This window comes from Bombus affinis, chromosome 9 (genome assembly GCF_024516045.1).
Source record: "Bombus affinis isolate iyBomAffi1 chromosome 9, iyBomAffi1.2, whole genome shotgun sequence".
NCBI classification, from domain to species: Eukaryota; Metazoa; Arthropoda; class Insecta; order Hymenoptera; family Apidae; genus Bombus; species Bombus affinis.
In genome coordinates this window covers 1,244,442-2,397,874 of record NC_066352.1, presented here as the reverse complement: position 1 = coordinate 2,397,874, position 1,153,433 = coordinate 1,244,442, and the positions used below count along the sequence as shown (strand labels likewise).

Below are 1,153,433 nucleotides of genomic sequence, written 5' to 3'. Positions count from 1 at the left end.
CACGTGTATCTGAACAATGTTTGAACAATATCTGAACAAGAAACTTACCTGAAGAAAGAAACAGGATAGTACAAAAAATATATTGCGATACCGATATCTGTTAATCATGATCACCTAAAATAAGATTTACAGGTCATAAAATAAAAAATTATTTAGAACGTTATTTCATACAGGGTGATTCATACATTTCAATACTTCAGGGAATAAACCTCCATAGAAAAATAAGTAAGAAACGACGTGCGAACACAGTACATATATTCTACGTACTTTAATTTTCGAGTTATAGGCGATTAAAGCGAATGTTCCAAATTTTCGCCTTCTTTTCTTTTTATGGTAAAAACATTTCTTAATAGCACTTTCGCAAACTGATGGATAGGATGAGATGGATCCATTGCATGGCCATCACGATCTAAATCCGGATTAAATCTCCACAGCGCGACTGTCGGATTAATACTACCACTAATCCAACTCAGCTTGAAAACTAAGGTCGGGCGGCGGGATATGTATGCATATACCTCACAAACTAACGCCGACCGCCGCGCAACGCTGCTATTCTTACGTATAGGAAAAAATTATTCAAAATATTGAGCTTGACAACTTCATCCGTATTTTCGTGTACAGATTTACCTCCTGAAGTATTTAGATGCATTTATGAATCATTCTGTCATGATTATGAATCATTAATCCCCCTCCCCACCCCCGCCTCCTCTCTCTTAGGCTCTCTTCCCGTTGAAAATGTACCATAATTACTAATTTAATTAGCCAAAGTTCTTAAAATATACAGACTGTAGCAGATCACATGGACAAATGATTATTCTACATGCAGAGGCAAGTCGAAAGTCCAGAACAAAGTTTCTTTCTTCGAAAAAATCAAATTTCTATTGGAATGATAACAATGATGATGTAACAATAATATGATATCGCGCTGGTAGATCGTAATACCCGTATTAACGAATCAAGCAAGATGTCCTTAGCACTGTATTCATCGAAACGGTTGGGGTTGCGAAGGTGTAGAGATTTCAACTGTTGGGAAATTTCAAAGAAGGTCTATTTACATATGACAATTAGTTAACGAGAGTTCTAATTATGCCGTAAAATTCCATTTTGATTTACAATGGGATTATTTATGTTTCACTGGAAAAATAAATGTCGTAGAGATGATTGTGAATAAAGTTTAGACCTTGAATTTGGTAGTAGGAATAAAAATCTTTCGTAAGAATATACAAGATATTACTACATATGCGTATATAGCGAGAAGCGCCAATCAGATTGAGTTACAATTGAAATGAAATGTTTATCGTATCGCGATATCGACATTTTTAAATCAAAAAATATTTTATGAATCAAGGGGATTGATAGAAAAATGTAGATAGGTAGATTTTTCTCATACACAAGATAAATTTGCTTTTAATTATCATGCTTAGACGAGCTTTTAACGAATTATGTCTTTATGAACATTTATATTTCATCGTGAATACGTATTTAGCAGCATATAAATTTTTCTGTTCTTTTCTTAAAACAAAGATTTTCTCATTTGCGCTACTTCTACTTTTTCTCACTTCCTTCATTTATTTCGTAAAAAATTAATTTTATTAATATTCGTTTTGTCGATAATTATTGCGAATATTTTTATTTCAATTACTTCAAGATATTTTATCAAGGTCAGCATTTTGAATAACTATACATATATAACTACCGCTCGGGTTTAGTTTCCCAAGTATTCGCAAAAATCTTAAATCTTTAAGATTTTTCTTAAATCTTTAAGATTCTAAATCGTTACATTCTGGAGTAGGCAACCACGTTTTTGTATAACCCAATCTGAATATAATCTATTGATGAGAGAGACAACCATTTTTAATACTGTATAAAAGGAGGATCAGTGAGTTGTACACAGCGTAGATCGGAGCGTTGGGGCAGAGAGTGGTTTCTGGTAACGTTAGAATGAAATCATTTTTTATAAATCGGTTGTTGTATGAAATGTTGCACATTATTCTAATCTTCAATTGCTGAAAAATGCGGCAAATATACTTACCGCCATTGAGAAGTTATTTACAGAACAAACATTTATAAAATGAATTTATATATATGTACTATAAAACATAAATGGCTTCATAACTTAGAAACTAAACTCAAGTAGCGGTTACACGTATGGACAAAAGTTATTCAAAATGTTCCTAAAATAATTTTAATTATCACTTTATCGTACACGCTTATTCGCTTCTATAACGTCTATTTCGTTATTTCTATACGATAGAAAGTTGTGTGCTTCTGTCGTTTCGTTGTAAGAAATAATAATTCAGCACAATAATAATCGCATAGGTACAGGTGAAAAATACGTCTTTCAAAGATTTAATGTCCACGGTATCAGAGCTGTGTCTACCATCGTGTACGTATAGTATATGATGATCATTAAATTAAAATATCGAATGAAATTAACATAAATTTAGACTGACATTAAGCCGATCGAACGTTAATATCTTTGCGAGTCGACATGTCGACAATTAATAGTCGAGTTTAAAAATCTATATACACACGTATCTAAAATTCGATACCTTCTAGAGTACGGTAAATCAAACATCATAAATGTTGAACAAGCATACTTTTGTTGCTATTATAGGATGTAATTTAATCGTTTTATAAGGAAATATCGTAGCAATAACATCGTAATTTCAAACAGACAAGACGACAGATGGGATAATCTAAAAAGTGTTGCCAGCTTTGCTATAACATACATGTTTATGCGCAATTAACATTCATCGATATTATATTATTGAACAACAATGCTCTCTTTCTTGAGAATCATACGCGAACAAAACACGATAATACGTAATGATAGAATGATAGAATAAATGTAAAATACTCAAAAACGTTAGAGACCATGATTTTATTAAGATTTATAAGTAACGACAGGTTTAATATAAAATAATCAAACGTATCAATCTGAAAAAGATAATGATAAACGGCATAACTGGTGATTAAAACTTTTTCTATCCATATATGATGAAATCGATGCCCTTACACGGAATCGTGCAAAGTACCTTTCAATTTCAATATTAATTTATCGTTACGTTTGTCTTTTATCAACGGAATTCGATGACTTGAGATAAATCGGTGTGGCACCTTTCTCCGAAACGACGAAGGTTAACCAGCCTTTTTTTTCATTCGTTTTTAAGGAACTTATGTCTCTTATCGGACCCTGGAATATTTTTCATGTCGCTGAATGACAATTTAAGGTTACTGCTTTGTAAATTATTTTCGCTGGCTATTTTCAACTCGATTGTACTCTTCTTTGTTCCTGGCGAAAGATAATCGAAGAGTTGGGAAATATTTCGATAAATACACAAAGAAACAACAAATTAGGAGGGATATTATAAGTTTGCTAGTAATAATCAGTTAAAATTTTCTAATGTCTACGTTGCATACAATGCCTCAGCCGATGCGATATAACGTTTATTATCCTACAAAGAATTATGTGTGCAAACAGTAACGAGTTTGATTGCTACGGTTAATTAATATTACGATGGTATCCGATAAAATAGTTTGAAAGCTATGAAAAAATTCGAGGATACAGAGCCTCTCGAGTAATAGAATTACCCCATTGCATAATTGCAATATGTATAATGCATTATCGAGTCATAATGTATACATATACTAATACATATAATAATAAACAGAGAAATCATTTTTGGTCACTTTGTTTGTGATTTTTTAAACGAAATTACATCCCGTCGAATGTAACCAACTATCTGAATAATAGAGTTTCGAACAGTCGAACTTGCGAAAAGTCTTCGTAGAAAGTAAAGCAATGAAAAAAATTGTATAATCAATTAGTTTTCGAAGCAAATGATTCAGATCTCTGAATGATTACCAAGCGATCCAATCACGCGTCTGACAATCAAAATGCATCCTATCTCGTCGTATATTGAAAAATAATTTTAAAGATACTGCATCTTGTTATACATATTATTATGGACCTAACATCCTCTACTCGACCATTTAAACCAAATCAATATCAGTAAATGGTATACATATCGTACGGTATAGTAAAAAATCATCAGTGAAATATTTCACGATAAATGGATATATCGTTTAATGCCACTATTTAAATAAACACTATCGGGCATCATTTAAGCTTGCTTTCGTTTCAACAAACAAAAACACATAAGAAAAACACATTAGTAATATGAATCGAAAGGAGAAATCACTCGCACAAACGATAATTTCTTAGCCTTTCTTCTCAAACTTGAGAAACTTTTTTAACGATAAAAAAATACGATTCGATCGGAGAGCAACTGAATGATTACAGCTAGTATGACGTAATTACAATCGTGTACTTTGTAAAGTTTCAATTTTATTTTATTACCGAGTATACGTAATTACGATTCATTGTTAGATAATAGAGATATATAATAAATAAGTTTAAACATCTCGAGGAAGCAACTTGTCGAAGTTCGTTGTAAATTATGGTAAAACTAAGGTTACGAAAAAGAAATATATACGCGTTAAAACAGGTTGATGACTGTTTCAACACCAAAGAAAAATAAAAGGACCATGAAGCGAAACAGGAAAGCCATGACAACTAGAATCGATCCGGGTGAACATACATATATGTATGTATATACATATATAAATATATACATATATACATATATACATACGTACTTATGTAGTTCTATCAGGCAATTTAAAAAGTACATTGAGAAAAAAAACAGGTTCAACGGTTTCTTCGTTTTTTCTTCACATGTATGCACACATAATGAAACTATCGAAACTTCGAATTCGGTAAGAAAAAAAACATGCATATAAATAACATCTTACGGTATTTCGTTACGACCAACATTCGATCTAGAATTTGACTTTAATTTGACTTCTTCAAGGACGAATTTATTAAGGCTAGAAAAAGGTTTATAATTAAATTTTATTTCTCAATTGTATTATATTCATAAATATTATACAAGATAGGTAATATTATAAAATGGTTTGAAAGTCCTAATTGTAAGAAAACCATGTATACGGGTACTTACATATAGTTATTATATCTTCATATCTTTTGGTTTTGGAATGATGCCTAAATTAAAGAAGTTAACGGATAACGTAGCTAAAATACATTTATTTTTTAATATTACAAAAAACTACCTTTTCAGAAATCAAAACATTTATAACTTTTATTTAAATATACAATATAAAACTATGTAGTAAATTTGGAAAACTGAAAATATCTCGTATACAGTTTCAAATGACATACATGCATATATATATATATATGTCGGGTTGACGTTAAGATTAGAGTTGGGATTAAGGGCGTGAACCGAATCCCCATTGGCATTAGACCTTATCATTATGCAATAGAGGAGGTAGTTACTAGTGCAAATATGATTATGATAGAATTTGACAAGTAATCGCGATAATTAGATACTCGAGAAGCTGGCAATGATCCTAGGCTCAATAACGAATCCGCGATCAACGGGATGGCGAACTTTATCCTTCGTGAGTGTCTAAGTTGTACTCGAGGTTAATGCACAGAGCAATCACTACGTATCTGAGAGTTACTTGAATCGTTGTTGATATCATACAGAAGAGTGACTCTCCGTCACGGTGACGCTGCCGAGGAAAACTATATAGGGTGTGTCTAAGGGCACGAGATCATCGGATTCGTGGAGAAAAGTCTTCGTTCGGAAAGTGAGGGAAATTTGCGTTACTGTTAATTGGTCAATTTCCATGTTGGTGGTTAGGGAAGGGTGCTAGCGAGAAGCGTCGTTCGTGAGAAAAATAGATTTCTCCTATTTTCCCGTAGTTGGAACGAGGACTGTTTGTCCGTTTGAAGGACTTTAGTTAAATAAATCTTTGGATTTATAGCGGGTCCTCGGGCTAGCTGAACATGTACTGTGGAGACGCGTCGATATCTGGTAATCGTCTTACTCGAAGGACAAATTCTGCGTGTAGCGAGCCATGGGACAGAAATCGTTGAAATGTTTACTGTCGTGCATCGCCCCAAGTATTTCTTTTAAGGAGAGCTATAGAGTTACTTCGTGCCTTTGTTAGACAAAACGTTCATCCCTTGACCGCGGCAATCATAAATCTCAAATAAATACAGTCAGATCGAATGACAACAATTTCTTAATACGGCTATGGTGGAATCTAGATTATAGTATTAAAGGGTCTTCCCAAAGTTCCAAAGGGAAGGCTCCGGTGTTCTTTCATCTCCGACATATATATATAAAATAAGAATGTAGATATAGACAAACAAACTTAATTATCTTAATATATGAAAAGATGGACTAATCTAGTCTTTGGTCTTGTAACTAGAAGAAATATGATAATTGCGTTCAACGTTTCGCAAATAATCACATATTTTTTAATAGCTACAAAACTTTGGCAAACTTGTCACATCTATAAGTTGTATCCACGATAAAGTAAATTATAAAAATTATCTATGTATATCGTCATAAACAAGTATAATATTGGTATACTTTTACAGAATTTAAAATCTCGAATAGTACCCTGATGTTTTTCTTATCCCATTGTACGACTTATGAAAAACGAAAGCAACTTAAATTATTATCGAAAATTTCAGCTTAAAATCTAGTAGACAAAAAAGAACATCTTTCCCTAGATCTCTTTAAGTATTACGATATTAATACGATATTAATACGATATCGATATTATGTTTACACATTTATCATGGCTTTCTCTCAAATCTGTGAAATAAAAAATAAGAAAAAGATATTTGATCAGTGTTGCAAGATAAACTGTCGAAACCTGTTATTTTGTACGGATAGATAATAAATCCGAGTTATGGAAATTGGAGCAAATGGAATAGTAATCGAATCGTGGAAAGAACATTCGAAATCTTCACTCGTAACCTTCGCACGTTCGAAAGATAACAGAAAAGAAAAAGTTGGAGGATTGTGGAGAGAAACATTGACTTTTTGCATTGAAAACATTGCTGAATGTTGATGATGGCTAAAATTTGGATACACGTATGAATCGTGTGATTTATCGCCGATATAATTTTGTATGGTTATGTGTTACGTTTCAATTCGCTCAAATGTTTCATTAATAACGATAATTATGATATTTGTTTTACTACCATTATTACTTCCTACCCTTTAATACGCTGTCCCTCTTTTCTCTCATGCGCCAGACTAATTTTAACAATAAGTATTCACATATTTTGGCAAGTACATACATATTTGTACTTTCTAATCGCATAATAATAAAGTTCATCAAATTCATTGTATGTATCGACATAACTACTTCTTCTAATTTTTGAAACAATATTGGAGGGATTCGTCAATGTTACAAGTAACATAATATGCTCGTCGCGGTTTCTTAATTGAATTTAAAAAATCTCACCTAACAAAATTATTACACATGATAAAACATTGTTATAATCGTTTACAAAATCCTGGCATTGCGTAAAAATGTTGTAAATAATGTCTTCTTTTTCTGGAAACTTTTGAATATTTATTGAACGCAACTCTCGTGGAACAACTGTTTCAGGTGACAATAGACGGTGGATAAAAGATACCGAAAGATAGAGACGAACAATGAATTACAGCTCATCCTTTGAGAATTTGAAATCACTCGATCAATGATTCTTTCGTAAAGGTATAAGGTAAGGTACGCCTTCGAATAACCGAATCGTATGTCATAGAAAAATTTATATCATATTCCAGATGTATAAAACTTTAAGCACGTATTAACATATTTTCACGTTTAAATATGAAATTTATGATTCTAGAAAGATAATTTTTGCTCGGATAAGCGTCTGCCTCTGATCTTTGCATTAAGTTAATTTTAACGTCAAAACGGTATCGAAATCGGGACAAAATAGCAAAAATGAGAGAAAGGAACGACGGTTCTCTTCAGTCCAGGTTTCAATCAAGGTTTCTGCCAAGGTCAGAGATAAAATAGAAATCCAAAAACATTGCTTTCTTAGTTAATGGAGAATTTTAGTTTGTTAATGGAAAGAAAAAATTCGGTCGTGCAGTTCTTAAACAGGATAGACGACACTTTATTGGACGTTACCGAATGTTAAATGTTTCTGGTAAAAAATAATATTATTAGCGAGTGATACACAGATACTTATACGTACAGCCATCAGACATAATTATCAAATAATTTTGCAGAATAATATAATATATTCGAAAAAAGTTTTGTTCGTCGATATTGAAATTTTCGTATTTCCCGCGTACGAGCCGTCTTTTCCATCGAACAGGTTGTCCAGTGACATCGACGTTCGTCGACTCGAATGTTCGAATTTTATAGCGAGGAACCGCTTTTGACATTTTCTTCCGGGTGAAATTACTCGTGCAGATCGTAAAATAAGCAACGTGCAATCGGTACCGCAAGAACGGGAGGATACTTACCGGTGGACGCGTGATCGGAATTTTAATATCGATGGCCAAACTATAGGTGAAAACTGTCTAGGTCACTCGTTTACCAAATTAAGGGAGATGTTCTTTGGAGAGATTTCCTATTCGACAATCACTTTCAAATTTTCTCAACTATCCACTACGTTGAAATGTTGAAACATCGAAACGAGAGAAACGTAGACTATTTAATGATAAACGAAATGAAATCGACTCGTTCGAATTTTTTGTGCAAGGTGTGTTAATTTGAATAATTGAATGAAACGTACAGAGAGGCAGCACAGTGGTCGCGATGTAACGCAGCCGAACGAACAGACTCGAATGCGTTGGCGCGAACGAATAGAGCTCATACGATACAGCGTGGGTTGCCATAGCCGAAAAACTTGACCACCACCACCAACGGTATAATATAAATTTGCTCTTGGGAGCAAAGGACTAACAGGTGTAGTTTCTAGCCACATAATATTAGAATAATGCGTGTAACAAAGTAACGCTCGAAAATCCATCGAATAACTTTCTTTCAACTTGAAGATCGTCGACTTTCGAATCCCCGATTAGAGTTTTAAAATTTACAGAGTCTTTTTACATGTTAATATGAGATCGAAATATCGAATGAATTTAAAATGCATCAAATTAAACACGCCAAACTAAACCCATTTAACGCTAAAACTACCAAACTGACAAAATATCTTTTAAAGTTGTACTTGTAACTATCAAAAACAGGTAGGTACTCTTTTGGAAAAATTAATACTGATTTTTATTGAGACGAGATCTACGTATGTGTAGATAGCATGTACATGTATATCGATTTATGTATTTTCATTAAATCACTTTCATCGTAACTATTTTAGCACAATATATGTATCGTATCAAGTATCTACAAGTCGATAATTTTAATACAGTTGTTTAACAAATTCAATCTTTATAAGAAGATATTCAAACTACTAGATACGTAAAAATCTTACAAATTACTTATATTTTACAAAATTTTATATCGTGTATATAAACAATTAGTCTAAGAGCAAGCTGATGTTTGAAAATTTACTTGTTACACTTTGCGAATTATGAGAAAAATTTAAGAATGACAAATTTTAACCTACTATCTTCTTAACTAATTAACGTCTCCAATAGTTACTAATCGATAGAGTTATCACTCTGATATGAATAATTAATGGAACGGTTAGAATAAGTATGATATAAATTGTATAGTAAGTAGATAGCAATACGATAAAGTAAATATGTAATGGTAAAGAGGTCAGGAACGATGCAAATATTGGTACAAGATTTTCGAGTGTGACAGATGAAATTGGCTCTGCATCGAAATTAACCTCATCTCGTAACAAGCCAGTTTCGTAAGTAACACGCGGTGCATTAAGAAAAGCACAGAAATTTTACTTTCACTTTCGTTATTCGGTTAGTCGTTATTCGCAACAATTGACAGACCCATTTTTATTCGTGGCACGAAACGCAATGGCATTTTAAAATCAAGCAAACGTTAACCGCGCAGAGGGAAAGCCAACTTCTTGGATATTTACGTAGCCATCTTTCTAGTTGATATTAGTACTAAATAATAATATGTATATCTAGCGTTATAAAATAGAGGGAACCTGTAAAAAATCGTATACATAAGTGGGGATTATCTTTAGGTCTATCTACCATTTAATTTAGAATCGTTTATCGAATTAATTTTCATAATCAACGTAACACAACAAATATATTGTTCAAAAGTCCGGTATACTGTTCGATTTAGCAATAAAACGAAATCTATTCCATCTTCCATTTGCCTCTTGAGACAACCAGCAAAGAAACATTTAAAAAGAAAATAAATTTGACACATTACCGACACTTTTGTGTTTCGTCGACTTTTCAAGATATCAACATTAAAAAACGGATCTCCGTTAAGACAAACTTTATCGATACAACGAGTAAACGATGCAAAATTATTTAAATAAAAAACGATTCGGATCGTTTCATTCGATCATAAACTATAATTATCTAAACGTGATGCGATACGATGCGATACGATGCGAGTTTCAATCACGAGAGTACCGTGGATCCCGCCATTAGCTTTAAACAATCGTGAAAGTTCGTACATGTCCGTATTCGTTCGAAGACGTCCTGCAGGGATGAAAGTTGGACGTTGCAAGCATTTATCGATAGTTAAACGTACTAATCTGTAAGTGTGTGTCAAGCGCGTATGTGTCACGTGTTGGTTCGTTCATTTTCGTTGTTATCTTTCAACTAATACTCGAAAAGATTGAACTCGTATCGTACAAACAAACGATATTACATCTCGCGCGACATTTAGTTAAATGTTCGCGGTCAAAGTGAAACTAGTTCGTGAATGTTCGTACAGTCTCGGAAACGATGAAACATTTCCTGCGCAAGGATCAGCAGAGTGTTATATCGGTGACCAGTCAGAATCCATCCCTTCAAAGGAGCGTTTCATTCGGCGTGAGTCTCCATTTCTCGTGAAATTTAACCTTTAGGCCAGTGTTAGAATACCAAACGCAAGATGCTCGCTAACAAGTGTCAACCAGCGCTCTTTACTCGAAAATTTTCACGGCAGTTATTCAAAGGTACAATCTATTTTTACGACCGTATTTTTCTCCATTCCGATAACTTTGTCTCCATGTCCATTTGTTTCATCCATCCATTCTTTGTTTCTTTGGTCTTTAACAACCAAATTGAAACGATGCGAGAGAATAGAGAGATAGCTAGCAGCCATTTCGGACAGTAAACCAGTCCAATAGACTTAGAAAATCGATAACTTGCTCTCTCCCATCAATTTCCTTCTTTTACGGTTTTCTCTACTATTTTCTCAAAATGATTATGTTACATTTTTTCCCTCGTTGCGACAGTAATCCTTCGCAAAGTATACACAAATAGTACATAGTATATACGAAAACCTGATCGATTAAAAACTTAATTTAACAACTTTATGTTAAACTGAAATCATCTACATTTCCCAGATTCCTCTTTTAACAACCACGTGTTTAATATTTTTCAATAAACTATGAAAATAGGCAAAAAAAAAGGGGGAAAGAAACAGTACCAAAATGTAGTAGAAACTTGAGTTCTGCCCACGAAAGTTGGTCGAATTCAGTATCGTTTATTCGACAATTATTTCAACAAATATCACGTTTATTATGTATATACACGTTTCGTAGTAAAGGAGATTGAATATACGATGATCTTAAAGCCTCCATTATCCTTTCCTTAACCTTTAAACTTCTGTTATGTACTTCTTTCGTATCTAAAAAAAGCTATCTACGCCCATTTCACTTCTTATCTTATCAAAATCGAGAATATCATACAATTGAACGAATCGTCGATGTTTGCACGTGTGAATTCATCTTAAACAGCTATAAACTTGTTTATCAACCTTGTACGTTTAGAAATAAGTTCCAAGTGTAAATAATTGCTTTTGATGGACAATTTTCATGCAAATAAATCGACATTGTTAAAAATTTAGTTTTAATTCATTTGTGTATAGCAAAGACGGGAATGATCGCTATTACAATGTATAATTAATCGACAAAGTATAAAAACTTGTACGAAGCGATATAGATTATTTAAACATCGATTTTACGTTTGATTAAAAGGATAAGAAAAAGAAATAAAAATTAGAAAAATATTTTCGGCATATAACATTCGCGCTTCGTGTTAAAACAGCTCTAAGTATAGGTAAACGTAATAATAAAGTAATATTTGTATAATATATTATACCATATTCGTCGAAGCAACGTACGGAAAATAATCTTCTAAGTACACAATGGTTCCGAAATTTTCGGCGATACAAAATTTATCGTTATCAGTTATGATAAAAATTGCAAAAAACACGAGTTAATTGTACGCAATAACAACGATCCAAGAGTAGGTATTATAACTGATAAGTAAAGAAGAGATATCAGCCAATTCGAAACTCCAAACGAACCCTTATAGATGAGAAATTGATTTATTCGAAGATGATTATAATTGTGAGCTGAACGAACGATGGGCACGTCGTTGCTGGTATAAATGTGTTTGGAACAAAAGCACGTCAATACGACAACCAATTACTCATGACTGACATCAATAAAACTAAACGCTCAATCTATTAAATCGAGGGTTGTGAATAACGTGATTGAAGTCGATACGTTACACGTTACGCTAGACCTAGACTACTTTATAACGAATCTTCTCGTCAATGAAATATTACATGATATTTTACATTTGATATCTAAACAGAAAAAATTAAAACATATCGAACATGACCATATTTTCACCTGAAAAACTAATAAATAAACCGAATATTTTTATACATTTATGTAGTATCGGGGCCAAAAGGCCTAGGATATCGGTCGAACCATAAACGATGTCGCAAGAGCCGAGACGTCGTCGATCCTTCAAGTAGTTTTTTTAGAAAAGGCCTACGTGATCCTGGCAACGGGCCTTCGCAAAACACAGGCGTGGTGAGGCTAAGAAAAGACGAAAGGATGCTAGCCCATGGGGTGTTAGTTAGTTGGGAAATCGGATAGTGCGAGTTGAGAAGCGAGTGTGAATCGGGGAGTTGAGAGCCGAGTATGAGAATAAGACGTACGACAGCATTGTAATCAATTCGTTGCTTGGAATATCATTTATTAAATCAAAACATCGTTACTTGTCCTTTCCTCTAAGACCCATTTAGATACTACATTTATAAATATGCAAAAATATTCATAATATTCAAAATTCACATTATGATATTTAGATGATGAAACGAGCACAGTTTATATTCTCCTTTTTACTTAACAATACTAAGTTAGTATAGGACACTGAGAATTTGTTGAAACGAAAACAAAAATTACTTGTTTATGGAATCGCCTAGGGTATGCAATATCTTGGGAGAGATGCTTGACCGTATCCGTAGAGGAACCAAAAAAGCCTATGGTAACAACAGAAATACCAGGACCTCGATCTCGTAGTTTATTGCAGGAACTCACTTCGATGCAAGTACGTTCAAAATCATCGAAATATTTCAAATATCTTTTTTTATTTAATTTATAACATTGGACATATATATGTCGATGATCATCTACTTTAACTTGTTGAAAGAAACCTACTTACATTTGAAGAGACATTTACATTATTATTCATAACCTAATGTTTTAAACACTTTTTAGAAACAAACGTAATAAGTTATTATATTTGAGTAATCAAATGAATCATGTATTATTTGTAACGTTTAATCTTCTCTAAATATGTATACTAGAGATGAAATGGGTTACATGTTGAAATCTGACTGCAGCAAGCCTCTTCCGTACAATTCTTCGCCGACTACGAAAAATCAGTAGGTAACTATATAATGGACGTCGATGGGAATATTCTGCTTGATGTTTATATGCAAATTTCGTCGATGCCTCTGGGCTACAATCATCCAGCTATGTTAAAAGCTCTCGCTGATCCGGTTAATCAGGTAAACGGAATATCTTTAAACGATCCGTTCTTTATTTTAAAATATCTATCTAACTTTATCGCATTAATACATTCGACACATTACGTGTAGAAAAAATATAGAATTAATAATAATATTAGTTAACGAGTGAATAAATGTTATTGAAATATTACATGTATGTACACATATTGCACATCAAACAACAAAAATATATTGATTTACATTTTTAATAGAAAATTATAGCAAATAGGCCTGCGTTAGGTGTTTTTCCTGGAAAGGATTGGCCAGATAAACTGAGGAACATTTTGCTACATAAAGAGGTATGCGAGTACCTTAATGATAGTTATACTTAGCTGTATCTAATCTTATTGCCTAATAATATTTTGCAAATATATAAATGGAAACATCTTGATGCATGTATACGATTACGATTGTGTAATTTATGTAACTTACGATATATTTACTACGTAATATACAGATTGCCCCACCAGGATTGTCTCACATCACGACTATGATGTGTGGTTCTTGTTCGAATGAAAATGCATTTAAAACAATTTTTATTTGGTATGCTGAAAAACAAAGGGAAGATGCTCCGTTCACGAGAGAGGAAATGGAAAGTTGTATGATGAATCAAACACCTGGTGCTCCGCGATTTTCGATACTTTCGTTCAAAGGTAACTAACTTATACTCGTATAAATAGGTAGATAAGGGTGTTAAATTGCTTATTTACATAAACTATCTAGCGATTTCCGTGTTAAATCAATCGATAAAATAATATCGATATCGATATAGGTGCATTTCATGGACGAACATTGGGATCTCTGTCAACAACGCACAGCAAATACATTCATAAAATAGATATTCCAGCGTTTGATTGGCCCACCGCGTCCTTTCCCGTATATAAATATCCCTTAAATGAAAATATCCGAGAAAATCAGGAAGAAGATAATCGATGTCTAGCCGAAGTAATTAACTTTTATATTTGTTTCCATTAATTATCAACGATAATGTAATTCTCTAATTAGTTTCGTTTGATTCCATAATATGTTTTTTATTACCGGTTATTTTATTACCAGGTAGAGGAATTATTCGAAAAGTACAAAACTGAGAAGAAAATTCCAGTTGCTGGTGTGATAGTTGAACCAATTCAGGCGGAAGGAGGTGATAATCACGCATCTCCTGAATTTTTTCAAGAATTACAGCGTATAACAAAAAAAGTATTAGTTCAAATTCAATACGGCAAACGTTATCTATTATATATTTACAATTTTCAGATATGTTATTACCATTACTATTACTATTTCAGCACGATGCGGCATTATTAATCGATGAAGTACAAACTGGGGGCGGACCAACAGGAAAAATGTGGTGTCATGAACATTTCAATTTAGAATCTCCTCCAGATTTGGTGACCTTTAGCAAAAAAATGCAATTGGGCGGCTATTACCATGTCAAATCTTTAAAGTAAAATTGCTTCAAAGCTGTTCGTTGTTTTACAAGATTTGTCATCTGCTCGTTCAACATATCCCATACACTTTACAGACCTAAGCAATCCTACCGTATATTCAACACCTGGATGGGAGATCCCAGCAAAATGATATTACTCGAAGCAGTATTAGAGACGATTAGGAAGGAAAATCTTTTGCATAGGGTTACGACTGTTGGCGATTATATGCTAAAACAATTGACGAGTTTGCAAAATGAATTTTCCACGATGATTAATTCGATACGTGGACGTGGAACGTTCATTGCATTTAACTGCTCTTCGCCTCAATTACGGGATACGATAATTAAGAAACTTTTAAGCAAAGGTATGATAATCATGTAACTAACATCCATTGATTGCAATGACAATTTTTCTAAAACGTTATCATTTACTTAGACATTAAATCGATTAATATAATAAAATATAATAGACAAATTTTCTAACTCTTAACGAGCAGGTATTCAAACCGGTGGCTGTGGTACTTCGACGATAAGATTAAGGCCTGCCTTGACATTTACGGAATATCATGCGAATATATTCTTAGATACTCTGCGATCTATATTAAAACAATAATAGATTTAAACTGAAACTGTTAAGTGATCCTATATACTTTCTGCTGGAATGCAAAATCTTTGTGGCTTCCAAAATCAGGTCTTCCATTAAAAGAGATTATACGTATAATTTTAATATACTTATACACAGTATAACAGAAAATATATATGAAATACATATTTATATCATTTTGTATTCATTTTTGTATTAACTTTAATGCATCTTATAATACACATAATATAATAAATGTATAAATATTATTTACATTTATGTAAAAAATTTGATAATATTATAACACATAACATAATCCAATACTACTATTTTTTATGATATTCTCTACCAAATTGATTATATTTATGACTTCTGGCTATATATATATTTGCGTTATTCTGTAATGCGCAACAAATGTTGCCATAATTAAACAATATTTAATATACAATCAATACGACTCAAAAAAATTATTAAAAACAGATTTAATCCATTCTTCGGCATATATCTATTTATGCTTTCCGTCAATTTACATATAAGTTTAATCCTTGATAAATTACTTATTACATTTAATCTATTATTTATTTTAACATTTTTCTTAAAATGTCCCCAAAATGTTCGTATCCTTTGTGGTGACCTTTTTGTACTATATACGCTATCATCTTCATCTGCAAAAAAACTTTAATTTTATTTATTTAAAATATCGCTTATAAAGCGAACACATTATAATCTTTTACCTTCACTTTTGAATCTATCGAACCATGCCGAACAGATAAATTCCATAAATTTACAGCCATGTGCGCTAATTGTGGATCGCGCAAATCGGCTCTAATAATAAAGCAATTAAAAAGTTCTAATGCAAGAGCTACTTGCTTTTCCAATTGATCGGTAGAGCCAAGATACTTCAAATGAGATAAAATTTCTTCTACAATTTTCGAACTTATTTTGTTCACTTCGCTTATAAATTTTTGATCAGATCCATATAATTTATCATTAGAATCAACCTAAATATATATGAAATACTCTAATTGTGCTATAATACTCCAAGTTTCTTTGATATATTTTCATTTTTATTTAACATACCTTTTCAACATGATATGGATAGTTTTCTTGAACAATTGCTGACAATAAGTCAAGTACCCGTAAATACAAGTATGTCTTCATTGACGTATTTTCATCAAAACACCGTTGAACAGCATTAAGTAAACCTCGCATTAAATATAAAACACCATGTTCTGGACTATCCTGTACAATGTTGTAACTTTCAGTAGCGTTTCATTTATATATTATAAATCCAGAAAGAGATGATATTTACCTAATTTTAATTATAAATACATACCGGGACAACAAGCAACGTCGATAAAAAGTTTGATAAATATGAAAGTAAATAAGGTTGTGAACTTTTTTGTCTTCCATCTATATCTATTGTTTTGGGCATTTCCGGAACTAAGCTTAATGCAGCTTTAAAACATGCATCAGCTAACAAAATAGATGTTAGTTAATTATGTAATCACAGTGAATATAATAAATACCGAATATAATGCATTACCTTGACCCAAGCATTGATTTAGGAGTGCAACTTGGCCTGAAAGTAAATATAACTGCAGCCGTGTATGAACTAAAGTTAATGATGGAATAGTAATAAAACAAAACGCGGCACAAGCGCGTACAAACGCCGACGTTCTTCTTGTGTGATGTCCACGAACAATCCTTCGAGTATCGACTGATAGTCTATTTACACACTACATGCATTAAATATATTAAGAAAAACGTTCATTAACAATTTTTAAATGTAAACTTCACTTCATACTAAAAATATGATTTAAGATTAATTACCTGTACAAGTTGTGTATGAACACTATCGAGATTAGGAAAAGCAGCTCTAGCTTCGGCATAAAAATTAAGTTGCTTTTCAAAGTCACGACCATAATCAACACGTTGAACTAAACCACATATAAGTTGGCCAATTTGCCGTTTTTCATCTTCAACAGTTAGAGCACTGGAATTATCTTCTTATCAGACTACACATATATACACAATACATTCATGCACGTATTACGATAGTTCTCGGATGTGATCAGCATCAGCATTCTTATTTTTAATAAATCAATCAGTACGAATAACGGTAGACAGTGTTTGAACTTCGCATAATTAATTGATGATAAAACAAAAGAATCATTTTTAACACTAGATCATAGTGGATTATCAACAAAAAATTGAATTTTCCTATTTATGTTTAAACTTCTATGAAATTATTACCACTAGATTGCTAAAATTCTCCGAATAAAAGTCCATTGCTATATAATTTGATAGACACAGCACCCGAAATTCTCTTTAATCTGTTACTGATACGATTTGCAACATTGAAATATCATTCACTGTTCTTTTATCTTATTTGTTCTCGATAGAATAAGACCCCCTTCGTCATCAACATTTACACAAAATCTGATTAAAAAATGGTATCTTAAAGCGCATTCATTTCGTGATCACTTATCCAGAAACAACTATATATGTATATAATGTAAATGTAATGTAAAAGTAAGTATATTTATAAAACAAGAAAATTACCTAACAGAATCATGCATTATCCTAGCGATGAACATAAGAGCATTTATAAAAATAGGGTCAGTAATAGGGCTGGTTTGAACACTTATACCTTCTATAACAGTCTTACACACTTCAACCTTAATACTTTCTTTGTGAAACAAATCTATTAGAGGTAAGAAATTATCCTGAAAAATGTTTATATTGTTTAAATGCTTATATAATATTTAAATTAAAAAAACAGAAAATCAAAATTGTAAGTAGTAATAGATAAGAGATAAATTACCATAGCAAGTAATGATTCAAAATCTTGCGTATGAGATACCACTTTTTCAATAATATTTTGTAACTGTGGATAAAAATGCTCAAAGCTTTTGTTTGGATTAAGTCGATCAATTATTTTTCCAAAGAACAAATTCAATTCATTTACCTATAATATTAGAATTGTAAAAAACGAATACTTTTTTGTCCTCAAATGAAAATTTTAAACTTACGGAAAAATGAATAGCGGTAAATTGAATCCAGATTTCAACACAGTGCATAAATTTGCTAGGGTTTGTTAACTCTGTTATATATTTCCACACCATATTAAGAATTGATTGACAGTCTTCTTTTGGTGGTGATTCTAATACAAGGCTTTCACCTAAACTTCGGTATAATAGATACTGTGGAAAACCTGAAAGTAATAAAGCACATGCAATATACAAATTTTAAATCGATTCAATCATTCATTGCAATATTATTGAATTACCATCATCCTCGATTGTAGTTATTAAATTTACAAAATCCATTGCACGCTCTCCAATATATGTAGGTTTAAATGCTGTCAAAATACTGTTTAATAATAATGAACTAAAAAAAAATATATATTTCCATATTTTAATCTTATAAAAGTTAGCGTTTCTGACATAAGCTAATAATAGAATCATTAGATATATAAATAATCACCTATTTGCTTGGTTTTTACACCGAGAAAGTACATCTTCTAAAAAATTTTCAGAGGTTGTAGCTACCAATACTTGCAAAATCCAATCCAAAGCTGGTAGATAAAGGTTTAAATAAGAATATAGAGTCATATTTTGCTCAATTAATTCAGTTTTCACAAATTGCCCAAACAGCTGTTGGTATGTAAAGAGGAAATCATAAAAGTTCTCCCTCACAAACTCAAAATCAGATGTTTTATTTAAAGCTAGTCCAACTCGGCATAAATAACATCTAGCATATACAGCTATGAGAGGATTTCCGATACCTCTTATCATTCGCGTTATTCGCAGTAAAGCAGTGTTAAATTCACTAAAAATAATATAACTTTTAATTGTCATTAAACGTATAATAAAATATGTATAATTGTCTAAAAAATACTTGTATTTCTACCTTGTTGTTAAAAAGCTATAAGACTTTATTATTGCCATTTCCACATAAAGACGTGGAACTAGTTCTCTTATTGATGCTATTTTGTAAAACCAATTTCTACAAGTTTCTTTCGCATTTTCAGGTACCATATCTGGTGTGAAATTATCAGGTAAACTTGTGGGCATTTTGTTTCCTGGTCTGAAAGATATATAATGTATTATATATATACAACTATTTAAAAAAAAATAAAGATTATTCTATCATAAAAATTAAAAAATATATTTTTATCATATATTAGGCTTTTGGATATTAACAAAATCATAAATGTTTTGAACCAATAGCTATATTTTTTATACCATACGAAGACGGTTACCGAAAACGCTTCCTCAAATCACATTACTGAATAAAATATAGCAATGAACAATACCAAAATAAGGTAATACTAACTTGTAATATTCAGCTTTAACCTTTAATCGTTCATAAACCAGTTTCCCAAAAATATCTAAAATATCTGTGATAAGAACAAACTTGCCAGGATAAAAAGCCATAACAGATGTATCTACTAATAACTTCGCACACTGAAATAATTTGGGATTAATTTACGCTTTCTTTTTCGCGTAATTAAATACAACCAATAACAAATGAAAACAAGGTGAAAATGTAAACCTGAATTGCTATTTTAAGTGCTTTAACCCTTTGATCAGAATGCCAGGCTTGTACAAGTTCATTATTTAATTGTTCAACTCTCGCAGTATATTGTTGTTGAGATAAATCTAACATTTGTCTGACAGATCCTTCTTCAAAATCATCTAACTGTTCCAATCTTGTTCGTACTTTATCAACAACTCCACCACTTGGTTGAACTTTAACAATAACTATAATAAATTTACGAGTGCGTTTTTATTTATGCTTTATTTGTTTTACTAATATTATTAATTAACAAAAAAATAATACCTTTTTCACCACCTGGTAAGAAACTAGTAACTATTGACAATTTTTCTGATGTTGTGTATTTGTTTAATATTGTAGTACGTCTTGCTAACCATGGTTCTACTAATTCTTCTGCAGTATCCATAGATTTTTTGTTAGTGACTACTGCATTACAAGAGTAATCCCACTGCATTATATTTTAAAACATAAATGATGCATAATGTAATTTTTTCTCTTTGATATGTTAAACAAAACATAGTCTACAAACCTCATCTGCAGCCATTTTAGATAATGGGTCTAGTTCTTCTTTAGCAAATTGTGAAAGAGGATCTGAACCATCAAAGGAACAATGACTTAATAATGGATCTACTAAAGAACTTCCTGGAATAGGTGTATGAGTTGGTGTTGATGTAGCAGTTGAAGAACCAGTACTGGTACTTCGTAACACATTACGCTTTATCCCACTACGACCATCAATTAACTAAAGACGTAATTTATACAAAATTAGCATTTTTATATTCTTTAAAATACAATATATATATAATTGTATATAACAAAACAACTGCATCAATAATTGAATAAATATATTTTATATATGTAGAATTAATGTACCTATAATAAAATGTTAAAACTCAGGAGATAAAATTTATCTTTTATATTATATCTTCCTATATATTGTTCAATTGTACTTACCATCACTGTGACAGGTTTTAAGGGATGGTCACTTACTTCTTCTAAATTTGCAAACTGTATTGTTTTGTAATTCATAGGTTTGGCAATCCTACAAGCACAAGCAATTTAATATTATAAGTATTTCTGTCAAAATCCTTATGCATATCATAAGAAACACTCGATGCATACCAATTTATTTCTGTCATTTTTTAAATGCATTAAAATATTTTTATAATTCAGTTACAATAAAACAATATACATTAATTTATAGAATTTCACATATTACGCAAATGTATATGTTTATTGTTTCATATTTAGAATTGGGGTTGAACTTTACTTTAAGGGTCCAAAAGTTATTGACTTTTTAATTTGCAATCTTGTAGTTTTCGATGTATGGAATTCGAAAATGTAAATTTTAAGTTGCGGAATCCACTAATTCAAAAATTATAGATATGTAAAACTGAACATTTTCTGGGTATTTACACGTTATTTTGACGCCATATTGGCTTCTATTCATGTTTCGTCCAATGAGTAGAATTCGTGGAGCCACTGAGTGCACTTAGGTGGCAGCTATTTCGGCGGGTTCGGTCAAATATGTTTGGCTAAGAACACATTTATTACTTAATCTTATTACTGACACTCGTTACTTCCTTTAGTGATAATGCGGTTCAGCGCAGAGTCAATTTATTTATAAATTCGAGTACACATTTGTGCAGTAGCACCTCGTTCTGTTACTGCGATCTGTTTACCTAGTCAATGGATTATGATAACGAATGTAGGCGGTATTCTGCGTACCGTAACTCGCTATTTGGTTTGCCTTTTCTACTGAATGTCGAAAAGATGACTTGCTCCAAAGAAAGTAATCAGATATCTTTTGACTTTTCGGATCGGCTTAGGTTGGAAGTCTAACTCAGACAGATAAAACAATAAATATACAACTAATACACTTACTATTATAATGATGAAAAAGTATACATATGTATACAATGAAGAATAATTTTATTTACTCGCAAAGTGTATATACTTCTGCAAATGGACTTTTTACCTCATTTGGTTTGAGCAATAAATTAATTTATCTGTAGCTTGAAGGTTTTGCTTTATCTTTACCTGGTTTTAATGTTATGTTATTATCGCCGGTTTTCATTTCGTTGGAAAATATTCCAGTTTGAAATATACCATTTGGGATATATGTGAGTCAAAGTATGTATTTTTTGGATAGATTTTTACACAATATATTATGTATTTTGTCAGGGACCAGATACTTTATGCAATTTCAGGTGTTCGAATGTAACATGAGCTTTTCGCAAGGGATAATGTGATTTATCCATTCGTTGATGTTTTCAGCGGTAGTGTTTTCAAAGAAGCTTTTTACCATTGCATTGATCACTTTTTATTGTACGTAGTTGTCCGAAGTGATTTGCTAGTATTTCTACTTTATCTTTATTTGTGAAGGTTGTTTGTGGAGAGTACAGGCATGGGTTGAAACGGTTTTTCGAGAGATTAAATTGTTTTCCAGGACGATGAGTCTGTCACGACCGGCATACTTCAAATCCGATGGACCGATGATGGAGATAGAGATGTGGCGGCCTTGGCGACAATGTATATCGCCGAAGTGCCTAATGAGTCATCTGTATCCTAACGGTCCTTCCACCGAATGTCCTAGAAGCGTGACAACGGTCACGTACGCCTACAGGGTAGTGGGGATATTGAGGGATGACAAACAAAGAAGAAACAGATGTTACCGAAAGTCAAATTGTAAGAGCTTCAGTCTTGGAAAGTCACGGCTGGAGCTCAAAACAAAATCGCAGTCAGTGTAAATTCAGAATACAAGAAATAAATTCTCTTGTTTTTTTGTTACCTTAATTTTTTCTTTTCGTTCGTGCCCCCTGTTTTTTATTTTACGTGACATTTTTGGCGATCCTGCCAGGATAGTGAAAAGTGTTTGTTCGGAAACCAAAAGACATTCATCATCTACGGAAGATAGAATTATTTGGGACTACGGTCATCCGCAACAACGAAGTAACTATCACGAACCGAGTGAAGTGACAAAGGAAGGTAAACTGGATTCCTTCGTACGTTACCGTGAAAGAAAATCTAGCTTCAGTAGCCAAGACTCATCTTCGTCCGAAAGCAGGAAGATGTCTAAGACAAACGAATCTCAAACTTCTACCTCAACGGATCCAACGTTGCGAACAATATTGGATAGTATTCAAAAACAGCAAGAGAGTATTGCCCGTTTACAAGAGGATATGTTACGTTTGTCTATGCAAAGTGACGAAACAAATAGATGCTGGGTAGCAGAATTCGGAAGTCTTAGGAGAACCGTCGCAGAGCTACGGACTGGGTTCGGATCCCTTGCGATCGATGATTCTGGTTCCATCATTACCGAAAGCAACGAAAGTAAATCGACGGCGATTAATCGCACCGGGAGTACGGTTAGGGCACGCGAACCGACCGGGTTAACGATTCCAGGCATCCCACCTGCGCACATCGACACCGAACAACCCGAGGTTGAAGAAAGAGGCTATTTTCCACCCGCTCTTTCCACTCTACGAGTTAAGGATGCAATACGTTGTATTCCAATGCTCAACGGAGACGATGACGTAAGTGTGGAAGAATTCATCAAAGAAGTGAGCAGTATAAAAGACCGTTGCATGGAGCAAGATTTGTTGCTAAAAGTAATAAAGGTAGAAAAAATCGTAGGAAAAGCAGCTCAAAGTATCCGCAACATCCCCATTGAGTGCTACAGTGATCTGTACAACGCACTGAGGAACAATGTGGCAGCTCAGGTGACTTCGGAAGAATATCGGGAACAATTAAAAGAGTTGAGACAGGGACGGGAAGAATCAGTGCAGAGTTTTAATATTCGGTTCAGAAGAATACTCAACCGTTTACTGTACGCAGTAACCAACGAGTACCCACAACCACTTCTACGCAAGCTAATGATCGAAGAAACTACAAAGAAGATTGTCCGTGTGTACCTAAAGGGACTCAGGCGCGACATAGGCCGAACATTATTAATCGTTGAACCCGTGAATCTTGAAGAAGCTGAAAAGAAAGCAGCCGACTTAGAACGCTACTCACGAGAAGAACGGCAAGCCAATTGGTCAAGTAGTCGCTTGCCTTCCGCTAGTAATCGCCTCAACAATCAATCAATGCAGGTAAGACGATCTAATACACTATCTAGATCGCCTAACGCACCAGTAGCTCAGAAACCTACCACGACAGAAAAGGAACTCTTGGCCATCGTATGGGCCGTGAAAAGACTTAGGCAATACTTGTTAGGACGACGCTTCATTATTCGAACCGACCACCAAGCGGTCTTAAGTGGCTACACAATTGCAAAGACCCCTCTAGTCGACTCGACTGATTCGTTGGAGACTTAGACTCGAAGAATACAACTATGAAATCGAATACACAAAGGGTAAAGATAATACAGCTGCAGACGCCTTATCTAGGGTTCACGCGGTAACTCGCAACGAAATAGTTAATCTCGACCTATTAATTGACCACACTAATTCATTCAACGAATGGAAGAACAACGAGAACCCGAAACTCTTAGAAATTAAACCGAATGATCAAACATTTTACCAATTAACTCGAAACGATTTAGGAGAATACGACGAGACACTTTGGATCAGAAAACTTTACAAAATTCTTAAAAATACAACAAAAATCGGCATAGGAAATAACGATTTCACTGAATTAGAGAAAACACAGATTAAACTCATGCTAATATATTTTAACGACACATACAAGGAAATTACTTATGCGCCCAACCCCATCTTAAAACTAGACGAAAGCGAAATACTACAAGCAATAAAGGAAAACCATAACGACACCGTAGGACATTTAGGGATACAGAAAACGTATCAACGGATTAAGGATAAATTCAAAATCCCCGGCCTTTTTGAAAGAGTAGAAAACTTCGTGAGGACATGCGACACATGTCAAAAGGAGAAACTAACACGTATCAGACCCAAAGAGTCCCCACAGATCTCAAACACACCACTTCACCCTAACGACAAAATCGCTATGGACATCATAGGACCGATGACGAAAACCAAACGCGGAAATCAATATATACTTTCAATTCACGACGAACTTACGAAATATCTGATCCTTGTTCCCCTTAAAACGCAACGAACTGAATCTATAATTAACGCGCTCATTGAGCACTATATTTACATATTTTCGGCACCAAAGACGATTCTGACAGACCAAGGACAAAATTTTGTTAGCGATTTAATGACGAAATTTGAAGAGGCCTTTAAAATCAAACACGTCAAAACAACTTCATTTCACCCACAGAGTAACGGATCCCTCGAAAGAACACATGCCTCGGTTAAAGATTTAATTCGTACTGCGTTACACGACAATGACAAAGAATGGGACGAAGTACTTAATTTCATTTGTTTAGGATACAACACTGCAAAACATGAAGGAACAGGATTCTCCCCCTTCGAATTGACTTTTGGGCGAAAAGCGAACTTACCTTCCGCAATATACAAATTCCCCGCATTTACCTATGACGATATGTACTCACTTTGGCAAAAACAGTTAAATAAATATTGGGAAACAGCTCACAAAACACTTATTCAAAATAAGCAACGCTACAAGCGAGACCAAGAAAGAAAGATTGTTAAAACTCAGACCGTGTTTAGGAAAGGAGACTTTGTTTTAATTCACAATGACCATAAAAGAGATAAGTTGGACATTGAATGGATAGGACCCTATAGAATCAACGATGTGAAAACTCCTTACTACATTATATCTATCGACAATATTAAGAAAAAGATACATGGTAACCGATTGAAAACGTACTTTTTCCAGGATAATGCTGACCCTAGCAGTAGTAACAATACCCTTGGTTAGTTGTCTTAAATTCACAGGATAGGAATTACGATTTATAAACAAATCCAACCAATTCTACTACGATCTTAGAGGACCAAGATCAATCTAAACTGGGGGGTATGTCACGACCGGCATACTTCAAATCCGATGGACCGATGATGGAGATAGAGATGTGGCGGCCTTGGCGACAATGTATATCGCCGAAGTGCCTAATGAGTCATCTGTATCCTAACGGTCCTTCCACCGAATGTCCTAGAAGCGTGACAACGGTCACGTACGCCTACAGGGTAGTGGGGATATTGAGGGATGACAAACAAAGAAGAAACAGATGTTACCGAAAGTCAAATTGTAAGAGCTTCAGTCTTGGAAAGTCACGGCTGGAGCTCAGAACAAAATCGCAGTCAGTGTAAATTCAGAATACAAGAAATAAATTCTCTTGTTTTTTTGTTACCTTAATTTTTTCTTTTCGTTCGTGCCCCCTGTTTTTTATTTTACGTGACAAGTCCTTGGAAATTGTGATGATATTCATTTGTTTAAGATGTCTGAGGCATATACGTTGCTGCCTCCGTCTAATTCTATTTCTGAATTTGATTAGATTGACAATGTATTATAAAAAAATAATTGTTCCCATTTTATGGAAGCATTACCGGCCTCCTTATGGTTGCTGGATTGAAAAAACTAACCCAAATATATTAATGATATTCACTTTTGTGCACGGAGTTTTTAAGGTCGCTCGAACCCTTGTTTATAAACAGAAGATAAGCGACCGGTGGCCGTAAACAATATAATGCTTACGCTACCGCAGACGCGTGCCTAAGTAGAATTCACTGCTATGGTACCAACAATTTTTCAGGAATATCTTGGAAACTATGTGATCTTCTTACATATATAGAAAAATGTTGTTCAAAGTTTTGAGTTTTACAACATATCCAAAAATACATCGAAATCGGAGGATAGTTAGCTTTTCTACAGTTTCGCCCTCACTTTTTATGATAGGACAATGCCGGAGGAAAGCATTATTCGATATTTTTCTTATCACGCCATAATAATGAAAAAAAAGATTTAATTGACTTAATTTATGGCGAAGTTACAAAAAACTTTATAAAAATTTCATGCAGAAAGATATTTTAAGAAAAATCATTCTTCTCAAAAAAGTTTCGACCATATTTTTTAATTATTTTGTAAAACAGGCAGTATTAAACCATTTAAAAGAGAATGACTGAAGCCTACTACTGGAGAAACTATTACCTGTAACAATATCATCACAATGAATAGACAAGAAATACCCGAAAAACAGATACAGATTTTGATGGTGCTATTGATCAAACATATTACTATATGTGCTTTTTAAGTGGAGAGCTACTTTATATAAATTACATACACCTTTGTTATTAAAGTATCGCATGCAGTAAGTACATTTATTTATATGTTATTAGTTTGTTACATAATAAATGTTCTACATACATAAAGTGATTAATTAATCATTGTATGTTTTCGAAGGAAACATTAGTTAAAAATGTTAAGAAGAAGAAAAAATAAAAGTAGTAAATTTGCTCGAATGAACGAAGAGGAACGTGTACGTTATATGCAACATAGACTTGAATTTGAGTTAGAAGCCAAAAGACGTAAACAACAATTAATCGCTATTTTTACTAAGGTATAAAATATAATTTATTAAATTTTCTTATTATAACATTTTAAATATAAATTATTACAGAATAAATTAAAACGCGAAGAGGTATTTTCAAAATTAAATATTGCCAAAATTAATGAAAAGTGGAGGTATGTTTTGCGTCAAATAAAATGTAAGGAACTTCATAAAAATGTAAAACATCTCCATACAACTTTTGATAGAGCAATAAGAACTAAGGATGCAACAATTTCTTATTTATATAATGAATTAAAAATAGCAGATGCAGATCACAGAAAACTTCAAGAAACACATATTTTATTAATCAATAATATAATTGGTATTTTCATAACCACTTGTATAAAAATTATGAATCTATAATATCGTTATTACTTATGTTTATTTTCAAATTTATATAAATTCATAATATTTCTTTTAATATTATATAGGAAAATACAAACAAAAATTGACAGAGTTACATGATACATGTACATTCAATAATTCTAAAACAAATAATATGGTAGAGTTAACTGAATTGAGAAATCACATGGAACAGTGCTATAAGGAAATTTCTAATAATATAAGCAGAAAAAGTACAATTTTTAATCATACACAAACTATAAGAAAAACATACAATGCCGTTAATATTTTTAATATTTTGTACTTGGTAATAATATTAATTTACTATATAGGAAGTTATTAATCAAAATTTTGTAAATGATTTTATTAAATAGGAGGAAGATATGACATCAAATCTTCTGCATCAGTCTTTTTCAAACATAGAAAAATTCTGGGAACAGTTATATAAAATAATAAATGAATATCAAAGAATAGTTGAAAACAAAAGAACACAGTATGAGTATTTAAAAGAACAAGATAACATTCATCGAATGTGTATATTGCGGTATCCGAAAGTATGCTTACAGTTACAAAGTATTATTGAAAGTTTAAAAGGCAATGTACACATATTATCACAAAAAAGAAATGAAAAAATTGCAAAACTCCAAATAACTGATATAAAAATAAAGGAAAAATACAAAAATATTAAATATGAATTAACTATAACTCAAGTGATAAATTCTGTACAGTTAAAAAAATTGGCTATTAAAAGCAATGAAGTATTAAAAGTAAGGAAACATATTTTCTATTATAATTATTTTCCTGCGCTTTTATGGTATAATAATGCTTTTTATTTTTAGCATTTACAAAGACTTACGGAAAAAGGTTGCACAATTCTTGAAATAATTAAAATATGCGCTAATTTGGAACCTTTATTTTTTAACTTGAAGAAATATTTTATACAGAATACAGTATATAATGAATGTGCTGATACTAATGTAAGAAACAAAATAAAACAAATATAGTTTATGTTATTGCAATGATATTCCAAATAAATTATTTCAGATTCCTGAATCATGTGCTAAAATCAGTAACTTTTGGGAATATTATAATTATACAAAAGTAAATAATATTATGTTGAGGAAAGAAAGTAACAAGCTTTGCAGAGAGAATAAAAAATTAAAACATAAATTGCAAGCATACTTCTTGGTGGATTCTGGCTTAATATATCCAATTACTCTATCTTTGACTTGAAATCTTTTGTTTAGTTATCCTTTATAATCATAAATAAAAAAATAAATAATACAGTAGTAAATACTTAAATTTCAATGAATCAGGAGTTCACATTGTAATTTTTGTATAACAGGCATCGATTTTACTCCAGGAATAGCCATGAACTTTTGACCCCTTTGATAAGGAAAAAAGAAATCTAACAAGACGTGAAATACTACCTAATATCTAATATTTTATTTATAATACATAGATTTGCTTATGCTGCGCTCTCGAGACATAGAGCAGTGGAAAGTAGAAGAATTTAAGCGGAATGATTCTATTGGCATTTAAGTACCTATTACTGTATAGACAATAAAAATTGTATTTTGCAAAAATTTATTCGTATATATCATGTTGTACTGTATTAGATTAGCGATGAATAAAAATTCCACCACCTAGCTCTAAATATTTATATGGTCTAGCACGAATACGACCTTTTACAGGATGGAAGAAGATCTTTTCTTTTGGTATAATAGTTTCAGATTCCAAATAAATGTCGAAACATGCTCGTAATCGCTGAAGTTGCGCAGATAATGTCGGCGGTTTTATCCACATGACATTTACTTCCCTTTCAATATCTCTTAAAATATCCACAGATGCAGGTACTATAGGATTTATACTTATATTAAATACTGGTGCTATTTTTGGATAATCTGGTTTTATAGCTATTCTTGCAATTAATTCATCTAAAACAAATATTGTAAGTTTAATGAATCATGAATGGATTAATGAATAATATAAAAGAAAGATTTATGTATTAAATAATTCTATATCTTACTATTGCCCCGACGAAGTATAGCCTCATAAAAGATGTCCAATGAAGATACTAATCCTTGTTCTTGAAAAATGGGATTTACACTATTACAATAATTACTCCATGAAATTGTTGAGAATTTTTGTAAAATTGTACTAAGTTTTTGTGGTAAAATATCGTTATTAGCAGTAAAGTTTGGGAAATTTCCGCATTCTAATTGTCTAATCTCCGTACATAACTCTAATCTTGCTATTACACGTCTTTTGATTTCTCTCAACACACATTCAACACTATCTTGTGTTATTTCACAACTCGTAAACTATAAAACATTAATATATAAATTACTTGAAAATAATTTATGTAGTAAACGCGATGTATCAATATATTACATATAATACATATATATTATATTAAAATTTTTATACTTTTTGCTCTCTCGTATCCAGTGAAATAAAATGTAATCCAGCCATTCTTTGTGCCCATTTATATGGGATTCCTAATCCAAGTGATGAAAATTGGCCTAAATTATGCCGATTCAACTGATAATAATTAGCAGGATTTGGGCTCTCTAATCCTAAATCTCGTGGATATAACTCCCGTAAAATCGATTCTGATATAAGCATATCTCTATTAAAAAAAAAACAAAGAGAATTTGTAGCCAACTATAATAAAAAAGCAACAACAATATTTGCACTATAAATGATGTAGTGTATAAAATACGATATACCCTGTACTAATGCCCATAATACCATCAGTTTTTAATTTTGATTCCACAGTTACAACTTTCAGAGACATCATGTAATAAAATTGCAATGTCAGTTTTGTTTCATCTGAAAATTTGTGTTTTAATATATTCTATTTCAGTTTATAATTATCTATTAATTTTTGGGAATACTAACTTTTCAATTTAATAATTATCTTTACGTTTAAAGGATGCCTTTGTAACAGTTTTGTTCTTTTCTCTTCTTGCCTAGCTTCTCTAGATAACCTATGATGTCTTTTTTTATGTACAGGTGTTTCTTCTGTAACATTTTCAGAGACAGTTTCAGCATCTGAATCAGATTCTTGTAATCCATCCTGATTATTTGCACGCTTTGCTTCTTCTTCATCACCTTCTACTTTTACTATTATAGAATTATCTGGAAGAAAAAATTTTATCAAAAATAAAGCAATAAAATATAAAATACTTGAGCAATAAAAAAAGTGATACCATATGCATCTCTGTATGCAGATGCCTTTGCATAAAGAACATATAGTGGTGATGCAAGTAATGTCGCTTTATGATGTTCCTGTCTAACTTTATCCAACAACAAACCAAGACTTTCTTGTAATGGCTTGCTTGCCTGGAAATATTAATGGTGATTTTAGTTCAATTATGAATAAAAATACTATGCTTTACAAAAATGTCAAAAATACTTCTAATATAGTGCGAAGTTGTGGAGCAAGATTATCAAGTCGAGTTTGTTTTGATTCGATACTCAGTGCTACTGCCTTTTTATTCTCTGTCAATTCATCACACAAAGCGGCTAGTTGTTTTCTTTGCGTTAATTCCCATTCTAGGCGTGCTAGTCTTAGTTGATGAGGATTATGTTTTGTTATTTCCTGCAACATCATCTTATATAGAAATGTAAACAAAAATAATTTTAATTTAAATTTATTTCATACCAGCCTGGAAATATTTTCAGGTGCTTCCTTGTAAAATTCTTCTTCTGATACAAGTTGTATCAATTCATCTTTAGACCTATACATTAACACATATATATACACATTATATATCAATTACATTAAGTTTAAAATTAAATTAAAAGAATTTTAAATAAACAACAATTACTTGAATTGAAGACATTTAACAACTTCTTTCTTTAAATGCATTACTTCATATAACAGGTTTTGTAAATGTAAATGTCTGCTATCGACAGAACTTTTTGAAGATATAAGAGAATCTCTTGCAAATTTTGTACGGAATTTTTCCATTCTATTCAATTTTTTTAGTTCAATAAATGCTAATGATGTTTGAATCTGAAGTTCATGTATTTCATCTTTAGCCTAAAAGTATGAAATTTAAACTTATTAAATTGCATTTATTTTTCTAATGATATTTAGTTTCTCCTTGATTGATATACAAACGTTTACATCCCCAGTGGTTTTTAATTTTGCAATTTTATTCATAGCCGCACGGATATTATCACAGGTAGAGAGAAAACTTTCAGAGTCATTTTCTGGTAAACGTTCTATAGCTTCCTTTTCTTCATAACTAATTATAACCTAGAATATGAAGAATAGATACTTGAAAATTCAAAGAAATTCCTATATAAAGTGATATTACCTTATATATATCTCCGTCTTTCAGAGATATTCCAGAATTTCCACTAACTGATTTTCTCCTTTTTTTTGTATTATCAGAATCATTTTCTTTGCCCATTTCTTTTGGTTTCGTAAAACTTGTCACGCGTTAAATTACACGGATGAAAAGGAAGATGCTTAGCTTTATTCGCGTCTTGATTCTAATTAAGATAATCAAGATTATTTTATTACGTTATTTATAGAAATTTATAAACATGTCTGTAAGTGTAGAAAAATGATAATCACCAATAATTAATTCAATCTCATCCTGTAGTGTTTACATATAACGCATTCATGTTTGATATATGCTATATTCCATACTTCATAGCATTGAATGTAAACAAATAGAGTAAGGGTTATATATGTATATAATAATTATTCTAATTAGCTTATTATTTTATGAGACCTTATATCTTTTAATGTAAAAATATACTTGATTTTTAACGCGTTTAAAAAAATAATTTTTTTTTAAGAAAAAAGTTAAAAATGAAGAATACAAAAATTGACCCCGACGTGATTTGAACACGCAACCTTCTGATCTGGAGTCAGACGCGCTACCGTTGCGCCACGGAGTCTGTTATACTTCGGTCTTTCTTTTTAGTATTTCACTGGACATATATAATATATATAATAAAACAATATAACACAGAATAACTCAGCTAAATGGAATCACCTAAATATCATCTTTATTTATTCTTTTGTGAAAGAACTTCAGAATAAAATTACACTATTTCAAGGGCTGCACGCAACGATGAAAATAGTTTTCCTGGTGGTCATTTTCTTTCTACGAGACTGCAAGGTAATCAGTTTTTTTAAATGGGGCGCTATATTTATTCTTCGATATCTTTCTGGAGAGTGAAGAAATAAATTCAGCGACCTTAAGGGAGTATTCTAGTCTAGAGGCATGAATTTCGGGCGGATTTTGAAGCTCTGTACAAACGAAATAAAAAATATTTTTACTATCCATTTTTTTATCATTTGTTTATTGATATTTTAAGATTACATAAAAAATTAACTGAAAAAAACTCAAAATTCACAAAGTTATGAGCTGGCAAAGTGAGGGGTCCGAAAAAAAAGGGTGTCCTGGCTGTGCATGATTTCAACCCTTCTAGTCATCTGAAGCAAACAAGCCGTATGAATTCTTAATTAGTATAGATGCGGCTATAGCTTGAACCTTGGAAAAGTAAAAAAAAGTATTTTTTCACAAAATTGCGGCCGTTTGAAGAAAAAGTTTCCTTTTTGGCATGTTTTTTAGCAATTCCGAATTATTTAAAAATAGTAAAATTAAAAATTTTAATCTGTGAGTGGTTCAGGCGATAGAGGAATATACAAGGAATATTCACACCAAATTTCAAATAAATCGGTTTATTAGAACTTGAGATATCGTGCACGCCAACTCGAAAAAAGTAGTTTCGAGAAAAACGCGTTTAAAGTTTTGAGACAAGTTTCCGGCAATTTTACTCATAGAATGGTACAATCAATCGTGATTCCCATAACATTTAAGATTTTTAATATGGGTATAAAACCTTCATTAAAAATACATACTGCGAGGAAAGTGGAAATTTGAATTGTCTGCGTTCCTGCGTGGATATGCTTCGAAGCAAAAAGTCCATATTAACGAATTTAACGGTTTGTTATTATTTTGGGTTTCAGAACATCGTTCATCAAACATCGTTCCAATTGAATTATTGAATTAAAAATACATTAAAGAGGGATAAAATACAATAAAGATTTTATGAGGGTATTTATACTAGATACTCGGGCAGAATCTACCGTCTAGTGTTCATTTGTTCCAGTCGGACTGGAGCAGATGCCGCGTCTTTTTTTTTTTGTTTATTATTTCCAGGTTTTTTACATATTCTTTTTTACACGATTTTTTCCAGAATAAACGCTGAATTCTGGTTGTGGGGTGGTTCAAGCAAAAGTACCGATACGCGACGGTACGACATAGCCATGCATTATTACATTTTTTTTTTTTTAAGATTATTATTGTAACTTAAATTTAATTTACGATATTTTAATTTATGTCCTGAAAGCCTGGTCGCAAAGCAGGACAAGAGCAGATGCCGCGTCACAAAATGACTGTAACTCATAAAATAATTGAAATATTGAAAAATCCTTTTAAGGGCATATTATTGAATGTCTAAACTTTGGAAATATAAAAAAAAAAATTTTCTATTTTTTCAAATTTGTAGACTAGATGATAGACCCCCTTAATAAGTATATCGTTCCTATCATTCAATTTTGAAATATTTGTGTCTGAAGTACATACAGGGACAGCGTGACCTTTTGCAGGGCTTGAATATACATTCAAATCCTACACTTAAATTTTACAACAAGGAATTATTTATTTACAAATGTTGTTACATATTATATATTTTTATAAGCAGTTTTTTAAACAAATCCAAATAATATTTTTTTCGCATCGCAAAAAATTCAATGAAAGTATAAAATCTGTAACCATGTATGACTTTTGCAAAAAACTATTGATGCAGCCAAATAAAATTACACTTAACTTGAACCTATATAAACTATGAAAAAAAGACAAGAATTAAGTTTAAATTAAGTCTCATTTTATTCGGCTGTCGCGCTGTAGGTCAGGCGCGTACTACAATACGCTGCCAGAAACGCTCAATTCTACTTTCACTAATGTGTTGTAGCAAATGTATATACACTTACTAATCAGTCAATGCAACTACTGAGTTGACGCTTCTATTACTGTATTCTTATAACTTATATATGTTTATGATTATTATGTTTGTTAGTTTAATATTAACTTATAAGACTTACTTAAAGATCATAATGTATATAACCAGATTTAACATAATGGACACATATAATATATGTATGGGTATAACAATTCTGTAATTAAAATTGCATTTTAAATTCGATTTATATTATATATTTGTATATATGTACATATACGTTTATAATATGCATCATATTCATTATAACATACATAGCTCTCATATTTTGTCCGTAAAGAATGTTGCAGTTGATTATCTGTACGTTACGATTTAAATTTGAATTTAGTACGGCGTCCTTTGATTCGTTACTTTCAAATGTAATTTATTTACTATGTTAAACAAAAAGTGTTAATACTTGTATTTAGAAACAAAATCATGGTGAATTGTATTGTAATATGAACAAAAATTTAATTTGGGAAGTGTATTTGTGGTTTCTATGACAATATCAAGCGTAAGTTTTTACAGAAATGTGACATGTATATATAGAAGACTGATATAAATCTTTCTTTGTCCTGTTTTTTTTATATAATAAAGCTATTTAATTAGTTTGGACTAGATTACTAATTTGTGGAAAATATATAATCAATTAGTAACACATAGATATTTTTCATCTTTTGGATATCGATATGTATCTAACCTCTACCATTTTACAATATGAATTTACATCTTTTAATGTAGATTGTGTTGCGGATGAAAAATATATTATAGATTGAGAAATAGGATGGTCGAGGAAAATCGTATTAATGAAAGTTTTCCTAAAGCCAATATGGAAGTTAATGAAGAGAATGTTTTACACGAAGATGAAGAAGGTGGAATAAAGGTGGATGATGATATATATATACCACCACCTCTTAAAGTAATTAATGAAGTTGATGTTAATGGTCCTAGATTAATGATCACTAAGATTGTTAATGAAAATTTCAAAAGTTACGGAGGTACACAGGTTATTGGCCCATTTCACAAGGTAAATATTAGATAACTAAAAAGTATCAATAAGAATTATTGATAAACTGGAAGTCACAGCATCGATTTACTAATTTTCTTTGTTTATAGTGCTTTTCAGCAATTGTTGGACCAAATGGTAGTGGTAAAAGCAATGTTATAGATTCAATGTTATTTGTATTTGGGTATAGAGCATCTAAGATTAGATCAAAAAAGATATCAGTTTTAATACATAACTCGAATGAATATCAGGATGTTAATAGCTGTACAGTATCTGTATATTTCCAAAAAATAATTGATAAGGTATATTACATATTAGAAAAGATTATCTTTTATCAAGTTTTATGAATTAGTAATGTTATTTCTCTCTATTTTCCAGTTGCAAATGGATTATGATATAGTGCCAAACAGTGAATTTGTTATATCGCGAACAGCATTTAAAGATAATTCATCTTATTATGAACTAAATAAAAAAAAAGTACAATTCAAAGAGATTGCAAAACTTTTAAGATCTTATGGTGTAGATTTAGATCACAATCGCTTTCTAATTTTACAGGTATGCATTTTATTATTTATTACTTTACAATATATAATTTTACGTTATATTACATTATATTATATTATTAGGGCGAAGTTGAACAAATAGCAATGATGAAGCCTAAGGCACAAAATGAAAATGATACTGGTATGCTTGAGTTTTTGGAAGATATAATTGGAACAGTTCGTTATAAGGAACCATTAGAAAAACTATCAAACAAAATAGAACTTTTATCAGAACATAGGGTGGAGAAATTAAACCGCCTTAAAATTGTTGAAAAAGAGAAAGCAGCTCTTGAAGAACCCATGCAAGAAGCTATTCAATATTTGCAATTAGAAAATGCAATTACGAAATTACAGCATCAACTTTATTGTTATCAAAGGTAAACTATCTTGAAAACTATACTGTGCTTGAGTTTTACAACAAATTTTTTTAGATTTGAAACATCAAAAGAAATTGTGGAACAGGAAAATAAAATTAATGAAATGGATAAAGATTTATCAGATCTCTTAAACAAAATGGAAGAAATTTATCGTGATAAAGAGCAGAAGAACAAAGTGATTAAGGAAAAAAGTGCAACATGGAACAATTTACAGAAACGCAAGGATGAAATTGCAACAGAATTTGATAAAATTCGAAAATATGACGAATCACTTCATGCAGAATTAGTGGAAACAAATAAAAGACGAAAAGCTAACATTGCATCTTTAAAAACAGTAAAATTTATTTTATTATCCTTATAAAAAAGATTAGGATAATTATTTTATTAATTTTATTAATAATTATTAATTATAATAAATAAATAATTAAATATTCTCTATAGGAAAAATCTAAATTAGAAGAACTGTATAGAGTCCCAGAAAAAAGTATAAAAGATATCCAAGAATGTGAGGAACTCGCTGAAAAACACTCGAAAAATAAGGAAAAAGAGGAAGTAGTATTAGAAAAGTTGATGGCTGAATTAAGTAAGAAGACTAAACCACTGTTGAATGACCGTTCCGAACTTGAGAAAGAGCTAATATCTTTAAGAAAGGATGTTAATCAAGCACAAGCGGCATTTGATATTGCTAAATCTGAGTTAGAACTGTATACTTCTATAGAATTAACAGAGAAAGAAAAATTAGAAAAATTAAAAGATTCTTTAAAATTAACAATAGATAATTTAATGACACGAAAAGAACAACTACACAGCTTAGAAAACAAAATTCCCTCTAGTGAAGGAGAATTAATAAAGGCACAACAAGATTTAAAAGAGATGAAAACAAAGGAAATTGAAATGACTTCAAAGCTGAAAAGAATGAGAATTTCATTTGAAGAACAAAAACTTGCTATGCAAGCAAACAAGTCAAGGAACAAAATTATAGACAGTTTAATGAGGGAAAAAAGGGAAGGTAGAATTCCTGGTGTTTTTGGAAGATTGGTATGTAAATTAATAGTGACTTGATGACTGAATATTGCTATCATACTGTTTAAAATTATTTCAAGGTCATCGTGTTGTTGAACTTGTCTTGATGTCGACTACAATTGTCGATCACAATTATGAAAAATATGTCGAATTTGATATGTAAATAAATATCAATGACCTTGGAATAATCCTCAAGGGAAATTGTAACTTTCAGGGAATTTAAATGTCTTTTAGTCATTTTTTTTTGTCTTCAATAGCAATGGAAATAATTTAGATATTTAATTTAAGTGAAATACCCTGTAACTTGGTATTGTGTGTTTGTTTGAAAGTACAAGAAAAAGTGGAAGGTATTTTTATTCAATTAGAATAACGTACATCTTTATTGCTGTGAAGATTGCTTGGAATAAACATATAGTGCATTATAAATATATCTCTTTCTAGATAAAGTATTTTGTAGTACATGTGTATAATAAGAATTTTATGTATCTGTTTATGTATAGGGTGATCTTGGTGCTATAGACAGCAAATATGATATTGCAGTTTCAACAGCCTGTGGTCCCCTAGATAACATTGTAGTCGATACTGTAACAACTGCACAAACATGTATAACATTTCTTCGACAAAACGATATTGGACGTGCAACGTTTATACCATTAGAAAAGCAACAGCGTTTGGTATCAAAATGTAAACAAAGAATACAAACTCCTGAGAATGTTCCAAGACTTTTTGATCTTATACAAGTTGAAGACGAAAGAGTATTACCAGCATTTTATTATGGATTACAAGATACGTTAGTGGCAAATGATTTAGATCAAGCAACACGTATTGCATATGGTTATAAACGTTTCAGAGTAGTTACTTTGAAAGGCGAATTAATAGAATTGTCAGGAACAATGAGTGGAGGTGGAAGAACTGCAATGAAAGGGAGAATGGGACAAAAAGTTGTGAGAAATGAAATATGTATAGCAGATATTGAAACACTAGAGTCAGATTTGAATAAAATTTGTGAAGAGTGCAATCAACTTAAAGCTAGATCTCAATCTTTAGAAAATCATATTCATACGTTAAATGTAGGTTTAAAGGAAATGAAAGTTAATAAGGAAAAGTTGTACATCGAAGTGAAGACATTAAGCGAACAAGAACCATCGTTATTGGCACAAATTAAAGTTCAAGAGAAAAGAGCTGTAGAATTAATATCAAACCCACAAAAAGTGCAACAGCTAAAGGAAGTAATGAACTCTGCAAAGGAAACTTTGGAAAATGTGCAAAAGAATTCAAAAACTGTTGAAAATCAGGTAATTCGTATTAATAAAGAAATAGATACATTATCAGGGAGTTCTGTGAAAAGTCAACAAAAGAAGGTAGCTGACCTATCTAAAGCAATTGATACAGCTAAAGCTGAAATATGCAGATTGCAAGTTGCTATTAAAACAGCTGAGAGAAATGTAAAGAAAACCGAGCAACGAATAGAATGCTTAGAAAATGATGTACGTACTTGTGAACAAAGACTCCGTGATATTCAGAAAGAAAAGCAAAAATTAGAAGAGCAAGGAAAAGAATATTTAAAAAAGCTTGAGGAATTTACAGAAGCTCTTTCAGAAAGAGACGAAGCTATGTCATCTTTTAAAGAAGAATTAGATATTTTGCAGGCTAGGGAGAATAAACTGAAAGCAATTAAAATAGATCTCGATCAGAAATTAAAAGAGCATAGAAATACAATTAAGGGTTTAAATCAAAAAATACCAGATTTTGCAAGAAAAATAGCAAACTTAAAACTTCAAATAATACCTGGTGAAAATGTGGAAGAGTTGAAAGAATTAACAGAAGAGGAACTTAATGAATTGGAAGAAAAAGTTCTTATAGGAAATTTACAAAAAGCTAAGAAAAAGTTACCTATGGAAGTTCCAAATATGCAACTTATAGCAGAATATAAAGAAAAAGATGCATTATATTTACAACGTGCTGCTGATTTAGAAAAAATAACTACCGAACGCAATAGAATACGAGATATTTATGAAATAGCAAGGCGTCGAAAAATTCAAGAGTTTCTTGCAGGTTTTACTATCATTACTGATAAATTGAAAGAGATGTATCAAATGATTACATTGGGTGGTGATGCTGAATTAGAATTGGTCGATTCTTTAGATCCCTTTAGCGAAGGAATTGCTTTTAGCGTAAGACCTCCAAAGAAATCTTGGAAAAATATTTGCAATCTTAGTGGTGGTGAAAAGACTTTAAGCTCTTTGGCTCTTGTGTTCGCACTACACCACTATAAACCCACTCCTTTATATTTTATGGATGAGATAGATGCTGCCTTAGATTTTAAAAATGTTTCAATTGTTGGAAATTATATTAAGGAAAGGACAAAAAATGCACAATTTATAATTATATCTTTAAGATCGAATATGTTTGAACTTGCGGATTATCTGGTTGGGATATACAAAACATACAACTGTACGAAGAGTGTTACGGTTGATTTGAAAAAGTATTATGAAAAAAATGGAATTGTCCCACCCACACAAATATCCTCTAAAAGTTTATATTCCACACAAACACAACAATTTGCTATGCAAAGTCAGCACAAAGAAAATTGTACAACACAAAATATGAATACTGTACAAAATACGGAAAAAGTTCGAGAACCGGATGGGAATGCAGTGGAGTAAGTAAAATGAACCTTTTAAGACTCATACATTTCAGTTTTGAAGGTATATTGATCGAATTATGTTATATTTACTAATTTTGTTTGAAGTATTAGAAATATATCGAGAAATTAATTCGGAATTTCTGGTATTGATCAATAATTTATCTATAATTAATATAATAAGAAGCTAATTTCTAATTAATAAAAATGATATATGATGATAACATATAACAAGAGATTAACGAAAGTTTAAAGATTTGATATTTCCAACAAACTATTCTCCTTCTTATTCATTTTTCACTAATAAAATGAGTAAAATATAATATAGTAAAATGATATTAGTAAATTATAGAAAAATACAGAAAAATAAACGCAGAAAAAATAGTACAAAATAATATAAAGCAATAGGCTATGAAATGTATTGTTTGTTATAATTATTACATTATAATTGTTGAAATTTTATTGATACACTCATTTGAATTAAAACTAAATGCATAAATTACAATTTTATGCAATAAGTACGTTATATATTAGTATATCACTTTCTTTCAGATTGCCTGAATTAGGATTATGTCCAACACCAAAAAAAGCACCTAGTGAAAATACACATACAAATATTAATAATAGTAATATAAATGATGGCAATACTTGCGGCAGACCTTTAAAAAAGAAACGCAAGATATAAAATATAAAATATATATGTTTGTTAATATTCAATGTATGTAGAAGATATATTTTTATATGCATAATAGAATGCAAATGCTGACCGACATAAATTATATGTAAGCTAGAAATAAATTTAAAAAAAAAACACGTATTTACCTACAATTTAATGAAAAAATTAAAATCGATTACTATTCTTTCGAAAAAATAATAATTATAATAATATGGTGGTAAAATAGACGATTTCCAATTAAGTATTATGAAGATATTATTTTATGTAAGATATTATTATATGTATAATATTATTTCATTAATAATTTGCTGAAAAAAATGCCGTTTTTTGTATTGAAGATGGTAAGGTAATGTTTTATATAAATGGAAATAATCAAGCATAATCTTAAACGAATTAAACATCTAAAAAATAAATGAAAATGTGTAAAATATTTTTGAAATATAATAATGTAAATAACAATGTCATTTTGTATAGTATTAGAGTATAATGACATAGTGAAAATTATTTTATTAATATGCATCATATTACTAAAATAAAAGAGTAGTTCATTAACTTGTATATTGTTATCTATTTTATTTGTTTCATGTTATATTAGTTTATCATTAATTAGTATTTCGAAGAAAAATGGCACTTTCTTAAATTCTCTAATCCGTATAATGCTGTAATTGTTATCACCTGTCAAGTGTAAGAGACTAATTGATAATTATCTTTACGTTTGTCCATTGAAACACGTTCAATGTTCTTTCGAAGTCTGGTGAAGCAAACATTCGAAACTAATTGCAAAGAAGTGGGATAGAAGTGTAAGGAAAAGGAGAGGCTGCATGTCAGTGGGCGGGGAGTAGACATGTATGATATAAGTATGATGAATAATCATCTAGTAAAAGATTAGAATTTGAACAGTCTGTGTTTGATAGTACCAGAAATTACAGCTATGGAGAACGAGGAACCTGCAGAAAATACAGAAAAAGGATCAACGACCATTTGTGGTAAATATATATAGTTTTGATTTAAAGCTGAACCTTGAGATATTTCTAATGTCTGGACAATTACGAATTATAATATTTTTAAAGTATACATTTAATAACGCCTAATTTCAAATGATACTTGCAATGATACTTTATCAATTTATGTTATGGAATAACAATTTAAGTCGTAAACAACATTTAATATCGTTACTTCCATAAGATAGGTAATCAAACACCCTTTAAAACAGAACTTTTTTACAATTCGACCAAATGATTTGTTTTTTTGAGAAGTAGAAGGATTAGTTTATTAGATGACGTGTAAAATACTTTTAAAAAATTTGCAGTTCTTATCTGAGCTTATAATGAAAATCGGAAAGAAATGAAACAATATGTTTTGTAGATTTATGTCAGTTATACACATGAAAATTTCATCGAAATTGGTTAACGTTTCTATGAGTTATAAACGTTTAAGAGTGAAAAATCCAGTGTTTCACGATTTTCGGTCTAAAATCTAAAGATTCTTACATTTTTCGATGCCTGTCGCTTGTTTCTGTATTAATCGTTCCGCATTTAATAATTTTGATATAATTTTCAGCATATATATTTAGAATATATATAGTAAATAAATATAATATACACATGCATGACTGACATAAATCTTCAAAATGTGTAGAAAATTTAAATTCTCATAACAAGCGTAGATAAGAAAGTCGTAAAAAGCGACCTTTACCTTTTTTTCACGATTCCGATCAATCGCAATTTTTTTTCAAAAAAATACAAGTCATTTGGTCCACTTTTAAAAAAGTTATTCTGTTTTAAAAAATGTTTGATTAGTTACGCGAGTTAGTTATTAACTTAATAATTATTCTGATATTTAGTAATTATTTCTGACAGTTTGTAATTTCGTGTACATAGTTTAGTATTTTGTAATAGAATAAATATGTTTAGCGATAAAAGCGGTGGTGATGATAAAACCAAAATGTTCCATACATTTTAAAATTAATTGCTAGTTGAATGGAATTTTTGCGTTAAGCAAATAATATCATCTAGTTCCATAAATTTCATTATAAATATTCCTTGTATCTTTTTATAAATGCGCCAATAGCTTTTGACTAAACAGTTTTTTAAAGGAAGCGTCTTAAATTTATTTACTCTGAATTTACATTTTTCGTACTTTATTTGCCGTTTTCAGACAGTTGTAGCTAGTAGATTAGTAAGAACAAAGGGATAGAGATCTAATTCTATCGTATATAGTTTACAAAATGATCTATGAAATGTTCACAATGTTAAATAATCTTAGAAAAAAAAGCTAGAATTATAATTGAAATATTTTTGAAATATTATAGATATATAGCCGTAAAAAAATAGCTTGAATTTGGATCTTCATCAACAAAGTTTTATATGTACAGAAAACGGTCAGTACGTTCAATGTTAATTGTTCAATGTTTTATCTATGATGTTTTTTATGTAATTTATGTGTTTATCAATTCTTTTATTAATCTTGTTTTTCTTGACAACTGATATTATCGTTTAAGTTTTTCATGCTTGAATGAAATCAGAGAAATCGGAGAGATTAGCGAGACCAATATGCATCAGCAATATTACGATTTTTTTATCGTTTATTTCTTTCATAATTAAATCGATATCTTCTTGTTACATACAATATATTTAGTTTCTTAAGGCTATATATAATATATATAAGTTTATTATACCTATATATAAGTTTATTACCAAGTAAATCGAGCAGGAATTTGTAGGATATAGGCGACTTTTTAATCACTTATAGTAAATCAAGTTTATACTATTGAATTAAATTTTTATATATGTACGTCGATTATATTATACCGAATAAAATCGTTTGAATTAAATCTTGAATATACATGTATATACATATAATCGTTACTTAAGAATATTTCTTACTGTTTTCGTTAAGATGAAGTTATAAGATTATTTTTGATTATTTGCTCTAGAACATACAATACGGAAAGTTTCTAACAAATGAAATTAATATTTGAATGAAAATTTGTGTTCTGAATTTGCATTCTTCAATCCTGTAAATGGTTTTCAATGGTGTACGTGTAAAGTATAGTGTAAAATATTGCCAAATTATTAAATTACCACAGAAAATCTGTAATAATGTATGGACAGGAGCGGTTACTCAATACGTGTTATCGTGCTGCAGCACGAAATAAAATATTTCGGAAATCGTCGATATCGTAACTTTTGCTTTCCGCTGTTATTTCTTTGTGCCAGATACGGTCACAGCATTTGAAAATCGCTTCTAGGCTAAAGAAAAGTCTATCACTGTTCAATGTATACTATAGTCGTTATTATCGTTAATATCTTTCCTCGCATTCTCACTAATCTTTTCTTTGTTCAAGATATTTTGTTTTGTGCTGTAGTCAATGTCGCGCGTTTCGCTCGCTATCTTTGATGTGAATGCTTAAAAAGTTCTTTTTTATTCGTTGTATTAATGTAATTCGAATCATAATTTAATACGCGAGTATATCAATCCTTAAATATGAATTCCGAGAATTCTTGGTTAAGGCAACTATTTTCTACGCGATCTTCCGAGGAAAACATTCAAATTAAAACACTGAAAAGGGCTACTTCTAATTTGACTATCGTTCAGAGAACCAAAGAAAGAAAAGGTGATCTATATACAATAGCAGGGTTACCGATATGTTTGTGGCTAAAAAATATCGTCGAGCTGATTTAATAATAATTTGAGACTGTTTATGGTTACATGTGCATGTAGCACGTATAAAATCAAGACCAGTAGTAAGTATAAAATCCACGAGCCGTCACTGTGTATAACATAATAAATGTAAAAAATTTATCTTTTCATACAGATATGTATGATGTATGAAGTCAATTTTATTAGAAATATTATACTTACGCAATTAGGAATATCGATTACGCATTTGAGGATGGTTTTGTTTACATTTATAAAATAACAGATTAGTAATACGATAACAACACATGTTTTACGAACTTACTTATCAATGATTTGTTATAAAAACAGATGTTTGTAACATAATAAATAGCATAAAAAATAGCTGTGACAGTTTCAAGTTATCGAGCTTTGATATCATTGATTCCAGCTAGATCAAAGATATAGAAATAGATAGATTTATTATAGCGAAGGAGATATACGTAATATATACGATGAAGCCTATAAAACGAATATATGTGATTTAATTTTTTAATTTCGAATTAATTAACAGAGTTGAGCGTTCCAATCTGTCGAGTCCAAAAGACGATTCTCCTTTGTTTAGACTGCATCCAAGAAATCATGGACATAACAAAATAAATATAAATTTTTGTAACACACATATATGTATAGATATATTATCTATAATATTAGAACATACAATATTAAACTTTTGCAGGTGGACTCGGCATCAGACACCTGCAAATTCTTTTACAGTTCTTTGGAATGGTAATTGGATATTGTCTTCGAGTGAGCATGTCGGTAGCTATTGTTGCAATGACACAGAATGATCAAAGCACTGATCATGCATTCGAGGTAAATTATGTATATGTACATGGCTATATAATTTGTATTAAGTCTATAGGTAAAGTTAGGATCTTGTGACAGTTGTTACATAGTAATATATAAGATATGTTATAATTGCACTTTATAAAATATTCATTTATTCTAAAATTTAGTATCCTTAACAAATTATTTAATATCCTTTTAGAATCATGATTGGAAGTAGCCTATTTTGTTTAAGGCAGATTTTTGTTAAGATAATCGGCATTGTTGCCACATGATTAACATTGAATTTACGAAAAGCGAAGAGTTTATGAAATCTAAATACGTTTCCTTACTAGTTATATAAATCTGATAAGAATTTTCTTACATAAACGAATGTTTAAAGAATATCGAGAGTATTGAGAATATCGAGAATATTGAAAATTTGTATCTGAATATTGATATGTATTAGATATATTTTATAAAATACTTGGATCTTATTTAAATCTACGCAATACGTGTCGATAATATAATTTATTCTAAGTATTTAGTTATATTACTTTAAAATCTTATATCATTCAGTCATAAAATAAAGGATACGCGTTTATGTTATACATGTTCCTTTAGTCTTGTGCGACGTTAAAACGTGATCTTTGTGATGATCGTACAAAAAATATCGTTGTTGAAAAATATATAGAAGCAGTGTGTAAACAATATCTTGTAATTATTTGATCGACTTGATTAAAATTTTCCAAATTTTTCATATAAAATAAATGTCAGTAATTTTTTACAATAATCAGTGAGTCATGAAAATAAATATAATATTTATACTATAATAAATATAATTTGCTATAATTATTTTTATGGCATTAGAAAAATATCGAGATAAATTCAGTAGCCTTCGGACTGCTATTCGTTCGTACATTATATAACGTTATGAACGTCCTAGATGTACATATATAGCATAAAATGAATCACTTAATCCGTTATAAAATATTTTCTTGAAAAGAGTTACATGAGATAACGTAATGATGTTGTTTTTTGAAAAGGGAAACAAGAGGAGTTCAGCAAAACATACGTCCATATTAAATGAGCTTATACATACGTATATACATGTATATGGTTCTATTATATTCATGTATATAATCTCAAAAAGTAATAAAATGTCTAATACAAATCATACATAGGATACTATTAAGCAACGATAAATTCTTCAAGAAACTGAAGATTTAATAACACCCTTTGTATTATATTATTAAATAAGCGTAATAAATATAGAGTAAACGAGTTTTGCTGAAAATAAGTTTTATATTTTCTGTAGTCTTCTTTTCTGTATGTAACCTTAAATTCAAGATATAAGACAATTATCTAGTTAAACATCAACAAGGCAATAAAAATTAAATAATGACACACACATTAATTCGATATCACATGCAAAATGTGAGATAAGGAACACGTTTTAAATCCTTTAAAACGTGTCCTTATCTCTTCGCGTTTTCCTTTTGAAATTGAAGCAAACTTAAATTTAGAAAAGTACAATATTCGTTCCTTTTCTCGAACTTTTTTTCATAAAGTTTCCTTTACGCTCGTATGTTTCGCAACGAAAATATATGGCCGGTTAAGGCGAGAGCCGATTAAAACAAAACTGAGTAAAAGAATATATACTCTTTATATGTATATGTATAATGTACACAGAATGGGCGGAAAGTTAGAGAATACTTTCACAGAATGATTTACGCAGTACAATATACTGTTACCGTTGTTCGTCAAACAAATTGTATCTGTACCATGTAATAGATTTAACGTTATCTTCCTAGTAATGAAAACGATATATTATACTATGTATATATAATAAAAATTGAAATTCTATAATTAAGATTAGCATAATACCAATTATACTAATTATAAGTCAATTAGTTTTCCAAGGCATCGTTATTCTATCTTTCAAATTGAAATTACGCGCATATTTTATAACGTTAATTTTATTTCATACCATTGTTGTAAAACGATTGTTCCATGTTTGACTGTTGTAATTAGGTCTACGATTGGAAATCGACGGAGCAGTCACTGATTCTCTCTTCTTTCTTCTGGGGCTACACGATAATGCAAATACCAAGTGGCTATATAGCTACAGTATGGAGCGCACAAAAATTACTCAGTGTTGGAGTACTGCTTTGCGGAATCATAAACATTTTGACACCGACTGTTGCTCATTATGGGAGTTACATTGGTGTTTGTATTTGTAGAGTAGGCATGGGACTGTGTCAGAGTTGTCTTTTACCGTGTATACAGACTCTGCTTTCTAAGTGGGCACCGCCATCCGAACGAGCACGACTTGGTGAGAACTGTTTTATTAATTTCTTTCACAGAACTATCAGACAGACTACCACATCTTAAGTAACGGATAATTGCTAATTTTTTATGCATATAATATTAATTGGACGTGATATAATTTGGTCGATCGAAAATTTTACTCGCGGGTTATTTAGGAATTTGGTACTTACATCATACCATCTGTTGACTCTAACCTTTTGGTATATACGAGCAGTATAGTGCAACATTTTATGTATCAATTAATAAATTCGTTGAAAACAATTTCACGCGTGCATTGCCGATTGCCTACTGTCAACCGGTTCTATTTCAGCCGCTCCATAACCCTTGTTTACACAATATTTATTTACACGGTATTAAAAATGGTTGTCTCTGTCATCGATGAATTTAGATTGGACTATATAAAAATGCGTCCGCTTACTCCAGAATGAAACATAATCGTAACATAAATTGTATCAAAGTTTTTTGCGGATGTCACCTAGAAACTATAGCCAAACAGCGGTAACGTGTGTAGGAAACAGATATTCAAAATGTTAACCTTGACAACATATTTCAAGATCATTGGAATTGGCGAAGTGTGCCCTTTTCTGTATAATTACCAGGAATTTTTATGAATTACAGGTAGTTGACACGTATGTGTTGTGCATTCTAACCATTGAAATGTCAGCTATAAAAAAGCGAATTAAGTAGGATCGATTAAGCGGAGGTAAGAAAAAAATGAAGAATAGTAGAACTTTCCGATTAATAAAAGCAATAAATAGCGAATATACAGGGTGTCTCAGATTTTTAGCAACACCAAGTTGCGGTAGAAGATTTTGCGAATAAGAATTAAATGAAAATGTCATATAAATATAAACTAGCAAATACTTTATACTTGTTAAGAAGGTATTTAGAAAAACGAACATTAATCACAACGATTTTGTGAATTTCTTAAATTCAACAAATATTATTGGATTGAATATAATATAGCACAGATTATCTTAGTTACGCGAAACGTTTTGCATATTGCGTATGACCCAGAATATGTCATTACATTGATCGATTCTATAGCGTAAGCTTATTTTATGTCAGTCGAAGGTTCCTGACCTTCCTATATTTCCTTAATCAACTATGCTGTAATACGCATACTACACACTAAAGAACAAGCGACGAAGGATAATCCTTGAATACTCAATACATATCCTTGAATGGTCAATGCTCATGACCTCTATTTTGACACGTGCAATAAATGTATAATTGGCCGTATACGTCCAGAATTTGAATTGAATTGAACTGATGAATAACCTTCTTTATGTAATACATTTTTAAGATACCTGTATAATAACTTTAATAATTATTCGGTTATTTTACTTTTAATCTTTCTATTACTGCTGATTCAACATTTTTATATTGACGTACGTAGCATTGTTTCGTATTTTTATCTAAGTTTTTCAGTATTTATTAATTTATAAACTCGTCAAGTTGTACCGAATCGTGCTAAATAATGCTATCCTAATCCAGTTAATATTCATCAAAGTAGTTGTAAAATTCGCAATCTACTACTTACTATACGATACAAAAATGTTTTAGTTTTTTTCAATTTTCGTTATTACAGAGAAGGAAATACATCGTATGCCATGATAGATGATCATTTTTAAAACGCGTTGCCCTTGATTCGGTTATGCTGCTTATATTATTAGTGTATGTTACTTATTGGAAATAACTCAGAAAGTGTTTTCAAGTGAATTACTCCTGATAGCACAATCGCAAGGTTATTAGATTAAATTTGAACTTTACTACTCTATACTTTACGATATTTGTTTACAAAAATACGGAACATTAAGGAAGCGCTGTGAACACGCGGATTTTTTATATTACGTACTTTTCGTTTAAAATCATTTACATTGATCGATATTGGTGTACAATATTAATTTATTTAATTTAACTAACTTAACATCGAAAAATACTTGCTTTTTTAATCGACAATCCTTAAATAAACAAACTTGTCGATAATATTCCCATTCAATGTCCTCGACACAGATAAATTTTTATTTGACCGATTTAACGATGCTCATAAAATACCTGATTTGTACTTGTTTGCACAGAATTGTTCAAATTTAATATTGGCGATAAACTAAAAGTCAAATTTAGTTATATCGTTGAAGTCTGACGAACACATTGTATTATACATGTTTAGATCATTATTAAGGAAAATAATTTAAAGTAAATTATTAATCCTCTAATTTTTTCTTAAATTTCGCTGTGCATTTTCTAGTACGAACAATCCAATAAACATTTTGTTATAAGTCGTATTTTGTCAAGTACATTATTGTTATTAACTGAAATTCCACATTTAAACATTATTCTATGTTTATATGTTTATATCATAATATAGTACGTATATTTATTTTAGGTACGCTTGCTTACGCTGGGGCACAATTTGGGACCGTGATTTGTTTTCCAATTTCTGGAGAATTAGCAGCTTCAAGTGTTGGCTGGCCATCTATCTTTTATACGTTTGGTGTTTTAACGATAATTTGGGCCATTGTATTTTTCATTTTTGGTTCGGACAGTCCTTCTAAGCACTCGGGGATATCGGAGAAAGAAAGGCGATATATAGAAGATAGCTTAAAAACTCCCGGGGATAAAGAAAAATCAGATAACAAAAGGGTAAAAATATTTTCTTCCCAGTGATATTTATATTTTCTAACGACATTGCTTGTACTTTTCCTTCTTACGTCTAGTAGATATATATCCTGTTTTATATTTTATTTTTCTCTATAATAAAATCGAAAGGTTTACCTTGCTGTACGTAGGTACTTTCTTTTTATCGTGTGTATAATACTCGAAACATATTTCAAGAGAATTATAGATTTAACGTCATCGGTATTGATAAGTCACTTTTTAATTTACAGATTAGTATAACGTTTGCATTAGATTTTCCATATGAGTAAACTTTCCTCTTATAGTTGTGAATGTTATTTCAGTGACGCATATATATGTTTCAGTGATATATATTATCCTACGTTAGGGCATTAATATATATTAATACTACGTCACTACGTACTCTAAACATTATTAAGTGTCCATGTAACATGATGCGTCAGTGTTGTGAGGAAAACGATGCAATGAAACAATATGATTATCCAACATGTATCTAGAAATCATATTTTATGATATAATCTACTAGATGTAAACATATATACATGTATGTATATATATATATACCCGTATATATCAATCGATCAATTGAAAACTTGCCGTTCGCTAACATAAAAACCATAAAACATAATATGCATTTGCGAAATTATTTAGAAATCAACGTTACCGTATGATATACGAATATGTACATATTTTTGGCAGAAATGTTCATTAGAAGAAAAATCTATGATAAAGTTAATAGGTTGTATTGTCGTATGTAAGCGACGATAAATGACGCATAGACACTAAAATAAATGTCATTTTTATAAAAACAATACCTATATTTTATGCAATTTTGTTTCGATAGTACACATGTATATATCGATTAAAAATTTATTTTTTAAACATCAAACAGCAGAATAATTAGTCAATTCGTACATTTATTTTATCAAATATGACATATTTTAAGCTATTTTATCGAACATGGACGTTAATATATTAGAAATTATGGATCATTGATGTATGTTTTATGTATGTTTGTGATTCTCCAAAGGCGCTGAAAACACCATGGAAAGCTATATTCACCTCAGTACCGATGTGGGCTCTTATAATTGTACATTGTGGACAAAATTGGGGCTTTTGGACTCTTATCACAGAACTACCAATTTACATGAACAATATCTTAAAATTTAAGTTGGAGGAGGTACGTAATAATATAATACTTTAATAGATAAAATATAGATAAAACACTGAAACATTAAAATTGAAATTTAACATGTATACCACATCGCAAAATAGAACGATCTTCCTATTACGTAAAAACCGTGTTAGGGCAAAACTGTGTTGTGTACCATACAAGGGTTTCTTCCAATTTTCTTATATGTGTTGTAGAAATGTCGTATTGTACGAACGGTCTTTTAAAATTTTGCAATTTTGTTACACATGCAAACTCACTGTAGTAGGATTAACGGTGAGATTATCAGTATTTTCTTCATTTTCTTCATTTTTTTCTTCGGGAGTAATTCATTACGTTTAGGGAAATTATCAATCGAATGTCAATTGAAATTTGGCTCATTTTCTTCAAGATATTGTACAGCGTACACATACATGACTGTAATTTTTATTTCATTTAACGATAATAGTTAATAGATAAATAGTATGCTCAATTTTTCGCTTCTACTGATTGCTGTTAGCTTTTGTTTTTCTGATAATTTGACACATAAAGGTCGATAACATCTTCGATAGTAAATTATACACTACATCATAGACAATCGTATCAAGATAAGAATACTCATGTTGATAAATATTCCTCGCTATGTCCTATTGTGTTATCGAAGTTTACGATGTTCTTGAATTCTTTTTAATTTACGACATCACGTGGACGATATTATGTATTTGCCATATGATCGGTAAAGTTATAAAACATGTTCGTAACGTATCGTTGATATTTAACAGAATGTGAAATTGTTACATTAAAATAGATATCTCGATTTTTCAGAACGGTTGGATATCAGCGCTCCCTTATTTGACGATGTGGATACTAAGCTTTCCAACATGCTGGTTAGCTGATTATGCTTTAAAGAAGAATATCTCAAGAGAAGTAATTCGAAAAGTTTGCAATTCGATTGCACACTGGGGACCAGCGATAGCTTTGATTTGCCTTGGTACGATATCGATGCACGATGCCACCGTGGCTACAACTATCCTTGTGATAGCTGTAGGTTTAAATGCTGGATCTCTATCCGGATATCAAATTAATCATATCGACATAAGTCCAAATTTCGCTGGCACGTTGATGTCCATTACAAATTGTATAGCATCTATAATTGCAATAATCGCACCAATAGTCTGCGGCATAATCACAAAAGACGAGGTAGTTAAGTCGAAGAAATTTTATCTTAACTGTGACATTTTTCATCGATAACTACGTATGTTAATTTAATTATTTTCTTAATTTGTTTCTTTGCAGAAAGATGTGACCCAGTGGAATATAGTATTCTACTTGTCCGCTGCTATTTATATTCTAGGAAATTTAATGTTTGTTATTTTTGGCAGTACTGAAATTCAACCATGGAACAATCCTAAAACTACGAATATCAAAGAACAAAGCGAGAAAGAATTAACAGTTATATGAATATGCAGAAATATTTGGGTTATGTTCTGTCAACGTCGCAAGCGCCATGTACGTTTTCAAAATGTTTTTTCAAATAAAACTTGAACCGTATGTGGTTTCTCTGTAACATCATATACGTATACAAATTGGATCTAAGTAATTTCTATATATGTAATTCGATATATCTAATCAATGACTAACTACTTTTATTATTTCAGATTTAGAGGAACGATCAATTTTAAGATCCAAGAATTCTTGAAATTGTTTCCTTCATTTTTTCATTCATAAAGTTTCTTTTCAAACAATCAATATGTTAAATAATCTCTAGAGTCTAGGTGGAATACAAAATGTATTTAATCTTCCGCAAACATTAAATTTATGATTCGTGCCGATTGCGACCAATGATTTACAGTAAATATATTCTTCTTCAACGTGGTTGATAATCGACAATGTGATATATGTATTTATATTAGTAAATATCAAAAAAGTTATTAAACGTAATTTTAAGTGTAAGGGATAGAGACAATATCTCTTTGTACAGAAACGATTTAGGATGTTTAGACGACAGAACGACTAAGATAATGAAAAAGAGGCTGTGCTTTACAAAACTAAGTATATATAATATACATGTATATGTAGATGATTAGCGTCGATAATATACTGTTCGTTTCCACGTTCGTAAGGTACAAGATTGCTTTTGCTATATTCTAGTCTTAAGTCAAATCTTTCATCAAACAGTTTAATAAGACCAATTTTTATTTAGGTCTGAGATTAAAAAAAGAATTTAACTTGTAACATATCAAAATTTAGAATATCTTGAATGAAAGAGGTAACGTGAAGCCTTTAATAAAATATTAGGTTATCTCATAAATATAGGTATCCTTCTTTATGACATGTTAAATAAACATCAATATCACTATGTTAAACAAACATCAATATCTTACATTTATTCTTTGAAAGAGAGTCGTTCTCTTGATCTAAATAAAATATCTGACATGTATAGAATGATATTTTTTTATTTAAGGGGACTCGTAACCAAAAAATGTAAAAAAATCTTTTTTTATTACAGAATCCAAACGTACGTATAGATATTTCTGCAGGTTGTGTTAAAATATAGTGCAATTTTGTACACTAAAGGTAAGATTAAAGAGAAAGTGGGAAAAAAATCTATATTCTTTTAATGAATTTCTGCTCCATAAGCAGGATCATCTTTCTCCTGTTCTTGGAATGTATATTCCAATTTTCTTTTTTTTGCCTGCTGATAAATTTTTCTTATTTTTCTTCCTGCGTTTCTTATCCTAGTTCCATCTAATTACTGCATAATTTTTGTACATTTTGCTGGTTCTAGGCAAAGTTTAGCTTATCAGAAAAACATTTTTCTCTTAATCATATCTTTAGTACTGATTCTTACGAGGGTAATGAACGTATTGAATGAAGGAATTTGGAAAATAACGTCTATATTCGGAGAACAAAAATGATAATTTATCAGTTTTTAAACGATATACTAAAAATCATGTAACTTTTTTGCTGAAAGGTATATAAAGTACCGAGTATCCGATTCATTTAGAATTATTAGCAATTAAATTTATTAATGTATTAAAAATAACAGGGTACGTGATTCAAATTTCATTGGTATTACTACATTAATTTCGAAGAAAATATTTCATAAAACTGTACAGTTTTCTATATGAATAGAGTTCGATCGCGAGCCCCCTTAATTAAAACTACATGTTACATGAATTCAAATAAAGAAATGCAATAAATATCGAAAATATTTATAATGTCAGTAGCACTTTTTCAAGTTTCAAATGATATTAGAAAGAAATTTGAATTTTAGCAATAATACTACTTCGTTACTTAGAATCACTTGGCAGTATGATATTTTTTTTTAGTAAATTATGTATGAAATTATCTAACGTTGTATATTGTGTACAATATAAAAGAAGTTGTAGCTATGTGATTTTTAGAAATTATTGTACTTTAATAATGTATCTAAAATGAAAATGAAAATGAAAATAAAAAGATATAGGTAAAACTGTTCAAACAACACAATTTATTCATACAATAATGCGCGCACGTGTATACAAACACAAATTTTACATATTTTTGTTAAAAATAAAATAATTATTAGATACAAACTAATGTAACGATTTACACGATATCTACTAAACTATCCTTTGTTACTATATATATTTATTTTTACGTACAATGTAACCTAGAATCTAATTTTATATGCATACCATTATAGCTGCTGTTTCTTAAGTACATTCTAGTATCTGAGATTAATTTATTTTGCAATTATAATTTATTCTTAAAACAATTTTTTAATCATTTTTTAAATTCCTGAGGTAAAGCACCTTTTTTATCGAACTTTCTTTTCATATAATATTTAGAAGATTTAAATCGATGTATTTACTAAAAGCAAAAAGATATTTATAAGTTAAACAAAATGAAGTCTTACTTGTTCTAACAGAATCTCATCTTGATTTATTACTAATATTCGCTTATAAATAAGTCGTTCAATTAGTTTACTATTTAAAAATGCTTAGAACGATGGGTCGTTGCACTTTCATGAAAAACAATCATTCGTGAGATATGGATATAATTATAGGAGTAAAGATAAAACTTTAACGAGCTAACAATTGAGAAGTTTCTCCCTGGCTGGTGAAATATGACGAACAGTTGAGAGATTTTCCAATTGGATAATTAAATGTATTACGTTAAATTTAAACAATCAATGTATAAGTATATCGAATGAAACGAAATCTGTTGGTAATTATAATGTAATTATAATCGAAATAGAAATTATTTGTCTATTACGGTCGTCCAGTTTTATTAAATTTTCGATATAAGCATGCATGTAAGCTATCATGTAGATATTGCAAGATTTTGCACAGTCATTAAGGATTTATCAATTCGAGATGTGAAGTCATACCGATTTCTATCGAAGATTTGACAATGGAATTATAAATTATCTTAATCTTCAACTAGAGTGTATTTCCCTTCCAACATAGAGTATATGTAATTTTCACTGTGTTTTTGTCTGGTTTGTATATTGTATTTAAAAAATCGCTAATATAATCAAATATATCAAAATTTTAGATACACGCGCGTAGTGTTTGATACGCTATATATTAGTCTTATGTAATACTATTCCAAAGTATCACTGTATTTTATAACAATATATGTATTCGTCTGGTTTTCCAATTAGATAAGGGAGAAAAGTGATAATGTACTATTGTGTGTACGCATGCAGAACGTGCAACTTGAAAAATAAGAGTGGGAGAAACTCTTTTCGGTGTTGGACTATAAAGCCACGATCAACCGATTGATGGATCGTAGTGTCTTTTTTGCGATTTACTTCGGAACTCGACCCTACCTAACAAATTGTGTGCACGCTCGAGTATTTTTATTAACGATATGACGCATTCCCATGCAACGAAAAGGGTCTCCATCATTTCTATTTCGGGGCGGATGCAGATACCGGCATCCAAACCAAGAGGTATTTAATTAAAATCTAAAACTAAACTTATTTTACCATATATGTATGTATATCTCGTTTCGTATTAATTTTATTCGTTTCAATTCCCAAGTATCTCTCTTCTCAGTTCACCAACATGAAGAACAACAATATCTGAACAAATTAGCGTCATTGATGAAACGAACATGATCTTTTCATAAATAAATCTTAGATAGGTTTTAAAATATACAATATCATTTATAATAGAGCGATTTAATTCTAATAATGATTTTCTTTTAGACAAAGTTCGTTTACGCTTTTTATTATTAGGTACGTCTGGTACTCTTTATAGAAACTACGAAAGAAATAGATTTGATAATGGAATTGTTCATTCTAGAAGATAAAATCGAAGTATAGAAAGCAATATCTGATTTTGATTTAGTGACATTGATCAAAGATAAATTTTATTTATCACGACTTGTGCGAAGATTGGTGACGTTTGTCCTCATTTAAAATCGTGCTTCTCACGTGTTTGGATTCTCCCACTCGTGCAATGATTTTTTATATCTAATATCATATTCTTACCAACTTTTCAAGCCTCTTTTCTAGGCTTCTCTGTCTTTAAAGTGGTCAATAAATTCATTTATTTTAAGTATTCCATTAAAGTTGTAACGAATATTAGTATTTTTATCATACTACTACACACATTAATGATAATTAATATACCTATATACATATTATGTACATGTGTATTCGTATAGAAATATCTTTTCTTGGTAAGATCTACTTGACGATATACATTAAATATTCGTTTAATTGCGAAAATGCTTAAGAACACAATGTATTTTGTTCAACGTGCATAGCATAAATACGTGACGAATCGCTTTGAATTCCAAGACATGACGCCAACGGTTCGTCAATGTCAGATTTCCCGCGATGTCCTAGAAATATGGAATAAACGAATCGCTCATCCGCATTCTCTGCATTGCACGATCGTGGTATGCAAGAAATATCGTAGAATGCAACAAGTTACTTCAAACCGGTTGATAATTGTCGTTCAAGGGTTATAACAGAACTTTAAACTAGTATCATTTAATCGTACGATAACATACTATCGAACAGCAACCAACGAAACTTATAAACGGATAATAGGAAGATAAATCACGGTTTAAAAGATTAATGTTATTTATGAAATAGCAATCGTATCCGTTCATTAATTTTGATTTAATCGAAACCTTGAAAGGAAGGAAAGAGAAAAAAAGAATGTGCAAATAAGATGTAACAATAAGTATGTATTAGCTAAGTTCTATTTTCTATAGTCACGTTATTCGCGTTATTTAAATTATACTTTCTTCTATTATTTCTTTAAGAGTTCTTAAATAAAATATTACGTATTTGAAAGTATAAATTTGTGTAAAATAAGAGTGGTAATGTATCACGAAAAAATAGCTCGTTTTTTCGGGTGAACAAAATGAAACTATTTGAGAATGAAATGAAAAACAAAAAGAATTTTGCGATATCGAAATCTTATGTTTCAAGTGCAATCACGTCTGCGACGATGGATCACATGAGAAGCACGTGTAAATGAATACTACTCATAAACAGACACATATATAACATTTTATTTCGCTTTAACCACGATTTTATAATACCTAACAAACATGTAAATAAAGCAAAATAATATCTATAAAATGAGTAGTATGACATAATCACAACTACTATAGAATAAATGATCTACAAAGAATTATCGCTTTCTAAAAGTTTTTGTTACAGCTATCGAAATAATAAGGTTGTAACTAACCTTGTAAGTAAAATAACAATTGATTTTCCTATGAGTTCTATAGTAGCATTAGCAACCAATTTCAAATACAGGATTTTCTAAAAACGTGTTTCATGAATACTTATTTCTTAATTAATATCTTTACTTGAAACCGATAACACAGCACTTTTTTCCAACTTAATAGTATACTCTTTTTAAATAATAAACACTTTATTTATTTATAGCGTTTAATGTTCATAGTAAAATTGACATTACACTCTCTATAACTATACAAGTATATCGCGTACGTCGATCATTTGTTTCTTACCATTAATGAAACTCTTTAATTTATAATTTACAGCACGATATGGATGTAGACACACACAGAGTCTTCTAATGGCACTGGGCTTTCTCTGTTGTTATGCCATTAGGGTCACTACATCAGTGACGTTAGAAGCAATGACTAATGCCAAATCTGCAAATCCTGCTTTCGAAGTATGACTATTTTCCCATCTTTCGATCTGTTTATTAATTATTCATCTGTTGATCATTTTGTAGAATGGATTTATATACAGAAAGCAATATCGATTCGTAGAAAATTAACACCTGCAGTTGACGGTGCAGTTATGTAGATGGCTATTATATATTTTGAATGTCAAAATACGTAATAGTTACAACGAATAAATCTCATTGTCAGATTAGTATCTGTGATTTTATATGTCCATCGTAATTATAAAATGTACAAATATATATAAAATGGTTCAAATGACTCAAATATACTTTGTATTGTACATCGACTAATTACTTGAATTTAATTATTGATCGTACATATTGTATACGTAATTTATATTTAAACGCGTGCGATGTGTGTATGTGTATGTATAGAAGGAATTTAGCACGCGTTTACATACACATTATGTACATATGTATTTAAATCGAATCGCTTTCTATATATTAGGTCATCCTATAGGTTCGTGCCATTTTTCGAGCGGTTATATATGTTAAGATTGTTTACATACCTTTCAGTTTCATGAAAAAATGTAATCTCTCTCACGTTGTACAACTTCTTCCCATTTTTCTGGTAGGGACATTATTCCGTCTCGATAAAAGTTCTCTTGTTTTTCTTTAAAATATGAAATGTATACATGTCGGCACGAACTTATGGGATGACCTAATATGTACATATATAGCACAAATTCTCAAGTAAAATAAAAAATATTAATTTTGGTAAAATATTGCAATAATACTTGTTAAAAGTAGAAGCTACGAAACAATTTACTTCTAAGTTATTCTCTACAGTTTTGATCCTTTTCATTGAAGGAATTTCAATGGGACACCGCCACTAAGGATATAATTCAGAGTTCTTTCTTCTGGGGATATGTGTGCACGCAAATTATTGGTAGCATAGTGGCACGAATTTGGGGAGCTCATAAACTTTTCTCACTGGCGCAATTCGCATGTGGTTTGGTAACACTTTTAATTCCCGTACTTGCCAAGTACTGTGGATGGGAAGCGATTTGTGTTACTAGAGTAATCGCAGGTTTATTTCAAGGCACTGTTCTACCGTGTCTTCACACATTACTTTCGAAATGGGCGCCCATGGACGAAAGAGGGAGAATCTGTAAGTATTTAATGTTTTAATGATTTAATGAATACAAATTTTGGTCATTGAGGCAGATTATGAATACTGATACGCAATGATCATTTAAAATGTTGTTTCAATTCCAACAATACGAATTAAATTAGGTTATTAAGCTTCTATATCTTTTAGCAATTTCCACACGAAAAGTCATCAAAAGGCTGTTCTTTGACTCGTTTGGTTTTCGAACCATTATTAAACCAGTCGATAATCAAAGTAATTTTATAGAATCATTTGACAACGATAAGAATATTTTCAAGAAATTGTATCAGTCATCGCAGTTCATTGTATCTAGACAACAGTTAACATCCATTCATGATTTCTACATATAACGATCTCTTTTAATTATATTAGAAATCATTAAGTTTAATATTTTATTTCAATTACTCGACTGTCTTTGATAAATTATTTTCTGTACATGAGCGTATAAATGTATCTTTACCTACAGTACGCATCTTTTGTGCATATATAAATTATGCGCGTTTCGTTTTAATAATTGATGTAAAATTTCAATAAAATAATGTCATTAAAAATTATTCAAATGAAAAAAACTTATGATGGCACTGAAAATTATTTTCTATATTTCATTTTTGACAATCAGTATGTTAAAGTAGATGACAAAATTAAACAGATGATAATTTTATAAGTGAAAATAAATTAAGAACATAGACTATACAATTATTTTTAGCAATTGAACGCTTACACCAGTAATTATCAAAAGTATCTGACATATTTATTGCACGCAACATTTAGCGACCTTTGTTTATGCCGGAGGCTGGATTGGAAACGTACTTTGTTTATGGAGTACTGGACAGCTGTCAGCTTCTCGTTTGGGATGGCCTAGCTGTTATTATGTTTGGGGTTGTATAACAATTATTTCCAGTATTCTGTTCTTTTTCATTGGTAAAGAATCACCGGCTGAACATCAAAGTATACCACAAGATGAAAAAGAATACATTGAAAATAGTCTCGGAATGATAGAAACAGAAGAGGTAAGAATGATTGTTCCTTATTCTTCCCGATTAAACTTTCCTAATCTAAACATAGACACTAGGTATCTAAGTTTATAGTATTCCATATTAAATATAAAAAACGACATAAACATTGTGATTGTCAAACACGTTATAATTTCAGTATTAAAATTTCTCATCGCATTTTATAAAGAATAAAGAAGGAACGTTTAAATTATAACAACATTGTAATATTTTTCTAGAAATTGTCAACTCCTTGGATTAAAATATTAACCAGTATTCCAATGTGGGCACTATTGGTTACACAGTCTGCTCACACTTGGGGCTTCTGGATGCTTTTAACAAAAATTCCTTCGTACATTGGATCAGTCTTTGATACCGATATACAAAACGTAAGTAACAGATAAAATACATCCTTTGACATATTCGTGTTAATTTGCATGTTACGCGTATATCGACAAGTTTATCCGATTGTTTAGCATCCTTACATTAACCTAATTATTTCCTATTTTTACCAGATCTCTTTCAACTTATTCTTAAATAAAATTGTCGATATCAGAATTTGAAATAAGATATTAATATAATGTAACAAAACTCGTGATAATGTTTCTTTTCGAAGAATATAACATCAGTCTTTTCACGAAATTGAAGAGTCCAGAAGAAAAATAACTGCTAATTCTACATAAATCGAAATTTAAATATTTACTACCATATATTAGAAATTAGAGAGAGCTATTAAATTGCGTTACTATACTATATGTATAATGTATATACACAGGGTGTTCGGCTATTATATCTACATAATTTAAGGGGTGATTCTTTACGTCGAAATAAGACGAAAATCAAGAATAAAAAAATTGCGTTTTCGGCTTTGCTTTCTAGTTATTGGCAATTACAAATCGACCAAAATAATCCTGCACGCGAGCAAACCTCCTTACATGAACGAAAGGAGCGCAATCTAAGCAGTGGAGCGCATAGTGTCCATTTAATCCTACCGACACGTGTGCGACAGCTTATCTCGCATAAGTCGTAGAGAAGAAAACCATGGTATTCAGAGATGTAAACAATCTCACGCAACAACCATCACGCAAAAGAAGTGCTAGATTGAACATTAAACTTGCCTCGAAATCCATAAGAGCATATTGAAAACCGCCCTATGAAATTTCCAAGTAAAGAGGATTGTTTTCTCTAATCCTTTGCCTCCGCGAGTGTTCACAGCAAAATCACACACGCACCGCGATTGTCCCGGCCACGAGTGTTCACAAAAAATACAAACAAATTACGATAGATGTTCCATATGTCCCCCGTTTTCTTGTAAACAGAGCCTGACTCTTCTCTTAAAATTTTGACGTATTGTGTCTTCGTGTGTCTCCAGTAGTAAAAGCCGAAAGGATTTAAATCTGGGGACCGAGCAGGCTAAAGCACGGGTCCTCTTCGACCGATTCACCTGTTTCCAAAACAACTATTTAAATGCCCTCGCATTGAGTTGGTAGAATATGGTGATGCGTTCGATTTTCCGACTCATCCATTTGCGAAGATCTTTTCTTCTTGAATTTTCTTGAATATATTTTACAGGATTTAACGTACCGGTATTCCGCAATCGTTGGTCTATTTTGCAAAATATCTTTGTGCTGGGTATAGTCCTATTGGAATATTTTTCGGTGTATAAACTTCGGGCTTTTGTATTATTGTCGTCCGCCGCAACATAGCAAAAGTGCATGTCTGAAAGTTCTTTAAACGTATACATATTGTAATAAATATGGCTACAATATAAATATTGTTACACTGCATATGCATAACACTCATTACGCGCACTGTACACATAATACACTCAAATGACATTCTAACTTAATATTTTCAGTTCTTTGAAAGTTCCTCGTCGACTGTCAGAATGACAGAACGATCTTCAAACTTTACATAGAGATTTATTAGAGATTTCCATTGAAAAAGTGGACTTACGTTTACCAGATGGATTTCGCAAATATCTCAATTCTTCAAGCCTTATTGTCTTTAGTTTTTATGAATGTAACGCGTTTTATAAGAAAACTCTAACATAGAAAAGAAGCGCAACTATAGCGTTTATTATTTATTTTGAAGCAAACATGGTGACTATATTCGTGGAATAATATGAAATATTAATTTGACATTTTGTAGCATCTGTTGAATAACCGACTAAGTTTTTCGATAAATATTCACTTTTCATTACAAAATAGCGTTATATCGTATGAACATCAAATTATATTTATTTATTTATTATTTATTGTTGCTTGTCCGTGCCTTTCGGCTTTGGACGAACTTTCGGTTTTACATCTCTTATGTCTAATTTTCTTCTTATATATCTACCTCCCCTCTTTTCCACTCTATTCTATTGCACTCTCTTAGTTATTCTATTCTCCAAAAACTAAAACTAGGAACTACAAATTAACCACTAATGACTAAAAACTATTGCAATTTTGGGCTTTAGTCTCCTTGCTTTGCATGCTTCCTGTCGTTTGCCCTTTTCTTTTCTATTATTGCTTTCAGTTCTGTTAAACCTTCTCCCGTCTCATTTAGCGTTTTTCTTATGTCCTTTGATCCTCCCATTATTTCACATTCTTCTATTATATGTCTCAGGTCTAACATCAAATTTTATATATATATATATATACATATATAACGGAAAGAAAACAGCGGACACGATACAATATCCTTTCCTTTGGACTCTTCAATTGGAGGACCACAGCTATTTACTTTTATAAATACTCGAAAAAAAGTTCAAAACTTTATTTATTTAAAACTTAAAATATTTATTTTGATCTGTCTTAGAATGGTCTATGGAGTGCACTACCATATCTCGCAGCATGGATTTGTAGTTTCCCAATTAGCTATATTTCGGATATCCTGATTAAACGAAATGTTTTAACCGTACAAGCATCGAGAAAAGTTTGTAATACGATCGGTGAATGGGTCCCAGCAATTATATTAATCGGTCTTGGATATGTTACTAAGGAAGAACCTGGAATAGCAAGAGCACTTTTAATATTCGCTGTTGCTAGTAATGTTGCTATTTATTGTGGACATAATGTCAATCACATGGATCTTAGTCCAAACTTCGCTGGTCCTTTGATGGGCATTACAAATACCGTGGCAAATATTTGTAGCATTTTGGCTCCGCTAATTGCCAGTGTCATCGTTAAACATCCGGTATGTATAATAATAATTCTTTATTATTTCTAAAATAATTTACTCTTCTCTATGCAATTAGATTATACTATTATTGCTGATTTTCCTGGCATTCTCTTGAAATTCAGACAGATAGAACAAATACAGCTAATGTACAGCCTGAGTTGAACAACATTTTAAATATGCTTTATTAAGAGAAAGTAGAAATCGTAAAAATTTGATCTTTTGTAAGTCGAATTAATACTCATGTCGTTGTGTGTTTGTATCCCTTCTTTTTTCGTCGTTATTTTTATTTGCGATATATTATATACAATATACGTATTATTACTTACATGATATGTACACTTGTAACAGTTGATTAAACGGTAATTGGATTGGTCGTTCCAACTCGTATACAAACTAGAAGAATTTTTCGGAAAGGATTGTACTTTGCAGCTTTTGTTAGTAAATCGATATTTCAAATGTCGTCAAAAGATAGATTGCCTTAACTTTACCATGATAGGATACGAGTAGAATTTTGACGTTCTATACTAACAAGAGTAAGATCCCAATTGATCGACTTCAATTTTAATGAACGTTTGCAAGTTGATAGTATAGTTGATAGTATATAGTTGATAGTATACATATATACCTTCTACATACAGAGTGGGACATACAAATCGGAATACCTAAATATCTCCGTTACTTAATGGTCATATAGAAAAAAATTTCACAGAACAAAAGAACACATGTAATGGTAGATAACGTTGATAATTATCGACATCTCAATTATCTTATTGATTTCGATAATTTTTAGATATATTTTAGGAATCAACATTTTGAACAACTTTTTTCTATATATATAACCGCCATTCAGTTATTGAAATATTTGCAAAAAATTATCGGTATCACCACAATGTATTTTGCCTACTATTGAACGATCATGAAAGGGTATGCGTCGGTATTGGTAGCTGGCCGCCACCTCACGATTGCTGGATAAAATGACATTTAATCCAAATCTATATAAACTATAAACAAAAAATAAGAATTAAGTTTGCTTGAGGCGTCATTTTATCTGACCTCCATGAAGCGGCAAACAATCAATAGTAACGGGTGCCCTGTCACGGACGCACGATTATAGGCAAAATTCACTGTAGCGATATCAATAATTCCTTGTGAATATTTGGCAAACTAAGGGCCGAGCGACGCTTATATATATAGAGAGAAAAGTTGTTCAAAATGTTGATCTTTACAATGTATCTAAAAATTATTGAAATCGGTAAGGTGAGTAATATGTCGATAAGTACTACTAAAAAGGATGATGACGATCTTGAAATCTCATTAAAAAAATTACTCTCAGACAATATTTTTCGAAACTGTAGAAAAGCTGCCTACCCTCCAATTCGGATAATTTTTCAATATAGTTATAGAAATTGATATTTTGAACAACTTTTTTCCATATATATAAAGGGTACTTATTTTCCGAGATATTCGCGAAAAGCTATCGGTCTATGGTAGCGTATGCATAAGTTTGGTTACCGGCCGCTGATCGCTATCTTCTGTTTATAAATGAAAGTCGGACGAACTTAAAGAACCTGCGCATAGCTGCATATGCGAGGCTACAGGAGTTTGTTGTAACTTACAACTACGTGAATATTATCAATATATTGGTTTTAGGCCCCGATTCTCATTTATACTAATAACTTGCAAAAGCTCGTTAACACCACAGTCAACTAATTGGAATATTTCTCTTGTAATCTTCTTTGCTATTGCTTAACTATATCATAATGATTTGAGTGATTGAACTGAGGTTGTAAAATGGGAAGAATGTAAACTTGTCATAGGTTCCTTAATTATTAATATTTTATGTCGTATACTCACAAACGTCTTTATATTAATGATTCATTAACACGTTGACTGCCACGACACCCGTATTCGGGTGTCAGCAAAGTTTCTAGCCAGACCGCGTAACCCATGTCGCTTATTTGACTACTTGCGAAGGATCGTCACAGGTATTTGAAAAGATATTCCATAATGATAAAACTGTTGAATTGTTATAAAAGTAATACGAAAATGATTTATTAAAAAATTATTTAATAATAATGTAAAACTTTAAAGCATTCTATACATAATTGAGGTTGGTCAGGACAATTTGGACAATAAGTTGTTGTTTTCTTCAAATTCTTTTGTGCCTTTGTTCGGTCCATTCGACGTCTTTTATTTGCATAACATAGTTTGCATGCGCGTCTAATGCTTCTTCCAGAATTATTTTTCCAAACGGCGATATTAATGCTGACTCTGTCGAAGACAAGGATTTTTTGTATTTTCGGACAATCCTAATAATTTTGCAAATAATAATTGTCTAAATATTCTAATATTTATATTCTTCCTTGTTGCAATTTTGTAAACCGTCAAAGCGTTTACAACAGAAATTCCCAGAAGTAGTTGAATGCCAAGTTTTCTGTACCATTTGATTCCTTTTCTAATTGTGGTGGCATTAAAAGCTGTTTGGTTGGAATAATGTATACCGCACTTTCCTTCATTATATTCAACAACAGCTAGTGGTTTTAATGTTGCGAACAAACGAAACGAAAGATCATTCTTGAGACCACCAGATAAGCGACTCGCATTAATAAAATATCGACGGGAGCACCTAGCAGAGAACGCTTGGTACTCCTGCACGCGTGGCCTGACAGAGATTTCTTTGAAAACACGCGTGGCAGTCAACGTGTTAATGTACTTTAATTATTTAAGATAATATGTGAAAAAGAAAATAATCTAAATGGCGGGCAGAATTTATTAATGTTTTATTATTTTTCAATCTTCAGAATAGTGTTGAGGAATGGAGAAATATGTTCTTTTTAACATCCATAATATATTTTCTTGGAAATTTCACTTTTATTGTGTTTGGTACAACTAAAATTCAAGAATGGAATGACCCTGTAAAGGAGAAAAAGGATATCTCTATGAGTTCTGCAACTGAATCATCGATGGAAAAGGGATATGCACAAAGAGAAAAAGATACTGAAAAGATGGATCTAGGAAAAGAGTCGTAATATTGCTCTGATACTAAAGAATATGACATTATTCATAAAATGTATTGTAAATATTGTGATTGCAGAGTGCATTATTATTTTATTTGCAAGTGTATGAAAAATATTTTAAAATGAGTGCTGTGTGTACATGAATATGTGTATTATATTTAATATTTATTACAAAATTATCATTATATATATGTATATATATATAATGATGATTAATAATTATATTATGCAAACAAGTTTATTTAAGACATGTTACTGGGTTTTAAAATGTTGTTTTGACATAGATTTCCAAATTGTTTGTATAAGACATAGTGTACATAAAATAGTTAATGAAAATGTGATAAAAGTTACTACAGGTAACATAGTTGTTTCACCAACTGGTATTGTCCATATGTCTTCCTTATCCTGCAAAATGGATACAAAAAGTAAAACATATTTCTATTTATAAAGATAAAGATAAAATAACTTCATTACTTAAATAACAAAGTTTATTTTTTACCATGATATATGGAATCTCTCTCCACTTAGATACAATCTCTACGCATGGAGAACACAAATCAAGTTTAGAAACTCTATAATCCTTAATTCTTTCTTTACAACCTAATAATAGCATTGGGTTTGGTAAAGTAATGTTCATATATTTATTACTATCGTTGGCATGTTGATAACGTTGATGTATTGGAACTTTTAAAGTACATCCTGCACGAATCAAACTGGAGCAAATGGTTACAGTTTGTGTCTGTGCTTCCTCTGCAAATAACTCAATGTCAGACTCTCCATTAACGCATACTGTACTCTGAAATTGTGAAATCTGATTTGTATATATGTGAATTAATATAATTTCATATATATATATATTATATACTTTAATTGTATTTGTATCAACTTACAATTCCAAGTCTTCTTAAATTAGTCAATTCATTAACATTAGCATATAGAGCAGATGGAAGTTGTAAATAAATGGCTACATAACATTCTTCTATAAATTGATCGACATGTACTTGATACATTAAATCTCTGTAAATAGAATTTTTCATGAAAAATAAAACAAAATGTTTTAATGATTTTGATAAATCTTTGTTATTTCAGTCTGTGTTATCCAAGTATTTTACCAAGATATACATATATATATAATAAATGGGACATTTGATACATATTATATAAACATATATACATTATACATATAATTATTATTAAATAAAATAACAATAGCAATATTAATAGAACGATTAGGATTAAAATTCTTAATTTCTACATGTGTAAGTGATAAAAAAATAATGGTTTCAATTATGTAAAAAACCTTACAGAAATTATCTATGTTTTTATCTCATGAATAATACATAATAATACATAATTTACTTTTTGAATAAAATTATCAACGTATAATCAAATTTCACCCGTTTAGATTGGATAATAGACATTTTTTTTTGCTTTACTTTGATACGATGGTCTAACCTATGAAATCCCGTTCCTTGCACTTTTAATGAAACACGAGCATCTAATTTATCACAACTTACTACAATTTTCAAAATAAGTATGTAAAATAAGCAAATTTGTATAAAAGATTGTTTAACAAAACTTGATATCATTTTTTAAATGTCTATAATTACATCTTTTTAATTATGTATTTTTTTCTGTATTTTCATGGAAGCTGAATAGGTATCCCTGGTTTGTCATTTATGTGGCTCACTTATGGGGCTCTCGACAGTTAATTCTAATGATTCAACAACACTTATAACACAATAAATACTTTATTTATTATAACGAGAAACTTAAATTACTTATTTAACAATTTAACGCTAAACCGAACTTCACAACAGATTTCGATCAAACTTTATGTGCTTGACACGTTTTAACACTTTAAATTCTCATCTGTAACTTGTGAACTGGCGTAAGCATGTGGTTCCCTCTAGCGTGAATTTCTTGTATGATAATAGGATACATTCTAGCGCTGCAAATTTAACTGTACAGTAGCGTAGCCAAGGCAAACGAACTAAAGTTATTTGACAGATTTATTGACAAAATGTAAAAATTATTTATCAGTAATAACTGTGATCACTTTCAAATTTCGTATTTACTTTCGTTATCATGGGAAGGAACATTGCCAAGGCAGCGATGGTTACTCCGCGGCTCAAAATGTAGAATCGTTAGAACCGTCACGCTGAGCTGAAAGTTTAAGTAAATTTCATAACGACGCAAATCTTTGATAAAGTATTCAATCTATTAGTTTTAAATATAAATTGTTGTTCAAGTTAATTTGTTGTGTATTTCTTCATTTAAACATCGAAATAGCTTTTTCGAATTCTTTGAAGTTGTTACGCGAACAAAGTGCTTCAACACTGCGCGTGCCGCAACCGCGCCGAATTGCCCAAAATATTAAAAAGGCCACGCAACACTATTTACAAAAAGATTATGCCGATAATAAAATAGAATAATTGAAATGTATGTGCAATGTGATAAAGTAACAAATAGCAAAGTATGAATATAACAAAATGTCATCATTGATAATCTTGGTAACCAGTTTTCTTTTTCGGGATAAAGCAGGAAGCTTCTTTAATTTGAAGTAGGCGCGGTGTACTTCTTAAATTAAGTCACAGGGTCACGTTTTACCCTCTGACGATCTTTGCTAATTTCGCGTGTCCTACGGGCTCGCAATCTCGCACATTCGTTCTTTTGTAAAGTCTGCTCATCAGAATTGTTTTTAGATGTGCTTCAGATCACTGAAGAATCTTCCTTAGGTTTAAGATCTTAATCCTCAATTGATATGGATAGCTACAATAGTTTGAATGGAGTTATATAATTCTAGAATACTCCGTTCTTATTTATACTCTACTAAGTAGGCAAAACAAGTACACCAATATACCCACTCTACGATTCTCACACAAACACTCGGGAGCAAAGCACTAAAGAGGATGTCCCAGGACGCCTCCAACATCCGAGCTTAACATACAATATGCATACTCTAAATTAGCCTACCATTTTCCTGAAATCGACTGACGAAGTTAATCATTGCGCAAAACGTGATGAAAGACGCCTAAAGAAATTATATTGTTAAAATAAATGTAAGTAAACTTGGAATTATAACTTTAATTGACAGCAATATTAACAGTGTGGTTACACTTAATTGTGTAGATGATATTGTCACAAATTGTGATTATATTGATATATAAATGAAATTAATATATGTCTGAACATTTTTAATATTTTAAGTTGTAGCGAATGAGAAAAACGGCGCAATACCACTGTTTAACCACACACAGACACACACAGACACACACACAGTGTAGAAAATGCGTCGTGCACCATTGTCAGTCGCTGAAAAATTTCTGCATTAATTATGGTCATCGTGCTCAATATCTTTTTGCCATTCAAGTAGCACCTGAGCACGTGAATGAGATCCTGACAATGGGCACGGAAAGGGTTAAATCCGAAGATCCTGATCTAAGAAGATGATTAGTTTTTCTAATTTGTATTTAACATTCTTTGATTTTATATTGTATTACTTTATTTCAGATTATAGTAGCTCTACTTTATTAATTTTTATAAATCATTGAAAGTTTAATATTACAAAAAAAGTAGCATTAATTGAAAAAGAATCAAGACTCAGGCAGCAACGGACGCAACCTTTTACCGTACGCCAGTCTTAACTTCGGCCGTCAATGGACCAGCACCATTGTCTTACTGCGTACAACGTAGCCTGTGCTTCGGAATATAGGTTGATTTTATGTTCGTGTTCGATTATTAGAGTCGTTACGGCTGATTTAAGCAATATGATTCGACGTCGCAACATCCCTTCCTTATAAATGAATGATTATGAATGATTATAAATGAATTGAGTCGCGTGAGTTTTCCTTTTACCGTCGCGTCTTGATCCTTACGGAGGGTGCTAATTTCTTCGGAGAAATGGCTGTTTTGTAATAATTTTATAATTTTGTTGTGTGCTGTATTTAATTCGTCTATGGTTAAGGGTGACGCACGGTTTTGTTTCTGTTTCCATCGAAGACAGCGAGCGGTGATTCGTATTAGTTTAGGTCAAGATGAGTATCTTTGTAACAAACTGTAGTCGGCGGGAGTCGCGGACAGACAGATCGCCCTTTTACGTATTTCAATTTGCGGTTTTAGTGTCCATGTCGGCCAGCACTCATCCGACTGTTGGAGCCATTCAGGATCGTGCTGCCAAATAGTCGAGCGCAGAAACTCTTCGGGCATTTGACCTCGTGATATTAGATCCGCGGAATTGTTAGTGAGAACATGGCGCCAATCGCGGATACTGGTCTTCGTTTTAATCTCGGATACTCGGTTGGCGACAAATGTTTTGAGCGTATGAGGCGAGGTGTTTATCCAATGAAGCACGATGGTGGAATCCGTCCAACAAACGGTTCGAGTAAGGCTGTTCAATAGGGCTTGCTGTATTCCCGAGATCAGGGACGTGAGAAGCAGTGTTCCGCTCAGCTCGAGCCGAGGAATGGCCTGGGATTTGAACGGGGCTACCTTCGATTTCGCTGTTAGAAACTGTGTCCAGACGAGCCCGTCAGGATTAATGGTTCGGAGATAAACGCAGGCTCCGTAAGCCTTTTCGCTGGCATCGCAGATGCCGTGTATTTCGATCTCCGTTGCGGATTCGATTATTACTTTGCGTTGGAACCTGATGTTGTTTAGCAGTAGTAACTGGGCATAGTACCTGTGTTCCATTCTGAATATAAATCTACCGGAAGTGACTCATCCCAATCGACCTTCAATGACCAAACTCGTTGGAGCAGTATTTTGGCCCGAACGATCACCGACGCGAGTAATCCTAGCGGGCCCTAGATTTAGTGGGTCAGATTTTGACTGAGTAAAGGATGGAATCGTCAGAGGAATCCAAAATACACCAAGCGTTTTCAAAGTTTGCGAATCACCCAGATGTTGTTGGTGGTTTGTCTCCTCTTCGGAGAGATCTTGTAATAGTTCCTTGCCGTTTGATGCCCATTTTCCTATGTTTAAACCTGCTAATTTAAGTAACTCGGCGTGTTCTGCTCTCAGTGTAAGAGCTTTGTTCTTCGTCTCAGCTCAGGTGAGGGCATCGTTGACGTAGAAATCTCGCTGCAGGACTTGCGCTGCCCACGGAAACCGATGTCCCTTATCCTCTGCCAGTTGCTTGAGGCACCGAATGGTTAGACACGGGGCTGCGGATAAAACGAACGTTACGGTGTTGAGTTGGTATGTTTCGGTTTCCCCATCCGCGCTGCATCATAAGATTTTTTAATATTTTTGGTCTTCTGGTCGCACGAGGAATTGCCGATACATCTTTTCAATGTGAAATGTTGACGAGAGCGGAATCTAAGAAGTATGTAAAACAAGTCTTCCTGTAACTCGAGCCCTGCATAAAGCGTAATTATTTAGAGAAACTCCGGTGGTGCTTGTTGCCGATCCGTCGAACACGACACAGAGTTTGATGGTTTGTCTCGATGCCTTGATAGTGGTAGATAGTATCCGTTATTGTGAGAGTGGTTGGTGATGACTCTCGTCATATATCCTAACTCTAGATATTCTTATAATACTGCTCGATATTCTGATTCGAAGCGCTTGTTGCGTTGGAATCGACGGTTGAGGGAGGCAAGTCGTTTCATCGCAAGCGTTTTGGAGGATCCAAGCGACTGAAGCTGGTCGTTGAATGAGAGAGCGACGATGTATCGTTCTTCGCTGGTGCGTCGGATGTGAGCTCGGAAGTGTTCATCGCATCGTCGATCTGTGTCTGAAATATGTTTAATCGGCGGTCCTTCGTCGATTTCCCAAAACCGCGCGAGGTCCGCTTGTAGAGCCGTCGTGGATGCGTGAAATGTGTTTGTCGCGGTTTGGGAAGTTGGGCTCCCTCCGATGACCCATCCGAATCGCGCTTTTTGCAGACGCAGTTCGGACTTGTCCGGCTGCGTTAAATTGATATGCCCGACACACATCGACGCAAATGTTGAATCCCGAGCTCAATAAGACATCGATCGGGGCTGGTAAGTAGAATCGTGGATCGGCTAATCGGAGATTCCTGGGTATGTTAACTGTCGAGCGATCGATGGGTTGAGTTGGGTTTAAGGTCGATATGGTCGGGATAATGGGGAACGTCAATGTGTGTTCGTAAGTACCGTCAATGGAAGTGGGCGTGTATGGGCGAATGTAGAGCTTAGAAATCGTCGTTAAGGTGTGGGGGCTCCAATTGGGACCGAAATTTCCTTTACCTTTTATGAAGTCCATGCTAGATCCAATGTCGAGCAGCGCTCGACAATGGATTGGTTGTTGTTTATCGTGCAAAATGCTGATCTGAGCCGTGATTACCAGATCGTTGTGTAATGAGACGGATGCTACTGGGTTAATATATTCGATCGTCATTGGAATCGTCGATTGTCGGTGTCACTGTGTGTTTGTCGATGGCTAGAGGATGGGCTTGGAGACTTTTGTGGTGTCTCCGATCTGTAGTTTGTTGTGGATTTTCGATAACGAGTAGGTGATGAGTAGGGTTGCGAAGAGGGTGTCGCGGATCGACTGCTTGACGGAGAAGAGTTTTGACTGGATGTGACGGAACGAGACTTCTAGTGGTGTTTGGTCTTATGCAGCATCGTGTGATGCCATTCTCCGCACATACGACATGATTCGGCGTGATAATCTCGAACTGAGTGCCCTTTCCTCAGGCAATTGATGCATGGGGATGTTCTTTAAACGTCCTTAAGGCGCTCGACAAAAGATTTGGTTTCGAAACTGTCACATCTCCAAATGGTGTATGGTTCTCGGCAGGTCGGACATGTCGACGGAGCATTTTTCTTTTTTTCTTTTTGCACGAGGAGAAATCCTCATGGACACTCCACTTCTGTTAATAATCGGTAACAGCAGAGTAGTGTCGGACTCTTACCGACTAAAACTCCACGATGACCATTCTATGACAGGAGTGCTCCAGGAACCTCTTATAAATTATCTTCTATTGCACCCCCTTCCCGTGTCCTCTTGTTCGAGCTAGTCCTAACAATTCCTTGACTGTTGAATTTGGCGTAAGGGGGAGGGGGCTATTGCCCCTAGCGCTATCCTCCCTTCTGGTCGTGGTCCGTTGGGACGACGATGAAGCGACTCTAGGCCGCCTGGCCGCCATCCCCCTCCATCGCGTTATCCTACAAGGGTGAGAGTTTCTCTTTCACTCTCTTTCTACTCGCTCCTTTGCGAGCATAACTCTATGATCGCTTATAACTAAACATCGCTTCTACGATCGCCGAGACGGTCGATCTTTCGCCTACGACGTGCCACAGGATGTAGCGGAACAACTCCCACGCCGGATAAAACTCCAGCGTGTGCTGCACCGTATCCCTGCTCTCCCCTCAGTGGTGACGGATGTTCGTCGTCTCCCATCCGTATTTCCTCAGGACTCGCCGAACACGCCGTGTCCCGTGAGCACCTGGGTCATCCTGTAAGTGAGCGGAAGACCGCGGCGGCTTCTCCATGTCTCTTAGTTTGGGAGGACCGCTTCCGCGCCTCGATGTACGCCTCCCTCGTTGATCAGCTGCGATCGCCACTGGTCCCACGCGTCCTCCTCGGCGGTTCTTAGGTCGTTTGGGGCCACTTGTTCTGTCGAGTCCTCTCCCGAGTCCCATACTCTCATGTGGGTGTATCTTCTCGCGAGCGCCAGTGCTCGAAACTCCAACGGGGGGGGGGGGGGCGATCTGAACGGTCGTCGACGCGTGGGACACCGTTCGGTATCCCCTGACGATTCTGATAGCGGTTACCCTGTGCAGCCTTCTGAGAGGCAGGATGCTGCAACGACTCGCCATCAGATCGTCCGCCCATACTGGGGTCCCGTACATCGCTTGGAACTGAACGACGCCTTCGTATAGTCGACGCACCGTGACTCCCGCCCCGTCGATGTTCGGCAGCAGACCGCACAAGGCATTGGCAGCCGCCGACACGGTGCGGCTCGAATTGGCTGTCCATGACGAGACCCAGGTTTTTCATCGGCGATCCTACCCCAACGGTTTCACCTGCCATATTTATGCTCAGACCGGATGAAGAAATCTCTTGCCTTTTCTTGTCGTAGAACCAGATGGCCCCCGACTTCGCAGGAAAGACCCTCAGGCCCAGTCCGCGCGATGTCGACAGAGCCTGTCCTCTTGTCGCTATGACCATGAAGGCCGATATGGAGCTGAGTGCCAATCTCTCAAGGAAATCCAATAGTTGAGTGTATTGAGGCAATTCCTTGTTAGGTAACGTGAGATCCCACTGTTTAATGATATTTGGTGGTAATTTCGAAAGGATGAGGCTGATAAATATGGCGTTTGTATTGGTATTCAATGAGTGAAGATTTTGTTTGATCGTATTGATTAAATACCTCAAGGCAGTTGGAGATTCTTTAGCTATTTTTGGATAATTAATGATTGCAAGGCTGTGGCATAAAGCGGTGTGTCGCGGACACTCGAATCACTCCTTGAGAAGGGCTATAGCGTCAATGTAATTTGCGTTATTGAGGGTTAATGCATTCACGCAGTCCACTCCCATTAGGGCGGACCGAAGGTATTGGAATTTTTGTACGGGACTGAAGTAGTGGTTGTTGTCTAAATTATTGTTACTTCCCTGCAGACGTGTTGCTGCTGCATTTGGGTGTCGATAGAGTTGATGGTCGCTTGCTCTCCATGAGATTCCTTAGTCGACCGCCCAGAGAAATGTAATTTATCAGGTCTGTAAGTATGAAACCGGAATTTGTCTATACCAGGTATGTAAATATGAAACCGGAATTTTTATATAGAAAATACACGTTTATTGTATGAAAATGATTAAAAATATTTTATTCGAAGTATTGCCCATCGCTAGCTATACATTTTTCCCACCTGTCTGACAATTGGTGGATGCCACGCCAAAAAAACTGTCGCTCTTTTGAGGCAAACAAGTCATCGAGCCATTTTCGTACATTTTCGTAAGAAGTGAAGTACTGGTTAGAAAGTGCGTGTCCCATCGATGTAAATAAATAGTAATCGGACGGAGCCAAGTCTGGTGAGTAAGCCGCGTGCGAAAGTATTTCCCAACTGAACGCTTTAATCGTTTCCTTGACCGGTTTTGCTGTATCTGATGGTACATTATCATGAAGCAAAATTACTTTGTGTTACCTTTTTTGATATTCTGGTCGTTTTTCACGCAAAGCTTGATTCAAATCGATCATTTGTTGTTGGTAGCGCTCAGTATTAACGGTTTCGCCAGGTTTTAACAACTCATAATAGATCACATCCTTCTGATTCACGTTCTTCGTTCCTCACGTCAAAATTGCCATTTCTGAATTTTTTAAACCACTCAAAGTACTGTGATTTACCAAGAGCATGCTCACCGTAAGCTTCGACAAGCATTCGATGCGATTCTCCAGCAGTTTTCGTCAAACGGTAACAGAAAATCAATGCTGTCCGCAAATCGTAGTTTCCAGGCACAAAATTCGACATGTTCAACGCTATTACAAACTATGCTGTTGTATGAAACTTGTATTGTTCTGAGTCGAAAATGTTTGTCAGATGTCAACAAAGACTTTTGGCATCAATGATGCAGTTTAGTGATAACTATTATCAGCTAGGGCCATCTATCAGGTCTGTAAGTATGAAACCGGAATTTGCCTATAGTTATCACTGCCTCAAAAGGCAGTCGGCATTCAGTTGACGGTGGTTGGTCTTGTGGAAAGAATAGGAATTGACGAAACACTTAAAGAGTTTACCTTGTCGTTGCGAGATTTCGTCGTTGTCAGAACTTGCTACGCTGATGATTGTCCAGCTGCGGCGGGAAGCTGCGTGGTTGCGTTCCTCTACCAACGGGTTATATTTCTTCGAAGGTGACGGTCTCTGATGTCACTGACTTCGCTGTAGTGGTAAAGTTGTTGGTTGTGATGGATTCACGTGGCACTGTATGGTATCACTGGGATGTGTACACTTTTCATTTGACACGTAATCCGGCTCGAAGGACTAAAATCTTTGACCGTTCGCGCCAACAAAAGTCGTAAATTCCCGTTGCGACTATATAATCGATGCCACGAAGTGATCGATCCCCTATTTCGTTTAGTATAATAGAGGTGGTTAAATAGATTATAACACTGGATTAACAGGTTACAATATACACTTTATTCTATTGAGATAAATTTCATGTTGGTATGATCACTAGTTTCTAGATCCAAAGTTGGTACAACTGCTTGCGATTCTCTTGTTTTTCCCCGTCCGTCACGTTTTTTTTATATGAGTATCCGGTGTATTGTAAATGGCTGTACAAGGTGGTGAAATACAGAGCAAAACTAATCTGTGTGAATCAATTAAATATCAAAACCCAAACCTATGTAATAACAGGTTATGGGCGCAGGGCGGTGAACTGTGCTATTGAAGATATTTATTTGTCGAGTTTTGTTTCTGCGAATATCCGAGAAAAGGTCACGCCATGGCCGACCAGGAGAAGATGAGCGATACGGACAAGAACATGAATCCAATTCTTAACAAGGACAACTACGAGTATTGGAAGACGATAGCGGATGCTTCTATGGTTTTCCTGGGCTGTTGGGATGCCGTGGATCCAGGATAGACTGCAGCAGAAAGGGCGAAACCTGAGTACGTCAAACTGGATAACAAGGCGCGTGCATACATTTTCCGGCACATTCGTCCCGAGTACCTCACGAACATCAGCAGTCTGAAAACCGCGAAGGAGTGCTGGAAAGCACTGAAAGAGATCCATGGGAGATCCACATCGATGGACATTGCCATGTGCCTGTGGGAATCGGGTACTATCGAGAAGACTCCGAGCATGAATATCTCTGTGTACTGTGGGAAGATTCAAGCCCTGTGTGACAAGTTATTCAAAGGCGGTATCACAATTGAGGATCACGTTGTGGCATGTTTCCTTTTGGCCGGCCTCACGACAGATCCAAGTTATTCGACGTACCTCAGAGTAACAAAGGTTGATAAAGATTTGACCGCGAGGGCGGTGAAGTCCGATCTTCTACTCGAAGAAAGAAGGATCGATGCGGCTGCGGAGTCATCCGAGCAAGACAGCGCAATGACGACCAGGAGATCAGAATGGAAGCCAAAGAACAAAGACCCATATGACCAGAGATGTTACAAATGTGGAAACTGGAGCTACATTTCGTACCAGTGAAAGGAGATAGAGAGGATAAGAACTTCAAGGAGAAGAAGAAACAAGAAGGAGAGGAGACCAGAAGACAAGCCAAGGTCCAAGGGACTCATCTCGACATTGGCTTTATCATCCATCAGCTGTATGGATGGAGGGAAGATCAGCTACCTTGACTCAGGCGCCTCAAACCATATGACTCCGGACAGGTATCGCTTTGTGGACTTCGCACTTGCGACCAGACATATCAGGATTGGTAAGAGACGTTTAGAAGTTAAGGGGGACGATCATTGTGAAAATGACTGAGTCCTGTGGTTGGACCCTCTCTCTTTGTCGAACGCTCTGTGGGTGCCTGAGTTAAATGTAAATATGATCTCGATCAGACAGTTAGCAAAGAAGGGTGTTACCACCATGTGTGGAAAAGATGAGGTTGTTGGAACGCATGATGATGGCGACGTTGTGTTCAAAAGTGGAGAGTGATGTATACTATTTGGAGATTGTCCCTGATGAAAGACATGTTGCAAATGTGTCTTTGAACAATGATCAGAGTGGGTTTAACAACAGTGACGAAAAGATTGAAGTCATTGAGGCAAAAGCGTTTATGGGTGCTGTGTCGTGGCATGAGAAGTTGAGTTATCTACATGGAAATGCAATGAGTAAAATTCCTGTACTGAACGTGAAAGAAGATTCGAAGAAATGTGATGAACTCCGTGAAGTCTGTGTGAAGGGAAAAATGACAAAGCTGCCATTCCCGAGGATAGCTCATCATATGTGTTAACGTCTCTTGGAAATTGTTCACAGTGATGTCAGTGGTAGAGCTCAGTGTAAATCGCTAGGTGGCGGAAATTACTTTGTAACTTTTATTGATGATTTTTCTCGTTTCATGCATGTTAGAACCATTAATAGGAAAAGTGAAGTATTTAAATGATTCAAGGAATATCAGATGGAAGTAGAAGCCCTGCATCAGTCTAAGATAAGTGCCTTCTGTCACGTCCCTCGACCCGCACGATCAGTAGCGAGAAAGTAAAATTGATAATTTCTTCAAATCAAGATAACTTAAAACGTTTATTTGAAACCATGTTTACAGTATTTGAAGTGAAAGACAGTTAAAGCCGCTAAAAGCTATATCTTGCGAAAACTTATCTAACCATGTTTTTATATTTACCTAATTATGTTTCTATAACGATATTAAGACAATTTAAATTGTAAACAAAGTCGGCAGTTGAATAAATGTTGAGGATCTTCCCAAACATTTTCAAAAGAAAGACCCCGACGTTTTTCCATCTCTGACGGATATAAATGTAGCGACTCAGAGAAATCAGTATGAGGATATTTCCGTGCGTTAATCGAATGAGAATATTTACCGTTCGTTAATCGAGCATATTAATTAATTACCGTTCGTCAACCGAATAAATACCATTGCCTGTCGAAGAGTTAGTTATCATTTTGTCTATCGAAGAATTAGTTATCATTTTGTCAACCGAAAAATTTTTTATCCGTTAGTCTGTCAGTCAATTGTCAATATCGAAATCAAGTAAGATTTGAATAAATCATTACATATTGTTAATTTACTTTTGTACAACTTTAATTCTCTCCTGTGCCAGTATTCCCGCACATAGCAGGTTAGCCGAAAGTGGAGCTTATTGCCAGTTGGATTAAACGTCAGTTAACGCTACCTTCTCGTTGGCAGTTAAATAGAACGTAACACCTTCCAAACTGACAATGGCGGATAGTACACTGGGACCAATTTTGAGAATTATTTGAAGGAGAAGGGTATTTTGCACAGTAAGGCCGTCCCTAGGAATCCTGAGCAAAATGGCGTTTTAGAACGAGCCAATAGGACCCTGGTTGAGATGTCTAGGTGTTTGCTCATCCAGTCAGGGCTCCCTGACTATTTGTGTGGGGGGGGGGCCATCAGTATTGCATGCCACATAAGGAATTTGTGCCCATCTGCTGCTATTGAAGATAAAATTCCATTGGAGTTATGGAAAGGTGAGGGATGCGACATCCAAGGAGAGATTGATAAACTGAGAGTATTTGGATGTAAAGTTTGGTACCTGATAAGCCCAAGTGAAAAGAAGTTTGATAGTAGGGCAAATGAGGGGATCTCCGTAGGTTACGACCAACAAGTCAAGGATTACAGGATCTATTTACCAAAGACTAGGAAAATAATAATTTCTTGTCATGTTCGGTTCTTTCCTCCCCCGTGGCAAAGGGGCAATACACCCCTCTTTGCAAACGGCCCTCACACGAAAAAACGCAAGCTGCAAGCTAGCAGGACTAATGTGAGCAAGAGACAAACCAACCCACCAGCTAGCCAAGTGACCACCCACAACCGGTTCGCGATACTGGAGGCTGATGACGCTATGGACACAACCGTAGTGGTAAATACACAACATACACAACCCCCCTCCCCCGTCAATCTTCATTGACGATGTCATTGACATTCAATCAATGACAAAGACAATCCAAAAAGAAATCAGCAAGGAGGAATATAAATTGAAAATCGGCAACAACAGTATAAAAATCCTGCCGACCAATCCAGACGCCTACAGAAAATTAACGAAGTTGTTAAAAATCCTGAATGCCAACTTCCACACTTACCAGCTCAAGCAAGAAAGACCATTTCATGTGGTGCTACGCAACATCCACCACTCAGGCGATCTAGACGAACCAAAGTTCGAACTGTTAAAGCACGGCCACGAAGTAACTAACATCAGCAACATAAGACATAGAATCACAAAAAACCCACTATCGCTATTTTTCATAGATATAAAACAAAAAAAAAAAAAAAAATAACAAAGAAATCTACAACGTTAACCGGCTGATGAACTCTATAGTTAAGATCGAACCACCTGTTGTAAAGAAAGAGATAGTACAATGCAGAAGGTGCCAAAAGTACAGCCACACGCAGAAATACTGCAACCATAATTTCCAGTGCGTAAAATGTGCAGGTACTCACCCCACTGACCAATGCACTAAATCCCCAGAAACCCCCGCGAAGTGCATCCACTGTCAAGGAGAGCATCCTGCGAACTACAAAGGATGCTTAGCCTATAAAACACTACACAATAATAAGTACCCAAAACTCAGACCCAAGGAGATAACCAAACAAGAACCTAGACCCCAAAAATTCACCACACCATCAATGTCCTATGCCCAGGCAGCACAAGGAAACATAAACAACTCGAAAACCCACAGTGGACACCCAGAAAATAGTGTTCCCACCCCACAAAACACAGACAACTTCACCAGACTTGAAAAACTAATCGAGAAGCAAACAGAGCAAATTAACAACTTGCTGTCACTACTTACACTCTTCATGCATAAATTAATACGCACAGAAGCAAAATAAAACCAATGCGTATAGCTCTGTAGAACGTCAACGGTCTAGCTCAGCACAAATCTGAACTAGAACTCTTCTTAAAACAACAGCAAATCGACGTAATGCTCATATCTGAAACCCACTTCACCGACAAAAACTACCTCAAAATACACGGTTACAACTTCTACCATACCCAACATCCCAGTTGAAAGGCATACGGCGGTATCGGAATCATCATCAAATCCAGCATTAAGCATTACGAGTTTCCATCATTCCAGAAAGACTACTTTCAAGCCACAAGCGTAGTAATAGAAGACTGCCATGGTACAATCACCACCTCAGTAGCATACTGCCCTCCCAGACACTCGATTGCCAAAGAGAACTTCGACAGCCTCTTTGACGCCCTAGGCAATAGATTCATAGCTGGAGGAGACTATAACGCTAAACATACCCAATGGGGCAGCAGACTTGTCACAGCAAGAGGCAAAAACCTCTTGAAAAGCATAACCACTAACAATCTCAACTACCTCACCACATATGAACCCACATACTGGCCCACTGATACTAACAAAATCCCCGATTTACTCGACTTCTTCATAACCAAAAATATCTCGCCTAGATATGTCCAAATTAACTCCTCGGCTGAACTCTCTCCCGACCACTCCCCCGTAATAGCAACAGTCGGTTCAGCAATAATCGAGAACCCACCTAATGGCCTTATTCACAACCAACTCATCAACTGGCAGCTTTTTAGAGAAGTCTTTAATCACTCAACCTCTGCCTCAATCTCACTAAAAACAAAGGAAGATATCGAAACAGGCATAGAATACTTAAACACGAGCATAATAAACGCTATCCGCTCCTCAATACTTACTAAGACTACTATCAGCAAACACGAATATCCCCATTACATACTAAACAAAATCACAGAAAAACGAAGACTAAGAAGAGTATGGCAAACCCATAGAACACCAGACGACAAACGCAAACTAAACAACGCAACCACTGATGACCATACTGATGACCGTCCATTTAAGTAAGCCAAACAGTACTACTGTTGTGTTTGACCAATCCGTGCAGATAGGCCAAATGCTGGATTTGTTTGATATTACTCATGAGACTGGAGTATCAAAACCACTAGCTAAGGAGTGTGAAGCTGGTTTTGATATTGAGCGTGATGAATATTTTGACAATAAGTTGTATGAACAAGCTGTTGGGCATATAATGTATGCCGCTACTGTAAGTCGTCCTGATGTCGCATGTGCAATAGATAAACTAAGTCAAAGGTGTGCAAATCCTACTGTGTCTGACTGAAAGGCAGTGAAGCGTATTTTTAGGTACCTGCTAAAGATCAAAAAATTTAAAACTGGTATATCAAAAGACAGGACACTCTTTGAAGGTGTTTTGTGATTCAGATTTTGCAGGGTGTTCAGTAGACAGAAAATCTAGAAGTGGGTTTCATACTTGCTAGTGGTGCAGTATCTTGGTTGTCGAAGAAGCAACCTATCATATCTCAGACAACTTGTGAAGCAGAATTTGTAGCAATGGAGGAGGCAGCAAGGGAGACTGTGTGGATATCCTTACTGTTAAGGGAATTGATCAATTGTCATATTGTCCCTGTCCATGCAAAATTCTCTGTGACAATATTGGAGTTATTTCATGGTTCAAGGATGAGATAGTCGCTGAGAGCTCTAAGCATGTCCAAGTTCGTTACTTCTATGTTAAAAATTATGTGTCAAAGAGTATTTTAGATTATGTTTATGTGTCAAGTTCTGAGAACGTCGCAGATATGCATACCAAAGGTTTGAATAGAATTAAGACTCGGTATTTTACCAAAGCTATGGGGCTTGTAGAAACTATGACCAAAGGGGAGTGTTGAGATAAATGTCATGTTGGTATGATCACTAATTTCTACAACCAGACTTGGTACAACTGCTTGCGATTCTCTTCTGTCTTTCCCCGTTCGCCACGTTTCTTTTTTTATCTGAGTATCCGGTGTGTTGTAAATGGCTGTGCAAGATGGTAAGATACAGAGTATACAAAACTAATCTGCGTAAATCAATTAAATATCAAAACCCAAACATATGTAATAACATATTCCAACAATCTCTTTTCGTAGAATATAAGTTTATAGATAATAATTAGGATGTCGACTGATAGACAATAAGTTAAGATAGCGAGTGAGTATGCAATATAAGTTAAGATGGTGATTAGTCAAAAACGTAGAGCAAGTGAAATTTCTGTGACGATGATGCTGCGGAGAAAAATCGGTGATGGGTCAAAGGACATGAGATAACCGGTTCGTTAAAGGAAAGTTTTCGTTAGGAAAGTGAGGGAAATGGACATCGCTGATAATTGGTGGGTGAGGAAGGGTGCTAGCCGCCCCTGAGAGAAAGTTGCTGGATAATAAATTTAAGACTAACTACAACTAAAAATTTGTTCGGTTTGGAGCACCTTAACTAGAGAAATTCTAAGATTTACGGAGGGTTCTTAAGCTTGCTGAAGGTATGCAATGAAGATGTTTAAACATCTGGCAACCATATTGCTCGATGGATAGAGTCCGCTTTGTGTAGCAAGCCACGGGACGGAACAATTTGCTTTTACAAATATTTATACTGAATACTAATATACATATTTATAAGTACCGTGAATATATTCTCAAATATATATGTTTAAGCTAACTATTAAAAAACTAGTTATTATAATCACGATGTGCAATAAAGCTTATCCTGAATTGATAAATAAAGATTTGAAAAAGAAATGTTACTACTCACGAGCATAAAAAATACTCGCGGTCACTATGTTCGTAAAAAGTTGTACATAATATTATATAACCAATCACCCGTGCCGATTCGGACCTTTCATCCTACGACATGATTGAATGACCGAAGGAGCAGAAATGGACGCGACTGACCTAATAGTGACATGGAACCTAATGGAAACAGAGAACGTTACCATCGATACTGTACTATCCCAGTTGAATATCAGCAGGAAGGTTAACATCAGACAGGAACCGTTGAAAATCCAATGATGAAAATACAGATTATGAAAAATCTGTTACGAAACAAAACACGATGAGTGATTGTTGATTATTTGAAAAGTTGCAGATAATGAAAAATGGAAATCTATTAAATTTATAACTTTAGTAATAATAAAGGTTGAAATTCTAATAAATTTTAATAAGTATAAAAACTAAAACTCTAATATAATAATTAAAAAATCTAGAAATTAAGAATTTAACGATTTCTGAAATATGTTAGACATTCGTTTTATAATTCAATATTAAGACTTTAACTCTTTTGTTATTTTAATAGAAGAATATCCTTAAAAGACCTTCACTTTCCAAATTTTCAATCGAGTTGTACTTCTTAATTGATAATATTCAAAGCAAAGTATACATAATGAACATAATTGAAGTACGATATGTAAAGTTACTTATGTTCTTGGCTTTCGAGCCATCGTTAGATCATTTCCGAAGAAGACGAAGAAGCTGAAGCTGTGATATGTCTATAACAAACCATAAAATATTGTTAATATCGTTAATACACAATAACAAACTTGGAACTTTAATAGTAATAAAAACTGAAATTCTAATACATTCTAAAAGCATGTAAATTGAAACTCTAATATAAAAGTTCGAAATCAAAAAATTGAGAATTCAGTGATTTTTGATGCGTATCAGGTAGTTTTATAGTAATTGAATGTTAACATTTTAAGACTATTTCAATTAAAAACATTTATAATTTTTTAAATTATCATTCATTTTTATTTTGTAATTAACAATAATTCAACCAAACTCAAAAAAATTGAACAAATTGAAATATAATATTGTAGTATCCCGGAAAATTTAGGTATAAAATTTTTTGATACTATTTATTATTTGTAATTTATTTATAATAAATTAGTTATACAGATATTAATGAGACAGAGAACGATGATTGTTTAATATGGAACTAAATGTAACAGTCTTACTCTAATTCGATCACTCTCGCAACTGGACAACGCTACAACTCCACTCTCAACAACGCTAACACCTCTCGCAACTCGACAACGCTAACAACTCCACTCTCAACAACGCTAACACCTCTCGCAACTCGACAACGCTAATCACTCTGGTCTCAGCAACGCTAACACCTTTCGCAACTCGACAACGCTAACCACTCTACTCTTCAACTCCTCGATTAACTCTCGACTCACTCTCCTTCACGATCAACCGTCCAACGCTTCTCGACCAACAACAACTTTTTTTAGATTCAAACCGTCCTGTTAACGCTCCGAAAGAACTAGGTGACTTTTAGTCACATAGGCCCTTTTTCTATGTAAACTAACGACCGAAAGACAGGCGACATTGTTTTGGTTAGTTTCTAACCAGGTTTTTTCCTCACGATACTACAATATATAAAGTTACTTATATTCTTGAGCGTTTGAAGAGACTTTTAAAAAAGGAAGATAAAAGGCTATATTACCGTGACCGCTTGAATTATAATCGGCGAACAAGAACTCTCATATCGCGTACAAATTTGCTTGATAAAATTTTATTACTTTCGCGTGTGATTATTTGACTGAATTTAACCAGAACTATCGCGAGTTGAAAATATTGAAAAAACCGATTGCGAAGCAAACACTGACTCTACAAGCCGCATTGCGCGCGGTTACAAATATTATCTGAAAGTAAAATTGTTTAATGGCGGAAGGAGAGTGGTAAGGAAGCGAAATATTGTTTCCATATTTTTCTTCTTTTCTCTATCGAACGTTTATTTAGAAGATATTGCTATCTTTTCTTACACCTAAGTTATTATTAAGGGATTGGAATAAATATGAAAGATATTAGTTGAAAATTATAAGATATTTCTCGATATTGAATAAATGTTTATGAATAGCACGAATGCAATGCAATCGTTTGCAAGAATTATACTGTGAATGTACGTTATTAGAATATGAAATATACATTGCACTAATACACTATAGTCGCGTGTTATAAATATTCGAAAATATTTACAATAATTCAAAAGTTCGGAATTAAATACACTTAACTCCTTCCCGTACTTTAGCGAGTCAGACTCGCGATGAAGATTTTGGCTTAAACATGAATATCGCGAGTTTTATATTCATGTTTGGCCCAAGTATCTGGTCGCGAGTCAAACTCGCGATATTCATGTTTGGGTCAAAATCTTCATCGCGAGTCTGACTCGCTAAAGTACGGGAAGGGGATAAACAATACTATATGAGAGCGAGACCTTGCTTTGAAGTATTTGCGTCTAACCGGGCACCACCTCTATGAAAAAAATATAAGTTACAAAGTTGCTAGCATATAACGTTAACTGTAGAAATTCACATAATGTAGCAAAACAATTTGATTTCGATAAGCGAATGTTGCAATACCTATCGAACTAAATTAAACCTATTGTTATTAAGATTTCTATGTTTCAAACTGTCTACACGAAGCTATCATTCAATTATCAAGACTTCTATATTGCCGATTACATTAAAACAATAAGATAATTCGGTAAAAATTCGTTTGAAATAAGAGAATGATATTCGAAATAGAACAATGATTTATTTAATCGCCTTCGCTTTCATCTTAGTATTCCAAATAATTAAGAAATTATCTATTATGAAATATGTATCAAATATATTTTAAAATAAATATAAATTGTATACCAAATGTTACCCATGCCCGAATAAAAAGATAACAGAATTGTTCATATACAGCTGCCTCAGTTAAAATAAATTGAATATCACCAAACTTCCATGAAAATTTATCAGATCGATCATTAATCGTCCTATTATATTAAGATTTCGGTTACTTCTATATTATCAATGCTATAGATCAATAACCTGCACAAAAAATAACTGGAGGCTAAAATAAATATATAAAATAATTAAATGAGAACACAATTAAACTCAAATTTGTTAGAAAAGCTTACGATAGGAGCTACCGTTAACAGCATCATTTAGTAAATAGACGACTGAAGAAAAATTAAAACAAAAAATTTCAGAAAACCACTTAATTTCATTATCTTAATGTTCAATGAATCGTTAAATAAAAGTATATTAATTAAATGATAATAGTAACGAAATATAAGCGATAGTAAAAAAATTATGAAACGACGCCATTGAAAGCACGCTACCAATGTTAGAATACGTTACAAACCTGATGCAACGCGATCCACGTTATCGGCACGAAATAAGACAACTACGTGACTCCTCGCACCTTAATTTCGTTGCTAAACTTCCAAAGTAGCGGCAAGTCGTACGGACCGATGGTACAAGCAGGTACGGAAAGTTACGGAAAAAAACGTATATATCTGCAAAAACATTCATCTCTGACGCTGCGCTTACATGAATCTTTCCAAATTTCAAACAAACCATACATCGTGCAATATCTATATCTCACACAATGATTACATCGACCTTTATAAGCATCGTACAATACTTTGTAGCCCTACTGGCAGCATTCGGTATCAACGACACATTTGTCTAACTTACAACGAAAGAAAGAAAATGAAGCTACCGCAAAAGCGGCATACGAGTCGTTGTACGAGATATCAAAACAATTTTGGATGATCTACACTAGACTAGAATATATTAAAGTAGTTTTTAGCTTGATATCGTTTTTCAAATAATAATACTCGGAAATATTAATATATTTTCCAATATCAATTAAATATTAATATTAAAATTAATATTACATTAATTTTCTAATATTCAGAATAATACTTCAGGTATCATTATTTGGAAAATAATATCAATTACTGGGATCTACCACGAGGAGGTAACTACGCTCGGGTCCTATTTACGTAAAGAGGTTTCAAGCATCGAAAGCAGAAAATGTAAAATTATTTTATAGCAAAGAAGTAGTGTGTATTGAAATTTAGTAATTATAATAGGTATAGTATGTAGATCCTCCATATAATCGTATTTGAACATTGAACTTGTCATCGAAAAAACTTGATCATGCGACTTACCAATTGTAGTACGCATGGATGGATGATGAGTATCGCTACCTTCGATGAAATAGCACTTGCTTGCCCAATTCTATGAATACGGTTTGATTTCCTGGTTTTGAGCGGAGATGGAGAATTACATTCCATCAATAGACGTTCGATAGTTACACTTTACATTAGCACTGATTTTATATGAAATAGTTATATATGAAATTAAAAAATAAAACTAAATAGAAATAAAATGTCATTTCAAAGACTCCAAAGATTTCGTTAATACTAAATAAAACAAAATAGATCATTAATTTAATCGCTACGAATTGATGGTATTGATTTACATGAATAATAGAATTCCTTCCGATTAATGGTATAATTATTATAAATTAAAAGTAAAATTATTTTTAATTAATAGGAACACATTTTTACAAATTAATAGTATAAGTGTTAAAAATTAATGTAGCAATTGTTTTAGATTTGAAAGGAATTGTTTAGATTAATAATAAATTGTTATAAATTAATAGCTTAAATGTTATAAAGTAATAGTTTAAATATTACAAATTAATAATTGATTTACTATTAAATCGGTAAAAGTTCCTTCCTGATCTTCACCATGTGGAAGTTCAGGCAAAAATGAGTTTGCGCGCGGGTCGAACGTCCTTTATATACCTAAGTGTTGATATACGCTTAACAAAGTTTCGGATGACTGGTTGAGCGATGACGGTTTCTTTACTATTGCTACTATGTACTACAATAGCCAGACTTGTAGCCATTCGGAATATTGATATTGTCAATAGGGATATTATCTTCAGTTTATATTGTTTTATTGGACATTATTTAAGGCTTGAAGTAATGTACAAAAAAGATAGAGATATTTTCGAAACCCATCTAGTAAACAGAAATTCCACTTTTCCATGACAATATTCCAATACGTATCGTAAAAAAAATATCGTAACTATTTCTTTCTGAATGAAGTGTCCCTCACTGCATTTCCGTGTTTTCGCCATTTTGAGGCAGTAGGTTAGAACAGTTTTGGAAGAACAGAATTATTCTGACAGTCGCTCAGAAACTTTCAGAGAATTGAAAATATTAAATTAGAGTATTACTTGGGTCTATTGTATGTGCAGTGCGCGTAGTCGTTGTTGTGCGCGTAGTGAGTATTGTATGCAGCGTAACAGTATTATACGTTGTTCGTCATTTATATTGCCATATTTAATACAAAATTTCGTATACTGTAGTATCGTGGACAAAAGGCCTAAGATATCGGCCGAATCGTAAACAATGTCGCGAGAGCCGCGGCATCGTCGGGTACATCAATGTGTCGTCGGTCCTTTCAAGTGAACAGTTTCGTGGAAAAGGCCTGCGTGACCCTGGCCACGGGCGTTTTCGGGACACGTGCGCGATAGGGCGGGAAAAGACAAAAGAGATGCTAAAGGCAGTGTTAGTTGAGATGCCGGCGAGAACGAATGCAAAAGGCGTACAGTATGAGTTGAGAAGCGAGAGCGTGCGAGTGCAAATGCCGAAGACGAGAGTTATAGAGTTGCGAGAGTGATTTGAGCGGAATAAGACTTTTGTGTTTTAGTTCAAGTTGAACATTTATCGTTCTCTGTCCAATTAATCTCTGTTATTTTCATTTATCTTAATAAATAGTATTAGGAGAATTTTACAAATCTAAATTATCCTAATCCTATCCTTTTTCCGATACTACAATACATTTAGGGGAATTTCAGATATGCAGTCTTGTTACGGTGTGACGGACAGCAATAACACAAAAGCGCAACGTTTATACGGCGAAAAATATCCTAATAAGACTATACCCAGCGCAAAGATAATTTGCAAAATAGGCCAACGATTGCGGGAACAGATACGTTAAAACCTGCAAAATCTTGCGGACGAATTCAGTACGACGATCCGAATCTGGGAGATAGAATACTGCACTGTAATCAAAAAATCTCAGATTACGCTACTGAAGAGGTGTCAGCAACAGCACCATATCGCCTGTATCGGAGGGAGAAAATGGCGCAGAATGGTACATTATCGTATTCTACCAACGCAGTGCAAGAGTAATTGCTCAGCTGTTTTGCAAACAGGTGGATTGGTCGAAGAAGACCTGTGTTTTGACCTGCTCGGTCCCCAGATTTAAATTCCCTCGACTTTTACTACTGGGGACACACGAAGACACGATACGTCAACGTTATAACGTTTAAAAGAAGAATCAGGCTCTGTTTACAAGAAAACAGAGAATATATCGAATATCTGTTGTAATTTCTTTGTATTTTTTGTGAACACTCGCGGCCGAGACAATCGCGATGTTTGTGTGATTTTGCTGTCGACACTCGCGGACGGGACAATCGCAGTTTACATCTCTGAATACCATAATCTTCTTCTCTATGACTTGTACGAGGTAGGCTGCCGCCCATGTGTCGTTCGGAATGAGGGTCATTATGCGCCCTTAGGCTTATTCTGCTTAGGCTAACCTCTTTTCGTTCGAAAAGGTATTCTGGCCGATTTTTAATTGTCAACAACTAAAAAGTGAACCCGAAAACGCAATTGTTTTATTCTTCATTTTTGTCTTATTTCGGTTTCAAGAATCACCTCTTAAATTTACTGACATCTATAGCCGAACATTCTGTATGTGTGTATAGATGTGACTTTCTGCTATACATATTTTTTTTTCTTCTTTTTGTATGTTTATATTTGAATTCTCCTTGAATTTGTTTTTGATTATGATCTTTCTAAATTATTCGGTTTACCTACTTTTCTCATTATTATCACCATTCTATATATGTTATGTGCAACGAGTTTGATGTCACACGCATAGAAATAAATCTGGTATACCATTGGAATATAAGCAAAAAAGGAAAATGAAATAAAGAGATTAATAAAACAAAATAAAGTGACAGCAATAGAAGGGAAGGAAGCTTTGAAAAGACTATAGTTAAGCAGTAGCTACTATACATATTATCGCTAAGAAACGAAAATAGTATTAGCCCCAGAACGCAAGGCCCAGGGAAGGAGGTGGCTAAACAAGAATTAAAGTATAAGGCGATGAAGGTGGGACAAGAAAAGCCGAAATGAAACGAATGAAGGTGGGTGCTCTGCCGGAACCTGGAATGAAATTGGGCACGTGCAGTAGATATTATGTAATTCTCTTTAGATGTGTTTCAAAACACTCATTGCCTTCTATACTAGAAACACGTAAGAAAATGATTTAATATGAAACATTTTTATTTGAAATTTTGTAACCATTTTATTCATTGGTAAGTTTAAGTTGGTATAATGTCTATACATTTACGCAATAATGTTTATTTTATATACCTATTGATGTATAAAAGGCTTGCTTCGTCAAAGTCAATAGACGTTTTTAAAAAAAACCTCATCGAGTTCTATGAATGATCTGGATAAAAAGAAATATTAAGTTGATAAAATTACTTAGCAAAATTTGATAAATTATATGAAAAGGTTTAGTAGATTTCATAGGCTTATAAGAATTCTAACTATGCGGTTAGAACTTTCGGTATGTGGAATATTTATTCGATTCGGAGTGAATTCATTGCTCTTTGCTTTCTTCACGTACATCGCTTTATATTTGGCGGACAACGTTAGATATTGTCACATATTTGGCGCCAAGTGTTAGGTATTGTCACATTTGGCGCCTAACGTGAGACTCTATCCACATATTTGGTGCCAAATGTATGACATTATCTTGATCAATTAATATGAATTAAAGTGAATATCGATATAATTACTTTTCCGATGAACGTAAATTTCTATTAGTAAATTGCCGCATTTAAACAGACATTTTTCAACAATTTTTTAATCTTTGTTCGTTTTTATCTTGTTTCTATATAAGTAATTCATAAATTACAGAATTTTAAACAACTTATTAGTGTAAGTATCGATCAGATAGACTTGCATCTACAATCTAAGTATCTATTTGCATTTACGTATCTACTAAATTTTATTATACTATTATGTGCATACGTGTATGCATAGAGAAAATAAAGGTTCGCTAATCAAGTTTCGCTAATATGTATTTAATAATAGTATGTATGGCCTTTTTTCAAACGACTAATACATTTACACTGCATCTTTTATATAATACAAGGAAAAATATAATTTTCTTTATAGAATTTAATTTTTTTTGTTAAAGTATTATTTTGTAATGGTTAATTTTTTCTCCTCATTATCCTACGCCAATTATCATATGAAGAAAGCGGTTGAAAAATGTATTTTCCCAATTGCAGTATACTATAGATTCTATCTTAGTGTAGATATAACCCTTATAATAACTAGATTATAGAACTAATCCTTACATTCTCAAATAATTTTTATATACAAACTTAAGATACATCCTCGATTATAAAGAGTCTGCTTTATAAGATAGATTCTTGTATTTAAAATTTATTGGCTAACCATCGATTTCCTTTCTGGTTGATATAAAACGAACTGTTGAGTTATAGCGCATTTGCATGGATATTTTTAGAAATATGCCTTGATAAACATAAATGTTTAAGTGATTCGGAAGTGATGCGGTATAGTTTACGAACGAGTTCCGTTAAGCAAATGTTTTTCGAAACAAAATTTATCGTGAATTATCTATATAAAAATAACTTTGTCGTAAATTATACCCGTAAAAACTAGAATAGCTTTATTTAAGGAAGTTAAACGATATGTATGATTACTTCCCTCGAAGGAAGCGGGGTGGATGTTCCTTTATCTATAAAAAAATATTTCGAAATAGTAGTTCACGGAGCATTGGCTGCAAGATATTGAAACAAGTGGGTCGGTACTGATTGGCGCTCATCCTTTTCGACCAGACGTAATGCAACACCAGTGTTCCTCTTGTCTCACAGCCAAATTGTTTTTCGTTTAGCGCTCACAGAAATTCGACTGTACGATTATAAACGTGCATTCTTTCGCTTTTTCGTTTCTCGATGACCTTGTATGAAACTAAAATTTCTTTTATTTAGTTATTTAATAGTTATGCATGTTGTGCATATGCATTTGTTAGTTATGTATATGTATATGTACACATATGAACCATAATCTTGTATAAAGACACGTAGTAAAAGATTAATTCAAAGGCAATTTCTCGGTTAATATCTCGGCCAACGAATACGTTGTATTAAATAATCGAATTATTACGCGTTTAAATGTATTTTCATAAAAAAGCTCTGTCCATAATTAAAAATGCAAAATAGTATATGAGTATTTATAAGTTAGTATATAAAAACATCAAAGGTGTAAAACTCAATATTCTTACTTCGATTTACGTATATTTCAATATTTCTGCGATTCATGTATCGTCTTTATTTTCATCAAATATTTATTACAAATACAATTATTATATATTGTTTATTCACATTTATGGTTGTATTACGTTTGTATTATGTTAGGATTGATTCTATATTAGCAAATTCTTTGGTTTTAATTGTTTCCATTTTATGACACTGATTAATCTGACTCGAAGGGACATGTATAAAAGTGTCTATTAGATAAAATTAAATTTTTTCCAGGTAACTATAAAAAATTAAAATATCGAAGAACGTATGTATAATAGAAGGAATTTTTGTGGAAGATTTATGAAACGTTTAACCGATCCTCTATTTATCACATAGCATAATAATTTCCGAATATAGTAAGAAAGAAAACGTTAATAAAGGAAGTGCATGAGTTATAATAATAGGATCAGGTAGGATTGCCGAATAGAATAGAATAGAACAGAGTAGAATAAAATAGAACAGAATAGAATAGAATAGAATAGAATAGAATAGAATAGAATAGGAGAGAAGAGAATAGAATAGAATAACATACAATAGAATAGAATAGGATAGGATAGGATGGGATTGTGTGAGGGGGGGGGGGGGAGTAGATAGGAAAAAGAATGAAATCCAAAAGGAAAAAGAAATAATGCACGGAAATATAGAAATGCTTGATTATTACGGTGTTGTGCGTAATTTTGCGAACGAGCCAAATTTGAGTTCAGAAAGATGACTCAAACCTCAAGGCTCCGTTCACTTCGTTTCACTTGGTTCGGTCGACGTTGGCCCGGTTTATCTCCGGCCAATCCCGAAATAATCTTAGATTCGGCCTCTTCTGCTCTTACTTCGCTATCTGTCTTCTAACTAAGACCGCGCTGCCTCTATCTCGTCCTTTTCGACGTTGTTTGTCCGCATTCGTGCGACCGACTTTAACGTAATAGCAAACACATCCTGGAATTTCGATACTGGAATGAATTATACAAATTTTCTTTTGATATACAATTAACAACTTCCAATTCATTTTTCCACTTTGTTGCTTTATTAGACGATATAAAGAGATGTAAAAGTAAGATGGCGTTCTCTCCAGAAAGAGAAATGAAACAAGGAAAGGAGATCAGAAAAAAAATACTTTCCTTCTTTTTCAAGGTCGTATCTTTCGACACTTTCGGTCGACCATCGTTACATTTTTAATTGTACGATATAATTTTGTTAGCATATTAGGTGATTAATAAAAACGATAAGTTGAGTCATGTGTAATATGCTGATCTTCGAATGACCTTCGAGTTCAAACAACTGGTAAACTCACGAAGGTGATTAAGTAAACGAAAGAATTGTAGTAACAGATACATTTTTCAGCTGTATCGTTCTTCTAGCAAAACCGATGATATACAAACTTGATATTGTCTTTAAACAAAAATCTCTAATATACATTTATACACTATATGTTGCTAGTGTAAAAAGATTTTGTGGTAAAAGCTTCTCCCTACATTAAAGGGAACGAATAAAATTTGAAATAATAAATATTTTATTATTCTTTTGGCATAAAAAATAATTTTGATGCGATACATGCAGAAAATAATATCGAGCTCCAAACTTAAATTAGATATAGCAAAGTGTTACCGAGGATACAGCAAAAGCTAACCGGTGTCCGCCCTTTTTATCTAACAACGAGAAATTTCGACTGATAATTTTTTTCGTTTTTACTTTATTTATTTTCTAATTTTATTTTTTCCTCCTTTTTTCGTTTTTTTTCTTAGCAAAATTACTGCGATGGAAAGTTCCATCTTGTGTCTGAATGACAATCGATTTGTTTATAACGATCGATACACTGCGTAATTTTTATTTTCGAATCATAATTAAACTTTCAATCGCTCTACCATTTCATAGAATATGTCTTTCTCACGTGAAGCTAGTCATCGGCAATATAATCCACAAAATTTCAAAGTCTTTTATATTTATGCTTATATGTATATTAGTTTTACATTATGAACAGGCGTTGTTTTAAAAGTCTCGCAATAAACATCGGTATGGCATTTATGCGCGTCAGAATCTTAATTTACCAAGCATGTTGCGCAACCAGTCTATTTCCATACATTCCGAATTCCGTTACTGTCTACGTCTTCATAGTATTTCCTACGTGGTCTAAAGCAATATTAGTTACACGCGACAAATACAAATTAACGTAGCATTACTACTTTTTTGTAGAATAGTTGAAACATGTAACGGAGAACTTTGTTGTTTACGTACTACTGCAATAAACAAGCACGTACAATATCATACATCCGACTACGTGTATTCGAGTTTAATGTTTTCAAACGTCTTTGTTAAGCGATTGTTTGTTACAATTTGTTATTTTCAAAGTAGAATAAAAATTGATAAAAACGGAGGTCTAGTTAAAATATTTTCTTTTTCCGACGTTCCCAAATAAAAATGTTTATTGTACCATAATTCATTCTGAGTGAAGCATGTATGACAAAGCGTAAAGGACTTACCTGTTTCATAATGTTCCTTGTGTCTGACTATAGAATGTTCTCAACTACTGCGTGCACACACAATGTGTACTTACGTCAAGTAGTCATCTGTTATAGCTGCGATTATAGTTTCAAAGAATGTTTGGAAAATATATTAAGAATAATATTTATTTCTTTATTTATAAGGTATAAAATTTAATCGGAATAGAACATTCATATTAAAGAAGATTTCCTATATATGAAAATTTAAAACCTTTTACCAAACGATATCGATTGTCCTTTTCTCGCCTGTATCACAAAAGCTATAATTATTATTTCATTTTTTAAGCAAAATGAATTTGACAAATTAGCTTAACATTGTACTTCAATATTGTATAAAGAAAATACATAAAATTTATGTGAAATTCGTAATAGTATTCATAACTTGTCCTAAATACATACTTATTATAATCGAGCAAATATGCTTATACCTTTGAACGAAACTGTGTGTAATTAGGTTCAATTGGAGAATCAAATGCGTCATGAAAATAATAATGAAAATGATGTTCTGGGGGTTGAAACATAATAGGATCGTTAAATTTAGCAAACTTTTGTTCTGTATCGTTTAATCTGTAAACGTTTCTATCTTCAACACTTCACGTTAACATTAACATATTGTTCGTGGCGTTTATGACTTGCGAAGCTTTAGGCATAGTTCTACATTTTACTAATTTACGAGTGTAAATATCAATGTCAGCTTGTTATTAAAAATTTAGTCAAATTATCCATAATATCATCGGCATATCACATGCTATTTCAAACTGATACATTGTGCATACAAAAATTTCTAATAGGACATTAAGCTTTTGTTATAGAATTAATTCACGTAAAAAAGATAAGGAATCATGATGTTACGATGTTCTATAAAAATTTCAATCGCTTTCATACGTATACATGGTTAACATCACGCCTAACTATTTAATATCTGTTAAATAATAAAAATAAGAACAGCAAGTAAATAAAATAGATATAACCACGAGAAGAAAGAGAAGGAGAAATCTTTCATTTCTGAAATAAAAATAAAGAAACGAATGAAAATTATAATTTTCGCCTGGCACAACAAATTAGGAAAAAACGCTCTCCTCTCGAGGAATAGAGATAGGCACATAATTTGTAAAGCTCTAATGCACAAGCAAACGCTGATGAGGTCAATTACTGAAGATTGCCAAATATTTCTGGTAGAAAGCCACTAAATATTCTGGCCAATGTTCGATAACAGATATTCGGGCTTTCGATCGAATGAATGGCATTGTTATTTCGCAAAAAAAAATAATGAACGAATAAAACAACGGACGATAGTTTTAACGATAGATCCTATGTACATAGATACAAAGCTTTTTTGTGCGTCTGATAAGATCGTTGAGATATTTCTCAACGTTGAACTAACGTTGTATTGTACCTATAATAAATGAGATACTATTTAATTGCGTTAGTTAGGTATTGTAAAACTTTTTAAATAGGAAGTAATATTATTAAAAACAGAAATTCGCTTTAATAACTAATATTATGATGGAAACTATGTTATACGCATGGAGTGGTTAGAACGATGATTAATCAACTTAAATTCCTGAATGTACGTGTATATTATATGCGTTAAATTTGCGTAATATAGCAAATGTATATATAAAACGATGAAAAAAGGGTTTCCTTTACATCTTCAAGGGATTATATTTTTATATCTGTAGTAAAAAATGATCGAATTACTAGCATAGATTTTGTAATTTTATATTTTTGTAAAACGATAATTTCTTAATAAAAAATAGCATTGCTTTTTTAAAAAAGTTATTAAATACTTTCCATTGGTAAATATCTGATAGATGAAAAATACAGTTTCGTTGAAAAATGAGAAAACGCTTATCAAGAAAAACAAGATGGAAAATGTACATGCAAGAATGTTTTGACGTACAGACCAACTATTTAACGTTCCAAAGTATCTGATTATTCTAAAGAACAAATTTCTAGTGTTTTGTATATCGATTCTTACATAATAAGTAAAAGTATAAAGCGCTGCAAGTATATCATAGTAAAATATAAAAAATCGCGAAAGAAATGGTCCGTTAGAGAAAGGAAAATATATCTTATTACGCGGGTGATTTTTTTTTAAAGAACCAGCCATAATGGCGGAAAAAGACACTACGAAGAAGTCGGTGTAATTTATATGTGTTTGCTGCAGCTATTATCGAGCACGTGCGTCTTCCACGTGTACCAGTGATCTTGATGTGGTATATGAAAAACTGGGTATCTACTGCTACGGATTACTCGATTGGAAGATGAAGGATGCTCGATGTTAAAACGATTCGATATCGGGCGGATGTTTGAGCAAAGTATAGGATAGAAAATCAGGGTCGAGAGGAAACAGAGTAAGATAGGGTTGAAGCACAGGAGAGAGGAAAAAAATGGACATGCCAGAAAATCAGCCCGCTGAAGGTAATTCCCTGTCTCGTTTCGACATCTATTTTCATCTCACTCGGCCGATCGAGGCGATTGTAGCTTTCCGTGGCCACCCCTTGTCACACTTTTGGTATCATCTCCGCCTAAAAAGGTAGATTGGCCCCGGAACTAACGCGGTTTCTTATTGGTCAAGAGGACCGACCAATCGTCGAGCTCGTTATATTCTAGGATCACGTTGCACGCGCTTATATTGGGAGCCCCCGCTCGTTTCCCCGACAGAACGGCTCTCTAACGTAAGTGCAAAACGTCGGTGTTCGTCCGATTGTTAGATTTTTTTCTCTTTTTGATTACACGACACACAACATTAACGCTCGATACTTGGAACGGCAAATGGAAAAGGAAAGCGAAAAGGGAGACGTATAGAAATCGTAAAGACGAATAGAAGAACTTTAAAGAAACGAGATCAATTCCAATCTGAAGAAAAAGAAAAGAAAAGAAAAGAAAAGAAAATAAAGGAAAAGAAAAGAAAAGAAAAGAAAAGAAAAGAAAAGAAAGAGAAGGAAAGGAAAGGAAAGGAAAGAAAAGAAGGAAACAAAAAGTATAACGAACTCGTGATTGTGAGAGAAGCCTAGGGGATTTCGCCAGGACTCGTTAATATGCAACCTAGTCTGACCCGCAGTGTCTAGTGATCTTATAGTCCACAGTCTTGCAAACCACCCTTTTTCGCGAAGGATTTTTTAGGTAAAAAAGGAAAGTGTGATTCATCGTTTAGTAATTACTTTTTCTCTTAGTAGTGGAAAGGGGGAAATAACCGTGGATACAGTTTAGATCTCGCTAGTGATATTCGAGCTTAAGTCTCGAACGTGTGATCGACGTTAATCTTGAGGTGTAGTCCTTATTTTATTACCGAGGAACTGATATCGTTTCAAGAGAGGGACAATTTTGTGTGTGGTCCTTCTTTTGGTGACAAATGAAACATAAAAGGACAGTGATCTTTTTCCGTCTTCTTCAAATTTTTCGCTTTCTCTTCGCGATTTTTCCTCGTTTGTAATACACGTATCCGTGAGCGCAATACACAGTGGTACTTTTCCGGTTTCGCGAGTTTGAACGGTCATCGGTGACGTCATTGGTGATGAATATCCGGGGAACAGTGCGACATTACGGTGTATTCTAACGAAAGGATCCTGAAGGCAATGCAATGCAATTTTCTCATCCAGAGATACGTACCATCCCATACAATACGAGGCGTTCTTTGATTTTCCTCTTCTTTGACCAGCCAGCGCGCCTTTTATAGGCTGAATAGTGCGACGCAATGTGTACAAATTTCAAGTTACAAGAAATTTCAAGGAATAAGTTTGCATCTCAAGACTTGGTTTTCCTTCTTCTCCGACATTTTGAAAAATTTCTCATTCTCTATCTCTGACATCGCATTTTATGCGAGACACTTTCTTTACTTTACTTTAGGGAAAAATTCCTTTCTCACGATATTTAGATTTTTCATACCGTATCCAATCAGAGAGAAATCCGTAGCTTTCGAACGTGCGTGAAATTGAAAACACGTGATCTGTAATCGAGAACAAGATGTAGCGCGCCTGCCATCTTATTTCCGTTATGCAGCTCTAGAAGCATGTTACTTTTTTTGGACGGGGTCGAAACCTGGTGTCTTGTTTCAACGGCTCAACCGATTCTCAATTTTTAACCAACAACATTCTTTCATCCGTTTATTCGATTTCAATATTTTCTACATAATGCAAATTGTGACTTTCTCAAAATTTCTTTGATTTCGAAACTGGAAACAATTGTCTCCAACGGAATTTATTTTTAATTTCCTTCTTTCGCTCGAGTTATTTCCAATACCTAATACATTTTGTTATGTAATTATTTCTCTTTTAGTTTGATTTTCGTGATTCTGCCGTCCTTCTTTTCTACATGCGGATATATTTCGTACGATCGGTCACATCCAAATTTCTGCGTTCTCTTCATCTACCTGTTTATTTCGCTTGCCTACTTTTCAAGTAAAAACTTATGCAACAAGATGATTATGAAAAAGTGGAAAAACGTATATACATACTACATATTAGAAAATTAATTTGAAAATTGAAATATATATGTGTATGTGTACAGGAGTCTCCCTTTTTCTTTCCTTTTAACGTTACGTTATTGCGTGACTTTCCTTCGACTACCGAAGAACAATATCGTTACGCAACCTGCCTATAATTGCAACGTTTTTTAGCCGTTAAAAATTTTTCATACGAATAATAATTAGCAATATTAATAAATAATAATAACAATAACAATAATAACAACAATAACAACAACAACAATAATAATAATACAATGATAGCACCTATTTTCGATTTAAATAAAACGTACAGTAATTTACGTGTTATTAATCATATATATATATCTCAATTAATCTAATAATACTAATAATACTAATCGATCATATAAGAGGGGAATGTGCGTATGTGTGTGGCTTCGAATATAATTCATACGAGCATCGATCAACCATACTGTCAAATGTTTTCTCTATCGAATTGTACGAGCTATTTATGTTAAGCGGCAGTATCTTTAAATTTCTTCGTTATTATTTTATATTTCAGTCTTACTGTAATAATCCAAAAAAAAAGAAAAAACTTTCAGACCTGCAAATAATATTGTATAAAGTGTAAAGAATCGATTTATCTATCATTCGAAAGAATAATACTAGCAAAATGAAATTTTCATAAGACTGCCAAACGAGAAAAAATATTTACATATTTCGAAATTGTTATCTACATTCTGATAAATAAATCTTTTATATTTCTATATTTCTATATAAAAATTTTCGGAAAATTTCCACTTGGTAGATGGTTTTTATTGCAAACATAATTTCGCGTGAAAAGTCAAACTAAAAAGAATAGAAAATGGAGAGAGTAAAGAATAAAAAGCTATTAGCATTTACTGTAATAAAGTAATTACTGACAATATCGATGTGTCGTGTATGATGTATGGTGTATCGTATATCGTGTATCGTGTATTGTGTATTGTGTACTGTGTTCCGTGTATCGCGTATCATATTTTGCGTCTGTAGATAAAAATTCACAAGAAAGACGAAGAGGTCCTCGTGGAAGTAAATTAATAATAACTGACGGGACTGATTGTTTGTAAAATAGGGCCGCCCAGATCGTGCCGCCAGAAGTAGTCCGTCCGCCGCCGAATTCTCCGAGGATCGAGAATAAGAGCGAAGAAACGAAGTAACTAGGAAGTTTCTTCCCACCGTGCGATACGTGGGAAAACAACGACGTAAAAGGCACGTAGACCTTCCTGGGAGCGAGAGGAGGATAGAAGTAGAGAAGTAAATTATCCAAATAGAAAGGAAATAATCGAAGATGCCGAAGCCGAAGCCACAAGAAGGAGAGGATCCTGATCCAACCCCGTACCTCTTTGTCTCCCTCGAGCAGAAGAGAATCGACCAGACGAAACCATACGATGCGAAAAAGGCGTGCTGGGTGCCGGATGAGAAGGAAGGCTATGTTCTTGGTGAAATCAAAGCAACCAAGGGTGATATCGTTTCCGTCGCGTTACCTGGCGGCGAGGTAATTTACCTTTCACCTTTTAGTTTTACATCTCTCATATTTTTCACCTTTCTTCGCTTTAAATTGATCCAACAGAAAATATCCAATTCCTCTGCAAGTTCGATACAGTAGTCGATACGTTTTTTATTACGAACTTGTTAAAACATTTTTAATTTCGTGAAACAACGATTCGCGAATTGCCATGTGGGAAAGGAAGAACAAAGTAAATATTTTCTTGTTTCGTGTCTTTTCCTCTATCGCCTAAATTGGATAGTGTTGTAGTATGTATGGCAGGGTAGAAGCCAATGCTTCCTACGTGTAAAAAGAAACCAAAATAGTAGAGGTTCATCGTATCAGACTCCGTCGAAACGCTATTTTTGGCAGAGGTAAAAACCGCTCGGTAGCTGTTAAACGTTTACTATCATTTAACGTTCCGATATCCAAATTTATTAAAATCAAAACCTTTATAAATCAAGGCAGACGTATCGGGAAACGTATACATAGATGTAAAATTTTAGCAATTTATCACGAATCGAGATTACTACCGGAAGTTTTCAAGCTCGCTATATATAGGGAGTAGTGTACTATATTCATATCATATATGTACCTATATATGTATATATATATGGTTTCTCTCTCTCTCTCTTTCTCTCTCTCTCTCTCTCTCTCTCTTAGATTTTTTAGTTGTGTTCTCCGTGATTTCGGCGGTAGCGGTTATTTTTGTTCGGCTCGGGACACAGTGATGTACAAAATGCCTTGCTTCTACATGTTGGATTACATAATGGTTCAGCAAACCCTACCTTCTCTTCGTCAACCAATGCTGAAATGCTATTGTTAGCATCCTCGCTACCATTGGTAATAATAAATTGAAACGTCACTTCACGAAACGCGGGTCGACATATTTTTAGAGCATCGAAAACGAAAGAAAGAGAGAGAGAGAGAGAGAGAGAGAGAGAGAGAGAGAGAGAGAGAGAGAGAGAGGTATTAATATATTTATCGAAAGAGATAGAATCAGGGGATATATGAAACCTTTACTCAAATTGGATTCTCGATATATTAAAACAGTAACTAAAAATACATTTATATATCTTGAAACCGATGTGAAATATTTTAATCTAACGTTCGTTTAAAATGATTTATTCGATTAAACACGAGTCGATTCGAGAAAAATTTCATGTAAACTAATTACCAATTGTTTGCTTTTACAAAAATATTCGGCATATCGGTCATTAATGCGAGCAAATTACCAGTTATTTCGTAATAATATTCTCATAATTCTTAATAATAGTTATTCGTGATAAAAATACTGCTCTTTTTTCTCTTTTATTTTCTTGTAGAAAAGATACAAGATACAAAAATTTAAAAACAATTTTATCGAAGAAATATCGGTTTATCGTTTAATTACATAGTTATAATAATTCATTAAAATAGAGTTTCGTAATTAAAATAATGAAATGCCAAGTATTACCGTTTTGTGCGATTAATTAATTGAAACATTTGCAACGAAACATTTTCCAAATAACATGACGATATCGTCGAATAGCCGTGATAAGTTTTAAACGGTCGAATCGTACAATAAAGCAGATTAGAATGAAATATTTACACAAAAAAGGAATGCCCGTACAGACGAAACAATTCCGCAAGGACCAACTGGCACAAGTGAATCCGCCGAAATACGAGAAATCCGAGGATATGGCTGATTTGACGTTTCTGAACGAGGCGTCCGTGTTACACAATTTGAAACAACGTTACTACAGCAACTTAATTTACGTAAGTTCAATTTCTTCTACTTTCGCTAATCGAAATATCTTTTTTCTCGTTAAATTAGAGCAAGGACTTCAAAAAGGACCAGCTGCAGCAAGTAAATCCACCGAAATATGAAAAAGCCGAGGATATGTCAAATTTAACTTACCTCAACGATGCTTCGGTTCTCCACAATTTGAAACAACGTTATTACGCCAAACTCATCTACGTAAGATTATTTCATCCTCGGAGAGATTCCCCTTTGCTGTTTTTCGTGGCATCGTATCTACATTTTCTTTTTTTTCTTTTTTTTTTTTTTTGGTTTCTTCATTTTTGCCTTCCTTCGCTTTCCGTAAATGGAAACATTTGTTGCTCGAACATCGAAAACGTTGGATAAAGCACCTGGACGTGCCACCACGTTTTTCCTCCGAGCTCTTCCTCTTTTTTATCTTCTTAGAGAACTTTACCCCGAACTATGATTCGGATGAAACTGCATGTCAGAAGCTGAAGACATCGGTTACAGGTATTTCGACGGACTAAAATGTCACACTAAAAACACATTGATGTTTTCCAATTCGTTTGGTTATCCATCATGCTGGGAATACGCACGAACCTTCGAATTTCCGAGTATTGTACTTTCTTCCAAATGCATGATCACCTTCGTCATACGCAGCATCGTTTGACAAACGTCGTCTGATAAAACACTTATACGTGTAGCGACGCATTGCTGCTTCCTTCTTTGTTTTCAAGAAAATTGCTAAAAAGTGGCCAATCGAATTTATCGAGTCTTCTTTATGATCGTTCTTTATGCAAATTGTTTCCTTTATATCCAGAGATAATAAAACAAACGTGTACCTATATAAATATATATACATATGCGACAAAGTTCTCGTCTCTAAACGAGTTACTTATAGATGGAATAAAAATCTCATTCGAGGTTTTATTCTAAAACAAAATTCTTCTTTATTAACAAGTATATCGATGATCGTGTTGTTAAAATCAGTGTTGTTAAATATTTTTTTTAAATATACATATAAGGTTGTTCTGAATGTAGTTGTGAATTTTAAAACTAACAAAAGTAAAGTATAAAACTGGTTAAAGCGCGATATTTATTTAAAAATGTAGTGTAGCTTTACTTGCATATACGAATACATATATCGATGGACGCATATGTGTATGTATGCGTAAAGAATCAACACCGATTTCTAAGTTATATAAAATACGACTTTTGCTCGGTTTATGGTGCGAATAGACCGAGTTTATACAACTTGGATGCTGTTTCTTACAAAGCCCTGTGTGATTTAAAATTGTGAAAGAAATTTTGACTAAAGGAAATGGTCGATAAACAGATTTTCTTTATTATATTTTATTATATGAAAAACGTTGTTTTCTAACGATTTATCAAATTCGAACGGATGAAACCTATTTTCGTACAATGTTCGATTGTTATTTTCAGACGTACTCTGGCCTCTTCTGTGTAGCTATCAATCCCTACAAAAGATTTCCCGTATATACTCATAGATGCGCCAAACTTTATCGAGGCAAAAGACGTAACGAAGTGCCACCGCATATTTTTGCCATTTCTGATGGAGCATATGTCAATATGCTTACCAGTGAGTATTACTCGAACTGTTGCGCCATCGCTACTGGTGGGGTCTCGAAGTATGCCGAAATAAGCGCTAAAAAATGGTGTTAAAAAATTTCATCCGTGTAACTGTAATTCGTTTCACTTCACAGACAGTGAAAATCAATCCATGTTGATTACCGGCGAATCTGGTGCCGGAAAAACTGAGAACACGAAGAAAGTAATCGCGTATTTCGCCACTGTCGGTGCCTCGACTAAGAAATCCGACGATACCTCCCAGAAGAAAGGTTCCCTGGAAGATCAGGTGGTGCAAACCAATCCTGTCTTGGAAGCGTTCGGTAATGCTAAAACCGTCCGTAATGACAACTCCTCGCGTTTCGTAAGTCTCTCTTTATATTTTTCCTTTCAATATCAGACACAACAATGATATTCGAATTATTAACAAATTATTAGAAGCGATATATAAATTTTCAATTTTTACATTTGCGTTTAATCGCAATTAATCGTATAAAAAAGACATATAACGATGTATAAGGCTCGACTAATAAGTTGAATAACGTTATATCTATTATTTTTGTTTAAAGACAAATTTAAAAAAAGCTTTCCTATTATCGAATAGGGTAAATTCATCCGTATTCACTTTGGCCCCACTGGAAAATTGGCTGGTGCCGATATCGAGACCTGTAAGTTTTTATTTGAAATTTTCCATATATGTACATACGTCAATTGCTATCGGGCTTTTTCGCACGATAAATAGGATAGAATCTCGAGCTAGAGAGTCCGATCGATCTTTTTTGTAATAAATCTATACATATAAGTATGTATAAATAGTTTAATTTTAATAGAAACGTAGCTGGCTTCGATCCATTATTGCTTTTTTTAAGTAATATAATCGTTGCACGTACGTTTGGTTTTATCTTATCGCAATTTGCATCATGCATACCATACAGAGACGATTGCACCACGAACGATATTTTCGAATGACAAACGCAATTACAGACGCAATTACAAACGCAATTACAAACGCAATTACAAACGTAATTATCAACGCGTTTAAACTTCCGTAAAAGCAATTCTTCATCTTCTATAATTACAAATAAATCTATTTTTCTGTGTACAGATCTATTGGAGAAAGCTCGTGTCATCTCTCAGCAGGCTCTTGAACGTTCTTATCACATTTTCTACCAAATGATGTCAGGCTCGGTCCCCGGTTTGAAGGGTAAGATTATTCAGTCCATAATCAAAAGATTATAAATATACAGAAACATATTATTGTACGTTATTCTATTGATATATTTAGTAACAGATGAGACTTTTTAATACAGCGACTCACTTGGTGCATCGAAGATCGTTTTTAGGACGAAAGACGGTCATCGTCGATCTTATTTCGGAAACTTTTATTCAGATTATATATTTTGTGCGTGTGAGCATATGCATATTAGGGTGATAGTCCGATAAATAAAATTGGACAAATACGAGATAGGAAAATTTGAAAACTTCCAACGAAGACCAAGCGAAACGATTTACGGAATTTTATACTAGCGATATATCTTTAATGTCGTTCACAGATAAAAATCGTTTCAGAGACTGTCCTATTCTCTCCTGCCCTTATTTCCCGATAGAAAGAAAAACTCTAGTTTTTAAACTAGAAACTCGAAACTAGAGAAAGCGTCAGGTTGTAGCAGAAACTGTCTCGGAATCGAAAGTATTTGATATATAGTCGGTTGAACCAACGGTATACCAACTATCCTGGATCTACTTTTTTCATTCTGTCAGATTTTTTTACTTCTTTGATCCTCGTTCTATATAGACATGTGCTGCCTCTCGAATGACATCCACGAGTACTACTTCGTCTCTCAAGGCAAGACTACGATTCCAAATGTCGACGACGGCGAGGAGTGTACTTTGACCGACGTAAGAACCTGACAATTATGCCAGGGCTATAGGCATCTTTCACTTTCTGTCTCCCTTGCTACCTTTTCTCCTACCTATTTGCTACACTAGATGCCAATATTCTTTAAGGCTTCTGTTGTTGTTATTTCTGTTTCGATTTTCTTTTCCCGAACAGCCCTTTCTCTTGAGTTTCTTTGACTGTTCGCTGTTTGTAGTACTAGGATGGATAATGCGACTTATTGTAACGTCTCCTATATATCTTCTGAAAAAGAGAAATACTAAGGTGGCGTATATCTCTCTTATTCGATCTATACCCATCCCATTACAATTGTTCGATCGTACTCACCCATTCGATCGCGTATGAAATCATCGTCGATCGCAACCTTTGTATTTCTCTCAGTTAGTAATCCTTGAGTTATTTTCGATAACGTCCTTTTAAAGTACAGGACTCGCCGAAATCTGTAGTTGCAATGTCAACGGAGAAAAGTTGAAAAGGAGTCGTGCTAAACGAAAACATTATGCGGTATTTCAAAGAAATATGCCGCACGCTACTCTTACTCTTGTGATTACTTATTAATGAAAATTAATATTAGAATCGAGATCTCCTAAATTGTCCTGATTGACCGTAAAAACGGAAATAGAACGAAAGCTATGTATCATTGAAAATTGTTCCGTTTTCGTAAACTTCTCCTCATAAGTACTTGTTACGCGTGAAATATAGTGTACATGTATGTATATAAATAACATATACATACTACGTGAACGTCTGTATATACGGAGAGACAATTTAGGAAATAAGCTCCCCGAAACAACTGCTATAGGGCAAGTTGTTCGAGTTAACAATTCCAGACGACTTACTGGGCGATTATTTTTTTGACAAAATCGTTCTCTTTCGATACAAGTTTATGTATAAACCAGCCCTTGTAGATGCATTTCGAAGGAAAGCCACCAGGAAACATGGCACCCTCACTTGTAGTTAATACCTGCATGTTTGTTTCTGTTCTTTTTTGGTCACCTATAGAAATGTTGCTGCTGTCCAACAACATCCATGACTACTACTTTGTCTCACAAGGGAAGACGACTATTCCTGGCCTCGATGATGGCGAGGAACTATTAATCACCGATGTAAGTGCTTCCCTTTGACCGGTCAAGCACTCTTCTCCGCGATGTTCGAGATCGAAAAGTTCACGTTATATAAAGCTATGAAACAGACATAGACATTGGACATTTGCAACTATCGATTGAACTTAAAATTAACTTTTAATTTTTTTAAGAGACAAAATAGGTTTTTGCTTTGATAATTATCTAAAACATACAGGTACAGGTTTTATGATATTTTGTGTCCTTCCTATTTTTTTCTCTTTTTCTAAATTCAAAGAATAATCTAAAGAAGAGAACTAATGCTTAAAAAATTTTATTAGTAGGTATTTTATAGCTAAAACGTGAATAGTTTCATCTCGAAAATTGCCACTAAATTCCTCCCTATATGTACTACTTTATATACTACCTTACTAGCAATCTATTTTTTCTACAGAAGCGAAACAACTCATCAAGCTTCGTGTTATCGTCTTTGGTTTCCGTAATAATTTAGTATATGTGATGAGATTTATCACTGTTTGTCGTATATTCTTCCTCTCTTTCTGTCTCTATCTCTTTCTCTGTCTGTTTCTTTCAGCTCATCATTTCTTATTAAAATGTAACTAATTCATATTCTTTTTAACAGCATACATAATAATATTACCGGCAAGAACGGCAACAACAGAAGAATATCGTTTTTGCTTTTAATTCTCTTATTTCTATGTCTGTTCTGTTTTTCTCTTTCTTTCTCTGTCTCTCTCTCTCTCTCTCTCTTTTTATCGTTGTTCCTATATTTTTGTTTCTTCTTTCTTCTCTCTATTGCTCTTCTTCTTTCAGCCTATCGCAAATCATTTGGCACATGTTTTCATTCTTTTTCTATCCTCTCTCTCTCTCTCTTTCTCTGTCTCTCTCTCATGCGCATCTTGCAATTGCTCATGATATTTTGCTAGTGAAATCGTACAGTAACAATTAAATGGTAGAAAAAAATGTATAGCTTTGAAAGATTAAAAAGAGAAATTGCACAATCGAGAGCGATTGCAAGCAGTAGTGTCAAGGATACAACGCGCTCGTAAAGCAGGCAGCTTGAAAATTGTACAAAATAATGCAGAATTAACCCTGCTGAGCAACCGGATCGGGGACTATTGGTACATTAGCCAGGGTAAGACCAGAATTCCGGGAGTCAACGACGCCGCGGACATGGAAGAGACGGACGTAAGTCCAACCCCACGGTGTCTAAAAGATCTTGGCGAACTTTTCGAATCGCTTTGCCAAAATGTTATTGTTCGAACTTTTCGAATCGCGAAAGAGGAATGCTTTTTTCGAATTGAAAGTCGTAGTAATAAACGAGGCAAGGTGATGGAAAAGTTGGGCCGAGGTTTTTATCACCCCCTCGCGCCCCGCCTGCGAAAGCTTCCTGCCGCCGCAATCGGGGTGCGGGGAGATTGGGGGAGGAATACTTTCATTCGAAACATTTCCGCTCGAAGTAAAGAGAAAACCAGCCCCCAGGGTCCACCCGCTCCCCGATCAGCATCTTTCTTTCTTATTGCGCCAACACTTTTTCGCACATCCGCAACAAAACCCGAAACAACTACCAGAGATAGCAACCGGGGTCTTCGTTGTTCAACCAATTCTTCCTTAATCTATCGAGAAGAAATTATCTAAGAAATTATTCAATCATCGAACGAGAATAGCGTCCAATACAAAACTCTAATCTTTCTAATCGTTAGAGGAGATCAAATTGAAAGATTTTTCGAATCATTTAGGATTTACGAACGTCGAATAATTTCAAACCAAAGACCAATTATATCATGATTTATTTGTTTTCAAACTGCTTCGCAGACATGTGTCTTTTATCCAACAACATATACGACTATGTCAACGTGTCTCAAGGAAAAATCACAATCCCCAACGTCGACGACGGTGAAGAATGTACTTTGACGGACGTAAGTCCCGGAAAAATGTATTCGTGAATCCATACTTTTCTCTACCTTTACTCTGTGTACTTCCGTGTACAGTCTTTTACATTTCCATGTGTAGTATATACCTTCTTTTTAAATCTTTCTCTTTTTCATATCTATAAAATGGATAAATAGTAACGAATAAACGATTCATTTGATTCGAACGAAATCTATGAAATTTCAAAAGATTATCGCAATTTTTCAGATTCCATGCCTTGTCAAACATAATATTCGCGTTAATGCGCTTTTTATCTTTTCATAGATGTTTAACATTTCGATATTTCGAGCGAAAAATCGGTAAAATTTCAATTTTTAAGTTATAATTTTAAAACATGGAGAAAAAAGGAAAGATAAGCTAGAACTTTTCGTTACTATTCGCAATTGAGATTCCATGTATATAAGAATTGATCCCGGACTATCCAATTGCCTTCTACCTATTCTCTAAGAGTTTATAAATCTAATTTTGAACCCGGACGTACGTACGTATGTATGTACATTGTATATACGTGCGAAATATTACTATCGAAATCGATCGTCTGTCTCCTCTCCCCTAACTCTTTCGAGGCGATATTTTAAACTATTTCGACAAAATATCGTCTAGGTTTTGCGGAAACGCGAATATCTACTGCGTATCAGTTGTATTTAAACTGTCCTTCCAAATATCGTTACGTCGATAAAAGAGAATTTCTTTAGTAGTTTATTCGGTTGTAACCCTGATAGATTTAACAAATCCACCATTTGCCTTGTTCTTGGTGTTTCCTAACAATTGAGACGGCCTCGAGATGGAAATTCTCGACGGTTGGAGAAATGTCGGTGACACGGAGTGCCTCAGAGCAACGTTCGTTTGCAGCTTCAGTCACGGAATAAAGCCGAAGTCGGAATGGGTAACGAATATAGCGAATCCGAATGAATCGAATCTCTTCAGAAATTTTCTCCAAAAAATGTTTATCAGAGAATCGAGCGTCGATCCATACTTTTTCGTTCGACGAGAGAGTCGATTCGCGACTTTGTAAACTAAGCGATGGAAATTGAAAGGAATACGCATCGATTCTCCTTAGCCAATTTCTTCCACCATTTTCTCTCTCGTCTATCATCTAGATTTTCTCTTTTTACATCGATTTTCTCGAATTTTTATCCGATATGATTTTTCTTCAATATATATATATATATATATATTTTTTTTTAATCGGGCTTTTTTAACGAAAGAGCAAGCTTCGATAAAAAAAATGACTATATAATACAAGCTCTGCTTTCGCTTTTTCATTTTTTCGACGTAAATCAGCTTAGTTTTTATGGCTAAATTTTCATCGGCTTTGCAGCAAAAATCTGGCTTACGGCACGAAAATATTATTGTACGAAGGGACTATCGAAGGATTTTTCAAGAATTTCTGTTACGGAATTTGATTTCGGTAGTCTCTTTGAAAGAAATATCTGCTATTATATCTGCCATTATCCTTGTGTGATCCCATTAACGATAACCTTGTATTTTTTCCAATGTGAATATTTTGTCATCGTATCAGAAGTATTTTGTTAGATATATTTGTTATCCGTAAAGAGCTTTAATTAATTATTAGCTTTATTAATTATACATATACTATCTTTGCGGGAAATTTGCATATGCAAAACACATGCATAGTGAAAAGTATCGTAAAAGCTTCTGTCGTATTTTGTAACTTCTGGTACGACATCGTGTGCGATGGTATTTAATTATTATTTTCCAATAATAGCAAGCTTTCGATGTATTGGGCTTCACTCAAGAAGAAAAGAACGACATTTACAAGATCACCGCTGCTGTCATGCACATGGGTGGTATGAAGTTCAAGCAAAGAGGTCGCGAAGAACAAGCCGAAGCCGACGGAACCGAGGTATTTATCCTTTTTAATATCCTAATTAATTTATCCTACTACTAATTTCGACACAAAAGTGCATCGGCTACTTATTAATGTCTAGATAATTATCTCTTCGATGTAGTACCACTCCCTCACCGAGGTTTCGCCTATAGAAGTTTTCGTCGATCTTTTCATTTTTAGGATTAGAAACGAAAACATCGAACTTTGCATCAATTTCATTTAGATTTATAGGATTAGAAATAGAAATAGAAATAGAAATATCAAAGTTTGCCGTAAAGAAAAAGTCAATAACGCCAATCACGAATGTTAAATACGATAGACTCCACGATACCATGCAGATATAATTTCGATAAGTTTAACGCGATTAATAACGTACTATTATATTCTGTACTGTTTCTTTTACTCGTAATCACAAACTAAATGTTGTTTCGTCCGACAGGAAGGTGAACGTGTCGCCAAACTGCTTGGTTGCGACTGTGCCGATCTTTACAAGAACTTGTTGAAACCAAGGATTAAGGTCGGTAACGAGTTCGTAACACAAGGTCGTAACAAGGATCAAGTAGCATATTCGGTGGGTGCCATGTCGAAGGCCATGTTCGACAGACTGTTTAAGTGGTTGGTCAAAAAATGTAACGAAACCCTGGACACGCAACAAAAGAGGCAACATTTCATCGGTGTACTGGATATCGCCGGTTTTGAAATCTTCGACGTAAGTTTTCTTAAATACCACACCTATAATACATGTATACACGATCAAGAACAAATATTTCACGTTGGCGATTTTTTGTCAAACAAGATCATTCCACGGTTATTAGATCTTGTTTCTCAGTTACGATATTCCATTTGTAATAAGATAGTTGAGAAACTCCAAATTGAAATAGAAATACATGTACGTACGTATACGTATGTATAACAATACACTTATGTATAGACATATGCTCGTACCAAAAATATGGAAAAGCCGTTCATACCTATAGATACGATTGTATCGTAGAGAAAGGTAATTTTCTACTTACGTTTAAAAATCGCCAATGTAACATACAAGTAATACTAGAAACAAGAAACACAAACAGATTACTTCTATATATTATATTTTTAGCAACGTATCGTGAATACACGTTGACAACGAGTAACTTACAAATTTAACCGGCCAGGTTACCCGTTGTACAACGTGCTAGAAAAACACGATTATTATTTGAAAAATCAGAGTTACAATAGGTAGTACAACTACAAATATTTAATGATAAAGTATCGTACTACACGAATTTGTACACACTTACCAAACAAAAGATATTACTTTTTAAAGGGAAGGAAAACTCAAGATGCTTTTTCAGGATCATTCGAACATTAGTTTGCGTTAGCTTTCAAGTCTCTGTTGATTCCCAAAAATCGTACGTCTGATTTCATTTCTTAGTATAATGGTTTCGAGCAACTGTGTATCAACTTCACCAATGAGAAACTGCAACAATTCTTCAATCATCACATGTTTGTCCTTGAGCAAGAGGAGTATAAGAAAGAGGGTATCGTCTGGCAATTCATTGACTTCGGAATGGACTTGGCTGCCTGTATCGAGCTGATCGAGAAGGTAGCCTCCGAGCGTGAAACTCATAAATTTCCATTTTCGTTACGACGTCTTTTGTAGATTGTTTCCTTTGTGTTATGTCGTTCCACCTGATTTAGTTTAGACAAAATATTCCACTATGCGATAGTTTGTCTCATTAGGAGATTCGCCCTTCACCTTAGTTAGAGATTCCTAACTCGGACTTGTCATCCAGTTTACGAAACACGAATATTATATCCTCGATTGGAGTTTGCATCGAGTATGCATATTTTTGTGTAGATGAATCGTTGAATGTTTACAAACATATTTTGTTTATGATCGTATTTCAATACTTGTTTCCTCCAACTTATTTTTTCATAGCCCTTAACATGGAACCTGTTTTATACGTGTGAGATATTTGACAATGTTCCCTCGAATGAATTTGTGAATTTATACCCGATCCTTTTTGTCTTTCTTACTTTGAGTAGACTTTATTTTCGTATATGTATTCCCATTCTTCTATATGTATAGCATCTTAAAAAGACGGTTTTCTGGTATTGCATTGAAATCTCTTCTTCTATTACGTTTGTCGAATAATCGAAATCTTTACTTTTATCTCCTCTTATCGTTTTTGAAAAAAGCGCACGTTCAAAGAAAGTTTCTAAACTTTTCGTTGAAACGAGTGTTTATGCATAGAACGTGGTTGTCCCTTTGGTTCCTATTTACTTATATACATACGTACTACATCGTCGTCGATACATGGGTCATCATAAGATGAGCATCGTATTCTCTTCTTCCGAAACGGTAAAAACAGTGGACTTCACAACAGTGGACTACGTAGAATGTAATTGACGATTAACGTTAACGTTACTGTAGTTAGTATTAACCTTATTATTGAAAATACATACGATACGTGTTCAACTGTCCATCGAGGAACAGGACGGTGCATTCGTCTGAAAAAACGACTGAAAGTGGTGGTTTGTTGTCAATTGTTGCATAGGAAGTAGACTAATATGTTGGACGATTAGTTCGGTGAAAGTGTAAATGTAGATGGAGATGTTTACAAAGAATGTGTATTGAAACACATATCTACGTACCAGACGATAGTACAACAAGTATTACGCTTTTCTCTAATATACATGTATAGTAGTGTTTTACAAAGCCTTTCTGTATAAATTCAAATATTTGCAAAATAACAAATTCCACGAAACGTGACCAAGTTTCTTTCGTCGAATATATTTCATCGTCTAAGCGAATCGGTTTTCTATCGTTAAAGCTATTAGATTTAACGAGTTTTTTATTTAACCATGGATTGAACAACGAATTTTTTCCAATACAGATACACATATTTGAATTTATCAGACAAACTTCTATCTTACTTGTAAATAACAACATTCACGATTTGTGAATAATTTTCTATAAACTGGAGAATTTATCCTTCAGAGAAAGTGTTTACGATACCTGTTATATCGATATACGATAATAGGTCGCATATGAGACAATCGACAATTAACATTTTTCACGATATATTGCGACAAGTATCTTGTCGATTATTGGGGAGAATTTCACGCAATAAACTATGATATTTAACGCATATGTAACAAAACGAAAAGACAATGATCAAGATTAAAGGTATAACGATATCGGAAATTTTTGCAAGCAACGTTGAAAAATTTGTCGATTGACTTATAAAAACGTTGATTGATAACCGGTCCTCGTGTCATTGACAAGATTTACCAAAAATGAGGATAAAGTATGTACGTGTGTGTCCTCTAGTGTATGAAATATACTCGAAAAGAAAGAAAAACAAAGAAAAAGTGATACAGGTGTAGTACATATTGACGAAAAAGCATGCCTGATTGTTGCTCGAACAGTTCAACAGCTTCGAGCAGCTCTGCATCAACTTCACCAATGAGAAGCTTCAACAGTTCTTCAATCACCACATGTTCGTCCTCGAACAAGAAGAGTATACGAAGGAGGGCATTCAGTGGGAATTCATAGACTTTGGCATGGATCTCCTCGCGTGTATTGAATTGATCGAGAAGGTACAAAAAGACAAATGAATCGATCGAATGGCAACGGACCAAACGACGGATCCAGCCATAGAGAACAATAAAATATAAACAGAAAAAAAGAATGCAGCCTAAGGATCCACACATAAAGACCAGTTGGATCTTTAATAAACGCACAACTTAACGCTTATTACCGGCAAACTGCAATAGTGATCGTCCACTGTTTTCATGAGTTGATCGCAAATGTTATTTATGATCTTTTTTCCATTTTGTATTGTCCTTTTTTGAATCGTGTGGTTTCGCGTTCCAGTGAAATGCAAGCAATTTTTCGTCTCGCTTAGGCATCTTATACCACTGTTTATTATCATTTACCCAACTCCTATAACTTTATCACGAATCATTAATCAAATTTGTCCTCTTTTTAAACTAGAATAGTATCCATCGTATACTTTTATTACACTATATATTATACATATATTTACAAGGCATCGAAGAATAATTATTACTACGATCGTTTCATTTCATTTTTATATCCGTTTCGAAATTTCTCAACAGTTTCTTTTGAAATCCATATTCGAGCCTATTGCATATGACATTTAGATCATTTTCATTTTCATACATGGATTTACAAGATTTCATATTTTCCATTCCTATAGGATATTACAATTATTTCCGGAAAATTGTGATACAGCTTTATATATCTTATAATATATATATTATACACATTTCACATGGTTCCCAGATGTCTTAGTTGCTCACATTTTCATTATCCTCTACCTATTGTCAGTTCAGATATTCTCCCAAGCACTTTACTTCGATATTTCATTGTTTCATATCTTTATTCTATACATTTTTATACTTTCACATAAACGCAGTAAAGCAATCGTGCAATTAAGCACACACGTCTTAGTACGAATAGGAATACTCTTTTCATGCAAGGAGTTTAAAATTTCTCTATTTATTTGTGTGAACACCACAGTTTAGAACTTTAGAACATGTGCAATTTTCGCAATGGTTTTCTAAAATATCAAGCGAGTTGATTTCTTACTTTTTATTGTAGCTCCTGCTTGAAATACACGTATACTAAATATACGTCGACAAATACATTATTGTCGGTCTTTGCAGCTTCTTGATTTAATATTAATCCAATAATACATAGGAATCCGAATAAGAGGAAATTCATCGAAGATTCAAAAGACTGACTGTTTGGTTTGCAACTATTTTACGATACTTATTTTCTCTTGATTACCATGACCTTTTCGTAATTTCGTAATTTCAACGGTCGAAAGCGTAATTTTCGAATCATCTTTCTTTATTGTATATTCATAAAACATAGAAGAATTTTTACAGTATGGAAATAATCAGAAGCTACAAAGATCAAAAATAAATAAATCACCCAAAATTAATCGTAAACGATTGGTCTTACTCTACTGATTGTGTTCTTTTGTTCCTCTTTGTTTTCTGCTCTCTCTCTCTCTCTCTCTCTCTCTCTCTCTCTCTCTCTCTCTCTCTCGGTCTCTTTCTGCCTGTTTCTCTCCCCTTCCTTATATCACCTTTGATCCTTCCTGATTCGCCACGCTGTGTCACGCACTACGCTCGTTGCGTTATAACAACGACACGACAGTTCAACGGCTTTGAGCAGCTCTGCATCAACTTCACCAACGAGAAACTGCAACAATTCTTCAATCATCATATGTTCGTACTCGAACAAGAGGAGTACAAGAAAGAAGGCATCGAATGGGTGTTTATTGACTTCGGCATGGATTTGGCCGCTTGTATCGAACTGATAGAGAAGGTATTCCCGCACTTTTCTCAGAAAGATAAAAATAAAACAGCAAAGCAAAGCAAAACAAACTGACAAACAGACGGAGAAAACGAGAAATTGAAGAAACGGCCAACGGCCTGATCGGTGGAAACGATCATCGATGTTTGTCGAGAGCTTTTGACCAAAAATATGATTAGAACCTGTTTGATTGGTCGTCGATATTCTGATGATAGATCAGCTCGCATTTTGTTCACGCTTATCTATTCTTATCATAGTATTGGATATTTCTTTTGTTGCCATTTTTTTTTCGCTGTCACCGAAAACAAAGGTATTCGATACATCTACCTTGTTCTTCTTCGTTTCTCTATACCTTGCTTTCCCTTGTCTCTTTTATCTGTGTTTGTTCATCCCTGCAATGGCAACGGCAGTTGCAACACTGTCCGTTTTCAATTCGTTCCTCCCGATACTCATTAAAATCATCTGCTGTGAACAACAAAATTAACAGAGTACGGTTCCTGATCGTTATTTTTCCAAATTAAAGTGCATATACAGTTTTGGCAAATTCAATTTGCGAAATAAGTTTGATATAGTTGCCAATGAGAAAATAAAGAAAAGAAAAGAAGAAAGAGAAAATACTTAAAAAAATGTAGACAATCTTTGTTTATTGGCGAAGAATCTCGTACATGGTATATTTATTATTTAAAAAGTGAAATTCGAATCGGGCTTCGATATACGTAATTACAATAATACGTTATATGCCTCTCTCGAATGAAAATCTTGTCATCGACCGTTATAATTATCGCGATCGATGTTTTATCATACATTAATCGATCGATTTAAACATAGCCTTTAACCTTTAGAACTACAGTTTATCGATATACGATTGATAAACTTTTACGCCCTTGTGTCATTCATATACGTGAATTAATGTTACGTCATATTTTCGAACATTTGGCATCTCCCTGGCCCTTCGTAGGTCTGCTTCGAATCTAACGACTTGTTTGATCGATCCGATTAAAAGAGCGAAGAACAAGCAATAACGGATAAAATCAAGATAAAAGCAAAGTCGATGAAAGTGAAAATATTAGTTGTTTCGAAGTAGACCAACGGGAAACGGGAGAATGTTTTCCTTATGAAAAAACATAACGTGTAACTTATGTCGTGCTTAAGCGATATCCCCGTTATGCGTCCTGTTCCTATAAAAAGATAAAGAAAGATTCGATAAGGAATCTCTCTCCATTGACAATTCGCAAAGTATTTATTGCGTAAGCAGCATTAATGACAGCTGTCTTTTACCTCTGTTTTCTGTTCCGTTGCTTTTCCCCTCCTTGGTCTCGAGCAGTACAACAGCTTTGAGCAACTCTGTATCAACTTCACCAACGAAAAGCTTCAACAATTCTTCAATCACCATATGTTCATTCTGGAACAAGAAGAATACAAACGCGAAGGAATTGAGTGGACTTTCATTGACTTTGGCATGGATCTACAACAAACGATCGATCTGATCGAGAAGGTATTGTTGCATCGTCGCATGGAACGAGCGGGAACGAGAGGCGACAGCTTCGAACATTCGATAGCCAGTCGCTGCAAAAGAAAAGATAATTGCGAAGAGAATAGCTTACAACAAAACAGAAATATCATCAGCATGCGAATGCGATCATACGCTATTATATTCTGCATTTTCCCATTACACTAACTTTTTTCATAGATTCGTGGTCTTTTGCATACATGTGCGTCAGGTGTTGATAGTCAAGCTGCTCGGATTCACGACGACAACGAAATCAAGCCAAATTCATTTCGGTTTGAAAATTTCTCCTAGTTTCCTGGTTTCGTCGTTTCGTTTGCATGCTTATCGTAAAAATATCGCGAAGGACATACAAAATATTAAATCCTTCTTATAAAGATTCCGTAGAATACTTTAATAGCTATTATACGCTGTCTCTTGTATAAGAACAACTTAAGAAATTCGAATGAAATTTTATTTTGAGTTTAGTACGGTCTTGCGAGAATCAACCGAATATAAAGGTAGGAGAACTAGGACAAACAGCCAAACGATAACCGTCTTGTTTGATGCTTCTACGCTTTCCTTGTTTTTTGTTTTTTGTGGTACCAGCATGTGCATGCGTTTATTTGCGTTTATGTACTTTTATCGATGAGTAAAAAGAAGGTTGTGCAGCAACGATGTGAAATCAACTCATCGACGACGAATGATTCGATGGGAAAAATCCTGCATGTCCGTTAATTTCCATCGTATTATTCTATTCGAACTTTAATCTACGTTACTCGTTACAGAAACTTGTTTGCCAAGCATCTGTAAGGGCGATTTTAGATTCAAAGAGGAAAGAATAACGATGTACTTGCGAACATCGCCCACTATCGAATAATTTTATTACTGAAATAATAATCGGGAGTAACGTTTACTTATCGCTAAATAAAGCAATTGATTAGTTTGTAGTGAAACTATAGTTTTTACAACGGAACAAAGTTAATTTTTAATTATCGTCAAAAATATCAGATTGGAAGTTTCTACGTGTACCTGTGCGTAGCAAAGTTAAGGATTAAAGTAATAGAATTAAAAATACGTAGCTATACAAAACATTACTGTTGATTGTCATTTGTAATTTGTTAATTGTCTCATCGATGAGAGCAAGTTTAAAGTTTCTGATCGATTCTACGAATCGTTTCGGCTCGTTTGAATGAAGAAGAAAGCGTTACTCTCGAAAATTCTCCTGAGATAGTGTACAAACTAATTCGAATGATCGCATTTGAATATAGCCTATGGGTATCCTCTCCATTCTTGAAGAAGAATCTATGTTCCCGAAAGCCACTGACAAGACCTTCGAGGAGAAATTGAACAACAATCACCTTGGCAAGAGTCCTAACTTCTTGAAGCCTAAACCGCCGAAACCAGGCCAGCAAGCAGCTCACTTTGCTATCGGCCATTATGCCGGAAATGTACGTTACTTCTCCATTGGTATCGAAAAGCTTTATTTATTTTTCTTTTCTTTTCGAACTAATGCACATTGAAAACCTCCCTCTCTCTTTCTCGTCTAGAAAATTGTTACTAAAACGTTTTATTACGATTAATCTATCAGAGAGGAATATGTATTTAATTATTAAGTAATAGGATCGAACGCTATAGAAGCATTTGAACAACAGGTACCATACAACATCACGGGTTGGCTGGAAAAGAACAAGGACCCGTTGAACGACACTGTTGTCGATCAGTTCAAGAAATCCAGTAATAAACTGCTGGTCGAGATCTTCGCTGACCATCCTGGACAGTCTGGTGATGCCGGTGGCGGCGGCGGTGCGAAAGGTGGACGTGGTAAGAAGGGCGGTGGTTTCTCAACGGTATCATCGTCCTATAGGGAACAATTGAACAACCTGATGACTACTCTGAGAGCTACCCAACCACACTTCGTCCGTTGTATCATCCCCAACGAAATGAAGCAGCCGGGTGTCATAGATTCTCATCTAGTCATGCATCAATTGACTTGTAACGGTGTACTTGAAGGCATCCGTATTTGTCGTAAAGGATTCCCCAACAGAATGGTCTATCCTGACTTCAAGCTACGGTAAGAATGTGCATTCATTTATTACACACGAACAATTTTTTCTCTTAATATTTTTTCATTTCAAGATCGACCATAGCCATAAAAATGTCACTTCTTTTATTATATACGGGATAACAAATACGTCGAAACATCTCGAATCGGAAGGAGGAGATATATTTTTTTACAAAAGAGCGTTCATACTTTCGAAATATGTAAATGCAATCAGGTAGAAATAGTAACGCGAGTTATACCAATACGTAAAAGCGTCGGTCGTGATAACGTCGCTAAACATTGATTGCACCTTGAAGCTTTTGTTTTATATTGTGTATTTCGAGTTCGAGCTGGAATTTATTATGAAATTTATCGAGTAATTTTTTTGACAAACGTAAGACGAATGACATTGATCGAAACCAAAGTAGATCGAGAATTAGAAACGTTCAAATATGAATGATATCATTATAAAATGATTCTTTTATGTTGTGATCGTACAGTTACATGATCTTAGCGCCGGCCGCGATGGCCTCTGAGTCGGATCCAAAGAAAGCCGCTCAGAAATGTTTCGATGAAATAGGCCTTGATCCGGAAAACTACAGGATTGGTCATACTAAGGCTAGTTGCAAATCCCCGAATAAATTGATCTTTTTCTTGGGTTTGATTCCCTTTTTTTGTCCATCGTAGAATATCGTCGTATTGTCCGAACAAAATTTTAAACTTTTAAAACTTGTCCTCGTAGTGAGAGAAGGATACTGCCTTGAAACCTCTCGGATTTTTCTCCATAACGATAATATTTAACATTTTCGATTGGATTGTTCGACGCGACAAACTTTAAGTTTGTATCCTAATATTTCACGATTCTTCGCGTTTCTTTGTGTAATTTTACCGTAGCTGTGTACGTTATTATTTTCCATCGGTTCGCTTTAATTCGAACTTAATTTTATTTTCATTCGGGGTTAGATGGTTGGTTAATCGATTCGCATTTATTCTTTTTATTCGTTCGACTTTTATTTACGTTTCTATGGTTAATCGAAGTTGACCGAGCGTTTTCAGGAGTATCCGACTCTTCGTTGAATGAACCCTGGTGTCGTGGTAAAAATGCGTGGTCCGTATTAAACTCGTGTATCTTAGAGAGGCCTGTCCCCTTGGTATTAAATCTCTGCACGAACCACAATAGTTGAAGATACCCTATACGTCTATTAGCGACCATGCCCATTATGTAAACTGCCCTACCCCCTAAGTAGTTAAAAACTTAAATATCATTGGCTAGTTACACATACGGTGGATTTATCTGTATCTGACCCTTAGTAGATCTTACGTGACCCCTAGAAAATGTAAAACGTGGAAAGAAGTGGAACAAACGCGGAGCAAGTCTCCGTTACGTTTACCGATTCGAATATGATCCGACTCAATACGTACGGACACAGATCGTTTAATCGTGAACGTTCTAGAGATCCTGTATACTAATAACGACCCATCACCTTTTTTTTCTTGGCTTGCGACCCCATTACCATTAGGTACAAGATTCTGGCACCACAAGCAGTCTCGAAGTTGGGTTCTGACCCGAAGAAGGCTGCAGAGGCGATTTTGGAGGCATCCGGCCTCGACCCCGATCAATATCGTCTTGGACACACCAAGGCATGTTTCCTTTCGCGGTCACGGTCTGCTCGTTAAGCACGCTAATGTCAATTATATTTATTACGCATAACGAGCTTCTTTTTCTTCTTCCTCTTCTTCTTTTTAACGTGTAATTCCTCGAACTCGACCGAGTCTTTTTCATCGTTGAAAAGATCAACGCAGAAATTCGAATTTTTGAAATTTGTAGATTTATTCTGTGTACGTATATAGAGAACGGTGAAGCGATACTTTTCAACTTAACGCTTCACCGTGCTATCTGTATCAATCGATCGAACGAAAGAATTATTTCGCAGGAATTACAGTTCTAGCATTAATAATAATCGATGCTGCCTAGCGTAAACGCAAGTGCAAACGTGTTTAACCGAAGAGGACTTTAAAATATATGCGAAGGTTGCCTAAAAAATCGTAATTCCCTTGCAACGTTACGGATTTTTAAAACAGAAGTTGGGAAATTTGTATTGGTTTTGGTTGAATTTCGATGGTAAATCATAGATGTTCGATGAAACAGAGAGAAACGGAACGAACGTGTGATTCTTTCAACTTCTATTTTAGAAGCGTACGTGGCAAATCCATAGAAACATGTACATATACGATCGATTATACTGTAATTAGAGCACAGATTACAGGACAGATCCCATACGTCTTCCGAGTTCCAGTTTAGAAATGTTTAGAGATACGTATAATACCTTATATGAGATCAACTGTAAGACAGATCTCACGTTATCCTAGACAATCCCGTTATTAGTACTCTAACAATTAGATTATCTACAAACGTTTAACCATGTGTGATCATTTTTATTTGTTGTGCCGTACCCCAACCATACCGCAACCATAAAACGAACCACCGCAGATACAAAATTCTGTGCGCCAATGCCATCAAAGAACCATGCGACCCTCAAAAGGCGACCCAGCTGATTTTGGACGCGATCAATCTGGAGCCCGAGCTATATCGCATGGGTCTCACCAAGGTATTAGACGCCTTTGGTCTATTACTTCGATTATCATATCTGCAACATGGAACGCTTTTCCTTCACGACAGCCAACTTTTAATTCTTATACTTTTCTACATTCTTGGAAACACACATATATATAGCATATTTATGTAAATTCGTGCGCTTTTTACGAACATGACTAGAAAAATTGAATCTATATAGGGATTTGTTTCATCCTTCGAACGTTATACAGGATGGGACGATAATCGTACTACAACCGGACAAGGAGTGATCCTACGTGAAAATATAAGTCAAAAATATATTAAAATATATTACGACGATTCGTTTTTGAGAAGGTCGAGATGAAAAATTTGTCAAGGGTACTTTAACTTGGCGAAATACCGACATGTATCGTACACCGCATGAGTAAACGACCCACAGGAGGTTATTATACATGTGAAACAATTTTATTCTACAAATGTAATTTATATCTCTATCGACTATTTATATTCTTGCTCAGTTCGGAAGTAGCAAAATTTAAGATAACTTGTCGAATTTTCAGAGTCGATTTTCTCGAAAACAAAGCCTCGATAAAAATGTTGTAACAAATTTTTTTCTTATTTTGCACGTAGAATCACCTCCTTCCCGATTCTGCTACGGTTACCGGACTACCCAGTATAATTAATTATAACATTAATTATATTTCGATAACGATATCGTGAAATAGTAGTATCGCAAATGAATTTACAAAGCGTAAGAAAAGTGTAAGGATGCAAAGTTCAATCATACAGCATCGGTAAACGATACTTCTTAATGCTCGTTATAACTGAGATACGATATTATTACATCAAAGATGCGATTACACCTTCTTTCTTTTGACAGCTGCGAGGTAACTTTTCTTTCGCCTATTAATATTCCAGATCGATTAAGTAACTCTGCTTATTCCGCAATATGTCTGTGTTTATCGCCAGATAAGTGTTCCGTTTCTTTAAATTCTGCATTTAACTAACGATAACTTTTACCTTTGGTCATTTTGATTACTTCGATTCGGAATATATGAACGTATAATAAACGTTCAATTATTTGACGATGATGATTTTATTCAAGATTTTGGTATCTATTTCTCTGTAACGCTGAACATCGAATCATTGAACCCTTAACGGTCGACAATTTTTTTTCGCTTAGTTCTAGATCAGTAGTCGTATCATAACGTTACTAGTATCAGAGTTATATTTAGAATAAGAATCTTCATTGAAAGCACTATTCGCGTCTACCTACGTTATGTAAATCAAAGACTCGCTCGTCTTTATTGCTATTAATTTCATCGTCGTTGTCTTGATTTCTCCACGGTTTATAATTTGCATGGCACAAACGTAATATGCCTGTGTAAGAAAAACACGACTGAAAGATTATGAATAAAAGATATACGTATATCGGCGCTTTGTAGATTTGAAATTCTATACAGCGAAACGTCTCTGTCGTATCATGATTGTCAGGAAATTACACCATGCAAACATTTTCGCGTTGTCGATTTTATAGAAAAGATTTAACATTGAAAGTAATGAAAGTGATCAAAGCATAATAATTACGGAAGAATCTCCAAGGAATTATTATTAATTGGAATATTTGTTTATTCGACTACTTAAAAAAAAAAACAACAGGTGTTCTTCCGTGCTGGAGTCCTGGGTCAGATGGAAGAACTTCGTGACGAGCGACTTAGCAAAATCGTATCTTGGATGCAAGCCTACATCAGAGGTTACTTGTCCAGAAAAGAGTACAAGAAACTGCAAGATCAACGTTTGGCTTTGGTCGTCGTACAAAGGAACTTGAGGAAATACTTGCAAATTCGTACTTGGCCATGGTGGAAATTGTGGCAGAAAGTTAAGCCCCTTCTCAACGTTACTCGTATCGAGGACGAGCTTGCCGTAAGTGTTCCAACTAAATATTTCACCCTGCTCTTATTTTTCTTCGCTTTTAATCGAACATCTTTCGGAAGAATTCTCATACAGTTTCCTACGAACCTGTTCTCTCTCTTTCTCTCTCTCTTAAAATTGTTAATAAAACCAAACATTTTTCTTCTAGAATTTCAAATATACATAGTACAGTCTTTTTTATAAGAATCACTTACATACACATCGTTTATTTGCTGAAACGGTTATATAACTCAAAATTTGTAGTCTTTGAGTTACTGATAGAGGAAGAAAAAAAGTTGTTCCTTGTACCTTCTACTGATAGAGTCCTATAAGTGAATTTCAAGAATTCTCCATAAAACTATAACAGCGCAGAACATTCAAACTCGTTTTCCCTAAAATCGTGATTTTTGAGTTATATCATTGTTCCAATAAATAAATAAATAATATATGTAATATATTTGGCTGGATGTCAAAGGTCGATAACTGCACCGTTAATCGGAATACCTAACATTGAAATATTTTTATCAAATTTAAACGCAGAGTCTGATGTAATTTGCATAAAGGACAAAACATTCTTGCAATACGTGGACTATGAAAACTTCGTTATAAAAGAATCAAAGTTAGCTCGTTCCATCTTTTTTTAGTATACTATAAATAGGTTTCCAACATGATTTGGCACGTGCTTTTCCGCCGCGATTCAAATATTTCACTCTTCCCCTCTCTTTCTCGTATTTTTTAACGCGCGCGTACTTATTTACCGGTGATAATGTAAATAGAACAGAAATATTATTTCCCTCGTAAACTTAGGGCCTAAAAAATTCCAAAGTCCCGATTTCATCACGGACGTCGTGTCACCGATTATTCATGCTATCTAATTTCATCTTAGAGATGAAATCGCCTTTCGGTATATTTAGTACAATTTTATTTTGGAAAGCTATCTTTGGAAACAAGATACTAAAGATAAAAGAATGGGTCCGATACTTGAACACACGATGCATCGTTTGAGGAAATAAAAAGTTAATTACTCGAAATACTAATATCGATAGTTAGGATCGTATAAACTATTTATAGAATAATCGTTAAAAAAAATGGCGTGGAATTATGAAATTCTAATTATTATTCGATGCTCGAATTGGAGATTCCGTACGTGACATTAAGCTACGGTATAATATATATATTAATATCGACTACTTAGCGTTGGAAACTATTCGATAATTGACGATAACTCGCACATATTTCACAATGGACATTGATTTACCGATCGATTCCAAACCGAAGGTACAGAAATAGAAACGATCTTTTGTAACTAGACCAGTCTGGTCTGTCTGAGTAAGGTCGGTACTCGACGGTAATCTAGCGATTATTCGAGTTTTCCACCGAGTCAACGAAAATAAATTAGTCGAAATCGCATTTAATCGGAAATAGTATCACCCGCTATAAATGATATTACCACGGCATAAATCTAACCACGCGACGCGGGTAAAACGATCTTAGCACCGTTCACGGATCGCTGTTGGGTCGTTCCTAATTACGGGAGAAAGACAACGGCATAGGTTGATCCCGCGAGAATAACGAGGTCGGTATCGGTATTACACTGCCTGGAGCGTAAAAGGAGACTGGAGTTCGGTCGATCGAAGCTTACTGGAACGAGATTCTAATTTGGTCGATCCCCCTCCACTTGCTCGGTTTGTCATGGTAGCTCCTTCTGGTCGCACACGTATAAGTCCCTCCTTCGTCATCGAGATCGGTTATAAATATTTTTCTACGATGAGTATCGCTGGAGTGGGGACGGCGACGATGATTCTCCGCGAGGACTACGAAGGGGGATTTTGGGTAGAAAAGTTGAGCCCCTGGTAAACCGAAGACCAGTCAGATACTCGATCTCGCGCCGGCATCTTCGAAAAATTTTCTATTTCGAACTGGGTCCCTTCCTCGCCCTTTTTTTACGACGAATATACTATCACGAACACGATCGAAAGATTTCTTCTTTTCATTTTTGTTATCGATATCGACATCGAACACGAAGATTAGCCGTCCCACGCTCGAGCCGTGTTTTCTTATTCGGTATTAACAATATAGTTTCGAACAAGATCGTTGAATCTCCTCCGATAGCGAGGCGTCTCTTTTTAGATTCTTCGATCGATCGATCGATCGTTTATTAATTTTCACGTTATAACCGCGGGACGGCCGTTTAGTTGCGATCGATTAGTGCGCTTATCGACAGACCGAGATCTGTGAATTCGAACAAGGAAGAGAAAGAGAGAATGGGTGATACGTTGATCGACGATTCGAATCCCGTGGTAAACGGAAAGAAATCCAACGGTGATGCGGAATCGCAATTGCAGGCGCTCGAGGAGAAAGCGAGAAAAGCTCAGGAAGCCTTCGAAAAGGAAGAGAAACTGCGCAAGGAACTCGAAGAGCAGAACACGAAACTTGTCTCTGAAAGGAATGCCTTGCAGCGACAACTGGATGGTGAAAAAGGTTCCCTCTCCGAATATATGGAGAAATCTCTGAAATTGGCCGCCCAGAAAGCTGATATCGAGTCACAACTTCAGGTAAGCTTTCATTCATCGATGATTATATCGTATACTATACATGACGGATGTTTGCCGATAGAAAGAAAAACAAGAATGCAATTTACATAAGATTATTCGGCAATGTATAAAATGTATAAGCTAGATTTCTTTGATTTAACTATGTTAGATTTGATTAAGTAATTTTTATGAAATTAGATGCTGTTAGGTACCGTATCGAGAACTAAATAAATTTATCGATAGATTATCAATTGATATCGAGATATGAAAAATTTTCTGTCAATTATCAAATATAGATGCAAGCTCTGCTATGAAATCCCAATTATTCACTTAAGTAAGCGAAGCAAAGTAATTTTTACAATTATGCAAAAAATTGTGTTACCGTTTTTCTAATCGCCTATTGATCCGAAAGGCCGAACGGTGGTTTCCTCTTGCACAGTTTATATATTAGAAAGTTGCTCAATTGGCACGATTCATCGATAACGAAACTCATTACGCGATGATGAATATACGCCCTCCACGAATCGAATTATGAATCAGACAAACGGTAATTATACCTCCTAGACGACCGAATAGATGTCGAAATAAAGAGGAATGGGGTTATTAATGTCTCCTTAACATTCCTAAAATCATCCGAGGTCGTACATTCGAGGTATTACGGCCGCAGTCGTAAGAAAAGTATTGGAAATGAAAATAATCGTAGTTAAGCGGCGGAGTGAAGCTTTAAATAGATATCCATGGGAATGTAGCACGGCGAAAAAATACGAAAATTTATTTGCAATGCAGAACTGCTAGTTTCGATCTGTTTATCTTTCGCATACCGCCCTTAAAATAAATTTCGATAATTTGTTAGAACGCGTTAGACCGAATCGAACGGTCAAAGCTTTTCGTTCGTAGGTTATAGGTGTTCCAGCACCCTGGAATATCGTGATCGGACATTAAATATTTAAAGGATTGACGAAATAGAAATATGCTTACGATTATTTTCCCGTGATACGAAAGTATAGTGTGGTCCGTAAAAAATTTAGTGAAAATTCTGTTAATTTCACACGAGTAACCGAGTAAGATAATAACCTGATGATTTTTTATTTTTCGTTCAAACGTACTTGATAAGGCTTTATAAACGACTGAACTCGTTTCTTGTAATGCGCGTAATCTTTTCGTCGAATGAAAATATTATATAAACTACAATATCAACAAAGAACGCAATTTAAAACTCTGGTAACGCGAACTAACGAGATGGAAAGATTTCGAAAGTAAACAGATTTCGACACGTTTGAAGCTCGAGTTTAAAATTTACAAGCTCGTCATAATTTAAACGAATCTGGCTCGGATTACAGAAACTGATGCACCTGGCAGGAGTTGATACATCGTGGTCGCGTCGTTTCGTAAGCGCGGGCATTAAGTAGCAGAGGCGCGTCATTAGTCAGACTCGTTCGACCACCGCGCCATGCCGCGTTGTATTCGCTTCGTGCGTTCTCTTCCATCTCTCTTCCATTCCGTGCTATTTTTCTTCCGCGACGAATCATCCCTCGTTTCCACATTCGTTCTAAAATTGTTCTACCTTCTAACAAATCTTCCATAACGAATATCAACTCCTAATTCCATTCCCTCGCTATAATTTACCTATTTTCTTCGAATCGGTTTTCATCATTTCATTCCATTATTCCATTTTATTTGCTCTTATTCCTCGTTCGGATTTTTATATCGATATTTCCTTTTTCGAAATGCAGAACTTAGAAACCGACGAGCATAATTTTAACTCTAAAACTTATAACCGTATAATCGTGATACGCGAATAAATTAACGTATTCCGATACCAAATAAACTGAAACAGACGTATCTCTGATAGAAATGTCTTATGTTTGAACGCAAAACCGAAAAACGAACGCTATTATAGCTGTGAAATAATTTTAATTACGTTAACTCCTACGTTATGGGAATCGTGCCTTTGTTCCTTTCGCCGTTTCTCGGGCGAGTCTTTACGCCACTCTTTCCGTAACGCAGATCTCTTCACGGAATGCCTTGGAAAACCAACATTTGGCGAAAGAAATCGGACAGCGAAGAATCTCATCGCGTAGTATAAAAAGAACTCCAAGAATTCCGTGGAGGATATGATTCGTTTCAGAGTACTGGACTATTTTTAACGGGCATCTTTTAAACGACTGACTAACTGGTACTTAATGTCAACGCCAGTCGTACAAGATCGTCTTTTTCTTTTTGGATTAAATTTAAAATTATCTCGTGCATCGGCTAAAATGCGAATTTTTAATTTAGACGATAATTGATCATTTCCCATCCGTATTGCAGAGCTGGAATTTTCAAAATTTATTCTATCCGATTGAACCGGTTGAATTCGGCTTAAAATATTCGCGATTATAACATGCATAAAATTATGCGGTGCCATATATGGACAGCAAACAAAGAAGAAAGGAAGAAAATGAGAGAAAGAAAATGTGTTTAAATCAGCTTAGGGTATCTGCTGTGGAGAGGGACGTTGACTACTTTGCCCCTACCTTCGACACGGCCAAATTTAGTTGCCGTCGATCCCAGATTCCAGGTTATTAAAAGTAGGCGTGGTTATGTGCTGGAATAACTGACAAAACGAAGGAGGTAACAGGTGTATAGTGTATTTATACGTTGGTGCGCTTATGCACGTCATCGCGCAAATACTTCACCGTCCATCGTCGTTTCAGAAATTTTCTTGACTTTCAAATACTTCTACGCTATAAAATCATCGCGATGCTTTTTTAATTTCCGTTTCTCTTTAAATTATACCGAATATCTATTATTGTATTTGCTTTGCTCTTCTATCGTTGGTATCGTAGGCTCTTAAGCAGTCCTACCTACCCTTTGACACTTGTGTTTTAATCAAGAAACTACCGATACTCGTATTTTAAATATTATCAAATGAGAATAAATATTGAAAACGACGTAAATACCAATGGCAATGATAAATCTCATTTATTTATGTATTTATGAAAATGTGTAAATGTAGACGTAAAAGATTATCGTATGCTGATTATAAATATTTCTTCGAATGGTGATAATTATTAACTACTCGGTGGTAAGAAAGAAACGATATCAAAAATAGGAAAAAGGATCGAGGCTCAACTTGGATAAAACGTTGACTTTTATTCGTTTTCGTAAATATTAAATAAAATTATTTGGAAACAATTCTTTGCTTCGTGGTACCGTAATATTTCTTTTAATATTTCTTCGTAGTCGTTACTCACATCTCCTTCTTCTGAAATTGAAATATTACATCGAATTACTTTCTACTTGTTCATTTTTAATCGGCCAGTTTGCAACGGTCTGTAGAATTCCTACATGGACTTTCTTATCTATTTTAATTTTATTTACCGATATTTTTTTATTATAACATTAATATTAGAAACAAATACAATACAATAATTAGTCCTAAGCACATAAAATTAGTTAAACGCGATATTACGATTAACTATTAAACGATATACATCCGAATTTTTAATCTCATAGCCTACTATTAAATATAAATTGCAAAATGCAATTGAAATTAAATCAAATCATATTGTATGATACTATATTTATAATATGTTAATCTTGATTTACTCTACGTAAACAAAGAAGAGTTATCTCTAGAGCAGAGATTGATTTAAAATAAATATTGTTAACTTACAACTACTTCGATAAAATAATTAGAAAGATTTATGAAAAGATATCTCGTAACTCGGACAGAAATTGAAAGGAGCAAACACATGCAGCTCGAAATAAAAAGAAACTAATTGAACGATATAAAGCGAAATACACGTGCATACAGGGGGCATATGGCATTGGTAAAGACAAAAGTATTCTTATATTGCAGGATCTGAATGACAGATTCAAAGAAGAAGAAGATGCCAGGAACAATCTCTTCCAAAATAAGAAGAAACTCGAACAAGAAGTGGCAGGTCTAAAGAAAGACATTGAGGACCTCGAGCTTAACCTACAGAAATCAGAGCAAGATAAGGCGACGAAGGACCACCAGATCCGTAATTTGAACGACGAGATCGCTCATCAAGACGAACTGATCAATAAATTGAACAAAGAGAAGAAGAATCAAGGTGAAGTTAATCAAAAAACTGCCGAAGAGCTTCAAGCTGCCGAGGATAAAGTCAATCACTTGAACAAAGTTAAAGTCAAACTCGAACACACTCTTGACGAACTCGAAGATTCCCTCGAACGTGAAAAGAAATCACGGTTAGTACAATGTACTAAACTGTACTAAACTATACTATACTATGTATATGTATATGCATATAATAATCATAATATTTGCAACTCACGCAGCTTCGTGTGCTATCTAAATACATATATACTTATAAATGTTTAACGTTACAGAGCCGACGTAGAGAAAGCTAAACGAAAGGTGGAAGGTGACTTAAAACTTACACAGGAAGCTGTTGCTGACCTCGAAAGAAATAAGAAGGAACTCGAACAAACCATCCAACGTAAGGACAAGGAATTATCATCTTTGACCGCTAAACTTGAAGACGAACAGTCGTTAGTAGGCAAATTACAGAAACAAATTAAGGAATTACAAGCCCGTATCGAAGAACTGGAAGAAGAGGTTAGTCTGAAAAGAAACATATATGTTACCAATGTTGCTGATAAAATTACTTTACTTGCTTAAAAATTGTCGATGCGATAAATTTGTCTGTGTCTCCCGTACAGATCGAAGCTGAGCGTGGTTCTCGCGTGAAAGCTGAGAAACAGCGCAGTGACTTGGCACGAGAACTCGAGGAACTTGGTGAACGTCTCGAGGAAGCTGGAGGTGCCACCTCTGCTCAAATTGAACTCAACAAGAAGAGAGAAGCAGAACTTAGCAAGCTGCGCAGAGACCTCGAGGAAGCTAACATTCAACACGAAGCCACTCTTGCAAGTTTACGCAAAAAGCACAACGATGCCGTTGCCGAAATGGGAGAACAAATTGATACGCTTAACAAACTCAAGGCCAGGTAAGATAGGGATATCAATTTAATCGATAGAATCGTTTGGAAAAGAAATCTTAGCAATTCTGAAAATTTTCACCGTTAAAACTTGCACTCTTATCGAAAAAGTCGAACTTTCGATTAAAGATAAAGAAATTTGAAAAGGTAAAATGATTTGAATCAAGAATCGGGGATATAATGAAATGTTTTCGATAGAGCTGAAAAGGGTCGTCATGATATCCATGCCGAGCTGAACAATTCCCGTGCCGCGACGGATCAGGTTTCAAGGGAAAAGGTACACATTTAAGAAACAAAGAGAATGTTTATATGATTTGTCCACATTTGTTTTCAGAATTACATTTCTCACCGTTACCACTGTCACGTTGTTGGATATATTTAATCCATGTTCAAACTTACCACACGATATCGAAATTATCGTCTAGTCGTTCCCGAATGAGTTTGAAAAAAAAATGTTTCACTATTTGTTTATTTCTCCCGTGATTGTGTTCTCCTTTGACCTTATATTTGATTTTTAGAATGTTGTCGCTAATGGAGTATCTTTCGAACCGTATATGTTTTGTAATGTTACGATTACACCGTTCGTCGTATTGACTCCAATTTTTCCTGGTCGTGTCCTAAATACTAATTACCAATTTCGCGTGTCTGTTTTCATGAAAATTAGAGTTGAAAAGGACAAGGTTCAATACTTCAGCGAATTAAACGACATGCGCGCGTCGGTAGATCAACTAAGCAACGAGAAGGTAAGAATCGTTCGTCGAGAAATCTCTAGGATTCAGCAACAAACTAACGCAACTAACAGCTTTGTTAAGCAGCTCGAAACAGTTCGAGAAACGGAAACGGCGAACGTGCGACGTTTGCGATTACCATGGTGAACGTGTTTATATGTGTACCTTACGTCGTCGTGGTCGAAAGTCCAGCTTGCAAAGCTTGTTCCTCGTGTGTACCTCCCTCTTCCAAGCTTCTTTTCTTCACTTTTGGACAATTGTTTAATTTATCGTTACATATTACACGACATTGTTCTCACGTATATATATACAAGTTCGCGTATTAGAAAATTATTCACACGCAAAACATGTCGTCGACTCGATGAAAAGTATATCGATAATTTTGTGACACGTAATCAGAAAACGAAGTAATTGATAAATTGTTAGACCGTATATTTTTTTAGTGAAAATAAAACTAAAAATTTTTCGTTAGATTCTCGATCGTGCGAATAATTCTGTGACTCTTGCGATGTTCGCATCGATCGAACTAATCGAATTAGCGTAAATTGTTCCAAAAGTGAATTGACTTGAAAATAATAAAACAATTTGTCTGATACATCAATCGAAATCGGTGACAGGCTGCCCAAGAAAAGATCGTGAAACAATTGCAACACCAATTAAACGAAACCCAAGGAAAACTGGAGGAAGTGAACCGTACTCTGAATGACTTCGATGCTGCGAAGAAGAAACTGTCGATCGAAAACAGTGATCTGCTACGACAATTAGAGGAAGCCGAATCGCAAGTTAGTCAACTTTCGAAGATCAAGATTTCACTGACAACGCAGCTCGAAGACACGAAACGATTGGCTGATGAAGAATCGAGAGAACGCGCTACTCTCCTTGGCAAATTCCGTAACTTGGAACACGATTTGGATAACATTCGTGAACAAGTGGAAGAGGAAGCCGAAGGTAAAGCGGATCTTCAGAGGCAACTCAGTAAGGCAAACGCCGAGGCACAATTATGGCGCACGAAATACGAATCCGAGGGCGTTGCGAGAGCGGAAGAACTCGAGGAAGCTAAGAGGAAACTGCAGGCACGGTTGGCCGAAGCGGAGGAAACCATCGAATCCCTCAACCAAAAGGTTATCGCCCTCGAGAAGACGAAACAGAGATTGTCGACGGAAGTGGAGGACTTACAGATCGAAGTGGATCGCGCAACCGCGATCGCCAACGCCGCCGAAAAGAAACAGAAGGCATTCGATAAGATTATTGGCGAATGGAAACTCAAAGTGGACGATCTCGCCGCCGAACTCGATGCCAGTCAGAAGGAATGCCGCAATTACAGCACGGAATTGTTCAGGCTCAGAGGTACTCGTCTACTTTTTTCCATTTGTCGAGAATTAGTCGTGAATAGGTATCGCGAAATAACGAGGGCGAAATGTTGCTGTCGCAGTCCATCAAGTATATTTGAAATAAATAAATATACGTACAGTGAATCGTTGATACAATATAAAACTCGGAATAAATACTCGTTATTGTTCGTCGCGTTGATACTCGATATGAACTGTTCGATACTGTGTCGCACGCGATCGCGTTTGTTTATTTATACCGGTCGGGGGAGAGTCGGAAAATTCAAATTCGTCTTCGTTCGACGGTGGCCTGTAGCAGCGGCATTGTTTTGCCCGGAGTTTATTTGTTTTTACATTGCTTATACTCCGTCTTGATACTCCGAGGCAAAACAACAACATGATTCGAAATACCCTCTGACTCATGTGTCGCTATACATCTTCAAATTGCTTCAGGATTCTTGCTTACATATTTTTTCTATAACATTAATATATCCGTATAGGTGCGTACGAAGAAGGTCAGGAACAGTTGGAAGCAGTGCGTCGCGAGAACAAGAATCTCGCCGACGAAGTAAAAGACCTCTTGGATCAAATTGGCGAAGGTGGACGCAATATTCACGAGATCGAAAAAGCCAGGAAGCGCCTGGAGGCTGAAAAGGATGAACTTCAAGCCGCTCTGGAAGAAGCTGAGGCCGCTTTAGAACAAGAAGAGAACAAAGTATTGCGCAGTCAACTTGAACTGAGTCAAGTCAGACAAGAAATCGACCGACGTATCCAGGAGAAGGAAGAGGAATTCGAAAATACCAGAAAGAATCACCAACGTGCTCTCGATTCTATGCAAGCATCGCTCGAAGCTGAAGCTAAGGTTCGTACATAGTCGGAAAAATCTCTTTGAAACGGTTAGATCATTACTAGATCATTTATAAAAACGGTAGAAGTAAAATCTCGTAATATGTTGCGAAGATTACCCGAGGCAAACATGATATATATTTGACGAAACTTTTCAGGGCAAGGCCGAGGCTTTGCGCATGAAGAAAAAACTGGAAGCAGATATAAACGAATTGGAGATCGCCCTGGATCACGCGAACAAAGCGAATGCCGAAGCTCAAAAGAACATCAAGAGATACCAACAGCAGCTGAAGGATGTCCAGACCGCGCTCGAGGAAGAACAACGAGCTCGCGACGAAGCGAGAGAACTTCTTGGAATTTCGGAACGCCGGGCGAACGCTCTTCAGAACGAACTCGAAGAAAGCCGTACTCTTCTCGAACAAGCGGACCGCGGACGTCGCCAGGCTGAACAAGAATTGGCCGACTGCCACGAGCAACTCAACGAACTAGGTGCTCAGAACGCTTCCATCTCTGCTGCCAAGAGAAAACTCGAGGCTGAGCTGCAAACCCTTCACGTGAGCATTCTTATCCTTCTATTCGATTCTAATTTTTCACATTTACGTTTATTTTATATAAGCTCCAACGAAATATTCGAAAAAGACGACAAATCCGAATGAGACTCGTATTTATTTTGTTTTCAGTCTGACTTGGACGAATTGTTGAACGAAGCAAAGAACTCTGAGGAGAAAGCAAAGAAAGCCATGGTTGATGCCGCTAGATTAGCCGACGAACTTCGAGCCGAACAAGATCATGCTCAGACGCAAGAGAAACTTCGCAAAGCACTCGAAACTCAGATCAAGGAACTCCAGGTGCGCCTCGACGAAGCTGAAGCGAATGCCCTGAAAGGTGGTAAGAAGGCAATTCAAAAACTCGAACAACGTGTTCGTGAATTGGAGAACGAACTCGATGGAGAACAGAGGAGACACGCCGACGCTCAGAAGAACCTTCGCAAGTCCGAACGTCGCATCAAGGAACTCAGCTTCCAGGTACGAGTTTGTACGATATATATATATCGTATATAATATAATGTAGAATAATAATAACCGCGTTATCAAGATTTTCAACGATAGCTTATTCTAAATCTATAAATGTTTAGGCTGATGAGGACCGCAAGAACCATGAGCGCATGCAAGACCTTGTCGATAAGCTTCAACAGAAAATCAAGACCTACAAGAGGCAGATCGAGGAAGCTGAAGAAATCGCTGCTTTGAATCTAGCGAAATTCCGCAAAGCGCAACAAGAGCTCGAGGAGGCAGAGGAAAGGGCGGACCTGGCTGAACAGGCAATTACCAAGTTCCGTACTAAAGGACGCGGAGGAAGTGCTGCGCGCGGACTGAGCCCAGCGGTAAGCAAATATTCAATTACTACCGTTTCTTTTATTCTCTTCGTTCAATTTCCTGCATTTTCTTTTCGTATCGTATTTAAAAAATGATACTTTTCTTCCTTTTTTTCTTTTTACATTTTTTGATTCGACGATTAATTTCTTTTGTAATAATATAAGGTTTAATATAACTTGATTATATGATATTTGAAGATATATTCGATTAAAAATTTTCCGAGAAATTCCATGATACGTGTGATATGAAAATAGATTAAAATGAAAAATGGAGATTTACGTTATCAGCGACGTAGATGAAGAAAAGAGAAATTTTAATAGAATAGCAGTAGGATCTCTCTTCCGTAGCTCGTGTAGCAATCTCTTGTTAAAATGTATCGAGCTAATGTATCGGAATATACACATATTCCGCAGGATATGTGAAAATCTCGATTTTCTAAAAATCAATACGGCATAGTAAATGGCACAGGATTTCCAAGTTGGCGATCGAGAACGAAATTTCCTATAAAACGAGAAGAAAAAGTTGCGTAGAAAGAAAAGAGAATAACTATTGCGTACAAAGAAAAGTAGAGATTACGGCAATTATCTCTAATTGTAAATCTGTATGTCCCTGTATAGCCCCAACAGAAGGCCCGTAAGGCGCCCTCCGCAATGGAGTAAAGAGTACCGCGCCGGTCCATGTAAGTTTGTGCACGTGTCATAAGCACGTGTGTGTGTCGATACATGGAAAAGCACAATAATCGCAAGAAAGCAATTATACATAGACAGAACTGTTCCGAATCCCCAATCCGCCGATCGTCAATGTCTTATTTTCTTGAACCTGTGTGAAAAGCTGATAACACTTGACGGGGGCATACTTTACGAGTATGAAGCTTGCTCCTAGTCATTGATTAACGTTGTGTATTACCTATCCCAAACAAATTCATGATAGTTCACGAACGGATCACTGTACCGATCCCTCTGTTATAATATAGAATATAGACGAATCGTTGCTTGGTTAGTGATTGGTTAGTTACATGTGAATAGATTTGTTTACATATATTTTTCGTTAGACATTAGACAGATGAAAGACGCGACGCGATGTAAAGACATAACTCCATCGATCGTTTTTCGTTGTTAATTCCGATTTTCGACATAATTATTGTTAGATACTTAGATTAGTTCTTGCAATTAGTCGATGTATCATCCACTTTGTGATTCTTTTCACGAAACTAAGCAGACAAAATCATTCCAATTGTCTAAGAGAGGTATTACGACCCTCGATTCATATCCCATTGTTGTCTTTCAATTGCCAATACCAATGATGTGCGATAAACACGCAGAATGAATGAGAAGGACACAAAGAACGTGTCTAAATATTTATCTCCAAAAAATGTTTTCTTTTTTTTTGAATGCATACAGCGATACTAGATCCTGGTGAAAGATGGGATTAGGGATGGAATTAAAGACTTATGGTATACATTTATAAACTGGCATTTCGATATCGTAGCGTTAGAAACGATATAATATCAAATTAATAAGAAACAAATTATTCTCTACCTTTGAATAAAAGACAGAAATCGTGAGTCTGCAATTCGGAAAATTTCGTATCGTTTAAAACGTATTCGGTTTTGTTACTGTTATACCAAAGATACGCCAAATAAAAATAAAAACTTCGCACTTGATCCCATCGCTAAAAGCCGAAAAACACTTTCCCGGAAACAAATTGTGTTGTTCGAAAGCATCACGACCAGAAACGTATCGCGTGAGAATTTTGTTGTTATTCGCGAGAACAGAAATAAACATGCTTTCGAACAAATTCGCTGATCTATGATTAACAGCGATCACATAAGTACCGAATGAAAATAATAATACTTCTTTTGGAATTTTTCAGCCACACCGACCTGCGTTCAAACCCCAATTGGATGGTTCCGCATTCCCGCCACGCTTCGACCTGCAGCCCGATGGTGAACTGTAAAAATCTATACGACAACGACATACTTGTTACAAACACGATCGTAACAGCTTAACGTATGAATTGATCGCAACCGGCGAACTTTCATCGTGTCATCTCACTCAAATAACTCATCCCATCGTCTTCATACCTACGCACATACATCTCCATACTAAAAGTAAAGAAAGTATCCTCAGATCTTTACTACTTTCGTGTTGACACGAGAATGTCCGTGCTTGGTCTCATCTTGCCAGCTTCGAGATAAAAATAGAAAAGGGAAGATTACAAAAGATTGGAAATTTTTCTTTCGACATTCTAGTTCTAATTCTAGTATATTTGATTGTTAATTGGCAAAAGAAATCGGCAATACAATAGACGTGGAGGAGAGATTAACCTTCACCACTCGCGCTGACGGTCGAGGAAAGAGAGAGTGAAAGAGTGAAAGTGGAAGAGTAAGAGAGAAGACGAGAGAAAGGAAAGGTGCGAGCGAGCGGTTGAAATGAAAAACGAGAGCCAGCTCGAAATTTTAAACGTTGTATTATGAACACGTGGCAGAAAAGAAAAGTATGTGCAATACTGGCATACGCGCGTATCAAGCGGACGAATCGATAAATAGATACGATATACACATTACAGAAACGGAACGATAAAAGAAGAACAAGATTACATGGTATAAAAAAATAAACAATAAATAAAAATATAACGCTAGTCACGGATTTGAACGTCAGCGCGCATTATTATATACGTCATCGAAATGATAATCCTATCCTATAAAGTTAATTGTAATTTATAAAGAGAGCCGAAGTATGTATTTATTAAAATAAATAAGCAATAAATAAAATTAAGAACCAATTGCAATATTTGTCATTTCATATACTCTACCCTTCTAATCGTTTATAATTTTTAGAATTTTTAGAATCTTCTAATCATCACCTTATAATTCGTTTCTTGCCATATCGTCTGCGTTGCAGCAAATACTAACTTTCTTTCATTTTATACCGTTGATTTTCATTCGCCTTCAGATACATATATACCTATCTGTAATTTTTTTTTTATTTCCTTTATATTACTCGAATTATTACGAATCCTTTTGGCACATTAAGACACACGTTGCTAGAATGTAACACAACTTATTCACTTTTACCTTTAGTAGGAGGAAAGAAGTAAAAGTGTATAAAATACAATGTGTTACAAAAATTGCATGCACCTGTTATACCTATATGAAATCATAAAAACAACGTGCTTAATAATTATAATAATATTTTCTGGGGCACCTACGTGAACATCAATAATTCCTTGACGACGAGAAAATGTAAGGTTCTGTCATTTCTGACGCGAGATCATGTTCTGTCATTCTCTATCCCAAGATTTTTGTTAGTCAGATGTTTTGAGCTTTTAATTCCTTTTAGGAAAACATTAATGACAATTGTATCGCTATGTAGGTATAAATGATATCGTGACAAAGTGCATTTTCAATTTCTTTGGTTAGCCGGATGTGCAAAATTCGATAGGTGTTTGTAGACCTTTGCGACTGACCGTATATATAAGATTTAAAATGTAGAAAACTTCGTCATGTTATATTTGAAAGGATGAAAGGGTAGGAGTTACGAAACAGTTTCAACGTTAAAATTAAGCTGTAGTAAGATATATGTATATAGAAATTATTTAAAATTACGAGAGCAACATAGCGCAAGACGACTCGAATCAAACTCAACTTCTTTATGCATTGCTTGTGTTCTATCAAAAATGTATTTTCAAAATCACGTATTTGTTATACGAATTCACTGATCGCTAATAATATACGTGATTAGTGCTTATTTCTTAAGTTAAGTGGACGCTGACCCTCACAAGAAACCAATTATTTTTAATCGTCGCTTTAATCATAGCCTATCCGTTATTCTATCTAATATTCTTTTTCCGTTCTTTACGTAGGATTTGTTTAAATTGTCCCTTTACAAGCTCCCATTGGGTAAACTTCTTAGTACTAACGCCAAATTCCTTGCAAGTTTCTTGAAAAGCTTTTTCACAAAGTGACAAGTAACAGTGATCCACTGTTGGCAAAAGATGATGAAGACCGTGTAATCCGAAGTTAGTCAACACCAGAAGGTCAGAGTCATCGATCACTGTTCGCTCTCTTACAGCATCCAATTCTAGCAAACCCCAGTCGAAATCGTTTCTAGAAAATATTATTCGTCTCTATTATTGACTGTTTCAATTGAGAATATTTTTTTTATACGTTCACATTTCTTTCGATTAGAAACTATAATTTTGAATGAACCTATCAACGATAAATATGCATACATATACATACATATAAATAGAATTATTGTGTTGATAAATTTTCAAGATTTATAAGTTGCATTGAATTGATGTATACCTCCTATCTTTCTTTAAAAATCTCTAAGAATTTAATCTTGACGAGCAATTTCAAATACAACTTGCGCAACTTATATGTAGTACGATTAAAATATAAAACATAGAATCATATAAGAATGTATGATATAAGAAGATCGATAGAAATAATAGAATGTATATAGCACGTATTACCGATACGTATACAAACGAACCTGTATATGTCGCCATCATGAAAGATATCGGGATGGTGATGAGCTGCATTGAAACCGGTCATAGAAAATAAAAAGCTGCCTGTTAATATAATTAATAACCAAAGTTTCACACCCACAAAAATACTTGGCGCCAGAAAGGACATCGATATGGGCAAAAAGAAAGGTACGGCATCTCGAAATTCGAATTTTCTATATTCGAAGAACACAGAGTAATATCTGAAACGAATACGTATTTATTAATATTGACTTTTTGTATTTAACGTAACAATATTTCATTTATAATACCATAAACCGAACTTCTGAAAAAAAAAAACAGAAATACAAGGTGAATTGGTGCAAATGGCAAAGACGGAAGGTGTAATGGGAAGGTGGTGAACGGGTTACCAGAAGTTAAGAGTTGATGGAAAGTGTAGTAAGATGACAAGAGAGGGGGGGGGGAGGAAGAAGTGAGAAAGTACATTTTTAAGAAAATCTCGCGGAACAACAAGCAATGCAAAGAGAGACAGGAGAAGAAACAAGAGAGTATAGTGTTTTGGAATATGTCTGGGTTATTAGGAAAGAAAAGGATTTCTGCGAGTATATAGAAAGGTAAAACGACGTAGATTTAATAGGAACGTGGATAGATGATAAATAATGATGAAAAAGGTCATGGAGGAGAATAATAAGAAAGAAAGGAAGGAATAAGAAAAGGAGTGAGAAAGATAACCAAAGAAGAGATTTTTACTGTTGATAATAATTAAATTGGGTACTGATTGTAGAAGTCAACAGAAAGTCATCTTCAAGCGGCTAGCAACTACTAGCAAAAGAGTTTCGAATAATAAATATTATATGATATATTGCATCTATTTATGAAATATTTAGCTGCGGAATAAACAATTTAATATTAAGAAATATTATCTGTACATAATATGCATCGTTGGATTTTGATAAGTCTTTAATCCTGATATAAAAAAATAATAACGAACCTTTTGATTGCTTGTGCGTAAAAAGCTAAAGCCCAAATGATAGGACTCATCAGTTGACTAATGATACCTTTCAACAATGATTTTTTAGGATCTGGTAACCAAGACAGGTAAGGCTCAAGTGAGTATATTTCATAGTCCCAAAGGGTATTAGGGTAGATGTGGTGACTCATTGCATGTGTTATTCGCCAATCCTTCGACGATAATGTGCTTAAATCAAAGTAATACATTCGAAAACTATTCCTCATATGAAAATAATTATGACCAATAACCGTGGTCCACCCGAGAAAAATTCCTGAAATCATAAATATATATTTCAATTATAGCATTTTGCATCCAAAAATATCGTGCAAATTATATTTGTCATATAGTAGTAGTTAAAGACTAAAGATGTAATTAAAGTATTTGACCAACCAGCAAGCACGATGATTAAATAAGATTGCGTATAAGCTACTGCGAGGCTAAGTAAAACGGTAGTAGTGACAAAAAAATCAGCGATTAAATTTGTTTTTGACGACGGCCGATGAAAATCCACGTCTTTTAGGGCTTCTAATGCACGCTTTTTGAAAGTAGAAAAGAAACCATTCGGTTCAAACGTTAATGGCAGCTTTCGTGGTGAAACTGCCTCTCTCACCAAGTATTTTGGAAGCAGTTTCGCAGCTTTATCAGTTAGATGATGCGACTGAAAAATACAAATTACATCTATTTAAAATACCGTTTAAAATAACCTGTACATTGAACTAAATTATGTGACTTATAACAAGAATATATAACCAGAAGAAGAAACTATTGTACCAATTATTGTACTACACGAAAACGAATTACCTCGAAAAGTTCGGTAATATCAGTACCCTTGGTTAGGCGAATCCATTCTGCTCCTCCTGGGTGAAATTTTGCAAAACCTTCTAAATCATATAAATTATTTTGAATCCTCCATAAACCTTCCGCACCGTCTATTTGTCTTCTTGCTTCGAGAAAAGAGTATGCTGTTTGAAATTTAGTATCCCTTCCAGGAAAATTTTCGAAACCCGGTATCGAACTTTCTAATTTCCGCATTGCTTTCTTCTTCTTTTTTTATTGATCTATACGGTACGTAAGATAATTAAATAAAAGTTGTAAATAAATAAGTAACATTACTTAACATTAACTAATAATTATAACAGTTGCTTAATCGTGCTTCAGGATATAAATCTAAATAAAGAATATAAGGGATTTTATTAAAACGTGTTATTTATTTCGTTATGAACGTTTTAATTTATCCTGCTCCCATTAAATTTATCAAGTTATTGTTTAAAATCCCATTTACAATCATATCTTAAACTCTGCATTCTGAAAATATCTAAAAGAAGTTAGTAACGTTAAATTACGAGTTTTATTTAAAAATACATTATTCAAATGTTAAGATTATAATACAAAGTGATATAGTAATTGCAAAATAAATTTTTTAGTGTTTCAAAATATTGATAAGTAAATGGAATAATTTGCAAGAAAGATTGCATAAATGAAACTGCGTGTTTTTGTAAATACTGTATGTACGTAGTTGTTTTCGCGGATTTAGTGATATGTTAGAAAATGGATTAAAATTAAAGGACAATAAGATAGAGTTAGAGGACAATAATTATCGAAATACTCATGTCCTCTTAAACTAAATCTTAACATACCTTACAGTTAGTTAAATTTTACACATAATTGATTAAAGCTGGCTGAAGTATTTAATAAATAGCAATGTATCATTCGTTATATAACATTCTATTTCAAATATGTTTCGCAATTAATATTACCATTCATATCGGCGACACTTGTCTTAAATTAAAAAATTAACTATCCTATGTTCGTTTCTAATACTAGCAAAATAAATATATCATCAAAGTTTAAAAAAGAGAAAATAGGGGTGTGCGGGTAAATCTGTAAAGTAGCGTATCGTTACCAGGAACGGATTTACCATTACGCTAATGAGACTAAAAGCGTCGGTCCCCGAAACAATATGTCTATCAAAAAGAATAATAAACAAATATCAAAATTACATAAAATACATTTGTTGGTATGGGAGGACAGGGATAAAAGTGTTGGCTTGGCTAAAACGATGTTTATTGAATCAGCACGTATAGTCGTCCGAATACTCGAGACGTCTATCGAGTACTTGATGGGCCCATTCTATAGTGTTCTAAAACATTGTTACGTTTTCTAGGATGCGTGAAAAGTAATTAAATCCTCCGACAAGACTCGTTTATCATGAGAATTTTGAAGGCAGCTTTAGACTGGCCATGATATCGTGCGGATTTTAATTACTGCACATGATGTTAATATTCATCGTCTAAGGGAATAATATATAACTTATAGTTATATATTAACTAATATTAACTCTGACAGATTAACCAAAGAATCTCTAAATGTGTCATAATTTCCTATTGGTTTAACGATTTAGCTTTAAGTATTTAGCCAGGTTGAACTTTTATAAATTCAGTTTAGCTCAGGGTCCCCAAAATGATTATTAGCTTCAGGCTTCCAAAGGGTTAAATCCGCCACTGATCGTTACTCTACTATTCATTTGATTATTTGTATCATTTATTAAAATATCTCAATTGTAATGACGTCTAATGTCTAATTTTTAAAATCACATTTGTTTGATTTCTGTGTGACTTATCTAATGTCAACACATTCGATTACTATTGTCGCAATGAATTAAAATATTGAATAAGTAAATGCAATAATATACCACGTATATGATATTATATTTTACATGATTTTATATTAATATTATATGATTTTATATTTTTACAAACAGAAATTATTTTCAGATCATTGTTCATGGATAAATTGCTTGCTACAACATAATCAAGCAAGATAAAGTGAATCGACGAAAGTTAAATTTAAAATATAAACTGAAATGGATTCCCCGTTTTTCACATTTGATTAGAAATAGTGTTATTTTGCGATAGCGTGAGTATATTATGAATTACGCGCGTGTTTCATTGCCACGCATGCATCTGTTTTTGAATGATATGGTTTCGGGCAGTATTCATCGTAAGTTATATTATATTATGACGAATATTTCACGTTCGATGTTTTATGAATGTTATAGTATTTTCGCATATTGTACGCATTCTGTTTCGCAACTTCAAGTTTCTAATAAGTTAACTTTACTACGTCTATTAATTATTAAAAATATTTCTAGTTACACATTACTATACAAAAAAGAATGTTTATCATATTTTCTAATAATTTTGTCATACCAAGGATGTTAATCGTGTATAGAGATTCCTTGTAGAACTTTCTAATATGGTAGATTGTGATTGAATCTTCTAATTTATTTCCAAATAACTTGATGCTGTTTGGGCAATATTTTAATAATTATTGACAAACAACGATATTTATTTCATCGCATTACGAAGACGTAACTCACTACACGAAAAAATACTTTATTTTACTGTAACACTAAATAAAACTGAACCTGATTACGTTGTTCAACGGACTGCTTTTAATGAAGTAATTTGGAAAGCACTCTTCTTTCTTATATATGTCAAACCAGTATACATTGAGTTGAATTTGTACGACCTAGTACTTTGACCCTGCAACGATAGTCAATCCAACAGACGATAACTCTATAACGCGTTGTTACTTATTACAGAATATCTGACATTATACACATCGAAATAAGTATGTGTATATTACTTTTTATTTAAAAATTTGACCGGTATTGTTACAATTTTTATTACTATTAACTCTTTTAACATGAAATTGAATGTTTTTTCTGATTATAAGAAAATTTTGTTTCTTTATAAGCGACGAATTATAAGCGACGAAAATGTATTTTGCCAGTTATATACAGGATGAACCAGATTTTTTCACAAAACATTCCCATTATATTCCAGACATAAAATTAAGAAAAAAAAATGTTATATAAATATAATCTTTGAAATGTTTTATTGTAGATTAAATTTATTCATATATTAAAAAGTTATAACAACGATACGAAATGATAAAAGACTGCTGTTTCATCAATCCAGTATTTGCCCATATCTATTTGATATGTTTACACAGGCTTTGATGTTTACTTGCCGAGGTCGTTGGTTTGATCAAACTAGTGCAGCAATCCGTTACCCTCAACGATGGATAGGTCGAGGAGGATCAATTCCCTGGTTCCCAAGTTCACCAGATATCGCTTTAACAGATTTTTCCTTACGGTTAACCGTAAAGAAAAAAGTTTATCAAACACAAATTAATACGCGTCGGCAGTTAATGCAAATGATTCATATCGTATTTGCAACAGTTAAGAGAATGAACAAGAAATTAGTAATGCAATAGATTCTATTTTCCGTAGATGCTAGTCTTCGTATTCGCAATAACGAACTACATTTTGAAATGAAATTATGACGTCAATCGATATTGTACATTTTATTCCTACGTGATATCGAACAAGAAATCAGTCCGTTGTTATTTCATATTTTTATTATAACTTTTTAACAAAGTATATAAGAGCCTACGTCTATATAACATTGTTTATTATATTTGCTTGTATAATCTTGTAAAGAACTAGGACACCCTGTATCTATTTCTATGTAAAAATATTGCCGGTGATATATACATATGTACATATTATGCATTTAGACATTTTGACCGTTTCCGGAGTAACCGAATATTAATTTTATCAAACTATAGTATAAAATAATGACAGATTAGTAATTTGTTATTAGTAATTAGTCTTCTCAATCAACCGATTGTAAATTTAAATCATCTATTATCATTACCGTTGGAAAGTCGTTTAATGTCGAAAAAGTTCCTATCAGTTTAAGAAAATCTTCCTTATCTGCCTCATAGAAACTAGAAGATGAAGGTATAAGAACCTTTCGTTTATACCGTAATTTTATAATTAAATAACATGAAACTATTAACTATTGAACTATTAAAAATAAATGATCACATATTTTGGAGTTGTATGTTACAAAATGAGCGATATCTTCCAATAAAACGAGATTAAATAGAAGCTTAAAGTCAAAGTTACTAGTATACCACACAAATTTGTTGAAATAGAATTGGTTTTTAACCAGTCGGAATTTTTCTATAATTAACCAATAAAGTAGTAAACTATACATATGTTTACTTGATATGTGATAGTTTATGAACACAAAAAAAAATATTATCAACACTGAATTGATAATCGTAAGCTTATCCAAAACTATCATCGTGTTCTGCCACAACCAGATTTTTCCATTCGGTTAATCGGTATTGAAATGGTGATAGCAATCCTGTCCTGTGGAACTTATTAGTAAAAAAAGTTAATTGATATCAACATTGTAGCAATTTAAAATTCACATGGAATGTATTTAATAGAATACATAAACGATTTATAACGGATTTATAAGCGACGAAAATACGTACCGTAACAATTTTGTCAATGTAATTGACCCTAGTGTATTTACAATGATAAAATATAATTACTATTACATAATGTTTCGCTTTATATTAGAAAGTGAGGGATGAACAGCAAATATAAAAAGGAAGAAATTATCTAAAATGTTTAAACGTGTTGCCTTCGTGTTTCTATTATATTAATAATAAGAAAAAATAAAATAAATATTTACGTTTCATTTTTTACTTCCTTTTACTTATCTACCACTTACTTGCGAGTGGTACTCAGTATACATTAGATTTAGGCATATTTTTGTCTCCCTCATTTTTGTCTCCCTTCTCGTATGATATTCCTAAGAAGAATGGAGTTTTACAGCAGAACTTCGTTTACTTCAACTTGTCGAGGAATAGACAAGTTATATAATTGGAGTTCATATAATAAGAGCTCACCAATTATTATTATTATTTTTCGTTCATATAATAGGAGTTCACGTTCAGATAAATGAATTGAATCAGCAAAAGTTCAGTTAATCGGGCATTAATTAAAATTTCGTTGAGATAACTGGACTTTATATAAATTGAATTGTACCGTATATTAAATATATCATATCGTGCATAGTTTGATAAATAATGAAAAGATTATACGATGAACTTCATTATTGAAGATATAGGATATAATCGTAAATCGTGGTTTAATTCACACGGACTACATTTTATTTACACTAGCAATAATAGTAAAGTCATTGTATCTATATTTATCTTGTATCTATATTTGCATTTATGTTTATATTTATAATAATTATATGTATATTTATTTATTACATTTATAATAATTCTTTCTTTTTACATTAAATATAACGATATATTTAAATTACTGTCAATTGTAACTCTGTCCTCTCTTACAAAATTAAGTCACAAATTGCAGCCATTATTAATGCCTGTACCATTTCATTAATATGAAACAAGTCTTCGAATTTTAATTATTTACGTTTTAGATGCCAATTACCAATTGGATTTTCTTAATTCTATAATAATTCAGACTTTCTTAAAATTTTCTATTTTTATCAACATAAACATTGTTAAATATCGAATTTTACAAAATATATATCCGAATCTTTTCAACTACGCATAACAGATTGCATAGAACGAAGCATATAAACGCTTTTCGAACGTCTGTTAGCTCCATTTATAACAAATTTCTACATGAACTTTTGACGATATAGTTTAGTAACTCCATAAAACAGCAGCGGTTCACATAACATTTTTTTGTTTCCGGTAGTTGTAAAATATGGTATAGTAATGCTCCATCCATGGGTTTTCTTATTATTTCTAATTTCTAATTATTTCTGAGAACATAGATAATATAACTAATAATACTATGTGATCAGTCGTGTATTTTATAAACTTCATTTTTTAAGTACTACAATCAAGACTTCCAAAAATATTTATATGCAATTCAAATATAATAAGGAAAAACTTGTATGTTGTAGATAAGTTATTTAAGTAATAATAGGAAATATGAAAATTTCAAAATTCAAGATGATGCGTAAATTATAAATAAAATAGCTCTTTCTGCAAGAATGCATACGAAACGTTACATTAAGGTACATATATTATACAAGAAACTCACTCATATACGACATTTGCAGAAATCGATTATATCATAATACGCAGAAAACCAAGCATAACATTCATTTATTTATTACTTAACCCGTTACCTAAGCATCTCGTTTCAATCTCTTCCTGTTCGTATATAGGTATCGATATTCTTCGAAATTCGAATTCCCGGTATTTCGAGAAATGCTCCATAAATTGTTACAGTTATTAAAAATGATACAATTATATTCTCAGATAAATATTCTCACAAAAATTGTTATAACGATAATCGGTATAGAAGTCAATTCAGAATTGTGAACGTAACCGGAATTCTCGGCCATTTTTGGATGTTTAGGATAAACGGTGTGCGCTTCTGTCGTAGAATCGTGCGGATTGTTTGTAGTTGAAGATGGATTCATCGAGCAAACAGTTCCTTTTATAGCCTCTTTAACCGAACCCGTAACGATTCTAAAATTATAATCTTCAGGATCCAGGCGAGAGTACATAAAAGTAGGCAAACGATCCGAGAGTATCCAAATATTCCCATTTCGATCAATCTAAAATTAACAGGAAGTAAATTAAAAATCGGTATTTAAATGGGTTAGCTTATAACTCAGTACCGTAAAAGACAAAGCGAATATAGTAAAGTTTGATGTATTCGAAATGATAGGGGCACGCGATTATTTGAATAGGAAAATTTTTAGATAGTGGAACACTCTCTATCTTAAGCTATTTATAAGTATATTTTTAATACTAAATGAAAATAAATATCAGTCTCAATACATTTTTCTTTTTTCTCAGAACGCAGGTTAAGAGTACATAAAATATATATACGTAATAATTTTGCATAATGTTATTAATAAAAAATATAGTATAATTTAAAAAAGATGAAAAGGATAACAAAAATATAGTGATCTAAATCACTTTGTTTTAAGGTTTTGTTTTAAACCTATTCAAAGATAGAGCTGATCTTTAAACGCGAGTCTAATTATATATAAATTTATTTATTAATTTTTTTTAAACAAATTTCAAACTCAGCTGCGTGCTTACTCGTGTATTCAGTCTATTCAACTTGTGTCGCTATAAAAATAATTCATATCAGCATATGGCGAGTAAAAGAATCGAGAAAAAGCAAGAGAATAGACATTCGTAGATAAGTCATAAATTACAGTGTCGCAGTTACGTTTTTGTGAAGTTAACGTTTCCAACACGCGTGTAGCTCAAAGTTAATTGTACATACATACATATATGTATACATATATATAAAATTCCATTCTCAATCTGGAAAGTAATTACCTTTAAATCATTGGGAAAAACCATTGTGACGTTATCTACATAAATAAAACCTTGTTGCTCGATTGTGAACGTATTTTGAGGTTTCCAGCACGCAATAGCATTCAAAACAGCTAATGCATAAAACAGAACTCCGGTGTCTGGATCTAAAAAGCTCACGCTACTTTGGCCATTATGTCCGCGAGATCCTAGGGTACGAAATTCATGGAAGTTGTCTGAAACCCATAAAAATTGAATTATAATTAACATCATGAAAATAATCTGAAACTATAGATGTACTTAACTACGTGTGTCCTGATTGAACTTACAAACTTTTAATTACCTGGAGAAGTGGCACGTTCAGGATCTCTTAGTAACTTAGTACTAACTGAAAATTCCATGGTGCTAGAAAGTGGATGGAAATACATTACACTATAGCCATCGTTAGTTGGCGCAAGACCCATACCGAAGAGACCATCGGTCCATTGGAACGAAATTCCCGATACATTGAATTCTTCAGCCTTAAAAGTTACAATGTTAAAAAAATGAGCAATGTACACGATAAATTGCATCTAATTTTTTCCTATGATTCGTATCTTCCGAAATGTCAAGATTATTTAGAATTTGTTAATGAGAGGAATTGGAGTTATCGAAGTAATAATTCTAATTACGCATTTCCGTCTACATGGAAAAAAACAACTATGACACATATCACAGATAGAAATAGATACAGATAGAGAAAGATAGATTAGAACTTCATCTTATTCGGAAAAATAATATTAGATACTTAACGTTAATAAAAGATACTAACTTGAGAATCTGGTTGAAAGAAATGATGTTTAAGAAGCCACGAATTTTCCGACTTCCACGAATAAACTACCAGTCCAGGACCACCCAAGTCGGCCAGATAAGCAAAAGTATCTTCGCAAGAATAATCTTCAACGGCGATATTCGCAAAAAGAGAGTCAGGTGTTTTTTGATCTTCCGGAATAATGAATTTTCGGAGTAAACGATCGTCTGTTAAGTTGTAAATGAGTAATGCTGGCGGAGCTTGCTGTTCTGGACTATCCAAAATATCAGTAAATCCTGTATCAAGAACCCATAGTCTTTCGCAGCGATCTGCACGAATTCGAAACGTTGAAATGATCTCTGGGACGTTTCCAGCTCGATATTGATGAGCCTCCCAAGAAGGATACGGGATTAAACTAGGAGACTCGCGTGTATCTAAAATCATTATTTTCGATTCACATTTATCATACGACTAATACGGAGTACGTAATCAAAAACATAAGATAAATAAAGCAGTAAGCATATTTTCTTAAAGAATAATGATTTGTTTGTACTGTTGCCTGTAATAGAATACTTCGCAGTTAGAGTCATTTAATGACTAGACGATTTTTATCGTTTTAAAGTCATTTGGCTAAGCCCTATTCGCTAAAGCTTAACATCTGTGTAATATACGTCTATCCATCGATGGTAATTACCGTTAATATAAAAGTAATTCAAACTAGCAACTACACCACGTCTCCATCTTGGCACAGTAACGAAGATCCTAGTATTTGTAATCTCAAGGCCAAGGGGAAGATTATCTTCCTGCTTGTATTCTGGGAATAAAAGCTCGGTATCGTTACTTGGCCATTCATACTCAAGCTGTTTCCATTGATAGGCCACACGAAGTTTATCACTGGCTACAACCATTATCCAAAAATAACTTTGAAGTAATGCGTTGAAAAGAGGTAGAGTCGATTTCCTTCGCATTTTGATTTCCTGGTTCTGCAATTAGAATAGACCTTTGCCACGTTGACACTACAAATTAGCATTACGATAGAATTAATGAATACCGCATGTAAATTATCAAAATTATAATTGCAAATTTTTGTTAAATGTAAAGTACCATCGCATAGATGCAAGAAACATTACCGATCTAACATCGCAACTATAACCGTCCGCGTTTCACAAAAGTATTTACATTCAATCTCGGCTACTAAAACTTCTTATTGATTAATATACAGAATGTTTCACTTTTTTCGGTCAAATTTTATGTTTGTATATACAGCACGAGTTTTACCTAATGATATCGAAGACTATTACGAAACTAAATTACACCATTTGACATCTTTCTTTCTTTTGTTTTCCGTTTCTTAAATCACGTGTACATATTTACTAAGATTTCGAACATAAAGTATATTTAATTGGAACATACTAATATATACGTAATGCTTTTCACAAGCAGAACATTCCTCAAAATTGAACGGTCCAGAAATTTGTCTGTAATTTTCTGAACGGGAGTCTGATTTGTCATGGAATTGATGTACGTATATATATTTATACTATTAACAATAAACTATATATTGATGCAACAATATGACAGAGGTATAAGAGAATGTTAGAATGCAATCGTGTAAATCGGAAACCATTGTGAACAATATTATATTTTTAATAATTACGATAAAATATTAGATAAATGTTAATTACATCGCTGACAGCTACTGATGTCAGAATCAGAATGCTATAATAATCAGAATGTGCCGCAATAGAAAAGAAATATTTACGACAAAAAAAGATAGATCTTCAGTACGAAGAATTGTATTTATAAACATACAAGTTGAATAAAGATATCAAAAAATGAAATTAATTTCTTGTACCTTCAACAAAATGAATATCCAGAGCGATATATCGAAGTTACCATATATATTATTTCAAAATCTTTGTAATAGATCTAATATATTAATAACTTTTAAACAAAATTATAAAATAAAATGTGTTTCTTCGAAAACTTTCCAGCAGATACATAAATATCTGGTGTGATACTCTCCAACTTTCATTGCTATTTATCTGGATTAATATTTAAATACTTGATTAATAGGCACTTGATTGAGTACTTAAGTAGTCATTCTATAATAAATGAGAAAGAAATATATGTAATAGGTTTATTTCTATGAGTAAACTTCATCTTTTTTTAAATATTTAGGAAATTTGATATACATAACTACACGCATACTACGGATATTAGGAAAATTAACAATATGACACTAACAACCAGAACTTACATCTTTAATGCAATCATACTTTCTATCGTACAAGCCAAATAATCACACGGTAGTAAAGTGGGTCAACAAACTGGCTACATTTACCGTGAGTTAGAAAATTTTCACAATTTTAGCTACTTCTACAATGTAATTCTATACATTTTTAGTACAATTTACCTAAATATGTACTCTATTGTAATTGATACTAAATTTGAAACTAAACTAAATTTGAAAAACTAAATTTGAAAAACTAAATTTGAAAAATTTAAAAAAAAAAAATTTGATTAAGCATTGAAAGTAAATGAAAAGCTTGAAATCATATAAAGAAGTAAGGAAGCTACATTTACGCGTTGTAAACTTTAAATATTATAATCTTTTCAAAATTATTCTTTGTTAGTGAACTTGATAAATATGCGTTCCTTTCAAACACGTTTGCTCCATTTTTCTGATACCGATAAAATTACTTGACAGTATCGAATGCTTAATTTATTTAAAAGATTATGTTATTTTTAGAGAATATTTAGCGGGTAAGTAAGAAACGCAGATCTAATATATTTTTCTGTATTTTCAATATTACTGTCATATAAATTTAAATTTTCAAACGACATCATTAATTCCAACATCCTGCGTATACAAAATCGTGATCAACATATTTTCAGTGAACAGTTTCGGTTTAAATAGTTGGAAAAACAGAAAAGTTTACTCATATGCAACCCAGTTCCTAAGGCCTTTGAACTTTAAGGCACGTTCTATTTCAACAAAACTAATGTTCATATAAATTATGAATTTAACATCGCTTGTGCCGTTTAATAAAATCATTACTATATCACAATGCTATACATTTTTTTAACACTTAAATATTAAGTTGAGTGATATTTCTATATATCTTTGTTTGGAAGCAAAAATATGGTAATATAAATATATTAAGTATCATAAAGATGTTTTAAGTGTCAATGTAAATTTGATAGGTACGTCAAGTTTCTACAAGAAATATAGTACATTGTTCCAATAAGACTCTCGGCAGAGTGAAATTAAAAATGTGGTATACTTTAAACTGTCAGTTAGTCCGTTACGCAAGTACTTGTTATTCGCAAAAAGTTTAACGTTCGAACGTTTTTTTTCAAGGAAATTTTTGACCGTACTTAGATAGTCGCAATTTTTTGCCAAAATTATCAACAACAAAGCATTATTAATGAATCACTGTTTTCTTTTTGTTATACACGTTAATTGTTCACATTGTTCATTTATTTACCGTTTCCCTGTCGTTCCAGTTGAGAAATGTCGCGACAGACTGAAACACGCAAAGTACTATCGCGTCGACAACACGCGACAAACTAACATAAGGATTCGTCCGAGAAATGAAAGAGACGTTCTCCCGCAGTACCGTTTCGGTGCCGTTCAAGGCTTGCCGATTATTCATCCACTGGACAAACTTGTTAAAATACCACGATTCATCGTCGTTCTCCGCTAATCCATTACGTAGCTATGTAGTAAAAAAGAACAATAACTCAATTTAAGTAAACTATAGGAAAGTGTCCGGTAGCCGTTCATTCGTTTCACTATGTGGATCATACTTATGTAAGTTTGCAAATCGAGAAGCGTTTATAGTCGTAAAAACATATATTTCATCAAGAAATATAATTTATAAAGAAAGAAATTTAGCTCGATTATGAATATTATTATCATTAATCAAGATTTTATCCTCTAATAAATTATTTTTCACATTTTCAATGCGAAACAAATTTATACTAAAAATTATAACGAGATGACGAATAATCAGAATATAATTGACGATAGAATGTGATTTTCCTATATCTTATTTTAAATACATACTTCAACTCGAAATGTGCAATTTGAGAATAATCTTAATTATATCGTACAAATTATATAAAGTATTTTAAATAAATATTGCTTATTCTTTAGAAAATCATATTTAAATATTATTTCAATGAAAAAGTAATGAAAAATAGCATGCTTTCTACTTTCTCAAACAACAATACTTCAGGTGCAGAATTGCAACTTGAAATGGATTATTTAGTATTATCAACTCAAGAAACATTGTACAACTTACCTTTTGTGTCTTTTTAAAGCGTCCCACTTTCCACGCGTTTCACCTTTTCCGATTTTTTTTAGAGAAGATTCAAGGAAATTTATTTCGAAATACTTTCGATACATTTCGTTGTAACACATATAAACAAAATTTTTTTTTAGATCGACTTTAGCAGTAGCTCAAACATGATTTACTAAACGATGGTATCTTTTCTAAATATATCTATCAATTAAGAAGAATTATATAAATAAATGAATAAACAGAGAAATTTTAAATAAAGGAAGAAACTGATAAACCTATAAAAGTCTGTATCACGTCAGCTAACAATAATAAGAAAATATTACGAAAGTGAATAGAAAATACGACATGGCAGATTTCTCATAAGGTAACAAAACAAAGGAGAGAAAAGTAATATAAAATGAAATACGAAGTGTGAAATAAAACTTAATTGTAAACTGATTTATCGCTAAGTTAGTTAGTTCACTTCCCTTTGACGTAAATTCCAAGTGAAAGTTGTTAGAACGGCTGAACTGAAGATTGTATGCAAAGCATTTTCCTAGACAATTGCTCTTCTCCGTGAGACTTCTCTGTTATTTATGTTTTGATCAAGCATCGATTAATGTACCCACGACGTAACATGGTTTACACACGTTCATGTGTTTCTTAATTCGCTGCTGGTCAAACTCTGTAATTCTACAACTGCATCCTTTGATGAAAGAATGTGGTGACGATAATAACACCAATTATACTACATTGAAACAAATAGGAAGGGAGTACATGAAAAATTAAGTCGAAGAAAGAACAAAATCTTTTTAATGATGAAAATAAGCATTTAATTCTTAACTCTTCTATAAAATTTAGTTTCTATAAGATTACTGGTGAAGAATCTATAACGATCGAAACAATTTCGCTAATTAGAAAATTCGTTATATCATTAGACACAACTATGGCTCCTGCACACTCACACAACATGCATTTTTATAGCCTTTAAATAATACACTCGCTCTCTAACGCTGGTACTCGATTCCTCTTAACAGGTTTGACTAGGCATCGTGCTGAGCGAGCAGTTGCGCGATTTCGAGGTCGATCGAATGCTCCGTATTATACAGTTTGCTTTCACTTTCACGATCGCTTACACCGTAGATGGCTTTACATGACAACGCGGAATATGCAACGATATTATGCCCTTTTAACACAAACATTGAAGATAATTTTCTAATGCCATTTTCTTCATCTGTTGTCACTTTCTATACTACTTTGGTCATTTCAACAGTTTTCAGTTTACAAGATGTAGCATGTACTCTACAGGTGATTTTTAGTAAAAAAGAAAATCACGTATACTATACATTTTTTTTTTATGTAGCAAAAGCTTTTCCATGTAGAATGTAAGATCCATGTAGCTCGATTAATCAAGTAGTTTGGAGATTTTACACGACTGACAACTTTCATTATTTCTTTATTTATACAAATTCGCAAATTTCATTGGAACCGAAAATTTTGATAGGTTCTCTGTACAAGTCAATGGATAAAATATAAAGTAAAGTCCTAATCAACAACTATCGAATATTATCGCTGTTTATTTCTGTATTAGAATATTCCAGAACATGGATACTGATGTACTTTTTTCATATTTACACAATCCAAATACGTTCACAGATATATGTAAACAATTGCTATTTGCAGTTGCAAACTTGAACGAAACTATCATTTTATACTTCTTAAGACTGCAAGCCCTTAAGGTAAGGTGTTTGTTACTAGATTGAAAAATATAAAAGAAAAGGAACGCGTTAACACGATTAATATCATCGACTTCTTCATTTGCTCAGTGTGCCATATAATTCTTACTACGAAAGAAACGAAGAATCATAATAACTGTAAACCTGGTTTCACACACCAGATATGCATATCGCGATACATACATATAAACATACATGTACACCGATGGAAACGTTCACACGACGATTCTCCTGAGATGCAATATCGCGATATACTCATTTCGTGTATCTTGGCAACGATACTTTTCGTACGAGGGCGGCAGACAAAACATCGCTATACATGATATATCACGATACACGTATCTCTCTGTGAAACCGGCCTAAAAGCAATTTAGCAAATTTGTGGAAACTTTTTGAAGAGTAACGAAAAGTATGATGATCTCATTCGTGATACCGCGCAATCATTATGTTATCAAACAATTATTATTTATTAATTATTTCAACGAGATACAGGTGTACGTATCACCTATTGCTCTCTATAGTCCTTTGACAACAATTGTCCATTCTACTCAGGCGCAGTCAGCTGAAAACAACAAGGCTGTAGAAGAGTAGAAACTACTGCTAATTTCTGTAAGCGGTCCGTGCAGGAATAAAGTGCAACCTAAAATTCGATTTCGATATTTGCATCGTACAAATCGTATAGTGATAAACAAATTTCAAAGTAAACAAGTACAAATAGATTCAAATAATAATCAACTGAATCGCAGATTTAACCTAATTTTCTATAAATTGCGGTTCAACTGAATTTCGTATCGTGTAAAAAAGACTTATACACTGTCACTCGACCATCAAATCCGCATACAATAAACTACTTAATGAAGAGACAAAATCTAGAAACGATAGATACACACAGAAAATATAAGGAAATTATATTATGGTGAAGTGGAAGGTCGGTAATTCTAATATCGTTTTAAAGGTAGCACTTAATTTCCGGTGCTTCGAGCCGCTCTATAAAGATATTAGAATGACAAAGAGCCACCGTGTTACCGGTTCTTCGAGCAAAGCGATCCCCACGAGCGAATCGTGCATCCGCTGTCACCAAGTGGAAAGACATTATTAGCGTAAAAAGGAACAGGATGATGAAGGATTCTTGCGCAACGTAAGATACAGGTGTATCGATATACACACAGAGCCAGCTAAGCATTCTACGAACGATCGAATTGTTGAACGAGAAAAAAAGAAAGGCACCGACTCTTATACCGCTTTGAGCAGCATTTGAAACGTTCCAGAGTAAATTATTACGTTACAAGTGTTTGGCGATTGGCGACTGGCAAAATTCTGAAGGCTACTTGACGAAAATAATAAATTTGAAATAATAATAATAATAGTAATGGTGATTGGTGGTGATGATGATGATAATAATAATAATAATAATAACAATAATAATAACAACAACAACAACAACGATAATAATAATAAAACAAAATAAAGGTCAGGAACGGAAAAGTTGTTTTATTCGCAAAAAACTTCGGAAGAATTTTCTCGTTCCAACATTTCGAACGATCGAGTCAGTTAACACGATTTACCCACGACTCATTATCGATTACAATTGATATTGTTTCTCGGTCCAGCCACGCGTCCACGCAGCCAAGGTTATGATAGTTCCCAATCTATTTTATCTCTAATTTACCAATTACGTTTTGCAAACTAAACTTTACTTTCGAACAAGTGGTCGTTTAAAAAAATATGATCGACGTAACGTATAAAGGATTAACTATCGATTCAACGACAAAATATTGAATAACACACAGAAAAATATTTCAAAATTCTAATTAATATAATTGGGAATAAAACAAGTACCTCGACTTTAGGACGGTAGGTCCAAACAATCGCCTGCCTTCAGGCAAGGGACCGATAAGGTCCAACAGCGGTCAGAGCTGTGATTGGTTGAAACAATATGTGGCTATCGCCCGCCATTCTGGGACAAAATTTATCAATGTACCTCTTCTATCATTTTTATCTTTTTACCTAGAACTGGTATTGTACAATAAGAGGAAAATATAAATGAAGTGAAATACATACATAGATTGAACCGTTTCGTCTATGTACATGTACGTAATAAGATAGTAATAAAAAAACAACAATAAGAAATAATATACGCGTGCATGTATTAGAATCAGTTACATATACGATACACGTATTAAGTATATTTTCGTTCTAGCGGAAAGAGAAATATGTTGAAAGGAAATAGTTCCCAGAATGACAGACTATACCCAATCTTTCGAACTTTCCACAGAACGTCTTTATTCGGAACAAGTTGATAATGTGACACTCAATAAATAACAGAACTTCTACATGTCCAATTCTGTCGTCAGATTGTCCTGCCGAATCTCACAATCAAAACGAAATGAAAGAAACAATGTCTGGCCGTAGTTGAACAGCCTCGAGAGACGAGAAGCGATTTTCGAGGCTGGGAGTGTTTCCGCAGCACTGAATTCTATCGGCCTGTTAAAAGTAGACACGGTAGATCACCTCTGATTCCGATGAAACGACAGCAGAGCGGAAAGACACGATTCGGAAAGACAACCCCTGAAAATGAAGTATATTCATAACGATGCGTAGTTGTTTTAGGTACGTACACGTGTTGTACGGCGCGGTATGCTGTTTCATAATTTTTCTCGAAGTAATGATAGAAGTCGAGAGAAAGAATAGACAAACAGGGTGCCTACTGAGGTGATGAACCTTTAGGAAGTGAAAAAAGTGATTTAGACGAATTCGTATTTTCACAGTCAAACCAACTGAATTACAATTAACTTTGTACAATAATTCATAATCTCTATTATCGTCAACATACAGTAAGGAGAAAATATCTCCCCCATGGCTTTAGTTTGCAGCCTCCTCTTGCACCGTCTTCGCCACACTTTCGTAATACGTTTACGTGCCCGATTTCCGTTTCTCTGAAAGCATGAAACGTATAAAAAGTTCAAGCTGTGGCGATTAAAATCTTCGTAAATAAAGATCCAATCACCGCCAACCTACGATACTATCTAATTCCACAAATAACATATTTTTCCTTTTTCTCGTCTCATAATTTATCGCAAGTTATCGTTATTAAGATTGTAATATACTAACTTAAATATATCTACAATGGTTTTGCATAAAGATGGTTTCGTTTTCCTATCAATAGACACCCTGAAGAAATAATAAAATGATAAAAGAGAAAATAAAGAAATAATAATAATAATAATAATAATAGTAATAATAATGTGGAAGAGACAAAGAGAGAAAATAGGAATTTTTCCGATGAATCGAGTCTTATCCGATCGTAGAGAGTTTGTTGTTTAGAACGAAACTCAACACTAATATGTTTGATTACTAACATTTATACCTGCTGAATCACTGAAATCAATGTTTCTACACAATGTTTCTATACACATATGTATAAATAACAATGTCGAAACAACTATAAATACTCGACGATCGGAACATCGGTAATTTGGCCTAGGGTAGAGTAAAGAAAAACCGGTGTGAGTCGAGTGTAGAGAGAGCTGATATCGGTTTTCCTGAGCACCCTCCGTACTTACCACTCACTCATGTGTTGCCAACACGTTCCTTGCAAAGGAAGAGGGCTTCACAGATCGAATCGATCACTTCTACTTCTTGTCGGGGCCAACAAATTACAATCATAATTTAAACATTATCATAATTTAAATTGCACAAACTTCGAGAGATAATCATCCCGTAATATTACTTGCTAATTACAAGTTACGTCATGAATATGTTAACCAGTCACTTGTAATTCTATTCTAAATGAAACCAAAACGACAGAAGCAAATATTTTACATCTGAATAACGATCAACTTTTTATCATTTCGTTTTCTTCTCAACATGCAAATGTCACAATGTAATAATATCTCATTACTGTTTCTTCGATCATCTCGTAATTCAATTCATAAAATCAATTTCGGTTTTCTATAACGGCACAATTTAAAAGTAATATCATCAAATCGTCGAACTTTATTTCAGTAAAAAATTTACGCATGTCTTTATAAAGATGAATCAAAAATATTTTCTGTAACAGTATACTGTAACAGTATACTGTTTCTATATATGTTAACAAATGAAATAATGAAATATAAACCGGAAAGAAAAAATTGATTTATTACCACGGATTCGAAATATATAATTTCATTTTATCATATTTTTCGCTTCTTGAAAGGAAGAAAATTTAAGTAATAAAATATTAAATTATACGTCATTTTTGTAAAAGATGACAACAAATGAATTTATCTAAAGTTTCCAGATAGAAGTACACATTATTTAAACAACAAGATAAAATTATTTGTTTAATCAACGTTAGAGTATGTAAACAAGAATTCATTTTAATTTTAATTTCTACTGTTGTAACAACTTTTACAAAAAGATGAGAGAAAATAACTCGTTAGGTATAAGAAATGATTTAATAAATCAAAAATAAAACCATAAAAGATGATTGAATTTTGTTCAAAAATGTATAAAAATGTGTAGAGATAGATATCTATACATAAAAATATAAAAAGTTAACCGCGTTAATTCTTAAAATATTTGCTTCTGTCTTTGCTGATTCTGTGAAAAAACAATTCAAATTTCTGGTTTGCACGAACAAATATTGCAACAAACTTTGTTTAAACCCAATCTCCCAAGATTTCAACTATTAATTTCTGGATTGCATATTATTTTGAAACAAATAAATATTTTAATAAATTTTAATTTATAAATAAAATTAATTTAATTACAAATATTTGAACAAATTTTTGCTTTTTGATATTTTAAAATATCAAAGTACAGATACTTAAAACAACTATTAGTTTTATGTACTTTTTCATATTAAAAATAAATTATTTTCTTAAGTTATTATTTTTATTTAAATATTACAATAGAAATGCAACTGATTTTAAAATGTTATTCTTCTGTTATTATTCAGTATCTAAATCAACTTGTATCTTTTCATTACCTTTACAAATATACAAGTAAAAAGATATAGCAGTGTTTTGAAAAGATACTAATAATTCTTTGAAATCTCGAGGAAAAGATTTTAAACAAAATTTTATAGTTATAGTTGCTCCCTCATCTTGGTCAATCTAGTATATAAATATTTTTTATGCAGTTAATAACGATGGAAATATTTAAAATATGCAAGCTAGATGATACAGTGACATACGCACATATATCCAACATATATCCATATGTTGCCAAATATTACGAAAATCTCCATATCCTTCTCGTGAAAATAAAATATCTTATGAAAATTCACTATTACAAGTAAACAGAACACGAAAGGAACGAATAAAGACATCATAAAAAAATGTAAACAAAGAATATATGAATGAACATATATCGAAAAAGTAAATCGATTCGATCTGGGGCGTTAACAAAATAAAAGTTGTGATAAACTAACCTGAGGCGACAGAATATTCACACTGCGGCTTGTATCTTCTAATATTCTTGAAACACGGAAATCAAATCAGACGATTGATGTGTTACAAAGCATATAGAAATCAAGAGCTACACACGGTTAGTGTGTGTGTGTGTGTGTGTTTGCGTGCGCGCGTGCACGCGCGCACGTATGTACATATATGTACATAATACACACTTAGTAAAACGGATAAAATTGGATTTTGGTTAAAAAAAAAAAAAAAAAAAAAAAAAAAATGGATTGAAATATTTGAGTCAAGCAATCTCTCTCCCTCTTTCTTTCTTTCTCTCTCTCTCTTCCTCTTTCTTTCTTTCTCTCTCTCTCTCTCTCTCTCTTTCTCTCTCTCTCGCACGCATACACACACACGCGCGCACTCTCTTTCTCACTTTCTCTCTGTCTCCCCCCCTTTTCTCAGCTGCAGTGTGAAACGCCACCTTTCCGCGATCGCGTCTCTCCAAGAGAACACTGGTGCAGAGGCTGAGAAACAGCGCGTGGAAACGGTCTACCGTAAAATAAAAAAAACTGCCAAAATTCTTATAGTTCGTTCTACTTAGACGAATCAGCTGAAAGCCTACACACCTTCCAGAACTGATTTCACAATCGCGTATCGCGATCGCGATGAGCAACGTAAAATTCCTTATACGTGACTTTGCAACGATAAAGTTTCTGTATTAGTAGCGTACGAGTTTTCTACGCAGAAGCTTTCGTGCTCATACAGCCATTAACAACATTATATCACCCCATCCTTTTCAATAACTACAATTTCAATACCAGGTACTCAGATAATGTAACAACAAGTATCCATAAAAAGGGTAATCCGAAGGATCAAATATTTGATGCCTTCTAGACAAACAACAAAATTATTTTTATAACAGAAAAAAAGAGTAGATGTCGTTGCTCACCTGAGATTTTAAACTCCTTCGGGAAGAAGTTACGACGTTGTGCAGATATCACGCGCACGACCACACACCATGTATAAAAGTTAAAAAGATTTGTTATTCGATAACTTTTTACTGGCAGAGAAAGTCTGGAAAAGGAACGACTGACCGTTTCCACTGCACCTGGTAAACCCTCTCAGGCACTGACGTGATGTGGTTTATAATGATATTAGAAAAAAAAACAAAGATTTTGCTAACTTCGTGTAAACTTCGTAGGAGGGGATGCGTCAAGTGCAGCCGCGGCCGATCAACGAAGTGTGCCCACGTGAGCTAACGTGTTTTACGCGTGCTTGTCTCTTCTTCTCAGTCAGGTCCGGACCCTAATAAAATTTAGGGGCGGGCCCAGAGCACGAAGTGCAATGGCGGAGTGGGCCCGTCCATAGGAGGTGATCATCTGAAGCGTGGATGCATCATCGGAGCTAACATTGGTGCACCAGGAAACCCCATTGGAGCTGCGAATGCGGGATGCATCGCTCCTGGCGGCAAAGCTCCGATCATCCCTGTAAACGACAATTTCACCGTCAATTTCATATATCCCTGATAATTCTATCATTTCTCTCTGCCATTCCTTTTTTTACATCTCTTATATCACAGGTTTTCAACAATCTGTAAAAATCTTCTTATGATACTTACGTCGGGAGAATACTCGTCAAACATAAATAAAATGAAATTACATGTGTGTCTGTGTATCTATGCGTAAGCGCACGCGCATGCGCGTATGTTACGAACGCACACATTCTTCTCCTCTCTTTATATTCCATCTTCTTTCTCAAATTCGGTCAAAATTGTATATTTATTTCTAGGATTTCTCTTTAGAGATCACGCCTCGTCATTCGGTAGAAAAGTATATCTCGCAAGATAGTTACGAAATTTGTAAAGGATACTTTCAAATTTAACTATCGATTTATTAACGTTATCTTTTTTCAATAAAAATTATATATATATATATATATATATATATATTAATTACGATACGTTCTTATTTCTTTCAATGCATTTTGAATTCATCTAAAAGAATTGTTATCCTTCTGGACGGAAAGTTGTCTGACAGCCGGTCGATAGCACTTCCTCGCACAACATTCGCAAACAAATTTCTTAATAAATCAAAAGATTTTGACGATAAATTCAAATTTAGGTTAAATTATTAGACAAGTTCTTAAAATAGAACCCAAGGTAAACCAAAAGAAAGAGAGTTCAAAATACCAAGTGGTATTGTCTCTGAATTAACTTGTATTTGTCCGATACGTACTCTTTTGCAAAATGATCAAATCATATAGTCTCAAGTTTTCTAGGACTACATTGTATACCCAGAAGGGTTCATTATTTGCAGCACACCTACGTCTATCTAACATTTTATCAATGCAAATGATCAAACTATATAAGGAATCGAGCTCAGCATGCAATGTGCCGCATATGCAATACAAGTCATAACAAAATCCTAAAAGTGATGCCGCGTAAAACCTCACACCATAAACGAGAAGTTTCACTTGACGATTAGTTTTCATAATTTAAGCGAATCGCTCGGCTGCCAGCCGAACTTTCAAAGCACTAGATATGATAAAAAAGCATCTACGAATAAATACAGGATGATAAAATAGATATTAAACGATAATTTTTCTTTTCTACAGTAATTTTATGTATGATTTTTATTAATTTCAAAGAATTGTAATAATGTGAATGCATGTTTTATATTTTATATATATAGGGTGACTACAAATCTCTGCCATTTGAAATAACAGCCAAACGGTAGATGACATGAAAAGATGTAAATTTTTTGTATTGTTTTTCACATGGATTATGACGATTTAAATAAACAAGTTTTCGTTTGAAATTTCCAAAATTATTTGAAGGACATTTTGCATTTTTAAAATGGGATGTCATACTTCTATTTTCATATGTTAAAAGAGTAAAACACAACAAATTCAAAACGCTACTTTCAAATGATGTTGAATGAATGTAAGGTCGTAATAGAGAAAATGTTTGAACAGACAAGGATAGAGATTTTTTTTATCTTTTACTCCCTTTGTTTGCATTGTACGTTCAAAATTAGCACATTAACTACTAAACACAGCAGTATTATGTTTGAAAACGAAAAGCAACATTTATTCTGACACGTGGAAAATCATTTACTTTAAGCGAAAGTAACTACAAACTGGTCCAAAAATTTTTACAATAATTTCCAATCTGTTGTGACACATTTGCATCGCTTTAAAATTATGAATCTAGCTTACACAAGTTTCCAAGCTGTGGACTGGATGTAGTGGAACACAATAATTGGCCTGCGAGATGACCCGGACTTAATACCTTAGATTTTTTTGTGAGGATATATTGAGGATACATGAAAAATATGAAGAGTCGAATTACGGGTGCGTGTGCAAATATGTTACAAGAAATAGTTATTCTTGCGCAGAAACAAAGTAAATAAAAAGTAAAACTTGTTCGTTTCTACGGTATCATCTCTATTGTGACTTTGCATTGATTCAAAACCACATGAGGGCGTTTTGAATTTTGACCTTTTGCTTTTTTATCATATGGCATATGGCGGTCCATTTAAAAGATGCAAAACGAGCTCCAAATAACCTTGAAAACTTTAAACGAAAAATTTATTATATACATCATAATCTACGAAAAAGGAACAATAAAAAACGTTCTTACATTTTTTTGTGTATTTCGTAGACACCCTGTACATAATAGGTCTTTTTGTATTATTCAAATTCACTATTTTTCAAAAATTTGTTTTGCTTATAATTTCATACTAATCAACAGTATTCACTCTTACGTGATATAACTCCGAAAAAATTGTAATCCCCTTCTTCGTCAATGTTAAATTAGACTGTCTCATCATCGTCTATCATTTAATATACGTATAAGAAACAGCTGCATTTGGATTTATATACGAGTTATACTTTTGTATATATTGGATAACGTGAAATTATTTACTTACTGTAACTTGACTTGAAATATCTAAGATCATCTGTGTGACACAAAAGGTAGGCTATGGTGTGAGGGAGATACATTACGTTCGTTCTTGTTGCGTCTCTTTTCTATTATAATACACGCAACAACAACAAAAACAGTGACAATAACAAATGATCCCTTCCTTCGTCTTTTTTGTTGTAATATACTTCATATATATTTCATTTAAGAAATTTGTTTAAAAAGGTATGAGAAGTTTTTGTGAAAAACGATGTAGAAGAACAAATTTGTTGATATCAACAATGCTGATATAATAATAAATAATAAATAATATAGAATCATAGAAGTAGCGATTCATATTTTACTTTTAATCTGAAACTAAAAAACTTTGAAGCCCTTGAAGAAATATAAAGAAGGAAGGAAGGAATAGTTATCATCGAAATTATGCATCAGCTTTTTGTTTTTTCTGCTTTTTCCCCCTTTCTTGTTTTCCTTATCTTTTATTTAGTATGACAACTTCGAACGACTGTCAGTACCGTGCCCAAAAAGCGTTTTTTTCACTACTATATCACAACACCAGGATTTCATATATAAACATGAGAAGGTAGGATGATAAAACACGGTTGGCGAGATAATGGCAAGTGAGTCCTAAGAAGAACATGGTTAAGTCGAGATAGTGAATAATGAGGCTAGTGGAACAGAAAAGAAAAAAGATTGTGTGTACGATGAACCAGCCGAGCGGCCGAAAATCGAATTAATTTCACATTGCTTTTACCGATCGATGAATATATATGTATATATGTATATAACGCGTAGTTCTCTATCATAGTTGAAAAACAGGCATATGTATATGTATATATATATATATTATATACACATGTGCCTGCTTTTAACCATAAATCTAGTGTGATCGTACTTCTGATACCGAGTACACTAGTTTCAAGAAGAGGCATTTCACGTCCAAATAGTCGTGTGTCCAAAATTAAAGTGTTGTTGTCCGGCGTTGAAGGAATCAGAACAGATGCAATATCGTTGGCCGCTCGACCCACCTGCCCAGTGACAATAATATAAATATACAGAAATATATATATAGATATATTAATGTGACAATGATGACAATAATAATAACAATAATAATATTAATTAATAAGAATAATAAAAAATATAATGATGTATATATAGATATATATAAAGAGAAATAGATAATACATATATATTATATATATGTGAATATGAGTATATATCATATATATTATATATATCTGTGTGTGTATACATATATATATGTATACACAGATAAATAAATAGATAAATATGCCAATTCACTGCATGCTAATTGCTAAGGACCAACCTTGTTGCGTTTGTATAATACACGATTTTAGTAACCAGACTGGGTTCGTTCAACACTCACCAAGGAGTGACTGGGCGCCCTGCAAACGCACCGTTAAAACATAAACGTACAAGACACGCTGTCGTTGATTTTGGCATACGGATGAATTCTAAACATGCTAATATCAGAACGATCATATTTAATTTCTCCTCCTTTTTCCTTTAATGTTCTTGTGTTTAATGTATTTTTTGTATACCTGATAAAAATTGACCCCCTTCCCCAACACTATTTTTTGTCTTCTGTGACTCTCATTCATCTATAACACATTCTTAACCGTCGGCCAAGTTTAATTTTTTGTTGGGAACAGAGGGTAAGGGCTGCATAGTAATGGATGATGTGCAAAGGTATACTATACTGCATGTCAGAGGAAAACATTTTGTCTTAATGATCTATCTATATGTCTACTAAATGCAACCTCCAGCTTTTGGGCAAATTTATTGTCTGAATGAAAATTTATTGTCTTATACCATTAATTAAAAAACATTTAGTGTTTCCTATATTAGTGCTAATATGATCATTTTATAGCACAAACAAGAAAGTTATTGGCTTAAGCTGTTTAGTAAAATCTGCTATATATTTGTGGCTAAGAATATATATTGTATATATATATATGTATTCCATAAGATGTATATGCAATACATTAGATACTCTTGATATGTTAATCTTATTGCATCTATACATAGATATTTACACATTAATATGTTTTACCTCAAATACTTTAAATATGGTTCCACACCATTTTTGAAAGAAGTAAATATCAAAGTGTTGAAGAAATATTAATTTATGTTAAAAATTATTATGGAAAAAAAAATAATTTTTTATCTTAACTTCACTTAACGTAGTGCAATAAAATTGCATTGGACAATTACTCAATACGTCTCCAATAATTCTAAATATGATACTGGAAAGGACACATAAAAATAATTTGGTACAAATTTGATAATATTTACGTAGATTAATGAATATCGATGAGGTGCTCTCGTTGAAATAGAGATGAATATTTAAAATTATAGAGACTTACCTGGTGGTAGGCCCATGGGGGGCGGTCGCATCATGTTACCTCCATGAATCAGAGCAGGTGCAGCTAGGGTCATAGTGGGCCGCATAAGCGGTGCCATCAGTGCAACGGAACTAACAGGCATTGCTGCAGATGCAGGAACCATTACTGCTTGTGGAGGTCGCTGAAATCTCTGCTGTTGCTGCTGAAGTGCATTTAATGCCGCTTGTTGTCGCTGTTGCTGATCCTGAAATGCAGCAGCTGCATTAGCAACAGCAGCTTGTTGTTGCTGTTGCTGCTGTTGTTGTTGCTGCTGCTGCTGTTGTAATACAGCAGCTTGCTGATTGGCATCAGCAGTTTGCACAGTTCGAGTTTCTTGCGTTTGTCGCCGCTGGTATTTTGGAAGTCTTGCTCTAATTTCCTCCTATAACATATAATTTTTGTTTTCACTTTCTATATTTACTATTAGCATATAAGTAATAAAAATAGTCAACATACTAGGCTGAGATCTTCTGGTGGATGAATGATTTTAATGGCAGCACTAGTAGTGGCTATAAGATTTACTTTTTGATCACTACCAATATTATTGTTAGTAGTGGTACTACTATCTGTATTACTATATGCAGGGAATGTTGGCTTCACAGGTCCTATAGATCCACCAGCCACTGACGTAATTGGTTTAAAATCTGTACCCAAAGGAGAAGTCACAGATGTAGACGCAGTTGTTGAAACAGCTGCAGCACTTGGAAATAATGGTCGTGTTGGTGGTATGGATGCACCAGATACTGGTGGTTGTATACCTGGAGGCATACCTGGCATTCCAGGCATCATACTATAAAAAAAAGAAAAAATTTATCGCTTTATCCTATTATTTCCATATTTCTTTTATTAAATATATATATACACACACATATGAATTATATATATATATATATATATATATATATATATATATATATATATATACACATATGAATTTAAAAACTTTAGATTGTATTTACCTAACTTGTATTAAATTAATATCAGATATTTAACTCTTCTTTCGCGTTGTCTGGTTTTAAAAGAATAAGTTATACATACCCAGGACCCATAAAAGGTGGACCTACAGGACCCATAGGTCCCATCATATGATGCATGGGTGGTGGGAACGATCCCATTGGTGGCATACCAGGATGAGCTGCCATACCTGGCATTACACCTGGCATCATGTTGGAACCTGTAGGCATTGCTCCTGGTGCAGAACCTAATAAACCTTCTGGTTTTGCTTTTTTTCGAACTGGTTCATCTTCGCCAGAACTTGGTGAACCAGGTCTACCTCCATTTCTTTGTCTTTCATGCTCTTTCGCATCGTTTGGTGGTATGCCTTCCATACCATAAATTTCTATTTCAATATTGCTTCGATTCGGCAAAGAATTAGGTACCTTGTCTATCGCTTCTTTATGTACCTAAAAAATTGGGACAATATTGTAATCTTTTGGTATCTACGTATCTTCAAATTTTTAAACTGTATAACAATGTATTCATGTATTATATAGCCAATAACATTACCTGCATACAATGTATACTAAGTCCTGGTCCCGTATAAAGCTTCTTATGACATATGTGGCATTTGAAATGTTTTGCTTTCTGGTGTTGTATAAGAATCTTTTCATCTTCAAATTCTCTATTACAATACCTTAATAAATTGGTTAAGAACAATATGAAAGTATAAAAATAAAAAGATATTACTCAATAATCTGGATAATTAACATAGATGTATTCAAAATACATATCTGTTGCGTATTTTTATATCAACCATTTTTAACTTATCTATAAGATTGATAGAAATGTAATGATTTATAACAATAAAAATAATATAATTTGCCATGTGTTTAAACATATGCGCATGTCTGACATTAGTATTAATTAAATGCTAATATTAGTACATAGTAATAAAATGAAAAAAAATTTGGACTGATATATTTTTAATTCTTCAATAATTTAATTTGTATGGAATTATGTAATAAATATGAGTTATTTATGAAGCTATAAATTTTATTATTTCTCATATAATCCTTCAATTTAATTTAATAATTCAATGAAGATCAAGAAATAATTTTTTTGTACTTTTATAATAACATCTTAAAAGGTTAATTCTCTTTAAAAAAGATATAACATAGGAATATATATAAGATATATAGAAAATGAACGATATAATTAACACTGTTAATTCATTATAGTTTACTTCAAGTCCAAATTTTGTTTCAATGATTAAAAAAAGATATTTATATATATATATATCTTTTTTAATGTGTGTGTAATATTATATGTAGATTATATGTGTGTGTGTGTGTATATATATATATATATAAAATCTTCCAAAAACGTATCAAACATGACACAGGAATATATAATAAAATATATGTATATAAATCTTGATTTTTAAATTAATTCTTTTTATTATATTTGATGGGATGAACATAATCAAAATAATATAAAAATAATTTTCCAATTTTAAATCTTTTATTATTCAAATTCTCTTAAAAGATAAAAATAAATACTTGAATATTATTTCATAATAGCAATTAAAATTATATATCTTTTCTTTTACTTTACTAAATAATATAGCAACTCGCCCAAAATAAGGTATCAGAAGGAGCATTTGTGAGATTTTTCTCAACAAATACTTTACTAATATGAGATTGAACAATCTATCATATTTCGTATATATAAATACCTTCACAATTACGAAAAAAATATAGTCAAATATAGTTACTAACGAAATATCGATTTCTCACGTATTCAGCCACTTTAACTCGTCACAGGCTTTTACTGAGCGGGTTAAAAATGTTCTACGATAAATTAGGTACTTTCGAATTTCAAACTGAGATGTAGCAATAAGATATGATACAAACATTAGTAGAATGTTAGAATACTTAAACTCATACGATTATAAGAATAATGTAATTGTAATTTTGATTTATGATCTAAAAATATAGTTACGTAAAGTATCCTCTAATAAAGGATATTTTAAAAAAGGATACCAACACCAGGGTCTTGATTGCTTCTTCTTTTTGCGTCCCATATTCTCTTATCAACTTTTACCAATTAAAAATTAATAAAAATATGCCACTAAACGTTTTACGCCCACGTAGTAAGAATTCAACTCGCAAAGTAACTGCAGTGCACACACACGACGTAAAAATCGACGATGTAAAATGGCGACTGCATCTTTTCCGTATTTGACGGAAGGAACTATAACCAATAGTGTTACTTAAAAATTACTAGTTCATACGACTAAATTTTCCCTAACGATATTCTAGTTTGAACATGCTTGAACAGAGAAGAAATTTTCTTTCTGGCTTGAATAAGAGCAATGACGAGCACATTATAGTACTAAACTACTAAAGTATTTATGTTTTTCATTGAATAAACACGAAAAGATCATTGTTAATAAGCAAAAGCTTTTTCTTTGTACAATTTAAAACCGTTTTATGTAAACACATTATGATCTGAAAAAACACTATATTTGCATTTAAAAATAAATTTTTTCCTAATTTAAAATTTTTAAACATTTTTTTGCTTATTTACAATTTTTAAACATGTAGTTTGTCAGAACAATTATTTAAGTAGAAATTTATCCATACTATTTTATAATAATCATTTCATAATATTTCAATTTCTTTTAAGTAGGTTTTGATATTATTGTCCTATTTATTCCATCAACTATATTATATATGTTATAATATATATGTATATGCATAAAATTATATACAAATATTTATGGAGATATACAAACTACATACATATATACAAATCAATGTTTCATATAGTAACATGAACACATTCTACATAAATGCGGATAATATATATATTTATAATTATTAATTTAATATCATGAAAAGCAAAATAATACTAAAAGGGCAAATTAAACAAATGAAAAAATAAGTATATATATCAATCTAAAAAATATTAATATAGATATTATCATTTATAATTACATTTTATGTTTATGTCAAAATAAAAAATAAAATCTGTATGAGAATTTTACAATGACGATCATTTTAACATATTTCCAATATTTTAAAAATATAAATATAGAAGTATTTTATAAACAATAAGAGACCTCCGTTAGCTGCAAATCCTTTGTTTTAATGGAAGATCACTTTCTGAATCACTGGATTCATTAGTAGCACCAGGTTCATCATCTGAAGAAGAATAATCCTTTTGATTTACTTCTACATTCTCTTGTGTTCTCTTAGGCTTAAAATAATAAATTTCATTAATTGTGTTGGTAAATTCAATCAATATATATAATTGAGGAAAAAATAAATTTAATTGATACCTTTGGCCAATTTTTAGCAGGCCTTTTTGTAGTATTAGTTTTTGGAACATATTTGTCAGCAACTCCTTCGACGCGCCTAATATCAAAATCTTGATCTACTTTTGTTACAGTTTGCAATCTTTGTTCTTCTGATGTTACATATAGATCATCTGGTTGATGATAACTGTTATGCGTTTCATATGCTCTTTTACTGCAAAATAGAGCAGCGCATACTGTACATTTTATTAAATCTTCTGGAACAGCTTCTCTTTCTTCCTATTAATTATAAAGGTAAAATGTTAAACATAATGCACCTGTAACAAAATTTGCTTATTTAATATTTATTTATATTGTTTTACTTGAGTATGAGCTCTTTCCAAGTGTCGTTGCAAATTGAATTTTATAATATATTCAGCACCGCACAAATGACAGTAATACACGCTGAGAGCATCATTCATTGAATTTACTTTGATTTTATTGCTAGGAGGTGGTGTTGCTATTGGTTGAAATAAATGTACCATCCTATAAATTAAATTATTAGATACAATTTAAAATTATTTAAAAATAAAAATCATAAAAAATATTATAGAAAAGATTTACAACCTTTTATGTATAGAACGGTAATGATAATCTAAAGCTTTTTCATTATAAAACAATACATCACATTCTTCACATTTCTTATGTTGTTCTTTTCTCTCACTTTCAGATGAATCATGCGATGCTTGATGATTATCCCTGTGTGTCTAATAAAAAATGAGTAGTTTATAAAATTAAAGAAGAAACATATATTATGTAGAAATAGAAACATACTTTTAGAGGAAATTGCATCCCACAATAATGACAATAAAATTTTGTTGGTGAATTAGGATGGACTTTAAATCTATGTCGTATTGTTGCACTAATTGAATCAAATGCTTGACCACATACATCACATTGGGTATCAGCGTTTTTGCTTCTTTTGACGGGTTTACCACGAGTATCTATTTCTTTGTTGGCATGTTTCCTATATACACAGTATATTCACATGTAATTAAATTTTTTATTTTTAAAACATCATTTCAATAACAAACTTAATAAAACTTGTTTTAATTTTGTTTTCTTCTTTTTCTAGTAATAAATTATTAGGAAATCTATGAACAAAACAAAATTTGACATATTATATCAAAATTATATATTAGAATATAGAGAAACTGAACAATCTCTGTTCCTCTTCTACATGCATGTATAAATTTATCTTATAATAATGCACTATTAAAAAAAATCTTTCTCTTATGAATATAAAATTTCAATTGTTAGTAATAAAATCATAATAGCTAAAATATAGATAAACAAAATATATAATCCAATATATAGCTAATATTTGAAATACTTAATAAATCATTTTTTATAATAAAAAAAGATTTAAGGAGCTTCACATTCTTTGATAATACTGTTTCTGTTAATTTTCTAACTTGCCAACATTCGTTTTGCAATACAACTAACAAAATTATATGAAAATTAAATGTATCATAAACTAATGTGTGAAATATATTTAATTTCTATTTATTGGAATAAAACATAGAATATAGTAATATTCCATGTATTACATTTTGCTTATATATTTATTTGATCATAAAATACAAGATAATTTTTAAATGAATAAATATTTATGAATTTTCGGCCTAAAACTGTTAAAATCTGCAAAAATGAAAATGCAAAATTTAAAATTAAATATATCATTTTAAAGTAAATATAACTTTAAATATTATTATAATAAAATTGTTCTAAACTTAAATATTATTTTAATCTCTAAATGATGAAAACGGAAGTGAATATAAAATATAATTAACAAAATAAAATATATTTTTCATATAAAATATATTGTTGATTCATCTTACATTATTAATTATTAAGTAATAACTATACTAAATTTTAAATAATGTAACAATTATTTAAAACATTTTCCAAATATTTACTATCAATCCAATTAAAATTTTATTTACATAAAGGGCAAATTATATATATAAATACAATGTTTCTCCGGAAAAATGTTACTTTTTAGTAAATGTATGAATAATCTAATAGAATCCATCACAATTAGTAAAAATTTGTTTAATTCTATGTTCCATATAATTATTTGTAATTACATCATTGTAACTTGTGTTATTATTATAATTATTATCATAATAAAAATACCTTTATACCGAAAGCAAAAAAGAAAACGCAAGCAATTGGAAAAATAGCGCGAACTCTTATTACTCTATCGGTAATATAGCTGAATATTATCATTAACGTATTTAAAAATATTTTTATTTATTATAATGTTTTTATTTCGGAATGTGCATTGGAATAGGATGGAAAAATAGGTTGTACGTATAAAAATATCCTTCTTTTATGAAATTGCTTGCTTGGTTATGAACATATCAAATAGAATAGTTTCTTTTAGTACCTAAAATGCTCCTGCAAAGCTTCCTTGGATTCTAATTTTGAGTCACACAAAACGCAATTGTATTGGCCTTTAGCACTCATTTAGGCGCGAATTCTTATTTCAAAAAGACATTAGAAATTACCGGACGTCTTTGCGCCAGGTAGTATAACATATAAGTTCTTCACGTTTTAGTATTCTGTCGTAATAGGTACGTTCAATTGATCACGATCCGTAACAATGTAATCTTCGTTTTTTTTTTTTTTTTTTTTTAAAACATTATCGTTTTCCAATATATACGGCATTCATTCGTGTTTGAATGTAAAAAATTTTATAGAACTCACGTCCGCGTAGAAAAATCAATTTTCGGCCATTTTATTGGATTGAAAGTCGCGCCACCTATCGTATACTACTCAAAAAAATACAAAACATCTGTTTCTTTGGAAGAATGTTAACATATAGGAATTTAAAATTGAATAACGGTAAATTATAAGAATATATAATTATAAAGGTCACGAAATTTTTATAAATATATAATTTTACACAATTCAATTCCATATAAAATATATGTATTTTTCTTATTTTAGAATACATATGAACCGTATATTCGTATTTTAATATACTTATCTCTTATAGAGATTTATATTCATATATCCGTATAATTTCTTTTCTCTAATACATTACAGAAAAACTAATGTTTATATATAAATATTTACTACTTTTTTGAATCATTACATGAAACAGAAATAAACTAGCAAGTAAACTTAAAAATATGAATATAACGTAATTGTCTGTCGCGTTGCGCAGTGTATGTGCATCACAATTATGTTACACATAAGAAACTAAAATTGGCTTTGGATAAGTTATAAATTTTTAATACTATTACCTTTGCATCGTTTGATTACTTTAAAAAAAGTGACATTAACTGAACACACAGTGCGGAATCTACGGCATTATATTAAATTATAAGTCTACTGAATATTTAATATTACTTGTAAAATTTGATCTCATATAATGTATTAAGTAGAAGTTATTACTTCATTGTAATTCCTGGTACAATGTAGGTGATGATTGCCCATCTGTTACGCCCTGAGCTGCTAGTTCAGCTAATGTTCTTTCAAGGTAACTTTTATCAGGGTAACCATGACCAGTTGTTGATGGTCCCAGTTCAGTCTTATGATGAATTTCATTCCATGTTACTACATCTTCTCTTCCAGTAGTTATCGATCGTCCGATTGTAAATATAAGTTTTCGTTCAAATGCAATTTGTAGCAATCTTAAAACTCTACGACCTAAATTATTGTCTGGAAGGTAACATATACGTGGAAAGCCTACAGCGTAATAAGCTTGACCAGGATTGGGATGTTCATTTCCTTGAATTCCTGATGGGATGCTGAAATTGAGCATTTATTTAAATGAAATAGTTATTTCTCAAATATATTGGGGTGATCTGTAATTACTGGACAAAGTTCCTAATCTACTTACTCATAGGTTATCTGAATTGTATTTGTATTTGGGAAACCAGGCAGTGCTCGGAGTATTCTTGTCCAATTCATAGTTCCAGGAGGTTGATTTCCTCTTTTTTCACCATAAATTAAACGACAAACAGGGCACTGTATATACATAGGAGGTTGTTGACAACTAAGCATTGCATTCAAACATGCTAAATGTAATCTATGTTTACAGCGAGTTAACTCTACTGTTAGTGGTTCTGGCGTACCCAGACAGACAGGACAAGAGTCGCAATTATCACTTTCTACTACTTTCACATATTGGGAAATAACATCAGATTCAGTATCTACACCTGAACAAAGTAAATTCATGTAGTGTTATATAAAACTATGAGAAAGTATGATAAGGATGAAAGTAAATTAAAGGAAGTATGATAAATTACTCAAAATGGCATCTTTGAAAGCGTCATCACTTCCTACACTGCTGTCCAACAAATCTATTGGATTTTCATGACTCAAATATGTAGAAACTGTATCAACGCTTGGCCTTCGTCCACTTTTTGTACTACTAGAATCTACATCCAATGCACTATCCCAAGTTTTTCTTTTTTGTCCAGATTCGATACTTGTAATTGAATTATTATTTTCTACTCCATGTTTATTACTAAATATATTAAAATTACTCAAAATAACACGAGCTATGTTTGATGGACCGGTATCTCCACTTTTGCTCTAATAATATATGTAAAATTATCATCATATAATGATATTATATTATCATATTTATAATATTAGTAACAGGTGCTCTTTCGTACCTTTTTATTGTTCTTTTTTGTATTTCCAGCAGATGACTTTTTATGTGTGATTTTTGTAGTTAAATTTTTAACAATTGCAGATGTCGCTTTTATTTCAGAAATAGCTTGTAATTCTTCTAAAGCAACTTTGACTAAAGGATAAGGTGCTTGCTGAATACGTCGTATCGATCTTACATATCCAGTGCAACAACGAACTTGAGTCAAATTACAAAAATTTATGATATAAGGAAAACCTAAATAAGTCTTAGACACATCAATAGTTTTATCACCCTAAAAAAAAAAATAAAATTTTTATAATTGTGATTAATTTATAATCTTTATTTTTCTTCATAATGTTCTTATTTACTCTTGCCCATGCTTCTTCTATCAAGCATTGCACTTCCATATCATATGTATGCCAATCATCTGTGTCACCAGCCCACTCCCATTTAGCCCCTTTACCAGCTGGTGAACTTGGAAGATAAAATTTTCTTCTAATATTATGCGTTTCATTTCCATCCTCACTACATTGTGTTTTAGTTTTTAAATTTATATAATACCTATTTAAAGCAATAGAAATATATTTTTTTTGTATATAAATAAATGTTTTTTTCTGTATATAAGTAAAGATAAAAATTTATTATATGTATACATTGATATTCAAAACTATATATATATCTAAAATTATAATATTATATAAACTTAAGTATAAAATGTTTCTAACTTAGTTCTTTTTTAGTTTCAATAATAGTCATAGGAATAATTATAATGTTAAGTTATTTATGTTACCATTATCAATTATCAGTATCCTGAAATATAAAACTAAATGAAATTATATTTCTTTTATGCTTTATACTTTTTTTTTTATAACTTTCCCTGAAACAATCTTTGACGTAAACATGTTTTATTTATATTTGTAGAAAAATAAGAAAGCTTTCAAGCGGACTTAGGTATATCGGAATCTTTGGTTACATATATTAAATTCAAACCTATCCAAACTAGGATCTGCATCATTCAGGAAGACCCGAGTTAATTTTTTACAATGTGCTCTCTCAAGATGTTGCGACACCGCAGGACTATAAGGTCTCCAACGTCCGTGACGATTTTCCCATTCCCACACAACAACAGCATGACCATGTTCTTGCGCCTGGGCGTTCATTTTCTTAAAAATTTACTTAAGAATTTCACATGCACGCGCAACACATATTTGCGCAGTCAAAACGTGAAAACATTTTCAATTTTTTTGCATTCAGCCTAATTTATCTCACTACACAAACACACGCGTCAACGTATATGTACATACAAATAAATTCATGTATATCACACCATTCATATTGTAATCTAAATTACAATATCAAAATATACAAATGAACTTTAATAATGAATTTAATAATGAATAACGATTTATCTACTGAAAGAATTATATAAAATAAATTCTACTCCATATTTCATATTATCTTGTTTGCAATAAATTAACGATTAATGAATAACGAATATAAAGCGAATAACTTCGCCTGAAGTACGCGCAATTTTAAGCATCGAATAATCGCAATATCGATGATCGACTTTGAATAATCGTATTTAAAAATTCTTGTTACTTAAATTTATGTAAATGTTATAAAAGTTGGTTTAGGATACTTTGAATCATATATCTCACTATTTTTAATTAAAGTCATCATAATAGTTTAAAACATTTATACATATATATATATATATATACATATATATATACATATAATATAATTATTTGTTTTCTGTTTTATTATTTATTGTCCCATTTATCTTTAATGATATCTTATAATAATACTTTATTAACTATTATACAATATTACTTTTATAAATCTAGCAAAAATTTTTATTGTTAACATTTATATAGTCTCCATAAAAATCTATATCTACTTGCATGTATATGTATTACGTGTATTCATGATGTCAAATGAATGTTTGGTCAGAGCATCGTGTGTATACAATTATATCGTTTATGATTTATAAAACTGTGATTTTTTATGAAGAAGACATTAATTTCAAATCAATACAATCGAGAGTAACATATAAACTTGTATATAATAAATGAATCATATTTCTTTGTATTATTATTGTGTAAAGGTTCAAAGTATGATTAAAATTATTTTCGTAAATGCAACTTATAACTTGCTGTAATAAACTTTAAACGAACTATGAAAATACTGAGAAATTAATTATTCGTATTACAAAAGATTAATAACTTAAGAAAGATATGCATATGTGTTAATGGATATGTTTGTTCTCTGAAGTAACGTGTAGGTTAGCTTTTGCAGTTTTTCAAGAAATTTCTAATTTCAACGAACATTCGAAGAATATGGATGTAGAAAAAGTTGCTGTATTTGCCAGTGTAGGATTCGCAATAGCCATTGCAGCATTTGTTATATGGGGTCCATCTCCTAAACCTCGAAAAAAAGGTATAGTGCGAAATATATTTAATTTCTTACAATTGTCCAGGAGAAAGATATTATATGTTATAATTTATGTATCCTTTTAGGAACAGTTATTGGAATCAATAATTTAGGATACACTTGCTTCTTGAATTCACTTTTGCAAGCTTTGGCGGCTTGTCCAATTTTTATTGGATGGTTAAAGAAACAATATGAAACAAATGCGAAAGTTAATTTCATTTCGACTTCATTATCTGTTTTTGAAAGTATGTTGCTAATTTAACAAAATGTCCTTAATTTTATTAATTCTTTACTATAAAAATGATGACTGATATTTTATTAAAAAATAAATTATAGTAAGAATTTTTAATTCATTAAATTCAATTTACTAAATTTAAAGATTTATTAATTCAAATACTATAAATAATATATATATATATATTATTATGGAATGTGTAATATAAATTTTTTTTTATTAGAAATCAATGGATATACGGAAGATTTATATGGTGATGTAACACCAATTGAAATAATTTCTTCACTTGGTAGTCAATGGAAATTTGCACCTGGTCATCAGGATGTACATGAGCTATTTCATGTAGTTCTCAGTGCGTTACAAGCAGAAATTCAACATGGAAATAGGGTATGCTTACAAACTAAAAGTTATCAAACTAAAGTTATATTGAATCGTTTAAAATGCATTATTGTTTGGTATACTACATAATATATTAAGTAGTTTGAGAAAACTTTCAAATTTATATGACATATTTTTAAATCTTTAAAGTAAAAAGACTAAATAACAAGTTAAATATATCTACAACAAATGATTTCAGAAAGGTTGTTTGTCTGATGCTTTACCACAAAGTACAATAATGATATCAGATACAAAGAAATTGGGTGATCCTTTATCATTTAGAAGTGTATCTTGTAATGATATTGTATCAGCTAACAAAAGTCCTAACATTCCAAATGGTTTTGATAGAAATTGCAACAATCATGTAATATCTTCGACGACATCCATATCAAGTATTCCTATGGCATATAATAAGCCAGGTATAATCCTTGCTAGGTCTTCAGAACTACTTTCAAAAAATGTTGGAGTTGAGGAAAATAAAGAATCCTTTAAACCGTGGAACTCCTTATGTACTATGTCATTTTCTATTGCTCCACCAATATCGATAGTAGTACATCCATTTTCTGGCTTATTAACTAGTCAATTACAATGCAGTTGCTGTAAATGGAAGGTTAGTCTTTTATTTTAATTAGAATTTTACTTTACTTTAATACAACATACTAAATTATAAAAAAAAACAAATAAGAATATCTTTTGTAGTCTGCAGTACATTATGACAAACTTGAAACAGTTTCTTTACCTTTGCCTCCTTTGGGTCCACATATTAAATCATATCACACATTGGAAGAATTATTAACGCGTTTTGTAACCAGTGAAATTGTCCAAGACGTTTCATGTGACGGATGCGGAATGCGTTGTTTAGCTACTAAAACCTTAACTCTAGGCAAACTCCCTAAATGTTTATGTTTACATATATCAAGAACCACATGGAGCTCTTCAGGAATACCAATTAAGAGAGATGATCCAGTCAAATTTCCTGAAGTACTAACTTTAGATCCTTATACTTTTATAGAAACAAAAAAGCGAAACGCACGGGTATGATATACAATATAATGTATCAAATATATATGTTTGCTAGTCACAAATTTAATATGAAATATGAATTGATAGGGTGATCCTGAAGCAACAATGTTACTTACGAATCGAACAACACTACAAGATAAACATAAGTATCAATTGCGTGCAATTGTAGAACATCGCGGACCTGTTGATTCTGGACATTTTGTTTGTTATAGACGAGGAAATAAAGCCAATCAGTGGTTGTATACTTCGGATAATGTAGTTGAGAGCATATCCTTGATTGAAGTTTTATGTGCCACACCATATCTTCTCTTTTACGAGCGTATTAATAGCATATAAGAATAGTTAGTAATCAATTTTAGTAACCGCAGGAAGTTTAGAAATGATGACTCAATCTATTGAAATGATGTAATGATTATAATGGAATTTAAGAGACTGAATGTGTCTAATAGTAGCTTTTATGTTCCTATTGCAAAACAGTTTAAATTGCTTCAAATTATTCGTTAAACAAAGAGAACAAATATTTATATTTATGTGAATTTTTTATTTAATAGATTTCATGTTTTCTGTATCACTTTATTTTCATACAATGGTACATAAAAAACAAAACAAAAAAATATTTTTTGGCTTATAATTTTGACATGATTTTCTAATTGAATGAAATAGTGCAAAATTTTAAACAAATTTTTAAATATTATACCTACTAATAATTTATGTACAACAAAACAAAATAGTCGCCATTTAAGGGTAGTATCATAGAATATTGTGTATGTAGAATATTATAGTTATAGTTTATAGAGGATTGCATTACTTGCTTGATAAATTGCATTGTAATAGCGAAACAAAATCAAATTGTGCCAAATTAATTAATCGTTTTTATATATAAACTATTATTTTATACATCTGAAGTTTGAAAGTTTAATTCTGGATATGTACTTTAAATGAAATACATTTTCGTGCAATGAAAAAGTAATAAGTTGAGATTTTCAATAACTTGAACAGTGATAATTTTCATACCCTTGTATCATTTAACTCAAACCTTTGTATTATACCTAACTCTAATGTACTGTTAAATAAAAGTACAATTATGTTTTTATAATAATTAAATTGCAATGTTACATTAACACTTGTTTATTAATAACATTCTTTATTTCTCACAAGATTAAATAAAAAAATTACAATAATATCCACCACAGTGAGTGATTATATTTATTTTATTTTAAATTTATTTTAAAATATAAACTTTTATTATATGGTTGAAGATAAAGCAATAAAAGATACTAAATCTTAAATATTTAGATTTCAATTTCATAAAAAAATAGAAAAAATAGTCTTGCAAAATTGAAGTTCAAATAGCTTTCAAATTAATCGTTTTCTCACCCAATAATTTAATATTTTTGTCTAGAGATTTAAAAACGCATTGATCGATTGTATAAATAAAAATATGTAGTTCAATTTTTAGAATTGCAGATAATTCTGAAATTTTTCAAATACCCTTACACCCAGAGCAACTACTGTACCATGTAGTGCACTATTACTATTTTAAAAATATTTTAACTTTGCCTAATAAAATTTTCATATAGAAAAATTCTATACATATATGTATGTAAATAATTATATAGTACTTTGTACGATAAGTATATACATGAATTTTTGATTCGCTATAATACGAATAAAGATGAAATGCTAAAGAGTTGAGTAAAGTTAAATAAGTATGAAGAGAATCGATCTGTTATGTATTGTTAAAGTATGGCGTTATGACATATTGACACAGCGACATGCAGCATGGGCACGGTTTCGGTCGTAGATTACAGGTGTGCAAACTTTCGTAGTAGAGTGAGACTCTTTGTGACCTGGTAGTGTTGGTCGATTTGTCCGCAGCAAGGTGCTCCAATCGAGAAGTTAGAATTTGTTGTTTGACGCCATTATATAAATATAGTCCGGGTCTAGTTGCATCTGTCTGTTTCTCTCTCTCCTTAGTGCACGTGTAACTATATACTGAGGCAAATTGAAAAAGACTTTATATGCCAGCGCCGTCGATGTCTTACGAAAAAATTGCGCGAGGTTAAAAAAGTCGAATGTATATAGACTAAAATAATAGTGTTAGTAAAATAAATACACAAGTTTAATATGAAAAAATATGAATATATGAAATAATGATTAATGAAGTTCACAAAAAGGGAAAGGTGAATTTAAAATATTTGCAAACATTTTTGTCGTTTGTTTTATTCTTATGGATAAAGAAGATATAGGTATGTATTTCTTACATTTCAAGAGAAGCATTAAATTAAATTAAATTCAGTCAAATAGATTTATTAGTTTTTTTTATAATTCACAATATATTACTATATGAAGAATAGAAATATGTAGAATAGAATTGATATATTTTACATACAATTGAACAGGATCAATACAATGTTATTCTAATATATGAAGTACAATGTAGAATTAAATATAGCAATGTAGAAATATTTTATGTACAATGAAATAGAATTAATACATCACTGATGTGAGCAATTAATTTACATGTAGTTCGCAGGCAAATTAAAAAAATAGTAATATTTATATTAATAATAAATAAATAATATATATGTAATGAAATAATAAAATTTATATATACATAGCTAACCTTAATTTTGATACAATTTCATTTGCACTCTTCTCTTAGAAATCCACATAGTTCTAAGTCAGCTGTAGTTACTATTGTTTCTGTTTCTCTACATGCAGTTGAACAATTGTAATGTCTACTTTCTTTCAAGCATGCAACTCATTGTTTTAATGTCTTATTTTCTTTTGTTGTTGAGAGCAGTTTTCTTTTGAGATTGGCTAAACTCTTTTTTGTATGTTGTGGAGTGTTCTTATTGTTATAGACAAGGAAAATTATCTCATACACAGTTTTGGATTGTTACTTCTTTCTTGGATTTGTACTCTTTGGTATATTATATGGGGACCAATACTTATCAACTGCAATAAGAAATAATGTTCAATATTATATATAAAGATTTTAATCCTTAAATATTAACATTTTATATTACATAGTCATGCTCAGTAGGATTACTCATTAATATCTCCCATAAAACTCTGTTTTTCATAATAGTACATTCAGATTACATTCAAATTACTTTCACACAATCCTATGGATATATCTTTCTATCTCCCATAAAACTCTGTTTTTCATAATAGTACATTCAGATAGAAAGATATATCTATAGGATTGCGTGAAAGTAAAGTAAATATGAAGTATAATTGAAACTTCTTTCAACTTACGTATTTCCTTGATATTTATAGGAGAGTCATTGCATTTTATGGCAAAATATTCAGGTTAGGGAATTTTTTCTATTGTTGAAGATGCAGAAACATGTTCATTATTATCTGAAAACAATCAGGTTTCATATTATTGCAGTACACTACAAAACTGTTTTTAGGGAAATGAGCAGAACACATAAAACTGCTATTGCTCAGTTTCTATCCTTCCAGACCTATTAATTTGACCCACTATTTATAATGGTAATCACAATGCTTTATCTCGTGGAAATCTAGACATAATTATATGCAAATTAAAACAGAAAATATCAAGGCTATTGTAAATTGAATAAAGGTTGTGTACTTGTTCAATATCGCATTGGTTTAGTTGTTGCTCAAATTATCGTAAATTACATATTTACCCCGAGTTAGAACTAAGCAGTAAACTTTCTCTTGTATAAAACACTCGTACAATAATAGAGAATACAGAACAATACATTTCACACAAAGCTTATTTCACACTGATATATCGCATGTCCCTTAGTGAGTGACAACTTGACAAGTAATAAAATAGTGAGCGCTGCGCACTAGTAAACTTTTGTAATGTTCTGACAATCTTCTTTAGTTCTCTCTGTTTCTCTACTCGTCTCTAATAGTGAGAATTGATATCAGTGGGAAAGGGGAATAAAATACACCGGTTAACCTGTGGTGGCGCTATGTACCAAAGTCCAATATAGCCGTGATCAACTCGACATCGTGCTCGGCGTACGAGAATTCGTGTGAAAATTCGCTTGCGTATTCATAGAATATATATCAGTGCATGCGAGTGATGCGAACATGCGAACATGCGAACTGATGTCACTTGCTTTTGCTTTTGCTAGCTTAAGTTTATCACTTTTGGCGTACAGTGTTTGGTATGATTGAAGAGTAAATGGTGTGTAGTGGTATGTTGCTACGTTTTTACTAAGATGCAAGATGTTAATATTCTAAAATAATGTTGATATAAACTTTGTTATGGTGTTAGTATATAATGCTATATTAGTATACTTTGTAATAGTACGTATACATGTTTGTATATGGAATAAATTTAATCGAGTATAAATTTATAGGTTATACTTGCACCTGCAACCTTTTGTAAATATCCGATCTTTTGAGATTTATTACTTCATATTTTATTTTTTGTAACGTAAATGCAGAGATGCCTCATTTTGTAAGCACTAAAGACAAAATTGTGAGTATAACTAAATAATAATATTATAAACTTTTACAATTTAGTAATATTATATTTTGATTTTTTGGCAGGTGCAAAATATGGAGAATATCGCTTCTGATTTTGCTTGTCTTAAAGTATCTGCTTTGCAAAAAGCTTCTCGTATATCAGGTGAAGTGGATAAAATTACAATTGGTCCCGATTCAATAGTGAATGAAAGTGAAAGTGAAAGATCAGAAAATATAGAAAATGAACGGAATTCTTGTAATATTACAATTCCACAAAAATCTGTCTACCCACAGCATAAAATCTATATGCAAAGTGGTATTACCTTCTCAGTTAAAAAGATTCTCTTAGAAAGCGAATATCAAAGAAAAGAAGAAGTTCAGGTAATACAGATATATTTTTATTTTTATTGTACTTTCAAAGAAATATAACTTCTATATAATATAATTTGCATGCAACATGTAGCTTAATCAATAGATATTATTTTGTTTCATTTAATTATTTAGAAGTTTGTTTCTCTCATCAATTTCAATGATTTCTGAATATGTTGTCAGGGGCATGACTGTGAACAACTTTTTCCTATGTGTAAAACCACCGCTCGGCTCTAGTTTCTAACCTACATATTTGAAAAAAAAACTGTTGGTACCACAATAATGAATTCTGCCTATAACTGTGTATCCATAGCAGCGTATGCGTTAGTTTGGTTGCTGGTCGCCTTATGGCAGCGGCCGGATACAATCTAATTTAGACCTAACTCTTACCTTTTATTTATAATATACAGGGTGTTTTATGTAAGTGGAAACGCTAGAATATATCACGAGAGATTAAAGATGTAACAAAAGTTGTTTGGTTCAAATGGATATCATATCCCTTTGCGGACGGAACAGTTTTAAGTTAACCGTACCGTGGGACCGAGCTGTTGCCGCGATAGTCATATAAAATTGCCAGCGCACATTCCTGTTTAGACGCGATTTTCGTTCATAGCATTCTAAGATGTTAAATTCTAGACATATGTATGTACACAGATTCTCCACAGAATAAGTAAAATGACACACATATGAGTCTTTTATATATACGCATATATGAGATATATGAGTTTCTCGACCATAGCGACATGTTTACGTGGGACCCATATATGAATCTTTTGGCTCTATCAGTTGTTTTCGTCAAACTCTTATATGAGATCCTCGGCCAAATTGATGGTTTACGCAGAACGCGTAACGCAGAACGTATATGTGGTGGTAGTCCGCAAAGGGATAAGGTGCAAATTATATTTTGACAGGTTGTGGGGGAAATTTTATGGTCAACTTCATTTTTGTAAATAGAACTATATATTTTTTAATGTATTAATCGATCCATCACCGCATTTTTTGTAAAAAAATATTAATTAAAAGTATCAATGAAGAATTATTAGTTTAGCAGATATTTTGACTTCAATTTATCAAATTTAACATAGGAAAGACACGGAAAGATGCGAAGCAGTATTCTTATGTTTACATTGTCTTTGTCTTTCATATGGTAAATTGATACGTTTTATCGTTATATATTATATGTTAAATTACATACGTTAAGTTTTGCAAGATTTTTTTTTATAACTTTATTCCCTCATGAAATATTTTATTTTCAGTTAAACGGAACACTATATATAACACTATATATAAAAACTCTATATATATAAACGAGGGTTGGACGAGCATGGATATATTGCATGGTTCCTTTAAATGGATGCTCAGCTGCATATGTGAGGTTGCAAGAAATGTCTGTTATAACTCAATTACAAGTAAATATCATCGATGTATTAGTGTTGAGTTACATTTTCTAACCCTTTGACCGGCAATCTTTGCTAAAGTAGTGATAGATTACTTAAAAGATAATAACAGAGATCTATGCTGAGGTAAAATTTTTGAAGACATTTCTTACAGCTTCACATATGCAATTGTGAACGAGGTTTTTATAAAAGCTGTTTATTTAGATTCGTAAAGTATGATACAAAGATAATGAGATCCATGTAATAACTAATGAATGCAAACAGATTGTCAAGTGGTGAATATGTCAACTATGCTTGTGACTGTGTCACAGATACACATATATATGCAGGATTCATTGTCCTTTTGTTTTTTGCAAACATCTCGGAAACTAAGTTCAAACAGTGATTACATGTATAGGAAAAAGTTGTTCAGAATCATGCCTCCGACAACATATTCAAAAATTATCAAAATCAGTGAACAGAGTAAACTTCTAAATAATTACCTTTGTTTCCTATGGAATTTTTGAAAAGCAATATTTTGTAAATGAATATTATGGACAATTATGTGAGTAATTATCCTTTTTCAACTGTGCGAAGATTCTACAAAATATACTTAATGAAAATGTGCTATGGAAACAAAAAATATATGGGATGTATATAATAGATGAGGACAAACTTTAGAAGCATATAGTACTCGTCAAAACAAGCAAAACGGTTTTAATCATCAATTTCTGTTACAAAGTGGTTTTTTCAATAAGACATTATCTTTACAGCTCAATTTAATATACACTCAGGCATGTTTTCGCATAGAAGCATATCACACATTGAGAGATCTCTGGCATTTCATTTATCTCTTAGCAGCAGTTTTCAATTTGTTGTATCAACTCATTTAACAAAGCAACTGGTTTACTACACACTATACTTTTATACACTTGCATAAGTGTATAAATATCTTGCAACTCGGAAACTAATTGTTTTTGAACTCATGTTTATTAAGACCAGTTTTGATGAATATTACATGGTTCCAAAGTTTGTTCACAACTTTTATATACACATCTGCTAATAGTCAAAATAATGATGTTTGATGAAAATTGAAAACTTTTGCTAGGCAAATAAAATTTTTAAAAATTAATCTATGAAAAGATATATATGTATAAAGTAGTAATATAAATTGTTCTATAAATAACAAACGTATAAAATCATAAAAAATGTGATTTTTTTAGAAAGAAATTGCACGTCATTGGCAACATATGAAAGAAAATGGGAAAGTTATACAGAAACGTATGGCAATATCACGTTCACATATGGCTAAAGAACGTGAACGCAAAAGTAAGGAGAACTATGCATATATACTAGCAGAAGAAAGAATGGCAGAACAGGAAGAAATACGTAAAAGACATGAACGACAGAAAGAAGTTGAAGAATACAGAAAAGAAATGAAAAAGAAAGAAGAATTGATCAAAGAAATAATGATTTTAAGAAATATATACAACCAAAAAAATAATGATTTTAAGAAATATGCAATGGAACATCATGATGTCATAGCACTTTCTGAAAATTGTAAAGACAAAAATTCTTTTGCCATACTATTATCTTCTTATGATACAAAATTAGAAGAGTTGCACCTCCAATTGAAGTTTATAGATGAAAAAGTTAAGGTAAAAAGTAAAACAATAAAACTTTATTAAATATAGTATACGAAAAATACAAAAATATATATGTATATGTGTTTTATTCATAGATAGGTGAAATAACACCCGCCGATTTGAATATTATGGTAAAACTGGTTCAACAAATTGATGAAATGTTAAGTATATTTAAATCAGAAATAGGTAAGTTTTGTACTATATATTATGTCTTTTCTTGTTAGATTTTGTGCAAACACACAGTTCTTTATTGTTCATATTATGTATTTTATATATTGTTTTTTTATACACCTTAGATAAAATAAATGTTCGGTGTGAGGTAAATTCAACTGGAGCAGAAAATACAACACATTCTCATACGACACAATTGTCAGATTCACAACAGGCATTTAGCAACAGTCAAACAGTTCACGAGCCAATTATTTCAGAACAAACAAATACTGATAACGAAGTACAAAAATATGAAGACGAAGAAAAAAAGGGAAATATGCAAACAGAGAACGTGGTTTCTACAAATATTTCACAAGAAACATCTCTAATTGTTAATGTAGAAGGAAATGTATCAACGACCGAATCAGATAAAGGTAAAATAAGTTTGTGCCATAATTGTAGTTTATGTTCTTAATAAATTAGTGATAAATACATACCATTTTATTTACAGATCATTTGTATAAATATGTCGATAAAGAATTGTTAGAAATATATGTGAATAATAAAAAATTTTTAGAAAATTATGTAAAAATATTTGATGAGTTTTTACAATCTCCAAATACGAAAAAATTTAGATTTGAATGTCAAAAAGCAATAAATATACCTGTAAATGCAATATCTGGCATTAATCAACAACATCTGACAGATAAATATGAAAGATTACATATTCTGCTTATGGGGAAATCTTGGCCAAATGTTAATGAACATCCATATGGGGCAGATTTTTGTAAAAATATTCTAGCTAAAAAATTAGTTGTATGTAATTTCATATAAATCTTATATTTGTATCAAGTATTTTAAATTATAACATTTCATATATGATCCATTTTTATAGAATCAAGGTGAGACGCTTGTTTCAAGTAAACCAAAGATGGCATTTCCCATCGCAGCTATAATCGTAGCTCTTTGGAGCGATCATTCCGATTTCGGAGATTTACTTTTATCACATTTTTACAATGTTTGTCCATTTACGGTTCCTATCTTTATGCCAAGAATGGTAGGACAATCGGATGATGATTATTATAAATTAATGGGTTATAAATATGCTGAAGATGGCACAATAGAAAAGCATGATAAATTTTTGAAAAGAATGTCCGGTTTAATGAGACTGTATGCTTCTATTACTATCACGACTCAAAGGAAAGGAATTGCTAAAACTAATCCACATGGACTCCAAAATGCATGGCGATGGTTGGCTGCTGTTTTAAATTTTGGTAATATAGATATCTAGAAAGTTACAGAAAATTGTATTGAAGTCTTAGTAATATTTTGTAATTTTGTTTCAGAACCGCGAAAGGAAATATCAGATCTTTGTGCAACTTTCTTATTGGATATGCTTGAAGTTGCTGGAAATACATTATGGATTGCTTATCCAAAACAATTCCATAAGTTGTTAATTTTATTGTCGGAAGAATATTATCCACGCATGAAAAATGTAGGATCTATCGGCAGTGGTCCATTGGTACGACTTGAAGAATTTTTGAGAAATAGTTTAGCAAAAGGTTCTATATCCCCTCCTGATGGTCAACTTCCTCCAAATTTTTGGTGATGATAATACCGCTGAATCAATTTCTTTAATTTCTAATTATAAATTTCTGACTGTTATCGATACTCGTAAAACATTATCGGATATTGCAAGAATTTTCTCGCGCGAAAATATTTTAAAGTAATTTGTACATATGAAAAATCATTATTCAAATGCCATATTTATTAAACTTTCAATATGTGAGAAAAGAATGCAAAAAAATGTAAAAATAATAAGTGATGTATGTATAATTATGCGTATGCCTAGAAGTAATACAATACGAATAACATAATCTTAGTAGTATGGTACACTTGTAACTACAGATTTTACACCGTCAAAGTTGTATAATTTTTCAAAATTTGTGGCAAATCTAGTAATCCCAAAAGGAGCGAATCTATCTATCCATTCTCTGTCTTGATTTATATTTAGTAAGTAAGTTGTAATTTTTCTTTTGAGGACGTCTACAAATAGAATGAAAAGTAAAAATCATAATTCATTGCATAAAAGAATTACAGTATAAATGAAATACGACCTATATATTTTTACGCCTAAAACTTTTGTACCTGAAAGTGTTTTCTTTATCATGATGCGATAAGGTGGTAAAGGTCCTAAACTTGTTAAAATATGAAGCGAATTGATTCCTGGTAATGTGTCTTTGTGGCATTTAATAACAGGAGATTCTAAAATTCCAACTTCTGCTTGTTTTCCTGCAACCATTTGTAAAGCAGCAATCTGTGTATCAGTATCTGAAAATTGAATTTATAATTCATTTAATCATTTTTATAGTATACTGAAAATAAAAAGCATGCTCTTAATGTAATATACGAACCAAGCATGTTGCCGAAAAAAGCTGGGCTTTCACCTTTCGTGTATAAGTAATTAAATAACAATGCTGCTACTCCACTATTTTTCTTTCGATCTGGGAGAGAACATCTGTGACCGCGAAGATCTGTAATATCCTATAAAAACCTTTCTCAAATCAATATACTTATACTTTTATTTAGTTGTAACTATAATTGTATATTTGAATTTGATATTTACTTGTACGTGTAGCGCGCGGTCTGTAGCTACAACAACATCAGCATAAATGCACGATGAGTTGTCTTTATTAAGATGATGTTCGAAACAGAAACTCACAGGTAAAAGTTCACCATCTTCCCAGTCTGCACTTGCTGATAAGATAGCTGAAAAATATGAATTTACTCTATTATTTGATTAATTACAACTTAACAGTTTTCACATGCATTACATACGTATTTATGTAGGTAGAATGATAGGAAAGAAAAGAATTAACAGAAGTCCTTATACACTATTACATATAAAAATTAGGTTGAGATAATAATAATAGCATACCAATATCCACAATTTCTTTTGCAACTGGTCTGTCATTTCTGGGTTCGTACAACAGTACTACAGGTTTTTCGGTAGCAACTTCGATTGCTTCTACAAGCACTTCGAATAAGCCAATTGGTAGCGAAGGTACAAGATGCGTTGTTAAAACAAGTGAACGTTCACTCAATAGCGGACTAGAAAGTGGAGGACATTTTCGAGGAACAGCAACATTCGAGGGTTTTTGAAAATTCTGAAAATACGTTAACAGTATTTGATTACTTAAATGACTTAGTACGTATAAGATCTGTATATGATCTGTATATATTGACAAATATGATAAACACAAATCTATATAAAGGCTTAAATTTAGATTGTCTTTTACCATCCAAAAGAAAATGCCGCAATTATTAGTAAAATGATAAGTAATTATTATGTATTATGCATTATGTATGATTGAAACTTACAAATTTATCGGCAATGGGAATCATTTTGTATTCTGCAACATTTTGATGTAAAGTAATATCACTAAAACTTTTTGACTCGTTGTCTTCTGTTTTAAGTTCTTCCACTCTGAATTCAATGTTTTTTAATTCTGCGATTGTAGGCTTCATTTGCTGGTATTCTGATTTTGAAATTTTGGAACTTCCAATTTCTATTTGCGTTTTTTCTTGTTTTTCACTTTCTTCCAAATTTTTTTGTTTTGTTTTGATTTCATAACTGTCATTCGTAATTTGACAATTTTCATGAGAAAAGGTTGCGATATTTATTGATTTTTTCATAATTATCGAAGTATCTTTTGATTCCAAATGAACTTCATTCTCAAGTAAGTTATCCTTCGATGCTTTTGTCATAGGAAACATTTTGTCGTATGATTTTATATTTTAATCTGGCAATAGGAAATTTTTAAAAAGCTTCAAAACACAAAATAAACAAAAATATTACGAATTAAGAAATAAAGTGAAATAAAGTACAGAAATGACAAAATAATGAGAATTTAGCGTAGCTCACAACAACGTTGACTTCGATGAAACTTTCAGAATATATATAATTGAGATCAATCTACAAAATGTATTTTTAAAATTTTCATTACAGGCTCAGATAAAAAAGTTGTAAAAGGCAACTTTTACTATTTTCTTTGTGATTTTAACCAATTATAATTTTTTAAAAATTGTTTTTATATGTCATTTAATAAACTAATTCACCTAATTTCAAAAAAAAAAAAAAATCAAATCGTCTAGCCCAATTTAAAAAAAATTATTCTGTTTTAAAGAACAGATGATTTTTAGTGTGACCGATTCATATATATTTTACGATAACGCATAATTTAAAAAAAAAGTATACGTATATTATCAGCAATATGAATCAAATATAAAACAAAGTTAGAAAAACATAGTGGATGTTATAAATATAATAAACATAACAATAAATCCTGATAAATAAATATGTATTAGTGCTCCTTTAATAACGATCACGTAGGGGAAAATTTATAAAATATGTACATAAATTTGTTAAGGTTCCTGAAGAAAAATTGCTAACAAATTATTAATATATGCCATATAAAATAATGTTTACAATTAAGAAGTCCATTTTTCGTTTTACTGTATTGTAATTAACTTGTACGGTAATCTTATCGGTATTAGTTTTTTTTCTTAATTATGATATAAAATAAGGCGGTGAAATTCCATGATAATTGTTTTTATATAATTCGTCAGAAGAACACATTTGTATATTTCCCTTGTAAGCAATAATTACAATAATGTTAGATTTGTAAATAGTGTACACATGAAGCTTGTTTGAATTATCATAAATATTTCTTCGGTAATTTTAAACGAGAACTAAAACGAAATAGGAAAAATAAAAAAAATATATATATATATATGTATTTTATAATTGGATTATTTTATTTTTCCTATTTCGTTTTATATTATATATATATATATATAATATAATATAATAATTAATTAATTATATATATATTTATGATAATTTACAACGAAAGAAGTTTAAAAAAATCTTGGATAATAAAATTTGTATGTATTTTTACATAAAGTATCACCTCCTGCTTATTTATATTGTACGTATAATACAACACATAATATATTGAAACAGTTTGTCAACATTGTATCTGATATTTTCATACATTTCAAAAGTATAAGTGGCGAACTATATACAGTGATGAACAGAAGTATTAGCGCAGACAAGATAAAACTCTATGTAAATCTCTAAAGCATAATTTTTATCAAATTCCTTTGAAAAATATAATTTTTGGACTAAGGTTTATATATATATATATATATATTTATATATATATATATATATTTATATATATTTATATATATATATATATGTATTACACCTCATTATTGTTAAGCAACTGTCTTTTGTTACAGAAGATTAGTTACTTTTAAGGTTTCAATTACTGTAAAATTGGCACGAAAATTGATTCTAGAATCGTTTTGAAAATAATTTCATAGAAAATGAAACGTTATACGAATAAACTTCAGTCTATATTAATATCTTTTATTTCCTTTTATATAGAATTACTATCTCTCCGATTGTATCGTAAAAATACACATCGATGGGCATGCGCGTATTAATCTCGACAAGATTCAATAATTCGATTCAATATAGTAGGTACTGATCAAATTTTTTTGTATTTCGATAGAAATTTACTTATACGGTATATAAATATGTATATGTACTAATTGAAACTTACTCTCGTTTGCGCTACTATTAAATCAGTTAAATGGAATACACTGTATTGAGAGAATAGTTCAAGACGAAAACTGTGAAATGTTCGATGACAGAATAGTGAGAATGTTACTTATATACTTGGAATGGTTTATGTTCATGCGACGAGTGTTCGAGGGACGTCATGCATTCGTGGATAATCTTCAGTCGGTTGCCGCGTGATGGCTGCGTGTTCCAAGGAAATGATGCCATTTTGGTGCAGGTTCCAGCGATACCGATGGGAGAACAAAGATATTGCACAGTTTCGCACTTTGCGAATTTCTGTTGCAAACTTTTTATCCATGTTGTATCGTAAACGATCTATGGTTGTATTAGATAGAATAGTTCACGATAAAAACCAACCAGTATGTTTTCTCAAATTTAATTCAATGTTTAACTTTCTTTAAACTATAATTTTTTTATTTAAAACAAATATACGCATGTATGTATATTTAATTTGTTTCTATTTATAAAAGGTACGTAATATTTATTATAATATAAAAAATAAACAGTATTTTTCTATAAATTATATGATTAACAATATTTTTCAATAAAAAATGATAAGTTTCAATTTATTCATTTTCTTGCAGGGATAAATGCTAATCATTTTAGCCATTAGTCGTAAAAGATTAAGTATTTTTTAACATCTGCGATTATTTTTGGAATACTTTTTCTCAGATTCGTCTTAATTTTTCGTAAGACTCATTGCTTATCGTGATAGTTTAACATTTTTTTCTTACGCTTTCCATTTTATTGGATACATGATTTTCGTTTTTGTTTCTTTCAAAGAGATATTGCACTGTAATGCGATATTTATTCATAATCTATGTATAATACGATTTCACGTTGTGCTTTGCCTTGCTTATAACAGAAGATGATTAATTTACCTCCAAAAACGTACTAATGAAGAATGAAGTAATGGAATTAATAATTTAACGCTCGAAAAATGCTTAAAAGCAATTGAATTCTCACACTCATGTTAGATGGAATCACAATATTATAGATGTATAATTTGTAGTCTAATCATTGTATATTTTTATTGTTCATTAATACAACATACAAATATTTTCCAAATAAACTACCTAGGAGATAATGCATTTTATATCAGAAAATGCTTTATTGAATTTAAATACATATATCGAAAGATAGTATATATACATATATACGTATGTACAGGGCGATCGGAAGTGATTTGTCACGAGCATCAGAGCGTTATTCTACATCTCCGCATTGTTTTTCACGCATCATGAGGGTCAAAAATCTCAAAGGAACCATAGATCGCAATTCAATCGTTCTTTTGGAGAAGAAGTTCCATTATTTCTCGACACATTTTATTCGTAACGTACAGAGAAAAATAGCATCTGCTGTTGCGCGTGTATACTCCAGATCTCCCGAAGATTACGTATTGACTTTAAACGATGAAAAAGTTGGTGAATCGGTCGATGATGACTTTCATGATTATGATATTCACGTTTAATTGAGTTATAAATTATAAAGTTGTAACCGACTTTTGCAGCCTCGCATATGTACATTGTGCAAAAGGCCTTTAAACTCGTTCGATCCTAGTTTATAAACGGCAGATAAGAGGCCGGTGGCGGCAACCAACACTGACCCATACGCTATAGGTATAATTCACTGTAGTGGTACTAGCAGTTTTTCGCAAATATCTTGAAGACTAAGCGAATCCATCCCTTCTGTATGTAGGAAAAAGTTATTCAAAATATCGATTTCTACAATGTATCCAAAAATCATTGAAATTGGAGGGTAGTTAATCTTTCTACAGAATCGCCCATAAAATAATTCGACTTTGAATTTTAAGCTCGAAGTCAAGTTCGCTGCTACTTTCTTTCGCAGATCTTCGCCGATCCGGAGGTATAGAATAACGCTACGATACTTATGACAAATCAGTTTTAAATATTCTGCACATATATGTATATATGTATATGCGAGAATGTCACAAAAGAGCAGTCTTTACTTACTTCTAATCAATTTGTTATGTGTTGTAACCAACTGGTGATAGTATCGAATATACATGGATTTATATAATTTTTCTTCGTTTATTTAATCTCTTGAATACCCTATATCCAATTTAATACGAAACTAGTGAACTAGTGAGTAATTGCTAATGAACTTGCAAATATACATATACATATACATATATACATAATACACGTGTATATAATTCGCATTGAATTTGATTTCCGATGGATGTTTTGAAATAATGCAAAATTATCGTTGAATCGTCATTGATATTTTACACAAGAACTAGAAATTTATACGTGATGTACTCATCGAGTCTTGCAAACGGACGAAAGTCCCACCGACCTTATGAAATTAAATCACGGTCGATGGAGACCTCATCCGGACACACCGCTCGTGATTTGTGATTTGTCCATCTTCGGAATTTCGATTTTGATCGTTTTATCATTTCTTAGGCCATACGAAGATGATGCATTATTCTGCAAGAGAAAGAAGATAATTTTATAATTTTGTTAATCTCATGAAATTTGTTATAATGGTATAAAGTACAAATATTGATATTCCTTATGATCCTTACGATTAATATTTTAACTTGACTGTTCTACGAAAAGTTCTGCCTCTCACCAATCACAGCGTAATGTTTCAGACTTTATATGTGCACATGCATTTTTGTCATATATGGTTAAATTTTCACATACCACCACACATTTACATGCATTCCCTTTAGTCTCTCTCCGTTTGTTACGTTTTATCGATGTGCCATCATAAACGTTCGTTTCAACCCAGATCATTCGTAACTCATCATTCGAATCCCAACCTGCGCGTAAACAGATGCACATAAGCATACGTACTTAGATTCGCGATTACTCCTTACGTACATACATCTACGTGTATATGTATATGTATATTATAACATTATTTCAAGTAAAATTTTATATTTTAACAAGTATTATAATTTCTGAGATAAATAATTCTGTTATAGTTAATGAAATTATTCACCGTATGAACTATTACCAAAAAATTCTACATATAGAAATTATATATATAGCGCTATATATATCAAAAGCATTTTTAGTCATTAGTGGTTAATTTGTAGTTCCTAGTTTTAGTTTTTGGAGAATAGAATAACTAAGAGAGTGCAATAGAATAGAGTGGAAAAAAGGGGAGGTAGATATATAAGAAGAGAATTAGACATAAAAGATGTAAAACCGAAAGTTTGTCCAAAGCCGAAAGGCACGGGCTAAGCAATAATAAATAAATAATAAAATAATATATCGCATATAAAGCATCGACTAATTAATACTTTTAATTTGATGAATCGACCAATACTTACAGTTAAAAGACCGTATTGATCATTAAAAATTTCGTTTGATTTAATCGATGGATGAAATTAATCGTCAGTTGGTGATTACAAATTACTTTTACAATAGAAAGAGTTTTAATATCTAATCATTAATCTAATGGACTCGAATAGTTAAACCTGATAATTAATCTAGCTTTTAATACAATTGACAATTAAATATCTGTCTTGACGATTCTCGAGACTATACAATCTACTATTTACCTATATTTCATCTTGAATTGTTACTAATAATAGATTTAAAATTAGGCATTATTTAAATAAAATATTTGCGATAGTTTATTTAAGGAAGAAAATGTCTTTGCGATGTACTATTTTGATTATCAAACATCTTATATTCTATTTAAGTAGATCTTTTTTCAAATAATTCTTTAAATGATATCCTATCAATTGCAACAACGACAACAAAAGTATAAATTTCTTTACAGAAAACATTTTACATACACAGGCTCGTACATCAATTATTCAAGGATAATCGAAGTAAGGACAGTTCTAATAAAGACTAAATACCATTACGTTGTAAAATAATCCAGCAATATTATTTGTAGCCCAAATAAATGCAAAATCAAATTAAATTTGTTTAGGTTCGATTGTTAACGATTGTTAACGATTGTTGTTCATAAAACATGCATTTCAATTGTAACTGGTAAATGTCTTATACTGTCATCGAGTAATTAAGCTTAACGAACGGTACTTTTTAATACTTATTTCAAATTTATTTACTGCTCGAAGTCAGATATAAGCGCATCATTAATATTACATTCGAGTAGACTGTATATTCATTTCGTTTTTAACTAAAATAATCATTATCTCTTGAAATAGAGTCTAATACGTTCGTAGATTATAATAGATTTCGTAACATGTTTTCGTCGTGAAAGAAGTACATATTGAGAACAATACATTTACACATGTCGATAAATATAGAATATACTTAATCTGTCGCGTAAAAAGTAGATATTACTTGCTACGTTTAAAGTGAAATATTTATTTTACGTGATATACTTAAATATGTACTCTTCATTCAATATCCCGTGCCTATTTGGATTCCATACGAAAGTATTTTAAACCAAGAGTTTTTAAGGGATTAGCTCCTTACGTTTCTGTAGATATGTACAGTTTCCTTCGCTTTTCCGTCTGTAGCTGTGTGGGAGAAGAAACGTCGCTCACAATTCTCAGAATATCGTTCAGATAAGTAATCACGAGGGTAAGTAGATTGTTCCTGACGGATGTTCCTGGCGATGTTATTCGAATAATTTCTAATTCAAGAACGACAAAATATGATTTCGAAAATATCATTTTAATCAGTAGATTTTAAAAACTGTTCGATAACAAGAGTATGTGTTTTGTATTTTTCATAGCACTTTTCGCACTTTTTCACGCTGCTTGTGGCAATTTTTGCGTTTTTCATTTTTTCTTTAATTTTTCAACTACATTCGAAGCACACGATCGATGATAATTTTAAGCACGAATGTTCTTGATTTTTAGCAAAGCGTTTCGGCTTACGACGTTGTCGTCATCGCCGGTCCCATTATCGTAACATATGAATTCACGTGTTACGTAAATTCCAGCACGATCCACGCATCTCTGACCAATTAGCGAGCATCATTTTTATCGTATCGCCACGGTTCAAGAAAAAGTCATTGACAAAAATTTGACGAAATTCTTTTTTGCTACTTTCTAACGAGTCCACTTTGTTATTTTATTTAAATGAAATATTTGAAAAATGATGATTCATTTATCAAATAACGTACATATATCATGTTCGGCTCCTGTAGTTACGGATACGATAGTTAAAATATTTATGTTGTAGTTTATTTGTACAAGAAAATGATTCCCTCGATTATTTGATTACTTGGTTATAGAATGAAATTCATTTTCATTTTCATTTTATCTTTCATTTGATTAAATACATTTGAATAACGAATATTTAAGAGATCCACAGTTTCGTGGATTGTTTATACCGGTAAATTCCATGCTTATGGAATTGTGTGTATGAATTTATTCATACATTATATATGTATAAGTATTGCAATACATTGAGAATCTTTATTAATATCTTTATTTGAATTACGGAGAATGTATGTATGTATATGTAGCTATAGTCATTTTCTATTTACCTCTTAATTTGTGTGAAGACGCTAACTATGTTCGAGCAAAGATATGTCAACTACCACGGTAACGATATTGTTGTTGTACAAAATAATTAACAAACGTCTCTTTTTGCGAAATATCACTACGATGCTAAAGCAAATTAATTCACGTGACGTTACCCAATAGTATAGCTTTATGGTAAATTTTAATTATTAAAGATTTGTGGTAAAAATAAAAATATAGTTTCTCAATATAGATACATACTATGCAAAAGAATATCATTTGAATAAACGAAGAAGTTTGCAACTACGGATCCTGTAGTGTCTAATCTCAAATAATTTCCCCTTTTCTCATGTATTGCATGTTTTTTTTTACATTACAATAAATATTAAACAATTATCGTTGAATCGAGGATATATTCGCGAATTTCATAGAAAACATATTTCCTATAAATACGAAACGAATACGAAATGATGATGTTAGCCTTTTACTAGATCAACCGAGCTTCTTATAAATTTATTTTTTGCGATTATATGATATGATTAATGAATTACTTTTAATATCGGAGAGTACACTATTTGAATTATCGACTAATATTCACAACTCCTGTAGTAAAGTAAGCTAACATATTATAGTAGCAATAGTTAATTAAGTTAGATTACCAAATAAGCGATATAATACAGGAATAAAAACAACGAAATGAAGAATAAACGAGTGGGCATGCAATGAATTTGAGTTTTCCAACATTACTGATATCTTTTTTTTATGATTCAGTTTTTCCATTTCTTTTTTCGTCTTAGTTTAGTTTCTCATTCGTCATACCTACTTTTACTCTTTCGAAATTCTACTACCGGATAATTGTATAATATACCTACTTATTTCATAGTTTCTGCCACTCACTATTATATTTAGTATTACAGAGAGTTCAGTTCCTTTTTTCATTTCCTTTCTTTTCCTGACTCATTTTAAATAATTCCATATATACCCCATAACATTTATATCAGAACTATTTGAATAAAATTCGCGAATCTGGAGAAATTATAAAAATATGTTTGTTCGTCGTTATGAAACTTATCAAAATAGGTGGTCTAAGTACCATGTACAGTATGTATGTACTTACTGTAGTCTACACTACTGCATAAAATAGATATGCGTATATGTACTTGAAAATTTGACGTTTGAACACGTAAAATATAAGAAACAAGAAGCTGGAATGAAAATTGATTATGAATCAGAAATGAGGTTTCAAATCGTACGATATACAAGGTGCACCACGTAATAGTCGCCATGATTCTCAAACATTTCCGATAATTTGACAAAAAAATGTTCCGAATAAAAGTTAATCAGCTTTTAATTGGTTACAAATTGTAATATAAGAAATTTTCAGAATTTGTTTATTCGACAAAAAGTCAAACTTACCTTTAACTTTTTTACTTTTCTACTTACTCTAACTTTTAGGCTTTAAATGATATTGCGTATTTTGGAAGTGATATTGTTGTAGCTGATGTTAAGACAAGTTCAGCGACCTACTGTACTATAATCTTGGCATGACCGTGAATCTTGAAATTATCCATATCAAAATTTCAAAATGGTGGGCTTCAACAACAAAAATATTAATTATCCGCACATTATGAAAGGAAAATAAACGGCCTTATGTCGTATAGCAGTACCTTTGTGCATTCAATTATGATAAATGTTCGAATTGTAGCTCATAGTTTTGTAAGCACAATTTCGAACGATGTAATAAATTTGTATTGGTTGCTATTACCACAACGAATTTTTGATATGTGCGGATTGATGTGCGCTGCTGTTTATGCTTCATTTGCAATAACGTATATAACTTAACATAATATAATTGTACGTAATAATGTACATAATATGCTTAACATTTTTCTTATCGAAGTTTACCATTTTGAATTGTGTAATTTAATTGAGATAAAATAATTTTTAACGATAGCATTTGTCTTGATTAAGCCGATATTCCGACATTCATTTCAAGGTCATAATACAGTAGGTCGTTGAACTTGTCTTAATATCGGTTGTAACAGTATCAAGTCAAAAATACGCAGTGTCAAGGTATTCTTTGCTGTTTAGCAAGAAAAAAAATTTTGAAAATTTCTTATGTCGCAATTTATGAAAGTCGCAGCGACTGAAAGTTGATTAACTTATATTCAAAACATTTTCTTGTTAAATTATAGAAATAAATTATAGGCCTAAAAAATCATGGCGACAGTTAAATGATGCATCCTGTATATGAGTCAGAATATTCTCTTCAAAATATACATAAAACTGGCGTAAATCGTAAAATAAGCATTCAAAAGAAGGAAGGATAATAAATAGGATGAAAATAGAAAGAGATATATATGAATATATAATATACCGACATACATATGTATCTATGTATGTGTAAGCGGTTCTCGATTGTTCAATCTTTTTGTTTTGTCGAGCAGATCGGTCTCGGAACTTTTCTTAGGAGCGGTTACTTGGAGTTTCCGCGTTCCAGGATCGCACTCAATTCTACGGCAACAGGATGAGAGAATACTCCGCATACCGACCGTGGCTGCATTCCAAACTTATTCAACTACTAACGCAGTTGTTTGTCCTCATTTCGATTCGATCTTCTCGCTCATTTCTTTCGAATTCGAGACAAATTATGGTAAAAACGGCTAACAACTGTTTGAGTATTTTTAAGGGCTGTGTACTCTCTGTCTATCGATATTGTGTAACGATTCATTTCTTATAAAACAATAGGTATAACGGGCTCAATATTATGTCCGATATAGAAAATAAAGTTTCGCGATGAAAGATGTCGATTCGTTTTTTTTATAGTATAAATACCTACAGACATATATATAGGATATTATATATATAAATAATCATTAGTTTTTATATGGGTAAACTTTTATCGAAGAAACCTTAATCGAGTAAAATATAAAAATTATTTTAAGAAATATTTATTCGAATAAAAAATAGAATACATAAAATTATAAAATACAACTGGTACTGTCTTTCTGTTTTGTTTAAAAAAATGTTAGATGGTTCTCTAGTGTGATTGTTTTATATCAAGGTGTAAAAAGAGTATAACCAAAGAAAAAATGAAAAAAGGAAGTTCTGGCATTTCTAGTGTTAAAAGAATTCTATAGAGGATAATCGACTTTCATAGCCCGGTTACAGAAAGGATGTGGAAGAGCTGAAGTAGAACGTGTCGACAGAAGCAACTGGCACAAATTTCGATTACGTTGCAATCCTATATGAATTCTTGTACATTTTAAAAACACTCGACATACAGATTATACGAGCGACTCACTGTATAAGAACAGCATCGTTTACACGGAAAAAACAAACGTATAGCACGAGGCGCTTTTAAATAACGTCAGCGTAAAAATTAGAATTACCGAGTGACGTATACTTTATTGAAACAAGTGTTCTTGCTAAATCTAGCGCGTCACGATAATAAGTCGAGTAAATTGACGCGAACGTTTTTACATCTATTTCGAATACAATAATACGTTGGGCAGATAATTTGTATTGTTGCATAGTTGCTAGAGGAACCTTATCTTAAAAACGTATCACATATACTAAATGCGAGAAGTTGTTTATAAAAATATAAATAAGCGTAATTTGGAAAGTGTAGCAAAATTATTAAAAATACTTATCTTGGTAGCATAAGTACATCGCAGAAGATTTAGCCACGTGAGCGCGCGGTGTCCGATTACTGATGTAGCTGAAATTTCATGCTCTTCCTTCGTCCGTTTAATCTCCGAAATAATAATTACACATAACAGAATAGGAGTCGAGTTGATCACGTAAAACAAAGATACAACCACAAGCGTGTAAATAGTTAATATATGTATAACTGTATAAGATTATAAATTGGAATATCCTTGACGAGTCGCGCACCTGGAACCGGCAAGTGGGTCACTGTCATTCCCTTTGAACGATTTTCGAAGAGGAAGTCGCAAGCGGATAAGGTGTCTCCATCTCTGGCACGACTGGCACGCTGCTGGTCGCGAAGTTGACGTTGCAAAGTGCTGGAAAGAACTGGCCAACCAGAAGCCAACGAAACAAGATTCCTGCTATTTCTTCCTCCTCTTGAATCCACCGTTGCCTTCTGTTTCCTTGCCTTCCTTTAACTTTCTTCGACTTGTCTTGCGTTGCCTTGTCGTACCTTGCTTTGTCTTGTCTCGTATCGTCTTGTTTTGCTTTGCCTTGCATCGCCTTGCCCTGCCTTGCTTTGCCTCACTTTGCTCTGTTAACGTCACCGTATTTACCTACCTACGCGATCATCGTGTCGTAGTTCGTCATCTAACTTGTGTAGCATCTGACGTCATTCGAAAACTCAAACAACGTCAGAAACATCATATCAATATATGCATTATAATATAAGACATTAGATAAGGTAGGAATTTTTACATAAATTATATAAATTATATTTCACTTATAATTTAATCGATGAAAAAGGTTAAGGTGTTAGATACTGTGACTTGAATGCGTTACGTGCAAAGTTATACGTATACATACTAGAGATATTTCGCTTGGGTCTAAAGTCTTTTTCTTTATGTTTTCAGGCTTTACGATGATTAAACGCCATTAAAATTAATGATGAAATATCATACAGCACACATTACTTATAATGAGATGTTATTCGTATGATAATAGTTTTTCGAATATTTTACTTGTATACCTTTTATAGTTATATCTTTTTATTACATTTCATCAATATTTCAACTTCTTCTTCCTTTACTGATCAAAATATGTATACATATATAATATAAGGAATTATGGCATGATTCGTATCTGTAACGTGATTCGTATCTGTGATTGTAACGTGATTGTAACGGTATATATGATTTTAAATTACTTACAATGATTTATATACACAATGTTTTAGTTCGATTAGCAAACTGAATAAATGATCGATTGCTACATGATAATAAAAATAAAATAATGTTATATGATATTATCATTATTATAAATAATAGTAAGATATTGTGAAAATAACAGTAAAAATATAAAAGTTGATTATATAAGATTCAATAAGATCATAGAAATTCACAATCAAATGTGAAATGATCAGATAATTTTGGAGATGATGACTGAAGCTTGTAATTAATTATGCGCATCATTTTAATTTATGTAGTTAGAGACAAAAGAAAAAATATTTAGCCAGCTACTTTACTAACAGAGTGAAAATTTGGATATTCATGGTTTTGGCATAAAAGGGATAAATCTGAAAGACGACAGATCGATTAGAAAACGTTTGTAATTTATTTTTAATATCGTATTTATCGAAATTAATGCATAAAAGCAGTGTATACTGTATAAGAAATTTAGCATTATACATCAAGAATGCGACATCTTAATAAACAATCTCTTGTTCTCTTTACGTGCATGTTTGATGCAAAATTGTTGAATAATCCTAAATGTCGAAATAAAAGTTTAATAAACGTTTAATTAATTAATTAATAAAAGTTTAATAAAATTTAATTTTTTAAAATTGTAAGCAATCAAAAAGTACATATATAGTTAATATGGTAGAAGATTCTATTAAAAATCTATGAACGACTTCAAGCTTAAGCTATCGTGTGATTAAAAATTCTTGAGAAATAGAAATGAAAGAAACGAAGAAAGAGTAATGAAAGAACGATATACGTAAGGGACGATTTGTGAATGGGTCGAGAAGTAAAATTGCGTATACTTACCGGATTTGTTATTGGTCCGATTGTGTTCGACTGTTCGGCTATCCGGCTGCTGGTGTTGTACATACATACATGTATATAGCATATAGGTAAGCACATACTTGTAAATATTTGTACATACTCGTATCAAGATATGTCAACGTCACGGTTGATGATGGTATTCCGGTCGACGTTGGTAGCACTGTTAGCTCGGTTAACCTGGCCCAGAAACTAAGCCGGAACTACTGGAGGAATCAATGACCTTGGCACGAGTAACGCCAGGATATGCGAGGAAGAAAGTTCAATTCGCATTTGCTGTGCTATGGAGCGGAATCAAAAATTTCACGCGTGCAAGTGATTAAATTTTTATGTGGAATAAAGATGATACAATATGAAAGTAGAAATTTTGAGTTATAATAGAATTTTAAATATATGTCCAAAAATAATAGAAAATTAAGTTTTAATTAATTTGCTTCAATTTTCTATGTTGTTTTGTTAATTGGATTCCTTAAAATAAAATAATTTAAGCCAAAGGAAATATAGAATTTCTCATTCCTCAAGATACATATCTTTCGTTATACTACGGGAAACTTTTTAAAGTAAAAAAAATGAAATTTATTTTGTTAGTTATATTATCGTTATTAATTAGCTATATATTTTATTGAAATATTTTATTAATTGAATATCACGACAGGAATGTACAAATTTATAAATTAAGTATTATACTGAAGTTTTCAAACATGATATCTGTTACCACGCAATTGTATCTTAGAATTTGCTTAGCCAAAGTAACGAGAAATGTTAATTGTACAATAAATATATAAAAAATAAATAAAAATTTTAAATAGTTTAAATATAGTTTAATAATATAATTGATTAGAATTATCTCGTTTTTTATTACAATATATACATATATCTTTTATTTTATTATTCCTCATTTTTGAAAGCATCATGTTAAATTACACCATACAAAGAATGAATAGATGTAAATGACACAATTAAAAATGTGAAATAATAATAAATGCAGTTAGAGATTGAGTTATACTTCGAGTTGCATAGATTACTCAAGAATTATTGCGCGGTGTTAAAAATCTTACTTTTTACACAAGTTCTTGTAATTTGTTATACATTTCATATTTTCGAATAACAAGGTATTATTAATTGAACACTAGTAATTAATATCAATAATTAGTTGATATCAAACATAAATAGTAACGGTGATCAGTTAATCAAAATACTATTTTTCATCTTTTCTCACTTAACAATGAATATAACGATTATCATATTTTTATTTACTATCTTTTTTGTTAAGAGTATAATATTATTATTGTTATTATTATTATTATTATTACAATCAAAATAAAGTTGAATAAGTATGAAATAATTAAATTATTTAATGATGGAAAAAGAATTAAACTACGTGTTTTCTCAGTTTGTGTTTTTAACGTAAATAAATATTGTTAGAAGTAAATAATCTATTTCTTACAAGTACAATAATAACATCTGTTGGTGAATTACGTAAATTTCAAGTACAGCAAAAAGCTTGGTTTCATTTATTCTTTCGTGTCAGTATTATTACCTGCTTATTTTCTATAGATTATGTATTATCTGCGAATCAAGTTTTGTTGTCGCTTGACGATAAACCGTCGGCATTTTAATAATTTCAATCGTTGCAATAGCGCGCGTTATCTAAATATTCGAAACGCGTGACCGTCGTTTTTAGTTTCTGATTTAATAATAGCAAGGCACCCTTGGTGAAATACTCCATTAGATTAAGTGGTCATTCGAGCAAGGAAAGATTTATAAACAAGAATGCAGCCAAAAACAATAAAAAGGGACATTTGAATGTATCCCCCAAACTTATAAACTGTATAGTCCTCTTAAGCGAGGACTGTGAAAAGAAAAGGATATCTTGACAAGGCTCTTTTTGACAGCGATGATTTAGGGCTACGTTACACGCAGTGTTCACTTTTATACCGTTTTCCCTTGAGCCATCTACTCTGGATCACGCCACAAGCTTGGAAACCTGGAGGAAAGCGTTCGTTGCACCACAACTCACGTCGAGGTCCAATCTGAAGGGTAACTTCCTTCTTTATCGGAGTCCCTACGCGATGCCTCCTTGGAGAAGGAAGCTACCTTTCAGATTGAACCTTTTGAACCACATATTTTGCTATATCAGGAATTATAACGAAGGAGCAGAGAGAATCCTCAGAGTTACTTTGGCTTTGATACCAACCAGATATAAAGAAATCACGAAATCTATTTAACTCTTACTTATTTTGATAAAAGTTCTCATCCTTATCTCGCATACTCGGAAGTTTAATACTTCATTATTTGCGTTTGTCTCTTCGTGCAGACTTTTGTAAATTGTGGCGATGCCGCACTGTCGAAAAGACGCACGAGTCACCTTCGCGGCGGTTAATCCTAAATCTGGGGGAAACCTGTTTAAGGTACGTGGGCGCCAAGAAAAGCGTCGTTTTCGTTCGCCTAAGAAAAGAGGAAAACCGTATGGAGAACCCGTTGGACGGACGTAGAAAGTGATCATGTGTAAAGAATTAGCAAAATATAGTGTATATATGTACATAATCACAAAGCCGTTACTTAAAAACCATTCTTCGTCTTTTATTCTAACTCCATTTCATTCTAACTCCTAAATTGCGCATAAAGTATATTTGTAGCAATTAGCGACCGAGAATTAATTCTTCTCCCGCGAAAAACTGAAGAAGCTTCTTTACCAACACGCAACCCAGCCCGCATTCCCGCTAGAGTCGCTATAAAATTGGGACAGTTCGTGCCATCTAAGAAGCAACTAGAATATTATTAACTGGCACGAACCGAACAAACTTCTCAGTATATTTACATATGTACATGTATAGATATATATGTATATTAAAATATGTATATTGTTTCGAATTTACAAGTGTCCAAGTAATTATTAATTATTTGTGCGTATAAATGAATATAATATCTCAATCCTTTGACCGCTTAAAATTCTTGTATATCTTAATTGCTAATGGAAAGATTTACTGAAAATCGAAAATTCAGTAGTGACCTTTATACCTCTATTAACATAATGTTAACCTTTGCCTGTAATGAAAACCAGTCAGTTGATATATTTTTTCAAAAATGTTTTTAAAGTGAATTTGCGAAACATCGCAATAATAGTTTCACGTTAATTTAATTTACAGCACATATTTTTGTGCTTTGGAACAAAGAAATCCGTCAGTTAGATATTCTTACTAATATTAATGTTGAATGACAATATATGTACGTGTTTGAAATGTTAAAAACTCAATTATTTCGCTGCCATAAACATCTTTCCTATACTCGCTTTTAGTGTGTTATCATATTGCTCCTGACATTGACAGTTATGTTACTTCGAAAATGTTTTTTTGCCAGATTGTTCAATATATTCCGACTATAGATTAATTATATTCTATTGTGGATATTATCGTGAAATATGGATAACGTGACAGTGAGTAATGAATTTTATTTCCAATAAAAGCACATGTGTTTCTAAACCTTTATATATTATTATTTATCTTTTTTCTTTTTTAATTCTGTTTGTATCTAAATTTATATATTTTATACATTTTTGTTTTATATGTTTTTGATAATACAAGCTTTGTATCCATATATACATGTATTACGCACTTGTATATTTAAGAATTAATAATTTTATACTGAAATGATGTTTGATGATATTTATGTAATAACATATTGATATATATTGTGTTATAATTCTAGGGAATAATACGTGCCATATATCGAGGATTTGTAGATAGCTTAAGGGGAGCTATTGTTTTATTTTATATGGACAAACGTATTAATGAAAAATTACTTAAACAACCATCTTCTAAAGAAATTCAAAGAAAAGACATAGTTGTTGCAACTCCTCCCCAAAAACATTTCAATCAGTTAAGGTATAGTTTAATTAGAAAGTTATGCAAATCATACACATATACTTCAATTATAAAATACTAATATCATGTTATATATGATATGTTTTCAGAGAATCAAAAGTGTTGAAACGAACAATTCAGTGTTGTGCTTTAAATGGTGGTGTATTTTGGGCTAGTATATTAATCTTTGAATGTGGTTTACTCCCATTTCTTAAGTACTTATTGACCATTATATTTGGTCATTCACCGGGTATGGGTATGACTGTATGGTCTTGGATGAAACCATTCCTGTCATTAACTTTTGGCACTGTATGGGTACTACCACTATTTGTGCTCAGTAGGATAGTCAACAGTTTATGGTTTCAGGTATGAATTATTTGATCTCAGAATGAGAAGCTTTGGCCAGTAACCACTGAAGGTTAATATCACATGCTATATATTTGTAAACCATGTAGGACATAGCAGACAGCGCTTATAGGTATAGACAAGGGAGGCCATTACTTTTATCCAGTGTGAGCAAGCTTGTAGCAGACACGCTTTTCAGTATATTGGTTCAAGCATTATTTTTGGGTCAAGGAATGTTAGTATCTAGGATTCCGTTACCTCCTATAGGTGATATCCTTGCCCTTATACACATGTGCCTTTTATATGCTCTCTATGCTTTTGAATACAAATGGTTTAATATGGGTTGGGAGTTACATAGACGATTGAGTTTTATCGAGAGTAATTGGCCATATTTCGTGGGTTTTGGTCTGCCATTAGCAGTACTTACCCAACTGCCCAGTTCGTATGTAATAAGGTAATCAATCGTTTAAAATGTTTTGTCTTGTTTTTTATCTGAGAACTTTTAATGATTAAACTATCATTTATTTTAGTGGCTGTGTATTTTCTATACTATTCCCATTATTTATTGTAAGTGGAAATGAAGCAGTACCTGTGACTGGTGTCTGGTACATATTTTAATGTTATTAAAGCATGTATATACATATAATAATTCACTTCATAATTTTAATTCTTTGTTTTAGTGATTGTCCATTAAAACTATTTTCGCCTGTAATTGCTATTGCAAATACACTTTTCAATAAAACGATTGGGTCCACAAACAGGCGGTGACAGAAAAAGATATAACAAATTTCTGTGGGATAATAAATATGTAGCAATAAATTGTATCTTTTCAGGTTTTCACATAAGTTTTATTATTTTTTATAAGGTATATGCTTAATTAATTTTTTTCTGTTAACTCCTATGTTGTCTGTGGGATTGTGAATGAGGTTCATATTTTCTTAATTTTCTATAACAATGTAAAGAAAATTAAGGATATGACCTATGTACTAATAGCGTTATTTGTAAATAGAAATACATTTATAAACTATGTATGTAAATATGCAGGAACAAATTGTAGTAAGGAGTCTTTGTAAATGCATTATATTGAGTAAAATGTTCAAGACATACGTTAATAGTAAAGAATTTATAAACTTGGTAACATTTAAAAAGTCATTATAGATGTTCCTTATTGTATTGCAAAGGATAAAAGTAACTTGCAATTTTATACATTTTTATTATTATTATTATTATTAAATGAAAAAAAATATAATATGCTTGGGTAAAATAATTGTATAAAATTTGTAATACTGTTTATAAGTTACATAAGTGGAAAAATATAAATACAGTTGCTCACATATTTGTATAACAAAAAATAATTTTTTTGTTAAACATTGATCGATATATATATATATAGTTATTCATTCATTCTTTATTCAAATTTGTGGAGATATGTTGCTTTATACAATACACAAACCTTGACAGATAATATTACATTAATTTGTTTCTATATTACTATTTCTAATTCTTAAATCACAAAGTACGTAATAATATTATTAATTTAAAATTAATTATAATTGTAAAATATTTAAAATTAAAATTAAAGTTGATTTATTTAATCACATTCGTAAAATAACAAAAATTATTTTTGCGACAAAATCTGTTTACATTGACATGCAATTGAATTTGTTTAAAATAACATAGTTTTATAATAATACAATGTAATCAAAATTATAATATATCCAGTAAATATTTACAAGATAATATTCTGCAAATAACTTAAATTATTTATTGTAATTTTATTTATATATTATTTTAATAAGGTGAAGGTAAATTGTTTTATATACTATATGTAGCATAATAAATAGTACAAAATAATTTTTGAAATAAACATTGCCAATTTTAACAGATTTTCTATCTTTTTTATATAAAAAATTAATATATACATAATTTAAAAATTAATATTCAATACCAATACATAAAGCAAAATGTTATTTTTTCTGAAATTAAAATTTTTTTTATTAACAATACAAAAGTCACGAGAGAAGCTCTTGAAGAGCTAAAAGATCACTATCAGACGGTTCTTCTTTAATTCTGTACGAATTTGCTAAAGCATAATGCCTATGTAAAGCAGCAAATCCAAGTCCTGGATCTGTTTCTTCTTCCATTACTGGACTTGTTCCTCTTTCCATTGGTTGATTCTTGCTTACCTAATATTTGATTATAATTTCATTTATACACAGTTTTAATTATATGTAAATAAAATATTTAATTACATACTTCGAAACGTTGTTGTTTATACATAGCCAATTTACGAGTTCCAGGTGTGCTTTGTATAAGATTTTGTATAGTAGGATGTGAAATTCCAAAAAAATCAGCACCTTTTGGTGCTATTGTACGAAGTGCAAGAGAAATTGCCATTAATAATTTGGAATGACACTCATCAGGAGTAGAGCCAACCAGAGGCTGATCTAGATCATTATCGGATACAATTTCAAATCTGCAAGTAATCCTAAACATTGTATATTTACATACATAAAATTATATTGATTATCAGTGTCACTATATACCTTGGTTTTGGTCCACCATCTAATATCTTACATGTATATAAACTTTTTGTTCTTACATCCCTTAAATTAGCATATACCCTAGTACTGCAGTAACCTACTGGATAAATGAGATCCTCTGTATGATAAGCCATTCTGTCCGATACTACTTCTCCAAGGGAGTAGACAGTAAGATCACCTAAAGAAATAGGAAATATAGGTCTCCCATGGACGTCCAATGGTATTAATTGGACTACTTTCCTCGCAGTTTTATTGTAACGTTTAGCCTTATTTTTTGTTTCTAAAACAAATAAAAGTTTTATATTACTTATTTTGTTGAGTTGCTATACACACAATGTCTCAATTACTTGGAATTATATTACATTACACTTGATGTAACTGAATTTAGAATACTTTCATACCTGAGCCATCGGTCGAAGCTCTTTTCTTTGCAGTTTTTTTAGGAGTAGAGCATTCTGAATTAAACGAACTAGGATTAATACTGTTTGATTGAGATCGAGCTATCATAGTAGAAGGATCTATATCTCCTTGTTGTTGACATAATTTACGTAAAAGAAACAGTCTCTCTTCTTTCACAAGCATAAGATTTTCTTGCATTTGTGCAACTTGATCACATAATGCTGCATTTTCCTGTAATTATACATTTATACTTCAAAACTTCTGTAGTAACCAAATTTTGTTATTGTTCTCTTTTACTCATATTTTGTTTAAAACAATATATCATCGCGAAAGAAATATTATCATAGTAAATAAGCTTACGAATACTGTATCCTTTATGATCCTTTTTAACCTTCGGTATTTCTTTTTGTATTTTAAATTTTGCTGTAATTCTGCATTTTTTTTAAATTCATTGTAATAGTTATCATAAGTTTGAGTCATTGTGAATTCATTACAATAGACACAAAATATCGGAAGAGGTTATGATGGAGTGATGTTTGTGATTATTTTTTATCGCATATATATTAGTTTACGTCTATAACTAAGATAATGCAAAAGTTAGTATAGTAAGTACATATAGAAATGAGTAGGAAGACCGCCGATGTAACGTTTAAAAAGTCAGCGAAAATATGCGCAGTAAAGGGCCTCTAGCGGTCAACAGTCGCACTATATACACATTTCTTCCCTGCTGCTCTTGGTGGAAGTACTATACGACAAAATGGGAAATGTGCATCTATACCGGTGACTAATGAAGGGTAAGAGCGAAAAAAACGTAAAAGTTTCTTCAAAGTGAAGAAAAGATGAAATATTAGAAATAAGTTCATTTTTTCTTATTGATTACAGAAGCAACAATCTGAATACCACAAGCTACCGACAACAATGAACATCAACAGCAGCAGCGATATTCTCAGAAATGATTGACAAGAGAACACAATAAAAAATAACATCATTTCTTGTAAAATAATTATATAAAATGTATTTAGAATGAGTTCCTACAAATCAGATTGTAATTTTGTAATTTTACAATAATTTTATTCTGTCGTTTGATCGATAGAACTAAAATAACTCTTCTCATATGGCAATTGGAAATGACGATCAAAAGTTGTATTCATGGTGCGCGACGCGGTGGTGTGACGCAGCGTTTTACCGATCATTTTCGAATCTTCACTCGTCAGTACATAACTTTAAACGTTTGCTTTCAGTCAACTTCGTACGGTACTGTACGAACTCAGATTTCTCATCTTGCTGTGTATACGCATATTTCTCCCGCTAAACCAAAGCACCAGAGAAGGATATGTGCATATAGTTCGATCCTTTGACCGCTAGGGGGTGATAATTCGTGGAGTATATTTTTGGCTGAATTCGTAATTTCCCTATTCATCTTTGGTACTTACGTAATTTGGAAAATTTATAACATGAAGTATTAAATGTAATAATAATACAATAGTATACTTTCATTTATTTAAAATGTGTTAGCAAAAATAATTTTGTATATTAAATTATACAAACAGTTTTTATATTTTTATATTTACCAGAGAGGAAATGAGAAAGCTCACGTTCATTGTTCTAGTTGTTCTACACTACAGATGCTGCACCACGCGGCCAAGCACTGAAGTTCCACGCTAAATATACAAGAAACTATTTAGTTTTTCCACAAACGTGCTATACCCGCTGTGATTCTACGTTTTAAGAGTCTATTTCATTATACGGTTCTATGGAAAACTATTATATTTGATATAGACGAATATGAGAATAACAAAATCGCACAATAATTAAACTTAATTGTCTTAGAAAGAGAAATTAATTGTTTATTCTTTTTAGAGAAGAAAAGAGAACCTTTCCTTTAAAACCATAATGGATCAATAGAATGGTCAGTAGAATTTTAGTGTATTCTTCATACTCCAATAACTTTGTAGCATTAACATTAAATTTACTTTCCTAGCAATAGCGATTTACTTTCCTTGTTTCTGTTATAATGAAACTTGAATTTCATTTTAATATTAATTTCAGTAATTGATAGGCTGCGAATAATATTTCTGACGTGATGTATGTTTTTTTGCATGCGTATTCGTTTACAGAAACGGTAAAAACAAAAGAACAAGTTATCTGCAGACAAGATTTGATGCCATGACTAATTTGTTCATTAGGATATTTATCTGTAAGACAATTATCTGTACGAGCAAGTTTAGGGTAGTCGTGTTTACAGCACGTTCTGATGATTTAAAAATGCCGAACTTGCGTAGTTTCGCTTCGACGTTCGTCTATATTGACGATTGTACAAAGAATGCCCAAATATGCTAAGCGTCGCACTTGCAAAACGTTGGGGATCATTAGCCTACGACGCCGCACGGCGGGAGGCTTAATTTATAACATCAAGTGCGAACGCTTCCTTTTCCTACAGTCGAGGGTGACGAAGGCTAAAGGAACTTCCACTACTATAAACTATAGGTCTTTATTTGCACGATGGCGCAGTAACTGTGGTATGGGGGTAGCCTCAATCGGTTGGTAGATGTCGGTAACGGAATCCGTCCGTGACTTGTTATACGGCTGCGTATGGTTCTTTGCCAACAAGCCTTGATAGTTCATTCGGCTCCCTTCTTCTTGTAAGTGTATTCTATGATCGTGATCCATTTTCGTTCCAGCTACAACCGCATTTCGTTCTAAACTGATAACCGGGATCAGTAGTGTTTTTCCTTGGTTACGTTCCAGGATGGACCGTACCCGTCTTGTACAACCAAATGAATTGGCTGGTTGCGTTCCAGAACGGACTGCGTCCGTCCTACAACCGGCGCAGCACTCTTCCTCGTTGCGCTCCGAGATAAGTTGCGCCCGTCTTCCATAAGCGGGAGCACACTAACGTTTTTCCCGGTGCGTCTCAAACGAGGGACTGTGTTCGCCCTACAACCGGGTACAACAATCATACTCTGTGTTTCTGGAGCGGTCTTCCTTTTCCAAGGATGCGGCTCAATTCGATGTATTCGTGATCTCTAAGTCTAATCCAGGAGCGATTACTCCACGACCTTCACGTCCTCTTGTTAATTTTTTGTATACAGAAAGAAATAGATATACATACATAGATATTCATACGATTCCCATTTCCGTATTGTTTTGATAGTCTTCTGGAGGCTATCAATTCTTGTAAGAGAAGATTTCTATTCCGAGTCATCGTGATCGTCGTATTGATCATTGTGGTCGCGATCCCGGCTTGCCCCGAGCAACAGCGGCTATCGACTGGAATCGTCTTACTCCTTCTTGCCCCTTCTCTACATCATCGTATTTTTTGTATTTCTATATCTTGTATTTCTGAAGTAGCTTTCGACCAGTTTCGATTCGTTAATCAACTGCATCAACACCAGCTGCTCTACAATATATAATCAGGCATTTTCTCATCCTTATTACCTGTGCGTACAGTTCCTTTTGGATCTTTCCGTCTTCCGGAGCGAGTTACGCGATATTCTTCCGCAGTGAAGCCCGATCCGATCTACTTCCTCCTCATTTAAGAATCTAGAATTCAATTTGGAATTCGACTCTCAGCCACGGTTAGTCCCCGAAGCCTATCAACGCTTGCTTTGGCGTGGTGGTGACGACGACATCCCCTGTTGTGTATCGTTCATTTTTATCTATAATGGTGGTGGTGAGAGCGTTAACGATTATCTTATTGTACTATTGGTACGGTCCGTTCGCCCCTGGGTTGATCGTTGGCTGACGTCCCAAATTACAGGCTCTCCAAACTGTAAAACTCGTTCCTCGACCACTAATTATCCCAATTATCTCTTTCTGAGGTAAACCCTGAGGAAACTAAGTTTAATTATTGTGCGATTTTGTTACTCTCGTGTTTGCCTATATCGAACAGAATAGTTTTCCTTAGAACCGTACAATGAAATAGGCTCTTGGAACTACAGCGTGTATACCTCGTTTATGGTGGAACTAAATAGGTTATTTGTATATGCTAACGTGGAACCAAACAGAGCAGATCCCTAATTTTATAGGTTCTTGTACATGCTAGCGTGGTATAGCTTCAGTATTTCTTCGTTAGAGGCAGCACTAGTCCGGAAACAAGCGGAATTATAAGCGCGAGCGCTCTCATTTTCTTTCTGTATTTATATACATATATCATTAAAAAACTACTGAACTTCCAAAACTCTTTAAATTCCATGTTCAAATATGATTTTTCTTTTTACCAATATTATTATCGCCAATATCGCATTTAATTGTTAGTTTTCTAATCTGTAACTGAATTAAAATTTTATGTTTTTAAACTTGTAGCTTATTTTTAGCGCGTTAAAGTAATTTTCAAGTAAAATATTATTTTTTATATGTAATATTTTCTGATTAAGAAAATTGAAGAAAGGTATTCCTCAAAGTTTGGGACCTGTCGTTTAGAAATAAAAAATGTCAAGAGTATTCGTTGAATAAAATTTGTTCGTGCTTCATATAGCAAATCATAATCGAATTTAAGTACATTTTATAAAACGAAATCTTTTACGTAGATTGGTTCTGAGACACGAAAGGGAAGAAAAAGATTTAAAGTTTATTTCGAAAATACGATTTATTAACCTGTCGAACGTAAATTCTGTAACGCGCGCTCGCACGCACAATGTCCTTTCTGTCATGTTCATCTCTAAGTACATTCTCACGCACGCGGTATACAAAATCTATATTGTTACTATACTTAAACATCGTGACGCGTAGCTTATCCATTTAGACGTACACTATCCTAGGGATCGTGTTTTTAAGTTACTATGATGATTACAGTAACTCAGTCCGTCGAAGAATTTCCTTTATGCAATTATACGCGAATTTGCCGAGAGACACGTGTTTGCGTACATCCAAGTTATCTCCCTCGCTCTCGATTCCTTTTTTCCCTGTATGTACTCTATTAATCTTTACTCGTGTTAATTCATTACCGATATTCATTAGAAAAGATTATCCTTTTTGATAAATTTGCTATACAAATGCATTTGTTGCTTTTTTGCGCTTTAGAGAGAGAGAGAACGGGAATCATCGTTTGAAGTAGTTTTAAGATTAAGAAGGAAAGAAATTACGTTCACTTTAATATTTCTCGCCATATCCTAATTTTTACGTATTTAACTCTAATTACTCTTATTTTATACTGTATTACATCGTATTATTTGAAAATTGAGTCAAATTTTAAACAAAATTAAAGTATTAATTCCGATAAAAGGAAAAAGCGATAACTTCGTATTTTTTATACTTTTCTCTATTACGTTAGGGTACCTACTATATTTTTCAAAATGTGAAACGAAATATAAAATTTAATTTCGATGATTCCCAATCAATAGAATCAACGAACTCATTCTTAATCGCACCTGTAGTCTCCTTTACTGATTACAGCATCAAACGACTACTAACCGACTAACGCGTCAGTTATTACTAATATACGAATCACAGTTGCGATCAACAACTAACTGTTCGTCGATCTTTCTCAAAAAATGTATATTTGACAAAAGTTCAAAATACAGTAAGAGTGAGGGAGAAAAAATTGTGTACTCGACTTCACTCAGGGCACGTAAATAAATATTATACATTAATATAATCGAAGGCTCAGCGACTCGGCGGTGAAAAGCGGTACAAGTTCAGTTTTCTCAAAACGAGATAAGAACGATATATGGGCATGTATTTATCTGGACAATTTTGTTTCGAGATATTGTCTTTGCGGAGTAGTATGTATATTATGTAACGTGTTGTAATATTCTTTTCAAATTCAAGATTTCGTCACTTGTACTACTTTCCTTTCGAGTTCCTCGATTAATTATTTGAACAACTGACACGACTCTCAATTGTATCCCAGAAATTTTCTCCTAATTTCCAATGATACTCGAAATAAATAAAAAAAGGAGAGAAAAATGAAAACGAATGATTCTGCTTGGAGTTTGGATTTCATTTTTGTCGGCACAGTCCATGCATGGTTTACGTAAGTACAACGGAGATCACTGTATGGAACGAATTATAGTCAGATATACATATACATACATACATCTATACGGCAGGGAGCAGTTTTCATTCTTTTCCAGATTTAACTACGTACAAAAAATATCCTTATCAGTTACATACGTTTTATGTACACAATGTACCTACGTGTTTCCTCCGATGATTGTAATAGTATAAGTGCGTGTGCGTACTGTACAACCTGTAGCCTATTTAACATCCAAACGAGAAAGATCACAATTTATGTATGTTTTATCTTTTCTTTTGTTTTTACAGAGACACGATGTCGAGTATAAGATGACACATAGTCTCTTTATACAGAGTGCCGCAAAACGACTTTAATCGAAATAGTATTAGCTTTTGTACGTCTCGAGGGATTTTTAGACTACATTAACGAACTTGTTGTCAGGTTTTCAAAATTTTCTATAAAATGATATGAAAGTCGTTTTTTTCTTTTAAGCCTAATTCAAAAGTTACACGAAAGATTTTGACGCTAAGTTATAAATATTGTGAGAAGATTCATATTTGATTTTGACAGTGCGAAGTACTATTACAATCAAATACATACAAAATATTTTTATATTATACAAATTGTACAGAGCGCATGAACAGTATAGATAAAATATACGTAACAAAAGAAAATACGGAAATATAGTATTATAATTAGTATAATTAGTACTAATCGAATCATTTAAATGCAATCGTTTACTTTTGCGACACACTGTATATAGACTTTTAATTTCATTTTATAGATTACGCTTTTCTCTTCCGTCGTTATCTCAATTTACATTAGCGAATTATGTGGATCATTCCATCTAACTCTCTTCTATCTAACTGAACGATATGACAAAAACGTATATCTTCGACTCTTGTTGTCCATAAACGCCCCTTTGGCCTTCCTATTGGCGTGTTTCGTTCGAAAATATTGCGACTCTCGCATCTTTTCTTCGATCCCTTTGTACATGTTTAGAAGTCTTATTCTCTGTATATATATAATGTCTTTTTATGTATTTTGCGCGTTCTTCTCATCGATGACAATTTATATTATCGGAAATATTTATTGTATCATTTGAATTATATCACTTATATCTCTTCTATTATTAATACTAGGGAAATAAATTAATTTTAAGCTATCCGTACAGTGCGATTCGAATAAATTTCCACGAATCTAAAATATACATGTATCGTGTATCACTAACTTTTATCGCCGAATGTGAAAATCAATTAAAAATATTTTTTCTTATAAAAAATATTATCGTGATTTTGCGTCAATTTTATAAAGGAGTTACACGAGCTAGTTTTAAATTTGAGAGTGATACAATAAATATTTCCAGTAGCATATTTCGGAATTACGTAGCTTTAATTATCGTAAACCGATTTCCCTCGTCCTCTGTTTGGTTTCATTACGTAAAGGGTTCAAAAGGGCAGATATACATTCTCGTCCTAGCGAAGAGCGAATTAGTTAGGCCGAACACAATGAACATCCATGAAGATAGTTATCAAAGTTGCTGTTACAGCTGGATTATGTTTGACTATGTACAAAATTTATACAACGTATAAAAATCGTTCTCGCGTGGCTCGGTGGCTAGCACCGCCATCATCTTTTCTTTTTCGTTTGACGTTCGTTCGCCTCCGTTTCGTTGCGATTAACGTTTTATTAACTGTTCCAGCACGATGGGTACATACATTTGAAAAGGCATGAAACCATGAATGCGAGAATTTAAAGAAATATATATATATATTCGGTAGTTATTGATATTTAATTTTCAAGATATTTTTAGTATTATGTTGTCCGAAAAGTTTCTTTCGTTTTATGAGGAAATAATAGACGCACAACGTCTTTTCTTTCGTGTTATTTCGTCGAATTACGTACGATCCATTTTGTTCCGCTGAGATAAACACCGCGACATTTCACAGACTTGGTTTCACGTTTGTACGAAGGTGCACTGTCGTAAATAACACGTTCGCGAAAGAAAGACACTTTTCGGACAACCCAATGTTTAATATTCACGAATAGACAAATAATTGGAAGGTTGATGGATGTAAAAGAATATCGACCGTTAAAATCAACGTCCCTTAAAATTAGATTTAGAATCACTGGTTATTATGTAAAAGGTGCCAGTTTTGGTAAAATATCCACAGTATCAAATGTGTTCAAGTATTTCTGTAAATTTTTCGAAGATTATGGACGACTGCTGGATAAGTTAATACGAACGATTCTCGTATCTCGTCGAATAGATTGAACGGATACTTCGATTCCAACCTTGAGCGTCCATTTTTTTTTAGTATATTATTCAACATCACTTATTTGCATAATCAAGTACTTACACTTGAACATTCAGTGCATACAACGAAGGGAGATAATGATAACGATTGATATAAAACTTCGTAGGAAATGCGTTCAGCCGAAATGTGATCACTAATTTCACTCGTTGTAGTATCTTTTTAACAAGTGCAACGTAATATCTGGGAGTCAAACACGTTGCAAAATTGTATCGGCGGTATCGTTGCTAACCAAGTCGACGGTCTATTCGAACGTAATTTTTGTAATGTAACTTTATCGTAAATTCTTTTATAGAGAGATAGAACTGAGAAGTGTTTTGGAAACGACGAGTGACAAGTAGATGGGAGTTCGAGGAATTGGTATGATGGACGGCAATAAAAGCAAAGAATAAAATTAAACCAACAAAATAAATACAATGTATTATTACTTCAACATACGCCACATGCTGATCTCCGGTATACCACAAGAAAAGGATAAATGGGAAAAGAAAAAAAAGAACATGTTTAAGATCGACGATATTTACTTTTCCCTTATTTCGTCGATCGATCATGATAGTCGGAAAATACCATTGATGCGCTAACAATAAGAAGATACAGCGAAAGAAAAAGAAAACAGAGAAAGAACAAAAAAAAATATATATATATATATATATATGCATATATACATATATATATTTATATGTATATGTATGTATATATATAATATATAAATATGGATATTGAAACAAAAATTAAACGGGAAACAAAGAAAAAAAATATGTAGAACTATTTTTTCTATAAACGCAAGCATTTTAAACATAACGATGGGTGACGCGGATGATCACGTTCAACAAGAACGATTATAGCGCACGTAAAATATACATTGATTATTTGTACATGTATCTCTATACGCACATACACGAAAGAAACACACGTAATGCCCAGGCATATATATCTATGTGTGTATGTATGTGTATATATATACACACACACATACACATATGCATATATATACATATATAGGTTGTTTGCATTATACGCGCACACATACACATACGCATGATACATACGCGTGTACAGCCTTTATAGTGCGCAGGGACAGAAAAAAGGATTTTGCTATTAGTTTGCGGTTTTGGCGGTGAAATTTGGTTTTTCTTTGATTTTATTCACGATCGTTTTCACCGTGGTGTTTCTTTCTTTCTTCTTTTTTTGTTTTATTTCAGGCGATTGATCGAATTTCGTCGATCTTCCACGCGAAAGCATATTCGGTTCTGTCGTGATCGAGACCTCGAACGGCGATCATCCATATCTTTTTATTATCGAAAAATTTTGGCACGATAGCATTTTTTGTTTTATCTCTAGAAACTTTTCGTATCACCTACGATACGAATGAAAGATTAAATTGTTGTAGAATCCGCTCAATTTGAGATACAATCTCTATCCAACTATAAGTTCGAACTATGTTCTCTTATACATAATATTGCAATTTTTATTTTTTCCTTTGCTTTATTATGTATAAATATGAAATATCAATCGATTTTCAACACATGCAGTTTGCTCGCATGTTAATTTAATTTTGAACATCAAATTATCCTGGTCGCTTTTGAACGATCGTCTTTCGAGTCTGTTCATAGCACATATTAACGCGCTACATTTTTTAAAAATTCGCACACATAAGAGCACCAAGGAAAACGAACGCGGTTAGACGCACAACTCTAAAATTATAAAATAAAAATAGTAATATTAATAGTAATAGTAGAGCAAAAAATTGAAAAAAAGAAAACACGTTCTACGGAAGAGAAAAACAGCAAAATAAAGTACTATAATCTGTTAACATTGTAGGGATGAAATATATATACATATATCCGTTGAACATGACAACTGTTACGAATTATGCATACATATCTGGCATTTAAAACGAAGAAAAAAAAGAAGATAATACATAATCGAGCAGTAATTAACCAATTGCAATGCTATTGATAGCAATGGTAGTTACGATAATGCGAAACGAAATAGGATCATACACTTTATTTTGAATTTTTACACGAGCCAAACAATAACCAAATTTATCGACTTCGGAGGTAATCATTTGGTTTTTAAAAAGTTAGACACTAATTATATATTCTATTATAAAAATTAAGAATTTTTCAGAAGGTGGATCAATTTGGTTCCTGAGTAGCTCGTATAAATTTATATATTTCTGATATTCACTGGACATGCTGAAATTCATTAAAAAAAATAAATCATACAAAATATACAAAAAACTGACATTAAAAAATAAATATGTAGATTTCTACAATCGACAAGTACGACGATTTATTAAGTACGTTTGACGAGTGATCCTTGTTCGTTTCATTTTCTTGCGAAGCTTTCGTAAAAATCGATCCAAAAGTTTTTTATTGCACCATGATCGAAGTAATTCGCTTAGCGTCACAATTTTCATCTAACAAACAAAGCTTCTACGAATAATAATAATAATAATAATAATAATAATAATAAAATAATAATAGTAATAATAATGTAAACACACTTCCTATAAATAATAATAACATATAAAAGTAATAATAATGATAAGAATAAAGTTTTACAATAACGATACCACCAAGAATCGTATCCATAGTAATAATTACGTCGCAATTAACATTAATAATCTACCAACAGGGTAATAGGGGTAAATTGTAATGATTCAACTAATAGTAACAATTGTAATAATAATGAGGACAACGATAATAATTGGTAAAGTGGGGTATAGCAATAATAATAAGTATAATCGTACTAATGGTGATCAACGTAGCAGCACTGTTTTTCCCGACCTTTTTCTTTCATTTTTTGTTTAAAAACGAAATCAACATACGTGCTGAAGAGAATTTGGTAAATGAATGAAATATAAAAAAAAAGAAAGAAAAATATGATGCTATATTAATTTATAATGTTATTTCTGACTAGGCTCCATTTGTATTCACGTGTACAAAAAACTTAAGAAAACGTGTAACTCCACGTAAACAATTAATTAATCGTTATATATTTATGTATATCGGCTGAACGTGCTTGTGTGTGAAAGAGGAAGAGTTAGTTGTTAACACGGTGCGTAAGTACATCGATTAATTAAAGAGACGTCTTTGGTAATTGGCACGGAATATGACGCAACGAACACCTACGTTACGATCAATATGAGATGATCCATCAAAAATCGTGCAAGTACGGTCAAAAAAGTATCGTACAAACGAGTAGGAGAATGATTCTTTATGGCAAAATAAATTAAAAGCGCAGAATAAAATTTAATCAATGTTAAATCAACATGGAGTGGCCGATAAGACACGAGTCTGGGAACATTATTACGAATTTTCCATTTGATAACTTATGCAAGATGGCTCCATAGTTGACTTCGATGCCCCGAAATATTTCTAGGTTCAATTTGATGAAAAGGAACATGTGATCGTGAATCGCTGGAAACATATCGTCTGAGACGACAGAGAAGCATATGGTTCTACGTATGTAATAACCGCAATGTTCGACGAGATTATGGATGAACCAAGCTTTTGAAACGGTATTTGGCTGGATTGATTCATACTGTATATGTACGTATAGGTAGGTATCGTCATACCTCAAATAAACAGCTGAAATTTTGCTCACAAAGGTGTCAATGGATACCGAATGAAATAGAAAAGACTGCGACGAGATGTGGTTCCATTACGGATTCGATCTCTAATTATCTTACATACTTTGAATAAATGTTGTTTTCATTTCCACTCTATTCTGATCTGTTTCCGATCTGTTTTTAATGAATCATCTTACATATTACTTTACTCTTCTCTGCAAATATGCAAAAAGTAAATGTTCGTTACTCCGTTCATTTGGTTTGACGCGTGCGTGTAAATCGTGTATCAGCGTCATCGGATGACGCTTAAATTATTATTATACTTAAAAGAGAATTTTCTAAGAAATCAGATTATCTAATCGATTATAGCTATAAATTGAAAATTTCAACGGATCCTTTAATAATAAAAGGATAGGGGAAATGACGAATGGACGATTCGTGGAAATGAGCAACAGAAAGAGAGCCAGCCATGATTGCATATGCACTTCAGCTGTTTTTCCTTCTTCGATGTATATAACAAATAGATTTTTTAAATCATATCCACAAGACAAATCCAGGCGATTTAACTATGTTATTTATCATTCTCTGTGATTCTAATTATTCGTCAATCCTAGAATCCATCATTAACTTTTTACCTCGTGCACGAGTCAATAAGTGATTCGATATAAAAAATAATTTGATTATACTTTGCAACGAAATTTGTCTTGTTGATACGGCTCAATTTATGAAATTCACGATCATTTCGTGTAAAACAAGCGATCGGATCTAGTTCAAGTCGAAGACGAAGCTCTCTTCCCTTTACGATTTTCAATACTTTTGTCGTTTAGAGGGAGAGCTTGCGATGTTTCATTAACGAGCCATGATTCATTTTTCTTGATATTTGAATAATACAGTGACACTGCAGATGTAGTGACGCTACGTAAAGTCTTCGTTGAACTGACAATAAGAAAAATTTAAGGAACACGCAGACTGGATTAGCTTTACCGCAAGAAATACCAGCTATCATTTTTGGACTCTTCAAGATCCTGTTTCTCTCTTTTTCATGTTTTTCTATGCAGGAATCGTATGCTTCTCTAGGTTTACAATGAAATTAAGTACCTTACAGTGACGCCGTTGAGTTAATCTTGCATCAGTAACGACGTAAGTGCTCTCATATAGAAATTCTGAACCATAAAGGATCAATTAAAACTTCTAAATTCTTAACAGAATATATCCTGACCCGCATTCTACGTCGTTTTTAAAAACTTAAACACTATACAGACAAGAGACAAAGTTAACAATGTACAATGATTTCCTGTTACGTACTTCGTAAAATTATTTATATTTGTCGCATTTAACGTAACAAAAATGGTTACTGACTCAAGATTAATTCGTATACAATCACATGACCTTCCCACATGTGATCACCATGTCAACGATCGTAAACCATTTTTCGAATGTTCCCAATTTTCTTCCGTTTTCTTCTCATTGTGTACTCACACGTACAATTTTTTTTTTTTTACCCGTCAGTACGTATTTCGTCTAGAAACTCGAACATGTGTACTGGAGATCATAATTAAAAACATGAATCGTAAGTACCTCCTTGGTACGAGTGATGAAGAGGGGAGAGAAAGAAAGAAAGAAAGAAAGAAAGAAGGAAAATTAGAATGATCGCGTGCACGCTAGCGAAGTGTCACCTGATGAACAATTTCGTTTCTTTCGCGTTTCTTTCCTTTCTTATGATCTTCTTTCACTTCAAAATCTTCGCATCATTAAGTTTCTCATACCACGCTTATTTCTATTATACATACATACGTTAAAAAGCAACCCTAGTCCAATCCTATATACGGTATAACGTTATCACAAAGTCATTAAAAAATGCTACTTATGTATTTCGTTTTTCCCTACACTTCGTTTTGTCTCCTCTGTTCCAGTTTTGTCTTTTTTTTGTTTTTGGTTCTTTTTTTGGTAATCTTTACACCATTATATTATTTTTAATTTACAACAGTAAATCGGACTCTGCCCATTTCGCTCGGACCACGATATCTTTTTTATTTTTTCGTTCTAGCACATTTTGTTTGCATTCATCTCGTTCTATTATTCTTTTCTTCAATGGTTTTCCCATTTCCTACATACGTTATTTTTTCTATTATTTATTCAGTTAGAGTCACTAGAGTCAGCACTATAGTCACCAGTGCGCGTTTTTATCTACATATAAACAGGCGCTTCGCGATGCTGACAGCGATCCCGAAAGTGAGCCGATAAAATCGATTCTCAATCGAAGAGCGAACTCGGGCGCGATAGTATTTTTTGTATTATACAATAAGGTATACAAGTTCCGTTTCACAGAACGAGCATTCTTGCTTTTGTCCCGTTTCTTCTTTTCTTTTTTTACTTTTTTAACGGCTAGTTAGTGATTGTACGCAAATATTTCTTACGCTAGAGGTCCACGGAGAATTCTTTGCGATCTAAAATTGATACTTGTCTGCTTCCCTTCCACCAGTCGTTTATTTCGAATCGCTTGTAAATTAAGCGACTGAAAGATCGTGGTAACTATACCCTATTTTTTCTTTCTACAGTACCTTCGTATCAGCTTTAGATCGCATGGCTCGCGCGCGCGCATACGCACATTTTCGTACATACACATGCACAGATATATGGGTTGCATACATTTGCATATGCTATGTAATATATATATACACACACATACAGAGAAACAAAGAGATAAAGTAGCGTGTGTTACACTTCAGAGTTGTCGCCACGTACAAAGCGTTGCCGAACTATGACAGTATTATACAAAATAAAGAGTAGCGAAGCGGTGTTTCCATTGCAATTTCGAACGAAACTAAAACGATATTGAAGGTGAAAGGTACGACCGATTTTTGAAAATTAAGGGATCAATATCAAAAGCATTAAACAAGTCCTATTTAGTATGGAAAAAGAACCGACTAAATTTCTATCGGAATACGTATTTGGTTGAACATGTCGAGTGATGGCCGCAATAGACTCTTCGGGATAAAGGGATCTATGTGGCCACTGATTACTGCGTGCATCAGTTTACTGTAAATTTGTTTAATCCATTAAAACTCAAGCTTTTATTCGATCCTGCATTGTAAAATTGTAAAAATAACGGATAATATGTAATTGACTCGTTCAGTTAAATTGTTTTGGATTGTAACGTTGACTGGTGCAGTTTGACTACAGCTATCGTGGCAATGGTATCAAAATGTGCACCACCAAAATCCAAGGTATAGTTGGTAGATTGGATTAATGTAGAGTCTATCTACGCAACTAAACCTTGTTGAAATATTTGTTAGAATCACTGTTATCCCTAACTACGTGTACAAGGTGGCGATGTAGTAAGAGCAACGTTACTCTTTAGCGAGGTTGTTACATCGCCGAAAGATACATATGTTATGGCATTTACTATAAGTAATTATAAACTGGTTTTGTGAAAAATATAATTAAATATATACACACATACAGAGAAACAGAAAGATAATGTAGCGGTGTGTTATAGCTTAGCCCAAGGAACATAAAAACATAGTGATCGATCGGTAGTGCTCCGGCTTCCGCTTAGCTACTCTTTACATGTTAGTTCGATTCTGAACGATGATATATCGTCGTTTCCCTGGTCTCTCTCGAATTTTTGTAACACGCGATCGAGCGTTTATTTTTCCCACGACGATTCCTCGTTTCCGTTTCCGCACCTCGACTAATTTCGCACCGACCTGGTCCAGAGTTTTTAAAAGCTGGTCGATGATCGTTGAGGACTCTTCTCTTTCTTTCTCTCTTTGTATCAGTTTTTTTTTTATTTATCACGGATCAGCGCGTTCACAGATTGTAACTCGCCACAATTGACAATCACTGTGCTGCCATTGTGCTGCTATTCCCGGTTAAATGTCGTACTGACCAAGCAGTGGTGACCGTAGATGGAAACGGTGCACGCATAGGTGGATGGATTCGTTGGAGGAGGTGTTGTTTTGTTTTTCTTCCAGGGTGGTCGTGTAGGGAAAAAGAGTAGGAAGCATCGTATGGTAATACAATGGTATATATGTGGGAAGTAGAGCGGGCTGCCGCTTCTTGTAGAGGAGCGAGAGTGGACAGGTGTATACAGGTACCGACAGACACAGAATGACTGATCAAGAGGTTGACCAAGGAATCGTGACTGATCGACTAATCGATTGACTAATCGATTGACTGATCGATCGAACGATTGACCGATTCGACTGACTGAGACATGGCACGGCGACTCCGATCGAGAACACGGTCACAACGTCACAGGCCACCTGCTGGCACACAAACAAACACACGGACAGGTTAGTCACCACCACACACCAGATATGTAGGATATTACACCGCGTAAACGTGCACGGTGACGAACCAGCGCGACGTTCATTCAAACTTTCTTTTTAGAACCTGCGGAAATTTTTCCTTACGACTATCCGCGTTTTGCTGGTTTCTGCTTTTCCCAACGATCCTGATAGGCTTGCCAACTTTCTCCTTCCGCGTTCTTTCCTTGATAACGTTGAAAAAAAGATAGCAAACATAAAATGAATATATAGGGACTAGCGAGTTCACCGAGGTAGATAGTAGCGTTTTGCAACCCGCCAGAATTTGCTAATGTAAATGACTCGAATAAAAACACCGTCGCAGGATCTTGTGGATATAACGTCACCGCGCAACGTGTACACAGGTAGTTTGTCGGTACATCGTTCCTATGTAGGAGCGACAAGGATCTATTCTATTTTATTATTTTCTAATAAATACTTTATAATAAAAGAAATATAATAAGGATGGTAACGTTATCATTTAATCAGTCTTAATGTCATTCGATTCTTGTTGCTTCTTTCATGTCATCGTGGTTCATCGACGCGCCCATTCTTCGCATAAGTAAGTAAATAAACGAATCAAACGATCGTTAGTAAAGACTTTATAATAGTAGGATACATATTTTATGAAGAAGAAAATCGATGAACCACTGCTGGCAATAATGGTACCCGGCGTCCGACGACATCCCAGAAAAAAAGAACACACGGCGATGTTAGTACTAACAACTAAAGAAGCGTCATAGCGTAAATTAACCATCAAACTTCGATATACGAGTATTATTGTCACGATAGAACGTTCCAAGTTCTGTGTACCCTGTACAATAAAAGAAAAAAAAAAAAAGAAAAAGAAAAAAGAAAGAATGACGACAACAACGGGGGACCGATCATTGCGATTACGACTGTAAAATATAGTGGCGTAATCAGAAAATTAAATTAGTAAGGTAGATCGTGGCGATTGTTTTCATTGGTACCTTATGTCGGATAACGAACAAATAATTATCGGCGAAGTTGCTGGAAGCATGTGTGTGTGTGTGTGTGTGTGTGTGTGTGTACATATGTATATGTATATGTAGAAGTATATAAATATAATGCATATGTAACGATTAAAAAAGGAACGATAGAAGCAGATCTTTTAAAAATAGTAAGACAAACAAGTAAAAATAAGATCAACAACAACAAAAGTTTAGTTAAACGTACGAAACTAAAACGTTGCGTGAGAGAAAAAAACTTAAAGCGAACTACTTGTACTCTGATATTCTGAGGAGAAGCTACATGGTGAATTTGGTTAGTGAAACTTCACGTTTACGTAATTTCCACTTTGTGCACAAAAGTTAGCACAGAAAGCTTGATTGGCAGCCGTTTGCAACGAAATGAACTTTTGATTACACCACTGGCGCGAATTAAGAGGGCTGGTGGGGCGGTAAAGGGCTAGAATGGGCAGGCTTGCATCTTCGAATATGTACGTATATCGAGCAATGGTATTTAAGAATACTTTTAGGTCTCGTTTTGATGCGGCACGATTAAGTGTCATTGTCCTGCTGCGATTCGTATTTTCCTGAAATACCGTACAGCAAGAAATATACATACAATTTTGAAAGGTCCTATTAATGAAAAATGTTCTAAATAAATCCTAGAAACTACTAAATACAGTTTCGAAACATAGACAAAAGATTATTTATTTTATAGCTTTCTGGGATTTTTCATTTGGAATATATCACGTATATAATATATTCTATGAACTAAAATTATTTGCATACAAACACAACGTCTCTTACACGATCACAAAGGATACGTAGATTATACGTATTACAAAAAGCTCTCAACGATCTACATGCTAATTGAACATGTATATACTACAATGTCTTTTCTAGTTATGCTTCGGAAAGCGTTGTAAGAGAAAGAAACAAAATTTAAATAGAAAAAAAGAGATAGAGAAAGAAGACATACACAATAGTTATTCGTTGTATCTCATCACCGGCAAAAAAAAGCAGGAACCGAAATATTCGACGAGTTACCACTGCGTTCAACAAGAACAAGACTTCTATATCATTTGTAAATGCCATTGAATCCTATCCATAATACGAGATATTGATTTCGAAGAATGTTACGGTCAATAAAAATCACGTATATCATGGGAAATAAAGATATACAGCAGTCAAACGAAGAAAAATAGATATAATCATCTCGATATAAGAATAATCAAAATATGCATGTTGATAATATGGACGGACTGTCATGTGGAGAGATTTGAACTCTAGAGAAAACTAGTTCTCATTTGGGGCTACTCCAAACATTTACAAGAACAAAATATACAGATATCTATATGTGTATCTATAGAACGTTCTTCCTAATGATATATTCTTCGGAACACAATTATGACGATATAGTAAGTCTTCAATTTTATCACAGTCTCGTAAATTCCTCTTTATGGCGTCTAAAAGCAAAGAAGACTATTAAGGATTTTTCTTTGACCTTCATAAAAATTACTGCTTGACTAGAGATTTTTTGCTAGCAACGTCTGCTGGACACTTTGGTCGATTGAAAATACCTAGTCCTATCTACCTACCTACCTACCTATTTATCAATTTATCTATCTATCTATTTATCTATCTATCTATCTATCTATCTATCTATCTATCTATCTATCTATCTATTTATCTATCTATCTATCTATCCATCTATCTATCCATCTATCTATTTAATTATCTATCTATTATCTATCCAGACCGAGAAACATTCCCGATCGATGATCGACGTCGCGAGATTTATGGAATGTGTCAATAGTGGTTTCTTTTTTTTGGTTTTTGATTAAGGACACCAAGGTCGTTGATTCCGAGCCGTGGTATCCGAGAAGTCCTTGGTATCTACCTACAAACGGTGGACGACGTCGGCTAGTAGGGTTTCGATGCGTCCTTGGATCGTTTAAGTTGGACCTTCAGCCGTTTCATGCCGATTTGGAAGCCATTCATCGCTTGGATCGCTGCTTGCGCGCTTGCCGCATTGTCGTACGACACGAAGCCTGTAAATTATTTTTCGTTGTTTTGGAACATATTACTTAAGTATGAATTCTGTAATTTTGTTCATTTTATAGAAACATTACTGTGTTACTATTACTTTTCATAATTTTTCTTAAATATAACTTATCGACTAGAACTTTACATATTTAATTGGGTCGTTAGTTAATCCTTAACTTATATATCTTAACAGAAACGAATGGTCTATCGGTGAGTGAGTGAGTGAGTGGAGGGGAGGGGACAGTAATAACATTTATGTATAAATAAAGTATATACAAATTGACGAAATAAACAATAGTACGTATATACGTTTAACGAGAAACGATGCAAGAGTATAACGCATCTTACCAAAACACTTGCTCAGTTGCGTTTGCTTATCGATGAAGACTTTTGCCGAGATGACGTTCCCAAATGGCAGAAATGTTGAAACCAAGTCAGTATCGCTGAACTCTTGCGGTAGATGATAGATAAACAGATTGCATCCTTCAGGACCCTCTATCTGCTTGTCCGTGCTGGTGAATTTTGCCTTTTGGGCCGCAGCCGCAGCTGCGGCTGCCGCTGCCGTGAACGCGGGGAACCCTGCAACCACAAAATTCGTCATCACCGATTTCTTATTCCTCCATTGATATTCTGCTACGCATTGTTCCTTCTCATCCCACGAGATTCGCATTTTGACGGCTACCATCGTTCATTCGATTATGGTTTCCGATTATTGGATCGCAGATACAATATGTAGTTATTGGTTCGATTGGAGGTTTGAATTATTGGTTGATTTTTGGTCTCATTGTGGTTTCGAATTATCGAACATGTAAAACGATCGGTTATTGATAGCGATGCTTATTTGTAGTATAGGTTTCGCTATAATACATTTTCAATAATACAACGAATAAATCATTATTATATTGCTTCCTCTACTTTTAAATAAATTGCGTATCTTGTGAGTTGGGATTTGTATATACAGTGGCGGTCATATGCACGATGTATTTCAAATTGAATATTTTATTTATCCCCTGCGAGAAATTTTAATTTTATACGCATGTATTTAAAGCCGTAATTCATACTATTTTTCTGTAAATTTGCATAATTTAAAAAAGATAATAGGGGAAGAGGGGGGGGGAGGAGAGAGAAAGAGAGAGGGAGAGAAAACTATTTGAGGTTAAGTAAAGACTTAAATTAGATACATTTGCACATTACAACCACTGCAGATTTTAACACTTGATTACGTGCAAATCGATTGCAAACAGAACGTAGTCCTGCATTACACATCGTACGTCACTAAGAAAATTCAGGCATTCCACTTCGTTTGTACGTTTAGTTACTCACTATGTAATTCTTTCTTTTCCACGGTCACCGTCGTCTTTCCAATGAGAGCTTTAAGGCGCACAGTTACTTGTTAGAACAGCACTTTTTACCAACCATTAGCGCAAGTTAAACAATACTAATTTGCCATTTAATATCAAGAATACATTCTGATCAAATAGAAAGAAGCACAGGTCCGATATAGCCGCTTACCTGCATACTGTTGTAAGCTGGAATAAGCGTTGCTCAAAGAGTCCTGCAATCCATTTAGAGGTGTACCCGTAAGGGAATTGAGCGCTAGGGACGTCACAGGACTGAGACTACCTCCGGTAGACCCTTCAAAATCGAAATCAATTCGATTATTCAATTTTTCTTCGATTCTTTTCTATTCTTTCAAATTCTACAATAGCGCCCAATCGAATAAAACAATCGTTTCACCCCTGTTTTCTTTTTTCTATCTTTTGTTTTTGGAAAAGATAATCTCCTAATTGACATGCTTCATGCTGTAATACTGACATACAAAGAATAGGAACAAAGATAGCTTTGATAGTATTACGGATATTATCTGGTTTGTTAATTGCGTAGACGCGTTTTGTGTAGCTACTATAACAAGCAATTTCTAAAATATTGTTTACAGAATAAATTATTTAAGTAAAGTGATTTTGTTTAAAGTCGTTCTTAGAGAGTACTGTATATAATACAATGTTTCAACGTGCAAGTTTGTAAGTATGTACATAGTTAATTGCAAAAAGCGATTATATACATAGCGCATTATGCAGAGCGTTTCAGAAATAGGTAGTCAAAGTTTGGTATTCGATTCTCACGATTATCTCTTTTCATTCTTGTCGTTCCATCTTTGGGGAGGGTAGAATACGACACCAAAGTTTGACTGACCACTTATTTCTGAAATTCCCTCTATAATTATGTTTAAAGAGAATAATACTTATGAAAATATGGTGTAATTTATGTGTTCGGCTGGTTGATCACATTTTTGTCAAAAGAAAATAAAAATTCAGAGGAAAGGAGTTCAAGGGGGAAATTTCGTTATGGAGGGTTACTTCATCTAACTCGTGTCAGTGTTTATTCCACGTGTGTCATATTTAAGATTTAAACAAAACCTATAGACAATATCTTCGGTAATTGTACATGCATTATTACATTAATAATTATCGATTGCTAAACGAGATGTCTTTTCTAATATGTACACCAATATCATCGAACAATATTAACCAACTTAATATTTAAAAATTTTTAACAGCATAAGTCTTGTAGCTCACTAAAGAAAAGGTTTTGAAATATACAAGCATCTGGTGAAGGATTATTATCTTTCGTTGCGATCTCTCTATTATATTATCGAGTATTACGAAACAAGACACACGAATTCAAAGTTTAATTGAAACATATTGGGCAAATATTAGGTGATCTTCGTTCCATCAATTAAGCAAGTAACAATAATTACAAGTCTAATTAGTGAATAAAGATGTAAACGAAAAAGGGAGAAGATCAGATTCGTAGCTGCTTCAGAATTACATCACGATCAAGAAACGATAGGTGCAAGTAATATATAAATTACTAATAAATTACAATATTAATGACCGAATACAGAATAAAAGATTAGCGGTACGTTTATATTTTCCTTTCACATCCAGTTTATTCGATGCATAATTCTCTAAAACACCTTGCAGAAGAGTGAATGTAGCTAGATGATGAGAAGGAAAAACGAAGAAAATGAAAGGAAAATAACCGTAGAAGAGCGAAATTGAATAAATTAATCTATAAAGACTTGTTATACAGTTTCAATGATCTCTTCTCACCTGTATTTCCGGTCTTTCCAAGAAGGACAGCTACGCACGAAAAAAATGTGCACATTAAAATGCTGATGTGCGTTCGTATAAAAAGGAGAAGGAATTAATTAAATATAGGCCAAAGAAACAGATATGGTAGTCGTGACTAACGTTATCAGCAGATCATGAAAATCGCGTGTATTTTGAACGAACCTTTTTAATTAGTCAAAATAATGTTTGATTAATTTTATTGATCATTCTTGCACGATTTTACTTCGAATTAGGTAGATTCGGACGTAAGGAAATTAATTGATTTCTTTGAAGAAAGACTAAATCTCATATTTAGTACGTATGTGCAAACTTTAACTATAGTAATCATAAAGAATACAAAAGATGCGTAGTAACAGATACGAGAAAACTGTTTATTAAGAGTATTATGCGTGGATATATGCTTGCTAATTCAATTTAGCAACGTTAATCAGTCTTAGAGTTGCCGTTTAATCAAAGTAATATAATGTGACGGTTCCTACAATATTGAAGTCAAAATATTCTGAAAGAAAACAGTTGGAAATGCGAGGGGACAGAGAGAGATATATGTGCGATGGAATCTGGTATTACGTCTATATGCAGGTACATATCGGCCATATATGTGTACGAAGACGAATATGTATAATCAATTGCAATGTAGCTATTGTATACGTATATTAAAAATTACACGAATTAGAATTTTGATTCATTAATGCAAGAGTATTTAAATATATGATAATCTCAAAACCGTAGGTTCTATTAAATAAAGATCGGTAAACAATTTTTTGGAAATTTGCATCACAAAACTACCCAATAAGTCTAAAGTAAAATGTACCAACCAACCAATCGATCAACGAACACGCAACATTCATTTTAAAGAATAAAAATTTATTATCAGAGAAAGAGTACAAAATATAAAATAACCCTCATACAATGGAAATATGAAGACAATAAAAGCGTACTGCAACAATGTAACAAAGTAGGACCGTTTTCATAGACATATGGTCAACAATGTACTCGCCATTAGGTACGAATATGCAGCACTGTCACACCACGAAGGGTTCAGTGAAAAAATGGTACACGTATATTTTTTTTCGAAAATGAAGGAACATAAGAATTATTCTCTTGCTCTTTCTCATATCGTCATGAAATTTCCATTATACATGTATATTCAGGATGATTTCTTTAAATTTTCAAGGTAATTCTTTTAAGTGATAATATATAATTTTACCTAGGATTCTGGAAAAACTATTAGTATTAGACACATACATATGTAAGTCATACATATATTGCTAACGTGATGATCAACATGTTAGATACTTCTTAGTTGTACCATTTTTCCTTGAGTCCTGTATATAAGACTCAGTACTCATAAACGCATCTATTGCAGACGTATTCCAATTTTCTTGAAGCGAACCAAATGTGAAAATTGAGAGGCGAATAACACGAGAAAGTTAGAATGTCGAACGGCTAAGATTAATTTAGTAATTGTTAATACTATACCAGGCAATGCGACACGTACATAGCGACATACCTGCTGTCGAATTCGCCAGTCCGCTTAACGCTGAAACACAGAACACGTTCACGATATTAACAAGCGGAGTTAGTAACGTGTTTACATATTCAGCACGTGAAAAAAACTTTGCAGAAATTTACGTAACCTATACTCCGTATAAGATAAGGTATTCGTCGTGTGATATCACCACTTTGAATCGTTACGATTGCTTGAAACGATCACGGTTAACGAAAGATGAACAGTCAAAGTACATAAATATAAGTGACAAACAGAGAAAGAACCGCATTAATATTTTAACAAATCACTTTTTTGGATTTTACGATACGTAAAGATGCCTGTTCACGTTCTTGTCATTGGAAAAGTTTCTGTGAGCTTCTGATTAATTGAGTTTTATAAAAATTTTGAGAAATATAAATGTTAAATCTCGGCAGAAGCTATCCCAAATTTGTTAATAGGAACAATGAAACAAACTTCCTTTTATAACTTGGCCTTTTTGTACAACGTAGATTCAACGGTTTTCGTACATAGAAAAATCATATAAATAAATAAATAAATATGTATATATATATATATATATATATATATATATATATATATATAAAATACGAACAATTTCAAATGGAACAAAATACAATGACCAATTAATAGCTATCAGAATAATCAACGTCGTACAAAATAGATATCAAATATTTCACCAATATGATTTAATCACAAGAATGAACGTCCTTGTGATTTCCACCATGCTGTTATTTTCTAAATTTAATATCATGTATCTCAAGCGTTTCTTTTTTGCGAAAGCACGGCACTTCCAGATAATCACATTCATTTTTTCTATACTAGTAACGAAAACGAACAACACAATGCACATGATAATAGAGTATTATGTAATAAAAATAAATGATAATAAAGACTAGATTTTTCAATGTTACCGGATCTGTATGTGGTATGTGTTGTATCATGATGGAAGTTTCTTGTTTTACTCACTGTTTGGCGACACCTGAAGGTTGCCGTTTCCGCCTGTCATGGCTGCCAGGGTGACCAGGTTCTGCATACTCATCGGTGATACTCCTGCATTCGCTGCAACGTACATAACCGAACACACACGGAATGATTAGATTGTAAATCATAAACTTGTACCACAACACGTTAACGCGACTCGATATTTCGTTACGTAATTCTTGTAATTAGTATAATTGACTGGATTTGTTTAGAAAGCCTTGTATTATATTCTTCTTGGCTTTTCCGATCAAAATTACGAAAGAATTCGTGGCAATAAAATATTAAGTCACGTTTTTTTCACAAGATTGCATCTATTAGAAATATGTATACCTACAGATTTCCTAGCCCGTAGAAAAAATCGATAAAAGTATACGGTAAATAGAGTATCCTTAAGACTGCATAGAATTCTCATATTCCACACTTTACCAACCCCTCCATCCACAAAAAAGAAAATCACAAAAAAGGAATAGAGTACACTGTATCGTTTTGCATATGTTTGTTCGATGATACGCTTACATAAGTTCCGGTCATCGAATAACCACACGTTTCTTAGCAATAAACAGTAAACATGTGATTTCACATGGACGCTAATAGCAGGTATCTACAACGATGTATCATTATACTGGCATGCTTCCCAACCCCGTTAAATGAATCATTTCATTATCGCGAAGACAACTCGGGGAAAATATACGGGACGGTTATATACAGTCGCCATACGTGAAACTTACGAAACGAAACATCGGGACAAACAAAGACTCGATAATGTACTGAAGGAGGACGAATGCGTGTCGAATGTTTATCGAACGATGAAGTGCAACTTTCAACGTTGCACAAAGAATAATGAATGTTGATTTAGTATTAAGCATGCGGTAAAACAGATAAATAGCATAAAGTATGACTGTAATTTGTTTGCAAGCTGGCAAAATTTGCGGGAGTCGTGGAAGAATAGAGCAGTCACAGACGTATACTGACGTATAGCTGTCTTTATTTGCTGTTATTCGATGAGGTTTGGTGAAGTTAATTTCAAAACTGATAACACCGACGAGCATTGAAATTCGTACGTAAACGTAAATATCAAAATATTATTTTTCTAATTATCAAATTAAAATTTAAAGATAAATTTAAAGAATTAATTTGATCGATATGTATAACTCTTCTGCTACTCTGATCCAGTTTCTTTTCTTGTTCTTGTTAGTAACTTGTTTTAAGAACTTCATTAAAGAAAATCATAAGAAGATTATAAAAATAATATAGATTGAGAATAACGTGGACAAAATGGAAAGTAAAACAAAAGCAAATATAAATTCATGTAAATAACATAAATTAGTAAATGTAAAGCAAAGAAAGAATGGACGAAAATAAAATATAAAATAAAAATGGACACCAACCATACTCACCGGCGGTATTGCTCAAGGACGCGAGCGTCGCCAGGCCTTGGAGGTTCGCAGGGTTAATTTCTGGCGGGCTTGGTACGGCGGGGGCAGCCGCATGCGCAGGAGTCGCCGCGCCGAGGCCAAGGTGTTGTTGCAGTAACAATTGATGCTGTACGCTCGACAACGCGCTTGCACCAGCACCTGCCGCGACCGGAGTCGCCGCGCTCGTTGTCGCCTGAAGTTGTTGCAACAGTTGCAATGAGGCTGGCGCCAAAGCAGGCGTGTCGTTCTGCAAACAAACGTAGCTTCCGATAAATATCTACTTTTTTATAAGTCATATGTTTCTGAGTAGCGGTGTTGTTGTAAAAGTAGTATGAAACAACTGCGAAGAAGAAAACTTTTGCATGTTCTTGCGAAGTTTCACGACGCGGTGTATCGAGCTTGATTTGGATTTAGTTTAAGACGTTCCATGTCGTGCCTTTTCGCGCGAGTTTCTATATACACTGAAAACCTCAAAGAAAACTTTTGTGCCGAAAACGCATTACGCGATACATAACATACTAAGCATACATAACTAACCGACAGTGAATGATCAAAACATTATATTGGAAGAATCAGGATAAAACCGAGACTTTGACTCTTCCATTTCTATAGCCACATGCTGGTACCATCATTTACTTATTATAACAATTCGACATAAGCAAATCGATAGCTAGTAGTAATTTCTAATGCATTCTAGCGATTAGTTTAGAGTCTACTTCAGTATGTTAATTTATAGTACTGTCTGGCAGGATCTTTGGTCTCGTAGAATAAAATACATAGAAAATAGCGAATTAAAACGTAATAGTAATAATTCCATTTTGAAATAAATTGTCTCGTAAAATAATTCTTAATAACCCGGTACTTTAAGTACAGATGGAGACTAATTACTTTACATTATTATTATTTCGCGTAGCGAATTACTCTAATGACTTTATGTATCTGTGTATAATCAATCTTTTTTTTATGTCAGCCAATTAATACCCTAATAAAAATATATTTCCACTGTTTTTACGATGTTTAAAATCTCTTGTATTCTCGCGAAAAAGTATTTCGGAATCAAATATCAACGATCGATCAAATTAAAACTTTTTAATCGAACCATCGAGGGATTAAAAATTTCCATCGAAAAAGAAATTTTATAAATCAGATAGGTTTCAAAGATATCGTTTTCTAGCATCGTATAAATTTCATTCTCTTTTGTTCATTCACAAAAAATACTTTGATTCGCAATATGCACATGTAACTTTAAAGGTTCTAGGAAAATAACTTTACGAGAAAGTATTTCATTCTCGATGCAAATGGGCTCTTTGATATCGGGTAAAAAGGTTGGGTATGAAATATTAAAGGTACAGACAGTCAGGTAATGCGGCGCCATGTTGACTCCTGCTATATTCCAAAGATTCGTCTGAAGCTGTTGCATCCTCTTCTGATCCTTTTCCTTCTGCGTGTCTGCAAATTTCACAACCAGCGGCGACGAACATCCCTGAAAAAATATATGTAAGGTATACGTTAAATATGCCTTTAAAATGCAGATCGTATAGTCTTGACATTAACCCTATAAAATGCTACATGACTTTCAACTTATATGCTCAAATCAATACTTAAAAAATTAGCTACTTTACGAGTCAGAACTTATAAAGCTATAAACAAAGATTTTACAAATACTAATCATCTGGCATAACATACATTTCTTTGTGATCATGATTATGTCAAAATTAACATTATTACTACGTATTACTGGCGATTGGTTTACTGATTTCCAACGTAACTCACTTAATTCCACTATCATGCAAGGTAAAAATGTTAGGCTTTAAATATGAATAGGTGCCAGTTGTATTCAGCAGGCCAACTAATGAGACTAATTGCCCCCAATATTTGGGCTACTATAGAAGTCACTAACCACAGGAGTATTGGCTAAGAAGAAAAAGGAAAAAGAGAAAGGAAAATTGGAAATTAGAAAATCTATAACCAAAATATCGAGGTGTGAGAACGGATCCTAAATCGAAGATATGTAATGAAATAGTACTAGCTTTTTATCTAAAATTATCGTGTTTGAAATTTCATATTAAAGTCCTCTGTTTTAAGAAAGTTGTACAAGTAATACTTATTGAATTATTAAAAAATCAGTCGTGGCTGTTGCCAATTCTTGTAAAAGAAGGTAAACTGAGGCGATCTTTGCTGATAGAAGGAGATCGCGAATGTGTAAGTGGTGTATTTTCAATGACCCAGTATACGATGGTTAATAAGTTTCGAATAAAGAGAAATCACGGAGCATCGCTTTTTCACGAATCCATGATAATTAATAACAACTATAAAATATATGTATAAGTCCTTTGAATTGCGGGTTATAAAGGAGAATACGAAATGCGAGACTGTTTACGCATGTAATAAGAAGCACGAAATCGTGCCAGTTAAGTCGACCACGACAAGTAGAAGCTCGAGGAATCTGCAGCTGGAAATATTCATGATATCAAAATGGAATTGCTGTTGTAGCCGCGTGCCTTGGCACGATTTTCTTTCATCGGTCGAAACCAGGCATCGTATACATAGGTTGTAGGTGTACCATTAGAGGAGGGAAAGGGAAGACACAATTCCATAGAGTGTGTGAATGTTGCTTCGAAGTGTCTATCGCCATTATCTTTTCATCAAATTGATCGATACTTTTGTTGAAACTTTTATCAAGTTTGTGTGAAACGAAAAGAAAGAAAGGATAATTAAGTATTGATTGATAAATATTGTGTTGTTTGAAAAGTTTAAGTTTGGAAGATGATTATTGGGGATGATTATCTTGTTTCAAAGTACTATTTCGATATAATTACAAATAGTTGCAAAATGTATACTTTTATTTATAAGAATCTGATTATACTTTTACTTCCAATTAATCTTGTACCGTTGGCGACGTTTAAATATTAATTAATGATTAACTATAACTAACTTCTGGATATTGTCTTTTGGAAGTATCGCGTTGCTCTATTTATTACGTCTTTAGCATGTCTTTACTAAGAAGGGTGTGTAATATAACTAAGTAGAGCCTGTCTTTACTTAACAAGATGTCCTATGTTAGATGATGGATGGAACATTTGCAAGTTTCTTTTAGGATATACGTTATCAGGCACATCAGTTTTAACAAAATTAATCCCCGATAGAAATTAGTCGCGGGAAATCACATCGATTAGAAATTAAATTAGAATAAAATCTGTATGACGCTATTGCAGGAAATTCAACTTTAGTAATACAATTCCCTTTGTACGAACAATATAGTTTATAAGCTGTATGTAATTAAAGAAATGGAAATATAAAAGAGAAGTTTTATAAACGTGATCAGAAACTATTTCATTCGGAATGGAAGAAGCAATGTTTGGTAACAAAGTGTACCTTTGTTATAAAACATATTCGTTTCAAAGACGATTAGAACGAGGAATACATCGTGCGACAAAGGTTAAGTAGCAAAGATAGAGGAAACAATTGTGTTTTAATTTCACTCACCTCCATCGTTTGTGAGTGATGAAGAGCTTTAATGGCGTTGATAGCGTATTGTTTACTAGCGAAGGTAACGAAGGCACAGGCTTTACTTTTTCCGGTGCTGTCTCTCAGCACCGAACATTCTTCGATGGTTCCATAAATGCTAAACATGTTCCTAACATCGTTTTCGCTGAACTTCTTCGACAGCATGCCAACAAACAGTTTACGTTCTGAAAGCAAAGAAGGTGAAATAAAATGAGTATGTTCGTTGGTCAATTTTTCTAAAAAATATTCAAACATGTAAAATATTAAATTACTTAATCCGTTGATTAACCATTATCGTCATGATTATAATAGTTGTGTCTCGTTAGAGAGCTGACGAAATTTCAATGAGTTTCGTATAATACACATAATATATTTATAAAAGTTTTATATAGATAATGTTCATATATTTTCTTATCTTACTGTATATAAAATAATAATAAATCATTTATCTTTTGCAATTAGCTTTAAGGTGTACTTCTACCGTTAAGATGAAAGGAAGTGGAATGAAATTTACACTTGGATCACCTGGAACAGTCAATCGTTTGTACGCGTACTGTACTCTAAACAACGCTCGAATACACAAGTAACGTTAGCTGTTTTCTATTTATCGTGTCATAATAAGCATTCAGGTATCACACGGTCAGTCAACCACGCACCATTTGAGAATGACAGGTGGCGACGAGAGGCGGAAGTGGCCCAGTCAATATTTGTTTAGGACCAAGAGAAAAGCTCTGCCCCGAGAAAAGCCGCTTATGTAAATTCAGCGTCGCATAGGGTTTCGTGCAGTGATGCAAGGTAGCCGACCGCATCTCTGAATATCTCGATCCACGCCTCTCTTACTCTTCTACATTTGTCAACCCTTCGATTCACCATTCTTTCTGCTTTACTTGATTCGCTCTCTAGTCACATATACGTATCTCTGCGGATTTTCTATCAACGAAATCACGTCCACAATGAGACTTTTCCCTTTATCTTATAGGATAAATCGCATAAATCGACCGGTTGGAATATTTTCCAGCGAAATAATTTGAATCAGATTTCGTGTCTCTGGAATTATGCAGTTTGCAGATCCATAGTTCCGCAAAATGACTTTATTTTCATTATTCTTCAATGCATAGCGAAATAAGAATTTCTTTAATTAGGCAGAATAAAAATGATAATACATACGCAGTCGGTTATGACTAAGCCAAATGAATTTTTTGAAAATCTAATTCGTATTACAATATAAAAGACGGTCAATAACCTTCATGCTTACTATCTGGTTGAATTCAATTGATTCAATTTGAATAGGAAGAGTTAACCTCTTTGCATGTTTCTTCGTTATTCATGCATGAGCAAAGAAAACAGTACCGTATAGTTCATCGTATATCTGAACGTAATAAGTTTATTGCTACGTATCGAATTTTCTAATTCTTATTTTTATCGGTATATTATCGATAATCACAGAATTTCCAAAAAAATTTCTTATACAATTTTCCTTCAAATTGAAAATCTAGAACTTTTTAATTCAAATCTAAATATGTAATATCTTATTTTGTTCGAAAATAAGCAGTTCGCGTAGCTTCAAAAAATCACGTTCCTCGTCCTCAACCTTTAAATCTAAAATAATATCGGGCATCTCCAAATTTCCTAGTTCATAAAAGTAAAACATTTCTGTTCGATAGGTGGCTCAAGTCTTTCGCACGATACGAGTTCAAGGAATTCACGGGAATTCTTTCTCCGCAGGATTCAATCAAGAAATCATTCGACTAATTTTTTGAACGGTTAGCCGCAATCCTATTGTAATTACAGACGACTGGCAAGATATTAACGATTCGCAAGAATTCTCACACCCGATCGATTTCTGTTTCTCTCTCTCTCTCTCTCTCTCTCTCTGTGAGAGGAAGGGAAGAGATGCTTGGCGTACTTAAATCGATCATAGGTCGCCTCAAACCGAATTCAACTCGTTAACAGTTTCTCCGTTCCTTGATCGCGTAACGAGCCGTGTTTCATCGAGGCTACCCCTTCCCACAGTCAAAGGTTTCCACGGTAAAAGAAATAATAAAATTGAAAATCAAGGGAAACGGTCAGCGAAAGAGCAGAGGGGGGAGAGGGAAAGAGGGGGGGGAGAAAAAAGAGAGGTAGAAAAGGATGGAAACGGGAAAGGGGTGGGGTTGTGGAAACCCCGCACATATTCGTCGATTGCGCCGCAAACTCGTCCCCTGTTAACGATTTAATTACTTTGGTAACCTAACCGGATACCAGAGCGGCTCGCCGCCACGCTTGCCCCCATGCATCGTATCAGATTTTCCACGACGGAGCTTCATGGAGATTGAAACTGGTCTCCTTCTCCTCTGGCTATTCACCTCGCCGCTATATCCAGCCACGAATTATTTTCCACGAAAAAATTTCAAGCCCCGAGCTAGTCCGTTTCTCCCCCTCGTACCCTTTTGTCCGGTGGCATCAGTCTGCAGCAAAACTGCGGGCTTCGCTGGAATGTTTATTAAATACCGAAGACGTTGGTCTGCCGCGAGGATCTTGCTCGTTTTCGGCTTTCCACCGAAATTGCAAGGTAGAGAGGGCGGATTGCTTGATGGTCGAGCTTTATCTTTAACCGGAGAGGGTGGAAGAATGTATTGAATACTTGCAGATAGATTGGAGGGTAAGATCGAGGATAGGGGTTTCGGTGAAGTTGGGAAATAGGAGAACAGAAGGGATATACCGGAGGAACGCGTTGGATATCGTTGATTTAATTCAGTTTGCGGTAGCGCGAGTAACAATGTACCGGGTAACAATGTACGAATACCCAATTTCCAGGTAGTAAATATTCAATCCTTTTACTTTTATTTTCCCTTTATTTTTCTCTTTTCTTATTTTTAATTTTATTTTCTGGTGGTAGTTGATGTTCATGTTACAATCGAAGATCATACAGCAAAATATGACCAGTTCATTTTTGTTCCTCATTTCATGACAATAGCGTCGCATGTGGCGGTCGTGTTCCATTGTAAATCATATCAACGTGCGTGTTTGCGTACCGCATATAGAGCATCGATTTAATTTTCCTTTCATTGTTCATCGGATTCTTGAACTGCTGTTTTCTTCACGTCCAATCCATTCATTCTCCAATTAATTCGCGATTCGATGTACGCTTGCGACCGAAAGCCGTATACCTCGGCACAGTTCGGTGTTTTTTTGTTTTCCTTCATGGTTTTGCGCTTTTCTCGTGGCCACTGCTGAGTGTCCGAGCACGAAACCGCGCAAATGTTTGTAAATCAATTTTACGTACTATGTACACGATGTTTGTTCTCCTAATTAAATCGCGAATCTCGTTCGTGGAAACCATTCCCGGTTTTCTGTCGAATAAATTGGTAAAGACGGGTCACGCCGTGATAGACCGCGCGCGTGAGAAATTATTATAACCAATCAAACCCCAATCCCGCGCAGTATCAATTAACGTTAATTTCTCGTATTACATGGAAAATATTAAGAACATCTCTGTTTGATTCGAGCGTTTTATAGAACATGTAACTTCTGCTATACCGACGTTTCTGACATATTTCATTTTTTTGTGTCTACATCGATGGTATCGAATAGAAAATTTTTATCTTAGAAGCACGATATATTTTGTATTTTTCATTTATTTATCTTACGAGTTTTCGTCAATTCCTAGAAATTTTTTGGTAAAGGTGATGACCTAAGATACTCTAATATTATGGTTGATCGTGATTCAATAAGAATCAAAGGACCGATTTAAACGTTCTCCAGATGAAACTACGAGTTTCCAGGGAATGTTAGGAAAGATTAGATTTGCGTCACTCCTTGTTTCGTATTGGGTAAACTGACAGCAGGGCTCGCGCAGGAATATTCTTGGTCTCTTACGGCCTCACTTCCGGGACATTCGCGGTCCTTTGCCAGAATGAGAATTAACTTTGTTAATTTAATTCCCGGCTTGGCCACGTTCAAACTAACTGAATTTCAACTAGGCTGAACTACCGTGTTGCTAAGCAGACCGCCTTCTTGTCTATGTGTAATATATCTCTATATCGCGTTTGCACCGGATGACCAATTATAGTCGGCAATTATACATTGATTCACTTGCTGGGACAACTAGCAGAAATTGTTTCGATAAATGAAATACGCGAGTCTAAGCAAAATTCCGTAAATATTTCAAAATCGAGATAGAATTATAACGGGATCTTGCTAATAAGATTATAGCGGTGAACACCAAAGGCAATCATAAAAAGAATTAACCTTTTATGTAATTCAAGAATTATTTTATATTCCTGTCACTTTATTTCTTGAGGGTATGCAAACTGTTAAATTAACAACGAAATTACGAGCATCCATTTGTTTGCATTCATTTACCAAAAAGGAACAAAATTGGATTTTTTTTGTAAAAAAATATTTTTCCTAGATCTGTTACACGAGCTTAAACGAGCTTACATGTTCTCATATGGGGCAGTCACACTTGTAAACTTTCACTCTTTTATATTCTCTCTCGAACCGCAATAAACAGTCAGTACGTTGAAAGAAGTTCGTGTCGAAAGGTGGACAGGACGAGGGCGAAGGCCTGGGTGAAGCTGACCATTAACGTGGCAACTGTGTAATTGCCTCGCGTTAGTTGAATATCTTCAACCTTGTTTGATTTACTGGTATATTAAGCTTGTAGTTTTTTCTTTCTTTGATAAAATTCTTATATAGTAGAATCCCATTTATCTGAACGTGTCGAAAGACAAACAGTTTTATATAATTGGAATTCATATAATGGAGCGAATAACGGAAAGAATAAACGCCAATTTTCCTTACATTTAAGTAGGCGAATTCAAGAAACAGAAGTTCAATGAAGACAATTTCGTTAAATGATATCAAGTAAATGATGTTCTGCTGCAAATTAGTTGAAGGTTGATAGACATCGAACGAGTAACGATTTAGATCGATTGCGATTAAATCGAATAGACGAAGCCTTTATTTGGATCTCTTTAATTTTTGCATAGACATCTTCTTTCTGTTTTATTTTAATAACTGTATTAAAGTTCCTTGATAAATTCAGACATGAATTATGCCCGAACATTTTTTTGCGATGTTCATGAGAATAATATGAAGCGTCGTTCGATAAAACAAAACCACGTAGAGGTTCATTCGCTTTGGACGCAGGTATGCGACTCGTCATTAGTATGTCGCCGACAGAACGCGCAGGAAGTGACGTCAAAAAGAGGCAACGATTTATAGAGAGCCACGAATTCCGATTAGTGAAACGTTTCAGCTGCACGCCGACGGCGTGACTGTAAATTTTCTTTTCATAAAGCACAACGTGAACGGAATTTCTTCCCTCTCGATCTATCGTGGTAGTTTCTCTTTTCATAAATTCAACACGAAGGGAATTGTGGTTTTCCCCGTGATAATTTCGATACGATCTCAAAAACTTCGTGTCGTCACATGACATGTTTCACGTAGTCGTAGATATTAGAAAGTTCTGTAAAAAAACCATTGTATCGAATGTTTGGAAAAACAACTTTTCTGTATTCGTATCTCGTTATCATGCTAAAGCACGCGACCGAGTCGTGTATGTAGAAATTGATTGTTCGTCACCATGTACACTGTTTTTTCAAAAAGGAAGAATACAGATAACGGAATTCTACTTCAGAAGCGTATCGGTGGTCCCGCAGTTTTGTAAAATCGCTTTAAAGGTAGCACAAGGCTGAACAACGTATTTCCTCGACTCCCTGCCGTTAGTAGCCCGTATATTTCGCGAAAGCCCTCGTGGTCGCGTCGATTCACGAATGTCTTCATCGCGACAAAGATTACGCGGCCCACCCGTAGAAATGGGACCATAAATTTTGGGATGTGACGAGCGACTGGGAGGATTGTCCACCATTTTCGAACGCTACGCGCAACGTACCTCGTTCCAGGGATAAGCCTCGTTCGGATTAGTCAAGTTCAATTCGAATCGTTTGACGAATAATCTGACTACGGGAAAATACCTAATCTCCAAACAAGTCAACTGCTATAGTGATTATAACTATGACTGAACATAAAATTTAGGACATGTCGAGTTGTAAATCTGTCTTCTAGGAAAGATATTAGCAAGTATGAAACAAAGATCAAAATTAATACGCAAGAGCACAAAGAATCTTTTTAAATGAATTCCAAAAAAGGCGTCGAATCAAGCAGAATAAAACTGAGAACGAAACAATGCAGGAAACGTCGACGGACTTCGCCAACCGGATGCAAGTCGAAGGTACCGTACCCCATACAAATATCCAATTAACACACCGTACATCGCCTACGACTTTTCTCTGGAGAAGAGAAAGGTGCATCTATGTTTATTCCTCGTCTCCGCATCGATATTTCCAAAAGCAACTTTTGATTTAGTTTACCGAACAGTGCGTTGTGCAATAAGTACGAGTCGTTACACTAAAACTATTTTATTTATTAAAACACTTGTTCTGAATTATAACTAGTATTACATCATAATTATAAAATACGCTGATCGTGACTTATTTGTTCGCGCTTAGCGAATTGTTTAACTGAATTGTCTGTTGGACTTTTTGACGAGGCTGTCGATCTTACGACGCTCGACAGTTCACTATTTCTTTGCTCTGATTTCGGGGGTTATTTATGGTGTTGGATAGAGGTTTGCATGGCTTTGTCTCTGGATGCTGTGCCATCATCTTTTATCTGCGATGATCGCGGAAGCAGAAAGATCCGCTTGTGTTCCTGGAAACCACAGCACCTTTGCCCATCACATTTTTACTAACTTGCAAATTTATAATGTTTATGTGTTTTTTACGTAAATAATTCGAACAATTGTCAAAGTCTCTAATGTATGAATCGCGTTGGTTTAATCAGCCTAATAGCCAAACAGTCAACAAGAACGATATCGATAACCACGTAATTGCTCGCGTACTTATTTATACCTAATCGCTGCATGGTTAACGTAACAGGCCTGGTAATACGCAGAATATCGCGAAACTTCGTGGCACGCGAATAAGAGCTGTGGAATTGCAAGGTTTGTGCCATTGAAATTGTCGAAGCAAAATGGCCAAAAGCGTTATATAAGCTTTCATAACACGGTTGTTTGCCAATGGTGCAACACACGTTTATGTTCCGACTCTATATAATCATTCGGCCAGTGCGCTCGAAATTAGCATAAAGGACACGTTTCAGATGATAGGCGAATATTGTTCCTCGTGATTTCTGTATTTTGAAAGAATAAAGTAATGTTATAATTAAAGAAATAAACAAATTTTATAGAATTTTGTTAAAAGACGAAGGGAATTTTTTCAATTCGATCGACGATGACGAAGGATAGATAATAAAAGCACGAGTTGGTCGAAGAATCGTGATTTTCCAACAAATCCAACATTTTTCCATTCCGTTCACCTAGATTTATCGAGAACATAACCGTGTTCCACGATTTCATATTTATTTATGTCTCGCTTGCAACAACCCACCGATTTATGTATGCATTACTCACGCAGCGATACACCCCCGTTCCTTATCACTGATGTTAAATCACCTACGGAAAATGACGTATAACTGTAAGATCATTCGAATATTATAATGATATTAAATCCTTTATTACGAACTCCTTTCTTATAAAACATCTCAATTGTTTTTCCGGTCATTCCAAAACCTATTGGGTTCCAGGATATTTCGGCATATTAAAACGAAAACCTTGGAACCAGGAAAACTTAACTTATTTGTCCGTATAATACGAAACGTTGACTAACAATTTCTCTGATATATTAATGAATCAACGTGCAATACAACGAACCGTCGTTTTTATTCTTTCCGAAAGAAAATAAAATTACAAAGAAAACTAAGTAACAAAAAAAGGGGGTAGTGAAGAGCAAAAAACATAAAACATAAACAGCAATAGGGTCGAACGAGATCTCTGTTTGTTCAAAAGCTTCTTTGTGCCATGACATAACAAGAAAGCGTGACAGGTAGAAATACGACGGTTTTAATTAAACTTTTAATTGCCACAGTTCAGACTACTCGTATTACAATTATTTCACTGCGACTTCTATTAATTACGACATCTGCTCGCCTGCTCCGATATCTAAATGCAATACCCTTTTGGCCATGTTATATTTACCAAATTTCTGTAGTGTTTCTGCGTGCTGGCATTTTGCGATTGTTTGCTATTTGTAATTCATAGTGATCAATGTCAGATAAATGTCAGATGAAAGCGATATAACGTATATTTTATAAATTGATTGCTGGTAAAATTTTGTATTTCTATATCCCAGTATTGCTACGTACATGTATAATAAGTATATTTCTAACGCTTTAAGAAATATCTTTATAAAATCAAAATCATGCAGGATTAAACATCTCTCGAGATTCTTAACAGCAATATACAACTACGTTAAAGAACTTGGATATTAGACTATACATCTGAAAAACAACGAAGAAGCTATGAGACTACTATGTTGGAATTGCTACGCGTAACGATTCTCGATAGATTTTTCATTAAACGAACGGAACATTCGCGAGACCAATGGACAATGAACGCTCGTCGAAGTCTCGTCTCCTGGTATTCTTTTGCGAGATACGATGCGCGATACCAGTTGGAAGATAACGACAAGACTGTAGGTGCAGTTTATACCGTGTTGGGAAATAGGTTGCCATGGCCAACTCCTCTGTATGTCATCTACACCACCGCAGGTGTCAGGAAATTTTATTTTAGATAAAGATAAATAATAACAATTTACAACAAGATAAAAAGTAACGAATCATTTCAAGTTACATAAGCCATTATTTTTTATTTTAGAAATGACGTAAGAACAAATTTATGCTATAATTATCAAATGTAGCGAAGCATGCGACTTGGAAATAATCGTTTTAATATCTCTGATTCTCAACTCCAAACACTAGCCTGTGGATTTCCTTGTTCATGATCGATAACTACTGAAATCACGTGTATTTACGATACATCGATTGTCATTGAGAACAGTACGAAACACTTTCTAGAGAAAGTTGGTTGACATTTTCTAGCTACAGCCTTGGAAACGTAAATCAACAGGTGGAATGCTGCGAGGATCCTGGATGACCCACGATAATCATTGAAAAATGAATATTTTTTCATTCAATTTATTTCTTTTTATTTTGTTTTAATTTCGTTTGATTTTGTTTCAAAATAGAAGCGAAAGGTATTATGATAAAATATATACTTTTTTATTTTATAGCGCAATCGAATAATGTACTATTACACTATGATAGGTTTCATTTTATTTTATATCGTAATAGGATAGTATGATAGACGCTATATTGGAGTGTAACACACGCTTTTGGAACATCAGTTACTTTTTTACGCGTTCTACTCCACCCAATACCAAACTCACAGTACAAGTAATATTACGCAAGGTGTTTGAGGATTTTAATACTCATAGTGGAAATATGGCTTCTTTAAACAGTTCAAACATCTATAACACTAAAACACTGCTTAACAAATAGAGTATTCAATGTCGAATAAGCGTAGACCCAAGAGTTCCTGTGTAAATCGTTGTGAATTTCCGAAAATTTAGATCATTTACAATGGTGTCGGCATAGCATAGTCTAAATACACTTGATCCGTCCTAACTGTGGTAATGAAACGTTTGACCATGCGATTTATACAGCTCTCTCGAGTTGTGTTCGCGCGAGGTAGGGAACGTCAAAAAGGAGACGATACAGTTCGAAGACGAATCCGCATTCCAGCCTTGAAATGCATCGTATACGAATCACGTTGAACCTCGAAACGAGTGCCTGAACGTGTGAATCCCATGAATTAGAAATTACATTTTCTTCATTCGTATTATAAAACAATTATAGTGTACATTGTAACTTTATTTCTGTCCAAGGAATCGGGAAATCCACAAGGAATGAGATTTGAGGTCAAAGTTTTGAAACTTTAATTTTTACTTACAAGAAACTGATACTTAATTTCATATTTGAATTAGTACGATGAATTCGCTGCTATCCATACATCAACCTAAGAGTTTTGCATATAATTTAAATTGTGCGAAGAGCTAAAAATTAATAATTTTTTATAAATTTTTCTTTCACAAATTTTCATTTAGTTTTATATCAAAGCCTTGGATATGTCAAATAGCCAGAAGCACTCTAAAATCATCACATACTTTGAGACTGACAATTCTAACTAAAGGCGTCAGAAAGTCAAAATAAAAAGAAAAGTCGTCGATCCACGCCATCCACGAGGATGAAACATGACAGAAGGGGGTCCTCCACAAATATGACACGATGAGAACACATTTGTGTACCTACTGCGAAAAGAAATAGCGGGAACGGTGGAGCGGCAATGGACGTCTTTGCGTTCCATGACTTGACATGACACACCTGCTCGTTCGAGTACGTACAGTTGCTGGAAGAGACACAGGAAGATTATAAATTACGGTATTAAGTAGGGACGATGATTGTTCTACCGTATAGATCTCTAAAGTTGTCTAGAGTAAAGAATGCTCTTGCATACAATCAGTATGCATAGATGCATAGATCCTATTATATCGTATGACGAACATTTTTTAAATACGCTGCAAAGGAAAAGTTAGTTACAAAATCTCAAGCTTTTTGCTTTCCATAAAATGTCTCAAAATGCTCGAAACACTTAAAGTTTAACTCCTGGCCGATTTGCGATTTCGTACATTTCTTTCAGCAACTGTACATAAGTTGGAGCGAAAAGGTTCGCGGTATGACAGGTCTTCCTCTTGTAGACTCGTCTCTCATTCCCTTTTCTCGCTTTGTCCAGGAGAAACCGACTTTGGAAGAAGGATGAGCGATGCGTGATGCAACGAGAGGAGAACCGGTTGGACACGTGGTTTTCTCGTGCCTCTCAATTTGTCTGCTTGAGGAACGAAGAGGCGCGAGGCAAACACACTTGACGTGACTTCACGAGAAACGAACCGTTTTACGATTGAATAGTAAATAGCATAATGTGTAGTTTGTTTAGAGATTATTTTAATTTCTTCCTTTCCATGTTGGGCTGGTTTGCGATGATCGATTAGTTTGTAGAAGTAGAACAGTGAATCAAATAATTACTACTCACAATAAATTTTCTTCTCTTCACATATTATTTTAATTCTAATCATCAAACTGAAACCAAAACAATCTTTTACAAATAACATAAAATCGCAATATTTCAGTACTAATTTTTGTGTCCCTTTTCATACATAGTAGGTGCTGTGTGTAAAAATAAAAAAAAAAAGAAAATATAGATAAAAGAGAATAAAAAGGAAATAAAATATCGATCATCCACCGATAGAACTGTGAAATTTATTTTTCGATTTATTTGTCAGTAATATCGCGAAGCTCGCGCCATATATAGTTAGAGATTGACGGAAATAGAAAGAATAAATTGTTTTCCAACGAAGGTATTGTTGTATACGGACAAGAGTCGAGTTTCAGCCTGAAATAAAAAGAGGGTCGATTGTGTCTGCCTGTTCGATCTTGAGACGTATCTTTCAACGTAATAATACAGATCTACGAGAAGGACAGAGAAGGAAGGACTCAATACGTAAGTACATGACTACCTGTTTACGTTAAAATTCTATTGCGTAACAACGTGTCAAGAATTCTGTTTTGCACGTTGAAATCAGTCAGTTCGAACAGATGTTCAAGGATATCTGGTGATTTTATTTCTTTCACTAACTATGGCAAATGCAAGTGTATTTTAAATACAAAAATAATAACATTAAATGCTTCGAATTTAATGTATTTAGTTTTACTTTTGATAAAATTGAGTTGACGATTAGCCTGCATTTTGTCGTAAAGTAGGAATCCCTGGATTTGAAGTTAGATTGAATTAACTTTAAGATTTCCTGTGGAGCTTCAAAGTTCCGATTCCTCATATACCCGAAAATTCTGTAAAATGTTGAAAAGTCTTTTTGTTTATCGAAACACGAGCGAAGTTGCAGCGTAAATAAAATAACGATTCCAGAGCCACAACGAGATTACAAATATTTAAACGGATATACATAAATCAATGAATATGCAGACGAAAATATGAAACTGTTCTAAGTTGACTGCCCGAAATGGCGTAGAAAGACGAAGAATTCAGGTAAGAAACACGTAACACCCATTGTCCGAGCACAGAGAGAGTAGAGAAAGATCGAGGTGTTAGTTCGTTCCAGTCGAATCCAGCCACTAGTTCATTCAGTCCTATCGGCCACAAACGTCTATCTCTCGTAATAACGGTCTCCATTGATGAAATTCTGAGGTCGATAAACGACCAGCGGACCACGCAACAAAACAACGATCACAAGGAGCCACGCGTCGTACTCCGATTTATGGCGTTCAACAGAACAGCCTGAGGGAAGGAGTTACTTCTACGTCATTTTTCTTTTTGCTCTTCATGAACAGCTGCTGCTTCTGGCTAGGAATGAATTGCGTACCTCTAACTATCACAACGTTTATGAATGAATTAAATTGATGTTGTGACTCGAATTAAACTCTTGTTCTCTCAAAGTAGCACAATAGCGAGTTTTCGATAATACATACTCTAATTTCCAACTTTGTTGAGGAAGCAATATATAACGAATATATATAGACCTATGTATATCGTTATTATCGTATTCTAATATTACTGGAATAAAAAGTTATTACGTAATATACGTTACAAAACCTGTTTGTTTCGTTTAAGAATAGTATTATGATTTACGAGCAGTAACTAAATTACGAATTTCAATCAGAACTCAAGAAACTGATGATATCATAAATTAATGCGAATGTTGAACTTCGAACAAAGGCTACAGGAATATGAACTGGTTTCCCAGTCAAGGACATGAACAACGCCCAAGTATTGTTTAAATGCAAGCATCACACGTTTATGTGTAGGGTGTTTGCAAACTTTAGGGACGTTCTTAAACTACGGAGCAAATGAGAAAATTAATAATAACTTTTAGACCTTAAGACAAGAATCTTGATCAATGTATGCTTGCAGTAAGAAATTTTTCTATTTGCACTTTGTTATTCTTAGAAAAAATATTTTATTTCTTACGGATCTCAAACTATTACTCATCGACATTGGAAGAATTATAGTTATGACGAATCCTCAATCATTGCCCTTTACAGCTAAAGGAACATTTACAGAGAATTAGTCATTTTTTACTGATACTAAACAAATGAATTTGTTATACGAATTCCATTATCTGTTTTTGTTAAAACATTGTATTGTCCCAAATAGTAATTCTGTTATCTATTTTGTATATAGAATAATCTTATCTGAATATTTATCGTTAAAACAGGATGACGTGTCCCCACTTACTCCTCAAACCTGATTACGATATAAACTCTATTTTTAAAATTATATCATATGGCATTAATCACCTGAAAGAAAATGATTAAATGACTTTAGCATAAAAATATAAAAATATATAAATTCGTCTAAATAGTGGTATTCTAATCGTAATTTAAATATTAACGATTTCTTAACGGCTATTGCCAAGATGCACGCAGGAAACGCGAATTACTTGAAAAGGAACGAAGCGATAGTGACAGGTGGAAGGCACCGCCTTTTCTCCCGATTTGCATGTGACCCAGTCCCGGCTAATCGTGAATGGTAGTCGGCCTCCGGATCGTTCGACTCGCTGTACACGAACGACAACGCTTCACGTTAACTCATACAGGTTGTTCCACTATGAGCGAACGAAGATTTATCAGTCGATTGTTAGCGTGATTACAAATAAAAAATTTCACTCGCATAGCCAGAAATTCAATATTTAAAAAGATATCGTTTGCCGTCATCAGTTAGTAAGTTTCACCGATTTTCACGTATCTTATCGACCAAAATGTATTTTTATCATTGAAATTACTAATTGTTCGGATAAGATGTTCTTTATTTTATTCGGAAGAGTTTAAGTATTTCAAGCAATGTCTTTCGTTTAACGCAAAGAGCTTATTTTTACTACCGAAAGAGTGTGGAAGCGATAAACAACGCGATCATTCTGAAACTCAATAGTTAATTGTTGAAAGTTGGCTAACGGACGGAACGCAGATTTTATTGATTTATAGCGTGACAAGACCACCTTGTGTGGCACAATCTTGAAAATAGAACAGACATATTTTCGTTTTTGCGTCTATAAATCAGTCATTTACATGTACCAGGGGAAAGTATGCTCTCTGCTCCTTTTCAATAACGCGTATCGTATCCATGATGATACAACCTGTATAACAACAGTATCAGCCCACTATGGTTAGGATAGATACGATGACAACGATGCCGCAAACGCGAGGATACGCCTCGTCGGTCTCGCGGTTGGACAATAGAAAATAACGTGTAATGCAATCGACGGCTTCGTTCCTATCGCCCACTGGCCGGGAATAATGGGCTACACCGTGGTTATAGTACAAGTAGAGCCGCGAACAATGGCCACGAGGGCCAGCGGGCGTGACGCAAGGAGTTCGCTTCTCGACCTCGCTCGTGGAATGCGTTTCTCGATGACAATAAGCTATTAGTCACTGCTGCACCACCAACGAAATAACATTCTGAGCATGGGTGACGTAACTCGGTGAACTTGGCTGATGGAACTGTTGCAGGAAAGAAGGCTACTATTGACACTGGACGTGAATTACCAAGAGGAATAGCGATGGACGTTTGCATTTCATTTTCCATGCGATACCATGTTTTGGATACCGTGAAAATTCGAATCGTTTCATACAAGATTCGATTGCAAATTGGATACGTATACGTAAATGATGTACATATATCGGTTGACGGTTCCTATTCTCATCGTGTTCGGATGTGACAACACGGATCTAATATATTTCCAGCTGACCGGGCTTTGCGGTTATGTTAATTTACGAATTTCCTATTCGAAACGGGAGCTTGGCTTTCTTAACAGGATAGAACATATGGTTCGCGATATAGGCTAGTGGCAAACTCGAGTAACACTGTGCTATAAAAAATATCCCAGTGCCTGACATCTCGATTATTACGTAGTGTGACGCAAAATCTTAACGGAGCGACCACTTTTCAATCTTGTATACGAAATGCCAAGCACCGGTGTGGAACGAGTCGCCCGATTTTTCGACGATATATTCCAGTTTTGTGGGGCATATGTAGATGCCCATTGAGCGTGACAAGTTACCCGACTTTTCTGCAACGACCTGCATATGCGGGACGATAACAGAGAGAAGAGAAAGCAGAACGGTGGCTCGCTCACGTGCGCACGTGATGAAGGTATCAATTAACGACGGGACTTTCCGTACTCCGAAGAACTAAAAAACGGAACAATGTCGCACGTTCTGTCTTGTTAAGGAAGGAAACTTGCCGTTACCCGGCTAGAATTCATCATCATTTCATCCGCGAACGCAATCTGCAAGTCGGTCTCCCGCGACTCGGCTCCATACTTTGTAGCGCGAGTTTATTTTCGTCCACGGATGTACGGCTATAAACTTCGTTTAGATGGAAAGTTCGAATAAGCTTCGTTCAGATTAGTCAGGTTGAATTCAAACAAACCGAGACCTCCTGACGTATTGATAATATATATATTAGGAGAGAAAGTATCTACGTTTATTTATTTTAAATTATCAATATCTTATAGGATAGGTATTTTCAATCAAATTTCTTGATACGTATCATTTGAAAAAATATAAATAGGAATAAAACAAAGAACTTTTTATCGAATCCGTTTAAAAATAAAAATGTATGCGTTAAACATTGACAGATTCCTAATTTTTTATGCGTCAGTGTATCAATTCATAAAACTCCTATTCAACATAATCTATCGCAATGACGAAAAATGACTAACAATAACGATACCGATAAAGAATTAAAATATTAGTTTAAAATCTACAAATCACAAAATTAATATGTACTCGATGATTCAGTCTTTGAGAAACCAGAGTTTTTACTAGAATTCCTCGAACGACCCTGAGGACCGCTATCCACAGACAAGTTCTATGTTCTCGTCATTCGCCCATCCTTCTTTTTGCGTTAATAAGACAGTTAGTCGTCAACTATATGCGTGTTCGAATCTCCACAGAGAAAACACGTTTAGAAGCCAACGACCACTTACGATCAGCTGAGACTGGGTCAGATGTAAATTAAGACAAGACAGCTTAGACGGCACATTCTCCTCCTCGTCGATTTATTCTCCCTACGAATTGACTCCTGAACGATACTTCGTGAAATGGAGATTAAGCTTTTTAAAATAGCAGATTTCGAAATAGAATGTATTATACATACATTGCACTGTGACTCGTGAGTACCTCTGTGCATTCTTAATTACCATAAGTGAACGTTTTTCGCGTCCCAGAATGATTAACAAATGCAAGGTGATTTAAAAATACTCCGATTGTAGGAACGGTAATGTTCGTTAGCGACAGCATCTTGTAAAGACCTTTGAAGGCAATTAACCCGACGCTATTTTACTTCTGACCGGAAGGATGTTTATGAGACGGATTGTAAGTTACTCAAGTATTAAATGTCAATGGTCTGTTTATTCGAGATTTGGCTCGTGAAGGTTCTGACCATGAAATAAGACAGCCAGGATGTCTTCCGCTCAGACGATTGTAAGAGACGGTACAATACTCTCACAGTCTTTCGTAGGATGCAATGCTAGTAGCATTTGTTTCTAACATGTAGAATATGTATAATAGTATAGCGATTTGAAGAATCGTTTTCTTTGAATGGTAGGAATTTTGCGTGGGAATATTACTAGTAATTCAAGAAGGACGATCGTTTGTTCTGGAAGTAATTTTCTTGTTTGTTGTGCATACAAAACAGCGTGGAAGAAGTTAATTGAAAATGTCGAAATTTGACGAGTATCAATTATCTAATGAAACGATATAGTAAATAGTTTTCAAGAATTCAATCAGCTTCCATTTTGAAATGTAACTTAGCAATTTTCCAACGATTTATTGGCTACCGCACTCATCCAATGAATAGTCTTCTTGTTACTCTAGACTCTGGAACACAATGTTTTACGTGGGAAGCGTTCAAAAGCCAACAACGTCGACCATTCACGATCAGCTGAGCGCAACGTTACGTGTAAATCAAGATTCGACCGCGCCTCGACATCGTTAATTTGCTTCTCGGCCGCGTTGTATTGCAACGGGTTTGCAAAAGTCGGTCGTTGAAACCGGCGTTGCAGCATTGACCTCGGTCCTTGGCATTCGAGGCTGCACTCTCGATGCCGACGATTCGCGCCGCGGGTCATCGTGTTCGCAGACTTTTTAGTTCGTTTCTCGAGAATACGTTTCTGTTAAAGCGGACGCTACGATATGTAGCTGTTTAAAGAGCTCCGTTTCTTCAAACGATGAGCGTCAAACCTTCGTAATTAGAATTGTGATTGCTTATGGTAGTAAAGGAAAAGAGCTAGACAAAATGGAATAGAGTTTTATAATTTAATTAGAAATATGAGAATTAGTAATTGTTACACAAAAGTTGTTCATTTTCAATGTGCTATAGTGGTAAGTATAGTGGTAAAATGAAAGAGAAAGAAATTTAACAAAATTGAAATAATGTAGACACATAGGTATGTACGTACATATGTGTGTAATTTCAAAGTCGTGGCATCGTAGAATTCAAATGTTGGTAAGCTTTGTGGTTTCGATATTGATTTTCTATTAATTCCGGGATTAAAATTTTTTATTTTTCTTCTTCTTTTAGAGGAACAAAGAGTCCGAAGCGATACTCGTCACCCGTACGTCGACTAGCAATTTCAATCGCGAGCACTACATACGAGATCGTGTGGAATTCCATCGAAGGGCGATGGTGTCTGACTTTTCGGTACCAATAAATGTCACTTATAAAACTCGTTCTCCAGCCGGTCCACTAATACACTGACGTGGTCAGTACCACCTTTCCCGAAGCTCTTTAACTTTCTCGCGCTCGTAAAATCGCGTTTCTTCCGAAAAAAATATTTCCTGCGACAATCAGTGTTTCGGAATAAGCAAACAGTCTACTTACACGAGAACTAGCTAACTAGTCGCAACGATATCTTTTTTCTACTCTCCGTGTTTCTTTTATATTTTTTTTTTTTTTTTTTACACGATGAAAAATACGAGCACTAACTTTCCGACTCCGAATGTTTTATATAATGCACCATTGCGATCGGAAAGCTTTACGACCAGTTTCTTTGCAAACAAAACTTATTCGAATCCTTATCGAGATGGCGGATTGAGGTCGTGTAAATTATTGCTGAGTAATGCTAATTTTTTTAGAGCAGTTAACATGTTGTAATGACGCGATTCGTCGCTGAAGTTTATACGCGATTAGTAATATTGGTAAATTGAATCAAATTAGTTTATAAAGCCTAAATGACGTGATTTGTAGAGGTTTCATGTATAAATTCTGGGATGATGTGGTAAGTATATTTGGATAGCATAAAACGAATGTTATACTCAACGATTACTCTTTCTTGACAATTTCCAAAAAATTAACGTTAAAAAAGTAGTAATAAAAATATATTTTCAACTGTTCACTCCTATAAATTAAAAACTTGCAAATAATTGAAATCTCTCAATCGTCTGGTTATACAAATTTTCAAACATCTACAATCTAAGAACTGCCAATTATTCTTCTCGAATTATTCTTGATAGGCAAATCACGAACAGAAGTATTTCAGAGAAGATACTGCGCTCCATTAACGAAGTGAAGTTAAAAGAATTATTCCGTGATCGTTTGCAAATGTGACCGAGAACACTAGAGGCATGCAGTTTGTCCGGTATCGACGTGCGACCGCGACTCGGCTTGCGCAATCCATTACCACGTCACCTGACTTAACTCTACTCGACATTTTCTGTCGTTTTACAAATCTTTGTCCAGTTCTTATGACGAACGATCTTCTGCATGCTAATGTTTTTAATATGCGGAAATGAAAATCTTATCGAAAGCCGTTGACGAATTTTTAGAATTTTTTTTCAGGAATAAAATCACTCGATTGTCAATAATTATGAAAACGAAAAATTTTAATCGATAATCCTTGAATGTACATATTCAAGCGACATTGCAGCTAATATCCGACGTATCATCGAAGGTAAAACAATCAAAGGATCGTCGAACAGAGAAATTTATTAATTCTTTATTACTTCTACCGAGAAACGTAATAATCGAAACAGACATAAAAATCGTGCCGATAAATCTGCATATCCTCTCTCGATTCTCTCTGTTGTTCTGCGTATCGTTTTTACTTGTCTATCCGCTTAGCAGCTTAGACTCAAAGGCTCATTATGTAACTTCCCGCGTGCCAGCTTATAAGGAAGTCAAGGATGTTTGAAAGTGTAGTCGTTACAATATACTCTTCCCTTGGCATTCTTTGCGATTTTATCCTCGATGCCCACTCTCCTTGTTGTCATCAATTGTTTGTCTTTTCTGACTGAAGGAGTGTCCTACGAACGGTGCGTTTCTTTATCGAATATTGTTCAACGTTTGTGCATAGTCTATTCTTTCTGTTTTTCGATATTGCTTATCTCCTTCAACTGTGTGTTAAAAATTAAAATTTTCTGATAGCAGTTAAAGGGAAAAAGTATGGCACAAAGGTAGGTAATTGTTAAAATGGTAAAGAGAAACAGTTGCGTATTTACGGGAATTTATATTTTATCGCTCGAAAGTTGGTATTTATAAAATTGACGCTGAAGATAACAGTTGTACTTACAGCCTAGGGCAATTATGATAATTATATAGAAGGCTTTAAATAGATGACTCATTCACTTCATATTGTGGCAATATATTCGGTTTTTAATATATATATACATACATGCACAGTCGTTCATACTTGGTTCTTGGACAATACGGCGGTTAAGAGAATGGAAAAGAAAATTCTAGATTTCTTAGAAAATTTCAGTAATACTGAAAAAATATGCATAGACCTTCCGCCTATGCTGACGTAACATTTGAAGGATTGGAAACGATGATTTAAGTATTGTCGAGTTCAAAGAGTGGTACGAGTATCTTTAGAATTGAATAAATTTGAAACAATTGTTACGGCACATATCTACTGTATCTCCAGTTTCTTCGTAACTTATATTTAAAGACTGTTGTTTTCTTTCATTAATTTTTTTTCAATAATTTTTTTAATAATTCCCTGAATTAATTTGTATATTATGCTATCAACCTTTTGAATGATTTAACAAATCTTCAATGTATAAGTTTTGAATTATGATTTCATAATTTCTACATTCACTATTTCAGAAACCATTTGTGCCAGTTGTTGCTTCATATCGTCTTAAGGTACCATAAATTTGGAATATTGCAAAAGTATGCCACTGCATTTGAAACGCCTTCGCAAATAAATCGTGTCATCATAGTAAAGGGTTCATTGAAGAAATTCTTCGTATCGCTGTAGTATAAATTATATGATATGAACAATGTCGATATAATATAAACTGCACCGTTATTTGTCTTTCATTATAATTTATTATCTTCGCATAAATAGTTGGTTGAAGGTAAAACAAGCTTCTATTCGCAATACAAATATTTCTTTGTTTGTGTTCATAAAGATACGAATTTGCATAAACACATAATACATTATTATATAATAAATTATTTTAAAAAGAACGTGTTACAAATATAAACGACACATCATATAACTATGAACCTAAAACGTTACTCACAATCGGGTAAAGTACTTCCTTGCTTTCTAAATAATTGACTAAACATCGATGGCAGTATACGGACAATGCGTTGTTTAATTACTCCTGGCTGAGAATGATATTTCCTGATGATGAGTCATCCGACGTTAGTAAAGTTCTGAGAGCTGATTAACTGTAATAAATCATCTCACGTTGCATCGTAATTCGATGCTTTTCGTCTCTACATAGATACGTACGATAGTAGTCAGTCAATGTTTGCTCATGATAATATGTCCATATTCGCGATTCTCTTTTACCTGTGCGAAATAAGCTTTATATCGTACGAAAAGTAGCTAACTTATTTGCCATTTTCCTTGAATCAACATCATGTAGAATGTAGAATACTTTGTTAGTAGAAACAATACTGCATCAGATACTCCATGTATTTTCAATCTGTCATAAGGAGTTAATAATTCTAATGATAGTACATTAACTTTACCACTCAGTCTGGTGTATAATATCTTAAACTCTAAGTCTTTTCTGTTAATACGTATATTTATAGATACATTCGTTATCCTTCGTTAATTTCTCATTCTCTGCTTATTTATCATCCATCTTCTGCTATCTCAATCTGCCATCTATCTATACGCGCACGTATCTGCAACGTATATCATCTACAGAATGTTTTAATAAGAAGATTTAATAATCATCTGCATTGGTGAATTCACGCACTGCTCGTTTTACGACCTTGGTACGTTGCCTTTTTTATACCTCATCGTTTAAAGATACGGCGCGTTTGCAATAATAATATGTAGGCATACCTATATGACGCATCGCTCGTCGTTCGTTTGACGACTAACAGGACACGTTGCACAGAAATTAAACAAAACGTAAAACGACGAAAGCGTTACGCGAGATCGGATCTCCTACAATTTATTTAATACGCCATTGTATTAACTTTCGCAAGGTTCATAATTAATTAAGAAATAATTCGAGGCAATTCATAAGAATTATTCATAAATGATAGATTAATAACAATCGTGCGTTCGGTTTTATGTTCCATGGATGGAATTGACTCGTTTGCGACTAAACGTTGGGATTTAATCTTTAAACTTTGTTTGTATTAAGCGCGCAATTAATGTTAATTGTATGCAAAATTGAGGAATGGGATTACAGATAATACAAGTGCATTTCACATTATTTATGTAGAGTATTAAACTGTCTGAAAATGAATTTATTATTACAAGGTAATATGGTATATTCTCTAGGAATTTGTTGATTATTGTAACGTATTAGTAAGTATAGTATTGCAATAATCTCTAAGTTTGTAAGAAAGAAATAAAAATTGTAAAATATTGAAATTGTATCTACTCTGAGTTAAAGATTGACTAAGGTATGCCGTCCATTTTGAAATATGAAAAGAAAAAAAAATGAAGAAAACTGGCAAGGAGCTTTAAAACCGTATATTTTTTCTACAGTACCGTTACGAGTAGCTCGAAATATCAGAAAATAAATCAACGGAACAATGAACGTGTACAGAAGCGAATCGAATCGATGCCTCGCTTGCTGATATTCTTCGTCGAGACTCTGTTCTAACATTATAGCCATTGTTGTGATTATTTTACGCGCGTGAAAAGTTCATTTTTTATCAATCCAGTGACGCTTGGTTTTGACGCGATTATTAAGCACTAAATTTCGGTTTCCCCCTTTGATTAATGCTACTTCAATAAATATCAATGTCAGAAAAAAACCCTTGGTAATTATATTCCTATAGATAATCTTATAATTCGCGAAAATTAGCGAATATTCGTTAAATCACGCGTGAAACTGGCATATCGTGATAAAACGGCGCTGTTTAGCCTTCAAAATCGTTCAGCAAGATTGACGTGGCGTCCTCGCGACAGTCCTATTTGGAACTATAGTGGTACCAATAGCATATTCAGTTAGTAACTTGTGAAGCGGCTCTGAAACGGTAGTACCTCGTGGCTAGACGTGCGCGAAATGAGAACTGGTTGGGTATTAATTAACCATTCTATAATTAACACGATGCCTACGTGGTATTTTTAATCCTTTTGCTTTTATTTTTGGCTTCGGATCCTTGCGAAGAGAATAGAAACATGCAATTCATTCCGCGAAAGTATTCGAAAACATTGGTATGTAATTTAATGGAACGGGATGTACGAGTTAGAGCGATTAGATTTTGGCATATTCGACAAATACACTTGATCGTTGGTGAGAAGAAAACCATAAACAGATATTTGTCCATTCATTATTGTTCTGGAAGAGATACAGCGAGGCAAACATGTGCCGGAGTCATTGACTGATGGTACCAAAATCTTCTCGGAATGCAAAGAAGTATTTCTTCGTCTCTGGCATTTGAACCATTAAACATTTATTTAGACTCTTCAATTAAACGAATCGTTTAAAAGCAAAAAATTTGTTTCTAGTATGTATTCGAAGACTAAAATGCCCAATTTTATTACACGAGTGTTCCTTTAAACGCAAACAAAATTATGCAATAGCTTATAACGTCCAAACATCGGTTTGTTCGGTTCGATGTATGTAGTACCAATTCGACAATCAGCATTAAAATTTCACTTGTTGTAATACGGAACACGAAACAATAATTACAATTTTAAGTAATCGGTCACGCGTTCGAGCGAAATCGATTTCTACGGAGCAAACACGAACAAAGCAAGATGTTTGTCCACTGTGTAGTTAATTAACTGTGAGGTTATTCGCGAGTTGCAGTACGTGATAATAATCAGCATTTTGTCGATAACAATTGGATCAAAAATTCATTTATTGCTGACGATAAGTTTGTTCAAAATTGTTTTATTAATTTATGTTAAGTACACAAACATATTCTTTAATTGATAATTTTGAAATTTTCGATGTCCAATTCTTATAGAAAGTATTATCGAATGCATGCAAAAGTAATACGTTATATAAATTTGACGTATAAGAAGCTTAGTTTTATCGTTCCAATAATCATTACGTTCCGTTCCTTTAATTAACATACATTCTATATCTCCAAGCAAAATTATTACGTCTGCTGCGTCTTATTACCTCTTAATTGCTATACGTAGAATTTTTTGTATCATATAAGATTAAGACCTTTATACCGTATCCTCGAGTAATGCATTTGTGGAAGAGTTTGCAGCAATATCTAAATGGTATTGAGTTTACCTTGACTCGGACAATTGCGCCTGTGACTGATCTGTGGCCTAGATTACGTAAATTCCGAACACCATAAGCAAACGTAATACATTAATTAGTTCAAACGTGATATCATTGATAAAGTATGGTCGATTTCTTAATCTCAAGTAATTAAGATTGTCATTAAGATGGCATTACAGTAGAACAGCGGTTCGTAATTCTTTTATCTAAAAAATTTCAATATATTTTTCATACAAATAGAAATTCAAAATGATAAATTTAGTATGAGGAAAGCAATGAACAAATTCATTGCAAATAAATGAGCAAATGAACAATGCCACGACAAAAGCTTGTGGATAATTATACATACTTGTTAATGAAAACCAATAACTTCTGCCAGCTCGTTAATGGATGACCTGACTGAATTTTCTAGCATTAAGCGGACAAATGAATTATCCTTTCGAGTTGGATATACGTTATAGCAGCTACGAGGCTCGAGAGTGGCTACGTTTATGGCTTTATTTCAGAGCAGAGTATTACCATTTAACTGCATCTGTTTGCAAGTAATTACCATTTATCTAGTGGAAGAGTAGCGTGTTAACGATTATTTTACGTCATTAACCTTTTCTCTACTGGACTAATGTCTTAACGATCTATGGATTAATTTTTAACAGTGGATCGAGGAGAAATTTCTTCTGGAGACGAGTTACGGATATACACGTATGCATACAACTCTTTCTTGATAGTAATTTAGCGTGCATCAAATTACGATGCGAGGTTAATTACATTGTTTGGAAATGTTTAAGAGAAATTTTTTACCCATTTACAGGGCAATTTTAGGGTGAAAATATGCGTTTAACATTTAACATTTTAAAATTAGGATTACACGTTAAATGTTTAAGTTGCCTCGAAACAGTTTAACATTTTAATTAAAAAACACGCGGATACCTGGAACAGAATAAGGTGTATTTTGTGGTTGTGGTGCCCAGTAAGCTTGACTGATCGCAGGATAATGACTTTTCGATCCAAGGCTGGGCCCAGAATACTGCTTTCTGCTCTTCATTGCCATCGTCGCCTTTTCCTCCACGTGCACCGTGTGCGGGAAATTCGAAATGAGTCGTGCACGCAACCTCGATGCTAACTCGCTTTTCAACAAACTCAGACTTCACGAATATTAAACTCCACAAATATCACTGTATAAACATTCACCAAGGACGACAAAACAAAACAGTCAATGTTTCGCGACGATAATATTTTGTTTTCAAGTCTACACGATACTTATTTCAGCATGCCGACAGGTGATTTCAAACGAAACTTCTGTACAAATGAAATTATATAAGACCGTTAATCGATCGAAGAATTCGTGCAGCAGCGATTTACGATTTATTTTTAGTAGATTATATACGTTTTTATGCAGATTGTTACGCGTTCCGACGCAACACGTGTCTTGTGTCCAATGTTCCGATTATTCCCCGCAAACGGATTTCGCTCTTACATAATCACACCAACGATGTTCATGAAACGTGGAACAATCGTGACAACAACGATCGTCGATAGCAACGGTGCGAGGCTTGTTTCTGACACCGTCGACGTATCGACTTGTCCGATCGGCTCGATCGCCAATCAAAATAAAACGGCCTCTGTCCGCCAGCCGAAACAACGCTTCTTCCATCGATTCTAGCAGAATTTACTGTAACGATCGATTATCCATGGCCCTGATGTATACACTTGGATTTAATGTTGGCCGATTACGTGCATTTCAGTCTAGAACAAATACGTCGGAATAATGGTGGTGGACAAGCTGTCGGCGCGATGATACTCTGACTCGAGTACTCGAAAATAGATGCTGTCTGCCGTTCCAGGAACTTTTGCTTGGCGTGCCTGTGACCGACGATGATAAGGCACGCGACTCGCGACAACGATCCTTCTGTATCGTGTAATTCACCTTTCTACGTAAAACTTTTCGTTGCTAATCAGAGTTATAACAGCGGTTCACTAACTAACTACAATTCGCTTATTTGGCCAGTTATCAAGGAAGATGTATTTCTAGAAATTCTCTCTTCTCCGTTGAGCATGAGCGAGACACGGATATCTGACACATTTGTTTATTTTATTGCGTTATTCGTGACGAAATCGAAGAAAAATTTCCAGGTAACATAGTAAGTTGATATGATTTTGTTTTTCCAAATAATCGACGATAAGACAAAATGTAGTCCATGGTATTGGTTCGTCAAATTCAAACTTCGGAACAACGACGTTTCATACGTATCGACATCGACCTATTGTTAAAAACCCACTTCACAAAGACTGTTTTAACAACCGATAGGATAACGACGGCCATTTAACGAAGCAAAATCTTAGCCAGTTAACGCGACATTACCTATCGACGGCACTATCGATTAATCGAATCACCATCACAAGAGACAACGTCCAATAGCAACGCGAGCTTTTACGATTTCACCCGCGCACACGATCGTCGGAAATGTCGAATACGCGCACGCCTATCCTCGCGTGCAACTTGTGTATTCACGAGCGAGTGCACGTTGCATATATATGTGTGTCGTGTGTGTATCGCGCACGAGAAAACACGCGACCGTTGTCTCTACCGGTGCCGTATAAACGAACGGTAGGACTCAGTTCGTCGCTCGACACTCAACAAGTGAGAGAACCGGCGTTCGCCTCAAGCTTCCACCGCCACTCGTCACTTCGTACTTCTTCGTGCGCTCACGACTGTTTTATTCACCTCCCCTGACACCTCTCGTCCACAAACGTCCCTTCTCCTCTTTTCGCACGAGTTCGTCCTATCCTTGTCGCTCTCAATCCTCTCTTCCTACCTTTGCGTCTTCGCACCTCCTTCTTTCGTCTTACCGCCGTTTAACCCTATCCCTACCCATTCTTCCTGGTTTCAAGCATCAGCGCATCAAACGTTCAATTTCCGCTTCTGAGCTTTACGCGAGCGTGCAAGTCGAATATTTAATTTCCTCTTTAATTTTGAATAATTTCACTGGCAGGTATAAAAAACTTTATTGAATAATGTATCGTCTACTTTTTTTTTTAACAATCTTTTGCTATCTTCCAAGCAGTTTCATTATTCCCCTTTTAAAAAGCTTTGCTTTCGTATATAACGATAAAAATACCACAATAAAGAAGAAACGAATAAACTTCCCAGTCAGTCGTATACGTATATAAATGATGAAGTATTAATTTTGTCTTCGTTAAAAAAAGAGGTTTCGCTTATGGATATAGATACCATAGCCATGGCATATGTCGTCCGATATAATAGCTATACATGTAATATAAACTTAATTATCAAATTATATCATTTTATGGATAAATATCGTAACACCAAGACTTAACAAGTCTTAACTGCATTTTTCTTTTTTTAAATATTTCAATATGATATTTAACGACGTAATAAATATTAAAAGATTTCTTTGGATTTAGTCGTCGTTATTATTTTATTAAAAAGTAGTCCTTGAAAAAAAAAAGAAAAGAAAAGAAGATTAGGTATTTCTTCTCTTTATTTTTACTTCAATTTTTATGCTAATTTTATTCTAATTCTATTCTAATTCTATTCTAATTCTATTCCAATTCTATTACAATTTTCATTGGAAAATTACGAAGTTTCTTTGCAGCAGGTAAGGTTGTTTTAATAATTAAAATAATGCTAACGCAGAATATACACACTGTACATTAAATCTCTTTTGTATTTTCAAGTTATACAATAAAATATAGAATATATAGAATGATATTGTATCACTTTTTTAAAGGTATAGAACCAATAGCATTGCCCGTACTAATAAATTACAAATTTTACGTGAATATCTAGAAGCTTCTTATCGTTAGATAAGTGTCACGGCAAATAAAAAATGGCAAGGAATTTTACGTCTTTTATGCTTACAAGATAATATTGCTCGTGAAATAGGATTAACATGCTTCGATTATCAATGCAATTGTTCTAGATTCCTGTTAATATTGCCAGCAAAAAAAGAGACCAGTGTCAATTCTTATGCTTTTTCTTCAAACCTTTTTACTCGTCTTAACATATTATCTTACTCTCATAATGCAGTAAATTCACTTATCAATAAAATTTAAAATAACCACAATCAAACAAATTTTACGGCGAACGATTTGCTTTGACGCATTCCATTCACGTACCTTTAACGTTGTTTTGGCCGCCCTTCCTTCCCCTTCTCTTCCGCGACGATTTACGAGATTAGATCATATCGTGTTCTAACTTAATATGCTCCCCGTATTAAGATCACACACCATCATCCGGAGAAAACAGAGCAACCGATTGCGAGCCAACAGAAAATCGTACGACCGGCCAGAGGTTCGCACACGGCACATGTGACCTGCTTCGAGCGTAAAACATTAAAATACAAGTCGGATTCTCTTCGACAAGGAAAAAAGAGGAGGCCTCTTCAGTTTAGGTTACACATAAGCGTAGAACGACGAAATACAGTATCAACTGATTGTCATCGCAAGACACGCATTGATCGCAGAATATTGCGCCACGGTACAAACTCGAAGTAGTATGCTGTGCGTTACAAAACTCAATTTCTGTTTCAGTTGTTTTGGACGTAGTTTTGAACTTCGGTGTTCTATAGCTATAGAATATGGCTCTGTTTTAGTAACAGTGTTATTACGTGTGTGATATAATAATATATCACAGTAGCCATTGTAACTAAGCACGGCAGCTAAATCTGGGATCTGAATCTGATTCAGATATAACAGAAACAATTATGTACGTATATCGTCCATCTAAATTCAAATATAAAATAGATATAAAAGTTACGATATTTTAATAACAAACAAGAACCTGTTATCACGAGAAAGAAAAAAGAATTTTCATTAACACACAAGCATGTCGAATAATGTAAATACAGATGCAACAATGTGATACCATTTAATTTAAAGCTTATAAAAAGGTTCTCAAAACATTCGTGCTGCTGATATGAAATAGCCAGTGATAACATCAGTGACACGGCTTGTATCCGGTGTATGTCACGTTGCTGGAATCTGACGAATTACAGGAACGTGCAATCACGATCCTACCGTGTTCTCATCTTCTCTTTATCCCATGCACGAACTTCCTGTTTTCATTGGTCCAGATTTTTGGCTGCAGCGCAAACACAGAATGCGGAAAAATAAAAACTCCTGCTGCACAACAATGCGTTTGCATTGTTTCACGCTCGTTACGCGCTTTCCAACAATCGTGACATAAATTTGGGATTATTGCTTTACTTTTTAACTGGTGAAGCGAAAGGCTCGTTACTGCCAGTGATAATCTGGCTTATGGAAAAAAATAGATAGAATCGCGTTCGGTAAAATTGAATTGTATGTAGTGAAATGAAAGAAAGGGTAAGGAAATGTTAAATTAAATAGTTGAAAGAAAGCTGTGTTTATACAATAACTGCCTTAACTTCTTCAAAGGAAAATGCAATTATTCGTTTGTTTCATTTTTATTTAATTAATGAGTGTATCGTTAGAAGATAACATTCAATAGATCTGTAGTTTTTAATTGTAAAAAGTATTGCGACTTTTTCTCAGAGAATACTTCCGCAAAAGAAGTTCCCTTCGTTGCATCCTCCAAAGATGAGTAATTCTATTTTGACACTTGCAATTGAGTTAGAATGTTAGGCTTCAACGTTGATGAATGGTAATTGATATTTGTGGTACGAGCGACACTAACCCGGCATGGAAAATATGTAAACGGACACGAGGGCCAGAAATATAATTGCGCTTGTTTACGAGAAAGATTCGGTGCCAACAGTCACCGAGTTGATGAATTACGGTTGGTTATCATTTCAACGTGGACACACATTCATTTAAACCGAGTGGTTGATGAAAACCTAAAAGAAATTTTTATTTGAAAAATTTCAATGAGCGAATAGCATACAATGTATGAACGTAATATGCATATGTAGTATATTTTGTAATTTTTAAAACTTATATCCTTCATATGGTAATACGTAATGTGTAGAACAAAAGATTAAGAATTCTATAGCGCGGAAAAATATCTACAAAAATTTTAAAGAAATTTTTATGCATATTCTTTCCGATTTCTCATGCTTATTAACTTCGGCCATTTTCTAGTTTATCTTGAATAATGTACATTGTGAAAGAACGCGTGATGTAACAGAAAAATAACGGAACCCATCGTTACCAATTCTCCTATTTGTTTCTTTTCAATGACGTATTTTGTACGAACCAACTGTTTAGAATAACCAAACTGCGTGTCGATCTTCTACGGAACTGCTGAATTATTTAAAAGTAACACAAAACGGTTATCTCATACAATGCAAATCATTTTTCAGTCATCGTTCTAGTTCTATTGTAGATATTGCATGCAGCTTATGGGAATATCCCCATTTCTGGTAAATGTAGATAGCTCTTAATGCTTTTGTATATATTAAATATAGATAAGAACTGTTGTTAACTGACATAAAAGTTCCATTAAACGAATTATCAATTAAACTACAACGCATGCTTAATTTTTCTTTGTTATTTGAAACGCAAATTTTTTACACAACTATTAAATACTTTTCTGTTTTCAGAAAAGTATCCCTATAGTTGGAACCATGTAAAAGTAGTCAAAATCACTGTATATAGTATAAATTACATTATTTGATAAATTAAAAAAATGTTTAGAAACGAAGTGCTCAAGTGGAATATTTTATCACTCGTATTTTGACCTATTTTCTATGAATAATCGCATCATTTTTAGTTACACCACACCAGTTATTAAATCATCTTACATAGGCATCTTGTAAGGGAAATTTAATTTTGGCGTAAAAGCTAAGGCAAATAAAACATGTTCCACGTTCGATGCGTTAAATATACGCTGAACCAAACATCGTGGTGTGTATCTACGTTGGTCTTTGTGTACATCGGTTTCACGGCGAAAACATCGATAAATCGATCATCGTTTCTGTTTTTAGTTCCGTGCATAGTCGGTTAGTTTGCAAATCAATTTCCCTTGGTGAGAAATTTGCTGTTGAAACATAATGCGCACAGCTGCCCGCTAAACTCATATTCATTAATAAATTATCAAACCACATCGAGACGTGAAAACGAAGGCTTCAAGAGTTGTCATCATGACAGGCTTCTAATGTCAAAAAATCAAGTTTTCTTAAAACCGCTATTTTCAAACGTTTTGTTCGGAAAATATTTGAAATTTCGTGTTTCTCAAGTAAATTATGTGTAAATTAAATCTTAATTACAGACCACTTGTATCTGAAAGAATCCTGAATTTTTGCTTCATGATTACTGCCTAGTTGAAAATTTTGGAAACTCCAACACTTGAGCATATTCGATTATAAATTATAATTTATTTATTATAATTTATTTATTTATATATTTATTATAATTATAATAAATAAAACTGGATGCTATGTACATAGTATATATTTTATAAAATAACATTTATCGTTAAAACCATCCTACAACGACGGTTTTAATTCACTTTTCTCAATCGATCTATTACTATTTTCTATTCTCAATTTATTTTCACCTCGCTTGAATAAAAAAAAGTTACAACAAATCATCCTCGATACTTCACTGTCCAACTACCCGTGAATCTCACCAAGTCCCTATATACAATTCAAAACACTCAAACACAATGGTCGGTTTCACTAACCGAACTCTCGATCGCGTGTTTACAAAGAGACCTCCATTCCTCTCTTTTACATTTTAATTTCGTGCAAGAGGAGCAAAAGCAGTAGACACAGATAGTATAGTCGACGGAAGAGATACAACGGTATCATACAATCGGTTCGGAAGTTGTATCGATATGTTTCATTTTGGAGAAGGACCCTCTTGCACAATAATCTACTGATCGATAATAATAGTGGCATACTGTAGATTATAGACTTCCACGCAAATAGCTTTTACACGTTTATCTCATTTTTCTCAGATATTTCGAAGTGTTAGTTAGGATACTTGAAGCAAAGACAGATGTTGCCACTTAATTTCCGACTTCACTATCGTTATTTCAGCAACCATACAGGACCGCGCCGATGACTATTGGTCGATTCACGGAGGGCACGAGGTCATCGTTGGCATTGGAGTTTCATGGATATTTGTGGCCTGTCCCTACTCGAACGACGTCGATGATGCATTATTTATACACGGTCGGTTGTATCGCATACATCGTCATCATCGAAGTGACGCATTATCGATGAGAATCCACGCGTCGACGTTGCTGTAGGAACTTCCTTGAGACGTCTCAGCCACCGGATATCGCCGATAGAGACAATTTTTATTCGAATTTCCGACCACGATTCCACCGTATCTATCCATTCTTCTGTGTATCTCGAATCGTGCCGCCTCGTAGATCGAATAAATTTGATCGTTTCGTGGATCCCGATTGGATCTGACTCCATTGTGAAATTGTCTTTGGTCCATTTTTTTTTTTTTTTTTTTTTTTGTTTCGACCTTAGATGATTACGGAAATATGTGGAAATTGGTTAAAAATATACATATATGTATCTATGAATTGCGTACTTACGTAATGAATGATGATTTAAAGTAATCATCGATAGAATGAAATAGAATATTAAAGTTGAATTTACCGATTACTGCCTATACAAGAATTGAGGGATTCGTACAAAAATAGGATACCACAAGAAACAACCTTTGTTGCTGATGAATAACATGTTTGTGTTAACAAGATTGTTATTTTATCAGGGTATCACAAGCACTGTTTTCTTAGAGGGTGATTTACATATAGATATGACTCAATCTAATAACAACAGTACAGGGGAAGAATATAATATCCTCCAGTACTTCGTTGTTTGTATCTCTTTTGTACTTGTATATGTTACATGTATGATTGATTATACCAACTTAATTTGAAGATTGTTTAGACATTGATCGAAATGGACAGAAAGATCGCGACTGGTGATGACTGGCGATCCGATACGTACGAAACGCGTACAGTTTGGCACCGATTACCGTCTTGTCGTTTAGCTGCAAAACACCGATAAATAATGAGTCAAGGGCATAGATGCAGGCGAAGGAAGCGAAAGACAATGTGCGTGTTCCATTATTCATGGCTGCATTTGCTTTCTTAGTAGGATCTCTTTTCAAGAGGCTCTTTAACATAGAAATAGTACAGCTATTCCTTGAGTAGAAACAGTAATATCCTTTTAGGTAGATTTTTATCGAATCTTCAGAGTTCACCTAGACGACGAAGGTTTTTCAAGGTATAGACGATCGCTAGCAAATGAATTCATTTGAAATGTCTCTGCTGTTCCATTGTGCGACGGTTTTACTTAAAATTGTTTTCTGCCATGTTTACGTGTTTATGTTTGCCGTCTCGTTTCTTAGACACATTGAAAATGAAAGTTATAATTTGTTATATCTTGAAAATAAAATTAGAAGCTTATAATTGGATATCATCCTTTTCTTTTGTAAAAACTCATTGGTTGTTCGAATGTTTTGTATACTTTAATATACAATCATTTTTGTTATCTTATAAAATCTGTATTGTATAGTTTCGTACACTAACTTCATTCTTCCACTGAAATATAGGTAGTATGATATAAACTAGCGAAAATCGATCAACTCTTTAAACGAAATAACGAATAGAGCAAACAGGAGGCGATAATAGACAAGTAATTTGCGTGAATCGCCGCCGCAATATATTATTCTTTGTCCGAATTACACCTTTTGACTAATTACTGTAACTAATGCGCTCAACAGAATTATTTGATTCGTTCGTCTTGACACTCTAACTATTGTATTTGGCCGAATTTCCAACTAATGGTTCTAAACTACTATAAATCGACCTATCAGCGGATGCTGTGATTTCGTGCATAGCTTGATTCGTCTTTCCCTTTTGGCCGACATTTCTCCTATTAAATCTCCCGCTTATATTGTTGCAGGATAGAATTCCTGGACAAAACTCACGGTTTTCGTGCCAACTGTTACATTAATTCCCACCCACGTCGTGTTTCTTCTACTATCTAGAAGTTGAAGCAGTTTGTCGTTGAATTCATTAAATTGCAATCTCGTCTCCGTCCAGGTATAACAATAAATTTATTACTATATTACAAATGTTTATGCAACTATGGAGTATTAAAAAAGCGACGAAACATACGGAATGGATACAGCATACAAAAATATCGATATCACGAATAAAAAGATTTTGTATATAATTATATATCACTCAAAGAATGGATATTTATATCTGAAGAGGGATGGTCAAGAACCACATTGCACTTGGAGATTATTTTCGTTACGACGATAGGAAAACGTGGAACATAGTGAAGTATTACTCTCTTGAAACAGCAACATACTATGTATAGGACTTATTTGCGCTTTAATAGATTATCATACGGTGTAATAGTATGATAATGCGTGTACGCATTAATAAATAATAAACTTGATAATTATAAAATATCAATGCACACGGTAAAACAGAATATGAGATGACGAAATAATTCAAAAGTCGTTAGGTATGTCATATGTGATAACGGGTATAATTCGTGACATTGTGAAAGTACATTAATAAACCAGTAAAACGACCGTTATTTTCAGCGGGTACGACCAAGTTATATAACTTTGAAGTTTGTTTTCATCTGCACATTTTATAGGCAGTATTTTTCTTCCTTGTATATTTTCCTGAATGTTTGTAATTTCGCCGTTATACAGATTTCTGATATTTAAATGCAGCTTTTAAGCTTCTTTAAACTCTGAAAATCGTGGAAACTGTGCAACTATTAAAAGCTTTAAATATTGAGAATAACACGATATATTCAGCCGTACGATTTTGATAACTGAATATTGCATAAATTCTTTGAAGAAAATAATCGTAAAAAGGAAAATTCATTTTTAGGAATGAGAGAAAGAAACTTAATTTCACTGAATTTTATTGGAAGTATAGTGTTTTAGGGGAAAATTAATAGAATAAAATTATGTGAATGGTAAGGGAAATGTGAAGAGAACAGAGAGGTGTTACTAGTACGTAATTTTTTAAACTTCATTTTAACTTATATGTCCTGTTATATGTTATCCTTTTATATATTTATACAAGAATTATAGCAATTTACTTTGATTCTAGCGTTGAATGCGATCCATTTTGAACAGCTTATCGCTGCGTTTCTAGATTATCCAACTCATTCGAGGCAAAGAAACTGATTGAAATCATTAACAATCTGTCGCGAATAAAATCGAGATAGATGACTATGAATGAGTCTGTTAGGATCGTATGCATTCATGATTAGCTGACCTTCCAGTTCTGTTACGCAAAATGGATTTTCCACGCATGAAATAATTGATGACGCTTGAAAGGCTTTCCTTGTGACCGAATGTAACGGAGAATAATGCATTCGAATTCGCAGCACCTGGTGTAAATTAAAAATACGTCGGCAATAACATGTTTCCGTGTAGTTGTTTCGGGTATGTGTAAAGTGTAACGTGTTAACCAGAAATGGACATCTCTATCAAAAGGATTCAAAAAATAGTACGCTGATCAAAGCGAAATCGCAAACATTAAAAAATAAATGGACTATGGATAAACGTGAATTACTCTTCGCGTAACGATACTTTGCTTTTTGGTAAACATCGATTATTTTCTTACTTTATACGATATACGTATACACGCAAACACATCGTACTAAAAGTTTAGAAGTGTTTTGTAGTTTCGTAGTTCACCTAGAAAAAACTGAAGATAATTAGAAAACAAATGGGAAGAGAATTCTACGGGAAAGAATAAATATTGTGAAACATCTTTTTCGTATGAAACTTTGTTTTCAGCATAGGCTTATAAGATTAAACGTAGGCCTTTGGTAATAATCGTGAAAAGCTATATTCTACGTATACTGGATTTTTTCAGAATTGTCAGATTTTCTTTGGTCACCGTGGTATTAAATATAAGTTTTTGCTAGTAATTTTACTTTTTAAGTAAACATTTCAAACCTGCCATTGATCATTCCAGATTGGCCATTGTTAACAACATGTACCAATGTACAATTACTCAACCTCAGTCAATTTCATACAACCAAAATAAACCACGTCCAATTCCATTAGAATTCCTGAGAAGACTTCCTCTTCCAACATCTCACACACATCACATGCAGAAATAACATCTAGTTCGCTTTCGCGTTCTACAAGATCAATGAATGGCTGGCGTATTAGGTATTTAGGATACACAAATCCGTCCATTCCGAATTCTCTTCGACGTATAATAGGATTTGGCAACCTGCAGTTTCTCAGTTCCGGTTGCGGTACGTTTTACGAATCGGTTCTTTTCGGGCACGATACTAAACGGTCGAGCGTGATACTTACTGGTTCGACGAGCGGCGATTTTATTATGCGGCATCCGTTAAATATTAGCTGTAATACAATATAATATGTGTACGTGTGTGTGTGACGAAGCAACAGTGTACGCGGTGTCGAGCAGCGTTGTGTATAAATATTTGGCCGAGTTCCAATTTGCTTCACCATTCCGCATTGGTCGCGAGATTCGTACATTTGCTTTTCCAACGCCAAAGCCACTTGTAAAGACCACGATGACGTGTTTCATTTCTGAATGTGCCGCTTCCTACCGGACCAAAACGTACAAGGGAACTATAATGACGAGAGAAGATGCACGGCTGCTTACGCACACGATCGTTCTTGTCACGTTTTACTTCTGGATGTTGATTTTTCCTTGGTATTTGTGTTTCAATGTTGCTTGTGGTTGCTGTTTTATTCATGGCTATCGATATTTCTTTGATGTTTCATTTACAGATGTTTATTTGCCTATTAGTGTTGCTTATCGTTGGTGTTCCCTGTATCGATGCTAATTTTTACTTTGTTTTCTATTCGTGGATGTTATTCGTTGTTACACGAATGTTGTTTGTCATTGATACATCGTTCCTAAAGAATAGGTTAATCTTTCTTCGTCCAATGAGGTTACTCGCCCCGATATCGAGAGCTATAAATTTTTCATCAGAAACCGTATCAATTAAAATCACGATTCAACATTTTTTAATCTCAGCTCGGAAATGCTTGATGAGATTTAAGTGGGAAATACTTTTAGTTGGATTTAATTTGAGAAGAGTATGCATTTGTCATTTACATCTTAACGGGGGGAATGCATTTCGAAATCCGATGTACATATCCTGCTTTTAAAGGTGCACATATTTTCAAGACCGATTTACTTTACTTTTTCATAAATGAAAAACACGTAAATACGATTAAATTCTGATAATTTGAAATAAACAGCTCCGAAATGAATTCGATTTAACGAGAATTCGAATTAAAACCAATGGAGATAGCAGTTAACAATTTCTCATTTCATAATTACTTTTTCTTGTTACGATGATTTAATGAAATATGCGCATAAAGCTTTATTTTCAATTCAAAACATAATGGTAAACGAATTCTTTTTTAATGTGGTTAATGATCGGTGATACGATAAAAGATGATGGGTGGTGGCATTAGCCTGTTATATCTAAACTTCGGGGCAATGACATTTCATATACGTTAACGTAATACTGAAATGTAATTCACGTATGATAATTGATCATTGTCAATAAATATTTACTACGAATACCGTTATATCCGAATTTGTCGCCAATTAATTTAACAATAACGATGAAAATGATAAAGGGCAATGAAATTTCCAAGAACGTCGAGAGAGAGATCGCCAGTAGAATCTTTAACGCGAGTAAGATCATACCGATGTTCGTCGATATCGAATCGGTAGCCAATTCTCGTATTCCAGCCCGTGGAAGTATCTGCGTGGTTTCTTGGTATTCCGTCTCGAACGAGTGCCAAGTGCATTCGAATCAAATCCGCGAAGCCGTGTATCTTCGTTCACGCGTTCGTTTGCCAGGAGAACGTAGAAATGCGGGGTCGCATCACGTCGTTAATGTTATTCATTGCCGCTAGGAGAGACGGAAACGCGTGTTACATACTTCCGTTACGGACCCATAGGCCTCTGTTTCGGTAATGCACCGTAGTATGTTTGTAATTCAATAATTAATCCGACTAAACTAAAGAACGTGTCAACTTGTCTTATTCTCTTTTACTTCTACGTTTACAATTATTCGCTAGAGCGAAAACAACAGACATTGATTACGCGGCAAGATTCCAATGGAAATGGACGATTATGTTGTGAGATGTCAGGATTATATCGTAGTAAGTAGTTTACAAAAATTTCCACAAACGTCATTATTTTACGTGGATACAAAAACCTTAATGGCCCATATATCAGTATTCTGTGCCCTGCTATTACCATCTATCTCATCGATGCAATATCGATGCTCATACTGCAGCGATATTTCTCAGTAAATTATGAAATAAAATCCTATTCGTTGATGCTTTTGTTAAAACCGATACAAATTCATTTTCACGTCACCTGGACGTTTTCCAATCGCTCATACTTCTTCAAATTGTACCGCTATTCATGCGTTTTTCCTACAATGGAAGAAATTAATAATGCGTGTTGCGTTTCGTTCGAAACTCGAAGAGAGAAAGGCGTCGAATTTCAGATTATTTAAAAGCAAACGCTGCCATTTTATAGAATGACGCACACAAGAAATCCTAGTAAGCGTGGCGTGTAAAAGGTAATCAGGTCGAGTAATTAAAATCGCCGATCGTATTGAACACTCTGACCTATTGCGAGCGACGATTCGTGTCGCTGTATTTATTAGTTTCACGTACCGTTTTCGATTCGCATGGAAAAATACTTGTTCGTCAACGTACACGGTTCACGCAATTCCTCACAATGATATTATTATATTCCACTGTTATAAACACGGTATTTACATGGAATGTGTTTTTACGCAGACCCCTCGTACCTGGAAACTTGTTTCTCATGGAACGGTGTTTGTTTTTTATTGCAACCAGGAGTTCCGTGCTATATGGATTATTGCCGATAGATGAAGCTAAGTTAATAAAAAATAATTCTATAATCGAATTAAAATACTTTTCTTTAAACGTTTAAACAAAGGCTCACGAGTAATTTTCCTTCGACCGTTGTTTATACGCGGATAAAATATATCTTTGTTTAAGCGTGCAATTAAGCGATTTCTTGGAGAGGAAGCCAGATCTAAAATAGCTTCCCTTTAATGCAAGCGAATAAAGTTAATTTCCAAGTGCCATATTATTCCGTGGGTAAACTTTCAATGGACGGTAACGTCGATTTCTTCGCCGGAACAATTTAGAACGGTATGGCGGCGAGCTTGCGAGAAAGTTGGTTCTATTTACCCGCTGATCCTTGTGATCCACTTTTCTGCGGACAGTGCTTGCTCGATGCATATTCAAGACGGGACGAAACACCGAATAAAGTCTCGTTAATGACAAATCTACCGAGAATAGCGGGATGTGCGTGTTGTTTTAAGAATGTGTTTTAAGAATTCCCAAGCGATTCTACGCGCGCGATGATCTTGGAAACTGGGACGAAGTTTTCTAATAAAAATATAGAAAGTCGTTAGGCGATGGTATCGAACGATGCCTAATGAAAAATGTCCGTTCGTGGAAAAAATTCAACATGCCATATATAATAGATTTTATCGGTTTGTTTGAGGACATTACACAGGAAGTTGCCGAAGAGGAAATGGAATCGCGCGAAGAGGATAGGACTTAGGGAGTTGCTTGAAGTCAGTGCATGTTCACTTTAAGCGGAGTGTTTGCCAAGTCATGTTTCATTGATGGGGTTTGGAGGTTCTTGGAGGGCGCTTCGCGACGAAGAAGCTGAGGCGAAAAATCAGCGTGTGTTTTGCATTATAAATTCGGCGGTGAAGATATAATGTCCGCATATCATTTGTTATTCATCAGGTTCCCTATGCTTTGCAAATAAAACGTATTAATAACTTGAACTCTTTTTCTAATTCTAATTCTTTTAATCTTAGTCTTCCTTTCATCAAAATGGCGTTTAACGACGTTTGGTCAGGCTAACATTGTGATATTTGTTAAACTAACGTGTCTTAATTCAAAAATTAAAATTGAAAAAACACGCAATTATACGAGTATGAGTATTGAAACTGAAATTTAAACGTTGACTTTTAACAGGGTTTTAAACTGACCCAGTTTGTGGTTTCTCGAATATGATTGCATACATGTATGTATTCACTGCGGCGTAAAGTAAGCTAAAATATGAAGAGTAAGAAGAAATACATGTGAAGCAAGAGAAATGGATCTCGGCACCTATGTAGCGAGTAGAAAATGAGCCAAATGAAATGAAAGTACCTGCGTTGAAGAATACGGCATATTAAAGGTATAGTTTCATAATTTTTTAATCAAACAGATGAAGAAAAGCGATTCGTATTTTACTTTTACTCAATTTTATAGAATTTTTCCTACCATACCACTATTTAGAATTTGAATGATAAAAATTTAAAACTTAAACATTTTTAAACTATAATTTAACATTTTTAAATTATAATTTTTATACTACAACGGGCAATACCGTACAATTTGGTGTAATCCTTTTAAGAATAAAACTTGTTAAATGTGAAAGCGAAAGAACTCAGTCGTAACATTATCAGCTAGTACCTCGAAAACTGAAATTTCAGTTGCTCTTTTGGGCAATGGAAATGGGTCTCTTTTTTCATTAACAACTGAAGCCTTTCAACGGAATTTTAATCAATTATCTCAACTAATATCATAGCCAAGATTTATTGCTACAGCAAAGTGTGTTTCAAGATACTATTTTCCAGAAAAATATTTACCTTCTTATTAAATAAACGATATTTCATCATATTTTTCCTATTATAAACAATATTTTACTACCTTATCTTATAAAACAACAAATTTTTTATTAAGCTGACAAACAAACATCCTTTAGACCAAAACGTAAGTGAAATCGCGTCTAAGTGTTCATGTATATATAAAAAAAAGGTTTCAAAGATAAAAAGGAAGGATTATTCTGTACATTTGCTTCATTTCGGCATGCAGAATCGTCCCCTTTCGGATTACATCTCTATAGTTTAACTATATCTCATTAATGCATATTCATTTTCTTTTGTTTCGTTTCAGCAACTACGTGAGAGCAGCACCTTTTCTTAAGCATATTATATTATATACCGTGTCGCGCAAAGATTAGCGCGTGTGTCAGAATTCAATATGCATCTTTTATTGCTTATCAGTTACTTGAAAGAATCATAAATCTGTATAGAACACACCGACAAACCGATTAAATCCAATTTATCAGAAACGAGTTTGACGATTGAACGATCTAACTGGCTTAGAAACTGCAATCCTAGCATGCGTGTTTCCGACAGGCCTGTGAATCTTGCGTACAGTTAACGAAAGAGCAACAGCGAGATCATAAAATCGGACAAACGATAAAGTTTATGTTTCGATTCCCGAAAAAGCAATTGATATAAAGAACTCGAATTGTGGGTTGCTTTGTAGTATATTTACAGAGAATAGGAATAGCACGTAGTACATTCGAAAAGGGGGTAATGATTCTGGGTGAAAAAATGAAACGAAACAAAAGAGTAAAATTCGTTCAGCCAAGGCATAGTTTCCTGGAAAATCGAGTTTGTAAATTTGTCAAGTATAGTGGATCATCGGTCGATATTTTAATTTACGACCTTGGCATATCGTTTGTACCGATTGTACAAGCAATTCCGTTCGAGTTCGAAGTCGTTTGGTTTTCGCTCGATAAGATAAGACTTATCGGACTCGCACATTTGACCACGAACGTTAGGTTTCTTCGTGTTTCCTGATCTTATAACGACGAGAAACGTTTCGCGATATAGCGTGCTTACTGTCCGCGTTCCGATTATGCTTGCGGTAGAATCGATTCTCTCTCTTGATTTATTTCGACGTGATTGGCTACGTCGATGGCCGATAGCGATATTTCATGAAACTGCAATCGTGAAATTAGAGCTCGATAAACGGTAAGAGTTATTGGCGTTTAATCAACCAGCACTTTTAAATATTTTAATTGTTTTTTTTTTATGAAGATATTGCTGTACGAATATTATTATATCGTTTCATTACGCGAACATTTTGTTATCTAAACAGTTTTTTCTCCCGATAAGTTCAGATAACAGAGGTACTTACCAGTAATATTAAAAGATAAATGTAATATTAATACGATAAATACACTCCGAAATAAGCAAATGCAATTAACATGTTAACTTTTTGCACTATACTAGTATTTTTGATTGCAACAATACTATGCTAACATCGACGAAAATGTTGGCACGAATGAGATGAAACCGTGTTTCGGCGACGCCTGGTGAAACAAGTTATATTAGGCACATTTCCATAATACTTAATCTCCGTGAGTTGTGAGTAATGCAATCCTTGACGTTGCACAGGAATGACGTAATTACGATTACCTCCGTGAAACGAGTCTGACTGCAATTTACGTCAGTACTTCTCTCCTTTGTTTCAATAGACGAGATGCTTTTCGAGCGTGTTTCATTTCGTGAAGGCAATTGCGATAGGCTCTGTTAGTTAATAATTAATCATTCAAGTTGTGGATGCAAGTAGAGCTTACGATTTGCCTGACAACCGTTTCTCTCACATTCGTTAACGAAAATTTGCAAATTTTAATTCGATCTAATGTCGCTATTCTTTGTTTTCTATATTCTAATTATTATAGAAGTTGCGTTTGTGTTGAATTTCTCTCTCATATCCGATTCGGTATCGTACGCATATCGTAAAACCACGCGCTTTTATGAAACTACTTAAATCTGAACTGCACGCAGTGAAAGCGTTGAGCGGATTTTAATAATCCTCTTAATACACCCAATGTATATTCTCAAATTAGTTATTGCTTATATATCTCATTAAATTTAATATAATTCGCAATTCTCATAACGCTCCATATGCCCAAACAAACAAATTTTTCCACCCAAGGAACTAACTATGACATATAGTTAGAAAATTCCAAAAACAGAGAACGACAAATCACTGCAACACTTTTATGTCCTCATCAACGAAATCTCACTAAATGCTCCGACCAAAACTAAAAAGAATTGCAACAGCTTCGCAAAAAAAAATTAGTTTCTGTGTTTTACCGAAAAAAAAGATATTTAGCAGTTTTAATAGTTGTTTAAAATAGATTTCACGTTGTTCGTTATATATACATATTACGCAATTGTTGTGAGTGCCATTTGCAATTATATCACAGAAGTTTTTTTCACGAAAATATAACTGAATTTCTCAAAGAAGGTCGACTCTGAAGATTCAGCAGAATTTCAAAAAATTTTACGCAAAATCGACAAAATGGGGTACACGAGGAGATGACGTAACCTACGCGGAACGATCTTGAGAATGGATGGAACGTGGATGAAGCGTAACACGTGACCGAGTGTGTCGTTACTTACGGGAGACACAGTGTCAGCCAAAATAAACAGAATGTCACGGGTATAAATAAAGCTTTCACTCTCATCGTGCACTTCTTCGCAAGCTTCTCTTTCTTCTTTTTCCTTCTTTTTATCTTTCGTGTCTCTTTTTTGTCGATTTGACGTAGTTAGACGTATCAGAGGTCGCTTGTTGATCAACGTGCTTCCTGTCGGAACAACCTTAAAAAATCGTGTGTGCCATTAACGCGAATAATTATAGTTGCAGCGACAATTTGGTGGATTTTTCTCAAAGTAATTCCTTGTCATAGACATAAAAGTCATAAAACACTTAAAATTATGATTGCTTGAAAATTTTCCTTTCCGATTACTATCTCCAATTTTAGGACCTTTTTGTAGTTTCCACTTTTCATTCGTTCGTGAGAATTTGATTGCATGTTTTACATGCATGCTGACAATAATTGGATCTCGAAATTTTACATGTAATCTGCATTTACGAGAGGACCATGGTGCCTTCTGCCAAGAAAAATCAAGCTGCATTATCGCGTATGACTGTATACATTTACATCTAGCGAAATATGCCTTTCGCTTAACGGCAGAATGTTATTTAAAATGTTAATTAAGATCGATTTAATAAAGGGAAATATATCGTGTAAATTCTTTAGAAAAAAACTACATTTAATTTTCTGAAATCATCTTTTAACACTTTTGACGGACGTTTGATTCCTGTACACTCTACGTGGTTGGATTGGCGCATCAATTCTCGTGATTCTCTTCTCGTGATTCCCCGTCACGTGTACCTGTTATAGCCGCGGTTTCTGGTCTGTGTTGTAAAAAGAAAAAGAGACAAAAAAGCATTGAAAAAATGAGCGCAATCCCTGATCCAGCTGGGGTCGCAGCACGTGACGGGTGTCGTTAATATTTCATTAGCATTCGTTTTTCGTCGTCCATCCCGATCTGCCGTGGACAATTTTTATTTTGTGCACCCTGCTCGAACTACGATGGCCAGCTTTTCATTGTATACATTTACGCCACGATTGCTTCGAAAAACTCGTCTACATTTACGGAATTCTTTCCTCTCTTATGCTATAGTTAGTGTTAGTGTTAGAAGGTTCTGAGTTATTTAACCTCGTAATATGACATTACGCAATTCTATTGACACTATACTGAGAAATTATATAAGCAACCATGTAAATAAGAAAAAGTAGAAGAAAAAATAGTTGAACATTATGATTTTATTAACATTTTTATGCTATGTTATATTAGCTTCGAATAAGTTTATAGTATATCTATTTCATCTTTTCAAACGATGAACCGTAATTTTTCTTTGCATTCGGAAAGGAACATTTGGTTATAAATGATCTAAAAATTATAATTCTTTCGGAATTTGTGACGATCAAAGTTACGAATCAAATCATTGGATAAATCAAGGCAAGTATAAGATTTGATCATGGGATGGAGTTCTCATCCCTCCTTGTTTTCGGTATTCCGTCTTAGTTTCTCGTTGTCTACGTTACTGCGACGACGGAGAATGTGGTTTCAAAGCTTGTTCATTAAGTAGTAATTAATTGGCTGAATTGAGAGGTTGTGGAGATTGCGTAGTCAAAGAAGATATAATCGAGTCGCGGAGCAACGAATAAGGAAACGACGAGCACTTTTAGGGAAAGGGAGGAAGAAAAGTGTGGTTTGAAGACAATGCTCGAGAAACATCGCGCAGATAATAAACGAGAGGCGGGTCTATTGCGTCTTTCTTACTCGTGTCCTTTACTCTTTTCCCTATTTGCCATCAGACTATCTGAGCTTTGACGATTGTATTGCAAATTCTTATTCTCGAGGCTCCAGCAGTAAGATAAAATATATAACGTTGCTTATATATAAAAATATGAATTGTATATGATGGTTACGTTAGACGGAAGGAGATTTAACCCTTTTTGATCAGACGGTACTGTCATTTATATTAAAATGCAACAAAATACGCTTAGAATCTAGGGTTTGTAAATATTACTTTCTTTCAAGATCTTTGTAGTAGAAAAAAAAGCTTACAAAGAAGCTCATATTTAAACAAAGAATAAAATGAAAGGGAATAGCATAGAGTTTGAAGTTTCTTCGAAACGAGATATTGAATTTTTACTCACCGTTTCTGTTTTCGCTGTCCGCAGGTTTCATCTGGATCGGATGGCGCATCTGCAAGAAAATAGAGAAAACGATTCGATTATTTATGCACGAATTCGTAATGTCTTCGCACGTAACACGAATAGAAATGTTTAACTTCGCATAGCAACAACAGTTTATTATTAAAATAAGATATAGAGAGATCGTGCTAGTCTCATTCTCAAGATAAGCATGTGCAAATCTTCAATTACGAAACAATTTGTTTTACTGGTTATTAACTTTTGGAAGAAACTTTTGGAGTTTTATTTGCTATACTTTGTACATCTTCTGGACGCAAACGATCATCGATGGAAATGGAATTTTGTTATTTTCATCAGTTTACGATAAACGATATCGATCATTCGTAATTATAAAGAAGTAAAATTTCGTGGATTTAGCTAGCAAAGATAAAAACACAGACAAACATAAAATTTCGATTCAAATAAATTATGCTTCTTGCCATCCATTTGCGAACATTACTGACTTAATTTGTATAATATTAGTTATTATACATATAATCTAAGACATCTAATCTGCTGGTACAAAAAAGTTGCAGAAAGCTGCAAACAAAAGAGTAGTAATAATAAACTATTCCAGCAATCCGATATTTAATCAACCCGCCGTTTTCATAAATTTCCTAGCCTGGGAAGCCGCTTATTATTAAAAACAAGCCCATTTTCCGTGCATGAACAACAAGACGAGCGACGGACAATAATTTGCACGCAATAGCATGCATTCTTTCGAGGACAAACGCGGGTTCCCTATCGAGAACAGGGGCGCGGGTTGGGTGTCGTTGTTTCGTATCGATTTGCTTTTGTAAAATTCCTGAGGCTCGCACACGGCCAAGTCTCCTGCGGTGCACGCAGACAAAGGGAATGCACGCGGAAAATTAAATTTCCGTTTCGAACCTGCGCGCTCCTGGCTCTCCACGTTGCTCCTTCCGATTTTCCTTCTTTTTTTCTTTGTCGCTTTTCTTTTTATCTTGTGTACTACAATCAAAGCCTCATGAACACGACTCACGCAGAACTCTAATATTCAGCAGAGACGCGATCAGAAACGTAGATTCAGGGTGAAGAATTTTGATTTTTCTCCAGCACGTTTCGTTTACGTAATTTCCAAACGTCATTACAATCTCTACTATATTTTTACATTTTTAATTTTAACAAAAGAGGAATAAGATTCCACTTAAGCCATTTTTCTCAAAAATACAATCTCACATGAAAAGATTTCTATCGCCAAACAATACAAAATGTTATTCCATTTCTGTCTCTGGCTACCGTGCAAATTGTACTGAAAATTTAATTCGTAACGATATATAGTAAAGTTAGATTAATCGATATTATATTCCAGGTTTGAAGCTGATAATGTCAAATTAATGAAACTTTGGTGAACTCCTTCTTCGATTCTACGAGTATAAAACAATAAGTGAGCACTTTTGCATGAACAATGAGATTTTCCTATATTTAAACTGCTTTTAGCCGATTACAATATCCTCTGAAAGTAATACTCGTTAAATTATTGAATCTACTTAATGTACTAAAGGAGCTGAAAATATAGTTGTCTTTGCAACATGACTTTCAGTCGTATTACCGCTAGAGTTATCTGCACAGTAACAGTTATTATTACCATCGGGAAGAAGTGACATGTATGGTATTATACATGATTATATATAATTATATGTCGGAGATGAAAGAACACCGGAACTCCTCCTTGGATTCGCGGGAATACCGTAACTCTGTAACTTAGATTAAACAAATGCCGCACCGATTATTCGAGATTTATGATCATGAGCTTGGGCTCGAGGCGACAATCAGTCGCCGAACGTAGCCGCGGTCAAAGGGATGAACGTTTTATCTAACAAAGGCACAGAGTAACTCTATACCTCTCCTTAAAAGAAATAGTCGTAGCGATGCGTGGCAGTAAATACTTCGATAGTTTCTATCCCGCGGCCCGCCACACGCAGATTTTGTCCTCCGGGTAAGATGATCGCCGGGTGTCGGCATGCCTTTGTGGTGTATGTTTAGCTAACGTGAGGACCCGCTATAGATCTTAAGATTTAGTCAAGCGAAGTCCGTCAAGTAGTCTTTGTTGCAACTACGGAAAGATAGGAGAAACCTATCTTCCACGAACGTTGCCCCCCGTCAACAACCTCCCCTCAAGGGCGGCCAGCATCTCTTTCAAAACGCCGATATGGAGATCGACCAATTAGCAACAGCGCTAATTTCCCTCATCTTTGGAACGAAAGCTTTCGTTGACGAATCCGAGGATCTCATGTCCTTAGACACACCCATTATAGTTCTCCTCGACGGCATCGTCGAGACGGAGATTCATTCTTTCGTACGATCTCATCGACGAATGACAGTGCCACCTTACAACCAGTGAATATCTCACATCTAGTTAACAAAGAGTTAGACTTGAACTGTGCGAGAACATACGTTTACCATCCCGTGACCGCGGATTCGTTTCGAACCTAAGGTCATTATCACTAGTGCTACGAGTGCTTAATCTTGTTAATAAGCCCGTGCTAATAAACTCTCCGTTGTATCACGACAATGGCTAATTCTAATGAAAATTCATTAAACGCCCATCTCCAAAACCCTGACTTCAATCCGACATATATAAATAAAGTATTAAATATTTGAGTAATAATCAATTTCTTGAAAAAGTCGTTTTTACGGGATCATCATCCTTCGATTTTTTCGTCGAAACATATCAAAACTTGTTTTCTTCCCTTTACAACATCTTTCTGCTCTCTAATATCGTATGATTAATCACAGTATGAAAAACGCTATCTTGAAATTACTCCGGTCGAACGAGCGTTCAAAGTATTAAAATAAAAACGGAGAAAAAATTTTCATCCGGACGGACGATAACATTTTATTGATCATGCGGCTCTTTATACATTTCAATATATCCTCTATGAAGTTCGTTCGTTTCATCTGGCCGTATTTCCGGGACTCTATACTTTGAGGCAAAAGAGATAAGAGAAAGAGAGACGGACAGAAAGATATTTAATACGACGTGAAAAGAATAAAACACCGTATCTGTATCGTTCCAGATTGAATACTCGTTAACGATAATTAAAAGTTGAACACGGCCAGTGAAAAGAGGAGGTCGATGCTTCAATACGAAGTGGAGGCGTAAGTTAATCCACCGGGCAGCAATATCGAGCAGAGTTGATAATGAGAGAGGATCCACCATTGACGTACGATGTTGTCGATCATTACACTTGTCTAGAGATATCTATCCATGATCCCGTCCTAACTAGCCAGCTTGATGATAATGCTAAAGCACATGCTTCATTTCCCATTTATTCGCGAAAATGGATTAGATACCAACTGTAGCGATTGCTACAGTTTTTATTCTGTTTAAGGACATGCAGTTTAGAAAAGGACCGCAGTAGAACCGCAGTTTCAACCGTTCGCGGAGAGACGCGATCGCGAGATAGCGCGTCAACGAGAGTCGTAAATTCTCGTTACGATTAAACAATCGACGCCACGAATTGATTGATCCCCTATTTCTATTATGAGAATAGAGGTGGTTGGAACGAGTGCATACGAGAAACTACACTTGATTTGCTAACAAAAAGAGTTTAATAACAAGCAAAGAATCAACAATCTCAGTCAACAATCAAACGATTAACAATTGAGAATAAAAGATAACAATCGAGGTTTTGTGAACGTGTTTGCTTATTACGAGACCTTTCGTACTACGCAGCTTGAGATAGACTGACTGATTCTTTTGTTCGAAACCACGGATTCTTTCCTTTGTTGCTCTTCGATGTCCCTACTACACACGCGTTTATTAGATGCACCGCGGCGGTCGCCGTGTATGCGTTCTTCCGAGAATTCGGCGAAAGAAACGTAGGGATATCGATGGTACATTGGGCATGTCGGTATTGCGCTTTGACGGCATAGCTTTTTGTACCGCGAAGCCGTTGGAAAGTTCCATGGTCGATGCCGATACAAATTAAAGTCTCTTTGAACAACTTGACTAGAGAGATGATTGGTAAAACGTAACAGAGATTATATAACTAATTCGTGAGTAGTGCTACTTATACGAGGATAAATTTTAACCTTTAATGGCAGGATCGGTGATTTCTTTAATTGGAAAATAGAGAGAGAGAGAGAGAGAGAGAGAGAGAAATGACAATTTCCATTATCCGACGAGTACTTTAGAATATCGAATAAAATATATGTAAAATAGTTAAATCCAGTTTTTCAATTATAAAATAGAAAATAATATTGCTCTTCCCAGCTTTTGTAATACTCTATGAATAGCGAATGGTATTGTATAATAATGGTAGAATGGTATAACGATTACACGTGTTGCTTGGATAGCTGCCTGATAGCTTGAATTCAGCCTACCCTCTAAATCACCGGTCTGATCCCTCGCTACATGGAAATCCGTTGCGTTAATATACCCACGGTAAATTAATCACAAACTGGTGCCACTGTCCGTGTACCATAAGTCTCGCGAATTTATTTAGCGTGCGATGCGTCGTGGCCTCCTAGAGATTTTCGACGACATTGTTACACCGGTGGAGGCAATTGTTGAAATTTTACTATTTTACAGCACCGCTGCATTATGCCCGCTTTTAATAATAGATGCCCTCTGTTGTTGGGCGCGTTTTCATTTCGCTTACACCGTTTCATTGTCATCGCGAATATTTGTTTTGAATTGACTCGTTTTAGGGATGAAACGCAGTGCATCTCATTTTTCGCAATATCTTTAGATTATTTTTGCTTGCAGGGAAAGGAATAGCGCGGAAATACAATTTGAAGCATGTAAAATTTCAAACACGACCATCGATAAGAATCGATTAATCAAAGTTGTTCGCGAGAAATCGGTTCGTTTCAATGTGCAAGAAGATGCCCTTAGAAAACTACAATATTCCGCGGCAAAAGTTCAAGATATTCTATTTGCGAATCTTCTCGATCTTCCAGACACGAAGGAATTTCTCGTATCGCGGTGCGAGTGCCACGAGTATGAAATTCATATCTATGCTAAGCGCGACCCTAGCGTTTGGCTTTAGTGGTTTCTGCATCGTACCTTTATATTGCGCCCGATTCCATGATTTTGTACACACTCTGCTCGCCTCCGAGTCGAACCTCTGTGATATCGATTCGTCGAAAAATAAACTTACCTAGATATTTCGACTTTTCGATTCACAGCTAGCTTTTCGCCATATTTTCATCTGCCCTTCGATATTTTGTTCGTACGTATTATAGCTGTAAATTAGGTAGATATTTGTTTTGTTTAAGCGAGATCCAACGATATCACTGGATAATTAACAAAATAGGAAGTTATCTTTAACATTTTTAATTCGCCTAATAAACGATTAACTTTAGTTACAACAAATAAATTATCTTTGAACTTTCTTTGCCCTCCAAAAGAGACAAATTACAGCCGAACCTCTCGATTCGATGTATAAAACTAAGTAAATAGTCGAAACGCAAGATAATAACATCTTTCCTTCGACTCGTGTAACTTCCTTAAGCATTCGATGAGATCAACAGGTTCCACTTCGTACGAAGCGAATCAACTCTCCAGCGAGTAGCAGAAGCACCGCAACATCCGGTCACCGGTAGTTTCCTTAATCCTCAATCTCGTTTCGTTGGTAACACCATACGAAGGTGTCTCGAAATTCATTTGAACCCTGTCTAATTTCGTTCTCTTGGCTGCAATTTCCAGTACACGCAGCCCAAGCATCGTAATTCCAGTGACCTTCCGGACAAAGCATCCTCTTCCTGAATCGTCAACCTGCCGCCGACTCCGACCCTGCTCCCATTCGTTTCCGTCGATCTCACGGCCACGAAACAGAAACAGACGTGGGTAGCAGAGACGTGGATAGCGCAGCGCAATTCGATTTAAAGTTACACCCGCTGCTTACGTATTCTCGTTTTCCGCTCGTTTCCGTGGCTTCTTTATCCTCCTTAGCCGCTCGCGTCCGGACTGCTAAAGCAGCAATTCCGCTTCCTCGCGTCCTGCGCGGCTCGTGACTTTTAATCTCGACCCCATTTCGAATGGCTGCGAGAGGGTAATTTTTATAATCTTCAAGGGAAAGAGGAGGAACGGGCGCGTGACAGAGAGATAAAAATTTAAAGTTGCACTACTGCTGGGCTTGGTGGTCGCTTTAAATAGACACGAGACGCCAGATATTCTTCTCTTCGCCTTTCTTCGTCTTTTTTTTTATTCTTTTCTTCGCATTTTTTTTCTTTCATCTTCTTGATTTCTTCCTTTTTTCTTCCAACTCGCGTTCTCGTAGAACTCTTCAATTTCCCCAGTCACCCCCAATGGCGGCGAGTACGCCCTCCGGGCCGTGCAACTACAAAAGTGCTACTTCTCACTTTCACCGTCTGCTGACTCCGACTCCGCGACTTTTAATCTCCGCCACCCGCGCCTTTCGTCCACGGGATATACGTACTTTTATGATATTCCAGCGGGCAAGTCGGGGAAAAGGCGCGAATAAAGGGAACGGATAAAGGACGACTTGGACCATGGGTGGAGGATGGGGACGGGATTTAAAAGTTACGTCGACGACGATGGCAATACCGGACGAGGACCACTAGCTTGCAGGAATGCGACGTCATACCTTGCTACGTCGAGAACGAGGGAAAGCCAATGTGAGTTGGAGGGGATTGAAATTGATGGATCAAGTTCCAGGGAATTCGTTTTCATCGAGCTGTTGATATTTATGTATTTATAGGAAATTTAAATGTACAAAAGGTACAGCATGTATATAACGTGCGAAAATATCCAAATATTCAGAAGAAAGTTATACTTAGCATATTATATTAAAAAAGACCGTCATTTAGCATAGCCGCGTAACTCGATGTTAGGAACTTACGAAAGAATACTGGGAGAATATTGCCAGACTGCAAGCAAAAAGATTTAATTTACTTATTCAACATTTAAATTATTATAAGAGCCATTATCTTATAACTTTTCCCGACTTTCCACATCTGGACATAGAGAGGCGAGATAAATTTAATTAGCGCGGAGATTAAAACGACAATTAGCATGCGAACGCAAAGTTTAAGCCGTGAATTTTTTGAATTTAAGGAAAATTTCCCGGTGGAGGTTGTTCCGATGTGAATTTAAAGGGTTTTTAAATCGAAATTATTCCTTGTCCAAAGTAAAGCTTTCTATGCAACGGCTAGAATAAACACTTTTCCCGTTGAACGTATCTCTACGAAATGTTTTAACTGCAGAGTATAAGCATGAAATATAATGATAAGACAACCAAGAACCTGTTCCTCACATTTTATTAATTAAGGACGGAAGGAAGAAATCAAATCTCAACTAAATCGACACGGATCGACAGAACGAATTTTGAAAAGTCAAATAATTTCCGTTTTAGTCTATTTTTTATCATTAGAACGCAACAATGGAAACAGAGATTCATTCCGGAAGTATTAGTCTTGGCCGACGTAAAACGACAATTCGGTGCGACGTGGCGGCGTACGGATGTCATATTCTATCGGGCCCTTCATTGAGAATGCCGGTTCCGACGTTTCGTATCGTTCGATTCGCGTGGATGCACGTGACGCCCGTATTCCCCTAACCACTACCTGGTATGCAGATTTTTCACGATACTTCGATGACGACGTTCGTCCCGCGATGGCAAAGAAGAGAAGAAAAGCAACAACGAAACAGAAAGAAAGGGAGGAGAAAAGGAAGGGCGGAATCAATCCCCTCTTCCGCTTTTTTCATCGCGTCGACGTGGCGGAACGCGAAACGAATTTATAACTAGCGATACGCGACGATCGTGACAGAGCCCTTGAGCCGAATTCGTCAATTTTAATATTCGCCCCTTCGACCACCTTCGTCGCGCACCCCTGTTTCGGGCGCCCTCGATGCCTCGCGGCTTGCACCCTCGATCCATCGAGCCTCGACCACCGTCACGATCCTTTTTAGGATGAAATATAGTAGAATTTATGAGCCGACGCGGTATCCTCGATCTGTGGAGGGCGTCGAGCCTGGCTAGGGGTGAAATGTGAAAGAAGCGCGATAGATATTAAAGAGTTGAATATGTCGAATTAGTTGAAATATTAGTTTTGGTTTTGTAAAGATTTTTTTAGACTTTTCGTAGGGTAAAGTGGTAAGAATGGCGATTTAGGTGATTGTCTGAGTTTCAAGTTCGTTTTATTAGGGTAACGCATACGAGATGTCGATTATTCGAACAAGACTTTAACGGGTTGACGCATCTTCGCGTACATCTTCGAAACATCGTAGTATGTATGAAAAGTTTCTTCGGGAAATTTAAAAGGCAAATACTATGAGAAAACGCTATAATTTTACAATACTTGTTACTAACGTGGTATGATACACGACGTTATGGAGAGTTGTATCGAAGAAGCAAGTTAGCCAGAATAGCAATCGTCTCGACAGGAATTCCAAGGAGCTCACATAAATTTCAATCGCGTAGAACCGATCGCTGTCGTTGTTATCGCGGCCGGAAACGCTCGCAAACATTCACGGTTTCCGGCGAAATCAGTAAACGCGACGACGTTATTCAATTTCCGCGTCGCTCGCGGGCTCCCTTTCGAAAAGGAGTTCTTTTTCAGTTATTGATGTAGGAACGAGTTTTCGAGGGTTTTTGCCGGCTTATCCGCCGTACGATCTCGTCTTCATTTCCGCCATGTCGACGGTCTTCCACCCTCGCGTTCGCGTGCGCGTTCTCGTCTTCGTTGCTTTCCCGTTCGAAACTTTGTACGTTTACGTTTGCGAAATATTCGAGTCCTTTCTTTTCTCTTCTCTTACCTTCTATACGTTCCATTTTCTATGGTATACCGTGAGTACACTTCGTCGATGTTATCGAGCCTCGAATAACGTAGAGAAGATTTTCATCGTGATACACGAATTGCATGCTTTAATTCTTTTTGGCCGAAAGACTATTATGTGGGTGTGAGGATTAAAAATTAAAGAACAGGATGATTTAAGTCTTGGAGATTTGAATTTTCATAAATTACTTCTATGTTTTAATTAATAGGAAAATATTATTTAAAATGAAAGTCCAATAAGTCATCATTTCTCTTGGCTGAAAATATTTTTCCTAGTAACAAATATTAATTCCAAAGATAATTTTTCATTTTTCCAATTTCGCTATACTTCTTGGACAAGTTTAAAATATGAATAAAACGTATGATAATTTTTTCCTCGTCAAAGAAAGAGCAGGAATGAAGTTTCCCCCTTTATATATACCATCTTTTTCCCTCTTTTCCCCCTTTTTTCTACCAAAATTACTATGCCATACCTTATTGCTTCCCTGTATCGTTTATATCCCTTCGTTACAGAGTAATTAAAATTCAATGGCGTCCGACGCTAAAATGAAGAAAAAACTGCCGCGAAAACACCAATATCTATGCGAATAGTTATGAACTATAATTTCGCGTACAGCGATTGGCGAACACGAGAGATGGCCATTGGGATCGATTTTAATCGAATTCTCTCAAATGTACACGCGCGTTGAAGAGGGAAACGAAACGGTTCCATTGCACCGAAAACGAAATTGTTTGCAAAGTAAACTGTAATCGTTCAATGATCATGAATTTCAGCAATTTCGTTATCGTTTCTAAAAATCTATAATACGATCTAAAGATTAGCGGCGTTTTTTTAACTTTGCCGGTCCTATTTCAAACTATCATATACGCTATTATATCATTTAAAATAGCGTATTTTTCAAAAATTTTGTTTATCATTGTATTTATTTTCTATTTTCATTGCTACGAGATATTATTTATTCGCTCGATAATTACCATTAACGTTCAAATTGATATACAGACTTTAAAAAATATTCGAAAACCACGATCTAATCGAAAACCAACCAAAGAATGGATCAGGATTAAATCGAAATTGTACCATCTTTTGAAAATTCGATTTAAATACTTAAAAATAGTCAACTATCGTTGACTTTCACCGGGAACAACGACGATAACAATCACGGTTATGAGCAATAATTTAACCGAGCAACTGGCACCGACTGTTAGATGCGATCGGATCGGTTGCAGTCGATTGGCCGGATTTCCCGAAATACCAATGAGGCACTAAAAGTGATTAAATTACTTGGCAAGCCAGCACTCGGTAAACTACGCGTGATTGATAAACGTATGCGCGCTCATCTGACCGAATATGCGTTGCGATCATTTATGCGTGATTGACATCTGTTTATTTCCTATAGATTTAGTCCAGCTTCGCAACCGATCGAACAGTTCGTATCAGGAGCCGATCCATTCTCCGTACTATGTTCGACATCTTTGTTAAACAGACAGAAATAAATTAACTTTCTTCGCTTGAAATGCGAAGACGCAGTTATTCGTATTAATTGGGAACTAGTAATTTTGGCAAACGAATCTATTGGAACGAAACAGAAAGTAATCTTTCTATAGCCAGTGCTGCAAGCGATACAACGTAACTTGTATTGAATCGTGAGCTTATTAAGGATGACAGTAATTTCGATCATAGCGCCATAAGCAAGGAACACGTAATCTTGGCGATGAAGTAGTTTGGATGAAAAGAGAATTAATTACATTCTAAGTGATACAAATGTATATGCATACATTGCAATTGAAATTTATTCGATCACGTGATTATACCAGTAATTTTACTTCTTACACAACTTTCTTTACAAAGAGAAATAGATGATGTAATCTTGCTATTATATTCTATTACTGTCTTGCCTATCGATTCAATTTCGCTCTATCTGCCAAAATAATTCTCTTAATCCGAAAAAGAAGACAGAGTTCTATGGAAGGAGAGGCAATCTCAGTTTATAAAGGCAATTATCTCCAATGATCCAGCGGTTCGTTTTAGCGGAAACGGTGGCTCAGTCGTTTCGTGAAAGGACGCGTCCTCGCGATCCATTTCCATTTCGCGCTTCTATTCGACCGGGGGGCGTACGGTTCCTCTAGCGTGGCACATTTCTCAGGGAAATGGGAATCGATTTGAAGAATGCCGTTGCGAAACTACAGTTGGCAACACGCCCTCTGCCTGTTCCTCTCTGAGCCTTCTATCGGGTCATCCCTCTGATGTCCTGCTCTCACAGCCGATCTTCATCTTTCTTCCCTTCTCGTTCGTTTCCGATCCGAGTTCTCTCCGCTTCTGTCTATCTATTTCTTCGCGTTTTTCTTTTCATTTTTCTTTCCTTTTGCATTATATTCTACTCATTTGATATTTTCACAATGTAAATGTGCCGTTACTTTTTTTTTTTTACTATTCAAGGAGCTAAAAAGTACAAATTAAACTAACTGCTCAATTTGAAATTAAACAAATAAACAAAATGAGCAGTTTTGGATTTTAGTATTTGATACCATATTTCGTGAATAACAGAAGCAAATAATGTGATTTTCTAAATAATTAAATAAATTCTCCAAACAGTGGTAACCTACATATCCTACGCAGCGTGTAATTATATGAAATAAACGTTCTACATTTATAGGTACCTAAATACGTATGAATATTGCTATTGCATATGTATTTTGTAATTAAAATGAGACTATCATGAATTTATTATTCGTAACATAATACAATGAAGTAAGAATAACAGTAATAAGAATAATAAAAATAATAAAAGTAGAAAAATATCTAACGTAAGTTTTTTTTTCTTTATACATTTATAAAATATGTTATTTCAATTATCGTATAATTTGCGTATGTCGTAAAAAAACGTAAGGGAGGATGTTTTATTAAGAATTACTACAACTAAAAGAACTTCTCGCAAAGAATAATATAAACATTTAATGCATCGGTTCGTTCATCTTTTGTACAAATATTCCAATTTCCTTCCACTTTATCAAATGTTATCCTTACTATTCTCCTTCGATCACGGTACTTGCTCAGAAATCAAAGTAAAACGTTCTGCAGATATGTATAATACAGGAGCAGAAGTTGCTCTATCGGTGAGAATCTAGAAGCGATATGTGCGGAAATTGAAAGTTTCCTGTGTGGATAGAAGCAAGGGACCGAATGCAGGATAGGCATGGAAAGGATTTGTCTCACAGAGCGTCACGAAAAATCGGTATTTCTTTATTTGGTCGAAAATCGAGTAAAATCGTTTTTCCTACTGGTCGATATGCGACGAAGACGAATGTTATAAGAAATCAGGGATACGTTCCGATGTGCAATATACTCTCGCCGAATTGGATCGTGATCGCGTAATCTTTTCGTTATATTTGTCGTAGTAAAAAAAGGTTTTCGGAAAATACCACTCTTTTTGCTTGTACTATCGTAGATAAAAACAGCTAACATTAAAAATCGAATTATAGGTAGGACAAATTAAAATTTGATCGAAATTATTATTCAAGAACGTAGTAATCTTCGGCAAAATTTTACCAGAAAAATTTGTTAATTTTTTAGTAACGATATTGAAAAATATTACATTTTGAACAGAATCCCCCAAAAAGCAGTTTATTGCTTGTGAATATTATAAATCGAACACAGTGATACAAACGTTATTTTACTTTCACTCGTAAGCAATTTATATGATATATATCGGTAAAATTATGCATATTTATCAAACAATCTTAGCTATACAAAATATTTTAAACGATATACGAGTGAAAAGATAGAGCCACGATTTTCATAATATTGTTTGGTACATGTGTGTAGCTGTCAGCGCACTATCCAAATCACTTTTCACTCTTTTGCCTTGTAGTCCATTTTATTGTTCTCTATTTTCTCGTACTACTTCGATATAAGTCAATCATACTTTTCTATGCATTAGCGTGTTTCAATATTCGTGTTATTTTCGAAAGCATTACGCACGAAAGATGCAGGAATTAATAAAATCTTTGTGAATAGTACTTAAAGGCTATAACTCTTCGCGAATATTCGCGTAAATTTATTATTCCACTCCGCTCGCTGTTGTTTCAAATTCTTCCATTTCGCTTATTTATTATTTCTAGTCTTTATTTGGAAGATTTAATAGAAATCACGTACATGTGTTTTCCACGATATAAAACCATACGTTCCCTCCTATTCGGTGTTGTTGTCAGGTATTTCATTCAGTTCTTTGTTGGTAAATGTTTTTTCGCGGGAAAAAATTTATCCGAGAAATTCCACTGTCTTCGTCATGCTTTCAGATTGCCGGACGTAGAACGTGGAGTTAATGGCGTTGCCCTCTTCAGTTTATGAAAAGAAATCTCTTGCAGACCAGAGCAATTCGGGGACGTGGAAGTAAAATATGAACGCTTTGTTGTGAAAAGATCCCTCGGCTAGTAACCCGTATTTCAGGAATTTCAGTCTCCGAAATGAAAATTGGATTGCTATTTAGGTAAACACGAGATTTTACGAGGATCCCGGACATATGATCGATGAGACTTCAAGTGGTCGCTATATTCGTAAGTTGGATCAAATCGAACAAACTTCGGAAAGAAGTTTTTATTTCTCTTTTTATTTTCCGCGATAAGTCTCGTCACGTACTACGAAAGTCTTTAGAACAGCAAAGCATATGGCAAGAATAGCAGACCGTCACTCGTTGTTCACGACGACGACGACGACGACGGCGCGGCGCGCGACTGGAAAAGTCATTTTACTCGGTAATTAGTTGGCCAGGTCGCGACAAATTGAAAAAGTTAGTGAGAAATGGAACGCAATTTAATCCGCGGCCATCGCTGCCGGTTGCGGCCTCCTGCAGCCGCAATAATCAAGACTAGCAAATCGAATACCTCTTCTGCTTGCAGTTGCTGCTTTTCCTTGTTTCTTCTATCGGGCGTCGATCGAAACTTCGATGCAACGTTCGTAGGTTTCGTAATATCCGGCAAGCGATTCGTAAGAACGCGTGAAAACTGGAAAACTTGAGCGCGTGTACAGTTTTTGTTCTTATTCGTCGTCGTCGTTATTTATAGTGGGCATTCTTACACTAGACAAATGAGCAAAGTTTCCTAAATATTCACAATATCGAATAATACAATTCCAGTCATGGTCTAATATAAATCGTTATATTATAAATCGTTAGCCACCAGTATTATTCAATTTAGCAAACATTTACGATAAACATTACGTACGAAAGAAAAATCAGGCGACCGTTCGGGTACACAATGGCGGCTAAGAAATGAAGAGCGTCCTTAAATGGGAAGGTTCTCTCCTCAAAACTGCTGAACTCGCCGTTTCGTTGATCACGTTTTCAACCCCGCGTCTCTACATCTACAGTCATTATCCAGCCGCGGTAACGACAATCATTATTTTTTGTTAGTGCACCGCGTACCGTAATGGCGGGTGAAAGGACGCGAGGGAAGTTTCTTGACGTTAAGGAAGATCATACTATGCATTTAGGGTTTCCTCTCTATCTACGTACATTCTTCGTCTTTTATTAGGCTATATATACAGCATTAGGGTAAATGCACTTCGCTCGCATCGTCATAATTCTTAATTATATACTTTCAATTGTTTGTCTGAAAGGACGTGAAAATAGGTTAGGTTGTTATTAAACCTCTGTCGAGTCGTGTGGTTTCGAAATACACGTGTATCCAAATTTCATACATTGTACTCGTTTAATCATCGCTAGACCGCGGATGTTATGCATTAATGAAAAATTCATAAGTGTTAAAAAATGTTCAGAACACATATAATATTAAACGTTAAATTTAATATCAGTGGTCTTTTTGGGCATATTCATATTTAGATGACTCTGAAAAGGAGGTTAATCTGCATGTACAATTTAGAAAAAGGCACGCGTTTTATAAAAAATATTTAAGTTAGGAGAGCCCGGGATTTTTGCCACACGTTTTTAATATACACGTACTCAAAGCAGACCGCTATCATACTCTCAGCGTTAGTATTTTCTATGCAAATAAGATTTGAAGTATGCAGGACACGAGACATAATACACTTTTATGCTAAAGTGTAGTTATATGTGTTAAAATTCTTGTTTAGCGACACAACGCTTCAGTTTTATTTAAATTTGGTTAGTTGATTGAAAATAATTTTTTAAATTCTCAAACGTTGATAAATTAGAATTCGAAAAGGGGTTAAGATTAAATATGTAGAGTGTACGGCGGAAATTAAGAACAAATAAAAGAACATTTCTGATTTCCACGCGATATCATGTACGTGAAAGATACGAACATAAGTATACAACGCAAAAAGTTTAAACATATATCTCATCGTCTACGAAGCAGAGTACAGAGTATAAACATATTGAAAAGAAAAATTCGATTCTTTGAAAGATTTTCACGTACAAATGTCCTTAAGTCGCTGAGAAAAGTTTCGAACTGGAGTTTGTTTGAAATACCCTAGATTTATGCCCATGTGAAAGTTCGAGTAGTTCTCTCCAATCACAATGCCAGACAGTTGTAAGATTTACTTTCTTTTCGATTCTTCATAAAGATGTTCTACGAAGTCAATTTTATTTACATCGATCTAAATCGTTTTATCTATCATATACGATATAAATATGATTCCCAGTTAGTCTCTTTCATATTTTCTCCTTTTCCTGTATTAAGTTTGCTATTATTGTTGGGCAAGATATCGCAAAATGTCGTTCGATAAAATACAGGGTGTTCGGCAACGGATGATAGAAAATTTGAGGGATTCTTTTGCATACTAAAATAAGATAGCAACAGTTTATTGTTTAAAAATCTTCGAAAATGAGCTTCTTTCTTTACCGTCGCGCTAGAAGCATCTTTTAAGTTATCGGTTCGACGATCCAAACATTTGTAGTTGTTTAATCGAACGATTTGGAAGATCTCGGTATGTCGTTGAACCAACTATACGTAGTATCACGTAGGCGAGCCCTGTCCGAAGAACAAACGAGCTGGCGTTATTTAAAACGGAAATGTGGGTCAGACATCCCGTGTCCGCGTACTTGCACACCTCCTCCAACCGCTATATCCCTGTTTCCCTTTCTCACTAGCGTACGAAAAAAAACCAAGACAACAGGGTAGAAGCCTAGGAACAAGCAGAATGATCCACATCGCCAACTACGATGAACCGTGATTTATTTTCGGCTCCAAGCTTCAAAGTACAGCCGTGCTTAAGATGGTCCCCTAGCTGCCTCGAAAGGTGAACGAGTGTCGTTGCTCTTACGTGATCGCGCGCAACAACGCCGCCACAACGTACGAAATAGATAAACAGAGAGAACGGGAAAGAGAGCAAGAAGAGACGACGCGAATAATACGAGCAAGTAATGATTTAGATAACACTTGTCGCAACGTGCGTTCGCGATTAAATACAACTCGTTGGTTTTCCTTTGCGAATGAGCCATGTTTCGAGCTGTTCGTTACAGGATTCCAGGGTTCCGTTGCTTTGGCACGGATTTGTACGAGGGATTTGTTAAATATGTCTCTTTTTATTCCTTCCTTTCCTTTTGTTGTTTAACCTCCTATAACCGACATTTGTTTGCTTCTAAATGAAATTATTTCAAAATTACAAATATTTGCTATTATCTTATTCGTATTTATCTTTGTCCTCTTCAAACTACCCATTTTCGGTAAATTAGTCTGTCTGTTTAATTTAAAATACGATTGATAAAGTAAACAGAGTATGGTTTTCATCAATCACTTATCAAACATTTTCATTAATATCGATGACAAACATCCAATGTGACAGCTGTTTTTCAAATATACATATATAAAGTGCAAATAATCGAACTCATCGAAGCGTTATACGCTTAATAAGTACTTTTGAAGTAGTGAAATATTTTATGTACATAGCTTTTTAAAAGCAGAATTATTCGATATTTGACGAAAATTACTGTAAGAGTAACATGTACGTATGTTTCTCTTTCGATAAATTATTGTCCGATTTAAATATCTTTTACTTACATAACATATATATACATAAATAAACTCCGACACCAAATTTTGTACATTTCGCACAATTAAAATTTCTGCCAGAAAGCAAACTTTTCAATCTGATATAAAAGGTAATACGAATCGAATAACGTGAAAAGACAGGCGTCCAAAATTTCATCGCACGAAAAGCTACTCCATCAATTGAAAAATCAAATTCCCTTGCACGAAGGAACTCGTGCATGCAATCATGAGTCGCTATTGATTTCGTCGAAATTCCGTTCAATGACAGGACATTGAATTCGTAAAAATCCATACACTTTGTTACGTGCCTTTTCATTCATTTGTACGTCCGATCAAGGCGGGGAATGAAAGACGAGGACCGTTTCAAATATCAAAACGTCAAGAATAACGATGAATATCAAACTACTGAAACATACTTTTTCTATAAAATCTTCAACTCTCTTTAGAAAAACGTACGTTTTCGTAGAATCTATCCATGTACGATATGTATCGGATTATAAAATGGCATACCTACAAAATGATATTTTTGAGTAACATTACAGAATAAAATTTTCGCGAGATCGTTGTATGTACTAGTTACATTGCTAAATGACAAAATGTGACTCGGCAGAATATATTATTATGATATAGATAGATAGATTCACATGTCACGAATGGCAAACGAACCTGCACTTGACCATTTGCTTCGCAAGATTTTGAATCAAACGAAAGTTAGACATATACACGTGAAATGTTTCTGAATAAACGACAATTAGTTCCACACCTAGTAATCGATAAAAATTCGAACACTTGATCTTTAGGCGTGTAGTAGATACATTCGCATCTTCTTCTCACATTTCGTTCTTAATTAACGGTTACCTTCTTTTTTGTTTTCATTTAGTTTCATTATGTATGTACGTTGGTATAACGTTTGTATATTATCGTATATGACAAGAATTTTTCATCTTAAAAGCTTTTACTAATGGATGGAAATTCACTGGCTTTACTTTAAGTAAATTATTATTTGTTACGTCATTAGGGGATCTCAAAATTAGCGGCAGAATGATTAATTACCGGCTGTTCTTGGGAAATCTGATCTCACCCGTTCGTTTAACAGGATATCCCCCCTCCCCCGAGAAGGATGTATCGTTGATACGAACGCTAACGAATCACCGAGGTCATAACATTTTAATCCCTGGCTCATTGTATCTTTGCACTGCTCTTAATTTCTTGTTTGGTTTTTCCCCTTGTTTGGTTTATTTTCTTTCACAGAATTATGAATAAATAGGTTATTACGAATTAATTCAGATGCGATATGTGTAATATCCATACTAGCGGAAGTGATACAAAACTTGTACTACCGTATTCAAAACTCTAACAGAGATACTAAAATAAGTATTAAAGATCTTCATACAACTTTTTGCAACAAAACCCGATCAAATAAAAACTAAAAGAAAGTAAAGGTCTCGATTATTTTCCCGACGAGTTTTTAGAATTTAACATTCTCGTTCAACAACAAACTCTCAGACCCGTGTCTTCTCCACAAGTCTAAGATTTTCATCGTTTCTTCCGATCTATACCGTGGCCAAAGGCTGGAATGAACAAGGCGGTAGGGTTGGGAGGGCAAGAAGGTAGAAGTTGAGGAAGACAATAAAGCGTAAGGGTAAAAGAACGGCTGGCTCGTTAATTTTATTCGCGCGAATCCCATCCGGCCGTGGCTCGCTTCGCCATTGAACGAAACAAAACGTGGCGAAACAACGAAGATTACTCTGCTTCCGTACCGGAGGCATTCGACGGAACAACCTATATTATACGACTTTTATACTTTATATTTAGAAAAAAGTGGGAACAGCGGACAAACGGTCGAACGGTCGAAGATGAATATTATATAGCGAGCGAACAGAAGAAATTGAGGTATAATGACCTCGAATCTTCATTCATCGATATTAAGTGATGTAAGATGCGTTTGGGAAAGTGATTTTTTACTTTCATTTAACGAGGACTGTCCCGTGTTCGGTGGCAGTTTTTGATCCGTGTAGGTTTAGAAAGCAGCGATTGTTGGAGACTATTCTCTAAAAAAAATGTTCGCACCTAGAAAAAGATTGTATCTAAATCTGCGTTCATAGAAATCTATAAATCAAACCAGTGCACATTTCCTTTTCGATCAAATAACTTTTATGACCGCGACTATTACGAGGAAACGACTTAGCCAGTTTGAAATTGCTACGTATCTGTCATTCGATTATAGAGAAACCTATTCAAGTTTTCCTGCGCGCTTCTCTGCCTGCCGGCCAGTTTTCTTTATATGGAAGTTTCTATCAGCCATCGTGTTTATTTTTCGAAAATAAGTTTTCACGATATTTGCAGAATCAAACGTGTGTGTGTGTGCGTGTGTATGTATGCAAATACGCCTTTCACATTAATAGAACTATTGATTCATAACAAATGTGAATTTGTATAAACATCTAAGTGTAATAATAATACTATTATATAATTTTTCATTGTCTTTAAATCCATCCTTTACCGAACTTTAAATCTATATATTAGGTCATCCCATAAGTTCGTGCCGACTTTTGTGTATACATTTCATGTGTCGATTTATAAACATACGGCGATAAGGGACCAATGCACTTGAAAAATGGGAAGAAGTTGTACAACGAGAGGGGGATTACATTTTTTCATGAAACTGAAAGGTATGTAGTAAACAATCTTAACATGTATAACCGCTCGAAAAACGAAACGAACTTATGGGATGACCTAATAGTAAGTGATAAGGAAGAAATAGAAAGTAGCACAAGTTCAGGTGTCGATTATTACACAGAAAGTGCATCGATTTTCATTATCCCTGTGAAGTATCGCGCTGTGACTCATCGCGTTATCGCAGCTACACGCACGACGTGCACGCGCTGACTTTATCTGCGTGATGAATCGAAGGGGTTAGGTTTAATCGTGCGCATTATCAAGTAGGGCATTATGAATTCTTTTTCTCTTTCCTGAACGGATATTACAATTTTTTAGATAGTCTGCTCGTTGTTAACGGATAACGACGTTAACCTAAATACTTGGGTATCTTCGTTATCCTTTGACGACGATCAAAATAGAAATCCAATAGAAAACATCTTACTTTTATTTCCTTGCTTTCTTTTGTATTTCTACGTTTACTCTTGAAGTATGTTCTGTCCATTCTTTGTTTTCTCTTCTTTCTTGATGCTTGGAATATGGAAATACATTCGTATTAGATCTTTTTCGATAATGATCGACATACACTACTGAAAATGTCGCATCATTCGATACGCAATAACAGGAAATCGTTAATGAGTAGATCGTTAATCATGCGGAAGATAATATTCATACAATCTTACTTCGAATTTACTCGGATCTAAAATTCCTTTGACAACAATTCTTCTAACTTTGATCTACGCAATCCCGCTTCTAAGCGTCAAATAAATTTCCCATAAAAGTTAGCACCGCTTTCGAAGAGGGATAGAGAGACGAGAATACTAATTCATCAAGAAGTCAATTTCTCGAGAGATTTTATAAGCGAAGAAATCTCTACTAAATGACTGTATAATTCATAGAATAGTACGAATCGTTACTAAGAAACGCAATAAACAAGAAAAACAAAAAAAACAAAAAAATGAAAATAAATCGTAACGATTATTACTTCCTATTTTGTCCATAAAAATAAAAACCTATAATCCTCTATAAAAACCTCCGATGATCATAAAGAATGAAAAACATATATATCCAAGTTGGAATCGGAAAATATTCAGTGCAGCAAAAAATCGCGTTTGTCGTATCCCCACACGGCAAATAAAACTCTCGAATCCCTCATAAACTATCCATCGACGTTCAAGCTTTGTGGTACATATATCTGACCATTACAGGAGAGGAAGCGTAGAAGTGGGATGGTCACGTTTGAAATCGATAGCTCGGCGTGTTTACAGATGATCGATAGAAGGAAGTGATATTGGTCGAATGGCAGAACGGCCGTATGCCAGCCTCTGAGGTAGAGTGTTCGATTTCTGCGCCGCTTTGTGTCGCAGCCATACGTTTCTCTACATTTGCTCGACCGTGCCCTCGTCATACAATGGTTTCGTTTCTCGTTTCGCGCCGTCCCCCCCCCCCCTTTAGCTGTTACCTCGAATTTCTGTTGCCCTGTCATGCTTTAATAATGTTATGCATTGTCGCCACGTTGAACGCGTTTATAAACGAGCCACGGTTTTCCAACAATTTCGTGGCCACGTGCCAAATTCATTTCTTCCCTCGTGCGAACTCCGATCGAGCTTGAACTCGTCGTTCGGTGCGGCCAGGTTATTCATTTTCTTTTTTATTCTTTGCTTGTTTATTTCTTTCTTCTAATGTTTTTGATTGTTCTCGTAATTTCCAATTCGCGTGGAATTCGCACGAAACAGGAAAGTTTGAATTTTCGGAGAAGATTGGATAGATTGCAAAGCGAGGTATGACGAGCGATGGTTTAAATGTACTGTAAATTAGAGAGCGGGAGAGCGTGGGAGAGTGGCTAGAAAGAAAGAAGAAGAAAACTGGAAAATTTTTGTATCGTTGATATCGTTGAGGTGAATTTGTGCTGATGTTTAATTTTCGAAGGAAAGGAAGGGAAAGATCGATCGTAAAAAATAAAATTTTTATCAAGAAAAGGACTGTTATAGGAACAAGAGAGTTACACGAATACAAAACGATTTCATTCGATTCGACGAGAGTGTGAAAACACCCAGAAAAATCCTCGGGAATATCCCTTACTACAGCGACAATCCTGTTATACCGCTCCCTCCTTTAATTTGCCCTTTCCCTTAACGTAAAATTGCTCCGCACCAAAGTATGATCTAGCTCAATTTCCCCACTAAGGGAAAACCCCGAAAGTCCCCAAAAAATCTTGTACAATCAAAGAATACAATACGATCTGGAACGTTTCTCCCCGATTCGTTTGCCTCGGTCTGGCAAACGTATCGACAAGTCGAAGCGAGTAGGAGAGCAGGTATCGCTTTTATTAACGTGCCTCTTTGCACATTCGCGCCGAATCAAAGCCTCCTAGTCGCTTTTCCCGTGAAATAAATCTACTCTCCAGCATCTAGTGGAGTACGGGGGTGATGGGGTCGTGGTACGTGAGGGGGTGAGTGGTTTCGCAGAGTCACGGAGGTCGAGAGGAGCGGAAGAACTGGGGGTAACGAGGGTTCCCCGGAGCACTCGACTCATTTCTCCGAGCCAACACAGACCTCTCGACTCGACGCCACTCGTGGAAACGAAATCTGATACGAGAAAAGCTAAACTCCTTCAAATGCACAAGCCGCCCCTACTTCGCCCCTTCCTCTGCTTCTTATTCTACCCTACTACAGGTCCTTTTCAACCCCTCTGTATTTTTCTCACTCGCTCCTTTCATTCTTTCATCGTCTTTCTTCTTCCGCCCCCCCTCTCTTATTTCGCCCTCTATCTTCTTCTACACATCGGTTATATACTGTTCATTCTCTTCTAGCTCCTAGCCCGTTTCTTCCTTTCCGTTTTCGAGGCCTGCTCCTTTCAGCCACCCACTTCTACTCAGTCAACCCTTTTCATCGTGAAAACGTCGTTCTGCAATTTACTCTTTTCTTTCTTTCGTTTTTCTCCTACGCGCTTTCCTTCTCCAGAGTGTTTTAACTCTCTCTCTCTCTCTCTCTCTCTCTCTCTCTCTCGCTCCCTCTTTCTCTTTAGTCGACCTTCTCCGTTTCTCTACCATTCCGCTGCAACTCTATATACCTCTTGGTTTCTTCCTTCTTTATCCTCTTTCATTCTCTTCCTTCGTTACTCTGCGGTTTCGTTCGTTAGGATCGTGTGCTCGCGTACCTCGAGGAGATTTCTTTTCTCCACAAGTCCCTGCTTCACTCCCGATCGGATTCCATCCCCCGTCGGTACAAACTGATGAGAGCTGAACCTCGACTTCCGACTGTTTAACTCCCTTAATTAACCTCGTAGAGTCACTCCTGTCGCCGTGGCAAGGATTTCGGCTGCCTTTTTTTACGGCACGCGACCTTCCTCCACGACATCGTGCTCCCTCTATTCTCTCGTTGTTAGTCTGTAGCTCTGGGATTCAATTGGGGTAGGACGGGCATCCGTCCGTCTGATCTGGTTACATATTCCTTCGTGCGATACTATCTATCGTGATACTGAATTGTAGCGAGTTTTAGAAATTTCACGTTCGTTGCAGTTGTCGAATTGATAAATCAAAAGACTTCGTTTTCTGGAGAGGTTTATGCTATGTTTAAGTTTCTCTCAGAGATTCTTTTAGCGAGTAATCTTAAGAGGAGAAAGATGGGCGAATGACAATGTTTCTCAGTTTTTGACTTTGGTGAAACTAATCGTGGAAGATATTGGAGATTAATTCAGGAATAAATTGATATAAAGCTACGAGATTTGAGTCCACCGTATAAAAACAAATAATCGCTTATCGGTCGTTATATGGAATAAATTGTAGAAAAATAAAAATAAAAATATCGTTTAAGAAAAAAACACAACTGTTACGACAAAGTAATTGTAATCTGGTCTTTAACACGGTAATAAGATAAAAATGCTAATAGGAGGTACGGAGAACGAGTCACGAGTCGCCTCAATTATATTCCGCAGACTGCAATTTCGTTTTCGTCGCGTTCGTTGCTCAATGTTGCGAGGTCTAGAATTTTTCAAGATGTCGGAATAGAGATATTTTTACTTGTACGATCCTCTTTTTCCTCGCGAGAGTCAGCGAGTCTCTGTCTATTTCCAGGTCGAATAATCAGGTTCGTTTAGGAGAAAATGAATTTCTTCGTTCGCGTCGTATTATGAAGCTCTTGAATAACCTCCAGACGACGTAATAAGTCAAAAGAAGTTTCTTTTCAGGCGTTTGCGAGTCAATTACCGCGAAATTTCTTATTACGCGTCTGCTACGAACATACGAACAGTGAGTATGGCGCGCGTACGTCGTTTAAAGCGTTGCACGCCCTTTATTATTTACATTTAACGCGTGCAATTTCAGCAACATTAGACTTTCATACGTTCAATTGCTCGTGACGCAAATTCTCTTTTAAATTATTGTCATCTGCCGACGCAGCGTCATGCTCGTTGCTTTTGATGGTTTATATCGAGAGTACAATTTATATGATCTTCGTGGAGGAAGCGAATTGATTTTTCGGTTATATTAGATATTATGGAAACATTGCGCAGGTTTTATAATTTAGAAGTAGTGCCATGCTTTGTTATTATTTTATAAATTGTGATTTATCTTTCAAATTATGCGAGTATCAATTAGTTTGCTATTAGTTATTATTTAATCGTTAATCATCTCTTTTATCTTTCTTAAAGCGTTTGTTATCGACAAATTATTTAAGAACTTCTATTTAAGCTGGTAATTTGTTGTTGAATATCCAATTAATGTACGGTGATAGTAACTATAATTAGCGTAGATTATTGCAACGCAATAACGATTTGTTGATCAAGTTCGCTATATTTATTAAGTACGATATTGTTCATTGACGGCAAATTAAACGCAATCTAATTTACAGCTCGAGCTAACAGTTATTGTTTCGATTAATTACGTCACGCTAATTACAACCTAACTAAATGAACAAAAATTAAAATATTAATATACGTGATATATGCAATAGGAAATTAAAGTATAAATGTTTATAAAGTACGATTCTCATATTCAAAGATAATACGAGACATAATGGACGCGAACTTGACTTTATTCTCAAATAAATTCTCTAATAAAATCTAGTTTTATTATTTTATAGCATTGTTCCTTCCAACGTCACGTTACAGTTGAACATCAACGATTATCTACGTAGGTACGTCAAATTACGTTAAACCCCATTGCTGTCACCAGCAATTAATTTCCTCTCCCTTTCCTTTATCCTATATCCTAAAGCTAACCCATAGTGCTGAGGCAATTAGCCGAATCATAGTGCCTAAACAATTACTTAAACGCAAAGTACAATAGCATTGTACACGTCTATAACTACGCAACCCCCCTTACAAATCGCGGTACCACGCCACCATGATATATCGTTCCGGACAGGCAGTCGATTGCGTGGCGTATTCAATTTACGAAGCCTAATTTGACCAAGTTGCAGATGCAGTATGGGGCCAGAGAATCGGCGGAGGGAAACCGCACGTGTCGTTCGTCTCCAATATGCCAGTCGAGCAATCCGTACGACGCGTGGCCGTAAAATCCGCTACGGTGTAATTTGTACGACGATAAATATACGTGGTTTAAGCCTGCTTGCTAGCAGGATAGTGTCGCCGCCATACGACGATCAAGAAAACTTCGTCGGCTTGTGCTTGCCCCATATTCCTTTCTCGACAGATCAACGCGTCCATTTTCAACAATCAATTCAACAATCGTTTCCAAGCAAAGTAAAAGCTATCGATGACACGTAAATGGATTTTTCCGCGTTAATGTATTAGTATGATAAAAAAAAGAGTCGATCAATTTTTGCTACTTTAACTCTAATAATCTTCCATTATCAAACAAAAAATCTTTGGTATTAATAATGCAAAATGTACAAGTTGAAATACAACAAGTTTTTCTTAAAAAATATACATTTTACATTCTAAAATTAAATAAAAAATTCCTCGAAATCACCGAGGAAATCGATAATTCAATTCCAAATTCGCCTAGTTCAAACTCCACATCTAAACACATTTACCATCGAACGTTTACTCAAAATCTCTCACCACAGAGCGTATTTAATTATCAAATTCACTGATCAATATCCCTCCGAAATTCATTCGTTCTTTGTTTAGCTCCTTGGCACGAGCCAGAGGAACAGAGCGTCCGTGTCTCGATCGATGATAATTATTCTCGTAAATTCAAGCATAAATGCGCGCAGGTACAGAGTAGACGAGACGCAGGAGGGATCGGTGGGTTAAATGCTCGTAATGACGTCTCGTAATTGCATCGAAAGTTCGTGGGGAAACCGTAATTATCGTACGGCTGCACTTTCGACGATACCATCGGTCGCGTCGCTACAATCGACAGTGTGCAAATCGCCGTGAAATAATATATCTTCACGGATGTTAAATTCTTCGTTACGATCGAGTGGCGAAAACTATCGCGAGTGTCGCGAGAATGTGTCATTCTACGACATTTACGTTCAATGAACGATTAATCGTACCCTTAACTGAAGGTTCTTTAGAGTAATTCAAGGACAACGAAAAAGTCGAACGATAACTCGAATCGAATTCTGCTAACAATTCTAAATCACGCGTATTATAATTGTTGCTTTGCACTTTAAAATCGCGTCATCTTAAAGACGAAAATATTATTCCCTTCTTTCTTTTGTTATTCGTAAAATATGCCGATAAAGTTTCATCGGAAGAACCGATATGCTTTATCAATTCGATATCAATTCGAAATTAATTTTGTCCCAAACAACGAAATAAATTACAAGGTTACTGTAAACGAATCGATCAATACAGACACAACGAGAATCCATTCAATTCCAACTAGATATTTCACTCGCAGCGATCGACGATTAGTCAAAGGATTGATCGACTGGTTATACAGATTTGAGTAATTTATTTGAACGATCAATCCTATTAATATTCATTATTCGGTCAATATCTCGATTATGCGAATCACCGGTACTCGGATAATTATCTAGGTAAGCGTTCATTATTCGCTTGAGTACGAATGTACGCGTTGATTGATGCGAATTCGACATATGCCAATATTTTCGCGCATTTCGATGATATCGGAACTCAGATTATCAGAAATTTCTGAACCGCCTGATAATTCTACCTTTCCTATCGTTTGCTAAAATATAAGAAAATATTTGGAGAATATTCGGAGAATATTTGGAGAATATTTTATTTAAAGAATATTTTCTGTGCCTAGAATATACAATATTTGGAACATTTATTAATAGAATAGAAAATTCATTCGTACACGAGAAAAAATTGTCTAACTTACCCCGCTGAAGGTTTTTACGTTGTGCAAAGCATTCTGGGCGTCCAAAGCGGCCTTTCTCGTATAAAACGTTACGAAGCAACATCCTGCAACGAAAAATGCACACAATGAAGAAAAATATAAATCGTACTTCTTTTTTGAGGCATTTCTCTCAAAAGTTAAAATTCAACGTTTGATATATCAATATTTTATAAAAATATGAATATCTTTGAACATCCGTAATCTAATTCCGACAATGTTTATGAACGTATAACGTTTGTTAAGAGTTAAGAACGTCTTTCTCGGCATGTCGCCCTTCGAGTAGAACAATAGAAGACACCGAAATCCAAGTACTTAATATCGCGATGGGAATGACTTGTATATAGAAAACAGTGGAGCAAGTTGGTCACTTCGAAGAAGCTCATCAAGGCTTTTCCTTCGTCGCCACAGCTGGACACCAAACGAGCCAGAAACGGATTGGTCGATAGTTTCCAGTTGCCAAAAGTTCGATACACCGTTGTATTACTACCGGTTCCCCACCCCTCTCTCCATTACTAGCGACTTGGTACCTCATCCCTTCGAGTCGAAAATCCAGCAGACTGGATTTAGTCGAGACCCTACCTACCCCCCTTTTAGTTTACGAAATAAAATAGCTGCATACAGGTAGTTGTCGGCCGTTTCATTGCACGCAAACAAACGCAGCTTGAGAAAGTTTATGGCTATAGATTCAGCCTGAGAAACTCTATGGCTGCACGGTCGTTCTGAGAACTTTCGAATTCCAGATGGAACCTTAGGTTATATAATGGCCCGGGTTAAATTGATTCTACTTTACTAGGAAGGGAAAAAGCTGGATAAATTGGTCAGTTTCTGGCAGTATTTAGGAAGTCCATGGTGTTTGGAGTTTTGGAACGATATTTTGTGGTCGATGTTAATGAAGCAGGACATTTAAAGTTTCATGATGCGAGTATAGATAGCTATTGCGTTTCCAATTTATTATGGCTGGAATTAAAATTGGGATTCGCAATATCAGTAACTGTTATACCGTACATAGTGTCCGTAGGATTACAAATTTCTAATTAATTCAAATTTTTTATCATAGAGATAATTTATCATGTAACCTTCTATAAAAATAAATGTATATCGTAAAATCTAAGTTACGTTCATAATGAAAAAATCTTCTAGTCTTGTCCAAAGTAGATATTTTTATGAAAGAGTTAGTTTGTTGCAAATAATTGAAGCTTAAACTATGATAAACTGTTCAGTTAGTGATCGAAATCTTGGCTAGTTAGATCTCATAAAAATATCGCGCTTAACACTCTCGTGTAACGAAGTAATCATAGAGAATTTAGTGTATGATGGAAGATCGTATAATCTACGTAACAATAATGTTTGCTTTTAACATGCGGCTGTAAGTTCTTAAGCTTGTTGGTTTATGAACTTCAGTAATCCAACCTATTATCCTATATTTGTTCAATAACTTAAAATTGCAAGAACTCCTTGTATGACTTACAATCAGTAGCTATATATTTACACATTAATTTCTATAGGATATTATAGAAAGGAGATCAAGGTTTATGAAATAATAATGTATCGACGCCCGCAATCTTTTGGTCCAAATGTCAATAAGAAAATTTTATATGCATTAGTACTTATTTTTATATGAGTACTCATCATCTTCTTGTCTCATTAGTCTCGTGATTTCAACATCGTATTATCGAAATTCAGTTTACATAAAATTCGTTCAAAATGGCACTGTCACGATGCACAAGATATAAAGGTTTGCAAAAAAATACCTGAAATCTTGGAAGGATGATGCCGCGAAAGAGGGGTTGATTTGTAACGAGGTATTCGATACTGTATCTAAGCAGTTATCCGATATCACGGCGACGCGTAATTGAAAAATGCGTAATACGATGCCTGTAGCTCAAGATGCGTTGAACTAAAATTTCGTTTCTATGTAATTTTCGTTTCGTGGTTTCGCCGCAACTTCGTACGGGCGGTAACAGCTCACAGCCAAGAAAATGAGTAACTCGATATTCCTCGACAACATCTAATTCACCAGACGGCCGTTTTAATAGAATCGAATTTCGCTTACAAAAGATGTCTCGAGGTCATCTTTTACCGATAACATTAATTTCAGAAAAAGAACAAAAAAAGATACAAACGATGTTCGTATATGATCGATAGGAATACAATTTTGCCTGTATTCGATGATATCAAAAATATCATCATTAACAGTTCTGAAATAGTCTCATACCAAGAACGTTACATCGATCAGTTATTGGATAGTCGGATACTGTGAAGAGGAAGATCCATTCGGACAAAATGCCGGTAATATTCAAGAAACATCTGTAAGAAGGACATTTTTCACCTAACCTTCTCCTATTAGCCAAGAAGCAAAACAACGTTAGATATTCCTGATATGTCAACGGTGAGTTTCGGTAAATTACGACAGGAGGACTCAGCGGGAGTCGGGAAATTATGTTCCGGCGGGTAACTAATCTTGAGGCATCATCGCTCGATAGACCTTTAAATCACATCGTGCAAACTACCCCCTCGCCGCGTCTAGTTGCTCGACGGCCAGCCTGTAATACTCGTGTCTACAAATGACCCCATTCGTCGAGATGCCAACACCAACCCCCTTTTCTTCGTTCTACTATGTACTATATATTGACTAGCGCTGCCATCTCATCGGTTTTTCCTTTCTTCAATGAGATATGGCCAACTACGATAGTGGTACCGATACTAAATTCCTGTATTTTTATACTAAATTCTTCTATTATTGCGCTAAATCATCGTCGTTTATCCAATAAAAGTTGTTTAAATATCATATATTTATAAATGATATTATTACACATTTGATGCAACAATCGATATCATCAAATTTTAAACCGAAATTCACAACTTTCACCCTCAAAATAAAATTAAAAAATTCTACAACTGCACAACACAATACGATTTCCCCTTTCCCAACGAATATTACCGATGCACCAAACACATTCTCCCGATGGATCAACATCCATAGAGTTGTCATCGAAATGAGGGTTCTCATTCAACGCGTACGATCGTAAATTTCAATAGGCGCGTCATAAATGTAATCAAAGCATTGTAGCTGTTTGAATAAAATCCACGACGCCTATGGTTTATTGACTGCGCGGTATTACATTGACGAATGGTAGGCGAGCAGTGCTTTGAGCATTGACGAATCGCGGTGAACTGTCGTGCGAGCAGTCGAGAGTGTTAGGGTGAAAACCAGCGTAAACCGAAACGTGAAGGGTGGCGGTCAGGGTAACTCTGATTTATTTCCAGGTTTGCCTAGTAGTAGGTAGCTCGTGTTACCTCATAGACAGTTACAAATTCATCCGGAAATTTTTGGCATCTTTTTCCTTCGTATTTTTGTTCTACTTATCACCACGGGTCGTAATAACTAAGTTTAAGGTTCTAGTCGAAGGAAAAATTATTATTACAAAATGGCATGAGAAAATATAACAAGTACCTAATCGTTTATTAAATTTGAAAGAAAGGAGTGTTAGTGGTAGACATATACATATAGTCAGACCTACCATATTAAGACATTAACTCGGATATTACGCCTTGCACCTACGAAGAAGATAAATAGGCGTGATTTAATTCGTGAATGCACTAACTTTCCATTCATATCGCATATACGTATCTTGCTGTTTAATTTGAAGATTGATGTATTATTACCGGAGAAGATTGTTCCGTGGTCTGGCTTAGTTGGATAATTAGCATTTTACCGTATTTGGTATTTCGAAAACAACTTATATCAATGCAATAAACGTATTCATCGAACTCTTTGTGAGTGGAATGAATTGGATATAATACGAATATATTAACAAAAACGCAGGAAACGTTAAACGATCACGCAAGTACCGAACACATGGTCTGTGCAACATCTAGATTGAAATGAACAGTTAATGCGTAATTTATTAATCTCCCGCGTACGATATTCATGCATTTCCGCATGTAGCCCCCGAATTATAATCTATGTGGGACGATCGTGTCGAGTCGTAATTACGTGAACTCTCCAGCTAGAAATTCGAAATTAACCGGTCATTGAACGAAGAAAGCGACGCAATTATGCGAGAACCCTGCCACAACGAGCAAAGCGAATTTACGGTAAATTCAAATAAACTATTCTCCACGTTGAAATCAATTTGGCACCATAAACTCATTAATGACACGGTAATAACGATTATTAAAGTAATTGCTGACTATCTGATATTGTACAATTGCGTCAATAACGATGAGTGCAATTGTTGATATTGTTGGTTATTTAATTGTTGGAATGTTCATAGATATCGAGACAAAATATGTTTACAGAAGTACGAAAGCATTGGCTTATTATAGAATAATGTTACAGAGAAAATACAATAATAGTACTGAGATAATTTAGATGAGTAAATTACGATATAATTATGTAGAAAAATTTACACATAGGATATAATACGCATACATACACAGACACATACACACACACTTCTTTTTTCTTCCTTTCTTGAAGATTTTAAATATGATTGTGGCGGCACTCGCCACGGAAATTCCCAACGACTTCGCGATACAAAGCGTTACGCCGTCAAAGCGCAACACCGACGTGCCCAATGTACCATCGATATCCCTACACTTCTTCCGCCGAATTCTCGGAAGAACATACACGCGGCAGCCGCTGCGGTACATCTAATGAACGCATGCTAGTGGGGATATCGATGGGCAACGAAGGGAAGAATCCGTTCGATCTGGAACAAAAGGACAGTCTGCCTTGAGCCGTGAAATAAATAAGTCTTCGGTGCCATTGCATAGCAGACACGTCGATTGAACTCTTGGTGTCAATTGTTAGTTGTTAAACGTTACCAGTTAATTGTTATTTGTTGACTCTGTCTGTTAAATCGTTTGTTAATAAATTGTTGTTCATTAAACATCAAAAGTCGTTCCTTTAAATGCACAATAGTGCCTACGATCCACCTCATGATTATGTCTCATCGTGTTTACAATATTTCAGTATTTCGATTCGACTCGAATCTATTTTCATATTATTGTACATATATTTCAAAATGGCCCATTTTGTATCGTTGTTTTGATATACAGATACATATATATATGTATCATCTTTACGATATTTCTAATTAAAAAGATATTTCAACGAATCCAGTAATTATTTTTAAACCACGAGTAATTCAACATCGATATACTAATTGGAACACTCTCTTTAAAACGCCGTTACGTGTGTGCTTACTATGTATGAAATGATAGCCCCAAGTTATTTTATAGAAATAACGAAATAACCACAGATGTTCTTATTATTTATATTTTTCAGTTTATTGAATTTTATTTGCGGAACATTGTTAATGTTTCTTTTAATTATCATGCAATAATCTAATAAATACGTTTACGAGACGCATTCCTTTTTACAATTATTATAACATGTTACAGTTATTATAAATTCTTGAAATATATATTTTTTGTTATAATGGATAACTAGTTGTTGATTCTTATCTTACATCGTAGCGTTGTTCATCGTCGATTGAATTAAATTTATTCACGCGAGACAAAATTACGCAGAGATACTATGTATGTACATACTAACCCTATGTATTAGGTTGTCCGGAAAGTGTCTTTCTTTCACAGACGCGTCTTTCACAACAACGCATCTTTATACAAACATAAAACCTAATCTGTCGAACGTTGTGATCTTTGTTTTGATAGAACAAAATGGACCATACCTAATTCGATAAAATAATATAAAACGGAAAATGTTGTGCATCCATTATTTCCTTATAAAACGAAAGAAACTTATCGGACGACCTTAATAGTTTCACAGTTACAACCTTTAAAAATTTACGAAGCCTGAAAAATTTATAAAGCACGATTGATTTATACAAACATCTCCTATAATCAGAGTTTTATATTATAGCGAGCCAAGCCAAAGTACATATCTCTGTTTATATGTATATTCGGAGCACGATTTATCGTCACGACAATTCGTCTACAACTGATTCCAAATGACTGATTCTATATATATGTATGTATTTGAACGAACTGGCTACAAAGAAATAGCATGCAACAATACAAGGAAGATCGGCAATAAGCTAGAGCTAGAACACGGAGTAACAAGCACATCGTTACAATTTTAGGAGTTGATTTCATTTGCGTTGCGAATTATTCCGTCTACAAAAATCATGGTGGATAAGTAGAACGAATCCGTTGGTTGGTCTCGTCCGCCATTAGGAATTCCCAATTGACGTCGTAATTATCGCTAATTGGACTCCGGATTATACTCGCGCGACACGCCGCGTGTGAAATGCTCGTCGTTCGAGTTGCGAATTATACATTACCTTTCCCGGAAACGGAGACGAGTTACGAAGGACAAAGAAAGCGACAGGTTGTCCTCCGGGATACGTATTTCCAAAATAGAAGACTGTCACTCTGTCAATCAGGATGTTAATATTTTACATCCTGTCAGCCATATGTTCGTACCTTGATTTCTCTCTAATCAGAAATGACGGCTGCTCGACTGGAGTTTCTACTTTTTTTTTCATTTGTACAGATATCACTTTTGTTCATTTTTACAGGCTACACGATATAAGACTTTCTGTTTAATCCTTTTTTAATTTCAGTTTCTTTTTGATACGTGAGTTGTATGAATAATTAGGTTCAGGATATAACTGAATACTTTATCCCGCAGCGCTGGAAATTTTTCACCTGCTATGTCACGCACGGTCACAAATTACCTCGTATGGAAAATGAGAATTTTCTGTTGTGCTAGTATAACACCTAGTCTTAAAATATATCCATATGAAGTTACCAAAATAATCCACTCATATGGATATGTCTTTTTGGTTAAATTTTACTCCTACCAAACTTTTATGATCGGTTTGAAGCATAATATTTTCAAATACTAATAAATTTAATAGTGACGCGTAAATATAAAAAAATATGACGTAACGAGCTGTAACGTCTTTCATAGTCACTGAAAACAGCAGAAATATCAAAAACCTCAAGAATTGCCTAGGCTGCCGGGTGCATCAGTTGTAACAACGCAAGATTTCGAACAACCACGATGTGGGTGCGAATAAACGATTGCCGATACATCTTGTCTTAGTCGTACGAGAGTCAACTAGCGATTCCAGGCGAACACGTTTACTACTTCGATGCCGATGCGTGATTAAAGCCTACGGGGAAATCTACCAGCGTGGCATCGTGGAGGTAATCCTTGCATGCGACCCTGACGCGGTGGCCGCATGCCTATGCGCGTTTCCGGTACACGTAACGCCACCTGGATGGCGGTATCTATCCTCTCCACACGACCAACCTACGTTAACCGATAATTTCTGGCTGCGTCGCGGCACCAATAACGCGCGATCGACGATTCAGATGAATCTAATTAGCGATAATTTCCGCGGGGCCCATCCGTACACGCGGTTTTACGCAAATATCTAACACGCCGCATCGGAATCGCTTCGTATTAATAATCGAGGGACTGATTGCTCGTTAAACAAGGGCCAGGTTGGATTGTCCGTGCGGCAAAGAATTTTGATATTCCTCGTTTTTTTACGAGGACTACGAGGGATGTGCTGTATTTAGTGCGAAAGAAATTTACACGCTGCTCTATATAGGTTGATTTTAGTAACTGGGCCGGAGGACTATAACCGTTGCAGATAGAAAAACAGTAGTTGCTGTTACAAAATGCTTTGCATTGACATACTCTTCGACAAAAAAGATCCCATTATACGATGATGGAGCTTGATAAACAATGTAGAATCTTTCTTTACAATCTTTTTTCTATCTGCGATGGAGACAGAGTTGTAGCCCGGTCCAGCTACCATATAGACTCACCCTCTATATCTGTAATATTTGGAAGTTATTATATTTCAGGGAGATTATGACTTGATAGAATTAAAATTTGATCGAATAACATTGTGTTAAAAGATGCGGGTGTTACTTGAGAATATTTACTTGCTTACGATTCACCGGAGAAATTCACCGAATCAAATGTCCCATTTGCAAAATAGCTAATAAATTACGTATTATACAGAGCGCGGTGAACCACTGATAAGCATAAAACGCGAACGTTCATACAGGTATCGATTGGCAAGGAGCAGATTTCTGCACGAGAACTTGGAATCGAGTTCTACACTTGGATGCTTGGCGGTTCACCCGCGAGGAAACACGAGACTGTAAGTCGTGGAAGAGACAGACAGAGAGAGAGGGAGAGAGAAAGAGAGAGAGGAGAAAACATAAATTCGTCCTGGCTCGTAAATTGGTGTCATTCTTCGCGTACCTAGAAAAGACCGCGTGTTCTGCTTTCGCTGCACCTTTTCCTTGTCATCCATCCCCATCCTTCCGAACCTCTTCCACCAAGCCTCTTTTGCTCCCTTTTTCCACGTCTTCGATAAGAAGAGAGTTCGAGGAGGATGAGCAGAGTCCACAGAGACGTCGATAGAGATATCATCAAAGCGAAGCATCGATCGTGTTCATAAATTCGGTGTCCGACTCGTACGGGGTAACTGTCTCTCTCGAGTGACGTAGATTCTCCATCGTATCTTATATTTCTCTCAGTTTTATTTTCGCGCTTCTTACCTCCTTACCTCGATCCCCGAGACTACCCTTCTACATATATAGCATCCTCCTCGACCTACCTCATCCTTCTTCTTTATTTCTGTTTTCATTTTTCTATGAGACATCTTTTCCGCTTTTATATGACCACCAGTAAGTACGAGAGTTTTATTTTTCTCTTTTGTTCTGCTCGATTTTTCTCGTTTCGTGTTCCTTTTCGCTTATTTTTCCTTTGGTCTGATTTTATGATCGTTCAGTTTGAATACCTTTTCGGTAGATGGAATTTTCCTACAATCTTTTCTCTTTGGGTTATCGTGTTTTACGTATTCATTTCATGATATTGCATATCCATATATGTACAATACTATTCATAACACTCATTTGTATTCGTATTTGTATTTAAACACTTTAATCGATTTGTCGCAATAGTATATCAATAACTTTAAAATATAACAATGACGATAAATTAAATATTGATATTTTTTCTTAGAATGCACATATTTTTTCTTATAAGGTTTTCTAATATGACTCTTAATGTCGGAGCATGTTGCAATCGGCACATTGAAATCAGCATTCCATCGAGTTTGAGTATTTACGTGTTTATGTATTAGATGTGCATGAGAGTTGCCTAGTCGAATATACCTTTGACCGATCAAGCAACATAAATTCTCTGATTAGATCGAGAACAAAGGTTCACACTGAGGAACCTTCGCTCGAACGGAATCAGCTGCGCTTCCAGTGCAGATCGATATTGAAATTCCAGCTTCAAAATAAATTATGTTTTCGATAAAACGTTCTAGCTGCTACTAATGTCGTGCACGAAGCACACAAAACGCTTCAACTTTAGTGGAACGCACAACGTATCAGCAAGGAGTATCGATGTTTAACAAAAAGTTAATTGAAATATAGCAACGATAGACGATACTTATAGAGTAACCTGATATCAGTAGATATTTCGTTCACATTTTAAACTTGGTATCTAAGTTACCAACCAATAAAAACGATTCCACAAAATGGAAGAGGGCATATGCGATGCATTTTGAATTCTCTCCGATTAATTCATCTTTCTCCCTTGATTCCAGGAAGTTTCAATCTATCCACGAAACTCGCAATCAGCCGCATCAGCAGGAATCTGTTACCAGATGGCTCATCGTCTTTGTGAGACAGTTGACAGTTCGTTTCTGTACTGATATTTCATCGAGCATCGGGGTTGCGAGTTTGCTGCAATCAGCGCAGTCATGAAGCACCGCGATGAAAGATCAAGACGCGAAACGAAAATCGAAAGACGAATGACAGACGGTAAGGATACATCTATCGATTCACGAATCGATCGAGAACTACCGATACTCGATCTATGTCATTAGCGTATTGACTCGTGGATCATTGGTCTATAGAGGCTACGGGCTAAGGAGACGATGTCTTCGAAATTTAGAGATAGTAGGTAGAGAAGCTAAGCGACACGTCGAGTCGGGGTCGAAGATTTTCCTGATAAAACCGAGATTGCGATCCTTCGCCAATCCTGAGGATACCACAGCTGGAACGAACGAAACCGCGACAAACCTTCTTCCGTTGCCTGGTCGTTCTAGTTTTGCTTGTCCGTTGGAATCGTGTGGAAACCTAACCTCAACCGCATCGAGAGTGTTTTCCAGCAGCTTGTATCGCTGATACACGTAGAGACGATGCAGAACGCGGAACGACCGGGTTTGGATTTCAAGCTTCCCCCGAATCCTGCATTACTTAGGTAGCGACGACGAAATCGAAGGAGAAGAAGAGAAGGAAGTCCGTGGCCCGGTTTCGAGGGATCAGCGAAATGGCCTTACGTAAACAAATCTCGATCGATCTATCTAGCCCCTGGGAATACCTGGAATGATTTTACGTGACGACGAGATACTTACTGGGTTTTCAGGCCGTTCCAGACGGGGAAATATAGGTGGAGCTCGGCACCAGTTCCTCGATTTTATCGCGAATACTGCGACACACGGTACGCGCGAACTGATTTCATACTACGGAATTCCAAAGCGTTGCCGTATCGCTCTGCTTGGTGGACGAGTGTGTAAACTTTTATTTTCAGAAAAACTTTAATCGTAATCGATTAAATTTTATATTTCCCCTTATAATACAAAACTTCTGTTTCATTCTGAATACATTACATTAGTAATAATATAAACGTAATTATAGCATTTACAATGTTTTTATACACATGTTAGCATAAATTTGTTATGTTTAGCGTTTTCCGCTAGTCGACTAAATACTTGTTTGTTCCAACTCATAGTTCAAACAGGGAGGTTTATATTTGACAAGCCGACTGATTACCTAGAGATGTCATTCCGAACATGCTACGAACGTTTGGATAACGCGGATTTTGGTACATTTGCACATTTTTAAATAATTGATATTATTAATCTTATCGAGATTAACGATCCGGAAACTGTATGCACGCGCAGTCTACATCTCTGGCTATATTCAATTAATACCATAATACGAAACAAGATTGAAGATTTATTATTATAATATCAAACGAAGTAAGTGAATTTACCTCGAGATCATAGATTTGTTTAATTAGAAGAGAATGACTATAGATAAATATATATATATATATATATATATTTATATATATATATATATAAATATATATATATATATATATAATTATATATATATATATATAATAATTATAATAATTATTAATAATATTATATAATAATTATAATAATATATATATATATATATAATAAATATATATATATATATAATTTCACTGCTATTGCTACAGTAAGGAAAACGATTTCAAATCTACGAGCAATGCATGTAGAATATTATTGTACTTATACAGCTATATCTTTGTTACATAACTACGGATTTGTATTGGTAGAGAATAGGAAGATACACTTTTATTCGTTCGGGATCATTGATATTCCAAACGCGTAAAAGATGGCTTCCCCCACGGGATAATACTCCTTAGGAGTTCGGTTCCTTACTTTGGTTTTCCATTGCACCCATTCTGTTTGTTCTTCGTTACGATTATAATGTATTCACGGTGTTGCTGGATCCGACTGCGTAAATGACATTTCTATTTGTCGCTAGGGCTTCAGCAACGAACTGTTGTTACCGCTTTCACGAATATTCGTGCAATAAATTTTATCTACTCTTAAAGGGATTTCACTATACGTAGATAGAGCTTGTCTTGTAATTATAGTTGTAACATTTTAAAACGTTACCTAATTTTAATTTAGAAATTATTGGTAGTGTATAAAATAAAGAACTACGTGTCTTCTGAAATTTCAATTTTCATTGCAAATCGCCGATCACTGATTCTGTCATCAATTCTGTTGAAATGGGTCTCGCTTCTAGGAAAACTTTACATCTTCTCTAGTGTTTAGTTTCTGGCACAACGATTTTCTTTACAGCGGCTTCTTTGGTCTCTATTATAGTACTGCGGGAAAATCGCCGACATACAGACAACGTCGACGATCAAGCGCAAATGCTGACAAGCCGAAAGGGTCGGAAAACCTAACGGCCATCAATATATTTCGGCACCGCAGCCGTTGATGTTCATTTAGACACCGGAGAGTCAAGAGTCAAGAGTCGTTAATCGAGAATTGTCATATCATACTACTGCATTAAGTTCAAATTAAATAATCATCGTTTTCTCTTTAATCCACTGTAATATATCCATCTATCAGTAAATTATCATATAGGATAGAAACCACTGGAAATTCTAATTTCTAACATTTGTGAAAAAGAAATCCTATAATACATTTATCCACGCGTTTGCTCTCTCTATTCCGAAATATAAAACCTCAACAAATCCGATCAAAAAAACTTCATTAAAGCTTTTGTTAAAGCTATTTTCCAATCTTTTCCGCATTTCCCTAGGTCGTCTCTGGAAATCATACCCACCGAACTATACACTCAATCCTACTCTCTTTAATCAGATACACAGCTTCAATTTCTGGCTCTCCTAAGGAGATTAATCGAGAGACTCTCCCCGTCTGCTGACTGACCAAGTCTCCCATCCGAATTGCCAACAGGCAGTTAGTTAGTCACTGGTTCCACTAATCTCGCTGATATTAATTCGGATACATGGAACGCGTGGCACGCACGCGCACTCCTAGTCGAACCAAGTGTCCTCCTATATGGATAGAAGCGTGTGAGCAAGTAGTCCAAGTAGGCCGGCAAGGCGGCCAGCTGGCTGCCGCCTCCCAGACGATGATCAACTGCGCGGCATAATAAACGGATCTGTTGACGTCAACGCCAGAAGGGACCAGGGGAGGAAACAGGTGTCCTGTCTGCGAAGTCGTAGACAAGCAAACCAACCGTCCGCTTAAGATGCTCCTGGGCTTGAGTAATCGTGTGTTAATTATCGTAGATTACTCGGAACCGGCCAACCAGTGAAACACCGGCAAAATCGGCCACGCGATGTAGTTTACAGGATTTTGTTGCGGAATGTTGGAGAAGCGTCTTGCGCTGAGTTAGGTTCAGAGAGTTTGTTGTAGAGAAAAGCCGGATGATATGCTTGAATTGATACTGATGGAATTTCGTGTCGAGTGCAATTATTACTACACATTGCTAGTTAGTATCCAAATACTTTGAAAGTACCTGGGAGAATGAAACATTTGGATAGTTCTCCGTAGGTATTTGAAAGAGTGTAAAGATAAAAAGGTCAAATATCTAGTTTCCAAAGTAAAACTGAATTAACGAAAAGTAGCTATTGGGCATCGTTATCGATAAAATGTTTGATCCACTATGCGCTAAGAATCGAACAAATTTATACTTGAAAAATCTATTTGACAGCTGGTTTACTTCCTAGATCCTCTATCCCGAACATTCCCGAAACAACATTCCCGAAGGAGGTGAAACAAGCACCGATTCTATAAGCCAGAAGAAATACCAAATACGTACATACAACGTTCTATCTTATAGGCTATTTATCTTCGCATCCGCTTCTAGAATAACACATGGCCGCGTGTTGCATAATAAAGGGATCAATCTCCGTCAACGGCAGTAACAATGTGAATCGAGAAACGCGAGAATCCATAGTTACACGCCGTGGTTGGCTAATAATATTCGCGCGAATGGCAATACGCGTGATAGACGCGTTTAATTACAGCGTGACAATCGTTTCGCGATCGCGCATGGGCGAAAGGAACCGAATTTAGACGCGGAACGGATGTCTCCGCACAGACATTTGTTATTCCGGCTGTCGCTTCATCATATCGTAGCTCCTACCCAGCTCGTTCATCATCAGGATAGATACCTCGATTATACCGGCTGAATATTGGCCACGTGTGTCAATGCACGCTGCTCTTTATAGTTTGCGAGCTCGTAAAATCGGCAACGAGTCAAACTTTACGTATTTCAATAACCGAAAAAGAAATAATTTCGAGAAAGAAAATAGAAAAGAAAATCTTCGATAAGAGAATGCTAAAATTCACATTTATCATAGATTGGTATAAAGCGAATCAATGTTATGACGATTGATCTATTCTCTAAATGTTGCCAATATTGGAAATACGTATTACAAAGAAATTTTACATATCTTCAATTTACAAACTACTTTTGCAGTGTGAAAATCAAAGTGTTTCTATAAGATGTATACAGCCCTACTAATAGGCGACACCGCTTAACGCTCTAATTTACAACCTCGCTACATCTCTTCTACCAACTATACCAACGAGGTAAAATTTCACCGAGCGATAGTTGCTCGATGGATCCATTCTGTTCCGAAACCGCATTCGTTGCCGCGAAAAATCCCTATCGAAAAGGTGCATAATTCGAGTGGAAAATCGTTATCTGCCAGGAAATTGCGGCCCCTCCCACCGTGACGATCGAATGACTGGAATTTGCCATTCGACTGAACGGCCACTGCTCCTGGTGCTCGTAAATACCTTTCTTTTTCCCTTTTTTCGTTTCTTTGTTTCCTTTTCCCCCTATTTTTTATTTGCCTTCCCTTTTTTATTTCACGAATTGGTTCACGCGACTGCGAAGCAATGATAAGCAAGATGAAACATTATGCATGCTAAAAACAGCAATATCGGACGCGAATATCCCCTTTTCCTGGGGTAATTCAAAGAAAGTAGAAACGAGAACGGTTATTAAAGAGGCTTTACGAAACCATGCAACGTGTGGTTGAATAGATTTGGAGCAATTTGGGGAATAAGGGTGGCGTTGGGATAGATAAAATTGAGAACGAAGTAGCTTATAATTAGAAATAACGTTTTAAAACACCGTTTTGAATTTAACTACTGGCATTGAATTATATTCAGCTTTATTTTCTTATACTTCTTTTATTTTACGGTTGTATACGCTATTCTAAGTGTATGACACATTGTGTATAGATATCATTTAGTTTTAAATTAGTACGATAGATAAAAGCTGTATTTATGGAAACTTGGCCAATTTACAATTAATCGGTTAACAAATTATCTCAAGAATTACTTCATCCTATGTTCCAAATTTATCCGGAGAATTGACGATACACGATTAAGAAACGGTTCTCGTATCCGTGTGTGTTTCGTTTCCGTTTGCCATCGACTGAAGCATCGCGGGATCACGAACGGAAATCGATAGGAAATCAAACGGAAGATCGGTTGATCCTCAAAGGCCGACTAGTCGAACGGATAACCAGCAATTATTAGAGTTACCGGTACGTGTATCGTTCGTTAGCCGATTAAGGTGGCTGAAAAGGAATCTGATAGGAATCCGATGAGTCCCGACGAACGAAGGAAAAGCCATTACCGCTGTGGTGCTGGCAACTTACGGTCAACGATATCACCTTTCCAGTACAAATGTGCAACTGCACGGTTGCCTGGCTGTAATATTGCTTCTGACCATGTGAATCGGGAATTCGGCTGGATACAGTAAGTACAATGTATAAAGCAACGCGATCATTCTCACAGCGTTTCTCAACTAGTGTTTGTTAACATTTATCAATTAATTCCTAGCTCAAATCGTCTTCAACGGAATCCGTTAAAATGATCGATCTTCCTAAGTAAAATTGTTTCTTATCTATCGAACGATATGTATATGGTTAGCTATCTAACGATATGTCTGCCTTCTTTTTTAAATAATATTATGACTACCCAAGATTTGATATCGATCGAGATTTAATAAAATTAGTGCGGCAAACTGTGGATAACCTGTTCACCGTTTGCGAAAAGTTGTGTTATGAACTGAGGCAAATAGTTCTTGCTTCCAAAATATTCCATTGTTACGTAAAATGAGCCACATACTTGGCAGCACCAAATGTCTAGTTCTACCTTGCAATAAAACCGATGTTATACAACTTTTAGATTACAAGTGAAATAGAAATAAAAGCAACGGGCCGACAGAATAAACACGAAATCGTCGGAAGCCGTAGGCGGTTTCGAATCGTTTTTCTCTCTCGCTCTTTATCTCTCTGCAAAGTCTGCGAATGTAATTTCTTCCGAAACTCCGTTTCGGTAAAATGACACTGCTCTCCGTAACATTTCCAGACCAAGAAAATTCGTTCCTCTACTTTCTCCTTTTTTCTCCTTTTTCTTACTCTCGCGAATCTTTGCCGTCTCCTTTATTTCATCTTTGAGGATGCTACGACGCAACGACGAGACGGAAGAAGCGTCGAGCGCGAAGCACGATAATTTGAAGACGCAACCAAGACTGATTCTTATTTATCAGGGCAAGGATGTCGTCGGATTTCCATCAGAAGCCCGGATTCGGTTCCCAGACGTTCGTTACATCACAGGCATCGGCCCTTGGAAATATACAAGAAACGTAACTGGGAAATATCGAAACAATGATGTTAAAAGGTTTCGCACGTTGTTACGGAGTAATTGCACATATCTTTTCTTTAATATGAAACGTGGAGGACGTGTGATCTTTTTCGCCATCTATAGCAACATTATAGTCTGAACTTTACCCTTAACTCGTATTGTAATTCCTCCCACAAAGTAATAAGAAAGTAACGAAGAAGTGCTAGCTTAAATATTACAATTTACGTCAGAAACTTCTCATCTCAGCAAAATATCTTCAGATGTAAAAACATTAAAAATGTGTCAGAAAGAAAGGTTAACTTGACACGTTCCCTCTTCTTCCCTCATTCGAATCATCGTTTGATCACTATATTCAGCGACTTTATTTAAATCTATTTGTCGCGAATGTTATCTTTTTGCCATATTTTCCTCTCTTTCATTCGTAAAACACCGCGGACAAGGCGCTCTTTCACGCGACATCACGCGAAAAAATTTAAGACTAAGGTGAGAGGAAGTCCGAAGCAGCGTTAAACGAGGAAGCAGTTTGAATAGCGTGTCATAGGAAATCCAGCGATGAAAGAATATAATGCCAGTTTTTTTCTGATGGCAGCGAAGGAAGGAAGAAAGTGTGTGCGAGATGAAATGGCGACAGGAAGGAGCGCGATTCTAGAGGAAGCGGATGCGGAAGAGGGCAGACAATTGTTTTATTATTTTCGTTAAACACAGGACTGACGGGAAGAAGAAAGAGGGGGCGGTTATAAATCGCAAGCTCGCGTAAATACTCGGGAAGAGCACCGGTTCTTTGCGCCTTTCTGCTAAACGCGTCTTCGAAGATTCTCTCGCCGTGACCTCTCCGTCCTTCTCGTATTCCCTCGTTCTTTCGCTGTTCTCTCGCTCGTGCAACGCGTTGATCCGTGAATCCGAAAAGGTACCGAAGCGATATCGTCCGGGCCGGAGGATCGACCGAGCATTTTCTCTCACACCATTCTGGTTATCGTTGAATGACCCGCTTTCTGGTTCGGTTTCTCTCCGCAAATTTCTAAACCAATATTCACACCTAAAGGACAACCACCCCTATAGATAATGAAAAGTGCCGAGGTTCTACACGAATCGATCGCTAAAACTCGGATGTATACGCACAAATAATTTTTATAGATTGTGCTTTTGCTTTCGATTATTTAATTAAATTCGTACTAATTCTTAGTATTTGAAAAGAGAGAAGCTAGGAAAAAAGGTATAAAATGGGACGATGAAACGTTCAGCTGATTCAAACGTTTGTTAAGTGTGCAACGCGCCGAATAATCGTGTACACGTTTTGCTCTAGCTTGAAATCCACACGGGATGACGACACGTTGAGTAAACATGGCGTTCAACCGGCGACAGTTATTGCGCTTTTGAAGCTGCCCTGGTGTTTGCGTTTTCTATGGAAGCTGTGTCCGTGTTTCTTTCAGATCTGACGGAGACCATATCGCAAACAATGAGAACGGTATGTATTGAAATTCTCTGTATTACAATGGGTCGCGTTGTTTCTTGGTAATAAAAAAGCAGAGGAAGTAACATTGATTTTCTGATGTTTGATTTTCTTGACTCGTTGGCTCTTATAAAATGATATTTTCATAATATATTGGAAGTTAATTCGTGGAAATTGATTAACTTTGCAAACTTTAAAGACTTTATTACAAGACGTAACAATTTTTACCAGATACTTTCAGGACGAAATTGGAAGCATATTAAATTCAGGTTAGATCTCTGTACAGACTCTTAAGATATGTTTTATCGTGGCTGTCGTAGATACATTCTACGCGCTTGAATTGGAGGAGGTCTGTTAAAAAAGTTGACGACAAAATTGTTCTTTAACGTGACTTTCAAGGTCATATTTTTTCTATCGCATCGTATAGTACTCATCAAAAGGAATAAAAGCCTGAAAGGAACCATGAGTCGCAAATGAACCGTTCTCATAGGAAATAATAAAAAAGTGTTATCGTTACTGAAAACAATTTTTATTATGTAAATTTTTTCCAGTGGTCCACGTAATCAGCTTTTTCATTTGTCTATTTGCTAACGCACATTGATGCTACAATTATAATAAAATCAAATGTTTCGATGCGTTTCGAAAAGTAATCAATTGCAGTCAGTGTTACCTTTTTAAAATTAAAAGATGTTCAGCTCCTATTTCTTCTTCTGAGTCAGAGAATAGCCCCGTCTTGATTAAGATTCGTAGTAAATGAGATTGTGTGCCAGTCTCACTATGACCACCATTATTTAGGCACACCCGTGCCTAATATTGTTTCTCTGATTTCCATATTATTTCGAATTCGTTTGTGTACATTTGAAAAATTTTGTAAGCATCTAAACGGAAGCTCTAAAACTTTACGTCAAACTTACGTAATTAAAATCGTTTTCAGCGATGAAAATATTTTTTTACTATTTTCTATGAAAACGGTTTCTTCGTGACTCGTGATTTCTTTCAGAATTTTGTTCCTGATATTCGTGATAAGTACTGTACGGTGCATTAAAAGAAACTTTGATCTTGAAAATCATGCTCGAGGTCAATTACACGGTTATATTTTTTAACGGATTTCCATCGATCCAAAAGTGTAGATATCCACGATATCCACCCTTAACAGCCTGTACAAGATATTTTTTTCTAGAAATCTTAGATCTTAAATCTACTGATTACTCGGGTCATTCAGTTTTCATTTGGTTGGCCTGGACTGCTGTCATTTTTGCGTGGAATACATAGAAATGCGATCGAAAAACGCCCATGAAATAGGCTTAGAAATCTGTTATAATTTTTTTTTACTTTAAACAAAATTTTTTTGTATTCGTTAAATATATATAGAACCATACCTCAAAATTTAATAACTTCATTTCCTTCTTTCCCTTCTAAAAAATATTACAAAAAAATGCTGTTTTAGAACATTCTAATTCAGGACACCCCCTTAATGGTCATAATGATGTATATGGGCGACTTTTTAGATTGGATTTTACAGGGGACGAGACATTATAATAAAAGGAGCGTCGTCATTCACGGTGTTGTGTAATAAGGATCGTTCTTTCTGCAAAGAAAATTGTAACCTAAACGGTCAAAAAAGTGAATATTCCATTTGAATATTTCGAATATTTCAGAAGAAATAGAAACAGACATTCATAGGCATAAAAACTTGAAAAAAAGAAGTTTTATAAAGATTTATGTATTTATATTTAAAAATAGTGATCGCGGAAATGTCTCGTTATTTATAATTTCTATAATATTTATTCCCATCTTCGTTTAAAAAATAACCTCAAATACAATTGTAATAAATTTACTTAAATGTAGATACAATAAATATATATCTCTATTCCATTCTTTTCCACAAAACAAAAGCGTCTAGAAAAAATTACTTTATTTTCGTACTCTGAATTTAAGTCTTCCGTCATAATTAATCTGTATTTTTCAATCGCCAAGTAACTTGTACTTATCTATTCCTTCACCTACATTTGAGTTTTGAAACCGTATTCTCAAATAAAAATATACGACGATTGTGATCTAAAGTGTTTTAAATTGTCAATTCAATTTCACTGTTGATGGAACATATATATTATATATATATATATATATATAAAAGAAAATGCCTTTCTGCCAAGAATAACGAAATCACATATGATAAGTGAAACGGAGACGTGCGATAAAACCGATCGATTGATGGTGATTTCACGATCTATCCTCTTTGAAGAGAAGAGACGAACGATAAAACGTACATTTGGAGGAAAAGGTTGGAGACGAAGAGAAGGCCAGTGCAAGAAGGGAACGTATAAAAGGAGAAAACTGGGGCACCGGTTCAAAGGAAAGAGCAATCGTCTGCTGCGGTTGACGAACGTGACTCTGCTTTCGTTACCGGAAAGGAAAAAGGAAACGACCTCCCTTTAACGAGTCACGAGCCGCGAATCAGCCGCAAGGATCCCTGATGATCCGGAAGGATGATCGCTTATCCGGACAAAAAAGGACCAGCATCGGCTCTATTCCTCTCTTAAATTCAAGTTGTCCGCCGCTCGTGCAAAGTGCACGCCGACCTATGGTGAGAAGAAGTTGAAGAGCTGTCCTCGTCAATTTCATTACCGCCATTCTGGCCCTTCTCCTTCGTTGACGCTGCCATTCCCGTTTTTAGTCGATGGCTCTCGCTGCTTTGTGCTCCCTCGGTAAAATTCTCAGGGTGAAATTTGCTGATCTATCCAGGATTCTGGATCATAATCGCCCGATGCTTCTATCTTTCTTGCGTCAACTGATTGACGACCGTGTTCGATGACACTTTGTTCGAAGCGATTTTCCATCCAAGTTTTTTTTTTTAACTGAAACGTTCCTGCCATTGGATTTTAATTGCGTTTTATTGCACGTTCGTAAATTTTGATTACATTTCTTGCTGTACGAATAATCTCGTAACTGGATGTATAAGTACGATACTTATTTGTTTCCGTTTCATTCAGCTAACAAATACTTCCAGCCCATTTTTCTCTAAACTTTCATACTTCCTTTCAATTCATCAGTTCCCAGAGCGTGTTTCATCCAACGCAAAACGTTAATGAATTTCGCGTAATTATTCTTAGCCGCGATGGCCGTTTCTGAGAAACTAGCGCGTTGTCTCGGATGGCTTTGTTCTCGAGCGTGTTCCACGGAGTTGGTCGGAGCTATTGTAAATAGTCACGATTTTATTCCGTAGCAACGTTGTTCAGTAATGAACCGGCTCCTCTTATCTCATTAAACAAAAGGGCGTCGATCCATTAGAAGAGGCCGGTTACTCGGCAGAAAGCAGAAATCGTTCGTAGCTTTTAGTTCTCTCGTTTGTTTCTCTCTTCCTTTTTGCACCCTTCCTATCTCTTTCTCTGTTCGTTCACTGTTTCTCACACATAATACCGTGGATCGTTTGAGAATCCCGAAGGGCATTCGCTAGTCAATTTAATTACGCTTACCCTCCCATCCATCCTGTTCCTTTTCTAAAACGTTTCCACGGAAATTTATTTATTTGATTATTCATTTAACGACAAACCGATTAATGCGATTCTCGCTTTTCGAAATATTTATCAAAATAACACCGATGTGTCGATAATAATCAAAGATTTAATTAGATAATGAGTTAAATGGAAGAAAGAAAAACTTTGCTTCTAATAGAAACTTAGGCAACATTATACGAAAAAAGCCAACGGCTTTAATCTTTTCCGGTAACGTAATCAGAGCTGTCCTATTTTACAAAATTAATAAGTCCTCGACTTAGCTAGTAAAAACGTTTGTGGATTCTATATTATTACTAACGTACGTGTATTTAATAAAAGACTATTACAATTACAAATAAATCAAATTAATTTGTTTTTTTTTATTAATAATTTCAATTATACAATTGATATTAATATTTTAACTTTATTTATCGTTATTCCAATTAAATTCAAGAAAATAATCAATTGCTGACGTTTCGTGGAAACACAACCAATCGGTGTGTTTATTTTCGCTATAACATATACGTGCATATGTAATATTAGTGCAAAAAATAGGAATGCAGCATTATTTTATTGCATATTATTTTCTGCTACCGGACAAACTATTTACCATTGTTTTAACCTGTCTTGCATAGTATATTTGGCGTTTATTTTCGCAAAAATTTTTAATCTACTTTTCAACAAAAAAGTTTGAAGCAACGTTTCTTCCTTAAAAAGATATATACAGATATATGTGAATGAGATAAATGACAACATCTATATTCCAAGATTTTTAATTAAAAATTTTGCTCCTTCTATATGCGAATTCGTATATTTGATTTCGAAAATCAGCTAACGAGAAATTCTTTCAATATTTTTTTTCACTTTCTGCTCTTAACGTATAAAGAATTTTGATCATGACTATTTTAAGTAAAACTTAGGAACGTAGAGTAATACATTTCTCATGGAAGTTCGGATATCACATTGAAACAGTCGATTGATTAAGCAAGGATACAATCCAGCTGAAATATAATACCAAGTCTAATTGGATTCCTGAATCGTAATATCCATGCTAACTAATTACAATGGCTCTCCTGTTGGGGCAGGAATTTTTTTCCTTGATAGATTTCAATATTTAGCATCCTCTGAGCAACTTAATACCAGATAGCGTATCATTCTTCATCGCGTTGCACAATGGAATTATTCGAATAACTCGTGGAATTACAAATAATTATTCCTTCCTTTTAATAATTTCAATCTTCCTTGTTCAATTATTGTGAAATAATTTCAAAATAATAATAATCGCATCTATGTTTAAACGATTCCCTATTGGGCAATTTTTGCAAGCGACATCAACCATTTTAATTTTGAGTCATAACTCGAAAATGTTTCCTAATCATGACAAAACGCTAAATTCATGTATGGGCATTTTACATTGTAAATTAAATTCCGAGAATGTGCCGGGTTTTGCAGAGCGTCGAATCGTCGCGTATTTTCACGGTTGCGGCCTGTTCAACCTGATTGTTTAACCTAGACCGAGTAATCGAGAATTTTAGTGGTGCTTGACCGCCTCAAACTTGCCTCTGACTTTTGCCGTTTTATTTTCCATATGCATGTTCCGATCTCAATTTTGATATCTATGATCAGTCATACGACTCAGAAAAGCTGATTGTGTTTTACGCAAAAGTATTATTATAATCCTCGACAAAATATTATCTTTGATCTTTATCTTTGAATTTGTTCTTCCAGCAGAAATAGGTGTCAAATAGATCACACCTAAGAAACTCAAAGGTACTAACAACAACAATTTTGATGGCGATATTTCTGTCGGTAGCCACCTATTAAACCGAGTTTCTTTCTCTCCTCAGTCGTCGGAAAGTAGCAGAACTTTGATAATGCGCAAAGAAGGTCGTGGATGAAATGTTCTCTATGGTCTCGCTGGAACGTCAACTGGCATTCGTAGAATTTTTCGAAATTCCTGCAATCTCGTTAAAGAGAGAAGAAAGGGACGAAGAAGACAGACGAAACCAGAGAAAGAGAGAAAACTGGAAGAGCATAGAGGAAGACGATGGCAACTTTCTATCGTGTATGTTAGAGGAAATTCGAGGTACGGAAAGTTCCTTAACTCGCGTCTAGAGGAATGGCTGTCAACTTGCGAAACTTGTTCCGCGGAATTACCTCGTAAGCCGCGACCATTCGCGTACGAGCAGGGACCGATGGGTTGGCTGGCGAGAAATTTTCACGTCGACCAGGCCGATATGCACGCGCGCACCTCTAGAATTTCCGAGGACGCGAGCAATTCTCTCGATCGAGAGGGGATGGTCGCCACGCCGCGCCGATCGGACGATTCCCGGGATTACGGCCTCGAAGCGCCTCGTCGTGCCGTGCCGTAGTGTGCCCTCCCGCTCACACAGACCAACCGTAAAGTTGCTTCCTCGAAACTTCAACCTGAGCCAACTACGCAACGAAGGAACTACGACGATTTCCAAATGGATTGCCGGAGAATCTAGAATCCGTTGTTCAACGAAGTAACTACGCGAATAAGACGGGCAAGGTTCGTGCGTAATTTCCAAACGTGATTCGAAAAGCTGATTTAGTGTTTGAATCGATTTAGTGTTATTTGTTCACGATTAAATGAGTAAGCTGACACAAAATGAAATAAACCTTTCTAATAGATAGAGTAAATATAGTAGATAAATCCTAATCTTAGAAATAGGAAAATCTTGATTATAACGTTTCCTGTAATTTCGTTATCAAACAGGAGACAATTATGTACGAATTGATGTTTCTATTATACGTTTACAAAGACAGTTACACAACGCATTTACTGAATTCAAAACACCGATTCAATTCGACCTATGTATTACTTGTGAAAAACGCTTGTCATTCGCACTCGACACAACTCACGACCAGTTACGTTTCGAAACATTCATTCGCTCCTTCATTGTCATCGATATATTCCCCTTAAAGTGTCTAAATATAATCAACCATAGTTTACATGTTACCCTGTTGCGAACTTTCTTCCCAGCATTCACGCTTCGATTCTCGATATTTGCGAAAGTTAGCGCCATCGAGCCATCACGCGTAACTTTTTCCGCCAAATGTACGCGATTCCTCGTCCCCACTCTCGCTTTTTCGCGGTTTTTCGAGCCAAACGGCATCGCCTTACAGCACCTTTCTTCCTTCCACAGAAGTCATCGGGAGTTTTGTGTAACATGGCCGTAGGTTGCGGCCAAGAGAACCGGGAAAGTTTAATTACGCTTCTGCGTCTTTTTTCAGTCACAACTTTTACAGTCACAACTACGCTTATGCACTTTTTCCCAAGCTTCACAAAAGATGTATCTTATGAATATCTTTCTTTGTTATTATACTTTGCTACACTCTGCTTTGGGATTCCTTGCTCGCGAAGGAACTTACTTACATCTTGAACGTCTTTTTGAACGTTAATAATCTTTTTTAACCGTTGGATCAAATATTCAACTGTTATGAGAGTACTATCTTATGTGAACGATATCGCTTATGAAATACGTGTCTGAGATACGATATTGTCGGATCACTCGATACGCGTAGTATGCAAATCTCTAGATTATAGTAGCTTTAATTTCCGCCGATTATCGATACGATGAATGATAATTACTTGACAACTAAACCGTGTAATGTATTAGCATGAATCAAGAGATCGTAATTTATTCGTGTAATAATTGTTAACAAACATATTACGATCAGGTGAATCGATTGTGTCTACAGACAAGTAACACGTTACAGTACAATTTCTATTATCCAGTGTCCCATTATCTCAACATTCCGCTATTACAATTCTATCCTAGTTGAATATTCTATTACACTATTTTAGTACGCATATTACGCATTATCAGTTTACTTGATAATGAGATGTAATTTGAATTATCATCACGATATACCGATTTCTGGATTAGAGTATTATAGAACACTGTATTATTATTTAGAAACGTATTTATTGAACGGATAACCTATTTGTATTGAGACTGGATCTGCATCGAGTGATTTTAATTCTTGATCATTGTACATTTATAGATATTTAAAAAATTCTATCTTGAGGTTGCTCGACAATTTGTATTATTAAGTATTACTGAAAATTTTCAATTATTCTTTGAAAGTTATACACTTTTAAAGGACGATTCACGAGTATATACATATGAAATGAAATTTAAGAACTGTACGGTTTGACTCACCACTGGAAATTTCAAAAGTCGCAACATATCCTCGGAACACTTACCTGAAAAAGATAAATTACAATTAAATTGAGATGTACGATTTCATCGTTATAAGAGCTATAGAAAGGAAAGAATCGTTATTCATCGAATCGTACTTTCTCGCTAATGAGTCAGTTATCTATGCGTCAATTATTATTCACATGACTTTGCACAGTTATCGTTTGTAACCTCCATTAGCGAAATTGCGCGTAAGTGGAACTGTCGAAGGATTAATTTCCATAGTTAGTTGTTTGAAAAACGAAACGAGATCTAATCCGAGTAGCAGAACGCTGCAGGATAAATACGCCAATACAATTCCGTTTTCTGTGTAAGGTGTATCCTTTCGAGGTTACATATGTAGAAGGTGGGAGAAAGCGAAAGAAATTCGGGTGACGTGGGTGGTACATGCGGGGTGGAGAATGGTCGAGGCAGAAAAGAGCAGGACTAGGAGAATTTTCAAGCACGACGTCGCAATTACATCGGATCAGAAAGGAATATTTCATTCAGCGCCCTTCATTCGACGAAATCGAGAGGGTGGGACGCGAAACCCACACTCTTCCCTATCCACCCTTCATCCCTCCTGCTACGGATTATTAACGGGCAATTTGCCGCGTCTGCTGCTGACTGTATTGTCTCTCCATTCTCTGGGCCTCTCTTTCTTTCTTTTCCCATCTCTCTCTTCCTTTCGATTTTCACCTTGTCCTTTCTCTTCCTCTTTCACCCGTATTCGAATCGTCTGGTTTCCTTCGTCCGTCGCGTCCTTGTATCTCCCTTCACTTTCACCCTGCCACATTTTCCTCAAATCTCGTCCGTGCCCTTCTTGCTCTCCTCTATCCCTTTTCCTCTTTTACTTCGGCCGTATCCTTCGGCACTAAATCCGAAGTTCGTTAAGGAAAGCACGAGTGGGTGGGTTTCGTTACTTAAAACCTACTTGTCCAAGGGACTGTCATCTTCTCTGTTCTCCTTCCAACATTTGGCGACAGCAGCTTATTGCTCGTGTTCGAAGACTGTCTGGGAACCTGCCCTAGCCTCTATTATGCGTAACGTTCGTAAGCGTATGTGTTATTGATTGTCAAGGTACGACGTAAGCTACCATAGAAAGAAAGATAGCAAGTGCTTTCAAACTGAACAGAAAAGAACGGAAGAAGAGTTTTTCTAGGATATCGGTTGAATACCGTGCGTGTATGTAGGCATCCTATTATTAAAAATTTAACGTTAAATTTATTGCATGGTATCTAAACCTCGTTTTCAAGATGAACGTTAAAACGCTTTAATCAAAGTAATACCGTAGTAGGACACTATTAAAGGTTAACATACGATAACAAAATTAACGTTTATAGTTTTCGAAGCTTGTGAAACTCGGAGTGGTTTAAAGTTACTAGTTACAATCTCTAGTTACAACCTAATCATCGGTAGTTACAACCTAGTACCAAACATATCGAATATCTCACTAAAGTATAAATAACGCTCTAAATACTCAACTCCGTACAAACGAGCAATTCTAACAACCGATTCAAATATAACATCGCGATGTGTAATCGTGCAGAAACAGTAACGTCTACACTTATATTGTTGCACTTTTATTATTCCCAAGTGTAGCCATTACGTTAATTATCGGGTAGCAAAGAGAAAGCCAGAATTCCTGAAGCGGCTGACTCCGGGCCAGTGTATTTACGAGATATTCGCCGGGTAATATCGAGCCTAGAAACCTTCAGTGGTACACGTGTGCATGGTAAGCCTGAGAAAGGCGAAGAGCCAACGCTGCCACTGGCACACCGATACTGGCCGTGCTTCTAGCTGCAGCCAGTAAGCCAGTTAGGCGGGGTATTTAGGAGGGAATTTGGTGGTCCTGAAGTTGTACATTATACCGTCTAGCCCGAGTACGCGGTTATACAGCTTGCCCGTGGACTCCAAATCCAGCGTCTTCCTTGCCCTGAAATTTGTGGCCCGGTAAATTTAATAAGTCGACAACCACCGTTGTCCTGCAATTCCCAAAGGGACGGTCGACCTTTTATAAGACCGCTTGATCGGGAATTTATCATTTTACGTAGAACTATGCGTCGTTTTTTACATCAAATTACTTTTTTGGCAATATGCGATTGTAGCGATTAAAAATTATTAGCTGGGAATTATATTCTCTCTATTCCCTAACGAAGTGTTTTTTTACAAGATTCTACGTTTCAATTTCATTTCACATTTTATTTCATAGTGTCAGAAAGTAAGTATATAGGTACTACTAAGTGATACGAAATTCAACAAACTTGGACCTAAATAATTAATGCATGATTGCTATAATAAATACAATGGCGTGTTAATATTTTCTGTAGCTACTGTATAAAAAACAAATGCTTTAATTACTTTTAATTACTGGAATTAATTTCCAACATTCACACCACTAAAAATAGTATACCTTTCCTGACCGCATGATCGAATATGATCAAGTTGTAGAAAATATAACGTCAATTTCCAACTTACCCAACATAAATATCAAAACTAACGCAAATATTCGCACTTGAAGATTTGTTATAAACGTATCGATCTAGCAAGTACTAGTGGAATAATAGTACAGTCAATGGAATCGATACAGCAAGATCACATAAATTAAAGTATTACACAGCGACACCAATGGCCACGCGATACTCCAGACTCACGATCAGGTATATTCGTCTTAGCATAACGTACTATTCTTGTTTTTTGACTATAGCTGCTAACTTTAACAACTTAACGATCTTGCTGGGTCTCTTCCAGCAACTATGCCGAGAAAGCACCCTCCTCCATTGTCTCGGAAACGCTCTCGAGTAGTATACTTATTTTCCCGCTCGGGTATCTTCCGTTTCACTCCTCCGACGAACGTTTTCACCTCGTACACACTCCTTTACATATTTCATCGTACTATCCGCAAGGCCAGCGGCGAAATAAAGCAGAGGCGAGGAATGGGCGACGAGACGAAGGGTCGAACATTTACAAGTCATGCAGTAAGACAGAGAGGGAGGAAAAGAGGGTGGCTACGGAGCCAAATACCAGCAAACCATTCTACAAAGTAAACAAGATGGAGCCCGCCACGGCTTATCCTCGTCTGAATGCAACAAGCTATTTCTACTCGTCCAACGCTTCGTCTTTCTGCCTTTCTGGGCCGGTGTCACTCTTACCGTTTCCCTTACAGTGAAGCACATTGCTCCAGACAGTACACCGATGTCATTACCACCTCTTTCTACCCTCACACCCCCCTCATCGTGTTGTTCTTCCAGGTTCTTGCTCGACCAAGCTGCGAACTGACAAGAGAAATGCAATTTCGCGAGCAAAAGAGTCGTGTATTCGTACCTATTCTTCGGTAGTGGACCGGATGTATGTCATTGTTCGAGGCGGACTGTCTAATAGGAACAGTTTAAAATGTCACGACATTTATTTATTATTAAAACTTTGACGTATGTATACTAGTAGTATAGGTGGTTGTAAATCGAGGCATGCATTCATTTGGATTCTTAAATTCTTCCTATCCTACTAGAATTAATTACTCTAAATCTCTATGGGAAATGATGTAAAGCTCACAATTAAGGATTAAATTCGTGATATTCTCCTGAAACTCAACGCGTTACCGTTATCAACGATAACGATCGGCGAATCGATACCTATCCACCATTATTGCCGCAGCATGTGTGCATCTAACGATATCATGCGAACGAATCCCATGAACGCTCGTATCACACTTCGAAATCATCAACCGGCTAGTACGTATTATTAAAACAAGTCCACGCGTTTCGGTCGAACATTTCGACCGCTTGATTCTAATAAATCTCTATTCGCTTGTATTTGCATAAAGCAAAAAATTATACAATTTATTATTTGGCAGCTGGAACTTTGATATTATTTAAAAGCTGTCCTCGTTGAGTTGAACCCATAACTTAATCTACGAGTAAGATTCGATATTACAAGGTAAAAGGTTAAGAACAGGTTATGAAGCATTGTCTGACTAATTGATGGTAAAGGCGAGAATTTGTTGATATTAAACAAAATTTTATACGGCGTATCAGCGTCCCGCATTATTATTACAGCGCAACGCGTTCGTGCTCGTTGTTTTCGCGATACTCGCGTATGCATGGAATTTTCCAACGCGAGCGTTTCGACTCGGTGAAATACCTTTAACGGCCTCTTTCTCCTTTCTTTCTCCTCATCTAGGTTCCCTCTTATTCTCCTTGTCCGAAAACGTTCTATTTCTTCATTTCCAGGTTATACGCGTTCATTACTTATGCAAGACTAGGCTGATTATTTGGATAACCTAATCCGATACGCTAGCAGTAACACGATTTTAAATTTAAGATGTCGTTACAGCGCAGAGCGAAAACAGATTGGAGTAATAACATTTCGCGGGTCTTATATATAATTAATATTCGAAGCAGAAGATATCGAAAAAATGTCTAAACTGAACGTACTGTTTAACGGATGTTTTAGTAATTATTTAATGTAATGTGAATATAATGCGTATAGTAGAACACAGGTATGTTTATATCAGTTCGTTAGGGATAGTTCAAAAAGTTGGTACGGTATTTTCCATGTGCGGTCATTTCAGTACTCAGTGTCCAAACGTTTTATTATTTTTTATTGTTTTTGCGCTTCGGAGGGCTATGAAAACTCGCGATGCATCAGTTAGTACGAAAAGTTCGTCCACGGCATATCATTTCTGGCGCAAAAACTCGCTGGAAAATGTGTTACTAACATTGTTATTCGTGCGTGTTTGCTTTATGAGTTGGAACTTGGAGCAAAGGCTTTCAAGCCAGATAGGAATATTTGTATTGAAACATTTGTACGGTATTCCAAACTATGATTGTTAAACGTTAAATGATTATTCTGCGATTACGCGAAAATAATTCAGGATACTCAAAACCGGGGATGAAATATTCGAAAATGCGAGACACGAAAATAACGCACCAGAGTTGTAGACGATAATAGAATTGAAGATATCGTATTTTTAATCAATTTATCCTAATTAATAATTGATTTATTATTTTACTGGAATTTAATTTTATTCCTTTTAGCACCTTGTTGTATCAAAGATAATCTCGAATATGTTTTATTCCTTTGTCCCATATTTATACTACCACGTATAGATGATTTTGATCAACAGAATAGAAAATTATTCGACCCTCCATGTTCGAAAGGTAAAGAATATATCCAGGGAAATAAGAGAGGTAGCGGAACAAGGTTGGAAACAAACACGAGGGCGAAGGAGTACACTTTAAAAGCCAGACGAACATCCTCCATCCCATTTTCACCGTCCCTCAAATCTATTCTTCACAGGTCCTTCTCTCGTCTGTTCCCCTTCCCTTTGCTAACCAGAGGGTTCAAGTTAACAGCGCTTAAGGTCGCTGTGGGTAACCCAACTCCTTCGAGTAGTACACTCGTTTAATTACCGGGTTACTAAAAATCGTAACTGCATTCTTCCGTATTAATTCACGTACTTTCGACTCGTTAATGGACCACGCGCCTGCTTGGTGACTATCGGGACCAAATTAAACCAAACCAACAGGAAACAGGCTTGTTCTTTTCAATTGTATCGTGTTCTGATTGTGGTTAATAAAGCAATTTCGGGTTTTCATGATCCGTACGGGCTATATGCATCGCGATCGTTATTAAAACGATGCAATCTCGATTAATGGGACGTTTACAAGCCATCTGCATGGAGATCGAAAAATATAACCGCAGTATGCGCGGCGACATAATTTATCGTTTCGCGTTTCATTCACCGTTCAGTAAATCTGACGTTAGTGATCGTTACGAGGTATTACGTTAACTGCAAGTTTTGATTCGCGCTTAACAGGCACAGCCGAGCGTTGCTTTGATTTCACCCCCTTTCCTTCCCAACAACCGCTTGGCCGTGTTCAATCCTTCAGAATTGCGATGGTAAACGAAAATGCCGCAAATATGAATTATTTGCTCGATTCTCGCGGAAACGCGGCTGCGTTCGTTGTTGGCGTTAATATTCGGGCGACGCTGTGTTCGAGATTTGTCAAAGAAAATATCCGACCACAAACATATACGTATGTCGATCTTTACGATCGCGATACCACATATTCGTATAGCAATTTTCAATTTTCAAATACAATTGGCCTGTTACTAACATTCTGGAGTATTCGATTAATGTGATTATAGTCATCCCCAAAGAAAGTGTCACGTAAAGAGCTCTACAATAATTTACATGTTTCGCAATTGTGTCATTTACATGTGATATTAATCAGAATATTGAAGTCCTAAAAGTATATCCTTATCTCCCTAGAAAGTTCAATGTACATTAAAGTAGTGTCTCTGCGCGGAACAGCCAGTTTTGAGTATTCACGTACTTCTGATCTAATGTGTCTTTCTAGTATTTGAAGAATCGTGTTATTTAAAAATTAAAATGAATCGTCTTTATTAAACACGCATAAATTTACGATTTTATAGTACATTTACAAAATGGCTAAAAGCTTTGAAAATGTTTAATTGAAATATTCACGAAAAATCTTATGAATATATAGTATAATATCTTATAAAAACAAACTTTTTTTATTTTGTACGTGTATATCCATTCGAATACACGATAAAATAGTACCGGTAGTAAAAAGTTTTTCCGATTTCACGTATCATTTAACGCGTTTTAATCCCATTAAAAACCTATAGTAATGGAACGAACGTAGTTCCTCCTGAACAGACGATCTCTCCCTCCCCTCCTCTCGCCAAAGACGAAAAAAATATCGCGAAACAATGTCACGGTGAATTACGAACAAAAAGAGCTAATAAATGGATATCGAACGCGTTCAACCATAATTTCTTTTAGTTCTGTTAGGATTTTCGGTGAATTAAATTTTCAATATATGTTCGGAGTGCTTGCAATTTACAATCCATACGTACGCGATTCGTGTTTGCAATTTATACATATAAAAGCCATTCGATATACACTCGATATACATTCAAGAAACACCTATTCAACATATTCAATTTAATCTTCAAGTCTGACTTTCTTAAAAACAATCTTCTCTATTCTCTCCTCTTTCTTAAATGTTTCTAACCTCACCAACAGTTACAACTCCAGACTCGTTATTCGTGTATCACTCTTTCATCAAATCTAATCACATCGTGCAACACACATTTCCATTAAACACAAACGGAGATAACAGTATCAAAGCAACTAGAATTAAACTGAAATTAAACCAACTACGATTAAAATTACGTCAATTGCAAACGCGTCTCACTCGCGTCTTTTTTTTCGCCATGAAACAGGGAAATCACCGAGTCACCGGCGTCGCTACTGTCGTAACGCTACGGTATGATTTATTTGCAGTGCAGCTGGTGAGTCGGTGCAACGAACGCGCATAGCCACAGGGTAGGGTAATTCGACGAGATTTTACTAGCACGTGACAAGCTAACAAGGAAGTGTACAGTTGACCCGACAGACGACGTAAAGACGCGGGGTCCAGGAGGTCATAAACTGCGAGACAAAACAACAAAAGTTGGAAACTCGTCGTTGTCATGGCGTACGTGACAAATCTTACCTAATTCTTACGCAACCGTGTGTACTGCATGCGCATATTTGGCCCTCTCCCCTCTACCCTACGGCTCTCCGTAACTATATAGGATGGTGTATAACTCGGAAACATTTCACGCAAACGAGGAAGGTTAATGAGTAGAACGAAGCCAGCTTGCCGAGGTAACCACTCGTTATGTTAGAACGCCAGTGGACGCCCTTGATATTAGCACGTAAATATGCATGGCATATCGCGGTGTATCGCGTAATGATATTCAAAAATAGCGAAACAAATGCCTATATAATTATCTAATTTAGAATATAATCGAATGTTTAGCAATATAATATGTGTAAAAATGTTATCATATTCAAAAGTATTATTATACATATTTAGCGTTTATATTTTGTTGTGTTATAAAATAGTATATTATATATATATATATTTTAAGAGCAAAGGAACTAATATTTACATAAGCCGAATTTTGTACTCTAACTGAACTTATACTCGGGATCTTACTTATTGGCACCGTAAGTTAATTCAATACTTCTATCGTCGACCAACTGTGCAGTTGAATTTATAAGGACATTTACACATCATTAAACAACAGCCACTCTTGACAAATCTTAAAACACTTTGCATTACCGACGTAGCGATTCTACGTTCTTTAGCACAAACGCAGAAGGATAATGCGATAACATTTTGTGGCTATGAGGGAAACTAGACGAGTGGCCCTTCGGACAAACTTGTTACAAGCTGAACAAGATGGAGAAAGGCGGACGTATCATGCCGGTTAGCGGCACTGTGCACAATGATAGTCCGCGTTAACGACCGTCGAGAGTTACAAGGCTGCAACAAACTGGACGCAGGCAGACGAGACCAGACGAAACGAGACCCGTAGCCTTAATTGCTGGCCAGGGATTTACGGCAGCTAGGTGGCGAGAATATAAATATTCCCGCGGGATAGCCGCAGCTAGGAATGCCTGCCAGCTTCGTCGAGCGCCGTTTAGCGTTCCATTCTTTCTCCCCTGACCTCTTTAATCCTTCCTGGGATTTCTTCGTAACGTAACGCGAATTCTTGCGACGCGCCGCGTTCTCCTTGGACCGAGACATGGATCGTGCTTCAAAAGGGATCCATAACGTCATTCCAACTTAAGAAAATATTATCGGGTTATGTATGCTGATCATGAATGAGATTTTTATGCCGGTGTTTCTTCACGAGGAAGAAAGAAAGAGGGGATATGGTATTTTGTAAGGTTACTCTACTATTCTTAGGTGGGAAGGATTGTTCGTTAAGAATTTCTGCGTGGATTAAAATAAAGTCACATTGTTTATACAATGTTAGTAGAAAATGTTATACAATGTTAATAGAAAAATATTATTATTTTTCTTACAACTTTAGTTTCTAGCTATTCAACGTTCGCAATTAAATATTTTCAAATAATAGTCTAAAAATAAAACTTGTGTCCGTCTTTCGCTAACAAATACAGGAAAATAGTGAGAATTAAAAAGTACTCTCTAGGATACGAGCAGAAATAAAAGAAAGGTTGAAAAAAGAAAAAAAATCTTTCCACTGCATCGTACAAAAAATACAAACAAAAAGTAGCGTTGTCAAAAGCAGAGTTTCTCCGCGCTTTCTATGCGCCGATGATCGCTTCAAGCGGAAGAGGGTGCACACCACGTGCAACTTCTACATTCTACAGGCGACAAATCGGCAAAGCGTAACAGCATGCCTGCGTTGCGATCACCGTCGGTGTTATTGAGCGAAAATCCCTATTAGCCTGGCTCGAACATAAAACGCTTAACTTCGCGCTCTCTCCTGTTTCGACACTTCCGTGGGAGCAGCGAGACTTTGTATAAATATACGATAAATTATCAAGGAATTACATATAAATATTTATGACTCCGCGAGTTCGTTCGGTGTTACGCGATATCCTCTCGCGGGATAATTGGAAAGAACGTTTCTGAGTTGAAAGGGGAGTACTTTTCGGGGTTTTACCCTTTGTTTTCAACGCGTGTTTATACACTAAATTTTCCCGTTTGTAAGCAGCAGCTCGATTCAACGAAATTTACTTTGAACGTGATGCCATCTACTGCAGAAAGTATCTCGTTCGGTTTTCATTAGGTCACTTTATTGGTAGATTGTTTTAGTAACGCTATTTGTGTGTATCAAGAAGTTAATGATTACAAAGAAATGTTAATAATATACACCAATTTTCATATTCCTTATATTTACAAATTAATTAAAAAATTGGATAGCTTCAGAATATATGAATATGAATTAAATTAGCATACACAACTACAAAATAAGAGCGGTTCCGAGAATACCACAAATTAAACATCTACGATCTATTCAAACTATGCATTATTAATATTTAATGCAAACTTTACGACCAATATTTGTCTCATTTTTCTCAATACTACATGATAGTAAACGTTTTCTATACATTATTCATACTTTATATGTTCCGTATACTAATCACATTAACATCACAGAGCTCTACAATTTACGTATCCGCATCCACGATTCACCTACTTGGTTTCTACTACACAACTAGGTTTCTCTTCGCTTCACCAAAAGAAACAAAATCGACAAACCTCCTCTTCTTAACTAAAAATCGGCCCAAAATATGTTTTCAAAGGAAAACGAACGCTCCGTAAATTAAAAATAAAGAATGGAAATCAAAGCATGAAATAACACGAAATTGTAATTTGCTAACCAGTCTCGACAATTATAAGGGTTTGTTCTGGTCTGAGAAACACAAAAGAACTGTATTTTAATAGGAGAAAGGATGTACTAAAGGCAGAAGATAAAGAAGAAGAAGAAGCGAACGGATCTGGTATATTTTAATTTCATCGGAGTAATTTACGCGCGCTCGAGGGTTGATTCTAATCTCCCTGGTATTTAAATAGCCGAACTGCGCTAATTGAAACATCTATTTCATAAACTTCATTTCTTGGTGGAAAGATAACTTTCTTCGGTTACTTTATTCTGAAGGTCTACGCGTCTATACGACGAGAAGAGGTGGAGGAACACAGGGGGCAAAAGATACGAATTAATTACTTCGATGTCTCCTTCGAAGCAGCTGCAACTTCAAATTCCCCCGGGAGAGTAGTTTATCTTGATTACCTTTAGTCCTTTAGACCTTAGCCCTGGATTAAGAGGGATGATTGAGTAGTCCGCAAGGGCTGCGTGTTCTCGTCTGTCCCGAGCTTTTGATATTATATGAAAACATTCTGTCATAGTGATTCGTGGCGAGGGTAGAGAAACGCTTCAGACAGGCAACGGGAAAATTAAATTTCCCTCAAGAATTCGACGATCATACTTCCCGGAATTTTTACATTTCCTTTTCCCCTTTCTCTTCGCCCATTGTTTATCGTTACACATCTACTGACTTATGGGGAGGTTGATGCCGATTCTTCTCTGATCAACGGTTCAAAGTTTCATTAATTGGCTGTAATTTTCTATTTTGGACATATTATCGGGTTGGTATAACTTTAAGCGCGTGTAACAAATTTTCGGGGTATACGATTATAATTCGTTCCAAATCGCAAACTTTGTTTTCTCACAGCCAACCTTTGGTCTTCATTACCATTCGTTACAGAGGGTACGGGCTCGATAGATTTCTCGAGGTGTTCTATCGACGTTAAGGAGACCGTGATAAATTGCGATCGAAAGGGGCCGTAAGAAATAATTCGATCGAACCCTGTAAAAACCAGGATAATCGCAAGAAGGTAGTTTTTGTAGTCCTCGCAACTATATTATAGCCAAGATGTTAGAAATCTCGTTTGTTTAGACCACGAAACATTTCCCAAAGCACCAAATAATGTCCTAAAAATTAGATACTAATTGTAAGCTGTTACAAAAATTACCGTTCTCAAACTAGTCTATCACATTGTCCAGCTTTTGATAAATTTCAAAGTAAGCATCTTTAATACAACGCTATAAGACCAATTTCAGCGAAATTAACCTCGAATATAATCTAGCGACATTCCCGTAAGAATATTTGACGTAGGAGCATAAAGGTCGGTGATAAATTGCATTCTGAAAATGGTGCGCGGCCGTGTTTTCGCGTAAGCGGCGAACGTCAAAAGCAAGCCACCGTGAAAAGGTTAAAACTGGCGAAACCTCGAGCGTACAGCAAGAAAAACGCGCATATGTATCTCTCCACCTACACCTCTACACACACATTCTCTCGCATTAACGAAACAAGACAGACGGTGAACCCAGAGAAAGAAAGTCCAATAACAAGAAGAAAAAGGACACCAAATTCACATAAAGAGGGGGGTGGGGAGAGAGAGAGAAAGAGAGATTTAACCAAGATTGAGTGGCAAGGCAAAAAACTTCGTTTCGCGGGGCAGACCAGGCTTAATGCTTGGTATTATGTCGACTGATGGATGCCGCTCGTTAATTTTATAATTTCAGCAACCAGCCTTTGGCTGGCCGTGTGAGCCAACCGATTTTACGCAGCCAGACACGGCCAGAACTGAAAGTCGTGAGAAGATGAGATGATAAAGAAAGAAAGCAAAAATGAAAGAGAAGAAGGGAAGCATTATGAAAGCGAGGAAGGGTGGAAAAACGTGAAAAGGGGATGAAGAAAGGAAAGGCAAAAGGAAAAGATGGAAAAGAAAGCTGAGAAAAGTGACTATGATTGGTCACTGGAGTCGCCTCAAATACTGCCCCAGATATATGTAGAACTGAAAGTCACGAAGGGAAAGGATAAAGAAAGGAAAAAGAAGAAAAGAAGAAGCAAGCGAGCGAGGAAAAACAAAAAACGCGGAGGAAAAAAGGGGGGAAAAGGGAGGAAGAAAGGGCGCGTGAAGAAAAAGGGAGAAGAGGAAAGTCTGAGGATGATTGGCCACTGGAGCCACCCTTGGCGTTGGGTACTAATATAAGGCTAGGTAGGATATACTCTTACAAATTGTCTGGCTCTTTCGCAGGAGGCCGCACGCAGAGGGAGATTTGTCTCCATTAAAGGGATTGAGGTTTTGTCGTACTTTACTTCCGCTCTTTTCCACTGTTTCCAGCCAGACCTTCCTCTACCCTTACGCACCGCTTTTGCCCTTTGAAGTTTTTCCCATCGCTTGTTCAGTCATTAAATCCGTCCTAGTAAAGTGGACCGTTCTGTCCGCGGGGAGTACCGGTTTCTTGCTAGAAATAAGACATCCCTTTGGAAATTTCTATTTCTCGTTCGCTCTAATTGCGTTCAACGCTCGAGTTTCCCTTTCCACAGCGTCTCCTTCGTCTTTCGACGGTTTGAAAGTTTAAAAGCTTCCCGAGAATTTGCCGTGTAATTTTGTTGTCGTCCGAATGTCTTGCTCAGGGACCGCTTTGGAAGGATAACCATGCAAATTCTTGTAACGCCGCGTAACGTTTCAGAGGAATTTAAGAAGACCGGTTAATTAAAGTTAATGCTGTGAAGCGTGGAAAAAGCGTTTTGGATTTTCTGCTGGAGGACGAAGATTAAACGACTACGTCGAGAGCTTTGATAGTCTCGTTCTAGCAAATCTGAATGCACCTATTACAATAGTTCTGTCCTTTTGTAATTAAATTCGTTTACGTCTTTTAAGTTCAATTTAGTTCACTTAGTTTAGTTTAGTTTTCTCATTTCCTGTTTTGTATAAAAAATAAGGCGGAGGTTGCCCAAAGTTAATTTGCTTAAATTTCATAATTATTGCCATTTTATAATTTCTATATCGCAAACATTATTTTTGTCCGTTCTTCGGTTTTCACGGCGTACATAGTGTCATTTACGAAATACCAAAGAATCTTCCGCGGAAACTGATACGCTAAAAACAAAAGGTTATCGAAGTCTGATTCCATATTACTTTGTCGGACAGTTTTCACTAGGATACGAAGAGAAAAAAAAAACAAGACAATTCCAAGAGCGTGGTGATCGAGTTGATCTACATATACTGTTTTCACCCTCCAGTCAAGCGAGTCTGCCCACGAAAATATATCGTTCCTTGAGGAAGCCTTGACAAAGCCTCTCATAATCTCTAATTCAAGAATATCAAGTTTTATTATATTCGTATATTTCATTGTGTGAAATATTGTGAAATATATTTACACGTATATTTCAATATTATACTGTAAGTATTTCTTTCTATTTTGCGTATAACGAATTAGATAAAATTTACTAGATAGATTTTACTACTGTGACTAACATACATAACAAACTTTATACTTGCAGACAGATTTTAACCTACATTCCACTTCAAATAATGAAAATTAATGCATCACGAACGGATGAAGAGATATCTCGTCCTTCGTATTTTATGTCTAAAGAGACAAAAATACCAATCGAGATTGTAAAGAGATTAGTTTCACTCAAAGCTGAAATTGTGTTCTTTTCGAAAAATATAATATGAGACAGCTTAATTAGTTTCAATGGTCCAGTTCAATTTTAATATTACAATTTCAAAAGCGTCATTCTTTCTCATTCAAACATCTGAAATTAGTTCAGAGGAATAAATAACCAACTGTTTAACCGGATAAACGAACGACAAATGTCTGATGAAGAAATTCTAAAAGGGGACCAGATTGCATCCAGCTTTGTTTTGAGTGACGTAAATAGGCGAGAAAGAGGAAAAAATGCTTGATAAATCGAAGCAATTCGTTACGCCACGAGTAAGGTTGCAAATGTGCCATCATAAATTCAGAAAAAGATCTTATTGCCCGGAAGAGCTCAATGCGTGTTATAATGGAAGATAATATTGGGACTCGTTCCAAGTCATTGTAACTGATGGCCCGTTGTGTATTGGCGACACGTGCTGACTGCAAACTTCATCAGAATATGTATCTGTTTTCTTTCCGTGTGACACCGTTCCACCCTTTCCGGTTCATTTCAGTGGCGCCATCGTCGTTTGTATCTTTGTTTCGTTTGTTGATTCATCTTGTTATTTCAGAGAAAATTGCATCGTTTGCAATATTGCTTGCTTTTTTATCGATCGTTAAGTATCAATTTTAAGATTACAAATATTTTAACAGTGACATTTTCACGGCCAAATATTTATAACAGATTATTTCACGCCCATGAAAGTTTCGTGGTTGCGTAACTTCCGCGCAAATTTATCGGGGTTACTTTAGATATCGGTCGAAATATAATATATCCCCTTTTTCAAGCTTCTCGTCGATCGAGTGTCTCAAATATTTGTGCGATCGATGGCGGTCCTGTCATCGTATAATGGCGAAAACAGCGAAATACGCACGTACAATCTGTATTTTCGAAGATGGTGTGAAATTGTAAATGTTAACCCGAGCAAAAATAGTCGCATACCGTGAGGAATGAGAAAAAGAAGGAAAAAGGAGAGAAGGAAGTGAAGAAAAGGAAGAAGCGTGAGAGTGTTAAAACAATTGAAGTTTCGTCAGATTAAGTAGATAGGAATTAATACTCGAAGACAGTAACACGTTAATGTTTCGAAAATAATTAGTTTTTCGTAATAGAAAGTATTCAGCAGTAAATTTTTATTCGTTGAATCGATTAAAAACTCCGTGACATTTTCAAAATGTTATACAATATTTAAAAAAAAAAGTGTATTGAAAGTGTGATATACAATTTGTCGATGACAACATTTATTGTTGAGAAAAATTCATTTTAAAACAACACAAAGCGTTAGGGGATCGTTTATTACTCTAATTTTGTAAAGTTTCTGACAATAAAGAAACCTGATATAATTTTCACAAAATGGTTCTATTATAAACTTTGAAAGTCGAAATTCCTGAAAGCACACAATACTTAAATTTTTGCTATGAAAATAGCAAACGAGAAGAGTCTTCAAAATAAGTCATAAAAATCACATAAAAATCCGATAAACTTCAAATTTTGACACACTATTCCTTATAAGACTATCTTCGATACAGGGTACAATATTTTTACGCAACCTTCTAAAACCTTCAAATAAAAATTTCAAATTTACATTCATTCGATATCGACGATATCATATACTATGTTTTTAATTTTCAGCTAGGAAGTATCTGTGAAATTTCTCTGTACGCGGTTTTATCCCGTGACTTCCCGCTAAAACGACGCAGACATTTATCAATGAAATTATGAAACTACTACAAGAAGGTGCATTCGCCTCCACGAGATTACGAGGATCAAGGCCCGTTTAGTCGCAACTCCCCAGGACGAGACTTTAACTGATTTTAGTCAAAGTGCCGTAATTCCCTGCGACGAAAACGTAACGAGTTCTGAGAAATGGGGACAATCCACCCCTGTTCGTTCTTCATCCTCTTCCACTAGACACGAAACTCCGAAAGTAAGAGTCTGAAATCCTGTACGCAACTTTAAATTAAGGTAATTCGTTTTACTTATGCACGTCTTGCATTCTTAGATTGTAACCATTTGCTATCGTTTATTAATTTCATTTTTTGACCATTCTGTCAGATAAATTATCTTTTTTACGAGTTGCTGTTATGTGTGTATTCAAACCATAGTTACTACATCTGTGTGATCACCATCGTGATATATCTTCGTTTCTTCATCCATGTTTCACTACTTTGCCAAAAAACCATCTTCCAACACACACGCTCATCCACGCGTAACACGAGACTCGCACATCTAAAGACAATATCTGCAGGAACTTCCATAACAAAATTGTAAATCAATTGAAAGGCTTGCTAGCCGCCACCGGAAGATGCACAAAACATATTCATGAAACGAAGGTTTTGCGTTGACCATGTCGAACAACTAGTCGCCGGTTTAATGCTAACAGTTCACCTCTATCGCTGCTAGCTTATCATTCGAATTGTATATTCGACTTAAATACATCGTGCGACTCGATGCTCGCGATACAACAACAAAGTACAACGACAAAGCAAGAAGCACCATTCGGCGTGTCTACAAAATGTCACGCAGAGTTTTCGATAAAAACAGTTGGATGAAAGTTTCAAGGAATCAATGTTAATATACAGGATGTTACAAAAGAACGGTCTCGCATAGATGTGAAGCTGTTTGGAAATTTAGCAAATTTATATAAAATAAGTATCCTTTGTGATTACAATATAAAAATCTTGATCGATCTATTAATTACCCAAAGTAATTGCAAGTTATCGCGTTAAGCGGTCCATCCTATATGAGCACTTCGCAAACTTTTCATTTGTCTTGTTCGCCGCTTTGTAGTAGAATTCGTGAGTGACAAAATGAAACGCAGACTTTTCCTGATGAGATATGGAGGTTGGCTTTTGGATATTAAATTTTGGGAGGGGGCAGGGAGAATTTATCGATGAACTGGATAAACTAAGTTAGGAAATACAACAGGATATTTCATCATTTCACAAAGAAAGTGGAACTGATTGTAGAAGTGATTCTACTCTAATAAGAAATGAACATAGAGTCTTTCTTGTAATATGTAAAATATGTGATATACTATTTATTAATATATCACACGAACTTATACTTTTGTTCTCGTACTAATAACGATACTTCTTCTTTAAAAGTAACGGTTTAAAGTAATAAGTAAGCCTCTATATAAAATGAATTTTCAAATATTTAACTTGAAGATTTATTAAAATTTGTTAAAATAAATAGTTTTACATTTCCTGTTCGAAGAAAGTCAACAGTAGCAAATAGTTAATGGATTGATATCGAAAAGATAGTATCCTGTCTCTAAAAGTTTCAGAATTCCACGTCATTTCACTTCCATGTACGCGACCATATTTAGATAAGAAATTTTCACGAGCTACTAAAAATTCCGAATAATTAAAAACAGAATCACGAAGATTCTCGAAGAATTAAATTAAGTACTAAATACAAAAATTCAGTTTATTGGTATCGTATTACTTAGAAAACGATGGAAATTTCTTGGTAAATTTTTATGTATTTGGACGAAACGAGATAGATTGGGTCTACGTCGATACGAGAACGGCTTTCCAATAGTTTCACGTGGCAGTTTCGTTTAAAGTTTTTCGTCTAATCCGTTGGAGTGCGTCGACTGAAAAGGCTCGCCGCCCGTCTTCTCCGCAAATCCGGAGAACTTTGAGTCGCGTGGGTCACAAAGAGGATAAAACAAAATTTAGGACCGACGAGGAGAAAGTCAAGGGAGACAAACGAGAATAAAGGAAAAACGTAGGTGTACCTGTTAATCGTAAATCTTCACGAATTTTGTAATAACTGAACTTTGGATTTATGTACGGAAACGTACGAAACGAATTTTGTTATCGAGTTCCCATTTATGATAATTTTATTAAATACGATATTTTTATGAATCTTTTGATGTTTGATGATTTTAATCGATGTTCAGAAATTTACAATCTACGATTTATGTTTACTGTGTTAGGAAAAATTTTGTATATAATAATTTAATTAATTTTCCGTCAAATGAAATTAAGATTGTAACAGATCTGTTATATCTATTAAGACAAATCTGCATAGAAGTTTCAAAAGTTCAGTAGAAAAGAACTATGTATGTCGATTCATCCTATATTCTGCAACTCGCGTCACATCATGCGGAAACAATCAACGGAAGCTCGACATATATGTACTTTAGAGAGGAAGCATCGATCTTGAAAATCGATTCAAAGGGACGCGTCAAGCCACACTGGTGACAAATAACTCGACAGCGATTTCTATGGAGTCCCGGCTATGGGGAGATTTCAAGACAGCCAACCACGGTGTCGAAGTTCGAGCCTGTTGGCTCTTTCTTCCAGCAAGTTGAAAGCTCTTGCCTCGAACGTCGTTCTACTTAAAGACGATTAATAGCGATTCGTGATTAATGATGGAGTGTGCTTGCGCACAACGAGTGCTATAAGATCGATCAACACAGAGGAGAAGGAAGGGCAAACGGATCCTGCGAGCAATTTCCATACAACAAGCTACACGAACCGGATGAAATTCGAGAGGAACAACTCGAAGCGTCCCACCCCGTGAATCCCCAGCGGGATACGTTATCATAATGAACATGTTAAGATGTTTGACGTTTAAGCGGCCGAACTGTTACCGAAATTTCGTCCGTTGATCTTCTTTATTATGAATATTCTCACGTGGTAGCGTTTCTTCGAGCGATTTAAAATAAACAGACACTTATGATTAAAGAAGATAAACGTCGAAAAATTTCAATTTCTATGATTCGGCGCTATTGAACTTCCTTTACAATATTCTAAAGCAATTCGAATAATCTTACCCTGTTTATACGAACAATCGACAGTCCACGATGGTGAGCACAAACCACAAAACGATATTTATAACGAGTACGAGAAATTATTTGCACAAATCTACATTGCACGCGCAATGAAACATTGAAAACCGGAACGATTTAGCTAGAAACGATTTTCGATTTGACCATGGGTAGAGAGAGGGGGGAGGAAAGCGCGGGAATAACATCGAACTTGATTGCTGGGTATACAACAAAATATAGACGCACAGGAGGCAGGCAGGAGTGACACGTCGCGGTTTAATACGATTTAGAATGCCATCGCGGGGCCCATTTAAAACTGTCAAGCGTGAAATTCAGAAACGAGGCACCGGAAAACGTCACAATTTTCGAGTAGCTGAAACGCGAAATGCAATTTAACCCTCCATCCCTCTGCTACGGTGTCGAGAGATCGAAACTTTTTGAAGCTATCTCGTGTCCACCGCTTGCATAAATAACGCGAACGTGAAACACCGTTTATTTTGGCGAACGCAGGTAACGGGAACACGGACAACGCCACGACCGTGACCGGGGGTAAACTTCCGGTCTCTTCGGGGTAGAGTGCTCCGGGAAGCAATAAAACCTCCGGTTCCCGCGTGTTGTACGTACTTTCCAACTAATGTCTCCTACTTGTTTACGTTTTATTTTCTTCTATCTTCCTTTCTTTCCTTCTTTCTTCCTCTCTTCTTCCTTTCCTTTTTTATTATAGGAACTTTCTACGACTATCGTATTGCAAACTGCATTTGTTAACCGAGAACCATGCGACTGTGGGATGTGACTTTTAAGGATTGTTTGCATAATTATTTATAGGGTACACAGGTGATTCTTAAAATTTGTATTTCTACGAACGTGGCTAAAGAAATAAAACTTAGAAATTGGTTTCACGTAGTAGATATCAAAAAGTGTATTTTACTTTGAATATTTTACATATCTATGCATATCATAGCAGTCTATATATTTTTGCATCTTCAAATTTTCCATAAATGCATAAATATCCGCAGTCTAGCGATATGAAATTTTCACCAACGTCTATATCCTCCATTACGTTACTCGATAATTTATTACAGTTTTCAAATAGATTCCTATAAATTAGAAAATGCTATACCGTTATCGTTACCGAAAAGAATAAAATTAAGAAATATGTAGATATGCATCGCGAAACGACAATAGACAAGAAGGAAGTAAAGTGGTTCCATCTCTCGCGTGAAAGAATAATGAAGAAGCTCGAGCGAAAGGACAGCTGTTTCAAAGGGATGGTAACACAATTAAGAAATTCCTCGGCACTTGGTCGTGTCACGGAATATTTTACCGTTCTAAACGAATACCAAGAACGGGAATCTCGGTAACGAGAATCTTCTTCGTTTGATCGAGATTCTTCCGCTTGTCGTTGCGTTGCACAAAGTAACGGAGTATCGAATTCCGCTACTTTACTTTGAGATCAATCGGATAGAATCGAACGCGCTTCGATACATGTCAGAATGTGTGTACGCTATTTCGAGAGTTTTTGATACATCTCCACCTAGTTTTTTCGTAAAAGAACGGATAAAGTTGGCGGAGCAATCGCGCGATTGAGCGCGAGACAAAGCAGATACGTCGCGTCGCGTATTAATTCCGCTCGAAACCGGACTTACCTATATTTTCAACTTCTAGGACTAGACAGTTTCTTCGTTTGCATTTGCGACCAATCACGCAATAAGATTTTTCCTTGTGCAAAGACTTATCGACGTTTCTCGGTATCAGTCGCACGTACCGCGCGTGTTCGATATTCTTATGGATGGGAATAATTCTTCCGTAGCTGCGGAAACGGCGATGGTAACGTACAGCGTGCAAAAGGTTTTCGGCTACTTATCGCCAATCGAAAATCTGTTGTTTCTACGAATTACGAATTACCTAAATATAGAGATGTTATGTCCACAAATCATAAGATCTTTTCCACACCCTTCGAAATATACGTATCTCCGATACGATAAACACTCTTGGATACTCTTTGGTTCCTAGTAGTAACATGAAAAATCATTTTGCTACCGTTTATGAACATCGTCAAACTGAGAAACGCATCTTCCCCGAATATCTCCTACCTGGAGTAGAGAACTGAACTGGAGAAATGAATACTCTTGAGTAATTGTGAAAGCAGTTAAACCTCGCAAGCTTCTGGACGTCGCATAAGTTGCCTTTGAACGCACGGAAAGGAGGATTTCGACTAAGCTCGTAGCTTCCATCCCAAGGTTTCTATGGCTTTCCTCGTTCTCTTCGACATCGAAGCTTTTAGGAAGAATCCTTACCGATGACTTTTACGTCTGACCTTTGTCTGTATCCTACCGATACTCTTCTCCTTATTCCTCGTCTATTTCGTCTCGTTCGTTTCAATGTCAATCGCGTAAAAGAAGTTTGTACATGGAAAGAATGGAATTGCACAAACCCTTGATGCCAATGCGACTAATTGCAATTTTGTAATAATTAAAATGCGATTCGTCAGACGAACGTACAGTTTCCATGTGACATTTCGCTATTAAACCGAATGAAACAACGCGAAGGCTTAATTAACTTAAAACACGTACGGCTCTCGATGTTTTATTCCCAGCTGGAAAGCAAAGTGGCTCTGCACCCCGCGTATTACAATATTTGCCTTCTCCGCGACGCTGTTTGGTCAGCGACTGCGTCTACAGTCGTGTCTCGCGTTTGCTATTTTAACGGCGTGCCTTTTGCTTTTCTCTCGCAGCCAAATGAAATCGATTTTCCTTCCTCTTGTTTTAGCTCTTACAAACGCACGTTTTTCCACCCGGAAATGGCGTTTAAACGCGAAATTGCTCGACTAACGAACTATAACGATAAACTGACAAGTTTAGAGAATGATTAAACGTCGTTGGATAGAAATATAGAACGAATAGAATAGAATAGGAAAGGATAGAAACCGTATTTCTTCAATCATGGATGGGTTTCTGCAAGCACATTGCTACTCTGTGTAAATATGTATGGCTAGAGATTACTGTAAGAAGGCTTGAAACAACGCTAATAATATACCAGAGCTTATGAAACGGCCCGATACATAAATATTTTCAAAGTACAATTTAAACAAACGAAACCTGACACAACTCTTTGCATTCCATAATTTAGATACTTCATTGATGCACGACTTGTATTTTCATACAAAAACGCGAACGGTTGAAACAAACCCGCTACCGAGACATTAATTTACCATTACCTCAAGGTAATCAAGTTAAATTTTCACAATGGCAAACGAATTTCATCCGGCTGCTATTCGCCGCTACCATCAATTTTGCAGCTGCGCGTGACGTTTACAATTCGTCTAGATTAATCGTTCCGAAAGTTCTCAGGATATCAACGTTTCGTGTTCGCGTCGCCAGTTCGCACGATGGTATAACGCTTCTCATGTTCAGTCGTGTGTATCGTTTCAGAGCTTTTCTATCCTTCGCCGAATATATTGGAAAGCAAAATGAAGAAATATACTATCTATCGCTATCTATTGTTATACGTAACAAATAGACATATAGGATGTTTGTAACGAGTGGTATTGGAGAAAGGGTGATTGTACGTGAAACAATAAGTCCAACATATAGTGGAACAAAATATGGAAAACGATATAAAAATTTTGATTCTGAAAATTTTACGCGCTAACTGCTGTTGTTATCGTTGATGACAATACAGGTAAGTTGTAAAATGTTGCGGTGGCAGTTATGATTACATTTTCGTGCGTTGATACCTAACGCTAAAAATAAAAACGAGTTCTTAAAATTTAAAGCGTAATTCAACAATTTATTACCAAACATGAGCGAAACATGAATAATTAACGATTAATGAGACATTCGAGGAAAACAGACCAGCTGCAAGCAATTTTCCACGCTCTAAATAGTAACCAATAATTGATTTATGAACGACCCAACAATTGCTTCACGTTTCCAGAATAAACCTTTCTATCCCTGTACAGTCACTGGAAACTTTCGAACAAATTGTATCGTGGGAAAGAACAATTAAAAATTATCTTTAAAGCTTATCGCGGATGAATATTTCCTCTGCCTGTATCACGAAATATCTCGCATTAATATTCTCATATCGACGTTTGTAAGCTTCTATTTTAATTATTTCCTTTCGCCTCGGTTGTTTCGATAGAATATGTATCTGATCGCTTCGAATATTTTGTTCTGTTTTGGTTCTATTCTAATTTAGTCACTGCAGTTATCGACATCGAAAATGTTTCAAATATGTACTAGTTCCTTGCGTGGAATTTATGCAAATGGCAATTTGCTCGAAAACCATACAATTGAAACGAAAAAGAATATACGATTGGATCGAAAACAAGGCAGGTGTCACAGTAGAGTTACACTCAACTTGACAGTTCATTTATTTTTATTTCGTGTTTAAACTTGCGTTTACCATTAAAAGACAGTTATTTTTAAAGGTATTTTTGACAAACGTTACGTAAGAAAATGCAAGTATATTTGGAATAGAACGTCTTCCAACTTAACGGTGGGTCGAGTTCAAAGTGGACGGAGAACCAAGGTAAATACGAAGAGAAGTGGATCGGATATTCGCGGTTATGAAAGGCAAATTTCGAATTCCACGAACGCGCGATCCACGACTGCTGGACACCTGCACATGGACACACAGGTATATAGCCACATAGAGATACGTTTCGACGTAACGGCGTAAGAGACCAAGGGACACCAGGGGGTTCCGTCTTCGATCAATAGCTCGAGAAGTGCCAACGACGACCACCGTTTCTGTCTGGGCATCGATCCTTGCGTGTGCCACGTATACGAGTACTTACTTTCTGTCTATTCCCTCAGACTATCCCGCTCCCTCCCGAGTTAGTTCCCTCGTTTCCTGTATTCGTTATCAACGACCTGACTGCCGATCTTCACGATCCACGTTCAAACGACTGACGTGCTGATCACGATAAATATACCGATATGAACTGATCGAATCGTAAACTTGACCGTGCTAATATCTTGTTTTAACCCTTTCGTGACTACATTGTGGGCCAGATTGTTATCAATCTCAATCAAGCCAAATCAGCGACTTACTGAATTTAATTACCCCAGACTTCTGTATAACCTAACAGCATGCCGGATCTAAAGAGGCATTAGACAGTTTTTATATTAAAAAATTCCAAGAATCGTACATTCATGAAATTCAACCATACAATTGGACCAATCAGAACATAAAATTTTTATATAATTGCACGATTTCCAACCAACCACAAGAGAGATACGAAGAAGAAGAAGGTGAATAGAAACGTGTGCAAACGAAATAAAAGCGTAACGATTTATCATTCGGCCACTATGTTCCTGAAATCATTCAATCTTCTTGCGAGCGTGAAGATTATTTTATACTCGAATTATACCCACGTGACGCGGCTAGAGCTCGGTTTAATCTCGGTCTACGATCGCGTCGCTACGTTTTATCGTTCATTCTGCCATCGTAAATGCCGTCCGTTCTACCCATTCGCCCACCCCTTTTTGCATCCATTCGCACTTGTCATACGGATGAACGTGCTGTTTCATTGCCAACTTCGTCGATCGCACGCCGATGCAGTCGCGACATTTCCACCCCGTTTGTCATCGCATCTTTCTCACACTAGCAAGAATATCGTTACTTTAGTTTCTATCGAGCGCTTACCGTGTGATATTGAAATGAATAACTAGTTAGGTAAATATAACAAATAGTGTGTTTAGTAACGACGAATGTAACAAAATCGGGGAATTATCTGACACAGATTTGATTACTAACATGTGAAAAATGAAAAAACGAAGAAGGAAGATGGTAGGATAGAGCGTATGGAGAAAAGTGTTAAATGCCTGGGTAAACTTGGGAAATGCGAAAAAGAAGTAATAAAATGTGAAATTGAAGTAGTTCGCGAAGACCTGGTGAACCAAGGTTATTCAGTTCTCAGTGAAATCTTAGAAAAGGGATTAAAAACAGGAAGCGCGAAGGAAGTTAAAAGAAACGACAAAAGTATAAAAGCAATTGTCTAGTTGAAAAAGAAAACCTAATTTTGCATCAGAATATATGTTCGATATACGATAGCGAACTATTTTTGATCGGTATATTTGATATTTTGCAATTCTTTATTGTTGTCAGCCGCAGTTACAGCCTCGTATATTTCGACCAAACGTATCGACAAATATTTTATAACCAAAGTTGGCAGTGTGGTTAAATTTTTAAATTGCGTCGTTCGATGATCACGGGATACGTTGACGAAAACATGGTAAAAAACCGTGACAACGCGATTAAGTGTTCACCAGTGAATTTTCCGTGAAGAACACCGACCGGTGGCACGATTAAAAATAAAAGCCGCGAGACAATTCAATTTCATCCGATTATCGGGAGCGGTGTAGTTAATAGAGCCGCAGCACAAGATTAAAGTACGCGGCAGACTAATGAAAATTCGGTTCGTTATCGAATATTGCGATACACTGGATTATCGGTTGGGGGAAAAAATCGAATAATTAAATTAACGCGGCTTCCGGCCAACGTGATCGCGACTCAATCGAATCTCAATTGTACATTGTTACTCTTTTTTAGCATACTGCATGCGGATTGTGAGATATCTCGGTTCTGCCTTCTATTATAACGTGTATATCGAAAGCTTGACGAATCGAATACAGACTACAGGTACGATATAATATTATACATTAAATAATACAATATCATATGATAAATATGAAAAATACAGTCTACAAAAGTACAACGTTATCGTTAAGGAGCTCAATTTAATAAAAATGTAAGTATGAATTTTATATATGGGTAGAAATAACTGAAAAGTGGTTTAGCAGCAGATATAAGGCAGATACGTCGATTATCCTAAGATAGTTTCTTAACAATCATTGCGAGGATAGATGATTTAAGAATACATAAAAGACGATCGTTATCGATCGAATACTTACCTCTATGACTTCCAGTTATCTTATCCCGCAAGATATTTATCTGGTGCACCCGACCGAACTCCTCGAACAACTTCCTCAGATCGTTCTCGTCCATGTCGTGAGGTACTTGACCTACGAACATTTTTATGTTGTCGGGATCTGGTTGCTCTACGCCATTGTTGTTCATTATGCTGCAACAGAAAAACAAATTTCTATGAAAAATCATCATTCTTATGGCAAGTTCAATATCCAGTCAATCGTAATTGTAACGATAAATGGAATTATCGGTATATACAATTGAATTTAAAATACAATAATGAAACAATAGAATTAAAATAATCTTTTCTTGTATAATGTTAAATTTTAATTTTCATAGAAACAGAATCGAAACTTAAACAAAAGGTAGAAATTTTAATACGCGTGTAATAACTCTTCGATGATTATTCGTTATGCTTTAATTATACGTATGTATATAGATGAAAAGATATACGAAATACGATTGAAAAATATAATTTCCTGAGACCATAATTACACGTTTCACGTTTCTTCCATTTAACGATATTATCAATAATATATTCAACTAAAGCATGATACTTATGAAGTCGCTGGATTAACAAACATTTTCATCTGATGAAGTGCACTCGAAATCGGTCTATACGATATTCATTTTAAGAGGTTTGTACGCCCATATACTGATCTCATTACGAAAACGATAAAAAACGCTTAAGCGATCGGTTCAAGTGTAGCAGTACTTATGAAATTTTAAAATGCAGAAAAAATAACATATCTCGTTGATATCTCGCCTACGCTCCTATTTCACGACAAACTCTGAACGAGTTGAATCGTTTGAAATACACATCGACAGTTTTGAATTATCTCTGCTATGTATAATAGAGCAAAACGTTTTTGTTGGAGAGTGTATCGGATTATGGAGTATATCGGATAGGAAAAGTTCGATTAAACGTTAATATAACAAAAGACGAATGTGCCGTGAGTCCAGTTCCTTTTCCTTCGCCTTCTCGGCAGTTCCGCAATGACAATCGTACGAGCCACATTACAGTTTCTAAGTTACCAGTTGATGAAGTAATTAATTATATAATTAAATTTTTCCATTATTTTATTTACGTAACGACATTAATAACGAGTACATCTAAAAAGTTTGTCAGAATATATGCAACAATGTGGCCAAATTTTTCAAATATGCTTTCTTAGAATGTACCAATATTTCACATACATTTACCGCTAATTTCAAACTCGTTTCACTCAATTATAAAAACTACGCATCGAGTCTTTGACCCTCGTCGGAGGATTAACATCAAATTTCACGCAGGTTGATCAGATTCTAGGGAGGAAAACGTAGCTAAATTCATCGCGTTTCGGTGTGCATTTCGGCAAAAAGCTGCGCTATGTTTAATTAGCCTGCCGGTGAACACGTTTGCCTGGTGGTACGCGAACGCTTTTAAAACTTGCGCATCATTTTCGCCAGTATGCGGTAACGTCGTTCGAATTACACGCGTTTGAAATCGTCCTCGTGGGACACCGCTCTAGGAACCCCGAATCACATCCAAATGGATTATCTTGCCGTCCGGACCCGTCTGCACATGTTTCTCATAATTTTCTGCCTGGCGTATCATTCCAATCGCTCCACAGTCGAGTTTCATCCATAGTACCACATGAAAATGCGTCTCTAGTATTTTTCCAGCATTTGAATAAGTACGTGCGAGAGTCTCCTGCGACCAATTTCAAGAGAAGCATACGCATAAAATGATGGAGTTTACGAAATAAATGTGCAGAATTTAATGACGAATGTTAGCGATGGTTAAAGTCGCTATGACGAAGTATGAATTTCGTGTATGGAGTAACAAAAAGAACGCGGAGGATCTGGCAGAATTAAAGGAAAACCTTTTCAAACGCAGAGGATTTATCTCTCAACAGACATACATTCATTGTGTTTACTGTTTCATCGAGTATTACCATTAAATATCCCGATTGTCTCTTTAATCGCATCATCTACGAAGAGTAACAATTCACTTTCACCACACAATAATTTCTCCTCCGAAGAACTTTATTGCGTAACAAGCCAAAACTTTCCCTCTATGCAATTGTTACCCTTGTTCGAACAGTCACTCGACACACCAGTTCCACTGACGCCCCTTCCACAACTTGTACAAACCGGAAGAAGGCATTAAGGTTTTGCTAGCGGCTAAAACGCGACACTTTGCCATACCGTAAAACCGCGCTTGCATAAAGTTGGTCGTTGAAATAGCGAACCGGCATGCCGCTTTGACACCGTCGTGTCGCACTCTTCCCAGAGGCTCGTTCCTCGAGCATTTCCGTCTCGGTCAGCCATTCTTGCCCCGTTACCGGGCCGTGGCCATAAATCTGCGAACTTTAAAAGTCATCGTCGCTCGTGGCCAAAGGGAAAAGTTCTTGGTCATGGTGGCTGGTGCAGTGTGTTGCGACGTTAAGTGCATAATAATTAATGAGACAAAGTTAGGACGGTACCGCATTGGTAATTTTGTTTCATACTTGTGTCCATTATCCGGCATCATCCTCCGTAATGGCCTCAACGCCGAAGTAATTTTGTGTTTTTGGTGGTTTAGCTGGCCGTGAGGTGTTGTGACGCGAGACTATTTAGTTGATCGATAAGAGTGTAGTCGAATAACATACATTCTATATACCAGAATCAAAGACCCGAAGGAGATATCTATTATAACGATAAAGGAAGCGAAACTTCGAGCGAAATAGAAATTGATCAACAATTAATCGCAGTTTCTACGATTGGAGAAGGCAAGCGGCGGCCTACCCTATGGATTCGTCTTTGCCTGGCCTGATCCGGTATGCGAGAGTGCGGGAAAAAGAGTTGGGGAATTTCGCGGAACGAAAGGAGAAAGTTAATATTAGTCGGGGAGGTTTAAAGCGATTTTCCAGTCGGTCGACTCCTCTCATCTTGATCTATAGAGCGTACCATGAAGGATGGAAAGAGATGTCCAGATGGAAAGAGCAGCCGTTATAATGCTACGCAGCTCCCTTGAGAGACTTCCCCATATCCAGATAGGTTTCGCTTATTCTCTTTTGAAATCAAAGAGATGGGAAGTAGGTTAGCTAATCAAAAACTGGAGTAGGTTAACTAAACAAGGAGTGAGTCATAGTCAGTCGTGTATTGAACAGAGGATTTTGTAGAATCGCTTAAACGGCAGTTAGTCATGTGATACTTATTGATGTGGTTGTTTCGCGATTAGTTTTAGTTGGCTCGTTTTGAGAAAGATTTTGTTAATAAGTTGGTATTCTGTTCGGATATATTTGGTGTCTCTAATAGCAGGGCAGTTATTATGACATTTATCTACTGATTATATCTCCAAATTAAAAATGAGACATTTTACATGTGCACCACGTGTGACTAATGATATCCAATTATTTTTTGAATAAAATATGCGGTAAAAAGCTGTGTGCAGGTATTTAATACAGTCTTTTTTATACGTTGTTTTTACATGTCTCGAGAAGCATCGTAATATATAAATTGCATACATATACATAATGCATATACTGTATTTGTATAAAGAAGATATCTCAACAGTTCTACGTGCAAAACGTAATGAAAATTCGAAACTTTTGTTTCGAAAGCAATGAATAACTAAGATATAACTTGTTAAAACACGGAAAATCCGTTCCAAGGGATAATAATTGCTCTGGAAGGACAAGAATTATGCATGTAACGATCATAGGCATTAGCACAGAAAAACACGGAGAACAAAGTTACTGGACATATTTCCATACTTCAAACTAATTTTAGTCCGCTTCATTGTCGGAAAATATGGAAAGTACATCAACAACGTAATAAAACGATCATTCGTGTTTTCCTGGGTTGTTCTAAAATCGGTCTAATACGAGTATAATACAAAATATTGTGTAACAGAATTATGAAAATTTTATAGAAGAGGAGTCGTAGTAACAGACGAGAAAAAATGTTTTTAAGGAAAATAAATTTCAACTAATCATCATTAAAATTCAATTGAAGGTAGTAACGTAAATTAATCTAAAATTCCAAATAAATTAGGAGAAGTAATTGCATATTACTACATATTATTTTACGCTTTAGTCCAACGTTAGATAAAATTATCGAATAAAAGTTATTAACATGTATATGATGATTTGATTTTATGAAAATTCGTTGCCTGTATCTATAGATATCATTTAAGTACCAAAGTAAATTAAATTCATTGTTTCATATATATTAAATTCCTTCTCCTCGAACTTGTATTAGGATAATTAATATATTTTCTAATAAATACTTTGCAGTTCGCTTTCGCGTTCATGTCGAAACAGGAACTCATTACACGCGCACCAATTACGAAACAATTTATTGAAATATTCAAAATTTATCCATGGGGAATAATTTAGCTTTCAACGGTATAGCTGATATTGAAAACTTGAAATATGAAATATTTTCAACGTAATTGCATGATAAAAATTGTGATTTCAAATGAAAAGTTTCTACTGTATGCCCTGAAAATTTCTGTCATTCGTTTCATACGCGATAACTATTGTTACTAGTAGTTGTAATTGTTTCGACGATAATAACGGTTTAGCAGTAATTTAACTTACGAGTAATTTGTGGGGAATTAATGATCTGGAACGCACGTAACTTATAGAATGTTACTATTTACATAGAATGTAAACTATTGAAACAGATATTGTACTGTTGGTCGATTGTGTATGTTTCATGGCATTAATCAGTTGAACGAAGAATGTCATGTTCGATGAAACATTTCCTTGTAGGTAATTCAGAAATTATTATTTGAATAAAGACAATTTGAAATAAATTAGATACTTATTGCTAGATATATAAACCATACAGAAGATCGCAATTAATTTCCTTAATATTAATACGTTAAATATTTAAATTAAAATATACGAGAGAATAATACCACTTTAAATTAATCTCTTTGAGTTCTCTTTTAAAATTTAATCGAATTCCTTAAATCAATAAAATTAATAAAAATCATCCGCATTAATGTAATATAGATCAGATTCGCTTATTTTTCCTTTCACAGCATTTCTATTCAATAGATTTGTAGTTGTTTCTTGACGGCGAATTTACTTTGAAAATATATATATGTAGTATCAAAAAAAGAGGGAGGTGTATGCTTTGTTACACTGCGAGGTTTTAGTATGGGTCGCGTTTCTGGCCGTCGCTCGCGGTCCTAAAATGTCGCAGGCGGATCGCCCTATCTGCCCGACGAGGGGTATACAATATATCGACGAGTGCATAGTTGTCGACAAGCAGCGACTTCCAGAAACGTCGATTTCGATCTGTTGTTTCAAAAGAATGCGGCATATGTGATCATAGGCGCGAACGGTGGCGAGATCCGAGCGTAGTGGAGGTCGTTTCCCCGAGAAGACCAAGAAATGATTTAAGGTCTGATTGAAGATTCTAAGAGCACACGTCGAGAGGTCGTGTGTATAAAGTCGCTAAGCCCAACGAACACGTTGACATTGTTTATCACCCGTCAATTTGACGGATTTCGAACTTTGAACTGAAATATCTCAAAAACCATAGCACCAATTTTAACCATTTTGTATCGTAAATTAATCATTTCATCCAAAGAATTTATACACAAAATTATTTTTTCCTAGGCTTTCTAATTTTTGAAATCTGTATGTGGTATACCTATCTCTACGGGACCCGTCAAATTGACGGGTAAACGAAAATACGCATTTTTCTTTAAAAAATCGATTTATTCAAATTAAGTCTGAAAGGAACAATATTAGGCTTCACATTTAAATAAATTATTAACAAATAAAAAGTCTTTTTTTTAAATTATCACTAAAAAAATAACAATAACATTAACAATACAGTAATCATATCTATTGAGCACATTTTTTGCAAATATACTGAATATTGTTTGTGCATTTTCCGCATACGATCTTTTTGCAATATAAACAATAATTATTACTTCTATTTTTTTTTTGCAATAATCTACTTGGCAACTTTTTCGCACTTCTGACGTTGAAGGTGACAGAAATGAAGCGTCTGATCTTTGGCAAATGTTGTCCTTGTTTTCTTCAGTTAATTCCTCGGCTAAACAAAATATGAATTCCTTTCTGGATATTTTCGATCTGGTACACTCTTTATATAGTATCCACGCGTTTATCGCTGCCAAATCCAAAATATTGAAAAAGACTTGAAGAGGCCATCGGAAACTCCTTGCTTTCACGCTATGTTTGCGTGCCATTTGGTCAACACCATACTTTGTTTTGTTGTAAAAAGGTTTCTGGAACACGTTTATAATTATCTTCTATTCGTACACCTGTATGTTTGGTGCTTAGAAGGAGGACTTTTACTTTAGATTTACTTTTATACACAGTAAGTGTGCAGTTTTCTGATTTATATAAATTTGCGGAAAACAATGTCATCTTGTCCTTTTTTCTCTTGAGCATCGAGTTTCATCTTTCCCCATATAAGGGAAACCATTCAAAATATATTTTGTTTGGACGTCAACTGCTAACCAAAACTTAATGCCAAATTTATGAGGCTTATTCGGTATATATTGCGTAAACCTGCATCAGGCTTTCGTTGGAAATAATTGTTCATCTATTGAGATATTTTCATATGGCTTGTAACAGGCCTGGCTATTACTTATAAATCTGTTCCATATTTCGGATATCAGCGCAAATTTATCTGTTTGTAATCTTTCGGAGGCTTTCAATGATCTCGCTTCATATGCGCCCCGGGTATATAGAATTCCTAGAAAACTACGCAACTCAGCAACTGTGATTGTCCAGTCCTTTTTCAAAACTCGATGCGCCTCGGTTTCAGTGCAATCGTTTCCGTGTTCCATTATGTGTCTGTCAATTATTAATTCGAAAGCACTAGTTACATAACCCGACATAATATTTCTCTTAGCATAGCCAGTAGGCCCTGCGATATCCTTGAATATCATACGAACGGCGTCCTATCCCTAGATTCGCCTGCTTTCAGTTTTATGCACTATGTTCCGTCAATTGCAATTTCAATTTCACCTATTACATTTTGGGATATGCTTGGAATGCTCGCCCTTTCATCCTCGGAGTCAGAACTAAAAAGAATACGCATCCTTTTCTTGTTACAACACAGTTTCAAGAAGTGTTCCTCTTCACTATCCGAAGATCCTTCTATCTCTCCACTTTCAATGTATTCAAAGCTTTCACTGTCAGCTTCGCTTTGGCCTAATTCATACTGATCTTCTTCGGAGGTATCCTCAGAACAATCTTCATTGATGTTGACATTTTGTCCAATATCTTATTATATTTCTTGAATTTACTCATGATTGTTAGAAAAGGGGAATTGTTCAAAATAAGAAAATACTGTGCCCAAATTCAATTATCCTATTGTAAATACTTAGAATAAATGGAGACAATAATGGGAAATGTCTACGATAACTGAAACTTTTGCACACTATCTTTGAAAAACGGATTGTTTATGAAATCAGCTAAGACGTCAATTTGAGGGGTCTCGTAGAGATAGATATACTGCAAACAGATATCAACAATTAGAAAGCCTAAGAAAAAATAATTTTGTGCATAAATTCCTTAGATGAAATGATTAATTTACGATGCAAAATGGTTAAAATTAATGCTATGGTTTTTGAGATATTTCATTTCGAAGTTCAAAATCCGATAAATTGGTGGGTCGTGTTAATGTTATTGTTATTTTTTTAGTGATAATTTAAAAAAAAGACGTTTTATTTATTAATAATTTATTTAAATGTGAAGCCTAATATTGTTCCTTGAAGACTTAATTTGAATAAATCGATCTTTTAATGAAAAATGCGTATTTTCGTTTACCCGTCAATTTGACGGGTCCCGTAGAGATAGGTATATACGAAACGCCCGTAAACCTAATGTTAAATACGCAAACTATATCACCTTGTTAACAAATAAAGTATCCTTACTTGTTCTTACTCTAGACCCATTTTAGATACTACATATATATGGATTGCTTTTAATAAAGATAGCAAAGAGAAGTTTATAAAGTAACACTAGAAACGTAATTGCATAAATCACATTTCAACTTCTCTCAACTTCATCAAAATTTGAACCAATCCACTCCTACACATAAATCCTTTGTCAAACGAACTACAATTTAATTCAAACTTCACATTGCAAATCCTTTGAGCGAAAGTTCACGTCTTCCGGTTAAAGTCTGACGAAACCTATATGCTGTCAAAAATAAGGCATTAAGTAGAAAAATTTATCCAATCACGTTTTTCACTTGCCTGATAAAAAATTTCTATTATAGCATTACTTTGTTCCAATATATCATTTTCATTGTATTCCTTTCACAATTTGTTCGTTAGCTTATATATATATATAATATAATATATATGTTTGTATTGTAATATGTATATGTGTGTATTTATACTTATCGTTAGACATGGCACGCGCAATCAAACAATCCTGGCAAACTAAAATCATGCCACAATGTCGCGTGATTACCACTAATCGATTAACAATAAATCTAGACGTAGGGATAATGGAAATGCAGTAAATCTCGAGACACATTCAAGACGCATAGCAACAACAAATTACGATCTGTATCGATATCGGTCTCGACAATAATGGCCGGAATCGCGGAACGCTCGGTTATCAGGCCGCAACGAGGATTACCGCACCGAGTGAATGTACACGCATCGCGATCCTTGTCTTATCGGTGAACATAATAGAGAACGTTGCTCCCTTCGTTCTAACCGGAGGTCGAGAAGCTCTGGAACAGGAGAGGAATGGGAAAGACGTTAGAAACTCTCTTGGCGAACACAGCGAACGTGGCGGGCAAAAAGGAACGCTGGTTCGGCCCGATAGACGAAGTACATCAAAGGAGAACATTTACGTTGCTATCCTACGGCTTCCTTCTCTCTATCTGTCAGCAAACTCCTTCTCTTTCGTCGTTCGTCGACCAGGTACAACCCTTGCGTCGACACTCGTTTCGTGTTTGCGTCGCAAATCGTTTCGCCACAAAGAAGAACGATAAGTCACGTGAAAGGATACGCACTTCGCAATTAGATATTTCGCTGAACGCGAACTTATATTTAAAGCGTTTCAAGCGTTTTAATATATTGTTCGTCTTTGCGACGTGGGCGATCAAACGTCGACGTAGACGACCAAAGATTTCTCGCGGTGTAGTAAACCGAGAAACTTAATATATTAGGTCATCCCATAAGTTCGTGCGGGCTTTTGTGTATACATTTCATATTTTAAAGAAAAACAAGAGAACTTTTATCAAGACGGAATAATGGCCCTACCAGAAAAATGGGAAGAAGTTGTACAACGAGAGGGGGATTACATTTTTTCATGAAACTGAAAGGTATGTAAACAATCTTAACATATATAACCGCTCGAAAAACGGCACGTACTTATGGGATGACCTAATACATGTATATGTATTTCCTTTCGGAATCCAACGATATTCCATTTGCAAAGTAAGATACGATCTTCAGAAACAAAGCTATACATATCACAGGAACGATCCATACTCGATGCATTAACCGTTAAGAGAATAACGGGAACCGATTCCCGTTAATTAGTATCGCGGCACACCGTCATCAATCAGCGACGGAAGTCGAACGGTTGACATCCAATTCTCCGTCTACGATCAACCTTTGACGACACGACGCGACTCGATCATGTATATGTATAGGTTAGTTAGGAGCAAACGGCATGTCGCGTAATCTCGTCGCTCGTGCGAGACAATGGTATGTATTTCGAGACGAGTCAGCAGCGGAGCCTCTTCTCTCCCGTAAGAGATAATGCGTAATTTAGGGCGATTCCGATGGCTGACTCGACTCTAAATAATACGTTCAAGGCCCTGGACAATAGAACAACGAACAGAGAGAGGGAGAAAGAGACAACCATCCGAATACACAGGGTGTCCCATGACGTATGGTATTATCAAACAGGAGATTACTGTAAAAATAGATCGGAGAAGAACGATAAAGTCTTTTGCTCAAGACCTCGTTTTCGGGAAAGTTAAGTTTCAACTGGACGTTGCCGGCCCTCCATTTGCAACCGTGCGCACTTGCTAGCTAAATGCACGTGTGTACTTGACAAATTTGAAAATTCGATGTTTTTCAAAAACAAGCTTCAGACGAAAAATCTCTATTTCTCGTCTCTTCGACTTATTTTTTAACATAGAACAACCTGCATCCTTTTTGAAACACCCTATACACACGTATTACACGAGAGGGAGAGTGATTCGCGAGGAAATTTATCTTCGGGTTCATCGAACGCGAAAGATCGATGTAATTTCGCTGGTCCGCGACGCGTCACAATGAACGGTCCTCTGGTGTAATTGACCGAGGCCAATATACTTTTAGGACGCGGAGACAGTCGTTTAATGAAACGAGGGGAAATCGGAAGAGCACTCGAAGGAGCGTGGCTGCTGACATAAATGAATATCGTACACAAGGGCTGCTGCCTTGCCAGCCTCTTTCTCCCTCCTTTATTAATTTTATTTTTATCAACGACTCTCTGGTATCTATTTCCTTTAACTTGATCTGAGAATTTAATCTTTTTTCTTTTCATACCACGAGCCTCGAATAGAGTATAGATAAGAAGAAAAAATCGGTTAATTTCCTCTGATGAAGTTGCGCGGAAAATTCGTACCGCGCCAACTCGTAAACTGTAAGTTTAACTTATAAATTGAAACATATATATATATACACACACACATGCAATCCTTCATGGGATTTAATTGTCAAACTTAAATATACCAATTTAATGATTGTTATCACATACATCTCGAGTTTGATTGAATAGCGAGAGCCGGTATTTGCATATAAATGCAAATTGAACATATATAAACGTGATAAAGATACATACGGCGTATCCAGCAGTTAATACATTATTTCATGAATAGGAAACGAGAGAGCAGAATGTACGTGTATAGAGAAATTATATAGCATACGGAGCAACTGTTCAACGGAGTGAATAATAGGTAGAATGTCGAATGAGGTGTGGGAGAGTGAATGTTTAAAGTGTGAGGAAGTGTAAAAAAGTGAAAGAAAAAGGAAAGAGAGAGTAGAAAAAATGTAATAGCCAGAGGAAGAAACGCGCGACCATGGGAATACGTAAAGTCAAATGTCGAAAGATCGTCAAATCGTGTTGGGTCGCTTAAGGACTCGTGCAAACTTTTAAATTGTAAAGATTGATTTATATATACGTGCATTTTAACAGCGTGTATTTTAGCATTGTTTATCGAATAGTAAGTAATACTATACAAGAGATTAAATAGACGAAAAGGTTTGCCAAAGAACTGTTTAGTCATTTTTCTATGAGGTAAAAGTCTTTTACGCTACATTAGACGTTTCGCTACCTCTTTCGTATATAAAATACCTAACTCAGCTTCTCGTCTCACTTCCTTCCACCACAGTGTCGTTCATAACTAATTCGAAAGTTGCCGAAACAAGCGATACGTATATTTCACGAAACTTTCTTCAGCGCTCTTCGCGATTAGGTCGATCGAGAAGGAGCGGACGATTCGTAACGATGGTATAGGTGCCTAAAAGATAGCGGAATGGCGTAAAGTTAAACGTAGCCAGACCACGCGCTTTGCCCTGGCTTGAAAATATATATGGCGATTCCTTGAAGTTACCTGTTTCCACGAACAATGGCGTCGGAGAGTTTTGTTTCGGGGGAGGGGCGGGACAGGGGATCGTAGAGCCGCCACTTTTGAAACTTCACCAATATTTTAAAGGACGTAGGGTGAATTGTCTCACGAGTTTCCCAAAATGGTTCTTTAATGTCTGCCGCTTGCGAACAATTCACCTGTCCTAGGGAATCGAGTACATCAAGGTCGGCTTAAGCACCTTTCCTGCTCCCGACACTTCATTTTCAAGGAACCGAGCGACTTTGCTTGATTCCCTTAAAATCTTACTGACGTGTTTCACGTCAATTGAATTCTTCGATAGAGTACCATCTATTATAGCTGACGTTCTGTCTCAACGAAAAAGTTCTTCGTTCCAAATCTCGCGCAAGACGAATTTTTTTAGACAATACAGAGAAAAATAGAGCTAAAAACGGAATAACGAAGGTTAAGAGAGGAGCGACTCAAACGTGGAAAAAATGCGACGATAAACAATAATGGTTGCTTGCGAAGAGAAGAAGCGTCTCGTATGCATCGTTGGCCAGTTGAATGGACAGTACGAGCGAGGATATGAGGAAAGGGGTTTCAGGAGAGCAACTGGAAACACCGTAATCGAGTTTATCGGGCAGACTAATTAGAGAGCGAGGATACGGGGAATAGAGCCCGAGGGAGACACCGAAGGGCAGAGATCGTCTATGCCTCGACGTTCTTGTCCTTACAGTGTCCTAATTGGCACGAACATTCCGAGTGTACGTAATCGGTAGCACATCCGTTGCTTCGCTTTCCGCTTTGCGACTCGTTATTGCTTCCGAGCTTCGCGTCTGTGTTGCGTACGTGCGACACGTGTGGCCGTGTTTCACTCTATGAAATACCTCATTTTCAGAGGAACTCATGCGTTCGTCATATACAGTAACGAACAAAAGTATTGGATCAAACCAGATTTTCCTATGAAATTCTGTGGAAATTTCTAGAGCTCGTTCAGCTTTGTTTTTTTTTTTTAAATACAATATAACTTCCGAGTCTCGAGTTTAAATGCATATGTATATCGTACTCCAGAAACCATTCATGTTTTTCTTTTGTTTCAATCCATGAATCAAATTTCCGAGAAACATAAGTTATTTTGTCTATAAACCGTGTAAAAGTTAGGCAATTCTTGCTTTACAGTTTCCCTTACGTTCTTCGTAATTTGTAAGACATTATGTTGAGGCATGCTAATGCTTTCGAGGATAATTTTACCTCCGTCTTTAAACTCAAATGGCCGCCATTCAACGAAGATACGTGTACCTTAAGTTTGCCTCTTCAGCGAACAACGCAAAGTTTCGTCAAAATTGACGTCGAACATACTCTATATTCCTTGTTAAACTTAACATCGAGTTTAACACAAAAATAAAGCGATTTGCGTTTATCGTTTTATCACATCTGTCACTGAAATGAAAATCTATGAAATATCGACTAATCTTTATCTGTCTTAAGGTTTCGATTGCAAATTACAAATCCAAAGAAACTATGTATGTAGTAGCAAAAAAGAGGGGGGTGTACGCTTTGTTACGCTGCGAGGTTTTAGTATAGGTTGCGTTTCTGGCCGTCGCTCGCGGTCCTACAATGTCGCAGGCGGATCGCCCTATCTGCCCGATGAGGGGCATACAATATATCGACGAGTGCATAGTTGTCGACAAGCAGCGACTTCCAGAAACGTCGATTTCGATCTGTTGTTTCAAAAGAATGCGGCATATGTGATCATAGGCGCGAACGCTGGCGTGATCCGAGCATAGTGAGGGTCGTCACCCCGAGAAGACCAAGAAATGATCTAAGATCAAAGCAGTCCTTTTTGAAGATTCTAAGAGTACACGTCGAGAGGTCGGATGTATTTATAAAGCTGCTAAGCCCAACGAACACGTTGACATTGTTTATCACTGAATAATCTGTCACGCTTTATCATTATATTCATTGTTATTAAATACACAAACTATATCAACTTGTTAACAAATAAAGCATCCTTACTTGTCCTTACTCTAGACCCATTTTAGATACTACATGTATTTGTTTTCAATCGATCCGCAAGATAACAAATAATTCTATTTTCGTGCGTGTCGTTCTACATTTGACGGCCACAACTTCTCGATACTCTTTCCACGTTGATAACAGTCGTTTCGAAGATTAATTCCTGAGCAGGATTAATTAGAACTTCCCCGAGATTTGATTCGGCGTGACTTCGAAAATCTCGGCGCGGAAACAACTTGGTTTCGCTTAATTTTCCGTCGCCGTTCCCGCTCGCATAGTCCAGCGAAACGGGCTAAGATTTAATCTAGAGAGTACCAAGTAACACGGCTTACTCGATAATTCCCAACAAAGGGATAAAGCTGAGCCTCTCCCACCAACCTGGTATACCTCGAAGAACCCGTGAAAGGGTTCCCAAAGTCTCGGAGCAATTCGTCTCGTACTGTTTCTCATTAGACGGCCGAACGTTTTACAGTCTCGTGTATAGTAAGGATACACACACTGATCTTCGATGGTTTTTTAGCCAACAAAGAGGCTCGAGTAACCGCCTGCTGCTTTTATTACACCACTAACCGATGAACACCGTTATTGACGATGCTAAAGAAGCATCGGCAGATTGGGAGTCTCTTTTATTCTCCTTGGAGTATGCTTGATCGATTCGAGAATAAACAGAAGAGGATGTTTGACTATATAGCCAAGTTGAATAGTAGAGTACGGTGATAATAAAGTAATCGAAATTTTTAATTTCTAATCATTCATTTTTCCTTTGCTCTTTGATTTTAACATCTTTCTTCTTAAGACGATCTTTTTTTTTTCATAAATTTGTATTCCTTGATTAAAAACATTTGTCGATTTTTACAAATATAAAGTGCAGTGGATCGTCTGTCGCAATTTAAACATAAAATTTTAAATTAATACTTTTAGTATCTATGGAACATGAATTCGATAACGTATGCTTGAAAAATTGAGATAAGTTCGATACATATTCGCAAAGTTAGCTGCTACCTCGTAAAAACACGAAACTCCCTATTCTAAAAAAGAACGAGATAGTCCATTTTACCATAAAACCGCTATCATCGAATCTCATAAACAGTTTCATTATCGAGAAATGCATAAAATTTGCAAACCATACGATAATAACGCAACTCCCTTTACAAGAGAATTTTTCACGATTATTATTCAGGAAGCTGAGATCGTTTCAGGTGCTCTACCTTTTTAAACTAAGATATAACAAAAATGTTAATGCATAGATAACCTTTAAAATGACCAGAAATATCAAGTCCGCGTATCGTCGCTTCTTCTTTTTTTTTTATATTTGAAGTTGTAACGATACTAGTAGTTGGTTATGGCGAACGTCGTTGCCTCGTTGGTTTTATTGCACGGATGTTGCATTATGAGATTCTGCGGATACGACCCTTATAAGTCGTAATGTTTTATGGAAATAGCACATTGCGTTACTTCTCTCAGTTGTCACCGAGAGTCACTCCTAAGAAGGTATGCGAACGATCAAATTTTTTATGTCGCTTTTCAATGATTTAATAAACGGTCTGTAAATCAGGTTTAAAAATAGGAAACAGCGTAAAAAGACCGCTACCAAGCTACGTAAATTTTTATAGAAACGGTAAATTTTATACGAAACGGTTGTTTAAGATAAAACATAAACAATTATTAATTAGATTAACCATGAATGAGATGAAACAATTGTTTAAAATTTAGAAAATTTGTAATAACAGTTCGTGTAAATAACTTTGCTATTTTTAATAATGAAGTAGATAATAATAACGACGGCTACCGTTAATTATCGTATATTCCATCATGAATTAATTAATTGGAAATTTAGTTATTGATTATCAGAAGCAATTATATTTAGTTTACAATGTACCAATCGAATCAATTCAAGTTTTCGCATTGATGTAGTTGCAGGGATATTTGATAGAAACAATAATTAGGGAGTACTAGGAACGAATACAGCTGAGAAAATTTCTATCGCGTTAATCTCATATTTCGTTAATAATTTCGTCAAGTAAATTGAACTCTCGGCCACAAAGTTTACCGCGTACTTTTTTTCACTTCGCTTGATTTCAAGAAATGATTAAAATAACTCCAATCAAATCACTGATATTATATCGCAGCTAATTAACGCTGGACTACTATGCACCTTCCCGAACTTACATACATAAAAAAATCATTCGTTCACTTGTCTCCGCAAGTTCCACAGGCATCACACAAGATATAATACCACCTGAGAGAAATCACAATTCTCGATATCATTAATCTTGGGCAAACACACCATCGCGTCGTATGCATATATACTATTCTAGCTGCAATTAAGACGGAGCGAGCATCTAATAATTCAACGTCTGCCGGTAATTCGGGTCTGGTGACATTTTCCTCGATTTTGGTGGCACATTTCCAGATCTCTTCTTATTCTTCCGCAAGCTGGGTGGAATGTCATCGGTAGAATGAGATTGAAAAGAACGGGGCAAAAGGTGATCGAAGGGGTGGGTGCAGGGCAAAATATCGTCGCCTTTGGAATTTAACGAGGGACAAAGGTATCGCTCGACCTCCAACGTCCCCGATGGGAAGTGCTGGAGGTTGAAGCACCCTCAAACGGGTCCGTCAATTTCCGTGCTCGTTAGGTGGGTATTTATTCTCGCTTTTCCCGGCCGTCATGCACCTTATACCTTACACCCATACCCTTTCTATTTTACCTTCGTCGATTGATTTTAATTATTTTTCCGTCTCCTGTCCGCCTATGGATTTCTCATCGCATCTCTTCGGTCCACGACATGTTCACGACGGGTTCGATTAAATTTAAAAGCCAAAACAGCCGGACGAAAGACAAGAGATCCCATGGTCGACTGAGAATCTTGTTATATGGATTGCTGTCACCTGATTATACGCGAGTCTAGAGTATAGATCTCCTTGGTTTTTTTTTAATTTTTAATCTTTTTCTTCTTTCAGTTCTTTAAGATGTAGTTCATTCTTATGTGGATCTATCGAACGAACATGGGAGATGTCAGAGTAATTATTTGCTCTTATGAAAATATACGAAAATTTATGAATGGACATTTTTGTTAGGAACTATTTGATTACACCCCAATGATTTTACGGTAAAATATTTTCTACGCGTGATCAAATATCAAACACAGAAATGTGATGGGAACATTCGAATGGTTATTTCCAAGTAGCGGAGGAACAAACGAGTGTTTGTCTAACAGGTGATGTCGTGATCAGTTGCGCCAACGATTCGTTAGCTGTTTGGCCTGTTTCGACGATACGCCAGTGTATACATACGTGACCGAGCTGAAAGAAGATCGATATACGTGCAACATGGAAAGAATGTCTCTACGATTGTTTTCCAAACTGAAATCTTCGTACATAGATCATTCAGTTCTAACAGAATGAGATAGAAGATAGAATTTGACAAAATATTGTATGAAAATATTGATATAATAGAAGAAATGAAAAAGAAGCAAGAGTTTTTCGGTTAACGAATAGAGGAAATTGTTCGATTATTTAATCGACTAATCGTTAATTTCGACCATTTTGAAATACATTGCTAGATACGATGCAACGTTATTACTTTATATTTCTATTAGACATGAAATTTACAAAGTAGGATAATTTCTGCGATGCTATATTTCCAATGAGTTTTGTCCCGCATATTTCGAGCAAAGATACGATAAATTTTAGGAAACCTGGATTATTTAACTGATTGAAAAAAAGTGTATTTAAATTTTTAGTGATATACGATAATATTTCATCGACTAAAAATCTATGTCGGATTATTAAATAATTCAATGTATATTCCTCTAAAAACTAAATCTCAGCTTCCGATTCATATTTTTGCAAAGCATTTAGTCCATATTAAAAAAGTAGTCAAAAATTGAGTATTACTGAAACAAGTATTTTTCACTGATAAACAACACGATCCTCGATTTCCTTTTTCAGATTGCAGATTTACCGATATAAAGGATGGAAATGGAATATAAAGTACGAAATGCAATTAAAAATTCGTTTTCAAATCGTAAAAAATATATTTTAAAATGTATCATGCTCATTGATACATGCGTTGGTTATACGGTGAAATATTAGAAGTACGCGTATCAATATTTCTAGCAGTCTAGATATTATAGATATATTTTGTAAATACGCGAATTTCTTACGTGTGGCTTTTCTATCATTTTAGCCTGTATTGTGTCAAAGAATAAAGAAACATGCGAATGATATTGTAGCTACATTATAGGCTACATATGTCACAGAATACTTCCTAGAAAAATTGCGATAGCTCTGAGAATAACGTAATATGATACGTGGAATTATTTATTGAAAGAGAAGGCTAAGCAAAAGATAATACATCTTAACGCGTTGGACTGAAACAGAGTGGACAGAGTTCACGATGTCGATGGCACTTAACTCTGTAAGCATCTACCATTACTTTTTTTTTTGTTCCGCCACTTTCCACGTGATTTCATAAATTTCTTTGGACTTATATCCTAACCAAGTGATTAATTAAAAGCTACTGGATATGTTCGCGTATATCTTTTCTAACATGTCTTTTTCTCGCGACCATAAGCATCGTATAACGAATTGCGCTGGTCCACAAACTCGACCCAATTCCATCGCAGGTAAATCAGTAAACTCGCGAGGCTGTGGAGTTTGCCGATAGCAAACCGTTTCCCTTTCCTGTCCCGTTCTCGTTATCCTTCTCCGTTCCTCGTGGTCATCCTTTTCGTTCTCAACGTTCCTTGTTTGCTCCTTCTTCTCTATCTCGTTCTCTAACCCTTTCCATCGACCTACCTCCCGACGATTAACTCGAGTTTTGAGTGTTTGGAATGCCGAATGAGTAAACTGCATCTAGTCACGTGCGCCAATGCAAGACGCGACCTTCTATCTCTCTTTGCCCTGGTGTTGCGTTTTAGTTCGAGCAATCGGTCTCGAGTTGCATCGGCTTTCACTCGAATATGGAGAGAACTTGCGAATGCCTTACGCCAGTCGAGATTTTAACTTACGTGGGGTTGCTTGCTAAATGGCCCGCATGAGCTTTAACTCCCTTAATTGCTTCGGTTGTATGTTGGATCGTGGAAGCTTATCGCGTTTGTCGAGGAACATCATGGCTATAAGGTATGAATGTGCTTATGTAAAGGAAGAGATCGGAGGATTTTTAAAGATTGATGTGTCGATAGGATTAATACGTAATTTTCAGTTTTAACGATCGAACGAAGTATTTGATATTTAATGGTTATAAATATTTCAAAAAGTTGATAATTAATAAAAGTATTTAGAAATGGCAACAAAGTACTTCAATAATTCCCACTAGATATAAATATCGACACGACAATAAAACATTGAGGAGAATGGAAGAATTCCTTTTCATTGAGGAAAAATAAATCTCGAGGACTAATAACACCCAAGCAATTATTGGTCAAGCTATTCCCCTGAGCTATTAGCTAAGTTATTGGAAAACGAGGGGAAAGTTTGCACTGGTAGAACCTATCCGAAGAAAAGGTTACAACTACCCGTATATGAGAAAAGGAACGACAAAGATGAACTTTCGATCGACAAGAAATAGTTAATAGTTTATTGGCATTGACGTTCTTGACTGATCGTTTTACAGTAAAACTTTCCAAAATTGAAATATTAACCGTGATATTTTTGATACTTTTTAATACCGTTTTTAGATTTATAATGCACGACGCGAGAAGGCAAGAGGAATCGTAAAATCGAATTAACGAAGATACACGGTCGATTTACTTTTAGCTTTCCTACTTACATCGTTTCTTCGTCGATCCTTCCTTTTAATCTCTTCTTTCGAAAGATCAGAAAAATGTCAGCCTTATCATTCCGGATCATATATAGCTGTTTTTGCTTCACGCTGGATCGGATCTCCGTTGCTAACGAGCGACCAGGGACGGTGATCTTTTTTTGAAAACAACGATCGGTAACGATCCAACGAAGATGGTCCACGTAACACGACGGGAGAAAAGAAACCGAACAGAAAATCAGACGGATTAATGAATCCAGCTTGGCTACTACTTACGCTCGTTGCCTCGCTTAATTTTCTTCTTCTTTTTTGTGGCATCTCTTGCCGTATGGAAATATCGTCAATGACAGGATTTACGATCGTGCTTTGATTTTAAGAAATCGACGTACAATGGCTTACAAATACGATGAAAAAGTAAAAGTAATTGAAATTTGTGTCTATTAAAACTTACATATTAACGAAGAAAATAGAAATTGAAAACAACGTGAACGAGCTAGATAAGTCGAAAATGACAATACATTGATGGCACATGAGAATGACAATGTCACTACATTGAAATAACGATTTTTCCTGTTTGACTATCTTCGTATTAGCAGAAGCCGCGTGCACGACGAGTATCGTCGCATTAAAAAGCAAGCAGAAGAAACATCTGAAAGCGGTCCTCGAGCGAGATTTCCATGACTATAACCAGGCTACCGCATCGTTCATAGACCCCTTTCAAGGTGAGGTTCGTTTGCATTTGGTGAAAAGGGTCCATGATTTTGCCTTACGAACAGGGACAAATTCAAATTTAACGTTATTATACAGAAAGTAATATTATTACGCGTTGGCATGCGTCGTCGCGGAAACAGAATTTTCTAGAGCTTCCAAAGTATACAGACGGAAGATTTAAAATACGATAATGATGGGAACACGAAAGAGCTGTTGCATACAGAGGACCATTGAAATCTGCTTTTATCGTAATTACTACCGCGAACTCGATGATAATGTGAAAAATAGCTTATTACGTTGATGATGATAATTTTCTTTGTTTTCGTTTTCGCGAGGTTTTCAATGCACGGTAAACACTGTTCGCAATGACATGTGATTCTATCGAGTATCTCACACACACATTTGTTTTATATAAATAGACATGAGTATAGATTTCTAAGATTTCTCAAATGTGGCAATACTTTTTTGGATTTCGCGATTATTTTCGAATTTCATTATGGCAGTTACAGAATAATTTCAGCAAATCCCGCCTATAAATTCAGATACTAGAAATTTCAGGTCATTCGGCTCGGTATTCGAACTCCTTCCAAGTCTATTTTCTTCTGCGTGTTTCCGGATAGCAGTACGCATATGGTCACGGGAATGCGTCCGTAGGAAATGCAGACGCGCCTAATCAACACGGAGTAGTGCACTTCTCTGCACGCTGAACGCACGTGCAATAGTTCTAGGGAATTTGGGACAAGTCCCATACGCACACATGGTGTCTGGGATTGACATGAATGTGTTCCATGGAGCGTGAGTGAAGCGCCAGAGAGTCGAGAGCACGAGGCTTTGACACCCATTCTCTGATTAGCTGCTTTAGCTGGCTCATTCTATTTGGTACAGAACCGCTTAAATTGGTGAAACCGTTGCTCCGATTAGACGTAGGAAATATATTTTTCCAGCCGATGCAGTTTTCCAACCGATCGTACTTCATTTAACGTTATTCTGTTCATTCATAATTCAACGAGCAAACCGTTCGCTCGAATGTGTACTTAATTAAATAATAGCAATTAATTAATAATGTAACGATAATGAATTTCTGGCTAGATACAAATTAATTTGAGGTTAAACCTCGCTGTTTCGTTAAGCAATGTTATGGGTCTGTACGCAAGCGGAGTACGCGTTCATTTTCGTCAATGTTGGAAAGCATCGCTATAGGAATAGATATTTTCGATCTTGTATACATTAAGAAATAAGGATCGTTTTACGAATCTAATATTTAGTTGGTGACGATGATATATACCACCGAATCAAAAATACCAAATATAAAATTAATCTTTGAACTTAAACCCCTTTATAAACGGTTTACGCGAAAACGCGAAAATTTTTTATTGAAAAGAAATATGAAATATCCCGAAAAAGGATTTTAAATATTCCATTCAACGGAATGGTAAGTTTTTCCGTTTAAACGAATCCATCGATGCGCGAATTTAAAAACTACATACATCATGGTTAAGGGGAAACTAATATTTCTAACAAAAGATCAAAAGTATTTCTCGTAGAGAAACATGGAATATTTTTCAAAAAGGAATTATAAAAGTGTAAATTCTATATGTAGAAAAATTCATCGGTATGAAATAATTGAATATGTACATACATATATGTATTTGTATAGAAACACATATCTTATGATTAAAGGAAGAATAAAACGATCAGAGAAACATTACCTTAATAAAGCGATAATATTTTATATCAAGTAATATATGGTGGAGCTTTAACCAACAAATTCTTCAGAAAATGTAGAGGATGTAGTCTCAATTAGACAACGCTTTAACTTTAATTCTTCTAAAAGATAATTTGCGTAAGCGCTTCACAATAGTCACAGACTAAGTCCATAGCTGGATCAATCGTGCTACGTATCGTTACTAAAAAAAACGTTTTAAATAAGGTAACAACGCGTTGAAAGTACGATTCCAACCATGGAATCGCTATTGCTAATGAACCATCAACGGTCTAGAATTTCCTCTTTGTTCTCAAAGTCCTTTTTTAAAAAATGAACCGTCCACCCCATTACAGAGCCGCCGTATCGCGATAGTTCCTAAATACGACGTTATTTACTTTTTAACCCGGTAGCTTCCACCTCCTTCCGGTCGCTTATTACAACGGTTACGAACGTTCACTGGGAAGAATAAACAATTTTACGGTAAAACACGAGGAAATTAACGAGGAATCCGACGTTAAAAAAGCGTGGGTCGTGAAAATTCTTCACCGGGCCGCGAACACGTAAAGACCATATTAACGGAATTAAATTCTTGCTGTGCGGGAGGGTTGTTTCAACGGAGGGAAAAACCCTATTTAACCGACGTACTCGTATTTTAAGACCAGCGTGTTCTATAGACACACGGTGAAATATTTCACATACACTGAAATAATATCGAGTTCATTTCATTGGACGTACCGTTTGATAACGCGAGTGGATCTTAATTGTGAATGGAAGACTTTTGGAAGTTTAATTAAATTTCAAAGGAACATATAATATGTGTTTGCGCAACATAGTTCGATATCTACCTTTCGTGAAAATTTGTTGAAAACGAGATAATGTTTAAAGGGTGGTGAAAAGTCGTGGTTTCGAAGTTCACTCTATGTCTTTCTTTATAATATATATCGATCATATACGATAAAAGAGATGAATTTATCAATGTTAAACAATGTCGGTAACTTCAAACGATGTAACATATTAATATAACCTGTTTTGAAATCTAGTCTCTTTTTAAAATGTTTAACGAAATTATCGCAGTACTAACGATATATGGTTCATTCCTGACACAAAATAATCGCAATGCAATGCATTACATAATTGTGTTAGCTATGAGGTTGCGTGGTTATTTGTTAATGGTTAACCAAATTACGATACAAGATATTTACGAAAGTCATTTCTGCTTTAGTAACTAACGAATTCTTTCGAACGATAAATATGCAGGACACGACGGAGCAACGTGTATTTCGGAAGTGACATCTGCTTTCGAATCAAGTGTTCTTCGTGGCAGTCTGTGGAAACGCTTTTCCCAGTTTCCGTTCCCTTTCCAGCGCTACTCTTCCCTGAAACTCTGTCACCCTCCATACATGATACATGAAGCACACAAGCTCCGGCATCCGATGGCATGACACTCAGCCAACCACCGTCCCGTGAAATCATGCCTCATGATCCAGCGATCCCACCCCCCTCACTGCCATGCCCATTCCTTTGTCACCTTCCTCTGTCGCCCTTTTGATTTCCGCTCTCGATGCGTGCTTTTTGCTGGACTCGCATCACACCGAGTCTCTCGTTATTTACTGACCCAAAGACACCCTTGCTTCATTACTGCGCGTACCTACCGATTGCCTTCGTAACTAGCCATTCTGAGGGTTACACGCTATAGTATCTTTTATTTTTCCTAGGATAATTTTTTGAGGAACGATAAATAATTTTGTGTATGTCGAGATTTATTTATTCTTGAAGGCACGTCGCAAGAAATTTGAAGGAAAGAATTACGTTACGAGCTTATGATTTTTATGGTTCGTATACGATGATTGTACAATTATCTGATTGGAATAAATAAACGCGAAAAAATATTAGTAGTTGCATAAAGTAAGTTTTCTGGAGTTTGATATCTCGTTAAATCGACATACGCCCACTGAGAGCGGAAAAAGAATTTCGTGCTACATAAACATAGTTTGCAAGTTCTTATCGAAGACAGAGACGCAAAAATTAAAGTACTCGAGAACGAGCTGTCAGAGAGTTATTGAATCGTTCGTTGAAAACGGCTGGAAGTTATACTCGAACCAAGCCGTAACTCGATTTCCTTCACAGGACATTTGCGACTTCTCTACCGCCATTCCATCCTCAGACTTTCCAAACTCTGACCGCGTAACAAATATTACAAAATTTTGTTTCTCTCTTACTTTCATTCCCTACTTTTTTAGCGCTTTGAATGTTCCGAATAAATTTCCTAATAGACTTCGGTTATCATGTGAAACTCCTTTTCGAAATTCTTTACAGAGGATTCGATAATGATAAAGAAAATAATTCCTACCGAACTGCATTAATTCCCCAAGAACTTTGAATTCTCAAATAAGAAGAAGAAAAAAAAAAGATAACGCGAACAGCAAGATAAAAAAGAAAAACTTGGAAAATCGAACGGAAAATCTGCAATGGTTGTCGAACGAATAAAAATTGATCGTGAGCCATCGAATGATAAATTCTTCGCTCCACATTAAAAGCGTTGATCCCGTTGTCGCGAGTGTACGTGGTAGTCGTTTTAAGGCGACAGAAAGGAAAGTCCGGGACGAAATTCCAAGAACGAATGGCGCACGTTCCTGCAGCATGACATCTTGAAAAGTCATGTGCAATTTTACGGATGAGCACGAAACGATAAAGGAGCAGGAAGCTGGTGGAGACGGAAACAGCGAAACCTGCCTGCTTGCTACGAGATTTCATTGGATTACCTTGCCTTACCGGCGCCTTCTCGTTGCTCCCGCCTGAATATTCGGTGTGCCATGACTCTGCTTGTTTCCGCCACGTGATCGTTAGGAACATTCAACAATCGATTTCCTCTCGATTCTCCGGATCACCAAATCGTATTGGAATGATTCGGTTAAAGGGTTTGAAAGTTGGTTTTTAGAAAACATTATTAATCGAAAGATTAAAAATGTCGAATGTAACAAATGGGATAAAAGAGAAGTATCCTCTTCTTATCTTGCAGAAATCTTTGTAAATTATCTTTGTAAATGAATGCTTGGAAAGAAAACCTGCGGTACTAATTTTATTGTTAAAATTATAAATTCGAAGGGCAAAGCTGAATTACATAATGTCGGTTGATCCGCAATTTTAAATATACCGCCCCAGAACAGTGGAAACTGCAAATAAACACAATAACGTTGACCTGTATAAAGGAGAAAGTAGGATTCTGGGAGACAGGATATTGCAAACGTTCTTCGGGTTAACTTAGAAGTATTCTTTGGGAGGTTTTCATTTCAATAGATCAAATGACAATGAAGACCCTTAAGAGTTTTAATCCGCAGCTACTTAGCGTTAACCCTTCCGATTGGATCATTCTCCCTTCCTACCTTGCGCTGGTTTACGATAAAGTTGCCAACAGACTCAACAACTCTGTTCGTTTAATGGATACTCTTAAGACTGTCGTAAATTATTCTCATATCCGCGAAAGAATCGGCAACGTGGAAGAAAGGGGCCAATATCTCTCGACTAAATTGAATGTTTTCGTCGATCTAGATATTCTTAAGACTGTAAGAAAGAATATAGGAGACCTTGGTTATTCAACTACAAGAATTAAGGAGAAGTTGTTCTCTTTCAGTTCTATTTTATTTCGTTCTCTTCCTTCGCTTTTAGCAGTTCTGCTAACAAGTTCATCGCTATTTATATCATTATTAAGCTAATCTGTATCTTTTATGCCACAGTTTTCAAAGTTTACAACATAATGCAGAAAAATTAAAAGAAGCCATGAAAAAGGGATATGACGGCTTGATCAATAATAACGTTTGGGAGTTAGTAAAATGCCCAGTGAATAGATCTCCAATTGGATCAAAATGGGTTTTAAAGACCAAATACAATGAAGATCTTCCAAAAGATTTTCCAAAAGGGAATCCTCGGAACTTGCTACATGCCCACAAATGATATGCCAGCTGATCTACAAACGAAAAGCTTGGGTAAGCCAAGTCACAATGCTCACCTAGAGACCATTGGTTTGACGAGCATTCGAGTTCCGTTGAGAGGTGGTGTTGAAAACGACAACGCGAGTTCCCGCTCGCCCTGCATATGGGGATGCGCTAGTTAGAAAAAACAGTAACTAGATGATTGTTCTAGATACAATGGATAGACTCGATAGATAGTTTTTAAGTTGCTCCTTTGTATCTTCGTTTTTCCCCAGTCCATGTAAGCGTGTGCAGTAAAGGTTTTTTCGGCTTAGTAGAACGGTGTGATAGATTTATCCGTACAATATAGTAATAAATATTGTGATCCTACCTCTGAATATAGAAATAACAGGAAAAAGAAAAAGAAATTAAATTTAAGGTATCTTTTAAACTAATCATTTTTCGAATCAAGTACACTTGTACACTCTTCTGTTGAGAATTAAAAACTGCATCGAATCGCTTCTAAAAAAAAATGTATCGTACCGTTTACAAAAACAAAGACCACCTTGGAGTCTCGGAGGTGCATCCACCTAGAAAAGATCTGCTACCGTGGCCAGATAACTCTCTCGAAATAGGACAAATTCTGTCTGAAACCCTTTTTCCGAATAACGTACAGTTTGTATTTTACGAGATTATTTATCGCAATTCCATGTTATTTTTATACCGCATACTTTTATATTTTATTAGATAATTCTGTAAAAAATTATATGCAATTTTTTCATTTCCTATTTTGTATATTATAGTGATCCGAGTGTGTTTCGGAACAAATTGTAAATAATTGCTCTTCGTTTTCTATTTTCTAGCGACATTTTCAGATTGAAGATTGTAAAATATTGTAAGAATGCGGATCGGCATGTTGAAAATAGCATCTGATAATGGCATATTTATTTTAACGAAAAGCAACAACCGATATCTGACACTGGCGTATCAAGAACAGACTATATATTCTGCCTGTATTTATTGTTAACACCGTTATAAAATATTGCGAGGACGAGAAAAGTGTGAAACAAGTCAAATGCAAAAGTACGTTTGATTCAAACGGTGGCCGTAAAAATAATCGAGGTCGCTGGTGTAGGTATACTAATATATAAAAATGGCACCGATTCTTGCCGGAGTCAGAGCATCGTCTGACGTAGACACGTAGACTACTCAGCTCAGTATAGTCAAACATTGACATTCGAAATTTTTTCGAAGACTTTTGGAACATGGAACTTTTACAACGTACGAACGATCGGTTTCGAGAAGGAGTTCCTGTTCGAGTGGTTCGAGTCGAATCACTTACCACCATGTGGGTCCGTTTGGCTGGATGTCCAAAGATAACCCAAACACTGAATTTAGAGATGATGGAACATCCCATGGAGCACTTGCCCAAGGCGAAAAGTTTGAGAGCAGGCATGCTCGTCGCCGTGCTAGCAGATTTCAAAGACGCTAGCGCTTGGGAAAGAGCCATTCTCTTGCAACGGACCATGGCTGGTTACATCGTTTTTCTAATCGATTGGGGATTAGAAAGCGAGCAATGTCTCGATTCAATACGGTTGTTGCCACGAAATTTGGCAAAAATGGCACCCTGGGCGAGAAAAATCGTCCTGCCAGGTGTACGAGAGCAACCGAAACAAGGGAAGAGACATCGAGTGGCCCAATGTACCATGTTGAGGCGAACGGGGAGTCTAATCAACATCGATCCTTCTCCAGGAGAAGCAATAACGGCAAGGTTGCTGCTGGATCGAGAGCCGGGTGAATCCCCAAGAGATATGGCAGCATACTGGCTGGAGTTGGGTTACCTCGATCCCCAATAATCGCTGCTCTTACCAGACTCTTATTCTCTATGTATAATAATTCTTGTATGTATGGTTTTGTATGTATGGTATTGTATGTATGGTATTGTATGTATGGTATTGTAAATATGGTATTGTAAATATGGTATTGTATGTATGGTATTGTATCCACAGTTTTATGTGGCTATTTGTATTTTTCTATATATATTAGTACTGAATTGCATATTCTTAGTTAAGACGGTTAGTGAATGAAAACTAATAAAAACTTAAAAACTTGTAAATTCTCTCTTATCCTTCCTTCCCATTCACACAAGTACTACAATATTAAATTTAATGTTCAACTGGACAAATTGCAAAATACAAGATAAAAAGAAGATGAATAAAATAAAAAAAATAAAAATAAGAATTCAAAATGACAACGCGAGTTCGCGCTCGCCCTGCATATGGGTATCCGCTAGTTAGAAAAAACAATAACTAGGAGATCGTTCCAGATAGAATCGATAGACTCAATAGATAGATTTCGATTAGCTCTTTTGTATCTTTTGTTTCCCTAGTCCATGTAAGTGTGCGCGATAAAGGTTTTTTCGACTCAGAACGACGTGATAGATTTATTCGTAAAATATAGTAATAACCATTGTGATCCTATCTCTGAATATAGAAATAACAACAGGTTTTGAGCCCAGGTTCAACAATTATTTATTATTTTTACTGAAAGTATTATTATTAGTAACAATATCGAGGAGCGCAGACGATAACCTAAAAACAAAAAAAAAAAAAAGAACAAAAAATTACAGCAACCTCGATGCCAAAGAGATTTCAGTCAGAAATGTTGGAAATATTGGAACTGATACATTCTGATGTATGTGACCCTATAAGACAAACATCTATGTGTGGAGCAAAGTATTTTGTCACCTTTATTGATGACACGTCAAGGTTTGTATATGTGTACATCCTTAAGACAAATGATGAAATTAAAAAGGCATTTTGGAAATTTAAGGCTCTGGATGAAAGACAAACAGACAGAAAGATAAAAACACCCAGGACTGACAACGGTCTGGAATACTTAGGGAAGGACTTTGCAAATGAATTGGAAAATTGTGGTATTCGCAGGGAATTTTCAGCTTCGTCCTCATACACCACATCAAAATGGAGTGGTTGAGCAAATGGATAGATCACTCGTGGAGATGGCACGATGTATGGTGATCCAATCAAAGTTACCTATTCAATTTTAGGCAGAAGCTGTTAATACAGCATCATACATTAGGAATAGCTGCCCGACAGTTCATGGTAAAACACCATATGGAATTTGGCACAAAAGGAAAGCAAACGTGAGTCATCTTAAAAATTTTGGTACTGAAGCTTATGCATTAAATAAGCTGCTCGATAAAACTAAGTTTGAAGCAAGATCAACATAATGTATTTTTATTGGATAGTTCGATGAATCAAAAGCGTTTCTATTATGGGATCCAAGTAAAAGAAAAGTAACAATAAGTAGGGATGATTCTTTCTTAAGAAATGCTGAGTACCACAATGATGAGACTGACAATAAACTTGAATAATTTGAATATGAACTGATAAATCAAGAATCTGACGAAGAAATCACAGAAGGGACTCATGAGAAAGAACATGATGATGGAGAAAACGCGAGTCAAAATGAAAATTATGTTCAAGATAGATTTGCGGTTAAGAGGGGACGAGGAAGACCAAACATAACGTTGAACAGGAAATGTTGGAAGATCAAGGAAAATTTATAAAACTGTCCCAATTGATCAAGGAACAGTACAATTGGTCAATGATAATTCGACTGAGTCAATAGATGAATTATTATCTGGATCTCATGCAGAAAAATGAAAAGAAGCCATGAAAAAGGGATATGACGGCTTGATCAATAATAACGTTTGGGAGTTAGTAAAATGCCCAGTGAATAGATCTCCAATTGGATCAAAATGGGTTTTAAAGACCAAATACAATGAAGATCTTCCAAAAGATTTTCCAAAAGGGAATCCTCGGAACTTGCTACGTGCCCACAAATGATATGCCAGCTGATCTACAAACGAAAAGCTTGGGTAAGCCAAGTCACAATGCTCACCTAGAGACCATTGGTTTGACGAGCATTCGAGTTCCGTTGAGAGGTGGTGTTGAAAACGACAACGCGAGTTCCCGCTCGCCCTGCATATGGGGATGCGCTAGTTAGAAAAAACAGTAACTAGATGATTGTTCTAGATACAATGGATAGACTCGATAGATAGTTTTTAAGTTGCTCCTTTGTATCTTCGTTTTTCCCCAGTCCATGTAAGCGTGTGCAGTAAAGGTTTTTTCGGCTTAGTAGAACGGTGTGATAGATTTATCCGTACAATATAGTAATAAATATTGTGATCCTACCTCTGAATATAGAAATAACAGGAAAAAGAAAAAGAAATTAAATTTAAGGTATCTTTTAAACTAATCATTTTTCGAATCAAGTACACTTGTACACTCTTCTGTTGAGAATTAAAAACTGCATCGAATCGCTTCTAAAAAAAATGTATCGTACCGTTTACAAAAACAAAGACCACCTTGGAGTCTCGGAGGTGCATCCACCTAGAAAAGATCTGCTACCGTGGCCAGATAACTCTCTCGAAATAGGACAAATTCTGTCTGAAACCCTTTTTCCGAATAACGTACAGTTTGTATTTTACGAGATTATTTATCGCAATTCCATGTTATTTTTATACCGCATACTTTTATATTTTATTAGATAATTCTGTAAAAAATTATATGCAATTTTTTCATTTCCTATTTTGTATATTATAGTGATCCGAGTGTGTTTCGGAACAAATTGTAAATAATTGCTCTTCGTTTTCTATTTTCTAGCGACATTTTCAGATTGAAGATTGTAAAATATTGTAAGAATGCGGATCGGCATGTTGAAAATAGCATCTGATAATGGCATATTTATTTTAACGAAAAGCAACAACCGATATCTGACACTGGCGTATCAAGAACAGACTATATATTCTGCCTGTATTTATTGTTAACACCGTTATAAAATATTGCGAGGACGAGAAAAGTGTGAAACAAGTCAAATGCAAAAGTACGTTTGATTCAAACGGTGGCCGTAAAAATAATCGAGGTCGCTGGTGTAGGTATACTAATATATAAAAATGGCACCGATTCTTGCCGGAGTCAGAGCATCGTCTGACGTAGACACGTAGACTACTCAGCTCAGTATAGTCAAACATTGACATTCGAAATTTTTTCGAAGACTTTTGGAACATGGAACTTTTACAACGTACGAACGATCGGTTTCGAGAAGGAGTTCCTGTTCGAGTGGTTCGAGTCGAATCACTTACCACCATGTGGGTCCGTTTGGCTGGATGTCCAAAGATAACCCAAACACTGAATTTAGAGATGATGGAACATCCCATGGAGCACTTGCCCAAGGCGAAAAGTTTGAGAGCAGGCATGCTCGTCGCCGTGCTAGCAGATTTCAAAGACGCTAGCGCTTGGGAAAGAGCCATTCTCTTGCAACGGACCATGGCTGGTTACATCGTTTTTCTAATCGATTGGGGATTAGAAAGCGAGCAATGTCTCGATTCAATACGGTTGTTGCCACGAAATTTGGCAAAAATGGCACCCTGGGCGAGAAAAATCGTCCTGCCAGGTGTACGAGAGCAACCGAAACAAGGGAAGAGACATCGAGTGGCCCAATGTACCATGTTGAGGCGAACGGGGAGTCTAATCAACATCGATCCTTCTCCAGGAGAAGCAATAACGGCAAGGTTGCTGCTGGATCGAGAGCCGGGTGAATCCCCAAGAGATATGGCAGCATACTGGCTGGAGTTGGGTTACCTCGATCCCCAATAATCGCTGCTCTTACCAGACTCTTATTCTCTATGTATAATAATTCTTGTATGTATGGTTTTGTATGTATGGTATTGTATGTATGGTATTGTATGTATGGTATTGTAAATATGGTATTGTAAATATGGTATTGTATGTATGGTATTGTATCCACAGTTTTATGTGGCTATTTGTATTTTTCTATATATATTAGTACTGAATTGCATATTCTTAGTTAAGACGGTTAGTGAATGAAAACTAATAAAAACTTAAAAACTTGTAAATTCTCTCTTATCCTTCCTTCCCATTCACACAAGTACTACAATATTAAATTTAATGTTCAACTGGACAAATTGCAAAATACAAGATAAAAAGAAGATGAATAAAATAAAAAAAAATAAAAATAAGAATTCAAAATGACAACGCGAGTTCGCGCTCGCCCTGCATATGGGTATCCGCTAGTTAGAAAAAACAATAACTAGGAGATCGTTCCAGATAGAATCGATAGACTCAATAGATAGATTTCGATTAGCTCTTTTGTATCTTTTGTTTCCCTAGTCCATGTAAGTGTGCGCGATAAAGGTTTTTTCGACTCAGAACGACGTGATAGATTTATTCGTAAAATATAGTAATAACCATTGTGATCCTATCTCTGAATATAGAAATAACAACAGGTTTTGAGCCCAGGTTCAACAATTATTTATTATTTTTACTGAAAGTATTATTATTAGTAACAATATCGAGGAGCGCAGACGATAACCTAAAAACAAAAAAAAAAAAAAGAACAAAAAATTACAGCAACCTCGATGCCAAAGAGATTTCAGTCAGAAATGTTGGAAATATTGGAACTGATACATTCTGATGTATGTGACCCTATAAGACAAACATCTATGTGTGGAGCAAAGTATTTTGTCACCTTTATTGATGACACGTCAAGGTTTGTATATGTGTACATCCTTAAGACAAATGATGAAATTAAAAAGGCATTTTGGAAATTTAAGGCTCTGGATGAAAGACAAACAGACAGAAAGATAAAAACACCCAGGACTGACAACGGTCTGGAATACTTAGGGAAGGACTTTGCAAATGAATTGGAAAATTGTGGTATTCGCAGGGAATTTTCAGCTTCGTCCTCATACACCACATCAAAATGGAGTGGTTGAGCAAATGGATAGATCACTCGTGGAGATGGCACGATGTATGGTGATCCAATCAAAGTTACCTATTCAATTTTAGGCAGAAGCTGTTAATACAGCATCATACATTAGGAATAGCTGCCCGACAGTTCATGGTAAAACACCATATGGAATTTGGCACAAAAGGAAAGCAAACGTGAGTCATCTTAAAAATTTTGGTACTGAAGCTTATGCATTAAATAAGCTGCTCGATAAAACTAAGTTTGAAGCAAGATCAACATAATGTATTTTTATTGGATAGTTCGATGAATCAAAAGCGTTTCTATTATGGGATCCAAGTAAAAGAAAAGTAACAATAAGTAGGGATGATTCTTTCTTAAGAAATGCTGAGTACCACAATGATGAGACTGACAATAAACTTGAATAATTTGAATATGAACTGATAAATCAAGAATCTGACGAAGAAATCACAGAAGGGACTCATGAGAAAGAACATGATGATGGAGAAAACGCGAGTCAAAATGAAAATTATGTTCAAGATAGATTTGCGGTTAAGAGGGGACGAGGAAGACCAAACATAACGTTGAACAGGAAATGTTGGAAGATCAAGGAAAATTTATAAAACTGTCCCAATTGATCAAGGAACAGTACAATTGGTCAATGATAATTCGACTGAGTCAATAGATGAATTATTATCTGGATCTCATGCAGAAAAATGAAAAGAAGCCATGAAAAAGGGATATGACGGCTTGATCAATAATAACGTTTGGGAGTTAGTAAAATGCCCAGTGAATAGATCTCCAATTGGATCAAAATGGGTTTTAAAGACCAAATACAATGAAGATCTTCCAAAAGATTTTCCAAAAGGGAATCCTCGGAACTTGCTACGTGCCCACAAATGATATGCCAGCTGATCTACAAACGAAAAGCTTGGGTAAGCCAAGTCACAATGCTCACCTAGAGACCATTGGTTTGACGAGCATTCGAGTTCCGTTGAGAGGTGGTGTTGAAAACGACAACGCGAGTTCCCGCTCGCCCTGCATATGGGGATGCGCTAGTTAGAAAAAACAGTAACTAGATGATTGTTCTAGATACAATGGATAGACTCGATAGATAGTTTTTAAGTTGCTTCTTTGTATCTTCGTTTTTCCCCAGTCCATGTAAGCGTGTGCAGTAAAGGTTTTTTCGGCTTAGTAGAACGGTGTGATAGATTTATCCGTACAATATAGTAATAAATATTGTGATCCTACCTCTGAATATAGAAATAACAGGAAAAAGAAAAAGAAATTAAATTTAAGGTATCTTTTAAACTAATCATTTTTCGAATCAAGTACACTTGTACACTCTTCTGTTGAGAATTAAAAACTGCATCGAATCGCTTCTAAAAAAAATGTATCGTACCGTTTACAAAAACAAAGACCACCTTGGAGTCTCGGAGGTGCATCCACCTAGAAAAGATCTGCTACCGTGGCCAGATAACTCTCTCGAAATAGGACAAATTCTGTCTGAAACCCTTTTTCCGAATAACGTACAGTTTGTATTTTACGAGATTATTTATCGCAATTCCATGTTATTTTTATACCGCATACTTTTATATTTTATTAGATAATTCTGTAAAAAATTATATGCAATTTTTTCATTTCCTATTTTGTATATTATAGTGATCCGAGTGTGTTTCGGAACAAATTGTAAATAATTGCTCTTCGTTTTCTATTTTCTAGCGACATTTTCAGATTGAAGATTGTAAAATATTGTAAGAATGCGGATCGGCATGTTGAAAATAGCATCTGATAATGGCATATTTATTTTAACGAAAAGCAACAACCGATATCTGACACTGGCGTATCAAGAACAGACTATATATTCTGCCTGTATTTATTGTTAACACCGTTATAAAATATTGCGAGGACGAGAAAAGTGTGAAACAAGTCAAATGCAAAAGTACGTTTGATTCAAACGGTGGCCGTAAAAATAATCGAGGTCGCTGGTGTAGGTATACTAATATATAAAAATGGCACCGATTCTTGCCGGAGTCAGAGCATCGTCTGACGTAGACACGTAGACTACTCAGCTCAGTATAGTCAAACATTGACATTCGAAATTTTTTCGAAGACTTTTGGAACATGGAACTTTTACAACGTACGAACGATCGGTTTCGAGAAGGAGTTCCTGTTCGAGTGGTTCGAGTCGAATCACTTACCACCATGTGGGTCCGTTTGGCTGGATGTCCAAAGATAACCCAAACACTGAATTTAGAGATGATGGAACATCCCATGGAGCACTTGCCCAAGGCGAAAAGTTTGAGAGCAGGCATGCTCGTCGCCGTGCTAGCAGATTTCAAAGACGCTAGCGCTTGGGAAAGAGCCATTCTCTTGCAACGGACCATGGCTGGTTACATCGTTTTTCTAATCGATTGGGGATTAGAAAGCGAGCAATGTCTCGATTCAATACGGTTGTTGCCACGAAATTTGGCAAAAATGGCACCCTGGGCGAGAAAAATCGTCCTGCCAGGTGTACGAGAGCAACCGAAACAAGGGAAGAGACATCGAGTGGCCCAATGTACCATGTTGAGGCGAACGGGGAGTCTAATCAACATCGATCCTTCTCCAGGAGAAGCAATAACGGCAAGGTTGCTGCTGGATCGAGAGCCGGGTGAATCCCCAAGAGATATGGCAGCATACTGGCTGGAGTTGGGTTACCTCGATCCCCAATAATCGCTGCTCTTACCAGACTCTTATTCTCTATGTATAATAATTCTTGTATGTATGGTTTTGTATGTATGGTATTGTATGTATGGTATTGTATGTATGGTATTGTAAATATGGTATTGTAAATATGGTATTGTATGTATGGTATTGTATCCACAGTTTTATGTGGCTATTTGTATTTTTCTATATATATTAGTACTGAATTGCATATTCTTAGTTAAGACGGTTAGTGAATGAAAACTAATAAAAACTTAAAAACTTGTAAATTCTCTCTTATCCTTCCTTCCCATTCACACAAGTACTACAATATTAAATTTAATGTTCAACTGGACAAATTGCAAAATACAAGATAAAAAGAAGATGAATAAAATAAAAAAAATAAAAATAAGAATTCAAAATGACAACGCGAGTTCGCGCTCGCCCTGCATATGGGTATCCGCTAGTTAGAAAAAACAATAACTAGGAGATCGTTCCAGATAGAATCGATAGACTCAATAGATAGATTTCGATTAGCTCTTTTGTATCTTTTGTTTCCCTAGTCCATGTAAGTGTGCGCGATAAAGGTTTTTTCGACTCAGAACGACGTGATAGATTTATTCGTAAAATATAGTAATAACCATTGTGATCCTATCTCTGAATATAGAAATAACAACAGGTTTTGAGCCCAGGTTCAACAATTATTTATTATTTTTACTGAAAGTATTATTATTAGTAACAATATCGAGGAGCGCAGACGATAACCTAAAAACAAAAAAAAAAAAAAGAACAAAAAATTACAGCAACCTCGATGCCAAAGAGATTTCAGTCAGAAATGTTGGAAATATTGGAACTGATACATTCTGATGTATGTGACCCTATAAGACAAACATCTATGTGTGGAGCAAAGTATTTTGTCACCTTTATTGATGACACGTCAAGGTTTGTATATGTGTACATCCTTAAGACAAATGATGAAATTAAAAAGGCATTTTGGAAATTTAAGGCTCTGGATGAAAGACAAACAGACAGAAAGATAAAAACACCCAGGACTGACAACGGTCTGGAATACTTAGGGAAGGACTTTGCAAATGAATTGGAAAATTGTGGTATTCGCAGGGAATTTTCAGCTTCGTCCTCATACACCACATCAAAATGGAGTGGTTGAGCAAATGGATAGATCACTCGTGGAGATGGCACGATGTATGGTGATCCAATCAAAGTTACCTATTCAATTTTAGGCAGAAGCTGTTAATACAGCATCATACATTAGGAATAGCTGCCCGACAGTTCATGGTAAAACACCATATGGAATTTGGCACAAAAGGAAAGCAAACGTGAGTCATCTTAAAAATTTTGGTACTGAAGCTTATGCATTAAATAAGCTGCTCGATAAAACTAAGTTTGAAGCAAGATCAACATAATGTATTTTTATTGGATAGTTCGATGAATCAAAAGCGTTTCTATTATGGGATCCAAGTAAAAGAAAAGTAACAATAAGTAGGGATGATTCTTTCTTAAGAAATGCTGAGTACCACAATGATGAGACTGACAATAAACTTGAATAATTTGAATATGAACTGATAAATCAAGAATCTGACGAAGAAATCACAGAAGGGACTCATGAGAAAGAACATGATGATGGAGAAAACGCGAGTCAAAATGAAAATTATGTTCAAGATAGATTTGCGGTTAAGAGGGGACGAGGAAGACCAAACATAACGTTGAACAGGAAATGTTGGAAGATCAAGGAAAATTTATAAAACTGTCCCAATTGATCAAGGAACAGTACAATTGGTCAATGATAATTCGACTGAGTCAATAGATGAATTATTATCTGGATCTCATGCAGAAAAATGAAAAGAAGCCATGAAAAAGGGATATGACGGCTTGATCAATAATAACGTTTGGGAGTTAGTAAAATGCCCAGTGAATAGATCTCCAATTGGATCAAAATGGGTTTTAAAGACCAAATACAATGAAGATCTTCCAAAAGATTTTCCAAAAGGGAATCCTCGGAACTTGCTACGTGCCCACAAATGATATGCCAGCTGATCTACAAACGAAAAGCTTGGGTAAGCCAAGTCACAATGCTCACCTAGAGACCATTGGTTTGACGAGCATTCGAGTTCCGTTGAGAGGTGGTGTTGAAAACGACAACGCGAGTTCCCGCTCGCCCTGCATATGGGGATGCGCTAGTTAGAAAAAACAGTAACTAGATGATTGTTCTAGATACAATGGATAGACTCGATAGATAGTTTTTAAGTTGCTCCTTTGTATCTTCGTTTTTCCCCAGTCCATGTAAGCGTGTGCAGTAAAGGTTTTTTCGGCTTAGTAGAACGGTGTGATAGATTTATCCGTACAATATAGTAATAAATATTGTGATCCTACCTCTGAATATAGAAATAACAGGAAAAAGAAAAAGAAATTAAATTTAAGGTATCTTTTAAACTAATCATTTTTCGAATCAAGTACACTTGTACACTCTTCTGTTGAGAATTAAAAACTGCATCGAATCGCTTCTAAAAAAAATGTATCGTACCGTTTACAAAAACAAAGACCACCTTGGAGTCTCGGAGGTGCATCCACCTAGAAAAGATCTGCTACCGTGGCCAGATAACTCTCTCGAAATAGGACAAATTCTGTCTGAAACCCTTTTTCCGAATAACGTACAGTTTGTATTTTACGAGATTATTTATCGCAATTCCATGTTATTTTTATACCGCATACTTTTATATTTTATTAGATAATTCTGTAAAAAATTATATGCAATTTTTTCATTTCCTATTTTGTATATTATAGTGATCCGAGTGTGTTTCGGAACAAATTGTAAATAATTGCTCTTCGTTTTCTATTTTCTAGCGACATTTTCAGATTGAAGATTGTAAAATATTGTAAGAATGCGGATCGGCATGTTGAAAATAGCATCTGATAATGGCATATTTATTTTAACGAAAAGCAACAACCGATATCTGACACTGGCGTATCAAGAACAGACTATATATTCTGCCTGTATTTATTGTTAACACCGTTATAAAATATTGCGAGGACGAGAAAAGTGTGAAACAAGTCAAATGCAAAAGTACGTTTGATTCAAACGGTGGCCGTAAAAATAATCGAGGTCGCTGGTGTAGGTATACTAATATATAAAAATGGCACCGATTCTTGCCGGAGTCAGAGCATCGTCTGACGTAGACACGTAGACTACTCAGCTCAGTATAGTCAAACATTGACATTCGAAATTTTTTCGAAGACTTTTGGAACATGGAACTTTTACAACGTACGAACGATCGGTTTCGAGAAGGAGTTCCTGTTCGAGTGGTTCGAGTCGAATCACTTACCACCATGTGGGTCCGTTTGGCTGGATGTCCAAAGATAACCCAAACACTGAATTTAGAGATGATGGAACATCCCATGGAGCACTTGCCCAAGGCGAAAAGTTTGAGAGCAGGCATGCTCGTCGCCGTGCTAGCAGATTTCAAAGACGCTAGCGCTTGGGAAAGAGCCATTCTCTTGCAACGGACCATGGCTGGTTACATCGTTTTTCTAATCGATTGGGGATTAGAAAGCGAGCAATGTCTCGATTCAATACGGTTGTTGCCACGAAATTTGGCAAAAATGGCACCCTGGGCGAGAAAAATCGTCCTGCCAGGTGTACGAGAGCAACCGAAACAAGGGAAGAGACATCGAGTGGCCCAATGTACCATGTTGAGGCGAACGGGGAGTCTAATCAACATCGATCCTTCTCCAGGAGAAGCAATAACGGCAAGGTTGCTGCTGGATCGAGAGCCGGGTGAATCCCCAAGAGATATGGCAGCATACTGGCTGGAGTTGGGTTACCTCGATCCCCAATAATCGCTGCTCTTACCAGACTCTTATTCTCTATGTATAATAATTCTTGTATGTATGGTTTTGTATGTATGGTATTGTATGTATGGTATTGTATGTATGGTATTGTAAATATGGTATTGTAAATATGGTATTGTATGTATGGTATTGTATCCACAGTTTTATGTGGCTATTTGTATTTTTCTATATATATTAGTACTGAATTGCATATTCTTAGTTAAGACGGTTAGTGAATGAAAACTAATAAAAACTTAAAAACTTGTAAATTCTCTCTTATCCTTCCTTCCCATTCACACAAGTACTACAATATTAAATTTAATGTTCAACTGGACAAATTGCAAAATACAAGATAAAAAGAAGATGAATAAAATAAAAAAAATAAAAATAAGAATTCAAAATGACAACGCGAGTTCGCGCTCGCCCTGCATATGGGTATCCGCTAGTTAGAAAAAACAATAACTAGGAGATCGTTCCAGATAGAATCGATAGACTCAATAGATAGATTTCGATTAGCTCTTTTGTATCTTTTGTTTCCCTAGTCCATGTAAGTGTGCGCGATAAAGGTTTTTTCGACTCAGAACGACGTGATAGATTTATTCGTAAAATATAGTAATAACCATTGTGATCCTATCTCTGAATATAGAAATAACAACAGGTTTTGAGCCCAGGTTCAACAATTATTTATTATTTTTACTGAAAGTATTATTATTAGTAACAATATCGAGGAGCGCAGACGATAACCTAAAAACAAAAAAAAAAAAAAGAACAAAAAATTACAGCAACCTCGATGCCAAAGAGATTTCAGTCAGAAATGTTGGAAATATTGGAACTGATACATTCTGATGTATGTGACCCTATAAGACAAACATCTATGTGTGGAGCAAAGTATTTTGTCACCTTTATTGATGACACGTCAAGGTTTGTATATGTGTACATCCTTAAGACAAATGATGAAATTAAAAAGGCATTTTGGAAATTTAAGGCTCTGGATGAAAGACAAACAGACAGAAAGATAAAAACACCCAGGACTGACAACGGTCTGGAATACTTAGGGAAGGACTTTGCAAATGAATTGGAAAATTGTGGTATTCGCAGGGAATTTTCAGCTTCGTCCTCATACACCACATCAAAATGGAGTGGTTGAGCAAATGGATAGATCACTCGTGGAGATGGCACGATGTATGGTGATCCAATCAAAGTTACCTATTCAATTTTAGGCAGAAGCTGTTAATACAGCATCATACATTAGGAATAGCTGCCCGACAGTTCATGGTAAAACACCATATGGAATTTGGCACAAAAGGAAAGCAAACGTGAGTCATCTTAAAAATTTTGGTACTGAAGCTTATGCATTAAATAAGCTGCTCGATAAAACTAAGTTTGAAGCAAGATCAACATAATGTATTTTTATTGGATAGTTCGATGAATCAAAAGCGTTTCTATTATGGGATCCAAGTAAAAGAAAAGTAACAATAAGTAGGGATGATTCTTTCTTAAGAAATGCTGAGTACCACAATGATGAGACTGACAATAAACTTGAATAATTTGAATATGAACTGATAAATCAAGAATCTGACTAAGAAATCACAGAAGGGACTCATGAGAAAGAACATGATGATGGAGAAAACGCGAGTCAAAATGAAAATTATGTTCAAGATAGATTTGCGGTTAAGAGGGGACGAGGAAGACCAAACATAACGTTGAACAGGAAATGTTGGAAGATCAAGGAAAATTTATAAAACTGTCCCAATTGATCAAGGAACAGTACAATTGGTCAATGATAATTCGACTGAGTCAATAGATGAATTATTATCTGGATCTCATGCAGAAAAATGAAAAGAAGCCATGAAAAAGGGATATGACGGCTTGATCAATAATAACGTTTGGGAGTTAGTAAAATGCCCAGTGAATAGATCTCCAATTGGATCAAAATGGGTTTTAAAGACCAAATACAATGAAGATCTTCCAAAAGATTTTCCAAAAGGGAATCCTCGGAACTTGCTACGTGCCCACAAATGATATGCCAGCTGATCTACAAACGAAAAGCTTGGGTAAGCCAAGTCACAATGCTCACCTAGAGACCATTGGTTTGACGAGCATTCGAGTTCCGTTGAGAGGTGGTGTTGAAAACGACAACGCGAGTTCCCGCTCGCCCTGCATATGGGGATGCGCTAGTTAGAAAAAACAGTAACTAGATGATTGTTCTAGATACAATGGATAGACTCGATAGATAGTTTTTAAGTTGCTCCTTTGTATCTTCGTTTTTCCCCAGTCCATGTAAGCGTGTGCAGTAAAGGTTTTTTCGGCTTAGTAGAACGGTGTGATAGATTTATCCGTACAATATAGTAATAAATATTGTGATCCTACCTCTGAATATAGAAATAACAGGAAAAAGAAAAAGAAATTAAATTTAAGGTATCTTTTAAACTAATCATTTTTCGAATCAAGTACACTTGTACACTCTTCTGTTGAGAATTAAAAACTGCATCGAATCGCTTCTAAAAAAAATGTATCGTACCGTTTACAAAAACAAAGACCACCTTGGAGTCTCGGAGGTGCATCCACCTAGAAAAGATCTGCTACCGTGGCCAGATAACTCTCTCGAAATAGGACAAATTCTGTCTGAAACCCTTTTTCCGAATAACGTACAGTTTGTATTTTACGAGATTATTTATCGCAATTCCATGTTATTTTTATACCGCATACTTTTATATTTTATTAGATAATTCTGTAAAAAATTATATGCAATTTTTTCATTTCCTATTTTGTATATTATAGTGATCCGAGTGTGTTTCGGAACAAATTGTAAATAATTGCTCTTCGTTTTCTATTTTCTAGCGACATTTTCAGATTGAAGATTGTAAAATATTGTAAGAATGCGGATCGGCATGTTGAAAATAGCATCTGATAATGGCATATTTATTTTAACGAAAAGCAACAACCGATATCTGACACTGGCGTATCAAGAACAGACTATATATTCTGCCTGTATTTATTGTTAACACCGTTATAAAATATTGCGAGGACGAGAAAAGTGTGAAACAAGTCAAATGCAAAAGTACGTTTGATTCAAACGGTGGCCGTAAAAATAATCGAGGTCGCTGGTGTAGGTATACTAATATATAAAAATGGCACCGATTCTTGCCGGAGTCAGAGCATCGTCTGACGTAGACACGTAGACTACTCAGCTCAGTATAGTCAAACATTGACATTCGAAATTTTTTCGAAGACTTTTGGAACATGGAACTTTTACAACGTACGAACGATCGGTTTCGAGAAGGAGTTCCTGTTCGAGTGGTTCGAGTCGAATCACTTACCACCATGTGGGTCCGTTTGGCTGGATGTCCAAAGATAACCCAAACACTGAATTTAGAGATGATGGAACATCCCATGGAGCACTTGCCCAAGGCGAAAAGTTTGAGAGCAGGCATGCTCGTCGCCGTGCTAGCAGATTTCAAAGACGCTAGCGCTTGGGAAAGAGCCATTCTCTTGCAACGGACCATGGCTGGTTACATCGTTTTTCTAATCGATTGGGGATTAGAAAGCGAGCAATGTCTCGATTCAATACGGTTGTTGCCACGAAATTTGGCAAAAATGGCACCCTGGGCGAGAAAAATCGTCCTGCCAGGTGTACGAGAGCAACCGAAACAAGGGAAGAGACATCGAGTGGCCCAATGTACCATGTTGAGGCGAACGGGGAGTCTAATCAACATCGATCCTTCTCCAGGAGAAGCAATAACGGCAAGGTTGCTGCTGGATCGAGAGCCGGGTGAATCCCCAAGAGATATGGCAGCATACTGGCTGGAGTTGGGTTACCTCGATCCCCAATAATCGCTGCTCTTACCAGACTCTTATTCTCTATGTATAATAATTCTTGTATGTATGGTTTTGTATGTATGGTATTGTATGTATGGTATTGTATGTATGGTATTGTAAATATGGTATTGTAAATATGGTATTGTATGTATGGTATTGTATCCACAGTTTTATGTGGCTATTTGTATTTTTCTATATATATTAGTACTGAATTGCATATTCTTAGTTAAGACGGTTAGTGAATGAAAACTAATAAAAACTTAAAAACTTGTAAATTCTCTCTTATCCTTCCTTCCCATTCACACAAGTACTACAATATTAAATTTAATGTTCAACTGGACAAATTGCAAAATACAAGATAAAAAGAAGATGAATAAAATAAAAAAAATAAAAATAAGAATTCAAAATGACAACGCGAGTTCGCGCTCGCCCTGCATATGGGTATCCGCTAGTTAGAAAAAACAATAACTAGGAGATCGTTCCAGATAGAATCGATAGACTCAATAGATAGATTTCGATTAGCTCTTTTGTATCTTTTGTTTCCCTAGTCCATGTAAGTGTACGCGATAAAGGTTTTTTCGACTCAGAACGACGTGATAGATTTATTCGTAAAATATAGTAATAACCATTGTGATCCTATCTCTGAATATAGAAATAACAACAGGTTTTGAGCCCAGGTTCAACAATTATTTATTATTTTTACTGAAAGTATTATTATTAGTAACAATATCGAGGAGCGCAGACGATAACCTAAAAACAAAAAAAAAAAAAAGAACAAAAAATTACAGCAACCTCGATGCCAAAGAGATTTCAGTCAGAAATGTTGGAAATATTGGAACTGATACATTCTGATGTATGTGACCCTATAAGACAAACATCTATGTGTGGAGCAAAGTATTTTGTCACCTTTATTGATGACACGTCAAGGTTTGTATATGTGTACATCCTTAAGACAAATGATGAAATTAAAAAGGCATTTTGGAAATTTAAGGCTCTGGATGAAAGACAAACAGACAGAAAGATAAAAACACCCAGGACTGACAACGGTCTGGAATACTTAGGGAAGGACTTTGCAAATGAATTGGAAAATTGTGGTATTCGCAGGGAATTTTCAGCTTCGTCCTCATACACCACATCAAAATGGAGTGGTTGAGCAAATGGATAGATCACTCGTGGAGATGGCACGATGTATGGTGATCCAATCAAAGTTACCTATTCAATTTTAGGCAGAAGCTGTTAATACAGCATCATACATTAGGAATAGCTGCCCGACAGTTCATGGTAAAACACCATATGGAATTTGGCACAAAAGGAAAGCAAACGTGAGTCATCTTAAAAATTTTGGTACTGAAGCTTATGCATTAAATAAGCTGCTCGATAAAACTAAGTTTGAAGCAAGATCAACATAATGTATTTTTATTGGATAGTTCGATGAATCAAAAGCGTTTCTATTATGGGATCCAAGTAAAAGAAAAGTAACAATAAGTAGGGATGATTCTTTCTTAAGAAATGCTGAGTACCACAATGATGAGACTGACAATAAACTTGAATAATTTGAATATGAACTGATAAATCAAGAATCTGACGAAGAAATCACAGAAGGGACTCATGAGAAAGAACATGATGATGGAGAAAACGCGAGTCAAAATGAAAATTATGTTCAAGATAGATTTGCGGTTAAGAGGGGACGAGGAAGACCAAACATAACGTTGAACAGGAAATGTTGGAAGATCAAGGAAAATTTATAAAACTGTCCCAATTGATCAAGGAACAGTACAATTGGTCAATGATAATTCGACTGAGTCAATAGATGAATTATTATCTGGATCTCATGCAGAAAAATGAAAAGAAGCCATGAAAAAGGGATATGACGGCTTGATCAATAATAACGTTTGGGAGTTAGTAAAATGCCCAGTGAATAGATCTCCAATTGGATCAAAATGGGTTTTAAAGACCAAATACAATGAAGATCTTCCAAAAGATTTTCCAAAAGGGAATCCTCGGAACTTGCTACGTGCCCACAAATGATATGCCAGCTGATCTACAAACGAAAAGCTTGGGTAAGCCAAGTCACAATGCTCACCTAGAGACCATTGGTTTGACGAGCATTCGAGTTCCGTTGAGAGGTGGTGTTGAAAACGACAACGCGAGTTCCCGCTCGCCCTGCATATGGGGATGCGCTAGTTAGAAAAAACAGTAACTAGATGATTGTTCTAGATACAATGGATAGACTCGATAGATAGTTTTTAAGTTGCTCCTTTGTATCTTCGTTTTTCCCCAGTCCATGTAAGCGTGTGCAGTAAAGGTTTTTTCGGCTTAGTAGAACGGTGTGATAGATTTATCCGTACAATATAGTAATAAATATTGTGATCCTACCTCTGAATATAGAAATAACAGGAAAAAGAAAAAGAAATTAAATTTAAGGTATCTTTTAAACTAATCATTTTTCGAATCAAGTACACTTGTACACTCTTCTGTTGAGAATTAAAAACTGCATCGAATCGCTTCTAAAAAAAATGTATCGTACCGTTTACAAAAACAAAGACCACCTTGGAGTCTCGGAGGTGCATCCACCTAGAAAAGATCTGCTACCGTGGCCAGATAACTCTCTCGAAATAGGACAAATTCTGTCTGAAACCCTTTTTCCGAATAACGTACAGTTTGTATTTTACGAGATTATTTATCGCAATTCCATGTTATTTTTATACCGCATACTTTTATATTTTATTAGATAATTCTGTAAAAAATTATATGCAATTTTTTCATTTCCTATTTTGTATATTATAGTGATCCGAGTGTGTTTCGGAACAAATTGTAAATAATTGCTCTTCGTTTTCTATTTTCTAGCGACATTTTCAGATTGAAGATTGTAAAATATTGTAAGAATGCGGATCGGCATGTTGAAAATAGCATCTGATAATGGCATATTTATTTTAACGAAAAGCAACAACCGATATCTGACACTGGCGTATCAAGAACAGACTATATATTCTGCCTGTATTTATTGTTAACACCGTTATAAAATATTGCGAGGACGAGAAAAGTGTGAAACAAGTCAAATGCAAAAGTACGTTTGATTCAAACGGTGGCCGTAAAAATAATCGAGGTCGCTGGTGTAGGTATACTAATATATAAAAATGGCACCGATTCTTGCCGGAGTCAGAGCATCGTCTGACGTAGACACGTAGACTACTCAGCTCAGTATAGTCAAACATTGACATTCGAAATTTTTTCGAAGACTTTTGGAACATGGAACTTTTACAACGTACGAACGATCGGTTTCGAGAAGGAGTTCCTGTTCGAGTGGTTCGAGTCGAATCACTTACCACCATGTGGGTCCGTTTGGCTGGATGTCCAAAGATAACCCAAACACTGAATTTAGAGATGATGGAACATCCCATGGAGCACTTGCCCAAGGCGAAAAGTTTGAGAGCAGGCATGCTCGTCGCCGTGCTAGCAGATTTCAAAGACGCTAGCGCTTGGGAAAGAGCCATTCTCTTGCAACGGACCATGGCTGGTTACATCGTTTTTCTAATCGATTGGGGATTAGAAAGCGAGCAATGTCTCGATTCAATACGGTTGTTGCCACGAAATTTGGCAAAAATGGCACCCTGGGCGAGAAAAATCGTCCTGCCAGGTGTACGAGAGCAACCGAAACAAGGGAAGAGACATCGAGTGGCCCAATGTACCATGTTGAGGCGAACGGGGAGTCTAATCAACATCGATCCTTCTCCAGGAGAAGCAATAACGGCAAGGTTGCTGCTGGATCGAGAGCCGGGTGAATCCCCAAGAGATATGGCAGCATACTGGCTGGAGTTGGGTTACCTCGATCCCCAATAATCGCTGCTCTTACCAGACTCTTATTCTCTATGTATAATAATTCTTGTATGTATGGTATTGTATGTATGGTATTGTATGTATGGTATTGTAAATATGGTATTGTAAATATGGTATTGTATGTATGGTATTGTATCCACAGTTTTATGTGGCTATTTGTATTTTTCTATATATATTAGTACTGAATTGCATATTCTTAGTTAAGACGGTTAGTGAATGAAAACTAATAAAAACTTAAAAACTTGTAAATTCTCTCTTATCCTTCCTTCCCATTCACACAAGTACTACAATATTAAATTTAATGTTCAACTGGACAAATTGCAAAATACAAGATAAAAAGAAGATGAATAAAATAAAAAAAATAAAAATAAGAATTCAAAATGACAACGCGAGTTCGCGCTCGCCCTGCATATGGGTATCCGCTAGTTAGAAAAAACAATAACTAGGAGATCGTTCCAGATAGAATCGATAGACTCAATAGATAGATTTCGATTAGCTCTTTTGTATCTTTTGTTTCCCTAGTCCATGTAAGTGTGCGCGATAAAGGTTTTTTCGACTCAGAACGACGTGATAGATTTATTCGTAAAATATAGTAATAACCATTGTGATCCTATCTCTGAATATAGAAATAACAACAGGTTTTGAGCCCAGGTTCAACAATTATTTATTATTTTTACTGAAAGTATTATTATTAGTAACAATATCGAGGAGCGCAGACGATAACCTAAAAACAAAAAAAAAAAAAAGAACAAAAAATTACAGCAACCTCGATGCCAAAGAGATTTCAGTCAGAAATGTTGGAAATATTGGAACTGATACATTCTGATGTATGTGACCCTATAAGACAAACATTTATGTGTGGAGCAAAGTATTTTGTCACCTTTATTGATGACACGTCAAGGTTTGTATATGTGTACATCCTTAAGACAAATGATGAAATTAAAAAGGCATTTTGGAAATTTAAGGCTCTGGATGAAAGACAAACAGACAGAAAGATAAAAACACCCAGGACTGACAACGGTCTGGAATACTTAGGGAAGGACTTTGCAAATGAATTGGAAAATTGTGGTATTCGCAGGGAATTTTCAGCTTCGTCCTCATACACCACATCAAAATGGAGTGGTTGAGCAAATGGATAGATCACTCGTGGAGATGGCACGATGTATGGTGATCCAATCAAAGTTACCTATTCAATTTTAGGCAGAAGCTGTTAATACAGCATCATACATTAGGAGTAGCTGCCCAACAGTTCATGGTAAAACACCATATGGAATTTGGCACAAAAGGAAAGCAAACGTGAGTCATCTTAAAAATTTTGGTACTGAAGCTTATGCATTAAATAAGCTGCTCGATAAAACTAAGTTTGAAGCAAGATCAACATAATGTATTTTTATTGGATAGTTCGATGAATCAAAAGCGTTTCTATTATGGGATCCAAGTAAAAGAAAAGTAACAATAAGTAGGGATGATTCTTTCTTAAGAAATGCTGAGTACCACAATGATGAGACTGACAATAAACTTGAATAATTTGAATATGAACTGATAAATCAAGAATCTGACGAAGAAATCACAGAAGGGACTCATGAGAAAGAACATGATGATGGAGAAAACGCGAGTCAAAATGAAAATTATGTTCAAGATAGATTTGCGGTTAAGAGGGGACGAGGAAGACCAAACATAACGTTGAACAGGAAATGTTGGAAGATCAAGGAAAATTTATAAAACTGTCCCAATTGATCAAGGAACAGTACAATTGGTCAATGATAATTCGACTGAGTCAATAGATGAATTATTATCTGGATCTCATGCAGAAAAATGAAAAGAAGCCATGAAAAAGGGATATGACGGCTTGATCAATAATAACGTTTGGGAGTTAGTAAAATGCCCAGTGAATAGATCTCCAATTGGATCAAAATGGGTTTTAAAGACCAAATACAATGAAGATCTTCCAAAAGATTTTCCAAAAGGGAATCCTCGGAACTTGCTACGTGCCCACAAATGATATGCCAGCTGATCTACAAACGAAAAGCTTGGGTAAGCCAAGTCACAATGCTCACCTAGAGACCATTGGTTTGACGAGCATTCGAGTTCCGTTGAGAGGTGGTGTTGAAAACGACAACGCGAGTTCCCGCTCGCCCTGCATATGGGGATGCGCTAGTTAGAAAAAACAGTAACTAGATGATTGTTCTAGATACAATGGATAGACTCGATAGATAGTTTTTAAGTTGCTCCTTTGTATCTTCGTTTTTCCCCAGTCCATGTAAGCGTGTGCAGTAAAGGTTTTTTCGGCTTAGTAGAACGGTGTGATAGATTTATCCGTACAATATAGTAATAAATATTGTGATCCTACCTCTGAATATAGAAATAACAGGAAAAAGAAAAAGAAATTAAATTTAAGGTATCTTTTAAACTAATCATTTTTCGAATCAAGTACACTTGTACACTCTTCTGTTGAGAATTAAAAACTGCATCGAATCGCTTCTAAAAAAAATGTATCGTACCGTTTACAAAAACAAAGACCACCTTGGAGTCTCGGAGGTGCATCCACCTAGAAAAGATCTGCTACCGTGGCCAGATAACTCTCTCGAAATAGGACAAATTCTGTCTGAAACCCTTTTTCCGAATAACGTACAGTTTGTATTTTACGAGATTATTTATCGCAATTCCATGTTATTTTTATACCGCATACTTTTATATTTTATTAGATAATTCTGTAAAAAATTATATGCAATTTTTTCATTTCCTATTTTGTATATTATAGTGATCCGAGTGTGTTTCGGAACAAATTGTAAATAATTGCTCTTCGTTTTCTATTTTCTAGCGACATTTTCAGATTGAAGATTGTAAAATATTGTAAGAATGCGGATCGGCATGTTGAAAATAGCATCTGATAATGGCATATTTATTTTAACGAAAAGCAACAACCGATATCTGACACTGGCGTATCAAGAACAGACTATATATTCTGCCTGTATTTATTGTTAACACCGTTATAAAATATTGCGAGGACGAGAAAAGTGTGAAACAAGTCAAATGCAAAAGTACGTTTGATTCAAACGGTGGCCGTAAAAATAATCGAGGTCGCTGGTGTAGGTATACTAATATATAAAAATGGCACCGATTCTTGCCGGAGTCAGAGCATCGTCTGACGTAGACACGTAGACTACTCAGCTCAGTATAGTCAAACATTGACATTCGAAATTTTTTCGAAGACTTTTGGAACATGGAACTTTTACAACGTACGAACGATCGGTTTCGAGAAGGAGTTCCTGTTCGAGTGGTTCGAGTCGAATCACTTACCACCATGTGGGTCCGTTTGGCTGGATGTCCAAAGATAACCCAAACACTGAATTTAGAGATGATGGAACATCCCATGGAGCACTTGCCCAAGGCGAAAAGTTTGAGAGCAGGCATGCTCGTCGCCGTGCTAGCAGATTTCAAAGACGCTAGCGCTTGGGAAAGAGCCATTCTCTTGCAACGGACCATGGCTGGTTACATCGTTTTTCTAATCGATTGGGGATTAGAAAGCGAGCAATGTCTCGATTCAATACGGTTGTTGCCACGAAATTTGGCAAAAATGGCACCCTGGGCGAGAAAAATCGTCCTGCCAGGTGTACGAGAGCAACCGAAACAAGGGAAGAGACATCGAGTGGCCCAATGTACCATGTTGAGGCGAACGGGGAGTCTAATCAACATCGATCCTTCTCCAGGAGAAGCAATAACGGCAAGGTTGCTGCTGGATCGAGAGCCGGGTGAATCCCCAAGAGATATGGCAGCATACTGGCTGGAGTTGGGTTACCTCGATCCCCAATAATCGCTGCTCTTACCAGACTCTTATTCTCTATGTATAATAATTCTTGTATGTATGGTTTTGTATGTATGGTATTGTATGTATGGTATTGTATGTATGGTATTGTAAATATGGTATTGTAAATATGGTATTGTATGTATGGTATTGTATCCACAGTTTTATGTGGCTATTTGTATTTTTCTATATATATTAGTACTGAATTGCATATTCTTAGTTAAGACGGTTAGTGAATGAAAACTAATAAAAACTTAAAAACTTGTAAATTCTCTCTTATCCTTCCTTCCCATTCACACAAGTACTACAATATTAAATTTAATGTTCAACTGGACAAATTGCAAAATACAAGATAAAAAGAAGATGAATAAAATAAAAAAAATAAAAATAAGAATTCAAAATGACAACGCGAGTTCGCGCTCGCCCTGCATATGGGTATCCGCTAGTTAGAAAAAACAATAACTAGGAGATCGTTCCAGATAGAATCGATAGACTCAATAGATAGATTTCGATTAGCTCTTTTGTATCTTTTGTTTCCCTAGTCCATGTAAGTGTGCGCGATAAAGGTTTTTTCGACTCAGAACGACGTGATAGATTTATTCGTAAAATATAGTAATAACCATTGTGATCCTATCTCTGAATATAGAAATAACAACAGGTTTTGAGCCCAGGTTCAACAATTATTTATTATTTTTACTGAAAGTATTATTATTAGTAACAATATCGAGGAGCGCAGACGATAACCTAAAAACAAAAAAAAAAAAAAGAACAAAAAATTACAGCAACCTCGATGCCAAAGAGATTTCAGTCAGAAATGTTGGAAATATTGGAACTGATACATTCTGATGTATGTGACCCTATAAGACAAACATTTATGTGTGGAGCAAAGTATTTTGTCACCTTTATTGATGACACGTCAAGGTTTGTATATGTGTACATCCTTAAGACAAATGATGAAATTAAAAAGGCATTTTGGAAATTTAAGGCTCTGGATGAAAGACAAACAGACAGAAAGATAAAAACACCCAGGACTGACAACGGTCTGGAATACTTAGGGAAGGACTTTGCAAATGAATTGGAAAATTGTGGTATTCGCAGGGAATTTTCAGCTTCGTCCTCATACACCACATCAAAATGGAGTGGTTGAGCAAATGGATAGATCACTCGTGGAGATGGCACGATGTATGGTGATCCAATCAAAGTTACCTATTCAATTTTAGGCAGAAGCTGTTAATACAGCATCATACATTAGGAATAGCTGCCCGACAGTTCATGGTAAAACACCATATGGAATTTGGCACAAAAGGAAAGCAAACGTGAGTCATCTTAAAAATTTTGGTACTGAAGCTTATGCATTAAATAAGCTGCTCGATAAAACTAAGTTTGAAGCAAGATCAACATAATGTATTTTTATTGGATAGTTCGATGAATCAAAAGCGTTTCTATTATGGGATCCAAGTAAAAGAAAAGTAACAATAAGTAGGGATGATTCTTTCTTAAGAAATGCTGAGTACCACAATGATGAGACTGACAATAAACTTGAATAATTTGAATATGAACTGATAAATCAAGAATCTGACTAAGAAATCACAGAAGGGACTCATGAGAAAGAACATGATGATGGAGAAAACGCGAGTCAAAATGAAAATTATGTTCAAGATAGATTTGCGGTTAAGAGGGGACGAGGAAGACCAAACATAACGTTGAACAGGAAATGTTGGAAGATCAAGGAAAATTTATAAAACTGTCCCAATTGATCAAGGAACAGTACAATTGGTCAATGATAATTCGACTGAGTCAATAGATGAATTATTATCTGGATCTCATGCAGAAAAATGAAAAGAAGCCATGAAAAAGGGATATGACGGCTTGATCAATAATAACGTTTGGGAGTTAGTAAAATGCCCAGTGAATAGATCTCCAATTGGATCAAAATGGGTTTTAAAGACCAAATACAATGAAGATCTTCCAAAAGATTTTCCAAAAGGGAATCCTCGGAACTTGCTACGTGCCCACAAATGATATGCCAGCTGATCTACAAACGAAAAGCTTGGGTAAGCCAAGTCACAATGCTCACCTAGAGACCATTGGTTTGACGAGCATTCGAGTTCCGTTGAGAGGTGGTGTTGAAAACGACAACGCGAGTTCCCGCTCGCCCTGCATATGGGGATGCGCTAGTTAGAAAAAACAGTAACTAGATGATTGTTCTAGATACAATGGATAGACTCGATAGATAGTTTTTAAGTTGCTCCTTTGTATCTTCGTTTTTCCCCAGTCCATGTAAGCGTGTGCAGTAAAGGTTTTTTCGGCTTAGTAGAACGGTGTGATAGATTTATCCGTACAATATAGTAATAAATATTGTGATCCTACCTCTGAATATAGAAATAACAGGAAAAAGAAAAAGAAATTAAATTTAAGGTATCTTTTAAACTAATCATTTTTCGAATCAAGTACACTTGTACACTCTTCTGTTGAGAATTAAAAACTGCATCGAATCGCTTCTAAAAAAAATGTATCGTACCGTTTACAAAAACAAAGACCACCTTGGAGTCTCGGAGGTGCATCCACCTAGAAAAGATCTGCTACCGTGGCCAGATAACTCTCTCGAAATAGGACAAATTCTGTCTGAAACCCTTTTTCCGAATAACGTACAGTTTGTATTTTACGAGATTATTTATCGCAATTCCATGTTATTTTTATACCGCATACTTTTATATTTTATTAGATAATTCTGTAAAAAATTATATGCAATTTTTTCATTTCCTATTTTGTATATTATAGTGATCCGAGTGTGTTTCGGAACAAATTGTAAATAATTGCTCTTCGTTTTCTATTTTCTAGCGACATTTTCAGATTGAAGATTGTAAAATATTGTAAGAATGCGGATCGGCATGTTGAAAATAGCATCTGATAATGGCATATTTATTTTAACGAAAAGCAACAACCGATATCTGACACTGGCGTATCAAGAACAGACTATATATTCTGCCTGTATTTATTGTTAACACCGTTATAAAATATTGCGAGGACGAGAAAAGTGTGAAACAAGTCAAATGCAAAAGTACGTTTGATTCAAACGGTGGCCGTAAAAATAATCGAGGTCGCTGGTGTAGGTATACTAATATATAAAAATGGCACCGATTCTTGCCGGAGTCAGAGCATCGTCTGACGTAGACACGTAGACTACTCAGCTCAGTATAGTCAAACATTGACATTCGAAATTTTTTCGAAGACTTTTGGAACATGGAACTTTTACAACGTACGAACGATCGGTTTCGAGAAGGAGTTCCTGTTCGAGTGGTTCGAGTCGAATCACTTACCACCATGTGGGTCCGTTTGGCTGGATGTCCAAAGATAACCCAAACACTGAATTTAGAGATGATGGAACATCCCATGGAGCACTTGCCCAAGGCGAAAAGTTTGAGAGCAGGCATGCTCGTCGCCGTGCTAGCAGATTTCAAAGACGCTAGCGCTTGGGAAAGAGCCATTCTCTTGCAACGGACCATGGCTGGTTACATCGTTTTTCTAATCGATTGGGGATTAGAAAGCGAGCAATGTCTCGATTCAATACGGTTGTTGCCACGAAATTTGGCAAAAATGGCACCCTGGGCGAGAAAAATCGTCCTGCCAGGTGTACGAGAGCAACCGAAACAAGGGAAGAGACATCGAGTGGCCCAATGTACCATGTTGAGGCGAACGGGGAGTCTAATCAACATCGATCCTTCTCCAGGAGAAGCAATAACGGCAAGGTTGCTGCTGGATCGAGAGCCGGGTGAATCCCCAAGAGATATGGCAGCATACTGGCTGGAGTTGGGTTACCTCGATCCCCAATAATCGCTGCTCTTACCAGACTCTTATTCTCTATGTATAATAATTCTTGTATGTATGGTTTTGTATGTATGGTATTGTATGTATGGTATTGTATGTATGGTATTGTAAATATGGTATTGTAAATATGGTATTGTATGTATGGTATTGTATCCACAGTTTTATGTGGCTATTTGTATTTTTCTATATATATTAGTACTGAATTGCATATTCTTAGTTAAGACGGTTAGTGAATGAAAACTAATAAAAACTTAAAAACTTGTAAATTCTCTCTTATCCTTCCTTCCCATTCACACAAGTACTACAATATTAAATTTAATGTTCAACTGGACAAATTGCAAAATACAAGATAAAAAGAAGATGAATAAAATAAAAAAAATAAAAATAAGAATTCAAAATGACAACGCGAGTTCGCGCTCGCCCTGCATATGGGTATCCGCTAGTTAGAAAAAACAATAACTAGGAGATCGTTCCAGATAGAATCGATAGACTCAATAGATAGATTTCGATTAGCTCTTTTGTATCTTTTGTTTCCCTAGTCCATGTAAGTGTGCGCGATAAAGGTTTTTTCGACTCAGAACGACGTGATAGATTTATTCGTAAAATATAGTAATAACCATTGTGATCCTATCTCTGAATATAGAAATAACAACAGGTTTTGAGCCCAGGTTCAACAATTATTTATTATTTTTACTGAAAGTATTATTATTAGTAACAATATCGAGGAGCGCAGACGATAACCTAAAAACAAAAAAAAAAAAAAGAACAAAAAATTACAGCAACCTCGATGCCAAAGAGATTTCAGTCAGAAATGTTGGAAATATTGGAACTGATACATTCTGATGTATGTGACCCTATAAGACAAACATTTATGTGTGGAGCAAAGTATTTTGTCACCTTTATTGATGACACGTCAAGGTTTGTATATGTGTACATCCTTAAGACAAATGATGAAATTAAAAAGGCATTTTGGAAATTTAAGGCTCTGGATGAAAGACAAACAGACAGAAAGATAAAAACACCCAGGACTGACAACGGTCTGGAATACTTAGGGAAGGACTTTGCAAATGAATTGGAAAATTGTGGTATTCGCAGGGAATTTTCAGCTTCGTCCTCATACACCACATCAAAATGGAGTGGTTGAGCAAATGGATAGATCACTCGTGGAGATGGCACGATGTATGGTGATCCAATCAAAGTTACCTATTCAATTTTAGGCAGAAGCTGTTAATACAGCATCATACATTAGGAATAGCTGCCCGACAGTTCATGGTAAAACACCATATGGAATTTGGCACAAAAGGAAAGCAAACGTGAGTCATCTTAAAAATTTTGGTACTGAAGCTTATGCATTAAATAAGCTGCTCGATAAAACTAAGTTTGAAGCAAGATCAACATAATGTATTTTTATTGGATAGTTCGATGAATCAAAAGCGTTTCTATTATGGGATCCAAGTAAAAGAAAAGTAACAATAAGTAGGGATGATTCTTTCTTAAGAAATGCTGAGTACCACAATGATGAGACTGACAATAAACTTGAATAATTTGAATATGAACTGATAAATCAAGAATCTGACGAAGAAATCACAGAAGGGACTCATGAGAAAGAACATGATGATGGAGAAAACGCGAGTCAAAATGAAAATTATGTTCAAGATAGATTTGCGGTTAAGAGGGGACGAGGAAGACCAAACATAACGTTGAACAGGAAATGTTGGAAGATCAAGGAAAATTTATAAAACTGTCCCAATTGATCAAGGAACAGTACAATTGGTCAATGATAATTCGACTGAGTCAATAGATGAATTATTATCTGGATCTCATGCAGAAAAATGAAAAGAAGCCATGAAAAAGGGATATGACGGCTTGATCAATAATAACGTTTGGGAGTTAGTAAAATGCCCAGTGAATAGATCTCCAATTGGATCAAAATGGGTTTTAAAGACCAAATACAATGAAGATCTTCCAAAAGATTTTCCAAAAGGGAATCCTCGGAACTTGCTACGTGCCCACAAATGATATGCCAGCTGATCTACAAACGAAAAGCTTGGGTAAGCCAAGTCACAATGCTCACCTAGAGACCATTGGTTTGACGAGCATTCGAGTTCCGTTGAGAGGTGGTGTTGAAAACGACAACGCGAGTTCCCGCTCGCCCTGCATATGGGGATGCGCTAGTTAGAAAAAACAGTAACTAGATGATTGTTCTAGATACAATGGATAGACTCGATAGATAGTTTTTAAGTTGCTCCTTTGTATCTTCGTTTTTCCCCAGTCCATGTAAGCGTGTGCAGTAAAGGTTTTTTCGGCTTAGTAGAACGGTGTGATAGATTTATCCGTACAATATAGTAATAAATATTGTGATCCTACCTCTGAATATAGAAATAACAGGAAAAAGAAAAAGAAATTAAATTTAAGGTATCTTTTAAACTAATCATTTTTCGAATCAAGTACACTTGTACACTCTTCTGTTGAGAATTAAAAACTGCATCGAATCGCTTCTAAAAAAAATGTATCGTACCGTTTACAAAAACAAAGACCACCTTGGAGTCTCGGAGGTGCATCCACCTAGAAAAGATCTGCTACCGTGGCCAGATAACTCTCTCGAAATAGGACAAATTCTGTCTGAAACCCTTTTTCCGAATAACGTACAGTTTGTATTTTACGAGATTATTTATCGCAATTCCATGTTATTTTTATACCGCATACTTTTATATTTTATTAGATAATTCTGTAAAAAATTATATGCAATTTTTTCATTTCCTATTTTGTATATTATAGTGATCCGAGTGTGTTTCGGAACAAATTGTAAATAATTGCTCTTCGTTTTCTATTTTCTAGCGACATTTTCAGATTGAAGATTGTAAAATATTGTAAGAATGCGGATCGGCATGTTGAAAATAGCATCTGATAATGGCATATTTATTTTAACGAAAAGCAACAACCGATATCTGACACTGGCGTATCAAGAACAGACTATATATTCTGCCTGTATTTATTGTTAACACCGTTATAAAATATTGCGAGGACGAGAAAAGTGTGAAACAAGTCAAATGCAAAAGTACGTTTGATTCAAACGGTGGCCGTAAAAATAATCGAGGTCGCTGGTGTAGGTATACTAATATATAAAAATGGCACCGATTCTTGCCGGAGTCAGAGCATCGTCTGACGTAGACACGTAGACTACTCAGCTCAGTATAGTCAAACATTGACATTCGAAATTTTTTCGAAGACTTTTGGAACATGGAACTTTTACAACGTACGAACGATCGGTTTCGAGAAGGAGTTCCTGTTCGAGTGGTTCGAGTCGAATCACTTACCACCATGTGGGTCCGTTTGGCTGGATGTCCAAAGATAACCCAAACACTGAATTTAGAGATGATGGAACATCCCATGGAGCACTTGCCCAAGGCGAAAAGTTTGAGAGCAGGCATGCTCGTCGCCGTGCTAGCAGATTTCAAAGACGCTAGCGCTTGGGAAAGAGCCATTCTCTTGCAACGGACCATGGCTGGTTACATCGTTTTTCTAATCGATTGGGGATTAGAAAGCGAGCAATGTCTCGATTCAATACGGTTGTTGCCACGAAATTTGGCAAAAATGGCACCCTGGGCGAGAAAAATCGTCCTGCCAGGTGTACGAGAGCAACCGAAACAAGGGAAGAGACATCGAGTGGCCCAATGTACCATGTTGAGGCGAACGGGGAGTCTAATCAACATCGATCCTTCTCCAGGAGAAGCAATAACGGCAAGGTTGCTGCTGGATCGAGAGCCGGGTGAATCCCCAAGAGATATGGCAGCATACTGGCTGGAGTTGGGTTACCTCGATCCCCAATAATCGCTGCTCTTACCAGACTCTTATTCTCTATGTATAATAATTCTTGTATGTATGGTTTTGTATGTATGGTATTGTATGTATGGTATTGTATGTATGGTATTGTAAATATGGTATTGTAAATATGGTATTGTATGTATGGTATTGTATCCACAGTTTTATGTGGCTATTTGTATTTTTCTATATATATTAGTACTGAATTGCATATTCTTAGTTAAGACGGTTAGTGAATGAAAACTAATAAAAACTTAAAAACTTGTAAATTCTCTCTTATCCTTCCTTCCCATTCACACAAGTACTACAATATTAAATTTAATGTTCAACTGGACAAATTGCAAAATACAAGATAAAAAGAAGATGAATAAAATAAAAAAAATAAAAATAAGAATTCAAAATGACAACGCGAGTTCGCGCTCGCCCTGCATATGGGTATCCGCTAGTTAGAAAAAACAATAACTAGGAGATCGTTCCAGATAGAATCGATAGACTCAATAGATAGATTTCGATTAGCTCTTTTGTATCTTTTGTTTCCCTAGTCCATGTAAGTGTGCGCGATAAAGGTTTTTTCGACTCAGAACGACGTGATAGATTTATTCGTAAAATATAGTAATAACCATTGTGATCCTATCTCTGAATATAGAAATAACAACAGGTTTTGAGCCCAGGTTCAACAATTATTTATTATTTTTACTGAAAGTATTATTATTAGTAACAATATCGAGGAGCGCAGACGATAACCTAAAAACAAAAAAAAAAAAAAGAACAAAAAATTACAGCAACCTCGATGCCAAAGAGATTTCAGTCAGAAATGTTGGAAATATTGGAACTGATACATTCTGATGTATGTGACCCTATAAGACAAACATTTATGTGTGGAGCAAAGTATTTTGTCACCTTTATTGATGACACGTCAAGGTTTGTATATGTGTACATCCTTAAGACAAATGATGAAATTAAAAAGGCATTTTGGAAATTTAAGGCTCTGGATGAAAGACAAACAGACAGAAAGATAAAAACACCCAGGACTGACAACGGTCTGGAATACTTAGGGAAGGACTTTGCAAATGAATTGGAAAATTGTGGTATTCGCAGGGAATTTTCAGCTTCGTCCTCATACACCACATCAAAATGGAGTGGTTGAGCAAATGGATAGATCACTCGTGGAGATGGCACGATGTATGGTGATCCAATCAAAGTTACCTATTCAATTTTAGGCAGAAGCTGTTAATACAGCATCATACATTAGGAATAGCTGCCCGACAGTTCATGGTAAAACACCATATGGAATTTGGCACAAAAGGAAAGCAAACGTGAGTCATCTTAAAAATTTTGGTACTGAAGCTTATGCATTAAATAAGCTGCTCGATAAAACTAAGTTTGAAGCAAGATCAACATAATGTATTTTTATTGGATAGTTCGATGAATCAAAAGCGTTTCTATTATGGGATCCAAGTAAAAGAAAAGTAACAATAAGTAGGGATGATTCTTTCTTAAGAAATGCTGAGTACCACAATGATGAGACTGACAATAAACTTGAATAATTTGAATATGAACTGATAAATCAAGAATCTGACGAAGAAATCACAGAAGGGACTCATGAGAAAGAACATGATGATGGAGAAAACGCGAGTCAAAATGAAAATTATGTTCAAGATAGATTTGCGGTTAAGAGGGGACGAGGAAGACCAAACATAACGTTGAACAGGAAATGTTGGAAGATCAAGGAAAATTTATAAAACTGTCCCAATTGATCAAGGAACAGTACAATTGGTCAATGATAATTCGACTGAGTCAATAGATGAATTATTATCTGGATCTCATGCAGAAAAATGAAAAGAAGCCATGAAAAAGGGATATGACGGCTTGATCAATAATAACGTTTGGGAGTTAGTAAAATGCCCAGTGAATAGATCTCCAATTGGATCAAAATGGGTTTTAAAGACCAAATACAATGAAGATCTTCCAAAAGATTTTCCAAAAGGGAATCCTCGGAACTTGCTACGTGCCCACAAATGATATGCCAGCTGATCTACAAACGAAAAGCTTGGGTAAGCCAAGTCACAATGCTCACCTAGAGACCATTGGTTTGACGAGCATTCGAGTTCCGTTGAGAGGTGGTGTTGAAAACGACAACGCGAGTTCCCGCTCGCCCTGCATATGGGGATGCGCTAGTTAGAAAAAACAGTAACTAGATGATTGTTCTAGATACAATGGATAGACTCGATAGATAGTTTTTAAGTTGCTCCTTTGTATCTTCGTTTTTCCCCAGTCCATGTAAGCGTGTGCAGTAAAGGTTTTTTCGGCTTAGTAGAACGGTGTGATAGATTTATCCGTACAATATAGTAATAAATATTGTGATCCTACCTCTGAATATAGAAATAACAGGAAAAAGAAAAAGAAATTAAATTTAAGGTATCTTTTAAACTAATCATTTTTCGAATCAAGTACACTTGTACACTCTTCTGTTGAGAATTAAAAACTGCATCGAATCGCTTCTAAAAAAAATGTATCGTACCGTTTACAAAAACAAAGACCACCTTGGAGTCTCGGAGGTGCATCCACCTAGAAAAGATCTGCTACCGTGGCCAGATAACTCTCTCGAAATAGGACAAATTCTGTCTGAAACCCTTTTTCCGAATAACGTACAGTTTGTATTTTACGAGATTATTTATCGCAATTCCATGTTATTTTTATACCGCATACTTTTATATTTTATTAGATAATTCTGTAAAAAATTATATGCAATTTTTTCATTTCCTATTTTGTATATTATAGTGATCCGAGTGTGTTTCGGAACAAATTGTAAATAATTGCTCTTCGTTTTCTATTTTCTAGCGACATTTTCAGATTGAAGATTGTAAAATATTGTAAGAATGCGGATCGGCATGTTGAAAATAGCATCTGATAATGGCATATTTATTTTAACGAAAAGCAACAACCGATATCTGACACTGGCGTATCAAGAACAGACTATATATTCTGCCTGTATTTATTGTTAACACCGTTATAAAATATTGCGAGGACGAGAAAAGTGTGAAACAAGTCAAATGCAAAAGTACGTTTGATTCAAACGGTGGCCGTAAAAATAATCGAGGTCGCTGGTGTAGGTATACTAATATATAAAAATGGCACCGATTCTTGCCGGAGTCAGAGCATCGTCTGACGTAGACACGTAGACTACTCAGCTCAGTATAGTCAAACATTGACATTCGAAATTTTTTCGAAGACTTTTGGAACATGGAACTTTTACAACGTACGAACGATCGGTTTCGAGAAGGAGTTCCTGTTCGAGTGGTTCGAGTCGAATCACTTACCACCATGTGGGTCCGTTTGGCTGGATGTCCAAAGATAACCCAAACACTGAATTTAGAGATGATGGAACATCCCATGGAGCACTTGCCCAAGGCGAAAAGTTTGAGAGCAGGCATGCTCGTCGCCGTGCTAGCAGATTTCAAAGACGCTAGCGCTTGGGAAAGAGCCATTCTCTTGCAACGGACCATGGCTGGTTACATCGTTTTTCTAATCGATTGGGGATTAGAAAGCGAGCAATGTCTCGATTCAATACGGTTGTTGCCACGAAATTTGGCAAAAATGGCACCCTGGGCGAGAAAAATCGTCCTGCCAGGTGTACGAGAGCAACCGAAACAAGGGAAGAGACATCGAGTGGCCCAATGTACCATGTTGAGGCGAACGGGGAGTCTAATCAACATCGATCCTTCTCCAGGAGAAGCAATAACGGCAAGGTTGCTGCTGGATCGAGAGCCGGGTGAATCCCCAAGAGATATGGCAGCATACTGGCTGGAGTTGGGTTACCTCGATCCCCAATAATCGCTGCTCTTACCAGACTCTTATTCTCTATGTATAATAATTCTTGTATGTATGGTTTTGTATGTATGGTATTGTATGTATGGTATTGTATGTATGGTATTGTAAATATGGTATTGTAAATATGGTATTGTATGTATGGTATTGTATCCACAGTTTTATGTGGCTATTTGTATTTTTCTATATATATTAGTACTGAATTGCATATTCTTAGTTAAGACGGTTAGTGAATGAAAACTAATAAAAACTTAAAAACTTGTAAATTCTCTCTTATCCTTCCTTCCCATTCACACAAGTACTACAATATTAAATTTAATGTTCAACTGGACAAATTGCAAAATACAAGATAAAAAGAAGATGAATAAAATAAAAAAAATAAAAATAAGAATTCAAAATGACAACGCGAGTTCGCGCTCGCCCTGCATATGGGTATCCGCTAGTTAGAAAAAACAATAACTAGGAGATCGTTCCAGATAGAATCGATAGACTCAATAGATAGATTTCGATTAGCTCTTTTGTATCTTTTGTTTCCCTAGTCCATGTAAGTGTACGCGATAAAGGTTTTTTCGACTCAGAACGACGTGATAGATTTATTCGTAAAATATAGTAATAACCATTGTGATCCTATCTCTGAATATAGAAATAACAACAGGTTTTGAGCCCAGGTTCAACAATTATTTATTATTTTTACTGAAAGTATTATTATTAGTAACAATATCGAGGAGCGCAGACGATAACCTAAAAACAAAAAAAAAAAAAAGAACAAAAAATTACAGCAACCTCGATGCCAAAGAGATTTCAGTCAGAAATGTTGGAAATATTGGAACTGATACATTCTGATGTATGTGACCCTATAAGACAAACATCTATGTGTGGAGCAAAGTATTTTGTCACCTTTATTGATGACACGTCAAGGTTTGTATATGTGTACATCCTTAAGACAAATGATGAAATTAAAAAGGCATTTTGGAAATTTAAGGCTCTGGATGAAAGACAAACAGACAGAAAGATAAAAACACCCAGGACTGACAACGGTCTGGAATACTTAGGGAAGGACTTTGCAAATGAATTGGAAAATTGTGGTATTCGCAGGGAATTTTCAGCTTCGTCCTCATACACCACATCAAAATGGAGTGGTTGAGCAAATGGATAGATCACTCGTGGAGATGGCACGATGTATGGTGATCCAATCAAAGTTACCTATTCAATTTTAGGCAGAAGCTGTTAATACAGCATCATACATTAGGAATAGCTGCCCGACAGTTCATGGTAAAACACCATATGGAATTTGGCACAAAAGGAAAGCAAACGTGAGTCATCTTAAAAATTTTGGTACTGAAGCTTATGCATTAAATAAGCTGCTCGATAAAACTAAGTTTGAAGCAAGATCAACATAATGTATTTTTATTGGATAGTTCGATGAATCAAAAGCGTTTCTATTATGGGATCCAAGTAAAAGAAAAGTAACAATAAGTAGGGATGATTCTTTCTTAAGAAATGCTGAGTACCACAATGATGAGACTGACAATAAACTTGAATAATTTGAATATGAACTGATAAATCAAGAATCTGACGAAGAAATCACAGAAGGGACTCATGAGAAAGAACATGATGATGGAGAAAACGCGAGTCAAAATGAAAATTATGTTCAAGATAGATTTGCGGTTAAGAGGGGACGAGGAAGACCAAACATAACGTTGAACAGGAAATGTTGGAAGATCAAGGAAAATTTATAAAACTGTCCCAATTGATCAAGGAACAGTACAATTGGTCAATGATAATTCGACTGAGTCAATAGATGAATTATTATCTGGATCTCATGCAGAAAAATGAAAAGAAGCCATGAAAAAGGGATATGACGGCTTGATCAATAATAACGTTTGGGAGTTAGTAAAATGCCCAGTGAATAGATCTCCAATTGGATCAAAATGGGTTTTAAAGACCAAATACAATGAAGATCTTCCAAAAGATTTTCCAAAAGGGAATCCTCGGAACTTGCTACGTGCCCACAAATGATATGCCAGCTGATCTACAAACGAAAAGCTTGGGTAAGCCAAGTCACAATGCTCACCTAGAGACCATTGGTTTGACGAGCATTCGAGTTCCGTTGAGAGGTGGTGTTGAAAACGACAACGCGAGTTCCCGCTCGCCCTGCATATGGGGATGCGCTAGTTAGAAAAAACAGTAACTAGATGATTGTTCTAGATACAATGGATAGACTCGATAGATAGTTTTTAAGTTGCTCCTTTGTATCTTCGTTTTTCCCCAGTCCATGTAAGCGTGTGCAGTAAAGGTTTTTTCGGCTTAGTAGAACGGTGTGATAGATTTATCCGTACAATATAGTAATAAATATTGTGATCCTACCTCTGAATATAGAAATAACAGGAAAAAGAAAAAGAAATTAAATTTAAGGTATCTTTTAAACTAATCATTTTTCGAATCAAGTACACTTGTACACTCTTCTGTTGAGAATTAAAAACTGCATCGAATCGCTTCTAAAAAAAATGTATCGTACCGTTTACAAAAACAAAGACCACCTTGGAGTCTCGGAGGTGCATCCACCTAGAAAAGATCTGCTACCGTGGCCAGATAACTCTCTCGAAATAGGACAAATTCTGTCTGAAACCCTTTTTCCGAATAACGTACAGTTTGTATTTTACGAGATTATTTATCGCAATTCCATGTTATTTTTATACCGCATACTTTTATATTTTATTAGATAATTCTGTAAAAAATTATATGCAATTTTTTCATTTCCTATTTTGTATATTATAGTGATCCGAGTGTGTTTCGGAACAAATTGTAAATAATTGCTCTTCGTTTTCTATTTTCTAGCGACATTTTCAGATTGAAGATTGTAAAATATTGTAAGAATGCGGATCGGCATGTTGAAAATAGCATCTGATAATGGCATATTTATTTTAACGAAAAGCAACAACCGATATCTGACACTGGCGTATCAAGAACAGACTATATATTCTGCCTGTATTTATTGTTAACACCGTTATAAAATATTGCGAGGACGAGAAAAGTGTGAAACAAGTCAAATGCAAAAGTACGTTTGATTCAAACGGTGGCCGTAAAAATAATCGAGGTCGCTGGTGTAGGTATACTAATATATAAAAATGGCACCGATTCTTGCCGGAGTCAGAGCATCGTCTGACGTAGACACGTAGACTACTCAGCTCAGTATAGTCAAACATTGACATTCGAAATTTTTTCGAAGACTTTTGGAACATGGAACTTTTACAACGTACGAACGATCGGTTTCGAGAAGGAGTTCCTGTTCGAGTGGTTCGAGTCGAATCACTTACCACCATGTGGGTCCGTTTGGCTGGATGTCCAAAGATAACCCAAACACTGAATTTAGAGATGATGGAACATCCCATGGAGCACTTGCCCAAGGCGAAAAGTTTGAGAGCAGGCATGCTCGTCGCCGTGCTAGCAGATTTCAAAGACGCTAGCGCTTGGGAAAGAGCCATTCTCTTGCAACGGACCATGGCTGGTTACATCGTTTTTCTAATCGATTGGGGATTAGAAAGCGAGCAATGTCTCGATTCAATACGGTTGTTGCCACGAAATTTGGCAAAAATGGCACCCTGGGCGAGAAAAATCGTCCTGCCAGGTGTACGAGAGCAACCGAAACAAGGGAAGAGACATCGAGTGGCCCAATGTACCATGTTGAGGCGAACGGGGAGTCTAATCAACATCGATCCTTCTCCAGGAGAAGCAATAACGGCAAGGTTGCTGCTGGATCGAGAGCCGGGTGAATCCCCAAGAGATATGGCAGCATACTGGCTGGAGTTGGGTTACCTCGATCCCCAATAATCGCTGCTCTTACCAGACTCTTATTCTCTATGTATAATAATTCTTGTATGTATGGTTTTGTATGTATGGTATTGTATGTATGGTATTGTAAATATGGTATTGTAAATATGGTATTGTATGTATGGTATTGTATCCACAGTTTTATGTGGCTATTTGTATTTTTCTATATATATTAGTACTGAATTGCATATTCTTAGTTAAGACGGTTAGTGAATGAAAACTAATAAAAACTTAAAAACTTGTAAATTCTCTCTTATCCTTCCTTCCCATTCACACAAGTACTACAATATTAAATTTAATGTTCAACTGGACAAATTGCAAAATACAAGATAAAAAGAAGATGAATAAAATAAAAAAAATAAAAATAAGAATTCAAAATGACAACGCGAGTTCGCGCTCGCCCTGCATATGGGTATCCGCTAGTTAGAAAAAACAATAACTAGGAGATCGTTCCAGATAGAATCGATAGACTCAATAGATAGATTTCGATTAGCTCTTTTGTATCTTTTGTTTCCCTAGTCCATGTAAGTGTGCGCGATAAAGGTTTTTTCGACTCAGAACGACGTGATAGATTTATTCGTAAAATATAGTAATAACCATTGTGATCCTATCTCTGAATATAGAAATAACAACAGGTTTTGAGCCCAGGTTCAACAATTATTTATTATTTTTACTGAAAGTATTATTATTAGTAACAATATCGAGGAGCGCAGACGATAACCTAAAAACAAAAAAAAAAAAAAGAACAAAAAATTACAGCAACCTCGATGCCAAAGAGATTTCAGTCAGAAATGTTGGAAATATTGGAACTGATACATTCTGATGTATGTGACCCTATAAGACAAACATCTATGTGTGGAGCAAAGTATTTTGTCACCTTTATTGATGACACGTCAAGGTTTGTATATGTGTACATCCTTAAGACAAATGATGAAATTAAAAAGGCATTTTGGAAATTTAAGGCTCTGGATGAAAGACAAACAGACAGAAAGATAAAAACACCCAGGACTGACAACGGTCTGGAATACTTAGGGAAGGACTTTGCAAATGAATTGGAAAATTGTGGTATTCGCAGGGAATTTTCAGCTTCGTCCTCATACACCACATCAAAATGGAGTGGTTGAGCAAATGGATAGATCACTCGTGGAGATGGCACGATGTATGGTGATCCAATCAAAGTTACCTATTCAATTTTAGGCAGAAGCTGTTAATACAGCATCATACATTAGGAATAGCTGCCCAACAGTTCATGGTAAAACACCATATGGAATTTGGCACAAAAGGAAAGCAAACGTGAGTCATCTTAAAAATTTTGGTACTGAAGCTTATGCATTAAATAAGCTGCTCGATAAAACTAAGTTTGAAGCAAGATCAACATAATGTATTTTTATTGGATAGTTCGATGAATCAAAAGCGTTTCTATTATGGGATCCAAGTAAAAGAAAAGTAACAATAAGTAGGGATGATTCTTTCTTAAGAAATGCTGAGTACCACAATGATGAGACTGACAATAAACTTGAATAATTTGAATATGAACTGATAAATCAAGAATCTGACGAAGAAATCACAGAAGGGACTCATGAGAAAGAACATGATGATGGAGAAAACGCGAGTCAAAATGAAAATTATGTTCAAGATAGATTTGCGGTTAAGAGGGGACGAGGAAGACCAAACATAACGTTGAACAGGAAATGTTGGAAGATCAAGGAAAATTTATAAAACTGTCCCAATTGATCAAGGAACAGTACAATTGGTCAATGATAATTCGACTGAGTCAATAGATGAATTATTATCTGGATCTCATGCAGAAAAATGAAAAGAAGCCATGAAAAAGGGATATGACGGCTTGATCAATAATAACGTTTGGGAGTTAGTAAAATGCCCAGTGAATAGATCTCCAATTGGATCAAAATGGGTTTTAAAGACCAAATACAATGAAGATCTTCCAAAAGATTTTCCAAAAGGGAATCCTCGGAACTTGCTACATGCCCACAAATGATATGCCAGCTGATCTACAAACGAAAAGCTTGGGTAAGCCAAGTCACAATGCTCACCTAGAGACCATTGGTTTGACGAGCATTCGAGTTCCGTTGAGAGGTGGTGTTGAAAACGACAACGCGAGTTCCCGCTCGCCCTGCATATGGGGATGCGCTAGTTAGAAAAAACAGTAACTAGATGATTGTTCTAGATACAATGGATAGACTCGATAGATAGTTTTTAAGTTGCTCCTTTGTATCTTCGTTTTTCCCCAGTCCATGTAAGCGTGTGCAGTAAAGGTTTTTTCGGCTTAGTAGAACGGTGTGATAGATTTATCCGTACAATATAGTAATAAATATTGTGATCCTACCTCTGAATATAGAAATAACAGGAAAAAGAAAAAGAAATTAAATTTAAGGTATCTTTTAAACTAATCATTTTTCGAATCAAGTACACTTGTACACTCTTCTGTTGAGAATTAAAAACTGCATCGAATCGCTTCTAAAAAAAATGTATCGTACCGTTTACAAAAACAAAGACCACCTTGGAGTCTCGGAGGTGCATCCACCTAGAAAAGATCTGCTACCGTGGCCAGATAACTCTCTCGAAATAGGACAAATTCTGTCTGAAACCCTTTTTCCGAATAACGTACAGTTTGTATTTTACGAGATTATTTATCGTAATTCCATGTTATTTTTATACCGCATACTTTTATATTTTATTAGATAATTCTGTAAAAAATTATATGCAATTTTTTCATTTCCTATTTTGTATATTATAGTGATCCGAGTGTGTTTCGGAACAAATTGTAAATAATTGCTCTTCGTTTTCTATTTTCTAGCGACATTTTCAGATTGAAGATTGTAAAATATTGTAAGAATGCGGATCGGCATGTTGAAAATAGCATCTGATAATGGCATATTTATTTTAACGAAAAGCAACAACCGATATCTGACACTGGCGTATCAAGAACAGACTATATATTCTGCCTGTATTTATTGTTAACACCGTTATAAAATATTGCGAGGACGAGAAAAGTGTGAAACAAGTCAAATGCAAAAGTACGTTTGATTCAAACGGTGGCCGTAAAAATAATCGAGGTCGCTGGTGTAGGTATACTAATATATAAAAATGGCACCGATTCTTGCCGGAGTCAGAGCATCGTCTGACGTAGACACGTAGACTACTCAGCTCAGTATAGTCAAACATTGACATTCGAAATTTTTTCGAAGACTTTTGGAACATGGAACTTTTACAACGTACGAACGATCGGTTTCGAGAAGGAGTTCCTGTTCGAGTGGTTCGAGTCGAATCACTTACCACCATGTGGGTCCGTTTGGCTGGATGTCCAAAGATAACCCAAACACTGAATTTAGAGATGATGGAACATCCCATGGAGCACTTGCCCAAGGCGAAAAGTTTGAGAGCAGGCATGCTCGTCGCCGTGCTAGCAGATTTCAAAGACGCTAGCGCTTGGGAAAGAGCCATTCTCTTGCAACGGACCATGGCTGGTTACATCGTTTTTCTAATCGATTGGGGATTAGAAAGCGAGCAATGTCTCGATTCAATACGGTTGTTGCCACGAAATTTGGCAAAAATGGCACCCTGGGCGAGAAAAATCGTCCTGCCAGGTGTACGAGAGCAACCGAAACAAGGGAAGAGACATCGAGTGGCCCAATGTACCATGTTGAGGCGAACGGGGAGTCTAATCAACATCGATCCTTCTCCAGGAGAAGCAATAACGGCAAGGTTGCTGCTGGATCGAGAGCCGGGTGAATCCCCAAGAGATATGGCAGCATACTGGCTGGAGTTGGGTTACCTCGATCCCCAATAATCGCTGCTCTTACCAGACTCTTATTCTCTATGTATAATAATTCTTGTATGTATGGTTTTGTATGTATGGTATTGTATGTATGGTATTGTAAATATGGTATTGTAAATATGGTATTGTATGTATGGTATTGTATCCACAGTTTTATGTGGCTATTTGTATTTTTCTATATATATTAGTACTGAATTGCATATTCTTAGTTAAGACGGTTAGTGAATGAAAACTAATAAAAACTTAAAAACTTGTAAATTCTCTCTTATCCTTCCTTCCCATTCACACAAGTACTACAATATTAAATTTAATGTTCAACTGGACAAATTGCAAAATACAAGATAAAAAGAAGATGAATAAAATAAAAAAAATAAAAATAAGAATTCAAAATGACAACGCGAGTTCGCGCTCGCCCTGCATATGGGTATCCGCTAGTTAGAAAAAACAATAACTAGGAGATCGTTCCAGATAGAATCGATAGACTCAATAGATAGATTTCGATTAGCTCTTTTGTATCTTTTGTTTCCCTAGTCCATGTAAGTGTGCGCGATAAAGGTTTTTTCGACTCAGAACGACGTGATAGATTTATTCGTAAAATATAGTAATAACCATTGTGATCCTATCTCTGAATATAGAAATAACAACAGGTTTTGAGCCCAGGTTCAACAATTATTTATTATTTTTACTGAAAGTATTATTATTAGTAACAATATCGAGGAGCGCAGACGATAACCTAAAAACAAAAAAAAAAAAAAGAACAAAAAATTACAGCAACCTCGATGCCAAAGAGATTTCAGTCAGAAATGTTGGAAATATTGGAACTGATACATTCTGATGTATGTGACCCTATAAGACAAACATCTATGTGTGGAGCAAAGTATTTTGTCACCTTTATTGATGACACGTCAAGGTTTGTATATGTGTACATCCTTAAGACAAATGATGAAATTAAAAAGGCATTTTGGAAATTTAAGGCTCTGGATGAAAGACAAACAGACAGAAAGATAAAAACACCCAGGACTGACAACGGTCTGGAATACTTAGGGAAGGACTTTGCAAATGAATTGGAAAATTGTGGTATTCGCAGGGAATTTTCAGCTTCGTCCTCATACACCACATCAAAATGGAGTGGTTGAGCAAATGGATAGATCACTCGTGGAGATGGCACGATGTATGGTGATCCAATCAAAGTTACCTATTCAATTTTAGGCAGAAGCTGTTAATACAGCATCATACATTAGGAATAGCTGCCCAACAGTTCATGGTAAAACACCATATGGAATTTGGCACAAAAGGAAAGCAAACGTGAGTCATCTTAAAAATTTTGGTACTGAAGCTTATGCATTAAATAAGCTGCTCGATAAAACTAAGTTTGAAGCAAGATCAACATAATGTATTTTTATTGGATAGTTCGATGAATCAAAAGCGTTTCTATTATGGGATCCAAGTAAAAGAAAAGTAACAATAAGTAGGGATGATTCTTTCTTAAGAAATGCTGAGTACCACAATGATGAGACTGACAATAAACTTGAATAATTTGAATATGAACTGATAAATCAAGAATCTGACGAAGAAATCACAGAAGGGACTCATGAGAAAGAACATGATGATGGAGAAAACGCGAGTCAAAATGAAAATTATGTTCAAGATAGATTTGCGGTTAAGAGGGGACGAGGAAGACCAAACATAACGTTGAACAGGAAATGTTGGAAGATCAAGGAAAATTTATAAAACTGTCCCAATTGATCAAGGAACAGTACAATTGGTCAATGATAATTCGACTGAGTCAATAGATGAATTATTATCTGGATCTCATGCAGAAAAATGAAAAGAAGCCATGAAAAAGGGATATGACGGCTTGATCAATAATAACGTTTGGGAGTTAGTAAAATGCCCAGTGAATAGATCTCCAATTGGATCAAAATGGGTTTTAAAGACCAAATACAATGAAGATCTTCCAAAAGATTTTCCAAAAGGGAATCCTCGGAACTTGCTACGTGCCCACAAATGATATGCCAGCTGATCTACAAACGAAAAGCTTGGGTAAGCCAAGTCACAATGCTCACCTAGAGACCATTGGTTTGACGAGCATTCGAGTTCCGTTGAGAGGTGGTGTTGAAAACGACAACGCGAGTTCCCGCTCGCCCTGCATATGGGGATGCGCTAGTTAGAAAAAACAGTAACTAGATGATTGTTCTAGATACAATGGATAGACTCGATAGATAGTTTTTAAGTTGCTCCTTTGTATCTTCGTTTTTCCCCAGTCCATGTAAGCGTGTGCAGTAAAGGTTTTTTCGGCTTAGTAGAACGGTGTGATAGATTTATCCGTACAATATAGTAATAAATATTGTGATCCTACCTCTGAATATAGAAATAACAGGAAAAAGAAAAAGAAATTAAATTTAAGGTATCTTTTAAACTAATCATTTTTCGAATCAAGTACACTTGTACACTCTTCTGTTGAGAATTAAAAACTGCATCGAATCGCTTCTAAAAAAAATGTATCGTACCGTTTACAAAAACAAAGACCACCTTGGAGTCTCGGAGGTGCATCCACCTAGAAAAGATCTGCTACCGTGGCCAGATAACTCTCTCGAAATAGGACAAATTCTGTCTGAAACCCTTTTTCCGAATAACGTACAGTTTGTATTTTACGAGATTATTTATCGCAATTCCATGTTATTTTTATACCGCATACTTTTATATTTTATTAGATAATTCTGTAAAAAATTATATGCAATTTTTTCATTTCCTATTTTGTATATTATAGTGATCCGAGTGTGTTTCGGAACAAATTGTAAATAATTGCTCTTCGTTTTCTATTTTCTAGCGACATTTTCAGATTGAAGATTGTAAAATATTGTAAGAATGCGGATCGGCATGTTGAAAATAGCATCTGATAATGGCATATTTATTTTAACGAAAAGCAACAACCGATATCTGACACTGGCGTATCAAGAACAGACTATATATTCTGCCTGTATTTATTGTTAACACCGTTATAAAATATTGCGAGGACGAGAAAAGTGTGAAACAAGTCAAATGCAAAAGTACGTTTGATTCAAACGGTGGCCGTAAAAATAATCGAGGTCGCTGGTGTAGGTATACTAATATATAAAAATGGCACCGATTCTTGCCGGAGTCAGAGCATCGTCTGACGTAGACACGTAGACTACTCAGCTCAGTATAGTCAAACATTGACATTCGAAATTTTTTCGAAGACTTTTGGAACATGGAACTTTTACAACGTACGAACGATCGGTTTCGAGAAGGAGTTCCTGTTCGAGTGGTTCGAGTCGAATCACTTACCACCATGTGGGTCCGTTTGGCTGGATGTCCAAAGATAACCCAAACACTGAATTTAGAGATGATGGAACATCCCATGGAGCACTTGCCCAAGGCGAAAAGTTTGAGAGCAGGCATGCTCGTCGCCGTGCTAGCAGATTTCAAAGACGCTAGCGCTTGGGAAAGAGCCATTCTCTTGCAACGGACCATGGCTGGTTACATCGTTTTTCTAATCGATTGGGGATTAGAAAGCGAGCAATGTCTCGATTCAATACGGTTGTTGCCACGAAATTTGGCAAAAATGGCACCCTGGGCGAGAAAAATCGTCCTGCCAGGTGTACGAGAGCAACCGAAACAAGGGAAGAGACATCGAGTGGCCCAATGTACCATGTTGAGGCGAACGGGGAGTCTAATCAACATCGATCCTTCTCCAGGAGAAGCAATAACGGCAAGGTTGCTGCTGGATCGAGAGCCGGGTGAATCCCCAAGAGATATGGCAGCATACTGGCTGGAGTTGGGTTACCTCGATCCCCAATAATCGCTGCTCTTACCAGACTCTTATTCTCTATGTATAATAATTCTTGTATGTATGGTTTTGTATGTATGGTATTGTATGTATGGTATTGTATGTATGGTATTGTAAATATGGTATTGTAAATATGGTATTGTAAATATGGTATTGTATGTATGGTATTGTATCCACAGTTTTATGTGGCTATTTGTATTTTTCTATATATATTAGTACTGAATTGCATATTCTTAGTTAAGACGGTTAGTGAATGAAAACTAATGAAAACTTAAAAACTTGTAAATTCTCTCTTATCCTTCCTTCCCATTCACACAAGTACTACAATATTAAATTTAATGTTCAACTGGACAAATTGCAAAATACAAGATAAAAAGAAGATGAATAAAATAAAAAAAATAAAAATAAGAATTCAAAATGACAACGCGAGTTCGCGCTCGCCCTGCATATGGGTATCCGCTAGTTAGAAAAAACAATAACTAGGAGATCGTTCCAGATAGAATCGATAGACTCAATAGATAGATTTCGATTAGCTCTTTTGTATCTTTTGTTTCCCTAGTCCATGTAAGTGTGCGCGATAAAGGTTTTTTCGACTCAGAACGACGTGATAGATTTATTCGTAAAATATAGTAATAACCATTGTGATCCTATCTCTGAATATAGAAATAACAACAGGTTTTGAGCCCAGGTTCAACAATTATTTATTATTTTTACTGAAAGTATTATTATTAGTAACAATATCGAGGAGCGCAGACGATAACCTAAAAACAAAAAAAAAGAAAGAACAAAAAATTACAGCAACCTCGATGCCAAAGAGATTTCAGTCAGAAATGTTGGAAATATTGGAACTGATACATTCTGATGTATGTGACCCTATAAGACAAACATCTATGTGTGGAGCAAAGTATTTTGTCACCTTTATTGATGACACGTCAAGGTTTGTATATGTGTACATCCTTAAGACAAATGATGAAATTAAAAAGGCATTTTGGAAATTTAAGGCTCTGGATGAAAGACAAACAGACAGAAAGATAAAAACACCCAGGACTGACAACGGTCTGGAATACTTAGGGAAGGACTTTGCAAATGAATTGGAAAATTGTGGTATTCGCAGGGAATTTTCAGCTTCGTCCTCATACACCACATCAAAATGGAGTGGTTGAGCAAATGGATAGATCACTCGTGGAGATGGCACGATGTATGGTGATCCAATCAAAGTTACCTATTCAATTTTAGGCAGAAGCTGTTAATACAGCATCATACATTAGGAGTAGCTGCCCAACAGTTCATGGTAAAACACCATATGGAATTTGGCACAAAAGGAAAGCAAACGTGAGTCATCTTAAAAATTTTGGTACTGAAGCTTATGCATTAAATAAGCTGCTCGATAAAACTAAGTTTGAAGCAAGATCAACATAATGTATTTTTATTGGATAGTTCGATGAATCAAAAGCGTTTCTATTATGGGATCCAAGTAAAAGAAAAGTAACAATAAGTAGGGATGATTCTTTCTTAAGAAATGCTGAGTACCACAATGATGAGACTGACAATAAACTTGAATAATTTGAATATGAACTGATAAATCAAGAATCTGACGAAGAAATCACAGAAGGGACTCATGAGAAAGAACATGATGATGGAGAAAACGCGAGTCAAAATGAAAATTATGTTCAAGATAGATTTGCGGTTAAGAGGGGACGAGGAAGACCAAACATAACGTTGAACAGGAAATGTTGGAAGATCAAGGAAAATTTATAAAACTGTCCCAATTGATCAAGGAACAGTACAATTGGTCAATGATAATTCGACTGAGTCAATAGATGAATTATTATCTGGATCTCATGCAGAAAAATGAAAAGAAGCCATGAAAAAGGGATATGACGGCTTGATCAATAATAACGTTTGGGAGTTAGTAAAATGCCCAGTGAATAGATCTCCAATTGGATCAAAATGGGTTTTAAAGACCAAATACAATGAAGATCTTCCAAAAGATTTTCCAAAAGGGAATCCTCGGAACTTGCTACATGCCCACAAATGATATGCCAGCTGATCTACAAACGAAAAGCTTGGGTACGCCAAGTCACAATGCTCACCTAGAGACCATTGGTTTGACGAGCATTCGAGTTCCGTTGAGAGGTGGTGTTGAAAACGACAACGCGAGTTCCCGCTCGCCCTGCATATGGGGATGCGCTAGTTAGAAAAAACAGTAACTAGATGATTGTTCTAGATACAATGGATAGACTCGATAGATAGTTTTTAAGTTGCTCCTTTGTATCTTCGTTTTTCCCCAGTCCATGTAAGCGTGTGCAGTAAAGGTTTTTTCGGCTTAGTAGAACGGTGTGATAGATTTATCCGTACAATATAGTAATAACTATTGTGATCCTACCTCTGAATATAGAAATAACAGGAAAAAGAAAAAGAAATTAAATTTAAGGTATCTTTTAAACTAATCATTTTTCGAATCAAGTACACTTGTACACTCTTCTGTTGAGAATTAAAAACTGCATCGAATCGCTTCTAAAAAAAATGTATCGTACCGTTTACAAAAACAAAGACCACCTTGGAGTCTCGGAGGTGCATCCACCTAGAAAAGATCTGCTACCGTGGCCAGATAACTCTCTCGAAATAGGACAAATTCTGTCTGAAACCCTTTTTCCGAATAACGTACAGTTTGTATTTTACGAGATTATTTATCGCAATTCCATGTTATTTTTATACCGCATACTTTTATATTTTATTAGATAATTCTGTAAAAAATTATATGCAATTTTTTCATTTCCTATTTTGTATATTATAGTGATCCGAGTGTGTTTCGGAACAAATTGTAAATAATTGCTCTTCGTTTTCTATTTTCTAGCGACATTTTCAGATTGAAGATTGTAAAATATTGTAAGAATGCGGATCGGCATGTTGAAAATAGCATCTGATAATGGCATATTTATTTTAACGAAAAGCAACAACCGATATCTGACACTGGCGTATCAAGAACAGACTATATATTCTGCCTGTATTTATTGTTAACACCGTTATAAAATATTGCGAGGACGAGAAAAGTGTGAAACAAGTCAAATGCAAAAGTACGTTTGATTCAAACGGTGGCCGTAAAAATAATCGAGGTCGCTGGTGTAGGTATACTAATATATAAAAATGGCACCGATTCTTGCCGGAGTCAGAGCATCGTCTGACGTAGACACGTAGACTACTCAGCTCAGTATAGTCAAACATTGACATTCGAAATTTTTTCGAAGACTTTTGGAACATGGAACTTTTACAACGTACGAACGATCGGTTTCGAGAAGGAGTTCCTGTTCGAGTGGTTCGAGTCGAATCACTTACCACCATGTGGGTCCGTTTGGCTGGATGTCCAAAGATAACCCAAACACTGAATTTAGAGATGATGGAACATCCCATGGAGCACTTGCCCAAGGCGAAAAGTTTGAGAGCAGGCATGCTCGTCGCCGTGCTAGCAGATTTCAAAGACGCTAGCGCTTGGGAAAGAGCCATTCTCTTGCAACGGACCATGACTGGTTACATCGTTTTTCTAATCGATTGGGGATTAGAAAGCGAGCAATGTCTCGATTCAATACGGTTGTTGCCACGAAATTTGGCAAAAATGGCACCCTGGGCGAGAAAAATCGTCCTGCCAGGTGTACGAGAGCAACCGAAACAAGGGAAGAGACATCGAGTGGCCCAATGCACCATGTTGAGGCGAACGGGGAGTCTAATCAACATCGATCCTTCTCCAGGAGAAGCAATAACGGCAAGGTTGCTGCTGGATCGAGAGCCGGGTGAATCCCCAAGAGATATGGCAGCATACTGGCTGGAGTTGGGTTACCTCGATCCCCAATAATCGCTGCTCTTACCAGACTCTTATTCTCTATGTATAATAATTCTTGTATGTATGGTTTTGTATGTATGGTATTGTATGTATGGTATTGTATGTATGGTATTGTATGTATGGTATTGTATGTATGGTATTGTAAATATGGTATTGTAAATATGGTATTGTATGTATGGTATTGTATCCACAGTTTTATGTGGCTATTTGTATTTTTCTATATATATTAGTACTGAATTGCATATTCTTAGTTAAGACGGTTAGTGAATGAAAACTAATAAAAACTTAAAAACTTGTAAATTCTCTCTTATCCTTCCTTCCCATTCACACAAGTACTACAATATTAAATTTGATGTTCAACTGGACAAATTGCAAAATACAAGATAAAAAGAAGATGAATAAAATAAAAAAAATAAAAATAAGAATTCAAAATGACAACGCGAGTTCGCGCTCGCCCTGCATATGGGTATCCGCTAGTTAGAAAAAACAATAACTAGGAGATCGTTCCAGATAGAATCGATAGACTCAATAGATAGATTTCGATTAGCTCTTTTGTATCTTTTGTTTCCCTAGTCCATGTAAGTGTGCGCGATAAAGGTTTTTTCGACTCAGAACGACGTGATAGATTTATTCGTAAAATATAGTAATAACCATTGTGATCCTATCTCTGAATATAGAAATAACAACAGGTTTTGAGCCCAGGTTCAACAATTATTTATTATTTTTACTGAAAGTATTATTATTAGTAACAATATCGAGGAGCGCAGACGATAACCTAAAAACAAAAAAAAAGAAAGAACAAAAAACTACAGCAACCTCGATGCCAAAGAGATTTCAGTCAGAAATGTTGGAAACATTGGAACTGATACATTCTGATGTATGTGACCCTATAAGACAAACATCTATGTGTGGAGCAAAGTATTTTGTCACCTTTATTGATGACACGTCAAGGTTTGTATATGTGTACATCCTTAAGACAAATGATGAAATTAAAAAGGCATTTTGGAAATTTAAGGCTCTGGATGAAAGACAAACAGACAGAAAGATAAAAACACCCAGGACTGACAACGGTCTGGAATACTTAGGGAAGGACTTTGCAAATGAATTGGAAAATTGTGGTATTCGCAGGGAATTTTCAGCTTCGTCCTCATACACCACATCAAAATGGAGTGGTTGAGCAAATGGATAGATCACTCGTGGAGATGGCACGATGTATAGTGATCCAATCAAAGTTACCTATTCAATTTTAGGCAGAAGCTGTTAATACAGCATCATACATTAGGAATAGCTGCCCAACAGTTCATGGTAAAACACCATATGGAATTTGGCACAAAAGGAAAGCAAACGTGAGTCATCTTAAAAATTTTGGTACTGAAGCTTATGCATTAAATAAGCTGCTCGATAAAACTAAGTTTGAAGCAAAATCAACATAATGTATTTTTATTGGATAGTTCGATGAATCAAAAGCGTTTCTATTATGGGATCCAAGTAAAAGAAAAGTAACAATAAGTAGGGATGATTCTTTCTTAAGAAATGCTGAGTACCACAATGATGAGACTGACAATAAACTTGAATAATTTGAATATGAACTGATAAATCAAGAATCTGACGAAGAAATCACAGAAGGGACTCATGAGAAAGAACATGATGATGGAGAAAACGCGAGTCAAAATGAAAATTATGTTCAAGATAGATTTGCGGTTAAGAGGGGACGAGGAAGACCAAACATAACGTTGAACAGGAAATGTTGGAAGATCAAGGAAAATTTATAAAACTGTCCCAATTGATCAAGGAACAGTACAATTGGTCAATGATAATTCGACTGAGTCAATAGATGAATTATTATCTGGATCTCATGCAGAAAAATGAAAAGAAGCCATGAAAAAGGGATATGACGGCTTGATCAATAATAACGTTTGGGAGTTAGTAAAATGCCCAGTGAATAGATCTCCAATTGGATCAAAATGGGTTTTAAAGACCAAATACAATGAAGATCTTCCAAAAGATTTTCCAAAAGGGAATCCTCGGAACTTGCTACATGCCCACAAATGATATGCCAGCTGATCTACAAACGAAAAGCTTGGGTAAGCCAAGTCACAATGCTCACCTAGAGACCATTGGTTTGACGAGCATTCGAGTTCCGTTGAGAGGTGGTGTTGAAAACGACAACGCGAGTTCCCGCTCGCCCTGCATATGGGGATGCGCTAGTTAGAAAAAACAGTAACTAGATGATTGTTCTAGATACAATGGATAGACTCGATAGATAGTTTTTAAGTTGCTCCTTTGTATCTTCGTTTTTCCCCAGTCCATGTAAGCGTGTGCAGTAAAGGTTTTTTCGGCTTAGTAGAACGGTGTGATAGATTTATCCGTACAATATAGTAATAACTATTGTGATCCTACCTCTGAATATAGAAATAACAGGAAAAAGAAAAAGAAATTAAATTTAAGGTATCTTTTAAACTAATCATTTTTCGAATCAAGTACACTTGTACACTCTTCTGTTGAGAATTAAAAACTGCATCGAATCGCTTCTAAAAAAAATGTATCGTACCGTTTACAAAAACAAAGACCACCTTGGAGTCTCGGAGGTGCATCCACCTAGAAAAGATCTGCTACCGTGGCCAGATAACTCTCTCGAAATAGGACAAATTCTGTCTGAAACCCTTTTTCCGAATAACGTACAGTTTGTATTTTACGAGATTATTTATCGCAATTCCATGTTATTTTTATACCGCATACTTTTATATTTTATTAGATAATTCTGTAAAAAATTATATGCAATTTTTTCATTTCCTATTTTGTATATTATAGTGATCCGAGTGTGTTTCGGAACAAATTGTAAATAATTGCTCTTCGTTTTCTATTTTCTAGCGACATTTTCAGATTGAAGATTGTAAAATATTGTAAGAATGCGGATCGGCATGTTGAAAATAGCATCTGATAATGGCATATTTATTTTAACGAAAAGCAACAACCGATATCTGACACTGGCGTATCAAGAACAGACTATATATTCTGCCTGTATTTATTGTTAACACCGTTATAAAATATTGCGAGGACGAGAAAAGTGTGAAACAAGTCAAATGCAAAAGTACGTTTGATTCAAACGGTGGCCGTAAAAATAATCGAGGTCGCTGGTGTAGGTATACTAATATATAAAAATGGCACCGATTCTTGCCGGAGTCAGAGCATCGTCTGACGTAGACACGTAGACTACTCAGCTCAGTATAGTCAAACATTGACATTCGAAATTTTTTCGAAGACTTTTGGAACATGGAACTTTTACAACGTACGAACGATCGGTTTCGAGAAGGAGTTCCTGTTCGAGTGGTTCGAGTCGAATCACTTACCACCATGTGGGTCCGTTTGGCTGGATGTCCAAAGATAACCCAAACACTGAATTTAGAGATGATGGAACATCCCATGGAGCACTTGCCCAAGGCGAAAAGTTTGAGAGCAGGCATGCTCGTCGCCGTGCTAGCAGATTTCAAAGACGCTAGCGCTTGGGAAAGAGCCATTCTCTTGCAACGGACCATGGCTGGTTACATCGTTTTTCTAATCGATTGGGGATTAGAAAGCGAGCAATGTCTCGATTCAATACGGTTGTTGCCACGAAATTTGGCAAAAATGGCACCCTGGGCGAGAAAAATCGTCCTGCCAGGTGTACGAGAGCAACCGAAACAAGGGAAGAGACATCGAGTGGCCCAATGTACCATGTTGAGGCGAACGGGGAGTCTAATCAACATCGATCCTTCTCCAGGAGAAGCAATAACGGCAAGGTTGCTGCTGGATCGAGAGCCGGGTGAATCCCCAAGAGATATGGCAGCATACTGGCTGGAGTTGGGTTACCTCGATCCCCAATAATCGCTGCTCTTACCAGACTCTTATTCTCTATGTATAATAATTCTTGTATGTATGGTTTTGTATGTATGGTATTGTATGTATGGTATTGTAAATATGGTATTGTAAATATGGTATTGTATGTATGGTATTGTATCCACAGTTTTATGTGGCTATTTGTATTTTTCTATATATATTAGTACTGAATTGCATATTCTTAGTTAAGACGGTTAGTGAATGAAAACTAATAAAAACTTAAAAACTTGTAAATTCTCTCTTATCCTTCCTTCCCATTCACACAAGTACTACAATATTAAATTTAATGTTCAACTGGACAAATTGCAAAATACAAGATAAAAAGAAGATGAATAAAATAAAAAAAATAAAAATAAGAATTCAAAATGACAACGCGAGTTCGCGCTCGCCCTGCATATGGGTATCCGCTAGTTAGAAAAAACAATAACTAGGAGATCGTTCCAGATAGAATCGATAGACTCAATAGATAGATTTCGATTAGCTCTTTTGTATCTTTTGTTTCCCTAGTCCATGTAAGTGTGCGCGATAAAGGTTTTTTCGACTCAGAACGACGTGATAGATTTATTCGTAAAATATAGTAATAACCATTGTGATCCTATCTCTGAATATAGAAATAACAACAGGTTTTGAGCCCAGGTTCAACAATTATTTATTATTTTTACTGAAAGTATTATTATTAGTAACAATATCGAGGAGCGCAGACGATAACCTAAAAACAAAAAAAAAAAAAAGAACAAAAAATTACAGCAACCTCGATGCCAAAGAGATTTCAGTCAGAAATGTTGGAAATATTGGAACTGATACATTCTGATGTATGTGACCCTATAAGACAAACATCTATGTGTGGAGCAAAGTATTTTGTCACCTTTATTGATGACACGTCAAGGTTTGTATATGTGTACATCCTTAAGACAAATGATGAAATTAAAAAGGCATTTTGGAAATTTAAGGCTCTGGATGAAAGACAAACAGACAGAAAGATAAAAACACCCAGGACTGACAACGGTCTGGAATACTTAGGGAAGGACTTTGCAAATGAATTGGAAAATTGTGGTATTCGCAGGGAATTTTCAGCTTCGTCCTCATACACCACATCAAAATGGAGTGGTTGAGCAAATGGATAGATCACTCGTGGAGATGGCACGATGTATGGTGATCCAATCAAAGTTACCTATTCAATTTTAGGCAGAAGCTGTTAATACAGCATCATACATTAGGAATAGCTGCCCAACAGTTCATGGTAAAACACCATATGGAATTTGGCACAAAAGGAAAGCAAACGTGAGTCATCTTAAAAATTTTGGTACTGAAGCTTATGCATTAAATAAGCTGCTCGATAAAACTAAGTTTGAAGCAAGATCAACATAATGTATTTTTATTGGATAGTTCGATGAATCAAAAGCGTTTCTATTATGGGATCCAAGTAAAAGAAAAGTAACAATAAGTAGGGATGATTCTTTCTTAAGAAATGCTGAGTACCACAATGATGAGACTGACAATAAACTTGAATAATTTGAATATGAACTGATAAATCAAGAATCTGACGAAGAAATCACAGAAGGGACTCATGAGAAAGAACATGATGATGGAGAAAACGCGAGTCAAAATGAAAATTATGTTCAAGATAGATTTGCGGTTAAGAGGGGACGAGGAAGACCAAACATAACGTTGAACAGGAAATGTTGGAAGATCAAGGAAAATTTATAAAACTGTCCCAATTGATCAAGGAACAGTACAATTGGTCAATGATAATTCGACTGAGTCAATAGATGAATTATTATCTGGATCTCATGCAGAAAAATGAAAAGAAGCCATGAAAAAGGGATATGACGGCTTGATCAATAATAACGTTTGGGAGTTAGTAAAATGCCCAGTGAATAGATCTCCAATTGGATCAAAATGGGTTTTAAAGACCAAATACAATGAAGATCTTCCAAAAGATTTTCCAAAAGGGAATCCTCGGAACTTGCTACGTGCCCACAAATGATATGCCAGCTGATCTACAAACGAAAAGCTTGGGTAAGCCAAGTCACAATGCTCACCTAGAGACCATTGGTTTGACGAGCATTCGAGTTCCGTTGAGAGGTGGTGTTGAAAACGACAACGCGAGTTCCCGCTCGCCCTGCATATGGGGATGCGCTAGTTAGAAAAAACAGTAACTAGATGATTGTTCTAGATACAATGGATAGACTCGATAGATAGTTTTTAAGTTGCTCCTTTGTATCTTCGTTTTTCCCCAGTCCATGTAAGCGTGTGCAGTAAAGGTTTTTTCGGCTTAGTAGAACGGTGTGATAGATTTATCCGTACAATATAGTAATAAATATTGTGATCCTACCTCTGAATATAGAAATAACAGGAAAAAGAAAAAGAAATTAAATTTAAGGTATCTTTTAAACTAATCATTTTTCGAATCAAGTACACTTGTACACTCTTCTGTTGAGAATTAAAAACTGCATCGAATCGCTTCTAAAAAAAATGTATCGTACCGTTTACAAAAACAAAGACCACCTTGGAGTCTCGGAGGTGCATCCACCTAGAAAAGATCTGCTACCGTGGCCAGATAACTCTCTCGAAATAGGACAAATTCTGTCTGAAACCCTTTTTCCGAATAACGTACAGTTTGTATTTTACGAGATTATTTATCGCAATTCCATGTTATTTTTATACCGCATACTTTTATATTTTATTAGATAATTCTGTAAAAAATTATATGCAATTTTTTCATTTCCTATTTTGTATATTATAGTGATCCGAGTGTGTTTCGGAACAAATTGTAAATAATTGCTCTTCGTTTTCTATTTTCTAGCGACATTTTCAGATTGAAGATTGTAAAATATTGTAAGAATGCGGATCGGCATGTTGAAAATAGCATCTGATAATGGCATATTTATTTTAACGAAAAGCAACAACCGATATCTGACACTGGCGTATCAAGAACAGACTATATATTCTGCCTGTATTTATTGTTAACACCGTTATAAAATATTGCGAGGACGAGAAAAGTGTGAAACAAGTCAAATGCAAAAGTACGTTTGATTCAAACGGTGGCCGTAAAAATAATCGAGGTCGCTGGTGTAGGTATACTAATATATAAAAATGGCACCGATTCTTGCCGGAGTCAGAGCATCGTCTGACGTAGACACGTAGACTACTCAGCTCAGTATAGTCAAACATTGACATTCGAAATTTTTTCGAAGACTTTTGGAACATGGAACTTTTACAACGTACGAACGATCGGTTTCGAGAAGGAGTTCCTGTTCGAGTGGTTCGAGTCGAATCACTTACCACCATGTGGGTCCGTTTGGCTGGATGTCCAAAGATAACCCAAACACTGAATTTAGAGATGATGGAACATCCCATGGAGCACTTGCCCAAGGCGAAAAGTTTGAGAGCAGGCATGCTCGTCGCCGTGCTAGCAGATTTCAAAGACGCTAGCGCTTGGGAAAGAGCCATTCTCTTGCAACGGACCATGGCTGGTTACATCGTTTTTCTAATCGATTGGGGATTAGAAAGCGAGCAATGTCTCGATTCAATACGGTTGTTGCCACGAAATTTGGCAAAAATGGCACCCTGGGCGAGAAAAATCGTCCTGCCAGGTGTACGAGAGCAACCGAAACAAGGGAAGAGACATCGAGTGGCTCAATGTACCATGTTGAGGCGAACGGGGAGTCTAATCAACATCGATCCTTCTCCAGGAGAAGCAATAACGGCAAGGTTGCTGCTGGATCGAGAGCCGGGTGAATCCCCAAGAGATATGGCAGCATACTGGCTGGAGTTGGGTTACCTCGATCCCCAATAATCGCTGCTCTTACCAGACTCTTATTCTCTATGTATAATAATTCTTGTATGTATGGTTTTGTATGTATGGTATTGTATGTATGGTATTGTATGTATGGTATTGTAAATATGGTATTGTAAATATGGTATTGTATGTATGGTATTGTATCCACAGTTTTATGTGGCTATTTGTATTTTTCTATATATATTAGTACTGAATTGCATATTCTTAGTTAAGACGGTTAGTGAATGAAAACTAATAAAAACTTAAAAACTTGTAAATTCTCTCTTATCCTTCCTTCCCATTCACACAAGTACTACAATATTAAATTTAATGTTCAACTGGACAAATTGCAAAATACAAGATAAAAAGAAGATGAATAAAATAAAAAAAATAAAAATAAGAATTCAAAATGACAACGCGAGTTCGCGCTCGCCCTGCATATGGGTATCCGCTAGTTAGAAAAAACAATAACTAGGAGATCGTTCCAGATAGAATCGATAGACTCAATAGATAGATTTCGATTAGCTCTTTTGTATCTTTTGTTTCCCTAGTCCATGTAAGTGTGCGCGATAAAGGTTTTTTCGACTCAGAACGACGTGATAGATTTATTCGTAAAATATAGTAATAACCATTGTGATCCTATCTCTGAATATAGAAATAACAACAGGTTTTGAGCCCAGGTTCAACAATTATTTATTATTTTTACTGAAAGTATTATTATTAGTAACAATATCGAGGAGCGCAGACGATAACCTAAAAACAAAAAAAAAAAAAAAGAACAAAAAATTACAGCAACCTCGATGCCAAAGAGATTTCAGTCAGAAATGTTGGAAATATTGGAACTGATACATTCTGATGTATGTGACCCTATTAGACAAACATCTATGTGTGGAGCAAAGTATTTTGTCACCTTTATTGATGACACGTCAAGGTTTGTATATGTGTACATCCTTAAGACAAATGATGAAATTAAAAAGGCATTTTGGAAATTTAAGGCTCTGGATGAAAGACAAACAGACAGAAAGATAAAAACACCCAGGACTGACAACGGTCTGGAATACTTAGGGAAGGACTTTGCAAATGAATTGGAAAATTGTGGTATTCGCAGGGAATTTTCAGCTTCGTCCTCATACACCACATCAAAATGGAGTGGTTGAGCAAATGGATAGATCACTCGTGGAGATGGCACGATGTATGGTGATCCAATCAAAGTTACCTATTCAATTTTAGGCAGAAGCTGTTAATACAGCATCATACATTAGGAATAGCTGCCCAACAGTTCATGGTAAAACACCATATGGAATTTGGCACAAAAGGAAAGCAAACGTGAGTCATCTTAAAAATTTTGGTACTGAAGCTTATGCATTAAATAAGCTGCTCGATAAAACTAAGTTTGAAGCAAGATCAACATAATGTATTTTTATTGGATAGTTCGATGAATCAAAAGCGTTTCTATTATGGGATCCAAGTAAAAGAAAAGTAACAATAAGTAGGGATGATTCTTTCTTAAGAAATGCTGAGTACCACAATGATGAGACTGACAATAAACTTGAATAATTTGAATATGAACTGATAAATCAAGAATCTGACGAAGAAATCACAGAAGGGACTCATGAGAAAGAACATGATGATGGAGAAAACGCGAGTCAAAATGAAAATTATGTTCAAGATAGATTTGCGGTTAAGAGGGGACGAGGAAGACCAAACATAACGTTGAACAGGAAATGTTGGAAGATCAAGGAAAATTTATAAAACTGTCCCAATTGATCAAGGAACAGTACAATTGGTCAATGATAATTCGACTGAGTCAATAGATGAATTATTATCTGGATCTCATGCAGAAAAATGAAAAGAAGCCATGAAAAAGGGATATGACGGCTTGATCAATAATAACGTTTGGGAGTTAGTAAAATGCCCAGTGAATAGATCTCCAATTGGATCAAAATGGGTTTTAAAGACCAAATACAATGAAGATCTTCCAAAAGATTTTCCAAAAGGGAATCCTCGGAACTTGCTACATGCCCACAAATGATATGCCAGCTGATCTACAAACGAAAAGCTTGGGTAAGCCAAGTCACAATGCTCACCTAGAGACCATTGGTTTGACGAGCATTCGAGTTCCGTTGAGAGGTGGTGTTGAAAACGACAACGCGAGTTCCCGCTCGCCCTGCATATGGGGATGCGCTAGTTAGAAAAAACAGTAACTAGATGATTGTTCTAGATACAATGGATAGACTCGATAGATAGTTTTTAAGTTGCTCCTTTGTATCTTCGTTTTTCCCCAGTCCATGTAAGCGTGTGCAGTAAAGGTTTTTTCGGCTTAGTAGAACGGTGTGATAGATTTATCCGTACAATATAGTAATAAATATTGTGATCCTACCTCTGAATATAGAAATAACAGGAAAAAGAAAAAGAAATTAAATTTAAGGTATCTTTTAAACTAATCATTTTTCGAATCAAGTACACTTGTACACTCTTCTGTTGAGAATTAAAAACTGCATCGAATCGCTTCTAAAAAAAATGTATCGTACCGTTTACAAAAACAAAGACCACCTTGGAGTCTCGGAGGTGCATCCACCTAGAAAAGATCTGCTACCGTGGCCAGATAACTCTCTCGAAATAGGACAAATTCTGTCTGAAACCCTTTTTCCGAATAACGTACAGTTTGTATTTTACGAGATTATTTATCGTAATTCCATGTTATTTTTATACCGCATACTTTTATATTTTATTAGATAATTCTGTAAAAAATTATATGCAATTTTTTCATTTCCTATTTTGTATATTATAGTGATCCGAGTGTGTTTCGGAACAAATTGTAAATAATTGCTCTTCGTTTTCTATTTTCTAGCGACATTTTCAGATTGAAGATTGTAAAATATTGTAAGAATGCGGATCGGCATGTTGAAAATAGCATCTGATAATGGCATATTTATTTTAACGAAAAGCAACAACCGATATCTGACACTGGCGTATCAAGAACAGACTATATATTCTGCCTGTATTTATTGTTAACACCGTTATAAAATATTGCGAGGACGAGAAAAGTGTGAAACAAGTCAAATGCAAAAGTACGTTTGATTCAAACGGTGGCCGTAAAAATAATCGAGGTCGCTGGTGTAGGTATACTAATATATAAAAATGGCACCGATTCTTGCCGGAGTCAGAGCATCGTCTGACGTAGACACGTAGACTACTCAGCTCAGTATAGTCAAACATTGACATTCGAAATTTTTTCGAAGACTTTTGGAACATGGAACTTTTACAACGTACGAACGATCGGTTTCGAGAAGGAGTTCCTGTTCGAGTGGTTCGAGTCGAATCACTTACCACCATGTGGGTCCGTTTGGCTGGATGTCCAAAGATAACCCAAACACTGAATTTAGAGATGATGGAACATCCCATGGAGCACTTGCCCAAGGCGAAAAGTTTGAGAGCAGGCATGCTCGTCGCCGTGCTAGCAGATTTCAAAGACGCTAGCGCTTGGGAAAGAGCCATTCTCTTGCAACGGACCATGGCTGGTTACATCGTTTTTCTAATCGATTGGGGATTAGAAAGCGAGCAATGTCTCGATTCAATACGGTTGTTGCCACGAAATTTGGCAAAAATGGCACCCTGGGCGAGAAAAATCGTCCTGCCAGGTGTACGAGAGCAACCGAAACAAGGGAAGAGACATCGAGTGGCCCAATGTACCATGTTGAGGCGAACGGGGAGTCTAATCAACATCGATCCTTCTCCAGGAGAAGCAATAACGGCAAGGTTGCTGCTGGATCGAGAGCCGGGTGAATCCCCAAGAGATATGGCAGCATACTGGCTGGAGTTGGGTTACCTCGATCCCCAATAATCGCTGCTCTTACCAGACTCTTATTCTCTATGTATAATAATTCTTGTATGTATGGTTTTGTATGTATGGTATTGTATGTATGGTATTGTATGTATGGTATTGTAAATATGGTATTGTAAATATGGTATTGTATGTATGGTATTGTATCCACAGTTTTATGTGGCTATTTGTATTTTTCTATATATATTAGTACTGAATTGCATATTCTTAGTTAAGACGGTTAGTGAATGAAAACTAATAAAAACTTAAAAACTTGTAAATTCTCTCTTATCCTTCCTTCCCATTCACACAAGTACTACAATATTAAATTTAATGTTCAACTGGACAAATTGCAAAATACAAGATAAAAAGAAGATGAATAAAATAAAAAAAATAAAAATAAGAATTCAAAATGACAACGCGAGTTCGCGCTCGCCCTGCATATGGGTATCCGCTAGTTAGAAAAAACAATAACTAGGAGATCGTTCCAGATAGAATCGATAGACTCAATAGATAGATTTCGATTAGCTCTTTTGTATCTTTTGTTTCCCTAGTCCATGTAAGTGTACGCGATAAAGGTTTTTTCGACTCAGAACGACGTGATAGATTTATTCGTAAAATATAGTAATAACCATTGTGATCCTATCTCTGAATATAGAAATAACAACAGGTTTTGAGCCCAGGTTCAACAATTATTTATTATTTTTACTGAAAGTATTATTATTAGTAACAATATCGAGGAGCGCAGACGATAACCTAAAAACAAAAAAAAAAAAAAGAACAAAAAATTACAGCAACCTCGATGCCAAAGAGATTTCAGTCAGAAATGTTGGAAATATTGGAACTGATACATTCTGATGTATGTGACCCTATAAGACAAACATCTATGTGTGGAGCAAAGTATTTTGTCACCTTTATTGATGACACGTCAAGGTTTGTATATGTGTACATCCTTAAGACAAATGATGAAATTAAAAAGGCATTTTGGAAATTTAAGGCTCTGGATGAAAGACAAACAGACAGAAAGATAAAAACACCCAGGACTGACAACGGTCTGGAATACTTAGGGAAGGACTTTGCAAATGAATTGGAAAATTGTGGTATTCGCAGGGAATTTTCAGCTTCGTCCTCATACACCACATCAAAATGGAGTGGTTGAGCAAATGGATAGATCACTCGTGGAGATGGCACGATGTATGGTGATCCAATCAAAGTTACCTATTCAATTTTAGGCAGAAGCTGTTAATACAGCATCATACATTAGGAATAGCTGCCCAACAGTTCATGGTAAAACACCATATGGAATTTGGCACAAAAGGAAAGCAAACGTGAGTCATCTTAAAAATTTTGGTACTGAAGCTTATGCATTAAATAAGCTGCTCGATAAAACTAAGTTTGAAGCAAGATCAACATAATGTATTTTTATTGGATAGTTCGATGAATCAAAAGCGTTTCTATTATGGGATCCAAGTAAAAGAAAAGTAACAATAAGTAGGGATGATTCTTTCTTAAGAAATGCTGAGTACCACAATGATGAGACTGACAATAAACTTGAATAATTTGAATATGAACTGATAAATCAAGAATCTGACGAAGAAATCACAGAAGGGACTCATGAGAAAGAACATGATGATGGAGAAAACGCGAGTCAAAATGAAAATTATGTTCAAGATAGATTTGCGGTTAAGAGGGGACGAGGAAGACCAAACATAACGTTGAACAGGAAATGTTGGAAGATCAAGGAAAATTTATAAAACTGTCCCAATTGATCAAGGAACAGTACAATTGGTCAATGATAATTCGACTGAGTCAATAGATGAATTATTATCTGGATCTCATGCAGAAAAATGAAAAGAAGCCATGAAAAAGGGATATGACGGCTTGATCAATAATAACGTTTGGGAGTTAGTAAAATGCCCAGTGAATAGATCTCCAATTGGATCAAAATGGGTTTTAAAGACCAAATACAATGAAGATCTTCCAAAAGATTTTCCAAAAGGGAATCCTCGGAACTTGCTACATGCCCACAAATGATATGCCAGCTGATCTACAAACGAAAAGCTTGGGTAAGCCAAGTCACAATGCTCACCTAGAGACCATTGGTTTGACGAGCATTCGAGTTCCGTTGAGAGGTGGTGTTGAAAACGACAACGCGAGTTCCCGCTCGCCCTGCATATGGGGATGCGCTAGTTAGAAAAAACAGTAACTAGATGATTGTTCTAGATACAATGGATAGACTCGATAGATAGTTTTTAAGTTGCTCCTTTGTATCTTCGTTTTTCCCCAGTCCATGTAAGCGTGTGCAGTAAAGGTTTTTTCGGCTTAGTAGAACGGTGTGATAGATTTATCCGTACAATATAGTAATAAATATTGTGATCCTACCTCTGAATATAGAAATAACAGGAAAAAGAAAAAGAAATTAAATTTAAGGTATCTTTTAAACTAATCATTTTTCGAATCAAGTACACTTGTACACTCTTCTGTTGAGAATTAAAAACTGCATCGAATCGCTTCTAAAAAAAATGTATCGTACCGTTTACAAAAACAAAGACCACCTTGGAGTCTCGGAGGTGCATCCACCTAGAAAAGATCTGCTACCGTGGCCAGATAACTCTCTCGAAATAGGACAAATTCTGTCTGAAACCCTTTTTCCGAATAACGTACAGTTTGTATTTTACGAGATTATTTATCGCAATTCCATGTTATTTTTATACCGCATACTTTTATATTTTATTAGATAATTCTGTAAAAAATTATATGCAATTTTTTCATTTCCTATTTTGTATATTATAGTGATCCGAGTGTGTTTCGGAACAAATTGTAAATAATTGCTCTTCGTTTTCTATTTTCTAGCGACATTTTCAGATTGAAGATTGTAAAATATTGTAAGAATGCGGATCGGCATGTTGAAAATAGCATCTGATAATGGCATATTTATTTTAACGAAAAGCAACAACCGATATCTGACACTGGCGTATCAAGAACAGACTATATATTCTGCCTGTATTTATTGTTAACACCGTTATAAAATATTGCGAGGACGAGAAAAGTGTGAAACAAGTCAAATGCAAAAGTACGTTTGATTCAAACGGTGGCCGTAAAAATAATCGAGGTCGCTGGTGTAGGTATACTAATATATAAAAATGGCACCGATTCTTGCCGGAGTCAGAGCATCGTCTGACGTAGACACGTAGACTACTCAGCTCAGTATAGTCAAACATTGACATTCGAAATTTTTTCGAAGACTTTTGGAACATGGAACTTTTACAACGTACGAACGATCGGTTTCGAGAAGGAGTTCCTGTTCGAGTGGTTCGAGTCGAATCACTTACCACCATGTGGGTCCGTTTGGCTGGATGTCCAAAGATAACCCAAACACTGAATTTAGAGATGATGGAACATCCCATGGAGCACTTGCCCAAGGCGAAAAGTTTGAGAGCAGGCATGCTCGTCGCCGTGCTAGCAGATTTCAAAGACGCTAGCGCTTGGGAAAGAGCCATTCTCTTGCAACGGACCATGGCTGGTTACATCGTTTTTCTAATCGATTGGGGATTAGAAAGCGAGCAATGTCTCGATTCAATACGGTTGTTGCCACGAAATTTGGCAAAAATGGCACCCTGGGCGAGAAAAATCGTCCTGCCAGGTGTACGAGAGCAACCGAAACAAGGGAAGAGACATCGAGTGGCTCAATGTACCATGTTGAGGCGAACGGGGAGTCTAATCAACATCGATCCTTCTCCAGGAGAAGCAATAACGGCAAGGTTGCTGCTGGATCGAGAGCCGGGTGAATCCCCAAGAGATATGGCAGCATACTGGCTGGAGTTGGGTTACCTCGATCCCCAATAATCGCTGCTCTTACCAGACTCTTATTCTCTATGTATAATAATTCTTGTATGTATGGTTTTGTATGTATGGTATTGTATGTATGGTATTGTATGTATGGTATTGTAAATATGGTATTGTAAATATGGTATTGTATGTATGGTATTGTATCCACAGTTTTATGTGGCTATTTGTATTTTTCTATATATATTAGTACTGAATTGCATATTCTTAGTTAAGACGGTTAGTGAATGAAAACTAATAAAAACTTAAAAACTTGTAAATTCTCTCTTATCCTTCCTTCCCATTCACACAAGTACTACAATATTAAATTTAATGTTCAACTGGACAAATTGCAAAATACAAGATAAAAAGAAGATGAATAAAATAAAAAAAATAAAAATAAGAATTCAAAATGACAACGCGAGTTCGCGCTCGCCCTGCATATGGGTATCCGCTAGTTAGAAAAAACAATAACTAGGAGATCGTTCCAGATAGAATCGATAGACTCAATAGATAGATTTCGATTAGCTCTTTTGTATCTTTTGTTTCCCTAGTCCATGTAAGTGTGCGCGATAAAGGTTTTTTCGACTCAGAACGACGTGATAGATTTATTCGTAAAATATAGTAATAACCATTGTGATCCTATCTCTGAATATAGAAATAACAACAGGTTTTGAGCCCAGGTTCAACAATTATTTATTATTTTTACTGAAAGTATTATTATTAGTAACAATATCGAGGAGCGCAGACGATAACCTAAAAACAAAAAAAAAAAAAAAAGAACAAAAAATTACAGCAACCTCGATGCCAAAGAGATTTCAGTCAGAAATGTTGGAAATATTGGAACTGATACATTCTGATGTATGTGACCCTATTAGACAAACATCTATGTGTGGAGCAAAGTATTTTGTCACCTTTATTGATGACACGTCAAGGTTTGTATATGTGTACATCCTTAAGACAAATGATGAAATTAAAAAGGCATTTTGGAAATTTAAGGCTCTGGATGAAAGACAAACAGACAGAAAGATAAAAACACCCAGGACTGACAACGGTCTGGAATACTTAGGGAAGGACTTTGCAAATGAATTGGAAAATTGTGGTATTCGCAGGGAATTTTCAGCTTCGTCCTCATACACCACATCAAAATGGAGTGGTTGAGCAAATGGATAGATCACTCGTGGAGATGGCACGATGTATGGTGATCCAATCAAAGTTACCTATTCAATTTTAGGCAGAAGCTGTTAATACAGCATCATACATTAGGAATAGCTGCCCAACAGTTCATGGTAAAACACCATATGGAATTTGGCACAAAAGGAAAGCAAACGTGAGTCATCTTAAAAATTTTGGTACTGAAGCTTATGCATTAAATAAGCTGCTCGATAAAACTAAGTTTGAAGCAAGATCAACATAATGTATTTTTATTGGATAGTTCGATGAATCAAAAGCGTTTCTATTATGGGATCCAAGTAAAAGAAAAGTAACAATAAGTAGGGATGATTCTTTCTTAAGAAATGCTGAGTACCACAATGATGAGACTGACAATAAACTTGAATAATTTGAATATGAACTGATAAATCAAGAATCTGACGAAGAAATCACAGAAGGGACTCATGAGAAAGAACATGATGATGGAGAAAACGCGAGTCAAAATGAAAATTATGTTCAAGATAGATTTGCGGTTAAGAGGGGACGAGGAAGACCAAACATAACGTTGAACAGGAAATGTTGGAAGATCAAGGAAAATTTATAAAACTGTCCCAATTGATCAAGGAACAGTACAATTGGTCAATGATAATTCGACTGAGTCAATAGATGAATTATTATCTGGATCTCATGCAGAAAAATGAAAAGAAGCCATGAAAAAGGGATATGACGGCTTGATCAATAATAACGTTTGGGAGTTAGTAAAATGCCCAGTGAATAGATCTCCAATTGGATCAAAATGGGTTTTAAAGACCAAATACAATGAAGATCTTCCAAAAGATTTTCCAAAAGGGAATCCTCGGAACTTGCTACATGCCCACAAATGATATGCCAGCTGATCTACAAACGAAAAGCTTGGGTAAGCCAAGTCACAATGCTCACCTAGAGACCATTGGTTTGACGAGCATTCGAGTTCCGTTGAGAGGTGGTGTTGAAAACGACAACGCGAGTTCCCGCTCGCCCTGCATATGGGGATGCGCTAGTTAGAAAAAACAGTAACTAGATGATTGTTCTAGATACAATGGATAGACTCGATAGATAGTTTTTAAGTTGCTCCTTTGTATCTTCGTTTTTCCCCAGTCCATGTAAGCGTGTGCAGTAAAGGTTTTTTCGGCTTAGTAGAACGGTGTGATAGATTTATCCGTACAATATAGTAATAACTATTGTGATCCTACCTCTGAATATAGAAATAACAGGAAAAAGAAAAAGAAATTAAATTTAAGGTATCTTTTAAACTAATCATTTTTCGAATCAAGTACACTTGTACACTCTTCTGTTGAGAATTAAAAACTGCATCGAATCGCTTCTAAAAAAAATGTATCGTACCGTTTACAAAAACAAAGACCACCTTGGAGTCTCGGAGGTGCATCCACCTAGAAAAGATCTGCTACCGTGGCCAGATAACTCTCTCGAAATAGGACAAATTCTGTCTGAAACCCTTTTTCCGAATAACGTACAGTTTGTATTTTACGAGATTATTTATCGCAATTCCATGTTATTTTTATACCGCATACTTTTATATTTTATTAGATAATTCTGTAAAAAATTATATGCAATTTTTTCATTTCCTATTTTGTATATTATAGTGATCCGAGTGTGTTTCGGAACAAATTGTAAATAATTGCTCTTCGTTTTCTATTTTCTAGCGACATTTTCAGATTGAAGATTGTAAAATATTGTAAGAATGCGGATCGGCATGTTGAAAATAGCATCTGATAATGGCATATTTATTTTAACGAAAAGCAACAACCGATATCTGACACTGGCGTATCAAGAACAGACTATATATTCTGCCTGTATTTATTGTTAACACCGTTATAAAATATTGCGAGGACGAGAAAAGTGTGAAACAAGTCAAATGCAAAAGTACGTTTGATTCAAACGGTGGCCGTAAAAATAATCGAGGTCGCTGGTGTAGGTATACTAATATATAAAAATGGCACCGATTCTTGCCGGAGTCAGAGCATCGTCTGACGTAGACACGTAGACTACTCAGCTCAGTATAGTCAAACATTGACATTCGAAATTTTTTCGAAGACTTTTGGAACATGGAACTTTTACAACGTACGAACGATCGGTTTCGAGAAGGAGTTCCTGTTCGAGTGGTTCGAGTCGAATCACTTACCACCATGTGGGTCCGTTTGGCTGGATGTCCAAAGATAACCCAAACACTGAATTTAGAGATGATGGAACATCCCATGGAGCACTTGCCCAAGGCGAAAAGTTTGAGAGCAGGCATGCTCGTCGCCGTGCTAGCAGATTTCAAAGACGCTAGCGCTTGGGAAAGAGCCATTCTCTTGCAACGGACCATGGCTGGTTACATCGTTTTTCTAATCGATTGGGGATTAGAAAGCGAGCAATGTCTCGATTCAATACGGTTGTTGCCACGAAATTTGGCAAAAATGGCACCCTGGGCGAGAAAAATCGTCCTGCCAGGTGTACGAGAGCAACCGAAACAAGGGAAGAGACATCGAGTGGCCCAATGTACCATGTTGAGGCGAACGGGGAGTCTAATCAACATCGATCCTTCTCCAGGAGAAGCAATAACGGCAAGGTTGCTGCTGGATCGAGAGCCGGGTGAATCCCCAAGAGATATGGCAGCATACTGGCTGGAGTTGGGTTACCTCGATCCCCAATAATCGCTGCTCTTACCAGACTCTTATTCTCTATGTATAATAATTCTTGTATGTATGGTTTTGTATGTATGGTATTGTATGTATGGTATTGTATGTATGGTATTGTAAATATGGTATTGTAAATATGGTATTGTATGTATGGTATTGTATCCACAGTTTTATGTGGCTATTTGTATTTTTCTATATATATTAGTACTGAATTGCATATTCTTAGTTAAGACGGTTAGTGAATGAAAACTAATAAAAACTTAAAAACTTGTAAATTCTCTCTTATCCTTCCTTCCCATTCACACAAGTACTACAATATTAAATTTAATGTTCAACTGGACAAATTGCAAAATACAAGATAAAAAGAAGATGAATAAAATAAAAAAAATAAAAATAAGAATTCAAAATGACAACGCGAGTTCGCGCTCGCCCTGCATATGGGTATCCGCTAGTTAGAAAAAACAATAACTAGGAGATCGTTCCAGATAGAATCGATAGACTCAATAGATAGATTTCGATTAGCTCTTTTGTATCTTTTGTTTCCCTAGTCCATGTAAGTGTGCGCGATAAAGGTTTTTTCGACTCAGAACGACGTGATAGATTTATTCGTAAAATATAGTAATAACCATTGTGATCCTATCTCTGAATATAGAAATAACAACAGGTTTTGAGCCCAGGTTCAACAATTATTTATTATTTTTACTGAAAGTATTATTATTAGTAACAATATCGAGGAGCGCAGACGATAACCTAAAAACAAAAAAAAAAAAAAAGAACAAAAAATTACAGCAACCTCGATGCCAAAGAGATTTCAGTCAGAAATGTTGGAAATATTGGAACTGATACATTCTGATGTATGTGACCCTATTAGACAAACATCTATGTGTGGAGCAAAGTATTTTGTCACCTTTATTGATGACACGTCAAGGTTTGTATATGTGTACATCCTTAAGACAAATGATGAAATTAAAAAGGCATTTTGGAAATTTAAGGCTCTGGATGAAAGACAAACAGACAGAAAGATAAAAACACCCAGGACTGACAACGGTCTGGAATACTTAGGGAAGGACTTTGCAAATGAATTGGAAAATTGTGGTATTCGCAGGGAATTTTCAGCTTCGTCCTCATACACCACATCAAAATGGAGTGGTTGAGCAAATGGATAGATCACTCGTGGAGATGGCACGATGTATGGTGATCCAATCAAAGTTACCTATTCAATTTTAGGCAGAAGCTGTTAATACAGCATCATACATTAGGAATAGCTGCCCAACAGTTCATGGTAAAACACCATATGGAATTTGGCACAAAAGGAAAGCAAACGTGAGTCATCTTAAAAATTTTGGTACTGAAGCTTATGCATTAAATAAGCTGCTCGATAAAACTAAGTTTGAAGCAAGATCAACATAATGTATTTTTATTGGATAGTTCGATGAATCAAAAGCGTTTCTATTATGGGATCCAAGTAAAAGAAAAGTAACAATAAGTAGGGATGATTCTTTCTTAAGAAATGCTGAGTACCACAATGATGAGACTGACAATAAACTTGAATAATTTGAATATGAACTGATAAATCAAGAATCTGACGAAGAAATCACAGAAGGGACTCATGAGAAAGAACATGATGATGGAGAAAACGCGAGTCAAAATGAAAATTATGTTCAAGATAGATTTGCGGTTAAGAGGGGACGAGGAAGACCAAACATAACGTTGAACAGGAAATGTTGGAAGATCAAGGAAAATTTATAAAACTGTCCCAATTGATCAAGGAACAGTACAATTGGTCAATGATAATTCGACTGAGTCAATAGATGAATTATTATCTGGATCTCATGCAGAAAAATGAAAAGAAGCCATGAAAAAGGGATATGACGGCTTGATCAATAATAACGTTTGGGAGTTAGTAAAATGCCCAGTGAATAGATCTCCAATTGGATCAAAATGGGTTTTAAAGACCAAATACAATGAAGATCTTCCAAAAGATTTTCCAAAAGGGAATCCTCGGAACTTGCTACATGCCCACAAATGATATGCCAGCTGATCTACAAACGAAAAGCTTGGGTAAGCCAAGTCACAATGCTCACCTAGAGACCATTGGTTTGACGAGCATTCGAGTTCCGTTGAGAGGTGGTGTTGAAAACGACAACGCGAGTTCCCGCTCGCCCTGCATATGGGGATGCGCTAGTTAGAAAAAACAGTAACTAGATGATTGTTCTAGATACAATGGATAGACTCGATAGATAGTTTTTAAGTTGCTCCTTTGTATCTTCGTTTTTCCCCAGTCCATGTAAGCGTGTGCAGTAAAGGTTTTTTCGGCTTAGTAGAACGGTGTGATAGATTTATCCGTACAATATAGTAATAAATATTGTGATCCTACCTCTGAATATAGAAATAACAGGAAAAAGAAAAAGAAATTAAATTTAAGGTATCTTTTAAACTAATCATTTTTCGAATCAAGTACACTTGTACACTCTTCTGTTGAGAATTAAAAACTGCATCGAATCGCTTCTAAAAAAAATGTATCGTACCGTTTACAAAAACAAAGACCACCTTGGAGTCTCGGAGGTGCATCCACCTAGAAAAGATCTGCTACCGTGGCCAGATAACTCTCTCGAAATAGGACAAATTCTGTCTGAAACCCTTTTTCCGAATAACGTACAGTTTGTATTTTACGAGATTATTTATCGTAATTCCATGTTATTTTTATACCGCATACTTTTATATTTTATTAGATAATTCTGTAAAAAATTATATGCAATTTTTTCATTTCCTATTTTGTATATTATAGTGATCCGAGTGTGTTTCGGAACAAATTGTAAATAATTGCTCTTCGTTTTCTATTTTCTAGCGACATTTTCAGATTGAAGATTGTAAAATATTGTAAGAATGCGGATCGGCATGTTGAAAATAGCATCTGATAATGGCATATTTATTTTAACGAAAAGCAACAACCGATATCTGACACTGGCGTATCAAGAACAGACTATATATTCTGCCTGTATTTATTGTTAACACCGTTATAAAATATTGCGAGGACGAGAAAAGTGTGAAACAAGTCAAATGCAAAAGTACGTTTGATTCAAACGGTGGCCGTAAAAATAATCGAGGTCGCTGGTGTAGGTATACTAATATATAAAAATGGCACCGATTCTTGCCGGAGTCAGAGCATCGTCTGACGTAGACACGTAGACTACTCAGCTCAGTATAGTCAAACATTGACATTCGAAATTTTTTCGAAGACTTTTGGAACATGGAACTTTTACAACGTACGAACGATCGGTTTCGAGAAGGAGTTCCTGTTCGAGTGGTTCGAGTCGAATCACTTACCACCATGTGGGTCCGTTTGGCTGGATGTCCAAAGATAACCCAAACACTGAATTTAGAGATGATGGAACATCCCATGGAGCACTTGCCCAAGGCGAAAAGTTTGAGAGCAGGCATGCTCGTCGCCGTGCTAGCAGATTTCAAAGACGCTAGCGCTTGGGAAAGAGCCATTCTCTTGCAACGGACCATGGCTGGTTACATCGTTTTTCTAATCGATTGGGGATTAGAAAGCGAGCAATGTCTCGATTCAATACGGTTGTTGCCACGAAATTTGGCAAAAATGGCACCCTGGGCGAGAAAAATCGTCCTGCCAGGTGTACGAGAGCAACCGAAACAAGGGAAGAGACATCGAGTGGCCCAATGTACCATGTTGAGGCGAACGGGGAGTCTAATCAACATCGATCCTTCTCCAGGAGAAGCAATAACGGCAAGGTTGCTGCTGGATCGAGAGCCGGGTGAATCCCCAAGAGATATGGCAGCATACTGGCTGGAGTTGGGTTACCTCGATCCCCAATAATCGCTGCTCTTACCAGACTCTTATTCTCTATGTATAATAATTCTTGTATGTATGGTTTTGTATGTATGGTATTGTATGTATGGTATTGTATGTATGGTATTGTAAATATGGTATTGTAAATATGGTATTGTATGTATGGTATTGTATCCACAGTTTTATGTGGCTATTTGTATTTTTCTATATATATTAGTACTGAATTGCATATTCTTAGTTAAGACGGTTAGTGAATGAAAACTAATAAAAACTTAAAAACTTGTAAATTCTCTCTTATCCTTCCTTCCCATTCACACAAGTACTACAATATTAAATTTAATGTTCAACTGGACAAATTGCAAAATACAAGATAAAAAGAAGATGAATAAAATAAAAAAAATAAAAATAAGAATTCAAAATGACAACGCGAGTTCGCGCTCGCCCTGCATATGGGTATCCGCTAGTTAGAAAAAACAATAACTAGGAGATCGTTCCAGATAGAATCGATAGACTCAATAGATAGATTTCGATTAGCTCTTTTGTATCTTTTGTTTCCCTAGTCCATGTAAGTGTACGCGATAAAGGTTTTTTCGACTCAGAACGACGTGATAGATTTATTCGTAAAATATAGTAATAACCATTGTGATCCTATCTCTGAATATAGAAATAACAACAGGTTTTGAGCCCAGGTTCAACAATTATTTATTATTTTTACTGAAAGTATTATTATTAGTAACAATATCGAGGAGCGCAGACGATAACCTAAAAACAAAAAAAAAAAAAAGAACAAAAAATTACAGCAACCTCGATGCCAAAGAGATTTCAGTCAGAAATGTTGGAAATATTGGAACTGATACATTCTGATGTATGTGACCCTATAAGACAAACATCTATGTGTGGAGCAAAGTATTTTGTCACCTTTATTGATGACACGTCAAGGTTTGTATATGTGTACATCCTTAAGACAAATGATGAAATTAAAAAGGCATTTTGGAAATTTAAGGCTCTGGATGAAAGACAAACAGACAGAAAGATAAAAACACCCAGGACTGACAACGGTCTGGAATACTTAGGGAAGGACTTTGCAAATGAATTGGAAAATTGTGGTATTCGCAGGGAATTTTCAGCTTCGTCCTCATACACCACATCAAAATGGAGTGGTTGAGCAAATGGATAGATCACTCGTGGAGATGGCACGATGTATGGTGATCCAATCAAAGTTACCTATTCAATTTTAGGCAGAAGCTGTTAATACAGCATCATACATTAGGAATAGCTGCCCAACAGTTCATGGTAAAACACCATATGGAATTTGGCACAAAAGGAAAGCAAACGTGAGTCATCTTAAAAATTTTGGTACTGAAGCTTATGCATTAAATAAGCTGCTCGATAAAACTAAGTTTGAAGCAAGATCAACATAATGTATTTTTATTGGATAGTTCGATGAATCAAAAGCGTTTCTATTATGGGATCCAAGTAAAAGAAAAGTAACAATAAGTAGGGATGATTCTTTCTTAAGAAATGCTGAGTACCACAATGATGAGACTGACAATAAACTTGAATAATTTGAATATGAACTGATAAATCAAGAATCTGACGAAGAAATCACAGAAGGGACTCATGAGAAAGAACATGATGATGGAGAAAACGCGAGTCAAAATGAAAATTATGTTCAAGATAGATTTGCGGTTAAGAGGGGACGAGGAAGACCAAACATAACGTTGAACAGGAAATGTTGGAAGATCAAGGAAAATTTATAAAACTGTCCCAATTGATCAAGGAACAGTACAATTGGTCAATGATAATTCGACTGAGTCAATAGATGAATTATTATCTGGATCTCATGCAGAAAAATGAAAAGAAGCCATGAAAAAGGGATATGACGGCTTGATCAATAATAACGTTTGGGAGTTAGTAAAATGCCCAGTGAATAGATCTCCAATTGGATCAAAATGGGTTTTAAAGACCAAATACAATGAAGATCTTCCAAAAGATTTTCCAAAAGGGAATCCTCGGAACTTGCTACATGCCCACAAATGATATGCCAGCTGATCTACAAACGAAAAGCTTGGGTAAGCCAAGTCACAATGCTCACCTAGAGACCATTGGTTTGACGAGCATTCGAGTTCCGTTGAGAGGTGGTGTTGAAAACGACAACGCGAGTTCCCGCTCGCCCTGCATATGGGGATGCGCTAGTTAGAAAAAACAGTAACTAGATGATTGTTCTAGATACAATGGATAGACTCGATAGATAGTTTTTAAGTTGCTCCTTTGTATCTTCGTTTTTCCCCAGTCCATGTAAGCGTGTGCAGTAAAGGTTTTTTCGGCTTAGTAGAACGGTGTGATAGATTTATCCGTACAATATAGTAATAAATATTGTGATCCTACCTCTGAATATAGAAATAACAGGAAAAAGAAAAAGAAATTAAATTTAAGGTATCTTTTAAACTAATCATTTTTCGAATCAAGTACACTTGTACACTCTTCTGTTGAGAATTAAAAACTGCATCGAATCGCTTCTAAAAAAAATGTATCGTACCGTTTACAAAAACAAAGACCACCTTGGAGTCTCGGAGGTGCATCCACCTAGAAAAGATCTGCTACCGTGGCCAGATAACTCTCTCGAAATAGGACAAATTCTGTCTGAAACCCTTTTTCCGAATAACGTACAGTTTGTATTTTACGAGATTATTTATCGTAATTCCATGTTATTTTTATACCGCATACTTTTATATTTTATTAGATAATTCTGTAAAAAATTATATGCAATTTTTTCATTTCCTATTTTGTATATTATAGTGATCCGAGTGTGTTTCGGAACAAATTGTAAATAATTGCTCTTCGTTTTCTATTTTCTAGCGACATTTTCAGATTGAAGATTGTAAAATATTGTAAGAATGCGGATCGGCATGTTGAAAATAGCATCTGATAATGGCATATTTATTTTAACGAAAAGCAACAACCGATATCTGACACTGGCGTATCAAGAACAGACTATATATTCTGCCTGTATTTATTGTTAACACCGTTATAAAATATTGCGAGGACGAGAAAAGTGTGAAACAAGTCAAATGCAAAAGTACGTTTGATTCAAACGGTGGCCGTAAAAATAATCGAGGTCGCTGGTGTAGGTATACTAATATATAAAAATGGCACCGATTCTTGCCGGAGTCAGAGCATCGTCTGACGTAGACACGTAGACTACTCAGCTCAGTATAGTCAAACATTGACATTCGAAATTTTTTCGAAGACTTTTGGAACATGGAACTTTTACAACGTACGAACGATCGGTTTCGAGAAGGAGTTCCTGTTCGAGTGGTTCGAGTCGAATCACTTACCACCATGTGGGTCCGTTTGGCTGGATGTCCAAAGATAACCCAAACACTGAATTTAGAGATGATGGAACATCCCATGGAGCACTTGCCCAAGGCGAAAAGTTTGAGAGCAGGCATGCTCGTCGCCGTGCTAGCAGATTTCAAAGACGCTAGCGCTTGGGAAAGAGCCATTCTCTTGCAACGGACCATGGCTGGTTACATCGTTTTTCTAATCGATTGGGGATTAGAAAGCGAGCAATGTCTCGATTCAATACGGTTGTTGCCACGAAATTTGGCAAAAATGGCACCCTGGGCGAGAAAAATCGTCCTGCCAGGTGTACGAGAGCAACCGAAACAAGGGAAGAGACATCGAGTGGCCCAATGTACCATGTTGAGGCGAACGGGGAGTCTAATCAACATCGATCCTTCTCCAGGAGAAGCAATAACGGCAAGGTTGCTGCTGGATCGAGAGCCGGGTGAATCCCCAAGAGATATGGCAGCATACTGGCTGGAGTTGGGTTACCTCGATCCCCAATAATCGCTGCTCTTACCAGACTCTTATTCTCTATGTATAATAATTCTTGTATGTATGGTTTTGTATGTATGGTATTGTATGTATGGTATTGTATGTATGGTATTGTAAATATGGTATTGTAAATATGGTATTGTATGTATGGTATTGTATCCACAGTTTTATGTGGCTATTTGTATTTTTCTATATATATTAGTACTGAATTGCATATTCTTAGTTAAGACGGTTAGTGAATGAAAACTAATAAAAACTTAAAAACTTGTAAATTCTCTCTTATCCTTCCTTCCCATTCACACAAGTACTACAATATTAAATTTAATGTTCAACTGGACAAATTGCAAAATACAAGATAAAAAGAAGATGAATAAAATAAAAAAAATAAAAATAAGAATTCAAAATGACAACGCGAGTTCGCGCTCGCCCTGCATATGGGTATCCGCTAGTTAGAAAAAACAATAACTAGGAGATCGTTCCAGATAGAATCGATAGACTCAATAGATAGATTTCGATTAGCTCTTTTGTATCTTTTGTTTCCCTAGTCCATGTAAGTGTACGCGATAAAGGTTTTTTCGACTCAGAACGACGTGATAGATTTATTCGTAAAATATAGTAATAACCATTGTGATCCTATCTCTGAATATAGAAATAACAACAGGTTTTGAGCCCAGGTTCAACAATTATTTATTATTTTTACTGAAAGTATTATTATTAGTAACAATATCGAGGAGCGCAGACGATAACCTAAAAACAAAAAAAAAAAAAAGAACAAAAAATTACAGCAACCTCGATGCCAAAGAGATTTCAGTCAGAAATGTTGGAAATATTGGAACTGATACATTCTGATGTATGTGACCCTATAAGACAAACATCTATGTGTGGAGCAAAGTATTTTGTCACCTTTATTGATGACACGTCAAGGTTTGTATATGTGTACATCCTTAAGACAAATGATGAAATTAAAAAGGCATTTTGGAAATTTAAGGCTCTGGATGAAAGACAAACAGACAGAAAGATAAAAACACCCAGGACTGACAACGGTCTGGAATACTTAGGGAAGGACTTTGCAAATGAATTGGAAAATTGTGGTATTCGCAGGGAATTTTCAGCTTCGTCCTCATACACCACATCAAAATGGAGTGGTTGAGCAAATGGATAGATCACTCGTGGAGATGGCACGATGTATGGTGATCCAATCAAAGTTACCTATTCAATTTTAGGCAGAAGCTGTTAATACAGCATCATACATTAGGAATAGCTGCCCAACAGTTCATGGTAAAACACCATATGGAATTTGGCACAAAAGGAAAGCAAACGTGAGTCATCTTAAAAATTTTGGTACTGAAGCTTATGCATTAAATAAGCTGCTCGATAAAACTAAGTTTGAAGCAAGATCAACATAATGTATTTTTATTGGATAGTTCGATGAATCAAAAGCGTTTCTATTATGGGATCCAAGTAAAAGAAAAGTAACAATAAGTAGGGATGATTCTTTCTTAAGAAATGCTGAGTACCACAATGATGAGACTGACAATAAACTTGAATAATTTGAATATGAACTGATAAATCAAGAATCTGACGAAGAAATCACAGAAGGGACTCATGAGAAAGAACATGATGATGGAGAAAACGCGAGTCAAAATGAAAATTATGTTCAAGATAGATTTGCGGTTAAGAGGGGACGAGGAAGACCAAACATAACGTTGAACAGGAAATGTTGGAAGATCAAGGAAAATTTATAAAACTGTCCCAATTGATCAAGGAACAGTACAATTGGTCAATGATAATTCGACTGAGTCAATAGATGAATTATTATCTGGATCTCATGCAGAAAAATGAAAAGAAGCCATGAAAAAGGGATATGACGGCTTGATCAATAATAACGTTTGGGAGTTAGTAAAATGCCCAGTGAATAGATCTCCAATTGGATCAAAATGGGTTTTAAAGACCAAATACAATGAAGATCTTCCAAAAGATTTTCCAAAAGGGAATCCTCGGAACTTGCTACATGCCCACAAATGATATGCCAGCTGATCTACAAACGAAAAGCTTGGGTAAGCCAAGTCACAATGCTCACCTAGAGACCATTGGTTTGACGAGCATTCGAGTTCCGTTGAGAGGTGGTGTTGAAAACGACAACGCGAGTTCCCGCTCGCCCTGCATATGGGGATGCGCTAGTTAGAAAAAACAGTAACTAGATGATTGTTCTAGATACAATGGATAGACTCGATAGATAGTTTTTAAGTTGCTCCTTTGTATCTTCGTTTTTCCCCAGTCCATGTAAGCGTGTGCAGTAAAGGTTTTTTCGGCTTAGTAGAACGGTGTGATAGATTTATCCGTACAATATAGTAATAAATATTGTGATCCTACCTCTGAATATAGAAATAACAGGAAAAAGAAAAAGAAATTAAATTTAAGGTATCTTTTAAACTAATCATTTTTCGAATCAAGTACACTTGTACACTCTTCTGTTGAGAATTAAAAACTGCATCGAATCGCTTCTAAAAAAAATGTATCGTACCGTTTACAAAAACAAAGACCACCTTGGAGTCTCGGAGGTGCATCCACCTAGAAAAGATCTGCTACCGTGGCCAGATAACTCTCTCGAAATAGGACAAATTCTGTCTGAAACCCTTTTTCCGAATAACGTACAGTTTGTATTTTACGAGATTATTTATCGCAATTCCATGTTATTTTTATACCGCATACTTTTATATTTTATTAGATAATTCTGTAAAAAATTATATGCAATTTTTTCATTTCCTATTTTGTATATTATAGTGATCCGAGTGTGTTTCGGAACAAATTGTAAATAATTGCTCTTCGTTTTCTATTTTCTAGCGACATTTTCAGATTGAAGATTGTAAAATATTGTAAGAATGCGGATCGGCATGTTGAAAATAGCATCTGATAATGGCATATTTATTTTAACGAAAAGCAACAACCGATATCTGACACTGGCGTATCAAGAACAGACTATATATTCTGCCTGTATTTATTGTTAACACCGTTATAAAATATTGCGAGGACGAGAAAAGTGTGAAACAAGTCAAATGCAAAAGTACGTTTGATTCAAACGGTGGCCGTAAAAATAATCGAGGTCGCTGGTGTAGGTATACTAATATATAAAAATGGCACCGATTCTTGCCGGAGTCAGAGCATCGTCTGACGTAGACACGTAGACTACTCAGCTCAGTATAGTCAAACATTGACATTCGAAATTTTTTCGAAGACTTTTGGAACATGGAACTTTTACAACGTACGAACGATCGGTTTCGAGAAGGAGTTCCTGTTCGAGTGGTTCGAGTCGAATCACTTACCACCATGTGGGTCCGTTTGGCTGGATGTCCAAAGATAACCCAAACACTGAATTTAGAGATGATGGAACATCCCATGGAGCACTTGCCCAAGGCGAAAAGTTTGAGAGCAGGCATGCTCGTCGCCGTGCTAGCAGATTTCAAAGACGCTAGCGCTTGGGAAAGAGCCATTCTCTTGCAACGGACCATGGCTGGTTACATCGTTTTTCTAATCGATTGGGGATTAGAAAGCGAGCAATGTCTCGATTCAATACGGTTGTTGCCACGAAATTTGGCAAAAATGGCACCCTGGGCGAGAAAAATCGTCCTGCCAGGTGTACGAGAGCAACCGAAACAAGGGAAGAGACATCGAGTGGCCCAATGTACCATGTTGAGGCGAACGGGGAGTCTAATCAACATCGATCCTTCTCCAGGAGAAGCAATAACGGCAAGGTTGCTGCTGGATCGAGAGCCGGGTGAATCCCCAAGAGATATGGCAGCATACTGGCTGGAGTTGGGTTACCTCGATCCCCAATAATCGCTGCTCTTACCAGACTCTTATTCTCTATGTATAATAATTCTTGTATGTATGGTTTTGTATGTATGGTATTGTATGTATGGTATTGTATGTATGGTATTGTAAATATGGTATTGTAAATATGGTATTGTAAATATGGTATTGTATGTATGGTATTGTATCCACAGTTTTATGTGGCTATTTGTATTTTTCTATATATATTAGTACTGAATTGCATATTCTTAGTTAAGACGGTTAGTGAATGAAAACTAATGAAAACTTAAAAACTTGTAAATTCTCTCTTATCCTTCCTTCCCATTCACACAAGTACTACAATATTAAATTTAATGTTCAACTGGACAAATTGCAAAATACAAGATAAAAAGAAGATGAATAAAATAAAAAAAATAAAAATAAGAATTCAAAATGACAACGCGAGTTCGCGCTCGCCCTGCATATGGGTATCCGCTAGTTAGAAAAAACAATAACTAGGAGATCGTTCCAGATAGAATCGATAGACTCAATAGATAGATTTCGATTAGCTCTTTTGTATCTTTTGTTTCCCTAGTCCATGTAAGTGTGCGCGATAAAGGTTTTTTCGACTCAGAACGACGTGATAGATTTATTCGTAAAATATAGTAATAACCATTGTGATCCTATCTCTGAATATAGAAATAACAACAGGTTTTGAGCCCAGGTTCAACAATTATTTATTATTTTTACTGAAAGTATTATTATTAGTAACAATATCGAGGAGCGCAGACGATAACCTAAAAACAAAAAAAAAGAAAGAACAAAAAATTACAGCAACCTCGATGCCAAAGAGATTTCAGTCAGAAATGTTGGAAATATTGGAACTGATACATTCTGATGTATGTGACCCTATAAGACAAACATCTATGTGTGGAGCAAAGTATTTTGTCACCTTTATTGATGACACGTCAAGGTTTGTATATGTGTACATCCTTAAGACAAATGATGAAATTAAAAAGGCATTTTGGAAATTTAAGGCTCTGGATGAAAGACAAACAGACAGAAAGATAAAAACACCCAGGACTGACAACGGTCTGGAATACTTAGGGAAGGACTTTGCAAATGAATTGGAAAATTGTGGTATTCGCAGGGAATTTTCAGCTTCGTCCTCATACACCACATCAAAATGGAGTGGTTGAGCAAATGGATAGATCACTCGTGGAGATGGCACGATGTATGGTGATCCAATCAAAGTTACCTATTCAATTTTAGGCAGAAGCTGTTAATACAGCATCATACATTAGGAGTAGCTGCCCAACAGTTCATGGTAAAACACCATATGGAATTTGGCACAAAAGGAAAGCAAACGTGAGTCATCTTAAAAATTTTGGTACTGAAGCTTATGCATTAAATAAGCTGCTCGATAAAACTAAGTTTGAAGCAAGATCAACATAATGTATTTTTATTGGATAGTTCGATGAATCAAAAGCGTTTCTATTATGGGATCCAAGTAAAAGAAAAGTAACAATAAGTAGGGATGATTCTTTCTTAAGAAATGCTGAGTACCACAATGATGAGACTGACAATAAACTTGAATAATTTGAATATGAACTGATAAATCAAGAATCTGACGAAGAAATCACAGAAGGGACTCATGAGAAAGAACATGATGATGGAGAAAACGCGAGTCAAAATGAAAATTATGTTCAAGATAGATTTGCGGTTAAGAGGGGACGAGGAAGACCAAACATAACGTTGAACAGGAAATGTTGGAAGATCAAGGAAAATTTATAAAACTGTCCCAATTGATCAAGGAACAGTACAATTGGTCAATGATAATTCGACTGAGTCAATAGATGAATTATTATCTGGATCTCATGCAGAAAAATGAAAAGAAGCCATGAAAAAGGGATATGACGGCTTGATCAATAATAACGTTTGGGAGTTAGTAAAATGCCCAGTGAATAGATCTCCAATTGGATCAAAATGGGTTTTAAAGACCAAATACAATGAAGATCTTCCAAAAGATTTTCCAAAAGGGAATCCTCGGAACTTGCTACATGCCCACAAATGATATGCCAGCTGATCTACAAACGAAAAGCTTGGGTAAGCCAAGTCACAATGCTCACCTAGAGACCATTGGTTTGACGAGCATTCGAGTTCCGTTGAGAGGTGGTGTTGAAAACGACAACGCGAGTTCCCGCTCGCCCTGCATATGGGGATGCGCTAGTTAGAAAAAACAGTAACTAGATGATTGTTCTAGATACAATGGATAGACTCGATAGATAGTTTTTAAGTTGCTCCTTTGTATCTTCGTTTTTCCCCAGTCCATGTAAGCGTGTGCAGTAAAGGTTTTTTCGGCTTAGTAGAACGGTGTGATAGATTTATCCGTACAATATAGTAATAACTATTGTGATCCTACCTCTGAATATAGAAATAACAGGAAAAAGAAAAAGAAATTAAATTTAAGGTATCTTTTAAACTAATCATTTTTCGAATCAAGTACACTTGTACACTCTTCTGTTGAGAATTAAAAACTGCATCGAATCGCTTCTAAAAAAAATGTATCGTACCGTTTACAAAAACAAAGACCACCTTGGAGTCTCGGAGGTGCATCCACCTAGAAAAGATCTGCTACCGTGGCCAGATAACTCTCTCGAAATAGGACAAATTCTGTCTGAAACCCTTTTTCCGAATAACGTACAGTTTGTATTTTACGAGATTATTTATCGCAATTCCATGTTATTTTTATACCGCATACTTTTATATTTTATTAGATAATTCTGTAAAAAATTATATGCAATTTTTTCATTTCCTATTTTGTATATTATAGTGATCCGAGTGTGTTTCGGAACAAATTGTAAATAATTGCTCTTCGTTTTCTATTTTCTAGCGACATTTTCAGATTGAAGATTGTAAAATATTGTAAGAATGCGGATCGGCATGTTGAAAATAGCATCTGATAATGGCATATTTATTTTAACGAAAAGCAACAACCGATATCTGACACTGGCGTATCAAGAACAGACTATATATTCTGCCTGTATTTATTGTTAACACCGTTATAAAATATTGCGAGGACGAGAAAAGTGTGAAACAAGTCAAATGCAAAAGTACGTTTGATTCAAACGGTGGCCGTAAAAATAATCGAGGTCGCTGGTGTAGGTATACTAATATATAAAAATGGCACCGATTCTTGCCGGAGTCAGAGCATCGTCTGACGTAGACACGTAGACTACTCAGCTCAGTATAGTCAAACATTGACATTCGAAATTTTTTCGAAGACTTTTGGAACATGGAACTTTTACAACGTACGAACGATCGGTTTCGAGAAGGAGTTCCTGTTCGAGTGGTTCGAGTCGAATCACTTACCACCATGTGGGTCCGTTTGGCTGGATGTCCAAAGATAACCCAAACACTGAATTTAGAGATGATGGAACATCCCATGGAGCACTTGCCCAAGGCGAAAAGTTTGAGAGCAGGCATGCTCGTCGCCGTGCTAGCAGATTTCAAAGACGCTAGCGCTTGGGAAAGAGCCATTCTCTTGCAACGGACCATGACTGGTTACATCGTTTTTCTAATCGATTGGGGATTAGAAAGCGAGCAATGTCTCGATTCAATACGGTTGTTGCCACGAAATTTGGCAAAAATGGCACCCTGGGCGAGAAAAATCGTCCTGCCAGGTGTACGAGAGCAACCGAAACAAGGGAAGAGACATCGAGTGGCCCAATGCACCATGTTGAGGCGAACGGGGAGTCTAATCAACATCGATCCTTCTCCAGGAGAAGCAATAACGGCAAGGTTGCTGCTGGATCGAGAGCCGGGTGAATCCCCAAGAGATATGGCAGCATACTGGCTGGAGTTGGGTTACCTCGATCCCCAATAATCGCTGCTCTTACCAGACTCTTATTCTCTATGTATAATAATTCTTGTATGTATGGTTTTGTATGTATGGTATTGTATGTATGGTATTGTATGTATGGTATTGTAAATATGGTATTGTAAATATGGTATTGTAAATATGGTATTGTATGTATGGTATTGTATCCACAGTTTTATGTGGCTATTTGTATTTTTCTATATATATTAGTACTGAATTGCATATTCTTAGTTAAGACGGTTAGTGAATGAAAACTAATGAAAACTTAAAAACTTGTAAATTCTCTCTTATCCTTCCTTCCCATTCACACAAGTACTACAATATTAAATTTAATGTTCAACTGGACAAATTGCAAAATACAAGATAAAAAGAAGATGAATAAAATAAAAAAAATAAAAATAAGAATTCAAAATGACAACGCGAGTTCGCGCTCGCCCTGCATATGGGTATCCGCTAGTTAGAAAAAACAATAACTAGGAGATCGTTCCAGATAGAATCGATAGACTCAATAGATAGATTTCGATTAGCTCTTTTGTATCTTTTGTTTCCCTAGTCCATGTAAGTGTGCGCGATAAAGGTTTTTTCGACTCAGAACGACGTGATAGATTTATTCGTAAAATATAGTAATAACCATTGTGATCCTATCTCTGAATATAGAAATAACAACAGGTTTTGAGCCCAGGTTCAACAATTATTTATTATTTTTACTGAAAGTATTATTATTAGTAACAATATCGAGGAGCGCAGACGATAACCTAAAAACAAAAAAAAAGAAAGAACAAAAAATTACAGCAACCTCGATGCCAAAGAGATTTCAGTCAGAAATGTTGGAAACATTGGAACTGATACATTCTGATGTATGTGACCCTATAAGACAAACATCTATGTGTGGAGCAAAGTATTTTGTCACCTTTATTGATGACACGTCAAGGTTTGTATATGTGTACATCCTTAAGACAAATGATGAAATTAAAAAGGCATTTTGGAAATTTAAGGCTCTGGATGAAAGACAAACAGACAGAAAGATAAAAACACCCAGGACTGACAACGGTCTGGAATACTTAGGGAAGGACTTTGCAAATGAATTGGAAAATTGTGGTATTCGCAGGGAATTTTCAGCTTCGTCCTCATACACCACATCAAAATGGAGTGGTTGAGCAAATGGATAGATCACTCGTGGAGATGGCACGATGTATAGTGATCCAATCAAAGTTACCTATTCAATTTTAGGCAGAAGCTGTTAATACAGCATCATACATTAGGAGTAGCTGCCCAACAGTTCATGGTAAAACACCATATGGAATTTGGCACAAAAGGAAAGCAAACGTGAGTCATCTTAAAAATTTTGGTACTGAAGCTTATGCATTAAATAAGCTGCTCGATAAAACTAAGTTTGAAGCAAGATCAACATAATGTATTTTTATTGGATAGTTCGATGAATCAAAAGCGTTTCTATTATGGGATCCAAGTAAAAGAAAAGTAACAATAAGTAGGGATGATTCTTTCTTAAGAAATGCTGAGTACCACAATGATGAGACTGACAATAAACTTGAATAATTTGAATATGAACTGATAAATCAAGAATCTGACGAAGAAATCACAGAAGGGACTCATGAGAAAGAACATGATGATGGAGAAAACGCGAGTCAAAATGAAAATTATGTTCAAGATAGATTTGCGGTTAAGAGGGGACGAGGAAGACCAAACATAACGTTGAACAGGAAATGTTGGAAGATCAAGGAAAATTTATAAAACTGTCCCAATTGATCAAGGAACAGTACAATTGGTCAATGATAATTCGACTGAGTCAATAGATGAATTATTATCTGGATCTCATGCAGAAAAATGAAAAGAAGCCATGAAAAAGGGATATGACGGCTTGATCAATAATAACGTTTGGGAGTTAGTAAAATGCCCAGTGAATAGATCTCCAATTGGATCAAAATGGGTTTTAAAGACCAAATACAATGAAGATCTTCCAAAAGATTTTCCAAAAGGGAATCCTCGGAACTTGCTACATGCCCACAAATGATATGCCAGCTGATCTACAAACGAAAAGCTTGGGTAAGCCAAGTCACAATGCTCACCTAGAGACCATTGGTTTGACGAGCATTCGAGTTCCGTTGAGAGGTGGTGTTGAAAACGACAACGCGAGTTCCCGCTCGCCCTGCATATGGGGATGCGCTAGTTAGAAAAAACAGTAACTAGATGATTGTTCTAGATACAATGGATAGACTCGATAGATAGTTTTTAAGTTGCTCCTTTGTATCTTCGTTTTTCCCCAGTCCATGTAAGCGTGTGCAGTAAAGGTTTTTTCGGCTTAGTAGAACGGTGTGATAGATTTATCCGTACAATATAGTAATAACTATTGTGATCCTACCTCTGAATATAGAAATAACAGGAAAAAGAAAAAGAAATTAAATTTAAGGTATCTTTTAAACTAATCATTTTTCGAATCAAGTACACTTGTACACTCTTCTGTTGAGAATTAAAAACTGCATCGAATCGCTTCTAAAAAAAATGTATCGTACCGTTTACAAAAACAAAGACCACCTTGGAGTCTCGGAGGTGCATCCACCTAGAAAAGATCTGCTACCGTGGCCAGATAACTCTCTCGAAATAGGACAAATTCTGTCTGAAACCCTTTTTCCGAATAACGTACAGTTTGTATTTTACGAGATTATTTATCGCAATTCCATGTTATTTTTATACCGCATACTTTTATATTTTATTAGATAATTCTGTAAAAAATTATATGCAATTTTTTCATTTCCTATTTTGTATATTATAGTGATCCGAGTGTGTTTCGGAACAAATTGTAAATAATTGCTCTTCGTTTTCTATTTTCTAGCGACATTTTCAGATTGAAGATTGTAAAATATTGTAAGAATGCGGATCGGCATGTTGAAAATAGCATCTGATAATGGCATATTTATTTTAACGAAAAGCAACAACCGATATCTGACACTGGCGTATCAAGAACAGACTATATATTCTGCCTGTATTTATTGTTAACACCGTTATAAAATATTGCGAGGAGGAGAAAAGTGTGAAACAAGTCAAATGCAAAAGTACGTTTGATTCAAACGGTGGCCGTAAAAATAATCGAGGTCGCTGGTGTAGGTATACTAATATATAAAAATGGCACCGATTCTTGCCGGAGTCAGAGCATCGTCTGACGTAGACACGTAGACTACTCAGCTCAGTATAGTCAAACATTGACATTCGAAATTTTTTCGAAGACTTTTGGAACATGGAACTTTTACAACGTACGAACGATCGGTTTCGAGAAGGAGTTCCTGTTCGAGTGGTTCGAGTCGAATCACTTACCACCATGTGGGTCCGTTTGGCTGGATGTCCAAAGATAACCCAAACACTGAATTTAGAGATGATGGAACATCCCATGGAGCACTTGCCCAAGGCGAAAAGTTTGAGAGCAGGCATGCTCGTCGCCGTGCTAGCAGATTTCAAAGACGCTAGCGCTTGGGAAAGAGCCATTCTCTTGCAACGGACCATGGCTGGTTACATCGTTTTTCTAATCGATTGGGGATTAGAAAGCGAGCAATGTCTCGATTCAATACGGTTGTTGCCACGAAATTTGGCAAAAATGGCACCCTGGGCGAGAAAAATCGTCCTGCCAGGTGTACGAGAGCAACCGAAACAAGGGAAGAGACATCGAGTGGCCCAATGTACCATGTTGAGGCGAACGGGGAGTCTAATCAACATCGATCCTTCTCCAGGAGAAGCAATAACGGCAAGGTTGCTGCTGGATCGAGAGCCGGGTGAATCCCCAAGAGATATGGCAGCATACTGGCTGGAGTTGGGTTACCTCGATCCCCAATAATCGCTGCTCTTACCAGACTCTTATTCTCTATGTATAATAATTCTTGTATGTATGGTTTTGTATGTATGGTATTGTATGTATGGTATTGTATGTATGGTATTGTAAATATGGTATTGTAAATATGGTATTGTAAATATGGTATTGTATGTATGGTATTGTATCCACAGTTTTATGTGGCTATTTGTATTTTTCTATATATATTAGTACTGAATTGCATATTCTTAGTTAAGACGGTTAGTGAATGAAAACTAATGAAAACTTAAAAACTTGTAAATTCTCTCTTATCCTTCCTTCCCATTCACACAAGTACTACAATATTAAATTTAATGTTCAACTGGACAAATTGCAAAATACAAGATAAAAAGAAGATGAATAAAATAAAAAAAATAAAAATAAGAATTCAAAATGACAACGCGAGTTCGCGCTCGCCCTGCATATGGGTATCCGCTAGTTAGAAAAAACAATAACTAGGAGATCGTTCCAGATAGAATCGATAGACTCAATAGATAGATTTCGATTAGCTCTTTTGTATCTTTTGTTTCCCTAGTCCATGTAAGTGTGCGCGATAAAGGTTTTTTCGACTCAGAACGACGTGATAGATTTATTCGTAAAATATAGTAATAACCATTGTGATCCTATCTCTGAATATAGAAATAACAACAGGTTTTGAGCCCAGGTTCAACAATTATTTATTATTTTTACTGAAAGTATTATTATTAGTAACAATATCGAGGAGCGCAGACGATAACCTAAAAACAAAAAAAAAGAAAGAACAAAAAATTACAGCAACCTCGATGCCAAAGAGATTTCAGTCAGAAATGTTGGAAATATTGGAACTGATACATTCTGATGTATGTGACCCTATAAGACAAACATCTATGTGTGGAGCAAAGTATTTTGTCACCTTTATTGATGACACGTCAAGGTTTGTATATGTGTACATCCTTAAGACAAATGATGAAATTAAAAAGGCATTTTGGAAATTTAAGGCTCTGGATGAAAGACAAACAGACAGAAAGATAAAAACACCCAGGACTGACAACGGTCTGGAATACTTAGGGAAGGACTTTGCAAATGAATTGGAAAATTGTGGTATTCGCAGGGAATTTTCAGCTTCGTCCTCATACACCACATCAAAATGGAGTGGTTGAGCAAATGGATAGATCACTCGTGGAGATGGCACGATGTATGGTGATCCAATCAAAGTTACCTATTCAATTTTAGGCAGAAGCTGTTAATACAGCATCATACATTAGGAGTAGCTGCCCAACAGTTCATGGTAAAACACCATATGGAATTTGGCACAAAAGGAAAGCAAACGTGAGTCATCTTAAAAATTTTGGTACTGAAGCTTATGCATTAAATAAGCTGCTCGATAAAACTAAGTTTGAAGCAAGATCAACATAATGTATTTTTATTGGATAGTTCGATGAATCAAAAGCGTTTCTATTATGGGATCCAAGTAAAAGAAAAGTAACAATAAGTAGGGATGATTCTTTCTTAAGAAATGCTGAGTACCACAATGATGAGACTGACAATAAACTTGAATAATTTGAATATGAACTGATAAATCAAGAATCTGACGAAGAAATCACAGAAGGGACTCATGAGAAAGAACATGATGATGGAGAAAACGCGAGTCAAAATGAAAATTATGTTCAAGATAGATTTGCGGTTAAGAGGGGACGAGGAAGACCAAACATAACGTTGAACAGGAAATGTTGGAAGATCAAGGAAAATTTATAAAACTGTCCCAATTGATCAAGGAACAGTACAATTGGTCAATGATAATTCGACTGAGTCAATAGATGAATTATTATCTGGATCTCATGCAGAAAAATGAAAAGAAGCCATGAAAAAGGGATATGACGGCTTGATCAATAATAACGTTTGGGAGTTAGTAAAATGCCCAGTGAATAGATCTCCAATTGGATCAAAATGGGTTTTAAAGACCAAATACAATGAAGATCTTCCAAAAGATTTTCCAAAAGGGAATCCTCGGAACTTGCTACATGCCCACAAATGATATGCCAGCTGATCTACAAACGAAAAGCTTGGGTAAGCCAAGTCACAATGCTCACCTAGAGACCATTGGTTTGACGAGCATTCGAGTTCCGTTGAGAGGTGGTGTTGAAAACGACAACGCGAGTTCCCGCTCGCCCTGCATATGGGGATGCGCTAGTTAGAAAAAACAGTAACTAGATGATTGTTCTAGATACAATGGATAGACTCGATAGATAGTTTTTAAGTTGCTCCTTTGTATCTTCGTTTTTCCCCAGTCCATGTAAGCGTGTGCAGTAAAGGTTTTTTCGGCTTAGTAGAACGGTGTGATAGATTTATCCGTACAATATAGTAATAACTATTGTGATCCTACCTCTGAATATAGAAATAACAGGAAAAAGAAAAAGAAATTAAATTTAAGGTATCTTTTAAACTAATCATTTTTCGAATCAAGTACACTTGTACACTCTTCTGTTGAGAATTAAAAACTGCATCGAATCGCTTCTAAAAAAAATGTATCGTACCGTTTACAAAAACAAAGACCACCTTGGAGTCTCGGAGGTGCATCCACCTAGAAAAGATCTGCTACCGTGGCCAGATAACTCTCTCGAAATAGGACAAATTCTGTCTGAAACCCTTTTTCCGAATAACGTACAGTTTGTATTTTACGAGATTATTTATCGCAATTCCATGTTATTTTTATACCGCATACTTTTATATTTTATTAGATAATTCTGTAAAAAATTATATGCAATTTTTTCATTTCCTATTTTGTATATTATAGTGATCCGAGTGTGTTTCGGAACAAATTGTAAATAATTGCTCTTCGTTTTCTATTTTCTAGCGACATTTTCAGATTGAAGATTGTAAAATATTGTAAGAATGCGGATCGGCATGTTGAAAATAGCATCTGATAATGGCATATTTATTTTAACGAAAAGCAACAACCGATATCTGACACTGGCGTATCAAGAACAGACTATATATTCTGCCTGTATTTATTGTTAACACCGTTATAAAATATTGCGAGGACGAGAAAAGTGTGAAACAAGTCAAATGCAAAAGTACGTTTGATTCAAACGGTGGCCGTAAAAATAATCGAGGTCGCTGGTGTAGGTATACTAATATATAAAAATGGCACCGATTCTTGCCGGAGTCAGAGCATCGTCTGACGTAGACACGTAGACTACTCAGCTCAGTATAGTCAAACATTGACATTCGAAATTTTTTCGAAGACTTTTGGAACATGGAACTTTTACAACGTACGAACGATCGGTTTCGAGAAGGAGTTCCTGTTCGAGTGGTTCGAGTCGAATCACTTACCACCATGTGGGTCCGTTTGGCTGGATGTCCAAAGATAACCCAAACACTGAATTTAGAGATGATGGAACATCCCATGGAGCACTTGCCCAAGGCGAAAAGTTTGAGAGCAGGCATGCTCGTCGCCGTGCTAGCAGATTTCAAAGACGCTAGCGCTTGGGAAAGAGCCATTCTCTTGCAACGGACCATGGCTGGTTACATCGTTTTTCTAATCGATTGGGGATTAGAAAGCGAGCAATGTCTCGATTCAATACGGTTGTTGCCACGAAATTTGGCAAAAATGGCACCCTGGGCGAGAAAAATCGTCCTGCCAGGTGTACGAGAGCAACCGAAACAAGGGAAGAGACATCGAGTGGCCCAATGTACCATGTTGAGGCGAACGGGGAGTCTAATCAACATCGATCCTTCTCCAGGAGAAGCAATAACGGCAAGGTTGCTGCTGGATCGAGAGCCGGGTGAATCCCCAAGAGATATGGCAGCATACTGGCTGGAGTTGGGTTACCTCGATCCCCAATAATCGCTGCTCTTACCAGACTCTTATTCTCTATGTATAATAATTCTTGTATGTATGGTTTTGTATGTATGGTATTGTATGTATGGTATTGTATGTATGGTATTGTAAATATGGTATTGTAAATATGGTATTGTAAATATGGTATTGTATGTATGGTATTGTATCCACAGTTTTATGTGGCTATTTGTATTTTTCTATATATATTAGTACTGAATTGCATATTCTTAGTTAAGACGGTTAGTGAATGAAAACTAATGAAAACTTAAAAACTTGTAAATTCTCTCTTATCCTTCCTTCCCATTCACACAAGTACTACAATATTAAATTTAATGTTCAACTGGACAAATTGCAAAATACAAGATAAAAAGAAGATGAATAAAATAAAAAAAATAAAAATAAGAATTCAAAATGACAACGCGAGTTCGCGCTCGCCCTGCATATGGGTATCCGCTAGTTAGAAAAAACAATAACTAGGAGATCGTTCCAGATAGAATCGATAGACTCAATAGATAGATTTCGATTAGCTCTTTTGTATCTTTTGTTTCCCTAGTCCATGTAAGTGTGCGCGATAAAGGTTTTTTCGACTCAGAACGACGTGATAGATTTATTCGTAAAATATAGTAATAACCATTGTGATCCTATCTCTGAATATAGAAATAACAACAGGTTTTGAGCCCAGGTTCAACAATTATTTATTATTTTTACTGAAAGTATTATTATTAGTAACAATATCGAGGAGCGCAGACGATAACCTAAAAACAAAAAAAAAGAAAGAACAAAAAATTACAGCAACCTCGATGCCAAAGAGATTTCAGTCAGAAATGTTGGAAACATTGGAACTGATACATTCTGATGTATGTGACCCTATAAGACAAACATCTATGTGTGGAGCAAAGTATTTTGTCACCTTTATTGATGACACGTCAAGGTTTGTATATGTGTACATCCTTAAGACAAATGATGAAATTAAAAAGGCATTTTGGAAATTTAAGGCTCTGGATGAAAGACAAACAGACAGAAAGATAAAAACACCCAGGACTGACAACGGTCTGGAATACTTAGGGAAGGACTTTGCAAATGAATTGGAAAATTGTGGTATTCGCAGGGAATTTTCAGCTTCGTCCTCATACACCACATCAAAATGGAGTGGTTGAGCAAATGGATAGATCACTCGTGGAGATGGCACGATGTATAGTGATCCAATCAAAGTTACCTATTCAATTTTAGGCAGAAGCTGTTAATACAGCATCATACATTAGGAATAGCTGCCCAACAGTTCATGGTAAAACACCATATGGAATTTGGCACAAAAGGAAAGCAAACGTGAGTCATCTTAAAAATTTTGGTACTGAAGCTTATGCATTAAATAAGCTGCTCGATAAAACTAAGTTTGAAGCAAAATCAACATAATGTATTTTTATTGGATAGTTCGATGAATCAAAAGCGTTTCTATTATGGGATCCAAGTAAAAGAAAAGTAACAATAAGTAGGGATGATTCTTTCTTAAGAAATGCTGAGTACCACAATGATGAGACTGACAATAAACTTGAATAATTTGAATATGAACTGATAAATCAAGAATCTGACGAAGAAATCACAGAAGGGACTCATGAGAAAGAACATGATGATGGAGAAAACGCGAGTCAAAATGAAAATTATGTTCAAGATAGATTTGCGGTTAAGAGGGGACGAGGAAGACCAAACATAACGTTGAACAGGAAATGTTGGAAGATCAAGGAAAATTTATAAAACTGTCCCAATTGATCAAGGAACAGTACAATTGGTCAATGATAATTCGACTGAGTCAATAGATGAATTATTATCTGGATCTCATGCAGAAAAATGAAAAGAAGCCATGAAAAAGGGATATGACGGCTTGATCAATAATAACGTTTGGGAGTTAGTAAAATGCCCAGTGAATAGATCTCCAATTGGATCAAAATGGGTTTTAAAGACCAAATACAATGAAGATCTTCCAAAAGATTTTCCAAAAGGGAATCCTCGGAACTTGCTACATGCCCACAAATGATATGCCAGCTGATCTACAAACGAAAAGCTTGGGTAAGCCAAGTCACAATGCTCACCTAGAGACCATTGGTTTGACGAGCATTCGAGTTCCGTTGAGAGGTGGTGTTGAAAACGACAACGCGAGTTCCCGCTCGCCCTGCATATGGGGATGCGCTAGTTAGAAAAAACAGTAACTAGATGATTGTTCTAGATACAATGGATAGACTCGATAGATAGTTTTTAAGTTGCTCCTTTGTATCTTCGTTTTTCCCCAGTCCATGTAAGCGTGTGCAGTAAAGGTTTTTTCGGCTTAGTAGAACGGTGTGATAGATTTATCCGTACAATATAGTAATAACTATTGTGATCCTACCTCTGAATATAGAAATAACAGGAAAAAGAAAAAGAAATTAAATTTAAGGTATCTTTTAAACTAATCATTTTTCGAATCAAGTACACTTGTACACTCTTCTGTTGAGAATTAAAAACTGCATCGAATCGCTTCTAAAAAAAATGTATCGTACCGTTTACAAAAACAAAGACCACCTTGGAGTCTCGGAGGTGCATCCACCTAGAAAAGATCTGCTACCGTGGCCAGATAACTCTCTCGAAATAGGACAAATTCTGTCTGAAACCCTTTTTCCGAATAACGTACAGTTTGTATTTTACGAGATTATTTATCGCAATTCCATGTTATTTTTATACCGCATACTTTTATATTTTATTAGATAATTCTGTAAAAAATTATATGCAATTTTTTCATTTCCTATTTTGTATATTATAGTGATCCGAGTGTGTTTCGGAACAAATTGTAAATAATTGCTCTTCGTTTTCTATTTTCTAGCGACATTTTCAGATTGAAGATTGTAAAATATTGTAAGAATGCGGATCGGCATGTTGAAAATAGCATCTGATAATGGCATATTTATTTTAACGAAAAGCAACAACCGATATCTGACACTGGCGTATCAAGAACAGACTATATATTCTGCCTGTATTTATTGTTAACACCGTTATAAAATATTGCGAGGACGAGAAAAGTGTGAAACAAGTCAAATGCAAAAGTACGTTTGATTCAAACGGTGGCCGTAAAAATAATCGAGGTCGCTGGTGTAGGTATACTAATATATAAAAATGGCACCGATTCTTGCCGGAGTCAGAGCATCGTCTGACGTAGACACGTAGACTACTCAGCTCAGTATAGTCAAACATTGACATTCGAAATTTTTTCGAAGACTTTTGGAACATGGAACTTTTACAACGTACGAACGATCGGTTTCGAGAAGGAGTTCCTGTTCGAGTGGTTCGAGTCGAATCACTTACCACCATGTGGGTCCGTTTGGCTGGATGTCCAAAGATAACCCAAACACTGAATTTAGAGATGATGGAACATCCCATGGAGCACTTGCCCAAGGCGAAAAGTTTGAGAGCAGGCATGCTCGTCGCCGTGCTAGCAGATTTCAAAGACGCTAGCGCTTGGGAAAGAGCCATTCTCTTGCAACGGACCATGACTGGTTACATCGTTTTTCTAATCGATTGGGGATTAGAAAGCGAGCAATGTCTCGATTCAATACGGTTGTTGCCACGAAATTTGGCAAAAATGGCACCCTGGGCGAGAAAAATCGTCCTGCCAGGTGTACGAGAGCAACCGAAACAAGGGAAGAGACATCGAGTGGCCCAATGCACCATGTTGAGGCGAACGGGGAGTCTAATCAACATCGATCCTTCTCCAGGAGAAGCAATAACGGCAAGGTTGCTGCTGGATCGAGAGCCGGGTGAATCCCCAAGAGATATGGCAGCATACTGGCTGGAGTTGGGTTACCTCGATCCCCAATAATCGCTGCTCTTACCAGACTCTTATTCTCTATGTATAATAATTCTTGTATGTATGGTTTTGTATGTATGGTATTGTATGTATGGTATTGTATGTATGGTATTGTAAATATGGTATTGTAAATATGGTATTGTAAATATGGTATTGTATGTATGGTATTGTATCCACAGTTTTATGTGGCTATTTGTATTTTTCTATATATATTAGTACTGAATTGCATATTCTTAGTTAAGACGGTTAGTGAATGAAAACTAATGAAAACTTAAAAACTTGTAAATTCTCTCTTATCCTTCCTTCCCATTCACACAAGTACTACAATATTAAATTTAATGTTCAACTGGACAAATTGCAAAATACAAGATAAAAAGAAGATGAATAAAATAAAAAAAATAAAAATAAGAATTCAAAATGACAACGCGAGTTCGCGCTCGCCCTGCATATGGGTATCCGCTAGTTAGAAAAAACAATAACTAGGAGATCGTTCCAGATAGAATCGATAGACTCAATAGATAGATTTCGATTAGCTCTTTTGTATCTTTTGTTTCCCTAGTCCATGTAAGTGTGCGCGATAAAGGTTTTTTCGACTCAGAACGACGTGATAGATTTATTCGTAAAATATAGTAATAACCATTGTGATCCTATCTCTGAATATAGAAATAACAACAGGTTTTGAGCCCAGGTTCAACAATTATTTATTATTTTTACTGAAAGTATTATTATTAGTAACAATATCGAGGAGCGCAGACGATAACCTAAAAACAAAAAAAAAGAAAGAACAAAAAATTACAGCAACCTCGATGCCAAAGAGATTTCAGTCAGAAATGTTGGAAATATTGGAACTGATACATTCTGATGTATGTGACCCTATAAGACAAACATCTATGTGTGGAGCAAAGTATTTTGTCACCTTTATTGATGACACGTCAAGGTTTGTATATGTGTACATCCTTAAGACAAATGATGAAATTAAAAAGGCATTTTGGAAATTTAAGGCTCTGGATGAAAGACAAACAGACAGAAAGATAAAAACACCCAGGACTGACAACGGTCTGGAATACTTAGGGAAGGACTTTGCAAATGAATTGGAAAATTGTGGTATTCGCAGGGAATTTTCAGCTTCGTCCTCATACACCACATCAAAATGGAGTGGTTGAGCAAATGGATAGATCACTCGTGGAGATGGCACGATGTATGGTGATCCAATCAAAGTTACCTATTCAATTTTAGGCAGAAGCTGTTAATACAGCATCATACATTAGGAGTAGCTGCCCAACAGTTCATGGTAAAACACCATATGGAATTTGGCACAAAAGGAAAGCAAACGTGAGTCATCTTAAAAATTTTGGTACTGAAGCTTATGCATTAAATAAGCTGCTCGATAAAACTAAGTTTGAAGCAAGATCAACATAATGTATTTTTATTGGATAGTTCGATGAATCAAAAGCGTTTCTATTATGGGATCCAAGTAAAAGAAAAGTAACAATAAGTAGGGATGATTCTTTCTTAAGAAATGCTGAGTACCACAATGATGAGACTGACAATAAACTTGAATAATTTGAATATGAACTGATAAATCAAGAATCTGACGAAGAAATCACAGAAGGGACTCATGAGAAAGAACATGATGATGGAGAAAACGCGAGTCAAAATGAAAATTATGTTCAAGATAGATTTGCGGTTAAGAGGGGACGAGGAAGACCAAACATAACGTTGAACAGGAAATGTTGGAAGATCAAGGAAAATTTATAAAACTGTCCCAATTGATCAAGGAACAGTACAATTGGTCAATGATAATTCGACTGAGTCAATAGATGAATTATTATCTGGATCTCATGCAGAAAAATGAAAAGAAGCCATGAAAAAGGGATATGACGGCTTGATCAATAATAACGTTTGGGAGTTAGTAAAATGCCCAGTGAATAGATCTCCAATTGGATCAAAATGGGTTTTAAAGACCAAATACAATGAAGATCTTCCAAAAGATTTTCCAAAAGGGAATCCTCGGAACTTGCTACATGCCCACAAATGATATGCCAGCTGATCTACAAACGAAAAGCTTGGGTAAGCCAAGTCACAATGCTCACCTAGAGACCATTGGTTTGACGAGCATTCGAGTTCCGTTGAGAGGTGGTGTTGAAAACGACAACGCGAGTTCCCGCTCGCCCTGCATATGGGGATGCGCTAGTTAGAAAAAACAGTAACTAGATGATTGTTCTAGATACAATGGATAGACTCGATAGATAGTTTTTAAGTTGCTCCTTTGTATCTTCGTTTTTCCCCAGTCCATGTAAGCGTGTGCAGTAAAGGTTTTTTCGGCTTAGTAGAACAGTGTGATAGATTTATCCGTACAATATAGTAATAACTATTGTGATCCTACCTCTGAATATAGAAATAACAGGAAAAAGAAAAAGAAATTAAATTTAAGGTATCTTTTAAACTAATCATTTTTCGAATCAAGTACACTTGTACACTCTTCTGTTGAGAATTAAAAACTGCATCGAATCGCTTCTAAAAAAAATGTATCGTACCGTTTACAAAAACAAAGACCACCTTGGAGTCTCGGAGGTGCATCCACCTAGAAAAGATCTGCTACCGTGGCCAGATAACTCTCTCGAAATAGGACAAATTCTGTCTGAAACCCTTTTTCCGAATAACGTACAGTTTGTATTTTACGAGATTATTTATCGCAATTCCATGTTATTTTTATACCGCATACTTTTATATTTTATTAGATAATTCTGTAAAAAATTATATGCAATTTTTTCATTTCCTATTTTGTATATTATAGTGATCCGAGTGTGTTTCGGAACAAATTGTAAATAATTGCTCTTCGTTTTCTATTTTCTAGCGACATTTTCAGATTGAAGATTGTAAAATATTGTAAGAATGCGGATCGGCATGTTGAAAATAGCATCTGATAATGGCATATTTATTTTAACGAAAAGCAACAACCGATATCTGACACTGGCGTATCAAGAACAGACTATATATTCTGCCTGTATTTATTGTTAACACCGTTATAAAATATTGCGAGGACGAGAAAAGTGTGAAACAAGTCAAATGCAAAAGTACGTTTGATTCAAACGGTGGCCGTAAAAATAATCGAGGTCGCTGGTGTAGGTATACTAATATATAAAAATGGCACCGATTCTTGCCGGAGTCAGAGCATCGTCTGACGTAGACACGTAGACTACTCAGCTCAGTATAGTCAAACATTGACATTCGAAATTTTTTCGAAGACTTTTGGAACATGGAACTTTTACAACGTACGAACGATCGGTTTCGAGAAGGAGTTCCTGTTCGAGTGGTTCGAGTCGAATCACTTACCACCATGTGGGTCCGTTTGGCTGGATGTCCAAAGATAACCCAAACACTGAATTTAGAGATGATGGAACATCCCATGGAGCACTTGCCCAAGGCGAAAAGTTTGAGAGCAGGCATGCTCGTCGCCGTGCTAGCAGATTTCAAAGACGCTAGCGCTTGGGAAAGAGCCATTCTCTTGCAACGGACCATGGCTGGTTACATCGTTTTTCTAATCGATTGGGGATTAGAAAGCGAGCAATGTCTCGATTCAATACGGTTGTTGCCACGAAATTTGGCAAAAATGGCACCCTGGGCGAGAAAAATCGTCCTGCCAGGTGTACGAGAGCAACCGAAACAAGGGAAGAGACATCGAGTGGCCCAATGTACCATGTTGAGGCGAACGGGGAGTCTAATCAACATCGATCCTTCTCCAGGAGAAGCAATAACGGCAAGGTTGCTGCTGGATCGAGAGCCGGGTGAATCCCCAAGAGATATGGCAGCATACTGGCTGGAGTTGGGTTACCTCGATCCCCAATAATCGCTGCTCTTACCAGACTCTTATTCTCTATGTATAATAATTCTTGTATGTATGGTTTTGTATGTATGGTATTGTATGTATGGTATTGTATGTATGGTATTGTAAATATGGTATTGTAAATATGGTATTGTAAATATGGTATTGTATGTATGGTATTGTATCCACAGTTTTATGTGGCTATTTGTATTTTTCTATATATATTAGTACTGAATTGCATATTCTTAGTTAAGACGGTTAGTGAATGAAAACTAATGAAAACTTAAAAACTTGTAAATTCTCTCTTATCCTTCCTTCCCATTCACACAAGTACTACAATATTAAATTTAATGTTCAACTGGACAAATTGCAAAATACAAGATAAAAAGAAGATGAATAAAATAAAAAAAATAAAAATAAGAATTCAAAATGACAACGCGAGTTCGCGCTCGCCCTGCATATGGGTATCCGCTAGTTAGAAAAAACAATAACTAGGAGATCGTTCCAGATAGAATCGATAGACTCAATAGATAGATTTCGATTAGCTCTTTTGTATCTTTTGTTTCCCTAGTCCATGTAAGTGTGCGCGATAAAGGTTTTTTCGACTCAGAACGACGTGATAGATTTATTCGTAAAATATAGTAATAACCATTGTGATCCTATCTCTGAATATAGAAATAACAACAGGTTTTGAGCCCAGGTTCAACAATTATTTATTATTTTTACTGAAAGTATTATTATTAGTAACAATATCGAGGAGCGCAGACGATAACCTAAAAACAAAAAAAAAAAAGAACAAAAAATTACAGCAACCTCGATGCCAAAGAGATTTCAGTCAGAAATGTTGGAAATATTGGAACTGATACATTCTGATGTATGTGACCCTATAAGACAAACATCTATGTGTGGAGCAAAGTATTTTGTCACCTTTATTGATGACACGTCAAGGTTTGTATATGTGTACATCCTTAAGACAAATGATGAAATTAAAAAGGCATTTTGGAAATTTAAGGCTCTGGATGAAAGACAAACAGACAGAAAGATAAAAACACCCAGGACTGACAACGGTCTGGAATACTTAGGGAAGGACTTTGCAAATGAATTGGAAAATTGTGGTATTCGCAGGGAATTTTCAGCTTCGTCCTCATACACCACATCAAAATGGAGTGGTTGAGCAAATGGATAGATCACTCGTGGAGATGGCACGATGTATGGTGATCCAATCAAAGTTACCTATTCAATTTTAGGCAGAAGCTGTTAATACAGCATCATACATTAGGAGTAGCTGCCCAACAGTTCATGGTAAAACACCATATGGAATTTGGCACAAAAGGAAAGCAAACGTGAGTCATCTTAAAAATTTTGGTACTGAAGCTTATGCATTAAATAAGCTGCTCGATAAAACTAAGTTTGAAGCAAGATCAACATAATGTATTTTTATTGGATAGTTCGATGAATCAAAAGCGTTTCTATTATGGGATCCAAGTAAAAGAAAAGTAACAATAAGTAGGGATGATTCTTTCTTAAGAAATGCTGAGTACCACAATGATGAGACTGACAATAAACTTGAATAATTTGAATATGAACTGATAAATCAAGAATCTGACGAAGAAATCACAGAAGGGACTCATGAGAAAGAACATGATGATGGAGAAAACGCGAGTCAAAATGAAAATTATGTTCAAGATAGATTTGCGGTTAAGAGGGGACGAGGAAGACCAAACATAACGTTGAACAGGAAATGTTGGAAGATCAAGGAAAATTTATAAAACTGTCCCAATTGATCAAGGAACAGTACAATTGGTCAATGATAATTCGACTGAGTCAATAGATGAATTATTATCTGGATCTCATGCAGAAAAATGAAAAGAAGCCATGAAAAAGGGATATGACGGCTTGATCAATAATAACGTTTGGGAGTTAGTAAAATGCCCAGTGAATAGATCTCCAATTGGATCAAAATGGGTTTTAAAGACCAAATACAATGAAGATCTTCCAAAAGATTTTCCAAAAGAGAATCCTCGGAACTTGCTACATGCCCACAAATGATATGCCAGCTGATCTACAAACGAAAAGCTTGGGTAAGCCAAGTCACAATGCTCACCTAGAGACCATTGGTTTGACGAGCATTCGAGTTCCGTTGAGAGGTGGTGTTGAAAACGACAACGCGAGTTCCCGCTCGCCCTGCATATGGGGATGCGCTAGTTAGAAAAAACAGTAACTAGATGATTGTTCTAGATACAATGGATAGACTCGATAGATAGTTTTTAAGTTGCTCCTTTGTATCTTCGTTTTTCCCCAGTCCATGTAAGCGTGTGCAGTAAAGGTTTTTTCGGCTTAGTAGAACGGTGTGATAGATTTATCCGTACAATATAGTAATAACTATTGTGATCCTACCTCTGAATATAGAAATAACAGGAAAAAGAAAAAGAAATTAAATTTAAGGTATCTTTTAAACTAATCATTTTTCGAATCAAGTACACTTGTACACTCTTCTGTTGAGAATTAAAAACTGCATCGAATCGCTTCTAAAAAAAATGTATCGTACCGTTTACAAAAACAAAGACCACCTTGGAGTCTCGGAGGTGCATCCACCTAGAAAAGATCTGCTACCGTGGCCAGATAACTCTCTCGAAATAGGACAAATTCTGTCTGAAACCCTTTTTCCGAATAACGTACAGTTTGTATTTTACGAGATTATTTATCGCAATTCCATGTTATTTTTATACCGCATACTTTTATATTTTATTAGATAATTCTGTAAAAAATTATATGCAATTTTTTCATTTCCTATTTTGTATATTATAGTGATCCGAGTGTGTTTCGGAACAAATTGTAAATAATTGCTCTTCGTTTTCTATTTTCTAGCGACATTTTCAGATTGAAGATTGTAAAATATTGTAAGAATGCGGATCGGCATGTTGAAAATAGCATCTGATAATGGCATATTTATTTTAACGAAAAGCAACAACCGATATCTGACACTGGCGTATCAAGAACAGACTATATATTCTGCCTGTATTTATTGTTAACACCGTTATAAAATATTGCGAGGACGAGAAAAGTGTGAAACAAGTCAAATGCAAAAGTACGTTTGATTCAAACGGTGGCCGTAAAAATAATCGAGGTCGCTGGTGTAGGTATACTAATATATAAAAATGGCACCGATTCTTGCCGGAGTCAGAGCATCGTCTGACGTAGACACGTAGACTACTCAGCTCAGTGTAGTCAAACATTGACATTCGAAATTTTTTCGAAGACTTTTGGAACATGGAACTTTTACAACGTACGAACGATCGGTTTCGAGAAGGAGTTCCTGTTCGAGTGGTTCGAGTCGAATCACTTACCACCATGTGGGTCCGTTTGGCTGGATGTCCAAAGATAACCCAAACACTGAATTTAGAGATGATGGAACATCCCATGGAGCACTTGCCCAAGGCGAAAAGTTTGAGAGCAGGCATGCTCGTCGCCGTGCTAGCAGATTTCAAAGACGCTAGCGCTTGGGAAAGAGCCATTCTCTTGCAACGGACCATGGCTGGTTACATCGTTTTTCTAATCGATTGGGGATTAGAAAGCGAGCAATGTCTCGATTCAATACGGTTGTTGCCACGAAATTTGGCAAAAATGGCACCCTGGGCGAGAAAAATCGTCCTGCCAGGTGTACGAGAGCAACCGAAACAAGGGAAGAGACATCGAGTGGCCCAATGTACCATGTTGAGGCGAACGGGGAGTCTAATCAACATCGATCCTTCTCCAGGAGAAGCAATAACGGCAAGGTTGCTGCTGGATCGAGAGCCGGGTGAATCCCCAAGAGATATGGCAGCATACTGGCTGGAGTTGGGTTACCTCGATCCCCAATAATCGCTGCTCTTACCAGACTCTTATTCTCTATGTATAATAATTCTTGTATGTATGGTTTTGTATGTATGGTATTGTATGTATGGTATTGTATGTATGGTATTGTAAATATGGTATTGTAAATATGGTATTGTATGTATGGTATTGTATCCACAGTTTTATGTGGCTATTTGTATTTTTCTATATATATTAGTACTGAATTGCATATTCTTAGTTAAGACGGTTAGTGAATGAAAACTAATAAAAACTTAAAAACTTGTAAATTCTCTCTTATCCTTCCTTCCCATTCACACAAGTACTACAATATTAAATTTAATGTTCAACTGGACAAATTGCAAAATACAAGATAAAAAGAAGATGAATAAAATAAAAAAAATAAAAATAAGAATTCAAAATGACAACGCGAGTTCGCGCTCGCCCTGCATATGGGTATCCGCTAGTTAGAAAAAACAATAACTAGGAGATCGTTCCAGATAGAATCGATAGACTCAATAGATAGATTTCGATTAGCTCTTTTGTATCTTTTGTTTCCCTAGTCCATGTAAGTGTGCGCGATAAAGGTTTTTTCGACTCAGAACGACGTGATAGATTTATTCGTAAAATATAGTAATAACCATTGTGATCCTATCTCTGAATATAGAAATAACAACAGGTTTTGAGCCCAGGTTCAACAATTATTTATTATTTTTACTGAAAGTATTATTATTAGTAACAATATCGAGGAGCGCAGACGATAACCTAAAAACAAAAAAAAAAAAAAGAACAAAAAATTACAGCAACCTCGATGCCAAAGAGATTTCAGTCAGAAATGTTGGAAATATTGGAACTGATACATTCTGATGTATGTGACCCTATAAGACAAACATCTATGTGTGGAGCAAAGTATTTTGTCACCTTTATTGATGACACGTCAAGGTTTGTATATGTGTACATCCTTAAGACAAATGATGAAATTAAAAAGGCATTTTGGAAATTTAAGGCTCTGGATGAAAGACAAACAGACAGAAAGATAAAAACACCCAGGACTGACAACGGTCTGGAATACTTAGGGAAGGACTTTGCAAATGAATTGGAAAATTGTGGTATTCGCAGGGAATTTTCAGCTTCGTCCTCATACACCACATCAAAATGGAGTGGTTGAGCAAATGGATAGATCACTCGTGGAGATGGCACGATGTATGGTGATCCAATCAAAGTTACCTATTCAATTTTAGGCAGAAGCTGTTAATACAGCATCATACATTAGGAGTAGCTGCCCAACAGTTCATGGTAAAACACCATATGGAATTTGGCACAAAAGGAAAGCAAACGTGAGTCATCTTAAAAATTTTGGTACTGAAGCTTATGCATTAAATAAGCTGCTCGATAAAACTAAGTTTGAAGCAAGATCAACATAATGTATTTTTATTGGATAGTTCGATGAATCAAAAGCGTTTCTATTATGGGATCCAAGTAAAAGAAAAGTAACAATAAGTAGGGATGATTCTTTCTTAAGAAATGCTGAGTACCACAATGATGAGACTGACAATAAACTTGAATAATTTGAATATGAACTGATAAATCAAGAATCTGACGAAGAAATCACAGAAGGGACTCATGAGAAAGAACATGATGATGGAGAAAACGCGAGTCAAAATGAAAATTATGTTCAAGATAGATTTGCGGTTAAGAGGGGACGAGGAAGACCAAACATAACGTTGAACAGGAAATGTTGGAAGATCAAGGAAAATTTATAAAACTGTCCCAATTGATCAAGGAACAGTACAATTGGTCAATGATAATTCGACTGAGTCAATAGATGAATTATTATCTGGATCTCATGCAGAAAAATGAAAAGAAGCCATGAAAAAGGGATATGACGGCTTGATCAATAATAACGTTTGGGAGTTAGTAAAATGCCCAGTGAATAGATCTCCAATTGGATCAAAATGGGTTTTAAAGACCAAATACAATGAAGATCTTCCAAAAGATTTTCCAAAAGGGAATCCTCGGAACTTGCTACATGCCCACAAATGATATGCCAGCTGATCTACAAACGAAAAGCTTGGGTAAGCCAAGTCACAATGCTCACCTAGAGACCATTGGTTTGACGAGCATTCGAGTTCCGTTGAGAGGTGGTGTTGAAAACGACAACGCGAGTTCCCGCTCGCCCTGCATATGGGGATGCGCTAGTTAGAAAAAACAGTAACTAGATGATTGTTCTAGATACAATGGATAGACTCGATAGATAGTTTTTAAGTTGCTCCTTTGTATCTTCGTTTTTCCCCAGTCCATGTAAGCGTGTGCAGTAAAGGTTTTTTCGGCTTAGTAGAACGGTGTGATAGATTTATCCGTACAATATAGTAATAACTATTGTGATCCTACCTCTGAATATAGAAATAACAGGAAAAAGAAAAAGAAATTAAATTTAAGGTATCTTTTAAACTAATCATTTTTCGAATCAAGTACACTTGTACACTCTTCTGTTGAGAATTAAAAACTGCATCGAATCGCTTCTAAAAAAAATGTATCGTACCGTTTACAAAAACAAAGACCACCTTGGAGTCTCGGAGGTGCATCCACCTAGAAAAGATCTGCTACCGTGGCCAGATAACTCTCTCGAAATAGGACAAATTCTGTCTGAAACCCTTTTTCCGAATAACGTACAGTTTGTATTTTACGAGATTATTTATCGCAATTCCATGTTATTTTTATACCGCATACTTTTATATTTTATTAGATAATTCTGTAAAAAATTATATGCAATTTTTTCATTTCCTATTTTGTATATTATAGTGATCCGAGTGTGTTTCGGAACAAATTGTAAATAATTGCTCTTCGTTTTCTATTTTCTAGCGACATTTTCAGATTGAAGATTGTAAAATATTGTAAGAATGCGGATCGGCATGTTGAAAATAGCATCTGATAATGGCATATTTATTTTAACGAAAAGCAACAACCGATATCTGACACTGGCGTATCAAGAACAGACTATATATTCTGCCTGTATTTATTGTTAACACCGTTATAAAATATTGCGAGGACGAGAAAAGTGTGAAACAAGTCAAATGCAAAAGTACGTTTGATTCAAACGGTGGCCGTAAAAATAATCGAGGTCGCTGGTGTAGGTATACTAATATATAAAAATGGCACCGATTCTTGCCGGAGTCAGAGCATCGTCTGACGTAGACACGTAGACTACTCAGCTCAGTATAGTCAAACATTGACATTCGAAATTTTTTCGAAGACTTTTGGAACATGGAACTTTTACAACGTACGAACGATCGGTTTCGAGAAGGAGTTCCTGTTCGAGTGGTTCGAGTCGAATCACTTACCACCATGTGGGTCCGTTTGGCTGGATGTCCAAAGATAACCCAAACACTGAATTTAGAGATGATGGAACATCCCATGGAGCACTTGCCCAAGGCGAAAAGTTTGAGAGCAGGCATGCTCGTCGCCGTGCTAGCAGATTTCAAAGACGCTAGCGCTTGGGAAAGAGCCATTCTCTTGCAACGGACCATGGCTGGTTACATCGTTTTTCTAATCGATTGGGGATTAGAAAGCGAGCAATGTCTCGATTCAATACGGTTGTTGCCACGAAATTTGGCAAAAATGGCACCCTGGGCGAGAAAAATCGTCCTGCCAGGTGTACGAGAGCAACCGAAACAAGGGAAGAGACATCGAGTGGCCCAATGTACCATGTTGAGGCGAACGGGGAGTCTAATCAACATCGATCCTTCTCCAGGAGAAGCAATAACGGCAAGGTTGCTGCTGGATCGAGAGCCGGGTGAATCCCCAAGAGATATGGCAGCATACTGGCTGGAGTTGGGTTACCTCGATCCCCAATAATCGCTGCTCTTACCAGACTCTTATTCTCTATGTATAATAATTCTTGTATGTATGGTTTTGTATGTATGGTATTGTATGTATGGTATTGTATGTATGGTATTGTAAATATGGTATTGTAAATATGGTATTGTATGTATGGTATTGTATCCACAGTTTTATGTGGCTATTTGTATTTTTCTATATATATTAGTACTGAATTGCATATTCTTAGTTAAGACGGTTAGTGAATGAAAACTAATAAAAACTTAAAAACTTGTAAATTCTCTCTTATCCTTCCTTCCCATTCACACAAGTACTACAATATTAAATTTAATGTTCAACTGGACAAATTGCAAAATACAAGATAAAAAGAAGATGAATAAAATAAAAAAAATAAAAATAAGAATTCAAAATGACAACGCGAGTTCGCGCTCGCCCTGCATATGGGTATCCGCTAGTTAGAAAAAACAATAACTAGGAGATCGTTCCAGATAGAATCGATAGACTCAATAGATAGATTTCGATTAGCTCTTTTGTATCTTTTGTTTCCCTAGTCCATGTAAGTGTGCGCGATAAAGGTTTTTTCGACTCAGAACGACGTGATAGATTTATTCGTAAAATATAGTAATAACCATTGTGATCCTATCTCTGAATATAGAAATAACAACAGGTTTTGAGCCCAGGTTCAACAATTATTTATTATTTTTACTGAAAGTATTATTATTAGTAACAATATCGAGGAGCGCAGACGATAACCTAAAAACAAAAAAAAAAAAAAGAACAAAAAATTACAGCAACCTCGATGCCAAAGAGATTTCAGTCAGAAATGTTGGAAATATTGGAACTGATACATTCTGATGTATGTGACCCTATAAGACAAACATCTATGTGTGGAGCAAAGTATTTTGTCACCTTTATTGATGACACGTCAAGGTTTGTATATGTGTACATCCTTAAGACAAATGATGAAATTAAAAAGGCATTTTGGAAATTTAAGGCTCTGGATGAAAGACAAACAGACAGAAAGATAAAAACACCCAGGACTGACAACGGTCTGGAATACTTAGGGAAGGACTTTGCAAATGAATTGGAAAATTGTGGTATTCGCAGGGAATTTTCAGCTTCGTCCTCATACACCACATCAAAATGGAGTGGTTGAGCAAATGGATAGATCACTCGTGGAGATGGCACGATGTATGGTGATCCAATCAAAGTTACCTATTCAATTTTAGGCAGAAGCTGTTAATACAGCATCATACATTAGGAGTAGCTGCCCAACAGTTCATGGTAAAACACCATATGGAATTTGGCACAAAAGGAAAGCAAACGTGAGTCATCTTAAAAATTTTGGTACTGAAGCTTATGCATTAAATAAGCTGCTCGATAAAACTAAGTTTGAAGCAAGATCAACATAATGTATTTTTATTGGATAGTTCGATGAATCAAAAGCGTTTCTATTATGGGATCCAAGTAAAAGAAAAGTAACAATAAGTAGGGATGATTCTTTCTTAAGAAATGCTGAGTACCACAATGATGAGACTGACAATAAACTTGAATAATTTGAATATGAACTGATAAATCAAGAATCTGACGAAGAAATCACAGAAGGGACTCATGAGAAAGAACATGATGATGGAGAAAACGCGAGTCAAAATGAAAATTATGTTCAAGATAGATTTGCGGTTAAGAGGGGACGAGGAAGACCAAACATAACGTTGAACAGGAAATGTTGGAAGATCAAGGAAAATTTATAAAACTGTCCCAATTGATCAAGGAACAGTACAATTGGTCAATGATAATTCGACTGAGTCAATAGATGAATTATTATCTGGATCTCATGCAGAAAAATGAAAAGAAGCCATGAAAAAGGGATATGACGGCTTGATCAATAATAACGTTTGGGAGTTAGTAAAATGCCCAGTGAATAGATCTCCAATTGGATCAAAATGGGTTTTAAAGACCAAATACAATGAAGATCTTCCAAAAGATTTTCCAAAAGGGAATCCTCGGAACTTGCTACATGCCCACAAATGATATGCCAGCTGATCTACAAACGAAAAGCTTGGGTAAGCCAAGTCACAATGCTCACCTAGAGACCATTGGTTTGACGAGCATTCGAGTTCCGTTGAGAGGTGGTGTTGAAAACGACAACGCGAGTTCCCGCTCGCCCTGCATATGGGGATGCGCTAGTTAGAAAAAACAGTAACTAGATGATTGTTCTAGATACAATGGATAGACTCGATAGATAGTTTTTAAGTTGCTCCTTTGTATCTTCGTTTTTCCCCAGTCCATGTAAGCGTGTGCAGTAAAGGTTTTTTCGGCTTAGTAGAACGGTGTGATAGATTTATCCGTACAATATAGTAATAACTATTGTGATCCTACCTCTGAATATAGAAATAACAGGAAAAAGAAAAAGAAATTAAATTTAAGGTATCTTTTAAACTAATCATTTTTCGAATCAAGTACACTTGTACACTCTTCTGTTGAGAATTAAAAACTGCATCGAATCGCTTCTAAAAAAAATGTATCGTACCGTTTACAAAAACAAAGACCACCTTGGAGTCTCGGAGGTGCATCCACCTAGAAAAGATCTGCTACCGTGGCCAGATAACTCTCTCGAAATAGGACAAATTCTGTCTGAAACCCTTTTTCCGAATAACGTACAGTTTGTATTTTACGAGATTATTTATCGCAATTCCATGTTATTTTTATACCGCATACTTTTATATTTTATTAGATAATTCTGTAAAAAATTATATGCAATTTTTTCATTTCCTATTTTGTATATTATAGTGATCCGAGTGTGTTTCGGAACAAATTGTAAATAATTGCTCTTCGTTTTCTATTTTCTAACGACATTTTCAGATTGAAGATTGTAAAATATTGTAAGAATGCGGATCGGCATGTTGAAAATAGCATCTGATAATGGCATATTTATTTTAACGAAAAGCAACAACCGATATCTGACACTGGCGTATCAAGAACAGACTATATATTCTGCCTGTATTTATTGTTAACAGCGTTATAAAATATTGCGAGGACGAGAAAAGTGTGAAACAAGAAAAAGGAGAAAGATCATTAATTCTTATGGTGAGCGAATTAGTCAGTAGAATGAGCCACTGTAGTGTCGCATCGAAATATAAGATGACATCACGAAAGCCACTATACTGGCGCATCGTACCTGAGAGTTTAAAGAGCTACATAACGATGCACCACAAAAAGATAAAAAGTGCCTTCATGTCTCTCTTCCATCATTGCGGTAGCTCTTAAAGTTATTTTTCCATAAAAAGCATTTACGTATATATTATATGTATTATATAAAACATTTGGAAGTTTTGAGTCTCATTAGATTGCCTATGAAATTTCATGCTTGGTATGACACATATTAATATATAAATTTATCTAATAATCCATGAAAGTGTTCAACTGCTTTTGTGTATTTTCGTTAATGTAGAATATTATTCGTTCGCCTATGCCATCAGTCGCGATGTGACAATCTGTTGTTGTGTTGTTCAAGGAAAATGATGTACAAGAATGTAAGAAAACACGAAGAAAATTTAACCCTTGAATTGTAGAGGTGGATATTTCATATCCAAGTTATTTTGACGGAGTTGAGTTTCTCGCAAAGGAGCAGATAGAAAACCTTCCCAGCCCCCTGCCTAAAAAAGTTATTTAATAAAAACTTTATGATAACCTTAATTCAAAACATTTGAAGATATCATACGAATTTTTTGTAATTCTTCTAACAAGTGTTACCTACTGAAAAAAGCATCGGACACAAAAGTCGGAGTTAGAGTTATAGTTAGAGTAACGAAAAAACATTTACAGTCTAAGGGTGAACTTTTGATATTTTGAATTTTTCTGGAAACGGATGTCATTTACTAGAATCTTTCGTATCTCGGATGTTCGATCACCGCAGAATAAATTTGGTGATCTGAAACTCGAGGCTGCAAATTATTATCAAGTTGACCAACGTATTATGCGTAGTTTGCTATGTCGATATGCTTACTGGGACCATTATTTTTACGATACGAGTGCGTGAAACCTCGATATAAGTCGCCATGGTACGATGTACTCGCGAAATAAATGTTTCACTCCGAGAAACCTAGTATGACTATGTGACTAGTAGCTTATATGACTTCCTCTTTCACAAACTTAAGTCGTCTCAAATAAGACAAACTATTTATCACATTAGATTCTGGTTATGCCGAATGCATATTACTTATTGAGAATTGTGGATCGTAATCGCCGAAATAAATATGTAGGAAGGCTTTCATTACATGTAGAGATGATAAAATAGAAAAATTTTTGTATTTATTTAACATGTGATTTACAAAATGTTCATAGACAACAATTTCATGTGTTTCTCGTGTGTTTCACCACTCTTCTAGTCTCATTTCTTGTCAAGTAACATTTCTTTTCTTTTGTTCCAGGGATGCTGCCACGCATATACTTCACACACACACTCCACACAACATTACACACGTATTTCAATGGAACACTTCATCAGATTTTGCGTGTCATCCTTGTACTGGGGCCACACGCTAACACTTCACTGCATCGTTCCAATTTTAGTACATGTACCACCGAAGGAAGTACGTTAGGTACGTTTTATTTCTCGTATATAATGCAATGTATTACCTTTGAGACAACCAACGAAAAAACAAATATCTTATGGGCCACCTAGCAACGTTTCGATGTACTACAAACGCAGGAGTAATTATTTCCTACATTAAGTATCATATGTTTGAATATAAAAATATAAATATAACAAACCAGTGGTAAGCATGTAAATGAGTAAAAAAGTGGAATATAAAATGCAGAATATTGACGACTATGTTTTCCACCTCTGTTAACGACAATTTCTTTCAACTATCGATCATTGATCAGAGATTGACCATATCAACTAAAATGTCAACTTGATCCCGAACGTTTACCTTTGATGCGTTATTAATATGTTCTTAGCTAAATTAGCGTTTCTCCTTTAGCGGGATGTCAAAGTTAGATCGAAGAGGAAGACGTTTTGTCGCTCGGTCGAGTACAGAATGAAAATCCCTGATCGTCTACCGGATTCCTTGATCGACAAGGTTCGACCATATCGAAATGGCAAAGAAGAGGAACGACGGGAGAGACGGTGATGTCTAGACAAGCAAAGATGGTGGTCAATTGTCTTGGGCGTTCGCTTTGATCAGAAATACCTCACTGCGACTCTCGGGATTTGGAGGAGCTTCGTGATTGAGCCTGACGAAAGGAGCATGTCGACGAATCAACTCAAAAAAAAAAAGAAAGAAAAAAGAAGACGTCGAGATTTCCCCTATTTAGGGAACAACAGACGGAGTCTGAATTCATATGACGTGTCATGCGCCGCAAAATATATTTTTCCGTCGTTATACATACAAAAGTAAATTATACCGACATTGTTTTATTATTTCTCTGAATAATAAGTTTTATGAATATAAATGTATTATCGATATAGTATAATTTCAGATAAATATACATCGTCGACATCGATATAAACTTCAGCTCTTTAAACGGTTTTCCATGAATATTCATAGCGACTGACAGTATTCCGAGCATAAAGTACTTCTACGAAAAAAGAACGGTTTGACTGAAAGTCTTTAAGATCGAAGTATAGAAGAAAGATGCGTTGTCATCCAAGGTTTTAGTTGTTCAAGTCAGACATAATAAAACGTTCTTTAGTAACGTGATTCGTCTTGATCGAGTGAGAAGGATGCAAATACAAAGACCAAAGAAGATTATGAAAATATGTATGTAAGTATATCAAGCACAAGGAACGTACGTGGAGGATGCGCTCGCGAGTTAGTTTTAGAATTTCTGAGAGAACCCTTGAACTATACGAAAGTGTTATGACACATAATAAGGAGATATTATTATTATCAATTACACCAAGTGCTATGGACCTATTACTCTCCAACAGCTCTAAATCACAAAACAAGATATTCCTTACGATATTAAGAAATTTTATTAACTGTGAAATAAAATTACTCATAGAAAAATTGTTTAATGAATTAAAGATATAGTTTTGAAGGATCTACATTACGTCGTACTAAAAAAACAAGAGAAAAAGAGAGAGAGAGAGGATGAACGAGTGTAGATTCCATCATCGATCTCGATTCGAAAATTCAGGTCGATGAATTTATACATTCGACGAAATAGTTTCTGTCTGATCGAAAAATGGCACGTGCGTGTGTAATACAGTTTCCATGGGCCAGACTCGGATTATTAACGTGAGAGTAAATTAGCGAGAGCGCGTGCAGACGCGAATCGTCATCAGAAAAGCGAGTTCACCGGAAGACGGACGACAGAGAGCAGAGACGCGGTGGTCAGCGCTTGCTGCCGGATAACCGAGACACATCAAAAGCATCGGAGGGCCTCTATTCAAATCTTTGATGCCCGCTGCCCGCAAATAGCGTGTGTCCCTGCAGACGCTCATAATCAAAGATGTCACGACAGGGAACACGCTAAAGGGCACAGAGAGTAGAAGAGGCAGGAAAGAGAAAGGGGAAGACGGTAAACTTACCCGGTGGTGTATAAGGTAAAAGAGGGTAGAAGCGAGACGATAGGAGGATGCAACGGAGAGAGCGAGCTGGGCGGAGAAAGGAAGGATGGGACCTACTTTAAAAGAGGAAGCGTTGGATAATCATTCAACTGTCAGCCGAGTGGGAAAGCAAAAATACTCGACGGAAAAGAAAAAACCGAGTCGGCGAAAACGCCTTTCCGATTTGTTTCCCTTTCAGGAAGTAACCGGAAAAGAAGCGACTCGGGACCAAAAAAAAAAAAAAAGAAAAGAAGAAAAAAGGGAGGAAGGAACGCGTTCTGTGGTTCATTTATGTTTAAAAAGTACGGATCTTGCTTCTGTTTCACGTCCTTTCGCAGCGGTTGGTTGGATCGAAGGGATGTGATTTCTAAGTTATCAGAGCACAGACTACAGGGATGGAGTAATCTCGTTTTATTAGATCTCGTCCCATCACGTGTTCGTTGTTCCTTTAAATAAATGATCATCTTCGTAGCGTGCAGGAAACTAGAAGCAACCGTTTTTTATTACACACAAACAAAAGGTTATTTTCTACTTAACCAATTGTATTTTTCTATCGTTAAATATCGTTGCATTTTCGACTTTGGCTTATATTCCGATTTTTTGCATTCAATACTCAATTACATATTCCGCTTGAAATTAAACTCCTTATTATATAGTCATTGCCAGCGCGTAAACCCCTAACAATATCGATAAGAGCGCATCGTCTACTCACCATTCAAAACCCCAAACCTTATTATCGCCGCCAAAATCCCTCACTCTGACCCTTATAAATCCTTCCACACCTCAACACCACCTATACCACTTGGAAACACCAATACATTTGGGTTTCCCCTCGACAAGCATTCGAAACGCAAACGCAGTAGTGTCTCTCTCCGGTAGATTTCTCTAGCGATACTATATTCCTTCGAAGAAGAAAAAGGGTTCGCGCTTCCGATAGTTGGCACAGGTGAAAGGGTAGAGACGACGATAAAGCAGCCCTGGTGGCAGCTAGGGAAGACAAAGCGGCCGAAAACGTTATCGCCTCGAGAATGGGAAGGTGGGGATAGGATGGAGAACGATTGGAGCGGATGAAAGGGGTAGTAGATCGCGTCGGACCGTTTGGACGTATGCTGGATTTCCCTATCGGGCCGTATGTTTCGAATCATCCCCTGCTTTCGCTAGACTCGTAACCAGCCACGTTCGTAACGTTCCCTTTTCCGGGTTGGCTCTTCTAGCGGCTGCTCCGGTCCCCTAAGGGGAACTGCATCCATTAATACAGGGACGGGACGTAGCGCGGTGTGCACGGAATTTGTATGAATGGGGAGAACTTGCGGATTTGAATTGATGAATAGCCACCTGTACCAGGAAGCGTATTGAATATTACAGAAGTGACTACTGCCCGTAGGGATCTTCGATTCTTTCCTATCTCTCCTCTTCCTCTTCCTCTTTTTCTTTTTCTCTTTATCCATCTCTCTTATGCATCTACCTCTTTTCCGAAGGCTCGGTCTCTGCTATGGCGATGACGACGTTCGATTATGCGCTGACAAAGCTGGAACGTCCTTTGCACGGATATAGCTAACTTTTTTGACGCGTCAAATAACAGCCTTTGATTGCTCGACATTTTAAGAACGCGATCGTAGACTGGTGAAAAGAAATCTTATTTGTTTCTTTGATATTTTATTTGTACACTAACTTTTAGAAACGGTAAACGGTAATTCCCCGTAATCACGAATATTACGAGCAAGTCTACGTGTCTTTATAATTTCGATTAGACAGTACGTTTCGTTCCGGAGGTGGTAAAGTGTTCCCGTCAGCAGTGGCTCAAGTCACCCTCCGTTTACCTTCTTTTTCGCCACGTGCTTCTTCTACTAAAGACGTACTTAATATTATGTTCATTAACAGGAAAGGAAGAGTTTAAAGTCCTACAAGCAGCTCGCGAAAGTAGCTTCGTTTCTTCTTCTTCAGATCGTTGGGGAAACTAAGAAAAAGGTGAATTCGTTGGCCGACATCCAATTCCGAAGGACTAGAGGCAAACCAAATCATTATCGTTTCGTGAAAGACAGGGAACGCTCGTGTCGAGATACGTCGAGAAAATCGTCTACGGACGATTCCATTCTAACAGTCTAATTCCGGATTAAAGTTTCTAGCCAGCAATCTCACGATGGATTCGACGTCTAAGGCGTAGAAGTGATGGAGAGGAGGAACAATGTCGTTATCGACGGTGCTTTCAAATTAAGGGCCCCTTCTTACCTTGCCCTCGTAGCTTTACAGCCACAACGACGCGTAATTGTCCGCAGTCGAGCGTCCCGAACATTAAACTGATTGACGTCCCTATCGTAATATTCGAGAACACAAGAAACCACTCGCGTCACCTTCTTCCAATTATTCTGCCTTTCATGCTTTATTTATTCACTGGATTCGATCGTGCGAAATTTTCATTTGCGAATAAAGGAATCGGTTAGTTCGAAGTGCATCGAATCGAATGGAAATTATACTTTGATTAAATGATACGAAGAAGCTACGTGCTATTAAAGTTGTACTTGAAAATATCGACATCGATCGAATAATAGGAACATCATCGACAGCGTTTTATAAATTCCAAACGGAACAATGGCGAAACGACATCAAATGTCAGAATAAACGATAAACGAGATCCCATAAAGTTTTCAAGCCGGAAATAGAGAAAATGAACCGGAATGAAGTGAGAAAATCCACAGTCGTCGTTGTCGACGCCAATGATGGGCTTGACGTTGGCGTAACAGGCCATTACAGCGACCGACGTTATCGGCTGGGTTGCTTCTTTTGCCTCAGCGCAACGGGAGGGCCAGCAATTTGCGATACAATTTAAAGAAGACAGCCTCCGTATCCTTCCACCATTTCCTTTCGACGTGTTCTCCAGTTGGCATGCTTTACATTTCGTGCTTGTAATGGCGAAACTTTTCCTTAACGATCTCGCATCCGCCTGAATTATGCAACGCGAGTGCTAACAATTGTCCTTCTTTTCTTCCTTTTTCTTTTTTCTGTCTCTTGGGTCTACGTGACTGCGGCTGATTGGCTGGGCCTATCCGTCTTATTGTCTTCGTCGAAATGAAGATAAAGCGATATCGAAGTGTATTTAGAAGATATACGGGAGATCCGATGGGGCTTTAAGCGAGAGACAAATGAATCTGATCCAGCCGATCGGTTCCGACAGGTGTTTCAATTCATTAACAATTAGGAATATTCTGTTTTGTGTGCTGGTCTACCGAGGATCGCGAAACAAGGACGAAGTATTACGTGATATTAGGATATCAAATGAAAGAACGACAGCCTCTTTAGATTCTAAATTATTTTAAGCTTGGGAACTTTATTGTAGATATTTTATATCTATAAACAACTATTACGGTCGAATGAACAAGAAGGTAAATCCATTGATCCGAGTTCACTCGGTAATTAGCTTTGATTTGATTGAAATAAACGAAATACTTTATCTTCGCTGGATCGTCGAAAATATTCAAAATGTATAAAACGGTTCGAAGCGATTCGACGTTTCGCGAATAATTAGAGATTGCAAATAATTTATTTGGCATTTACACGGGCCGACGCGCTATCGAATCGGCGCATAAAATCATAAAATGGGATAAAGTCGTAATTGCTCGTTCCAGTCAACTTCGCCGCGAATTCAGATGCAAATTAAATACAGCAAAGCGATATTTCGCTCGTTTTGCAAGAAATTCATTCTCGTCGTTGCAAGTGCGAAATAAACTTAATAATTACGACTGTGTAACGTCGATTGAAAAAAAATTAACGAGCCCGGCGACCACTTGGTTGGAAACTTCCGGATTTAATCAGACAGTCGCCTTATGAAAAATAGATGACGAATTACGATGAAAGAAAACGTAAAGGGAAAGGTAAAGACGTTACGTAAAAATGTGAGCACTTTGCTATTAGATTGGCACATTTTGTTCGTTTCACAGAAATTCAAATAACAAGTCCTTCGCTTCGTTCACGATATAAAATTTATTAACGCCAACGGCGTCTTTTTGTCTTTCAACGAATGCGTTCAAGCGCTTTAATAGTGATTGTCCGTGCTTTAATTAATTCGTACTTTGACTAAGAGAATTTAATACTGAAACTGCTCCTGTAACTGGGCACGATTGTAATAAATGAGTATAATTGGAAGCTTCCTTGGAAAAATAACGAAGTTATAAACATAAAAGTGTACTTGGGACAATCTTTTAGATTCTCTTGCTTATGATTTTATTTTGCACGAAGTCAACTTATGTTAGAATTTAGTGACATTGAATGGTGTAAATATTAAAATTGTCATTATGTCCTCAGTAATATACAGTAAAATATTTTGCGATGTTCCAAGTAATTTATGAGTCGTAAAGTATTACGAAGTGCGATCGCCATTGATTCAACTATATACTTATAAACACCATTTTATGCTAATTTTAGTCTACAACTTCTGGAGAAAATAATAGCTGCTGATAACACCTTTTACAACTAGATTTATAGAGTAATATTCTAAAATAGGAACATTTCTGTCGCGTGTTTGACAGAAACCTAGGTGATTCATTACCCAATAAATTTCTCAGCCAAATAAAGATCTTAAAAGTTTCTTTATCGTTTTGAACTTCTGTGATTCTACTGATCAAATGAGTTTCTAGTTCTCTGTTCCTTCGTTCCCAATGGCAATTGCCGTATCATAAACTTCCGATGCAATACTCATAACCTTCGAAGTTTAGTACGAGGACTGTCTGTAAGGATCGACTTATGAACTCCCTGTTGCATCGTCCAGTAGCAATGGGCATCAATTGTCAGACATATGAACGATACGTAATATTATAGCTAAAGGCAGAAATGATCATTTCTTTTCTTAAAACGTACGACCTTCGGAACTCAAAAGCTATTAAATTGAAAAATTTTCCTTACTTTAGATATCACGTTCTTAAAGAAATATTAAAAAAGAGAAAGAACAAAATCTCACAAATACCACCTTTCGGACCCAAATCTCGTTGCTCCAAATTTCGTTCAAATTTTGCTGCAGGGGTAACGAACCGAGGAAAATCCTCTTTCATCTTAGTCTACGAGATCTAAACTGTATGTACTCGTTCTAAAATTCAGCGACGTTTTGATTTCGCGCGAGCAAATAGCCAAAGCTTATACGCACGGATAATACACAGACCGCGTACGTTGTCTGTAGCGAATCAAGCGGCGGCCGACCGGTGTGTTTCCAGGTGCTAAATGGAGAAACATGGAGTTGCCTTATGTTCGTGGCGCTTAGTGGCCCCCTCATGCGAACGATAATATATTTCCCATCGAAGTAAACTCCTGTTACCTATTCGCCGAGTGAGTCACGCACGGCCGTGTTAGCCTTAATACGGGTCGCGCCTAAAACAACACTGTACTATCTAATGGAGAACACGGCACTGCGGTTGTATGCTAACGTGACTCACCGTGTTCGCCACTTCAATGGCTCGATCTCGATGATATCCGTCGACAAACAGGCGAAGGACCTCGGCTTGATAGCGGCCGATATTTGTCCTGAAAATATTCGAGCTTGCTCCGAGCTGTCCGTACGCCGCCGCGTCATACTACTACGTGGTGGATCGTGCGTCCAACCGTGATTCGTCAGCCAATGTAAATACAGGCGTGATTTATTTTATTTGTAATTGTCTCTTTTTTCACGTTTAATATTTTAGATCGATTGGCTTGAATGTCGAGTTGATGATGATTTCCTAATCGCGGGGAAATTTTTTGTCTAAAATATCGAAGCTTCTTAGATATCGTTAGAATTTAAAAACTGAAGAATTAAAGAATCTGCCTTTTCATCAAATATTCACGTTCGTTTTCGTCTTTCGCTCCTTTTTCTCGTTTATCTTGTTCTCTTTTTCCGCGTTATATACCTAGCATATGCTATATGATAATTAAAAGTTATTAATTTACCGGCTTATCTTTCAACACGACTTGCTAATTTTCCGATAAACGCATATTGAATGGCTATTACACATTACGGAAATAATTTCGATCTTTTAAACTTGAAATTTGAACGCATTATGCAAACATAAAGAAGAGAAAATAGTTTGATGTTATATTTTGCTTAATAGGTTTTCAGCTTATCGCGTATTTCTTTTGGTTCCCTTCGTTTTCCAAGTTATTCTCATTAACCACATTTTCGAAATTTCGCGTTTACCACGTACCTATCTCGTTCGAAAATAGAATTTCTTTACTAACTTAAATTAAAATGTCCAAATTTCTACAAAAGAAGAGAAGGATTATTTGTATAACTACGTTTCATTCATTTCGTTTTGGTGTAGATGATTTAGAAATATTTCTTAAAAACAAGAGATTGTTGGAGAAAAATTAATTAACGTAGTCGTGCGATCCAAAGTTCCTCTGTGAGTCCTTCGTTAATCGTGCGCACTTCGGGCTGAATATTTTTCTGCTCATAAACGTCAAAATGTTCACGAAAGCGGAGAGCTATAATTCTCTATTATACGCCTGCATTTCTATTCTCTCGCTCGCTCGGTTCTCGTTTTATTTTCGTTGGCTGACTCGTGCATCGTCCCCTGAAGTATCTCCAGCGCAAAGGCAGCAGGCAAATTACCCGTTGTTCTATAGTCGGTTAATTAGCTTTATGCGTTCAATCTCGCAAGAACCTTGCCTCTAGCGAACCAAGTAATAACGCGGCAGTATACGCGCCTCATACGTTGGATTACCGAATGAATGCGCATCCTTCGTCGAATTTTCCGACACTAGTTCCCCGGCCGTATTTAATAAATAGCTTTGTTCCTTGATCGCAAGTGGTTAATCTCGTTCGTCCTTTGCCATGATGATTTATACTACAAATTAATGCACGCCAGAAATTTCGAAATATCGAAGGAGCAATAAATGTATAATACTTTTTGGCAATTAGAAATCTTAGTAGTTTTATACTTCGATCGAAAGCGCCTAATATCGTAAAAATACTAAAAACTTTTCGAAAGATCGCTCAATACTTTCCATTTTGTGCCCTCTCACACAACTCATAAAAAGACAAAAGTAAATTTACCCCTCGTTTTATGTTGGGCTTAAAGAGAAGGGAATCTGTTAACGACTTGGATAGCTCAGTTGGTTAGAGTGGTAACTCAGTCGTCCGGCAAATGAACCTGAATTGGGATCCTGATCCAGTAGAGCGTGTAGTCCAGTTTCATTTACCCTTACAGATTAACTCGAAAGACCGAAGAACCGAAGTCGATTCAAAAGTAGGCAAAAGTTATTGAAAACGGTGGCAACTATCTAAGTGGTTAAATAAATTACTTTTATTAACACAAAATGATCTACCCGTTTATAGTAAAAATGATGCACGTAAATATTAAATAAATGCAACTACACTCGATTAACTTTCAAAATTATTTCTCTTTAAAGCGAGATTTCATTCGACAAAATTTATTCCGTTATTTCCATTAATTTGAAATCTCGGAGCTACCTATATCTCTCCTACCTGTTCTGCGATGAATATAGTTTGCAATACTACCGTAACCTAATCCACGTTTTATTTCGATGGCGCGGAATATCGTGTCGAATCGGGACGGTAGGACGACACGGGAGATTGCATCGCGATATGAACCGCGCGTAAATTTCACCGGCATTATGGCCGATTGTACGTGCCCGCCGCGATCCACGAGCGAAGACGAGGGACACCGGTATGCTATGCTTCGATGCATCGTGCTGATGTAATTCGGAACAGCCGAGGACCTGTGAGTACACTCATGGGGAAGCCTTGCAAAACAAGGAAATCGAGGAAACTCAGCGGCGAAACCTTCGTGACCTGCGGCTGGCACAGCATTGTTCCAACACCGGTTCCCGAACGGGTGTGGAACTGCGCCAATGGAACAGCAATGGTACAGCATTGCTGCCCCTTTCAATTCGATATGCATTGTTATCGAAGACGCAAAGGTACGACTCTGCATTGTCTCTCAGGATTAGTTACAGTCGCGGCATAATTAATTGTCTACGCGCTGAGGACTGGGGACTAGTCTCCCTGTTCTGTTGTATCGTTAATCCTTCACCGTGAAATGTATCTTTGTCCAAGCGAGTATATGTTACTTTATAGTAGTCGCCAAATTTATACAGACATTTGGAAATGCTTCCTTTATTGAAGAAAAAATCAAAAAGAAAGAAGATTATTTGAGAAAAGTACAGTATTATTCGAAGAGTCGATTTTATGCCTCGAAGGTTTCTTCGCTGTAAATTATTAAAGAAACGGACAATATCTCATACGTTGGGGTTCACTCAAATCTTTTACATGGTAAGTAGAATATCGGTATTCAATCCCCAAAGAACGAGATGGGGATCCCTTCATATCTTTTTTAACAGAGTGGTAGATAAACGTAACTATTTTCCAGAAGCCATATGTATAGGGTACTTCCGAAATAAATGACTAGGGTTTAAGAGTATATTTTATTCAAATGTTGCTGGAACTTACTTCTATCTACTCTAATCCATCCTGATAGTAAATGCTCCATATAAAATAAATAAAAATATTTAAAAACATATAAAATAAATATTATATAATATAAATATATAATGTTATATATGTTGTATTTTCTCTAAACAAGAATTTTATTTTATTTGAATTAGAATTAAACGTTCTTTTTGTAGCGATTATCAGTCTTCGAATCTCTAGATTAAATTAAAACTGTTATGACGAATTAAAATTTTTCGTCTTATGTATAAATAAACTTCTGATTATACTCGATGAAGTGCTAGAAAGTAATAACTCAATCGCCGTATTAATCAAGCGCGAGACACTCTCTATACACGAGCCTCCCTACTTTCGTCGCACGTCGATATTTTTTCCACGATTTAACGTCTAAAACTAGCCAATCCATTATGCCGACCAAGTTATCGGTTGAATGAAAAATCGTAAACGGGCGACGAGCGGCATCCGAAAGATAGAGGAGCTGTCGTCGAAGGATGAACGATCGCCGGTCAATATTTCGTCGTGAAAATAATACACGGCGATGGCACGCGAGTCCCGCGATACCGACGTAACCGTCCTAACGGATCGTTTGCTGCGTCCGACACCTCAATTTCCGTCGGCCGATATGTCAATAATCTCCGAGGAAAGTGGTTTTATAGCCGAATTGAGAACCCAGCCGTTTGCGTTCATTCGCTCGAATAGAATAGAGTCTAATGAAAACCGAGGAAAGAAGAAATACATGGGAAAAAGGGAATCCAGGTCAAGGGATGAAACACAGGCATTTCTCTGAAGCAAGTTTCTTGATCGTTCGAAAAGGCCGCGCTTTCGTAGCGTCACGAGCAGCTGCTACAGACCACGAGAAGTCAGTGGAAATGGAAAAAACAGGAGAAGAAAAAGGGATAAAAGAAGAATTACGATTGGGAAATGAGGATCAAAGGGTTTGATAAAGGCACCAATGTAGGGGAAATACCGGGTACACGGCTACAAATCGAATTACCAATTACACGCGTAGAGAGATTGCAAGTTATCGACCATGTGTGTATAGTGTACACTGTATCTCTTTTCGGAAGAAAACACGGATTATGTCGATCTTTTTGATTTCTATCGTTTCTTGCTCGCTATTCCTTGTAAATAGTTTCTATTCTATACATTGGATAACATCGCAACTTGTCTGAATATTTTAACCGAAGAACATATTGTCTATGAGTTATAAGGAATAATCGTACATATCTATACGCTCTTACTTTTGTATTTTCTATAGCATTGAGCTTCAAGGTGAGTGGTCGCGATATTTCCAAGCGACCTTTTAAGAAAGGTTATACTTATCAAGGCACTTTTATACCTTCTGTCTCTTGACTACTTAAGTTATTGTACCTCGATTCTAAAAGCATTCTATATAGCTGTGTGTCTTTGACTCGGTTGAAAAATTTTTATCGCAAGACAAAAAGATTATTTCATTTAAAAAAGCAAAAGTGACTCTTCCATCTGAGAAATATTCTCATCTACAGAGGAAACATCGTGTAATTGCTCCTCTTGCCTCGTGAATCTTTTGTTCCAGAAATTTACTCGAATTTTATGCTTTCGAAGCAACAATGAAACGCAGCGAATATTATACAGTTCCTGTACAGAAGTATTTCGTTTGAAGATCTTAATAGAAGAATTTTTACGGTTACTTGAGCTTATTATTTTCTTCCAGTCCGCTTTTCTCCTAAAGCGAGATAATATAGAAAGTAACGTTCTTTAGATAATTTATTAGTGTCGAATGTTGGTAAGAGGTGTTAAATCGGCAATAGTAAATGAAAGCCACCGTTCTTATTTAGTTATTTAGCTGCTTGTCACCATTATTAATCTCAAAATCTACAATCTTCCAGTTTAATAACTTTCCTCTGGATTGTAGCAATAATTCACTGCTTGAACGATTATATTAATTAATTCGTTTCTTAAGAATTTCGTGAGCCAAACGAGCTTGTAGCAGCTCCACCGAAAAACAGATTCAGAGAATGAATAGAATTAAAACGTTCCGCTGATTCCTCGAAGCACAAGGGATTGGCACAAGTTGTTGGTACAATAAAGCCTTTGTGTTCGTTAATAATTGAGGGATCTACCATTATTCCTGATAAAAAAAACTCAGTTATATTCACATTTTATATTTTATTCTAACGACAGACCAAATAATTTCAGTATATAAAATAATTTTATTGATTGAGTGCGCTATGGTTAAATGCATTTTTGAAATAGCTTTTATGATATCTTAAAAGCTAAATACTTAACCGATTGATTCCAAATTTATTAATTCGCAAAAGATATGAAAAAATTGAAGAAAAGATGTGTAGGTACTTTCGTAACTAAACTAAGCAAAATCAGTTTCCTAATATTCTAACTAAAATAAGATAGGTATTCCAAGAAGTTGGTACAACCTGCAGCAAACAAGACACGAAAACGAGAAAGCAGATAGGAAATCAAAAGACGATGCCAAGTAACTCGGTATAGAGTAAAGAAGGAAAATTCGCGATCGTAGAGGGTGGGCCAAGCAAATAGGTAGAAATAGAATTAGCGACGGCATACGAGACCCCCGCTCCATCGAATGGCTGATTTCCCAGCGGAGCGCGGCAGCCATTTAGACGCGAGTCAAACGTCCGTTCTTCTAGCGGCACAAGCTTCGAACGCCACGCTGTGGTTATGGTTTCGTGGAAAATTCCCTATTAGACCACGCGAAGCCAATCACGCGGCACAGACGATGTCTCGTTACTAATCCATAGGCCCTCTTTTCTCGCGATCCATAAGCCGATTGTGGAGCGCGCGCAAGTTACATGCAAATTATTCGCTCGATTCGTCGCCCCTAAGCAGCTTTCGCTTGGCGGATTTTGACAATTAGTGCACTTTCTCTTTACGTTTCAGTGCTGCTTTGATATATACTTAAAGGCCATATCGTGTAACTATATTCATGACTTTTGGACACTTTTAAATAATTTGTCAAAAGAAAGTAATATGTGAGATTAATCAGATTTTTTACTTGTTACATTATCAAGATAATTGCAAAAGAATTTAAACTAAAATAAATTTAATATAAATTGAAGGTAAATTAAATTAGAATAAAGTAAACTTTCGCTGATAATATTAGTGCAAGAAAGGTCAGGTTTCCATTGTTCTCATTCAATAAGGAATAAAATACATTCGCATCTCGATTGTACCATTGTCGACCATGATGCTTGCCAGATGTTGTAAATTATTATTACACCATAATTAGAGATGCGTTAAGTCTCTAGAAGATCGGAAAATTCACGACAGATCTATCTTTCGTGAAGATCTGAGATCTCCAAGGCTGAGTAGACTATTGGTATAAGACAAGATCGAACGAGATAGCACGTTCCAGTGAATTGTCCGTGGATTATCTGTCTGATCGATTGAAAACAATAAAAATGTCCACAATGAGAAACTGGTTTGGTCGTGGGACAAATGTTTGCGGGGTGTATATCGTGTCGTGTAACGGTAAATCTATAAAGCAAACGGATATGTTTGAAGAATGGGACGTATACTTCGTTGTACGTTGTAAAGCGGGCTGAAGAACATTCTGTATGAAATAAAGATAAAAATAACAATTTAGAATAATAAATTTGATCGCACGCGATTACTAATTACTCAAATTGAGGTATAAGAAAAAGTGAATCTTAAAAATAACCTCCCGAAGAATAGTAATATCGTTAAATGATGCAATTTTTAAAAAAGAAGGAAGAAGATTCGACTGGATGAAACAAATTCTTTCAATTTCTTACTGAATCCATTTATCATTGTAACGAACGAGAACCTTTATGATCTCGACGTGGTATAAGTACGCGTAAAATAAGCCAAAATAGATAATGTTCATTTACGATGAAAATTTATAGTATCTTTTATTAGGTATCTAAGCCCATAAGAATGACCATTGATACGTTATGAAAAATTATGGTTCATAAATTATTACATACGTCGTTGGCTATTCCGTGGCAAACCACGTTTTTACGATAATAGATCGTATTAAATTTCTTTTGATATAAACAAGCATACATGTTGATATGATTATTATTGGAAATCATCGTAAAGAATGGCGTATATAGCCGACGCGAATGCGTTCAATTTCAAAGCAATGTCAAGTGTGAAATTGATAAATATCATGCAATTAATTAAATTAATGAATACCGTGCAGGCAAAACCAACATATTGTTCTCGCATAACAAACGATCACGACTCGATACCATTGTTTTTCCATCTAATTAACTTCACGCGGAGAATAATGAAATGTATTCCCAACTTTGACATTTCAAGGATCATAAAAAGCTAATTATTATGAAATATCGTATTAATTTGTAATTAATATCTAAATTCACAAAGCGAAAATCGTACATAGTAAACATTTACACGTTAACAATAACTGCACATTATTCCGTTGAATAATTTATCATCATCTGTCATAGTACAAAATATGTCAGCTGATAATAAATTATCGAAACTGTTCATAGCTGAAATAATATCATTTCTGTTTACTACATTATTTTTGTAAAGCATCATAGCAGATAAATTTAAACACAGACATTACTGCGTTATATTCTCACTACGTAAGATTCTTCTTTTACGTGTAAACGCTTTAAAATTAATAATATCGACCAATCAATAACTATAGCGTTATTATTAAAATATATAATTCCGGCTTAAAAAATAGTAAAACATAAAAAATACGTTCTCCTTTCCTCAAAAAAAAAAAAACAACAGTTTGTTACACGTAATATATTAAAGTTTATATTTCATGGAAAATATTGCATTATATTTGATATATTAGAAAATATAAAAATGACTTCACTAGTGATTCTTCAGTTGCGAGATTTATAGCGTAATCGTTAAATTTGTTTGGCTGGTTTGATCGTAAAATTTTATATCATTCGTTCGTGTGTATGCAGTATCGATGCATAAAACAATTTTGTTCACGACTCGGCCAAAGAATATCGTTTCTTATTCATAGTCATTATTTCTTTTTAAAAGGTTACACAAATAACGAGATATCGCAAGTTAACGCGATAAACTTGATTTCATTTTTTAATCGGAGAAAAATTGTACGTTTCCAAAAGCACCAAAATTCGCGCCAACATCTTTCACGCGAACATCCTTCCGAGATCGGAACGAGGAGGCGCGTATTTCAGGCGGTCAAGTTAGGCGGAACAGCCGGCTGTACGGGTGCACATACACCGTACATCTCATTAATAAATCATAGAAGTAGCGTACCGCGAGAATGCTTCAACGGTCCGCTTCGAAACGCTAAATTACCGTCTTCCATTTGGCGATATTGGAAATTCAAATTGCTGAGATTGCGCGGCGCGCGTAAATCTTCGCCGACTGTCAAAAATATTGCGCTTCCCTATCAATTCTCTCGTTAAACATTACACACAAAGCAATGGGTCACCATTTCCAGTCCGTCATCGATCAATTTCTTTTAGGTATAAAACGTGTCAGACAATTCAAGTGGAAATGAACGTTCGATCCTGGAAACGCTTCAAACTTAAGCACGAAGGATTTGAATACTACACTAGTATAACATCGGTTTGTTTCATTCTACTCCTTCCATTGTCCGATCTAAGGAAATTACCTTCCTCAGAGCCATTCTATACGTATGTATAGATACATGTACATTTGAGTTAAGGTTGAGTTAACTTAAATTTCGTTTCTTCCCCTTTTCTTGTTCGATCATCGAAATGTCTTTTACAATTCGTCATTGACAAGGAGATGAAAGAAAGAAAAATACGGGTGGCATGTATCAAATTTATGCGTCTAGCTATTCATAGGCCGTTTATTCTCCGGCAGCGCCCTGTGCTCCTATTTTACGACACCCTTTGCATCCTGCCTCGGTCCGCGAAAAAAACCATAAACATAGCGCGCCACGACACTACATAAATATCGAGCGTGGACATTCACTTTGCCCCGAGAGCGATGAGCGTTTTATGCATCCGAATCGCTTGGACCAGCACGCTCTCACTCCTTGTTCCTAGATTCGTCGCATTGCATTGCCGTCATCTTTCCACCGATTCGGTACTTTTTACAACCCCATTTACGTAATACAGCCCTTCGTAAAAATTCATCATTTCTTCATATCATAGATATTAATGTTTTATTATCATTGTTTGAAGCGTGCTATTAAGATTTTGTGGGAAATTGGTATTTCACCTTACATTTTCGTTCGATTTTATCGTAGGCCTGAGGTGATATACGTTTGTCCGTAATCCGCGCTGCCTCGAATTGCCTCTCCAGTAGGGCGAACCATGCCGTCGTGTTCGTGGGCAGCAGCGGAGACATGCTGACCATCTGACTGGCTAAAGTTCCCTGATTGTTACTTTCCATGTGTGAAACGCTCTTAATATCGATGACTGAAATGTCGATAGCACTATCACAGTCACCTCTTTCACTGTATATCACGTTAGATCACGTCGGGTGGTCACCACCAATTTGAGATGATGTGCGTGATAGATGCAGAGGAATCACTCGAATATGATAAATATTTATTAATATATATATTCTTGGTATACACTTATGCGTAGAACGCGCGATACAATTACCGGCTCGCGGTTACAAGTTTGAACTCGGCGCGATACCTTTCGGAGGACGATTCAAGCCGAAAGATGATTGCACAAGAGAAATTCGGAATCGTTATTACGGCCAACTACCAACGATCAATTCGGACAGACGTCTCACGACTCGTCTAACGACTGACTTTCCGTCACGATGATGCTGCTTAGGAAAACTATGATTGGGTGTGTCTAAGGATACGATATCATCGGATTCGTTGAGGAAAGCGTTGGTTCGGAAAGTGAGGGAAATGGACCTCGCTGTTAATTGGCTAAATTTTGAGTTGTTGGTTGGAAAAGGATGCTAACCACCCTTGAGAGAAAATTGCTAGCGGGAAGCGTCGTACGTGAGGAAAGCAGATTTCCAGTATCTTCCCGTAGTGGGTGGTATGTGTAGGGACTATTGAGACAAAAACTATTTGTCCCTTTGGAGGACCTTAGCTAAATAAATCCTAGCGGGTCCTTAGGCTAGCTGAAAATATTCGGTAAGAATGTATCGACATCTGGCAATCATCTTGTTCAAAGGATAGGGTCTTTGTGTAGCGAGCTACGGGACAGAAACCGTTGAAAAGTTTGCTGTCGAGTGCCGCTACAGGCCTTTTTCGATACGGATAAAATCAAACACTAATAGTGAAAAATGGTCCTATAAAAATTGCAAGGATTAGAATATGGAAATTTACTTTTTATAAAATAGTATTAACCTCGTAATCTTAACATGTTCCGTCAAAGATTTTCGCCCTTAAAGAAAAGAAAAGACCATACTTGCCCATTCCCTCCAACTCAATACGAAGATATCGATTCAATGCACCTAAGTGAAATTAAACCTACGAATCAACACTGCAAGTGGTTCGATCAATTTCGATCGAAACGGCTAGAAACTCTTCAGTTTTCGAAATCAAAAGGACGAACGAGATCGGTGGTCCACTCCGGCTGTAAGAGTCCCAGCGCATTAGGTGATTGCTCAGCTGAGCGACGGTCTCATCATTGTCCGTAGCAAGCCACAGTTACACGATTGAGAAGAGAGCCGAGCATGTGTCTCGCGGTCTCCGTGCAACTTTTATAGGGACTGAAATCCCTGGTGCCGTTGTCTTGACTCGCTCGCGACGTTTCTGTACTTTTTCAACTATCCCTCGACTAGCGTATACCCATGTGCAGGCTGGTGTGCGTGTACGAGTAACCTTCGGTTGTGTGTAGCCGGAAGCAGTGCTGAGGATAGTTGAAAAGTTAAACAGAGGATTGGAAATTGGCATTCCTCGCTTTCTTGCGGGGAAGCTAACGTACCGCGAAATTTGCACGGTTCACCGGCGATGCCCGTGGCCACACGGATTGGGAATCGCGTTAACGCTGGGATTTCTTTGACTGGAACGAGCCAAGGACCAGATTTTTTAGCCAAGTCTTATTATTGGACAAGCGTAAAAGGATTTATTTGTAAATAGCGAGGTAAATAATAACGAGATACCTGAAATTTTGAATTTATTCTAATAAAAATAGGGAAAAATGCGTTTTAGTATTTCAAAATAAGTTCTTCAAGTTGGAAGATTAAAAGTCTACAATTTTGGCGTTAAGGAAGAAAAACGTGGGAGTTTTTCGCGACGAATCAAATGTAAATTTCCTAATCGGAATCTAATTATCGCTGATGCGTGTTCGTGAAAGTTTCAGTTTACAATCGACCGTATCTGAAAAATCTATTTAAACGGTGTAATGGTATGTTGGAAAGTCATTCCGGATTCCGTCGACGGAATGGATATCCGATTATAAACGTCTCGTATCCGAGCTGGATCAGCCGTAATAATCGTTAGCGTGGTAATTGCCCCTAGATGGAACCGGTAATGACAGTAAACTCGCGCGATTCTATTAAACCAACTCCGACGAAAGGCTTTTCTATGAGGGGTGGCTCTTGGCGCGGTTCTCCCGTGTGCCATGGATTTCGCGACATTTCCATACAAATAAGCGAACCCGTAGTTGTGGACGCGCATACCGATGCCCGAGGATCTTTACCCACCGGCTATCTACTCGAAACTGACTGGCGACGCTTAACTGGCTGCCAACGACTAGTATGAAATCGCGGTTTTCACGTGTTAACATTTTCATGGACGGTAAGGTTCAGCATGTAACGACAATTGCAAGTTTTCGCAACAATTTGAGTCTAATGTAAGGCTAGAGTTTAGATTGGATGATATAAATAAATAAACAATGGATATAAAATTCGAAGCTGTAAATTTTAGCGTTTATGCATACGTATATCTGTACACAGATATTAATATACACGCAACCAAAATAACTGCTCCATATTTTTAAAAAATACTCGTCTTTCTTGATTCGGAACATTCATTCACACATATCGATACATTCGTCGAAAGCAATCTTTTTATATAAGGATTTATCTTAAATACAGTTAAATACGTTGAACATCCAGTTATTTTTCATTAAAACCACAACGTTGTTCTTTATCCGCGTTCGTTGAGAGTATAACTTCAAAATTCTAAATCGTTTCTACTTCTGAGAGATCTGAGAGACAATTGCTTGTTAAAAGACTGGTATACTATTCGGCTTGATTTTGTTCTCAAACGGGACAAGAAAGAACACGGAGGACGAACGAGAGTCACGCGATAGCAACAAATCATAAAGTGATCGACCGAGCAACATATAATATCTCGAAAACACCAGAGTGAGAAAGCATTACGCATATTCCATTTGTCTTCTATTAAACGATGTAATTGTTCATTCGACTACAAAAATTGATGGCTTCTCGCTTTCACGGATTTCTTATTCGTTCTCGAATCTCTCGGTCTGTCGGCGAGTTCGAATAAGGATAGCGAGATGCTCATTTCGTGACAGACCTGTATTAGTAAAATATACTTCACTGATTGGGAATTAACCCGCATACTGCATGTTTTCTAAATGTGGAATATTTTTGGCTTTTACGAGCGCCACGAAACAAAGAGACCATAAAAAGAAACGCGCGGCGCATCATAACGAAACAATGAAATTTGCGAAACTCGTGGCTATTTTAATTCGACATTTTTCGCGCGCTGTTATCAGCTAGTGACTGAATGATCGTATAGCCGCATTGTCGACGCGCGTCCACCATTTTTGGATCGAGCATTCAGGATATATTCTCGATCAACCGCGAATCCTCTCGATCAGGTTGATGCGTTCCGGATTGTAGGCCGGTGAGCTTTTTCGAATATCTGTTCGATGGTCTATGAGAATTGGAGATAGAATCACTGGATTGAATCCTGAGCCCCGATTTTTTTCATTTGGCGGACAATTGAGCTGTTCGGCCTGTCCGATTTCAACTGGACGATATTGTATCGTATTTACTTGATGTCCATTGCTTGACAGATATGCTATGGATTATGGCAGTTTAAATATGGATTTGTCGCCTTCTGTTTTTATACCTGAGTATTGATTTCGAATCGTATATACGCATAATACTCTTGTACAATAATGTAACTCTTGAAAACGTGATTGTTCTGAAACGAAACCACTTTTTATCAATAATCCTTTTAGTTTACAGAAGCGATGATTATTTTAAAGCTTCGTTATTTGGCTTTTATTACATACCTTCTATTATATATAATAACATGTAATATGTATAATATTATATTCTATTTATTATAGTCGATATATGTATGGTTTTAAAATATAATACGTACGTACATATACACTCTTCGAACAATCTATTGTAGCCATTCATAAATTTTTAAAATGTGTCATAAGTGTGTATATATCACGGAATGTAACGTTCTCAATATTTTCGAAAAGAAAGACCTAACTATAAAAATAGTAAATCTCGTAATGCAGATTATTGCAATGAATATTTCACGAAGCCATCCGTCTTTTTGATGATTTCAGCATATCTACGAGACATAAAATCGATAAAACGGATGCAACGATCAAACAGAACTACATAATTCAGACGAATATTTATATTCGTTACATTCTATTATTATTCATTAAAATACATACTTTCTGATAATGTATAATGGAACATAGTATAGAAAATTAGAATAAGGTCAAATACGATTCCATTTATTATACAAACGATTTCCTTTTGATTTGGCATAATTTAGCGGACAAATTATAATAATATAACACTTCTCGGAAGTTGATATTTAAACAAAGATAAATTAATAAATCATTAAAATTATCCTAAGAATGAAAATATATGTACACCGTACGTAGAATAAAAAATTACAGTTGTGATAAACGATATACATGTATATTTGTAGATTCATGAAACTTATGTAGCTTTTAAAATGGAGTATAATCGTGATGAAACATTCATCGAGGAAACCGCTCAGCGTGGATCGATCCAATATTATTCATCATTTCTAACGCATTGCTATTTAAGAAAGCTCGCCATTATTTCCAATCTCAAATCAAAACCGATCAACTACCGAAATCACGAAAGAACGTTTCATCACCGATGAGCCGAATCTGATTCCATTTGCAGCGATCACGCGGTTTGAACGTTCCGTCAAACCCTACCTACTCGCCGCTGTCAATAAAACGATAAAAGATAAAACACAAAATCTTTTCAATTTTATGTAATTTCCTGGACGCTTCAAGTTTTCGTGCCAATTTAACTAGTATAATACTTCGGCGATCAAACAAGCAGCAGAACCACCAGTTCTTCCCCTGTTTTTATCGACTAATCCTATTCAAGTCTCGTGGTGGCGTTAGGGAGCTAAAAATACCATGCAAGAATACGTCTAGCATCTATATCGACGCATTGACAAAGTAATAAGCTGCTCATAATAATTTTTCTGCTTAAAACGGAAAGTTACGATCTCAGTACGAGTTTAAAAAAGGACCTTCATCCTTAACTTTGCGCTACGAACATTTCTATAGTACGCGATTCCACTACACTTCTATAGCGAAACTTTTAGAAAGCCTGGATTTTATTTTGAAACATAGTAAACTCGAAAATACGTTGCCAATAGTTTGAAAAAATGTAACACGATTTTTGAAGAAACGCGAATGTACTTCGGGAAAGACACGTTTCTCGGTACAATGTTGAAAAGACAACGACGAACCCACATTCAGCCAAAAGCAACAACATCTTCGCAACTGAAAACTGAAGAAAGGAACAAAAAGGCAGGCAGAGATAGATAGAAAATTGATATCGAACAGACGCTCGACGATTTGCAGTGCTCAGCAAGTTTGTCCGTAAATCACGATACATCCAGCGTTCCCTCTGCTTGCCTCCAGCAAGATCTACTTTCCTCCGACCTTCCCTTTCGTCCCTTTTCACGTGCCGCCTTAACTTTAAACCATCATCCCTCTTTCGAGGGTGAGGCAGGAGCATACCCACACCGTGAGGTTAAGCCGCCTTGGATTCAGCCAACTTTCGTTTTAGCCGTGAATTTTAATAACCAACGACTGCTCGCGCGCCTGTGCTATCCATAAAGCGTGTTATCTCACCGTCTTTTTTCGCTTCTTTCTTCGTTTTTTTGTTTCCTCCTCCTTCTTCTTCCTTTTTTTCTTGCCTTTTTCTTTCTTTCACGGCCAGCGCAGCGATGTCGAGCGATAGAACGGACTTAAAGCGAGATTACCGCTCTCCCTCTTGCGATAAGGGTTCGGGCGAGAACCAGCACCACCAGACTATCGCATGCTCCGCGATTAGCGACAATTTGTCGAGTTGGTTTTTCAACTTCGCGTAAAGGAGGGAATCGTAAAACCGTGTCAGAGGTCTTAGGAGATGAAAGTTCTTTTCTCAGATGTTTCTCGCGTTCCCGATTCTAGGGTTGCAAATATTGATATTTCTTGGCTATTTATGTAGGTGATTATGGACGCGAGAATGAATTATTTAAGAGTGTAAATGTTGTAATGTAATCGTATACTTATAACCATAAAATTGAATTTTAATCGAGTTTATATTTCTATGAAAAATAAAATTTAATGTAACTATATGTCAGAAGAATCCAATTACGTTAAAAGTTACAAATGATGTCGAGTAACTTGTCAGGAACAGAAGTAAATTGGATTATTTTAGAAAATATATTACAGATACATATGTATATCGTTAGACACTATATACGTATATATATATGACACAAAAGCTCACTGGTACATGTAATCTGATGAAAGAGTAGTACTAATTGTAAAAACTAGGTCAACGTTTATGCTTCTATTTTCTTGCATTTACAAACGTTACATCAATCTCTGCATCAAATAGGTAAAATGCCGTAAAAAGATTAAATCAATCGATGGCTTTTCTATCCTTCGAATATCTTTCTATGCGAATGATCTTCGTATGATTCGCTCTAGAAAAAAGTAATCTGCTACCACTGGCACATCGTACAAATTCAACCACCTAATAACATGTAACCGAACGTTTCCTTCTATAACTTTTAAACAAGAACGAAGGCAAAACTGTTGAAGAAAGAAGAAGGCGAAAGAAAGGTTGGTCGATAAATACAATTTGGCCATGTCATCGAGATAACCTTCGTATCGATTCTCCGGCCGCCAAGGAACAAGATATCCGTACGAGACAAGTCACTAAACCTCTTGAAAGCTCGATCACATGGACAAGTTCCAGGGGTAATCATGAAGAGAAGTGACCGAGACAACATCCGGCCCAGGCTCTGGCTGGAATAGCGGTGTTAGAGTAGTGGCTCGTAAATCGACGAGGAGACGGTGCTACTGCACGCTCCTACCAACCTCTTACGGATATTATAGGTCGCGCACGAGCTTCCGCAGAAAGTTTCCCACATAAAAATATCACCGATTTATGAGAAAACTTGGCAGGATTCTACTCGTTGCCACGGTAATTGTCGGAGATGTATCGTCTTCTGGAAAGTTTTATCTGCTACGGGGATAGGGCGCACCACTGTTCCTATCAGTCGCTGTTAGATTGCCCAGCAACTTCTATTCGCTGACAAAAAACACAGAAATACTACGAACTATCGTTAAAAATAATTTAGGTTTTGCAATGAAGAACTAAGCCTTGAACCGTTGATGTTGAAGAAAATGTCAAAGAATATATTATCGAAAAGAGATAGAAAAGATCTTGATAGCTCGTTATTACTTACGAATCAGCATTTCCGTCGGAATTTAAGACAGATAACTAGGCTATCTAATATTTTAGCCAAAGGATCGAAATTTCAACCTAGAAAGGAAGATAACGTGCTGCAACAGCAGTATCTTTGAACATGTGTTCTCAATTTGCTATAAAAGGAAATTGCTTCGCCGTTTGTGGCGTATCCGCGACGTGTAAAGCGCGTAAAAGCGTACAAATATCCAGGCGCGGACTTCTTATTCCGTGCCGATCGAGCATCCTCCGGCATGAGATAACTAACGCTAAACTAGGATAATTTTTCGATAGTTTGAAAGTAGGAGAAATTTTCTCGAGGTGTTCGAAAGACTACACGGTATGAAGGAACTATTCACGATTACTTGCGATTTTAAATTGCAATCATTCTTATCTCTATAACTGAGGGTAACGCGAATATAACGCGATATAATATGAGCTCAGTCTCGTTGAAATAGCTGCTGGTTAAAACAAGCTACAACTGTGGAATTTTATGGCGACTGCGAAATTAGCTATGTGATTTACAGGAACAGGCATAGGAATGAAGAAACAGTTAAACTAAAATGGTACGAGTCTTCTAACTAATAATATTCGGTATATACTTACTGCTTAACATAAAGAAATACACAATCGAACATCCAATTTCGAAAATGACAAAAGAGGCATTGGAGGGTACTTTTTTTAATGTAAGATTTTAATCCCTCTGTAAGCCACATTAACTACATTTCGCAAGCGCGTTGCACCGCGTGAAAGTACTTTGTTGTCGGAATGTTTGAAGCGGACGGAGTTTGCGCGGAGGTATTATCCGCTTTTAGTTTTAAATACACGCGGGAAAACCACGACGGTTTTAAGCTAATGGGAATACGGTACAGACAAAATATTGCTCGTCTTTAGCGACCGTAAAATCGTATACCATCGAGCATTCTTCATTTTTGACTCTTTCCTTTCTTTCTTTTTTTTTCTTTTTTTTAACTATTACATCGTTAACACCTCCACAACTGAATTTTTTTTTCATTTGCGGAAAATCGTCTGATGTTTTCGTAAACAAAACACAGTGCTCTAAAATGTAAAGCCAGCTCTAGCGAAAATTTCATTTTAATAACTCGTACAAATATTTGGGTTAGAACCGAGTTAGGTTTGCTATACCATGGTATCTATATATCTACGCGTTTGTTATATTACAGTATACAGCAGGGTGTTAAGGTTCAGAGGGGTGGTACGATAATTTCAGTCGGATTTTGCCGATCGAATTCGCGCGACCGCGATATATCCTATATTTAAAATCTTTAATAAAATATAGATCACACTAGTAATAAAATACGCAATTGGTTGTACAGCACACAGTACGAAATCTCACGAGGCCCTATTGGAATTTCACAATGTTGGTATATAGGTGGCCCTCGAGAGTATCGGCCCTCGGTCAATGTAAATTCCGAACACACGGGCTTTTCAGCTAATGGTGCTGCCGGTGGTGGCTGTAGCTACTGTGGCCATCAATTTAACGGTGTAAGTCCGTAATATAGCACGAGTCCAGAACGGGAGAGCCGGCCTGCAACAGCCACCCCCGCCCTTAAAACTGGCCAACGAGGTAAGAGGATTAAGTACGGCTCGCGAGGGCAACGCAACGGAGGAAGAGAAAGAGGAGGCAGTGGAGTTGGAAGAAGGGGAGGTAGAGGTTCCGTTTTTATATAACCTTCCAATATTTCAGCCGTTTTTGCCAGGGCTCGCGTTAATCAACTCGAGAAATGAATTTAATAACCGACCGTGGGAATCCGCGGGAACAAACCGAAGAGAAATCGTTTCTGCGACGATCCCCTAACTTGTCGTGTTGTCGTCCCATCTGAAAAAACTAAACGCGGTACTTCGGTTAACCAGGGCGAAACAAATTTTTTTATGCTTCGCGTGATCGTTTAGAAAGTATAACGATGGAAAATGGGAAACATAAAATTTGCACAGGATATATGTACGTTACCGGTCGTAAGTTCGCAGAAAATCCAAAAGGATTACTGCGAGAACTATCTGTGCTATTTATTATTCGTATTTCTCGCGAAAGAAATTCCCTAGAAAAAATTACGAACTAATTATTTCGACCATCCCGATACTCCATCTATAAACGTTTCGAAACATATACTTCCAAAATTCAACAAAACGATACCTCGAAAAAAAAAATAAAACGGAACGAGGAAAAATTCGAGCGGCAAGTAGGAGCGATAGTAACGATCACGGTGGCACGGCTGCATTATTCGTTCGATCACGTGCAGCTCGTAACGCGGTATCGAATTTCGATTAATCGATCGGCCGGCCATTAAGCGGTACAGCGGCCAGAGCCATTAATAAGAGAGCTTAATATTGTAAAGAGCGGCGTACGTTCCCGCGGATGACGATCCCGTCGACACTTTCGAGATGGATGACGCCTCGCGGATAAAGAATGGTAGAGCTTGCATTTCTAAAATTTTTCTGCCTTGCCCCATCTCTGACACCGATAATCCCCGCGCCGCGTCTTCCTGACCTTTTATTCACTCACCCTCCCTACGGACTCATTTTTGTTCGTCGAGCCATTCTCGCTTTGACACACGCTCGTATTAGACGCGAGCAGTTTTGCCCTGTAATTTTTTAGGGGCGAAGGGGCGAAGGTCACGCGTCGCTCGTTCCTCAAGCGCCTTTGTCGTCGCTTTTTTTCATTTGCAAACGCATCCTTTGCCGTTCGCCGCCAGCACCATCAGACAGAACGCGTCCAAAGATTGGGTAGCGTACAAGAGCAGATAGCAGCCAGTCTGCTGGAATTCTACGTGCGATTGGAACACAGTAGTTTTCTTGAAAATGCGAAGGGTGAATGTACGTTAGACTGTAGTCGAAGTTTGGTAATGAAATATGAAATTGCGAACGTGAAACAAAGATAATCAGCCAACGCAGATGATTCATTTAAATCATAGATAGGTTCGACGTTTAGGTTCACTTAGACCATGCAAGTACGTAATAGTATTATTAGTGAAATTCTAATAAATTCCCTTGTAATAAGTTTCGCAATAAAACAGGTCTAATTCCACAAGCTAGCCGTAACAAATATGTGCAATATATGAGAGAAAGAATTTTAAAAGAAATACGTTAAGACAGTCAATTCTATTTCTGTAATTTCACGAGACTTTCTTTTCCGTCAGACGTGATTACAAGCTGTTTTTAATGGTTTTAATTAGTTTCAAGTTTAACGCGAGCGTAATTGTGACTGGCCGGGTTTCCAAGCCGCAGCCGGCTAAAGAAAACAAGGGAGAAGTGAAAAGTGGAGCAATTTGGGTATCTGGAATGTAATTAGGTTTAAAGGGCGTTGTCATCATTGTCAGCCGGGCCATTGACTCTGACCACCGAGTAGCGTAGAGGCTATGCAGGCCATTCTGAATTCTCGCAGACTGAGAAGACTGCCTCGCTGGAATCCTCGATCCCTCTGACAACCCATTTACACGCAGTTTAAATGCTCCAGCTGCATGAGTCGGATAGGTAATGGACTATTACTGTGCAGGATTATTAGCAACCCTAAGAAACTATCGACTAAGATACGTATTTCTCTGCATGCGCGCGCTTTAACGTTTGTGCTAATTTTCCGACCTACCGGAGAAGTCGAAACGACCAATTTGTAATTTTATTCGATTTGGAAAGTATGAAATTAAAGAATATCTCAGCGAATATCTCAGCGAAACGAAAATTATCTCAACACCGAACTCCAAACAACTATGATTCAATGAAATACAATTTATTTCAGAGAATAAGATTTGTCCCACAAAAATTCTAGTGCAAGAAGAAACCGGTAAAAGCAGTATTATACTTGGCTGTGATATTATTGCGTTCATAAATCTTAAACCACGGAAGACGATACGATTCTTAATTATTTCCAGTAGCTAAAGAGAATCCGCCAAGTGGTGAAATACCGAAACAACGTAGCTTTAACCGTGCAAGAAATTTTACGAGAAATGGTTACCAACGGCCAAGAAACTAGCGGCATACTTGCGCAACTTCCACTGAAACGAAAGTCCCGGACGTCGGACGGTATAATATCTGACTACTACTACCGTTGTTTGATTATACAACGATCCGCGTAAACTTTCCACGACAGTTGAAATGGCTATTACCAAGTTGAAATCGAAGTTACTATGTAAACACGTTTCACTGGACAGCCAACAAGCCGAAACGTTCTCCAGCATTAATCGAATTTTCGATTTTGACGGCGAAGAAACATTTCGAGTAATTGTTATTAATGCAGTTGGCATTAAGCCGTTGGGATTATATAATTAGAAAACTTGTATCGTTTTCAAGCCAATATTGACGTATAATTCCATTGACCGTATTATCGAACGTGATTTGAGAATTCCAAGTTGGCTTATTCGGACTAACGTACTGAAATAATTTAAATCACCGAGAGTATTTTATTTAAAAATTGTCATATTATTAACTTTCTCGGGAATGTCGAATATTACCAATTAATTCTGGCGAATAACCACACTGAAAATTAACATCCTCTTTCCAATTACGTTTAAATGTTCGGAGCATTTTAGAGAAACTGTGCATTTCACGTTCCCCTGCTATCGTATACTTATTGCTGGCATGGAAAGAAGGGGCTTGACGGCGCAGCAGAAGGGTCGTGCAGGTGCGTTTTTCGTCAGGAGACATGTATGGGCTTTCATTAGCCACAGGAAATTAAGCGAGAACCGCTGGAACTACCTTTTACCATTCCCGAAAGCGTTGAGATAGAGGGTGTCGAATATCGCACCCCTGAGGGCTCGAATCCCGAAAATTGAGTCACTTCGGTGATACAAAGATGTTCGTTCCTGCCAGGGGATATTCTTGAAATGAACGCGTATATTTTCATTTTTCTCCAATTCACTCCGACAATGTGTTTCACCACTCCTTTTCTTTTCATTTGTTCTCGCTGTTTCTCGTATTTTAGTGTACGCTACGAAATTGCGAAATAGCGAAATTGTGAAAGTGCGAAATTGCGAAATTAAATTGCATACAGGAATAATACGATTCCTCCGAATCGCAATATCTACGATTCATCGATGGAAAGATACAATTTTGTGAATCCGACGATTTAAATATCTTGATTAAAAGTTTTAAGCAAAACACAAGTGATTTAACGTCTATAATCTCCATTTCAAAGTGAAATATGATCGAAAATAGTAAGTGTTCTTCGTGTTTTTGAACGTGGATATACAAATACACACGTACACACGTTCAAATACAGATGTATAGAGGTACTCGAAGCAGCAACGTTTTAAACCCTCGGCCGGTTACGCTGGTCACGTGTAGTGTCCGGTGATACGAAAGTCGCATACAAAAGTTTTTCACCCCTTTCTCTGCCACCGGTACCGTCCACGAGGACGTCTTTCGTTTCCTGTGCTTCCGCCTCTGCTCACGTTCCCATGATGCTCGCGCTACTCTACATCCAACCCTTGCACCACTCCCATCCTCGCCACTGTACACTAGCTGGTCTTGGTTCGCCTCGCTTTCGTACACGTCGTCCCGACGCGGCGTGCTTCGCGGTACGTTCGTTCGTGACGACTCTAGCAGCTGCCCAACGTCGACGAAAAAATGGAGAAAAAGTCGGCCAAGCATTAGGAAGGACACGTACGTGATATCACTATCGCAAACAATACCTAGAGGAGAAGAAATAAGCTTGGCTCTTTACCTTTCTTCTACTCTGCACTAGTTCTAATGCCAGCTGATTTCTATGTTGTATGATTTTTACTTACTTCGTAAGTGGTTATAAAAGAAGAAAGAAAGGTTGCTAAAACGCATATTTGTAGGAGCGAATGCATACAGAATAATACATTTGAATACTTTTTATTAGATTCGTGGACGTTAATAACAACACGTTGTCCACGTTTGCTACAAAGCGAATTATACTTAAGTATATTGTATTTTCGGTCAAATTGTATTATCAAGTATTGTATCATTGTATTGTACGGGAAGTACTATATCTTCTCTGGTAAACTTGACATAAAAGAAATTGACAAATTTAAATAAAATTGGTTTTATGAAAAGTATGTGGGAAGCAGATTTCGATACAAGTAAGGACAAATTTAGCGTAAACATTTCCTGAACATGATTGTTTTAAATTAAGTATAGTCTATTTCCATAATTGTTATGCATCGGTGGAGCATTAAATCGATGGTGTAATTGAATCGATTACTGTGTTACGCCTACGAGAGATATTGTCAGAACGAATATCTCTTCTCAGAACGTAGTACATACTTCTCTACGTGCTACATATATGCAACATCGATTTAAAATTTTTGAATCGTTGCTCATTTCGCTAATTCCGATATCGCGTATAGTTGTATACGCATATATAGGTATTTCAATAATATTAATATTTTTATTAAGTGTACAAACATCTCAATCTCATTTCTATACGATTTATTAATCAGATTTATATACCTAAATACGTGATAGCAGGCTCGCGTATAGACGAAATTATACAAACGTTCATTTAAAATTAATCGCTGTACAAGTACTTTGCACATTCACCGTAAGTGACGCTAAAACCAGCGATTATCCTGAGACTAACAAGGGAATAATATTAATTTCCGGGTGATCATCGGCCAGTGCGAGATTCGAAATCGAAGCAGCACTCTCAGTAGACGACATTGTGCTTTTTACATCTTCTTCTCTCTTTTCCATCCCGGAAATATTCGACGGACATAAAAGTTTTTAATAGTCTTCGGGTTTCAAATGGATCCGACGTAGAAGGTAGGAAAAATGTCCCCTAATGGACTCTCGAAAGAAATTATTCGTGATCAGCGGAATACGTTCGTTACGAGGATGTGAAACGAGCGTGAACGAAGATTGGAGGAGACAGACGAAAAAACGACATCAGAAATGAAGGGGAGGGGGAGATGAGAGAGAAAGAAAGAGAAAGGGTGAGACGTACGGGTACTAGCGAGAAGGGTGAAAAGGGAAAGAAAAAAATGCTTGGAAAGCAGCACGTTCAGCAGCCGATGGTGCTACGAAATTACTGAAAATCCTCGTCGACTTCGAGCAACCTGATTTGTCCGTGTTAGTTTTACTCGTTCATCAACTTACTCGTTTATTCATGCGTTCCTCATACCCTTCTTTCTTTCTCTCTGTCTATCTTTCAACCCTTTCTTTTCGTCTCTTTATTATCGCGCACCTCGTAATTCATTACATTTCTCACGGTCCGTTATCCTGTTTCTGTCGATTCCTCGTTTCTCCTCTGTAGCTCTATCGAGAGCTTTTACTTCGTTAGAATCGTTCACGGACAGTCCCTTTCCTTTTTCCAAATAACTCTTCCGACTACCTTCATTAGACTGGCCTTGACGTGCTGCTGGTAGCTTTGCGAAAGTCATGAAAAAACCTTGATCTTCCGATCGATTCTTTTATTCAATTTAACTTGTTTGTCCTGTGTTATCATTCGCCAACGGTAATGGAGGAATTGAAACAGCGAACGATGCAAACGATGCCAGTTTACGTTTCTCCTTTCAATGATCACCAAAGTGATAGTACGTAGTAAGAAATCTACTATTTCATTCTATCTTTAATGGCTTTGAAAATACAGCGTGTCTACAATTGCTTAAATTTCTCTATCTCTATATTTCAATCACGGTTAATAACAACTTGCGGAAATTAATGGATCAAAATTTGCAATTTTACTCTATCTGCATTTTTTCCCCTTCTCTTTCTTTGATGGTCGATCGATTACTGAAAACCTTGATTAATCTCCCGTTTGTAGGGTTAAAACGCGGAAGAAGCGCTCGCGAAAATATCGCGAAAAGTTCAATTACAAACTTGGCTGTTCTATTTCATCGGCTCGCTCGATGCTCTATTTGTCGTTGAAATCTATTATTTCTTTTGTGCGATCACCTTTGACCTTTTCTAATATTCCACCCCCTCTTTGTTCCTTTATCGCTGTCCTTCCCCCCACACAAGTCCATCCTACGCGATCGCACTCGTTCCTCCTTTTTCGTTCTGATTTCTTGAGAAAGCGATCTTTTTCCGCCAGATCAACCCGACAAATTGGAGCTTGCAAATGATCCGTCTTAAAGATTCCGCTAATTGTACGAAGGAGAAGGCCGGGTTCTCATGAAGAAATCTCACCGCTAAACTAATTGCGACGACAAAAGAGCGACCAAAAGAGAAAAATAGAGAAAGAAGGAAAAGAAAATGGAAGAAGAGGATGAAAGAAATGTTGACATTTTATAGGATAAGATGTCTCGAGATGGATCACTTGTTTTTTTTAATTATCAACAAGGAGAAGCTACAGATAAAGTAGATCGATGAATGGAAATTTCATTTGACCAGAGCCCTTGTTTTTCTGCTTGACGTTTTTATTCGTAAATTTTGCAAGTGACCTAACGTATCAGCGATATCGATCGAGATTAATTTATAACAGAGGCAGTATAGCCGAGATTTCCAAAGAGCAGAAACTGTTTAACAAACGACAGCGTCTCATTTCCTCTGCGGTGTAAAGCCAACGATGTGTCCTTCGCAAAAAGTTGGACGGACATTCGGAACGCGGCGATCGAAGATTCGATAATCGCAGGGAGCTCGTTCGCGGCAGCGATACGCCTGGCGGCGTCCAATTACCGATCGGTAATTGGGGCAGAATTTCTGCTGAGGTTAAATTCGCGCGCCGCTGTCCAGTGACCAGTACTACGGTCACTCACCAACACTACCTCGCTGCTCTTCGTTAATTAAACCGATTAAGCCTGCAATCTTCAACATCAGATCTTTCCCTTTTTACCGTACGCAACCCTTCAGATCGTTCTTGTAGAAGGGTGAAGCTCGCGCTTCATAATTACCGATACGCACGCTCGGGAACTCTGATGATCTTGTGCCAAGTTTTTGATTGCAACAGTTCAAGGAAATTTGTTCGTAAAAATGTGAAGTTTGACTATTGTTGTTTTATAAAATAGAATAAAGGGGGAGTAGAATCAGAAACAACGTAAATCTCCTGTAACAATATGTATCTTACCAAAAAAGAAAAAAAAAAGAAAATAAAGCACAAAGCTCGAATCTCGAAGGAACCGAATTCAACTTTCCCTACAAAATCCATTGATCACGACTCGGTACGCTGAAACGGATCAAGAAACAAACTAAACAGGAAAACGGGAGAAAAAAGGACACTCGTTAGACGCAGTCTCATCGTAGCTCGTAGCGGCGCATTCTAAAAAGTTGTCCGTTCCTCTCGTTCATCGGCCATAATTACCCACAGAAAACCGATTCGAATCAAAGTAATCAAAGAGGGAGGGACGGCTGAGTTGAGGATATATTGCAGAAAAGCCGACGCGCGCATAGAGACAAAATTTAAGTAAACTATTTTATTTGGCATTTTTCACATATCTAAATTCACCTAAATTGAATGATAAAGCTATTTTTCATATAGTAACAACACGATGGTCATTGATTGTCATCGAGAGTCATGAGTGGTCACTAAAATTACGGAAAATTATTAATTTCTTTGGAGAAAGAAATTGTAGGCGGTTGCATCGCAGGAGCTCGATGGAACAGTGGTACATATAAACGTTTGTTTCTAAAACGAAAGTAGAAGGCGACAGGGTGCAAATGACGAAATTTAGTTCACTTTCTAGATACACGTTCCGCTTCGTTAATTTCGTTCACCCTGCAAAAAGAAATTCTCCAAAGGAAACGAACAAATAATTTTGTTAAATACATTCTAGACTACGTCAGATACGTAGGAATGAAAAGCTAAAAACTAAATGTATACTCATGGCGCGAGATGGTGGAAAAGCGAGTGGCGATAAGCGGTTATCGGAGTGTAATTCAATTACTGGATCTTCATGGTGGTGTCTGGAGCGGCATTGTTCAATTTTGTTCCTTCCCTAGTCGGATCGGCTAGGAACTGATTCGTTATCGCCCTTCGACCCGGCCAGACACAATGGTGTTAAATAAGAGATAACCGAGAGCTGATATCATACCTCCACTCTTCGCTTCGCTTAGCGGCACACATCGACAAGTTCGTTAATGCGAAGCCGGAAAGCTGGTGGACGCTGTACCCGTTTCTCGTTAATTAACTAATTAACTGGTGAATTTTAGCGTTCTAGCTTTTCGACCGTGACGAACGGAGAATTGTTATCATGGCAATGCTTACGCGTATGCGTTCTCTTTTTCTGAGAAATTTTTTCGATATCGCGCTCAAAAATGTCAAATCGTGTTCGAAGATAGAGTGTTTTGTTACGTATATCGTGTATTGTCATTGTAAGGTGGAGCGGAAAACGACTAAGCGTTTGTCATTGTGTGTATCTAAATGTTTCTTCCTATACTTTGGTTCGCTAGCAGAGTGACAAATCTCAAAAATAAATCACGCGTGAAGAAATTTCATTCCATGCTTTTTTATTTAGATTGGCGCGGCAAGTAATCTTTTGCCTGCCTGTACAGTATTTTCGACCGCATGCTATATAATAAAGCAATATCGAACACGAAAACGCGGTACAAGTCCTATCGAGTATAGTTCGTACGACCGATCAAGCGCAAGCAACTCGAAAATTAACAGGCGAAAATTGAAAGTTCAGTTTCTCTCATGGAAATTGCTATACCACCGAGAACTGTTGTTCGAATCGATATTGATAGATATTACAGGATGCGTAGGTTAGCGGCCCCTGTTGACGTAGCGGTAACTCGGTTAAGCTGCACACGCTATTGAACTTTCGGTCAGCTCAAAACAGAGAAATGGAGAAGCAAAAAATAGAGGACCGAACAGGAAATGAAAGAGAGAGAGAGAGAGAGAGAGAGAGAGAGAGAAGAAGAAATGGAAAACAAAGTTCAGTGATGCAAAACTCTAACGACTCTTACACTTCGTGGGAGAACGTAGAAGAAGAAATACGAACACAAACGAGCGAATACTCGTCAATTTATACCGCGATTTTAAGAATCTGGCTAAATTTTGTATCATTTTGTTTTTATATACAGGGATTTTTGCGCTATTACTTTTCTCGTGACTTTGATTTATGTATGATAAGATTCGTAAGAAATTCTACGAGATTCTTTTACCTTATCCGATAGAAAAGATACTAAAATATTAATCGAATATTAAAAATTAAATCTTATCGTGAAAATGATAAGATGAAATAAGAAAATTGGATTCGAGTAACATTTTGAGACATCAGCGGTCAGTACGGTCATTTTTCTATTGGTCATTGAAAATGGAAAGCAGGGAATTGACATTGGTAGCAATTTCTGGTAAATTCAAAGCAGGGAAATCGTTAATCGCAAGAGAAGACTAGAGCACTTTACGCAAGGCACTAATTGGCTGCAGAGACACTGCTTGGAGAGGCAACCAATTAAAAAGAGCTGAGCACAGAGGAAAAAAAGCTGAGCGATAAAGGCGGTTCTATAACCAATTCTCAAATCGAGCCTCATCGAAAGGAAAGTTCAGCGAAGTCGTGATTGTGCCTCGTTATGTACATTTCGTTTATTTCAGTGTTTTTAATTCAGTCCCACCCGATTTCTTCCATCGATAACTCGATTTTTTTTAAATCTACCAAGTTATTTTCTCAAGTTATTTAATCTACCAAGCTACTTTCAATGCTACTAACAATAACTATTCGTCCTTCTTTAAGAAACCTTTCATAGTTATAATAAATATTCAAAATTTCTAGTTACCTCCAGAAACGTACACAACGCAGGCAAAGTAACCATCATAAGTCGTATTAGAATATTAGTGTGCGTTCCGAGTATAAACAACTTTTTCTTGTTACCGACTCTCTTAGAAATGTCCTTTTGAAGTAATAGCGACACATTTATAACATAAAAATATATCTCTTTCTAGAATAATTCTTAAGGATGAACGGTGAAATCATCTCGACACGAATTTAGAAAAATTAATTTAAAAATAGCTTTTTACGCTTACCAACTTGTCTGTTGCATATTGTTATTCCGATCGATCTGAAGCGTTGAGTTGTTAAACAATTTATAGTCGAGTATTAACTGCTGTTGCTGCATATTGTTGTAAGCGCTGCAATCGATGGAAATTCAATATAATAAAGTTTCTAATATACATATAAAAAGAAACGATCTCATCTTCCAACTAACGATACGATATTACTGTAAAATAATTCGCCTACTCACCAGAAATTAGCAACAATGTCTAAATATCTGTAATCTTCCAAAACGACGCCCTCACAAATAAAAATCACGGAGGAACACGGTTCGTAAAACACGAAATCACGTCAACACGGTTATCAAACTGCGTTTGCGATTCCAAACGGACAATAAAATGGCAGACTGCGTCGTAGACGGAAGTTAAGACACCTAAGCCCGACCGCGATTCAATTCAATTTGAAACACGACCGTATCGTTCGACGTATACGACAAGACTAAGAAAACACACGATCCCTGTGATCCGACCAAGCTACGTCCTTGGAAATCGATGTTACTATCGGTATAAGCAAAATCACAACAATTATCGTTACTCGACGTTGTCCTTCTGTGAATGTTTTCAAACTACTTGTGTATACTGCTCGAAAGTTTAGGTAGGAATTCGAGCAAAAAAGCTGAGCTACCAACATTTATCGAACGAAGTAAAACGTAAGTAAAATGCGTGTTTTTATCGTTTTTATCAATCGCGTTGTTATTCTTAATATTTAAAACGCAATATAATTGCGTACGCGAATATAATTTTCGTTTAAAGCATTTATTGCTTGTGTGATATAAATATATTCGATATTTTATAAATGCAACATTGCGAGTCGATTATCGCAAATTTTTGAAGAAGTTTTCAACAAAATACAAATTTTCTCCATAAGCATGTAGCTACTATATATCACAAGTTGCATTTCTAAAGAGACGTTAAAGGGCATAAAACTGACAAATCTTTCCCCATTTTCCCGACAACTTCTGATTTAATTTTATTTTATCTATTCCTGTTTAACGGCAAAGATAACCTGAATAATGTAGCTATTTCAACGCAATTCATCCTCTTCCCTCTGTGCAAGAAACAAACTGTTCAGCCAACAAAACTGTTCAGAAAAACAAAAACAAACAAAAAAAGGAAATGAGAAACTAACAAGGGGTAAAACTAACAACTAAATTAGATTATCCACCATTATTCATTTCGCATGCAGCGTAACCAGCACGAATTTTATATAAAAATATTCCACGTGTTTAAATTTCTTCCGTTATCGTATCTTATTCACCTTATTTAGAATGCAGTTTCGGCTTACCCATTATCAGTGCGTTATACGAGTGGCTGCCTTGTTAGTGTTTAATTATTTTGACGGAAGAATAAGTGGGCGCGAAGGACGCGAGAATTCCCAGGTTTCTTTTATTTTCTCCCTCGACCCCCGTGTTGGAGACACGTGCGCGCGGCTAGCTGTAGTGGAAAATTTTAATATGTAGCCGGCCAACGGACAGGCAGAATGAATTTAATACTTCATTTATTTTAGAAACAGTGTACGCCACGGTAACATTACTATCGTATAGTACGAAGTTTCGTCTGGTTGTGTTTCTACGCGGACCGGTTTTAAAAAAAAATTATTAACATTTCCCAACATTTGAGAAACGGGAACGGAATTGCCCTGACGAATGGTACGGTTGTTAACGATTACTTTACCTTCGCCTCTGTATGTCTATAATTACGTGGAAAACGTGGCTGCTTTTCGCTAACGTAGGCAATTCTTCTTTTTTCTCTCTTTTCTTTTTTTACTTCTTTTACTTTTTCATTTTTTGGAAAAAATAAACATCGAATGAGGAAAGAATACTCGGTGCAATTTGAACCTGAATGGATGGGATGGAGCTTGTAATTGTAGCTAGTTCAGCAGAGATAAATTAAAGCGGAGAAGATTTTGTCAAATTAAAACAGGTGATTGTTTGAACTGCGTTTAGAGTAATTCGAACGGTGGTATTATTTGAGAAAATTTTACGTTCCAATTAACTTTGAATTTTCTAAGAAGAATGTTCTTGCAGCGTATATGAGAACTTTCATTATGATTGTAAATTGATGCAAAACCGTTCCAAGCTATTCTGAAATAGAAATTTTCAATTGTAATAAGTAACAAAAATGTGACAAAAATTTATATACACCTATATGTGTGATAATGTGTATACGTTTCAGCGTAATATGCGAAGAACCACGAAGAACAACTAAAAAATGCTATAAAAGAGTATCATGTAAAAATATCCTGTCCAAAATGTTCACATTTTTTCACAAAGACATCGGGCGAAGCGCCGATCAAATGGATGAGGTGGAAGAATTTGCAAAAGGTCAGAAGAGTGGGCGGTCGACGTTCATGGACAAAAGGAGAACTTCGACTCGGGGAGAAGAAGCTAAAGCAGGTTTCGCGCGTAAACTGATATTCCATTTGAAGCATCGAGGCGTGGAAAGCGTAGCCCAAGTTTAAGAGCCGCAAAAAGACGGCCCCTTTCGCCTCTTCCTCGAGTAAGCAAGTCGGCTCTTCGGAGCGCGAACAGTCTGAGGAAAACGTTAGGATACTGAATTCAAAAGTCGAGCAATAGGAAGGAAAGCGAGAAATGGAGGGCGAAGGAGACGAGCTTCTGGCTTGCTCGAAAGCCAAAGAATCAGTTTTTCTGCCATCGCTACGTAACTGCTTCTTCCTTCTCCTCCTAAAGGTATCGTGCTTGATCGCGCACAGCTAGTGCTTTAATACGAATGTCTGACTAATTATAGGAAATATGTGGTTGAAATATTGTTGACACAGTTTGTACAGTCAATTATTTGGTAAATGGTAAAATTTTGTAGAAAATTTTTGACTTTATAATACGTAGCGAAGTACATATACGTATGACTATCATTTGCGAGTAAGACTCTAGATATTATGTATTTAGATCACTTTTTAAGGAATCGTTTGTTACGTCATATAAACGATCGTACTTACTCTCTTGAGACAGCAATTTTCTTTTCTTTTCATTTGCATTTCCGCCGATCCGCCACGAAGATTTCACGAAAAGAGAAGTAAAAGTTAATTATTATTCTGTGAAATTATATTCTGTGACTGGAGGAAGGAAAGTCGAAGATAGATAGCGAAACTCGAATTTCTCAGCCTTTCTTACGGAGAAAGCCGACCCTGACTCGAACTTCCCTATTTTTTTCAAGCAATAAGAACGCCAAACCGTTTGTAATGTCGGCGTTACAACTAATTCGTTAATATCGCGAAAGCATTTTTATGCATGGCCCGGAGAAGCAAAGAAAAGGAAACGTTAGGTAAATGAGGAAGAAAAGACACCACTAAGAAATAAAATTCCGAGGATCTCTAGTATTGCTTTCCTTCTTTGAAGCTACCTTCTTCTCTCCTTCCATCTTTTCGTTCTTGGCTGTCGGCGTCATCGCATTTTTGCCCCAGTACGAGAACTTATTACAAAAGGAAGCACGCTGCCAAAAGGCGAAGATTAAATTGGCTTTCGAGCGCGACGAAAGTTTCATTCGCAACGTTGCACGGTTTACTCGCGCACACCGCGAAACGAAAACCTGGATCTGTTATTACTCTGCTCTGTTATCCTTACTGCGGCTAGGCTTGCTTACACCCGTGACCCATTCTCCTACAGACGCGCCTCCTCTTTTCTATTCATTCCGTCTGGAATTTATATCGAGTTTGGTGTGGACGAATGTGCTTGCAATTGAGGAGTTCAGATGGTAACCATGTAAGTACCAATGGAGAAATAAAGCTTTCATAGAAGAAAATGCGGAATATGAAATAACAGTTACAAATATTAGAGTAATTTATTTTAATCTTCATAGCTATCGCAAAATAGGGATACAATCGTAAGTATCACTTAGAGTGCGTCAATATAAAATTGTTCGATCTAAGAAAAAATGTTTCGGACGGAGAATTTTATTTTGCTGCTAAATTTCTTAGTAAAATATATAATATAAATATACGAAGAAAATGAATAATATACATTGCAAAATAATTTTTAAACATTAGTAATATCAATAAACATTAAAATCGTCAGTGGGCGAGCTTTTCTTTAGAAAAAAAAACGAATTTTTCCAGATAGGATATCGGTTAATTAAAATTAAAGGCAAAAATAAAAAACAGTGGAAACAGGTATCGACGAAATTACTGATATTGATATTTTTCGTATGTGTGTATGTTTTTCTGTAACACAGATTACTTGAAAGAACGGACACAAACATGAATAATATTGGAGAGATGCAGATTAATATGGTTCGATGTTTCTATTCGTGTGGCATTCACGATGAATCAAAGTACACCAACATGATATGTATATATTGTTTCCATCGGCGTGTGTGTCAGAACAACGCGTTTTTATATAGATCACGTTTTTTGATTAATAAAATTGAAACTCGACACAAAGAAGGATCGACAGTGTTTTAATAAATATCGAACCTATCATGGTAATTAAATTCACGATGAAATCATTCCACTACAACTGTAACAAACGTAACAAATTTTCCCAAGATGTTTTATTAAATTTAAGCGAGAAGTATTTTGTTTGCACGTTGTATTTTGTGCAAACTTATCGACGCGTGTTATCACGGTTATAACGTTCACAAAATTATAATACTAATTATAATATAAAACTGCAGAAAGAAGAAGAAAAGAACATATATATTCTTATAACAACAACTTTGTGATTATACACGTATAATGATCAACAGATTAACAGCGATCAAAATAATATTCTATTGTGATCGAATACGTTCGAACCAGAATCGCAGTAAGTCCTCAATGATTTATCACGACCATTTCGATATTGAAACTTCGATAGACCACGCGTCGATGTGGAGTAGATCAACGGCACGTAACGTAACCAAACAACCAATAACATGTTGTTACTGTTGTTTGCATATTACTAACGGCCGTCTGAGCATTTCCAAACTGGATCTTTTCGACCAAGTGAGTATGGAGAAAAGTGAGGGTTAACTTACACATATAGGCATAATACGACGCTACCGTGCAGGGAGGCGAAACATCGGTTTCGAGTAATAATGAACGTAACGTATGGAACGCGGCGTTTCGCTTGCGCAAATACGAGTAACGCGTACACTCGATGTATACCAATTAATTTGTCAAGTATGCAAACGCGGCACGCATGAAACTGCTTGTCATCGGTGATCATCGATCAAGTCATGGCTAACAGCGAGAGAGAGTCGAGGAACGGAACGATCGCATTATTCGTCGGATCCTATTGTTTCCTGTTACTGTGGTTACCTTTCGATTCGTGATTAACACTTTGTTGCAGCGATCGGGAGAACAGGCTTGTTAATGCCTCGAAATTATTTTTATCGCTAGAGATCGTTTTAATGGAGATTCTTTAGAAAAAAACAGCGGTTACAAACGTTGGTTTTATTCAAAATTTTCTTTTAAAATTTTCGCGGTATCGACGACACTCGGGTAATAACAACTGTCGAGTTATCCAACCTAATTATCACTTATGATAAGTATTTTATTAACTTGTTACGACGGTTACCACGGTTTAAAAAGTTTCCAACTAGTTTTCCGGAAGAGATACGCGAAAATGAAACTTACAAATTTTAAACGAAAATTACCGATAAGAATGCAGTAGCTACACTTTTACCGTATCGTCCCTATGAAACTTTCTAAAACTTCGTTACTGCGAGTATCTTCAAAGCTTCTTCCGTTCCAAGTAAATTTTATTAACTTTCTAAATATGCAGCATTGTTATGAATACGACTATCTCGTACAACTTTTGATACCTACATTGACCCAAAAATTATTCCAGGAAACGAATAAAGATTTCAAAACTATCTTGATTCTATTTAGACTTTCCATTTTATAATCCGTTAAAATTTCCTCCTTTAAACTCTAACAAATAAAAGTTTAAGACAATCGATTTACATTTACATTTTGTCAAAAATTTAAATTATATACGAATTATTGTTTCTATTTTTTAAACGTTTAAAACCGAAATTGTTGAAAACCATTATTTTTTGCAGTCAAATTTATCATATTTCATTGTGAAAGATAAGGATCTTCTTCTAGTTACTAACTAGTAGTTAACATTACATCTTTTCTTCAGAATCAAGCTGGTAAACGCTAGGAAGAAATAATTGAAATTAAATATGAAATATCCAATGCAATTAATTTCATTATCATGATCCGCGACGCGTATTATAAAATTTGCTTAATGGCAAATTATTTAGAGCGGGCGAAAAACGCGGCGGCATTCCATTATCTTGCAATTACCTCCCATCAATCCGTTTCATCGGCATTCATACGTATCTCGTTTCTCGTCACGTTTAATCACGCGTCATTTCGTGCATTTTAACTAAATAGGATTACTGTCTAACGCTTGCTATATTCTATTTCAGGCTTACCACAATTTGGTAACATCGACGAACGGTCAACAATACCGCATTTCGCGTCGAAGCGTCACGAGGTAAATCGTTCATACCATATTTTTAATATTCTCTTGCTCTTTTTGTTTTTTTTTTTTTTTTTTTTAGTTCTCTTTATATCTTACATAAGATATCCGTTTGAGCGACAAATAATCAGAATGAACTTATTTGTTAAAGACGGTTTATAAACATTTAATCGTTTTCAAAATAAAAAAACAATAAAAGTATCGTAAGTTTGCAAGAAAGGTAGATCCTATTTGCAAGAGCTTAACGATAGATCACCGTTTTGTGAACAGAGCAAAGGTAATTTACATTCAATTCAGGAAATCCTAGATGTCTATTGGCTAAAGGACCGGTTTTCCGAAGAATACTCGACTACCCAGCCTTTACATCGGATATCCGGCACCTGCATAATTCTGGTTTTATTCTTATTAGGTACTCGCTCTATCCTTTCGTCGTTCTTTCTCCTTTCCACATTCTATCGAACTTCATCGAATTCTCGCTTTCAGCTGCCCCTTTCCCTGACATCATCGCTTCCCATTTCTGTCTTTGTCTCTAATTCTCCTCCTCCTCTATCTATTTCACGAATCCTACTGACTTTACGTTTAAGTTTCCTCTTTCTCCTTTTAACCCATTTTACGTTCTCTGTTATATTTTATCGGCCCTTTAGTTTTACGTGCATTTTCTCTCTTTAACTCTTACGTTTTCTTCTCCCCTTGCCTTTCTATTATCCTTTTTTATATATTCCCTTACTCCCTTCCATATTTGGGAAAAAGATACGCGTATAACATTAAATCCTTCGCATAGTAGTTACAAAATCTAAACATCGCAAACGTATTATCGTAAATAAATGCGTAATTTGCATAAAATATGCGCTATAAAATGCGTCAAAATATAAAGTATACATATAATGAACGGGTCAAGCGGCATTTTGCCACCTCTTTTGTCTTTCAACCCATCTATTTTCCGCTATTTCCCGTTTTTATTTAATACCCTTACCCCTCGTCATATGTCTGTTACTTTCTATTCTATTTTCTTGCGCGTTTCTTGGAAGACTCCTAGTGTGTCTGCCGATTTGGAGCTTCGGCCAGCCTAAGGATTCAGTTGATTCAGTCAAGGCAGGATAAGCAAGAACGAGAACGAAGACTCGGGGGTGAGTCGAATTGCATGCAATTAAACTTCCAATCCCTTCTGTCTTAATTTACTTGAAAACTGTTCTCAGTATAGAGGCATTCTCTTCAGGCGGTTAGGAACTACGGCGAAACGAACGGAAGACACACCTCTATTCAAATGTTTTCGTTTGCTCGCTTCCTATTTTCTTTCGCTCCATTCTTGCTTCTCTTCCCCGACGATTCGAATTTTCTTCGCCGTCTTACCTATCCGTGTATTTTTACAGTTTTCTTGCACTTGCGTGTTATTTTATTTGAGATGCTAAAGTTGTTCTTTGCAAATGACGTTCGCGCGGATTCTACTTACCCCTGCTTACAATTCAGATTCGGTAATAAATCATTTGTATATTTTCCATCGTTAAACGGACAATCACACGTTAGAATACAGTAGAACCAGAAAATTTCTCCTATACCGTAGTATGGTTGGTTGAAAGAGAAGTCAAAGAATGTGTATCGGTTCATTGATCAAAACGCAGGTACAAGGATGAAATTATCCTTCTTCGATCTAATAGGTCGATTCATTCTTGCAAGGACAAAAGAATCGCGCTGCACATCTAATTAAAGGAGCTGCTATTATCCCGCTGAAAATAGGTAATGGAAGACACTATGTAAAATTGCCGCGTGCTATTCCTCCTCCTTTGCGGCGTAAATCGCGTTCTCCCCGTCCACCCCTTTTCATCCCCTCGTCGACCTGCACGCGACCCACTTTCTTAATTGTTCCTCTATTAAAATACACTTTAATTAATATCCATTGTGCTCCATATTTATTGCTTTGGGACTCGTTACGCATTGAACCCTGTTGGTCTACCGCCGCCTTTGTGCACGAAAAGGTCTCACCGCGTAATGAAAAAGAAGATTTATCGTTAGCTCGGTGTAAATCGTATTTTCATTAAGCACACTGGATTAATACCTAAGGGAATTCAGTTTTCACGTTTAATTCGTTGTTTGTTGAATTTGTAGTAGCTACGTATTTTTCAGCGAATCGTTATTTAAACGGAGTTCTTTTTTGAAGGATTCGTCGAAAAAGTTTCACAAAAACCAATCAAATTATTTGGTTTAACCCACGATATACGTAAGTATACTAGGTTATTCAATTATACAACTATCTTAAGTTCATCTTCTCCAACTATTCTTAAATAGAAAAGCGAAAATCTTACGATATTAATAAACACGGAATCGGAATATATTAGGTCATCCCATAAGTTCGTGCCGACTTTTATTGATACATTTCATGTGTCGATTTATAAACATACGGCGATAAGGGACCAATACGCTTGAAAAATGGGAAGAAGTTGTACAACGGGAGGGGGGTTACATTTTTTCATGAAACTGAAAGGTATGTAAGCGATCTTAACGTATATAACCGCTCGAAAAACGGAACGAACTTATGGGATGACCTAATAATTAGAAGGTGTAGAATCTCTATATTTCTGTATCGCTAAAAGTTAACTATTTAGGACAGGCAGTTAGGCTCAAAGATGCGCGATATTATACGTCACGTAAGAAGGAAGACCCGGTGCTTCGGATGGCAGATTAGAAGATTCCGACTAGAACGACTGAAAATCGGTTTGCGGATTTGTTGAGCTTCTACCCGCTCTTCTGTGGCATGTGGCAAGCGGTGGTCTGAAATCTATGCAAACCCGTTCGAAACTATGTAAAGCAATGCTAATCCGCCGATAAAACCCTCACCGACGAGCAAACCACGCTTGCGTTTCTGTCGTTGCATCGTTCCACCACACGCGTACATACGCGTACATACACGCATGCACGTACGCGCGCACACACACATCGTTCATATAGACGTTTGACACGCATGTGTTCACGCGTGCGTACGTAACACGTGCGTACGTTTATGTGTAGGATGCACCGCAATGCAGCGCCAGCTCTAGCCGGTCTGACGTATTTTCCAGTAATCCTCGGACCCCGACGGTAACTCTATTAGATTCCTGCGAAAGGTTTACCCCTTCCGTACCCCTTGGCGCGGATCACTGCTTTGGCTAATACGTTAACGGCTCGTACATACACGCGCCAACGTAATCGCTATTCCGAGGTTACAGGAAAATCATCACTTTTTCTCCCTATAGAACAGGTTTGTCCCTCGATCGCTGTTTGGTCCTGTTAATCAGTTTTAATATAATAAAATGCGTGTGTTGTGAATACTGAATTTTCTTTATACGAAGCGATAGAATACTTGTCTTTTCGGAAAATTGGGTTTCTAAAAACATACATTTCTTGTATATTGAGATTCGTAATTAAAACACACAATCCATAGCGAAACGATAAACAAGCGTGGTCACGATAAAACTAAACTTCATAATTCTTTTGGTAATCAAAGTTTTATTAAACAATCTGCGAATCTCGATATACTAATCTCTTTTATTTAAACGGTCGAAAGTTTTTCGGCTGCAAGCGCTGTGTCGCGCCGCCTTGGCTGTTGCGTAACGACGCCATTAAGATTTAGGGGGCAGGCGCGATTAAAACGGACAAATATTTTCGGTGACTATCTCTAAGAGGAACGTAGAAACGCGGTCGCTCACGCGGGAAAGTTATGAGCATTTTAGTTGAAACATTAACGAAGGAAGCGTTTAAAACTTAAGACCTTCTCGAACTTCTTACGCGTAAACATTAAAACCTAGCTGGCTAAGTGGTACCGTTGCTTCCTCGCCAAGAGGATGTCTGTTCTCTACTATGGTCGTAAGCACGAGTTTCTTCTTCGTGATTGCTTCTGCCCATTGTTTCCAAAAGAAAATGCGTCCTAGGAAAAATATCGGATCGACTGGAATCTTCTGATTCCAACGGTTATTTCCAATGATTATTTGTTTCAAAAGTGGAAAAGAAATGGAAGAGATTTTTGAGAATTTTGAGGTCCTTTCTTTACGAAAAGATCAAATTTTTGTTTTGTTCCGAATCAATGTAGAAGAGCTATAATCAAAGATAGTGGATCAAATAAATTTCAAAATTTGAACTTCACCGCGCTTTGTTCGGAAATAAAGTCAATCGAATTAGAAACATGAAACAAACGCTTAATCGCGCATCCGATATCCAAGAAGAGACAACGGACAACGGTGAAAGATCGATAATGCGATAAATTCTTCAGCGTCGAGGCGATCACATTTACCAGACGTTCGCCGAGCGCTACGTATCAATTCCTTTACAGTTTCAAAGGTATCCACGCGGCTCCCTCTCTATTTCTCTCTTTTTCATACTTGCTTCTTTTGTTTTTTATTTTTATGACGCGTTCAGAGCAGTCGTCGGGGATGCGTGAGCGGTACAAAGCTTTCTCTCTCATTCCATGGCCAGCCATTGGAATTTAATAAAACTCTCGCTTAGTGTACGTACGCGAGAGAGCGCGTTCGAGCGCGTACACGAGGCGAAACGTTTGTCCCTAGACGCGCGAGCGATCTCGCGTTCAAGTGCACGGGATGAGAACGCGATTCGACCGATCGAAACGTTAGTTGCAATTCTTTTAAACCAGCAACTGCTGCAGCGTACAATGTCGAGAACAAAACTTCGTGATCTTCTGTATTCTCCATATTTTCAAATTAACGCAAGACAGCGTTTAAATAGAGTTTTCAATGAGAGAAATGGAAAATTAAAAGCTCCTCGAAGTAGATTATGATTTAAACTAAGGATACTCTATTGTAAGGTTGATTTATGATACGAGTTATTCATTCCTTAATGAAATTGATAAAATCTGAAATTAAGGCCATTTGGTACAAGCTAATTATACCGAAACGGTAAGAACGTCCGATTAATCGTTGCTTAACCGCGACTACAGGACAAAAGACGAACAGGAAATCCAAACACACGTAAAATCGCTCGTCCAACGAGTTAAGGACGTGCCGGTTTAATGGATGGTTAAAGCGTGTTTCGGTTTACGTCACGAGGATACGCGAGCATCGTTATGTTCACCCTTAACCATTCAGGATTATAGCCTACTGCTTTAAAGCCTGTACTGTCGTAACGCGCCGTGCCAGCGACCTACGTAAATGTAATATGTATGTATGTACAAACAGATCCAAGAATGATGTCGTAAAGCTTCTAATGGGATGCCATGCCTCAAAAGTAAAAAAATTGTGTAAAAAAGTTAGACTTGTAAATAATATTATTTCCAAAGCACAACTGTTCCTGTTACAATGCGAGTTACCACGGATGATTTCTAATTAGTTCGAGTAAAAGCTGTTTTGTTACGATAGACTTTCCTGGAAAATTTCCAATTTTTTCAAATTAATAAACCATACACGATTAGCTCTAAAAGTGTAAAAATAGCAGATTTTTTGAATTTTTTAAAGTGCTGTTACTTCGCCACACTCCATAGAAATACGATAATTTACGATTTTATAAATATTAATCTCTAATGCACTGCCCTGTTTCAATAGCCGGGTTTCGAGCACTCACACAAACGTAAATGTTGCGATACCCGTTCTCGAAGCAGCCGGTACGAGCCAGGACCGACGGTAAAATCCATTTTTCAACGGGAACGGATATAACACCGGTGCAAAGTGAAGCCCGAGTGAAATGGCCGCGCCGCGAGGCCGTACCACGCGGAACAATGGGCGTCAAGTAAAAATTCAAAATTAATGCGCCTCTTCTTTTTCAATTGGTCGGTGCGTTTCGCGCCGCCAACTGCCCGTGAATCACACTTTCCAGAGCGGAAACCTGCGCTCCGCGTGACGATTACAACGACAGCCAAATTTTCAACTCATCTGTGCTTTTTTAATGTGCCGTCTTTTTCCTTCTCGTTTCGTTGCAGTGACAAAATTTTCCACTGTCGTCAAATACGCTACCGTTCCTTGTGTTACACGCAAATTTACAACTACTTACGAAGTTGATTTCTATGCGTTTACGAGTTGATCTTCCAAGGATGATGAGAGATTTACTTACCTGAAACAAAAAGAGAACGATCGATTAAAAAGAATGTTAAGTATTCGAATACGAAAAGATACACAGCCAGATGTCTAAGAAATGCGTAGCGAAATACGGTCTCGCATACGATTTAAGTAGATCTCATGTAAGACGCATGAGCATAATTGGTCTCATTAGGCTGTGGATGCAACTTGAAGCCTAATTGCTAGGCACTAAGTTTAATTAATCGATTCGAAATCCAGTGATACTGGGAAGCTGCTTATTTTCACAATATAATGACGGTTCGTTGACGATACAGAGATATAAGAGGTTAAGACGAGATGGTAGACGATGATATATGAGATATAAGACGATTAAGATAGGATTAATTATCAAAAACTTATACTTCTATAGATGACGATCCTCAAGGAGAAATTATTGGTATTGTAATAAAAATGTTAATTAAGATTATGATATCGCAGCATATGGAGAATTATGTTTTTCATTTCACAGCGTAAGGGAAAAATGCCGATCGAAAAGCAATAACTTTCTGTTATCTCAATGTGAACTGCTGGAACTGACCCTTGATGAAACTGATGTATACAACATATTAGATAAGAGAATAGTAAAATAGGTAGAAATAAAAATATATAATTTTGTTTCTAAAAGTTGCAAAGGAAAAAAATACATATCGAAACTTTTTAATCTTTTAGGTAATGCTCAAAATATTTTCGGCCATTTGAAATTATTGAGTGAATTATTAAAAATAAAACAAAGAACGACAGTAAAACATTTTATATCGATTATACGAATTAATCAGTAAAATATTTTTCCGAATTATGCAAAAGGTTAGTTCTTTAATTATGAAAAATATTTAATATTTTTTTGTAAAGCGACTGTTTGATTCATTGTATTTAAATTTTGCATTGAGTTTCAAACGCAATTTGCATTGACTTTCAATTGATATTTACAAATCTTGTTTGCAAGTCACATATAATAATTCATTTCAATTCTGTAAATATTAGTTTTGATATTCGTTATTTAATTTACGCACATTTCATTCATATGTGTGATTGGTTTTTCAATGGGACACTTTTCCAAAATAAATTAATAATTAACATTGAAATCATAATTTTAATCAGATTTATATTAGATTTAATGTTAGTAATTTTTACATTAATTAAATTATCGTATTAAATAGACGCAACTAGGAAATTAAAGATAATTATCTTTTCATATTCTCGCTAAATTCCTCTATGCGATGAGTTTAAATGTAAAATTACCAACGCCTTGCTAATCACCAAAACCTTCCTTCAATAATTTACACGATGTTCTCGAAAGCAATGACTTTGCTCGCAACAGTTCAAGTTTCTTGGTATAATCCATCCCAGTAGTATCTGCAATAGCAGCAACAACAACAAGAACGAGGAGGACTAGTTCTGCTACGATTACGATTGCGACTACAACGAGTAGGTGGTTGTTTGTAAGTTGGTACGCCAGTAATAGAGGACGAGTTCGAATCGTACCGCCCAACTAAACCGATATATCTAGCGGTCCGATGTCTGCAGAGTTTCCACCAGTACGGCAACTCAATCTGATAAATGTGCACGAAATTAATTAATTAATTAAGAATCGTTTGACACGACACTGGTATTCTAAGCGTGTTATGTGTCTTGTAAAATACTATATCCTAATATATAACAGCTGTATAATATATTTTAACAGTAACTGTCATCAACCGTATAACGTAAAACGAATAAAACGGATAAAAACAGATAAAACCGAATAAAATTCGTTGTAATTGTATTCCCATTGATCAATTACACAAAATTAATTTTGAAAAAAGGAAATAAAATCAATTCGTTCAAATATCATATGCATCATATTCTGGCTTCTCACGTTGCTGAAAAATTTTGGTAAATCTGGTCAAACATTTTATGAATTAAAATTGGAGAAAAAAGAAACTAACTGTAAAATGATCTTTAAACAAAATTGCCACTGGAAAACCGTGCCGATGCAAGTTTTGTTTCGACACCAGAGAGAAGGGCTGTAGAAATTATACAAGGAACCAGATTGGTTCGCTATATGCGCAATAGGTTATCGTTTATACATAAAATGGATTGTATCAATGTGTCCGTTGATCGGATTCCTGCGCGTCTGCGCGTTATTGTTAGAGGACACACGGAGAATCTATATAATAATCGTTTTCAATTCACCGATTCCCCTTGACTTTCGTAGAACCAATAGCCATAGAACAAAGGCAAGCAACGGATATTGCCTCGCAGTTTGGCAATTTCCCAACAGCGGTTCCTCGATTTTCACCATTCTGATTTGCCTCTTTTTGGGAACTTTGATTTGGGCTCTCTTCCTATTTCTTTCTTTCTGTCGATTACACGAAACGAGAACAAATACGTGATTCTACGCTAGAAACTATTGCGTAAAAGAGCTACTGCAACATTTTTTGAAGTAACGCGTTACTGATGAATAATCTGTTGACTTGTCAAAGATTTAGACAGCTATTTTACTATACCTAACACCAAATAACAATTTTCTTTTTCCCGCTACTATCTTTCATCTAAGTTTCTCTTTCCCTCTCTAATTTTCACCTCTTCATCTTCTTCTACGCCCTATTTAGGATTTTATGATCGATCGTCCGGCAAGCACGAAACACGCTAAAACGCGAGCAAGCCAACGTGGCAATTAAAATGCGTAACAAGCCGAACGCTTCGATTCTTTGCAGCGGGACGATGAAAAGCGAGGTTGTCAGGAGCAGGTATGGAAGTGTTCCTCCGTTCGAATCTTAATTTACCTGTCTATTCAAGTTTCAATCAAGCCAACGTGGGAGGCATGGTGAACCATGGCGGCACGCATTTGCAGCCCCTCTTGTACACGCGATGCATGCGTCCGCATATGAAAAGGGTTGTCTGTTCAGAGATACTTCGAAAACTCTTTCGTGACAGCTCGTTAATTCGTAAAACGCGTTATCGTTTGACAACGCGCAATAATTAGAAACGTCAAAATAATCGAACGATATGCGCACCGAACTTATACGCGAAGAATTTTTTACGGAACGAATCTATCTAGATAACATCGTTCGACGCCGTAACATAATGGTTTCTTTATAGGGTGAAAAGCGTGAGAGTCTGGGGATTCGCAATCATTCCTCGTTCGCTTTCGTACATGAGATCTTACGATGTTCTACATCGCTTTGAGAAATGTTTAATCAAAGGGAATTCGAGTTCGATTCCAAACAGGAACAAGTAGGAACATGGTATTACTATTCATAGATACACGTATTAAATAAAATTCCTTCGTTTCGTTTTAAACGTTATATTTTATTGATCGTAATTCATCGATTAATTAATTTTTATAAGACTCTATTTTCAGAAATGTTTGACAGGCAGAAATACAAAGTTGGTCATTTGAGAAAACGGAATTGCGGCTTCAAACGTTCGATTCCAATATTTATTACTCTCTTAAAGAAAAGAAGCGTAGGGCGAACACGACATGAACTTTGCAAACAACGCAATTAAGAAATTTCCACTCGAATTTACTGAAATAACCTCAGGTAAAATTTCAATACAACAATTCTCTCGCGTAGATAATCTTTTCGTTTAATTTAATTATTCTTGTACATCGTATTTGTATCTATCTATTTTTCATTAAAGAATGAGAAAACATTGGAGCTTCGTTCGTATTATATTCGCTACGACGTCTTGTACATTCAACAACGCCTATATACAATTAAGAATCTCCATCCTAGGTCATGCAAAACTCACCTTATTATAAATCAAACTTAAAATCGTAAACGAAAGAAATCCTAGTTGCCGCCATCCCCATCAACAAAATCTCTTCATCTCAAAATCAAGCGGGACACCCTCGAATTTCGTCACGATTAGACATCTTCAACGCGTTTATTCCAATTATCTCGGGATTTCATTACGTTACGATAAATCAGCGTAAAATTCGGCAAGCGGCACGCGATCGCCTTGTCAAATATCCGACGAGCCGAGACTGGCACACGAACACGAAATCCGTTCTCGCTCGATGATCGGTCAATTTCGCGAACGCTCATTCATCGATGGAATTCGATTGGCCGCATTCGCGTGTACGAAATTTTAATTAACGAACTGCCGTCGCCCCGGCGCAAAAACGGCCGAATAAAGTTACGCTTCGTGAAAGGCTATTAGCCGGGCAAAACGTTCCCCGCGGTGCGTTTCGCAAAAAGCGAACTACGGACGTGGTGTCTGGCCGCGCGCCGCCGCCGCCATGTCTCTCCTCTCCTCTCCTCTCCTTTCTCCTCGTTTCTCTTCTCTCTCCTCCCTTCGTTATACCGATTTTCGTCGTTCCTCCACTCGTTGCTGGTTTGCCATCCCCCAACGAACGTACCCTCGTCAACACCCCGCGATCCAGTCTCATCGAGAAATTAACATAGAGTAATTATCCGGCCGAATCATATTCCAACGTGTAACAGGGACTGGCAGCCCGTACGACGGAAAATTAATATTTTATTACGTCGCCTATTAAGCGCGGATTAAACGGGAAGCACGTTGCATGTTACACGGGATATCGCTATTGTTATTGCTCTTTTTCTCTCCTTCCTCCTTTTTTTGTTTATGAAAATTTGTTTGAGCGAAGAAAATGAAAGAGATTTTGGATTTAGTTGCACTTGCTTCGACGAATGCATTTCAAACAGGAATTGAGAACTAATATTTCGTTTGCAATTATTTTTTCAGCCGATTATCTATATCGCTTCCTAACACTACACGTCAATCCACGATACTACTAATCTAGAAAGCATAATAAAAAAAACACATTCTTCTATTGAAAAAATAAAATTAATTACATCGTCCTGGAAAATTCGCAGAGAAGACGAGAGTAAAGGGAGCTTGCTTTCCGAAACACGAAAAGAAGATGAAAGTAGGGAGAGCTGCTTATTTTCCTTGAAGAACAGGTCGCTATGCGTTGTTGAAAAGGGCTTGGTAATCGGATGTTCTGGTGTCAAAGGAACAATCAGCCTACGAAGGAACAAAAGAGACGAAACATCTTTTCCTAACATCTGTCGTCAAGGAATTTCGAATGTTATTCGTTCGATGCTCGTATAGCTGATTGTACCATTACTACAATAATGTCCTGCATATGTGTATAAAACTGGTGTAGCACGAGTCTTGATGTTAAAGCTGTGACTTTTTCAGCCTTATAGCCGTCATTCGTTCTTTTCCCAAAATTTTAGGTTGGAGATGCCTCTGAAGAACCGCACCGGTGCAGCAGAAATCTGATACGGGCTGGTGCGCAGACATGGCGCACGTAACGTGGACAATGGGTCGGTTTGTTGGGTTGGTACCGTTGGCCGGTCGCCAGCTATATTGTCCACGCTGCCACGGTTCGTGCAAGCGAACTTCTACCTACGTACACCTATATACCTACACCCAATGGGTGCATATATTATATACAGGGTAATGATAGAACGACCGTTTCGCAAGCACGCGTTGTACTACGTGGGGTTCGTAATGGAGAGGTGAAATTGTTTTCGCGACTTCTGGCTGAGACTATTGTAGAGTTCGCGTGTTTTGGTTGGACAGGCCAGTTTTTGCAGCGGCGGGCGAGAGGAAATTAGTTCCCACCTTCTGAATTTCACATGTACTTTAGCATACCACTGTCCGTGCTTTATACGACGAGTAGTAGAGTGCCTGTTGGATGTCGTTGACGACGAGTTATAAATTCGTATACAGCACTTGTACAGGATTTGGTACGACGAGGCTTGAATTATAAATTAACGCAGTGAAACCATTACAGAATGGTGATTAAATCGAGCAGAATCTACACGCGTCATTTTACCTCCTTAATCCTTTAATCCTCTAGTCCTCGAGTTCTTACAGGCTCCTACAGGTGCTTCTGGGCATTGCGTGAATCGAGATTAATTTTTCGTTTGAAACAACCGAGTACGATACAAAATGTATAACTAGTAATCAAAATTATTTCAATAAACATTTTACGTTCTAAAAGATATTAGTTTTTGTGGTGTGTATCGTGTACATCGATAGCTGCATCGTGTAATCAACAGTTTGCTGACTATATGTATCGTCGAAAATTTAATTCTTAGTTCGCAGCTGGAAGCAGGGCAAGTTTAATCGCAATAAACAGAAAAGTCTGATAGACATTGTCTTTCGCAGTTTCACGCCATCTTCGGAGATTTAATCCCTCGGCGCGCTCGCCGCGATTATCCAACCGACGGAGTAACCGTTAATTGCGAGACTCCTTAATAATTCGTGGCACGCGTCCGCCGCCTCGGGGCTAGTTTTCCCCGTGTTCGTTCCGCGGAACGTGCGGAAACCGGTGCGAGACTGGGAGAAGTAGAAAAGTGAAAATGCTGCTTGCAGATGAAAATGTCGTTAACGAGATAAGGGAGCGTGGTTACCTTCGAACAACGCGCGCTGCAAACCAACTTGCTTTTCTACATATTATCGCGATACAGCGTGCAAGAACTTTGTATTCTTCCCGTGTTAATATTTGGCTTACAATTAGTTGATCCTTTCGTATCGTTCAAATTTAGATTTTAAGAACAGTTTAAGAAAAAATGGATGAACTTCTGTCTACGGAAGATGGTAGGTAATAAGAACCATCGACAGCATACTCAAACTGTATTTTATATTAATACTAGAAATACCGAATCCTTTAAAATGGTGGATTTCAGATTCTCTCTTTTACAATTACCAAAGACATACGTCTATTTCTATCAAAATTAATATCCATTTTTATTCAGATAGTGATGTAATTACATAAATCTATTTACTTTAATTAATATCGTTTGAGATATATTTAATGATTTATATGTAGAAAATTTAGCTATAAATTAAGGTAGTTCTAATGTTAACTTCGCTTTGATCAGAGAATTTTTAAGATCGAAGATAGCTTAGAAACGTTGGAATAGAAAAATCGATCTCAAGTTAATGTTGATGACCCTCTTATCGATAGAAAAAGTTCCATGCACTGGTTAACGATTTATTTTTTATTTCGTGTCTACGTAAAGAGGTTGCCTTTGTCTTAAAATAAACTTCGCTCTAACATGCATATAACATTAGATTATAACTGTATTATAAGATATATAAGATTACAGCATATTACATTTCTTTGTCAATAACTACGTAGATTCTTATAAAATTGATCAAAAGTGAAGAAACATATCTAAAAAATATCTTAAAAGTTATTATCTGAGTTGCTAGATGAAATAACTAAATATATAAATAAAACAAATAATCAAGGAAGTACTTGAGAATCACGTCACAAATAGCCTGCTATTTCACGTGCTGCAACTATGTATCATCTAATACAGGTATATTTATAGATTCACGCGTTCTTTGCGTTATTCGAGCGAGTGAATAAGGCGGAAGGAAGATGAAAAAATAAGACGACGAATAAAGCAATAAAACGTTAATTGATGTGACGCAGTTTACGTATTAGAATAGATCGACTGTTTATATAACATAAACCGATCCCGAAATATTACGTCGCTAATGTAATCCTATAATTATACGTGTATTTTCAAGTTTGACTATGCAACGTTTTTGGAGCACGGGAAAATTTAACGAACCGAGAACATTTCGTTTTATAAACAGAATATAAACTGAAAAATCATATAGCATTGTCAAGATCGTACACGTTTTCCCGGAATTTTAGACACGAATCTGAAACCAATGGACAGGGCGCGATGCCAGGAGGCGCGATATCAAAGTAGAACATGATAGATCATTCTAAAGGCTGTACAAACTGTCGACATACCGAAGCAACACTTCGCAGACCGTTTGTGCCACCTGATCGCATACCGGTGCTCGTCGACAGCCACGGCTGCCGGACATACCGGAAGGTCGGATCCCGGATCTCCAGACATCCAGACAATGCCTATCTTTCCGGCAGATAGACCTCTGACAGACGACGAGCCGAGACTCACTCGATGGAATTTACCAGCCATAGAAGCGACGATTGCTTGCTGTAGATCGTAGATGTTTCCTCTAATTCGATGTAGACGCGTTGCCTTAGTACCATTGGTTGACACATTTTTTAAAATATTCGTCGTTATCGTAGAAATGATTATCGCGCTGTCTCCACGAATTGTGAAAAGATAGTTTCTCTGGATAAGCTATTATTAACGACGAATATGACAAGCGAACGTAGCAAATGCGTTAATACTGCAACAAAAACGAACAAGATTTCAATTTTTCAAAAAATCATCTGCTCTCTAGACAAACTGTCAAAGTATACTTCGCTCATGACAGAGGAAAGAGATTACTCTGTGTCTGCAAGAAACACAAACGCAGACCATCGTCGAGGAGGAAAATGTGAAATTTTCGATGTGTCTAGAGTGTCAATCGGTTTGCCTAGAAGCGTCGACACATTAATACCTTCTTCCTAACACGAGCAGGCTCTACGGCGAAATTGAAAAGTCCGAATCTCTGGATTTCGCGAAACATAGTCGAGCTGTCGGCCGAACCCGTTATCAACGAATGGCACGCATTCGACCGAGCTTGACTCGTCAAAAGAGATTCTCTACCCCGCAGTGTCTGCTATATCCCATGATCCGAGCAAATCTATCTTGAATTATCTTGAAATACTGCCAGTAAAGTTATATTTGTTCTCTCGTGACCCTTTCTCTTACCCTCCTTTGTTGCTTTTCGACGAATCGTAGGAAATCTGATAACGAGTACCAGCTCTGCAACTGGACATATGTAGGTATTCATTTCAGTCTGGATCCCCTCAACCTCGGCAGTCGTTTCAACCGATTTATAGTTAGCCTATAGCGACCATGCAACGTTCGGATAAACAGAAATGCGCGAATTAGGGAAAATGAATGGGGTGCGTGAAAACATCAAGCGGGTTATGACGATTGCGCGAAATAACCAAACGGAGCTCCACTCATATACATAGATTAGGCTTTTCAGTGCTACATATTTTTTCTTTTTTCTCGATATATCTCACTTTAGATTTAGTACGTTATGCAAGATTCCTTGAATGGTTGATTAAGTAACGAACGATAATTAAATCTATGTTATTTTGAAGTTAGAATGAAAATAACATTATTATCTCTAGGGTAATGGTGAAACAAGAAACTTTTATTCTTCTTCTTAAAATATATACGAAATGATAATTTCAGAATTTAAATAGAATTTTTGTCGAGTTTATAATGTAGTTGAATTTTTAAAACCATGTATATCGTATTAAAAGTTATCATGTACTTTCCATCTCTTACGAAGTAAAATGCGTTTGGCGGTAGATTTTTCGTTTTTACTTAATAAGGAAATACTTTTCGTAATGCATTTTAAAGAAGCATTATATTTTCATGATATACTGATGTGAGAACTTTTTAATAAGGTCACTTTAATCAAAGCATTTAATAAACATGATTTTTAGTTACGCACTTGCATATTTTGAACGATATTTCAAGTGAAACTTGTTCTCTACCATAAAACACGAGAGACTGTAGGTTCCTATCCTGTGATATCCTCTCGTTCCTACTTTAACTAAACTCCAAGCGTAGTTAGTATAATTTCCATCAATTAATAGCATTTGAAACTATGCAAATGTTTTTTTACGTTCGTCTTTTGTTTTACAAAAATTACAAATCCTATGCGTTTTTACATCTTGAAATTTCTCCTAAATACACAGACGATTGGGATCTGGATATAAAAATTCAAAGACCGTAGCAGAGTTAACCAAGAAACTGCACAGTCTACCGTAACTCAACACCTGTTTGCAAACTATCAACGAACCTAATCTCCGACCTTGTTCCTCTCAATCGTTTTTGCTTTCGATTTCGTGCAACTCATGTTTCCTATTTCAATCCTTGACACTAGAAGCAGGGATAAGAGAAGGGTAAAAGAATTGGAACGATGGTGGAAGCAACGGGATCGTGGATGTTTTAATCTAAAGGTCGATGTGCTAGTCGGGTTATCGACGCCAGCCGCTGGAAACGCCGGTGGTTTCCGTCCGAGCGATGATTTTCGAAGCAGGACGCGTTGCTTCGAGCGGAGGTTTATCGCATGTACCGGAAATCCGCGGAAAAATGCCAAACGTGTCGTAAATAATCGCGTACGCGATGCTCTTGACGCTGACGCTATGATCGAACATTTATTGCATGCGCTGCCACATTTTTCTCACGCCAATGAAACGTGTTCTTTTTTTCCCGTTGAATTTACGCATACGTATAGGATATTATTCGTGGCGTTTGTATCGTGCTAATGATTAAATGAAAAAAAAAATCATTTAATAATGATTAAAAATATTCTGTTGCATTTTATATCGTATTCTTTGAAATTAGAGATTATCCGATTAATAGACTGCACATATTGTAGAGTTATAAGGAATTTAAGTTAGTAACTAAAAATTTAAACAAGGTGGCTACTTTCTTTTTTCTTTTGAAATGGAAATTTCTAAAAGATAATTAAACATCTACGATAATCGACGATCGAAATACTTTATTGTTAGACGATAAAAATATAATATCACTGGGGACTCATGGCGATGGTTTCGAAAGAGACCAAAGTGAATATGCGCACAGGTGAACTTTTAATCCAAGCTCCGGCCCGTGGCATCGAGTTATCAGAAACAAAGAGGGCGAAGTACACGGTGGTTTCCGGCGTCGCAAAAGCACCAAGTGACAACACGGGGAGACAGCGCGCGAGCTAAAGGCAAAGGAAAAGGGAAACGGGGAATTTATCGGAGCGAGGTAGAGGTAAAAAGCACGTGAAGCACGCCGTAAATAACCGCGTGCCTAGTGCCTCGATGCGTCGCGACGCACAACGTCTCTTGCAATCGAGTTTTCATTGCGCGTGCACCTGTACATTCGTTGCTACCACATATAGACGCGTCGTTTGGTCCACGTGAAACGATAAATCATAGTTGAAACGGAAGATGCAATGGTGTTCGCCATGTGTGACTGCTTCCTGTAGAAATTCCCTGAATAGTCAAGCCTTCTAACATTGTTAAGATATAAATTAGCCTCAATTGGTTAGTAGAGAATGCAAAAACTAAAAAACTAGTTTGCGCACGAGCACGATAGAAAATAGAACTTTTGAATATTTCCAAGGCACGTAATGTTTCAGAATCGATGATTAATACATTTTAACGACAACACAATATCTGCAGAAAGAAAAGCATCACACGATATTCTCAAGAATATTCTTCTTGAAAATTCATTTATAAAATCGATGTTTCTTTATTCTGTGTATCAATTTAATTTCGTACGACTTGGGAGTTGGAGTTTAGTTGACGAAGGATTTGCGCACGCATGTTTAGATAATTAACTATATAGAAACGTTGCTCGAGCGCGTCTTTAACTTTAGGATAGGAGTCAGCGACCTCCTGGTCTGAATCAACTAAACACTCGAATCTAGGACAGCTGAGGTAATATCCAAATGGAAGTTTTCGCTTTTAATTAGAACTTGATGTTGTAATATCCATCGATGAAGCGAGAAGCTAAGTAAATTATACATTTCAGAAATAAACTAACGATGATATATTATAGAATATATTTAGATCGTTAATTATTTCGAATAAAAGTGTCCGTTCTTTTGAATTGATAATTGGTAGAATATCGGATATTCACGAATATTCGCGCTGTCTGTAGAATCCCAGAAAATGTCCGAAGTTTATGATTCGGGTAAAGCGATACTGTCGCCCAAAGGAACAAACATCTAACAACATTTAACAACGAGATGAAATCCTTTAAGGATCTTCCTTCGCGACCAGTAAATAACAGTATAATATTTCAGCTGATACTCATTTAAAGAAATGTGGTCTCATTCTTAAATCTCCAACATATCTACTTCCATTCGTCAGAGACTTTAATAATACATTTATGGCCTGCTGTTAAAACGATTAACGTCATTGTTTATTTGGCGAGAGAAACCTCTCTAGGTAAAATTACGGGAAGAAAAAGAATTATCGGTTAGTCTGATACAGGTAATTTGAACGATAGTATAGCATCATTGACAGTTCATGTATCCATTCCCTGGTAATTCCCATAGGGCCGATAAGTTTCGTCAATTCGTTAAACAAATGTTCCTTCCTCTCTGTTCCCAACACAATTATCTCGCCATTCCACTTCTTCGATCAAAGCAATCACAAAACGCCACCTACTACCTCCTACGATACACCATGGAACAAAACGAAAGCCAAGCACCTCAAAACCTCTCAATCTCACGGGCTCCATCCGAAACGTGGTCGAAACATGGTCGAACAGGCTTCAGCTTATTTCCACCGAGACGGCGAACGGTGTCAATGGTATTTTTGCGAGGTAACGCACAACCAGACAGGAAGCGGCGAGTTATTCTCGCGGAAGCAACAGACGCGTCGCATGCAGCTATATTAATCGCGATTCCAATTAACTGGTGCTCTTGTAATACACGCGTGCTAAGTCTAATGCGGGATAGCGATAAATCAACCAGAGGTTCATGGCATCCAAAGTCAGCATCTGTTCGACCAATTCGTGAAGCTGAAGTCTCGTTGTTAGCTCTCGTGCTCGTTGTTATAAGTTATAACGTTCGGTATTTGCGCAGTGCGTGCCAATTTATACTCAAAGGACCATTCATGAGTCCACGGACTTTGGATCCTGTTAAATGACAAAAGTAAATAGTTCATGACCACGATTGTGTATCCATACGTGTGTTTCTATTCTACTATCTCTTGCATCTCTGGCGCTACTCTTTAAACTTCGCATGCGTGATTTCTCACATGGTAATTCTTTATTGCTACATAGAAAAAATGGAACCGCTTAAACTAAAAACCTTGCTGTCTAAATGTCCGACGAATAAATATTAAATCACGTACCATCCGAATATTGGCAGTCAGATAGTGGGAACGCTAAATGTAACCTCTTAAAAATAGCAGTCGTCCTTGACTGTATCATAAACCGCAGCTAGCGATAAACTCTAACGCTGATTGCTCGATGTCGAACGATGAATCAAATGGTTGGCGATTCGACCTGCAGCGTCGTTGAGAAACGCGGCCCTCGATTGCTCGCCAAGCTTCGTAATGCGCGGCCCATTGTCAGATAAGTAATGGCGTCGCGCGGCCCCATAGTTCGCATATGCGTCCCGAATAGCGGGGCTGCAAATCATCAACGAATCGGTGACCTCCCTCACGAAATACGCGAATGGAACGAGACACGCGGATCACGGCCTTTATGCCGATCAGGCGTGTTATACTGGACTCTCGTACGCGATCGGAACGCAAACTCGGTCTGCCACACTCGATACGCGTAATCGTTGCTTCTTGCTGATCGGTATTGCGTTTCCAGAGAAATTGCACTTTAGAGATATGCCCCGCATGATTTGCGTACATGTCATCACGATTAACACGTTTCGTCACACGTGAGACATCGACTGGTACACGATAATTGAATTTGAGAATTTCATTAGGCGAATCACTCAATTTTTGGAATAAAGTTCGACTTACCAATCTCTTATAGAAATGAAAATACGAATTATACGAGAGACGCAGACGTAGGTTACGCTATTTTGTCTACTACAAATAATTAGCGATGTAATATTATAAATAATCAACGACACTTTGAAACAGAAAATTATGTTACGATGAAAATTATTCTAATACTATGCTGCATACAATCATGTAACCGATATAATCAATGAACATGATATTAAAGGCTGTATAATAACGTCATCTGCGTTATATTCATGAGGGCAGTTTTTAATACAACTATCGGCAAACTAATTGTCGTAGTAAAAATTGAAAAAGAAGAATTTTGGAATAATCGCTTTGTTACAATCGGAATAGATTTAATAATGTTTTTCGCTAGTTACATCACCCACTTAAACCATCCGATTCACGCGTGTTCCCGTGCTTCGCTTGAATACAAAATTCAGATTTAGTCGCGTGAGTTTCTGTTTGAAAGGAAATGACAACGGTAAACCGAGTTAGGATAATTTCGGGCCACATCTGCGCAACCAGTAATGAACGACTCTTAAATAATGTTGTCTGATTTAGAATTCCAAGCGTAGCACGTTCTGTAATCCAAAAGAGATTTAACTTGGACCAATATGCGAAGCAACGGCAGCCACGACACCTGTGATAACGATATGATCCTGCTTAAATCACGGGATTATGTACCCTTATTGTTAGTTCAATTCGTGACCAACTATCGTCAAAGTAATGAAGATGAAAATGCATCTCGTAATCCGAATGAAATAACGTTATTACTTTCCATTTTCATATCTTCATATTCAAAACAGTTTAGTCGTTTCCCAAAATTCAAAGAATTTTTTATACGATTTACTACCGTCCCGTACAAAGCTTGTCTTTGGTAATATACAATTTTAAACGTCTCACTTTTCGTATTTTCGTATCTGCGTCCAAAATCCTCTAATTCCGTGGAACACGCCCAGCTTTTAGCCAGTAGCGTACGTTCGCAAATATACGGAGCAAAACCTGATGTTGGTCGTAAAAATTTATCGAAGCTGGCAGTTGCAAATAAGGAATTTACGCAACGAGGGAATGATCTGTATGAGGGAATGCGATGTGATAAAGGCATGGTATGCGAATGCAACGGCTCCGTGTTACACTTAGTTGAAAATACGAAAAGGTTACAAGTGCACGAAACGATCGCCAGTGAACAGGCGACTCTTTCTACTATACAAAGGTGAAACTTTATTGTGATACTCATACCCCACTGCCGTTCATAGTATATTACTGAATTGCTTCTATTCTTCTCTTAAAAGCGAGAAATACAATTTCAAGGGATCGCGTTATATACAGGGTCAACGACAGTTTTCACGAAGCGTATCGACTACCTACCGATTGCCCCGCCAAATGAATTAAACGTTACGATTTATGTAAAAAGAAATTTACGAAACTATACTTTTATCGATTGTCATATGTTTTTTATTTTTCTATTTTGAAATTTCGATCTTTAAAATGTTCAAGGTATATAAAAAAAACCGTTATTCCGGATAATTTGGGTGGAAAAAGTTGGAAGAAACGTTTTTAACGCTAATATAACTACTCCAAAAAAGGGAGCTGCGTTATTAAAGTAGATGCAAAACACATCGAACGAAACTCTTTTAAACAGAAATCCTATTTGTATTTGTTTTGCTTGGCAAAAACTTGTCTTTTTACGCCGAACAATATAACTTTTATTTAGAATTTTGAAGTTGGGATTATGTTACGTCCTACCTACTTGCAGTTTATCGATACATATAATAACAAAATTCCAAACTTCCTTCTCTCTCTTCTATTTTTCCACTATTTTCAAAGTACCGATTCGCCTGTATTACTTTATCGATTTGTGATTAATTAATTACTAAAATATCTCAGTTGGAAACATTCGGAAATCCAGAAATGTTCGCGAATTTTCATTTTCCTGATGGTGGTGATAAAAGGGATGCATTTCCGAGATGTTAAGTATCAGAGGAGCGTGCTGCTGCTGCACGTGTGTATAGCCACAAATTGTCGGTATCTGGGTCAACTCGAATCAAACGGTTATTGTTATTCGCTCTTTCGGAATAATCCGGAACTGGTACCGAAATTAACGTCGGATCGACGCCTGGCGGCTCCAAGATGTTCGAAATCTCAGCAATTACGCCACTTCCTCCGTTCACTGCCACGTCGTCGAACCACGTTTCCTACGCGCGAATTTCAAACACCCACGCTGTTTGACTCACCTTCAAACGAAATTCAGCTGGAAAATGGTCTCGCTATTCGCATCGAATCACGTCTATCGGCCACGAAATCGGGAACAGGATTACCAGCGCGCCTTATCTCTACGGTGTATTTGTGCCTCGCCATCCAGTGTAACTAACAAAGCTACAAGACGAGGTGAAAATGAAATCGAGATAAGGCACAACGAATTTTTCCTATCTATCGTCATTTTCGATGTCATGTTCTCTTTGCCGTTTCGTTATGGAAATCGATGAATTTTCCACTATGTCGCAGTATTGTTTTTTTAACAAAATATGCGTAATGAATCAAAAATATTGATGATTAAGAGATTAACAACCAGTTACACGCTTGGTAGCAAAATTTAATCGTTTAAGGAGGAAAGAAATTTTAATACAAGGCAACAAGAAAGTAACATTTCCATCTATCCACGAATATGAATAAGGTAAAGGAATATGGTCTGCGAGCTACGGTTGAAAGGGCAGGTTGCTGCGAAGGAAGTTGGAAAAGGATGAAAAAGAACACGGCCGATCTTGTTTACGATTTTTCAATAGTATGAACCAGTTTTGAAAACAGCCGATCGAACTAAATCGCAAACAACGCGTACAGATGCACGCTGTATAAAGGGTTTTCGTATAAATCCGGATTCATCGGGATCGCGTGCTAACCCAAAAGCAAATATTTCTCGACGTGTGGATTTCGTTATTCCCGCTAGCCACGCCGTAGGCTATCATTTTTCCAATGAGAGTTTGTGCACAAGCGCCGTATAAGCACTAATGACACTCGTATAAAATCTTATAGAAGCTTTTTGATCGCAGATCAAAGAAATTTTTAAATATCTAGCCGAATAAGGCGCTGTGTTATTTAAATTATCATTTTCGAAAAATCTGATTTGAGTAATTTGATTCAAACGAATCTGGTATGGATCCGCGAACGGGTAGCTCGAAAGTGAGTTCAATTTCACGCATGATCGAGAAACAGGACGGAAAGTTGGCGATGTTTTAGAAGCTGAAATTACGACTTAATAAAAGTTCCCCGCAACGTTGTCCGTGATCGATAACCACGGCACATTCTCGCCTCTTCTCTCTGTCCGTATAATTTTCAGCACCTCTTGCACGGGAGTTGGAGAAACGTTATTGCACCACCAGCCGTCGCGTCGTTGGAACTCGATGCCACAATCGACTTCCGCGAAACAACTTAATCGCTTCCTCGTAAAAATTACGATCGACGGTCATGAGTGCGTGACAATGACGATTAGTTCGTGTTTCGAAGCTCGATCACGATTGTTTGGCGTTCGCGTTGGTAACAGTCGCAGAAAAGTGCGTCGACACTCTTCTTTCGTACATACGCGTACAATGCACACACATATACGTATATCACAGATATCGATATTTACAAAGAAACGAATAGGAAAAAGAGTCATCGACCGTCGAACACCGTATCGATCGAAGTCTGATGAAAAGTTGTTCGTCCCAACAGTGCATTAAGCTATTCACCGGTGAGAGAACGAGAAGAGAGAAAAAGAGCTAGTAGCTGGGAGAGACGAAGTTCCAACCATTATTGCTATTTTTTACACGAGTTGGCTTGCCAGCTGAAAATTACACGCGCATTAAATATATATGTAGGGATAGAGGCAGATCGATTTTATGAATACTTATTCCCTGGCAAATCATGCTCCTATTCCTGCATGTTCCATTTCGAGCCACGTAATACGGTTGGAATTTTCGATGACTGACACGAATTGTATACCTGACGGTTCATTTAGCCAATGAACGAAAATAGATAGAATTTCAAAGAAATTTTACAGTCGGTGTTTTAAAATGAGAACCAATGAATAAAATAAGATTCGTGACTCGTTATTAGGTCGAGAGGAATTTATTTCCCTAGTTTCACTCAATGATACGTACTGTCCGTTAGAAAAATAGCAAAAGTATTTTACCATGTGGTTTCGCTGATGATTTTCTATAGTGAAATTACCATGAACACTATACATTCTGATTACTATTTGATTATCTATTTCTTTTTTCATTACATTTTGGAATTGTGATTCTAAGGTTCCATATGATGTCATTAAAGTTCGTATTTTTCTTAATCAATTATGATCACAGTACGACTAAAGTACCTGAATATACGCGAGTGTATCAAGTATTCGGTACTTTTATTTATTCGTGACAAGCTCGTCCCAACTTTTAATACCTTTAGCCGCGCACCATTCAGACGCGTGCTACTTGACCTATTTCTATTAAATAGTGAAGTAGTTACGAATCGTGTCATCGAAGTGTGAAACGCTTGGTGTAAATTAATTTATTCCTCGTAGCTCCTACACCCGCGAAATAATAATGTCAGCGCCGTTATTGATTTACGAGGGTGCTTCGAAATACTCGCAGCCGTGCTCCATAGGATTCTTCAAACTAGAACTCCTTTCCGTTTCGATTTGTATCGCATCGATGTCTCGTTCTTCGAGTATTTACTAATTTATTTTATTGCAAACTGAGTGAAAAATATTATCTCGTATGAAAAACATATTACTAAATCACGAATATCAACTAAATCTGTAATTTATATTATAGTACCTTGACAATGGCGTGACTTGAAACGATTGAAAATCGGTACTGCGCTATGTACTTGGCATGCAGTCGGATTTATTTTTAATTGGATATATTTAAACTGGCTAAGATCAGTGCCGTCAGTGTTCTAATTACTTATCTTTAGTGTCATGCTCAGTTACTGAATATATTTAATTTAAAGTTTGTAATATAAAGAAAATGTATCCGCTGTACGCTACTGCAGCTAAAAATTCGGTCGTTTAGAAATATATTCTACTATGAGAAAACGTCCTTCCATAAAGTACGGAAACAAACTTCAGAGACTTTGCACATCCCAAAACAAGTTCTCCACTGTCTGAGCTCTTATCTTTCCCAATTTCTTTCAATTCCCTCATCTGAAGCCCCTAAACGCAGTCCTGGACGTCTCGAGCGAATTTACGTCCCGCATCTTTTTCACGAACCATCATATTGCCGTGTTCGCTCCTAGGTGGAATATCATGAAACAAGAAGGTTTCGTTCGACAAAATGACCATCAACAGCAACGAGTTGCAGGCCGACTTGAAGACGTTATGAGAAACCAGGGCAAAGGTTCGAAGAAGGTCGAGGTTGCCGGGGCAAAGTAATATCTTCCCGGTGGACCAAACAGCCTGGAACGTTGGCGGCAACTCGTTAGTTAGCACTTGGATAGCGCGCATAGCGAATCCTCGATAAGAATGGAAGGGTCGGCAACCGAGGTTATCTCCGGGCAATAAACTTGGATGGAACAACATCGAGTGAGAGAGGAATAAAGGAAAGAGCAAGAGGAAATGAAGAAGGAATGGTTAGGAGAGAGGACAGACGAGAGCATAGGAGAGAGCTAAGGAAGAGTCATGGAAGATCTTCGGTAGCTTGCCGCTGGGGCACGATTGTTTGCGCCACTAAAGTCACTGGGCCGTGTTCCTCTCTCTGCTCTACCAACTGAACATCCCGCAAAATCGATTTACCGAAATCGACGCTATCAATAGTATCCGACAGCAATTTCGACGAAAATAGAAAAGCCTCTATTCCTCGTCGACGGTACCTCGTTGGGTGTCTGTTGCAGCGAACGCTTACTGAGATGCCTTTTCATTTACTTACCGTTTAAAGAAATGGCACGAGACTACGATCGTCCGCGCGTGATACGAGGTAAATTGTTTAAAAGTTCGAAGCCTCGGAGATTAAAAAATATAGCAAGGATCTGAAATTTTAGCAACGTATGGTGTACTGTATCGAGCGACGGAAGTGAGAAAACCGATCGATAAAACGTAAAAGATAATATATATCTTCAAACATTGCCACACGATCTGACATGCGTGTATATTTTTCATTAGTTCTGAATATTTGAGTTGTTTCTCTATATCATATCTTGTATATTTTTACACCTTTAGATTTCCCATAAATGCATGAACATTCGTGCTCTACTTCTGATAAGACGAAAATAAGGTTCTATCGCAATTTGACGGCAATGGCAAAATCACGAAAGTTCATTGGCATTTCGACGGTCGATTTAATAGGTCGCTAAGTGGCTCGAAGCTATTTCAACGTTCGATCTGCTAAATCTCGGTAAGAAGCAACCTCTGCTATTTGCATCTGTAATTTAGTTAGTCTCTTACTTGGTCGCGGCCCTCTGATGCAAAGTGGCATTATCGGTACGAATTTGCGTTACTCTCACCGCTCCACGTTGTATACCCGACTGTTCCGTTTAAACCTGAACCTCGGAGGAGGAAGTGCCTCGCAGTCAGAGCTATCAACCAACATGAATATTAATGCAAATCCAATAGCCAACGAAAGATCGATATGCTTCATGTATTCGATAAATTTTATTCCGCGGGTCAAGCATCGCCACCTTTGATCCTTCGTTTCGATTGACAAATGGAATAAGATGCATGCGATCGTCGTTTTATAGAGCGTCCTTGACAGATGTTGTTTCGTCGATCGTGTCAATTGTTTGTACAAATGTACACCATCTTGCTGGAGACTCGTTATTATCAAAGCTTCGTACTCTATCGAGGCGTTGAGTTAAGAGCAACAGTATACATATGCAATTCGATTTCTCAATTGAAAGTGTAAATAAAGCGTTATCGCGCGTACTAAGAGAGTATGAAAAAATTGAACAAACCCAAACATATCATAAATCTACAGTAAAAGGAAACGTTTCACCGCGTGATAAACCACGCAAATCTCCCTTGGAAAATATGTATGTACATACGTATGTACGGCTTTAAGGCTTGTTAGCTGAAAAAGCTTAGGCGAACGTCTGCGTTCACGCAAGAGAACGCTTAAAACGCGTTCTAAAACCAGGTTTGATCTTTTTACTCTTCACGCGGATTTTCCCTAAATCCTGACGCTTTACGTTTTACTTTATAGATCTCTTTGTAGCTTCACACTCTGCCCGTTTTGATCCCGAACATCTGTTGTATTTTACTTCGCCTCGTCTCTTTCTGATAACTTATTTTCCATAGAATGATTTCATAGTTATGACACGAGCAAAAAGCTAGAAGATGCAATAGTTCGAACCAAATGATTGTTACTTTATCATGATACGTATAGGCAAAGTTTTATAATATTTGATCTGATTTCAATTTGTAGTTTTATTCTATTCGTACTTCTCATTTATTATTATGTGTTAATTTTTCTAAAAGGTAAAGAAAAAGTTTTGTTACAATACTACAGCGTTTAAAAGATATTGCTGTGTAGTAATCGATATTTTATGTCTTTAAATGCTTTGGAAATATATACGAGCTTTTTAGGTAGGACGATCTCTTCTATGGTTTGTAATATAGTAGAGACTCTCCAAACAAGTGAACATATGGAGAAAATTCGATATCGCTGTAGGACGATTCTATTTGAAGAATACGAATTTTATTAAAAATTCTATTTGCTTTCAGTATTATAACTTTGGGGATATTTCGGTGATATTTCCTAAGTATCTCGCGAATATATGTATGTATATATCTTCCTCCCCTTTGTTTTTAATAATTGCAAATGTGAACGTGAATTCGAGAAATATCTCTAAAATTATTTTTCACAATTGTGATTGATTAATTATCGTTCAAATCATTCCTATTTTTATTCGTATTCGTCTAAATGAAAAAAATACCAGAAACTAACAAGACAGTTACCATAACTAACAAATACGTTGGCATCAAGCGTCGCGATTCACCGACGATCGGCCGGAGAAAAAACGTTTCACTTTACGTTGAAGAATGTCTTAATTGAATTATACGATAAGAACCAAAGAGAAAATATCTATGGTGGAAGATAGAAGTCTAACATAGAAAAGTAGATATCCTGAATTGAGTCGATAAAAAGGAGATGGAGAATAATGGAAGTTATTGGAGCCGATTAGGTAACAGAAACGAAGATATGTCTTGAAGGAAGCTAATTGAAATAGTATAAAATGCTGGGATTTAATTATCGGAAGAATTTTTTGGCCGATAATATAATAAATTGCTTTTTGTTTATTTAGTCTAAAATATTAAGCACGGTTGCTTCACTTTATCGAAAAATATATATTAATCCTTTATGTAATTTCTGCGAAGAATTTTCGTTCTTGACATTTATATCGTTTACTCTTTCAGCTGCCGGATTCGTAAAAGTGGAAAAACTCTGCATGACGCTGGTGTGAGTGTGCGTGCGCGTGTATATACATCGCCATTTATAAAGTAGTACCCGAAGACAGGTTGGACACGAACAATGAAGGAATTTCCAGTTGTTCGGGATAGAATTTGAAGGGTTGGATAAGTTTCGCTCGATCGTCAGATTATGGTTCAACGAAGAGAGAATAACGGACCGGTTATTGGAGGCAGTTTCGAAAACGAAATATCCCAGCTCCACCCACACACCCGCCTACCGAAAGAAGGGTGAATAAAAGCTTGGATCGAGGGGAAGAATGGCTGACAGGAATCGAAACGATCTAATAATCGAAAGAAATTAGAACGCCCACTCGTTGCCTGTTTCAGTACTTTACGATGATGTAAGAAGGATAGAAAAGGGGCGCTTTCGGCAGTGAACATTTTATGTTTACGGTAAATTCGTTCGTAACTTAGGATATCGAAAGATTTTTATGGCAGGATTCGATGTGTAAATGAACGTCTATAGGATATAATTCATCCTTTTCTTCTAGAGTAAAGAAATAGTTAATTGTAATTCTCCAAATTTCGTAAAATTAGAACAAATATGATTCGTTTAAAACATTAGAGACGCCAAATTAAATTAACTGTCGAGAAATGTAACCGTATATTTTATCAAGTTCGATAAACTTAATTTTCACCCAATATTCTTTGAATCTTTTAGTATGAAATCAAAGTTTGACGGGTAACAAGGTTTCTGAATTTTCAATGATGTTCCTCGAATAAGATTCTTGAACTTTTAGTATCCCTCATTCTTAAGGTTCTTACCATTGTTATTCTCTTAGCTTCTCCAACATAGGCCAAGTCCTTCTGATAAAGTATTGTGTACTTCGTTTCATCAGTACTTCATTTTTCAAGGGTTAAGATACATGTTGCGCTTGTGTATACATATATATATGTATATTTTGTAAATATCGCGTATGTAAGATATCGATTTCTTCATATATGCATAAATCGAGTATCTCACGCTACGCATCATTGATCACCAACTATTGATCAAAACTATGGTTTTTAATTGGCAGGTTGATTAATTAAAAAAAAAAAAAAAACGTCAAGAAGGCACTTCAGAATACGTTCGAGTGGCAATAACCCGTGTATCTACTGATGTTATTAGGGTGCACCGTTCTCCTTCCGATATGTATCGTATATTCTTGCACGTAAATATACTGTGTTTCGTATGCTTTCGAATAATTGCAAGTAACTACCTGAGAGAAAAGCAACTTCAGATACTCGTCGTAACGTAAAGTGTTATTCGATAAACCAACTAACAAAATCAGTGCCAGTAATATTCACTCGCAATTTAAGTTGAATCTTTTTAAATCTTAATTTAAATTGAGGAACAAGCACGTGCTCGGATATTTTTCAGGGATAGTACACGGTACACGCATGTCCTCGAGATTACACCCAGAAGAGAACAATTGTGGCGAGAAAATGGGAGCACGCGAGATGGAGGAACAAGCTGGAAGAGTATAGAATCGCTCGTAAATATTACCAGCAAGATCTACGACATATCCGGTACGATTATCGGTGGGTGACTGCACCCCTGAATTCGCGTAGGGTGGGTTAGGAATAACCGGTAATATTTCGTGACGGGGGCTACCCTGACAATGCTATCGTGCCGACCTTTTCTTCAGGCCCTCTCCCCTATTCACCCCTCCTTTCTCTTTTCGATCCGATTCACTCTCCATTTCTTCTACTTGGTCTTACCAGTCCCGCCACGCGATTCTCCACCAGAGAATCTCCTCTTCTCTTCTCTTGTCCCTCCGATTATCTTTCTTCCTCTAACGTACATTGGAATTCCTTCTTGCCCTCTCCGTTCTCTCCTCTCGCTACTTTCCCAGCCGTCCGAGCAGAGAATAATGGTTTTTCGTTCGATCGCTCGTCGGACGGGGTAGACGAAGGCAGATTGAATTGGAAATATGTGATTCGGTAGTGTGTAAAGTCGTCAGGCTTTTCCTTTCTTCCCAACTTTTCCAACTTCTATGGTTCTTCTTCGTTTTCTCTGCTTTTTCTTCGGCTTGCCTCTCGCTTACGTCGCCTTTCGTCCTTTCCATGTATTCCTCGATAAAATTCGACGTTTCTTATATTGGGCTGCATCGGCTGGGAGCAACGTGTCGCGGACTTCCACCGATATCGATACGAGAAAATGGAAATATTTCTGCTCACATTTTCTACACTAAATGCTAGAAACTCGGACGATGGGAGGAGCCGTGTTTTGTTAATTTCGAGACACTTCTTGTATCGATTAAAAATCAAACGAGTATCTTAATGTAGATGCATACTCGTTTTCGGAAATTTAATCATATAACACTAAAGTGATAAATGCAAAATACTAATAGAATCTGATGTACGGTTACATCTCGTATTAAAATTGTACAACAGGAATTATAGTAGCACAACAAATACCAGTAATTAGGTAATCGAGAAACCAGATGCGAGGAACATGTGACATAATTATTCATGCGTATACTGTACCAGTTGAGGTTGTAAACGAATAACGAATATGAAACACCACACACGTTGCATGACATAATCATCTGCTTCCATTAATCCCTTTAATCAAACAAGTTTCGCAAGCCACTATCTTACGTAATTTATTGGAAATATCAAAAATATGTATCAAATCGAACAAATTAACGTTAAGCGAATTATCATAATTAGGTCCAGTAACGAGTACGAACAAAATTTCTACCTACCATCACGATCCACCCTCGCTTCTACCCTCTAGCAAAGATTTTTTTCCCAAACATCAAGATCGACTCACTGCGTAAAGGAATTCGGAAAATCGGATCGAGAGGAAAGATTGGGAAGGACCCAATGGCAAGGCTCGAGTGGTCGGTGAATATTTATCGAGAGCACTCAGCCTCCTCGTAGGCAAGAATGTTCGAAAAGGCATCGAGGAGGAATAGAAAGGAGAGGGCTGTTCGAGGAGCTGTGCCGGCGATAATCCAAAGTAGTCGAACAGAAATCACCAAGCATTGGCATCGAATCGTCGCGAAACGACTCTGGGTAACTGTCGCGTGTAGTTAGTTCTTCTCTGTGAAAAAACGCTAAAAAACGCACGATATCGCGTGCGCGTGCGCCAATATCTTCCCAGGTCAAGCGTACGATGAATGACCAATAATTGTAGCTGTACTTTCGTAGCTAAATCGCATACGGGTTTCGATGGAAGTGGAACACGCATGATGTCGCGTATAAAAGTTTCCTACAATATTGGTTTTGTTGCTTGACGTGTATTAGATCGATGCAGCAGAATTCTTCTTACTGTATGATTTTTCTTGAGAAATTCATGATTTTGTCACAAATCTAACATTGGCTTACGACGAAAAGAATTGAATGTTTTGATACACATTTATGCTGGAAAGAAGAGAGGGAAAAGCATAAAGAGAGGGCTTTCTTTCTTTCGTGTCAGGAAAATGATCCCTGACAAACAATGTTCGAGGGATATAGCTGTTTCTCTTCTTGTATTTTGTTCGTTCTCTCTCGTACGCGACATCATCCACGAAATCGTTTATTCACGCTGCAGGTAATGTTACGTCGTGTCGGTTTGCTGTTGGAAGGTTCTGATTCGGCGTGCTTCTATGTGAACACCGACGAAGGAGACAACCGATGACGGAACTTTTGTACAGACCGTCGTCTTCTGCTTGCAAGTAGCGTCGCGTAAATTTTCTCTATCTCCTACAGTGCCTCTATACTCTTCTAGCAAATTCAGGAACAAAATATTTTCGTCTCACGTGCTCGACGATCTTTGCACGTGACATTCTAGACAATGTGACGAGAAGAATGATGCAATCTCTGCGAATTATCCATGAATTCGCGACCTTCCTTCCGGTAAGGAGTAAATATGCCAGCGGGTATTGCCTGGCTTTCGTTTTGTCTTGTTTGATTCGTGCAAATGTAACTCTAGATTTTCAACGCTTTCATGATCGAAGAGCGCTATATTTAGAGGACCATATATTTTTGGCAAGTGTAACGGCGCGCATGCATTTCTTAGATGGAAAGATCAATTCTGTTCTCCCGCAACTATACGTAGAAAAGTGGTCGAAAAATGATTAGATCAAGAGCAAGAACATAAGGAATATGCTGTGAGAAGATGCTGGAAAAAACATGCTCGCCCTTCTCTCGTGAAGGAGGAAGTCGCGCCATAAATCAAATTTAGAATCCTGTGCATAATCCATAACGCGCGCTTGCGCAACGATCCTCCTTGGTGATCATCTTGACCTTTCACAGGAACGATTTTGCAGGATAAATTTTCGCCGGCATTGCTCGCAAGCAATACCGTGTAAGACAGAGCTATTTATAACCAGCCAGCGTTAAGTTCGTACTCCAAAGGCACGGGGTGAGTTTACGCCGAACTCAACGGCGAACTTTCATCCATGTTCGAACGAGAGAAAGAGAGAGAACGAGAAAGAGAGAAAGAGAGAGAGAGAGAGAGAGAGAGAGAGAGAGAAAGTCGAATGCTTAGAAACTCTCGAGTAGGAACTTTCGAAGCGTTTCGAAGGGATAAAAGAACTTTCCATTCGGGTAAACGCTTTTAATGAGAAAATATGATGCACCGCCCCCTTTCGTTGTTCCCTCACGACGCCAATTAGAGGAGAATAGCTTCCTCCCACCCCGAGGAAAATTCACCCTAGTCACTGCCACCGCTTTCCCTTCTCTACTTATTTCTCTCGTCTGTCCCTTTCTTTTCCCTTTTGCCTATCCCTTTCTCTTGGTCGGTCTTTTCCTTTCTATTATCACGCTGCGAGAAGGAAGTAGCCCGGATCGGATATTTTGATGAAAATCGTAATGCAATAGGCATGTAATACAAAAGGGAATGAAATGAAATACTCCCTATCGAAGTCCCCGATAAGACGATCGACCCTTCTTATTCGTGTTCATAACTACGTACTATGGAACTGATAGGGTATCAGGGGGATTTTCAGCTTCGGGGCTTGGTCATCGGGGGTCTGTTACTTCCTCTTCTTCTTTCTTTTTCTGTTTCTCTATCGAGACCAGTTAATCTCCAGATTTGAAAATTGATTTCCCTGGCTGGAGAGCGTCGCGTGGGTCGATTGGGAAAAATACACGTAAAATACGGGTTAGGCTTTGTCGAGACGGTGGAATAAGAAATTGACGAGGCAAGTGTGGAGATTATCTGAGAACCGAACAGATTAGGCGACTGAGTGGGATGTTTAGCATATTTCGATTGTCTACGGGGCTCCTAATCGATGAGTGGATTTAGTAAAATAGAGTAAAGAAACGAGGTGCGTGATTTATGAAGGTAGAAATATTAGTCTTGGACGTTAAATTTGGACGTAGAATGCGATCACGTAAACGGATTTTTCTCGTTAGATATTTCACATTACTAAGATGTAATCGTAAATTGTATTTAAAAAAATATAGAAATAAGAAAATCGCTAAAATTGCAACAGCGAACGTTCTGGATCGTTTTGAGACACTGGGCCACAAAACATCGGAAAGGATCGGGTGCCAGGTTTCGAGGAAACATCGTTCCCTGTCGGTGGCAGGTGACGCGATTTATCTTCGTTACCGACCGGTATAAAGTCCGTAAATATTTTTACAGGCCGGGTGAGAACCACTGGCTAGCAGGTTACCGGAAGTGGAGTGGCACAGGGAGAGGAACAGGGTCGGCTCGATCGACGGCTATAAATCAGGAAGGACATGCGAAGCTCGCCGCTCTTCCCACCTCTATCGGGACAAAACTCCTTCCAGGAGCACGGTTCTGCCTTTCGACGGAGTTATCGAGCGATGGATAAAGGAAGAAAACTGAACTCCCGCCAGTGTATTCTTCGTCTATGCGACGAACGAACATTCTGCTTCCTTGAACATCGAGTTTACGACAAGAATGCTTAACGCTTCCCGTTGTTCGCGACATCGTTATCGTGCAACTCGCCGGTGAGAGCGACAGAGAGCCCCAGTAATTGCCACGACAGACATCTCGATCATGCGATACACCTGAGCGAGGGAGAATTTCCGGAACATCTTAAGGATCGTTCAAAGGCGAGAGAAGAAGACGCGAAAGATTTTAATATTCGCTTCCTGAGAATTTTGTTGCGTATAGAAAAATATTTCTTTTCACTGGTTCTAAAGGTAACTACGGTGTTGCGTAATAGAAAAGAAGGCTTTCGATTGGAACGCGCAAGTAACAACGGAGATTAAAATTGCCGATGATTCGCCAGCATAAGACTTCTCCTCTGGTTTCCTCTTCCCGAAATAATTGCAGTAATTCGAACTTCTCCGCAGAATTCGTGGCTCGTGAACATCGTTGCTTAGGTAACAAGTTCACTCGCGCGTATTAATGGATTTGTATGGGAACGAGTTCAACGCGGGTATTTAATTAATCCGTCGAACAAAACCACTCGCCACGACTACGGTTGACCCAATGCTACACACCCACGCGCGTATCAACGGTTTCCAACTTTTTCGCCAGTTCATTTGTATCGGCTGGAAACGCCAAAACTGCCATCGTTCGAATTATGAATCGAGTCAGTGTGCCGAGTCCCGTGAAATTGCCCAACACATGTTTCGTCCTTGTTATTGACTGGCGATTTGCCGGAATAACTAAAGCAACCAGCTGACCGAAAACTAGCTCAATTTCAGGAGAACAAGCAAACTGATCGATGGAACTTTCGTTTATTCCGAATAACCGTGCGAATAATTATTTTTATTTAACGAAGCTGCTAATCCTGATATTATTTTTAACATTGTTCCAGTATAACGAAACACCATCGGTTTACAAAAGGGAGAATTATAATTGGCAGGAGCGATAAATACATGTATATATATGTACATAATATATAGGTACTTCAGAGTAACAACCTGTACACACATTATTCTGAAACACGACCAAAAACCTCCTACATATTCAAATCCTATCCAAAATCTCCAGCAGAACACAGCATAACAAGCTCCGCAACTCCCTCGATACAACACTCATATTCCCAAGTCGTAAATCATGCTAAATACTCGCATGTATCAAACCACGCGGCTACAACTGGCCATTGTTTCCTCGAAGGTCAGTCAATCACGCCGGAAAATTCGAACTCTGGCGGATAGGGCAAAGGATACGTGGGAGTTTCGAACAGATTCATAGAAACCTAGCTGTATAGACGCGCGCACACGCGTTATTCTCAAACTGATCCTTCTCGGCCAGTTTGTGCGATAACCATTTGAGTACCGTAGTCTGACGGACAGTGACGCATAGCGTTCGCTTTAGCTCTGCGTAGGCAGCTTACCATCGCTCGTATACCATCGGCACATAACTGGTAATTACGCGGGCCAAGCGTCATTACCGCACCCTGACCCTTCCTCCTTTATTGCCCCGCGGAAACGACGGAACCGTGGAAATGCCATTTGTACGCAGCCACCAGCGGAAAACGATCGGCGATCTCGCTCGACCAACCAAGAAACGACCTATCACCTGGGACGCCTATTCTTTCCCAACCACCTGCGTCCTCCGTGCTTGATCCCACCTACCCTGGCACAATTCCTCTTCTCGAGCAACCAATAGGGAAAATAGCACGGCCGATTCCATCGAACGTCCCTATATATCGGCAAGCAAAGGGTGTCGAGAATTCCGCGTAATGGAGAGGAAAGTTAGTTTGTCGGGCTGCGAAGGTATATCGGTTGCAACTGGCTAAATGAAACATATGACTGCGGATAAACCCGCAATTCTTTCTTCGTACGTCGTTGCAAGATTCCTTGGTTGGTGAAGTTTATGCGGAGCTTTGAGCTCGCAGAATGGAAAAAGAGGATTAAGAATAACGATCAATTCTATGTTTCATAGTATCGTTTGAAATCTATAGACGTACATTTTCACGAAGATAGATCGACATTTCGTAACAAGAATATATCTTTTACAAACTTATGTTCAGGACACAATTAATATACACAATCAATTATTTCAGTCGAATTGCGAAAAATCCATACGACTTTGTTCCTCCTCTATCAGAGATGATCGTCTCCGTGCATTAACTCATAAATTTCATTCACATTACCCTCAGCTCTGTCCTTTGTGCACATCAAGTCACGCAATTTCATTAAAGAAGCTTATCCGGAAAATGAATGAGCGATGATAGAGTGAAAAGACTACAAAGAGCATGGAACAGCGTATTTTTCGATTTAAGCTCGAGGACGGTAGCGTCGAATGAAATTGAACCAGCCGGTCGGACATACTCTCCGTCCGACGCTTCCGGGATTAATGCACGTTTCAACCTACGGTTTCGCAATACGAATATTCCCCTTTTAATAACCATTAGGAAAATAATTAAAACAATACAATAGTCACAATTTTCGGCCGTACAAAATTGAATTCATATTGTTTGCGTTTAGCAGCAACAACGAACCGCTTTTAGACAAAGTCGTCGTGATTAACTGCAATTTTTAACGTTACTTTTTACAGACTGGAATATTTACAACAAATCGAAGTTTTAATTAATAGTTAGAACACATAAGCGCAAGTTTTCACGACTTACCGAACTATTCGCAGAGCTACCATCTCTTACGAATAGTAAAAAAAAAAAAAAAAAAAAAAAAAATGAGGGAAGAACGCAATATCCGATTCAAGCATTTTACGATTAAACAAATATGGTCAGCAAGTGGGAACGTCCTTCGTATTTATTCCAAATCGTTTACAAGTGAACCATCTCCATTTTGTCGTACGTTCGATGCGTTCGAGTGGAATCCAATGGCTGATGGCAATCAAGCGAAATCGCGTCCTCCAGTTCCGCAACTGGTGCTAATAAACGGCCGTATGATTTGAATTCTCGTGGGCTATGCCTTGCGGTTTCCAATTACAGTATGGCCACGAAGCCAGCGACGTTTCACTGACCTCCAAGACGAGCTCTCTCCTGCGCATTGCACACTGTGTGCCGGCGCGAAGGAACGACAGTAAGGGGGCGGGAAAGCCAGGGATGTAATTAACACGACCAGCTTACAGCGAGACACTGACGTATCTATCTTCCAACCCCCACGAGTTGCCTGCTGGGCTTATCCCTCCACCAGTTACGTAACGTGCCTACGAAAGACGTACCGCGAACCTTACGCCCCATGATTCGCGTATACGTTCTTCGTTCCAGTCATCTCAAGTACGCTTTCCTTGGAAACCGCAATGCGGCGCGGTTACGATACCTCGGTTTCGTGGTTAAATTCGATTTGCAGATGAAGTAGGGAAATAAAGTTTTAGGTATCTTTTTATAGGAGGATAAAGCATCTCTGTGCTAACCTTTTCGTGTAATGGATTTTTATTGTAAGCAAATGTGTCTATTGAGATTATTATACTCTTTCGCGATATCGTATAAATACGGAAAATGTGTTTCCATCGTTAACAATTGACAAAGAGAAAACATTTCTCCTTCGTTAAAATCTTACAAGACAAATGTTTTGATCTCACCAGCATCTTACAAACGATTTAACGTTACTATATTATTTTTTTCTTAAACTCTACTTTCGACAGTCTTCTTTTTTCAGTTCTATCGAACTTAATTTCGTAACGAAACAAATCATTTTCGGCGTAATAAGATGCTTGAATTTCATTTCCCGTCTGTTGCAACGCGATTGGATCGCGAAATTGATTCGGTCTCACCTACATTTTTGCTATGGATATTTTTCTTCCGGAAATAATCTCAACCAGTCGCAGTCCGCCTTGGCGTCGTTCAACATGCTGAATTGCGCGTTCTCCATTTGGCGAATTGCAAGCTCAAATCGCTGTGAGACGCGCAATTCCATTCTTCGATGAACTGATTCCTAGAAAATCATCTTCCAATCCTTTCTCTTAAAACAAACGGCTGACCAACGAAACTGTGTATAAAGCGTATTTCTATTAATTTTAGATAGAATGAAGTTTTGTTCTTAGATGAGACTGTTTTTTGGAACGTGTACCTTCTGCTTTGGCTTTGTATTAAGAATATTTTACGCGAGTTAAAAAATATAATGAAAATTCTAATTAAACTCTAATATTCTACTACTACATCGTAAAGTATATTAACGTGACTAAAAGTAGCTGGGTAACGTACTCTCGTTGTTAGTATTTTCTGAATCAGCAAGTTTAAAAATATGCGCACAAACAATAGAATTTCTTTTATATTCAAACCTTGTACATATATTGAACTAAAATTTAATATAAAATTTTTATTTTAAAGTACGTAATGGCACAGTGTTATTTCCATTTATCCTTCGTGTCACATACAATTTCCATACTTAAAATCAAATTAAAACTGAATAAATCTTTCTGTTCCAATCGATTAAATATTACGAAGATGCAAGCAATACATGATACTATCAAACATATAAAATGTAGTAGAAAAGTTCGATTTTTAAACGATTTGCACTACCCTCAAATTTGTTATCACAATTTACTATCATCGTGACAAATTCGAAAACGCGAATGAAACGAAAAGTCGAAATATTCAAGACCTTACCTTCGTTACGAATTCAAGACGTGACCGTCCGACGTCCTCCAGCTTGCCCTCTCGCCAGCATATCGACGCATCGGATAACACTTATTCAGATCCTTTCGGACCGTAAATTCGAGGCCGCAGATTAGGGGGACGGAATGATATTAAGCGGGAGGTTCGTAAACTCGAATATTCGTTCGCAATGAATGCTAAGACGATCTCGACAAATGGATAGATGTAGCGGGAGCTAAAATTCGCTTCCACGTCTACCGTAACTTACAGCTCGCCACGGCTCTGCGCGAGATACACGTGAACCGCGCGTTACGTCGAGTTGCAGTTACCAATTGAGACGACGTGGCGCGGCGTCGTGCTACGTGTTTCGGCGAATTTCGTGCATGGAACAGCTTCGAGTTTTTCTTTCTTGACTTAAAAACGCGACTCTTAAGTTGGAAAAGCGCTATGGTGCTGTGATGTAAAGAAAGAAGGAAAGAAAAGGTAGGTGTGTGTTTCGTCCAGATCTGATAATGAACTGGTCAGGAGAATAACCTGATGAGCCCGTACATCGATGCTGGGATATTAAAAGCCAGGTCAGAGGTAGTATATGTCGGAAAGGACATTAGAGCGAGTGCTTGCGAGAATTGTGACTTCAGTATGTATGTCCCTTTCTGGTCGCAAGTGCAGGAGAACGACTAAGAATTTTCTATTTCGTGGTTGGTTACCTTCCAATTTAAATATTTTAAGCTTTTGAAGTTAACCAACAAACGTAGAGAATACGCTAGGTTTACTTCTGTCCATTAGAGTTTACATAAGCGAATATAAAGTGAATCAAATACCTAATTGCGTGATATAGAAGAGAACTTTGAACGACGGTGTCCATTTTTCTCATAATTGGCTGGCAAAAAATGACTTTGCTATGTAACGATAAGAAACGTTTCTAAATAACAGTTCGTGGCTCGGGGAAGTTAATTTGCGAGCTCCATGATACGCAGAGCACTCAACGCACAATAAACAGGTGCCGACCGCATAAATTAAGTTGGCTTGGCGAGATCGACGAAACGAGACAAGCATTTCTGTTTTCTTACGTCTCCTAAAAACCGTCTCGAAATTTGTCATCATATATAATTTGTCCAATGATATAGCGAGCTGGTTAACCCTACAGATGATGCATCTATACTATACTAATTCTCTACTGCGAAACTGTATACTACGCTGTAATTAAGAAAATAATAATAATAATAATAATAATAAAGATAAAGTATCGAGTGAATTCAGATTTGTTACTGAAGAGTTTCAATCTTTCGATATCGGGAGATCGGCCGCTTTCCTCGATCCACCGATCATATATTCTTGCTTCACAGAAATTTGTAATTGATCGGAACGACTCGCAAGAAATTCCGCATTGTGGAGTCGAATTGCAGTCTCGCGAATTTCGCAATCGAACACGAAAAGGAGGGGCGTAAACCGAGCGTATGCAAACGTAGTCGAAGCTTTGCGAACCAGTAGCACCTGTCGTAGCCGGCTAATCTTGAACACGTGTTTCCTTGTGTTAGCTGGCTCTACGCCAACGCGCAGAGAATGGTCATTGTACGGTATCGTATCCCTCCCCTCCTCTCATTCTCTCTCTCTCTCTCTCTCTCTCTCTCTCTCTCTCTCTCTCTCTCTCTATTTACGAGTATTTTGCTCGGACGTTGCGATTGTGAAACTAGTCGAACCTATATCAGTTCCTTCCGAATGGTCCGCATTTAAGTGGCCCAGGAACGATTGGTTTTTGGGGCATCGGTGCTGTCTGGACGGACGGCGCTCTGCAAGAGCTGTCATCATCAACGTATTTTCATTTGCGCTGTTCTCTGTCAACGTTCTTCATGTTTGAGTTATGCATAGTGGTATATAATTAGTTAACAAAGAACCAGTATTTCGCTAGTTTGCGATAGGCGATATTTTGGTCGATGCGAGAGAGTTGGAATAGATTGGTCGATTGGAATAGAGTTGTCGAAGCTAAGCTGCCTGGCTTAAAGACACTTGTACTTTGTTAAAGCGACTACAGAACTGTATTAATCCTTGGAAACTAGACCCTTCAGCGGCCTCGAAGACAAGTCAAAATAATCGAAAATATGCATATGTATATGTTTTGTTGCATTTAAGCCGTGAAAAAAAGACGCGAAAAAGAAAAGCCAATTTTAGTTATTTTTTGTAGCAATAACGTTAAAACGTTCGTCAACCACTATACGTGGCAGAGTTAAATAACCAAGAGGAAACTGTCAGGCATGGTTTTCTTTTATTCAGAAAGTGCAGACGCTTATACTCCTGTAGAAAATATCGAGCACGATAATCGTAAAGCAGGAAATGGGTTAGAGAGCGCATTTTACGACGCTCAAATTTCGCAGCTCGTAAAGCTTTCGATTTAAATTCCAAGGGGACAGAGGCAAGGGCAGAGGCTTCGTGGAAACGCGACGTGGAACGATGTACGCAACATCGATAGAGACTTGTTATATTGATGTTTTCGCGGCCATATGACCACGTAGTTAGTGTTAAATTTAACCAGTTCACCAAGTACAGTGAGCGTTAAACCGATGTGACATATTCGTGCACCGAATGGCCATGGTTCGATGTAAATATAGGGACAGCCCAGTGTTGTTCGTCAGAAATTGCTCGTTAATGATGTAAGCCGCTGTCGAAATTTAACGTTGACCCCACTCGATTAACCTGCGGTGCTTTGTTTCGGAATAATTACAAATTTCTATGACTTATTTAGAAATAGGCTTAAGAAAGACATAAATTAGACGTCAATTTATTGTAAAGATTTAGATCTTGTAATACAAAATAAATAAAATAAAACCAATAATATTCTGACAACGTATTTATTCGAGGCAGGCTATCGAACGCATATTTAACCGATTTATAAATATAAGAACCAATCGTCCAACAATTTTGGGATATGAGATACGATTCGGAGAATTTGAATACTAATCAGTAAGATTTTTTATTTTGTACAGATTTTTACTTCGATTTAGCTATTTATAACAGGTTTTTAATTAAATACTGGAAAGATTCTATCCTTATAAGTATTCTATCAATTAATAGTTTGAGATGCTCCCTAACTATCGTGAAACGACGATTATATCAAATGTTAAGTCGAAGACTAATTAATAGAAATGTCAATTACTACGATTGATAGCAAGAAATAATAATGAAGAAATGAAAGCAAAAACTGAACGCTTAAATGTTAAAAAGGATGATACGTTGCACGCTCGATTAAATTAATTTTGCGAAGCACGCGCGTCGCGTTGAACTCCGGTCTCGATTCTTCCGCGAATCGTCGCGCAAGTTCAGGCTTGGTCGCATTAGAAATTCTGGAAATGCAATTCAAGCAACAACAAGAACACCTCTTGGGCGGGTAGACGCGTTTCGCGCTACATATGGAAAGTATGCAGAACTTGTCGTCGCTGCTCGCGCGTTCCCACCTCGCAAACTGTTCCACGCGCGAAATTGCCGATGAATGCGCATTCACCGGACTCAGCGAAGGATGCAACTTCGCCCAACACGTGTCGATATGCTTCCTGCGCGCTAAATCGTGACAAAATGTTTCTAACGAGGACGCTGGTATTTAGGGGCGCGTCGCGCTTGAGAAAATTTGTTATGCAAAATTCGTATTAAAGAGAAGAAATTTGTGTCGGCGATTCGCGAGAGTGGTTTTTCATTCTTAATAGTTCATTTCCAAATTTTTTAAACGATTTGACGGATTACAATACGGATTACGTAAGAATCAATTACTATAGTATCAAACTATACATTTTGTCATAGAATCTACCTTCCTTTTACGAAAATAATATTATTCATATAAAAGCAAATACTAAAATTTTTACCTGTGCAATTTGGAAAAAGCTTAAGAATAATCCAATGAAACTGATCTGAGAATATTAAAGCGTAGAACTTTGAATTCTGCATACCTATGTAAAATCATAAAATGATTCGACAATTTTAATATGATAATTAAGGTATCGAGTAAATTTAATACGGTTTAAAAATTGCTGTTTGCTGCAAATCCATTAGAATTTTACAGTTTGTATACTGTTCAGGATTTAAAGTTGTCCCCAGTTTACGGTTCGGACAAACATCTGCTATTTTTTGAGAAGTTGGAATTTCCCCCATTACACATTATAAAGTTTACAACTCGGATCACGTCGAGAAGAGTTAATTAGTATCTTAACACTAGGTTTACTGGCGTCTCTTATGTACCTATCTCTACGAACACTCGTCAAATTAATGGATAAACGAAAATACGCATTTTTTTTTTAAATCGATTTATTCAAATTAAGTCTGAAATGGACAATATTAGGCTTCACGTTTAAATAAATTATCAATAAGTAAAAAGTTTCTTTTTTTAATTATCACGGAAATGATAACAATAATATTAACGGTATAGGGTGATCATATTTATTGAGCACATTTTTTACAAATATACTGAATTTTGTTTCTTCATTTTCCACGTACGATCTTTTTGCAATATATACAACAATTATTGCTACTATGTTTTTTACAGTAGCCCACTTGCCCATAACTTTTTCGCACTTCTGACGTTCAAGGTGACAGAAATGAGGCATCTGATATTTGGTAAATGTTCTTCTTGTTTTCTCCAGTTAATTCCTCGGCTAAACAAAATATGAACTCCTTTCTGGGTATTTTCAATCCGGTGCACTCTTTACATAATATCCACGCGTTTATCGCTGCCAAATCTAAAATATTGAAAAAAGCTTAAAGGGGCCATCGGAAACTCCCTGCTTTCACACTATATCATATTTGCGTGGCATCTGGTCAACGACACGCCACAACAACGATCCACGCCAAGCTTTGTTTTATTATAAAAAGTAATGGTTTCTGGAACACGTTTATAATTGTCTTCCACTTGTACACCTGTATGTTTGCTGTTTAGAGGGAGGACTTTTACGTTAGGTTTACATTTTGGACACAGTAAGCGTGCAGTTTTCTGATTTATATAAATGTGAAGAAAACAGTCATCCTGCCCTTTTTTCCTTCGCTGGTTTTGACAATTCTCTTTTGTTCGATCGGATGGTCCCAACCAAGGCTGTTTTTTCTGCAAGTAATTTTTTAGATAGCGGCATGCTTGTAAAAATATTATCTGTCGTTATATTTCTGCCTCGTTTAAATATAGTTCGGCTAATTTTAATGTTACAAACTCGCCTAACGATTTTGAACATCGAGTTTCATCTTTCCCCATATAAGGGAAACCGTTCAAAATATATTTTGTTTGGACGTCAACTGCTAACCAAAACTTAATGCCAAATTTACGAGGCTTATTCGGCATATATTGCGTAAACCTGCATCAGGCTTTCGTTGGAAATAATTATTCACTTATTGAGATATTTTCATAAGGCTTATAACAAGCCTGGCTATTACTTATAAATCTGTTCCATATTTCGAATATCAGCGCAAATTTATCTGTTTGTAATCTTTCGGAAGCTTTCAATGATCTCGCTTCATATGCGCCCCGGGCATATAGAATTCCTAGAAAACTACGTAACTCAGCAACTGTGATTGCCCAGTCTTTTTTCAAAACTCGATGTCCCTCGGTTTCACTGCAATCTTTTATGTGCTCCATTATGTGTCTGTCAATTATCAATTCGAAAGCATTAGTTACACAACCAGACATAAAATAATTGTGTGTATAAATTCTTTGGATGAAATGATTAATTTACGATGCAAAATGGTCAAAATTAATGGTATGGTTTTTGGGGTATTTCATTTCGAAGTTTGAAATCCGTCAAATTGACAGGTCCCGTAAATCTAGTGTTAAGCGCTCGACGGATCCGCTCAACAGCAAACGACGTGTCAACTTCGACCAGATGAGAACTCGACAACAGACCAAGGACGATGTCGTTAACTAGACGTTATGCTCCGCATTCTCGGTCAGGTACGCACAAAACGCACCACATGCGAGACGCTAACGACAGTTCGACAGTCACAGGATTGATCACACACAGATTCCCACCTCGCAGGAAACGTTGACGACAACACACCCTCTACACTGACATTTAGAATATAAACATCAGGCGCTTCGAGAGAAAAAGACTCATCACGCACTCGTTTATATTTAAACTCTATTACTTATGTTCCATACTCTTACGTTTATACTAAAACTTCAAATAAAATCTATAAATACAGAAATCCTTTAATTTCCCTCCACCTTGAACGTTAATGTCGTTCAAGGTTTGCGACCTCGACAGAACAGTTACAACATGACTGATCGTCACCTAGTTGAGAAGTCGTAACACATATGCTTTTAGTCGCACAACTTTCTATAGTTAGTTACAGTCGTCGCAAAAATCTGTAAAGTTATCTTTTTCCAAAGATAAGTATTCTGCTTTTTTAAATCTCTCGTCCAATTTAGATATATTTTATAACCAGGCATATAATGCATTCGACTTATATGTATATACTTAACGTCTATTAGTTGATAAGATTTCTTAAACGTCTATTATCGAATTACTCTATTATATACTGACATTTCTATTGCATAAATATATTGCTCGATATCGTGTTATGTTTGCAATTAAAATGTTCAGTTGACTTACCACTATGATTTGGCTAATTTCATGATTTTAATACGATTCCAGGTTACTTACCTGAAACAGAAATTTTTATTAATCAATATACAAGAGGAATTTTTTTGCCGTCAGTAATATAGTATAAGTATTATAGTATTAATACAATATATTTCATAGTATATTACATTCTTACATCGTCATAAGTGAAGCATTACATCACGACATAATATTTCCTCTTACATCTTTCACTGCTTTAATTAACACCCCTCGTACACTTCTCTAATTCCCAGTAGCCTTAAACCGATTCCCCCGTAAAAGACAAGCGACGATAAAATTTTAACGACGCCATTATACCCAGGATACCATCCATGCACCTTAATTTTCGAAATAACTGTCAGGATCAAAAAAAAAAAGAGAAGAAGAAAGAAAAAGAAAAAACGAAAGATAAAAAAGGGAAGGGAAAAAGAAAAAAACAGGCAAAACGAAGGAAAAAGAAAACAAGAAGATACGAGGGAAAAGTGGAAACTCGCGAGCAATCCTCGCGAATGTGTTCGGGCATAGTTGGTGTACATACATAGTTGGATCGTATCACGTCCAATTTCCAGGGAGTAAAATTACTCGAAGCCAGGCCACGAAGCGTAAAGCAGTAATTGCCATTTACTCGTACCGGCCAGTGGTCACCGAATATTCCATTAATGATTTAGGGCGGCACTTTCGTCGGTACAGACCCCACTCGTCCGACAAAATTTCCGGAACGATAATTCATCGAGCATTTAACGATCTTTCAATAAAGAGCGAGTCAGCGGCACGGCAAACGAAACGTTTAATTTACGTTAATGACGTACCGCGGGGAATTAATTAGAAATTGATACCGGCGCACCACTTGTCAACTTGAAATCTATACGACGTGTCCCATCCAATCCCCACCTCCTCGCCCCCTTCCAATGAATTTATTAAAATTTCGATACTTGCCGCTCCATCGAATTTATTATTTTTTGGTGTGCCCGTATTTTTGCTGCGTCAATCAGTTTCATAATGGGACAAAATAATAACGCTAATGAACGTCACATACGTCCCTCGTGTAGGGGAAAAGTCATGCATGATATGAATTAGTTGGCAAAATAATTGCCCTATTAAGGATATTTCTAATGGGAGACATTGAACGAGCGAACGGCTATTCGTTTCCTTTACATATAAACCTTTTGAAATATGTCGAATATAGCACAATGGTACTGCGAAGCATTTACGAAGTTTTTTTTTATTCGTACAGTATAATATTCTCATAGACTGAAAAAATACTGAAACGGCAACAATTTAAAGCGTATTACGTATACCTCAGAAATGAATGCTGACTATTCATCGCCGTATGTTTCCGCTTGAATTGGAGCACATTAATGAACAATGCAATTCACATGCAATCTTCCCAACGATTGAAACTGTCACATTCTGCGATAAATTTTATAACTTTCCATCCTTATAATGGGAATATTCATTATCCTCTTTCCATTATGAATGATAACATCTTTCATCCAAATTGATCAGAGTCTTGTCGCATTGGACTATAAATTATCAAGATACAAGAACATTCATTTTCATTAGGTACAAGATATACTGACAAATTTCTCTCCACATTCGTTTAAGAAAATATTATTATATTTTTGAAAATACTGTTTTCATCGAGCGAAAAAGGATGAAAATCACGCGAAGCATCAATTATACTATCTAATTTATTCCTAGTACGCGTAATACAAACGATTGGTGGAACATAAAACTTAACTGAAATCTTTCGCAATTTGCAACGATAGAATAATTGCGTGAAAACAGTTGATATTGCTAATCTTTCACATTCCAAAAGTAGTTAGAAGCTACTATATGGTCAAGTGAGACAACCTGTAATTTTTCCCTGATAAAAGCTCAGTTTTCAACCATTTTTCGTTTTATGTTCATAGGCAATTGGATAATTCGCACCTACGTAAAAGCAACCTTCTACGTCCGAAGGAGATTTATACTCGTCGTTTCTCTGCTGTATGATCGACGAACACATCGTACCTCGAGCCGACTTTTATCGATGTTTGATCATTGATAACTCTGGCGCTGGAAATTTCCATTCAAACACACCGGGACTAACGTTTTGATAATCAGTATCGTAATATAACGTAATATGAGCCAGCGGCGCGATACTCCAGCGCGCACGACACGCCGTGACGTGTCATTCGCATTCCTACCAAGTCGTTTGATACAACCGACTTTCAAGAGTTACAAGGTCCATAAGGCTTAATATTGAGTTATTACGAGCAATATTAATACCGAGTTATTTGCCAAATATACAGAAATGCAATAAACCAGTGATGGCATATATCAACAGTAATCTTCGCCCCGCGAGTATATTCCCTTTTTGTTCTACTCTTTTTTTACTCTTTTTTTACTCTTTTACTCTGTGCATAGTCGTTAAAAAGTAGTCAGGAAATTAAAATCGAACGGGACTACGCGTCTCCCGCGTATTCCGGAACGGGGTTCGATGCGAATGAAACTGTATTCCTGATAATGGAGAATTTGCCGCGCAACAACAGCGAATTTTAATTAGTTCGAAAATAACGACGCGTCATGCATGAGAAATAATGAGCATTGGCTGGCTAATTATAGGAGAGGGAATATCTTCCGCGATAGCGGAGAGATTTTTAAAGGGGATTACGTTCTTATTTCGAAAGTAGCCTACCATATATCTTACAATTTGATTTTTTACTTTTCGTTACGTAGCTAGTGGAACCTAGAACAACATGTGTATTAAACATCGCAGCGAAATTGTTCTTTTCGTGTTGACACCAACTACGAACATTTCACCCTCTCGTAATCGAAATTTGTACGAATGAATTACTTGGTGTTCGCATCGCGATGCAACTCATAGTTGGCGCATACCGGAAAAGACCGCCTCCTCCAGGAAAGCGACGTCGCTGGAGCTGAAAGTGTAATACCGCGAGTTTAAGACGCGGCCAGATAATTGCCATGAAACTTCTCTCTCTCTCTCTCTCTCTCTCTCTCTCTCTCTCTCTCTTTCCCCCCTCCCTCCCCTCTGTCTCGCTCTTTAGAAGAAAGTCTGGCACGTACACAGGTGAGCTCAGTTGCACCGGGAACAAGGGTGTTACGGTGCACCGGTTATTCGATTATCTTGCCACGTTGTCAACCGTGTCGTAACTGTTCTTCTCACCATGTTCACCGGTGACGCGTACATCACTTTTCATAATAACGTTTCAACTTTATCGAATTATCGTTACTTTCGTCGTCGATTGCTTCAAAAAGTAAACGAACAAAAAACACGAGGAAGATATTATTAAGCTATTAAAGATTGAATGGTTTTCACATAGCGTACTTGAGAATCAAGGAAGTTACGGAGTAATCGATTGAACAAATTTGCTGAACCTTCTTCTCCGTTCGTATACGTTTGGTAATGATACTAATTAATGTTATATTACATATAACGTAAAAGCGAATCGCAAACGAAGAAGTAGCGAAATTTTGTCTATTAAACTAAAGGATCGAAGCAGCGAAGTTCTTCAGAGACAACGAGTGCCAACAACTAAGAACGAGATAACTCAGCGGAAGATCGAGAAAGCGAAAGAAAGAAGGTAAGGGTGAAGAATAAAAATGGACACGTGAACGGGAGAGACGGGTTTACAAAGGCATTAAGAATATCCCCGCTATGCAAGAGCATCTGCGTTCTTAAAAGCATATTTGGCTCGGTATTTCTGCGAAGGTTCTTCGTATACGTGTATATCAGCACCGGAACCGCTCGAATTTCTTTTTCGCGGCGCAACATCGTTAGAGTTCCCGGGAGAGCCCTCGAAGGAACCGGAGGCGCAGCTCCAGCGATGCTGTTATAACGTCTAGCCTCGGTTCTTTATTCGCCGGTAATGGTATTCCCGTTCGTCGTTGTCGTTGTCGTTGTCGTCGTCGTCGTAGCGACGAGCCGCGAAATCGCGAAGCGGAGAACCGCAATCGAGCGAAAAATTCCGTCACGACAATGTTATCAAGAAATATTTTTACATCTCGTCCAGGACACGCTTCCACCAGAGATCTCACGCGGGATCACGATTCTCCATATTTTCCGTGCCTTACTATTCATATCGCTTCCTACGAAACGAATCGCTGAATAAAGATAACGTTTCGTGTCACCTTTGTTTATCTTCCCTTTTACAAGATTTTAGTCGACGATGAGTTTTGAACGATTTTCAGAAAGACACGCGTAAGTACGCGTGTATCAACCCTCTATAATGCAGTGTAACTTTCTCAACCGATAACTTATTTTATTTCTTCGTCATTTTGTCGTGCAGATTTTCCCTTGCGGAAAGAGTTAATAATGTAACCTCCGTTAACGATATAGAATGTAAATAAATTTTATCTTCCAAATATTTAACCTAATTCCTTTCTTTTTACGACGCAGAGAAGCTAAGAAGAAAATGTAAAGAGAACGAACGGAGGAGAATCGTTCAAATATTTACACCACTTCCCTTTTTTTTTTTTTTTTTTTTTTTTTTTTGACATTGAGGAACTAAAGAGAGAAGAAAAAGATACGACTTTTAAAAGAAAAGACGAAGTAAGATCGTTGTCCCACGCATACATGCCAATTATTCATATTTAATATTTCTATGAACGTTGAATATTTAACTCGAACGGAAAAAACGCTATAACGTTATTATCTACTTCGTCCAATATTTAAGGTACTCGAATCAGAAGAGCGTTGGAAAAGTATGGTAATAAAAATCCTTTTCCTCCATTCGATTATATTCTAAAATACAATCTATATGTAGACTCGACGAAGAGCGTGCAGATGATGATTAAACGATTCGTGGAAAAGCCAAGATCTTAAATATGAAAATAGTACAGTTGCGGTGAGTCGTGCCAAAAATGTCGTTCGTTCAATCGATACAGGTCGCAATACTCAGAATTTCAATCAACGAAATCAAAAGGACGGGCTGTCGAGCGAGTATTTTCGCCTGTCTATTTCAACGTTCGAAAATGGCGCTTGCGAAATTCTTTCGTGCGTTCGATCTATCTAAAAGACATCTTTTTTATTTGAACTTCAGGCTGCCCAATATTGTATCTTATTGTTAAGGTCTCTTATCTTTCGATATTAACGTTAAAACGTCTTTTCCAGCTTTTACATTCGAAACAAAATACAATTTCCAAAGTCCCCTTTCGAGATACGTTCCCATTTTCCATCGAATAATACAAAATTCCATTTGCTTGCTGTCCCATCATCGCAGGAGCGAAAGAAAAATTGATAGGTTCCCATCGTGAACCCCAGAAAAAAGCCGTGCTTTATCTCACGGTTCAATATAGACATCTTTGATAAGAACGAATGCACGGCCGTTATCTTATCGTCTCGTACAGAGAGCAGTTGGTGCGCCATATGCCGCTCCATCCGAAAATGTATCACGCAGGTTGCCTCTAGGCGAAGTTATTGAATGACCGCACAAAATCGTTGGTACGTCAACGCCGATAATTCCTATACATTTTTTTCTCGTTCCCTCTAGACTCCATTCTTCCCTCGTTCGACCGGCCAAACAGATCATCGTTCTCGTGGATTTTATCCACGAAGGCTATTCGCCCAGCTAAATGTGCTCGGAATTTTACGAGGACACAACGCGCGAATCGCCTTGCTCAATTCCTGACGTATTGTAATGGGCCAAAGGGGAGGAACCATAAAATCGACCACCTCCTTCAATTGGTTGTAACCGTAGGTTTAATGGATAATCGATAAAAGATAAGAAATTGGAAGGTGACGAGCGAATTTCGACAAACCTATCGTGTTGTATCGCTGGATAGTTGTCGCTTTTAGTTGTTTATTTTTTGAATCACCGATATAATAATATCGTTTCTTGTACTTTTACTCTTCTCGACTTATTTCTCTCGTAATCCTTAGAAATGAGCAGAATTTTCACAAAAGGATATTGACTTTTATTCCAGGATAGGCACATTACAATCTGTTCAAGGAAAATTGCACTTGAATCTGTCTTTATTCCGTCGAAAACATAACTCTCTTAAATCTCTTATGGTACTGTATGGTACAGTATTCGTCGATTAGATTATTTTCCCTATTTTTCTCCTACGATAGTTATCGCGTTCATTGTCGAACAATCTTGTCTTTCTTTATCTTACCTCGTGATAAGATAGTTGAATCTTGCAAAGCAACGATCAAACGAATATCTGCCAATTACTCTGAAGCAAGGTCGAATCTAATGATCCTACGATATTTTTTCCCTTTTAATGGATCTGTTCCTAATCTTTATGCAACTGCTTACAATCGTATTTACGATAAGATAAACGATAAGATTCCATAAAAGTTAATAAAAATGAAATTATCGTTTATTAATCGAGGAACAGCGCTGTTTCAAAATATATTCTCGATCCGGTACTCAATCACGGTTCGTAGAGAAGCGATTCAACGCCATCTTAAGTCCGTAGGAAAAAGCTAGATCGACATACTGTAGTAGTGAAACTGGAATTTCATACAACACAGCCTAAATACCCGTTATCTCGGATGACAAACTCATTTTTCATTACTCGTCCTCGCTGCGTATGATAGATCGAGGTTTGCTCAGCTAAGACAAATTTAAATTTAATCACCTATCAGGGCACCGAGAATCCAGCAGGACCAGTGGGATCACATGCGCTTGAATGATTACGCATTCAGGGGTGTACCGGCGTATAGAGAGATTGCTAGTGGTACCAGAGTAACTGCCGATCGTTAGTTTCCAATTAGATGCTACACATTGGCATGTACATGCGGTTAATTTACTTTCTTTATAAGTTTTTGTAAGGCAAGCACACGAAAAGGAAAGATATTCGTATTTTTTTAAACGAATCATTCTTGAAAATAATAACCTCCACTCGTTTCGTCTCTTTGTATTATACGTACATTATTACAAATCATAATTATGTTAATCATGTCAGCACTCCGTTATTTTATCAACAGCACAATATCCCTTTCGTTTCTCTCTTTATTCGAGTCGATAATACGCTACAAGCACCGTTATTCCTTCGAGCAATACTCTTAATAAAGGTGCGTAGTAACAAGAGGATCCTCTCGAATTCGCATTCGTCGGATTTAAGATGGATTCGAAGTAAGCTCTTCAATTCCTGCCTATCCAACATTGCCACGAGAGAATCGTAGAAGGAAGTCGTTAATACAGCTTTGCGTGTGCGCGTTTGAGGACACGGTGGAAACGCGAGGATTACGCGGAAAACCGGAGAGAACATAGGGTTGAACTTCGTGATCGGTCGCAATAAAATGTCTCTGACCACGATTGCCATCTAAATGGATGCAAAAACACACGGCGAAATATACGGTGCGCCCTCGTACCAGTGGTAACGACAGGAGAGGACAATGAGAGTACGGAAAATAAACTTTAGTCACGAGGAATCGACGATTTCGAGCTGACAAAGGAAAGACAGACCGATAAGGGATTAATCATAAAACCGTGAGGGAATGATCGGCCGTTATCGTTGCACCGTCATCGCGTCCTACGTGCGCTTAATCGCCATGGCTCTCTGATTCGAAGGAGAATGTTGTTGCAACGAAAGCAATGAAATTATACAGTGCTACAAAATAAGGATCTCAGATTTGTAGAGATTGTAACGCTGAAAGGGATGAAAAATACTTCATTAACTTAGAAGCTAAAGTTAGAAAATAATTACGTTGCTGTATATTGTTCTGTAATTATCACGTGTAAAAGCGAGCGAATAAACGAATTATGATTTTAAAGTCTAATACGCGATATAAATATTTACGTAAATTATTTTTTAGTGTGATCACGAAAGCCTCGACGCGACGCGACGCCTTAAATCAGTTTATCGTCGAATAACGTCATAAACTAGAATTTCTGGATAGCTTTATGTCACATCTATTTAGATCATGGCAATGTGTCACTCTTATCGCGTACGAACGATATGTAATACCTATCATAAAATCTCTTGCTGGATGATCTCAAGAGGAAACCCGAAGTAAAAAGTGCTTTAAATGTGTAATTCGACAAAATTTAATTTAATTTCGGGTAACTTCCGCTTTAAATTATTCGCGAGTTTAATCACAAAATCATTGAAATTGGGATTGATGGAATTTTCGAATAACTTTCCTTTTATGCTGTCGCAAACCTAAAATTACACCGATATTTCCTAAAAACTTGTACCAATAACTTATTTACTTGATCCCTTTCAAACATCGGGAACGATCGCCAATAACGATTACAATGCAAAGCTTATTTCGTCCATACAGCGAGTTCGCCGTAATTTCCGACCACGCGTAAGCCTGGTTATCCCACGTGGCGTTTAAAATTTCTGTCACAGGGTCGAGCGTGGAGCGTGGTCGCAATTTTGCGCTCGTTAGCATTCGATTCGCATAGATACGACTGTCTCGAAGCCGGTACTTTCGGACGGCGCGTGCATGCCGGCTGGTGGTTGTTGGTTGGTTCTGGGGCAGAGAGAACCAGGTACCTCCCAGTGGAAGTTGAACCGAAAGCACTGGGGGAATTGCCCCCTAATTTCAGAACCTCCACCGGCTTTCGCTTATACCACAAAGCTCTTCTAACGACTACGCCTCACGCCACATGATTACTATGGGACTTTTGGGGCTGCACGAGATGTCGACAGTCTCTTATCGATCTCCTTCAATCCGTGGACAATCTTCTGCTGGTTGCTTAGATTGCGTAAACGCGTCTCAGATTGCCAGTTGCTAATTTATTTCTATATACTTAATTATCGATTATCAAAAGTGCTTAAACTCAATTCGCGCGATGACCGAGTGAAAGTAAGTTGGATTAAACGATTATAAATAGCAACGATAAAAACTTACGAATATCGGAAGTATCCGACAATTTCCAATAGGAGAATCTCATAAATTCTAAAGGACAGAGGGAAAGATTATGCACGATTTCACGACTAATTCGACGAATCTACCATTTATTATTTCATTGTCAGATACAGAGCGAAAGTACAAAACCACCCTTGTTTCAATCCGTTTAACGGTAGTAGCGAGGTTGGATAGATTTCAAAATCTCATGGCACGCGCGGCATTTCTCTCCGTGCATATTCGTGTAATTGCGAAAGTTATCGCTGCAGCGCAGAACGGGTGGAGCCGAAAACGCGAGTGACCACCCGAGGAAGCACGCTACGCGTTATTACCGGCCAAATATTTCCGTCGCGACGCCGAGCCGTTTTACCACGTCGGACCTGTTTACGTAATTGACCGTACGAGAATCGCACCGTGACTGCGATCTGCCAATTTCGAGTGACGGATGACCGCGTGAACGACGACTAAACTTAGACCACGTTCGATGGATAGCGATGGGATCAAGTTCAATACGCAATCGCGAATCCAAGTTAATGCCGGTATAAAAGTTTGCAATTACCAGATTCGACCATTATCTCATTATCTCGTGAGAGATGATGTTTCATTTCCTATAAACAATGACGAACAAAAGAAAATTTAAAAGATAAAGAACCAAGGAATAGATATAATATTCCAATATAGATAACTATCGCTAACGTAATAAAAAATGTCTAACACGGAGGTTACTGGTATTCATACATACATACAAGTATTAATATCGGATTTCGTTCTGGCCGTCACTGTACGTTTATAAAGTAACTTATCCATCTCTCGTTCATCGAGCTACTTTTATTAAAAATATTCGAGTCTGTTACATCTAATCTTACAATTAAAATCACCTTTTTCTCAAAGTACTTATTCGCGAGACGTACGAAACTTTACAATTAGATTCAAACTTGCCTGCAATACACTTGATCCCATCGCTAGCGATAGATACCGACAGGCATGGACGTACGAACACGTTGATAGCTTATGCTGATTCGGTTGGTGCATGGTATACGAGCATTTTTCTGTTGATGGTCATTGTATGCATAGATCACGAGATGTTTCGTGTTTAGCGAATCGAACGTCGATATTAGGCTATTATATGAGTGGCTATTCGTTTATTTCTTTACAATCAGCGAGGATAATTTAATATACAATATGTTTGTTTTGACTGGATACTCGAATATCTCGCGAAGAATGAAAGATATCAAAAAATTATTCTCGAGAAATATTATATAATAGTATAGTAACACGAAGGTAAAATAAGATTTAAAAAATACGTATGGGTACACGAATATGTCTACTTCTCATAGCGTTATAGACGCTATATGGCTTAACGCTTTATGGCGTTATATATCTCTTTTGATACTTTTCTTCGAGGTTCTTCTTTTCAAAGACGACGTATTTTAGTACTTGTGTATCTTTGGTGTTTGTAGTGGTATAGTACTTATGATAGTAAGTGATTTCTTAAAGTAGATTTCACAAGATAAGACTTCTTAAGTCTATTTTTGATATATTTGTAGTTTTTAGTACATCTGCTACCATTTCTTTCCCTCTTCACACTTCTGCAGATAAACTTAGAGCGACTGATTCACGACAGATTGAAATTAAATCGAAAGGTTACACGTACTATGTAAAATTTCACGATTAGGTTAAGTTTTAGTATCGAAGGGTTAAAGTGTCGTGCATGAGAAAAGAGAAGCACGAGAAGACGCTGAAAAATGGAGGAGAAAAGAAATGTGATTAAGCAAAAGAAGGGCTGCGTGTTTAAATAAGAGTAGCAAACACGGCGACCTGTCCAAAGCTATTTTCACTGATGCGTAACATCGGTAAACGCACGTACGGTCGACGATCGTTTATGCACCGGGTATATTCGGGGGATGATAATTTCTAGTAGTCTGGCAAACGATCAACATCGTACGCGCATTCGGCATGTACTGAGCAAACTCGTCTGATTCCCAGTGGAAACGAGGGCGACAGAGACCCAGCGGTTTACGTTGATACAGCTCGTCAAATAACAGTTTCATCGTCTACCGCATTTACGCGACAGGTCACTTAACGTCCTGGAGCGTAACGTTCTCGCGGAGAACTCGATCGAGGGACTTTTCAATTCCATTGGATATATTTTGACACGCGGTTAAATCGCCATATACCTTTGTCCCTGAATTCGCTCCGGGATTACTTTCGTTTTGTCGATGTCAGTTTTAGGTATCGTTGAAAACCTATCGCTTGATTTTAGATCATTATCGTACTCGGTTTAGCAAATATAACATCTGTCAACCAAGAAGACTAAGAAGCGTAGCGTTTATTTAACCACTATAATTTACTCATGGGTCCGTTATTCGAGAGATACACCATACATATTCATGTTGGAAAAATCTTAATGAAAACCACTTTTCGCGTCTTTCTTTAATTTCTCTTTACTTTTATAGTACTTTGCACGTGAAAGAGCTTCTGTAGATATTTTTTTAGAAATGCATTTGCTTAGTAGATACTTTGGCATTTATCTAATTGCGATATTCGTGAATATTAAAATGGACCACGATTAAAACATTTGTTTAAAAAAATTGATAAATAACCACATGCACGCAGAGATTGTTTTACGTATTCTCTGAAACGTCTGGATATCGTACGCGGATAAATTTACAGCCAATTAAATCGATCCAATTTATGTTACAACATAATAATTACTGACGTTTTGGCTACATTCCTAATTCACGTCACAACTTGAGTTGTTACTAACGTAATTTATTATGTTGGTTTGAATCACGATCCTTCAGAACTTTATACTAATCGCAAAGAATATCATTCGATACGTCTTTCGTATTCAATTACCTACACACATGGTAATGTATACGAAAATAACGCAGGCTTAAGTAATCGCTCCCATACACCTAGAAGTAATTTGTTAAAAGATAGCAGCTCTCAAAGTTATCTGGTTTTTATCGATTTTTGTCCTCGCAAAAGAATTTCTGCGCATAGATAATTACCGAAAAATCGACTGAAACGTGATGAATCGGAAGATAAGCAAAGGGACGGCGGTCAGAATGAAATTTATGGGTAATTTATAAAACACGAATTTCGTAGGAGACACGCGTAAAGTTCGCACGCGGTAAATGCGCCACGACATTTTCACGGGACTGTGAAGTACGAGCGCGCAACTAATTGTTCTGATTTATGCGCGTCGCGCGTGTCGCTTTGTCGATCGAGACAGCAATGTATGTCCGGGAGGGGGGAGACGATGCTCAATTATACGGCCAGCTGGCCACTGTCCAATCATACTTTCGTTGCTTTAATTCCATTCGACCGTTGATCGTCGTTGCCTCTTCACGCTGCGTCAGCAAGGGCGACCGAGGGTGACCACTCATCCAACAACTGGGACCTCCTCCTGTCACCGACCCCTTCTTTCTTTTCACGTTTAATAATTGTTGATATCTTTGTTCAGAAAGGAATTTAATATCAATGTACGGATGTATTACTATTATACGGTTCGTACAAGGCAATGTATCAAATATCCTTGTCCCACAGATCTTCCTCCTTTTTTAACTCTTTGATTCATTTTCGATTTAATCGTGCAGTTCTATTATTCCTCTCTCCAGTGATTTTTATCCAATTGCATTTAAGAGAGTAAAAATCCAATTTACGCAAACATTTCAACGGATATTTGAAGCATCTATCTTGAGTTCTACGTTTTCTACTGCTATTGTTTACGGAAAACAATAAATCGTATAAAACCTGTGTTATTTGAAAATTAAGAGAACCCCGGAAGAAATTCTATAAAGAAATACGAATAATAGTTATTATAAAAATTAGCAATTAGAATTAATATGTACTAATCCTACCAATTATTGAATTCACTGCTACAATAACCTTTCGAGATGTTGAATTCTCCGCATAATTATATGTTGTCTATTTATATTATAAAAGAATTACACACGCGCAACGTAATCGTAACTAAAAGTACTTAGTCTTTTCATTATCTAAACATTCGCTATTCTAGCATTCTATTATTTGAACAAACGTCTGAAATTAATATTTTTGATAATCAAGGAAGATAGTAGAACAATCTACAGTAATAAGTAATCTAACGTTAGCAAAATGTACGTCATTTGTTACGACGAATTACCACAAAGCAATATTAATTACTTGCATTAAATAAGAATCTTGCTATATATGTACAACAAAACAGAGAAAATTCCATTTTGTTCTCCAAATTTATATCAGTCAGAGTAAAACAGAACTCCATCCTCGGAATGTTCCTCCGTGAAATATTGTAATAGGCTACGTGACCCAGTTTCCACGCAAAAACCAACGTAAGAACCACGAGTACCCTCCAAAAATTTTAACACTAATACCCTACATTAATTTCGACAATGTAATTTCTACCGCCCTACAAACATCAAAATACATTTTTGTTTTTACACGGACGCGATTCTTTCGGAAGACGAAGGTCTTGGAAGAAAAACGAGGGGGCAGCGATTCTGGCGCTTAGTAAGCAACGTGGCAATACATAATCGTAAATCGATTCCGTCAGAAAATAGTTTAATGATCGTGCCATATTTTAAGAGCTTATGTCTCTAGGCTGCAGTAGGAAGAGGTAGCTCGGGTTGGCAGTTCTATCATTGTCACCTAGAAACCGCTCTCCCTGGGTTTTGGATTAATGTCGCTCCGCGTCTATTTATCATAGAAACTAACCTATCTCTTTCCCAGCGATGTCAAGCGTGTCAAAGCACTTGCGGTGATCGATTCACCGAATTCGAAGGGATGAAACTTTAGAATTTTGGTGGTTACTTATTAATTGAACTAAATTCTTTCTCTCCTCTTCTTTCCTCCATCATATTTTTGATCGCTTTTAAGAAAGTCGAAATTTCGAGGATTTCGACTCATTTACGATATTAATATGTCAGAAATTTTGATCGAGGAGACAGATTACCGTCTATGCATATCCTTGTCTACGTTAGATATTACGATATTTTCATTTCATACGCAAAAAACATCGTCAAAGAAAAAACGATGCATAACAAACTTATGGCGAATTAACGCATGTACAAAGAATTAGCAAATAAAGAGCAGGAGCAAAGAATTATTTACTGCATAAAAATGAGAATCAACATCAAAGGAAACGTAAATGGATAAAAGTCATATTAGAGACAATCAAATACGACTCCGTTTCTTATAACTTGGAGGGTAATCGGATTAAATACATTTAGCAAGAAACAGAAAAAAGCGTTTCTGAAATACGTGATATTTGATTCATGCAAAGATTCATGGAACGAATGACGTAATAAATTTTAAATAATACCATCGATGTGTCTTCGTATAATCGCAACGTCGCAAATTTAATACATTTTATGTCAAAAGGTCTAAAAGTTTCTTTTCAAAAACAAAAGAACGATCAAATCGGATGTTGGAAATCAGTATTTGGATGTTCCACGAAATTATGGCTCTTCTTATAGACACAGAGTATATTAAAATTTTCGCTTTTTTATGTCACGTAGCGTTATTAACCCCGTGCAGGTGAACTATTTAGGATTGCCATTTAATCTTTTATGTTTTGTCATTTGTCTCTTCACCGACGTGTAATAATATAAAACGAAAGTAAAATGTGGTAGAAGAAACGCGCATACAAATTGCAGAAAATACAGATACGACGTAATGGAGGGGACGGGGGAAAGGGGTCAGGAAAGTAATAACGCGAGAGAAAAATTGACAGCAAAAAGATTGAAATTCCTCGGGTTAAAAAGTTCAGCGCGGATAATATCCATCAAAGATGACAGAGGCGCGTGAGGATGAAAATCATCCTGCGTTGAAATCCCTGAAATATTTAATCGTCGAGTCATAACGCAACATTGGCGCGCAAAGAATGATTCAGTGTCACGAATTACGTTTCAGAGTGATGCATAATAATGCCAACTGTGACATGGACTATTTTTTCGCGACGATTTATTTTTTGTGGTAGTCGTCTCACGTACAAGAAAGAAAACACGATATATATTTGCAATTTGCAAGAAATTCGTGGTACAATGGAAAGAGATATTGCCATTTGTAGAAGTTTGATACGGAATACAGGATATTTACCTTATCCTAGTTTCTAGCGATTAAGTTCGTAAATAATAGATTTTCAAGAAAGAACGAACGAAGTTTTGAAGGGGAATTTTTACCTTTTTATTAGAATTTTTATCAGCAAGGTATAGTAAGATTCATGAATTTTATAAAGTTTTTCTCGCAGCCTTTCGATTAGGAGTTATCTTAAAAAATTCTTTACATAAAACAGAAGTTAAAGAGTTGATAGAAACTTTTTATGTAAGTTTCTAATTTGAAAGTTTGAAGAGATTGATTAATGAGAACACTGTGTATATTAAATCTAAATGGATACGGATATACATAAATTTGAAACTACAAAGTCTGAAATTTCCGATCGCTATAACTGATTTCTATATGTGTGTATCAGACTTCGAGAACGATTTCTTTACATCGCCGTTCATTTCGCACCAACTCGATAAAATCAAGCGAATAGCGCTACCAAAATACATAATTTCATTTTCCTCGTGAAGGAAAAGCAAAAATAGTCTCGACTTTAGTCCAGCAGGTTCGAACCGTACCGTAGAAAAGCAAATGGGTCCCGCGATGAATTTATCGCCGCGAGATGCTTATCGTATCGCGAAGGTTCTCTAGAATTTTCAGATCGCTCTCAAAGGCGGAATTCTTCATTCGTTCGAGACCTTTCGGCGAGATTAAGCTCCGCTGCAAACGTACGGAAGTTGGGTAGTCGCTGCACCTTCTTTTTCGTCTTCCATCCCCCCCTCACTCTCTCTCTCTCTCTCTCTCTCTCTCTCTCACTCTCTGTGCACTTTCAGTAAAGAATTTCGATGAAAGGTCGTGGCTGTAGGCGCTGCAGGTGATTGAACGGTATAAACTTCGCCACAGAAAAGAAAAGATTCCCGAGAAGAAACTTAAACCAAGCGAAGGTTTGTTTTAGGTACGTGAAACACCGATGTGCAAAACGTGATCGATCGACGCGTGTTCATGTTCGATTCTCCCTCCAGCTATTTATAACAGGATTTTCTTGCCGTGCGTACCAATATTCCAGTCGACTAACGAACTTGTCGCCAAATAATTTCGAAATTGAGCGAAACTAATAGGAAAGATTGTTTATATGTACGCTACTGATCGAAAGTATCCGAGTAGTCGCTCGTTTCTCACAGGATACAATTTAATCTAGATACGTTCGAATATCTTTTTCACGATGTTTCCTCCAACGATATTATTGCCGTTCTATTTGGAATTTAAGTTGGGTCGACAATTAGTATAATTTAGCTCTCTTAGCAAATACAGAAATTCTATGTCGCAACGTAAAAAGAGACTTATTCTATTCTCGATGAGAACCCTATCCACGGAAAGGTAACTGTGACCCAAAATGTAAATTAGGAAGCTTATCCTATGGATAGAAAGCAGAATATTCTCAGAAATAGGTACAGCAAATATATAACAGATATCATTTTCGATACAGTTTCAGAATATCAATTTATACAATTTCGGTAGAGGCAGCGTATCAAAGATAGAAATAAGATCCGAATTTCCTATAAAAATAACTAACATTAGCGTGCTTTTCAATTTTTAAATCTTATAAAAATTATGTATGTAGAAATATATTAAGAATATGCTACTTGCAAATTTCCTCAAAGATAGTTACATTCTCAAACGCGGAATAAATGATCGATAACGATCGAAGAAAGAGCAAAGGTCGAAACAACACTCAAACTCACAGCTCGAACGACAGGTGGATTGGAGAGAATGGCAGCGAGTTCCAGGCCATTACAACCCCTGAATATTTCAACGGCGAGATGCTTGTTGAGGGGTGACTGAGAAACGGACGACCCCGCCTCTATTATTTATTACGTTACCCTCGCGCGGCGGGCTAAACTCTCTCTCTTTCTCTCTCTGTCTCTCTCTCTCTCTCTCTGTCGCTCTCGTCTCGATCCGTCGTTCTCCATTCCTTCCCACCACTATCCGACGGCTGCATCATTGCACATTATTCATACCACGAAATTTGAATTATACATTCAATAGAACGACGCGACGTCTGGTGCAGACGACACTGCGACTGCAACCGCGACGCCGTTAAAGACGTTCCAGCTACGCGCTCTCTTGCTTTCCTTCTTCCTTCTTTCGTTCCTCGAATTGATGACAATCATGGGAAAAATGTAAATTTACGGCTGACGAATGTCAAATCAGGGAAACTAACGGTGCGTTCGATTATTTGATAAAAATACGAGATCGTAAAGGACAGAGGTTCTTTTTCGTAATGACGAGACGAATCTCGTTGTAGATCGTTCTTCCAACGAATCGTAATGTGAGAAGTCAAAATGGCAAACGTAAATGATGAGATTCAGCGTAAACAAGAAATATATTTACATTGATAATTTTCGAGTTACCTTGCTATAATCCTAGAAACTAAATGCATTTAATATGGAAATTAATATTCTTTTACATTAATATTTTATTTTTGCTTGATGAATAATTTTGCCTGCGATCACAAACCACTATCCACATCGAAAAATCTCGATCTTTAAATAAATAATCGACGCAAGAATTCTCACTCCTCTTCGAATAATTACGTATTTGATGACAAAGCTAGAGGAGGAATGCGAATGGTAAAATATGCAGAGTGACAAAAGACAAGATATCGTAAGCGAGAGCAAAGTCCTGTCACGGGTGCATTAAAAATTGCGCCAAGTGTAATTGCTGGTAGGATAAAATAATAGAGAAACGCGAGGCCATTTCATTCCAGGTGCGGCCGCGGAAATGTTAATCTGGCAAATATTTAGCGGTCCAGGATGATGCAGAGTAGTCGGATAGTAGGGAGGTTCCGCTTTAATTCGAAGTATTCTCATTTTTGCTTGGTCGCGACACGGGGAACGCTTTCGCGGAGAGTAGCCGCGTTCCGGCGCGCGCGCCGTGCATTTTGATAAGAAGAGTTAATACGCTGCGATGTCTTTTCCGCGTCCCGTGTATTACGCGCGACTTTAAGCCCCGTTCCCGTTCTCACTGACAGAAAATACAGATTTGTGGAGTTCAAGTCCGCGGCTGAGCTACCCTGAAACTAGGCTTGAAATTATAGAGTTGTAGTCAAGCGATTTTCGTATCCATCGTGGAACCAAATTATATATATAAGGTAAAATATCGTCAGTTTGCTACAAAGTTTTCAAAATTGTTAAGAAATTGTTATTTATTTCAATGTTATCAATCGTTTTTCTAATAATCTATCATAACTCATTATCACATTTTAATTATAGAACCAAGGAGCGTAATAATTATGAACGGGCGATAGCAGTAACGTAAACTGTCACAGTTTTCCTGACAAGTTAAAACGCATCGATCGAATTTTAATTCGCGCACAAACAATTTCTATCCTTCACGACAAACGAGCAGCCGATCCAGCAACAGCAAACGAAACGTATTCCAGTTTTTCACGGTGAAACCGACAACAAATTTTTCCGCGAAACGACGCTCGATACAGACCTGTCGTATCGACGAGCGGCGATCGTGGGGCATTCGTTATCATAAATAGTGGCGTGCCGCTGTATTTCACGGTGAAAGGTGGCCAGCTGTCGTCACGCCTGCGACATCCACCTGCGATCCGGAAATTGCCTCCGCAAATACAAAACGGTATTGGCCAATCACTTCTTCCGTGTTTATTAAGTCCTCCGAAATGAGCAAATTCTAAAAATCTATATACCTTTGCTCTCTTTTTTCCAACATGTCAATTTCAAACGATATATTAAAATTTTCATAACGGATTTCTTGCCTGAATATGCTATGCAAGCAACGAGAATATCACGAAACACTCTCGCGTTTTCATAAGCAACATTTTTGAGAATAATTTACATAACTTGTGTTCCATTACGATAATTTATCAGAAAATGGAAAAGTGCTTTGAAAGCCTTGAACAAATTATTGCGGATGATATGGAGGAAAATGGGAATTTTCAGTTACGTAATAAATTTACGTTAAAAAAATGTTCTGTATAAAAGAAATACCGTAAAAATGTATAATAGAATATTTCGCAACGTGTCATTAATAAACTGTGTTCTTGGATACTTTCAACGTCTCGCAGTTAGCTATTGTTTGTTCAACAAAAGGTATGTCGTAAGCGATGATACAGTATCCACAACGATCTTCATTATCCCTTATTGTTGGGTGAAGTTCGTATAGAATAGAAACGTTATCCTCTGTGTTACACAAAACCGTGAACGAGGTGTTCATCATTCATGGAAAAAATACGATCTCGAAACGATTCATACGTATAATTTCGTGGAATTTAATGTCTGACATTTAATCTATGACTGGATGTTTTACATTGGTTATTATTTTATAGATACCTTACAAGAGTACATTGAAAAATGAATCTAGGATTACCAATCTGATACAACGAAATTTATACGATTAGAATAAATATACTATATACTAACGCAGGGAAACGTTTCGTAATTATTTGATTTGTAATCGAAAATTTCGATTTAATTTTTTTTACTAAGATCTTACTTGTTATAATACGTTACTACTGATATTACTAATCGTAATGAGATATTATCGAAGGAAAAATGTTTCAAAGGTTTCATCTACGATCTATAAAATTTAATGGAGGATTAATCGAAACGTGATTATGTAATTTATTTTAAAAGCGCACTAATTTAATTAGATGGTGTTTCGTAAATTATGTAATCTGTTTCTTTGCACGAATGCATTAGACATACACACACTCGCATTACTAAGAAATATTTTTTATTAAATATTAATATTTAATATAGAATAATACAAATTACACGCGCTAGAGAGATTAATAGTTGATCCGCTTTTAGACCGTACGAGTTCCGATTCATCTTTTAACGCGATTTAGAAAAACTATAATTATTCTCTATAAAGTGTGTCCCCATAAATGATTGTGAAGTCATTGCAATGCGAAATGGAAGCCACTTGCTAGAATCCAAAAATCTCGACCAAGCCGATTTCTTGAGAGCATTCTGCTGTATATTTTTGTACGATTTTTCATCCCCTCGCCTTAGGAATGGTCGATCGCGAATAGCAATTTTAATCTCGATTCAATTCACGAACCACGGAACCCACGCTTCTGTCGACTGTTGCGCGACACCCTCCGACCATCAACCAGAATACGTAATTGCCCACGATCTTTTCAAACGCTTAATCATCCCTCCTTCGCGAGTTTTTGAAACTTATTCATTGTCATTTGAGGGCAGACTTGCTTAATGGTTGCTTTTTCGAACGAATATGAATGTATTCCCCATTGGAGACTCGAGAAAATATTAGAAGCTAATAATATATCGTTAGTCGGTTAATTAACAAAATATTGGTATAAAAGTATGTAATATTTATAATAGGATTTTTAAAATAAAAGAATTCAAGATAAACGAAACACGTCATAATGGTTTGATCAATTAACTCATTTACTGATTTCTATTTACCGCCAATATTCGTTAAAATGTTTCTCAATAAAATTCTTTCTCAATAAAATGACATTCTTTAAGACATACTACTAAATAATGAATCAACCGACGAAGAAATAGAAATGAAATTAAAATTGAAAAAAGGACCAAGAGCGGTGTGTGTCGCTTCTCGTGTAAAACGCTTGATCCTCGATTGCATGAGCGCGCGGAGTCGGCAAGCGGAGCTTGCGGATTGCAAACATTGCAGTCCTGAGTGACATTGGCGTGAGAGCAAGAGGAGAAAAAAAAGGAGGTGAAAAAAAATTATTTCCACAGGTAGTTTATTGGCAGATCCAATTTCCGGATCAACGGTGGATGGCCAGCGTTGTTTGCGCGTCGATCGAATCGCGTTTTTCGTCGGCCATGTGTATACGGTATTCGTTTTACGACGGATATGAGAGGCGAGCGTGCTTGCGCGACCATTTCTCTATGAATTTTTGAAGCGTTCCTTTCTCCGTAAATAATCTTAACCCAGCTTCGAAGGGAACGAAACAGTGTGAGGAAGAGAGAGAGAGAGAGAGAAAGAGAGAGAGAGAGAGAGAGAGAGAGAGAGGGCTGACGAAAATAGAGGAAAAGAGGAGGTAGAGTTACTTTTCTAAGGGTAAACGTAGTAAACGAAATTTATGAGATATCCTGCGTATTTCTTATGCTAGGAATGTCGCATATTTTGTTTCACGGTGTTTTATTTTCCTTAATTCGATCATTAGCGATTCGAATGAAACTGATCGAATTCAGAAAATGTATTAGATCGTCATTGGTTGGTTATTTGCAAAGGCAGAAAAAGTATGAAACTTCGATTCTTTCAACCCTAAAAAATCCACTGATAGAATCGTAACGCAACAGAACATAAATCTAGGCATAGATCTCGTTAAAGTTTGGATTTGCCGTGGCCTCGTTATACCATTCCCGCAAAGACTTCAATCGGTTCACGACTCGAGTCAAAATAACTTTACGAGCCTGCGAGCAGTAAAAGTCTCGAAGCAGCATAAGAAATGGTAAAAATGGCGCGAGATCGCTTCCTCGTTTCAGGTAGGGAATGATTCGAAGGTTCGCCACTGTGACGCGGCTGCCTCGAATTACCCTTCATAAACCAGAACGCCTCCTCCTTTGTCTTTCTCTTACTTTTGGTTATTCATCCTAACGGCAAAGCATTTTTCTATGCCGCCAATAGCAGAGGACCGTTGCGACGGAACGCCAGCTTGAAATAACGCGTTAAACTAAAAGGGGTGGGATGGAGGTTTGAAGCAACGAAGAAAACAGTTCTCTCCGTTTCTTGCCTTCCCCTTTCTTCTTCTTTTTTTTTTTCGTTTAAACACAAGGCACGAGCGGAGATTGAGCCTTTAATGCGTCACGCCTGCGACGAATTGCCTCTTATAAAGCAACGTTTCCCTCCGCCGCAGCACTGCCACTTTGTCTTTCTCCTTGATTAATCATCTCTCTCCATAAGACTGGTTCCTTATTGCGAAGATTGCCTGACGAGAGGTGATCGTCAAGCATCATGATATACGAAATGTATAAGCTAAATATAGACCGATAAACATTTTCTCGAGAGAAATAAAGCTTTCGTGGCCTGTATGTTTTATTCGAAGGACGAGAATAATGGACAAAGTTCGTTACTGTGGTAGTAAAAAAATTAGATAACACTTTGTGATTATAATATCTTTGTGTAACTTTAAATATTTTCTTCATACGGTGCACCGCGTAAAACCACGAAATAAATAACTTCCTTTAATTCTATAATGTGTGCCAAAAACGAATATACATATATTATATTTTGTTTCCTCTCGTTTTTCTCGTAAAACGTAGGACGTAAAACATCCTATCCCCTCTTCTGCATTCTTTGATCAAAGTACACCAACGATGTATATACGTAAACAAATGTACGCGAAGCTGGGGTACCCTCGCGTTTCGCCATTGATTTAAAGCTTGATGGAAATTCTTATAAAATTTGTTTTCATCGCGACCGTTTTATTTTGTTTCGCTTTTCATCGTCAAACTGGGATACGTACCAAATATTAAATGACGAATACACGCTCATATCCATCCGTCCAACGATACGCATTCTTTCGCTACAAGGACAAACGAAATCGCTTTTTACAATTAGAATTATAGTTTCGATTAGAAATCGTAACTACAGCGTTGATAAAGCCGAAACGTGAAATTGAAATCATTTTTGTGACTCTATCTATCGGATTGCCGTTGATCACGTTCCGCCCGGGGAAATATGGGAAAAACGAGCACGTATTATTTACGAACAAATGAAAATGTACACGGTACGTCGATTTATCGTAACGGCGTTTTTGTGTAATTTTGTTAAAGATAAATAAAACCGTACGGTATTAAACGACCGATGCTCTGATATAATATTCGAACCTTTTTGTTCTGTTTTTTTTTTCAACCGAATAGCAATCGCGATCATATTCGTTATTTTGTCGATAATACTATCTATGTTTGGTATACTGTTGCCTTGTACAAGTGTTTTTATTAATATTTAAAATTTTATAACCATAATATAAAATTAATCAAAATAAAACAATCTTTAATTAAACTTTTAACGATTTGTTAATATAACGTTCTTTGCTTTGAAATAAACGGAAACTGCCTTATTTACGGTCCAGATGTTTCATTCGGCGAGTAAATAACGTTTGAGAAGGGTACATAGAATATACCTATCTATAGGGTGACGCGATAACTTTGATCATCTTGAGTACCTCCGTCGTGCGTTGAGATGTGGGAAACTCATGAGAGACACACAACATACAGGGTTAACGCGTGCTCGTTCATTTTCGCAGCTAGAAATCTAGTGGGTGTGAAACAAAATAACTATTTCGTGCAATAGTTCTTTCATAGGCAAATAGATTACGCAATCGTTCTGCGTAGTCTTTCCTCGCGCCGAGTGCTTGCGCATTCAAATCGAGTAAACAGTCTTTGTGTTGCGTCAATTTGCGTAAGATAAGTGTTTTGTTACTCTTCAACAGAAATGCATGCTAGAAATTCGCATCATTTTCTTCCGTACTATTCGATTAACTATAAATAACACTGTTGTCGATCAGAAACGATTCGATGACTGTCTGATTTTTATTTCGTGAATTAACAAACATTTTAACAAAATACAATAAAAGGATGCAATAAAATGTTCAGAAAATAATTTAAAAAAAGACTTTCAGAAGTAATTATAAGAATGGAAAAGAGATAAGTTATGTAAAGCTACAAATAAAATTCATATTTCAGGCAAAAGATACAGGTATTTGTACCAGCTTGCTTTCTTGTTGTCACGAATATGTAAGTTTTTACGTTTTATCTAAAATGGACTTTAAGCAGGATGTTTTTCCTCTATTTTAACGGCACAAACTATCTTTTACAAACAAAAACCAATACGAAATAAACCGTTAATTCTCTGAAAACACACGTTCAACGTACAATAGCATATGCAATGCGTGTAAAAACACAAAGATACACGCACATGCGAATTAAGTTAAATTAGATCAGGGAAAGCAAGAAGATTAGTGGTGTCGGAAAAATAGCGTGTGGGTACGAGTACGCTGTACGTGAAAGCACCGCCAATTTGTTATGGTAGGACCGACTATTAATTCTTAATTAAGCCGGGGATGCGCAACTCCCGCCCTTTTGGCGGCTCGTATTGGCTTCGCCTCATTGAGAAGTAACCCTGATATATCGAAACTTGGCCGAACTTCAACTGCAAATGATTGGTACCGACGAACAGCGTTATAATAGCGACGCTCGCGTCCTTCCTCTCGACCCATTTTGGATCGGAGCACAACTGCACGACAGAGATGACACGTTGGGACCATTTTGTGGACGATAAAAAAGCCCAATAAAATAAAAAACGGAGGGAGACAGAGACAGAGAGAGAGAGAGAGAGAGAGAGAGAGAGAGAGCGAAGGAGAACAGAAAAAACTGTACAACTGACCATGAGATGTACAACCTCGTTCAAAACTATGAAAACACTTACTTGTTTGTAACCAGTTTCGTTCAAATTTTACTTGGAATAAAATTTACTCGAAACGGAATAGTTATTATTCGTTGGAATGAAATTTGCAAAACGGCAATGCGATTTAATATCGATAATTTGCATTCCAAACGAAGTGCGATCGAAAATGGTAAGTGTCCTCGTACTTTTAATAGAGGGTGTATACGTGCATACAGAAACAAACACAGAAAAAAGAGAAACAGTGACAGACAGGGAGAAAGCGGGGGTTCGAACAATTCGCGAAAAAATCGGGGTCGCCGTACCGATTGTACGCCTCTCGAGAAACGTTTGTATTTCACGTTTTATAGCGGCGACCTTTCAAAAAACGGAAAAATTTCATTCTCCACCCCTGATTCGTTTCGGTGGCTGGCGCTCGACCCCCTCCCACATCGAACGCGCGTTACTTTCTGCACTGAAAATTTTATATTTTCCGCGGTGAATGTAACTCCATCGAACGGTATTAACGTAACACGTGCGTACAACGCATTTGCGCGCTTGTTTGGAAATAATCGAATATCTGGCTCGAATTTGATTGTGTTCGTCGTATCGGTGGGTGAGATGGAAGTTTATTGAATAGAAAACGATTGATGCAAGATAAAAAGAATTCCAATCAAATTATCTAAACATTATAAATTTCCTAAGTTTGTTATGGTAAGTAAGCGCGTTGCGGGAATTTCGAAAATCGAAAACAACGATGGAATTCTTTTTGTCGAATACAAAATAGCTGTATCGATTCTTCCGAAGCACGATATTAAGTACGTTAAATACAACTATACAAGTTCGCACACAAACCCCATTTCTTTCCGTGAAAATCCTCCATTGCTTGATTGGTAAGTACGACTAGAATGATTAGTATACTTTGGTACTTGATTAATTCGGACCGTTTTCAAATAAATAAAGAAGGTCGATCCGAAACCGGTTTCGATTTAGCGTGGCGCACCCATCGACCAAAACGAACCAGACCAGTTGCTGTCGCTTTTCTACAAAATCGTACTGTAACGACCCAATTGCCGGCATTTCTATTTTCACCCTTTTACGTCGAAGCCTGTGTTTACGAGTACTGGTCTCGATGCAAGGAACACTTGGTAAAAGTGGTTGGAGAATGTAGCCAAGAAAACTCGAGATAGAAACAGAGGACAATTTGCACGCAATCAGCTCTTATGACGCCTCAACGGTTGTTGAAATCGAGAACGTATTAGAGATACGCCTGAATATACAACAATTCGAATCGTATTCCGATTTTTATACGCTAACTAGTCCCAAAACACGAAATTGCATTTCAATTTCGCTTTATGAGCGTGTCTCAAGCTCTATCGGATCAGAATTTTCTATAAAAATTAGAGGGAGGGAGAAAATACTCGTGCAGAATATTCTAATCTATAAAAACTTTAAAAGAGATATATAGGTATACGATAAGAAGATATAAAAATGGCAAACAATATTTTAAAAAGAGCTAGATATAATATTTCAAGAGGAAGAACGCGATCTTGAGTAATCACCGAATTTTATTTTTGCAAAATTTATCCCATATTTTCGCTGATGTTGCGCGTTTCGAAATTCCTTCATACTCTTTCCTAGACTTGATCAAAGTATCTCTGCACGTGGTCAGGATGGAAAACGGTCACGCCCAGACAACTTTGTTAAAATTTGCGCGACAAATCAACGCTGTGCGCGTAATTCGACACTTGTCCGGAGGTAGCCGGCACATTAGAGCTTTCTCGTAAGTGGGTGGTAGGGATGACACGCAAATTCCGGAATCTAAACATACCCAGCAAGAGAGAGGAGCGAGCATGCAAAGCAACGGAAGACGAGGAAATGTTCTAACGCAACGACGCAACGCGACGTCTGTCTCGTGTTTCGAGTGACTCACTACGCGGAACTGGACCACCAAAAATAGCCAAAGTGCTTGCTTTATGAGACCGTTTTTCACAGATGCAAAACCAACAAAATTATAACTGAGAAACCAAAACGGTGAACGAAAGGAAAATTAATGTCTCGATAACGCGTTCGACGACCACGGTGGTACGTACGATCGCTTGACAAATTTTCGCGAATTTAATTCATCTGAACGCGGTTAGCGTATGGAGTTCCGTTAAATATTTTAATTTCGATGATAACAGTGATATTGCGATATTAATCGTCTGTCAGGTGTATTCTGTTTAACCGATAAAGCAAACTAATAACATGTTTTCGCTAATAAAACAATCTTCGCTGATAAGGAACATAACAGAACGAAGAAGAACTCGAGATTTTGATATCATCGACAATGAACGTGCGGTTATTTTAACATAAGTAGAAGAAATAAATGGAAGAATATCATGGCCATCGTCAAGTTAGATTTTATCTAGCCAACAGAAATAGACACGCGATATCGTGATCCAGAATCGCTTTGGCATTTCCAATTCGCTTCAAGCGAATTTCCTGTAGGTTTTGCAAGTACGTACTAGCTTTTGCAATTTTTCTCCTGAAAGAAATATTTCGCAATATATAAGATAGAAATCGATAAAAATGATGGATTTATGTTAATAAAAATAATTCAAACAGTTCCTCTGTAACCATAAAAATTCAACGTTAACTATTTAACGACGTTTGTAATGTATCACTTGCGTTTATTTGTACAACCATCCCATTACCGACTAAGTCGAATCCAAGATAGCGTACAAAAACATTTCTTATTCCCAGTCGAATTTATCCCTATTCGGACCGGAAACGAGCGAATCAAATATCAATTCGCATGGAGTATATAGAGGCATATAGTTGCATTTACACGTTCTCCAGTTGGAGAATAGGATCGGCGACTCGCGTCACCCAGCGTCCTCTCGGTGGACCGATTCTCACGCGGAAGATACGATTTTATTTACACGTTGGTGTCAAGCCAGGTTCCAACTATTCACGCCCGCTGCTTCTATTAGTCGTTATCTGCAGGATTTCGATCCAGCCGCTTCGCCCTCCCGCTTCCCACCTAGTCCTGTAACCTATAAAACGCGAGGTAGCTCCATTCGACACCGGAACGTATCCTTCTAGCCGTTGCACTGTTTTCCTGGTGCATTCGCATTCGTATATACCTATCTGTGTACCTACATACATAAGCGTCTGTGCGCGCGTATCACTGGGTTTATTTGTCTACGCGACGTCATTCCATACGAAGCTTCTCGAGATTCCTGTTTCTTCTTCCTCTATTCTGCTCGGCTCGTTTACAAAGGATGTTTTGGAACTGATAAGTGATCCAAGCAAGAGTAATTCAAGATCGGGATAATCGAAGTAACAAAGAAAGCAATGCTTTTCGTCTGACGAACATCGTTCGAATTGTTTGAATCGGAGCGTCGCGCGAACATACATATTTCACACGCCATTTACCATGAAATAATTCCTGTACGCAATCGATTTACTAATTCAGTAAATATTTAAAGACGACGACTTCCCTCTGTCCGAGTAAACCCGTGTATTTTGGCAAAAATCAGGCCACATCGATAATTTCGTAGATTTTTAATTGTATATAGGTACAGAAATCATAGCTGAAATGTTATTACGGTTTCGTTTTTCCAAACTCCTCGAAAAAGTTACGTTTGAAAGCACCAGATGCCGACTTTCCATCTCTTTTTCCATCGTTTCTATCGTTCGTCTTTCCATCGATCTGTCTCTGTTCGCCTCAAGATACGGACTATGAATCGCAAAACGGTACTGCCGGCCGAAATTCCGTCGTAACAAGTCTTTCAATAAAGCGACTGCTTTATCCCTTAAAACTTTTAACGACCCGGCGAACGTAAACTTTGCTTAGATTTAACTTTTACGAACCAACAACTCTCCGACCACCCTCGGTTTCCTCCTCTCACTCTCTCTTTCTCTTTTCTTCTCTTTGTACGGTGATTTAGCTCGTTCCTTCTCCAATTCGCAAAGACGGCTAAGACAATCAACGTGCGTAGCGGTTCGTTGATTCGATGCTTATTTCTGATTCGGGTTTAGCGAACACTCGCGAGTTTCTTCGACGTAAATTGCTGCACGCCGAGTTGCTCGAAATCGTGACTAATTTATCGAATCGCCTATGGAATTTCAGGTTGTATATCTTCTTCTGCTCATTACAAAGGAAAAGCAGAGAACGCTTAATCGAGATTTAACGATTGTTCGCGTTTTAGCTTGCTATTTCTTTCGTTCGTTTTCTTAATTTGCTATTGTCTTCGAGTAAGTTACAAGCCGAATGATTAATCGAATCTTCTCTTCTTTAAATATACGCGTTCGTTCAAATTACTGGATCGTATTATCCTTTTACGGTACAGTTGAATTTTACTCAGAGCATCGTACAATGATCTTCGTATAATTCATTTTCCTATAACGTAGATTCGTCTAACGCGGCGAACATGTCCGTATACCGCGTCAACATCGTATAACGCGATCTGCGATTTCAATCAACGCACTTGACACAATATAACCGGCTTCGTCTAAAATATCACGTTCTATCCCTTGTACATTGAAATATCCCATTCACAAGCAACGAAAACGTACATATTTCTCCAAAAGGTGTCGTTCCGTTTTAAACATACTCGAAAATCAGGAACTGTCCTATATTTGTATATCGAATCATTCCAAAAGCAAGCTTTCCAACGGAACTAAAGTTTGTCTTTCTCTTTTTGTCTCTCCCTCTTTCTCCTTCTCTTTTCGCATTCTCTTTCTCTTCTCTTAGGCGAGCGACTTTCGTTTGAGGCAAGACGAATAAAAGGAAGCAACGTTAAAAGGAGAAGAAATAAGAAAAAAGCTTATACAAAAGGGACGGTCGAGACAGAGTCGAAAACTGACGATGACCGAAGGTTGTAATTACCGCGACGTCCGCGGTTGCGTTCCCCCAAAATGCTTCCGCTCGAAGTGTTTCCGAATCACGAGAAGAGGGAGGATTTTTCCCGGTTTGTCGGCTTTGCAACCGCGATTTAAGCAAAGAATGTCTCCCGACAAGAACCTGCGGAAAAAGGTACGCGTGAATACTCTGGCAATGTGTGTATTCAGTCTACGCCGTGTCCAACGTTATGTGTTGTCCGACTGAGCTACGAGGTTTGAGTTATCAGCGATCTTCCTCGACTTCAGGATCGTTTTATCGGACCATTCGAAACGATTCACGAAACACGATGTAATACAAGTTTGCGCAAAACGTAACATTTACCTGTAAAAGAAATTTCTTGGAAAATTCGAAATATTACCGCTAGCGGACAAGTTAATTCCTTTAACGATCGTAGAACGGATTAATTATCGATTTTCGCCATGTAGAAGCGCATTGTATCACATTGTGACAGGCAAGCAAACTTCATTTATTCAGCAACAAATTTAGACGAGATGAATCTTCGATCGTCAATATTTTCTCGTTAGTTTGATGGATAGCTTCGATTGAGTTAACCGTGTATTGTGTCGCTACTATTGTCACGCCGTTATTTTCGACGCGTCCAACGAAAACGAACCCTAACGTCCGAGCTCGACCATTGTTTTAAACATTTTTTGTCGGCTTTCTCGTCGAATGGCTCGGTTATCCCGATAGATAAAGCGACGGTACGAACTGGTTGAGCCTGATAAAGCTAATGATTTACGCACAACAGACCAAACCGGACCTCTCTTCCATTTTCACGTTCGGGCGAAACTAACTGTGCTCAAAACCGGATACTGAATTTACGGCTTGATAGATATTACGCAACTGTTTGTGTTCTTACTAACGATGCCAATTTCGCGTGAGAATGGTCGGTAAAACATGTTTCAAGAGGCGAAAATATATGCGATTTGACTCGTCATCGGAGCGTACAACTGTTGAAAATATTTCGAAAAGATTTCGAGATTACTTGCCTCAAAAACAGAAAAATTAACGATCGAAATTACTCTGTGTAATGTAAATATTCGTTTATAAAGAGAGCACGTTTTTAAGCTCGCGCATTTTTCAGCGAATACTCTATAACCTATGATACATCGTGCGATAGCACTGTGACTCTATGGCCAAGACACACACGATCCATTCTGCGATGAACGTGTTGAAAAACCTAGTATCTGAAATCGAAAGCATTTGAAAACATCGCTGGTAGGAAGGCTGCTACCCACGTTTCAGTCATCGTCGCGGGATAAACCGACGTGCAAACACCCAGCCGGGGACCTTTTTAATTAACAAGTCCTTTCGTAAAATCAACACCACCGGATTCCCAGAGTATCGCGTTCTTCGCTTCCAGCGAACGGATAAAAACAGACGATGAAAACAATAACAACGAGAAAATTAAGAGGACAGGACGAGGGCAGAGGGAGAAGGTAAGGGGTTTGGGAAGTGGATCGCGGAGAATCGCACAGGCTGGAAAGAAGGCAAAAGAACGAATTGGAGTGGCACGGTGGAAGGTCTGCCACCGTGCTATGCCGCATCGCACCGGCTGGAACATGTACGTGTAGGTAGGTATGTACATTTGCAAAGCCGACGCGACGTTTCTGAAAGAGAAGCGCGAAACTATGCTGTGTTCTGCGAGCACGCCTCTCTCCTCTTCCTTTGTTACGTTATTTATTCGTTTAATTAACTCTCCATCTTTCCAATAAACTTGCCTACGAGACTGCTTTGTAAGTTCAACAGATTTTAACGCCATCCGGACACGCGACACTGTCGGAATTAAAACTGACCGCTCCTACCTTCGACCTTCTAACAACGCATTTATTAACTCTCTGTCGACCGTGACTGGATTTATTTTCACCTTCGTTGTCAACAGCTTTCCCGATCTCGTTCAGTCGTGATAATCTCCTCGTCGTAATTCTCTATATTACTTTGACTACTTTTCAACAGAAGTATCTTTTCATCCCTATTTAGATATACATATATCAACGTAACCGTATTTTAATTCGTGTAATTTTGAATAGGAAGGATAAAATGAAATTGTTTTTCAGGTGTTAACGAATTCCTCTCAGAAGAAATTAAGCTTCTCTTATATATTCTCTGATATTTTCAACTCTATCCCCAACGTTATCCCCTTCCCTTAGTTTATTTCCACTGTTTTATCAAAAACAATTAATAACCAACTATAACGGCGAATTATTTTTCTCTCTGATCCTCGTGTACGGTTCTCTCGAGTTTACACAAAGTTTAGCAGATAAATCGGATTCCCATACACTATGGCGCATCGCCACCCCCTACAGAGCTTTCTCTCTCTCTCTCTCTCTCTCTCTCTCTAGTTCATCACGATCTCATAGCTAAATCGTTGGCGCCGGAGGTGATGATTAACCCGAAGTAAACAACCGCCCAATAACATGCTAATGCGAGCGGGTAGCCAGGTCAGGCGGAGGAGGAGATGGCGACTGGCAGAGAGACAGCGAAAGCTCGGGAATCGAAAATGAAATTTGATGCAGATCGCGTCGGGATCTGCGCTTCTCCACAGTACCGTGGCATTATTAGTCGACTGGGAGAGATCTGTCTATCACGGTTTCACGTCAGTTGAATGATTTCGATGAAGCAGCATGGAAGGTAAACCGTTATTAACATTAAAATATTTTTGCCGTTTACGAATCTTGCTGAAATTGTCCACGAAAATTTTTATATTTCGATAAAAAATGGTACTTTACAAAAGTTTCGTTCATCTCGGAAGGGATTATTTGGCGAATGAGGGTTCGTCTGAAAGTTAAACGAATGAAATTTCGATGAATCACGCTATAAGCCAGCCGGCAAGAAATTAGGGCGCATGATTAAACAGTGGTGAAAATAACGGATCAAAACACCATCAATTTAGGAGTCAACGACAAGTCCGATGAGTCGATCACTCATGATTACCAGTCACAGAAACGATATATTATTATGCGTAACCATGATAGGGGTGGAAAAGTTTCGGCAACGATGCATCATGTACGAAACGTCCGCGTTATCGTTAATCATGATGCATTAGACACTGCTAATAATGATTTCTCATGTCGTCGCTCCGTTCGTTAAGCTTCACGGATAACGAAATATTTTTAGTAGTTTTCGGTTATTTGGTAATCGATTCCTGAGAAAATTCACCGCATCGCGAATAATATGTTTTAACCGCTTTCGTTTAAGTGGAACTTATGAATTTCGTTACTTTATAAAAATATGACACACGGATTAAAGAATAAAAAAAACAAATGTTGCCTTCGTGTAATCAACGTTAATAATAATTGTTAAACCTATTTGATATATCGTAATATCATAATCATATTTACATTTATGTACTACTAGTAATTTAGAAAGTGGAAAACGATATTCATCAGTACTTGTTAATTGGTACGCAAATTATTTGATATCACGCTTTAGAACGTGCAAACATAATTAATATACGCGTTAAAATAATTTACGAGTAATATAGCAGAGAGTATGTGCTAATTTTAAGAAGAATCGATAGCATATGTTACGTGTTTCCAAGGTATAAGACCACGTATGCTTTCTCTAGGTTACGTGATATATGTACACGTACACATTTACAGTATCGAAACATTTATTCATACGATACATGGTATATGTACGAATATACATATAGGATTGCAGCTTTCGATACTAACAGAAACGCCAAGAGACAATCATGTTCACTATATATCGAAACACGTCATTTCACGAAAAAAAAGAAAAAAGATACAATTAATTATCGTCATTTGTTTCGTTTCGACACGTTTTATGTCAACGGATAAAAAGTGTTGATTGAATCAGCCGATTTCCAAGAAATTAATTATGCGAGAAATCACGATAGAAGTGGGAAATACAGGCTGGAACCAATTATAATAGGAGCAGAGATAATCGTCGAACAGATAAGAACGTTATAAACAGCAAAAAAGACGTATCTGTAATTATATCGATCGTTTTTCACCAGGACCTAGATATTAAACACAAGTTACGTAGCAAGTAACTTTGAACAGATACGAAGAAAGACAGAACAAAGTTAATTATTGCTCGCTTGTGTCGCAGAAAATATATGTCGAGCCTAAATCTTATTCTTCTTACCGTTCTCTTGGTAACGCAATATTTCTATTCTGAAATAGTGAAATCTTTTTTTGAACGGTTTCCATTTTTATCTATTATACTTTTTCTCGCGATTCTCTTAAACGATATCTGCCAGAAATCTGATTTACAAAAATTAACTTACAGCACGCACGCATCCATGTTTTTTATTTTATTTTTCGAGTATCCAATAGAAAACGATTGACGACGTAAGTACGCGAGTTACTCTATTTTTGAAAAAAAAAGAACAGAGCTATGGATTAATTGAGCAAGAAAAATTCATAGGCAGAGGAATAACGGTGATGTTCGACTATAAGCACCCTTTCGCAAAGACCTCCCCCGGCTGTTTGCAAAAGGGTCTTTGCTGTAAACAACGAGCGCGAGACAGGAGGCCGCGACAAAATACGATGGACGTAGGAAGTAGGTCGTCGGGACGAGCAACTTTTCCTTTCTCCTTGCAAGGGATATGTGCGCGGTTTAGTATTCGTACAACTCCTTGTAACAACGGGGATGTCGCTTTGCGTTCAGAACAAATTTAGAAACCGCAGCATTGGGGAATGGTCACAAACAATATCGCGTTGGAATGTCATCGTCCTCTGTCATTGCAATAAGCGCGCATGGTGTTCCATTTTATCGCATAAATGAATGATCTACAGAGGGTGGTTGAATTGTAGCAACTAAAAGTATAAAACCGAGAAAATCCAAGGTAGTCGCTGGAATTTTTTAAGGAAATGTCTTTACGAGAAGGCGTTGCTACCGTTTAAGTTGTCGTTCCCAGGATTCCTGCACTATTTTTCCAACGATAATGGAAAAACTGCAACGAGGTAGGTTTAATTGTTCTACATTTGTAAATAGGACTTTTAAACTTCTAGAATAAACTTTCTCCCACCCACAATCCACAATCACCCTCAGTCTCAACCTAGCTGCATCGCTAACGAATTTCTACGCGTTTTAAAGATAACGCAGGAAATATTTTAAAATACACGCAAGAAACCAAGTTAGTATCTGTGTACACACAGCAACGAGTATAAATGGACAAACAACGTACCATTTAGATCATAAGTTGCTCGAAATTTCGTGCAAAATCTAAAAAATCCTATGCGTTTAAAATGATCGATAAGACGAAGAATTCTAAGTAAAACGAAATTCTCCGTGTTGTGGCGTTAATAAGCATCGACATAATTTTCCAGTTGGAAACTTTATCTACGAAACAACGTAAATATCGCAGATTAGGTTGGTAGTTGCCTGGCGCGCGCGCCCGCGCGATATCGATCCGTTTCTGGTTTCCGTTTAATATCATTCGCATATACGCAGTGTGAGCACGGGAAGCCCATGCAGACGCGTCAGTTATTCGATTTTATGTAGCCACGATGACGATGACAACGGCGATAGCGATGGTACTAGGAATGCGTTACGAGTCATATTACTACGTTCCTAGACTGAGTACCGAGCATTCATCAGCGGTTGTGTTACTTCGCGGTCGCTTTATAGATCTAACAAATTGCGCTAATACGAATGTCTCACGCTCACTTCTGTCTCTTCTCTTTGTCGAGTCGTTTCGCATCGCGATACCACGTGCTCGTTTCTCAAAGAATTACCGTCGACAGATTACTAGAGACCCGTTAAAAGCGTTTTCATTGGCCAGTTAACCGCGTAGAAACTTACGAATTAACGAACGAAGCAACAATTCCATTAAGCGCTTAATAAATTAGCACGTGCGATCTTTTTGTTGCAGCGCAACTATACATTGCGATTCACGAAAGTATTCGAACACTTAACGCAGAATTCATTTATGGATATATTACGTACATTGTACGAAACATCCTCAAATTTCCTTATCACTACAGCGGCACACGACTATCGTGATTACAATAGTGAAATTTGAAACCAACCCGAAATCCGAAATTGCATGTAAAAGTTACGAGATATTTATTGCGAACATACACTTGGTGAAACATTGGTATACAGCGTGAATAGTAGTCTGAAACATACAACGAGGGCTACAGATGGTCTCGCTAAATATCGTGGCTTATTATTTCGTAACTGGTACGTTCTCCGCACTTGATGTCACTTGATTACTTTTTTCAGGACGTATAATGTAGCGAATAATTGAATTCGAATACTTTGGTGATTTTTGCAAAGTTATTTTTAGATCCGTTTCAAATTTCACTAACACAAACAATATAGCAACGACAGTCGTGTCTCGTTACAGTGCTAATGAGATTTCAAAATGTTTTCTGTAATTTGTATATGTACATGTGAAACACTTCACCTTTCGATGACAGAATTGTATTTTTGCCTCGTGGTTTGATTAACTTTTTAAATACGACGATGAAATTAATCCATATGGGCAAACACGCGTATCATGAAATTGTAAATTATCTAAAAATAATAATTAAGAAATAGTCGAAACAACAATGCAATTTATTAAAAACCTCCCTAGACGAATGGAACGCTGTTGCACTATAGAAGCAGAATTTAAATTAAAACACAAACACTTTACTACGTGTACGAGTATAAAAATGAATTGTTGAAAGGAGAAATAAAGAACGAGTAATAATCTAATTTGCGTTGCTGGACCAGGACAAAACAATTAGCACAGACGTTCGTTTGAAACAGTTGTGAAGCTTAAGCGAAGAATTAATTAAATAACAAGCAGCTTTCGTTGCGACCCAATAATTTTAGATTATATCTCAAACAACAAAGACGTTTTAAATCATCATCGTGTTCTCTGTACATTGCAAGAATTATCAAAACAGAAAAATTAATACAAAACAAGATATTTAAAAAAAACAACTATACTATTAAGTATAACGAAACAAAAATTTGTTTAAATATTATAAATATAAATAAAAAGCACTGTGCTATCAATCGAAAGGCATTCGCCTCGAACGTTGCTGCCTAATGTCTATTTTTCTTATCCTCTCGAACGAATCATCCGGTAGAGTCCTTCCGCGAAATCGCAATAAACTTTCCAAAGTCTTTGCTCATTTTGTCTCTTTCTCTCTAAATCTCACCACAAAATCTTCGATTATGAACCAACAACACTTTCGTGGGCCAGCAGCCAAGCCGCGTTCTCATTTCTCAAGTGTTGGACGTGCCGTCTCGATCGTGGCAGGAAAAGCTGCTAGAGCCTGTTACACCACCGTATCCTCTCAACATTCACCCTCTGCAGCTCTCACGTACACGCATGTACAAGACACACGTGCTAGATACAAGGCAGGGTGTCAGCTCAAAAAGAAAAAGGATCACTCGAGCGTGTTGGATGTTATTGTCGTTGCCAGTATAAGTAGCAATACGAAAGAAACGGGAAAACACGTGGGGGAAAAGCGGGCAAACGAGCAGGAGGGATCATCGCTGGCACATGCAGCACGCGACGACGATACAATTTGGAGCTTTGCACCAGAGGCATGTGACAATATCACGACTACGTGGTACGTGCTCGGTGTGGAGGACACCGCACAACGCTTATATACCTCCCTTGCGACCATCACGAAACGTGGTTCAACTCCTACACGGACAGCCGTACACATCCGTAAATAGGGAACCTGTGGAAGAAGTCGATAGTGGAACAAGCAAAGAAGATGGTCCGAGGTTACAGATAGGCGCGTATTTTCTACGATCTTTCCTATTTGGATTTGTCGGATTTGTCAGATTTCTTAGGCGGTATCGTTCCAGATACTTAGTTTAGTCTTTCTCTGCCAGATTACCGACGACGAGCCCCGAGTTTCATTGTTTCTCCTTATTTTCTGACAAAATATGTCGTATACTTTTCTTTTCTTTCCATTTCTTTCGCTTCAAGTACGTATATGTATGTTATTTCATTTTTATTCGTTTCATACTAGATTAATTTAACCTTCCATTTATAGCAGCTATACTCTTTTTTGAGTGATTTATTTCAAAAGTGCAGGTTTCGCGTTTGACGCGGAATTCTACTTATCTCTGAGAAAACAGCGATAACGATAAAAAACTAATTCTCGATTACATAGAGCAAGCTTACGAATCAATTTTACAAATAAACGTAATCGTAAAGTACAAGTTAGCCATTATATATCCATGGTATGTATACGAGTTCGGTAGAAACGAATACACATTTGGAAAATGATTCTATAGGTTTTTCCCTTCCCAGATTGCTTTCCTTGCGTCAGTAATAGAAGTTTCTAGTGTCGAAACATATATATCGATAAGATAACGCGGTAAGTAAATACGATCTAAAAATCTTAAAATATCATGAGTATAAAATAGGATTATTATTACTATAAAAAATGAAAAACAATGTTCTCATAAATTAAATAAATTATCAGGAAATGGTAATTTTTTTTTAATAAACCGAACGTTTTCGTCGATTTTGCTTAGCTACGGTCAATTAAAAATAAATGGGACATTGTATCCGATGAAATTTCCAAATCTAATTGATTTTGCAAAAGCATACGCATATACATATTTCATACATACATACATTAAATACTGTTTTAACGTTAGCGTCGTATTTCTCACAAATACGTTCCTTTAACGTAATTCCTTCATAACTCATTTCTGCATTTTCATGACACAGTAAATGGTACTTTGTCTTTCGTTTTATGCTCTTTTAAGCCTTTCCATAAAATTCCCAAGCAATTGGGGCAGCCACTTAATTAGACCAGTGATCTGCGTGCTCTCAACCCGTCTTAATCAACTAAAATAGACCATAGTTTAAGGGATCAAAATGAAAAATTCTACTTTACGACGCTTAGCTCAAAACCTACGCTTAAACCATTAAGGACTAACGTTACGTTAGCGGAATATTTCATTTATAACTTTTTCGTTACACAATTTATTACCGGCTATTATTTTTTTAACATTGTTTTTATAAGAAAGGATTTCAAAGAGAATTTCAATTCGTTTCGAAGATGATAAAATATTATTTAAAGCGCGACTCTAGCTAATTAAAACAAAAATATTACACAATTATCCGAAACGAACGTTGGAAATCTACAACAAACAGAATTTTCTCAACTTGCAGAGTGGCAACGCTACTTCACGGACAAATAAAGATTCTTATCGATATGACTCCAGACTCGTCACGATGCGATAAACTCGACTTGCGAAGACGCTGTTCGTGTTAACAAATATTTACGTAATTCACGAGACGGGACGGAACTATGGTTATACCAGCGCAATTTCGTCTGAACTACAACGAAAAGATAGAAATCCGTACTTGTCGACAAGTGGAAATTAATTTCGGTGTAGTTTCCCGATACGAGTAAAGCATTCGAATCTAGATAAGAGAACCCTCGCACGACCTTTAGGGTCCTTTAGTGACCCTTTTGTTAAGCGAATTCCTCCCCGGAGCCGTACATATCACTTAACCCTTGCATCTATCGAGCTCCCTACACGCGTTAAACGCCTCTTTGCAGAACTTATACGCTCGATCCAAGCAACTCGCCACAGACCACCAACGCTGCCTAACACTTCCCATAATTAACTACTCGTTGCGGCTGTATCTTATTATTCTATGAGCAGCCGAGCTAGCGCCAAGTTCCGAGCCCGGCTGCTATTAAGCATTAAGCAAGATTTACGCGACGACTTAATACAACGTCTTCGCGTAACCCGTAATCGAACGTGATCCAGTGTATCGTTACAAAACGCATTAATTATGTCTAAAAATGGAAAAATATCGCATTCGTTTAGGGGTCTAATATGAGGGAAATTTATTTTTTGTTGTTGTGATTTTTATTTTATTTTTTTTTTTTTTATTTATTTATTTTTTTTTTTTGTGCATTGAGTAGACTATCCAAGTTCGTGCTCTCCTTTCTACGAATGAAACAAATAATTTTGCGTTGTAAAAATTTGGAGAATGACGATAGTACGATCGCGAGAGTTCTTAAATAATACTATTTCAATAGTATCGAAGAAAAGAGTATTTTAAACGCGAAATAATAATTTTTTATAACAAGCATCACGTGCAAGTATATCATAGCAAATTTAAACTGTTAGTTAATTTATACATCTGATTATTTCAATTCATGGCTATGATAATTGTAGCGTGGCAAAAATCTGTTCCCAAATTATGTAACGGCTGAAAAACTGTTGCACGGAAAAACTGAATGATTTTAATTCTTTAACGGTGCTGTACATAAAACACCTAACACCCACAACACGTTTCAGAAATTCGGAAATCCGAAAAATGCGACCGAAAAGAGGGCGAAAGTTTCGGATCGCGAGACGACTTAATTTCATCGTGCGCTACCGGCAGAATCCTTCCGCCCGCGAACAACTGAATTCCCCTAGAATTCTCCGAGTCCTTGGACCAGGAATTCCGCCCTTCGAATATCGCATTTTATGTTAGCCGAGTGCATATTTTAGAAGCATTTACTCCACGAGGGCTGGATAAGAGAGATCTTGGTACAAAGGTGAGAACAGGCGCAAAGAGGGTCGAAAGAGAGACGGAGATTCGCTCGTGGAGAACGATGCCGGGACTATGCTCTTGCCCTCTCTCATATCCAGGAATGTCGCCGAGTTATTTTAGGCTTCCGTTCCCTTCTCCGCGAACGCTATTCGCGCGAGCCACGTTTACGCGACGTAACGAAATAACGAAGAAGGGCACGCCGACGTATCGGGTCCCGCCCCTGCTCGCTGTACCCTTACGCCTGACAACCAAAGAAACACCCTTCTCAACTTTGCACCGTTTGCACGGCTCCTTCGCGACGCCCATACTACTTTACGAGATAAACGGAGTCCGCTCTTGCCGTCGCGTCTGACTGTAACGTGTATCTGTACGATGCTAAGCTATCATTTGCTGAAACTACATTGTCATCTTCACAATTGTAATGATTAAATTAAAACGATAAATTGACGCGAGTCGATTGAATCGATATGATTCGAAAAAGAGGAATTCTTGAACTTAAAGATTGAAATATAAGACTCCGGGTTAATCATATCGTACGATTGTTCTCATCAAGGATTCGAGATTCCGAAGCATTTAAACGTTAAAAAATAAGATTACTTCTGTAAGGAAAATTTACATTATTTGGAAATTGAATCTTTTAACGTTACAATTTTTTGCTCGAATTAGCTTTATTACTTAAGTAAGTGAGTAAATAAGTAAGTGAGCAAAAGAAGTAATAAAAGAAGAATATATTAATTAATAAGTATTATTAATATGGAATCTATTCGTTTATTTATTTGTACGACTTAAAGCATGAAAACAGTTAGAAGAAAGATCGCTTAATTAATTTAAGAAACACCGCTCCAATTTACAGAATCTACGTAACGCATCGTCGCAGCTGCTATTATTCACTTGGCTTTTTCTCAAGGAGGAGGCCACTCGCATCGTGTATTCCCGGAGGACAACCTTTCCATTAAGCGAAGTATCTTACTCTCTGCTTTTGCAAATAACACGATGATGGAAAAAAGTAGCGGGTGTAGACGGGAAGTGGCCCGTAACGAGCATTAAATTGCATTTTCATTGTTATCGCGACATTGCTCGCCGTAATTTAACTAGCACGGCACCATGAGTTTTGATTTTCTTATCTTGTTTATCGAATAAGCTCAACTACTCGAACCTCTTGTTTTTCGCATACAATTACATCGTACAAGAAATAAACCGGGTATAATCGTATCTCTTCGTCTCTTTGCACGATCCATTACGCAATTTTGTCGTTCAAAAATCTACATTTTATATTACGTTACAGTAGCGCAGTGGAATTATTAAAGATGAAAATACGACCTTTCTCAAGCTACGTTGAAATTATCGATGTGCTTTGTATATTCAATTTAATAAGTTTCAAGAAAAATCCCCTCATATTTCAAGTATTCAAAACGTATGATAGAAAAAAATAAGATTCTATGTAACATTTCCAGATCATGATAATATATTTTCGACTTTTCCTTTCTCAAATTCCTTTACTTTTACACTTTTGCAACTTTTAACTTTTTAGCTAGAAAATTCAACAAAGTACATTCTGCTAAATTGTCTGCATACTCGCCAAGTGTTCTACGAAGTTCGAAAATTTTGTAGGATTGGGCAAGTTTGAAAAATTCATTTTCATAAAAGGTCGTTTCAAATAAATTGTCACTCTTCCATAAAGAACGAAATGACAGAAAAGTGATTTCGTGACTGTGTTACTCTCTTTACCCCACTTTTTCCCACCCAACCAATTAATTGTTTCCTATCGCGAACATATAGATACGTCTCTTTGATGCAGTTTCGTTCTCTCTGACAAACTTGTTCCATTCAGAATTTTTCGTATCTTTTGCACCTAATTGTAATGTATAACTAGAAGATGAGCCAAAAAATGATTAGGGACAGGTGTATTTATAACGAACCATTCGAGTAGCGTTAAAACTTCCAAATTGAATTGAAATTCAAGTGTATAAGAGATTCTTTCACCTTGCTATAACGATTGAAAAATTAATACGACACACTCGTTCCTACACATATGTGTATATTCGCTTATATTATATATATATATACTATACATGTATAGAGAAAAAAATGTATCAAACTTACGTGTTTTCCTTTTGCTCGCCGTTGCTCGACTGCGACGACGGCGACGGCTGCTGCGCCTGTTGCTTCGAGTACGGATGATGGTGGTGATGCACGACGTTGTTGTTGTTGTTGTTGTTGTTGTTGTGCATGTGCACTTTGTTTGCGTTGCTGTCGGTTGGCGAGCCCGGCGAGATCTTACCCGCCAGAGCATTCAGAGATTGAAGCATTTTCATAGGAATCCTCCTTGCGACCGGTTCTCGGTGCCTCCCTCCCTCAGCCTCGTTTATCCTTGAGGAAGACAGGATTACTCGACGTTTCCGGTTTGAAGGTATCAACCCTCAAACACTAACTACTACACACGTGCGAATCAACCAACGGATTATGGATATACAAACTGAACTTTCATCAAGAAAACACACTTTTCCTACTCCCCTTTTTCTTTATTCGAACAATTCCACCGAATCATCAATTGTACGATCACGAATTATTTCCTTTTTTTCTCTTTCCTTTTTTGAATATTAGACACAGAAAGCATACACTGTTCACGAGATACGGTTGCACTGATACAGACACCAATCTGTCTCTAGGGAAATCTGTTCAATGTTACTACTGCAGACTTTTGGCGTAACTTTGGCGACGTTTAACGTTCGATACGAAGCTGTCGAATATTCCCAGCTATCGACCACGCGGACCCTCGATTGGCTATACAAACAGAAATAAAAACAGAAAGTAGTTATATTATGCGAACGTTTTGCTTCGAAATGAGTGATCGGCGCATCGTAATCGCGCCACGTATATGTATTTTCAAAAGCAATGCTTCGTTTACACAGGATGAATCCGAAACTCTCACAGGTTTATCTTTTCGAAGAAGAAATAAGTAAAATTTAATGATGACATAATGATACAATTTAACGTTTATACAGATTTCTACGTTTACTCTACGGTTTCAAAATCACTTATGCCGTGGACAGAATCATAGAGAATATTGTTAAGTCAGTACAAAAGTTTTATTCGTTTTGTCTTTCGTCGCCGTTGAATTGGTGACCCAGATCTACGTTTGTTCAGATAATTGGAAAATTTCGATTGCGAAGCACCTAAATGATAGACAAGTCTCTGAGAAACTAAATAAACTTTCACAATAATACACGCATTCATATTGATCGTGTGAAAATCGAACCATAAAGATAACTTTTGTTAATAAAGAACGTGTAATCGTTTTATCTAGACATTAGCTACGTTAAATGAGCAAATACCGAGGTCTTCGTAGATCTTAAAACGAAATTTGAAATGTTACGAATATTTGTAAGATCCAGCTTCAATTTATCCGACATGTACCTACGTATCGAAAAAGTCACGTTACTTTGAAACCTAGTAGTTCTTCGACAGCAAGTAGGGCTACTGCACTGGCCTAACACTTTCATCGTTGTAGACTAAATCATTTCACCTACAATTATTTCCACGCATATATTTTCGTTGCTAGGGATTTACAGACGCGAATACACCTCATTTTATTCCTAAGTAACTCGCAGCGAAGTGGTCATAAAGAAGGCCCATGGTTCTTCCAAAGGAGGAAACCCTTTACGAAGATAACGTAACAGCCTGAAACCAGCCACGAATCTAGGAAGAACACGGAGAAGACGAATAAAATTGGAGTAACGCAGATAGTTGGAACGCGTACGTGGGACACCTTTTGCGCGAAACGACCTTGCAACGAGTCAATTAAAAGTTTAAGTTTAATTAGAAACTCGGCTCGTATACAGGCCGCGCCACCGCGAACCACCATAGAGTCACGGCTCGATCTCCCTTAACGTGCTCTTCGTTCGCTATTTTCTACATCTTTCCAAGATCGCGACTTTCGCTTCGCTGCTCCTGTGAGTTGCCACTGTCTTGGTTTCCAGCTCTGTTGCTTTCAGATACAGCTTTGTTCAATAGCACGGAATGTCTTCGAATGTGAAAACTTTCGACTAATTTGAAATGTGATAGGAAATATGATTTTCCAAGTAAAGAAATTAGACTAGATTTTCCGATTCTATGCTGTCGAAGCGATAATTTTCAGTCGCAATTAACTTATAATTCAAAAGGACCAACAGCTTCCATTGAATCTTCCTCAAAATGAAATTTTCCATTTAAAAAACTCTGAGCTATCGCTTATACTTTGAAAGACACTCTATATACGGGCTGCACTTTTATCTTGGTTTGGAAGCTCGGGCCAAGTCACCGTAAGACGGACGTATTTACCGGAAGCAAAAGCGTTAAAAAATGGGACAGAGATGAGAAACTGCGATGTTCCCTGTTCGCTCGACGATCTGCAGCTTCTTCGGGGATTTTCGGGCGGCTCGAGTGTCCCTTTGTTTCGAACGTAGGTATCGTGCTCGAAGCTTCGCGTTCGAAGACGCTTGCGAAGTACCTAGGAAAGCTTCCGCCCGTTATTTACCGACAACACGATGAAACCGAACGAAACGACGCCCAAGCGTAATGAGCGTACTGGGAAGGAACGAAAAGCATCTGAACGAACGTCCAAGTCCGATTTCGCTTCAGTTACGGTAAATTGTGTTTCAAGAAACGCTTAAAACGCTTCGACCAGTTGTTTGTCCACTTTTATATATGGGTAAACGTAAGTGAGTCGAGGACATTGAACATCGTAATCTGGAGGAACGCCGGTAGTACAGCGTAGCAAGACGAATGGAAAAGAAGCGACGAAAAAGAAATATAGTCCCAGGAAACGTGTTAAATTTTGAAGAGACTGATGCTTCTAGTAAAGGAAGTGATTATAAATAACCCTATTAATATAATATCGTCATAAAAGAGGATGGAAATGAAATCATGAAATACTATTTAAATTTTAACTACGTTCGATCAAATAAGATCTCCACCGAATTGAAGTTCTGGTATCCGAAAGTCACGTGTATTAACGCAATATCGTGTCGAGAGGAATTTTTCGAAAGCTGATCCAATCACAGTAAAAATACACGGTCCAAAATTTCCAAATATCTCCACATTTCTATACAATTTCAAAAAAATCTAATAACCACGAATTCCCCATATTTTCTACCTTTCCGTTATATAGAAAACTTTAATTTAAAAAATTGTACAAACATTCAAGGTATCTCTATAGAAGACAGTATAGATAGCAATTCCTACAAAACACGCGAACGGAAATCAACTGAATGTGCAACATTAAAACGTTTATTCTAGAATTTCTGGATACTCATAGTAGACAAAGATAAAAGAACAGAAACAATTCCAGGTAAGATGTTCATCGTGTTCATGAACACGAAGAAAGTCCGACTGAAGATTGGGGAGTGAAGATAGAGGCACAATTACCGGAACTGCCACCACTGTCAAGTGTCAAAGGGGTCACGAATAATTTAGTAGGCGAGCTGGGAGCTGCGAAATCCTGGTAGGAGAAGAAGCAGAGGCAGAGAAAGAGAGTGGCGAGGAGAAGAGTAGAGCGGAGCGAAGCAGAGCAGAGCAGAGCAGAGCAGATGGAGCGGAGCGGAGAAACGGCGGCGAGAAGGGGGCGAGAGGGGAATAGTAACGCCCGCGGACTGAGAAAAGCGCACGGTAAAGAGAGCCTTGCTCTCTCGGGTTACCCTCCAACGCTTTTGTCCTTCGCGCCGCTCGCTTTCTTCCTTTCGCCTTTTTCTCCTTCACCCTTTCTTTCTTTCTTACCCTGTCGATCTCTCGTTGCATAGGCTCGACCGTTTTACAACGACGAACTCTTTCTAGCTACTCTATTCCCATCTCGACATCCCTTTACCACTGACCACTTCGCGCGTTAAAACGTCAAATTAAAATCTCGAGACGTTTTGAGGACAAAACGATTAGAGAACAAGTCGGGAGAAAGAACCGTTTCCGCGCGGCACTGATTCTACTTTGTCCGTAAACAAGATTGCTTGTTTGCTGCGGACGTAACTTGTGGATAATAATCCAAAGGTGCAATATAACGCGTAAAAACAATGACAAAGCTTCGTATGTCGCTAATTTTTTAATTAATTTCCTAATTTTTTTTATTCCTTGTAGATATCGAATCAGTCCCTTTATACGTCATGTCCCGAAAATGTGTATCACCGATTTGCTAGAAGGATAACAGAATAAAAATTGCCAGGAAACCTAATCGAAACAAAAAATTGAGAATGTAAAATTTATCCTAGTAAATTCGAGATACGTGATTCTTCTAACAAACCGACGATATATCTCCGAACATCGAGCATCCTATCGTGTGATTTTCCCATACACAGATCCCAACCTGATTCCTCTTGGTCTATTTCAAGGTTGTCGTCGTTCTCAAGCACCCTCCGCCACCTGGTCGAGGTCCTCTGGCGTTTCCGTGGCTTCGTCTAATTCAACTGGAGGTCGGTCAACCGGATACGATAGCAGCGATGATACTCGTACGTAGAAGAGACGCGAACTCACGATATCGGCGTGAATTAAAGCGAACGGCGCTCTTGTCGACTCCACCTGAGCACTACGACTGACGACAAGAGCCGAGCAGCCGGCCATCGTATCTTCGGATAAGCCTTATCGGTGCCCAAAGACCCCACCCTTCGCCCATGGGCCGCATCCCTCACAAGCACACGGCCGCGTTTTCACGTTCGAGCGTTTCTAACGTTTCGAGCTGGCTCACGGTACGCTTGCCCGCGTGTAAACTCGCTTAAGCGCCCCTACGAGCATTTACGCTCGACTTTCTTTCGTACTTTCACCGCGACACAGCTGCTGCCGCGACTTTGCCACGCTTTAGTATCTCGCGGCTTTTCCTCTTTCCGTCTTCCACTTTGTTCCTCTTCTTTGGCTTTTCTCCTTTCCTCTTTCTTTCTTTCGCTCCTCCCTTCCCGATGTTCACAAGTTACATAGATTCATGTACGTTCGCCGATATACCGTGATATTAGTTACGGCGTTAAGCGAACTAATCGATCCACTAGATTATTCTTACGTGTCCTTCGATCGAGTCATGATGATTTTCTTGACGAGTAGAAAGCGTATCATGGAGGTGGAAAGCTGCGTCGACCCTACGACGACGGAATGCCAAGTGTCATCTGCAACGAACGAGTGTTCTTAGTTTTCTGGGACGTCTTGAGGTATGGAGGGTTGGTCGTTCGTGTTCCATGCTAGCTTCTATGGTTGCAACGAGAATTGGAGGGCAATCGATGCTCGGTACAAGCAGAAAACCATGGTTTCCGGACGATGGTTCTGAGTGGGATTCAATTCGATTCGATTGGAAGGAAGCTATTGTAATTTGAAGGTTTGCGCATGATTTTAGTGCTTGAAATTATATATAAACGTTTGACAATGTTTAGAGAAGGACAACTATTTCAGAGACACGTTTTCGACTCGACGTTAAATAAAATCAAGAAAAAAGCGTTTCGAAAATATCGCTGCGACATCGTAGGAATCCTGTAACAGGGACAGGGAATTCAGCTCAAAACCGGATGCGCATGGAAGGTGAGGCGTGTTTGCGAGTAAACACTTTTTCACTAGCAACACCAGACGACAAGGCAGAGCCACGGAATGGCTCTCCGAGATTAGATAACAGTTGGAACGTTTTGTACAGTCGACTTACTCGAGCGAGCAACATCCTCGAGACGCGACTAGGTCCACGGTTTCAGTAGATGAAACGGTATAAAAGATGTTCGACGTTTATGGCGTAAGCAAATGCTCATCGACGCGCACAATGGACATAAAGAAGCCGAGAGGTATTTAAAATTTAAATAAACGCGTTGACACATTCCCGTCCACGTAAATTGCGATTTTGTTGTTTACGAGTGAGAACAGAATAATTTGACGAGTTCGTTTTTGTTTCATTAAAAAAATCATGCTTTGCTTCGACAGAAAAATAAAGATGTATCTTAGTCTTTTAACAAAAACTGTCCTGTGTGATAGTTCCGTGGGCGGTTATATTACATCAGAGCGGAAGAAATGAAAAAAAGTTGTACTTCGCGGAAAAAGTATTTTTCGATCCACTGCGTATCAAAGTATTCGGCGAAACACGCGAGAAATAAGCATCAAATATAAAGCCTAACTCGATAATGGAAAAGAGTAGGTTTAGTTTCTCGTAGAAATAACAATACAAACGGTGAGCTGGTATCGTTATTGCATAGCTAAGCACCAGCAGTTGTTTGCCGGCGCGGAACAGCCGTTTGCAACTCAACAAAGAGGTATTGTTCAGTCAAGGGATTCATCTAGCTCGACTGCTACCTTCTATTTACACGGCCTAACTCAACATTATGTCACGAACTTCACGCAGTTCCTCACGACGTCGAATTTCCTCCTTCAAAATTGACTTACAGTTTTGACACGCGTTACCTACTTATAGTATATCGAATTAGTGCGCAAAGGCTATATCGATTTTCAGCTTCGTGTTGACGTAAGACGTAAACGATTTCAAATGTTTCATACTCCGCTGCTTACGATTTTAGTTTGCTACCTTTCTCGATCTTCACGAAATTAATCAAACACGACCGTATATTCAAGTTCTTATTTTAACATTCGATTTAAGTACACGCTAAATTTGTTTCGGATCAACGACTGCTTGGATATAATATGGATCTACCTACATAAATTTGAACTTTCGGGATTAAAATCGATCGAGCCTCTGAACCTTCTAATTAATTATTCATTACGAAACAAATTTAACTTTGCGGTTAAAGTTAAGTTGAAGTAACAAAGAGCAGAGCGATGAATAATACTTTAGGAAAATAACTGGTAGAACGAATCACAAACTCAATGATTTACGAGCAGAAGATGGCTGCTTATCCAACGAACATATATTTCCATGACGATACAACAATTAATCATTAGCGTGCGTAAAACGAGATAGCAATAGTGACGTAAGTTTTTCAAGCTTGCTTTAACAACCTATGTTTAAGAAACGTTTAAACTCGGATCAATAAACGGCAAGCATCTTCGAGACAGAGTTTTGTCTAGCTCCCCAGCTATACGCTTGGACGAGAAGCGAAGTCGCAAGAGAATTCCGAACTGGCGAACTTTGCCAAATGTATGGAGGATCGGTGAAAGCATTTTTGATCGAACCTCCAGGTTGCGATGTATTTTTAACCTTTTGTGGCAATATTTCGCAGTTGTATTTTAAATTTATAACGTATACTGCTGGCAAAAGTTAGGGATCAATCGACGTTTAAGCAAAGCTAGGCGAATGTTTCTCTTTACGTTCTGCGATAAATATATCTATCGATTGCCATATACTTGTATATTTGATAATATGAAGTTTAAAAAAGTGTAATAATAGATAGAAAAGAACGAATGATTGTAGAAATGCAAATAAACAATGTTATTTGGACGCTTTCACGCTTTTACTTCTTACCATTGTTGAATAATGAAATTCAAGCATGAGGTTTTCCAGATAAATGAATATACGGGCTGCAGTTGAAATGCTGTCATAAAATTTCTAGGTGTATTCTGGAGCTTAACATTAGCATAAAAGACTAGGTAAACAGAAATCCGCGCACCCCTTGTTCCCAGGATACGTGCACGTTTTAGTCTTACAAGAAGAGGATTCAGCAGCGGAGCTGCTATTTTAACCAGATTCTTTCCCTGGTGAATTTGGAGCAAAAACGTGTGCAACCTACATTCCAGTGTTTGTATAAATACGCGTTATCAACAGAGAAATTTGTCATTAATCTAATTTATTCAAATTAATTTATATATCATTAATTTGTTAATACCTATTAGCTGTGGTTTATCGTTAAGTAAATTAGAAACACCTAGGATAGGTGAAATTGAAAATGTTAATTCAGATACTGAATTATGAATTTCCGAATTAATCATTCAATTATGAAATATTTCTGCAAAAATGTTGAAGAACTAACCTAGAAATAATATCGGCCTAAAAAAAGTTTCGCCGTCGTGGTTAAAATTTCAAGGAAAATGATATTAAAAAATTCTGAGATCTTGAAAAAATACCGCCGAAAAAATACAAGGAAGAACTCTATATTTACGTACACGAACGACTTTGTATGCATCATATCGGATGCTCGCAGTGTTGCACGCAAATGAAAAGTCACAAGAACGTCATTAGCATTGCAAATGGTCAAGGGCGCTACGGCAGCGTTACATTTCTTACACAGGCGCAATTGGAACGCGTATTAAATGTGGAACACTCGTTTTCTAGATTATCAGAATATGAAATCGCTTCTTAAAATTTGAGAAACTCGTAATGTCATCTGTGAAAGGAAATTACGGAAAATCGACGATGAAATAAAATCTGTCTACGTCGACGTTCGCTTTAATGTTTCGATACCACAGTACGAATTGGACAACAAACGGGGAAAATGGACGATCGTAGCGTGTATTTAAGTAAATAATGATACTGGCGACGTTCGAGTATCATTGGAAAGGTACAAAACGCGATCAGTCTGATGAGTGTAGCCGCGAAAGGTTTGTCGATACAATACTAATTACGAGATGAGCTATAATCGAAACGCCACACAACCATCTAGCCAGCGCAGCGTGGTTGAAAGGCCCCCTTTAACGTGGCTGCAGGTGCGCCGCGTCATTCATCGGCTCGATATACGCAGCCGTTATTAGCAAAATTGCGTGAGCTAATTGGCTAATTAGTGATTAGGAACGTTAGCGCTGCCAACTCGTTCTGATGTGTTGATGAATTACTGTTTTCGGTCTGCTACAGGTGTACAATTATACCAGGCCAAGCCAAACTCTCTTTTCTCCCTTATCAGTGACCACCGTAAACGGCAAGATACGTTTTCATCGATGCGAGTCATTCGATGCCTATTAGCGAAATTTTAGTTACTGTGGTTGGTTAATGATGCGATCGGAAAGGTACCTACAGGTACAAGTGCGACCTATTATTTATTCTATAACATAAAGATATTGATAATTTAGAGGCTATAGTACACTCGATGTCATATCACACGCGTTACCCTTTTAAACATCTTCGGAACAATAACTACTCCAAATATCATTAAAACAAGCAAGCAAACCGACAACGTATTTAGCAAAGAGCACGAAATATATATTTCACCAACTATATATATTTCAAGCAAAAAATAAAAACAACGAAAGAAAGAAGGCAAACGAATATTGCAAAATAATTCGAATAATTCTCGTCTCATTAGCGGCAGGATTCGTAAGTGATTACAAATCCAAATAAACGTGGCGTACGCGATCATGCAAACGCACGTTCCATTGCGGGGCTTTGCTAATGTATTACTACATTATTCGGTTGATACCAGGCTGATCATTGGAACGACCATCGCCAGAGGGTATAAAGCTTGAACACATTCCATGATATCGTGGCGGAAAATGCTGGAAAAACGAGTGGACTGTGTTGGCTGCTGGCTAATTCCGTGACAATTCGATATATTTTTACCGGATAAACGCCGGTGCTTACATCGAAAAACGATTGGTAACGAACGACGAGTCCGCTATCCAGCCAACACTAATTAATTACTGATTAACGTTGAAAACCGGGCCCGTACTGCCTGGGATATTGATGGATTGCTATTTCCGGGCTATTTCGCCCGTGCATTATATCCGCATCGCGTTTCCAACGGGCAATGCTGCTCGATTAGCATCTGCCGAAAATGTGAAAACCGCTTCGGCCTAAATTACATTATATTAGTTAGTTAGCTAAGTGAGTTAGTGAGCTAAGAAGTTGATTTAATATCCTCCTGTACCCTTTCTATAATTTACGTGCTTATTTTTTTAAATATATAAAAGTCTACAAAGGATCAAATCGATATCACACGCGTATCGTGAAAGTACGTGCCAATTCGAATCTGATTTTAACAAGTACAGGATACGCGTTTCTTCACATCGCACTTTCCAACCATTGATTTCTATCTTTTTGAGTTAAAAATTTTTAACAAAAACGTTAGAAACATAAGCAATTTTATTTGAAGTTACTCCTTTGAAAATACTTTACGATATTACAATGCAAAGTAGATCTATACCAGCGTTCCATTTTAAATCAAGGTTTATATAGATGACATACGTTCTCGGTATTTTTATGACAGACTAATTATAGTTGGGCTTTCATGCAATAACAAGAAGTAATAGCTGGAACTGTGGACCGAATGCATTGAAAATTCAGTGACAAAGGAGACGCCAAAGCTCTCGCATAGTAAAAGTCTAAAATAACAATGAGGCCAGGGAAAACGTTTACGAGAACAATAAATCTTCTTCCTTCGTTACGACTGCTACGTCACGCAGTATTCGAACTTGCGCTATTTTTATTAACAATACCATGATTGGACGCTTTTTTATCCGATCAAATGTATATCGCGATGGCATTATGTAAAAGAGCCAATATTATAAAAATCATAATTACGTGGAAAAGTAGATACTTCGATATCGTGGAAACTACGTAGAAGAAAAGATCGAAACGAAAAGATATCGAGCCAATGCTAAGGATTCAAGCGAAACCTGTTGTCACGTAATACCTAGAATCCTTGAATAAATATAATTAATTTAATCGTTATTTGCAACGTACACTCGATTAATGTTAAACGTGGTCAATATTCTGCTATGCTAACACAAGTTTCATGCTTACATGCTTGCGATATAAATTTGATGTAGGTAAACGAAAATGGAAAAGATGAAAACAACTATTGCATTCGATAAAAATATCGAAAATCAGTTACGCGTAATACAAAATACAAACAAGGCGGTAGGACCGGAGATACGGAAAACCGTACCTAATAAAGGAAGAAGTCAATGAGAAAATTTGTGCAATGATTTATTAAAATTTATCGACGAATGTTTATTGGACGAGAGACTAAAAATTTCTTTAATATTTTCATAAATATTTTCAACGTGATATTTGCTTTAAATCGCATTAATTATTTATATTAACACATACACATATATACAGGTACACGGTGTATTAAAAGATGAGAAGGAATAAAAAACTTGTCGAACGATTGATAATATATTAATCAATGTACTAAGAGGGCTAGGAGTTTGAAGAGAGGGTAACCGAAGCGATATGGTCTGATCTTAGAAAGAAAGCCGAACCACCTTGTTCGCTCATGAAATCAAGGAAAAAGCGGCGAATAAACAGCGAGTGCTGTTCCTTAGAGGATTGGACGGATTTATCTCGCAGGACAGCGAGCAGCCGTGACATGGGCAAGCAGACCTTATGCAGCCTCTCTCACGGAAGGTCTCCAATCATGAGATTGCTCAATTGTACCTTCGTTTTTATCCTGTTTCGTATCCGAACCTGCCCTCTCCCCTCTGTCGCTTGCACCTCGCAATCCGACTTTTCCATTACCCACTCTAGAGGAAAAAAAATTACCGATGAGATTAAAAAGCGTGACTATGCGTTTCTAACGATCGCGATTAACAGGGAATGAAACATCTCGGATTAAGATTCTGAGGAATATCTAGTTTGAATTTTCAATCAGCGAAATATCGCGACTGAAGTTCCTTGCCAATGATCACAGCACATTATAAAATGATGCGACATATTTGAAGAGTCGAAAGTAATAAACGATATATTAATTTAAGCCGAAGCATTATGTGCGAAATAAATTTGAAAGTCTTCGATCTTAAGATTTTAAATCACTAATATCTTTGCAACACTCTTTTTATAAAATTTCAACGAGTGATTTATTTAATTAACAAAAATAACGGATATTGATTAATCTCGATACGTCAGTTATTAGAAAATTAATTTCTTTCAAGGCTCTATTTATCCAACCGTCCTTTTGCTACTCTAGCAGGTAATTTTCTGCTTAATGTGCTGGACATCCTTTTCTACTAATAAGCTTGCTCATTATCTAATCGAATAAAGCAAATCGCTATTAAGATGTTTTATTAAATCCAATGCATTCAGAAATGTATTTCAAGTAAACACAGTGAAGCTATTATTAATCACGCGTAGTAAATCGGCCGCTAGCAAGCAACTTTTTCCGTCTTTCTTAAAGCTCTTTAAGGCCGCAGGTCTCCAACTAACCTCTTTAACGCCCAATATCGAGCGAACCAAGTGCTCGATGACACGATAAAGTCATTTAGCCCGATAGTAAGGTAGAGTTCGTTGATTTTTATTCAAGCTTCGGTTTGCCTCGTTGTGGAACGGAAACATAAATACAATTGCGTCTATTTTCGAAAGCAGGTAAGGAATCAGCCGTGTAATTTTGCCTTTTTTTACGAAGATTTATAGATACTTCTTACCTCTCATAGGACCGAATCTATCTTAAAATGCGAACAAATTTTTCGCTCGTCGATTATTAATAATAAGACACATTTTAGCTGATCTTCTTGTAAAGGAGAAATAATATTTAAAACCAGTTTTTCAGAAACAGATACATTTATCAAACATTTAGTAACAATAAGATATACAAGAAACACACGCTTTACAGCAGAGATTGATTGTGTTCTGTATCGGGTGCACTTTACAGAAAGGAAGGCCAAAGGAAAAGCTTCATTGATCAAAATCACAGCCTGGCAATGGTGTTTACACAAAAAGCAGTGTAACAGTTGCATATACATCGATTTTATCGCTGATAAGGGGAAACATTCATTGCTCACACGAGCAACGCTACTAGTTATTCATCGAGTTTCTTATATATTTAGCCGCTAACCATAAAGCAACTCGTAACCGTATTACGTGGAATTAATTTAATGCCTTCATATTTGCGATTAACTCTCCTTACTTTAATTGTTTTTGCTAACATCTTTCACTATCTGTACAATGATATAATTTGGTCGTTTAATAAATAATAATTTCTAAAAATTTCTAGAAGCTTTTAACTTCTAATACTTATATTTAAAAGACATTGATCGTTGAAGGTTGGTTTTTTCTTGTGTAAATATATGTATATTGGAAACGAATCGATGAAATTTTTAACAATTCAATCCAATGGATAGAAACTCATTCTTCCGGCTTTTCGTTCAAAGCCAATTTTCGAAAGTCGAATCCCAGTTCGCGAACAAAAAGGATCACAAAAGTTCCTCTTTCTTATTACAGAAGATTGCTCTACAATTCTCCTACGGACTAGGCAACTTCCGCGAATTCGACATAAATGAAACCCTATTCAGTTTGAAATTTTGAATCAGTGTTACACATACGCGCGATGAACTCGAATGATAACAAAATATTGATATGATCAATCGTTAAAGATTAACCTGTGAAACATTCCAATGATTAAAAAAAGATACACTGCATAACAAGAACGAAGATTTCCATTGTTTTGCTAAAAGAACAACAGGAAAAATGTTGATTTGCAAGTTCGTCGAGTGACTTTCCTAACGAAGCAAATCTTCATATTGGTAAAACATCATCGTATTCCAAAGTACATATACACATTGAACGGAAATATGTACCATCGTGAATCCCAGCACGGTTATAGATCTGCTCTCTACACTGGAAGTTTTCATTGAAAATGACTGATACATCGAAGGAACGAGGAGGAGACATTTCAAGGAGTATTCTGCTGCGGCGGTCGAGCTGCTCAAAAATTGTCTCGGTACATCCCGAGCACGTCCCGCGTTAGACACATTTGCTGGTCGAATTTGAAAAGTTTCAAACAAATCCAATAACAGACGGGACATTGCAGGAGGACGCCTATACGACATCGGGAAAATGGGAGAAGGGCAACGACGTCTCTGCATTGTGAATTCGCCTTGGCTGTCGTATATAGTCACGCTCCTACAAACCTACAGGGAAGACTATGAGTGCTACGTGATCGCTTGCACCGCCACATCCGCATGTAAGATAAGTTTGCATGTGTTCCTGGATAGTGTGTACGTATGTACCAGAAACGAGTATTTCGCGATACATCTCAGACCCAAACACGACGCGCCTGCATACTTTTCAATGTTCCAACCAGCCAGTCTCCGTAGTGTATCGCTCTTCTCTCTCTTCGGTCTTGCCTATTCTCTAGATATCCTGCGTGTTCTACACAGCTAGCAGATGTAAATACTCGCGCGCGTTCCGGCTGTCGTGCACCGCAAACTTGTCGCGATCGTGTTCGACAAGACTCTACGGTGATGGCGGAAAACTGGCTATGGAAAGGAAGAAATTGCAATTTACCAACGACGCGACGCGAATTTTCGTTGAATTATGATATACATAGAGTTTCGTTGAGATTGTAGAAAGGAGAAGTACATTACGGCGCAGGAACATTGCGGTGAATTTCAAAATTTTATCGTCGAGATAAAATAATTCGTTATTTTCGAAAATGAACAAGTATGAAAATATCAGGTCTAATCTTAAGTTAAGACTCGAATGAACAATAAAATAATTTATTATCTCAATATTTTAACAGCTTTAGATGATATAGATCGAAAATTGCAAGTTGTAGAAACAGTCAATTCTTTGGCAACGATTAAGTTTCCGTTGGCATCAATTCAGGAATTTGATCATCTGTGATATGTTTGACGAATATACTAGGAGACTCTCATAATACAATGTGAGTCAATAAAAATTATCACTTGAAATAACTCGTTATGTATTGACTTTATCAAAACATGCTTCAAATGCAATTTATTATACTCAAGAGGACTGACTAGATGAATATATTTTGATTTTTTCATGAATTACATTTTCTGGAACGTCAATGTGATCTTAAGTTTTTTAAATGACACCGCATATTTTTCGACTACTCTGTTGTAACTGCTAAAAAGACGAATTCAACGGCCTACAAAGTAACCTTCAGTTGACCTTGGATTTCATAACGAAACGAAAGTTTCTAGAGTAGAAAATGTTTAATTGTGCCACGTAACCAACAAGCTGTGTATCGACCCGAAGATCGACTCCAACGTTAACATTCAAAACAAAACGAAACTTTTTAGAAAACAAAAATTTTCAATCTATACTCTTTTACTTCGACTGTACATGCCTATGTATGAAAATCCAGGTAAATATTGCGAAAGCAACAATCACGCGACACACGTGGTAATGGTAGTCTATGTTCTCTTTGAACTGGTGGAAGAACCCGGAGAAATGCCGAGCCTTCACGCACGACTGAGAAATTCAGATTTGCGAGCCACTAGATGGACACGTTCAGACGCACGTTTGCTGGCTGCAGTGACCGAATCACTCGTATCTGCGTATACGCGTCACAGCGTCGACACAATGGAGAGATTACAAGTCCACCCTGTCTGCTACATCGAGCACGAAGATGGTGGATTCACTGCGTGAACGATTGGGACACGCTGAAAAACCAGCATGTTGATTTCCACTTTTATAATTCCCTGTTGCTTTCTGTCTCCCGGGTAGGGACTTCTGGGAGTCACACTGTTACCTTCCCAAAGGCAATTTTATCTTCTGAATTCAGAGCGATTGCTTTATCGTGGAATTCCGCTGGAATCTAGTTTTCAAAATGGTAACGAAGCCAACGACATCGACTGCGTTAGAGGAACGATTTTCATGATTGTTATTTTCATTCGTACGTTCGTCAAAATATGAATATTATATCTATGAATTTTCGAACCGATTGCTCCCATTGATCAAGGAATATGGAAATGTATTTTAATTTCAATCTCTATGTATGAAAAACCTTTTGCGTTAAAAACTAATAACGAATCGAACATACGGATTTTTTTATGATGATCACATCGTAGTGCAGATAGTCATATCGAGTTACCGCGTACGAACCAATAGAAACGATTGCAAGATACAAAAGAATGCACTGTGTGATTGATGTGTACCGCGTTGGGTTAATGCGAAAGTAATTTCAATTTCTTGACCGTGCTAGAATAAACAATTTCAAGTATCTGTGTGTGAGTAAATTGAGGTTGCCATCGACGTTTACGCACGAAGAACGTTACGAAATAAATGCAAAGTTGCGGCTATCGCGGATTGAAATGACGTCTCGATATACTTGTCGCGCAGGTAAGCAGGTACGTTTAGAACACGGTTTTTGCGTTGCGATCCTTAAGTAAAAGAAGGACGACGGTGGAACGCGGATGAAACCTTTTTTGATAAGAGTGCTCTCGAGATGTTCTTGAGAAAAAGTTTTAACGAGACAGCCAAAGATTTTTCACCGAACGAAAGAGGAAGCGAAAGAACCAGACAGAACTGTCCTTCCCTTAGCGTCAGAGTCACCTACTAATGCTGTCCTTTCGAAAGAATTCTGCCTTCAAACGTCGTGTTTCCTGCTTTCACAATGATTTTTTAACTTTTCTGTCGCTTTGTGATTTATTCTTCTCTCCACAGCGCTGGATAAACACCGTATTCATTTAACCACATAGTATAACACATGACATAGTAACCCTTTTTAATGATTAATAATGAATAAAGAGTATTCATTTATTCAATTTCCGAGTAATCTTGAATCAACGAAAAAAACGTTATTTTCTTGATTGCGTAGAATGCATTTTTTTTTTTAGAAAATCACTTTTTGCCTTATCGAAATACATATCTATTCATGCATATCTAGAAATGCTTTGTTTGGTAACTCAATTTTTTCGTCACAGGAAATGAAACGCAAAAATTGATCGAAACAATCGATAGAATTCTCGAAACATGGCCTGCTGGATTTCTAATTAATTTTTTAGCTTTCGGACAATCGAAAATCCGATGCATCATCGAGACAGGCACATACCAACATATCCAATCAGGTAAAACATACAGTTTTGGTTTTTTAATTCAAACTAAATTAACCCTTTTTATCGAGGCATCCTTTCAATCGATGTTTAAACACACTCAACATGTTCAGAGAATGCAAACAATGAAACAGTACTCCGTAACGCAACAATATAAACAATTCAATTTTTCATCTATCTCAAATTGCTATTTTGCCATTCGCTGGTCTCTCATTTCGCACTGCACGCTCCTATGTATGGCACAGGAACTGACCGTAAGAGGATAGAAATTTGCAATTTTCTCGTTGGAGTGCTTTAAAGCTCGATTAGCTCAAAGGAACAAAATCCGAAATTTGTAGAACGTGACTCGAGTAACTCAATTCCCCCGACTGATTTCGCGTTCGATGGGCGAGGAAAAACATTTTTGTCGCGCGACCTCGATATAGAACAGGTGTGCCAATGAAACGTTCGATGCGCATCGTCCGTGACTGGCGTCACATGGTAAAATTATTTGACGCGTTTTACTCGCGGTTCGTTCTATCGCACAGACAGCCGCCGGTTCGATGGACGAGACGCGTGCAAAGTGATTACGGAAACGACAAGTGATAACAATGAATTCACGTTCAAGTACTCTTACTACGGGGCTGAGAATGGAGAGCAAAAATAATGGATGTTGCTCGCACGAACTCTTCATGAGTGTCATGATACGCTCACTTTGGGCTACTTAAAAGAAAGACGTTATCGGGAATTAGAATTGACATGAAACTTCTTCGTTAAGATCATTATATCAGACCGAGTTTCTTCTTTTTTTTTCTTTTTTTGAGATTTTAGAACGATAATGGCACTATATGAAATTGGAATTTGTATATCTAATAATTTGTAACCTAGCGGAGTGAAACAACACGATCGTTTTATTGTTGGAACAACTATCGTAGAACGATAAAGTTGTTAAAAATTAAAATTGCGAATGTATTAGTTGAGCAAGATGTAGTGAAAAAGTTTGTGACCCATAAGGTTTTGCGGCTTCACGTCATAAACGTTTTGTTGATTGAACCACGGATTTCTGAAAACGATTTGAATTCCGGGACGTTTAAAGTTTTCCAGGTGAAAAAAAAGCTCATACATTGTGCACTTTGACAAACGCGAAATTCAATCAGTGTCCGATTGTGCGCAACGTGAAACGAAACTCTTTCTCTCTCTCTCTTTTTTTATTCTATCGAACGAAATAGGTATTCCGGTTTTACCAAGAGTGTCAAAATATGAATTTTCTTCTAGTCGCTAAAAGTGTATAGGTTATGGATGAATTGAATGGGAAACAAATACTATAATTAATATAGTTTGATGATTGCACATTTTTAAATTCTACTGAGTTCTTTCAGTTATTTTTCACCTAGTTGTGTGTTATCGTTAAAAAGTTTCTCAAAGAGGAAAACACAAAATGTACAATATTTATAAATTGACAACGAAATTGAAAATTCAACTTGTGCGATTACGACAGTAAAAGGAACATACTGGCATTTTATATTATTTTGATAAAGGAATCACTTAATAATAACGGCAGTTCACAACACATTTTAGGAACACATCAAAACAATGTCTTAAATCACGAAAACAATCAACCACAATTCACTGCCATATTCGAGCCGGTAGCGATGTGAAGTTAGACGTAGAGTCTGTGTCGTTAATAAAGATGGCGTAAACTTCTACTTGTGAATCGCTGGTGAATCGATCACGTTCGATCTCAATCACGATGATTTTCTATTTATGTTTTTTTAAACCTGTAGTTAGAAGTATGACTGCAACAAAATATTCATGAAAGAAGAAATACTTAAACGTTAAATAGAAACGTTAAATAGAAAATAGTAGAAATAAATAAGTTAAAATAAATTCTAAACACAATCTCTTTTCTTTCTATGTTTCGTTTTAATCATTAAGCAGTCTCTTAATCTTTGCAAAAAGGTAATTGCAAAATTTGCATTAAAACTGTAAAAGTAGAGCAGAAGGATAAAGATGACAGGAGGAAATTACATTTCCATCATTTACGATGTGATAAAACATCGTTTCAGGCAAATGTTGTGTGTTCAGTTTGTTAAAAGATACAAAAGAATATTATAGTTATGGTATCGAATAACAAGAAAAAAATTAATTACCAAAAGATTACCACTATGTTCTGGTAATTTTACATTGCAAAATATTAACGAACAGCATTAAGGAGCATCGAATAAATAGTACTGCTTTTCTATAGAAGAACTCAGAATTATATTTTTCACCGAGTTTTTCAAATAATCTTGTGCCAATTCTCAATTGCGCTGGGAAAATTCTCACATATTGAACATCGACACAGTTACCTCCTCAGCAACGCTTACTAAATTTTTCCGCGGAATTCCTTCTCGTTTGGAAGTACCGAATATAACATCAACGATAATTGATCTATTTATTCGTTGGTAGCATACTTAGTTGGAAGTCACTTATTAATTCGACGAAGCAATTGAGAATCGCTCGAAGGTCTCGTTTCTGTTAAGCGCGCCGGTTGAATCCTTCAAGATGTTGAATTATTAATTGTCTCGAGATACAACGTACACGGGAAAGGCAGCAGGCGATATCCGTGTGCAACAGCAAGAGCCGTGAAGAGAGGGGCCATAGCGCGTGCCGTAGCGGCGCATTACCTTGATTGCAATGGCAGGAAACGCTAATTCACTAATGCGTCGCTTCCATACTCGTATACTACCACTTTGCTTTCGTACGCCGCGAGTGTGGCTCGGTTATTGAGGATAGTTTAGGATTATACGCTAACGATTCCGCGTTGCGGTCGTTCTGTGTATGTATCTTCGATCACGTTGTCCTGCTTGGCCGGGCGTCCGGCTATTTAGAGAATTAATTTTTTACGACTAGTTGTTTTTAAATTTGTTGCTAGACTACCTCGTAAACATATTGGTTTTATATGGATTAAAATAAACGAGTGAGAAATTAAAAGTTGATGCATGAATGCGAAGGCGAATTGGCTTCGTAATTAAGTACTTGGTAGCGTAGGGTCTCTGTCACAGATTGCAACCATCGAGGAGAGTATGAGTTTTATGAGAAATTCTTTTCTCAGGAAAGTTGGAAACTACATTCTAGTTGCACTTTATTAAATTCACGGAGTTAGTGTACTATACATTTCGAAACACTATACTACGCTATATAGATAGAGGTACTGTATATAAATTCGAAAATAAGTAGTTAAAGTAACAATTAAAAAAGATAATTGATCGATGGAATTATGTGAATCAACTGCATAGAAATGTTAATTTAATCGTTAATGCGTCGCTCCTATAATACCACTTTAGATCTTCATATTATGGTCCTATCTATTGAGAATAGTTTAGGATTATACACTAACGATTCTACGTTGCGGTTGTTCTGTGTTCGTCATGTCCTACATGGACCAGTTTCCTAAAGGATTAATTAATCTTCCTCATTTCTAGATGCCCTACTAATGTCACTGTAATAACGCATTGGGATTTAATAAATGGATATGGACTAGGTCTTATAGTTAATAGAGTAATTAAGGTGTAACAGATCCTGTATCATATATATCTATGGCTATTAATAAGCATAAACACAACATACTCGTTTAAGCAAATACGTTAAATATAAATGATTAAACGAAGTGTAAATTACAAATATCAAAAACAGAACGGATTACATTATCAAATTAAAATACTCTACTGTTCCACTTCAGAACTGAAAATAATTCAATTAATGATTTAGTATTCCAATAGTAACCGATATTAAAGTCATAAATAAACGAACCTTAGAGAAATGGTTCCTACCACCTATTCCTATACCACCCTCGCATAATAGCGGCCGAAAATTGCACATTCTACCATACAGGCAAAGTATAATTGGTTGCGCAACCACCTAAGTTAACTCCATTACTGAATCCGCTAATAGACAAATCGTGTTCCCATTTCTTTCTCTCTTTCTCGCTATCTATTCGTTCCATTATTTGCCTAAACAATCATAAAACAAAAACGACTTAAATGTTCGTTACGAAAAGGATGTATTTAAATTGATGATTGTAACTTTTTGATACACGCGGTGTACTGATTCTTTGAATAACTATAAAAGAAGAAAGAACAAAGCGGCTTAAGAAAGCTCACGTAATTAATCACTAAAATTTTTTAAGAGTCGAAGGTTGGCATATGCCCCGGAGAATACTGTCCAAATGTTGCCAAACAAATTTACAGCGTAATGGGTAAAGGCTCGAGAATATTACTAACAAGTTTTCCAAGTATACATAATCTTAATACTTCATTATCAAAACATCGTTACATTGTATTGCATTGTGCCTTAAAACAATTAGAAACACTTGAAAATCGTTGAACGATGTTTAAATAAACGATAACTCAAAAAAGTTCCTTTTATATATATATAAATTATATATAAATACAAAGAAAACTATTTCATTATTTTCATGGAACAACGCAACGGTTAATATTTGCTTCCGCGTTGACATGGTATTTTACGACGTTGAATCTTTAACCTTTATTTATGCCTCGCGTCGCGAAACCAACGTGCGAAACAGGTTGGCTCGCCAACCATGCCTTCCCCGGATCTATATTACCGAGATGATCTTCGCCGCAAAATTATTCCACCGAGTCCAGTCAGGTGCACAACGGTGATTACGTATCTCAGGCACGATGCTCGACCAATACCCATGCAATGCTGTAAGCGTGTTCTGTGCAACATCGTAAACACACAAACACACATATACGCGTATGCAGCTGCTTGTTAGGTTAATTTTATCATTCTACTTGTTGGATTTACATGTGCCGATTATTTTGATAATTACTGTAATTTTACAATGTAATAATTAAAAGTAATCGTTTGGTTACATACGATGATTCGACAAACATTCCGAACACGTATAAAATTAGATTTCACTTCTGCGTTATTGCTTAATTTATCGCACTTTAATTAGTAAAGGACTTTCGGTGCAACTTTTTCATCGGTTTTTAGAGAATCACAGTTATTGTTATTCCCACATTGTTCTTACACAGATAGCAATAATTAAAACATATGAAAAACAAAATAGTAGTAAAAATCATATGTTATTCGCCTACCACAGAGTAAATTCGCAATCCCTATTTTAATAATTCCATGGGAAATAGCCAGAGGCACCAGACATCAATCTCGAGATAAAGAGCACGGGGGATGACAACGACTTTCGGAAGTGAGTGGATAAGTTAATCAAGGTTATCCCGGTAACACGATCCCATAACGAGTCTAACGTGGTGCCAACGAATTTGTACCGCGAAATGTCCAGAGACAAGTTATTCGGATACGTAAACTCTCTGAGCGAAATACACGCGTGCCCCCTTTCGCCTCGTAACAACTGTTCAGATGGAACATAAATACTGGAATATTTTAATTGATTGTCGGACAATGCATGCAAATCTGTCGGAAATGCTGCTGGGAATAGGTATTACGTTAATACGAAATATACGAACGGCCCGACGACGTTAAACCGATTTCCATAAATCGACCGATCGTGTCACAAACTAATTCGTTGGTTGACCACTTTATCGCGGCGCATCGTATGGCGGCAACGAGACGGAAAAATTTGCTTCATTATCGTGTCCGTATTCTGGACCCGTCCAACCGTGGCCCAATGCGTTTCCGCGAGATATCATTTTTAATAAATCTGGATAAAATACTTTGACTTGTTTCGACCAATTAAGCGAAAGTTGGCTAATTTACTGTGAACATATTTTATCAACGTGTACGGAATAATAATTTGGCAGTTTGAAGCGTGAAATTGATTAGATTTGTTCATGGTATCGAATACATTATAAGCTTAATGAACTTACGAACTTAAGTTCCACGAGCAGCCAGCACGTTAGAATGTTTACAGCGGAAGTTTGCAAGTTCTAAAATATAGGACAATGGTGAACGCGGTAATCCAAACACGCCAACATGTACAACGATCCATGAAGTTAGTTTGATGAAGTTCGTCAGATCGCTGACATCATCGACGCGCAACACTGTCTTGTTATCATTACAACTTTAGTCCAGAAACGACACTACTACTTTTCTCAAGTGTTTCTAACACCGTGGAATAATGATAGACACAAAATGACTTTTAAATACTAAATATTCTAATCGCAATACATATGTATTAAAGGATAGAATATATATATTATAGAATATATCTTATAATATATATATATAGATTATATATATATACATATATATATATGCAATTAGTGATAATTTTCTATAATTTGAACAGTGTTAAGATCAGGGAAAATATATCGATCGATTTCGCAGAAATCGACTCAAGTTCCTAAGACGACCCCGTCTTACTTCAATAACGAAGCAAGTTTCGGCGTTGACAGTGCTGCGTTTTCACGCTTCAGCCTCTCTAATAGATATATGCATAACGGTGAGACCGCAAATGCTTCAATTATGAAACAATGAAATAGTTAGAGCCCCCAGCTTCGAGGTCTGCCCCTACCCCTTTGCTCCAGTCCTCTTGGAGCTTCACGACGCGCTGGTGCCAACTGACGCCAACTTCTCGCGCTAACTTGCTACTGTTGTTTCGTCGAGTTAACCAGCTAACTTCGTAGCAATCTACCTTGCTCTCCCTTTTCTCTTGCTCTACCCTTCCGTTGTATCCTCTTCCCCTTGGACCATGCTGCTAGTAGCGTCTGCGTCATCTTTCACGCCGCTACGTCTGCGGTTAAACGTGTGAATCTTTGGCCTCTGTTCGAGGGGCCAAAATCTCCTTCTGACTTATAAACTACAAACGGTCCCATCATGTGTGAAAGATTCGAGACACCGTGACCTCCAGCATAAATTCCGCTTGCCGATCTTTGATATTATGTGTATTACATCGAGTCTTGGATATATTCTTCTATCAAAGCGTTGTACTCTTATGTATTCTTTAACGTATTTACGGACATTTCGATAATTTAAATATTTCTACAGGATATTTTTAAATAATTTACAGCAATTACAAATTATTTAGAGTACGCGTGAAATAAGTTATCGTTAAAGACTGTTATGCATCTTCGATAGCGACCAGATATCACAGCTATCGTATGATGGAGACCTGGTACCAGGATGGACTCTCGATGTTTTATCTCTGACAAAGAGAAACAGAGATCGATAGAGCGAAATGGAGAGATCAAGGAAGAGAGAGGGAAAGAGGGAGAGAGAGAGAAACGCATAATAACGTCAAATGGGTATGGTTCCAGCGATAATCTACGAAGCACAATCCGCCCATATATTATAGCAGAGATAAGATTCCCCCATGTGATGCATGGTGCGTTGCTTGCAAACGCCCCCTTTTCGATGGTAAATACCTTTTACTCCTCGTTGACGTTGTTCTCGGCTCGACGGCCAGCCAGATAGCGTTAAAAAATCATTTATCTCTCGTTATTATGTTAGTTCCCAGCGTTTCTTTTTTCACAAATCCTATTTTTTAGAGAAATAGAAAAGGACAAAATTTTAATATTATTTGCACATTGTACATGGGTATTCTGTTTATCTTTGCATATTACGTGCGTTCTTTGTCTTCGTATCTTTTAATTTCCTATAAATGCATATACATACATCCACAGTGTAGTCAGGAATAATTTTTTTATCGTGCGAAGCTCTAAACCAGAATGCAATGCATGAGCGTAAGACATTAATCGATATCCCTTCTCGATGGGTTAATTTACGACATCGGTATATCTTGACCCGTATTACACCAAGGAAACTACCCTTTCTGCCACATCTGCCGCAGGTACTCACAGCTCTACGGTAAAACGTAACCGAAGATCCGGCGATTCGATTTCGTCAGGGTAATTCATTTTTATCATTACGGGGCCGTGTGCGTAATTCGTTCGACCCTTGCGAGTCAAGTGATATATTTCGGCGAAGGGGCTGGCCGAAACCAGACACCAAAGATTCGTCTTCCGGAAGGCGTCCAATTTTACGGCTAATTTAAGTCGTAAGAGACTACTTGTTTTCCCCTTTTTATGTCTTATGAACTCAGCGTTTCGTTTTTGGCTTACCTACGCTCGTTCGTGAATCGTTCATATACAGATAAAGATTCATTAAATATTCATTACTAAAGAGGCTTATGCACGATTAGTTACATGTCAGTGCTGAAAAATATTAACGATGTTACCGATTGTGTGTGATCTCAAAAAGGTACCAAAGCGAATTCAAAATATAATCGTCCAACTAAATTAATCAATATTATCCATTTAAACTCGATATTGTATGTATATACGTTATTCGAGATTCAGGGGTCAGCAACACTTGTTAAATCAAATATTATAACCAATCACTTTTACTGAAATTAATTGTGTTACGTGAAATGTTTATATAGAGCTTAGTATCGACATACAGAGCCAATGTTTAAATAATCTAAATAACGTACATATATTTACGAATATAAGTCAGATTGTATACCGAGTTAATAAATTATAAATACAAAATATATACGTGTACTGAAATTAATAAATCTAATGACAAGACAATCAACAATTCGAATTTATATTAAACAAATAAGCGAATTTTATTAAAATATTACGTAGACTGATAAAATTCAACTGATCGATCGAATTAGTTCAAAGATGTCTAATCGATGGTTATAAAGATGGTTATAAGGAATGAGGATAAAGAATTTTTTAAACGTTAAAGCGATTGCGTTTAAACGTTAAAGCGATTGCGTTTAAACGTTAAAGCGATTGCGTTTAAACGTTAAACGTTTAAAAATACGAACGATTGAAAGAGCGGAGGGACATCGCGCGAGTAAAGAAACACGATCTCCCATATCCATCTTGTAATCCGCGTTACTAAAAATGTACCGTTTACGCAAAATAGCAATAAAGATGCTTGACAAGCTTCGTTCATTTAGCTTTAATATCGGGTGGGTCAGCGTGCAGCTACGAACGTGCAATTTTCTCGTAGAAGGGACACGGATTTGTGCTACGGAAAGTATACTACTAGCCGTTGTATAATTTAACCAACAGCCGAGCATGCCCCAATTACAGAAGTATGCCTTCCGTTTCGGGCATGCATTACACGTAGCCGAGCTTACACAAGAGCAGACGCAATACACCCGCACATATTCGGTCCGACTATCGACCATTTAGCTAGCCAAAGCTCGTAGAACTCAACTCCATTCATTCCGGCCTTTTCTGTCGCAGTAATAACCTTCGCCGTGTTATCGGGCTATCGGAAAGGCAATAATTTTTCCATTCTTCCGGCGCCGCATCTCGAATCGAGGGGTGCAACGTAGACGACGACACTAGCGTACCGCACCGGTGGTTCGTTGCATGGCCACGTTAGGGCAGCCCTCGAATGTTAACGGAAGAAGCAAGATATACGAGCAGGGCGGCATAGCAGACACGTGCCCGACTGCTCCGCGAAAATGTAAATTGAAACGATCATCTGCGTGCGGGCAGCGCCACTCATAATTCTCCCTGGACATCTTCATCCGCACTGATCGTGTATTCCTTGGTAATTATGTCAGTTTCACCAAAGGTTTGATAGAAGGTTCGGTCGATAGTAAAGGGTGGCTTACGATCGATACCACTTACGAATAGAAATGATTTATTTTACGGAACGAACAGCCTATGTTCCTTTCCTAATCGTAATTATCGCTTACACGAACTTCGATGCAAACGCGCGGCCACCAATGATAAATCTTCGTAACAAGATCCCCTGCCTGTCCGACTGACCATCGTTTGCATCATGGCCAACACTCGTTCCTCGAGCTCTATAGCTTTCGGTACCACCATCCTGCACAAACTTTGCTGCACGAAAATCGATATAATCGAAACGAATATAATTTAGCGATAAGTTACATCAATGTCCATTATCAACTGCATGAAAAAAAAAGAATATAAATTACTTATATCAAATATTCAGAGATGTATAATATTATCATATGCAAGTTCTAATTTTTAATTATGTTACTTCGTTATTTCTGCCTTCCTAGTCCACATTCTTCGCTTTTTATAAAGATATAAAATACAAAGTTGAAAATAAACGTTTGGATTTAAAGTATGAGATACGTACTTTATATGAAATACATATGAAGATCGTGGAAGGAAAGGTCACTCGTGACGTCATTTGCAATTAAAAAAGTGACCTATTTAGTAACCAGGTTATTTTTGACATGGCACACTACTATATTACAGTTATCGATTAGCTAGATATTAAGAACCTTCGTACAAATGGTTAAATCAATATGTACTATCCAGTTGTCCTTCGTTTCGTCTTCTACTGTCAACTTCTAATCAAACACGAAGAAAATCAATATTTTCACGAGAAACGTGTTTGCAAATTTATATATGTACATTTTTCCGGGCGTATTTGAACAATGCAAAATAGAGTGATCGAATGTATCTAAAAATAAACAACAATACAATTGGCATTCGCTGATATAATTGATTCTAAACATAGAGAAACATAGAGAACTATCACGAATTTCATGTATTATGCATCGTTTCACGTTTCTAACGTGTGTATAGCTTTAACTTTTTCTCTGAAATTTTCACCAACGCACGATTCACAGTTTGAATTAATAAAAATTATAATTCTGAATACAACATATATTCGGACCTGCGGAATTACATGAGAAATTTTTGAAACGAAATTATCCGATGTAAAATTATTGGAGTTATAGCAATATTTTTTGCAGAAGATATCAATTACCAATTTATATTTTTACCACATACAGTTTTAATTCTCGCAGTGTAGCCGATCTAGATGCATTTCACTTTTTTATTTTCATTTTTATTTCATTGGAATCAAAGCTTTGCTTAAATTTACAGAAAAGGCGTACATAACATCGCTCGATCCAATCATGATTGCGGTATCATCGAATAAATATTTTAACTATATTATTGAAAAGTCCACCTAGTTCGGCTCGTTAAACAAAACAAACTCGAACGCAGCCTCTTAAACGACGAATGAGTAACTCGTAGAGGCGGTAGGTTATCCGAGGTGAAATCAAGAGTCGCAAGCCCGAAAAGCGTCTGCCTTTGTACCGAAATCTGAACTCGTTCAACGGCATTCGATTCTGGCGGTCCTCACGACGCATTTGGCAATGCTCGAGACTATAAAGGCTGGCGTCGACCGCGAATATCTGGCATTCTGCTGGAAAATTAGTCCTCGGATATACAATAAACGAGCCGAGCGCGTTTCTTTTCAACGGACATTCGGATGGCGCTCGTAAATTCTGGGTTTCGTTTCAGAGAGACTGGGTACAACGGGTGGAACCCCGTTCGCTTTCTTTTCTCTTCGTCTTCCAGCCCTGCACTCTCTTCTTAGCCAACTATACTCTCTTCTTAGCCTCGCTGGACCCTTCTTAAGGTTTTTCTCCAGCCACTGGCCAGTAAAACTCAACGGAAATAGATTCCGGAATGAGAACGGGGGGATAAATGCAAGACGAGATGCAGGAAGGAAACGAACCAACCAACGAAATGCTAAGGCAACTTGGATCGGTTCAGATATTTCTGCTCGGCACAGAGCGTACTACTTGTTGAGAAACCGATTCAACAGACCACGCGCCGCGCCGCCTCGCCAATATTATATAGAATATAAGAATTTCCACGATTTCCCCCTCCCTCTGCCCACTAAGGCTTGGTTTAGAGATCTGCCGTTTGTTCATTGTGACTTGGGATGGTATGCGTCTGGATTAAGACTATTGACTTTCGTCGTTTCGAATATATATCGATCCAGCGAGCTTTTGTGTACGTTCGATCGAACTTTGAAGCTGAATGGCATCGAATCGGTTCGGATGGTACGGTTGGACAGATTCGTTGTGAGGTCAATGAAGGACGAGATGAATGCCGCATGAATTGTTGGATGGTAAAATGAAGTTACTTTATGGGAAGTGATTGAGGCAGAGTTCGAAGAGTTTAGTTTGCGAGATTCGTGTAACATTTGAATTATCGTATTGCAACGAAATGCACTGTAGTCTTGTATTTTAGATCACTTCTCAACGAATATACATATTTCCAGAGCGGACGGATGTTTTTATAAGGGAGAGAAGAAGCACGCACCTTAGTTTGACTTCGTAAGAGTATTCGAAATTAATTAATTTATTTATACGTTCAAGATTGATGACCATTCAACATCATGCAAATTACACAATCGAACCGAGATAACACCCCAATGTTAATACAATACTACGACGCTTGCACGTTGATGCATGCAAGTGTCAAGACGAAGATAGTACTTTGACCGATATTTAGCGTAGCGTGCGCACCAGCGCTATCTAACTATTTCTATCGCACATTTATGTAGAAGACCAGTATTGAAACGATAGCGAGTCACGTAAGGAGGAAGCTTTTTTGATCACAAAGTTTAACGAGTTGAAAGTTTATTGAATCGAATTGATCGATTCCCGTTGAACGGGATCATTGACTGTGCCAGTCGAAACCCAACTAAATAGATAGAGGCGTTATTTAGTTAAAGCGTCACTGACGAAGGGACAGTCTAAGTTTTACTAGATGTATAAAAGCTCGCCTCCTTGAATTCCATATCCTTCGAAGCAAAATTATACAAAATATTTTATCTGCATAAAGGGTAACGAATAACGAGTTAATCTCCAACCGATTTCCATACAGTTATATCAAATTAATTTACGGAGAAATCAGAAAACATGTAATCCATTCTATCAACGCGCGCGCGTGGTCGCAAATACGCACGTGACAGACTAGGTTCATAAAGAACGCGAGTAATTACCTCAACATGCCGCTACTCTATCGTGCTCCAAGTGCATTTCGTAGGACAAATATTCAATTAGCATAATTTAAACAAGTGTACGCGCCTCGCGAACGCTAACTAGAACACGCGCGATAGCAACCGCGTTGTAATTTTCCTGCTGGTCTCGATAATTTGCCGCGTGATATATCGCAAGTTATTTCATTGAATTTAAGGGGGACCAAGTGCTGCGGACACGGTCCAACAAACTATTCGTTCAGACAGCAATTCCACGAGCATCGTCGATATTACGTACCGCCAGTTTCCCCACCAACAGGCCACGCCATTTGCAATTCATATCGTGTCTCATGCATGCACGATGGAGTGACTACTGTGACCGCGCCGTGTCATCGTCCATGTTCCATATAAGTGGTCACGGTGTATCTACATACGGGGTGTCCTAACCTTAAACGGCCTATCTAATTATCTTCTTTTAATTACGACGACAGGAAAAATATTTTCTCATTGTTGTTACTTAAATAATTATTTTTTTTTTTTTTTTAAATACAAGGAATTTATTTTTCAATTATACAATCGAACATTACGATTCATCTGTTTGTTTCGATAATAGTATTTTATAGAATGTTGTTCACAGAATTACAGGTATTAATTGAAACTTTGATGTCGATATTTCATTCGAATAACTATCAAACATTTTTCTTTTATCTGTCCTCAAATAAACGTGAAATAGACGCCATTAATTTTTGTATCAGTGTTTTCTGTGTACAACCGCGTGTGAAAGAAACTTCTTTGTTAAAGAAATGCTTCAGTGAGCCTACGTAGAAATCTTGTCCAGCCGTTGTCCCGGCGACCAGAGCTGCTGCCTGCCACGCTACTTCCACTTTGACCCACTTTCGTCCAAGCCAATGGAAACAACTGACGCGCGGGATCACGATGACGAAAATGGGAACAACGGGAACACAGATTTTCGTGTAGATCGTTGCGGACCAGCCGTGGCATGGTGGAAACCAGTTTAACTCGCCGAACTAGAGGGAAAATATTTGTCGCTACTGCCATGGAGTTGGGGTGTTTTACGCCTCAGTTCAAGTGATTCAAATTTTCAAACACGATAATATACGCGGCGAAATTTTCGAAAAACTTATCGACACTTCGTTGGGATAGAGACCGCAACAGGAGGAATTTACCCTCTTCAGTGTAAATTTATTATTTTAAGAATGTACCGATCCCATTCCACTTTCAACGATAGTATTAGGTTGCCCGAAAAGTTTTTTTTCATTTTATAAGGAAATGTTGAGGTTGTTAGATGTATAAAGAGAGAAAACGCGTGGATAAAGTGTGAGGTAGAAAATATATATTTATTTAATAGAGAAGTGTAATAATAAGTAGGAATACAATTTGAGCTGGTCCAGATCCACACCCTAGCAGTGTTACCTTATAACTGAAAAACCACGAAGCCAACGTCGGCTGTCTTTTGTTTATGGTCTGCCTTCGTGCCAATCTTTTGTCTATATGCTGTCGATGACTTCAGCGCTTGAGAATACTAAAAAGATCAGATGTAGAGTTTTCGTAGATGTGGTGACCACTTCAACAGGAAATAATAGACGCACAATGTCTTTTGTTTTATATTAGTTTATTGAATTATGCACGAATATAATAATAGAAATAGAACGAAATGGATCATACCTAATTCAATAAAATAATATAAAACAGAAATTATTGTCCATCTATTATCACCTTATGAAACGGAAGAAACTTTTCGGACAACCTAATATATAAAAGCTTTGACAAACAAACCAACAGATACGCATTCTGTATATTGAGCAACTTATCGATATTTTAACAATATTATCGATATATCGAATTTACAATAATATTTCGATATCGTGGATATTTAATAGTAACGTTATCGACAGTAGCGCTTTTAGCTCGAAGTTTATTCTCAGTCATATAAAATAATCTTGAAACGATATCTTGGAACAAAAGAAATTAACGCGTTCGATCGAACATCGGATGGAATCGAGCAGGCTGTCAGGCTGGAATTTTATTCTACGCACAATTCGACCGAGATTCGCGGCTAGAGCTTCTACGTGTTACACCCTTCCTAACGGGGCTTTGTTCGACCGTCGAAAAAAAAGGAAGAAAAAAGAATCGATGGGCCGACGTATTAAAAAGTCGTGCCTATTGATAGCTCGTTGTAAAAGCGGCCCAGTTGAAAGCGGATACCGGCAGCTACAAAAGCCTGAACCACTCTCATCCAGTGGCGCATTCAAAATCACGCGAGAAAAATCTTTATGCGGCCGATGATAAAGTAAATGTCGAAAAATATCGTTCCTCGCGCCATAGATGAAATATCATCGCGATGGAAAGGGAACAGAGACACGCGATAGAATAAAGCGAGAGCAAATTCACCCTATAAACTCTGTTCACGCGATGCGGAAGCGCTCGCATTAAATATCTCACGATTCGCTCGATAAATTATAGAAGGCAGGGAATTGTGTATCGCGTAGTTCGTACTCGTTTAATATTCTCCGTGTTTATAGATTCCTGTGAAAAGGAACGATATGTAACTTAGATTTCCTTAGCACCTACTCATAAAAACTCAAGGTCTAACGATAAGCAATCTGTCCCGTACCTACTGCCGAACAATTTCCTATCTTATTCGGATTTGTTTAATTCGTCTAGAAATTCGTTTTCAAAACATTCAAAATTACTTTTACTGCCCGCGTAAAAAATCTTGTCGCAGCTTTGCTCCATTCTCCGTATACATATTTCTAAAAAAATCACTCACTCTCTTCCCCTATAATACGAAGCACTTTGATCACAATTCGCATTCTTTCCACCGCATTTACAACAGTGAAAGGACACCTCGAAGGAGATAATTAGGCGACACGAGAGCGCGTCAAAGTGGAGGAGTGGGTTACAGAGTTGTTTAGCAATGGAATCACGAAGTACAAACAATTTGGTTAACGAGTACCGGCTATTAGGGCCAATTCGAAGTCAATTCTTGGGATAGCTGCCCTTCGTACGCGAAATTGTTCGTGCGTTGCGTGTAACCCGCTCTGAGCTGCGTGTCACGTGCGAACCGCCTCTATTCATGCGTGTGCACTTCCCTCTGTGCACGCTTCGATGGAAATGCGTTTCTTTTCTTCCGAGTTATGTAGCGACCACCCGCGTTTTGTTAACAAGCGTCGCGTTTCATGACCATGAGAAACTGATCGTTCAAACAATATAAAGAGCAGTGCATTAATACTTCAATTTCTGTAGAGGGCTAGGCAAGAATATGCGAATAGTAGATATATCGAAAGTATGCTATAGTAATAGAACTTTTAGCTCTTTAACTTTAGCTAAACTTTGACTTTTTACTAACTCTATCCTGTCGACACGAAAATTCTCAAGAACGAAATTTAATTAAAAAATTATGTCACGAATCACGGTTTTATCGCTCCACTCAGATCGCATCCAATATACGTGACTAACGTTCAATTATAGAATTATACAATGAAAAAGCCGGGACTTTATACGACTAGGAAAGCGCGAGAAAAGGGACAATACAAAGTCGATAGCGACAGGAGAAGGGAGACAGAAAGGGAGCATCGGAAAGGGTGGTTAGTACTTACACGTGTGCAAGAACACACTGATGGCCTCGATCGGTAGCGTGTACGTCTTCTATAGCTTGTTGCGGATTATGTAGCCTCGCGTTGGAACATGTGTTCGTTATATCGCTTCGACAGAGTTAACAACTCTTGGCTAAGGCTTCCTTTACCCCTCTTCTCTACCTGAGAGGCTGTCTACGTTCACCTATACGGAACCAGTACCTGAGCGTAGTTCCTTGTGTTAGTGGATCGTAAATATTTCACGTTGATGTGACGTGAATTAAGCGGCTTAAGTGGATTAAGGGATAGATATCTGCTATTGGTGGTTGTATTCTTAACCGCTCCGTTACGTGTGTCCTCTCGGTGTTATACGATGCGAATCGATGTTGAGGATACGCATCAAGGTTTAATCATGATAGATGTGTACCGTCTGACGCATTTTGCAAAATATCTTTTCAGTTTTAACGGGATATTTTCCCTCTTGCATAAAGTATTCCTCATGTTCACAAACTATTATGATTTTTAACAGCTTCTATTCGAAATAATCTTTAGGTGAATCTATATAAAAATATATCTAACGCTAAGAATACACAAGAAGATAAATTGAAAGTATAACATTTTTCACGTAAGTCTTTGTCGAACGTGATACATGTTAATGCATTATTGTTTGCCGTGATGACATAGTTTTTTTGAATAACTAAACGTTCCCATTTCCAGTTCAAGAATAATATCCATATACATACATACGGTCGTCATATGTTACCATATCGATTCGGATTTCTGTGGACTGATAATTCACGTCAATCGTACTCAACGATACGAACAATAAGAGGGAAATTATAATGGCGTTCATAGTCATACATAAATACATAAAAGAGATATGTTTATCTATATCTCCAGAAACAAATGTTTTATATATAGGGTAGCTCTCATAATTAGGTCAAGCCACAGTTCTAAAATAATAATGAAAACCGCGTAGAAGAATAATTATAAAATCCCATACAAATTTAGTAAGCTGATTAACAAACTTTTATCCACAGTTACACATTCTCATTTATTTGTAGCCTTCGCGAATTAACTTGTTCAGTGTGAGAATAGAATTTATAGGATTAAGTAAGACCGAAACTTGAATCGGAGTTGGCCCGATGAAACGTTCGAACTCGTCGGAACTTGTTAACTCCAGAACTCACTTGTTTTCTTTTTCTACAAAAATTTTTCATAAATTAACAAACTAAGAACTAATCGAATTCATCGAGCGTGGCACACAGCTAAGAAGCCTATAAAACGAAGCGGGAGGTTTGCATAAATTACAAGAAACGTAGGCTTGACTCGATCGATAGACTCGTCGTAATCCAGTAGAGACAACTCAAGTAATATTGTACATTTAGACTTCTAAATCTATAACATTTTAATTCATAAAAAAATCGTGTAGTTAAGAATCGCACAATTTTTTAAAAACCACGGCTCATCCCAGTTATCTGATCCAAATCTCCTGGAAACTATTCAATCTACTATGCATTATACATAAAGTCAAAAGAGCACGAGGAGTTCGATATCGTATGTATTACAGGCAGCTTCGCGATAATTTTCTATCCAATGCAGCAACGAACCGGGGGAAACTCGAAAATTCAATTTCAGTAATTATCGTAAGTGGATCGGAGGTAATACACGGTTTCCAGGATGGACTCCAATCGAACTTCGCCGATCGAAACTCCAGCCTCGTACGTAACATAGAATTTGTTCGGTGTTTCTTCTCGAAGAGATTGCTCCCATCGTCCGCGATGTTGAACGAACAGGAAGAAAGAAACGACCCGGTGTATTCATTATATCGAACGTCCTCCATCTTTTAATTCCGTCGAAACCTTCGACCTTTTGGCGAATCGCATGCCACTTTCCTTTGTTTTCCTCGAAAACCGTAACGATGGAAGGCTTTCTCTGATTCCAGCAATCAACCGGTTGCCAGAATTGGTCACGCTAATGTACACGTTGCTTGGTAAACTTTTAGGAGGGTCAAGAACGAAAACGAGCCACAAACACGCGCGACTCCTTCACCATCGTTACCACTCCGTTGAAAATCACGACGTTTAGAGAACGTATGTGGACAATGTGGGAAATGTAGACATTTGCGAAAAACTCGTCCCTCCCTAACCTCTGGATTTTTATCCCTTTGATGCCAGTGAGACTTTAAAAAAATATAGAAGAGAAATTTGAGCATCGACAAAGTAACCATCGCTAACAACACGTAAGCGTTTATAAAATCACGTTTCCTACGCGTATCGATCGTAATGGCTGGCTGACAGGTTTCTTTGTCCGTGAATGAACATAAGAATAACGCGTGAATATTGCAGGTAGTTAATTGAAATAGGAAATGAATACATATATATATATACTTTTATTTTTTTTAATTCCAAGGTATAATTCAGAAAGTCTGGTTTCATGAAAATCGGCATGTTGACTCATTCGATGTTTCTTGTACGAGCGATTCGAACCGATTGCTGCGATACCTTCAACCTCGCCGTATCGTAGATACATTCGAACGTCAGGTAGACGAAGGACTGGATGCAATTAACCATCGCGACGGTGCCAGCTCGTAAAGCGTTCGTCGGTGCGTGTACACGGTCGATAGGGCGACAGACGACCGAGAGACAGAGTTCGTTTTGCGAAACTGTCGATAATAATTAACGTCCGTACGAAGGCTCGTCTCTCCTAGCTGCGGCGTCGTATGTTTGCGTGCATGGGAAGTGCCTACGGGGAGGACATGCCTGTCGTATAACGAACTTTCCGCGGACGGACTTCAGCTTCGCTGACCTGCCAATAATTATAGACTATGCCATGGGCGCCAAAGGTGTGCGCGATGCTGCAAGAATCCGCTCGATGCAAGCACACGCTGACAGATCACCTACCATCTGCCAACAACCCTGATACATTCGAAATTAAAGATTGCTTTACATTATTCGCTAGGACATGCAGTGACAAATGAACGGTGGTGCTTGAATAAAGACGCGTAGCGTTTATATTATTAACACTTTGACTGCCACGTTGCTCGTACATACCCGGGGCGTAACGTTCTTCTGTGACGTCACGGTGGTCATTAGTGGCCGGAGCGCTTGAACTTCTTACGATTGTAAAAATTGAATGAAAATTGGCAGTTAGGGCATTTTGAATATAACCAATAAATAGAAGATACTTTGAAATAAAAAGTGCCCCATTGAGCAATTAAATATTTTTATTAGAACATCAATAAAAACAAAATGAAAACAAATCTTGCATCTAACGGTGCACTGTGTTTGCATCCATATCTTTGACGGGTAATCTACGAATATTATTATAAACACATCTTAGAAAATAATCGTAAATGCTGCTTTATAATCATATAATTGAAGTCAGAAGTGTGAACATACCTTAATATTATATATATAGAATGAGCACATGCTATTTACTAATATCTTCTACACGTTTCAACAATATATTCTGGACGTTTTGCTTACGACGAAATAACGAATGCGAATGGTTTGTTGAAATAAACGAAGCCTTGTTATAATATGTCCTTATCAACTATTGGTGCCACGGTGGTCACCCGTGACCACCAATAAGATAAACGGTCCATTAGGGAAGAATGTTGTCTTACATGATCAATTTATTATTATTTTGCCATTATGTGTTACGCCCCGAGGTTTACTATAGGCCGTATTCCTAACCGTCTCGCTTGGTACTACAGTGTCGCAGACAGATCGTCTTACATGTCCGGTGAGATATACACAATGTAGCGATAAGCGCATAGTTGTCGTCAAGCAGCGAGTTCTAAAAAACATCGATTCGCCTTCGGTCCGTTATTTTACCTACACAAAAAAGATGACATACGTGATCATAGGCGCGAACGGTTGCGAGAGCCGAGCGTGGTGGGGGTAGTCCCCAAGAGAAGACAAAGAAAAAAATCGAAGGGCAGTCAGTATTATACGAGGATTCAAACCGAATGCATCGGGAGGTTCAGAGAAATAAAATCAAGGTCGTTCTATCAAACGAATACGTCGAGAAATATTATAAAATCGAGTTGAAGTATAATAATAATCTAATTGTATCATCGTTAAATCTTTTATAACGTGTTAATTATTGTTAACGTATTAAATATTGTTAAAAATAAAAGCTTATCCTAATCGAAACAGGGGAACGACTGGTTCGCGGCGTCGACTATCAAAATCGTAGCGAGAATTTACGTCTCTCGCTGACGCGTTTCCTCGCGATCGCGTCTCTCCGTGAACGGTAGCAACAATATGATTTGAATAATAAAAATACTTTCGTGGCGTCCTGAGCGAAACATGTGATTTCGGCGTGGCAGTCAAAGTGTTAAAATTCACGTCTGATGGAGAGAGTGTCGAATGTACGGATCATTTCATATCAAATCAATCATATTTTCTTATCGACATCTTTTTCGAAATAGAATATAATTTAATGCTTGTGAAATTAGGGGAGAAGGATTTGGTCATTCGCTTCCGTAAAGAAAGAAGAAAAGTTAGGTATATTTATAACTGATAACGAAGGGAGTGAAATAGATTTGAATATTGTTCCAAAATGAGAATTTTACCACAGGTTGCGTTTGTTAGGAAGATTTGACGACTATGAGCGTGACTGTGTGTGCGAAAGTGAATTTTCTGAAGAGTGAACAGCGCGTGATCAGAATTTAAAAAGACATAAGAGAGCACAGGTTGGTTGAGGATACAAGTTTTATTAGAGGCAAACGGAGTTACCTTTGTTTACCTGTTTTATTATTTAGGTATATGCTCGATATATACCATATACTAAAATGTGAAAGTTTTATTCCGATAATTCTGATTCAAAATCACACGAAGGCAATTTACAAATTTAATTTGCATCATTATGCAGATAAAAGAAATAAAATTTTTCAAAATTTTTGTCGCATTATTTTATACTAATGAAGACTGCTAATATATTGTACTCGTAATCAATTTAATCAATTGCAATTGTAATCATTATACTGGTAAATAATTTTCATCCGTTGATCAACCTTTATTCTTGTAACTTCAATTTTCACAAATTTTCAACACCTGTATACATATTTACGAACCGGTTCATTCGACTAGAAGTATTTCTGTTGCAATCAGCCTGATTAGAAATAGATGCAGGATTAGGTTCTTACTGTAAAGCAGAGCACGACCTTCAACACACAAACAGTCGTAAAATTCAAATTTAAACTGCGTACGACAGTCATAGGAAAACCTCTATCCGTGAAACCGAAGTACGTTTGAACGTTGAATGTAATTTCAATGGATCCACCATCTATCGCACCGGAAGCACCAGCCGTTTGAAAACGATGCAGAATAACACGCGGGGAAAAAGAAAACAAAATACAAGTTCCACGGAAATCCAACGTATTGAGGGAAACAAAGCGAGAAAAAAGAAGGAACAAAGAGAGAGTTAGGATGGAAAGAGGTAGAAGAATACGACGAAGACTCGCGACGCACGGTTGCATACGTGTTTACGTCAAACATATCCAAGGTAGGTTACACGGTCCACATAAAGGGTTGGTTCGCGGGATTATACGATCGTGTCCCTACACGGGTATACGTAAGTACGTAACATCAGCACGGGTTCCCACAGAAATGGGTGAAAGGTATTTTGTTACCAGCAACCAGATAATGCTGAATGTGCTGCACTCGCTGGCACGCGTTATTATGCGACTGCCTGTTGGATGACCACTCTGTGTCACTGATTTCTGCATCGCTCGATACGCTGTTACGTATCGCACGACCAAAACAATGTTTCTTTCAGATGAAATATTCTCGAGAGAGTTTAGGAAACGATGGTAACTGCTTTTTATGCGAAAATTGAATTTAAAATTTGCGTGACTCGAAAAAATAATTTTTTTAACGAGACAATGTGTGGTTTCGCCCTGTAAAGAAAGTAAATTAAATATAAGTTAGAAATAAAACACGGAATTTGTTTGTTTGATGATATAGTTGAATCGAGAACACGGCATTCTATATTAGCGCGAACGCTAGTGTAACAGAATATAAGTTTATCCAATGCACGAGGCACCATTTGTACGCGTAAACAATATGGTTGTGTAAAAATAAAAGTACATATATCGATACAAAACGTGACCAATAAACAATAGCGTATATTTGAAAAACTGTTGGTTAGTCTTTTAGTTCCAGATTTCATTTGTCTTGTTTGCGTATCTTCCGTAAACGAATAACTAGAGAAAAATATGCTATGTATTTCTAGAGATATGAATACATATGAACTGGTTGCTTTTAAAATACTTAAAATACTCTATGAATTATTCGATAGAAATACTGTAATATTATATATAGTTTTATAATATTTGCGCGAACAAAAATTCACGAGGCTTAAAAAAACATATAGTCATACTTTTCTTTGAAGTCAGTTTATAATTAAAACGATTTATATTTTTAAAAACTAAGAAATATTTTCGATTAATATTTGCGAATCTTTCTGTACGTTTGAAGGATATTCGCGAAAAAAATTTGATTTCATATGTTATTCTTTTTTTCGTGAAATTGATCCCCCTTTTCGCTAATATCGCAAAGTCCATCCTATTTAATCGAAACGAGTACGTCGATATTTATTTTGAGACGGGAGTACGATCCAAGGGGAAAGATTTTTCATATATCAAACACTATGGTGTACACAGAGTGCCTACCATCGAAATGAATGGTCTAACAAAGAAAAAAAAAAAAAGATAAAACGAAAAATCAAATATCATTGTTCTAAAACTTCATACAGAGTATATGTCGCGCACAGGTTACATTTTATACATTTCTCTCATTAAAAATGTGTCACCACGCGTATGAAACGGAATGTTCAATTCGAAGCTCGCGTAAAATACGGATTTTAAAAATTCATTCGCTCTTTTCCATTTTCCCCCCTTTTTTGTCATTCATAGCGTCACGCTTTTCACTATTCGTAGCAAGCTGTAAAAAGAGCTGTCTTTTTAATATGCGTTGAGTGACAAGCATGAAAGACCTACGAAATGTCCTAGAATTAAACGATCAAACTGTGCCACTGACTACTATGAAATGAAATAAGGAAAGAAAGTCATGCGTAAATACCGTTTCAAAAATTCACTCGTTAAAACGATTACGATTAGGTGACGTAAATTATAGTTCTCCTCGAATTTATATTCGGTGTATTCATTTTGTTCTCGTGTTTGAATGTAAGTTCGTTGTTTATTTTTGACACGTAAAACTTTCAATACAAAATACATATATGCATTTTTACAACAAAGAGTCTTTAAAAGAATGAATTCAAATTATTCGTGCGAGACATATTTTCAAAAAATTAAAAAAAAGATAAAATGGAAATACTTGCAACCTATTCTCAATATGCTTACCTACAACTTAATATTTCTTTTAAAATTGATTTTCATAATGTGTACTATATACAGCGTTCAAACTACCTTACCTAATCTGCACTTATAATTAATATCAATTAATTATCACTAAAATTACACGGTAGAGTTAAAGTTACATGAAATTAAAAATCTCGGAATTTACATAGATGGGATCGTAAGTGCCGCAGTAAACATGAGAAAATGTAAAATGATGAACGTATATCAATTAAAATTTATATATATACGTGTAAAAGTTTCCATTTTTAATATCATTGAAAAGTAAATTTTCATATAGAGCAACTCTAGTGTAACACTTACATCTTGCTTATGTTGTTATTATTTACACATATGTTATATTTTTATAAGCATAAGTAAATAATCAAGATTCGAGTACAAGCAAACTTTAGCTTCTAAATATAAATATCTTACAAGATCTAGAAATAAACTATTGACATCCGATATAAGCAAAAAACGGTAATACTGGATGACAGAGGTGCATGAATCCATTTCACTTTTCCACGTTCACAGTTGTAATAGTATATGTGCGAGCGTTTACCCCTGAAAAAGCACTGCTCGGAACGAAATGTGACCTGGTGTCGTTATCCCTTGTTAGTTATAACGAGTCGGGTTGACGTATGTTCGTTACACGCTTACAAATTAGCTGCGTTGGAGGAGAAAACGGCCAATTCGCGTACGTGCGCGTACTTGCATCTGTGTACATGTAGTACCTGAATATTTTTGTCTAGAGAGAAGTTTCAAGTCAGTGTAAGCGTAAATCAATTATCCAAAAAACTGACGAATATACAGGAATAATTTTAGGTTATTTAAACATCGACGAAACTCTTTATTTCTTAATTAATCCAATAAAACATTTTTTCAAAGTTAACAAATATTTTTTCTACATTTTACAAAAAGAAACAATTAATTCCTTCCACTCGTACCTAAGATATAGTACACAAAAGGAACAGTATTTTTAACAAATTAAGGTTAAGAAGTTTCCTCTTAAAAAGATATCAACAGGTATGAGAGAACGTTTCGGGCAGCTATAATTCAAGAAGAACATAAATGGCCTAGTTTTTTCACAAGCACGGAGAACTTTTGAATAAAGCGAGAATTTCATATTCGGAATATCGAACGTAAAACCAGCACCGTTCGTAATCTAAATATGTAGTCTGGACTATTTGGCATATTCTTTTATGTGCAGTCAGGAGTTATGATTAAGATACAAGCAACAGAGACAAGCATCCTGGAAGGGATTACACGAGAACATGTAAAACAGAACACTCTATATTTTGCGTTTATTCGTCTGTAATTTCGTTTATTCGTGAACAGTGCTCACATTACCATTATCAGGTGCTTTCTTTCTAAACGGCAAACATACAAAGAAAATAAATCAGTAAAATATATTTTATGACAAATTGCACGGTATTTCACGATATAGAGAATGTCTAAAAGTTTAAAACTATAATAAAATAGTAGATTTAAAAAAATTTTAATTCATATATAATACATATGCATATGATTGTAACTTGAAAATCATAGTTAGTTTTAATCTCAGCTATCAACCTAACAACCTGCCAACCTATTACCGTGCTGAACGCTATTAAGGTCTCAAAGTTATCCAGCTCGTATATCTAATCAGATTTACATACTTAAATTTTGTACTTTATTTCTGTAGCATATAAGCTGTGTGTCTGTAGATACTTATTACATCAAACAAAATGGTTGACCCAAAATGGTTAAACCTTTTCCCACAATTTGACGAAGGCTAAAAGACTGCGCGTTCTTCAATCAGCTTTTTTCTGACGCCCTGTGCAGAGAAACAAGAACCAACGTGAGATATAGATATTACGATCAAAGAGGCAATTAAAATTACATTATCAACTCCAGCTATACAATCAAGTTAATAGAAACGAAATTGACTTGTTATAATTGTAAACTAAATAGAACGCAAACGTATCTACGTATATGCAACTTATTTTCCACTGAAATCGCGACAGAAATACCATGCAAAAAGAGGATTGATCGCGAGCGAAAGGGCACGCAGATACATACGACCAGCAATACGAGAATCTAGATAGGTTTACACAGGTCTCTCACTTCAAATATTTCCGTCGAAGCAAAAGAGCGCTCGAAACCGAACCTTTCAGCCCCATCGTCTGTTTTGCTCACTTTCGTTTTACGTCTTTCCTCTTCTTCGCGATCACTTCGCTTGATATTTATCTTATTCCCCTTGTTACAGGCGAATTTTCGTTCGCCTGACGTTGCAAAACCTTTGGATTTCTAGGCAAAGCGATGCTTTTTCTATTTGCATGCTCGACTGCGGGATCAAACTGCGAGCAAGTTTCTGATGGAGTTTGTAACGGACGCGGAAAAGAACGACCTGTTTGTTATATAGCTCCGTCTACGTATTGCTTCAGAGACTTATAAACGAATAGAGTGAGAGTAAAGGCCTGTGTACAAGCAGGTTTTGAACTTACAATATCGCAATACATTGAAATGCATCCAAATACGATAGATGGGCTAAATTGCATCAGAATAACACCATAAAACATAATATATAAAAAGGTATGAAAGACAGAAAATAAATAACATTAAGTAGGTGTACGTACAAAATTGACATAATGTGACGCCTCTACTTAATTTCAAATTAATCTAACGTTTATCTTATGCACGTGATAATTAGATGTTTTTAATTATTATCATTTCAGTTTCATTTCTCTTCGCGACTGCTTTAAGTATGGTATTAAAATAATGTACGATTTTAATCTATCAATTTGTAAGTCAATTTCAATATAATGCAGTATTTTATTTTACATTAAGCTACGAATGAAATGTAAAGAGATTTTTCTTTATCAAACGTTTCACAAAACAGATACATATTTTTATTTCTATCCTATTACAAGATCTATTGCAAAAGAAGCCAGATCAATTCATCGAAATCAACATCGTCTAGGGTTTTGTGGTTGTTCCTCTTAACAGAAAAAGCTATTCTAACTCGATAACTATTCGCTAAAAAATATAAAATACCCCTTGAACTTTATCAAAGTTAACTTAAAGATAAAAAAGAGAATAAAACAAGGGAGGAACAACCAAACGGAAACGTTATTACGATCGCCAGTGACTTCGAACGTTTTCTGTGGCCAGCATGCAATCAGAACGAAGCCAATGGTCCGTGGAAAATGCAACGCTGCACGAACAAGCCAGTTGCACGAGTCCTGGTGATTAGGTTAACGCGAGCACAACTTTCTTTCTTTGCGACTCGGCCTCGTTTCTTTTTCTTCTTCTTCTTCTTCTCCTTCGTGTCGTTTTACCACCCCTTCTCCAAAGGCAATGAAACTACTTAACTCAAGCTTCTATGATCTGCGAATCTTATTAATGTTTAGTTAATCGATAGAGATTTACGATCAGATAAGCGAGTAGTTTAGAACAGTTTTAGAAAAGTGATTTAGTGATACTACAATTTCGATGATCTTGACCGATCAAATGCTTCGATTTCTAACAGAATTTGCAAGCAACGCGCGAAATTCGAGAAGAATCGAACAACATGACTCGAGGAAAAAATGGACAGAATCGCTATCGATATTGTACTGTGCGAAAAGGGGAAGAAAAACAGTAACGTAACGGTATTCGAGCGAGGCAGCAAAATAATTAGAGAGAATCGTTCAATAGACGCGACGTCTCATTAGTACGAGTGCCGATAAAAAAAACAGGCCGACCCTTGCTTACTGAAACGAGAGAAACAGAAAGAAATAAAGGACCAATTACAACATTGAACCGACTCTGGAATCAGTAAAATCAATCAGAAAAAATCGTTCTAAGCAATATACGTAAACACGAAGTTATACGAACAGTCGTATCTGCTTTAATCGCGCATGTACATTAATATCCATTTAATCTCCTCGGTACGAACGTGAGCAACCACCAAATACATTCTCACGACTGACCGAACGGTTAACATCGACAATCGCTATTGAAGTTAGGCAAGTTGCTGGAGGTGGACACTCGAATTTTCTGACTTGACATTTTCTCGAGGTGGAGAGGAAGGAATGAGTAATTGCTAAATGCATGCTTTGAAGAACGAGAAGTTCTAACCCCTACGTACTGATTAGCAAGAAGCCGTGAGATAATCGCGCGCGACGTTCGAGTGTTTGAGTAACGGTTCGTAGGTAAGAAAATAATAAAGCGCATGAGCTTGAGGAAACGAAAAAAAGGTAAGTTAATTCCAAAAAACTCCGCGTCTTTGGGCTTTCCTTGGTTATAAACAGTCATTGATTATTTAAACTATTTCTAAAGAGTCGATGGCTTCGTAATCGTACCGTTGCGCTGAAACAATAATTAAAATAAAACATTCGTAATACAATATAAAAATCTTATTCGAAGGAATCAGTAATTTTTGCGAGCACATAACCTCGCGATTTCAACAATAAATTCGTATATACATTTTGTAGACGCAAATTTATGAAAACTTTCTCGCATTTGCGATGCATAAAATTTATATTCGTTAATATAGTCAACAGTTGAGAAACAGTTGAAAGTTGAAAATATCGGTGAAAAATTATTCGACACAAAATTTTTGACGAGTGATTTATTAGATATAAAATCTACTATTGTATATACGAGACAGCAATGGTCTCGCAGAACGAATTCAGACTTTCGTTCGTGTGTTCGTTTCGTGTACACTGGCAGTGCGAGCCTCTAAAAATATCATTGTTACAATATGCAGCGGATGTGGATTATAAACGAGCGTTTTACAAGAGGATAAATCGTGAAATTTTATGTTACTCGTCCGAACAGTGTCGCTAGTATCTTCGCTAAGTTGGTGCTCGGCTTTAACTCGTTTCAAAATTTCATGATCGTGTATGATAGATAGTCATAATTTTCTATTAGAATAATCATAATTATTACTACTTAATTTTATTACTATTATTACTTCTATTCCAGCACATTTTCCACGCAAAATCAGATAAAGTATTTCTTTGAAATATCCGTCGATGTATACCACAAACTCATAGGTTACATAATTAATATCTAATCAACAACAAACAATTGTATCGATTTCGAACGCACCGTTACAAAGGTATTCGAGAACGAGACAGCAAGCGTTGCTTCTAGAATTTGCAAGAACGGCCGTTGTTTCGCGTGTCGCTTAGTAAGCACTTCTGCGTGAGAACCGGGCGTGCTCGCGTGTGTAATGGAATATCATCAGTCGCGCGATACGTTTCGAAGTATCATTCAGAAATTCCTGCGATAATATTACATTTACGATCGACAATGTGACGCCACGTGCATGACAAAGATCGAAACGAAACGATATCCAGAGATAAAAAGGGAGGGAAAAAAGAAAAAGAAAGAAGGAAAAAGAGAGGAATAGAGAGGAGACAAAGACAGGACTAGGCAAGTAGAGTGAGAAAGAGGGAGAGGCAGATACGATCCAGTTTCAATCCTTTTCTAAACGATACGAAATGAAACGAATATTCCGTACGACTTGTGCGTTCGCGATCTTGCGTCGTTGCGGCGCAGCGGGTTCGTTCATAATTACTGGCAGGCTGAAAACTGAAATCGAAAGAGGCGGAACGAAATTAGTAACAATAACGTTAGCCTGCGGCACGGAACGCTGTAACGAGCGCTTTCACATGGGGAACAAAGGAGGAACCGAGCTTCGATTTCGCTCGTTGCCGAGGGAAAGAGGGAAAATACATACGCGCGCGCGCGTTAAAGTCAGAAAGAGATGGAGAATCAGAAATAGAAAGAGAAAGAAGGGAGGCAGACGGTTGGAAGAGAAATCGAAAAGCAAAAAAAAAAAGGGCCAAGCAAAAAGAATCGCGGAGAAGACTCAAAAACTCGGTGGCTGCAATCCGCAATCCCTGGCCGAACATTCTCTTCCTCCCTATCTCGCTCTTCGATTCGAGCTAACGTAAGCGCTTTCACGTGGGAAACCAAGTGGTTCGGCCGCGTTTGTAGTCAGACATCGCCAGTAGAATTTGCGCGCACACTGCTAGACCGCAAGTCACCGTTGCTTGTCGCACGCTAGCGATAGACATGCTTGCATTTTTCAGCACCTTCAGCGATTCCACCGTTCTGCTACGTTATCTATACCGAAACCTTCCACTTTCCCCTAACGTTCGCCCTCATTTTTCTGCACGCCTTTCGCTGAATCATTTTTCCCCCCTTTTGATCATTTTCTCTCTCTGTCCCTCTGTGTCTACCTCTTTTTCAATTTTTCCTTTCCTGGTATATCGAAAAGATGCTAATGTCACGTTTCTGTAAAAAGAGCGTCTTGTTTCAGAATTCGAGGTGAAATATTTTGATTGTTCTCGCGGAAAAAATTCTTTTGTTTCGAAACCAGCACACTTTTGGGTTAAAATTTTGGAATCGCTCCTATTTTCAATCTCTATTCTGGCATTTTTGTAAGAGCGAAAAGGCAGTATTATAAAGCAGTTTCAATGCGAAGTTAAATCACGATTATTTATATTAACCCTTTCAATATCAAATTTTTGATGCATTGCATGGCGGAGGTTCAGATGCATTCTAAAATGTGGAGTTCGGTGCTATTAGCAGCGTAGAAATTGATTCCGGACACGTTCAACGAAAGATTTGTATATTATAATTTCACATCTGTAAAAAGGGATATTGCGTCGTTTGAAATTTCTATCGGCTACATCGGCGTGGTATTTTAAATTCGCAACGAACGGATTTGCAAAATACGACACGGCAAGGAAAAAGAGTCACAGGATAACGATACGCGAATAATATCAGAATTTATAATGCGACGTTTACAAAATATTTCACGAGCGCCGGCCAATTGAGTATTACACAGCACGCAAACGCGCCAATGCTGGTCTCTATTTGAATATTAAACGAAATCTTTGTTTCCGGTTTAATTAATAAATTTCAACGTCGATTTATAATTCACAATCTGTACAGCCAAATAGAGGCATGGCTGGCCAGGGAAAATTACCGTGTTACTCGAACGTAATTCGAAGGACTGACTGCCGATCGATAAATCGTAACGAGTATGTATGCGTGAGTTTTCAATGTATGAGAAATAATCATCTCGATGAAATATTCGATGGAAATTATCGTTGTTACACGAAGGTATTTTCTATAATTAGGATATAATATCGTTGGACGTTATAAAATCGCCGATATAAGAAACTCGTTTCTACAGTTATAAAGAGGAAGTTGTTTATTCAATTACGTTATTACACTTAAATATCAGTTACATTGCATGCCGATTATAAAAAATCTCTCTCCATATTAACTTTCTAATTATTATTAAATAGTTTAATTACGTATACATATATAGATACATTATTGACGAAAGAAATATTAACACGATTGTATCTAATTGCGGTTGCGTAATACTTTTCAATGATAAAACAGAAAATATCTTGTCTAATCGGAAACGTACAATTACTTTTCTATTATTATCTGTTTTCGATCTATTAAACGTACATATATAGACTTAACGTTATTCACGTTATTATAACACATTGCAATCATTTGTAAATAACGAACGCCTCATCGTACTCAAATTTTTAATTAAAGCTACACCAAAAGATTCACGGAATGTTATACGTACACTCGAACACTGAGAAAACCATAGGGACGGACGCTCGATTTATGGTTCATGATCAACGATTTTTACGCTAGATTGGTCAACTGCGTGAAAATCGAGACGCGCCGATACTTTTTCCATTAATTTATGAAAGTGGAACCGGGAAGCTGTCGAAATCATAGAAATGGAAGTAACACCGTGATTTTTATTTTGCATCGAAATGATGATTTCCCATTTCGACTAAATTGCGAGTTCTTTTATTACTTTGACCTGCAGCTACCTTAACCGACGCTATGCAGCCCTACGAAAATGACGACATTAAAATCTATGTCGCAACACGACTGCCCATCCATCGAGCCAGGAAAACTAATTAACTAATTTTCTATGGTTTACTTCGTTCCTCCCCCGCCCTCTGTTGTTGCGTATATGTGCGTGTGTATTGCGACCCAGTGTTCTCGCCACTTTCCACGTAGCTCTAAACAAGGTTCGAAGCAGGTTTTTGCTGGTTAACGATAACCAACGACGGCAGAAGTTTACTCTCCTCGGACCGGAACGTACCATTAAACTTTACGCCGCCACGAGAGTCGTGCGCAGCTTCGACACGTTATGTTTTCAACTTAGATTTATCGACTAACCGACGACTGTTCCAGAAATAATCGAGAAATTGTTCCTCGATTTCTTCCAAGATTGGTGTTCCGTCCAAATGGTATGCCACTTGATTAAAGACTTTTTGTTTTCCTGGAAAAATCCTCCGTTATTCTGTTAGAAGTCACGCGTGCGGGTGAATCGAACAGCGATCGAATAAGCTACTTAACACATATTTAGAGATTTAATTCAATATTTTTCCGACATTTCAAAAACATCCTATAGAATCCAGTAGCTTTCCACGTCAAATAGGAATAACTGATTATTGTTCGGTGGTCGCGAGGTTTTTCAGGAACGACTAGGGCAAAGGTCGTGGACGTCGATATCTGTGAGTATGTAGCAGTCGACACAATTGGAGCAGCTTTTGCGTTCATGTACACGTCAGAACGCATTATTGCTTGGCATTCGGCGTTTGCTTTTATGTAACGCTGTTGTTTTTTTGCAAGTGTTCTTTTACCATCTAAATAGAGAGAGCGCGAAACGTGCGGCCGTCACTGACGCCGAAACCGATACACAAACGGCAGGCGTTTTACATCTGCATAGCATACCGACGCGCAACCCAGCGGAACACTTCTTTTCTTCTGCTTTTTTTTATCTTTGGCCTCGAGTCCGTTCCGATATCGCCACTTTTGCTGTTCGATTATAGCGCGAGCTGGCGTTTCTTGTAAACGCGTTCGATTTGATCGCGCGGCTCCCACGCGCTTACAATTGGACTCGGGCCAGGCTATGCGCGTTATCGTACTTTACACGCTGCTCTTTCATCAACTATGAGTCACTGCTCTCTGGCATGCACCTCTGTCTCTCTTCCTACTTCCCTCAACCTCCATTGTGCTGTAGAGTATGATATACGACGATCGATAATTATAATAATTGCTTTTAACAACTAAAGTTTAATATTCCAAAATGTTTTCTTAAACCTACAAATGTATCGTTATAATTGCTCAATAACATCGCTGTTCTAATACAAGAAGAAGACATAATTACTCTTTGTTGAAGCAATTTACAAGATGCAAACGCTTCTGCCGCGCAAACACCATTGTTGAAAGTAGAATGCGGAATAATCGAAAACAAAAGACCTGTACGTATTAACATGACACGAGCATGAGCGAAACACATGATACATTCGTAGCATCGCAAAATACTCGCACGTGTTACAATTTTATCCTATTAATTTCGACACAGGTTCAGTCTGTCAGTCACAGGCCGTTAAGGAGTTAATGATTTTCAGTTTTGTTAATTAAATTCCCGATATATTAGGTCATCCCATAAGTTCGTGCCGTTTTTCGAGCGGTTATATATATTAAGATTGTTTACATACTTTTCATTTTCATGAAAAAATGTAATCCCCCTCTCGTTGTACAACTTCTTCCCGTTTTTCTGATAGAGCCATTATTCCGTCTCGATAAAAGTTCTCTTGTTTTTCTTTAAAATATGAAATGTATGTACACAAAAGTCGGCACGAACTTATGGGATGACCTAATACATATATTCCTTTTCATCATCTTCCGAAATTTCTTTACTACATCAGATTTGTGCTTTCTTCAACGACTCTTATACCTCTCTTAGCGAATACCATAATGATTTTACTTTTGAACTTTGAGAAATGTACGAACCTGTTATACGTATGCGTGCATTAAGCCAAATACTAGAAGCTTCGGTACATTATTTTGTCTTGTAATAGATTCTAAAAAGATATCCTTATAAGTCGTTAGTCAGCAGGACTTTGAATATCGTACTGCATCTTCAACTTTTGTAGAATTTACCTTTTAAACGAGTTTCGCATCTTTGATCAGTCACCTTTTAATCTCTTTTACTTTGTAACCTCCTGACAATTTTCTGGTCCCAATCATTTTCTTATTTTTCGCGAGAGCTGGTCATAACAGGTCAACCGTTTTATTTTCAAGTTTCAACATACGTATTTACATTGCAGTTCGTTTACTAATAAAACATTTTCACGTGACATTCGATGTCAGAAGCATGAGTTGGAAAAATATAAATTGAATCCACCGTGAATTTAAATATACGATAATATATCGACTTTTATTACAAAAAAGATATTATATTACATCCAACGTGCTATTTAAACAATTTCATTCAAAACATTGCATAAGATAATATAATATTATTGTGTCAGTTGCTTGGATTATCTTGACGAAATTTCACGACCTAGTTATAATTTCGATTATTCCGCTGTGTCATGTCAACAAATGCTACTTTGTTAATGCCGTAAAACGTCAATTATCTAGATATCAACTATTCGAACATCGATTATCTGGACTTCCAATTATACGGGCATTGCCTCTCTGACTCTCGATTATCCGAGACATGTAATCAGAGATTCTTGTACATGTAGGTCACCAAGTCGAAAATCTGCTCCTTGTGTACACGCAGAACCTTCCTTGCATTACGCACTACGTAGTATACGCTATAGTATCGTTATACAAATGCTTTTGACAGTATTTAGATATTCATAACAAAAAAAAAAAACAAATATTTTTAACATACTATATTTTAGGGAATCCCATGTTAAATACAGCTATACATTTTACAGGAGAAGAGGATTTTAGGAGAAATAATTTTCGGAAAAATTCAATTATTCCGAATGCATTTGAAATGTAAACGAATTTCTACGCCGTAAGTCTATTTCAATAATACACCATACATGTTCGACGCTTAAAATAATTTCAAGTGCCTTCCTCAATGCCAGTTAAAGTAAACACACTGTAGATACCAAAAGTATAGAATATCGTTGAATGTCGTTTAATCGCACAAATTGACATTCTTATTCAAAATTATTGCAACATAATATTTGAAAAAGAATTAGAATAAATAATAACGTTAAAGAAATATATTATATTTTTCTACATGAGCATATACGTTATTCAACGAACTGAGAAGGAAAGTGGTAAAGCGTATGTTTTCTTCGATTCAGTTAAACTATTCCCCTGCTATTACGATGCGAGATGACAATAGCATCGTTTAGCGAAAAATTATTCGCTCGAAGCAGCATTTCGTACCAAGTAGGTGTAATCGTATCGAAGTTAACTTGGAAAAATAAACGTATTACATCATTTCAAACGATGCAAGTAAAATCACACAAGATTGAACAAAAATTACACTTGCATTCGCATCGCGAAGCCTTGAATAAAACGCGGAGAAGGGAAACAAGTTTCCTATCCATTATCACGACGAGCATGTTGCAACGTCATTAGCGTATAATTTCATTCCGTGTTGTATAATTGCATAGCATAATTGTCGACGACGGAAAATCCTCCGCGATACTCTAATAACGCGCAAACTTCTCGTCTATACGAAACGAACCTTGTCTTCCTCGTGTCTACCGAGTCGTCCCGTTCATAACGAAATAAGAACTATCGTCGTAAAAACTGACCCACAATATCGTAATACATACATACATTCATCTGTAAATGAGAAGAATTCCTTTCTGATTTTGCCTTGACGATGAATATATCGCTACGTGCTCGCTCATAACGCACGTCAGGCATGTTGATTGTAAAACAATAGTATAGCATAGTGTGTAGTGTGCGTTGCTGGAAAGAAGACTAGCGTAAGGAATGCGGATCTGATCGCTGATTTCATGTAGGCTCGATGTAATTCAGAATCCGTGTATTGGCCGAAAACGTCACGTATACGAACAAGACAATACATACAACAACGTGTGAACAATACAAAGAACAGTACCGTCCTTGCCCCTGTGTCGGCCAGCTGGTTTTCTTTCCAGCAATGCGCAGCACATTACATAACATATACAAAAAATGCATTACCGTTTATGAGCAGAAAATATTTATACAAATTCTAAAGATAAAATCTAGAGATTCGTTTCAACTCGCTATTTCATATCGTTTATAACACAGTTATTTTCGTCCGATTCCTAATTCTGGGTTCCCATAACGGTAATTAACACGTGAATGGCGGATGTCTGATAAGAGTTACGAAAGAATGACCTCGCGTACCATAACCTCGTTTATAACTTAACTGATAGTATTGTGAAATAATAATTATTATAAGTGAATAGTGGAAAAACTTGAATGGACCGATTGGTATATAAAGTCATCGTATAACAAGATTTATAATTAACGCGGAGCGAAATAAAACGATCTATCTACGATCGTAAATCGTGAATAGATATTCCTTCGATTTCTACATAGATTCTACTTGTCTGTAATATAAAAAAATGGCGGTATTAGATTCTAATTAAAAATAATAATTCTAAACGTGTAATTCTCTAATTCGAAGTGATTATGAAAGCTGTCGAAAAACAACGCAAACCCTTATACGTAGATTGTACATATACGCTTGTGGATAACGAGCTTAAGAGAAAAGCTCGCACGCGAAGGGATCGGAAGAAGAAAGAGTACGAGTCAGCGCGCCACTCGTTCCTTTTCCCGATACAGACACCTTCTCGAGAGTTCGTGTCCAGATCCGTTACATCGAAGGAACAGAACGCCTTCGAAGATGCAGCCACTCCGTGAAAACATATCGCAGCTTTCCTGGCCTGGTCTCTCGGTCAAAAGCTCTCGCAGAAGACAATTCGCTTCCACTTTGCTGTATCGTTCGTCGACACAGCACCGCGGCAAAGACGCCGAGAATAAATCCACGATACCGATTTGTCGCCAGTGCCTGGTGATTTTGGCACGAGGCTCACGTGCCACGATAAAGCGACGTGCCGATCGGGACAAAGACGCCGGAACAGCGTTTTCTCCAGTAGCCACCGCACGTTCGACAACCCGACGAATGTCGTAAGCTCGCTCTGTTCTTCAAATTCTTTTCCTTTTATTTCCTCCTGTTTCCTTTCCTTTTCTCCCTTTTCTGTCGCGAAAGATATTATGGTTTGTAGATCGCGTACGCACGAAGAGAATCGGAGTTTGCTCCGAGACCTTTTTCAGATTTATTTATCAGACTCGTTTGAATATTTCTGTTAACCTTTTCAATGATTCCATGAGAATGGAATGATACATTGTAAATATAACTGCAGATCTAAAAAGCAAACTTGTCTCATTACTTATTGTCAAATTTAAAAACTTGCTTAAAGATTCTCTAACGTCGCGTTATTGGGGATTATTTTCAAACGTTGTTTTTCAGATAATTATATAAAGTAACTTTATATATTATATTATTTGAAATTCTCTCGAAATCTGTTTCATCGCTGTGCGTACAACATGAGAGTAGACGAACTATTTTCTTGTAACAACTTCGGTTAGGAGTATCAATTGATGCGTGACCCCGAACTTATGAACGCTGACGTACAATACAATACCACGAGTAATTATTCGAACGGGTATATGTTTGCTATTTATCATTGGAAAGCTCGTATCTCCGATTATGAGTTTGTATAATCCAAACGGCAAAAATCGACAAAAAGAAATGCTGCTTCCTTTATTATGAAAAATTTATGATGTCGATCAGTGCAATTAATGATCATGTTTATCGTTAAAGGCGTTAAGGCAGATTCGGAGAAATATTAATTTCAAGTAATGATATTTTTCGTATCGAATAGGTATGTTTGAAAATTCATGCCAATTCGAATCATCACGCGTGACCCAATTAATAGTCCTTGAACCAAGGACGTACAGATTCTGCTTGATCTTACGTGGCGATACACAGCCAAGCTTTATCTTTCGAGAATAAAATCGTCGGTTCCAGACACAATCTTTCTGCCGCAATAAAATTACAATTCGTTGTTTTTTCAACGAATAACTGAATCTTTATATGGTTTAACTTAAGAACGATAAACAGATGATGGCGATAAACAGACTGGGCCATTTCTGACCAGTACAACTTCCTACGTGCAATTCCATTGTTAAATATGTAAAGATAGGCTATTACAGCTACTATTATAGAACTTTACTCAAAGATTTATCGATTATCATTCTCGTTGCCTAACGAAAGCTATGTAACTATCGAAATTATAAATCCAAAGAAACTAAATTATACGCAACGAGATGGGTAGAATCGTAAAATATTACGAAAAAATGATGAAAGATATACAGTCGACTGTCGTATAACGTTGCGCGTTATAGGAAGCAGCGTCATATACGCTGTATACGATAATATGCGTTATACGAATCACATGTATATGTTATATATGGAGTATGGAGATCCATTGTACTATATAACTGGAAAATTCATAATAAATCGAAAGCTAGATACAAATTTTTCTCTTTTAGATTTTAACTTCAACCACTTACTAATATTCATTTCGTATAATATGTATATCTCACGTTTTGCATATTATGCGAATTTTATTATTAACGCGTCCCTTTCACATTTTTGTTCGTATCCTTTATTTCGTTGAGGATCGAAGTCTGAAACGACCCAATCAGTCGAGGGTTAAACGTTGGAACAATCGACTCTTTGTATTTGGCTCGTTAGACGAACGATAATTCACGCCCGCCATTACGCAACTTAAAAGAAACCAACAAACGCACAGTACTGCCAAACGAAACAAACTGCGAAACAGCGAACACATTTGACACGTGACGCAAACCATTGACAAATTTTCGTAACAACGATCGTTGTCGAAACGTGTCGAGCAGCGATCTAATAATATCGATACCGTTTCAACTATATACGATCCACGCAGCCATGTCGTACAACCGAAACTTCAAGGCCATCGAAATCGCGCGTACGCTGGTAGAAGCGATCATAATATGTCTCGATCGAAGAATTCATACGGCGCTGATAATCGCGAATCGATATCGAGTAATGAAAACAGTGAAACAGTGGAAATCGGACGTTGTAACACTGTAACACGCGATACGACACGTTGACCGGCTTAAATTGCGAAAGCGTGCAACAGCCAGTCAAGGTGAGAAGGCCAGCGGCGATGTCAATCTAGACAGTCGCCTCATCATTACGCCTTACTGACAGAGTCATTAATGTGCGATAAACAGGAGGATTAGAGGCACGAATAGCTGGAACTGGACAAATGTTTCGTGTTTAAAAATAACTTTGATTTAAGATATAGCGCTTGGAACGATCGGAGTATCGCTTTCCGTGTTACATCGATTTCCATACCGATTTTATGCTTCTTATATTTGCATAAATTGTTCTATCGATTGTCTCGACGTCAATCTATATTCATATATATGTATATCACAGTATCGTACGAGTAACATGTCAATCTATTAAACTTAGTAGGCTCGTCGATTTTGTTCACCTTGTTCCTTTATTTTAGTCTCCTTAGATCCTCTGTTCTACAGTGTATCGTATATTCGAATAGGTCGGATAGAACTTCATTTTCAACAAGTTCTGTTCAAAGAATTTAAAATAATTAGAAGTAGAAACACGATTGTGTAGTGGGAAGATAGGAAAGCGCAATCACGTTACGAAACGCAAGATGAACGTCTGACAATGATCTATTTAAATTTCAACGAGACCATCAAGCCATGCCGGTAGTTGAAGACTTTTATACGGATCCAGCACTCGCGCCTATTGTAAATTTGCCCCGAGCGAAAACACTTGTCACTTGTCCAAAGATAAACGAGGCTGGCTTGAAACATTAACGAGATCTCAACGAACACCAAAGTGGAAATGTTAATCGGCTGACAAAGCCGATTTCGAACCGATGAGATCCACGCTTCAGACAAAAATATGCAAAACTTCGCCCCTAACAAAAAGATCGAGAACGTATCACATAGCTTTCGCTACCATCTCTCGTACGATAGAAGCACACTTCTTTATAACCAAGCATGTCGCTGATTCATATTGCATACTGTTACGACGATATTTGTGTTCTAGTTGGAGCTTTAACCGCTGACGAACGTGAAATTCGCGTTAATAACGTACAACGTGGATAATGTGGAACGTGAGAACGTGACGACCATTTCTCCAATTAATTCTCTTCCTAGCGCACCATCGCTCCACTATTCATTCACTATCATGATGATCGTGTCAGCAATGGACATTCGTAACATCCCACCGTCAATAATTCTGACTGATTTCAAACACGAACGACTTCAACCCTCTTCCATACAAATATCAATAATTGGAATATTTTTTTCGCATACCTACCCAACAGTCATAATCCAAGGAGTGTTTCGCACTAATTATCACCGAGAGATTGGTTCACTGATTTCCAACACGATTGCAACAGATTCTTCCTCACACCGTTTGTTTCTTCTTCTATTGCAACGTACCAGTAGCAAGCACACTGTTCCAGTTTAGCCGGCTAGCAAACCACCTATCACGAGATTACGGTGCTCGAAACACGACACACGCGTCGCGATGATCGCGTGGCAGATGCTGGACCGTGAGGTTGTCAGGTCACTCGCGAGAACCCCTCGAAATCTCAGGTATCCCTGGTGAAACACGGAAACACAAGATAACGGAGTTACGATAACAACGATGATGCACGTGCACAAAGCGACAAGTCGCCGATTATTACACGGAACATAACATTCGTTGTCATGATACTCGCGATCGACTTACTGGAGCGAACAGGTGGGCGAACACGGACAAGACTAGTCACGCTGTGCGAGACACGCGAGTCTCGTGAGGTTCGCAAAACCAACAAAAGAGAAGACGCACGCGTCGCGACGGCTTGACGTCGACTGAGGAGAGATGGATACGCCGCGTCGCGTCCGTACGCCCCTGCTACCACGAGCCCCCACCAACCGACGCTTTGGAGGCGCCACCGACGCTTCGCCACCCCTCTGGCTTCTCGTTCGTTCCGTTTTCTCTGTCTGTTCTGCCTTGGTGCGTCGAGCCACCGCGCCGTCGTCGTCGTCGTCATCGTCGACGTCGTTCGCTTTCTATGTACGCTGTGCATTCTTTGTATCAACCGGCGAACGAGAGCCGATGAGTCTAACGATATCTAACAAAATCGATTCTTTGCCATTTTTCTTTCATTTTTTTATAAGAACGATATTTATCTCGTATTTCGTAAATTTCGTAAACATAGAGAAGTGTATAGTTACGAAGCATGTAAGATTTACTTTTTATGTCTAAATTAGTATAACCCGTGTGATTTGTATAGCTCGGGACGTATGTCTTGTGCTGTATAGAGATCTACGGTATTTCAATCTTTTTTAAACAAAATATTTATCATAATATACAGGATTCTAGCCATACCACATTTTTTAATTGCAACCAAAATAAAATGATAGAGGACAAAGAGATATGGTACAAAGAGAACATATTTTTACGGCCAATTTTTTTTTTTTTACAGGTACTATAATATGTGAGAATTTTACAGTTGCACTATTCTTTTAAACAAATATATATATATATATATATCTTTCTGCACAGATGAACATTTTTCACCGATATATACAAAAGGGCATGAAGGTGGCATAGTAAAAAATTGATAAATTTATTCGTTTATTTCTTCACTAATAAACGAGTCGTTTTAAAACGAAAACTTCTATTTCATAAAAATCTCATTTTCAGCGAAAGCTTTTTTTCTATATCTTCCATCTTACTCTGTCGATTTGCCTTTACTCCTTGTATATCGTGAGGTGATACGAGAATTGAGGGTTGACCCTCGTGTGAGAACGCGTCATCTGATGCCAAGCTACCGATGACGATTACCACCCAGTTGGAAATGCTAATCGTGGCAGGTCATGCAACTTTTAAGAGCGAATGACCGTTTGTCTGATACGTCGATAGTAGTCTTCGTTGCATGCACGTTTGTTATATGATGCGATTCAATTCTGTCAGTCGATTATGCCCTGTGATGGGAGCCGATGACACGCTAATGTATGGTTGAGAAACGCTCTCGGTGACTATATGACAAATTGTGTAAAGAATGAAATGAAAAAGGATGGTGGAAGATGAATGATGATATATATATATAGCATACGAGTGATAGCTACCTTACAGGGAATAGGAGAGCATTTTGTATTTTATAGTTAATTTCAGAATTTTAAATCGCACGTGATCACGTTGATCGTATATTCTTCGTTGAAAATGACTATTGAGATAATTTTTCAACTAACACGGTTAGCGAATGTATTAATAATAATCTGTAGAATCTAAACGAAGAACTGTTCCTCGATGCGAAGAACTTTTGTCATTTAACAAAACGAAATGGATGATCTGTTGAAAAAGTTTCAATAAATGTGAAAACATTATGGAGTGATAAACTATAATATTTACAAATTATATTATATAATACCGTTGCTTCAACATTACGTACGAGTTACACAACGAACCCATCGTTCATATTCCACACGCAAGGTAACTCTTCTGTTACCAGCTGCCACAACGTAAATAAGCTCCATGTTGTTGACATTATCAGCCACGTGTGTCCTAATTACGTTCGGCCAGAGCTAATTGTAAATTGCTCGAATATACCGATACGCGAACTTATCGCATCTTCCTCGTATTCTTTGACTTCGATCGCTACTATATAAATTTCTGTAGAATTTAAGAAGTTACGCGTGATCGCGCAAATCTATGAAGAACTCCAATTACCCGTCACGACGTTTCTGGTGGAGCGAGTTTCATTATGATGTTAATATACTCGCGCGAATGGCCTCGAGAGCCATTTGTCACGACTGTCGCAAGTTCGCCAGTTTAATGTATCCGTACTCCTCGATGGTTGGTTCCTCGCAGCATCGCCTTTGGTGCAATTTTCGAATGACAATGCACCGTTACCAGGCAATGTTGTCTGCTAGATAAAATAGGCTTACACGTATCGCAGGCGTAATGGAGTTCCAATGGCCCCTGTTTAACCTATACTGTTCGATAAGACACGAACGGCAGTTGAGCGACTGAGAAAACTCTTTGGCGAGCCTCTGTACGTTATTTTATTTATTTATTTATTTTTGCTTTTAATAAGGATTTGACCTCGTCTTGTTAGATTATTATATAAGTAATAACTGATAAAATATTTACTTATAAATTATAAATTTCACTGACATATTATTAATGACCGAAGTACATAGTTAGAAATCAACATATCTCTAAGTTGTAGGAGTAATAAATCGTTAGTTTTAATGGTCCTGCTATCAACGCGTCAGCTCGTTGTAAATTATTATTGAATATATGCTTCCGTGCAATTCGCGTTCCTCGGCACACACAAATCATATGGAGAACGAAAGTAAACGATTATTTGAACTGACCGTCCGCTATATCGACTCGATAATCAAGGTTGAGGTCAGGAGATAAGTAATTTGTAAACAGAATAAAATCAGTGTTCATTGACTGATCCAGGAAAGAATTCAAATCGCTTGTTCGCTCGTTGCAATATTTCCGAATATTTATGATGTTACAGTTATTAATAAAGGCAAAAATATGTATTCTTAATACCAAATTTATTGTAGGATCATAATGCTGGTATTTTTTCATTATCGTAAGAAATATTTATCACTTAGTGATGTAACAAATATACATTAAGAGGAGGATATATTATTGCAATGTGATTATATCGATTGGAATTCAAAGAGATACCGTATGTGAAATGTTATTTATACGTTAATAGGTCAAGAGTGTTATTCTTCATAGAATGTACTAGTAATTTTAAGTTTAATCTCTTCGATACGATGTTCGTCCGCGGCGTAGTGTTACTTGGCAGCAACCATAATGTTTATTTAATCTGTTTGTTAGTGAATTTGGTAATAATTATTTAAACTGAGAAATTGCACAGGAAGTAACAGATCACCTATAACGAAATGCCCGGAACGTCTAAACAGAAGGACATAAACAATCGAGCAATGATAGTAAGCTGTGTGTATGGGTTTAGCGATTATCGACTTTAGTCTTCCGTACCAGTACCGAAAAGGTTAATTATGGCGACCTTTTCTACACATTTCATAATATTTTCATTGGCGTATTTCTCTCTCTCTCTCTCTCTCTCTCTCCCCCTGTCTACTAATATTGAACTATCATCGTTTAATGCGTATCACGTTTGTTAACACATTTGCGAATAAATAGACGAACATATTGTTAACTTACGTCAAAAATTGAATTTCTTGAGCGACATAAGTGCAAAGTTAAATACATAGCTACCAATACATTTTCCTAAATATATTACTCAAAATATCTGAAAAGGTCGGTGCAAATTCAAACAAAATCATTGAAAGAATCCAGTTAAATTATGAAGTATTCTTCAGTCAATACATTAAATTGTGACTATAATTGTCCGTTAATAACTGTAATTGCATCGATGGCTCGCTACATATCAGAGGATCCGCGTACAAAGGAACTTGCATGCGCGAGATTCCGATTGGGACGATCGATCAAGCATCCTGAATTTCGAGCGCGTGTCCACCGATCTTCATCCTCCCAATTATGTGCTCGATGACACGCAAAAAATTAAATTAGATGGAAAAATTAAATTACATGGAGAAGAAGATGATAAAAAATGACCATTTAACCAGACGTTAAAGAACATTTGAAACGAAAATGGCTAGTACGAGAACGAATTATCTTGCAGCATCCTCCGGTATCCTATGCAAACGTACCAAACCCGCGCACGAAATTCATGCATCGAGTGCCCTGAAATTGCCACGCTCTAATTAGCAACTCTGTCGATTCATCTATGACTTATTGTTGCCACTCGTAAATACAATTATCCAAGTGACAATGGCAAATCAATCGATAGTCATAAATAACGATACGAGCTACCGATAGTTCGCATAACGACCGATGTAGAAACTGAATTTTCGTGGCGTACCACGGAATCATTTTCAGGAAGGAAGGAAATGCGAAACACGTTTCGAAGAGGCACGCCTCTGAAATTATTTCATCGTGGACAGGATCGTTAAATTGATACACGAGCCGGGTTGCGTTACGAACGATGTACAACGCGGTACGTCGGTTCTTGCGCTCTTTCGGCGAGCTGAACAACCGGTCGAATTATTAAACCGTGCCAAAATGATTAGTACGTCCGTGGAAATGAATGACCGACCGATGGCTGATGCTCCCTGTGCGTTTTGTGAATACAAAATGCTATTGCGGGTCTCGCGCGTTCCCCCGTTTGAGAAATCGTCTCTCATGATTGTTTGGCAAATTTCGCAGCGCAGTAAATTTACGACGATGTTGCGCGCGAAAGACGATCCGTGTAATGCGCGAAGTTACTTCTCGTAGAGAAGCGAAGCGAAGACATTTTGTATCTGGAAATGTTAACACGATTTCCCCTACTTTGGAGCGCGGTATCAGGAGAAAGAAAACAAACGAAAGCCGAAGCAGCCAATGTTCGAATTAAGCAGCTAACCTCGAGCGTATGCGAGAAACGAGGGGGAAGCTAAGCAAAAATGGAAGTAGGAAGTTGAAACGGTGCATCGGCTGAAGTAATATTTTTCCACGTATCGATTCCTACGACTATGGCTACAAGTTTCCAGTGGAATTCTGTCGATCGCACGTCATCCCTCGCACGAGTCTTTTTAACCCCCAGGAGCGTGCCGCTGACGGGAAAGTTACCGCTTCGAGTGGAACTTTTTAGAAGTTCGCCCGGGGGAGTGGCGCGGAGATTAGCCCTGGGGAATTAGAGTTTCCGGTGTACAATGAGTAGAATTCAGAAACGTCTAACCGTAGAAAAATCGATCGGTTTCTTAGTTCTGTAAACGTTTCACATTTTTCCATCGATAACTTTGCCTCTTAATGTTTGGACCAAGAAGAATACTTCCGAATAATGCGATAGCAAATATCGCTCGACATCTGATCGTCAACTGTCTTACAATGTCATTTACGACTTCACCGGTTAATCCCAACTATCTCTTTTTAAAACGGTTCTTACGAATAAAATATAATTTGAAAGTCACTGCGCGTTAAATTTACTAATGATTAACTGGTAATGTCTCCGCTACCTTCGTACGAATTCTATACTTGCAAAGAGGCCAAGCTTATGCAGTTTAGACATAACCTTGTTTAGTCTTGCATATAGCCTTATTTAATCCTGTATAATCCCATTTAAACTTGCATCAGTCTTGTTTCCAACACACGATCTCGTTTAATCTTGCGTAGTCTTACACAGCCTTATAATAGTCTTGCAAAGCTTTGTATAATCTTGCACAGACTTACATGGCCTTACGCAGTTTCGCATAGCCCCTGATAGAACATACTTTATAGACTCAAGATACTTTCTATTAATTCCATACCTCCCTAACACCTCCGTGAAGCATTAGTTTCTATTCGAAAAGCTTAAAATTATACGATATTGTTTCTAGTTTAATATATCGCATATTGTGCTAAAAATAAGAAAGTAGCTGAAACGATCCGTTATACAAATTCAAATAATTAGATAGTCTTCGTGCGAAACAAAATTTAACCAAGTTCGTTGTATTCGTCAAATCGAAAAGATAATTGTTTGAAAAATACGATAAAGCCAGGAAAGCCTACTCGACCTCGATAATCAAGCACGATCACCGACAGCAGCAGCAGCAGCAGCAGCAGCAGCAGCAGCAGCAGTGGCGGCAATCTGTAAAAAATATCTTTTATCGAGCGGCTGTTCTCGACACTCGTACAATAGGCATACAAGGTAGAAGTATTAACCTTTAATTGCGTTGCCGTATACGTATACTACTCGGCTGGTTATGACGTTTAGCAGAAGTTGCAAAACAGCCTGTAGCGATTGTAGTGTGCGTCTCGCGTTCTAATTGGATTCCACGCGTACAAACTACAGTTTAATATTTTTCTCGCTTTGATAACCGAAAGCCACACTTTTATTCCAGATTGCAATGGCACCATGATCAGCGTCGCTGTTAAACGCACAAAGTAGCAAATCGTTGCACAACGCATCTAACCATCGTTTAATACGGCATTCTCGCGCGTTTCGTTTCGCAAAAGAGTCGACTGCGTTCGCGTGTGATTTATAAATAGCAATAAAATGTCGTGGAAACGAATAAATGAAACGTGAAATTCGCTTTGTAAATAATTCAATGGTACTCCAGCGGCTGGGTGAAGGGCACTTGCACACGAGAGGCGAGCGCATTACGAGATTGTGGCCAACTTCGTATACCCTTTCGACCGTGCTTGTATTTAAAACTGAAATGGGCAAAAAAGCGATGCGAAATGGGCGAACGAGCGACCTGCGAGTGGATGTTCTCTCAGAATGCTTTCAGATTAGAGAACGCATTTCACTGTTCGATAGTCTTTTTTCCAAGATCTTTGCTCAAAGGTTAAATCGAACATATTTATAAAATATATAGAACATAATACTATTTATTCCGTTGTATGGAACTTGCTGCATACATTTTTATAATCAATTTTTTATAAAATAGACGTGATTTTATATACTTTTACAAATAAACTAATATCAAAACTTTCTAATTACTTCGAAATTTCTCACGCACTGACAATCTTAAATTATTATTGGTACAGGTACTGATGTACGAGCTATTTAGAGTTACCTGTTACATCAAAGTCTGTTGAAACTTTTAAACGTGCACCAGTAAAGCAACGCTAAGTACTTTCGGCACGGTGTCTCTCGGATACACGTACCAGTGAAACTCAAGCAGCCGACATATTATACGAACATATATCTATATATATACGTACATACGAAGGAGATGGTTGCTTCGACCAGTGGTGAAATTCAAAGTTCTCGCTGCCTGACATTAATTAACACGTTCGTGACCGTTGCGTCAAAGGAACAAAAGGCTTCCTTTTCCGTTTCTACCGAGAGACGATAGTTTGTTCTGGTTTTGTTCTTGCGTGTCGTTGCACCGATCTAGCAAATTGCATCGAGCAACTACGACAGCCTCGCCATGTTCTATACTTAGTACAGCATTTCGTTTTAGCTACTTGCTCGGACGTGTGTCCACGAGGAATCAATTTTTCCGTATAGTCGATTCGAAGGTGTATGATGTCCTTGGGGAGCTATAGCTTCATCAGGTAGAACACGATAAGGGATAACAAGAGGAATACTTTTGGCAATAAAGGGAATTCGATCGATATCGTAAATTTGCGTATCGCACGAGGGTCTTGTTAATTTGGCGTTGCAGAATCTGAATTAAATCTAATTAATCTCGATTTCCTACGTAACGTTAACATTAGCGGCGATTTTTGTACCGAAAAATCACTTTTACGTTGCATCAAATTTTTAATCTAACAGAACGTAACTCGAGCTTTGATTTCGATAATTGAACTTTTACAAAGGATTGAAAATGGATTTCGTAAATACTTCAACGGTGATAATGGTGAATTATCGATTTTTCTTTTGTGCCTACGGTATTGCATTATACCGGTAGTGCATAAAGCGCAGACTACTACACATACTAGCGAAAAATGCATTGTGTGTATATCCAAATTGTTTTAATAAAAAAAAGAGAGTTATACGTATAGAACCATTTGCAGCTCCTGCAATGTAATAATATCATATGCGAGAAATACGGACTGAACGTTCGAAACACTGATCAGCATTTTAATATTTCTAACTCTACAATTGCCATAGATCGGATTACAATACAATGGCGAAATATTCTCATTTCAATAATCTATATTCACCAAAGAAGAAAATATAATGTTTTGTACGTTTAAAAATTAAAATTTCAATGAAATATCGTTACAAAGACATAAAGAAGCTAGCGGAAAATATCTTTCGTATAATGCTCTTCGTACTATAATAACGAAATAAATTTTGTGCTTTCTCCTCGATATCGATCTCTCGATATCAAATACGCTTTCTGTTATTTACAGGCTTACGTATACACGTGTACGTATAAAAATATAAATATAAATACAGGAGCGTGTGCGCACACGTGTGTACGGCAAAAGAGTTCGCTTAATATTCATAACGTCTCTTCCCCTGTGGCAATTCTAAACACATTTTAATAACATTTTTTACGGTGCTCTTCCTACACGGCTCAAAAGCTTCACGGCCGCTTTTAGAATGCTTCGGTCAAGTTAAGAACAAGGATGAAAAAAGACAATTGCGTTCACGAGACAAGAGTCGAGATAGAAGGACGAAGGAAGAGAGGAAAAGATGGTGGAACAAAGACGCAGTGGAAAAAGAAGAAGCAAGAAGAAATGGTAATGGAGAAGCGGAGGAAAGAACGATGAAAAGAAAGAATAACTGCTAGAACGAAGGAAAAAAGGAAAAGATGGGCAAGGAAAGGGGAGAATGGAAACTTTACCTCCTTCAGTACCCCCGGAGCTTCGTCTCTTTTTACGACGGAATATTTTGCTGGCTCTTTCAACTCTCTCCTCTCGCTTTCAACCATCGAACGAATGAACGAACCGAACAACCAATCAGCGAACCAATCTCTCCCCCTTTTCGCACCGGTTGAAACTCGGCCACGAAGTTTCGCAAAGTCTCGCCGCGGGAAAAATCGAAAACGCTTGAAAGCTCCCGGGTGTTTTTACGCTGACACATTTTTCCACGAAGGAAGAAGGATTGCTACCGTTTACCGAAACGATCGATCACCAAATTTTTAGGTTCCATAGTTTCGTCAGTTTTCTTTCGTTCGGGCTTCTCATCGGATCCTCGTACAAATCGATGAGATATCGAACGAACTCGGAATCGTCTAGAGAGAATTGCTTTAATTGTAGTCAACTACATGTGTGGAGTATATTTATAGCAATACATGGACTCTCTGTAATTCCAGCAGCGGTATTAACCACAACTACCGCAACGTCGTACTCTGTTTAACTCGTGAAAGCAAGTGCCAGTAACCGTCGAGCAATACCTCTAGAAACACGGAAAAAATCATCTCGGCGGGTTGAACGAATCGCGAATAAGCAATATTTTCAACATCACTGCTAAGCTGCATATTATTTCGAGCGGAAGCTTGAAAAAGACGGTCGTCGTGTACTAGTTTTCGCAAGGCGGCGGCCGCGAGCAACGATATTTTTGCAGACAATGTATCGGAAGGTCGCTGGGGAAGGCAAATCTGTTCCGCATCTCGACGGCATATCGGCGGAGAATAATGTAACGTCATTGGTGCCGCCACGAAGAGAGATGAGAAATTAAGTGAACCGTGGAGGATCGTATCGTCGACGGCGGAAAATGTATACTGCAGGCCGCTTAAGCCTCTCCTTGCGCAGCCAGCCGAGTGCATCCACGATGGAAAATAATATTTGTCCGTTGGGATACCAACGGAAAAGACGTACTTTATCGTCTTCCTCCAACGACCCTCGCCTCGATCTTTGATTCCACCGATTGTCCCCTGTCGGTCTAACTCTGCCTTCGTCAAATCATCTCACCGTGAGATCGCCCTTCCTCATTACATCTCTGTACCTCTTCCCACACTTTTCTATCATTCAATTTCTACCTAGTACGTAACAAACGTTCGAAATGTTCGATCACCGATCCACGATATATCTTGATTATTTGGATTGATTACCAAATACGGAATATTTTATGGGATATAAGGTGAAAAATCGGGAATAACATTGTTAAATAACGCGTTGATTACTGCAAGTAAGAGTTGTTCTATTTCCTAAAGCAATTTACATATCCATATCCACATCTTCATACACGAGAATCCACATGTCCTGAAAGAAAAATTCATCAATCCTGTTGTGTAACACGAAATTTTCAATTTCCCGGCGTTTACTTGTCGAGGTAATACCTTCCTGTCTGGACTAATTTTTATCGCAATCGAAATATCGATCCAACTATACCGTGACCAATTCTCATCGACCCAGCGTGTCCCTAGCGAAAGGGTTGCGCGGCGCAACTCGCATTTTCCCAAATAACCCCCTTGTTGCTTTCCCCCGCCGCACGATACCACCCTTCGCTCTACACTCCGCCCCTTTTTCCCAGCCAAACAATCTCTCTACGTAGCACGTGGACGACCGAAGGATCGATATTTATCGGCGTGTTGTATGAAATTTTGACGACACCGGCCGGTGACTCTCATTTGTGACAGCTTCGTTGTGTGCGACGAATCGTTTTGATGAACTACGCTCGTATACGCGCCAAACATATTCTTATCTTTCGTGATCACACGACGTGAATTACTTCGCGTACCAATCCCTTCCACCGCATCAATTATTTACGCGAAAACACTTTCATCGCGTCGTTGCTCAGTTGCAGTCCCTTTTTTAACTATTTTATTATTGAAAATAAAGATCGCCACTTGCGAATGTTTATAGGGACGAGATTACAGGTTAGAATGCACGTCATCGTAGCGTTGAAACACGCCCGGATGTTGATGCGATTAACTGGTATTAACCGAAGAACTTCTTAGGCAGTTCGTTGCACCATCGTCCTGTTCTATTTCGGTTGAAAGTATTAGGTTGTCCGAAAAGTGTTTTTCTTTCGCAAACGTGTTTTTTACAACAGTGCAGCTTCATACAAACGTGAAACCAAGTCTGTGAAGTCTGTGTCGCGGCGTTTATCTCAACATAGCAAAATAGATCGTATGTAATTCGACAAAATAATATAAATCAAAAAACGTTGTACGTCTATCATTTCCCCATAAAACGAAAGAAACTTTTCGGACAACCTAATACTTTTCTGACTCTGAGCTGGAATAGGTAGTCGGATGTCTGATAAGTTGCGAATATCTGGCTAGGAGGTGTTCGTAAGTTGCATGCAAATGAGGTAAATGAGGGGAATGATACTAATGTAATGTATCAATAACCGTTTGATATCGAGTCGGACGTTGCAATGGGTTGGATGGTTACAGTGGATTTGAATTTGTGATACAAAACAAAAGTTGTTCGGAGAAAATAATACGTACCAAGATATGTACTGATACAGGTATCGTAATCACACTCTTGAGTCATGAACGGAACATGCGAATATTGGCAGTTCGTAGAAAAACTGTAAAACAGATTTATTCGAGTTCATTTTGTTTCAATGTAAAAAGTAAAGAGACCCGAAGCATAAAAACCTGCCCATTGATTTATTAGCAAATTGACAACAATGTGCGAGTAATTACCTCTACACGTATCTAAGATCAATGAGGTCCCTCGAGCGTAACAGAGACAGAAATACGACAGGGGAAGTGGAAAACCGGCACTGTGAACGAGCATCGAGGTCCTCCATTTTCGAACGGTAACGGGTCAATACCCAAGAGATTGCGAGCCGAATTAGTATTTAATAGTAAAAGTTTCGTTCACCGAGGAAGCTATCTTTCCTATCGGGAGCTCGGAAGATAGAAAAAGAAAGGACTGCGTAAACGGAACGATGTTGCTCTCGCGAACATCTTTTAGAACGAATGAACCCGTAAATAAGAACAGACTATTTCCAACGCGAATTTCCCGTTTAAATCAACCTGAAATATCCGAGCGAAGGAAGAGCATGATCGAGTTAGTTAAGAAACTTCGACTAAAAGCGTGTCGATGGATTTAGACTTCTTAGAATATATTTTACCGTATTACGTAAAATATGAAAATTTCGCCACACTTGTCGATATCCCTGCTATATTATGCAACTGTATTGTTAATTTTCAATTAACTCGCATATCGTATTAGTACACGCCTTCTGCACGCAAGCTATCTTTTTCAGCATCCAACTAAAACCATGTTCCCCAAACAGTACCGAACTTCTTCAAACGTTCTTCGATGTGCACCTAATATTTGAACCTACGAAAGCGCTATTCGAAGGAATAACTAATCCATAAAAACATACAGGAGCAAACAGATCGAGAGAAAGAGAGCGAGGAAGAGAGAGAGAGAGAGAGAGAGAGAGAGAGCAAATAAAGACGGGCAAAAAATATAGTCTCATCAGTTTCGGCCGATTTCCCCACGGAGTTTCCCTTCAGCCCAGCATTTCATATTCGTCAAGCAGGCCGACACGGACACAGGGCCTTCGTCGAACAGACGAGCAAACCGACCAGGGACACGTTGCTAGCGACAAATTAAAGCGACCTCCGCTGGTCGCATTCGATCGGACAGAATTGCGCAAGGGCGGTGCTCTGACCGCATAAAAACGCAACCGACACGAGCCCGGAGAAAGTAAAAGAATAAACGCAAAGAGGAAGAGACGAAGGAAAAGGAATAGAAGGAGCGAAAAGATTCGACAGTTGGCTCGGTACGACGATACGCACACCTGTTTCGCCCGGATAATGAATGAACCGTGGGTGGAGGAGGACGTTGCCGGATGCTGCCAAGATTCACGTCACGCTTATATTTACTCAAGTACACCGACACCGGAGAGAGCTCGAGGCCTGACTTTCTGCTCCGCTTTCCTGTCTCTTCTCCCCGTTGTTGTCGCTTTTAGGAGAACACTTTTGGTATCGTTTGCTAGCGATTATCACCTGGGTGGATCTTTGTTGACTTTACCGCTGTCTTCCTCTTTCTACTCACCGATAATTGTGCCGAGAAGCTTCGCGAATGCCCTAGCTGCCATGAATTTCAATTCGACACCGCCTGCTCTCGACAAGATGTGTCATATTATACAGTTTATTCCTTTGATTCCGTGTCTTCAGTTGTATTTAATTCGTTGCTCGATGAATTTTTGTATGTGATTATTCCTTTAGGTTTAAGTTTATTCAGTTTATTCCTTTGATACTGTGTCTTTAGTTGTATTTAATTCACGGTTCGATGAATTTTTGTATGTGAGCTGATACATCTATACTAAAATAACGGAGAGTTTGATAATTTTCCTTAAATATGAGACCAAGGTTTTTTTTAAATAAACTTTTCCAAAGTAACGTCATTTCCGCTTCTTTCCGTCTTAACGTCGTTTCGTCTTTATTTTCAATGTGAATTGCTTTGAATACTTCCTTTATCGAGTATATCGATTTTCAGAAAACGCTTCAGTGTAGGTTCAAACTGTTGACATTATTTTGAAAGTGTTCGGCATACATTTAAATAATCATTGAAAAGTATGTAAATACTGATATTTTTTGGCAGTAGCGCGTAATTACGAGTATGAAATTGCGCCTTAGGAAAATAAATCAAGTTGACAGCACAGAGGTAGTGACAGAAGTTATTAGGTCTGTCTTGTGACGACGCAAATTAAATTCATTAGTAAAAGCAGAGTCTAACGTGATTCTCGTAAAATGAGTATTACCCAACTGCCCATTGGAATGGTAATGAACTAATAAATCTTAGAGCAGGTTGCGTGTATTTGTATAATGTAATAAACGTAATTTAATTATCTACGCAATATAGTTTATGTCGTTTTATGGAACTGAAAATGCTATAACGCGACTAGTAGAAAAAAGAGTTGATATCAGCTTTCTTAAAAGTAAAATTATAACGCAAAAACCACGTTGTATGGAAAAGATGTTTTACATACGACAGATTAAGAATATAAGGATGATTAGATTACTCTTGGGAAATTTTATAAATAATCATTACGAAGATAATGATCGAAATGTTTGTTGCGAAACAAATTTTCATAATGAATCCAAAAGATCAACTATCTTCATATAGTCATTACGATAGATCGAGTCGATTTAAATTTACAACTTTGTTCAACCGTACATACGCCGGTTAAAGCAAGAACGTGTCGCTCAGCTTAATCGAACAGAAAGAATTGCAATTATTCCAAAAGACTAATCGCGTACACACCCCGTGTGATGTACGGACAGAACGGAACTAAACGGAAATTAATTGACATCAAAAAGCCGTGCTCCGTTCGAACCATCGAGAAATCCGGCCCTATCCCGGGGGAACTCGGCAAACAGAGCATCGCCCCGAGGGAAAACGATTTGCGAGGAATCTCAGAAAATTTGCTCTCGCGACCCAGGCACGACGTTTCGACTTAATCTCGACACAGAGACGACTCACCCATTTGTATACAGGACTCGTTCCACTCTCCTTCTCTCCCTTTTGCTCTTTTACTCGTCCTTCTCCCTCTTTCTCTTTCAGTCCCACTCACCCTTCGTGGCCCCGACCTGGTAAAAGGGTGGCTGCTGCTCGAAAAAGGGTTGGAGGTGATTGCGTTCCCATTGACATGGGTTTATGGAGTAGCCGAAGACGCGCAGGGTTAGAGGGGGTGGAAACTGAACGACGGGGTGTATAACGCGACGAATGTACGTGGAGCGAGCAGGTGCTCACCATTTTCGCCCTCTCGACGTACAATCCTTATAGATAACACGTCGTTTGTAACTGTCACCGAGCTGGAGACTAGCCGGACTATAGCTACTCGAGTATACAGGGTGTCCCGTAACGCGTTCCATTCTCTTTTCATCGCTAACATTTCGATAAAACCGTGACAAGATTTTATCACTTTCTTCGCGCCATCATCGTTTTTCTTTATAAAAATTATACAAAATTCATAAAATTTAGTCATTGTTTCTAATCGAACTAGTCTGTCACTTTTATTTTGGAAATAATATGGGGAAAGTGATTTTATTTTACGTCAAGAACAAATTATCCGTAAATAATTCCTTCTTTTGTTTTATCTCTGCTTGAAATCCTGCTCGCGTCTTACATAACAACCTCTGTGTGTATCACTGCGTGCACGTAAACTTGTCGGGAGGCAAAGTGTCAAAAACGAACCAGATTCATGGTGACTCGAGAAAAAGAATTTAAAAAGTGGTAAAAAGCATGCGCACGCGTGTAGTAGTCACGTTGCTGTTTGATGGTAGCTTATTCGTAAGTTCGCCTTCGTGTTTTCTTTGTATAGCATAGCGTTTTACGGGTGTTCCTGATACCGATGATACCTAAGGTCCGTTTAGAACACGGAGCACCGTGTGTCAGTAGAAGCGTCAGTGACTAATGTTACTCGAAAGTGGATTTGTATACCGGGTGAAATCGATAAAGGTCTGTCGGAAGTATGATAGAAGAAAGGCGGAGTAACAGGAATAATGGACACGATAGATTCTAGGAACAGAGAATAATTTTCATTTTAGTTTACAAAAATAAAATATAAAAGATCAAATCTAATAGAGACAATTAATAATGAAGAGAACAATAGCACGAATGATAATATCAACGTACGATTTAACGTAGTTGGGAATATTAGACTCCTTTATAACATTTCTCCGCGATTAATAGACTACATAATTGGTAGCAATAGAAGATATTATTGTCAGACGGGCAGTTATATGTCCTCATTGTTGTTTAATTCTTTTTGCTTTTTTGAATTTTCAGCTTTTTGCGAACAGCATGTATATATGTGGTCCTAACGCTTTCGCTCTTTCATCGATATCAATTGATTATTTATCACGAATTCACGATGTGGTATCTGCGGTTAGAGGCTTTAAGCGACATCCAGCATTTATGTTTAGGACGTTTAACAACGTTTCGCACCTACAGGTTGCGCGTGTCGGGGTAGGAGAGGATGTTGCTATAACAACGATACAACAAATTAATAATTAGGTTTTAAAGTTAACGTTGTCTTGACATTCCGTGTATGTATAGGATGTTCACGTTACTAGTTTCTAACATTTCGTTCATAAACTACATATTCTTGAGAAAAACGGAGAGATGTACTACTTTTTACACGCAATACGGTGGTCGCCATTAAGTTGCCGCGATAGTATTCGGACCCAATATGCCAATAAATTGTTTGGTCGTAAATTCGATTTTCAATTATCGAACTCGTAGAGTGCAAAGGATTAGATAGTACAGTACCGGTTTAACATTGGCTGTATTTGAACGATGGTGAAATCGGTTCGACAAGACCATCTCTTGGAGGAGATAGCGCGAACGAAGGGATGGATATTCACTGCCGATATAAATGACCGCGAAGTGATAAATAATGTAACGGAGTACGGCTCTTGGGTTACGCGTTGGGGAAACGTATCGTTCCCATTACATGTACGCATGTGCACAGGTATCGCTATAGTCGAGTAAACAACATACGATGCCAGAACGACATACTCTGGACCACACAGGGAAATTCTCGCCGGAGCGCGAAGCTTTTTCATGCTTTAGGTCGACAACCGACCCGTTCGATGCGTCCCTTTCGCTCTCTGTCTCCTTTCTTCCTCTTTTCCTCTTTCTCTTTCCCTTTCCTATCCCCTTTTTTTTTTCGTCGTGTCGTCTATTCGCGTAGATAAAATAACAGGAGCGCGATAAATGGCCGACACGGTGTCGTACGAGAGCCCGAGGTAATAATGATATCCGATGAATAGAGCCGCACAAGCTGCGCCATGGCTTTTCACGTCTTTCTGCATTACCTTGCGACTTTTGTGTAAGCGTGAATGCGTGCCTATACGACTGTCAACAGGAATTTGTTAGCTGCTGAGTGACCTATATCTTTTAACGGAGTACCAGGTATATGGTATAGCGTGCTGTAAATTGTTTCCCTGGAAATTGTTGGGTACGAAGAGAAGGACGAATGACGTCTCTGTTCGACTTTTTTTCATCTCGGAGCCTTATACGCGTTAGTTGATTAATATATCGCGATCGATATTGGAGGGAACGAGGTTTCAGCGGAGACGCTGAATTTCGCAGCGAAAGTAACATTGCAGTCACACAGCGTTGTAAACAAATGACAACTTGTTCCTACTACGTTGAATGTTTACATTAGTACACGCGTTTCTATTGTACGTTACTCGTGTCAAAATATATCGACGCTTCAACTGGGCGGAACAATTTCCGTGACTACCGTCTGACGCTGTTATACTTTGGTGAATGCGGAAAATAAAGTGGCATGACTAGAAGAGCCTTCCTTGATTCGGTGCCAGATATGTAATTTACGGTCGCAACGCGCACACCTCTGGGAATTTCTTGCCTCTGCGTTCCACAGAAATTTTGCTGCGCAACGACTAGCAGCTACATTTTGATATAATTATCGGAAGCGTATAGGCTATCACGCATTCAAATTTTGTATTTAGTCGTAGAATAATTTTAGTCTCTCGACGTTAAATTCTACGTATCATTTGTCTTATATACATATATATTACAGTCTTGCGAAATAAAATTGGAATTGAGCGTATCTCTACGGTATTTGAACGTTTCTAATCGAAAAAGTATATAGCGTTCGCTGGTATACTCTGGTAACGGAAGTATCGAAAGCGCATTAACCGCCCGGCTCTATAGAAACCGATGTCAATACAAACTGGAACGGGATCACGAAGTGAAAACGAATGTAAGGAATGGGCGTGCCATTCAGGATGTCGTTCATATCGTTTGGTATAAAGCTGCTCATCCGAAGTCTTATAGGTTTTGCTGCTTTGGTGTTTGAGAGTACGGAGATCGATTTCAGAAGATGATACTTGATATTTTTGCGATTTAATTCGTTTACTTGTCATATATACGATATAATCGCATATAGTATATAGTAGTAAAGTATATTGCACGAAAGTTCCTTCTATCGTATGATTATACGTCAGCAAGTTCAAAGCGATCTCTGCTTCCTCCGATGCGCGATTCGATCGACGTTCCCGGTCTCCCGCGGTCTTTCAGCTTACGGCCTACACTCGCGAGCGAAAAATTCCACACGGTGCAAAGTGTCAGAGATTTTAGACAGTCGAACTACCAGGTAACCGGAATAAAGCGACGGAAATGAGGAAATTCTAGCCAAGTTATGTCTGGCTACGATAAGGAACGACGAGTAATTTGTTCCGACCAAGTATACTATCTTATCTACGCCGCACTGACGATATCGTACGAGATTCAGATTGCTTTTTGCGAACTCAGCGCGATAGCGTAAAAAATGATGAACGTTGGCAATGAAAACGATTAAGAAAGGATAATTTGATATTCGATTCAAATTTTACGTAGACAAAATAATATAGCGTAGACGTGTACTATGATACGATGTATCTATCCTGCTGTATTATACAAATGAATTTTTCGATAGACTTGTTCTACGGTTAAACCGTATAGAAAACTCTCGTAGCCAAGGTCATTTTGCAATCCGAAAAACTTTGTTTCCGGAAAAAACAGGCCGCGTAGAAGCGAACCAATTGACGTGAACGGTCGGCAAAGGAAGACGGAAGAGCAAAATCTAAGCTCGATGTAATTTATCGATCGTACCGAGTTCCCGAATCCTGGATTACAATAAAATATCGCGGACCACCAGTCAGTCCTGTTTCCATGGGATTCGTCCATGTGTCGCGGCCAGACGCATAAACCATAAAGACACGCGGTACCTATGAAATTCCCTAGCATACCTACAGACACCGTAGAATTCACGGGGGAGAAACGAGCCACGTTTCTTTCGCGAAAACGCCGGAGATTCTATTGGTTCATCCTTCTCTCTTTCGTGCATGTATGTACATCCGTTAGATTCGAATATGGGAAAGAGACTGTGACACGAAAGCGATATCGGAGAGCATATGGTAATGCTACGATTCGATTGAAAAACGACACGAATCCCCTTGTAATATCTGTAATTCTTTTTCTCATATATCGTAAAGTAAATGATGACAGGAGCGTGGCTAATAAGGGGAAACATATCTTCTAACGCGTGTAACGTCGCCTTCCCCTCGGTTTTATTTGCCCCCTTTTGTTTTACATTTTACTTTTCGATGCCGTTCGTCCGTGTTCTTTATTATTATCGTATTGTTCGGATACGTTCAATTCATAGTTTATTCCAATAAAAACTATGTATTTTCGATGCTTGGGATTAAATTGACGAAGAAGATGGATCACAGGAATATTATATTTCAACGACGAGGATTCGTTTGGGGATGGAAATAAAATTTGATCGAGTTACGATCTTGAGTAACCAATTAATTTTGGAAATAGAATAGCAACGACCTCGTGTCAAAACGTGTGATAGACACCTGCTTCATTGGAATTTAAATTTCGAAAATTCGTTCTCTGGGATTTCAATCCCCTCTCTGACAAGGTAAATGAATATTTTATTTCATTTACGATAAAATCTATAATAACAGTCATTCGTTCACGTAAAATAGATACAATGTTACACGCTAATATGCTATATAATATTGCAAAAGGGTTTCTCATTTTTTTAATTTACGATATTACGTTATATTACTGATTAATGAATGAAAAAAGTGTCCAATCATAACAGAAATTAATTTAATTCCGGAATAATTCATCATACATAATTTTAGCGGTAATAATAACATTTGATTAAGTACGATGTTACTTATGGAAAAGTAACGAGTTATTCGTAATTAATAACTCATTAAGTAAACGCGATAATCATTCGTTAAACGATTAACAGAATTGATTTTAAACTCGAAAACTAATTTTATTCTTGTTCAAGGTACGATTAGTCGTTGTAACAAGATATCCTTAACGACGTATTCGTCATATTAAATTTACAGTCGATTGTAATATCATCGTGGAATGATAGTTTAATCGCGTAAATAGTATACGTACTTTCTGTGACGTGGATTACCGGTCCCTCGTGTATTAATTTTTTATTTTTGCATCTTACGACTTTATTCGAGAGAATGGCGTAAATATTTACCTGAAAAAGAGATAAAGAATCGATTAGCCTTCTGCAAAATTAAATGATTCGAAGGAAGGAAAGTGACTCGTAGAAAATATCTATATAAAATGGACAAAAATTCGCTTTGTAACTCCATGTATGTTTGGATTAAAAAAAGAATACCAAAAAAAAAAGAAAAATGGAAAGAGCTATTTTTCTACTTTTCAATATGTTGATAAATCGTAGTAAAAATATTATCAAATAAGTAAGTACCTAGCGATACCTTAGACTAAAATATATAACATTCGATTCTATATGAAAGTTAACAAATTATACCAAATGTATTTCAATAATAGAAAAATAATTTTTGTAATTAATATATTTCAATAATAGAAAAATAATTTCTATATAAAGTAATTAATCACTTTTGGAAAATCATGTTGTTGTACCGGTTCATTAAATTAAAAGTATATGACTATGCAACAGGCCAACGTTTTAGAGAGGATAAAGTAATTCACAACCAATCTTCAACGAAATAAATCAAGTCGCACAATTGAAAACGAGTATTACGTAATTCGGTAACTTTGGTGATATATTCGAGCTGTTAATTGGTAAACTGCAACCGAAAGATATGTACGGAAACACTCGAAAACGTCATGATTTATTATATTTCTGAATGGGAATATTGAATTTTATTCGCTTATTCTCATGTAAAGCCGTTTTGACAATGTTTTTATCGGTATTTCAAATAGAAGGTAAAAAACATTCAATGTGTGAGCAAAAATTTATTTCCCTTTCTGTTTTGCTATCTTATAAATATCGAAACGTAAACCAAAGTAAAAAAATGTTAGCGATACGTCCATTTTTAAGTTCACCATTTTTACAGCTTTATATCATTTTCACGTGTTACTTGAGAGCGAAGTTGAGACGATGTTTGTAACGACTGAGATATTCGAAGAAACCTTGCCATCCGATGTAATCTTATCGTTCGTGCTGGATGGCCACCGGCCAGTTCTCCATAGATTGGATAGTCCCGGGAAACGCATTACCGATATTGAAAAAGTACGCATTTTCCTTGTATATAGCTCGTGGCTTGTAAATCGTGGCTGGCAACGTATACGTTGAAATTACCTCCGTCACAAATTTACCAACTTTTCCTGGTTACGATCGTCTTTTTTTTCGCGGCTTTATAAGAGAAGAACAAATACCAGAGAGACAAAATCTCCGTGGCTATCGTATTTAACAGAAGGGACCCGGTCGAAGGATCGATCAGTCGGCTATCGTTTGCTTTTTATATTTGCCCAGTTCAGACAACAGTAGTCGGTTCGATTTAGTTCGTTTAAGATACGCTTCCGCAGTTTGAACGAACACACGCGCGACACCAACGACGATCGATCGAGCTCGCGGACGGGTAAATATCGTCAATTATAAGCGATGGTTGAAAAATGACATGGCGGAGTTCGAATCGTACGGGATAAATTGGGGTTCTTGGTTCGATCCGTTGGGTTGATAAAGCGAATGTAGTTGAAGAAAATAAATGTCACGATGCAGCACAGACTTTCGAGCGTGCAATTTCAAGGAATTTGTTTAAATCTTACGCTTTGGACAAACGTATCGATAAAATCGATGTCGATAAAATTATGTAGGTAGTGAATTCTTCTTTTATTCGCCCAAAATCAACTTGCAATTTACATACAAGAAAGATATCCTGTACAGCAGCAACCGCTTTGTCCAAGAATATGATCACAGTCGCTTCAATAACGAGCTAATCGCGAGAGAACCATCACGATTCGGAATCGCGTCAAATCAGACAACGTCCCTTTTTTCTGGATTTTACGATGTACCCTCCCTGCAAATTTCAATCATAGTCAGCAGTAGATCTATCGAGCGTGGAGTGCAAAGCTTCGGGCGGAATCAAGGCGAACGATCTTGATAAGAGATATCTTGATTTTTACGAGAAAATATACAATGAGATTCTGGAGGACGCATACGGCTCAGCAGAAGGTGAAGTGTCCACGTCCACTCGCCTCGAAAGTTGCACAGTCACGCGACTGGAAAACGATTGCAATCACGACGAAACCTGTCCGATTTGCTTTTCATTCGACAGATTAAGTCCGTCGTGGTGTACGTTTTGTCACGCAACGAGAACAAAAACTTATTTCAACTACTACAAAACGGAGATTTTCCGTGCGGAGTTGACGTCGGACTTTGGACTATTGGTCGGTGAGTTCGGACGGCAGGAACTAGGAGCGACCGGCTTTGTCGATGTTGCCTGAAAAATTGTTACGCAGAACGCAGGACATGCGTAAGCGAGGGAAAGCCACAGTTTTCGTCAAATCTAGTGTTTGACAGGTGATTGACTGTGCTAGACTGTGATTACAAAAGATCACGCATTGTAATATGTTCTCCCCATCTTTTGGCGGTATGAAATTTGAAAGAATGGTTGATGAATTTGGCGAAACGATCTCGTTACTTCTGACATAATCTCCATCGATCTTAAACAATCAGCTATCTGTTTCTACCTGATCCTCAACAACTACGATACTCCCTTCAAACAGATGTCTCTCCCTTGGTCAATTTTAATCAAGCAACGAACCACACGCCACTGTTTATATATATATATTGTATATATGTTGACGAATGTCTCCATATAATTAATACGCGGCGCAACTGCCGCAAAGTGGCGCATCCGATGAAATGAATCGTCGCGGCTCGGCAATAATTATTATAATGGAGCAGCAGGTGGTACGGCATTGGGTAATTTCCGCGATACGTTTTAAGCAAATGCGTTTCACGTGCAATTTGTCGACTCAGCGTAGCACAATCGGTCATTAAAAACGAACGAAATATCACTGCGAACACACGATGCATGAAAAAACGGCGCTCGGCGGCGTTACGACGCGCCAACTTGTCGAGGATTCGTCGATTTAGATGACATCGCGAAATAATATCTCGACGTTTCGCCAGCATCGTCTCTGTGTACAATGAGCCAATAACGTTCTGATGTCGGTACACATCGATATCGGCACCGAAAAAGAGAAAATACCGTGCCACGTGGTAACTCTCATCGAAGCGTAGTCATCGGCGTGACTAATGAGAGGGAGTGAAGGCGCGTATATGTATTCTGCAGGGTCATGAGAGATACTTCGGAACGTTATGGTTTCTATCAAGTTGGACTCGAAATAATTAGGGCTAATAGTTGACACTGCATACAAATGCATAGGAATAGGATCGTTTCGACGTACATGCGTGCATATTGTGTACGTATGCGAAAAGGTCGCGTGGACTCGGTTCGTATCAATGCTCGGCGACGGGAGATCCGTTGGTAAAGGAAGGGAGAAAACCGGGCGGTGAGGGACGGAACAGACGAAACGGTGGAGGGCTGAATTTGGGGTGCGGAACATAACAAGCGTGGCTAACGAGGTACGGCAGATTTTATGGCCAGATGGAGATGATGCGATATCCGCGATTGATGCTATACACGGGGAGTACTCCAAGTAGGGTTTCCTCCTCTCCGCAATGAGATAGATTCGCGCTACGCTCTCATTATGATGGCCGCCACCGCTACCCGCAGAGAGCGCCGCAACACGTTGCAAGAGGCCATAAAGACATTACGCCCGAATTATCACAAGCCACGGAACAGTAATTATTTTCCGAACGCGGGAAAATGAAGCCCGGATTGTATCGACGAAGCGGATACAAGGCCAACGATGGGACCACTCTCGTCCAACAGGGATTATTACGGCATATCTGGGGATGTCTGAATGATAACGAGCCAACAGGGAGAGACGTTGTGAGTGTGAGTCAATGCGCGACTGAAAGCGGCAGTCGTTTCGTCGTCATTGAGATACGTGGTTTCAACGGGTGAACGGAGATATGAAGAAACATCGCGATGAAAAATTCCACAGGCATAGGCATCGTTTTAGTCTGAGTAGAATTATTTTTCGTTTCTGCGCCAGTAGACATATTGGTCATAATTTATTCAATCGATATTTAATAAAATTTAATTTCTCGCTGGTAAATTTAAAAAATTTCAGATATTGTAATATCAACAACCTTCTTTTTCATAACTATGTAGAATAAAATCGGGGAATAAATTTTACTGCAGGAGTTTCTAAGAAAAAGAAAAGTTTGCGAGAAAATATAACAAAGAAATTTTTAATCAATAAGACTTGCAACGGGTACCGTAGTATTACGATATCTTTGTAATATGTAAATCAAAGCTTCTATTTTACCAAGATTTCTTGCAATGTAAATAAATTTTAATGTCCAGTTATCCGTAGAAACGTTTCCAGTTTCCTTTTCGTAGATTTCATTTTCACGTTACTTGGAATGTTACGTAAAGCGTTTCATGAAACATAAATTTAACGAATACAGAGATTTCACCGTATTGTTACATTTCCTGCGTTTCTCCTGTGGTAACGTATATAGGTACCGTCTCTTTTTAATAGAATTTGAATACACTACGATCAAATTTTCAATATTTCTAGACCGCAGGCGACTTTTCCTCATATTAAAGTTTAACTCCGCTTTTTCCATACAAGTTCAAATAGAAATTCGATAAAACGAAGAGATAGTCATCCATTAACTTGCTAGATTCGTATACTATTTCTGTCGAATTTCTATAAAGTCGATATATACAAATGCTTTGTGCATATAGCAAAGGATATAACGAATCCGTCGTTCGTCTTACACTAACTAATATCGAGGAAATTCTCGAGTTTGACTTCAACGCTATCGGAGAACCTTTTATTTAACATCCCTCTCTTGTATAGTAGACACAAGGAAAACGCATATTTTTCTTTAATAGTCAAGAACTTACGATGAATTAAACTTGTCAGTGAAAATAATAACTCTCGCTAATTCGTTAATGGGTAAAAAGCAAAATCAGAATCTTTGCGGTACTTTTTACGTCAGCCGTACCTGCCCATTCTTGCGTCTGACGTTTGTGTAGAAATTTAGTTATTGAAAAGCTCTTTGAACGGCGGATTATGTAGAACTCGATTTTATCGTCGGATGTATGCCGAACACAAAGCTGTCTATGCACACAAACAACGACTTGGTCTAACGCAGAGAAAATAGTTGTAGAAAATGTTTGCCGGATTTGTGTTCGCCACACTGCACTTTTAACACGAATCGTAAATCCCACCTTTCGCTTTTCCAATCACGATGCACGTTACGTGACCATGTGTGTTCGCCTGATACTAAAACAAAACAGCAATGGTTTTATTAAAAATGGAACATTTCGATTCGCCTTATAATTGAGAAAGCGTAAAATTTAAATATAAAAAAAGAAAGCATTACTGTTGCCGCTGAGATTATATTTGATAATGAGATAAAAAAGAAATCAGGAAATACGTACGATTCGAGCGACCTGTACGCAAGCCGTGAAGCAATCGTTCTTCCGAATTTTGTCCGCTTTCTTTCTTCGTGAACGCACACGTCACACTTTGAGAACCTCCGTCCTCCGACGTAAGACACGAAATACGCGGAACAAATGTAAAATCAGCCCTAAATACGACCGTTCTTTTTTCCGTCACGAGTGGATAAAGCCATGTGTTCGAGGGGGCGTCGCATCAAAATGATTTCCTCTCGGGTTACGCATCTCGATTTAGGTAGGTACAGCGGCTTGAACATTCGACGTTCCGCTGCGAATTTCTGCTGCGCGAAACTTTTGAACGGAAAATGCGAGTCGGATTGGCATGAAAGGAATGGTAGGAACGAGAAACGTCAAACTTCTGTGTGTGTGTCTCTCTCTCTATTTCTATCTATCTATCTATCTATCCATCTTTCTTTTCCTTTCTTTTGCTTATCAATGCACGGTCGTAACGCTCGACGTCACTGTGAATTTTACTGCCAAGAAAGGAAATACGTACCAATATGTACGATGATCACAAGGAATTGCACGTTTTATAGAAGATAACTGCGACAAATTTTGCGGCGAATAACGAGATATTCGTCGAGGCTAGTGACGCGACAGCAAGTAAAACGAACACGGAACATACTTTACACGATATTGAGTTATACAATAGGCAGACGATAAACAAGCAACAAAGCGAATGTACTTGCAAAACAGAGACGAGATAAGAAAAGTTAAAAAAGTCGGGTTCGAAAGGGCGATTCTGGTGGACGAAAACGCAAGCCTAACGTTTTGTCGGAACTTACACATTGTTCAAAGGGTGGACATAGCGAAAGAGATAGGCGAGCAAGTATGAGAGTAGAGGGAGTTGACGCGCGCAAAGCCGAAGAAAGGAGGAGAGATAAAGAGGAGGATCGTGTTATGTACTCTGGGAAGTGTTCATTAAAGATAATGAGCTCCAACAAAAGGTCTCTGTTATTGAGTGAAACACGAAACGCTGATGGGTGGTTTGCAATAATATAAATGCAATTACGAGTACATGTACACGACGATTCCGAGAATGGCTGGATGAATTTTCGGATAGTATTCTATTTATCTCGAGGGTGAAAGAATGTTGCGCTTTTATAAAAATAGCTTTATGAAACTGCTTTCTAACGCGGATAGGAATTCCGAGGATGCGAGAGTGTATTTTGCAATTTTGTTTAGATTACATTTTTTCGTGCATACAATGCTGATGAGGTTAATATTTACTGCCCTTTCGCGCGCCAGATTTTTATTTTTCAACAAAATGTAGCTTTTATTTCTAAATCGTGTTTCTTAAAAACGACGTTATTACGTAATAATTAGTACTTTATCGTTACGTTGCACATAATTATGTAATTAACTAATACAAACGCGATCGTTTTAGAGTAGTTTACACGTTAAAGTTTTATGGAATTTCAGAAACTATCTAGCCATAAGTTACCATAATGAGAAAAGTCGTATAAACCAATCACCTCGAACTTCTACGTCCTGGTAATTGTGTAACTTCAAACGAATTCTAATTTCGTTACGTAATTCAGCCCTTAGAACGTCGAAGTGGAAGATTTTTGGAAGCAAATTTTCACGTAATACGTTAATTTCGAAATTAACCTTGTACGTTGAAGCTGTTAACGTCGAAACCTTTGTACCAAGATCCACTTCAAACGAGCTTTCTTCGTCCTTTCTTACGCGCCGCGTTACCGTATCTCGGCTCGTTTTGACCACGTTGCATCAGAAAGCCTTCTTTGCAGTTTAGCGCACGCGACTTCCAAGTCGAAAATTGAGACAAACGAGAAACAAGAAGCAAGAAGAAAAAAAGAAAGAAAGAATGGAAGAAAGATAGGAAGGGAATGGAAAGGAAAGAAAAGAAGCGAGGAGTTTTTTGTCCATGTGAATTGGCTGATCGTGTTTTTCAAGGGACAAACTCATTCCTTCGTTCCTTTCGTCGTCGCCATTCATTCGACCCTCTTTCCTTTACCTCTCGATCCTTGCAACTGGTTCTTCAGAGAAAAAGGGACGGAACGAGGAATCGGTCACGGGGAAGGAGGAATAGCGGTTATCAGATGTACGGAAACAAAGCGCGGAGGAAGCTGGGCTGAATTCCGGGAGTGGACGCTCTCAAAGGGAACGGTAGATGGTATCCTTCACCCCCTTTCCCACCCTAGTTGCCAGTGCATCGTAGAGCCGGACACTTTTCATTACGTTCCCCTTTGTCCTATGGATATTCTTTTTGCGAGGATACCTTCATTTCGTGTAGACAGTCAAATCGAGCTCGCGAAAGCACCGGCAATATTTGCGCGACCGTCATCGCTATCGACCGGTTTCTCATTCTTTGACTACCGCTTTTCCCAATTAATGATAACTTTCGATCAGCTTTTCAACATTTCGCTTCTTACGTAGCATCGAAAACGTTCCTTTTTTAATGTACTTTTTCGTACGATAAAAGATTCAAGACGACAAAACAAAATTAGATAGTTGCTGGTTTCATTTCATTTCGCCATCGTTACTTTCTCCTTTTACATAGTATTTATTCCCTAAAGAACAATAAACAAAGAATAAACTTTTATTTCTTCGAATCTGGCGAATTTTTCCTACTCGATTGCCGTTACGTGCGCGAGATGGAAAATTTCTAGCCGTAAGATAAGTCAGTTGGACGTTGAATAACTTGTTTGAAATGAATCTGTCGAACAGAGAGCGAGAGAAAACATGGAAGGGGTGTACGAAACGGTCTTTAATGCACTTATTTTAAAGTAATGGAAAGAGTTTGTCCGTTAAACACTCGGTGCAACGGTGAAAAAACAAGCTGCACGCTTGACAAACCACAAACCACGAGCGAACGAGCGAGCGAGCTCTATTTGCTCGCCTCATTGTCCGGCTTTTTTAATACGTCTAGTGTATGCTCGTGGCCACAGCGGGGGTGTATTCCACCGGTTGTATGTGTGGTGAACGTTTATACCTTCCACTATGCACGGACGGGGTGGTTCTCTCGTTTAATCATCTTTTTCAGAAGACAACGATCGGGTTAAGCAAGCACGATACTGGTCCCGCGTCGAGGGAAAGGAACGAGCAACGGTAAAGCGTTTGATTCACTTGCAAATTGCATACACGCTGCACTAGAAAAAGGGGTGAACTGTCTGTTGGCATACAGAGTGGTTAATCGCAAACAGATCGTATTAATTCTTTCAGAGCGGATGATATTTCCAGTACTTTCCTTTACGTCAGCCAGAAAGTGAAGATAGATGTATCGACAATCGATTAATTGTAATTATACTGAATTATCTCGTTAATAAATCAATTACTGAATTAAGTTTCTTTCTAATTCTTTGCGAACATAAAAATTTGTATAGGACAATGAACTCCAGCATTCTTTTACAATGAAACTTTTCGAAACAAAGGACTTCGTTTCACCAATCTTTGGATTATTAGTGTGGCTTTGAAGCTCCGATACAGTACAAAGGATTGAATATAATTCTTTGGGTTATAGTAACGAATTCGATAGATCCGAAGATTTTTGTAGATATTTAGTTCTAAATAGTACCGATAACAAAATCTACAAAATCTAAATCAAAGAGTCTCCTTACATACATGATTTCATTAACTCGTCCTAATACTCTTACATACACAATTACAGTTGCTTTCGCTCTAGTTTATTATACTCCACTTAAAAAAACATTTCTCATTGTTCTTTCGTATAGAGCACAGAAAAAAAATGTTCCAAATAAACGGTACTTGCGCGAAAAGCGTCCTTCAAAGGTACAAAAATTTGTACGGTACTCCAGTTAAAAAATTGAGTGGCATACCACTCTTGTGTTCACAGACTGCATAACAGTGTAATACAACGTATTCATACATACGTCAGATCAAAGGCTGTAGTACACTCTAAAATATCAAAGAAATGAGGAAAAATCGTTCTCTTCATATTTTTCCCTATATTTTCCCAGAAAACAACTCGTATGTAACAGTTGCTACAATCCACTCTATACAACGCACCACGTAACGTCTTTATCGACGTTTGAGCGTGGACGATCGTTCCGTTTCGGTCGAACAGCGAAATTGCTCGGTCGATCGTTCAGCCACGGTGTAACAATAATAATGAATAACTTGATCAAAAGTAGCCCGAGTGTATAGACAAACTCGATCGAGTGTGCCTGTTCGAGCAACGAGAACTCAACGTTGCGTCTATCTTCGTGAGAGTTTGCCAGAATGACTATTGATTCAACGAAAGGGTTCGTCCCCAACTATTCATGGTTTTCGCTGTCACGTGTCCTTCCATTCACGTATATACGCCCTGTACGTGTACCACATGTGTATACGTGTCGATGTACATTGTACATTATACGTATAGGTGGCTCGGTGCGTCAGGGTGCAAGAGCCAGTGAAAGGGATAGCGAAAGGACCCAGTTGGTCTAATCTACGCGCAGCACGTTTCGATGTTTCAATTTATTTTTCTACCAAGAATTACTTTCTACGATTACTCACCTTTTGATTTCGACGAACCGACTCCCAGTGATGGCAATAAATGATCTGGATAGGCGAATAGTTTCTTTTGATCTGGAATTTACAATAAAAGTTGATTTTAAACATCGATCGGCAACAAAATCCGTACTGGCACGCATTTTATTTCACTCTGCGTGGAACTTGTAGTTGCAAAAAAATCAAACCCTTTCACGAATCAATTTCATCTCTCCATTTTTATTTACCTTCTCCAAAAAAACAAAATCACCCTATTGCAGGTCTGTAGAATTCTTTCCCATTTTAGATACAATCTCTCATTCGCAAACAGCGCTCGAACATCGGTTCGCCGCCGTTTCGATTCCAACGAAAAATCCGAACGCATCCATGTCCAAAGATAGACAAGGAATCACGCGCGGAAAAATCAACAAACGATCGCGTCGAATGCGAACTGGATCGCACACGCCATTCGGACAACAATATTTCCGGAGCCAGCCTTATCTACCGTGTTTTACAGCGAATAGTTCGAAGAAGAATTCAATCATCGCTGCAACATGTGTCATACATTCATTGTATGTCTGGTAGTTTGGCTGCAAAACGATAGCATATGGGGGTGGTGCGCGCGTGAATGCGAGCAGGTCGTCTTGCTAGTTGGTCGATGAACGTTTTGGGATCGTTTTCACCCCGGGGTGTCTATAAATCTTTTCAACGTAAACACATCGCCGAGGTTCAGGCACGGAGCGCATAAATTGGGGACGTCGCTCGCCAGATCAGCCCCAACGATAGCCTCTCGGCAGTCTGTTCCGCGTCCACGCCGCTATTTGTACGAATTTTCCAAAAAAATTATAAGCCTCTCCCTGGCGATCTCACGACGGTTCATTTTCCCCATGTTCGTTTTTTCTCATCTTCCTTTTTGTAAAGGAGTACAATACTCTTGTTTAATGGAAAGCCATTGCGCCCTATACGATGCAAAGGACATTTCAAATGCTGAATCTTTCCCAAATAAACACGTAATTTGAATGAACGTGTTTTAATAGGTTCAGTGCGAAGCGAGTCTTTTAACGACGACGTCGATACGTACATCATGGTTTTCTTCGAATATCTTTCTAAATATCATTTATATAAAAGAAAATTCTTGCGAACCGCTTGCATCGAACGTATTAAGGAATGGTGAATAATGTTATACCTGCAGTAAGTTTCTTACATTATTTAAAAGGTAATCGTTTTATTCGCGGGTAAGAATCGAGTCATATATTATTCTTTGGTCTACATATTAAAATCGGAAGCTTGCAGCCTTAACACACGCTTCTTCCGGCTGAGATCATAAAATTATAAAGCTTTAACACTCCGTAGAAATATTGATAAAGTCGTTTAAAATAGTTCGCGTCAAACTTTTGAGAGATAAAAGAACAAAATGGCCATGTTCACGGGTTTCAAAAGCGTTAGATTGTAATCCACTGCGCTCGAGTAAGTACTTAGTGCCGCGTTAATATTTCGAAGTCATTATTTTTTCACTCGCACCAGCCAGGAAGTTAAAAGCGTCGTTTATTTATTAACCGAATGGTGCAGTATAATCCTCGCACCAATAACGTAACAGTTTTGATCGGTGTGCGTTAGAAGCATCGCAAAATGAAGAGATCATCGGTGAACAAGTATGAACATTTTTTCCATCGGCTGTGCTCTGATAAGCGTGGCAAAGCATTTGACAATGTATACACTTACATAGATTAATTGTACGTCGATGATCTATTCATTAATATTCATTAATTTATTTCATGAATATCTGATTTCTTGGATAAATAAGTCCAATTAAAATTGAGAGCTAACTTTGACTATGAAAGATTAACAAGTTTACCGAGAGACAAAGCGTGATGTCACGGCGTATCTAAAAATCAGACTATTTCTTTTTATCGGATTAAATGGTCTTTAAAATGGAAGGATAAGTACGACAGTCATAGCTATTCGAGTTTTTCAACAACTGATCCCCGCCTCGGGTTCTCAGGCATATCTACTTTGCCAAGTCGAAGCAACCCCTCTGTTTTCATTACGACATTAAGAACTTTCTCAACAAACCCTCGAGTTAATCAATCCAGTAAACCGCCCTAGCGATGTGCTAAGCTGCAGTCAACGAGTCGAATGCTTTATGCCATTTGTGACCAATGGTACTATATCAACTTGACAAGTGGTAGTTGTTTGGATCAGACCGAGAATAGTCTTCCTTCTTCTATCTTTCTTTGGCAAGAAACACGACGTGACGGATTTTAGAAAAGGTGAATGAATAATTACTTTACAGGAGAAATATTTTAGATTGTTTCCTTTATTTTTATTTCGTTACGTTACACAAGACGTTAGTAAGTAGACGCTAACAATAATGTTTGAAAATATTGCGCGAAGCTAATGTAAGAATCGATAAAAAGTGCCTCTCAGTTGACCTAATTTAATTAATACCTGACACGAAAGATCTCGCAGAGTGGCTTCAGGACAATTCACTCTCGTAGTATCTATAGATAACAAAACGGAGAAACGTCGGAATATCGACAAAAATACTCGTAACTTTGCATTTGATTTTGAAAAATGATTAAAATAGATGAAGAAATTCCATTGGGGTTTGAACGAATGCATCGAGTCGTCCAAGACCAACCGAAAGTTTTCTTTAATTCAATAATGTACGTTCTTCTATTAGACTTAATATAGCCCTCTCTCTATATATACGATACATATACAGGGTGATTGGTAACTGGTGGTACAAGCGGAAAGGAAGTGATTCTACGCGAAAAAATAAGTCGAAAATATAGAATAAAAATTTTTCGTTTGAGGCTTTGTTTTCGAGAAAATTGACTTTGAATTTTCGCTCGGTACGCGTGCACTTTATCACGTCTCGTTGTAACGGATCTCATTGTACATCGTTGTCTCGATGGATATTATCGCAGTTTAAGTTTGTTTTTGCCGTAACGGAAAATTAGGAATACATAATGAAATAATATGAAGTAATCATAAAGTTTATTATTACAAAAATTGCTGAAAATGTTGCCCATTCTGCCGAACACATACTTCTGATCTTCTAATTAAATTTCTATGAACACTTTCTAACGTATTCGATTGTTTTAAAGTATGAAAGGCTACAATAATCTTTTCTTTCAATTGCTCGCAACTTGCGATTTCTTCAGAATAGACAATTGATTTAATATGGCTCCATAAATAAAATTCAAAGTCGATTTTCTCGAAAACAAAGCCTCAAACGAAAAATTTTTATTTTATATTTTCGATTTCTTTTTTTGCGTAGAATCACCTCCTTTCCGCTTGTACTACCAGTTACCAACCACCCTGTATACACCTGAATACAGTTTAGGAAACTTGATCGAGAGCTGTGAAATATCAGAAAGAAAATTTACCAAGAAGCAGAAAAGTTTTCTAAAAAAAGATGTGCGCTGTGAATCGTGGCAAAATATACTGGAAATGGCAACGATTGGCAAACCGATACTCAGTGGGGCGGGTCGTTTTCTCGATGATAGATGTGTACTTATTTTTTCATGACCACGACAAGACTTAATCATGCGAACGGAGATAAGTCTGCCGATAATAATGGAACCGAACGAACCTTACTTTTCTGTTATACCGGCGTTCTGACGTCTATATCATTTTTGGTAACTCTATCGTACAACGTATTTTTGTAACTTGTTACCAGGTCGTGCTCATTTCCACATTGTGAAAATTTGTAAAACATTCCGCATCTCTTACTTAAGAATTTTCAAAGTTGTTTTTTCTTAAAACCGAAGTCTCGTTCGCGAATACTTTATTCCCGATTCTCGAATTACGTCATTATTTCGGAATAAGTCAATCCTTTCTACTCTTGGTAGATAGTGAATAACTGGCTATCCTTAGCGTTCTACTATTCTTAGGGTCAATACAACGTAGTACAAGATAAATCATTGCTACGCTAGGTATGAATAAGTCTAAAGATAACAAAGGCAAGAGTGGTTGTTAAATAAGATAAGATAAGACGTTCCTGGTTGCAAATAGTGGCAAGTATCGATTCGGGACAGTAAAAATTACAAATTTCCACGAAACCGTATTTCTGACGCGATTAACTATGCATGCGAAGCAGCGAGTGGCAATCTCGATGGAATTTTCGAAGACTACATGGTTATGGATGCTGTTAATGGCGAACGTGGTTCTGGAACGAAACGATAGCTTATGTCTTTGCTTGGTACTTCGGCGAAATGCCGTGTGGTATTTATGGACGAGATGTGGCGAAACAAGGTAATAAACGGTACTAATGCTGGTTTTGTTTTCACATTTACACAGTTTGTATAGTTCTGTGTATATGAGTGATTAAAATTTTATATCGTTTAAATTCCACGAAAATATTTAGTAACGGTATTACAGAATAATTTTAGCATCTCGACTAAAGCTATTTTCCTGCCTTGCATTCTAGACGCGTATAATGGCGATAGAGTTCAGTTACATATTCAATTTGCCTTCAAAGTCGCCTTTTACGAAATCGAAAATTCATGTATGCTCATTCCATAATTTCGACCCACTGTTGTAAGCGGAACGAACTGTGCAGCCAGTTGCACCATGATTTTCGCTACGGAATTATTAGTTCGCAATGAAATTCGTGGAGTTGAGACTCAGTTAAGGATGTATAATGAATATCAAAATTCTAAGCCACGCATCAGTGGAACTTCTAGTCTTGTATTCATTTGAAATATATTGTAGATGTGCAGCCGCTTAGCAAATTAATCTTTTTTTTTTTCTTTCATACGTTCTATTTGCATATTTCGACGGGTTTTGGATGGATAAACACGCGCGATTTAACGGTAACAATAAATCATTTATTTGGAATACGTACCGTCTTCCTTAACAAGCTTTGATCACATTGTTTGCAAACACTCAAACTTAACCCTAACTCGAATTTATACGCTGTCCTCCATGCACCTACATTCGACATGAACAATTCCGAACGATAACTGCAAGGTTGACCCGTTCCACCATCATTTCAGTCTTATAACTTGGATCAATTCTAACGGATATTCCGTCGAATACGTCTCGTTAGAAGTTATAACCCATTCTGGCAACCCAATTATTTCGAACGGACGATAATTAACTGTCCGGGAAGAAACAGCGGTGCTTAATGAAGAATTAAATTTTCTTATCGTGTGCCTCTCCTCCTCCTCCCTTCCCCTGGAATTCACTGCTTTAATCACGCCTGACGAATCTTCACAAAGAAAGTTCATTCTTGAATTGAATCGATGTATCTCGTTAGCCAGGATGAGCCAATGGGGAAGTCGAATCAACGGGAAGAGGAGAAGACGATGAAAAGAGATAAAGAAGCTAGCGGCGGAGTCAACTGTTCGAATGGGGTCTTTCCAAAGGCATCGCGGCTACGGAATAATAAAGTGTCCTTTGCAATGCATTGGAAAACTTCGTAGGAGTGGCTAACTGGTCGTCTTTTGGTCTGTTCGTTTGCCCGCCAAATTGGCTCGTCGCAAGGATCAATTATCCTATACTTATGCCCGGTGTTTTAGCCGATGCAGCAATCTCTCTTAGTAGCTTAACAGCTACGTTCGTTGATCAAACCATATTAACATAATTACGTATGAATATTACAATCAGAAATTTCCACATTTCTGTTAAATGTTACGTTCACCAGATTCCTTTAACGCAGAGTAAAGTTAATAACAATAAGCATTAACATCGCGAGGATCATCGTAAAAAAGTCTTCTACGCAATTTATTTTTCAATGTACTATTCCATAGCATCGATAAAACGCGCTTTATTATTATATCAAGGTAATTAAAAGTCCAGCCGTGGAAGCTTTCGGAAGAAGTTTGAACAAATTCATCGCCACAAGAGATAGAAAAGGAGGAGGGAGGGAGAGGCAAGGACGGACGGACGGGGAGAAAAAGAGAGAGAAAGAGAGAGCTTGGGGCTAATTCATTTTTAATAAACGAGTCGACGAACGAAACTTTTTAAGTACATTTTCCTCGCGGGAAGTTGTGCCGTTCCTTTCGAAACAGGATAGGATGTTACCTCAAGTTCTCAAGAATGCCTGTTATGAAAGCTTTATTGCGTACTCACACGTAATTTAATATAACCTTAATGCACTTAAACGGTCGGTACAATGAAAAAGCTTTCCCTTAATGGTTTGTCCAGATGAAATACAGTAGAAAGATACCATTTAATTTAAAGTTAAACACTGTCGGCTTCAAATAACTTTCGATCTTTTAATATTGACATTTATTCTTTAGCCACGCTGAGCAGATGAAAAAGAAAAATTCGAACATCCGCAAAAACTGGGTTTGGATTATCCAATCGTTTGTTTGCTTTTTAGATTAAACAAACATTTTATATGACTAATATTTTTGAAATATGTATTAAAGTACTATTACATACATGTAATATATATGTACTACTATACGTAACTATAACGCAACGTATTACATGTAATAAATATGTACTAAATTACGTAGATAAATTTTTACATATTAAACATGTACATCGTTAACATGTAAATATGTATTAGGTATGTATAATTAAATATATTTTTCATACTTGTATGCTTCTAATTCTCCTTTAATTCAATGCGTTTCGTTTGGCAATCCATCTAGGGCCAACATTGAAAGGTCATTGATTTAGGAAAATTGGAATTTGTATTTGCCTTTGGTACGACTGTCAAAAAATACCGTACGCTGGCCAAAAATACAAATGTATATCTTTCAGTAAAGAGAATAGAAAAAAAACTTAATGATACAAAAAATGTCGATGTCTTGTAATATAAAATGTACGGGTTTATAGCTCTTTTCAATAATTAAAGATAAGACGATGTATCAAACAAAACAGAACCATGTTCATTAATTAACTTGGTCGTGTTAATTTTTTAAAAATAACTAGAAAAATACAATTCTTTCTGGAAATAAAACGAAGGGAACATTGCAAAGTTTAATTTTTGCGTACAAGATACTGAATTTCTGCAAGATACTCCGTTTCCAAGGTACGATATTTGTAATCTGGAAGCAGATATTTTAGCTCGCAGCGTGGATGAAAAATGTTAGCAGCGAACGAAGAACATTGTTGCATTCTCTTTGCCTCTCTCAGACGGCGGCAGAAACTGAATTTTTGCTTGTTATTCAAAATATTAAGTTTCACGATACGTTATTCAAACTCTTCCAATCTTGTTTGCTTACGGAAGTTTTAGCTTGTCTACGGTGTTTCAACTTCGTTGAAAGCTAATACAGCAATGTAGTTGCTCTGATCGAATCCTTTAATTTCCGAACGTTGGCCGACGTCCGTCTAGTTGCCTTTCCTACCAGTCAGGAAATTTCCATTCGTCGTTTATGGGTTTTAATTTTATGATTGTTTGCCTTTGATTCGCCACGTTAGTTTTTACTCGCATGGGTTAGATTCAAATGCCTTTCTCAGTTCGATTGCTTTATTGTTTTAGATTCGGGACTATACGTACAGGTAGCTTCCATATTGCTTTATACGTAACGAAATCTCCGTTAAGAAGATGAGATGGATATGATGGAGTATTTAATGGAAGAAGCAGATTGTTGTAATGAAACAAAGTTTGAAATTTTACAGAGTAGAAAGTTTGGATAACTGGTCAGTTAAAAATATCATCTATTGTTATCGGGTTTGTGATTAATAATTTCTGCACGCTAACGTATGTTAACTTGTGTGGATATTATACGTGAATTATTTGTTATTTTGACGTTTATCGTATATTTATATTTTCTGATTAATATCTCGTAGTATCTGATCGATAGAGACAACATATCCTATTGTTAGAAATAATAATATTGAAACAAAGGGCCGCCCGATAAATGGTTATTACAGAACTGTTTTTCGAATAACACGATATTCATTTGCAAACGCAAACAGAACGAGCAATGAAAGATACAATATTGACTCGTCAAATATAGGGTATTGTTGTTAATGTTTTGACATGAACTAAAAATTTAATGAAGCTCCGTTTTATAGATATAACAAGATGTTTTAAGAGGGAAAGGGATAATCGCATAATTCATTCGATCGACCTAACGTCCTTAAATTCCTACAAAAAGAGTTCAAAAAGGAAGCAAATATTCTCGAGAACTTGCCCGCGCCGTAGTTCTCGGATTTATTCCTGGAGAAAAACTTTATAACAGCTAGGCTAACTACATAGTCACTTCAGAAAGTTATTCTCGCAGTAAATATGCCTGAAGTCGGTATTAAAGGCGAAAGAATTGGGTATCGTGCGTCGAAAGTGAAATTGATGTGTGGCACGCGTGGAGAATTCTACGATTCCTTCAAAGAGTTCATCGTAAGAATCGCGACGACAAACGTCGACTTTTTCGGCAAGTTCAAAATTAATCCATTCGAATCAAATTTTCCTCTGAACTTTCATTGTTCCACATTAATAGAATAAAGGTCCGTATCACATTCGCAATTTCATTTCATTATATTTTATTCTGGGACTTCATATATTACATGTTTCGTTATAAAACTAAATATTTATTTATTTTATATGGTTTCTAGAGAGAAATGTTCGAAATGGTCAATTATAAAGTAGAAACTAAACATAAACTTGAAAATGTAGCTTCTGCAAGTTTCGTGTCACATTTTATTTTAGAATTTAGAATTTAGAGTCTGAAGGATCAAGGTTTGAATGTAGCGTATGAAATCCACGCAATAGCAGCTACCATTTCACAATTTAAAAAAAAAAAAAAAGGAAAAAGAGAACAGGAAGGAAAAAATGAAGTACAAAGCTGTTCGCTACAAAGCGTCGCATGGGTGGTCATTGAAGTTAGCGAAGCCCGTGGCCTGTTTCGATCCTTTTCAATTCGCGGTGACTCTTTTTCGATAATATAGAAACGCGTACAGCTGCCGAGGGCCACAAAAGGGAGGCAGTAACTCGGTCGAATAATCCATTCGATCGAAGCGCGGCGCGCTCTGAAAGCCCGAAACTTCAACTTCTTTTGAGAAAGGAGGAACGCGAGCCGGGGACTTCGACGGATTTGCTCTCAGGGAAAAAGTTTCAACTCGTGAAATCCCGGTGCGGTTATGAGGAGCGCCTTATCTGCCGGTGAAACTACCGTCACTCGGTTAGGAAAACTTATGTTGGAAGTTTGCGTTCTTAGACTAAAAAGACGTCGCGCTTCAACGTGAAGAACTAGGAGAAAAAGGGGAGCTTGGAGAATTTCGAATATGGAAGATTTCGAGGGGAAGTAACGAAGAATCGAGTCGTTGAATATCGGAAAATGATTTACTTTGAGTTCTTTACCCTAAGAAAAATATTGTTCTTCGGAAGAAAACTTATGGCTACGAATACAGGTGACTGCAATTACGACAAATATAGTTGCTTCGCTGTAATAACGAGAAATTGAAACGAAAACTACCGGAGAGATTGAGTTATTTCATATCGTTAATATTGTAACTAGCTTAAAAAAGAGCGGAACTTTATGCCAACAATAGTCAACTGTAAGAAGAAACGTACACGCGATTCGCGTATCGCATCTCGAAAAAAGATGCAGAGTTACGCGAACATTTACAAAAGTGTTAACACGAATAACTCGATTCGAGAGATAACGTATATCGTATGTGAGTTATTCTTGGTTCACCGCGAAGTCTCTTGTTCACAGATGCCGCAATATCATACAATTACAACACGCAAACCGTGTACTAGCATAAATTAATTATGTACAGTAAATAGCGAGCGTGCCCCGTGGGGCGGAGCGCTAACTTTGAAACAATTAGCCTGGGCCTGTTATCTTACGAACAAGGTGGCAAGAAGCTGTGCAAAGGTACGAGGAAAAGAGAAACGGTATACCAATAAGCCTCCTCTCGGCAGTGGTCGTTTCAATTAAATGATTTACGAGGAAATTATCGTAAAACTTTCCCGTTAACAAGCCGTGACCTCTTTCGATCTCGCACTCGTGCATAAACGCGTCAATCGACGTCGAAACGCACGTCCACCCGGAATCTACCTGCTCCAGACGATGTTAATTGAATTATTATCGTTGTGGTTTATTAAATGTTTTTAACCGAAACCTCGTAGTAGCTACTATACATATATTATACTGCAGTAGAACTGCATTTATCCACAGAAGGAATAAAAGTAATTTTTACACTCGGCCTTCTCTACTCGATCTCTAAATACATCGAAGCTGAAAGGCATTAAGAATCCAAGGGAGGAAGATTTTAAAGTATGAAAGTTGGTCGAAACCGGCGACCGGTTCCGAACTCGAGGTACGAGGGAAATGAAAAATATAAAATAATAAAAGGGAAGATGGCCGAGTCCCTTGGAGAAGCGACGCAAAGTGTTTTGCCAGTTATGGAGGTCGAAGTTCGTTACCGAACGCGTCACGGAAATGGCAAAACCTTGTCAGTCAGCACTCGCAGAAACACTTGGTGGAACGAGAAACGTAGAAAATGGGATGAGGGGCAGCTGAAACGAGGGAGAAAGAGGAACAGCGACAGAGGGGTGGGTGGGGAGAGATTGTGCCAATATAAACCTCCAGGTAGACTCCGCGCCGTTCGTCCATCCGAGCGAATTAATTTAAGTCTAGCGAGGCTCTAGCAATTTCCGCAATTTTTCTAGCTCTCCTCTATTTCATTCTTCTATCTTCGTCCCTCCAGGTTTACCGTCTCGCGAAGGACGGGAGATATTCACCTCTGTTACTATGCCTCCTCCCTTCCTTTCGACTCTCGTCGCCGCCGCGACGTTGATCGGATTAGGCGTTTTCAAGCGAGTCAAGTTCGACGTACGATCGATACCAACGACCTGTTATGCAACAGGCGTGTATTTTTGTACGCTGTACACCGTGCACGAACAGTGTGGCCTGCTTATCCGTTGTTAGGCTCTTGTATCGACCCTGAATATTATACGGTATATATGGCGTGCGGAAACTTCATTCTGATTCTTTTATGATATTTCCGAGTAATTAAATCTCAAGCGTTTCGTTTCACCTAAATTTCCTCTACGCGGTAGGTGTTCAAAATTTAAACAACGAACGATCATGATATCGATAGAAACTTAGAAGTTACGACTACTAAAATTAACAAAGAAGCGCACAGCGAGTAGATTGAGAATCGATCCTTCTATTTAACTTTGGAACGACTTTGCTATAAATTTGAATTACTCAACTTTGTACTTTTATCCAAAATTTGATACAACTAGGAAATATTACGTCACATCTTTAATAACAATCCACAGTCAGGGTTGTTTTCTGCCTCCGTTTCATTAATTTCAAGCAAAGAGAAGTCAGTTCGCCGACGGTTGATTAAATATTGCTGTTTCCAGCGGTTGTACCAAATTGATACCGCCAGGAATTGATTCCAAACAATTGTATCGGGTTCGGTAAATAAGGAAGAGAAGGTTCCGTTCTTGGATATTAAACGTTGCTTATAATCTTCCATACATTCGACGCAATAATTTATTCATAGTTCTTTCTTCACAAAATCTCGGTATCTTTTAGACGAATCAAGTGAAATTGAGACAAAATAAATATTTGTAGTTACTTTGCGTTTGAAGGAATAAAAAATCTACATCTTTCATCGTGAATCTTATTTGTTATATCGTTTTATTACTGCATTGTATTATTAATTTTACCTACTATATTATTTTTATTAAGATATTACCGTCGACTCGCCACGCGTTGCTATTGCACGTGTGTCAGGCCACGCAAAGTATAATCGAAAAGTGGAAGGACCTTTTTTTATCTGTGCACTTTTTTCAGTCGCGCGATTACTGTCACGGAAAATTTAATTGCGGATGTTTCGCGCGTGTCGTGACGAGAGATTTAAATTGAAAACTACGAACGTTCAGCAGTGACATTTAAACACTTCGACAAGATAGATTGTTGTTTGCAGTGTATATAATAAAATTCACGTCGAAGCGGCTTCGTTTGTCTGCAAATATTTTAATGCAAACACTTCGCCGACTGAATTGATTAAAAAAACGTAATTAAAGCGTCGCATCGGACAAATGTATTGTCTGTAATAAAAATAATGTACAAATATGCAGCGCCAGATGTTCGATACGGTATATATATCTTCTGAAACGTTTTAAATTAAACGTCGGTTATGCGAGACCACGGTGCAACGTTTGTCTCACGTTGACAAATAAGGTTCTTCAGCTTCGAGCTTTTATCGATAAAACAAGAGAGCAACTTTCTCGAGAAATTTGTCTCCTACGAGAAAGATTTATTTTATCATCCTAACGAGGCCGTTGAGTGAAGGATTCCTATAGGAGTAAATATTAAGAAATGATTTCTGCTTTGTTCGATACGGTACACTCCGATTTTCATTTTATTAATGATTAGTTCCTTCTAAGAAGAAATAAATAACGAAAGAGTACAAACAGACGATAAACACTTTGTAAGAAATTGCGAATTTTCTTCAAAAGAGAAGTATTTTATAAATATATAGTACGATTTATAAAAAAAAGTACTTGATCATTGGAATATCATTTATATTTTCTCTGACATTCAGAATGTCGAAGAAAACGTCAAACTGGATGCAAACAAGAAACGGGGAACCAGACTCTCTGTTGCTCCCTATATTTCTCCCTTCGGTGACGTCTTTTGGGGAGTATTTAATTTCCGGACCAAGGGAGGTGATTGGTCGCGGGACATCGCGGCGCCATCATTCTTGCAAACAATAGACATCTGATAAACAGATAGTAATCAGACGAATCGATCATATTCTCTGGTACGTTTTGCAGTCAGGTATTCTTCGTAGATGCGTTCTAATCTAAAATATGTAATTATTATCTGTACAATACGTACATACTGTTGTTTTTAGATTTGAAATATTTTTAAAATACTTGAAAATATTCCAAGTATCGAACGAACAAATTCTTGTAATCAAGAAATTTACAATCAATTTCTAGTAATAATTCTAACAAATTCTCCACGCTTATGACTTGTCTTTGCACATGAAGTAACATCTCCTATCTACTTGTAGAATACTTTCACTCTGTACAGGCTATATATTTTACAGTAGATTATTTGTAAAACTGCGTTATATTTATATGTAGTCTAAAAATTGCGTACATATTTTACAAATTTATTTATCGTACAAAGATTTTTTATTTGGGTACGGTGATGACGTAGAAACCTTGTATTGACTAATCAAGAATTCCTCGTAGTTGCGTGAAAAACACAATCTAAATGTAAATTTCATCGATCCTGGTCTTCAAGAATATACTCTTCAACTTTCGTATCCTCTTTTGATTACGACAAGTTTTGATCAAGTCTCACGAAGCGTCTGGTAACGTTCCTTGTTATTAATTGCAATTTTTTTTTTGCTTAAGTCTTAAAGTTTATGTTTTCCGAAATTTCCAATTCTTCGTGTTCGCATCGTGATCGATTAATGCATCGCGTAAGAACTTAATTCTTCTAATTTAAAGGTAACCACCAAGATCATGTTCCTATATTATACATTTACGTGTATAGGTAAGAAAATGTTATAAATTTAAAATTCCCGCTAATGTAAATTTATGACATAGAAGAAAATTCAGAATCTCTTCTCTTTAACAATAAAGTAACGAATTTGCGAAATAGCCTATAATATTCTTTGAACATTAAAATTGCAAGTATGACGTAAGAAAGAGAGAAGACTTTAGACTTTCGATCACATTTAGAATTTAAGAATATAGAAGACTTCTATACCTCACTTTTGGGTAGTTTTATTTAATTATTTTAAATAAGTTAACATGGATCGTGATTCGCAGCCGAAAATTCTGAATTATCTATCTTTGGAATATTATTGTACGTTTTACATTTCAGCCTTCTGCACGAAAAAGTAATATTTTCTCCCATTATATATTTTAACGAAAGAATAATTTGTTGTATTTACCAAATATCTTTTCACTTATCGAATAACATTTAATTCTTCCTTCGTAAAACTCAAAATTGCAAAAGTTCTACCTTACTTTTAGTACTAATCCCAAAGAAACCAACATCGTAACAATTCCACCCTTAAAACGATCAGTCTGATTAGTCTGATTCCTTCCTTTACCGGGCCGCTTTAGATCGGCACCACCACTCACGCTATTTTTCGTTCAAAGAAGCGGCTACGGGCGAAACGATCGAAGACTGGAGGCCAAGTGGCAACAGTACTAATCGCGTTCCCCGCACAATTTACATTTAATCAAAGGGAAAGCCCATTGGCCACGCTTCGTGCTATTTGCTTGTCATTGAAATCTCTCCGGCTGGCTGCCACCCCCCTCACGCGTTTCTTCGCTTTACCAGTCCTCTGTCTCTCTTTCCGTTCTGCTCTATATGTTTCTCCTTCCGTTCGAAGCGACTGTACGTGCCGTGGATGGAATACGTAAAACGGTGCGTCACAGGCCGTTCTTTGCCAATCGCGGTCCGAGGATAAAATCTGGAACGTGTTGAATCTACGCGAGTCTCCCAAGAATGGATCTCGACCGCGTTCAACCGATCCTCTGCATCTTCCGTTTATTTATCTACCTTACGGATCTGTATAAGGTATAATTATCCTCCAATTGTCGATTCTTTCTTGAGAAAGAAGAAAAAGTAAAATACGTTACCGACTAAAAGCTTGGAACAACTTTACTAGTTGTGGAAGAAACGGAACACCTGTTTCATTTGTTGACTTGGGAAATCTCAGAACAATTAAAGAAGCAAAAGAAAATCGAATTTCTAAAATATATAGAATTTGATGAACGAGCTGTCTAAAGAAACTTTTTATTTAGTAAAATTTGGCGAAATAATTAAAATGCATTTTCAGCTGTAAAGAACAAGCAACACCGCGCTGCGAGGAAGCTCATCTCGCCGATGAGAGGAGAAACGGTAAAAGGAAGGTTAGATGGAGGAGGCGTGAAGGGTCCAACGCGAACGCTTTTGGTGGGCAGGATTTTCCCGGTTCGTTCTGTGTCCTTTCGCAGGACGTTTCACGTCCTTCAGCCTGGAGCGGTGCGAATCTGTCCGATAAAACAGCGGATGGACCATTAGCTAATCCTCTGGGGGAAGCGGAGGGGAGGTAGGAAACAGTGCCGCAAGGGAGAATGGGCGCGATGGAGGGTAAGGGGATATAGGAGGATAGATAAAGGAAGAGCAGACGGAACGAGGGAACGATGGGCGATGGAGGGTGCCACCAGGGAGACTTCAGGGTGTGCAATTGATTGGCGCATCGGCGACGCCAGCGACGTTCACTCGTTGATGCCGACGTTGGTTGATTAGAATGGAGCAACACGGAATCCCTCTCTAACCGGCTAATGGCACGCCGCAACCTGTGTTTACTGTGATCTCGGACTTCGTTGTATGGAGCTCGCGCGATTTGTCATCTGCAATGCCAATGAAACAATGGCCACGAGGAGATGCCTCGGCGCGAGATCGCCGCGATTTTCGCCTGCTCCTTCACGTTCCGCATCGTCACCATTGCTCTCCAGTTGCGACCGTTAACGATGCAGTTGTCAATGTCACGAATCGCGTCTGTTATCGGTGGTATTGTACTTGTTCTTCGGGATAAGTAAGTGTGCACGCGAACGTACGGTTAACGATAAGAGCTGAAACCATTGGGACAGCCTAGCTTTACGATAGGCATTTAACGTTCGAAGTTGTCAGACGTAGTAGGCAAGAGTCAGAGGATGCGGTAGTTCCCGCAATCAGACGAGTCGACGTTATCGTCGACATCGACCTGGTTTTAAGGAATCGACGTTTGCTCGCGTGTGTGCTGTTTGACCTTAGCAGCAAGATCCGTGTATAACCGAAGTATACCGTGTCCGAAAGGAATACCAATATGGAAGAGAAAGAATGGGTGATAAGTTTCTCTCTATATGCTACGGAACGTTATTCTTGATTTCGTTTTACGATAACAAATCTTAGTTTCACCCTATATAACGTAATAATTTCTCGTAATTGCTCGTAACAAGTACGATAATATTAATGGACGCTTTTAACGTTTAGAACGAGATGCTGTCGTCGTCGAAGACAAGACGCGGGCATTAAATGAAATTATCGAGGTCTGTGTGCTCCCGCTATTCACCCTTCGACCATTCCTTGCTTCGCTATTGGTCTTCGTTCATGGGCCAGTAGAATCGAATATCATCGGCACTGGCTGAATCTCAATAACAATTATTTCCATTATTAGAAATTTAATCAAGGGTTTCGCGAAGGGGGAGGCAGCCGGTGCCGATTCGAGGGTGAAATCGCGTAGATATGACCCATGTATTTCCAAGAATATTTTGAAGACGACAGAATAAATTTTTTAACGAAGGAGAACGATGGGTATGAAAATTGCTTTCGGACATTAAAAAGCAATTCTTCGTTTAAACGGCGAAGAAAAATAATTATATCGCGAAAGGTACAAGAATATAAGTTTTTGTCTGTTTTCAATCTGAAAAACATTCCAAATACTTTTAGAAAAAAATAAGGTGCCGCTACTGTTATAAAGTCAAAAATGGAGCACAAGTTACACGTGAAATAGGAAGTAAGAGAACACGCTGACAGATTCATTTGTATTCAGCAAGGTGAAAATCTTACGATTATGTACGCGCGGTGTGCTGAGACGGAAAGACGTGACCTCCGTTCGTCAAAGATTTATTCAGAATATTCCGTCGATATATCTTTGAAAACGTTAGAAGGTAAAAGCTATTTTAATTCGCCATGTCCCTCACTGTCCAGTATATTTCTTTTCCAAAAAATTTTCCGTTCCAACAGTAAAATTTGAAAGAACGAAATCACGGATTTCGCATTTTTACTATACATTCCTCGCAACTTTTATATTTCAACAGTGACATTTGAGAGATTGGAATCGTCGTGTACAGCCCTCTCGTTTCGTTCTCTCGAAATTTTACTACGTTGATATTTGACTTTCTTTAAATTTTTTTCAATTTCCACGTTTGAACGCTAACATTGAGAGAATTGAGTTACAAAATACGTCTGAAATAATTACCTGCAATTTTCTCAGTTTCATTTTACAGAACATGGATACTAATTGCGATACTTTGCAAAACCACGCTATTAAGTGATCGGATGTAAATGTTTGAATTGGTAGAAATTTAGCCCTTTGTCACTGTCCATCTGATTTTTAGAAAAATGGAAAAACAGATATATATATATATATATATAAACCGCAACGATAATGTAACAATTACTATAGGATCAGTGAAGCGGCGAGAAAGAAAAGCTTTGGGTTTGCTACGAAGAGCTGACCACGGGATGAATGGTCCTCTTAATTTCTTCAATAATGGTTCTACCAGTAGCAAGGGTCGGCTCAATCGGCTGTTTATCAAGACTACGATAGCTGAGCCGCGAGCCCTTCTGTAAAAGCTTCTCGCACGAATGCTCGTGCCTTGACTGTGATCAGAACAAAGAAATAAAAAAGTATGAAGAAAAAAGGGCAAGGTGGAACAAGTTGAAAGAAAGACGTTGATTAACTGACGCACTTTCCATTATTCATTAAACATATAGACATTACAAAATTCTCAAATTATAGAATCGAATCGCAAATAAAATTGTTCGAATACAAAAATAAAAACCGCTCTAAAATCAACGTTAAACGAATGCCAGACGCGATGAAAGTAACTGAAAATTAGAAACGTGGTAGATTTGTCAAACGCAGATACCGCAGCATGGTTGGAAACGATGATAAGTGGTAAACATTTCTAGCGGGTAGGTGCCCCTTTTTGTTATTTATTCCGCTCTACTTCGTCTGGCTTAAATCTCCGTACGCATTTATGCGCGCCGCGAAACATAATAATCCTCTTACGATGGCGCGACTTCATTAAGCATTCAGCGTTCAAGGGAGAATCTAACAATGTTATTAAGTGTAAGACGTGGTGAATATAAACCGTGGCAACGAAATATCGTCGAAATACACTATCGCGTTACTTTTATTATTTATTTGCATCTCGCGTTAAATACACAACAGCGAGTGCAATAAAGCGATGTTAACTCCTTCTTTTTCATCGTTCATTCGTTAGAAAATTGATCGAAGTATCTAAACTTGCTTGTACACGCAATACACGTGTGTACACGTATCTATCTTGGAAAGATCGTGCGATTTTTATGCTTCGAAAGGAATGGAATGTTTCATCATTGGAATTTTACCCTTCTTATTTCACTCTTACTAATTTTATGCAGTAACCAACAATTTCCATTATTATTTGGTATAATTCACAATATTTTTCGCGAAACATTAGCGTAACGAATACATGCTCGAAAAGTAGATACATAGACAAAAGTAGTATTTTTATTATTTAGAAAGGGAAATAGTATCGATGTCTAAAACTCCCTGGAGGAAACTTCGTAGAAGAATCGAGTAGCAACCGTTGGCACTTGGTTGGAAATGCAAAGATACGCAGAAGGAAGAGCGCCGCAGACTGTTACCGAAATCACAGTTCGTCACACGACCCAATTCGATTATATTTAAACCTTGTCGAACATCGACGTCGACGTTGAATCGAGCTGCTCAAATTTACATTGTCATAACGAGGGTCGGGTTTACAGCGGTTTGCTCGCCGTTCCCGTCTCGGTCTCCGTCATCTTCCAGTCCTTTTCTCAGCGCGCTTCAAAAAGCACAAACGAGCTCGCGATAGTTCAAAGGCGGCCGATGTATAAAATAAACTGTCTCGTGCCGTGGGTTTGTTATTTCTGCATTACCGACGAAAAGAGAAAATATGTTGGTTGCAGGTCTGTTTGCCGTGTAAGGATAGATTGGCGTCTTGTGTAAATCGTGGTACACCCTTCGATGCCATTAGCTGGCAGCAGAAGTTTCTCTTTGTGCCTCGAATAATCTTCTGTTTCTTCGAGCTCACGTTGCTTCGAGGTAGTGAGGTAAATAATGATGCACGAAGAACACCCTTGTACAAAATAAAGAACGAAAGGATGACGAACGTGAATTGTTGCCCCTCCCACGGAAACGATTACTTTCAAGCTGACGGAACTAAAAAGATTCAAAAGAGTCTAATTTCCTTTTACCTGGATTTATCGCGACTCATGAATAGTCGATGATTTGGCAAAAAATTAGAATGGAACGTAAAGAAAGTATCGCTATAAAAGTCTTTAAAAAGAATATTCATATTTATCTTATTATAATGATTCTATAATTGCATGGAATACGAAGAAACGAGAGACGAATGCAAATCAAACTAACGATTTAGCTTCGTCGAGCAACGTATTAAGCTTTCGTCCCGATACTCTTTAAACGCTTCTGTGCCTTTTAAAGATACTTCTTTCGTTATATCTAGCATATTTGTTATAACATATAATCTACGTATAATTTGTTAATAATATAACACGTTATTCGGCGTTCAACCGATTATAAGAAGATTTCAATAATCTAACCATACCGAAATATCGGCGTACGATGGTCGTTACTTTACATTCTCGATAACTCACATATTCCGACGTCCTTGTGTTTATTTGACCGACCCTCGGCAATTGGTGTGGTCATTTGCGTAATGCGAATCGCAATAATCCGTATGTGTCCGCGGAGGGATGGCAGGCGATACGTTTCCGGGATAAGCGAGAACCAGCAGCAAGAGCAGCTAGTGGTTACACTCACTAAGAATTCAATTAAATATTCAATTAAATATTGTATCAGCGGTTTTGGATTACGTTCCCTGTTTGCCCTGGCAATTTCATTAACGCGGTTTCCCCTCTGGCTTTCGTACGAGCGGTTGCTCGTTTCTGTGGCCAACCTTTTACTCGCAATGTCTTTCCGCGCCGTCGAATCTTTCGCCGTTGGACCCATTCCCTCGTAGAAATGCAAAAACGTTGAAACGTTTCCGTTTGAAAAATATTTAGAACACCGCGAGACGTGCTCGCGAATTCTCTAAGGCAAGGGAGAGGAAGAATTTAATCGTCGACGACTCGTCCTTCCTACAACCCGTCATGACGCGTCAGAAGCTTGCACGCCACCAACGATTATTCTCCAACGAGCTTAAGTCACGCGATCGAGTATGCATCTCCGTATTAAGTCCGGAATTTTATTACCTGGCAACTGTGCCAGATGTATTTTCCATCGGCGATCAAACTTTTTCCATAGTTACACCGCATTCGATTTTGTCATCGGCGATCGTTCAGTTACAAAACGTAGATGATGACAAGTGTCTCAACCCGATTGGTTGTACGAGAGAGAAATCATCGGAAGGAAAAATCTATTTTAAAAAATAAATTTTCCCAATTTGTACCTGGAATATCGAACGATTTTTCTTAGCACGTCGTATCAGATATTTCGAGGTTACGTTAACATAGAGCATACACAGGAGTAACGTGACCGTCCATTTTGTTGCTAGACAGGATAGCTCCCCGTGGCCATATAAAATATCTCTTGCTTCGATATTCGTGACTCAGGAGGTTCTGATGGATCGATTTGCGATCGATAGTTACTGGAAAGAGTGTGTCGAGAAAAGTTGCACGAGGAAGAGGCATATTTGGAACGTGTGATCGATGCGTCCATTCAGCTCAGTCCTGGCCGCCACGAAAACTTTTCAGATGCATAACGTTCACAACGAACACAGGATAGATAGATTTACGAGGTTTCATGCCTGCGAAGAATGTATCCGTCCGAATTTCATCACCCTATTTACTTTAAGAATGGTGTTCCATACATTTGTGTCCCATAAATGAACTATTGGTGTCCCATATATTTTTACTGGACATCAATTACTTAGTAGAAACGTTCGAAATACAGTTGCAAAGAGTATATTGAACTGATTCTAGATGCTCATAAAGTATCCCAAATAATTCAAACTACTTTGCAAAATGGAAAAATGATAGATAGAACTGAAGATGTGGACTAAGGACAGTGAAAGAGAAATGAATCCGATGTTTCCAGGAAATACATTTACAAAGAATGAAAAGTTTACGAAAAGTTCGCTGATTCGAATTTTTTCCTATCGTATCCAGTCGAAAAACGGCGCAGCGGTCCATGGCCGTTAGCATCGAAGAAGCGCGTAGCGAGGAAAACGTTTTCCAGAGAATTATATACACGCCTGGTTCGTTTAAATAAAAAAGGTGAAAGCGCTCAACATGCAAATCAGACTATCCGTTTTGTTAATGCAAATATGTAAATGTGCAGGGTACGCGAGTTGTTTATGGCGCCTAGGCCGCGTTCAGCAGAACCATAGGAGAGAGGCCGAGAGAAAAATCGGGAGCGAACGACGAGCGAAGGCCGGGCAAAGGGGTCGTGAGACCGAATAATCGAGTCTTTTCTTCCGCCTCTTACGTCTTCTCCTTCCCGCTTTTGAGAGCGTGTAATATTAATGCTCTGTAAATTCGCGTCTTGACGCGGCGTGGCTCGAGCGTGAAATTCCTCTCATTGAAACACAGCCCTTACATCGAACTTTCAAATAAACGTCGATGCCTCTTCTCCCTCGTCGTCATCGTCGATCCTGAAAAATTGTTAATTCTCTTCTTCCACCCTTTTTTTTTCTCATCTTTGTTCTATCTTAGAGTATCTTAGAAAACCTATGTTCGTTTCTAGCGTTCGCATAAAATTATCACGTCGTAAATAAAACGAACAGCTGGCAACGAAGCGGTCCGCGATATAATTTCAAAAATTGTTCATCCGCCAACGATTTACTACGAAACATCGTGATAATACGGTATTTTGCGGTGTTCAAACTTGAGATACAGACATCTTCGTTATTTGTCGACCGTGTAACGCGCTTTCAAAAGAAATATACGGGCAACGTCGTTCAGTTTGGTTGCTCCTTTTTTCACAGGAATACAGAAGTTATCTCTTTTCCGAGAGCGTATCCGATGAAATCTATTTTTCTTTCACCATGAAACGGAATTCCTCGCTCTTTGCGCTAACACAAAGGAAAGGGAACAATAATTTCACGATTTCCGACGGTTCAAAAGGCATCGGTGGATTTTTCGAGCGAATCGAAAAACCTGGTCAGCTTGAAATTTCTACTGCAATTCCGACGAGTGGATCGCATTAAATCGCGCTTCTCTCGAAATCTTTCGAAAAACACACGGAACTTGGATTTATCGCGACTTATTCGCACTTGCGTTAAAGAAACGCAAACAAATTCTGAAGTCTTAGTATGTAGTACGTGGACGAGATAATGATCGGTACTCGATAAGAAAAAGGAGGAAGGTAACAATTTCGCGATTTCTGATTTGAAAAGAGCAGCAGGCAACTATAAAAAAGTGTATCGTTGACATGAATTTATGATATTACTAAAAGCCCCGCGTATACCAACCTACAAAAAGACGTACCAGTGCTGCAAAAAAAAAAAAAAAAAAAGAAACGAAAGAAACATAAAAAGGACGAGGAAGAAAAAAAGGAGAAACGACAAAGCATCGCAGATGCGCGACGTTGAAAAATCTTTCGAATATAATTTCGCGGCCGCGTAGCTGTTTACAAAGACACATTTTAATGGAACCGGGCATTCTGACAGGAACGACAAAAGACGCAAACTAACGCCCTAAGAGGCATTTTTCATTTCGCGGTCTCGATCCTTTCCGCCGTATCCTCCTCCTGTCTCCTTTTCTCCGCGATTCTCCGTTTCATACTTCTGGCCTGACTTTCATCGATCCCTTTCTTTCCTCTAGTTTCGTCGCACCAGTCCGGAAAACTAACGCCCCGGTAGTTCGCTGAAGAAGCCGAAGGTGCGAGGCGAATCCGTACTCCGTGGGTTAAGCGGCCGTGAGGAGACGTAGCAACGTTTGAAATTTCGAGGATCACGAGCTTCCGCGTTCATCCCCGCCTCCGACACCCTCTATTCTTCTCGATTTAACCGCACAGCCCTCTTTTACCAGCCTTCCCTTCTCTTTATCCTCTCCCTCGTTCTTTGCCTCTGGTTTTCTCTGTCCATTCCAACGTACCAACCAACGAGGCCACTTGGTTTCTTCCTTCGTTGACTCACGAATCTGATTAAGTGGCCACTCGATCGAAGGATCGAGTTTTTAACCAACTACGATCGAGTCCGTAATGAAGGGCTGCGTGGTTTCTTTTCACGGTGTACGTTCAAAGGACTAGATTCGATTAAAGAAGACGAAATACGATTCAACGCATTTTATATTTCAAAATGAATCCTTCCCTCCGCGAGAGTCTCCAGTTCGAGTGGACTTGAATGGATTGATTCCTTTCGAGCGAAGGTTACGCATAAGAAATCAGTTCGATTTCATTCGCCGTTCATTTCTCCGTTTTTAGTTTGTGTCTTGGGTAACTTCAGTAATTTGTATAGAAAATAGAATTACTATTTATCTTATATTTTACGATCGACTTGAAATACTGTATTTTGCGTTATAGAAGTACCCTTTTGAAAATATTTAAAAATATCCAGTTGCAATTTTGTTGAACGTTACGTGTATAGAAATATGCTGATTTAAAATATCGCGAGTAACTTTGCAACAATTTTTGCAGATTTGTTACGATTCGAAACCCAGCATTGTCGCGGAAAAAATATTTTCCTTCTACGTTCAAGCTACTTGTTCTTCTTTCTTTTATCGCGTATTCCTCTTTGCCCGGTGAAATACAAAACGTTTTTTAGATTTTAATATACAAAACTTATTCGCAATTACGCTATCACCGTACTTCATCGGGAGAGTTGGATCGGGAAACAATTATTCCATTTGCTCGACGTAAAAGAAGGAAGTGGATGTAAGAAGAAAGAGCGAGGAAGAAAGAAGAAGGAAAGCCCGTAGAAGACGACGGTAGGAAAACACAGGACCCTCAAAGAAAAGTGCCGCAGGGCGATGCGCATATAGACGAGATTTAGAGATAGTCTCGACGAGGGTTTTCATTCCGAATCCAATAAAAGCTTTCAACAGATTATGCATGTTCTCTTTCGCGTACGAAAACGCGCGTTCGTGTACTTTCCTTTTCAGCCAAATTAAACTCGGAATTTCGGTTACGTTATGTTAACCATAGTTAACGTTTCAGGAATAGAATATTTGCTTCTAGTTTCTTCGTTTCAGCGATTGCCTTAATATCGCACGCTTAGACGTTGAACGATCAACATTCTTGAGCGACTTAATTGAGAAAAGAACGAGGTCGATAGCATATCTTCGTAGGTTTTCAAAAGAAAAAAAAACAAGAGAAAAGAAATAGCCTGTAACCCAGTACTTTGGTTACTCTGTACGATATATATAATTATATACAGTCCTAATTTATCCAACCCTTTTCCCGGCTGATTCCGTACAATCTTATCGTTAAATACTTACAGGTCGAGTGGAAGAATTATCTCACGCAAAAGCGCATTCCATTGCTTCGTTGAGTCGTAAAAGTAAAACCTTCAGGTAAATACGTCAAGAGTAACGATGTCAAGTGTTTGTCGACTCGCAGTGTTGTTCTTTGCAGATGAAATTGTGCGTGCGCGCGTCTTTGTGCAACCATGCCAGAGAGGAACGCGCCTCGCCACCCTTGATTAACCACGACAAACACTTTACACGCTACGATTCTCTACCGTGGCCACGTTGAAAACTAAATGAGAACGTACGGCGCGCGACACGAGCCGTGTGCAATTCCGCGCGTCACCAAGCCAAATTAAACGGCGGGAGTGTGATAATGAAATCGAATGTAACAAAGCCACGTCAACTTTTGGTCTCATTTTTCTTAGTTCCTTAATTTTCACGGAGTTCTACGTATTATATCAAAGCAATTAGATAGTTCTAACGCTTAATAAAAAAGCAATTGTCAAAAATATCGAAATGCACCATTCTAGGTCAGAAAGAAAAATGTACTACCACCTGCAATATAAAACCACGTTAACAGGATTTCCAACACGGATCAACGTTCGTTCGATGTAACTTCTAATATCCAATTTAACTGATCGATTCGATCGTTTTCAATTTCCATTTCCACGTATCAAGGAACAATGATAAAAGTAGCCATATAAACGATAGGAACGAGAAATCGAGCGAAGAGTCAGTCACCCGTTTGTCGAATCGGCTCGTACTCCACGAGCATAGAGTATATCAGCGACGTGAACGTCGTTATTAGGATTTAAATAACATTTCGTAACAGTTAACCGAGCAGCTGGCGTTCGAATGGTCGTATATTTCAACGTAATAGGATGGAAGCGCGACCAAGAGAGCGGAGCCAAACAAGTTACAGCGTGGGTTACGAATTTCGTTGATGTCGGAAACCAACATGGTGGCGGGACGTGCCGCAATCGCAAAGTAGTTTAATTGGATTTCCGACGAGATTAAAGTGCACGCGTCTACGTTCCCGGCTTGATCGCGATAATCACTGCACCTCTTTTCCTCTTCTTCACTCTTCTAACACCGTGAACAAATTTCGCATCCGATGTTTCAAACTTTTATTCGGCTCTTCTTTAATTTCTTAGGTACGGTTGAATTTTGTACGGCAGTTTGTCGCGAATTACGCGTAAACGATACAGCACTGCAATGTGTGAGGGATAATGCTGTCCTCTACGCAGGCACATTGGAATGAAATTTATGATAATTAAATTATAATTTTTCTTAAAGATATGATGTATATACTGTAACTTTAATAATTAATAATACAATCGAGTGTGATATATTTTAAAGCACGGTACAACACAAATTTCATAACGCGATAGTGTTTTCCAAATAGCTTTTCGTTTCTATTTTGAAACGACATTTTCAGGTTGAAGATTCTAAAAAATTATAAGAATACCGATCGGCATATTAACGCTTTACCGATCGATAGCCGATTAATCGGCCCTTGGTCGCCGACGCTTACCAACTGATAGCCTATTAATGGGCTTTTTGACGCCCACAATCTTTCTCGTTATTTGAGCAGTAATTTGTTATTTAGTACTAAAGTACTTTGCTCATTTGCGTCAGTTGCGTTGCTTTGTAAGCTCCCACAGTTTTATACCAATTTGAAAACTTACCGTTCGCGATGAACGAAAAGAATGGTATTGGGGAGTCTAAACCGAAACAGAGCCGGCGCTAGGGAGAATCTGCGCCTGAGCTGCCGGTCGGACGTGCGTATGCTGTTGAACCGCTAGCAGTCGGTAAAGCGTTAGAAAGAGCATCTAATAATGGTATATTTATTTTCACGGAAAGCAACAATTGATATTTGACACTGGCAAAAGCAAAGACTACATATTCTGCCTTATACTGTTAACACTGTTGTAAAACATGGCCAGGACAAAAAAAGCGTGAAGCAAGACAAATGAAAAAGATCATTTAGTTCAAACGGTGAGCGAATGAGTCAGTAGAGTGAGCCACTATAGTAGCGCGTCGTAATATAGGATGACATCTCCGAAAACCACTATAGTGGCGCATCGTACCTAAGAGGTTAAGACTTGTTTAGATCGGTCGTCGATCATATCCAAACTTCTTGATCAGTCGGACCATACGCTTAATTTGCAAAATCCTCGTGTTTTGTGTTCCGTTGAATAGGACCGTAAAACAAGGAATAATTCCTAGTCGAAAACACGTAATCGACCGATAACGAGATATTTATTAGCGTTGCAACTTCTATTCACTCGAATAGCATGGATAACCATATGTAAGTTCTAGCCTGGACTAACAGCCGATTGCTTTCGCCGCAGGCAAAAGTCGTAAATAACCGCAGGAACGAAGCGAAGTAAATCGTTTTGTGTCCTTTGGCTAGAGAGAATGGTACCTCACTGAGTCGACGGTATTCGTGTCAACGAATCTCGATAATTCCATCTAAATCTGACCTTCTTGATCAATCTTTATTTCGTTGTTTAATTCGCGCAAAAATATTCACTGAAATATTCAGTGGAAGAGCTTTTTTCCCCTCTCTTATCGGTGCTCTACTTTCGTTTTAATTACAAGATCGATATAATATCACGGACTGTTGCAATTATAATCTTTTACTATTTCTATTTTTCGAGAATATATAATAACATAATAATAATTTGCTCCTTCGTTCATTTGGAAAAGGCACGCGTAATTCCGAACACGAAGACCAAGAGTAGTTTAAAGATAAAATTAGTAATTAGATAATTAACGTCCGCTTGATCATTTGCTCGGAATTTTTCGCTTCAATAAAAAACGATGAAAATTCAAATTTTAGATGTTAGACAAATTTAAACGTTCAAATTTCACCGTATCTTTTTTTTGTAAATAAAAGTAATACAATTACGTTTCCAGCAATTTTATTAGAATTTTAGAGAAGCTTGCTTCATATTTTCTTTGTCAATTGCAACAGCAGTTGCACATCTTTGGTCGACAGTACAGTGTTCGAAGGCGGTGCAATCATAGTTAGGAATATACGTAGTTGGCGAACAGGTCACATTGGGATGGTCGCTTTCGTCGAATCCTTGTAACTTAAGCCATTTTAGGGTGCTAGGAAAGAGGTCGGAGTAGAATCGGTTCGCGTTACTAGCCTCGAAGGTGTCGTTTATATGGCAAGTTAAAGCGACCCGAAATCCATGGAAATTCGTCCCCTATCATTTCGCAAACAATAAAATGTCATCCGAGAAACACTTGTCCCAAATTCTGCGTCTGGAAGGCATCTTTGGGAATTGCTATCGGTAAATAGGAAGAAAGTTTGACGATGTGAAAAATAAAAAATTGTATTTGCAGGATCTATACAATGCATGACACAAGTCTCACATTCAAAAAGTTACCAACAATATTATAAAACATTAAAGACTAAGAGCTATAACGATAAACAAACGCAAGATGAAAATTTGTAACTTTCAACAAAACTTGAACCTATTTCTTTGCTACATAAGCCTTGCTGTCAGGCCCTTGCATAGATGAAAAGTTATCGATTAGCATTTAGTCTAAAGGTTTCGTAGCAAGAAATGCTTAGCGTAAGGTCGCCTTTTCATTTTTTTTAAAGCAGCAGGCTCGTAAAGGATGTATGGAGAATGGGTATCGGAATCAAAAATTCTTACCGCAACAGAGGGATGAGATATTAACGAAGCTTGGGCCTGGTTCGTGTTCGATGCAACCGAAAAAAGCGAGAAAAAGCAGAGAAAACGCAAAACATAGCGTTGTATATTCGTTCTCTTTGAATAGAAGAGACAATCATGGGTGCAATTTAAACGCTGATTGGCTATCTCGTTAAACAACAACGATGGGGCTCGCCAACTTTCTTAGAGAGGTCCTCGATTCGATCGCATTCATGCTTATCATCCTTGCGCGCCAGCCGGAACGCTAGTGTACAAGTTAATCTTCTAAAAGCATCGAGAAGAACCCTTGCCAGGGTGCCGTACTTAAGAAACTTGCTGGATATCGTGGAAAGGTCGACATTTTCGTTTTCAAGTATCTGTGGAGCTGTGGAGCAACTTCGACGTCGCAAGATTGCCACGAGGACACGCAAGGGCGGCAGACAGGATCGACGGTGAAGAAAGCGACCTTGGTAAGCGGAACAAGAGCAGAGGGAAGCGGGACTAAACGGGAAGCGAGACCCGGGGTCCCCGAATTATTTGCCGAAGCGTCTACGGATGTCAGCAGAATGATTTGATAACGGAGTCTGCGGCAGATGCGCGCCACCGACCCTTCGAGTTCGCGATTTCGACCCTTCTGTACCTTAAGCAACCGTGGAAAACTTCGTTATAGGCTCTCTACTTAGGGTCTAAGCCGTGTTACGTGAAAAAGTGCATTACTTATCGCATTTCCCCACCCGAAATGATGTAATTATCACGCTGGGTGCAGGGAGCGTTGTTTAAAACGTCATTGGATTGTATACCGACCAACCACACTGCAAGACGAGACTCCAATATCGAAACGAACTTAAGTATGGTGGTATCTTTGAGAGGAGACAGCAAGGAGATAGAGCGAGTGGGAAGAGTGATTTTAAAAAACAGAAACCTGCAGTTGTTTGGCTCGGTGTTGAAGGAAGATCGAGAAAAGAAAATGGAAGAATATTGAATTTGATGAGGACCAATATTTGATAAAAATATGGTTGATTCAAAGGAAGGATTGAGGATTATTAATAATTCGTTTACGTAAATTTGTTTAGATTTTAGAAATTTTCGCCGTGTAGCTTGATAGATCCGATAACTGCGTTTAATTATCACGTTCGAATGAGACCAGCAGATGTCCTAATACTTACCACAGAAGGTATACATATAATTAATTACAATGCTTCACCGCAATATTTGAATTAATACTCGAATAGATAGCTCACCGGTCGAGATCCCGGAAGCTGGTAAACTGAATTTAACATCTCTAGAATTATATTTTGATACATAGAACACAGAGTATAGCGGAGTATAGTATTGTGTTTAAGCTGAAGACACTATCCGTGTAATCACAAATTCGTGCTGCTTTAGAATAATCGCACTTTAAAAGGGTACATAGTATTCCAAAAGATGTAAAAGCGAAATTGCACAACTCGAACCATTATGCTCAAACGCGAGGCAAAATGTTTTTTCGAAAAATAGCGAACTGTTCCAACCTACGGAATAATTTGTAATCCCTTCGGTCGTATGTTATCTGAGCTTGTCCGATGATTTTATTTAACATAAGGAAGTTATGAAACTGCAAATCAGTAAGCGATCCTTGTACATTTCGTGAGCTAAACACAAATCTGCAAGCCGTTTTTTCCTGTAGCCCACAATCTTCGAAATAATCAATTTCGAAGAAAGTCGCAGATTTTCAAATTCGAAGATATCTTATGTCTTTACAGTAGCAACTACCGAGTTGCGATTGAAACGAAAAAATTCTGTGGACTCTCGCGTATAAGGCGATATGTATCGTTAATGCGCTATGAACATTTAAACGTGTTTAAATAATGATCCAAGTGAAAAGTGAAAAGAATACCTAAAAGGCACCATTTTTTACTTACATTTTCTAATTTATTTCAAAAACTAAACATATAGGAGGACAGCGCCGCGTGTTTTATCAAACCGTTTCGCTTTTATATCGAAAATAAAACGTGATTTTCCACTTTTTCTTGATGCTTATCTTAGCGGAAATGTCTGTTCTATCGCGTACTAAGTTTAGAGTTTCTTCTAAACTTTTGCATTAAATTTGAACATTTGCAATCTTTTCTCCAAAATTGATTTTTTCGAAAACCGTGCGTTCTAAGAAAAAACGATTTCAAGCTCGTGTTTAGCTCGCATAAGTGTAAATTTCCTGTAGAGAAATCGTCTGTTGGGAGTTGCAAAATTAGATACGCGTTGAAAGTTATCCATGTTATTGTGTTCGATCGAACAATGTTACGCTAATTGGATAACAACACCATATTCATCATATTACAATGTATCGCATATATGTTATAGTTTAGTTTATCAAAATATTGAAAGTATTCAAAATACTAAAAACAATGCTAATTAGATGACAATACAATGTTTGATCATGTTGCTGATACGATGCGTTTTAGCTCATTAAAATCTTGGAAGTATTCAAAGTACCAAACAATGCGATGCTAATTAAATGGCACTATCGTGTTTAATACTATATCTGGTCGGTATTGCGATCGTTATTAAATTACCTATGTCTTGCATATCCAACTTTATGGACTGCATTTCACTTCTCTTTGAAACTTTACGATTATGGCGCTTACAATATCATAAAATAGTATTTTAGGTGTATACATAAATACGCGAAGAGGATGTAGTCAGGATCCGGTCCGGAACAGAAACGGTTGAAGAACATTGTTTCGTGTGCCCTCGTTATGCACGCCACCCTCGACTTCTATGGTCCTATTATCGCCTGCTCCTAATTTCGCTTCACGGTAGTAAACTTAGACTTACGATACTCTTCTAAATTTCTTTCCACTTGAAAATGGTTTTGGCGTTCAAAATTCGTGACATTATTATAAAATTCTCGACCGTAATTTAATTCTTCGTCGAAAGCAAAGCATTTTTGTGAAATTAACTAACTCGAAACAACGACCGCGTCACTTGAAAGCGTTTACACCAATACACGTAACGTATCTCCGCGATAATGGATTTTTAGATGGGAAAAGTTCACGCGAACGAACCGATCTTTCAGAACCCGTGTCTGGCCGAGTTGATACTAGTAATGATAATGGACAGTTGACAGATCACGAGACCAGAGTGCGTGATTCCTCCATCTGAAGAATGAAAGCTCGGCTGGTGAAAAATATGAAGTTTACTCGAGCGAAGAGGAATTACGCGAGAACAAACTCGTACGAGTAATTTCTTTCCCATGGATCTAACCGTGTGAAAATGTGTCGAAATATTGCATATGCGTTTCTTTTTCGTTACATGTATACTAAATCTTAATTGTTAGTATAGAAATGAGAAGTTTAAGTCAATTAGCACGTTTAGAAGGTAAAGATTTTTGTTTGTGAAGATACTTCATCGACGAAAATATTTCCTCGATCGACTACAACGTGAATATTCCAGCTCCATTTTTAATTCAATAATCGCTTAAACGAAGAAAAATTCGCGAAGAGGAAGAGAAATGGTTAACGACTCGTTATGTGGAAGGCAGCCAGAAGTCAACTTTCTGTCATCCTAGGTTTTTCCGTGGTCGACTCGTTTGATTTCTTCCCCTCCTTTGCGGATTACTTGCAAAAATTACGACTTAGTTTCAGCGGAACTTTCCTCTCCATTACGAAACAAAGTTCCTTACATCCACGATCATCTCCCCTTACCTCCGGCTTCCTTTTCTTCGTTCGTTCTTTTCGTTTTCGCTGTCCCGTTCCTTCGACAGCAAAGAAGAACGAAACTAATACCAACCAGCTGGTCAGTACTGCTAAAGAGCTTCGGGGGTCGCAATGTTTGCGAGTCAACGATATACTTAAATTAAACTAATTACCATCATCGTTCTTTCCAATAGCAGCATCCTTGCTAAACCACGGCGAGTCTTTTAATCGTACCAACATTCCTCGAGCAAAGATTACTGCGAATAAATGCATGGCCTGCGCGGCCACTAGGTTCGTTTCATATCATGAATGACGTTTCGCTATATTACTTCTCGACGAAAACCAATATATTTTTATCGATAAGTTTTTTTCTTTTAGGTTTCCTTATAAATTCGTAAGGTAACAGTGTAAATAGTATACGGAAGACCAAACGTTACGAAACCATGATAACTAATATATCATATGATTGAAAACTCTGTGCAATTATAAAGTATAATAGAAATATTAAATTTGCCCCAAAGAAGCAAATAACCATACTCGACTGCAGTCCGAATTAATTTTTCCAACCACATAACTTCCACGCTATTGTTGCCACTGATTACCATCGATCATAGCGATTAACGACAATCACCGGCTATCTAATTCATAATTGAATACGTATTACGATTCGCTATCCAAACGTTCAATAAAACTCATCCGCATTTGCCAAGCTGCTCGCAATAAGCCAGAAGTGGTTTGCTAAAGGCATCATTTTGCCTTTATTGCGATATTGCTCGCTGAAATCGTCGTGTCCTGAAATTCTCCTTTCGCAACTTGCGAACAACTTTCGCCAATCTAGTTTCTCCACAATCGTCAAACGGTGTGTCATTTGTCTGTGTTTAACGACGAACGTAATACGTGATCAGTTGCCGCGGTTCTTGCTCTTCCAATTTTTGAAAAACCTCGCGTAAAGTAAACTTCTTTATCGGATACGATGCAGATTCCATAACGACTCGATTACAACTTTCCTATTTCTTTCGTCTATTATTACAAGAACGTTATAATTGGATTGCTTCGATGAAGAATTGATCCGAATCTTCGTAGTGGCGGATAATCGTATCAATGAGACACGATAAATCGCTACACCCATAATTTGACATTCGATATTTGTTTCTAACTTCGTATTAAAGAGTTTAATATTTAAAGTAACGATGATGGAAAAAGAAAACGATAATATGATACAGGACTCAGGGGATTAAAGGATGAACCATAACTGTTGAACCTCGATCCCTTGACAGGTTAGCGTGAAGCTTTACGGTATCGATTGTCGAACGGTCTCTCGTTCGTTGTCCAGTCGGCGCGCGACATTGGCAAGTGTGATAAAGTCAGCGCGCGTGCACCGTGCTGTGTGAGTGTGATAAATTAGTCGGGCCTTCATAAACATTTCACAGCTGCTGCCGACACCCTGGGCCCACCCCAAACTCCACCACTATCTTTCTCTCTCTCAGTCGCTCTCTCTCTCTCTCTCTCTTTCTCTTTCTCTACCCGTAAATGTATGTGTTCTCCAACATGCGTGGTGACCCTCTTTTACCCCGTTTTCCTCTGCCTGGCTTGTCCTCCGGTTCTGTTGCACGCGTGCGTGTCCTTGCCCGTGCGTTGTTCGCAGGGTCAGCATCGATATGCTGGAAGCGAAAGACCACTCACTACTTGCCGAGGGGCAGAGTTCTGTGGTTTGGTCGGTTAATTTTTTTTCCATCCGCAACCAGTCTGTGCACACGTAACTGAATCTCGCTGGCATTATCAATGCCGCGGAAATTTATCGCCGTGGAACGTTGGGAAGCCCTTTCGATGGTTCGTTGTAGCCCGGGAGAATCGATGGTGGTTTCGTTTATTTTCCGGCTGCTTTATTTTTTTCATAAACTCGGAAAGAAAGATCTTTTTCTTTTTTTGGTTACCAACTTCTATATCGAATACAAGCAAGGTTTACTTTATTATGTACAGGCTACGGCCGAAAATAAAATACTCGAACGAGCCTCTTTCGCAAGAGGAAAATTCGATATTCGAAGCAAATGATAATTTATCGCAGTGCAACTTTTTTCTCATTTTCCGCGCTATGGAATAAACTAGACATTTTCGATCCAAATGACAGTAAAGTTCCAGCAGGCAGTTACGTTCAAATTGAGTTACAGTTCGCGAGTTGGAAATGAGCAGTTTTGAGAGCGACGCGGGAAAATATATGGTCCACGTTATACCAGCCATTTTTTCCAGGCGGCAGGCTGAAAGATTGTCGCGATTTACGGTAAAATGGTAGCAACCCCCAAGGACGACAGAGTGGACAGACGAGTTTCGAACAAACGACCGAATTGGTCGAACGACGTTGCTAACTTTAAGAATAAACTGCGTTCGCATAATCGCGAATAGAAAGTATTTATTTAGGACACGTTACAAGTAAAATATATTCGTGAGACTTTGTTCATTTTATTGCTAAACTTATTGCTAAACTTATTGTCGTTGGATAAGAGAATTTATCGATATCGATAATTCGCAAAATTTCAACAATTAACAATATTAAAGCTCAGAACTGTTCCAGTTTGACGAATACTTACAAATATCTCGAAATCAAACAGTATATTCATAAAGTCTGAAAGCAATGGCACGATTTAAATGAAATTTTCGAATTTAATTATATCGACGTGAATTCTAATTACTAAATGAAAAAAATCGTAGATAGTACGTTCATTCGCAATTACCAATGTCCTTAAACCGTAATATATCCTGTTGCAAGTTTTCTACTTCGACTAGATACAAGTTAAAAATACTTGATAAATACGATCCAAAGTTATTGATTTCCTGCCTTGAGGAACACCCACGAGGAGACGGTGTCACTTAACCATACGATGATTGATGGACGTCGTTTATGTCGTCCATACGAGCCATAAAAGAAGAAACTGTCCGCTGGCATACGTGCATTGAGCCGTTCTTCGAGAACATTTGTTCGTTTCCCACTGGTATCAAGAGGTATTCTGCGGAATGACAAGGGGCCAGGACAATGGAAGGCGTATCGTCCGACGATATATGCTCTTCTACTTGCTACATAGTACATTTAAGGAGCAGAAGTCCGGCCGAGTGGCTGCTTTTGAACCGTACAAAGAGATACGTGCTCGCGCCTCTTTGTCGATCGGACCAAGACACGACTTTACCTTGCTTTGTATCACCGTACAACACACGCTGATTTAAAACCAGATTCGACAGGATTTCGAAAAGTGTTCTCGACGAAAGCTACATTTTTCCTATGTTTTTTGTCGCAGGATTTGGGTAAATATTGCGCGTCCATTCGAAGTATTCGAAACATCGTTAAAATAGTATAGGGTCGCGCAAAAGTCTTGGACCACCTACTATAGAATTTTTTTATTTATTTAGATATATTAGAAATTAGGGTTCCCAATGATTCCTATCCTATATGATAAGTTTATTGATCGATAGATCTATTTACAGTGGATTGTGCAGGAAACGATGGTTATTAAAGTCAACTAAATGGATAATTCACAACTCACGCCTAATAGTTTACAACCCATACAACTCCGCAACTCGACTCTCGACTCCTCACCACTCGACTCTCAACTCACGACTACTCTCAGCTCACAATTCCCCTACTCGACCCTTCAGGTAACGATTACCCGGTAAAAACTCCCAGTCCTTTTTGGCCTAACGACATTTAGGCTTTCTCGCAATATTGTTTATGATTCAGCCGATATTTCTTAGGCCATTTGTCCACGATACTGCACTACCAAAAAGAAACGTTTAAGAACAAATAAACAGATACTCGATATTATTTTAATTCCTCGATTATCTTTTAAAGAATATCAAACCCAAACGCTGTTAAAAAAATCGTCGTATCGGTTATCCAAAGACTTTTGATAAAAGTACGAGAATCTCTCTTATAACATGCACGCTATCGGATATGTTTAGCGGTACACTCGATAATGTAGCTTGATTACCTTGAATAATACACCGTTACCATTTGATCTGTCCGGTGATCATGCGATTAATCAATTATCAAATGCCAGATAGTACCTAAATGTTATGGGTGCGCGTATTCACTTGGGGGATCGTCGCCGGATGTTTAATGTCGCGCGAAACGTTTATCAACTTTTGAAATTCGTCATCCCAACTGCCGTTTCGGCGTACACGCGATGCTTTTCACCAAACGAGCATGATGTATTACCGGTCGAATGTTATATGAATACTTTAACGGCATTAGTCGATGCACAGTGAAAATACGTGAAATTTCGAGCATTAAACGGGTTGACTCGATCCCGCTTGTGTACATCAACGATCGCAAACCGATTAAAAGTAATTGATCAATGCATTTGTTTTCCATTATGTGACACATTGAGAATGGCCAAATATTCGATCGAAGCGATACGCGAATTGGTAATTTAAATGACAGGAAAACTGGCGAGATGGGGCGAGATCTTCGATCGTGTAGGGATTGTCGGTTAATGACGCGTGTAATGCGATTGATTCGAGTGTCGGTTGATTATGGTGATTATTAGTAATTTCCGACGGATATACATGCGGATATACGAACGTAGCTCTTTTTGTCGCGTTGCGCATTTCCAACTGTTACAATTATTAATACATTTGGAAATATTCATCGAGCTTTTTATTTAAAGTTATTTGAATTAAAAAAGTAACGAAGCGTTAAATGTTTCACTCGAAAACAGCTTTAATTCATTCTGCACTGTCGTAAATAGCTTTTAAAGGGAAATTAAGACCGGTGGATCGGGGATAATTACGAAGCCCTTTCGTTTCGTGAAAATTTCTAAGAGGTACATTTAGAGCAGAGAACAAACGTTAGCGAATAGAAACCTCTTTGTTAACGGCCATTAATCTTCAACTTGGCACGATGTATAGCAGTAAATATTATCTACGACAAGGAGCAATAATAAAGCCAAAACGCCGAGCGAATGACGGAAGGGAAAAAGGTGTTGGGTTGAGGACCGTGACTTGGCTGTTCCCGAGGCAACGGATGATCTTAAGACGAGAAAATTGAAAAATGGTCGGAAAGTTTGTCGATGAATATGCAAATGATGTATTAAGATCGAAAATGCAAACTGCTACAAGGGAGAGAAATATGAAACGTCTGAAATACTTTCCCTTACGTATAAACAGATAGCCTCGTATTCTTGATGAAAATATAAAAGTCGGACGATATTTACGGCGTGCACCGGGGCCTAAAAATTCACAAATAAACGATAGCTTCCATAGAAAAATTTCTTTGTATCGAAAATACGATCGATCGACGAGGGATTTTTTAATCTCTTACATTTTCACCAACGATAAATTCTCCAACCTGCAACTCGCGCGTTTCCCGATTACTCCAATATGAATTTCCCACCCGTACAGTTTTTCCCAGCATGCTGTTACTTTCACCCTTGAACAGTACGAGTCGATAAAAATGTAACTTCTCGATCGCGAACGGCCTGAAAGCCGTGGGCTAGTCAAAATCGCGTATCGCGCGTTTAAAAGCGGAGCCCGCGGGAACTCTGAAAAAAGTACCAGAAAACAGAAGCAAAAAGCGCGTAGAAGGGACGCGTGTTTTAGTTTAAAACGTTCACGTCAGGTTGCTCGTGGTGGGTTGTTACACGTTAATCCTTCCGCGGCGGATACAGCTTTTTTGTTTTCTCTTTCCTTTTCATCTGGTTCATCCTCCGTCTGCCTCTTTATATCCGCGAGCCTGGCTACGCGACTCGGTCCCATGGAAAAATGCTAATTTTCCTAGCGAATCCCCGACCACCCCCGGCCACCCACGAACAAAACGGCTGCGGTACGTTCACGGGCCGGTATTACGCCGCCTCTTTACGCTCGAATATCTAATAGCGACCATGGCCGCTTGTTTTTTACGACGAAACCACCGGAGAACGATGGAAATGGCCATACGACGTTTTATAAATAACACGCCATGGTTTAATATCGGAAACGGCTACGTTCGGTCCACCAGAAGCGACGATATCACCATCTATTATGTAACATAAACCGCGCAGATGCGCGTGCATCTCATTATGTATGAATGCTCCGAAGATATTAATTGGCGGAGCTGAAAATATATTAAACGATCACATGTAATTCGTTGGCAGTATACTTTGAGATTATACGCACGACGATATATCTACATGTTTTTGTGTGTGTATGTGTAGTTTAATAACGTAGTTTATAACGTCTAATACTACGTTAGACAGAACTGGAGCTATGAGAAATTGCATGATAATATTTTACTATTATGTGGTTTCATTTATGTAAAATGTATATGTTTCTTATACATACATGTATGGCAGTTATACACTGATACTGATCGATGATAAAAGCTGAGGCAAAGATAAGCAAAGGATATCGAATTACCGTAACAAATGAGAGATGAGGGGAAGCTTTTTCCTGACTAGAGTGTAAACAAACTTCCAAGGGGAAAAAGCTTTCATCGATCTACATCAGGTAACAGTTAAGTCAGAGCCCGAAGCTTTTAAGAAAATAATGGAGACATGGTGAAACGTTATACTTTTCATTTGCCAGAAGCTAGAGTTCCACGGAAGATCCGAATTCTCCCAGCAAATATCGATATTCGTTCAAAATGTAATATCAAAGATCGTATTCGCTTGAAAAAACCTTTCTCTTTCGGTAAAAAAATTTTAAAAGTCGGATATTGATCTTATATACATATACAATATATAAATCGCATCCAGAACATATTAATATATGAAAATTGATATATGGAAACTGACCTCAGAATTATAAAAATGTAGAATAAAACGTCGTTGAATAACCACTTGAGTAAATCCTAAATCATTAGTTTAATAATTCTGCTAAAGTCGCGGTCCTTACAATTTCGCCCAATAAAATTTTACCAAAATAAAAATAATGTCTCGAACGCGATACCTTTGATGTACCTTCGTTTCTAACACGATTGTCAATATCACGAATAGCGGAGAAATAGGAAGAAGGTAAAGTAGAAAGAGGCAAACACAAACAACGAAAATGTCAACCACAACCAAGTTAAATCGCTACCACTTTAACAAGGCGAGAAGATACTCTCCAATGACTCGTAAATTAACCCATAACTTTGTTTCAACCTCCTATGCGACCGACGGTCGAAAAGCTGTTTCTCATCTTTACGGTTGCGTCATACCTTCAAGATTTACGCGTCATGCGTAACACTCGTGATTCTTATTTTTCCAGGCTTTTTCTAAAATTGTTTTCTAATTATATGTAATATCTTTATAGAATTTATAAGATTTATAAAATTTATAAAAGAAAACTTGTATATATACGCTTTTTGATCAATTGTCCAATTATGTTGAGAAGAAAATGCGATATATTTCTGTAGTATCGTGGACAAAAGGCCTAAGATATCGGCCGAACCATAAACAATGTCGCGAGAGCCGCGGCATCGTCGGGTACATCAATGTGTCGTCGGTTCTTTCAAGTGGATAGTTTCGTGGAAAAGGCCTGCGTGACCCTGGCCACGGGCGTTTCGGGACACGAGTCCGATAGGACGGGAAAAGACAAAGAGACGCTAAAGACAGTGTTAGTTGAGAAGCCGGAGAGGACGGATGCAAAAGGTGTGCAGTGTGAGTTGAGAAGCGAGAGCGAGCGAGTGTAGGAGCCGGAGAGTGTGAATCGGAAAGTCGAAAGCCGCGTATGAAAATAAGACGTACGACAGCATTGTAATCATTTCGTTGCTTCGAATATTATTTATTAAATCAAAACATCATTACCTGTCCTTTCCTCTAAGACCCATTAAGATATTACATTTCGTACTTACACACTCGCGAGATACATTTCGCTAATGCGGCTAACTGCATGCAAGCTTCCCCTCTAAATTGGCGTTTTTTTTTTGTGTCGATACGACATTTCGTTACCAAGATATCGCCGTTTAAAGTAAAACGTAACGTTGAACGGTTTACTTTACTATCTCGTTCGCATGCCTTCACTGACCTATCCTAACTCCCACCACTAAGACGCTGCTCCGAGACAGACGTTGAGCAGTGCTTCCTTACCTCTTACATACATATTAGTAGAGTGTACGCGTTTTCAGGAAAAATGTGGATCACCATCACCGCCACTACCGAACCCTACACTTATCATTCATCGTTCCACGTGTTTTTAAATGCTATCCACGTATATTTCATAAACTAACCAAGTTATCGATTCAAAACAAATTGTAGATTTTAAGAACACATCTTCCTTCATCTATTTGAAGGTTTACATCTCGAATTTCATAGTTTATCATCTTTTTTCTCAGTTGCAATTTCTAGTTGATTTAGTTTGATATTATTAGCTTGTTCGAAGTTTGTTTTATAGAACCGATATTTTATCAATTATTCTTGACTTTACGCAGACTCAGAGACGAATATTCCAAACATTCTACATATTCCTGCAATAAGTGGTACATATAAAATATAAAGTTCCTTCCTCATATCTTAAAATTTGTAAACGTGAAAACGAACGAAAGTGAATTTCAACAAATAATCTACTATTTATATAAACGCATCCCGATTTATCCGAGACACCGCGTTTATTTCGAATGGTAGAAAACTCGTGGAATAGTCGATTCCGTTCGCCCGTGTTCGTCTACAAAAAATACTCGAATATATTCGGTATCGCAGTGGCGAAACCGTTGAGGTCCGCTAGCCTGTGCGCTGGCAAGGGAGAGGGCATAATTTACGGCACCCTCCAATGTCTTCGATATCTTTTCAGGCGACTGCTACAAGAATTCGAAGCCTCGCGTTTTTTTACACAAAGCACAAAACATAAATATTATATATTCCTATCACACCGAATAGCTTAATCTACCGAGTTCCTCGTATATTTTTTACGTAATTCTTTCATTTTTAGAGATTTCTTTAGTGTAGAAAGTTGATTAGTCAGATACGCTTGACAATAGTTCAGTCCGATAAATCGGTAATAATACATCGGTTATCAATTATTCGAACGAAGCATTCAGATAGAGAGAAATATTAACAAAGTGTAGGATGAATATTAATACGAATTAAGTGAGCAACAAATATAAGTAACTCGCTCGTAGACAAGAATTATTATCGGCTCGTCTGGATTATGACTCATCGGGCAATTGACGTTTAGTCGTTTGAAAAGTTCCACGTTCGACTGCCTCGATTCAAATGAACGAAACCTATATATTCCACGTAAACGTACAAGAAAGTTATTAAGATTCATATGTAGCTATTGTTTGCTGAATAACTCACATCAAAACTGCAGGTACGTCGAACTGTTTAGGCATTAAATCACGCAAGGCGAGAGCAATACTTTTAGAACAAAGATAAGGCACGTTCTGAACTACAAATTGCCTTGCTTGATATACTGCTACTCTTTTATGCCGGTGCCGTTAGAGTAAATCGTAAAAACGGACTGTTTAGACTGAAACTTTACTACGCATGATAGTCGTGTGGGATAGAGGTCACACCATTAATGCTAGGGAAAGTACGCTATAAGAAGGATAGCTTCGTTTGTTTTATTAAAATATTTATAATTTTTCTTTAAAGTTGGCAATCTGCGCGATTGCTCGTCGAACCAAATTTTAAGATGTACGATATTCGTATAACGATTCTCGGTTTAGTATTACTTCTCTTTATACATTTTACGATTAAAAAACATGATTGGGATTCGAATAAATGATACGCGATGTTCTTCTCTAAAATCTAGTTTACGCTTACCTGTGTAAATATTCTGGCTGGAACCGAGCAGGTACGTAGTATATCAGAATGGCGAAGAATGGACGTTTCGTTGAATTTGCAGGACCGAGTTCGATAGCAACAAACGATCACCGAACGGAATAATTAATTACAAAATTTTCTGTACGATAATTTTTAGCACGAAAGTGCGATTGGTCGTTTGATAAACACGAAAACACACGAGGCACGATATGTCAACGAATCTGAAACAAAAAATAAAGCGAAATGAAATAATGCATTAAAAAATAGAGAATCAATAAATAAATACGTTCAAGAAATTGAGTTAACTTTTCTTCCTCGATTAACTCAAGTCAACAAGCAACTAACAAATTTCAGCAAAATGCACCGATTGTTTACGAACGCAAGAATTCTGTTGCAGTATTATTAGACTGAAACGCAAGGCTGAAGTAGCTAAAAATGTTAGCGTTCGTAACTCGAGCAGTCTCTCGGTCTGCGTTGCGTTACCTCTTCGAAAGGATTGCCATTTCGACCTAGAGCTTTCTATTTGGGAAAACGAGGGGTAAGAGCAAATTTAATAAAATCACTCCATCGGGGTACGAAAACTTCATATTGTTCACGGAATGCCTACTAAAAGGAGGGACAGGAACGTATGGATGAAAGAAAAATCCGTACATATCGTACCGAGCTCGTAAACTCTCGAGCACTTTGCTTGATTTATAACAACGGTACCTAAATTTCTTTAAATTAACGACAAATTGATAATAAGCAATACCCTCAGGAGTAATAATCTTCTAGGCGCGATCATGTTTTATTACACATAGCTACGATGATCTTAAACTATAAAATCACTGTATCTAAAATCATTGACCTATTAGTAATTTTATAATTAAAGGAGATCTGTCTAAAAAATGAAGGGGTGTTCGAGATATCACAAATTATTAGACTGGCATGTTTCGAGACGATGTACAATGGTTCGCACAATTTCAATACTTATTTTCCAGAATTCTGGGCCGAATATTTCAATTACTACTGGCGTTTTAATTACATCGTTCCTAAGGTGAAAATACAGTTCCATGGAACGATTGTTTGCCTCTAGATTCGAGATTTATTTCCAACTTGCTAGTAAACGAATTCAGTTCGATCTAATATCCTCATACTCTCATTTTCTGAACCGTTTCTTGTCTCCTACCCTTTTCCTAGTCGTACAATCTGGATTAAATTTTCACGGTATTCCGACGTTCGAGTTTCACGAATAAAAAAGAAAAATTAATAGTAACGGAGAAGAAACGGAAGAAGAAGAAGATGAGTACAGCGTAAAACATTAAGAGAGAAAATATTTTTCGTAGTATTTTATTTACTAAATCGGATTTTTAAATCAGACCGATCGGAGAAAGAAAATTTTCTTTTACCTATCCGCTTTGACTGTCTCCTTCGTTCAAGCATTCGATTCAAAGATTCAATCCACCTTACCAAATCTTGTCAGTTTATGAAAGTAGCAATAAGATTGCGAAACAACCTTTGGAAACACTCAGCGTATCTCAATTTAACCCCCTCACATTCCTCTTTCAAGCCACCATCAAGCCACATAGACTCTCTTCGGTGTTAGTGCTGCACACGACATACATCGGAGAACGTCGGGTGAAACAATGCGTTTTTCGCAGCCAGTTAAATCTCAGCATCATTTTTCTGTGTGTAGGAGCACGCGAGAAAAGCTGCGAACGAGTTATTTAAGGTGAGACATAGACTTCGGGGCGAATGTCGAGGAAGACAGGGAGAGGCGAACCAGCGAAAGAACGAACGGAACAGCGTAGGCAAAAGGATAGAATTGAAGCTGGGTACGTCTCGTGAATATTTCAGACATACCAGTAGCGCGAGCAAGAGGGGACGGACTCGAAGGGAGAAAGGAAGAGAGGCCTGGGAGGAGGATATTTTTCGAGGCGCCTCCGTAATTGGCGAGTTGAATCATTGATTAGCCGGCAGGCAGACGGCTTATGCTCGCCCCTTGCCATTCCTCTATCAGACCTGTTCGCGATCCAGCCAGCCATCTAGCTGGCTACCGTCGAGGAGGGTAAGACCTAATGTAGCCTAAGATATTACTTCGCCAGATTAAAACTCGACCGAGTGGCAGGATATAGGGGGCTGCTGCCTGGCTCGGCTTCTAATAATGCAGAAATTTAATTAGTCCTCCCGACAATGTGTTTTCGCGCCTTCGCACCTTCTGTCTGCAGGTTCTTCTCTGATTACCGCCGTGAGAATTAGAGCCCACAGATCGAGCAGAGCTGCTAGATCGCGTTCAACGGTGAGTTGAATGCTCGTTTCGATGTTCGAGTATAGGAAACGGTAGTAAGGTCCGGTGGATGATGGAATACCGAGACATTGTTGAACGATAATCAGGTAGAGTTGGAAGAGCGAATCTGTTAGACAGGTGGGTAGAAATGTTTGCGGAGTAACCGGATATTTAAAAATTTATGTAATATACCTAAAACATGCACGATGTTGAAATTTGACGGACAACGGTCAGGAGCACTTTGCTCGAGTTAAGTCGGCTGCGGCTCGTCGCCAGTCGATCCAAATCAAGTCTCTGTCAACCATAGTCAATCAAAGTTAAATTCAATCAATATTGTAAATCTATATTGACCATGGTCCGTATATAGTAACTCGAATCAAATTAGCGTTAATTTTGATCAACCTCGACCAAATTTTATTACTGTAGTAAACGTATTTAAATGATTAGAATAATTAACATGCGACTTTGCAGATTCCAAAAACGATGTTTGAAGCTATCGATACTTGAGAAGAAAACCAATTGTATTCTTCGATTGATTATATCGACCATATTGTACTAATTTTTAAACGGTCTTCTTATTTACTCAAATTACCAGGGATCGGAGATGATCCTTTATACTTGTAGTCCCTTCGATTTTTAATCCTTTATTAAGTAGCAGATAGCGTAATTTCTTAAGTAAGTACCATCTCTTCGAGCTTGATCCAATTACAAAAATTTCATGCCAATTATAACTTGTCCGTCTCTCTAACCACCATGATTTCATCATATTGAGACGTAAAAGTACACCAGCAGCAACTGCACCAACGTCATGACGTGTTTCATATTTTTTCCTCTGTCCGATGCGATCAGACCGCGAAAATATTATGTTACACCTCGGAGGAATCAAGAAAGTTTGCCGCGAGCTGCTTCGTGGAAAAATAAGGGCTAGAAGAAAGTGGAGGGGCTTGGTCGTGGTGTTCAAACGAGTTGTCGAGAACTTTTGTCGGAGAATGGAAACTTTTTCTCTTTTTTTCGTTCCACCTTTCTTCCTCTCTTGCTTTTCTCTGTTTCCCATCCCTAAACCCTCCTTCCCCCTCTCTGTCTCTGTTTCTATCTCTGTTTCTCCGTTACATTTGCCACCAGTCTCGGCGTGCAACAGTACGCAAACCCCTATCGACTTGAAGTGGCACGAAATAAAACTTGTTTCCTCTGGGATGGGAATTTCATTTGCGTCTGCGACGCGTGTCTCCACAAACGCACCAAGAACACGTCCGAATTACGATTGGTATCGATTCGATGGCTGCTTTTCGATCATGTTCAGAAAGAAGATTTAACGACTGCGATGTCAACGAAAATGTCACTAACAGAATTAATATAAATTTCTATATAAAGACAAATGGAACAAGATCGTTCAAGCCATTTCAAGTATTAATTCTATCGTAAACGACGATGAAGATACATAAAAAAATGGTTTATCTCATAGTTATCGAAAAAATCGTACGCATAAACGTTACTGCGGCAACGATTATTCCAATTACATATTGTAAATGTCGCTGTCGATGAGATGCTTGGATAAATATTTCCGATTAAGCAATTCTACTTCAATAAATTTACGCGTCACGTTAGCTGTTGTACAATTTATCTTTGAACAATTTTATAAACGTTTCGTTGGAATTTCAGTCGTTCGAATAACACTATTTTTCATCGGCACTCGTCAATCACAGGTGAGAGCGTATCGGCTTCGCGTTAATGACAGCGAGAGATTTACGCTTGAACAAACGTAACGATTAATAATTTTTTATTCTCGAGTGTTCTTGATTAAAATACACGGTGACTTAAAATTAAAGGGGTAACATTTTAAAATTGTATTAGTTGCACCGATTAAAGCAATCGCTATTGGCAGATTTGGCGACACTTTCCGGAAGGAAAACTCCTTTTTAATGAAATATCTGAAATATATTTTGATGTAATATCGGTTGCGCGTGATAACCAGCGTAGAAAATCAATCGAGAACTCATTTAGGATTGACGTCTATTTATAAGGGACAGTGGGTGGAAACACTGGCGACGGCATAATAGCGGCGAGCAAATATTCTCAGTCGTCAAGTGTCAAATTAATGAACCGTTTCTGTCAAATTGTGTAGCGTGATACTGATAGCGTAGGAATATTAGATGAATTATTCAAAGGCATCGCTAATTTTCCAGCAGCAACTATTCGCTCTAGCGAGCACCAGTTAGCCGTGGAATTTGGAAACGACGAGTAGCGAGAGTCTCTCGAGTATTCGTAATTGCTTCCCTTCCTCGACATCAGGATACGGGAAAAGCTTTTATCGAAGCCTTTACCGTTGCTCTGCTACACGAATTCTTTTATATTTCTAAAATGGCCTGATGTAGATTTCGATTAAAGGATCTTGTTAAGATAACCGGAGAGCTTTGTTGATCAGATTACATCGGTAGCGACTTCGTTATTTTTCCAATAGTGATCATTGGAAGAAACGCTGTATATTTTTTTCTCTTGTTGATTAGGTTGCTCCTGTTACGTATCTATTCTTCCGGTTGGTTTATCCATTTTATTTTGGTCAAACCATCAAGGTACTTACTTGGGATATAGGGACTTTTACAGTCATAGGATAATACAATAAAACGGATTCCAAAACAAATGGTCCGATGGTTTATACTAGACATGTTAAAAATTATTTTTAGGGTTAACTAAAACCACTTGTAGGTAACTTTAGACTTAGAATATTCTACTACAATTAAATTTGATATGAACCGACTGAGCCGCAGCGAAAAAGTATCCATTTTAAGAGATTCCGTCTCTTGAGAAAAAAAGGTGTTGACCATTTTCGGAATATTTTCCACTGAATCATACGCGTTTAGTGTATTGTACAATTAATTTAGACAATTACTTTCACAATGGTGTGGGAAGATATCAAAAATATAAACCAGTCGCGACACTTCGACGCCTAAAAATTCTCAGATTCTTCAGGTCTCGTGCTTTTTCAAGTGGCTCGTCCGATTTATAGCCGATTTGGCTGGACAAAGCTGGATTTCGTTCCTTTCCCAGAAATAAGAAAGGTTGGGTAGTCGAAATCGACGCGGTAAATGTTACGAAAGAATTGTTCGTTTATTTAATCCGCCCTGTATATTCTTCGTTAGATTTCGTTCATATTCCGTAATAGAAAAGTAATTAATAAGGCAAACGAGTCCAAGGCACGCGAACTATCAAACAGAAGCGGCGAATTAATATTTCACAAAACGCAAAACATTCTCGAATACGAGAAACGAAATATGTCTTGAGTTTGTTCACCAATTAATTAATTCCAGAGTTCGATGCAGAAATTTATTGCGGTCTAATGTTAAACGATTTACGGATAGTCAGTTGCAAACACGATAGTGTTAAAAGCTCGACGCGCGAGCATTGTCTGTCAGCACGAACCTCGACTTAAGCATGCTAATTATCTGGCTAAAGCGATCGAAATGTCGAGAACTACGTAGCATAATCAGTGCGATAATAACGAAATATTTGGCCATTATTCTTAATAACCGACGTCGACATTCTTGCCTATGTTTCAGTCGATATATTAACCTAGTCGACCATACGACTACCGGGCGTACACGTTGAATCGCAAATCGTCCAGCCTTTTAACGCATTTCCAGATTATTCCGTGAAAAAAATTGTTAAATATGAACGAAGAGAACGGATAAAATATTCAAGCGAACGTAATGGACGTAAAAATATGTATTTGCACGCACGTGAATGCTTCGAAGCACGAGATTTTTTTTTTTTTTAATCGCTTTTACATTTAAGCCGTTAAATATTGATTTCTGTCGCTAGATTAAAGTGTTTTTAAATAACGGATGCTTTTGCTTGGAACACCCGTAACCGTGGCCGTCGTAATCATCGATTCGCACGGTTATGTTAAAGCCAAACGAACGAGTATCTAATCCTGTGTTTAATGGGCAGGGCGCAGAAGAAAGGCGAAAGAAAAAGAGTCAGCGAAAAAGAGGGCGATGCTTCCCCTGGCGCAACATGTAAAGCGTTTAAACATCGATATTTCCGCATGGTTGAAAGCCATGGCGGCGCGGCGGATGCTTTTTCGATTACGAGTGACTCGTAGCTTTTTTTGCTGAGACAAAGACGAAGACGAATGATCGTGCGCGAAGGTTAACCAAGAATTCCAATTGGAATCACGTTCCTCGTTGAGCCTTACCTTGTCACGACCAGACAGCCCTCTCGCTCTCATTTTGTTTCTCGTCTTGATGCTTTCTCGTCCTCCGTTCTCTCTCTCTCTCTCTCTCTCTTGCATACGCTGCTTTTTTTAACTTTTCTATAAACGCGACCCTCGGCCCCGTGTACTATCAGAAACTCGTATGGAATTTTGAGATCACACCGAAATCGAATATCCGAAAAATTGGAACGGACTAAAACATACAGATAAAGAAGGGACAAAAAATATATATAATGTCACTTGAATCGATTTTGTCACATGGTAGGCCCTATTGACGTTATTTACTAGCTCGTTCTTCCATGGTAACGAGCAACGAGATAGGGCAATTATGTTTGCCCGTGTGTACGTATCTATCGATCCTGACGACGATTGACGACGGTGTTCACCCCTATATCCAAGAAACTATTTCTCGAATCGACGAAACTGTCGACTCGATACCGTATAGTGGCGTGAATTTTCAGTTTCAGGGAAACGATAAGAAGTGGACAAATTTCTCGTGTTAATATAGATTTTATTTTCTCTGGTTTCAATTCTAATTTGAAATTTTAAAATAAATATAGCAATATCTAAATTTCTAATTAATTTAAAAATATCTTCTTATCGTTTCGAAGATATTCAATTATATTCTATTATATTCCCCACATATCCGACGATATTCTCTTGTTCCGTCGAACGAACCTTCTTGCAAATTTTCCTATGCGTTTCACTATGAATCTGTTTAAGTAGCTCACCAGGCAGAAGCTGGGTCAGGAAATGAGTGACGAACGTTTTTACAGGCATTTTATGAAACGGTATATCGAAGTAAAAGGTATCGCAAGAGAGAAAGCGAAGAAAAGGGAGTTTCTACAAGGTAACCGCCGTGTAATTCGATGGCTGAACGAATCTTCGCAATCTGTGGCGAATAGGCGTTCGTGTACGTTTACGAGGTTCGCTTCGTTAGAACGTCGCGTCGCCGGGCATAAAAGTCTCTCATTACGAGCGAGTTTATCGCGTACAGGACAGGTAACGTCCGAGGTTAATAGAGGACGAAGAAACGTTATAAAGTCCGTCCAACTACGCCTCGCTTGAACTTTTTAGCCGAATTACCGCCCTTTCTAGTCGAATCTGCCATTTGCGATCCAATCGACTGATCTCAGCAAGAAAGTCTAGGCGATTTTACAAATTATTTGATCCTTTCGAAATGTACGATTCCGATTGTTCGATAGGATAATAGAGTATACTCTATACTCTTACTTTTAATAGTTTGCATTAGAAATATTTTCTTATAAATGAACAAACATGTTTTCGGGTATTATTACAACGTATATATAAGTAAATCGTCTAATCTAATTTTTTTACATTTATTTTTAATTTATAATAGTTTTGAACAAAATTTTAATTTTACGATCGGATAATAGTTAACGACATAGCATGTGGCATATGGTTCCAATGAGTGTCTAAAAGCTTAAAACTCGGTGAGAAAACAAAGGTAATGGGCGATAGATCTAAAATCGATCGATACGTGCTAAAGTCGGAAAGGCCAAACAGATGGGACTAGTGAACTATGGAAAACGCGAAACAGTAAACGTGAAGCTTCATTCTGCGGTGCTTTAAGTTAGCAGAGACTCGCCTGCAGCAAACGTTTTACGAAGCATAAGCGTTTGCATAACCCAAGATTGACTTTAAGTTCCTTAACCACCCTCGCCGCCGGATAAGCGAACTTCTGGCTTGCACGACGCTGAAACCAATGAAAGCGTATGTTAAGTCGCAGCTAAACAAGCCCACTTGTGCAACTTCTCGTGTTCCACTTACAAAACCCTACACCCTTTAATCATCTTCACTGTTTCTACTAACATACAAGAAAAGGAAATGTCCCTTTTCTTTCATATTTGTATCTTTAATCGCATTATGAAAATTAATATCTTTCCTCCTAAAGTTACATCGTTTATGGTTTATGAATAACCATTAAATATCGTAAATAAATTAACGCTGTAATTATTTGATAATGAGCATTTTTCAAATATTTCATTTAAAAAATGCTCAAGCTCGTATTACGATACTAACACTGAATTAATAGAACATTGGATATACGATAATTTTAAGAACAATTTTAACAAAATATCATAGTTTGCGAATATTTTAAGGCGATTTAAAGAAATCCTGAATCAGAAATTACTTCTTTTCTTGCCAGGTACGTCAATTTCGAAGTTTTTCTCAAATGAAGTCAAATGGAACTTCAAAGTAGTTTGTATGAAAAAAGTAAACTGGGTTAAGTCGTTCATTCTTAATATTTCAGTTAAAAGAAGCGTAAATTCTTCTGTCCACAATTTAGTCTCCACAGCTTCAATTTTGTCCCTGTCGGTGAAAAACTTTTATTTTAAATGCTAATTCCCTTCGTTCCAAAGTGCATTTCGTACATTTGTTTCTAAAATGGTATTATGTATTTCCTAGAAAATATTTCGGAACTGCAGGTATTGCTTTGTAAAACATTTAATCCGTTCGTTACAACTTTGTTAAATTATTGTCTGAAAATTGTATAATATATTAAAAATATATTTTGTCGTTAACCTATCTGGAATCAAATAATTCACATCGAAGCAACGTTATTATAGTTTCGTTATTTGATTTTAGCTCTCCTCAAATAAATTTGATTCCAGAGTGCGGAACATAGGGTGTGCATATCCCTTTGTGCATGTATTAATTCGCAACTAAATGGATCTACAGCGGCAATCACGAGGGTACGCTTTCCTCCTTCTGTTAAAACATCCCCTCAGGACATTTAAATCTTCACCCGTTACTGTAAAGGGGTACGCACGAATCCGTGTAATAAAATTACTCTTCTATACAATTATAATTTGGTCAAAGCGGAGCACATATTAGATTCAACTAAGTCCATTTTGTATCCAAATCGACCTTCTCCTTTTAAATTCAACGTTGTAACTATCGTGAAAGATGTATACACAATTTCTGCTTCGTACCGATAAAGTTAATATTTTTATTACGAATAAATTTGGATATTCTAAGATTCTTTCGTTACAAAATACAACTATTCTCGTTTTGAAAGATTGCTCAAATTTTTAATTTGTAATATTTCCAAAATAGAATCTTCAGCGTATATTAAAACGTTATTAATTAAATTCAATTTAGGTTGGGTCTACTTGGATTGGACTGTTTTAACTTGAGCATGTTTAAGCGAAGTTAAACCAAGTTAAATTGAGTTGAATCAAATTAAATGGGGTCAGTAGGAGAGAGAGGCTAGTAGAAGCGAATAAAACCGAATATAATTCAGTCAAGTTAAATTAAATTAAAACAAGCCTTGTCATTTGACGCCAAGTTTAGTCAAGTCAGCTCGATCAGTCGCAATATGCTGAAATCGGCCAACGTGAAACAAAATCGAGTACTTTGATGAAATAATTTCTTCGTAGGTCCGGATACTCAGTTCGTATTCGCGTCACGTCGTGTGTTTCGGAAATTTTGCACAGCATCGAATCATATTCTCACCTAATCGCGTTTGTCCGATTCGCATTGATTCTATCTGATCCGTAAAACTATTAGGTAATATCATGATTCGAGAATGTATCCGCAGTCTCGAACGTCGGCAATTCGATGGTCCAATAAACTTGTTGACTTTGAGATACAACCGTCGTATGAAATCCGACCGTTATGCATGACCAATAATTCCGCAAGCTTGAACACGGGGATGTTTCAGCAATCCTAGCTATCCGTAGAGCCACGGCCCGATTGATACCAGATGTAACGTGATATGGCATCATTAAGCTATTATTCGGTGAATTTATAGCACGGCATCGGCAGAGAATTTGTGGAGGCGACGCAATTTGAAACACAGATTGATCGATAACGTGGTCAAAGTATATTACGTTATCGCAATATCGATGTGTGACTGTTTGTTAACGTCGGTATAAGAACTGAGCGCGTTATTGAAAAATTTTGTCTGTACAATTTTTATTGCCTTATACCGGTCTTTAATTTTTTACTTTTTTTACTCTTTTTTTTTTTGCTCTTTACTCTGAAAGGAAGAAGGTACACAGTACATAGAGAATGTTTCATAAAACGTAAGACTAACGTTATTGATATGAAAATGGTAAAAATTTCCATGTTCTAGCGTAGCCTCGAGTATATACACGCGTATTTACGCAATAAAAAGATTAGCTGGAAGTAGCGAATGTCTGAGAGTTATCCGATTTTTGCGAACTCGTGCGATTCCTCGTCACGTTCATATTTTACGCAATCACGTTCGATCACGGCAACGTTCTAGCGTGAATTAATCGATAGTTCCGGCAAGTTATTAGAACGTTCGTAGATTATGACGTGCTCGCGTATACCCGCATGTCTGACCGAAACCCATTCGTCCAACCAACCAGTCTCAGCAGTCACGTGGCACGTTTACGGCGTAACTTTCGGGATTAGATCTTCCGTGTTACATACTACACATCCATATACCCATGTGTGGATTGAAGTCGACGAAGTGGATGCTGCGAGACGGAAATGGACTAAAGGCGGCATAGAAAACACAGAGAGAAAGAGAGTGAGAGAGAAACAGGCAGAAAGAGAGAGAAGAGGGGTGGAAGGAGTAGCTGCATAAAGCCGCTTTCAACGAGAATATTCGTTGGCAAAGTTTGTTGGCAAAATAAAGTTGGCAAGTTTTAAAATTCCTTGCGACTGGCCTAGAATATAGATCGGTGAATCGTTTCGCGCGAATTTCATCATCGTCTATCTCAGACGACGTCTATTAAAGTCAGTGTGCTTTTGAAACTTTCGCTATTCAATGTATACATACAGCCAATCACAAAGGTCTATGTACTATTGTACAATGATTCACCAACATTTACAGAAGAAACATTTATGGATATGTTACTCGTATCATATGAAATTTTTCGGAACTTTATTAAAGCGATAACGAGGCACGACTATCGTGATTATATCGATCGAATTTAAAATAAATCCGGAAAAGTATATAGAAGTTACAAAATATTTACTACAGACACATATGCACGATACAAAGAATAAACAAGAGAAAAACAATGTATACGAAGAGAAAGATGTTATGAAAAGAGAATGCATCGGCTGTAGCAATTCTTCTGCCTTTTTCTCTTCAGAATTTGACAGGCACCCTCCGTCATTGAAACGAACGCGCGAGAAGTACAGCAAAGATGTCTGGTAAATAAGAAGATGGTGGTACGTCATTCTTTATCTGGCAGCATAAAAACCTTGATATAAGGAAACACAAGAGGCAGAGTAAGCATCATATTTAGTTCCATCGTCATATGAAAACAGGGTGAAAAATGTCTGACTAAAACATTGCTTAAACAAAATAAAACGTAAAAATATAATAAAAAGGTAAATTCGTTGAACATATATATTTAAAATATAGATTAATACAATCTTTGTTTTCTTCTACAAAGAGTCTTCTCTCCGAGTTATTAGAGGAAGAAAAAAAAAAGCTAAGATTAAAAACGTTAACTCGATACACAGCTAGGTGCATAAATCTCCGTGCAGTTTTACGAATTTGCTTCTACCTATATCGTTTTTTTCTTTTTTTTTCTCGGCATTGTATAATCCTCCGGAAAAACGAGCGGTTTTGATAAAGCGGACGAAGATGAAGAAAAGCGTGGAACAGTGTAATAAATGGAATTCATTGCTTTCATGGCAACGAGACTCTCGCTGCTTGCGCAATGCAGTTATACGCGCCGCTATTTACTGGCGAGGTACGCATAAAGAGCGACGCTTTATTCGTTTTATTTGCCTGACCCCTGGTGTACAGCAACACGAGCAACAGAGGCGACCACGGACGACGTGGTTGTTCGCAATTTGATTCGCGCCACATTCTACAACTCTTGCATACCACGCCGTTGCTACGTTTTACGTGGCTCCAAATCGTCGTCGTCCTCTCTCTCTCTCTCTCTTTCTCTCTCTCTCTCTCTCTCTTTCTCTCTCTCTCTCTTCACTCCTGACTTCTCCATCCTCCACGGAATTGTTTAGTTTATGTTGGATTTACGATATTCACTCCTGTAGCGACGTGACTGTTACACGGGGTGTAACTGCCAGCTTTTTTACGTGACCAAAGCTTTCGTGGTTTTTCGTTCGCTAGAAACTGTTGAATACTCTTGTGGACAGTAAGTTTTTAAATAAGAGTTACTTTTTGATAGACTGATTTTTTAAATGCGAAATGGTCGCTAGTTATAGAGAGTTTATCAGGTAGAACAACTTTTACAACGTTTGTTCAACGAGAATAAAGATCGAAAATAAAAGGTAACAAACGAGATGTTAAGCATTTTCACGATATGCAAAACGTTTCCAACGATCTTTTTATTCGCCTAGGGCAAGTTTTATACTGCAGTCATTGGTAGTTTTAGCGTTAAACGTGACTTAATGGAAATCGCTGTTCTCGGTATCTAAATGTTGTTCTTGAGTCTTACAGATGGCTATTAGAGCACGAGAACAGTCGAACGGTAACAGTAGATCGTCCGAACATTGATTTCTTCTTCCATATCCGTATCGCGCCTAGCGTGAGCAAAGAAGAAAACGTAGGATAGAGGAGGAGAGGTGAGACAGTAAGTGAGGTAGGAGCATAACGCATTCTTCCAACAGGAGAGACATAACTCGTTCTGACAGGTGAGCTCCATTATCTGCGCGAAGAAGGAACAATACGTCTTCCCTCTGCGCTCGACGTTCTCTCGTTCTTCGTCTCGATTCCTCTCCGCTATTTTTAGTTATCCATCGTACTTTCGAGATCGGCAGGTGAGAGCAATTCTTATTTTATTATTTATCTTTCTTAGCTATTCTTACTAGCAAAACGAGTTCCCAAGCCGCGCGAGATGTCGGTAAAGATGCGGAACTATATTTTATGAAAGATCGAGGATAGAACAAAATTTTTATATCGTATAGGGTCAACTGTATGTAGTTACTTAGAACAGTAGAAATCGTTTAAGAAATATTTGATCGTACCGTTGTCGTAATTTAGTACCTCAAAGAAGTTGAACTCTTACGAACTTCTACTATTCTAAAAAGAACGATTCGTCTACTGTTGATCGTTCGTACTTTTTTACTTGAAATTATTATTTGACCAGGAAATGTTTGCTTATATATTTTATATCTCACGTCAGTATTTTCCTAAGGCTCGGATCGGAATAAATATCAAAATCAAAGGTTTGCCCGGGGCAAAGAAATTCTGGAAAAAGTCAAACAGGCTGATACTTGGTCCGCGTGGTCGATCGTGAATCGACATAGACATCGATGGATATATAGAGGGACCGTTGGTATACTTCAGCCATATTAGATCCCTTACCGCGTGTTTCCTGATAAAATGAAGTTGGGGCGAATACTTCAAAGGGAATGCATGGCAACAAGATTATATCCGCGGGGACATAGCATCTATAACAGGGCAGTACGTGTATCGTAAGAAAACAAATTACAACTGAATGGTTACGACGCAACGCGACGTCGTTTTACGTAGAACTGAAAATCTCGTAGCCAACACAAAATATACAATTTGTGTCGTCGATCGGTTGTCTATTTTTTATTTCTATGATAAATTTTCAACATCACTTTATTCAGGACGATCGCTCGCTTTTTAACCTAGGCTCAGCCCATTTTGAATCGTACCGCAAGTTCATCGGTACCCCATAAAGGATGAAACGAAGAAGTAGATGCATAAGAACAGAGGAAAAAGCATGGACACGGGCAAGGAAAGATCAACATACGAATATAGGAATATAGGTAGGTGAGTGGCAAGTCTGTTGTTCTTGCGAAAAGCAATTTAAAACGGGCGAATGCAATCCTGGTCCGCCATAAATTCGCGCACCGTCGCGTACTCGTCGATTGAAATCGCGTTCACGTCGCCCGACGCATTATAATGCATTTTCTACGTTGCAGTCCGTGACAGTTGTTACAGTTCGATTGATTTGTCGTGGTATGTGCAAGAAGAACGTGCATGTGTTCGCAGATACACGCGTATCGAAGGTATCTCTAGCGGCAGTTTAGAGACGATAGAATCGCCGCATCGCGTCGTACATTCGCCCGATCGAATAAATTTTATGCGATAATCTTTGCCGTGTCCGTGAGCTGCTCCTCGATCGACTGGGTGTTCCTTTTCTTCGCACGTTCCTGTATATCTACCGATGAAAAGCTTGCTTCCACGCGCGCCCACGCCTCCCTAAATCTCGTTGGAACGATGCAATCGATGAATTTTAAAGAGAAGGCGTCTAGCGACGCTCTCGTCGCTAAATTCGTAGGTTGGTTACGATATGAACCAATCGGTTTTGATTGGACATGCTTCGGGCGGTATTTCTTTCTTCTCTTTTACTTTTCCTCCATATTTCCCCTCTACTTTTTAGACATTCGTCGATACACCAGGATAGTAATATATATATTTTTGCATCGTTAGATGTCCTTTCGTTATTCGTGGAAGAAAGTGACAATGTAGCACTGACATGGAAAATATATTGAATTTTTGAAAAGTAATGGATCGTGAGCAATAGATGACCGATCTAACATTTATCGGAAGTTGAATAGATTTAAAGACGATACAGAGGAACGTGTGTTTATTTGACAATAATATGTTTCCTTTCGTACAAGCGATGCGCTACTTCCAACAGTCTGACCATATACCATTTCTCTTCTACTTCTCGAACAAAGGAAAGTCCGATTCGAATATATAAAATCTACTTTTTATATTTTTTATTCATAACGAATAGAAATCGTGGAAAAAAGATTTAAAGAACAAAGATATTGATCCAGCAAGATGTTGATCTTAGCAAGAAAAAAGCAGTTTCTAAGACGATGGTTGACAAAGTTATCGTATACATGGCAAAAGTGACTGAAAGCAATGATGCATACATTATTCGATAAAATGCTAATTTAGTGAATTTCACTGCCTTTGAATCGTCCTTAAATCTCGCTACGATTTTGTTGGCCTGCCAAACTTATAAAATCAACGATGATGCGATCTAATAAAAATTCAATGTCAAAGTTGAAAACAACAATAGCAAAGCGATTAAAATATTAATCTTCGGACAAATGGCAAAAAATTATAGTAAGGCCAACTAAAATTTAAAGATATCATTTCTTTTTCACGCTAGTGAGATATTTGCCTTGTAAGAAAAGAACAAGCGTACCGAATTGATCGATCGTAAAGCCGTTCATTGTTCACAGAACCACCGTCGTAAAAAAATCTCGACTGAACCGGTATCGTTGGTTAGTGAGCAGGCATGCCGCTACAAAGGAAAGGTTAGCAAAATGTTTACGACGGTCCATCGCTGAAGAACGAAACGTATATACGTATATGTATAGGACAGGTGTAACGTTCTCTTTTCCAACTTGTGGGAGTTTTCTTCTCGATGGCAGTTTCTCGCAGCGAGGAGAAATTTTCATCGTGGCAGTAAGTAATAAAAATAAAAGTGATTATTGAAATTCTTGGAAACCAAGGAGAACAGCAGCCTCCCTTGAATCACTAGGCTACCCTATCACCAACCCCTGGAAACCATTCTTCTGTCCGACCACGCTCTTTCGACCAGGATTGAGTCACTAAGGTATTCTCGTGTGAGTGATGTGAGAATGTCTCCTGTTTCATCATCCCCTCGCCCCTCGTTTCTTATCCTTTTCTTTCGTTTCCACCTAGCCACCCCTGTTCTACCCTTTGTTCGTGCCTCTTTTCTTTTTTCTTCCTCTTCTCTCTTTTCTTTTCTTCTTTTCCTCCCCTTTTTTGCCGTCTCCGAACGCAACCAGAGAGAGCGACGGTTAAATGTATTGGGGCGAACGAAGCGAAACCGTGTGCAACGAGACCATCGAGGTTTACCACTTTCATGCAAGTAACAGTTATGGTAAATTGATGAATTTCTCGCTTTTGCTTTTTTTAAGAAAATAAGAAAATACTGTTAATATTGTTTATTATCGCTATTATTATTCTCTATACTTCGCTATCATTTAGTACGCTTCACGTAAAAGTCAGCTGAATTATTCAGTAACTTGTTATATTTTATTACCCGGATGATTCCTTTTTCGACATTTGTTATTCGCTCTACGATAAATGAATAATATCCACGTTAATTTAATAATGTAAACGTGCATACACGATAACAGTTAGACTTTAGTTTGACATTTTCAGCTTGATATCTCCGGGAATATTCAAAAGCAGTTGCGAACTCGTGGAATAAATATGTTTGAACGTGCAGCATGTGCAGGAAAGACTGTAATGGCCTTTAAAAATATATAATGCTCGGGGAAAAGGAACAAAAGTACTTAATACTCATAAATTTAAAAATAAATTTGCATCTAAATTACAAGCTACCGGTCTTTCTATAAAACTATTTACGGGATGAAAATATTGAAGGCAGACATGGCATAAATGCATAAACATTCTCAGTTTATCGATCACCATGCAATGAACCATATTTTCAAAAATGTTTATAAGCTCTCGATATTTGATCCATTGCCAGGATAAATAAAGGATACGATTGCACGTACCTTAAAAGATACTTCACCGGAAAGAAAATAATCGATGAACAATGCGACGCGGAGCGTACGGCGCAATTTACTCGGATAAGAGGTAATTCCGTTTATTAATGACAGCATTCCTTTGAACATAAAGAATTCCGCAAGCATTCTACGTTCCGCTAGATATTCTTTCGAATTAATAATGCTACGTGGCCGGGCGTGTGGATTTTCGAGCTGTAAAACGTTGTCGTAGAGCGTCTAGCTACGAGTATATTTGAAAAACAAGTTTATGTTGTTTAGAATAACACGTTATAAACGTGTTAGCGTCAGAAATAGTTTTCAGCATTGAAGTAATCCTTCAAATCGCTATCAATTTTCCAATAAATCTTTTTTAACCTAACGAAGCAAAATCTGTGACAGTCGTAAATATTCAGTGTACATAGAAATAAATATCCGTAATAGTAAACCGTGTTCTGAACGCAAAAATCCGCTGCACTTCGTTAATTTGACGTGTAACATACCGATAACATAGTCTCGCGTCGCGTAATCGGCTCTACAACTGAATACACATTCGTTCACGATCGCAGAGTCTCCATATAAAGTTCGTTTACGCATGGAGTCGTATACGCTTCGATGTTACAGGAATAGATATAAACGATATTTATCGCTGTTCGTTGTTTGTTATATCGGATGGCAAAGTACGAACGATACAGAACGAAAGAAGTGCTAGTTAAACGAACTTTAAATATGTATATAGATTTCTTTGATATATAGTTATATGGAAATTCATTGCAAAAGATATTAATTATTTAAGAAAAAAAGTAGAGAAGAGTCGTATCGTTTTTAAACTGCGTCGAGCACAAAAATAAGTGGGCTCGCGTTTAGATTGCGAACTGATGCGCATCGATTGATCGATACGTAGCATCGAAATTGCACAAACAGCGCAACGTGTAATGAGATTTTGCCATCCGGTTATGCGGTGATTTCATTCGCAGGTTCGGCTTCCCTTTGTTAGCTAGCAACGCGCTACATGTCGATTGCTCGAAGCGACACAATGAACGCGTCAGGTCGAAAGTGACAGCTAGTGAAGCACGTTATAGGCAAGTATACCGAGTTTGTAAAGTTTTAGAAGAGAGAAGAACTCTGTCGATTTTGTGGTTAAATTATTAAGTTTGATACAGATGCATGGAATTGAAAACTCGTGCTTAATCCATTAAAACGTTATATAACTTCTTATCCGTAGGCCATTTTAGAATTCAGTTCACACAGGTGAAATTTAGGAAGAGCGATTACCACGAATAATGCACTTGTCGTAGGTTGCAGCGTCGACAGCAGATCCTCTCTTGGCGATCAGTCACGCGTCATCATTTGATTTATCCCTGTACAATCGAGTGCATAGGCCTTGTCCCCGTGTCGGTCATTCTGTCTCGCGAGTGACCCGGTGAAAGCTCAAGTGCTTTGGAGTCGTCAAAGGAAGGTATCGACCTTCCATACTCGTCGATACTTGCCGATTTCCGAGGAAATCTAAACGCAGTCGAATTGGACTCGCCGCCACTCGATATTCTACCGAATTCGCTAACCTCGTTCAAGATACCTTACTTGTAGACCTCTCGTAGTAAATAAGCGTTTGAAAGATAATAAGCAACGATCAGAGGATATCTCATTAAATATTGTAAGTATGAATGGGAATCTTCCAAGAATTTGCATAATACTTCTTCATCGTTAGATTCTATAATTTTATAAAGTGTTAATTATAATTTTAAAAAGTTTGAAAGGATCAAAGTATTTATAACGCTGTAATAAATTACCATTTTTTCGAGTCATAAAAATTTTTTGTGTTTCCAATTTGCGAATCGAGTTCTTGAATAACGTATCTATTATCTCAACTTGGCCTATCGCGTAAAAATTGCAAACGTTATTAAACGAGATCGTTTGATCGTTTCGCTTATGCGACCAGGCAAATATGTATCTCGTGGTGTTAATATAAAGTTCCATCTGCTGCCTGGGTGAATCGTTTCGATAAGAAGTGACGATAAGTCCGCTCGAGTTTACACGACAGAGGGTCGAAAGGTCAATATTGCCAGCCCATCGAACTTATCTCTGTGTCACAGGTCTTCACTCGCGATGCGTATACACACGCACGTGTATGCCATCGGGAGGAAAATTCTCTAGGGGTTGGCGATGCGTGCTCAGTGCTTAGTACTCAGTGCTCAGTTTTCTTCCTCGTCGTGTTATTATCTTATCCGTGCCCTCACGCATCGCCATCAACCGATCGTATTTTATTAAAAACGGAAGTCACGTACGCTGCAAACTCGATATTCACGTGCTTTCATCGTTGTTTATTATCTAACGTAATTTGTCTTTTTCGTGGCAACTCGATTTATCGGGTAGTCAGGAATTCGAAAAGTAATCAAGTGTTCGCGTCGATGCTAGAAATTTGCTGAAAAGCAATATTTCGTCACGGCGAAATAACACGTGCTATGAAAATCCTTGTAGATGAACAGGCGCGCGATGCTTGCGATGCAAACGCGCTTCCACAAGTGTATATCTCGGTTGGGAGGCGAATACTTTTTAAAAATCACGAGACCAGAAAGCGTATATCGAATAAAACAGAAATACTCCGCGTTTATGCCATACTGATAAATTTTTTATGAAAGTTATTTCGTCTGCTCCACCACGCGGAAGATGCGGCAACAATAGCGGCCGTTGCTATCCCCGCGACCCCTTACCCGGCAACCCGGCCAGCATTATTTCGAAACTCTCGTTCGACGTGACGTGTAATGAAGCCAACCTGCCCGGCCAGCGTACGCTAGGGGGTGGCGGAGAAGAGAAAAACTTTTTCCCCGTCGAATTTTATTTACACGAGCCAGATAAGCAGGATACCACGAATACCACTCTAAAAGTTAGAGCTACCAGTCACCGTCTATGACCGGAGAACCGTTGGTCGATGATTCTAGCGATACCATTCGAAACCTTCCCAACCTTGCGATTTTCACGTTCTACTAAACTATAATGGTGCAATGTTGAAGGAGAAGAAGCAACGGCGAGCAACCAAATAACGCGAGCAATGTACAGATTGAACGAGCACAAGCGATGTTTCAGGTTCTCCCTAGTACCTACAAGGTAGTCGCAAAACAATTCCTCTCTAACCAGGTCAGTTGATCATAATGAGTATCGCTCAAGGATGTCATACAATATATTCCTCGAGAAAGGGATTCTATTACGTTCTAATGAGCGACGGCTGCGTCTCTTCCGCTATCCAGCTTTTCACCCAGAAACAATAGATCCAGCTACGTTTCGATCGTAAGGATTTTTGAATTTAATATTCCAGAGAGCGTGCACGTAGCGGATCCTCGTCCTTTTCTGTCGCACTCGACCGCTACGTATATGCGATTCAGGATCACGGGCTGGTGCTATATTATGCGTAGTTCATACCGCGACGTAGCGTATCATTGTTCCGGGAAACAGAGGAATTCCATTACCGGTTGGCAACTGAACTCTCTGTCGAGGCTGCGTTTTAGTTGCGGTCGACGAAGCGAGTCCTCCGTGCCCTCGTCCGCGCGACTGCACCCTCTCGACCCTCCTCTCCTTCCACTCCTCTCCGTTCCCTTTCATCTCCGCTCTGTCTGCCTGTCAGTGGCGCTATCCTGCAGGGATGGAGGACCGGCAATCTCCGTCAAATGTTTCTGTGTGTTAAATGCGCGGCCACCGGTGCCCGGCTCCTGAGCGTGTGACAAACTACGCTCGATGTATCGCCCGATTGCTACGCCAAAAATAATGGAGGGGCGGAGAGCCCCACAGGAAACAGTGCGGAGTGAAATGAGAAATTTTGACAAAATTTTTGTATTCGATGGTGAGATGTCAGCGCGGATCGCACCGGCGCGGCATGAGAGTTTGTATTACCATCGAATGCAACTTCGGTGACGAATTAAAAATCGGAGAACAGAATAATAGCGGAAGCGACAGTCGAGGCGTTTCGAACTTGTTTCAGTAGAAATTTAGGGATTTTACGATACTTGAAAAGGAGATAAAAGGTACGAAATAATATTTTGTCGTTATATACGTTCTTCCGGTCAAAGATTTCAATCGACGTAATAATGTTTCAAGACTGTAACGACTTTCTAACACTCTTACAGCTTTGTTTCGTTTTCCATAAATGTCGTAATACCTACGAATAATAGCGTACACTCGCATCTCCAAGTTCAAATTCTTCAAGAAAATGAAAAACCCAATTCTGCTTTTATCTCGTTTAAACGTTTGCTTCCCCTATTTCAAACATTTTCGCTTGATCTTACCTCAATATCATCTTTCTTAAAACTGACTTAAGAACTCGGATAATAAAAATCCAACGAGAAAACTTCGGGAAACTCTTCGACGAAAAAGTATAAGTCCATTTAAATGTTCAACCTCCACTTAGCATGGATATATGTCGTTCGAACTTCGGGAAGATTTCACCAATTATCACCGAACAGTTCGTTTTCCGTCTTTTCTTCGAAATCATCCTTTTATTTTCCCATGGAGCTTCGGCCATCTCCCTATAATTCATTCAGAAGAGAATTTCTGCCTGCGGCATAATTCATATCTCGAAACATTTTTGCACGGAAACTGCGAGAAATACCGGTCCGTCCTTGTTGCGCGCTATATTTTTCTTCGACCTGCTTTTATATCTTGCTTTTGCCGTGATTCGGCTCCTTTCGCCACGAATAACGCCTCGACCCGGCTGTGTCCTCCTCGACGCGCTTGCATCGCGCCTCGTGGAATGCAAATGAATCAGTATCCAGGTGCTTTATATTCTACTTGGAATTGCCGCGCCATAGCCACCAAAAGTCACTAAGAGTTTTCAAACTGCGAAAGCGAATCGCAAGTTGGAACACCACCGCGTACCTTCTTATAGCTCTCGTATCCGTGAAATAATTTCATTAAGTCTATTATTTTCATTTTCTAAAAGCGTTCTATAACTGGGAATTATTAAATAGCTATTTCACAATTAGTTAAAAGTGCACAGTTCTCGCATATTTTACACATTCGTGCTGACACGAAATAGCGAAGCATTAGGCAAATCGCGCCAAAAATTGTCACGTAACGTAATAGAAACTTCAACTTCTCGGTAGCCGTGCTTCCGCCTAACTTATGCCAGCACGTATAAATTTCGAGAGTAATAGTTTTGCGTTTCCATGGAATTCTTACCGACTTAGACTTTCGAAAGACGTACGCGACCTGTTGCTCGCCCAGATTCGTGTGTGTGCAAATGCGAGCGTGTATATACGCTATGAAGGAAACATTTCAATATGCGTTATGCCGCGACTTCTGTGAAATTGGATTTGTAACGTGGACGTATGGAGTGCGGTTGTTTCAAAGCGTTGCTTATCCGGTTCCATGCAGGAATTTTCATATATCAAAATTTTTCGAGTTAGAAGAAATACTCCTTACATTGGGGTTTCTTCGTATTTATCGTTGAAGCCAATTTTATGGGATTACCTAGTTTTTGATTCGTAAAGAGATATTTTGTATTTTGAAAGAATCGTCAAAATGAATTCTTACGCGTAGAATTAACTTTTTAAAAAGAGATTAATCTGTTTCGTCGATCTATTTCAATGAATTTCATCGTAAACGTACGGCGTTAAAGCTTCTGGAGTAGAAAAAGGTACTTTCTTAGAAAGACATAAACGTATATTTAACTATAAGTTACATTTTGAGTTTAAATTACCACATAGATATTAGCGTTTCAAAACTAAAAAATAATTAGCTTCTTAGGTACGATGCGCCTACTATAATGGCCTTCGCGGATGTCATCTTATATTACGACGTGCCACTATAGTGGCTCACTCTACTATTCATTCGCCCACTGTTTGAACTAAATGATGTATTTCATTCGTCTTGCCTCACACTTCACACTCCTCGCAATATTTTACAACAGTGTTAACACTTTACTGGCCGCTAGCGGTTCAACGGCATACGCATGTCCGATCGGCAACTCAGGCGCAAATTCTCTCTGGCGCCGACTCTATTTCGGTTTAGACTTTTCAATACCATTCTTTTCGTTCATCGCGAACGGTAAGTTTTTCAAATTGGTATGAAACTGTGGGAGCTTACAAAGCAACGCAACTGACGCAACTGAGCAAGGTACTTTAGTACTAAATGACAAATTACTGCTTAAATAATGAGAAAGATTATCGGCGACAAAAGCCGATTAAGAGGCTATCGATCGGTAACCGTCAGCGACAAAAAACTGATTAATCGGCTATCGGTCGGTAAAGTGTTAACAATATACAGACAGAAAATATAGTCCTTGTTTTTGATACGCCAGTATCAGATATCAATTGTTGTTTTCCGTTAAAATAAACGTGCTATTATTACATGCTCTTTTTAACATACCGATCGGTATCCTTATAATTTTTGAGAATCTTCAACCTCAAAATGTCGCTTCAAAATAGAAAACGAAGGACAAATAAAATGTTTTACTATATTTTTTAAATTCATGATTCCTTAGTATACTATTGCTAAAGATTGATGTGAAAAGTTTTGCTTTGGAAAATTTTAGCGAAATAAAAAATTTCAATTATTTGTAATTCTACGAAAAAGGTTGAAATATTCTACTATGTTGTTTTAATCAATTTTTTACTATTGTATTATCACAATATATGCGATATTGCTTCATTTACACGTTATTACCGCACAAAAGGTAACATGGTAATCATGGCGGATAACGTGAAACGAATATAACCTATACAGGCAGAAAACATGAATTAGATGGTGCTATTAAGTACTACTCAAAAGGCAGGGTATGCTAATAAAGGGATGAGAGACATAAAAGAACTTTTTACCTGCTTGTGGTGCACCGTTATGTAGCTCTTTAATAGACTAAATAAGTACTCTTATGTTTGTAGTGCATCGTCGTTAGGTGGCCTACAAGATATTTGTTTCCTCGCTAGTTGTCGCAAGTTGTTTCTCGCTAGTTGTTTGTACGTTGCATTCTATATGGAAAACAAAACATACCTGATATACTTCCTTCGGTAATACATGTATTAACCCTTTACTGACTGCTAGCGGTTCAACACATACGTACGCTTAACCGGCAGCTCAGGCGCAGATTCTCCCTGGCGCCGGCTCTGTTTCAGTTTAGATTCTCCAATACCATTCTTTTCGTTCATCGCGAACGGTAAGTTTTTCAAATTGGTATAAAACTGTGGGAGCTTATAAAGCAACGCAACTGACGCAACTGAGCAAGGTACCTTAGTACTAAATAACAAATTACTGCTCAAATAATGAGAAAGATTGTGGGCGACAAAAAGCCGATTAAGAGGCTATCGGTCGGTAAAGTGTTAAAATTAGAACGATGCAGTGAAGTGTTAGCGTGGCCCCTGCGCAAAGATGACCGATGCGCAACCGTGAGGTGTTCCATCGAAATATGTGTAGTATGTGCGTAGCAGCATTCCTGAAACAAAAGAAAAGAAATGTCACGTGGCAAGAAATGAGACTAGAAGAGTAGTGAAACACATGAAGAACATGAGAAATACATGAAATTGTTATCTATGAACATCTTGTAAATCACATGTTAAATAAATACAGAAATTTCTCTATTTCATCATCTCTACATGTAACGAAAGCGTTGCTACATATTTATTTCGGAGATTACGATCCACAATTCTTAACACGTAATATGCATTCGGCGTAACCAAAATCTAATATGATAAATAGTTTGTTTTATTGTTTAAACGACTTAAAGTTTGTGAAAGAGGAAGTCATATAGGACTTTCATCTTTCTTCAATTACGATGTTTCTCGGAGTAAAACATTTATTTCACGAGTACACCGTACCCCGGCCTCCTATATCGGGGTTCCACGCACTCGTACCGTAGAAATAATGGTCGCAGTAAGTATATCGGCATAGCAAACTACGCGTAACACGTTGGACAACTTGATAATAACTTGCAGCCTCGAGTTTCGGAACACCAAATTTATTTTGCAGTGATCGAACATCCGGGATACGAAAGATTCCTAATAAACGACTTCCGTTTCTGGAAAATTCAAAATATCAAAAGTTCACTTAGACTGTAAACGTTTTTACGTTACTCTAACTATAACTCTAACTCCGACTTTCGTGTCCGATGCATTTTTCAGTGGGTAAAACTTGTTAGAAGAATCCCAAAAAGTTCGTATGATATCTTCAAATGTCTTGGATTAGGGTTATCATAAAACATTTATCAAATAATTTTTTTTAGCCAAGGGACTGGAAAGGTTTCCTATCTGCTCCCTTGAGAGAAACTCAACTCGATCAAAATAACTTGGACATGAAATACCCGCCTCTACAGGTCAAGGGTTAAATTTTCTTCATCTCTTATATTCTTGTACACTCTTTTCCTTGAACAATACAACAACAGATTATTACATCGCGACTGAAGGCATATGCGAACGAATAATCTTCTATATTAACGAAAATACACAAAAGCAGTTGAACACTTTCATGGAATTTTAGATAATTTTTTCACACTTTTCATAAACATATTAATATGTGTCATAGGAAGCATGAAATTTCATTAGCACTCTAATGAGACTCGAAACTTCCAAATGTTTTATATAACACATATAACATATACATAAATGCTTTCTATAGAAGATCCAAATAACTTTACAAGCTACCGTAACGATGGATGAGAGACACGAAGGAACTTTTTACCTGCTTGTGGTGCACTGTTATGTAGCTCTTTAAGAATTTAATTCGCAGTCATTTTCGATACTCTGAAAACCCGTAACCGTTATAGAAGAAGCGTACAGCGCGAATATTGCAGAATTGAGTGGAATGTTATTTACGACGGCAACACGGTAATCAGTTTAGCAAACTTTAACGCATTTTCAACTTCAGGCGGCTCTCTTTTGCTAATTGCGTTGTCACAATTCTCTGTGCACAGGACTGTAGTATGGACCGAATAATAGTTTAACGAGTTTATGGCATTCTTAGAGCGAAATTCGCGACCTGTTGCACTCGTAGAAACATCGGTACGACAGAAACGAAGTGTTAGAAGTTGAAAAATTAGTATTCTTCCAACAATATAAATTTGTTAGCATCGTTAATCGTAGAAGTCGAGTTAACTCGTCGCTCAAATTCCCAATCGCATGTACTTAATTTCTACCCACGACGAAAAAAGTTTCTATGAAAAACATTTTACAGGTATAACGTTAAATGATAACTTTCCCGTCGCTCTTTGAATCTCTCGTAAATCAAATGCCATCATAAAACCTGTTTGATTTATTATGAACAGATGAAAACGAAAAGTCCATTCATGATCATCGTCGACTGTGCTTGTTAATAATCGTAACGATTGCAACTGCATTTACTTTTGTATATGTAATTTTAAATATGAATGCAGCCATTTTGTAGACGATGATATTAATTTAACGACCCAGCCCGATTTTCTTGCTACTGAATTCGCGACCTGTTGCACAACCAGAAGATATGACATTTATGCACTCTTAAATTCCTCGTAGCGATATTAAATTAGTAATTCATCCGGATAACTGCCCCCGTTTTGTGTCTTTCGATTAGTTTAAAAGTTCCATCCTGTACAAGTAACTTCAGAACATGAAAATACAGAAAATACAGAAAATACTGAAAATACAGAAAATACTGAAAATACAGAAAATACAGAAGATACAGAAAATACAGAAAAATCTTGCAGAAACGACAGAGATAGAATATGATAAAACAACAATAGAAAAAGTAAAAATATTTAAGAAACGGAAAATCAAGTATCGTGGACTGAAAAATATAAGAATAGAAATAATGATGCTACGCCTATGGATCGAATTCGCTTCGATCTTATTCAGATTTGAAAATTGCCGTAACAATTGCCTTTTGTCGCATTTATTCGACCGATCTACGTCAAAATGCGTGACATTCGAGCGGGAAATTCGTCCGTTGCATGAACTTCAATTAGCGACCTTTCGCCGGTAAAACCTGCAATAAAAGCGATCGCAGATTCTGTCCCTATGTAGCTTCACATTCGAACGAGCACGATCGGATGCTCCATTCAGCCGTTTCATTCATTTACAAAGGTCGAAGGGAATTTTTGTGCCCGATAACGAAACTAACGTTACGGAATTTTGGCAATAAATGCGAAAGAAAAACCGACGTTACACGTTATAATGTTAGACGCGTTGATTGAAAAAGAGAATAATTTGATTCTGGTACTAGTAACCCGTAAAGCATACGTTTCGTCTCTAAAGTATTAAAACATCGTTGTCGCCAGGCGGAAAACATTTATACAAATAAAGAACAAATATTTAAATACGGAGAGGTTACTAGGTCGTGCAAATTTAACACGCTTCTCGGCTATAAAGGGAATAACAAACAAAAATATGCAAATAATAAATAAAACGTATACAATCTAGAAACACAGCATACACGTGCTGCTAAAATATAATATTCTCTGTATATTAAAAAAGCCTAAAACTGTTCCTTTAGGCATTTCCTGCATATAAATCTTTACGGCGTGTATTTTGCGTACACTGTATTAGTATACACAACCAATATGACGTAGACGAGGCAATAATGACGAGGGAAAATTATTTATTTATTACAGCATTTAGTGCCGTGTATCGCTATCGATCGGTCGGTTCTTGAGTAGTCAACGATCGATCAACGCATTGTACACACATTCTTTATTTAGGTACAGCTATATATTTGACAAGTGCATTTAATTACAGCCCTTAGTTATCCATAAAAGGGTGTTAATCGACAAATACTGAGTACACCATGCACAGAATAAAAAAATATACTATACCGTTCGAAGGTTCAAATCGCTTATTGTTCGTTGTTCAATGTGTTACAATGAAGCAATGATTACTTCCGTTCAACATCCTACCTTACATTATGGCCAGTAAACAATACCATTTCGAAATAAGTCGATCGACGATGGTTTCATAGTAGCCAGATATTTTTCATTGGAATTCCGTGTATGATAATACGGAACGGTTTCAAAAAAGCAACAATGTTTTTGTATGGACGAGCATACTTGCTCAAACCAGGGCAACTCGATTAACAAAAAATTTACTTTACGATTTCCTCCGGGATTTCATTTCGCTGAAACAAACCTTTGTCAAATATTCGTTTCGCCTTTTGTCTTGGATGATCGCGCAAAAAAGACAGCGACCGAGCGCAAAATAATGCACAATGCTGTGCACCGAGCTGTCAGAACCAATGCGATGGCGTCACAAAATTATCGACACTCGTCAAATATCGCAAAAACGCCACGAAGGGACTCAACATAATCATGCGCGTGGTGCACTGCGATCTCGTTTAACGAAAGCCTCTGTCGTAATTATCCACAGCATAACACGTGTTACTATGATTCGAAATGGTCAAGATTGCCTAACTCAAATTAGTTACGTGCGAATCATCCGTACCGTCGTTGTTTCAAACCTGACTCGTTCAGAAAAGCATTTTTCATTTTTCGAAAAAAGTGTATATTAGTGTACACCATGGTGGCTGATCGGTACACGTTGTCGCTGTCAAAACTGTATCAGAGAATGGCGTATATGGCTATGATCGAAACGCGAAATGAAGACATTATTTAATTCATTGTTATTTATCTTATTGTGGATAAAAGCCAGTCATCTGTCAAATTAATGGATCATAAGGTAGATCTTTTATTTGCTGTTCGTTTACAAATACGAAACTGGGTCTGTTTCATGTATGGTTCCTCGTTGGTACATACGAAATGTCGCTTCTACGAATATTTCATCGACCAATTAAAAGATTCCCGCGTGAATTTTTGAAAATTTATTCGAACGATCGTGTCTCTCGCGTAAGAATGGCCTAATCGGCCGGTATCGTGACAAACTTGTAACAGCAACGCTGATGGAGAATGTAGGAGACACGCTGCGGCTCCTTATTGCTAAACACCCAAAACCGCGCAATATTGGCCGGACGTTACACTTGCCAAGAGTGGGTGTGTCGCGCGTGTGATGTGGCAAACCGTCGCTCTTTGTCGCGCTTCGACGATTTGCATCGTTGATTTCTGGCATCGTAGACACGTGCTTTCAAGGAAACTGTGCTCTCACGTACTGATTCGTTCTTGCATTAAAGATAGCAAAAAAAAGGTATTGCAGTCGAAAAACGTACAGAAAAATTGATGAGAAACAATCGTACGATATACTCTGCAGTTATCAACTTTAAGTAAAGTTAAACTTTGAAATTCGTCCACTAGAGGAATAGAGGCCTCATAGGTCATACAATATGTCGTAATTCATCAAGGTCAAACTTAATTCCGTCAATGTAGTCGATTCGGCATTTATATGAAAGTAGTAAATACAGGCGAACAGTAATGCGTTTAGATGAAAGGAAAAAACAGGATGTCACTTCCTGTATTTTTCTTTCTGTATTTTAGCCTGAAGCGTATCAATGAAATACATGAAATTAACTGTTCGTTGAAATAAGATTTCCCAACGGTGAGTGCAACATCCAAGTCGCCTGGAGGGCCTCGATGCTGGTCATGGAGATTGCTAGAAGGAAGGATGGCTGTGGGTGACGTGGGGTTAGCGTCAGGTTGCTAGCAACATTGGCAATATCCTGTTTTTCTAGGGCTGCGGAATTAAATATTTGTCGCGACGAAACAAGAGTTACGTCGCAGTTCGTAGCCATCTCCGGGGGAATAGAAGGATACCCAAGCCAACGATACTAGCAACCCTTTGAGTGCCCCCCGGGCGCGGGCGTCGGGCGCCAGCCAATATACCAAGAAACGACCAATATCTCTGTTCCAATTTTCAAATAACAAAATTCGTAATCGACTTGGGTGGGACGTGTATCATCGTGCATTGGCTTGTCCTTCCATATGCGATCGATGTTTCTTTTCCGTAAGAGTGTTTGACGTTTACACGTATACTCTTATTGTTTTCTAGATCATGCAGCGACTGCTTAGATTACAATGTATAGCATAATTTTCAATTTTCTTATTTTAATTTGTTATTACCTATTGCGAGATACTTGTATTTTACTCAAGGCGCGTGGTTCCTACGTACATGATTAAATAAATTACCATTAATTTATATCGCGAACCAAGTAAGACTGCCTATAAAAAAATAACATAAGAAAGAAGAAAGGGGGAGAAAACAGAGGGTGAAAATAGGTATATGGGAAATCTATTTGATCGTCGCTCTAATGAAAGTTTTTATTCGCGAGATGCGTATTAAAAAACTGTTACACCGCAGAGTATATTCGGAAAAGCAATCCGGTAAATTATTAGCTTGTTTTTGCGGCAAATCGATGGCTACCGTTTCATACAGAACTCCACTATAAAAATCCACTGAATTATAGGTTTTTTGTATACATCCAATAAGATATATCGTTGCGATACCTGACCACCGCTCACCTGACTCACCCTTTTACTTTCCAAACCAACGTGTATCGTGTATCCATATTGAGATGTACGGCACACTTTTGGAGATTGTTCAACTTGCTCGAAAGCCAACCAGCTGCGATCGTATATACTTGATTTCTCCATTAAAATTTTCCTCTACAGAAATTCTCGTCCCTCTTGCTTTTCGCGTAGCTCGCTGCGCATATCGTCCGTCCAATCGTATTCAGAACACCGATCCAAATGTCATCGAAGAAACGAAAACCCTAATACCGTTAACGATATCTATGGTTACCCATGATCCGCTCATTAAAATCGTTATTAATTTTCAAACGAATCTGCTAATAACATCCACTTAGATTCGCGTTCTTACTAATTTAACATGTGTAAGTACAAGATGAATGTATCGATTGATATGTTGTTTGACTTAAATGAGTGACACTAAAATAGTTATGTACAGCGTACTACTAACTTCGAATGAATCTAAGAAAATAAAAGGAATTTGTAATTTAGTGTTGCTGATTAAACTGCCTAATAATATGGAGAAGGTAGAAGAAAGTGCACGTACATTTGCGGAGGTATATAATGTACACCGAATAGCCCACGTAATACTAAACAGTTCAATATTTTGAAAACCACACGTTCGATATAATCGTTCTAGTTTTGAATTTTGTGGATCTCAGGAAATTTTGTTGATCATCGGTCATCTCCCTTTGAAGTCGGAACGGAGGTTAACTAAACCGAAGTAAATCAGAATTATGAAGTACGTTAGAACAATTTCTTCGAAGCGACGTAATTTTGAAAAAATTAAATTCTTTCTATTATCATGTTACGTCGGTTAACGTCGACTACTACCGGCCCCTTTTACACTGTGGCAAATAAAGCATTTCCTGAAATCCAACTATATATCAACTTGTTTTTATTTCCTTTTCGCGTTCCGTTTCCCGCGTTTTCTCTCTTGCGTGTCCACAAACGTAGCAGGTGTAAAGAGACTTTAAAGCTGTATCAACAGTGTACCGAGCTTTCCGAGCTATATATATATATATATGTATAAAAAGTTTTACTACAATTCACGAATACGGGACAGTGCAGCAAGCTACAAATATCTAACAGATAGAGCGGATTTTAGGAATGAACCGTGACACGACGTAGAATGGAGGCAGTAGTATCATCCAGTACGGTAAACACCGGGTGCACTTTATGGTCGACAGTAAAACATACGGTATTGGCTACGTCGGTTCGATAATTTTGATCTCACAACGCCAACAGGATCGTTCTTATCGGGTATTCACTTTCAAACTTTATCTATCACTGTTTAAAACCAGTGAAGTATAATTTATATTATATCGATGCTTCCAGCTCAAACTATCGTAAATCACGCTTTTCGAAATTTATAGGTGAGCGAGACGACGTTATAAAAGCCTCTTAATTTTGGAATCATTACGAATATACAGAGTGATAAGATTCATGATTTTTAAATCGAAAAAATTCAACATAGTATTAGCAGATACTAAATACGTAAAATTAAGATTTCCAAAATATAATATTTCCTTTTTATCGAGGAACTGGATGCGGATTATTCTGTATAAAAAAATATTAAGCTATTTACGCTATAGACCGTAAATTACCTTTGTAATTATAATATAAATTTTCTCGTTCAAGTTCACTAAACGTCTTCCCTGAACTCACGTTGTATCCACGACGATGCGAGGCACGCGAAAGAGGAAAAAATGAAAAGTTGCCGGAACGAATCATTGGCATATCATAATTGGACATACTAAAGCTTTCTGTCCTTAAAAGTTTCATCGGGTCTTCCATATTCCTTCCAACTTCTATTTGTCTATCGAAACATTTGCTTATGCGTAATGGTCTGTGGACACCTTCGATCGGTGAAATTCCACGTAGTTACAGCACAATCGATTGCTTTGTTAACGCCTCGTTGATACCTGTCGTGAACACGACTACGTAACAATATGTGCGATTGTGGCGTCCACGTGGCGTCGCGACAAATTCGTTTCTACATTCATTCAAGGGGATGATGAATTCATTTATTGCTAGTTAAGTGAAATTGCCAAAAATCTATTCGTGAAATTATCGATAGCGTTACCATAATGGAAGAGGCAAAGAGAAAGACTATTATCTGGATGTTAAAACTTAATATGGTAAAATTTGCCACTGCTATCCAATTACATCTACGACAAAAATCTATCTTTTACTACAAAAAGGAGTTCATTTACGTTTAACTGTAAAGGATTGTAAATTATTATCGATACAACTTTTAAGCTTGATTCAAAATTATACAAAGACCGATAAATCGCTGTGACGTTATAAATAGCTTTTTGCCTATAAATGAGCGTAGGTGGCAACGATATTACACGGCAATTAACAAATTGCACAACTTTTCTCCTATTCGTTCAACCAGTTAATTCATTTTAATGGAAAACTTTCGATCAGTTGTTTCTTCCCGCTTTTGTTTTCTCCTTTTATTTGTCATTATGGTAACAGAAAAATTGCGTATTTAAGGTCTCTCCTTAATGGACACCAATTTTACATTTAATCTACCGGGATTGTACTCGAAATAAGCAGGATTTCCTTAACTTGTACACGATATAAAAGTTTATTCCACCGATTTAAATTTTATTCCAATATACTTCAGCTTCGAAGTATCTTTCGAAGTACAGAGACGTCTTAAGTTTATACCGTGGTTTTAAGGGATTCCGGTGAAGATACGTCCGTCTCTGATTTACTCTTAATACGTTTGAAGTATCAATTATAGAATATCGACTGTAAATTCTAGAATGGTATAGGAACTGCGCTAACTTAGTACATATTGATTACAACTTGTTTCCAGTCCTAGTTGAGAGTTGTTTCAGCCCTGTATGAAAGGTGTTTGGAATTTGATTGAGACTATTCCAGTTGTACATAAATCCAATTTCTGTTTAAATCATATGATCAGCTTAGTGGTAAATTTAATCGATAAACTAGTATGTTCTTTGCTCTTTCTTTTCTGTGCGAAATATCGTAATAAACACCACATTTTTCAAATTGCTATTGCACACACAACCGTTACTATTGCAAGTGAACATTTCCGACAGACTCGGTCGAAAGACTTCCTTTCATTTCAACTGCTGAGGAACCCCTTATTGAAACGATAACGCGATCATCTCCCCAGTCAGAAACATAGAAAAACATCGCGAGAACACATCGTTGCACTAACATTCTCCCGAGCCAGGTAAATAATCTATTATCCAATTATATTCGGTATAGCGCGTTTGAAATCAACCAGGGAGCACAGCATTAATTTTCATTTTCCCCTTTTACTCCCTCTCCTGTTTCTCCACTTTTAAATTCCATCGCCTCTTGAGATATTCATCGGAGGAGAGGGCATCGCGGGAAAAAAAGTTTCTCCGTGCGATATTCCCACTGATAACGAATGCAAAGTTTATGATACGAGCTCAACTTGAATAGTAGCAAGGATTTAATTCTACTGTCGTATTGACATTAGTTGGATTACGCAGCGCTTACATGATATATACTCGTGTGCACGGTAAATATCAACGTTCGTCAGAACTGTTATGGGCAAGACTGCTACCATCAGCGAGATTAACTAAAGTTACGTAAGTTTGTTGTTTTCGTAAGATCGTATACTGCATATACGGTTATTTCCAATATTTTCTCACGATTAATGTTTCTGCTGCTTCGCAAGAGGGAATCGTACGTTCGACAAGAATATTCTGACGATTCGATGAACGACGAACGAATTACCAATACGTTGGACATAATAATTTATTTACATATTATATTTACGTCTCTTCCTTTCTTCAAATTTCACGTAAATTAAAGATGAATGTGAATGACTTAAAAGTAATTTGTCATGTTATTCGCATGGCCGCGGAAGCTTCCAGATTACCTGTACCAAGCCAAATACTTTTGCTAGCTTCCTAAAATACTAAAATATCTCGTTTAATCTCATATCTGTGACGCCCGCTAAAAGATTGCCCCCGATATTATCAAATGTTATCCGAGTCGAATACCTTCCTTACTCGAGTTCGCGAAATATCTAGTCGTTTATCGTTGATGATAGAAGCGTTACATCACGTCGAAGTGTTTCGTGGTATTTTTTCCTTCCATTTCTTCTTCCTGCCTCTTTTTCCCCTCTTTCTTTCGACGTTATTTGTCAACGTCAAGGTATACACAATGCGGCACGTAAAATCATGGCAAAAGGCAACGAATCCACAGGGAGAGAGAGGACGGGAGATTAATTAGGAACATAAGCTTTCCTGCATGACTACCTAATTTTCATTTTAATGGCCAATTGTCCAGCATGTGTTATTCCTTTGTTTCAATTTGCTCGTAATACATATAGGAAAACACGAGCATTCAAATTGAAACCAGAGTTTCGATAAAGGCTACTTAGTCAGATAAAATTCATTGGAGGAAACGTTTCGTAATACTTTTTCACTAAATATGGTTATTTCGGTGAACGGTCAAAAACATAATGACGTTCTACGAAACAATATCCTGAAACGAAACAAAAACCTCGTGCTCGGTATAAAATTTGTACGATACAAGCGTACTAATTAAAATCTCATAAAATTCATCAAAATACTGGAAATATAGAATTTCAAGTTCATTAAGTTTAGGTTAAATCTGATATCACGTAAGCGTACCCGAATATCATACGAGCAGAGTTTGTAAATATTAATGAAGTACGTTGTCGAAACCGTGGAACAAGCGTTATTTTTAGCGAACAATGAGCCTCGTTTCCATTCGTGCATCATGCCGAATAATGTAATCCACGATTCCAAAAACGCACATACATAATTGTATGCATCCTTCGTGGAAGTGTACATGACCGTATAGAGGGTTGTAGCAGCGTATACATAAACAGAGCATACTGAGGAGCCAATTAGAGGAATTAACTTCGAATTGTCGACGTAGAAAGGGAAGGTAACCCAGCTGCGTAGACATATTCACGTATCGCTCAACGCAATGGAGACGTACTGCCGGTTGGCGAGAAACCGTGGAGCAACAAAAGGGGTAAAACAAAGAGGAACAGAGAGCAAAAGGGATGGAATAGACGAGGAGAACGGTAAAGAGCGATAGAGCGAGAGACGAGGAAAAGGGAGAGGACAAGGGAAGGATGTTACCACCGGTATACATATATCGTGCCACGCTGCAGTATGTTGCGTGTCTCGGGAAACACGTCGTGAATGTGACACACGGGGCTTTCAAGCCACCTAAGGCAACAAGCTCGCTTGCATACTAATAAGCTTGTGGATGGCTGAATACCCAGCTTTAGTTTGGCCATAATGGCAAGTCCATTTCGGAGGATGCCCCAACCGTGAACCACCCTCGCGATTCCCTTTCTCCTAAACCTTCCTCTGGCCCTACCTCGGCCCGGCATCGCTTCTCTTTGATGCTTTTAGCCGCAAAACGTTTTAACGATAGTTAAACGCCATCACCCGTGGCCTACCATCTTCGCAGTTTCTTCCTGTATTTTCGACTTTTTCTCCATTCAAGCAAGTTTAAAGGAGAACTTTTCTTTTAAAGTTCCACCTTATGTATATCTAAAATGATATAAATTCTGTAAAATCATAATCAGTGTTTATGCATGCATGTGATAACGCGGGTATGCAGTGTTTAAGCAACAGGTGCTCGATTAACTATGACGTAACTATGGTAATGTTTGCTGATTCCTTGCTTAACCCGATTCGATCGTCTTCCAGGTTTATCGACTGAAACGAGCTCCTCGTATTTTGCGGATAATTTAAACCCTTCGAATAGATTTTCTTTTTAATAACAAAAGCAGTGGCACGTATAATACGAAAAGTATAGATAACGTATTACGTTGAAACTGAAAAACGAAAGTTCTTTTATACCTATCGGTAAAGCACGTATCCAAAGATAGCAGCCATTAGCTCTATTCGTGACAAGATTGCCTCGATCCGGAATTTTTCACAAGGAATATCTCCATACGTTTTCTTTCATTCTTGGCGATCACGATGCGATCCTACTACGCCTTAACCCCAAAAATCGCGGTAATAAATCCTACGGTGGCTTACGATCTTTTATTTATCGGTACTTACGGGGTCTCCGTTAACAATACCTTCTCGTCCAACTGCGACTCCGCAGCCTCCGGCTATCGATAGAAGTACCTCTTATAAATTCAACCGAGGATCTTCGATAGTCCGATATTTGACTCGGAATCCTCGAAATAGGACGATAAGTTCTTTCGTGTCCAACTACGGGGAAATGCTCGAGTCCGAATAACGACGAGAACCTCCTCCCGGACTCGACAAATTGTTCAAACGATAGCGTTAAGGATATATTCAGGATATTATGTTTACTTACTTAAAAACTTACTTATGTTTACTTACTCTCCACCTAAACAATCATTACGTTTGAAAAATACATAGACGCGTACTATCACTCGAGATAACGAATATCTGAGACTATAATCTTTATGCTGTGCATATATTTACTCGAATAAAGTGTCCGATACCGAAACCTCATCTCAGTGGGAACATTTATTTCGTCGTAATGTCCGAATGATTTTCAACAAGCGTTATAACGTGACTCGCGTTCCAAAAGGAATTTTCCAATTAATACGTTTATATTAAATTATCCGACGAACACGGGGATAATGGGTTTGTTCCGTAACGAGATTGTCCCGTCGAATTCTCGCCGGTTATATCTCGCGGCGAATAAGACCGCAATCCCTATCCGCAATCCCTAATGATGGGACGGTTTGACGGTTGTTCAAGATTCCGCGTGGAAATGACAATTCCACTTCCAAATATCCGAAGAATCGCGTCTTCGTATCTCATATCCGAAAAACGGAAGGAGATTAGTAACAAAGGAGATAAAGAGAAGGAGACGATCAACATTAAATCGACAATGTAAAATATATATTATATGTGTAGGATTTTACTTATATTTATTTAAAATGGATTAAACGGGAAACGATGGTTATTTAACGTGAACTAAATACAGTAATGTGCTACAACTAAGACAATTAAATAATTAATTTACAACTCTCGTCACCACGGTTCCAACGCTCTCTTTCGCTCGGACCACACTCTCTCACAACGCTGGCCATACTCTTTAACTTCTCGACTCACGACTGACTGTTAATTCGTCTTTCTCCCTTAAGCATCCCTTTGTCTTTTCTCATAGCCCCACCACGTACGTATTCCGCAACCGTCCGTGACCATGGTTACGTAGGCCTTTTTTCCGCTTTGCTATTCGACCGAAGGACCGACCACACATTGATGGGCCCATCGGGACTTGGGCTTCCTCGCGACATTGTTTATGGTTCACCCGATATTTCTTAGGCCATTTGTCCACGATACTACATATGTTTAAATTGCAATTTACAAATTCTTCCGCCGACTAAATTCGTTGCCATAGATGCGACTGACAACAAAATGGTATCCCTATTTCACGCTACGTCAAACGATAAAATCGTAGTATTTCGTATATGCGAAGATCCCATAGGGAACGTTTCGAATAAAATTCATTTCTCTTCTACGAATCCACGGTCTCGTTTGAATCTTACCAAAGCAAGCTACGTGTCTACCTGTAAATCCATTGAAAATACGCAGACTCGAGCAATAAGCCAACACGGAAGAATACGATTGGCAAAGTAATATAATAAATCACCAACCGTCTAGCAAAGATTTAAGAAACGTTATAACCCAAAGACTCCCCTTCGGGAAGGAACGATCGAATTGGCAGATTTTGATTTATCAACTTTTAACGGGGCAATCCCCTGTGCCGCGGATTGCTAAATAAATACCGCGACGCATCAAAGCCTTAATGTTTTCGCATCGGATCGAACAATTTCATCGTTCGTGCGATATTATATTATATTATATGGTATTATAGTGTTATATTCAATTGTAACAGAAACGAACCAAAGCAAACGTGTTTCTTGTACATATAGCGTTTTATTTCCATTATTTTACATTATATTCATTGGACAATTCCTGACACGTTCCGTGTTCCGATATTTGTTCGTATATGAAAATTAACTTAATCATCAAATTCCAAATTTTTGATAGCAACGATGCAATAAATTGCCGGATATTGTGAATAAATATTAATGCTTTATATTCACGCTAAAACTCCAACGACCCACAGTTTCATAGACGATAAACGGCACACCGCAGGAAATATGATTATTGACTTCGACCCGCGCCGATGTTTGCCATTGGTTGAGTACTAGTAAAGAAGCGTCAAATGTTTTCCACCGGTACCCATGAAAAGCCAGTATAGCATGATAAAGCTTCGTACCAACGTGTTACTTTCAAAGAAAAAGAACTTAAGGAAAAGAATCAACCTTGACACGCAAATACGTCCTTGTTGGATAGAATAGCTGCTGGTTTCACTCGAGATGTGTTAGTTAATGATTAATACGATTAATATATTAAGATCGCGTCGTTATAAGGGTTATTCACTCTTAACTCAGAAGCTGCGCTCGTGAGAACATATGAGAATGACAATTCAGCACAGCATATGGCAAAACATATGAGACATGGTAATTTTCATTTTTAATGTATTAAACATGTGGCGGCACTCGGCAATAATGTATATCGCCGAAGCGAAGTGCCTAATTCTTTTTTTTTTTTTTTCATTATTTGGTAGATTATTTACAATCAATTTTCATTGAGAATTATAAGTAAATTCTTTTGGCGTGATACTGTAGCTTGGATTATAATAGTTTATAGTATGTTTGATTCTAGTTGAATTTAATGCTTCAATCTAAAGGGTATTGTCTTTTTAGTCTGCGGATCTGATCCGTCGTGTCAAGTAATTGGGTTACTAATGGGTTTTGGTGGTTGTTAACTCTTATATTATATCTGTTTCTGAATTTGGATATTTCTTCTTTAACTGTGGGTGTCTTAAGGTCGCGAAGGTGCCTAATGAGCCATCAATATCCCAACGGTTCTTCCGCTGAATGGTCGAGAAGAAGGCGTGCGTAGCAACGGTCGCGGACGCATAACAAACGCGTGGATAGTGGGAATATTGAGGGGCGACAAAAAGAAAAGAATCGAATCCGATCGATAGTTAAGTTTGAACCAGAAAGCGATAAATGTCGAGTTGTAACCGCGCAGTCAGATTGACTAGCGAAACCGAGAGCGATACGCGACGCGATCAAAAGAAGACACTTGTTAATAAATATATTGTTGACCCGAACACCGAGTGATTATTTAACGCACTATACCCAACACCACCTCAAACATTTTGTTCTATGTGATACTCAAAAAGTTATTAACGATCACTTTCTACGATTTAACTGCAATTACCTGATTTTTGGATTGCTCTGTTGTGAATACACCGAGTGTAAGGATAAGGAGCAAGGAAAACTATTGAGATACAGGGAAGCACCTCGCAGAGTTCACATTTAGACAGACCGGCTTAAAAAAATAGAGATTGATTTAATCCTCGTACTGCAATGCCCGGATGGGATCTCTTTGGACTAATCGACTTCGACTTCGAGAACGACTTCGAGAGCGCGCAGGGACATAAAATCATCGGGCGAAAGCGCGAAGTTCGCTTTCTCAACGATCGTCTTATTGTTACGTCTCCCTATTGTTTGTCGAATTTAAAGTCCTCCGACGACAATCAAACCGCTCTGTGTTCTCGCCTAATTATACTTCTGACGACAACTCATAGGTAGAGAGCGACGTTTGATCGTAGTAGTAAGCGTACACGTTACACTGTTGCTATTTTCACGTGTTCTTGCGAGCGCGAGTTCCGAGTTAAATGGATAACTCTGTATACTAGATATTGCTTTGACGCAATAATTTTCAGATAAAGCGATTACATACTGATTACGCGTTACATTGCCGATTACAAGCGATAACACAAATGCCGTGTGATCCTCGAATCTATACAGTTTCCATCGAGAATCCGTTAATTCGACGTTTCTTCCCCATATTTAAAAAAAGGTGTCAATATTTTCCAATTCGTAGAAAGAAGATTAAAAAGAAGACACCCCACTGACCTCACTAAAGAAATAAAATAATTAAACTCGAAGATGGTAACCCGCTGGGGGTAGCCATCCACGTGTTATTTAGCAATTCAGTTAGAAAAATTTGCCAAATGTCCAGCTGGACAAATTGTAAAGCACAAATTAAATAATAAAGAAATATATTTTCCAGTTCCATCGACATTTAACATCGATGAACATTAAAGTACTCGTAAAACAACGAGACAGACATATCTATAATCGTTTTCGTGATCGACGATATCATTATAAACAGTGACGCTAGCAGTGAGAAACGAAGGAAAAACGACATCGGTGGTCACGATTTATTTCCGCTTTTGTCGCTAACCAGCTCTCGAGGGATCTCATGGACCGATATCGAAGAGTATTGTTTACGCCGTTAGACCCAAGGTGGTCGACTTCTCTCCTTGAGAAACTTATATACCACAGCCGCACCCTTGTACATTGTGCACGCTCGTCTGTGCAAGTACATATACCGAGTCAACGACGGTGCTAGTTGTTACAGAGTGATAGTAGTGAAGCCAGAGGGATATATTTATGTTAGCAGCCCCGATACAGAGTCTGTAAAGAGGTCGATGTACGTTAGCTCACAGCACCTCTATCCAGCAAAGAAACTCACGCAATGGGATTATTCGAAGCTAGAAAATGTCTGGCTGTAGACGGAATGTGGATGGTCAATTGGTACGAACCACGACTTATAGAGAGATCCACGATGTTATTTCGCTCCCCAGACATTGTTAAATCTACGATATTCGCTATGGTTTCTTCGAAACGTTCGATTTGCGTTCGTTTTGCTGCCTAAGTTTTCGTATCGTTATTAGTAAACCTATGTATATGTTTTTAAAATATGTCAAAATACGCGAATAAGAGCATACAATGAAAATTTTAGCGCAAGCGAAGTACGAATAACGTTGTGTCAGCAGCTACGTATATCGCAATGATGTTCGAGTGTATCCTTCGAGATGAGATGTCTCGAGTACCGCGGCGAACTTCCACAAATATTTGAACAGCTTTTGTGCACGTGTGCGTCGTCTTATTATTATACGTAGTCTCGCGGTGATAAATCGAGCAAGCGTTAAACCTTTTTCTCGATGTAACATCTATATAATACAATGATCTTTGGCGATGAATATCTTTTGCCAGTTAAGCGACGAAGATTTAAAAGCAAAGGCTTAACGATCATAGCGTCGATTATCCGAAGCTTACACTCGGTTAACTGAACCATACAGACCTAGCATTACATCTTATATCAGAATCTGGAATTTAATTCAATGCAAACGAGACACGGAGCTTTTCGTTAAAACGGAACAACGATCCATCGTTTTGCATTCGCTAATTAGAACTATTTAAAAGCCTCATTAACCGATGAACAATCCATTGGTGCGATCAAGTGCGACATTCTTATGAGTTTAACTTTCCTCGTTATAACGAGTCGTCGAAAGACAAACCTGCTCCATCTTAACGATATTTCAACGATATTTTAATCTATTTTCATCCCCGTCCATCTGGCTTTCTGGCTGAAGTAGATCATCAAACAGTCGACGAGTAATTGTGCAAGCAACGAGGACGTCCTGTCGTTTAGTAACAGACAGCGAACCGTCGCGTCGTTCGGCAAAGTACCTTTCGGTTTGCTTCGTATTCACTTTCTCGAGAGATCAGGTAATAGTCATTTGCATTTTATTCGGCTCCCTTCTTTCCGCCTCTCCATTGTTTCTACCAATTTTTTACCCGTTCCTCTCTTTCCGTTTCCCTTTGCACGATAACACGAAGAACGTGGAGTTTTTATGAAGGCACAATCGTGCGGAATGACAAGCGATAAAAGTCCTTCCGCGAGTACGGATAATAAAGGAGTCGCGGCAGCGAAATTAATTTTCACGCGCATCGAATTTATCGCTCGTCCGTGAAACGTCTGGGGAATTGTACGGGGCTGTATTCACGGAACTACAGCTACGAGATTAAGCGATTCAAGGAAATCGTACAAAGGAATGGCAATGTTTTCGTAAATGCAGATTCATAGATGTATGTTATTATTTAGCCGTAAAAAATATTAGAGCGTTATCAATGAATTAATTAATTGCCTCTACTTTTACCTTTTTAATTTTTACCTTTTTATTTCCAGTAACTATTTTATCATTTATATAAGATTTTTGTACTTATTTAGAATTGATTAAACAAGAAACGATGGTTATTTAACGCGAACTAAATACAGTAATGTGCTATAACGAAGACAATGAAATAATTAATTCGTCGCCACGGTTCCAACGCTCTCTTTCATGCTGACAACACTCTCTGACTTCTCAACTGACTACGGACTGTTAATTCGCTTTTCTTCCTTAAGCATCCCTTTATCTTATCTCATAGCCTCACCACGTACGTGTTCCGCAACCGTCCGTGACCATAGTTACGTAGGACTTTTTTCCGCTTAACTATTCGACTGAAGGACCGACCACACGTTGATAAGCCTATCGAGAGTTAGGCATTCTCGCATCACTATTTATAGTTTACCCGATATTTCTTAGATAATCTGTCCACGATACTACATTTAGATACAAAAATATAGTGTGATATTCTTATCATTTTTCAAATTAAGGCCAGAAGTAATTAGATGCGGGTAAAGAAATACTGGATGCGAACTGATAGCTGGCTATTGGACGCGATCGATTATTAACGATAAGATATTTGGTCTATGATACGTCAACGGTACTTCTTTTGCGATCATATTGATGAACGATATTTTAAACGTATCTTCTCGTTGTTCGACAGTTTTGCCTTCTTCGGGGAAGCAATTTGATCGCTATACCTCGCAACAATGCAATATACCGGCGCGCGTTGTTAGAAGTTCGTTCTCCAGAGGGGTATTACAGCTATTTCAAACGCTTCATTAAATTCCACAGTAATGTACTTATATGTATTATGTATTCCCCTGCATCTTGCCAACCCGTCCCACCGCCTTCTAGTCATATTTCATCATATTAGAGTGTTTCCCGTGTAAACATCGGTGTAAGGTTTTAAGGCCAGCGCACAGACTGAAATTCCGCGCTGTAAGCTTGCAGCACGTAGCGCAATATGCGGCAAAGTGGGTCCCTAGTTAAACGGTTGCCTGTATAAAGTGTCTGAACGAGAAAAGTGGTCAATGGTTCTGAAACCGGCGGAGGTAAACGCGTCGTTGGAATTCATCGACACGGAGATCACGTTGTTCCAAGCAAATTTCCCGTGAAAAACTGCACCGTCAGTCTCGCTTCTCTCTATCATCGACCTTTTGGAACCCAAAGAAATATAATTTACACACCGTCGATCATCTGCTTTCACGCAAGGCGAGATGCTTTGAAAAAATGGAAGGCTTCGCATTTTCGACTGCCTTGAAACCGTTGAAAATTGAAAAACTGGCAGGAACTTTTTTTTCCTTTTTTTCGTGAACTACTTTTTGGTGCTGAAACGTGAAATCGTTTTATTCTTCCTTAATTGTAAAATATTTTGAAAGATAGTCGGTTGAAACGCATTTATGTAATTTTCTGCATAATTACCAGCTTTAACAATGCGGTTTTAACAATATCGACAAGATAACTTATACGCTTTTATAGTATATAGAAAAGTTTCAGCTTCGGACAAAACCTGGTAACATGTTCGATAATTTTATCTTATCATTGAATAAAATTTTATATAAATTATCATATAATAATAATAATAACCATCTCACAGCAGCCAATGTCCATTTGTATCCAACTTTAATATCGTTCCCTTTTTGGTTTCTCTTTGACGATTAAATGGTAGGTCGTTGCGGTATAGGCAAAGACACATGTGGACTGGTTCGCGTGAGTTTGAGTTACTTTGTAATCGCTAATGACACAGCGACTGGCCGCATTGCATTAAAATGCACGTGTAACCGCACTGTAAGCGGCTTACAATCCGTGGCGCAGCACAGTCCATATTTAGTCAGTACCTAGTACCGTGCGACCACGGCCTAATAAAGTCGAAACTGTAAGAGGATCATCGTTCAACCACGAAAGGGGTAACCTAAGCATTTGTAATATCCCACCAGATTAAACAGTACATTACCAGTTCGTATGTGTATGCTTCACGCGCACATACGCGAGCATCGTCCATACATGGAAGCCACATTCATCGTATTTGAATGGTCTAGTTTCTGTATTGACAGAAGGATCAGCAACCGACTAATGATTAGCCTTTGCGCTTTTAAATAATTAATTCACGAATGCGTGACAAATGGACGGATTGTCATAATTAATATCGGTATTGCAATTAAACGATCGAACCAGGCCAGAGGTAATCATGTTAACGTATTGTTACTTGATATAAAAATGTATGGTGAAGTTAGCGGTACGATTGAAAAGAGGGAAGACATTTTCTTTCAATGTGGTAAACTAATATTTTTCATTGTATTCTATTTGATATTTTTCTACTGTTACTTTACAAATGCTCGAAGATTATGAAACTACTATTTAGTATCTTCGACCTAGATTTGCAGCGATTTCATTTTTGGTTGAAGTTTTCATTAATTCGCTAACTTACATATTCAACTAAAAGTCGAAGCACCGACGATACAGAGGTCAAGCGTCTGGGAATAAATAAGCTCGAAACGAATTTTTTATAAATGAATCTTCCGTCGTTCACGTTGCCGTTCTCATGTTTTATCAAGAGACACGTCAAGAATTGATAGGAAAGATTCGAGATAGCGGGGAGGAAATCTTTTCTACGAGCAGACTCAGAAGTACTAGATACGTCATTCTTTAAATGCTTTATCGTCTACGAGAACACGTGATTTCCCGAACGGCACGCAACGGATTCAATGCACGCGAGGCCCTTTTCACGGTTGATGAACGAGGGAAATGTAAAGGAAACAAGACCTCGTGTCACATTTGATTCTGCAACAGACGCTATATACTCGTTCTGTTCATCGTTGTAATACATAATTGCGATAGTTTGAATAAACTGGCGTGAATTACGTCAAATCGTTACGACTGCTATTATAAATAAATATCATTCTCTTATAAGATAAAATTTTGACCGCACAATCCAATTCTACCACGGCATAGCATATCGATCAGATTCTAACGATAACCCTACAACTCCGTAATTAAATTTTACCATTCCCAACCGAGCTTCATTTTCTCGATTAAGCATTATTAGGCTATCCTTTCATGTTCATCGTCCATTAGAGAAGGAACGAAACGACGAATTTCTCTCGCAGTATAATACGAACGCTTCCTGCGCATAACAGAGTGCAGGTTTAATCCTTTAGAACGACTCAATTTCATAGTACCACGAATCGAGGGTAAATCCGTCCGATATATAGAAAAAAGAGGGGCAAACCCTTCGATTCCATATAGAATGGGAATGAAATATCGGGAAAAACAGTATCTACGATCCATTGTCTCGATATAAAAAGATCATAACGCATAGCGAACAATGTGAACAAACCAACCCCTACCCCCGAAAGAGACTTTATCTTCTTCGGTTTTCGACGTGGTTTTCACGAATCTCAGCTTCTTCGATAAGCTTTAATCTAGTCACAGTACATCGACGTTAAATTTCACTATGATATCCGCGAAAGATAGCACATATGTTAAACAACATTTCGCTCGCAAAAATGTGTTATACTTTTGGGAACATTGCGCAGATATTTAAGAAAAAGAGATTGGAATCTATTTGAACGCTCTTACGTTTCATCGTAGAAATAAATTTTTCTTCTTTTCTTTTTTCTACTTGTAGATTTGTCGAAAGATTGGCAGGTTTTATAAATCGTCGATTTTGAGACATTTGCCAAAAACGGATGAATTACTTCCTATAATGGAAATATCGTAAGTCTGTCCAATAAGAATCCAGAAATCCAATAATGTCTTTTTGACAACACTCGTAAACAATCATACAATGAATATTTAATTTTAAGTATACTATCTTCTGCCAATAGATTGTTCGAAACGAACAGTTTGCGGATCGTGTTTGCGCACACGAAGGAATGATATGTCATAACATTTTATAGAAGGCTCACGCGAAGGATTCTGTTTCAATTTTCGTCGGATCACGGAAATCGAATTTCCTATTACAGGCTTGTCGCGTAAATCCCTACCAGATATTCAAGAATACTTATATCAATTCCATAAACGATAAGCTTATGGCTACGATAAGCTTGTGTACGGCATGAAGACCCTATGGAATTGATAGCACGATGGAAAGGTATTACAAATTACACGATATGAAATACGAAAAATAGTTATACGCGGCAAATTCGGTTTGGCGAGATGTTTAGTTTTATTAAAGCAGATATAATTTATATCGAATATTATTAAATATAAATAATCGAATGATTTTGTAGTACAGTGAAATGATCGTGTGAAACTCGATGAACCTGTAAGGGATACGAACTACAGTGCAAGTAAAAAGTGAAAGTGCTGACGGCCCGGAAGGGCTGAGAAATCCCCATGAATCCTCGGGTCCAGCGATATGTCCGTGGCCCTTTCGGAAGAGGGAGTACCTGGGAAAGTGAACGTTTTTTTTTTTTTTTATTTAATTCTTTTCATTCTCAATTTGTCCGATTTGGACATTTGGTAGAATTGAGAAGGCGAACGTGACCATATTTTGTCATGGACAACTGTAAAAACGTTTGTGTGGTGAGAGTACGAAAACCGTAAAAATGGGACGCTTTGGTAGAAAAAGTTGTTGTTGTCGTTTGTTGACACGAGTTGTAAGTTGTCGTTAGTCGTTACGAGTTGATTAGTTGTAATACATTAATTTATTAAGAAATAGTTTTAGTTAAATAATTGTGGAGGATAGGTTGTGTATAGTTTTCGTAAAGTAACGAGGACGAAAGGTTGCTGTCGCAATCCACCGAGTATATTTTTAAATAAGTTAATAATCGTACAATGAGTCGTTAATACAATAAATAACTCGGAATAAATACCCGTTATAATTCGTCGCGTAGATACTCGGAGATACTCGTTATGCGCTATTAGATACTTTCCGATACCGTGTCGATACTCTGTTGATACTGTTTCGCTCGCGATCGCGTCTGTTTATTTATACTGGTCGGGGCAGAGTCGGAAAATTCAAATTCGTCTTTTACTCGACGGTTACATGTAGCGGCGACATTGTTTTGTCCGGAGTTTATTTTTTTACTTATAATCTAACGGTCTTGATAATCCCAGGCAAAACAACAACATGATTTGAATTGTCCTCTGACTCATGTGCCGCTACATAATTATAGTTTTCTGTCCTATCATTTGTAAATAAATATATAAAATAAAATCACTATAATTTTATAGAGATAATAATTTTGATTTATAATACGAAACGAGGAAAAATTCTTTAAATTGTCAGAACAATAAGGTTATATGAAGGCATGTGAGAAAAAAGTATCAACTTTTAATAAGATCTATAGGCTATTGTTAGATTTCATTTCAAGAAAAAGACTAAGAGACTTGTTCTGTAACAAATGTTCTTGATCCATCTGTGTTTCCATTGCAATTGCCCTCGTTTGGGATAACGAACAGAATGTCTCGAATGATCCGTTGAATTCTTCAAGTAAACCTGATCTTCGAGACAAATTGCATCTTTCGCGAATACGTTGAAAGCGTGACCCAGATTTTCCCGAAAGAAAAGTATCGCGTGATCAATCACAGAAATATTTTCTCACACTAATTCATGCGTTATGTAAAAATCTTGCTAATTAGACAAGTTTCGCTAATAGCATGCAAATTGCCATATGTCGCCTAATAATTATTATGCAAATTTAGAAGAGCGTCCTGCATAAATTCTGGCTCAGCTAGTTAAAGCAATTACCACGTTAAAATTCAGACCTACGCATTGTTGTAGGTTTCATGTACAAAACATTAAACACGAAAAATTACCAACACATAAGAGATTCTAAATTTACTGTACTCGCCGTGAATATAAAGAATACAGAATAATTTTTTAGGCTGCTTCGTAATTTTTGTCAAATCCCATAATAATAAAATTAAGTCCTGAAAATATATTTGAAAACCTAGAGAAAGACTCGATCTAAATACTAAATACATACGTTTATTTAACACGGGTTAATGGAAATTATTATGTTATTTATCGAATACATAATTCACACGATGCACATGAAAAATAAAGTAATAATTAAATAACAACTTTCAACGTTTCCATCGCTTTTAATCTTATATTACAATGATCTTGCATTAATATACACAAGCATGCCATCGAACAGATGCTAATTACTAAGAAAAAAAGAATCGAGAATATTCTCTTTACACGAACTTCCACGCAACGTTATACAAGTATTCTCTTTCCGCTACAACCGGTATATAACATTTCCCAATTTTTCCAGAGAAAAATGTTGGAACGACGGGTACATGTTCATGTTCATCCGAATTGTACAAACTTTTAACCATCCATTATCGATTAACTCGTTACTATCCACGAAACTTGTTCTTCGTTCGATACTCCACAAAAAAAAAAAAAAACAAGAAAAACAGGAAAAAAGGGTAACCAACGAGAAAAATCACAACTGAGAAACTCGTGGTGAAAACAGCTCTTACTAAATTTTTCGATCTTTTAGATAACCACGTGTTCTAGTAGAGAGAAAATAGTCAAAGGAAGGTGACAAACAGCTATAGAGAATTTTATATTTCATCTGTTTAGTAAAACTAGATTTAAAATTTAAAGTTGTGTTAGTTTTTCGATGACACGAACCCTGTACACCGAAGAATATGTCGAACGAATTTACCTTGTTAGATTAATGAAGCCGTATTTTCCAGTTTTCCAGTAAAACCGTGATCCGCATTCTGTAGGCGAGCATGGATTGGGATGAGAGTGGGGTAACAAGGGGGAAAAGGCTGTGTATATGTACTAAAAGTTTTACAAGCCTCGGGCATGGAGGGGAAGAAAACGAAGCAGAAAAATGGTTTCGCCCGCAACAGCCTGATAATTCGATTGTTCGTTACCTACCCTTGCCCGGTTGGTTCCTTGCGCTTCGTCGAGCCGATCCGCGTGTGTGCTTTCCGATTCCCTTTGCTCATGAACCGACATTAATTATTCCCGTACCACCTTAACGTATAGTTCATTAATATTTTACACTCGAGAGAGGAACAAATGGTTCATCTGTGTCTCGACACTTTCTTTTTCCCTTTATACCACTCTTTCTAATTTCTCGTTAATAACGCGTTTCCCTTTACAGTGGCAAAGGCTCTCGCCCGAAATTACTCGTTCTGAACCGACTTGTTGGTTAAATATCTTTTCTCCGTGCTCTACTGCGAGTAAAATCTCTTCCAAGAGCAACGGAAAAAAGGAATTCGTTATACGTACCGCAACTCTGTTTCCGCTGTTTTGATCACGAACATGGCATTTTCCTTGTGCGTGAACATTGTTGCCATTCTACGTTTGATACATTCGCCAAAAAACTTTTCAGTATTTTTTCCTGTGCGCTAACACGGGCCGGGTGCGTTATTTTCCAATTTGAAAACGTTGCTTCTATTAGGTCGTCCGAAAAGTTTCTTTTGTTTTATAAGCAAATAATGAATGCACAACATTTTTCGTTTTATATTATCTCATCGAATTACGTGTGATCCATTTTGTTCTATCAAAATAAAAATCACAACGTTCGACGGATTAAGTTTCATGTTTATATAAAGATGCGTTGTTGTAAAAGACGTGTCTGTAAAAAAAAGACACTTTTCGGACAACCTAATACAATCTATATATTCTATTTGTCGTATGTTGAACATAACACAACTTTTGTGATACCACGAGCAAGTAAGCAGAATCAATTTGTTTGACCGCCACGTCCATTCGAAGTCCTTCAAATAACCGATATATCTAGAATCTAGAGCGTTATTATGAGTCGAAGAGGTCGCGTTGGTGCAGAATACTTTCACGGGAATGAAAAGAGGTCGTTGCAGGTGGCGAACGAACGTCCAAACCAGCCAGGGGTTAATTAACCTGTCGTTCGAGTACAAAGAGATTACAGGTCAGATTCAAAACGTTTGTGCGCTTCGATAAAGATTCGTTTCTCCTGTGTACAGCGCTATATTCGATATTTCTTTTTGTTATGTCTTCTATTTGTTCTTTCCTTTTTTCTATAGGCAGCAAAAGCAGCAACGTGACATGCTTGAACTTTGCTACCAACGTGTTTCATCGAGGCGAGCTGTGGAAATGTTTTAATCTAAAATCGTGTCATTATCGATTGTCGTTTTATTGAAATTTTCTACACGTCCATGTAATTGCTGGTGAAAAAAATATATTGCCAGACGATAGGGAAGAATTGGTTTTAATTAAATGACTTTTAAATCTATCGGGGATATAACGAAACGTGGAAATATTCCTTCTAGGAACGTTACGATGTTGCCTTGGAAGTTAGAAGTGGAGTTTGATGATACTCTGAGCTGTAAATTGTATAGTCAATTGTCGTTTTGTGTATGTTAATTACTTGTGTATGAATTATATATTTATTTTTTGTTCGCTGATATTACTAATTAAGTTTCTCGTAATAATTATTTACTGATCTTTACTGATCAGTAAATAATTATTTATTGATTTTTAGGTTCAAATATATATGTTATCTGTGTCTACTAATCGTCGCAAGATAGCTGTATATTAAAGTTTTCTCGTTTAAGATATGCGTACATTTATCAAACAGGAGGAGAATGATAAGTTTACCGCCCCTCCAACTTCGCCTGTAGGAAGTTTTAAATACGCCCCTTTGGTTAAATTTCACAAATACAGTCCTTTTATACCTTCTCAAGATATTGGAAATTCTGATGTTGAAAAATCAAATTTCATGGAATCTTGCATTTATATAAAAAGTCCTATTAACGATGACGGGGTAAAAAAATAACCGAAATGCAGTAAATATCTGTAAGGGTAGTAATTGGTTGATTTCGATATCTTTACCTAGGTGGCTATACTCGGTACGCGAGGTACATTACCGTTAGGATACACCAAGCATCGTAAGAAAGAAAAATTAGGATTCATAGAAGGTTCTTGCGTAACAAAGTCTTATTCCGAGGAATCTATCTTCCTTGAAGACAGGATCGTCGATATAAACGAGGTATGGCGTAAGAGAAATGAGAATTTTGAAATCAAGCGCAGTAGAACTCGTGAGAACAATCAATTTTATTCCCTTCGTATCCGTCGTATAAGTCGTAAGCGATATTATATATTTTCCTTTCTTAATTCTTAAGACAAGTAAAAGAATATTGCATAAATTTGTTTAATTAATTTACACGATATATTCGTATATTCTTCGTCCTATCATCAATATTTTCATAATGAGGTATAAGTAACTGAAAATTTGGTGATAATTAAGAATAATTTATCGTCTCTTACGTTGCTAGGATAAGAAATCAAGAATTCAATGTAATTCATCTTTGGAACGCTTATCTGAAAAAAACGAAAGCTGGAAAGGGTCGGTTAACTCGAGGATTTCGTTAAACTTTCCACGAAGGAAGGAGATGAACGAGATAAATGAACAAGATGAACAAGAAAATAAATTTGAAGAATCCTCGTTAAGTAACATCGCCGATAAAGAGAGCAAAAGGTACGTCGATCTACAACCCGGTTTATGTACGATCTATAAACCATGTAAAAGAAATTCCAGGAATACGTTAGCGGAAGTAAATAAAATCCAATTAGTTACTCAGAAGAGTAACTCCTCGAATGAGGAAAAACTTATCGATTCCAAGCTGTGGAAGTACGCGTTATTGGCAAATCGGTCGTCGAATAATTTCTATTCCAGCAATTCCATATTTCAAAACGATATAGCAAACTATACGAGATACAATCCTGAAAAGTACACGTTTCTTAGAAAAAGAAATAGTCTGAAGAATTATAAACGTACCGTACGTTTACGTAGTACTACAAATTTACTCGATTTTGGTAATCGTTGGATAAAGAGTTCTCAAAATGTCTGCAAATCTTCTACGTAAGGTTAGATTCAGATTTACAGTTCGAACAAATTTTTCTAATATTTTCAAAAAATGGAAAGGAAAGTTTTAAAAAATGTTTGCTTGTTATTCGAAACGGAAATTTATTATCGATATACGAATTCATCAAGCTAAATTAAAATTAATCAAATTGATTAATTAATCAACGTTAAATCAAGAGGTTCCTTTGATTTCTGCAACAAAATGGAGCTTTAATTTATCTCATCTTCTGTATATGTCTTGGTTATAAATACAAAAATATCTGTATGAGTAACGGAATAAATACGCAAAAGTAATTTATCAACTGTATAATGATTATATGTACATATACTCTTATTCATTCAACTCCAAATATTTAATCAATTTGTTTACCCATAACAATAATATTCCTAACAAAATGAATCAGAGAATATTATAAACAGAAACAATATTGCGTTATGCGCTTAGAATAATCTAATATCAAATGTAATTGAGCGGTATACTTATCAATTATTTACGTCGAATGAATCATGGAATATTGATCAACCAAATACGCATACGCGCATCGTTTGCTGAATGAAAATCCTTCATCGAACATTGAGAGGATTCGTTGAGCAAAGCGTTAGATGTTTATAATATTCGTCTTAATGAGCAGACACGAGTGAAATATAAATTTCAAGGTAGGCTTTGTCAGTAGGCTTTGATTGAATGTTGTTCTCACAAACCTCTGGCAAACTTATTTTATATGTATATGTATCCAATCCATCAAATGAGCTGGTCTTATTTCTTCCTGTCAACATTTTCTATATTCTCATCAAATCTGCTGATAGGGCCCTTACCAAAGGGAAATATTTACCTTTCTCATACTAATCGATCACCCCTGTCCTTTCCAATACAGAATCCACGTTCACATCACTTTCTGTGTATGAATTTTTCGTATAAATATCGAACTCACAATAAGAGGAACAGAACACTTCAACAAATCAAACGTCAAGTTAATTTCAAAACTGTGCGCGACTTTCGTATCATCTATCAATAAAAAATTGTACAACAGAACTTACGATTTACATTTCCACAATCGGAGCTTCTCGACGACAATAGGAAGCTGAGAGACTCGTAAACTTATATTAGAGTACAGACAATAATCCCTCAAACACAGCTGCTAGCGTTTATGTGTATTTTGATCATTATCCTCGCAACGATACCATGGCCGTCTAATTACTATGCAGAAATGGACGTCAGTTATAACGAGACTATAAAGTTCTGCTGTAGTGCACCCGGAATACTGCATCGTGCTCATGGCCGAATTACAACAAAATATTCTGATACGAATACGTGGAGCAGCAACGTTTTACAGCTTGATTGAAAAAACAACCATTCATGTTTCGTTAGAGGAATTTTTATTAAAATATAGGTTTCATTTTGTAGGAATTTTTATTCCCAAAAATAAAGGTGAAAAAATAAACATTACAATATAGTTTCGACCAAAATAAATCTATACTTATATAAATGTATTATATTAACTCATTAGACGTCGATTACTCGTATGGTCGGATCACCACCCAAAAATCCCAAGATCTTAATAATCGAAAAGTGTTATCAAATAATAGTACCTCCAATTAGATACGAGTTTTTCCTAATTACCTGAGATTACGGCATTGTTATTTTACAAGGAACATTGCTGGAAAGAAAGATACTCGAGATGATTCATTTCGTGGAAAAAAGCATTGATATTCGTGTAGTATTCTACGTGGCGTTGCGATTGGATAGGGTGAGAAGGCGAAGGGTGTGCAAAGGAATGCAAATGAGATCAGACGCTGGGTGGAGCGGGCCCGTGAAAGGAGGTGACTAAGTGAAAACGTTATAGATAGATTGATCTGTAGTTCCGCTGATAAAATCTTCGAATTGATACTCGTGAACGTGACTTTCCTCTTTTTCCTTCGATCCTAACTATCGGCTATAGAATTATTCCCACCTCTCGACCTATTTCCACGACTTTCATAATACAATCATCCTAAGGGAAATAAACGAACGTTAGGAGCACAGAGATTTCATTGTAACGGTAACAGCTTCGTAAATCATCCAACAGTTTTCAAGCAATTATCATAAACGCTTGATGTCTTGTTTATATTTTAAAATATTTATTTTATTTATTTATCAATATGCTATCGTTCTTTACCATACCATGGTATTGATAGTCTATTTATTGTAATCATTGGAAACGATTCGAGTCAGTTACAATTTTTGCTATCGGTACAAACGAACGATATTGCAGTAATGGAGAATTAATTTTAAAGTAAAACGACAAAATCGCTTAGTTTCCAAATTGTTTATGTCGATAAAGTTCGGTTATTACACTATTCACGAGCACACCGCTTTGAGAATAGTTAACTGCGAATTTAAAGTTTAATTCATTTTGTAATTTCCAGGCATGTCAAGGGCGGTGTATGTGTAAAATTAGTTTGTACTATGGCATGCATATAGTACAATACGCATGCAGCAAACATCGCGTAAGAATTTATACCATTCGCATAAACTACATTTCATTGAGAATCTGAAGATGATATTTATAGAACTTACGTCGATATGGGAAAACAGTTTGAAGCAAATTTTGTAACTTGCCAATTTTAATTCTGATAAAAATTCTCTAATCGGCGCCGAATGTTTCACCTAAAATCAATACATCCATGAATTCATAGTGGAGAATGGATTAAATGTCATTGCCAGCAGAAGTAATAGACGGGTCATATATGCCTGACGATGCACACAGTTTAAGATGCGTAGTGGGTATCGGCGGTCCTCAATTTTTCGCACGCTTCACTATGACGGATCGCAGAGGCGAAAATGCGCTACGTAGCACGTTCTTTGTACGCTTGTCAATTACCGCTCTTTTCCGATATATTTCGATATTCCGTCGAGTCTCTATCGGCAGTCGAAAAAAGAATACCTCGAAATTGGAAATTTAATTACGAATGATACGATCGAGTATTGAATATCGAATACTACGAACACGACTATCTGTTGACAATGAACTTCTTCCAAATAGCTTTTTTAATGACTTCGCCGCGTATTGATTCGGTTAATGATTCACTACATCGTATAACCGTTCTCGACTAAATATACGAAGCAATTTTTTCCAATTTTATTCATATCGGATAAATCCTAAAAAGAGAACAGAATAAAGATACATTGGGGAACGGTGATACGATAGGAATGTTACACAAAAAATTCAATTCTTTAGTAACAATCACCGTAACTCCTTTGTTCCAGCTGTCCTACATTCGTTCATTTAGAGAAATTTACCAGGTTTTAGGGATACGTGGATATATTTTTTAATTTTAATTTTCTATCATTCTGTACATCGCTTTTTATTAACACGTAAGACGAATGGAAGAAACTCAAGGCAAGCACATAACTAATATCTATCGAATTTCGATTACGTATGTTGGGAATTTACCGAATGTCCAGCTGAACAAATTGTAAAGTACAAATTAAATAATAAAAAAAAAGAAATATATCGGGAGCAGTGACACCGAAGCGTCGAGAAACGTCGAGTCTGGAAGAAAGCTCGATTAAGTTCAAGCGCTTCCCAGTCGTAAACTAAACAACTGGACTATCGAGGACGCAGAAAATTCGGTAGAAAGTTAAAAATAGCGACGCAAGGCACGAGCGTGTCATAAACTCGGTTCGATTCAATGTCTTTAATGGCGAACCTGCCGGATCACGCGCATTGAATTTAAACACTCTCACGGCGACGAATGGGATTCTCAACTCGCGAAATGAGACTAACAACTTTCGCCCCGAGCGTACTGAATTTAACGGAGCTGTTCCTTCAAGAGCAACTTTCATGGAAACTCTGTAGAAACTCTCTAGAACGTCAGAAATTCGTTGTTTCTGACTCTGAATCACAAAAGCTTTGCATAAATGCTCCTCTCGCCCCCTTGCTATTTTGTATTTTCCACTCCTTCCATCCTAAGTTCGCCTTAAAAAGTTATTACTACACCGATAGATTACTTTTATGATGTTTAGCGAGATGATAAATATTTTCCTTTTCATTCATCGATGTTACCTCTAAAAACGAACTGTCATAACCCTTCAGACGTAACGCATCCTCTTTCTTCTTTCTCCGTTCTTCCCTTTCTTTCTTTTAAATGCTCCTCTACACGTCGATCCAAAATTTTTTCGAAGTTCATAATTATCGTTGTTGATTAAATTACTAATTACAAATGTTCATCCAATGAAATTCTCCGCAATAATATTTAGTAACATATTTCAATTGCTTCGTACGTTGCTTGTTTGTTACAATAAGAAACAAGGTGCCACGGCAATATGAAATGACATATTATTCTCTCGAAACCGGGAACAAAACACCAAATGAACAATGATTCGACTACTTAGTTTTGTAGGTCTTAAAACATCAATCGCCATATTTGCCAGAAGTATTCAACGATAAAGATCAATGAAATCCCATTCCCAACGTCATGATATTATACGCCATGATACGCAATGGAATAAGGCAATTCAATATATTTCCGTATACGTCCTGTTTATGCAATAAAACGTATTTTCAGTTTCGAGAGTTGAAAGGCAGGAACGAACGAGTATGAAATAATAAAGGGTATATTTTGCTGGTAATTTTCGCCGACCCTTCTATTAATACCTTTCATTGCATACATCGGGCATAAAGGGATCGTTTTTACAGGAAAATAGAGAGGTAGAAATTTCCACGAATGATAAGTGGCTTTTGATGTTGAGCTAACAATCGGTTTCAGACCGCGTAATCTTGGTGGTTAAGTTCAAAAGGGATCGGTCCGCTTGGATCTTCGTAATGTCAGGTTAAACTTCACCATAGCCAAAGCCAACCAGTCGTTAGTAATTATCGTGCTATATTCGCGGATTTAATGAATTTTTCAAAGAATTTCTTGAAACGATTTTCGGATCTGTAAGAAAACACAAACGAGAATTCACACTGGCACGCCATGCGTTTCAAACAAGATATTCAAGCCAGATCTATAATTGTATCGTTTTCTCGTCGTGCGAAGTAACACGTTATTCTATCTAAAATAAACATAGAGACGAACGATAACGTAGAGAAATTTATTTTTAACCGATGACTCAGTCTTGAATTTTAATAACTAAATACACAAAGTATTTTATGATAAGGCATTACAACGATCTGATTTTTCTTCGTCAGGAGAAAGCTTTCCTTTAACAGACACCTCATCGAGATCAGCAGAAACAAAGAACAACCTCGCCCGCTTTGTAAACAACCGTTGCAATTTCCGGTCGCCCTTAGCAAAGCACCGTTGAAAGTTTACCAAAGAGAAATAACTGGTTTTCTTTGTATGGTCGTTGGTTATATAAGATTGAAAATGTCGTTTTTATATTTGAAAGCTCCGTTTGCTTCGAATGATGTGATTTTAGTTGCGAAATAAATTTACATGTTTCCCTTCGGATGTATTATTTATAAAATAGGTATATTTACGTAGAAAAGTATAAGTAACTATTATCAGGTACTTACAGCGTAATTATTGTATGTTCGAACAAAAAATCTGCTTAGTCAAATTTGCGCTATCGAGGCTTTCTGATTCTAAGTTTCAGAAAAATTTATGACGTTCTCTGAAATCCTTTAAACAGTTCGTATCTAATATTACAATACTATGTTAAATTCTATAAAAAGAAAAAGGGTGAAAATCTATCTAATCGAAAACACTGCTGGACATACTGTCGATGATTAATTATCTCTCAACTTAAGACACTTTCGCGAGTACTTCATAAAATGTTCCATCGAGAGCTGACAATTTAATGCTTCCCTAAAGTTAAAGAGCTTTACGTCCGCCTCGTCTCGTAATCTTTCATGGGGCACGACGTAAAAGAAGAAGAACCAATATCGCGATAGGAGCAAGGTGTAAGGTCGGTTTCCGTCTTCCTTGTCTGCTTATCGCTCGTTATCCCTAAAACTGCTAGCACTTTGCATAATAAAACGCTACGTATGCCGAACAGCTACGGTAATTCTAGTGACCCAAATTATGAAGAACGAACAAGATCGCTTCAATTATCCGTAAGAGAGATCGTTTGTCCCGTCTACGTTTTGTCATCGACTTTTCTCGTATTCCTTTTCACGATATAGCGATCAAATGTAATCGGTATTTCTGAATACGTGACAGGCAAACCTTCAGATCCTCAACGATCGATGTCACTTTAATATTCATGAAAATCATCGATCCTATTTCTACCTTATTGAATATCGTTCCATTCGAAATAATTAGACTACGGATGTGCCGTGCGCCAAACGAATCACAGTTTACGTAAAGAAACGAGCAAAAAGTTCTTTGAATCGATAATGAAAATACGAACGACATTAGAGGAATTTTCAGAGGTTAACGTCCTTGATTTCATTCGCTTTCGTTTTCGTGATACAAGCAGGGTCCATTTGCTACCTTGTCACACACGTGCAAGCCCACATTTTTCAGAGTCATCCAAGCACGATGAGCACTCTCCGTTATTAGAAGTGGAACAACGATCTCGCCTGAATAGGAAACGGCGGACATGATGGTCCGAAAGCAAAAGGTGCAGCGAGTCACGGCTGTGTTAAAGCAATCTTCCATCGCGTCAACGAAGGATATTCTGAGCCACGCTGTTAATATCTTTGAAAATACTTGTTTAAGACATACTCCAAGTTATGTGAAAATGTTTAATGAAAGTTCACATAACGAGACTGATTTTAACGTGCCATTAACGAAAATTTGTAAATTTAGCCGATAGCTTATATTACTCTATACAATATGAAAGATTTTGTTGATATAAAATAACAGGCATTAAAGATTTAGTTCGAATAAGTATCAAAAAAAAAAAAATAAATAAATAAGAAAATAACCATTTTCCAAACGTTTTTTTTAAATCGAAAAAGGGGGTGAAGGGAGTTTTTTTTTTTAATTTGATTCGACTTATCATCGCTCATACGAAACAATCTACCCCGTTACTGTTAACTCGTTTTTCTCGCTGAATGCATTTTGACGCACCCAACAGACGACTCAGACGCTTAAATTGCTTCGTTAAAATCGTCGAAGGCGCCGTCTCCTTTTGTCCTCTTCCGTTACACTCTCGATTGTTTCCGATTCTTGTGGTTGTGAGACGTCGTGGTTCCCGTCGTCGAAAGAGTGCGCGACTAAAGGAAAGCATGAATAATGTAATCTGTATAATATCGGCCAGGCAGGAAGGACGGACGTTACTGGATACAAAACACAAGGGTGCAGTCTCCATGGCTTCATAAACGAGGGTGAGACAACAGCCAGATATCGGTTATTTTTCCATTCGGTTGGATTTCTGGATGTCGATCATTTCTTCTTCTTCTGTTTCTTCTTCTTCTTCTTCTTTTTCTTCTTTGGTTTAAAATGAAAAGATTGAGGAAAGATATAAGGAAATAAAGAATACAGAAAAATCGTCGTATAGTCTAAACGCTATTTACTAAATTTATTTATATCGTAAATAAAATTCTTTTTCTCTTTTCATTTATTTATTATTTTATAAAAATATGCTTGTGCATAAACATCCGAGATCTAAAATATCATCAAACGTTCATCGTTGTAAACATTTTATGTCGCATATTCTTAAATTGTTTTATCGGTTCCATAAAAGTAGAGAATCAGGGGATAAAAGAGATTTTTTAATCATGTTATGATCGTAAACGTTCCACCGGAGAAAAACTTTATTGCCCCGCATTTTCACTGACTCAAACAATTGAAATGTCGATGACGAGCCGTCTACGAGGATACAAGCTACAATACTCCGGCCACAAAAGGCAGCAAACCCAGTCAGCGATTCCTATGTAATCTGCGATTCTCAGCACTCGCCGGTATCGTTGTTACCTCCTCGTCAAATATGTACTTATTATAAGGGGAAATAATGCCGACACACAGTCTTCGCGTGTTATACAAAGAACAAAACCACTTCAGTTTCTAATTATTTCGTGTAATAGCTGTGATACGTTCGGTTACTTTGTGGTTAGATTGATAAAACAACGCTAATAGGTATTCGAGTTCGGAGTGTCGCTCTCATTAAGAAACAATTAATCATGCAGGAAAAATAAATCGGTACTATAAGGAAAGGGATTAACCCTGTAAGACGGCGAGGAAGGAATCGAGTGATAAATAGCTCTTCTCTCCTTGATTTTCTTCAGCGACCAAACCATTTATAATATTGGATTACACTATCCATCGAAGTCACCTGTTCGTCCGTAGATACGTCATCTGGCGTTGTAATCGTTTGATCTACGAAGTCGACGCAGCTTTCCCCTGCTAATCACTTATATAGAGGGTATTTAATCTAGATTTTCCGAGTCTTCATCCGCTAGTCCCCTTATATCTTGGTAAAATATTTCTAAATTATATCTTATCCTTAATCATCGCGAGAAGATAATGGCACCAGTCGTTCAGAGAAAATTTTATAATTTTGAAAATGAACGAAGATTAATTTATTTTTTCGTGCATGCGCTTGATATTTCATATTTATACGTGTCATTGTTCGGAGATATCATGCATATATACTTTCTTGAAAACTGTTTCTTTAAACGGCTCAAACAGTATAGAGAGTTCGCGAAGGAATGCTACCGCGAATCTACTCTGAGTAAGTCGAGTTACGCGCAATTCGGAACAATTTCAGGTTTAGTGGTTTCTGCTATTTGCGCGGGAAATTGTGCCTGCTGATGTCACATCCGTTAACTCTCCTCTCCATGGAGCATCCAATTGTTCAGCTAGCTGCGACGGGTCGATTCTGGATAAAGTACTTCGCTCTGATGGTTCCCTGAATCAAGGAGATCGAGGAACTATTCTTTTCCTTTCCATTCCTATGGGACCATGTTTCAAACCGTTTCGCGTAAATATCCCTTCCTTCCCTATATATTGATCATTTTTAAAAACATTTTCCTGCGACACGAACGTAAGTATTATGCAATGATACGACTGCAAATATTTTACGAATGATTTTGGATTGCCAATAATTTGATACACGTAAAATATTAATTTTAATCAGTTAGAGAAATTTTCATAGATTATTTGCAGATACTGCGTCAAACATAGCCCCGATTTGAATAATTTAATAATGTATAATACACGTCGTCCGAGTGGTCCAAGATCTTTACACGATACGTATGTGGTGTATCTGTGATCTTCTTCTCATTCTCACAAAGGATATATCACCCTATGCAACATCGAACACGCAATAAAACGTCAGGAGAGACATCGGTCCTTGCTCGCTCCAGTCCTCGACCTTCCTCGGCCGTCTCTCAAATCCGAGATAGACAACGTCACCAAGTGGAATAACAAATCACTCTTTTAACGATGAAATATCGTGCCGCTCTCGACGGCACAATTTTATGCAACGAATCTACAAGATGCATATATCCCGATGCATTAATAGCAATCTCGTTGCATTCATATCCAGCTGACGTAATGGGACGTACGGAGGCGAAGCAAGGATGGAAATTCTGCAGTGGAAAGGGAGTGGGTAGCGGGTTGAAAGAGATGGGTGGGTGGGTGAGACAGAGTGAGAAAGAGAGGCCGATGGAAAACGAGAGAGCAAGGCCAGAGGATGACGAGGGTAACCGAGGGAAAGGGACCGACAGAGAATTCAATTCCATGGTCGATTATGCAACCAGTCTGCCGGATTACTGCCGGTACACGCTTCCGTTTTGCGCCGATGAAGGGATTACACTGCGTATATCCTGCGTAGAAGTCTTCATATGTGAGCGTATGCACGGCCATCGTGTCTGCGGCTTGTATTTTTCCAGCAATTAAACGTCTCGAAATATTATCGCGTGTTTTGCTCGCGTAAACCTCCCTCTAATCCCGAATCATCGTGCATTGTTACTTTTATTGGTGTATCATACTTTTTCCATCGATTGCCGGATGAAAATATTTGGAAATATCAGATTAGGTTTTGCACGTATACACGTTGACTTTTTCGTGAATATTAATATTATTAACTTACGTTTTAATATGTATCTATCGCATCGAGCGACGTCAAGTCCATAAACATCAAGAAATACAATTTTTAAAACTATTATCGCTATTGTCACAGAGTAGGACTTGAATAATTCGATTGGTACATTCAATTTACGGTTTCTCTGTTACACGAGTGTGCATATATGTACATAAGTGTACACCAGGTTTAATTAAATCGTTTCTTGGAGAAGTGCGTGCGATTAATTAATAGGCGCCGCACGAACTGAACGCGAGCGGGACAGATATTCACGTGACGATACGCGAATAGCGAATACGGCCATGATTACCGGGGGATGATATTAAGTACATCAAATACGCGATTCCAATTCCGAGCGATATTGTTTGGATGGAATTTGATTCGGAGTCGATCCAATTCGGATATTGTATATTTCTATATACAGAATTACGTAGTTAGAATATCTACTTATTGTTATTCGTCGATTCTGAACTTTTCTCAAATATAATAACGGAAAATATAGTGGAAAATAATGGAAAATATAGCTACGATATTTATAACAGCGAATGCAGCTTTTTTTCGTTCGTATAATTCCACCGCGATGCATCAAGCCTTTCTCTCATTTGTACGGTCGTTTCAACCTCGTGATTTCTTGCAGCCAATATCTTTCCTGCGACATTCCTAGAAGAGAGAATTATTTGTACCGTTAGTACAGTGCATGTCAACTGGTCGGTCTGCTGAAACGATTTATCGCTCGTAATAAACTTTTCCCGGCGATCGTCCCTTATTACAAACCGCCCGTCCGCATCCCTCCACTTTTACACTGTATTGGGAACATCGGCCATGTTTATTTATCTACGTTCGCCCGGTTTTCACATTTGTCTCCTTTTCTTTAGTTTTTAGAAGCAAGATAGGGATGCAAATGTGGCATAGAATAAAATACTTATAGAAGATACATAAACTCCACGGGCATACTTTTTCGACAGCGAACATTCCGTGCTTACCGTTCTACGCGTTATATAATCCACTAAACTAAACATTACATTAAAAATAAATTATACACCGGTCGACCAATTGTCCGCGGAAACGTTTCGCGTACGACTTCCAGTTGTATAGGTATATACATTTCTACAGGCTTGTGGAAATATGCAAAATAATTTTTTCGCTTAAACGAATTTCACCATAATCAAATCACGAATCTAGTGTAACAATTCTCCTTCGCGCACAGCGTGTACAGAGAAAGAGAGAGAAAAGGTAGTTCACACAGCGCGAGGTAACATAATTCGCCGTCGGCACGGTACATATCGTTAAATCCCCGGCGGGGCCAGTGCGGCGCGATTTTGCATTTGTACATTACGTTATGCCCCGGGCGTTTCCGTCGAGTGCAGAGGAACAGAGAAAAAAAATTAGATCCATTCGCGGTGGCGAATGGAATCCGACCGTCGAAATGGCGTGCTTTATCGCATTCCCGAAAATTTATTGCCGTGAAATAGCTACGTCGGATATATCTCTATTGGCCGGGGGTAGGTAGAAAATACAGGATTAACAATTATTATTGGCTGGCCGTCCGTGATACGGGGGCTACGCTATTTTTGCCGCAAGATATCTTTGTTGCGTCGCTTGTTTGCATCGTCCTGTTCCCCATGCATCCGATCTTGTTGCATGGAATTTCCCAATATTATGCGCGGATTGCCCCGTTTGTTTTTACATGTTCATATTCAGAAATGAAGAAATTAAAGAATTTGCAAAACGCGAATGTTTATTATTAGCCCTGAATGAAGTATACACGTTTGGAACTCAACATCGATTGAAAACTTTCCTTAAGAATATATTTATTTGACTTTCTACCTACATAACTTCTTGATGCTATGAAACCAACACACAAATCTACATTGATAATGTAGAGGATAATCGTTCATTTTGGAATTTAAATATCTCAAGAAGGATTTATTAATTTAGAGAGAGAAGCAGAGAGAACTTGAGCCAATTAAGCAATAATATGTAATCCTGTACGATTATTTCGTTGCTTTGTTTCATATTAGTTTCATACTCATATTTAAATAACTTCCGTTGTATCGTTATTTCAGGAGTAACCTCTTCATCTTACGATATTTATGAATAAATACACCGGCATAAAGAAAATTACAAACGCGTTATTTTCATCATAATTAAAGGAAAAGTTCTCCTTTATAAATATTATTTTTTGTCGTGACAATCTGCATAATCCCGAGAAGAATTCACTACGGCAAAACGGTAAAAACTTATTTGCGAGGGAACTTCTTATCTCTAACGAACTCCTTCCTCGAGATCTTAGTTCGTTCCATCTCTGTATGTGTTTAAATTTAGTTCCTTCGCAAGATGTGGTCGTAATAAAAGTGAACTTAATAAAAAGCTTGCTTTGATCAACCGTGAATCCTGCGCTAACCTTTATGCTTATAGCGACGACAAAAATCGTTGTAGATTGATAAGTAAAACTCCTATTTAATTCTCCTTCAAATCAAACTTCTAGATTGACAAATAATGGTAAACGCGTATATCGTAATACTCGATGCATAGCGGATCGATGAATGTAAATCGCTGAGAAAATACGTATAAATCGGAATTTCAATCGTCGACGTTATGAAACCAAAATTATCAGTCAGGTTCGAATTAATTTGTTTGCAAAAAGTAAATGGCTTTTAACGTGAGAAAATGTACTCAGAGATTGTTAATTGCAACACATTCACTAGTTTCTCTAAACATCAATTTTAAAACATATTTGTTACTCGCGGATCACTTTGTTACCCCAAAAAGTTATGCAACGTGTTATGTTCTAACATCATTTAAATATGAATGTTCGACCGTTCGTAGAGAGACGCGACCGCGGAGAAGCGCGCCAACGAGAATCGGTTAGGATAATAGAGATGATTGAACTGATTATAACACTGAAGTAACAAGTTACAATATACTTTATTCCAACAACTTTGTAGATATAGACAGTTACGCACAGTACGTGTAGACGTATTCTTAGCGACGTGTAAACAGTAAATTAAACTGATGACCGATTAATGAACGGAAAACCAGTCAAGAGATAGTGACTGATCTAAGGATGAAATACAAGTCAAGAGATATTGACTGGCCTAAAGATGGAAAAGCAGTGAAGTTCGGCGACGATATTGTGGCGGAGGAAAACTATTGATGGGTGTGTCTAGCGCACGGGACCATCGGATTCGTTGATGGAAATTTTGGCTAGGAAAGTGAGGACAATAGTCATCGCTTCTAATTGGATAGGAAAAAGGTTGGTGGGAGAGAAAGGGCTCTAGCCTCCCCCCAGAGAATGATGCTAGTGGGAGACATTATACGTGAGAGAAACCAAATTTCCCGGACCCTCTCGGAGTGAACAATAGATTTAGGGAACATTTCTAGGAACTAGAAAGATATTTGTTTCGTTTGAAAGACCTTAATTATGAAAATGCCATGATTTAAGGTAGACCCTTAGCATTATCGAGGGAACGCAGTAAGGGTGTATAAACATCTGGCAGGCATCTGGCCCATGGTATGGGGCCTGGTTTGTGTAAAAAGTCATCGGATATAACAATTTCTTTGGAATTTAATATTACTAAAAAATAATTTGTCATTAGAAAAACGGAATTTGTTACTGTAAAATCTAATTCATCGAAGGCAAGCAATTAATTTTTTGGAATTGAATGCGATAAATAAGCGGATAAAAACGGAATTTAGTGAAAACGAGTCTTCTGTAAGATAAGGGATTGTCGGCCTGGTCTGGGATAAAGGTGGATAAAAATGTCTCGTTAACAGCTCGAAACGCTGTAACACCGGAGAATAATACCAATTAGGAGTAGGTAGCTGGCAGTACGAACGCGATAAGGTTATATATATTTCGCAAGTTAATTTATTCTGGATAAAAGGAGCTTAGTCCCCAGACAGTTTGCTGAATGCAGTAGCACTTTCGACTAAAACCTGCAATGCGATTTTCCAATCCGTTCAACCGTTTCGTACTTTCTGTATACTTTAGATTTTTTCACAACAGATTTTTCTTAACAATGGACGCGATGCTATAATGGCAACATATTTCTCAACAGAAGAGTATTGTTATATGGCAACGCGAGTAAGGAAATACATAAATTTCTGTGAGCGTATGACCCCGCGATTATATCAAGAAGCTTTCTACGTCGTACAAAGCAAAATCTCATGAATACTCCCTTTCTTTGTCCTTTCTTGGTCCCTCGAACTTTTCCTTTCTTGGCTATTGTTCGTTTGTAATTCCTGATATTCTTTCAACTCCATCGTAACAACGTGTCGTATCTTCCATTGTCTCCCGCCCTTCGAACGTAGCAAACGCGTGGTTAATATAACGTTTTCAAATTCGAGCCAAAGTTTATCATGCGTAAATTACTTCGCGAATCATATTTTTATTCCTCTTCTCGAGATTGAAAATTCTTGCGATCGATTGCCTACTATCGAAGTACAACTATGCAATTATAATTTTTTATCTTCCTATTTTCGCATAACAGTGAAATTATTTGAAAATAGAAATTCTATATGCGAACATTAAGAGGAATATTCACTTATCGAAAGCTTTGCTTTATTAAAAATAAATTCAGTTGCTTGCACGCGTCCCTTAAAAACACTTTGAAACTCAATTTTCTCAAAAACAAAGCCTCGCATTAAAAAATTGTATAACCATGCAGAATCAGTCAATTCGTTATAGCACTCATTGCGGGACACCCGGTATAATCGAAAGTTTTTAACGAAGTTAACTCGAACGGTGCGCGCGCATATACAAGTTAATTCGATATTCCGTGTGTGGTCGACTAAAGTGTCAGTGGCGGCATCACCTGTTGCTAGCAATTAACGAATGCGTCACGGCTTGATGCTGGCTTTATGAAAAGTAAACGTGATCTTTTGCCTCGCGATTACTTGCAGCTGAGATTTATTGTCCGGTGCGATGATTCGGTAATATACGTATGTATTACTAAGTTAAAATTATTTCTAACCTTAACATGCAATCTATGAGATAACATCGCAAACAAATCAATAGATCACGCAAAATAGTTAAAACAGACTAGTTACGGCTTGATATCGTTTAAGCGTTATATCGAATTCACGTTCACAGTTATATCGTTGGATAGAAAATTTCGACTCGATTGAGAGAAAACTGAACGTGCGAGCAATACGATCGCGGTAAGCACGAAATCGTAGTGGATAGTTATGGAAATAATACGTGTACCCATGGTCGGTAAGTACGTCGATCTAAGAACCACGTTGCTATCTAACCTTATCTTTAGTTTATCGAAAATTGCATTCTTCTGCGCCGTATGGCGCACGAATATCTAAATCGAATGTTTTCAACGCGTCATAAAATGTATACACTTGAACTACCATGTAACAACAATTTTCCATTTTTTCAAGCTATTTCTAAGATGTGGTGGAAGATGGATTTTGTTTGGTTTACTATGTAGCGGTTCATGGCTGTAGAGAAGTTCCTGGGTTGAAGCACACGTGTTTGCCACGTGGCCGGCGAAACGACGTCCGGGGGTAGGACGTAGCAAAAGAATAAATTCTTTTCTTTCTTTTATGTGGTAGACTATTTACAATCAATTCTCATTGAAAATTATAAGTAAAGAATAAATCTTGGGATTTACCAAACAACCCATGGGCCTTCGAAGAGAAAATTTATTGTTCTATTGCCTACGGGTATTTCCATCCCCACCTCGGAAGAAAACTCCCCCTCCCTAGGATCTCGGGGAGATCCTTCTTCTTCGTGCTCGATAGACGATAGTCGTTCACAGTAGTCGCTGTTGATCGTACTGTTAGTCCAACAGCCATAGTTAGTTCGTTCGTTACGACCCAAAACGACGCCATTTCCGTAGATCGCGAGTGCTCATGATGGAAGATTCCAACAGGAAAGGCAGTGGCGCGATGTACGTCAAATTCATCGTACGTCCGCTAGAGCCGCAAAAAATATTGCCGTGGTTTACCTTGTTAGAAACGCAGTTTGAATTAGCGTGTATCACAAGTGACAAATTAAAATCTGACATCCTCACCGAGAACCTCGAACATCAATACCTGGAGCTAGTCACGGACATAATGAATGATCCGTCGGTGACGGACCGATATGAGAAGTTGAAGAGTGAACTAATAAAAGAACTAGCCGATCCGAACGACGCGAAAACGTGGAAATTGCTCGAAGAACAAAAATTCAAAGACAAGACGCCGTCTCAATTCTATAAGGATTTAAAAAGTCTGGGCAGCACATTGACCTCCGACGACCTCGTTCCGATGCTCTGGATAAATCGTCTTCCGCGAAGTGTGCAACGGGTCCTAGACGTCGCGAAGGAAATGGATGAAAACGCCTTGACTGAAATTGCAGACCGGGTTTACGAGATATGGCTCGAAACAGAACGAATAGCCGCGGCAAGCGCAAAGCAAACGACGGCGGTCAGCAAACGGTCGAACTGCGCCTCGGACACGCTGCACGACCGGGTAAACCGATTGGAAGCGCAAACTGGTAAGCTGACCATCGACTGTTGTCAACCAACGTCACTGCAGAAGCCTGGCCTATGCCATAGAACTCTCAGTGACTGCGCAAATAAGTGCCATTATCCCTGCAACTGGAGCCAGAAACAGGAAAACCCGACACAGTCGTTCATAATCGCCACATACGACATCGATAAGTGGGGCTCTATTTATGTGAGAGACACTGTTTCGGATCTTTCTTTCCTTGTGGACACGGGCGCCGCGCGAAGCACATTCCCGCGAAAACTATTACCCTCGTATGCTAACCAGATCAAAGACCAATATTATTATTTGATTGCGGACAACGGGACGAGGATCGATACGTATGGGCCAACCAAGGTACACCTGAATCTGGGTTGTAACTGGCAGTTCACATGGCAGTTTGTAGTAGCAGACGTTATCGAGCCTATCATCGGTATAGACTTCATGCAGCACCACGGGTTCCTGGTGGACACACGAAACAAATGCCTCTTTAAACTGGCCGAACCTACCTACGAAGTACTCTGCCATGGATGTCATTGGGGAATCGGCGCACCACATAAGCCGAATCCATATACCGTCCCCATTCCCGAACTTCCGAGCCCACCTCCGTCTGGTACCGGACGAGGAAGAATACCTAACGCGGTCGCTCCTCTGCCACGTTTGGACTTCTCACCCTAATCAAACCTGGACGCGTCGATGTCAACCCTCTGAAACGGGCAAGGCAGAATTCAAGGTGATGGAGCAAGGAGGGCAACTTTACCCTTTAAATTAGATAATGGTTAATTTATAACTAAATGCATGCAAAATGACGAACTTTACATCACTTAACGTTTGCTTAATTTTAATTATAGACAGATAAAATTACACTTTTATTTATATAGAGATATATCTCATTCAACTTCGCTGTATTTTTTACAAATTATCTTATTATCAAATGTACATTATCCATATATATCTTAAACAAATTTTCGTAATCTTTAACCTTTATAGTTTTTTACTTGGCAAGTTTTTTGTAGTAATGAATTTGAACTTGTATGCACCAGATTTATAACAATTTTGTGAATTCTCTATAAATTGGCTCCATACTGTAAATAGCATTGCAAATTTATTTATTCGTAAACGTTAACTTCTTTCGCTCTTCTTATCAAATCGTATAAACCTCGTAATTTCAACAAAGCCATTCCTCATTGTTTTTAAAAAAAATGCAGGTCTTTAAATTTTATTCCACAAATATGAGACATCTAAATTTTTTGCCTAAAATGCACCGCGGGCATATAGCAGAGCAATAAATGCATCTATTTTTGTTGTATCTAGCTCCATCTTAGTCCCCAATACTATAGATGCTTCTTCCTCCGTACATTTTATTATATGATCCCATATACGGTGATCAATGATAAGATAAAATGTCGTCTTTACTTGTCCTTTCATTATATGCCGTTTAGCATATCCCTAAAAATATTATGAACTGATGTCCTGCCAGGTTTGGGACTTGCATCTATTTCTTTCCAAACTGTCCCATCGGGCTCACTTTCGATATGTTGGTTCTGTACATCAGTCTCACGCTTTGCTATCAACGATAATTTCTTTTCTTTTTGCCCTTATGTAAATGCTTATTTGTAATATTCAACTCTCATTCGGTTGTAAATAGCTTTTCATGTGTTTTCATGCCGTTTTCAGTTGCTGAAGTTTCTTGTTCATCGCACACTGAACAGTCTTCTTCTATGTCCGTAATTTTTTTTTTATAATTTTTTTTTTTTTTTTAAAAGTCTTGACATTTTTAGGGTAAATATTTATCACAGAATAATACCATGTACGGAAAATTATTGTCAAATTTGATATGCTTTACTTATCCTTTTATAACAACTTTACACAAAACGCTCTGAGGTGCTTTCTGTCTGAGTTTTGGAGATAACAAGTTTAGATGTCTACTAATTGACTAACAAACTGAGATGTATTCTGGTCGAAAGGACGATAGCAATTAAGAATATGGTCTGAGACGGCGATATTTATACGAAAATATTGATGAATATTGGCCGTTCTCCATCAACGGTTACTCGAGAGTGGGGTTGGGAAGAACCCGCTTTTCCCGTGTTTTATGCAATGAGCAATAACACTAAAAAATTTCTCAACTTTTAAAATGTTTGTAACAATGGACCATAAAAAATGCTAAATTTTATGGCGGTTCCTTGGGATTATTATAGGCCTGAATTGATATGTCTTGACAGCTGGCGGCCATCTTGATCGAGGCATGGATTATATTTTATGATAAGGTTACAGGCGTAACAGTTATTATTTGTCATTATTGATTTTATTTGTCATCTGACCTGGAGATAGCCTTTTCTTTGTACTGATTGCATTTATTTGAAGAGTAACTAAAATATGTTATCGGCCAGTCAAATTGACTACTCGCGGTGGGCAAAGCAAAGCAAAATACAATTTTTTCTTAGAAAAGAAAAAAGCAAACTAAAAGTAAATACCGAAAAATATGTTCAGAAAATATACCGGAAAATTAAAAAATTATGAAGCGATATGATAACGTTTAACCACTTGCGCTAGAATGACGTGCCACGCACGTCCAGATACTTTTGTTTCAAAATCGCCAGCGACGTGTTTACCACGACGATGATAGATATTTGTCGCAGAATTAAGAACGACGTGTTGTGCACATCGGCTAACAGTTCGATCGTTCATTTGTCGAGCTACAACTTCAGAGTGCACGTCGTCACATAGAGGCATCGATATTTTTTTTTTTTTTTTATTTATTTATTGAAATTCACAATTTGTCCAATTTGGGCATTTGGTAGAATTTTTTAACAGTTATATTAACATGTTGGTGGCTACCCCCAGCGGGGTACCATCCTCGCGTTTGCTAGGTTATATCCTTTATGAGGTCTGCTGGGTGCTTCCTTTTTAGCCTTCTGTCCATGTTTATGGTTTTGTACGTTTCCGCAGCTAGCCGGTTTGGGTGTGTTGCTATTCTTGATTTGTATTTTTCCGAGTATCTGCTAATTTCTTCTTTGACCATTGGGATTCCCAGGTCCCTCCGTATGTCATCATTTCTGACGTATCATGGTGCGTTTACTATTGTTCTAAGGATTTTAGCTTGTATTATCTCTATTTTGTTTATATGGCTCATTGCTGCTATCCCCCATAGTGGTATTCCGTACGTCCAGATTGGTTTTATGATCGTTTTATATATTTTTAATTTATTTTCTATGCTTAATTTGGATTTTCGGCTTGTTAGCCAATGCATTTGTCTCCTTGTTTTCTGTATTTTTTCTACTATTGATTTGGTATGTAGTTTCCATGTGAGTTGTGTATCTAAGTGGAGTTCTAGGTATTTCACATGCTTTGTTTGTGTTATATGCGTGCCGTTCAGTAGGATGTTTGGTGGTATCTTGTTTCGTAGCGTGAATGTAATATGGTTGCATTTATTGGGGTTTGCTTTTATTTGTTTTTCTTGTAGCCACTTTTCTATTTTTGTGATATGTTCTTGTAATATTTTGACTGCCGTTTCTGGGTTAGTATGCCTGACTAGTATAGCTGTGTCGTCCGCGAATGTCAGTACTGTGCTATTGGTAGTTGTTGGTATGTTCGCCGTGTATAATGTGTATAGTATTGAGTCTAGGACACTTCCTTGTGGTACCCCTGTAGAGGCATCGATATCTTGAGAATAGAGTATTAACCCTTAAAGTGCTATGGGCGCATATAGACGTCTGGCGAAAGCTATCGGTGTGGGCTAAGGACATATATATGCGTTTTCTGTAAGAGCCCGGCGTGGACTAAGGACGCATGTATGCGTTTTTCAATTTTTCCGAACACCTACGCAGAAGTAATACTATTACGTTTGTGTGAGATAAATATAAATGCATTCCTTAATAACGGCAGTAAACAAATGCCAATAATGCCTCGTTATAACAGTTGTACCTGTTCGCGGACAGTCGCATCTAATTATCAAGAAGAAAATGTATTGTTTGTGTGAAAAATAAGGGAATGCAGAAAATGCGATGTCGGGTTATGTATCGATAATTGTTTTGAAATTTTGCACACACAACTGAATTATTAACTTGTGTTATATTTACTAAATTTAGTTTCCTAGTTTATTGTTTTCTAGTTTATTACCCAAATTCTAGTTAACTATAAATTTCAATGTTTATAATAAACAATTAATACTAAAAAATAACGCTCTTTAATCATTTAATCTCGTGCAAAAGAATTACTATAACTTATTACGATTTGCGCTTTGAATAGTCAATCAATAGAGTTCGGTCTAACGAAAAAGTATTCCGTTCACAGCGATCGCATAGGCCGCGAGTATTCAGCCCTCAAAGGGTTAATAAATAAAATGCTATTGTTGCCGTGAGTATTTATTCATATCCGTGTAAAATTCTTTGTGTAAGACTCTGCCAACGCGCTGGGGCGCTGCTTGAAAGATTGCACTCGCGGACACGGTGAGGCGTGTTATGTTGTTGCGCACGGCACGCGCAACCGTAAGCTTATGGGTAGCGCAAGTTGTTAAATATGGTTAAATTTGTGTAGAAGTTTGAAAACGGCCAATTTGAACGGCACTGGTAAGTTTAGTGCTAATCAGCATCTTGACAAGTGTTCGCCGCGTCAATTCCGACATCTCGACTCCATTAGACAATTTACGACTGACATACGATACATCAAAGGACAAGATAATAATGTAGCAGACGCTTTATCCCGGATCGAAGCGATAGGGAAATCCGTAGACTACCACACTCTCGTTGCTGCACAAAAGAAAACGACATCGAGTTACGCGACATCGTCAACGCCGCCACATACGCGTTACGATTAAAAAAGATACGTTTTCCTGATCACGACGTGGAAATGTATTGCGACGTATTAGGCGACACCGTACGACCGTATGCACCGAAACCCTTGCGGCGCGTATTTAATTCGCTACACGGACTTTCTCATCCTGGGATACGCGCTACGCAAAACTTAGTGACGACGCGTTTCGTCTGGACGTCGATAAACAAGGATCATCGAAACTGGTCGCGACAGTGCATTCCATGTCAGCGATGTAAAGACACCAGGTAAGTATTCTCACCAACCGAAACGTTCGAAGCGTTAGTAGGTCATTTTGAACACATACACATAGACATTGTCGTGATGCAATATTCACAAGGTTACCGATATTGTCTAACGTGTATCGATCGTTTCTCGCGTTGGCTCGAAACAATACCCATAGCTGATATGGAAGCGTCAACCGTTGCTCCAGCATTTCTTTCTACGTAGATGGCTCGTTTCGGCGTACCCTTGAGAATAACATCCGACCAAGGACGCCAATTCGAATCAAAACTATTGGAGGAATTATGCCGGTTGCTTGGCATCAAGCATTTACCCACGACAGTTTATCACCCCGCCTTCAGCGGGATGGTGAGCGTGCATCGATAACTAAAAGCAGCAATCAAATGTCACGATACGAGCAACTGGGTAGAGATTTTATCAATTGTTTTCTTGGGCATCCGAACCGCCATTAAGGAGGACCTGAACGCAATGGCTGCCAAAATGGTTTATGGCACCGGAATACGTTTACCGGCAGAGTTCTTTTTACCCGCGACTCAGTAAGCGAACTGGGATCAAATTAAATAAAAAAAATTAAAACTCAACCGATCGCGCGACATGGCACAAAGAAAATTGTTATCTTCCGCGAACTCGCGTCATCGCCATACGTATTTTTGCGTAACGACTCCGTCAGGAGCCCAGTACATCCACCCTACGACGGATCATATAAGGTAATACAACGCGGAGATAAAATTTTTACGATACAACAACAAAAACACAATAGTTTCCATAGATCGACTGAAACCCGCTTTTGTAATAACCGAAGACATCAAGCACCGACAACCTCACGAAAACAGCGCCGACCCCCGCGGCGTGTTAACCCAGCCTGAAACCCAAAGCAATCGAAACGATGGGCAGGCAGTTCGGAGCGAGAAAAATTCAGAAAATAGGTACGTCACGCACGCGGGCAGGAAAATTCGGTTTCCTGAACGATTCCAGATGGATTAAAGATAAGCAATGCAATAAGCTTAGCATATAAAACCTACCGGCGACAAACATTGTACAACAAAAAAGAAAAATAACATTACCACTGGTAAGGGGGTGATGTAGCGGCCCATGGCCGTAGAGAAAGTTCCAAAGTTGAAGCACAAGTGTTGGCCTATCCGAGGACAGGACGTCGTAAAAGAATAAATCCTGTGACTTACTAAATAACCCACGGGCCTTCGAAGAGAAAATTTATTGTTTTATTGCCTATGGGTTTCTCCATCCTCACCTCGGATGAAAACTCTCTCTCCCGAGAACCTCGGCACCCTATAAAAAGGGAAATGAGGAAAAGCTCGTGATAGTCGATAGTTGTTCCATAGTCGATCATAATACAACACAGTCGTTCATAACAGTTCACGGTAGTCGCTGGTAGTCGCACGGTTAGGCAGTCAGACAGATAGACATAGTTAGTTCATACCAAGTCTGTATCAAGTTTATATCACTTCTGTATCGTCATCGCTTGAGCTCGACGTGCGTCCGTTACGATCTAAAACGACGCGCACTCGACATCGAAATGAACATTGTTAAAGTTATACACCGGAATAATTTAATAACACCCAAACGTCCTTACCACCTCAATTAGTTATTTAAAAATAAATTATACTTAACTATACACACACACAGGTATGTGTAAAATAATGGAATAATATAACAACGCAAAATTTTTTTAATTTTTTATGATAATAAGATACTAAGTATTTTAAGAAGAATAATAACGTTAACGATATATTTATCGTTCGCTGTCCTGATTATTTTTAATTCCAAGATCGAGTTACATCCACCTCCTTAAATGTCTGTAACTGGTCATCGTTGGACTGCTAGCTGAAATCGATTTCCGTGACTTTCCTTTAAAGCCATGGCTCGAACTATCGATCGTTCGGTCGCAATGACAAGCAAGAGAAAGAGAAACGGAGATGGTGGAAAACAGTTGGATAGGCGGAAAGGGGGTGTAACATTGATTTCTGGCACGACCAAACTGGTACGCCATGCTTTTAGGGAAGCAATAGCACCTGCCAAGGGATTTGTCGTCAACGATGGTCCTGCAAACAAAAGTATAGCAAATACTACGAAACTATAGCATAGTTCAGAACTTTATCGGATCGTGTCTGTCGCCAGCGCATATATCGAAGACACAAGATAAAGCATGAACGAGAGGAAACATGCGAATTCGTGTTATTCGTAAAAATTTCCCTTTGTTGCTAGCATATTATGGTAACTTCCGTCTTGTACGTTTAAAATTCTTGCATAGATCACAAAAGATCGTGTTGATATATCATATCATTTTAAATTCATGAATGGGAAGACTTGTTTAAACGGCATTGTCATGTTTAAAAAGGACATTGTTTCGTTGGTTACATCGCGTTGATACGATGTTCGTTAGCTATCATAACTGGTCTTGATATCTTATACTTACGTTCATAGCGAAATTGAATAATACAGCTATTTTTCCATGAGACCGCAAACAGTAGAAACAAATGAATCCACGAGAAGATTCCCTCCATTTACGATGCTTTCCAAAGCTGCTGGTAGTAAACCCGTGGCCATCACAAATGGCACCTATTTTATTCGTCCCGGAGTAAGTTTCTTTGTAGCTGAATAAAAATACAGTAGCTTTGAAGGTTTTAAAAGAAAACAGCACAGTTATGACTTGTTGCATGGTGTTTATACTGAAATAATGCAACAAAAGGAAATAATTAAACCTAAAGGTAAATTTTACGAATGAAATTCACTCTTTTCACATACTTTTTATTATCGACGATTATTTCTTCTTACTGGTTGCAATTCTAGATTATAACCGAGGTATTTTTCATGCTTTAAAATTGGAAAATGAAGGAACTTAATAATAAAATACGAGAAGCTACTGTTTAAGAATAACTAGCTAAAAAATATCAATGAATAATTCAGAATAGCGGGAAATAAAATAATTTTATTCGAAAGTGAAACATTCAAAATATTATACATATATATATATATATAAGATGTATATATATATATATATATATATTACACTGAGAAAGGTTTATTGTTAGTAAAGCCCGTTAAACCACAAGTTCATGAATCTGTAATGTCATGGTCTGAGTTTATAGTGAATTCCAGTATACCTATCTAGTTTCAGCGTTTCCAAGTACTGTCGCAATTCACTGGCACATAGTTTCATACTGCCCACACAATCTACTACGTTTCTACTAGATTAAATTAATTCGCCTATTAAGAGATTTGTTCCGCTTAGCAATCTCTTTATTATCCGTTTATATTACTATTTTAGGAATGTTCTACCAGAGGCGTGTAATTGCTTGGTGTCCCATATGAAATGGAAGAGAAAGGGAGAGAAACTTAGATCTAATATTATTATTAAATTATATATATATATCGTAAATTAATTTAGGAAATGAATTGAAATTATTCGATTTGATGATTCAAACCAGGTGTATTTTCTTCTGGTAAAGGAGACGCGAATTAAAATGTTTTTTCAATTTACAATTAGAGAAATGTGAACAAGCGACGAATCTAAGGTTCTTGCATTCGTTGCTATTATTAAGCTCTTTCTGCTGTCATGAATGCAAAGATTACGGCGATTCTAATAGCATCTTACATTCGTTTGCAAAATTGATAGCGAATACTAAAAGCTCGCCTTACATTGTTAAACGCTAGCAAACAGGAACATTAATTTAGTGTCTCGTCTGGCTTTAGTAAGTAAATAAAGGGAGGAAACGAACTATCGAATCTATATATTATATATATATATATACAATAATACGATATTATACAATATAATTATACGATGCGATATAACACGAATACAATAAGATACAAACGCCAAAATAGATTAAATCAGTAGCAGAGAAAAGAAATATGGACGAGAAAACAACATAACTTAATCATTTAAAAAATGTTTATTTTACCATAAAATATATGGATTCTTTACAGCTTTAAATTGCAAACAAGATAATAATCCTTAATATCTTAAGAAAGTCCTAATTATTTTTCAAGTTTATTTCATTTTCTGTAGATATCCAAATGCTTATAAACGAGAATGTATATACAACGTATGCACGACAATGCGGTAGCTGGTAATATAATACGTGGTGCTATAATGTACCATCGTAAATAACTTATTATGACTTTAGCGTAACATCGTATTGCTTGTATTGTTTGCTTTGTCGCACTAGTCACCGCATTCTTCACGCTAAGTTGGATTCGCATGGAACATTACGAAGCGCGCGCACCCTATACTCGTTTGTCCGCTTCTGTTGGCAAGCTGCCGTATTCCTGTTCGCGTAGATATTATTTTTACGAAAATTCCACAATTCTCGTTACTGAGAATCCGAGAAAATGATTCCATTACTTCCAATTGCTGTGTGTACGCTTTGAATAACTACGTACAGGTATAGTATCAATGACCTTATTATTAAATAAAATATAATTATCTTTTTCTAACCTCACCGAGATCACCGATACATGCTTGACGAGGTTAAACCAATATCCTTTCCTACGCTATTTTCTATATCCTTTTAGCCAGCTTAACGTATACAATTCATTTAACGTAAGCACGACCAAAGCTGGCAGGACGCAAATTTTACTCTATCCGATACTGCCATCGTTTCGTTCCGCATTACGAAAACTAATATCTCCGTAAATTGACAATATCGAACAGGGATCAAGGATGCTCTCGACACGCGCTATCCTTATAGCAGCTACCTTTCTAGTTTCCATGCAATCTTTCGACCAGGAAAAGACGTCAGTCTGCCTTATTTCCGCGCGCTTGATTCCTAGGATCGATGAACGTGGAAATGGCGCAGCGATTGGTGCCAAGGTTTCAATACGGGAAGAAAGAAAATAGGCGCGTAATTAATTCAGTAGATACGAATCGATTCTAGGCTGGTTCTCTATACCGGGTGAACCATGAAAACGCGTGAGAAGGGTTCGGTCAACATGACTAACCGATGCCAAGGAATTCTACGTCTACAAACTCGTTCCGTTTTCCTAATTGCCAGAGACGATCTAATCGACCGAACTCTCATAACTTATGAATGTGTTCGTGCCGCTTCATGCCATACAACCACCGTTTCAACCTCCGTCTTGTCTTTTCATTTTGTTTCGTGGAAGTTAAAAAAGAATTGTGGAAAGTTTATGTAACGCTCACGTTGAATGCCATTGCGCAAGGTTAGTTTGCAGTTTTAAAGATGCAATCGAGTTCGGTACAAATACCACTCGACACGTTACTATGAATTGAATGCCTTTTCCTTTAAAGACACGTCCGATAGAGTATATCGAGAATGCACGTGTAGAAATTAATATGTCGGTATAATATCGAAGTAATAATAAGCATTTGGGATTAAGAATTTAAATATGTGGAAATGTTAAATCCCAAACGTGCTCTCAGTTGTGACATATCAAATAAAATAATAACAAAATGATATGAAAAATAACACCTGATAGATTCTCCGCTTGATCAAATATTCTGCTAGACTTTCGTTCAAACCTTTAATTCCCTGCGTTTTCAATTCTGTTATATAAAGAATAATTAGTTAATAGTAATTGAACTTTGATACATTCACGATTCGGCAATCGTGTCGTATGTGTTGAGTTCACCGATAAAGTTTAACCATCGGATAAATACATTATAGAAAAGAAGCAGATTAACGGCCTCGTTACTTTGTACGACGCCATAGTGTCCAATGCTTACGGGAAGCTAGAGATGTTGTTCAGTATACCGCCTCTACGATATCATGATTCACGGTAACGATAACTGCACGGATGCTTGCGGCATGACCACCATATTGAATTGCAATATTCGGAAATAGCGCCTTAATGCAACGGCGTTAAGTCTCCGTAGAAAATTTTTTATGAGAGCTTTTTTAAAAATCTAAAAATATCATAGGCGATCATATCGTATACATCGTTTTCATCATATCGAGCTACCGATAATTGCGAATGTTTGTGCATCGGTAACAAATATAAATGAATAAAATATCCAAAATTAAATACATTTCTTTGTGTATTTATACTTTCCTGTTGATTTTTGTCTCATTACTTCTGTTACATTTTTCACGAGTTAACATATTAATTTTTATCAGTGTATTAATTTACTTTCGTCTTACGTTTAAATATTATACACATACACATTTCATGTTAACGTTATACACATTTTCATTTACACCTAAATAATTCGTTCGATTATGGAAATCATTCAAAAGTTATTAGCCATAGTCTTAAATTTGCAATTTTTTACCTTTATTTTTACTTTTATTCTTTTCCTTTCTCCTTTTATACCAAAACTGTAATAAATTTTATCTTACGATGAGCTTACGATGTTATATAGGTAGAAAAGGGTAATTGAATTTGCTTGCTACTGATACTGTTAGTTAAACATTTAGCATCTAAAAGGCGGTTTCCTTTTTATGCATCGTGTTTTAATAAATTTAACAATAACTTGCAGTAGTATACGATAAAGATCAAAAGAAACTTTTCACTTCTCTTTTACGAGCTCTTTCCACTGTAGTTTAATTAATGTCCATCAATTATGAACGTGAGATAAGTGGATCAATATGGCACGATAAACAAACATTTATAGCTTCGCGGGTAATTATCAAATTTTGATATGCCTTTACAAAGAGATTTGTTTAGTTTCGTTATTTCATCCGGCCTGCACTGCACAACGTAACAAAACGTAACAAAAATATCAGTACCCATTTCTAATTCACAAATATAATTGTTAAAATCTGGAAAAAAATAAATTATGGAAATGTCTCGTTTGTATCGGAAATCCAATTTTTCATCGCTGTTTTCAATGGTTTACTCTGAAAAAAGTAGATTGAAAAATTCGTTTGTCAGTCTAGCACATCAATCAATCGCTTTGAAGATTGACAAAGAGCTATTGAAATTTCGCGGTCAAAGTTCATTGTTCTCGCAAGTGATCCCGTGTACACTGATCAAAATCAGCTAAAAAAGACTTAGATAGCAATATCCGGGGGAACACGATACGTTCGTTTTAATCTCGATGGAATTGGAGCAAAAGCCACATCGATCTGACTTAATCGATATGCGTACGTTATGCATTGACACTGACGTATACTGTCAATCTATCCAATGAAACTCTGATATCGGGAAATGTATTTTATTATTAAATTTCCTGCTGGAGTACAGCTAAAATTTTTTGTGCATCGTTCCATAAAACTATTCTTGCCAACGTGTGCCGGAAACATTTTGCATTCTGCATGCTTTATTTCTTCTCTTCCTTACACGGGAAGTGTTCGTGTTAAATGATGTCGTAGTACACAATGGATACATTCTGAATTGAAGCTAATAAAGCTCTCAAATAACTGACCTTCGGCGATCCAAAAATCATCGTCAAGTAGCACATCGAAAAATGGCTACAAGATAAACAAATAAAAGCAAACCCCAGTAAATGCAACCATATTACATTTACACTACGAAAACAGAAACCACCAAATATCCAATTGAATGGCACGCACATAACACAAACAAGGCACCACTTAAACGCACAACTTACATGAAAGCAACATACTAAATCAATTACAGACAAAATACGGATAAAAAAAAAGACAGGTATACTGGCTAACCAGTCGAAACTTTAAACTCAGCATGGAAAATAAACTAAAAATCTATAAAATAATAATAAAACCAATTTGGACGTACGGAATACCACTATGGAAAACAGCAACAATGAGCCACATAAATAAACTAGAGTCGCTACAATCGAAGATACTGAGAAGATACTGAGATAGTCAACGCTCCATGGTACGTCAGAAACGAGGATATACGCAGGCAGACTTAAAAATGCCAACGGTCAAAGAAGAAATCGGCAGGTAGGTAGAAAAATACAAGGAAAGAACGGCAACACAGCCAACTAAAGTCGCTACAATCGAAGATTCTGAGATAGTCAACGCCCCATGGTCAGAAACGGGGATATACACAAAGCTTAAAAATACCAGCGCTCAAAGAAGAAATCGGCAGGTAGGTAGAAAAATACAAGAACGGTAACGCATCCAAACCAGCTGGCTGCGAGCAAAACTCTCACAAAAAGAAGATTATAGAGTAAACACCACACTGATGTAGTGTGTAGATGTACAAAGAAGTAAAATAGACAAACGAGTAGCACATGATAATCGTCTTTCCTTGAGAGTATTTCCGTTCTAGAAATTTCTGTTCTGACATTATAAGGTATAAGAATAATTCAATAAGCTATGCAAATGCCGTCTTATGAACGGAAACGACCCGTTTTCTAATTGGGTTAGAGAAAGGTGTTACTTGCTGATCGCGTGACGAGCTACTTGCACGTTTTAATTGAAAGGGTGGCTCTAGCATTTAGGTAACTTTTGATAAGCGGGCGGAACTGAACGAAAGGCGCGATAATTGGTACTAAAAGTCATGCTGGCGTGAAACATTTACATCAGACAAGGACTTGCAACAATACTGTCAGATCAAAATGACATTAATCGAGAATGAAATTACGATAAATTTATAAAAATATAAGAAACTTTCTACAAGGGCATGAAACGTAATTAGAATCCGCGAGATGTATAACAAATACGAACTATACGTATACAATATAGGAGTTATTCAAGATATAATATAAAATGATGTCACACGTAAATTAAAAACAAGAAAACTTAGCTTCGACACATCTTGCTTTGCGACATTGTTCAATCTTACACGTTTGACACAAAGAGCACGGGAACATTTTTTTATACTTGCGTGAATGCGAAATGTAGTGCGACGAAAAATAAATTTACCCGGTATATATAAATTTTCATAAATTGCTATGTTTAGCATTTAGTGGTCCCGAGTAGCGGTGGTCGGTCTAAAAATTCATCCGAATTTCCGGTGGACTTGGAGGCGACTACGCTCAACGGGAAGAGTAACAGTTACGCCATTGTCGTCACTCGTAAAAACAGCGAGAACGGAAAGAGAGAAAAATTTATTTTTGTATCTTTTGAATAACACTTCCAGAGGCAGCGCTCAGGGCTGCGTTCCGTCACCTGATTGGCGCTTTTAATTTTCCATTCATCCGGATGTAGTCGAGCCCGCAGGCCAGCCATCGTTTGACGTGCAAATCCCACGTCTCGTTTTCGCATGAGCGTTGAACGTTGCGGCATCTACGGTCCTCGCATTTCAAATCTAGATTTGCCATTGTACAAAGCATTCCAAATGCTGTTGTTCATTCATTCAAAAAATCCTGACCATTATCACGATAAATGCAACAGATGCATTGAGCTAAAAAATCAATTAAAGATTCATATGATAATAAACTAGTAGCTCGCCTTATTGTTACCGAGCAATTTCAAAGGCATTCCATCGACTACGTAAATATCGATTATAATCTTCGAAGAGCGTAATTTTACAGGATCTACGATGAACGTCTCGACAACCTTCTACGGAAGTACCTTGAAGGCTAAACGATGTTCGTTTTTCAAAATGAGCCAACGTCCATCTTTGCTGAGCGAAGAGAGGGACGACGAAAGATCTTACACTCGACAACGACGACGGCGTGGCGTCATCGCAGACGGCGAAGGGCAGATGCTATGGGTTTTCACGTAGATGAAAATTCAAGTAGTCGAGCAGGGACGCGTCGTGCTGACGGCAACGACAACGTCGACGTCTACGAGGCGTCGAGGAATACGTCGTTGGCTAATGCCACGACGACTTTCACGAAGCGTAGGTAATACGTATTGTGGCCGGAGTCGTGTCGTGATTTTCACCATACAGCCGCGTCGGTGTTCCCCGGGGCAGTCACGTCTTGCGCGAGATTCAATTTGCCGCCAAGCCCCCATCCATCCCCCTCCCCCGCCCCTTCTCCCTTTCCCTCTACTATGCCCGTGCTGTTGAGCCACCCCCTCGAACCGTGCTATCTCTCCTTGTTCCGTTGCCCATTTATCCTTTCCTACTCCTTTTTGATCCATTCCAGGCTAACGGGATTCTGCCTTTTCTTCTTTTCGTCTCTCTCTTCCGATTCTCGAGCGGCCGAGCAGTTGAGCATCGACGGACGAATATAAACGATCGACCAGACGAAGAGGAAACGGGTTTCCGTTAGGTTGTCGTGACAAGGATCCAGGATTTCTATGGGGTAAGTCAAAAATTCATTGTTATCCACATTCCGCTGCAAGCGTCGTATACCAATCCGTGAAACACAAACACGATTCAAATTTTGAACCCCGTTTGAAATTCATAAAATCTGTATTGTAAATTCTTAAATACATAAAAACACATTGCCTAGAATTTTCAGAAGCTACTTTGAAAAAGCAATGTGACGAAAAAAGAATAGAACATTTATAAACATTTTTATTCCTAATTTATTATTTCATTTTCCTCGATGTTCAAGTTATACATATTATTTTTTCTATAATATTTTAAATATAAATTTTATTCAGTCAGGTTAAAACAGCAATATTTCGCTTTTTCGTATTGCGAACGATAAAAAATATAGGTGTAATTAAAGCAAAATAATACGTCCTGCATTCACACAAGATAGAACACTGTGTGCGTGTCTATAATATTAACGTGGAATTTCATACATGCTTTTATAAAAATTGTGCAATATTTTATGTTTTATGTTTGTATGACGCTATCGAAATATTTGAAACAACAAAATTGCGAAGCTACCTTTAATACAAATTATTTAAAAAACGTATTACATTCGCAACTGCTCGCACACACATTATCATTTTATCGTATACGTATTACATCAACGTTGATATAGTTAGTTTGCAGAATTCACATTTATTCAAAGTAGAAACTGGAATTATTTAAATATTCCGATAATGCGAAATGTGATCCTATTTCGGAATAAAATCAATAGCAACGCGTTTAAGCGTCAAGTAGCTAGTTGCACTCATTCAACATCTATGGTACGTTGCGATATTTTTTAACAAAGAGTCAGTTACACCATTGGAATGCACGGTTGACTTCATAGGGCGAGATGAGAAAGGGGATAAGAGGAGGCGCAAGAAAAGGGATCGAACAAAGAAACAGTGAAAACATCTAGATGGTCAGACAAGGTTGTGTAAGTGGTAAAGGTCTGCGTCCGTTCCGACACGCGCTATAACCTCTCACTTTCGAAAGTTCTCGACAGTTTAGACCAGGACGAAGTGATTACGTTAAAAGCACTTTACACCTATTCCTTCGGCAATGTTACAGTTATAGCGTAGTCGTTGATAAAATACAAAGTAACCCTTAACGCAAAGTGACTTCTTTGCTGTCTTTTCTCTTTTCTTTTTGTCTTAATTATACTCGTCATAGTATTTCACAGCCCTTTGAATTTCTTAACGATGTTAACGTGCTTATTCTTTATAATATTTTCAATTCTACCTCTTTTACGAGATTTTTGCACAAGGTGATTCCGAAGTCGCGGTACAACCGGAAAAGATGCGATCACCGCGAATACTTGTGCGAAATATCTCAAATTACACAAATTAAATATGTGAAACATATCGGTTAAAATTAATTTGCAATTCGACACGTATTTTTATTGCGCCATCTACGAAATACGTTTCAAATTCTCATTTTCCAATCTGCTCCATTCTCCGTCCTTTAAAAATACGAATTTTCATGGTATCACGAAATTTGTTGTTCACGGTCTGCTTCTTTTCGTTAAAACACTTTCACGCGAGTTTCTTTAACGACTTCTCTCTGTAGTTCTCCTTCTCTTTCGAACAACCAGACTCTTTCGTTTTTTTATTCTTTAGCTTTTTGTTTCTCTGGCACACTCCGAAATCGTTTTTCTTACTTCTTTGTCTTACCTCTCACCAACAGGCAAGTTCGTAACATAAAGCTTCTCCAACCTTACCAATCCACCGGTAACCTTATCGTTTTAGCTTTTACACCTGTTTTATTGCATTCATACTATCGTTACTTCTATAATTACGGTCATTTATATAGGTTTCGCCTTTATTCCCTTTTCGTTTCACCCTTGACGTTCTCTTCGACTGCTTCCATTACCTCATTTTCTTTTCATCCTTTCTCCTTCGTTTAACCGTGATCCTCTCCACCCAATTATTATTGTATTCGTTGTTATTTTCCTTTTGATTCTACGTTTCATTACAATCTGCTTAATTCTTGATACTGCTTTTACTCTTCTTCGCTTTAAAATTTCATCCTTCTTTCCTCTCATTAAACGCCCGTCTTTCGCTTTATTCCACTACAGGTTACTTTAAATGTGAAATCATAATGAAGCAATACGGCTCCTTTTTTATTAATTTGCTTATGCATTAACTCACTTTTCTTTACTGCGTTTGCAACTGTTGCATCGTTCGACTATCTTAGTACACCTTTTCACGTCTCTTTCTTCTCTATCTTGGAATTTTAGATTGATACTTCTTCTTTAAAGCGACTGATAATCGGCCATAGGAGAAAATTAAATGGATAGTATTGACTGATTAAATCCAAGTTTTGAAATATTAATCGGTTGAATTTCCATTTATAATGGAGGAACAGGATTGTCCGTAAACAGCATTAAGCCGGTAATCGCGGTCGGTTGGCTGGTTCCGTTCAGATGCGATTAAATGTTGCAGAGACAAGCAAGCCAGGCCAAGATCGTTTTGAACGGGCACTGATCTGGTCAATACTTTATAGGATGTCGTTAGCGAAAATCGAACGGCGTACCAGCTCCGTTGGCGTAATGAATTTGCGGCGGTGCTCGCACGTCTGTTTCTGGAACACGTGTCGGCCGATCGCGATGGAAGGCCCGCGGAATATCGGCCGTCGTTTTGCCCCGATAAATCCGGAATTCGAATTCGACGATCGCTGTGACGAGATCCCCTGTTCGTTAGGAAGGGTAGCGACGGGGGCTGCCCGGCACGAAGGTACTTCTGTTAACGAAGGGACTTAAGCGCTGTGATAGACATGGGTAGAATCGATTTTAACGGGACGTTTCTCAATGGACGTGGCTGCCACCATTCGAAATCGTCGCTACTACCAACCTACGGCACGCAATGCGTCTATGGAAAATAATCTATGGAAAAATAATTCGATCAAGAGACATGCCTCGTCTATCTAGGATCCTGTGGTCTTCGGTACTTCAGGTAATAAATTTCGAGTATTACGCGAAGAAGATATTGAAACGAATCACGCTTTGATTCGAAAGAAACGAAGGACTTCCAACTTGCGTATGCTATTACTTACGAATCAGCGTGTCTTCTCCGCAGATCCTTTGCACGGTCACACTCTTGGCGAACTGCGCGTTATCTCTTTGTAAATTTATAAGCGGGTCACGAACGCCGAAGCGTAATAAGGGGCACGCCGGCTGCGCTGTAATTGACACGTTGGATATATCTAGGCGAGAATTTAAGCAGGACCGCGTTTAGAGAACGTGCTTGAAACGCGCAGACATTGATTTTCTTGTTAAGGCGCGCTACAAGACGTTCTTCGAATAGAAGGGAACTGCGCTTCGAGCTTGAGATGAGGGCTTTTCGAGATTGGTAGTTGAATAAATTCCTAGGTAATTCTGAAAGAAAAGAAATTTGTATCGATGCGACCCGATGAGATCCAAATAATTTTGTCGATAACGACTGATCTTTGATAGACATTATACGATATTTAAATTTAACGCGAGTCGCGTGAATTCGCCTGAGATTTACAGAACAGAAAAGGGAATAGACGATAAGATAGAAAATAAAAGAAAAAAGTAAGAGAGTTGAAAGGGAGAGAACAGTGAGTGAGTCAGTCACGTTTGCACGCAACTTGATCGACGCGACACGTCGCGCGCGGCGATTCAAACCACGCCATTTCCAGCTAACTCGATATTCCGTTGGCCACGTAACAATCTGATCTCGTATCGAAAAACTATTACGGTAAAGGTTGGTACGTCGCGTCCAGACACCATTTAATGGAAGAACAGTGTCGCAGAGCTGCTGATTCGATTAATCCAGAAATTTCGATAACTTCGCTAATTTTGTTATAATGAACGATTTTCGTTATTATGTTTCGTTATTATCTCTTTGTCCTCGCTTGCTCGTAACAAAACCATGATATCTCATTTTTCATCTCCTAATGTTCGTCCCGTAAAAGTTTAACCAACACGAAACTTCGACTTATTCTTCGGTACCTAATCACGTTCGATTATATTTTTACTTTTTGCTGTTCAGACTGTGTATCCGTTATACGCAGAATCAATGACAATTCTTCGTTAAATATGCATTTATTTGACACGATGCCGTGGAAATCCAAAGTCGAAGGTAATTTTTGTCATCAAAACCAGGGGTTTACAAAAGTATAAAGTCAGGGGTATCGGTGTATTTTTGAGAAGTTTTTGAATCGCCAGTCATTCTCATTAAAAATCTCGAATGAGAGAGTCGTCGCGCAGCTTCGACAAGATGAAACGTAAATATTGGCCGAGCTATTCCGTCGGACGAACTTAGAACTTGCTCCGGCGTAATCTCGTATTAATAAAGATAAGTGCATTCCATAACGTTTGGATGCGCCAACTTACAAGATGGTTTAAAGTATCACTAAAATATCCCGAATCTTCTGCCTCTCTTTGCGTTTCTGCTCGTCTCTTTACTTGCCTCATAAGCATACGTTTTTCGCGTATTCCACTGATATAGAGTCGTATAAAAATAATCCTGATCATTTGAAAACAGATTAAAATTACTGAGAAGTTTCAATTTATACAAAATAGACACCAAAAAGACGCGAGAAAAATTTGTGAAAGCTATTTACAAACGCTATAAAAAAATAATTCATCGGTATTAATTACTAATACCTGATCTAACGATATGATCATCTCGTTAGAATATAGTATAATATACATAGTAGAATATAATAACAATATACATAGAATGTCTAGATAACGTAACCGTTGTCGGATCCTCTTATTCAACCATGTCCAGTTTCTTGGAAAGTTCTCACCTTAGGGGGAAATTAATTAACATGCATATAAACCGTCGTAGATGACTTGGCGCCGTGGAAGCTTAACTTACGTACTGATTTCTTGAGTACACAGTAAATAGGGGTAGGGGAGTAGTTCCGGTTAACCGCTGACTAATTGCTCCTTAACCAAGTTAAATCGTACTCGAGTTATTGCGGCAAACTTGGGATGCTGCGTGGCGCAGCTTTTGATCAAAGGGACTTAACCGGAGTCGCTTCAAGTTTCTGCAGACCGTACCGATTTCGAAATTATAGAAATCCGCGAGAGGGAACCGATAACTACGCTCACATCTAGTCAACCGGGAACCAACCAATCTTTCTCCAACTTTAGCCGGTATAATTGACGATCGAAACTTTTCGCGATCTAGCACGATCGTTCGTAAAGATGACCGTAAGAAGCATCGTTAAGAAAAAATTCCACGTTTCCCAGTACTTCAAAGTTGTTCAGAACAATGGTATACCTATACGTTATTTCTTCATTTTCACGAATCTGGTGATTAGATATCTACTATTACCGTAAAGATTTAAGGAAGTGTTTTTATATTTCGTTCTGCATAATCTGCAAAAATTGCCACGTATCGACTTGCCTGCATCTTCTATACGGTATAACGTAGACACGATTTAAGAATAAAACTTGAGAAAATTTGTTCCGAAAAATGATTCTAATATCTATACAGTACAACGTATGACATCGCGTTTTCCTCGAACAGTGAAAAAGAGTTATGATCTAGGCAGAAGAACGATCGGCAAAGTTTCTGCATGAACGATAAAAGTTGGAGAAATTTGCTCGCTTCGTCGATTCTGCTCCGCTTCGGTTTACTCGTTCGACGTTAAAGAGAGCCTCATGGCGGTATGATTCCACGCTCAAGGGTGAATGCGGCTATCACGTGTAAGAACGGCACGGATCGTTTGCGAAACTGAAAGCTCAGTTATCGAAGTCATTAACCAACCAGTGGGCTAAGTTTTATTGCGACCGATAATTCTTTGTACCGCGTCTTGTGCTAGGAATTAAAGGTGGGTTGCGGTTTATGGTGTTGGGAGAGCGGGTTCTCCTTTTCTTCTTCATCCTTCTCTTCACGGATCGTCGTTCCTCTCCTTTTCGAACTTTAAACTCCTTCATAAATAAATAGATAAATCGTGGCTATTCTTAGCCAGGGACATCGTGCGAACAACGATAGAAAATTTACGATATGACTTCATTAAGTATGTTAATACTACGGCTTTCCAACCTCTGACCTAGTTACGTTCTTCTGGCTATTCGGTAACGCGTATCTATTTTACACTTTCGTGTTTGCGGAATTAAATAACAGCAAAATATCAATTTTTATTTTTATTCAAAACTTAACAGTAGTAACATCGCCTGTACATTGACATGAAATTACTGCTCGCCCGTTCGCGGGAGACACGATCGCGAAGAAGCGCGCCAACGGAAGTCGCAAATTCCCATTACGATTTGATAATCGACGCTCTGAATTGGCCGATCCCTTATTTCAGTTAGGATAATAGAGATGGTTGAACTGATTATAATGCTGAAGTAACAGGTTACAATATACACTTTATTCCAACAACTTTGTAAATATAAACAGTTACGCGCAGTACGTGTAGACGTATTTTTAGCGACGTGTAAACAGTAAATTAAACTGATGACTGATTAATGAACGGAAAACCAGTCAAGAGATTTTTTTTTATTTGGAAGAATTTTACAATCAATTCTCATTGAGAATTATAAGTAAATTATTCTGACGTGGTACTATAACTTAGATAATAAGTGATTATCGTATGTTTGATTCTAGTTGAATCTAATGTTTAAATCTAAAGGGTAATGTCTTTTTGGCCTGCGGATCTGATCCGTCGTGTCAAGTAGTTGGGTAACTAGTGGGTTTTGGTAGTTCTTAATTCTTATATTATATCTGTTTCTGAACTTGGATATTTCTTTTTTAACTGTAGGTATCTTAAGATCACGATGTATTGTTTCGTTGATAACATACAAAGGTGCATCTATTAAGAATCTTAGAGTTTTTGATTGGAATCGTTGAAGAATTTCTATGTTGGAATTACTCGCTTTTACTCCCCATAGTTGGATCAATCAAAAGATGTTGGCTGATCTAAAGATGGAAAACCAGTGAAATTCGGTGACGATGTTGTGGCGGAGGAAAGCTATTGTTGGGTGTGTCTAACGCACGGCACCATCGGATTCGTTGATGACAATTTTGGCTAGAAAAGTGAGGACAATAGTCAGGAAAAAGGTTGATGGGCGAGGAAGAGGTTCTAGCCGCCCCGCCCCCAGAGGAAGTTGCTAGCGGAACACACTGTACCTGTGAAAAACTTCAACTACACAGATGCCTACTAGGCAGATGCCTTACAGACAGATGTCTGAAAGACCTCAACAAAGAAAATGCCAAAATTGATGGTGGGTCTTTAGGATTATTGAGAGAACGCAGTAAGGGTGCATCTGGCTGGCATCTGGCCCATAGTACGGGGCCTGGTTTGTGTAATAAATAACAATGAATAACATAACAATGAATATTATCGAGAAATTGAATGAAATTTCCTTGGAGTTTAATATTGCTAAAAAATAAGTCACCCGGCATCCTTTTTTTTTTATTTGGTAGAATTTTTACAATCAATTCTCATTGAGAATTATAAGTAAAAATCACCGGACTTAACAATTACATTACAAAGAAAACTCGTATATATACGATTCTTTTTATTATTATTTAATTTGTACTTTACAATTTGTCCAGCTGGACGTTTGGTAAATTTTTCTGACTTAATTGCTAAATAACATGTGGATAACTACACCCAGCGGAATACCATCTTCGAGTATATATACGGCGACAAGCAAAAGTATGCTACGCTTATGAAAAAGCTTTTATGTGTATATTGTACGTGTTGTGTAAAATATTTCGAAATTTTTAGCACAATATCTAATGAGACGCAACTGTAATGATTATATTGGTAAATTTTGAAACCAATCTGAAAGTGTATACAGAATTTGCAAACTTCTGCTTAATCTACGATATGACAGACTAAAAAGAAAATACCCTCTAGATTAAATCCTTAGTTTCTACTAGAACCAACAATATAAAACTATTATAATCCATGTCATTGTATCACGCCAAACTAAGTTACTGAAAATTCTCAACGAGAATTGATTGTAAATATTCTAATAAATAAAAAAAAATAATAATAATAAAAAGAAAAAAATCTACGATATGAATATAGTACCTTAATGGGTCTAGAGAAAGGACAAGTAAAGGATGCTTTATTTGTTAACAAGTTGGTACAGTTTGTGTATTTAATAACGATGAATATAAAAATAAAGAGTGACAGATTATTCAGTGATAAACAATGTCAACGTGTTCGTTCGGCTTAGCGGCTTTACACATCCGACCTCTCGACGTGTGCTCTTAGAATCTTCAACAAGGGCTACTTCGACCTTGGATCATTTTCGTGGTCTTCTCAGAGAGACGACCCCCACTACGCTCGGATCACGCCGCCGTTCGCGCCTATGATCACATATGCCGCATTCTTTTCAAACAACAGATCGAAATCGACGTTTCTGGAAGTCGCTGCTTGGATGCGCTTGTCACATAAAATAAAAAAAGGGGTAGCTCAAACGAAAAGAAAAATAAAATGTAACAAAAAAACAAGAGAATTTATTTCTTGTATTCTGAGTTTACACTGACTGCAATTTGGTTCTGAGTTCCAGCCGTGACTTTCCAAGACTAGAGCTCTTACAATTTGACTTTCGGTGGGATCTGTTTCTTTCTTGTTTGTCACTCCTCAATATCCCCACTATTCTGTAGGCGTACGTGACCGTTGCCACGCTTCTAGAACATTCGGTGGAAGGACCGTGGGATATCGATGATTCATTAGATACTTGGGCGATATATATTGTCGCCAAGGCCCCCACATCTTTATCTCCATCATCGGTCCATCGGATTTGAAGTGTGCCGATCGTGACACGCTCGTCGATACATTGTATGTCTCTCGTCGGGCAGACAAGGCGGTCCGCCTGCGACATTGTGTGACCGCGAGCGACGGCCAGAAACACGACCTATACTAAAACCTCGCAACGTAACAAAACATACACCTCCCTCTTTTCGATACTACATGAATACACGCATAAAAAATTAGTATAGAGTATAAATAGTTACCTTAAGCATGTAACAATTGTTAAAAACGGCTTCGCTGAATACCGAGTACTATCAATATTAAGGATGAATACTTGTTGAAATGCTTTTGTGATTTCTGAAAAATATGTATATACTCCTACTAGATACGTTGTAACTTTTGCGTACAGTGTATACACATAGGCTGGTCAACGAAATTTTACCAGCGATAGAAAAGAAACAATACTGTACGGCCCTCTTCATGGGCATCGAGAAAGAATTTGACCAATTTGACCAAGAATTTGACGCCAGAGTGCCTAATGAATCATCGATGTCCCACGGTCCTTCCACCGAATGTTCTAGAAGCGTGGCAACGGCCACGTACGCCTACAGAATAGTGGGGATATTGAGGAGTGACAAACAAGAAAGAAACAGATCCCACCGAAAGTCAAATTGTAAGAGCTCTAATCTTGGAAAGTCACGGCTGGAACTCAGAACCAAATTGCAGTCAGTGTAAACTCAGAGTTCAAGAAATAAATTCTCTTGTTTTTTTTTTTTTTTTTTTTTTGTTACATTTTATTTTTCTTTTCGTCTGAACTACCCCTTTTTTATTTTACGTGACAAAGGCCTCTTACAAACAATCAAAAAACATTTCCCGGAACAAATCCAACACTTACTCAAATTATACCTAAGCAATAGAACCTTTGTAGTAAAAAGAAAGGATGTATATTCTGCAGTAAAATAGATTTAAACATTAGATTCAGTTAGAATCAAACATACGATAATCACCTATTATACACGATATAGTATCACGCCAGAATAATTTACTTATAATTCTCAATGAGAATTGATTGTAAAATTCGTCTAAATAAAAAAAAATATATTCTGAAGTAAAAGACATCAAGGAAGGAATACCACAAGGAAGCGTTTTAGGACCAATATTATACACACTATACACGGCTGACATACCAACAACTACCAACGGCAAAATACTGATATTCGCGGTCGACCGCTGTACTAGTCAAACACATTTAATCCAGAAACAACAGTCACATTGCTACAAGAGTATATCATAAAAATAGAAAAATGGCTAGAAGACAAACAAATAAAAGCAAACCTCAGTAAATGCAACCATATTACATTTACTCTACGAAAACAGAAACCACCAAATATCCAATTGAATGGCACGCACATAACACAAACAAGGCACCACTTAGACACACAACTTACATGAAAGCAACATACTAAATCAATTACAAACAAAATACGGATAAAAAGAAGACAGATGTACTGGCTAACCAGTCGAAACTTTAAACTGAGCATGGAAAATCGCTACAATCGAAGATACTGAGAAGATACTGAGGTAGTCAACGCTCCATGGTACGTCAGAAACGAGGATATACGCAGGCAGACTTAAAAATACCAACGGTCAAAGAAGAAATCGGCAGGTAGGTAGAAAAATACAAGGAAAGAACGGCAACACAACCAACTAAAGTCGCTACAATCGAAGATTCTGAGATAGTCAACGCCCCATGGTCAGAAACGGGGATATACACAAAGCTTAAAAATACCAACGCTCAAAGAAGAAATCGGCAGGTAGGTAGAAAAATACAAGGGAAGAACGGCAACGCAACCAAACCAGCTGGCTGCTGAAGCGAGCAAAACTCTCACAAAAAGAAGACTGAAGAGTAAACACCAAACTCACCTTACTAAAGATGTAAAATAGACGAACTCGAAGATGAGAGTAGCCATCCACATGTTATTTAGCGATTAAGCTAGAAAAATTTACCGAATCTCCGGCTGGACAAATTATAAAGTACAAATTACATAATAAAAAAATAAGTGTATATACAGAATCGTTTAATCTTATCATTGTAGTATTAGTAAAATTTCAAAATATTTCGAATAGCACATGCAATACGTTCATAAGAGATTGTAAACTATAACGAAAGATTTATTTATACATATAGTCTTCAGTGAAAGAAAAGAGCAAGTGATATAAATAAACAATTCGTTGACGACGACGAATATAACAAGAATATATACAGCAAAAAGGAGCAAACTGAGCCGTTAGGAATTCCCAGAAAAGTCAATAGCTGGTGATATCTTTCTTCCAGTGTCTCTTTGTCCAGCGAGTTCCTCTCTGTCTCTGTCTGTCTGTCTGTTTGTCTCTCTCTCTCTCTCTCTCCTCTCTCTCTCTCTCTCTCTCTCTCTCTCTCTCTCTCTCTCTCTCTCTCTCTCTCTTTGAAGAGAGGGCCGAGACCTGTGGGCCAAAGGGTTCTCGTGCCAGCTCTTCGCGTTGTGCCACCACGCAGTTCGCGAGTGCCGGGGTGTAAATGGGTCACTATTTATGTCACCTGCAGAAACAAGAGGCAGAGAACCAAAGAAACTCACGGTGTCGACATCAGCATCTACGAGGATTTTCTTTTTGCTCCAGATGCCTCTGTGAACCGTGGCACATTGTTACACCCGGATTTTTTATACGCGACCACCACCGATGCATCGTGTTCACGATTTAATGCAATGAATTTCCGCTCCCTACCCACTTTCCGACGAATAAAGCCAACGAAATAACTCGTTAACACGAAAATGCAACATCTCGAAAAAAATTTCAATCATTCGTTGAATAAAAATTACTTCGTTTCTAAGGTAGCGTTCTAAACGGGACATTTTCCATTTATTAAATTAAAAAAGAATATTTAGGACGTGACAGTAGTATCTGTTATTCCTACCGTTGGCTTATAAGTAATAGATCTTTGTCGCCCTTTTAAAAGATTTCTGATTTTGAGGTATACATAGAGAAATTACAAATAGTTAAGAATTAGACAGATAAAAAAAAAGACAGGTATACTGGCTAACCAGTCGAAACTCTAAACTCAGCATGGAAAATAAACTAAAAATCTACAAAATGATAATAAAACCAATTTGAACGTGCGGAATACCACTGTGAGGAACAGCAACAATGAGCCACATAAATAAACTAGAGCCGCTACAATCGAAGATACTGAGAACAATAGTCAACGCCTCATAGTATGTCAAAAACGAGGATATACGCAGATTTAAAAATGTCAACGGTCAAAGAAGAAATCGGCAGGTGGACGGAAAAATACAAGGAAAGAACGGCAACGCATCCAACTAAAGTCGCTGCAGTCGAAGATACTGAGAACGATAGTCAACGCTCCATGGTCAGAAACGAGGGTATACGCAGACATTTTTTTTTTTTATTTGGTAGACTATTTACAATCAATTCTCATTGAGAATTATAAGTAAATTCTTTTGGCGTGGTACTGTAGCTTGGATTATAATAGTTTGTAGTATGTTTGATTCTAGTTGAATCTAATGCTTCAATCTAAAGGCTTTTGTCTTTTTAGTCTGCGGATCTGATCCGTCGTGTCAAGTAATTGGGTAACTAATGGGTTTTGGTCTTATGTTATATCTATTACTGAATTTGGATATTTCTTCTTTAACTGTAGGTATCTTAAGGTGGCGATGTATTGTTTCGTTGGCAACATACCAAGGTGTATCTGTTAAGAATCTTAGAGTTTTTGATTGGAATCGTTGAAGAATTTCTATGTTGGTATTACTCGCTGTTCCCCATAGTTGGATCCCATAGGTCCAAACAGGCTTTAATATGGCTGTGCATGCTTAAGTTAGAACGTCTGCCAATAAGTCAGTAGAATTTAGAAATATGATAAAAAAGATTTTGTAATAGCGTTCGTGTGTTGATCTTGTGCAGATACATGGAGAGAAACTAATCTTAAGGTAGCTACAGTACAGAGATACGAGCTTGGGAATAGTTGAAATCTCAGTTAATACGTTAACGTTAGTATTAATGGGTAAAGCAGCACTGCTATTTGGAGCGGTGTTCCAATAATTCGATATAGAAGTCAAACAATCTTGTTTCAATAAGGTTTCCCCCATGGACCATGCTACGCTAGATATCTAATTAGCATTAGATCGTGGCAAATCGATATTTTGACGTCTTACTACGTTAAAGCTGAGATATCGAATCTTCTATCTTGAGCAACAATTTTTCTTCGTCCTCTTTTGTGCAAAAATTACAAACGGCGAATGTTCGCGTCGATCTTGTCAAGTCGCATATTAATTTTTAAAAATCAATTTTATTATGTCGTAATAAATAAAATTCTTATTAATTTTTATTAATTAACGAATAAAATTCTTTTCTTTTGCCACTATACTCGTTTTAATTTTCATCCCTCTTTACCAAAGAATCCTTCGAACAAAGCATCGTGTCGCAAATACAGTTGTAACACGCCCCAAGCGAGAGGAAAACAATTTCGAAAGCGATCGATTCTCAAAATTGCTATAATTATTTTGCGGCTTGCTTGGTAAATCTAAAATAAAAAAAAAAGAAATAGAGAGAGAGAAAGATCCATAGTCGGTAAAAAAAGAATTTATATTTACGGATGTCGGTTGCTCAGAGGCAAATTACACGCAAAGAGAATCGCGGTGGGAGTGAAACCCAATCGACCAGCAGTGAAATCCCAGAATTAGATCCCTAGAACTCGCCGGAGTCAATTTACCTAGCTAGTTTCACGCGAAACTGAGTGTCTTTCTATAACGCAATCTACGTTGTCTTCCATGCTTCTGTCTGCACTGTAGGTGTATATTATGTATAAGAAGCTTCTCCTTGTTAATTATGTTTGTCCTGCCGTTATATTCTGATTCATTGTTATTCAGAAAAGAAAAATAGTATAAATGTGTATATTTCATTCGTTACGTTATATATGTTCTAGACAAATATCAGATTCTAATGTAAGTAAAATATGCAATGTTCGTCCAGAAATGGTTATTCTATAATGGTTTTTCCGTGCAAATGCTACAACAATAAAAACGACGGCGATATCGCTTGAATTTTCCAAAAATTCATGGGAAATAAATTAACTTTTGAGACACGTATATAATTGGAACCACGTCAATTGTTAATTTCGACATTTTTATTAAATGCTATCTCTATATTCCTTTTATTGTTGTTTTACTTCCAATAAAATTTATTTTAATAACTTTCTGTTATTTTATTTTTCTTTTCATTTACGATTAAACGACAGAAATACGTACAGATTTTTTGAATATACATACCTGTTAATTGTGATGCGTGTTCTATTTAAATATCATACGATCGTATTTCCAACGAAGCTGCAGCAAAAAGCAGGAAAAGCAATTGTTACAACATTGTTATTGTTTTTCCATTTACGCGTTACAGTTATAAACAATTACGATAACTCGCAACAGTTATAGCAGCAGCGTGCTTTAATTTGCATTGATAGAATAAATTTACATATTTTACGCTCCAAGTAACGAGATCGCTTTAAAGATCGAAACAGAGAAAAGAAACCTTTCAAAGTGGAGAATCTGTAACGAAATAATAGAATCGTTTATTAATATTCTAATAAATGTAATAAATGTATTAATTTAACAAAGCGAATCGTTTATAACACATGTACGTTGCAAATATATTTGCATATAACGTTAACAAATTACGATTGTTATTAGCGTATATAGAACAAATGATTGAAAATTGGTATAAACTTTTCTATGACTTGTATCGATGCGAATAACCATAGAAACTTGAAAGGATATCTTAAATCGGGCAAATAATTGGTATACGTTGGTAAAGTGATCTCAAGTTACTTGAATTCGAATCCACGTAACTTGACTAATCTAAACGAAGCTTAAGCATTGCTATCGTATCACCACGAAAATGCGATATAATATACCAATGAGTAGCCACGTGTCTGTCAACGTTACTGACAACCGTGAAATGTTATAATGCTGTGTCGTCTTAACGAGGACGTGTCCTTTGAAAACTTCTCCCTTCCTCTCCCTCTTGGCAACCCGTTCTACTGTCCGTCAACTTTGGATAGGGGTTGCGAATTTAACGAAGCATCCTTTAAATTGCGATACGCTACCTCGAACGGGACATATTATTCGAGATTTTGTCCCAATGATATCCACGTTCTTTGATCTCTTCCTTACCGTCGTTCGATAATTTATTGTTTATGAAGTGAGTAATAAGTATCCTTAACTTTAACGATCTTCAACTGTTATTTGACACTCTTCTTAACATTTCAAATATCCTTTTTGCAAACGTTGGTTCGTATTCTGTTTCATGTTATTCAAGTATTTCTGTACGGAGAATCACTTATCGTTCATTTATTCCCATTCATTCGGCTAATACGTACACAAGGTATATTTTATGGTATATGCAAAGTAGTGTATCCACCGAACCAAAGATTACTGTGCAATGTTCATCGATGATTGATGAGTAATGAGATAGCAAGAGTAGAGTAAGGGAGAGAGAGATCTTAAATCATGGCGTCAAAAAGTATAGATTCATTAGACTGGCATTTCCATAAGTGCCTAGATTCCAACCGAGAATACCAAGCAATTGGAGGACTGTAGAGAGGAATGTTATTCACGGGAACTACCACCTCCAATACACGTACAATATTAAATTTGCATTTTCCGCGTAACTAAGATTGTAAACGATATATCTTTATGCAGTCGAGATTAAATTGTACGTTTAATCTATAGTTTCAGAGTGCCATTTATACCATAGCGCAATCAGCGAAAATCTAATCTAAATTTATATCTAGAATGTAAAAAATAACGAGATTTGTAATATTAAAATTTTAATAAATATAAAACTTAAAGACAAACCAGGTAAAGAAACGAATTACAATAAAATGTAAAAAATCCAAGCAATTTTTCACTGTTTTAGAATTTGACAGTTTTTTAACGTTAACCGACGAGCCAAATTGTTTCTAATAAATTCAATTTCCTTGCCAGTGCGAATGGTCGAGAAAACAGCGTGTCAGCACCCTCGCAAATGACGTTGCGTTGTCAACAGAAAGGTAGGGAACCATCATCGGGTAGAAAACCCGTTGGAATTGCATTAACGATAAGTGTATTAAGGCGAGAGTCTTTCGAAAGAGGGTTAGAAACGAGGAAGGTGAGGGAAGGGAAGGAACAGCGGTATCCAATTATTCAACTAAATAGGAACGATACGCTATTTTCTGGCTCGTCCATTTTGCTAGTGCATGTCCTCCGTTCCGTGTATACTAGAAGACTGGTCTTTGAAGTACAATGGTCCACGATGTAAAGTTAATTTTATAAAACGTCGAGGCTTTCAAGAAAGAGAGTAAACGGTGAATGTATCTAGTTGACCGTAATTCGAACAATAAAGGCTATTTTCCGTGAGGCTTGGAAATTGGCAAAACGCCAATTGATTAAGCGTAAATTTGGCACTTCACGGTTGATGTTCTACTTTCGTACCATATCCATAATATAGCTAAAACTAAAAGAATAAGGACCACTTAACGATATTGAATAACACGCTCGGGTATAATTATACTTTTATAGTGTGCGTCGTTGACATGGGTGCAGAACAACGCTATTCTGACCTCATCGAGCCCATGCTCATTATGTCGACCTTTACTTCCCGCGGAATTAAGAAATGTTTCAAGAGATATGTACATGGCGATACGCGGTACAGGTGAACTCGGAGGAAAGCGTAAAAGGTAAGCGTAGGAAAAGGTGAAAAGAGGAGATAGGAATAAGCGTAAAAATGGTAGAACCAAGTACGAGGGGTCACCGTGATGGAACCGAGTAATTTCAGAAGAAAGCTGAACGTAGGTTTCCTCTTCCCTTCATTTCTCGTATTCTTCCTCGTGACTCTTGACTAAGGAAAAGAAGAGAAAATGGAGAAGGAGAGGAAGAGATACGTGGTCGAGTATGCGATGCGATACCTAGGCTTCTTTCTGTTCTCCAAGTTACACAGTTCACTTAAAGCTGAACACTCGTCGGTGTCACCATCACGCAGCTATGGTCTAGCAAAGCTTTTAAACTTCTGCCGACTGATACGAAAAAAAATACTTGAGTTTGTTCGTTACTTTTCTTCCGTCGAGAAAATTCTGGTTGTACGAAATGGGAATGTTAAAGTATCATAGTAAACTGTACAGCAAACCACGAATGTTTAGACTTTTACAGAAAATTTGTAAACGCAAAAATATACATATAGAGTGTGCTACAAATTTATCTAATTGTAATTATTACAGTATCGCATAAGTTAAAACTGTTTGTCTGCCTCGCTATATTCAATTGAGCATCGAACAATTCTCCACAGTTGTACGAACGACATCAAACATCGAGGATCTTTGCTCTCCACACTACTGATCCGGAAAAATTCGTTTTCTTTTATTTTGACACGACGTTACGCCGCGGGGGTCGGAGACGGGAAGAGAAAGAGATGGCTGGCTCGTCTGTCGATCCATCGGATGGACGTTCGACAACGAGTTACACTTTCCGCAGCGCTGGCTTTGATCCACGTGGGAGACGTGGAATGTTACGGAAATCGACATAACAAGAAACGGAAAAGCGTGGCTATTCTATTTCTGCTCCGTTCCTTCAGCCTCCATCGATCAGCGATGAATCTTTTACACGATCGTCAACCGATTTAGAAAGTTATTCGTGATAGCCCGATCGTGACAAACTGAGAAATAATTGATTCCAATTCCCCTCGTTTTTCTTCTATGCCTATTCGCTTGTTCCTTCCGAATGTTTATTTGATTTTGGAAGATTAACTAAGCAAATGATTTCTTTTTTGAGAGACGACGTCGAATATTTTTCTCAGGACTATTTTCCTTCCTTGTCTCTTTTTCTGCTTTCAAATGTACCACATATAACGATGTTACCATAAAATTCCTAAATATCTTAAAGGATCTCCTTTCAAACTGGCATTGCCTTCAACGAAATACCTTTGAAAATGAAACAAAAGGTGTCCGGGTTATGAGATCGCACGAACGCGATAACATTCTCCGATATAACATGCAAAAAAAGAACAGCTAATTAATCGAAGGCACAAATCGGTCAATAGAATAACATTTTCTAAAAATGTTTTCAGCGTACAATTATTTCTCACGCTACTTCCTCTCGCGACATAAAATCGTGCGCCCCCACCATTTACGCGATCTACTAAAATTGAAAGTGCATAAAAGTGTCCCATTCTCTCCCCCCCTCTCTCTCTCTCTCTGTAATTTTTTTCTCTTTGTTTAAACAATCATTCCTTTTTCTCACTTTTGTTTTTGTTCTCCTTTTTCTATTTTCTAACGTTTCTTTCATTTTTCCCTATCTCTTGCGCTTCATTTCGTTCTCCGCTATCTCTTTTCTTATTAGGTAATTCCTGTGGAATTTGAATTTCATAAGCTGATATCTCTGGTCAAATTTGATCTTGTCGCCAATCGTTATCGATCGTGTTAAAGAGTAAGAAACTTGCCGTAGTAAACGTATATCGAAGACTAACAAAATTTATAATTTATTAGCAAGTTTGAAATATATAGCAATGAGGAAAATGAATGACATGGCCATTGGAAAATCGTCAGCGGCATACCGCTTAATGACTGATAATGCAGGCATTATACCAAACGTACCATGTTCACCATTGATCCAGATGCGAACATCGTGACGCGTGATTGGATTAATCGGCTTAACGACCGCGCGTATACCGGCCATACAAATTGCCCGTGATCGACGCTCCGTCGTAATCCGGCTGTGACCAAAAGCACTCATCCTTTTCTCTTTTCCACCTGCTGACTTATTGCATGTGATTTCTCGCGGGAACGTTCTAAATATATTCGCGTCACATTTGAATTGAAATCGATTAAGACTGCATCTCGATACGTTTATCATTTTTAAGGACTTGAATGTCATAATTAAGGACACTGGTCGATTTGGACAAAAGCATATCTACATATTAATAGGAATTTCTCAGTTGCTAGTACTACTTAACATACTACATATCTCCTTATGGAATTAACACACAATAAATTTAAGTTATTTATCAAAAAACTCTGACGTTTTATTATTTATCATATTACTACTATATACATTTACTATTTAACTATCACTGTGTACATTAACGTCACATTAACAGAAACTTCATAAAAGTAAAATAACAATACCAAGCCTTTATATAATAGTACGTGACAACAATAAACAAAAATTTATATTATTATAATTTATTAATTCGTAATGATAAGATCGAATCGAAGAAAGGATAAAAGAAAGAACGACGCTCACATTTTTGTTTAAAAATCAATGTATACTGCAGTCAACAATGATTAACTTTACAAAACAAAAACTCATAAGCAACAATTAACTTGCAACATATAACGATACTAATAGAGAGTGTTTCACGCGCTGTCGCGGTCACGGTTCACAGTTTACAATTGGCATAGTTTACTAATATGTTGAAAAGTACATATGTACTTATTACACAGGTGTGACTGTGAACGTACCAAGTGCGAGTTTGTCAAGTGTTTATACGTACTGGGAATTTGGTTATTATTCCCAAACACAATTATTTTGTAATTTACATGGCCTGCCTCCAAGGTACGGTTACTATTCCGATGAATTATACAACTATTTATCGATAAATTTCTGTAAGGTGAACAATAGCCAAAAATTAACAAGTTAGTCGATAAACAATGAATTAAATTACTCAGAAGGCAAATTATGAACGAACAATAACGAAATGTACTACGCAGTGACATGACATAAACAGGAGGTATTATTAGTTGTGAAAACTCATTACAAGTAAATACCAATTCATTTCAATGGAATTTCTTGTTACATAACTTACTAGACCGGCGTCGGAAGTACCTCGCTCAGTTTGACTTTCGTGTTCCCTTACAGGAACAGCCGCTACGGCTGTAAACGTTGATCGTTAATTAACCAAAACTGAAACCTTCCGCTTATTACGACAATATCGATTACATTGTTCGGATTCTCCTTGAGCTTCGGAATAATTATGAAAGGGCAGGTCCTTTCATATATCAAAGGAATTTCGATGGTTTATACGTATAAATTTACGTAATTAATTATGCTTAGTTTAAAAGACATAAACCTTCCCCAATTCTAACAGACATCTGTTATGCATATGATATGTATATTATAATAATGTAAATACATATTGTACATATTCATGTTTATAAAAAATAGATAAAACAGATACTTTGAATAAATAAAGTAAAATTTTAGAAATGTAAAATCTCAACCTTTGTTTATAATAATTGAACTATATACCATATACTTAACATAAATTTATCTAGAATCTAGAATAAAAGAGAATTAAAAATATCCTAGGAAGATTAGACATTCAAATAGAAATATTCCTTAGTAATCGACGAATATGCAGTAAATATAAAAGGAATTTGTATAGTAATCAATTTTAACAAAAACATTGTAAAATGTTTCTGTTTATTTAAAACATGTTGACAAACGAAATATATGTACAAATCTTCAGGAATCTTTGAAATTAACTTAACAGAAAAATATTATTTGCCCATATCTTTTACGAAAATTTTAGTAAATATGGATATACTCGGAAATCAGAGAGGAAAATATACGCGTAATAAATATTCGTACAGTCCCCATTACATAAAATTATACATAGTGTAATTACAACACAATATGTAGGACGTTAATACAATTGACATCACTATACCTCGAGACATTCTCAACATAGGTGGAGTTTTAGATTGAAGAATAAGTAACAATCATAACCCTAATGTGGAACAAGAAGGCAGGACAACAATTTAAAAAACATTATAAACATATATAATAGGTACTAAACATTACATGAAATTTCTGCATCAAATGCAATAAAAATAGTAGTTGAACTAAAAAAATTGTCTTCATATCGATATATGCAGCAATAACAGTACGTAACCTTTTACTGGATGAAAAATACCACGACAGAATAGCTAAAAAATATTACTAAATAGTTTAATATTTTTAGCAGTTTATCATATTTGCATCTCATTGACAATGTATAATATAGCGGCCAAAAATACCGAACATAAGAAAATAAATTTGCAATCGACTAAAAAAACATGGCAAAGAATTAATCACAGTTTGGATATATAAAACTATAGAGCTATACATATCAAGGGTAATAGGAGCGGATTGCATCTGTTTATTTTATCCATAGTATCATGTACTACAAAACGCATATTAAACGCGATATTTTGAACAAGCATATTCAAGCTAGAGCAAATTAAATAAGACTAGAAAACAATAACATATATCTTTTTACCAGATAATAGTAAATTTAAACATGTACGAATAAAATTAAATATATTCATATATATCTCACTGATTTTTATAAAATATATATAAAATATTTTCATAAAATATATGGATAAATAATATAGTTTCTACGAAATTTATTCTGAAGACTTTTAGGATATGTATATATCTTTTATTCATTGAGATGTTTTAGATAGTTCTACAAGGTTCTTGTCGAAATTTGCTGCTATACAAATTTTTTATACATCCATGGTAGCTTCTTAAATAAATTTTATAAAATTTTAAGAACAATAAAATTTCGAAATAATACAAATGTGTTTATAAGTATATTTTATTTTTATGGTGACAACAACCCACAAGAATACAATCCTGAGGAAATAATAGTTTAACTGAATATTTGCATACGAAACCGTTTATAATACATGATAACGATAATTATTTATAATATATAATGAATTATTCTGGACAAAAAAGATAAAAATGTGTCATGATACATAAAAAGTTCTTTAAATTCTGTAAATTAAAAAATTCAGAACTATTTGTCAAATGTATGAACAAGAATATCTTCTCAGTTTTTTATCTGAATTAATGTAATATAAAATTAAACAGATACGTACAGCACATTGAAGTTAATTGCTTAGAATTTTTTTACTTTTTATTGTGTTTAGTTAACACTTAGATTTTGTAGTCTAGAGCTTACAGCGTTGCTTATTTGTTCTTTATCTGCATCGCTTATCTTTGCGCTTGGCGTTATATTTTGACCTAATCTGGTACATGCTTTTTTATGCATAAACCAATGGAGTCTTTGGCATTCTCTGTCACAATATTGCACTGCTTTACATTTGCTACATTTTTTGTTAGCTTTATCTTCTCCACAAGTAATGCAGACTTGAGCATTGTCTAAGAAAGCTCTCTGACCATCAATCGCAGCTGATACTACTGACGCGGCAGAAGGTGGATCGCTAGCTGCGAGAGTTGCGACCATTTGGCGAAAAATGGTACTTTCTCTATATGGAAATTCTCTTACACTTTCTCTTAGAAAAGCTTCCTGATATTCTGGTATACCATCGCTTTTACTACACTTTAGAAACTTTCTTATTAGACCCTCGATAGTATCTGATTTTTTCTCTTCTCCTTCTTCGTTTGTTTTGTCAGTCTTCTCCGCCTTCATTGCTTCTTGTCTCTTCTGAAACTTGATTACTTCAGCTACAATGCAACTTAGATAATGATATTTAAATGCCATCACTTCGTTTGTTTCTGCACCTTTTGTCATTTCTTTATGGTGCATAGATTCCAAAACCTTTTGTACCTGAAAATTACAAGCAAAAAGCATTATAGCGGAACACTATCCAAAGCTTTATCATTATGTATATTAATTTGTACCTTAGCAGCATTTTCTAAAAGACCAGGGTATCTCTGTAAATTCATAGCTACACGTACAGGATGCACATTGATTTGCATTATAAATTTATGGAAAGAGTCTGCTAGATGTGGAGGAAGCATCGATTCCGTTTGTAAACCTTGTGGTTTGACATAATAATCTATATCAGCTTTTGGAATAAAATTATTGATAGTTGCTACACAATTATGATTTCCAACAAATGCTGCCATCTGTGCCGGAGTTCGTCCCACGCTGTTTGTTGCTGTCAAACGTGCTCCATAAGACATTAAGAGATGACATAGCTCTGCATTTCCACTAAGAGCAGCAAAATGTAATGCTGTATATGCATGCTCATGTTGACATGCATTCACATCTGCTCCCTGTAATAAAATATTTTAATTATTAAAATCATATAATTTTCATATAATATCTTTTCTACGATGCTTTATATTGATAATATTTATTATTTATCCAAAAACGTTTTATCTTAAATAATAAACTTTATGTTTCTTAAATGTGTTACAAATTATTATAAGAATATTACAAATACATTATATGATAAATATTATTAGAGCAATTAATATTAAATTCAGTTAAAATCTTTACGCATTATAATTGTTATGATTTTCCTTTTCTCCAAGATTCTTCAAAAATATTTTTTGATAAAAATTGTCTTATCTTCAAATTCGATCTGCACACAAAAGTTAATTACATTTAAGTATTTAAGGACAAACTTTGTTGATTTGTTGATTCAATGTACAGATGCAAAAACAAAACGTCAAAAATATATATATATATATATATACGAAACATTTTTTCGTTCATTTTTTGTTACATATAAATCGAATGTGATGTTGAATATTAAAATTATAAACAGTTTTTTAATTATATTCAATTGTACGCATATTTAAAAAACTAACCTACCTGATCTAAAAGCATCTGTACTATTTCCTTGTTTCCTTTGTAACAGGCATGTTGAAGTGGACTCATACCATTTTCATCCACAAAATCCATTTTGATTTTATTTGCCGCCAACAATGTCTTGAGCTCAGATACTTCATTGTTGCTAATTCTTGTAAAAATTTGCTTTTGTACAGCAATTAGACCCTCTAGAGAAGGCGCCATTTTTTCTACGATCGATCAGTATAACGAGAATTCAAACACAGATAAGCTACAAGATAGATTTATCACTTCATAAGATTTTATACTACATCAACTGAAATACCGATGATGCACAAAATCAAGATTTATAATGCCACTCGTCGATTAGAAACGAAATATAATGCAAGGTAATTTATCCTATAGGCTCGACTGTAATATGTCGAAATATCTAAATAGATTGACTATCTGTCTAAATACGTTAATCATTGATTTGACATTGACTTGATATTATGTAGTATCTTGTGTCTCACGTCCTAAAATGCTGACTACGAAAAAAATCGGAGTGTTTATTATGCTCTCTGCGATTTGCTATGGATAATATAGCATAATATAGAACAAACATAAGAATTCTCACGAACTTGATCCATTCGCAATATGTTAATAACTGTAAATATAGAACAAAAATAGTTTCTGTATTAAACTTTGTTGTTTTGAAAAAATATGTTTTACATTTATAACGAATTCTCAACAGTTGTTTCCATCTTTCAATATGACCACCGCGCGAAATGGTGTAATCTCAAATTTAATTCCTATTTCTGCCACCAGGGTGCGGATAACTCAGGCACTTTGTAATTACAATTTTCGTGTCACATGTGACGTTATCGATTCGGTATTAGTAATGATTTGAATTAAACCTAATGTCTTGTATGAAATTATAAATAAAATATAGAACCGGATATGCTATAATCGCAAGAAAGTGTTACACACGATCAAAATAATAAAATACTGTACACACGTTACGTACATTACAAATTATCAATAATAATAAATTACTGTATAATAATAGTTAAATGATTCGTTTAATTAGCTTCAAATTAAAGTGGCTTTTTTTCATTTCATATATCCGATTTCATATATCTGAAACATAAAAATATGCATTTTTATCCCACGACATATCTTACGAAAAGTGCTAATAATTTACTAAGGCATACCTGTCTTACGATTAAAATAAAGCTGGGACTCACGCATCTCACGTTGTCTATCTAAGTCGGTAGTTAAAGTCAATACTTAAACTTAAAACTTAAAAGCACTACACTAGACATTATCTATCTCGCGCAGAACAATGATACGGATGTTTACAAATTTAAAATTCAGCATACATCACGTAGCATCCGTTTTTTACACAACGATTACAAACACTATTCGCAACCCAACTGAGACAACATTCCGTATCGAAGATACTTAGTCTGACTTAAAATAAAAAAAAGAAAACGAAGCTACTGACACTTTATTCACAATTTCGTGTATTAAAATTTAGTACGGAGTTGTACTAAAATTTAACACTACTTTCGTGACACTAATATCTCTCAAAATATCAAAGAATTTCCTATACACTGTAAGATTTCCTAAATAAACTTAAAAATGGGAAGACAAAAAACTGCGGTCAATTATAGAATAAAATAACCATCAAATCTATGTGACGTATTTCCGTGCGCAAAACGACATCAGATATTCAGCGAAAGATCCAAGGATTGATCATCGCTTGATTCCTCTCTCGCCGTTCGAAGCTTACACGAATCATGGTGGGAACCATCGACTAATGATGCTGCGATGCCCCAACTAAGGATCGACCACACGGGCCTGGCACATTCCAACTAAACAAATGGGACTCCCGGTAGGAAGTACCACTAAACAGGATTATGAAACCTCGATTGAACTAGTGAGTTCACTTCCAATGGGAAGAACCCAATGAAACAGGATTATAAAAGACATCAAATTACACAGCTCCTAACCCAGTCCGAGTATCAATATACCAATTGAGCAAGGCTGCAGATCTTCGACTTAACTCTGCGAGCTCCAATTAGCTCATATTACTTGCCATATAATTAATAATTATACCAATTATATAGTTAATTGCTTTGCTGTATAGTGATACGATTATTAATTATATATCAAAAAATACTGATTGCCCGGGTCCCACCGCGAAGAGGTGCTGCAAATGAAGACCACCTTATGCGCGACTTCCTTTTACGCAAAACAATCTAGAATTTATTCATCGTCAAATAAAAATACTTTTATTGGTATGCGTTTGTACAATGTTCAAAACAAACAGCAAAAAAAAGAACAAAAGAAGCGTTAAGAAGAAAGCTGACGTGAAAACTAGAAATTAAATAGGATTTATGAAAACCTGAAATCTAAAAATTGAAGTAAATCTTAATCTAACTGTAATTCTATATGAGGCACTGCTTTATATATACATATGTATATGTACATCAAAATTTTCGACTTTTATTGTCATGAAAGCGAAAACTAATTTATTATGTTTAAGAATTATAATAATTAATTACGATTAAGAGTTAAACAAAAAAGACAAGAGAATATGATAAAATATATACCACATAGGAATTAACTACTACATAATATACATTCTACAATACCATGCTTTTACTACGACGCCATGCTACTACTACGATGCTGTTACAGGGTCATAAAACAGTAATAGGATAACCATTTCTGACAAACATTTTGCAGAGCACAGTCATCGAAACAATAACCAGATAATGTCCCAGGCTCAGAAGACAGTAGCAGGATAGTCACTTCTGACAGATGCCCGGCCGCGACCTCTCCAAAGGGCCCAAAACCTTTAGTATATAAACCTTTCCAAAATCAGCACTTGACTCTATTATAACACTCTGAACCGTTACTCTGTTGGATTCGTATAATAAATTTTACATAGACTGCCATATCTAAAGTTCGAATTTCTCAACTTAAGTTCTCAACTAATGTTAATTTCATAATTAATGTTAATTTCTCAACTTTAATTTCTCAACTTACCTGCGAAACGTTCAAACTATCGCGAAATAATTCAAACGACGTGAGGAGACAACTGGTGATTTGTTAATTTCACGATTTCCTGTGTCTTCTACGCGACAGTGCCATGTTTTTAGCATTGGCTTGCAACCAACTGTATTAACCTCAAAGTAGCCTACCTAACCATAAATCGCACCTACGTAAAAACCTAAATATTTATCTACTCTACCTACGTAATAATCTAAATGTAATAAAAGAAAAGAAAGAGATATAGAGTATGAGTGTCCTCTTCACTTGTGCCACAAAAAATCCTGAAGCAAATTCAATCTGTAAAAGATTAGTAAAATTCTATAAAATATGTATGATTACTTCTTGATTGATAAGGCTCGACATTATTTCGTAATATTTAGCTCTTTACTTTTGTTCACCTTCTTTATTTCTCTCATTCTGTTAAGCCATTAGCAAATATGTAACTGTAAATTGATACATTTGAAACAAACTCATTTGCTAGATTACTAATTTTAAAAAAGGCACTTCTGAAATGAGAACATTTTATACATGAAAAATAAAGTACTAATTATCAATTAGATTAAATTACTCTCGATTAAATTTTAGCAAAAATAGAGAATCATTTATATCTTTTTAATCAAAACTAGGAAAGTTGAAGGCAAGAATTTTAGGTAATTGAATATGTACTGAATTAAAAATTGAAAATTTCATTTGGATACTAAGATGAGAGAAAAACTGATTATTATGAAATCACTTGCTTTGTCCTTTAACTTTCACTATCTGTTATTTCTGTTAATTTCACTATCTCATTTCTATAATGAGCCGAAAGATATGAACATATATAATTTTTTGCCGGACTTTTTGTAAATGAATGAACTTCGATTCATGCAAACGAAATGCAAATATTTATAAAATTCTACATTATTGTTAAAAGATTGAAAATATTGTGGTCGAAAAAGCTCTAAAAATTATGGTACTAATAATGAACAACCGCTAGTATTGATTCTAACAGTAATGAATTAAGTCTTAATTAACATTTAAAATAAATTAGTAGGTACTTTAAAAAACAATATCAATTTAACGATTTAATAAAAAAATTTCAAGCCTTTATAGCAACATTAAGATATTTTGTTATAATATTTTGTTATACATGAAATCATTCACAATTTCATACATGTATATGTATATATGTATTGAATCCGTAATAAAGTTCTATATTTTATTAATCATGGTAACGTCTAATCATGGAATGTCTTATAGCAGTATTTTCAGTAACAAACGCACTAATTAAGCGCTGAAAAAGAACAATGCATTAGCTACAAGGACTACTAAAATTCAATCGTCTCCCACTTTCTACATAAATCCGATCAACAAACCGTGAGTGAAATAGAATATTCTTCTTGTTTCGCAGCGCTAATTTACTACTAATATTTATGAAACAGAAAATTCTCAAAATCAAACACGAAGAGTGCTTCATCATATCTACAATATCAATTAATCTATCATTAAAAAAAAAAAAAAAAGTAGAAAAATATCCGTAAATTCCCGAAATTTTGTATGCAATGCTGATAAATATTAATCTACGCACTCGTATTTAAGCAATACGCAACACTAATAGTGAGAGATGCCAGTGCATCTACTTGGGAGATTGCTAATAAAGGATCACATTTTGGACCTTTTGTATACGCAACTTAAATTAACAAAACGCGATCATTCATTATCGCAACGCTAAAAGGAAAAATAATTAGAAATCGCCAAGGGATAATATCTTAACACTACTCTTAAAGTGAATTCAATGAAAATTATTATTTACTGTATGAAAAAGTTACTTCAAATATTTTGATATTGCAATTTACAATATTATAAAATTAATTAAAAACTAACATTTTTATAATCTGTTCAAGTAATACTCACTTTTAGGAAAACTCTACATCTGCTCTGTTGTTTAGTTTTTCTGGTCTTCGAAGCCATTAAGAGTTGTCTAGTGTAGTATCGTGGACAAAAGGCCTAAGATATCGGCCGAACCGTATACAATGTTGCGAGAACCGCGGTGTCGTTGGGTACAGCAATGTATCGTCGATCTTTTCAACTGAACAGTTTCGTCTAAAAGGCCTACGTGACCCTGGCCACGAGCGTTTTCGGGACACGTGCGCTATAGGGCGGGGAAAAAAACAAAAGAGACGCTAAAGACAATGTTAGTTAAGACGCAGGCGAGAACGAACGCAAAAGGCGCGCAGTATGGGTTGAGAATCGAGAGCGTGCGAGTGCGGATGCCGAAGACGAGAGTTATAGAGAGTGATTTGAGCGGAATAAGACTTTTGTGTTTTAGTTCAAGTTGAACATTTATCGTTCTCTGTCCAATTAATCCTTGTTATTTTTATTTATCTTAATAAATAGTATTAGGAGAATTTTACAAATCTAAATTATCCTAATCCCATCCTTTTTCGATACTACACTAGTATTATATCAATTTCAAGGACCTCAGACTCATAGCCTTCTTTTGGAGCGCCTTATTCAGATGGTGCGACAGGGCCAGTATAGATAAGCCAGTTTCGGAATTATACAAATACCCATACGCCCATGTCTTCGGGGTTTTGTTGTAATGAAACACTGCCAGCGTGCGGATCTGGATAAGCATATACTGTACTTGTACTTATACTTATATTTGAACTTATACTCAAATATATTTCTGTTATATATTCATCCACGCGTTTGTCACGTAAAGTTGAGGGTTGGATGATAAAATAAAATAGCTAAGTCGTAACGCAACTACCAATTTTGCTTTTATTAAACTTTATTATGAAGTCAGTAATCACAATGGAATATGCACTGAATTAACACACATAAATCACAATTCACTCCAACAACTTTATGTAAAACTCGGTTACACTGATACGTTAAGTACGCGACCGGTATAAGGGTAGAAACTCGGTAGAAAGATATGTTGACTATTCTAAGGATACAGAACAAGTGAAGCTTTACTGACGATACTGTGTCTGAGAAAAGCTAGGAGTGGGTGTGTCTAAGGACACGGGACCATCGGATTTGTTGATGACAATTTTGGTTAGGAAAGTGAGGGCAGTGGACACCGCTTCCGATTGGATAATAAGAAGGTTGGTGGAGCAGGAAGGTTTTTAGCCGCTCTCTGGAGAAAGTTGCTAACGGAAAATACCAAACGTAAGGAAAACTAACTTTCCCGTGTCAACCCATAGCAAACAATAAATGTAAAGGAAATCTGAAACAAAAGATACTTGTTTGGTCTGAAGAATCTTAACTATGAAAATGCCAAGATTTTGTCACGACCGGCTCACTTCAAAACCGGAGATAAAAATGTGGCGGCACTCTGCAACAATATATTAGGTCATCCCATAAGTTCGTGTCGACTTTTGTATATACATTTCATATTTTAAAGAAAAACAAGAGAACTTTTATCGAGACGGAATAATGGCCCTACCAGAAAAATGGGAAAAAGTTGTACAATGAGAGGGGGATTACATTTTTTCATGAAACTGAGAGGTATGTAAACAATCGTAACATATATAACCGCTCGAAAAACGGCACGAACTTATGGGATGACCTAATATTTCGGCCAAGCAAAGTGCCTAATGAACCATCAATATCCCAACGGTCCTTCCGCCGAATGTTCAAAAAGAAGGCGTGTGTGGCAGCAGTCGCGGACGCCTAACAAACTCAAGGATAGTGGGGATATTGAGGGGTGACAAAAGAAAAATAACCGAATCCGATCAGTTGATTTGTAAGAGTCAGTCTTGAGAAGTCACGCCTAGAGCTCTGAAGTAAATTGTAAACCAAGTGTTAGAAAAAAAATAAAGTTTCTTTTTTTTATTTTTCACCTTAAATTTTTCTTTTTTATTTTTTTGTTATTTTACGTGACAATAGCTTTGTTACTATCTGATCATGTCCCGATGCATTCCTGGGATTTAGACGACGGATTAATTCTATAATTTCCAGAGATGAGAAAGGTTTAATAGGAAGAGACATCTGGAAGGGAAAGTGCAAGTATTTCGTTATTTCCACGGCAATAGCGGAGGAATACGGTTTGAAGACATTAGTTAAGTGACTTGCAAACAGTTGGCTTTTTGTACAGGGCTACGCGCCCATTCACTTTGCGGACAGCGAATTGGAGGGATTATTTGTGGAGGACGAGTGAGTTTCCTGAATGCCTTCCATAGTGAGTAGTTGGAGTCAGCTGTGGGAGACGGATTAGCAAGATATTTTTGAAAACAGTCATTTTTGTAATTTTTAAGGATTTTGGTTAGTTTTCTTGTTGTGTTATTTAGCTTACGCTTGTCTTCAGGTGTTCTATGACTTTGCCATACTCTTCGAAGTCTGCGTTTTTCTACAATTTTTATTATTATGTAGTGGGGGTATTCATGTTTATTAACAAAACACTTCGTAGAGGTGGAAGAACGGATCGCGTTCATTATGCTGGTGTTTAAATATTCCGTGGCTGCTTCTACATCTTCGTTTATTTTTAGGGATATTGAGGCTAATGTTGAATGATTGAAAACTTCCCTAAAGAGCTGCCGGTTTGTGAGTTGGTCATGAATAATGCCATTAGGTTGATTTTCAATAATTGTTGAGTTAATTGTTGCTATAATGGGTGAATGATCTGAAGAAAGTTCCACAGAAGAGTTGATTTGGACATATCTTGGCGAGGTGTTTTTAGTTATAAAGAAGTCTAATGAGTCAGGTAGTTTGTTAGTGCCAGTAAATGTTTATACTAAGGTAATTAAGTCTGTTGATATTTATGCTTTTCAAAAGATTTTTGCCTCTTACTGTGTTAAGTCTGCTGTCCCATTGGGTTTGTTTAGCGTTATAGTCTCCTCCAGCTATGAATCTATTGCCCAGGTCTTCGAGGAAGTTATCCAAGTCTTTTTTGGAAATAGAATGTCTAGGAGGACAATATACTGCTGATGTGGTGATTGGACTATGCCTATCTTCTATCGCTACGTTTGTAGCTTGGAGGTAGTCCTTCTGGAATGATGGAAGTTCATAATGTTTTATGCTAGTCTTGATGATAATTCCGGTGCCGCCGTAGGCCTTTCCACTGGGATGTTGGGTATAGTAAAAGTTATAACCATTTATTTTCAGGTAATTTTTATCGGTGAAGTGAGTTTCATAAATAAGCATTACGTCAATTTCTTGTTGTTTTAAGAAGAGTTCTGGTTCGTATTTATGCTGAGCTAGACCGTTAGCATTCCAAAGAGCTATGCGTATTGGTTTTATTTTACGTCCGAGCGTGTTAATTTGTCTACGATGATTGTAAGTAATGATAACAAGTTATTAATTTGCTCTGTTTGTTTCGCGATTAATTTTTCAAGCCTATTGAAGTTATCCGTGTTTTGTGAACTGAGAACACTATTTTGTGAATGATCGCTATAGATTTTCGGTCTGCTTTGATTTCCTTGAACTACCTGTGCATAGGAGGTTGGAGGAGTAGAGAATTTTTGTGGACTGAGTACTTGGTTGGTTAAGTCCTTAACTCTGGGTTTAAGGTACTTATTTTTATACAAGGTCTTGTAGGCTGTGCAACCTTTATAGTTCGCAGGATGCTCTCCTTGACAGAGGATGCACTTCGCAGGAGTTTCTGAAGATTTAGTGCACTAATCCGTAGAATAAAGGCCTGCACATTTAACGCAGCGGTAATTGTAATATTTCTGCGTGTGCCCGTACCTTTGACATCTTTTACATTGAACTATCTCTTTTTTTATAAAAGGTGGTTCAATCTTTACTACAGATTTCTGTAGTATCGTGGACAAAAAGGCCTAAGATATCGGTCGAACCGTAAACAATGTCGCGAGAGCCGAGGCGTTGTCATATCCATCAATGCGTCGTAGGTCCTTTCAAGTGAATAGTGTCGTAGAAAAGGCCTACGTGACCCTGGCCACGGGTGTTTGCGGAACACATGCGTGGTGGGGCGAAAAAAGACAAAGGGATGCTAGAGACAGAGTTGGTGGACAAGTCGTACAGAGTGTTAGTTGAGAAGTCAGAGAAAGTGAGTGGAGGAGCCGGAGAGTATGAATCGGGAAGTTGAGAGCCGAGTACGATAATAAGACGTACGACGATATTGTAATCAGTTTGTTGTATTGAATATTGCTTGTTAAACTAAAACTTAACTCTAGATAAAATATCATTACTTGTCCTTCCTCTAAGACCCATTAAGTTACTACATTTCATTAGACGGTTGATATTATAGACTTCTTTGTCATTTGACTTTTACTTCAAATCGACAAAGAATAAGGATAGCGGGTTTTTTGTGATTCTATGTCTTATATTGCTAATGTTGGTTACTTTATGGCCATGATCTAAGAGTTCAAACTTCAGTTCGTCTAAATTAGCTGAGCGGTGGATGTTGCGTAGTACCACACGAAAAGGTCTTGTGGAAGTTTGCGTTCAGGGTTTTTAGCAACTTTGTTAGTTTAGTATAGGAGTCTGGATTAATCGGCAGAATTTTAACCTGATTATTTTTAATTTTTAGTTTGTAATCCTCTTTATTAATATCTTTCCCGATAGACTTTATCATTCTTTGAATGTCGATGACACCATCGATAAAGATTGGTGGGAGAGGAGAAACTTGCGTATGTTGGTTTGTTAATGTTTCAACTACGTTCATAGAATCGTCTGTAGATTCTAATATTGCGGATTTTGGGGGTTAGGTGTGGGGGTTAGATTATCCTTGCTCTAGACTATTTAGATACTACATGTGTTACACAGACAATTGAAACAGAAGTCTCTCTCACTAGTTTTCATCTCTTTATTTCTATTTTGTTTAAATAGGATTGTAGGTCCTGGTATGATGGCCGCTGTAAAGGAGAGACGTCAAACAATGCCTTCAAATGGTTGCCTACTATTTTTGCAGCTTGATTGTATTGTCCCCATGCTACCGGATAATTGAAGATTGTATTTGCTAACGATGCTATTGCGTTAGCCGCTTTCTGTGTTAGGCAAGAGCGGAGATACATTAATCGCTTACAGTCGTCAATACGTAAATTCTCGTGCACTGTGAAGCGAGATTGATCCGCAAACCCTGGCTAATCTTCGTAGGATCCCGAAAAAGAAGGTAGTTGAATTTTAGGTAAGGCAACTTCATTGTCGACTAGATCCGAATATGACGGGCCCGGTGCGTTTAGCGTATTCCTATCAATTGGCTCTTTGATCCGCCCTTTAGCCCTTTCAATTATATCTGTAGCGCGTGCTTTCCTATCAAAGAATTAGGTCAAGGCGTTCATGTAGTGTTTGACGGTGAGAAACGTATAGCTCGCTGTGGCACGCGTAATTGACAAAATGTTAAGGACCTTAACTATAAAAATGCTAAGATTTATGATGGGTCCGCAGTAAGGGTGTTTAGACATTTGGTTTATGTAGAGAGCCACGGGACATAATCAACGGCCACTTCAAATCCCGAATAAATTCTATAATATATTGCTGATTACATTAAAGCAATAATACAATTCGTTAAAAATTCGTTTGAAATAAGAAAATGATATTCCAAATAGAACAATGATCTATTTAATCGTCTTTACTTTTATTTTAGTATTCCAAATAATTAAAAAATTATCTATTATGAAATATATATCGAATATATTTTAAAATAAATATAAATTGTATATCAAATGTTACCCATGCCCGAATAAAAACGTAATAAAATTGTTCATACACAGCTGTATTAGTTAAAATAAATTAAACATTACTACATTTACATGAAAATTCATCGGATTCATCATTAATCGTCCTATTATATAAAGATTCCTGTTACTTCAACATTATCCCTGCTATCACAACTTGCTAGACAAAAATAACTAGAAGTTAATACAAATGTACAAAATAATTAAATGAAAACACAACCAACTCAAATTTTATTACAAAAGCTTACAGTAGAAGTTACCGGTAACAGAATCGTTAAATAAACGTGTATTAATTAAACGATATTAATAACGAGATATAAACGATAGTAAAAAAAAGTAACGAAGAAACGATGCCACCGAAAGTACACTACCAGTAGGTTAGAATACGCTACAAACTTGACGCAACGCCATCTTTGTTATCGGTACGAAATGAGAACGGAATGACCGCTCGCATCTTAGTTTCGCTGCCCAATTTCCAAAGTGGTGGGGAGTTGTACGAACCAGTGGCATAATCAGGTACGGAAAGTTAAACGATCTACATAAAAAGAAACGTATATATCTACAAAAACATTCATCTTCCACGCAGCTCTTACTGAACAGATCGCGAAGCGATAGACCGCGAGAATAGTTCGTTAAATGGGATAAACGAGAGGGGCAAGGGAGAATAGATTTTGATATTTCATTCCAAGTCAAATAAGTATCACTGTACAGAATAGGCTCACAATGGACTTCATATAAGTATTTATCTTATGATTTTTGTTTTTGTGTGATCTAAACTAAAATATATTAAAGTAGTTTTCAACTTGATATCGTTTCTCAAATAATAATACTCGAAAATATTAATATGTCGAATTGTCGTTTGGATTTCGAGCGCGAGACGATTCTTCGTTAGCATTTGCCATCATGATGTTCAATAAAGGTTGTATTTACATAAATTTATATTTCTTTACAAAGTTTGATAAATAATTAGTTTAACTGTTAACTAAGATAACAAACAATAAGTAAACAAATGCTTTTAATAATATTCTTGGGTTCTGTAACGAATCCACGGTCAACGGGAAACTTTCTGTACGTTTTAATATATTTTTGATAGCACACTGACACGTTCGCTCAGGCACAGGGTTACTTTCAGACTGACTGCCAAGACGATGACAGTAAACTCTCCAAGGTGATTGCAAAATAAAAGACAGATACAGTTACATATATCAAATACATATCGATCGGGAATATCAACAAATTCCCAAGCGCCGTAACTAGGCGGTTCCACATAAACCAGCATTGCTCCTGATCAAGACTTGATTGTTTATACAGCGTATCCCTTAACACTGGAACCTCCTTTGTAAAACATTTCGTTCATCCCGTGACCGTGGCTACGTTCGGCGACCAGTTATGTCACCCCGAGCCCAAGTATTGGGAAATCTTCCAAAAGAAAGGCCCGATGTCTCTACATCTCCGACAAATATATATCGTTTTCCACTAGCAATATCATAATATTAAAATTAATGTTACATTAAGTTTATAATATTCAGAATAGTACTTCATGTATCATTATTTGGAAAACAGTACCAATTACCGAAACCCACCATGGGTAGGTAATTACGTTCGGGTCCCATTTACGTTGAGGTGTAAAGTCGTGATAAGTGCGGTTCTCTAGTGTAGAGGCCGAGATAGATGTCGCTTGCTGGGGTACTGCTGTATTTTTCTTCTCATTTAACCCCTTCCCCTACTTTATCGAGTCAGACTCGCGATGAAGATTTTGACCCAAACATGAATATCGCGAGTCTGACTGGCGACCAGATACTTGGGCCAAACGTAAACATAACAAGCCGAAAGTGGCTTTACATCTGCCAGAATGTTTTAAGAGGTATCATACCATGGAGGATTTGTAGAGTTTTACGTATTTCCTTTTTAGATATTCATTCAGTTTTATGATTAAATTTTATATAATTATATAATTTTATATAATTTTAAATAATTTTATAACAAAATATAATAAACTTATAATATCTATAAAAGTAAAAGCATAAGAGTTTATTTCCTCAACAGCATTATCGCGTAAAATTGACCATACCACAGGTGTCGCGGGCATTTACATTTCGGTTCGTATTGCGACTGTTTACGAGCATCAGTCTGGTCTGTTTAGCGCGCGTCGAACTAAATGGCACGGGAAGGGGTTAAGAATCGTGGAAGAAAAATCGGACCACAGTCGCTGGGATTTGAAGAACCCAGGTCCCGAACGTTCGTAACCTAAGGTGCTAACCATTACGCTGTTGTCACGTAAAAAAAAGAAACTATCTTGATGATACAAAAAAAACTTTATTTCTCAAGAGTCCAAGACCCTTGGGTACCACTTACAATGTTCAAGTATCGGCTCACAGTTCAGACTGACTTGGTCGTCAATATTCGGGGTTTATATACTAACCAAGGACAATGGAAATGATGGTGGGGATATTGTTTTTGGAAATTCTTTACCAGGGTGGCGATGTGTCGACTGTTTGAAGGATGTTTAGAGGTGATCGCCTAAAGTCACGCCAGTGTAGAAGATTTTGGTATTACACTGCCGTCGTCCGACTCTAGTTAGTGTCGAGTGGTGGTATTTGCTGTCACGTGTTGCCACAACGTAAAGAATTTTTAAGCATCGGAAACATAAGATGTAAAATTATTTTATAGCAAAGAAGTAGTGCGTTTTGGAATTTATTATTTATAATAGGTATAGTATATGGATTCACATAATCATATATAAACATTAAACTTATTATCGAAGGAACCAAACCGTGCGACTCACCAATTGCAGCACGCATGAATGGATAATCAGATTTCGTTGCCTTAGATGAAATTGCATTTGCTTCCTCCATTCCATGAATACGGTTTGATTTCTTGGTTTTGAGCGAACATGAAGTATTATGTTCTATCCATAGACGCTCAATAATTACAGTTTGCATTGGCACTGATTTTATATAAAGCAGTTAAATGAGAAATTAAATACTGTATTTAAAATTATAAAATAAAATTAAATAGAAATAAAATACCATTTCAAACACTTCAAAGATTTCGTTAATATTAAATAAAACAAAATAAACCATTACTTTAATCGCTACGAATCGATGGTATTGGTTTAAATGAATATTAGAATTGCTACCGATTAATGGTATAACTGTTATGAATTAAGAGAATAATTATTTTTAATTAATGGGAAGATATTGTTATAAATTATTGGTATAATTATTAAAAATTAATGGAGTAATTGTTTTAGATTAATACTAAGTTATTATAAACGAATAGCGTAATTAATATAAATTATTAGTTTAATTATTATAAATTAATAGTTTAAATGTTATAAATTAGTGGTTTAAATATTATAAATTAACAGCGCAAATGTTATAAATTAATAATTTAATTCGTAAAAGTTCTTCTTCGATCTTCACGGTACGGAAGTTCAAACACAGATGAGGTCGCGCGCGAGTCGTGTGTTTCTGTATGGCGTGTAACCTAATAGGATACACTTGAGGAGGTGCTGAATGGTCAATCGAACGGTAATGGTTTGCTAATATTATAAAAGATGATTTTTTTATTATAACACAATCAAATTTAATAATTTTTTAATTTTTATTTTAATTTGATGCCTTCAATAATTTATTACAATAACCATTTTTATAATTGTAATAGTTTTTACAAGCTAAAATCAAATTCATACTTCTGTGGTATTAATATTTGATTTAGAACTGTGTTAATCTATACTAAATGTTAATATAGAATAATATAGAATAATATAGAAGTAAATGCTATAACAACAATAATTATTGTACTATCATAGTCAAACATGAAGTTGGCCAGTAGTCAAGTATAATCATTCCGTTCCAAAGGAGGAAGAATTTATATAATATTTCAATTTTCATAATTACAAATTTTTCGAAATTGTTTTATAAGATTTTTCATTTTTACGATCTGCTATGACATTTCATAACAATTTATAAATTTTCTTAACTTAATTCTAAGCATATACCAGCTTTCAACAATTAATTGTTAGATATATAAGTCTAATATGTTTTCATACAGACAACTGTATTTTACTTTCTAATATAAGATTATGGCCTCCGAAGGATGTGTAGCGGCACATGAGCTAGAGGACAATTCGAGTTATGCTGTTGTTTTGCCTCGGGGTACCAATATCGTTAGGATATATATAATGTAATAATAAACCAACTCCGTGCAAAATAATGTCGTCGCTACGTGTAACCGTTAAATAAAGGCGAATGGAAACTTACCGGTACCCCCTCGACCAGTATAAATAAACGAACACGATCGTAAGGTGACCAGTTTTTCAGTCTCAGTCTCGAGTGATTTTTATTAGCGATCAACACACAGTCTTTAGCGAATCAATTAGTACGAGCGTCTTGGCGAACATTCTTTTATCGACCGTATTTACGGTTGACTCTGTATTTATTAATTATTTTAAAATATATTTGACGGTTTCAATATCGAGTAATCTCGTCATTAAACTACCACACGATCGACCATTTTCTACAGATGAATTAGAATATATGGTTGGGTCAAAGTTCTTTGTGCTTGCAGTTAGGTGAGTGGTGCGTGTGTAACGTATAGCGAAGCTAACAGGTGCTGGAATTAGTTGGATCTTCTGTCCGACTTCTTCTCGAACGCTGGCTGCTACCTAGATTTTTAGTTTCCTGAGGATTTTCGGATACGTGGAGACGTCGAAGGTGTCACGTAGGAGATACAAGAAATCACTAAACTACACAAGTAAGGAAATAGATTGGGAGCTGTAGATACGATAGTAGAGTTTATTGAATCTAATAAAGTAACGGTTCAGAGTCTTGCAATACGGTATTTCGAGTACTGAGCGTTTTTATATGCTAAGGTTTCGGCCCTCTGGAAGGGTTGCCGAAGGTTTGAGCTTGACTCCGGTTGACAGTTCCACGTAGCGGTGATATTATTTTGTCCAGAGTTTGTTTATTATATTTGGATCTGTGGGATCCAACTATGGGGAACAGTGAGTAATTCCAACATAGAAATTCCCCAACGATTCCAATCAAAAACTCTAAGCTCCTTAATAGATGCACCTTGGTATGTTATCAACGAAACAATACATCGCGACCTTAAGATACCCACAGTTAAAGAAGAAATATCCAAGTTCAGAAACAGATATAATATAAGAATGAACAACCACCAAAACCCATTAGTAACCCAATTACTTGACACGACGGATCAGATCCCTAAACTAAAAAGACAATACCCTTTAGACTGAAGCATTAGATTCAACTAGAATCAAACATACTATAAACTCTTATAATCCAAGTTACAGTACCACGCCAAAATAATTTACTTATAATTCTCAATAAGAATTGATTGTAAATAGTCTACCAAATAAAAAAAAAAGAACTTCATCGATAAATTTCCAATATGACCTTAAGAGGACCTCGTGCTGCTGACCGGACTGTTGGTATTCGTCAAGTAGTCTCGATATGAGCGTAAATCGGCCGAACAGGCAACCTCGTTTTCGACGCAAGGAGTTGATTTTTGATGCGTTTGGCATTGTTATGGCAGGAATTAGACTTGGCGATGCAATTAACGAGCTTACCTGGTCGTTGCGTTGATTGCGATGGAGTAACGTGGCACTGTGCTGTTGCGAGTGTCACTGCTGTGTACACTGCTTAACTTGAAAGCCTAGTGCACGTGAATCCGGCTCGAAGGAAATGTTTGACCATGTTCGCCGGGAGACGCAGTATAACGCGTCTACGAGAGTCGTAAGTCAACAACCAGAAATTTATAACTAAGCAGTAACTGAAGACTTGAAAGTTTTAAAAATTTTTAAGGAAAATGTTTACAGATATATGATGTCAGATTATTGATTAAATACAGGATAAACTTGAAATTATATGAAATCTATAAATATTTTCTTAACCAACGCAATAAGTATGACATTTTTAAATCAGATAAATGTAACAAATTTTAAATACTTCGCTTTTTATTTAATAAGAGGTTCGTGCACATACATGGACCGACGATTCCGCGGAAAGGCATCAGGTAAGAGAAAAGAGAAGGAAGAGAAGTCCAAATAAAGAAAAAGATAAGGGTGAAATGGGAAAGAAACAAAAGACAAAGATTATGAAGGAAACGGGAATAAAATAAATAATAATTCTTTTGTATTTAATTTGTACTTTACAATTTGTCCATCTGGACATTTGGTAAATTTTTCTAACTTTATTGCTAAATAACATGTAGATGACTACCCCCAGCAGAATACCATCTTCGAGTTTACTTTATTTCTTTAATGAGGTCAGTGGGATGTTTTCTTTTTAGTCTTCTTTTTATATGGGTTTTGCTCGTTTCGACAGCCAGCTGGTGATACGTACTTTGTCCACAATTATATATCTCAAAATGCATTAGCGTCTACTAGACACAGTCTCTCATAACTACTTAAACTTATATTAGACTGATATTAGTAAGGTCGTATATGACGTGAAAATGATAAGGGATTGAGAGAACGAACGAAAATTATTTTGTTTAGAAGGCAATCGTTGAGTCTCTTTTGTGAATATTTATTTATTTATTTATTGTATTAACAAGGCCCGAGCTGCTACCTATGGCTGTGGTTACAACTCGGATGCGATGTATAAAATATAACATACAATTATATACGGACAGGAAAGTTTGTCTTAAACGGAACATTCGAATAATTTTCTTGATTATCGAGAACCTAAAAAATGTCGACGACATAATTCTCACGTTTTCGAAACACGAATACGAACGAATTGTCTTAAAACAATCTTTTTCAAAATCTTTATTTTACTAAACATCTTGAAATTACGTAGGTAATTTTTGTAGTTTATGATGATCTTTTCACGTTAATTTACAAATCGAAGATTATAAACGAAACATTTGTCGATCTGTTTTTTGCACAAAAGAATTACAAGGTTTTTAGGTCAATTTCACTTCGGAAAATTCTTCGAATCGTTTAGGACATTTTCTCAAATGTTCATAGTTAAAGAAGACATTTGGAAATTTTACCTTTGGCGGTTCCCCCTGTATATATGTGTATATATGTATATGCGTATAAATATACATACATACGTACCATTGCATCTAACAACAATAACTATAAACTATATGGTACATATATGTGTATCTGCACATAGAGAATATTTTCTAACAAGTTTACGACGATAATTTCTTAAATACTTAACATACTCAGTTATTTACCGTATCGTCGATTCTCGCCTTTATGAAGATAGACAAACGTAAGTTTGTACAAATTAACATTTCTATATAAAGAGACAAAGTCTACAGAAAATTACTCTAAAGTATTATTTGATAGATATTTTTGTCTGGAATAGTAATGTTATGAAAGAGTAATTGTAAATAAGTAAAAGTAAGTAATTGTATCATCGATAATTATTACATTATAACATCTTTATCTTTTTTTATAATACTGATCAAACAAAGAAAATAAAAGGAAATAATTTCATAAGAAGTGATAATATTTCAAAAAATCAAAATAACGATAAATACCAACAATGTTTAGAAATTAACGATCATAAACGATTGACCTGCTTATAAAAGAAAAAGCACTCAGGAATGAGACACATTATGTATAGACTGCAGATATTAATGGATTTATGAGAAATGCGAGCGGGCAAAAACGCACAAAATACATATAATATTGAAATATCCAAATATAAAAATCCAAAAATAAAAATATAAAAATATCCAAAGTAAAGTACATTTCGAAGATGAAACAAATCCGTATTTAGTATCTATTCTTTTAGTTCTGTTCATAAAAAATATGAATTTATATAAATAATCGCAGTTTAATAATATACATTCTAACGTAACGTAATTTGCTGCTGTCAGTTATATGTAACCCACTTTCCAAATAAATTATTGTTACTTTAATCATAAATTTATGGCATTTTACGTGTTTAATGGTCCAGATCTATACGAGTATTGGACTGTACTAAATATTGTATGGGTAAAAGCGTGGTTGCTTCTTAACGATGACACATTTTCTCGATAACGCTTGAAATTCACTATTCTTTAATGTAAAATTTTACACCTGATCGGTGATTATAATTCGCGTATAGTCTACACAGCATATACGTCCGGTCGAACCAGACGAAGTAAGAGCATTCGAATAATCAAATGGAGATAGTTGGATCTGCGAACAGATTACTTCTTTAACGCTTTATTTATGTAAAACGTGTGTTAATCCTTTATTAACAAATAAGGGGCTCGGAAGAAAAATGATACAAATGACATCTTTTAATACTATAAATTTAATAACTACAGATGATAAATTAAAATGTATTATATTATAATGATGCCATACATATTTATAAAGCTTTGGAAATTTAATAAATAAAATCATTTATATAAATGAAGATACCACGTATCCCTTTTTAGATTTATTTTATTTTCAGAAAAAAAGTATCATTTTTCTACTAAACCCCTTGGATAAGAATAAATTTGTATTCTATAGATTTTTCTTTGAAAACTTGTTAGCGATACGCTTTCCAGATTTATATTATTTACATCGTACGTATGTACCAGCTTAAAATTTAATTTTGGTTCATCAAATTTAAACAGTATTTAAATTTATAGGAAAGTAGTATCGAAGTTTCATCGTGAAATTTTCATTTAATCTTATAGAATATTTTTCTATGCTCGCAGAATGAATATTGTCAATCGGAATACAACGAAAGTTAAGACACGTTAAGATACTAGTTAAGATACTAGAAACTTTTTCTTCCAAAGGACGATAAAATTGGCAACTCCAAGAATGAAATATACTCTATAAATTCTATTTAATCATTTAATCATTTCTCTTTCTTTATCAATTATGTATTTATGTTTATTTTATATATTTATATATTTTATATTTTATAGATTTAACGTTTATGTAACGAAGGCTCTAACTTTTCTTCGTTTTTGTTTCTTCGAAACATTCTTAATCGATAAAGGATTAAGTTTCATTGAATGTTAAAGCTATTCAAGAAATTTCCTTGCTTGAGATAATTACAGCCTTGTACTTACTAGATCTAGAATAATATTCAGGATCTATTTAATGAATTTATCTAGGAAATTTCATGAAGCCTATAATATTTACAGGTTGGGCCGTGTTTTGCATTTGCAATGTGTTCTTTTGAACACTTTAAGAAATTTCTAAATTTGTTTAAAAAATTATCTAGGTAAAAGTTACATATATGCTACTGATAACATAAAAAGTAAGAAGAATCGCGTTGTGACTGGACAAAATGCGTAAAGCATAATAGTGAATCAGCCAAAAGATAGATTATAATGAAAATAAAGAAGCTGTTCTTATTTTCTCCAATATTTTTAGTGCTTCTGCAAACCTAAGGAAGAATTTCACGACTATTTGTATATAACAAATATTGTCTAAGGGAATTAAACGATTCAGGTTTCAACCGATTAAAATGTGTTTTGTCTTTCCAGATTTTTGTCCGTAACATATATGTATAATAATACATTGTGAGATTGATATATTTCAAAAAAAAGGTTATCGAAGAAAATTATTCCTTCTGTGCACTCAATTGTATCATCTTTATGTTCATAATCAAATTTAAATTCTTCTTTCTGCCTTCTACCTTTGAATTGTGTTTCGTTTAAAGTTTGTAAACTGCAAATAATATATATATACGAAAATACGATAATCTCTACACGTATTCGGATACCAAAATACATTTACTACAGATATGCTATAGCGTTATTATTGGTAAGAAAAGAGTCAAGTACATTAGAAGACTAGTGTGGGTATGAAACGATCGAAAACACGACGAAGCTTAACGCGATTCACAGCAGACATCGGAATGTCTGTTTCGGAAATTTCTCGTGAATAAATCGCGTCCCGTTAAGGAAAGCTCCTTTTCTGTTGTCCAAAGAATTTCAAAAGTTCAACGCCACAAAAGTACGCTAAATTTCGAAACCTCATCATTCAGAGATTAAAGAATGAATACGAAAGGACTTTTATCGTAAAATCTAAGTGGGTGCGTTCGAAGTCTTAGTGATTCAGTGGAAATAATTTTGAATAAAACTATATTTCCACGATAGAATATTAGCAAAGATATACTTGGAACCGGGCACCGTGCAAAATCACAACCGCACTGTCCTAGACTGGCTCCGGAGGTGGATCTCCGTTAACACCTTCTCTGGATTGGATCATCACTTCTGTTTGTTCTTTGGTCAAGTCTTGTTGTTCCTTTGTTACGTTTAGATCCTGATCTGCGATAAAACTACGACGAACCGCACCATTCACCACCGAGGATAAATCTGCGTTTCTTTGTTGAGTATCTCTCCAGGGAGTGGTCAGAATTTTCAATCTCTGTAATTTATTACGTACATCTATCTATCGTGTGTCTATAACTCTCTACGTTCCACAGGGACCGCTTCGACGATATTGATAGAACTTATATTGTCATTTACAATATGTCGATTATAGAAATCGTATGTAAATTATTTCTGTTATCCCGTATCATGCATAAAGAATAGTATATTAAATAATATCATTACGACGAAAACGCTAAAAGGAAATAAAATCAATTGTATTAAAATCATGATATTACCTGAACGAAACTGCCGGGCGTGACGATGATCTTATAAATTGCGATGCCGGGTATCATGGCAATTGAGGAAGTCGCAATTAACCAGCCTAATACATTTGCCCAGACAGGGTACACGTAATCCTCATAAGTCAGTGGTTCATAACCCATTAAACCGTAAACGATGATAAACTGTAACAATATAAAAAATTAATTTTTTGGGAAAGGACATGTAGAAAAGAAATAGAGAATTGTGGCCTATTTAACTATTGATTGATTACATTTTTGAAGGGAATACGAGCAGTACAAATTTGAAAAAATTGAAAGAAATCTCTACTTAACAAGATATTAGGTTGCGATACATATGTATTATTTTACTAATTATGCGAAAGTTAGAAGGAAAGTACTAATTACAATGCATGCTGTATACGATATAAAGCTATGTGTGTGGCATATATACCATGAGAAATATCGGAGCAACGAATTTCCAGCAGACTCTCCAGTAGATTCCAGGTGAAAACCCAATCATATCTTTAATATCTGCGCAAAATCTATCTACCCCATAGATCCAACTAACAGCGATCGCCTCCGCCAAAACTGCAAACAACATCGAGTAGCCAGCTGCGTATCGGTCCAATAGGTGGAAAAAGTAAAAGCCACCCTGTGTATAACAAATATAATTTTTTATGTAAAGATCAATTATGCTAAGAAGTTTTTTAACGATAAAAAAACACGATTAAATCGAAAATGATCCAAACGAAGTAGCAGAGTTAATTACGATTATTTCATGAAATGCGTTATAGTCATCGTCTTACCTGGGAACACGAGGCTAAACCAACGAGGAAGTATAGCGTGAAAAGCGAAGCGACGAAAATTTCGCGATTATTCCCGATAATTAGAAACTCATCGCTAAGAGCAGTTATTATCGCTTCAGAGCCCCCGAACTACAAGAAAAGATTTGATTATGCTCTAAAAAGAGAATTGATTATACATATAATATAATTGAATTATTATATTGCACAGTAAAGTATTCGCGATAGAGTATTAAAATTAATTAAGTAATTAAAATTAACACAACTAACATTATCAAATACTAACATTATCACGAGGAATGATAATTTATGTAATCACAGTTTTGAAGTTAATTACATACTGTTCTCTCGTTGTCTTAATTGCATAGAACAATATTTCATTAAATCTTCTGTATTTTTTCGAACAATAATAAATAGAAGTTATACGAATAGCGACATACCGAGCTATCCAACCCCAACGTAAGCAACATCATAAAAAAGATGAGCGCCCAAAACATCGATCCAGGCATAGTAGCGATAGCAGCAGGATAAACGATAAACACTAGACCAGGTCCTTCAGTCGCTACATCCTGAATGGACTTTCCACTTGCTCGAGCCATGTACCCTAGTACAGAAAAAATCACAAAACCAGCGACGAACGATGTTGCGCTGTTTATCAAACTGGTTAATAAAGCGTCCCTGGAAAATATGTAAGCGACAAATAAATTTTACATTTATCAGTACACAAATTTATTATTTTTTATGTATTCAATCAAAATCTATAGATATTTAAATACAAATGTACGATTTTTGTTTATAAATGTTGGATAATAAAATTGAGAATATTTTATGTAATTGAATGAAAATAAAAATTTGTTCAATGAAATTTCATTATTTTCTAATTCAGTTTTATTTCATGATAGCACGTTCAAATAAAAAGTTTATGAAGAGTTAAGAGCTTATTTTATTAAATCAAGATTAAGAAAAAAGAGGAAAGTATCTTTCCATATTAAGCTAATTTTCTATCCATTCGTTCTCAATGAAAAATATACTTATAGTAAATAACGGAGCGAGGCCGTTTAAACAATTTATTATACTCATTACTCGCAAAACTTCACTATCTAAAACTAGTTAAAGATGAAATATACTTAATTACACACATATTACTTACTTGTAAACGTTGTTGTGATATTTATTATAACTCGCATAAGCCAAAAGCACCCCAAAACCCGGTCCGAGAGAGAAGAACACCTGCGTTGCGGCATCCACCCACACCTAAATAGAGATTAAGCATTCAGGAAAAATCGCCAGATAGTCTCAATTTTACAATTGAAATCGAAATTTTATCAAAAATTCAAAAAAGGCAGTTTATCTTCTGTAAGAAAGAAAAAATTTATTTTTTTCTTTCCTTTCTTTCCAGAAGATTATGTTGCATCGTCAAAATACGTCAAAGTACTTCCTCCGGAGAAAAGAGAAAGGAAGATACAGAAACAACGATTCGCCGTAAATTTTGATATTTTAGAAGTCGACAAATTTTCCTCGGTCGTTGTGCAAAATTTACTCGAGCGATTTAGAAACGGTATTCAAGTCGCCAGAGAAAAATGCATTTCACTTGCGAGTCAAGAGGGTGAGAACGTGAGATTTCATGGCCGTGACTGGACCGGACTCTAATGGTCATTATGACAGGTACACAGAGTTTCCATTTTCAGCGTCGTCGGTTAAACTAGGCACGTTTCTCCCTTTCCCATTTTTCTCGCTATCCGATTTTTTCGACCCTCTTACGCCGGTGCATTAGCTTGCTGACCCTCAGATTCTTATTCTTTTCCATGACCACTGTAAATAGCTACATATTTCATAACGCCGTGATCATCCGCTGAAAAGGCGATTCGCTAAATTCAAGAGGCGGAGTCGACAAACTCATGATAAACCACAAAAGTGAAACTACGATATTGCGTAATAATTTCAATGTACAATCACGTATAAATTATTTTCAATATTTTTTTTTTTATTATTACATAAATTTGATAATGTACGTTTGTACGTTTCGTTCGTTTTTGCCAAATTATTTCTGACTTATATCTATAAGATGACCTTCAAAAGCTATTGTAATAGAATAATTGTGAAATAATGTTATTCTATTTACCTCAGCTTTTGTTATAGCAGAAAAATTCGGATTAAGGTAGTAGCGTATTCCTTCCAGACTTCCTGGCAACGTGACGCCTCGTATAAGTAGGATCAGTAAAACAGCATAAGGAAATAGAGCTGTAAACCAAACCACCTGTAACAAAGGAATAAAATTGTTTGATAGTTCTATTCGATGGAGCGATAATCATAGATTGTTGAAAATAGCTAACTAAATCATAACGTTTTAACACAAAAAAGTTAGGGTTAACCAATGGTAGTCATAAGAAAGAGTTATAACGTGAACAAAAAGATTAAAGCAATAGTAAAAAAACGAAGTAACATTTTTATTCATACTGCTTTCACAGTTATTTCTACTGTAGATATATTTTGTTAAATTTAAGAATTTATTTCTAGACAACTGGTGGCGTGAAATCTAAATTTACACTATAGAAAGTTTACCTTGCCAGAGGTAGAAATGCCCTTCCACAAAGAGAAGTAACAAATCAGATAGACTACCAGCAGACATAACGCAATATCCCATTTAATTGTCCCAAGGTCATGCAAACCTTCGCTTTCGTGAAGTTCCAGAATAGCTCGACTGTTAAGAAAATTAGCGAATTAGTTGCTCAAAAACATGCCTTCTTCCTTATTTCGTAATATTTAATTATTTCGATTTTTAAATATAATAAACGTATTATGAAACGTGTAAGTATATGATATAGCCTTAACCCCTTAACCTACGATTTACGTTCGAGAATTTTGGACCGAAAACGGAAACAAGCTCGCGCAGCCTTCGAGCCATTCTCACGACTTCTGCAGTACGTACTACGGGCTATGCCCGTAGTTGTAGGTTAAGGGGTTAAAAAATTGCCTGAAAACAAAGGAAATTGCTATACAGACTCCGTTTTATTTTCCAATTTTCTATAAAATAAATGTATATGTATAAACATTCGCAGTCTATTCATAAATAATGAATATCAGTAATATATATACAACAAAGCATAAGCAATATAGAAAATCCACGCTTTTAACGCAAAACAAATATCCAGAATAAAACTTACTTGAAATATTCTTGAGCAGCGCTCGTGTACCACGTATTGTTGTAGCCTTGATTTGAATCTCTACCCAAATGTTCGGCTATTAGGGAAGAATTACTAGGTTCTATCGAATCGAGCGAACCAAACATATTGTCGAATGTATAAGAAATATTAGCGTCAAACGCTCGACAATGTGGTGTATTCCATGGATTGTCACATGTGGTCCAAGGTAAAAGGCTGGAGAATGAGGCGAAGAAATACCTCAATGCCCAAGCAATGATCACATTGTAATAAAAATCGACGTAGAATGCAATTAGTACCACTGCATACCCAATACCTATGCAAACATTCGATTGTTATATTAAATTTTTGAACTTATATTGAATTTTTAATAAAATAGTTAGGTATAAATTGAATTTATTTTCTGATGAGATTTGGAGGTTTGGATAAATAAATTTCATGCAATAGTTTGTAATTTATATTAATTTACTACACTAATACTTAACTATATCTAACTATATCAGTGACCAAAGGTAGAATGGACGCGATTCGTTTAATTTTCAGAACGATAAGTCTCTTTCCATATATAGTTAAGTAGTAAAAAGGTAATTGGCGTTTCAGAAGGATTAAAAATCTCGGAGGACATGTTCTGATTCCTGAGCCGGAGAATATTCCATTATCCCGTGGGAAATGTGTCTTGAGCGGCGAATCAATTACGTCGTTCATCGATGCGGATCAGAAGGAAAAAGCGCGCAGAAGACAAGAGTCAAGAAGAATCCTGCATTCCCATCGATCATCACGACGATCCTGGGTGAAATCGTCACGATCCTGGGTGAAATCGTCACGATCCAGGAAATCGACGGAAATGGAAGCTCTTCTCAAGTGGTCTTCCATCCTCGGATTTTCCAGGATTTATACGCGTTACATAATGTACCGTATAGCACGATGTAGAGCAAAAGAAAAGAAAATATACCGGCCGTGTCTAATGCATAGTTCCTCGTCGTAGAAGATGACGGTAAAGTGCTTTGAAACGTTTCCAGAACTGTCTTCTGAGAGTCAATCAAAAAAGTAATCGCACACAGTGATGCTATTACCTCCATTGTTGATCTTTTCAGTGCAGAGAATCAAGTGGAAGAGAAATTTTAACGCGATTATTTCTAAGCTCGATGATATTAGACGAGGTTTCTCGAAATATGCTGTGTTCAGTTATTTAGGTTTTGAATGCGTATTTCGTATAATTGATTATTGTTTTATTATACAATATTATACAATGTAAATGGTAAGAAACAAAAATTTCTGCGAGCTTTGATATATACTTTAAATTTCTGTTACGAAATTTATAAAATTAAAGCGTTAAAAACATGAGTCATCGAAGAACTGTCGCATTATTACTATTATTCTCGGTTTAGTAATTAATACCAAGATAATTAAGAAAAGGATCTTACCTTTTAAAAGTGGCACCAGGCGACCCCAACAAGTAATCGCACCTTTTCGATTGAACTGGCCCAGAGCAAGTTCCATGTAAAACAGCGGAATTCCTCCTACCACCAACATTATACAATATGGAACCAGAAAAGCCCCTGCAAGCATAAATATAGTATAACATAAATAATAAAATAATAACTTTCTCTATGATAATCAGATATAATAAAAATTTCTAAAACTGTAATTAACGGAGCGAAGAAATGTCTGAACGTTAAAAACTTTTAAATACTTTCACGTATGGTGGTATTTAGGTATAAATAAAATAACACCAAGTTTTTTCATTAGAAAACGAGAAAATCATGTTCATATCTTTGATAAAATTGAACGCATTTAATTTATTTACAGGCACTGTGGGACACGTCCGGATTCTTATCATCTTTGATGACATCTGCCGCGTGACAAGAGACCGATATGAAGAGCGAGGAAAAAAGTGATGTGCGAGCCACTCGCATCATCGTGTTAGCTGCATAACTGAATTGCAGAATATTTAGAGCACCAGTGGCAGCAAGGTGCTTTTAGGTACGTAATTCGATAGCGAACTTTTGAAAATGTAGCAAGGCAATGGCTGAAATGGTGATTCTGATAAAACTGATTTATCAAATGGTTAAACAAATACAAGTATCATGAATTCTTAAATAGCACTCGGTATTAGAACGAAATCAAGATTATATAAAAAAAGTAAAAATAGGGTAAACAATATATAGTAAATGCATAGCATATTCCAATAAATTTTAGTATGTATTTAGTATGTATTCATTATTTAAATTAACCATTATTTAAGTAAAACAATATATCTATAATAAGTATTTAAATATTTTTTTTGCACATGTTTTGTAGATTCTAAAAGTCAGGAACATGCATAGACAATATCTTCTATGTTTTGGATACAAATTTCCTCAGATACGTTCAACGTTCTTACTCGTTGCCCGTCTTCTTTTTTTCCCAATAAATTCTTCTTAGTAACCACGGAGACGTAATCGCATTAAATAAGGATATTCTCTTTTTCTTATGCCCTGCAGTGATGAATTTTTCTCATTTCTCGTTGACGAATAAATTCGACATAAGTGCTTTTGAATGTTATTTGTCCATTTGTATAACGAAAATTAAAACTTATTGAAACTTTAATATTTAGTAAAAAATGGGCCTGTCTGTTTTTGAAGGAAATAATACAAAGTTATTAGAACTTATTTTCGTAGGTTATCGAAGATAAACTGAATACCACATAATACAGATATTAACTACTTAAAAAGTATTATATTTTAACAAATCATCTAGACAAAAATTCAGTAAAGTGCTTCGATGGGAATAAAATATTTTTAAAAAATATGTGTCTCTTCGTTTCTAAATGCTAAATATCATGATGTTTCATCCATAATTAGAAAATCACTTATTAAGTGTATTGTTAAATATAAGAAACCATGTAATTCGATTAATTATCTGCGAACAATTTATTTTAATTGTAATGTTTTTAATTGTAAGTTTCCTTATGAAAACGTACGATCAAACATTTTTCATATTCAAATCTCCTTATTCTCGTTAAAAATTGACGATGTGTTGATATTCGCCGATTATATTTCTAATGATATGGTTAGGAGACTCATCATTATATTTAATATACCACGCTATATAAACATGAACAACGTACACATAGATATACATATGCATGTATAGAAAAATTCTTAGAAATCGATTGCAACATACATGAAATGGAAAATCTCAGAATTATTAAAAGCGACCAAACTTGTTTAAATAATTACAATGTGCTTTAATGTCGTAATAGCTTCATAACAAGTTCGTAACAAACTTGCTTTATTCATATTTACATACAAGTTAAGATAACGGTCTTTCATTAAAATTCCAACAGAATTCTTTAATAATTTATTAAGGAATTTTTGTGTCTTAATTTTATATTTGTTTCTCTTTAATAATCTTATGTTTATATTTCTTTACTATTTTTATTAATAAACGTTTGTATTTCAATTTCCTTGCAATATATATATTCATATAGCATCTAGAGAGACTTCTTCCGTATGTCATGAACAAATGCCCGGCTTTGAATAACATTTCCGTTTAATTTTGGTCCTTTGAAGATGTAACCATTTTCAAAGACCGACACTTTGCACTTATGTTCAACTAGATTTTAGTAAGTCATTAATGCTTGTAATACGAATAACTTGAGAAATTTAAGTGTATATAAGATATTTTCTCAAACTTTAACTTTATTTAAAGATTTAAGCACATTATATTCATTAATCGAGTATTAATGGTACATTAACGATATAAACCACGCAGAACCCAAAATGATCCAACTCCATCTTTTATTAATTTCTTAATTTCATTACGTAAGCATATGATTGACAGCCAATTGTCAAAGAACGAGTGCTTTATTTCTATAAGTTCATTCATCGCACATATATGATATAAACATTAATAAATCTTAAGGTAAACTTAAAAAATAGTATTTGTAACATATTTATATTTTTCAATTTATAGAGTTGATAAAAATGACTTCTGAACGGTTTACATGAATGGCTTTTCTCGTTCTAAAAATTTTCTGAAATGTTCAATCCACAATTTCGGTACATTTTGCAATAAAGCTTTTTGAAATCAGAAATTTGATTTCGAGTAGGAAAAAATTATAAATATCAATGAATTTATTCATACACAGTATCTAGTCTTCTTCCTTTTTCATTCAATTTCCTTTTTTTCCCTTCGCTTCATTCGTGTCTAATCGAAAATATTTCATTACTGTTTTATAAAAATACACCGATTTAAAATAAATTTTTACTTATCAATTAAATTAATTTAGATGTAAAATAGATTTGAGATATCTCTGTGCTTCATTAGCAAATAAGGAATATTCATCGATAAAATATACAAAAGGTAGAAATTCGATTAAGATGCAGTCACCGTAACCGCAGAGAATAAAAACTTTATTATCAATGCGTAACCGACGAGAAAATGCATTATTTAAACCGTCACGTTGGATTCATGGAACTATAAATAAGTGAATTAGAACATAAAGTACATTTCCATTTTGTACTTGACCATTTGAAAATTATACATAAAACATTTATTATAATAACAAAATTTTTCTTCAATTTCATCTTATCATTTTATGTATAACATTCATCTATCTTTAATCTAAATTTACTAAATGATCAGAGTTCCGCAATTTAAGGACAGGAGTATACATATGAGTCAAGGTATTTCATTAAAAAATATGAAACCTACACAATCTCTAATGTTAATCATATATTGTATACACAATATAGTAATCATTAATGAAACATAAAATGAAACAGTTTTATATAACCATATATCTATTACATGAGGAAGTGATTCCTTATAAAAAGAATTAATCAGAAATATGAAAAATAAAGTTTCCTTATACCCGGTTTAGTTTCCTAGAAAATCAATTTCGTAAATTATGTGTGTGTGAATGTGTGATTTCGTTATACGTAATCTATCGCGATACCAACTTTATACGTAGTAAAATTCAAGTCCAAAAAGCTGTAATTTCCAAAATTCCATATTTTCTAAATTCGATAAATATGTACAATTTTTAACTTTTTTAAACATACAAAGTTCCAATTACAGCTTCTATGTATGAAACAATTTGACCATTGACTCATAGATCATGAAGCTAATCGTCCAACGTTTATGCTATTATTTCCCATATACTGTATCTAAAACTGAGTCGAAGATTTAACAACATATTATGTAAAACCAGATCCTGTTCTAAGCAAGGATAATTGCTTTTTCAAATCTATAATAGTCAATCCGGTGATATAAACGTACAAAATCGATTGGCGAAGTTCAGTTCAATCCACAACCTATTTTATTTGAATCACGTTGTTTAAAGCTGTTTCGTTTACAATGAGGAAATGATGACAACAAAACCGTATGTGGAAAATTTGTAAATTTTCGCAAAGAAGAAGCGTGAAACACAGGGCAAAATCATGGGACATAATGGATCGTATACGGTGTCATGCAGCAGACAGAAGCGTCGCGAACGTCCATGATCAAAGGCCGGCCCGAATGGGAAATTATAATTAATTAAGGTAATTGGAAATTAGCGACCGATCTTGTCGGTACTAATGGTGCGCCCTACTCTCCTCTTAATTGAGTTAGCAGCCGCTTTTGAGGAGGCCCCGTATCGCTGATAGCTGGTCCTAATCGTATTCCTACGAAAGACTCTATAGAACAAAAGCTAATAACGTCGTCGCCGCCATCGTCATCGACCTCGTCGTCGTCATCATCATCGTCATCGCTGAACTCAGTCTTCAAAGCCGCTGCGAGTTACTTATGGAAATTGTTGTTAGAAGGTTTGTAAAAGAAAACTAAAGGGTTCGAACTTTGTATGTGATAAATAAAAGTAAAACAGGTTCGTAGAATATAATACAATACTATTATATTACGATTCATAACGTAGCCTTGAAAGTGAAACTGTCGTCAAGATTTCAACACGGTTTTTTTTTCTAACATTTCCATTTATATTCATCAGACTTTTTCGATGATATTTAACGATTGTGCTGAATCGATTAAATTGTGAATAGCGTTTACAAACTTTCTTATTCTTAATAAATAACAAAAGTATGATAAAAATAAGTATTCTTACATGTGTATTTAGAAAAAGATACGCAAAACATATGAAACATAGAGAATATGCAAGATAAATAGTACAAAAGTCTCCTATAGGTAAAACAATTTATTTTCCAGACCCCCCGCTTTATTGACAATTTTCTATAAAGGTATGGATTTGCATAGACATCCACGGTCTAATGATAAGTTTAAAATACGGTTTTAATTCGTTACGGTATTTAAATTTTTACGTAATAATCTCGCTCACGTTTTAAAAAAGAAAATGTTCTTTGAACAAAAATCTTGGAACAAAAAGTCGCTCGTATGAAAACACTTCAAATATTTTCCTAAATATCACGATCGCTTAAGCTTCTTTAAATGAAATCGATCGTATAATTTTATTTTAACAGAATATATAGGAGATGATTGACATCGAAACTAAATCGAAAACACGATGTAACTAGGGCTAAAAATTAAATCTACGTGGACGGTGTAATCTTCCGAGTCGGTGCGTGACTCTTAAATTGCCCTTTCGCTTTAATTTAGGCCAATTTTGAGTCCTGCAGCAGATGCTTTCACGGATAAGAAGCCTAGAGTGAAATCTAAATCTCAGGGTCATTTTGCACGAGGTAAATGCCAATTAGTCGACCGGTTAACGCGATGTTACCTTACTGCCGGAATGCATTACTTGATGCATCCCCTATTGCGCAACTACGAAATAACGCCTTGCAACGCTATCGGATAAAATAACAGCATGTTTGACAGGATTAATATCTTTGAAAATATTTTTCAATATCTTAAATGTTTCACGAATTTCGTAATCGTTATTTCACAACCCGAGTAGTACATAAATCTGGAGAAAAAATCAAATCTTAATTTTTCTTTTAATATATTTTGAATATAAAAATGTTATATACTATATACCTATGTCCTATTAATTAAATTCAATGTACGTTGTTTCGAGAATTACCGAGATTGCAAAATTTGTTTTTAATCGCTGAAAACGCGTTGATAATCGTCGATCAAGCGTGATATGTAGTATTAACGATTAAAAACGATCTATTCGTTGTTAAGCATTATTCTGTTGTTATTCCTACGTATATAATTATCCAGAAATATCTGGATTATCTGATATAAAGGAAACGAAGCATTGCAGTTAAAAATGCGCTTTTTGTGTCCATTTGTACTTCTTGCGATTGTATATATGAATAATAGCTACGCAATTAGAAAAAGATAGAATGTTGTGATACTCACCACCGCCATTTTTGTAACATAGATAAGGAAATCTCCAAACATTGGCAAGGTCGACAGCAAATCCAATAACAGACAAGAGGAAGTCAACTTTGCCGGACCAAGTCTCCCTGCCATCAACGCCGCCATTCATCTTTGGATGATTTTTCACCACCCTTGACGACATGTCTCACCGTTCTGTAATAAACAAATTGATTCGTTCAAAATCATTTTTCCTACAGAATTAAGGAAACGAAGCAAGCAACAAACGAAATTTGACGATTTGTGGCTTACCTACTGACTATTTGATACTTATAAATTTGTTAATCAAGAAAATTTCAGCGAACATGTAATATTATCGAAATATTGGATTATTTGGAAAGCTATGTACATATTCAGTGAGACTGGAAGAAAATTATTTAAGAGGATCAGATGAAAAATGATGTGACAAATGACAAAATCTGTAATTTGAAGAAACTATGAGTGAAATTAAACGTTAATAAAGATACGCGCATGTTTCTAAACATTCAAATCACGTTACTTACTCGAAAAAGTTTTGAAATTCTCAAAAAAATTAAAATTTTCTCAAACTTGGTTACACATTTTCCGAACAACCCGATACAGTCGTCGATGATTTAAATTGTGAGACAAAGAGACGCACTCCAGGAAAATCCTGATACGAAATACAGCAACAAATCGAAATCCATCGAATAGACAGGGATATCTCGACCGAGTTGACAAGCACAATGGGTCCTCGTTCCGCGGCGATTTTTTCCAAAATGTCCGTATCTAAAAGTTCGCTAATTCTTCGTCGATCGAAATCTGATTTGTCGTTTCTCTGAAGTTTAATCAATATCATCCATCACATTTTGTTCTACCCCAACTATCGGTCGTATTAAAAAAGAAAAAGAAAAAGGGAAGCCGGGAAAATAAGAATTTTCGATTTTTAAAAGATAATTCTTATAAATATAGGATAATGGAACTAGTTCATCGTTAGGAGAGTGCATTGAATCACGTAAAAATTTCTTTGATTAAACGATATAATGTTTCGAAAGAAGTATAAAGTTTTATTTGGAGAAAAGGACATTTCATATACACCAGTTTAATATTATGTTTCGTAAAAGATTAAAGATACGATGAGAGAGGGAAGATGACAGAATGGATGTTGTAGAAGAAAAGAGGGTGGTGGATGGAGGAAACGCGTGCGGGCGCGTGCGGGCGCGGTCACGTGTAATTTGGCGACGACAAGTTATCGATAGCCCTTCAGGCGACAACGCTTAACCCCCGAGCGAGGCTCATTGTGCCCTGGTGACGGGTTCCGGATAAACAGCGTATATTTCAAAGGCGACCGCGGTGCCGGCTTCGAGGGGACTCTCGACGAGGGGTTTTCTGTCACACGCACTGATCCATGCTTGTCTATAGATCGACCCGATTAATTGATATTCGGCGGTTATTGCCGAACGACGATAGAACTCTCTTTCTCTCTTTCTCGCAGTTAGTATCTCCCACTTGGCGTCTCTGTGTTTACAGGTGCGACGAAAAATGATGCTTTTATTTCTACTGATTTTTAATCTAAATTGTTACGGCTACTAAAGTTTCATTCAGATTAGTATTTAGGTCGTTTAAAATCAAGTAGGCCGAGCGCGAGTAATGTATTAAATTCATCTTTAAGCTCACGAAAAATGTGAAATACCGAGGTTGTTAAATTTCAATTACATTCGTTTACTTTTTAATTTTACACTGTAATCCTGTAAACGTTACATTTTATTCTTGTTCAATTTATTTGGATAAAATGTCCATTGTGATTCTCTGATCTGACACGACATTCGCAAAATGGTTTCATGAACGAAATTCAAAAACCAGTTGGAATATTGTATGTTCTAACTGTTTATTGATGAATATAATGAATATAAAATGAAATAAGTAACGGGAATAAAATTAGTATTAAAGAAGGGAATAAAGCAATCATCCTCAATGCGAGGGGCTAAAACTACTATTTATAAAATTACCACTCAATAAATAGTATTGATGAAATTATTACGTTAAAAGAAAATTAGAAAACAACAAGCCCAAGGAGAAGTCTGTGAAATAACTACGATTTGATTGAAAATTCCATGATTAGAGTTTTATTTAATACTACTGAAGTATTTAGTTTAGAACACAAAACTCATAGTGATAAAAAAAACTTTAACTCTTTTAGAACATAAAAAAGCTGCAATATGTGTCCTAAACTAAAATTAAAACAGTCCGGCATGATATCCATAAGAAAAATGTACTTAAAATTTTAATAAAAGTATCAATTTTAGCCATTAATTCGCCATTCATTTTTAAAATTTAATAAAACTCACATACCATTATCGCTAATCGATGGTTTTAATGATTATGTATCATAAATGTTATTTTTCACTATAATATTAAATGATTTATAGAGAGAGAGAGTTATTTCAAACACACAACACTGAATAACAATTGTAATTGCGACGATAAAAACAATTGTTCCCCGCACCAGGTCATCCCACAAAGTCTAACGTTATACATAGAATTACACAGTAAGACGTTGAAGTCCAACTAGTTTTAATCACAGGCGCGTACAATCAAACATTATGAAACAAATATCTTACCGAGAAACAAATCTAAGACGCGTACTCCGCTTCGAGATCTAGGAAAGACAGCCTTGTTCGGAAAAAAGTGAACGAAACATAACCGTCGCGTGTTCCTCAAGATTTAAACGGTGACACACGAATGCACCGAAGAAATAGAGGGAATAGAGGGAGATCGAACGTTGAAAGTGTGCAAATTCGAGGAAACGGAATGGCTAACTCTGGTGGGGCTAGGGATTCTATCTTTTATTCAAGGTAACGTTGCAAGATCGTGTCTTTCTTTTCCTGTTCTTATTATATCATTAGGTTGATCGCACAATTCCGTCGTTTTTTCTTTTTTCATGAAAAATAATCAATTGTTTTAACTGAAATTTCTTCTCATTAATCTTCAATATAATATTCATTGTTGCTTGTAATTTCCTTCCTCTTATCTGACAGTTCATTTATTGCATCGTTGTTGAATTTTTTATTTTTATTACTAACATATTCTTTCGATAACTCCATGACCTAATTCTCCATATTAAACATTTTTCTTCTGTCAAAAGTTTTACAAACATATGAATAAATTATCAATCTGTCTGGAAAATCCTATAAAATCTGTAACAAATTTTCCTCTCTAATACTCGTACAAGATGCTACGTTTAGGAAGCGCTTTGCTATGGAGCGACATAATCTATTTAAAAATTCTACAATATTACATCATTGATTTACAGTTTACGTTTTAACGATTGAAATATATGTTTCATATAGAGGAGCAAAATCTAGCGACTGAACTTTTCTATCAAGCTAATATCATTCCTCAAATAATACTCAAGAAAACACTTTCGCGTTTCATATAAAGGAATATCAGCAATTAATCGATCATAGTTTCCTTTATACTTTATTTTTCATATTCATTTCACATTATATTTTTCTTAGTTTCACACGGCGCGGACTTATTTCGTTGTCTTCCCTTTTTCAAATTTCCCTCTCTCTTTGTCATATATAAGTATAGCGAAATCATCTTGCAATCACTCTTTGAAAGGAATAATAGTCATAGCTAAGTTAAATTAGCAATTTTGTTATAAATTAGCAATGTTAATACTTTCATACAGTAAGTAATATGAAAATAGAATTTCATTCTAAAAATTTTGTTATATGTACATATAAATACGTTTAATGGTATAACGCCAACATTTTGATCTTTTTATTTTATCGACATAACATTTTAATAGATCCCAAATATTAAACCATTTTTACTTCTACATTCTATTACAATTTCTAAGATTTTATGTCAATATATCAAGGAAAACATATCCTTTGGTGTAGAATTCTTCGTAACATACCTATTTATTAAAAGCGAATTAGATGTTGAAATATGAGAGTATAAGAAATAATTGTTGAAACCACAAACGACCATGAAAAATATAAGTATTTACACAAGGAACGTACGCTTGTAACGTCAAATCCGTTCAAATAATTGTTCGAATTTATTCTGTTTATAAACTTTATCTTTACCAGATTATTTTCGTAACATTTATAAAATAAATAAAAATCTATTTTCAATCATTCTTTATACCTCAAGATACCATAGTAAATAATACTTAACTTAGTGACAGATAACTTTAATATGTATGCACCTATAATAAATCATAAAGAAAATGTATCGCGTTATTTCGATATTCTTTCTTAACAACGAACTTGTTTGTTCCCGTTGTTCCCCAAACAACAGATAGCAAATAATAATATTCCTACGATAGTAATGAAAGGAACTTGCAGTTTTGTCCAGAAAATATTTAAAAAAAGGTTACATACAATATTTAAAATAAAAGTAATAAAATAAAAGTAATAAAATACTGACCTTTCTACAATTGTTAAAATGTTATCTAAAATCTTGAGAAATATAGCAAATAATGAAAAATATAATTTAGTAAATAAATAATTAATACAAATGTTCAAATCTTCTTTCAATATAAATTTACTGTTTGTTTCTTTTTGTTATTAATAAAAATCTTCTATAATCAGAGACAGTTATATCTAGTAATTTTGATTCAAATTTTCCCTCCTTATTGTTCATATTCTTCTATTCCCTGATACTAGTTCCTTAATTAATTATGACCTTGTTTCTGTGAAAGTACAAATTATTTCTGGATTCAAAATGTCTGGATTTTAACAGATAGATGCACGATTTTTATATCTTAATCTAATTCATAAGAGATTAACAAATAAGTCAAGTTCTTGAATACCAATAGAAATTATAATCGACGTTGAATACTTGAGATCGTGTACTTTTTACTTACCAAATAACCTCTCCGAAATGATTAACGAGCGAGAACGACGATGCTGTGGCTCGACAAGACACTGCTACAGTGACCACAAGCTTCTTCGGTCCACACGACTCCCACGACGAGAACCCGCCACAGGGTCAAAAGTACCTCGAAACTCGTATCCGTCAGACCCATTACCGCGTCACTAACCGTCCACGAAATATTTTTTTTCTTTTACTTTGCGTGGAAAATCTTCCAGACGAATTGCAACTTCAAACTAAATTCAATGATTACTTGTACCTCGAATACAGAAAAAGTTCGCGTTTGTCTTTTTCTTTCCACTTATTTTACTTTGCAAACGTAACAAAAGAAATCATCGAATCATGAAAATTTCTAATTATTGCCTTTTATGTACATGTTTTGTTTCAAATTGTAATTAAATAGTTTACAAAAATCACAGCCGCAAAAATGGGTGGTCGATCGTTTTGCAGGCTGTCTCCGGAAGCAATTACCCATTGGTCACGATGACAGACCATCAGAATGTTATGGTATAAATTCGAAAAGAGAACCTTGTCTCAAAGGTTCGAAAGAATGAATGAGGAAATTTGCCGGCAGCTGGACGTATATACGCGCTGAGGTCACGTGACACTGCGTAGTCCAAACCAGACACGAACTTATGTCTGCGCATGCACGGAATTTCGCGGCATCCAAAAAGGCCTCATACGTCGGTCTTTTAAATAAAGAATTGTAATTAAAAATTGTATTTTACATGCTTTGAAAATGACATTTTAATTTTGAAATAAATTTAATGCAGCCATGTATGCGTGTTACATATAAACCGCGTGTATATACCTAAAAAAATGTTATAACTTTCTAAATAAAAAATAATAAATATTTCTATGTCCACTAGTATTTTCCGTTATAAATACGCAAATGTTTGCATTTAACTGTTATATTTATCGAATCCATGTACAATATAGAAAATAAAAAACCTTCCTTCTTTTTGTTCCTTATCCTAGAATGTTATTTTTGATTGCTTCAAAATTAACTTTAAAATTAAAATTGATTACTTTAAAACTATATATGTGTATTTTGGATATACAAATTCATCGTATCTTAAACGTGCGCACCATGTATGATTCTACATATATAAATTTTTTTAGTAGATTAATAAATTTATACTGTACTATAGATGAGGATCACTACATGATCGTAATTACAGAAATCAATATCATTTAGAATAGAAAGCTAATGTAATTATTTTTCTACATAAAGAATTAAAAATTAAAAAATTAAATATACTTAAAATATAAAATTTTTAACAATAACAAAAATTATATACAGTTACTCATATTATTATTCGGACACTACTATCTCTGTATTTGTTGTTTTGTGTAGGAGGGTATGATTTAAATATCGATTTGCTTATTCCACGAGAACAATTTCTTATTAACGGTAACATTTAATTATACATCTTATATAAAACAACAAATATAAAGATAGTGGTGTATCCGAATAATAATATAAGTAAACTGTAATAACTTCTTACGTAAATACTAAATACATATTACTTTTCCCTTCATCGCTGTTACATTACCAAGTGAACATGTAAAGAACAAACTCGTCGCGACATCTTTTAGGGCAACTTTATAATAAATATGTTGTCAAAAACTGGTTAAGAATAGGCTCTTATTTTCCAGCGACTGAACATTTGACAGAACGATTTCAGCTATAATTTCAATATATTACTAATTTATATAATTTTCTAAACCTTGATTAAAGTTATGTTAAGTGAATGTAAATTAATTTTATTTACAACTAAATCAACGTATTTTACATATTTATTACTATATTGGTAATTCAATTGTTACTCTATAATTATAGCAACATGTAGTTACTTATCAAAAAATAAATTAAAACTGTATTGTATATATTGAGTCGCCCAGTAAATTCGTACTGATTTTTAAGGAATTTGATCGACAAAAAAGATCATATTGAAAAGTTTTCCGCCATGAAACCTGAGAGGTTCTGAAAGGATGGAATATTTAAATTGCATGAAAGATGGAGAAACGTTGTGGAACAAAATAGCACCTATATAATTCAATAAATGTGTATCGAATCGAAATGTAAATCGGAACAAATTTTCTAAACGACCCAATATTTTATTTTTTCTAAAATACAATAACATTAAATGATCATTACAGCCTGTATCATATACTACATAGGTATACAAGAGATATGATAGAATTTGATAGAAAGTTTTTGTAAAACGGAAGTTAAATTATATTATCCACCAATGTCATATCGAAAGTTACGCACTCTATATACATATATCATTTTTAATGTGTATCTATAGAGATAAAAAAAAATCAAAATCCACACTAATAATATTAGCTCATCATCAAAATATCTGTAGATTATTCTAGTATTTGATGTGTATCACGTATTACTACTTGCGCAAGTCATCAGTTTCGTCGCCATCATAGCGACGAGATCGCGATCGCTTTTGGCCGTTGAGCCAGAAATTGGGATCATCATCGTTTACGACGAAAAGCAAAGCAGAGCTTTTGCTCTGTTAACACCTGTGTTTTTGGTCACCCTAGTACCGTCACATCGGCCGTGGACTATCGGCATCTCAAGGAATTTTTCTTCACCTTTGACGATAACGAAACATGGCTTATTGAAGAAGATGAAGGGCCTGCAGAAATACATTGTTTCTCCATACGGAGGAAACCGTAGCCTCAACAACTCTGGAATTCAGCACGAACGCTTTCGTGCCAGAAATGGAAAAAAATACGAAATTTCCGCAATCCTCCGCAAAGGGGGTTCCTGCTGATGCTAAAAAAAATCAAGGTGCGTTATCCGAATGTTGATTGCTTCGATAACGACGTCACCATTTCGCTGACGTCTTAGTTGCTTATTTTTTACAAAAAAGACATTTATTTCTGATGTCCTATGACTTCTTTTAGAAATACTGATCTCTACTACTCATTATATCTATTTGTAACTTAATCTATTTTGATAAAATATTTTAATTATCTGTATAATCCATTGAATTCTTCGAAAATTCATAGACTGGTACATATGAAACATTCTTGTAATATATATACAAATTTAAATACTAATTAATTCTGTACAAGGTGTCCCAGGCAACTGGGACAAGCTATAGTTCTGAAACGATAGAAGATAAAAAGGAATTTCATTAAGCAAAATTAATAGGTTTTGAATGATGTATAATCTAGTATAGGTGTCTACTTTGAAAATAGTATATATATATAATATTTAATTATTGTTGAGTAATTGAAGTTAAAATATCTTCTAAACTAATATTTTTTTATAAGAAGAAATTTAATACCTCTTTATATAGAATTATGACCTAGATCAACTAACGTGATCAAAAATATATTATTCCTTCTAGAACAGCAAACTTGACCTTTATATGTCCTCTACGCATCCTCCTGTAAAAAACTAATCACATAAAATTATATCTTCTTCAAAACATTCAATTTTTATCTGAAACATTTTTCATTATATATATGCGTAGTTTATAATATGCCTTGAAATTATACCAGTGTCTTATTGAAAAAACTTACAAAATTATAAATTATTATTTATGTAGATATTATAAACAAACTTTTTCCAAGGAGCTCGCGCAGACGTGAATCAGCAGGTACTAGCAATTTTTCAAAATCTGAACAATCAAGGAAGTGTAATGTACAAAAAACAAAAAATTTTGATAAGAGACCAAAACCTAAAGGACAATATCATGGCAGTTCAAAGGAGGATACCAAGGTTACTTTCCACCTTCGTTTGTATTTGGCATATTTAATTTATATAGACTAGATTCTAGACTAGATTCAAATTACTTGAATTTTTAGGTAGTGCAAGCAGAATTAGCTGAGCCTGGCTCAGTAGTGGTCCAAGGAAGTAAAAAGCAGAACTTGAATCATCTGCTGAATTTTCATTATGAACCACGTGAAATGCGTGGTTCAGGTACATGGAATCATGGAAAATCGATAAAAGGTTTGACTCGGAACAGTAATAGATGCCTTCCACCAGTGCAACGCCATAAATACAACAAAGAACAGTTTTTGCAAGCTAGGTAACATATTTTATATTAATACTGACAATGATATAAAGTTAACAGTATTAATAACATACTAACATAAATTTTATTATTTTACTATTCTTTAGTTGCCAGTTTGTTGTAAATGCCAATGGGAATTATACGTTATATTTAAGTGATCCTGATGTACTAGTTGACTGGAAATTGATAGAACAAATTGTAAGTTATAAATATATTGGTAAAAGATTTTTTACATTCTGTTTATTTCAATAATAATCATGATTATCATGAAATTTTATTGTTTAGAAACTTCACAGTTCTGAAAATTTATCATGCCCGATATGTTTGTATCCACCAGTTGCTGGAAAAATAACACGTTGTGGTCACGTCTATTGTTGGCCGTGTATCCTTCATTATTTATCACTTTCTGATAAACCCTCGCGTAAATGTCCTATTTGTGATGAGTCTGTTCAAAAATCTGATTTAAAAAGGTAATTTATTTGAATATATAAATAATAGTACATTTTTTAATTAAATTTTTGTGAAGGAATTAAAACTCTCTTTTTTCTTTTCTATTTCAGTGTTAACGAAGTCACTCAAAGTACGTTAAATTTAGGAGATACTATCACTTTACGTTTGATGCGCCGTGAGAAAGGGTCACTGCTTGCAGTACCTGTTGGATCTCTAATTCAAAATCCAACAAACTTTTTCCCACTATCAGAGACTATTAGCAATCAAGTGTATTCAAAACTCCTTATTGCAAGTACAGAAGATGTAAGTTCCTGAATCTTCCAAAAATCAAAATGTAAAAATTTAAAATTGTCAATGCTAATTATGATTCGTGTCATGACTTATAATTCAGGTGATGAATATCATTGAATGTGAACGTACACAGTTGAAATTTGAACTATCAGATAATCCTGATTCTCCGGAAAATTGTTATATTGAACAGGCGCTTGATGAACTTTCGAAAAGAGAAGGGGAATTATTACAAAGGGTAAAATTAATTGAAATAGACTTTTACTTCCTAACCTAAAGCATTATAAGTAAAAGTTTTTGCGAATAGCAAAATTCTTTAAGAAAAGAAATTTTTTACAGGTAAAATCAGAAATTCCTCTGAACGAAACTTCAACATTGGCCTACAAATTACAAATAGAAAAAACCGATATTGAGAAACATTTATCTCAATCAAGATCTCAAGACTATGAAGAAACAAACACTTCAACAAAAAGGAATAAAAATGACGTGGATGAAGAAATATTAAAATCGGCGGAAAATTCGTCTAATGGCGTTCAATTAACCCCAGACATACCAAAATTCTTTTATTTTTACCAAGGTTCTTAATAAATACTTTTTATTATTTTTATTTCTGTTTATAATATGTAATTTATTTATGAAAAATTATATTTAATATACGTGTATGATTTTCAGCGGAAGATGGGCAGCATCTGTATCTTCATGCGATGAATGTAAAAATGCTAGAAATGCAATATGGCAGTCTTGAAAATTCCCCTCGTGTGATAATGGGAAAACTCCTTGAAAAAGAGGGAGGAAGTCTTACAGAAGATCTAAGACGTAGACTAAGATACTTATGTCACTTGCCATTAACTTGCCAATTCGAGGTAGCTGAAATTGAATTAAAGCCACCAATTGTGTCAGAGGAGGTTTTATCTTCATTTCAAGGTAATTTTTTCGTTGTATTTGCAGTTCTTAATTTTTATTGATATTTCAATCTATGTTATGATTTGTTATAGATCAGTTGACACTGAGACACAGACATAGGCAACAACGAGAACGTGACGAAAGGAAAAGAGAAAAACAAATTACCGAAGAAGAAAATAAGCGAATGGGAAGATATCCAACTCCTGCTGTACACATTGATTCACGGCGACATTTTCCTCGATGGCAGCCAGAATCGTTGTTTTCTGAGTATATATACTTACATAATACATTATCGTATCACATCGTATCAAACATTCAATATGTTTGCAGGGAAAGTGTTCCGTCACCACTAGAATCTACGGCGGCTTCAAGCGTAGCTAGTAGTCCATCTTCCAACACATTTGACGAAATGGTTGCATCTAGACAAACTGATAATGTTGCTCACGAACAGGGACCATCATTTGCAGAAATGTTGCGAAATACTGGCACACGTTTGAAATCGCAAACACTATGGCCATCGATTAACTCCACACATAGGAAACAGTATACTAGTCTGACTGTTCAGACACCCTCGAGAAACACCGAAGAAGAAGATTATGTCTCAGTACCATCATACAGTCAGAATTTTGGTGATGCTTTAGCAGCCGCTTTACAACAAACTAAGTTAGGTAAGCCCTATATTGTAACTATAATTATATATATTATTTTATCATTTTATTTGAGATGTGAACCATCTAATTGTATCTTTTATTTACAAATAATTAATAAGCACAATTCAAATTTGATATCTATTTATTTTTTAGAAACAGAGAAAAATGGAGGTGGAAAAAAAAAGAAGAAAAAGAAGAAAGGGAAATCAACCGTATTGTTTGCAACTACTGTGGCACATGAATCTTAATTCTTTTCATGATAACACTTTACGTTGTTATTTTCGAATTTCGCGTTTCCATTGTATATTTTATTACCGCGTGTTATATTTCAGATTATTTCGGGTATATGTTAGGAAATTTATCAAGTTCTAGTATAAATCGTAACATGTAATTATATATTATCCTCCATTTGTGAAACTTTCATCATTATATTATCGATTATTGAACAATTGTTTCCTGTAGCATTCGGGTCTGTTGTGCTTGCAAATAAAATTTAGTTTCATGGAAAGTATTCTGATTTTTTTTATTACAATGACTGTTACAATTCAAATTGATAAAAAGATAAACAAGAAACTCTTCCTATTTCTTATTCTATAAAGAACACGATGGTTAAATCATTTATTTGGCTGTATGCTATGTACATATACATATATAAAACATCCAAAAATATAGGACAAATTTAAGTTTCAAAAAAATTTCTCACGACTTCTTTAAAATTTTTGAATAAAAGTGAAGTTTTTATTTACTCAATAACTGCAGCTAAAATAATTTTTACCTTTTTGAACTCATTTACATTTTAATTTTTGATGCTTCTCTGTATTCTCCTTCTTTATATTTTACTATATAATTTGTCTCCTTTTTTCTGTACAAAAGACTAAAGAATTACGAAAAACCTCATAAAATTTAATTGTTACTAACAATTCTTCTCACCAACTTTAGATGTACGAAATATTGAATTTTTAAATTACTTAAAATAAAATATCGTTTTTGAGATGGACTATAAAATTTATTTGCTGCTATAAAATATATTTAATATTGAGGTAAGACGATAGCCATATAAGCGATGTTCTATGGAATTGGATATTCCAATTTATTCAAAATATCATGACTCAAGTTCATTTTAATACTTAGCCAACCGCGCGCGCCACAGCGAGCTATACGTTTCTCACCGCAATAGACGAGTCAACCTATACGCTGTCCAACGCGTATTTTCCAAGCAATGCGGATTAATATTCACTATTTCAAAAACAAAGAAGTCTAAAAATTACTTAAGTGGTCAATTATATTTTGCGGTAATGATTTTGTTTAACGATTTCACATATTGTTTATACAAAACATCAAATTAAAAGTATATAACAATTATCTTTTGTAGTTTATGCAAAAAATATAGGTAAAATTAAAAATTCACAATGCATTTTAATAGTTTTTTACAGTGTGGGGTATTCGTTCGATTATAACTTTATTTAATCATAACTGATAGTGTAACTTCTTAATTTATTTTAACACCACTAAATTGGTGTATTTTATAAAAGCAGCAAAAGTGGCGCAATTAATTGGGAACAATTCCAGGTAAACAATAATTGATAATAAAAAGAAACGCGTTGCTAAGATCAAAAAGGGCAATCTTCCCATTCTGTTATGCGCGATGTACTTCACAGTGGAGATCTCCACTATTCGATTGGCTAAGTGTTAACAAACCACTGACTCTTTTAGATTCTCGCTTAAAAAAGGTAATAAATTGTAAACAATTATGTAAGTTTCAGGGATTGTTTTATATTTTCATGGTTTTTTTGAACATAGAAAATCATCACAACTGACTTTCTATTGACATTATCGGATTACAAGTACAATAAAGTTATTTTTTACGCATTGTAATCTATTGAAAATTATTTGGCTAGTTTACAAAAACAGAATAAATAAATCTAAAATAATTTTTACGATGTAGTAGAAGAGAAAACTGAAACCTAGATAAATTAATACTCAGGAACGAAAGACCGCAGCTGTGAAATTCTATGTTCTTCGAATTGATGTTATCCTCTGCATAGGAATAAATCATGGAGAAGGCAGTGGCAAGCGAGTAACAATTTAGTCGACTTCTTCGATAGTAGGACCAGATGCACCACCACCAGGAGCACCACCTCCTGCTCCTGGGAAACCTCCAGGCATTCCACCAGGCATTCCTCCAGTACCCTGATACAACTTTGTAACAATGGGATTACATATAGCCTCTAATTCTTTCTGCTTATGTTCATATTCTTCTTTATCAGCCAACTGATTGGCATCAAGCCACTTAATGATATCATTGCATTTATCCAATACAACTTGCTTGTCATTGGCGCTGATTTTATCCTTGAGTTTCTCATCTTCCACTGTGCTCTTCATGTTAAAGCAGTAAGACTCAAGACCATTCTTAGCAGCGATAGTTTCTTTCTGTTTCTCATCCTCGCTACGATATTTTTCAGCTTCATTGACCATTCTTTCAATGTCTTCTTTGCTAAGACGACCTTTGTCATTGGTAATGGTAATTTTGTTCTCTTTCCCAGTAGATTTATCCACTGCAGAGACATTCAGAATACCATTGGCATCAATGTCAAATGTGACTTCAATCTGAGGAACTCCTCGAGGGGCTGGTGGAATACCACTGAGCTCAAATTTACCTAATAAGTTGTTATCCTTCGTCATAGCACGTTCACCTTCATAAACTTGAATCAATACTCCTGGTTGATTATCAGCATATGTAGTGAAGGTTTGAGTCTGTTTTGTTGGAATAGTAGTATTTCTCTTGATAAGAGCAGTCATAACACCACCAGCAGTTTCAATACCAAGAGATAAAGGTGTTACATCAAGAAGCAGTAGATCTTGTACTTCTTCAGACTTGTCACCATGTAGAATAGCAGCTTGTACAGCAGCTCCATAAGCTACAGCTTCATCAGGGTTGATAGACTTGTTCAATTCCTTCCCATTAAAGAAGTCCTGCAGTAACTTTTGGATCTTAGGAATACGCGTGGATCCACCAACTAAAACGATATCGTGAATCTGAGCTTTATCCATTTTGGCATCGCGCAACGATTTTTCCACTGGCTCGAGTGTTCCTCTAAAGAGATCAGCACAAAGCTCTTCGAATCGAGCTCTGGTGATTGAGGTATAAAAGTCAATTCCCTCATAGAGCGAATCAATTTCGATACTAGCTTGAGTAGACGAAGACAAAGTGCGTTTCGCACGTTCGCAAGCTGTTCTCAAACGACGAAGGGCGCGTTTATTTGCAGTCAGATCTTTCTTGTATTTGCGTTTGAATTCTTGGACAAAGTGATTGACCATACGATTGTCGAAATCTTCGCCGCCAAGATGAGTGTCTCCTGCTGTTGACTTGACCTCAAAAATGCCATCTTCGATGGTCAAAATTGAGACATCAAAGGTGCCACCACCAAGGTCAAAGATTAGGACGTTGCGCTCGGTGGTAGTTTTTTTATCCAAGCCGTAAGCAATGGCGGCAGCGGTGGGTTCGTTGATGATACGTAAGACATTCAAACCCGAAATGGTACCAGCGTCCTTGGTTGCCTGACGCTGCGAGTCGTTGAAGTAAGCAGGTACAGTGATCACGGCATTGCTGACACTCTTGCCAAGGTATGCTTCAGCAGTTTCTTTCATCTTTACCAGGACCATTGAACTCACTTCTTCAGGGAAGAAAGTCTTCGTCTCTCCTTTGTAATATACTTGAATTTTGGGTTTGCCACCATCATTTACAACAGTGAAGGGCCAATGTTTCATATCAGCCTGGACAGTGGGATCCTCGAAACGGCGGCCTATGAGACGCTTGGCATCTGAAAATAAGTAGAAAATTAAATACTTTTTTATCCTTTGTATTCTCAATGTAATATAATATATTAAATTGAATATAAAATTTGACTATAATTTCAATGTCGTTTAACAACATTTTTAACGTAATAAGCATTTGTGCTATTTTTTATTATATTAACAATGCGAGAACTGAAGACACGAATTCGCTTCTTTCATTTTCCAATGGTTGGGGACCGGAGACGCCAATTCACGTCTTACATATTTCATGCGGTATCTCATAAAAATACTAACTACTGTTAAATGGAACAGTAAAAAAGGCAATGGATGCTATAAACAATATTATGAATGTGTTTTTACATTACATGCTTAAATAATACGAAACTATTACCAGTATATTAGGTACAATATTAGTCACTTTAAATCTTTTCAATCGATCCAAAAACAAGCGAAAATTCGTGTTATATATGCTCGTCTATATATAGGCTATATGTTTGTCAAAGCAGCCGGTCCCCAATGTTATTTTTAAGACTTTTACAAAATAAAAAAATCACCTTTTATGTGAAAAATTTTTATTGAAATAATTTATCACTTTAATAAAATAAATGAAAGATCTTGTAACATATTTCGAATTTCTAATTCAATAAAAGTATCATATTTATTAAACAATAATCCGAAACAAAGGTAACGTAATGGCGACCACTAACCGTTATGCCTGTACATCTTTGCATCTGCGCGTGCGTACATAACGCATATCCATTACATATTATAGATCGAGCTTCTCATCGTCTACCATATTAAAAATTCTCCACGCAAATTTACAAAATTTCAAAGTAGTGCTATTTTATCATTAATTAAAACGAACAATCCATTGTCATTTTACAACCATTCCCATTATGTTACTACAATAATAATTCAAATACTCAAAAAAATGTTGGAAATCAATTCATAAAAATTAAGATATTAATTAATATCGTTAAAAACTAGCTTAAAATTAATTCAGAAACTGTAGTAAAAAGAAATACATCTTGAATAATGTTAAAAAAGAATCTTATCTATATAATATGGAAATTTTCATTAGTATTAATTTTATAAAATTTTTATTCGAAAAAATCTCTAAATGTTTCATAATACTTAATTACAAGATGTATAAATTAGTTTTGTATTTTTACACACGGACTAACAAATCTATTTCAATTCCAATGGATATAAATAATTTGAAGATGTTTATCAGATAATGGAATTTTACAAAAATGCATTCAAGAATTCAAAAAATAATTTGTATTTCAAAAAATGCAGAAACATATGCGGAACAAATTTTTCACAGTATGTAAAAGGGAAGATTTATGACTTTATCCATGAGACGTAATATGAAAAATATTTGATAAAATAGACTTACCGAAGATGGTGTTGTTGGGGTTCATGGCTACTTGGTTTTTGGCAGCATCACCAATTAACCGTTCAGTTTCGGTGAATGCAACATAGCTAGGTGTTGTACGATTTCCTTGATCATTGGCGATGATTTCCACCTTCCCGTGCTGGAATACACCAACGCAGGAGTAAGTGGTGCCGAGATCAATACCAACTGCAGGTGCTTTGGCCATCTTTGCTTTTTCTGTACAAAATATAAATGGAAATTAAATTTATGGACAAAACGTTGAAATGATTTTCAAATTAGATTAATGTCAAATATCGTAGAAGCAAATACGGATACAGTGGGTACACACATCTTTCTTCTTTACTCGCTTGTAAAAGTTCGTTTCGTAGGACAGTGAAGAGATTCTCCGTTTGACGATTCGCAACGTGAGTGAAGAGCCCGTATCCGCATTTCGGTTTATATTACTTCCCCAGAGGACGCTTCTGGAATGTTCTTCCTATTCAAGCACCTTCTATCAACCAATCAGAAGTTAGATTCTGTTAGACTTGCGTCATTACTGGATACGCGCCACGAACTACGTATATCAATGGTGGAATTTTATGTGGTTATTGATTGATTCGAAAGAAATTTACGAAACACAAAAATTATTTTAATTTCTTGTAACTATTTTTTAAACGATCAAAGTATAAATGAAATAATTTTTTAAATAATCTCCAGCTGAAACGACAGATAATACGGAAATAGAGTACAAGGAAGTTGGAAAAAATTTAGTAACTAGTTCTAGAAAGTGTATAGTTACACACACAAGTATATGTGAAGTTTATATCCATGCATGGTTGTGGTTTGCTTTGTTTTAGGATTCCTTAATTTCTGTGACAATTGTATAACCTTTATAGATTATGTGTTCACTTTATGATCGTGTCACTTTGACATATGTATGAAAATTAAGCTGATATTACAGATAATGAACATTATATTACATTATATTACATACAATTTAAATACAATGCGTATTCACTTTGTACAGTAACAGATATATCTAATAATTATTATTTATAGAATATATATGTATGTATGTACGTACATACATATTGTACATATGTCAACGTTAAAAGACGTCAATTTCAATGAATCATAATGCTGCATCATCACAATGACATAATAACAATGAATTTGATAGAAAAATCGTAAGAAATATATATATATTCTATCATATATTCGTTCTTAAATTAAAATAAAATTATGCTACATTATAAATTTAAATTCATTGTCAAATTAATAATAGCCATTAATTAATGATTAATATAGCATAAAATCGGACAAATAGACTATTCTAGAATTTTATATCTATTACATTATTATATTTCCTTGCTGTCACATCGATATATTGATTCAATATAACAAAACTATTTTTCGATTTCCATTTATGTATATACTTGAAAATCTGTATTATATGTATAATGAACATGTAACACATACACATTTTTATACCAATTGTGACGCATGAACAATGTATCTGCTTATGAGTTTGTATATATAAATATATATGTATGCATATAAACATCATAAGCTTTAAATAACCATGAAAATATCACAAGGTTATATTAAAAAGAAAGTCATTTATATTTCACAACTTATTTTTATTTATTTGAAAATTACTCATATTTTGACTAAATAATAAATTTTTTAAACAAATTGACATATTAAATTTATTATATTTCATGGTAATAAAAGCAGTAAATTATGTATTCATAACGTATAATTTTTTACAGCTCACATTTGGCTTCTGAGAATACACGTAAATGATAATAATAAAGATAATAAAAAAGAATATGGAATATTTTACGGTACTTTATAAGCTTTTAGATTTCCTGTACTAAGTATTATTTTATTTAAGAGAGATATATGTATATCATAAACCATGTATAAACATATGAAAAGAGAATGTAGAATGTTAGAACTGTAGAATGTTAAAAACTTGTTCATCGATATCAATAAAGCTGAACATATTTATTCTTTTAATCATAATAATTATTCGATAAAAGCGATATTCTCGTTTTATTCTTATTTTCTGAGGTATCGTTTGAATTATATAATTTGTAGAATTTTCTTGAAACTTTTCTTGGAAACGAACGCAGCCCATGTGACAAAGCACAGTGCATGCAATCAATGACGATAAGCATTGCGGTAGAGTTCGCGAATTGTAGAATCTTCCAGTACGTTCCCGCGTAGTCATGCTATATATACTCGTCCAATATGCTATATAGTTGTTACTGTACGTTAATATATGTGTGTTATTTGATCGAGACATTTTCAAATGTACACTTTATTGCTTATTAAAGCCATTTTTACAAAAGTATACTTTTTGATATATGTTTTATATCAATGTGAATCACACTTAAAGTAATCTTGTATCTGTACTTAATCGATCGAAGCCTCACCTTTTTAGTTATAGAATGTTCTAGCTAACTTTTACAAGAACCGAGAAAAGGTTAATTTATACGATATTAATTTATATTATGAATGAATTTACATATATGTCGAAGATGGAAGGGCATCGGAGCCTTCCCTTTGGAACTTTGGGAAAATCCCCTAATACTGTAATTTAGATTCTACCATAGCCGTAATTAAGCAATTACCGTCATTCAATTCGACTGTATTTGTTCGAGATTTATGATAATGAGCTTAGGCTCGAGGCGACAACCAATTGCCGAACGTAGCCGCGGTCAAGGGATGAACGTTTTGTGTAATAAAGTTATGGAGAAATTCTATACCTCTCCTTAAAAGAAATAGTTGTAGAATTAATAGAAATCTATTTTTTCCACGAACGACGCTTCCCGCTAGCAACTTTCCCTCAAGGACGGCTAGCATCTTTCTCTAACCATCAACATGGAAATTGATCAATTAACAGTAACGTCAATTTCCCTCACCCTCCAAATGAAGACTTTTCTCCACGAATCTGATGACCTCGTGCCCTTAGACACACCCATCACAGTTTTCCTTGACAGCGTCACCGTGACGGAGAGACACTCTCTCGTACGATCTCATCAATGATTGAAATATCGTTCTCACACGCAGTGATTACTCCACGTTCTAAGATTGAGTACAACTTAGACGTTGACGCAAAGTAAAGTTCGTTATCTCGTTGACCGCGGATTCGTTATCGAACCTAGGATCATTATCATGAGCTTCTCGAGTATCTAATTATCGCGATTCCTTGTCAAATTCTGTAATAATCATATTTGTACTAGTAAATATCTCCTCTATTGCATAACGACAACGTCTAATCCAAATGAGGATTCGTTTCACGCCCCTAACCTTAACCCTAATCTTAACGATAACCCGACATATATATTATGAATGAAATCAATAGAAAGATTAATAACAATAAGAATTGTTACATTATAGTAAATAACATTGGTTTCGATATATTAATAGAATTAATGAAATCCCATAATTTTAATCCCATTAATTTTATTTAATCCATTTTAATTTATTGCATAAGAAGAAGGATAGTAAAAATTTACAAAAAAGAGTATATTGAATTATCTATCTCGTTCATTCAACATACTTATATATGTAAATATGTACATACATATACGTATGTATGTATCTTCTTTTCATGAACGATAATCATCGCACTACGTCATCAAACTGTAACGGCAAACTGCGTTATTATCTATGATATAATTTGCGTCATTTTTTCTTTTTTCCCCTTTAGTAAAACTAATTATATAAGTATTTAAAATTTTTAAGATTTTCTTTAGTAATTCATAAAATTAATTTATATATCAAAAAATATTTTTTCAAATTCATAATGAAGTTTATTTTATTAAATAACGTATATTATGTATTTTGTTATAGACTACTGTAGATTATTGGAGAAACTAGAAATGAGGTTGGATCTTGATTGTTCATTACCATACATAGGCATAACATGAATCCTTTCATAACTTAATACGTTGTAGCGTTTATAATCGTAAAATCTCATTATCAGCAAATCTCATCATATTAGAAGATTATCGTTTATGGTATAGTCGTAATAAAGCTTTCAAAAGTTTAACAAAGGAAAGGAGAGGCGACAGACGACACTGATAGGCACGGTTGTATATACAGATTTGGAAACTCTCGTAGTGGGAGTAAGGCTCGTGATATTATTAGATGTTTTAAAAATCGACCGATAGCCATAGCACTACAATCGATTTATTAAACTTTTACAGCTTTTGCATTTAAGGCCATCTTTCGGTAAAAACAATAACTATATACACTGAAGATAAAAAATATGAACTAATTTACTTTTCATAACGTTTCACAATTTATTTAAACTAAATACATAGTATATTAAACTATATATATGATATTTTATGTGATACTGCTTTTTTGTGATTATATGAATAAATGTGACATACAATACTTTTTCATATCCTACCACCATTATTTTATTGAGATTTATCAATGATGGCACCATCATCTGTATCCACATTACTTATTATTCTGTCATATTGTACATATTTCAATTATTCTAATTTGTTATCAACGTAATTCTTTTTATAAATAATCAATTAGAGACAAGAGTTCGAAGAATTCAGGTCTGCTGTGCAGATTGGGAAATTTTATCTAAGTTTATTACAAAATTTGGATTTCGTGTTAAAATATTTAATTAAATAAGTCAAGTTTCTTTAATGTAAAAATATTTATTTTATTGAATTGAACATGTTTTTTAGTTATTTGAAATAAGTTGCAAGATTCCCACGAATTTAACAAATTGATCCTTGCGCTACAATCAACGACCGATTTGCAAAGCACACCTCTCCATATTAAGAGCCTTGTCCCCACTATGGGAGTTTTCAGACTTATATATATACAATGAGAGAGGAAATTTTCTCTCTGGTACAATGTACGCGATATATGACCGTAGCGTATACTGTATACGACTGTTTAATTAGTGTAATTGACAGATTGTCAAATCTAATCTCATCTTTAAGGAAATATTAATGAAGTAATCTGTAAATCAATTAATCGTACTAGTGACAGTTAAATATTTGATTATTTTGTATATGATATACAAACGATCATGTCTAATGCATCACAAATGTCTAACGAACCTTATCGTGAATTAGGAGAATTACGTGGTTCAGAATTGAATGTTAATTCAGGAAATGTGTCAAGATGTAGTAGAAATTTTGGAAATTGTATTGAACGCTCTTTGGAACTTTCTTCTGTAGTAGTTATTCCAGATGGTAAAGTATTTTTTTAAGAATATCTATATCGTAACATGTGTAAATTATTATAATGTATCTTTACAATATTACTGACAATTTTTATGTACAGGATAATCTGCTTAAACTTATCTATAAAGGAGCGGGTGACTGTAAGTTATGTAAATATCTTATTATGCATGGAAAATATAACATCAGATTTTTTAAAATGGGATTGCTTTCCTTTGCATGGGTCTTGAGATGATTCAGTTTCTTCTTGGGTATGAATAAAATGTTACTAACAATTTATTTTAATAAAGTATGTGATACATACTTTTTTATAACATAACTCTAATTAACAAGTTGATTTTTTAAATCTTCTACATGTATTAAGCCTATATATGTTATAACATGAAATATTTTATACATATATATATATATATATGTATATATATGTATATATATGTATATATATGTATATATATGTATATATATATATATATATATTGTATGTAAATATTATATGCAGTATTTTTTTTTAATTTGAATAAGTAAATAATTAAACATGTAATACATAGTATTATATACAATAACTACTGACAATTTATTTCTGAAGCGATTTGTTTTATTGAAATTTAACATTTCTCTTAATATTGTGAAATTTTCATTGGCAGATACATTTACTGTTGTTCAAGCTATCAATGCATTAGGATTTGGAAAATTTCAAGTTAAATTATCTTTATTTACCGGTCTCTGTTGGATGGTAGATAGTATGGAAATAACAATATTAAGCATTTTAAGTCCATCCTTACATTGTGATTGGGGTATAACTAGATATCAACAAGCTTTAACGACCACGGTATAATAGAACATTGTTCAATAATATAGTCATATGTAATAAAATTTTTCCAATGATTTTTATCTAATATATTATTGCATTTATTTCAGGTTGTTTTCCTTGGTATGATGTTAAGTTCTACGTTTTGGACTAATTTAAGTGATAGATATGGTAGTAAACAATCTTTAACTTTATGTGCAATATTGCTACTTTATTATGCTCTTTTAAGTGCTTTTGCCCCAAATTTTCTGTGGATTTTATTACTTAGGGGATTAGTTGGTTTTGCTATTGGTTGTGTACCACAATCGTAAGTATTTGGTAAGTCCTATAAATAAAAGTATCAATGTTCTTAGAGCAGATGTGAATAACATCAGTTATTATTTCAGAGTAACATTGTATGCAGAATTTCTTCCTGCAAAACAAAGAGCAAAATGTGTCATTTTGTTAGATGTAAGTCCTACACACTCAGTTATACTCACTTATAAATAAATTTGATGTAAACATTTACATTGCTCATATGAAATAATTATTTTTCATAGTGTTTTTGGGCCCTTGGAGCCTGTTTTGAAGTGGCAATAGCATTGGTAATAATGCCAACTTTTGGTTGGAGATGGCTTCTCATTTTATCAACAATACCACTTCTTGTATTTGCTATTATTACTCCAGTAAATATTAGAAATCAAGCATTTATAACAAGTATTAAATGACATTTTTTACCTGATACTTTTTCTTAGTGGTTACCAGAATCTACAGTATTTGATATAACAAGCGGAAGAATGGATAAAGCTGTTTCAACTTTAGAACGAGTAGCAAGAGAAAATAAAAAACCTTTACCTCCAGGAAGATTAGTTATGGATCGCTTTTATCAAATTAATCATGGCAAATTGAAAGATGTATTAAGCAAGGAAATGTGTAGGACATCTACTTTGCTTTGGCTTGTATGGTAAATACTACATATGGTAAATATTATATCTTGATACATTGTATAAATAATGGTAATGGCATTATTTTAGGATGAGTACAGCATTTTGTTATTATGGTGTTGTATTAATGACTACAGAATTATTTCATACATCATCTGAACAATGTAGTTTGTGGGAAAACAAAAAGGAAGATACTTGTCAATTAGATTGTCGTTTAGAAAGGAGTGATTACATCGATCTTCTTTGGACAACGTTAGCTGAATTTCCAGGAATTTTTTCCACTATTTTTGCGATTGAAAAAATTGGTAGAAGAAAGACAATGGCCTTCCAATTAATAATGTTTGCTATGTTAATCTGTTTCTTAGGTAGAGCTTGTCTATTAAACAGAGCAGCATTAACACTATCAATTTTTCTAGCGAGAGGTTTAATTGCCGGTGTGTTTCAAGCTGCATATGTGTACACTCCAGAAGTGTATCCGAGTCATTTACGTAGTATCGGTGTTAGTACTTGTAGTGCAATGGCTAGAATTGGTGCAATGGTTACACCATATATAGCACAAGTATTTCTTCAATGGTCTATTACTGGAGCAATGGCAATTTATGCCGCAACAGCATTATGTGCTGCAATAGCTACTCTTGCTTTACCTGTTGAAACGAAAAATCATACATCTAATGACACAACTCAAGAGACGCGATAAAGTTTCAACTTTTTTTCATTTTTCTTTTTTTTACTACTGAAATATTTTAAGAGGGAAAATATATTTTCATCAACATTACAACATTCTGTCATAGTTGTTAAATTAACAGTTTTCCATTGATGAAAAACAAATTCGTTTCTATTTATTGGATATTCTTTTATTTTGTTTTTACAACTGTTATAATTACATATATGCATAATTAGTATTACTTTTTGTTCCTGACTAATTTTGTTTTATAAATTACTTGAATGAATAGGATACACTATACATCATAAGTTATTTAACATATCTGTATTTACTTTTCTGTAACATTTTAGACAATGATAGTAAGTTTTAAACATATAAGAAATATACAAAGACTGATATATAAAATATTAAATATTAATATATAACAGAAGTGCCAAAATGCACAAACGTGCAGGATTAATGTATACAAAATAAACCATAACTTTTGTTATCTGTTTTAGTATTACAACAATAACATAATTTATTTTCATAAATAACAAGGCATGTAAAGCTACAATACATATATTTCTATAAAAAAAAGCACATTATTTCTATTCCATAATTTAAAATTGAAAATACAAAATTGTACCAAATTAATAAATTTATCACAATTTTACTAAGTACGAAATTTCTTTATAATGTACCCAAATAAAATGTAATATATTTACAAATGCTGGAAGAATCCTAATAAATTGTAGAATCTTGTACATTTTTTATGCAATTAATTCTTAATATACAGATCTCCATATAATGTAGTAAGCAAATTTCGAACTTTCAGATTTCAATTGAAATTATTAATAGCATTCATTAACATTTATTAATTTTAGAAAATTAATAATATACACTATTATCTGTAAAGCTTTTTTTGGTGAAAATGATTTTACATAATATTCTTTTATCATTTAAAAAATGATACTTAAAATTAATAACCATATAAATTTTACTTACAAATATTGAAAAAATATAATAGAAAAGGAAATATGAAACATTTACCTTTCTTTCATCTGCATTATACAGGACTCTATTCTCATTGTATGAACCATTAAAATTTGGAATGAATATTTGCATTACAGCCGCCTTTTATCGTTTCTATCATATTAAAAGAAGTAAGCCGCATAATGATACTTATATTTATCTTTTTCAGTATTTATAATTACAATTTGTAAAGATTAGATAATATAAATTTAAGCAGGTTGTATGATAGAAAGTAACTCTTCCTTTAAGTATCCTTCAGATTCGTCGTGGCTCATTTCTTCTGATTTACTTTTCCAGGAAAACATCAATATTACAGCAGGGAATAATTCTAATTCAAGTAATGTTTTATCAAAAGAATCTTCACTAAATGTTGTTTGAGGAAGCTTTTTTAAGCTGAAAGGCTTGTCGTTATTTATCAAATTCTCACTAACAAAATTAACAACATTTTGAAATTTTTCATGTATAGAAAATGTTCCTTGTAAAATAAGATTATCTGGAAATTTTATACGGATCAATGAAAATTTATATTTTCTAAGTCTCTGTTTTTCGTCTCTTTCTCTCATGGCTTTTGTTTTTAACATCTGATCTCTCTCAACTGCTTCAGTTCTATTAACATTGATAAAGAAAAATGTTTAACATAATTTATTTAATGAAGTCTTATATTATATTTAATCTGTATGTATTAATGCATACAGTACGTATATATATTTACCGAAGTTGTTGTTCTTTCTCTATATCGTCAGCAGTTAAATTGAAAAAGCCCGATGGCAATTCAGTTTTCTTGTTTGCTTGCATAGGTAACAATACTTGAAGATTTCTGTCTAGTTCCAGTGGAATGGGCTGTGCAATTTTTAATGCTTCCAATAACATGGTAATGTTTTCAATATCACAATTATCTGCATTACGAATTAAGAAATCATCTTCTTTATCATTATTCAATAACTTCTTCTGATGAAAACCAGCAGCATTTAAAAACTCTAATGCACCTTCAATCGGGGCCACTTTGTCCTTTAAAATATTGATAAAAAGTTTATATAAATTATTTTCTCCTTAAATAAATCTATTTAAAGAAACAAGAGTATTACTTGAAATATTCTATTCTGCATCCTAATCTTCTGATACTTTTCTTCCTCTGGATTATTTATAATATTTTCTAGATATTTTCCAAGTGTTTCAACACAAGCATTAATTCTATTCTTTTTACTATTGCAATTTTGTATAATTAAACATGATATTAAACCCTTATCTTCTCCTTTCAATTGTTCATATAAAAATTCTTTTATTTTTACATTCCATTCATCTTGTGATAATATTTCATCAGATAAATATGGACAACGATAGTATATATTAGTAACAGCTAACAAAGAATTATCCTTAACTGCATTTTCAGCTTTTTCTTCTGATTGCACATAATCTTTCTCTACATTTTGTTGTGCTCTTCTTTTTTGTTCTAATTCTCGTTTCACTTGTGCTTTAATAGTTGCATATGATCTATAAATAATATATTATTAAATATGTTATTATATTTAAAATTATAAATAAAAGCTATTATTTTTTATGAAAAACATACGTGTTAAATCTTTTTATGTTAGATTCTTTTGCTTCCAGTCTTGCCAAAGCTGCTTGACCAGCTACTTTAGCTTCTTCTGTAGGTTCCACTCTTTTTCTTGGCTCTACTACAGAAGTAGATCCATCATTGCTAGTTGATTCTGTCAATCTACATCAAATAATTTTGCGTTACAAAAGATATAACATACTAATGATAATTAGCTTAGTATTGAAATATATACGAAATTTAAAACGTAAGATTCACTAGTATCTCAAATGATAATTAACACTAGGTTTACAGGCGTTTCGTATATACCTATCTCTACGAGGACCCGTCAAATTGACGGGTAAACGAAAATACGCATTTTTCTTTAAAAAATCGATTTATTCAAATTAAGTCTGAAAGGAACAATATTAGGCTTCACGTTTAAATAAATTATTAATAAATAAAGTCTTTTTTTAAAATTATCATTACAAAAATAACAATAACATTAACACTAGGTTTACGGGACCCGCCAATTTGACGGATTTCGAACTTCGAAATGAAATATTTCAAAAACCATAGCATTAATTTTAATCATTTTGCATCGTAAATTAATCATTTCATCTAAAGAATTTATGTACAAAATTATTTTTTCCTAGGCTTTCTAATTTTTGAAATCTGTATGTAGTATATCTATCTCTACGAAACCCGTTAAATTGACGGCTTAGCTGATTTCATAAACAATTCATTTATCAAAGACAGTGAGCAAAAGTTTCAGTTATTGTAGACATTTCCCATTATTGTCTCCATTTATTGTAAGTATTTACAATAGGATAATTGAATTTGGGCACAGTATTTTCTTATTTAGAACAATCCCCCTTTTCTAGCAATCATGAGTAAATCCAAGAGATATAATAAGATATTGAACAAAATTGTCAACATCAATGAAAATTGTTCTGACAGTGAAAGCTCTGAATACCTTGAAAGTGGAGAGATAGAAGGATCTTCGGATAGTGAAAAGGAACACTTCTTGAAAGTGTGTCGTAACAAGAAAAGCATGCGTATTCTTTTTAGTTCTGATTCCGAGGATGGAAGGACGAGCATTCCAAGCATATCCCAAAATGTAATAAGTGAAATTGAAATTGCAATTGACGGGACACAGTGCATAAAACTGAAAGCAGGCGGATCTAGGGGTATAAATATATACGCGAAATATTATGTCGGTTTATGTAACTAGTACTTTCGAATTGATAATTGACAGATACATAATGGAACACATAAACGATTGCACTGAAATGCGAGTTCATTCGCATCGAGTTTTGAAAAAAGACTGGACAATCACAGTTGCTGAGTTGCGTAGTTTTCTAGTTTTCTATATATCCGAGGCGCATATGAAGCGAGGTCATTGAAAGCCTCCGAAAGATTACAAATAGATAAATTTGCGCTGATATCCGAAATATGGAACAGATTTATAAGTATTAGGTTATCCCATAAGTTCGTTCCGTTTTTCGAGCGGTTATATATGTTAAGATTGTTTACATACCTTTCAGTTTCATAAAAAAAATGTAATCCTCCTCTCGTTGTACAACTTCTTCCCATTTTTCAAGTGCATTGGTCCCTTATCGCCGTATGTTTATAAATCGACACATGAAATGTATACACAAAAGTCAGCACGAACTTATGGGATGACCTAATAATAGCCAGGCTTGTTACAAGCCATATGAAAATATCTCAATAGATGAACAATTATTTCCAACGAAAGCTCGATGCAGGTTTACGCAGTATATACCAAATAAGACTCATAAATTTGGCATTAAGTTTTGGTTAGCAGTTGACATCCAAACAAAATATATTTTGAATGGTTTCCCTTATATGGGGAAAGATGAAACTTGATGCTCAAGAGAAAAAAGGACAGGATAACATTGTTTTCCTCAAGTTTATATAAATCAGAAAACTGCACACTTACTGTGTATAAAAGTAAACCTAAAGTAAAAGTCCTCCTTCTAAGCACCAAACATACAGGTGTACGAATAGAAGATAATTATAAATGTGTTCCAGAAACCATTGCTTTTTACAATAAAACAAAGTATGGTGTTGACCAAATGGCATGCAAATATAGTGTGAAAGCAAAGAGGGTTCCGATGGCCCCTTCAAGTCTTTTTTAATATTTTGGATTTGGCAGTGATAAACGCATGGATACTATATAAAGAATGTACCAGATCGAAAATATCCAGAAAGGAATTCATTTTTTGTTTAGCCGAGGAATTAGCTGGAGAAAACAAAGAGAACATTTGCCAAAGATCAGACACTTCATTTCTGTCAGCTTCAACGTCAGAAGTGCGAAAAGGTTACCAAGTGGGTTATTGCAAAAAAAAAAAATAGAAGTAATAATTATTGTATACATCGCAAAAAGATCGTATGCAGAAAATGCACAAACAACATTCAGTATATTTGCAAAAAATGTGCTCAATAGATATGATTACCCTGTACCGTTAATGTTATTGTTACTTTTTTAGTGATAATTTAAAAAAAATACTTTTCATTTATTAATAATTTATTTAAACGTGAAGCCTAATATTGTTCCTTTCAGACTTAATTTGAATAAATCGATTTTTTAATGAAAAATGCGTATTTTCGTTTACCCGTCAATTTGACGGATCCTGTAGAGATAGGTATACTACATACAGATTTCAAAAATTAGAAAGTCTAGGAAAAAATAATTTTGTGTATAAATTCTTTAGATGAAATGATTAATTTACGATGCAAAATGGTTAAAATTGGTGCTATGTTTTTTGAGATATTTCATTTCAAAGTTCGAAATCCGTCAAATTGGCGGGTCCCGTAAACCTAGTGTTAAAGAAACTACTGAAAATTTCTATCCTCTATGTTAAAATCAAATAGTTAATTAAAATGAATTATGATAAACATTACTTGTGTCCTTTTCCGGCATTCATAAATTTTGCATCCAATTTTGCCTTGAGAAAAAGTGATTTAATTTTTTCTGTCATAATTGTTATTTGGTCTGATATTACAAAAGGTTGTAAACAGCAGATCAATTGTGTAACTCAAATTTTCTACTCAAACCAATTCTGTTGGATTTATTTAACCTAGAAAAAAAAGAAAAATTCTATATATATTTATTAATAATGTATTAATATATATATGTACAAAAATAATTTCACTTCGCTTACAATTATTTTATATTTGGTAAAATAATTTATACTTACTAACCAACAAATTATTCACCAGATGAACTGTCAAAATCTTTTGATATAGAGTCTGTGTTAACAACAATATTTTTCATTAGAATTAAGATAAGAATTTTTTAAATTTTCAATTTTTAGACATGATAACTTTTATATATGTACTATAAATTAACAGTAAATAATTTTATAATCATTTAATACCATTTGTTTATTACATATACTGAATATTATAAAATATTTCTTTTTTACCTCTTTTAACCTTGATCTTCAACAAAAATAAAAGAATTTTTACTTAATCTTGCAATGGCATACCATTGTCTTCCATAACCTCAGTTTTTTTTGCAATTATATTGATTTTTATTAATGGAAGAGAAAACAATCGCAAATATAAAACTCCTTTAACTTTTTTTTGAACATTTAATTTTATAAACCTAAAAGCAATATCTGAGAATATCTCAATAAATTTTTTACACTGTCTCTTTTATAAAAGCTTTTGTGATTTAAATGCACAAAAATCATATTGAACTTAAAAGACCTCAATGTTTTATGTGGTAATCATAAAAAGTGTGCTATTGCAAGATGAAAGTAAAGTAAAACCAGTAAAATTAATGACAAAAATTTATACTTAGTAATATGCTTTTATTATTACGTGATTAAAAGCAACAGGAAGAACGGATATACAAATAGATACTAAGTATATTGCGTAGTCATCAAAAAATATGTTCCGAGAATTATCTATTTACTATTAAAATATGTTTAAAATATTACATATGTATTATTAAAACATGTTCTAAGAATGATATATTTACTATTAATACATATATACAATTTGTTCTACACAATAGCGTGAATACGTATATGTATCAAAACGAAAATATGATTTTCTTACTTGGTTCCATAAATTGTTCGGAAATTCTTGGACCGTAAATATACCAAGCGATGAAAATAAGGGCCACGGTACTAACAAATGTAAACAAGAAGATTTTCAACAACTGCAACTGAAAATCGTCAAATGCTACCAAATCAATAAATTCGTGAAAAAGATCGGAAAATTTTTGTTGAAGTTCATTGCTGATTATGCTCTTGATCGGGTGAAATATTAACTCAAACGTTGTTGAGCTCACTAAGTCATCGGTAAGCTTATTGATCGTTTCCACCAAATATTCTACCCAAGACCACGAATTTTCATGTACGCTACTCATCACATGTGAAAAACTCTTAATTAAATTAAATAAACGCACACTTTTTGTTCACCTTTACTTTATTATGTCACATTACCTACGTCATACTTTGATATTTTCAAGTGTCTAAATCATTCTGATTTTCAAGGTTAGATCCCAGAATATGATGAAACTCGACCACTGGGAAAACTTCTGAATAAGTGTAAAAAGTAACATTCGATTTACCATCTTACAAGAAGAATATTCACGACTCATGGCTTCAGTAATGCCATCTTTGTAGCCATAAAATTTCAATTGTTCGTTAGTGATGTTAGTGATGTTTTAAGATCATACGTAAATATTTAGTATTTACTCGTTTTATATTGCTGTATAATGTATAGCAATACTAATATTGTTTATCAATGTTGGTAAAAAAAGCAATAATATATTTGGAATATATATAATATAATTTGAATAATATAAAAGTATATCTCTTTCACACATACATCTCGTGTCTTATAATCTGCTAAAAATGGGTGGTGGAGATTTGGTAAGTTGAAATTAAATTTTAAGTTGGGTAAGTACGTATTATATTAAGTTAATAGAAACATATTGTATCTAACAAAACTGCAAATTTTGTTAATATAGAATTTGAAGAAGTCATGGCATCCATCTACTATGAAAAATATAGAAAAAGTTTGGAAAGCAGAGCAACAACAAAGTCAAGAAAAAAAGAAAATAGCTGAATTAAAGAAAGAAATAGAAATGGAGAAAGATCGAGAGGATATGAAAAAATACGCAATGGAGCAAGGAGTAATAGAAAAGAAAGATGACAAAAAGCTAGATTGGATGTATAAAGGACCGAATCAATTAGTCAATAGAGAAGAATATTTACTTGGACGGCCAATTGATAAATCATTTGAACAAATGGTTCAAACAGAAAAGGATAATGAATTAAACCAAGCACCAAGAAATCATGTTGAACACGGTATTTTATATTTTAAATGTTTCTTAACCTTTTAACCTATAACATCGAGTTAGACTCGTGATACATCCTTGGGGCCAAACACAAGAAACACGAGTTTCTTGGTTGTACTCGCAAATGCAGATATATTTTCTTCTAAAATATTAGAAAGATATCTTTTAAAAATCTTGTTCAATGATCAATTGGTAATATTTATTTATCAAACATCTTGCAACATAAAATTAGTTGCACCTTGCACAACTTTAAGCGCTCAACTAGACGCGTTATGGCACACGCTATTGGAACTTAAATCGTAGGGCAAGGGGTTAATTTGTATAAGAATAGTGCAAAATTAGAAGTTTTATATATAACTTATCTGCAATTTCAGAATGTATTCCCCCGTCATTACGTTTCTTTTCTGGTAATGAACAAGTGGATTTAGCAAGAAAGATGCAAGAAGACCCCTTATATGCTATAAAGAAGAAGGAGATGGAAACAAGAAATCAACTGCTAAAAAATCCAGTTAAATTAAAGCAATTACGACAATTGGTATGTAAATGATAATATTGGCTTATTATAATATTTTATTAAAAATATTTTATTATTTATTTATTAATATCAACTATTATTTAGTTGGAACAGCAGTCAAAGAAAAGTAAAAGTGAAAAGAAAAAGAAGAAGAATAAACAAGATATTGATAGTGATGATGAAGCGCAACTTGACCTATTACTGGCTACTAAATATAAACAGTTAAAGGATAAAATTAGTAATAAAGATTTAATAAAGTCAATGAAAAAGGTGAAACATAAACGAAAGAAAAAGTCTAGAAAAGAAAATGAAACCTCAAATAGTGAATCAGAAAGTAGTAACGAAGGAAGTGAAAGTGATGAACATATAAAAAAGCATAAGAAAAAGAGAAGTAAAAGTAAAGAAAAAAATACTGAAGTTATAAAACATAGTAAAGAAAAATATTTAACACCTGATAAAGAAGAAGAAAAAAAGCATAAGTCATATGAAAAACTTGTTAAAGCATACAGTTCAAACAATGATAATAATGATAGCTCAATTAAAAAAAGAAGAGATAGGTCATTCAATAGAGACATAAAAAAACACAGAGATAAAGATTTTCGTTCAAGCAGTCCCAATAGGAGAAGCAGTACTCATAAAAATACATACAATACTGAGAATAAGTATAAAGATTTTTCAAAGAGATCACATGAAAAAGAAACAACATATTCTAAATCATCTTCTAATACAAATAGAAAGTATTACAAAGAAGATAAAAATCGAGATAAATGGAATTTTAAAAAGAAACAGGATCTCACAGAAGAAGAAAAAGAACGACGTATACAAGAAATGATAGCAAATGCAACATGGAGAGATGAAGAACGAGAACGTAATGTTAAAAAGTATCGTATAGAAGAAAAGAAAGAAATAGATAGTAGAAAAGTGTATAATCAAGATTTTGTTACAAAACAATTAGCAGCTGCTGCAGAAATAAGTACTGTTGCTTCTAGAATTAAAGCTAATATAAACAATATACAACGATCTGGAAGAGCAATGGATACAAATTTTGCTAAAAGATGAATCCAAATAATACAGTTAAGTTTGTACAGTTTTATAAATTTCATTGAATTCTTTATAAAAATTACTACAATCTAAATGTGATATATTAAAAAATGTATACTGTGTAACATATAATTATGTATTTTATTGATATATGAATACAGATTTTTAGACAGAATTACTATCTTTTATAATTTTCAGTATTTTATTCATATAAAGCAAATTCTCTTGACTGAGGGAATATATATACACACATTAAGAAAATACCATATTTTTATATAAATATACTTCTGATTATATATAATGTATTTACATAATGTATATATTCGATTGCACTGAAGAATTACTTTTTCCATTATGTAATTTTACAAGTTTCTCTAGTTTCAATTGCATCGTTGATGTCATTAATAGTTGCTAAACATCCTCCAGTAAGCATATTATTTACTACAGCTCTAGCAAGATATCCTGTAGTTATTGAATAGTGAGCAGAGAAAAACAACGATTGATCAACAGTTTTTTCCACGTTATTATCCTAAACAAATTTATGTGTAATATTGAATTTACATATATAACTGTAACTAATATATGTAAAATTATAGTCAGAATGTACCTTACAATACATGAGGAAACTATCTTCGACGAGTTTGTTAAGATTTAATTGTTTCTGAAAACTTAATTCTGGATTTCGAAGTAAAATTGTTGACACTATAGTGAGTAACTGTAAAAATTGGAACTGTATATTTATACATATTGCATATTTTTTCGTGAATATAATAATGCTCTTGCATAAATCGAAAAATAAATCAAATATAAGTAACAAAGAATACCTCTACAATAATTTGGCGATATTCTGGCAATTGTATATGGTGAAGTAAAGATTCCACGAACAAAGCAAACGTGAGTTCGGAACGAGTCATATTAGACAGCGTAGGTTGTTGAGGCAATTCTCGTCCATTAACACATATACCATCTGGACAACGCATTAATACTTCCCAAACGTGATTATAAAAATGTGCAGGTACTCTACATAAACAACCTTCAATTTTTCTACGTCCTAAAACTGTAATCCTAATACAACATAAAATTAATTTATGTATAATAGATAAATGTGTACTGTATGAAAAATAAATTAAATTATTTATACTTTTCATTGTTGGCCCAGTCTTTAACCGTCAATACTTTTATAAGGAATTGACGAATCTCAAATGGACTATAGTTCTCAATTGGTTTAGGATTTTTAACAAACATTTGTAAGTAAAGTTTTATTGCTTCTAGGACCCATCTATAAATAAGAAGAATATTTAATAATACTTATTCTAAATATTCTAGATATTAATGTTAAAGATGACACATAAAACACACCCAATACGAATTTTCAGTATTCCTTTAAACATTTCTGGATTTGTTCCAATAAGTCGACCACAGTACAATAATACTTCTTGTTGAAGTACTGCTTGAACTACATTATGTGGTTGAATTGTTGAATACATAACTGACTGAATTTCTAAAGGTGTCATTGGTTTATCAAATACAGTTTCTTCTTGTCCAATTACTCCAACTGTTATCTGATATTAATGATGAATAAAAAATTCTTTATTTACACACTATAAATATCCAAACAATTTAACAAAGGTACCTGTTTTCCTTTAACAAGAACTCCTGTTATAAAAGGACTTATACTATCAACAGTATGATTTAATAAACTGCTACAGTAACGAACAACCATCCAATATCTAAGACACCCTGCCTGTTGATACAATGACCTTAATTGATCTCCGACTAAAATAAAATATTAATCGAAGTAAATATCACTATGTACTTATAATCTTTAAATAACAATTTATATTAGTACCTGTCATTCCATTAATTTCATAGTTAATTCCTTCTCGTTTCAATAAAATACCATAAAGTTGACACAAAGTATATAAGCTTTTATTGTTACGAATTTCATTTAAGATATTATATAGTGGTTCATTCATATAATACTAAAACATGAAGCAATTAGACTAAATAAAACAATATAGTTATTATTTACAGATACTTACAGAATAATCTTTTATATTTTCAGAATAAGTTAAAGCTTTAGGTACATCAGTTAAACTTTGATATCCAATATAATCATGTTTTAATTGCTTAAATTGGGTAAGTTCAAGATCTGTCTCTACAGTATTTATAAAGTCCAAATGTTCTACATAACATTAGATTTGCATTAATATTTACTAAATGATAGAGAATAAAATGTATAAATATTAATTATACCAATGCATGAAGATGAAATGAGATTCTGTAACCGACCAATTCGAACTTTTGTTTTGTTACAATATCCTTTTTTTAACATAGCAAAAAGATCAAGCATTTCCTTAAATTGTGGATCTCTAACAAAGAAATTTTTTATTTATGAGTGTGATATAAAAACTACACTTTCAACATATTAATTTAAAAATTAACAAGTACCTCATATGTTCTTCTCGTATCAAAAGACATATAGTAGGTCGACCTGAAAGTCGCCAATATTTGCCCACAAACTGAAGTTCAGTTTTTATGTCATCGATTAATAGAGCCATATCTCTATACAAGTAAAAATCTGACACCTCAAATATTAGAGGATAACAAAGTACTGTCATACCACATACTCTATAAACCTATAAAAAATGTGATATTGAACTTTCTAAATCAATTTTTATATAATACATTGAACATACCTTACTTGTACCCAAAGACCCAATTGGTCTTGCTGGTCGGCCTTGTAGATTTAGTTTATTATTCACTCCCAATTTTTCATAAACTTTTACTAATTGTGTAGATGATAATATTTGTACTGGTTCCACTTCGTGTGGTGTTTGTGTTTGTATACCATATGTTGCCATCATTGCTTGTAATCGCATAGATTCGGCAATAAGAACGATTTGTACTACAAGATCAGTATGAGTACCCTAACATAGAGAAATTTTGTAATAAGTCAATCATGCATTATTATAATATGACAAGAATGCTAAAATTATTAATATAATACATTTTTTCATTCCCTAATACATTCAAAATTAAAAAAGGAGTTCAATTAAATAAAAAGAAAACTAGAAGTTTTTAGAAAAATTTGTCAATTAGACAATGTAATGATGTAATAATACATAAACTATGTATTGTAAAGTTAAGAAATAATAATAAGAAAAAGAAGATGACAGAAACAAGCATCTTAAAAAACGACTAAGATAAATCATGCCTTGATCCAAGCTTCATGCATTATAATTAAAAAAATGTCTCCAATATTTACACTAATAAAGTGTGTGTGTGTATACATATAATAGAGGACTAATATAATAATCAGTTACTAATCTGAGCAAATAATAGACATTCAATATTACAATATGCTACAATATTCAAGCATGTATTATCATTTGTTTTATTTGAAAGCTCAAATACATATATTGTTTAATTAACATTATAAAGCTACTATCAATCTGCAAATATTAAAACAAAATACTACAAAATATAGTATACTATTTATATCATTTACTTACAATACTCGGTTTTGCCTGCATGAAACAAACATATACAAAATAATTTATTACAACTAATTAATTTAGTAAATGTACTAATTAAATTGTACTCTGACTTACTTGAAAAGCTGAATACCTCCCAGCTTTTCGTGGTCTGTTGTATGAAGGAAGATAACGTCTAATTGGATCTAATTCATTAATATGTAATAAACCAGCAGTGAGTAATTGAGCAATTATAAACATAGCTTGATTCCACAAATACATAGATCCAAGTTCTGTATCTGTAGAACTTTTCTGTCCTCTTCCTTCAGCACTCGGTACTCGATATGTACTACCAGGATCATTTCTTTCTAGTTCTAATCTATCCTCAGGTACATAGTAATACATAGGTATTACAGGATCTATTTAATTAAACAGAATACAATAACATTTTATATCATTATAGCCAAATCTATTTTCTATTTACATACCTCCATTAATATCTTTGTACATTCGTTCTTTTAATAATTTTTGATATTCTTCCACTTGTTCTGGCAAAGTCTTAAAAACACCGTCAATGATCATAAATATGTAAAATAATGGCCATTCACATTCTATATTATCAAATTCCTATAACAAAAAAATATCTTTTTAATACCATCCTAAAATTATTGAAAGAAGTTAATGTAATTATGTAGACAGAAATTATAAATCCATTTAAGCACATTCTGAAAATAATATATACTAACAATCAAATACATCAGAGACCTTGATTTCACCAGATTTGTAATATCGTCGATCTTTGCTTTCTATAACGGTTTTGTATCCATCTCTGCCAAACCTCTTAAATCCGTAATTGCCTTTTAATCTTCGAATTATATTCGCCTTTGTTTCATTATACAATACTTCTTCGTGAGTGGCAAATGCAGGAAAAGATATTGTTGGTAGCAAAGCTGTGTCTACACTCTAAATAGTACAATGTATTAAAATTTAAATTACAAGATATTTTTACATAATATGTATATTTTTTACCTTAGAACTTGACTCTCTTGGAAGCATTGTTTCAAAAATACTACGATTTCGATTATGTGCATCAATATCAACATATATGACTGACCAAGAAGCTCCTTTTTCTCCAAATAAATTGCATCCATTAATAGCTTCAAGAGCACTTTTGGCTATACCAATTGAACTTGCATGTATTTCAGGTGTACCATCATTATATCTACTACCACGTTCCCACATGCCATAATCTGGTGTACGATATGCTCTTTCCACATAATATACAAGATTTTGTATAAATGCTACTTCATCTTGAGTATATATAATTTGCAATCCTGAAGAAATCATTTGTACTAAAAATATCAAATATAGTGAAACAATATCAATCTGCAAAAAATAAAATTGGTATAATAATTATTTTAAATCAAATCACTCTATCTTATCATATTTTAATATGTACTATAATTACTTGCAAATGATTGTAATCGGCATCTTTAAAAATTTCATCACCAGTATCTAAATGAAATTTACAATGCAATGCAAAGCGGTTACACTGATTACGTTTAAATAACTCTATTCTAGATGATTGTTTCACCCAACATTCTAAAATGCCACGCATACATTTTACAGCTGATTGTCCAAGTTCATAAGATTTTCCACGATCATCATCTATACGTCTAAAAAACATAATATTATTTACCATAGTATAATAATTACTAGACAAACTTAATCCTTTATTACCTATATGCTTGGTACAAACTCCATACAGCGGCCGCACAGTAAATACTTTCTCTCACACTTCCAACTACTTTATCATTTGAAACTTGTGGGAAAAGACCTGTTATACAACTTTGATAACGTAACAATTGTCTTTTAACTAAAAATTATATATAATCTACTTACTTTATTGCTACATGAGATAAATATAATACAATGGAATAATATGAAAATAAATATTCTTACCAATTCCATAATAGATATCAAGTTGTCTGACTGTATCTTCATAATTTGATATCTTGAGAAACATGTCAATATCTAAATCAATAATACTACCTTGCCGTGCATTTCTGATCTGAGAAGCTCTATACAGTTAAGAACTGATTATAATATTTGCTTAAGATTAATTACAGTTGAAAAAATTAATTATATTCAAGAGAAGCAAACCTTTTTGTGGAGATTGTTACAAAAGATGTCATCTTATTCAGATTAATCAATTCGATGGGTTTTTAACTTGATTTTATTGTTTAATAATCATATGGCAACAATTATTTCCAGTTACTTCAATAACATGGTTATTTATTATTAAAAAATTCTTTAGTAGAATATAAAACAATTAAGATGACAATTAAAATAATAAACAACTCTCCTTTAATCCTCGTGTACGCATACGCGCATTAACCTTGACTGTGTTCTTTTGAATAGTTAATTTTACTTACACTACAATCAAATCTTCTATGTAATTGGCACGTAGAAGTTATTTACTATCTTTGACTTAAAATAGAAACCAGAAGTAGCTATAAGTAGGTTTATCCCTAATTCATTTTAAGGTTATCTAAGATGGCAAATTTTTGAATTATGTAATTGCATTTCCAAGTATTTAATAACATATTTCCAATTATCTAATTGAAATTTATTAAAATAAAATATTTTAAAGGAGTTTTAATTAGGATTTTAATTGTAATTAAATTCTCCCAATAATTATATTATTCCTTATATAATATTCATTAATTATTAAATTAGAGATGGAAGTATCTTTCTGCGCAAATATTTAGGGTCATATTTATATGTTTTATTTCTGGACGAACATGATGTAAATATTTTAAAAATATGTAATATTATATGAAAATATTTGTATGCTATGAAAGATATATAATAATACAATACATTACACTATATATATTTCCTTTTATTCCGTTTTTATAATATGGTTAATAGTTGTAATGTGTATAGTAATAATATAGCGATAGTGATCTATCTTCTATATAATATTTATAGTATATATTTAGTATCTCTCTATATATATACCTATTATACTAATATAGCAATACTATCACTATATAATACAATTTGTGATATAACTTGAATTTTATTTTGAAATTTGTAAGACAAATAAAAACACCCATAAAAGAATTAAATTATAAAATTACTGTAAAATATTTTACTTGAAAACGAAAAATACAGTAGAAACTTGCATAAAAAGCATAAACGTAATGCTAGTTTAACTATAGCTTTATATACTATATAATTCAATAAACGTCATAATTAGACTTTGAATGTTTATATGAATGTGTACTTATATAGAAAATTAATAAAAAAATAAAAGCATCTATAACAAAAACTAATGCAAAATTATTAATAAAATATTCTATTTGAAAAAAAATGCGCGAAAGAAACTTACATGAAAATAAGGACTGCTAACGAGTGAAAATCAACCATTAAAAAAATCATTGCAAATATATTATTATTATTCCGCGTTTCATGTTTCTGAAACATTTTTAGAATGCGTTACGGAACACGCACGACTGTCGTGACAGAAAATTGAGTCAGTTCCGCAACCAGAGCGCGAGAGTTGTGTCTTGTGTATCTCCCGTGTTCCGTTTATAGTTATAAAGTGCATTCTCGTATATGATGGCGTCCGCGAAAAGAAAGCAAGACGAGAAAAATTTAAAAATATTACGCGAGCTGGTCTCACAACCTGGTAATAAAGAATGTTTCGATTGCCATCAGCGAGGCCCAACTTACGTCAACATGACAATCGGTTCATTCGTCTGTACCTCTTGTTCTGGTATGCTGTAAGTACTCGTTACTTGTAAGAAGCCAATAAAGTGTACCAAGCTCTTCTTCCTTATAAAAAAAATGACGTAACTGTTGTTTTACTTCATTATTTTATCATATCATGAATAGAACTGACCAAAATGTACTTTACAAATGCTTTACATAATATTTAACGATCAAATAATTATAATTATCACTGAATAAATGTCAACATTTCGAATATATTAGGTAGGTCCAGTTTCGTATTTAATGAAAAATAAAATATATTCTTATTTGCAAATGCATCAATAATAGGTTTCGTTGAAACACGTGTAATGAATGTATTTTACTATGATAAATAGGAGATTGTGGATCTTTGTTAAATGCTCGCATTTGCGGTCAGGAAGTTAATATATACTATCGGTATCAGTGTTTTCTTTGTGCGTAGTAGTTGTTATCAATGGTCAAAATGTGTTCTATTCATAAATAATATAGAATATCATTAACTATTTTATAAAGTTCATAATATATATTATATTAATTAGTCTGACTAGCAATGGAAAGAATAGTTAAATTATTAAATATTATAAATAATGTTTAATATACACAATAAATATTTTTTATTTTAATAATATTCAGTATGAATATATTATTTATAAATTACATTGTTATAAGTTTCAGTGAAATTTTAGTGTTTTTATTCTATGCCAATTATTACCTATTATTTTTAATATTTATTTTTATTTTTATTATTTTTACCTATTATTTTTACCTATTATTAAATGCATAAGAATATCATAATACATTTTCTATACATAGAACAATGGAATTGGATAGAATCATAACATGATTTTATAAAAGAGGAATAGAAGATTTAGTTAGTAGAAAGTAATTATTAATACAAAAGAAATATAATGTTTAAAGGATGACCTAATAATTTTATTATTTTAATGTTAAAAGTTATAATAATTTGATCAATTAGTATATATAAAATGCAATAGGAAGAAATTTACATTACTAATTTTTTTTTAAATTACAGGAGGGGCTTGACACCACCACATAGAGTAAAATCTATTTCTATGGCAACATTTACTCAAGAGGAAATAGATTTTATAAAGGAACGTGGTAATGAATATTGTAGAAGAATATGGTTGGGCTTGATGAACCAAAATTCATCACAGACTTTAGATACAAAAGATGAACAAAAAATGAAAGATCTAATGAGTGCAAAATATGAGCTTAAAAGATATTATTTGGATCCGTCCATGGCAAATCAGAACTCAAATCAAAAATCACAGTCATCTAATCAAACTAACATTCCAAGGGTTCCACATTCTGGAACATCTACTACAACATTATCTTCTACAACATCTACATCAGCTTCGAAAACAAACAATGTTGAATCAGTTAATTTTAATAACTTTTCAACAGATTTTGTAGCTGATTTCAGCAAAGTTCCTGATCCATTTATTACTACTACAACACCTGCAAATAAACTCAGTCAACCTATTGTACCTCAGTCATTCTTTGCCAATTTTGACAACAATCCTGTTTTTGATAGCCAAAAAGATACAAGTAAATTGAACCAATATTTTACATTTCTGTTTTTACAAATTAATACAATATAATTATTATATTAATAATTGATCTTTTGTGTGTGTCTAGATATTGAATCCTTAAGTCCATTTAGTCAGACTACAGGAAATATGACTAATTCAATGAATGCAAATGGTGCACATGTACCTCCATCAGAAGATCGTTATGCGGCACTGAAAGACTTAGATTCTCTAATGAAACAAATACAATTGAAAGATGATACTGCAACAACATTAAATACATCCACATGGAATACTAATAATGGTATATGCATTTATATATGTAAACTCCCTAAGAGTTCAAACGCGGATAAACAAAGGGATATATATATATATATATCATTAAATCTTTAATTTATTAAAATTAATTTTACAAAATTATTTTATTATTCTTATCATAGCTTCGAATTCACTCTGGGGTGTAGGAAATCAAACTACAAATGTAATTTCAAATCCATTTGCAACTGGTGATTTATGGCGACCATCTAATGTAGTTAATAATAATACACAATCAATTGATACCTCGCTATATAATCCTATTAATCCTTTTAAACCAGTACAATTTCCTATGAATAACGGTAAGTTCTTATTTAAAGAATGTAACATTCAATATATTTAACATTTGAAATAAATTAAAAAATATAAATATTTTAGATCCGCAGTGGGTAGGTATTGGATCATCTAGTAACAGAGATGTAATTCAGTTTAGTCAATTAATGACAAATAAAGTATGGCAACCAACTCTTCCAGCATATCATGCAAATCCATTCATGGTATGAATATAATATTTTCGTTTTAATTTTATAAGTTATACTCATATATATATATATATATATATATATATATGTCTGTACATCTAAATATATAAGCCTTTTTAGGTTGGTTCTGGTGTGAGCAACATGACAAGAAATTCGAACAATCCTTTCTTATGATTATATAAGCATAAGTTTTTAATGGAATTACGAACAAATAATATAGACCTAAAATATGTTTAGTTTAGGGCAATTGTTTATATATGTGACCTTATTGGCAATTAGTGCCATTAACTTTTATCTACAGGAGCACCAATCTCTTATTCATATAACAGAAAAAAATAATACTTTTATTTATGAATATAATATACACGTTAAATAAAGATTAATATTTGTTACCAATCGTGTATTATGTCTAGTAAAATCATCCCTTGATACAATTCAATTTAATTTGATTTCACTGTGTCTTGTCATAAATTATGTTTGTATATGTAAATTTTGTACATATATAAAAATCCGTTTAATTTTAATATAATAAAACATATACATATTTTAAATATTAGGAACAAAAATTTTTAAATATTTCTAAATTAAATCATGTTTATTAGTGAAAATATATCTAATATGTAAATACAGCAGAGAAAATTTAATTTTTAAAAATATGTCGTAATAATTATACACATAATAAATAAAGGATTGAAAAACAACTACATTTTACCTGATGCACACTTAAATATAGTTTATTTACTTAAAAATTTCTAATAAATACAAAATCACAAATGAACACTTAGTCTTTGTCATAATTCAATACCAATAGATTCGGAGTAGAGATCCACTTAACCGGTCATAATTGCATGATAATTAACCGTTATTTGATCATTATATTTGCAGTCTACATTACGTGTAGTTGTAAATATATTATTAATTGTAATAACATGATCGGTCGTGTTTTACAATTACATATGGATATAAAGAGAAGCCTTGTGTCAACTAGTCAATTGTCATATAGCTGCCGTACAAATGTTTCGTTTCTCTTAGCTTTGTTTGCTAAATAGTATGGAAGCTCCAATGAATGATAAGAACTGTTGGTGGTAATTACTTAGAAATAAATTATTTATCAGTGTAAATGGACAAACAATCAAGAAACACTAATATACGAGTTCACCAATTATATTAATTGTTATGTATAAACATACGAGATGTGAGATATCGATATTACTAGGCAGGCATTGCGTATCTTAAAGATACATTCGAAAGCGCATGGACCGCTCTTTCATGGCACGAATTTACCTAGCAACCATTACTACTGGGGTTGCCTTTTGGCAATGGGCGCACCAAATACAATTTCTCACCCTGCTTGTTAGTATAAATAGGCGCTCGTTGATAATGGTCTACTAATTGGTCTAGTGTATGGAATTTTCTTTGACCAATACAATATAACGCTCCTTCCACATGTACCCTAAAGTGTTTGTTACGTCCTGGAGCTTTTAAAGATACTGAATAATCTCCTACCTATATAAATGTTATAAAATTTTTATTTAATGTTTATTGCATAATTTAAATTAAACATTTTATTATATTTAAAAGATTATCATAATGCATTGTTTGTTATTATCAACGAGATGATATTTCAAATAAACTAATTTAAATATATAAGAATCATATTAATTAAATTATTTTTATTTGTACTTACATTAGTTTCACTATCTCTAATTAAAAAGTCACCATCATGACCATGTTGATTCAATAACGTGTCACATTGCGAACGTGAAATGCTACCATAGTACCAAGGTTTTCCAACAAGATGTGGTCTATCACCAGGATCCGGCCTTCTTTCAAGGGAGTCTCCTGTACTAATCTCACTACTTGTCATTCCCCTCTCACGATATGGTTGTGTCAAATATTCACTCAATTCTTGAAGATAATTACGTGGCACTAGACCTATTTGACCTTGACTGTTTCTTGCTTTATACCATTCAGGATCTGCTGGTGGACGGTCAAGGATTTCTAAACGATCACCTTTCTCAAAGGATAATTCTTGATCATTGTTGGAAGAAAATGAATAAAGCGCAACAACAATATCAAGAACATTTTCTGCCATTGCATACGTATGAAGAGTATCATCTGCATCTCCTTCTTCGTGAGTATAATTTGATGGAAACCATCCTGCTTGTGTACCACTTTGACCCCTCCACCAACCATCATTACTTTTTTCTAATATTAAGATTCTAGTGCCTTTGACGAGTGACAATTCATCTGCTTGTTGTGCTTGGTAATTGTACTTGACAACTGCTGTACCTATTGCTTCACTTGGATCAGCAGGTAAACGCCTAGCCATAATAGGAGATTCTACGGCTCTGGATGGTGAATTACTGGATGGTAGAGTTTTAGAGCCAGAGCCCTTTTTGACTTTCTTTTTAATACTGTCAAAAAGAGATGGCTTTTCCTTCTTGACATAGTTACTTGGCACATAGCCAGCTTGTCCTCTTGCACTTTGTACTCTCCACCAATGTTTTGAATCATCGAGAAGCAAGTATCGTTCATTTTTCCGTAGATCTAACTCCTGAGCACCTTGTGCTCCATAGTCGTATTTGGCGACAACATAGCATACGTCGTCTTGACTTGTCTTGCCTGAAAATTGTCACAATAATGAATTTTTTAAATATTATATATTTTCAATCGAAATATAAAAATTTGATTATAATAATCCTAATTCAAATTTAAAGTTATTGTAATAAAAAGCTTTTAGAAAAATCAGATCACAGAATTAAAATTTGGATATTTATTTTAACATTTAAGTATAAAAATTAAATAAGACATAAATTGTTTATATAATAATATATATATACATACCACATAATATAATATTTATTAATAATAATAACAATTGAAAACGGGAAACATAATTACTTAGATTCAGAAAATAAAATATCTAATATATACAGAATCTACTAAATTAACTAATCCTTAGATTACAAAATACATTAATAGTGCAGATAACTGTTATCTCTTAATAATCTCCAATTATAATATACTAAAATATTAATTTTAGAGAAACTATTTAAAGCAATTTGTTACAAAATAATGTGAAATGTAAAATAAAGAATACATTTGTGTTTAGAATTTATTTATATTATGCCTTTTATATATTTTTACAATTCCTTTTTATAAATTACTTTAATTTATTTAAACTACTACATATATAAGATTTTAATATATGCCAGGAAGTGTAATTTGTTAGTTGTACTGAAACTGTAAAACATTATATAACATATTTTATACATATATTTATGTAAAATGTTATTTAATTTTTTTTGGTAATTCATTATTATCATATATTTTCAAATATAATGAATATATGTTTAGAAATATAGTTTAAAGGTATATCAAGTAATTCTTTTTTAATAAACTATAGTAATATAGACATTTAAACAAATTTACATACAAAGCAAAGCATACAAGAATAAAACGTACCATGCTTCATGGCTGCCATGTGCGAAAATGGATATATACGTCTGAGTGTGGCGTGAGTAGCTGCTACTCACACACTATTTGCATAAATGTTAAATCTGCTTGTTCTGTGTCGGCAGCGTGAGTGCAGCAGGCATTCATTCTTTAGCTTTTTGTTTAGTGTTGATATACCTGCTGATTTCTTTGCTCAGAGTCCATCGTTCTCAAGGGTAGGGCAAGCAAGTGCATTACCAACACTTTAGAAAAAAAATGAAACAATCATTAACTTGACATCATATATATTGTAAAATACGATATTTAGATATACTATCAGAAAAATATTATACTGCATTATTACTTAATTTTATTGTAAGCTTACTTAAAAAAATATATATATATATATATATAATTTACCAAAAAAGGAAAAAAGACATTTATTTATTAAGTAACATTTATTTATTAAGTAACAAGTTATTTTATATTAGTACTATTTTTGTAATTTTGTTAATATAACTAATAGCTGCTAAATTAAATGTTCTCGATATATATTTTATAATTAGTGAATTTTATGTAATATACAAACACATATATTTTTGAGTTATTCAAAGATATTATGTAAAATTTTATATGTAAATAATAAACTAAAGTATTTATAAAGAACAGATATAAAATATATGCAATTATTTTCTTTTAATAAATTCTACTTTACTTTTTATATACAAAAGTTATCAAATTATCGACTTTAAAAGTAAGAAAGACAACTATAAAGTAATATAAAGCAATGAAAATTATTAATTATATATTATATTATTATTATATTATTAATTATATATTATATATGTTATTAATGCAATATTATTTATAAATGTTAATATATATATTTTTAGAAGTAGATCCTTCGCCTGAATGAAATGATACTGCAGAATATAAAATAAAAATGCTAAAGATCAGTTTAAAGTTAAAACTTTTCTTAATTAAGATATATTCAAGAAATGTTAAACTATATTAAACTTTGATGCTAAAAATATATACAAATTATATATGTACTTTAAATACAGTCATAAATTAAATATATTTTAATATTACTGATATATACTTTTAATAATAGAATTTATATACAAAATGAAATATATAATAAAATATCTTTTAGAAAATATTGATAAAAAGAACATTAAACATTCATGCTAACTACAATGTATTATAAAGTAGAATGTACCTAACAAAAACACGCAAAATTATTGCATTATTATTAAAATCTTTTATGAAGAAACAAAACATATTATGCAAAAGATAATTAATAAATTTGAAAAAGAATCAAAATATCAAAAATAACTGCAAAACTTAAATTATTACAGATAAAGCTTATATGGAATGATTAAAATATAAACAAATATAATGTTATTTTAACCGTAGCTTTGAATATCAAAATTTGACAGTTATTATAAGCAGATTGCAGATATTTATGCAAATTTTCATAAAAAACTGACAATAAAGTGGGATATGGATTTGTTTATCTCTAGGCAATATTAAGCATATATTATTCATTTTGCATATTCTATATATTTCATGTTTTGCACATTCTTGCTTGAAAAACATATGGTAGTGTGTATAAAATTTATTTTATCAACTATATTACAAATTTTACGATGTAGTGTTAATGTTGTGTCATGTGAAACAATGAATATATGTTAAATTATAAATCAGTTTCAATTAATAAAGATCTAATTAATTATGTACTGCGAATTATAATCATAATTTATAGTTAACAACAATTCCATTATTATAGAATATTATTGCATATTTTACATGTTCTTTTGCATACAGTGATACATTTTATATTTCTATATTTTATATATTTCATTTGCATATTCTAACATATCTGAAATGCATAAACATCCGCACTCTAGTTATAACCGATAGATTCGATAAAACAGGCGAATGTGCCGCCCATTGTGAAATATTTACATACGCAGCAGAACGCGTATACACAAGAATTGTGACAATTATTTCCTGATCCCCTTCACGCAAACCTTGAACGAGAATGTGGTAACTTTCGAAGCACAGTATATAGAATATCGTTCATTGCCTTCTTGCCTACCATACTACAAAAGCAATGTAGAAGCGTGTTGAATGCAAAGGGGCAACAACTAGCACGAGTTTCAATTCAGCCGTTCTCTTTATTATTTATGAAATACTATAAAATAATTTATCGCTCTATTACTGAAAAAAGAAAACAAATAAATGCAATAGCTTACCGATTTTTAAACTTGACATATTCCTGCATACAAGCTTCGAAATTTTACGTCGTTATACAGCTTGTTTTCCCCCACCCCGGCACGCAGCCATGAACGGGAGCGACTAGAGTGTATAGGGGATTGAATCTTTATGGGGAATCGGGTCGAGGGGGGGACCTGGAAATTAGGGAAAGATAGAACGAATCGTAGAGAACTCCATCCACCAAGAAGTTTTCGTCACCGTTACGCTGTCAATAAGCATCGAACACAGAAATATAATATCAACACTTTTACCCACAATATTAATCTTCGCAAGTAAAATGCATAAGCAAAACCTTTGTGTGGATATTACAATATTTTTTGTTTGTTATATTTAGATTCATTTACACGACCCCTCCCGCAAAAGAACAGACCCACCCTTAATCCAAAGACGTTAAATGACCATGCGCGCTACTGAGTACTGAGATTATCGTCTCTGAGAAATTGTCTCTAAAACGATACTAGCGCCATGATATGAATAATCTTAATCGGCCTTAATATATCTTCACTTGTACAATCGATAGGTTACCTTCTGTGATTTTTTAATTATTTTTATTATAATATTATTGTGGATTTTTAGAGAGTCTAAAATTAAAAAGCATATATAGTTGATACTACTTTTTAGATTCAATTTCTAACAACAATATTATAATACCATAATTTTTGATCATAAAGTTCATTCTCATGAAGTACTTATGCTCTTTCCACAAATTGTATAAATTTTGAGATATCTATATTTGATGATAAGTATTTAAGTAAAGGATATATTTACATGTATACTATACACGTATGTAGTCGTATTCTTATATAAATATAATATGAAGTGACATTTAAACATATATATACAAATATACATAGTCTACAATTAACATATGTCATGTTCAGTATTCTTCATATTTACTAATATAATAATAAAAAGAATACCAAATAATTTCACAAAATGAAGTATGTATGATATATATATTTTATCAAAATACGAGTCGTTCCAAAGTTAACAGTGCTGGACTAGTATATTTCGATTATAAAATTAAATTACAACCTACTCATAATATGTTGCATTTAATGAAAGAAAACTTAGAAAAAATACACTATTCACATTAAATTACGGTATAATTTGGAATAATGGATAATTTATCTGATTCATTTAAAGGAGAGTTAGATTCTGTTACATCAACAGATTCTCTGCAATTGATGACCGATGAATTTCATATTAGACACTTATCAACACCAGATGTTTCAAATATAGAATTATCAAAACGTGTTGCATTATTGGAACTAGAAAATGAGCGACTTCGAATAGATTTAGAAAATATGCGTATTGAACTCAATGCGAGAATTGCTGCTAATGAAGGGCTTAAAGGAAAAATCACAGAATTGTATGTAGAAATGCAGTTAGTAGTTCAGGAAAAACAAAAATTACAAAATACTCTAACAGATGTAAAAAATCATTTAGATGCATCAGAAGCATCTGTAAAATGGTATCAATCTCAAGTACATGGTCTACAAGCAAGCAAGAAAACTTTACAATTAGAAATTGATACTTATCAAGGAATTTTGCAGCAAAGACAGCAAACAATAGCAAACATAAATGCTAGATATAAGCAATTAAACATAGATTATACAGAACTTCTTCAAAAACATAGAAAAGAAAAGCAAGATTTGGAATATGAGGTACGCAACTTAAAGATACAAAGTCAATCAAACAGTATTTTAGAATCATTAGATATCGGTACATCAAGTTCTCCAGATGTCTCCACAAAGTTGGAATTAACAGAAGATGAATTAAGAGATACAAAAGCAGAGTTAAAAACATTAGAAAAACGACTTTTAGGTAATGAAGTTTCCAAAGCATTGATGGAAAATGCTTTGGCTAAGCAACGTATATTAATTACAACTATGGAAGAAAATATACAGAAATGTGAAACTGAGAAAAATCAAACTGCTGATACATTGCGTAAAACGCAACTTGAAATTCAAAAGTTAAAATCTGAGAATGAAGCATTACAGACTACTCTGTTGTCTTCTAAACAGGAACAAAGTCAGATAGAAGATGCAATCTTTCAATTGCGATTACAGTTAACTAAAATGATTGCACAGTATAAACTTTTAAAATCAAAAAATATAGAAGCAGAGGAAAAATTAAATTCAATGCAAGATGTAATAAATGAAAATAAACGTTTAAAAACATTATCATATGAAGCTAACACTGCTTTAATCAGGAAACTTAGACAAGAAAAACGAAAAGTTAAAAGTTTAGAAAATAAACTTCATGGAATTCAAATAAAGGGACATTTAACCACTATGGTATACAATGTTATTTTATAATGTATATATAAGATTAGAGGACTTTATTATGGAGGGGAATACTTATAATTACCTTATAACTATTCTGTTTCAGAAGAACAAAATGGAAGTTTCCTTACATGAATGCCTAAAACAGGTTTTAATGAGAAATAAAGTAATTTTTTACATTAACTTTTTAACATAAACATTAATTGTTCATTCATAATCTTCTTATTTTTATCAAGAGATCTAGTATTAAAACTGGTTTTATCCTACAGGATTTGAAAGATCAATTGAAGGCACTAGCAAAAACTTCGGATGAAAGTATTGATGAAGGATATGGTGACAACAGTATTGTTAGTTCTGTTTCTATAGACATTCCCTCACCAAAATCTATCAGTCCAGTATTATTAGATGCAGCTTCCAATATTTTGCTGCAATGTAAGGACTTTTATAAACCAGTACAAACAGAACTTGAACAGTTAAAATTAAAACTTAATAAACTAAAGGAACAATATACTACATAGTATTAAATTATTTTCAATCATTTATGATTTTATTACATATCCATAAAATGCAATGACTGGTATTCATAATATTGATTATAAATTAATTGTAAATATACTAACTTATTATTAATCTTATAATTTGATTGTTATAAGCGTCCTAAGTTGAACATTTATTTGTATAAATTTTTTTTCAAAACTAACAATTTATACATTCCTAATCAAGGTGAAAATGCTGTGCACAATTTTAAATACAAAATACAATAAAAAAAAAAGAATTATTTTTATTTGTTACTAAATTACATTAACTCAAGATTGAAACAAAGATATGAATGTATTAATATTACATACATATCGCTAAATTATTATATTATTACTTTTACAATATATCCTATGTGTTAATTTTTATGAAATGAATATAATAAAAAAGTCATAGATTCTATTTTATAAACATTGATTCCTTTCATTTGTAAGTAATATCTATTATAAATGTTATATATATTTTTTTATAATAAATATATATAGTCACTTCACAGATATTTTTAGAATACTTTTTACATACCTTTTTCTTGATAAATAAGAATTATAATGAAATGACATTTTTTAAGTAGAAAAAATGAAAATTATTATTTTGGCAACATTTGTGATACGGTATATAACATGAAAAAATAAAAATTTTATGTAAATAATGTGCTTTGTTCTAATGCAGTGACATTGGATTAATGAAATAGAAATTGCAATATCCAATGAAGTCTTAGGATTTTATCAGAAGTTTTAGAAGCTATTAACTTTGCAACTAAGCAATAATAATATAGAAAATTATAGATTTCAGAAATAATAAAATAAATAAAGGGTCAATAATAGAAGACTATACTTAAGACAAATATATGAAATATAGAATTTTATAGAACGAGAATTGAATGTTTTATTAAGTCTTTTATTAAGCTGTTTGTAACATATTTTGCATTAATCATTTCGAAAACACTATAAATATTATTATATTATTCATTTTATTTTTAATTAGCCATACATTAAAATTTTATTCATGGAAAATTTTTTTGTTTATTGCATTTAATATTTGCTTAATATCAGTGCAATTTATATATAAAACATTTTTTCATTGAATATTTTTATTACATTTGTAAGAAACATATATCAAGATTACAAAGATTCTATAGTTATAAATACATACTGAACTTCCAATTTTTAATTTTTGGCATAAAAAGTTATGTACATACATATTTATAAAATAAGCGTACTGAAAATTGAATTACACTTTTCTTCTCTTAAAAATATCACAGGTAAATATAGTATCGATATAAAGAAAACAACAAAGTTTTACTTTGAATGTATTGAATTAAATATAAGTTCTTTGGTACATGTATGTATAAATAAATATTATATAAAATAAATTTAAAAATAAAGAAATATTATTCTTTCAATCTGATTTTAGAAATACATTTAATTCATTCATTTTCATCCTTTTTAAAAGAATGTAAGTTCAACAAGAAGATACAAAAATATTTACTTCTTTATTTCATATAATAAAAATTTTGTTGTAAAGAAAATTAAAGATTTAGAAGAAACTTTCTGTATTATTCCAATTACACTCATATTGAACTAGGTAAAGTATTTTAATATATACAAAATATAATATAGAAAACAAATAGCTATATGGTATATAGATTTCATTACAATTTTCAATCAGACAGTTCTTTGTTCATTTTTGTTGTAACAAAGTGAAAATAAAGGTATTTTATATTGATTTACAGTATATTACTTTATATCATTTAAAATATGATTTACAAAAAATGCATATTATTGTTTTATGTGGTATTTTGTTTAAAAAAGAATAAAAATAATTAATCTTTTTTACGTAATTTTACATGTGCTGAAACGTTTTATCGTTTATAAAAGCATTTTCTATTCTATTTTTAGAGATCATAATTACCTTAACAATATATAACTAATGTCAAATGTATCATTGCTATAAAGAAGAATTTACATTGTTATAATAAAATTAATATCTTAATTTATTTGAATTGGAATGATCTGATGTTTTCATTCTTTAAAATTTTTTCCTATTTTATGTTATTACTCTTTTTCAAATATCACAATTACAAGGAAGATTTTTACATATTAACAGAATCTACTTTTGCACCCAACAAAGAAATATTTACAATAAATCTCTTTTTTAACAAGACGTTCAAAAAGAAAATGAAGAAAACAAAATACAAATAAATTACAAAAATCAAAGACTTACATTTTTTCAATATATATACTACATGACTGCATAAAACATTTTGTGTTGTTCGCATTATTTTTTGAATAGTGTTCTTTCAGAAGTAGTGGTTGATTTATACATTAAACCAAAGTTCTCAACTCTTGAGAGAAAGGTATATTTCACATGTTAAACTTGATATATAATAGCATTACATACTTTTTCTAAAGATTTACATTGCTTCTGAATATATGCATAGAGCAAAAGTGAAATTTTCGATTCCTTTAAAAGGAATGAACAAGTATTTCTTTAAACACTGATCCATGTCTGCTCTGTTATATAGTACAATCTATATTATTAATAAATTTTTGCATAGAAATGAGTATTGTAAGTTGTGAAATTTATGTAAAAATGATTAATTTGAAAGTGATACATGTTATTTTTTTACTCCAAGACTGTTAAATTTTAAATGACTGGTATAAAATATTTTTAGTATAACATTTTGATTGGGTATCTTTTCTTTCTTTTGCTTGTTTGTAATATGCTACAGTACTTACAGCTCTGTATACATATTTATATTTAAAAAAAGAACTAACTTTTGTACGATTGTAGATCGTTTAAAAGAGCACCATGGCTTCAGGAGTCTCAATGGATTGGAAGTCTCAACATATCCCATTTTATACACCGTTATAACGGGAATGTTGCTGAACAATGAAACCTATAATTTTAATACGTAAAAGTGATTTGAAATTAAACAGTTATTATATAATACATACACAATTATGCTACTAATGCTGTTCATATTATTGTATACACTTAGTAAAATAGAAGACCAGACAGTAAATAATTTATCTCGAACCCATTGTCATCTGGGAGTAGATTCCGTGTGCCTAACTCTGTCAAATTGACGACGATAATGAGTTCGTCCACGACCTCTGTTTCGATGGCCATGGTTATTATGACCTTGGTAATTATGATGTAGTTGCCTTGATTGATAGTGAGCATGATTTTGTGTCTGTGAGGGCTGTTTTGCTTGTGACATTTGCTGAAGGAAATATTTTATTATTAAGGTATTAAAATTAAAAAAATAAAAATTACAAATTATAAATATTAGAATCTTTAGACACATATTATCAATTATATATTTTTTCATTAACGAGTAAAAAATTTATGTAAATGTTTTTTATAATTACTATCTAGTTTGTCAATACAATCTTTATCATTATTTTTAACATATAAACATACCATATGATCAACAGGTTGCATATTTTGATTTGAATATGCATTTAAACTGGTTCCCGGAGGGTTGGGTCCTTCAGTAGTAGCACCTGGCTCATCTTCTGTTCTAACCAATGTTTTCACACCTTCGGCTTCTAAGTCAATTATACCACCCCTCCGTTGTTGCCTTAAGAATAATGCTGCCATTTGTTTTTGTAATTCTCTCAGCTCTGCAGTTACTGAAAAATCGATGGCAGCTTCAACATCAATTGGAGGTGGAGCAGACCATAGGCTTTCTACATCGCAATTGATGGATTCTCTACAGACAGGGCATATGGCCTGAAACATTATGTCATATTTAATGGTAACTAGGACTGTCACAAATTTTTTTAGTTTCATATTCATAACTACATATTAGTATACCTGGAATTTATTTGTTGCATCTTGTTGCCATTGTGGCAATTTTTCTTGTTCTTCTCTATAATATCGTTCTGCAGCAGCAACATGTGCTGCTAAACAATGTGAATGAAAATAATGATAACATTCAGTTTTTGTAAATTCATCTCCTTCCCGAAAACCATACAAACATATGGCACACTGATCCGTTGGAAGATTACTTCTTGTAAGGTGTTCTCTTATTAACTGTTATAATAATATCACATAGATACAAAACATAGCATATAGCCAATAAAGTAATAGTTACAAAAGCATAATAATAAAACATAACATAATAATATCTAAAGGAAATAATAAATGAAACACTACAAAATCCTGAAGTAACTCTGATATAAATAGAATAGCAATATAATAAAATTTAAATATAACTCTTGTACATACATTTTACATAAGCTCAATGTATACTTTAACATATCTTATTATTCACAGAACACTTTCTAATATGTGATACATACCTCAATGAGTTCAAACATAACTGGTTGACCTATGAAATCCTTACATTTTGCTTCTGCATCTGATTGCATAAGCCTCACTGTATTTTCATCTAAACCTCTGGGATTTCTGAGACTAATAGTAGGTGATATATCAGGATATCCCACAGGTAACTGAACAATTAGTGTTACACAAACATATTGAGACTGTGAATCTTCACCAGTTGAGGGAAATAACACAGTTTCAATACATTCTGGTTCACCTCTGAAAAAACATTGATTTTTCACAATACATAAATTTCTAAATTCTCTATCAGTTAGTTTGTAGTTCAATGAGAATTTATTATAAAGATTAATAAATATAAGTAAATCATAGAGTATTAAAAATATCAAATTCTTTATTTTACAAATACTACACCTATATATATATATATATATATATATATATATATATATATATAATATATAATATATATATAATTAAAAATACTTCTAACAAATAATAATTAATATAATTAATACATGATACTGTATAAAATTATAACACTGACAGTGTTATATCTGTTAAGCTTCCAAATTTATACATTTGTATGAAGATAAATATTCTTATATTATATTCTTTTATATTATTTATATTTTCTGTATTATTTTACTGTTAAAATTCCTTCCTTTCCTATATAAGTACATATTTAAATATTAAATTTAATATGCTTTGTTAATGGAATAAATATTTAAATTATAAATAACATTTTCTAATGGTACATTACCTATAATTTATAATGATTGAAAGTCTCCAAATGACAATTGATTTAGTTCATTTATTAGGTTACAAACATTCCCTAAAAAAACTTACCTGTCATTTTCTTTTATATTTAATTCATCATCAAGCAATATCGCTTTTAGTGCTTCAATTTCGTCAGTTACTCTATAAAATAGTTTAATATATAATAAAAAAAATGGAATATTCATTGAAAACACATTTACTATAAGACCTTGCTAAAAAATTACCTTTCATCTATTACGGTCTCTGACATTGTTCCTGAGATATATAATAATATACTTTATTTTGTGAAAATTACTTCGAATTTGACAGCAGATCTTTCTTCAGTTTTCGGCGATTATAGGATTCTTGATAAGCGTCAATGTGCGTCAATATTGAAAGCCTTCTGCTACTATTACTGCTACCAACCGGATCGCTTCAGAATTATTGGTAACATATTACTACTGTCACTAAGAGAAAAATTTCACTAAAGAAAATAATTTAATTCTGGTCTAGTCACAGCTAAAAATTTTGTTAAACATTTTCACTTTTTGTATAACAAGTATTTTTAATATAACAATATATAACATATTATTTACGTAATATATAAAAATATATCATAATGGAAAGTTCATAAAATTTTGCCAAAATAAATATAATAAAAATTATTAATTATAGGTAGTTAAATCTTAAGAAGATAAAATTTACTTTAAATAAAATATGTGATTTATATGTGTATAGGTAATTATTAAAAAGTAGCACTTAACATTTTATAGAATCATATATAAAAATATAGCGAACAAAATTTAATGAACAAAGTACGAAAGTTAACATTTATAATAAAAATTATAATAAAAATAAAATTATAAAGAAAGTTGGAAGCATTATTAAAAATTTAATGTACTGTAGTACATATATAAAGGATATAAACATACTAAATATCTAAAATTTTTTTAAATATTTTTTAATACATATATTTATGATTTAAAGTTTTTCTTATAAGACTAATTATACGATTATACTTTTAAATTTGTGTATATCTGCAATCGATGTAATTAAATCGATTTTGTTTTCTGCATATTTCACTTTTATTATCATGTACATAACCTCTCTCTGTTACCATTTGACAAGAATTGTGAATTAGTTTAAAATTGATTGAATTAAAATTCTTTTTTCTTTAGTAATATATTATAATGTCAGAAAATAAAGAAAAAGAAGAAGAAAAACCTGTTGTTGCAAAGACAGCAATTGATTTGCAACGCTTAAAACTTCAAAAATTAATGAAAAATCCGGTAAATATGTCGAAATATTTAAAAATCAATCTTAATTGTCTTTTTTCTTTAATTCTGATCCTAACGAATATTAAAAACATGGATGTCAGAAATATTTTATTATTTCATATGTAGGATACCTAGAAAGATTAGGAAAAAAAGATTAGATGTATATAGGATATCTAGATTATCGTCATAAAATGTTTATTTATTGCACTAGGAAAAGCCTATCATATTACCAGAACGGCCTAAAGCTAAAAGTACACCTACAGTACCGGAATTTGTTCGTAATGTAATGGGTAGCAGTGCTGGTGCTGGTAGTGGAGAATTTCATGTATACAGACATTTAAGGCGTAAAGAATATGCAAGGCAAAAGTTTATTCAAGAAAAAGGTCACAAGGTAAAATAGAAATAATTATAAAATGTAAATTTATGTAACTGAAGCTATTTTCATAATTTACTTGCTTTACATTATCAACTTTTATAGTTTTGTTATATGTTTGTAATGTTTTTGCTAGGAACTTTTAGATGAAGAATACCACAGAAAGATTGAAGAAAATAAAAGAATAGCTGAGGAAATAACTGCAAAGAAAAGAGCAAAAAGATTAAAGAAAAAACAGAAATGGAAACAAAAGAAAAAGATGAAGACTGGAAATGTAGAACAGCATAACAAAAGTGCAAATACTGATTCAGATGAAGAAAGTTTAGATGAAGAAGAGACAGGAGATAAAAATGATAATGAGGTCCAAAATATATCTAATAATGAAGTTAAAGATACAAGTTCTATAAATTTAGATGAGAATCAGTCTAAACAATCAAATACTCCTGTAAATACATAAATAAGAATGAAGTTAATGATGCAGGAAATATGTGTAAATATAAACAATTCAGTTTCTTAGTAAAGATAAATAAGATTTAGATTAAGACGCCATGTAATGAAAATAATATATATATATTATTATACACATAAATTTTATTTTTTAAAAAATTCGAAGAACATATTTGTTAAATAAATTTAGTCTGTGCTTTAATATTCTGTATATATATCTTTACACGTTTATATACATACATGCTTATATACTTACGTACATGTTTATGTATTGTGTAAATAAACACGTATGTATGTTTTGAGCACAATTATTGTTAGGATTTCAAATGTTGGGCCCGGTGTGTCGCTCACACCGGTTCCCGGGCCTCTCTCGATCGCAGCCGGGACGGTCATCGTGGAGGTTTTAGTTGGTTGGAGTCTGGTACTACCACGCCGCTTCTTCCCAGAAGCGGCCTGGTGTCCGTGTAGATTTCCTGCACGTTAATAAAAAAAAAAAAAAAAAAAAAAAAAAATAATTTCAAATGTTGGATGCACATGAATATGTATTATTAATATACAATTAATTTATTACTTTATTAATTGTTAAGTTAAGACAGCACTATCTAGGTTGTCATATCTCTTAGTTCTTTCAAAAATACTTGCTAAGACTTGAGCAATCTTTCGTTCTTCTAATAATGAAGCACTTCTCATATATTTTTCTAATTGAGATTTTGCTTTTATTAAATCTCCCATTTTTTCAGGCACAATTATGTCCTAAAATATGGAAAGATTGTAAAAATGATATAATAATATTTAGATATTGATTCTGTACAATTTGGTTTTTTATTGATTCATATATTAAAATCATACCTGGAACTGTTTCACATAGTTCGAAACATCATCTACATGTTCGCTTATTTCTGTCCAAAGATTTTGCAAATCTGACACTTCTGTACAAGTAGCCACATGGCTAAGAGTAAGGCATAGCTAAAAACATATATTGAAGATATTAATAGACTAATGTTTAATGAAATATGCTAGAATTTATTTAGTATTTAATATTATTTATTATTTAGTAATTACCTATAATTTTATATTTAATTACCTGTTGAATAAGAGCGTCACGGTGAGGATATTCGATGTAACTCGGTACATGCTGAGAATTTTCAAATGCTAAGATAAGACTCTTCCATAAAGTTATAATATATTTTCCGTATGAGTTACAGGAATATAACGCCCATGCTGCGTTAGTACGCACTTTGAAGTTCGGACTATCGCAAATTAAGTTACACAATACAGGAAACACTTGATCCTACTAAATCAATAAAATTGTTTTGATTATGATAAAAAAATTAAAGAATTTACATTCTGTTCATTACATACCCGCCAAGAAGGTTGTAATATATTATCTGGATTGTTACTTAAAACTAATCCTAGAGCTCGACATGCATTCCAACGAACCTTTAATTAACATAACAGTTAATAATGCAATAAATGAGTTATTGATGCAATAACAATTTTTTAATTTATGTACCTTCATATCGTTTCCTACAGTAGCACAATTTATAAGAGCCTCTAATCCTGATGATGCGTCTTTCAGTATATGTTTGTTAGGACATAAGTACAGAATACTTCCAAGAGCCCGAACAGCATTGCATTTTACTTTATCATTGTCCTTAGATGCTTTAATACTGACTTGATAAATTTGTGGTAATAACATTTCCAAAGGAATAGGTTCTACTTCTTTGTGATTTCTATAAGGACAGATTTTTTATTTTGAAAGAAAAAATTAAGTTGTAAGCAAATATAGAAGATATTAATTAACTATTTAATATGTTTATAACTAACGTTTCTTTAGAGAGGAGGCAATTGCATAAATTAGCTAATGCCCAGGCTCCCTTGATACGAACGCCAAGATTTTTATCATCAGCAGTTAAACAAACTATATCAGCTAAATCCATTAAAAACCCAGTTTCTTCTTTCAATGCAGGTAATGTGACTAACATTCCTAATGCTCGCAATCCAGCAGCTCTTACAGCACTTTCTTTATCACGTACTGCGCCAAATAATATTGTAATGATTAAAACTGCTTTCTGTCTCTAAAAAAAAGTTTATATAAAATGTGAATGTATAATAAATTTTAGTAATGCAAGTTTTATATAAATACTCACCTGAAGTTGGGCAAATATAATAGAATTAATACTGCCTAGACAATCACATGCAGCTTCTCTTATTATTGTTTGTGGATGTTGAAGAAGGGACGTTATAGGATCAAATATAATATTCCAAAATATTGAAACATTTTTATCCTCTGAATCAATATTCATGAGACAACCAGCCATAATTTCTAGAGCACGACAAGCGTGTAAAATTATTTGTGTTTCAGAATCTTGTATGATTCCTACTAAAGTCATTGTAATTAACTCTGTATGTGGAAACACAAGACTTCCAGTACTAAATGCCATTCTACCAATTAATTTTAGTGATTGAAGACGAACAGGTGTACTCATTATCTATATAATTGGATACATGATTATTTATTTTCAAAAAAATTCTATGCTTTATATCATTCACGTAAAATTTTAACTTGAAATGTAAGTATACCTTATTTGATATATTTTCCAAACAAACATGAATTAGAAAACAAATATTTGTTTCTTTGAATAATTCATTATTGTATTCATGTATCAAATTATTTTTCACATCTTCAATATCTATCTCTTCTTCTCCTTCTTCATCTTCTTCTGTATTGTCACTAACTGAAATATTCACAGGTTGATCTGATGCTATGTTTACAGCAGATTGCTTTACGAGTATTTCAAATATTTCTGGGGTTACTGGATCACAGGAAGCAATAGCTTCAAAAACTGACAGTGCAGCAACACGAACTGTTGGATCTATATAAGACATAGTAATTATAAAATTTTATTTTTGAATAAGAAGGTATATTAACAATAGAAATACCTTTGTGAAATATGTATGGTTTACAATTTCTCATTAATTTTGTAACAAGTCCTGTTTTCAAACGTGTATATGGTGTGCCTTGAACTAAAGCAGCAGCACATTTTAAACCATGAGTTAAAACAGCTACATTTGTTTCACCATTTAAAATCAAACATAATGTGAAATGCAATTCTTTTATCATTAGGCATACTATGCCAAAAAAGGTAATAAAAGATGTATGATGAACATCTTCTGCATGCATTAGAAAAGGTTTAGCATTTACCAATAATTCTGTTAGTGTGCTTAGCATATGTTGCTTCACTTTAGATACACATTCCTTTAGAATACTTCTAGTCAATACTCTAGCATTGCTTTGTGATCCAGTGGCAACAATTTGTGGCCAAAATCCAAATATTTCACGACTTGGTGAATTTTCAACGAGTACTTGTAGTAACCGTACAGATTCTAATCTTACTTTAGAATCCATAAAGACAGAATTATTACTTTCAGTATCTGAGGTATCAGAATCACTTGAATATAAGCTAACTCCTTTGCATTCTGGTACAGTGTTATTTTTTACTTCAGTACCAACCTTTTTAATTGGTTGTTTTCTTACTTTTGCTTTGTGATTCTTCAAATTCTTACATTTAGGAATTATATGAATTCGTTCTGGAAGATTCATTACTGCAGGACGAAGTAGCTGTGGTTTTATGGGAGGATAATCCTTGAGACCATAAAATAAAAATGCTTGCACTACTCCCAAAATTTCTCCCATAAAATCAATGGAATGTGGCAACATTTCATTAACTGCTATTATTTGCAGAATATGTAAGCACGAACATAATATCTAAAAATTTAATTTACCAATAATGATAATGAAAACTACACAGTTTAATTTTTATTCCATATTTATTACTCACTTTCGTATGATAATATTTATTCTCATTTAAATATAAAGAAGAAGAAACAATATCTAGTGTGATATCTTTAATGATATATATCAATTCTTTTGCTATGAAAGTGCTATTATAGCTCAGTAAAATTCCTTCTAAACAACTAATTGCACTATAGTGAATTTCAGACCATTGTACATGAGACAGATTTAAATACTTTTTTAGTAACTGATCATCTTCAATTAATAATTTCAAATACTGAAATAATATGTATTGTTCTAAATATTATGCATTTGTAATATTTCATTTATAAATATAAAACAATTTTATAAAATTTGTACTTACATGATTAATATTACCAAATTGTTTATTTGTTAATAAACTTTTTAAGGTTAAAAGCATATTATTATGCGTAATTGGTAAGGCAGATTTAAAAACTTCTATAATCCATTCGTTGCAATATATAAATGTTTGTTCTTGAAGCTCAATATTGTTTTGAGCTATATTGACTAATAATTTACAAAAATTTTGTATCAAAACAGTTTCTGCAGGCGTAATGATAATACATAATTGTTCAATCAGCAATTGCACTGCCTAAAATGTTATTGAAAAGTAAAGCAGCAATTTTTATATTATGTTTTTATGTTTTGATTTAAACTAACAATCAACTAATATAAGCTAAATTACTTGATATATATTCTAGTAAATATTATATATTAAAAAAAATTAATTAGAATGAATTAAATTGTTTGTTTAAACTTACATCATTATTTAAACTTGTCAAATATCGATAATCAAGATTATTGAGATCATAAAGGTAATTGTTGATCAACTTTGTTTCATTATCTTTCCTCCTTTTTGTCAATACAAGTAGTTTTTCTACTATACAATCAAATTTAGTGATATAATCTGTAGAATCAACTTGTGTTAAAGCCATTTTTTATATTTGTATCTTTTTAAATATAACTATAAAATATTTTGTGATGAGAAATATTTATTTCGCACAAGAATTATGTCATCACAAACGAAATTATAAGATCTGGTGTCCTAGAAATTGAAATGGTACAGAACCGAGTCGATCACGTACCGACTATATAGTACATATGAAAATCAAAAATGCGATTTAATGCTGTAAGTTTAGGACCTATATCCAATATGTATTTGGGGTTTACTTATGCTACATCTAGGGAATTTTATTGTAAGACAGTTTTAATAGAGACAACTTACTTTCAACAGTTGATATCATCAATGCTTTGTCCGGTTATAGATTATATTGGTCTTTCGTTTCCGGTAAACCATGGTAAGTGAAATGTGTTTTTAAATTTAGCGTATATTGCACGTATAATTTGTGGTATTTATATATGAAGGGTGTTGTCTTAATAAGAAGATCTTCTACGTACATTATATAGTTTAATTTACATTTATTTATTTTTGACAATGTATAAGATATATAAAAAATTATTTGATATAACCTTAAACTTATCACAGTTTTCGGCCACATGGTGGTTGATTTGTGTGTTGCAAATTATTGTTTATACCTATACAGACAATAACTGATATAAAATTCAGCTGTAATATGATAATTGTTTATTATTATTAAAATAATGGGATTGTTTCTTTGTTCAATAGCCGTTCCAAAGGTTTGTAGAATCTGGTCGCGTCGCTTATGTGAGCGATGGCCCGTACAAGGGTAAACTTGTTGCTATTGTAGACATTATCGATCAAAATCGGGTAAGATAATTTTATAAATATGTTATATCTTTTATTAATTGTTAAATTGAGATATTTAATATTGTACAAAATTGGGTTTTTGTTTTTTTAAATAGTAATATAATGATGATCCAATATCTTGATAGGAATTGCCGACTGATATTTAATTGATGTCATTATGCTTTAACTGATGCCAAAATATTTAATCGTTTCCTTTTATAGATATAATAAACATTGTATATTAAACTTTAGTTATGTTTCTAGGTTTTGGTTGATGGTCCTGCTTCAAATGTCCCACGTTGTGAGATGAGGTTAAATGAGCTCCACCTAACTAAATTCCGTATACGTTTCCCATATACTGGATCCACCCGTGTTGTACGTAAGGCATGGGAAGCTGCAAATATTAATGACCTTTGGAAACAGACTATGTGGGCAAGAAAAGTTGAAGCTAAGAAGAAAGTAGGTTTAATAATTTATAAAGAATACGTTCTCATATGTAGTTACATTTTGGGTAGTAACTAAGATACATTTTTATTCAATTTCAGCGTTTGGAACTTAGTGATTTTGACCGCTTTAAGCTAAGAAAAGCAAGACAGATCAGAAATAAAATAAGAACCGTTGCGTTTTACAGATTGAAAAAGAAGGTTAAGAAAGTAAAGGCTACTGGTGCCAGTAAAAAAGTGGAGAAAAAATGATTTTTTATTATATGAAATAAATACAAAATTGTCTTATCATAATTACATTGATTGTTTTTTTCATACCTTTTATCTACGTGTTAAGAAAATAAATTAAAATTAACTAGGAAACTTTACTAGCAACAAATTTTAATCTGAAAGAGAAATAATATACATGTACATTACATTTTTATATCATTCGTATTTATATTATTGTTCTATCATATTAGATCATCCCATAAGTTCGTACCGTTTTTCGAGCGGTTATATATGTTAAGATTGTTTACATACCTTTCAGTTTCATGAAAAATTGTAATCCCCCTCTCGTTGTACAACTTCTTCCCATTTTTCATTATTCCGTCTCGATGAAAGTTCTCTTGTTTTTCTTTAAAATATGGAATGTATACACAAAGGTCGGCACGAACTTATGGGATGACCTAATATTATGAAGGAATTGTTAGAATTACGAAAACGGAATATTAAAATTTATCACAACAATAGAGATGAAAGAGATATGGAATTGAATCAAAATGCTCTGTGAGCAATTCACAATTTACACAAATAATGTTAAATTGAACAGCTTATTAAATTACGTGTGCATCAATGAAATATAGCTTTATTTAACAATTATTTCTTCTTGTAACATGTTTACTTTGATTGATAATGATTTGATTTAAGTACCGATAAATTTATCAATTCTTTGCATAGATTTAATTCTACTTTCATCACCTCAGCTGCTTTAGGATATTTTTCACAATAATCAATTATAAATCTATATGCATTAATACTTTGTTGCGTATTTTGCAATTGGATGTTTTTGTCAGGAGATATAATTTTATTGTACAATCTGCCAAGGTGAAAGTAAGAAAATAAGGCTGGTTGCATTATTTCATCAGGAAATTCTTGTATACCAGAACTAGAATTACGAATATGTAAGGAATCGAGAAACGCTTGAAAATTCTTTATGGAACTTTTTGCTAAGTGATTAATTTTTGTTAGCGCTTGTGGTGCAAGTTTTTCATCGGACGATCGTAAGCGGTCAAGTTTTATATCAAGAATATCAGAATATATTTCTCCTAATTCAAACCAAATTTGTCTGCAAGCAGATTCATAATACTGAGGGTTTAACTCTTTGATAACATTTTCTAACATGTCTATTCTCCTTTTGTGCATTTTTGCTTGCCTGTCTTCATGCTCTTCAAAGAATGCCAAATATTTATAAGTTACAGAAATATCTTGTATAATTGATGTATGATCAGATGCATGATTTTCTAAAGTATAATATGTTTTAGCTTGCTCTAACCATTTTTGAACATTTAGAAAGACTAATCTAGCATCTTCAAAATCTAATAAATATTTATCCGTAATCTGATTAGCAATTGACTCTATCTTTTTTTCTAGGACATTGAACCTTAGGTCATCAATTATCTTTGAGGAATCCCTATTCAACTGATCATTATTCTGTTCTGATTCTGTTTTGTGTAAAAGTCTTTCTTTTGATAACATCAGAAGCAAAATTCCATATTTGGCCCAACATCTGGCAACGTCTGCACTTCTGTGATTAAAATTTTCCCACTCAGCTGCAAGTGCTTCGCTTTCCCCATTATTTTTAGTTTTCTCTTTCAATATATCTTCATATTTTTGTAATATGTAAGCTGCAGCTGCTAAATGATGTCTTGCTTGAGTAAAACTAGTATTTTCCATAAGGTATTGCGACAATGTGGCTGCGTTTAGTGCCCAATCGATATAATCTAAATCTTGCATAATGTCATTTTGACCTAATTGTCTGCACAGGGTCATGTGACAATATATTGCAGACTGACGATGATCTTTCAAGGAACGATATACCTGAGCTAAATAATATAACGTTAAAGTATGAATTTTCTCTAACACATCTTTAGGACTTAGTTCAGATTTAACTTGTTCAATGCCAAAATTCTGGGCCATATTAATGGGGTCTCTACATGACTTATTAGTATCTATAAAGTCATTATAGATTTTCTTTGCTCGTTCTAAAAAGTCTTTTGCTTTTGTAGGTTGATTCCATTGGGACCATATAATACCCAACTGATTCAAAGCACTTAATACTGGTAAAACAGCTTCTGGTTCTAGCTCTTTTTTTTTCAATAATTTTATACATTTCATGAATTGTTCTTCGCCTGTTTTAAATTCTTCCGTATCGACATGTAATAAACCAAGATTTAAGTGTACCACAGCAAGTATTATTATCTCCTCCCCTTTTTCCTCCTCTGGTATATCCATCAAAATGTTAGTCAGATCTACTTCCATCGAGTTTAATACTTCGATTGCCTGATATTTTATTTTATACGGTTCGTTTCTCATTTTATGTTTTTCAAGATTATCCAATAATTTTTGAACATCCTTGAATTTTGTTTGTATGTTTGCAATTTTACCTTTCGACTCCATGCCGTACTGTCTCTAAAACGTAAATACAAAACATTCTCGAGCATGCTCATTAGCTGGCTACATAATGATCTGACACGTCACAACATGGCGATTTGAACATTTAAACGTAGTTGCATGAATTCACCTGAATATTTTGATATATTAAGTATGAGATCAATTATTTAAAAGTATTAAAACATATTGGTAGATATTGGTAGATATATTTCTGCAACTTGTGTGGAATATTACTTTCCGCTAATTAATCAACTTAATAGAGATAGTTGTTAACAGAAATATAGGATTATTGGAAGTTTTGTTACATTTTTTCTAAACTGAAAGTTAATAAAAGGAAACGTTAATATTTTTTAAATTATATTTCTATTTACGAAAAATTTATCAATTTAATTCAATATTTAATTTAATAATTCGAAATAATGATAGATTTCAGAAAAGAAAAATATTTTGTAAAATTATATAATTTTTACAACCACTAGATCCTTATTTAAACATATTCATTCTGACAACAATGATAATTGATAGATATTACGCAATTTGTTATTCTCTTAATTATTATAACGTTATCTCCAAAAAATCCACGATTATGATATATTGTCCGTGGGTTATCGTAATTCTCTTATGCCTGCCGCAAGTTCGTAATATTACATATATATACATATATGTATTCTTTGATTTTCTCATATTTCTACAAACGTAATATTTTCATATTATTTCGTAATATTTTTATATTTTCGTACCAAGGAATTTGACAACATTTTAAGTTCGTTATGAGAAAATTTGCGTTATTTGGTAAGATCTATCTATTATACATATATCAGAATGTGCATAAACACGTGGAAACATTATGCTATTGCAAAGTTTGTCAATATAAAAAAATATAAGAGCACCAACTTCCTGCAACAAGTTTAAGGCTTTGATTAATACCGTAAAGCAAACCATAGCATTAATCATTTTATATTTAATTACGAAAACGTCATTTATCGGATATTCACTGTGGGCAACGTGCAATTAAAAAATGTTTCTTTTTCCTTTATCAATAATAATAACAATAATAATAATAATAAAATAATTAAAAGAAAGATCATTTGATAATTCAAGAAATACAATGATACGTTAAATAAAATTGCTTACAGGATTAATTTTAACAATCCTCAAGCTTCTAAAACGTCTCACAAATTGTATTAATCTCTGTATTTATTTATTACATAATTATGAATTGCGAACTTTTTCCTAATTTCTTATTTTACCGAAAAAAAGACATCTACATTTAAAACAACTTTTTTTCTTTAGATGAAAATGTTCAGCAAAAAATATCCAAGCTACTATTTCGAAATTGTACTACGTTTTAAATTTAAAGTATACAACGCACTTTTATTTCAATTGTTATATTTCAAAGAGGTAATATCATGTTACTATATATATTTTATAACGAAAATATATTTTATGAACGAAAATGAATGGTAAAGATGAGCTAGTTGTCAAATGATGCGATTAAGAACTCCTGTGAGAATAATTTAATATATTCGATATCCGGTTGATCTTCCCCCCAGACACATAAATGCTTAATTTTTCTATAAAGATACAGTTTCCAACGCATTCTCGAAAATGATCGTTATTCTTCGCAATCCGTTATACTTGCATCGTCTGTGTCATTAGTATTTCCATCGAGCGGGCGTCTATTATGTTTCGATGTTTGCATTCCCACTTTTATTCCGATCATCCCAGTGGCTCTCATTTGTCTTGATAAGAAGAAACTCTCGTATTATTTGTTGAAATTAAATAAAAAAATTGAATATAAGCTCAAGTATGGTTTTAAAAATGATTCTCGGCAATAAAGTGTTACAGCCGTTTTTTACAACGAAGTCTTTTTACAGTCGATAGTTTTATACAGTTTTATACAATGAGCAATACACGTCAGCCATCACTATATTTGAGCTGGTTCTGGATAGTTTAACAGAAAAATGCCTCCAATCTAAATTCATTAAGTATTAAGTAAAGAATCTATAGTAATACAAGAAAAACTTTTAAAAATATCTTTTCTCCGCAAGAATTTAAGTCTGAACCCTTAAAGTTTAGCACAACTTTACTTAAGCAGCTTGTACCCTTGAACCGAAGATCACCCGACTAATGACGATTCTCCATAAATTGAGAATCTCTGTTGGAACACCTGAATACTTAATAAATGGATAAAATTAACATTAATAACGACTGTCTGTGACCGATCCACATCTTATCCAACGACAAACGAGTTCGACAGTCGCGTGTGATATATGCCTTAGGAAAGTTTCTCGAAGAAGGTAGATCGACAGTACCTTTGGAACTTTCTTGTCCAAATTGTCCCAGGAACGATCAGCCGGTATCTCTATTGATAACAGTTTGATTTTTCGACATGGACTCGGAGGAATACGGCAACGAATTGTCGAGAAACGAGGTAAAATCCTTCAACCCCTTGCTGACATGAGTCCGAAGTCGGAAGTATTCCTACTAGGAGACATAACTTTATAGGAAATTTTGAGAATTTTCGTTTGGAAAAACTATACTATATAGCATCTTGAAAGTTTCTGTACATATTCATTCATATTTAAAATTTCAACATTTTTTTGGCGATTAGTACTGGTTATTAGTTAATGCATTTAAACTTTCTTGCGGCGTGTTTTATCTCTTCACTTTGCGACTCATAAATGAATTGAAAGTTGTAATATATTATAAATTAAGCGAAAAGTATATGTGTAAAGAATAATTGTGCGAATTTTCAAACTAACTAGAAAATTTGTTTTTAAGATATTAACGATTGAAATACACTTTCGAGAAAAGCGCGTTTAAACTCGAAAGCAAGAATTAAACGAATAAACGTTTTTAGATGATTAAACCAATCGATATATACTAGGTAAGAATTTTCTACTTCAAAAAGCATTTTTAAAAAAGAAAGGTAACTTATGAAATTATATTTATAATTATAATTATAATTATACTGAATGAGTCACTTGACTCTACCATCTTAAGTTGAAAAAGCTATAAAAGTTGAAAGATGCCCTATGATCTCCATCTTATAAAATGGAATACTTGAAAACAAATTCTTTTTGTTTTTAGTCAGAAAATGATAGCACTAATGAAGAATGTCCTCATTCGCCTATATTGTTGGATCTAGATAAAAATTCTAAGCAACAGCAAGAAATTTTAAGCCAAGAAGAAAGCTCACCGTCTAAGATTCCCAACGTCGACCAATATTTGCAGAATCAATTAATAAGACATGGGTCAGGTATAAGTTATATCAATATTTAAAAATAATAATTATCAAAAAATAATTAAAGAATAACAACAAAATATTTATGTATAGAAAATACAAATATATCTCGACGACACTTTGTGAGAAGATCATGGCAGGATGAAAACTTCGAAGATCGTCAACAAAATAACGATCGAGTATTTGTGATAAGAGTTCCGGAACCGGAAGTGATAAACACTCATCCTCATTTAGAAATTCTTCATGAAACCAACATAAAATCGATCCAAAGAGAACCATCGCAAACTGAGAAAGGTGGAGAAAATAATAAACAACCAAAAATTTAGATATTACTACTATTAAATTAATTTTAGTTTTATTCTCAGATTACAAAAAATCAGCTTGCGACCGTGAACGGACAAGAATGCGCGACATGAATCGTGCTTTCGAACTTCTACGATCGAAGCTTCCGATTTGTAAACCACCCGGCAAAAAGCTTTCAAAGATCGAATCACTTAGGCATGCGATTACGTACATACGACACCTCCAAAGTCTTTTAGAGCCACAATACAGTTACCCTCCGAGCGTATCTGAGAGGAGTTACTATGCTAATAGTGCACCAATTACTACAAATACTTCTTTGGATATGCAACATACACCTCGATGGGAATCGTTAGCTTATTGTCGTTACGATTATCACGCACCGTTCGTTAATCCTTCGCTGTCAACGTTACCTTCATCTATTCACCCTCGAGTACAACCGGAACAAAATGATCGACAATTTTTTTACGAAGCGCGACATTAATACACTCGCAATGAAATTACCATTGATCTTCTTAAGATCTTTCAAGCAGAAATGACGCACGATTTCAATCTCTACAACAAGAAATGGATATTTAATTAAAAGTAATTAGTAAAGCATAATTACCGTATTGAATACTTTATGTGCCTGGTATGAAGTTTCTAGTACGGTCCTTATAGGAGAGGGAATAAAATACGCTTATTTAATGCATTTCTACAGAAGACCTTTGCATAGATTATTGTATTAGCCCTACAGTGCAAGCTCTCAGGACCATCTGTTTGGTCAGGACGAGGAACCTCGGCTCTAGTCTGCAACATGAGCCATATGCTATACTCTGCTGCTTCTGTGAGTTCAAGAAAGTCAAAAACGGAGAAAAAGAGGTCCAATTTATACTTGAAATGAAATTTTTCTACTATTCACTGAAATCCATGCATGACTTATGATGAGTGAAATTAACTCTGAGGGGTTATCGTATATTAGCTCGTAAGAACCGCTGAGTTAAATAGCCCGGTTTCTCACTTGCATTGAGTAAACGACGATAATTAATATTTAATTAAATATTTAAATATTTTGGATTTCTATATTCAGGAGGATTTTTGAAGAATATTTAGAGAAGATTTTTATGAAGTGAAAGTAATCGTACCACCGCGCATCGTTGATAAATGAATCCTTTTCGAATAAATAATTTTTGGTAATTTTACGGAATTGAATAAGAAAAAAGAAGTTTTACATATTCCGAATTATTGAACTTACTTTCATGTTTAGAGGATAGTACAATATTTTATAAAATTTAATAAAGTAGTTTTTCCTTTTCTAATACTCCCTCTTTTAAAAGGTAGTAAAAGGAATTTATTCAATATGTACATTACAATTATGTAATTAATTACAAAATTCATATACATCAAAATCAATCTTACTTTTAAAAAATCACTGTTTGTACTTACAGCAATATTATATATTGTATAATATTTACGTTAATAGTTCATATATACTTTGTACATTATTAAGTTAAAAACATTTTATATAAAAATCTTAAATTAAAACAGTTAAACAATTAAAATAATTTAATGAATTAAGTTTCATTAAAATAAGAAATACTAATTCCAATTATTTATTGCACAATCTGTGTTTTAAAATATATACAATTGTAAATAAAAGTTATAAATAGATCAACTTGCATTATTGAGAAAATAATTCTTCCTCAGATTCTTCTTCAACAAAATTCAGACTACTTCTTGACTTCTTAAGACTACAACTTTCTTCTTCATTCTTATTCATTTCTTTTACATACTCATCTGGAGTATATAACTCATTTTTTGTAGAATCTTTACTGGTGGATGCCTTAGGAATTATTTTATCAGCAACAATATGATTTGTTTTTTCACTTTTCTGGATACTTTTTGGGCTATTATAATTAGGTGACTTTCTTTTGCTAACTTTGATAATTGTGGAAGTATCTTTCACAGTTTCATCTTCTTTCTCAGATTCTTCGTCTGTACATGCATCAAAAACTGATTCTTTAACATTTTCTTTCTTTTTTATAGCATCTTGTAATTCTTTAATTTTCTTTTTCTTTGAATTTAAAACTACTATAAACTTCTTATAAAGATCCTGTTCCATAGTAATCTTGATTTCTATTAATTTTTCTATCTTTGAATTTATTTCTTTATTTACATTTACTAAATTTTTATTTTCTTCTTCTAATACTGTCATCTTATCTTGAATGCTTTGATAAAATTTCAACAATTGTTGAAAACTTTCCCTTATTTGGAAATCTGAAATAATACACAATTCAATTCTTCCAAGAGTCCATAAATCACTTTTCCATTCTAAAATTTTGTCTTGGAGGAAAAACTGAATTTTTGTATCTTTCCCACAAAGTATTTTCTTAGTCTCTTCGATATATTCATCAGATGATTTAGATAATTCATTAGAAAAATCATTTATATTTCTGGTGTTCATCTACAATGTAATTTGTTTGTTAATCATTTTTAATTAAAAAATAACAAAACTTACATATTTTTTAGGATTTACATTAATTAAATTCAAATCTTTAATTTCTTTGATTTGTGAACTAACCTCACCAGCTAACGGCGACATTGTTGAATTTAACAGCATTACCTTAAAATGTAAATTAAACCATTCTACGTGAAGTGTATAATATTTGTTATCAATTTGATTAAAAATTTTACATGCCGTTATTTTTGTCATTGCAATTATATGTAATTGTTATTAAGTAGGTTATGTCATTTAAAGCAAAAAATCGGTTGGAATATTAAAAAAATAAGTAACATTTTGTTAATAAGTTGTATCACTGTAACGAGCGCTTCTGATAATCAATAATATCAATAATTACATGTTGGATTATCAAGTGAAGATAAAGCATATGAACAGCACGGAAAATAAAACATATCAAAGAACGGAGATGTAAGTACACATATTTTGATTGTAAACTGACATTTAAGTTTTTTGTATTAGGCCATGTAAACCGTGTATAACGTGTGTAATAGTATGTATTGGTTCTTTTATGTTCATATAGTTCTAGACTTAGATTAATACTTGGAATCTTAAACGTCAAAATAGAATATAGATATATATAATATGTATATAATAGAATAAAGTGGTGAAATAATGTTTAAAATTTTCATTTTATAAATTGAAAATAATGTATGAAATTTATTTTGAATTTCGTTTGAAAATTGATTTATTATACAATTTTAATATGTAGTATAAAATATTATGAAACAAATTTTTTATATGAATTAATATATTCCAGAAAACAACAAGTAATATATTGTGAGATCTACTTAAATGTATATTCATAATTTTTATAATAAAAATCATGATTGAGATAACAGCAAAACTAATTAGAGGACCTGTATATTTTTCCGGTGAAGTTATAGAATGTTTGGTCACATTTAGTAATCCATTAAATCCAATTCATCAAATATCTCAAAGTCATAGGTAATAAGTAATTTATTTATTTATATTAAAGAGTTAAATTTTTACACATAAATCATAACTAATTCTAGTGATATTTTTGAGAGTCTCGCGTGGGCTAGTGCACAAGTTCATTGCCAATGTTCCACAAATAATAAAATTGTTTTCTCAGAGAAGCTGAACATGACAGCACAATTAGCAGCTATTAATGCAAGTAAGTCTATGGTATTTTAAAATAATTATTTCTAATTGTTGCATGAAGAAATATAGAATTTCTTTCTTTGATTTTAATTATTTTAAATGTAACTTTCTAATTCATTCAGTTTGTTTTTTATAATAAGTGTTTTTCAGATACAACCTTTGCACCATGGCAACAGGATAATGGTCATGTTGTTCTAAATACAAAGCCAAAAATTTTATTTTGTGATTTAAGATTATCTCCTGGTGAAAGTAAAACATGTGAGTATCTAATTGGAACTTGGACATATAGCCCAAAAATATGATCAAAATTATATAAATAAATTTTTGTTTAATGTTTAAATTTTGCAGATATTTATCGGGAGATAATTCCAAGTGATGCACCTCCATCTTATAGAGGACATGCAGTAAAGTATTCATATAAAATCACAATTGGAACACAACGAGTAAACACCGCTATAAAGCTACTTAGAGTTCCATTCAGAGTACTTTCTTTAAGTGGTAGTATATTATCTAATTTTATAATTTTAATAATTTAGCACTACTTCTACTAAATCACTGTAGAAAAATTGTGACTGAAGCTGCTGCTTTTATTCATGAATTTGCAGAATTGCCTGAAGTAACTGCTTGTAATGATAGTGTTGACTTGAGTCCAAATAATCCTTTTATGGAAACACAACACAGAGATACTCCATTAGACGTTGCGCTACAAACTCTTCAGGTTTATTAATTTCTTTTTACATAAAAATTTATATTTGTTATATAAATGCAGCATTAATTAATATTTTATTTTTACATTTAGAATTTAACAGCTAGACGCAGTCCAAATTTTTATAATATTACAAACGGACGTGGGCGCGTTGTGAGATTTTGTCTTTTTAAAAATTCGTACAAATTTGGAGAAGACATAGTCGGAACATTTGATTTCTCAAATGCTACCGTTTCTTGTGCGCAAGTATCTGTTGCATTGCAATCAGAGGAACATATTTCAGAAGAGTACAGACGAGGAAAGGCCTCAACACCAACTTTAGTCAGTTACAACAAACACCACGAAATGTGTATGGGTTTAAAATATTCCCATTTGGTATTACCCATACCATTACACGTAACACCAGATTTTACTACTGATTTAATGACACTAAAATGGAGACTACACTTCGAATTTGTTACGACTTCCAAATTAGTAGAAATGCCCAATAAAAGTACTGTTAATTGGCAAGGACCATTGATCTTGGATGTTGAAACGATGACATGGGATTTACCTGTTCATATTCATCCAACAACTACGCCGCCTAATACTGCACAACAAAGTAGATATAATACAGTGATATAACAAATTGTGAAATTTTGTTATATTGGAAATTCACAGAGGTTTATTATTTTTCATTAATAGTTATTAAACCACGCATTTTCTTAATTATTGATATAACAATGTCGAAAAAATAATGTATATTAAAAAGCGTAAATAGATGAAGTGTTTTATTTATTTAATATGAATTTATCAAAGCAAATCATTTTGACAACAAATAATTCATATATTTTAAATATTCTATTCACACAATAGTAAAGAATCTTATAAATGCATGTCTTTTTTGTATATCTATAAATCATTTATTTAACACTTATCCAACCGCGCGCGTTACAGCGAGTTAAACATTTCCACCGCTATCTGACAAACCAACCTATACGCTGTCCACCGCACATTTTTCCACGTATCAAGGATTAATATTCACTACTTAAAAGACAAAGAAGTCTAAAATTATTTAAGTGACTAATTATATTTTGCGGTAATGATTTTATTTAACGATTTCACATATTATTTATACAAAACATCAAATTCAAAGTATATAACAATTATCTTTTGTAGTTTATGCAAAAAATATAGGTAAAACTAAAAACCTTAAAGATGACAAAAGATAAATAACACGACTTGAACGTGAAATTAAAAATTCATAATGCATTTTAATATTTTTTTATAGTGTGGTACAGTTCGATTATAACTTTATTTAGTCATAACTGATAGTGTAACTTTTTAATTAATTTTAACACCACTAAATTGGTGTATTTTATTATATATTTATAAAAGCGGAAAAAGTGATGCAATTAATTGGGAACAATTCCAGCTAAACAATAACTGATAATAACAACAAAAAAAAGGAAAACGCGTTGCTAAAGTCAAAAAGGGAGATCTCCCCGTTCGGTCACGCAGCGATGTTCTTTACAGAGGGGAGATCTTCCTATTCGGTTAGCTAAGTGTTAACATTCATAAAATGAAAATTTTATCAATTGCATTTTGGATTTTAGTGTATTTAATAAAAGGTATTCAACTTTTTTGTAAGCAATTAATAAATGTGATTATTGTCAATTAAAACTGACTTATTAATTTATTCTTATCAAATTAATAAAATAGGGAGGAAGTAGATAATATTGTTTTATAAAAATCAATGATAAATTGGTATATTATGATAAATAGATATTTATTTCTTTTTAGAAATTCTTTGGTATACACGTACAATTGTAAGTACTTATTCGAGCTTATTCCTAAAATATGACGTTTTGAGGGGACGATTATATATAGGATACTGTTCTTAGTTCTTGGCACAAATTTAGCTTAACGCCTGACTTCTCTATGCACATGTAGTCGACCTATTCTAATGTATTGCGCTATTCAATCTTTCTTATTACTCTTGTTCTGCAAGGTATCTTCTTTAGCTCACTGCTACGGCTTCTGAATTTTCGAAACGGTTGGCCAATCAGTTGTGAGTGTGCAGCTAGCTGAATTTTTGAACGCGAAGGTGTCTTGCTTTAATATTGGCGAGAGGAGCGCCAAAATCCCCTCCCTTTGTCCAAAGAACTCGTACATATTATTTGATAGTCCGCACTCTCATATAACTAAATTTAAAGTACTCGTCAACACGTGAAACATACATAACCTCGTTATTACTTGTATACATGCGAAAAAGAAGATGAAGAATCAACGGAAAACTTCAAAGAGGAAGCTAAATAACGTAAAAACTGCAAATAATGTTAGAGAAGGAGAAACGGATTCACCAAAACCTACATTTGAAGAAGAATCGGTAACATTTATTTTATCGATATGTTCTAACCTATAAGAAAACATAACCAAATTGCCTAAATTATTATTAAATATATGTACTTCGAAAATGTCATTTATTATTTATATTTCATGACACGAAAAATATTATTTAGGATTCAGGTACTGAAGATTTATTGTCTGCTGAAGTAAATAACAATGATGAAAGTTCAGATGAAGAAATAAATGAAAATGAAGATATTTCTGTATCAGACACTGAACAAGATCCAATTGTCTTTAAATCTGATGATGAAGAAGATGAATTAAGCTTTCAGACAGATTCAGATGATCTTGGTCTTGATGAAGATTATTTTGAAAGTGAAGAAGAAAATATTTCTCTTGATGAAAGCGAGGATGAAAATTTGAAAAAGAAAAGTGAAAATTCTGAAATTCCCTCAACATCTAAAGATAATGAATTTGCAAAAATAAAAAAAGGTGGATCTTCTATGTTTAATGTTAATAATAGGAATATATCTAATACACTACAGACTAAGAAACAAAGCAAAACTCTTATAAATAAAATGAATAAATCAGACGAATCAAATACTGGTAAAGATATACAAAAAGGTAAGGTACAAAATAAAGAAAATTTAAAATTAGATTTAGAAAAATGTAAAGAAAGGAGTACTAAGAAGAATACAGAATCTAGTATAGAATCTAACTTATCAAATCATGATAAGTTAGTAACAGATCAACAAATAGATGAATATGAATATGATAGTTCTGATGAAGAAGATATTCGTAACACAGTTGGAAACATACCAATGAAGTGGTATGATGAATATGATCATATTGGTTATGATTGGGATGGTAAAAAAATTATAAAACCTCAAAAAGGTGACCAGTTAGACAATTTTTTGAAAAGAATGGAAGATCCTGATTTTTGGAGAACAATTAAGGATCCTCAGACTGGGCAAGATGTTGTATTAAGTGAAGCAGATATAGATTTGATTACAAGGATACAAAAACGAAAAATTCCGGACATAACTTTTGATGAATATGCTGTAAGTATTTTTCTAATTTATTAGTGATTCAGGAATTACGTTTTTATGTTATTATCTTACAGCCATGGGTAGAGTGGTTCACTTCAGAGGTGATGAAGACACCATTACGTAAATTTCCTGAACATAAACGTTCATTCTTACCATCTAAATCAGAAGCTAAAAAAGTATCAAAATTAGTTCATGCACTTAAGATGGGTTGGATAAAATCAACAGCGGAATTAAAGAAAGAAAGGGAGAAGAAGAGAAATGAACCACAATTTTACATGTTGTGGCAATCAGATGATCAAGCTGAAGAAATGCGTAGAATTCATAAACATATCCCACCACCAAAAAGACATTTACCTGGACATGCAGAAAGCTATAATCCTCCCCCAGAATACTTATTCGATAAAAAGGAATTAAAAGAATGGAATAAATTACAGACAACACCATGGAAACGAAAATTACACTTCATTCCACAAAAATATAATGCTCTCCGTGAAGTACCTGCCTATCCTAAATATGTTAAAGAAAGATTTCAAAGGTGCCTAGATTTGTACTTGTGCCCTAGAGCATTGAAAATGAGATTAACAATAGAACCAGAAGCCTTAGTACCTCAATTGCCAAGTCCAAAGGATCTACAACCTTTCCCTACAACAATGTCTATGGTATTTAAAGGTCACACAGATATGGTAAGAAGTATTACAGCAGAACCAATGGGGCAATATATAGCTTCTGGTGGTGATGATATGAACTTAAAAAGTAAGTATATCTTCTATGAAATATTATACGTTATATATAACAGTGTTCATTGTTTTACAGTATGGGAAATAGTAACAGGCAGGTGTGTAAAAACAGTACCATGTGGGGGGGTAATTAGATCTGTGGCATGGTGTCCAAATCAATCTTTATCGCTTATAGCGGTAGCTGCAGATAAAAAGGTTCTATTAATAAATCCTGGTGTTGGAGATCATTTAATTACTAATAAAACAAATCAATTATTAGAAATAGTACCTCAAAGTGATGTTATAGGTATTGTAAAAAATAGTTTCTATACAATTCTTCATAAAAATACTTTATAGAAAATGTGTACTTGTATCTTTGTTACAGTAAATGAAAGAGTGAAAACTGCTGTTCAGTGGGAACAAGCAGAAGATGAATATTGGACTAATGGAATTAGGGTAATTTTAAATCATTTCAAAACAGTAAAACAAGTAACTTGGCATGGTAAAGGTGATTATTTTGCCACTGTTATGCCAGATGGTCAAAACAGATCTGTCTTAATAAATCAATTATCAAAAAGGAGATCTCAATTGCCTTTCACCAGGTCAAAAGGTTTAATACAGTGTGTTTTGTTTCATCCAATTAGGCCGTATTTATTTGTAGCGGTAAGTAGAAAATAATATAAATTAAACGTATAATTCTAAATATATAATTGTAATAAAATAATTGTAGACTCAACGAAATGTTCGAATATACGATTTAATAAAACAGGAAATGATTAAAAAATTGCTATCAAATTCACAATGGATATCATCAATGACAATACATCCAGGTAAGATTGGACATTATATGAATAATGTAAGTACTTAAATCATTATTATTTCGTTTAATAATCGTACTTATGTTTCCAGGAGGTGACAATATTCTAGTAGGCACATACGACCGCAAAATGCTTTGGTTTGATCTTGATTTAAGTACAAAACCTTACCAGACATTACGTTTGCATGGTACAGGCGTTCGCAGTGTTGCATTTCATAAACGATATCCACTTTTTGCATCTGGTGCTGATGACAGAGGTCTTATTGTCTCTCATGGAATGGTGTACAAGTAAGATAACTTACATTTATAATTATTTGACCATTGTTCATTATGTACTATTTATTTCATAATGTATTTCAGTGATTTATTGCAAAACGCATTAATTGTACCACTTAAAAGATTATGCAATCATGAATCTTATAATGACTTTGGTATTTTGGATGTGATGTTTCACCCTATTCAACCATGGGTATTTTCTGCAGGTGCAGATTCAACAATACGAATGTATACTTGAGTTGTATATGTATTTATAGTTTTAGTTAACAAATAATGCAATGAAACAAATATTATTATGTTACATAACGTAGAAATTTTTTTATGAACAATTATTTAGAACTATAAAAATTAGAATAAATTCTTTTCCAAATGTTTTATTTTGTGCGTGAATTTGAAACGTAACTTTTGTATTCTAATCCTTTACAAAAAGTAAACATATAGGAACGTTTGTATCGTAACAGGATAAAATACGATAGTATAATTACGACAAAAAAATCATGAAAGATTATACAATAAATATTCTATAATCAAAATAATAAAAAATTTATCTATTCTTATACATCAAAATTTACATGATTTATAAAGGCTTGATATCTAAATGCATCTTAAATTAAAAATCAGATAAATCTTTTAAATATATATAACGCACTTGCGAAAGATATAAGACTAGTTTCTAGACGTATGTAGAAAGAAGTTTAAAAATTTTAAAAGAAAAGATCGTTTCCATTAGTAAAGTTATCAATAAATGAGTTCGAAATGTACAAAAATTATAAGATGTAAAAAAGTTATGTAATCGAATACTTTATCAAGTTCGACTTTTTATGTAGGAAGTAATTTTCTGTTTAATAAACATCGAAATAGATCTTGAAATGTATATTACTGAAGTCTCTAGTTTACTGAAAGTAAACTTATTTAAAAATTATATTACACATGACGATAATAATAATTTCATTTGTAAATGAGTAAAAAATAATGTTTTTAACGTTTGATTTGCACAACAGAATTTCATATTAATTTTGTATTTATAATTTTTATATTTTTGATTGAATTACTAATGATTATTTAACATCTCGAATTCTGACTTATTATATAATCATAATTTACTGCTTTAAACAAATGTTAGGCTAGTACGAAATATTCGTTGATTCACAAATAAAGTGAATATGACATACAATATATCCTAAAGGTGTATAAATTAAGTTTCTCATTATCACCTTTTACAATATAATCAACAAATTTAAAAATAATATGCACGTATTCATATACATACATACATACATACATACATACATACATACATACACATATGCGTACGTTTAAGAAGAGGGTGGTGAATGACCCAAACATTGCCACTCAGGCTCTCCACATTCGCAAATACGACCAGCGTGTCTGACTTGAAAAACTGTTACTATACCCCTGCTGTCGTCAAATCTACAAGTGATGTGTAAATCATGAATTAAAAAAGTATAAAATTGGCTACCCCATCGTTGTCTCAGATATACCGATCTAGGATCCTCGCGAAGTACATTTTCAATGGCTATTTTTTGGTCATTTATTTTAGTTCCTAAAATCTCGTTTAATTGAATCAAAGCACGATCGTTAAATACTACACATAGAGGTGTTCGAGGTCTCGATATCCACTCTGGAATTCTTATCTCCGAAGAAATATTAGTTCCCGATTCTCTGTTCTCAGCGTTTCTCGATTCAGAAGAGAATAATAAATGTGTGTCTCCACTGTCTGGTAAGCTATTGTTTGACATTGTTCTTATTACTTGATTCGGTAAATGTTGTGAAGGAGTAAGGATTTGTGGTTCTAATCCTTCTTCTCCATCAGGAGCTTCGCGTACCCCCATTCTTACAGGAGAATTATCAATTCTCGAATTTAACGATCGTCGATGAATTAAATCTATGTCTGTACCACAAATGGTATTTGGTCCATCAGCTCCATCTAAAAGTCTAGACCGAGAAGCATGTGTTTCTGTGTAATTAGATCCCACGTTTCTTGATCCGTATGTTGATTCGATATTAGTACGACCATTTACGTTAATATTTTGTAATCTATTATTTATATCTACTAAATTTTCTGGTTGTTCCACGTCAGACGAAAGTACGTTATGTCCTACTATATTCAAACTTGTCCGCGGATCAGACAAAGTGTCGGAAAATGTATGAGCAGTTCTATGTATATCGGTTACATCTATGCTATGTTGTAATGTGCTATTATTGTGCAAACTGATATCATTTAATTCAGAAAAATGTCTCATACTGGAATAACTTTCAAAGTTTGAATTTCTTTGGAACTCTTCAGCTTGTAACCTTAAAGCAATTTCTTCGTCTCTAGAAACATCTGTCTCTTGATTTGCTTTGTTAATAACTTTTCTATAATAAGATTCCGAAAGTAAACTTCTTGTTTCATCCCCAAGACTAACATTAGTACTGAATGCGTCACATGTTTGATTTCTGGCAGTTTCTTCTATGCACTCAAATGCATCATCTACATTAGATTCTTGTGATCTGTTACTTAATTTCTCAAAATATATAGGACTATCATACTGTGGTATATAAGGTTTTATATCTAGTACAGGTGATTGATCAACCATATCTACACCTTCAAAATAAATTGTATGATTTTCTATTGTTGTAATTTTTACTAAACTCAAACCTATTGGACATGGACGGTGTGGAGAACGTGTAGAAAATACACCTGTTTTTGTACCATTTAATCTTGGTGGTGCAACTTTGGCACGAACATGTGTTGAATCATTCCTATGAAAGTAGAATAGAACCCTATTGAGAGAAAAATGATTTTGTATTAATTATTTAGGGATAAATAAAATAAAAAGAATTGTTTACTATAATAATATATTATCTTACCACATATGTGAAAAATCTTGTAATCCTTCAAGTGCATGATCAGGATTAGTAAATATTGAATTATATAATAGCAATTTTCCTGGTACTTTTCCACAGACTCCAGTTTGTCTAGGTGTACCACGTTTACTAGGAAACCAAGTAGATATTACTCCAATTGGTTTTAATTTTATGGTATCATCATCTGTACTAGTGCTAGGTTTCACATCTTCTGGACCTATTACTTTTGCGTCAGACATAGATGGTCTATTTCTGAATGATTCCAAAAGACGCTTTATGTTGTCAACATCTTTTTCATGTATATATCGAAGACTCTTTATTTGTTGTCTGTGGAAATTACAATTAATACAATAAACTGTCACATATTAGTAAAATAAAATTTTAATAAGGTATAAAATATAATATGAATTTAATAAATTTTTAACTTTAATAAAAATTGTAGTATTTTTAATTATATCGTTTATTTTACGTATGTGTAATAGTCATACAATCCATGTATATACGAACACATACATACACATAGTTATATGTACATTACAAATATGTAAGTATGCAGAAAACAGCATGTTTGAGTAGAACTTGTTGATATCTCTTTGAGTAATTCTTTGAACTCATAAAGATAGGATGGGACAGAAGAATGCAAATAATACCTTAAATTATTAATTTCTTTTCTGGCTATATTTAACTGACCCAGCAAATATTTAGTGCTAAAATCTGAATTTTGACAAGCAGAATCCATAACTGCTCCTTCGAGCGAAATCGCCGGTCGAATTAGGTAGAATGAAACGAAATAGACATGAACCATGGATCAACTAAATACAATAGTGAGACTACTGGTTCTAAAGCTTGACGTAGTTGATTAAGAAAAGAACGGACGTAGAGGAGACACACAGTGATGCGTTTGCATTAAAAAATTGGACAAAATTATTTTTGTACGTAAATCACGTTTAATTGATGCAGTTTATTATTTTGACACAAAATAGATAGAGGGCGCAACTCTGTTACATGAAAAATATGCAAAATATACCTGCAGGTTATATAGATAGTCACGTTTACATTAAATATTTTATACTTAACTCCCTGATGTTCTCCTTATAAATATAATAAAAAAAATGAATATGACCAATCTGTTTATAATGACTTTAAATCAATTAATATAAAGTTACTTTATTTACTAAACAAAATTATATATATACAACAACATTTTGTTGATAAGGCTACAAAAAATAATATTCAAATGAATATCATTAAGTATAAAATTTTAAACACTCTTGTATTATTATATACACAATAAACAAATTTTTTTTTATTTATTTTATTGCATAATATTAACTATAATTATTTTTGCTTGTATTTCATTATCAAATTTCTGTAAATCTTATAAAATATTTTTGATTAAAATATATAAAATTAACATTTTATTAATTGTGCTAAACTTAACGACCAACTTCTACATTTGGTGGTTTAATTCTGCCAAATAAAGAACTATATAATTCATCCTTTGCATGATCTGTCCATGTATCATTTGTTGTAATAGGAGCCATAAAGTTTACTAACTTATTATGTACATTATAACGTATTCTTCTACCTTTAGTAGCTCTTGTATCTATTTTTCTTTTCATTTTTCGCCTCATATTCTGTAATTTTATCCATTGTTTACTAAGTTGTATAGGATCAGTGATATCAGATGATTTATATTCAATTAAATCTCTTAAAAGTTGATGATAGAAGTCATCATCATCGTAAATTTCAGAATCATAGTCTTGAATTCTTCTACCATCACTATCTTCTGTTACTTGTTCCTTACCAACAATTTTATATTCTGAACGTTTCAATCTACTTTTTTTAAGCAACTTTTCTTTATCATTTAGAGCGAATTCAATTTGTTTCAGAGTTGTTTCACTCATACCTTTATTTAATTTACCACTAGTTATTCTTGTCTTTTCATTCCATTTTTGTACAACAGAATTTCTATATTCTATATATGATTTGTGATTATCATTTAATATCTTTTCATAGTCTTTAAGTTTCAATTTTTTGCTAAATACATTGTTGTTAAAGTTTTCTTTATATTTGTCTGAAATTGTATCTGTATCTTCATTTTCATTCTCTGTATCTGAAAGAATTTCTTCATCCATTGGATCTTCTGTATTTGCTATTTCATCTGTGCTTTCTTCAGCTTTCCTTTTTTTATTAGACATAGATAAATTTTTTGTTTCGGGGTATTGTTTTAAAAAGAAAGTTTGCAACTGTAACATATTATTCAATAATATCTTCAACTTATTTTTTACTTCATCAGTTGTTTTTGTATATTCTGCATCCATTTTAAAATTTTGATAAACATCATGCTGCGGCATTTGATTACTCGTAATTAAACATTTTTGTAATTTTATTCTTATTTCTAATAAATTTTCCCAAAGCTTTAATTGACTTCTAACACAACTACCTTTTTCTATATCTGCTCTTATATTTATCTGTGATATTGTTTTGATATCTGTCCCCTGCTGTGTAAAAAGAATATCCTTACTATCTTCATTTTCAGAATCTTGCTCTAAATTTATTTTACTGTCATAACTCATTTCCTCATTCGAATGATCATTTTCACTATCCTCCATATTGCTATCATCATCTTCCATATCTTCTTCATTATTACTGTTGTTGATATCATCACTTTCTTGCTCCATACTATTCATTTCTTCATCTTCACTTTCTGATGTGCTTTGTACAACAGAATCTTCATCATCATCATCCTCATATATATCTTTTCTTGAAACTTTTTTACCTTTATACCTATAATAGAGAAATAATGATCCCATTAAATAATTCTATAATAAAATTGAAGTAAAATTTCGTACCTTTCGTCCACTTGATCCAAGAGATCCACATTTCGTCTACGTATCTCCGAAATTTGAAAATTACTATCTGAATTATCACTTTCATCATAACGATCAACTAGTTTTGCTTTCGTGTCTTCCGCTTCATCGTCGGAATTAAAAGTTACTGGTGTTGTAGTAACTAATGAATTCACTTTGTCTGCTAAGGTTTTCTTCTTTGCTTTTAAAGCCATTGCTTCGGTCAAACAAATGTGTATTAATTCAATTATAAATGATGAATTTTACCACGTGCACCTTTCTATACGGGTTGATGAACATAACCTATAATAACATAACCTATAATTGTTATATCATCGATTATAAAATTTCATTGAAGTCTATATGCAATATATTTATATTCTATTTTTAGTAATTGTTAATTAATAGCAAACTGATAATATTATCCGGACTCATGTACATACTACTATGTACTATACATATGTACTGTACACATGGACAACAGATAACATTTCCAAGACCATACTATTACCTATATTGTATTCATAAAGATATAAGAATAGAGTGTGCGACGGAGTCATGTCAAATCATAACATATATTACCGTGAAAGTAGATGCGATATACGAATAGAAAGAAAACGTTGCATATAAGCCCGTTCTATCCTTATTTGATCAGACGTGTATACTTACGCCGTTCTTTGATCAGTGTTACGCTTCATATTTACTGTACGAATGTGCATGCTTATTAGACAAGGACACAAAAGACCCCTGTGAATTCCCTTTCTATTTCAATATCGTTTTTTTCAGTTTCCTCACGTACTATGTCTTTACATTCGATCACACGATATATCTCTACGACTGTACTCAGTAGCAGACTGTATCACAAGTCGTATAGTAGTATGTACAACTGTACTAAACTGTATTATACAGTATTCTAGTATTCTATACTGAGGAATGGATATATCATTCGTAACAGTGACAAATATGAAGATGCTCAAGAATATAGAATTCGAAAGCTATATATTTTTGGAAATTTACAATAATACAAAGTAACTACTTTCATACGTATTTATTAACTTACATAAATCATATGATAATGTATAGATTGCTTTAAAAATACAATACATTGAATAAAAAAGGTTCATTGTATATTTACAAATTTTAGTGTTATACAATACGCAATTATATTTCAGTCAACACACGCTTTTGATTTAAGGAAATTAATAGTATATACAACATCTAAAAATGTTTTTGTAGCTTAAAATAAGTACGAAGAATTTATTAAAATCAAATAATGACCAGCGTCGTATTTTTTAACATACTTGTGTTGGTTTTATGAAACCCATTGTAACATCTGTTAATTCTGATTTTAAAATAGTTTTTAATGCAAAAATTTTACTTGTGCAGCAACAACCAACATAAAAATTATATTATAGGAAATAACACGACAGTGGTCAAATATATATAATAATACTAATTCTAATACAGGCTGAAACATGTTTCTAAGAACGAGACAACTATGATAATACAATTTTTTAACAATATCACAGCGTTGGTTTTTCATCTGTTGGTTCTTCTTTTATAGGATGATTACATTCCATTAATGCAGGATTTGCCACAGCAATTATATTATCTCCCCGTGAAGCTATTACCTATATTTGATCAAATTGAAAGCCAAATTAGCATTTACTACTTATTATTTATTTAACTTGATATCATTATATATATGTTTCTTCAGAAATTAGTAAATAATACGTATATCAATTTAAATAAAATTTACTACCTTAAGATTGAAATCACTTTCCTTATCTGTATTATCTGCTTCAACTTCATTAGTGTCCTGTAAATAGGACCATTTGTCAACTTGAAATAATTAGTACACATACATTCGCAATTCATTTGCTTACGTGTATCGATGAAGACTCTTCATTTGAAAATGAAAGTTGACTGTCAGAGTCGCTAATCTCCTCGATACTCGCACTGAACATACCATTGTTATTCTTCTTCCTCCAAACTGGACTAAAACAATGCAAATGTCTGAACATCAATATATACTTGCAAAATTAATTTCTTTGCAATTAAAAGTCAATAAAATATATATGTGATATTCAAGATTGCAATCTATATAAAGTATTTTATAGCGTATTATCTACTTAATAATCCATTTGAGCTCAAAGTAATCACCTTGAAGATCTGTGTCTTCTAATTGTTGAGTTACCTACATCCATTTCAGGGCAACGTAGATCCAACTCCTCCTAGAACAGTGAACTGCTACAGACAGTAGAAGTGACAAATATAGCATAGGAAATGAAAGCCAGAAAAAAGCTAATTATTATTATTACTATAGTTAATAACAATTACTCGATATAACTAATATAACAGGCATACACAACTCGTAAGGACACCAGGAACAAAGCATAGAGTCCTAACAAGTGTGGAAGAAAATATTGTATGAATTAATTGTGTTTTAGATAGTAATTTAATTTTTAATATGTTAATCCATAAATTAAAAAAAATTCTTATTAAAAAAAAAAGCACCTTCTACTTAAGGAAAAACAGTTTCTGAGAAGAATCTTTTTATATGTATGTACATTTACAAAATATTTAACGTTTTTTAAATACTTGTTAATTAACAAACATAAGTATACAAACATTTAGTACAAAAGCCATGCATGTTATGCAAAAGCTATACTTGACCTTTTCTGCTTGTGCTTCGCGCGTATATCAACGTAGTGGTAGTTTACGTGTTGCAATTGTTTACGTGCTGGGTGCATAGTTAGTTGTTAGCGCTCATGCGAGTGCAGCAGCTCATTAATATGCCAACGATTCCAGATCAAATCATAACTATGGAATTCCATCAAGGATTTTGTAACTTTTTTTTTTAGGCTATGTATGCGATATTTTGTAATATTTAAAAAAATTGTCGATTTTATTTTTGTATAACCATTACTTAGTAATTTCTTTAATTACTGATCATAAAAATTATAAATTGATTCAACTTATCTAATAATTAATATTATGCACGTTACCAAGGAAATTATTTCATAATTTTTCTTATATTAAGTTGATTAAATTCTTTAATAAAACGTTTGTTTAGTGTAATTTTAAATATAATGAAAATTTCTTGGTATCTAATTTTTATAATTATACCATATAATTGATGTATCACATAAGATATGTCGTATTCAATTTATATTAAAATCCGTGACTTTGTCCCAAGTTTATAATGATTCTGAACTGGAATCTGTATGTACATGGCTTATTATTATGGTCGAGGTGAGCTAACCTGCGTCGCATCTTCATTCTCACCCTCAAGCTCGAGCTTTTGTCGTTTTGTACGATCAGGTTCGTTTTCTTCGCCATTTTCACGTGGCCTTGACACGGATAAGCTAAAGCATTTTAATTATGAATATTATACTTTAATTGGCTTAAAAACTATATGTAGATTTGGCTAACCTTCTATAACACTGTGTAACTTAAAAGTCATCCCTATGTATATACAGGGTGTTCTGTTACTGTTTCTATATAATTTAAGGAGTGATTCTTGACGTTGAAATGAGACGAAGATCAAGAATAAAAAAATTGCTTTTTTGGTTTGATTTTTTAGCTATTGACAATAAAAAGTCGGCCAAAATATCCCTGCACGCGAGCAAACTTCCTTACATGAACGAAAGGAGGTCAGCCTAAGCAGCGGAGCACACAGAGATTCTCAATTCGATCGACATATGAGCTGCAGCTCACCTAGTATGAGTCGTAGAGAAGAAAACTATGGTATTCGGAGACGTAAACAAACCCGCGCGACGCTTCGCAAAAGAAGTGGCAGTTTGAACATTCAACCTGCTTACTCGTGGAAATCCACAAGAACATATCGAAAACCGCACTATGAAATTTCTGAATGGAGAGTATTAATGTTTCCTCTAATCCTTTACTTCCGCGAGTGTCCACAGCAAAATCACACATGCATCGCGATTTTCCCAGCCGCGAGTGTCCACAAAAAATACAACAAATTACAATAGATGTTCGTTATGTCCCTCGTTTTCTTGTAAACAGATCCTGACTCTTCTCTTAAAATTTTGCTGTATTGTGTTTTCATGTGTCTCAGTAGTAAAAATCGAGAGGATTTAAATCTGGTAACTGAGCAGACCAAAACACAGGTCTTCTTCAACCGATCTACCATCCTGTTTCCAAAACAACTGGTCAAGTGCTCTTGCAGTACACGCACTACGCGCACTGAATATACAATACATTCAAGTAAGACTCTAACTTAATATTTTCAGTTCTTTAAAAGTTCCCCTTCGAATGTGGGAATGATTTTGTTCTTCCAAAACTGTTCTAGTTTCTTGCTTCAAAATAGCTAAAACATGGTAGTGTAATGATGGAGAGTTCATTCAGAAAGAAAAATTTACGGTACTCATTACCGATGATTTCATTTTCTTTGTACAACTCGGAATTATTCAAGAACAGTTATGATATTTAAGAAGTTCTTTTTGAAAGCAAGGGTACGATATTGAGGAAGCGAAGAGGCTGTATATCAAAAGTGTTTAAAAAAACCTATTTTACACAATCTTCAAACTTTATATAGCTAGAGATTTATTAGATATGCTCATTGAAAAAGTGGACTTTCTGTTTATCAAATGGGTTTCGGAAATATCTCAATTCTTCAAGCCTTATTGTCTTCAGTTTTTATGACCATAACGTGTTTTAAACATGGAAAGAAAAAAGTTAGAAGAATGCTCTAAGAAAGCTCTAGTATAGAAAAGAAGCATAACTATCGCATTTATTATTTATTTTGAAGCAAACATTGTGACTATATTCATGGAATAATATAAAATATTAATTTAACATTGACAAGTGTTGAAAAACCGACTATAAGTTTTTCGGTAAATATTCATTTTTCATCACAAAATGTCAAAATAATATTTGAAAGTGTTGTATGCAGTGTAGCAGTCTTTATATTGTAGCCACATTTATTATAGAATGTATACATTTTCAGAACTTTCGCATATATACTTTTGCTACGTTGCGGCGGACGGGAATAATGCAAAAGTGCGACGTTTATACGTTGAAAAATATCCCAACAGGACTATACTCGGCGCACAAACATTTTGTGATATAGCTCAACGACTATGGGATAATACGACTATGGGCACATTAAAACCTGTCTTATCTGGCATACGAATTCAATACGACGACACGGACCTGGGAGATAGAACACTGCACCGTATTCAACAAAATCCCAATTTGAGTACGAGGACTATTACTGCTGAAAAAGGTGCCAGCAACAGCACCGTATGGTCAGTATTGAAGGGAGAAAATCTATACCCGTATAGTATCCAGAAAGTTCAACAGCTAAGAATGAATGAGTAGGAGTCCAACGCGATCTCAATTTCTCCGCCAGAATATTATTTACTGATGAGGCAAAGTTTAACAAATATGCAATCACAAATATGCGTAACGAACATTTCTGGTTATAGGACAATCGCGGTGCGTGTGTGATTTTGCTGTGGACACTCGCAGAGGCAAAGGATTAGAGGAAACATTAATCTCCTCTACTCGGAAATTTCATAGGGTGGCTTTTGATATACTCTTATGGATTTCCACGAGTAAGCAGGTTTAATGTTTAATCTACCATTTCTTTTGCGAAACGTCGCGCGAGGTTGTTTACGTCTCCGAATACCACGGTTATCTTATAGGAGGTAAACTGTCGCTCATATGTCGACCGAATTGAGGATCACTGTTGAGGTTGCTTAGGTTGACCTCCTTTCGTTCATGTAAGAAAGTTTGCACGTGTGCAGGGATATTTTGTCCGATTTTTGATTGTCAATAACTAAAAATTAAAACCGAAAATGCAATTTTTGTATTCTTGCTTTTCGTCTTATTTCGGCGTTAAAAATCACTCCTTAAATTATATAGAAATAGTAGCCGAACACCCTGTATATTTATACCTTTTAAATTAATATAGAAAGGATCTGTAACTAGAATTATGGTTTTAGGAAGATAAACTTTATATGTATATGTGTATATTCGAAGAAATTAACAAAAAAAGGACAATCTTTTTCTAAGAAAATTCACGATACTTATAGTTCTATTACCTATTGCCTCTTGTAATTCTATTACCTACATTAATCTTCAATATTTTCATTCTAAATACTTGTAATAGAGTTAATAATATTTTTATAGAAACTAAAGATACTTACTAATGATTTTTTGAATAATGATACCCAGAATCTCTCACAACGCGTCGGGCCAAAGGAAAAAGTTCATCTCTTCTAGTAAGAAGGGCAGGTACGAACCTGCAAATTTGTGCAGCAGCCTCATTTACTGACACTTCGTGCAATGTCAATGGTTTCTCCGGTTTCCTCTTACAGTCAAACCTTCCGTAAATTGCTGCATATTTCCGAATTTCTTCCATTCTACGTGGATCACTATCAGGCATAGCCATTACCATCTACAAATAATACGATTACATAAAATTTATGGATCATTTTAAGCATGTACAAAAAGTGATATTTACTTCTAAATTTTTGCAAATTTTTTTCTTAACATTATGAGGTTTTGGATCAACGGGTCGAATAGTAGCGGCAAGTCTTTCAGCTGCCTCTGCAAGTCTTTGTATTTGAGATTGCAAAAGAGTTGGAGTAGGTTGCGTTGGACTCGCAGGTGCACCACCACCGCCACTAGGACTTGGTGTTGTACCACTACCACAGGATGACTCACATGTCCCTACCTGAAAGTAATCGTATTTCTCCAATAACTCATTTACACAGGATGCAAAAGTTATTAAAATGTTATTGACCAATCGAGTATGGAGAAATATGCATGTCTTTTGTCTGAAAAATGTGATATAATTGGTTTTGTTGTGTCTTATAATGATAAAGTTTTAAATATACAGATTTCAAACGCCCAGAGAAGACTAAATCCGATCCAATTCATTATACATCGATACAAATTTGTATATTATAGTATTTTATGTCTAAATTGAAGCAATCAAATATTTAAATAATTAAGTATTAAGAACAAAATATATCTTTAATATATGCTACATCTATTGCTCATAAAACTGGAATAAGAGTAGCAACATTTTTTTTATTTGAATTATACCTGTAATATACCAGGACTGTGAGAAGTAGTATAAGGCAGAGGTGTATTGGGACTTGGACTTTGTCGAAATGTTGTTGAGGCCACTGGTGCTGTTACACTTGTAACGGATACAATAGGGCTAGTACTTCTACATGGTAATGGTGTTAGAGATACGTGCGACGAAACATATGGAGTAGGAGTTGCTGTTTGCGAAGTCGTTGTAAAACCTTGAAGATTTTGTACTTGCGGCCTAGGACTCACGCACGGAAATCCTATGCCAGCAGGAGCTTTACACGTAGCCGTTGTCGGTACAACTGGTGTTTGGAAAAGTGCTATAACAGAATTTTGATTGTGGATTAATTATTAAAGTTTCTGATTTACCGTAACATTAATAATATCTATGTTTTGCAGAATGTAATATATTTTTATTTTTATGGTTTCTTTTTATACATACGTCCTTATTTTTGTAATTTTATCATTTTCAAATATTTTGTATAATTGTTTGATAAAATGATTTAGTCAAATGTACGAAATTATTTGATATTAAGGTACTTTACAAGGATTTGTGAGCCATTCCTGAAGAGCTTTTTGAAGTCTTCTAACATGGAGAGGTTTGCTTGCCATACCAACGAGCGCCATAATTTCCAGAAATTCCTCTTCTCCAGCATCGCATAATTGTTGTACGTCGTCACCACCTAGAATAGTTTGTAAGAAATGGTTCGATCTCTTTAATACGAATTATTTTAGAAGGTTTCCACTATTTATCCATCATTTATAAGTTATCGAAAAGGAACTAGATATTTAAAAAAGAATTTCTTTACCCATTTCTAAAAGCGTGTCGTAGTAGCTCAATAGAGACGCACGTTGCATCACTCTGTACAGTTGTAGTTCCGCTTCATTTTGAGGTACGGACGTCTGCACCACTAAATGATTCACGTAAAAATTCATTAAAAGGAAACGTTTGACTCGAGTAAAATTGACATAATTCTGATTATTTATAATATTGAACGATACAATTCTAATAATAATCTAATAAATCATTAAACCATCTCATCTGTGATTCAAAGTATCTTTAGAATGGCTAAGATTATTAGAATTTATAAATAAGACAAGTTTTAAATTTGGTCATCTAAAAGGACATAGCTTACACCTGAAATCTTCAATCTTGATAGTTCTATGCTATAGTTGAATCAATAATTTTTCATTCTTTCCTATCGCCGATGATCCATACAAGCCTTTAATGTTATCATAAATAATAGAAGAAAAACAGTAATATACAATGGAAAGAATATTAAGAATATTCTCCGTGAAGTCTACAAAAAATATTCGGCATAATTCATATTCTTTCAATTGGATGCCTGATGATCCGTCGAAAAATAATTTCCCTGTATCTGGATATATTAGAGGGGTGAATTGTTGGTCGACTGATCGATCATTTGGTTGGTGAGTCCGGTTCGGCGAGCTGAGCTCACCTTTGCGGAGGAGAGCTCGCCTCGGACAGTATGCGGCAGACGGTCGAGCCGCCAGGGTGTCCGACTAGTTTCTTGCAAATTTCGAGGAACTGCGAGAAAAAGCGGCGTGCACACACGTACAGCGTATAAATTAATACCGGTACCGCTGGCATGGCATCGGACGCCGCTCTTGAAAGAGGGAAGGGAGGGGAACAGGAGAGAGAAAGAGTGGTGTGTCCCTCCAGAAAGAAAACCTGTGGTCTGGGTGCGACGAAGAGGAAAGGATAGAAATTAAAACAAAGGGAAGAAAGATGAAACGGAAGATGAACCGAGTACGAGAGGTAGAATGAGGAGGAGGAGGAGGAGGAGGAGGAGGAGGAGGAGGAGAAAGAGGAGGAGGAGAAAGAGGAGGAGGAGAAAGAGGAGGAGGAGGGGGAGAGAAAAGGGAGATATTTAAGGGATGAGAAGAGAGAGGGCAATGGAGAGAGGGAGAGAAAAAAAAGAGAGCGACAGGAAGCTAGAAGAAGAGAAGAAATGCAGAAGGAGATACGGAGCAATACGGTAGAGCCGGGCCCTGAAAAACCTGGCCGTCAGGTCTTATTACGAACCTAAGGCCCGGTCTCACGCTTATATACACCGACCGAGATACGAGTAAGTCCCTGACAGCAGCGGGGTGACTCGTTCCGCGAGATTTTTCTGACGTTGGCCCCTGCAGCCTCGGCTGAACCCACCAAAGGGATATGTGGATCTTTCTAATGAGGCGCCGATTTCTCACTCCCCCCGCGCGCCCTCTTACGTTCTTCGATGTGCTCACTTACAAAACGATCTGCGTAACGTGCGGTGGTAGTAAATCATACGGTAAAAGTTCATTTATTTCAATATCGGTATAGATAAATGCATATCTACAATTTAGAGCTATGCTTAATTTTCCAATTGTCATAGTTCCGAATATGATGCAATCTGGGAAATTTTGTTAATTATTATTGCAATCGGCGCAAAAGAATATGTTTCGAGAGTTTACTTTGAAATAATGTAAATTTTTTTATTCTTTCTAAAACTCCGAATCCTTTCTACATATCATTATATTTTCATATATAAGTCGAATAAGGTTTCATAAGGTGATGTAGAAGTTTCAACAGTTTGGTGTCTTTAACATGTTTAATTGAGATCATTTACTTTCTTTGGAATCTTAAATTTATATAAGAGAAAGAAGTCGGTTGTTATGGAAACTTGTTTGACTGAGAATCGAGAACGAAACTAGAAATATAAGCAATATTTACATTAAAATGGTATAAAACTAAAAACTTATCGTTAAAATCTAATTATAGAATTATAAGATATCTCAGAATATAAAACGTCATCGTACTGTCTGTTTATTATATATTAATTCAGATTTCCTTTAAGTTTTCATTAACTTTTTCATCGTTCATGTAATTTTAACCACTGCTTGCCTTTAGTTTTTAGCATTCCAACGTTCTGCCTGAATCCATATTGTTAAACGTCCACTTACAATCTTCTTTGTAATTAACTTCTTCGACAAGTACAATTATAACAAGATACCGATAACTTTCGTACAAAATAAATGGTCAGACGTGCTTTACAGTTTCAAGTGTTTTATGGTCATTCGTTAATTAAACATGAGCGATTTTTGCAGTTGGGTTCGTTCAAATATTCATGAGTCCCTTGATTACACAGAAATCAAACAATAATGCCCATCAATGAGAGTAATTCATATATGATTTACTGTCCATAAAGTATCGAGTTATTCTTTAAAAAATCGAACAAATACAGAAAACCATAAAGCTTCTGATGGTAACTCCCGTTTCTCTTCGTTCCTTTTCAGCTTCTTTTATTAAGAAGTACCCAGAAAATATACATGTTTCATAACTTTAATTTATCGGGGCAAGTTAAATAAAAAAATCAATGATTTGAAAATAAATAATTGGGTCGATATTAATTATCTAGCATTAATTCATGAATTGCTATTTTATCTTCCTATATGACATTTTTTGGAAAAATAGATAACATTACCTTGAAGGGACAAGTACTGGTCACCCATCCCCAGATTTTTGAAATGTTTACTTGTCTATCCTATTTCACTAGTCCTCTTCTATAATACACAAATCCTATTTCGTTATTAATTCGCTAATATAAAAAAAAAAGAAGTAATCTTCTTCTTTGACAGATTTCGATGTCCGTAACTACATTTATCAAAGAATATTTTTTCCACATTGTCATGACGCCTCACAAATCTTCCCATAGCATCGTAACGTAAATCAATATAAGATGAAACAGGTAAAAAATTCAATTTCCTTTGATTTTCGACCCAGGTCATTCTCATTGTAATCAGGCAGTGGTATGGTTCCTCTATCTAGGATCCTCTCACCTCGATCAAGTAGAGTAGCTATACCTCTGACCGACAGTCTAGGACTGGCAGTGCATTTACATAACAACTTTTTTGGCACAGGATAATCGTTTTTGTCGGTAGGAACACGTACGCGAGTCGGAGGCAGAGTCGTCACGGCATAGCATCCAATACTGCGCACCAGGGACGCGCTAAGAAAAACCTGATCCTACCGTGGCCTCCTCAGCCTCCCTGGGAACGATGCGTGCTTGTTGTCTCTTCGCCACCACCGACTTTTCTTCTTTATGCCCACTGTTCACCATCGTTTCGTTGCTTTTCAGCCAACAATTCGTGGATCACACTGTGTTGTTCTGCTATCTTTAGGATTCGCTTCGTCGTTTCTTCTTTTTCTGTTCCTTTGTTTCCCTTTTTATTGTTCCTGCTAGTTTATCATTAGAATTCACCTAGGAATCGTAATTAAATTCGATTCACTATTGGAGTGCTTCGAAGTCGAAATATGATATTAAAGATATTAGGAATATTTAAGAAAAGATTATCAATAGACTGCGGATATTTATGCAGATTCAAATTTTTACGAACATAGCTAAAGAAAGAGAAGTTATACAAAGATTTTTTTACTTGCTATATAAATATCGTATTTTGGATATGTTATATTTGTTTTTGTGTTGTCAAATTTCCTATAAGCACATGAAAACTCGCAGCCCATTTATAAATACACGCGTACTGTCATTATGTCACTTGTTCTGAAGCTATAAACTTTTAGCGAGTTCATATTAATTTGAGATTAAAGAGTTTGTTACTCGTATCAATTTTTTAAAATTAGTTCTTACTTCGATAAATAGATGAGCAAATGAATAGATACATAAATCCAGATAGATCAACCTACGCCATCTTAAAACAACTCTCGTTGATTTTCTCTTTTTCTAATCTCTTTGCACAATCGAATCAATAACAAAACCCATTCCTTTATATTGTATATTCAAGAGAGATCAGAAGACAATCTCGAAAGTCTTCATCGATCGGTGTGGCCATTGCAAAAGTGTGTGACGTGGAAAAGAGGAAGAAGCGACGAGATTTCCTCTGGGAGCACCATCAAACGCTTCAAGAAGAATCGATAAATTCTCTAATGTAATGGATAAGGACTCGCAGGAGACGGAGAAACATGATGATACTGAGGAATGGGGAGGGATTAAGAAAATAGCCCTTGGATGGAACATACAGTTTGAGCGAACAGAGGTGAGATTCTTGACGTGCATGCCCCATTATTCTATTATATCGTACATACATCATTATATCGTAAAGCATTGTAACATGATAAAATTGACTTTTAAAAATTAATCTGGAATAACAAAATTGGTTATCTGTAAGTGTCAAATGTTATGGAATAGTATTATTATTTGCAAAGTTCTTTATCCTAGAATTCTACAATATCTAAACTAGGCTTTATTATTTGTGAAATTCATTATCCTAGCATTCTACCATCTCTACCATCTCTAGACTAGGTTAGATAAAATATTTGATCTTAATATAAATGTGATAAGTGCTTAAATAATCAATATAAATTTGTAAGCTCTATGCGTTGATAGGGTGACATGTACCGTTTTTGATTATTAATATGTCATTAATCTATATTCTTGTCATATGTTGTTTCTATAAATCGACTAAAGTTTTTAGATGCTTTCCATTACTTCCCGTCATTGATTATTCCTTCTAATTAATTACGATTACAAATGATGCCAATGATCTCACATAACGATGAACTAACCGACAGTTGAGATCTTCCATTTTTTGATCTAAACGCCATCCCAAAAACTTCACTTTTGCTTGGTCGAGCTCTACGCACAAAAGATGAACGAGGAAGAGAAGCAACCGAAGAAAAAGAAAAAGAAGAAGAGAAAGAAGAAGAGAAACTAGGAGGGGCTAGGCAAAGAAAGAGGTAGAAGCGGGTTAGAAGCAGCCATCAGCGGATGAGGGGGGTGGTCCAGGGTAAAAGACGTTTGGTTGGACGTGGTAAAGAGAAGAGAGACGAGGGTGAGAGCGAACGAGTGCTATAGCTTCTTTGTTCGATAGCTCACGGTGCGGACGCTCTTCCGATGCTACGCAAAAACGAGTCTAGTTTCTTAGAAGCGGCCGTTCTCGCGCGGCACCACACCAATGCCAGTGGAAGAAGCAGTGGCGGCGGCGGCAGCGCGGCGCGGCGGCAGCAGCAGCAGCAGCAGTAGCAGCAGCGGTTAGTATTTCGCTTTTTACTGGCATTGTAATCAAGGAAGGGTTAGGTGGGTTTTTGTCTAGTGCCTCTGCCGCCGCTTGGACAAAACACCGGACAGATGGACTGAGTCGCCGTTTCGATCCCCCTACCTTACCTTTCTGTCCCTTTCTCACTCTTCTCTTCTCACTTTATCTAGTTCGTGCTAAAGCTTTTCCTCCTGTCTCTGTTCTTCTTCTTCTTCTTGTTCTTCTTCTCCATAGTCTCTCCCCTTGGTTTCTTGGTTATCCCTCTTGGCTATCTCTATCTCACCGAACAGCCCCTCTTTTTATCTTTCTAATCTGCTAGTCTTCGTGCACCACCCTTTCTTCATTCTTCCTTCTTCTTCATCTTCGTTGGGGCTATATCTGCCAGTTTTACCTTACCGTTTTCGTTCCCTACAGTTGCCCTTCTCAGCTCCTCCCCCCGATACATACGAGCACCAGGCATCGAGCTTCTCTTCTAGGATACTATTTTACTTATCCCCACTTTTTACCTACCCTCTCCTACAGCCAACCAATGGTTAACTCCCCTTCGACGAGCAGGAAGGAAAAAAACTAATTTGCTGGTCAACGATCAGGCAACCAGAGAGAGGGAGATGATGCCAGGGGAAGGACATATAGAATATAGAAGATCTTTTAACGAGGGAAACGAACGGTTGTTAAGTTACATATGGATTTTTTATTTTTGACGTTGTTTAGTTTTCAATTGGAAAAGTTCTTGTGACCGTTGATTGGACTAATACATTAGTTATAAAAATATTCCTCTCTTGTCCAATAATTTAACGAAATTTTTATGATTATTGGTTGCGGTAATAACTAACAATGACTTATCCACCAACTTGAACATATATAATGAGCACTCTATCCTATATAATTCGTTCAACCCATTCATTAGCAGAAGTTTCGAGCATAGGCATTGAAAGGTCCCTGCGACATTTAAAAATGAGGGGTAGAGCACCGTGTGTGTCGAAGGAGGCAGGATTAGAAAACATATTGTAAATCGGTATTTTCGGGGGTAGCAATATCTCGGTCGAATTGAGTTGATTGGTTGAGTATCGTTTTTAAGCTCGCAGGGTGGGGCCTGAATTCCATCCTTCTTGCAATGGCCAACCTCCGTCGCTTTTCCATCCCCTACTGTTTAAAGCTTCTCTCCCTCCCTTAGGTGCATTTTAAAGTATGGTCGACTGATTTTGTGCCCGCATGCCGCGCCATCGAGAAAAAACTGGCAGTCCGTTAAAATTGCAAAACATCACGACACGTAATCTTTATTTGGTGGCGGCACGAAGCGGGATGAAATCTCCTCGCCGTCGCTGGGAACGGTTAAGCTGTCGAATACGATATGCTATTTAACGTGTTTCATTGACATTATTAACCCTTCCATGGTGCGTTCAAAGTATTTAAATTAATTTGTATACTTTTATACATTTACTATAAAAATATATTATATTAAAGTAAATATATTCGAGGTATTCAGTAATACTATAAAATTAGATATATTTGATAATAAAGTTAACTGTTATGTAGTTTTAACTATTAATTAACTAATATAACTTAATATAAAGTTTTTGTATTATATTGCAGAATCATTTGCAGAATCACTTTATTAAATGTTAGATAAAAAATTGTTAAAATTATTGTAATATCAATGTTTATTATTCATAATCTAATAATATTAGTACACGGTAGAATTTGGAAGGAGCTAATATTTCAGAAAAAATGTATCAAAACCAAAAATAAACATTCACCAAGGTTTGAATAATGTAAAAAGGAATGAAAGGAAATATGAAAAAAGCGAATTATAAAAACAGCTGTGACGTATGCTCTCATCGTATATGTTGAAAAAAGCAAAGAAACTCAAAATGAAATATGCAAAAAGTTAAATGATTAATGTAAATTAGTAGAATATGTTTTTAAAGGACTTAGCTTCAACATCATATATTGTAGGAAAGATTTTGGTATTAATAAAAGTAACTGTACTCAGCTATTAAGAACATATATATTGATAGCTAATTATTACAAAAAAATTTATACGATAAACACGAAATTTATTTTCTTTTCTTGCAACATAGGTAATTAAAGATTCATCCAGTCGAACAACTTTATCGCTCGTAAATGTACCCGATACTTAAAAGACACTCAATATACTATGTAAATTAGCTAAATTCGATAAATATATTGGTCTAATAAATATACGATTTGTTTTTTAATCTATGCATTTACATTCACAATATTCTTAATTTATTCTCATAAGCACTATTGAATCTCTGATATATTTATGATTATTTGAATATATTTAGCGTAGTGATCATGACTAAAAATTAAAAAGGATACTAAAAGTACATATGCGCGCAAATATTAACTGTTTTTTAACAGACGTTTGATAGTGAAATGAATAAAATAACAATTGTATCTGACGATTCGAAAAATTCTGGTTTGATGCATTTCTTTGACTTGGCAGAAAGTAACCGGAACGGAAAAGAAGATACTTAATCTAAGTTTCTGTTCGGAGAAACGATGACGCGGCCGCGTAGTATGGTGCAAAAATAGACAATCCCGACCAAGAAATAAAATGCAGAAACTCACGGTGAACAAAATGAAAGAGTTCGGAGGTCGACCAAAAAGATCGGCGTCCACGTAGCGAAAACAGATTGGATAAAAAGTCGCGCGACAGGCTTCCACCGAATAAACAGGATAAATCTGGATTCCTTCGCAAATAGCGATGAGTTTAGCGATATACTTGCATGATAATCGTTTTTGCACCATATCCTTCTACCTGAATGCAACCCAACTAACTGAATCGACATTGTGAATGCAACTGATCGAACGTTTTAGTAATACATAATAAAGAGCATCTATACCTAATTTGTTCTAATTATTGCACGTGGATAGACAAAATATTCAGAATATTCAAAGCAATTAATTTTAAAAAGATTGACAGGAATCTTTTTTAAACAGATCGACAAACTCATTATATTATAATCAATAAAAGTATAATTATTCGTAACTATTTATTTAACTTAATAAGTAAAGAAGTATGAATGTTTTTTTGTGAATAAAATAATAGGAGAATAAATGAGTTTAGCAAGCGTTTTTAAAGGATGGGAAAGATATACTTAAAAGAATCAAATGAAAATCTGTTTAGAAATAGTTGTAATTATGGAAATGCAATATTTCTAGAAACGGATAAAAAATAATTGGGTTTGATTAATGACAAAGGATTATTTGTTTCATTTCTCATTAATACTTGTGATATTGTCTGTGAAAATTTTTATGAAAATAAGTAAAATATTTAATTTGGACTAACCAAATTTTTTGGGTAATAATTAAATATTTTAAATCAATGGATATTGTTAATATTTTCTAATATTATAATATTAATATATCATCAAAAGACCAATCTGCAGATAAATGAAACAATGAAATTAATCTTTAATTCAAATATAAAAGAATGTAAACATTAAAAAATAATGTCAATTTAATTAGAACATTCGCTTTCTATTTATTCAAAGATAATATAAAAAATGTCTAAATCTCGTAAACCATGGAAGAAACGTTCCCACGGGCATCCTGTGAATATAGAATTTTTTTAGTAAGTTTTTTCTTAGGCCCAGTGAAGACGAGGCAAAGGGTTATAAGCAAAACATCAAGGGCTAATTTTTTTTTAAATGAGAGCGTTCGCCACTTTCTGGTCACATGCATACAACCTTCGCACGCAACATTTCAACTTCTGGTCTTTCTTTTACCTCGCATTTACATTATTTTTCGCTAGACAATTTAATGTTATCAATAAAAAATTAGGATATCATAGAGATTATATCGTAATGAAAAATTGTGCGATTTTAGTTAACTTCATTAAGTTGCGTTATCTTTGAGTATGCTGAATTGAAATCATATCAAATGTTTGAATTAAAATTATGTTTATATTATCTCAGACTAAATCAAGTAAAAAAATTACTACAAATGGTGAAAGGACCTTCATAATCTTCTGATCTGTATTCCATTGTCGTAACTTTTCTAAAATAAGTGGTAAAACATATTATATCGTATTTCTATAAAGTAAATTAACTTAAGTAATCAAATAATTTATTCTAACAATCATAAAAAGTCGTACACATACGAAAAGATGTAATAATAACAACAATAACAATGTTACTTCTCTCGCTAAAAAAGAACCAACTAAAAAAGTAGAAAAAAAGCAACTTTACTGTTTTCCCGTGTTCATCCAACTTCAACAACATTCCAGCCGCAACGTAACACGTCGTCCAACAAAAAGAAAGACGAGCAAACGAACCAAGTGTACGCGTTCGTATACATATATGTACGTTTCCCGCTACCCAGCCGCTCTTCTTCTCCCTTGGATCGCAAGGTTGAAGACTGATAAAAACGTAGCAGAAAAACTTCTCTATCATAGGGTTGGAGGGGGGTACCAACGGGGCTGAGGGTGGAGGGAAAAGTGGTGGAAGCAAAAACAGCCTGAGAAAAGAAGAGATCAGATAGAACGTCGAGGAACCCACGGGAAAGAAAGAGGGAGCACACGGTTCCAATGGAAGAGAGGAGGAAGAGACAAAGAATTCTTTCCGAGCTATTTGTTTTTTTTCGTTCGTTTTCTGCTTCGTTCTTCTGGGTCAGGCTTCTTCCGAGTTTTTTTTTATGCCGTCGGACTGATGGAAAGGGTGGCGATATGCATATGTTTGAGGCGGAGGGCTGGACCAGTGAGTCCGGTTGTATCACTCGGGAGGATCAACGTATATTTGTATATATTTTATTCTAGTTAGGTTCTTCATGGGAGTGTTAGATCGACAGGTAAGGCAGGGGCGCGACCGCGCATCGCTTTTCGGGATTAAATCTTTTAGAACAAGAAGGGAAAAAAAATGAAAGAGTATGGGAATAGGAGTACGAGAGAAAATAAGAGGGATTTAAGCGTACCCCTCACGGTGGTAGACTGAAGAATTTCTTGCCTGTTAATTTATTCGCGAACGAGATAAAGGTCGGATGGATTTCTTCCTTGTGGGAATATTCTGAATATGTACTTCGTTCTTATGAAGGACCGAATAGCTTATGAGTTTCGATAGACAAACCGTTTTCTAAGCGATTGATTGTCTTTGGATAGAAAGGGATATTTCTTAATCCTTGACTGCTATGGTGAAATGAAAATAACTTTCTAGCAAGGCTTTGAGGTATAATCGAATGTAAAACGTAAATGTATATCTTTCTAGGCAAAAATTGAGATTCAACCTAATTAAAAATTACCGAGCGTGCCGCACTTGAATACCATCTGTAAAACATCTTAAGTATTTCAAAATCCCATATTAACATTTAAGAATTAAGTTCGACTTAAGAACGGAAATTTTGTACGCCATATAACTAGATATGATACTAATTTCATCAAGTGTTCAACTAAATATGTCAATGACTGTATTATAGAGATAGTGAATTACAATATGGAAACTGATTAATGTATTGTTAAAGAAAAAAGGTTTCATATATTTTATATCATACTCGGTATAATAGGAATTCGTTTCTAGCATTTTAAATGTCTGATCAATATAAATATTAGCAACGTATACGCAGCTGCTTATTCTAACGAGCTCTTTCATTCCGTTTGTGTACTCTGCACGTCTTCTGAACGAGTTTTCTGTGCATACCTCTGTTCCCGACGTTAAAGAGATGCCTGAATGTAATCTGAATACGATCAAGAAATTGTGCGATCCGTGGGTGGATGCACTCGAATGCGGGTTAATTCGACAAACCGGAACGAGAACTAGAGCGATTTGTGAAGATACGGTGATATAAAAGAACATAACCCTTTTTTCTGTGCAATCCTTTGAAAATGAAAATTGTGTTGGTGAAAATTTAAACAAGAAAGGTAATAAAAAATTAGAAGATAGAATTGAAAGTGTCATTTTAATGATTCCTATTTATGGAGAATTTTAATCTTTTAATTTTCTAACACAAATTTGAAATTTAATATTTTAATACGAAATGAAGGTAATAAATGCAAGTATGTATAACTTTTCATCTTCGATTATGAATATTAATTAAAAATAATAATCATCTTTTACAACACTGGGAATTCTACGAAAATAATATTATTACCCCAAAAATAAAATTACTTAATCGATCTTAATTTTTCAATCATCGATTAATATTTATATCTGCTTGCTTAAATAAGGAACAGTTAGGTGCAATTAAAAAATATCGAACATTTCTTTTACGACTGATATCAGAAATTATTAAATTTTATTTTCGCAATTGTTAATTGAAGGACATATATGCACGATATGGTATCAAAGGGATAAAATTAAATATGTTTTGTTTATGATACAAAGAAAGGAGATAATCGTAAAATAAGAAAACGGACAGGTTTGGGAATGCGAGCTATGGCTGCTATCGTAAAGACGTTTAATTTGAAAAAAATTCTTGGCTCGATAAGTTCTAAGTAAGTGCGGGAATCCGGCAAACTTGCCGCAAAAAGTTGAAGATTTTTTGTTAAGTTGCATAGCGACAGAGCAGTGAGCAAGTGGCTGTTTTTACACGCATTTCGGCCTCAAATTTATAGCGCGCCAAATTATCCCGGTGTTTCGAATAGGCCGCGACAGGCATGCTAATTCTAAGCAAACGGTCATTCAGTTCGTTTGAAATTAAAACACGAAAACGTAGCATTCCGTTCCTGCCATTACTTCGATAGGACAGAAGACTAAATAGTAAAAAAATATAGAAATAAAAAACAACTTAAGTTAAATCTAAAAACAAAAGACAGACTTAGCCTTTCAATTTCTTGAGAATTATAAGTCGTTCGTACGGCGATAAAAGGTAAGTATGTATGTACTGTGGGACCTCCAGTATGTGAAGATTTACTGTTTAAATGTTCTATTACTATTATGCGGACAATGCGTATTTCTCTCCTCCAATAGTGCTTTATTATTAAAATAAATGTGGACGTGTTGTACATCAATAGCAAAAATTAACAAAATTAATTAATAAAATAGTTAAAATTTATAAAAATTAGTGTCTCATTAAAAAATTTAAACAATAAAAGATTCATATTACTATTACTATTACTATTACTATTGTAACAAAAACCTAACTACATATTATAGTATAGTATAAGAAAAAAAGTTAAATGTTCTTCTCTTGTACAAAAATCTTTATGCCTTTCGATCACTGCTTTAGCTAATTCTGATTTTTTACTCTTTATGAGAATAACAAGTGTTCTAGAATTAAAGACACATAAATAATTAAAAAATATTACATTTACATTATACCTTACTCTTTGCAATTGTTCTTGCATTATTCTTTTTGAAATATCAGATAGTGATTACGAGGGAATACAAATATTTAGTAGAATATTACACACATTATTATATATATCGAATAAGAATTCGAGGAGTTCGAAGATTTCTCAAAGATGAAAATTAAAACTTCCTCATGCAAATAATCATATCTTTCCATTAATTGAAATACTAGAAGTTCTTCAAAATACAAGCATCGCAGACGCAAATAGGGACCAATTCTTTCTCCTCTAATTTCATATTTAGGAATTACTAAGCAATTTCTAATGCGTAAGGCTGATTCGATTCGTATAATAATTCTCTTCGATGTTTCGACACAAGGCAAGATAAGGGAGGGAAAAAGTGGAGCAAAAGAAACAGAAATTGAGAAAAAGGCAGAGGAAGGTAAGAAAAAGAGGAAGAGAAAGGGAGTAGAAAAAGAAGGAGCAGCCATTTGCAGCCAGTGGACCAACTGCCGTCTTCGAGAGATATCCTCTCTCGCAATTTCAACTTTCGGAGAAACGTCAGGCAAAACCGCGAAACCAGCGCTTTTTTACCATTTAGTCTGCAATGGTCAACTCAGCGCTCGCGATCGCCTTCTATACTGTTATATCCTCCTCCGTTGGCTGTTTCGTCTTGTAAGAAACTGACAAAAACCGTTCTCGCAATAGTTGCTCACCAATGGCGGAAGAAAAAGCGTCTTTTTGCACGGCGCGACGCTTTTTGTCCGCTTCCTGAGTCATGCCTCTTCCTACCCAGAGTAGACAAAGCACATACACTATGCGCGTAACTGTGTATCTTTGCGCTTTGTATACGTGTATCTCACAGATCGTAAAAAGGAACTTTTTCAGCGAGGAAATTGAGATATATAATATCAGGTTAGGCAAGGGATAAATAATTGTAACGATCGAGATACTGTTGGGTTATTACGGCGATAGACGTTCGTTTTTGTAATATCCGTAATTATAATTAATAATAATCGTATTTTGTGGTGAGTTGCAGTAGATTATACAAAATTAATTTCTGAGATAATTTAGAGATTCTGTAATATGAATGATGAGGTTTGCTCTTGGTATGTATTAGGGAAGTTAATTATAATGACTTGAGGGATACTAATATAAGTACCTACATGTGTAATATTTTTATCAAAGAAATAAGAAATAATTATCCTTTTTTATCAATAATTATTAATTAATTAATGCCTTTAAAAAATTCATTACTTCAAGAATAACAAGTTTTTTTTAAAGAAATAAGTAAACGGAGAAGAGAAATAAAAATTGAAATAGATAAAAATGCATGAATACTAATGAATATTTTTGTTATTAAACGATGACGAAAAAGTCAAATTTACATGAATTATAAAGATTCAAAGGTGCAATGATTTATCGGCCATTTATTTAACAATAACACATTAACGCGTTATGTTTGAATAAATTAATGCAATTTGCTTTGATAAATTAGTAAGATCCAATTTTTAAAAAATCTTTGCTTTGGTATTTAAAGAAATATTAAGATTATGTTTAAAAATTTTCTACTTATAATTAATATTTACGAAGCAATCATTCAGGCATATCAAGCTATTGATACCAAACACTATAATATTGTAAGAATACTATTTACGACAGTGATTAGGCTAACTGTGTATTAATATAAATAAAATAATATTTGTGAAATATCTCGGTACTCGAATTTAAAAAAAGGTTAAATTATGACATAAATTACAGAGAAAGTACGGCATCAGAAGTTAATTGAAACCGATGCGATTATTTTCTTAATCATCAATTTTGTCCAAACATGTTATGAACAAGAATTTAAATTTACTACCATTTTTCTGCTTCAGAAGGAAAGCAAGATAACCTTACAGAAAAACAATTAAGAATGAACATTAACCTCTGTCAATATTTGCATAAAAACCTAAACACATACCACTAAATCTATTTAAGTACATAAGCATGTAATATCATAATTTCTGAAAAACTATGAAACATTTGACATTTAAACACATAAAAACCATAAATTTAATATAGCTAGAAACTTACGCGTGCCGTTGATGTTTCTGCTGAGTATCTTGGGCACAGCAGCGGTGACACCGGAAACGGATGGAACAGTAGGGACAGTAGGGATAGTGGACAGCACGGCAGCAGGCTGCTGATGCTTAGTTGGCGGGCTCGCCACCACGACCACGGGATTCTGTATGGTGCAAGTGGCCGAAGTCAGAGCACCAGAACCACCGACACCAGTAACCGTGTTGGTCGGCGCCGATGCCACTGGAGAAGATGTACCAATACCGCAGCTTGTTGTTACCGCCGCTGTCGTCTCCTCCGGCGTAGGTCCAAGCACACGATTCTCCATTTTCAACTGTTAACTCCACTTTCCGTTCTTTCCTCCCCAAGAGGATCGCACCGAGGCGTTACCTCCCACGATACTCACTCACTGCACTCGAGCAACAATGTTTAACGCATTCGAAAGTATCAAAAGATGTATACATTTATGTTATCATTACATCTCCAGCACGAGGAACACGTCATAAGACAACGTTAGTGAAAATTGTTTGAACAAGTTGAATAATTATATTTTAACATTATCGACTGATACACCGGTGAAAGTGTAATAGAACGATTAAATAAAATAGCGAGGATACCGAATGATTAAGATAACGAAGATACCGGTAAAAGTGTAAAGAAAGATTAACAACTAAACATGAAAAACATTTTTAATATCTAAAAAGTAAAAAAAAAGAAAAAGAAGTAATATAAGTTGTACTCTTATAAGCATCGATGAAATTGGTGGCACTTGGAACGCGTGTGAGTGTAATCGTGCAAATCAGTCTAATACAGTAACTTTCTATGGAACGGTTATTTATTAGATATTCATCTCCTTCAGAAGCACCGATAGTCTTTCTTTAATGCAATTGTCTAAACTTATCGAATACGTGCGTGTATGTGTTCTTGAATTAGTATTATTGTTAACCGAGAGAAACAAATAAAATAAAGGAGATCGTGCTAACACTTCGAAAAGCAGCAGCGAGACACTTAGAACGATGACGCAGTGCACATTGCCGGCCATCGAGTGATTCCACTACGTGTCTGTGCTATGCCCCCTCTACTCAACTACACAACGTGCAATATTACCCCCACCATTGCCATATTCACGTGCGGTTATCCCTTCCTTCAACGATTCCCCCACCATCTTGAGACAATGAGAAACGATGGACACCACTGCGTTAACCAGAGTACGTAAATCTCGAATTCTTCCGCTTCCCAATTCCCACATTAAGGTAAATAATAAATTCACTTGTATTTTTGAGCGTCCGATTTATATTTCGCTTAAATTTAATGTTCTGTTTCGTTCAATGAATTGCAGGCTATCGGATGTGACAAGTAGAGTTAAAAGTTCGTAAAAGTATTAAACTTGCGAATGATTATAAGTAAGAATAACGCGCGAAATATTAGTTCTTGCGCGTTTGAAAGGTATATTATTTCTTTCATTTGAAGTTAAAATATTATATTGACTTGTTCAAGTAACTAATGCTATTGCTGAAAATAATAATAAAGAAAGTTGTCAGATAACAATTTAATAAGATATATCAACAGGTAAAACTTTGAAAATTTGACATTTCATAATATTTTAAACTGTTGAATTACTTCTTTTTTATAACAACCAGCATTAGAACTTAGAAACAACAAATACTCTCAACTTTTAATAAATTCATACCTACGGTGTATTGTATTGTGCTTTTAAAATAAATACATGGTGTTCTTCTGAATTAAAATTTGTTGAAAGAACTCATTTTGTTCAACTAAAGCTTAACGCTAATAAAACATGGAATTATTGTCCATTAACTCAGTTTTTATTACAATATTTACTATTATAATCTAATTAACTTGCTACTTACGCGAATTTTCATAGATTTTTCTTAAATTCCCAGGACGTTGAATGAATAATATTCGTGATAGTTTAAAAAATCATCCAACGATGGAATGTCGTAACATCCTTCACCCACCCCATCGGCTAGTTTTATCATTTTCTCTACATAGGTAACTACATGCTATCTGTATATGTAGAACATATATGCCCCTCCTTAGACTATGATGCTGATGCAAAAAATGTCTCCCTACCATCCCTACTATCTTCACTGTCCTGGTAAACGAGTGGTGGTAAAAGAGACAGAAAGAAGATGCGTTGTAAAAAGCTATCTTACCGCCCCTCGACCTATGCAGCCCCTAGAAGGAACGTACGACCTCTTTACTTCACCATTGGTCCGCACACAGTCAACATTTTTGCAAGTTATCTCTTACAATCCCTCGAATTATCCGTAAAATTCGACTAAATTTTTGCTAATTTATTTGAAGAGAAAAAGGGGGGAAATTCTGAAGGAATAGTGGTTCCGCATAGAGGTAAAAATTAATGGATTCATACTTTTTATTACTTTTTCGTTTTGCTTAATTAGTAATGCGAATTAAGAATATAATAGAATAAAGTTAACATTCTGCAATTAGTTAGATAATATAACATACACAAGAAATGATATTAATAAATAAAAATAAGCGATAAAGGATAAAATTAATTGGGAAAATGAATTATATTTACAATTAATTTTCCCATTAATATCAGATCTTGATATCATATTCCTAGATAACTAAAAGTGCTCTACTTTATCACTACTAAAAATAGGACAAAAAATGAAGAAATAGAAAAAGCATCAAAATATATCAATTACGTATACAATTTATTTTCTTATCATTACCATTTCTCACGATGGCGGTGGATGATTCTTCATTTTTTGCTTGGCATCATAGTTCTTTTACTAGTCTAGTTTGCTACTCTTGCTTCTGCCAGCCTTATTTTTACACCCGTCCACCCACTACTATTATCACCGCCCTCCCTGTTCCCCCCGCCATACTATTCCCACCCCATTGGCCTACCTTTACCGCGCCAGTGGAAATAGAGGGAAAGATTTTTATTCTCGTAAATGGAAAAACCAGGCTGGAGAGGGAGGTTTTGCCAGTCAACCGCTGCTGCGAGCGAAATTTTTTGCTTCGCCCCTCGTCGTCGACAAGCTCGTCGAAGGGTACGTTAGGAAAGACGGGGTTGAGGGGTCTGTTGAAGTTTATCTTGCAGATAGATTATATTGTTCGTCTGGATTCTTATCTAATAAAGATTTATTTATTAAATTATGCGCCAATTACACATTAAATGATCACATTAGTAATATAAAAACTTGAATATTTTTAACAATGAAATAGGAAAATTTTTACTAAATAGTGGTTAAAGTAATTAGTTATAATTAATAGTAGTTAAATAGTTATATAAAATGAAGAAATATATAGTAAATATCTTATCCTTCTAAATTCAATTTATAAATTCTACTGCAGTATATATATGCTCCTCTATGTTTAATGCTTTATTTTTCCTAACAATACGAGTTGAAAGAAAAAATATTAACATCTGATTTATCGATCACCGACATAGTTCCTTGGATACGCGTCATATGCAAATTTTTGAAGCCTGAGAAATAATTCAGGAAGGGTTTGAACAGACGGTGGTCAGCTTTTTTTAGTCGGAACCTCTTGTTCCCAACTCGGAAGAAAATAACAAAAAATATTGAATTACGAGTTCCCTCGACGATGAAACTCGTGAGACTTTCAACCGTGAGACTTTATCAAGGTGCATCATTCATTTAACCCATTAATTTCTTCAATATTAAAAATCTAGTGAATAAAAAACAAAAAATTCTCTTCTTCATCGTTATAAAATACATTGATTAAATATATATTCTGTAACAATGAGAAATTTTTAATTTGTTTACTGGTTTTGTAAAGTTTTATATAGATTATAATATTCAATAACATTTGCAATATAAAACTGTATCCAATTCAAAAAATACTTCTGAAGATGAAAGTTTTCTTTCTTATTAAAAAAAATATATAGAATGTACAGTATTGTGGAAAAGAAGTAATTAACCCTTTCGCTACGACAGTGTGTTCCGTCGGAGTGATACCGCTGTCCGGGCCACCGTGCCGTCGGAATAGCGGTACTGAACGAAGCACTGCGACGGAAAGCGAGCATATGTCATCGCGCGGACGTCGTCTATAGACGATGCTCGTACACACAGGTCATTTCGCGAGCGTCGTCTATAGGCGACACCCGCCCATACAGGTCGTCACGCGGACCTATAGGCGACGCTCGTAGCAAAAGGGTCAAATATGGTTAAAACAATGCAATTTTTTAACATTTATAATTCTACTATTTTATGTATTTTATAAATTCGAAGAGCAGTAAAATTAATACAATTGGTTAATGACTGATGGTTAAAAACTAATTGAACATTGACAATATTTATCGAATATTTAGGTCACCTTAATGCTATACATAGTTGTTACGTTGTTTTCAAAAGAGAATACTCTCGCGTTGTTACTTATAGATTGATATACACATATATAGCACATTATTGGTTATTCATCAATCCTTTATAAACGCGCGTCAATATAAATGCATAAGATTATGCTAATAAAAATGAAGTATTAAAATTACAAAATATTTAAAATAAATATCGAATTTCGAAATAAATTGATAACTTATACTACCCTCATACAAAACTTTCTAGGAACTCGCGAACACTTATATGCGTAAATTAGTACTATATGCAAGTCTTTATTCGACATTTTATACGGATTTATGCAAAATATTCATTGAATTAAAAAGTAAAAAAATCGATAAAGTACAAAATACGATTTTTTTTCGTGGCAAGTACACAAATAGATGGAAGCAGCGTAAGATCATACACAACCATATTCGTACCACACTTGATTACCCACTTTTGAATCTTTATCTACAGGAGTTTCTATAATTGTTTCTTCTTGCCCTACATCCTTCATTCCACTATTGTTAAGATTGTTTGATTCGTTTATAACTGCTGATACTTTATTGTATATCAGAACCGGTCGTGGTTCTACTTGCACCTCCGATCGCGAAGTTTGTTCCAATAATATAGACCGTCTATCATCTCCCTGTTCCTGTAATATTTATTTCAGATATCCAAAAAATATTCCACTAGAATTAAAAGATAAAAAGATCATAGAACTGTAAATTAATAAATTCATACTGGTACGGTAGTTGATGGTGGTGGAGAATCATCAGTGTAATACACTGTTCTTCTAGTCCCTGGATGACCAAGAGACAATGTATCTGACCCAAGAGCTCTAGTTGATCCTATAATTGATTTCATAGAATTGTTTTATTAATATTCTTTTATTTTTAACTTATACGTTTCCAATAAGATCATATTTACCTGCTAAACGATGATCTTCTGTACTAGCGTCAGAGTCATTTCCACCAGATTCTGATTCATAAGGTTTTCCTTCTGAGTTTTTGAAATCTTCCGTCCAAGATCGTCGATTCTAATTTATGCAGAATTTAAATATAAAATTTATAACATTCATTTGTTTTTGTATTAGATGCTTTTGTATCAATCTGCTTACCTTATTGAGAAACTCAGATCCAACTTTTCGAACTCTTCGAACGAAATTAGCTCCAAATCCTTTTCTTCAATACATATGTAAAGAAGGTATATTACAAATTAAGAAAGTGTGCAATTAAAAATATATATTTTAAATTTTTCATAATAAATAAAATTGTATACAAAAGTAAATGGACTTACTTTTTTGGAGTACAACTATCTAACTTTCTATAATGTTCCATTATTTTGTCTTCCAATTTTTCTTTTTGTCTATATAAATGATTCACTTTGTCTCTGTAATAAAAATTACCGCATTAACATATTAGCTAACATAGGAATATTATTTAAATATTGTCATTTTAAAGTACTAACGTATATATTTTTTCTTCCATGTGATAATGTTCTTTATCTTCAAGAGAATGAGTCAAAAGTTCATGATATTGGCTAAACAACATAGTAATATGATCCATCAACGATCGTCTATCATTATCTAAGCCGGAATTCATATGCAATAACACCTAAAAGGAAATATGTAAGATAGCAATAAATATATATTAAATGTATTATTAAATAACCCAACATAAACATTTGTTAATACCTCACATCGTTGATTTAATTTATTAATTTGAAGTTCTAAATTAGAACATCTTTCATCCCTACTGCTAAGCTCGCCTTGCATTTCTGTTAACTTAAGGCTTAGTCGATTCGTTTCAATTTTGTTTTTCCTATAATCCTCTTGTAAATTTCTATACTCCATTTTCAATTTTTCTGTAGCAGTATACAGATTTCTAAAATCATCCTAAAATAATTAAAAAAGTAAATTCGTAATTCAATACAATAATAGTACCTGCCTTTAACATTTGTTTACTACCTTCAGCTTTGAATGTTCTCCTCTCAAGTTATTCAAACTCTTTGCATCATTCACCAATGATTCCTTTTCAGTTTGTAATGTTTTATTTTTTCCTTTTAATCCTTCATAAGATTCGCGTAACATTCTAACTTCATTTTTTACGTCTCGTAAATTTGACTTGAGAGCATCATGTTCGTGAAAAAGATTTTCATATTCGTTATTTAATTGTTCATGCAAAGATTGTAAAGTGATTTGATCATGAACCAGTTGGGTGTGTATTTGTTGATGAGAACTGCGTTCTTTCAACAACTAGAATATAAAAAATATAATTCTCAATATTCAAAAACATATTTAAAAAAAAATATTTCAAATACTTACTTCTTCTTTTTCAGCAACAAGTTGTGAATTTGCAAGTTGCAAGGCTGTATGTTGTGCTGCTAAAGAATTATTTTGAGACTGTAATGTTGTTATCTGTACTTGAAGTTTTGCATTTTCAGATAGGAGATTTTCTGATGCTACTTGTGCAGCAGCCAATTTCATATTTAAATGTTCCTGTTCTTTCTAGAAGTAAAAGTAAAAAATTATATTGTATATCATTATGTTTCGTAAAATTACGAAAAATATCTTTTTACTTTAATTACCTACAATTTATCTGTACGGTTTCAACATACCTTGAGTGCTTCTACTGTTGCTTCTAGTGTATTATGAATATTATTAGTTGCATTATTCTCGGAATTTGTAGTTTCAGGTACTGACTTTTCACAACAACAGGAATTATTTGATTTTTTTATATAATCGACGACTTCCGGAATTTGCGCGATTCTGTAATTATTAATTAATAATTGACATTTAGAAGCTTTTTCCATAGTAAACTTTGTTCAAGAATTTGAAATTTCATTACTTTTTAACAATATTATCCAATGGCAATGACAACAACATGTTATCACTGAGTCCAAGTTTTTCTAAAACTGTATATAATTGTTGAGTATTCAATTTTTCAGCTACTAAATTCGATTGCAGAATTTCTAACGTTTCCCTATCAATAGCTGCTCGTGAATCAAGCTCCTTACTTGATCTTTCAATTTCTTGTAATCTAAAAATAAATAATTTTGCAAAAGATATTCTTATATTAAATAAGCATATATATTTCATGTAAAATACTTTATACCTTGAAATTTGTGTAACAGAATCATGAAGTTCCTGTTCAAGTTGCATTACTTTCCTTTCTAGAACTTCAATACTATTTGTTGCTTTATCTAATGCAACATCTTTTTCCTGAAATTTATTTCATTAGGCAAAATTTAATTCAATACTTTAAAAAATTAAAATTATAGAATAACTTTTAACAGAAAAATTAGAACATTGTAATTTAGAATATAAACTGAAATATTATAGAATAATATAAACAAAGATAGAACCGCTCAAATTGACTCTCGTGGACAAAAGCACTTGTTGCTCCCGCGGGCAAATGATGTTGACAATTTTTAAAACATAACGGTGACAACAGTGATAAGGATATTAGCTAATAGGTTTAAATTTTGACATAGAAGATATCTTTAATTTCTATATCCATAAAATACTCTATCATAGGCCCCTTATCCGCGAAGGCGTGATTAATATGCTCGCTGATCTCTAACACGCTGAGAGATGTTTACAGCAATGAACTGAGCTTATACATGCATAACTTTAATTTGAAGTAGTAGTTTAAGAAAACTATAGATTAAGAATAGAAAATCACAGAACAATTAATCATTCTAGTAAAAATATCTTATAAAATTCATACTTCTATTGTTTCTCGATATCGATGCACATCGCGCTGTGCTATATCCTTCTCTCGTTCTACTGTGACAAGTTTTGATTCAAGGTCAAGACACTTGGAATTAATTTCTTTTACGTTATTTTCTATAATTTTTAATTCTTCAACTTTTTGATTGGCAAGCTCTAAACTACGTTCTAAATCATCTGCTCGTCTTTGTACGCTTTCCAATAAAGACTGAACTCGTTGTTTTTCTTTCACTGCTGTATCGCAATTTTTTTCCAGTTCTATCATTTTTGTATGTTGAGTCTAAAAATTGATAAAAAAAGAAAACGTTAAATATTAAAATACCAAGATACCATACATAGAATTTTTATGATATACTTGGAACTCCTGTTGTTGTTTCTCGGATGACGTCTTTTGATTTTGTAATGAGTTCTGTAATTTTTTGTTTTCTTCGAGTGCTTGCTTCCAAACCAATTCTAAATCCGAATTTTGTTGTGTTAATCTTTCAATATTATCATTTAACGATTCGATCTTCAATTGCAGCTTCTTCTTTTCTTTTTCTAATTCCAACACACGAGATGAATTTTCATGAAAAGAACTTTCTTTTAGGGAGTCTATTAAAGTAATCAATCGACGATTTTCTAATTCAAGTTTTAAAGCCCGTGTTTGTGCATTATTTGTCAATTGTTCAGACAATCTATTATCAGCATGTGCTAAATAATATACAAATCTACATTATAGTTATATACGATCGATAAATAAGATGTAAATGTATATTAAAAATAATTTTCCTTATTACCTGGTTCTTCAGAATCACTTATAGAACTATCTAAGGCAGCTTCATTTGCGGCAGCTTTCGTTAATTTATGTAATTGAGTGTTTTCTTCAACTAACTCTTGATATTTTTCTTTATCAGCCGCACGTTCCAAGGCCATGTCATTCAGTAATTGTTTATATTTAAGAATTTCAGACTCGAGTTCCAGTACTTTATCTGCTCTCCTTCTCGATGAATTTAACTGATCCTCTAGCATTTCCCTAGTCTCCATTAAAACTCTAAAATAAATGAAATAGGGTGATATCTTATATAAAGAAAATATAATGAAATTATATTCGAAATATATGTACAATATATACTATATATTTATATATACTAAACGAAATATATCTAAAATACCTATTATCTTCACGTAGCTCCTCTATGCGTGTTTTATAAAATTCTATATCTGTAAGTTTCTCTCTATATCTTACTACTTCTAATTCCAATCGATCGGCACGATCTGCTCTTTCAATTACCGCATCTAATTCGTCTCTATAAGACTTTGCTGTGCGTGCTTCATGCATTAATTCTTGGTTCTAAAACAAGGACAAAAATTTATATATTATTAATACTTACTAAAAAAATTAATATGTATGGCAAATATGATACTTTACCTCTTGTTTTAATTTGGTTACTAACATCTTATGGTACTCGAGTTCTTCTTTACATTCCAACAATGCTTCAGTTTTTTCTTCTCTGCAAATATATCACAAAAAAAAGATAGATTAAGCATAAAAATAACTAAAAATATATATACATAAAAGAGATAATATATACAATTCTTGTCGTTGTTTTCTAACTCTCGATTTCCAGTCGGCCAATTCAACTGCATAGTGATGATTATCTTCACGTTCTGATTTAGCAACAGGGTTAGATTGTTGCACTTTGTTTATTTCTTCAGCTTCTACGTTGTTTGATGAATCATTTCTTCGAATACCTTCACTTATAACAATATCCCTCCATTTCTGTTATATCAGTAATATTTTATACATTCTTAATAAAACATTTTGTTAAAAGATAATATTGATAAAATAAAATTACCTGACGATATAAATCTAGTTCTTGACTCATCATTTTCATTTGTGCAAATAAATATCCCATATTTATATTCTCCAATGAATCTTGATTAATAACTATGTTTTGATTATCTGTGACCTAGTAAAGTATTGTTAAATTTTATTATACATAGTGTAGACAATGATATAAAAATCTAGAAAACATACTTGTTTAATACATTCTACTATTGCAAGTTGAGTATCAACATTTAATTTTTTTATATTAGTTATAAATTTTTCTTTGTTAGGACACTGTACAGCACAACCAAGGAGTAATAATAATAACAATTTCATTTCAGGGATATATGATTGCGGCTCCTTGCCTAAACTTATTATATCTGGTAACTTCAGAATTAAATGACTTAATTCTCCTTCATAAAATTGTTTCATATTATCTACTACGACTTGTAAGTTTTTTATGCGAGTTATTGTATTTCCCTTTGAAGGTATTACTTCATCATACAGTGGTTCCGGATCTCTATGAAATATAAAACATGTAAGAATACTAAATATAAATATTTTGTAAGAGAAAAAATCAATACGAATTTAAATACATAGAAATACTTACATTTGCAAATATACATTATGTAATAATACACCATCCACCAAATCATTATAATTGCTTAATGAGTTAGGATCCTCTAAGCAACTGGTGAACTGTTATATAAAAAAGTATATTTCATTAACTAATTCTCATTAATACGATTAATAATAATAGTCAAGAATCTGTTAAAACTAATATCATGAATCATAGAAAATAAATCATAAAATTCTAGAAAATAAAAAACTTACCCATGTTACTAAAGGTCCACACAATAGATCATCAATTTCAGAAGATGCCATTCTTATGCACTTTCACATTAATTATTAAGATAGTACTTAATAAATAACACTACCATTTCTTCATATAGAAAGATAAAAATAATAGAATAAATATTTTATAATTTTGTAATGTTAGTTTGTAAAATAATTGAATATAAGGTACAAAAAAATATCAAATTTTTTAATACAGAATATGTACTCAAGAATGCATTTAATTCTTTCAAAGATGAAATATCTATGTATAATACTTTTTAATTTTACGTCTCCCTAAATTTTAAACTTGGTGAAGTGTAACAAATTATATAATATTAATTTCTTTAGAAGAATTGTACATTACATATGACAGAATATAAATACTAATATATGCGGACAAATTTAAAAAGATCATAGTTTTATAAAACTAAATACTTTTTGCTTAGTTAAATTTGCAATTTAGGTAAAAAATAAATTATCGACATATAATTAATTGTGCATCTGTGTATATACATTAATGTAATTGAAGGATTTTGTTATTTCAAGTAACCAATTATTAGCCTCATAATTAATTTCAAACGACGCAGATTAATTTAATGTTTCAATAACTTTACCATACAAAACTTTATCTATTCCTTGATGTTTATTCAGTAGTCACACTTTTTACTATAGATGCAACTTAAAAGGGAATATAACCACACAATTCTATATACACATTCAATATAAAATATATCGTTTCAATTTTACAACAGAGTTATTTAGTATATTATCGACATTTACCTTATGAAACATCGTGTGATTTTTACAAACACTAAATTAAAACGATCAAGTATTTATGTATTAGCTGATATTAGGTTACGGTTACACTGATCGTATTCAAATGACTAGCTCCTCGTTCATATACATACTTCGGCTGTACATGAACGAACAAAATGGATGTATATTTGGATGATCAGTTCTATGACACTTATTATATATATAAAATGGACATAGATTCGTAAACTCTTACTATTTCGTGGACAATTCTTGTTAAAGGTCCTATTAAAAAGTGATAGATTAGAGCGGGAAAAATGAAATCTTTATTTTAAAAGAGGAGTATATCATAATTTGTTTCAAGATCTGTTGAATCAACCGAATCGATTCCGAGAATATTTTAGATTGAGTATAGAAACATTTTTTTTATATTCCATGTGGGTGAAACTAAAGAAAAATTTAATAAATAATCGGGCAAAAAAATTAAATTAATTTGAATGACGTATACGGGTGAATACCGACATTGGACGTGACATTAGACGACCAATGGCGAGCAGTATAATGTACAACCATTGACTATAACGCGTTTGATTCGTTGACGAACGAATATAAGTTACACTGGTTACTAGAGCGTATTCAGACTTTCAGAGTGATTCGGATAACTATAGTTTGGTATGATATAAATAACGTAACCGTGGTAGGGCTCTGGCTCTGACTGTAGCTTTAAATATAATAAAATCATCGTACGTATAACCTCTTGCATGTATGTTATTGTTCTTTAATAGAAATTTAATTGTAACCTTATCCTATTCTAAATTTTGAAAATATCTTTGTCATTTTATCAATACATACAAATAAAAACATGTCAAACTATCAAACTAATTACATATATGTAACATATAATAACTAAGGCATATATGTATATTTGTGAAACAAAGTTTCAACGATTTTTGAATAATAATTTTTGTTATCTTTTTATATTTTTATATTTTTCTTTACATTAGCATACTGCTTTTTATTTTTTGGATAAATGTCCTAATTCCACGTTTTATCATTGCAGCATGCGAATTGATTATTTGAATGTTGTTTGAAGGTTTCAACTTTCATTATTTTTGAATGAACATTATAATTTCTACCAGTATAAGATATTTAGTAGATTATGAAAGATGATTCAAGTATTAAAAAAACAATTTTCAAGAAATTATAAAAGACACAGAAATGTTAATACATGGTCATCTCTAGCAACAGCATTCAATTCCATTAGTAAAGAAAAATATGGTTTTGATTTCTTAAAAAAGGAAACTGTGAGTAATTTTTATTTCTTATGATATCTATAACTATTTTAAACAATATATTAAAAGTTTTAAAATTCTTCTGTATTGCTATTGTATATATAGGGACTATTTGGAATATCTGAGTTAAAGACATCAGAAGGATTTAATATTTTAAAAGACCAAGCAATATCTCAAACAGATGCACTTATAACAGAATCTTTAAGTCAAAATAGAAAACGAAAAATGGTGGAAATTTTTGACGATATGTCTGATACATTATGCAAAGTTGCAGATTTAGCAGAGTTCATTAGAGTTGCACATCCAGAAAAGCAGTTTGTTACAGCTGCAGAGAATACTTGTCTATTTGTTAGTGGTATTGTAGAGAAGTAATTACCTTTTTGTAAAGACTATATAATCAATCAATATTTATATTATTTTTAAACACTATCTTCAAATAATATGAAAATTACTTCAAAATTTTTCAGGTTAAATACTCATCGTGAATTGTATAATGCATTAAAACATGTTGTGTACAATGGAGATACTCGAGAAACATCTCTGGTGGATAAACATGTTGCAACATTATTCTTGTCTGATTTTGAATTATGTGCTATTCATTTACCAGAGTCTATAAGAGAAAAAGTTGTACAGTTGAATTATTATACGTTACAAGTACGTATTATAATATTACATTGTATTACATTATGTTTGTAAACTTTTTATTATGATTGAAATTTTTTGAACATAGGTAGGCCAGAAGTTTATGGCAGGTACTAGTAATCCAAGAGCAGTAGATGCCAATTTTGTTCCACTTAATGTAAGGCAATAGTAAGTATTGCAATTAAATAATTTCGAAAATAACAACGTATTTCTTTCATATGAGATTTGAAGATTTTTTTAAATGTTTCACAGTTTCACACAGAAAGATAATAAAATACATGTTCAAGGACTTTATGTAGATTCTCCTAATAATCTTGTTAGAGAAACGGCATATCGTATATTTCTATATCCTGATGAAGAACAAGAATATCTTCTACAAGAACTTTTGAACTCCAGACACATTTTGGCTAAACTATGTGGTTTCCCATCCTATGCTCACCGGTAGTTTCAAACATTTGTTGATACAAATGAAATTAATTAAAACTAGCTAACATTAGCTATATTTGTTATGTATTAAAAGTGAATAATTTATAGAGCTGTTAAAGGAAGTACTGTAGAAAGACCCGAAGTAATATATGAATTCCTTAATATTTTAAATAATAATCTAAAACTTAGAGCAATGCAAGATTTTAATGAGATGCAAAAGATGAAAGACGCTGAATCACCTGTAAAACAGGTTTACCAAATTTATTAAATTATGAAAATAGATTACACTATCTTCTATTTTTATACATTTTTATTTTTCGTGTGTAGAAAATAATGCCGTGGGATACAGCATATTTCACAACAAAAGCAAAAAGAACTTGGTTGAATATGTCCATTACTGAATTTGCTCCATATTTTTCACTTGGTGCTTGCATGGATGGCATTAACATATTAATACAAGCATTGTATGGCATTCGATTGGAGTATATACCAGTTTTATCTGGTGAAGTTTGGGCAAGCAATGTACATAAAATTGCTGTAATAGACGAAAATGAGGAGGTTTTGGGTTATATATACTGTGATTTCTTTGAAAGAGAAGGGAAACCTAATCAAGACTGTCACTTTACCATTAGAGGTGGAAGGCAACTACCAGATGGATCTTATCAAGTATAGCTTAAACGAATAAGAAATATATAAAATATAAAATATTAATTTAACAAAATTTTAATCACTATTTAAACATTTAATTTCAGAATCCGATAGTAGTATTAATGTTATCATTGCCAGTTCCAACATGGTCAAAACCATGTTTACTTACTCCTGCCTCTGTGGAAAATTTATTCCATGAAATGGGCCACGCATTACATTCTATGCTAGGTAGAACAAAATACCAACATGTAACTGGAACCAGATGCAGCACAGATTTTGCAGAGGTTCCAAGTGTTTTAATGGAATATTTTGCAAGTGATCCAAGAGTAAGTTATATTCCTGCAACTTAAATAATTATTAAATGAATTTTATTTTTTTAATCATTTGATATGTATTATGATATCTATTAGGTTGTATCCACGTTTGCTAAACACTTCCAAACTTTGGAACAAATACCAATAACATTATTAGATAAATTATATGCCTCAAAGAACATATTTTGTGCTTCTGAATTACAAAATCAAGTATATTATAGCATGTTAGATCAAGTTTATCACAGTTCCCAATTAGAAAAGCCATCAACCGAAATTTTAAAAAAAATACAGGGTAAATACTATGAACTTCCTTATGTTGAAAATACAGTACGTATTTTTTGCCATTTTTAATTTCTATAATAAAAGGATATTCATTTATTTATGTTATAAATTGAAGGTTTTATTTACAGGCATGGCAATTAAGATTTTCTCATCTAGTTGGATATGGTGCGAAATATTATTCCTATTTAGTATCTCGAGCAATTGCTTCTTGGATATGGCAAACATACTTTCAAGCAGATCCCTTCAATCGAACGGCAGGCGATCGATATCGAAAGGAATGCTTAGTACATGGAGGTGGAAAACCGCCTTCTAAATTAGTATCTGACTTCTTGAATAAGGAAGCTAGTGCTAGTAACTTCGCAAAATCTTTGCTTTTCGAAATCGACACAAAAATGGAGCATGTAGAAAAATTAAGAGGATAAGAAGGCTGTTCGAAAATAACATTTAGAATGGTATCTTTTCAAAAATATAAAATATTTATAAACTATTTTTATAAAAGTAAAATAAGACTTTGTAATAAAATGCTTATGAAGTATGATACACTTAAAATAAATATTTCGATCATAATTCTAAAAACATAAATAATTTTATTATATGATATGTTATCTTGTAAATAAAATGTAAATAATCAATGTATCATACAAAAAAACATAATTTGAGTTTTTTTCTTTTATTTTATTACAAGTATGGAATCTTACCCTATTTACAATCTTGATAAATCTACGTACGATTACACAAAAATAAGTTTTTCAACGTAATACAGAGAAACGCAGTATAAGGTAATTTATAAGAACATTCAATATTTATACAATTTATTGTTTAATATTGTTCAATTTCAAAACAATCGTTGATAATTTTGCTTTAAATGGTAAAAAAAGCCTTTTAGGATATTGTTAAAAAATATTGAATAAAATAAAATTCTAATATAACAATAATTTTTTTTCTCTATTTCTTAAAATGACTTCTAGTATGAGTTTACCATGTACTGCGTTTGAGATGATTTTAATTTATATTAAAACTCTCCATCAGGACTTCCATTAAAATTAGCTAAAGATTCATTAACATTCTTTTTCATGTTTATACAAAATTCCATTAATAAGCTATTTCGTAATTACATCGACGTAAAACGACTGAACAAGCCACTGGATGATTCAAATCTTATTGATAGTATTAATATTTCTTCTTCAATCGATCTCTACATTACGAAATTCTGTTTACTTTTTTTCTGGAAGTGTTTTCTTATATAATTCATGGAATATAATTAGATATTTGTATTCACAAAAAAGCACTGGACCTTTTTTTTTTACAATAATCTGTCTCCGTTTTCAGATTACACTAAAAGAGACAGTAAGAAATTCTGTATTCGATTTAATATATGTATAGTTACAGTAATTTCATTTATATTTTATCTTCCTAGAAATTTTATTTTGCACAGCATTTACATGAATTATAAATTATTTCTTTAACAAGCATTTGTGAAATAACCTTGTAATACAGAGTTACTAAAGAATAATAATAATTAATTTACATAATAATGAAGCTTATATTGAAAATCATATAAGTTATTAGGAGGACAGCATATATTTTTAAGTTTTTTAATACTCTTCATAGAGCATAGTTATAAAGTATAATACAACATAGTATTGAAATATGTAAATTTTAAATAAAATTCAGAAATTGCATGTTTTTAATTAACTTGAACATCACAGTATGTGTAAAGCAAGTTGGCAACTAGTCATAAAAAATTAGTATCACATTAATTTTCAATTTTTATATAAAGATAGGAGACATACATTTTTATAAACTTGTATTTTTATCAAGCTACACTTAACTCAAAAGATATGTAAAAAGTAATTAACTATCATATTATTGTATTCTTGTCGAAATAGTTATCATAACTTTATGGTGAAAATTGTAAAGTTAATGGCAGAGCATTTATTATTTTATAATAATATGAAACACTTTTTACTGCTTCCTTTTTATATTATTCAAAACAGGAAAAATTATCTATTGGCACAGAAAAGATTGTATTTAAAAATATCAATTCTAGTAATATGCACTTTATAAATAAAACATGTACTATGCTTGCAGAGTATTTCATATTATTATCAAACTTTTATTATAAATTTACACATACATATTGCTTTACTATTGTTTTGACAAAAATGGACATCATTTGTACAAATTATGCATTTTTCCCTTACTTATAAACTCTGTATTATAAGGTAATGTACAAAAATTTGTTATAGAAATTCATAATAGTATGTCCTTAATAAGATTTCTTTAAACATTTTGGCGTTCATTTTTTCAATATGCACATACTGTAGTGTTTTATGTCTTTCTTTTCGACATTTCTAAAATTCTATAATGAAGTATTTTTTATTCAATACACGAACCTTTATTTTATAATGTATTTCCCACTTGTTTAAAATTATTTCAATGACCAGTACGTTCGACATTCCACAGTACATTATATCTTTCATTTGCTATAAATTACGCATTTTTATTCACTTTCGACCATCGTATTTTTAATTCTTAGAATATTCTTATTATGTTATTTTCTTAAATCCGTATGCTGTTAAAAATTGTTCTGCATATAAAACGGTTGATATATTTTTTAAATGCTGTATCATTTAAGATATTTTTTTGCACATGGTCCTTTTTTAGCGGAATCCAGAAACAAAAGAAGAATAACAATGGTAAAGCACTAGTTGAAAGAGGATCTTAATTGTCCAGTATTCATTACGCACTATAAAAACCAAATTAATAGAGTCCACTCTAAATTTTTTTATCAACTGACCACATGATGCAACATTGTACCAACATTCAATCAGTTTTAAGTTTTCCATTTTTTCCTTATTTAATATGTCACATTCACAATAGGCAAACACCAAAACAAATTGGTTTTTTGCTATGAAACACAGTGACCACCCAGCCTAAAATGACTTTGGCATTTGGTTCAGGTTATGCAACGTAATTATACTCGTTTGCATTATCTTTATCTCGTTCCATGTAATCCCTATCTATGAGAGATTCAATTCTTTTCTTCAAATCTGCAGGCTGAAAACAATTTTCACACATAATTAAACATACACAGATATTTGGAATATATCATTCTATGAGTTAATGATATACCTTTACAGGAAACTTGAGCTGATTGTATAGTTCACTAATCAACAGATTGTGCGAAAGTGTTTTTCTCATTTTCATAATTCTAACAATAGCTGCATCTATCTGATATTGTCTATCTTGATAGACTCTTTCCTCTGTAGCTTTTTGTTCCTCGTTCTGAAGAAGGATAAATAAGTAAGCAATTTATTGTTGAAATTTACATTACACAAAAAAAGTAATTAAAGAACTATTCTATACCGTTTCTTTCATTTGAATTTGATTTATCTTAATTCTGAATAATTTATTTGTAAAGTCTGCATTAAAAACAAATCTATCATTATCTGCAACGTCTCTTCCTCTTGGATTTTTTTGTAACACTCTGGCTTTCCCACAAGCTAAGGATTGTAGAGTTCTCCTAAGTTCACCATCTTCTATATTTGTTGCTGCTTTTATATCTTCCAAAGACAAGTTATCAGCATCATTAAATAAGATTAACACCAATGCTTGAAACAACGAAACTTGGAGTTCCTTATTACCCTGTTTTGACATTTAAGTAAAATGTTTTTATGGAATATACATTATTTAATATATACTATTTAATGTAACTATGTAATAAACATTTATTACAATACATAAACAATACCTGATTAAACCAAGCTTTTAATACACAATGCCCCAAGGTAGGTTGCCATTGTAATTTTCTACCGCTATGTTTTCCCAAATAGAATTTATTAAATACATCTTGATACTGAACCATTTCTGGGGGTAATGTTACTTCCATTACAGGATATGTTGGCCAATAACCCATTGTAAGTATTGAAACAGTTAAATCCAAATTACTAGCAGACAATTCGCTTTGCAAATTTCCTGCATACTAATCCGCAGTATAAAATTGCACAATTAATTAATATATACGCAATACATACTCAATATGCATTTTAAGTTGACAATATATAACTGAATATAAATATAATACTTACCTGTTTAAAAGCAATATTAATATCTTTACTAAGTTCCATATCTTTAAACATCCCTTCCAATTTACTGGTAAAGCCACCACCACATTCTTGTTTCAATTTAGATAACATGGATTTTTCAGCATCAACAGAAGCTGATTTACCAACTAACAAACGTTTAGCCAAATCTTTTTTATAGAATGCCTCGAATACATCTTTTCCATGAATAAATCTGAACAATACCATGATTTTATCTAATAATCTTTCTAATTCTTCTTCTGTCGCTTCTTTATTACCCGCCCTTAACTTGCAATCAACAAATTTCGCTGTAGGTACAGAAATAAATTAATTAACGATAGGTAACACAAACAATAAATGCTATTATTTCATTAAGGAAGCTATATACCTATTAATTCAGCAGGTTTGTTCGCACGTTGGTTAATAAAGGCTTCAAAAGCTTCTTTTAAACTATTTGCAAATTTTTCATTCTTATGAAAACATGTATTAACTATATTGTCCATTTTATCTTTGAAATCTAAGAGTTCCTGAACCATAGTTTTATCTTTCTCTGGATCTATAACTATGGTTTTACCTTTTTTCTGTGAACAAAAACAAAAAGTGTATCTACTCAATTTGCATAGAATAACATTTAAAAATTCGTAAAATACCTTAATATAAGAATTAAAATTTAGACAAAGTTCTACAAGGCCGTTTTTCACTCGACTATATAAATTATAAAGTAAAGATAAATCATTAATTCTATTTTCATCCAGCAAACCACTTAATCCTTTTTGTAAAATGCTGGTAATATGTTCAGATAATAACTGCTTTTCCACTGTGTGTATCAAAGACCACCTATAACAAATGAACAATGATATCATAGTTACAATATCAAATATCAATACATTAAAAGTAAATACTTACTTTGTAGATGCATCGAGGTAATGTAACAAACGTTCGTTTTCCTCTTGAAGCCGTTTGTCTACGTGTGCTAAGTACTCAGGAACATCGTGTTCATTCATCAGTCGTTGACCTTCAGCAGCATATAATCTTTCAGTAGCAACCAAAAATCTATAAAAATCAAAATATAATGAATAATGAAAAATATAGCATACATATTATTTCAATTTGTTTTGATATTAAACAGAAATTCATACTTAGTTTCAAAAGCATCTTGGTAGATTTGTAGATCTGATAGCATTCTTAATAAAGACTTAAGAAGTGTTCTATCCACTGTATCACCTTGACGCTCTTTTTCAATAAGCATAAGTAATCCTTCCACTGTACGTGTTTGAACTAAGTTATTCAGAACAATATACACTCTAAACAAATGTAAACCCATATCCCTAAAACAACAGAAATATTAAGTAATGTGTATAAAGAATGTTTCTAATCATTTTTAATATTCAAAAAATTTGTGAACATACCAAATAGATAAAATACTTGGATTTTGTAATACATATGTTCTATCCAAATATAGAAAAATACTTCTAATCATAATCATTTGTCTGCAATGTGATTGCCAACATTCATTCATTTTTTTTAAGAATATATGCCTGTCCATTGATTCTGCTAAAAACTGTTCTATATTTGCTTGTACATGAGCTTCTGTTAACCTTGTTAGCTTTGTATATAATGTAGATGCCATCTTATGATTACACATATTTTCAACTGCCTGATAAAGCTCTTCTAATGAATAACGAATACTTTTGCTGGTCTGGATTGCAATTACAGCTTCTTGCAACTTCTCCCATGTTTGCTCTTGATAATTTTCAGGCAATTTTGGTTTATCTACATAAAATGTACAATTTTTAAAGTATCTTTATATACAAATATTGTTCTTAAAAATATTGTTATATATACATATATACATTACTAATATACAATAATTCATATATATGTAATTTTCTTTGATAAAATTTAATGAAATTCTGTAATAAAATTAACATATATGTTACAAATCTTATATCCAGTTAATCACACATATAGTGAAATTAATACAGTACAAATGTTTAATTATTAATTTAATATATTTTTTATAATCATCACACATTGATCTTCCTTAGAAATATTTTATTTTAAAGGAAGAAAAAATAAAAAAGCCGAGAAATAAAAATAAGATTATAATTACATTCTGATATTTCACTACTCTGTCATTGTTCAAATATTCTGTTCATAATTGTTTTTAATTAGTCATCTATAATAATCTATAAAATTAAAGACGCAAATATATGCGCTGATATTTCTAATTAATTACACAACCATTGGTAATCTGAAACTTCTAGTAAACGCATAAAAAAACAAATAACACGCCTTACAAACGTTTATCCATTTCGGTTTTTCATGATGTCAAGTTAGGTTATGTCAGTTTAGTTTTATTAATCGCATTTATGACTAATTTGGTCTCGGCTACGTAACGTGGGCTGAAAGAGTGTCACAAAAGTACTAATGTCGTATTAAAAATAATGTCGCAATTCACGAAGGCATATTGCCAACCATAAATTACACCACGAATCTTCACAAATGGTAGCAGCTGATTTTGAGGTTAGGATGTCCCATGGTCTTGCTTACTTTTGAAGTTTTTGATGACGAGCTTTCTAGCTGTACCAGGTTTCGCGCTTGCCAAACTTGGTGAAATCTTGTTGACGCCGTTTGGATTCCCAACGGTTAAAGCCGAGAAATTGGCCCTTTTTTGAGTATCAGTCGTGGTTGCAGCCGTATCCGTCATGTTTTCAATTTCGTTGATCTCCGTGACCGCAACGGCGGACAGCTTGCTGCGTTTTGCAGCACCAAAGTTTAACACCGCTGCGTGATCAGCGGCCGTCCTCTTCACCTGTGCTGTGGCTAGAACCTGAGTCCCCCCGAGCCTAGACATATGCGTGCATCACTCGGCCACCGGCCCTCAGCACACGGAAAACACAGTTTTCCACTGAGAAACTGAAAGAATTCTCCCTCTCTACTCTTTATCCCTCTGTTCGACAAGCGGAAAAACTTATTTATCCCGTCCCAAACCCTGCTTCTGACGAAACTCACGAACAATTGGCAATCTGTGCACATGCGCGATACATTTACGCGGCGCTCTCCATTCGCTTACCGCGCATTTTTAACTGTTACAATTTCCTTTATACTTTTTCATATACATTTTATTGTATAAAGTTACATTTTACATTTTTTTCGAAAGAAATCACATCAAATACTTCAGTATATTAGAAATTTTATTCTATATTCAGATATACATTCATTTCTTAAGGTGGGAATAGTGTACTAATATATATATTTGAGTTACTTTGAATTATACGGAAAATAGGCTTTCAAAATATACATTACATCTAATTTTATAGCCATCTTGGAAAGTTACCCATATCTAATTGTAAGAATACATAGGCATCTTTATGTTTCCAGTGCATTAATAATGTATCTTAAAATTTGTTACTTTCTGTTCATATATTTTTTTATTTAAATAAAATGCCTCTACTCGAAATATATAAAAACATTTGTGCGTATAAAATTTATACGCATAATTTTATATATATATATATATATAAATGAAACATTTCATTAAAACTGTTTAATATTTTAAAATGTAGTGTTTTTTTTATCATTCATGTTAAAAATTATACTCTTATTAAAATCTTACATAAGAAATCACATTCAAGTAAATTTCTTTAAAAATTTTGTGTTATTTATATTTACATCATTTATATTTAAATATCTTAATTGTTGAATAGATCTTTTCTTTTGTACTAAAAAAAGTTCTAAAACATAATCTTTGATTATAAAAAGTCTGAGGAATGATATATATATATTTTATGCAGAGAATGTTACAAGTTTTACGAAATGTATGTCTCAAAGAAATACAGTAGAAATAAATGAAAATATACTCTAACAGTATTTAAGTAAGTAAATCATGTCTTCCATTATATATACATACGTTATTCTCTTATGCACTTAAATGGTTTTACATATCAAAGTATCATATCAAACTTGTTCTATTATTAAAATGTGTGCATTTGACTTATTAGCTTGTAATAGTTCTTTTTAAAACATATACAATATTTGCAATTTAACCAATGCAGTATGCACTTTTATTTTCTCTTCTTCTGTTTAATGTTTCATTCAATGTACTCTATATTAGTTGTTCAAAAAATACACACTGTACTGACTATAAGTAGCGTAAATGATTTGTAAATGGGAAATCATATACCTAGATTACTAACTTCAGTTAAAAGTCATTTTGATACTAAAGCTTTTTTCAATTAACTACATATTGCCCTTAGTTTACAAGAGAAAAACGAGGTATATTTCTTTATTCAACATTTTAAAAGAGCCAACTGAAGAAACCTTTTTTTTTCTCTTCTTTAGTTGTTTTTAGGAAAATGTGGTCAATGTCTTTAAAAACGTTTTTAGGAGATTGAGCTGCATTAACATAATAATGAACCCCTTGTAAAGTATAATAATCAATCAAAGGTTGAGTTTGTGTGTGATATGTTGCTAATCGTTTCTTCAATGCTTCTGCATTATCATCAGATCTTTTAATTAATGGCTCTCCAGTAATCTATTAACAAGATATTGTTTAATATATTTCCTAATTTCATATGTAAGTTGTAATTTAATAAAAATAATCATTATTAGTTACATCATCTTTCATATGCTCTTTAGGAGGAGAAAATTCTTCATGGTACGATCTGCCACTTGCAGGATGTATTAAACGACCTGTGATTCTTTTTATCAACAAATTATCATCAATTCCAAACTCTATCACAGCATCTAACTTGGTTTGTCTCTTCTTTAACATTTCATCAAGCTGTTGTAATAGAAAAGAAATGAATTTTAATAAAAAATATCAAAATCTTACCTCAATGACATTTCAAGGTTATCGATAATCTTCTCAAGTTGAATAAAAACAAATTGTTATTAACTTCAGTCCATTAAGATATCACTATGAAGATATCAAGCTTACTTTTTCAGCTTGTGGTACACTTCTAGGAAAACCATCCAACAAAAAACCACGTTTACATTCAGGTTTATCTAGATTACTATCAATCATATTAACTACAAGATCATCACTGACTAATTTACCATCATCCATTACTTTTTTAATTTCTGTTCCAATAGCGGATCCAGAATTAATTTCTGCTCGAAGCATGTCACCTGTAGATAGATGACATACACAGTATCGTTCTTTCAATAGCGGTGCCTAAAATACAATCAGTATTCGATTAAATAATTCGCATTAATGTTTTAAAAATATTACATTCAAATTTGCGTAAAAAAAATTAATTTCACCTGTGTACCTTTACCGCAACCAGGTGGTCCTAATAAAACTGCATTAATTCCTCTACTCGGTACATCTTTTGAAACTTCTGAAATTTCCTTTGGCACTGCTTCTGCACGCGGAGCCATTTTTTTGCTATTACTAACTCTCTTAATAAAATTTTCAGAAATTTACGAAAACGATTATATTAAAGATTACTATCAAGAATAGAAATCACTGTTATACACAACGTGCCCAACAAATATGCACCATCAATTCCTCCGATTCTTCCAAAATAATGTAGCGCAATGATTCGTTCTTTGTACTACGTATATATATATACAACACTTACCTCATCTATCGTTCTAAATTCAAATTAATATCGATTTAAATCAAATTAAATCGATTGTGTCGCAAATTTAAATTTGAATTTCGATTTCAAACATTTTAAAATTAATTTTAATCGTGTTCATTAATGGATAGAGAGTCTTAATAATCCCCACAACATTTACTAAAGAATACAAATCTGAAAAAGTATACGATAGTATTTTATATATATAGCCATATTTAAAGTATGTATATTTATACATTTCTATTGTAAAATTAGAAAATAAAGCTATAGGTTTAATAAACTTAAGTATAAACTTACGTGGGTAAATTATTTTTGGAATTCATATATGTTTTTATCTTATTATATTGTTTTAATAAACACACAGACAATACATTAAACAAAATACAATATTAAATACACTAGTTTTAACCTAGTCTCGAATTTTAATTACTTATTAAAAACTATGACTTTTATGGCTGTCAATTTAAACATAATAACAGCATCGTTATTATTACAATTAATATTAATTTAACTACGATCAGAACTTCATTGTTTCAACAAAAAACTATTACCTAAATTCTCTTTTAATAAAATTTTTGTACGGCAAGCTTATTTTTCAATGCTTAATTATATTATACATTGATGAAGTATTAATATTTAAGTTAATCTCGTGTAAAAATAAATTATATTAAAATTACCGGAAAGGAACAATAAAAAGTACCCTTTATTAGAAGTTTATAGACAATACTTCAATCAGGATTGATATTTGTTTTTTAAATTAACTTAGATCTCAATTTTGTAAACAAAACTAACATCTCTAATAATATTCCTAATAATTATAGCCTACTTCTATTAATATATTGTATTGAAATATTTTCGTTTCTGTAAAATCGTCCAGTTTTCTTTTCTAAAAACAAATACAATAATAACATTGCTTTATTTGTTTCAAAAATTATTATTACATCCACATGCATTCATAATAGAACCATTCCACATTCCACATATAATTATTGTCTATGTATTAATGTAATATTATCTACAAAAATTCTGATAACCTAAATATTTGTTTGTTTTCTTATATTAAGTACACATTGGAACACAAAAATCCAATAAAAAAACACACAAAAAGTTAAAATTTGTAGTTATTTTTTGCAAGCAGAATAATTAATCAGATTTAAAATCATTTCCATAACTATTTACCACATTCAAATTTTATTATCACAATGTTGCTATATTTGAATATACATAAAATCTTACGTTTTTTTTAAATGCAAAAGAAATAAATCAAACGTTAAACATCAAATAAAATAATTTACTTGATGAATTATTGAATCCTATAACTAGTTAATATTAGGACGGCGTAAAGGTGGGTGAGAATGATAAAAAATAAATTAAAAATTAATAGTTAACGATTATAAATTAATAATGTTTTCATTGCCTTGCTTTCCCAAGAAAAGATGCACAATTTTCTTTGGTCTAAAATCAACATTTTCTATTAATAAAACATTAACAATATAACTATTAATCTTATTTTCAAATTATTTAAATATCATATTTATTATGATATCCATATATTATAACACGAATTTATTTCAATAATAGCCATACTACTAAAATAAATTATTTGTACTCAATATATATATCTATATATCTTATAATCACAATAGAATTTTGTTATATATAAATAACATATAAATTACAGTTAATTAACATTTTCCAAGCAATGTAAATCATGATCCCAATCATAAAAAGAAAGTAATAATTGCACATTTAGCTATAAAAGAAAGATATTAATTCATAACAATTTCTTATTTAGTTTTTCTATATCCATATAAATTTTCAGTACAAATTATATTATACCTATTCCATTATCATTAAATATTTAAGAAATTGATGAATTATCAATTCTGCAAAAATTGGAATTGCTTTTTTACTGGAATATTTTTCTAAAGTTTATTACAGTATTATATTATATATTGCACAATGCTTGGTGTTAATTTTCATGCTCTTGAGAACTTGTGTACATGTTACTTAATACTCTATAATCGTTCATTTCTTTTTCATTAAATATTTTAAATAAGCTATTTTTTACGTACTAAAATAGTACTAATATCAAGCTGTTTGGTCACAAAGACTTATTAACAGTATATTCTCTATTTTACCTATACTAATGTTTCAACAAAGTACTTCTGCCAAATTCTTATAATTCAATCGCAGAAGCATTAAATAAATACTCGTACACTCGTTATAATTTTAAAGACTTCATAATCACTTTTGAATAATTTGCAAATATTCTAAATTCGTTTTTCAGTTTCGAAAACTATATTCTATTAAATTATTTGTAAAAATAAATAAACTATATTGATGATAATATAATACTATTATAATAAATATGTAAATAATAATTTTATTACATAATTTTACTGAAAAATATTTTATGAATATAACACAGATATATTTGATTTCTTTTTGTAACTATACACAAGCTTTGTTATTTAAAAAATGTTACGAGCATTGCTAATAGATTACAAAAAATAAAAATATTCCAAATCTAATATGAACTTTGGAATATTTGCATATAGTTAAATATTATACAGGTCACAAGTATAGATAAATTTCATAAATTGTAATTTTATATAACTTTTATGGAAGTAGTAACTGTGTGATTGAAATGATTGCATTTCATTGTAGTTATTTTCTTTGCAATATTAGAAAATGCAAAGTTAAATACAAATCCGTATAATTTACTTTACTATAACTGTATTATATGTATATGTAAATATGCATATGTGCGTGCATAAATTTTTTAATCCGCTATCCAAATACGTTTTATACAATTCTATAAATATTATTCTTTTTGTAAGAATAAATCTAGTTAATATTATTTTTCTGTAGTAAATGCAAATTTTATTTGCTTGCGTAAAGCGCTTCCACCAACAAATTCTTTCGTAATATACTTTATGTAGTAAAAAAGTTTATGCATTTTTTCATTCCCTGGTTTCTCGTTATTTATACCTTTTTATGAAGGATTAACTAATTAGGTCAATATCTTAGATTCTCCTCATCTAATTTTCCATTTCAAAAGTTATATGTGGCTCTAATTATTCACAGATTAATCATATAGATCAAGCATATATTGCTATATCATACGGTCTGAAATAAGTTTCGTTATATTGTATATATATTATGCAAAATTTCTGAATTCTTGTCTATATCTTTGTATGCATTATAAAATCTGCCAATATATGATTGTTAATTTTATACTTCAACAAGTGATATTCTTTGAATGCATGCATGAATCTAACACACTAGGAAAATCTAGTGTGTTAGACGCCTGTTTCATATAGTTTCTTGGCTGTTGACTGATTGTGAGCTACGTGAACTCTTCCGATTCATTGGTTCCAAGTAAGCTGCTGGTGCCCATCCTTCTATTCCAGTACTTATTAATTTTACAAACCACCAACCAGCACATCCGACTTTAAGAAGTTCTAGATTGTCTCCCTCACGCATTGTAACTTCTGATTGACCAACTGCACAATAATCAGCTAATGCTACATATCTTCCACCCTAATTAAATACAAAATTTATAGCATATTAGCTTTCTAACTATTTAAACTATAGGCATCTAACTATTTAATTATACTATTTGAAATGAAACTTACAGGAGCAGGACCAGGATTTTCGCTGAAAGCATCTTCGTCATCAGTATTACTGTTTTCTGAACTCCATGCAATATCATCTTCAGTTGACTGCGAAATATCTGTAATATGTGATATAACACTGCTACCATCAACTGAAAGAGTTCTTAACGATCCTGAAACGCTGCCTTGAGCTTCCCATGAAATCGTTTGCCGCAAAGGTCTACAAATATTTTGTGCAAAATTATTATAATCATTAAAGTTTTTAATGTGTCCTATAAATAATAATATATACTTGTGATTGGTTTTTCCAAGTGCAGAATTTTGTTTCCCTTTAAGCTCAGCCAACTGAGACATTAAAACGCCTTTAATTTGACGCACCCAAGACTGTTTGACATCAACTGTAGATGCTTGTATAGTATGCACTTCAGCTCGACCTTGTAGCCAAATTTCGAAACGTCTTGCATCACCTTTTACCGATTCTGTTAATCCAATTTGTGACATCTATAAAAAATAAGATTATGCTTTTTAGATATAATATAAATAAAGTGAATAAAAAATATGAAATAGATATTAAAAATTACCTTTAGATATCTTTTGAAATGGTATGTAGCTTTATTATGAGCTTGTGGTTTACTATGTTTACAAAATATAAATGCCTTTTCGTATAAGAATATATGTCGCTGTGATGGTTTTAACCTGAGAAGCCGTTCTCGTTTACTGCTACTCCATACACTGAAAGAACCTTGCAATAAGAGTTCACCTTGTGCATTTAGATCACCCTAAAAAGGATATGCATTTTTGGCATTACATCATTAAATGGCATAAACAATTATTTTTAAATAATATTATGCCTACACCAAATCCAGTAATTGCAGTCTGATGCATGCTGTCATTAACGCATTTTAATACAACAAGCATACAATCTAATGCTTCTTGTAATTCAGTACAACACGATGGTTCGTCACTATATTTTAAAAGATCTTTCAACAACAATTGGTATTTTGTTATACGTTGAACAGGCTTTAGAAGGTATGCAGCAAGGTGTAATTTGTGACCAAGCTTTTGTTGACAAGCTGCAAGAAACTGTGGTTCATTTTGTATCTGTTCTCGTAATTTTTCAGATCTCGGAATGTTTTGACAATAATAACTATATAATCTGAAGAACATTTCGCGCTAAAAAGATAAATGCATCTTATATTAAAAAATATGTACTTTAATTTTGTATTAATTGATTAAAATTGCGTATATGTATAGATATTTACCCTTTGTACAAAACATAATGCGACAAGTTCGGTATTTGAAATACAATTTTCTAAATCTTTTAAAAATGTTTCTCCGTGAAAAATGTATATATCTTCTAAATTTCCAAATAAAATATCTCCTTTGCCGACTAATGCTGCTGGTACTAAATGAGCCATTGCCTCATTTATTAATTCCATTTTGTATCCTTTAATTATAGTACCTAACTCAGCAACATAAATTCGTTCAGTTTCAACTAGTTCTGCTAAAACATGTCCACGTTTTAAACGTAAAGCTTCTGTGTCTTTAGATTCACTTTCTGGAGATGAAGATTCCCCTTCTATAGGACTCATCTCCATCTAAAGGAATATAATTAAGAAATAAAAAATAATTGAAAATATGTCAAATTAAGTAAAATAACAATTTACCTTGGGCATAGTGTTAGCTTTTTTAAGAATTCTTCCAGGTTTAACAATTTGAGGCAGTGATTGCAATGGTTTAACTGGTTCAGGTGTTACAGTTTGAACTGGTCTTGTTGGTTTAATTAATTGCTGTTTTAGTGTCATTATTCTTTTATCACACATCAAAGACACATCTTCTATTCTTTGCAAAACCTAACAATTTATTTTATAAGCACAATAATTTTATAAATATAATTTTATTTACAGAATATACATACTTGAGTAATAAGAGCCTTAGTTTCAGGCATTACAGAGTCTTGAAAAATACATCTGGGATGGTGAAATTCTTCAGCAGCTTCTATTAATTCTTGTAATTCTTGAAGTGCTTGATCAGGTGGAGTCGTATTGTTTTGTGAGGCAAGTAATTCTATACCACGTGTACACCATGTGTTTGCCTATTATGTATATATATTTAGAAATAGACATCGTTTCAGATAATTTTAAATATAAATAATTACCTTATCTATACGTTCCATGAGTTCCCTACATTTAGTTAACATATGTAATCGTCTTTCTAATCTTTGACTTAGAATAGTACAAATCCTTTGTAGTTCCACGCATTTTGGTTCTACAACATCTGTAGGACATTGATGCCTCCCAGATAATAGTTGTTGACCAGCAGATATCACCTCCTCTGCTCGTTCTATATCTCCCTATAAATGTATGTAATTTTATTCATGTTTAAAAATATGAAAATAACATTAATAAGAAAACTACAAACAGTCATCAAATGTTTTCATCAATTGTCACTGTTTTGTCTAAAAAAAGTATTAAAAGAAAAATACTATCTTACGTGCAGTGTAAAGTGAGAAATAATAATGACATTCATTCTCAAAGTCCATCATGCCAGTATAAGGCATGAATTAAATCCCTATTTTTTTCGTTTTTGATAAGTAATTTTTAAGCTTCAAATATGCGTGAGTATACATTTGATGTAACTAAACGTTTGATAGGGATTTAATTCATAAACCCATAAATTGTTATACTTAATAATTATTTTATTGTATTTCAAGATACAGTAAATAGAATTAAAAAATTGAAATAATTATTATCGTCGTATTTAAATATGTAAATCTATCACAAAATATATGTATTCTGTTGAGTGGATTGCTTACCAAGACCCAAATCCACATGGTATGCAACAAATAGGACTATCGACAAAATGAGGAAAGCGATGCAAAATAACATTTGTGCATGATGTGCATTATATGTATGTGTATCTACATATAAATATTATTCAAACCAGAATTTTCATTAAAATTTTTTAACAATTTTGTAGTGGATATTAATTTATATACATATCGCAATTTTTAAATATCTAAAATAAATGTATTAAAATAAATGCTTTATAATACTGGTTTGAATATTATACCTTGCTGCCTTAAGTGCATTGTGAACATTCTCAAACTTAAAATATTGATATTAATATTAATATTTGTTTTCCTTTCATCATATAATTTTATTAGTTATATAGAGTTGAAAGTGATATAAACAATTATTTTATATAGAAGTATTTTTAAATATTATTGTCCCAGATTTGTAAATATATTTATTTAGACAGATTAGCTTTATTTTATTGCTTGTGTACTTTTGTTGTTTTGCACAGATTAGAATATATGTTTGTTTAATATGTAATAAAAATATGCATGTATATATGTATAAATAAAGGTACATACTCTACATATTCTTTGAAATGCTGATGTGTCACAAACTAACTGCTCAACCCTTGCTTGAGTTTCTCCTACTTCTGTCATTTCTTCTATAGTTTTTAGATGTTGATCTAATATTGCTTGTAACTCTCTAAAGTCAGCTTCAAATTGTCTTAATGCTAAGCAGTGTCTCAAACGAGAACTATGATGTGTCCAAAACAGATCAAAAGTGCGTTCTGTTTCTTCTAACTGAACAAGCAATCTAAAAACAAATAATAACTTTTAATTCTTGTTCTCAATAAAGAAAAATAGTTGTAATTAGTGTTGAACTAAATTATCTTCTACCTTTCTATTGCTGCAACATTTCCTAATCTATCAGCTGTTCCCTTGCCAGTTAATTGTCTTACACTATCCAATAGTGCTTCACCATGTCTTGCAGCACTAAGAATTTCTTCTTTTAATTCATTGTATTCTACTTGTTGTTGAGATAGTAAAGATGTAGTTGCAACTGTATTATTAGGAAATTCAATTTCGGCTAAACGCCGAGTGAAAGAATCCAATGCAAGAGATACGTCTTGAGTCATTGATGAAAATTTTTCTAAACTCTAAAAAATTTTTAATATAGAGAAGTAGTTATTTTTATATTATTTTTATTATTCTACTTACAATTCTATTTTGTATCCAAGTGTGATGACAATATGGCAAGGTACCACCCAGTTGTTCAGTTAACTGATCTTTATCTATAAGTTCATGAAGTTCAGCAACATTTGCTAAAAATATAACTCTAAATTTGAAATCTTCCCTAAATAGCTTGTTTGATACTTCTGAAATAGCTTTCTGTAAAAATCCAGCTGGACGCAGAACATATGCTACATGAACTAAACCAGGAAAAAAGCCCTAAAATATAAAATAATTATTAACAGAACTATCAAAACTTTTCCTTACATTATCATTGTATGTTTTAATATATATATATACAGGGTGGTTGGTAACTGGTGGTACAAGCGGAAAGGGGGTGATTCTACGCGAAAAAAGAAGTCGAAAATATAGAATAAAAATTTTTCGTTTGAGGCTTTGTTTTCGAGAAAATCGACTTTGAATTTTCGCTCGGTATGCGTGCACTTTATCACGTCTCGTTATAACGGATCTCACTGTAGATCGTTGTTTCGATGGATATTATCGCAGTTTAAGTTTGTTTTTGCCATAACGGAAAATTAGGAATACATAATGAAATAATATGAAGTAATCATAAAGTTTATTATTACAAAAATTGTTGAAAATGTTGCCCATTCTGCCGAACACATACTTCTGCTCTTCTAATTAAATTTCTATGAACACTTTCTAACGTATTCGATTGTGATAACGTATCGATCGTGATAAAGTGCACGCGTACCGAGCGAAAATTCAAAGTCGATTTTCTCGAAAACAAAGCCTCAAACGAAAAATTTTTATTCTATATTTTCGACTTCCTTTTTCGCGTAGAACCACCCCCTTTCCGCTGGTACCAACAGTTATCACCAGTTATGCTCACAGAGATCTTTAATAACACAGTTTTCACAGAGTTCCATTTATCATTTCTTCTATCAATAATTAAGTGGAAACCAAGATCTGCTTCTTGTAATCTAAAAATTATCAGATATTATTTTAAATGATTTTTCCAACATGTAACTGTACATATTAATAACACTGAAAGTTGAAATCTCACGTTGGCACAGAAGTAAGATACAGCATGAGACGTTGGTAATCCAAGTCAGATAAATTATGAAAATTACCATTATCTGGAAAAGTAATTATAGGACATCCTTCTCGAGTTTTTCCTCCTACATATGTGGTACGTGTTATTTTAAGAATGCAATAATTAAATAATATATCCTTCAACGACATTAATCAAATTTTATCTCACCTGCTATAATAGCATACTGTGATTGAAGAAGGTCTGCAACATCTCGGATTGCCAAATCTCCATTTTCAATCTCACCTGTCATGCTCTCTACATCTTCTAAAAAATGTAAAATCAAGTGAATTACATATTTTAAAATGTAAATATATACAATATATGTAATATTAAATAATGTTATGACTGATTGAATAATATTATGAATCAAAGTACTTATATTTCCATTTTATAATATATAAATATTTATACATCATTACAACACATATATCTCATGGTGTATTTACATAATATTGAACATACAATATAATTACACAATAAATTTGTAAATAAATTGTATTAATAATTTTTAATGAATATAACTTCAACTACATAGCTCCATAGTTATTTAAAATAAGTATTTAGTAAAATTATATACAATTGTATTGATAATCACTTATGCAATATTTGCTATATGTCAAAGTGAGATCTCAGAGTGCACTTATATGACCTTGCTGATTCCAACTAAGTGAAGTAGTTTCCTGCTGTATCTACAATATTTCAGCTATAACTGTAAAGCAAGAGGCTCTCAAACTATAAATTGACATTATTATAATTATAAAGATATATATACTTCTATAAAAAAACAAATCTTTCTAAAATAAAAAATATGTTAATATAATTATTATTAAGTATAGCATTATTATTATTAATAAATTATTAATAATAAATATTGTAAAATAAATATATACATGGTACACAGTTTGTTATGAATTAAATTTTCATGTTACTATTTTAAATAGCAAAGTTTAATATTTACTTGTACAGTTTCCCCTTTTTGCAATTTTTTAAAATGTCTAATTTTAATATACCGTTTTCAAATTTTATATAATATTAATAGTTTAATATATGTAATGTTAATATTTTTATAAACTGATTACTGATTCTCTACCCTTTTGATTTATATATTAGAATTCAGCCCTGATAGAGCATACTTAGGATAATTACATTTTTGTATTACTCTTATTTGTAATATGTGATTGTTCCACAACTATGCAGATAGGATATAATAAGAAAAAAACCATAAATTGAAAAAATACAAATTATTTATTATCTAAAATATTATATATATGTGTATAATTATATATATAATTATATATATAATTATATATATATATAAAATTATATTAATTATATATACATACTTGGTTTACAGATTATAAATCAATATGACACAACCACACATCAAATCATGATTCTTCCCTTTGTTTGTTTAAATAAAATAAATATTTAATAACTAATGAGCGGATTTTTATGAATTAATAAAAAGACCGTTAATGTATTATTTCTTGAACACTCAATCTACCTCAGGCATATTTTTTAATTATAATAATATAAGCATATGAAGAAAATATACCTGTTTTATTGGGTAATTTATATAGTCATTTTATAAAATTTTATTTTATTTTATATGTATATTTTCAAATATATTATCTTTTTAATTGTATTTAGATATTAAATGTAAGAGACTTTTTATTTTTTAACATCATCTATTTTAGACAGGTAATGCTGATTTATTGACTAGAAGTCCACTTGTAGTTATCTGATAACTCACGCCATCTTGTAGTTTGCTAATTGGTGTTAAAAAATAAGTATCACTTTGTCCTGTTTGGCTAGCAATTAATAAAGGTAATATGGCATTGCCTTCTGTTATCAGATCTGCTGATTTGGATGTTCCATCATCAATTGCATCTTTTTTCTCCAAGTCAGTTTTACTACATCCTTGATTCTGTATATTCTGATTTTTGATCATGAATTCTAACTTAGAAAATTTTACTTGTGGGAATTGAACTTTCATAAATCTTCTAAATGTTGAATACCCCATTATTTTTATATCAGGAGACATTTTTCTACAATACTGTATATATGAATTGTACACTACTTTGCGTGTAATGTTTGATGGAAGATGCAATTGTGCATTTTTTGCAACTTTCGTCTTTTGTTTTGTTTCTTGCAATTCAATAAAATTTTTTAAGAATTCTGTAGCAATTTTATAAATATCTAAGGAAAACGTATTGTGAGGAATTTTTCCATGATTTCCATGAACTCGTGGGGTAACACCATGGGTCATTAAGTGTTTCCTAATTCGTTTTATTTGATAATGTGTACAGTTTTCTAGGTATAAAAAAGCATCCAAACATACTCTTCTACCCTGATATACATATTGTGCACGTAATCTACGTCGCTCTGTATGTCGTACCGTTTCATATGGATTGGTCAAACAGGCCATGGTAACACCCATTAAATACATATCATGTTCAGCTTTTGTTAATTCTGCAATATTCAATCTATGACGATACACCGTTTCAGGATTTAAACCTTTAAAGCACTGATCATCCTGACATTCACATCCTCTTTTAAATCTTTGTAACACTTGAGTTAGACTATCTTCTAACTTTGTGGATTCATAACTTGATTCTCCTTCATTTTTATATTTCTTCACTTTCATTTTTGTTATGTTTTTCTTTGGCTTGAAGGTACTACTTGTTGCATCCATATGTATTTTCTGTAATACAAAAGTTTTTTATATATTATGGAAAATGCTATTAATAGATCATTAACAGATAACGTCATGTCTTAACATTATGCTGATATAAAATTAAAAGATATGATGATTAATTGATATTGATACATACTACCATAAAAATATTCTTTTTTATATCGAATTTAACACATATGTCTACTTACCTTTTCTCTTATTTGTGTATATGTCAACTCATCATTAACCATACATTGACAAGTGGATACTTCTACCTTTTGATTTTTATTACGTAAAGTATCTTGCAATGTTACAATATCTGGTTGCATTTCAATCTCATTTTTTTCACATAAATTAGTATCCATATTCCACTTAATATTATACAATGAGGTATCTTTTAACTCTTTATATATTCTGGTAAACAGTAATATTTCAATGATAAAATTATACAAACGAAAATAAAAAAAAATCGATGATAGAAATCAAGTATTGTCTGTTTAAAAAATACTTTATAATAAAAATTTCGAATAGAAAGATTCTAAAAAAGTGATCAGCTGATTAATGTCAGTTATATGTTCATGTCAATTATAAAATTTGTTTGAATTTATTTAGTAAAAAATAAATCAGAAATTATAAAGTAAATGATAAAGAAAATTATAACGAATAACATAAATGACAAAACAAAGAGACGGATTTATTATTTTGACTTTTATTTAAAAAACTACATCCGACATCGACAAGGTTGAGAATCACTACACATAATGGCTTTCCATCTTTATGGGTATGTGGCAAGTCAAATTTTACTTACCTTTTTTTAATTTGACCTCGCAATTATTTTCACAGTCAATTATAAATATCTTTTAAAAAATACCACATTTGAAATGTATGCTGTCACGGTATTAATTTTTCGCAAATTTTAATAATACCGGGTAACATTATAAAGCACTACGTTTAATGATATGGCGAATCTAGTTCTTAATATTTCGTGGAGGGGATAACAGTGCTAATCCCGTATAAATGGAATAATTTCCATGTTATATTCGTATAAATTGCTAAAGTTGTCAAAATAGTTTCAAATAATCAACATTTGTTTAAATTCTTTTTATCTTTGATGAACAAACAAAAATCTATAATTCTGCTAATTTTTTTAATAAATGGTTATGTCATATATTATTTAAGAAACGTTGTTCCAAATTTACTTAAATTTGGATTCGATTTTCATAAGAATCATTAAGTCACGATATATTTAAATATACATATTCGAATAATGAAAAAAGAAATTTTAAAACGTATTACGTATATACATATACATATGTAAGAACATATCCATATATTCATTGTAATATGAATTTGAGATGTGAAATGACAAATATTCATAGCAAGTTGTCTATTAAATTGTATTAGAAATTTATAATTATAATATTGATCTTGTGTTTATGTAATATGACTATCGCTAACATGTAAACAAATCGGGTTGTCTCATAAATCAATAATCTGTTTATAGTTCGAATAAAATTATAAAAAGAAAATATAATTATCGCGCAGATCGTTTGTACTTCGAATTTTTGCAATATTTCTTTTAGTGACATTTTTATGCATTAAATTAATTTAGGAAGTAGTAGAATAAAGTGTCTGATTCAAACCTGCACATTTCGTTGAGCAGTGTTGATGACAGGGGCAGTTGCAGCCGTGTGTTGACTTTCGTCGAAGAATCATACTGTGTTTTTTACTTCACTAAATAATCGTTTTTACGTGTTACAAAATATCACACGATATTATTGATAAAATCAACACTTCACGCAACAATTTGATTTATCGTCAATATTACAAGTCTACTCTATTACTGATATATATGAAATATTCTAATTTTTTCGTGTGCATTAATTTGACGAAATTTCATTATAGTCGATTTTTATTTTCCGCTTGGATATTATAGTCTATATTTCCAATTAGTCTTACGCACCCAATGCCTCGAAATAACTGCAACGCGATCACTTTATCCAAGAATAAAACGAATTAATTAGTAAATCTGTTAATAATATATAATATATTGATGTAAAAATTCTAATTATAAGATAAAGATGATTACATTGATTCTGTGCTTTTAAAACTTTATTGAATGCATCTCGCAACTTGTAATCCTGCAGTTTTATGACTTTTCACCATAAAACACCTACAACGGACGACGACCTCTATCGTAACCTAACAGAATATGCGACGCCATAATGTTCCACAGTAGAAGTAAAGACAAGACGAAACAACCAATCACGAAAGACTCGATTCCTAAAGTGGGGTAACTGCACGTGACTTGCAGCGTGTCAGTCAAAAGTGTCTGATTAAACGTGGATTAAACTAAAATTCTATATAATTCTACTATGTTATTACTTTATCATTGAATTGAAAATACGTTGGATTATAAAAGGGTCGCGTGATAGGTTTTTAACATATCTTTTCAATTGCAGCATTTATGTTATAAGAAATAAATAATATGAATGCGTATGTATGCAATAATTCCTTCATTGTACAATATAATCATAATGAAAGTTTTGACGTATAATAATTAAACCAAATAACGTATAAAACGTCTGCTCTTTAAATATACTATAATTTTTAATTTATATCATGCAAGATAAGTAAATAAAAATGATTATCCACCATTAAAAAAAAATTTCATACATTTAACGCATTTATGACAAAAATTAAAACAATACATAACATACTAAACTTAAGATAAGACTTACTATACAAACTTACAATTATAACATAATTTAACAAAAGACAATAATGAAACTATGAAACATTAAGTTTAAATGTATTCAAACTAAGAATATTATTAGAAAGCAAATGTATCAAAATATGCAAGGAACGCCCAAAAAATCAATCGAAAACAGTGCAGAATTGAAAGCAAGTGCATACAGTGGAGGAAGTAACAGAAAGAGTAGTGAAAAATAACTAAAATTTGAACCTGACAAGACAATAAATTATACTGAAATTATACAAAATTCTCAAAAACTTACCAGCTTCCAAGATTTCGAGATCCAGGTTTCCACTTCGACTATGACTGATACTACTGCTACAAGCATTATAACTGGACCTATGAGACTCTTCCATTGCGCGGGAGGCACTGCGTTTGAACTGTTCCAAAAAACTGTCTATTTGATTTTCGATGCTGGTCGGCGAGCTGGCCATCTTTTTGCGCGCCACTCCTCAGTGAACGTCAACGTGCTGGAGATGGGAATGGAAGTTGATCTCATGGGTGAGCGGTTTTTCAACCGCGACGATAAATTTGGTCTAAGGTGTTCGAGCTACATTTTACGGTGTCAAACTATCTACACCATTAGATTAGAAGAATTAGAACGCACAAGCGAACAAATCGCTAGAATTTTGTCGACTATTGTATCTCCTCCCGCTACACGAAGCATGTTTGTTTGTCGTCGAGGAACGCCCGGAACTGAAACGACGCATCGGTTACTGCAATGTTTTCGCGATAGGTGTCGCGAATGGCTGTGAAATTCGCGCATATGAATGTACGAATACAAAAGAAGTATGTGATGTGATATGTATCATGTAACTATCTGTATCTCATCTATGGTATTGTACTTGTTTATTACAACTTTGATTTTTATTCGGTTTGTACGATTTTATAATATAAATGACCGAGTAAGTGCTTCTTTACTTAATCTTTTTCCTCTGTATATTATTTTATGCATATTTTTGTTTATTTAATGTTTACGAAGTATATAAACAAATTTAAGATGAAGTTTTAAAGTAGAATTTATATTACCCTTAATCAAAAAAGGTTCAAACTATGTTTATTGAATATATGAAAAATTAATATTGTATTATTTAGAGCAATTTACACATCGCTTCAGAACTTGGAGTTCACTATCATTTATTAACATTTCTATCATTAATGTTAAACTAATAAACAATTGACAGAAGTTTACAAATTAAAAAATAAAAGATTTCTGTTATTATATGTACATATGCTTGTATATACACCATATAAAATCTGTTGTATGTATATATATATATATATATTTTGTTCGCGTAGTAGTGCTTGCTGAATCTTCAGTCGATAATACAGAGTGAGGATAAACGGTTTTAAAGGAGGGGAGAGCGACGTGACATGGAAGGAGAGTCGCAAGTCGTCACTCGTTTTGTAGCGTTGATGAAGTGCGTACCGTACGGCTTCTTGTTAGTTGTGAGGGCATTGGCAAGTGTTAAGTGTGTAAAATCGGTCCGTTAAAAAAGAAATACGAATTTTTTGATCATGGGTGGTAAGTCTAAGTTTAACAATATATGTATCTCGATCTTTTCTTTTTTCACATACTTTGCCTTAAGGTTACAGTCATTGAAAGCTCAATTGGGATGTGTGATAACGTCGCCGGTAACCGGTCTTGACCCAATGACCTTCATATGAATTATATCTCCCATAGACAACGAACAATAACCTCTTAAAACATAAATGTGGATGCATAAAACATATACATTTTTATTTTATTATGACTGTTTAATTTACTATTTATGTTAAGAACAATTATTTCCTTCCGATATTTTATCAACAACTCAAAACGCATGTGTCTCGTTTTATTTTGCGAAAATCGGTCCAATTCGCGCTCAGTTTCACGATGTTTCCTTTGGACGCATGCGCGAAATCTCTTTTTTACTTTTCGATAGATTGGCGCGAATTTAATATTCTATACTCTGTGTTATGTATAATGTTCTCGCATTAATTATTCTTCACATAATTATATTTTAAAATTAATTGTTTAAAATTACATTATAACGAACTGAATTATCGTCATTCCTTTCTCTTTTCCAATAAAACGTGTGATTCTATTCTTATGAACATGATCGAGCGGCCATATTTAAAAACCTAACATGACACACCTTTTAAAATTAGAAGTATAAAATAAAAACATCTGATGAATTGCAATGATTTCAGTTCTTATAATTACACAATAAATTGTGTTTATATAATTATGTTTAAAACATTATATTTAAAAAATAAAATTAATTTGTTGATTTATTTAGATGTATGTATACTGTATTTATTTAAAGCATAAGTACGTTTACAACACAGATTCCTTCTTTTTTATTGTTTTGTGCATTAGAAACAAGATACCTTCTACATAAAATAAGATAACAGTCGGTGGTATTCCTGTAGGTTATTCTTAGCCGTCAGGGGAAGAAATTGCGGCTCTTTGCCAAAATTCCCTATTTCTTTATATTTATTTCGAACCCGGTAAAATTCGACTTCATGAAAAATTTGCTTCTGTAACTTCATCTATTTGTATTATATATTTGCATTATATATTTGCATCCAATATTTTTTTAGTAGATATGTACATACCGAAAAGATTCGCGTTTTATTATCTCCATTTCATATTGTAAATATTTATTTTCAGTTGAAATTATTCCTAATTCATATTACTTAATTGAAGATTTCTGTAATCGAGAATTATTTAATATTATTACGACGATGATATTAATGCGTTTATCGATCGACATGCTACGATGATGTAACAGGGAGCCGCAATGTATTTACGAAGAATTTTCATTCATGAAGAATAAAAAGAAAAGATAATATATTAAACGAAAATTGTGACATTAAGCAAGTAGTTTCACTCCGTACTTCTTCTTTTCTTACTTAATATTTATCTTCTCAACAAAAATTATGTCACAAAGTAACTTTTAGTCATTTAAAAAATCAGAATCGAATTATCATATTGTATGATTTGAGTATTGCAATGTTGCAGTTAAAATTCTTGTATTCCGAATAAAAATGTGCACCGCCACAACTAATACAGTTACGCTAAAACGAAAGTTCATTGCACGACAATTGATGCGAAATAGCCGTGCACTATTTTTATATAGATTCAGTCTTGACCTTCGTCTAGACGGGACCCGGAATTCTAGATTGCAAGGTTCGTCTAGATGTCTAGACGCACTCTACAATTCCTACTATACCTCTTTATAGAACGGATTTCTAATTAAATACGATCTTTCTTGTTACTTTTTCCTCACCCTTAATTCTAAGCTCCACCTATCCGGGATAGTTACGAAACATAAAGGTGACTAGTCCCTAGTGGTCAATCTTCGTCTTTCAATTATGATATCGAAAGGGATAAATGAAAGAATGGTTTGATAATGACAACATTAAACCTAACTAGGTAACAAGTAATTAGAAAAATGAATAGTTCAAAGCGAGAACTGTCTAAAATGAACTTAGCTTGTTTTATAAACTTTCTGCTCAGATCTCTATACCATGAACTACTCGGCATAGAATCTCACGACGTTACATCCGCATAACTGCCCGTAGCAAATAAGTTGATAAAATTAGATCCCGACAATGGACGCTCCGTCAGTCCTCTACGGTTGCTAAAATTCCATCAGTAATTCAATTTTTACACTTCTATTTATAAATTCTTGAAGTTCTTCGTTAATATAACGTGTACAGGATAGAGGAAATGAAAAAAACTCATTGTTTTTTAACGAAAAATACGAAAGAGAGCGAGAAAATTTCTTAATACATATATGCTACAAAGTTAGAATTTTTGCGATTCTGAGTAAGAAAGAATTTCAGAAAAGTCATAATAATTTCAGGTTTGAAAGTTTTAGAATTTAAAGATCTTAGAATTACTTTAATTCTAATAGTAACTAGAACATTTTTCGATATATATCTAGTATAAATCCAAAAAACCTTGATATCTTAATTGTAATGGAATCTCATGCTAATATTGTGATTGAAGATACGAGTAATCGAGAAAACTATCTGAATGCACATTCCATATATATTCCGAAATAAGGAACGATAATAATGGATTATTCGTGTCGTAGGAAAAGGTGTCGATTCGTATACGTCTGTCTGAAGTATAATCATATAAAGAAATCTGGTCAGGCTTGGGAGACAAGTGCTTGACCTAACGCAAAGTATATGAATGCATTTTGTACAAACACGAGGCTGGGTTGCTATTATAAGCTAGCCGGCTTGTATAAATATAAACCTGTGTGGCAGAACGACGCCGGCAGTTTGCCTCTCGGGTTTCGTCTGCATATTACAATATATGAGAAGACGAGCACCGCCTTTCTCATAGCCAAGATAATGTTTTGTGTCTTTTAACACGCCCTGTGATAATGTCGGCACATCAGGAAACAAATAAAGAGACACTACTGCCAAAATCGTGACACATCAGGTTAATATGATTCTTCCGGCCATCGACTATTGGCCAACTTGGATCCATGCGTAATTAAGTGACGAAATAAATACGACGAACTGTCGTAATTTTCACAAAATATTCTTAGAAAAGACGAATCGAGTTTTCGCGTTTACCTAAGGAAATTTATTTATTTCTTTTTGGATAGATGTGATGAAATATCGAGCGTTACATTCATATTAACAGACTTGATATTCTCATGTTGTTGTGTAAGAACAATAAGCGAATATTAAAGACAAGGAACCTATTTAATGCAAAAGTATTTTTTACTGTATTTCAAGTGTTCATTCTAGGATATCGAACAATTTAAATTATTTCTATTGGTGACTATGACAATGATTGAAATTGCATTCAATTTTTATAATTTATCTAGATTATTGATTTAGAATTTCATGATCACCAGCATAAATAGTGCTAGGTAATGTAAAAGTGTATGGAAAGATTCGATGCGATTCAGTGGGTTATCTATCGGAATACACCGGCAGCAGAAATCCCAGCTTTTCTCTTATATCTGTTCTCTTTCTCAACTCTCCTTATTATTTTTTTTACGCCTATGATTGACACAATTTCTTTGCATTCGTTACATTTAATTTCACTAAAGCCTTTAGTGTCATCTGCTTTCACATAAATTTTTTGAACCTGATGACAGATAAAGAATGTTAACAATGATATTCTGCAAGAGAAACCACAAATCAGATCATGAAATCAGACTGATATTACCGGAATAATTCCGAAATGATATCAAACACTCAACGTACATAATTGATAATCAAATGTTAATTTCGTAAGTAATGTAAGTTAATATTGATCGTCGCTAGAAGTACAAAAACACTAATTACAATAACTTTGATGTGGAAATAAACTTTACTTATGCTTGCTTCATTTTTTATGAAATATTAGAAATGGACAAATATTTGTAATTCTACATTATCGATAATTTCATTGAATTCCACGTTAGATGTTGAATATATAAAATCCATATAGTGATAACGAAAATCGTTTTCTTCATATATCCATGTAATTGCATAATTAGATTGTAATTTAAATAGTGAAATTAGCAGCACTTAAATCATGGTATAATTAGATATGCAAATAGTATTCGCCGGTAAATTGTATGATAATAATTATTATATATTAATATATAATATTAATTATTATATATTATATATTAATGGACACTGTATCTAATTATCAATAACTAGATAGTTATTGAACACCTTCAATTTGTTACACTAAATAGTGGTATTTTGCGAAAGTGTCATTTCCGTGATTATAATGATAACCTCGTGAAATGCACCTAGCGCAGGAAACCTAATATCTCATTCAATGTCAATACATATAACACAGCCTTTCCAGAAACGTGAACGGTATATTTTCAAGGCTTATGAGAGAGGGACTACATACATGAAATAATTCTAGAATTATTACGTATATGATTTAGCTCCATTTTGTGTTTCGTAAAACATGCTGCGTAATAAAATTCGAAAAATTGATCGAATTTAGTCAGGTATCCTGTGCTAATTCTTGCGCTATGGGATGGATACTTCCGGAGAATTACAAGTGCTTATTTATAACTCCATTAAGGCATTCCAGTAATTTATGTTAACAATTCATAGAGTTATTTTACATACCATTTAATGTTAATTTAATCTAATTGATGATTTTTTGTAGCGAAAACTAAATCCATTACTATTTTAGTCTTGATATTTTGTTTTGCCGATGTAACGATGTTCTATAATGTTACAATTAAAAAGAAATGGGTCTATTAACTAATATTCACTCATTTATTGAATGGGATTAGGATTTATGTATTAGATGATATTATGTAAATTAGAAATACTTATTTTCAATATTACTTGAGAACTACTTGAAGAGTTGATAATCAGTTATCGTAAGGGAGCATAGTAAGATATTTTATCTTTTACATATATATATATTCTAATGTAGTTTCTTGATCATATCCTATCGAACAAACCTATCGTTGGAGCACAAGTAGTATTCAGATAAATAGCTAAAAATAATATTTTTATTTTGGAACTAAATTTCTCGAGATTCAACAACTAGCCGGAGAGAACGACATGATGACATTTACGAAATAGAAATAGAAAGGGTTATAAATAAAGCAGCATCGTTGGATTTCTTATTGGTGAAAAACAAGTTGAACACATTTAAGTTCGCTTGCTTGGATCAAATGAATTTCTAGCATGTGCGTCTTCTTCTATTTTTATCACTTTAGAAAATATTTATGGATGCATTGAACGCACACTTTTGTAACTTTTCGAGTTAATTCGAAATATATTTTTTGAAGAATATAATACACTTATAAAAATATATATGTATAACATATATATATAAATGTAAAAAATTGAGAGATTATTTTCGGAACATCTCGAAATTACAATTCAGAATTTGTAATAATTGTATATTATTTGTATTACTATTACAGTTAGTTTTTGCGTTAGACAATTGTTAGAATTGTGTAATCAGATTTATGTAATCATTAGGAAGATAACAAACACAACAGAATAACACCAACAAACTTCAGAATGTTATCTTTGATGAGCTATATATACTAGATGAATATATTTTTACTTGTAATGTTTATTAATGATATAATGTCGAAGACAATTAAAAATTCAGTGCTTCAACCACTTATAAACTGATAAGACATTTGTGACATGTATGACCACTTATTTTCACATATAAAACATGTCTTATCAATTTATGCGCATAACATTGCACACACGAACATAGCAATTTATTTACACAATTGCAAAGAAATATTAACTACTATTTTTTTTTCTTTAATTATAATCATTCTATTATTTTTTTACAATCATTCTGATAATAATTATTTTAATTTCAAGGATACGCCTGGGTTACATTAGCTACCAACGATGCTTATTCTTTGGGTGCCTTAGTTTTGGCACACTCTTTGCATCAAGTTGGTACCAAGCACGAACTGGCCGTTTTGATTACTCCTGGAGTAACACAAACCATGAGGTAAACTCATTTCTGGATGGTTTATATTAGTATACTTGAATGTTTGCGTATTCTTCAATTTTCGAAAATCGTTCAAAAAATGAGAAGATAGCGTTAATATATTTTTGTTTGTATTTAAATTGCACATTAAATGCAGTTGATAATTGTTGCTTAAGATAAACGACTATTAACATTTTTGTATCAGCATACAGCTAAAATATTCTTTTTAATTGTATTTAGGGAAAAATTATCAGCAATCTTTTCTCTGGTAATGGAAGTAAATGTACTTGATTCAAAGGATGAAGCTAATTTAGCACTTTTAGCTAGACCAGAATTGGGTGTTACATTTACCAAATTGCATTGCTGGAGATTGACTCAATATGAAAAATGTGTGTTCCTTGATGCAGACACACTTGTAAGTTTGCAAAATGATTCATTTTAACGAAGACATGATTACTTGGATTTTAAAAGAATTTCGTGCTTTTATTTTCTATATCGCGCGTATGTTAGGTCATCAGAAATTGTGATGAATTATTTGAAAGAGAAGAACTGTCTGCTGCTCCTGACGTTGGTTGGCCTGATTGTTTCAATTCTGGTGTATTTGTATACAGACCATCCCAACAAACTTTTGCTTCTATTACTGCATTTGCTGCTGCTAAAGGTTCATTTGATGGCGGAGATCAAGGATTATTAAATATGTACTTTAGTGATTGGGCTAAAAAAGATATTTCTAAACATTTACCGTTTATCTATAATATGTGTTCTACTGCTACATACTCTTATCTTCCTGCATTCAAGCAGTAAGAAAATCTGCTTACTCTATTATAATTTTCTTACTTCTTTACATATACATGTATAACTTTTCATGTGAGTAATACATAAATAGAAGATAAAGTAATTGTAAATTTTGTTATTTAATAGGTTTGGAGATGATGTTAGAATAATACATTTTATTGGTATTACAAAACCATGGTTACAGTATTTTGACACCTTGACTGGTATTGTTCAACCACCTATGGATTCTTCACACTTGCAACCATTATTGCAATTATGGTGGAACATATTTTGTGAAAAAGTGCATCCTCAATTATCACCTATTATGGTAAGTTTGACTGACTATTTTTTAAATTAATCTACTACACTGATGATTTCAATATAATTTAGAATATAATTTATAATTAACCTTTTTTATTCTTTTCTGAATCTCACTATAGCCTTAAATATTAAGAAAACAGGTAAGGTTTAGATAATGTGCTTTTATTTTTGTTAAAATACCATATAAAATATGTAAGAATTTTTTAAATATATCTAGAAATAGAATATACAACATTTCAAAAGCACAATTATAAACATGCTTGATAAAACATAGCTAAAACTGTATATATATTGCACATAACAAATAATGTATATAAAAGTTGCTGTATTATAATCAGAATATTTCAAAAGATCTTTGAAAGGTTTAATCTCTTAATCTTCATTAATTCTGTCATCAAAGAATTTTTATTAATAAAATTGAATGTGCATGTTATTATTTTAAATAATAATATTAGAAGTGCTAATAAAAGCTACTTGATTACAAGTTATTTACAAAAATTTATTAGAAATACATTATTATATATATGTACATACATGTGTTGCAGTGGAATTCTCTGACATGATTTGTTTTTTGTTGCATTTAAAATATATTTAACTTTTTATTTTTTTTTTTAATTTTCAATATTAATATTAATAGCTGAATTGATATAGAATATGTATAAGTTGCAAAAAAGACCGATAAAATTTTTCGTCACATTTTTATAAATGTTTAAAATATCACAGCTATTAATGTTTAATCTTCATTTTTATATATATTTTTTTAGTAGATCAGTGTCCATTTTTTCTCTTCTATTAGTATGTTTGTAACATACATTTAATATATTTTTATCATCATATAATATTATTTAATGTCTATTATAGTTGTAGTTAGTATCGTATTAAATTTATTCTAAAATATAAATTATTTTTAATCTATAAGTATATATTTTTTATAAACTTAATATATCTAAATACAATAGTTCAATGTTTAAGCTTATAAAATATTCTATATGATTAATTAGTTTTTAGTATTTATTATAATATTAAGTACAAGAAAAATGGACACTGCCAAATTAGTTTTCTACTAACCAATTGAATGTGCATTTTTCTGTTTTGGCATGATGCTTGCATAGGCTACCAGCACATTGGCACCAATTTGGCACAAATTTATTCCTATGCCTTCTGAATCCTTTTTTCCAAGAAGTCCCACTTACATGGACATGCAAAACAAAATACAGAATGACATATATTTAGAACCACCAGACTTCTCAGAATTCCAAGATCCATGGGAAAATTATTATGTACCAAATGATTCAGTTATCTATAAAGCAGAAAATAATAAAAGACAACAGTATTATTTCAAAATCAATAGTTCTTCACCTATATCTATATTAAATGAAAGTTCAAAATCTGTATGTCAGAGCCAGTCATCACCAGAATGTAACAAGGAATTCTATCATAATCAACAATGTAGTGAAAATATGTCTTCTTCACATATGCGAAATCACCATAATCAAGTACAGTCTAATCAATTCAGAAATGAAATTGAGCAACAACATTTGTTTCCTAATTCCAATGATACATCCATTTTAAATGTAGAATCTAATCATCAGCAAACTCAAGACAATATAGAAAAATATATTTCTATGCATAATATGCAATATCATCATTCTAGTGAATCCCATTATCAATCTACTAACAACCAATATATTTCCCAAAGTACTTGCAATGATAGTAATAGATTAGTATCAGAAGAAATAATGCAACATCAGCATATTGAGTATAAACATTCCTCTAATAATAGTAACAAATCATTTTCAGAAGAAATAAAACAACATCAACATAATGAAACTTATGTTGATCATCATTGTAGTTATTGTCAAATGTTTGATAATTTAAATAATAAACAACTTGTTCAACATTATGGACAAGGAAACCAAACTTGTAAATCTTTAGATGTCAATATTAATCATGACCAAGCTATGCCAAATAACATAGCTTATCAGAATAATCACTCAAATAAGCAAAATACTGAACGAAATGAAAATATAAACGTTACAGACAAACGGACAAGCACACTAATATCTACTAGTCCTCATCCTGATTCCAAACCTTGTACAGATTTCCACAATGTAGCAACGCAATCTGATTTACACATAATGGATGATCCAAATAGTTCAAATGTAAGTAACTGTTCCCATATATTTTTCTTTATATTAAAGTTAAAAGCACTCTCTTATTATATTTTAAAATATTTGCATTATAATTTTGAATATATTGCTTGTATATTTAGTATTTTTTGGGACATTACTTGCAGCTTTAATAAAGTTGTTTAGTATAAAGTTTTTGTTATTTAATATTTTTAACAATGCTGATAAATATTTCCTGCTCTTTACATTTTTAGTTACTTCTACATTATCCCATAATTATTAATGAAAGTGATATTTGTTAAAAATTATTCAAAAGGTATAGTTTCCTAGAAATATAATATGTTATTATCATCATTGTGTTATTAATTTGCACTAGATTTGTATATTATATTGTTTTATGTTTGTGGTATATGTATTTATATCATATTACTATCACATGTAGGCAAGGTAACTTTACAAAATAATTTATATGAATGTATATTTATATAATTCTAATCTATATTCTTATATTATTTCATTTTACTATTACGTTACTAGTTATTAAATAAGAAGATCTCTTCTGATTTCATAGGCTGGCCTAGCTGGTGCCCTGGCTCAAATGACATTAGGTGAACCCAGAAGCGCTGAACAAATTGCATTAGAAGAACATATGCGAAAACAAAGTTGGGAACAAGGTCAGATAGATTATATGGGTCGCGATAGTTTTGACAATATTTGGAAAAAAATTTGCGAAACACTTGCTCTTGCGCCTCCACGGTTACCGTCCCCTCCTAAAGTAATTAATTAAGTAATACATAATGAATTGATAAAATTATGATTTGCACATGAACATATCTATATCATGATTTGCAGGAAACGCAAAAACCTGAAAAAGCTACAACTGACAAGACTGATGAATCTGTTAAATCCACTGAAGCTATTCAATCTACTGAATCTGTAGATGAAGTGGATAAAGAAACTGGTATGTATTACAAAATATGTATAAAATTATTTTTTATAAATATTTTGTGATTATAAAAATTATTCAACTGCAGGTGATATAAAAATGAAACAAAAGTCTTAAGTTAGAAATAATATTTTTTATTATACGATAATTACGATTACATATCGAACCTGAAAGAATCTGAAATTTAATTTTACAATTAAGAATCTTTAATAATAATGGAAACTGTATACGAAATAGAAAATTAAAGTGCTCATAATGCAAAGCTATTAACTGTTTTTATAAAAATGCTTTGCGATTTTATTTGCCTCCCACCCTTTTTTAATACAGCATGTGGCATTCAAACTCATATTTGGAAGTAAAGACTTGAATTCTATAGGAATATAATTTAAACAAAATATCAAATTGTATTATTCAATAATATACTAGAGAATTTTTATATAATTTAAATAAGTGAAAAAATATATGTTTTTTATACAGTTTATCAAGTTTAAGTGTTTGAAACAGGAACAGAGGACAGCAACTAACAGATCCTGGCGCCATAGCATTGCTACGTCTTGTAATGTCGTTTTGCTTTAATGGGGTAAATATTTTGAGAACTCGCATCATCGATTCGCGATTTTTAAGTAAATTAAAAAAGTTTGTGGTACACAACTAAACCGATACACAGTATATGTTAAAACTTGCCTTATTAAAAATTATTTTACAATAATACTGTAATATTACATGTATAATAATACATGCTGTAATAAATTGTATCATATCATTAAGATATTAATATTACATATCACTTTGATTTCTATAATTTATAAATCAAAGAAATATAAAATACATTAATATTAATTTTCTTTTATCAATATATCTGCATTGATGGATTATTTTAAATTCTTTAGAGTAGTTTATAAAAAACGCTATTGTATTTATGTAACTTACTTATATGTACTTAAAACCAAAAGCACTTCGAGCATTTCATGCTTAATACAAATTTAATACTGCACTAAAAAACGAAATACTAATTACCATATGCATGATATTTTTACATCATCTTCTTTTTTAACACTACATTTCTGATGCTTGTGTAATGTAAAAATACTAATTCTATACTCCATGTGCTTTAAATTAATCTGAAATATTCGCATTCCACATATATATATATATATTACTAAATAACATTTCATAAGAGCACTTTTGCAATAACAGTTTCAATCGCAATCATTATATCCTTTATATTAGAATTAGAATTTTATCTAAGTATATTTTACATATGTATTTACATAAAGTATTGTTTGTATATATTTTTAATATATATTACTTATTATTTTTATGTTTATATAGAAATTATTCAAACTTATTTTTTAAAATAATAAAATTTAGATATAAGAATTATTAAATAAGAAATGTATTCAATTACATTTCTATAACCTATTATATATATATAATAGAAAGATAATAGAAAAAATATTTATTTATATGAGTATATAATAAGATTATTTTCTCTTATTTAGCTCAGGCAACTACCTTTAATACGGAAGAACAATCTGTAGTTAATGATGTTCCTATAACAAATGTACCTAAATTATCGGGAGATCAAGAGAGTGAAGATAATATTTCCCAAAAATTTTCAACAAAATCAGGAAGTGCAATACCTGATATATTTATGGATTCTTCTACAAATTTTTCAATGCAAACATCTCATAAAAAAGTTGCAGAACTCAATACAACTTCAAGTACAAGTTCATTATTAAAAGAAGTTCCACAACAGACAACTGTATCTATAGAACCATCTAACTTAGTTCAATCTTCTTCAATTGAAGAACAAAAAGTAATTACCTCACAAAAAGAAATTAAAAGCGAGTTAGAAAATGTAAAAATTCTTGAAATTACAGTAGATACCCAAGAAATAAAACAACCAGACCTTAGAGATGAAAAACATGCAAAAGAATTCCTAACTGCCTCTGAAATTCTAACAGTTAGCCCTGTTCCTATCCAAGTTGCAGAATCTGTATTACAAGTGGAACCAAAAGAATCTATGTCAGATTCTCAGATAATGCCGCAAGAAATTCTTTCCTCTACAATTACACCTGTTCATTTAACGGAAACAGAAGATAAGATACATATAAATGGTTTGACATCTTCAATTAATTTTACACAAAATAAAGAAAAATTAAATTTGGATAATTCCACAACTGTAATGAGTATCGATACTGCCAATAAATTAAGCCAATTAGAAGAAATTCCACAGAGCTTATTGTCAGTAGAGCAAGTTGAAACTCAACTTACTGAAACACCTATATTATCTTCAGAAAATTTAAGTATACCAGAGAAATCAGTGCAGGAAGAAACAATAGAATTAGAACAACAAAGTAAAGAAGGTGAACCTGACAGGGGTGAATCTAAGGGGAATATAAAAGAAATAATAGAATCAACTGAAACTCCATCAGAGCATGAAGTAACTGAATCAGCACCATCAGACAAAACTCCAGTTAGGCCATTAAGAACAAAAGAATTAAATGCACCTTCAACAAGTATTCAAAAAATTGCACAGCCAGATCCAACAGATCAAGAGAAAATAGTGAAAAAGATTGGAAGAAAATCTACAGAAAAGTCAGTGTCAGAAGTGGAACCTATGGAAGCAACTGATGGTGATGGCGAAAAGAAAGTAGCCAAAAAAGTAGTAAAAAAGATTACAAAGAAAACAAAAACAAAATCAGAAGAAGGACTGGATGATATTGCAGTAGACAGTAGTTCTTCAAGTAAACAAAAAAAGGCTGTAAAAGTTGCTAAAAAAGGTATAAAATCGTCACAAACACCTGTTACTGATATCACTGTTCCTGAGACAGCATCATCTAGTACTTCTGATGCACCAGTTCCACCTAAAAGAAAAACAAAACCCACAGCTTCAAAACCAGCTATTAAAAAATCCGATGTAGAGCAGTAATTATATCAAAAAGCAGACAATAATTATTTACATATTCTATAAGAAAGTTTAAAAACTGAAAACTATGAAAAGAATGAAAGGTGATACTCGCTAGTCCTTTCTAATTTTTTATATTTTTAATATATCTCAAACTGTATCACTCATAGCTTTGCTACTTTTTTTAAATATTTTGGAATTTTGTTAGATAACATTATATTCCAACATGTTTTCTGCTTCATAATTTATGTAATCTGATTACATGTCTCTTTTTTAATGATGTGTCAGTAGTAAATAAAACTTTTTTAAATTATACTCCTATCTATTTGTTTATATATGTTGGAATGAAATTAATATCATCTAAAGTATAATCTTCTGTAATTATTAATAACATCTATTATTTTAATATGTATCTTAACTAATTTGTTACTCAATTATTAGCTCCAATTTATTTAGTAACATATATATGAGTAGCTGTGATTGATTATCTTTAAAATACATATTATTTTAACAAAGATGTAAAAGGATATCTTTACATTTTATAGAACTATTGGTCAAGAAATGTTGCAAAAAATAATTACATATTTATACATTTTATATATATTAATTTGTATCTTTGTATACTTATATACAGAAACATATATAATATGCAATCGTACTATCATTATATACACTTTAATTTAAAAAAATGTCAGACATTGTGTTTGAATACATTCATTAAGATCAAAAGATACATAAGTCTTATTTATTACCCATTTACAGATAATCCATTTCAATTTGTAAACAAAATTTAGTAATTTTACAATTAAATTTGTGTACCTACATATATGTTTCCTTATATTAATTAAATTATCCTGTACTGTATTTATTTAATATTTATGATAAATAAATAATTACCCATACTATTGAAATTACATACTGTTTTCACTTAATATCTAATAAATAAAGATGCTAGAAAAGGAAGAGTATTTTATTCAATATTAGTTATAATTATTGATTTCGTTTTTTATATAAAATATTTTCAGGAAACATTATGTGGAAATTGTATTGATTAATTTAACTCATGTATAATTAACGGTATTAATGAATAATGTAAATAAAATAAGTCATACACAATAGTAAGTTATAATGAGATACATTAATATTTTCTACACATATGTATAATATCTATTAAGGTATAAGTTGATGGTTAGGGGATACCCCTACTGTCAGATAACCCGCACAGCAGGCGCAAGCTTGCGCCGCAAGTAGATGCGAATCTACGGCAATCTCTACACAGTCTTAAGCAGTATGGTCGCTTGTACAGTTTTCTATGAGTGACAAGTAACGGTTTCTACATAAAGAAAACGTCGAATAATGATTTATCATAACTGAAGTGAACCAAAATTGGTGTAATGATCAAAGATATGGCTGATGATGAGGCCATACAGGCCACTAATGACGATGCAAGTGAGTGTAAAAGATATGCGGTTCAACTTGGTTACTGGTCCGATCCATTTATTAACTTTTTCGTAAAACAACCTGGTCGGAAAGCTCCGGAAATCAATCGTGGTTATTACGCAAGAGTAAAAGGGATTGAAGTGTTCGTTGACAAATTCCTTAAGGTATTTAATTCTGCTTTCTTTAAATTTCACTATTGCAATTTCAAAATTTGCATAACCTAGAACATGATAGAAACAATCCGGGATACAGCTGATTTGAGTAGCAAAGGACATACAATGCCGGAAACCTTGACCTGGCCGAGGCCCTGTCCTAATTTCCAAAGTTCTCTTTTTATCATGAAACAGTAAAATAGGTTAATCTAGTGCAGACAACGCATCTTTTTCTATAAAAATAACGAACAATTGAAAATTATGTTTGTAATTATTAAACGATCTTCCGTCTCTTTTTAGTTAACGAAAGATAGAAATACTTTTATTTTTCTTCTTTAACTACTATAATTAATTAGAATCGTAGGCAATCTATGTATATGCAGCTATGTACACAATCGTTACAATCATTTATTAACTTTCATAATCATTAATATACGCGGAATAAAGAATGTGAATGATAGGATGAATATTTTAGTTTCATTATTTATATATATAATAATATATATCTCAATTTAATATTATAAAATAAACATAAATAATTAATATAAATGTATACACCTAAATAAGTTTACCTATAACACACAGATAACATTAATTTATGACAAATGTAGCTATCTGGTGAAAAGGGGCAAGTTATAAACTTGGGTGCTGGATTTGATACTCTCTATTGGAGACTTAAAGAAGCAGGGAAGTGTCCAGCAAATTTTATCGAACTTGATTTTCCTAACATTACTGCTCGAAAATGTTATCACATCAAAAAACATAAACAATTAATAGATATGTTAAATACAGAAGGTAGAGTATATTTAGTTTTGTAATTTTTGCCTTTATATATAGATTCTCTTTAGTTAGAATTTACTTTGCAGATGGAGAAATTAGGTTTTCAACAACAGATCTACATGCTGCCAATTATCACTTGGTGGGAATAGATCTGCGACACATATCTGAACTTGTTAATAAGTTAACACAAGCAGAAGTTAATTTTAATCTTCCAACCATGTTCCTTGCAGAATGTGTCTTAGTATATATAGACACAAGTGCAGTTTCTGCATTATTAAAATGGCTTGCTGGAAAATTTCCAAATAGTATTTTTGTTAATTATGAGCAAGTGAACATGAAGGATAAATTTGGTCAAGTTATGTTATCCAATCTACGTAGTCGTGGATGTTTGTTAGCAGGTGTAGAAGATTGTGAATCTTTGGAAACTCAACAAAGACGGTACTGTAATTTTGTTGTATTTCCTTTGTGTATTACCTTAAAAGTAATAACCATTTTATCAAAAATACAATTTAAAAATGTACATTTCAGCTTTACAATAAACAGTTGGGAAGGCTCTAATGCATGGACAATGGTAGAGGTCTATGATTCACTGCCTCTAGATGACCGTAGTCGGATCGAGCATATAGAAATGTTGGATGAGCGAGAACTTTTAGTTCAGTTATTGCAGCATTATTGTATCTCAGTTGCTTGGAATGGACAAATATTTAAAAACTTGTCTATAGCACAGGGTTAGCTTTTCTAACTCTTCTAAGTTACTCCAGGTAGTGATACTGTGTCATTAAAAATCTATAAGCTTGTAAGTACATATGTGGTAACTAATGATACAAAATCATTGATTTTTAAGTTAATAAGTTTTGGTCTTAAATTTTTAATATAGATTAATACATAGTTTGATTTATAATAGTGTATTTCTTTTTATTATGTGTAGATATCTCTTTCATATATATTTGAAGTATTATAAAAAGCAATTTATATAAAGCTATACAAAACTGATGATTTATTCAAATAATTAATTTTATTATGTCAAATTTAAAACAAATATATTCTACTTCTATTGCGATTTGTGTGCTATAAATATCGTGAAAATAATATTAAAGTGGTATTAATGAAAGATTAAAACCCTTTCATATCTTTTTGAGCAGCTAAATATAAGATAGCATAAAAAATATAAAACTAATTTTCAGTCATGTGATGTTTATTTTATTGCTATGAATTCCATGTATTTCCTGTAAAATTAGTATTTTAATTAGAGATAATCTCAATCATTAACAAACTTTATTTCCCTATCATTTACTACTTTGTACTTGGAAGTTCTTATAATTATATTTATAAGTTTCATATTAAAAAGAATCATAATTACAGATAGTATTTTAAATTATTAATTAGTTCACTACATATTCAGTTTCTTATGAAGGTAATTTATGTAGAGTAACAACATGCAACGAAAGAAGGATTTTACTTAAACATAAAATAATAGAACAGCACATGTTTTGGAAAGTAATTTTTGAGTATATTGTTTTACAGATGCCCTAACTTAAATGATAATTTACATGTACAGAAAGAATTAATTAAAATACAATTGCTATTCACATTTATAAAATATTATCACTTAGGATATTAAGATATAACACATTTCTGTGTATTAAAAAATATATACAGAAAATTGTATTTCCATTGTTATTATTTTCATAGAAACATGATAGGTAGATGGATCATAAAGTCGTAAAAAAATTTCTCAGGAAACAAATTATCAATACATTAATTAGATAATATTTGAGTCAGTTTTATTCCAATGAATTCAAGTTGACTCATTACATTGTCAACAACTTAATAAAATACAAACAATATTATTTTCTTATAAAGGAATATCAGGGTTGTGATATAAAAAGTAAAAGTAATGTGGAAAAGTGGAGAATTTATCAGATGATAATGGTATTAAAAAATTATTATATTGATCATAAAATCGTTTTTCGTTTATACATTTTAATATATTGATTTTTATTTGACTTTATTAGTGCTTCTTTTTATTTGTGATAGTATATTTACTAATATTCTTATAAAGGCTTATTAGACCATAAGGTATAGTACATAGGGGAAACACACAAATACATATATTAACAGATTGTGAGTTTGTGTTATAGAATTCATATGTTTTTAAAGATAAGATTGCATACCTGGAGTAACACAAACACTAAGAAATAATCTAATATTCTATTTTTCTGAAAAGTTATGAATCACAGTTGTATCTGTCAGTAATGATAAATTCTTTCCAATTTCATGTTCTAAACATTCAATAATAAAATCATACCTCATCATAATAGTTTCATACCACTTTATTTACGTTTGAATGGTATTTATTATACATGTTAAATATTTTAAATAGCTTAAAGTTTGAGACTCAAATTGGTTTATCACTAAATATCATGAATTGGAGAAAAACACTGCCAATGTATAGTTGAAATGCAATGTATTTATTATCAAATTCTAAACAGTTGTAAACTTTTAGATACTGAAAGAACAAGTATTAAATATTATTTCATTACTGATTTTTATACAATCAGAAACGTATATATGTGTAATTAATGATAGTTTCCGTTTTGTAAATTCTAAAGAAAAAATTGATAATTTGAATCTCAAACTTAAGTGTAATACTTCTTATAGTACGAAATACACAAATTTTGTTTTTGCATGTACTTCACTTAACGATTAATGTTATTAATGTCTTATATGGATGCTGTAAAAGTTAAATCGTACAATGGCTATATTCTCTATGTGCTTCCATATTATAGACAGATAAAAAAATGATCAGAAAGTATATTCTTACCTTTGTGTAATGTTGTGATATTGTTAAATTGCGCATTTATATTACGATTAAAAGAAGATAATCAAGAGTTAATATTAATTATAAATTAAAATACTATGGTACTTTTTTTCTTATATTTAATATCACATTTAATGAAAACGTAAATGGGAGGAACGTTGTCAAACATTTTTAAATGTATGATACAGAAAAATTCTACTTGTATTTAATTTATTATAAAAAAAACCTACACACACAAACTTACTGTACATTACTCTATTTCTTAAGCATTCAATTCACTATTTTGTGAGATTTAATGAAAAATAAATAGCATCTACTTTCATGTGTATATTCTTTATAACAGTTTATTTACAATATCTCTTTTGTGTAAAAATATCAAAATAATTTCAGTACTGTTACAGATTCAATATTTCTAATATTATATAAGCTGTTAATTATTGTATATTAATTATTCAATGTCTGAACGTATCATTAAAAACATAGTGGGTTTAGTTGAACACATCCACCAGCATCACACATGTTCTTTGAAATTTTGGTTAAGTTAGTAAATACATTTAATTGCTTATCAAATTTCAAATTAGAATTCGCACGACGGGATGCCTATAATATAATAGTTAATTTAATAAAAATAAAGTATAAAATATAAATATAAAATAATATAAAAATAAAAATTGAGTATATATCAATAAGATTATATGCTTACCACAGAACACCAAGTTTCTGCCATAAGAAGTTCGTGCTCCATACTTGGAAGTTTTTTGTTTGCAGATGTAGTTGCTCTGCTTAATACAATAGCCATAGTGTATATATCAAACGCTGCTTGAGCTAATCTGTTAAGAACAAATTGTTGCTCCACAATCTTATTTGGTCCATATTTGACAATGGCACTTTCTATACTTTGACCAAAAGTTTCTATGCTCTACAAAAATCAATCAATATCAATTAAATATTAATATATTTATGGCATAATACTATGAATTAATATAAACCTTAGCACACAATGTAGCACTTTTTTCTAAATTAGGATGAACTAAGTGCATAAGATTACGCGTTGATGACAACCCAATTGTTCGCATAGCTCTTTTACTTAGTTCTTCAAAGATCAATCCCAAATTGATGGTAGGAATCTTAAATGCTGACATTATATGTCGCAAATGTATGCCTGCAGATTGAAGTCCAGAAAGTACAACAAAAATACGGAGGACATCATTGGTTCCTTCAAAAATTCTAAAGACACGTAAATCTCGCAGAACTCGTTCGAGACCAGTATCTTTCATATATCCCATTCCACCGAGTATTTGAATAGCTTCGTCACAAACCCACCATGCAGCTTCCGATGCAAAACACTGAAACAATTGTCTTGAACTTAAAAAATAAACAAATTATTAAGTTTTATCTTTTTGTACTAGAATCTCACTTTAGAAATTGCAGCTTCCAAATAATAATCCTGACTTCCATTATCCATGTTTCCCGCAATTGAATATGCAAGACTCTCAGCTACATAGTGTAACATCGCCATATGGCCTAATTTTTCCTGTATACTTCCGTAATAATCTATCGTGTGACCAAATTGTACTCGTTGTGTTGCATGTTCCACTGCTTTTTTGATACAATAACGCATAGTTCCGGAAAGAGCAGCAGCCATACCAAATCGACCATTATTTAAAACATTCATTGCAACCTGATAAAATACAAAGTGTTTAATAAATATTGTTTAAACAATTTGTAAACAAATTTTATTAAAATCTACTTATACCGAAAAACCTTGTCCTTCACTCCTTATAACATTCTCTGCTGGTATTTTAACGTTTTCAAAATTTACTTCTGCTGTATTACTACATTTAATACCCATCTTTTTTTCTGGTGGTCCACTTGTTACCCCACCAAAGGATTTTTCAACAATAAATGCTGTAACTTTATCCTTAGTTTCACCAGTTTTTGGATCTTTCATAGGGACTTGTGCAAAAACTGTCATTATTTCTGCTAAACCACCATTTGATATCCAAATTTTATTGCCGTTTAAGACATAATGTGAGCCATCTACTGACTTTATTGCACGAGAACGAATTGAGCCAGCATCTGAACCACTGCTTGGTTCAGTGAGGCAAAATGCTGCATAATCTCCACTGCAAACTCTTGGAAGATATTTTTCTTTCTGTTCTGGGGTACCATATAAAAGTATAGCCTATATGGATTAAATTAAATTATTTAGATTATTATTTTTATATGGGATATCATAAATAAATAAATAAATATATACCTTGAATCCTATACTTTGATGTGCACCTAACACAATACTAATACCTAAGTCGTGATATCCACATATTTCAACACATCTACTATATTGCGTATTAGTTAATCCTAATCCACCATATTTCTGAGGAACTTGGAGACCAAATACTCCAAGCTCCCACATTGTTTGCAAAATTTTTTCATCTATCGATGCATTTTCATCATTCTTCATTGGATCATTTACTTTCTAAAAAAATAAAAATTTAAATTAAATTGATAAATTTCTGAGAGGTTTCTCACATTTTTGTTAGAACCTTGTTACCTCAAAAAATTTTTCTATGGGATCTATTATTAATTTTAATGTGTCAAGTTGTTCTTCATTCAAAACATCTGGAAATGGAAACATTTGAGTAGTCTCTAACTGACCAAGGAAAATATTCTTAACAAAAGATTGAGATTTTGAATCTATATTTTTTTCCTGCTTTTCTTTGGGTGCATTTTTTACAGCAGCTTGTGTTGCAAAACATCTAAAATACGTCATATTATATAAGTAAATATCAAATAATTTATTACTCAGATTAAATTTTAAATTAAGGATTCAATTACATAATTTTTTTGTCACTTTTATATCACAGATAGATATATATATACATATTATTAACTTTTTTTATATATAATATATTGACAATATTTATTGCATTTTTTAAAAATTATTTATATAAATATATTATAGTTGCATATAATAATGGAATTGATGATTATTGATTGAATTTGTTCATTATTCATCAAATTGTATGAATAGCAACTGTTTTCAATTTTTATGTATCTAAGTATCATCTTATCAAGTCAAAATATACATTCTGTTTACATATATATATCATATTTATCCAAAGTCCAATTAGTCAACATATTTTACATAAATATAAGTAGTTAAAATACAAATTTATAAATTCGTATATAATAACTTAATAATAATTTAATTAACATACACAAAATAATTTTTGCCAATTATTTTAGAAAGTGTCAGAAAATGTGAAATATCATACAGAATGTACAGAGCAGCTTGCTATCTTATGACATATAATTGTTGGATACTTTTATATGACACATACCTTTAACAATAGCACAAAAATGCTAATGTATTATTATATTTAAAAAAAAAAAGCAATTTACCTGGCATTCGAGTTAATGATTTTAATAAAATTTGAGGGTTTTAGTCCAATATAACTTGTAATTCGTAGCATTTTCAAAATTCACGTTAATACACAAATTTTATGAAATATTTATTCCTAATATAATAAAATCAACTTAAAAATTATTTTTACACCCTAAAATAAAATTTAAGACAAAACGGAAAAGAAGTAATCAACTTTTATGAAATTAGGACAAAGTTTAATTCTATGCTACTACCATTACGAAAAATTGAACTAATGTACAATTGGTTTAGAATACAAGAAATGGATCTTATATACATGTGGATATGACACACACATACATACACATAGATATCTATATGTTTTTATGTTCAGAAATTTTAATATCTATAGTCGATCAATAATAAAATAATATTAAACAATTTTGTTTACATTTTAATTAATATCAGAAATTAATTAATATTAGAAATATCTAAACAGATGTTTTACATGATTCATATTTTTATTTTAATATTTTATTAAGAAAAATTAATTTTTGTTAATCTAATATTTTGTCACATTTCCATTGCAGATTGTGATAGAAATTCCCCTACTCTCTCTCTCTCTCTCTCTCTCTCTCTCTCTCTCTCTTTCTCTTTCTCTTTCTCTTTCTCTTTCTCTTTCTCTTTCTCTTTCTCTCTCCCTTTCTACGGTCATGTTTTATGAATAAATAAAAATGTAATTGATATTCTGTGAATAACATTTTTTTCGATTATATGTATCAAGAAATGTATTTTGAAGTTTGATATTTTGTAACTTTGATTGGTTCACATATGTATATAACTAATTGGTGTTGTATCTGGTTATACAAAGAAAAAGAAAATTAAAGCCGACGTTGGAATAATCAGTATTGTTCGTAGCACTTAAGAAAGAAATGCGGGTTGGAAATTTGGTGAACCAAAAAACATATTTATGTTGGATTTATGGTACATATAAAGCGATATGGGCTGAATATCAATTGTATAAAATGTGAGTTATATATTTACAAAATTGTATATATATTGGGCGTATAAAAGTTACGGTGTATATAAAAATTACATAATATGAATAATAATGAAATGTTTTACATTTTGAAATCATATTATTTATCTATTAATTACAGGTAAACAATTTATTTAATTCGAACGATGTAAGGAGGAAATGGTGTAAAAAATATAATTATGATTGGTTGCTACTAAATTATAGTCCGAACAAATTATTACACAAAGTATTAATATGAGTAACGTTGCTTCACAAAATGTCTCACTAAGATCATTATTAACACTTAATAATAATGATTGTAAAGAATTTGTTTGTGGATGGGGTGCTGCAGTAATTAATGTATCTATTACTTTTCCTATTAATAAGATTATATTTAGACAGGTATGTGTAAAATAAATTATTTTGTAATATTTTAAACATCAGAATATACATATTAAATAAATAAATTTCTGTTGTTGTAACAGATTTTGGAAGATGTTCCAGCCAATACTGCGTTTCGTCAGATATCTAAAGAGGGAATAAGATTACTATACCGTGGGATCTTACCACCCTTTTGTCAGAAAACTCTTTCGGTTAGTGTAATGTTTAGTATGTATGAAGGTTGTAAAGAACGTTTGTGCACATTAACAAATAATGATATATTAAGTAGAATAATAGCAGCGCATTTTGCTGGTACTATTGAGGCTATACTTATGCCCCTTGAAAGAGTACAAACATTGCTCCAGGATTGGCGGTATCATGATAAATTTAAAAATACTTCGCATGCATTTAAATATTTACTAAAAAATTATGGTATATCAGAATGTTATCGTGGATTAGTACCAATTATATACAGAAATAGTTGTTCCAATCTCATGTTCTTTATTCTCAAAGAACAATCAAAAAGATACATTGGTGAACAAGAGTCATTATTTACAAGTTTTATTAATGGTGCTTTAATAGGTGGTTTCACAAGTACTGTATTTTATCCTATAAATGTAATAAAAATACATATGCAGTCAAAAATAGGTGGTAATTTTGAGAAATTTATGACAGTTATTCGTGAAGTATATGTTGCAAGAGATAGAAGAGTAATATCATTTTACAAAGGTGTGCATTTAAATTGTATGCGATCATTTATAAGTTGGGGAGTTATAAACGCATCTTATGATTTTCTAAAAACAATCATGTTTTCATAATAAATTTATGTGAAAAGTATTTAAATTTATTTAAAGAGAAATTCTTATATGTTGTTTAATGCGTAATTTCGCAGATAGTATTTTTTGATTAAATCTATTAATTAATTATATTAATTATATTAATTATATTAATTGTACATTTTTTCTTACAATAAAACATTGTGCAGGAGAAATAAATTTAATGATTAAATTAAATGATTAATTTTATTACTCATTGTTAATAAAAAGTGAACGCTCTTCTATTTAATTATGCATTCATAAATAAAACCTCAATGGCACAATAATAAACGGCGGAGAAATTTGCATTGTATATATTCTTTAGATATTTTTCGATATAACTGTGTATTATTCTACTGTTAGAATACTATTTTCTATGCTGCATGTGTAATGCACTTTTTATTTCGAATTCCTAAAAAATGGAATTCAATGTATTTTATTGTACAATTATGACTAATAAATAAGATAGCAAATTTCGATAATGTGCAGTGATTAGAAAACATAATAATACTTATCTGAGTTTGAATATCATTCTTATCGCTATCCTATGTCAATACATTTTTTATATATTACATATGTTAAAATTTTATCACTGAATTTATCAAATCACATATAAATAACTAATATAACGAAATATAAATAATATACCAAAATATTCTGTTTTCGTATTTCCCGCGATTCAAAACAAACGAGGTACCATCGATGCGCGTCGCAGTGTATAAATCGATGCGCCTCAGCCGCGGGCTTTTAGCTACTTTTAGCCCACTCCAATTTTTCTGCGTCCCGGTTAACGGGGTTTTTACTTCACCGAACGTTTTAAAACGTCACGATGGTATGGTTTGAAAAATCACGATTTTCGATAAATTTGTCACATTTTAAAATATCGTGAATCCTTGATTACATATCTTTTGCGAGTACTTTGGTGCATTTTTTTCGATAAGAACAATAAGAATATGATCTTGGCTTTTCATTGTTCGAGTAGTACTTGTAATTGTGTCGAACGATTCGTCTAAAACTATGTTACTTGTTATATCAACAATTTACGAAACTTTGCTAACCCCGGAAATTTGTGTTTGGCAATACGGGGGCTTGTATGTATGAGCTGCATAATTATATTAAATAATGAGAATCAACGCAACGAAAATGAGTACTCCGATCGAGGAGAAGATTGATCAGAAGCTGAAGGTAAGCAGTTAATATACTTAGTTCTTTTAAATATAATTTAGTGTTTTTTTGATAATTTTTTAAAATCCAAACATTGTTAATGTGAAAGAGGATACTGCAGTATATACTTATTCCACAGTCAAATTTTATCGTCAATTTTCGGATTACTATTATTTTAAAATAACGAAATATAAATATGAAATAGATGAGTCATACAAAATTGTAATTTTTAAGAAATTTTAGAAATTATTTATGTTATAAATGTAATAGTATAATATTAAAAAATTATATTGTTCCATATTCTTTTTTATTTCAACTGTATAGTCGTTTGAATATCAAGATACATAAAAAAGTTTGGTATTATAAGTTAAAAATAAACAATTGTGAATTGTTTGGAAATATCTATATAATAGAATGCATATTTACAAAGTAATTGAATGATACAGTTGATTAATTAATATACAGGGATATTTGTAATTCAAATAGAAACTGGGATTGATTTTCTAAATTTATCAATGATGAGTTTAATATTTTATCATACTCTTATAATATATATAACTGCTTATAATGAATTTTTATGTATATATCATTTGTACATATGAAATATATGATTTGAAGGATTGGTATATAAAAATTTAATTTAATGTATACAACTCTTTTAGTATATATTTATATAATTCAAGATAATTACTTCATTTAATATTCATTCAAATAAATCAGATTTCAATATTTATTTTCTTTGAAAAGGTGAGGACAGGGATGGTGAGTGTTAGTGATGGAAAAAGTAAGTCAGTACCAATGCGTTTACATCTGTCTATGGAAGTTTTAAAGCTCCAAAGGGAAGATTTAGAGGTAAAGTTTAATATCATCATATTATGTCATTACTATCTTATTTGTATGGTTTATAAAAAGTAATACTGATTTTCAGCAGACTGCGAATCATAATAAACCACCATTAGATGCTAAAGAGAGAATGGTGCAAATCACTAGACAAAAAGTTGGAGGATTAGGATTAAGCATAAAGGGAGGAGCAGAGCATAAACTTCCTGTACTCATATCTAGAATTTATAAAGGTCAGGCAGCTGATGAATGTGGTCAACTATTTGTAGGAGATGCAATTATTAAAGGTAAATTCAGTAATCATTAAATATAAATTATTAAATAATTTTTAAATATCTTTTTATCATAATTAATGGATGTAAATGATATGAACTTTGATATTTCTTTATGAAAAGATATTTCATCAATAAGAATTGTATTTCTGTATATAGGTAGTTCTGAATGCTTATTCTATTTGTGTCAGACCTGTCAATATTGGTTTCTTTCTTTGAAATATTGTTCCATGTTAGCTATTCACCTATGGTGTTACAAAGTAAAACCCACATTTAAAATATCAGTGGAAATTATGTCATTTAAAGTTATAATTTTATTTTTTTATAGTAAATGGAGAATATATAACTGCATGTAATCATGATGATGCTGTTAACATTTTGAGAAATGCAGGTGATATAGTAGTTTTGACAGTAAAACATTATCGTGCAGCAAAGCCATTTTTACAAAAAAATGGTAAATATGATTTATTCAATTTTATAATATAAAATATTTTTTTTGTATTTCACCTTATTATTTGCATTAATATAATTTTTAGAAAAAGAAGAAAAATTAGATAATGTTGCAAATGGAGGTTCAGAAGATGAATGGTTATCACCTAACAGACAAAGTGGTAGTCCTAGATGTGGTCATAGTAGACAAAGTTCAAATGCATCAGCCACTTCAATGCAATATAAGAAATGGATAGATGTTATAACAGGTTAAATAATGTTTTATGATATGTTTCTTCCTTATTTATTTAAGGGAGCTAATAATCTTTTGTAATTCCAGTTCCATTAATGATGGCTTATGTGACAAGATACATCTTTGGAACAGATAAGTTAAGAAGAAATGCGTTCGAAGTAAGAGGATTAAATGGTGCACGTACTGGTGTAATACACTGTGATGATAGCGCTATTCTGAGTCAATGGTTAAAGTATATAACCGATAATATTACAGGTTTAACACATTTACAGGTGAAAAACATAATATTCCAAGTTCACTTATTTATAATTTCCATACACTTATTTATAATTTACATAATTATTTTTCAGATGAAATTATATAATCGTAATTTTGGAGTTGGTGAACGTATAGAATACATGGGCTGGGTTAATGAAGCAGTAAGCAATAGTAATCAGCCATGGCAGAGTTATAGACCGAGATTTTTAGCACTGAAAGGACCCGATTTGTTATTATTTGAAACACCCCCTGTAAGTATTAATAAAGTATTAATAGTGTATATTGTACAACTAAATATTATGATTTATTTCTAGTGTAATATAGGAGATTGGTCACGATGTGCATTAACTTTTAAAGTATATCAAACAATGTTTCGTGTAATGCGAGAGTCCGAAAATGTAGATGAAAGACAGCACTGCTTTTTAGCACAAAGCCCGGGTAAACCTCCACGATATTTAAGCGTTGAAACTAGACAAGAACTCTTAAGAGTTGAGGCAGCATGGCATACTGCAGTGTGTTCAGCTGTTACACATTTGAAAGTTAGTAATAAGCTTTTATGTATTTCGTTAGAAATTATTTATAGAATTTTCTATTATAATATATTTTCTCTTATAGAGTAAAACATTTCCTGTTACTTTTAATGGAAGGAGTGCAGGATTAACCTTAGAATGGACTCAAGGTTTTACACTTTCTTATGAAGATATTGGAGAGACTGTCTGGCGTTATAAATTTTCACAATTAAGAGGATCTAGCGACGATGGAAAAAGTAGACTGAAGTTACATTTTCAAGAGTTGGATAGTATCGCTATTGAGACAAAGGTATTTATTTGTCATAAGTAAAAATAATTTATTTCCTTATGTTCTTTTTCTTTGTAGGAATTGGAATGTTCTCAGTTGCAGAATTTATTGTTCTGTATGCATGCATTCTTAACTGCAAAGGTTGCTGCAGTTGATCCAACATTTTTAACATCAACAACTCCGTAAGAATCGAAGTAAGTATTATTGCCAAATAAATCACAGAGGAAAATAGATCACTGTTCAACATTCATATATTTGCATAAACATACAGAAATATTCTAGTTAATAAATTAGATCAAAGATATGTCAAGTACTAGTCAATTTTTGAGAAAAATATTTATCATTTTTGAAAAAATTATATAAATGTGTTTTACTTTATTGCTTCTAGTTTTATTTGTATGGAATATTGGTGAAATTTTATAGTTAGCAATATTAATTGCCTTGAGTTATTTTATTTATATATATTATGTATTTTATGTTATTTTATGTATACATGTTATTATGTACCTTGCTATTAATTTAGCACTGCTATTTATTTTTTATACTTCATAGATTAGGTCGATTATAAAATACAGATATTATTGCTTTACTTTTAGGAACGTTTTATATGACATTTTTTTAATATAACAGTCATATTTTGCATTTATTACGAAAAAAATGCCAGAATTTAAAAAAAAACTCGCGCTCGTTCATGATTTTTAAGTTCCAGTGATAAGGCAACCTCTCTTGAGCAATAAGTTGTACATTCAAATTTCCTTTCATATATATCGGGTGCCTTAAAAACCATGAACAAGGTGTAATTAATAAGTTAAAAAAGTTGATAAGTTAAGCATCGAAGTTGAATAGTTCTCTAGAACAGCAAGTCTTATGCATTTAATACCAACAAATATGTATTACATTAGAAAATTTCATTTTATGTTAAAAAACGACATTTAAGATTACATTAGTCTGATATTAATTTCAAATCAGTATTATTCGAGCGAAATAAAATCATGGTATAATAATCTGATAGCAATAAGTAGTAACTATAGACCATGGTGGCCATCTATTAAAAAATTTTATTTATAAATATATAAATGATGGAGGATAGATTATGAATTGTAGAAGCTTATCATTGAATGAGCTTTATAAGTAATTAAATTGTTAATTATCTCTTTTTAAATTTTAGCAGTGCATTTTTATATGGATTTTGATTTGTGCATACAACATCAATTTAAAAAAGATAATTTTAATATTTTAAGCTTCGTTTGCTGAATATTTTTTATTTTTTCTACATGAAAATTCTATTGCATGAGAATTTCTCATTACATCGCAAAATTTCATTCTCCTTCATCACATTTAAAAGCTATAATGTTACCAAGTACATTAAAGTAACTTTTGGAACAAGTATCACACCTTGTGCAATTAATCTACCAATTTACAAATCTATTTAGAGCAATAAATGTATAATGAACGAAGAAACAAAACAAATGCTGTTTAGATTACAAACTGCACTTTGTATTAACCATGATACACGATTTTTATAGTTAAGATATTATGAGAATTTTATCATAACCGTCTCAAAAAACTAATAAAACTATGTGTGCTTACAACTATATGTATAAGTATATTCTATTAAATCAATTAGTTATTCGACTTTCTTAGTTAATTTACTATTTTAAAAAAGACATATTTTTAGCACCTACATAGAAATGGATTTTAATAATAAGAAAGTTGTTGAAAATTTCATTTTTATTGCACATTTTAAAGGTCTCCAGTTACTTGTAGAAAGTGCCTATATTAATATATATAATACAATAGCAATTATACAAAAGAGCATTATTATTTAAAATTAATCTTGTTTATTTTATTCTTATTATATTATCAGAGCGTTACCATGGTCAGAATTTTAGATACTATAACGGTTTATCATTAAAAGGCACTCTAGAAAGATCATATTTTATATTCAAGTGTTTCATAATGTGTTTTGTAATTTGGAGTTTTTTTTTATCTTTTATGCTATGTTATGTTTTTCATGTTCATTTAAGAAACGACCATATGCATATAATATTGAACAATAATACAGTTTAGGGATTAAGTAAAACTTATTGCTGAATTTAATTACAGAAGCATTGCGGTGAATTTTGATAAATTTTAATGCTGTTAGAGAAAGAGACGAAATAGTCCAAAGAAACGAGAATACAGGGAAGTATTGTTTGTAGGCAATCACTTGTTAGACTCGCAATTTAATAAAAGTGTAATATCTGAAAGAACATAAAAGTATTTCCAATACGAGTCAATGCATCCTTAAAACAATTGTAATTATTCCTAAGCAACTGTAATTACCAAGTGCAGAATATGTTGCAATATTCTATGATATTTGATCCTGTTTTTTTATTGTACACATGCATCGCATGCATTCTATAGTTAAATTTAGATTATTATTAAAAAAAAAAAACTGCACAACTAGATTAAATAGATGAAATAAGTAAGACATGAAATTAAACTGTGAGAGTTAAGCATAATGTATTTATTTATTATAAATCGTTGTTTTAAAAACTACATTTTCAAATGAGATCATTGGAGAATCCCCCATGTGAAAATTTGTAATTTTTTAAAGATCATAATAAGTATTTATTTATATATAAATGTATAGAGTATGTTAAATATATGCGATGTTGTATATTTTAAGTTGAAATAACACAAAATTTGTATTATAATTTTTTTAAATTATTTATTACAATAAAGTATTGCATTTAATGAGCTTGCACAATATTATAATATTTTAGAGGATTCTACAATGTATTGGCATTTGCATAAGTATTTGAAATCATTCTGTGCTAGACACAAATATCAGTGTATATAGACAAACATGGCCATACATTTTCTAAATGATAAGACTTCAGTTTGAAACTGTTAATTCTGAAATCCCATTTCTCCTCAGTTTTCATTAAATGCCAGAAAAAATCTTTTTCGAAATAACGTCATTGATATGGGATTACAGAAATATAACTGCTAAGAGCAGAAAAAAACATTCTTATCTTATATTTTAAAATATAGTTTATATGTTATAATGTCTATCCACCTATTGACAATATGTTTTAAAATATATTATTGTTAGAAGTTAAAAATATAAACTTGAAATATTTTCTAAATTCCTATCACCCAATCATACTACATGCTATTAATTACAATTTGTTTTTTAAATATTCAAATAAGTTTTTTTCAGAATTTTTATTGCAATGAAATTTAATAATGTCGAATTTCTACTTTTTTGTACAATCAAATTTCATTAACTATTTTTTTATACTTAACTTTTAGACTATATGCTTTACTTATATGAGATTGAAAATTTTTTGTATTAGATTTCAACAAAAGATCAATTTATTTATTCTAAGTTTTACACATATTAATTAGGTAGTGATCGTATTTATTTAAATCTTATTTCAAACGATTACAGACATATTTTTATCAGAACAAGAACGAAACAACAGAAAATGTATCTTTAATTTTCGGATGTATCTGAAATATCAGCAGTCATAATTATTTCTTGTACTTTTGTATTTTTCAAGGGGAAACAATAAATTTGAATTCATATTTAGCGGCAGTCATTCTTTATTGAATTAAAACCTCGAAAAAGCACGATTGTCTACTATGCATCGTACAATGAATAATATAGATAAATAACCATGTGAAAGATATTTTAAAATTCTTTATATAAAAAAGATTGAATTATCAAATGAAAACTGATATATTCGCAATATTTATGTCAGGAACGGAGTTGTTGAATAGGTATTTGCTATAAAGTGTCAACTTGTGTATCAATATGGCGGCGAATCTTGAGGAAGAGCAAAGTTTAAGAGAGTGCGAGGAATACGTACAGAGACACAATATTCAACAAGTTTTAAAAGACTGTATAGTGCAGCTGTGTGTGGGGCGTCCTGAAAATCCCATATCATTCTTGAGAGAATACTTTCAAAAACTGGAACGGGTACGTATTGAATCATGTTCTGCTAAAATAACCTCAGATTCATCATTCTTTACTGGTTTCATCACTACTAATAAACTACTGATGTTGTTCACTAGTTTTTTTTCATGTATTTTCTTTTATTGTTCAGATAACTATTCATATTGTGGTTATACAAAGCTGAAAAAAATATCAATTAAAATGCTAAGCTGCATGTGTGCAGTAAGGATCTGCCAAAGGACAGATAAGAGAGTAAAAGGATCTATCTATTGTCAGATAAGACAAAATAATATCTATACAAATTAGTGTTAATTACTTAATTTTATTAATACAGAATTGCCAATGGTACTTTCATAAATACAGTCTGTAGTATTATCAAAAAGATATCTTGATCAATACAGATAGAATGGTACGCACATAGCATATACATATCTCTTTAAATGTCACTTTATATTTTAGGAGGTTTACAAATAACATTTGTTGGGATATTATTCTAAATAATTAGTCACTAGAACAATTAATATCAGTATTTTAAAAAATAAAAAAATTATGTTCAATTAATGAATCTATTCATTACATAATGCAAATCCATTTTATATAATAGGTATTTAGTTGTTACATATTTGGAAACAATATTATAATTATTAAATTTCTTTTCTTATGCCTTTTAATCATTAGCACTTGCATTTAATCTTACATACTTTTTGATTTTCTATATTAATTTATCTATTTTTCTAAAATACTATATTCTAACATCAATGTTTTTTGGAAAAAGATTTTATGTTGAATGCACACATAATTTTTAACATTGTAATAAATGCCGAAGACTGTGAAGTATTTTTAACTAAATAAGCAACCGTTCAAAAGATTGCTGTTGAATATAACTTAAAATATGATATAAAATTCAAATCGTTTATCGTTCGCGATCATAATACTTAATTTTGAGATTTACGTAAAAAATATTATATAAACATCTACTTTTTAAGCCTTAATTGCTGTGATGTGATTCAGATCGTTAGTAAATAGCGATAAATAATCAGCGAAGGAAGGGCTCTACAAACGACTGACCTTGTATTATAAGGGTATCAAAGGTAGTTAGTGAGAAGTAAAACGCTCTGATAGGAAAATGAAAAACGTATATATAGCATATTTGTCAATGATTTGATTCGCATCACACTAATAAGTTAATTTGAATTACATACTTGGCGCCAAATGTATTTATTTAAACGCGTCCACTTCGCTAGTTTCTTTCGGTGGGGGATATTAGTCAGTGGTGGGGATAGCGTTCAATATTACCAGTCATAAGAACCTTAATTCCGTTACTTTTGTCAACAATTATTTCTAGCATTTGTACGGTTGATAGTTTTCTTTAGTTTGTCTTTTCATTTGCAATGAAAAACGGAATGTCTTTACGCAGCCGTATCTTACATAGCAGTCCTGAATAATACACATATTTTTCCTTGGAGTTCTACAGCATTATCCTTGACATTAAGATTTTCGTATCTCCGTAAACAACGGCAGGACATTTAGCTGAGTTCCCTCCTCTTTCTGCGTCGCAGCAGCGCTACGTAGAAAATGATCGATAACGTTTTCCATTTCTGAGTGAATTACACGATCATTAAACAAATATGTACATCCAACGTGGAAATATGAGTCACAAAATAAGATGCTCGTCATCGGTTCCTATCGCCGCGGATGTATACACGTATCGAAAGAGACGAGGTATGTGCAATTGTAGGGGCTGCTCTAAATATAGCACATGCTCGAAATATAACGAAGCGCGCAACCTTAGCCAACAACGATGAAAGCGGTGTAACGCGTTGTCCTAGAAAATGTGCGAAGCGCGCTGCGACAATGCGTTTTAAACAGGCAACGCCGGAAGTATTGTTGTCGTTATCCATTGAATCCTCATCTGTCAATGAGTTATCCATATAAATTTGATTCTGAATCAACGAAAATTCGACGCACATCATATGGTATATGTACCATCTGGCACGCAGCGTCGACTTTACATCAACTACAACGAAAGATCGTGTCGCATTAATCGAATTTGGCGAGACCTTAGAAAATTCCGAAGCGGCGCGCGGTAGACGTGGTAGCGCGCGATCAGCAACGATTGTGGCCGTGATTTGTGCGTTACTCTCTTTCGCTTGCCAACCACTAAGAGAAACTTTACTTTTGTGATACAATTATTTGGCTGTGAGACGACGAGTGTTAAAGAATATACGCGTAATCGGGTAAAAATTACGCGTGCACGTGTATTGAATATCAAGTAATATCGACAAATAATGTACGAGGTACGATCGCGAATATCCGATCTTATACAAGATTTATGCGTAGTGATGAATTCTGAAACACTTCGAATCGCATCAAATATGCACATATGCACACTTCGAATCATTTGCCGCGTATGATTCGATACTTCAACTTTTAAAAGTGTTGGTAAATCTTGAATCGTGAGTCTTGATAGATCTTGAGTCCTTAAAGTTCGGATATGCCTTGAGAGTTTTGATAGGCATTGAAGAACTGCAAAGATTGGAAATTTTCGCGAGTATTCGATGTTTTATATCTTCGATAAATTATATTTACAATTTCTTATATTATATTTTATTTATAATATTTTAAATTTATGAAACATTATATATGATATCGAATGTCCAGTAAGTTCCCAAAATTTATTGAAACTTTGAAGAGTCTGATCTAATGGAATTCTAGCGTATTACGATTCAAAACTTACCAAAATTTGTATCAGTTTTAAGCATCGAATTATATTTGAAGTGGTTCTAATTTTTATAATACAGAAAACTTCGAATTGCTTCAAAAATGAGATTCAAATATCCATCATTATTCATGCGTGCATTTTATGCGTTCTAATATCTCTCCATATAACTTCTTGATTCTTGAATGTATTATTTACTGAGCAAGAGGCAATCTGAAGTTTATGCTTCGATATTCACTGAAGTTAGATCGCTTTGCTATAATGATTATTAAGAGTCTTTACTGCGCACAATGGAATTGACTGATATAATATTTTGCAATTTCTATTATGTAATTATTGCAAGGAAATAAATGTGAGATATCCATGGAATTTCATCACAGCTTATTAAAAATAATCGGATGGCATATTTGTGAACCTTTTTTCTTTATAATAACACACGTGATATTTTATTGTTCGAACGTCAAATGAATGCCATTCCAGCACGTGCTAGGATCACTGACCAACTAATCTTCATTATTTTATTGTTCTTTCGTGTGCGATAATACACTGTTAATTTTGGAATTCATGTATATTCATAAAAGAGTATTTTAAATATGACATGTACACACACACACACACACGCGCGCGCGCGCGCGCGCGCGCTATTCCTTTTTTTAGAATATTTGTCGTATTTTTAATTGCATTTTATATTAAATCTTTTTATTAATAACAATTTTGTTTGTTTATGCTATAACATTTTATATTAACTATTTTTTATTAGAAAAATTTTGTTCGTTTAATGTAACTTATGATCAATTAATAAAATATAGTGAAATAAATGAATGTGGAAATAGATGCTATTATGAATTAATGTTGACAAATTGGATATGTATTATATGAATATAATAGAGGCGATTGATATAAAGAAAAAGAATAGTAATATAATAAATCATATTTCATTTTTGAAGAAAAAGATTTCTTACAACCAATTAGAACAATAATTTCGCTAATAATATTTATTTGGTATAAGTTGGCATTTTTTTTATTGCAAAGGCGTAATCATTCTAAATATTATGATTTAACGAACTAAATTAAATATTGCGAAAAGACGAATGATTCTCAATGTATTTGTATGTTTCTAGTCAATTGTGATATTCAAAAAATCTTTCTTTTTAATTGCTATTAAATTTTAATAAAATATTTAACAAAATAATTTAATCCGATAATAATAAAATAAATTAATCTGACACTAAACAGTATAAAAATCGTGTGGTATCGGCAATTGGTACAATGTTTTCGTCTTATATTGCGCATTTACGAGGAGGCACTCATCTGCAAAAACATCAAGTGACCTATGGCATTATTTGCTTACCTTTTTATCGATGTTCATCGTCCATAGGCCGTATAATAATATTTTATCCAAAGGCTTATATAATCTTACAATAATCGGTTTACTTTTGGTAGATAGGGAGCGATACCTAAGTACAGACGTATTCAATTATAGGAATTTGTAATCTTCTCTATTTCTTACAGAATTTATTTTAAAAAGTACCAAGTGTTGGCTTCTTTATCTCTCTGATATATCCCGTTGCCCTTTGTCATTGTAATGAAATAATTTTTGGATCGATAGATTTGATGTTGTTTATCATTGCAAAGACATGCAAATGATAAAAATAAAATACATTATTTATTATTTGCTACATAAGGTGTTTGTATTAACTACAGAAAGGGTGAAAAAAAGAAGAATCTCGTTGGCATATGAAAGTAGTTGCTGTGGAAAAAATGACTTTACACAACATTTTCTGTGATCCAGCCAGTATAAGTTACCCATGTTTTTAGCATATACATACGTATATACCTAGGAAATTAAGAGTACATGATTTCATTAAAGGAAGGGCACAATATCGTGTGTTGCGCATGTCTAAGCAAAATTGACTTATAAAAGCGGCTTGTTTTTCTTACGTGACTCTTTCAGGGTTGTGTCGTTCGTTTTGGAATAAATAAATAACGCAAGCGAAAACAAGTTTTTTTTTGTTGGTTTTAAAAAAGAGCATCGATCGATTGCATATAGGATCGAAGATAGTAATTGCAAAACACCTAGGAGATCATCAGCTTTCGACATGGTGCAACAGGCAAGTAGAGCAAAATACGTGAATAGTGTTGAATCTTATGATCGATAATGTTCTTTAATTATCCGTAAATGTAAACAAATGAAATAGGTATAAAAATGAAACCATCGCTTGATCGAGTAATCAAGTATTTCCACCTTCTCTGAATATCACTCAAGAGTAAATTTATATTATATTTCTTTTTTCCCCTCTTGGATCGAGTTTCGAGAATCACCAAGCTCAAAAGATGGTTTCTCCGGTAACCTAATTCCTGTTAGCAAAAGCCTAGATACATACGTTGCGTAACGTTTGTTGAACGTAATGTCATTGGTTATCATCTCGATGAAATTGATCGACTTTCGCTTTTTGATTTCAGGAACAGGCTCACGATGCTAAGCAACAGATTGCGACCAGTCCAGAGGATACTGAGGACATACCTGCTGGACAGCAAGGTCCTCAAGTTCCGAGGCGAAGAGGAGGCATCTCCGCGGAGCCGGTCTCTGAAGAAGATGCGACAAGTTATGTTAAAAAAGTTGTGCCCAAGGATTACAAAACAATGGCTGCCTTGAGTAAAGCCATCGCAAAAAATGTCCTCTTCGCTCATCTCGACGAGAACGAACGTTCTGATATATTTGACGCCATGTTTCCTGTCACGTTTTTGCCCGGAGAGGCAATTATTCGTCAAGGTGCTAAAAATAGTATTAGGTTTAATTATCAATCGCCGAGAGAATCGTTAAGCGAAACTAGTTTACGTCGAATATTTTTTGTTGTACATTAATAGGCGACGAAGGTGACAACTTTTATGTAATCGATCAAGGAGAGGTTGAAATCTTTGTCAATGGTGAACTAGCCACGACCATAGGAGAAGGTGGAAGTTTCGGTGAACTTGCGTTGATATATGGGACTCCACGTGCTGCGACTGTTCGAGCAAAGACCGATGTTAAACTATGGGGTATCGATAGAGATTCATATCGCAGAATTCTCATGGGCTCTACGATAAGGAAACGAAAGATGTATGAGGAGTTCCTTTCCAGAGTTTCAATTTTGGGTAACTAACTTCATGGTTTCATGCTTCATAAAAACGTGCCAGAATCACTGATTCTTATTGTATAAAATTGCTATTATTTTTAGAATCTTTGGATAAGTGGGAACGGCTCACAGTAGCCGATGCTTTAGAACCGGTGGCATTTGACGATGGTGAGACAATAGTTCGGCAGGGTGAACCTGGTGAAGATTTTTACATAATCGTCGAAGGTACAGCTGTTGTTTTACAGCAACGTTCAGAGGGTGAAGAATTAGCGGAAGTCGGTCGTTTAGGACCATCCGATTATTTCGGTACGTTTTCGTTTTTTCGAATGATCATTAATAGTTATGTAATTTAATGATAATAGAGTAGAGAGAGAAGTAGAGGGATGAGTGAAAAAAGAATTTTGAATATTGTCTCAACAACAATGTCCTATTGATTATAGGTGAAATTGCATTGCTACTGGACAGGCCGAGAGCAGCGACTGTCGTGGCGCGAGGCCCTTTAAAATGTGTGAAACTCGACCGAGCAAGATTCGAGCGAGTTTTAGGTCCGTGCGCGGATATTTTGAAACGCAACATCACCCAGTATAACAGTTTCGTGTCCCTATCCGTATAAATTGCCGTATCAGTGACATTATCAGCCACCCTGGTTTCTTTTCATGAAAGTACGTTTCACTATTAACATTTTTTATTTGAGTAATAGCGTAAGTAATAACCGTACTGTTTCGGCTAACGATACTTGTGTTAAGAATTATATATGTTGAATTATGCACGACTGTCTGTTAAAATTGTATGATGTGGCATGAAAACAATTTGACACCATTTTATACAATGTTGTATTTTTTTAGTCTAAATTTTAATAGATTTGGAATTGAAGATCTAAAGTATTTTATTCTCTTTCTAAATCAATAAGGTAGTTGTATTATTATTAGATAGTTAAATAAATATAGCTCGAGCAATTCTTTTAAAACTTTGTGCGTAGTGTTATTTTTTTGTCATTATATTTGTTACATAAGTAGTTTTTATGCTCATTCTATCAATGTATGCAGTTAACATGTGCTTCTGCAATGACATATATAATTCTTAAAACACAAACTAAATAATTAGAAATGTCGTGATACATCAAGTTATTACGCACTTTGTAATTCGCAATGCTACGATATAGAGGTCGAATTTTAGCCACTTTTACACGAACATATTTCCCGAGAATGTACGAAATCTGTGAAAACATTTGGAAAAATTCGATAAATATATGCCCCATTTCGCAAAATTTTTTGACAATGTTTGATGGAACGAATAAAACAAAATGTTGTTTCGTTATTGAATTTTCGGTTTCAATTTCCATTGCGATACTGTTTTTATTTATTTTGTCGGACTTAAAATGAATTTCATAGTTTTTACGATATATGAGATAGCTAGGATTATTATATGCATTTCACGACGTGGTTAATTTATACACATGCTAGTGTATGATTTGAAAAAAATATATGTATCTATATAAAAAACATATTTAATTTAAATATTTGTGTAACAATGAATTCAAAAACTAAAACTTAGCTGTAACATCGCACAATTTTATTGGCGACTTGTGCACAAAAACCGAACCGATTGAAAAAACTTTGCATTAAATAACTGCATTGATTGCTCATACTATATCGCATTGTAAACGGATATTGTAAAATCAATAAAAAAAACATGTTTTAATTGTCAGGAAACTAACTTATAAAAACATATGTTACATGCAATTTCCGTATTTACAATGTAACAAATAATTGCAACAAATCTGTATTTTTTCTAATGAAATATTTACTTTGGCGTTTATATAATTTTCTCTGAGCATTTACGTTCTTGTATCACGTAATAAAAGTTTTACTTTTTCGTGTAATTGAAATAAATTTTATATATATTATTTCATTTTCATAAACATTACGTTATTGTGATAAATATAATTGCGATACAAATTGCGTGATAGCACGCAATATTGATATAACTTCATTGTCTCTGTGTAGAAATTTAATAAATACACAGAGAACAGTTACACCAAAGAGATCTTACTTTTTAGTCACCAGATAAATCCTATTGAGATAAAAGAACGCGTCAAAAGATCTGAATGACTGAAGAAGATTCATTATGCATCATGTAAAGTATGATTACTTCCATTTATGATTGGAAACAGATTTACATATTGACTGCCGTATTAATATCTTTATAATTTTTAACGACATCGAGAAAAAAGGTTACAGACCTTAGTAAGTAATTATTTGTGGTTTAGTAGTTGAAACATGAAATACACATATAATAAATTTTGTATTTATTAGTAGTAAAATCACGATTTGCATTTAATTTAAATCTATTAGGTCTCTAACATAACATTAGATTAAGAAGTAATATAATATCCGAAAATTAAATAATTTATTACGTACAACACTAAATTCGCACGTGATCGTACAATGAAAAATGTCCGTCTTCTTTCATTTAATATATCCTTGCATTCCTGTTTTGGATGAAATGTGGAGACGAAATTCTCGACACTTGAGAATTGATAATAGACTATTAAGGAAAAAAACATTGTCCTGCGATAAATATTTAAAAAGATAAAAATAATCACTCTTCACACGCGAGAATGGCATCAGATGCCAATATGCATTTGTCCCGTTAGAAGTTCCTATAATTCGATGGTTGAACACGTTAAGTCGAGTATTTTCTCTTTCCCTTTGTACAGATGTTTCGTGTGGCTATTACCACCCAGCCGTTCTTGAACCGCCGAACCGAACTTGAGATCTTTCCGACTTCCTTTCTCTTCCCTCTTCGTCGACGAGTTGTCGAGCATGCCAATATCCTTTTAAACTCAATACATTTCTTACCGGAAAGCCCTTCATAGCGATTACGTATATTTAATACGTTCATTAATTCCAATTCTGTACTATTTTCTATCATAGAAACAATCACTGTATTTCTATTCGCGCGTGCTTGTGAATCCCCAATACGAAATGTCGAAGTTTCCCTCTCGAAGATGGCGACAAGATGTAGATTCTTGTGTAGAGCAAAAGATTTGGCTAGTGGTTAAAAAATCCCAACTCCTTTCAGCGGACAGTATTTAGAAAAAGACGCTTAGAATCATCAGACATAAGAATAAGAACACGTATAATATATAACATGAACTAATTTTGGAGAATCGATCGGTCTCGATCGAAGGAATTTGAAGTTTTGACCAAACGAGAAGTGTTTGTTTCCTGAAGATAATTTGCTATCGTCTCCTTTCTCTTTCCGTAATTTACTACGAGCCTCGGCTTCATACCGAGTTTTATTGAGGTAGTTGCAGACGACTTTAAAACGGTCATCCTAATTCTTTTGTACAATTCATCAGCCTGTATGTGGATTCTTCGCTTGCGCCGGGCTGAGATTGAGATACGTATATGTACAAATTATTGCGGGGAAAACTTTCATTTACAAATTGTTGCTCGACTGTGTGGCGTCGATCAACGAAGAGAACAATGATTAGGGGATGGTAAGAATCAGTAGCAGATCAATGTGTAGTTAAATATATGCACATGCATATGCATATGTATGTGAAGTGTACATATGCATATAATTGGGAAACATATGCATATACACACACAGATTTGTCCCTATGAATGTGCACGACAATGGTTTTCGTTTATATATCTTCCACCAAAAAAATTGAAGTTGCTTTTTTTACCAAGCACCTACAGAACCACTGCTTGTCTTGCAGTCGATTAGATGTTGTTCAGGATCAGCATAAACCAACCCCAATTCATTGACAAATTCATAAAACTTGTCCAAAGATTCAAAGGCCAATTCTGCTACGACGAAATCAACCGCCAAATTTTGCCGGTAGCTAAACAGCAGAAGAAATGTATCATTAGATAATCGTGCAATGGACATATACACAAAGTATATATACACACACATATAATATATATAATACAATGAAAATAAACAACAACAAAACTAGTCATTTTTCAGCTACGATGTCCTGTAACAGAAATCTATGTATAATTATAATTGTTAAAAAAATTATTTGCAATCTTTCACTTCCTTTGTTCCATTATATACATGAAATAATGTTGGTTCTTATGAAAACTAAAAATAAATTATTTCTTACTTTTTGTACCTTCGTATATATATATTTCCGTTAAATTTATTTATAGAAATATATTTGAAGACTGTTTAAAAAAATGAAAAAAATTCGTTTTTTGGTCATAAAAAATTGCAAAAAAATTGTAAAATAAGATTATAATACTTTAAAGTTAAACGCTATCTATCAGTTTACCAATTGAATGTACCTGTTAATATGAAATTAGTTATATTTTGATCCATTATATTTCTTAGCGTTATCTTGATTAATTTTTGTAAAAATGTTGTATAGAAAAATATCGTTTGAAGATATTTTGACAAGTAGATATAAATGATTACTTCTAAAGAGTCTAGTACGTACGACTTTATCATGCTCTTCAATGCATTCTTGCGTTCTCTTGCAACAAACCAATCCATTAAAAAGGCTGCCATCCGTGGGGCAGAAGTGTATAGTTTGAAAAAGGCATGGAAATTTTTCAACCACCAAGCTGAACGCACTTTGAGCGCATGTTTTATACACTCATCATTTTTGTCTTCTACTGATAAAGCTGCTAAAATCGTCGTTAAATCTGTAGCAAAAGTATTAATTTTCTTATTCTTATGTAAAAAGAATATTAATGGTAATGTTACATAATTATATGCATAATAAAATAATTAAAAACCTTGAGTATTTTTTGTGAAAATATAATACAATATTCTGTATGCAATAAATTCACATCGATTTTCTCCGCCAACGTCTTGATACAACATCCGTAACTGAGTCTGGCACTGGTTGAATTCTTCATGATCTCCTTTCTCTAGAGCGACGCGGGCGTGTGTTTCATACACGTGGACTGTAAATGCATTTCGAATACCTTGGACGGTAAGATCTTGACGAATAGATTTAAGTTGATCACAAGCGTATCTATAGTCCTGATCAGCCACCCATCGTTTCTTGACATGTGCCAAAGAATTTTGGAGTACACTTACCGGTCGAACGGCGGAGGGAGCTGGAGCCTATAATATAAAAATAAGGAGTATTTTTATAAATTCTACAAACCAATTTCAAATGAATTTAATCGATGACAGAAATCTTACAGATGTTAAACGTAAATAAGGTTTCTCTATATCCTTGCATACTCCGACAATGTGAAGTCCAGTAAAATCAAAGTCTGTAGATGAGTCATCTTTAACACCATTGTTGGCTGTCCTGGAAATAGTATCGTTAAATCTTGCAGCACGTTGTTGTAATTTCTCCTTAGATCCTAATTCCTCAGTGTTTCCTGTAGCTAAACCAAATTCTGAATAGAAATGTGATTTCATCTGTTTAGTCTTCTTTGTTTTCTTGCTGCTGTGACTCAGTTTGTTTTTAGTAGATTTTTTCGTTTTTAACGATTTATAATCGTGTTCCCGATCACTAACGTTCGACGACGATGACGTACTACGCCTGTACTTTCGTGATGGTGGACTACGTGTATTCGAACGCGACCTTGACTTCGATCTTGACCTCGACCTCGACCTGGACTTTGATCTCGATCTGGATCTTGATCTTGATCTAGTCCTCGACCTCGACCTTGACCGTTTGTAATTCACAGAGAGACGCGCGCCAAGCCGAGCCCCAAGAGAAGTGGAGAGACCTGGCTTGCGCAAGCCTCCCTGTGCATTCATCAGCGGATTTGGCAAATTATTTAATTTCAAGGCCGGTTTTTGAGGCTTTATCGTCATAGTCATACGTTCACTATGAATGCTAGGCAATGGTTCTTGGTCCCAGTCTTTTACCCAAAGCGAGCCATCGTTCGCTGCACGCGTAATCTTTCCCTTTAATATAATCTCAACTTGATCCTTGTCTACTGCCGTTTTGCATTTTTCGTAACACCTGTTTACATAGTTCTTCAAACTGTCAGGCCAATCACCGACTGGGCTGGGATTTGTCACGATAGAGGGTGTACCTACCGCTGGTGTGCCAGCACTAGGAATTGTATTATTAACAGTTGTGATAGCAGGTGTAGTAGGAGCAGGGGATTCTTCAGTTGGTGGAGGAGGAGCCACTATTTCACACTGTGCAGGAGGTAAAGGTGGTAATTCGGTCTTTAAATTGGGACCCGGTACGAAATTCGTTGTTGGACTGTTTGCCTGAAAGCTATTGTTGAACTGAGCTGCTAAATTTTTATTCCGCTTACGTTTTCTCTTTGCAGCTCCACTATTGCCAGATGGAGAGAGAAAAGCCAAACCATTCTTTTTGTTATATACATTGAAACGAATTTGATTATTGTATTCTGAAAAAAAAAGATGAAAACAAGTATTATCTTATATATATTAAATAAAAGTATATATTCCCTGATACTTTCTATTTAAGAAAAAAACTTACGGGACATATCATTGTGCATGCCATTCCAAGTACCATATGGAAAAGCATTATACATGTACCCTGGATGAGGCTGCATAGATGGTTGTATTTGATTATTGTGTTGTTGAGATGTCTGTACTGATGGGGGTGGTCCAGGAGGTAAAGGAGGAAGTTCAGAATCATCATCCAAAGACATGGGGGTTCCGGGTACTGGTGGTTGCTGATGTAACTGTTTTCCTTGATTGTTGTCCTGTTGTGGCTGCTGCTGCTGTTGTTGTTGCTGTTGCTGCTGTTGTTGGTGCTGCTGCTGCTGTTGCATTTGCTGTGGAGTAAAAGGTTGTCCATATCCTGGCATCATCGCATGATAGTAGCTAAACGTTTGTCCTTGATGAGGTACACCTTGATATCCTGGTCCATATAATTGGCTATAAAAAACATAAATACGCATATCAATATATGCAACTGAAGTGCTTAATGTTGCAAAAGGTTTATTATTAGTTTCATCATAACTTTAAAAATTTCCAAATATTAAAATAAAAAGTATCATACAAAAAGTTTTTAAACTTTTATTTAGTATTTACTTGTATTGTGTATTACCAAAATAAATAATTTACTATTATTCCAAATTACTTATATCATGTATGTTAATCTAAAATTAGGTCATTACAAAGCGTCTTTTATTCACGTTAATATGTATTATATTACAATACTTATTTCCTATATGTTCCTTATCCATACGTTATTCGATCGATAACTGTTTTATGTTAGTTCAAATGCAAATGAAAACAGAAATATAAAAAGAATTGTAAATTAAAAAGATTATATGAAATCATCGAACATAACGTGCATAATACGTTATTCCTAAAATGCATATAAGATACTTCGTATTGAAATATCGCGTTATTTTCATTAGTAGAATAATAATTTTGTGCTTAAATCGAGGTAGATAATTACCCTGAATATGGGGGAAACATGTTATGGATATTGTTTGGCGAGGGATATTGCCATGCCATATTCGCCATTGAGCCTATTCCAAGTTGTGGCTGTTGCTGAAATGGCTGCTGTTTCTTCTGCGATGCTGTAGCCTCGCCTTCTGACATACCGAAGAACAAAATCAGAATTGCTTAAACAATTGTACACTTTACGTTCCACTACCGTAAACACGTTTGCATTACCACGGTTTCTATTGACCAGGGAAAAAAGTTAAAATATTCTCGAGTAACTTCTATCGAAAAGTCGCGATTTAGGTTTGACTATTCGCTTCGACAAATTAAAATGGTACTCAGCGACGTAAAACGTTTGCAGCCTTCGTTAGGTGGCAGCACTATTATCCGAATTCTACGCGCGAATTTTCTCAAGTATACTATAACGGTGTACAAGTATCGTTATAAATTTATTTATTGCGTTTGTATACTTTTTAATACGGAATTATCTTGAATTATAAAAAGATGTATTACATATATCACATATTGTTGGTTCGTTCAAAGAATGTAGCAGATAAAGAAGTAAATTTTTTAGGAAATCTATTTGAAATAATAGATTTAAGTAAATATTAGTTACTCACCCATGTGTATTTGTTTACTCTTTAAGTTAGATTTCGAATGTCTCCGATAAAATATCGTTTATGCGTATTATTTACTATTAAATAATTGTTGAATTGCCATATTGTTCTTGTTAAATAGCATAATTTTATTAAGTAATTATTTCCCTCTTAAAAAAGTACCTCAATTTTAGAATTAATCTCAAATATGATGATTTGTGAGATATTACTTTTCAAGCAAACCAACGATATGTTAATCCGTTTAATCACTAGATTTTAATGTAAGTGAATGAAATAGAATGTATAATGCAGAAATTTTCAAAATTACGTTATTCATAGAAATATTCAATATCAAAATATTTTTATGGGTAGTCAATTCTTAAACATAATGCATTTGCAAAATTATGAATTTATTTCTTGTTCTTCATAATCTAGATTTTCTTTTATTCCGAAGAAAGCGTGTGGGGGTGTGCATTGCGTGCAAAATGGTCATATTGTACGACGATTTGCTTTGACCTCTCTTTCATTCACCGTCGCGAAGAATTTATAGGAAACAATTGTCGATTGGCTGTTATTTAATGCGGTAGTATAACGTAACGAAACACCTAGGTAGTTTTGCAACGAAATGGTAGAAATGGAATATGGCCTAGCACGAATGTAACATTATATTCGAAGGATATCGAATGAAGTTGTATGTAGATGTGTTGTTTTTTTCCATGCCGGAACACGACATTTTCAAACATATAAGTAGAAACTGCAGTCCGTTTGATCTCTTAATCCACGGTTAATTGTTCTATGATTGAATTATGTTGCCCCGTTTCACCTGTTTTATTTTTTCTTTCTTTTACGAGCGTGCAATCGATGCGAATAATATTCTACGTCTTAATGCTGATCTAATTAACCTATCGATATGAAAATCTTTTTTATTCCAAATACAAATAAATAGTATGCATCATAAAGATCGCAGAGACTTTGTTTTCTTTATGTCACCGTGATTTTGCTGTTTAAGGTATTTCCTAAGTCCTTAATCAAGATATAAATAAATGAAAAAGTTAAAAAAAAAATAAAATTATCGTCATTTCTTCATATACATTTTTATGCAAAATAAATACTTGCGACTAACATTCGACAAGATGCACTGTGTTTCCGTTTTACGAGGCACATTTCTTGATATTATTTGGCGCCCCATTGACGTCACCGCAAAGAAATATATTTTCGAAATAGAAAATATCTTGTTACAAATGAATCGATCATGATGCAATAAAGGTGATTGTTTCATCTTGTTTTGTAGATGAAATATCGGATAGTTAATTGATAGATATTTATAGAGGCATGCAGTTCGCCTTGAACGGGTTCTGGACCTTTCTTTCAAAAATATTGTCCAACAAAAAATTTAAAAAGGAATAAAAAAAAAAAAACAAAGTCTATGCATAATATTCACAAAGAAAAACTAAATATCCAGAGATAACAGATAAATCCTTTTAAGATATATCTTTTTTTTTCCTCAAGACGCGTTAAGTATTAAGAAAAATAAAAGAATCATTTATTTCGGCTATAGAATAAAATAGATCTACGGCTGTCGCGAAAAGCGTGAAACCCGCGACAACATTCTTTTTCCCCTTGAAAATTCATTCTACATGCTGGAAATCAAACTCAACTATCGTTGCTGATTGCATCAGCATTTTCCACTTTCGTTTTTCCATAAACTGCAACCATGTGTAGTGTAGGCTTCGCGAAAACTTATCATACTAGGACAGATTGGTAAGTAATACCATTAGAAAGACTATATATAAACGAAAAAAAGGAATCATTAAAATCACGTAATTGTTACCTGCATTATCCGTTACTATACAAATATTGCATAGCGTTGTTATAAACTTAAGCGTTATTCCTTTATATCTACCTAGTTTTACTGCGGTTATGATCGTGGTTGCGCGTAGAAATGATTTCAAAGTAATATTTATTTGATAAAACGTTCTGCTCAGATACATTGGTTTTCGCAACGAAACTATGAAAAGATAAAATTATGCTTCTTTGTGCTCTCGAGAAAAAGCTTCTTACGTGCATTTTTGGTGAGAAGAACATCATCTACTGCTTACGCGAGGTTGATTTATTAAATTTCTATAAATTTATAACTTATAATACTTGACAGGGTTTGAATTAAAGGTAATCAAAAAATTGTATTTTCTTCACGTTGTACGTGAAAAATAGTTCGAAGGCAAAGATCGAAGGGAAATAAGCATGGTTTAGTCGTGTAGTCGTGTATATGTTGTGCTAGATATCGCGATTTTCAAGGTTTGAGTAATAAAACCGATGGACGTTGATCCCGACGTTTACGAGTTATAAAATTCTGTGTTAAAAGAGCGTTCGAAAACTCATTTGAATTTCAGTTATAACCAATAGTAATCTTCTAGAGAATTTATTTTGGTGATTTTTTGTCACTACTTTCCTTCGTTTTGTCTGTTTCCATTTCCTGTGTAGAAGACTTTCCTTCTTCCTTCTTATCGTCCTTTGATCCTTTGACTTTTCCTTTTTTCTTTGGTTTTTTAGTCATTTTGGGTTTATCGATAGGAGGAACTACTTTCGATTTTCTACGAATTACCTTTAATAACAATTATACATAGGCATTTTTATAAGTGTAATAACTGATATCGTGTAGAGGTATTTTTCATTAAATAGACGAAAAATTTAATAACATGGTTATTATGTTATATTTTCTTTTACCATGCGTTGCAATAATTGTTTAGTCGTTATCTTTGTTCTGCACCTTTTGTCCCACATTTCCTTTTCTTGCCACCAGATTCGTTGATATTCATTCGTTAATAATTGTTCTATACAAGGACGCTTTTCTCTGCGATATTACAGAAAATGTGGCTTGATTATTTAATAAAATATTAAGGGCGTTTCAATTTAATAAGGAGTTTAATAACTGGTCAATTACCAATCATTAAATTAAATTTCAATTTAATCGAATAACGTACTTTTCGTAAGACGGAGTAAATATTTTAGACGATGCGAATTGGGAAGAAACGATATTATCTGGAATTTTGCAAGAAATCACGGGTGACCACGTTTTCACCTTTATGTCTCCAAACATGCTCATTATTCCGAGATAAAAAATTTGATTTTCAAGTTTAAACTTGATGATACTACAAACTTCTTTCCATTAACCTTTGAATAAGTAATTAAAAACGAAACGCGATGAAACGACAAACTGTTGAAAAAGAATTATGTGAAACAAACGAACGTTGCACAAATATGAAAAACTTGAGCTAGAAGTTAAAATACCATCGAACTAAAATATCGATATTACGATAGAGGTGAATTTTACCGCAGACTTTATAATGTTTAATTTTTCCCTATAGTTCAATATGTATTTATCCGTGGAAGAAATAAAATTGACAAGCAAAAAATATTTCAATATTTGTAAAAACTTCTTCTATTATCTATTATTTATATATTTCTATTATGTATTGTATAAAAGATTTTTTACGACGAACGATGATATCTTTATTGCGACCATACTAATTATAGAGGTCCCAAGATTATTTAAATAGTCAATTACTAATCATATTAACAAACCTAATTACTTTTTTTAGTGCCATCACCTACTATATGATGTACTAATTTTTTATTAATTGTATGTTTGCAATAAACGTTTTATAATTTTCACATATATTTCCAGATTGATTTCAAATCCCATCGCTATAATTGATAGCGACAATGTCAATGAAAAAAATTTTCTATACTAATTATTCACACATTTTTGTGAGTCACTTATACACTGTACGTAATGAAAATAATATTCTTTTTATTATCTTTTAATTACATAATTATAGAAATTTTTGTATTATAGTTAAATGATAATCCGATTAACGGCATCAAATTATAATGAATGTTACCCTTATCGAATGTTATGAGTGCAATGAGTTTTATCAGAAGATAACTTATCAAGATTATTAAAACGAGTTGGCATATTTTTACGGAAGAAATGAGATCGATAAATTATAGTACGTGTCGCTTGTACCTTGTCACGTGCCACGTACAATTAGAATGTCACAGATTTCAATGAGAATAACAGTATAAGGGAACATTACGATAAATTAGAATTTCAACGATTCAATGTGAATATCAACGGACAAGGCTAATAATGGGTGAAACGGGAACCGATATAATATTGTGTTTGCTCGATAATCAACCTGGAAAACGTTTCTGACTCGTGCTAATAAGTTCAGCATTAGCATCAAGCGAACATGTGTCCCACAAACCTTAACTACACAGGTTTGAATTGCAATTATCGACCTGTATAAAGTAGAGAGTCATTTGTTTCTCTATCGAGTTAATTAATATGTGTCGTATCTAAATATTTCTTCACAGAGTAGACAGAATATTTCAACGATTGAATTAAAATTTTAGTATTTTAAAAATAGTATTTTAGTGTTAATTCTTGTGTACGATTCTTTCTATTTTGATTGCGAGTAATTATGCTAGGGCCAATCGAACGTGTAGAGAGTTGACTTCTTCTGAGATCACAGCAACCAAATTATACCTACAGTAACCTAATTAAATATATGCGTAATCCTAAGTTTTTACGCGCAACATACATTTCTTTTCGTAGCACCGAAATTTTTTAGCTCGAATGGTACTAATTAAAACTGATCAATCGGATAATCGTCCAATGATTATATTAAAATCTTCATTCAAAAAGGGAACTGATGATAAGACGATTCGTGGTTTGGTCGATTCCTTTTTCACCGATGGAAAACATAAAAGAAAGCGGGTGTTGTCCTAGTCTCTTAATTATCACGACCCTGATAAGGTATTTTCTAAAACAAACGCGAGTTGCGGAGTATGACGTTGTCGCTTTCACTCTAAATCCGTCGCTCCTACGCATCTGCCAGGTGAGGATCGTAAATCTATTTAGATTTACTAATTCTAACTATTACTAAACTATTTTTTAATTAGAACGAGGATCGTAATTTAACAATTCCTTGATATCCCAACGAACTCATCAGTATTTCTCGATGCGAAGTAGCAATCAAATCTTATCTGAAATAGAATCCTTCTCAACGAAACACGAATGAATAGATTCCCACTTTCTTTTATGGTTAAAATGTCGAGAAATGACGTCGACAGATGTAGATAGATAAAATTACCGTTAAAAGCGTTTTAGTGTCACAAATAATAGTTAGCGTTTAAAATTTATAACTTTTTAAATCGTACATTAGTCTCGTATAAAACTGTGATTATGTGTAATTTGCACCATTATTTAACATTTAACCCTATATTGGTATTTTGTTTTTCGGGAATCTCGAACGACACTCGGCTGTCCAAAATTCTGAAGAAAATTAAAATACGTTTAGATATGTACAATAGTTCAGTATTACAATAGATATTTAAGAAAAGGTTTAAGGAGCTTTACTCTTGCAATTATTTTCTTATATAGCAACAAGACAAAGTTGTAGGGATTTATGAAACTCAAAATAAACTCATGTTTTCTAAACAAACTTTTAAAAATTATATTTATTTAAGGTATACGAGTCTCAGAAATTGTTACGTACATACAATAAGATCTTGTCTTGTCCTATTGTAAGCAATATATGTTAGTGCATAGTTTTTTTAGAAAGTAAAGGCGGGTGTGTAATTTATTTATTTATATGGAAGTTATCTAAATAAATGAAATTTATATATATGAAACACGTTGCTGTAATCGTAAAAGATTTCGGTGTGACATCACAGAGTAGTTAATTTCCTACAACACGTTACGATATCTCTTTTTCGATTATTCGTTTTTTGAAAAAAATATGTTCGAACTTGGAGAATAAAATATTTCAGCGAGAAAGCAAAGTTATACGATTAGTACAACGATGTCATTTCATTTAATCGTCAATTCGAAAATTTGAATGTCCGCGTTGGTGGTCGGTGGCTTGTGGTAGCACGATGGGAAACGCAAGTATACCTATACTTCAAGGAGGGAGTAGAGCACCGATATGGGAGGAGTTCCTTCGAGTTCTCTCTCCGTTGAGAGACTGCAAGGAGCAGAGGTGGCCTCTGCTCACCTGAGGATTTCAGGTGGCAGTCGCCCTGCTGAGTTGTTCAGCGACGGGTATCTCGTAAACACTCTGTGATCCACAGAATTCCCGCGAGTTCTCAGTTGAGTTCTCGTTCCATTCTGCATAACAATTTTATCATGCCGGACTCTTGCGCTCGTTCTAATAAGTACGATACTGAAACATTCGAGGTACACGCGTTTTTCACGGTTAGTTTCACCTATTATCGATGATTTCCACTTGATAGCTTCTAACTCTTTTAGAAGCATTATTTGTCCATATTCCTTTCGAAGTACGTCATTGTCTAGCAGCAAAATTATTAATTGATATTTCCATTTTGAACGTTCCATCATAACGATTATCTAGTCGGACTATAAGGGATCATTTAGGGCAGATATTAAGAAAACATTGGAAATGATCGATCGAGTAATTCGTTCGATAATTCACCTAATTCACTAACTGTAGCTGTTGAAATTCGGACGTAAAACAATTAGATGCGGATACGAAACACGATGTTTATATCGAGTCAAAAGAAAGTGAACACTTCGAGAAAGAGTGATTTATCACGCGACAGAGAATTATATCTTATATTCGATTGAAAAGTCTGTTCGTACAATCTTAATAAGGCAATTCGTGTACAGCGCGTTGATTAGGTTTTACATTTTAACGGACTCGCCAAACCTCTTTCGATTATCGAAATGTCAGATTGACACGCATCTTTGTGCACAATAAAGTTCAAACGAATGTCCGTCATTTATATCTTATCGTTAGTGTAAAATTATAGTTGAATTTAACAAAGTGGTTAATAAAATTAAATAAGCTAAAAAGTAACGTGTTTTTAGTGCGAAGCCGGTGAAGTGCGGGAAATAATAAATCGTTGATTAAATCGACAAATATGTTTCACTGTGTAACAAAATCGTAATAACCTTGAGACAAGTGTGTATAATAAATTTTCAAGCATCGGCAAGCCATTGTATCCCGAAGAAAATAGTGCAGCGAGAAATAAACAAAAAAAAAAAAAAAAAAAAAAAACGAGGTTGTATTGTGTACAAAATGTTCTGGGCGAAATTTACGAGTTAATGGAGTATCTCACAAAGTTTTCGTAAAAATCGATTTATTTTTACAATAATACCGTAACAAACGATGATATCGTGAACATGGATCAAAGGACGTCGAGGTATTGGTTGATACGCACAAATTTTTATTGCAGCAATGAAAAAGATTGTATCCGTGATAATCAAACCAACGTTTATGCAAATTAGTATTTTTATGAACATAATTAAAGAAAGAAAATGTAAAATCTTTTAAGTACCAGGTGAAAACCACAGATTCAAAACATGATAAGTCTTTTATGGGAGAGCAATTTTAAAATTCAATATTTTGTCAGCCAATGATACATCAAAAGTACCTTTACATTTGGTTTAAAACATTTAATTTAAGAAGTAATTCATAAATTATAACTGATATATCGTTGTTCAAAATTATTCTCTGTCAGGTTTTTTTAACTCTGCCTTTTTTTTAGCCATTTTCGATTCAATTGTATTTTTCTAATATTAGAAAATATTTAAGTGCAAAACATATTATTCCTGACGTACATGTTCTCTTGTTTCAATTTTAAGACAAACATTTTTTAAAAACATGCAAGATCTTGTTTTGTTCTTTAAAACAAAAAAAAAAAAAAAATTGAAATATAAAAATTCAACGATTGCAAAAGGGTTAACAGATGTACCAAAGAAACGTTAATAATCATCAGCTGTTCTTTATCAAAAGACAAGGTGTCGTGTTATACTAATCTGAGTTATGTTTCGTTATATAGTAGGACATTCGTTCTAACTTATCTCCGCACTTATCTACGCACAAAAATTTACATTATCCATGTATCTACCAAAAAATCGTGTTGTATGTCATATTTTGCCGCATCTAACGAGTAAAACGCAGACCGTTATTTCGATAAGTAAATCGGCAATAATTTTATTATGTTATTATTCGATATCGAAGTATTAACATACTAATGCTTCATTAATCATTGATTTTTTCGAACTTTTTAGGTCATTCAAACACGTAGGCGATTCAGCGTCAAACTAAATGATTTTAATTTGAATAACCACCTCAAAATATTTGATATTTATTGTATTTGATAGTAATATTTCAAGATAATGAAGATGAACTGCTCTGTATCTACATATGTTATTCTCAAAAGTTCTGTATCGCGTATGCAAAATATGTACATTTTCCACAAATTCGAAAGTGCAAAATCGTATTTCCATAAAGTGTATTCGATAGATTTTTTCAATTTCCTGGATTAAACAAACGTGAAAGCAGTATCTCCGCTTGCCAAAGGCACCGATATGAACCGGCACTGTTATCGCGATAATAATTAAACAAAATATCAAGGCTAGCGGATCATTCTTCTAAATCACTCGGCAATGACAAGCAACTCGAATCGTCTATAAATCTGTCTCTCGATACCGTTCATTTGACAGGCGAGCATTTGTTTATTTCTATGCGATGGCGCAAACGCAGCAGTTGACTGGATATTAAAACGAGAATCCAAAACTAATTATAAAGCTCGAGGACTCGAAAGTTCAGAGGTTAAAAAGTTTAACAATCTGAAAGTTAAGAGACGTAGGGTTCCAAGAGTCTGCAAATCCAAGAATTTATATCTAAAAATGTAAAAATCTAACAATCTAAAACTCGCCAGATTCATAACTCCAAAAACATAAAGACTCGCGAGCCCAAAAATTGTAATACTCAAAAGTTTGAAAATCAAATCTAAAAATTCGATAATTCTTCGATGCAAAAGTCCCCAGAATATTAACACGCAAAAGTTTAAAAATTCAACAAACCTAAGAACTTAAGAGTGTACAAATTTCTAGCCCCGTTAGTTCAGTGATTCAAAAACTCAAGAATAAAAAGGTCCAAAAATTCAGATGTTCAAGAATTTAAGACAACTTAAAAACCCACGAATTTCATTCTCTTCGTTAACTGAAAAGAAATCAATATTTTCATACTACGAGTTAGCAGTAAATAGATAAGAGTTGTTCTTAACACCGAGGTGTTTATATGATGGGTGTAAGTAGCACGTTCATCTTAATGTTACAATATTAATGGTACAAGCGTATTTTTATTTACAATCGATAAACGCGCTCAAAATGGTTCCAGCGGTACTGGAATCGCAAGTGGCTCGAGCAACTTTGTTCAATCACACGTATGACAATGACAAGCCGTTCAACGTGCTGCACGCTTCGCTCGGAGTGTTATCTTATATAGGATATCAATTCCTTAGCCACAAAGTAATTTCACAGTACAGTAGCATGAACCGTGGTTCACGCAAAACCGCTAGTTTAATAAACTGTAATAAAGGAGCTCGTCAATTTCTGCTGTTATAATATGAGGCGATATATCGCACTTCTAAAATCATTGAACAATTTGTTTCTTTGTACGTTGATAACAGCTTATAAACGAATGACATATTTATTGTCATCTGTGATATGTACAGGATCTCCCAAAGATAGATGTCCATATTTTTAAAATCCTCCCATTTCTTTGCTAAACGATATAATAAATCTTGAAATTGAAGTTCTTGTTTCAGACATATAATTGGATCTTAAAATACTTTTGTTAGATATCGAATTAAATAGAATGTATTTTCAATTTTACTTTCCTATCTTAAAAATAAAATTGGGCGGGAGATGTCGATGTTCTTGAATGTCTTGTCTTTAAATTCTATAGAATAGTTTGCCGAAAGTTTCGAAGATAAGAGATCGGTTGAAAGTTCAAGAAAAAGAGGCAGGCTGTTAACTTCTTGGAAAGTTCCTGTATGAAAAATGATGCACGAGTAAAAAGTTACACGGAGAAAGATAAACTTGACGAAAGCTGCTAGATAATCGAATTACTTCGGAAGCTTCATCTACAAGTTTTAGAATTCTTCTCTTTCTCTTGTAGCTACGCTGGCTACGTTGGACATCGATGGTTGGAATTGTCTCTATGATAATTAATTTCTATTTATAACGAAACACCGAAGGACTCTGATAAGCTAGCGCCGATCCGTTTTCATCATGTGGACACGTGTTTTATGGAAATCAGTGTACTTGAATGCAACATGCACATATAAATTCGACGAAATGAAATCGGGCCTTGACTGATGTATATAACTATTTAAACGAAGGACATATTTGGCAAATAAAGCGTGATATTATGAAGAGAAGTTGAAACACGTGGCGATTCTTCGAACTGCTTTATAGCGACTGAAGAGTACCGCAAATAGTGTGTCATCGCTATCAAGTTGGAGCATGATGGGAGAGGTGATCAGGGTTTCTGGGAGGGCACCGGATGTCGGGGAATTCCTCAAGGAGGCGATGCTGTCCCAAAGATTCGCCGATGTAGCTCTCTGTTGTACTGGCGGACAAAGATTTTTGGCGCATCGTTTGGTTCTCTCTGCGGCCAGCCCTTATTTGCAGGTTGGTGCTCTGTTTTTTATTCTTTGTAAATTTACCAGCTAAATGGAATGGTTACTTTTACGCAAAATGGACATTTATAACGATGGCAGAAAAAAATTAAATAATTCGGAACGGAACATACATTGGCATTAATTTTATGTAAGTATCTGTGTGCATCGGTTTATTTTTATACAATGAGTTATAGAAGAATATTTATACTCTCGCAATTGTTAAATTTAAATAATAAATTCTTTTCATCTCGCGACTTACTGTATAGATGAGAAAATCCATCGATCGAAACATGCAAAAGTGTAACGTTCTATTTTAAATTATTTAATTTCGCCCTCTAACGAGTCTTAATTTGCAATCGTTAAATACCGCAAAATATCGCGAATCTCAGTTGTTTGGGATCTTAAGTTACGGACTTGGACGTTAATTTAGTCTGGTGATTTAAAATGATCCATTTCCTAAATCTATGCAAAATTAAGAGGAGTGAATGAATATTATTTTCTTTATTATTGCGAATTTGAAAAAATTACGATTAAGTTTTTGTCTCGCACTGGTTTATTAATTAAAATACTTGGTCGTGTATGCCTTCATTTTGGACATACGTGTGAAATACAGGATAAAAATAGAAAATCTATTCAGGCCTTGTTTTATAAAAGTTTTTGTTTCGCGATAATTTAATGCTAATAAGCGACTACATAGTAGCACCATCTAGTCACATTAAATTCATCCGTAATAAGAAACATCAATCATTCGTATGTGTATGTACAATCGTGTGCCAACCGCTAAAAAACGAAGAAAGAAACGCGGTATACGTAATACCACCGATCAAAGGAAATATGACATATGACTTCCTGTTGTCCGTTTATCAAACAGTGAAAATATCATTCCAAATATGTCGTTACAACCGAGTACCTATTTACAATGTAACTAATAGAAACAAGTTAATAGTTAATTTCTGTTTAAAGATATTTAAGAAACGTGCCAATCATTAATCATAATACATCCCAGTTCGGTAATAATAAAGATACGAATAGAGGATAGTGAATGAAGGTAAATAGCGAAAGCGAATTGAAATTAATTTTTTCCCATCATCTTACCAATTAAAAAATCTCTTTTCATTTAATTAGTAGTAATTTGACTTCTACTGTATTTTTCCTGTCACTTTAAACGCTTCGAATGGTCTAATATTCGAAAGACAGAATTTAAGGCATTTACGTTTAATCGTCGTTAAAATTACAGAGTACGAGATCAGCGATTAGTTGACGAGATTATCGATGCAACAAAACGCGTAGAACGCAATAAACTAAATTGCGGATGACTATGAATGTTAAATATAGCATTAAAAAGCACATCACATTTACTCTCGTAAAACATGTAGAATCGATAGTGAGTTTTTAGTACGTCGTATATTATTTACGTTACAATTTGTATTCCACGAAATATGACAAATATACCACGCTTTTTAATAATCTTTTAATTATATAACAACTTTCTACTTAAGTTTTATTTCTTTTATTGTATTTTACGAAATTGTGCATTTGCCTAGATATCCTCATTCTATTGATGTTGATACATATGTTTTTCACAGTAGAGAGGAGCCAACAATTAGCCAATAGAAATGCTAGAAAATAGAAAAGAAATGTTTTATCAAAAAGATACATATTGATTATAAACCAGTTCGTCTGAATGCGATTCCACTATCACTGTATGTGTGCGTATTTTTGCAACGACTCAAGAATAATTAATAAAACGATATCTAAACACGGTATAGGCGGCCAGAAAATCCATAGAACGCTTATTAATCAAACATTAAGCAGAGGATAATTAACAAGCATTTGGATGTTAACAAGACCAGATAAAACAATTGAATTACGACGGAATAAAATCGATTTATTTATACGTCATAAAGATGAAGATTACAGTTCCTATCATATTAATTTAACGAGCACGCATTAAAATAATTGCCTCGATAAGTAGCGATTCGAAACATAGACAGAAACTAATTTCCGTGGTGGAAGAGCTAATCCATCTATCACTTTTCGTATTACCGCGATATTAAGTGATTTTAATATAGTAAAATCGAGTTGAAATTGAAGGATGGATGATATCGCGCTATTAAATTTTAATACCAATGTATACCAACGCTTCTGGGCATAATTAAATCAATATACTAACTCATTATAAATTGCCATCCTTTTTTTTAAAGTTTAAATTATATTTAATCAATCTCCAATGACAGATTTATTTCATTTCCTATAATAATACACGAAGTGTTACAGAGATTTCGATCGCTTCGTTTTTCTTTCTCAATATCTTGTATTTCATCGAACTTTAATCTATCTATGTTGCGTTACATAATCCCCATAGCTCTATTCCACATGTTTGTAAAGTTTCTCCTCGTCGACGAAGGTACAATTTTCTGGTAATCGTTTTCAGTCCGATTGCTCGCCGGTAAACGCCAGAGGACGTGCCTTAAAAATTACATCTTGCAAATCTCCACTGTGAAAGGTTCCCGACGCACGCGCGATACCATTTCGTCTCGTTTTTCTTTTTTTTTTATTTCATTCTCTTTTTCTTTTCTCTTCGACGTAAAAACACGCCCTCGTGATAACGAATATCGTTGTCTGGACGCCGCTAATTTCGAATTTCACGTTTAACCGGTCGATAATGAATACTATTTACGGAATCTGTTTTCTTCCATTACCATCTTTGTCGCCCGACTGATTGCCATATTACACACCTTGTTACGACTTCTGTTACGTCGATGACAAACCTTAGATAATTAAACATTTCGTTTTACACTAGATTTGAAGTTTTCTCCACGCCGCTATGGACACCGTTCAATGTCACGCTTCCTGATTCGATCCATTTCCAGACAGGCAACACCAAAATCTGGTGGAACGTGTTTCACGTTTGAAATAATTGACCAGACGGTATGGGAACGTGACGGGATTGGTGACAGTTTAGATGGAATCTAATGCACAGCTGCGTGGACAGCAAGTCATTTCGCAATCAACAACGAGGAAAACGATGTTACTTAATTTATAAAAGATTACACGATTACGTATCTCTTATCGTCTTTTCATCAAGATGAATGTTAAAAAAAAAAAAAAACGAGAATAATTCTATCGTTAATGTTTGACATTAATATTAGAAATTTTGATACGAAATAAACGAAGTACTCGCTTGATTTAAGAAGCTTATTTCAATCGTGAAGAACCTTTATTTTAAACTACGAGTAATTAGTATGTATATTTTCCACCAGTTAATTGCAGTGTAACGTTTTGAGATACGTCTTGAAAGAAATAGCTCGATGACATTTATAGGCGTGCACTCATCTTGAAAATACGGCTCGATATTCGTGGGTCAGCGCACCCTAATGATTTCATTTACCGTTTCGGTCTCCTGAAAAGAGCACGAGAGAGCTTCTAGCACGTAGGACGCACTGTATGCGTTATGCGAGTTGATGCATGCTAAACGCCGTCGCTTGATCCTCCAGATAGAAGCTTACGGGACCATTAAAATACTTGCACGCAGCTATTTTATAGCAGTTGATTCACTATATTCCCAAGATAGTACAACGTTCTCGCCTCTAGGGTGGATTGTCATAAACAACTTTTACGTACACGTGTGTGTTTTCGCTTGAAAAGAATGACGATGCCTCGTGTTCGTAGGATACCGCTCTTTTTTTTATGTACAATCTTTTGTAAATATTAGATGAACTTGATCTTTTCGTAACTATGGCCTATGATATATATATATATATATATATATATATATATATATATATATATATATATATATATACACCTTATACACGAATTGAGATCACTAGACTCATTGTTCGAATTTATACCACATACATATTCCACTGTTAAGAGGTCCATTTCTAAGATTTTCAAATCTCGTTTACAAAATTTGTTTCCTTTTGGAATATACATTTGTTTAGTTATTTATTTTGAGACTATTATATTCATTTGATCTTTCTTTCTTCTTCAGTCTCATTCTTTCTTCCTTTTACGTTTCTTCCCATCCTGTTTCTACTCCACCTTTACTCTCTCTTTAAAAGATGTAAAAATTCTTATGTTCACGGAAGCACAATGTATATTTACGCTTCTTCGCTAGAAATATTTCTTATAACATAACGTTCACGTCTAATAAATTATCGAGGTATTTTTTTCTTATCAATTTGTCAAGGCGAAATTCGCGAACATTTATTCTCGCAAATTCAAATTAGTTGACACTGTTCCCATTAGAGAGGAAGAATAAGATGCTACGAATTTCTATACGCACAGATATGTCCTTAATTACATCATATTTTAAATAAAGAGCCACTATAGTTTCCATGAAATTTATCTTTTTTCGGAAAGATATATAAAAACGGATACTTGCTTGAAAATCAATGAAAAGTAAAGAAATAGTTGAAGATAAATAATATAGCTGTCTTAGATTCGATAAATCGACTTGCTTGTAATTCGCCAGGAATGAATTAGTAATTGACTCTTCAATCGTGGAAAATATCGACGCGATAAAACGTGTGAGTTTATTTTCGATTGGGGCCGAAAATTTAAAATTAAAATCAGATGGTCGTGCCAGGTGGTCGCTTAACGTCCCGTACAACTAATGGCGTTTGTGCAAAGCATCTTAACGGTATATATTGTAAAACGTGATATGAATTTGTGATAAAACGTTCTTCTATTATAGTAGCATGTGTCGAAGTACATATTTCGATTTATGTAAATTACCGCTTATCCGTTTGATAAAACGATGCTAAACGACTATACAAGTTTCGTATAAAAATGGATGTTATACACTGACAGGAGAATACTGGCTGCGTCAAATATCTAAATTACCATTCTCTAAAAGTATGTTCGTATTTCTAGGTTTTCGTGTCTGTTTGTATGTAATCGTTCGTTACACTATTTTCTACCGAAGAGGCGCTTTCTAAAAAGAACAAACATTCGCTGCGGAATTTCGTAAAACTCGAGTGATTAAGTAACAAACTGAAAGTAAAACAATTTAATATCTTATTAGGTATATAAAAATGGTTTGGAAATATCGATTCGTATCTCGGCTTTCTCGCAACTTATTATGTAAAATTGTGATTGATTTCTAATTGTAACGACCGAGATGCGACGATGCGACGTCGGCAATTAGGTATTTGATAATAAACCTTGCCTCGATTTTCAGATCTCATATTTTTTATGTATTATGCTAATATACAACTGCATTCAGTACAATAATTTATCATAGAAGAACACTTAAGATTAAGCGCGGATAATAAAATGATCCAGAAACTGCACTTTGCTACATGTAGGAATATACTTTCAACTGGTTAACTCGACGACTATTAAGATGAATATACGAGATTATGTTATTACATTCTCCCGGCCTTACTCGTGTCATTTTTTAATAACAAAGTCATCGATCTGAATTTGATCTGAAATTTCGCTATATTTTCAAAGCTTCTCTTTTAAAGAAGAACGTAATCGTACGTGTCCCAATTTGCTTTTGAGCTCGGGAATATTTATCACAAATCACAACTGTCTAAAATCTAAGTTATTCTATAGTTCTTTAAGCTTTAATATATTAGCTTGTCCGAGAAGAGGCTTTCTTTTACAGACACGTCTTTTACAACAACGCATCCTTATACAAACATGAAACCTAATCCGTCGAACGTTGTGATCTTTATTTTGATGGAACAAAATGGATCATACGTAATTCGATAAAATAATATAAAACGGAAAATGTTGTGTACCCATTATTTCCTTATAAAACGAAAGAAACTTTTCGGACGACCTAATATTACGAGTAGTCGTCAAGATATTTCAATTCTTTCATTTAATAAAAAATACTATTATTTTTCGTTACAGTTTTGTAGATACTTTTTATACCATCTTAAGTACTTTTAAGTATAGCAAACGATACATAATATCCATATTTATCTACGGAATTTTGTTAGAAATTTCCGAACATTTATGAGTTTATGCGATAATGTGTTCTAATATTTTAAACGATTCAGATTTATCTATTAGAATTTTCCTTGATTTTGCCTGCACCACGAAGTTAAATTCACGGTATAAACTACAAGCACTGTCAAGATTTTTTATCACAACGGTATTACAAATAGGTTCAATTTCCTTTCTAATGTTGCACACTTATTAGTAAAATAAACGTGGTTGGTACTTTGCTATGTTGAAAGAGTATTCTTAATTGTTTCTAGTAATAATTATTCACAAATCAAACATCTCGGACCCACAAGGTTGGAAACGCTAATCTTGAAGATTCTTCTTCTTCTTCTACTTCTTCTCGAAGATACGTATCTCTATCTGTATATCGTGCTTGAAACATTGTTACAATATAGATAACGTGACGATAAGGTTTATGGTTGTGCATTTCATTAAATCGCCTACATAGTAACCTCGGTTTGTTACACACGAAAGAAAGTATCTGATCTGAACGTGACAAGTCTATAACGTGTAAATACTTAAGTACCAAGTACTAATCCTCGGTAATTATTTAGAAAGCTGCCGCCATTGATGATTCTTTAATAAATACGTTGTTGGCTGCATGATTCTACACAGCTTTTCTTATATATGTAACCGCCGCTCGGTCTTAGTTTCCGAGATATTTGCAAAAGACTGTCGGTACCATTACAATGAATTCTGCCTATAATTGTGCGTGCGTGACCACAGTGTACTTTAACATTGATTATCGGCCAGATAAAATAACCTTGACATTAACGGTTGACCTAAACCTAATTTTTTTCTTCTGTTTATATTTATATTATATTAACGCACAATGCTGTCACGGACGTACAATTATTGGCAGAATTTGCTATAGCGGTAGTGACAGTTTTTTACAAATATGTCGAAAACTAAAATAGTTCGGCGATAATACGGAAAACGTTCGAAATATCGATTTCTATAGCATATTAAAAAATCATCGAAATACAAAAAGACTGCAGCTTTCTAAGTAATTATCCTATTCTGTACGGTGAACAGACGAAGAATCTCATCGAAAGAGCTGGTTTAATCTAATCGAAAGTGGAGCAATGTCATGAATAAAATCTACATTCCTGAATCTGTTGATATCGAGTTAATTTCCACTAATTACCGTATCTGATCGTGTCGTTAGAGTAGCGTTCGAAACGTTAGAAATGCAGCGAAGTTGGTGACTAGATCAAATACACTTACGGTTAACGAAGCTGAGTAACACGTACCTGTTTCTCTGATATTTGCTATAATATATGAGCCGTTTAATGCAGAGGTGATGTAGGCAAAAAAAGTTAAGTCCTATTAAACTCGACAATGAGGAATAAAATAAGAATTTTGTAAAGGATCGAGCGGGCGATTTTCATTTATTTTGCTATCAATCAATTGGTGCTAACGAAGATATCTCTACGCTACCTCTGCATAAAGCGGAATGCAGGTTACGTTTTCGAGATGTGCTATTAAGCCAAATAGACAAAAAATGTTGTATTGTATGAAATCTTGGAGGTATCTCGTTATTACTTTCGTTCGTTTTATTTAATAGGATTTTTATAGCAATTTATATACCGAAGTAAAATCTTGCGGCATTTCTTGAAATGTTTCTACAAAATAGCCAGATCTATCGATCATTTACTATTTATAGTGGTAAAAATAATTTTGACGAGCACGTGTTATTCTAATTATTTAGAGGAATTTTTCGAGTTGAACAAAAGTGTAATTTGGTATTACAACGAATCCATAGTTTCGTTCACCTGAAAAACAGCAACACTTTTCCAAATCATAATTCATTACACATACAAATAATAAGAAAATTCCATACACTGTATTATTTTTCACATACTCTTATATACCTCTATAAAATAGAGAATAAATATTACAGAAAACGTTAAAAAGTGAGTTGGACTTATAACTCTATCCGGCAATATATCATTGTCACAAAAATCTTCCCCGATAGTCCTCGTTTTAATAGTCCTTATTTATAGCAAGTCGGAGGAAACGTGTTAGCTCGTCGTTTTAATTGCGACGCAGATTAATGGAACAATTATTTTTAAAATATTCGTGGAATTCCCAGGTGTTTCGCCCGTATTATTCAGACAAAAACGAATTAGTCAGCGACAGAATGGAATAATAACAAAAAAGAAGAGGATGAAAGGAGAACAGGATCACGGGTTAGTCAATTTTGTATCCGTTTGAAAATTGTGCGATTCCTTGGAGTACGAAATCGATCGTCGATCTTTCTCCATCTGTGTGCTTGTCCCTTCGTCGTTCGAGCCGACGCATCAACTGGTTACGCATCAAAGAAAAGTTTGCCGCGGTTCTCTAATGACTGCCATTACTTACGTCGTGTTATCGTTCGCAGTTCTATCTTGATAGAAAATTGGTGTAATAATTATGCGTCTCGTGGTACGTTCAAAGAAAGCTGTTGATATCTGGTGATTTATCTCTTAAAGTTATTCTACCGTGAAGAACGGGTGTTAAAATCCCTGGGAAGTTTCAGTTAATTTTTCTTACTACAAATTGCTGCAATATTTGCCAATGAACTATTTCTGATGCTATATTTATATCCGAATAAAATATCTCACGATGCAATTTCGTTTATACATTCGGCAATAGATAGATAGATATACTTTTCCCCCCTTTTTCGTGAGTTTTAACATCGTATCAATTACTGTACATAAGTATGGCCGTAGAACTTTTTACGTAGCAGTAAACCTTTAATACAGGATAGAAAATATCTGATACGATCAATCTCAATTACTTTTGTTGTTAGAAAAGCGATTAAAGTTTTTTGTTTTGCATGTTGGTTTCTTAATATGTATTTAATGAAGCATTTAATGTGATATATGTATACGACCATGAGTTACCTACGTTTAGTTTTAACCAGTTATTTCAGCCATTGATCTTTATGAATTCTAACATATATCTGTAATACATATCTTATAGAAAATATGTTGTACATTCATTCGCATTGTAATTTGCGTTTTCTTATATAAATTGAGCTATTCTCGTTAAATAAATGGAAAGAAAATTTTTGTATTAATAAGTCAAATAACGAAATTTTTTTATTTTCACGTAGAAAAGTAAAAATGGCATGAAAATAGTATGTCTGTTTTTAAAAATGTAACATGTACTTAATACAATTAATCCATTCGCGTTTAAAGTTGTTTCGCGGACTGACTTTTGTTCAAATTAGTAGTCGAGAGAGATATTTGCATTTTCGCATTATAAACATCCGCACGCAATTTACAACAAAATTAATAAACTGCTTCGATACTAAAATATCGGTGATGGTAATATTCAGTCGCGAACGAAAAGCTGGTTAGCGTCAATTACATAGAATTATGCGTAAGTTTCCAGCAAAACCATCTTAAATTAGTAACTGTAAAAACGTTGCAAAAAAATCTTGTAAATCAATGAACGCAAATGCAATGAGAGTAAAAATTGCGTAACGTTTTTATCAAGTCACATGTCAGTAATTTGTTAGTAGCGCCGTTATACTGGGCACCATACGAATCTTTAGTCACATCTTTAGTTACATCTCTTCTATAGTAATATAAATATATTTTATCGCTGAGTTATTACTTTTTAATATTCGATTATCCCTGTTTCAAAGTAATTTATGGAAACACCGGAAGCTCTTCAGCAACCACTGTAAACTATAGTGACTATAGTATACATGGTGAATAAGTTCTATAATGTTAGTATGTAAACCGCTCTATAGCGTTAGTATGTTCTCTGTTAATTCGGAATGCATGATAGTTGTGCGTTTTTCTATCCTCAAGATTTATGATCCCAGATAACGTCCACGTCGTTGAACATTTTGCATTGCGCGTAGACGTAGATCGCGATCCAGGCAAACCATTTGGAGAACTCGCGTTGATTCCATTTATACGTCCGGTTGCATAAAAGGAAGCATAGTGGCACGTTTTAATCGCCTTGAACGAGAATATCGATAATCATTTCGCTCTCGTTTCAAGAAAACACTCGTTTCGTTAGAAGAAAGACAAAGTTTCGGAGAACGGTTTTCACAGTCATATCAGTGAATGAAATTATGAGGTGAAGTTGGTATCTCCATGAAAATTCATTGAAATATCTTTAGTAACAACTAGAATCTCTTTATATGAAATTCTAATTGTAAGTATTTCAAGTTCGAAGTACAACGTTTTTAAGTAATTTCACGCGAATTTATGTTAGATGAGAGTAGAAATTATATTTTCAAGTAACTTCATTTTTCTATGAAATTTATATCTATCTATGATCTTTATACATAAAGTCTCACAAAGTCTCTCTCTCTATTTTAATGGACGAGAGATTAGAATTTTAATTAACCTTCTGATAGAAAATTATTTTCTTAATCTACGATCAAAGTGAAGTGTGACGCTTACTGAAAAGAGTAACAATCTAGTTAAAAAGAACTTTGATCAGTGTCTCGCAATAACTATATTGGATACTTAAATGAAACTTATAATAAAAACGAATTAAAGTAAACTAAGACATAAACTTAATAATTCATCGAGGAAAAACATCGTTGTAAGATCTTAGTGGCCATCTAAATTTATTCCAAACAACGAACAAGATTATTAAAACGGAATTATTAAAACTGTACAAAAATAACTAGGATACCAAATCATCCGTGACCTTTTCCCAGAGCCGAAAGAGGTCTCCGCGACGCACACGCGGAATTTAAATTCTCGATCTGGAGAACGGTGTAACGCGCCGTGTCACAGTGAACCTCGACAAGTTGGCCAGCAAAAATTTCACATTCGTTCACATTCACGTTGCCCATAAATATCTTTGGCCCTCTTTGAATAACCCAGCTCGTCGTTCTGTTTTCAGGAAGTGTTGCTGGCGCACAGTAGAACGTCGATGCATTGCGAGCCCATCACAGTGATCCTGGCCGGGGTAGAGGCACCAGAATTGGCGGCGATCCTCGGTTTCGTGTATACAGGAAGCGCGACGGTACCTCGTCCTCGTCTGAATGCGTTTCTACACGCGGCCGAAGCCCTCCACATTAGACTTCCGCCGGTGCCTGTCGTGATGACTTGCACGCAGGCTGACTGCAAGCAGGAAGACATCAAGGACGTGAAGATCAGTCCAAAGTACCTTCAGTGCGACCAGTATCCGCGCTGTGACCGCTGGTGCCGTCCACGTAGGAATCAAGATGGAGATTCCGCGGGCAAGGAGGAATCCTATCCGGCGATCGAGTCCTTGCAAACCGCAAGAGAAATCAGACCGCTTCCTGAATCGATGAACTTTGCCGGATCGAGATACGGACCAAGACCAAGTAGATATTGCTCTACAACGTGGCCCGTTGCTCCTTTCCCGAGCGCGGCTCAAGAAAAGACTATTCACGGTCTAGATCAGCGTATGGATAAGGACAAGTTGAATCAGACAGATGTGAGCCGGTATCAACCGATCAGCGTGGTTCCTAGGATCGATAGGATTGGCGACGTAGCCAGTGCACACTCGGAAAATCCGTTTGTCGGTTGCGATTCTTCGGAAAAAGCTCGTCAGCAGGAATTTTGCTTTTCCAGTAACTTGTACGATCTTCGTAGCATGCAATTGGATCCACTCGAGGCGAGAATGAAAGGTGTCCATGATCGTTTCCAAGCTACGAACGAAGAAGATACCTCCGGGAGAAATTTATCCACATACGGTAGCTGTTTCGAGCAAGAGAGGATTCCTGCTGATCGTCTCAGTGTAATTCGTTCTCGAATCGATCCCTGTCAGGGTAAAACTCTACAGTTACCTGCAAGTACCAGATCGTACGAAAATTTGGACGTTGGTGAAGATTTGACTTGTCGTGATCACTGTTTCGTCTGGAAATCGCCGAGAAGACAAGTGGCTAATAGAGTCATAGCCTCGCCGTGGAAGCAAACTGTCAGGCCTTACCATTTGCCCAAGTTGCAGCCGATAGTCCTTCAGCCCCACGTCGACGATGCCGTAAGTTTTTCATGCAGTCTTCCGTATGATAATTTTGCTCTTTATATGTTACCTTAGACGAATAGATGTTGCGAAAAGTTCTTAGAGAAGATTGCGAGTTTGTTAGGCAAGGAAAATCGTGTAGCAAGAGACGTTAATTGCGAGTATCTAGCATGTAACCGATACTTAGGCGAACTACACGATAATTCTTTGAGACTGAAGAAATGCCAGGTACCTGGGAATCTATCTGTCTATCGTGGCGTTAACATAAGTAGTCGTATTCTCACCCACGATTGATACAGTATGTTCGAACAGCAATGTAACTGTACAAAGTACAATTACTTGGGAAGCAAGTGGTAATTTTCGTTGTGGAGATACTTGAGGAGCATTTAAATGGCTGCCGTGGCATCCATTAGCGTGATACAAATTGAATAAGTATTCTGGAAACATCTCGTATAGCTGGGAGGTAGACACGAAGCGGGATTTCTGTTTCAAGGTGCCCATTACATTCAGCTGTGGTATTCCTTTCAGAAGATTATTTATCTCGTAAACTAATCGCTCTCTGAATATCCGATTGCACGATCTGGATGCGTTCCAGTTATAGAAAAAATAAACGGTAATTTGTAATATCTGCGACCATAGATGTTTTTGAGTATCTACTAAACGAATCTAGGCCGTGAACAATTATCGACCAATTATTTCCTCGAATCGCGACCGAGTTTGGAAGAAAGTAAAAAGGGGAAGACGCTCGATATACCCAATCTTCGATCGTCGTATCTTCAGTTTCATTATTCTTCAGACTCGCGATAATTTGAAAAGCATATTTTTCAACTGGACGATCAACTACGAAATTTCTAAGCTGATTAATCGAGTTCTTGGGTCAAATACAATAAATATCGAGTCTGCTTATTTTTATGGTAGGGTAATTACAAGGTAATTACAGTTAGGGCAATCGATCAGGCTCTCTGTCGTCGTGTTTTGCTACGATTATAGAGATCGAATCTAATACGTTCGTTTCCTCTTTTTTCTTTAGTTTACAAGATATAACAGTTTTGAGATTTTTCCTCCGGTCGACTGTTCCGTCTCTGTTGGAACATATTTCCTTTCACCGCTTTCATGAAAATTGGAGCAATGCCTCCGATATACAGAGAAGATCGAGAAAATATTACTGAAAATTCGGCACGATCCAGTAACTCGAGGAGTTTTTCGTAACACATCGGATTTTCAATTGCACAAGCCTCGATGAATTTGTTCGGTCGATTATCGACCAGATACAATTACCGATTCCGTTCTGTGCCTTCATATTGTTACATCACGTCGCATACACGGATCTCGGCAGATCGGGTTACTAATCTTGCTCGGTAGCAATCGCTATCCTTTCGTACAGAAAGTGACTTGTTTACCATGGCTTTTGATCAAGAACGAGAGACTAGGCGATCTCATCTTTCGAGATTCCTTGCCATATGGCGATATTACCACAGAGGCGATATTACTACACAAAATTAATTTCAAATTGATTTCTTGTTCATTTATGTACTATTTATGATAAGTATTTTGTATCGTTATATAGGGAGTACGCGATTAAGTTAATAATTTTAATTTTTTGTTTTTTTCAAGCTTTCGAGGACTTTAAAATGATATTGCACCGAATAATCGATTCCACCGCATTCCTGAATATTTTTCAATTTGTTCAACTTGCCCGTTTTAAAGTATGCTTTCCTTATTGTTAAATTATATCGTCGGTATCGGCATTAAATATATAGAAGCAATATTATGTCCATCAGATACGATACACCATCGTCAGATTTGACACAAAAAATAAAATTCATCGGACAGGAAATGGAAATGATTCGATCCAATGATTGGACAGAGGTAAAATCTTAACGAGTCATGAGACTTATCTTCGTTTACGAGATTGGAAATGTCAGTAGTCCGGTTTAGCTAAGTTGTGTAGCGAAAGATTAACGAGTGAAAATATTTGCATTATTCTTCCGCCATGACTGTTGTGTGTTACCGGCAGCATAAGTCGCTTCAAAGGCTAATTAGGCAGAACCTATGTAGGCATATTGAACGCGTGAAACATTCTAACTCTTCTCCAGCCTTGCCGTAATTATTTTCCAGAATTATCGCGTACCCGTGCCGTTAATTTTGCAAATTAAACAGTCCATTAAGGAAATAGGATTCTTCGTAGTTTCGTCGTAAAATCAGCTAACCGTTTAATTTACTTTTATTTCTCTTTTACGCTCTACCCCCTTTTTCCCCTTTCCTTCGATTTGCAAATCTTTACTGTGAAATCACTCGTTCGGCATTCCGCTCTTTTGCTTCTCTTCCTCCATCTCCCTCTCGCGTTTGATGATCTCTCGAACATGCTCGGGTCATTGCATAACATTCACCCGTCTGTACTGCTCGAGATCGTCCCCGTTTCAGGTATAAAACACTTATGGAAAGTCCGCGAACAGTTCGTACGCCTTAGACGTTTTAAATATATTCAGCCATTTGTCTCTTCGCGACTGTATTAAATTTTAGCTTTATTGAATGTTCCCCGGAGTCCGATTTCTTCCCTAATGTGTTTTCCAGTCCAACTAAATAATACACCGCGTTCCAAAGTATCAGGCCGCTGCTTTAATTGTCAGCATATCTTCTCGGCCGTTAACGGTGGAAAAGAGATTACGTCGTACGTTTCTTAGAAACTGCGAAATCAATCCAAGCGATCTTTAATGTAGATATAGGTTTCCTTTTCGCAAAGATTCTATATCTTTTTAATTTAACCGAAATTAACCATGGTAGGCAAGCGATCGTCTAAAGATTCTTTAAAGATCCTTTGAAGATTAAATTTTAATTAATTCCCGTTCGAATCGTTTTACTCGTAAGATACTTAACGATACCTGAGCCTACACTTTTGGACGATACTATATATTCTATATGATCGGTTCAACTTTATTGCAAGCATCTAGGCGAGCACGTTACCATCCTTAATACCAGACCAGTGTCTGGCAATTGAATTTGCAACAAACGCACACGCGATCCTACGATCAGAGCAAACTGTTCTCAGTGAATTAGATATGCGCATGCCGAGCATATAAAATATTGGTTATTCCAAATCATTTAGTTAAAATGTTAATCCACTCGGTAGTTCTGCCGATCCGCGCAGATCCTGTTTCTCGTTTCATGACTGAAATCGTTATCTACCGTATCAATCGTAAAGAAAGGATGTTTCATCGCTGGTGTGCAAGTAGAGCAGAAATTGTTTTGAACTGTCAAGCCGTCGTCTGGCATTTGAATCGATTCATATCGACAAAATGAAACTAGGCCGTCGTTAAACGTTATCAAATAATTAATTATATTGTCCGTCAATTCGATCGAACATGTTAAGTTAGTCAGAAACAGTTTCGAATCACCTTGAGTGGGTTAAGAATGCCGTTGTTTTGCGTGTTCATCCATACATTTACATCGCTGCGATAAAGCACAATCGACGAAACTTGTTATCTTGATGCAGAATACAGGAAGAAAAAGTAACGAGGAATGTAAATTATTGATATTTCAGATTTTTCTGACAGTTCAATTCGTAGAATGTTTCGAAAAAAGGAAAAATGCTTCATTGAACGATGATCGTATCGTTTCATTAAGATAACTAGAAAATTTTGTCGCTTTTGTTTTTTGAAATGGTGAAAGTAAATCGTTCCAATTGGAATTTGTATTAGAGTTCGATATATTGCTCGCGTTATTTATGATTGTCATCCATTTTGTTTCGTAATTTATTTATTTCGTTGCTGCTGGATTTTTCATTTTTATTAATACAATACTTTTTTTGTATTTCTATAGTTCGATTCTTGGTGTTGAATATCTTCTCCGTCGAGATGTTTCTAGCGAAGTTTTAAACGAACTGTCAACTAATCAACCGTGTAAAAAAGGTGAAAGGATTAAATTTTTCTCTTTGTCTCTCGTACAAAATGTAGCGTCTAAGACTCACTTTGTTGTAGAACAATCTATCGATCAAATTTCCAGTAGCAGTTCATTTCTCTTCAAGTAATTTTTATGTTTCCAAAACCGTAAAATTACTCGATACCGATCAATCTCGCAAGAATATGGAAAGACATAACATAACACGAAAGAAAAAACATAACACGATCCAATATTTTACGAAGGAGATATATACCTTGGCATATTTTTCATCCATTTTCAGACGCTTATGCAATACATTTTGGAAAATGTCCGCGACAAATTATAAAGGGAACAGCTTGAGTTTGACTGGTCGTCTCGCAAACCACCCTATACAGTCGATCGCTCGTTGTTTCTAGAGGAAACAAGAAAGACGCGAGAAGAGCTGAGGGAACAAGCAGGACCCACTTTATTCTTCGTCGACCTTTCACCACAAATGAAAGCACGCGGTTCAACCGTGCGCGTCTCGATATGCCAGCCGTTCATTTTGCTTTCTTCAGCTGAAATATGCAGAGGAATCAGTGCTCCTCCGGGTGTGCACTTCTGCTGGCTCATTTAGCGGACCATGGTAATTCGATGGTGCCAGGTGATAAGACGTGTCCACGACACCAGCTGCCTCCTCTTGCTTGGCCAATGTCATTCTTATTAATGAAACTATCAGTTACACGTACCACTTGCTCTTTTTCCTTTTTTCTTCATCGTTCTGTTTCCCTCTGTTTGTATCCTTTTTCATCTTTTTCCCCCTCTTTTTCTGTCTTCGTGCACTTTTTACTTCGCATCTTCGTTTCTTTTTCGAAGAGTAGCCCAGAAGGTGGTGCCAGACCAGCTGGTGGCACCAGCCGGCTGCGAGAATCGCTTTTACGCGTTATTACACGCAATCTGGAGAGGAACGTTTTCTCTTTCGACACGTGCACTGATATGCTCCAGATTTTTTCCGATTACTTTACAACCTTGCGCAACCTGGCCCCGTCTCTACCTTCATGCAGAATCGCTTCTTTCTTCTTCTTCTTTCTTTTTTTCTTGTACTTCTCGTTGCAACGAGGCGCACCTTTCTTTTAAAAGAGCGTGTCGCTGATATAGGTACATGATTTCGTCGATGCGAAGATTGGCACTTGAATTATTGGTAGAAACGGATTAACAATCTCGAGTATCGTGCAATGCAAAATAAGTGGGACGCTTTTCATCGAAAAGCACACGCCAGTATTTAACTTTGCCCAAACTTTTAACGTTATTGCGCCTTTATACAGATCGTATCTTTCCACTGCGATGTGATCAATGATGTAAGTTACTTTTCGCGCCATAGCATAATGTCATCAGAAAATACAGAAACATAGGGCAATGAACGGCTGATAAAAGATGACCAATTTTGGTTCCGTTCGCAAACGAAATGTTTACGTGGAATATTAACGTATACAATGCGTTAAAAGAAATTGTAGAAGTTAACTGTAAATATAAATACGAAAATGAAATATGAAAATTCATGGTTATTCTATCGTCCTTCGTTACCATATGTGTTTGAGAATATTTAAAATTCAGATTTTAAATACATGTTGATCGTCGGTGGCTGGAATACGAATAAATTAAATCTATAATTTTTTGCTATTTTAACTTACTATTGCATTAACGTTCTAATTACAATCAAATAACCGTTGATCCTGTATTTCACTTGTACGAGTATGCGTGTACTAATCGCACATATTCTTTTACAAAGGTACGAATGATCAATGATCATCGGTTACACGAGGTGCCGTAACTTGAGAATAACAATTAGAAAACCACGAATCGACGATTAATGTAGAGCCAACACTTCTTCAAGCCAGATCAGCTTAATTGCTTCCGATGATTTTCTCTAATGATAATTGGTGGTTTATACGGACGGTTGGTACGAGCTCTGTATGAGCTCTTTACGGTCGAGTAACCCATGGAGGATGAATTATACACATTACGTGTATATGCATAATGTGTAATTAAGACGATCGTGTTAAATAGAGAGGCAAAAAAGTGGTCTGGCCTGATAAAGTCAAATAGTAGAGATTTAAGGCGTGAAATTCAGGAAGGAAATAGCGGTTTCGATGTGATCTTGTTGCAGAAAACCGGGGAAAATCTACGTGTGCCAGAAGTCACGCGATCTCCAGCGATCTCTACCAGCCCTAATCGACAGCTCCCCAAAAGTTCGACGCCTACGGACCATTATTATGGTATCGAAGTTCCTACCACCCACGAAGTTACGTACAATAACGATAAGAAGTTACTGGAAGCGAACCCTGCTTTGGCACCAAGGCCTCAAGAATTATATTCATCTCAAATTGCATCATTGACGATCGGTCAAATCACTCCATCGTTGAATAACGATGCCAGAAACAACGAGACTATCGTACAATCTCAAAATAACGTAATTTCCACGACAACGAGATCGTTGCCAAGTACCTCAGAGAGTAGTCGTATGAATATCAATAGAAAGGGTAGTTATTTCGGTCAAGCGTTACCTCAGTCGCCGCAGAAGCTGGAAATTTCTCATCCTGTTAGCAGATTGTGCGATACGATCGAGTCGATCGGTAAAATCGATCGTTTCGCCAACGTGGAAGCCGAGAAGCTGCAAAACGAGACAAAGATCGAGGATAAACTCGCTGAAAGAGTTATTATCAACAGTGATAATAATAATAACGATGCTGTAGTTAGTCAGGACGGTGTTCAACGCGGCAAAGGAGCGCAGGAGAATCATAGGTGCGATCAGTGTGGCAAGACTTTCGTTACCAAAGCTTCCCTGAAGGTACTGATCGACTGGCTGCTTCATATCTTTTCCGCTTTTTTCGTTTTAATCTAATAACTTGTATATTACCGATGTTACGGCTGATTAACCACCGTTGCTATATGACATTGTTGCAAAATTACGCGATGTAGAATTTTTTTACGGTTCTATATCCTGCATTACTAAAATTACGAATGATAACATCACTGGTTATAATAAGATACTGTAATAAGGTTCCATAATTTATAATTTCTCTACAATTTCATATATTGTCTAAGCTTACTGTTCATCCTCGTAACACGTTGTAATAAAATTTCGCGATTTATAGTTTCCTCGTTATACCTTATTTTATATTATTAAAGGTCAGCTAGATATCCTAGCAAAATTTCATATAAAGCTTCTAACTTCTTGTTCTGTTATTAGAATAAATAAAAATTCTATCCTTGTTATTTGAACTGAAATTCTTATTAATTAGACTTCGATATGATAATCATTGTTATCCCTGACTGTTTCTCATCCAGCTGTTGCTTAATTGATCGCGTACCACTAGTATTATAGAATTTTCTCTTCATTTTCAAAGTTCTCAACAATAACTAATTTTTTCCAACAACATTACGCTTCTTCGTCTACGTCTTTTTATAGCTCACATTCCATTAAAACGTACATTTATACGTATACCTGCGGTTTATAGAAATCAACAAATAACGTCCAAGTTAATAGACACTAAAACATCGAGTAATTCAGCTTTAGCTATCATTAGAAAAGTTGCAAGAAAAATTCATTATTTCCTTTTTCTAATTACGATTCCAAGTACGCGTCGCAAAAAATTTTCAATCAATTTAATAGTCACTGAAATCTGTACCGACCAGCTACCACTAATAAAAGATATAATTAACGAAAATTCATTATTTCCTTCTTGTAATTACAAACGTAGACGCATGTTACAAAATTCATCCATTCGATCTGATTGTCGCTAGAACCTTTAGTAACCAACCGCGACTAATAAAAGATATAATTTTTAAAAGATATTCACTGTTCTTTTCTGTAATGGGAAATTTAGGTGCACGTTAGAACGCACTCAGGAGAGAAGCCATTCCGTTGTACCGACTGCGGCAAACAATTCTCCCAACTACGAAATTACAAGTACCACCGAAGCGTTCACGAGGGCACCAGGGAATTCGCAGCCACCTGTCCAGAATGCGGCAAATACTTCAACGACCGCGGCTACCTGAGCTCCCATATGAAGATTCATCGTAACCGTAAGGAGTATGGCTGTGCGGAATGTGGCAAGAGTTTCAATCAGCGGGTCGCCTACAACATGCACGTTAGAATCCATACTGGAGTGAAACCGCATCAGTGTGAACAGTGTGGAAAAGCATTTTCCAGGAAGATGTTGTTGAAGCAGCATCTTAGAACCCACTCGGGAGAACGTCCATATCAGTGTCAGGTCTGCCAGAAAGCCTTCGCTGATAGATCGAACATGACGTTACATACGAGATTACATTCCGGTTTAAAGCCTTATCAATGCACGTTATGTTCGAAGGCGTTCACGAAGAAGCATCACCTAAAGACTCATCTGAATTACCATACAGGAACTAAACCGTATTCCTGTCCAAACTGTGGCTTGAGATTTTCTCAAAGTAGCAACATGAGAACTCATTTCAAGAAGTGTACGGTTAATAATCCGATAGAGGCAAAGAATTCGCAGATGGAAGGTACTGTGATAGATTCTTCGAAGGTTATACAAGCGAGAATAATATCGAGGACACCCACAGACGCGTTAACGCCTCCCAATTCTGACCAGGAATTGAGCATTCTAACGCCGATTTCGAAAAACAGCGGAATAGAAGGGATTGGTACGTAGCGATTAAGTTATAGAGAGGTCTATTAGCTTGTCCACACAGTGTAGAGTATTTGAAGAGGTACTACTATCGTAGCTAAACAAATACGACAGATACTCGTCGTCTCAATGAAATCAATGCACGCACGTGTCGAATTAAATACTTGGCGAAGACACCGTGATGTGACGGCTATGAATCAGACTGGTGACGTGAAATTTACACGTTCTGTATTTTATGCGATAGACGTGGAGAATTCGTTGTAAGTTTTTTTAGTCGATGAAATAGCCTCTTTGCGCGGAGATGCTTTTTGTCGGGCTGATTTTCAAGACAAGTGGTTAAAACGATAATGCACGAGGTAATTCGACGGATAAATCGATCAGGTTGTTGCTGCCCGCAAATCGTAATCGAACGGTAGAAAGTATTAGATTCGTTTGAAAGTAGCACTGCCAGTTGGTAATCCGAGAGCTACCATAACAGTACGAACAGCCGCCTTTTCCTAGAAATTGTCGTTTTACGGTAGGACGTATCGATTCAACCCACAAACCTATACGTCATTCTTGAATCCTTTTTTCGTTTCTTTTTCTCTTATTCTTTTCTTTTTTTCTTCTGTCTTTTAACTTGAGATTGGTCAGTTGAAAAGATCATCCATGTCATTAATTCGTAATCTGATAGAGATGAAAAAATTGGTTGCCTTTCGTTGCTTGTATATTTACTACTTGAGCAAGGTAATACATATACACAGAAATAACCTTGTTGCATTTGTTCGAATGCACGATGCATGGCGAATGTCGATTTAAGAAATTTGTAAGCTTCTCGAGAAGCAAGTTCAATGGCGAGAATCTGACTTTTGTACATTAACCTGTAATAAATCAACCCCTATATTTGCTGCCTTTTTATACTTGTAATATAAACGCAAAGATGTATATTTACAATGTAAAAAATATAACAATATTAAATCTGAGCCTGTAAATGGCGAACCGAATTAGAAGATCAAATTTTTATTTTTATTTCAATATACCTAAGAAATACTAAAAAATTCTTTACAAATTCCACACCTTATTAATCTCGATAATACGATCGAACATTCATCGACCTTTGCAGCAAACTCCTTTAAAAATTTCCTACTCTTGATACTTTTCCTCTAATTTATACCTCTTTCGTTGAGTATTTGTTTAATGTTATTTTCAACAAAAAATATTCTGTTTCCACTACTAATCAAAAGTCCTAACTACTTTTATTTCTTGGTATTATCTTGCATAACTATTGGACTTCGGAACTTTCTAGCTATAATGTTTAACAATGTATCATGATCCTCTGGATAAGAAGATCCTTTGAAAAAATCTAATGAATCACTGGCGCAATTAAGCTCGTAATTAGAATGACTGGCTGTTTAGAAGTAAATTCTCGATTGTATCCTCCTGTCCAAGAGATACGTTGACTTTCTCGTGCCTCATCGAAAATGTACTGCAACTATAACTTACATGCTTCCTCTTCAACTACAAACTGAAGTATCTCTTCTGACCAGTCAACAGATCGTATCGCCTCGAAGATAGCTGTTTTTCTCTACTCTCTCTCGAATCGCGGAAGCTTTACAATAATGGTTACCTGTATGCACACTTGAAGAATCAGCAGGTTCTATACAGAACAAGGTCTATGTGCGCTTCCATATTCGTTGAAAGCTCCGTTAAACGTTACATTACAGCGAGGTACATGCTACTTTTTAAAATTTATAGACGACTCGGAATTCCTACTTTGTCCCGTTTTAAGAGTCGGGTAACGTTTATTGGACTCTCAAGGCCACGTTTTGTCAAAATATTTACGAACAGCATGAAAATCAATTATATCTAAAGGGGACAATTGTGAATTAATCAGCGAGAGATCGGGCAAAGATTTCCCATGTTTGATCTAAGTGTTTACCTTTATCCAGAGTTATGGGAATACATTCCAATTGAAATTTAAGCTTCGCGTATGTCATTCGAACTCTTTGCTGCGTTTTTAGCTGTATGTAGATCTTCAAGACTAGACTTATATACTAAATCTTATTCAACGTTTTTAGAAGAAATAAAGAAGATTATTAACGTAGATTTTTTTGTATAATATTCTCTAATGATTCTAATATCAAGACAGTTTATAGCTTCATTTAGAAAAAAAACAACGTAGTTCTCTCGCAGATTTCTAAAAGATTTTAATTAACTCGATTCTAACGTGTATACCAGAATAGCAAAGACGAAATTTGAAATTCCTATCAAGATCTTTTCCTGCTTTGATTAGCCAATCTTCGACGTTCGAATAAGTTGCTTTCCCTTTAGAAGTATAATAAGACGATATTCTGGTAAGAATAATATTTAACCAGTCTGGAATTCGAAGTGGATCACGTGTCCACCATATGAACGAAGAATTTATGTTCTTAAAAATATAAAAATGTCTTAAAAGTCTCCGCGTGAAATCATATTCAACGAGTCCAAGAAACCTACGATCATCGGATTTCCATGGCCAGATCAATTTGTGCCAAAGTCGGTACATATTTTCTAACGTACTCTACATTCAATCTCAAATGTAAATGTTTGATAAACGTGCCAGCATCAGGCGAGTTAATATTTGCTTGTAGTAGAATGTCTTTGCCTTGGATGGAAGTAATCGTGGATTTCTATGGAAAAGAAGAAAAAATTTTACATACGTATCGGTGATATGCGAGAGGGAGGGCCAACGATATATTGTCAATTTGTCTGGCTTTCACCAAGATTCGTACTATCGTTCGAACGTTCATGGCTAATGGTTATTAATCATCAAACGATCGCGATTACTCCTGCGAATTTTCTCACTTTAATCCCCTTCGAACATTCAATGATATTCTTAATTGCCATGATATAACGATTGCCAGCTGGATTCCGTTAGACTAACGTTTTAAGGTAAATGTATAATTAGAGAAGATCGATAAATTTCAGCTGAGAATTAAGAAACAAACACCACCTGCTGGATAGAGTTTCGCCTTATTACATTATATAAAACGTAAGCGATAGACCGAATTACTCGACGATTGTTCTTAACGACTTTTTATAACGAGCATACAGGAAAAGAGAAGATACTTTCATCGAAAGTCATTTCTTCATCGTATTCTTGGTTCGTTATATTTTGTAGGATTTACTTTCATACATTCTCGGTGTTTAAAGCATAAAAATATCGTAGATATAGATGCGTTCAACGTTTCTGCGATTGTACAATCGGTGAAAGGAATAGAAACACGTTAATTAATGTATCAATGTATTTTTACGACCCATAGAATTATTCGCTTGCATATCCTAGTGCGTAATCGTGCCTTATCGACTTCAAGAAAATAAGTTCATCGTGCATTGCTGCTAACACGTTTGCTTTGAAAAATGAACAAAATTTTTTATGTAATCTCTCCAACATGCATTCCTCGTGAAATGAAAAAAAATGTCCGAATGAATTATATGTAATAATTCTCAGACTAAGAATTATTTACTAAGAAATAGATTCTACGTTCTATGTTCTTTGGTTCGTGATGACCACGATGACTCGACTAATTCGAACATGTAAATAAAACACATTCCCAACAGGAGATACACGGAAGCAGAGGATTAAAGATGGGCTATCTTCGGGCTATTTCGCGAAAGCACCGCGATAATTCTCCTGAAAATTAATTACGATTCCTCTTAGCACGCGAGGAAATCGATGAGTCACCGTGGCGGCGCGGCACCGCGGCGTTCCTCCAGTAGTCCAGTGGCCGTTTTTAAGGTCGACGTTCTCGCGTTGGTTCGTGATCCGATCGTCAAATGGCACACGCTTGCGATTCGCAATGCTCTCGAGGATCTGTTCATTTATCTTTGTGAATACGCGGCGTGCCGCGATCTCGTTGCCGTGGCACGGTGTTCCGTGATGGCCGCGCATTCGTTTCACCTTTAAGGAATCGCGCACTGACCTCCTGAACTCGATGATCAGAGAGAAAACTCGATAAAACCTGACAGACCAGTTTTAGATTGAAAACTTCAAACTACGTCTTCTACGTGAATCGACGATAATTGGGGCTTTACGTGAACGACGACGAATCTGAGAAAAGCTTGCTCTAAATCTGCCGGATGATCGATCGTTCTCGGTTACGCCGTGAAATTCGTTCGACAAAAAGAGATTGGTTAACGAATTGCCTCTGAATTGGTCCAGTTTTTTCTCTACCTTCGCTTTTACAACACCATTTGCGGTATGTTAGACAGTGACTCATGGAAATATGTGAAATTTCACTAGCACCGTGATAAGAAACGACTTGATCGAAATTTAAGTTTTATTTATTCCGCCGAAATGCTCATGTGTCTTTTGCCTGCAGTGTGCCTTAATACGACAGAGGTAAAATTCGATCGCAATACGACTACAGTTACACAATATCGAAAGACAAGGCTGTCGGTTTGTCAAGCTTTATGAATTGATCCTCAAATAGAAGCAAGTTATTTTCCACAGCCATAGGGCTTCGTTAAATTAGCCATTCACTTCGTCAATCTCGATCACCGAGACAATAATTTAAGTTCATTACTCATGTCCATCTTTACCTCTTGCAAAGCATTAATATTCACTCGACGTCAAATCATAGAATCGTGTTGGAACCAACTTAATCTCTCTCGCATCGTTTGATCTCCTTTTCTCTTAGAAAGTTCGTTTCGCTCCCTTTCTCGATAGTGAATTTTAAACAGGCCATGGATTTGTCGATCAATCGATTTATTAGATCAATTTTGAGTGCAAAAAGAGGGAGCAAAAATGCAATAGAGATAATGCAAAGATTTCATCGCCTAAAATGAATATTATGACACGAAGGATGACAAGGCGAATGGTTTATTTACGTCTGACACGATTATAGCACTGTGCAAGACTCTTAGACCACCTACAAAACGGAGATACATATTCTATTTTTATGGATGAATATAAATATTTATACAGCATAATTTAATTTATAATTTATTACAGCGTAAAGGAGTTGTGTTAAAGTATATCGTTACTTTTTAAGAAAAATTTGAGATAATTAATATGCTTGCGTTCTGTTGACAGATCCTTTCGAACAGCTTGTCAAACTATTTGATGTTTTCTTTAGTCCTATAATCTTCTCTTCTGTGGTTTGTCCAGTTTTATATCTAATCTAAGAGTCTATTTATTGAAATAAAGTATTCGCGAGAAAGATTAATGTGTTCAGAAAAGCTACAAACGTTATGAAAAGAATATTTAAAGATTCGTATTTATATAATAGCATATGGAAATATTCTCTAAAAATAAGACTGGTTTCCATTACGAGATCGCTATCGTAAATGGCCTAAAACTTCTACATCGCGTTGAATATCGAGCGATAATAAAACGAGTAGTCTACACACCCACGAGACATTGCACAATGCTAATGGATCAAGTTCATGCAGTCGTTGAATATAATCGAATCGGCCCCGTTTCGCGTATGCTACTTGTCATACGAACAGGTCTGGGGATCAGGCACACGAATTTCGGGCTTAAAAACTGCCAGTCACGCGCCCGTTTCTCTCCGTCACCACATTCCGCGCATGTAAATCTTCGCTCCGATTTAGCACCTTATGCTTCCTTTAATTTAGTTAGAAATCTAACACGAACTCGTGATCGCATAAGCTAAAAATATTCCTCTTTAAATCTCATTGCATATAGGTAGGTATTATCCGAGAGTCAAAGTGTCAGAGGAATGTAGCACGAGTGCGTGAGAGTTTTTTCTTTCATTGATATTCTACAATAATATTTTTATTACCAAAACGGTTGTTTGTCGCTTCAGTGCGGAATTCTTATTTTCTTTGTCTTATTTATTATTTCACCACTACTTTGGGTTACACGATATACGTGTATTTATCATTATGATACTCGCGTACTGCGAGGCACATGGATGTTTGTTCGTCGGCGTCAAGACGCTAGTATTCTAATGCCTCAGTGTATACTCGCACAGTGGCCAACGCTAATTTTTCGTACAGTTGGAATTCGTTGATTCGAGAATTTAGCGTAAAAATTGTTCATTATAAAAATATCTTCTACATGATTGAAGAACATGATGTTTCTCCGAAACTATAATGTTCTCCTTTGAGTTACGTTTCTGCAATTTTAACGACTATACAACCTATTGTATAGGAAGAATATAGACCGTTTATAATAAAAGTGTCGTAAATCTATCTCTGGAAAAATATAGAAATAGGAACCTAGTGTGTTTGTAACAATATGTATTTGAGCTACTTATAATCAGACGTTGAGTCGATCAACTTTATTTGCTAATTGTGTCTTAACTTTAATATCAAAATATACGCGACTAGCTTTTTTTCTTTCAAGTAATTTTTCAGCTGATCTTGATAGAATTGTTAAATTTCCCTTCTACTTTTTCATTTATAGCTTGAAAGACTTCTACCAATATTAATTATACTATATTTTATATTAATAAAGGAATACAGTGAACCTGTTCCCAACACGTGGAAACTGCGAATGTTTATGTATTTACAGAAAATTCAAACACGCAAAAATATATAGAATGCGTACAATATCCTGAAATATGTAAAATACTCAAAATAGAGCATTTATTACAGTTTTTAATAGGTGAAAGGAATTTTTATCTAAATTCAATCTTTTTAGATGTGTCCGTAAGAATATAAATTTGCATAAAAATCCACAGTCTAGCGATAAAAAATCAGCTTCCCAGATAGAACGTAAGCTAGTATGACCTCACTAAAAATTCCTAATTGTAACAGTAATTTCACGATATTGGCACATTTTCACTTCGATTAACATCGCGCGATTGGCATCCCCTTGTGGATGGTAGCCTTGAGAATCGAAGGAAAGCACGTTTGTCGTCGATAATTTTATCCTGTTCGCGTAACAAATATCTCCGTGAACGCAGACCAAATATTATGTTAAAACCAGTTCGCCGTGGTTACTCAAGGGAACCTGCTTGCCCCGGATTGTCCGTGAGTCTGTCTGTCCGAAGGAAAAAATCGAATCGATTTGCATATCGAGTACGAAGTAGCATGTACCGATCTCTCCTTCGCAATTTCATGTTTTATAGCACCTTCGCTATAATCTCTCATATTAGAATCTTTCTGCGATATTCCAACTTGCTCGATCGCTTGTTTCTGTCTTCATCGTTATCAATGATTAATTAGATACTCCTCGAAATGAAATCCACCATCGCGATAATCTTTCAACCATTTCACTGTGAACGGCCATTTATTCGCGTGTTCTCGCTTATTTCACTAAAATTTCTGATCACGTTCTTAACTTGTTCTGTTAAGATTACGATAAATATAGCGTGCTTACTACTTGACAACACAATTGCGAAACGATCGAATCGACCTTTTTAAATATTTTTTCTGATTTTTTTTTTAAATACCAATTCCTCGCTCATTGAGTTTGATGATCGAACAATGGATATGGCAACCTGTATAATCTAATTATGTTTGTTAGGTATTATTACTGGCAGAAATTAAGTGATCGGGAACCGTGGATTACCTCTTTAATGATTCTATTGATGAAGTATAACGTAACATTTCCTCAAGCAAGTCAAACAACATCTTCGTGAACAGCTGAAGAAGCAATCCCCTGTTATATCGCTTAGGGCGAGCACACTGCGTACAAGTAAATTACGGTAAGAGGTTGCTGGTTGATCCTCTTATCGAGTGATTGCCAGTATTCCATCCGTTACATCGTAGTGTTTGCTGTTTTATGTTCTTTACCTTTATTACTTTTATGGCAGTCTAGATATTTTACTTGTATCTATTAGCAGAGAGAAAGCTTCGGGGTATTTAATATGTTTCCAAACCATTGAACATACCGAAATATATATAATACATATATTCGTTTATAATTCTGAAATAGTAAAATAATTCTTTTTACCGAGTAAATATCGTTCTAGAAAAGTAAAATGATTGAAAATAAAATGCAGACAAATTTCTATCCAATTTAGATCTAGGTTTATCGATTTTTTATTCTTTATTTTTATTTTACAGTTGTTCGACGACAATGAATGATTTCATATTCAAACTTTAGATTCTTAGAAACTTTAGAATTCGATGAAAAATCATAATATATTTTGTAGATCTGCGCACGATTTTATAGGAAAATCTGTTTCGTGCCAATACGTTTGTTCGCTATGGTATTAATAATATCGATTCTGCTAAATTTTCTCGAATCGTGAACCTATCAAATTTCCAATATCGCTGTGCAATATATACACGTATTCACAGAGCGCGGAAAGACGTAAAAAGAGAATGCAAAAGAAAGAAGGAAGAATTAATCGCCCGAGAGGAATATTAATGGCTGTCCATCGAAAGTTTGGTGACAGTCGACAGACAAATTACACCAATCCAGTGAGACAAGTTCACTTTCCACTCTCCTTGTACAGCGATTTAAACGAAACAAAAGCTTGACAGTCGATATATCAAATCTATCGATCTATTCTCCTATAGTACTAGATACTTGCAGTATAATTTGTAACAAGGAAAGATCTAATCGATTTCTGTGGCGATTCACTTTCCATGATCGCTTAAAATTATTTTACTTCCTCGATTCATTGACAGTGGAAGCTAGCCTACCAATCTAATACATATATGTTAAGTACTCCTTTTCTATCCGTTTTTACGCTAACCGGTCGACGACTTTCATTGAAACGAAGCAACGAGCCCGACGCGACGTGTCGAGAGGCTAATGTCAGAGCCCCGTTAATCACACGTTGTGCAACATGGTAAATCGGTATTGCGCCCAATGACCGCCGCCCCGTACGTTTTCTTTGCTTTACACTTCAATAAATGTCAGCGATAAAGAGAAGTGGTAGCGCGATGTCCACCTATTTATGTAGCAGATGGACAGCCAATAGAAGCCATTCTAATGTTTCTAACGCTTGTTTAGTGAAGGAAAGAGGAACTTGAGCAACGTAAGTTTACGGAGATACGGTGTTAGATCGGTAAACAAACGGAGGAATTTTAGAAGCCAAAATGGAAAATTATTTTTTTATACGATTATATTTATTGGAATTGTAGATTTTCGGACCTTTTGATCTTGACGGGATTCGTAGGAATTAACATTTCTTCTCTATCTAATGGTATTTGATGGAGGTGCTAATAAAATTCAGAAGAGGCATCATTTAAAAATCTGCCAAACCTGGATAAATACTGACACCTGTGCGATAACATTTCTGAAAAATGCCTCAATCTCTTTAATCCATAGAATTTTATTTCCAGATTCGTAAATTTCACTAATTCGACAAATTTGTAAAAGATTAGAATATGTCCTATATGACCATGTGTTCTTCAATTACTACCTAAAACTGATATTCCTCGAACATACGCCACTATCTTTAATTATTATCGCCTTATTTCTAGAATTGTAAAGATTCCGATATTTTCTATCCAACCTTATTCTTTGCTCCATTATCTGTGCCCACTATTACTTTATTTCCAGCCCCATAAATTTCTCGATTTAAAAGAAATTTTACTACCTACTTGAAAATATTGTCTATGGTCTATCCAAAAGATACTCTAAACTAAAGAGAGCCAATCAAATTATTAAACTGTATCCCGTTCGCTATAATTAGCATCTTTTTCTTGTAATTCGATCTGGACGATCAAAGCCTCGGATAATTTATGACCGATGACTTTCACCGCAAAAACTCGGCGTCGAGGAACTGTCGCGCTATAAAAAGCGTTTATACTCGGCACGGTTCTTCGATATCGTAATTTAGTGACCGAAGCTTATTAGCACGTGGTTAAGTCACGCATTGGATTCCCTGGTGCATATTTTCTCTCAGGAAACAGGTTCACCGTTCTCTTCCGTATGGTGAACAGGGAAGATGCCTGTACATGCTATGCAGCCACGTTTGACCTCGGATCATAATCTCCTTTGAGAAAGATCCACGCACGTTGGATCTGGCACCCAGAAGACGAAGAGCTGCGAGGACACAGACAACTAGGAAGAAATGACTACACTAGCACGCATTTTATTGCGGATTCCGTTGCTAAAGCAGAAAGATAGCGGCATGTTGAAAGATTAGAATGAAACACGTTCCTCGAAATCTTATAAATGCCCCAAGGTATATAAATAAAATTGATCTTTCTTTTGGTTTACATTCCTGTCTGAAATTTTGAAACTCTTTCCTGACTCGATACGAAAATCATATTTTGAATATCAATTGTCGGATCTATCTTATCATTATTCTTATTAATTTTCTTACTCTTTCGTTATTCGCGTCTTTTCCGAGGCGAATATTTGCAGAGAAATTTTCCTATCCTCTGACTGCAGAGAGGAATCCGAATCTTTATTGCATTATCGCAGTATAAATTTAAAAATTGTAAGATTTAAGAGCCGTCAATTATAAAAAACCGTAACAAATTCATAAACATGATTCAATAAGATATTTATATTAGCATTGATTTTGTGTGATACAGTGGTTTAAGAATTTCATATCTGGGAAATTAAGTACACGTCTTTTATGGTAATGACGGAAATACGAACAACAGAGGTCTGTTCCACAATAGAGCTAATGTTAGCAGTAACAATTTACAAGTCACGAGTTATTAATATTCATAAATCCTTTTATGTAAGTAGCAGTAATAATTTTGGTGATTAAAGAAATAAAATTTTACAAGCAAATTTTACAAATTACAAGTCATTTGATCGTACTGGGTTTATTAGACGAGAAACTACAGAATTGTAGATGAGAAATAAGTAACCTGCAACTCGTAATTTGTCAATTCACAGTTATCATTGGTTGATAAATTGTTATGTAAGAGAGCCGTGTAATTAAGAGTTACATTTCAATTTCAATCAATTAAACCTGGATTTTGATCTTGTTTCTGAAACTTTAAGTGAACTGGACATGATATTAGCAGCAAAAACAGAAATAACGTAATATGCGATAAACATAGAAGTTTTTGTTAATTCTTCTGAATTATAGTGCGGTAATCAGGTCGGTGCAGGAAAGATTTATTCGTTAGGGAAGAATTATGCTCGGGAAAAAGCGTCGAACCGTGAAATAAATCATCGATAACCAGGAAGAATATTTATCGCGATTAATAAACGCGTTTACTTCTACTCTCTATTCTGTACCTTTAAGTAGGGTCGTATCATCGATTAAGTTAGCCTGGGCGGCACGTGAACTGGGTTAAGAACAGCTCCACGAAGAAACGAACTTTCCTACGTAGCCGATCGTAATTTGTTTCACGAACAGAACCGGCAACTTTTTATCAATCGATTTGCCTCGAAGCACGCAGGAAAGCTCGGACCATGTAGAAGAGAACGTTCACGTCGCTGGTTGTCCATGATAATATTAGGTCAAACGATCTTATAAGTCACCACGCGAAGTCACTCTTTCCCATGCTTGATTTTATGTGACTTCAAAGAACGAGAAATTGTACAGAAAAAGATATTGCACAGCCCTAACATGGACAGGAATATGCGATCCTCTTGTATCCACGACATCAGTTATTCCCAAGAGCGCATGTCTTCAACGAGATAATCTTACCATCTGCCCGAGAAGACTCGAGCAATTTTATTGTATACGTTACAAATCACACTGGTTTGCGTATAAGTAAGAACTTCCTTTAATTCGTCATCGAATGACTGGTTTATTCGAAAAATGCTCAAAGAGCTGTATATTGTCGCGTGTAACACGCATGCCTTCGAGTCGTTAATGCCACTACTAGTCGGATAAGATTGGCGTATTTTTTGTAATAAAGTTATGCAAATTGGAAATGACTTGGAATTATTCTAGTAAGATGCAGAAAACTTTCATTACTTTGCAATGTCATTTGCATACTCAGCTTATTCAACAGCTCTAGCAGTTTCAGGGATATCAAACGATTTTAATGAGATAATTTTCTCGAAGGGAAAGAAGAAGAAGAAGAAGAAGAAGTAGAAGATTGATGTATTCTTGCCAACAAAGTAGCGTAAAACGTAAATGATTTTGCGATGGTCGAGAAATTCATTTAACGTGTTTCTCTCGTACAGTTAATTTATTTCGCTTACAGCTAATTTTTATTTAGAAGTGTTAGAAGAAATATATGTTTCGAGTAAACACGTCACTTTGACGAGAAAAATAAAACGTAACGGCATATATATCTTTTATAAATTTCTGCACTGAAGCTGTATCTAATTTATAATCTCATTTGCATGTCGGATATATTTTAACAACACCTAATAATCGTACTTTCCGCAGTAATTCTCAAAATTTTGACAATTCTCCATTTAATTATTCGTTAACACATCTTTTACTCGTATTTTATCAGCGAATAAGCAAAAATTTCAGTTACCATCAGCTACGGTGTACAGTGTTGGAGCCGGATGTCGTCTCACCTTGATGTAACCAAAATTTATGAGCAAAAAAAGGTCGATCTCGTTCATTCTGTCCGCGATGAGATCACGGTGATTTTATTTCATTATCGACCAGGATCAGGCTAAAAATATGCATTAAATACTTATTACTAAACCAATCAACCGAACCACTTCTTCATGATCATCGTCAACGAGGGACAACTAATTGTCTGATAATGATCTAGTCACCATTAACGCGCGCTAATCGCTTTATGGTCATTGCATGGAGCCGGTTTCATTCTTTCTCGTTATAACATTTCAATAATAGGTCATAAATTTCTAACAGTTTATTCTGGCTAACATCGGATATAAAAAGACAATCCTTGAGCATAATTTATAATAAAGCGAAGATCATTTTATATTTTAGAGGTCTGAACGAAATTCTCGCGAGGAGACCGTTGAATATCTACGAGATTTGTTCACCTTTTTCAAGATATAATTACGATCATTTTACATATTGGAATCATAAACGAGTGCATATCGACGAGAGAAATATCGCAGTTCCGCAAGATTTGTTCAGCTTTTTAAGATAATATTACGATTACATATTTTATTACATGTTTAGAAATCTAAACGAATACAGGGAATATAGAGTGTTTATGAGTTTCGTTCACCTTCTAATACGAATTCTGATAGTCAAGATTGTATTAATATCGTGACTAAACTTCGCATGAATAGTTCCTTAACACGTAATGATAGTATTTAGCAATGCAGATACCGTTTCATTAAACGAGCAAGCTCTATATATAAACAGTATCGAACGTTCCAATAAAAAGTAAACTTAATTATAATAAGCTGAAAATAACAGAACAAAACAGCTCTGTTTAAATAGCGAGGTAGATTTCTCGATTGTTACATATTTTCTTAATTGAATACTCAGAAAAATGAAGCGATTGCCAAGAGTGGCAGAAAAATAGCGGCTAAATGCAATTTTCCTGCTGCATAATGGACGTTAGAGAAGACAGAGAAGATTGAACAATTTTAACTTCTGACACGCTTAGGCAACAAATTAAGAAATGAATCGAGCAACGATAGACACCAATTACAGATGCAATTAACATCAAAATGGAATGTCGAGGCTCGGGGGGATGCACTTCGAGAGGACGAGAAGCAAGTTGCCGACTTTCCATCGTCTGTCGCGTAAAACCGTCTCGTCCCCATGACTCAAAATGTCAAGGTGTTTCCAGAGTGAAAGGACACCCGTATTTATGCCCTTTTTTCGCCACGATTTACCACCACGGAATAATTAATAAATTATTTCCGCCAGCAGCCGGCTGCTCTTCACCCATAACGAATTGATTGCCACTACCAGCTATTGTTCAATCAATATAGCCTGTCACTGATTTTACTACCAATCAGAAAAGTATTACAGCATTTGTTTCTCCTTTGTTCCCATTTTAATTGAAATTTTAGTTTGATAAATTATAAAATATCTACATGAATGTTTGTGGAATTAACGAGTTCTTGTCATTAGAAGTCACTAGAAATTTCCTGCCCATTTTACTAAAATATTTTAAGCGTCGAAGGTTTCAAGTGCTTCTAATTCCATGGCGAAAAATTGTACAATGAATGAAACATCGTATCTTACGAGTGAACCTTGAATATCGGATTTAATTAGAATTTATAAATATACAGGATGAGTTATCTACGAGTTTAATCCGAAATATTTTCGATACTCTATTAATTACATCGAGAAACGTTTTAGATGAAAGTTGAATGTTTCAAGGAGATCATATTTTGCTGTTATTATCTTCTACGTAGGTGGGCGTGTAAAGGTTACTTAAGATTTTCAATCTTTTTTTTTTACGTAGAATCATATACTTTGTTATACTTTAATCGGTGCAATTAAAAATTCTCTATAAAAAATGATTAATCTACTGGCGTCAAAAATTGTCACTTTTGCAAATCTGGCTTATCCGACCAATAGCAGTAACAATGACACTTTCATTCAACTTCGTCTAGCTGTTTTACTAAATTGCACTGGACAAGACGCCCCGGACGCACTCGGTGGCTAATTAAACGTAAACGCGTCGGCCGTTTAATGTTCACGATTCAAGGTATAATAGAGCCACTTGATAAATGTGATGTTCCTAGAAGATCGTAAGATCGTAAAGATCATCGTCCAGTTTCCTAGAGCACACTCATGCGAGTTAATTGTTTCAGGCTATTAAGACCTCTGTTTTATTGAACGTTCGTTGTACCAGCCTCTAGCTAAAGAGATCATGGGAAAGGGTACCAAAAGGAAAGGCCACAAACTGAAAATGTAACACCCTGTAAATTGTGGCTACGTTTTAATTAAGCTGGCCGAACAGCGTCGTGTCTTAAATGTAGATTATGGGATCACAGATTTAGAATGAAAGGTGAAGATTCTATGGAATTTCGTTCCTCGGGGATATACATACATATAAAGATTCTGAGATAGATGAATACGGGGAACGCACGCTACAACTAATTTCAGATCTTGGGAACGTTTTGTGCATGTGTTGGGAAGTATACGTATTGCTCTTCATATTTTCTTTTTCATATTTTTTTCGTCTTCGATATTCTTATTACTTTCCAAATGATGTTTCATATATATTTATATTCTATCCTTTTATTCTAGCAACCTTTGCTGTGTAAACATATACACGGTAACTTTAACATACTTTTTTTTCTTTTTTTTTTTTTTAACTTTGTTTATTAATTCCAGGTTTTTTACATATTTTTTTTACATGATTTTTTTTCCAGAATAAACGCTGAATTCTAATTGTAGGGTGGTACAGGCAAAAGTACCGATACGCGACGGTACGACGTAGCCATGCATTATTACATTCGTTTCACTTTTTTTTTTTTTTTTTAGGATTATTATTGTTAAATAAGATAAAATTAAGCCGCTGTTGCGCTGCGCTTATGTACGATATTTTAATTTATGTCCTGAAAGCCTGGACGCAAAAACAGGACAGGTAACTTTAATATACAAATCTGAGTCTGCGACTATTATACATACGATAATTTCAAAAACATTTGAAAAAAATTGTATATCATTTTCAAACAGTGATAAAGTATTCGACTTGTAATTTGTTTCAGTAAATTATGCAGTAAATAGTATAAAGTAAAGCAAACGAAGCGCGGTGTTATGTTCCATCTAATTCGAACACAAAAGACGCGCGTCTACACGATAAAAGTTAATTACTCATTTTTGTTCCTATCTCAATTCTATTTCAATTTTATCCTTAACTATGTCTGTTCTTTGATTCCAAATTTAATCTTATTCTCGCCTTTATCTCGCCTTAATTCATTTCTCAATAAAGCTGCTCTTCACTTTCCTACTTTACTTCCATATGACGTCTTGCTCGTATGAAATTTAATCGTAATTGTTGATTAACACGGCTTCCGTCTTCTATTTGTCCAATTATACCAAACGATATCTGTTACCGAACAACGCTTCATGAATGAATATAGACATTGAATGGTAGCCTGGTTTCGTTCCTCTAATGAATACGCGTTAAAGGCATCCATATGCATGCGAGATGCATATCTAAATACACGTATACCTATTATATTAGCATTGAAAATGCTATCAATTCCATGCACGGGACACTTTGCTAGCAACTGTCTACTCGATTAGCCATTGTAATTGATTCCGTGAAGACTATTGTTCAACAAAATTGAAGTTGTCAAAACGACTACACCATAGTGAGATCATCGTCCTCGCTGAAAATAACACCGTTTGATTATTCGGGATCGTTTCGTTTCTTTTTGTGATTAATTCAAGAAACATCGCTTGAAATATTATTACGCATTACAACTTAAAAAATGCAGAAAATGTATTAACAACGCCATAATTAGTATTAATTATGCTATCAATAATACTATAATAACAGTGTAATATATAATAGTAATATAATATAACTGCAATAATATTATACTATATACTGGTATACTATAATAACACACTAGTATAGTATACTAGTACTGTTATAGCAATAGTATGCCATTACTAATATAGTATACTAGTACTATAATAACAACAGTCTGCTACTACTAGTATAGCATACTAGTACTATTATATTATAGTATACTATATAGTAGTATAGTATGCTAGTATTGTTATAGTATAGTATACTATATGCTAGTATAGCATACTAGTACTGTTATAGTATAGTATACTATAGTATATATACTAGTATACTATAATAGTAGTAGTATAGCATACTAGTACTGTTATAGTATAGTATACTATAGTATATATACTAGTATACTATAATAGTAGTATAGTATATAATAATAGTATACTATAATAGTAGTGTAGTATATAATAATAGTATACTATAGTAGTAGTATAGTATATAATAATAGTATACTATATACTGCTATTATATACAATTATACAGGGATTAATCCGCCTTGACTGGATGTTAAACGACTGAGAAACGAACAAGCGTCAAATTAAATTCGAAATGCTTCTGGCATTTCTGGTAATACAAGAATTTCAAGTTACGAGGTGTGTTCCTTGCTCGCAAGAAGAGGCCTTTAGCTTCTCATCCTATCACCGGAGGCCACTTGATGATACGTTTGCACGCTGCAATCGATCCGGTGAACTTCCACGTTACACTGATACACGCGCAGAAAGAACTTGATTGTCAATTCCGACGACCACCGTAACGTAGTGTATAGTAATTGCGTATTATTGTGTATGAATCGTAGCGAAGAATTAGAGCGAGGATTTTCACAAAACTTGCGAACATGTAACATCGGTAGAGGGATCGATTTGTTGATCGATTAGCGGACAGTTTGCTTATATATCAATGAATCATATTTATTCTGATTTTTTATGATGTTTAAAACACTGATTGGAGGTGGCTTGGTTTAACCGTATTAAGATTATATAAGAGCAAATGATTACATCTCACGCGTACTTGACAGATCGTTTCTTAGTCATGTTTGATACAATTAATTAAAAGTTAGGGTGATTTGATAGTTGGAGAGTTGAACAAAGTTTAGAAAAGGTTAATCATCGGATGAACCGCCAAGTAAGACATATAGAATAATGGAGACATAGATTTTACTTGTAATCTTTTCTCAGCCAATTTATATAATTGAGTCGTAGTTTTTAATATTTTTAGAGAAAATTCCAAGGATTTATTACAAATCCTATAATTTCACGAAGTTTAAAGATTGGTTCGATTCCGATGTTTTCTTTCAAACTATTGACAGCCTTGCTTGCTGATCTTGGAACAGATTTCATTCGCTATGCACGCGATTTTAGTAATTAAATGTACACCGTAGAAACGAAAGAGGAAAAAGGAGAAAATTTGCTATCTACGTAACAGAATTTTGGTCGATAAAGTTGTATTCGTCAAGAATGACAGGATTTCACTTACGATTAGAAACTATTGCGCATTTCCTAAGACGTATTTACATACAAGGAAGTTTCTTCGAACGATCCGACGATTTTGCTTTTATTTGGAAACGATTAACCGTTCCTAATAAACGGAAACGATCGTCTCCTTTTTACACTCGTGCCCCTCCACTGCTTCGCCATGTGCAACTCTGTAATTTTCATCGTTAATAATTCTCAATTTTAGTAATTATGGAAAATATAGGATCGCTCAATTCGAGGTCATTAAATAGTCTGTAGCTCTACGTAAGGCCACAAAAAGAGAACGGTTTCGTGATTTCTCTCCAAGTTAAATATCATCGACTCTTATAACTTAAGTGATTATTTTTAAAACTTTTCTCGCTTTTCAATTATCGTTCTCGAAATTGTTATTAAGCTTGTCAAGTTATCGATTTTGAAGTTTTCCCAGGTTCTTTTTTATAATTAAAAAAGAATCACAAAATCGCGTACAATTCACGTTTCCTATAACTTCAAGCTTCCTCGATATTTCTTCTTACGTGCACATACACATATAGCTGATTACTGTAATTTTTTCAAATAATTTTACCCGTTAATTGATTACAGTTTTTGACAAACACAACAAATCCTATTTCCCAAGCTAACATCCTCAAAACGTATTCGAATCGATTGCGTGTAGTTTCTCCAATAACGAAGACTTTATCGCCCCTGGCTTTCGTAGTTTCCAGTTATGTACGTACGTTGGAAAAACTAGCTGTGCTTGCATCGAACAACAGTGGATAAGAAATCGCGTCTATTCTGTGGATGACAATGAATTAATGTGACCGTTTTAAGAGCAATCGTTCATCCGGCGGCAATCCACACGAAACGAATCGATTAGTCTAAAGTTACGAATGGAAAGTTGGAACATTTCGCCGTTTCGACAGACATTGTTAATACTTGATTTACGTAGATCCTGTATGATCTTGTTCGATGTAATTCGGCGATTCGTTGGTCGATAAAATCTTACGATAACAAGACTGTAATAATTAGAATTCTATTTGAAGACAAACGATGATGGTCTGCAAATTGCCATTCTAAATGCAATAGAGCTAACGCTAGAGAATCGTTCGAAGAAGCCGCAACAGAGAAACCAGTGCTATTGTAGCGTCATCGTCATAATCATCGTCGTCGGTTCGTTCAATTGCCGATGCACGGACGCAACTGCCTACACGTGCAATTCCATGAATCCCATTCGCAGTGAAAAATCTTCACGAGGTGCGCACAGGAAACAGCTCGTGCCGCGAGATTAAAGGGTGAACAAGCAACGCCGATCATATCTGGCCGCGCGTTTCATTTCACTCCTGTCTCGACCACTACATGTAACTGTAAAACCTATTCTTCTTCTCGTTAACGTCAGAGCTAACTGCAAGTATAATCCAGAAAGATCTAATTTCATTTAGTTAATTCCTCTCTTTTTTTACAACGCTACGTTTTTATTAATCCTAAGAACTTAGGTTCTTTCTTTACGCGATTCTATCTCGTTTCTTGCCGCGTGATCAGTGATCCACGGCAACCGAGGGCAGGGCATCTATTTGTTATTTGATTTCACCAAAGAAATGTACAGGTGTTTATTTATGATACGATCGCAAACACCCTTTTTCGTATTTCTTGAATTAATATCTACGATTTGTGTGATTCTCCACTTTCATATTTTAATATTTTAACGTTCAACGGGACAAAAAATAAAATTGAACTGTCTTTGATTATTAATCTGATTATTAATTTAATTATTAATTTGCCCCAATTAATCACGATGCCTACTTATATCTTCGAGAAAATTGTTTTGCCAGCGTCGTTGTCGCAATCTGATTATCATATTACCAGTTATAATGAGAATTTCTTTACAGCAGACATCCCTGTAAACTAGGAAGACTAAGTAGAATAACGTGAACAAGTCGCTTGGTTCATGAAGCGAGAGACGCCGCTAACTTGCTGCGGCCTCTGCTTACCATAAGAAGCATTGACCCACTCGTAAATGCTCGTTAAAGTTAAACCTTCCAACGATCTATCTTTGACTTTGACAAGCATCCTGGAGAATAAATAGGTTGCTTGCTAAATAAATCATGTCATATTCAAACGATGAGATTCCTAAATAAGGTTAAATTATAATTATCAATAGCTGTTTACAATAGTAGTATACGTACGTTCAAAAACGAAGATACCGCGATAGATTCGTGGTAATTAAAGTATCTTCATTGGAATAAATAGTAACATCTTCTATTATAATATCGAATACAGTGTTCTTTCGTGTTGATGTCCGAAGAAAACGTCGTTCCTACATTTTGTTTGCACCGAGGTTCCATTTATGGACTTCCTTGAAAGTCTTCAAAGTAGACTTCATCTTGTCGTGGTAGGTTTCTTCGTCGAGTTTTTCAAAGGATACATACTTCACCTTATCTTTATTGTATGATTTATGTATACGTATCGTTGTAGATCGAAGTATGTTCTACTCACGTCATGTCACATTGCATCCTACTATTTTTCATCGACAATTGCACGATACTTTTCCCTAAATTATACCATACTTTATTCGTAATTAACGATAACACGATTGCGATCGAGATCGATGATTATCAGGTGTCCAGCGGGGTTCTCTTGAATCTTCCGAGAATATAGAAAAATACACTTAAAATCTTTCTCCAGTATCGATTAGCTATTGGAAGTAATTGGTAAATTATCCGGATGAAACGACTCTATCGTTCGATACAGTGAACCTAAAATACCTCATTCTACCTTCTTCTACTTTTACCAATTTATCCAGAAATTTTCTCGTTACTTCCTTACACCACTTTCTTCGTGTACTTTTCAGAACAGAGTTTTCAAAATTATCGTTCAATCGTGGTTCCGAGTTAAGTTACAAAATTTGACAAGGATTTTGTTTGTTGCTAGTCCTTCGATTCATTTTACTTTTGTTCGTCGTCGTGTTCTTTTCTGTCTAAAGGAAAATACTATCGTTTCGTCTATTTTCACTTGGCAAATTATAGTATTAAAACAAATATGGAGCCTGTTCTAAGAATTCTAAGAGATTTTTGCAATGTATAGAATAAATAATACATCCTCATGCAAAGTTAGAGGCCGTAAATATAATTCTAGGGCGTGGCGTTGGTTGTAATACAATCGACATTACCATTTGTTCGGACACCCAATGATCTGTTACGCAGCTTCTTAGCATTTTACATAATTTATTCGACTCCTACGAGAAGAAAAAAAAAAGTCACGACTATATGACAACTACGGCACAATGCGCCAGCTCGGCAAAATAATTGATGTCAAACGAGACTTAATAAATGCTCTATTTAAATGATAATATACCACTAGGAAATTTCCGTATGATCGATATTATTTAATAAACAGTATTACCTCGTAGAAAGTATTATCTCGAATACAATGACGCTATATAGCTACTGTAGTATAGTACATTAATAATATCGTCTGTTACAAAATACTAGATATTATTTTTTTATATTCGATATTCGGTTTATTTTTGAAAAAATGTATACTTCGATAACGAAAGTGTGGACAAGTCAAATTTCAATTATTTCAATTTCTTATAATCGGTATAACAGTATATTTTAGTTTAGTTTATTTAAGTATTCAGTGTATTTTATACTTTTGATACGATTAAATTAATTTTTGAAAGTCTATATACTTCGCAACTTTTCGATGCAAATACTCCACTATCCAATAATGAAAAATGTAATAATTTAATTTAATATCATTTATATTATAGTTATGCTAAATGTAGTATAATTTATTTTAGTTTCAATGTAAGGTATTGAATATAAATTGTACGTATTTTAAGCGCAGAATAAAGTACATACTACACTGAAAGCTAAGAACAAGTCATTTTATTTCGTAATGAGCATATAGAGTGGATAATTATAAGTAAATTAAGCACCTATTAAGTAACTATTCTGATAGTTACTTGAAAATTACAATTATTCGATATTAACGCGAATTACATGATCTAGAAATACCTAATACTGCATGATTTAATGCGACTTAACTGCAAGAAAAATTGTCCTTCCTGCTCTTTCTTCGTGTTCAATGGTGTGTACAAATTTCCAAATATATCTTTCATTTTATATTCCAAAAACAGTATCGTGGATGATCTTAACTAATATTATATAACCATGTCATAATTGTATGTTCGTGTAGATGAAAATTATCTTGTCATTCTTTCGTATTTTTATCTCACGTGCGTTTAGAAGATTAGAAAACGACAATGGAATAAAATGTATAGCACGATTAACGAGAAACACGATAACGTTATCAATTCACTAGACATTGATGCAAACGAAATATCAATACGTACGGACTATGCACGAGTCATTACGAAAATGTTTATCCGGCAGCGATTGTTACTGCAATCTCACCTTCACTTCGATTTCTATACTCGTATGGTGGTTTTTCTCTGGCGAATAGCACGAAGATCCTCTTTATTAGCGTTTTGAAACGATCGTTGTGCAAGAACAATCCTAGCAAACTATGTAGATCGACTTATAAATCACGTGTTTCAATTGAAGACGTATGATAAAATAAACCTTGTTACTTATTTCTTCTGATTAATTTACACAAGATTAATTCTTTAAGACCATCGTCAAAGGAAATTCGTTAAGGAAAAGGTAGCTACGTTTTCGCTCAAGTGCATATATTTCAGAGATCTGTCATTAGACGCTTTATTATTATTATTTATTATTATTAGGTAGAAAGTAAAAAAACTATCATTTTTGCAAATATACAAATAAAATTGTGGCCGATATGATTACAAAACGATGGTATGAGAAGAAAAAGGTGCGTGGGGTGAGAGTTAATCCGCAATACATTTAGAGATAAAAAAGGAAAAGTCTATGTTTACATTTGCGTTAAATAAAACTAAACGTTGTAGTGGTATAAATTGGCGGTAGTGAAAATAAGAAATTGAAAACCAGTTTTACTTGTACCTTATGTAAGCGAGAATAGTTCGTAGATCATAAAAATCTCAATCTGGTAATACATCCTTTGTTTTTTTATTACCGGAGGTATGGTTAAGTGTATTATCAATGGGTCATGAACTTAAGAATTTCTTGGCAAATGTTGGTAAAATGAATTTGTCGGACGAATGTAACCAAAAATATTGAGAACAAACAGAGCAAAATTTCTCCGCCCTACATTCTCATTACTGTAATCTGGACATTAAGCAGAGGAAATAAATAAAAAATCTGTGCTCCAAAGCATCTGCTTGAGAGCAGGTGGCTCGGCACACCATGCATGTTGAGCAATTTAGTAAATAACGTAACACGTCATTTTCCACTTGCGATATATTTATTATTACTCGATTATTTTGATGATTCTTTAGTACCCTACGTTTTCCTGTGTCTTTTTATACACTACACCAATCACGAACAAAACTGCTACATTCCTGTCTATTTTTCATTACAATGTTAAAGAATAACAATTAGCCGACAATCCTCCGACGCTAATAGCAATTTTCTACGGGGATTAAGTAAGATACGAGATGCTGTTTGTAAGTAAAAGTAAAACCATCAGTTTGGCAGTTCTTATTTATCGACTTAGTTCTTATTTATTAAAGTACTTGTTAGTTCGATTCAACTATCTTTTCACTTGTTGTTTGATGGTAAAAAAGTTTTGTTCGTTATTTTACCATATAGTTTTAGCCACACGTGGACAAAATACAATAAGAAACTTGATAGATGTAAATATGTGTATAATATAAAGAAATAAAATGAATTTGGTTTTATTAATATTGCTTTTACATTTTAATTTCCTCATTTTTCATTAAAGCACAAAAGTATTTTTATTTTTTGTCCCGTGTCTCTGACATTATACGGAAGCTCCTTTGAAAATACCGATCTCGGGAAACATTAAAGTGATTCTTACGCCCTCTGTGATTTGTACTTGGCATCTTACTGAACATTGCGTCTCATGTTCTGTAATGCCAACCATTCAAAGGTTTTTTACGCCCTCTACAATTTATAACACGATGCCATCGCAGATATTGGTGAAGAGAATTCTACAATACCAGTAGCCAGTAACAAATATTAAATTTCTTTAAATATAAGTGAAATCTATTCATTATATAGTTCTCCTCTATTGCCACTGATATATTATATTTATGATAGATTAATAAAAAGAAAATTTAATAATTTTATTTTTACTAGGCACGTCATTTTAAATAATATAAATTATCTTAAGAGCTACTACGCATGTCTTTAAAACTGTAATATGTACATATATTTCTCATAATATAATTTTACGTATTGTAATATATGCATGTAAATATTGTCATGCATAGATATCTGAATATGACGTTGCAGTCAGAGTGTAACAAATAGCATTCTTTTCATGTGGTTGCGCAAAACCGAAGGACAGTGTTTAGCTAAAAATAGGCGCATACTGGTATCTTGTATTTCTCTCGATTAACTTATTGAATCAGCGCCAATCTTAGGTTTCCTTTTTCTCTATCGCGATTAACACTACTGCCTTAACAGATATGCAAAGTCATAAAGATGCGCAATGTTGTACTTATTATACTTCAAGAATATTTCATTCAAAATCAAATGATCTATCAAAAAAAAAATTGTATAACTTATCTTGAACGTCATTTCAAATGAATGCTATGTGGTTACATACCTGTCAGTGGTTCTCATTGACACCCAAAGTCGATATGTAAATCAATACGGTGAGAAAACACTAAAACGCATTATTGTGGGAAAAATACGTACATAAATAGATTGTAGATACATAATGTTAAAAATTTATATATCGATCAAATCGACTCCTTATATACTTGTAGACTTAACTAATGAAATATCATTCAATTCATTGTAATTTGAACATGCGAAAGGCAATATTATTTCGTGATTGTCTTACAATGCAACGTTGCATATATTTCAAATATTATAAAAAAATACCATAACTTATTTATCCTTGTTATTGAATATCAATTTGTGCATTCTATAAACTTTATGTAAACTACGAAATATACATGAAATTTTGCATTTAAATACCTGATAAATTAGTTATCATTAAATTTTATGATACTATATCAAATTGTCATCCAATAGAGGAACATAAAATCACTACAGATTGAAGAGATCTTTAAATTAGACGGTAGACTTAAGGGTTCAGTTACTTACATATACACCACGACCGCGACTAGAAAGTGTATGTAGTAGTCACTAAAAGTCTTGGGGTAGGGCAGTGGAAATTTCCACTGTACCCGCTGAGACGGTCAATACTCTCTTCGTGCTGTAACGTGTGCTACACAAGGACCACTCGAACTAGAGGAAGTTTCAAATGAGAAGAACATAAGTACATACATGCTTGCGTATTTAGATATCAATGATAATTATACAAAACCTAGTAGATGAATTACTCTATCTAGTTACATTAATTAATTACCATATTTAATCTAGAAATATGCAAAACTTGCCATTCAATGTTTTATCACATTGTTCGTTACGTATTTCCTATCAATTAGTAGTAAGTACTTTACGCCACTAAAAGAAAAGAACTATTTATTATAGATAGGGGTATCCAATCGATAGTAGCACCATCTCGATGAGATATCTCGAATTGAAACGAAATTGAAATCTATAAA

At 35.1% G+C, this 1,153,433-nt stretch overlaps 63 protein-coding genes, 8 long non-coding RNA genes and 2 other non-coding genes across 234 annotated transcripts in view; 37 read left to right on the top strand and 36 right to left on the bottom strand.

Moving 5' to 3' along the window:
- LOC126920073 (uncharacterized) overlaps positions 1-8,745 on the bottom strand; it is a 13,329-nt gene extending 4,584 nt beyond the window's left edge. The window contains exons 1-2 of one of the 5 annotated variants that reach the window (XM_050729999.1): positions 8,645-8,745; positions 49-114 (exon numbers count right to left, since the gene is read on the bottom strand). In XM_050729999.1, coding sequence (XP_050585956.1) covers positions 49-114; positions 8,645-8,725 — 147 coding nt within the window. In that variant the 5' untranslated portion in view covers positions 8,726-8,745. Of the gene's footprint in view, positions 1-48; positions 115-185; positions 453-8,372; positions 8,554-8,644 lie in introns of those variants that run through there. The other 4 variants (XM_050729998.1, XM_050729996.1, XM_050729995.1 and 1 more) reach the window with 4 other exon arrangements.
- A 1,876-nt stretch (positions 8,746-10,621) lies between these two features.
- On the top strand, positions 10,622-16,013 carry LOC126920339 (4-aminobutyrate aminotransferase, mitochondrial). 2 transcript variants are annotated; one of them, XM_050730552.1, is made up of 10 exons: positions 10,622-10,954; positions 13,225-13,349; positions 13,645-13,812; positions 14,025-14,111; positions 14,270-14,465; positions 14,585-14,757; positions 14,869-15,009; positions 15,099-15,256; positions 15,335-15,603; positions 15,736-16,013. In XM_050730552.1, the coding sequence occupies exons 1-10, from the start codon at positions 10,891-10,893 to the stop codon at positions 15,849-15,851; spliced, it is 1,497 nt and encodes a 498-aa protein (XP_050586509.1). In that variant the 5' UTR covers positions 10,622-10,890; the 3' UTR covers positions 15,852-16,013. The 2 variants fall into 2 exon arrangements, with proteins under 2 accessions (XP_050586509.1, XP_050586510.1); XM_050730553.1 differs by lacking the exon at positions 10,622-10,954 and having other exon boundaries at positions 13,609-13,812.
- A 353-nt stretch (positions 16,014-16,366) lies between these two features.
- On the bottom strand, positions 16,367-21,896 carry LOC126920328 (VPS35 endosomal protein-sorting factor-like). Of its 3 annotated transcripts, none has more exons than XM_050730508.1 (18): positions 21,507-21,896; positions 21,339-21,426; positions 20,914-21,126; positions 20,670-20,832; positions 20,382-20,590; positions 20,163-20,293; positions 19,737-19,913; positions 19,311-19,655; positions 19,114-19,214; positions 18,857-19,038; positions 18,649-18,792; positions 18,387-18,550; positions 17,655-17,817; positions 17,368-17,560; positions 17,158-17,297; positions 16,902-17,063; positions 16,556-16,822; positions 16,367-16,497 (listed from the first exon to the last, which is right to left on the bottom strand). In XM_050730508.1, exons 1-18 carry the CDS (start codon positions 21,521-21,523, stop codon positions 16,483-16,485), a joined length of 2,874 nt encoding a protein of 957 aa, XP_050586465.1. In that variant the 5' UTR covers positions 21,524-21,896; the 3' UTR covers positions 16,367-16,482. The 3 variants fall into 3 exon arrangements, with proteins under 3 accessions (XP_050586465.1, XP_050586464.1, XP_050586466.1); XM_050730507.1 differs by having other exon boundaries at positions 16,367-16,486; XM_050730509.1 differs by lacking the exons at positions 21,339-21,426; positions 21,507-21,896 and having other exon boundaries at positions 16,367-16,486; positions 20,670-20,810; positions 20,914-21,055.
- Positions 21,897-26,678: 4,782 nt separating this feature from the next.
- Positions 26,679-29,568, top strand: LOC126920342 (dynein regulatory complex subunit 2). The gene is made up of 7 exons (XM_050730558.1): positions 26,679-27,579; positions 27,672-27,828; positions 27,889-28,141; positions 28,251-28,468; positions 28,536-28,928; positions 29,001-29,138; positions 29,206-29,568. The coding sequence occupies exons 2-7, from the start codon at positions 27,688-27,690 to the stop codon at positions 29,392-29,394; spliced, it is 1,332 nt and encodes a 443-aa protein (XP_050586515.1). The 5' UTR covers positions 26,679-27,579; positions 27,672-27,687; the 3' UTR covers positions 29,395-29,568.
- Positions 29,569-29,731: 163 nt separating this feature from the next.
- Positions 29,732-33,023, bottom strand: LOC126920330 (THO complex subunit 5 homolog). 2 transcript variants are annotated; one of them, XM_050730518.1, is made up of 12 exons: positions 32,756-33,023; positions 32,493-32,670; positions 32,294-32,431; positions 31,998-32,212; positions 31,832-31,907; positions 31,583-31,768; positions 31,377-31,509; positions 31,066-31,305; positions 30,894-30,996; positions 30,592-30,793; positions 30,191-30,485; positions 29,732-30,098 (listed from the first exon to the last, which is right to left on the bottom strand). In XM_050730518.1, exons 2-12 carry the CDS (start codon positions 32,586-32,588, stop codon positions 29,782-29,784), a joined length of 2,001 nt encoding a protein of 666 aa, XP_050586475.1. In that variant the 5' UTR covers positions 32,589-32,670; positions 32,756-33,023; the 3' UTR covers positions 29,732-29,781. The 2 variants fall into 2 exon arrangements, with proteins under 2 accessions (XP_050586475.1, XP_050586474.1); XM_050730517.1 differs by having other exon boundaries at positions 32,493-33,023.
- Trnaw-cca (transfer RNA tryptophan (anticodon CCA)) lies at positions 33,013-33,084 on the bottom strand. Its single transcript has one exon. It is a non-coding gene; the product is annotated as a tRNA-Trp (tRNA).
- A 2,460-nt stretch (positions 33,085-35,544) lies between these two features.
- Positions 35,545-41,632, top strand: LOC126920327 (structural maintenance of chromosomes protein 4). Its single transcript, XM_050730506.1, has 9 exons — positions 35,545-35,707; positions 35,935-36,220; positions 36,310-36,501; positions 36,578-36,754; positions 36,826-37,118; positions 37,173-37,452; positions 37,560-38,156; positions 38,642-40,803; positions 41,338-41,632. Exons 2-9 carry the CDS (start codon positions 35,978-35,980, stop codon positions 41,468-41,470), a joined length of 4,077 nt encoding a protein of 1,358 aa, XP_050586463.1. The 5' UTR covers positions 35,545-35,707; positions 35,935-35,977; the 3' UTR covers positions 41,471-41,632.
- A 504-nt stretch (positions 41,633-42,136) lies between these two features.
- LOC126920336 (putative inorganic phosphate cotransporter) lies at positions 42,137-56,287 on the top strand. 3 transcript variants are annotated; one of them, XM_050730548.1, is made up of 8 exons: positions 42,137-42,447; positions 45,819-45,955; positions 47,942-48,242; positions 50,628-50,884; positions 51,909-52,058; positions 52,854-53,228; positions 53,325-53,537; positions 53,687-56,287. In XM_050730548.1, exons 1-7 carry the CDS (start codon positions 42,393-42,395, stop codon positions 53,487-53,489), a joined length of 1,440 nt encoding a protein of 479 aa, XP_050586505.1. In that variant the 5' UTR covers positions 42,137-42,392; the 3' UTR covers positions 53,490-53,537; positions 53,687-56,287. The 3 variants fall into 3 exon arrangements, with proteins under 3 accessions (XP_050586505.1, XP_050586504.1, XP_050586506.1); XM_050730547.1 differs by lacking the exon at positions 42,137-42,447 and adding an exon at positions 44,488-45,077; XM_050730549.1 differs by lacking the exon at positions 42,137-42,447 and adding an exon at positions 45,100-45,207.
- A 449-nt stretch (positions 56,288-56,736) lies between these two features.
- On the top strand, positions 56,737-68,556 carry LOC126920337 (putative inorganic phosphate cotransporter). Of its 2 annotated transcripts, none has more exons than XM_050730550.1 (7): positions 56,737-56,970; positions 59,049-59,182; positions 60,008-60,308; positions 61,080-61,318; positions 61,540-61,689; positions 64,103-64,480; positions 67,267-68,556. In XM_050730550.1, exons 1-7 carry the CDS (start codon positions 56,889-56,891, stop codon positions 67,492-67,494), a joined length of 1,512 nt encoding a protein of 503 aa, XP_050586507.1. In that variant the 5' UTR covers positions 56,737-56,888; the 3' UTR covers positions 67,495-68,556. The 2 variants fall into 2 exon arrangements, with proteins under 2 accessions (XP_050586507.1, XP_050586508.1); XM_050730551.1 differs by lacking the exon at positions 56,737-56,970 and adding an exon at positions 57,769-58,216.
- On the bottom strand, positions 67,702-73,887 carry LOC126920348 (phosphatidylinositol-glycan biosynthesis class X protein-like). 2 transcript variants are annotated; one of them, XM_050730568.1, is made up of 4 exons: positions 68,938-73,887; positions 68,373-68,499; positions 67,982-68,293; positions 67,702-67,887 (listed from the first exon to the last, which is right to left on the bottom strand). In XM_050730568.1, the coding sequence occupies exons 1-4, from the start codon at positions 69,069-69,071 to the stop codon at positions 67,735-67,737; spliced, it is 726 nt and encodes a 241-aa protein (XP_050586525.1). In that variant the 5' UTR covers positions 69,072-73,887; the 3' UTR covers positions 67,702-67,734. The 2 variants fall into 2 exon arrangements, with proteins under 2 accessions (XP_050586525.1, XP_050586526.1); XM_050730569.1 differs by having other exon boundaries at positions 67,982-68,278; positions 68,938-73,871.
- Positions 73,888-99,218: 25,331 nt separating this feature from the next.
- LOC126920325 (myosin heavy chain, muscle) lies at positions 99,219-140,581 on the top strand. 27 transcript variants are annotated; one of them, XM_050730500.1, is made up of 27 exons: positions 99,220-99,297; positions 102,160-102,582; positions 104,390-104,533; positions 105,761-105,917; positions 106,042-106,268; positions 106,509-106,572; positions 107,010-107,108; positions 107,700-107,803; positions 112,545-112,682; positions 113,107-113,376; positions 116,082-116,252; positions 120,760-120,939; positions 121,144-121,562; positions 123,053-123,173; positions 125,767-126,030; positions 128,364-128,573; positions 132,397-132,770; positions 132,912-133,140; positions 133,245-133,528; positions 134,184-134,262; positions 134,865-135,594; positions 136,076-136,437; positions 136,580-136,975; positions 137,102-137,446; positions 137,557-137,805; positions 138,415-138,476; positions 139,670-140,581. In XM_050730500.1, the coding sequence occupies exons 2-26, from the start codon at positions 102,376-102,378 to the stop codon at positions 138,454-138,456; spliced, it is 5,865 nt and encodes a 1,954-aa protein (XP_050586457.1). In that variant the 5' UTR covers positions 99,220-99,297; positions 102,160-102,375; the 3' UTR covers positions 138,457-138,476; positions 139,670-140,581. The 27 variants fall into 27 exon arrangements, with proteins under 27 accessions (XP_050586461.1, XP_050586460.1, XP_050586457.1 ...); XM_050730504.1 differs by lacking the exons at positions 107,700-107,803; positions 116,082-116,252; positions 123,053-123,173; positions 134,184-134,262; positions 138,415-138,476 and adding exons at positions 110,699-110,802; positions 117,844-118,014; positions 122,033-122,145; positions 133,718-133,796 and having other exon boundaries at positions 99,219-99,297; positions 125,762-126,030; XM_050730503.1 differs by lacking the exons at positions 107,700-107,803; positions 116,082-116,252; positions 123,053-123,173; positions 134,184-134,262; positions 138,415-138,476 and adding exons at positions 110,699-110,802; positions 114,082-114,252; positions 122,033-122,145; positions 133,718-133,796 and having other exon boundaries at positions 99,219-99,297; positions 125,762-126,030.
- Positions 118,618-136,078, bottom strand: LOC126920353 (uncharacterized). The gene is made up of 3 exons (XR_007711945.1): positions 135,717-136,078; positions 119,281-119,404; positions 118,618-119,180 (listed from the first exon to the last, which is right to left on the bottom strand). It is a non-coding gene; the product is annotated as an uncharacterized LOC126920353 (long non-coding RNA).
- A 777-nt stretch (positions 140,582-141,358) lies between the features above and the next one.
- Positions 141,359-146,859, bottom strand: LOC126920343 (cytochrome b5-related protein-like). 2 transcript variants are annotated; one of them, XM_050730559.1, is made up of 7 exons: positions 146,710-146,781; positions 146,492-146,586; positions 144,084-144,340; positions 143,673-143,940; positions 143,262-143,553; positions 142,297-142,512; positions 141,359-141,905 (listed from the first exon to the last, which is right to left on the bottom strand). In XM_050730559.1, exons 3-7 carry the CDS (start codon positions 144,312-144,314, stop codon positions 141,629-141,631), a joined length of 1,284 nt encoding a protein of 427 aa, XP_050586516.1. In that variant the 5' UTR covers positions 144,315-144,340; positions 146,492-146,586; positions 146,710-146,781; the 3' UTR covers positions 141,359-141,628. The 2 variants fall into 2 exon arrangements, with proteins under 2 accessions (XP_050586516.1, XP_050586517.1); XM_050730560.1 differs by lacking the exon at positions 146,492-146,586 and having other exon boundaries at positions 146,710-146,859.
- Positions 146,860-149,981: 3,122 nt separating this feature from the next.
- Positions 149,982-156,142, bottom strand: LOC126920335 (protein yellow). 3 transcript variants are annotated; one of them, XM_050730543.1, is made up of 6 exons: positions 155,757-156,142; positions 152,960-153,248; positions 152,287-152,699; positions 151,819-151,996; positions 151,500-151,711; positions 149,982-150,760 (listed from the first exon to the last, which is right to left on the bottom strand). In XM_050730543.1, the coding sequence occupies exons 1-6, from the start codon at positions 155,922-155,924 to the stop codon at positions 150,455-150,457; spliced, it is 1,566 nt and encodes a 521-aa protein (XP_050586500.1). In that variant the 5' UTR covers positions 155,925-156,142; the 3' UTR covers positions 149,982-150,454. The 3 variants fall into 3 exon arrangements, with proteins under 3 accessions (XP_050586500.1, XP_050586501.1, XP_050586502.1); XM_050730544.1 differs by having other exon boundaries at positions 152,960-153,281; positions 155,757-155,902; XM_050730545.1 differs by lacking the exon at positions 155,757-156,142 and adding an exon at positions 153,370-153,388 and having other exon boundaries at positions 152,960-153,281.
- Positions 156,143-158,733: 2,591 nt separating this feature from the next.
- LOC126920341 (BUB3-interacting and GLEBS motif-containing protein ZNF207) lies at positions 158,734-173,214 on the bottom strand. 4 transcript variants are annotated; one of them, XR_007711942.1, is made up of 7 exons: positions 172,989-173,212; positions 171,514-171,640; positions 171,046-171,410; positions 170,464-170,797; positions 169,990-170,389; positions 168,930-169,008; positions 158,734-168,627 (listed from the first exon to the last, which is right to left on the bottom strand). XR_007711942.1 is itself a non-coding variant. In XM_050730557.1 (6 exons), the coding sequence occupies exons 1-6, from the start codon at positions 173,027-173,029 to the stop codon at positions 168,533-168,535; spliced, it is 1,362 nt and encodes a 453-aa protein (XP_050586514.1). In that variant the 5' UTR covers positions 173,030-173,214; the 3' UTR covers positions 158,734-168,532. The 4 variants fall into 4 exon arrangements, 2 of the variants coding, with proteins under 2 accessions (XP_050586514.1, XP_050586513.1); XR_007711943.1 differs by having other exon boundaries at positions 158,734-165,162; XM_050730557.1 differs by lacking the exon at positions 168,930-169,008 and having other exon boundaries at positions 172,989-173,214.
- A 679-nt stretch (positions 173,215-173,893) lies between these two features.
- On the bottom strand, positions 173,894-177,085 carry LOC126920346 (zinc finger protein 549-like). Its single transcript, XM_050730565.1, has 6 exons — positions 176,697-177,085; positions 175,079-175,271; positions 174,872-175,011; positions 174,628-174,790; positions 174,290-174,544; positions 173,894-174,207 (listed from the first exon to the last, which is right to left on the bottom strand). The coding sequence occupies exons 1-6, from the start codon at positions 176,774-176,776 to the stop codon at positions 174,076-174,078; spliced, it is 963 nt and encodes a 320-aa protein (XP_050586522.1). The 5' UTR covers positions 176,777-177,085; the 3' UTR covers positions 173,894-174,075.
- Positions 177,086-177,224: 139 nt separating this feature from the next.
- Positions 177,225-180,431, bottom strand: LOC126920334 (protein deltex). Of its 2 annotated transcripts, XM_050730542.1 has the most exons (7): positions 179,907-180,431; positions 179,285-179,477; positions 178,939-179,208; positions 178,567-178,855; positions 178,158-178,476; positions 177,710-178,065; positions 177,225-177,617 (listed from the first exon to the last, which is right to left on the bottom strand). In XM_050730542.1, the coding sequence occupies exons 1-6, from the start codon at positions 180,074-180,076 to the stop codon at positions 177,711-177,713; spliced, it is 1,596 nt and encodes a 531-aa protein (XP_050586499.1). In that variant the 5' UTR covers positions 180,077-180,431; the 3' UTR covers positions 177,225-177,617; position 177,710. The 2 variants fall into 2 exon arrangements, with proteins under 2 accessions (XP_050586499.1, XP_050586498.1); XM_050730541.1 differs by having other exon boundaries at positions 177,225-178,065.
- Positions 180,432-180,824: 393 nt separating this feature from the next.
- LOC126920340 (ubiquitin carboxyl-terminal hydrolase 30 homolog) lies at positions 180,825-184,106 on the top strand. Its single transcript, XM_050730554.1, has 6 exons — positions 180,825-181,355; positions 181,436-181,594; positions 181,808-181,971; positions 182,162-182,572; positions 182,662-182,997; positions 183,073-184,106. The coding sequence occupies exons 1-6, from the start codon at positions 181,256-181,258 to the stop codon at positions 183,319-183,321; spliced, it is 1,419 nt and encodes a 472-aa protein (XP_050586511.1). The 5' UTR covers positions 180,825-181,255; the 3' UTR covers positions 183,322-184,106.
- Positions 184,107-184,814: 708 nt separating this feature from the next.
- On the top strand, positions 184,815-193,095 carry LOC126920329 (mRNA export factor Gle1). 6 transcript variants are annotated; one of them, XM_050730514.1, is made up of 9 exons: positions 184,815-185,234; positions 187,335-187,456; positions 187,528-187,824; positions 190,412-190,846; positions 190,930-191,020; positions 191,131-191,418; positions 191,496-191,800; positions 191,880-192,258; positions 192,331-193,095. In XM_050730514.1, exons 2-9 carry the CDS (start codon positions 187,424-187,426, stop codon positions 192,591-192,593), a joined length of 2,091 nt encoding a protein of 696 aa, XP_050586471.1. In that variant the 5' UTR covers positions 184,815-185,234; positions 187,335-187,423; the 3' UTR covers positions 192,594-193,095. The 6 variants fall into 6 exon arrangements, with proteins under 6 accessions (XP_050586471.1, XP_050586470.1, XP_050586469.1 ...); XM_050730513.1 differs by lacking the exon at positions 184,815-185,234 and adding an exon at positions 186,917-187,159; XM_050730512.1 differs by lacking the exon at positions 184,815-185,234 and adding an exon at positions 186,917-187,169.
- On the bottom strand, positions 185,713-186,892 carry LOC126920352 (uncharacterized). The gene is made up of 3 exons (XR_007711944.1): positions 186,648-186,892; positions 186,250-186,354; positions 185,713-185,946 (listed from the first exon to the last, which is right to left on the bottom strand). It is a non-coding gene; the product is annotated as an uncharacterized LOC126920352 (long non-coding RNA).
- LOC126920344 (uncharacterized) lies at positions 192,732-196,977 on the bottom strand. The gene is made up of 7 exons (XM_050730561.1): positions 196,618-196,977; positions 194,366-194,787; positions 193,923-194,151; positions 193,611-193,753; positions 193,399-193,528; positions 193,133-193,315; positions 192,732-193,030 (listed from the first exon to the last, which is right to left on the bottom strand). Exons 2-7 carry the CDS (start codon positions 194,759-194,761, stop codon positions 192,864-192,866), a joined length of 1,248 nt encoding a protein of 415 aa, XP_050586518.1. The 5' UTR covers positions 194,762-194,787; positions 196,618-196,977; the 3' UTR covers positions 192,732-192,863.
- An 8,580-nt stretch (positions 196,978-205,557) lies between these two features.
- On the top strand, positions 205,558-208,144 carry LOC126920354 (uncharacterized). 2 transcript variants are annotated; one of them, XR_007711947.1, is made up of 3 exons: positions 205,558-206,461; positions 206,631-207,850; positions 207,941-208,144. It is a non-coding gene; the product is annotated as an uncharacterized LOC126920354 (long non-coding RNA). The 2 variants fall into 2 exon arrangements; XR_007711946.1 differs by having other exon boundaries at positions 206,631-208,144.
- A 2,443-nt stretch (positions 208,145-210,587) lies between these two features.
- Positions 210,588-213,135, top strand: LOC126920347 (etoposide-induced protein 2.4). Of its 2 annotated transcripts, XM_050730567.1 has the most exons (7): positions 210,588-210,685; positions 211,140-211,215; positions 211,488-211,663; positions 211,753-212,008; positions 212,098-212,441; positions 212,518-212,592; positions 212,668-213,135. In XM_050730567.1, the coding sequence occupies exons 2-7, from the start codon at positions 211,201-211,203 to the stop codon at positions 212,753-212,755; spliced, it is 954 nt and encodes a 317-aa protein (XP_050586524.1). In that variant the 5' UTR covers positions 210,588-210,685; positions 211,140-211,200; the 3' UTR covers positions 212,756-213,135. The 2 variants fall into 2 exon arrangements, with proteins under 2 accessions (XP_050586524.1, XP_050586523.1); XM_050730566.1 differs by having other exon boundaries at positions 210,619-211,215.
- A 728-nt stretch (positions 213,136-213,863) lies between these two features.
- LOC126920345 (transforming growth factor beta regulator 1) lies at positions 213,864-216,590 on the bottom strand. 2 transcript variants are annotated; one of them, XM_050730564.1, is made up of 5 exons: positions 216,501-216,590; positions 214,932-215,160; positions 214,534-214,810; positions 214,244-214,463; positions 213,864-214,173 (listed from the first exon to the last, which is right to left on the bottom strand). In XM_050730564.1, exons 1-5 carry the CDS (start codon positions 216,528-216,530, stop codon positions 214,000-214,002), a joined length of 930 nt encoding a protein of 309 aa, XP_050586521.1. In that variant the 5' UTR covers positions 216,531-216,590; the 3' UTR covers positions 213,864-213,999. The 2 variants fall into 2 exon arrangements, with proteins under 2 accessions (XP_050586521.1, XP_050586520.1); XM_050730563.1 differs by lacking the exon at positions 216,501-216,590 and adding an exon at positions 215,290-215,684.
- Positions 215,600-216,768, top strand: LOC126920355 (uncharacterized). The gene is made up of 3 exons (XR_007711948.1): positions 215,600-215,723; positions 215,812-216,397; positions 216,504-216,768. It is a non-coding gene; the product is annotated as an uncharacterized LOC126920355 (long non-coding RNA).
- A 6,826-nt stretch (positions 216,769-223,594) lies between these two features.
- Positions 223,595-692,583, bottom strand: LOC126920331 (CUGBP Elav-like family member 2). 20 transcript variants are annotated; one of them, XM_050730532.1, is made up of 17 exons: positions 692,015-692,581; positions 639,843-640,629; positions 635,615-636,295; positions 367,377-367,546; positions 316,387-316,469; positions 289,698-289,746; positions 244,628-244,833; positions 242,496-242,624; positions 241,115-241,388; positions 239,712-239,804; positions 238,734-238,775; positions 237,215-237,244; positions 235,614-235,736; positions 235,425-235,472; positions 234,450-234,680; positions 233,956-234,106; positions 223,595-231,048 (listed from the first exon to the last, which is right to left on the bottom strand). In XM_050730532.1, exons 3-16 carry the CDS (start codon positions 635,824-635,826, stop codon positions 233,979-233,981), a joined length of 1,818 nt encoding a protein of 605 aa, XP_050586489.1. In that variant the 5' UTR covers positions 635,827-636,295; positions 639,843-640,629; positions 692,015-692,581; the 3' UTR covers positions 223,595-231,048; positions 233,956-233,978. The 20 variants fall into 20 exon arrangements, with proteins under 20 accessions (XP_050586489.1, XP_050586488.1, XP_050586476.1 ...); XM_050730531.1 differs by having other exon boundaries at positions 692,019-692,580; XM_050730519.1 differs by lacking the exon at positions 639,843-640,629 and having other exon boundaries at positions 635,615-635,881; positions 692,019-692,305; positions 692,436-692,574.
- LOC126920349 (uncharacterized) lies at positions 443,642-475,276 on the top strand. Of its 6 annotated transcripts, none has more exons than XM_050730570.1 (2): positions 443,642-444,414; positions 475,032-475,276. In XM_050730570.1, the coding sequence occupies exons 1-2, from the start codon at positions 444,027-444,029 to the stop codon at positions 475,232-475,234; spliced, it is 591 nt and encodes a 196-aa protein (XP_050586527.1). In that variant the 5' UTR covers positions 443,642-444,026; the 3' UTR covers positions 475,235-475,276. The 6 variants fall into 6 exon arrangements, with proteins under 6 accessions (XP_050586527.1, XP_050586530.1, XP_050586531.1 ...); XM_050730573.1 differs by lacking the exon at positions 475,032-475,276 and adding an exon at positions 471,207-471,451; XM_050730574.1 differs by lacking the exon at positions 475,032-475,276 and adding an exon at positions 467,382-467,626.
- Positions 478,097-486,790, top strand: LOC126920350 (uncharacterized). 2 transcript variants are annotated; one of them, XM_050730577.1, is made up of 2 exons: positions 478,097-478,869; positions 486,546-486,790. In XM_050730577.1, exons 1-2 carry the CDS (start codon positions 478,482-478,484, stop codon positions 486,746-486,748), a joined length of 591 nt encoding a protein of 196 aa, XP_050586534.1. In that variant the 5' UTR covers positions 478,097-478,481; the 3' UTR covers positions 486,749-486,790. The 2 variants fall into 2 exon arrangements, with proteins under 2 accessions (XP_050586534.1, XP_050586535.1); XM_050730578.1 differs by lacking the exon at positions 486,546-486,790 and adding an exon at positions 482,708-482,952.
- Positions 489,611-502,128, top strand: LOC126920351 (uncharacterized). 3 transcript variants are annotated; one of them, XM_050730582.1, is made up of 2 exons: positions 489,611-490,383; positions 501,884-502,128. In XM_050730582.1, the coding sequence occupies exons 1-2, from the start codon at positions 489,996-489,998 to the stop codon at positions 502,084-502,086; spliced, it is 591 nt and encodes a 196-aa protein (XP_050586539.1). In that variant the 5' UTR covers positions 489,611-489,995; the 3' UTR covers positions 502,087-502,128. The 3 variants fall into 3 exon arrangements, with proteins under 3 accessions (XP_050586539.1, XP_050586537.1, XP_050586536.1); XM_050730580.1 differs by lacking the exon at positions 501,884-502,128 and adding an exon at positions 498,059-498,303; XM_050730579.1 differs by lacking the exon at positions 501,884-502,128 and adding an exon at positions 494,222-494,466.
- On the top strand, positions 504,924-520,328 carry LOC126920356 (uncharacterized). Its single transcript, XR_007711949.1, has 3 exons — positions 504,924-505,294; positions 506,499-507,199; positions 520,319-520,328. It is a non-coding gene; the product is annotated as an uncharacterized LOC126920356 (long non-coding RNA).
- On the bottom strand, positions 506,553-506,664 carry LOC126920801 (U6 spliceosomal RNA). The gene has a single exon (XR_007712107.1). It is a non-coding gene; the product is annotated as a U6 spliceosomal RNA (small nuclear RNA).
- A 121,675-nt stretch (positions 692,584-814,258) lies between the features above and the next one.
- Positions 814,259-815,572, top strand: LOC126919990 (uncharacterized). The gene is made up of 2 exons (XR_007711858.1): positions 814,259-814,394; positions 814,681-815,572. It is a non-coding gene; the product is annotated as an uncharacterized LOC126919990 (long non-coding RNA).
- A 52,451-nt stretch (positions 815,573-868,023) lies between these two features.
- On the bottom strand, positions 868,024-870,615 carry LOC126920248 (ankyrin repeat and MYND domain-containing protein 2). The gene is made up of 3 exons (XM_050730339.1): positions 870,193-870,615; positions 869,271-869,648; positions 868,024-869,196 (listed from the first exon to the last, which is right to left on the bottom strand). Exons 1-3 carry the CDS (start codon positions 870,391-870,393, stop codon positions 868,552-868,554), a joined length of 1,224 nt encoding a protein of 407 aa, XP_050586296.1. The 5' UTR covers positions 870,394-870,615; the 3' UTR covers positions 868,024-868,551.
- Positions 870,616-890,886: 20,271 nt separating this feature from the next.
- Positions 890,887-908,103, bottom strand: LOC126920240 (sodium-dependent dopamine transporter). 2 transcript variants are annotated; one of them, XM_050730314.1, is made up of 12 exons: positions 907,537-908,103; positions 902,682-902,855; positions 896,804-896,938; positions 895,383-895,695; positions 894,781-894,919; positions 894,341-894,475; positions 893,369-893,472; positions 892,659-892,896; positions 892,222-892,350; positions 891,867-892,067; positions 891,431-891,598; positions 890,887-891,189 (listed from the first exon to the last, which is right to left on the bottom strand). In XM_050730314.1, the coding sequence occupies exons 2-12, from the start codon at positions 902,842-902,844 to the stop codon at positions 890,977-890,979; spliced, it is 1,938 nt and encodes a 645-aa protein (XP_050586271.1). In that variant the 5' UTR covers positions 902,845-902,855; positions 907,537-908,103; the 3' UTR covers positions 890,887-890,976. The 2 variants fall into 2 exon arrangements, with proteins under 2 accessions (XP_050586271.1, XP_050586272.1); XM_050730315.1 differs by lacking the exon at positions 907,537-908,103 and adding an exon at positions 905,279-905,422.
- A 1,857-nt stretch (positions 908,104-909,960) lies between these two features.
- Positions 909,961-914,392, top strand: LOC126920238 (RING finger protein 10). 4 transcript variants are annotated; one of them, XM_050730310.1, is made up of 12 exons: positions 909,961-910,356; positions 911,123-911,295; positions 911,382-911,605; positions 911,698-911,788; positions 911,876-912,060; positions 912,151-912,343; positions 912,432-912,566; positions 912,650-912,905; positions 913,001-913,252; positions 913,324-913,486; positions 913,562-913,899; positions 914,035-914,392. In XM_050730310.1, the coding sequence occupies exons 1-12, from the start codon at positions 910,287-910,289 to the stop codon at positions 914,127-914,129; spliced, it is 2,175 nt and encodes a 724-aa protein (XP_050586267.1). In that variant the 5' UTR covers positions 909,961-910,286; the 3' UTR covers positions 914,130-914,392. The 4 variants fall into 4 exon arrangements, with proteins under 4 accessions (XP_050586267.1, XP_050586266.1, XP_050586268.1 ...); XM_050730309.1 differs by having other exon boundaries at positions 913,324-913,498; XM_050730311.1 differs by having other exon boundaries at positions 909,962-910,356; positions 912,668-912,905; positions 913,324-913,498.
- Positions 914,393-915,629: 1,237 nt separating this feature from the next.
- On the bottom strand, positions 915,630-919,565 carry LOC126920239 (heat shock 70 kDa protein cognate 4). Its single transcript, XM_050730313.1, has 3 exons — positions 919,404-919,565; positions 919,076-919,291; positions 915,630-917,702 (listed from the first exon to the last, which is right to left on the bottom strand). Exons 2-3 carry the CDS (start codon positions 919,278-919,280, stop codon positions 915,967-915,969), a joined length of 1,941 nt encoding a protein of 646 aa, XP_050586270.1. The 5' UTR covers positions 919,281-919,291; positions 919,404-919,565; the 3' UTR covers positions 915,630-915,966.
- Positions 919,566-919,571: 6 nt separating this feature from the next.
- Positions 919,572-921,076, top strand: LOC126920254 (uncharacterized). The gene is made up of 2 exons (XR_007711918.1): positions 919,572-920,241; positions 920,827-921,076. It is a non-coding gene; the product is annotated as an uncharacterized LOC126920254 (long non-coding RNA).
- Positions 921,077-923,840: 2,764 nt separating this feature from the next.
- On the top strand, positions 923,841-927,336 carry LOC126920242 (synaptic vesicle 2-related protein). 4 transcript variants are annotated; one of them, XM_050730319.1, is made up of 8 exons: positions 924,148-924,294; positions 924,386-924,425; positions 924,927-925,111; positions 925,201-925,397; positions 925,477-925,540; positions 925,630-925,755; positions 925,825-926,033; positions 926,104-927,336. In XM_050730319.1, exons 1-8 carry the CDS (start codon positions 924,292-924,294, stop codon positions 926,708-926,710), a joined length of 1,431 nt encoding a protein of 476 aa, XP_050586276.1. In that variant the 5' UTR covers positions 924,148-924,291; the 3' UTR covers positions 926,711-927,336. The 4 variants fall into 4 exon arrangements, with proteins under 4 accessions (XP_050586275.1, XP_050586276.1, XP_050586277.1 ...); XM_050730320.1 differs by having other exon boundaries at positions 924,186-924,294; positions 924,386-924,533; XM_050730321.1 differs by lacking the exon at positions 924,148-924,294 and adding an exon at positions 924,514-924,533 and having other exon boundaries at positions 924,407-924,425.
- LOC126920245 (UBX domain-containing protein 6) lies at positions 926,846-933,463 on the bottom strand. 6 transcript variants are annotated; one of them, XM_050730332.1, is made up of 7 exons: positions 932,678-932,854; positions 932,450-932,501; positions 932,154-932,329; positions 929,262-929,408; positions 928,777-929,182; positions 928,404-928,699; positions 926,846-928,297 (listed from the first exon to the last, which is right to left on the bottom strand). In XM_050730332.1, exons 3-7 carry the CDS (start codon positions 932,228-932,230, stop codon positions 927,901-927,903), a joined length of 1,323 nt encoding a protein of 440 aa, XP_050586289.1. In that variant the 5' UTR covers positions 932,231-932,329; positions 932,450-932,501; positions 932,678-932,854; the 3' UTR covers positions 926,846-927,900. The 6 variants fall into 6 exon arrangements, with proteins under 6 accessions (XP_050586289.1, XP_050586288.1, XP_050586291.1 ...); XM_050730331.1 differs by having other exon boundaries at positions 932,454-932,501; XM_050730334.1 differs by having other exon boundaries at positions 932,741-932,854.
- Positions 929,733-931,847, top strand: LOC126920253 (uncharacterized). The gene is made up of 2 exons (XR_007711917.1): positions 929,733-930,037; positions 930,110-931,847. It is a non-coding gene; the product is annotated as an uncharacterized LOC126920253 (long non-coding RNA).
- Positions 933,464-933,630: 167 nt separating the features above from the next.
- LOC126920244 (pre-mRNA-splicing factor CWC25 homolog) lies at positions 933,631-936,296 on the top strand. Of its 2 annotated transcripts, none has more exons than XM_050730328.1 (4): positions 933,631-934,138; positions 934,237-934,576; positions 934,941-935,101; positions 935,186-936,296. In XM_050730328.1, the coding sequence occupies exons 1-4, from the start codon at positions 934,121-934,123 to the stop codon at positions 936,137-936,139; spliced, it is 1,473 nt and encodes a 490-aa protein (XP_050586285.1). In that variant the 5' UTR covers positions 933,631-934,120; the 3' UTR covers positions 936,140-936,296. The 2 variants fall into 2 exon arrangements, with proteins under 2 accessions (XP_050586285.1, XP_050586286.1); XM_050730329.1 differs by having other exon boundaries at positions 933,631-934,165.
- LOC126920236 (probable phosphorylase b kinase regulatory subunit beta) lies at positions 936,244-942,299 on the bottom strand. 2 transcript variants are annotated; one of them, XM_050730303.1, is made up of 20 exons: positions 941,761-942,294; positions 941,560-941,678; positions 941,338-941,473; positions 941,066-941,273; positions 940,627-940,983; positions 940,363-940,560; positions 940,086-940,224; positions 939,736-940,016; positions 939,637-939,651; positions 938,821-939,051; positions 938,573-938,760; positions 938,378-938,493; positions 938,164-938,306; positions 937,971-938,103; positions 937,755-937,897; positions 937,481-937,683; positions 937,263-937,400; positions 936,946-937,186; positions 936,729-936,836; positions 936,244-936,650 (listed from the first exon to the last, which is right to left on the bottom strand). In XM_050730303.1, exons 1-20 carry the CDS (start codon positions 941,790-941,792, stop codon positions 936,474-936,476), a joined length of 3,306 nt encoding a protein of 1,101 aa, XP_050586260.1. In that variant the 5' UTR covers positions 941,793-942,294; the 3' UTR covers positions 936,244-936,473. The 2 variants fall into 2 exon arrangements, with proteins under 2 accessions (XP_050586260.1, XP_050586261.1); XM_050730304.1 differs by lacking the exon at positions 939,637-939,651 and having other exon boundaries at positions 941,761-942,299.
- Positions 942,300-943,046: 747 nt separating this feature from the next.
- On the top strand, positions 943,047-946,099 carry LOC126920246 (arf-GAP domain and FG repeat-containing protein 1). Of its 3 annotated transcripts, none has more exons than XM_050730336.1 (6): positions 943,061-943,388; positions 944,390-944,925; positions 945,016-945,210; positions 945,347-945,523; positions 945,600-945,718; positions 945,824-946,099. In XM_050730336.1, the coding sequence occupies exons 1-6, from the start codon at positions 943,222-943,224 to the stop codon at positions 945,875-945,877; spliced, it is 1,248 nt and encodes a 415-aa protein (XP_050586293.1). In that variant the 5' UTR covers positions 943,061-943,221; the 3' UTR covers positions 945,878-946,099. The 3 variants fall into 3 exon arrangements, with proteins under 3 accessions (XP_050586294.1, XP_050586293.1, XP_050586295.1); XM_050730338.1 differs by lacking the exon at positions 943,061-943,388 and adding an exon at positions 943,454-943,599; XM_050730337.1 differs by lacking the exon at positions 945,347-945,523 and having other exon boundaries at positions 943,047-943,388.
- A 310-nt stretch (positions 946,100-946,409) lies between these two features.
- On the bottom strand, positions 946,410-951,862 carry LOC126920249 (cytoplasmic protein NCK1). 3 transcript variants are annotated; one of them, XM_050730340.1, is made up of 4 exons: positions 951,403-951,861; positions 949,172-949,404; positions 947,391-948,328; positions 946,410-947,209 (listed from the first exon to the last, which is right to left on the bottom strand). In XM_050730340.1, the coding sequence occupies exons 2-4, from the start codon at positions 949,188-949,190 to the stop codon at positions 946,988-946,990; spliced, it is 1,179 nt and encodes a 392-aa protein (XP_050586297.1). In that variant the 5' UTR covers positions 949,191-949,404; positions 951,403-951,861; the 3' UTR covers positions 946,410-946,987. The 3 variants fall into 3 exon arrangements, with proteins under 3 accessions (XP_050586297.1, XP_050586300.1, XP_050586299.1); XM_050730343.1 differs by lacking the exon at positions 951,403-951,861 and adding an exon at positions 951,117-951,361; XM_050730342.1 differs by lacking the exon at positions 949,172-949,404 and having other exon boundaries at positions 951,403-951,862.
- Positions 951,863-952,215: 353 nt separating this feature from the next.
- On the top strand, positions 952,216-954,716 carry LOC126920243 (uncharacterized). Of its 4 annotated transcripts, none has more exons than XM_050730324.1 (4): positions 952,216-952,365; positions 952,571-953,724; positions 953,819-953,878; positions 953,982-954,716. In XM_050730324.1, exons 2-4 carry the CDS (start codon positions 952,612-952,614, stop codon positions 954,228-954,230), a joined length of 1,422 nt encoding a protein of 473 aa, XP_050586281.1. In that variant the 5' UTR covers positions 952,216-952,365; positions 952,571-952,611; the 3' UTR covers positions 954,231-954,716. The 4 variants fall into 4 exon arrangements, with proteins under 4 accessions (XP_050586281.1, XP_050586280.1, XP_050586279.1 ...); XM_050730325.1 differs by lacking the exon at positions 952,216-952,365 and having other exon boundaries at positions 952,602-952,796; positions 952,874-953,724; XM_050730323.1 differs by having other exon boundaries at positions 952,216-953,724; positions 953,822-953,878.
- A 1,876-nt stretch (positions 954,717-956,592) lies between these two features.
- LOC126920250 (E3 ubiquitin-protein ligase RNF25) lies at positions 956,593-959,734 on the bottom strand. Of its 3 annotated transcripts, none has more exons than XR_007711916.1 (7): positions 959,544-959,734; positions 959,389-959,460; positions 958,560-958,800; positions 958,072-958,290; positions 957,676-957,987; positions 957,207-957,475; positions 956,593-957,148 (listed from the first exon to the last, which is right to left on the bottom strand). XR_007711916.1 is itself a non-coding variant. In XM_050730345.1 (7 exons), the coding sequence occupies exons 1-6, from the start codon at positions 959,567-959,569 to the stop codon at positions 957,296-957,298; spliced, it is 1,050 nt and encodes a 349-aa protein (XP_050586302.1). In that variant the 5' UTR covers positions 959,570-959,734; the 3' UTR covers positions 956,593-957,148; positions 957,290-957,295. The 3 variants fall into 3 exon arrangements, 2 of the variants coding, with proteins under 2 accessions (XP_050586302.1, XP_050586301.1); XM_050730345.1 differs by having other exon boundaries at positions 957,290-957,475; XM_050730344.1 differs by having other exon boundaries at positions 956,593-957,475.
- Positions 959,735-960,366: 632 nt separating this feature from the next.
- LOC126920251 (PRKR-interacting protein 1 homolog) lies at positions 960,367-961,599 on the top strand. Its single transcript, XM_050730346.1, has 3 exons — positions 960,367-960,587; positions 960,787-960,966; positions 961,085-961,599. The coding sequence occupies exons 1-3, from the start codon at positions 960,489-960,491 to the stop codon at positions 961,403-961,405; spliced, it is 600 nt and encodes a 199-aa protein (XP_050586303.1). The 5' UTR covers positions 960,367-960,488; the 3' UTR covers positions 961,406-961,599.
- Positions 961,520-966,297, bottom strand: LOC126920237 (HEAT repeat-containing protein 6). Of its 3 annotated transcripts, XM_050730306.1 has the most exons (13): positions 965,974-966,297; positions 965,556-965,804; positions 965,238-965,468; positions 964,339-965,164; positions 963,979-964,271; positions 963,546-963,887; positions 963,223-963,473; positions 962,909-963,128; positions 962,758-962,835; positions 962,480-962,686; positions 962,245-962,361; positions 961,967-962,148; positions 961,520-961,868 (listed from the first exon to the last, which is right to left on the bottom strand). In XM_050730306.1, the coding sequence occupies exons 1-12, from the start codon at positions 966,145-966,147 to the stop codon at positions 961,978-961,980; spliced, it is 3,159 nt and encodes a 1,052-aa protein (XP_050586263.1). In that variant the 5' UTR covers positions 966,148-966,297; the 3' UTR covers positions 961,520-961,868; positions 961,967-961,977. The 3 variants fall into 3 exon arrangements, with proteins under 3 accessions (XP_050586263.1, XP_050586262.1, XP_050586265.1); XM_050730305.1 differs by having other exon boundaries at positions 961,520-962,148; XM_050730308.1 differs by lacking the exons at positions 961,520-961,868; positions 961,967-962,148; positions 962,245-962,361 and having other exon boundaries at positions 962,547-962,689.
- Positions 966,298-966,369: 72 nt separating this feature from the next.
- LOC126920252 (60S ribosomal protein L14) lies at positions 966,370-967,657 on the top strand. Its single transcript, XM_050730347.1, has 4 exons — positions 966,370-966,510; positions 966,840-966,941; positions 967,185-967,379; positions 967,466-967,657. The coding sequence occupies exons 1-4, from the start codon at positions 966,508-966,510 to the stop codon at positions 967,613-967,615; spliced, it is 450 nt and encodes a 149-aa protein (XP_050586304.1). The 5' UTR covers positions 966,370-966,507; the 3' UTR covers positions 967,616-967,657.
- Positions 967,602-970,066, bottom strand: LOC126920241 (KIF-binding protein). The gene has a single exon (XM_050730317.1). The coding sequence runs from the start codon at positions 970,019-970,021 to the stop codon at positions 968,243-968,245; it is 1,779 nt and encodes a 592-aa protein (XP_050586274.1). The 5' UTR covers positions 970,022-970,066; the 3' UTR covers positions 967,602-968,242.
- On the top strand, positions 970,020-971,141 carry LOC126920090 (vasopressin V1b receptor-like). Its single transcript, XM_050730018.1, is given in 3 exon segments — positions 970,020-970,024; positions 970,442-970,711; positions 970,901-971,141. Coding segments are annotated over 3 exon segments (405 nt in total). The 3' UTR covers positions 971,031-971,141.
- Positions 971,142-972,223: 1,082 nt separating this feature from the next.
- On the top strand, positions 972,224-974,876 carry LOC126920544 (achaete-scute complex protein T8). 2 transcript variants are annotated; one of them, XM_050731111.1, is made up of 4 exons: positions 972,224-972,449; positions 973,109-973,277; positions 973,356-973,556; positions 973,616-974,876. In XM_050731111.1, exons 1-4 carry the CDS (start codon positions 972,408-972,410, stop codon positions 974,044-974,046), a joined length of 843 nt encoding a protein of 280 aa, XP_050587068.1. In that variant the 5' UTR covers positions 972,224-972,407; the 3' UTR covers positions 974,047-974,876. The 2 variants fall into 2 exon arrangements, with proteins under 2 accessions (XP_050587068.1, XP_050587069.1); XM_050731112.1 differs by having other exon boundaries at positions 972,228-972,449; positions 973,628-974,876.
- Positions 974,846-976,529, bottom strand: LOC126920543 (DNA repair protein XRCC4-like). 2 transcript variants are annotated; one of them, XM_050731110.1, is made up of 3 exons: positions 976,400-976,529; positions 976,123-976,164; positions 974,846-976,005 (listed from the first exon to the last, which is right to left on the bottom strand). In XM_050731110.1, exons 1-3 carry the CDS (start codon positions 976,427-976,429, stop codon positions 975,223-975,225), a joined length of 855 nt encoding a protein of 284 aa, XP_050587067.1. In that variant the 5' UTR covers positions 976,430-976,529; the 3' UTR covers positions 974,846-975,222. The 2 variants fall into 2 exon arrangements, with proteins under 2 accessions (XP_050587067.1, XP_050587066.1); XM_050731109.1 differs by lacking the exon at positions 976,400-976,529 and having other exon boundaries at positions 976,123-976,266.
- Positions 976,324-978,651, top strand: LOC126920542 (RAB6A-GEF complex partner protein 2). 3 transcript variants are annotated; one of them, XM_050731107.1, is made up of 7 exons: positions 976,324-976,470; positions 976,820-977,007; positions 977,076-977,197; positions 977,335-977,442; positions 977,533-977,682; positions 977,790-977,902; positions 977,984-978,651. In XM_050731107.1, the coding sequence occupies exons 2-7, from the start codon at positions 976,886-976,888 to the stop codon at positions 978,512-978,514; spliced, it is 1,146 nt and encodes a 381-aa protein (XP_050587064.1). In that variant the 5' UTR covers positions 976,324-976,470; positions 976,820-976,885; the 3' UTR covers positions 978,515-978,651. The 3 variants fall into 3 exon arrangements, with proteins under 3 accessions (XP_050587064.1, XP_050587063.1, XP_050587065.1); XM_050731106.1 differs by lacking the exon at positions 976,324-976,470 and adding an exon at positions 976,574-976,710; XM_050731108.1 differs by lacking the exons at positions 976,324-976,470; positions 976,820-977,007 and having other exon boundaries at positions 977,325-977,442.
- A 1,198-nt stretch (positions 978,652-979,849) lies between these two features.
- On the top strand, positions 979,850-983,453 carry LOC126920535 (ribosome biogenesis protein BOP1 homolog). The gene is made up of 8 exons (XM_050731081.1): positions 979,850-980,258; positions 980,392-981,279; positions 981,342-982,020; positions 982,081-982,290; positions 982,369-982,646; positions 982,714-982,813; positions 982,893-983,088; positions 983,161-983,453. The coding sequence occupies exons 1-8, from the start codon at positions 980,148-980,150 to the stop codon at positions 983,312-983,314; spliced, it is 2,616 nt and encodes an 871-aa protein (XP_050587038.1). The 5' UTR covers positions 979,850-980,147; the 3' UTR covers positions 983,315-983,453.
- A 146-nt stretch (positions 983,454-983,599) lies between these two features.
- On the bottom strand, positions 983,600-986,752 carry LOC126920538 (uncharacterized). 2 transcript variants are annotated; one of them, XM_050731089.1, is made up of 3 exons: positions 986,598-986,752; positions 985,951-986,274; positions 983,600-985,863 (listed from the first exon to the last, which is right to left on the bottom strand). In XM_050731089.1, the coding sequence occupies exons 1-3, from the start codon at positions 986,750-986,752 to the stop codon at positions 984,393-984,395; spliced, it is 1,950 nt and encodes a 649-aa protein (XP_050587046.1). In that variant the 3' UTR covers positions 983,600-984,392. The 2 variants fall into 2 exon arrangements, with proteins under 2 accessions (XP_050587046.1, XP_050587047.1); XM_050731090.1 differs by lacking the exon at positions 986,598-986,752 and adding an exon at positions 986,465-986,567.
- Positions 986,598-989,641, bottom strand: LOC126920541 (protein AATF-like). 3 transcript variants are annotated; one of them, XM_050731103.1, is made up of 3 exons: positions 989,382-989,641; positions 988,803-989,102; positions 986,598-988,737 (listed from the first exon to the last, which is right to left on the bottom strand). In XM_050731103.1, exons 2-3 carry the CDS (start codon positions 989,012-989,014, stop codon positions 987,384-987,386), a joined length of 1,566 nt encoding a protein of 521 aa, XP_050587060.1. In that variant the 5' UTR covers positions 989,015-989,102; positions 989,382-989,641; the 3' UTR covers positions 986,598-987,383. The 3 variants fall into 3 exon arrangements, with proteins under 3 accessions (XP_050587060.1, XP_050587059.1, XP_050587062.1); XM_050731102.1 differs by having other exon boundaries at positions 989,469-989,641; XM_050731105.1 differs by lacking the exon at positions 989,382-989,641 and adding an exon at positions 989,243-989,320.
- Positions 989,642-989,904: 263 nt separating this feature from the next.
- Positions 989,905-1,012,278, bottom strand: LOC126920540 (NGFI-A-binding protein homolog). Of its 13 annotated transcripts, none has more exons than XM_050731096.1 (11): positions 1,011,232-1,012,273; positions 996,680-996,781; positions 996,416-996,553; positions 995,880-996,190; positions 995,293-995,505; positions 994,976-995,226; positions 992,065-992,167; positions 990,963-991,033; positions 990,686-990,797; positions 990,562-990,605; positions 989,905-990,430 (listed from the first exon to the last, which is right to left on the bottom strand). In XM_050731096.1, exons 1-11 carry the CDS (start codon positions 1,011,542-1,011,544, stop codon positions 990,427-990,429), a joined length of 1,662 nt encoding a protein of 553 aa, XP_050587053.1. In that variant the 5' UTR covers positions 1,011,545-1,012,273; the 3' UTR covers positions 989,905-990,426. The 13 variants fall into 13 exon arrangements, 10 of the variants coding, with proteins under 10 accessions (XP_050587053.1, XP_050587049.1, XP_050587051.1 ...); XM_050731092.1 differs by having other exon boundaries at positions 990,562-990,618; positions 990,963-991,030; positions 1,011,232-1,012,264; XM_050731094.1 differs by having other exon boundaries at positions 990,562-990,618; positions 990,963-991,030; positions 995,072-995,226; positions 1,011,232-1,012,264.
- LOC126920546 (uncharacterized) lies at positions 991,994-994,855 on the top strand. 3 transcript variants are annotated; one of them, XR_007711993.1, is made up of 4 exons: positions 991,994-992,123; positions 992,386-993,029; positions 993,115-993,658; positions 993,772-994,850. XR_007711993.1 is itself a non-coding variant. In XM_050731115.1 (4 exons), exons 2-4 carry the CDS (start codon positions 992,870-992,872, stop codon positions 994,272-994,274), a joined length of 483 nt encoding a protein of 160 aa, XP_050587072.1. In that variant the 5' UTR covers positions 991,994-992,123; positions 992,386-992,869; the 3' UTR covers positions 994,275-994,855. The 3 variants fall into 3 exon arrangements, 1 of the variants encoding a protein (XP_050587072.1); XM_050731115.1 differs by lacking the exon at positions 993,115-993,658 and having other exon boundaries at positions 993,772-994,072; positions 994,253-994,855; XR_007711994.1 differs by lacking the exon at positions 993,115-993,658 and having other exon boundaries at positions 993,860-994,850.
- Positions 1,012,279-1,014,336: 2,058 nt separating the features above from the next.
- Positions 1,014,337-1,022,901, bottom strand: LOC126920534 (protein Daple). 4 transcript variants are annotated; one of them, XM_050731078.1, is made up of 23 exons: positions 1,022,711-1,022,900; positions 1,021,928-1,022,036; positions 1,021,704-1,021,792; positions 1,021,304-1,021,613; positions 1,021,122-1,021,235; positions 1,020,858-1,021,045; positions 1,020,695-1,020,776; positions 1,020,438-1,020,616; positions 1,020,063-1,020,316; positions 1,019,642-1,019,823; positions 1,019,285-1,019,566; positions 1,018,670-1,018,776; positions 1,018,403-1,018,594; positions 1,018,173-1,018,323; positions 1,017,880-1,018,062; positions 1,017,523-1,017,810; positions 1,017,250-1,017,450; positions 1,017,024-1,017,169; positions 1,016,853-1,016,945; positions 1,016,674-1,016,737; positions 1,016,484-1,016,592; positions 1,016,298-1,016,404; positions 1,014,337-1,016,208 (listed from the first exon to the last, which is right to left on the bottom strand). In XM_050731078.1, the coding sequence occupies exons 2-23, from the start codon at positions 1,021,976-1,021,978 to the stop codon at positions 1,015,972-1,015,974; spliced, it is 3,609 nt and encodes a 1,202-aa protein (XP_050587035.1). In that variant the 5' UTR covers positions 1,021,979-1,022,036; positions 1,022,711-1,022,900; the 3' UTR covers positions 1,014,337-1,015,971. The 4 variants fall into 4 exon arrangements, 3 of the variants coding, with proteins under 3 accessions (XP_050587035.1, XP_050587034.1, XP_050587036.1); XM_050731077.1 differs by having other exon boundaries at positions 1,019,642-1,019,976; positions 1,022,711-1,022,899; XR_007711989.1 differs by lacking the exons at positions 1,014,337-1,016,208; positions 1,016,298-1,016,404 and having other exon boundaries at positions 1,016,561-1,016,592; positions 1,016,674-1,016,732; positions 1,016,849-1,016,945; positions 1,019,642-1,019,976; positions 1,022,711-1,022,901.
- Positions 1,022,902-1,023,267: 366 nt separating this feature from the next.
- Positions 1,023,268-1,026,941, top strand: LOC126920537 (mitochondrial intermediate peptidase). Of its 3 annotated transcripts, none has more exons than XM_050731087.1 (11): positions 1,023,268-1,023,426; positions 1,023,744-1,023,987; positions 1,024,081-1,024,343; positions 1,024,443-1,024,629; positions 1,024,706-1,024,785; positions 1,024,870-1,025,058; positions 1,025,152-1,025,293; positions 1,025,371-1,025,709; positions 1,025,796-1,026,017; positions 1,026,102-1,026,332; positions 1,026,416-1,026,941. In XM_050731087.1, the coding sequence occupies exons 2-11, from the start codon at positions 1,023,850-1,023,852 to the stop codon at positions 1,026,707-1,026,709; spliced, it is 2,085 nt and encodes a 694-aa protein (XP_050587044.1). In that variant the 5' UTR covers positions 1,023,268-1,023,426; positions 1,023,744-1,023,849; the 3' UTR covers positions 1,026,710-1,026,941. The 3 variants fall into 3 exon arrangements, with proteins under 3 accessions (XP_050587044.1, XP_050587045.1, XP_050587043.1); XM_050731088.1 differs by having other exon boundaries at positions 1,023,286-1,023,446; positions 1,026,403-1,026,941; XM_050731086.1 differs by having other exon boundaries at positions 1,023,290-1,023,446.
- On the bottom strand, positions 1,026,942-1,033,424 carry LOC126920536 (cullin-4B). 3 transcript variants are annotated; one of them, XM_050731082.1, is made up of 11 exons: positions 1,032,926-1,033,424; positions 1,031,782-1,032,145; positions 1,031,512-1,031,700; positions 1,031,279-1,031,425; positions 1,031,023-1,031,209; positions 1,030,761-1,030,953; positions 1,030,379-1,030,680; positions 1,030,042-1,030,272; positions 1,029,657-1,029,935; positions 1,029,423-1,029,575; positions 1,026,942-1,029,347 (listed from the first exon to the last, which is right to left on the bottom strand). In XM_050731082.1, the coding sequence occupies exons 1-11, from the start codon at positions 1,033,227-1,033,229 to the stop codon at positions 1,029,252-1,029,254; spliced, it is 2,445 nt and encodes an 814-aa protein (XP_050587039.1). In that variant the 5' UTR covers positions 1,033,230-1,033,424; the 3' UTR covers positions 1,026,942-1,029,251. The 3 variants fall into 3 exon arrangements, with proteins under 3 accessions (XP_050587039.1, XP_050587040.1, XP_050587041.1); XM_050731083.1 differs by having other exon boundaries at positions 1,032,486-1,033,068; XM_050731084.1 differs by having other exon boundaries at positions 1,032,673-1,033,068.
- A 127-nt stretch (positions 1,033,425-1,033,551) lies between these two features.
- Positions 1,033,552-1,035,949, bottom strand: LOC126920545 (adenylate kinase). The gene is made up of 4 exons (XM_050731114.1): positions 1,035,641-1,035,949; positions 1,035,315-1,035,551; positions 1,034,991-1,035,158; positions 1,033,552-1,034,909 (listed from the first exon to the last, which is right to left on the bottom strand). The coding sequence occupies exons 1-4, from the start codon at positions 1,035,755-1,035,757 to the stop codon at positions 1,034,673-1,034,675; spliced, it is 759 nt and encodes a 252-aa protein (XP_050587071.1). The 5' UTR covers positions 1,035,758-1,035,949; the 3' UTR covers positions 1,033,552-1,034,672.
- A 684-nt stretch (positions 1,035,950-1,036,633) lies between these two features.
- LOC126919925 (guanine nucleotide exchange factor DBS-like) lies at positions 1,036,634-1,050,777 on the bottom strand. 9 transcript variants are annotated; one of them, XM_050729619.1, is made up of 18 exons: positions 1,049,431-1,049,788; positions 1,048,985-1,049,335; positions 1,044,833-1,044,928; positions 1,044,635-1,044,749; positions 1,044,461-1,044,551; positions 1,043,596-1,043,826; positions 1,043,275-1,043,534; positions 1,042,957-1,043,191; positions 1,042,396-1,042,431; positions 1,041,739-1,041,933; positions 1,041,499-1,041,675; positions 1,041,248-1,041,433; positions 1,040,843-1,041,178; positions 1,040,436-1,040,753; positions 1,040,162-1,040,359; positions 1,039,873-1,040,081; positions 1,039,602-1,039,800; positions 1,036,634-1,039,506 (listed from the first exon to the last, which is right to left on the bottom strand). In XM_050729619.1, the coding sequence occupies exons 2-18, from the start codon at positions 1,049,055-1,049,057 to the stop codon at positions 1,039,279-1,039,281; spliced, it is 3,183 nt and encodes a 1,060-aa protein (XP_050585576.1). In that variant the 5' UTR covers positions 1,049,058-1,049,335; positions 1,049,431-1,049,788; the 3' UTR covers positions 1,036,634-1,039,278. The 9 variants fall into 9 exon arrangements, with proteins under 9 accessions (XP_050585576.1, XP_050585574.1, XP_050585577.1 ...); XM_050729617.1 differs by lacking the exons at positions 1,048,985-1,049,335; positions 1,049,431-1,049,788 and adding an exon at positions 1,050,359-1,050,777; XM_050729620.1 differs by lacking the exon at positions 1,049,431-1,049,788 and having other exon boundaries at positions 1,048,985-1,049,393.
- Positions 1,046,220-1,048,978, bottom strand: LOC126919948 (uncharacterized). Its single transcript, XM_050729723.1, has 3 exons — positions 1,048,150-1,048,978; positions 1,047,551-1,047,755; positions 1,046,220-1,047,368 (listed from the first exon to the last, which is right to left on the bottom strand). The coding sequence occupies exons 2-3, from the start codon at positions 1,047,704-1,047,706 to the stop codon at positions 1,046,358-1,046,360; spliced, it is 1,167 nt and encodes a 388-aa protein (XP_050585680.1). The 5' UTR covers positions 1,047,707-1,047,755; positions 1,048,150-1,048,978; the 3' UTR covers positions 1,046,220-1,046,357.
- A 660-nt stretch (positions 1,050,778-1,051,437) lies between the features above and the next one.
- LOC126919923 (microtubule-associated protein futsch) lies at positions 1,051,438-1,064,939 on the top strand. Of its 7 annotated transcripts, none has more exons than XR_007711825.1 (10): positions 1,051,438-1,051,621; positions 1,057,429-1,057,564; positions 1,057,784-1,057,958; positions 1,058,054-1,058,343; positions 1,058,465-1,058,645; positions 1,059,751-1,060,800; positions 1,061,339-1,061,542; positions 1,061,620-1,061,728; positions 1,062,218-1,062,293; positions 1,063,216-1,063,315. XR_007711825.1 is itself a non-coding variant. In XM_050729611.1 (9 exons), the coding sequence occupies exons 1-9, from the start codon at positions 1,051,615-1,051,617 to the stop codon at positions 1,062,235-1,062,237; spliced, it is 2,172 nt and encodes a 723-aa protein (XP_050585568.1). In that variant the 5' UTR covers positions 1,051,438-1,051,614; the 3' UTR covers positions 1,062,238-1,062,720. The 7 variants fall into 7 exon arrangements, 5 of the variants coding, with proteins under 5 accessions (XP_050585568.1, XP_050585569.1, XP_050585567.1 ...); XR_007711826.1 differs by having other exon boundaries at positions 1,062,191-1,062,293; XM_050729611.1 differs by lacking the exon at positions 1,063,216-1,063,315 and having other exon boundaries at positions 1,062,218-1,062,720.
- A 920-nt stretch (positions 1,064,940-1,065,859) lies between these two features.
- Positions 1,065,860-1,070,145, top strand: LOC126919953 (leucine carboxyl methyltransferase 1). Its single transcript, XM_050729732.1, has 4 exons — positions 1,065,860-1,066,228; positions 1,066,828-1,067,011; positions 1,067,083-1,067,434; positions 1,067,525-1,070,145. Exons 1-4 carry the CDS (start codon positions 1,066,019-1,066,021, stop codon positions 1,067,727-1,067,729), a joined length of 951 nt encoding a protein of 316 aa, XP_050585689.1. The 5' UTR covers positions 1,065,860-1,066,018; the 3' UTR covers positions 1,067,730-1,070,145.
- On the bottom strand, positions 1,070,132-1,073,508 carry LOC126919937 (very long-chain specific acyl-CoA dehydrogenase, mitochondrial). Its single transcript, XM_050729689.1, has 8 exons — positions 1,073,223-1,073,508; positions 1,072,372-1,072,576; positions 1,072,078-1,072,296; positions 1,071,574-1,072,002; positions 1,071,235-1,071,498; positions 1,070,807-1,071,163; positions 1,070,521-1,070,736; positions 1,070,132-1,070,417 (listed from the first exon to the last, which is right to left on the bottom strand). The coding sequence occupies exons 1-8, from the start codon at positions 1,073,291-1,073,293 to the stop codon at positions 1,070,289-1,070,291; spliced, it is 1,890 nt and encodes a 629-aa protein (XP_050585646.1). The 5' UTR covers positions 1,073,294-1,073,508; the 3' UTR covers positions 1,070,132-1,070,288.
- A 360-nt stretch (positions 1,073,509-1,073,868) lies between these two features.
- LOC126919956 (mitochondrial nicotinamide adenine dinucleotide transporter SLC25A51) lies at positions 1,073,869-1,075,880 on the top strand. Its single transcript, XM_050729736.1, has 3 exons — positions 1,073,869-1,074,211; positions 1,074,345-1,074,604; positions 1,074,688-1,075,880. Exons 2-3 carry the CDS (start codon positions 1,074,458-1,074,460, stop codon positions 1,075,399-1,075,401), a joined length of 861 nt encoding a protein of 286 aa, XP_050585693.1. The 5' UTR covers positions 1,073,869-1,074,211; positions 1,074,345-1,074,457; the 3' UTR covers positions 1,075,402-1,075,880.
- Positions 1,075,881-1,076,125: 245 nt separating this feature from the next.
- On the top strand, positions 1,076,126-1,088,627 carry LOC126919943 (gamma-1-syntrophin). 6 transcript variants are annotated; one of them, XR_007711842.1, is made up of 12 exons: positions 1,076,126-1,076,583; positions 1,077,310-1,077,414; positions 1,077,491-1,077,689; positions 1,078,003-1,078,128; positions 1,078,211-1,078,372; positions 1,078,444-1,078,628; positions 1,078,707-1,078,865; positions 1,078,929-1,079,153; positions 1,079,230-1,079,433; positions 1,079,491-1,079,606; positions 1,083,165-1,083,382; positions 1,088,128-1,088,627. XR_007711842.1 is itself a non-coding variant. In XM_050729705.1 (11 exons), exons 1-10 carry the CDS (start codon positions 1,076,521-1,076,523, stop codon positions 1,079,596-1,079,598), a joined length of 1,536 nt encoding a protein of 511 aa, XP_050585662.1. In that variant the 5' UTR covers positions 1,076,126-1,076,520; the 3' UTR covers positions 1,079,599-1,079,606; positions 1,081,519-1,082,528. The 6 variants fall into 6 exon arrangements, 3 of the variants coding, with proteins under 3 accessions (XP_050585662.1, XP_050585661.1, XP_050585663.1); XR_007711840.1 differs by having other exon boundaries at positions 1,088,032-1,088,150; XR_007711841.1 differs by lacking the exon at positions 1,088,128-1,088,627 and adding an exon at positions 1,083,510-1,083,915.
- LOC126919950 (cAMP-dependent protein kinase type I regulatory subunit) lies at positions 1,083,218-1,090,894 on the top strand. 2 transcript variants are annotated; one of them, XM_050729726.1, is made up of 5 exons: positions 1,083,218-1,083,382; positions 1,088,541-1,088,850; positions 1,088,946-1,089,212; positions 1,089,296-1,089,499; positions 1,089,634-1,090,894. In XM_050729726.1, exons 1-5 carry the CDS (start codon positions 1,083,218-1,083,220, stop codon positions 1,089,804-1,089,806), a joined length of 1,119 nt encoding a protein of 372 aa, XP_050585683.1. In that variant the 3' UTR covers positions 1,089,807-1,090,894. The 2 variants fall into 2 exon arrangements, with proteins under 2 accessions (XP_050585683.1, XP_050585684.1); XM_050729727.1 differs by lacking the exon at positions 1,083,218-1,083,382 and adding an exon at positions 1,085,146-1,085,655.
- Positions 1,090,895-1,091,484: 590 nt separating this feature from the next.
- LOC126919933 (leukocyte receptor cluster member 8 homolog) lies at positions 1,091,485-1,153,105 on the bottom strand. 7 transcript variants are annotated; one of them, XM_050729658.1, is made up of 6 exons: positions 1,096,569-1,096,906; positions 1,095,636-1,096,039; positions 1,094,366-1,095,543; positions 1,093,951-1,094,284; positions 1,093,650-1,093,857; positions 1,091,485-1,093,049 (listed from the first exon to the last, which is right to left on the bottom strand). In XM_050729658.1, the coding sequence occupies exons 1-6, from the start codon at positions 1,096,712-1,096,714 to the stop codon at positions 1,092,887-1,092,889; spliced, it is 2,433 nt and encodes an 810-aa protein (XP_050585615.1). In that variant the 5' UTR covers positions 1,096,715-1,096,906; the 3' UTR covers positions 1,091,485-1,092,886. The 7 variants fall into 7 exon arrangements, with proteins under 7 accessions (XP_050585615.1, XP_050585619.1, XP_050585616.1 ...); XM_050729662.1 differs by adding an exon at positions 1,152,970-1,153,105 and having other exon boundaries at positions 1,092,945-1,093,857; positions 1,096,569-1,096,707; XM_050729659.1 differs by having other exon boundaries at positions 1,092,945-1,093,857; positions 1,096,569-1,096,707; positions 1,096,790-1,096,938.
- LOC126919932 (uncharacterized) lies at positions 1,097,082-1,129,078 on the top strand. Of its 3 annotated transcripts, none has more exons than XM_050729654.1 (5): positions 1,097,082-1,098,915; positions 1,107,150-1,107,664; positions 1,118,482-1,119,588; positions 1,125,596-1,126,276; positions 1,127,316-1,129,078. In XM_050729654.1, exons 2-5 carry the CDS (start codon positions 1,107,497-1,107,499, stop codon positions 1,128,117-1,128,119), a joined length of 2,760 nt encoding a protein of 919 aa, XP_050585611.1. In that variant the 5' UTR covers positions 1,097,082-1,098,915; positions 1,107,150-1,107,496; the 3' UTR covers positions 1,128,120-1,129,078. The 3 variants fall into 3 exon arrangements, with proteins under 3 accessions (XP_050585611.1, XP_050585612.1, XP_050585610.1); XM_050729655.1 differs by lacking the exon at positions 1,097,082-1,098,915 and adding an exon at positions 1,101,107-1,103,395; XM_050729653.1 differs by lacking the exon at positions 1,097,082-1,098,915 and adding an exon at positions 1,101,107-1,103,413.
- Positions 1,153,106-1,153,433: the final 328 nt, after the last annotated feature.

Excerpts from the sequence above, each read along its gene's own strand:
- LOC126920236 (XM_050730303.1), bottom strand. The coding sequence starts at position 941,792 with ATGACATCTTTTGTAACAATCTCCACAAAAAG. Across the intron at positions 938,494-938,572 it reads ATACGAGAAGAACATATGAG|AGATCCACAATTTAAGGAAA; the intron begins GTACTTGTTAAT and ends TTTCTTTGTTAG. Across the intron at positions 937,401-937,480 it reads ATACTGAAAATTCGTATTGG|ATGGGTCCTAGAAGCAATAA; the intron begins GTGTGTTTTATG and ends TCTTATTTATAG.
- LOC126920249 (XM_050730342.1), bottom strand. Across the intron at positions 947,210-947,390 it reads TTAGAGATAGTGAAACTAAT|GTAGGAGATTATTCAGTATC; the intron begins GTAAGTACAAAT and ends ACATTTATATAG.
- LOC126920542 (XM_050731107.1), top strand. The coding sequence starts at position 976,886 with ATGATTGAGATAACAGCAAAACTAATTAGAGGACCTGTATATTTTTCC. Across the intron at positions 977,008-977,075 it reads CAAATATCTCAAAGTCATAG|TGATATTTTTGAGAGTCTCG; the intron begins GTAATAAGTAAT and ends AACTAATTCTAG. Across the intron at positions 977,683-977,789 it reads CAGAGTACTTTCTTTAAGTG|AATTGCCTGAAGTAACTGCT; the intron begins GTAGTATATTAT and ends ATGAATTTGCAG.
- LOC126919948 (XM_050729723.1), bottom strand. The coding sequence starts at position 1,047,706 with ATGGATACTAATTTATGTGAAAAAAATGAGATTGAAATGCAACCAGAT. Across the intron at positions 1,047,369-1,047,550 it reads ATACACAAATAAGAGAAAAG|AAAATACATATGGATGCAAC; the intron begins GTAAGTAGACAT and ends TTTGTATTACAG.
- LOC126920245 (XM_050730330.1), bottom strand. The coding sequence starts at position 930,389 with ATGCACTGTGTCCCGTCAATTGCAATTTCAATTTCACTTATTACATTT. Across the intron at positions 929,409-930,201 it reads TCTATCTCTCCACTTTCAAG|ATTGACAGAATCAACTAGCA; the intron begins GTATTCAGAGCT and ends TATTTGATGTAG. Across the intron at positions 928,298-928,403 it reads GAGAAAGAACAACAACTTCG|AACTGAAGCAGTTGAGAGAG; the intron begins GTAAATATATAT and ends CAATGTTAATAG.
- LOC126920244 (XM_050730328.1), top strand. Across the intron at positions 934,577-934,940 it reads AAGAAATCATGTTGAACACG|AATGTATTCCCCCGTCATTA; the intron begins GTATTTTATATT and ends CTGCAATTTCAG. Across the intron at positions 935,102-935,185 it reads TAAAGCAATTACGACAATTG|TTGGAACAGCAGTCAAAGAA; the intron begins GTATGTAAATGA and ends ACTATTATTTAG.
- LOC126920339 (XM_050730552.1), top strand. The coding sequence starts at position 10,891 with ATGCTCGCTAACAAGTGTCAACCAGCGCTCTTTACTCGAAAATTTTCA. Across the intron at positions 14,758-14,868 it reads ATAATCGATGTCTAGCCGAA|GTAGAGGAATTATTCGAAAA; the intron begins GTAATTAACTTT and ends TTTTATTACCAG. Across the intron at positions 15,257-15,334 it reads TACCATGTCAAATCTTTAAA|ACCTAAGCAATCCTACCGTA; the intron begins GTAAAATTGCTT and ends TACACTTTACAG.
- LOC126920538 (XM_050731089.1), bottom strand. The coding sequence starts at position 986,752 with ATGGTTCATGTCTATTTCGTTTCATTCTACCTAATTCGACCGGCGATT. Across the intron at positions 986,275-986,597 it reads AAAGAAATTAATAATTTAAG|ACAACAAATAAAGAGTCTTC; the intron begins GTATTATTTGCA and ends TAATTTCCACAG. Across the intron at positions 985,864-985,950 it reads CAAGATTTTTCACATATGTG|GGTTCTATTCTACTTTCATA; the intron begins GTAAGATAATAT and ends TTCTCTCAATAG.
- LOC126920335 (XM_050730543.1), bottom strand. The coding sequence starts at position 155,924 with ATGAATAATCGGCAAGCCTTGAACGGCACCGAAACGGTACTGCGGGAG. Across the intron at positions 153,249-155,756 it reads ACTGGAACGACAGGGAAACG|AACCAGGAAATCAAAATGCG; the intron begins GTAAATAAATGA and ends TTCTAATTGCAG. Across the intron at positions 152,700-152,959 it reads GAATTACTTTTATATTAACG|ATACACGCGAGTCTCCTAGT; the intron begins GTAATTACCATC and ends TAATGATTTTAG.
- LOC126920535 (XM_050731081.1), top strand. The coding sequence starts at position 980,148 with ATGAAGAATCAACGGAAAACTTCAAAGAGGAAGCTAAATAACGTAAAA. Across the intron at positions 982,814-982,892 it reads ATCAATGACAATACATCCAG|GAGGTGACAATATTCTAGTA; the intron begins GTAAGATTGGAC and ends TTATGTTTCCAG. Across the intron at positions 983,089-983,160 it reads TCTCATGGAATGGTGTACAA|TGATTTATTGCAAAACGCAT; the intron begins GTAAGATAACTT and ends AATGTATTTCAG.
- LOC126920239 (XM_050730313.1), bottom strand. The coding sequence starts at position 919,280 with ATGGCCAAAGCACCTGCAGTTGGTATTGATCTCGGCACCACTTACTCC. Across the intron at positions 917,703-919,075 it reads CCCCAACAACACCATCTTCG|ATGCCAAGCGTCTCATAGGC; the intron begins GTAAGTCTATTT and ends ACTTATTTTCAG.
- LOC126920541 (XM_050731103.1), bottom strand. The coding sequence starts at position 989,014 with ATGGCTTTAAAAGCAAAGAAGAAAACCTTAGCAGACAAAGTGAATTCA. Across the intron at positions 988,738-988,802 it reads TTGGATCAAGTGGACGAAAG|GTATAAAGGTAAAAAAGTTT; the intron begins GTACGAAATTTT and ends TCTCTATTATAG.
- LOC126920340 (XM_050730554.1), top strand. The coding sequence starts at position 181,256 with ATGGATGTAGAAAAAGTTGCTGTATTTGCCAGTGTAGGATTCGCAATA. Across the intron at positions 181,595-181,807 it reads TTCATTATCTGTTTTTGAAA|AAATCAATGGATATACGGAA; the intron begins GTATGTTGCTAA and ends TTTTTTTATTAG. Across the intron at positions 182,573-182,661 it reads GCAGTTGCTGTAAATGGAAG|TCTGCAGTACATTATGACAA; the intron begins GTTAGTCTTTTA and ends TATCTTTTGTAG.
- LOC126920237 (XM_050730305.1), bottom strand. The coding sequence starts at position 966,147 with ATGGCTTTAACACAAGTTGATTCTACAGATTATATCACTAAATTTGAT. Across the intron at positions 965,165-965,237 it reads ATAAATATTATCATACGAAA|ATATTATGTTCGTGCTTACA; the intron begins GTGAGTAATAAA and ends TTAAATTTTTAG. Across the intron at positions 963,129-963,222 it reads TGCCTCCTCTCTAAAGAAAC|AAATCACAAAGAAGTAGAAC; the intron begins GTTAGTTATAAA and ends CTGTCCTTATAG.
- LOC126920349 (XM_050730570.1), top strand. The coding sequence starts at position 444,027 with ATGGAACTTTTACAACGTACGAACGATCGGTTTCGAGAAGGAGTTCCT. Across the intron at positions 444,415-475,031 it reads GAGAAAAATCGTCCTGCCAG|GTGTACGAGAGCAACCGAAA; the intron begins GTGTACGAGAGC and ends TCGTCCTGCCAG.
- LOC126920248 (XM_050730339.1), bottom strand. The coding sequence starts at position 870,393 with ATGGCGCCTTCTCTAGAGGGTCTAATTGCTGTACAAAAGCAAATTTTT. Across the intron at positions 869,649-870,192 it reads TACAGATGCTTTTAGATCAG|GGAGCAGATGTGAATGCATG; the intron begins GTAGGTTAGTTT and ends ATTTTATTACAG. Across the intron at positions 869,197-869,270 it reads TTTTAGAAAATGCTGCTAAG|GTACAAAAGGTTTTGGAATC; the intron begins GTACAAATTAAT and ends TGTAATTTTCAG.
- LOC126920536 (XM_050731082.1), bottom strand. The coding sequence starts at position 1,033,229 with ATGTCTAGGCTCGGGGGGACTCAGGTTCTAGCCACAGCACAGGTGAAG. Across the intron at positions 1,031,426-1,031,511 it reads CAAGATGCTTTTGAAACTAA|ATTTTTGGTTGCTACTGAAA; the intron begins GTATGAATTTCT and ends TGATTTTTATAG. Across the intron at positions 1,029,348-1,029,422 it reads AGCTCAAGTTTCCTGTAAAG|CCTGCAGATTTGAAGAAAAG; the intron begins GTATATCATTAA and ends AATTGTTTTCAG.
- LOC126920246 (XM_050730336.1), top strand. The coding sequence starts at position 943,222 with ATGATGGCGTCCGCGAAAAGAAAGCAAGACGAGAAAAATTTAAAAATA. Across the intron at positions 944,926-945,015 it reads TGATAGCCAAAAAGATACAA|ATATTGAATCCTTAAGTCCA; the intron begins GTAAATTGAACC and ends GTGTGTGTCTAG. Across the intron at positions 945,211-945,346 it reads CACATGGAATACTAATAATG|CTTCGAATTCACTCTGGGGT; the intron begins GTATATGCATTT and ends TTCTTATCATAG.
- LOC126920252 (XM_050730347.1), top strand. Across the intron at positions 966,942-967,184 it reads ACATTATCGATCAAAATCGG|GTTTTGGTTGATGGTCCTGC; the intron begins GTAAGATAATTT and ends TTATGTTTCTAG. Across the intron at positions 967,380-967,465 it reads AAGTTGAAGCTAAGAAGAAA|CGTTTGGAACTTAGTGATTT; the intron begins GTAGGTTTAATA and ends ATTCAATTTCAG.
- LOC126920534 (XM_050731077.1), bottom strand. The coding sequence starts at position 1,021,978 with ATGGCATCTTCTGAAATTGATGATCTATTGTGTGGACCTTTAGTAACA. Across the intron at positions 1,018,595-1,018,669 it reads TCTGTTACACAAATTTCAAG|ATTACAAGAAATTGAAAGAT; the intron begins GTATAAAGTATT and ends ATTTATTTTTAG. Across the intron at positions 1,016,593-1,016,673 it reads GATCTGAGTTTCTCAATAAG|AATCGACGATCTTGGACGGA; the intron begins GTAAGCAGATTG and ends TGCATAAATTAG.
- LOC126919953 (XM_050729732.1), top strand. The coding sequence starts at position 1,066,019 with ATGATCAAAGATATGGCTGATGATGAGGCCATACAGGCCACTAATGAC. Across the intron at positions 1,066,229-1,066,827 it reads TCGTTGACAAATTCCTTAAG|CTATCTGGTGAAAAGGGGCA; the intron begins GTATTTAATTCT and ends TGACAAATGTAG. Across the intron at positions 1,067,012-1,067,082 it reads AGATATGTTAAATACAGAAG|ATGGAGAAATTAGGTTTTCA; the intron begins GTAGAGTATATT and ends TTTACTTTGCAG.
- LOC126920543 (XM_050731109.1), bottom strand. The coding sequence starts at position 976,254 with ATGACAAAAATAACGGCATGTAAAATTTTTAATCAAATTGATAACAAA. Across the intron at positions 976,006-976,122 it reads TGTCGCCGTTAGCTGGTGAG|ATGAACACCAGAAATATAAA; the intron begins GTTAGTTCACAA and ends ATTACATTGTAG.
- LOC126919933 (XM_050729657.1), bottom strand. The coding sequence starts at position 1,096,714 with ATGTCAGAAGGCGAGGCTACAGCATCGCAGAAGAAACAGCAGCCATTT. Across the intron at positions 1,096,040-1,096,568 it reads ATGTTTCCCCCATATTCAGG|CCAATTATATGGACCAGGAT; the intron begins GTAATTATCTAC and ends TGTTTTTTATAG. Across the intron at positions 1,093,858-1,093,950 it reads TTTCACAAAAAATACTCAAG|ATTTAACGACGATTTTAGCA; the intron begins GTTTTTAATTAT and ends CTTTTGCTACAG.
- LOC126920537 (XM_050731087.1), top strand. The coding sequence starts at position 1,023,850 with ATGATTCAAGTATTAAAAAAACAATTTTCAAGAAATTATAAAAGACAC. Across the intron at positions 1,023,988-1,024,080 it reads ATTTCTTAAAAAAGGAAACT|GGACTATTTGGAATATCTGA; the intron begins GTGAGTAATTTT and ends TTGTATATATAG. Across the intron at positions 1,024,786-1,024,869 it reads CCACTTAATGTAAGGCAATA|TTTCACACAGAAAGATAATA; the intron begins GTAAGTATTGCA and ends AATGTTTCACAG.
- LOC126919925 (XM_050729616.1), bottom strand. The coding sequence starts at position 1,050,530 with ATGGCCAGCTCGCCGACCAGCATCGAAAATCAAATAGACAGTTTTTTG. Across the intron at positions 1,041,434-1,041,498 it reads CTAAGGCTCTTATTACTCAA|GTTTTGCAAAGAATAGAAGA; the intron begins GTATGTATATTC and ends ATAAATTGTTAG. Across the intron at positions 1,040,082-1,040,161 it reads ATTTCAAAAGATATCTAAAG|ATGTCACAAATTGGATTAAC; the intron begins GTAATTTTTAAT and ends TATTTTTTATAG.
- LOC126920240 (XM_050730314.1), bottom strand. The coding sequence starts at position 902,844 with ATGTCGTCAAGGGTGGTGAAAAATCATCCAAAGATGAATGGCGGCGTT. Across the intron at positions 895,696-896,803 it reads CCTGGTGCCACTTTTAAAAG|GTATTGGGTATGCAGTGGTA; the intron begins GTAAGATCCTTT and ends ATGTTTGCATAG. Across the intron at positions 894,920-895,382 it reads GCTGCTCAAGAATATTTCAA|TCGAGCTATTCTGGAACTTC; the intron begins GTAAGTTTTATT and ends TTTTCTTAACAG.
- LOC126919950 (XM_050729726.1), top strand. The coding sequence starts at position 1,083,218 with ATGGCGGCGAATCTTGAGGAAGAGCAAAGTTTAAGAGAGTGCGAGGAA. Across the intron at positions 1,083,383-1,088,540 it reads ACTTTCAAAAACTGGAACGG|GAACAGGCTCACGATGCTAA; the intron begins GTACGTATTGAA and ends TTTTGATTTCAG. Across the intron at positions 1,089,213-1,089,295 it reads TTCCAGAGTTTCAATTTTGG|AATCTTTGGATAAGTGGGAA; the intron begins GTAACTAACTTC and ends TATTATTTTTAG.
- LOC126920345 (XM_050730563.1), bottom strand. The coding sequence starts at position 215,409 with ATGACTCAAACTTATGATAACTATTACAATGAATTTAAAAAAAATGCA. Across the intron at positions 214,464-214,533 it reads GATGGTGGACCAAAACCAAG|ATTTGAAATTGTATCCGATA; the intron begins GTATATAGTGAC and ends GATTACTTGCAG. Across the intron at positions 214,174-214,243 it reads ATAAACAACAACGTTTCGAA|GTAAGCAAGAATCAACCAAT; the intron begins GTATGTAATTAA and ends ATCAAATATTAG.
- LOC126920342 (XM_050730558.1), top strand. The coding sequence starts at position 27,688 with ATGTTAAGAAGAAGAAAAAATAAAAGTAGTAAATTTGCTCGAATGAAC. Across the intron at positions 28,142-28,250 it reads ATTAATCAATAATATAATTG|GAAAATACAAACAAAAATTG; the intron begins GTATTTTCATAA and ends AATATTATATAG. Across the intron at positions 28,469-28,535 it reads TTTTTAATATTTTGTACTTG|GAGGAAGATATGACATCAAA; the intron begins GTAATAATATTA and ends TTTATTAAATAG.
- LOC126920336 (XM_050730547.1), top strand. The coding sequence starts at position 44,948 with ATGAATTCCGAGAATTCTTGGTTAAGGCAACTATTTTCTACGCGATCT. Across the intron at positions 52,059-52,853 it reads TAAAATTTAAGTTGGAGGAG|AACGGTTGGATATCAGCGCT; the intron begins GTACGTAATAAT and ends TCGATTTTTCAG. Across the intron at positions 53,229-53,324 it reads GCATAATCACAAAAGACGAG|AAAGATGTGACCCAGTGGAA; the intron begins GTAGTTAAGTCG and ends GTTTCTTTGCAG.
- LOC126920545 (XM_050731114.1), bottom strand. The coding sequence starts at position 1,035,757 with ATGGCTCCGCGTGCAGAAGCAGTGCCAAAGGAAATTTCAGAAGTTTCA. Across the intron at positions 1,035,552-1,035,640 it reads GTTGCGGTAAAGGTACACAG|GCACCGCTATTGAAAGAACG; the intron begins GTGAAATTAATT and ends ATTGTATTTTAG. Across the intron at positions 1,035,159-1,035,314 it reads GTGTACCACAAGCTGAAAAA|CTTGATGAAATGTTAAAGAA; the intron begins GTAAGCTTGATA and ends CTATTACAACAG.
- LOC126920343 (XM_050730560.1), bottom strand. The coding sequence starts at position 144,314 with ATGCGGAAATTAGAAAGTTCGATACCGGGTTTCGAAAATTTTCCTGGA. Across the intron at positions 143,941-144,083 it reads ATATTACCGAACTTTTCGAG|TCGCATCATCTAACTGATAA; the intron begins GTAATTCGTTTT and ends TGTATTTTTCAG. Across the intron at positions 143,554-143,672 it reads TTTAATCATCGTGCTTGCTG|GAATTTTTCTCGGGTGGACC; the intron begins GTTGGTCAAATA and ends TTATGATTTCAG.
- LOC126920329 (XM_050730514.1), top strand. The coding sequence starts at position 187,424 with ATGCCTCATTTTGTAAGCACTAAAGACAAAATT. Across the intron at positions 187,825-190,411 it reads AAAGAAAAGAAGAAGTTCAG|AAAGAAATTGCACGTCATTG; the intron begins GTAATACAGATA and ends TGATTTTTTTAG. Across the intron at positions 191,021-191,130 it reads TATATTTAAATCAGAAATAG|ATAAAATAAATGTTCGGTGT; the intron begins GTAAGTTTTGTA and ends TATACACCTTAG.
- LOC126920242 (XM_050730318.1), top strand. The coding sequence starts at position 924,129 with ATGTCTAATGCATCACAAATGTCTAACGAACCTTATCGTGAATTAGGA. Across the intron at positions 925,541-925,629 it reads AATGTGTCATTTTGTTAGAT|TGTTTTTGGGCCCTTGGAGC; the intron begins GTAAGTCCTACA and ends TATTTTTCATAG. Across the intron at positions 925,756-925,824 it reads TATTTGCTATTATTACTCCA|TGGTTACCAGAATCTACAGT; the intron begins GTAAATATTAGA and ends ACTTTTTCTTAG.
- LOC126920341 (XM_050730556.1), bottom strand. The coding sequence starts at position 173,029 with ATGGGACGCAAAAAGAAGAAGCAATCAAGACCCTGGTGTTG. Across the intron at positions 171,641-172,988 it reads CAATCAAGACCCTGGTGTTG|GTATTGTAATAGAGAATTTG; the intron begins GTATCCTTTTTT and ends CAATTTATTAAG. Across the intron at positions 171,411-171,513 it reads TTAGTATACATTGTATGCAG|GTACATAAAGAAGCGATAGA; the intron begins GTAATGTTATTG and ends CCAATTTTTTAG.
- LOC126920243 (XM_050730322.1), top strand. The coding sequence starts at position 952,543 with ATGGATAATTTATCTGATTCATTTAAAGGAGAGTTAGATTCTGTTACA. Across the intron at positions 953,725-953,818 it reads AGGGACATTTAACCACTATG|AAGAACAAAATGGAAGTTTC; the intron begins GTATACAATGTT and ends ATTCTGTTTCAG. Across the intron at positions 953,879-953,981 it reads AGGTTTTAATGAGAAATAAA|GATTTGAAAGATCAATTGAA; the intron begins GTAATTTTTTAC and ends TTTATCCTACAG.
- LOC126920337 (XM_050730550.1), top strand. The coding sequence starts at position 56,889 with ATGACGCATTCCCATGCAACGAAAAGGGTCTCCATCATTTCTATTTCG. Across the intron at positions 59,183-60,007 it reads CTGCAAATCCTGCTTTCGAA|GAATTTCAATGGGACACCGC; the intron begins GTATGACTATTT and ends TTTTCATTGAAG. Across the intron at positions 60,309-61,079 it reads GGACGAAAGAGGGAGAATCT|CGACCTTTGTTTATGCCGGA; the intron begins GTAAGTATTTAA and ends CGCAACATTTAG.
- LOC126920250 (XM_050730344.1), bottom strand. The coding sequence starts at position 959,569 with ATGTCAGAGACCGTAATAGATGAAAG. Across the intron at positions 959,461-959,543 it reads GAGACCGTAATAGATGAAAG|AGTAACTGACGAAATTGAAG; the intron begins GTAATTTTTTAG and ends ACTATTTTATAG. Across the intron at positions 958,291-958,559 it reads TTATGTTTGAACTCATTGAG|TTAATAAGAGAACACCTTAC; the intron begins GTATGTATCACA and ends TTATTATAACAG.
- LOC126919932 (XM_050729654.1), top strand. The coding sequence starts at position 1,107,497 with ATGATGGGAGAGGTGATCAGGGTTTCTGGGAGGGCACCGGATGTCGGG. Across the intron at positions 1,107,665-1,118,481 it reads CGGCCAGCCCTTATTTGCAG|GAAGTGTTGCTGGCGCACAG; the intron begins GTTGGTGCTCTG and ends TTCTGTTTTCAG. Across the intron at positions 1,126,277-1,127,315 it reads TTACCAAAGCTTCCCTGAAG|GTGCACGTTAGAACGCACTC; the intron begins GTACTGATCGAC and ends TGGGAAATTTAG.
- LOC126919943 (XM_050729705.1), top strand. The coding sequence starts at position 1,076,521 with ATGAGAATCAACGCAACGAAAATGAGTACTCCGATCGAGGAGAAGATT. Across the intron at positions 1,078,373-1,078,443 it reads ATGGATAGATGTTATAACAG|TTCCATTAATGATGGCTTAT; the intron begins GTTAAATAATGT and ends TTGTAATTCCAG. Across the intron at positions 1,078,866-1,078,928 it reads TATTATTTGAAACACCCCCT|TGTAATATAGGAGATTGGTC; the intron begins GTAAGTATTAAT and ends ATTTATTTCTAG.
- LOC126920350 (XM_050730577.1), top strand. The coding sequence starts at position 478,482 with ATGGAACTTTTACAACGTACGAACGATCGGTTTCGAGAAGGAGTTCCT. Across the intron at positions 478,870-486,545 it reads GAGAAAAATCGTCCTGCCAG|GTGTACGAGAGCAACCGAAA; the intron begins GTGTACGAGAGC and ends TCGTCCTGCCAG.
- LOC126920334 (XM_050730541.1), bottom strand. The coding sequence starts at position 180,076 with ATGAACGCCCAGGCGCAAGAACATGGTCATGCTGTTGTTGTGTGGGAA. Across the intron at positions 179,478-179,906 it reads GCAGATCCTAGTTTGGATAG|GTATTATATAAATTTAAAAA; the intron begins GTTTGAATTTAA and ends TGCTTTAAATAG. Across the intron at positions 178,066-178,157 it reads ACAATTCAGATAACCTATGA|CATCCCATCAGGAATTCAAG; the intron begins GTAAGTAGATTA and ends GCTCAATTTCAG.
- LOC126919956 (XM_050729736.1), top strand. The coding sequence starts at position 1,074,458 with ATGAGTAACGTTGCTTCACAAAATGTCTCACTAAGATCATTATTAACA. Across the intron at positions 1,074,605-1,074,687 it reads ATAAGATTATATTTAGACAG|ATTTTGGAAGATGTTCCAGC; the intron begins GTATGTGTAAAA and ends TTGTTGTAACAG.
- LOC126920327 (XM_050730506.1), top strand. The coding sequence starts at position 35,978 with ATGGTCGAGGAAAATCGTATTAATGAAAGTTTTCCTAAAGCCAATATG. Across the intron at positions 37,453-37,559 it reads ACATTGCATCTTTAAAAACA|GAAAAATCTAAATTAGAAGA; the intron begins GTAAAATTTATT and ends TATTCTCTATAG. Across the intron at positions 38,157-38,641 it reads CTGGTGTTTTTGGAAGATTG|GGTGATCTTGGTGCTATAGA; the intron begins GTATGTAAATTA and ends GTTTATGTATAG.
- LOC126919937 (XM_050729689.1), bottom strand. The coding sequence starts at position 1,073,293 with ATGCTACGAATTACAAGTTATATTGGACTAAAACCCTCAAATTTTATT. Across the intron at positions 1,072,577-1,073,222 it reads ATCATTAACTCGAATGCCAG|ATGTTTTGCAACACAAGCTG; the intron begins GTAAATTGCTTT and ends GACGTATTTTAG. Across the intron at positions 1,070,737-1,070,806 it reads GTGCTACATTGTGTGCTAAG|AGCATAGAAACTTTTGGTCA; the intron begins GTTTATATTAAT and ends TGATTTTTGTAG.
- LOC126920331 (XM_050730521.1), bottom strand. Across the intron at positions 289,747-316,386 it reads ACGTAAAAACCTTCAGCGGG|ATGCGCCATCCGATCCAGAT; the intron begins GTAAGTTAGACA and ends ATTTTCTTGCAG. Across the intron at positions 237,245-238,733 it reads GACAGCAGGTATGTCGCTAT|CTGTCCTTCTTGGAAAGACC; the intron begins GTACGTGTCGCA and ends TTTCGTGCGTAG.
- LOC126920241 (XM_050730317.1), bottom strand. The coding sequence starts at position 970,021 with ATGGAGTCGAAAGGTAAAATTGCAAACATACAAACAAAATTCAAGGAT.
- LOC126920238 (XM_050730309.1), top strand. The coding sequence starts at position 910,287 with ATGGAAAAAAATACGAAATTTCCGCAATCCTCCGCAAAGGGGGTTCCT. Across the intron at positions 912,906-913,000 it reads ATTCTTTTATTTTTACCAAG|CGGAAGATGGGCAGCATCTG; the intron begins GTTCTTAATAAA and ends TATGATTTTCAG. Across the intron at positions 913,900-914,034 it reads TTTACAACAAACTAAGTTAG|AAACAGAGAAAAATGGAGGT; the intron begins GTAAGCCCTATA and ends TTTATTTTTTAG.
- LOC126920325 (XM_050730481.1), top strand. The coding sequence starts at position 102,376 with ATGCCGAAGCCGAAGCCACAAGAAGGAGAGGATCCTGATCCAACCCCG. Across the intron at positions 121,563-123,052 it reads TATCCTGACTTCAAGCTACG|GTACAAGATTCTGGCACCAC; the intron begins GTAAGAATGTGC and ends CATTACCATTAG. Across the intron at positions 133,141-133,244 it reads TCGAAGAACTGGAAGAAGAG|ATCGAAGCTGAGCGTGGTTC; the intron begins GTTAGTCTGAAA and ends TCTCCCGTACAG.
- LOC126920344 (XM_050730561.1), bottom strand. The coding sequence starts at position 194,761 with ATGTTTCCTATGACAAAAGCATCGAAGGATAACTTACTTGAGAATGAA. Across the intron at positions 193,754-193,922 it reads AAAAGAAATTGTGGATATTG|CTATCTTATCAGCAAGTGCA; the intron begins GTATGCTATTAT and ends CATATTTTTCAG. Across the intron at positions 193,031-193,132 it reads GATAAAGAAAACACTTTCAG|ACGTCCTCAAAAGAAAAATT; the intron begins GTACAAAAGTTT and ends TTCTATTTGTAG.
- LOC126920328 (XM_050730507.1), bottom strand. Across the intron at positions 17,561-17,654 it reads TTCATACACAACTTGTACAG|TGTGTAAATAGACTATCAGT; the intron begins GTAATTAATCTT and ends TAATGCATGTAG. Across the intron at positions 17,298-17,367 it reads AAATCAATGCTTGGGTCAAG|CTGATGCATGTTTTAAAGCT; the intron begins GTAATGCATTAT and ends CTATTTTGTTAG.
- LOC126920346 (XM_050730565.1), bottom strand. The coding sequence starts at position 176,776 with ATGAGTGCTAAAGGCCAATACAATTGCGTTTTGTGTGACTCAAAATTA. Across the intron at positions 175,272-176,696 it reads GCTTTGCAGGAGCATTTTAG|GAAACATGCCAACAAAGAAA; the intron begins GTACTAAAAGAA and ends CTGTGTATATAG. Across the intron at positions 174,791-174,871 it reads TACCGTTCTATACATAAAAG|GATGGTACATTTATTTCAAC; the intron begins GTTGTAAATCTT and ends TTTAATTTATAG.
- LOC126920540 (XM_050731091.1), bottom strand. The coding sequence starts at position 1,011,544 with ATGGAGAATCGTGTGCTTGGACCTACGCCGGAGGAGACGACAGCGGCG. Across the intron at positions 996,782-1,011,231 it reads CAGAAACATCAACGGCACGC|TGGTGCAGACGTCCGTACCT; the intron begins GTAAGTTTCTAG and ends TGAATCATTTAG. Across the intron at positions 996,191-996,415 it reads GGAATGGCTCACAAATCCTT|CACTTTTCCAAACACCAGTT; the intron begins GTAAAGTACCTT and ends ATTCTGTTATAG.
- LOC126920348 (XM_050730568.1), bottom strand. The coding sequence starts at position 69,071 with ATGATATCAAGTTTTGTTAAACAATCTTTTATACAAATTTGCTTATTT. Across the intron at positions 68,500-68,937 it reads CAAGGAACGGGATTTCATAG|AGATTTAATGTATCAAGTAC; the intron begins GTTAGACCATCG and ends TTCTATTTACAG. Across the intron at positions 67,888-67,981 it reads GAGAGATTCCATATATCATG|GATAAGGAAGACATATGGAC; the intron begins GTAAAAAATAAA and ends TCCATTTTGCAG.
- LOC126920347 (XM_050730567.1), top strand. Across the intron at positions 211,664-211,752 it reads AAACATTTCAATCAGTTAAG|AGAATCAAAAGTGTTGAAAC; the intron begins GTATAGTTTAAT and ends ATATGTTTTCAG. Across the intron at positions 212,593-212,667 it reads GTACCTGTGACTGGTGTCTG|TGATTGTCCATTAAAACTAT; the intron begins GTACATATTTTA and ends TCTTTGTTTTAG.
- LOC126920330 (XM_050730517.1), bottom strand. The coding sequence starts at position 32,588 with ATGGGCAAAGAAAATGATTCTGATAATACAAAAAAAAGGAGAAAATCA. Across the intron at positions 32,213-32,293 it reads AAACCACTGGGGATGTAAAC|GCTAAAGATGAAATACATGA; the intron begins GTTTGTATATCA and ends TCATACTTTTAG. Across the intron at positions 31,306-31,376 it reads TGCATACAGAGATGCATATG|ATAATTCTATAATAGTAAAA; the intron begins GTATCACTTTTT and ends TTTTTCTTCCAG.
- LOC126920544 (XM_050731111.1), top strand. The coding sequence starts at position 972,408 with ATGGACTCGGAGGAATACGGCAACGAATTGTCGAGAAACGAG. Across the intron at positions 972,450-973,108 it reads ACGAATTGTCGAGAAACGAG|TCAGAAAATGATAGCACTAA; the intron begins GTAAAATCCTTC and ends TTTTGTTTTTAG. Across the intron at positions 973,278-973,355 it reads ATTAATAAGACATGGGTCAG|AAAATACAAATATATCTCGA; the intron begins GTATAAGTTATA and ends ATTTATGTATAG.
- LOC126919923 (XM_050729608.1), top strand. Across the intron at positions 1,058,344-1,058,464 it reads TATCTTCCTGCATTCAAGCA|GTTTGGAGATGATGTTAGAA; the intron begins GTAAGAAAATCT and ends GTTATTTAATAG. Across the intron at positions 1,060,801-1,061,338 it reads ATGATCCAAATAGTTCAAAT|GCTGGCCTAGCTGGTGCCCT; the intron begins GTAAGTAACTGT and ends CTGATTTCATAG.
- LOC126920251 (XM_050730346.1), top strand. The coding sequence starts at position 960,489 with ATGTCAGAAAATAAAGAAAAAGAAGAAGAAAAACCTGTTGTTGCAAAG. Across the intron at positions 960,588-960,786 it reads AAAAATTAATGAAAAATCCG|GAAAAGCCTATCATATTACC; the intron begins GTAAATATGTCG and ends TTATTGCACTAG. Across the intron at positions 960,967-961,084 it reads TTCAAGAAAAAGGTCACAAG|GAACTTTTAGATGAAGAATA; the intron begins GTAAAATAGAAA and ends TGTTTTTGCTAG.
- LOC126920546 (XM_050731115.1), top strand. The coding sequence starts at position 992,870 with ATGTGTCTCAGTAGTAAAAATCGAGAGGATTTAAATCTGGTAACTGAG. Across the intron at positions 993,030-993,771 it reads TGAATATACAATACATTCAA|AACTTTCGCATATATACTTT; the intron begins GTAAGACTCTAA and ends ATACATTTTCAG. Across the intron at positions 994,073-994,252 it reads GCCAGCAACAGCACCGTATG|GACAATCGCGGTGCGTGTGT; the intron begins GTCAGTATTGAA and ends TTCTGGTTATAG.
- LOC126920351 (XM_050730582.1), top strand. The coding sequence starts at position 489,996 with ATGGAACTTTTACAACGTACGAACGATCGGTTTCGAGAAGGAGTTCCT. Across the intron at positions 490,384-501,883 it reads GAGAAAAATCGTCCTGCCAG|GTGTACGAGAGCAACCGAAA; the intron begins GTGTACGAGAGC and ends TCGTCCTGCCAG.